The sequence below is a fragment of the Schistocerca serialis genome, chromosome 1 (genome assembly GCF_023864345.2).
Source record: "Schistocerca serialis cubense isolate TAMUIC-IGC-003099 chromosome 1, iqSchSeri2.2, whole genome shotgun sequence".
In the NCBI taxonomy this organism is placed as follows: Eukaryota; Metazoa; Arthropoda; class Insecta; order Orthoptera; family Acrididae; genus Schistocerca; species Schistocerca serialis.
The window spans coordinates 1,225,479,752-1,226,633,184 of record NC_064638.1 but is presented as its reverse complement, the minus strand read 5'-3'; the positions used below and the strand labels follow the sequence as shown (position 1 = coordinate 1,226,633,184).

Here is a 1,153,433-nt window from a genome sequence, read left to right as displayed (position 1 = left end):
GCTCGTCAGCGCGGCCAGCCAGTCGCCGCGAAACAGAAGAAGTCTGCCAAGGCTGAACCTACAATCTCCCACGCCACGGTTGTCGCCAGAGGACTGGCGCCCCGCCGACCCAACAGCGCTGACGCCGACCATGCAGGCCCTCAGGCACGTCGCCGCAATGGCGACTCACACACCCGAGATGTTTTTGAAGACGCAGGGGCACGCCATCCACTACTAAACTGCGCCACTCCACCTGCGCAGAATTCGTCGGACCCGGAACCGGGCCCCTCCTCTGCTGCCCTACCCGTGACGTCTGATGCACGCCCCCAACGCCGCGGCGGCCGGCGCAAGACGGGGGGTCGCACAACCAACGCTCCAGAAGAAGCCACATACAATGGCGAAGAGGCGGCCACTTCCGTCGGCGCCAGAGACGATACGGCTCCTGCCGCCTCCGCCACGGACATCGCCAGTCTGATTACTCAACTCACCGCGCTTGTGGCGAGCACGACAAAACTGCTTGATGTCCTCACGCAGCACCTGACCGCTGCACAGAAGATTGCCGCTCCGGCAGCCACCAGACGCTCCTCCACTACTCATTATGGGAAGTGTTAGAGGACTCACGGTCGTCGCGTGGAACACCCTCTGTCTACGCACACAAGCTGGCGAATTTCGTCAATTTCTTCGCGATGAAGCCGTGGACATCTGTCTGCTCAGCGAAACCCGCCTTAAACCAGGCATTGCAGTCAAAGCGCCGAACTACTCCTGTTACCGTGCTGACAGGCCAACTGCCGGCGGAGGAATGGCCATCTACATACGGAATGGGATCCGTCACCACCAGATTCAACTGCCGCCGCTCGTGACTCTGGAGGCGACTGGAGTTGTCGCGCACACGTCAGCGGGAGCCATAACCTTCATTGCTATCTACAAACCACCGTCGCATCCATGGGTAGATGCGGACTTAGAATCTCTTCTCTCCATCGGAGGCAAGCTGTTCATCGCTGGAGACTATAACTCCAAGCACGTCGCTTGGCGTTCACGACTCACCAACAGAGACGGACGCCGCGTCCTACGAATCGTGGATCGCAATGACGCCGTGGTAGTGGGTCCCTATGATCCCACCATCTTCCCCGCTAATGGACAACCGGACATCGTCGACTTTGCGGTCGTGAAAGGCATTCCGCACCGCATCCTCGCCTCGACACGGAATGTTCTCTCCTCTGACCATGTGCCAGTTGTTTTTGACGTCGACCTCGACCCACTGCAGTTACCCAGGCGTGGGGTGTCACTCTCTGGAGTCAACTGGGATCTCTTCCGCCACACTCTGACCGAGTCCCTAGCTGGGATGCCTCCTGCCGACGACGCAGAAGCTGAAGATTCCCTCCTCCACGGACGCCGCCCTCGCCGCAGTCGAAGAAGCGGCTCCGCCCAGACGCGAGCGTCAGGACCACTCTCGACAGCTGCCCCCCGATCTCCTTGCACAAATTGCCGAGAAGAACAGAGTGTACCGCGAATGGCAGCGTACACGGAACCCCGCCACCAAACGGCAACTCAACCGTATGCGGCGCGAAATCACGGTGGCTGTGGACAATCACCGCAACCGGGAGTGGGCTAGCCGTGTGGCGACTCTTCAGCTTGACGACGGGTCTGCCTGGAGGACCACGAAACACTTCCTACGGCGAACGCAGCGTATGCCGCCTCTCCGAACTGCAACCGGAACTGTCTGCGAACCGAACGCGAAGGCTGATGCCCTCGCCGATGTTTTCGAAGAGAACTTCAAGCCTGTAGAGGATCCACTGGACGCAGAACATGAAGAGATGGTCGCTGCCCGGCTCCCTCGCTATCTGGAAACGGAGGGCGATGATGACATAGAGGCCACAACTCCTGAAGAAGTCTCGGCGGCTCTGAAGGCCCTCAATCCAAAGAGAGCTGCAGGCCCTGACGACGTCTCCACAGCCATGCTGAAACAACTGCCTGAGGACGCCTCTACTCGCCTGGCTGCAATCTTCAACAAGATCTTTCGCACCGGCCACTTTCCCCTGCAGTGGAACCATGCTGAGATTGTGGCTATTCCTAAGATGGGAAAAGATCTCCGCCAGCCGGAGAGCTATCGCCCAATTAGTCTGCTGCCTGCCATCTCGAAAGTTTTCGAGCGCATCTACCTGAAGAGGCTACAGCAACACGTCACCGCAGAAGCTCTCCTCCCAGATGCCCAGTTCGGCTTCCGTAAGGGCCACTCTACGGAGCACCAACTTCTCCGACTCGTGGAGGAAGCCTTCGATTCCCTGGAGAGGCGCGAATACTTCGGAGCAGTCTTCCTTGATGTCTCGCGCGCTTTTGACAGCGTCTGGCACGATGGGCTGCTCTTCAAACTTCTCGAAATGGGGGTCCCTGGATCCCACATCCGTCTGCTACGGTCCTTCCTCGATGGACGGACTTTTCATGTCCGTGCAGACACTGGCCTGTCAACAGTCCGTCCCATCAGAGCAGGCGTGCCACAAGGGTCGGTCTTGGGGCCGATTCTGTACACGCTCTACACGGCTGATACGCCGACGGTCCCTCGTGTGCACCTAGCACTGTACGCCGACGACACTGCGCTCTACTCACGAAGTATGCGCGCGGACACACTTCGCCAGAGGTTGCAGCACGCTGTCGACACCCTAGCCGATTGGGCCGTCAAGTGGAAACTCCAGTTCAACGGCGCCAAGACGCAATTTTTCATTGCAACCCGTCGTGTCATCCCAGCCGCTCTGCCCCCACTCGTCGTTGGAGGCAGTCCTGTCAACTGGCGACCGACAGCGCAGTATCTTGGGGTCACCATAGATCGCCGCCTCACCTGGGGCCCACACGTGAAGGGCGTCGTAAACAAAGCAAGGGGTCGACTTCTCCAGCTCTACCCCCTGCTCAACCCGACGTCGACTCTTCCTCCGCGACTGGGCGTCACGTTGTACAGGGCGCTAATCCGCCCTGTCTTCGATTACGCGGCTGTCGTCTGGGGGAATGCGGCAGACGACCATCTGAAGAAACTACAATCTCTGCAGAACAGGGCTCTCCGCCTCGCGCTGCACCTGCCGCGGGACTTCCCATCTGGACCGCTGCACGACCTCGCTGAGGTCCGCAAAGTCAAGGACCACATCCGTACGGTTGCCCGCCGCTTCTACGAAAAGGCGCGGCAATCCGAGAACCGGTACATACGCTCTCTGGGGCAGAAGATACGGCGCAATGCCAATACACGCTGGCCCCAGCTCCTTACGGCATAGGCTGTCACTGAAGAAGAATAAAGAGTGGAAACAACCAGAAGCCAATCCCCTCTAGAAGACGCACCACCAGAATTAATGGGAGGCAAAACATGTATATGTTGTGAACTCCGCTTTACTCGAAGACTGAAGTTTCTTCGTGAAGGAGCCACGCAGTGCAGTGAGAAAAAGAAGGCCCCAGTTCTCTCCAGACGCTGATTAGCGCACCACCTGTGCCGGGAATCGCGTCGCGTCAGTATCGTTGATATAAGCAGCCTCCGATGCAGTAATAAGTTACTCGGGATACGCGTAACCATGAAATCGTTTTCGAGTGAAGTGTTAATTTTGGGATGACGTTAATGATCTATCTTTAGTTTGCATACGTCGTATTTTCACGTGCCGCCGCAGGACAGATATTCTACCATTATTAGCGTGGTGTTTGATGAACATTATCATCAAATTATGGCGAGCATTCACTTAAACATTTAATTTGAACAGTTATAGTGGCATCAGCGCATTAGACTCTGAACTGCTCTGGTAGTTGAATTGTGTGGATTCTTTTTGGTCTGTGACTTTCAGAATATAATGAACATTTTAGAGAGAATGGTTTTTTGATTATGAATCCCAGACGATCTCCTAATTCCTCAGAGCTATAAGCTGTAGCTATAAATGTATTTCTCAGATGAAGTGGGCACTAGGAATTCTAATTACAGGCTTCACGTTTTGCTAATCACTTACTGGTTGCCAATATTGTAGTTAGAGAGCCAGTGTCGAGAACGGCAAATAGCATAAATACAAAACATTTATTCTATTAATCCACCCGCCGCCCCACAACACCTTCGTGATGTTTGTTCTCGGGTAGCAATGTTAATTCCGGGTAGCGTTCGTCTGTTAATAGAGGTAGTTCGATGGCCTCTCTCGGTGGTGCTACCGTAGCTCCCGTTGCGAAGGGATATCCGTGACGTGGGGAGCCCGGGGCATCGCAGGTGTAACGCGGCGGCCGCCGTCTCCGTTTACACCGCAGCCGAGCCACCCGCAGGCCGCGCAATCGGCCTAATAAAACCGTGACGCGGCCGGCCGGGCGCAGCCGCGCGTGCTCTCCGGACCGCGAGGAGGATCGCCTTCCCCTGCCGACCAGCTGGGCCGGCCTCTGTGGACCGTCTATCGGACCGGGCCCGGCGCTTCGCGAGCGGTCGCGCGCCTCGCGGATACCTGCCCGGCGGCCGCCGCCCGCAAGAATGCGACACCCACACCCGCCTACACGGGTTCCTCCTCCGACACCCACACACCCGGCGCCGCTTCCAGTCCGCCACCAGCCCGCGTGAGAACCGCGGCGGCTGACCGCGCGCCGTGTCCGGCTGCTGGAAGCGAGCATCCCGTGCCCCCTCCTTACCTTCCAGAGTCTTCAGCCCGTTCCACACACCCGACTTTCTGGTCAATATCGAGTTCTCGACGTACAAGCGCCTTTCGTGCCCATCTGTAAATCGGTAGCTTACCACGTCGCGAGCATGTGTATGATGTCAATGATCTATAGATGTTGATGATGATGTTTGGTTTGTGGGGCGCTCAACTGCCCGTACAAATTCCCAACCTTTACTCAGCCCAATTTCGCCACTTTCATGATGATGAAATGATGAGGACAACACAAAAACCCAGTCATCACGAGGCAGGTGAAAATCCCTGACCCCGCCGGGAATCGAACCCGGGACCCCGTGCTCGAATGATCTATAGATTACACCGAGTGTGGAGTTCTAAGTTTCCGAGAACACTGCGCTGAGAGACCTGAGGGGGCGTCTGCTAACACCTCTAATTAATCTGTTCTGGACGATCTCACTCCCGTCACAGAAGCAGATTATCTCCCTTCCTGCCTTCTTAACCCTCATTATGTTGTTTGCTTTGCGCCGGCCGTGTGGCCGAGTGGGTCTAGGCTCTACAGTCTGGATCCGCGCGACCGCTACGGTCGCAGGTTCGAATCCTGCCTCGGGCATGCAAGTGTCTGATGTCCTTAGGTTAGTTAGGTTTAAGTAGTTCTAAGTTCTAGGGGGAGCCCTATTAGTCATAATGGGGCTCTGCCCCTTGGACATGAAAATTAGAGAGCAGGCTGCGTGGTTCTGGTTCAAATGGCTCTGAGCACTACGGGACTTAACATCTGAGGTCACCAGTCCCCTAGACTTAGAACTACTTAAACCGAACTAACCTAAGGACATCACACACATCCATGCCCGAGGCAGGATTCGAACCTGCGAACGTAGCGGTCGCGCGGTTCCAGACTGAAGCGCCTAGAACCCCTCGGCCACACCGGCTGGCCGTGGTTCTGGGTTAATAAATGAAATGTTATGAAGACAGAAGAGATTTTAGGCACTGGGGCTAGGGACAAGGGTGAGATTCGGCAAAGGGGCGAACAGCTATGGCAAGAACTATGGGAGCCGGATGAAACATGGCGTAGGACATATGAAATTATTCCAAACATTAGGGAACGATTAAAAATGACATACTTTGAAGCCACTAGAGGACTAATCCTTTTCTCACTGGACATGAGCCATACGCGACATACGTATGTCGGTTCGGGAAAAGGGCCACACCCGTAGTGAACCAGAGGGTACCCCGGATCATGTGATCTATGAGTGCCCCCTCTTCAATGATGTTGCTTCCACACTACGTGACCAACTACCTGACCGTGACACATACCACCTAATAAGACAACAAGACACTTTTCGAACTCTTAATAAACTAGTAGACGAGGTATCTCGAAAAGTGCTAAAGGAATACCTGAGGGAAATAAATTAACGTAAATTAAAGTAAAACTGGAGATATACTAAATACCAAACACGCGCCCTACTCCTATACCGCCTCCGCATGGATAGGCCGACCTTCTAGTAGTCTGGAATCCGCCAAGTGCGGGACTAGGGGGAGTGGGGAACAATATCACCGACAAGACAAAGCACTGGAATTGACTTAGGTTAGAACTAGTTAGTAGTACTTAGATTAGGAAATTAGTATTAGGAATCTGCAGAGAATAACATCTTGGCCTGCCCAGTGTCAGGGACACGCCCGTCGGGATTAGCTCGATGGGCAAGGCAATAAAGAAGGTTTATACATATCTCTGACACAATTGTGACGCTGCAGGCAGTAGAGTTAGTAAAGATCTTATATACTAAATACAAATACTTGTAAGAATTTAGCTGCCCATTGTAATTAGTTATAGCTGTAGCTCACAGTCAATTAAATTACAATTAGCTGCAACTGATTTCTAAGAAACTAAGACTCACTAATCATATAAGGAATTATTATTGTTATTGAAATAAAGAAATTGTTGATAAAAAAAAGTTCTAGGGGACTGATGACCTCAGAAGTTAAGTCCCATAGTGCTCAGAGCCATTTGAACCATTTTTCTCTGCTTTGCATCCATGACACAATGAAAAAGTTACATGAGGTTCTGGTATTTTTCCGTTTAGGCGAAAAGCCTCAAATTAAAAAATTACGCAGGAGTGCTGGAAAGTGCACTGAAGAGCCAAAGAATCTGGTATAGGAATGCGTATGCAAATGCAGAGATATTTAAACAGCCGGAACATGGCGCTGCGGACGACAACGCCTATATAAGACAACATGTGTTCGGCGCAGTTGTTCTCTACACCTACATGATTACTCTGCTATTCACAATAAAGAGCCTGGCAGAGGGTTCAATGAACAACCTTCAAACTGTCTCTCTACCGTTCCACTCTCGAACGCCACGCGGGAAAAACGAGCACTTAAATTTTTCTGTGCAAGCCCTGATTTCTCTTATTTTTTCGTGATGATCATTTCTCCCTATGTAGGTGGGTGCCAACAGATTGTTTTCGCAATCGGAGGAGCAAACTGGTGATTGAAATTTCATGAAAAGATCCCGTCGCAACGAAAAACGCCTTTGTTTTAAAGATTGCCACTCCAATTCACGTATCATGCCTGTGACACTATCTCCCCTATTTCGCGATTTTACAAAACGAGCTGCCCTTCTTTGTACTTTTCGATGTCATCCATCAGCCCCACCTGATGCGGATCCAACACCGCACAGCAGTACTCCAGAATACGGCGGACAAGCGTGGTGTAAGCAGTCTCTTTAGGAGAACCTGTTGCATCTTCTGAGTGTTCTGTCAATGAATCGGTTACTGCTGCTACAATGTCAGCTTATCAAGATTTAAGTGAGTTTGAACATGGTTTTACAGTCGGCGCATCAGCGGTAGGACACAGCACCTCCGAGGTATCGATGAAGTGGGGATTTTCCAGTAGGACCATTTCACGAATTTTAGGAATTCGGTAAAACATCACATCTCCGACATTGCTGCAACCGGAAAAAGATCCTGCAAGAAAGGGACCAACGACGACTGAAGAGAATCGTTCAACGTGACAGGAGTGCAACCCTTCCGCAAATTGCTGCACATTTCAATGCTGGAGCATCAACAAGTGTCAGCGTGCGAACCATTCAACGAAACATCACCGGAATGGGTTTTCGGAGCCGAAGGCCCACTCGTGTATCCTTGACGGCTGCACGACACAAGCTTTACGCCTCGCCTGGGCTCGTCAGTACCGACGTGGGACTGGAAACGTGGTGCCTAGCCGGATGAGTCCCGTTTCAAGTTGTGTAGAGCGGATGGACATGTACGGGTATGGAGAGAATCCCATTAATCTATGGACCCTGTATGTCAGCATAGGACTGTTCAAGGTGGTGGAGGCTCTGCAATGCTTTGGGACGTTGGAATAATATGGGACCTCCGATACGTCTAGACGTCGACTCTGACAGCTGACACGTACGTAAGCATCCTGTCTGATCACCTGCATCCATTCATGCCCATTGTGCATTCCGACTGACTTGGGCAATTCCAGCAGGATAATGCGATACCTCACACGCCCAGAATTGCTACAGGGTGGCTCCTGGAACACTTCTCTGAGTTTAAACACTTCCGCTGGCTACAAAAGTCCCCACACATGAACATTACTGAGCCTATCTGGGATGCCTTGCAACGTGCTGTTCAGAAGAGGTCTACACCCCTTCGTACTCTTACGAATTTATGGACAGGGCAATAGGATTCATAGTATCAGTTCCCTCCAGCACTACTTCAGACATTAGTCGAGTCCTTGCCACAAACAGCGTTCTGCAGCCGAGGTTCTAGCCGCACACACACGGAACAGCCTGTCCTTCAACACGAGGATACCAAACCATACACGAGCGCTCCGAAATCTGAAGCAATCTTACGCCTTGGGTTCACTGTCATCGATCATCCTCCATAGGATCACGACTTGGTCACATCTGATTTCATCTCCAGAACTTAAAGAACACCTTCGAGGACTTCACTTCGATAGTGACAATGGGCTGCAACCAGAGTTGAGAGTGTGGCTTAGTAAAGTGAAACAGCCATCAGTGATGGTAGCAACAATATGATCTCTCATTGGGAGAAATGTGTTCGTCGCCAGGGTGACTATGTTGAAAATTAAATATGTAGACATGAAAAATGAAGATAAGAATGTTTAATAACGTTTGCTTTATTTCTAAAACTTTAATAAGAGTCTTCGTACGGAGGCATTACTTTTCAGGACGCTCTCATATTTACGTTTTACAGAGAAAAAGCCTGCACTATGCATAAGTAAGACCTTAAATATATGAACGTGCCTTATGAAAAATATTGCTACAGTGAAAAAGTCAGAAGTAATTGCCGACAAAAACAATTGAAGATGTTATTTGGCACCAAGCAGGAAAACAAGATAGAACAGATAAAAAAGTGCTGTTCACTGCGTTCTAAATATTGTCTGATGTGTCTGCAAGCGTATATTTTGTCTAGCATATAAATGTAAATCTTCAAAAATGTTTGGATGACACTTTACTCATTCTTCCAGTTCTCAGCAGAGCAAAGAATTTAGCACACGGCCTTTGAGAAGAACACCCACTACGAATTTTGCTTCGGTCGTTAATAAACTCTTATTTTCACTGCTTGTTCCTACATTTTGTTAATGCATTTCGATTTTTTCGTAAATAGGATAGTTCCTCATAGCCTCACTTTCACCGTTCAGGTGTGCGTGAAACTACACAGCAGACAACACTCACAATACACACACATATTCAGCGCTGACGTGTAAACGAAAATTACCACTCGCTACAGACGACACTCAACACCACGCCAGAGGAGCTGCAGCAGACTCACTTTTCTCGAGAAGTCAGTTGTGACAAAGAAGTCCGTCGTGCATAAGGGACTTTACACTGAAGATGCAACTACATGCACTCTGTCTACTTTAGGATCGACAGTTCGGCAGAAGCATATGCAGGCGCTGGACAAAGTTGCCAGTTCTCGCACGGAAAACAAGTGTAGTCTTACATTTCAATCAAAAGCACATTGTCCAATACGAACCAACCAAATGAGGCGGTACAGTCCTCACATTCGGGACGATGGAATTTGCTCTGTCTGAACATCGTGGCATTTCTGACAAATGCCGGTGTAATGTCTCTTGCAGCGGCCTCTCCGCGATATTTTCAGAAATTTTTATAAATTATGTAACTCAGTACATATCTCGAAATATCTCCTCTTATCTTACCGATTCCTAGACTTTAATATACGATGATTATCAATGCAAAGTAGTTTCAAGCCCTATTATTCCTTGGAGCGTGCATTTACTCCATGGGATAGCTTCTCTGCTATCTATGTTTTCTCTTATGAAAAGAATGATTGAGAGCTTGCCGATTAGCCGTGAAAGAACGAAGATGTATATGTATGTATTGTTGAGCTAGTCGCCATCTTGATGAGATTCTGTATGAGAAGGAATTTAATACATGAACTAAACTAAAGTATGTGTGTTCGCGTATTATTTAGCTGATTATTGTTGACAGTGTCTGCTTACTACGCTGTGTTGCACGGGATCAGTGGGGAACGTCTGATTTATACTGGACGAACCTGCCGTTTTGTACGCTCAAGATATCTAGTTTATTACTTTCAATAAATGGGCTAACACCGTCTTACCAGCAGATCTCCGGTGTTCCCCATGTGACCACCGAAAGTTAATAATTATTACAAATGTTTTCAGGAGATCGACTGACAATTTTCGTCGCACCGACACTTCGAAATTGCTTCACTGCCTTATGGAATTTAAGTTAAGCTCAATTTAATCAGGATAGAACAGTATTGAAATGTGTGAATGTGATAAGCCTGCTTTGTGAATGAAAATTCCCTTAATATACGCATGTTTTTTACTATCCTGATCAGTGAAGCTAAATCAGGCCGGTGTGAGAGAGGTTTTTAAATTTCAGATCCCACAACAATATTAAACCAGGACGGTTCATACACCGAGGCCACGGCCGACCATCTGCCCTAGCCTCATAAAAACGTACTTATCTGTTTGATGCGTTTGTATACTTGAGCTCATTAGTTTCACTGTACTATACCAAATCCTGTATCACTGTGAGGTAACCCATACAGGGATTAATAAATAAATAACTCGATTAAATTAGCATACTATTCAATGTAACAAGATGGAAAAGATGTGTCTGTGTTCTGGAAGTTCTACACTAAGTCTTCATTGTAGCTTCAATTACGCCAGCAAATTTTTGAGATGATTTCCTGAAATTTTACGAAAATGCTAGTCCTGATGATGATGGCGTATTTCCGGCAAACAGACAGGGCTCTTTTTTCGACGCAAGCGACGCTTCATTTGGCGGCGCTCGCCCGACCCCTTCCCCCCCTTCCCACAATAACTTCTTCCCTCGCACACTTTCACTCATGCGAGTTTTCGCTGCTAAATGTGATAGGCACTGTATATAAATCCTTCACTTGGACGTAACCTCTCAGCTTGGAGCGCCAAGCGGCCGCTATGAATTCTGACACGTCCTGTCTAGAAATCTTACCTCTCTCAACACGGCACCCCAAGTGGGCTTTAAGACGGCCCGCAAACGGGAAAATTTTTCATTACTGAATTTAAATGTATTTATTGTTGTTGTTGTAGTGTTCATCAGTTCCAAGCTATTCTCTCCCTTGCAAGCCTCTTATCTCTGAATAACTACTGTACATCTAGTTCAATCTGCTTACGCCATTCATCCCTTGGCCACCCTCTACAATTTGTGCCCCAAACATACCTCTCTCTTGCACAATTACGTTTTCTTTATGTTTCATGATGAGTCCTATCAACCGATCGCTTGTTTATACGGCGCTTGTTTGAATACGGCGCTGCGGTCGGCAACGCCTATATAAGACAAATATCTGATGCAGTTGTTAGATCGGTTACTGCTGCTGCAATGGCGATTTAAGCGAATTTGAACGTGGTGTTATAGCCGGTGCGCGAGACATGGGTCACAGCATCTCTGAGGTAGCGATGAAGTGAGGATTTTCCCGTAAGACCACTTCACGAATGTACCGTGAATATAAGGATATCTCCGATATCGCTGCGGCCGGAAAAACATCGTGCAAGAACGGCACCAACGACAACTGAAGAGAATCGTTCAACGTGACAGAAGTGCAACACTTCCGAAAATTGCTACAGATCGCAATGCTGGGGCATCAACAAGTGTCATCGTGCGAATCTTCAACGAAGCATTATCGATATGGGCTTTCAGAGGCGAAGGCCCACTCGTGTACCTTTGATGGCTGCACAACACAAAGCTTTACGCCTCGCCTGGGTTCGTCAACACCGACACTGGACTGTTGACGACTGGAAACATGCTGCCTCGTCGGACGAGTCTCGTTTCAAAACGTATCGAGAGGGTGGACGTGTACGGGTATGGAGACAACCTCATGAATCCATGGACTCTGCATGTCAGCAGGGGACTGCTCAAGTTGGTGGAGGTTCTGTAATGGTGTGGGGCTCTTGCAGTTGGAGTGATATGGGATCCCTGGTACGTGTAGGTACAACTCTGACTTGTGCCACCCTGTAGCAGTTCTGGAAGTGTTGGGTGTCGTATTGTCCTACTGGAATTGCCCAAGGACGTCGGGATGTGCAATGAACATGAATGGATGCAGTTGATCAAACAGAATGCTTGTCTGACCACCTGCGTCCATTCATGTCTTTCGTGCATTCCGACGGACGTGAGCAATTCCAGCAGGACAATGCCACACCTCACACGTCCAGAATTGCTACAGAGTGGCTTAAGGAAACTCTTCTGAGTTTCAACACTTCCGCTGGCCAACAAACTCCCCAGACATTAAGATTATTGAGCATTTATGGGATGCCTTCCAACGTGCTGGTCAGAAGAGGTCTCCAACCCCTCGTACTCTTACGGATTTATGGACAGCCCCGCAGGATTCTTGGTGTCAGTTCCCTCCAACACTACTTCAGACATTAGTCGAGTCCATGCCACGCCGTGTTGCGGCACTTCCACGTGCTCGCGGTGGCCCTACACGATATTAGGCAGGTGTACCAGTTTCTTTGGCTCTTCAGTGTATTAGAAGTTAATAAATACCTCTATTCCAGAAATGCTATAGCCAGTCTGCAGTTCATATCCTGTCTCCTTCGTGCATCATCAGTTCTTTTATTGCCAAACTCATCTACTACTTCTAGTGCCGTCTGTTACAAAGCAACTCTGTCTGGATCCCTAACAAGAGATAATGTGAGTTACACGCATCACCTCTACACTGTGAGAGTGAGCAGTGCTTGTGGAGGGGGTAGTGCGCTTTCAGGAAGAACGCCACAACTCGGGGGCAAGATAAGTAAGAAACTATTTCTTAACAATTCACTGCAGCATCCTGTGATTTATGGAGATTGTACTCACGTGCTTTTCTTGCGTTTGTTATATTAATTATTAATTTCTGTGTTCCGTAGAGTGTTAAGCCAATTAGTTGAAAATAAACACTCGCCAGGCACATTGTAACCTCCCCACAGCAATAATGTTAAATAATAATGGAAATGGAGCCAAGTGTAACCTCCCAGCAGAATAGTTAAAGAATGATAATGGAGCCAAGTGTAAAGTCCCCACACAAAAATTAATGAATGATAATTGACCATAAAACCACACAATAATATTAATTAAATAATGAACCATGAACGAAATGTAACCTCGCAACAGAAATAATAATCTCTGGTAAATTTTATGAGGACAGCAGCGCTGACCTTCGACCCTGTATTCTGAATAAAACAAGCAAAAATTCTTACCTCAATAAAACTGCAATTATATCTGCTCTTAATTAGTCATTTTTCGACACAGCTTCGTGCAATGCTGGCGTATATTTTTTTTTTTATTCTTGGAAGCAATGATAATTCATTGGAAATTGAAATGAATGCTTTTCTTTAAAAGAGTTACTTTATATTATAAAAATTATTATTAGGGCATTTTTTTGAACAAATTAAATTACAATTAACATACATTATTAAATATGCGCAAGGCTGCTTCTTTACCTTCTACAACAATACTCATCCTCCAGAGTCCTGACCAGAGTCGCGACCAGAGCACACAGCCGACGCATGCCGACTCCCGCAGACTACTACTGTCCACTCGCTACTGTATCCGACCGACTACTACTGTATCCGACTGACTACTACTGTCGACTCGCGCAGACAAGCGCACACTCGCGACGAGCAACAACTAACAATAAACTACTCTCTGGTCAGATATTCTGTCATGCCTCGCCCATCGCCGGCAAAGCATACGTCTTACAACATCTGCGACTGCGTCGGCACTGATTCCAAAGAAAGGTACGCCGCGGAAAGGTCGGTATAAGAATGTGAAATAACGTGTCGATGCTACTTGTGACGTAAGTTGGATCGACAGAGTGGAGACTCGGTTGCTCGCTGTTCAGTTTGTAGACAGATAATAACACCCTAATGCTCCCCACGCGCGTCAGAAGCTTACTTGTCGCCCGTCGGTTTTCATTAAGAGAAACAGATTTGTAATTAGCATGGAATTGCGCCGCGACACGGTGCCTTATTCACTTTAAGCAATTTAACTGTTTTACAACACCGGGGGTGCTAATATCGATAGCGCTTATTTGTGAGTCTGTGCAGCTGTGTTTATGTCCAGTTGGGATTCAGTGGGAACGCTCATACGTTTGCCGTTAACAGTCACCAGTGAACGATACAAAACCAGCTGCCTCGTCATGAGCATCCGTTTGTTCGCCTACATTACAGCATCCCACGGCAGGAAGACAAAATTCTTTCTCACTGTGACGTCCCTCCGACCACTACGTCATTAGAGAAGGAACCGAAGCTCGGATTGGGGAAAGATGGGGAAGGAATTCGGGTGAGTCCTTTTCAAAGGAACCACGCCGACATTCGCCATAAGCGATTTCAGGGAACCATTAGTTCCCATTAGTTCCGCCCCGCGGCCACTAATTACACTGCTCTGTTCGACGCTGCCTTCTGAGAGGACCTACCGTTACTATGTTGCAGAGCGTGGCTTCTGGAAAATTTCGCGCTGACGTCACGGAGAACACCTGTGAATGTTTAGACCACAGCAGGCGTTATCACTGAAGTGTCCGGTGAGTTCTGGTATCTCCGTCGACTATCATACTATACGTCGCTGAGGGAGATGCGCGTTTCATTGTTGATAATGCTATCAAATGAAACAACCCTCCGCTCCAGGAGTATTTCTCTTGCTGGTGGCCTCAGTAACATTAAATTACTCCCAGGGAAATTACTACACAGTGAACTAACGTTGTGTTATTCACAGAGGGTTCTATGGCTGCCGACAAAAAAAATCGTTATCTTTTCAGAGATAATTATACTCATTCACATTACATCAGTCATTGCGTGTAAAGCTACAAATAGACAAACATCGCGTAACCAGTTCACGTAAGTCATGTAGCTCTTCTCTGCCACATGAGCCCTGGTGGCTTGATCAGTAAATTTTGCAACAGCCAGCGTAGAGAACTGGCGGAAAGCACAGGCAGTTGCTTGGCATGTTACGGGCATTGGAAAGTTAATATAACGCTACGACAAATGTTAAAGTAGGAGAGGTGATTGAATAGAGAAGTAGCTGGAAAGTGTAGCTTAATACGGTATTGCGTGGCTTGTGTTATTCCGAAATACAGTACTTTCGAACGTTCGTGAACTGTCCGTGGGAACAGACACTGCGGCTGCTACAGCCGTTATGAAACGCATAGAATGTGTTCGCAGTTGAGAAAAAGGACAACCGTAGCTGAATGATGGAATGGCGACAGTGAAACGCTTTTGCTGGATCACGACTCGAACCTCGATTTCCCACTTATCGAGAGCGGTCGCCCTATCATTTGGCTATCTAATCATGACTGAAGGCCAGCCCCGAACTTCCGTACGTCCTCAGCCATGTGTCTACACCTGCACTCGTACATCCATTATGTATATTTCCGTACAGGAAAACATTTTACTTGAAAGTCGCTTGCCAGGTGCCAGCGGATAAATAAGTATTGTAGTGCCCGTGCTACACACGCTTACATGTCCGAAGGAACTTTGCGTCGTATTTCGGAATAACACAGGCACCGCAATACTGTATTTACCTGCCGAAACCGGGCAAGGTACTTTCAAGTAAAATGTCTCCTCTGTACGGGGATATACATAATGGATGTACGAGTGCGGGTCGTAGACGCATGGTCGAGAGTCGTGCTGGGATAGGCAAATGGTAAAGCAACCGTTAGCGATTATAGGGGATATTCGGGTTCGAGTCCCTGTGCGTCACAAATTTTCTTTGTCGTAATTTCATTTCACGGCTGATGGTTGTCCATAGGTGGGAATTTAGCTGCTATCTTCAGCTTCTTGGGAATGGACTGATGGCATAACATGGGCAAAATCGGACTGGACTCATCAAGATTCCACTGCAAGACAAGTGGCGAAATTCGGCCGTCTGACTACTCTGTCGCAGCAAGATGTGTGTTTTAAATCTTCTGTTTTTAATTTTGCGAGGTGCCGGGGCAAGCAGTGTATTTAACACTAAATTCTTCTAGTATCTACATATGTAAATGATGCTCTAAGCCCCCCCTATTCTAACTCCGACTTTTGCTGTTGCACATGGATTAAAAAATATACGCGAACTGACTGTAATCAACCCTGCAAGTGGAGTAGAAAAGAGTTTGGCACCTGCAATAATTTAATTTGATAAATAAGTTAAATAAACGAAGGTTTCATTAACGTAGTGAGAAATGATGGGTTGCTCTACCGATTAACAGAATGAAAGTTCTGTCCAAAATAACAATATGATTTATTAAGACTAAACACAAAATAATAAACAAAAACACATGAAACTTTTATAATACATCAAATTGGCTCAAATTGGGTACTCAAACAAACGCTGTGAAGGTGAAGTTCTCCCTAAACTAGATTGTGAGGTTTATGACGAAGTGGTATGTGGAGCCAATTCTTTGCCACTCAAATCTTAAGAGAGACACACAGCTAACCCCACATTAATTGCTGCTACCCAAGACAGAACAAAATTAGAAAAAGACGAACAGGCGCGCTCTGCTGAGCTCTGATTATCACCTAGGAAAATCCCTATCTGCCGGTGCTGCGGACATACATTACCAAACTGTCTTCTTAACTGCTAGAACACGATCTGGCGTACCGGAGGCGATGGCTGGTTGCTTCGACGTCCTCGACCAAAAAGCGAGAGCCGACTCTCTAGAGCACCCGTACATGCCGAACACCAAACATTCCCACCCCCACGACAGTGGCCGTGGTTAAACGTTCCAATCAGCAACTCGAAAACTGGTGGAAAATTCCACTCCATTGCCGGAGCACTATCATTCCACCAATGGAGATTCTTGGCGCCAATTTCTGCGCTGATTTTGCTACGTCACGGAGCTACGCCCTGAGCAAGCCAATCACAGTTACTATTTTGCAGAAAGAGCGGGAATTTTCCTGCCACAACTGCCTGGGTACACAAGTCATTCCCACGCCTCGCTGGTAGCCCGCCAGAAGGTGTTTTCGCTAAGTTTGTGCAAAGTAACAGAACCTCTAGCCCAGCCGCTACTTCAGGCCCCTCCGGGCGTGTCTTTTGACAATGTCGGCGTCTGGAAAGCATTCACTCGACTCCCTCACACCCGTCGGCTTACCCTTTCAAAATCAGCAGAGCCCGCCCGTCACCGGACCACCCGGGTGACGAGAGACGCTGCGTGGGAAGTCCGCGTGTGAAGGAATAGCAACTTTCCACCGCATGCAATTAGAGAGGAGAATCGTAAGATAGAAATATGAGAGGGGGCTCATGCCACCTCTCAATTTCACTAATAAACATTTGGACAATGCGACTATGTCAGTTTTAGATAAGGGTCTGAACTTCGCTCCCACGCCAAAGCCCCTGCCGTTAACATCTTTTACCTCAGGTATTGAAGAAGCTGTCCGAAAGTTACCTGGTGATTCCACCGAAGAAATAAGACATGAAGTGTGCCGAACTCTTACAAGATCCCGTCCGCAAAAAAGCAACTTATCCTCAGCTGAGAGAGCTGCACTCCGTAATCTCCGGAATGATTCCCAGTCTTTGGTCCTTCCTGCAGACAAGGGTAATGCCACAGTTTTGCTTCCGGGAGACGTCTCTATTGAGAAGATGCACAACTTACTGGATGAGAGTCTGCATACCGTAAGATTGACAAGGACCCCACATCTCAGGTTGAGAGGAAAACTGCATCACTTCTGAACTCCAGTTCTCTGCCTAAAGAAGTCGCCAACAAACTGAAGGGACATAGCTCTGTGCCCCCCAGATTATATGGCCTTCCCAAGGTACACAAAGTTCTACGAACGTCCAGTTCAGAAGAAACTGAAAATCTTAATCCATGTTTGGAGCAGATTTTAAAAGTGCTGACTTTTCGACCAATAGTTAGCAATATAGGTGCACCAATGTACTCATTGGCAAAATATTTAGCCTCTCTGTTGAGACCGTTTGTGGGGAAATGTGAACATCATATACGCAACTCGTCGGATTTTATCAGTAGGTTGAAAGGTCTGAAGCTCAATAGCACAGATTTATTAGTTAGTTTTGACGTTGTCTAGTTGTTCACCAAAGTACCTCTGGCTGACTCCCTGTATCTCATTAGCAGCAAGTTTGAGGATGATATAACAGCTTTGTTTAAGCATGCATTAACCTCCACTTATTTTTTATTTGATGAACAATATTACGAACAAATTGACGGTGTCGCTATGGGGAGCCCTCTCTCTCCCCTGGTGGCTAATTTGTTTGTGGAGGATTTTGAGGAGAAAGCCCTCAACTCGGCAGTATTAAAACCGACGGTCTTCTGGAGATACGTGGATAACACTTTTATAGTTGTGTCCCCACGGAGAGGATAAACTGATAGAGTTTTTGGAACATCTCAATTCCATTCACGGGAACATCAAGTTCACTATGGAGCGAGAGAAGAATGGCTGTTTACCGTTTCTGGATGTGCTGGTTCGCCGGAAAGAAGATGGATCCCTAGGTCATTGCGTATACCGTACGCCCACACACACAGACCTGTATTTTCAGGCGTCTAGCTGCCACCATCCGTCGCAAATTATGAGTGTTCTGAAAACTTTGGTCCACAGGGCTCATGTAGTGTCTGATGTTGACAGCCTGCAGGATGAGCTTGTACACCTGGAGGCAGTTTTTAGGGGAAATGGCTATTCGCAACAGCAGATTAAGAAAGCCCTGCAAATAAAAACTGCAGAAAAATCAGAGGAGAAGGACGAGGAAGTGGAAAGGGAAGTGAAATCTACAGCCTTTCTCCCATACGTGGGTAATGTTTCTTCTAAAATCGCTAGAATCTTGAAGAAACGTAAAGTGGATGTGATATTCCGCCCACCAGCTAAGACTGCAGCCTTGTTGGGATCCGTTAAGGATGATCTGCTCTTGCGAAAGGCGGGAGTTTATGAAATCCCTTGTGAGCGTGGCAAACGTTACATAGGGCAAACCACGCGCACTGTACAGGAACGATGCGTCCAACGCCAGCGGTACACACGTCTTCTTCAGTCCAAAAAATCAGCAGTTGCCGAACACTGCATTTCTACTGGCCATGCCATGGATTATAAAGATGTTAAGATTTTAACTACTGCTTCATCTTTCTGGGGCTCAGTTGTTAAGGAAGCTGTAGAAATACGACTAGCCGACAACCTGCTAAACCGTGACGAAGGATTTCATCTTGACAATGCTTGGAAACCGCTTATTTCACACCTTCGTTCGGAAAGAATTTCTGCATCTTCACTTCCGACAGATGTTACCACTTTTAAAGATTAATTATTTATGTACAAGCACGGTGGATTCGCAGCAGCACTATTTTGTTTGCACTCTGCGCTTATATGTTTATCTTTGCTATATACATCTTATCTATGACTAGCGCAGTAGTGGCGACTTTGATATCTTTGACGCATGCGCTTTCAATCCTCAGCAGCTTTGTATCACGTGACTCTCCGTATAAATAGGCACGCGCAAACGCTACGAACTCAGTCTCCGATTCTCCTTGAAGATGGGTGGGAGGTTTCTAGCCGAAATATCGCAAGAAGAATTGTCGCTGTCCCGAGTGCACGCCCGAATGATGATGGAACATCTGTAATGACGTTTACATGTTGAATAAAGTGTGTGCACGGCGTAGTTTGTAACTAATTTAGGTTTTTTCATGTAGCTCAATACCTGCCACCCTGTGTTTACGGATAGGAGAAACAGCTGTTGTTGACGGAGCAGAACGGGTCAGGAACGCGCCGACACACTGACTTCAGTCCACAGGCGGCGCTCCCGACGCGAGACGAAGTGATTGTCGAACCGGAGACGGACACGCGGACCGACCGTGCAGGCATGTTTCGCCGGAAGCCGGGGGAAATACCACGCGGCCGGTGGCTCCGGGCAACGGAAGGCCGCCTCAACTCGTGGGCGAGAACGCTGCCTCCGCAGGTCTTCTACGAAAACCGCGCGGTTGTGGTGAGATCGGCTGGCAAACGACTCGCTTTGTTTCTTATGAGCTTCTGTCTCATTCATTACGCTTATGCTTCCTCTCGCCTTGGAACGCATTCTATGAAGCGCCAAAAAAACTGGTATAAGCAACGTATTCAAATACAGAAGAAACAGGCAGAATACAACGCTGAGGTCGGCAACGATTATATAAGACAACAAGTGTCTGCTGCAGTTGTTAGATCGATTACTGATGTTAATGTGGTAGGTTATCAAGAAACTGCAAAAAGGTGGGAATTTAAGGAGATGGGACCTGGATAAACTGACTAAACCAGAGGTTGTACAGAGTTTCAGGGAGAGCATAAGGGAACAATTGACAGGAATGGGGGAAAGAAATACAGTAGAAGAAGAATGGGTAGCTTTAAGAGATGAAGTAGTGAAGGCAGAAGAGGATCATGTAGGTAAAAAGACGAGGGCTAGTAGAAATCCTTGGGAAACAGAAGAAATATTGTGTTTAATTGACGAAAGGAGAAAATATAAAAATGCAGTAAATGAAGCAGGCAAAAAGGAATACAAACGTCTCAAAAATGATGTCAACAGGAAGTGCAAAATGGCTAAGCAGGGATGGCTAGAGGACAAATGTAAAGATGTAGAGGCTTATCTCACTAGTGGTAAGATAGATACTGCCTACACGAAAATTAAAGAGACCTTTGGAGAAAAGAGAACCACTTGTATGAACATCAAGAGCTCAGATGGAAACCCAGTTCTAAGCAAAGAAGGGAAAGCAGAAAGGTGGAAGGAGTAGGGGGGCTCTGAGCACTATGGGACTCAACTGCTGTGGTCATCAGTCCCCTAGAACTTAGAACTACTTAAACCTAACTAACCGAAGGACATCACACACATCCATGCCCGAGGCAGGATTCGAACCTGCGACCGTAGTGGTCGTACGGTTCCAGACTGTAGCGTGGAAGGAGTATATAGAGGGTCTATACAAGGGCGATGTAATTCAGGACAATATTATGGAAATGGAAGACGATGTAAATAAAGATGAAATGGAAGATACGATACTGCGTGAAGAGTTTGACAGAGCACTGAAAGACCTGAATCGAAACAAGGCCGCGGGAGTAGACAAAATTCCGTTAGAGCTATTGATGGCCATGGGAGAGCCAGGCCTGGCAAAACTCTACCATCTTGTGAGCAAGATGTATGAGACAGGCGAAATACCCTCAGACTTCAAGAAGAATATAATAATTCCGATCCCAAAGAAAGCAGGTGCTGACAGGTGTGAAAATTACCGAACTATCAGTTTAATAAGTCACGGATGCAAAATACTAACGCGAATTCTTTACAGACGAATGGAAAAACTGGTAGAAGCCGACCTCGGGGAAGATCAGTTTGGATTCTGTAGATATATTGGAACACGTGAGGCAATACTGACCTTACGACTTATCTTAGAAGCTAGATTAAGGAAAGGCAAACCTACGTTTCTACCATTTGCAGACTTAGAGAAAGCTTTTGACAATGTTGACTGGGATACTCTCTTTGAAATTCTGAAGGTGGCAGGGGTAAAATACAGGGAGCGAAAGGCTATTTACAATTTGTATAGAAACCAGATGGCAGTTATAAGAGTCGAGGGACATGAAATGGAAGCAGTGGTTGGGAAGGGAGTGAGACAGTGTTGTAGCCTATCCCCGATGTTATTCAACCTGTATATGGAGGAAGCAGTAAAGGAAACAAAAGAAAAGTTCGGAGTAGGTATTAAAATCCATGGAGAAAAAATAAAAACTTTGAGGTTCGCCGATGACATTGTAATTCTGTCAGAGACAGCAAAGGACTTGGAAGAGCAGTTGAGCGGAATGGATAGTGTCTTGGAAGGGGAATATAAGATTAACACCAACAAAAGCAAAACGAGGATAGTGGAATGTAGTCGAATTAAGTCGGGTGATGCTGAGGGAATTAGATTAGGAAATGAGACACTTAAAATAGTAAAGGAGTTTTGCTATTTGGGGAGCAAAATAACTGATGATGGTCGAAGTAGAGAGGATATAAAATGTAGACTGGCAATGGCAAGGAAAGCGTTTCCGAAGAAGAGAAATTTGTTAACATCGAGTATAGATTTAAGTGTCAGGAAGTCGTTTCTGAAAGTATTTGTATGGAGAGTAGCCATGTTTGGAAGTGAAACATGGACGATAACTAGTTTGGACAAGAAGAGAATAGAAGCTTTCGAAATGTGGTGCTACAGAAGAATTCTGAAGATTAGATGGGTAGATCGTATAACTAATGAGGAGGTATTGAATAGGATTGGGGAGAAGAGAAGCTTGGGCACAACTTGAGTAGAAGAAGGGATCGGTTGGTAGGACATGTTCTGAGGCATCAAGGGATCACCAATTTAGTATTGGAGGGCAGCGTGGAGGGTAAAAATCGTAGAGGGAGACCAAGAGATGAATACACTAAACAGATTCAAAAGGATGTAGGTTGCAGTAGGTACTGGGAGATGAAGAAGCTTGCACAGGATAGAGTAGCATGGAGAGCTGCATCAAACCAGTCTCAGGACTGAAGACCACAACAACAACAACATCAAGATTTAAGTGAGTTTGAACGTGGGGTTATAGTCGGCGGACGAGCGATGGGACACAGCAAATGGTTGAAATGGCTCTGAGCACTATGGAACTTAACATCTGAGGTCATCAGTCCCCTAGAACTTAGAACTACTTAAACCCAACTAGCCTAAGGACATCACACACAGACATGCCTGAGGCAGGATTCGAACCTGCAACCGTAGCGGTCGCGCTGTTCCAGACTGAAGCACCTAGAACCGCTAGGCGACTACGACCGGCGGGACACAGCACCTCTGAGGCAGTGATGAAGAGGCGATTTTCCTGTACGACCATTTCACGAGTGTACCGTAAATATCGGGAATGCGGTAAACTATCAAATCTGCAACTTCACTGCGCCCGGAAAAAGATCCTGCAAGAACGGAACCAACGACGACAGAAGAGAATCGTTCAACGTGACAGAATGCAACCCTTCAGCAAATTGCCACAGATTTCAACGACGGGCCATCAACAAGTGTCAGTGTGCGAACCATTCAACGAAACATCATCGATATGGGCTTTCACAGTTGAAGGCCCACTCGTTTACCCTTGACGACTGCACGACACAGAGCTTTACGCCTCGTCTGGGCCCGTCAACATCGACATTGGACTGTTTATGACTGGAAACATGTTGCCTGATCGAACGAGTCTCGTTTCAAATCGTATCGAGCGGATGGACGTGTACGGGTATGGAGAGAACATCATGAATCCGTGGACCCTGCATATCAGCAGGGGACTGTTAGTGCTGGTGGAGGCTCTGTAACGGTGTAGGGCGTGTGCATTTGGAGTGATATGGGACCCCTGATATGTCTAGATGTGACTCTGACAGGTGGCACGTACGTAAGCATCCTGTCTGATCACCTGCATCCATTCATATCCATTGTCCATTCCGACGGACTTACGCAATTCCGGTAGGACAATGCGGCACCCCACACGTCCAAAATTGCTACAGAGTGGCTCCAGGATTGAGTTTAAGCACTTCCGCTGGCCACCAAACTAAACCAGACATGAAGATTACTGAGCAAATCTGGGATGCATTGCAGTGTGTTGTTCCTCGCCCTCGTACTCTTACGGATTTATGGACGGCCCTGCAGGATTCGTGGTGTCAGTCCCTTCCAGCACTACTTCAGACATCAGTCGAGTCCATGCCACGTCGTGTTGCAGCACTTCTGCGTGCTCGCGGAGTCCCTACACGATCCTAGGCGGGTGTACCAGTTTCTTCGGCTCTTCAGTGTACATTAGCCATACGAAATTGTGTGTTCCAGAGGCATATTAAGTCTCAGCTTTATCTTTGATAATGATAACAAGCTAAAGCAATTAAAATTTGACCCGAGGTCGGGATTCGAATCTGGGTCTCCCACTCACAGATGCGCTAAGCACTGCGTCACCCCAGCCCATCAGAGATGCTGATGTGCGAACCGGAATTCGTGTTATTGGGGGAGATGTAGTCGGGTAATGCAGACAGCTGTCTTAGCTGCTGTGCCAGGGTGAGGCAGTGGTTAGTGCATCTGCCTAGTGAACTGAAGACCCAGATTCAAATCCCGGCCTTGCCACAATTTTTAATTCATGGCTTCGGCCAGTATTCAATATCTTCTCATGGTATTAGAGGCGGGGAACATCGGTTAAGATATTCATTTATACTTCTCCCTTTCCTCCCACCAGACTCACATTGACAGTTCCTTTCGCAAGTGATGCGCCGCGAATTCCTCTCCTTTGCCAACCCTATATTGACAGAGTAGCACTTACACCCTATGTTTTTGCCCTCTGCAGCTCCCTCATGCACCAATGGCGTTGTCCTTCAAGTCTTAATACATCCCTGTCATCCGGCTTCTTCTTCCTGCCGATGTTTTCTAAAAGTTCCTCTCCTGTTTTGTTAGATATACAGGGTGTCCCAGGAGGAATGGTCAGTATTCAGGTATATGACAGGAATGACCATTGGAGTTACAAAAGTCTAGAAAACATGGGCTCTAAAATGTATACCTAAAGAGAACTTTTTCATCTTCGATCCTGTGAATCACATCTCTTCTATTGCAAGTTCTTTCCTTTCATTATCTTTAGAGCTGGTAGTATGGACCGAAACAAGAAAAAAATGCCCAGTAAACATGGGCTCTATAAGGAATAAGTTAAGAGCTGCGTGCAGTTCATCATCTTCGATACTGTGAAATACGTCTCGTGTACATATAACATTTACCTGTATGTAGTTTCTCATTAGCGCTACTAGTTAGCAAGAAATTAATTGAAACAAGCTTTACTTCGCTGCATCACCTCGCGACACACTGCAAAACATAACGTTTCGGCTCACTTCAGTGTCACACACACAGCGAAATTTAAAGTTCTAGGAGTCTGCGAATAACTATCACCCGCGAATGGTGAATTAAGTTGGAATTCATGACATAGTATAAAATTTAATGCCTTTGACGCTCGCCGCGGTCTCTCTCCAACACTGCCTGTTGCCGAACCCACCGCTTAAAATATTTGTACGCTCGCTTGAGGCATGTAAGACCACGCAGCAATGGCGCGTCTCACTTATGAAGCGTCGCTGCCCAGTTCGTTACAACAAATGTTATCTTTATGACCACCTTTGAAATTTTGCAAATAAAACATTAAATGCCCAGTTCGTTACAACAAATGTTATCTTTATGACCACCTTTAAAATTTTGCAAATAAAACATTAAACTATACATGTTACTGTCAATTGCCGCCTACAGACTATTTACTTTCTAAGTCTAGTGGTTCCAGGATATTGACAAAATACACATCGAAACCTTTTTGCACCACTGGTTCACACAAAGAAAACACGTTTATAAATTCACAAAAAATTAAGGGGCCAGTTATTCCGAATCGTTTCTCGTTCACCTTTCATTTAGTGCTTTCAGAATTTACAATACGTCCACCATATTCACATGCCAAAGACCTTTATCAACGGCCGATTTAAATAAATTTAATATTACTATAAAACACTGACTGGCTGAGAGTAATTTTTTTTAAAGACTTCTGTCTTACAGATTGTGAATTTTAGCACACTAATATATATCACTCCAGTTCTCTATATAGGCCGTCAATCATTGTCCACTCCACCCTTGCAGCGGAACGCGAAAATACACTAACACTATAAGACACAATGCTCTGCCGTGCATTTATAGTGATTCGCAGAGTGTAGATGTAGATTAGGATGACTAACTCCTTTGTGCAGCAGCTGCCAGCATGCTCACCCGGAACCTTAGCTGCGTAGCCACACGGAAGAATGGGGGGGGGGGGGGGGGGTCCCTCTATGGGCTTTCCCAAGCCAATAAGGATAGAAGGAGTTAACTCCGACAAAAAAGACAAAAAACCGGTCTTACCATGTAGGGGCCGAAGCATCCATATAGTATGATACTGACTGTTGCGAATTATACGTAGAGTCCTACTCTCTTACGAAGACATTCGGAGATAAAAGACGAGTGACTTATGTAGATCTACATCTGCTACATCTGTAGTAAATGGCAGAAAATTGCACTCTAAATCCTAAAAACGTAATACGAGAAATGGAGAGTTTCTCAGTTCAGATATTTAGGCAAAACCAGTCAGGAAAACTAGCCTGGATAAAATTGGATACGAAATTCGTTATCACAGAATGGCAACAGCTTTCGGGCTTACAAACAATATCTATATAAAAAATACATCTCAAAAAAACTGACACACTACATCGCAACACAGAGCGTCTTTGTGGGGCTTTAAACAGAAATGTGAAAGAGAGAAAGAAAAGTTATCAGGAAAATTTTAGATTCAAATAATACTGAAGACTAAGAGCAAACTAATGAAATAATTGAGAAGTATATCAACATTTATCCAGATTCAAAAAAAGTCAACGCCAGAATTGTATGGGAATATTAAAAGAATGGATCCAGATCAACCAACAGGCTGTGAAACTCTACGAAACCCACAGTAAACAGTAATGAAAGACCTGAAAGAAGCGCGAGTACTACTGCTTGATGGACCAGACAGAAAAAAATGTAGGCAGAAAATTCACGGCTGGATAGTTGGTCTGGCAGAAAGATCCAACAAGTCCGGAACAGTTTTGTCTGGCTATCTGAAAAGAGCCCATTCCGAGAGAATGATAGAAAGATAGGCACAAAGAATAGCTGAAACAAAACTCTGAAAATGCCCCTCGTTGTGCATTGCGTGCTCCAGTAGTGCTCAAACGGAAGAATAATAGTAATAAATGTATAATACATCCGAGGAAATTTTGAATTATGGCGTGGAGAAATTACAGGGTCTTCCCCTTTAAGGGGGGTAGGACGTCAAACGGGCCGACTTGGAGCAGGAGGGGCACCAGAGGACATTTTATTTTCTACTGTCTATACTTTTACAAATAAATCCATAAAACTTCGTCAGCATGACCAGGAAGTATTCAGGATTCACATTCATAGCAGCGGAAGAGCAAAAACAGAACAAAATAAATTTTTTTTAGATATGAAATTTCATCATTTTTCACTTACTGTTGGCTGCATGTGTTGCTATAGGTACATTTTTATTCACAAGTAAGAGAGATTCTTTGATGAATTCTGCACAGCATACAAAGCATACTTACGGTGTATGAAACTCTAGAATTTTCCTAATCTATTAAAAACTGTGGTAAAAATTGAGATAATTAACTACAAAATTTGATTTTTTTTTCTAAACATAAAGTTTAAAACGTAACAGCTCATTCATTTTTTCATAAATTAAATAGATTCTAGAGTTTGAGACACCTGTAAGTATGGTTTGTATGCTGCGCAAAATTCATCGAACAGTCTCTCTTACTTATGAAGAAAAGTGTACCTATAGCAACAGATGCAGCCAATAGTAAGTGGAAAAATGAAATTTCACACGTAAAAAATAAATTTTCTTATGTTTTTGAACTTCCGCTGCTACTAGTGTAAATCCTGAATCCTTCCTGGTCATGCTGACAAAGTTTTATGAATTTACTTGTAAAAGTAGAGACAGTTGAAATTAAAATGCCCTGTGGTGCCTCTTCTGCTCCAAGTCGGCCCGTTTGACGTCCTACCCGCCTTAAGTGAACAAAATGCGAGGTTTCGAAATGTCCATCAAACTCTGTGACTACACTTTTCAGATGACGGAGTTCAGTGCGTCGTCCTTAACGGAGAGAAACCGACAGATGTGAAAGTAGCCTCAGGAGTAGGCTAGTGGAGTGTTACAGAGTGCCGGCCGGTGTGGCCGTGCGGTTCTAGGCGCTTCAGTCTGGAACAGCGTGACCGCTACGCTCGAAGGTTCGAATCCTGCCTCGGGTATGGATGTGTGTTCTGTCCTTAGGTTAGTTAGGTTCAAGTAGTTCTAAGTTCTAGGGGACTGATGACCACAGATGTTAAGTCCCATAGTGCTCAGAGCCATTTGAACCATTTTTTTGTTACAGAGCAGTACTGTTGGAAGACGCCGGAAGATGCAGGAGTCTGACTACGAGGGTACTGTATATAGGAAAAAATGAAATGAGCGCGTGGCATTGCTGGCCGGGAGGCCCCGTCCGGGAAAGTTCGGCCGCCGAGTGCGAGTCTGATTTCAATCGACGCCACAGCGGGCGACTTGGGTGCCGGTGATGAAGACAACACAACACCCAGTCCAAGAATGCAGAAAAATCTCCAACCCGGCCGGGAATCGAACCCGGGCCTGCTGCATGGTAGGCAAGGACGTTACCACTCTTTTTCCCCTCTTTTGTTCGGTGTTGTTCGTTGCGTTTGGTCTGGGCGGACACCACAAGACTTCCATTGAAGTTGATCGTTGACTCCTTTACTCAGTTTTTTTATTACAGAGGGCGAGCAGCCCTCTGACCGAATACGCTGAGCTACCGTGTCGGCGACAGCGGACTCTATACAAGAAAGTGGCAACGCTAGACAATTGTAGCGTAAAGATAGAAGACCTACACACGCTTGACGTTTAGTTCAGGTGCATTATTAGAAACTGTTCACAACCGTAAAATATTTGTTAAAAAGACCTCTTTTTGTACATCATGAGGAGGAATGTATGTAAAATAACTGCGTTATTCGGGTGTAGAGTCCATCGTATATAGCATCTGATATAAATGACAAACAAAGAAATGTACGCACATCGATATCTACAACAAACACCATTGTATACACATAGCAGTAGAAACAAAAGGTCACTGACATATTGTGCAAGCCGATGTCAGGTGTCAAGCGTGTCAGTTACATAGTTTCTCTTAGAGGGTCGTCATACACACATTAAAAAAGTTTTATATCAAGTCGGTTCCGAGACTTCCGGAACCTGTACAGAAAATTGGAATAGAGATCAACAAAAACATCATTCCGTCCTTTCTACTGCTCATGAAAACGACACTTTGCATGTTGTACCACCATACAGCGAGACCTTCAGAGGTGGTGGTCAAGACTGGTGTACACAGCGGTACCTCTAGTACCCAGTAGCACGTCCTCTTGCATTGATGCATGCCTGTATTCGTCGTGGTAATGCCCACAAGTTCATCAAGGCACTGTTGGTCCAGATTGTCCCACTCCCAAACGGCGATTCGGCGTAGACCCCCCCAGAGTGGTTGTTGAGCCACGTCATCCATAAACAGCCCTTTTCAATCTATCCCAGGCATGCTTGATAGGGTTCATGTCTGGATAACATTCTGGCCACTCTAGTCGAGCGATGTCCTTATCCTGAAGGGAGTCATTTACAAGATGTGCACGATGGGGGCGCGAATTGTCATCCATGAAGACGAATGCCTCGCCAATACGCTGCCGATATGGTTGCACTATCGATCGGAGGATGGCATTCACGCATCGTGCAGCCGCTACGGCGCCTTCAGTGACCACCAGCGGCGAACCTCGGCCCCACATAATACCACCCCAAAACAGTAGGGAACCTCCATCTTGCTGCACTGTAACAATGCGGACGCGATCAGACAGCGGTATTGAGCGTCCAGGGATGCTTGAACTACAGACGACATGAGCTGTGCACCTCCTTCCTGGTGGAACGACTGGAACTGATCGGCTGTCGGACTCTTTCTGTCCAATAGGCGCTGCTCATGCATGGTTGTTTACATCTTTGAGCGGGTTTAGTGACATCTCTAAACAGTCAAAGGGACTGTTTCTGTGATATCCACAGTCAACGTCTATCTCCAGGAGTTCTGGGAACCGGGCTGATGCAAAACTTGTTTTGATGTGTGTATATGGGACGAGTACTACTAATCATCTGGATGTTTGCCATTCGAGGGTACATTGAACATTTGTGAAAAGTAAATAAAACTTTGATCCTAAAAAAATTGTAAACTGTACCCCAGGGCTCTATTTGCATGCCTGTATGAGAGATAATCTTGTAAAATGGGATGGTTACTTTGCAAATAACGTAAGTTCAAATCACAAGCAAGTTGTATACTCGTTTTTGTAGAATATACATCGTTGCGATACCGGATTAATCGTTTTGAAATGTCTTGCTTTATTTTGTCACACATACACTCCGAAATGATTGTAACGGGAAAAATAATAGCATTTCGAGAATGCAGAAGTTCGCCGCTCTATCCGAGCCAACATGGCGAAAGGAACAGGAGAGTGGGTGACGAGGATTGGGAAGCCTGGGGGGGGGGGGGGGGGATATCACTGTGGTACCCTGAGAGCTCTCTTCCACATACCGTGAGGTGACTTTCGGAGAATACACACAGATCTAGGTTAGAAAAATTATTCACTGGTGGAAAAAACCGAGCACCAAGAAGGAATTGTGTGACATAAACCAAGTTCGTAGTCATGTTTCCGCATCTGAGAGATGATGTCTACTGAAACCTGGTAGTCAAGGAAGGCAGGGTTCGGTTACGATTATGCACGGAGCCGTAATCAGTTACTATTGGTTCCGTTAACAATTACACACATTTATTTTAAAACGGTAATTCCAGATTCGGCAATAAATAAAGATGTCACATGTTATTAATGAAATAATAATCAACTGTGTAATTAATAGTGCCTTCAGGGCGTTGCAATTTACCGAATGAGCATAAAATATGGACAAAGCTAATAATGTTTTAAAAACAAGCCAATGTGATCCCAATTAGAATTTTAAGTCAAGTAACCACAGTCACGACTGAAGGCCTTTAACGCCAAGAACGGCTATTGTAAAAGAATTAACGAAACGTACAGTAAATCAGCAAATAGAACAGCAAAGGTTAATTTAAAAGGACAAGCAACTGATCACCAAACAGGTGAGACAAAATGATGTTAAACTTGGTAGCACAATCATTTAAACCCCCTCTGTAAAGCCAAGAATGGCAAATATATAAAAAATTTTAGAAACATACAATAAAACAACAAATGTAATGATAAAACACAAGGGCCAGTCACAGACGCTGCACCAGGAATCGATCTCTGAGTAGATCTGGCAAAATCACTTTCGCGAGCAATGAGATAGGCAACCAAGAGTTGCATTCACTTCACAAAATGGTAACTCAGACAAGTGGCAATCTAACGAATGACTAACGATAATCCTGCTCAGGCTACCTGAGGTCAAATAAACCAAATGCAAAGATGTAAAAATACGCCAAAGCCGAAACCGGCGGTCTGGACTCCATCCGCAGAATACTGTGCTTAGAGCGCTCGGAACGAGGAAGGAATCACTACCACTAGAGTAGAAGAATCGCCAACCAACCTACAATCAAGAAAGCTGTCAAAACTACACGCCACACCGGACAGCAGCGGCAAGGCGAGGAAACGTACCCTGGCGTTACTTACACTATCTCCCAGGGCAGGTAACTGGGGCGTCAGCGGCCACGAGGCAGGAAAAATACCGCTGTTTGAACTTAACAAACTGAACGCAATAAATAGTGATTAGAAGTCCAGGGAAGCTTATCCGATCCGCCTTCCCCAAGCACTCCACTCGCTGCTCTTCACGTCGGCAACACTACTAGCAGCAACACGAACCTAAGTCACTGGAGAATCGCAAGATCTCACAATGGTGGTAGTTTCTCTACCTGAATCCAAATGCACTCAAAGCTTGCAGGATCCAGTTTACGACGAGGTCATGCACAGGCCTTCGATCCGGCAGTCTCTGCGCGCCGCCAGCGGTCCCGGCGTCTTCCCGCACTGCACGGACCTGGCTCCTCCTGAGTCTCCAACTGAACCACCACTGACACGGCCTGGAAGAACACCGACTTCGCCCCAAAGATTGGGCCACAGTTACTACATTTCGATAACCGCCGCTGCTGCCACTAGCGGACAGGCAATGCTTGCGAAACCAAGTGGCGCCACTCAACACGAGAAGAAGACAAACAACCGCAACCATATCAACTAGACGATACGGTCTGGCCTCCAACAGAGGTCGGAAACCTAGAAACAGCACGGCTCACCTACTCATATTTCGTGCCAGTCGCGTAATAGTGGCGCTTGTAGCAACACTATTAGGATGCAAATCAGGTTTGCTTTAAATACAAGATGTAACGGCCGTGAGCGTTAGTTTGATTTGAGATTGGACGTGGTGATGATGTTAGGCAAGAATTCCTTTAAGGCGACAAAGACGCTATAACGTTGTTACTTTAATTTGCTATGAAAGCGGTACTGATTGACAATAAAAGCGGGTTAAAAGCTGTGAGCTGTCTGGGGAAGTTAACCGTGCATTACTGCGCAACTGTTTCACCAGGTATCCTCTCTAGCTCACCAAATTCCCAACCAGACGAACATTAATTATAATCTTTTAATAGTCATACGACAACCGGTGATATATATATATATATATATATATATATATATATATATATATATATATAAAAAAGAGAATTTAAACAAAAAGAAATAAATCAGTTTATATTTGGAAATTTATTTTAACATTGATCATTGAAATTTCAGCATATTAAACGTGAGTTATAACTGAGCTGGTGCCTTATTTAGGACTGTGAAAATGTGAGTTTGTAATCTTACGGAACACATCAAATATGGAGCCAAGATTGGGAGACTGCATACAACACTGCATTCATAAAATAACACACGAAGAACGTTGAAACATATGCAAGAGGAAATTAACCACAACCAACCGATTCAATTTTCACCCAAAGAAATTACGTTCGTAGCACAATCCTGTCCGTCATGTAGTTACCACCCACTGGTATACTAAATTCATACTAACTCTCTGTGAAATCTTCCCAAAAAGAATAGCTGAGGGCTACTTTGATGATTAGACCACATGCTTCACGTGGTCAACTTGGTTTACACAAAGCGTATAACTCCACAATAATTTTGATAATTCAAATAAATTAGATCGAAAAGCAATTTACAAAAGAAAAACCTCGAACTGGTTACTAACGTCTTACTATTAACCTGATGGGTCAAACAGTTATATAAGCACGTGGTACTGGTCTCGCAAAGTACACCCCACGTGGGTTGAACATAAAGAAAAGTTGCTATATTGAAAAATATTGTCAAGACGAGACGTTATAATCACACAAGCATTCGCATTTAAGATTGATCTTAGTTAGAGTTACTGATCAACACGTGGTTCCACTTCACTCACAAAGTAGTGACAAAGCAACTACCGGAAAATAATCTGAACTTCACACGAGAATTACACTGCGCTGCAATTTAAGATAACATTAGATATTTTAGAGCTAAACCTGAAATAAAGGTGATTAAATTTTCAGTTAGGCTGAACTTAAGAAATCCATTGTCGTACGGACTTAGCAGACACGCGCTTAGCCGGAGGTCTTACCACTTCAGACGCTCGCCACGGACCCACTAACTGGTCCCTTCCTGAGGGGTGGCTCACAAATACAAACGGAAGTGGCCAGAGGGGCAGCTTCCTATACCAACATGACAACGGACGGACAGGACCATACTAAGGATAGAAACCTCTTTGCTTTTAGAAAGCGTAGCTACCTGTTCCGACGTTGGTCCTACTGTTCTCTAGCAGACAGCCTTGTCTGCTACCCTCAAGCATGCAACTAGAAATACATTTGCTCATTCATCCTCTCACACAGAAGGGAAGGGGGATGACAGTATCTTATCATCTACATTATATAAAAGAAGGCGGATGTAGGTTCCATATGAGACTGTGTGACATGAATTACATATAAACTGTGTTTTAAAGTGTAGTAGTGTGACAGATCTTTCTTGTTTATGTGTAAAAGTAACACGTTCCACTACTCAGTCTCCTCCCAGATAGTCAGAAACGCCACAGTAAATTTAGAAGAGGAATTTATGCCGTAAATGACAACAGATTTAAGAAATTAAACATGAAAGGAATCCAACAGAGACCTTTCAACGCCATTAGCAACACCTCACTAAGTTCGAAGGAGGTCATTTAATAGGGCTACGAGAAGATGGGTGTTCCTTCTGCGAAATGGCGAAAAGAGTTGGCAGGAGTGTGGCCGCTGGACAATGATTACTTTCAGCGGTGGTTGCGGGAATGAAAGGACGCAAGAAGAACGAACTCCGAAGGGCCACGTGCCACCAGCGAGAGGGAAGACCGTCGTGTTCTGCGTGTGGCTCTGGCGAATCGTACTGCATCTGTAGCAGCAATTTGAGCGGCAGTTGGCACCACAGTGACACAACGAACTGTAACAAATCGAAGGAGAGCTCGGAGCTAGACTCCCTCTAGCGCGCATTCCACCGACTCCAAACCAACGCCAGTCGCGACTTCAGTGCTGTCAAGCGAGAACTCATTGGAGCGCAGGGTGGAGGTCTGTTGTCTTCCCTGACGGCAGTTGACTCTGCCCCGGTGCCAGAGATGGTCGTATGTCGGTTAGGAGGAGGCCGATGAGCGCCTGCAACCAACCTGTCTGGGTGCAAGATACACTGGACCTACACCTGGAGTTATGGCCTGGGGAGCGATTTCGTATGACAGCAGGAGCCCTGTCGTGGTTATCCCACCCTGACCTAAAATTTGTACGTCAGTCTGATCATTTGACGTACTGTGCTGCCATTCATGAAAAGCAATCCAGAGGTGTTTTCCAACAGGACAAGGCTTGTCCACATACCGCTGTTGTAACCCAACATGTTCTGCAGAGTGTCGACATATTGCCTTGGCCCGTTTGATCACCAATCGAGGGCATATGGGACACCATCGGACGCCTACTCCCAGCGTCATCCACGAACAGCATGTACCGTCCGCGTATTAACCGACCAAGTGCATCTGGCTCGGAACTCCATCCCACAAATTGACATCCGGCACCTGTACAACACAGTGCATGCATGTTTGCATGCTTACATTCAACATTCTGGCCGTTATTTGGAAATTTGTGGTGAGGTCTTATGGGACCAAACTGCTGAGGTCATCGGTCCCTAAGCTTACACCCTTCCTAACTTAAACTAACTTACGCTACGGACAACACACACACCCATGCCCGAGGGAGGATTCGAGCCTCGGACGGGGATTCTGGCGGTTACGTCAGTTATTAATGAACTAGTATTTCCCATTCTGAATGGGTTATCACGCGCTTACATTGACCTGTGATATCGTATAATGTTAATCACCTAAATATATTACCTAGACAAGTGTATTTCATCACTCTACGTTAATTTTTTTGTGTTGTGTTTTTTCCCCCGTCAGTGTAGAAGAAAATTGAGCTGATTTATCTGATTAGTTTATTCCTCATCTCCGTCACTACTTTAATCTGACGGTGAGAAAAGGAGGAACTAGGTAACATTTTTGATTCTTGAAACACAGTATCCGCGCAACAATTCCATGTTCCAGACCATGATTTTAACTCAAATTGTGGTTTTATTAGCTACGAAATTGACAATAACATTTTTTATTGTCACGAAAAGCATTTTTTATCATTGCGAAACAACGGGTATATTCTACGACCTATGCTCCTCCGTACTCGCGACCTTATCTTGGTTTCTATATTGATGTCTTATCTTAAAATCACGACAAGCGAGAAAGTTATAATCTGTCCCCTCGCGTAAATTAAATATAAACAGCGCTCCGTTAATAAGTCTATGACGTTAACTCAGACCATGGTTTTATTACTTACGAAATCGACAATAGCATGCTTTATTGTGATGAAACAACCGGTACACTCAATGATCTATGCCCCCAACTCTCGTGACGTTATACTGTTTCCCTTATTTGTATCTTGTACTGAAAATCACGATAAGCGAGTGCGATAAACTTAAAGAGCGCTCCACTAATAAGCAGCTCTTAGAATGCCACTGATGTCCGTTTCATACTCAATAATCATATTTCGTTAGCTTATCTAAATCTCTGGCAAGTACTTCCATGTGAACATTAATACTGTAATGAGCAGCTAGTAGTAACTGGAGACGTTAAGGAAGTAGTGGCTGCTCAAGAGGTGAAGGAGTGTATACAGGACTGCCATTCGAGAGAACCGAGATTCAACTCACCGTCCAGCCACCCAAGTTAAGGCAGGAAGGAAGACATATAAAGGTTTGAGATAGAGTGAGGACCAAACAGATAAAGGAATAGGGGAACAACTCCTTGTAGTTCGCTAGTCTTACGTGAGAGGTTTCAGCGACCGCGTAGGCAAAGTGCTGCGCCGCGGAGAAATTTAACCACACTATTCCAGAGCGGCCGCTAGATCCGACATCTCCTGAGATCCACGAAGTATTACCTACTCCTGGTTTACAACGGAGCGAACACAAGCGACCGGACATAAACGGATGAAAATTATTTTGTGTGTAAACGGTAGGCGAGCGCTAGCGAACTGCTTTCGGGAGTGTTCGGTTCACATTTGCTAATAGTATTCCTTCGTGCTCTATTGGCTGTCGGTCAAAACAAGTTCGGGACCTCTTCGACGCTAGCAGTACTGAAAGCTTTCGTCTGCTATATTGTCTACTTCTGTTATTGACATCATTTGCATAAGGATGTTGTGTCAAAAGGAAAATGTAATTTTGATGATAGATCCAAAAGATTCACAGCACAAATGCCGAAGGAAGAGAAATATGATACCAAACGCTTCTATTATGCTGATTCATCACCACCATCATTAACAGTGTTCTGCCTAAAGGAAGGTTTTCACATGGTAGTTCTACAGGCTGTCCGGTCTTCTGCCATCCTCTTTAGGTCTGCATAATTTCCTCTTCCCTTTATGTCGTCTATCATCTTGTATCTCCTTCTTCCTCTCAGTCTTCTCCCACAACCCAATCCTTCCAAAGCATCTACTAGCAAGCACTCCCTTCTCTATGAATGTCCCAACCAGTTCTTTTTCCTTTCTCTTACAACCTTCAGCAGACATCATCTCTCACCAACCCTTTCCAATACTCTTTCATTACTCAATCTTTCCATCCAGCTTATTCTCTCCATTCTCCTCCACATTCACATCTCAAATGCTTCTAACCTTTTTTCATCCTCTCGTGTCAGTGTCCATGTTTCTGCCCCATATAGTGCCACACTCCAGACAAAACATTTGCCAAGCCTTTTCCTTATCCTTTACCTAATTTGCCACATAAGAGTCTGTTCTTTCTGTTGAATGCCTCCTTCGCTATGGCAATTCGAGTTTTCACTTCCTGGTGACATCTCAAGTCTCCAGTTATTGTGCTTCCGAGATATTTAAATTCACTTACTTGGCTAATGGCAGATTGTCCTATTTTAATATTGGACAGTGTGCGTCTTGTACTGATGACCATACTCTTTGTTTTTGCTGCGTTTATTTGCATCCCATATTCCACACAAGCTTCATTCAGATCTTTGAGCACGTTATGCTGATTAAAAGTGAAAATATATAAGGACCTGATTATTTTCACTGCTTACGTTCATTATAACTGTAATTACATAGATGATGTACCACTGCTATGAAACTTCCTGGCAGATTAAAACTGTGCGACGGACCGAGACTCGAACTCACGAGTTCGTGTCTCGATCCGGCACACAGATTTAATCTGCCAGTAAATTTCATCTCTGCCGACACTTCGCTGCAGAGTGAAAATTTCATTCTGGTATCACCGTTATGTTAGAAATTTTAGATGCTAAACAAAAATGGTTTACCCAGGATAACGCTATCTGTCCTCTAACAAATTACTTAGCAAACTTTGGCCGGCCGCTGTGACCGAGCGGTTCTAGGCTCTTCAGTCTGGAACCGCGCGACCGCTACGGTCGCAGGTTAGAATCCTGCCTCGGGCATGGATGTGTGTGATGTCCTTAGGTTAGTTTGGTTTAAGTAGTTCTAAGTTCTAGGGGACCGATGGCCTCAGATGTCAAGTCCCATAGTGCTCAGAGCCATTTGAACCATTTTGCACTTAGTAAACTTTATCTAGTAGCCCATGTAAGAGGTGGCCTTGCCCAAATGGATACACCGGTTCCCGTCAGATCACCAAAGTTAAGCGCTGTTGGGCGTGGTCGGCACCTGGATGGGTGACCATCAGGACCCCCATGCGCTGTTGCCATTTTTCGGGGTACACTCAGCTTCGTGATGCCAATTGAGTAGCTGCTTGACCGAATAGTAGTGGCTCCGATCTAAGAAAATCATCATAACGACCGGGAGAGCGGTGTGCTGACCACACGCCCCTCCTGAAATATATTTTCTTATAGGACAACTATCCAAGGAGTTCCACCCAATAATATCCAAACAGCAGACTCTGTACACAATTTATTAAATTGCCAATACTAAACTCTTTTAAATAACAACAAATTCATATAACTTACAAAACTTAACAAATGGTTAAAGAGTGAGCTTTAAAAACAATAACGGCTGCTTGCCACCATGAAATCAAGACCCTTTTACAATAGAGAGTCGCCTCCGCCCCAGACCACTCTGCTCATATTGCCAAGCACAACAACCTTAGCGCTAGTCACTAACAGGTCAGGCAGAGCGAACTTCACGTTCCGAGCAGTCCCCGGAAAACCAACAACCCTCTCGCTTTCCGCTGGCCACCACAAACACACGCCAGCGGCTTCATAGCAAATCGCCACCGGAGCGCCACCCGCACCAGGACAGCGAACTATAATCGATTACAGTGCGCGCTCTGAACGAGATCACAGGATAGCGGCGCACGCCCTATCACCTCCTGTCCGGATTCTCAGCTGGGGATGACACGGCGGTCGGATGGTCCCGATGGGCCACTTGCCTGATGACGGAGTGCTATGTGAGAGGTCGTGATCAAACACAACAGCGAAACCTACAGGCTTGGTTATGATCTGAGTTTCTGTTGAAGCATGCGTTTCTCACGGCGTTTCCATACTTTTATCCAACCCCTGTATTTCCAGAGGGACGAGAAGAGTCTTTGCCGGTGTAGTACGCTTCTGATGATTAAGAGAAATTATGAGGTTGCGATGTCAGCCTGTTGCGCTTATCTAACGCCAGTGGGCTCCCACTCTGTAATCGCTCAGTGCTGACGTCACGTCGGAGCAGCTGGCCACAGTGGTTACTACGGTGACGCAGTCGGCGCCGGCGAACCTGAAACTCCCCTTTCTGTTCCCGCGTGCGAGGGGTGGGCTGGGCGACCGTTCGTGCGTGCCTCGTTTCTGGTCCAGCGAGCAGGGGGAGCCCACGTCGGGTCCCCCAGCCAGGAATGCCGACCTCGCATCCGCCATTCTGCCCCAAGGACATTCACGTCGTCCGGCCGAAACGGCTGTCGAACAAAAGGCGGCTAACATTCGCTCGTCACGAGACGCGATTACGGAGTGTGTCTGGACCGTCTGGGAGACACGACTGTTCATGGACTTACATCGCGACAAGGAGAAGCTCATTGGATTTACGAATATCTTGCTCTGCTGCTGAAGTGCATAACAGGATCATTCTTGTTTGTATACTGTTACAATAGAAATACTGAACTGGGAATGCCAAATCTTCTTGGGAATGGTAAGCTGAAGTTCTCCGAGTGCAAAAGCGTTTGGTTGGAATATATTTGTGGTGTGGACTCAAGAACGCCCTGCAGAGGATTGTTCGAGGAACTTACACCGAGCGAGGAGACGCAGTGGTTAGCAGAGTCGACTCGCATTCGGAAGGACGACGGTTCAAACGCACGTCCGGCCATCCCGATTTAGCTTTTCCGTGATTTCCCTAAACTGCTCCAGACAAATGGCGGGATGGAAGACCGCACTGCAGTTCCTTCTCTAAATCCTCGCACGAACCAAAAAATAGCTGACAGCGAAATAAGTGTCCAAGGAATAGAAAAGCAACTGAAATCATTCAACAGAGGAAAGTCCATTGGACCTGACGGGATACCAATTCGATTCTACACAGAGTACGCGAAAGAACTTGCCCCCCTTCTAACAGCCGTGTACCGCAAGTCTCTAGAGGAACGTAAGGTTCCAAATGATTGGAAAAGAGCACAGGTAGTCCCAGTCTTCAAGAAGGGTCGTCGAGCAGATGCGCAAAACTATAGACCTATATCTCTGACGTCGATCTGTTGTAGAATATTAGAACATGTTTTTTGCTCGCGTATCATGTCGTTTTTGGAAACCCAGAATCTACTCTATAGGAATCAACACGGATTCCGGAAACAGCGATCGTGTGAGACCCAAATCGCTTTATTTGTTCACGAGACCCCGAAAATATTAGACACAGGCTCCCAGGTAGATGCTATTTTCCTTGACTTCCGGAAGGCGTTCGATACAGTTCCGCACTGTCGCCTGATAAAGTAAGAGCCTACGTAATATCAAACCAGCTGTGTGGCTGGATTGAAGAGTTTTTAGCAAACAGAACACTGCATGTTGTTCTCAATGGAGAGACGTCCACAGACGTTACAGTAACCTCTGGCGCGCCACAGGGGAGTGTTATGGGACCATTGCTTTTCACAATATACAAATAAATGACCTAGTAGATAGCATCGGAAGTTCCATGCCGCTTTTCGCAGATGATGCTGTAGTATACAGAGAAGTTGCAGCATCAGAAAATTGCAGCGAAATGCAGGAAGATCTGCAGCGGATTGGCCCTTGGTGCAGGGAGTGGCAACTGACGCTTAACATAGACAAATGTAATGTACTGCTAATACATAGTAAGAAGGATCCTTTATTGTCATTATATGATAGCGGAACAAACATTGGTAGCAGTTACTTCGGTAAAATATCTGGGAGTATGCGTACGGAACGATCTGAAGTGGAATGATCATATAAAATTAATTGTTGGTAAGGCGGATCCCAGGATGAGATTCATTGGGAGAGTCCTTAGAAAGTGTAGTCCATCAACAAAGGAGGTGGCTTACAAAATACTCGTTCGATCTCTATCTGAGTATTGGTCATCAGTTTGGGATCCGTACCAGGTCGGGTTGACAGAGTAGATAGAGATCCAAAGAAGAGCGGCGTGTTTCGTCACAGGGTTATTTGGTAAGCGTGATAGCGTTACGGCGATGAATAGCCAACTCATGTGGCAGACTCTGCAAGAGAGGCGCTCTGCATCGCTGTGTGGTTGCTGTCCAGCTTTCGAGAGGGTGAGTTTCTGGGTGAGGTATCGAATATATTGCTTCCCCTACTTGTACCTCCCGAGGAGATCATGAATGTAAAATCAGAGAGATTCGAGCGCCCACGGAGGCTTTCCGGCAGTCGTTCTTCCCGCGAACCATACGCGACTGGAACAGGAAACGGAGGCAATGACAGTGGCATGTAAAGTGCCCTCCGCCACACACCGCTGGGTGGCTTGCGGAGTATAAATGTAGATGGCCGACTTCCTTCCCCATCCTTCTCTAATCCGATGGGACCGATGACCTCGCTGTTTGGTCCCTCCCCCAAATCATCCAACCAACCTTTATGAAGTCTGTAATCAATAATATAGTCAGACAGCTAAGCTGATCACCTCAGAGATTTCCTTATTCTGTTTTCACCAAAGCGAATTGTGAAAAAAGTTTCTTTTAACGACATATAGTCTATTTTCAAAGCTACACTGAAGAGCCAATGGAACTGGTACACCTGCCTAATGTGTAGAGCCTCCGCGAACACGCAGAACTGGCGCAGCAAGACGTGGCATGGACTCGACTAATGCCTCAAGTAGTGCTGGAGGGAATTGACACCACGAATCTTGTAGGGCTGTCCGTAAATCCTTAAGAGTACGAGGGGGGTGGAGATCTCTTCTGAACAGCACGTTGAATGGCAGCCCAGATACGCTCAATAATGTTCATGCCTGGGGAGTCTGGTGGCTAGCGAAAGTGTTTAAACTTGGCAGAATATTCTTGAAGCCACTTTGTAGCAATTCTTGACACGTTAAGTATCGCATTGTCCTGCTGGAATTGGTACAGTTCGTCAGATTGCACAATGGACATGAATGGATGCAGACAAGATGCCCACTGCACACGCCATAAACCATTACATAGCCACCACCAGCTTGAACAGCCTCCTACTCACATGCAGGGTCCATGGATTCAAGAGGTTGCCTCCACATCAGTACACGTCCATCCGCTCAATACAATCTGAAACGAGACTCGTCCGCCCAGGCAACATGTTTCCAGTCATCAACAGTCCAATGTCGGAGTTAACAGGCCCAGGTGAGACGTAAAGCTTTGTGTCGTGTAGTCAGAAAGGGTACACGAGTGGGCCTTCAGCTCCGAAAGCCCATATCGGTTATGTTTCGTTGAATGGTTCGCAAGCTGACACTTGTTGATGGTCCAGCACTGAAATCTGCAGAAATTTGCGGAAGGGTTGCACTTCTGTCATGTTGAACGATTCTCTTCAGTCGTCGTTGTTCCCGTTCTTGCTGGATCTTTTTCCGGCCACAGCGATGTCGGAGATTTGATGTTTTACCGGATTTCTGATATTCATTGTATACTCGTGAAATACTCGTGCGGGAAAATCACCATTACTTTGCTTCCTCGGAGATGCTGTGTCCCATCGCTCATGCACCTACTGTAACACCACGTTCAAACTCAAATCTTGATAACCTACCATTGTAACAGCAGTAACTGATCTAACAACTGCTCCAGGCACTTGTCTTATATAGGCGTTGCCGACCATAGCGCCATATTCTGCCTGTTTACATATCTCTGTTTATGAAAACGCATGCCTATGCCACTTTCTTTGGCGCTTTAGTGTATATTGATTACAGATACAGCGGAATCAACTTCATTTTTTCAACCTGAGCGACACTAATTTAGGTATCACTGTTATTCTAAAAGAGAATTCAAAGACAGTTAACTCCTCAAAATCAGATTAGTAGTTTCGGATCAATTACAACTTGGAATTTATCTGTTTTGAACATGAAACCTTTTGCTTTCTGATGCGAAAGTTCACGTTTTTAAATGGAACTGTCGCGTATCTGTACACCAGGTGTTAAAGGGCAGTGCATTGGTGAAGCCGTCATTTGTAACCAGGTGACTCATGTGAAAACATTTCCAACGTGATTATGACCGCACGACGGAAATTAATAGACTCTGAAAGCACAATGGTATTTATAACTAGATGTATGGGACATTATATTTCGGAAATATTTAGCGAATTCAATATTCTGAGGTCCACAGTGCCAAGACAGTGCTATTTCGGAAATCTTTAGCGAATTCAATATTCTGAGATCCACAGTGTCAAGACTGTGCCGAAAATACCAAATTTCAGGCATTACCGCTCACCACGGACAACGCAGTAACTGACGGGCTGCACTTAACGACGGAGAGCAGCGGCATTTCCATAGGGTTGTCAGTACTAGCAGACAAGCAACATTGCATCTGACCCTAAATAACAAAAAGTGTGATGTCATCCACATGAGTGCAAAAAGGAACTCGTTAAATTTCGGTTACACGATAAATCAGTCTAATCTAAAAGGCATAAATTCAACTAAATACCTGGGTATTACAATAACGAACAACTTAAATTGGAAGGAACACATAGAAAATGTTGTGGGGAAGGTTAACCAAAGACTGCGTTTTATTGGCAGGACACTTAGAAAATGTAACAGACCTACTAAGGAGACTGCCTATATTGCGTGTCCGCCCTCTTTTAAAATACTGCTGCGCGGTGTGGGATCCTTACCATATAGGATTGACGGAGTACATCGAAAAAAGTGCAAAGAGCGGCAGCATGTTTTGCATTGTCGCATAAATGGGAGAGAATGTCACCGAAACGATACAAGATTTGGAATGGACATCATTAAAAGAAAGGCGTTTTTCGCTGCGGAGGAGTCTTCTCACTAAATTCCAATCACCAACTTTCTTCTCCGGATGCAATAATATTTTATTGACGCCGACCTACATAGAGAGAAACGATCACCACGATAAAATAAGGGAAATCAGAGCTCGTATGGAGAGATATAGGCGTTAGTTCTTTCCGCGTGCTATACGAGATTGGACTAATAGAGAGTTCTGAAGGTGGTTCGATGAACCCTCTGCCAGGCGCTTAAATGTGATTTGCAGAGTATTCATGTAAATCTAGACTTCTACCGAGCAACCAGTGCGTGGGCTTTGCTAACCACAAACGATTAGTGAGCGGGACACCCATCTTGCTGGTACTACTTACACCTACGTATTTAAAGTGGTTCTTCCTCTACGACAGCCGCTAGCATTTCCGTAAGAAACTGAGCATCTTTTACCCATTAACGTCTCTTCAAAGTATAAAGAACCAATAACCCCACACCAAACGTTCACACTCCACTGCCATGCATGTTCAACCTACCTCAGTCAGTGCAGATTCATAGCGGCTCAATAATGCGCATTTCTTACATTCAGCTTTCCACAATTTTTAAACGTACTTGATGATTGAGGTGAATCAGGATATGGATGAAACCCGTTTGCGCGCAAAATACGGGTAAGGCTGAGGTGAATTACTCCAGAGGGACTCGCATTCTCTCTGGAGCTCACATACGGATTATGAGCACATCTGCTACTCACTTTACTCCATTTCCTGCTACAGTTAATATCGCTTTATATTTGACTGACCAGAAATGCTTGTCTTATTTCCATTTAACTTCACTAGCCCCCGCCATTGCATTCCCCGTTTCAGATTTCCTAGCTTCCCTATCACATTCGGACTTTCAACATTACACTGTCCGTCTCGTAGAATGTTACCTTTTCTCTTGTTATTAAATATTTTGCTCATGGTCACCTCCACCTTGACAGCCCCCTCCCGGATATCCGAAATGAGGACTCTTCCGGTATCTTTTGCCAATGGAAATATTAGCATGACACTTTTTTAGTGCAACATGTCCTGTGGATAGAGACTGGGTTTCTTTAATGTAGTGGTTTCCATTGACTTCTGAATCTTCATGGCGTTGATCATTGCTGATTCTTCCGCCGTTTAGGTGCAGTTTTCCACCCCTAGGACAAGAGAGTGTTTCGAATCTGTACCCGCTCCTGGAGCTTTATACCTGGAGCTTTCAGCCACAGTTGCTGTCAATTTTATCCATAATCTAATTAGTTACTGGGATCAACCCAGGGACCTAGATTCTGTGATTATTGATCAGAGATGTTGCATCCAGACCACGGTAGTACCCTAAATTTCTGAAATTCTTGAATTTTTATGGAATCTTAGTTGTACACTCCTGGAAATTGAAATAAGAACACCGTGAATTCATTGTCCCAGGAAGGGGAAACTTTATTGACACATTCCTGGGGTCAGATACATCACATGATCACACTGACAGAACCACAGGCACATAGACACAGGCAACAGAGCATGCACAATGTCGGCGCTAGTAGTGTGTATATCCACCTTTCGCAGCAATGCAGGCTGCTATTCTCCCATGGAGACGATCGTAGAGATGCTGGATGTAGTCCTGTGGAACGGCTTGCCATGCCATTTCCACCTGGCGCCTCAGTTGGACCAGCGTTCGTGCTGGACGTGCAGACCGCGTGAGACGACGCTTCATCCAGTCCCAAACATGCTCAATGGGGGACAGATCCGGAGACCTTGCTGGCCAGGGTAGTTGACTTACACCTTCTAGAGCACGTTGAGTGGCACGGGATACATGCGGACGTGCATTGTCCTGTTGGAACAGCAAGTTCCCTTGCCGGTCTAGGAATGGTAGAACGATGGGTTCGATGACGGTTTGGATGTACCGTGCACTATTCAGTGTCCCCTCGACGATCACCTGTGGTGTACGGCCAGTGTAGGAGATCGCTCCCCACACCATGATGCCGGGTGTTGGCCCTGTGTGCCTCGATCGTATGCAGTCCTGATTGTGGCGCTCACCTGCACGGCGCCAAACACGCATACGACCATCATTGGCACCAAGGCAGAAGCGACTCTCATCGCTGAAGACGACACGTCTCCATTCGTCCTTCCATTCACGCCTGTCGCGACACCACTGGAGGCGGGCTGCACGATGTTGGGGCGTGAGCGGAAGACGGCCTAACGGTGTGCGGGACCGTAGCCCAGCTTCATGGAGACGGTTGCGAATGGTCCTCGCCGATACCCCAGGAGCAACAGTGTCCCTAATTTGCTGGGAAGTGGCGGTGCGGTCCCCTACGGCACTGCGTAGGATCCTACGGTCTTGGCGTGCATCCGTGCGTCGCTGCGGTCCGGTCCCAGGTCGACGGGCACGTGCACCTTCCGCCGACCACTGGCGACAACATCGATGTACTGTGGAGACCTCACGCCCCACGTGTTGAGCAATTCGGCGGTACGTCCACTCGGCCTCCCGCATGCCCACTATACGCCCTCGCTCAAAGTCCGTCAACTGCACATACGGTTCACGTCCACGCTGTCGCGGCATGCTACCAGTGTTAAAGACTGCGATGGAGCTCCGTACGCCACGGCAAACTGGCTGACACTGACGGCGGCGGTGCACAAATGCTGCGCAGCTAGCGCCATTCGACGGCCAACACCGCGGTTCCTGGTGTGTCCGCTGTGCCGTGCGTGTGATCATTGCTTGTACAGCCCTCTCACAGTGTCCGGAGCAAGTATGGTGGATCTGACACACCGGTGTCAATGTGTTCTTTTTTCCATTTCCAGGAGTGTATATTCTGAAACTTAGCTGAAAATATTGGAAAAATGAAATATGTGAATATACCCGTTTTTAGCAAAACACTTCGGGGGGAGGGGGGGGGCGGAGGTCATGAAGCTCACGACCCTTCCGTTAGATCCACACTAGAAGTGAGACTTTGTGGAACGGCGTGACGTCTCCGACGCCAAAGCGAAGGAACATCTGACGGGCACTACTTCGACAAAAAGGTGAGGTTAAGGACTGCAAGAAGAAAAATTCTAATTAAATCGGTTACTCCTTAAGATGATTGTATGCTCGGCAGGAGTAAGTGGAGTGAACCAGTAACCTCAACACTTAATTAATACTTGGGCCTGTTATTTCATGCCCGTCGAAAGAGCACACAAAAACAGCTGTGGAGACAGCTCGGTGCAGCTGTCTGATTGAGAGATGTTATCAGAGCGGCGGCGCGCGCCACGCCCCCAGTTTCCGCTCCGGAAGGCGCGACCAGCAAGTTACGTGGCGGTTTGCCGCTCTGGCGCCACACCGCGCCGCCGCGAGCCTGCGTATTAGGGGTGGGCAAGTAATGGCGTAACCACGACTTGCTGAGTAGTCGCTGTTTTTGTAATAACAGCCTGTGAGGAACTAGCTGTGATTTCAGCCACTACTAGACTGCACGCCATCTGTCTCACGGCAATCATATTACCATGGAGATTACACGCTAGTTCGACTACTACAATGTTATTTCGACTGTCCTGAGGAACTGAACAAGTCACATGTAACGACTAAAAATAAAAAGTATTTGATCAGGAGAACATCTGCAACCGAGGATCACAGTAATGAAATAAAAATCTATTTCAATTGAACAAGACGAGAAGGAAATTAACTTACAAGAAATATTGGGTTTACATTCGACTGAACAAGATAAAGCCGTGAAAAGAGGTTGTTTCTATTGTTATGGTCTTCAATCCGAAGACTGTGTAATGAATGTATGTAGAACTGTAAACGGATCCCAGCCAAGGCTCCACTTATGTTACGTACCAAGAATAATTGAAATGTAACCCTTGTGTGTAATTTCTAGTTAAGCCACCTCACAAGGACATTTATAAGTTTAAAAATTACGGGGTCGCCACCAGCCCAAGCCCTTTCTAACAATTAAGAAAAGACCGAACTGTAAATTATCAGTTCAATTAAATTAAGAATTTAATTATAAGAGTACATTTTATTAAAGACACTAACAAGATGAACAGCATTGCATGTCGTACATCAACGAGCTTGTTTAATTAAATTGATTTTTCCCTCCTATTTTTGTCCATCACAAGCAAGCAGATTAACTTAAAAAAATCAGGGAATAGAAAATTAATTTGTAAACTGGCATCAATGAGAAAGATAAAGGACGCAGAGTTCATCTTTTACTTAGCACATTTATTTCATTACTGAATTTGATGCACATCCTATGAATACACATGACTGGTGCCTGAATGAAAAATTTAACTAAATAATTCGCCAAAAAATGGTAGAGTAGCGCAATTAAAAAAGGAAAAACACACAAAAGGGAAGTGGAACACAATAATTCAATCATTCCACCTACATACATACGACAGAAATAGTTCAGAGAAATACCTATGACCATTATGATCATGCACTAGCTTGGAAAGAGGTTTATACGATTCGCAAGGTTTGTGTAGTAGATATAAGACATGGAATCCGCGCCTGCCGCTTACGAACGGCCGAACTGCAGCACGTGGTAAACTTGATTACGAATTAACTGTTCATAAATTAGACATTAAACCAGGCACAAATGTAACAAATTTTAAAGGTGCAATAGCAGAATGATTTTGCCGTCACGAAATAAAATTAACTCGGCAAGGAGCTACGAACTGTACTCACCAACCGCTAGCTGCAGAGTGTCCTTTCTCCACCGTGCTTCGCCTAAGTACCGGTGCAACGGAAGCTACCAGGGGGGTAGGCTTCCGCCACCAACCTGACAGACAAACCAACCTCAGTCTAAAAGGGGTAAACCTGTCTGTCCAGGTACTGGGGTCCTAAGTTGGTCATCCTGTGCTGCCCTCCATACGAGAAGCAAACATCACCCGCTCCTAGCAGACGACAACCAACTCAGCGTCCCCCATAAAAGAAACCCGAAACCACTCGTAAAAACACACATTCAGTCACATTTACGCACACACAGGGTAGGGTGGAGGGAAAAACGTAATACATACAGGTCATGGTTTCCTATGTAACACAAAAAATCAAACATAATATCATTTAATAAGACTTAATTTGATTGCTCAGTCTTTCCGGAAGAGTTAATAAATTTAGCCGCAAACAGGCGGTGGACAGAATAGGATCCACAGAATCCAGTGAGACGAACGTTTACGAAACGACTCCACAGAGACGTTTCAACTGATTTGATACAGTTCTGTGCAAGCCTCTTCATCTCTGAATAAGTACTGCAACCAACATCCTTTTGAACCTTCTTACTGTGTTCATCTGTTGGTCTCCCTCTACAATCCCCCACCCCCAACTCTCACAAACCCACACATCCTTTCCTCCAGTACTAAACTGATGGTACCCAGATGTGTCAGAAATTGCCCTACAAAACCGGTCCCTTCCCTGAGTCACGTTTCGCCATAAATTTCTTTTATTGGTAGTTCTATCCAGTACCTCCTTATTGGTTACATGATCTATCCATCTAATCTTCAGAATTCTTCTGTAGCACCACACTACACTTACTCACATGACGCGTTGTTAGCTAGTAATCATTATTGGTTTTTGTTAATTCCAAGTAATTTCAACGCATTTCTAGTTAACATCATTTTGTCATGCATGGGTTTTACATTCGAACTCGTGCGTGTGCATTTTTGTTCAGTTACTGCCTTTCTACACATTTGTAATTGTCACGTGATTTCCGTTTGACTGTTCTTTCGGACAGAAAGAACAGATACCATCGGTGAGCTTGCAGCTCGTTAGAATGAAATTATAATAAAATTCATACTCCTAGCTGCATACAGGCATTGATATGTCAACGGGGACAGTCGAAAATGTGTGCCCCGACCGAGACTCGAACCCGGGATCTCCTGCTTACATGGTAGACGCTCTATCCATCTTTTTTTTATCTCATTGTGTTCTACAGTGTTCGTAGAATTTGTTCGGGGCGGACGTCCGATGACACCCTTTCAGGTTGTTCGTTCATCCGTTCACTCAGTTTCTTTTTTTACAGAGGGTAGCTAACCGTCTGACCGAACACGCTGAGTTACCGTGCCGGCGTCCATCTGAGACACCGAGGACACAGAGGACAGTGCGACTGCAGGGACTGCTGGGACTGCTGGGACTTATCTCTGTCACGCCTCCCGTGAGACCCACATTCGCAACTTATTGTCCCGCACTATATTCGTAGTGCCCCTGCCCATTACACTCATTACTCGCGGCTTTACTGCCGATTCCCGTAAGAGTTCGGGCACTGTTTGTGCATCCGCACAGAAGAAAATAATCAAATGGCCGGTGAGCCTTAAAATGTCCGAAAGAACAGATACCATCATCATTTATATATAGGTAAGGCTCAACGGCCATTTGACCATCTTCTTCTGTGCGAATGCAGAAACAGTGCCCGAACTCTTACGGGAATCGGCAGTAAAACCGCGAGTAATGTGTATAATGGGCAGGGGCACTATGAATATAGTGCGGGTCAATAAGTTGCGAATGTGGATCTCACGGGAGGCGTGACAGAGGTATGTCCCTGCAGTCGCACTATCCTCTGCGTCCTCTGTGGCTCGGATGGATAGAGCGTTTGCCATGTAAGCAGGAGATCCCGAGTTCGATTCCCGATCGAGGCACACAGTTTCAGGTGTCCCCGTTGACATATCAACGCCTGTATTCAGCTAGGGATATACATTTCATTATAATTCGAATCATTTAATTTCTTATAATCTTTCCACGGAGCGTCAAATATGACGTGTGCGGGCCGCGGGCGTGCCGAGGTCTGGTTTCTCAGTCGCGTTTGCTCGGTCCTTCTCCCAAGTACCCGGAACAGCGCGGCATTTCGACCAGCATTGCGGCACAACTCTCTGAGTTCGGCAGAATCGTGGTGTCAGCGGTGTTTATCCTTCGCTGTTTTGCCGTGGTATGAAGGACTTTCACAGGTCCGGTGGGTCTTTGCACAAAAAGAACAAGTCTAGCGATCTATTGCCAGAATCCTTTAAAATGAATGAGAAATGATGGAACACGTGAGGCAATACTGACATTACGACTTATCTTAGAAGAAAGATTAAGGAAAGGCAAACCTACGTCTCTAGCATTTGTAGACTTCGAGAAAGCTTTTGACAATGTTGACTGGAATACTCTCTTTCAAATTCTGAAGGTGGCAGGGGTAAAATACAGGGAGCGAAAGGCTATTTACGATTTGTACAGAAACCAGATGGCAGTTATAAGAGTAGAGGGACATGAAACGGAAGCAGTGGTTGGGAAGGGAGTGAGACAGGGTTGTAGCCTCTCCCCGATGTTATTCTATCTGTATATTGAGCAAGCAGCAGCAAGTTCGGAGTAGGTATTAAAATCCATGGAGAAGAAATAAAAACTTTAAGGTTCGCCGATGACATCATAATTCTTTCAGAGACAGCAAAGGACTTGCAAGAGCGGATGAACGGAATGGACAGTGTCTTGAAAGGAGGATATAAGATGAACATCAACAAAAGCAAAACGAGGATAATAGAATGCAGTCGAATTAAATTGGGTGATGCTGAGGGAATTAGATTAGGAAATGAGACACTTAAAGTAGTAAAGGAATTTTGCTATTTGGGGAGCAAAATAACTGATGATGGTTGAAGCAGAGAGGATATAAAATGTAGACTGACAGTGGCAAGGAAAGCGTTTCTGAAGAAGAGAAATTTGTTAACATCGAGTATTGATTTAAGTGTAAGGAAGTATTCTGAACGTTTTCGTATGGAGTGTAGCCATGTATGGAAGTGAAACGTGGACAATAAATAGCTTAGACAAGAAGAGAATAGAAGCTTTCGAAATGTGGTGCTACAGAAGAATGCTGAAGATTAGATGGGTAGAACACATAACTAATGAGCAGGTATTGAATAGAACTGGGGAGAAGAGGAGCTTTTGGCACAACTTGACTAGAAGAAGGGATCGGTTTTGTAGGGCATGTTCTGAGACATCGAGGGATCACCAATTTAGTGTTGGAGGGCAGCGTGGAGGGTAAAAATCGTAGAGGGAGACCAAGAGATGAATACACTACGCAGATTCAGAAGGATGTAGGCTGCAGTAGATACTGGGAGATGAAGAAGCTTGCACAGGATAGAGTAGCATGGAGAGCTGCATCAAACCAGTCTCAGAACTGAAGACGACCACACACAGATGAGAATGAGAGAGCAAACGTGATTGATTGTTCCGTACATACAGAAGTACTTTCTGCTAAATTTGGTGGCATCGCGCGGTTGATGAAACTGGTGGTACAAAAAGTAAAATTCCTGAAGTTATTTCCCATACTTCTTGACAGAGCGTAGGGGAACGATGTGGGAAACCCGCACCACCGTACTAGGCAAGGTCCTAGTGGAGGTGGTTTGCCATTGCCTTCCTCCGACCGTAGTGGGGACCAATGATGATGATGAAGACGACACAACATCCAGTCATCTCGAGGCAGCTGAAAATTCCTGACACCGCCGGGAATCGAACCCGGGACCCCATGCTCGGGAAGGGAGAACGCTACAGCGAGACCACGAACTGCGGACATTCCTCAAGTAGCACCCGTTATTCCATTGCCAGATGCAACAGTTTTCAATGGAAATGAACGGAAAGTATGGAGACTTCATATATTACTGAAAAGTACCTTGGTCAAGTCAAGGGGCATGCCTGGAGCGATTTTTCGGTTAAAAACTTGCTATTATTGAATTTATGAAGGCAAAAGGAGTGCAGGAACGAAAATTTGAACGTCCGGAATGGATTGCAGACTTCGCGTTTTAAGTGGACTTGACTGCACACTGCCAACAGGAGGATATCTCCAGTCCGTATCTTGTACGTTAAATCATTATGTCTGAATGGAAACTTTTGGGCGAGAGAAGTCGCTTCCCCAATATTTTTACACAATTATCTGCCACTCTTCCAGGTATAAAATTAGTTACTCCACTTGGAATAAAATCTCTGTCGCTCTGGAGGATTCTGGCGATCGTCGACTTCGAAAATTCTTAAAATAATCAGAGACACAATCGTACGCCTTGGGGAAGCCGTCTTGGGTGCTATGACGTACTCACACTGCAGCATGGGAATCAGTGTCCAAGTTTGGATAAAGTCTAGAATTTAATATCTTAAAACAGAAGGTAAACGAGCGTGGTGCAGGCTGTACTGATTTCCCAGGATACAATGTTCCCTACGAGTTACGACACACTAAGTAATGTTCCGAACCACAAACAAGGGAGAAGTTAAAAACAACCAAAGAATTGAACGTACCTTTTCCATTCACGAAATTTCATAAACGATTTTCCCAGCTGCATTCCAGTATACATTATGCTCTTGTATGAGAAGAAATATTATCACAATTAATCAAATTTCATTCAGTATTCAAGATGGCAGCTTACAACAACGCCGCTACTCACAGTTCCACTGCGATCATGGTCTCCGCAGTTCTCAAGCAGAAGCAATCAGTTCACTGTACACGTAATGTTCCACATTACATCCACAGGGTCTTTATATCACCAGTCAGAGATAATCTGTCTGTCGCAGCCGTAGGAAATCTTTCAGCCATATAAATCACTAGTTCGGTTCTCATCTACATCTACGTGATTACTCTGCTATTCACAATAAAGTGCCTGGCAGAGCGTTCATTGAACCACCTTCATGCTGTCTCTCTACCGTTCCACTCTCGAACGGCACGCGGGAAAAACGAGCACTTAAATTTTTCTGTGCGAGCCCTGATTTCTCTTATTTTATCGTGATGATCATTTCTCCCTATGTAGGTGGGTGCCAACAGAATGTTTTCGCAATCGGAGGAGAAAACTGGTGATTGAAATTTCATGACGAAAAACGCCTTTGTTGTTATGATTTCCACTCCGATTCACGTATCATGTCTGTGACACTATCTCCCCTATTTCGCGATAATACAAAACGAGATGCCTTTCTCTGTACTTTTTCGGTGTCATCAGTCAGTTCCACCTGATGCGGATACCACGCTTCACAGCATTACTCCACAATAGGGCGACCAATCCTAGTGTAAGCAGTCTCTGTGGTAGACCTATTGCACCTTCTAAGCGTTCTGCCAATGAATCACAGTCTTTGATTTGCTCTACCCACAATATTATCTATGTGATCGTTCCAATTTAGGTTATTTGTAATTGTAATTCCTAAGTATTTAGTTCAATTTACAGCCTTCAGATTTGTGTGACTTACCGCTTAATCGAAATTTAGCTGATTTCTTTTAGTACTCATGTGAATAACTTCACAATTTTCCTTATTCGGGGTCAATTGCCACTTTCCGCACCATCTTATCTAAATCATTTTGAAAGTTGTTTTGATCATATGATGACTTTACAAGACGGTAAATGACAGCATCGTCTGCAAACAATCTAACAAGGCTACTCAGATTGCCTCCTATGTCTAAGTCATTAATATAGTTCATGAACAATGCAGGGCCTATAACATTTCCTTGGGGAACGCCGGATATTACTTCCGTTTTACTCGATTACTTTCAGTCTATTACTACGAACTGTGACCTTTCTGACAGGAAATCACGAATCCAGTCGCACAACTGAGGCGATACTCCTTAGGCACACAGTTTGGTTAGAAGACACTTGTGAGGAACGGCGTCTAAAGCCTTCTGGAAATCTAAAAATATGGAATCAATTTGACATCTTCTGTCGATAGCACTCATTACTTCATGAGTATAAAGAGCTAGTTGTGTTTCACAATAACGATATTTTCTGAATCCGTGCTGACTATGTGTCAATAAATCGTTTTCTTCTAGGTACTTCATAATGTTCGAATACAGTATATGTTCCAAAACCCTACTGCAAATCGACGTTAGTGATATAGGTCTGTAATTCAGCGGATTACTCCTACTTCCCTTTTTGGGTATTGATGTGACTTAAGCAATTTTCTAGTCTTTAGGTACGGATCTTTCTGTAAGCGAGTGGTTCTATATAATTGCTAAATATGGAGCTATTTTATCAGCATACTCTGAGAGGAAACTGACTGATATACAATCTGGACCGGAGGCCTTGCCTTTATTAAGTGATTTAAGCTGCTTTGTTACACCGAGGATATCTACTTCTATTTTTCTCATCTTCGCAGTTGTTCTTGATTGGAATTCAGGAATATTTACTTTATGCACAAACATTGGTACTAAATGATAAAAAAGGTGTTACTGCAACAGCGTCCCACAAGAAGTTACTTGCTGAACGCCATACTGCTCAGAAGAAATGTAGGTGCAACTTAAATCAACTGCTGATGTGCAGAACCCTTGACCCAACTTCCGTCCGACCATCCATTTCCCATGGATTCCCTAAATCGCCTCGTTTGAAAAAGATTCTGTCAGTTCCCTTTCCCATCTCACGCATTGTGCTCTATCCCTAATGATGACGTCGTTGACATGGTCTTATCATACCGAGACGCACGAACACTTTACCTTGTAGTAAAGATTGGCGTAGATCTGTAATGGAGACCCAGTGACGTTGGATACTATTGCTACATGCTCAGCCCGTAAACCACAGACTTCTGTGGGAGATGGGAAATGGGTTACACATCACGGTACTGGCGATTTCCTGCTATTTTTCCGTTTTATATGCCCTCACTTTAAATCTATGGTTGTAGTCGGATGTGTTGAAGTCATAAGTAAGAGCCTTCTGCGTTGCTTCATTTGCGAGAATGACCTCGTATGCCTGCTCAATTTAATAGAGGCCTTGGTGCGATGGAATCCGGAGAAAGTCTTCATAAGTTCTGTACCGCCACAACTCAAACGTCCTTATGTTCATAAACGAACGTTGTTGTGTGTTCGGATAGCAGGGTTGTTGAGAACTGATAGCACACTTGACGAGTGGAATATGCTCACTATATCTAACATTGACAGAATGGGAGAAAGCGATCATAAGCAGATAACTAAATATAAAATTATAAGAATTTCATAAAATACCTCAAAAATTTTGTATGTGTATTGTTTTAATCGTTTTTAACATTGATAACATTTACGAAGTGATGAGCAGTTTCGGTAGCTTAACATTCTTATTTTAAACCTTTAATTACATTTGCGTTCCTAATGCAACGCTGCCACTCCACTTCTTCATCATCTGAGTACGGGCTGTGCTTTTGCATCATGCAGGCGCATGCTAAGCAGGGACCATTATTTTTAGTTACATACTCCTTTGTACCTGTTAGAGTGTAAACCTACTGGTTCAAATGGCTCTGAGCACTATGGGACTTAACTTCTGAAGTCATCAGTCCCCTAGAACTTAGAACTACTTACACTTAACTAACCTAAGGACATCACACACATCCACGCCCGAGGCAGGATTCGAACCTGCGACCGGAGCGGTTCAAATGGCTCTCAGCACTGTGGGACTTAACTTCTGAGGTCATCAGTCCTCTAGAACTTAGAACTACTTAAACCTAACGAACCTTAGGACATCACACACATCCATGCCCGAGGCAGGATTCGAACCTGAGACCGTAGCGGTCGCGCGGTTCCAGACTGTAGCGCCTAGAACCGCACGGCCAAATTTTGGAGAACATGTTAGCTAGCGAAGATTCTGACTCATCGGATACACCAGATTCTTTTGAAGAGGCAGCCGAGTTTAGTGAAAATGAAACAGAAATATCTGATCATGAAACTGACGGTGAAATAGAGGACGTTCGCAAAGAAAAACAAGAAATATTAAGCCAGTCTAGCTACTTTTATGGAGAAGGAAATATATCTTGACTGTGATGATTGAAAATGAATGCCGTCACTTGAAATAGCAGACTTTTCGTTGTTTGAGTTGATTCGTTCCTCTACCTAATGTCGTTTGTTTTATTGAAAGTCATTGGTTTTTTCTCTATAGTTTACTTAACTGATCATTATTTGATATCAGAACGTATTTCTGAAACTTGTTGAAGTAGATTTTGTTTATTTTTTAAGTTAATTCCAGAAACTGTTTAGGAGGCCAGTGTTAATGTAAGAGCCTTAATTGTTGGTTGGTAAGACCAACTTTTCTTTTTTAATAAAGAGCGATCTTTAACAAATATAAGCCTTTCTTTTAATGATTCTCGGTTGTGGGATCGAAAACTATCCCACGAAGTTACGACGTCAGTCTAAATAGCGGGTGTAGGCAAGAGTTAAACCTCCAGTTAACATATGTTACATTCAGCCAGGCCGTCAGTGACAGCAACTGAACCGTGGAACCTGTACATCGCTGTAAGAAATTTTTGTACAGTGGAACTTTTATGTAATTATTATATAGACGTTCCACTCTATAAAAAAATTGCAGCGATGTACAAGCTCTTCTCGTATGTTTCATCTTCTACCACAGATTGTACAACTGAATAATATAACAGATTTTAGCTGAAGATTTAAAATAAAATTTGTATGGACGATTGAGCGGTGTTGTACACTGCTAGTTGCGTTTACAATACTACAAGTGGAATGAAGATGGTAGTTACGATACGAAAACTGGCCGTCAGTTTGTAACAACGTTTAATGGTAAATGCAGCTGAGACAATATGTAGAAATTTTTGAAGATTTTAAAAAGTTTTGTAAAGCGCTTTTAAAACTTTTACTGGCCGGTGTAGCCGAGCGGTTCTAGGCGCTACAGTCTGGAAACGCGCGACTGCTACGGTCGCAGGTTCGAATTCTGCCTCGGGCATGGATGTGTGTGATGTCCTTAGGTTAGTTAGGTTTTAAGTAGTTTTAAGTTCTAGGGGACTGATGATCTCAGAAAGTCCCATAGTGCTCAGAGCCATTCTTAAAATTTTTATTCTTTTATATTTGAAAATACTCAAGATTTCGTGCGGACCGTCCGGATACACTATGCTCGTGATCTATCAGTTACCTTGATTAGTCTTAATATTTTAATAAACCGCTCGGAAAAAAAACATGAAACTTTGTGATGCTGCTAGTCCTTCTTTCCATACTCACCCTTTAATGCGACACATTTTTCCCCCAGGATGAATGATTTGATGGTGACGTTGGTTGTAGAAATCTGCATTTTGGGAACGTTCCACCTCGAAAATCACCTCTTCAGCTTTCTCGAAATGCCTGCAACGCAACAGTTTATTAACTGGAGGAAGCCTCTGGGCGCCACGTCGGGTGAATTCAGGGCTGAGGCAAAACTTTATAGCCCAAATAAGCTGCACGAGTGACCACCTCCCTTACAGAATGAGCTGTGTCTTTGAAGAAAAACGCCACCTTGGACAGCGTCGTGCGATGCTTCCTTTGAGATCTTACTGTAACCTCATAGACAGATTTCGGTCGTGCGCTCCTGTGACTGTCCGTCTCTTAGGAGCACATTCTGTTAGCACGACACAATGCCAGAATAAACATCACCTTTGTTGTCACCAGTCGAAAAGTTCAGACTGGATGAAAATAGTTAAATGGTTCAAATGGCTCTGAGCACTGTGGGAGTTAACTGCTGTGGTCATCAGTCCCCTAGAACTTAGAACTACTTAAACCTAACTAACCTAAGGACATCACACACATCCGTGCCCGAGGCAGGATTCGAACCTGCGACCGTGGCGGTCGCGAGGTTCCAGACTGCAGCGCCTAGAACCGGTCGGCCACTCCGGCCGGCTGAAAATAGTTACTCTCGTCCAGTCACAACTATGAGTCGTTTTACTACTCTGGGAGAAGGCTCGTCAGTTAGAACACATGAGATATTACTTCACTTTACTATATAAATGATTAAAAGATTCAATAATTTCGACGCAGATCATTGCCACATGACTGCTTCATAAGTTACGACTTCTACTCAACTATTAAAGCATCACGTGATGCACTAAATAACAAACTGTTCTCTTACAGTACAATGTTCCACGTGTAAATGAACAAGCACATGGGAAACTTTAACTATCACGTTGGTACTATACTATAATGTTGACTCCTTCAGGTGAGGTCTCGAACTGAGGTGGGAATTGATGATCTCAGATGCTAAGTCCCATAGTGCTTAGAGCCATTCGAACTGAGGTGAACTCTTGCATGCGCTACGCTATAGTGACCTCAGTGTGAGGACGCTGCTGTGCAAAGGGGGGAGGCGTGGTCTTCAGAAGCACCTCCCATACGTCGCAGCAGACTGCAGCAAGCCCTCGCTAATGTCTGTGTTGTAGATCCACGATGCCGACTTTGATGTGGCGCCGCGATCTCTGGACGGTACCACAACGTTGTCCGGTGATCGCTGGGTCTTGGCAGCTCTGATTCCTCGGCCCATCAGGCTTCTTCATTGGATGTGAGCAGTCGCGAAACCCCGCAACTGATCTTTGCCATGTCAAAAATGTCATGAAAGATGTTAAAAAAGTATCAATGACTGGTTTATACATTATTAGTTATCGCCTGGATTGAGATGCGCCTGTCTACGAGCGCCGCTGCCTTCACTGCTCTAGCGATTCCCGGTTCTACACAGGAAGTTGTTCTGCCACTTAGTTCTTCGTCATTCAGACTTGACTGACCGCACTGGAATTGCTGGAGGCACTGTGTCATGTGATGGCGCGTTATCGCCATACACTTACCCCAAGGCAGTATGGATTGTTACAGCGTTGCTCTCATTCAAATGCAGAAAACGAATAACCACACGATAGTGTATGTAATTCCATATTGTATGATGGAATGGGACGGCAGCTGGTCGAAGATCTGAAGAAAATAGATACCAAATGGGATAATTTTACTTAATAATTTTCAGGCCCTATACACGAAACTAGGTAAGTCATCTTGTCATCCAACTTGTTTCCGTAGACTTCTCGATACTTGTGGACCCTTCACACCTCATTAGAAGTGTGAAAGGCCCACTTCTACAGAAATGAAGTCTACGGAAACTATTTGGATATGGAAGTGGGAAAGATCTGCGTCTACCGAAAAGAAATCTACGGAAAACAGTCAGATATAAAGATGCCTATAATAACACAAATGACTAGATGACTTGCCTAGTTTGGTACATAGGGGACTGAAGATAAGGCACCGACATTGGTAGCTAGAAAAATTATTAAGTAAAACTGCCACTACTGGTATCCACTTTCTTTAAGATCACACGATACTCTACTTTATCAGTGGATTGCACCTCTGACTGCTTTGGTGGTGTGATACTGTACTGTGGTGTGGGGATCTCAGTTTGTACTGCAACAATAGACTTGTACATTAAGATAAAAAATAATTATGTAGTAACTATATTTTGCTCTATCATAACCAAAAATACACTACTGGCCATTAAAATTGCTGCACCACGAAAATGACGCGCTACAGACGCGAAATTTAACCGCCAGGAAGAGGATGCAGTGATATGCAAATGATTAGCTTTTCAGAGCATTCACACAAGGCTGCCGCCGGTGGCGACACCTACAACGTGCTGACATGAGGAAACTTACAACCAATTTCTCATATACAAACAGCAGTTGACTGGCGTTGCCTGGTGAAACGTTGTCGTGATGCCTCGTGTAAGGAGGAGAAATACGTACCATCACGTTTCCGACTTTGATAAAGGTCGGATTGTAGCCTATCGCGATTGCGGTTTATCGTATCGCGACGTTGCTGCTCGCGTTGGTCGAGACCCAATGACTGTTAGCAGAATAGGGAATCACTGGGTTCAGGAGGGTAATACGCAACACCGTGCTGAATCCCAACGGCCTCGTATCACTAGCAGTCGAGATGACAGGCATCTTATCCGCATGGCTGTAACGGATCGTGCAGCCACGTCTCGATCACTGATTCAACAGATGGGGACGTTTGCAAGACAACAACCATCTGCACGAACAGTTCGACGACGTTTGCAGCAGCATGGACTATCTGCACGGAGACCGTGGCTGAGGTTACCCTTGACGCTGCATCACAGACAGGAGCGCCTGCGATGGTGTACTCAACGACGAACCTGGGTGCACGAATGGCAAAACGTCAGTTTTTTCGGATGAATCCAGGTTCTGTTTACAGAATCATGATGGTCGCATCCGTGTTGGGTGACATCGCGGTGAACGCACATTGGAAGCGTGTATTCGTCATCGCCATACTGGTGTATCACCCGGCGTGATGGTATGCGTTGCCATTGGTTACACGTCTCGGTCACCTCTTGTTCGCATTGACGGCAATTTGAACAGTGACGTTACATTTCAGATGTGTTACGACCCGTGGCCCTACCCTTCATTCGATCCCTGCGAAACCCTACATTTCAGCAGGATAATGCACGACCGCATGTTGCAGGTCCTGTACCGGCCTTTCTGGATACAAAAAATGTTCGACTGCTGCCCTAGCCAGCACATTCTCCAGATCTCTCACCAATTGAAAACGTCTGGTCAATGGTGGCTGAGCAACTGGCTCGTCACAATAAGCCAGTCACTCTTGATGAACTGTGGTACCGTGTTGAAGCTACATGGGCAGCTGTACCTGTACAAGCCATCCAAGCTCTGTTTGACTCAATGCCGAGGCGTATCAAGGCCGTTATTACGGCCAGAGGTGGTTATTCTGGGTACTGATTTCTCAGGATCTATGCACCCAAATTGCGTGAAAATGTAATCACATGTCAGTTCTAGTGTAATATTGTAAGTAGGCTGTTTAGGTTTTTATGCTGGTAACGCCCACGTAGCGCTCTATATGAAAATCACTGACTGTGCTGTATGCAGTCTCTGGCTGGTTTGCATTGTTGGAATTTGCTATTGTAGTGTTGGACAGTTGGCTGCTAACAGCGCGTAGCGTTGCGCAGTTGGATTTGAGCTTCCAGCACTGGTGGATGTGGAGAGAGAGATGACGGAGTTTTGAGACCGGATGATCTGAACCTGTGTCCATCAGAGACAATAAATTTGTAAGACTGTATGTCATGAACTGATAAATACAGGGTGTTACAAAAAGGTACGGCCAAACTTTCAGGAAACATTCCTCACACAAAAAGAAAGAAAATATTTGGACATGCGTCCGGAAACGTTTACTTTCCATGTTAGAGCTCATTTTATTACTTCTCTTCAAATCACGTTAATCATGGAATGGAAACACACAGCAACAGAACGTACCAGTGTGACTTCAAACACTTTGTTACAAGAAATTTTCAAAATATCCTCCGTTAGGGAGGATACATGCATCCACCCTCCGTCGCATGGAATCCCTGATGCGCTGATGCAGCCCTGGAGAATGGCGTATTGTATCACAACCGTCCACAATACAAGCACGAAGAGGCTCTACATTTGGTACCGGGGTTGCGTAGACAAAAGCTTTCAAATGCCCCCATAAATGAAAGTCAAGAGGGTTGAGGTCAGGAGAGCGTGTAGGCCATGGAATTGGTCCGCCTCTACCAATTAAAATGAGCTCTAATATGGAAATTAAGCGTTTCCGGACACATGTCCACATAACATCTTTTCTTTATTTGGGTGTGGGGAATGATTCCTGAAAGTTCGGCCGTACTTTTTGTAATACCCTGTGTATTATGACTTTTGAACTTTATTAAGGTAAATACATTGTTTGTTCTTTATCAAAATCTTTCATTTACTAACTATGCCTATCAGTAGTTAGTCCCTTCAGTAGTTAGAATCTTTTATTTAGCTGGCAATAGTACGAGTAACGAAGATTTTTGTGCGGTAAGTGATTCATGAAAGGTATAGGTTATTGTTAGTCAGGGCCTTTCTTTTGTAGGGATTTTTGAAAGTCAGATTGCGTTGCACTAAAAATATTCTGTGTCAGTTTAGTGATGATCAGAATAAGTAAACAGCGAAATGTCTGAGTACGTTCACTTCTCCTCAGCTGTTAGAAAATCAAATAACGTAAGGGGTTTACCAGCTCAGTATTTCAATAATTTTTCTAAGGCGACGTTTCATATGTCGACCCTTAGCCGAGGATATCTCACTGGAATCTTTTGATTTTTTCTTGTAGTGTGTGTATGTAGTGTAGCTGTTGTTTATTGCTACCGCGTAATTTTAGTTGAAACAAGGTCCCGGGAGTAGACAACATTCCATTAGAACTACCGACGGCCTTGGGAGAGCCAGTCCTGACAAAACTCTACCATCTGGCGAGCAAGATGCATGAGACAGGCGAAATACCCGCAGACTTCAAGAAGAATATAATAATCCCAATCCCAAAGAAAGCAGGTGTTAACAGATGTGAAATTTACCGAACTATCAGTTTAATAAATCACGGCTGCAAAATACTAACGCGAATTCTTTACAGACGAATGGAATAACTAGTAGAAGCCGACCTTGGGGAAGATCAGTCTGGATTCCGTAAAAATATTGGAACACGTGAGGCAATACTGACTGTACGGCTTATCTTAGAAGCTAGATTAAGGAAAGGCAAACCTACGTTTCTAGCATTTGTAGACTTCGAGAAAGCTTTTGACAATTTTGACTGGAATACTCTCTTTCAAATTCTGAAGGTGGCAGGGGTAAAATATAGGGAGCGTAAGGCTATTTACAATTTGTATAGAAACCAAATGACAGTTATAAGAGTTGAGGGGCATGAAAGGGAAGCAGTGGTTGGGAAGGGAGTGAGACAGGGTTGTAGCCTCTCCCCGATGTTATACAATCGGTACATTGAGCAGGCAGTGAAGGAAACAAAAGAAAAATTCGGAGTAGGTATTAAAATCCATGGAGAAGAAATAAAAACTTTGAGGTTCGCCGCTGACATTGTAATTCTGTCAGAGACAGCAAAGGACCTAGAAGAGCAGCTGAACAGAATGGACAGTGTCTTGATAGGAGGATATAAGATGAACATCAACAAAAGCAAAACGAGGATAATGGAATGTAGTCGAATTAAGTCGGGTGATGCTGAGGGAATTAGATTAGGAAATGAGACATTTAAAGTAGTAAAGGAGTTTTGCTATTTGGGGAGCAAGATAACTGATGATGGTCGAAGTAGAGAGGATATAAAATGTAGACTGGCAATGGCAAGGAAAGCGTTTCTGAAGAAGAGAAATTTGTTAACATCGAGTATAGATTTAAGTGTCAGGAAGTCATTTCTGAAAGTATTTGTATGGAGTGTACCCATGTATGGAAGTGAAACATGGACGATAACTAGTGTCGACAAGAAGAGAATAGAAGCTTTCGAAATGTGGTGCTACAGAAGAATGCTGAAGATTAGATGGGTAGATCACATAACTAATGAGGAGGTGTTGAATAGGATTGGGGAGAAGAGAAGTTTGTGGCACAACTTGACTTGAAGAAGGGATCGGTGGGTAGGACATGTTCTGAGGCATCAATGGATCACCAATTTAGTATTGGAGGGCAGCGTGGTGGGTAAAAATCGTAGAGGGAGACCAAGAGATGAATACACCAAGCAGATTCAGATGGATGTAGGTTGCAGTAGGTACTGGGAGATGAAGAAGCTTGCACAGGATAGAGTAGCATGGAGAGCTGCATCAAACCAGTCTGAGGACTGATGACCACAACAACAACAACAATTATAGAGAGAATTTCCTTTGTAGTTGTAGTTTTTCATTGTTGTACAGTAAAACAGTTGTGGCATGCATGTAGATTTGCACCTAGTATTTCGCAGCTGCGCTTGCAATTAACTAGATATTATTTTCAGTGCTATGTTAATGTGTTTTCTTATTTTGCTCTTCAAATTGCGCTTTTCTGTGTTATCGTGTGAAATATTGTGACAATAACGGCGTGTGAAAAACGTAACACTTGGCTTCAAAGTAAACTGAGAAATAATAGTGACAACGAGCGTAGCTTTCAGCACCACTGTGTAATGAATTAACAGACATTCAAAGTAGTAATTTGGTAATTGTGCATAGAGAAATGGAGCGGGCGGCAAATAATGGCGTAGGCAGTGAAACAAATAGTGAACAGGGAAGCATTATCGATCGATCGGTCGGCAACAGCTCGCCTCAGGATTCCGAAATGACAGGACACAATCTTGCAAATACTGTAGATTCAGGTTTTGCGTCCTCACGGTTTTCTCAAATAAGTCAAGAAACATTTTCTGCTTTTAAAAATGCGAATATTGCCGGTTCAAATGCACTGCCGAATAGCACTGAGGAACATGTTTCAGACACCAGTGCATTGTTTTTACAATTTATGAAACAAACGGAACAAAAGCTTCAAAAGTTAGACACAATGGAACAAAATCTTCAAACGTTAGACACAATGGAACAAAATCAGAGACAAACACAGCAAAAGTTAGACACAATTGAACAAAATCTTCAAAAGTTAGACGCAATGGAACAAAATCAAAAACAGTCATAGCAACAGCTTCAAAAGTTAGACAAACACATGAAGGTTTAACTACTGAGTTACTTAAAATCGAATCTAAATGTCAAAAAGTCTGTAATGACGTAAAAACACAAATTTGTGAGCATTTCCAACCTAATTTTTCGCGTCATGGAAATGCATTACAGAATCACGAAGCAGCCATAAAAGAACTGCAAACTACTGTTCATGAAAATCACGACACCTACTGATTCGGTTACGCAACTTGCAAAAACTCAGGAAAACTTAAAGGACACCGTAGATACGATTTCAACACAAATGGACATTCTGAAATTTGCTTCAGAAAAACACACTGAGGAAATCAGTTCACTATCGGAGAAAGTAGCCGAACTTTCGGATCAGTTCACTAACTTTTCTACAAAGGTAGGTGATGATCTGAATGACACAAGTTCCGTAGCCTTCAATGACACAGAAGAATACGAACAAATTAGGAAATTCATACAAAATCAGAATCAAATTAATACGCAACACAAAAGAGAAATGCGGGAAGTACATGATCAGTTGTCACAAAGAATACAAGAATTACGTATTCAGAGGAGACTCGCGCTCCAACACGGGAAGAGGGACATAGAAATATGGAACAGCCACAAAATAATAACACAGGGCACTTCGGAAATTATGAAAGAAATTGGCAAGGTACACCGAATTTTGAAATGGAACCTCCGAAACGAAGTAAAAATGACTGATATGCGATTCCCCGACATCATGATTTTGACTATAAGCTGTTCATTACTAAACGTAAATTCAAAACATTTAAGAATTCTGGCAACGACATTCATCCACAAGCATGGCTCCATCAATTCTCTCATTGTTTTCCTCCCAACTGGTCATTGGAGCACAGGTTAGAATTTGTGTGTGGCTACTTAGAGAATGAACCAGATGTAAGAATGCAGTCGGTCATTCACGATTGTCACAGTGAAGGAGAATTTTATCATGCCTTCCTCTCAGTAAAACATAGCATCATAATGATGAAACATTTCGAACAATCTGAATTTTCCAGTCTTGTCAAATATTTCAAAGACATGTTACATAAGAATCAATATCTTTCAAACCCATACAGCCCCTCAGAACTTATCCGCATTTGCTTAATCAAATTGCCTGAACGTTTACGACATATTATTTTGGCGGGACTTTGTAAAGACGACATTGAATCTTTTCAGGGACTCCTACAAGAATTGGAAATTGATACTGATAATCGTGTAACTCGAAAACAGGAGCACAACAATAACAGGTCACATCTGTCACAATTCCGTGATGACAGAAATAATAACTGGACACAAGGCTATTCTTACAATGTAAATCGTGACCAAAACAGACACCACCCGTATGACAACCGTTAGCAGAGTAGTAATAATTACAGGGAAAGATCACCTCTCCACAGTAATGACTATGGAAGAGACAATCAGAGAAACAGACAATATGATAACCAAAATAATTATTATCAAGGGAGACAGAATAACTTCAGACGCAACGGTTCACCGTGCAGTTACGATTCTGGTAGAAATCCTCCACCACGTGACCGACAAAAAAGAAGCTATGTAAACTATCGACAAAACGACAGACCTGAATTTTATCAGAACTGGCAGGATTCAAAAAGGTGAATTTGTAGAAGTTAGGTTTCCTAATCCCAATAACGATGCGCGCCAACAAAGAGACAGACAATGACTCGCACCGGAGGCAGACACGTGCGCCGGCTGGCTCAGAGAAAAATAACATAGACGCTAACCTTGAGGAAAATTCCAGTATTCTTGACTGACGTACACCACATGATAATTAGTTGAAGTTGAAACTCTGCGTACTAGAAAGAGTAAAGGATTGCACCACATTTCACATGTAAAACCGTTTATTGAAAGATAATTTGCTTTTTAACTTAGTCTTTGCCATAAAATTTTTCACTTCACAAGTACTCTTTGTCACATTCAGAAACTGTTAACATACAACAATGTTTTGAAGTTAACCATCCAGTCTAGAACCTAGGGAACATAATTAGTCAGTAATTACGAATACATTGTTATAGTTAACAGAGGACACAGTGTTATTGTGTGTGTACGTTCTTGCTTGTTAGTTGCACGATTACGTAACGACTATATGGCTTACATTCTTATAACATTTACTGCTAATTAGATTTTTTGTAATATTTTGGTTTACTTGAAAAGACATTCTTTATTTGAAGTACTTTCTGTGAGATTAAAGATGACTTAGTATTTGGTTTCTTTGACAGCTACACGATTATATCACGATGCTACTAATATGAGACACAATTTACATTGAGCTTTTGTGCTGTATCTGTTTTATATTTGCACAGTTTTTCTGAATTCTTCTGGAAAGTAAAACATGTTTTAGTAGCAACTTTTGTGGTATAGCTACAATGAGACAGCCTTTTTCGTAGCTCAATAATACGTTACAGTACTTTCTTGATCACGTAATGTACGTAATAACTACGATATCTATATGCATAGCATTTCACTTTTGTTTATGATGAGGTAAGTGCATTGACTTCTGCAGAACTTAGCTTTCGGAGGACGATAACTACGACACTTCCACAGAATTAGCTTACAGCAAGACGCACATTTAGCGCTAAAGGACTCGTATTTGAGTGATTAATTTTGTACTTAAAACATTTATTCTTAAAGATTTTTGAATTGCAATGATACAAAGGTTTTCCGTGATACATTTCATTTGATTGCTGTAATCTGTAACACCTGAGGGTATAATTACATTAATCCTCAGGGGGGTACACGCTTACTTTGTGTACCATGTGTTTGGCAAGCACAAGGATCCCTAGCTAATATGGTATTTGCTTATACAACTTTACACACCGGTACCATATTTCTCTAACACATAAATTACACAGGTATCTGATCATTTAACTGAGAGAGAGAAACATTTTTTTTACCACATCACTGACAGATGTTTATGTAATTACACAGTTGGATAACTTCACACTTATGAAATTGTATTTTGTCTGTACTTTGTGAACTGTTCATATTTTTTCAGAACCTTTGTGATACTATGAGAGCTTTGAATGATGTGTTTGGTATGGGATCATGATTTTCAAAGTACGTTTGAGGTAAATGACACTATTGAAATGAGCAGAGAATTTTTTTTAGGTTTTGAAATTATTGCAGAAAGCTACGACATTTTTGAGATTTGACTGAGGTGTTATGATATTATTACGACGACGTGGTGTATTATGCTGTTGAGGTATGTTTATGATCAATAAGCTGATGCTGTAAGAGGAATTTGATTATGCTATATATTTATTATGATGAAATATTGAAGAAGTGTCGACGAAAATGTATATGTATAATAAGGTAAGGAATAATGAGTAGTGGTTAGGGACTCTGGTTTGTGAAAAAAGACGTTGGGAACCAAGAATCGTACTTTAAGATTTATGAAATGTGTGTATATTAGTGAATGTATCAGAATGCCGGCGAAAATTTTTTGGACTCTGTTATATTTATAGGATTTTGTTTCTACACATTTGTAATGCAAATTCTCAACCTGTGAAATTTTTTTGTATGAGACTGTCACTGCTGTCGTAAATATTTCGGTAAGAAACTTAAGCGACCTTCACATAACGCGTCGTGGGCGCCCAGCTGTGCCACCTGCCTGGAGAAAAAGCCATTAGGTTAAAAAAAAGAGACCGTTAACCTCGCTATTGACATTCCTTTGTAGAAAGCACCGCAAATACGATACGCTCGTTACTTGGAAACATATCGAACTTTGTGCTACTTACTGAAATGCTTATGAATTGATGGGAAATATTCTTACATCTGCACACCTGATTATGACAAGTGCCTTTCTACGAGAGTTGAGAGAATTTCTACTGATTTATGAAATGCCACATGGCTATTGAATGATGTTTTTATGGTTTGCTTTACATAGTTGCCTAATGAAATGATGAGAAACATTTTACATCTATTGTCTTTCTAGTTGAGAGATTGCTCATTTTGTTTAATATCTGTTTTCCAGTTGTATTGCAGCATTGGTTTTATAAAATAAAATTAAATGCATTTGCTAATGTGAACACTTTCTGTCAACAGATCTATTAAATAATAATTTTATGATCCACATTCTTCGAAAAAGGAGCACTTGGAAAGTAAAGAACAATAAGAAGGGACTAAAAACAGTAACTGCATACATAATTTTCTTTTCAAGTACTTGGTAATTTCTTTTGTAGAATAAGTTGTGGTGCATCACTTTAATTATATAGACAATAAGATGTGAATAGACATTTCCCTTATCTGCATGGTTCGCTTTAGTGTACTATTATTTCTACTTGAGCTTTGTCATATTTAGGTATAAGTTACTGCATTTGCTGCTGCTGTTTGGCAGGCGTAGTTCTACTGAATTTTATATTGTCTTAAGCCATTTTTACTGCTGATTTATTTTTCTTGTTGCTGCAAATTGGCTCATATTAGTTGTGATGTTGCATTTCCTTTGCTAATTTAGATATACTGCTACTTACTTTGCCAATTTGCGTTTTTTATCATTTCTGTTTGTGTTAATTGTTATGTGCTGCTGCATTGCCTTGTCCCTTAGTATATATATCTGAGCTCAGTAAATTTCAGTTAGCTTAAGAGGGGGTAGACTATATAAGAAACTAACTATGAAGAATAGGGAAAGAATGCATTGAGAAGTTATATGAAAAAGATTTGGACAAAAATGAGTATTGTACAATGAGAAATATTTATTTTAAAAGAGGATACGAACAAAACAGTAGGGTTTAGGGACAACAGGGTTAGATAGGAATTTTTTTTTTTTTTTAATGCGGTAACAGATGTTGAAATAAGAGGAAAGATCTATGGAATGAAGATTTGGGTTGGACTGCAGTACCAAATGTTACACTGATACCAAACCCTGTCCTTTCCTTTTGTGTTATTCCACGATGTTTTTGTGTACCCTTGTGTATTTGTGCTCTTCCTGTGTTTATCTGATAAGAGTTATGTTGTTGAATTTTTCTAATAATGTGTTATTTACTTTGTAAAGATGTTTAGACATTATCTTCGAAAGCTATTCTGATCTTTTATGTATTTACTTATGTCATAATTCCTGTAACACTGATGTATATGTCTATTTCTATTCTTTTGTAAAGCCTGTATTGCTACAAATGTTATCTGTATTATTATGTTTTTAGTGATGTTTTCTGTACATTTGTAATTGTATTCTCATATTATAAAACTGTAATTGACAGCAGTTCATCAAATTACGTAACCTGCAAGCATTCATTTCAGTGCACACATTTCTGCTGGTCATAGTACACGCACAATATGAGAGGAAAAAAAAGGGGACTGTTAGCGTTTGCAAGTGTGTTGATAATTCAGCAAGGGACTGGTTAACAGAATTGCTGGTTCTAAGGTCAATTCCAAAAACTTTGTGAGTGCACAAGTGGTGGTTTATGGACTTGGTATATACACTCCTGGAAATTGAAATAAGAACACCGTGAATTCATTGTCCCAGGAAGGGGAAACTTTATTGACACATTCCTGGGGTCAGATACATCACATGATCACACTGACAGAACCACAGACACATAGACACAGGCAACAGAGCATGCACAATGTCGGCACTAGTACAGTGTATATCCACCTTTCGCAGCAATGCAGGCTGCTATTCTCCCATGGAGACGATCGTAGAGATGCTGGATGTAGTCCTGTGGAACGGCTTGCCATGCCATTCCCACCTGGCGCCTCAGTTGGACCAGCGTTCGTGCTGGACGTGCAGACCGCGTGAGACGACGCTTCATCCAGTCCCAAACATGCTCAATGGGGGACAGATCCGGAGATCTTGCTGGCCAGGGTAGTTGACTTACACCTTCTAGAGCACGTTGGGTGGCACGGGATACATGCGGACGTGCATTGTCCTGTTGGAACAGCAAGTTCCCTTGCCGGTCTAGGAATGGTAGAACGATGGGTTCGATGACGGTTTGGATGTACCGTGCACTATTCAGTGTCCCCTCGACGATCACCAGTGGTGTACGGCCAGTGTAGGAGATCGCTCCCCACACCATGATGCCGGGTGTTGGCCCTGTGTGCCTCGGTCGTATGCAGTTTTGATTGTGGCGCTCACCTGCATGGCGCCAAACACGCATACAACCATCACTGGCACCAAGGCAGAAGCGACTCTCATCGCTGAAGACGACACGTCTCCATTCGTCCCTCCATTCACGCCTGTCGCGACACCACTGGAGGCGGGCTGCACGATGTTGGGGCGTGAGCGGAAGACGGCCTAACGGTGTGCGGGACCGTAGCCCAGCTTCATGGAGACGGTTGCGAATGGTCCTCGCCGATACCCCAGGAGCAACAGTGTCCCTAATTTGCTGGGAAGTGGCGGTGCGGTCCCCTACGGCACTGCGTAGGATCCTACGGTCTTGGCGTGCATCCGTGCGTCGCTGCGGTCCGGTCCCAGGTCGATGGGCACGTGCACCTTCCGCCGACCACTGGCGACAACATCGATGTACTGTGGAGACCTCACGCCCCACGTGTTGAGCAATTCGGCGGTACGTCCACCAGGCCTCCCGCATGCCCACTATACGCCCTCGCTCAAAGTCCGTCAACTGCACATACGGTTCACGTCCACGCTGTCGCGGCATGCTACCAGTGTTAAAGACTGCAATGGAGCTCCGTATGCCACGGCAAACTGGCTGACACTGACGGCGGCGGTGCACAAATGCTGCGCAGTTAGCGCCATTCGACGGCCAACACCGCGGTTCCTGGTGTGTCCGCTGTGCCGTGCGTGTGATCATTGCTTGTACAGCCCTCTCGCAGTCTCCGGAGCAAGTGTGGTGGGTCTGATACACCGGTGTCAATGTGTTCTTTTTTCCATTTGCAGGAGTGTAGTACAAGACTCTTCGATGGTGATTGTGCACCTGCACAGTCGCAACGGATGGCTGCTGGCCATCTCTACAAGGATTACAGTGGGTCTACACCTTTGATAACCCACCAATATCATTATTTCTACAACGACTGCAGTGGGTCTGCACCCCTGGTGGCCCACCAATACCATACTCTCTATCAGGACTACAGTGGGTCTGGTCTGTATAATACATTTGTCCAATGAATACCTGTTCATCATCTGCATTTCTTCTTGGTGTAGCAATTTTAATGGCCAGTAGTGTATGTGACTGCCACTAGTATCAAGATTATAGTGATTTAAAAAAACTTATGACCAAAGCTGACAACTATCTATCAGAAAGTTTCCCATGTTGTACACACAGATTCCTAGCGCAAAGGTGTTACGTTACTATACTAAGCAACGGCGGTAAAAGCGAAAGATGTAAATTTTTTTCTATAAGCTTTTATTCTTCCCTCATGAACAGTGGAGCTTACCACTGGTGGGGAGGCTTGCGTGCCTCACCGATACAGATAGCCGTACTGTAGGTGCAACCACAACGGACAGGTATCTGTTGAGAAGTCAAAGGTGTAGTTCCTGAAGAGGCGCAGCAGCCTTTTCAGTACGTGAAAGGGCAACAGTCTGGATGATTGACTGATGTGGCCTTGTAACATCAACCAAAACCGCCTTCTTGTGCTGGTATTGGCGCTGAAAGTAAGGGAAACTACAGCTGTAATTTTTCGCGTGGGCATGCAGCTCTACTTTATGGTTTAATGATGATGGCACCCTGTTGGGTAAAACATTCCGAAGGCAAAACTGTCAGTTCGGATCTCCGGGTTGGGATACTCAGGAGGACGTCGATATCAGGAGAAACAAAACTGGCGTTCTACAGCTCTGAGCATGGAATGTCAGATACATTAGAAAATTTAAAAACGGAAATGGATAGGTTAAAGCTAGATATAATGGGAATTAGTGAAGTTCGGTGGCAGAGGCAACCTGAACTTTGGATCAGATAAATACAGGACTATAAATACAAAATCAAATAAGCGTAACGCACGAGTAGGTTTAATTATAAATAACAAACAGCAACACGGGTGAGCTACTACGAACAGTGTAGTGAACGTATTATTGTAGCCAAGATAGACTCAAAGCCCACACCCACCACAACAGTATAAGTTTATATGCCAACTAGCTCCGAGATGAGGAGGAGATTGAGGTAACATATGATGAGAAAAAAGAAGTTATTCAGCTAGTTAAGGGAGACGAAAATTTAATAATTGGAGGGGAATGGATTTCAGTAGTAGGAAAAGGAAGTGAGGGAAACGTAATAGGTGAATATAAACTGGGGCAAAGAAACGAAAGACGATGCCACCTGGTAAATTGCACAGAGCATAATTTAATCACAGCATAAAAGGTTGTATACGTGGAAGAGCCCTGTAGACGCTGGAAGGTTTCAGATAGATTATATAATGGTAAGACAATGATTTCGGAACCAGGTTTTAAACTGTAAGACAATTCCAGGGGTGGAAGTGAGAGGTGGAGCCCCTCCACGCCCACACCGGCATGATGGCCAACACAAAAGGTCTACTGCCATCTCTGCATAAGGGTTAGTATTCACTAAAGTGAGGTGTCGCAGGATGTGGGTACTGCGATGTTTTCGTACGTCTGGTTAAGGTTAACCATTAATACGCGCTCATCTGGAGATAGATTGGGTCGAAATCGAACGAAGGGTAGCGGTTTGAAGGGCAGAGGAAAAAAAGTGCCAAGGCAAGAGCCAAGGGAAAAAAACCTCTGCGATAGTTAGGTCGGGTGGTAAGAGCAGTAGCGGATGTCTTGCTGCCTGCGATAGGCCGTGCAAGGATAGGCTTTGTTGGTAGTGGGTATCATGCATGTCGATACCTTGACGTTGTGCGGTGGTGTTGCTCGGAGGCTGGCGCTGGGTGCTGCTGGCGCTGGGTGCTGCTGTAGAGTCCTCGTTCAGCGTCAGCAACCTGCAACAGTTAGGTTTATTATCGTTTTTGTGTCCGGTAGGTCATATGTCGGAAGCACAGTGTAAGGTAATGTTGGCGGTTTGTTTGTGCGTCAGTGGGCGAGCTTGTCGGTGTCCCTGCTGTGGCCTGTTGGTCGTCTCTAATAGCAGCTGGTAATTACCAGTCAGTGTTGCTGATACGCAGGGGCTTGCCGACGTTCGTCGCTTGTTTGCGTATGTTAGTTTACCATAGGTGGCTATGCCCTAGCTAGGGGCGGATGTGGACTCCGACCACAATTTATAGGTTATGAATTGCAGATTAAAACTAAGGAAATTGCAAAAAGGTGGGAATTTAACGAGATGAGACCTAGATAAACTGAAAGAAACAGAGTTTGTACAGAGCTTCATTGGGAGCATTAGGGAACGGCTGATATGAACAGGGTAAAAGAATACAGTAGCAGAAGAATGGGTAGCTTTGAGAGACGAATTAGTGAAGGCAGAAGAGGACCAAGTAAGTAAAAAGATGAGGGTTAGTAGAAATCCTTGGGTAACACAACAGATGTTAAATTTCATCTACGAAAGGAGAACATATAAAAATGCAATAAATGAGGCAGGCGAAAGGGAATACAAAAGGCTAAAAAATGAGATCGAGTACAAAATGGCTAAGCAGGAATGGTTATAGGAGAAGACTCTAAGAATGTAGAGGCTTATCTCACTAGGGGTAAGATACTGCCTACAGGAAAATTAAATAAGCCTTTGGGGAAAAGAGAAGCAGTTGCATGAATACCAAGAGCTCAGATGGTAAACCATTTCTAAGGAAAGAAGGGAAAGCTGAAAGGTGGAAGGAGTATATAGTGGTGGGTGGTGGTTAGTGTTTAACGTCCCGTCGACAACGAGGTCATTAGAGACGGAGAGTATATAGAGGGTCTATACAAGGGAGATGTACTTGAGGACAATATTATGGGAATGGAAGAGAACGTTGATGAAGATGTAAAGGGATATACGATACTGCGTGAAGAATTTGACAAAGCACTGGAAGACTCAAATCGAAACAAGCCCCTGGGAGTAGACAACATTCTGTTAGAGCTACTGATAGCTCTGACAAAACTCTTCCACCTGGTAAGCAAGATGTATGAGACAGGTGAAAGCGCAGGTCGTTCCCATTTTCAAGAAGGGTCATAAATCAGATGCGAATAATTATAGGCCTATTTCGCTTACGTCAATCTGTTGTAGAATAATGGAACATGTTTTGTGTTCTCGTATTATAACGTTCTTAGATAATACAAATCTCCTTCATCATAACCAACATGGATTCCGCAAACAGAGATCATGTGAAACTCAGCTCGCCCTGTTTGCCCAAGAAATTCACAGTGCCGTAGACACTGGCGAGCAGATTGATGCCGTATTCCTGGACTTCAGGAAGGCATTTGATACGGTTCCGCACTTACGTTTAGTGAAAAAAATACGAGCTTACGGAATATCGGACCAGGTTTGTGATTGGATTCAGGATTTCCTAGAAGAAAGAACACAACATGTAGATGTAGAGGTAATTTCGGGAGTACCGCAGGGAAGCGTGATAGGACCTTTATTGTTTACAATATACATAAATGACTTAGTTGACAACATCGGTAGCTCCGTGAGGCTATTTGCAGATGACACGGTTGTCTACAAGAAAGTAGCAACATCAGAAGACTCGTACGTACTCCAGGAGGACCTGCAGAGGATTAATGCATGGTGCGACAGCTGGCAGCTTTCCCTAAACGTAGATAAATGTAATATAATGCGCATACATAGGGGCAGAAATCCATTCCAGTACGATTATGCCATAGGTGGTAAATCATTGGAAGCGGTAACGACCGTAAAATACTTAGGAGTTACTATCCGGAGCGATCTGAAGTGGAATGATCACATAAAACAAATAGTGGGAAAAGCAGGCGCCAGGTTGAGATTCATAGGAAGAATTCTAAGAAAATGTGACTCATCGACGAAAGAAGTAGCTTACAAAACGCTTGTTCGTCCGATTCTTGAGTATGGCTCATCAGTATGGGACCCTTACCAGGTTGGATTAATAGAAGAGATAGACATGATCCAGCGAAAAGCAGCGCGATTCGTCATGGGGACATTTAGTCAGCGCGAGAGCGTTACGGAGATGCTGAACAAGCTCCAGTGGCGGACACTTCAAGAAAGGCGTTACGCAATACGGAGAGGTTTATTATCGAAATTACGAGAGAGCACATTCCGGGAAGAGATGGGCAACATATTACTACCGCCCACATATATCTCGCGTAATGATCACAACGAAAAGATCCGAGAAATTAGAGCAAATACGGAGACTTACAAGCAGTCGTTCTTCCCACGCACAATTCGTGAATGGAACAGGGAAGGGGGGATCAGATAGTGGTACAATAAGTACCCTCCGCCACACACCGTAAGGTGGCTCGCGGAGTATAGATGTAGATGTAGATGTAGAATACCTACAGACTTCAAGAATAACATAGTAATTCCAATTCCAAAGAAAGCAGGTGTTGACAGGTGTGAAAATTACCGAACTATCAGTTTAATAAGTCACGTTTGTAAAATACTAACACGAATCCTTTAACAGAAAAATGGGAGAACTGGTAGAAGCCGACCTCGGGGAAGATCAATTTGGATTTAGGAGAAATGTAGCAACAAAAAATGGTCCAAATGGCTCTGAGCACTACGCGACTTAACTTCTGAGGTCATCAGTCGCCTAGAACTAATTAAACCTAACTAGCCTAAGGATATCACACACATCCATGCCCGAGGCAGGATTCGAACCTGCGACAGTAGCGGTCGCTCGGCTCCAGACTGTAGCGCCTAGAACCGAGCGGCCACTCCGGCCGGCTGTAGCAACACGCGGCTCAATAGTGACTCTACGACTTCTCGTGGAAGATAGATTAGGGAAAGATAAACCCACGTTTATAGCATTTGCAGACTTGGAGAACGCTTCTGACAATGTTAACTGGAACACTCTCTTTGAAATGTTGAAGGTGGCAGGGGTAAAATACAGAGTCACTTTCACGTAACCTTGCGTAGCTGCCATCTGTTCGCTACCCGTCCCGTGTCGACTTTAGCGCTGAAAAGGGAGTGAAAAGCGAGTCACGCATTCGCCTACAGTAGCGAGGTGAATGGCACGAAAACTATAGCAGATTCACTTGAGTTCCAGACCACAAATTACTTATTGTCAGATCAATACTCAGGTGTCGGTAGGGTTTCGCACGAGTTTGAAGTGCACTGTGCTTTAAACAGTTTGGCCAGATCCCACGTTCCTTGTCACGGGACCACATTCCGGAATGGACCTGCAACATATCCAAATTCACGATATTCAAATTAGAGTCCCACCCTCGACCTGCATAACTAATTGATCGTTAATGTACGAGCGATTGTAACATGCAACAGTATTTACATGCTACTGGGGAGCAGAAAAATTTTTCCATGTAGACTGGACGACACGGCCAGGGACCCCCCCCCCCCTCTTCACACTTCTTCAGAGAAGAGCCGACCACGGGTGTCGGTCACACAGTGATGAAGGGGCGGCAGAGCCGCCTCTGGCTCCTTGTGATGCTGCCAGCAGAATTCCGTCGCAGGAAGAACTTCCTGTAGCAACCGCTTGCGGAAACGTTTTATGAGATAAAAGCGAGGAGGAACCTTAGCGGAAGGCACTGTTGTCTGTCGAGTGTAGAAACGAATTTGAGGTATTGCGAGGCAGATGAAAACAAGTCCCGAGTCTATGAAACCGTGGGATGCCGTTGCATGTGCAGATTAAGAACTTTGTCTAAGAATGTAAAGAGAACAGACACTGGTTCACTTGGAACTTATTCCCTGAGTGCCTGCGAGCACAGCAACGCCGAAAGGAAGCTCCCTTATTGGCTGTAGAAAGAGACAGAAAGAGTGAGGAAACTGTTGGGAAAATTTCAGCGGTTAACCAAGTTAAACAAGCTCCAGGTAAGGGCACCTGTGTTCTCAGAGACGCATTTTTAGTGGTCGGAGCTGGCAAGAAGTAGAAGCGAATCAACAAAGGCCAGTACATAACGAAAAGCGTGGTAAAGCTATGTTGCCTCGGCGGACGCCGTCGAACTGTAAGTCTGACTTCATCAGAGAGTTGAGTTCAATGGTTCAAATGGCTTAACATCTCAGGTCATCAGTCCCCTAGAACTTAGAACTACTTAAACCTAACCAACCTAAGGACATCACACACATCCATGCCCGAGGCAGGATTCGAACCTGCGACCGTAGCGGTCGCGCGGTTCCAGGCTGAAGCGCCTAGAACCGGTCGGCCAACACGGGGCCGGCAGAGAGTTGAGTAAGACCCTTCACCAGAGACTTCTTCTGGCGCACCTCGCCGCCTGGTCGCTTCGCCGCAGTGCCTCGCTGCCATTCATCTCATGACGCCAACTTGCAGGGGAGGTCACTGGTCTACCACAGACTCAGACCACAGAATTTCTGGCACCAACAGCTGCAGTATAATGAGACTGACCCACTTCCACGTGAAATGTGGGGACAGTCATATCGGTTGACAACGTTAATATGTTAGAGATTCACTCTGACGGTTTATCTTGCACCTCACGAAACGTTTGCTTCCAAATTCCACGACAAGTGCAAGGTAGTATCTTCCATAGTTGTATGTGTTCTTCAGCAGTTCTATCCTTCACTAACTCACTTCACGGCGATCACTCAGTAGTTACACGATTTATTATCAGTTTTCCCCCTACCTCCCGTGTCACATTAACAGATTTCCGTTCGCACAGGCTGCTTTATCGAGATGTTGGCACAGATTCCCTTTGCAAAAAGTATTTGTCCTAATTATTGAGAATTAAAAGATTATTGAGAATGAAATACATTTGTCCCAATTACTGAGAAATAAAAGCTTGTTGTTGTTGTTGTGGTCTTCAGTCTAAAGATTGGTTGGATGCAGCTCTCCATGCTACATTATCCTGTGCAAGCCTCTTCGCGAGCAACTACTGCAACCTACACCCTTCTGAATCTTCTTACTGTATTCATCTCTTGACCTCCCTCACCGATTTTTACCCCTTCCCCCCCACGCTTCCCTCCTGTACTAAACTGTGATCCCTTGATGCTTCAGAATGAACAGCGAAAATGTAGTTAGCAATACACTTTTTACCTTTGATTGTTTCGTGCGGGTACCAGCGAGAAAAAGGTTCGAAAAAGATTGAAATTATATGCAAAGTTTGTTGGAAGTCGCAAAATGCCGTCATTCCCAAATACTGTGTGAATGTATCAAAAATGGTTCAAATGGCTCTGAGCACTATGGGACTCAACTGCTGTGGTCATAAGTCCCCTAGAACTTAGAACTACTTAAACCTAACTAACCTAAGGACAGCACACAACACCCAGCCATCACGAGGCAGAGAAAATCCCTGACCCCGCCGGGAATCGAACCCGGGAACCCGGGCGTGGGAAGCGAGAACGCTACCGCACGACCACGAGATGCGGGCTGTGTGAATGTAGTCCAGATAATTTGCGCGTCCTGAGTTAGCTGCCTCACGCTTTCTAACTTTAACACTTGACTTACTATGTTAAACCTTCAAGGTTAGATTATACGAGGGTCGTCACAAAGTAAGTTCCATTTCTGTTTCTATCCGCAGCAGCGCTACGATCGCAGTTCCGAGCATGCGCGCCAGTTACTCTGACTCAAGGAGAAGACATGTACGCCATTTTCAGATCGCTGCTGCCGACGTGTGCTTTGCAGTGCTTCTTCATAATGTCAGCCGTAATTGTAAATGTCGCCGCGTGTGAAATCAGGTCTGTGATTCGTTTTCTAAATGCAAAGAAAGTTAAACCAAAGGAAATTCATCGGCAAATCTGCGAAGTTTACGGACAGAATGCTATGAGTCATTCAATGGTTAGATGGGGTTGTTTTTTTTTATTATTATTATTTTTTCACGATAATGACCGACCTCACACGGCGAATGTGACCAAACAATTTCACTGGGAGGCGTTTGATCATCATCCGTACAGCCCGGACCTCGCTCCTAGCGACTTCCCTCTCTCCTTACACCTAAAGTCTGTCCTTGGTGGTCAACACTTCAACGATGATGGCGAGCTGAAAGAACATGTTACCACATGGTTGAATACACAGGCGGCAACCTTCTATGAAGAAGGCATACAAAACCTTGTGCCACGCTATGACAAATGCCTTGAAAATTTCGGAAGCTTTGTAGAAAAGTAGATTTTTGTACAATAAATATTTGTTCTGTGTCTGTACACGTTTGTTTTATATAACCAAACGCAACTTACTTTGTGAACGACCCTCGTATCTCTTAATCAGTTGATTAAGACAGCATTTTAAATTATTAAATGTGATCTATAATTATGTCGAATACTTATAAGCAGATTTTTGTTACCCTGGAGGCTGTTAGATACGCAACCTCAAACTGGGACTGTATGACCGTTTTTGGGTTCGGTACTGTAGCAGCCACCTATGATGGTTTTGAGATAATAAATAATTCATTAATAACTTAAAACCTGTGGAGCACTCAACATTGTATTATGACATTAGTAGCAAAATGAAGGGGGGCATCAGAAACAGCAGTCAGGAGTCAATGCATGAATTTTAACGCCAATGCCAATGCCAAAACGGCTTTATGGGTGTAGATGATAGACACTAGCAGACCAACTGGCAAAGAAACGTACGGTGCGCGACGACGAGATCAGTGTGAAGGCTCAGGAGGGCCATGTTCTGCTGGCCACTGGTAACGAATTTATCGTTGCAGAAGCAGCTTGATGAAAAGGGCGGGCGTGAAACTATGTACATTTAGTCCACAAAGTATTTGTCTAATACATGACTGTATGTTTAAGGGTGTATAAAGGGTAAGCCAACGGCCTTGCCGTAGTGGTAACAGCGGTTCCCGTCGGATCACCGAAGTTAAGCGCTGTCGGGCTGGGCTAGCACTTGGATGGGTGACCATCCGGTCTGCCGAGCGCTGTAGGCAAGCGGGATGCACTCTGCCCTTGTGCGGCAAACTGAGGAGCTATTTGATTAAGAAGTAGCGGCTCCGGTCTCGTAAACTGACATACGGCCGGAAGAGCGGTGTGCTGACCACATGCACCTCCATATCCGCATCCAGTGACGCCTGTGGGCTGAGGACGACACGGTGGCCAGTAGGTATCTTTTGGCCTTCATGACCTGCGCAGGAGGAGAGAGAGAGGAGAGTATAAAGGGTGGAAAACTGGCGGATTGAAATAAAGCAGGGACAGGGACGTCTTTACTGATCAGTGAAAATGAGAATACAATAAAGGAACACAGGTTGCTAAGTAAATAAACAAGGTTAAGCATTCAGAAGTACAGGCAGGCAATGTAAGGCGCAAAATAAGTATTCGTCTACAGCAGTGAAAATCACACTTTCAACATAGAATGTTGTTGTTAGTACTTAGTACGGCCTCCTTTCTTCTTTATAACCGCTTGCATTCTTCTTGGCATGGATTTCGCCAGAGATTCTGTTGTTTGCACTGTAATTTTAAGCGATTCCTCTTGTAGAGCGGTCTGTAGATCATATCCACTCGATATCTGACGATTCCTGATGTTTTTGTCGAGTAAATGCCACAAATTGGTTGGTTCTGAGCACTATGCGACTTAACTTCTGAGGTCATCAGTCGCCTAGAACTTAGAACTAATTAAACCTAACTAACCTAAGGACATCACACACATCCATGCCCGAGGCAAGATTCGAACCTGCGACCGTAGCGGTCGCTCGGTTCCAGACTGTAGCGCCTAGAACCGCACGGCCATAAATAGCACAAATTCTCGATAGGATTAATGTCTGGGGACTGCAATGGTCTCTGCATCCAGTGGGGCGTATTATACAACAGCCACAGCCGTATTTCTAGAGCCGTATGTTCTGGATCATTATCTCGTGTGAAAATATAATCCCCATTAAGACCTATATGTTTCTCACAACTGGACAGATGTGTTTTAGGATGTTTATGTAGATCTTGTGGTCCATAATGCCATCAATAAAACACAAATCCTCCACACCATTTGCATTCATGCACCCCCACACGAGTGCGAAACCTCTTCCATGTTTAACTGAGGCTGTTATATTTCCCTCTTCAAGTTCACAATTCTTTTTTCTCCACACTGTTACGCGCCCTTTAGACTTAAACAGCTCATATTGACTCTCGTCAGTAATTACAACCTTCCTCCAGAAATCGAACCCATCAGATTTATGTTCCCTTGCAAATGCAAGTCGCTTTCTTCTGTTGATTTTACTGATGTACGGTTTTCTACGGGTTGTTCGGTCTCCATACCCAGCTTCATGAAGCATACTTCTTACAGTCTGTGCTGAAACGGCTCTTCCTGTATGAATATGCAAAGCGGTAGCAAGGTGTGGAGCGCTCAGTTTCGGATTTTTGATGACTTTTCGAAGTAGCTGTCGTTTCTCCATCTTGGACAGAACTGCAGGACCACCGCTTCGCGATTTGTTTTCGTACTTTTCGCTCTGCTTAAACCTGTGTATAATACTCTCCATTATACTCGTAGGTCTACTGACGGTTTCTCCGATTTCCTGAAACCATTTTCCTTGTCGGAACAACCTGACACAGATCTTTCTCTATTTCCTTGTACTTTCGCAACGTTTTCGATCTACATTACGTAAATATCACTCAACGGCTTTCAGACCGGATAGAGAACTGTCCACTGTGCTGGATGGAATACAACTGCATAACGAACGAGTGCGGCCGCTGTGGCCGAGCGATCCTAGGCGCTTCAGTCCGGAACTGCGCTGCTGCTACGGTCGCAGGATCGAATCCTGCCTCGGGCATGGATGTGTGTGATGTCCTCAGGTTAGTTAGGTTTAAGTGCTTCTAAGTCTACGGGACTGATGACCTAAGATGTTAAGTCCAATAGTGCTCAGAACCATTTGAACCATTTTTTTCAGTGTGGCCCAGTACCACAGATATTACTTACTAGACAAATACCTGTTTGGCGTCCGCTGCGGCGTGATTTTTACATAGCGTGTATTTGGTCACAAATTAAACGACGTATGAACCACAAAGAGCGCTTTTATTTCCAAGTGTCGAAATCGACCAATGTAAGGAAATGTTTATTATTCATTTCGCTGCTACATTTGTATGACTGTGCTTATTATAGTCTATGTGCCATGGTCGGACGAATACTTTGTGGAGTCACTGTATGTACGTCATGGCTCTCATTAACGATACGAGCGCTGAGAGGGCGAACAGCGATGTTATCAGGTGATGTCGTTACCTCGTTATCTCGGCCGTTCGCTGTCGAGTGGCGCAGAGAACACGTCGCCGAGCAGTAAACTCCTCCGTCACCGATGCGATAAGAGGCTGCGCGTCGGAGCGGCTCGTTTCCTGCGAGCTTGCCAACAACTGTCGGCGAAATTTACACCGCTTCATGTAAACCCTTCCAGGTGAAACAGCGGACCGTGAGCAAGCTAAATCAGACACAGCTAAACATGTTTCGCGAATAGGAAACAAGGAACTGAAAGACAGACAGTCCCGTTTTTCACCTTGGCTTTCACTTACATCACCCTCGGCTGATTTGTTTGCTAATTTCAAGTGTTTACTCCAATACTCGCAAATTTTCACTGTCACCCTTTGTGGGTGTGCATAGATGTACATTTACAACTACGTCTATACTCAGCGAACCGCTGTGAAGTGCATAGCCGAGGGTACGTCCAATTGTACCAATTATTAGGGCTTTTTTTCCGATTCCATTCACGTGCGGAGCGTGGGAAAAATGATTGTTTAAATGCCTCTGTGAGTGCTGTAGTTAATCTAATCTTTTCCTCAAGATCCCTATGGGACCGATAAGTCGGGTATTGTAGTATATTCCTAGACTTCTTAATTAAAAATAGTGAAGGGACGGCATTATGAGGGCTGTGACTGTTGATCAACACAAATAAAACAGTTTCGGCGTCAGTCACTTGTTTATTTTGCCACTACGCGTTTCGATGGTTCACATCATCATCTTCTTCAAGTGGAGAATCGTTTATTTACATTGCTGATATTGGTGAAGAGTACGGACGTCTTTTCTCAGTCGCAGACCATGGGCAGTGTAGAATATTTTTCGTCTTTTGAGGGATGGTAGGGTAGTAAAATTTCTGCATACGGTTGCCTGATGTATGTCCTCTCCACGGCACATTAAATTTACACAGCGGAGAGGACATACATCACGCATCAGTATGCAACCTTTTACAGCTCTACCGTCCCTCAAAAGACGCAAAATAACCTACATGCCCTTGGTCTGTGAAAAGACGTATATACTCTTCAACACCGTCCATGTAAATAAAGAGATCTTCGCCTGAAGATGGTGGTGTGAATCATCGAAACGCGTAGTTGCAAAATAAACAAGTAACTGACGCAGAAACTTTCTATTTGTATAATTCTTGAAACTTCGTTAGTAGACTTTGTGCAGGTCCTGCCCACTCGTCTCGTTTAGGGTGCCTAAAGGATGCTGCATTCTCGGAATGATATACAACAATTCAAGCAAATCACATTAATAGTTTTATTTGTGTGGTGTCACCACCAGACACCACACTTGCTAGGTGGTAGCCTTTAAATCGGCCGCGGTCCATTAGTACATGTCGGACCCGCGTGTCGCCACTGTCAGTGATTGCAGACCGAGCGCCACCACACGGCAGGTCTAGAGAGACGTACTGGCACTCGCCCCAGTTGTACAGCCGACGTTCATAGCAATGGGTCACTGATAAATACGCTCTCATTTGCCGAGACGATAGTTAGCATAGCCTTCAGCTACATTTGCTACGACCTAGCAAGGCGCCGTATTCAATTGATAATTAATATTATGAAGTATGTACCGTAACGAGAGATGTTCTACAATTGTGGATTAAAGTTAAGTATTACATCATCTACGTACTTTAATTGCAATTCTCAAGATATTGTCCTGTTCCAGACCCCACGCCAGTCAGCGTGTAATTAAACGCGTGCATTTCGGCCTCCTCTAGCAACAAAGTGTTGGCGCTTCTGCCAACACTACACTTTGAATAACGCTTTTGACACAGTTGACTTTGATATATTACTAATTAAAATGAAACAGCTGAATTTCTCAAACAGCGCAATACACTGGTTCGACAGCTACCTCAAAAACAGAAGTCAACAAGTCATTTGTGGGTCGGAGAAGTCATCATGGAATAACGTGCTCTCTGGAGTTCCCCAAGGCTCCGTCCTTGGTCCATTACTCTTCTCACTGTACATTAATGATATTTCTTCAGTGATTCACTCCTGCAACTGCCATCTATATGCCGACGACATCTTACTGTACATACGTGCAAGCCCCAAGAACATTGCTGACACAGTAGGGAGTATGAACGCAGATCTTTGCTCTGTTTCTCGATGGGCACAGAACCTAGGTCAGAAACTAAACACCAAGAAATCCCAGGTCATTCTTATATCTCATCCAAAGTTAATCAGCCGGTACTTCCGCGAAACAGTCCCTCAGATACTCCTCAATGGTACCCAACTACCATACCAAAAAACCGTAAAAGAGCTTCGAATAATCTTGGATGAACACCTAAACTGGGAATAACAAACAGCCACAGCTTGCCGGAAATCGCTCTCCTCCCTACATGCAATCCAAAAATTTAGAAAAATACTTCCAATCCATGTTAAACAAAAATTAGTCCAAACACTAGTCTTGCCTAATCTTTACTACTGTGATGTAGTTCAACACGGCACAAATAGTGAAAATTCGAGATGCCTCGAGCTAGTGATGAATGCTTGCGTTAGATACGTATGCAATATAAGGTTGTATGATCATATCAGTCCTTCATACTCCCAGCTAGGTTGGATACGCCCACATAAGGTACGCGATCTCCACACGATGTGCTTACTTCATCGATTTCTTAGTCACTGGTGCCCCCAATACTTATCTTGTCACATTAAACACCTATCATCATTCCACAACCACAATACCAGATCGGATACGTCTAGCATCTTGGCTGTATCTTTACGTAACACAAAATCTTTCTCCATGTCATTCTCCATCTCTGCCATACGATTATGGAACGCGCTCCCCTGTGATCCGCATCTTATCTAGAACCACTCAGCATTCAAGAAGGAACTCAAAACTTACATATTACGGACTGTATAGCCACCATTGTTGTGCCCCTCTCATCTCCTTCTTTCTCCTCTCCATCACAGCTTCGAATTTTACCATTCTATTTCTCTTCCTCTAACCTAGCTACCTCTTCTACATCTCTTTCACCCCCATTCTATCGTCTTATGTCTCTGCACGATGTGAATAACTCGCAAGCTGCAAGAACATAAAGAGAAAATTCCCAACTAGCAACAGGACTAATATTCATAAAAGAAAAATATGTTTACTTTCATATACATAGTCATTACTATTACTGTTATTATTATTATTATTCTTGATTATTATAATTATTTTTTGATTGTTATAATTATCCTTGTACTACTGTTATAATCTCTAGTTTTTTCTTTAACATTAATATTGTATAACATGTGGTATGTCCGTAATGTTCTGTAAAGCAGATTGACAATACTTAACTTTGGAATTACAATACTGTGTCGCAAGCGAGGGGCTACATGCAAGCAATCAAGTCCTTTGCTGTACACAAGGTCCATCTAAGCAAATGATATGGATCACACGTCACTGTTATTGTAGTGCTATCCTAGTACTGTGCGAAGACTGTGCGGCCGAGGCTGGCAGGAGCGGCGTTTATATACTCTTCGCCTAGAGGGCGCTCCTGTCGTGGTGCGGTCTTTGTCTGGGGGCTATTGGCTGACATCGTCTCACCGCCTTCTTTACTCTTGCGATCTTCGTCTCCGTGCCGGCGCTTGTCGATACGACGGAAAAGAGTTTCTCGGGAAAGTTTCCGCCCAGATCGAGTCAGCCAGTTCAGTTCTTTCAACATCTCATAGACACTCTCCTGTGGGTCAAACAAACCTGTGACCACTCATGCTGTCCTCTATATACGTTCAAAATTCCCTGTTAGTCCTATTTTATATGGGTCCCACACACTTGAGCAATATTCCAGAATGGTTCACACGAGTGGTTTGTAAGCAATCTCCTTAGACTGACTGTATGTCAGTAGTATTCTACCAATAAATCGAAATCCGCTACCTGCTTTACCCAAGCCTGAGCCTATATGATCCATGTCAAATGTTACATCCAAGTATTTGTAAGAGACTACAGATTCCAATTGTGTCTCAGTAACACACACATCAAAAAAAGTTTTGCATCACCTCAGTACCGAGGGTTCCGGAACCTGTACAGAACATTCGAACAGCGGTCAACATAAATATCATTTCCGCCCTTTTTATTGCTCATGAAAAGCACACATTGCATGTTGTACCACCACACAGCGAGACCTTCAGAGGTGGCGGTCCAGACTGCTGTACACACCGGTACCTCTAATATCCAGTAGAACGTCCTCTTGCATTGATGCATGCCTGTATTCGTCATGGCATACTATCCACAAGTTCATCAAGGCACTGTTGGTCCAGATTGTCCCACTCCTCACCGGCGATTCGGCGTAGATCCCCCAGAGTGGTTGGTGGGTCACCACGTCCATAAACAGCCCTTTCCAATCTATCTCAGGCATGTTCGATAGGGTTCATGATTCGAGAACATTCTGGCCACTCTAGTCGAGCGATGTCGTTATCCTGAAGTCATTCACAAGATGTGCACGATGGGGCGCGAATTGTCGTCCATGAAGACGAATGCCTCGCCAATATGCTGCCGATATGGTTGCACTATCGGTAGGAGGATGGCATTCACGTATCGTACAGCCGTTACAGCGCCTTCCATGGCCACCAACGGCGTAAGTCCTCCCCCCCCCCCTTAATGCTACCACAAAACAGCAGGGAACCTGCACCTTGCTGTACTCGCTGGACAGTGTGTCTAAGGCGTTCAGCTTGACCGGGTTGCCTCCAAACACGCCTCCGACGATTGTCTGGTTGAAGGCATATGCGGCACTCATCGGTGAAGAGAACGTGATGCCAATCCTGAGCGGTCCGTTCGATATCTCTGAAGAGTCAATGGGACTGTGTCTGTGATACAATAGCCACAGTCAACGTCTATCTTCAGGAGTTCTGGGAACCGGGGTGATGCAAAACTTTTTTTTATGTATGTATTTTACTCATAGGGTACTATGTTTTTCCATTTTACTATGTTTTTACATTTTTCAACATTTAAAGCAAGTTGCCGTCGTTGCACTACTTTTAAACCTTATCAGCGTCTGAATGAATATTTGCACAGCTTCGTTCAGACTGTACTTCGTTGTAGGTAACTGCATCATTTGCGAAAAGTCTAAGGTTACTAGTGATATTGTCCGTAAGATCATTAATATACAGCTTGAACATCAAAGGACCCAACACACTACCCTGGGGTACAACCGAAGTTATTTCTACATGCTCTCCATCCGAGATAACACGCTGCGTGCTGCCTATCAAGAATTCCTCAATTTAGTCACATACTTCGTTTGATGTCCTACATGATTGTCCTTTTGGTAATAAGCTTAGTTGTGATAGAAAGTCAAATGCTTTTCGGAAATCGAGAAGTACTGCATCTACCTGACTGCTTTCATCCATGGCTTTCAGGATGTCATGTGAGAAAACCTGTCTGTCATTTTAATCGTTGTGCTACAACACGTACGAGAAGAATGTTTCGTAGTCGTTGACGCTTTAAAAAGACATTATTGCCTTACTGGCATACGTGCGTTAACACAGAAGCTCATAATACACCGCACACAACATTGCTCTACCCGGGACGATAAATAGTTCACAAATAACTGATCAAAGACATACTGACAAACAGTCACCACTCCCGAGCTTATCGCACCTGTCGGCATGTGCCAGGGAAACGGTGCCGCGTTATTGCGTATCTTTCGTCAGTGTTGGTCGGTTGGATGGTGGAATGGGACCAAACAGCGAGCTCATCGGTCCTATCGGATTATAGAAAGATGGGGCAGAAAGTCGGCCGTGCTCTTTCAAAGGAAACGTCCGGGCATTCGGCTGAAACGATTTAGGGAAATCAAGGAAAACCTAAACTGAGATGGCCGGTTGCGGGTTTGAGCCGTCGTCCTCCCGTATGCGAGTCCAGTGTGCTAACCACCGCGCCGCCTCGCTCGGTTTGTCAGCGTGTCTGCAAGTATTATCAATTATGTAACCACTATTGTCAAATACGTAATTATTATCATATATGTTCGTGCTTACATCATGGCATGTAGTAAGTCATTCTGTATTCAAAACTTTAAAAAACAAACATTTTCAGGCACTGAAATTTAAAATATTCACAAGCCTGGTGAGGTTTTAAGCTATCACTTAATTACCCACATGCAGTTGCTGACTGTGTCAGCTCAGGCGTGCAACATTTATACCATGCGATTCCATTAAACACACGGCTACATTTCTGTAAAAACCTCACGCCACGTAATTCTGTTTGTGCTTCCAACATATTGCCCCGCTCTCTTTTAGCATGCGTGTATATTTCCTTTTCCTCTAGCGCATCCATAACTCTTCCTTTTTTGCTTGTGTGTAGTGTTTGCAGGGTTTTCGGGGCCTGTGAAATAGTGTGGCCGGTCTCTCTCTCAAATGTGTTGCCACTATGCTGGAATTATTGCTCTCACTCACTGCGGTTTTTAGATCTGGCGTTGAAATTCCGCCCCGCCTCCCCTGTATAAAATTTGTGGCATCCGTCGCAGTTAATTTTGCAGATCCCAGACCCTTACAAAGAGCCGACTTTGGTGTTTGCGTGGCGCGTCAGCCTAGCCAACGTAAGCTCAGTACGGAAGCTGATATTTACCTTTTCTTTAGCTTAATTCGTGCGGTTCTATTCGAGATTTTACCAGCATAAGGAACGCAAGCGTACATAATTTTCCTCATTACGTCACCTTCTTTATCCAGGGTGATTTTAGTGTTAACTGTCGCTCTGCTTCTCTTTAATTTGTCTGTGTACATTCTATCTATTATTTGTGTTTTGAGCTACCTGTTGCAAATTTGCCAGTTCTTTACCTTCCTTATGCTTTTCTGACAGAATGCAGTATAGCGTGAAAATATGCCTTTTATTGCATATTTACGTGTCATAACTTGTTATGGATTATCAGATCCACTATAGTGTGGATCCGGATCTTATGCTGTTGCCTAAACAAACTTACTGAAACAAAGTAGGTACAATACTGGCCATTAAACTTGCTACACCAAGAAGAAATGCAGATGATAAACAGGTATTCATCGGACAAATATATTATACTAGAACTGAAATGTGATTACATTTTCACGCAATTTGGGTGCATAGATCCTGACAAATCAGTACCCAGAACAACCACCTCTTGCCGTAATAACGGCCTTGATACGCCTGGGCATTGAGTCAAACAGAGCTTGGATGGCGTGTACGGGTACAGCTGCCCATGCAGCTTCAACACGATACCACAGTTCATCAAGAGTAGTGATTGGCGTATTGTGACGAGCCAGTTGCTCGGCCACCATTGACCAGACGTTTTCAATTGGTGAGAGATCTGGAGAATGTGCTGGCCAGGGCAGCAGTCGAACTTTTTCTGTATCCAGAAAGTCCCGTACAGGACCTGCAACATGCGGTTGTGCATTATCCTGCTGAAATGTAGGGTTTCGCAGAGATCGAATGAAGGGTAGAGCCATCTGAAATGTAACGTCCACTTTTCAAAGTGCCGTCAATGCGAACAAGATGTGACCGAGACGTGTAACCAATGGCACCCCATACCATTACGACGGGTCATACGCCAGTGTGGCGATGACGAATAGACGCTTCCAATGTGCGTTCACCGCGATGTCGCTAAACGCGGATGCGACGATCATGATGGTACACAACCTGGATTCATCCGAAAAAATGACGTTTTCCCATTCGTGCACCCAGGTTCGTCGATGAGTACACCATCGTAGGCGCTCCTGTCTGTGTTGCAGCGTCAAGGGTAACCGCAGCCATGGTCTCCGAGCTGATAGTCCATGCTGCTGCAAACGTCGTCGAACTGTTCGTGCAGATGGTTGTTGTCTTGCAAACGTCCCCGTCTTTTGACTCAGGGATCGAGACGTGACTGCACGATCCGTTACAGCCGTGCGGATACGATGCCTGTCATCTCGACTACTAGTGATACGAGGCCGCTGGGATCCAGCACGGCGTTCCGTATTACCCTCCTGAACCCACCGTTTCCCTATTCTGCTAACAGTCATTGGATCTCGACCAACGCGAGCAGCAATGTCGCGATACGATAAAACACAATCGCGATAGGCTACAATCCGACCTTTATCAAAGTCGGAAACGTGATGGTACGCATTTCTCCTCCTTACACGAGGCATCGCAACAACGTTTCACCAGGCAAAGCCGGTCAAATGCTGTTTGTGTATGAGAAATCGGTTGGAAACTTTCCTCATATCAGCACGTTGTATGTGTCGCCACCGGCGCCAACCTTGTGTTAATGCTCTGAAAACTTAATCATTTGCATATCTCAGCATCTTCTTCCTGTCGGTTAAATTTCGCGTCTGTAGCACGTCATCTTCGTGGTGTAGCAATTTTAATGGCCAGTAGTGTAGTACAGCACAGAATGGATATTAGAACAAGTAAGTATCTTGTAAACTGAATTCCTAAGAAAAAGTTCCAAGTAAGAGGCGCTGTGGATTGCTACAAAGACTAAGCAGAAAAAGTAGGAAAATTAGAGTCAAAATATCCACGGGTGTGCTGCCGGTCTATAGTGTCCAACGGGCACGATATTTCGGCAATCATACATGTCGCCATTATCAGGTGAACTGACGGACTGAGCCCCTGTGAACGTGCCGGCACGGAGATCCGTACGCTATGGCTGCTCAGAGGGAACTGGGTTCGGTCGCGGCGGCGGCCGATTTAATTACCCTCCGCCCGCGGCGCGCTCCCTCCGCCGTCAGCGCCCCGCCCCACGGTCGCGCGGTGGAACAGATTGCGACGGCGTCTGAGATGACGTCGGAGTGATGGCTCTGTCCGCCGTGGTCGTCACAACTACACGTTTGCTCGATTTACTCTTGATTAACCCGATCGCTGGTTCCCAAGCTTTGCTAAGATTATAGCCACAGTCACGGTTTATGAGGTCGTCATTGGTGCGAATTTCGATGGCCTCTCTAACAACGCTGTCCCAGTATCTCGACGTCTGTACCAGAATCCTCGTGCGGTCATATTCCATGGCGTGATTTTCCGACAAACAATGTTCAGCGACCGCCGACTTGCTCGGATACATCAGGCGAGTGCGCCTCTGGTGTTCACGGCATCGATCCTCGACGGTACGCATCGTCTGACCAATATACGACTTGGCACATTGACACGGAATCTGGTACACGCCGGCCTTCCTCAAACCGAGGTCATCTTTGGCGCTCCCCACCAGTGCACGAGTTTTATTTGGAGGACAAAACACAGTTCCGACCCGGTGTTTCTTCAGAATGCGGCCCGCATCTCGTGGTCGTGAGGTAGCGTTCTTGCTTCCCACGCCCGGGTTCCCGGGTTCGATTCCCGGCGGGGTCAGGGATTTTCTCTGCCTCGTGATGGCTGGGTGTTGTGTGCTGTCCTTAGGTTAGTTAGGTTTAAGTAGTTCTAAGTTCTAGGGGACTTATGACCACAGCAGTTGAGTCCCATAGTGCTCAGAGCCATTTGAGCCATTTCAGAATGCGAGCGATTTTCCCCGAGAGTGCGCCTGTGTATGGAATAAATGCAGTGCCTCCCTCCTCCCTCGTGACTTCATCCATCTCAAGAGGTTGTGCTGCAGTGGTTGGGCGGAGAGCACGTTGAATCTGCCACTCTGAGTACCCATTTTTTCGAAATACAGTTCTCAGATGTTCCAATTTCTGGGGTAGACTCTCTGCGTCAGAGATAGTGCGCGCCCTGTGTACTAGAGTTTTAAGTACCCCATTCCTCTGTGAGGGGTGGTGGCAGCTGTCTGCGTGCAAATACAGATCAGTGTGCGTAGTCTTCCGATACACCCCATGACCTAGGAAAATTAGAGTTTAACGTCCCGTCGGCAGTGAGATCATTAGAAGTGGAGTACAAGCTCGTCCTGTAGGAGGACGGAGAAGAAACCAGACCGGATCCTCGCAAACACCGGCATTTATCATAAACAGTTTAGGGAAATCACGGAAAACTTCAATCGGGATGGCCAAATATGGATGTGAACCGTCGTCTTTCCAAATGCAAGTCAAGTGTGCTAGCTACTCCGCCGCCTAGCCCGATAAACAAGTACTCGTATTACGTCCTTCTGACATGTCGGATTGTGATCTTATATTGTTGCTCGCTGTCAGTGTCTAGTAACCTGGATGTTTCAGTGCCTCGCTACCCATACTCAGTGAAAGCAATATGCCAATAGCTCAACATGTGGTGAAGGTACTGCGAGCCCCTTAACAACGACAGGGTAACACTAGCCGTAACTGTGGAACCCGAGGGTAAATTCGCATCGCACCTCTCGCTTATAGGTGCTGTAACTACTGTTGTTGTCGTCGTTGTGGTATTCAATCGAAAGACATGTTTGATGTAGGTCTCCACGCTATTCTATCCTGTGCAGGCCCTTTAATCTCCAAATAACTGCTGCACCCTTCATTTATTTGAACCTGCACACTGTAGTCGACTCTTGATATTCCTCTACAATTTTTAGCCTCCCCCACCATCTCCCTCCCCCTCCCATACATCCTTTCAACACCAAATTGATTGTTTACTAATGTGTCCTGTCAATAGCTCCCTTCATCTACATCTGCATCTACGTGACTACTCTGCAATTGATACTTAAGTGCCTGGCACAGGGTTCTTCGAACCACTTTCAGACTATTTCTCTACCATTCCACTGTCAAAACAGCGCGTGGGAAAAACGAACATTTAAATTTTCCACTACGAGCTTTGATTTCTCTTATTTTTTTATGATGAAAATTTCTCCCCATGTAGGATGGCGACAGTAAAACATTTTCACATTCAGAGGATAAAGTTGGTGATTGACATTTCGTGAAAAGATCTCGTCGCAACGAAAAATGACCTTAGAATGAGATTTTCAATCTGCAGCAGAGTGTGCGCTGATATGAAACTTCCTGGCAGATTAAAACTGTGTGCCGGACCGAGACTCGAACTCGGGACCTTTGCCTTTCGCGTGCAAGTGCTCTACCATTTTTTTTATTTTTATTTTTTTTTTAGTTCATTTTGTTCGATATTGTGCGTTGCGTTTGGTTTGGGCGGACGTTACAAGACATCCGTTCTTACTTGATTCTTTGACTCAGTTTTTTTTACTACAAAGATCACGCAGCCCTCTGACCGAACACGCTGAGCTACCGTGCCGGCGACCCATCTGAGCTTCCCAAGCACGACTCACATCCCGTCCTCACAGCTTTACTTCCGCCAGTACCTCGTCTCCTACCTTCCAAACTTTACACAAGCTCTTCTGCGAACCATGCAGAACTAGCACTCCTGAAAGAAAGGATATTGCGGAGACATGGCTCAGCACTTGCCCGCGAAAGGCACAGGTCCCGAGTTCGAGTCTCTTTCCGGCACACAGTTTTAATCTTCCAGGAAGCTTCAAGAATGCCTTTGTTTTAATGACTGCCATCCCAAATAGCTTATCATATCCGTGACACCCTCTCCCCAGTTTCGCGATAGAACAAAACAGCTGTCCTTCTTTGAACTTTTTCGTTTCCTCTGCCAACCCCATCTAGTAAGGATACCATATAGCACAGCAGTTCTGTAATAGAGGACGAACAAGTACAGTGCAGGCAGTCTCTTTAGTAGACCTGTTGCGCATCTTCTGAATGTTCTACAAATAAAACGTAGTCTTTGGTTTGCCTTCTCCACAACTTGACCTATGTGATCGTTCCAATTCAGTCGTTCCTAATTCTAATTGCTATGCATTTAGTCAAATTGACAGGGTTTAGATTAGTGTGATTTATCGGGTAATCGAAATTTAAAGGATCTATTTTTATACTCGCGAGGATCACCTCACACTTTTCGTTATTAACCGACAATTGCCACTTTTCGTACCATTCAGATATCGTGTCTAAGTCATTTAGTCAAGGTTGTAACTACTATTAATGAAATATAGCAAAAGATTTGGCTGTAGGAGGAGGTGCTTAGCCACTGAATGATGTAGTCAAGATTAGCAAATGTGATGGCCTTTTCTGTAGATAATTACAAAACATGTTCGAGATCAGAGTTGCGAAAGCATACACAAGATGTTGATCTCAGATTCCCGCCTTCACCACGCATCTTAACCCTGTAAGACCACAACAATTAACATTTATTGTTGGTTGTTATTAATAGGCTACTACGTAAATTATCCATTGATTGGAGGACAAATGAACCACTGTTAGCTTTTTTTCATTACAAGCCTTTCAATCAATGTGTTACAAATGTATAACACTGAGATCCAATATAATGGTAAGGGTATGGACAAGATAAATGTGTAATCAAACTTATGCATTCTGTAAAGGTTGATTACAATAGTACATTCAACGTCGTAACGATAAAGCTATTTACATACATTTCTATTAGAAGTGGAAACTTTTGAAGTAGTTTTTGTCTTTGCTGAAGCACGGAGAAACATTGCAGTTTTGACACAGAAAAAAGTATTCTGTTTCCTGCTAATTTTGCACCTTCCTCTTGTCTTATTCTGTTGATGAAAATGATCAATTTTGTCCTTTAAACACTCTTAAACCGTATTTACTGTAGTTGCAGTTATTATCAATTTTTTGGACGTATGTTCAGTGTTTGGATGTCCCCTCTCGAATTTTCCTTGTCCAGCTAATGCACTTGCAAGAATTGTCTGAGAGAAATATGTTATTCAGACAGGACCCCCGCATTCTTCTCTGTAGTTCAGCCAGCTATTGAAACAGCTATTGCTACTGTGTGCCAGAAGATATACAGATATCATCTTCTTGATTTTATAGGATATTTGTATAGCAATGTCAACATATCAAGCTCTACGCCTCCCATATTACAACTCTACATTTGAACAATGGATGGTCTTGGGACAAGAATTGCTCACTGTTAATCCAACCTCATCGTTTTTTCCGTATCCTTTGGCTCTACGCCCGCCAGCGAACATTCAATGTAACGCTTTTGTTATCATATCATTTCAAAAAGATGGCCATCTGCTTTTCGTCAGAGAGAGTACATCCAACTCATATTGTGCCTATATAATAAATACCCCTCTTGAACAGGCTCTGAGCAAGGTGGTACGATGTGAAGAACTGTCTGCGTAAACTCTAAAAGAGGAGTTGTCTTCCAACGCTTCAGTAGTTTCATCACAACATTGTAGCTCTTTTCCAGGTACTTGCTTTGATGTCTTAGAAGCTGCACCTTGGTAGACGTCAAAATCATACGAACGTCCCGTGAAACCACCTCTAGCCCACATTTTACTACTGCGTCTTTTGAAAGGGATCATTATTTCGTCAACATGCTGACCCTGCTCAGGCAATTTGTGTGGAGAAACGTGTGATAAAGCCAAGAGCTTTCTTTGTCGTGTTCTGTAACAGTGAGATTGTCCTGGAAATGCAGCAGAGATATTAGTTTGTGAAAGCGATTTAAAGCCATTAGATCAGATCTCAGATTATACGCCATATATTTTCCCCAGTAACATCACACATCTGACGTTTGAGCCAAGTCCATTGGCACATATATACCTAAAAGGTGCTACAGTACAAGTATGGTGTTGCTAATACTTGTATCTAATTTCTGAGCACTGTTAATACTAGTTTGTTGAACATAGAGTTCCAGCACTTCATGTGTCATTAAATATTTGAAGTACTACAAAGGTTTGTGCATTTCTTCAAGTTCGTCTGCTGGAAGCTGTACAAGAGGATAAATTTCTGCAGTAAAGTCACTAGTCTATACCTTCGAGACCGTCCTCAGGATTTAGTTCTAGAACATCCTCAGGATTTACTTAATGAAAAACAGCTGGCTTCTGTAACACCTCTGCAGTAGAAGCATTTCGCGGTCATGAAAGTAAAAGAAAATACTTCAGCGTCACAGAGACGAACATGCATACGTGTAACCCTAAATGCCCACTGTTACAAATTCATATCTAACATGAGTTCATTCCTAAATTTCGTGTATACTTCAGTACAATGAACCAAAGGAACTGAAATAATTTGTTCACTAGTTCTTAGTTACAGAGGAAATATTTAATATATATTCATTAAAAACATATTATCCACATCAGCAAAAGATGTCACATGTCTTGCCGAAATGATAACAGTCATCTTCTGCCCTGATGCACCTAAGAAGCTACAACCATGGCCCCAAAGGCAATATTTCTTCAACAGCTCCAATTATTCCTCACAGAATGCGTTCCATGTCTTGCACAAATGTGTAGCAGTGGGCGCTGGTGAACTTCCACAGGCTGAAGACCGTTTCTCTCCATAAACCGTACATTACATATATGTACCTGGGGTACTAGAGTGTTAACGAGATAGCCGCCAACCACGCTTTTAAAATAAAGTGAGCGTGGCACTCACAACGGGAGAGAAGGTTAAAGTTAACCGGAATGCAACTAAAAGGCAAAAAAAGAGTGGAATCTCTTTAATTAATTGAACCAGCCACGTGGGACCTGCTACATTTCCGACAGAACGGAACATGCACTGAAGCTTTTCACCGCAACCTCTAGCTCTCCCATATTTTCTGGAGGTGCTAGCACAAAGGAAAAGACAACAGCATCGAGCACCCCATTAGGCTATCCGCGTGTGCGAAAGCTACACCACATGAAAAAAGGCACAAATGCGAAGCAGAGCAGAGGAATCACGCCTACCACCGTTCCAGCGTCATGGTCTGGCTGTGAGAACTGCTGTCACTCTGAAAATCTGTAACGGTGAAAACTTATGCGTTAACCGCACTATATTTCACCGCCTCATCGAAAGGATACTGACGCGCTTGTACGCATACCTAAATCCTATCGCTGCCCAGAGGAATTTCGAAGCAAGCTAAACAGTATTCGAACTCACACATTTCGATACTAGTACCTAGGTATTCAACAAGTACCTTCACTTTGAGAGCTAGCCATCGAGTTTCCATGGCCAGCGGGTCTAAGTGCTGTATCGGTCTATTTGGAAAATGCCTCAGCCTAAAGGTTAATTATCTTAAAATTCTCTTACGTTTTAGAAAAACCATCCAGTAAATTAGTTGATATTCGAACTTTAGCCTAATATTGGAGAAGAATTACTGAGGCACTCAAAAATTGTAACTAAGACTTTCACTGTGGAGTAATTTTTAACTTCCGTAACCTCTCTAACATATGAACTGCTTATTTCAATAGTGGTACAAGTCCATTTCCTCCACTTTTCTGTCTATAATGCTTCTGAAATTAATGAACCAAACAAGCAGAAAAAAAGGTTCATCTCTAGCAAGAAGCCTTATGCCTGAATATTTCTGATATCCCAACTGCAGATTTTTCAGCGCTCATTTACCTTCAGGACTCTGTATCGCAATATGAACAAAAATGGACTTGTACCACTACTGAAAGAAGCCCTTCATATATTACCTCCATGTGGTCCCATACATGTGCCAACACCGAAATTACAAACCAATAATTTGAGACGAATTACTTAAGTAAAGACGACCTACTAGCCCTTTTCCACTCTTCTAGCGGATAAATGAATTAATTAAACAAGAATCCTACTTTGTGATTAATTTTACATTTCGAATCATTCTCTGGTATCGTCCAAAGATCATGGCGCCACACCAGTCGGCAACGCAGATTTATACCACAACAATTTGCAATGACCAATGGAAGAGGCTAAAGGAGGTGCTCGCACAGAGGTCAATATACACTGAGCTGACAAAAGTCATGGGATAGCAAGCTGCCCATGTACAGATGGTGACAGTATTGTGTACACAAGGTACAAAAGGAAATGAATTAGTGGAACTTTCATTTGTACCCAGGTGGTGTTTACGGCTGCACAACGGGAGATAACAGACTTTGAATGCATAATAATAGTTGGAGCTAGATGCATGGAACATCGCATTTAGGAAATCGGTTACGTTCAACAGGGCATATTAAACATACGCAAACAAGAGCATCACAGTGTTGGCAGGCTTTTGTGACACATGGAAGATTGTGACAGAAATGGTGAACATTTACATCCATTTCTACACGATTACTCTGCAGTTCGCAATAAGTACTTGGCACAGGTTTCATCGAACCATCTTCAAGCGATTTCTCTACCGTTCCAATCTCGAATGGCGAGGGGAAACACGAACTCTTGAATCTTTCTGTGTGATCTCTGATTTCCCTTATTTTATTGTGATGATCATTCCTCACTGTATAGGTGGGCGCCACAGAATTATTTTCACACGCTGAGGAGATGGTTGTCATTTAAATTTCGTGAGAATATCCTATCACAACAAAAAACGCCTTTGTTTTAATGATTGCCACCCTCCGATACCCTTCTTTGGACTTTTTCGATGTCCTATGTCAGTCCGTTTTTTGTTTTTTTTTATAGCAGTCTAGTCTGTCCTTTGTTTTTTTTTATCAGTCTACTGACTGGTTTGATGCGGCCCGCCACGAATTCCTTTCCTGTGGTAACCTCTTCATCTCCGAGTACCACTTGCAACCTACGTCCTCAATTATTTGCTTGACGTATTCCAATCCGGCCGGCCGAAGTGGGCGTGCGGTTAAAGGCGCTGCAGTCTGGAACCGCAAGACCGCTACGGTCGCAGGTTCGAATCCTGCCTCGGGCATGGATGTTTGTGATGTCCTTAGGTTAGTTAGGTTTAACTAGTTCTAAGTTCTAGGGGACTAATGACCTCAGCAGTTGAGTCCCATAGTGCTCAGAGCCATTTGAACCATTTTTCTCCTTATCAGTGTTTTCCACATATTCCTTTAGTCTCCGATTCTGCGTAGAACCTCCTCATTCCTTACCTTATCAGTCCACCTAATTTTCAACATTCGTCTATAGCACCACGTCTCTAATGCTTCGATTCTCTTCTGTTCCGGTTTTCCCACAGTCCATGTTTCACTACCATACAATGCTGTACTCCAGACGTACATCCTCAGAAATTTTTTCCTCAAATTAAGGCCGGTATTTGATATTAGTAGACTTCTCTTGGCCAGAAATGCCTTTTTTGCCATATCGATAGCCGTGATCCACAGCGTCAAGATTGTGCTGAGAATACCACATTTCAGGCATTAGCTCTCACCACAGAATGCAGTGGCCGACGGCCTTCACTTAACAACAGTAAGCAGTAGCGTTCAGAGTTTGTCAGAGTTAACAAAGAAGCAACACTGCGTGAAATAACCACAGAAATCAATGTGGGACGTACGAGAAACGTATCCGTTATGACAATGCGGCGAAATTTGGCGTTAATGGTCTATAGCAGCAGGCGACCGACGCGAGTGCCTTTGCTAACAGCACGACATCGCCTGCAGCGCTTCTCCTTGACCTGCGACCATATCTGTTGGACCCTAGACGGCTGGAAAATCGTAGCCTGGTCAGAATAAATGGTTCAAATGGCTCTGAGCACTATTCGACTTAACATCTGAGGTCATCAGTCCCCTAGAACTTAGAACTACTTAAACCTAACTAACCTAAGGAAACTTCCTGGCAGATTAAAACTGTGTGCCCGACCGAGACTCGAACTCAGGACCTTTGCCTTTCGCGGGCAAGTGCTCTACCATCTGAGCTACCGAAGCACGACTCATGCCCGGTCTCACAGCTTTACTTCTGCCAGTATCTCGTCTCCTACCTTCCAAACTTTACAGAAGCTCTCATTCTGGTAACATCCCCCAGGCTGTGGCTAAGCCATGTCTCCGCAATATCCTTTCTTTCAGGAGTGCTAGTTCTGCAAGGTTCGCAGGAGAACTTCTGTAAAGTTTGGAAGGTAGGAGACGAGATACTGGCAGAAGTAAAGCTGTGAGTACCGGGCGTGAGTCGTGCTTCGGTAGCTCAGATGGTAGAGCACTTTCCCGCGAGAGGCAAAGGTCCCGATTTCGAGTCTCGGTCGGGCACACAGTTTTAATTTGCCAGGAAGTTTCATATCAGCGCACACTCCGCTGCAGAGTGAAAATCTCATTCTGGTAACCTAAGGACATCACACACATCCACGCCTGAGGCAGGATTCGAACCTGCGACCGTAGCAGTCTCGCGGTTCCGGACTGAAGCCCCTAGAACCGCTCGGCCACCACGGCCGGTCTGGTCAGAAGAGTCCAGATTCGTTGGAAAGGACTGATGGTAGGGTTCGAGTGTGGCGCAGACCCCACGAAGCCATAGACCCAAATGGTCGTCAAAGCACTGTTCCAGCTCGTGGTGGCTTCATAATAGTGCGGACTATGTGTACATGAAATGGATTTGACGCTCGGGTCCAACTGAACCGATCATTGACTGGAAATGGTTATGTTCCGCTACATGGAGACCACTTGCAACTATTCATGATCCCAAACAACAATGGAATTTTGATGGATGACAATTGCGCTACGTCACTGGGCCACAGCTGTTCGTGATGGGTTTGAATAGCTTTCTGGACAGTTTGAGCGAATAATTTTGCCACCCAGGTCGCTCCGCATGAAACCCCATCGAACATTTATGGGACAATCTAAAGGTCAGTTCACCCACAAAATCATGCACTGGCACCACTTTCGCAGCTGTTGACGACTATAGAGGCAGCATAGCTCAATATTCCTGCAGCGGACTTCCAGCGACTTGTTGAGTCCGTGCCACGTCGAGACGCTGCACTGCACCTGGAGAAAGGACGTCCAACACGACATTAGGAGGCATCTCGCGACTCTTGATACCTCAGCATGGAAGCAGCCTTCCCCAGTTCGTGACCCCAGCTAAAACAGTCAGCACAGTCGAGAGGCCTAGGGAATTATTCAAGTCTGACACGGAAATGTACTTTTGTAAACGTTGAACACTGTCCTTCCAGACAACAGTTTGCTAATGAGTGCATAAAATGGTGCTTTAATAATCACTGACAGTTGTAAATTATCAAGCATTCCTGTGGCAAAGGATTTCATAAAGTTAAGTATATCTTTTTATCATTGTAATAAAGTGAACTAACATTTCATATGTTGTTGCTACAATGACCCATCTTCCGGAGAAATCAAAGAACCCACAACTATGTCCGTACGACTGTAGTTTCGTCTGGCCGTAACACATCACCCTGTAGACCACCAAAGCAAGGTCTCCAATTTTTTTCATAAGTACAGAACTCTGTTTGAGTGGCAGTTGGTCACAGTGTTATGAAGAGTGTGTAAACATGCGCACGCCCCGCTGAGGCCATCAGTCTTGAATTGGCAGCCGTTGAGAATAGAACTCCCGTTGGATGTTTCTGCCAAGTGCGAATTGCGAGCAGTTATTCTGTTTTAGAACGCAAAGGGCACTAAGCCGATTGAAATCCATCGCCAATTGACGGAAGTGTATGGTGAGTGGTGCATGGATGTCAAAAATGTTCGTAAATGGTGTAGAGAGTTTGCAGCTGGTTGGACGGAAATTCACGACGAACGAAGGAGCGGGAGACCGTCAGTTTCTGAGGAGACAGGGTTGAAGGTTGAGCAAAGCATGCGTGAAGATCGGCGGATCACCCTGGATGGTCTCTGCATGTTGGTTCCTCAGGTTTCCCGAAACACCGCTCACATAATTTTAACGGAAACATTGAACTACCGGAAGGTGTGCGCAAGATGCGTGCCATGCATGGTGACTGAGGACCACACGCGGAAACTAGTTGATGCTTCCCGCGCATTTCTTCACCGCCTTGCAGCCGAACAGGACAACTTTCCGGACTCAATTGTCACGGGTGACGAAACCTGGGCATACCACTCTACACCTGAGACCAAGCAACAATCACGCCAGTGGCGGCATCCTTCACCAAAGCCGCGGAAACTCAAACAAACACAGCCTGCGGGTAAAGTCATGACAACCGATCTTTTGGGGTATTGCTGGTCGTTTTCATGCCCTCTGGGACAACAATTAACGCTGACAGGAACTGTGAGACTGAAAAAACTCAAACGGGCAATTCAGAACCGGAGAAGAGGAATGTTGAGCAAGGGCGTACACATTCTCAATGACAACGCTCGCTCACTCATCGCTTGGCAAACCGTTGCTCTCCTGCAACAATTTCAGTGGAACATTATCACCCACCTACCCTATAGTATGACTTGGCACCCAGTGACTTATCACCTGTTCCCTAGGTTAAAAGAACATTTGGCCAGAAAGCGATTCAGCTCAGACAACGAGTTGAAAGAAGAGGTTCATAACTTTCTGAACAGCACGGCGGCGAGCTGGTATGACGTGGGCACACAAAAACTGTCACAGCGTCTACAAAAATGCATCGACAGAAATGGTGATTATGTCGAAAAATAGCTAAATGTTCAAGCTGTAAACTGATGTAAACGATTGTAGAAATAAACAGGTCTATGTACTTATAAAAAAATAGAAGACCTTTTGGTATTACCCTCGTACATGCGTCACAAAGCTTCAAGAGCATTCTGAGAACTTCTTGCGCACCAGATACTTGACGTCCGCCGTTCCCTCTCCACTACGTGCATTTACTACAGGTTTGGCGCCCATGAGCACCGTACCGCATTCTTCACATAAACGGCCGTGTATGCCTTCGTCACTGGATCCGCTATGTGCTACTCCATTTGTTGCGAATGGAAGAGAGACTACTTCACTACGCTGCAATATTCATAAATGACTTCAGAGATACATTGAAGAGCCAAAGAAACTGGTACACCTGCTTAACATCGTGTAGGGCCCCCGCGAGCACGCAGAAGTGCCGCAGCACGACGTGGCACGGACTCAACTAATGTCTGAAGTAGTGCTGGAGGGAACTGATAGCATGAATCCGGAAGGGCTGTCCATGAATCCATAAGAGTACAATGCGATGGAGATCTCTTCTGAACAGCATGTTGCAAGGCATCCCAGATATGTTCAATAATGTTCAAGTCTAGGGAGTTTGGTGGCCAGCGGAAGTGTTTAAACTCAGAAGAGTGTTCCTGGAGTCACACTGTAGTAATCCTGGAGGTGTGGGGTGTCGCATGGACATGAATGGATGCAGGTGATCAGACAGGGTGCTTACGCACGTGTCACCTGTCACAGTCGTACCTAGACTATCAGGGCTTCCATATCACTCGAACTCCACACGCCCCACAACATCCTCCACCAGCCTGAACAGTCCCCTACTGACATGCAGGGTCTGTGGATTCATGAGGTTGTCTCCATACCAGTACACGTCCATCAGTGTGAAACAATATGAAACGAGACTCGTCCGACGAGGCAACATGTTTCCAGTCGTCAACAGTCCAATTTCGGTGCTGACGGGCCGAGGGGAGGCGTAAAGCTTTGTGTCGTGCAGTCATCGAGGGTACATGAGTGGGCCTTCGGCTCCGGAAGCCCAAATCGATGATGTTTCGTTGAATGGTTCGCACGCTGGCACTTGTTGATGACCCAGCATTGAAATCTGCAGCAACTAGCGGAAAGGTTGCACTTCTGTCACGTTGAACGACTCTCTTCAGTCGTCGTTGGTCCCGTTCTTGCAGAATCTTTTTCCGACCGCAGCGATGTCGGAGATTTGATGTTTTACCGGATTCCTGGTATTTACCGTACACTCGTGAAGTGATCGTATGGGAAAGTCCCCACTTCATCGCTACCTCGGAGATGCTGTGTCCCAACCCTCGTGCGCCGACTATAACACCACGTTCCAACTCAGATAAACCTTGATAACCTGCCATTGGTGCAGCAGTAACCGATCTAACAACTGCGCCAGACACTTGTCTTATACACTCCTGGAAATTGAAATAAGAACACCGTGAATTCATTGTCCCAGGAAGAGGAAACTTTATTGACACATTCCTGGGGTCAGATACATCACATGATCACACTAACAGAACCACAGGCACATAGACACAGGCAACAGAGCATGCACAATGTCGGCACTAGTACAGTGTATATCCACCTTTCGCAGCAATGCAGGCTGCTATTCTCCCATGGAGACGATCGTAGAGATGCTGGATGTAGTCCTGTGGAACGGCTTGCCATGCCATTTCCACCTGGCGCCTCAGTTGGACCAGCGTTCGTGCTGGACGTGCAGACCGCGTGAGACGACGCTTCATCCAGTCCCAAACATGCTCAATGGGGGACAGATCCGGAGATCTTGCTGGCCAGGGTAGTTGACTTACACCTTCTAGAGCACGTTGGGTGGCACAGGATACATGCGGACGTGCATTGTCCTGTTGGAACAGCAAGTTCCCTTGCCGGTCTAGGAATGGTAGAACGATGGGTTCGATGACGGTTTGGATGTACCGTGCACTATTCAGTGTCCCCTCGACGATCACCAATGGTGTACGGCCAGTGTAGGAGATCGCTCCCCACACCATGATGCCGGGTGTTGGCCCTGTGTGCCTCGGTCGTATGCAGTCCTGATTGTGGCGCTCACCTGCACGGCGCCAAACACGCATACGACCATCATTGGCACCAAGGCAGAAGCGACTCTCATCGCTGAAGACGACACGTCTCCATTGGTCCCTCCATTCACGCCTGTCGCGACACCACTGGAGGCGGGCTGCACGATGTTGGGGCGTGAGCGGAAGACGGCCTAACGGTGTGCGGGACCGTAGCCCAGCTTCATGGAGACGGTTGCGAATGGTCCTCGCCGATACCCCAGGAGCAACAGTGTCCCTAATTTGCTGGGAAGTGGCGGTGCGGTCCCCTACGGCACTGCGTAGGATCCTACGGTCTTGGCGTGCATCCGTGCGTCGCTGCGGTCCGGTCCCAGGTCGACGGGCACGTGCACCTTCCGCCGACCACTGGCGACAACATCGATGTACTGTGGAGACCTCACGCCCCACGTGTTGAGCAATTCGGCGGTACGTCCACCCGGCCTCCCGCATGCCCACTATACGCCCTCGCTCAAAGTCCGTCAACTGCACATACGGTTCACGTCCACGCTGTCGCGGCATGCTACCAGTGTTAAAGACTGCGATGGAGCTCCGTATGCCACGGCAAACTGGCTGACACTGACGGCGGCGGTGCACAAATGCTGCGCAGCTAGCGCCATTCGACGGCCAACACCGCGGTTCCTGGTGTGTCCGCTGTGCCGTGCGTGTGATCATTGCTTGTACAGCCTCTCACAGTGTCCGGAGCAAGTATGGTGGGTCTGACACACCGGTGTCAATGTGTTCTTTTTTCCATTTCCAGGAGTGTATAAGCGTTGCCCACCGCAGCGCCGAATTTTGCATGTTTAAATATCTATCTATTCGAACAAGCATGCCTATACCGGTTTCTTTGGCGCTTCGGTGTATTACCACTAACATGAACTACAGAAGATGAAGAATATTTTAGAAAATTTTGGAGAGGAGAAAAAATTTTGTATTGTTAGTAGATGGCGAAGTACTGTGCTACATGCCGTTCATCAAAGTACAGGGAGCGATCACAGAGTTTCCTTTTAAGAGCGCTTGATGAGAGTGTTGTTCTTATTCCGTCCTGGATAGCCATCACAAATCAGAGTAAACACTAGATGAAACAAAGGTGCTGAAATAATCGAGGAGAACACTGCATACCTCATCTGCGCTTTTTTAGCTTCACCTTCGTGGTAGATATAGGATACTGAATTAACTTTTATGTTGTGCACAGTGAAAACAGTCACTTGATTATAGTAACACAGTCACTGAACTAGTATCTTAGGCAAGCGTATATTTTATATTCAGTCAGATGCTGAAGCAAGAAAATTCCCATTCTCAATATCTAACTTGGTTGCATACCCTGTATTCTGCAGAACTTCTTGCTGCGACGTTTGTGATGTAGCAGTCCTGATGCAGCTACACATTTCATCATTTTCAACAGTATCACTACACAAAGCATTGCTACTAGATGCCATTTTTTTTTCAAATTACGTATCGCCGAACTGCCACACAACAAACACTAATGTAGACATTTTACCAACTTACAGCTGTAAATTAATCTATTAGTAATTATCATTACATGGTGCAAAGCAACTTTAGTCCTGGACTAAGGCTGTTCTGACGATAAACACTGTAAATAATGTAGAGAATATGCTGACTAAAGTCATTTTGGTATTAAATGACGCGAGTTTGCATCTGAACACCGCTTTACCCGTAACTCAAAACCCTGAAAATGTGGACTTAATTCGCTTTGCAAATTCGCACTTTAAACATTACCATAATTTAGAATAACTCATAAATGAGTCGAAAACGGTTGTGTGAATAAAATAGCGGCTGGAATGTATAATTTCAATAAACATGGGACCAGCAGGTGCGGAAGATTCTACCAGTTGTGGAGTGGTAGCTCAATCCTGAAGTTAGAACCATGACAAAAAAAGGAAACGCACTCAACGGTACGCAGTGAGCTTAGTGGAGATAATGTTGAGAAATAAATATTACTTTTTGCGCCTTATCAATCCATTCTTATTTGTGTGTAGCTTAAACAGATTTAGCAGCGTATGTTCTAGATTAATTATCCCCTCAAGCATGGTCCGTGCGGGAGCGATAAAAACAGCACACAAAAGCGTCCCTAACGCAACAGGGCCCTTTTTATTGAGGGTCCAAAGGCTGTCGAGGAGTTTCGGCAATTATGGCGGAAAATAATTAAAATTAACTCGTTTTCGGAGCGAAATTAAATGCCTGTTCACGCGTATTAATAATACGCGGCTGATCACAGCTTTTCCACTTTTTATTAGTGCCGTTTTATGTAGCAACACCAGAAATGTAGCGTTCGAATTATCAGCGAACCCTTCAGAAAGGCAATTACGTAAGTGAGAACGAAATTCACAACCACACATTATCTCCATCTACATACATACGCCGCGAGCCACCGTATGGTGTGTGGTGGAGGGTAGCTTGTACCGCTACTTGTCATTTCCTCTCCTGTTCCACTCGCAAATGGAGCGTGGGAGAAAGGACTGTCTGCACGCCTCCGCAAGAGCCCTAATTTCTCGTATCATCGTGATCCTTACGCGTAAAGCACGTTGGCGGCAGCAGAATCTTTCTGGAGCCAGCATCAAATGCCGGACTCTAAATTTTCTCAACAGCGTGTAAGGTGGCGTGGCCTCCCGACCTTCATTTCTTACATATTCCGTCCTCATAATCGTACACTGCACATCGAGAGGCTTCATTCGAACCCAAATTCGATAAGGTAGTCAATTTTGTATGAATTTATGTAAGCGATATGCAAATCTAATAAGTAAATCGCAAGTGCGCACTGAGGTTGAAACAAGTTGAGTCTGGCGTACACAACATGACGGCCACAGGAATATTCGTTCTAAAGAGGAAACCAGCCCACTGGGAAGACCATCCCTTCAGAGGGGTGGGTCAACAACATACCTACTTTGGCTGAAGCGACTGCCCAGAGAGAAGACAGCTTTTGCCAGAGTGAAGGGATAACGACCCCTGCGTTCGACTTAAATTCAAATTCCGTTACTTTGTGTGGGAGTGCCCAGAAGATGGATTTTTCCACAGACTGACTGCGTAGTTATGAAGTTCTCTCAGGAGGACAGTATATGCCTAACGGAAATGCTACAGATTTCCTGCTCAATTTAAACGAAACGTCAATCTGCTCATTTTAAAGAGCAACGCTGATTGGCGGAATATTTCTGACGCAAACAGTCAGAGCAGTGAGGGAAGACAGCGAATGATATTCCCCTGCAACTTTTCCAAAAAAAAGGAGCCGTTCCGTTGTCGCTCTTGGAGCAGGAACACGTAACGAGAGCGAGTGCGTTAGTACGTGTACGCAAAGAGCGAGGAACAAAGTCTCTCCTCAGTACTTCACTGGGAGAGCACGTCTGCCGTTAGCGAATCGGAGTGACACTCTACATTGAGTCACTCGCAGTTAAGCGTTGTTCACTGTGTTGGCCGCCACTCTTATTGTGCGGTGTGAACACGGACAGAGTACTAGTTAAACACCTGCGAGCGAGTATTGAGTGGCATCACAGTGGACTGGTTATCTGACCAATAGTTAGACTAGGGGCGGATGGGAGTCCTTGACTTCATCAAGGCGTAGGGAGAGTTTGATTGGCGAAGGTCAATCCAGATAGAAAAAGATAGTTGTGTTATTTGTCAGCACCGAGCGATGCAGGCAGCAGTCGTCGCAGCTCACGGTATTGTGCGCTACAGTGTATGCGAGCCCCATCTGTCCTCCCTAACAGTACACTCCACTACATTTCTCACGCGACAGCCTTGTCCGTGCCTAGAAACGTTATTCAAGTTGTGTAGGCGCGGCTCTCAGCCATTCTGCCGAGTAAGTAACATTCTTAAAGAAAAGGGAGAAAAGAACCTTTCCATACTTTGTAAAATAATAGCATTCCTATCCATAAGAGGCAATCTACTGTTCCGAAAAGAGCCCGGAAACTTATTATTATTTTATAAGAAAAAGTTAAACTTGATTTCTCAGAATTTTTTTGCAATAAATAATATTTCTCGTTCGTTTAATGTTTTTCTTACAATAACTAGCAATACTCCTGTGCCCAAGTATTCCACTAGTTACGTAAGAATATATAGAATATTTTTGTGTCTTTTCTTTACAGCAGACGACTCCAGAAGATATTTGTTGCTGAATGTTTTCAAGCAGTTCTTGTTGGTATATTGGGAGTGTCTGACATCTGTAGTAGTGTGAGGTGGAAAATTGTTTCTTGCAGGAGCCAAAGGGTACTTGTTGGATCAATCCATTGCGGAACTTAACAAAATAAAACCCACACACTCAAAAGCGTTGCGCGTCTTCCCTCAACGGATGCCCACTTGCGCTCTCGGAGCATATGTGTAATACTTGCATGTTGAGCGAGCAGCGAACCTACCAGTAAGAAATCTAGCAGCCGGTCTCTAGACGTCTCCCTGCAACCCGACCTGGTGGTTATTCCAAGCACTCGAGCAGAACTCAAGAATGCGTCGCACTAGTTTTCTACACGCTCTCTCCTTTACATATGAACCACACTTTCTCAAAATTCGTCCAGTAAACCAAAGTCGACCACTCACCTTGCCTGGTACCGCCCTTACCTGCTTGTTCCATTTCACATCGCTTCGCAACGTTACGCCTATGTATCTAATCGACGGCGTCAAACAGCACACTACTAATGCTGTATTTGAACATTACAGGATTTTTTTCTGCTCATTTGCATTAACTTACGCTTTTCTTCAGGTCCAGATGGTATACCAATCAGGTTCCTTTCAGAGCATGCAGACAAAATAGCGCCTTTCTTAGCAATCATATACAACCGCTCACTTGACGAAAGGTCTGTTCCTAAAGGCTGGAGAGAAGCACAGGTCACACCAATATTCAAGAAAGGAAATAGGAGTAACCCATTGAATTACAGACCCACATCACTGACCTCAATTTGTAGTAGGATTTCGGAGCATATACTGTACTCTAACACCTTGAAGAAAATGATTTATTGATACATAACCAACACGGATTAAGAAAATATCGTTCTTGTGCAACGCAGCTAGCTCTTTGTTCCCATGAAGTAATGAGCGCTGTCGACAAGGGATCTCAGATCGATTCCATATTCCTAGATTTCCAGAAGGCTTTTGATACCGTTCCTCACAAGCGACCATTAATCTAATTGCGTGCATATGGAGTGTCGTCTCAGTTGTGTGACTGGATTCGTGATTTCCTCTCAGAGAGGTCACAGTTCGTAGTGATAGACGGTACATCATCGAGTAGAACGGAAGTGATATCTGGCGTTCCGCAAGGTAGTGTCATAGGCCCTCTGCCGTTCCTGATTTACTTAAATGATCTAGGTGATAATCTGAGCAACCCCCTTAGATTGTTTTCAGATGACGCTCTAATTTACCGTCTAGTAAAATCGTCAGACGATCCATTCCAGTTACAAAATGATCTAGAGAGAATTTCTCTATGGTGCGAAAAGTAGCAATTGCCACTAAACAAAGAAATGTGCGAGGTCATCCACATGGGTACTAAAAGAAATCCGATAAATTCTGGGTATACGATAAATCGCACAAATCTAAGGGCTCTCAATTCGACTAAATACCTAGGAATTACAATTACGAGTAACTTAAATTGGAAAGACCACATAGATAATATAGTGGGGAAGGCGAAACAAAGACTGCGCTTTGTAGGTAGAACACTTAGAAGATGCGACAAACCCACTAAAGCCGGTCGGAGTGGCCGTGCGGTTCTAGGCGCTATAGTCTGGAGCCGAGCGAGCGCTCCGGTCGCAGGTTCGAATCCTGCCTCGGGCATGGATGTGTGTGATGTCCTTAGGTTAGTTAGGTTTGATTAGTTCTGAGTTCTAGGCGACTAATGACCTCAGAAGTTAAGTCGCATAGTGCTCAGAGCCATTTGAACCACTAAAGAGACAGAGTACATTACAATTGTCCGTCCACTGCTGGAATATTGCTGCGCGGTGTGGATCCTTACCAGGTATGATTGACAGTGCATATAGAAAAAGTGCAAAGAAGGGCAGCTCGTTTCGCATTATCGCGCAATAGTTGGTGTGGCAGTCACTGAAACAAAGGCGGTTTTCTTTGAGGTGAGATCCATTTACGAAATTTCAGTCGCCAACTTTCTCTTCTGAATGCGAAAATATTTTGTTGACACCCGCCTACGTAGGGAGAAATGATCATCATAATAAAATAAGAGAAATCAGAGCTCGAAGGGAAAAGGTTTTGGTGTTACTTTTTCCCACGCGCCATTCGAGAGTGGAATGGTAGAGAAGTAGTGTGAAAATGGTTCGATGAACCCTCTGCCAGGCACATAGGTGTGAACTGCAGAGGAACCATGTAGATGTTCTACTTTTCGAGCAAGCTGCCATACTTCACATAAATTGGCAGTTTTGTCTAAGTCATCTTGTACCCTCCCACAGTTACTCAAGAACGATACGTTTCAATTAGGCCACAGCGTCATCAACAAAAAGACGCAGACTTCTGGTCACCCCGTCCGTCAGAGCATTTATGTATACAGAGAAGAACAGCGGTCCTATCACACTTCCGTGGGATACTGCTGATGACGGTATCCTCGAATCTGATGAACACTCGCCGTCGAGGACAACGTACTGGGTTCTGTTACTTAAGAAGCCTTCGAACCACTTACATATCCGGGAATCTAATCCCTTTGCTCGGACAGTATGTAGTGGGGCACTATGTGAAACGGCTTCTGGACATCTCGGAATATGGAAACTCCTTGTTGGTTCGCTGGATATCATGTGAGAAACAAAATATATGTAAGTTTTGCGCGAACATTGCTCTCTAGATCCGTGCTATTTTGTGGACAGGAGCTTCTCCGTCTTAAGGAAATTTACTGTATTCGAACCACAATAGTACAAGTTCATATGCCAACTAACTCCGCAGATGACGAAGAGATTGTGTAAGACGTGTATATTTCTATTGTCTATTGTCAAATCACAATTTATGAAAGATGTTTATACTTTATTAATAGGATTAAGTAGGAATAATTAATATTTGTCATGTTGGAAATACTGTCATGTTGGAAATAATTGTGGTAGCAGGGAATGTCTGCACCAAAGTATTGCTGACAAGAGAGACCGATATTAATTATTCCTACTTAATCATATTAATAAAATATAAACATCTTTCATAAATTGTGATTTGACAATAGACAATAGAAATGTACACGTCTTACAATCGAAGAAAAATTGAAGATAAAATAAATTATTCAGCTAGTGAATGCAGACGAAAATTTAATAATCATAGGAGACTGGACTTCGATAGTAGGAAAAGGAAGAGAAGGAAAAATAGTAAGTCATTTTGGACAGGGAAGAAGCAATGAAAGAGGAAGCCACCCCGTAGAATTTTGCACACAGCATAATTTAATCATTGCTGAGACTTCGTTTGACAATCGTGAAAGAAGGTTGTATACATGGAAGAGCCACTGGAAGATTTAAGATTTATTATGTAATCAGAATGAAATTTTCACTCTACAGAGGAGTGTGCGCTGATATGAAACTTCCTGGCAGATTAAAATTGTGTGCCGGACCGAGCCTCGAACTCGGGACCTTTACCTTTCGCGGCCAAGTGCTCTACCATCTGAGCTGCCCGAGCACTACTCACGGCCCGTCTTCACAGCTTTAATTCCGCCAATACTTCGTCTCCTACCTTCCAAACTTCAAAGAAGCTCTTCTGCGAAATTGGATTATATAATAGTAAGTCGGACATTTCGGAATCGGATTTTTAAAGTGTGAGACATTTCCAGAACCAGTTGTGGACTCTGACCACAATTTATTGGTTAAGAACTGTAGGCTAAAACTGAAGAAACTACAAAAAGGTAGGAATTTAAGGAGATGGGATCTGGATAAACTGAAAGAACCAGAGGTTGTTGAGAGTTTCAGATTGAGCATTAGGAGATGTTTGACAAGAACATGGGAAATGAATACAGTGGAAGAAGAAAGTGTAGCTTTCAGAGAGGAAATAGTGAAGGCAGCAGAGGCTCAAGCAGTTAAGGAGAAGACGGCTAGTAGAAATCCGCGGGTAACAGAAGAGATACTGAATTTTACTCATAAAAGGAGAAAATATAAAAATGTAATAAATGGATCAGGAGAAAGGGGATACAAATGTCTAAAAAATGAGTGATAGGAAGTGAAAAATGGATAAGCAGGAAGCATATACCACTAGGCGAAAGATAGATGCCGCCTACAGGAAAATTAAACAAATCTGTGGAGAAAAGAGGACCACCTGCATGGACATCAAGAGCTCAGACGGAAAGCCACTCCTAAGCAAAAAAGGGAAAGCTGAAAGGCGGAAGGAGTACATAGAGGGCCTATACAAGGGAGATGTATTTGAGAGCAATATTAAAGAAAGATACAAATGGAAAAGGACAGATGTAGATGAGATAGGAGACGAGACACTGCGGAAGAATTTGACAGAGCTCTGAGAGATCTAATTCGTAACAAGGCTCCGCGAGTAGACAACATTTAGACTACTGATAGCCTTGGGAGAGCCAGCCATGACATAACTCTTCCACCTGGTTAGCAAGATGTATGAAACAGGCGTAATACCATCAGATTTGAAAAACAATATAATACTTCGAATTTCAAAGAAAGCAGGTTCTGGCAGGTGTGAATATTACCGAGCTATTAGTTTAATAAGTGGTGGTTGCAAAATACTAACACGAATGCTTTATAGAAGAATGGAGAAACTAGTAGAAGCCGACCTCGGGGAAGACCAGTTTGGATTCCGAAGAAATGTAGGAACATGCGAGGCAATACTGAATTTACGACTTCTCATAGAAGATTGGTTAAAGAAAGACAAACGTACGTTCATAAAATTGGAAATTTGTTGTAAGGTGTTACAGGACCAAACTGCTGAAGTCATCGGTCCATAAGCTTACACACTACTTAATCTAACCAAAACTAACTTACGCTAAGGACAACACACACTACCACGCCCGAGGGAGGACTCTACCTCCGACGGGGGGGAGGCACGGGGACCGTGCAATGCGCCCCAGTCCGCGCGGCTAACCCCGCGCGGCCCCCTAAATTTATAGCATTTATAGACTTAGAGAAAGCTTTTGACAATGTTGGCTGGAATACTCTCTTTCAAATTCTGAGTGTGGCAGGGGTCAAATACAGGGAGCGAAAGGCTATTTACAATTTGTACAGAAACCAGGTGGCAGTTATAAGAGTCGAGGGACATGAAAGGGAAGCAGTGGTTAAGAAGGGACTGAGACGTGATTGTAGCCTATCCCCGACGTTATTCAATCTGTATATTGAGCAAGCAGCAGCAATGAAAGTCTAGAGAGAAGAAATAAAAACTCTGAGGGTTGCCGAGGACATTGAAATTCTGTCAGAGACAGCAAAGGACTTGGAGGAGCAGTTGAACGGAATGGACGGTGTCTTTAAAGGAGAACGCAAGATGAATATAAGAAAAAGCAAAAGAAGGGTAATGGAATCTAGTTTAATTAAATCAGGTTATGCTGAGGGAATTAGATTCCGAAACGAGACACTGAAAGTAGTAGACGACTTTTGTTATTTGGGCAGCGGAATAACTGATTACGGCCTAAGCAGAGAGGATATAAAAAGTAGACTGGCAATGGCAAGGAAAGCGTTTCTGAAGAAGAGAAATCAAGTATAGATTCAAGTGTCAGTAAGTCTATTCTGAAAGTATTTGAATGGAGTGTAGCCATGTCTGGAAGTGGAACATGACTGATAAAGAGTTAAGACAAGAAGAGAACAGAAGCGTCAGAAATAAGATGCTACAAAAGAATGCTGAAGATTAGATGGGTAGATCACGAAACCAATGAGAAGGCACTGAATAGAACTGGGGAGGAAAATTGGTGACACAACCTGATTGGTTCAAATGGCTCTGAGCACTATGGGACTTAACTTCTAAGGTCATCAGTCCCCTAGAACTTAGAACTACTTAAACCTAACTAACCTAAGGACATCACACACATCCATGCCTGAGGCAGGATTCGAACCTGCGACCGTAACGGCCGCGCGGTTCCGGACTGTAGCGCCTTTAACACAACCTGATTAGCAGATCTTTTTACAGACGTACGAATTTCTTCTTTTTCCTGTCGTCATTTGCGCGTTCTTTTTTGAACCGGAAGTGCAGCATTCGCTATTTCCCCAGCATTTTCTAACTTTTGTTAGTAATTATTATGGATCAGTTTGCGTTGTCTCATACATGCAGCCAAGGCTGGCGTTTCTATTTACGCGAGTAGAGGTAGTGACAAAATGATATGGTGGGATTATGCTTTTGAGGAGCAGGAGGAAAGCAAACTTGGAGTTTCATATTTTATCAATACTGAAGTTACTGTGATGAAAAGTGGGGGGAATATTAAAGGTTGAATCCTCGTCAACAGCAAAGTTATTGCAGACGAGGCACGTGCTCGTACTGGCGAAGAAAATCGGATGTATATCTTTCGAAGGTACCATTCCGACATTTATATTAAGCGATTTAGGAAAACCAAGAAAAACGGAAATTTGGGTGGCTTGACGGGGATTTGATCCTCTGTCCTTTCGAATGCAAGCAATCACCTCGCTCGGCAGGTGCGTACGAGATAGGTAGCAAACCGCAAGGTGTCAAAACGAAACCTCATTGATTTCCAAATGCAATAAAAAAAGTGAGACATAGATACTAGCAGTTTCCTGTTTAATATAAAACAACATAAAAAGTAACATAGAAAGTATTGTTTAGGCTATTTTTCTGAAGAACTCCTTTTGTTTTGTTTCAGGTGCCAAATAATTACAAGGAATGACCGTGGCCGAAGAGAGTGCCCAACGTCCTGTATAGTATCCAGAAACGAAATCATCAGTTGGTGTCCAAAAAAATTCCCAGCGTCAATTTCAAAACGAGTCTCCAGAGACTAAGACAATTGCGAGTTGGCATGACACTTTTCTAGCCGATGGGAGTATAAGAACAGTCAGGTTCTGGCAGAAAATGCACATTTGATGAAATGGTAAAGGAGATCAGAGATACCTTCCAAAGAACTCCATCGAAGTTAGGCACGAGAGATAAACACCCCCCTCCCCCCCCCCTCAACACTTCACAAGGTGGGTGACTACTTAGTAGAGACTTATCACCCCGTTTGTAAGGACGGTAACTCGCCGTTTTAGTCTGAATATGTTATGAGGCCAGTACGTGTGTAATGTTGCAACACTAAAACTGTGACAGAAGATCCGCTGTCTCTGTATGTAATAATGAATCAAGTGGAAACGTGCATCACAGGTGGATGTCGTGTTTCTTGACTTCCACAAGGCGTTCGATACTGTTCCCAGTAGTCGTTTAATGAACAAAGTAAGAGCATGTGGAATATCAGACCAATTGTGTGATTGGATTGAAGAGTCCTCGATAACAGAACGCAGCATGTCATTCTCAATGGAGAGAAGTCTTCCGAAGTAAGAGTGATTTCAGGTGTGCCGCAGGGGAGTGTCGTAGAACCGTTGCTATTCGCAATGTACATAAATGACCTTGTGGGTGACATCGGAAGTTCACTGAGGCTTTTTGCGGATGATGCTGTAGTACATCGAGGGGTTGTAACAATGGAAAATTGTTCTGAAATGCAGGAGGGTCTGCAACGAATTGCCGCATGGCGCAGGGAATGGCAATTGAATCTCAATGTAGACAAGTGTAATGTGCTGCGAATACATAGAAAGAAAGATCCCTTATCATTTAACTACAATATAGGAGGTCAGCATCTGAAAGCAGTTAATTCCATAAATTATCTGGGAGTAGGCATTAGGAGTGATTTAAAATGGAATGCTCATATAAGGTTAATCGTCGGTAAAGCAGATGCCAGACAGAGATTCATTGGAAGAATCCTAAGGAATTGCAATCCGAAAACAAAGGAAGTAGGTTACAGTACACTTGTTCGCCCACTGCTTGAATATTGCTCACCAGTGTGGGATCCGTACCAGATAGGGTAGATAGAAGAGAGAGAGAAGATCCAACGGAGAGCAGCGCGCTTCGGTACAGGATCATTTAGTAATCGCGAAAGCGTTACGGAGATGACTGATAAACTCCAGTGGAAGAGTCTGCAAGAGAGACGCTCAGTAGCTCGGTACGGGCTTTTGTTGAACTTTCGAGAACAAACCTTCACCGAGGAGTCAAGCAGGATATTGCTCCCTCCTACGTATATCTCGCGAAGAGACCATGAGGATAAAATCAGACAGATTAGAGTCCACACAGAGGCATACCGACAATCCTTCTTTCCACGAACAATACGAGACTGGAATAGACGGGAGAACCGATAGAGGTACTCAAAGTACTCTCTGCCACACACCGTCAGGTGGCCTGCGGAGTATGGATGTAAATATGTAGATGCATTAAATCAGCCCACATAAATTGTTTAATTAGTGGGTTACTTGCTAATATTAAGGAATAAAAAAGTCGCAGACGTGTATGTTTACGGACAGCTTTCCGAGAGTACCTCGAATGTCCTCCTTCACAGGCCATCCACAACTTTCACAGGGCCTCCGACGCTGTTTTTGGGTGAATCCGTTTTTACCTGCACGCGATTCCACACTGGTGCGGAATCGCGATAGGCTGCCTTGTACGTCGTGCTCGCAGGAGACACATTGCGCGGAGACCGATATGGCCGAGAGAGGGGGCATTCCCATGCAGCACGCTTGCGGTCGATTCCCAGCAGGGTCACGTAGGCGCGGTGTGTTCGCGGCCGCAGATACGACTACACAGCGCGCGGCACGTTTGACTTTGCGCAAAGAAGTCTTGTGGCGAGTGTGTGTGTGTGTGTGTGTGTGTGTGTGTGTGTGTGTGTGTGTGTGCGGGTGAAGCCGCTGCCTCCTGTGGATGGATCGCCTTTGTGTTCCCAGCAGCCCCCTGACACACTGGGCGAAACTACGGTACTCCAGGCCGATGGACACGCCTAGACAGAACAGCGGAGTATTACAAAAAGAGTAAATCAGTGAGAGGCCGTATAGATAGGCAATCGGACTACAAATAGCCATAACACTAAATGGGATTAATAATGATAGAGAAAATAAAATATCGTAAAGGAACACAGAAACAGAAGATGAAGCAGACACATAGTAAGACAAGATAAAGGGTAAGCTACAAACGTTTATAATTACGTAGAATAATATTAGAGAGAGAAGTACAAACAAACGCAGCTTCATATGAGCTTACGAGAGAAGAAAATGCTGAAACTTCCTGGCAGATTAAAACACTGTGTCGGACCGCGATTCGAACTCGGGACCTTTGCCTTTCGCGGGCAAGTGCTCTACCAACTGAGCTACCCAAGCACGACTAACGCCCCGTCCTCACAGCTTTACTTCCGCCGGTACCTCGTCTCCTACCTTCCAAACTTTACAGAAGCTCTTCTGCGAACCTTGCAGAACTAGCACTTCTGAAAGAAAGGATACTGCGGAGACTTTCCCGCGAAAGTCTCGGTCCGGCACGCAGTTTTAATCTGCCAGGAAGCTTCATATCAGTGCATACTCCGCTGCAGAGTGAAAATCTCATTCTGGAAACATCCCCCAGGCTGTGGCTAAGCCGTGTCTCCGCAATATCCTTTCTTTCTGAAGTGCTAGCTCTGCAAGCTTCGCAGGAGAGCATCTTTGAAGTTTGGAAGGTAGGAGACGAGGTACTGGCAGAAGTAAAGCTGTGAGGACGGGGCGTCAGTCGTGCTTGCCTAGTTCAGTTGGTAGAGCACTTGCCCGCGAAAGGCAAAGGTCCCGAGTTTGAGTCTCGATCCGGCACACAGTCTTAATCTGCCAGGAAGTTTCATATCAGCGCACACTCCGCTGCAGAGCGAAAATCTCATTCAAGAAAATGCTGGTCAGTAATGTACATGTTGTTGACCCCATTCCGCGATCTGGCTTCCTGAAAACTGACAGCAGCAACTTAGAATAGTTCGCTGTAGCCGACATATTCGTCTCGTGGGAATAAACAACTGTACTCGTATTTATGGTAATTACCATTTATTGTTCAGTCTCAGTTACGTGTTTGATCACTCACGATCGTCTTCAAAACTAAGTAGCTGCATCAGAAACCCCTCTTGTCTGTCGGAATCACATATCGCAATGCATCTGACTAATAATATGCATGTAGGATTCTACCAAAGCGAGAATCATCTTAAACTATAATAAATGTTTTTGATGTATATTTCGTGATAGTCTGCGAACAATAATCGGCTATTGTTGACTAAAGGTCGCTGTAGAACTATAAGAATACACGCCACAAACTGTGTATAGCTAGTAGAAAGTGATTGGTTTTTATTGCCTAAGCGTCAGTTATGAAGTATAGCTAATTTTGAAAATTATCAATACAATAAATGAACGTAACTCAGTACCTGTAATAGTACACAATTACTCTCAATGTGCAATCAACTTACATATAAAACTTGTAATGCCAAATCGAAAGTCAAAGGCGCGATGCAATTCCGAGGCTTTCCCTTTCGGTCATTGACGGTGATGTGGAACCATCGTATCTATCTTTTCCTGCATTTCCTTTATTCTCTTCTACATTACTAACATGTTTATTTAACATCCTCCGTTTGTTGTAACTAATTTGCAGCTTATATTGTCATTCACATCTACATGACTACTCTGCAAATCACACTTACGTGACTGGCAAGGGGTTCATCGAACCACCTTCACACTAATTTTCTATTATTACACTCCCGAACAGCGCTCGTAAGAAACGAACACCTACATCTTTCCATGCCAGCTCTGGGTTATCTTACTTTATTCTATGATATTTTCTCCTTATCAAGGTAGGTCTCAACAGCAAAATATTTTCGCACTCAGAAGAGAAAGTTGGTGATTGAAATTTCGTGAGAAGATCCCGATGCAACAAAAAACACCTTTGTTTTAATTATTTCCATCCCAAATCTTCTCTCTCCCCTGTTGTTCGACAGTACAGAACGTGCTGCCTTCTTCGAACTTTCTCGATGTACTCCGTTAATCCTATCTGGTAAGTTTCCCACAATGTGGATCAGTACTCGTAAGAGGACGGACAAACGTAGCGTACGCAGTCTCTCTAGTACATTTGTAGCACGTTCTAAATGTCCTGCCAATAAATCGCCGGCCGGCCCCTGTAGCCGAGCGGTTCTAGGTGCTTCAGTCTGTAACCGCGCGACCGCTACGGTCGCACGTTCGAATCCTGCCTCGGGCGTGGATGTGTGTGATGTCCATAGGTAGTTCTAAGTTCTAGGGGACTGATGACCTCAGCTGTTAAGTCCCATAGTGCTCAGAACCGAACCAATAAATCCCCTTCTGTGGCTTTCCCAGAACATTTTCTGTGTGTTCTGCCCAAATTAAGTTGTTCATAATTGTAATTCTCACGTATCTAGTTGAATTTACTGCCTTTAGATTTGATTGATTTATCGTATGAGGAAAGTTTAACGAATGCTTTTTACAATTCATATAGATGACCTCATACTTTTCGTTGTTGTTGTTGTTGTTGTGGTCTTCAGTCCTGAGACTGGTTTGATGCAGCTCCCCATGCTAATCTATCCTGTACAAGCCTCTTCATCTCCCAGTACCTACCGCAACCTACATCCTTCTGAATCTGCTTAGTGTATTCATCTCTTGGTCTCCCTCTACGGTTTTTACCCTCCACACTGCACTCCAATACTAAATTGGTAATCCCTTGACGCCTCAGAACATGTCCTACCAACCGGTCCCTTCTTCTAGTCAAGTTGTGCCACAAACTTCTCTTCTCCCAAATCCTATTCAATACTTCCTCATTAGTTATGTGATCTACCCATCTAATCTTCAGCATTCTTCTGTAGCACCACATTTCAAAAGCTTACATTCTCTTCTTGTCCAAACTATTTATTGTCCATGTTTCACCGCCATACATGGCTACACTCCATACCAATACTTTCAGAAATGGCTTCCTGACGCTTAAATCTATACTCGATGTTAACAAATTTCTCTTCTTCAGAAACGCTTTCCTTGCCATTGCCAGTCTACATTTTATATCCTCTCTACTTCGACCATCATCAGTTATTTTGCTCCACAAATAGCAAAACTCCTTTGCTACTTTAAGTGTCTCATTTCCTAATCTAATTCCCTCAGCATCACCCGACTTAATTCGACTACATTCCATTATCCTCGTTTTGCTTTTGTTGATGTTCATCTTATATCCTCCTTTCAAGACACTATCCATTCCGTTCAACTGCTCTTCCAAGACCTTTGCTGTCTCTGGCACAATTACAATGTCATCGGCGAACATGAAAGTTTTTATCTCTTCTCAATGGATTTTAATACCTACTCCGAATTTTGTTTCCTTCACTGCATGCTCAATATACAGATTGAATAACATCGGGGATAGGCTATAGCCCTGTGTCACACCCTTCCCAACCACTGCTTCCCTTTCATGCCCCCCGATTCTTATAACTGACATCTGGTTTCGGTACAAATTGTAAATAGCCTTTCGCTCCCTATATTTTACCCCTGCCACCTTCAGAATTTGAAAGAGAGTATGCCAGTCAACGTTGTCAAAAGCTTTCTCTAAGTCCACAAATGCTAGAAACGTAGGTATGCCTTTCCTTAATCTAGCTTCTAAGATGAGTCGTAGGGTCAGTATTGCCTCACGCGTTCCAACATTTCTACGGAATCCAAACTGATCTTCCCCGAGGTCGGCTTCTACTAGTTTTTCCATTCTTCTGTAAAGAATTCGCGTTAGTATTTTGCATCTGCGATTTATTAAACTGATAGTTCGGTAATTTTCACATCTGTCGACACCTGCTTTCTTTGGGATTGGAATTATTATATTCATCTTGAAGCCTGAGGGTATTTCGCCTGTTTCATACATCTTGCTCACCAGATGGTAGAGTTTTGTCAGGACTGGCTCTCCCAAGGCCATCAGTAGTTCTAATGGAATGTTGTCTACTCCCCGGGCCTTGTTTCGACTCAGGTCTTTCAGTGCTCTGTCAAACTCTTCACGCAGTATCATATCTCCCATTTCATCTTCATCTACATCCTCTCCCATTTCCATAATATTGTCCTCAAGTACATCGCCCTTGTATAGACCCTCTATATACTCCTTCCACCTTTCTGCTTTCCCTTCTTTGCTTAGAACTGGGTTTCCATCTGAGCTCTTGATGTTCATGCAAGTGGTTCTCTTATCTCCAAAGGTCTCTTTAATTTTCCTGTAGGCAGTATCTGTCTTACCCCTAGTGAGATAAGCCTCTACATCCTTACATTTGTCCTCTAGCCATCCCTGCTTAGCCATTTTGCACTTCCTGTCGATCTCATTTTTGAGGCGTTTGTATTCCTTTTTGTCTGCTTCATTTACTGCATTTTTATATTTTCTCCTCTCATCAATTAAATTCAATATATCTTGTGTTATCCAATGATTTCTACTAGCCCTCGTCTTTTTATCTACTTGGTCCTCTGCTGCCTTCACTACTTCATCCCTCAAAGCTAACCATTCTTCTTCTACTGTATTTCTTTGCCCCATTCCTGTCAATTGTTCCCTTATGCTGTCCCTGAAACTCTGCACAATCTCTGGTTCTTTCAAGTTATCCAGGCCCCATCTCCTTAAATTCCCACCTTTTTGCAGTTTCTTCAGTTTTATTCTACAGGTCATAACCAATTGATTGTGGTCAGAGTCCACATCTGCCCCTGGAAATGTCTTACAATTTAAAACCTGGTTCCTAAATCTCTGTCTTACCATTATATAATCTATCTGAACCTGTCAGTATCTCCAGGCTCCTTCCATGTATACAGCCTTCTTTTATGATTCTTGAACCAAGTGTTAGCTATGATTAAGTTGTGCTCTGTGCAAAATTCTACCAGGCGGCTTCCTCTTTCATTTCTTAGCCCCAATCCACATTCACCTACTACGTTTCCTTCTCTCCCTTTTTCTGCTACCGAATTCCAGTCACCCATTTCTATTAAATTTTCGTCTCCCTTCACTATCTGAATAATTTCTTTTATTTCCTCATACATTTCTTCAATTTCTTCGTCATCTGCAGAGCTAGTTGGCATATAAACTTGTACTACTGTAGTAGGGGTGGGCTTCGTATCTATCTTGGCCACAATAATGCGTTCACTATGCTGTTTGTAGTAGCTTACCCGCATTCCTATTTTCCTATTCATTTTTAAACCTACTTCTGCATTACCCCTATTTGATTTTGTGTTTATAACCCTTTAGTCACCTGACCAGAAGTCTTGTTCCTCCTGCCACCGAACTTCACTAATTCCCACTATATCTAACTTTAACCTATCCATTTCCCTTTTTAAATTTTCTAACCTACCTGCCCGATTAAGGGATCTGACATTCCACGCTCCGATCCGTAGAACGCCAGTTTTCTTTCTCCTGATAACGACATCCTCTTGAGTAGTCCCCGCCCGGAGATCCGAATGGGGGACTATTTTACCTCCGGAATATTTTACCCAAGAGGACGCCATCATCATTTAACCATACAGTAAAGACGCATGCCCTCGGGAAAAATTACGGCCGTAGTTTCCCCTTGCTTTCAGCCGTTCGCAGTACCAGCACAGCAAGGCCGTTTTGGTTAGTGTTACAAGGCCAGATCAGTCAATCATCCAGACTGTTGCCCTTGCAACTACTGAAAAGGCTGCTGCCTCTCTTCAGGAACCACACGTTTATCTGGCCTCTCAACAGATACCCCTCCGTTGTGGTTGCACCTACGGTACGGCTACCTGTATCGCTGAGGCACGCAAGCCTCCCCACCAACAGCAAGGTCCATGGTTCATCTAGGGTCAATTGCCAGTATTCGCACCATACAGATATCTTATCTAATTCTTTTTGCAATTTTGCTAAATTTTCTTTGTAACTCATTGTTATTAATTTGATTTTTATTTACTGAAAAAATATTTGCTTCCAATTTGGAACTATTTATGTTATTACATGATGAAAATTTTAAAATACACGGATTGTTCTAAAACACTAGGTAACAGGTCTTTAAATGTAGTATAAATGAAATGAAACAGAGTGTACGATTTTTCACTAATTCTGCGGTGCATCAGCCTTACAATAGGAAGCTCATCTCATTCCCCTGTCCTGTGTCTCTTCCTCAGTTTGTTGCTAACTTCATCTATTTGTACATCAACCAATATTTCAAGCCTTCTTCTCCCCCCGCACTCCTCTCTGTAGCTTGCCTTTGATGACTCTTCGCAGTTTAGGGTGCAGAAAAATAACGTGGTAATAAGGTCAGAATAGGGCAGGGCAAAATTTTTCAAATTATTACAGGATGAGAATGCCGTGTCGGAGCCGCGGCCATAAAATGACACCCTGCTGTCGACGGGCAGGCTGAAGTGTGTGCATTTAAACTGATTTACCACACCTAATTCCTGTTGTGCTAATAAGCACAGTTACTAACAAAAGTGGCAGTTTTATGAAGGTAAACTATACGACCATTCGCTTTTTTAAACTGATGAGATTTATCATTCCGATAATGTACGTTTTGCCAGCATAAAAGCACACACACACACACACACACACACACACATACATACAGAGAGAGAGAAGCACGCGCGTTCGAGCTGATTCCACAGTAAACAACTGATTCCACAATAAACAAACGCTGAACGTGATGCATTGTTCACTTGCATCAGTTATATATGGTTGCAGATATTCTATAATTGAATGCGTCTCATGTGAAACATCGTGATGTGGCAATGTGTGATAACTATCATCTTCATACTCTTTGTGCTTAGGTACAGTGTTTGTTTATTGTGTAACCAAGGGCAGACAATTACTGTGTGTGCTTATAAGTGTGTGTGTGTGTGTGTGTGTGTGTGTGTGTGTGTGTATTGCTCCAAAATGATGTTGGTGATCTGCTGTCCGAAGACTGATGCAGCTTTCCTGTGCAAGCTTCATCTCCGTATAACTACTGCATCCTACATCTTTCTGAATCTGCTGATTGTATTCATCTCTTTGCCTCACTCTACAATTCCCCCCTCCCCAAACTTCTCTCCAATAATAAAATGGTAATCCATTTATTTCTCAGAATGTGTCCTATCAAGCGATCCCTTCTTTTGTTCAGCTTAAGCTACAAATTTCCCTTCTCCCCAGTTCTGTTCAGTACCTCCTCATTAGTTTCGTGCTCAACCCTTCTAATCTTCAGCATTCTTCTGTAACGCCATTCCAAACGCTTCTATTCTCTTCTTGTCTAAACTGCTTATCGTCGTCGCTTCCCCTACATGTATGGCTACGTCCCATACAAATACCTGCATAAAAACTTGCTAACATTTAAATCTGTATTCGATGTTAGTAAATTTCTCTTTTTCAGAAACGCTTTTATTCCCAATCGCAGTCTACATTTTACATCCTCTCGACCATCATCAGTCATTTTGCTGCCCAAATAGCAAAACTCATCCACTACTTTAAGAGTCTCGTTTCCTAATTCCCTTAGTACCACCTGATTTTCTTTACTGCTTGCTCAATGTAAAGATTGAATAGCATCTGAGATAGAGTACAACCCTATGTCACTCCTCAACGACTGCTTCCCTTTCACGCCCCTCGACTCATAACTGCCGTCTGGTTTCTGTACAAGCTGTAAATAGCCTTTCGTCCTCTTTATTTTACCCCTGCGACCTTCACAGTTTCACAAAGGGTATTTCAGTCAACATTTTCAAAAGCTTTCTCTTAGTCTACAAATGACGCAAACGTATGTTTGCCTTTCCTTAACCTGACTTCTATGAGAAGTCTTAGAGTCGGTATTGCATCGCATCTTCCTACATTTGTTCGGAATCCAAACAGATCTTTGCCAAGGTCGGCTTCTACCGGTTTTTTTCATTCTTATGTAAAGAATTCCTTTTAGTATTTTGCAACCATGACTTATTAAACTGACAGTTCGTTAATACCCACACCTGTGGGCACATGCTTTGGAATTGGAATTATGACATTCTTCTTGAAGGCTGAGGATATTTCATCCGTCCCATCCATCTTCCAAGCCAGATGGAATAATTTTGTCATAGCTGGCTATCGCAAGTCTATTAGTAGTGGTCTATTCCAAGAACCTTGTTTCGACTTAGGTATTTCCGTGCTCTGTCAAATTCTTCTCGCAGTGTATATTTTCCATCATATCTTCATCTACGTCCTCTCTGATAGAAAAGCCTGAAGCTGGGCTTAGATATCTTCCAGTATACTATGTGTTTATTTCATCGTGTTTTTAATTATTTGTTAATAAATTTGCATTTTGTAGTTACCACACTGCTAAAGCTGGTAATGTTACAACGTAACCTTCTTACTAAGGGTAGTATTAGTTAATGTTATAACTCGACCTGGTAGGAAGATTACCGTCACTTATCATGTCCTACAGCTCCTGCAACCTACCCTCTGTAGTAATGATTTGTCAAATTCGTGTGGTCCACGAAATTACAGGCCCCTGCAATATATTGCCGGGTATTAATAATTCCCAGAGGGAGGGTTTAACTAACCGGTAAAAATTTGAACGCAATGGAAAACGCAATGTTGTTTTTAGAGCCACTACAAGCACCTATGCAGGGCTTAATAGGGAGCATAGAGACATTATTTACTTTAATGACCCAGCATTCAACTGTGGTACTAACTTTGACCTATTCTTTATGATGAAGGGAGGAAATAATCAGTCGAGGGTATATGTTAATTGATTTTTATTCAATACCGATGGCATTTCAATAACTATCCGTGTGTCTGTTCGAATATACATCATCACAACTGGTCTCTCTAGATAATATGATTCACTTTCGCCACGTAATTATGGAAAGGGAGAGGTTAGCGAAGACCTGGCTTCAATGTAATTTTATACAAGGACATAATTATACCTAAACCCATGCTTATTACACTCAGTTACTATAGGTCACGCAGAACAAGTTCAGCACAGACACCACAAGCGAACTCGGTCAGGGTGGAGCAGTATTTGCCTAAGTATTTCAATTTTCGTTACAACGTATGCTGAAGAAAGGGTAGCTAGTGGTGCACTGAACTATGACTGCCAATTTTGGTTTAATCTTGCTTTCAGAAACAACACCACGTTACTGAGCTGGGGGGGAAGAACATTTACTATCATATGGTGGGAAAATTTTGCAAGTCATTATTCCATCAATGCGCATTAAAATCTGAACTTTCCTAGATACAAGAGTTTAAACCGTGTTTTTTAAGTAACACACTTCATTGTAGGCGAATAAAATAGTTATTGGGGGGGGGGGGCAAGAAACATTAACTATCACATCCATACTATTCCACACACCCAAGTAGCGGGCCGGCCGAAGTGGCCGTGCGGTTAAAGGCGCTGCAGTCTGGAACCGCAAGACCGCTACGGTCGCAGGTTCGAATCCTGCCTCGGGCATGGATGTTTGTGATGTCCTTAGGTTAGTTAGGTTTAACTAGTTCTAAGTTCTAGGGGACTAATGACCTCAGCAGTTGAGTCCCATAGTGCTCAGAGCCATTTGAACCCAAGTAGTGGTAGCCAACAGAAATGCAAAACATACAATCTCTATCTTACACGCACCCACTGCCGTATGGTTATTCATTCGACTACTATATATTTTCAGACCGAAACTGCAGTTTACCAATGTGGCGGTTGCTCCAACCGTCCACATAGCCGGAAAGCAAGTACACAAAGAGAACATATGAAAAATAAATAACCCCGCCCCTAAATTTTACTGTAAAAGATGGACCACATTAAAATACATTAAATGAGTGAACTTCCGTTAAACACAGAGCAATAATACTACCGTGAGCTTAAGGTCCATGGTGCGTGGCCTGACCAAGGCACAAACGCAAAGTTCTACTGAAATTTGACTAAATTATGAAAATAATCACACTTGATTTCGCCATCTGGACGAGCAGATTTGAGACATTCTAATACCATTTTTAATGTTACCAAAATCGAGAGCTGCATCTCCACGTCTGTCCTGCGCCGCTATCCACGAACAAGTGGACGTGCGGGCACCTCTCCTAACCATTGTTCGTTCAAAAGGTGGTGGAGGGGATGTTTCACCAACATGACAGAGCCAATACTCGTGCCTTCGCGTCCCCTCTGACCTGAATTGCAAACTAGCTTTGCCAAACTTATTCGCGTTTAAGGTTCAAATGGCTCTAAGCACTATGGGACTTAACATCCGAGGTCATCAGTCCCCTAGACTTAGAACTACTTAAACGTAACTAACCTAAGGACATCCCACACGTCCATGCCCGAGGCAGGAGTCGAACCTGCGACCGTAGCAGGAGCGCGGTTCCGGACTGAAGCGCCTAGAACCGCCTTAAGGGTGTTCGTCCTATCCTACCGCAGAACCACTCTACTCATGCAATGCTATGACCTCTGACCAAAACTTTCTGTTACTTCCCATGAAAGGTGTCTGTTGAATTCCTTACGTGTTAATTTCTTAAATCTCTTGCAATTTACGGCATACAATCCACTTCTATATTTACTGTCGTGTTTCTGATTCTATCTGGGAGGAGACTGAGCAGTGGAACGTGTTACTTTTACACATAATCAAGAACGATCTGTCACACTACTACACTTAAAAACACAGTTTATATGTAATGAATGAGCAAATGTATTTCTAGTTGCAAGCTCGATGGTAGCAGACAAGCCGGTCTGCTAGAGAACAGTAGGACCAATGTCGGAACAGGTAGATACGCTTTCTAAAAGCAAAGAGGTTTCTATTCTTAGTATGGTCCTGTCCGTCCCTTGTCATCTTGGTATAGGAAGCTGCCTCTCTGGTCACTGCCGTTTGTATCTGTGAATCACCCTCGGTACGAGCCGAGGTCATTCTGTCTGCGGCGAGCATCTGAAGTGGTAAGATTTCTGGCTAAGTGTGTCTCTGCCAAGTCCGTAGCACAATGGACTTCTGAAGTTCAGCCTAACTGAATATTTAATCACCTTTATTTCAGGTTTAGCTCTAAAATATCTAATGTTATCGTAAATTGCAATGCAGTGTAATTCGAGTGTGAAGTTCAGAATATCTTCCAGTAGTTGCTTTGTCACTACTTTGTGAGTAAAGTGGAACCACGTGTTGATGATCCGTAACTCTAACTAAGATCATCAATCTTATGCGAATGTGCGTGAGATTATAACGTCTCGTCTTGACAATATTTTTCAATATAGCAACTTTGTGAGACCAGTACCATGTGCTTATACAATTGTTTGACTCATCAGGTTAATAGTAAGACGATAGTAACCAGTTCGAGGTTTTTCTTTTGTAAATTGCGTTTCGATGTAATTTATTTTAATTATCAAAATTATTGTGCAGTTACACTCTTTGTGTAAACCAAGTTGACCACGTGAAGCATGTGGTGTAAGCATCAAAGTAACCCTCAGCTGTTCTTTTCGGGAAGATTTCACAGAGAGTTAGTATGAATTTAATATAACAGTATGTGTTAACTTAATGACGGACAGGATTGCGCTACGAACGTAACTTCTTTGGGTGAAAATTGAATCGGTTGGTTGTGGTTAATTTCCTCTTGCATATGTTTCAACGTTCTTCGTGTGCTATTTTATGAATGCAGTGTTGTATGCAGTCTCCCAATCTTGGCTCTATATTTGATGTGTTCCGCAATATTACAAACTCACATTTTCACAATCCTAAATAAGGCACCAGTTTAGTTATGAATCAAGTTTAATATGCTGAAATTTTAACGGAACAATGATCAATGTTAAAATAAATGTCCAAATATAAACTGATTTATTTCTTTTTATTTAAATTCTCTTTTTATATATATAATCACCGGCTGTCGTAAGTTGACTATTAAAAGATTATAATTAATGTTAGTCTGGTTGGGAATTTGGTTAGCTAGAGTGGATACCTGGTGAAGCAGTTGCTCAGTAATGCAAGGTCAATTTCCCCAGATAGCTCACAGCTTTTAACCCGCTTTTATTGTCTCGTATATCAGCACCGCTTTCAGAATAACTTAATGCATCAACATTACACACATAATATCTCATTCATACAGCCCAGGTTGCACAAGGGAAGGGATACAGGGGAACGTGGCACACACGAAATAAAATTCAGTGAATAAATAAATAAACACCGCTTGGTCCATTCTCTTCTACGTGTTACCCAAAGACTTACTTCTGCAAAGTAAAAAAACACTCTCGCTATAACTCACCGGTACCAGAATTTATTGAGAAAACTATAGAACGGACCAACCAGTTCCGTTTCAATGTCTTTTGAATAAGTTTAACCATTCTAGTGCTCAGATAGCATTACAAAACGGACGTAATTTTATTCTAGGTAAGAGTGTTGCATGTATGATTAATGTGTGATAAATGTGTTTCCGGAAATTCGCCACGGCAGACGAAAAGTTATAAAAGGTGGCGGCCACCCTGGTTCCTGGTAAGTTTTCGTTGTGCTTTCTCTGAGCTCTGTACTGAAAGCGCGACTAAAGAGTCGTTTTTTTTGAAGGCGTCGGAATTTTTCAGACTTCAGTTCCGGTATTCAGAAAAATTTCGCGCGACAGTGCTGTGAACCTAGGAGAATTTTCGTGATAAATATCTATGAACTTAGAACTCTTCCGTGGACAGTTAAGAGACTTTGAAAATACCGCGCTACAGCGGTGCTGACCTGTAATTTTTGTGAAGTTTCCATACGAAACTTAGTAGTTTTCGCCAGACGGAACTGCAAACTGAAATGTTTTGAACGTCGGTGTTAAACTTACAAACGTTCGTGTGATGTCGTGAAACGGATTCTATAATTAATTAGTAAGCTATGATTGTGCGTCTTATATTCAGTTAACCGCAGCTGGACTTATAAATTTACGCCCATTAACGTTATTTGAGCTAGATTTTTTTTGTTTGGTTGGAACATTGATATTTGTACCCAAGTTGAGGACTTGCGTTTGATTTGTGATGGTCAACTCAACTTTGTATCAAACGCCAACGTGGTGTTGCAGTTAGTGACTGTAAAAACATTCGTTCTTCTGTGGTGTGAGTTAAGGATCCTTTAAGGTAGAACTAACTTTATTTATGTTAAAACCGATTGAGTAGCTCACAGTATTTAAATTATCACAATCCTGTTTGCATTTTAATTTTGTTAACGTGTACGATGCTTAATTGTGTAATGCGATCGGTTTGTGATTGACCAGATTGATGGACGCCAGATAGTAGCAGCAAACCATCTTTAAATAAAAATCAACTACACACCTTCGTCCCGTTTCGTTTTTCTTCGTTGCATAACAAGCAATAATTAGCTTGCTAATCCAGGGTAGTACGTCGCACATCACTCAACTCAAGTTCTAGGACGACAGTAAAACTGCAGGAATTACTTGAGAACAGCACAGGAAAAAAAAACAATAATCAGGTACAAGATGCAAAGTTTCATCGGAAATTGTCTTCTGGTTGTGAACGCTGTTACTCAATTCGCGGTAGGGGATGTGTCGATACGACGCAGCAGCAGCTATAAAGTGGAAGCCTCACTCTTCGAACGAAATTCCCAGAGAAGCGACGATGCAAAGTTTGCTAACTCACCACATGGCGTTTCCTTTCAGCGGTCGTAGCGCGAGGTTAAGGCGGCAAGCCAATACGAGCTGTTGCCGAAACTTGCTCCTTCATGAACTGCCGTATAACTGGCCCAACTTTCCACCAAACATGTCTGCTACTGGAGGTAGCTGTTAGAGTAGAATGCATCCATACAGCACGTAAAGTGGCATACACAAATATCTGTATGCTGTGCACAAGAGATGACACGCTGCAGAAGATTCTGGCGCTGTACTAGAACAAGTGCAGCCCTCTGATAATTGGCATAATGACCAGAAAAGGGACATGCCGGAAATAAATGTTTTAAAGTTTTGTAGCTCGTTACATTCTCCCTCAGCAATCTTTAATTGAATAGCAGCCAGGGAGCGCAACAAGATACAAAGTCTGTTGACTCAGTGTGTATAATAACTTGTGTCAGAAACTTTAGGATTTATCCTTGACGTCAAAGCATTACAAAAATTCATATGAACATGGGTCCTAAAATACTTCTTAGGAAGGTATGAAAGGAATTCCCTCTAGTGGCTCTTGGTTGGGTAATATACCTAAAAAGTGCATTTGCACTCAGTTTCTTGTTTACGGTTTCTTACATTATTTGTTTTGATTTATCTCATTGTCTTTGTTCTGTTTTAGAATAACTACCATTGCAACACATCACGACAGTATTTTCTGTGTCTGAAATGTCGGACATACACTGCATGTACGGCTTAGCAGATGGGAATGCGGACGCAGCACCTCATCTTTATGCTGAACGTCACCCTGAAAGACAGTCACTCCAACAATGCTTGTACGACTCCAACAATGCTTGTGAGGAACAGGCTTGCTGGAAGGAGAGCTGCAGATGGTGGAACACCAAGCGTCGTACGAACGACTCAGGTTGAAGAACGGGTTCTTCGTTCTGTGGATGAAACTCCGTCAGTTAGTATAAGGAGAACTGCGAGAAGGGAAGGTGTTAATCACATGAGAATCTGAAACGTTCTACAAGAAAATCTTCTGTAACCGCATTACTTTCAGCGGGTGCAAAGATTAAATGGGGCAGACTCGCAGCCAAGAATAACTTTCTGCGGCCGGGGTGGCCGAGCGGTTCTAGGCGCTACAGTCTGGTACCGCGCGGCCGCTACGGTCGCAGGTTCGAATCCTACTTCGGGCATGGATGTTTGTGATGTCCTTAGGTTAGTTAGGTTTAGGTCGTTCTACGTTCTAGGGGACTGATGACCTTAGAATTTAAGTCCCTCAGTGCTCAGAGCCATTTTTTGAATAACTTTCTGTCAGAGCATCTTAGTTTGCTGTGCTGTGTTTCTGCAGTTCTTGACACGTACATCATTCACTAATGAAGCTGGCTTTTCACATGATGGGATATCCATCATTTCAACTACTGAATATATCGCTGTGATATTTTATGATGGTTGCTACTCTAAAACAAAGCAAACGACAATCAAAAAAAAAAAAAAACAAATGCCACAAGCAGCTTTAACCCTGAGGTGCAGATGTCCACTGCAGTTGACAGCTGTTCATGTCTCTCCTTTGGCGTTTTTAATCAGTTCTGAGGCTGCGAACGCACGCAAGGCACACCGCCAATAGGACTGGTGCATTTGCAGCCTCAGGATTGATTAAAAACGTCAAACCAGCGACATTAACAGCTGTTCACTCCAGTGGACACCTGCACCTCAGGGTTAAAAAGAAGTGAGTGGAAAAGCGCGTTTGCGGGAAATCACACAACCAAGAGTCACTCGAGTGAATTCCTATCATATGTAACGAACGAATTTCGGAACCCTTTCATATAAACTTTGTGTAATGTCTTTCTGTCAAGAATAAATCTCTAATATTTCTGGACATGCTTTAAAACATGTTGTGTTGTGAGTACAGAACTGGAAAACAGCCGTCCTCACCTGTATTACAAGACTATACACTGTAAATAACACATACTGCAAGCTATTGTAACAAATCCGAACGATTAAGTGTCTAACTTCATTATATCATTATGGGGAAGGGAAGTTACCCTTCAATAGTTCCATCGACATCTATACCGCTAGTGGCGGAGCACCACCTCACTTTCACAAACATGGGAAAAGAAATCGGCTTTTGCCTAGCTGAAGGAATCAACCTGAAAAGACTAAGGACAACCCAGTTAATGTCGGCAAATGGAAACTGAAACTTCGCCCTGTGAACCTCTACATCGCCTCATTCAGGTGTTCACAAACATCTAACTGATTTTATGTATGTAGAGTGAAGCGGTGCGTGAAAATTTGTACCAACGCCGGGAATCGAACCCTAGTCTTCTGCTTACTAGGCAGGCGCGTTAACCACTAAGCCACCTTGGCTCAGCGGTTGGCGCAGCTACACGGATTACCCTGCCATGCCTCTCTCCTCAGTCCATATTCTCACTGCGCCTGGGTTTCAGGTTGCATCCCCCATTTACGACCGATGCTGAGGTGAGGTGCTACTCCAGAACACGGAGAGCCTCGGCAGATAAGGAGGAATTTACGTAAGACTGAGGCGGCAGTGTGGATTTCAATTGAGGAAGGAGGCGTGCCAGGGTAATTCGTGAAGTTGCGTGAAATGCTGTGCCAAGGTGGCATAGTGGCTAACGCACCTGCCTAGTAAGCAAGAGGCCAGGGTTAGATTCCTGGAATTGGTACAAAATTTCACTTGCTTCAGTCTACATACATCAAATCATATTTTCAATATCATAATCATCTCTGAAGTTGTCATTTCATCTAATACATTGTTTCACAGCTTGAGGTCAAAATGCCCATACGTTCTCTGCTAATGCTCACAACATGATTCTCAAACTAGTGAAAACACTTCAGTTTCGGACTAGAGACCCTTCAACTACAAAAATTCGCTTTTTTTCTGATAGTCCATGCTCCACTTTTCTCCTGCTTGTCTGAGTGTATATGCCAAAGATATTACTGCAGTGATAACACTGGTTACCATCAGATCACCAAAGTTAAGTGCTGTCAGGCTTCGGTAGCACTTGGCTGGGTCACCGTCCGGGTCTGCCGAGTGCTGTTGGCGAGCTGGATGCACTCAGCCCTTGTGAGGCCAATTCTGGAGTTACTTGACTGAGGAGTAGCGACCCTGGTCAAGAAAACTGACAGCAGTCGGGAGGGTGTGTGCTGACCACTGTTGTGGTCTTCAGTCCAGAGATTGGTTTGATGCAGCTCTCCATGCTACTCTATCCTGTGCAAGCTTCTTCATCTCCCAGTGCCCAATGCAACCTACATTCTTCTGAATCTGCTTAGTGTACTCATCTCTTGGTCTCCCTCTACGATTTTTACCCTCCACGCTGCCCTCCAATACTAAATTGGTGATCTCTTGATCCTCATAACATGTCCTATTGTCATGTACTGACCCTCCATACCTTCCTCCAGTGACGAGTATCGTCTTAGGATGACAAAGTGCCGGCCGCGGTGGTCGTGCGGTTCTAGCGCTGCAGTCCGGAACCGCGGGACTGCTACGGTCGCAGGTTCGAATCCTGCCTCGGGCATGGATGTGTGTGATGTCTTTAGGTTCGTTAGGTTTAAGTAGTTCTAAGTTCTAGGGGACTGATGACCTAAGATGTTAAGTCCCATAGTGCTCAGAGCCATTTGAACCATTTTGATGACAAAGTGACTAGCTGGTCCTATTGGCCTTCAAGGCCTGATTCGCTGTTTTTTTTTTTTTTAATGTAAGGCGTCTTTTCCATACCAGGATTCGAACTCTGATCTGTGAGGTACGCGTCCAGTGCACTTCCACGTATCCCATCGTCGCTGTAAATACTGTAACTGTATTACCTTCTCGAAGACTATCCTTCGAGCAGGTACAACACTCACACAGAATTTATAGAGTGAAAACAATTCCGTTATTGACTGTACTTGTTCTTCCAATACTGGCCAGGTTCAGCTGTTACATCATTCTCAAGCGGTAGTTGATGTGCATAGGGATGGGGCATCAAGTTGTCCAGACAACAGTATCTGAAAGCCAAATATAAAAGAAATTCTCTTCTGTAACAATCAACCGAGTTCTCTACAAGAATCAGAATAGATTCCATAAAGAGACAGGGCTGAAACTTACCATGCTCTGTTCGTCCATTAGATAAGGCGACTGTAGAAAATGCTGCATGCTGCTCTGCAGTTCCTTCGCTTTAGGAAGGTATTAGAGACAGTTCAGCACTGCATTTACTACATAAAATTTGAGCTTGTGCAGCTGTACTAGTTTCGGTGCAGCCTGCACTGTTGCCAATTCCCCTCGCTCATCTGCCTCGTCACCAGCAGCCTAGGATATCAAGCATTGCTGCCAGATTTATTCCCCTATTGCACTCATCTAACATAGACCAATTGCTCTACATATCAATAATGGGAAACTCGAAAATGGTGGGAAATTCAAAAAAGGTAGGCAATTCAAAACAGCCAGGGTTTTTCCCATTTCTACCCCATCATAATGGAAGTAGGGCAATTGTCCTAGGTGTAGAGTGGCAAAAAATTCAAATTGGGGACAGTGTCCTGTTGCCATGAAATTCGGAACATTCGAGATTGTGGTTATAGATGACTGACCACAGGATACTAGTCCAGTCTGCATGGTTGTTAGATTTTCTTCCTGCCCCCTCCCCATCCTGCAGTAATGTTCAAGATTGCTGGACCTGGCATGTTAGTACAGCCTACAAGGCTGTCAGATTTCCCCTCTGTCGTATCATGAAAGAACCCAAGATGGATGACTGTAGGATACTGGAGCAGCGTGCATGGTCGTCAAGTGTTCTAAGTTTAGATTCCTATTCTGGCAGGAAATTCAAAAAATCATTGGTTATGTCACATCACTTGCCTTAAGTTCACAAACATTGGATTCTTCATGTTAAGCAATTTCTCTTCACTCCTCTGACTCCAGAGTTTACTAATATACCCCACGCCTCTTGCGCTTTGCTTGGACAATTGCCACCGCTGCTGGGATCTTCATTCAAGCAAACACCACACCGTGTAGTGTCCCTGGGTCCCGCACTGCCCCTAAAGCAGCTGGATCACCTGTGCTGCTGCCACCGTCGGAGTGTTTGGTCCACCCCACCAGAGCTGCTGCCGTAGATACCAGTCTCTCCTCACGCTGGAGCGGACCACACACAGATGCCGCAGGCGGTATGTATACTGCCGGTTCACCAGTCACAGCCCTGGTGACATAAGTTAAAAATGGCATGGAAATGTGAAAATGCAAGAAGCAAACTTATACCTTAAGCCAGCTTAAAAGATGGTGGGAAACTCAAAATTCTCTGAATTTAATATGAACAATAGCTCGCACATGAATTCTGCGATGAAATTCCAAAAACCACAGAAGCACATTCGTCCCCCACGAGGGGAGGCAGGTGCAATGGCTCCGGAGCCAAGGCAAAATAGGTTGAATTATTATGCTCCTAAAATTCACCACAAAAAGTTATTTATGGATTGGATGGCAGCTATTAAATCAAGCTTTAATCTGCCCTGTTCATAGCAAAGTCCCTATAGATACATCAAACTACATACACACTAGACTTGTATGAGCAACATTTGAGAACTAACTGCATTTATACTTATTTGCAAGTCGTACCAATACCAACAAAAACGTTGCGAATATAGATGTCGAGGGGAACGACACTTTGCATCAGTAACACTCAGTAGGCTTTATATGAATAGCATTTCAACATGGAGAAAACTGGCACCAGTGCCAGACACAGGACCGCAGTATACCACATAAAGAAACAGTATACAGTAACGGGTGTTGTAAAAAAGAAAAGAAATCGAATTGTATAAAAGAATGGGAACTAAATATAGGACCGATGATTGTAAAAAAAAAAGCAAAGTGAAACTTCTTGGCAGATCAGAACTGTGTGCCGGACCGAGACTCGAAGTCGGGACCTTTGCCTTTCGTGGGCAAGAAAGCGTCTGTGAATTTTGGAAGGTAGGAGACAAGATACTGGAAGAATTAATGCTGTGAGGGCGAGGCGTGAGTCGTGCTCGGGTAGCTCAGTTGGTGAATGCGGTCAATTGGGTACAAGGAACGGCGATACACTACAACTATCGCGACGGCGAAAAGAAAGACCTCGATTTGTGGCAACAGATGATGGACGAGTTCATGGTCTTAAAGAACAGAACGCAATACCGGAACTTGTTTGTTAACTATTTGGGGGTCATCATTCATAGGTCCACCGTCCAGCTGGAGTTTGCTAGGCGTGAGAAGAAGTTGACTTCCAGACGTGACATGTCCACGATTCCCATACGGTAATAGGAGCACAGTCTCTGACTGCGTGCGGCAGCCCCGGACACTCCGACGGTTGACGACCGGTGATTCCCATTACAATGACGACCGCTTCTTACTGGCCACACGCTTCGGTAACGTGATCCCAGCGGGCAAGACGGCCCTTTTTCGTTCACATTATCGTCATAATTTTTGGCGTATGGCTCCCTTGTATTTGCTGATTATTAAATAAAAAAAAGGAAAAAAGATGGATAGTGCACTTCGGTGACATCATGTCCAGGCCTCGGCCGGAATTGGACCCCTGTCCGCGTTGCCTGCTGATTGTGCTCCTCAAGTACATATATAAACAATTAAATAAACAAATAAACTTGGTAGGCGACCCGGGTTCGATTCCCGAGAGGTGTATTTGTTTTCAATTTACTGTTCCGTTTCCGTATACAAGAGGTAGAACAAATTTAGTGATCATTTTTGCCACCAAGCACACAAAACTTTTCTTCTTTTTTTTCCAATTGCTCTCGGACTTACATAGAGTCTACTTTAATTTTTCCGCCTAATGATTTCTTTTGGGCAAACAGGAAAGAAAAAAATAATAACTGCAAGTAAAAAAATAAAAAATTTAACAAAAACGGAAAAAATAAAAAAAATAAAAAATGAAAAACTCTAAAAGGGCAAAATTACGACAATATTTATTTACATGCATTTTATGTTTGTACGTAAGCTTTATCACCAAAAAAAACTTGGTTGAGCACTTGCCCACGAAAGGCATAGGTCCCGAGTTCGAGTGTCGGTCCGGCACCCAGTTTTGGTCTGCCAGGAAGTTTCATATCAGCGCACACTCAGCTTAACAGTGAAAATTTCATTCTGAAAAGTAAAGTGGTTTGTATAAAAAAAAAAGACAGGCAGAAACAAATGATTAAATGGGAACTGTTGTATATAGACTCTTCTTCTTTATTAGTTTTAGTGAAAATAAATAGTATCTCTATTCAATAAATTCATTTGTGTGGCCACATTGTTTCTTTACAATAAATTATTGCTGGTATTTTAATTCCGTCTTTGCAACTACAACAAACTGCGTGTTTTTCGGTGCAGTTTCTTGTAGTTGCAAAGAAGGAACTAAGATACCCTCGTTAAATATCTCTGTACCTGTTAGTAAGTTTCAAAAAAAAATGTTTAGTTGTGTATAAGGCATCTGTAAGGAAAATGATGATTTATTTTTAAAAAAACTGCTTTGGAAAAAAGTTATTTTAGTAACCCAAAAATTGGAAAAATTAGGAATGTAGATAACTTTGAAAAATGTTATTAATAAATAAACAAAAAAATGTTAGCAAAAATGTGCCGCGCGGTCTGACGCGCCAGACGCGTCTTGTGACGGTCCGGGAGGCTCCTCCCGTCGAAGGTTCGAGTCCTCCCTCGGCCCTGAGTGTGTGTGTGTTGTCCTTAGCGTAAGTTAGTTTAAGTTAGGTTAAGTAGTGTGTAGGCTTAGGGACCGATGACCTCAGCAGTTTGGTCTCTTAAGAATTCATACACATTTGAACAAAATTGTTTTGCAAAATAATATTTTACCACAAGATAATTTGGTACTTCAGTATTATTTGCAGATGAACCTCGTCCTTTCACTTCAGGGAAGAAATGACTAGGCTGGTGCAGCTGCTGTAAAGAGAGAAAAGGGGAAATTGAAATTTATGGTTAATAATTCAGAATTTAATTTTTTATTACTGTTTATAGTATAGGTAGCTATAACAGTGGTAAGCAGACCTCGAACGATTAGGCTCATACAACTGAACTAGGGGGAAAAGCAAATGGGGGAAGGGGCTAAGTGACACTCATTTTCCGCCAATTTTTATTCGCAGAAGCGGCTAAGATGCATGTTTGGCTAAAAGACCATCATCAGGTTACATCCTGACCCTACCATGCACAACTGCCTCAGGTATGGGGGCAGGGTGGGGGGTCCATGGTGAGAGTGGGGTGGGGGCTCACCTTGGTGATGCCTTGTGCAATTGCCACTGGTGTAAGATGATACCCCTTATCTTATAAGAGAAGCCTTACCTCAGGGTGAAGGTCATGTAGAACCAGCCCTGCCTCTCCACTCGTTGCACTGTGCGATCTGAATGGCCTGCTAGAATTATACCTTGATGTCCTTCTCTCATTTCTCAGTTTCCTGTCTGTTGGACTCTGATAAATACAGTCTTATACACTGTCAGTGTGGCATCTGTACCGGACATCTAAATTAGTAAATAGACATAAGAGATCCTTTTTTTTTAATTTCATGGAGACGATAATCTGTAAGAGGTTATAACTTATTTTCGTGCATCTTATTTTAAAAAAACAAGTACACTTCGTTTGATCCTCATGTAACCCCAGCGTTCGTGCAGAAAATCTTCTGTCCTCAAATCAGCGTGGATTTAGAAAACATCGTTCATGCAAAAGTCAGCTTGCCCCTTTCTCGCACGATATGTTGAAAATGATGGGTGAAGGGCACCACCGCGATTCCTTATCCCTAGACTTCCGGAAAGCGTTTGACTCCAGTGCCCTACAGCAGACTGTTAACGAACGTCTGAACGTATGGAATAGGCTCCCACATACATGAGTGGCTCGAGGATTTCTCAAGTAACACAGCCCAGTACTTTATTGTGGAAGGCGAATGTTCATCAGAGAGAAAAGTATCGTCAGGAGTGCACTATGGCAGTATTACAGGCCGAATCTTGTTCTCTACATACATAAATGATCTGACGGGTAGGATAGGTAGGAATCTGCGACTGTTGCTGACTACAGCGCCCGGAAATGTGTTGTCGTTCAAAGATTGTGAAAGGATACAGGATGATTTACACAAAGTATCTATTTGGTATGATGAATGGCAGCTTGTTCTAAAAGCACAAAAATGTAATTTAAGGCAGAGAGTAGGAAAAACCAATCCCTTAATTTTCGAATACAATCTTAGTAGTGCGTCACTTGGCACAGAAATTTCGATTAAATATGTAGGCGAAACACTGCAATGCCGTACGAAATGAAACTATCTCGTGAGGTCGGTAGTAGGGAAGCCGACTGTTTGACTTTCATTAATTGGGAAAATAATAAGAATGTACAGTTCGTCGTTAAAAGAGACCGCCCCTATAGGACACTGATATTACCCACACTTTTAGAACTGCTTAAGTGTTTCGGATCATCACCAGTTTGGATAAAAGGAAGACGCACTGGAAGCAGAGGTGTGCTGCTAGATTTGTTACTGGTGGGTTCGATCAATGCACGAGTATTGCGGAGATGCTTTGTGAATTCAAATGGGAAACCCTGGATGGAAGAAGGCGTTCTTTTTGCGAAACGCTATTGAGAAAATTTAGAGAATCGGCATTTTTCGGCTGACTGAGGAACGATTCTTCCGCCATCGACGTCATTTTGTGTTACAATAGCTCCATATCTGACAATGATACACAAGCGCTAGCTCATCTATATGCAGTAGGGTTTTGGGACATACTGTGTGTTCGAAGGTAATGAATTATCTCGAAGAAAACGATTTATTGACTAACAGTCTGCAAGGATTCAGGAAAAATCGTTCTTCTCAAACACAACTAGCTCTCTATTCTCACAAATTAATGAGTGCTTTCGACAGGGGTTGTCAAATTGATTCCGTATTTTAGATTTCCAGAAGGCTTTTGACACCGTTCCTCACATGCGTCTTCTAATCAAATTGCGCGTCTATGGAATACCGTGTCAGTTGTGCGATTGGATTAGTGAGTTCCTAGTAGGTAGGTCACAGTTCGTAGTAACTGGCTGAAAGACACCGAGAAAAACAGAATATCTGGCTTTCTCCGAGAAAGTGTTACATAGGCGCTCTGCTGTTCCTGATCTACGAAACGACATGGGAGGCAATCTGAGTACGCCTCTTAGATTATTTTCAGATGATGCTGTCATTTACCGTCTTGTTAAGTCATCAGATGGTCAAAACCAACTGTAAAATGATTTACACAAGATATCTGTATGGTGCAAAAAGTGGCAATTGACTCTAAATAATGAAAAGTGAGAAGTTATCCACATGACTGCTAAAAGAAATCCACTAAATTTCGGCTACACGATAAATCACACAGATCTAAAGGCTACACCACGACGATGACGTACTACAGACGCGAAATTTAACCGACAGGAAGAAGATGCTGTGATATGCAAATGATTAGCTTTTCAGAGCATTCACACAAGGTTCGCGCCGGTGGCGACCCTTCAACGTGCTGACGTGAGGATTGTTTCCAACCGATTTCCCATACACAAACACCGGTTGACCGGCGTTGCCTGGTGAAATGTTGTTGTGATGCCTCGTGTAAGGAGTAGAAATGCGTACCATCACGTTTCCGACTTTGATAAAGGTCGGATTGTAGCCTATCGCGATTGCGGTTTATCGTATCGCGACATTGCTGCTCACTTCGGTCGAGATCCAATGACTGTTAGCAGAATATGGAATCGGTGGGTTCAGGAGGGTAATACGGAACGCCGTGCTGGATCCCAACCACCTCGTATCACTAGCAGTCGAGATGACAGGCATCTTATCCGCATGGCTGTAACGAATCGTGTAGCCACGTCTCGATCCCTGAGTCAACAGGTGGGGGCGTTTGCAAGACAACAACCATCTGCACGAACAGTACGACGACGTTTGCAGCAGCATGGGCTATCAGCTCGGAGACCATTGCTACGGTTACCCTTGACGCTGCATCACAGACAGGAGAGCCTGCGATGGTGTACTCAACGACCAACCTCGGTGCACGAGTGGCAAAACGTCATTTTTTCGGATGAATCCAGGTTTTGTTTACAGCATCGTGCTGGTCGCATCCGTGATTGGCGACATCGCGGTGAACGCACATTAGATGCGTGAATTCGTCATCGCCATACTGGCATATCACCCGGTGTGATGGTATGGGGTGCCATTGGTTACACGTCTCGGTCACCTCTTGTTCGCATTGACGGCACTTTGAACAGTGGACGTCACATTCAGATGTGTTACGACCCGTGGCTCTACCCTTCATTTGACCCTGCGATGCCGGCCGGTGTGGCCGTGCGGTTCTAGGCGCTTCAGTCTGGAACCGCGTGACCGCTACGGTCGCAGGTTCGAATCCTGCCTCGGGCATGGATGTGTGTGGTGTCCTTAGGTTAGTGAGGTTTAAGTAGTTCTAAGTACTAGGGGACTGATGACCACAGATATTAAGTCCCATAGTGCTCAGAGCCATTTGACCCTGCGGAAGCCTACATGTCAGCAGGATAATGCACGACGGCACGTTGCAGGTCCTGTACGGGCCTTGCTGGATACAGAAAAAGTTCGACTGCTGACCTGGCCAGCACGTTCTCCAGATCTCTCACCAATTGAAATGTCTGGTCAATGGTGGCCGAGCGACTGGCTCATCACAATACGCCAGTCACTACTCTTGATGAACTGTAGTATCGTGTTGAAGCTGCATAGGCAGCTGTACCTGTACACGCCATCCTATCTCTGTTTGACTCAATGCCCAGGGGTATCAAGGCCGTTATTACGGCCAGGGGTGGTTGTTCTGGGTACTGATTTCTCAGGATGTATGTACCCACATTGCGTGAAAATGTAATCACATGTCACTTCTAGTATAATACACTCCTGGAAATTGAAATAAGAACACCGTGAATTCATTGTCCCAGGAAGGGGAAACTTTATTGACACATTCCTGGGGTCAGATACATCACATGGTCACACTGACAGAACCACAGGCACATAGACACAGGCAACAGAGCATGCACAATGTTGGCACTAGTACAGTGTATATCCACCTTTCGCAGCAATGCAGACTGCTATTCTCCCATGGAGACGATCGTAGAGATGCTGGATGTATCCTGTGGAACGGCTTGCCATGCCATTTCCACCTGGCGCCTCAGTTGGACCAGCGTTCGTGCTGGACGTGCAGACCGCGTGAGACGACGCTTCATCCAGTCCCAAACATGCTCAATGGGGGACAGATCCGGAGATCTTGCTGGCCAGGGTAGTTGACTTACACCTTCTAGAGCACGTTGGGTGGCACGGGATACATGCGGACGTGCATTGTCCTGTTGGAACAGCAAGTTCCCTTGCCGGTCTAGGAATGGTAGAACGATGGGTTCGATGACGGTTTGGATGTACCGTGCACTATTCAGTGTCCCCTCGACGATCACCAGTGGTGTACGGCCAGTGTAGGAGATCGCTCCCCACACCATGATGCCGGGTGTTGGCCCTGTGTCCTCGGTCGTATGCAGTCCTGATTGTGGCGCTCACCTGCACGGCGCCAAACACGCATTCGACCATCATTGGCTCCAAGGCAGAAGCGACTCTCATCGCTGAAGACGACACGTCTCCATTCGTCCCTCCATTCACGCCTGTCGCCAGGCGGGCTGCACGATGTTGGGGCGTGAGCGGAAGACGGCCTAACGGTGTGCGGGACCGTAGCCCAGCCTCATGGAGACGGTTGCGAATGGTCCTCGCCGATACCCCAGGAGCAACAGTGTCCCTAATTTGCTGGGAAGTGGCGGTGCGGTCCCCTACGGCACTGCGTAGGATCCTACGGTCTTGGCGTGCATCCGTGCGTCGCCGCGGTCCGGTCCCAGGTCGACGGGCACGTGCACCTTCCGCCGACCACTGGCGACAACATCGATGTACTGTGGAGACCTCACGCCCCACGTGTTGAGCAATCCGGCGGTACGTCCACCCGGCCTCCCGCATGCCCACTATACGCCCTCGCTCAAAGTCCGTCAACTGCACATACGGTTCACGTCCACGCTGTCGCGGCATGCTACCAGTGTTAAAGACTGCGATGGAGCTCCGTATGCCACGGCAAACTGGCTGACACTGACGGCGGCGGTGCACAAATGCTGCGCAGCTAGCGCCATTCGACGGCCAACACCGCGGTTCCTGGTGTGCCCGCTGTGCCGTGCGTGTGATCATTGCTTGTACAGCCCTCTCGCAGTGTCCAGAGCAAGTATGGTGGGTCTGACACACCGCTGTCAATGTGTTCTTTTTTCCATTTCCAGGAGTGTATATTTGTACAATGAATACCCGTTTATCATCTGCATTTCTTCTTGGTGTAGAAATTTTAATGGCCAGTAGCGTAAGTAGTTAGGGATTACAGTTACGAATAACTTCAGTTACAACGATCGCATAGATAGTGTAGTCCCTGAGCAGAGAAAGTCGCCAACCCAGCCGGGGATTGAACCCGGGCCCGTGGCATGACAACCGGCGCGCTATCCACTCAGCTATAGTGGCGGACTATTTATCGGTAGAACACTTAGAAAATGCAACAGATCGACTAAAAAGAATGCGTACACAAGGTTTGTCAGCCCTCTTCTGGAGTGCTGCTGTGCGGTGTGGGATCTGCATCAGATGGGACTGACAGGGGACATCGAAAATGTTCAAAGAAGGGCAGCTCGTTTTGTATTATCACGGAATAGGTAAGAGAGTGTAACGAACATGATGCGTGAGCTGGGATGGCAGTCATTAAAACAAAGGCTTTTTTCGTTGCGGCAGAATCTTCTCGTAAAATTTCGATCACTAACTTTCTCCTTCGAATGTGAAAATATTCTGTTGGCTCCCATCTACATAGCGAGAAATGATCATTTGATAAATTATGAGAAATCAGAGCTGGCGCAGAAAGATTGAAGTTCTTCTTTTTCCCGCACGCTGTTAGAGAATGGAACCGTGGAGAAACAGCTTGAAGGACATTCGATGAACCCTCTGCCACGCACTTAATTGTGAATTACAGAGTAATCATTAGATGTAGATGTACGGAGGCGTGTAGACAGATGTTTTCCCTCAACAGGAAAGGGAATGACGGTTCAAGGTTCCCTCCGCCATGCACCGTATGGTGGCTTGTGGAGTATGTATGTACGAGGGTGAGTCAAATGAAAACCTTAAATATTTTTTTAAATATTATTTATTGTGAAGAAGTGATTTAAAGCTGCATCACTTTTCAACATAATCTCCCCCACGGTCAATGCAAGTCCTCCAGTACTTACCAAGTGCATAAATTCCTTTAGAAAAAAATTCTTTTGGTAGTCGGGCAACCACTCATGCACCACGTGGCGTACCTCTTCATCAGAACGAAACTTCTTTCCTCGCACTGCGAATTTGAGTGGTCCAAACATATGGAAATCACTTGAGGCGAGGTCTAGTGAGTATGGTGGATGAGGAAGAGACTCAAAATGCAGGTCTGTGATTGTTGCAACTGTTGTACGGGCAGTGTGGGGCCTTGCATTGTCATGTTGCAAAAGGACACCTGCTGACAGCAATCCACGTCGCTTTGATTTGATTGCAGGCCGCAAATGATTTTGTAGAAGATTGTATATGATGCACTGGTGACAGTGGTCCCTCTAGGCATGTAATGCTCCATAATGACGCCTTTTTCATCCCAAAACAGAGTCAGCAGGATAACCTTCCCTGCTGACGGTTCTGTTCGAAATTTCTTTGGTTTTGGTGACGAGGAATGACGCCATTCCTTGCTCGCTCTCTTCGTTTGCGGTTGGTGGAAGTGAAACCAGGTTTCGTCCCCAGTAACGATTCTTGCAAGGAAGCCATCACCCTCTCGTTCAATGCACCGAAGAAGTTCTTCACAAGCATCAACACGCCGTTCTCTCATTTCAGGAGTCAGCTGCCGTGGCACAAATCTTGCAGACACTTTGTGAAACTGGAGCACATCATGCACAATGTGGTGTGCTGACCCTTGACTAATCTGTAAACATGCTGCAATGTCATTCAGTGTCACTCGGCGGTTTTCCTTCACTACGGCTTCAGCTGCTGCAATGTTCTGTGGAGTCACAACTCGTTGTGCCTGACCTGGACGAGGAACATCTTCCACTGAAGTCACACCATTTGCGAACTTCCTACTCCATTCGTACACTTGCTGCTGTGACGTACATGCATCGCAGTACTGAACCTTCATTCCTCGACGAATTTCAATAGGTTTCACACTTTCACTACGCAAAAACCGAATAATAGAACGCTATTCTTTCCTGGTGCAAGTCGCAAGTGGGGCGGCCATCTTTATACTGATACTGCGACCCATGGAGGTAAGAATAGAGGGAGACGCCATGACGTCACAGCTGTGAAGCTATGTGAAGCCGAGGGTAGCCATCTCAATCCGACCAAAACATTGCTGCTGTAAGCTTGTGTGCATAGGCTTGTCGCTGGCTTTTGGAAGGATTTTGCGCTATTATGGTGACTTGTGTGGTGTTCGGATGTACGATTCGTTCTGATTGTGATGCGAAATCGAAGGGAATAACATTTCATGTGTAAGTTGTCTCGTTAAGTGTGATTTTACAACTTCATTGTGAATGAACGTGTGCTACATCGGTACTTGTACTATAGCGTGTTTTTCTCCTGTATGATTTTAGATTTCCTAAAAATGAAAGTCGGAAAGCTCTGTGGGAGAATGCCGTGAGGAGGAAGAATTGGCGTGCGTCTAAATGGAGCACTATATGTTCTCAGCATTTCCGAGAAGAGGACATAGACCGAACTTCCCCTTCAACAGTAAGGCTCCGAGAAAATGCTGTACCATCAGTTTTCCCTACACACCCAAAACATTTGCAAAAGGTATATTAATTCAAAGAATTAAATTCTTAGTTTTCAAGTTCACGTTTCAGTATAATACGTACGTATCGTCGATAATCGAAGTGTTCAGTAACTCACTTTGTCTTCATCATGTACCAAATTAAAAGCTAACACTACATTAACTGGCGTAAAGTATAGGCCTAAACAGGACACTGTTTAGATTTGCCATTCTATGTACCGTATTTCAGTAAATATTGGTGGTAATGAACAGTGTTTCCCAGTAGTGTAGCGTAACTGAAATGTCCCAGTACGTATTACAAACAAGATGTATTTATGGGGCTTTGGAGGGAGGGTATAGCTAACTTAGTTTTCAGTTTCTATTATTTAGTTTGTGATACGCGTTTATTACTGAATTAACAAAATTGTATCGTTTACTTTGAAGGCTAGCTATTCGTAATATTACATTAAAAACTATTTTTAATCAGAAGAAACACGGAATTTCGCCTTTACGAGATTTTATTTTAAACAAAAACTTTGAAACAACCAATCTGATGACGTTACATGCGTATATGGTGCAATTAGCGACTGTAATACACGCAGCGCTATAGCACACTGGCAATGTTTTGGTCAGAGTGTCATGGCAGCGAGCCACGCCCCCATGGCTTCAAAAGTAGTACGGCTGGGATACGTAGCGCCATCTCCCCTTATTCTTACCTCCATGCTGCGACGGTATGTGTGCATATGCACTGTGCTGCCACCCACAGGCCATTCTGCACGCTGTTTGTAGCACGCTTACCAACTTACAGGATAACGGGGCGAAATTTCGATTTTTTATCACAAATTTAAGATTTTCATTTCACTCACCCTCGTAGATGTAGATGAAGACCACAGTTTAAGTAACGCTGATGCACGGCAATGAAAGGAAGAGTTGTGTTTTCAGCGACGTTCACTGACGAACGCTGACTACAGACAGACGTAACTCTTGAAACGAATTGTCAGATACGGCAAGTTACGCAGCTACGGCATGCGAGAGCAGCGAGATAAAAGCGGAGCTCGCGACAGCAAATTAGCTCGTTTTTAATGCAGAAACGCCACAGCCGCCAGCGGGCGACTGCGCCGCGCCTTTCATATGCACCGCCTGCACCGCATCGGGCCGCAGCCATCTCTGAAATGAGATCCGCGTCCCGCGAGAGAGGCGCGCGCCCTCCAAAACTAATTAAAATTTATTGTCGCGCAGCCCAGCGGCAGACATCACTCAGCGTCGTGTGAGCACGCGCAAAAGTGGGCGGTAAATCCTCTCTGCCACGAGTCGCAAACTTGGTGAGATTTATTGTTTCATCTGAGGGCCGGTTCAGGTTAGCGCATCCGAGGTCGTGCGCACAAGTACCGTTCGCCGAAGCATTGGTGAATGTTGACCTCTACATCGAATACTGTACGAGCCGTCTTATGGTCGGTGGAGAGTACTTCCGACAGCTCAATCATTTCAGCATTTTACAACGCTGTACACCAGACGTACACTCTTAGAAATTTCTTTGATAGATAAAGGCCTGTCTTCAACGCTAGTAGACTTCTTTTGGCCAGCAATACCTTCTTTGCCTGTGCTAGTTTGTTTTTATGTCCTCTTTGCTTTGTCTGTCAAGGGTTAGTTTGATTGCAATGTAAAAGAATTCCTGGGATTTGAGGTCCGCCAGTTACGCAAAACACCGTTTTTCTCAGTACCCAAACATGTTTCTGCACCACTGTTCCATCATCAGTGGGTTTTCGTTTTTATTTATTCTTTACATTTGGTGAATATGAATTTTCTGGACCACTTTTGCGTTAGTTATTACAGGTAGCTTGCCATGTTTTCGTGTGGCAAGCACTTCCATTCTCCACATCATGCTGAGATGTTAAGATGCAAACTTAGCTATAACAAGTATTTTCCACAAATAACATAGTAAAACGCTTTTCACTACACCAGAACACAGTGTGATTGTGGTTTGTTCAACAACTCAACACAACTCTTCCTTTCATTGCCGCGCATCAGCGTTACTTAAACTGTGGTCTTCATCTACATCTACGAGGGTGAGTGAAATGAAAACCTTAAATTCGTGATAAAAAATCGAAATTTCGCGCCGTTATCCTGTAAGTTGGTAAGCGTGCTACAAACAGCGTGCAGAATGGCCTGTGGGTGGCAGCACAGTGCATATGCACACATACCGTCGCAGTATCAGTATAAAGATGGCCGCCCCACTTGCGACTTGCACCAGGAAAGAATAGCGTTCTATTATTCGGTTTTGCGTAGTGAAATTGTGAAACCTATTGAAATTCATCGACGAATGAAGGTTCAGTACGGCGATGCATGTTCGTCACAGCAGCAAGTCTACGAATGGAGTAGGAAGTTCGCAAATGGTGTGACTTCAGTGGAAGATGCTCCTCGTCCAGGTCAGGCACAACGAGTTGTGACTCCACAGAACATTGCAGCAGTTGAAGCCATAGTGAAGGAAAACCGCCGAGTGACACTGAATGACATTGCAGCATGTTTACAGATTAGTCAAGGGTCAGCACACCACATTGTGCATGATGTGCTCCAGTTATATGTAAGTTTGCATCTCAACATCTCAGCATGATGTGGAGAATGGAAGTGCTTGCCACACGAAAACATGACAAGCTACCTGTAACAACTAACACAAAAGTGGTCCAGAAAATTCACGCTCACCAAATGCAAAGAATAAATAAAAACGAAAACCCACTGCTGATGGAACAGTGGTGCAGAAACATGTTTGGGTACTGAGATAAACGGTGTTTTGCGTAACTGGCGGACCTCAAATCTCAAAAATTTTAACCGCAAACACGGCCAATACAAGGAGCTGCAAATCAAAAGATGGATAAAAGAATTTCTTTTCGTTTACTTCGTGATCGCTAATTCTCATGTTAAGTTTACAGTTAATCTTATTTCTACTACCACAAATTACTTTCTTCGGGTTACTCTCTGTCCACAGTCAAACTCATTAGACAGTTCATTCCATGAAACATGTAACCTACTCCTTCCTAATCGGCCTACTGGATTGCGATATAACTGACCGTGATCGTATGTGCCTAATGAAATTTTTGCAGTGAGTAAGTCTATCGTTACCGAAGGAAAATAACGTCGGTTAGTTGGAGGAAACTTTACAATAGACCCTTCTGAAGGAAGAATCTATTCTAAACCTAATCTAAATACTGATGATAATTTTGAAACGGGTGGCGTAAACTGCAATCGCTCACCACACAGGGGGAGACGGTGTACCACATAATATTTACGACAAAAATTACTGATAATACAAAGAAAACGCTGATCAGCTAAACAGGGGATAATTAAACGGTCCCCAGCCCGCTAGGGCAATGAATTTCCAGAACCTTATGAAAGGTAATGGCAAAGAAATTTAAAAATAATCACTGGCGTGGCAACATGAGGTTGTCGCGCTTTTCTACAACACAACAGTTTACGAGAGAATAAATGTATCAGAAAGCACTGGGTTTGCAGTTACTTATTCTGAAATACTGAATTTTGAAAGTAAAAGTAAATGGAATTATTGGTTAAATAAATGTATCCAAACCTTCGTTATGTAAAAAAAATTACTTTCGGTAACATCAGTGTAACGTAACGCAAAATTTAGGAAAAGGTAAGCAGTTTACTTTTGATTACTGAAAGACTGAATTGAATTTACTTTAAGGAAATGAGCAACTAATTTTACTTCTGAACTAACAACAATAAAATACATCGCCAGCCAGCAGAGGTCATTCGATAAGCTAAATATAGAATAAATGAAATTGCGCACTCTTAATTTGTACTGTATCTTTAGTTATTAGTTTTTCCAGTGAAATTTTGGGTGAATGAAGTTAATACTCAAAATTGCAAATTAATTAAGCCTCTGTTATGAACGACAACAATTAACAGTTATTGAGCCATACAATTTAGACTGAAATTGGTCATTAGCAAACACACAAAACTGGCAGTAAATACTTAATCAATTTTCATATTCTTACGACACTCGGTGATTGCATGGAAAGGAAAGAGACCCTGCCTGGTAATAATGTCTGAGGTCGATGACAACACAGGTGTCCTACAAGTTTTAACTATTACAAGTTATTATTCAACTTAATTTGTGAAAGAAATGCAACTGGCTAAAGCCTCTACAATACTGTATCTGTCAGTTAACAGTCTTACGATGTCATAGCTGTGCGGACGACGAAGAATGTAGCCAATGACAATGCTGAGCTGCCGTTGTTGCTGCTGCTGCTGTTTGAGAACCCCGAGTCGTCTCCAGAGCCACGGATAATTATAGGGCAGGCAATAGTTGGAATTGCAGCTTCCTCCGCCTGTCCACTCCTGCCGTTCTTTCAATACTCGCGGGTTAACGAATCAGGCGCGTCGACAGTGGCGCGAGAATAGCTGCACATCGCGTCTTTGTGAACGTCCAACAAACACTTCCGCACCCTTTCATCGCTCAAGCTGCTCTGCTTCCTCTCTGCTTGCAACAAGGCAGAGACTCTCCATACGTAAAGAAAAACAACGGCAAAGTTACTGCCATTTCGTCGTTGCTATCGATACAGTTAAATAAAGTTCCCTCACCAATTTACAATATTTTCATTTTACAATCAATTATATACACAGTGGTGTGAGACTAATAGAACTTTGCCAAGCACACAATTTAATTCTTAAATCCACAGCTTTCAAAAAACTACCACGAAGACAAAAAACATGGGTATCCCCAAATCCTAGCCTTGGGGAATTTCAACTTGATCATGTGGCAATTAAGAAGATTTCTAGCAAAGAAATCATGAACGTTAGGGTACTCAGGGGTGCAAACTTGGATTCAGACCATTACCTTTCTAAAATTAAGTTCAAAGTCATCCCAAACAGGAAACGCAGCATGAAACAAATTAAGGGTCGGAAGTATAGCACATAAAAGATATTAAAATCAGATGAATTCACAAAAGCAACAGAAACCATTCAGACACAAAGCTGGGGGGATATCAAGGAAAACCTCATTACTACAGCTGAACGGATAGCACCTAACAAAAAAAGTAAAAAACATGCCTGGTGGTCGCTGGAATGTGATGCCCTCATTGAAACGAGAAAACAGGCATGGCAAAATTGGCAATCACAGAAAACAGAAGAAAGTAGACTGAATTTCATTACAGTTAGAAAACTGGTAGATAAAAACATAAAAAGGATTAAGAAGACACATGAAAACAAAACTCTCCTCCAAATTGATGAAGAATTTGCTAAAAACAACACAAGGAGTTTTTATAGAACTTTCAAACAAAGGTTATCAAGATACAAAGCACCAACCCTCCAATTTCGAGATGTAAATGGGACCATCGCTCACAACAACACGGAAAACTGCAAAATACTAGCAGGCTACTTTGAGAAACTCTTGAATTGTGAACCCATCCTTGAAAAATTTGAATCCATTCCAAACAACCGTGAGAAGCCGGATTCAGAACCACCGACGACTGAAGAACTACAGAAGGTCATCTCAGAACTTAAAAACAACAAGGCGTCCGGAGAAAATCAAATAGTGGCCGAACTATGGAAAAAGGCTGACAAAAATGCAGTTACATCCCTAAAGTGTGTTTTCGATCAAATCTGGAAAGAAGAAGAGATCCCCGCAGAATGGAGAACAGCTCTCATCCACCCTATCCACAAGAAAGGTTTGAAGACAGACGCCAACAATTACAGAGGAATATCACTGCTGGATATAACGTACAAGATTCTTTCTAAAGTCCTTTTGAACAGGGCAGAGCCGCAATTGGATCCGCAAATCGGGGAATACCAGGGAGGTTTTAGAAAGGGTAGATCATGTTCGGAACAAATACTAAACCTCAAAAACATCATGGCTTACCAAAAATCAAGTGCAAAGACATACGTAATCTCCTTCATTGATTTCAAAAAAGCATATGATTCGATTGATAGAGAATCTCTGTTATCAGTCCTGGAAGAAATGGGTTTGGATAAGAAAACAACTAATATTATAAAAGCGACCCTTACGAATACATTTTCGAAAGTTAAATTTATGGGCGAACTATCGGAACCCTTTGAAATAAAAACGGGAGTGCGACAGGGCGATGGGCTCTCACCGTTGCTGTTCAATTGTGCTCTTGAGAAAGTAGTCAGAGAATGGAACACAAATATTAAGAGTGGTATAAGACTGGGTTGCAAAAAGAAGAACCTTAAAGTAAATTGCATTGCTTTTGCAGATGATATGGCCCTGTTTGCTGAAACAATGGAAGAAGCACGGGAGCAAATCCTTGAACTAAAGAAACAAGCAGCTAAAATTGCTCTTCACATCTCCTCTGAAAAAACTAAGATATTGACAAACATCAAGCACTCATGTAAATACCTCAAAGTTCAAGAACAGAAGACTGAAATAGTAAAAGAATTCAAATATCTCGGAGAATGGATTACTTGGAATGCTGGGGAAAGCAAAGCAATGGAATCCAGAAAAAATAAACTTGAATTGGCCTTCCAACTAACAAAAAATACATACAACAAAAAATCCCTTTCATGGGGGTCCAAAATTACACATTACAAGACAGTGATTAAGCCAGAAGCACTGTATGCAGCAGAAACACTCAACATGAATTTCAAAGGCCAAATGGAGAAACTTGAGATAAAGGAAAGAAAAATTTTAAGAAAAATCATTGGGCCAAAATTTCAAGACAATAAGATTATATACATTAAAAATGAAACTCTCTACAAGAAAATTGAAAAACTTTCAGATTCTATGCGAAAAAGGAGAATAAATTTTTATGGTCATCTTCTCAGAATGAATTCCAACAGATTAACTAAACAAATCTTTGACTTCTTCCGTAACCGAAAAACGAAGCCCAACTGGTTTAAAGAAACTGAGGAAGACCTAGTGGAATTAAATATTTCAGAAAATTCACTTATTGATCGAACTGCTAAATTAATTACTAAAGATGAAAACATAAGGTTCCAAGACAAATCCACACAAAAGTCCAAATCCTTCATCTCGGAAGAAGAGAGGAGACGAAGATCAGAAAGAATGAAGAAATACTGGGCCCTAAGAAAAGAACAACGCACAAAGAAATGATTGATCCAGCGTACCCCAAAGAGGGTGAAACGAAAGAAGAAAATACAGTCAGATATAAATAAACTATTACATCGATTGCGTATTAAATATAGTTTCTGTAATAAAACTTACAGATTCAGAATCAAAAGTAAACGGCGAAAATTTTGAATGGTGCAGAAGGTATTCTATCTGCATTTCCTATATTACAAACAGATCCTGTAACTCTTCTTCACTTTCCCTGAGGACAGCATTGTCTTCAGTGAATCTTATTGTTGATAATCTTTCATTCTGCATTTTAATTTCACTCTTTAAAGTTTCTTTTATTTTCGTCATTGTTTCTTTAATGTGCAGAGTGAAAACAGGGCCGAAAGACAGCATCAGTTTCTTTCTCCCTTTTTAATCCGAGCACTTCGCTGTTGATTATTAAGTCTTATTGTTCCTTGTTGGTTCTCGGTGCGTACCACCCATGTTTCCCTTTAACTTAAGCGTATTTTTGTCAAAATTTCGAACATCTTGCACTATTTTACATTGCCCAACGCTTTTTGCAGCTTGACAAATCCCATGAGCTGGTTTCTTTCTTTCTTTTTTTTTTTTTTTTTTTTTGTCTTGCTTCCATTATTCTATCGCGTTTCCGCCAGTCGGACTTTTTGTGCCTGTTCCAGGCGCCTAAATGCATACATTGACTCTCTCACATGTGTAGCACTCACTGGACAAATGATCGAGAATGAGTCACTGGTCTTCTTTCGTATCCATTTGGAATTCCGAAACACAGTTTTCTAAAAGCTTTCTTTCCTGTCCTCCCTCAGATGGGCCGTTATACTTGCTCTCCCCATCTGAGTCAACTGGTCGATCATTGATTGTCCGCCTGGGACACCCCATTGAGTGGTTTCCATGGTACACCCTGCACGCGCCCTTGCCTCTGCCCTCGTCCCTCTGAATTCCAAACTACGAGTAAAACGCCTCTCGCTGCTTGTTTCACCTTGCGCTCAAACATGCATTATAGGAACGGCGTGTTAATTACTGTTGATGATTAAGTGTCATCCCTTTTTGCATTACATACTGATAGGCAAATTTGCTCATTACCGCCGAATTAAGTTAGGTGTCATATTCACCTTCCCATTGCGATATATAAAGCTCTCATGTAAGGTGCGAATCTGACCTTCATTTATTCTAGAATGAGATTTTCACTCTGCAGCGGAGGGTGCGCTGATATGAAACTTCCTGGCAGATTAAAACTGTGTGCCCGACCGAGACTCGAACTCGGGACCTTTGCCTTTCGCGGGCAAGTGCTCTACCATCTGAGCTACCCAACCACGACTCACGCCCGGCACTCACAGCCTTACTTCTGCCAGAATCTCGTCTCCTACTTTCCAAACTTTACAGAAACTCTCCTGCGAACCTAGCACAACTAACGCTCCTGAAAGAAAGGATATAGCGGAGACATGGCTTAGCCACAGCCTGGGGGATGTTTCCAGAATGAGATTTTCACTCTGCAGCGGAGTGTGCGCTGATATGAAACTTCCTGGCAGATTAAAACTGTGTGCCCGACCGAGACTCGAACTCGGGACCTTTGCCTTTCACAGGCAAGTGCTCTACCATCTGAGCTACCGAAGCACGACTCACGCCCTAGTTCTGATAGGTTCGCAGGAGAGCTTCTGTAAAGTTTGGAAGGTAGGAGACGAGATACTGGCAGAAGTAAGGCTGTGAGTGCCGGGCGTGAGTCGTGCTTCGGTAGCTCAGATGGTAGAGCACTTGCCCGCGAAAGGCAAAGGTCCCGAGTTCGAGTCCCGGTCGGGCACACAGTTTTAATCTGCCAGGAAGTTTCATTTATTCTGCCACCTTACAATAGTAATCATGTAACATTCTCTTGGTGTACACCCAAAGTTGGTAATCCTCCTCAGAAGTATTGAGCCATGCTGCCTCTATAGCGCACCATAACTGCGACGGTGTTGCCAGTGCAGGTTTTTGTGCACGAACTGACCTCTCGATCATGTTCCATAAATGTTCGATGGGGTTCGTGTCGGGCAATCTGGATGGCCAAATCATTCGCTCGATTTGTACACAATATTCTTCAAACCAACTGCAAACAGTTGTGGCCCACTGATATGATGCATGGTCATCAATCGTTGGTTGGGAACATGAAGCCCATGAATGGATGCAAATGATCTCCAAGTAGCCGAACATTAGCATTTCCAGTCAATGATCGCTCCAGTTGCTGGGTCGGGGATTTTCTCCGCTCAGCGACTGGGTATTGTGTTGTCTTCATCTTCATTTCGTCCCCCATCCGGCGCGCAGATCGCCCAATGTGGCGTCGAATGTAAATAAGACCTGCACCAAGGCGGCCGGGCCTGCCCCGTAAGGGGGCTCCCAGCTAATGACGCCAAACGCTCATTTCCAATTCCATCACTTCAGTTGGACCAGAGTATGCAGTCCATTGCATGCAATTACAGCCCACACCATTATTGTGTCACCATTAGTTTGCACAGTGCGTTGTTGACAACATGATTGGATGGCTTCGTGGAGTTTGCACCACACTGGAACCCTACTGTCAGCTGTTAGTAACTGAAATCGTGACTCATATGACGGCGTCGCGGTTTTTAAGTCATCTAGGATCCAACCGATATGGTTACGAGCCCAGGAGAGGCGCTGCAGACGATGTAGAGCTGTTAGCAAAGACACTAGCGTCGATCGTTAGCTGCCACAGCTCATTAACGCCAAATTTTGCAGCACCGTCCAAACGGATACGTTTGTCGTACGTCCCGTTTTGACTTCTGTAGCCGGCCGAAGTGGCCGTGCGGTTAAAGGCGCTGCAGTCTGGAGCCGCAAGACCGCTACGGTCGCAGGTTCGAATCCTGCCGCGGGCATGGATGTTTGTGATGTCCTTAGGTTAGTTAGGTTTAACTAGTTCTAAGTTCTAGGGGACTAATGACCTCAGCAGTTGAGTCCCACACAGCTCAGAGCCATTTGAACCATTTTTTGACTTCTGTAGGTATTTCACGCAATGTTGCTTGTCTGTTACCTCTGACAACTCCACACAAATGCCGCTGGTCTCGGTCGTTAAGTGAAGGTCGTCGGCCACTGCGTTGTCCGTGGTGAGAGGTAATGCCTGAATTGGACACTTTCGATCTCGCAGTATTGAAGTCCGTGACGATTTCGTTCCAGGCATCTAGCTCCAACTACCACTCCGCGTTCAAAGACTGTTCATTGCTGTCTTGGGGCCATAATTACGTCGAAAAAATTTTCATACGAATCATCCGATTACAAATGACAGCTCCGCCAATGCTCTATCATTTTACATCTTGTATACACGAAACTACGGCCATCCGAATACGTGCATATCGATATGCCGTGATGTGCGTCATCTCAGTGTAATTTTGTCGCTGGGCATTCCACAGCCCGCGTGTGTGTGTCTCTGCTGTCGCGTTAAGGGGTGCGGGAACTGTGCTCACCGTGCAGACAGTCGTTGGTGCTCTCGATGCCCCGAGTTTACTTATCTTACTGAAAACAAGCCATTTTCTGACTCAAGGTATGAAATGTGACTGTACGGTCTGACACGGCCGCCGAGTGCCCTAGGTGTGTGTTCTCTCATACACTAGACGAGTGAAGCCACTGACACCTTATGGTGTTGAATATCGCTTACCTGGACCCATCGATTCTACACTCATGCTCATAACTTAAGGATAATGCTGATACATTGTGATACAACGATCTAGTGGGCAGTTTGAGGGTTTAAATCACCTAGGATTACGACCATGCGGTGCATTTGACCTGTGGTCGTCGCACGGTGGTGCTGGCAGCAGTACACATACGCAGAGATGTGTTGGTGCATGTCACTGTACGTTGCAGCTAGTAAGAGTGAAGACATTTTGAGACCTGTGAATGGTGACTGTGTGTTGAAAATGGCTCAAAGAACACACATTGATGACGTTATGAGGAGTAGAATACTAGGGCGACTGGAGGCTGGCCAACACAGCAGGTCGTAGCACAGGCCCTCCGTGTGCCACAGAGCGTGACCTCATGATTATGGCAACGATTCCAGCAGACAGGAAACGTGTCATGCTCTACAGTACGGGACGTCCACTGGGTAAAACACCACAAGAAGACAGATATCTCACCATCAATGCCTGCAGACTGCCACGCAGTACTGCAGGTAGCCTTGCTCGGGACCTTACCGCAGCCACTGGAACAGTTGTCTCCACCCACACAGTCTACAGTCGACTGTACAGACATGGAGTATTCGCCCGGAGCGCTTTAAGGTGCATTCCACTGACTCCTGGTCACAGGAGAAACCGTAAATCCCGGTGTCAAGAACACAGTACATGGTCATTGGAACAGTGGTCCCAGGATATGTTCACGGACGACTCCAGGTATAGTCTCAACAACGATTCTCTGGCGTGAACCAGGAACCAGATACCAACCCCTTAATGTCCTTGAAAGGGACCTGTATGGAGGTCGTGGTTTGATGGTGTGGGGTGGGATTACGATTGATGCACGTACACCCCTTCATGTCTTTGACAGAAGAACTGTAACAGGTCAGGGTATCGGAACGTGATTTCGCACCAGTATGTCCGCCTTCCTCCTGATGGATGGTAACGCACGGCCCCACAGAGCTGCCATCGTGGAGGAGTACCTTGAAACAGAAGATATTAGGTTAATGGAGTGGCCTGTTTGTTCTCCAGACTTAAATATCATCGAGTACGACTGGAATGCTCTCGGTCGACGTGTCGCTGCACACCTTGAAACCCCTACAACACTTCAGGAGCTCCGATGGCACTGGTGCAAGAATGGGAGGCTATACCCCAGCAGCTGCATGACCACCTGATCCAGAGTACGCCAACCCGTTATGCGGCCTGTGTACGTGTGCATGGTGATCATATCCCATATTGAGGTCGGGGTACATCCGCAAGAAACAGTGGCGTTTTGTAGCACATATGTTTCGGGACAGTTTTCCCTACTTATCACCAGTACCGTGGACTTACAGATCTGTGTCGTGTGTGTTCCCTATAAGCCTATGCTATTAGCGCCAGTTTTGTGTAGTGGCACGTTCTGTGGTACAACATTCTGCAATTATCCTTAATTAATGAGCATGCGTGTATATTCCCATGAGAGTCGTGGTAATCTATCAAAGTGAACAGCAATATAGCGTAGCTATAGGTCGAAGTCTCGACAGCCAACGATCCTGCCACTGTCGAATTCCAACATTCGCTGGTAGACGTCACTCCTTCTTGCACAGTCTTCTCGCCAACAAACAACATGCAAATGCGATTTCTAAAGGACAAACCTGTTGTGCAACCTTTCCTTGTATGCATAATGCAGACAACGTTGCTCTTACGTACTTCGTGCGGTAGGACTAAATACTAATCATTTGTTTGTCGTTTGTTGCATGCAACCTTCTTGCTGTTGCCATTGTTAGGGTCAGCATTCTATATAGCCTGATTTCCCTGACTTTCTCGTGGTTCTTGCTGCACGAGACGTACACGGCCAGAAGTAGTGTGCCGCCTGACTCATTTTGGAATGTGCACTCTCCGAATTCTAAAAGGACACTTCTGGGTCATGCCTAGCGCCTCTAGTAGCGTCCACCACTGGAATTTGAGGATGGTCCACGTAACGCTCTCTCACTTGTTAAGCGAAACCGTGATAAAATGCGACGCTCTTGTTTGTATCTTCTCTAACTGATCTTCTCTAACTCATCTATTAATCGTATCTGGTAAGAGTCCCAGACTGACAAACAATGTATAAGACCCAGTCGAAGAAGTGTTTTGCAAGCCTCGTCATTTATGAATGGGTTTCTTCAGTTAATCTGCTAATTAGCTTTATGTGATCCTTATACTTTAGTTTGCTCTGAATAGTTCCTCCAAAGTATTACACGGTTGTCACTGTTTCTAGTGATTTATCGCCGATAGTATAACCAAACAGTATTGGTGTTCATCGCCAATTTATATGCGATGCATTATATTTATTTACGCTGAGGGACAACTGACATTCTGATAAGCAGCTTTCGATCGTCTGCAGATCCTGCTTTTCAATTTATTCGTCTGGAGCTGTAACATTGCTGTGTCAGGTGGACCCGAACTTGCTGTAGCAACCTTAAACTCCTGGACAAACACCATTCTGCAGCACTCTGTTTGGACTTGATTGAAATCAGTTGTTCTGTCTTGCCCCATGCTGGTATCAAGATCACACACCTACTGAGGTTTCTGCCCTGTATCCTCATTTAACAAAAAATGTGTAAGTAGGCTGTTTAGGTTTTCTTATTGGTAACGCCACATAGCGCTCTGTATGAAAATCACTGGCTGTGCTGTGTGCAGTCTGTGGCTAGTTTGCATTGTTGTCTGCCATTGTAGTGTTAGGCAGCTGGTGGTGAACAGCGCGTAGCGTTGCGCAGTTGGAGGTGAGCGGCCAGCAGTGGTGGATGTGGGGAAAGAGATGGCGCAGTTTTGTGAGTGGATGAGCTGGACGTGTGTCCATCAGATACGGTAAATTTGTAAGACTGGATTTCATGAACTGATATATATATATATTATGACTTTTGAACACTATTACGGTAAATACATTGTTTGTTCTTTATCAAAATCTTTCATTTGCTAACTACGCCTATCAGTAGTTAGTCGCTTCAGTAGTTAGAATCTTTTATTTAGCTGGCAGTAGTGGCGCTCGCTGTATTGCAGTAGTTCGATTTTTGTGAGCTAAGTGATTCATGAAAGGTATAGGTTATTGTTAGTCAGGGCCATTCTTTTGCAGGAAAAGTCAGATTGCGTTGCGCTAAAAATGTTGTGTGTCAGTTTAGTGTTGATCAGAATAGGCAAAGAGCGAAATGTCTGAGTACGTTCAGTTCTGCTCAGCTGTTTGGAAACCAAATAATGTAAGAGGTTTATCAGCACAGTAATTCATTAATTTTTCTAAGGGGACGTTTCATATGGCGACCCTGCCGGGATACCTCACTGGAATCTTCTGACTTTTTCTTGTAGTTTCTGTAATTAGTGTAGCTATTGTTTATTGCTCGTGCATAATTATAGAGAGAATTTCCTCTGTAGTAGTAGTTTTTCATTGTTGTACAGTAAAACAGTAGTGGCATACATGTAGATATGCACCAAGTATTTCGCAGCTGCATTTGCAATTAACGAGATTCTTTTTTTTTTTTTTTTTTTTTTTTTTTTTTTTTTTTTTTTTTTTTTTCTCTTCAAATTGTGCTTTTCTGTGTTATCGTGTGAAATATTGTGACAATAATGGCGTGTGAAAAACGTAATACCAGGCTCCAAAGTAAACTGAGAAATGACAGTGAAGATGAAAGCAGTGTGTTAGCACCACCATGCAATGAATTAACTAACGTAGTAATTTGGTAATTGTGCATAGGGAAATGGAGCGGGCTGCAAATAATGGTGTAGACAGTGAAACAATTAGTGAACAGGGAAGCATTATCGATCGATCGGTCGGCAACAGCTCGCCTCAGGAATCCGAAATGACAGGATACAATCTCGCAAATACTGTAGATTCAGGTTTTGGGTCCTCACCATTTTCTCAAATAAGTCGAGACACATTTTCTGCTTGTTGATTAGTTGGCTGGTTGTTTGGGGAAGGAGACCAGACAGCGTGGTCATCGGTCTCATCGAATTAGGGAAGGATGGGGAAGGAAGTCGGCCGTGCCCTTTCAGAGGAACCATCCCGGAATTTGCCTGGAGTGATTTAGGGAAATCACGAAAAACCTAAATCAGGATAGCCGGACGCGGGATTGAACCGTCGTCCTCCCGAATGCGAGTCCAGTGTCTAACCATTGCCCCACCTCGCTCGGTTTTTTGCTTGTCAAAATGTGAATGTTGCCGGTGCAAATTCACTGCCGAAAAGCACTGAGGAACATGTTTCAGACACCAGTGCATTGTTATTACAATTAGTACAACAAATGGGACAAAAGCTTCAATAGTTGGACACAATGGAACAAAATCAGAGACAAACACAGCAAGGTTTAACTGCTGAGTTATTTAAAATCGAATCTAAATGTCAAAAAGTCTGTAATGACGTTAAAACACAAATTTGTGAGCATTTTCAACCTATTTTTTCGCGTCATGAAAATGCATTACAGAATCACGAAGCAGCAATAAAAGAACTGCAAACTATTGTTCATGAAAATCACGACAACTTGCAAGTTAAAATTGACTCAGTTGCATCTACTGATTCGGTTACGTAACTTGCAAAAACTCAGGAAAACTTAAAAGACACAGTAGATACGATTTTAACACAAATGGACACTCTAAAACTTGGTTCAGAGAAACACACTGAGGAAATCAGTTCACTATCGGAGAAAGTAGCCGAACTTTCGGATCAGATCACTAACTTATCTACAAAGGTAGATGATGATCTGAATGACACAAGACCCATAGCCTTCAATGACACAGAAGAATATGAACAAATTAGGAAATTCAAACAAAATCAGAATCAAATTAATACGCAACACAAAAGCGAAATCCAGGAAGTACAAGATCAGTTTGCACAAATAATACAAGAATTACATATTTCAGAGGAGACTCGCGCTCCAATACAGGAGGAGGGACATAGAAATACAGAACAGCCACAAAATAATAACACAGGGCACTTCGAAAATTATGAAAGAAATTGGCAAGGTACACAGATGAAAAGAAGTAACGATGACCGATATGCGATTTGCCGACATGATGATTTTCACTATAAGCTGTTCATTACTACACGTAAATTCAAAACATTTAAGAATTTTGGCAACGAAATTCATCCACAAACATGGTTCCATCAATTCTCTCATTGTTTTCCTCCCAACTGGTCACTAGAGCACAGATTAGAATTTATGTGTGGCTACTTAGAGAATGAACCAGCTGTAAGAATGCGATCGGTCATTCACGATTGTCATAGTGAAGGAAAATTTTATCATGCCTTCCTCTCAGCATATTGGTCTCAAGCTACACAAGACCGAGTAAAACATAGCATCATAATGATGAAACATTACGAACAATCTGAATTTTCCAGTCTTGTGAAATACTTTGAAGACATGTTGCACAGGAATCAGTACCTGTCAAACCCATACAGCCCCTCAGAACTCATCCGCATTTGTTTAATCAAATTGCCTGAACATTTACGACATATTATTTTGGCAGGACGTTGCAAAGACGACATTGAAGCTTTTCATGGGCTGTTACAAGAAATGGAAATCGACACTGACGAGCGCGGTACGCGAAAGCAGGAACACGACAATTACAGGTCACATCCGTTACAATTCCCCGACGAAAGAAATAATAACTGGACACGACAAGGCTATTCTTACAACGTAAATCGTGACCAAAACAGACACCGCCCGTATGACAACCGTTGGCAGAGTAGTAATAATTACAGAGAAAGATCGCATTTCCATAGTAATGAATGTGACAGAGACAACCATAGAAGCAGACAATATGGGAACCAAAACAATTATTATCCAGGGAGACAGAATAATTTCAGACTCAACGGTCCTCCGTGCAGTTACGACTCAGGGAGAAGTTCTCCACCACGTGACTGACAAGAAATTAATTACAGAAATTACCGACATGACGACAGACGATATAATTATAACGAAAGACCTGAATTTCATCAGAACTGGCGAGATTCAAACAGGGCAGGGCTTTCTCGTCAAGGTGAATTTGTAGAAGTTAGGTCTCCTAATCCCAATAACGACACACGCCAACAAAGACACAGACAATGACCTGCACCGCAGGCAGCCACGTGCGCCGGCTGGCTCAGAGAAAAATAATATAGACGCTAACCTTGAGAAAAATTTGAGCATTCTTTACCGATGTAGAATATACCACATGATAATTCCGTTGCAGCTGGAGCTCTGCATAGTAGGAAGAGTAAAGGCTTGCACCACATTTCACATGTAAAACCGTTTATTGAGAGACAATCTGCTTTTTAACTTAGTCTTTGCCATAAAATTTTTCACTTCATGCTACTAGTACAATTTGTCACACTGAGAAACTGTTAACATGCAACAATGTTTTGAAGTTAACTATCCAGTCTGGAACCTAGGGAACATATTTAGACAGTATTTACGAGTGCATTGTTATAGTGAACAGACGACACAGTGTTATTGTGTGTGTACATTCCTGCTTGTTACTTGCACGATTACATAACGACAATCAGGCTTACATACTTAGAACATATACTGCCAATGAGATTTTAATGCAACATTTTGGTTTACTTGAAAAGATACTCTTTATTTGAAGTACATTCGGTGAGATTAAAGATGACTTAGCATTTGGTATCTTTGATGGCTACACGATTATGTCACGAGGCTACTAATATGTGACACAATTTACATTGTTGCTTTTGCGGTTTATCTGTTTTATATCTGCACAGTTTTTCTGTATTACTCTGGAAAGTAAAACATGTTTTAGTAGTAACTTTTGTGGTATAGCTACAATGAGACAGCCTTTTCCGTAGCACAACAATACGTTACATTATAGTACTTTCTTGATCACAGTAACGTACGTAATAACTACGATATCTATACGCAAAGCATTTCACTTTCGTTTTTGATGAGGTAAGTACATTGACTTCAGCAGAACTTTGCTTACAGAGGACGATAACTACAACACTTCCACAGAATTATCTTACAAAAGATGCACATTTAGCGCTACAGGACACGCATTTGAGAGATTAATTTTGTACTTAATTACAAAGAAAGTTTTCCGTGATACATTTCATTCCATTGCTGTAATCTGTAACACCTGAGGGTATAATTACATTAATCCTCAGGGAGGTACACGCTTCCTTGGTGTACCATGTGTTTGGCAAGCACGAGGAGCCGTAGCTAATATGTTATTTGCTTATACAACTTTACACATCTGTACCATATTCCTCTAACACAGAATTACACAGCTATCTGATTATTTAAGAGAGAAAGAAACTTTTTTTACTACATCAGTGACAGATGTTTACGCAATTACACAGTTGGATAACTTCACACTTATGAAATTGTATTTCGTCTGTACTTTGTGAACTGTTCATATTTTTTCGGAACCATTGTGATACTATGAGAGCTTTGAATGATATATTTCGTATGGGATCATGATTTTTAAAGTACGTTTGAGGTAGATGACACTACTGAAATGAGCAGAAAATTTTTTTAGGTGTTGAAATTATTGCAGAAAGCTACGACGTTTCTGAGATTTGACTGAGGTGTTATGATATTATTACGACGACGATGTGTGTTATGCTGTTAAGGTATGTTTATGATCAATAAGCTGATGCTAGCGTATATGAGGAATGTGATTATGTGTTTATATGTATAGGAATAATGAGTAGTGGTTAGGGACTCTGACTTGTGAAAAAGGATGTTGGAAACCAAGAATCGTACTTTAAGAGTTATGAAATGTGTGTAAATGTGTGAATGTATCACAGTGCTGGGTAAATTTTTTTGGACACTGTTATATTTACAGGATTTTGTTTCTACAGATTTGTAACGCAAATATTTCGACCTGTGAAATTTTATTTGTATCAAACTGTCACTGTAGCGGAAACTGATGTAAATATTTCGGTAAGGAAGGTAGGTCACTGTAAGCACCCAGCTGCACGACAGTCACCTGGAAAAAAGCCATTACTGTGTGCCTTTCAGAGGCACAGATGAAAAAAAAGGGAGGCCATTAACCTCGCTATTGAGATTCCTTTCTAGAAAGCATCGCAAATACGACACGCTCATTACTTGGAAAGATACTTATATCTGCACACCTGATTATGACAAGCGTCTTTCTACGAGAGTTGAGAGAATTTCTACTAACTTATGAAATGCCACATGACTATTGAATGATATTTTTATGCTTTACTTTGTACATAGTTGCTTATTTCATTTGATATCTGGTTTCCAGCTGTGTTGCAACATTGGTTTTATAAAATAAAATTAAATGCATTTGCTAATGTGAACACTTTCTGCCAACAGATCTATTAAATAATAATTTTATGATCCACATTCTTCGAAAAAGGAGCACTTGGAATGGAAAGAACAATAAGAAGGGATTAATAACAGTAACTGCATACATAATTTTCTTTTCAACTACTTGGTAATTTTTTTGGTAGAGTGAGTTATCGTGATGCATCACTGTAGTGTTAAGATGTGACATAGGTATTAAACATGGCCATTTTTATTGTAATATTTTTTCTGCTTGAGCTTTCTCATGTTTAGATATAAGGTATTGCATTTGGTGCTGCTGTTTGCCAGGCATAGTCTACTAAATTTCAGTTTGTATTACTCTGTTAAGCCAGATTTACAACTGATTTATTTTTCTTGTTGCTGCAGATTGGCTCATATTAATGATAATGTTGCATTTGCATAAAATTATTATTTAATAGATCTGTTGGCAGAAAGTGTTCACATTAGCAAATGCATTTAATTTTATTTTATAAAACCAATGTTGCAAATAATATATATATAAAAAGTTAGCATCTGAGCTCAGTAGATTTAAGTTAGCTTAAGATGGGGTAGGCTATATGAGAGAACGAGTTGTGATAATTTGGAAGAAATGCATTGAGAAGCTATAAGAAAATGGTTTAGGCAAGTATTTTGAAAGAGGATATGAACAAAAAAGTAGGGTTTACAGACAACAGGTTTAGGTAGGATTTTCTTGGAAATAAATGATGAGGTAAGATAATGGAAAATAAATAATGAGGTAAGAAATATGTGAACATATAAATACAGAAAGCATGCTTGGATAGGATTTTTTTGTGGAAACAAATGTTGAAATAAGAGAAAAGATCTATGGAATGAAGTTTTGGGTTGGACTGCAGTACCAAATATTACACTGAAAACAAACCCTGCCCTTTCCTCTTGTGTTATTTCGCTATGTGTTTGTGTACGCTTGTGTATTTGTGTTTTGTTGCTTATGTGTGAAGTTGATGTTTCAAAAGTTATTCTGACCTTTTATGTATGTACTTACGTCATAATTCTTGTAATACTGATGTACATGTTTATTTCTATTCTTTTGTAAAGCCTGTTTTACTACAAATGTTATCTGTATTGTTATGTTCTTTAATGATGTCTTTTGTACCTTTGTTATTGTATTCTCATGTTATAAAATTGTAATTGACACCAGTTTATCAAATTAAGTAACTTGTAAGCATTCATTTCACTGCACACATTTCAGTTGGTCATAGTATATGCACAATATGTGAAAAAAGAGGACTGTTAGTGTTTGCACATGTGTTAATAATTCAGCAAGGGACTGGATAACAGCATTGCTGGTTCTAAGAACATTGCAAAAAAATTTTTTGTGAGTGCACAAGTGGTGGATCATGGACTTGCAATATTCTCCTCAAGACTCTTCAGTGGTGATTGTGCACCTGCACAGTCACAGCAGATGGCTGCTAGCCATCTCTACAAGGACTACAGTGGGTCTACACCTTTGATGACTCACCAATACCATTATCTCTACAAGGACTGAAATGGGTCTGCACCTCTGGTGGCCCACCAATACCATACTCAATACCAGGACTACAGTGGGTCTGCTCTGTGATGACCTACCTACCAATATTCTTCAAAATTTCGACTGACTCTGCTGTGGGTTTGCTCTGTTGTGGGCCATTACCTGTCTGCATGCCTAGAGTCAGCACTGTCTTTCCGTTGGAAGGACAACACTACTTCTTCAAGACTGCATGGAAATCCACTACTTCCGTGTGCATTTTCTTTCACTGGCCAGACTTTGAGAAAAACACTGCTATTTTACTGTAATGAACGATCAGGACTGTCTTTATGGACTGTGAGAAAATTTTAGCTTTTGACCAACATTGTATCAATAAGTGTGTTCCTTTGATTTCTTTGTTATTGTAATAATGAATTTTTTTTTTTTCAAATCTGTATTGGCCACTGCCCAAAACAATTTGTAAAATTTTTTGTGGGGAGCTAGGGGCTATGTAAGTAGGCTGTTTAGGTTTTCTTATCGGTAACGCCACATAGCGCTCTGTATGAAAATCACTGGCTGTGCTGTGTGCAGTCTGTGGCTAGTTTGCATTGTTGTCTGCCATTGTAGTGTTAGGCAGCTGGTGGTGAACAGCGCGTAGCGTTGCGCAGTTGGAGGTGAGCGGCCAGCAGTGGTGGATGTGGGGAAAGAGATGGCGGAGTTTTGTGAGTGGATGAGCTGGACGTGTGTCCATCAGAAACGGTAAATTTGTAAGACTGGATGTCATGAACTGATATATATATATATATATATTATGACTTTTGAACACTATTACGGTAAACACATTGTTTGTTCTTTATCAAAATCTTTCATTTGCTAACTACGCCTATCAGTAGTTAGTCGCTTCAGTAGTTAGAATCTTTTATTTAGCTGGCAGTAGTGGCGCTCGCTGTATTGCAGTAGTTCGAGTAACGAAAATTTTTGTGAGGTAAGTGATTCATGAAAGGTATAGGTTATTGTTAGTCAGGGCCATTCTTTTGTAGGGAAAGTCAGATTGCGTTGCGCTAAAAATGTTGTGTGTCAGTTTAGTGTTGATCAGAATAGGCAAAGAGCGAAATGTCTGAGTACGTTCAGTTCTGCTCAGCTGTTTGGAAACCAAATAATGTAAGAGGTTTATCAGCATAGTAATTCATTAATTTTTCTAAGGGGACGTTTCAAATGGTTCAAATGGCTCTGAGCACTATCGGACGTAACATCTATGGTCATCAGTCCCATAGAACTTAGAACTACTTAAACCTAACTAACCTAAGGACAGGACACAACAGCCAGTCATCACGAGGCCCTCATTTAACATAATTTCACTATGATTCAGTTAGTTCACATGGGGTAAACGATACAGGGTTTCGATTGGGGAGAAGGAAGATGGCGCACAGTTTATTACTGTCCCTGTCTCCCTCCACCCCCTCGCCCTCCAAAATACAGCTTGACTTCACCCCTACTTTTAACGTGAAAGTGTATATTTGTATGTCTGGCATCTCCTTGCAAACGTCTGGACTGGGTTAAACCAAATCTAATCCACAAACAGCAAACTTCATGAGTAAGAGCACTGTGGGGGTTAGGACCTCCTAGCGTCCATAAAAGCGAAAATAAGGACAAAATATGGTTTTTCAGTCCCAGCCATGTGGGCTGTTCTGCAGGATAGACGTGTTGTGTGGGAGTAGTATCTTTCTGTCTTACCGACCTGCAAGGGACAAGAAACGGTTTTCAAGCCTCCAGTGTATAGGCCGACCTTCACGACAGTGGACAGAGAGAGGCGACAGGAGAGGATGGATAGGGAGATAGGGGTTCAAAAATGGCTCTGAGCACTATGGGACTCAACTGCTGAGGTCATTAGTCCCCTAGAACTTAGAACTAGTTAAACCTAACTAACCTAAGGACATCACAAACATCCATGCCCGAGGCAGGATTCGAACCTGCGACCGTAGCGCTCTTGCGGTTCCAGACTGCAGCGCCTTTAACCGCACGGCCACAGCGGCCGGCTAGGGAGATAGGGAGCACGAGGAGATGGACAGAGAGAGGTGGGGAGGAGGAGACAGACAGGGAAAAATGAAATGATGGTATGGTATTGCTGACGGGGAGGCCCCGTCTAGGAAGTTCGGCCGCCAAGTGCAAGTCTTATTTCAGTCGACGTCAGATTTGGCGACTTGCATGCCGGTAATGAGAATGAAATGATGATGAGGACAACACAGCACTCAGCCCAAGAGCGGAGAAAATCTCCAATACGTCTGGGAATCGAACCTGGGCCCGCTGCATGGGAGGTAAGCACTTTATCACCCAGCTAAGCAGGCGGATATAGAGAGGGAGAGAGGGAAGGAGGGGACAGAGGGGTAGATGAGGATGAGTAGATGTACAGAGAGAGGGTGAGGAGGAGGTGGGCAGAGAGAGGGGGGTGAAGAAGATGGACAAAGAGGGTGAAGGAAGCAATGAAGATACGGAGAGAGTCTGGAGAAGGAGATGGATAAATAGAGGTGGGAGGATGAGGTGGACAGAGAGATGGGTGGGAGGGAGAAAGAGGTGGACGTAGAGAGGGGAGGAGGAAATGCGTGCATTATACACGTCGTACGTGTGCGGGGGTGAAGCCGCAGGGGAAAAGACTAGAAAGAACAATAAAACATACAAAATATTTTTTTAAAAAATTGTCATAAAAAATATATTCTACTGTCGTAATAATAATAATAATAATAATTTGCGAATAATGCTTAGGTTTAGCTCAACTTTCAAAGAACCGCAATGCAGAAAAATAAAGCCTATGAAAAAAGCATAGGTCTGAAAATTTGAGAATTGCCTGTCAATTATTTACTTTCACGCCTTCGATACCATCACAGTTTACACAGTACAGTGAGCATTCACGATTATCAGTGTTCCAGTAACTACAAGCCAATTAAAAATAAAATGCTTCGGTATCACACAGTCGCAATAGCGAAAGAGAACATTGTAGGAATTTGATACCGAAATAATGAATATCACACAATGATATACACACACACACACACACACACATATATATATATATATATATATTTCTTTTTTTTCAGCCTGCTGTCGGGAGCTCACCCGAAAATTCTGCTCAACTTTTATAGGACTGTTGCAAGATCAGTTTAGGAATATAGATGCATATTTTATTTTGATGGGGCAAAAAATTCGATAATGAAACTGGACAGAATTCAGTAACGCTGTATTCGAATATGCGCTGGAGCCAGGCTATCCACACCTACCAATGCTCTGTGTTGAGACAGGGAGTCACCACTGCGTAAACTTGCGAATAAATTCATTGTCTAGCGAATCTTACAGACAGGTCACACTTTTAACAGTGGATAAATGAAATATTCGTCAGACACCTAAAAGTGTAACCATTTGACTGGAAATAAAAGAAAACCCACTGGTTACGAAACTCCTGAATGGCGCATCTCGTGCGAAAATAAAATACAGAAATACGAAATCTTACCAGAATTCCTAGTCCCATTCAACTATCGAGAATAAAATGTAATAATCTTCTATAACAGTATAATATAAATATTCTCCGAACTTGAAGATTGAAATGAATGATTTGCTCAGTACCATCTTACCATCTTCTCAATTCAACGAGAATTTATACGGATGGACTGAAAACAACGACAGCGACAAAGTAGGATGCGCAGTACACATCCCTGCGGAAAATTATCAAGTCCTATATTCCCTACCCCTGTGAGGAGTAGCCTACTGCGTGGAAGCCATCTCAGTTAGGGAAGCAATAAAATACGGAAGATCTCGCACACGAAGCGTTATGGTGGTATTAACCGATTATCTAAGCGTACTAAAGAACCTCAAAAGCCGGCTGGAGTGGCCTAGGGATTCTAGGCGCTTCAGTCTGGAACCGCAAGACCGCTACGGTCGGAGGTTCGAATCCTGCCTCGGGCATGGATGTTTGTGATGTCCTTAGGTTAGTTAGGTTTAAGTAGTTCTAAGTTCTAGGGGACTGATGACCTCAGATGTTAGGTCCCATAGTCCTTAGAGCCATTTGAACCATTTTTTATTTCGGAGAAGCCACGGTTTGTCACGTCTTCGGTTTAAATTTTAATCAGGATTGCTAATGTTATCCCAACAGTTACGAAACATTTACTGTCTGAAGTTAACAATACAAGATGCAACGGGCATAAGTGCACATGTTTTTATATGTGCTGCCTTAGTATGTACACACATCAGTGTTTTTGTTGTTTTTTCTCTGCGTCAAGCACTGCGTCAAGCAGTCTTCCCACAAACATGTCACTAACTTTACGATCTGCTGTTTCTACACCTGTCAGTATAGACTAACCGTTTTGCGTTCACTGACTTGGTGCTCAGAGCAATAAGCATTAACGGGTTGCTCTTCCCACATGTACGTGGAGGTACTAACCAACTTAAAGACATGCGACCAGTAATGGCTATAATTATTAGTCTGCAAATGACGAAAATACCGATGTAATTTTGTTCAGTACATGATTCTCTGACAACAATAGAAATATCTACACATAAACCTGGTACATCATGTATAGATCAAACTAACATACCATTCAACTGAACTCACGCTTACGCTACTAAATTAACTGGAAAGTAAATTTTGGTACTTTCAACATTGCAGCACAGTCAGCAATCGTCATAATCTAATATATAAGAAACTATCAGCGTCGATTGCGGTAATGAAACCGACCTTTACCTAGGTTTCAGCCCGAATAATTGAGCCTTCTTCAGAAGATATACTTGAATCTATAATTTGTCTAAGACGGCATGGTCTAGAAATAAAACTAAACCAGCCTGAATAGGCGTCGTCACGTTTTAAAAATGAGGTACAGAGCTTAAGTTAAGTCTTGGTGTTAACTTAGTACTTATGTACCGCATTTTTAAAACGTGACGACGCCTATTCAGGGTGTTTTAGTTTTATTTCTAGAGGAGGAGGAGACTAGTGTTTAACGTCCCGTCGACAACGAGGTCATTAGAGACGGAGAGCAAGCTCGGGTGAGGGAAGGATGGGGAAGGAAGTCGGCCGTGCCCTTTTAAAGGAACCATCCCGGCATTTGCCTGAAGCGATTTAGGGAAATCACGGAAAACCTAAATCAGGATGGCCGGAGACGGGATTGAACCGTCGTCCTCCCGAATGCGAGTCCAGTGTGCTAACCATTGTTTCTAGACCATGCCGTCTTAGACAAATTATAGATTCAGATATATCGTCTGAAGAAGACTCAATTATTACCGCAATCGAGTCTGATAGTTTCTTATATATGAAAAGTAAATAGTGGGCTGGAGCTATGCAAATATCTTTCATTATGTAACACGACATGCTAAAGTTCAGTACAGTTAGTTCCATAACGCGAATTTAAAACCACGTTTCCTTTACGTAATAAGTACGGGTAACTAACTCCATTTATAGTATTTTATTATATTTTGAGTACTTGGTAACATACATCAAAAGACTTTATATTTACTACACCTTTGTCATTTTAGCGTATCAACATCTGTTAAACAGTCTGGGGAATCATATTTTATTTTTTCGTTCTAGGCATTTTTCGTTTAGTATCGTGCGTATTTCTCCTGTTGTTATGTTGCTTGTTTGGGTCACACAGAAAAAGAAGAGGCAGCACAATATCTTTCACTGTAGAGCGGCAGGAAAAGGAAAGTAGTTAGAGTGAAAACGGGAGAGGCAGGGGGGAGGGGTTGCGCGTGGGGTGGTTTTAGAGCAATGTTTTACCACTGAAAGCCTCTGCTCATTCCGCTCGTCCTCTCTACTATAAATCGAAACTTGCTGCGGCGTGCGATTGAACTGCCGGGAGTAGCAGATCAGAAGCATGTAATTACTGCAAGTATAAAAACAATACATTTTATTTAATGCGGCTTCAGATGAGCGTTTACGTCAAACTCACGCACGTAATACGTTTTCGAGTTGTAACTTATCCATAGCAGGCTGGAAGGGGGGCCTGATCACGTGTTAATTACGCTACTTACTCGGAACGATTTGTCATTAAAAAGCTCCCGTTTGAAGTGGAAATAACGGCTGCCGCGCGGCGTGACAGCCAGCCGTCCTCTGGATGTGACAGCAGCTGTCGACACACGGCGCACGCATCCCTCTCTGCATCCGGTGGCCGCTGTTTTATTTGACAGAGGCTGGATCTCGTTTACGTTCATTCTCAAATAACCCCGCCCGAGTGTTTATGTCTCTGTAAGACGTGTAAAGTAATTCCGACATTTTACGGGCGATAATAATCGACTGATGGCGACCGCTTCACCGAAAAAGGCTGTCTGCAACTGGAACATATGCGGTGTCTTCCTCAGCAGTTGCTGAGTGTTCATTCATCCCCCACATACAGAGACACACTCATGAACACAGTGCCTCGTTCCGTATGTCAGACAGATATCGTCTCATCGTAATGGCAAATTGGAAACCTATTTATCGTTAGTCTGCACTTCGTTTACAGTACTGCCGTGTCTTTCTTTCGTAGTAATAATGTGACCTGTTCGGTCTTCCCTCCTGTACTTTAACTGAATTTTGTCGTTTTACTTTTTTCTTCTTTACCAAATTAAAACACGTTGGAAAGTGACGAGAGGAAATAAAGACGGTACAAACTTTAACTAGCAGCGTACAACACGTCAACTGCCTATACCAGGGCGCTGTAGCCTAATAGCGCTGCGTGAGTCAAGTGCTTGGCAGACCTACGTCTGTGTTAATGCAAATTGAAGTCTAAACGCACCTCTACGTCTGTGTAACTTACCTGCCTTACCTACTGTACGGTGGCCACCAGCCTGTAAAGTCTGAGTGCGAAAGTACTACGAAAATAATCTCTGGGAAAATGGTTCAAATGGCTCTAATCACTATGGGACTTAACATCTGAGGTCATCAGTTCCCTTAGAACTACTTAAACCTAACTAACTTAAGGTCATCATACACATCCATGCCCGAGGCAGGATTCGAACCTGCGACCGTAGCAGCAGCCTGGTTCCGAACTGAAGCGCGTAGAACAGTTCGGTCACAGCGGCCGGCGGAAAATGGTTATAGTCGTAAATAAACAACAGACAAATCTGGCAAAATATTGATACATTGTTGAAGCCCAGTGTCTCAATTTCGCATATGAACATTCGCCGGCCGGAGTGGCCGAGCGGTTCTAGTCGCATCAGTCTGGAACGCGCGACCGCTACGTCGCAGGTTCGAATCCTACCTCGGGCAAGGACGTGTGTGATGTCCTTAGGTTGGTTAGGTTTAAGTAGTTCTAAGTTCTAGGGGACTGATGATCTCAGATGTTAAGTCTCATAGTGGTGAGAGCCATTTGAAACATTTTCTGTGAACATTGGTTAAGCAATGGAACGAAGTTCCACCTTCTTCGATCAGAATTCACAGTGCACTCGCAAACATAATTTTTGCCTCTCCGCCCAAAATAACTCATATGCGAAAGACGTTACTTGCATCAGAATGGACACTAATAATAATAATAATGTCTGAAGCTGTACCTGCCACTCGAGTCTTGATACCACACACTGACAAGATAGTTTTGGAAATGCTGGCACTTTCGCAACGAACACCAAATGACTAAGATATTTCCCAGTCGCAATCAAATAGTCATCAGCGACGATATTTTCACAACACTGAGACAGTACATAGCAGAACAGTAAAGACAACGAGCTTACATACTTGCTGTAGCAACAAAGCCGCCACTGACAAAAGCTTTGCGCATTGTCTGACGCTGTCTCTAAGTCGAGAATGTCAACGAGCCAAAAGTACTTACAGTCACCAAATAAATGCACTTCCTACACTATTCGACATTCCACAACACTATTTATGTAATATATGTAAATACACTACAGGCCATTAAAATTGCTACACCACGAAGATGACGTGCTACAACCGCGAAATTTAGACGACAGGAAGAAGATGCTGTGATATGCAAATGATTAGCTTTTCAGAGCATTCACACGAGGTTGGCGCCGGTGGCGACACCTAAAACGTGATGACATGAGGAAAGTTTCCAACCGATTTCTCATACACAAACAGCAGTTGACTGGCGTTGCCTGGTGAAACGTTGTTGTGATGCCTCGCGTAAGGAAATGCGTACAATCACGGTTCCGACTTTGATAAAGGTCGGATTGTAGCCTATCGCGATTGCGGTTTATCGTATCGCGACATTGCTGTTCGCGTTGGTCGAGATCCAATGACTGTTAGCAGAGTATGGAGTCGGTGGGTTCAGGAGGGTAATACGGAACGCCGTGCTGGATCCCAACGGCCTCGTATCACTAGCAATAGAGATGACAGGCATCTTATCCGCAAGGCTGTAACGGATCGTGCAGCCACGTCTCGATCCCTGAGTCAACAGATGGGCACGTTTGCAAGACAACAACCTTGTGCACGAACAGTTCGACCACTTTTGCAGCAGCATGGACTATCAGCTCGGAGACCGTGGCTGCGGTTACCCTTGACGCTGCATCACAGACAGGAGCGCCTGCGACGGTGTACTCAACGATTAACCTCGGTGCATGAATGGCAAAACGTCATTTTTTCGGATGAATCCAGGTTCTGTTTACTGCATCATGACGGTCGCATCCGTGTCTGGCGACATCGGGGTGAACGCACATTGGAAGCGTATATTCGTCATCGCCATACTGGCGTATCACCCGGCGTGATGGTATGGAGTGCCACTGTTTACACGTCTCGGTCACCTCTTGTTCGCATTGACGGCCTTTTGAACAGTGGACGTTACGTTTCAAATGTGTTACGACCCGTGCCTCTACCCTTCATTTGATCCCTGCGAAACCCTACATTTCAGCAGGATAATGCACGACCGCATGTTGCAGGTCCTGTATGGGCCTTTCTGGATACAGAAAATGTCCGACTGCTGCCCTTGCCAGCACATTCTCCAGATCTCTCACCAATTGAAAACGTCTGGTCAATGGTGGTCGAGCAACTGGCTCGTCACAATACGCCGGTCACTACTCTTGATGAACTATGGTATCGTGTTGAAGCTTCATGGGCAACTGTACCTGTACACGCCATCCAAGCTGTGTTTGACTCAATGCTCAGGCGTATCAAGGCCGTTATTACAGCCCGAGGTGGTTGTTCTGGATATTGATTTCTCAGGATCTATGCACCCAAACTGCGTGAAAATGTAATCACATGTCAGTTCTAATATAATATATTTGACTAATGAATACCCGTTTATCACCTGCATTTTTTCTTGGTGAAGCAATTTTAATGGCCAGTAGTGTACAAAGCTTATGTTGCTGCAAATGCGGAGCCGCCTCGTGATAAGTCCGCTTGCTTCAGATCCCAGCCGAGTTCTCCTCCAACAACAGCGCATTCTCCTGTCTCTAGCCCCACCAGTGCGAAAATAACGTCATGCTAAACCATTAACATTTTTGAATGTTTTTGCTACTGGAATACTTTCCGTCGATACCTCCAAGAGAGACCGTTGCATAATCACATCTTCCAGAATTTTATCTCTCTCCTAACAATTAAAATCTATAACATTATCAGGCCCTACTTTTTATGTTACTCTGGACTCGTCCAACCGTTCGGAAAGAGGGGGTGTCCACTTCTGCAAACCACGCTGTATTTTCGGTTTAGGAAACATTTCGTATCCATGCGCCCACCCTCCAAACTTCCACACGCACACACTTGCGTTTCCCCAACACCGCCTCACTCTACGGCACTGGCGGGGCCCACTCGCTCTGCGCACTCGTGAATTAAGATCGACCAGCCAAATTAAAACGTAAATACCTCATGAACCGTTAGACGGTTCACGTTGCGGTTTTCACTTCCATTAATCTAATAAAATTCTCTATGCAACTAGATACGCTATTTCCTGCTCATTTTTTCTTTTATTATTTCAGTTTAATCAATCGTGTACGAGGAGTACAACGAACGTGAAAAATGGACACGAGTACCAGTGCAACGTCCCAGTAGCTCATACGATTCGTGTTTTAATACAGTGCTGGCGACTAAAATTTCATCTCCAAGGACGATGGTAAAAACGAGGTTTTATTTGTTGTGCGAGAACGTTTTAGTGGAAGGAATAATGCATCATTAAATTTGTAAGTGACTTGGAGATGTACAAGATGTGAAATTTAGTACATAGAGCTGCCACCTCTGGCACCTACACTACGTGATCAAAATTATCCGGACACCCGGCTGAAAATGACTTACAATTTCGTGGCGCCCTCCATCGGTAATGCTGGATTGAATATGGTGTTGGCCCACCCTTAGCCTTGATGACAACTTCCAATCTCGCAGGCATACGTTCAGTCAGGTTCTGGAAGGTTTCTTGGGGAATGGCAGCCCATTCTTCACGGAGTGCTGCACTGAGGAAAGGTATCGATGTCGGTCGATGAGGCCTGGAAAGAAGTCGGCGTTCTAAAACATCCCATAAGTGCTCAATAGGATTCAGGTCAGGACTCTGTACAGGCCAGTCCATTACAGGGATGCTATTGTCGTGTAACCACCCCGCCACAGGCCGTCCATTATGAACAGGTGCTCAATTGTCTTGAAAGATGCAGTCGCCATCCCTGAATTGCTCTTCAACAGTGGGAAGCAAGAAGGTGCTTAAAACATCAATGTAGGCCTGTGCTGTGGTAGCGCCACGCAAAACAACAAGGGATTGAAGCCCTCTCCATGAAAAACACGACCACATCGTAACACCACCGCCTCTGAATTTTAGTGTTGGCACTACACACGCTAGCAGATGACGTTCACTCGGCATTCGCCATACCCACACCCTGCCATCGGATCGCCACTTGGTGTACCCTGATTCGTCACTCCACATAACGTTTTTCCACTGTTGAATCGCCTTATGTTTACGCTCCTTACACCAAGCGAGGCGTCGTTTGACATTTACTGGCGTGACGTGTGGCTTACGAGCAGTCGCTCGACCATGAAATCCAAGTTTTCTCACCTCCCGCCTAACTGTCATAGTACTTGCAGAGGGTCCTGATGCAGTTTGGAATTGCTGAGTGATAGTCTGGGTAGATGTCTGCCTATTACACATTACGACCGTCTTCAACTCTCGGCGGTCTGTCAGTCAACAGACGAGGTCGGCCTGTACGCTTTTGTTCTGTACATTTCCACTTCATTATCACATCGGAAACAGTGGACCTAGGAATGTTTAGGAGTGTGGAAATCTCGCCAACAGACGTATGACACAAGTGACACCCAATCACCCTACCACGTTCAAAGTTTATGAGTTCCGCGGAGCGCCCTATTCCGCTCTCTCGAGACGTCTGATGACTACTGAGGTCCCTGATATGGAGTACCTGGCTTTAGGTGGCAGCACAATGCAACACAATATGAAAACATATATTTTTGGGTTGATCACATAGTGTACCATGACTCTAAACTGACTGTGGATCTAGTCGATCTGAGGTGGGAGGACAGAATACGGACGCTTCATTTCATTCTGCTTCACCTCTCTGACAGACTTCATTACTTGTGATGAGGGGCATGTGATGGTGGGACCATCTCCCGGCAACCCATGACGAGACGTTTTCAGTTGAAGAGAGATATGGAGAAAGTGTTGACCAGGACAACAATTGAATACTTCTGTATCGAGGTAGGTCATGACAGCATGAACAACATACGGACTTGCACCATGTTGTTGAAAGAAAACGTGATGAAGATGTCGATGTTCGGGCACAGTTACCAGAATATGGGGACCTGGACAAGAGTCGAACAGCTCTGTATAGAAGTAGGTCACGACAGTATGAACAACATAGGGTACAGCGTTATCTTGTTGGAAGACAAAGTCATGAAGAAGTCAATATTAGGGTACAAATATCAGAATGTGCTGACCAAGGAAACTATCGAAATTAGCGCACAGTTACAATAACGTGCTCACCAGGAAAACATTTGAAATCTCCGTATCGAGATAGCTCACGACAGCATGAACAATATTCGGTCTTGTATTATCTTGTTGAAAGAGAACATGATGGAGATGTCGACGCTAGGGCACAGTTACCAGAACATGTTGGCCAAAGCAACAGTCGAACTCCTCCATATCGAGGTAGGTGACGTCGCCATGGTCTTGCGTTATCTTGTTAAAAGACAACGTGACGGAGATCTCGAAGTTAGGACACGGCTTAACGCCTCAAATATGTAAAGACTGCTGCCAAAATCACAGGCTATGTGAACTAGAGACGATCGCATTACGCACCTCAAGGCAGCCTGTGCCACCAGGAGGCCGACAGCTGCAGTCACGGACATTTGCAATCGGCAGAGTTTTCTGGATACCTGCGGTCACGTCCTTCACCGGGTAGTTGGAGCAGCAATACTTCAGGCTAGGGAGGCCCTTCCTCGCGTCTGCTTTCACGTCACTGTCTCTGCATCTTACCCCACACAGCCAGTACAACAATGGCCTCCTTCTTCGACATCTTGGCTTCTTACACTACTGGCCATTAAAATTGATACACCACGAAGATGACGTGCTACAACCGCGAAATTTAGACGACAGGAAGAAGATGCTGTGATATGCAAATGATTAGCTTTTCAGAGAATTCACACAAGGTTGGCGCCGGTGGCGACACCTACAACGTGCTGACATGAGGAAAGTTCCCAACTGATTTCTCATACACAAACAGCAGTTGACCAGCGTTGCCTGGTGAAACGTTGTTGTGATGCCTCATGTAAGGAGGAGAAATGCGCACCATCGCGTTTCCGACATTGATAAAAGTCAGACTGTAGCCTATACCGATTGCGGTTTATCGTATCGCGACACTGCTGCTCGCGTTGGTCGAGATCCAATGACTGTTAGCAGAATATGGAATCGGTGGGTTCAGGAGGGTAATACGGAACGCCGTTCTGGATCCCAACGGCCTCGTATCACTAGCAGTAGAGATGACAGGCATCTTATCCGCATGGCTGTAACGGATCGTGCAGCCACGTCTCGATCCCTGAGTCAACAGATGGGGACGTTTGCAAGACAACAACCATGTGCACGAACAGTTCGACCACTTTTGCAGCAGCATGGACTATCAGCTCGGAGACCGTGGCTGCGGTTACCCTTGACGTTGCATCACAAATAGGAGCGCCTGCAGTGGTGTGCTCAACGACGAACTTGGGTGCACGAATGGCAAAACGTCATTTTTTCGAATGAATCCAGGTTCTCTTTACAGCATCATGATGGTCGCATCCGTGTTTGGCGACATCGCGGTGAACTCACACTGGAAGCGTTATTCGTCATCGCCATGCTGGCGTATCACCCGCCTGATGGTATGGGGTACCATTGGTTACACGTCTCGGTCATCTCTTGTTCGCATTGTCGGCACTTTGAACAGTGGACGTTAGAGATGGGCAAACTCGTTCATCCTTGGGAACTAGTTCACTGCTGATCGTTCTCTTTTGGGAACCGTTCAGTTTTATTCGTTCACCGTTCATTTGTGCTTGGTATATGGTTCTTATGAAAAAACGAAAGCTAGTAGTGTAGGTGACTGAAGGATGGAGGACACCTAGAGGGGGCACTTGCCTCCCCCCTTCAGTATAGAGTTTTTATTCATTACAGAATTCTTACACACTTTCAGAAGTAATTTCTGTGATTCTGCAGAACCTCTCGTTTAGCCAACTGTACCCTTGTGTGGATGATCACAGGGAAATAATATAGGGTGGCGCACGGAAAACCGGCCCCAAGCACTGACTGCCCGCCAATTACGGACGATGTGTTGCTCGTTACGAGCAGATACAACAAACAGACAAACATGTAATAATTAGGCAGTGCAGAAATAAGAAGCTAATGCAAACAACAATTGCGAAACATTCGATGACGATGTGTAGAGAGCTGGAGAAGAGAACATGAAAATCTCACGCGACGCGCATGGGCTATAGCTCATTTGGTCTTGTAAACCTGTTGGTGACTGTTTCCCAGCTTAATAGACTACAAGTGTCTTGTGTAAAATTCTTAGTTTCGGCTTCCACTATATAGCTATGCTACGTTGTAAACAATAATCGTTTACACCCTAATATATACTTCGTGTTGTCTCTGAGTTCGTAGGCGAAATAGAGACTTTATGGAAGCATAAAATAAAATGTCGTTTTCTCATACTTGCGTCACACGGTTAGTAAAAATTAGGTTTTTTGTTGCATTATTAAAGTTAATGCAGCAATAATAATAATAATTAAGTTCGCAGTAATAAAGTTTTTGGTTTGAAAGCTCCTTCTGAACAAATGTTTTTGAGATAATAAGTAAATACGATTTTATGGCAATCTATGTCTTTTCAAATGGAGAGGCACCGCTCATCCTACTGAGCCAAAATGGCCCACAACCCATTTCTCTCTTTTTTTTTTTTTTCAAAGAAATCAAACTAGCGGGTAATGCAAATTGGAAGCAACCAAATTTAAAAATAATTAGAGCCTTCCTAAATGTAATGTTTTGTATATGAAAGATACAAGAAAATCGTTTTATATGAATTTTCTTACACTAAAAATTAAGCAAATTATTGAAATTTAACTGCTAAATCAAGTCGATGAAACCAAAAAAATATGTGAATAACAAAAAAAACTTGCCTTGTTATAAGTATGTCTTCTGCTGTTCATCGATATAATGAAGTGAGCTGATATGACCTTTTCTTACCTGAAAAGACGTACCTATTAAATACAACGTAATTTTTATCTAATTTACGTAACTATAAAATACTTTTTGATTACCGGTCGTGGACGCTGAATAGCCAGAACCAAGTGCAAGAACACGTTGGAACACATGTAAAATAGGCGAGCGCAGTGAACGAAACGAACAACTGGATACTGAACTAACTAGGAGCAGTCGGCAGTGGAACTGAAACAGGTGGTCATGCGAAGAACGACGGGTGCGGCCGAGGGAGACCGAGACTGAGATGAGCACGCGGCCGAGGCTGGAACGACAACTGCCGAAGTGACCGCCGCGACCGAAGTAAACTAGCGAAATCTGAACCGGTCGTTTCTCGTTCCCGGGAACTATAAGTAGACCGCCGCGACCGAAGTGAACTATGAACCGATCGTTTCTTGGAATTAGTTCCTCGGTCCTTTCGTTCATCTTGGTGAACCGTTCCTTTGGACCCGTTCGTTCGCGAACTACCCATCTCTAGTGGACGTCACATTTCAGATGTGTTACGACCATTGGCTCTACCCTTCATTCGATCCCTGTAAAACCCTACATTTCAGCAGGATAATGCACGACCGCATGTTGCAGGTCCTATACGGGCCTTTCTGGATACAGAAAATGTTCGACTTCTGCCCTGGTCAGCACACTCTCCAGATCTCTCACCAACTGAAAACGTCTGGTCAATGGTGGCCGAGCAACTGGCTCGTCACAATACGCCAGTCACTACTCTTGAAGAACAATGGTATCGTGTTGAAGCTGCATGGGCAGCTGTACCTGTGCACGCCATTCAAGCTCTATTTGACTCAATGCTCAGGCGTATCAAGGCTGTTATTACAGCCCGAGGTGGTTGTTCTGGATACTGATTTCCCAGGATCTATGCACCCAAATTGCGTGAAAATGTAATCACACGTCAGTTCTAGTATAATATATTTGATGACCAATGAATACCCGTTTATCACCTGCATTTTTTCTTGGTGAAGCAATTTTAATGGCCAGTAGTGTAGTTATAAATGAACTATCATTTAATATTAGCCCCGTAATGCTGCTTCAATACAGTTCATAATTTTAAGTAAATAATCTGGGGCTATTAAATGGTCTTCTCAGGTTTTTAATATATCACATTTTAACAAATGGTTCAAATGGTTCTGAGCACTATGGGACTTAACATCTGAGGTCATCAGTCCCCTAGAACTTAGAACTACTTAAACCTAACTAACCTAGCGACATCCCACACATCCATGCCCGAGGCAGGATTCGAACCTGCGACCGTATTGGTCGCGCGGTTCCAGACTGAAGCGCCTAGAACCGCTCGGTCACACTGGCCGACTCACTTTTTAACATGCTTTAGTCCAGTTTCTGAATATGAGGAATGGCTTTCAAGCAGGGCCTAATGTTGCCAGTCTTTTCGTAATTTTTTACGGTTCTCTCTATCGTGTCGTCCAGTTTCAAGTATTTCTTCTTACATTACTTACCTTCAAGATCCATCTCCAACTTCGTGTACATACATTTTTTGTGCTCCGCTTTCTTCTTCAGGCACTCCACCAAATAGTTGATTCTAGAGTGAGAATTTCCAGTAACATTATCATTTTGTTGTGCCAACCTTCTACAGCATTCGTCGTTTGGTGCCTTTTTTCCGTAGAATCCCCACATTGCTATGGGAACAGCCTCATTCTGTGTCGAGTTGTTCACAAAGAAGTCAAAAATTGAGAGAGCCTTTCGTTGTCAGGAGCTACTGCATTAATCTCAACCAATCCATTACTTACGTCTCCCGGGCATAGAAATACCAGCGCTGCACACATGCTGACGTGAAATCTTCGTTCTTGGGGTAGTTGGATCGTGGTCTTGAAGTCTTTCCTATAAACTCTTCTTCATATCGAAATGTCATCCGATTATTTCACTCGAGGGGGAATGTCGACGAAGGGCATACGTTGCAGCTGCCTCAAAGCTGACGTTCACTATACCACATGGTCCTGCAAAACAGTCCAATCTCCTGCGTGCCGGCGGCCACGCACAGCTGTGAGTCCTGCAGTGTTGGAACGTACAGTCTCATTCTAGGTGATCGACGGATCACAATCAAATGCCTCGCTACTCAGCTGGACGTCTCTGTTGGTGGTGCTGGCACACTCGTCCATCAGTTGGGGTACTGAAAGGTGTGTGCCCGCTGAGTTCCCTGGCACCTAAAAGAAGACCACGGCACCTAACAGAAGACCACACACAGCAATGAAGAACCATCTTTGCGGAATTGATTGCGCATTACTAGGTTCATCGTGAGAATTTTGCGTCGAACATCGGCACAGGCGATGAAACATGGGTTCATCACTTCGAATCGGATAGAAAACGGCGATACATGGAGTGGCGCCATACCACCGTTCTCCAAAGAAAAAGTTCGAAGCCAGATCCTCAGCCGGTAACGACGGTCTTCTGGGACTCGAAAGGGGTTCTTCTTTTCGATGTCCCCTGTCATGGTGCAACGATCAACTCTGAAGTGTATTGCACTATCCTGAGAAAATTAAAGAAACGACAGCCAACTCCTTCTACTCCATTGACGATTTTTTTAATAGAAACAAATGATGTATTGTTTATATTCATACTATTAGTATTGTTATTTCAGCTTTTAAAAGAAAAAGTGACATGCTCCACATCCACGAGGATCTCCTCAACACGGATCGATGGAACGAAAAACTAATCTAATCTAATCTAACAGCAGGGTGTTCGTTGTCACAAAAATGCAAAAGAACTTCTCTTCATCCATGACAAAGCAAGACTTCACACAAGTCTGCGAGCTCCCAAAACTTCATTGGACTGTTCTTCTTCATACACCCTAACCCTACAGCCGCCTTCCAACTATTTGGCCCAATGAACAGTATTGGATCAACAGCGTTATGACCCCAAAGTACCGTTATCCAAGATGGCGGCGATGGCGGCATCCAAGATGGTGACGATGACGACATTCAAGATGGCGGATTTTGGCGGGAAGTTCGTATTTTGGCGGGAAAGTGCCACGCCCCCCTCCCCGCAAAAAAATGGGGTTGCTGAAGACAGTAATTATGTATATCGACTGCACACCTCTCTTCAAGTGAACACTGCACTGTAGTTCCCTCTCTAGATTGTCGCACAGATGACAAAATGGTAGATATCGAAATAGACAACAGAGGGATAGAGAAACAATCAAAATAGCTCAAAAGAGCAAAGGCCCCTGGACTTGATGGGATACCAGTTCGATTTTACACAGAGTACGCAAAGGAACTTGCCCCCCTTCTTTCAGCACTGTACGGTAGGTCTCTAAAAGAGCGTAGCGTTCCAAAGGATTGGAAAAGGGCACAGGTCATCCCCGTTTTTAAGAAGGGACGTCGAACAGATGTGCAGAACTATAGACCTATATCTCAAACGTCGATCAGTTGTAGAGTTATGGAACACGTATTATGTTCGAGCACAAGGACTTTTCTGAAGACTAAAAAACTACTCTGTAGGAATCAGCATGGGTTTCGAAAAAGACGATCGTGTGAAACCCAGCACGCGCTATTCGTCGACGAGACTCAGAGAGCCACAGACACAGGTTCCCAAGTAGATGCCGTGTTTCTTGACTTCCACAAGGCGTTCGATACGGTTCCCCACAGTCGTCTAATGAACAAAGTAAGAGCATATGGACTATCAGACCAATTGTGTGATTGGATTGAAGAGTTCCTAGATAACAGAACGCAGCATGTCATTCTCAATGGAGAGAGGTCTTCCGAAGTAAGAGTGATTTCAGGTGTGCCGCAGGGGAGTGTCGTAGGACCGTTGCTATGACCTTGTGGATAACATCGGAAGTTCACTGAGGCTTTTTGCGGATGATGCTGTGGTATATCGAGAGGTTGTAACAATGGAAAATTGTACTGAAATGCAGGAGGATCTGCAGCGAATTGACGCATGGTGCAGGGAATGGCAATTGAATCTCAATGTAGACAAGTGTAATGTGCTGCAAATACACAGAAAGAAAGATCCCTTATCATTTAGCTACAATATGGCAGGTCAGCAACTGGAGGCAGTCAATTCCATAAATTATCTGGGAGTACGCATTAGGAGTGATTTAAAATGGAATGATCATATAAAGTTGATCGTCGGTAAAGCGGATGCCAGACTGAGATTCATTGGAAAAGTCCTACGGAAATGCAATCCTGAAACAAAGGAAGTAGGTTACAGTACACTTGTTCGCCCACTGCTTGAATATTGCTCACCATTGTGGGATCCGTACCAGATAGGGTTGATAGAGGAGATAGAGAAGATCCAACGGAGAGCAGCGCGCTTCTTTACAGGATCATTTAGTAATCGCGAAAGCGTTACGGAGATGATACATAAACTCCAGTGGAAGACTTTGCAGGAGAGACAGTCAGTAGCTCGATACAGGCTTTTGTTGAAGTTTCGAAAACATACCTTCACCGAGGAGTCAAGCAGTATATTGCTCCCTCCTACGTATATCTCGCGAAGAGACCATGAAGATAAAATCAGAGAGATTAGAGCCCACACAGAGGCATACCGACAAGCTTTCTTTCCACGAACAATACGAGACTGGAATAGAAGGGAGCATCGATAGAGGTACTCAAAGTACCCTCCGCCACACACCGCCAGGTGTCTTGCGGAGTTTGGATGTAGATGTAGATACAAATTCGTGAAAAAGCGTGCTACATAGAGCCGAAGAAAGGAGGGAAGAATTAAAGTAACCTATGGTTGGCTGGCGATTGCTTCGTTGAATGCGCGGAAATCCAGTGACCGTCTGTCACTTGTCTCAGTGACAAGAAAATTACCCCCCATGCTACGGCGATACGCTCCAGGTGCGTGATAAAGCGCCTGTAAGACGTACCGTAGATTAAAGGCGAGCTTTTAAAAAACGAGCACGTTAAAAGGTTGTATATTCCACAAGTCGTAACTCTTGTGACTTGTGTGTGTGTGTGTGTGTGTGTGTGTGTGTGTGTGTGTGTGTGTGTGTGTGTAAGCGTGTTTTCGAGTTTAATTACATAATTTGATAATAATACGTTAATAATACGTGATTCATCACATGCAGGGTGATTACAAATCATGCATTAGGTTGTGGATAAATGAATTTTACAATTACATACGAAATAGTGGTTGATACACAAAAGTTCTGTGTACTTTCGTACGGCCGCGGTGGCCGAGAGGTTCTAGGCGCTACTGTCAGGAACCGCGCTGCTGCTACGGTCGCAGGTTCGAATCCTGCCTCGGGCGTGGACCTGTGTGATGTTCTTAGGTTAGTTAGCTTTAAGTAGTTCTAAGTTCTAGGGAACTTGTGATTTCAGATGTTAAGTCCTATAGTGCTTAGAGCCATTTCAACCATTTTTTGTGTGCTCTCCTCGTGTTATACAACGCACATCTATGCGGTAGTCAAGCTCAGTCCATACACGTTCGATCACGTCCCTGTCAATTTTCGCCAGCGGAACAGTGATGGGATCCTGGAGTTCGGCCAATGTTGTCGGAAAAGGTGGTACGTACACAATGTCTTTCACTTATCCGCAAAGAAAAAAAATCACAAACTGTAAGGCCGGGAGACCTTTGGGGCCATCTTAAGAGTGCCAAATCATCCAGAGCACATCGCCCCACCTGTTTGAAGTTCCTTGTTCAGGTGGCGACGCACGCCTCTATGCCAGTGAGGTGGAAATCTGTCTTGTTGGAATGTGAAGCGTCAGTTATCAGCTATCAGTCTCGGAAACAAACAGTCTTGTAACATTTGTAGGTACGTTATATCCGTCACAGTTCTCCCAGGAAAAACGTAGGGCCCGTAAACGTGACACAGCACTGAAAACATTCACCCGTGGAGAATCTCTTTCAGTCTCCACTGCCACATTGGGTTTTTCCGTGCCCCATGTGCGGACGTTGTGACGATTCACTTGACCGTCTAGGTGGAACGTCGCCTCATCAATGAACACTAATCGGTGCGGAAATACATCATCTTCCAATGGTTCCTGGAAACATTTGCAAATTCGCGTCTGATAGTGCGGTAGTTTCGCCGTAAACTTTGCAACAGCTGTAAGCGATATGGTCTCTGACGTAATCGCTTCCGCAGAATCTTCCACACAGTTGGCTGAGGAATGCCCAGTTGGAGTCTTGCACGACGTGTGGATTTCTATGGGTTACGAAGGAACGCATCTCGGAAACTCCCCAGTGTCTCCTCCATGAATGGTGGTCGCCCGGAGCTTATTCCTTTGCAGAGGAGGCCTGTAACGCTGAACTGTCGATACCATCGCATAATGCTTTAGGAGGATGGTGGCTGTAAGCTGTACTGTATTTGGAGTGCACGCTGCACGTAGTGACGGATTCTTTCTTCTCATAGCGCATTACACAAAATGCTCTCTGTTGATCAGTCGCCACTTTACTATTACCACCCTAAGAAACTTCCTGGCAGATTTAAACTGTGTGCCCGACCGAGACTCGAACTCGGGACCTTTGCCTTTCGCGGGCAAGTGCTCTACCATCTGAGCTACGGAAGCACGACTCACGCCCGGTACTCACAGCTTTACTTCTGCCAGTATCTCGTCTCCTACCTTCCACACTCCCGAGATCGAGTCTCGGTCGGGCACACAGTTTTAATGTGTCAGGAAGTTTCATATCACCGCACACTCCTCTGCAGAGTGAAAATCTCATTCTGGAAACACCACCCTAAGACTTGGTGAGTCAAAATGGAACCTGCAGTGACATAAACAAAAATTTAAAGTATGATAGCGATGGTTATTAATACAAGTGGTTGGGCATCATATAGGGTGATTTTTTCCATCGTTTACAATCTCTAGAGATTGATCGATGAGAGGATACAGAGCAAAAAAGATCTAAAGGACTTATGTCCGGAAATGCACGGTTTCGATGCCGGACGCCATTTATTCAATCACAAAAAAATGGTTCAAATGGCTCTGAGCACTATGGGACTTAACTTCTAAGGTCATCAGTCCCCTAGAACTTAGAACTGCTTAAACCTAACTAACCTAAGGACATCACACACATCCATGCCCGAGGCAGGATTCGAACCTGCGACTGTAGCGGTCACGCGGTTCCGGACTGAAGCGCCTAGAACCGCACGGCCACATCTATTCAATCACACATTGTTACAGAGATTGCGGTCTAATACACCTTGTACCATACAGCCACAGTTGCATTGCTTGTTGAAAATGTTTTCCATGTGCCTCAATGCAGGCATGTACGCGCCGTAGTATGCTCTGTCCGACACGTTCAGATCGGCCAGCCTACATCCGAACAGTATCAAAGCCAGCATGAATACACTGGTGTAGTATCTTCACATATGGAATGGGCTCGGCTTACACGGTATCTGACCACTTAGCCAGAAATCGCACAAGTTGAGATACGGTGAAAGAACAGGCCATGCAACTGGATCCTCTCATCCGATCCATCGATCAGGGAAGACATGACCGAGATGGCTCTGGACCTTAACGGCGAAGTGGGCTGGAGCGCCATCATGTAGCAGCCACATAACCCTTCTAATCATGACTGGCACTTCTTCCAGCAGGGGAGGCAAAGTCACCTGCAAGAAACGTTGATAGTTCTGGCCTGTTACGCTAGTGGAAGGAAGACTGGTCACAAAATACGGTCGCCAATTATCCCGGTCCACACATTCCGGCTGCACCAGAGCTGGTGATTCGCTGTCACCATACCATGGGGGTTCTCCATATTATCACCAGATGACCGCTATTAAAGCTGAAGATACCACTCCACGTAATGGTGGCGTCATCTGTGAATAGAATCGATGACACAAATCCCGGAATCATGATTGCCTGGGGAAGAAACCAGTGACAAAACAGCTCCCAATGTGGGACGTCCGCCGCTAGTATGCCCTGCACACGCTGTACGAGGTCCATTCAAGTTCTAAGGCCTCCGATTTTTCTTCTAATTAACTACTCACCCGAAATCGATGAAACTGGCTTTACTTCTCGACGTAATCGCCCTGCAGACGTACACATTTTTCACAACGCTGACGCCATGATTCCATGGCAGCGGCGAAGGCTTCTTTAGGAGTCTGTTTTGACCACTGGAAAATCGCTGAGGCAATAGCAGCACGGCTGGTGAATGTGCGGCCACGGAGAGAGTCTTTCATTGTTGGAAAAAGCCAAAAGTCACTAGGAGCCAGGTCAGGTGAGTAGGGAGCATGAGGAATCACTTCAAAGTTGTTATCACGAAGAAACTATTGCGTAACATTAGCTCGATGTGCGTTGTCTTGGTGAAACAGCACACGCGCAGCCTTTCCCAGATGTTTTTGTTGCAGTGCAGGAAGGAATTTGTTCTTCAAAACATTTTCGTAGGATGCACCTGTTACCGTAGTGTTTTTTGGAACGCAATGGGTAAGGATTACGCCCTCGCTGTCCCAGAACATGGACACCATCATTTTTTCAGCACTGGCGGTTACCCGAAATTTTTTTTGTGGCGGTGAATCTGTGTGCTTCCATTGAGGTGACTGGCGCTTTGTTTCTGGATTGAAAAATGGCATCTACGTCTCATCCTTTGTCACAACCGACGAAAAGAAAGTCCCATTCATGCTGTCGTTGCGCATCAACATTGCTTGGCAACATGCCACACGGGCAGCCATGTGGTCGTCCGTCAGCATTCGTGGCACCCACCTGGATGACACTTTTCGCATTTTCAGGTCGTCGTGCAGGATTGTGTGCACAGAATCCACAGAAATGCCAACTCTGGAGGCGATCTGTTCAACAGTCATTCGGCGATCCCCCAAAACAATTCTCTCCACTTTCTCGATCATGTCGTCAGACCGGCTTGTGCGAGCCCGAGGTTGTTTGTTGTCACACGATGTTCTGCCTTCATTAAACTGTCGCACCCACGAACGCACTTTCGACACATCCATAACTCCATCACCACATGTCTCCTTCAACTGTCGATGAATTTCAATTGGTTTCACACCACGCAAATTCAGAAAACGAATGATTGCACGCTGTTCAAGTAAGGAAAACGTCGCCATTTTAAGTATTTAAAACAGTTCTCATTCTCGCCGCTGGCGGTAAAATTCCATCTGCCGTACGGTGCTGCCATCTCTGGGACGTATTGACAATGAACGCGGCCTCATTTTAAAACAATGTGCATGTTTCTATCTCTTTCCAGTCCGGAGAAAAAAAATCGGAGGCCTTAGAACTTGAATGCACCTCGTAAGTGATAAGGGTAGTAAGAATTGTCGTGGAGAATGTTGCACACCGTCGTCTGGCTTACCCTGTATTGATGGGCCAACTGCCTGGTACTGACACGGAGGTCGCCGTCCACAGTGTTAATCACATTTTCGGCTGTTTCGTCTGATTAAGCAAATAGTTCCTCGGTGCTGTCCTAGAGAAGTCATGGAGAGTGCTCCTCGATATGGACACATCTCGAGATGGATGAGGACTCGGAAAGCTCCATTCATTCACGGCAGGTGGAGTGTAGCGGTCTTCTTCTGGTCGGTTGCAGACTAATTCGCTAACGCTGTTGCATGGCGGGGTGGTCAATGACAATGTGAGGAGGGTCTAAGGTAGTGACAATACTTTGTGACTCCCATACGCAGAGAGATTTTTTTTTTTTTTTTTTGGTCATCAGTCTACTGACTGGTTTGATGCGGCCCGCCACGAATTCCTTTCCTGTGATAACCTCTTCATCTCAGAGTAGCACTTGCAACCTACGTCCTCAATTATTTGCTTGACGTATTCCAATCTCTGTCTTCCTCTACAGTTTTTGCCCTCTACAGCTCCCTCTAGTACCATGGAAGTCATTCCCTCATGTCTTAGCAGATGTCCTATCATCCTGTCCCTTCTCCTTTCCTCTCCGATTCTGCGTAGAACCTCCTCATTCCTTACCTTATCAGTCCACTTAATTTTTAACATTCGTCTATAGCACCACATCTCAAATGCTTCGATTCTCTTCTGTTCCGGTTTTGCCACAGTCCATGTTCCACTACCATACAATGCTGTACTCCAGACGTACATCCTCAGAAATTTCTTCCTCAAATTAAGGCCGGTATTTGATATTAGTCGACTTCTCTTGGCCAGAAATGCCTTTTTTGCCATAGCGAATCTGCTTTTGATGTCCTCCTTGCTCCATCCGTCATTGGGTATTTTACTGCCTAGGTAGGAGAATTCCTTAACTTCATTGACTTCGTGACCATCAATCCTGATGTTAAGTTTCTCGCTGTTCTCATTTCTACTACTTCTCATTACCTTCGTCTTTCTCCGATTTACTCTCAAACCGTACTATGTACTCATAAGACTGTTCATTCCGTTCAGCAGATCATTTAATTCTTCTTCACTTTCACTCAGGATAGCAATGTCATAAGCGATTCGTATCATTGATATCCTTTCACCTTGTATTTTAATTCCACTCCTAAACCTTTCTTTTACTTCCATCATTGCTTCCTCGATGTACAGATTGAAGAGTAGGGGCGAAAGGCTACAGCCTTGTCTTACACCCTTCTTAATTCGAGCACTTCGTTCTTGATCGTCCACTCTTGTTAATCCCTCTTGGTTGTTGTACATATTGTATATGACCCGTCTCTCCCTATAGCTTACCCCTACTTTTTTCAGAATCTCGAACAGCTTGCACTTTTCCCAGGTCGACAAATCCTATGAAAGTGTCTTGATTTTTCTTTAGCCTTGCTTCCATTATTAGCCGTAACGTCAGAATTGCCTCTCTCATCCCTTTACTTTTCCTAAAGCCAAACTATTTCTTGTAAGCAGCTTCGATGCATGAGCTGTTAAGCTGATTGTGCGATAATTCTCGCACTTGTCAGCTCTTGCCGTCTTCGGAATTGTGTGGATGATGCTTTTCCGAAAGTCAGATGGTATATCACCAGACTCATATATTCTACACACCAACGTGAATAGTCGTTTTGTTGCCACTTCCCTCAATGATTTTAGAAATTCTGATGGAAAGTTATCTATCCCTTCTGCCTTATTTGACCGTAAGTCCTCCAAAGCTCTTTTAAATTCCGATTCTAATACTGGATCCCCTATCTCTTCTAAATCGACTCCTGTTTCTTCTTCTATCACATCAGACAAATCTTCATCCTCATAGAGGCTTTCAGTGTATTCTTTCCACCGATCTGCTCTCTCCTCTGCATTTAACAGTGGAATTCCCGTTGCACTCTTAATGTTACCACCGTTGCTTTTAATGTCACCAAAGGTTGTTTTGACTTTCCTGTATGCTGAGTCTGTCCTTCCGACAGTCATATCTTTTTCGATGTGTTCACATTTTTCCTGCAGCCATTTCGTCTCAGCTACCCTGCACTTCCTATTTATTTCATTCCTCAGCGACTTGTATTTCTGTATTCCTGATTTTCCCGGAACATGTTTGTACTTCCTCCTTTCATCAATCAACTGAAGTATTTCTTCTGTTACCCATGGTTTCTTCGCAGCTACCTTCTTTGTACCTATGTTTTCCTTCCCAACTTTTGTGATGGCCCTTTTTAGAGATGTCCATTCCTCTTCAACTGTACTGCCTACTGCGCTATTCCTTATTGCTGTATCTGTAGCGTTAGAGAACTTCAAACGTATCCCACTTCTTTGCGTATTGATTCTTCCTGACTAATGTCTTGAACTTCAGCCTACTCTTCATCACTACTATATTGTGATCTGAGTCTATATCTGCTCCTGGGTACGCCTTACAATCCAGTATCTGATTTCGGAATCTCTGTCTGACCATGACGTAATCTAATTGAAATCTTCCCGTATCTCCCGGCCTTTTCCAAGTATACCTCCTCCTCTTGTGATTCTTGAACAGGGTATTCGCTATTACTAGCTGAAACTTGTTACAGAACTCAATTAGTCTTTCTCCTCTTTTATTCCTTGTCCCAAGCCCGTATTCTCCTGTAACCTTTTCTTCTACTCCTTCCCCTACAACTGCATTCCAGTCGCCCATGACTATTAGATTTTCGTCCCCCTTTACATACTGCATTACCCTTTCAATATCCTCATACACTTTCTCTATCTGTTCATCTTCAGCTTGCGACGTCGGCATGTATACCTGAACTATCGTTGTCGGTGTTGGTCTGCTGTCGATTCTGATTAGAACAACCCGGTCACTGAACTGTTCACAGTAACACACCCTCTGCCCTACCTTCCTCTTCATAACTAATCCTATACCTGTTATACCATTTTCTGCTGCTGTTGATATTACCCGATACTCATCTGACCAGAAATCCTTGTCTTCCTTCCACTTCACTTCACTGACCCCTACTATATCTAGATTGAGCCTTTGCATTTCCCTTTTCAGATTTTCTAGCTTCTGACATTCCACGCCCCGACTCGTAGAACGTTATCCTTTCGTTGATTATTAAATCTTTTTCTCATAGTAACCTCCCCCTTGGCAGTACCCTCCCGGAGATCCGAATGGGGGACTATTCTGGAATCTTTTGCCAATGGAGAGATCATCATGACAATTCTTCAATTACAGGCCACATGTCCTGTGGATACACGTTACGTGTCTTTAATGCAGTGGTTTCCATTGCCTTCTGCATCCTCATGTCGTTGATCATTGCTGATTCTTCCGCCTTTAGGGGAAATTTCCCACCCCTCGGACAAGAGAGTGCCCTGAACCTCTATCCGCTCCTCTTTGACAAGGCCGTTGGCAGAATGAGGCTGACTTCTTATGCCGGAAGTCTTCCGCTGCCAATGCTGATCATTTATCAAAATCTAGGCAGTGGCGGGGATCGAACCCAGGACCGGAGACGTTTTGATTGTGAATCAAAGACGCTACCCCTAGACCACGGGTACCCCACGCAGACAGATAGATCATAAACTAAACACTATGCTCGAGGTGATAGAAATATCTGGAGCGCTGTCTGGTATACGTTGATGATTTATGTGTTCCAGAATTAACACTGAATGGATGTGCTGCACAGTCATCTATCCATGCTCGCACTGATAATCGCAACGTGGAGGAGGGGCGGTTTAGCTATGATACTGAAATTGGGGGAACATGTTGTCACATCATTGGTCGGCGTTGAAGTTACTGTAAAATTGTTCGTGCTATCAATTGTGATGCTTATTATTACAGTACAAGGATGTCGTCTTTTCCATTCCCTCCGTGCACTGGTTACCACATAAAGATTGACTGATATTGCTTGTTTGAGCTGGGGAAAAATTTTTCGTGGATGGACAGCAACTTCAGGAGTGGATAGCGCCGAAACACTGATCGCGTACATGAGTGCAATATGAGGAATCAGTCGAAATGGAACGCAGAGTCGTGAGCTTTTCCGTCAGTGTGAGAGACGAGTATATACGTAGAACTAGTGAATCACCTTCGCACTGCAGTTTCGAGACCTATGCAAACACGGCAAAACTCTTCCAGTTTGCTTAAGTTGTAATTGTCTTTCATTTAAAATAAATCGGTATGTGGCGTGTTACGCTATCCGCCGTAAGAATATCATTTACACCATGCAACGTCTAATTTCCTACGAAAGGCCGTAGATCAGAACTTCTTAATGTCAGTTTAGAACCGGGCCTCGAAGTCGTGTCAGAAAAACGAAATGTATGGCATTGTACAAAAGCGTGTTAGAAAACAGTGTTTGAACCAGGACCAGAGGGGGCGTCTCATGCGACTTAGTATAGTCCGCGGGATAAGATCATACGCCTGGAGTATAGCTGGTCAAACTTCAAAGTGGCCTCTGCAGCGCCTGTATATTTAATAGGCGTTAGTAGCAGTAGCAGTTTGAGGTGTAAATTCAGTGAGGGACTAGGTTATTTTATTTATCGTATCCAAGACATCACCATTTTACAATATATATATATATATATATATATATATATATATATTACAATGCAAGAGAAGCAGTTATAATACAATAATACATGGTTATAAGGTAAATTAACTACAATAATATAGAAAAGTATGTAACATATAATGATAAGCGCTAAGGATGCGAAACAGAGCGATTTTCATATCCCACGTGAAGCCCAATACACTGCAGCTTGAATAGCCTTGTCATTTGCTTCAAATAGGTCTTGAGTCGAACACGGGTTGTTTAGTTTCCTGCAGACCAGTAGGTGTTGTGGGTCTTGCTGTTCTCCACACTCGCAGGGCTCGTCTGCACTGATGTAGCCCCATTTTTCCAAGCTTGCTCTGCATCTTGATACGCCTGTTCGTAGTCTATTCAGGGCTTTCCAGGTCGTATATGGGAGTTCAGAGCCAGCTGTGGGTTCTTCCCTGGGGCTATTCCCTGGTCCTCCTGGGTCCACATTGTACCACAGCTCTTCTCGTCGTGCTCTAGGCGATGAAAGAGTTGCTTCAGTTGTTCGTAGGAAACTCTTCCTTGATTTAAGTCGGCGAGGATGAAGATTGTATCCGAACGTTGGATGCCTGGGATCTGTCTCCTGTTTATGTTTCTCGATTTCTGCGGCAGTCCTTTTTCTTATGTCTGGCGGGGCTATGCCCATGAGGTGGTACAGCTGCTTTGTGGGAGTTAGGCGGAGGCATCCTGTCACGATGTGTCGTGACAGGGACTAGGTAAACCGTTAGGAATGCTTGGAGGGCTGCACGCTTCGCTAGTCTCGGGAAGCATTGCGAAATCTGTTTCCCCACACTGGACCGCGCTATGCGTCACTGCGATCGCATCGGTGCCTAGATGGGATGAGTTTTTATAGTTCGTAATTTTTCTATGTTGGGGGTAGAGAATAACTTGATAGCATGTTGGGCTGATTGATTTGAATTGATGTGGATCTGCTGTACTTGTACGTAGTTTGGGGACGTACAGCATTGCGCGCATTTTCGCCGAATGGTCAAAACACTGTCCTGTTGCACTAACTCAGGGTGTTCTGTTTCTACACTGGTTGCAGAAGGTGGTGGCTATGTCTTTCTCCGACTTCTGCTCAGTTCAGACTTAAATTGGAACTATCACAGGCGGAAATATGTAGAAATGGGAGCAGTTGCAAGATGCGTAGGGGGTGACTAAAACCACGTTGCAATTATACTGTAGCAGCTAGATTCGAGGAAAGGTGACTCGTTTCGAGATATAGGAGGGCCAGAAATATGTTTCACTTGTGGGTGTGATCGGATGCAAGTATGTGCTTGAATGGAGAGACCTGATTCCAGATGATTGACATCATTTCTAGTGGATAGTGTAACACTAGAGATGTGAGAAGCTAATGTACATTTTTCTTCTTACGACCCCAATCAGCACATCATCTACTACTACTTTTTGTGTTCTTTCTCAATCAGCCATCGCCTATAACTCAGTGGATATATGGCAGAACATCTGATACAGTATCGAGACGGAATGCGCTAGAAATACTATAGAGTTATCTAGTTGGCGTGGTGTGAGGGAGTCGCAAATACAGCTTACATAGCACGTTCCTTAGCCGAATCACTTTCAAAATGGGGTAATTTTATCATGAGGTTGCATCTTGGGCTGGTAATACGCATTTCTACAATCACTGTCACGGTATTTGTCAGGAAAAAAACTGCGTCATTCAGAGGTAATGTCATACCTCGATTAGTAAAGCGGGTGAAGCTTTTAACATGGATACTTGTGTGCACCTGTAGAACAAAGGCCGCTTGTAACAGTAACATACGGTAGTTGCTGTGATCTGGTTTTTCTTTAACATCTCAACGATTACGTCTCTCTTTCTAGGACAGGGTGGTAGGACTCACAAGAAAACTCTAAGATAAATGCACACAGATCGTTAATTTTCGGTGAGTACTATTTCGTATCGCAGGCAATACTGATGGAAGTATTATATTTATTAGTAGTAAGGAATGCGTGATATGTTCGCATTTGAGCATCAGGTTTATTAAGTATAAAGTATAAAGGAAATGACTATGTCCACTTGTAAGGGGGGTATGGATTTGACTTGGAGTACTGTGATAGCAAAGGGAGGAGTATGTCCAGTCATAAGGAAGGTACAGATTTTTCTATTTCCAGAGCCACTGTCGACAGCAGGATGTATTTCCGATACTTGGGTCATTGTCGAATGTCATTCAATTGAAACCGCGATCGTAACATTTAATTGTAAGTATAATGATAAAACCTATATGTGACCCATTTTCTGGAATAATTCCGTGTATGCATGGGCTGTGGTGGAAATGACTCACGTTCCCCGTTAATGGTAGCAGCCGTCCGAATGCAGAGGCCTGTTGTAATGTAGGAATGTATATGAGTTAACTTCGAGGTCTCTAGACGATCGAATAGAGAATTAATACTTAGTATGTGCTGGGCGGCTTTTGTGATCAAGTGGAAATTTGAGAAGATTGTGTATGGAAGGCGTTTGTGCTGGACTGTTATTCCCTCGCATGTAAATTGTTCGGTTGACTGCTTTTGAAAATTTTGGCCTTTATTTAGTTGAGAGAAGATCGATTGTGGTGTGTACATCTGGCATGTGGAATACACGTTTGCCTGTTCTCTAGACATGGGAAAGACGTTAGTTGGCTTATAAATTATAGGGATGATCTGTTACACCAGCAAGATTGGTATTTGCAGGTGGAAATATCATTTTTCATCTGTTTGTTTCTAGCTACTCAGTGGTCTAGAGCATGCTCCACCTAGCTAAAGTTTCGTGTTTGTGGAGAAATAATTTTCAGTCTACATCTTCAGAATTACGTTGCGTGAGCAATCGGGCGGCTACTGCTGTGTGCTTGATATCGATAACTACGGGGAAAATGATATAATATTATGGCAGGCGATGCTGAAATACCTATTTTCGTGTAATGCCAGAGTCTGGAGATGGTTGCAGAAATGCAAGCAAGCAGGCAGGTCTGGACCAGAAACAGCAGCGCATTTGTACCGAGGAGGAAACGAGTCTGTCTGTTCTGAGAGTGACTTCGATTCACAGAGAGCTCTGTGATGCAAAAGGGGTGATTTTGTATGGCGTAGGATACGAATTGTATGTTTCCTACATCGACAAGGTACGCGTTGATATATTGCTGAATTGGAGATCGGTTTCACTCACTAATATTCAAGCTCTTGGCACGAGTGGGAGGACAGTGTAAATCAGTAGGTGTCTTTACGTATTTGACGATATGTATGGCACCATGCGAGGTTTAGTTGTCGGTGCAATTTTGCGTTCAGTGTAGAATAGTTTATTGCAGATGAATGTCACATCTGTAGAAAGAGAGAAAAGGTGGACAGTGCTTTCCTAGGGCTAGGGAGCATCGTGACATATAGCCTGTGTGAGTGTAGACATACGATAATTTTTTCAGGTGCTGCACATATATAAAAGATAACTGCACTGTTTGTGTAAAATGTGTATATATTGTATTGTAAAGCTACTGTGGCTTACGTTGTGTAAAATGTGTATATACTGCATTGTAAAGTTACTATGGTTTATGTTATGGCAAGAGTAGAGAGGATGACTGTGTGTCCTATCATAAGAGTCTTTCTGTATTTGACGATATGTATGGTAGTTTGTATGATTTAATTGTCAGTGCAACATGGCGATCTGTGTAAAATATCCGCTGAAAGTCTCGTCTGCAGAAGGAAAAAAGGCGGACAGTGCTTCGATATCGGCGGTATCAGTAATTCGGCGAGTAAATTCGATAGTAGCCAATCATAATGCTCTATTCATTCACATCCTTTGTGTTGGGATATAGGAGCATCTACATAGCGGTGAGAACATTTGCGTATGTTGAGAGCAGGAAGGGTAGCACGTGATGGAGTGGGTACCACGTTAGGTCCACGAGGAAGACTGCATTCGACGTTATTGTGCGTTATTTTCGTAAAGAGGTTCCGTTAGAGCAAGAATTCCCGTGCATACAAGCTGAGACAACACGAAAACTCCTACAGAAGCGCACATTAAGTATTTCTGGGGGGACTATGCAATTTACTGAAGTTCGACTTGGTTATTATTTTAGATAGCAATGTAGCTTCAGTACAACATTGAGAACTTTGCTAGATGCGCTTGCGATGGTAAGTAGCTACGAGTGGCGAAGGGTCAACCACACATCAGGCATGGTCCGTTAGAATCGCTGAGCAGAAAGCGGCTTGTGCTATTCTGGAATGGATTTCTGCGGCACCTTCGCCAGACCGCAGTTAGAGCGAGGGTAGCGACGAAGTCACGCACGCGGCCAAGCTTGGAGCGTCTGCAGCCTGTAAGTAGGTCTTCAAAAATGGTTCAAATGGTCCTGAGCACTATGGGACTGGTCATCAGTCCCCTAGAACTTACAACTACTTGAACCTAACTAACCTAAGGACATCACACACATCTGTGCCCGAGGCAGGATTCGAACCTGCGACCGTAGCGGTCGCGCGGTTCCGGACTGCGCGCCTAGAACCGCTAGACCACCGCGGCCGGCAAGTAAGTCTTCCCTCCTGTTCGATCGCGTCATCAACGGCGACAAGATGCAACTTTCACCTGCTTCGGGGGCGGTTCGCGACTGTCACAGCACGTGCATCGCTGGCCGGTCGCGCCAGGACCTGTGTTTGGGTAGGAATTTCTCAGAAATTAAGTATGAAAGGGATGTGGCCGCCTCATGCTTGCGGCAGCCGAGTGAGGGCCTGTGGGTGGTTTGACAGCTGATGGACGCCTCACTTCACCGTCCGGCGGACAGGGTGTTGGGGGGGAGAGGGGGGGGCGCAGTGCTTGCGCACGTTGATTGTATTATTTTGTGAGCGAGCCTGTTGGCTATGCCATGCGCTATTTGGGCAGTTTACGAGTACTGAGCGTGTCTACATATCACTGTGCTGCATTATTTAGGAGTAGTGTGCAAGTGCGTACTGAAATTATTTGGTTAATTTAGGAGTTGTTTGCGTGTCTCGACAGAGTTATTTAGAAGTTGTTTGCAGGTCTGTGGGCTGTGTGAGATAGCCCCAAGCATGTGAGAACGTGTGTTTTGTATCAGTGTGATAAATGTACTCCATCCCTAAATAAAATGTACAAAAATAGAGTGCACTCCTTCCATACTCTTCCCAGCAGCCCAGAGCAGCCAGAGTCATTTTTGCGCCATTTTACCTCTACAGACCACCATCCTATGACATACAATCACGTGACTAATGAAGTAACTAATACGAGTGCAGCATTCTAGTGGTGGCGGGGGGGGGGGGGGGGGGGGAGGTGCTACGTCATGAATGAACACTGCGTTCCTAGTGGGTAAATGTGAAAATTATCATTTGATAACTGAATATCCAAATTGTACATTCATTTATAGATTGTGAATATAATTGAATTGGAATTAAGTGCTTAGGTAATTGATACGTTAGATGCACGATGTGGGTGTCAAATGTGTTTGAGTTACATTTGTTAGGGTATTTGCACAAGACTATCTGTGGCGTGAGTACGAATGTGCTGGCTGGAGGCTGTGCCATCATCAGTTGCGCGCTTGCTGGCCATACACGCGCCACGTATCCTGCTATAAACGTTTGAGAGAGAGCACACAATCTTGGATTACGTAACAAAATGTATGCACTAATCTTCAATAACAGTACTCGCGTCATCAGCTGACGTCACGGTAGCGCCCTCAGGCGCCGACAAAATGTACTAAGTCAGTTGGAGTCTGCACCTCGTGGTGACCACACTGGGTGCAGACATCTTGGATTACGGTACTTGCATCATCACCTGACGTCATGAGAGCGCCCTCTGCTGGTGACGATGTGTACTAAGGCAGTTGGGCTCTGGACTCGGTGGTGAACACACCTGCACGAAATTGTTTAAATAATAAGTAGTATTTTCCCACGATCCTCAGGAGGAGGTGACGGTCGGGCGACTGAGGTTAGTACAAACGTTCTTTCTTTCGCACCATTTTCTTAGCTTAGTAGAGATAAGCGACTTGACTTTTGTTTACCACCAAAATTCAAACTTGGTCCCAGCTCATAGGAAGAAGTGGCAGTTGGGTGACAGGTTAGTGGAGGTAGCCCAAGTGACCTATCTTCCTGTGATTTTCTTTGCTTAGTAGAGATATCAGGGGTGTGGTGAAATATCATCTTTGAACTTCGCGCCGCCACATGGGATTAGTCGAGCGGTATAAGGCACTGCAGTCATAGACTTTGCGGCTGATCCAGGCGGAGATTCGAGTCCTCCCTCAGGTATGGGTGTCTGTGTTTGTCCTTAGGATAATTTAGGCTAAGTAGTGTGTAAGCTTAGGGACTGATGACCTTAGCAGCTAAGTCCCATAAGATTTCACGCATTTAGTTTTTGAACTTCGCGCCATTTTTCTGTAGTAGGGGCGTGGCAATTTCCCGTCAAAATTCGAACTTGCCGCCAAAATCCGCCATCTTGAATGATTTTATCTACGCCATCTTGGATGACGTCGTCGCCGCCATTTCGGATAACGGTAATTTGGGGCCGTAACTCTGTTGCTCCAATACTATGAACGACACACTCCGTCAGAAGCATTGCATAAATAATATGGAGGGTTATTGATACAGCTAGACGTTGGCTCTGACATCGGCCAGCAGTGTGGTACCATGCAGGCATTTAGCCCCTCCCAGTAATGTGGTATAAGGCACTGAACGGAGATTATATGAAAAAATAGGGTTTTTAACCAAAAGAGTTGAGTTGGAAACCTGAATAAAATCAACCTTCATAAAATCGAAAACCAACAGAACTAATATAATACACATATATTGCCTGACAAATGAAATGAAACACACAGAAGAGTAGAAGGAAATGGAAAGAAACTTCATGGGCTAAGATTCAAATGGTTCAAATGGCTCTGAGCACTATGGGACTCAACTTCTGAGGTCATTAGTCCCCTAGAACTTAGAACTAATTAAACCTAACTAACCTAAGGACAGCACACACATCCATGCCCGAGGCAGGATTCTAACCTGCGACCGTAGCGGTCTCGCGGTTCCAGACTGCGCGCCTAGAACCGCACGGCCACTTCGGCCGGCCATGGGCCAAGAGGATCTGTGATGGTATATCAGTGATTTGAAGATTGTGTCCGATTTACAAAGAACTTTGCACTACGAGTCAGTATACCAGTATGACATTGCACCCCCACTGGCCTGGGTGCATGCAACGACTCGGTAGGGGAGAGCGTCATAAAGCAGTTGTAGCCTCTCCTGAGACAAGTTGGTCCATAGCTGTTAAACTGGCCCTTGATATCCTGGATACAGGCGCTGGGATAGGTTTGACCTCTGAGTCCATCCCAGACATCGGGGAATGACCCGGGTATCTCGCTGGGCACGAGAGTATCTCAGTTTCATGCAGACATTCAAGAGACACGAGGCACGTGTAGACGAGCATTGTCCTACTGAAAAATAGCGGCACAATAATGTCGCTTGAGAAGTAGCACATGAGGACGCTGAATGTTAGTGAGGTACAATTGTGTCGTCAGAGTTTCTTCAATCAGCACCAGCCAGGACCCGGAGTCATAATCGATGGCTCCGCACAGCACGACGCGAGAGCAAACACCGCTGCGCCTCTCCAAAACATCTACTTCTGTGTATTCTCCATCACAGCTTCACAAAAACCATCAAAGAACGCATTATTACCTCCCGCATATATGCGTTTTGACGTGCTGGCATCGCAGTGAAAGCCCTTCCATAACCAAATGAAGCCCTTGTGATGAACCTACAGGGTGTCTGAGAAGTCTTTCCATTATTACATTAATTGATAACTCAGGCTAGAAGTAAGAGACAAATATGAAACTGGTGTCTAATTGTTTACAAACTATCAATGTTTTTTTCACACATCAGTAAACTTCCACATGAGCACCCTTGGTAGCACGTAGCACATCTAGGCGATATTCAATTTCCATCCACACATTAGACAACATCACTGGAGGGATCGATTCAATGACTATGGTTATCCATTGCAGCAGGGTTTCAGGATCTGGTACACGTGTTCGGTAGACCTCGTCCTTGACATAACCCCATAAAAAGAAGTCTAATGGGCTTATGTCTGGAGAGAGTGGAGGCCAAACCGTTGGCCCATCACGACCAATTCATCGCCCAGGAAAGGTCATATCGAGATAGGCACGGACGTCAAACCCCAATGAGGCAGTGCACCGTCTTGCTGAATCAAGACATCGGGGTGATACTGAAGCAGTTGCGGAACAGCATACAGTTGCAACATGTCCAGATACACTGCAGATGTGATGGTAGCCTCAGCGAAGAAGAATGGCCCGATAATTCGATCGTGCAATAGCGCGCACCAAACATTTAGCTTTGGACTGCCTCTGGTGCACTCCATGACCTCGCCAGGGGGTTGTGAACCCCAAATGCGCACATTATGGCGATTCACTACTCCACTGACAAACAAGGTCGTTTTGTCGGAAAAGGCAATTCGTCTGAGATAACCATTATCGTCCTCAATACGTGATAGCATTTCGACCGCAAAGTCATATCGACGTGTACTGTCATTGGGCAACAAGGCCTGAATGATTTGCACTTTGTATGCACGAAACAATAAAAGTTTATGTAAAATGTCATGGAGAGAGCTTTTTGGCATCTGTAATTCACGTGAGGCCCTGCGCACCGATTTCTTCGGACTTCGCAAGAAAGACTGCCTTACAGCTTCCATCATGTCTGCTGAGGTTCTTGGTCGACCAGACCTCGGAAGGTCAGCAACCGATCCTGTGTCCTTGAACTTTTCGTACCAGGCTTTAATGCTCTTGACATCAGGTGGATTCCTTCGAAATGTTGCCTGGTAGTGTCTCTGCACTGTGGTTGGTGATCGTGTCTCTTGGTACCACAGGACACACTGTGCCTTCTCCTGATTGGTTAACATGGCTTCTTGGGCACTGCGCCTCATCCACTACTTACGTACTGCGAACCTAAAACAGAAAAAAAACTTTGATAGTTGTAAACAATTCGACACAAGTTTCATATTTGTATCTTACTTCTAGTCTGCGTTATCAATTTATGTAATCAGGGAAAGACTTTTCGGACGCCCTGTATATTTATAAACGTACATTAGCTAGGAAAATACACTGTTTAAAAGACTATACACGGATGTTATTGTTAAGTATCCGCAAATTATTAATATGTGACTCAAATACTCGTGACCTCTGCGGGGGGGGGGTTGTTAAACGAGCAGCAGTGATCTGACTGCCAGACCTTTCTTCACAGCGAAACCTCCTGGCTATACAAACGAAATCAAATTTACATCTAAATGGCTCTTCCCAGAGTCACAAGACTAGGAATAATGGATCTAGCCTCCGATTATGCCAGCTCAGTATAGAAGGATCCATCATATCGAATCGTGAGTTCTCTCCGAGACCGAGAGAGACGAGAAGAAAAACTCATATCGTCACTGTAGACAGTCTTCGTTTAAGAGGCAGAATACCTGGATACGAAATACTTGGTGCAACATACCGTTATATATATATGGCTGTGCAGCTTATGTTCTTAGTAATATAGAAGATGTCTGCTTATGAAGTGCTAATACTGAAAATATCAGCATAAAAGTTGAAGAGATCGCTGCAGCAAATGTATACAAGCCACTAAAAGCCAGTGCCCCCCCCCCCCCCCAGTTCTACCACCACTCCCTCACTCAGCTTTCTAAACAGACGATTTTAACAGTCGTCACAAAATGTGGGACTATAACACCAGGATGATATTGCATTTTCAGAATGGGCCAAAGAAAACAGTTCAAGCTTCCCGTCTGATGCAAAAGATAAAAAAATACATCCCAGTCTGCAGCATGGAACGGAGGTTACAACACAGATCTACAGCTCCGACTTTCCAAAAACCCAAAATCAGAAAGACTGGGTACGTCTCCCCACATGGTGAAACGCTTATGTACGAAGTAGGTTATTAGATCCCTTCATAGACCAAGATGAAACTTTCAAATGGTAGTCAGGGAAACATTCCTCACGAAACTTCATAAAGTGATGAGATGGATCCTAGCTTCACCTGAAATTTTGAGAGATTTGGTGCTGTAATATCGACTGCAAAGAAATGTGTACCAAGCGGCTAATTGAAGGAATATATTCCAGGGTGGATGCTGAACCTGATCACGCTTACGAAATGATGCGAAAATTGAATAAATCAAGAAGAGAAAAAACGGTCAAAACAATGACCGAGTTGGATTTTGAGAAATCGATTCACCACTCCTGGAGATTGCTGAAGAAGGTGGATGGCAGTAGCCCACCAATTCGGGTAGACTGCCCAGTAACACCAAACCAAACAGAATTCTTTCACTCTCGAAAGCCACGCGAGAGAAAAAGTATACTCGAAAAGAAAAAGCAACAGTGGGAAAATAACACCTGCTGATAAACAATTCTCTCGGGACTTCACAATGGAAAGACTAAAAACAGCTTATCAGTATGCAAAGACAGGCAAAGCATCTGGCTTTGATAGGGTACATCCTACTCTTCTGGCTCGCTGTGGAAAAAGGACTAGGGTACGGCTGATCAAACATTTTATATCTAACCTAAGACCGGGCTGTCTGTCGAGAGCTTTCAGAATTACTAAACTTAGCGCCGTCCTGATACTGATTAAACCTTCGGATAAAGTAGAAAGTTTTCGTCCAACATCTCTTTTCTGCTGTTGCTACAAACATTTGGACAGACGTCTATTAAATAGGATAGGCGCAAGAATCCTTGATAACATCCCTGTAGAACAAGCAGGTCTCAGACAAAATAGGAGCTGTACAGAGAAATTCTAAGCCGACTGCACACACCGAATCCGGAGTTCAGAAACAACTGAAGACATCTGCAGCCTTTGTCGATCTGACTGCCCGTACGATACAGTGTGGAAAGAAGGACTCTTGTGTAAGAGTCATTCCCTTCCCCATCACATTGAGACTAATCAATATCATGCTCTCAGACAGGCACTTACGAGAAATCCAGAGTAATTTCATAAGCAAAGAAATGATATTAAGTAATGGAAAGGAGGTCCATACTATTCCCTACACTTTTCAACCTTTGTATTTCTGACGTATCTTAAAACAGTGTAAAGAAGCTGGATATGCTGACGGTCTAGCAGTCGCGGTTCTGCACAAGGAGTTAAAAAGCGCCGAAACACTCTGATGATCTCAACAAACAACATAAATATTTCGCAATGTCGAGACTCATGGCCAGTCTTTCTAAAACCGAAGTCAGTCAAACCACAGCGCAGCAGACTATGGACTTGGGACCTGTATGAACGACACACTGCTTCTCTACCACAGTCACCCAAATTATCTTGGGATCTCTCAGCAAGTATCTCGAAGGTAGTTCTTGGAAATTAACTACAACCTTAAAAAATTCTCCAGTACTACTCGGGAGCATCAGCATGCTTCGAACTTCGGGCTCAGCTTAGTGTTACCTACGGCTGGATATTGTACTCTGTTATGGTTTGACAGTCCTTGGAGCATAAGAAATTGTCCACTGTACTGGCTTCCAATACCCGGCCACACAGCCCCTCCTTTGTTAAGAAGACAAGAGGCCCTGTTGAAATAATATTTCCTAACAATAAATGATCTTCAACTTCCCATCCATTATGATGTTCGCGGGATGACAACAAACCGACTTCGGTCCAGAAATTCACCCCTTCGACTGACCCGACAGCTTACTGATAACAACGTCACCTTTCACAGCAAATGACGTGAAACTTGGACTACGAATGTTCCACCTGAAGTGCACCATGTTATTGACCCACTATAGAGACCCAACTGGTTTGGTCCCCCACGGCATGAGTGAAAGAATATACAAGAGTTGACTGAAAAGTAATGCCTCCACCTTCGTAACTCTTCAACAATTGGCAACATTGGTATGCGGCAGGTACTGGCTTGTTCCGTGGCCTCTTCTCTATAGCTCCAGTTCGCGGGAAGCCTTAGCATTGATCGGTTGTGTTGTCACAGTGTAAAGTATGGAACCCTGCGCAGACGGTCAGTATATGCGATTTAAGCAACATGCAGTCATTGAATTCTTGACAGCACAGCGTGTCACCTCAAAGGAAATGCATAAGAGAATGAAGCAGTTTATAGTGATTGTGTTGATGTGAGTACTGTGCGTCGTTGGGCGATTAAGTTTAAAGATGCATAGGCGGGAACATCTAACCTGCGTGACAAACAAAGAGTTGGACGTCCTGTGACACCAACCACCGAGTTTCACAACCAAAATGTTGGCGATCGTCATATCACTCAAGAGAGAAATTCGAAGTATAATCGGCATTTCGCAAGAATGTGTGGGTCACATTATTGCTTTGCCTGGCTTCGGAAGATCCGTGCACGATGGGTACCCCAGATGCTGACTCCTGAAATGAAAGCGCACAGACTTGAAATTTAGGAACTCCTCTCGCGTTATGAGAATGAAGGTGACACCCTTCTCCATCCAATTGTGACAGGAGACGAAAAGTGGGTACACAATTACAAGAGAACTGTGAGACTGTGGTTGCGGAAACAGAGTGTCGATTCTTCCGTGATGGCTTCAGGAAACTTGTCCACCGTTGGCAAAAATGTATCCAATTGGCTGTTGATTATGGGGAAAAGTGAATATTGGTGATTAAAGACCACATTCTAAGGATTATTTCTGCGTTTGATTTATTAAAATATTCCCATCCAAACCCAATTCTACATCTACATCTATACTTCGCAAGCCATCTGACGGTGTGTGGCGGAGGGTACCTTGAACACCTCTATCGGTTCTCCCTTCTATTCCAGTCACGTATTGTTTGTGGAAAGAAGGATTGTCGGTATGCCTCTGTGTGGGCTCTAATCTCTCTGATATTATCCTCATGGTCTCTTCGCGAGATAGGAGGGAGCAATATACTGCTTGACTCCTCGGTGAAGGTATGTTTCCGAAACTTCAATAAAAGCCCGTACCGAGCTACTGACCGTCTCTCCTGCAAAGTCTTCCACTGGAGTTTATCATCTCCGTAACGCTTTCGCGATTACTAAATGATCCTGTAACGAAGCGCGCTGCTCTCCGTTGGATCTTCTCTATCTCCTCTATCAACCCTATCTGGTACGGATCCCACAATGGTGAGCAATATTCAAGCAGTGGCGAACACTGTAACCTACTTCCTTTGTTTTGGGATTGTACTTCCGTAGGACTCTTCCAATGAATCTCAGTCTGGCATTTGCTTTACCGACGATCAACTTTATATGATCATTCCATTTTAAATCACTCCTAATGCCTACTCCCAGACAATTTATGGAATTAACTACTTCCAGTTGCTGACCTGCTATATTGTAGCTATGTATTCGCAGCACATTACACTTGTCTACATTGGGATTCAACTGCCATTCCCTGCACAATGCGTCAATTCGCTGCAGATCCTCCTGCATTTCAGTACAATTTTCCATTGTTACAACCTCTCGATATACCACAGCATCATCCGCAAAAAGCCTCAGTGAACTTCCAATGTCATCCACAAGGTCATTTATGTATATTGTGAATAGCAACAGTCCTACGACACTCCCCTGCGGCACACCTGAAATCACTCTTACTTCGAAAGACCTCTCTCCATTGAGAATGGCATGCTGCGTTCTGTTATCTAGGAACTCTTCAATCCAATCACACAATCGGTCTGATAGTCCGTATGCTCTTACTTTGTTCACTAAACGACTGTGGAGAACTGTATCGAACGCCTTGAGGAAGTCAAGAAACACGGCATCTACCTGTGAACTCGTGTCTTTGGCCCTCTGAGTCTCGTGGACGAATAGCGCGAGCTGGGTTTCACACGATCGTCTTTTTCGAAACCCATGCTGATTCCTACAGAGAATATTTCTAGTCTCCATAAAAGTCATTATACTCGAACATAATACGTGTTCCAAAATTCTACAACTGATCGGCGTTAGAGATATAGGTCTATAGTTCTGCACATCTGTTCGACGTCCCTTCTTGAAAACGGGGATGACCTGTGACCTTTTCCAATCCTTTGGAACGCTACGCTCTTCTAGAGACCTACGGTACACCGCTGCAAGAAAGGGGGCAAGTTCCTTCGCGTACTCTGTGTAAAATCGAACTGGTATCCCATCAGGTCCAGCGGCCTTTCCTCTTCTGAGCGATTTTAATTGTTTCTCTATCCCTCTGTTGTCTATTTCGATATCTACCATTTTGTCATCTGTGCGACAATCTAGAGAAGGAACTACAGTGTAGTCTTCCTCTGTGCAACGGGTTTGGAGAAAGCATTTAGTATTTCGGCCTTTAGTCTGTCATCCTCTGTTTCAGTACCATTTTGGTCACTGAGTGTCTGGGCATTTTGTTTTGATCCACCTACCACTTTGACATAAGACCAAACTTTTTTAGGATTTTCTGCCAAGTCAGTACATAGAACTTTACTTTCGAATTCATTGAACGCCTCTCGCATAGCCCTCCTCACACTACATTTCGCTTCGCGTAATTTTTGTTTTTCTGCAAGGCTTTGGCTATGTTTATGTTTGCTGTAAAGTTCCCCTTTGCTTCCACAGCAGTTTTCTAACTCGGATGTTGTAGCACGTGCCTCTTTTCCATCTCTTACGAACTTGCTTGGCAGATACTCATCTAACGCATATTAACGAAGGTAGAGGCATTACTTTTCATTCAACCCTCGTAAATCGCAACCGAACATGAAACAGAGTGTGTGCATACTGCCTGAAAACTGGGGTAAGCAGACTGACCAAGCTGTGTTTGAGGAGCTCTGGCTACACCATCAAGCCTTGACTATATAAGTAGACTGAACATTAGCATATAACAACTGCTTTTTCAACGTATCATTTTTATACATTACGTCTTATTTTTTGTATATCCTTGACTGTAAAAAAATTTGTAAATTTGTGGTAAGATCTTATGGGACCAAACAGCTTAGGTCATCGGTCCCTAAGCCTACACACTACTTAATGTAACTTGAAGTAACTTACGCTACGGACAACACAGACGCCCATGCCCGAGGGAGACTCGAGCCTCTGACGAGGAGAGACTCGCGGACCGTGATAACACGCCTGAGACCCTGCAGCTACGCCGCGCGGCTTCTTGGCTATATTTCATGTGTAGTACTATAAGCTTAATAAATAAACAACAATAATAATAATTGTTATTATTACTATTATTACTGGTTATTTGGTGTTAACTAGAACACAGTTTTAGCCTTACTGCATTTTAGTTATAACTTTATTCCCACAATTCCCTCATTCTTCGTAAACGTACTATTGCGTCAACCAAGACGCGTCGATTCAGAAAAAAAAGAAATGGTTGGATGCCTTTCGTTACCTTTGCTTTTTTAGAATCAGTTCACCCTATCTTACATTCTGCTTACGACTCGAGCGTAACAAAGGCGTAATATTCCTTTGGAACAAGTTAGGATTAGCAGATGAACACGACTTGCTTTCTGTATACTTGTTACAAGTACTGTACTCCAATATCGTGTACCTTAGTGTCATTTTCCTTATGTCAGTCAGTTGCTGTGGAAAGCTAGATCTCCAAACAAAGAGCGTTGTCCACTAGTTTCCCTTTCAGCTGCCTCTTTGCCTCAGAACAATCGGGAAAAATTGATTGGTTCTGTAAATTCGCAACAATGCTGGCGAGCAAAATATGAACTTTCATTGTCTCCTATGACATGTGTTTGCATCGGATACGCCGATATTCCGCTGTGAGAATACGATCAGAAGCTACGGGCAAAAAACACTAGCAGAAGGATGAAACTACATGTACCCACCGCATGCCGTTTAATAAATACTCGGACTAGTACTTTTACACTTCTCTTCCGTGGAGTACTGAAGGGTCGGTCGAAAACAATCTAACTACGTCGGCGAGCGGACGAAAACCTGCGCAACAATATGTGAAGAGAGTTACACTGTTCACTGACCTGCGAGAATTTACATGCAGATATACAGTGGACGCCTACCGCAAAGAACGAAAATACGTCAGCCACGTTGAACACACAAACAAGCGGAGAAATGGAAACAGACACATCGAAAGCGACAGTTGGTGTAAGACGGCGAAATATTTACGTGGAACATCCACAACATTATGATTTTAAACACATAAATGACCTACACGAACTGGTTACCTTGAGAGGCACCCACATGCCTTGCTCATACTGTGGCATCAAGCAGTCAGGCCTGCAATATGAGTGGTCTGCCAAGCGAGTGGATTCATTCTTATTTATAGAGTAATATGAACTCTCGTATTCTCAATTGAGTTACAAACTATCCTCCTGTCTGAATAATACGCAACGGAAACGCACATCTGACTATCAGTAATTTACAGAACCCTGACTGTTCACTACGCACTGGCAATACCACATTTTCTTTTTGTCTTTTATTTAACGGCTTTTATCAACACTTGGCCACCGCACTGAATATGAATGGCGCACACATTATAAATTCGGGACATCATGACAACATACAATTCGAAGGAAAAGTCCACCAATCTTTTTCTTTTCACTATCTTATTTATTCCGATAAATTCTATAACCTAAACACACAAATTCTATAACCTACAACAATAACACATGAGAAATTCCGCCCAGTGGGCATGGCTTTACATTGTTGATTCTCTACCTTATGGTCTCGTAATTATTTAACGCTACAGTGCACTTTCTGGATAGGATGGTGGATCTTTTACACTCCTGGAAATGGAAAACAGAACACATTGACACCGGTGTGTCAGACCCACCATACTTGCTCCGGACACTGCGAGAGGGCTGTACAAGCAATGATCACACGCACGGCACAGCGGACACACCAGGAACCGCGGTGTTGGCCGTCGAATGGCGGTAGCTGCGCAGCATTTGTGCACCGCCGCCGTCAGTGTCAGCCAGTTTGCCGTGGCAAACACTGGTAGCATGCCGCGACAGCGTGGACGTGAACCGTATGTGCAGTTGACGGACTTTGAGCGAGGGCGTATAGTGGGCATGCGGGAGGCCGGGTGGACGTACCGCCGAATTGCTCAACACGTGGGGCGTGAGGTCTCCACAGTACATCGATGTTGTCGCCAGTGGTCGGCGGAAGGTGCACGTGCCCGTCGACCTGGGACCGGACCGCAGCGACGCACGGATGCACGCCAAGACCGTAGCATCCTACGCAGTGCCGTAGGGGACCGCACCGCCACTTCCCAGCAAATTAGGGACACTGTTGCTCCTGGGGTATCGGCGAGGACCATTCGCAACCGTCTCCATGAAGCTGGGCTACGGTCCCGCACACCGTTAGGCCGTCTTCCGCTCACGCCCCAACATCGTGCAGCCCACCTCCAGTGGTGTCGCGACAGGCGTGAATGGAGGGACGAATGGAGACGTGTCGTCTTCAGCGATGAGAGTCGCTTCTGCCTTGGTGCCAATGATGGTCGTATGCGTGTTTGGCAACGTGCAGGTGAGCGCCACAATCAGGACTGCATACGACCGAGGCACACAGGGCCAACACCCGGCATCATGGTGTGGGGAGCGATCTCCTACACTGGCCGTACACCACTGGTGATCGTCGAGGGGACACTGAATAGTGCACGGTACATCCAAACCGTCATCGAACCCATCGTTCTACCATTCCTAGACCGGCAAGGGAACTTGCTGTTCCAAGAGGACAATGCACGTCCGCATGTATCCCGTGCCACCCAACGTGCTCTAGAAGGTGTAAGTCAACTACCCTGGCCAGCAAGATCTCCGGATCTGTCCCCCATTGAGCATGTTCGGACTAGATGAAGCGTCGTCTCACGCGGTCTGCACGTCCAGCACGAACGCTGGTCCAACTGAGGCGCCAGGTGGAAATGGCATGGCAAGCCGTTCCACAGGACTACATCCAGCATCTCTACGATCGTCTCCATGGGAGAATAGCAGCCTGCATTGCTGCGAAAGGTGGATATACACTGTACTAGTGCCGACATTGTGCATGCTCTGTTGCCTGTGTCTATGTGCCTGTGGTTCTGTCAGTGTGATCATGTGATGTATCTGACCCCAGGAATGTGTCACTAAAGTTTCCCCTTCCTGGGACAATGAATTCACGGTGTTCTTATTTCAATTTCCAGGAGTGTATTATATCTCACACTTCGACTCTCACAATCATCATCACGAAACTTTCCTCCAGATCGAGCGGTACAGAAGGAACAAGCATAACCCACTAATCTTTTGAAACTACCTTGCTACTCTCCCATGCAAACCACACATACCCAAATTACATGACATACACCACACTACAACATGGAATACAATACAATAAATAGTCACAACACTATCACTTTCAGCTTTCCCACTTCAATTAGTATTTATCCCAGTTTCACACGACACTGCCCCACTTCGTAATTCTATTTTCCTACTATGAACTCTGGAGATATAAGCACGTCTTCCTGTGCAATGCAAGCCATGTGGCGTTGCTGGATAGGCGGCTGACTCACCTTGCTTCTTACAGAGTATTATGGTTTGAATCAAGCGTCACACGGAAACATATCTCGCAAAGTAATATTAAGAACATATTCATCACACACACGAGTCCTCAACTGATACCATGGACGAGTACTTCTCTTTATCCTTTGTCTCATGCACAGATTGAGACTCACACAGTACTCACCACGTGGAAGTACTCGTCTCTAATTTCAAGTCATACACACGCCATTTCTTAAATATTTCAACTTATAGTACACACGCTAGTAATTCATCTTAACTTAAGCACACGGAAGTATTTCAACTTATTGCTACACGTGGTTTCATTGTGACCGTTGGTCACTTCCGAAGATTACTACGATCCCATTAATATTACCTGCCTGACATTTAATTCTCCCCACAAAAGTTCCTGAAATAGAGAAATTATTATTTCAAACTACTCTTAAATATTCGACATGCATACCATGTCTCCACTCTTTTGTCTTTACGGAGCACAACTAAGACAGGTCTTAACAGCACAAGATCCAGCGGCAGAGTGCTGAAACATGGCCGTTCTTCAGGTCATCTCGCACCTCTGTCGAGGTGGGGGAAGACCATGCTACCGTACTGGTCAGCCACATTTCAGGCGCTCAAAGCTCCGGTAAGTTTCATCTCTTTGGTTCCACCAAAGGTGGCCAAAGGATCGTCTCAAAGATGATCATATATTCACATTCACTATCTGCGGTTAGCAGACGACCATACATTCATTCATTTCACAGATCTCACCAAACTGGATGTAGGGATTTATTTTGTGGGAGTCCACATGTGATCAATTAAATAAATAAATTGTCATTCTTTCCCACACTGGTATCCGGCTTCGCTGTATTAATTGAAATTGAGTTATTTTACAAAAAAATGTGTTGTTTTGACAAAAATAATGAAGTATGTTGTACCTATTTTCAATGTCGGGCGGTACTGTACCCTTTCAACCTGACTAGGGCACCAACACTGCAGTACACACATTAAAATGGTTCAAATGGCTCTGAGCACTATGGGACTCAACTGCTGAGGTCATTAGTCCCCTAGAACTTAGAACTAGTTAAACCTAACTAACCTAAGGACATCACAAACATCCATGCCCGAGGCAGGATTCGAACCTGCGACCGGAGCGGTCTTGCGGTTCCAGACTGCAGCGCCTTTAACCGCACGGCCACTTCAGCCGGCTAGTACACACATTAAAAAATGTTCTGCATCACCTCGGTGTCGAGAGTTCCGGAACCTTTTGTATCCCTCCTGGAAGGCGGCGCGTGGTGCTCCTGTAAACTGAAGGGTAGCCCGAATGTGGGAAGAGAGTAGTAGCAGGGAAAGGTGAAAATGTCTCGGTACTGCAGTGTGATTTATAGATGTTTACTATAGGTTCAAAAATGGTTCAAATGGCTCTGAGCACTATGGGACCCAACTGCTGAGGTCATTAGTCCCCTAGAACTTAGAACTAGTTAAACCTAACTAACCTAAGGACATCACAAACATCCATGCCCGAGGCAGGATTCTAACCTGCGACCGTAGCGGTCTTGCGGTTCCAGACTGCAGCGCCTTTAACCGCACGGCCACTTCGGCCGGCTTTACTATAGGCAAAAACTAGTTAATAACTGATTACATAACATTGCTATGATGAGCAAAGCCTTAGACCCTTCATAACTACCACATAGTCTCAATAGCAAGCCAACACCCTCTGAAGTTCAAGCGATGTTTCCAGGCCGTCTGCTCTTGATGAAATTGAGCAGAATCTGGAGCGGAGCTCATAGAGCTCTCCCGCTCTGGCTAGATTGCGCTGTCGTCGGTGTCTCTCGTAGTGCCAACCTAGCAAAGAGCGCACCTAGGTTGTGGCATCGTAGCCAGCGATACCACAGAACCTGTACGGAAAATTGCAATAGAGATCAACAAAAACAACACTTCCGCCATTTTTATTGTTCATGAAAACCACACATTGCATGTTGTACCACCATACAGCGAGACCTTCAGAGGTGGTGGTCCAGATTGCTCTAGACACCAGTACCTCTAATACCCAGTAGCACGTCCTCTTGCATTGATGCATGCCTGTATACGCCGTGACATATTACCCACAAGTTCATCAAGGCACTGCTGGTCCAGATTGTTCCACTCCTCAACAGCGATTCGGCGTAGATCCCTGGGAGTGGTTGGTGGGTCACGTCGTTCATAAACAGCCCTATTCAATATATCCCCTGCATGTCCGATAGGGTTCATGTCTGGAGAACACGCTGGCCACTCTAGTCGTGCGGTGTCGTTAACTGAAGGAAGACATTTACAAGAAGTGCACGATGGCGGCGCGAATTGTCGTCCATGAAGACGAATAGCTCGCCAATGTGCTTCTCTTGTTGAGAGCCCTTCCTGGCACAAAGTAACAGTGCGAACACAATCGAACCGCGGTGTTGACCGTCTAGGCGTGGTTGAACTACAGACAACACGAGCCTGTTGTAATGACTGGAACTGATCAGCTGTCGGACCCCCTCCGTCTAATAGGCGCTGCTCATGCATGGTTGTTTACATCTTTGGGCAGGTTTCGTGAGATCTCTGAACGGCCAGAAGGACAGAGTCTGTGATACAATATCCAGAGTCAACGTCTATTTTCAGGAGTTCTGGGAACCGGACTGATGCAAAACTATTTTTCATGTGTGTATTTACACCCGTGAAGCAGGGAGTGGAAACAGTAACAGCGTGTACTCTAGCGTCCTCGCAGACGGAAAAGTGACACAAGGTTGGTTGGTTGTTTTGGGGAAGGAGACCAGACAGCGTGGTCATCGGTCTCATCGGATTAGGGAAGGATGAGGAAGAAAGTCGGCCGTGCCCTTTCAGAGGAACCATCCCGGCATTTGCCTGGAGTGATTTAGGGAAATCACGGAAAACCTAAATCAGGATGGCCGGACGCGGGATTGAACCGTCGTCCTCCCGAATGCGAGTCCAGTGTCTAACCACTGCGCCACCTCGCTCGGTCAGTGACACAAGCTACACGTCTGTACACACCACTTAATGAACTCCCCTGTTCGAAAAATAACAGAAACAGGACAAACAGTATATCTCACATTGACTGCTCACGATGTTCGCTTGCAGTAATCGACCTTCCCCAGTGATATCGCTATTTTCCACAGCTGCGTCTTTTATTGCGTGATCTGCTTTTTCAGTCGACTCGTTGCTCCAACTTATGCCGACTGATTTTGCTATATTTTTCAGTTTCCTCGTCTGTCAACGTATCTTCCCCCAGTAACCTTCACGCTCAAGCTTGGCGTCATTCACGACTTTTCTAACATTCCTAAGCCGCAATAGTAATACGCAACGTCGTAGCAACAACACAAAACTGACAGGAGGTGTAGACATTATAATATTTGGTTAGTAACGCTAAGATTACGGGTCAGGTTGCAGGAGTAACGTCGTGTCGAAAGGCTTGCAGTAGGTAAGATGAAAAAAAAGACATTTATTTACACTGACGATCCAAAACATTATGACCAGTTGCTTAATAGCTTGTTTGTCCGTCTTTGAAACTAAATACAGCACTGATTCTATGTATCAGGGATCCTACAGTCTGTTGGTAGGTTTGTGAAAGTATGTGACATTAGAGGTCTACGCATAGGTCTTGTAAATAACAGGCCACTCATTTGCGTACCCGGTGATGGCGCCCGATGCCGACCCAGATGGGTTGCATAAGATTTACATCAGGCGAATTTGGTCGCTGAGACATCAACGGGAGTTCATAATGGTGCTCCTCATACCACAGTATTGCAGTCCTGGCTCCAACATACGGACAATTATACGACTGAAAGACGACATCGCCGTCGGGGAAGTCACCAAACATGGAGGGATGCAGGTAGTTCGCAGCTGTGAGCGTGTCTTCGATTACCACCACACGTTCCATGCAAGCGCAGGAGAATGTCTCCCATAGTACACAACTGGCCATTGAAATTGCTACACCACGAAGATGACGTGCTACACACGCGAAATTTAACCTACAGGAAGAAGATGCTGTGATATGCAAATGATTAGCTTTTCAGAGCATTCACACAAGGTTGGCGCCGGTGGCGACAACTACAACGTGCTGACATGAGGAATGTTTCCAACCAATTTCTCATACACAAACAGCAATTGAACGGCGTTGCCTGGAGAAACGTTGTTGTGTTGCCTCGTGTGAGGAGGAGAAATGCGTACCATCACGTTTCCGACTTTCATAGAAGTCGGATTGTAGGCTATAGCGATTGCGTTTTATCGTATCGCGACATTGCTGCTCGCGTTGGTCGAGATCCAATGACTGTTAGCAGAATATGGAATCGGTGGGTTCAGGAGGGTAATACGGAACGCCATGCTGGATCCTAACGACCTCCTATCACTAGCAGTCGCGATGACAGGCATCTTATCCGCATTGCTGTAACGGATCGTGCAGCCACGTATCGATCCCTGAGTCAACAGATGGGGACGTTTGCAAGACAACAACCATCTGCACGAACAGTTCGACCACTTTTGCAGCAGTATGGACTATCAGCTCGGAGACCATGGCTGCAGTTACCCTTGACGTTGCATCACAGACAGGAGCGCCTGCAGTGGTGTGCTCAACGACGAACTTGGGTGCACGAATGGCAAAACGTCATGTTTTCGAATGAATCCAGGTTCTCTGTACAGCATCATGATGGTCGCATCCGTGTTTGGTGACATCGCGGTGGACGCACATTGGAAGTGAATATTCGTCATCGCCCATGCTGGCGTATCACCTGGCGTGATGGTATGGGGTGCCATTGGTTACACGTCTCCGTCACCTCTTATTCGCATTGATGGCACTTTGAACAGCGGATGTTACATTTCAGATGTGTTACGACCCGTGGCTTGTAACGCCGGAAATGCATATCCTCCTATTTCCATCTATTGTACTATAATTTGTTTTCCTTATTTTTGTTACCTGAATATATGACATTTCTGTGTCTTTACATATTGTAATTGTTTTACTATTTGTATATATATATTTATGCATTTATGTCGATGTATAATTGGTTTGTTTCGTAAATATTATTTGTATTTTTACGCTGGGTCTTGCCTAGGGAAAACTGCTATCGAACTATTACATCGATAGGTCGTGTGAAGACTCAAAGTGTGTAGGATCTTTGGTAGTGTTAACTCTGCCGCGTGGAGCGCGGGCAGAGCTGTCGGAGTCTGGCTGGAGTAGCGAGAGGAGCAGGTGTGTTGTGTGACGCTCCCGCGAGTTGCCGCGCTTTCGGGGTTTGGCAGCATGTAATTGCGCTCGACTCGCGATGATAGTTTCTGACATGGTGTCGCGGACGGGAAGTATTATCTGGCGCACATCAAGAGCCCGTTTCGCCTGGTGACCGTGTCGAGAAGAAGGCGCGCCAACATCCAGCTTCTGCAACAGCGACGGCCGACAATGAGTGACTGTCGCCACCTCCTGGATCGACGGCTTCAAACCTTCAATCAACCAACAAGGAAGACTAAAAGCACGTAAAGTTTCAGAACTGTATGGCAGACCTCAGCTTTTCAAATTGTTCCATTTGCCTCGCAAAATTACAGCAACTTAGCATGAACCTTTGTTGCTCATTGTCCCAATTGCATTGCCAAGCAGGGTCCCTTCCTTTTCCGAAATGAACCCGAGTGTCGTTGAAATTCAAACGCCAGCATAATTCCATTTCACTGCTTTAATTTCAAAGTTCAATTTAAGTATTCATAGCTGGCTACAATAGTTAGATTACACAAGTACAAATTAAGAGTGCGAGTTTTGTTACCGTATTTTAGCTTACCTGTGACTGCAGCTCAGCCTGGTACGTACTAAATCTTACTATTGTTAAGTGTTCAGAATCGTTTAATTCAAGTTCAAAGTTAAATCTCTTCTTTCTAAATTGCGTAGATTCAAGTAGCTTTAGAAATGATTGTTGAGGTAGTCCAAGACTAACTGTATTTCGATGTGCTTCAGAAAGAAAGCTCACTATTAACTTCAGTCACTAAATTAACTTTCGATTTTCCGGTTTCATTAATTCTTTTGCTAAATTAAGTGTAGCGAAATTTATTACTTCTGACAAACTTTCAGTTTTCACACTACACGTGTCAACCTTCAGTTGCCACGCTTCTAGTGCTAATTATATGTGTAATAACCTTTCTTTTTCAGTTATTATAGTAATTGTCCATAGGACTGGCGACCGTAATTTCCCCCAAATCTCAAATATCTAATTACCGCTAGTTGATTGTTAACGTAACGGCCGCACATTTACTTTCTTTATTAACTTTATCCCTATTTCAAAATTAATTTCCACCAGTTTCACTTGCATTTTTCCTTTCATTTAGATGTAACCCTTTCCTCCCTCTTTACCGACAGGTTAACTTCGGTGACGATTGCTTTTCCAAAATTCCCATTAGGTACACGCGGTTTCATTTTTCACTGTCATTAAGGTCGATAAGTGAGGGGGAGGTTACAGGCTCTACCATTCATTCGATCCCTGCAAAACCCTACATTTCAACAGGATAATGCACGACCCTAAGTTTCAGGTCCAGAACGGGCCTTTCTGGATACAGAAAATGTTCAACTGCTGCCCTGGCCAGCACATTCTCCAGATCTCTCACCAATTGAAAACGTTTGGTCAATAGTGGCCGAGCAACTGGCTCGTCACAATATGCCAATCACTACTCTTGATGAACTGTGATATCGTGTTGAAGCTGCATGGGCAGCTGTACCTGTACACGCCGTCCAAGCTCTGTTTGACTCAATGCCCAGGCGTTGAAGGCCGTTATTACGGCCAGAGGTGGTTGTTCTGGGTACTGATTTCTCAGGATCTATGCATTCATATTGCGTGAAAATGTAATCACATGTCGGTGCTAGTATAATACATTTGTGCAATGAATACGCGTTTATCATCTGCATTTCTTCTTGGTGTAGCAATCTGAATGGCCAGTAGTATGTAATATTACTCCCACCACCTTGTGTCTGTGGCGCGCTGAACGTTTCGAATCGCCGTTCACCTCGATGATGGCGTTTGTGGAGACGACCATCGGAGAGATGTGATTTACCCGAAGAGCCGAGACGTTTCCATTGATCGACGGTCGAATCCCGATGGACTCATATCCACTACAATCGTAACTCATAATGCCGTTGGGTCAACATATGAACACGTAGGTGTGATCTGCTGCGAGCTCCATGCTCAAAATGTAAAATGAACGGCGTGCTCCGAAACACTTACGCGTGCACCAGCATTGTGTTCTTTCGGCAGAGATGCCACAGATCACCATCTATCGTACTTTACAAAACAGACAAGCCAGCGAACCCCACGCTCTATGAAGAGTCGTGGACGTCCAACCACTTAGCGCCTAGTGGTAGTTTCACTACCCTTGTACCTCTTTCAGTAGATACTCACGACAGTAGCACGTGAACATTCGGTCAGCTTCGCCATTTTCGAGATACTCGTTCACAGGCTCTGCGTGATAAGAATCTGCCCTTTGCAAAGTCGCTTGTCTCAACGGATTTCTCCATTTGCAGCCCGTATCTGCGCTAGGGTGTTCATCCGTCCGTGTCTGCCTGGTTCCCGCGTCACGTGTCTGCAACGCCAGAACGCCACCAGGCGGCATCCAACGTCCTGGTGGGTAGTGCTCATAATGTGCTGACTTATCAGTGTATTAGCAGCATAAGCATCAAACGTTATTTTTTCGTGCTAGACAGCGAGAAGACTGAGTGCTTACATTTACAGATCTTATTGTCTGCAGGATTCTAGACGAGATCCATAGGATGATGGCAGGGCAGTAGTAGGAAGGGAACGATTTTCTTGGTAAGTATCGTTAACGGAATAAGAAGGAGAAGACTGGTGCTCCTTAACTAACGCCTGAGCGTCGGCATACCGTGCCTCTACGTATTTTTAATTGTTGCTGCCCATTTTTACATGACAACCAGAAGTATTCTACATCTACATCTACATCTAAATACATACTCCACAATCCACCATACGCTGCATGGCGGAGGGTACCTCTTACCACAACTAGCATCTTCTCTCCCTGTTCCACTCCCAAACATTACGGGGGAAAAATGACAGCCTGTATGCCTCTGTACGAGCCCTAATCTCTCTTATCTCATCTTTGTGGTCTTTCTGCGAAATGTAAGTTGGTGGCAGTAATTTTGTACTGCAGTCAGCCTCAAATACTGGTTCTCTAAATTTCATGAGCAGAGATTCACGAAAAGAACGCCTCCTTTCCTCTAGAGACTCCCACCCGAGTTCCTGAAGCATTTCCGTAACACTCGCGTGATGATCAAACCTACCAGTAACAAATCTAGCAGCCCGCCTGTGAATTGCTTCTATGTCCTCCCTCAATCCGACCTGATAGGGATCCCAAACGCTCGAGCAATACTCAAGAATAGGTCGTATTAGTGTTTTATAAGCGGTCCTCTTTACAGATGAACCACATCTTCCCAAAATTCTACCAATGAACCGAAGACGACTATCCGCATTCCCCACAACTGCCATTACATGCTTGTCCCACTTCGTATCGTTCTGCAATGTTACGCCCAAATATTTAATCGACGTGTCTGTGTCAAGCGCTACACTACTAATGGAGTAGTCAAACATTACAGTATTCTTTTTCCTATTCATCTGCATTAATTTACATTTATCTATATTTAGAGTTCGCTGCCATTCTTTACACCAATCACAAATCCTGTCCAAGTCATCTTGCATCCTCCTACAGTAACTCAACGACGAGACCTTCCCGTACATCACAGCATCGTCAGCAAACAGCCGCACATTGCTATCCACCCTATCCAAAAGATCATTTATGTACATAGAAAACAACAGCGGACTTACCACACTTCCCTGAGGCATTCAAGATGATACTCTCACCTAAGATGAACTCTCACCATCTTGCATCCTCCTACAGTAACTCAACGACGAGACCTTCCCGTACATCACAGCATCGTCAGCAAACAGCCGCACATTGCTATCCACCCTATCCAAAAGATCATTTATGTACATAGAAAACAACAGCGGACTTACCACACTTCCCTGAGGCATTCAAGATGATACTCTCACCTAAGATGAACTCTCACCATCGAGGACAACGTACTAGGTTCTATTACTTAAGAAGTCTTCGAGCCACTCACATACTTGGGAAACAATCCCATATGCTCGTACTTTAGTTAAGACTCTGCAGTGGGGCACCGAGTCAAACGCTTTCCGGAAGTCAAGGAATATGGCATCCGTCTCATACCCTTCATCCATGGTTCGCAAGATATCATGTGAAAAAAGGGCGAGTTGCGTTTCGCAGGAGCGATGCTTTCTAAAGCCGTGCTGATGCATGGACAATAACTTCTCTGTCTCAAGGAAATTAACTATATTCGAACTGAGAATATGTTCGAGAATCCTGCAAGAAACCGATCTTAAGGATATTGGTCAGTAATTTTGAGGATCCGTCCGTCTACCGTTCTTATATACAGGCGTCACCTGCGCTTTTTTCCAGTCGCTCGGGACTTTACGTGGGGCAAGAGCTTCGCGGTAAATGCAAGCTAAGTAAGGAGCCAATGCAGTAGAGTACTCTCTGTAAAACCGATTTGGAATCCCACCAGCACGTGGCTGCTTCACAACCCCAGGGATGTCTTTCACTATGTCCTCCACACGGGAATCTGTACGAGACTCTAACGGCGGTATGTTTGTACGATCCTCCTGCGTGAAAGATTTCTCAAATGCTGAATTTAAAATTTCATCTTTCGTTTTGCTGTCTTCCGTTGCCAGGCCAGACTGATCACTGAGTGACTGGATGGAAGCCTTCGACCCGCTTACCGATTTTACGTAAGACCAGAATTTCCTTGGGTTTTCAGCAAGATCTTTTGCTAAGGTATGACGGTGGTAGTGGTTGAATGCTTCGCGCATCGCTCGTTTTACAGCAGCACGAATCTCTACTAACTTTTGCATGTTATAGTTAGACAGGAGAAGCGAAGACGAAACGACACATTGAATTCACCACAATGAAACGTCGCCTGCCACTGTCGTTTGACAGTACTCCACACACACTGTCAATTTGGAACATTTACTCGCCTTGTGGTGGATATGAAACCACTGGGTGATTTGACTGTGATGCTTCATTTTTTTCCATAGAAACTCTAATGTAGAATCTGTTTTGCAAGTATTTTCTCTCTTCAACACATACTGATTCAATTCTTCTGTAATCTTAAAACCAATTCCCATAGATGCAGCAGTTTTTCTCACAGCTTTTTCCTATACTGGAAGTCCAAGTCTGTGCTACAAACAATGTGACGTTTTTGCAAAAAATAGTATTTCCTTGCATTGCCCATAATATAGCAGAAATAGATCTCTAATCGCACATTTTTTCTATAATCTGCATCACCTGTGAAACGGCTACTGTAAGCATTTTGCTTACTCTTCTTTGGGGCGGAACCCCGAATCCCGCTCCGCTCAACATCGTGTCACGCCTGTTATTTGCACACCACTGACTTATTTAAGTTTTGCTTGTCAACATGTGCTTCCACCTTCCATCGCCTTCTCTGTCAGCACTATCACACCCTTGTCCTTCTGATTGTCAGTAAAATTAATGACTATTGAGGTGCTGCCAGCCGCCTTATTGCCTTGGGGAGGCAAAAACTGGGCAAACAGGGCTTGAACAGCGTTCGTGACATAAATAAACTTTAAACACACATTATATGTACACTCATGCTCATAAATTAAGGATAATTGCAGAATGTGGTGCCACACAACTTGACAAAACTGTCCCGAAACACATGTGCTACAAAACGCCACTGTTTCCTGCGCATGTACCCCCACATCAAAATGGGATATGATAACCATGCACACATACACAGGCCACACAACGGGTTGGCGTACTCTGGATCAGGTGGTCTAGCAGCTGCTGGGGTATAGCCTCCCATTCTTGCACCAGTGCCTGTTGGAGCTCCTGAAGTGTCCTGGGGGTTTGAAGGCGTGCAGTGATACGTCGACCGAGAGCATTCCAAACGTGCTCGATGGGGTTTAGGTCTGGAGAACAGGCTGGCCACTCCATTCGCCTGATATATTCTGTTTCAAGGTGCTCCTCCACGATGGCAGTTCGGTGGGGCCATGCGTTATCATCCATCAGGAGGAATGTGGGATCCACTGCACCCCTGAAAAGGCGGACATACTGATGCAAAATGACGTCCCTATACGCCAGACCTGTTACAGTTCCTCTGTCAAAGACATGCAGGAATGTACGTGCACCAGTCATAATCCCACCCCACACCATCAAACCACGACCACCATACAGGTCCCTTTCAAGGACATTAAGGAGTTGGTATCTGGCTCCTGGTTCACGCCAGATGAAAACCCGGCGAGAATCACTGTTCAGACTATACCTGGACTCGTCAGTGAACATAACCTGGGACCACTGTTTCAATGACCATGTACTGTGTTCTTGACACCAGGTTTTACGGGCTTTCTTGTGACCAGGGGTCAGTGGAATACACCTTGCAGGTCTCCAGGCGAATAAACCATGTCTGTTCAGTCGTCTGTAGACTGTGTGTCTGGAGACAACTGTTCCAGTGGCTGCGGTAGGCCGTCTGCGGGCACTGATGGTGAGATATCGGCCTTCTTGCAGTGTTGTACACTGTGGACGTCCCGTACTCTAGCGCCAGGACACGTTTCCTGTCTGCTGGAATAGTTGCATTAATCTTGAAATCACACTTTATGGCAGCATACGGAGGGCCCGTGCTACGACCTGCTGTGTTTGACTAGCCTCCAGTCACCCTAGTATTCTACCCATCATAACTTCGTCAATATGTGTTCTTTGAGCCTTTTTCAACACACATAGCACGTCTGAAACCGTCTGCACACTTACCCGCTGCACCGTACTCTTACCTGCACCAACACACCTCTGAGTATGCGGACTGCTGTCAGCGGCACCGTGCGACGACCGCAGGCCAATTGCACCGCATGGTCATACCCCGAGGAGATTTAAACCTGCAAACTGCCTACCAGAGCGTTGTTTCAACACGTATCAGCATTATCCTATATATATATATATATATATATATATATATATATATATATATATATATATATATATATATATATAACGAAAAGGTACGGCCAAACTTTCAGGAAACATTCCTCACACACAAACAAAGAAAATATGTTATGTGGACATGTGTCTGGAAACGCTTACTTTCCATGTTAGAGCTCATTTTATTACTTCTCTTCTAATCACATTAATCATGGAATGGAAACACACAGCAACAGAGCGTACCAGCGTGACTTCAAACACTTAGTTACAGGAAATGTTCAAAATGTCCTCCGTTAGAGAGGATACATGCATCCACCCTCCGTCGCATGGAATCCCTGGTGCGCTGATGCAGCCCTGGAGAATGGCGTATTGTATCACAGCCGTCCACAATACGAGCACGAAGAGTCTCTACATTTGGTACCGCGGTTGCGTAGACAAGAGCTTTCAAATCCCCCCATAAATGAAAGTCAAGAGGGTTGAGGTCAGGAGAGCGTGGAGGCCATGGAATTGGCCCGCCTCTACCAATCCATCGTTCACCGAATCTGTTGTTGAGAAGCGTACGAACACTTCGACTGAAATGTGCAGGAGCTCCACCGCGCATGAACCACATGATGTGTCGTACTTGTAAAGGCACATGTTCTAGCAGCAGAGGTAGAGTATCCCGTATGAAATCATGATAACGTGTTCCATTGTAGGTGGACGAAACTAAAATGAGCTCTAACATGGAAATTAAGCGTTTCCGGATACATGTCCACATAACATCCTTTCTTTATTTGTGTGTGAGGAATGTTTCCTAAAAGTTTGGCCGTACCTTTTAGTAACACACTATGTATCTGTGTGTGCGTGTGTGTGTGTGTGTATGTGTGTGAGAGAGAGAGAGAGAGAAGTAAGCAACACAATGAAAAATGTAAAGCGAAGTCAAATGGAGAAAGATTCAATTACGACGCCAACAGCTAATCGGGGTGCATCACTTGCCAGATTGGTAAAGGAACTAAGATATGATCTAACTCTAAAATACAGAAGTAAAATCAAAGTCTTTGTCATAACAACTGATCAAAATTATACATTAGATACAGCCATTAAGGACAACAATCTCCTGTCTCTCAAAACAGTTCAATGTTAATGGAATGCAAACAATTCCCAGTAATTTCTAATAGCAGATGGGTGTTCCGAAGGGCGAGCAAAACGCGAACCTCAATGTAATCACAAACAGACAAAAAGAAACAAACACCGTCCAAACAGGCCGAGTAGGTCCAACGGTACCGACCAGGTGCCATGCCCTCAGGCGTCAAGGGACGCTGATACTGAGGGGCTTGTGGTCAACACACCGCTCTCCCGGTCGTTGTTTTCGCGACCGGAGCCGCTGACCTAGTAGATAGTGTCGGAAGTTCCATGCGGCTTTTCGCGGATGATGCTGTAGTATACAGAGAAGTTGCAGCATTAGAAAATTGTAGCGAAATGCAGGAAGATCTCCAGCGGATAGGCATTTGGTGCAGGGAGTGGAAACTGACCCCTAACATAGACAAATGTAATGTATTGCGAATACATAGAAAGAAGGATCCTTTATTGTATGATTATATGATAGCGGAACAAACACTGGTAGCAGTTACTTCTGTAAAATATCTGGGAGTATGAGTGCGGAACGGTTTGAAGTGGAATGATCATATAAAGTTAATTGTTGGTAATGCGGGTACCAGGTTGAGATTCATTGGGAGAGTCCTTAGAAAATGTAGTCCATCAACAAAGGAGGTGGCTTACAAAACGCTCGTTCGACCTATACTTGAGTATTGCTCATCAGTGTGGGATCCGTCCAGATCGGGTTGACGGAGGAGATAGAGAAGATCCGAAGAAGAGCGGCGCGTTTCGTCACAGGGTTATTTGATAACCGTGATAGCGTTACGGAGATATTTAGCAAACTCAAGTGGCAGACTCTGCAAGAGAGGCGCTCTGCATCGCGGTGTAGCTTGCTCGCTAGGTTTCGAGAGGGTGCGTTTCTGGATGAGGTATCGAATATATTGCTTCCCCCTACTTATACCTCCCGTGGAGATCACGAATGTAAAATTACAGAGATTCGAGCGCGCACGGAGGCTTTCCGACAGTCGTTCTCCCCGCGAACCATACGCGAGTGTAACAGAATAGGGAGGTAATGACAGTGGCACGTTAAGTGCCCTCCGCCACACACCGTTGGATGGCTTGCGGAGTATAAATGTAGATGTAGATGTAGCTCTCAATCAAGTAGCTTCAAAAGGGCTGAGTGCGCTCCGCTTGCCAACAGCACTCAGCAGACGTGGACAGTGACCCATGCAATTGCTAGCGAACCCCGACAGCGCTTAACTTTGACGATCTGACAGGAAACGATGTTACCACTGCGGCTAGGCCATTGGCGATACAAACGGACACCCACCAAAACTTCACAGCAAGGTGTCCGAGATTAAACTAACGCACATGCACTTAAACAAGAAATGAAAGCTTAATACACACATCAAAAAAGATTTTGCTTCAGCCCGGTTCCCAGAACTCCTAAAGACAGACGTTGACTGTCGATATTGCATCACAGACACAGTCCCTTTGACTGTTCAGAGATGTTACTAACCCGCCCAAAGATGTAAACAACCATGCATGAGCAGCGCCTATATGGCGGAGGGGGTCCGACAGCCGATCAGTTACAGTCATTCCAACAAGAAGGAGGTACACGGCTCGTGTGGTCCTCAGTTCAACCGTCCCTCGACGGCCAATACCGTGGTTCGATTGCGTCCGCATTGTCACTGTGTGCCAGGAAGAGCTCTCATCAGGAGAAGTGTCCAGGCGTCTAGGAGTGATCAAAGTGGTGTTGTTTGGACATGGAGCAGACACAAATAGACAGGAACTGTCGATGACATGCCTCGCTCAGTCCCCCAAGGACTACTACTGCACTGGATGACTGCCACCTACGGATTATGGCTCCAAGGAACCCTGACAGCAACTCCACCAGGTGGAATAATGCTTTTCGTGCAGCCACAGGACATCGTGTTACGACTCAAACTGTGCGCAATAGACTGCATGATGCATAACTTCACTACTGTCGTCCATGGCGAGGTCCATCTTTGGAACCATGACACCATGCAGCTTGGTAGAGATGGACCCAACAACATTCACAATGGACGGCTCAGGATTGCATAATGTTCTCTTCACCGATGAATATCGCATATGCCTTCAACCAGACAACCGTCGGAGACGTATTTGGAGGCAACCTGGTCAGGCTGAACGCCTTAGACACACTGTCCAGCGAGTGCAGAAAGGTGGAGGTTCCCTGATGTTTTGGGGTGGCATTATGCGGTGCCGACGCACGCCGCTGGTGGGCATGGAATGCGCCGTAGCGGCTGTACGATACGTGAATGGCATCCTTGAACCGATACTGCAACCATATCGGCAGCATACTAGCGAGGCATTCGTCTTCATGGACGATAATTCGTGCCCCCATCGTGCACATCTTGTGAATGACTTCCCTCAGGATAACGACATCGCTCGACTAGAGTGGCCAGCATGTTCTGCAGACATGAACCCTATCGGACATGCCTGGGATAAATCGAAAAGGGCTGTTTATGGACGATGTGACCCACTAACCACTCTGAGGGGTCTACGCCGAATCGCCATTGAGGAGTGGGACAATCTGGACCAACAGTGACTTGATGAACGTGTGGATAGTATGCCACGACGAATACAGGCATGCATCAACGCAAGAGGACGTGCTACTGGATATTAGAGGTACAGGTGTATACAACAATCTGGACCGCCACCTCTGAAGGTCTCACTGTGTGGTGGTACAACATGCAATGTGTGGTTTTTATGAGCAATAAAAAGGGCGGAAATGATGTTTATGTTGATCTATATCCCAATGCTCTGTACAGGGTTTGGAACTGTCGGAACCGAGGTGGTGCAAAACTTTTTTTGATATATGTATTTGACAGGAAATTTAAAAATAAAAGTATGTACTTAAACTTCATTGTGTGCCCTAAAGATTTAAATAAACGCAAATACACCAGCACTTAACCCAGAGAACACAAACTTAATAACTGTGACACTCTAAGATAAAAAATTAAATAACAGCGCGCAGGCGTTCTAGAAACGTCAAAATCAATAGCTTAATAGTAATCGGGTTCTGTAAGAAGTGGGGTAAATGTCGACGCCAGTTGCCCGCTAATCCGCTTCATCGTATAAGCAAAAGTTTGGAATTGCTGCACCCCAAGTTTCTCCGCCAAGTAACAGGCAACTCTCGCCAGCACGCCGAATGGGAGCAGAATAAATTAACAAATTTTTTTAACAAAATTATTCTGACCGGACAGTTCATTCAAACGAATTTTATGAATTACAGAATCTGAAAGAGAACAGTTCTTAAAAACATAATTACGAAGACCACAAATACTGACGGAGGCTGCGTTGCACCGCACACAATTTAACTATGTAAAGCATGCTTGTCTGGCTCCAGGAAAATCAGATGTACGACACCCAGAAACATGAGGAGCAGAATACACAGCACCGTTGTTTAAAACAGCAGAGAAAAGATTGAAAGAACTGGTCCCACAACAAACTTCCTTGCATCAAGTGCACAACGACGTTAATTACCGGGAAAGTTGCAAACCGTGCTCACACGTAATAAAACCCGCCAAGCTGCTGGAAAACGCAGGTTGACGTCAGCGTGAAAGCCGCCTTCCCCCAGTGGCAGGACTCCGTCTCTGCTTGTCGCAGTCCATAAGAACGCTGTTATGGCGGTAAACGGCAGGCGGTTTACTCCTCACAGCCGGCCGCTCTCTCGTCCGCCAAGTCGCGCCGGCCGCCACGCCCCGCATGTACCCGGATGCACAGTACGTCCGACCTCCCACGGGAATCTCAGAGTAAATGGGCAGGGACGGCGGATAGCTGGCGCTCGGCGGGAGTGTGGGTCGGCCGAGAGACTGTGCTTTGTTGGCAGAACACTTACAAGATGCGACAAACCCACTAAAGAGACCGCCTACATTACACTTGTCCGTCCTCTGCTGGAATATTGCTGCGCGGTGTGGGATCCTTACCTGGTAGGATTGACGGAGGACATCGGAAAAGTGCAAAGAAGGGTAGCTCGTTTCGTGTTATCGCGCAATAGGGGTGAGTGTGTCACTGATATACGCGAGTTGGGGTGGCAGTCACTGAAACAAAGGCGGTTTTCTCTGCGGCGAGATCTATTTACGAAATTTCAATCACCAACTTTCTCTTCCGAATGCGAAAATATTTTGTTGACACCCACCTACGTAGGGAGAAATGATCAGCATAATAAAATAAGAGAAATCAGAGCTCGAACGGAAAGATTTAGGTGTTCCTTTTTCCCACGCGCCATTCGAGAGTGGAATGGTAGAGAAGTAGTATGAAAATGGTTCGATGAACCCCCTGCCAGGCACTTAAGTGTGAATTGCAGAGTAACCATGTACATGTAGATGTATTGTAGATGTAGATGTAGGCGCGTGCCGAGATGATCCGCTCAAGGAAATCAGCCACTGTGTCCAGGTGGCGCAGTAGGTTAACACGCCTGCCTAGTAAGCAGACGGTCGCAGGGTCGAGTCTCGGTCTGGAACACATTTTTACTTGTCTCGGTGCAGCTGATCACTGCTACCTTTCATTTCCTTTCTTCCCCCCTCCTCATTCAGTTTACATATACTGTGTAACACGCGCAGGAGTACAGATGGGTGGGGTGGTACCTTTTCAACTGTCGTCGTTTCGTGACCGTTTCTAGACCGTGCGCATTATCCACTCCACGTACCTGATAATCCTGCGGCCGTCGTATTGTTCTGCTCCACACTGCTGCTGGCTTGCCTGTAATTATCCATCGAAATATGCAAGCGAGTCAGGGGATCCACTCATCTCCAGAATACAACACTGTTCTACGTCTGGTATGAACAAGTATATTCTGAGACGATCAAAGGAAATCGCAGGTTGCACTGTTTACATTCCAATTCAAAAATGTTTATCCCAAATAACAATCTTGATGATTATCTGTCCACAACATCACTCAGACAAGCGTTCACGTAACCGACACGATGCGGGTAATTGTTGATGATGCGAAAGCCGAATGACCGAACGAAAGTTCTTACGCTCGTCACACATACAGATATCTGGTAATAGTCCGCCTTGACAGCAGTAATGATATAACACTGTTCGTAAAGTTAATTTTTCAGTTCTCATTTCTCACTTGTACGAGCGTGCGCGTAACCGTTGCGGCGCGGCTTATTGCTGATAATGCGGAAACACGATGATCGAACGCACGTCCTCACATTCGCTACAAGACACTGGCACTTGACTGCACTCTTTTATGGTGAATAATTTCTACTGATTCACATCAGTTCATTCCGGGAGACTGAACACGGCGCGGATGATTGATAGAGTACGGTACGACACGTAACGAGAGGATACACAAATACGTTATCAGCAGCACTGCTCATTTTTAAATTACTTCTTGACGCACTTTCCTCTGAATCATTCACTTATTTTATCACTTTACTGTAACAGCACTTTAGCAAAACTTTCAACTTCCATGCTAACAATACCTCTCACATGCAGAGCTACACACTACACAACATAACAGTTCCGTGTCCCGCCCTCAACTGTCTAGACGCGGCTGGCCGCAAAGATACTCCACAACTAAAACAGCGATATGGAAGTACACTTACAACTGTGTCACAGCTGCTGATTCTGCATAGTGTCCATTCTTACAGACATGGGCAAAGATACTCCACAACTAAATCAGCGATATGGAAGTACACTTACAACTGTATCACAGCTGCTGATTCTGCATAGTGTCCATTCTTACAGACATGGGCAAAGATACTCCACAACTAAACCAGCGATATGGAAGTACACTTACAACTGTATCACAGCTGCTGATTCTGCGTAGTGTCCATTCTTACAGACATGGGCAAAGATACTCCACAACTAAACCAGCGATATGGAAGTACACTTACAACTGTATCACAGCTGCTGATTCTGCGTAGTGTCCATTCTTACAGACATGGGCAAAGATACTCCACAACTAAACCAGTGATATGGAAGTACATTTACAACTGTATCACAGCTGCTGATTCTGCGTAGTGTCCATTCTTACAGACATGGGCAAAGATACTCCACAACTAAACCAGCGATATGGAAGTACACTTACAACTGTATCACAGCTGCTGATTCTGCGTAGTGTCCATTCTTACAGACATCCGAAGGAACAGAAGCCACGCATTCAAGTAATTTCCCGTTATGGGTTTCTCTGCGAAGAAAAATGGGCCTGTCACCCTGTCGTGCATTACGACATACCAGTGATTAAGCGTCCGGCTTCTACGGAAGTGTGTTCATTTGTGTTGCGTGGGTTTTCGGAAGCCCAAATCCTAATGTTGTGTCGATTCACTCGTCCATAAATATGAAACGTTGCTTCATCTGAGAGCAGCCACTTTTGAGGTAGTTGTTGTCAGCATCTTTGGAGGCCTGAGGCGTTACCCCACGTCTCGTAATGAGAGCTAGGTGAGGCGTTTTCCAAACGTGCGGCAAGAATTAAACAGTTCACAAATGGGGCAATCTACCACAATAGAACAGACATGGAGGCAACCCTCATTGAGGATGAATAACTTTACTGAGACGTCACAATGTAGAGTGTCACAGGAAAATTCCCTGCTTTTATGCCACAATTTATCTTATAAAATCCCACCTCTGTGTTGTATTAGGCCCTGTGTAGGCTGGAAGACGTTATTGTTCGAAAACTCAAACTGTTCAGACGCGCTCAGTTTTATTTGCAAAATATTGTATACAGTCGAGATACGACCGGAGTAAAGGTTTCTGGAGAATTCGGACACTTAATTTAAACGTAATTAACGAATTTAAAAGTAATTAAGTTACTTAAAAGTAATTCATTATGTTCTATTGTCCGCGTCCAAACACTCCGCCGCCAACCTCGTCTAAGTTTCTTGCTGTAACATTCAGAAAACGTAACATAAATTATTAAAAGACAGGGTAATGGCTTCAATCAATAACGGAGCCGACACAACAGATGGATTTAACTACGACTCTTACATCTGCTGAGCTCGAGCTCTACACGGCCATAGGTGATAACACAAGATGGAGACAAAAGAACAGCGCTCTTTCATTTATTCTCTGTGGCTTCACATTCACCACTTTTACAATATCTGGAAGTTTCGGCGTGTTAAATGCAATCTTTGAACAAAAATAAGAATCGTATTCTTTACAGTTGAAAAAGAGTTTCCTTATCACACATCATTACCTCACCAATTATGAGAATAAAAATTAGGACAAAAAAATAATGAAACGTTTTTGGGTCATTATGGAAAACGTAACTGCATACCGCAGAGGACGATAGCTTCCGCTTTCTGCGCAAGTAAGGATAACCGCTTGTGTAAAACTTTGTGGACTGTTGGACTTGCTTCCTGCTATTAGCATGATGCACTGGAATATACTTCTGGGGGCTGCCTTCAAATGTAGCTTGCACTCGGTCGACACGCACTTGAGACACAGAGGGATCTGTGCGTGGAGGAAGAACTTCGACACTGCCTGTATCCTGAAAGTTTTGGAACCCCCTCATTACGCTTTTTTTGCCGGCACTGCCCTCCCTTCCAGCTCGATAACACCGGTGCATTTTGTCGAGGATCGATCATGGCTCCCCGACACCTGCCAAGCTCCATCTTTGATGTCGTGCAGGCTCCCTGCCCTTCACCTGCCACCCTATAGATGAAGTTCCTCGATTTTGAGATAAACCGTTTCGCCGCCAGAGTACTCAGCCGTCGCTGACAATGTGGTCATAACAGGGATCGCCGTCGACAGTCGTAGACTGTGACAGCAAATAAACGGGTCTCAGTGCAGCAAATCACTGGCCAGTTCAGTGTTGGTCAATAACATCCAACCATACAGAAACATGCCACCCCCTCCCGGTATAGCATTTTTTTTTTTTTTTTTTTTTTTTTTTTTTTTTTTTGCAGCTCTTGATATTATCCTGTATTCGTGCGAGGGAAAATCTTTGCTTTGTTTACATTTCACTTCAAAGACCGTAGTACATCTAGGTGTATCACTTGAGTTTTCTCTCTCAGATTTCCAAGCTTCCCTACGACATTTAGGCTTCCACGTTTACACTCATACAAGGTTCCCCTTTCGTTGGTTATTCAGTCTTTTTCCCATTCTCATCTCCCCCTTGGCCAAACGTTCTTTGGATGCATATTATTATGTGTTTTAATTGTAGTGGTTTCGATTGCCTTCTGTATCCTCATTCAGTTGATCACTGGTGATCCTTCCACCTTTTAGGAGTATCTTCCCAGCCACGAAAAAGAAGTGTCTTGAACTCCTGTCAACTCTTACATCTTCTCTAATAGTGCCGTCGGCAAAACGAGGATAACTCCTTACACTGGAAGTCTAATGACAGCCATTTCTAATGATTATTACCGAGCGAAGTGGCGTAGTGGTTAGCACACTGGACTCGCATTCGGGAGGACGACAGTTCAAACCCGCGTCTGGCCCTTGAGATTTAGATTTTGCGTGATATCCCTAAATCGCTAGTGGCAATTGCTGGGATGGTTCCTTTGAAAGGACCCGGCCGACTTCCTTTCGCATCGTTGACACAATCAGAGCTTGTGCTCCGTCTCTAACGGCCTCGATGTCGACGGGACGTTAGACCCAATCTTCCCTCTTTACTTCCTAATGATTTTAAATGCGAACATTTTTAGGTTAGGCTTTACCGTGACTGTTACTGACATTAAATGAAACAAAAAGTTCACTGTTACCAGTCACCGTTTTATTTATTTCCACGACGCGTTTCGAAGGTTTAAACCTCCATCATCGGGTGGATTTACATTAGTAAGTATTACATTTGTATGTGTGTTGTGTTACGATTTTTGGAGGAACTTGTGGCACTGCCTAGTGGAGAAACGAAACGCTATTTCAGAATATGGTTTAGGATTACTTTGGACGAAAAAATTAAACTGATATCTAATGGTAAACTTTAAATAAGTAAACTACAGTACCTTCAGTGATCCGTAACACATCACATGTATACTGCCACATTTGTAAACAAATATGGTGTCTGGATTCAGCTGGGTGCAAGGTTCGTATAGCAGAAGTGAAGACATAATCGCAAAGTGCAAAGAATATACATCATAACAATATTATTACAGAATAATTGCTTTAAGCATTTAGTGGTGTTTGTTTTGACGTGTCAAATATACGTGTGTGTACTTCAGGTGGTATATAAATCCAATTCTGACAAGTTAAAACAGCAAACATTCGTACTCGTTTATACAATCAGGTGAAATGTTAAAATGGCTTAAACTTCATACTTATTGATAACAATTAAGTGAAATGTTAAAGACTATAATTACAATGATCATATTGGCTACAACAGTAAAACCATACTTACATTACACTCTTTGATTGGGTTAATAAACAGATGTGAAGTGAGGGGCTGGAGGCAGAAGGAGAGGTAGAGAGAGAGAGAAAAAGTGTGTGTGTGTGTGTGTGTGTGTGTGTGTGTGAGTGAGTGAGTGAGTGAGTGAAAGGGATAGGGAGAGGGAGAGAGGGAGAGAGAGAGAGAGAGAGAGAGAGAGAGAGAGAGAGAGGGAGAGAGAGAAAAGAGTGATTGTATGAGAGGAAACATTTACATGGCAAGGAGTCTTAAGATTGCATGTTGCATATATTAGCTGCCTAAAGGTTGGGGTAATACGTTGGTTAATGCTATAACATATGCAGATAGATATACATTTGTGCCAGTAGTTGATGTACATACAGTTTTAAGCTGACAAGGGGTACAAGCTGTTGGTGTGATGAATTATCTGTGAATGAGGTCAATCTCTTGTAGTCTTGGCAGCTGCCAATATTTATGGTAAATATTAGGTGTGTGTGTGTGTGTGTGTGTGTGTGTGTGTGTGTATTTTATGAGTGTAGGCAGTTGCTGAAAATGGAGATGATACTATTGTAAATATTGTCATTTTTGTCATTTAAGATAGATTCTGGTTGTTTCATTTGATGTTTGTATATTTGGAGTGTTTCAAGGATGTCTAGTTTTCTGCCTTTTGGTTGGATGTGTAAGATGCTAATACTTGTGTTGTTAACATGGTGTTTTGTTTCATGCAGGTGGGTAGCTATTGCTGATGTGTGATATTTTTTGTTTTTTAGTGCTGCCATGTGTTCCTTGAACCTAATCTCAAATGATCTGCCTCTCTGGCCTATGTAGAAGCAGTCACAGTCCAAACATTCAATTTTGTACACACCTGTGTGATGAAGTGGGTGTCGTGTGCCGATGTTGTGGGGTAACTTCTGTCCAATCTTGTTGTCTGTTGTAAAGGATATGCTTATGCCTTTCCGTTTGAAGACATTGGCAATCTGGTATGAAATGTTACCCAGAAAGGGGATTGTATGGAAGATGTTATTTTCTTTTTGTTTTTTGTGTTGTGATTCCTTTGCCATTTTTGAGTGTTTTAGGGTGTCTACTATGGAGCTGTTATAACCATTTTCAATAGCTGTTTGTTTTATTATTTCAATTTCTTGATCACATTTATCTTCTGAGAGTGGTAGTTGGATAGCTCTATTAATCATGTACCGGAATGCTGCCATTTTGTGTGCTGCGGGGTGGCTGGAGGAGTTGTGGATTGTGGTATGTGTTGTGGTAGGCTTCCGATAAATTTCAAACTGATGTCTGTTATTCTTTATTCTAACGGTAAGGTCTAGGAAATTTATACTGTCGTCTTTTTGGTGTTCAGCTGTGAATTTTATGTTTTCATGCGAGTTGTTGAATAGCTGATTCAACTCACTGATGTCATCTTTAGTGCCTTTGATTAATATGATGGTATCATCTACATATCTGTAGTAGTAAATGATATTTTTGAGGAGGTGGTGATTGGAATTCAGGATTTTGTCTTCTAGGTTGCTGATAAATACAGTGAAGAGACTTCCAAGTGTCGGGTATCCAACACACACACAAATGTAATACTTACTAATGTAAATCCACCCGATGATGGAGGTTTAAACCTTCGAAACGCGTCGTGGAAATAAATAAAACGGTGACTGGTAACAGTGAACTTTTTGTTTCATTTAATTCCTAATGATTGTTATTCAAAATTTTATCAGTGGCTCGATGAGCATCCGGGAACGAGAACGCCATAAGGCTAGTGACAGGACCGAATAGCGCTTTGAAGGTGCGGAGTTTGTTGGCGGGGTGCAGTACCCATGATCGGTTGGTCAGTGAGTTGACTGTGTTGTGGGTTTTGTCATGTGTGGTTAGTAGATAAGGTTCCCTTCTTACTTAACGGCCGAGGGCAACCGAAGTATTTTAGTGTGTAAGCTAATTGGAAAGGACGGATGTGAATGGTGAAGTAGAAGCCATGGGATCAAAATTGCTGGTAGCTGGCAGATTATTATTACCGAATCCTTGGAAGGTTTAATCTTACGGAGCCGCAGGAATAAGCACATTACAGTGAAGAGACTTCCAAGTGTCGGGTATCCAAATTTACTGAGAAACGTTTCATTATTGATCAGACCGAGTCTTTCTTGCTGCGTCACTGTGCTACTGGAACCAGTGTACATAAGGGTCTCCATCCTCGCTTAGGACTGCGACAGAGGGTTAAACTCCTCACTACTCCGAAGTCAAACCGAGCGATATAGTGCAATGACCAGCACACTGGTCTGGCACATTCGGGAGGACGACGCCTCAAATACGCGACCAGCCATCCTGATTTAAGTTTTCCGATATTTCCCTAAATCACTTAAGGCCAATGCCGGGATGGATGCTTTGAAAGGGTACGACTAATTCTGTCCCCCATCACTGAATCATTGCAAGCTTGAGCTTCGTCTCTAATGACGTCGTTGTAGGTGGGACGTGAAACGCTAATCCTCCTTCCTTCCTTCGAAAGTTATCGACTTGTCTTAGGAGCGATTTCTAGGTTCGACCACTAGAATAAAAAACGTTCACAACTAATAGTTCAAACACTACCTCCTGTTGTGCCCTAGAAACTTTCGCCCGTTGCCTTCAAGATAGCAGTCCTAAGACAGTAAATCAAAGTCGCTTAATAACACGAACACTGCGAGATTCTATGCAAACAAACGTAAATTATTTGCTTCAACTAGACTTCGCCAAATCCCTCTTGTTCATAAAAGTTTCATCTCCAACCAGCTAACGACTACAGTGTCTGATACCGGATTCTGACTAACAACCACGTCCACACCTGCTAACCGCATTGTTCTATACATAAATTGACACATCGGAAAAGCGTTAGCAAATTCTCTTAATTTCCCCAAAGGGAGAATCTCGATAAAGGTGGATAAATACGTCTCAAAACTCAGAACTCTGCAGTACTCCGAACCAGTACCTCCGCTCCAAAGAGCACACAGCTTCATCGCATAGGAGGACTTTCGATCGACTCCTCGATTTCGCGAGATCCACGTGAATGTTCTGAGTTTCTTTTAGGCAGGCAGTCTCAGAGCAAACCGCAGGGATCTCCATCGGCCGTTTACTGCTCCCTCCAGTAGCATTCCTCTGCAAAGTGCTGCTTATTGCCAAGAGTTCTCGCAGGTTTATTTCTACGGTAGGCGTTAAATAATGTGCCTGCAACACGTGGTTTCCTCGTCCAATTTATTGAGTGAATGAAGAATTAGTGAAATCGTGGAATACTTTCGCTGCAACCCCGTTACTTCCATACAGTTCGGATATTGAGTAAATGAGGAATTTAAGACAGCGTGGAATATTTTCGCTGCAACCCCTTTACTCTCATACAGTTCCGATATATGGTATGTGCCTTTAAATTGGGGCCTGTAAATGTGGTGTGTTCTAAGTAGACAGCTGTCATTAAGGTTTTCTTTTGCCGAAAAACAGAGCATCGCAGATACTCATAGGTGCTTGCACTTGCAGAATGTGTACGAAGACCTGGCAGCGAACAAGAGCACAGAGAGTCGTTGGCCAAAGCGTCTGTCATCATCTCAACAACGTCTCACGCACCTGTGCAATCTCCTCCGTGTCGGTCGGCTTCATGCAGTTGTGCCGCCTCCAATATTGAAACGTACGGACACTCTCAATCGAGACGCCATCAAATTGGTAACAAACTTCTCCTTCTCCGTAGCAACACATGTCTGCACACCCGAAAGAAGCTCACAAAACTTCAGTGGTCTGTTCTTCCTCAACCACCCTACAGCCCGGATCGCGCACTTTCCTACTTCCATCCGTATGGCCGCTTTAAATTGCTCTTCATGAGACGTAGTACATACACTCATGCTCATAAATTAAGGATAATGCTGATACATTGTGAAACAACGCTCCGGTGGGCGATTTGCGCGTTTAAATCACCTCGAGGTATGACCAGGCGGTGCATTTGACCTGCGGTCGTCGCACGGTGGAGCTGCCACCAGTCCATATACGCAGAGGTGTGTTGGTGCATGTCAGAGTACATTGCAGCGAGTAAGTGTGCAGACGTGCGAATGGTGACTGTGTCTTGAAAATGGCTCAAAGAACACATATTGACGACTTTACGAGGTGGAATACTAGGGCGGCTGGAGGCTGGTCAAACACAGTAGGTAGTTGCACGGGCCTACCGTGTGCCACAAAGTGTGATCCCAACATTATAGAAACGATTCCAGCAGACAGGAAACATGTCCAGGCGCTACAGTGCGGGACGTTAATAGTGTACAACACCACAAGAAGACCGATATCTCACCATCAGTGCCCGCAGACGGCCACGGAGTACTGCAGGTAGCCTTGCTGGGGACCTAACTGCAGCCACTGGAACAGTTATCTCCAGACACATAGACCATCGACGACCGAACAGACACGGTTTATTCACCCAGAGACCTGCAAGGTGCATTACACTGACCCCTGGCTACAGGAGAGCCCGTAAAGCCTGGTATCAAGAACACAGTACATGGTCATTGGAACAGTGGTCCCAGGTTGTGTTCACGGACGAGTCCAGGTATAGCCTGAAGAGTGATTCTCGCCGGGTTTTCATCTGGCGTAAAGCAGGAGCCAGATACCAACCCCTTAATGTCCTTGAAAGGGACCTGTATGGAGGTCGTGGTTAGATGGTGTAGGGTGGGATTATGATTGGTGCACGTACACCCGTGCATGTCTTTGACAGAGGAACTGTAACAGGTCAGGTGTATAGGGAAGTCATTTTGCACCAGTATGTCCGCAGTGGGTCCCACCTTTCTCCTGATGGATGATAAAGCACGGCCCCAGCGAGCTGCCATCGTGGAGAAGTACCTTGAAACAGAAGATATCAGGCGAATGGAGTGGCCTGCCTGTTCTCCAGACGTAAACCTCATCGAGCACGTCTGGCATCATCGAACACGTCTCGCATGCTCTCAGTCGACGTATCGCCGCACGTCATCAAACCCCTACGACACTTCAAGAGCTCCGACAGGCACTGGTGCAAGAATGGGAAGCTATACCCCAGCAGCTGCTCTACCACATGCTCCAGAGTATGACAACCCATTGTGCGACCTGTGTACGTGTGCATGGTGATCATATCCAATATTGATGTCGGGGTATATGAGCAGTAAACAGTGGCGTTTTGTAGCACTATGTCTCGGGACGGTTTTCTCAACTTATCACCAATACCGTGGACTTACAGATCTGTGTCGTGTGTGTTCCGTATGTGCCTATGTTATTAGCGGCAGTTTTATGTAGTGCCACGTTGTGTGGCACCACATTCTGCAGTTATCCTTAATTTATGAGCTGAGTGTAGATCATGAGGAGGTTACTGATGCAGCAAGGTACTGGCACCCACGTCGAGCAGTGGAGTGGTACCAGGCAGGCATAAAAATCTTAGCAGTAAGGTGGCGCAAGACTGTCACATTGAACACAGGTTATGTTGAAAAATACTGTTTTGTAGCCAAACGAGCGGGGAATAATGTGGTGTACTGGAATGCTGAATAAAACCAAACCGCTTCCAGAAAGAGATATGCTGGATTACTTATTTAACCTGAAAACATCTACCTTCACAGGGAAGCCGCTAACCATTAAACCAGTATAACAAGCTTCAGTCACAACCGCCTGCATACAGATTAGTAGAAAGTCCGTCTTGTCAGCTTCTGGCTGGACAAGGCCGACATTACAGGATACTGGAAGCCAGTGATGGTGTCCGCAACGCCAAGATGTCAGGCGGCGCCAGGAATGGCATGTTATAAACTAAATACACTACTGGCCATTAAAATTGCAACACCAAGACGAGTATTCATTGGGCAAATATATTATACTAGATCAGACATGTGATTACATTTTCAAGCAATTTGGGTGCATAGATCCTGAGAAATCAGTACCCAGAACAACCAGCTGTGGCCGTAATAACGGTCTTGATACGCCTGAACATTGAGTCAAACAGACCTAGGATGCCGTGTACAGGTACAGCTGCCCATGCAGCTTGGACACGATACCACAGTTCATCAAGAGTAGTGACTGGCGTATTGTGACGAGCCAGTTGCTCGACCACCATTGACCAGACGTTTTCAATTGATGAGAGATCTGGAGAATGTGCTGGCCAGGGCAGCAGTCGAACATTTTCTGTATCCAGAAAGGCCCATACAGGACCTGCAACATGCGATCGTGCATTATCCTGCTGAAATGGTAGGGTTTCGTAGGGATCGAAGGAATGGTAGAGCCACGGGTCGTAACACATCTGAAATGTAACATCCACTGTTCAAAGCGCCGTCAATGCGAATAAGAGGTGACGGAGACGTGTAACCAATGGCACCCCATACCATCACGCCGGGTGATACGCCAGTATGGCGATGACGAATACTCACTTCCAATGTGCGTTCACCGCGATGTCACCAAACACGGTTGCGACCATCATGATGCTGTAAAGAGAACCTGGATTCATTCGAAAAAATGACGTTTTGCCATTCGTGCACCGAGGTTCGTCGTTTAGTACACCATCGCAGGCGCTCCTGTCTGTGATGCAGCGTCAAGGGTAACGGCAGCCACGGTCTCCGAGCTGATAGTCCATGCTGCTGCAAACGTCGTCCAACTGTTCGTGCAGATGGTTGTTGTCTTGCTAACGTCTCCATCTGCTGACTCAGGGAACGAAACGTGGCTGCACGATCCGTTACAGCCATGCGGATAAGGTGCCTGTCATCTCGACTGCTGGTGATACGAGGCCATTGGGATCGAGCACGGCGTTCCGTATTACCCTCCTGAACCCACCGATTCCATATTCTGCTAACAGTTATGAAATCTCGACCAACGCGAGCAGCAATGTCGCGATACGATAAACCGCAATCGCGATAGGTTACAATCCGACCTTTGTCGAAGTCGGAAACGTGATGGTACGCATTTCTCCTCCTTACACGAGGCGTCACAACAACGTTTCACCAGGTTACGGCTGTCAACTGCTGTTTGTGTATGAGAAATCGGTTGTAAACTTTCCGCATGTCAGCACGTTGAAGGTGTCGCCACCGGCGACAACCTTGTGTGAATGCTCTGATGGTGGTGGTGATTAGTGTTTAACGTCCCGTCGACAACGAGGTCATTAGTGACGGAGCGCAAGCTCGGGTTACGGAAGGATGTGGACGGAAATCGGCCGCGCCCTTTCAAAGGAACCACCCCGGCATTTGCCTGAAACGATTTAGGGAAATCACGGAAAACCTAAATCAGGATGGCCGGAGACGGGATTGAACCGTCGTCCTCCCGAATGCGAGTCCAGTGTGCTAACCACTGCGCCACCTCGCTCGGTGAATGCTCTGAAAAGCTAATCATTTGCATATCACAGCATCTTCTTCCTCTCGGTTAAATTTCGTGTGTGTAGCACGTCATCTTCGTGGTGTAGCAACTTTAAAGGCAACATTTGGAGGGCAGCGCTCCTTGTGGCTCCATCTCGACTCTGTAGGGTGCTGACGTCAGCGCGGCTGCGTGTAAGTTCACTTCCGCCCAGGCTCCAGGCTCCGGAGGTGTGCTCGCAGCGGCGACGCCCCCTGCTGCGAGCGTGAGCTATGCTAACGGGGCTGAAGAGAGCTCCCCGCGAAACTACGTGTTAGCAGCAATTACGTCGTTACTCGCCAGCCACGTGCGACGCGTAATGGAGCCTGGGAACGGTCGCGGCTGGCAGAGATCTATGGCGGCCAATTAAATATAAAATTACCCGCGTAAAACCTCCTCGCTGTCTGTAATTGGCAAATAATCTGGAAGGCGCAGCGTCTCTCTTAGCATAAAACTCTAACAACACTGAGCGCCACCTGGAAACCTCTTTTTCCTCTACGTAATGGGCAGCGATCAGAACGGTGTCTGGGGTACTATCAAATTATGGTGCAATCAATGGTATTACAGATTCCTGTCTTTTTTTATTAGTTTTTCACGCGAGTGTATAATGAGATAATTAGAGAGAGTTAAGATCACAGAGGATCCAGCGTCAGAGGGACACAATTTTACGTTGTCACCAGGCTGGAATGTGGCCTATGCTTTTTAGAGAACTTAATATCAGGGGCGAGGCAGGGAAGCGTTAGGACGATTGGCCTCACATCCTGCTGGTAAAAAAGTAGTCTATTTCACCGGAATATCGGAGAATCCGTATTTACAATCCGCCTATTGATTCAAGTGGTTCAAATGGCTCTGAGCACTATGGGACCTAACTTCTGAGGTCATCAGTTCCTTAGAACTACTTAAACCTAACTAACCTAAGGACGTCACACACATCCATGCCCGAGGCAGGATTCGAACCTGCGACCGTAGCGGTGGCGCGGTTCCAGACTGAAGCGCCTATAACCGCTCGGAAACACCGGCCGGCTACGCCTATTGAATTAAATTGGCTTAAATGAAATGAATAATGTCAACAGATGTACGCAATGATATGAATCGATTTTAGTGGAAAGTACTGTAGCTATTTTGCTCTCTCCCATACCAAGTGGCCACTTTAAGTTATAAAGAAATAGTACTTTTAGCTACTTTCTGGAGAGTGAAAGTACCACAGGAAATACACTTACCCAAAAAAAACTTTTCTTTATGTGAATGCCCTTTTCTTGGTTAATGTTAATAACGTCGTTTTTAAGTCCCATACCTTGCATATGTTTGTGTAAATGCAAATATTCAAACTGTTATTCAACGCCTATCTCCATAACAGACGTTTATTTCAGCTTTTAACGGAGACTGAACTTACGAAATATTTCAAATTGAAACCTTAATGGAGACTGACTCTAGCACTCGTCATCGAGCCTATTTAAAGAGCGGTTTTGCACAGCGTATCAAAATACAGAGCAATTACGAGGTCAATGATAACACAGGAGACAGCAGTATTAGCAAATACTTATTCATGGCTGGCAAAGGTGTTATTTCATTTTATCATCAGGCGCATAAAATAGCACAAATTCGAGCTTCTGTATTCTGGGTGGATATTTAGGCATGCTCTTTTCTAGGAGAGCCCATCAAGCTTTTTCTGGAAAGACAAATTTAATATTCATGATATATCATTAACTAATAAATTTTCTCAATCACTGCTGTTCATTTTTCAATACAAAAAAAAATAGGGCTACTAGATAGTAAGCCTGAGTTTTGAATAGTTTGCATGATTAAATAATTACGTAACCACCTTTCTGAGCAGTGATAGTTCCTGAATTACAACATTTAAAAAAAAAACTTCTTCACCTATAAGAGAATCAGTAATTTCAAGTGAGTTACGCCAATCGTTAAACAAATATTTTTATTGGAGTCGGGTTTCCAATTGCGCATGGTTTTCAAATATTAAACTTTGAGAGGTCCCTTATATATAACGTCTCCGCTCTAAATAGGTTTACTTGCGTCATTGTCATCATCCAAGTCTCAGTTACACCATCAGCAACACATGTTATTAAAATTGACCTTAACAGAATTTGCTGGCACGAAATACTCGGCTGAACGTATCTTAAGTAAGAAAATTATTTTATTTCAATAGTAAAAAGGAATATTTTCCCCCTCAGTGGTTAATCAGATCACAGATCTACTATGTGATCAAAAGCATCCGGACACTCCCAAAAACATACGTGCATTGTGCTGCCACCTACCGCCAGGTACTCCATATTAGCGACCTCAGTACTCATTAGACATCGTGAGAGAGCAGAATGGGGCGCTCCGCGGAACTCACGGACTTCTAACGTGGTCATGCGACTCGGTGTCACTTGTGTCGTACGTCTGTACGCGAGATTTGCACACTCCTAAACATTCCTAGGTCCACTGTTTCCGATGTGATAGTGAAGTGGAAACGTGAAGGGACACATACAGCACAAAAGCGTACAGGCCGACCTCGTCTGTTGAGTGACAGAGACTGCCGACAGTTGAAGAGAGTCGTAATGTATAATAGGCAGACACCTATCCAGACCATCTTACAGGAATTCCAAACTGCATCAGGATTCACTGCAAGTACTATGACAGTTAGGTGGGAGGTGAGAAAACTTGGATGCTCATAAACCACACATCACGCCGGTAAATGCAAAACGACACATTGCATGGTGTAAGGAGCGTAAACATTACGTGATTCAACGTTGTGTGGAGTGACCAATCACGGTACACAATGTGGCGATCCGATGGCAGGGTGCGGGCATGGCGAATGCCCGGTGGACCGTCATCTCCCAGCGTGTGTAGTGCCAACAGTAAAATTCGGAGGTGGTGGTGTTTTGGTGTGGTCGCGTTTCTCATGGAGGGGGCTTACATCCCTTGTTGTTTTGCGTGGCACTATCGCAGCACAGGTCTACATTGATGTTTTAGCACCTTCCTGCTTCCCACTGTTGACGAGCAATTCGGGGATGGCGACTGCATCTTTCAACACGATTGAGCACCTGTCCATAATGTACGGCCTCTGGCCGAGTGGTTACACGACAATAAAATCCCTGTAATGGATTGGCCTGCACAGAGTCCTGACCTGAATCCGATAGAACACCTTTTGGGTGTTTTGGAACACCGACTTCGTGCTAAGCCTCACCGACCGACATCGATACTTCTCCTCAGTGCAGCTCTCCGTGAAAAATGGGCTGCCATTCCCCAAGAAACCTTCCAGCACTTGACTGAACGTATGCCTGCGAGAATGGAAGCTGTCATCAAGACTACGGTTGCGCCAGCACCATACTGAATTCCAGCATTACCGATGGAGGGCACCACGAAATTGAAACTCCTCTCAAAATTAGAAATTGCAACCCAAGAGGACGGACAATTCTAGCCAGACCGAGAAAACAACAGGAATATGACAGAACAATCATGTTGTGATGCTGCAGTCAAAATATCTAACACCATTGATACTTCCTAGAGTGAATTTTCACTCTTTCTGGTAGATTAAAAGTGTATCCTAGACGCTAACCTGGAACTTTTACAAGCATATGTTTAATGACTGAGTTATACAAAAGCATCTCACAAGCGGCCTTCACAGCTTCAGTAGCGCCATTACTCATTCCCTCATTCTAAACTTCACCCAAGTTATCTTGCACACTTAGTGTGGCTAGTCGTCCTGGAAGAACGGATACTGAGGAGGATTATTTACAGAAGGAATTTTCACTCTGAAGCCGAGTATATGCTGATTTGACACTTCTTGTCCTACTAAAAATCCGTGCCGGACAGGAACTCCAACCTGGTACCTTTATATTGCATATGAAGCTATGAGGGAAGTTTGTGAGTCATCCCTGGACGGCTCAGTCGGTAGACCCAGTGTCGCGAAAGGCAAAGGTAACAGGTTCGAGACCCCGTACGACCTGGTATCACCAAAAGTCACTTATCTACAACGTGATGGTGGCTGAGCTCTCTACAGAAAGTCACCTTACCAGGCAGTTATTATAGAATCCAGAAGACTGTTCTACCCGGCGTCTTATGGGTGATCATGGTTTTGGGAAAAATAAATTTCTATTAGGTCTATAATTAAATAAAAAGCGTTATGCTGTTTCCATCCATTTCAACGAAGGGTGAAATATTTTGAACCTTGAAGCACATACACACACGCAATGAATCGTTTTAAATTAAGGGAAGTCATGTAGCCATAAAAACCAATGACATAAATTCCGTTAACTAGAAACAGCGGCTACGCAAGCAAAACACCAAAAACTGGCACTAATAAGATTGCAGTCACTGCATAAAATACGTGACTCTGCTTTGAGAACGCTTCTCCTACAACTGTGTATTTTTACTTAACTGCTACGTCTCCTTAAACGACGCAAGTCAAATAATAAACTGCATGCTAAGTGCGATGCTGTCCCTTCAGAGGATCAAAGAGGACAGGGAGAAAAACGTCTTGAGTAGACTTATTTACAACCCTTGAGACATAACAAAGATTGGGTTAGCCTAGAGTCCACCGTATTTTACTGCAGGGATTTGAAACAGTACCATATCAAACATCACGGACATTTCTAAAAGCGTCTACACTACGGTAGAACATAGAATGGCTTTAATTCTTGAGTTTTTGTAAGAACTTATGAAAATGAACTTTAAATTAAGAGCAAAGAACAAAAATTTTCTCCACTTGCAGATTCCAACTAAACACTCGGAACAATACGATTCTTATAGAGTAAATGTACTGTACGTCGAGAAATGGAACGGGAACGTAGATTCTAGAGTTCTGCTCCTGACTTTTTAACACTGTCACTCCCAATGACAACTTTTAAGATCTTCGCACATAAAAGTGCGAGAGCGTCCTGAAAAGTAATGCCTCCGAATTTTTAAGTGAAAAGTCTTTAAATAAACAAACGGTACTAATATTCTACATCTTTATTCCTCAACTCTATATATTTCCAGCCCTCTGCCACTAGAGTGCTCCGAATTGTACCGTATAATATGGCGATGTGTAACTTAACTATACTGAAGAGCCAAAGAAAATGGTACATCAGCCTAATATCGTGTAGGGACCCCGCGAGCTCACAGAAGTGCCGCACGGCATGGACTCGACTAATGCCTGAGGTAGTGCTGGAGGGAATTGGCACCATGAATCCTGCAATGCTGTCCATAAATCCGTAAGAGTACGAGCGGGTGGAGATCTCTTCTGAACAGCACGTTGCAAGGCATTCCAGATATGCTCAGTAATGTTCGTGTCTGCGGAGTTTGGTGGCCACCGGACGTGTTAAAACTCGAGAGTGTTCCTGGAGCCACTCTGTAGCAATTCTGGACGTATGTGGAGTGTCGCATTGTCCTGCTGGAATTGCCCAAGCCCGTCGAAATGCACGATGGACATTAATGGGTGCGGCTGATCAGACAGGATGCTTACGTGCGTGTCACCTCTCAAAGTCGTATCGAGACGTATCAAGGTTCCCATACCACTCCAACTGCACACGCCCCACACCATTACAGCCCCTCTGCTGACATGCTGTGTCCACGGATTCATGAGGATGTCTCTATACCCGTATACGTCCACCCGCTCGTTACAATGTGAAACGAGACTCGTCCGACCAGGCAACATGTTTACAGTCATCAACAGTCCAGTGTCGCTGTTGACGGGCGCAGGAGAGGCGTTAAGCTTTGTGTCGTGCAGTCCTCAAGGGCAGTCGAGCGGGTCTTGAGCTGCGGAACCCCAAATCGATTATCTTTGGTAGACTGGTTCGCACGCTTGTAGATGTTCCAGCGCTGAAATCTGCAGCAGTTTGCGGAAGGGTTGCACTTCTGTCACGCTGAAAGGTTTTCTTCAGTCGCCGTTGGATCGTTTTCCGGTAGCAGCGACGTCGGAGATTTGATGTGTTACTGGAATCCTGATATTCACGGTACACTCGTGAAATGGTCATACGGGAAAATCCACACTTCATCGCTACCCCGGAGATGCTGTGTCGCATCGCTCGTGCGCCGTCTATAACACCACGTTCAAACTCGCTTAAATCTTGATAACCTGCCATTGTAGCAGCAGTAACCGATCTAACAACTGCGCCAGACAGTTGTTGTCTTATACGGGGTGAAAAGTATTTAAACCGACAAACTCTGGGAGGTTGTAAGGGACATCAAAACAAATATTTTTCCCTAATGTCATTTTTTCTATGAGGAGTATTTAAACCGGTAGAGGAAGATTTCTCAGGCGGCAAATTAATTAAACCAAAAAACATTTTTCCCAATTTTTTTATGACCAAGATACAACTCATTAAGACAACCCAATTTCAATTACAGTAGATTTTCAAAAATGACTCCATTGACACGTAAACAAAGGTTACACCGTAGGATCATGTTCTGTCTGACACGGGCAAAAACCCCGGGAGTATCCTGAACTGTTCCTGCTGCTGCTACTATCCGGGCAACCAGATCCTCTTCTGATGCAACAGCAGTTGCGTAAACAGGGTTGCGCATCTCTCCCACCGAGCGAGGTAACGCAGTGGTTAGCACACAGGACTCGCATTCGGGAGGACGACGGTTCAATCCCGCGTCCAGCCATTCTGATTTAAGTTTTCCGTGATTTACCTAAATCGTTCCAGGCAAATGTCGGGATGGTTCCTTTGAAAGGGCATGGCCGACTTCCTTTCCCGTCTTCCCCTAATCCCGTGAGACCGATGACCTCGCTGTTTGGTCTCTTCCCCCAAACAAACAACCAACCATAAACCATCTCTCCCCGCACAAAAAAGTCCAGAGGGGACATATCTGGGGATCGAGCAGGCCATGGTACAGGACTACCTCCGCCAATCCACGTTTCTGGCAACCGTGGGTCCAAGAATCGACGCACACGACGACTGAAATGAGCCGGCGCCCCGTCATGTTCGAACCACATGCGTTGGAGGGAGCGGGACGTCTTCCAGAAATTCTGGCAATGCTCTGGCGAGAAAATTGTAATAGTGCCAGCAATTTAATGGCCTAGGTAGTAGATACGGTCCAGTTAAACAGTCCCCAACAACACCGACCCACACATTAACGAAGAACCGCACTTGATGAGTGCTAGTAACTGTGGCATATGAGTTACCCTCAATCCAAACATGCTAATTGTGCACGTTGAAGACTCCATCACGCCCGGACGTTGCTTCATCGGTAAACAACACAAAGGATAGAAATGTAGGATGTATTTCACACTTTTCCAGGTACCACTGCGAAACCTGTGATCTGGGTGGATAATCAACTGTTTCCAGGTTGTGGACACGCTGTAAGTGAAATGGACGTAACAATTGCTCTCGAAGGACTGTTCTTACATTTGTCTGATTCGTCCCCCTGCTACGTGCAATTGCACGAGTGCTGATTGAAGGATCCCGCTCGACATGCTGCAAGACAGTTTCCTCAAATTGCAACGTTCTCACCGTGCGACGGCGTCCCTGTCCAGGTAATCTGCTAAATGACCCGGTCTCATGCAGACGTTGGTACACAGCAGCAAATGTCGTACGATGCGGGATACGACGATTAGGATATTGTTGTTGATAAACCCGCTGTGGAGCTCGTCCGTTGTGGTGCGCTACGTAGTACGCACCTACCATATCAGTGTACTCACTCCAGGTGTATGGCTCCATTAGTAAACAGAGACAATGCACTACAACTGCGTACAACTGAAGAGCGTAATACGCCCTCTAACAACTGAAGAGCGTAATACGGCCTCCACCGGTTTAAATACTCCTCATAAGAAAAAATGACATTAGGGAAAAATATTTGTTTTGATGTCCTCTACAACCTCCCAGAGTTTGTCGGTTTAAATACTTTTCACCCTGTATAGGCGTTGCCGACCGCAGCGCCGTATTCTACTTGTTTACATATCTCTGTATTTGAATACGGAAGCCTATACCAGTTCCTTTGGCGCGTCATTGCATTAGGGAGAGTGTGCTCTAAGCGACTTTCAAAATTCGAAGGGTTCGTCCACACGTGGAGCACTCTCTCCTCCAGCATGGCAATGCCAGACCACACACGATGGCTGCGACATCTGGAACAACCCGACGCCTTGGCTCCACTGTCATCGATCATCCCCCATACAGTCCGGACCTGGCCCCATCCGACTTTCATCTGTTTCTGAAACTTAAAGAGCAGCCGGTCGCGGTGGCCGTGCGGTTCTAGGCGCTTCAGTCTGGAACCACGCGGCTGCTGCGGTCGCAGGTTCGAATCCTGCCTCGGGTATGGATGTGTGTGATGTCCTTAGGATAGTTAGGTTTAAGTAGTTCTAAGTTCTAGGGGACTGGTGACCTCAGTGCTAAGTCCCATAGTGCTTAGAGCCATTTGAACCTTAAAGAGCACGTTCGAGGACCTCACTTTGATACGGATGAAGCGGTCCAAGCAGAGGTGATGTTGTGGCTCCATCAACGAAGTCAAACATTTTACAATCACTCTATCAACGAACTGGTCTCTCGTTGGAAAAAACGTGTTCGTCACCAGGTTGACTACGTTGAGAAATAAATATGTAGATATGAAGAATAAAAATGCAGAATGTTAATAACGTTTGTTTTATTTAAAAAGCCTTGAGACTTTCCACATAAAAAATTCGTAGGCCTTACTTTTCAGCACGTCTCGTAAAATCCTCTTGGAAGTCGCTACTCACAATGACAACTTCCATAATGACTCTTTCTTCCTCGTATTCTGGACCGTAATCATACTGCGAAGTTGTTCTGTACCAAGTGATCGATTGTTATTTAAGGTATCACAGTCTTTGACGAGCCTAGGAGGGATATCTGAAGTGAGACCATTTGGAGAGTTGCAGCGGTAACCAAAGGGAAGGGATCATGGGCCCGCGTTTCTCTGCGTGCAGGCCGTTTGAAGCATACAAATCTTTCGAATCGTCTAATGTTGGCTGGATTTCCTGTCGGCGGCTTCGGATGCCGCCACTCTGCTACGGACGAGTAATTATACAATTACATATCTCTGTATTTGAATACGGAAGCCTATACCAGTTCCTTTGGCGCTTCAGTTAATGTCATTGGGTTAGAGAGCGTATTACATATTATGTAATTATGTAGCTAACTTCATTTAAAGTTGCTTTCAGTTGATCATTCTCAGGCCACGAGCTACATATATATATATATATATATGGTGAGATTATGGCTCATATCGCGCAGCTTGGCGTAAGATTCCTTGCAGCATTTTAAGATCTTTAAGGTTCATTCGCTAACATTCGGTCTTAACGTTTGTTGTTCAGTGCCGTGGATAGTTTCGAGGAACATGGTACAGAATCGGGTTTTCATTAGTCCATCGAAATATACAGGGCGTTCAAAGAGAAACGAGCTGGAGGCATAATTACAGAAGCCAGTACCTGTATGTTAGAAGTATTGACCCTGCCTGTTGAGACACTTGTCCCATTGTGACACATGGCGATGAATGGCTGTCTCATAAAATTCCCGGGTCTGCTATGTTAACCAGTTCCGCACATACAGCTGGACGTCGTCGTCCGAGGTGAATCGTTTGCCCCTCAGAGCCTTTGTACTAGCTAAACTAAACTAAGCTCCGTCCGAACAGGCCTCGGAAGGCCCAACGGTACCGACCGGTTGCCGTTTCATCCTCAGCCCACAGGCGTCACTGGATGCGGATATGGAGGGGCATGTGGTCAGCACACTGCTCTCCCGGCCGTACGTCAGTTTACGAAACCGGAGCCGCTACTTCTCAATCAAGTAGCTCCTCAGTTTGCCTCACGAGAGTTGAGTGCACCCCGCTTGCCAAGAGCGCTCGGCAGGCCGGATAGTCACCCATCCAAGTACTAGCCCAGCCCGACAGCGCTTAACTTCGGTGATCTAGCTGGAACTGGTGTTACCACTGCGGCAAGGCCGTTGGCCAGAGCCTTTTTAAGGGGACCAAAAATGGCATAATCACAGAGAGAGATCCGGACTGTATGGAGGGAGGCCGAGAACCTCCCATTTGAATTTCTGCAGGAGTGCCGCGACTGTATTGGCCGTATGAGGCTTTGCATTGTAGTGGAGTACAATGAGCCCACTGGTGAGATTGCCTGGTCGTTATGATTTGATCGCTTGGCGAAGGCCGGTCAAGGTTTGCCAGTAACGCTGGGCACCCACTGTTGCCCTGTGCTGCAGGAAGTGAATCAGAAGGGGGTCATCTTGGTCACAGAAGAACGTCAGCATAACCTTCCCGGCACTCGTGTGGACGACGAGGTCCAGCTGTACGTTCGGAGAAAAATGGCTCTGAGCACTATGGGACTCAACTGCTGAGGTCATTAGTCCCCTAGAACTTAGAACTAGTTAAACCTAACTAACCTAAGGACATCACAAACATCCATGCCCGAGGCAGGATTCGAACCTGCGACCGTAGGGGTCTTGCGGTTCCAGACTGCAGCGCCTTTAACCGCACGGCCACTTCGGCCGGCAGTTAAACTCAAATTTCGGAGATTGTGCTTATTCCTGCGTCACTGATTTATTTATAATAATGATGTGTTACTTTCGTGATATTGTGTGCACATTGTAATTTGCATTTAACAGCAGTATGAACCATTACACATTCTTTGCCTTCAGCAGCAATACTGTTCAGAGTCAGGCGCTATTGCGACCAGTTTACACAATTTAAGAACTGCAAGGAGCAGAACGCTTTTTCCATTCTTTGCGTTCCCTACAGGGCAGAAGGCAAGTGACGGCGTGAGAATTCCGAGAGAGCTGGCAGCTTATCGTATTATGTTCGACGTAACTGTTAAACATCTTTATTTCTGACGTTTCTGGCTAGAAAGTGTTAGGTTAACATATTGATCCACGCATGCTCACTGCACATAGCACGCCTGTAATGTGGATTATGTACACATTCTCAAAATCTGGTCATAAGCTAGTTAGACGTGAGGCTGATCGTAAAACACACTTAAATACCCATTGGCGCTCGCTATCCATTTCTGTTGCGCGAAGTAAGCATTAATTATCCCTAAGCCTGTTCCTTTTTTAATCACAGAGTCAGATTGCATTATAAATTATTTCTTGGTGCAGCGTTTGTGAAAATGGGAATATTTTCAGGACATGTTACTGAACACATACACTCTAAGACAAAGACAAACGACGCACCGTGAAGAAATTATACGAATGGGACGGGAAACGGCTTATGTGATGTACAGGGAAATAAGTGTTAAAATTTCAGAAAAATGGATGATTTATTCGAGAGAAACAGCTTCATGATCAGTAGGTCAATATAGGCCCCACTGGTAACATCGGGTCCTGTTAAACCACCGCAATTAAGCGTTGTCAGGCTTGGCTAGCGCTTGTGTGCGTGACCGTCCGGATCGCCGAGCGCTGTTGCCAAGAAGGACGTACTGAGCCCTTTTGATGCCAATTGAGGTCCTCCTTAACCAAGAAGTAACGGCTCCCATGACGAAAGCTGACAAGGCTGGGAGAGCGGTGTGCTGGGGACATGCCCCTCCGTATCCGCGTCCAGTGACGCCTATGGGTTGAGGGTGACACGGCGGCAGGGCGGTAACGTTTTTACATTCAAAGCCTCTTCGGAGTTAAAGGTGGTGGTGCCGTTAACTACACTCATGCTCATAAATTAAGGATAATTGCAGAACGTGGTGCCACACAACGTGGCACTACACAAAACTGGCGCTATAGACACATACGGAACACACACGACATAGATCTGTCAGTCCACGGTATTGGTGATAAGTTGAGAAAACTGTCCCGAAACACATGTGCTACAAAACGCCACTGTTTCCTGCGCATGTACCCCGACATCAATATGGGATATGATCACCATGCACACGTACACAGCCCGCACAATGGGTTGGCATACTCTGGAGCAGGTGGTAGAGCAGCTGCTGGGGTTAGCCTCCCATTCTTGCACCAGTGCCTGTCGGAGCTCCTGAAGTGTCATAGGGGTTTGAAGACGTGCAGCGATACGTCGACCGAGAGCAGCCCTGACGTGCTCAATGGGGTTTAGGTCTCGCGAACAGGCCAGCCACTCCATTCGCCTGATATCTTCTGTTTCAAGGTACTCCTCAAGCATGGCAGCTAGTTGGGGACATGCGTTATCATCCCTCAGGAGGAAGGTGGGACCCACTGAACCCCTGTAAAGGCGTACATACTGGTGCAAAATGACGTCCCGATACACCTGACCTGTTACAGTTCCTCTGTCAAAGACATGCAGGGGTGTACGTGCACCAGCCATAATCCCACCCAACACCATCAAACCACGAACTCCATACAGGTCCCTTTCAAGGACATTAATCGGTTGGTATCTGGCTCCTGGTTGACGCCAGATGAAAACCCGGCGAGAATCACTGTTCAGGCTATACCTGGACTCGTCCGTGAACACAACCTGGGACCACTGTTCCAATGACCATGTGCTGTGTTCTTGACACAAGGCTTTACGGGCTCTCCTGTGGCCAGGGGTCAGTGGTACGCACCTTGCGGGTCTCCGGTCGAATAAACCATGTCTGTTCAGTCGTCTGTAGACTGTGTGTCTGCAGACAACTGTTCCAATGGCTGCGGTACGGTCCCGAGCAAGGCTACCTGCAGTATTCCGTGGCCGTCTGCGGTCATTGATGGTGAGATATCGATCTTCTTGTGGTGTTGTACACTGTGGGCGTCCAATACTGTAGTGCCTGGACACGTTTCCTGTCTGCTGGAATCGTTGCCGTAATCTTGAGATCACACTTTGTGGCACACGGAGGACCCGTGCTACGACTTGCTGTGTTTGACCAGCCTCCAGGCGCTCTAGTATTCTACCCCTCATAACGTCATCAATATGTGTTCTTTGAGCCATTTTCAACACACAGTCAGCATTAGCACGTCTGAAAACGTCTGCACACTTACTCACTGCAACGTACTCAGACATGCAGCAACACACCTCTGCGTATGTGGACTGCTGCCAGCGCCACCGTGCGACGACCGCAGTGTATCTCATGGTCATGCCCCGAGGTAATTTAAGCCCGCAAACCGCCCACCAGACCGTTGTTTCACCATGCATCAGCATTATCCTTAATTTATGAACATGGGTGTAGATACACAGTACAACTCCAACTGTCAAACATAACCTGCCACAGTGCTTCATTGAACTTGAATATCCATATCACTGAGCTCTGTCCACCAGAAAGTGATAGTAACTGCGTTGCAAGTAATGAGAAAGATAGGTAATGAACTAGCAGATGACGCAATGATTGTCTTCTTTTAGCTTTGTGCAGATTGGCGACGATTGTAACTAAGTACAGTGAAGAAAGAAGGATTAAGAAAATTCTTTGAAACATTCCAGGCGTAAGCAACGGCCAGGTTTACGATGTAGTGTAAGATGTTCGGACGCCACTGGCACTGTAAACAGGCGGTAAGTACTTTGACGCCTGAAGTTGAAGATCGTAACACGCTGAAAAGGCTGGGAGAAGCCTTTAACCAGCAGTGGATGGAAATTGCTGATTCTGATGACGTAGTTGCAAGACGATAGTGATAAAACGAAGAGACATAAATGGATAAAGTTTTAAAAGGTCATGAGCCTTCCTGTCGAACAACACTAAAACGAATACCATCAAAGCGACGGATATTTACGGAGAAGAGGAAAAGTTTCTTCGCGGCAAACAAGGCGGGAGCTAACTTTACCAGCAAAGTTCGCACGCTGCTGGAGAATGTTAGCTGGCAATGCTGACACGGCCAAACTCATCGCCTTTGGTGTTTCATTACGGAGTAACCGGATATTGATGTGTTACAGGTATTCAGCAAAATCAGAGTAAACCAGAGTTTATATACAGTATAAACTTGTTTAAGACGTAAACATTACCAATAACAGATCATTTCTAAATTACATATACTCCGCATGTTATCTTAGAACGTGGCAGAGACTACTTCACGTGCTACTAATATTTTCCTCTTTTTCCATTCCATTGGTGAATGCCGTGGGGAAGGAGCTCCTTGGTAAGCCACCAACTCCTTTTTTTATTTTTGTTTTTCCTCATTCATATTACCGGTTTGATGCTGCCCACCACGACTTCGTCTGTTGCGTCCACCCTTCATCTCAGAATAACATCTACACACAATGTACTCAATTATTTGCTGGATATATTCCAATATATGTTTTTCTCTACAGTTTTTACCCTCTGCAGCTCCCTAAAATTCCGTGGAGGTTACTCTTCAACGCCCCAGTATATGTGCTTCTTCTTGTTAATGTTTTCAACATATTCCTTTAATCGCCGATTCTTCAGAAAACCTCAATTCTTCTCTGATCAGTTCACTTAATATTCTGCCTTCTTGTCCAACATCACATTCTCAAACACTGAAATTCTCTCCTTTTCTCATTTTCCCACAGTCTATAATATACACTCCTGGAAATTGAAATAAGAACACCGTGAATTCATTGTCCCAGGAAGGGGAAACTTTATTGACACATTCCTGGGGTCAGATACATCACATGATCACACTGACAGAACCACAGGCACATAGACACAGGCAACAGAGCATGCACAATGTCGGCACTAGTACAGTGTATATCCACCTTTCGCAGCAATGCAGGCTGCTATTCTCCCATGGAGACGATCGTAGAGATGCTGGATGTAGTCCTGTGGAACGGCTTGCCATGCCATTTCCACCTGGCGCCTCAGTTGGACCAGCGTTCGTGCTGGACGTGCAGACCGCGTGAGACGACGCTTCATCCAGTCCCAAACATGCTCAATGGGGGACAGATCCGGAGATCTTGCTGGCCAGGGTACTTGACTTACACCTTCTAGAGCACGTTGGGTGGCACGGGATACATGCGGACGTGCATTGTCCTGTTGGAACAGCAAGTTCCCTTGCCGGTCTAGGAATGGTAGAACGATGGGTTCGATGACGGTTTGGATGTACCGTGCACTATTCAGTGTCCCCTCGACGATCACCAGTGGTGTACGGCCAGTGTAGGAGATCGCTCCCCACATCATGATGCCGGGTGTTGGCCCTGTGTGCCTCGGTCGTATGCAGTCCTGATTGTGGCGCTCACCTGCACGGCGCCAAACACGCATACGACCATCATTGGCACCAAGGCAGAAGCGACTCTCATCGCTGAAGACGACACGTCTCCATTCGTCCCTCCATTCACGCCTGTCGCGACACCACTGGAGGCGCGCTGCACGATGTTGGGGCTTGAGCGGAAGACGGCCTAACGGTGTGCGGGACCGTAGCCCAGCTTCATGGAGACGGTTGCGAATGGTCCTCGCCGATACCCCAGGAGCAACAGTGTCCCTAATTTGCTGGGAAGTGGCGGTGCGGTCCCCTACGGCACTGCGTAGGATCCTACGGTCTTGGCGTGCGTCCGTGCGTCGCTGCGGTCCGGTCCCAGGTCGACGGGCACGTGCACCTTCCGCCGACCACTGGCGACAACATCGATGTACTGTGGAGACCCCACGTCCCACGTGTTGAGCAATTCGGCGGTACGTCCACCCGGCCTCCCGCATGCCCACTATACGCCCTCGCTCAAAGTCCGTCAACTGCACATACGGTTCACGTCCACGCTGTCGCGGCATGCTACCAGTGTTAAAGACTGCGATGGAGCTCCGTATGCCACGGCAAACTGGCTGACACTGACGGCGGCGGTGCACAAATGCTGCGCAGCTAGCGCCATTCGACGGCCAACACCGCGGTTCCTGGTGTGTCCGCTGTGCCGTGCGTGTGATCATTGCTTGTACAGCCGTCTCGCAGTGTCCGGAGCAAGTATGGTGGGTCTGACACACCGGTGTCAATGTGTTCCGTTTTCCATTTCCAGGAGTGTAATTCCACACAATGCTGTGTTCAAGACGTACATTGTCAGAAACGTCTTCTTGAAATTAAGGGCTATGGTAGATATTAGTAGACTTATTTTAGCGATGAGTGTCTCATTGCCTGTGCTAGTTGCCTAGTGTATCCTCCTTGCTAAGTCTGCTCTACATCAGGTTCTTCACTTCACCAATAACAGGCCATCCAATTCTGATATTGATTTTATCGCTAATCCCTTTTTCTGCTTCACCTCTTTACTTTCGTCTTTCTTTGGTCTGTTCTCAGTCCATATCATGCGCTCAAAAGAATTTTCAAGCCGTTCAACAGGACCTGTAATTCTTCTCCACTCTCACTTAGAAAAGGAGTCTCATCAGTCAGTTGTATCAAGCACATCCTTTCTCCTGTAGTAATGCTTCATAAAATAGAACTCAAAGTTGTATTTTAATAAAACTATTTCCCTTTCACAAGAAGTGCACAGATTGTACATGTGTTGTCATTTCTGAGGAGGCTTAAGTGCCTCACATTTGTTCTAAAACATATAAATTATTATTATTATTCCATTGCACTTTCGTAGAGAACGATTTGGGCAGAGTAGCTATTGTAAGAACATTCTTATATGTATTTGTTCTGAAACAGTAGTTTAGTTTCATGTGTCATTAATTTGTAGCTTGTACCCTGTAGTCTACTATGTCAACTGGACTAACCATCTTGGATGGATTCGAAGTTACTTTAAATGACGCTGTAATTTAGCTAAGAGCCTGCTTATTTTTTGCGAAAGAATCATCACTGATAATTCGTCATGTAGGTACTAACTTAAAACTGTTAATCGAACCCACCACATGTTACTTAAGTGCATTCTGAGAGGTAAAGCTCTATTACTATTCCGTGAGCTCGATTTCTCACTTGCGACTATTTTATATTTCTTGGATAACTCTAGTCAAGCTGGCTCAGCGAATGGCTATACATCCTGACGCCTAAGGATAATATTTCGGAGGTAACCTATATTTATTTTTGTTAACACAGCAGATAAAAATTGTCAGGTAACTTGCCGCTTTGCTAGCTTTAGTACGAACTGAATTTTTTCTTGTCTCTACTCTCTTTACTGTGTTAGAAATGTAGCATTACACACCATGATTTTTAATCCCACTCCTGCATTTTTTTTATTTCCACAATTGCTTCCTCGATGTACAGGTTGAACAGTACGGGAGAAATATCGCAGCCTCCTCTTACCCTTTTTTAAATCTGAGAGCTTCCTTCTTGTACTTCCACCCTTATTGTGCTGCGCTCTTGGTTCTTGGACGTTCCGTACACTATCGGTCTTTCCTTCTTATCGTCCGCTTTGTACCGGGTTCACTCAGAAGCCACAGTATAGGCCTAAGCTCAAACATCTCTGATTTCATTGTATGGCTCATTCCGCGAGATATATATGGGACGCAGTAACAAATTATTCGACTCGCCTTGGAACGTGATTTCTCGCAATTTTATCGTTAACTCTCTCCTTGTAGCACGAAGCCTCTTTAGTAGCGTCTGCCACTGAAGGTGACTCTCACTAAGCGAACACGTCACGAAACGCGCCGCTCTTCTTAGAATATAATGCTAATTGGTAAGGCCTACAGGTTGACGAGCAATATTCAATATCGGTTGAGCGAGGATTTTATAAATTATTTCGTGGGTGACTTACATTTCCGTAGCATTCATGTAGTGAATGTCAGTTTGGAGTTTTGACTCCTGAAATTAGTTTCATGTGGTCATCAGACTTTAGGTCGTTGTGGAATGTTACACCTAGATATTTTACGTCCCGTGCCTTATCGTCAGTAGTGCAATCCAACCGTAATGACTGTGTTCCGCATTTTTTTCCGATCGATGCGCAGTAATGTAACTGTGTTTTCCTCGATAACATCACCTATCAATTTAAAACTATTCCGCAGAAAGTAAAAGTCCTGAGTTGTTTCTCTTTTCCGAACTGAATCGATCGATACCAACCTCTCTGACCTTATCCGTCCCATAGCACTTTTGGTCGAATTGCACCTTTTTTTTTTTTTTTGCGGGAGAGCTTGGTTTACTAACATAATTTTCGGTTGTTACCATTTCTTTGTCGTATTGAAAGTTAATAAGAACTTTCGGAATACTTAAAATGCAAATACACGAAAACTCTGAAAAAGTAGACATCCTAGTACGTCCTTGGTTAATTTCAACATAGGAGTAAATAAAACTGGATTTGTAAAAGTAAATAAAAATTGTATTTCACAATATCACATGAATATATATTTTTTATTACATACGAGTCATGTTACACTTCATATCTTTAAATCATTGTAATCACTTTGAAATTATCTGTGAGACGAGTATGACTTTGGTCTTGAGTGTGGCCCCATGTGAAGTGAACAGCTGTGAAGAGTGGTTGGTGGCTATGGGGCAGTCATGCTACGACTTGTTCTATAAACAGTCTGTTCTGAGCCTTTGTGTTGCAGACACAACAGGACTTCGACTGTAACTAATATCGAAATGGAATCTAAGGTCAATGTCAAATGTCCTCGAGTTATTTTCCAAAGGAAATAAGAAGATGTTTTAACCTTGAAATTAAAACCTGCACCATTATTAAGACAATGTCAACAGAAGAAATCTCCCCTAGCCGAGGTTGCCGAAGGTAAGTAACCATCGGTTTATCGTATAATCATTCTCTCAATCACATTTACTAATGCTTCAAAACCACTGACGATTCACTACAACTGCATGCTAATATTTTTGTTCCTCACAGTCATGCCAGTTCCGTGAGAGGTGCTTATAAGAAGTAGCGAACGATTATATATTTCGCAGAATCTTATATCGCGGAATAGTCGAACACAGTGTTACGACAGAATGCGAAAGGTTGTGCTGAATAATTCATTCAATGTGAAAGGCTGAACATTTTAGTTATTGGGGAAAATCACAAAGGGAATCCCATAACGTTTAGTTTTGGGTCCATGTTTATTCCTTATAAATGTGTGAATGACAAGATTCAACTAGCAAAATTGGTACTTCTGGCGGACGATACTGGTGTTATAATAAATCCTTTTAGGGAGAAAGCAGCAGAAGAAATGGTTCAAATGGCTCTGAGCACTATGGGACTTAACATCGATGGTCATCAGTCCCCTACAACTTAGAACTACTTAAACCTAACTAACCTAAGGACAGCACACAACACCCAGCCATCACGAGGCAGAGAAAATCCCTGACCCCGCCGGGAATCGAACCCGGGAACCCGGGCGTGGGAAGCAAGAACGCTACCGCACGACCACGAGATGCGGGCGAAGAAATGGTAAATGATATTTTCCAAAAACTATTATGTGGCTCTCTGAAAATAAATCCTCCCTAAATTTTGAAGAAACAAAACACTACCTCCTGTTCTGTACAACAAATAAACTCATACCAACAACTGATGTAGGACATCAGCAGGAGTCAGTAAATAGGGTAGAATGCTCCAAATTTTTAGGTGTACGTGCTGAAGAAATCTTGAACTAGTAGAAGCATATGGCTGAGCTTATCAAACAATTAAGTTCAGATTCTGCTGCTCTTCGTACGATTGCTAATCGTGGAAACAAATGTATCATCCTCCTATGCATTTTGCGTATTTCCAGTCGACAATGTCTTACGGAATAATTATCTGGGGTAACTCATCATTTAGAAAGAAAGCACTGATTGCAGAAAAGCGAGTAGTAAAAATAATTTTTGGTGTTCACCCACGGACGTTATGTAGGAACCTCTTTAAGGAGCTAGGCATTTTAACTGCACCGTCGCAATACATACATTCGCTAATGAAATACGTCATAAATAATCCATCGCAATTTGAGAACAATAGTGATGTCCGCACCTACAACAATAGAGGGAAAAATGACCTTTATTGCCAAGCGGAGTGGCCGCGCGGTTTGAGGCGCCATGTCACGGATTGCGTGGCCTCTCTGCGAGTCCTCCCTCGGGCATGGGTGTGTGTGTGTTCTTCTTAGCATGAGTTAGTTTAAGTTAGTATAAGCAGTGTGTAAGTCCAGAGACCGATGACCTCAGCAGTTTGGTCCCTTAGAAATTCACACACATTTGAACATTTGACCTTTATTAGCTATTGTTAAAGCTGTCAGTGGCTCAGAAAGGCTTTCAATACGCAGTAACAAAAATTTTTGATTATCTGCCCAATAATAGAAAATGTCTGACAGGCAGCGTAGCAAGTTTTAAATCTAATTTAAAATAATTTCTCCTGAACAACTCCTATCCCACAGACGAATTTATACTTAAAAACTGTTGGCAGGAAAATCTGCCAGTAAAAAAAAAATGCAACTACTCATGCGAGTAGATGAGTAGGACTAAAAATAGTAACGTGTTCATTAATTTTAACACTAATTATGTATACATACCTGCAAACTAATTATCTATATATACTTGCAATCTGACACGTTTCACAACAGTTAGGTAATAGAATCGTTCAAATGATTTATGGAACACGGAACGAACTAAGTAACTAACTAATTAACTATGTAACGAAATGACAGACAACAATGACAGTACGAGGGCTGGCAGTGACCCAACGCTATTTTTTCGGGAAGACTGTTAAAGCACAAACCACGTCCCCAGTTGGCCGGAGACTTCCAAGTTCTGCCGATTATCACCTAAGGATCCCGCAGCTAAGGGAACAAGTAACACAGACTTTTTCTGAAATTTATGGACGAACTGATTCCAAATCGCAGGCACACGATGTCACCGTAATAAACACGTAGCGGCAGCACGTAACGCAGGGTGTTATTTACACCTAACACGAGCGTGTGCAATCAGATGAAAATTGCCGCTCCATTCAGCGAATGAGATTGCCGTAAATTATTCCGCCATTCCTGCGCCGGTAATTCTAAACGGAGAAGTGGGGCGAGCGCATGCCAGAGACGCAAATTCTCATTTGCCTTTAATTACGGCCGCCGGACTGTATTATTTCCGGACATCACGTTCGCTGATATTGAATAATGATTGCTGACAGAGGTCCTCTGGACGCAGTAGACCGGTTCCGCAGAAAACTGCCGCTCGTAGATTATTACCCGGCACTTCCCTCGGTGTGCTGCGTCAGGAGACCCGGGTCTGTTACCAGCGTAGCTCACCTGCACCAACGACAGGCTCAGTCCAGCGTTCCAGACCTGCCGTCCAAATTACTTACTTATTATTTATAGATTGCCTGCACTGCCCAACCACTGAAAGTATTGCTTTGATCAGGTAGGACCCAATTTCTTGCACAGCATTATATTATCATCGTTTTATTACTTCTGTTTAATCTTTCAACACTTATATCGTAAGATTGCTACTCTTTTCCAGTTTGTAGCTGAGTGCTGTGGTCATCGGTCCCCTAGAACTTAGAACTACTTAAACCTACCTAACCTAAGGACATGACACACACCCATGCCCGAGGCAGGATTCGAACCTGCGACCGTAGCAGCAGCGCGGCTCCGGACTGGAGCGCCTAGAACCGCTCGGTCACCGCGGCCGACCACAATGGAGTGCTTTGTAAGTAGGCTGTTTAGGTTTTTACGTAGGTAATGCCACGTAGCGCTGTGTATGAAAATCGTTGACTGCGCTGTGTGCAGTCTGTGGTTGGTTGGACTCTTTGTTGGAATATTCACTTGTGTAGTGTTGGGCAGCTGGATGTGAACAGCGCGTAGCGTTGAGCAGTTGAAGGTGAGCCGCCAGCAGTGGTGGTTGTGGGGAGAGAGATGCAGGAAATTTTTTTAATTGGGGGGTCACAAAATTATATATATATATATATATATATATATATATATATATATACTCTTGAACGCTATTAAGGTAAATAAATTGTTTGTTCTCTATCAAAATCTTTCATTTGCTAACTACGCCTATCAGTAGTTAGTGCCTTCAGTAGTTAGAATCTTTTATTTAGCTGGCAGTATGGGCGCTCGCTGTATTGCAGTAGTTCGAGTAACGAAGATTTTTGTGAGGTAAGTGATTTGTGAAAGGTATAGGTTATTGTTAGTCAGAGCCATTCATTTGTAGGGATTATTGAAAGTCAGATTGCGTTGCACTAAAAGTATTGTGTGTCATTTTAGTGGTGATCAGAATAAGTAAAGAGAAAACTGTTTGAGTACTTTGAGTTTTGCTCAGCAATTTGAAAATCAAATAACGTAGAAGTTTACCAGCACAGTCATTTATAATTTTTCAAAGGGGACGTTTCAACTTAACTCCAACATTGGCTCTAAACCTCGTACTACACGGCTTAGGGGTCTGATTTGCGCAGGACAAAATGTTTTTCTCATCTGTTGCCTACGCTAACTAATAACCACAAAATAGGGAGCTTGTGTGGTGAACGCATCAATTTATTTTGACACCGCCGTCGTGTAACTCAAAGAACTTCAACTGAAGAGCCAAAGAAACTGGTACACCTGTCTAACGTCGCGTAGGACCCCCCGAGCACTCAGAAGTGCAGCAACACGACGTGTCATGGACTCGACTAATGTCTGGTAGTGCTGGAGGGAAATGACACCATGAATCCTGCAGGGCTTTCCATAAATCAGTAACAGTACGAGGGGGTGGAGATAAACAGCACGTTGCAAGGCATCCCAGATATGCTCAATAATGTTCATATCTAGCGAGTTTGGTGGCCAGCGGAAGTGTTTAAACACAGAAGGGTGTTCCTGGAGCCACTCTGTAGCAATTCTGGGTGTGACGGATGTCTCATTGTCCTGCTGGAATTGCCGAAGGCCGTCGGTTTGCAGAATGGACATGAATGGATGCAGGTGATCAGACAGGATGCTCATCTACGTGTCACCTGTCAAGAGTCGTATCTACACATTTCAGGGATCCCATATCACTCCAACTGCACGCGCCTCACACCATTACAGAGCCTCCACCAGCTTGAAAAGTGCCCTGCTGACAAGCAGGGTCCATGGATTCATGAGGATGTCTCCATACCCGCACACGTCCATCCGTCGATACAATCTGAAACGAAACTCGTCCGACCAGGCAACATATTTCCAGTCATCAACAATCCAATGTCGGTGTTGAGGGGCCCAGGCGAGGCGTAAAGCTTTGTGTTGTACAATCATCAAAGATACACGAGTGGGCCTTCAGCTCCGAAAGCCCATATTGACGATGTTTCGTTGAATAGATCGCACGCTGACATTTGTTGCTGGCAAAGCATTGAAATCTGCAGCAATTTGCGGAAGGGTTGCACTTCTGTCACATTGAACGACCCTCTTCAGTCGTTGTTGGTCCTGTTCTTGAAGGACCTTTTTCTGGCCGCAGTGTTGTCGGAGATCTGATTTACCAGATTCCTGATATTCACAGTACACTCGTGAAATGGTCGTACGGGAAAATCCCCACTTAATCGCTACCTCGGAGATGTTGTATCTCATCGCTCGTGCGCCGACTGTAACACCACGTTCAAACTCAGTTAAATCTTGATAATCTGCCACTGTAGCAGCGGTAACTGATCTAAGAACTGCGCCAGACAAGTGTTGCCTTATGTAGGCGTTACCGACCGCAGCGCCGTATTCTGCCTGTTTACATATCTCTGTATTTGAACACGCATGCCTGTACCAGTTTCTTTGGCGATTCAGTGTATGACGACGATGACGTTGCGTAACTCAGAGGAATGAATTAACAATACCTTACTTATATAGCTGCATTTTTTTTTTTCAGAAGATGAATGCTGGCGCAGTTTAGCCCCTGAGCAAACAGCAAAAATGCAGTATGAGTGAATGGTGCATGTTCTGTATGGAACAGGTTTTAAGTATTCAACCATGGAGGTAAGGTACACACGGTAAAATCTCTGAAAAAAGGAAGAAGATAATGAATTCGCGAAGACCAAATATTTGAAAAATCCAGTATAATGCGTGAACAGATCTTGGCTCTGAGCACTATGGGACTTAACATCTATGGTCATCAGTCCCCTAGAACTTAGAACTACTCAAACCTAACTAACCTAAGGACATGACACAACACCCAGTCATCACGAGGCAGAGAAAATCCCTGACCCCGCCGGGAATCGAACACGGGAACCCGGGCGCGAGAAGTGAACAGATCTTATGTACATTGTTAGCCACTGTGCTTAAGGACAAACGTGGACTCAGACCATTTAAAATGCCTTCTTTACATCATCGTACAAAAGTGTTAAATATTAAATTTACAGAAATTAAGAAAGAACCTCGCGTTTGAGAGAATATGTTTATAAGCCACCTGAAATTACTGGTGGTATCTCACAGATGGTTACTATGTGCGCGCGGCGCTCTGATTGGCTGGCACCAGTTAAAAGCTCTTGCGCTGCTACAAGAGATACGTGCTGTTTCCTGCTAGCAAACATATACCGCTCCCACCGACAGCCACGGTTGGTGAGTGATTGTCTGTGACTCGTCAAGCGGCTTACGCACGGAGCGCACGTGCGCGATGTACGAAAGAGGTCGCAACGAAGCGGCTGCCTTTGAACATCTAGATGTATGCACCTGCAAGACATTATGCATCAATGAAACTCCAAGATAACTTGTGAGCGTGCTGTAACCTCTCCACATTACAATGTTCTCTCATACGTCATTCATAACGTTAGTCTGAAGCAGTTCTCAATTCTCTTCATTTCAATTCAAATGCTGCATCTCATATCGTCAACGATGTCAAGGTCTGTCTCTGCGATCTCTACCGTTATTTCCCTCCAACTGCAAACTTCAGCAACCAACTGCTTCTTAATATGAGCTCAACCATTTTATCACTTCGTTGCGATATGTGTTACAAAATATATTTTTTCCTTCCTGTTTTATTAAAACTATTTGCCCCTAGTCCAGAGTACGATTTTAAATAGGAATTTGATGTGATAAATTGTATCGATGATCTTTAAATTTGGTTCTGATGCTGGATTCAAACAAATAAATAAATAAAATACGCGATTAAGACGAAAAATTACATTAACTAGTGACAATGATCAAGGATTCGTATAATAGATTTTATTGACAAAAGTACTATACCATTTCTCAGAAATTTCCTTTCTTCTGTAAGTGCTAGTTCACTAAGGTATAGTTCGAGATCTGGATGCTGTAAACGGTTTTAATTTCCCAGGAAATTCCAAAAGAGAGCACAATCCGCTACAGATGCCGTAAGCCGATTCTCGGCAATAACCTTTTTTCCGGAGCGCTAGGAACGTAGGATAAGGACGAGACCGCTCCTCAGGAATGGAAGCTGTGACAAGAGTTACAGGCAGAAATGAATCTGACAGGGCGGACCGTAAGTCTTCCTTGGATAGCTCAGACGTGAGCCCGATATGAAGACGTTATCCTGCAAAATCTTCCTTAGTAAAGCCCATGACGCTTGGAGCTGAAGATGTATCTGTGACATTAGTAATTTTGACCATATTTCCTCGTCTTATGCGTAGATGTCATGGCTACGGGCAGACAAGTGCGGAGATTTCCATACACTCTGTCTGATCAGCATATACAGTTCTTTTTATGTCTGCTCGATGTTAACGTTATTACTTGGACAGGGCCACAGAAACACTCGTTGCATCGAAGAAAAATCCTTTGTGCTTCAATCCATCACGGAGCCACCTTCTCTATAACAATTTTAATAGTAAGAACCCGACTTTGGAATGATCTCCCTCAAGCTATCAGATAACTGAATCATATTTGCAACTACGAAGGACATGGAATGGCGTACTACTAAAACGACAATAATTTCGTAATGTAAAAAAGTTTCCCAAATTGATCGCAGTTGATACATAACCTAATTAATAGTTTCAACAGTGTTACATTGCCATCTTCAGGTCATCGGAAAAGTGAATTATAAAGCCCCTACTTGTGACTCATGGTCATCTGGTCACTGAAAACGTGGAGGTAAACTCACAAAAAAGACACTCCCATGCAACACTAAGTGCGCTAAACTAAAAACTTAAGTGTATCAGCAAGGCACGGAGCCGGTAATCAACTACATACATCTGACACCAGTGGATGTGCGCTATCTGATGTATTTCACACCTTTGTACCTTACTGATACAGTTATGGCTTTTCTTTTTGTGGTATTAGTGTTGCTTGGGAGTGTCTTCCCCGTGAGTTTAGCTCCAAGTTTTCAACGGGCAGATGGCAATTTGCCACAAGTAGTGGCTATATAGTTCACGTATCCGACGACCTGAAGCTGACAATATAACTTTGCTGAAACTAATAATCAGAATATGTATCAACTGCGATCTGGACAATAACATTTGTGGTTTGGAATCAAAAATCGCTCTTCTAAAAGTTTTTAAACCTCCCTTTACATTATTGTGAGGAAGTACAATCCTTTCTCAACATATATTTTTCATTTTCAAATGTCACTAGCTGGAGCTGTCTACCCAAATTTTTCTTAGATCTTGCTGTGTCATAATGTCTGCGTTTTGAACACTAAAGAATACGTTGGCTTCTTCTGCTATCACTGTCATTATTATTACTCCCTAGTCGGTGCTGTTCTTCTTAATGGCCTTAGGTACACTCCTGGAAATGGAAAAAAGAACACATTGACACCGGTGTGTCAGACCCACCATATTTGCTCCGGACACTGCGAGAGGGCTGTACAAGCAATGATCACACGCACGGCACAGCGGACACACCAGGAACCGCGGTGTTGGCCGTCGAATGGCGCTAGCTGCGCAGCATTTGTGCACCGCCGCCGTCAGTGTCAGCCAGTTTGCCGTGGCATACGGAGCTCCATCGCAGTCTTTAACACTGGTAGCATGCCGCGACAGCGTGGACGTGAACCGTATGTGCAGTTGACGGACGTTGAGCGAGGGCGTATAGTGGGCATGCGGGAGGCCGGGTGGACGTACCGCCGAATTGCTCAACACGTGGGGCGTGAGGTCTCCACAGTACATCGATGTTGTCGCCAGTGGTCAGCGGAAGGTGCACGTGCCCGTCGACCTGGGACCGGACCGCAGCGACGCACGGATGCACGCCAAGACCGTAGGATCCTACGCAGTGCCGTAGGGGACCGCACCGCCACTTCCCAGCAAATTAGGGACACTGTTGCTCCTGGGGTATCGGCGAGGACCATTCGCAACCGTCTCCATGAAGCTGGGCTACGGTCCCGCACACCGTTAGGCCGTCTTCCGCTCACGCCCCAACATCGTGCAGCGCGCCTCCAGTGGTGTCGCGACAGGCGTGAATGGAGGGACGAATGGAGACGTGTCGTCTTCAGCGATGAGAGTCGCTTCTGCCTTGGTGCCAATGATGGTCGTATGCGTGTTTGGCGCCGTGCAGGTGAGCGCCACAATCAGGACTGCATACGACCGAGGCACACAGGGCCAACACGCGGCATCATGGTGTGGGGAGCGATCTCCTACACTGGCCGTACACCACTGGTGATCGTCGAGGGGACACTGAATAGTGCACGGTACATCCAAACCGTCATTGAACCCATCGTTCTACCATTCCTAGACCGGCAAGGGAACTTGCTGTTCCAACAGGACAATGCACGTCCGCATGTATCCCGTGCCACCCAACGTGCTCTAGAAGTTGTAAGTCAACTACCCTGGCCAGCAAGATCTCCGGATCTGTCCCCCATTGAGCATGTTTGGGACTGGATGAAGCGTCGTCTCACGCGGTCTGCACGTCCAGCACGAACGCTGGTCCAACTGAGGCGCCAGGTGGAAATGGCATGGCAAGCCGTTCCACGGGACTACATCCAGCATCTCTACGATCGTCTCCATGGGAGAATAGCAGCCTGCATTGCTGCGAAAGGTGGATATACACTGTACTAGTGCCGACATTGTGCATGCTCTGTTGCCTGTGTCTATGTGCCTGTGGTTCTGTCAGTGTGATCATGTGATGTATCTGACCCCAGGAATGTGTCAATAAAGTTTCCCCTTCCTGGGACAATGAATTCACGGTGTTCTTATTTCAATTTCCAGGAGTGTATATGCAAAATTAACTTAAAACCATTTTATCACATTTATTAGCGTCTTATTTATCATTATTATTGTCAATTAATTAAACTGTGGTGCAAGAATTTCTGTTTGTACGCATGAGAGAAATTCTGATCCGAATAAATAAACAAAACATTCTACCATGCAAAAGACATGTGATTCGTTTTTTTTTTAACACGTCAAGTTTCGTAGGACCAAACTGAGGAGCAAATTTCCAAGGTCATGGAACGTGTCAGTACATGAAATTACAACATAAAAGTAATAACAGATAAAAATAAATGTTCATGAACCCGAAAAAACTGAGTCCATAAGTTAAAGTAAACACTATCAACAATCCAATAAGAATCAGCTTAATTCTCAAGGAACTCCTCCACAGAATAGGTGTGACCCATTAGGAAACTCTTCAGTTTCGATCTGAAAGCGCTTGGATTACTGCTAAGATTTTTTTAATTCGAGTGGTAGCTTATTGAAAATGGATGCGACAGTATACTGCACACGTTTTTGCACAAGAGTTAAGGAAGTCCGATCCAAATGCAGGTTTGATTTCTACCGAGTATTAACCGAGTAAAAGCTGCTTATTTCTGGGAATAAGCTAATATTGTTAACAATAAATGACAGTAAGGAATACATATATTAAGAGGCCAATGTCAAAATACCCAGACTCTTAACAGGGATCGAGAAGAGGTTCGGAAACTTACACCACTTATTGCCCGAACCGCCCGTTTCTGAACCAAAAATATCGTTTTAGAATGGGAAGAGTTACCCCAAAATATAATACCATACGACATAAGCGAATGAAAATAAGCAAAGTAGACTAATTTTCGTGTAGAACGATCACTCACTTCTGATACCGTTCGAAAAGTAAAAATGGTAGTATTAAGTCTTTGAACAAGATCCTTACTATCTATCTGAACACCTAGAAATTTGAACTGTTCAGTTTCACTAATCATATGCCCGTTCTGTGAAATTAAAACGTCAGGTTTTGTTGAATTGTGTATTAGAAACTGTAAAAATTGAGTCTTACTGTGATTTAGCGTAAGTTTATTTTCTACAAGCCGTAAACTTAGGTCACTCGTCGACGTAAATTTAAATAGCTGCTGCTGATAATGGCTGTTCTCACAAACTCGTTACAATCATATCAGTCGGTATGAACTCAAATGAAGTGTCATCGTGTTCCACGACAGAAACAGCAGCCTGACCGACATATACTGCCGGGAAAAAATTGGTACACCTGCAAACACAACGTCGATTTTGGTCTGATGACGGCATATGCCACCTGGGGGTAGTAGATGTACTGATAATGATTTCAACATAGTAAGTCAATAGATAGCGTAGTGGCGTAGCTATCAGAGCACTATTTATGTCTTCCCTTTTGTAAAGACTGCTCACAGCCAGAAGGCTCAGTGCGGCGCAAACGTGTGAAGCAAGCAATCACCCACCCCGCGAAGACGGACTAGTGCTCCCTACAGCCAACTTGGCGAGTTTGAAATGGGTCAAACTGTGGTCTTCCGAGTGGTAGGATGGTCCTTTCAGAGAGTTTCCACACAAGTTGGACGTACTGGGTGAGATGCGCAACGATGCTTGTCTCAGTGGTCACGTGATCATTCTACATCTACATCTACATTTATACTCCGCAAGCCACCCAACGGTGTGTGGCGGAGGGTACTTTACGTGCCACTGTCATTACCTCCCTTTTCCGTTCCAGTCGCGTATGGTTCGCGGGAAGAACGACAGTCTGAAAGCCTCCGTGCGCGCTCGAATCTCTCTAATTTTACATTCGTGATCTCCTCGGGAGGTATAAGTAGGGGGAAGCAATATATTCGATACCTCATCCAGAAACGCACCCTCTCTAAACCTGGCGAGCAAGCTACACCGCGATGCAGAGCGCCTCTCTTGCAGAGTCTGCCACTTGAGTTTATTAAACATCTCCGTAACGCTATCACGGTTACCAAATAACCCTGTGACGAAACGCGCCGCTCTTCTTTGGATCTTCTCTATCTCCTCCGTCAGACCGATCTGGTACGGATCCCACACTGATGAGCAATACTCAAGTATAGGTCGAACGAGTGTTTTGTAAGCCACCTCCTTTGTTGATGGACTACATTTTCTAAGCACTCTCCCAATGAATCTCAACTTGGTACCCGCCTTACCAACAATTAATTTTATATGATCATTCCACTTCAAACCGTTCCGCACTCATACTCCCAGATATTTTACAGAAGTAACTTCTACCAGTGTTTGTTCCGCTATCATATAATCATACAATAAAGGATCCTTCTTTCTATGTATTCGCAATACATTACATTTGTCTATGTTAAGGGTCAGTTGCCACTCCCTGCACCAAGTGCCTATCCGCTGCAGATCTTCCTGCATTTCGCTACAATTTTCTAATGCTGCAACTTCTCTGTATACTACAGCATCATCCGCGAAAAGCCGCATGGAACTTCCGACACTATCTACTAGGTCATTTATATATATATTGTGAAAAGCAATGGTCCCGTAACACTCCCCTGTGGCACGCCAGAGGTTACTTTAACGTCTGTAGACGTCTCTCCATTGATAACAACATGCTGTGTTCTGTTTGCTAAAAACTCCTTAATCCAGCCACACAGCTGGTCTGATATTCCGTAGGCTCTTACTTTGTTTATCAGGCGACAGTGCGGAACTGTATCGAACGCCTTCCGGAAGTCAAGGAAAATAGCATCTACCTGTGAGCCTGTATCTAATATTTTCTGGATCTCATGAACAAATAAAGCGAGTTGGGTCTCACATGATCGCTGTTTCCGGAATCCATGTTGATTCCTACAGAGTAGATTCTGGGTTTCCAAAAACGACATGATACTCGAGCAAAAAACATATTCTACAACAGATCGACGTCAGAGATATAGGTCTATAGTTTTGCGCATCTGCTCGACGACCCTTCTTGAAGACTGGGACTACCTGTGCTCTTTTCCAATCATTTGGAACCTTCCGTTCCTCTATAGACTTGCGGTACACGGCTGTCAGAAGGGGGGCAAGTTCTTTCGCGTACTCCGTGTAGAATCGAATTGGTATCCCGTCAGGTCCAGTGGACTTTCCTCTGTGGAGTGATTCCAGTTGCTTTTCTATTCCTTGGACACTTATTCTCACACCCGTACACGAGGTTCTGCACGTCCACGCAGCACAGACGCCCGCCTGGATCATCTCATTGTAGGGGCAGCAGTGACAGAGCGTACAGCTACTACAGCACAGATAAGAGGGCTTTTGAGCTCAGACGTGTCAACATGAACAGTTAGCAGTAGCACTATGGGCACGCACACCTCTAGCGTCTTCCACTCACGCCACAGCATCGATGTGCACGGCTCGACTGGGGTCGTCAGAGGATCACTTATAAGATGGAATGGCGCGGCGCGGTCTTCAGCGATAAAAGAAGATTCTGCCTGGGGCCGGTATTCCTGGACGTCTCCCGCGCATTTGACTCCGTGTGGCACGACGGCCTCGTATACAAACTGTTTGAACTCGGGCTGCCGACGTCACACGGGGTCCTCCTCAGGTCATACGTCTCTGCCAGGACCTTCCACGTCCGGGCGGACCAGGGAACGTCTACTGTCAGGCCTATCCGTGCTGGAGTACCGCACGGGTCCGTACTTGGCCCCCTGCTCTACTCACTCTTCACAGCTGACGCACCGCGAGTGGACGACACTGCTCTGTTCACTCGCAGCATGAACGTGCATCATATGGGACGCCGCCTCCAGCAAGGCTGTGAAGCGCTTGGTGCTTGGGACACCAAGTGGCGCCTCAAATTTAATGCTGGAAAGAGCGAGGCGGGTGCTTTCACTAGGCGGAAAGTACCACCTAATCTGGAACCCTTACACACTACTGGCCATTAAAATTTCTACACCAAGAAGAAATGCAGATGATAAACGAGAATTCATTGGACAAATATATTGTGATTGCATTTTCACGCAGTTGGCGTGCGTAGATCCTGAGAAATCAGTACCCAGAACAACCACGTCTGGCAATAATAACGGCCTTGATACGCCTGGGCATTGAGTCAAACAGAGCTTGGATGACATGTACAGGTACAGCTGCCCATACAGCTTCAACACCACACCACAGTTCATCAAGAGTAGTGACTGGCGTATTGTGACTAGCCAGTTGCTCGGCCACCATTGACCAGACGTTTTCAATTAGTTAGAGATCTGGAGAACGTGCTGGCCAGGGCAGCAGTCCAACATTTTCTGTATCCAGAAAAGCCCGTACAGGACCTGCAACCTGCGGTCGTGCTGTATCGTGCTGAAATGTAGGGTTTCGCAGGGATCGAATGAAGGATAGAGCCACGGGTCGTAACACATCTGAAATGTAACAACCACTGTTCAAAGTTCCATCAATGCGAACAAGAGGTGACCGAGACGTGTAACCAGTGGCACCCCATACCATCATGCCGGTGATACATCAGTATGGCGATGACGAATACACGTACCAATGTGCGTTCACAGCGATGTCGCCATACACGGATGCGACCATCAGGATGCTGTAAACAGAACCTGGATTAATCCGAAAAAATGACGTTTTGCCATTCGTGCAGGTTCGTCGTTGAGTACACCATCGCAGTCGCTCCTGTCTGTGATGCAGCGTCAAGGGTAACCGCAGCCATGGTCTCCGAGCTGATATTCCATGCTGCTGCAAACGTCGTCGAACTGTTCGTGCAGATGATTGTAGTCTTGCAAACGCCACCATCTGTTGACTCAGGGATCGAGACGTGGCTGCACGATCCGTTACAGCCATGCGGATAAGATGCCTGTCATCTCGACTGCTAGTGATACGAGGCCGTTGGGATCCAGCACGGCGTTTCGTATTACCCTCCAGAACCCACCGATTACATATTCTGCTAACAGTCATTGGATCTCGACCAACGCGAGCAGCAATGTCGCGATACGATAAACTGCATTCGCGATAGGCTACAATGCGACCATTATCAAAGTCGGAAACGTGATGGTACGCATTTCTCCTCCTTACACGAAGCATCACAACAACGTTTCAACAGCCAACGCCGGTCAACTGCTGTTTGCGTATGAGAAATCGGTTGGAAACTTTCCTCATGTCAGCACGTTGTAGGTGTCGCCACCGGCGCCAACCTTTTGTGAATGCTCTGAAAAGGTAATCATTTGCGTATCACAGCATCTTCTTCCTGTCGGTTAAATTTTGCGTCTGTAGTACGTCATCTTCGTGGTGTAGCAATTTTAATGGCCAGTTGTGTAAATCGTGGGAAGCCCCATCCCGTGATCCAAAACACCAAGATACCTCGGAGTGAGATTGGACGTGCGGCTCACCTGGGTCCCACACATTCAGTGGATCAGGAACAGGGCTATAGGGCGGCTTCGTGTGCTGTATCCCCTACTAAATCCGGAGTCGACATTGCCCCCGCGCCACGGCAGCACGGTGTATCTGACACTGGTGCGCCCAGTGTTAGAGAACGCGGACTTGGTGTGGGCAATGCCGCCGACTCCTCGATACGCTCTCGACAACGGGTCCTGAATAAGGCGCTCAAACCTACGCTGGGCCTCCCCTGGTTCTACCCCTCCACCCTTCTTTATGAGGACACCGGTCTCCCGACGCTGCATGACCGTTTCTGGGTCACTGCACGTCAGTGCTCCTACACGGATTGGGCCAACAACCACACCACCGGCCTACTACTCGTTGGCCGGACCTGTTGCGGGAGTGACCCACTCCCCAACAGCCTTAGGAAGCACCCCCCATCAACCATGAGGACCCCAGAACTGTCAGCACATTCTTTACCGCATATGCCAGGTTCTGCAGGCACAGCACGAAAATGCTTATCCTGCCAACGCACGTGCCTTAGGATGGCAGGTCAGTGTCGGAGTCGGAGTCACGCAAGTGGTCGTCGTCTGCGCGTACAACGTAGACCTGGTGAGCGCTGTTTTGAGGAGTGCGTTTGTCCAAGACACAATACAACCGTCGTGCACCTTTGGCGTTTCTGGTGTGGACTCTAACCAACGCTCAGAACCTATTCTTTTGCCGTTCTTTCAACAGGAAGGTGACGTGTTGTTCCAACAGGATAATGCTCGCCCACACACTGCCCGTGAAACTCAACGTGCTCTGCAAGAACTGCAGAAACTTCTCTGGCCGCACCATCTGCGGACTTGGTTTCAATCGAGCACGTGTGGGATGTGGTGCGCCGAGATCCAACAACTCTTACTTAACTACTTGAACAGGTCGAGCAGGCGAGGCATAACACATCGCAGACAGTGTTCGTCATCTATACTGTCGATTGGATGGAGTCAGCTCCTGTATTTTCGTCCGTGGAAGCTACACCATGCAGTAATGTGGGTGCTTCACCATGGGTCGACACCTGGTACTTCAGAACCACTTCTGCTACTGATCTGTAAATGTAATTAGCTTATATACGCCATATGCACTGTCGCAACAATAAATCTTCGGTGAATTGGAGCTGTAGCTGACGAACGCAGCAGTATAACAGTAGTAGACACTACCAACGGAGCGTTGTGAGCAGCTAAAGCTAGATAAATGCACGTCCTACTTCTTTTGTTGCTATGAAAGTACATTTAGTTAAGTGGCGCGTCTACACCAGTCGCGCGTGAAGTCACTTACCGCTAAGAACACTGGTGTGTGCGCTGTTACTATAGCACCCCTCCCCCTTACCCACTCGAGCTCTACACCTTCACCTTTGACCTGTATTTCTTTTACACAAACAGAACGGTGCGGTGATCATGGTCATCTCTTAAATTCACTTTGTTTGGGTCGGGTAATAACTGATTCTGGCTGTTGCTATTCTTCAGAACCCAGTGGTGTATCACTATCACTTCCGTCTCCCCCCCCCCCCCCCTTCCGCCCTTTATGACTAGTTTGATATCTGTCTTCAAATGGCTCTGAGCACTATGGGACTTAACTGCTGAAGTCATCAGTCCCCTAGAACTTAGAACTACTTAAACCTAACTAACCTAAGGACATTACACACATCCATGCCCGAGGCAGGATTCGAACCTGCGACCATAGCAGTCCCGCGGTTCCGGACTGCAGGGCCTAGAACCGCTCGGCCACATCGGCCGGCTATCTGTCTTCCCCTTCAGTTTTTACCCTCTTCGTCTCCCTGAAGTGAAGTTGTTTTCTGATGTTTCAACAATTTCCTGTCGTCCTGACTACTCTTCTTATCAATATCTTCCACATGCTTCCCTCCTCAATGATTCTGCAGAGTACGTCCGCGATTCTCCTCTGCCTATGTAATTTTCAACACCTTTCTACCACACCACACGTCAAACGTTCTGACTTTCTTCTGTTCCGGTTTTTCCACAGTCCATTATTCACTATCGTACAATGCTGTGTTTCAAAAGTACGTTCTCAATTTTTTTTCCTCGTATTAGAGTCAACGTTTCACATTAGTAATCTTCTTTTGGCCAAGAATGTCCCCTTTACCTCTTCTAGTCTGCTTTTTGTGTCATCCTTGCTTCGTCCGTCATGTTTTATTCTATTACAATATTTCTTCGCTCCGTCTACTTCTTTTATTCCAATTTCTAAAATAAGTCTATCGACAATCTCATTCTGCTACTCCTCTTCATTACTTTCGTCTTTCTTAGGTTTACTCTCAATCCATAGCGTGTGCTCATTAGACTGCTCATTCCACTCAACACTGAAGATAGCAATGATCTCCCAGCTTCTTCTGTCCCCCTCGCAGTTCGTGCACACAAAAGACACTTCTCCTGCTAACATCCAGTATTTCTACAGTATCACATCTTCGTAAGCTTAGCTCTGCTAAGAATACATCGCGACTAATTCTGCAGCCTAGTTCGATTCCGCGAATACCCAGCAGGCTGATTCCTAAGCAGCTCTGCCCTGACCCCGCGCAGTTGCAGCTGATCGCAGCACGGCGGAGCCCGCTGGCGAGAACCCAGCTGGCGGCGAGGCAGGGTTCGTCAGCTGGGTCAGGCCCACAGGGGACGTGCGGAACGTTAGGTGTCAGCTAATTTACGGTGTTATGACAGGTAAAAGTCGCTCAAGGAAAACAGTCAGCGGATCTGCCGCCAAGGCGTAATCCGTGCACGTGCTGAACCGTCTGGCACCTTATCAATACAGCGATCTACACTCCTGGAAATTGAAATAAGAACACCGTGAATTCATTGTCCCAGGAAGGGGAAACTTTATTGACACATTCCTGGGGTCACATACATCACATGATCACACTGACAGAACCACAGGCACATAGACACAGGCAACAGAGCATGCACAATGTCGGCACTAGTACAGTCTATATCCACCTTTCGCAGCAATGCAGGCTGCTATTCTCCCAAGGAGACGATCGTAGAGATGCTGGATGTAGTCCTGTGGAACGGCTTGCCATGCCATTTCCACCTGGCGCCTCAGTTGGACCAGCGTTCGTGCTGGACGTGCAGACCGCGTGAGACGACGCTTCATCCAGTCCCAAACATGCTCAATGGGGGACAGATCCGGAGATCTTGCTGGCCAGGGTAGTTGACTTACACCTTCTAGAGCACGTTGGGTGGCACGGGATACATGCGGACGTGCATTGTCCTGTTGGAACAGCAAGTTCCCTTGCCGGTCTAGGAATGGTAGAACGATGGGTTCGATGACGGTTTGGATGTACCGTGCACTATTCAGTGTCCCCTCGACGATCACCAGTGGTGTACGGCCAGTGTAGGAGATCGCTCCCCACACCATGATGCCGGGTGTTGGCCCTGTGTGCCTCGGTCGTATGCAGTCCTGATTGTGGCGCTCACCTGCACGGCGCCAAACACGCATACGACCAACATTGGCACCAAGGCAGAAGCGACTCTCATCGCTGAAGACGACACGTCTCCATTCGTCCCTCCATTCACGCCTGTCGCGACACCACTGGAGGCGGGCTGCACGATGTTGGGGCGTGAGCGGAAGACGGCCTAACGGTGTGCGGGACCGTAGCCCAGCTCCATGGAGACGGTTGCGAATGGTCCTCGCCGATACCCCAGGAGCAACAGTGTCCCTAATTTGCTGGGAAGTGGCGGTGCGGTCCCCTACGGCACTGCGTAGGATCCTACGATCTTGGCGTGCATCCGTGCGTCGCTGCGGTCCGGTCCCAGGTCGACGGGTACGTGCACCTTCCGCCGACCACTGACGACAACATCGATGTACTGTGGAGACCTCACGCCCCACGTGTTGAGCAATTCGGCGGTAGGTCCACTCGGCCTCCCGCATGCCCACTATACGCCCTCGCTCAAAGTCCGTCAACTGCACATACGGTTCACGTCCACGCTGTCGCGGCATGCTACCAGTGTTAAAGACTGCGATGGAGCTCCGTATGCCACGGCAAACTGGCTGACACTGACGGCGGCGGTGCACAAATGCTGCGCAGCTAGCGCCATTCGACGGCCAACACCGCGGTTCCTGGGGTGTCCGCTGTGCCGTGCATGTGATCATTGCTTGTACAGCCCTCTCGCAGTGTCCAGAGCAAGTATGGTGGGTCTGACACACCGGTGTCAATATGTTCTTTTTTCCATTTCCAGGAGTGTATATCTGCGCTACGCAAGCATGCATGTGGCGGATGATGCGAACTGTACCCCCGTCCTTTCCCCCTTTTCCACTCCAGTATGGTATCCGGGAAGAAAGACTGTCGGTGTCCCTCTGGACGAACCCACAATCTAATTTCAGGAACGTACATATTACGAGATTTGCATGTTCTTCTCTTGACTGTACCTTTATCCCACATCGGCGCAGGGTCAGCATGGTCATGAACGGATCTGTCATGGTTAATTTAAGGGGGCGTTGGGTGCCCTTCCTGCTGCCACCCTGTTACCCCATGGGACGGAATATGTGCACCGCAACTCAAAATATGGCTCTGACCACTACGGGACAATCTCATTGGGCCATATCTTCTAACTGGCCGTCTGTACTTGAGGTTCGTGCAAAGAGCACCTGGATTGATAGAGAACGTAGCCCTGGTTGTTCGTGAGAGGATGTGAATACAACATGACGCTGCACCGCCTCGCTTAACTGTGGATACCCGCAACCATCAAAGTGCTGTATTTCCTGGTCGCTGGAATGGAAGGGGAGGCCACATTCCATGGGTTTAAATGGCTCTGAGCACTATAGGACTTAACTTCTGAGATCATCAGTACCCTAGAACTTAGAGCTACTTAAACCTTGTAATCTCCCAACAGTAAAAATAATATAATTATTTTATCATTCACATTTAGTGTAACCTCCCAACAGAAAAGTTCAGAAACCTCCCAACGGTAAAATTTCGTAATCTACCAATAATACAATGTGACTAATTTCTCAATAAAATTGTCGCTCACTTATAACCTTTCAATAATGACTGTGAATTTAAACTGGTAAATTTTGGACGTCAGCAGTGCTGCTTCATGGCCCCTGAAAGATCATTCTGAATAAATTGAAAATTCTTACCTCAATAAGGTCGCCGGATAACGCATGTATATCTGCTCCTATAAGAATTTTTTCTGGCATAGCCCTGTGCAATGCTGGCCTATAGATTTGTCATGTATAAAAAGAAACAACTGATTTTTCTTTACAATAATCGGGATGACTATGGATTGCAGAAATTAGTAAGTTCTTTAAATTGAGATGAATGATTATCAAAAGTTAATTTTTTATAAGAAAGATTATCATTAAGAGATTTTTAAAACATTTTACATTGGACCTGATATAACGATAGTACATATGCGCGAGGGTGCTTTTACCTTATACTACAATGCTCAGGCTCCGCCATCGCTCCCCACGACCGGCCCAGCCAACACGATACACCAGACTGCTAGCTACTACTTACTCCCACTGCTACACAGTTCCTACTGCAGTCAACAGTGCTCTCTGGTCTGAGATTCTCTTATACCTTACATATCGCAGGCAGCGCATGAGCAATCCATCGAAATTACATCTGCTCGAGTGCGCTAGCAACAAATTCTTTAATCATGGACGTCTTACAACCTAACTAACTGAAGGACATCACACACATCCATGCCCGAAGCAGGATTCCAGCCTGCGACCGTAGCGGTTGCGCGGTTCCAGACTGTAGCGCCCAGAACCGCTCGGCCACTCCGGCCGGCTGCACCGCAACTATCTGCGTGTAATGTCAGTCATGTGAAAGTCAGCGAAAGCTTTCTAAATGTTTGCGAACCGTGTAACTGAGGCGGGACTTGGGTACCAGCCCTGTATTCACCTCGTGGGATGTGGAAAACAGCCCAAAACTAACATCTAGGCTGACCAACACACCGACCTTTGTAGGTGATTGCCGATCGGAGTCGATCCGGGGACGCCCCGTCCTGCAATCCGTGCTTCAACACACGAGGTTATCAGGGCGGGCACGCGAGTCGCACTTTGCAGTTAGTACATTGTCTCCGGGCTCTCGGAATTTTGAAAGGCACTCCACGGAGCACAGTGTCTTCCTTATGACCCTTTACAGAGAAGCAAATGGAAGTGAACAGAGCATTGGAAGGCAATGCGCTACTGTTCGCTACTGTTCACAGTACCTCCGTGTCTAATAAGAGCTTAAAGCTAGGTACCTCTTCAAGGGACCTACGCCTTCCGTTAAGAGGCAGCACACAGTCTGGATGGAAGGATCTTAATTGTGGTCCCTCTCTTTTGAGCCCACCGTTCAGGTCGTGTTGTCGGCGGGGCCGGGAGGTGCTTGCGCCTGATGTGCTCTACTAGGAGCCTTGTAGGCTCAACACAAACCATTAGCGTCATTACCTTTATTACTTTTACCACAAGTACCCTTTCACTAGCAACTTTGAGCCACGCACAAAATCAGTTACCTCTCTATTGTATATCGTAAATAGTATAGCAGGCTGGACATGGAGGTCTTAGTCTTAGTTTCTAACTTTAACGTACCCTAATCTCTTCTAGTTAAGGTAGTTTTTAGGATGGTAGATGTTAAAGGCATGGTGAGCGACGGCCAGCGTCTTGGGGGTCATTCCAAGACCCGGGCCGCCGCCCACAACCAGGTGACGGGCAATACTATACCTGTCTCTTCTCTATTCAGCTCTCTTCCTTCCTTCTGTCTAAACATTTAATATCGCATTGTTTATTAATATCTCACTTGCTTTTGTATTAGTTATAAGTTTTTGTAATGCTGCACAAAAAAGATATGAAATGGATGTAAACAAATAGAGCCCGCCTCCACGTGGCGGAACACGGGCTACGGTGTGAGTGGGAACGGGGGCCGGGGTGGTGTTACTTTCAGCCACACCGGACCCCGTACCCAGTCACAGCGGCTAAGTGGCAACATACGGCCCACCATAAGAAATTAGACGGTGGGTCATAAAATGAAAAAAACTGTTCACTATCATTCGCTTATATCTGTGTGTAAGCGTTTACACTAGACACAAAAGAAGAGGACACGAAATAACGAACACAGCTTATGAAAGCTAGGTAATAGTCTTTTTGAGCAAATAATCTGCACACGGGATATGTAAGAGAACGTGTGGGGGATGCTTGTAACGTTAATTAAGTGTATGCAAAGTGACCCTGTTTATCTGACAAGATTAAATCAGTGCCCTCAATAACGATCAAAGAATTCGTTATCTACAAAATTAAACAAAGTGGTTGATAAGTGGTTTGACAAACGTTGAAAATTATAAGCTAATGCCTCGGCAAACCTGGAGAAGAGAATATGATTCAAACGAATGATAAGATAAGACAACTACACTCCTGGAAATGGAAAACAGAACACATTGACACCGGTGTGTCAGAACCACCATACTTGCTCCGGACACTGCGAGAGGGCTGTACAAGCAATGATCACACGCACGGCACAGCGGACACCCCAGGAACCGCGGTGTTGGCCGTCGAATGGCGCTAGCTGCGCAGCATTTGTGCACCGCCGCCGTTAGTGTCAGCCAGTTTGCCGTGGCATACGGAGCTCCATCGCAGTCTTTAACACTGGTAGCATGCCGCGACAGCGTGGACGTGAACCGTATGTGCAGTTGACGGACTTTGAGCGAGGGCGTATAGTGGGCATGCGGGAGGCCGGGTGGACGTACCGCCGAATTGCTCAACACGTGGGGCGTGAGGTCTCCACAGTACATCGATGTTGTCGCCAGTGGTCGGCGGAAGGTGCACGTGCCCGTCGACCTGGGACCGGACCGCAACGACACACGGATGCACGCCAAGACCGTAGGATCCTACGCAGTGCCGTAGGGGACCGCACCGTCACTTCCCAGCAAATTAGGGACACTGTTGCTCCTGGGGTGTCGGCGAGGACCATTCGCAACCGTCTCCATGAAGCTGGGCTACGGTCCCGCACACCGTTAGGCCGTCTTCCGCTCACGCCCCAACATCGTGCAGCCCGCCTCCAGTGGTGTCGCGACAGGCGTGAATGGAGGGACGAATGGAGACGTGTCGTCTTCAGCGATGAGAGTCGCTTCTGCCTTGGTGCCAATGATGGTCGTATGCGTGTTTGGCGCCGTGCAGGTGAGCGCCACAATCAGGACTGCATACGACCGAGGCACACAGGGCCAACACCAGGCATCATGGTGTGGGGAGCGATCCCCTACACTGGCCGTACACCACTGGTGATCGTCGAGGGGACACTGAATAGTGCACGGTACATCCAAACCGTCATCGAACCCATCGTTCTACCATTCCTAGACCGGCAAGGGAACTTGCTGTTCCAACAGGACAATGCACGTCCGCATGTATCCCGTGCCACCCAACGTGCTCTAGAAGGTGTAAGTCAACTACCCTGGCCAGCAAGATCTCCGGATCTGTCCCCCATTGAGCATGTTTGGGACTGGATGAAGCGTCGTCTCACGCGGTCTGCACGTCCAGCACGAACGCTGGTCCAACTGAGGCGCCAGGTGGAAATGGCATGGCAAGCCGTTCCACAGGACTACATCCAGCATCTCTACGATCGTCTCCATGGGAGAATAGCAGCCTGCATTGCTGCGAAAGGTGGATATACACTGCACTAGTGCCGACATTGTGCATGCTCTGTTGCCTGTGTCTATGTGCCTGTGGTTCTGTCAGTGTGATCATGTGATGTATCTGACCCCAGGAATGTGTCAATAAAGTTTCCCCTTCCTGGGACAATGAATTCACGGTGTTCTTATTTCAATTTCCAGGAGTGTATATTTGCGGAAGCCGTACCGTGATTGTCAGAGGGTTAATGTTTAAAGTCAGAACGCGCAGCACAAGGGTATGCGTTTGCATCTATGACTAGAGCAGAAAGTTATTCAACCTATAGTTGCAGGCAAATCTTTAGAATTTCAGGTGTGCCGCAGGGGAGCGTCGTAGGACCGTTGCTATTCACAATATGACCTTGTGGATAACATCGTACTTTCACTGAGGCTTTTAGCAGATGATGCCGTAGTATATCGAGAGGTTGTAACAATGGAAAACTGTAGTGAAATGCAGGAGGATCTGCAACGAGTTGACGCATGGTGTAGGGAATGGCAATTGAATCTCAATGTAGAAAAGTGTAATGTGCTGCGAATACATAGAAAGAAAGATCCTCTATCATTTAGCTACAATATAGCAGGTCAGCAACTGGAAGCAGTTAATACCATAAATTATCTGGGAGTAGGCATTAGGAGCGATTTAAAATGGAATGATCATACAAAGTTGATCGTCGGTAAAGCAGATGCCAGACTGAGATTCGATGGAAGAATCCTAACGAATTGCAGTCCGAAAACAAAGGAAGTAGGTTACAGTACACTTGTTCGCCCACTGCTTGAATACTGCTCACCGGTGTGGGACCCGTACCAGATAGGGTTGATAGAAGAGCTAGAGAAGATCCAGCGGAGAGCAGCGCGCTTCGTTACAGGATCATTTAGTAATCGCGAAAGCGTTACGGAGATGATAGATAAACTCCAGTGGAAGACTCTGCAAGAGAGACGCTCAGTAGTTCGGTACGGGCTTTTGTTGAAGTTTCGAGAACATACCTTCAACGGGGAGTCAAGCGGTATATTGCTCCCTCCTACGTATATCTCGCGAAGAGACCATAAGGAAAAATCAGAGTGATTAGAGCCCACACAGAGGCATACCGACAATCTTTCTTTCCATGAACAATACGAGGCTGGAATAGAAGGGAGAACCGATAGAGGTACTCGAGGTACCCTCCGCTACACACCGTCAGGTGGCTTGCGGAGTATGGATGTAGATGTAGATCTAGATGAAGCTTGAAATAACGGAATCGGTAAAAATGACTTGTTCTCAATCATTCTTCTCGCTATAGCGGCTAGGTCTCACCACGTTAATCTACAAGTGGAGGCTGAAGCGGCGGTAAAGTTAAGTCTGTGGTTTCGTGCCAACAACGTGTATCTGTATCTAAGTTCAAATTAGTCGGAAAAAATCCCGAGTCCTCATTTCATTAGGTCTGCTCGAAAAGCCTGGCTAGAGAGACGATGGGGCTGTGGAGACGTCTGCTTCCTACTAGAAAGACTCTTATCCCTGCGTTTTCCTTTTATCATATACTGTAACTCTGATTGGCTGAAACGTTAGATAATCCGAGCGCCGACCAGGAAAAGTTATCTTAAAAGACGCTGGCCGCCTTCCCTTAGTCTCATTTCAGGCGGTGAACCAGTAATAAGCTACGTAACACTTGGCACTGCAAAACTGTGTCCTACTCTCCTTGTGTCTCTGTCTGTAGCCAGTGAGGATGGACTTCTGCAAAGCCGTGGCCAGAGTGGACGTAGGCGGGCTGTGTTGAACGCTCCCGCGCAGTATGCAAAGATTACCCATTTGACGATACGGAAGTGTCATGGCGGCGAGCGATTCGGGAGGCACGGGCCGTAGGCAGTATACAAACCATTGTTCGTGTTTCTCGAGCGTGCAGCGAAGTGACCAGCCATGTCCTTTGAAGGAATTATTAGAGCGGTATGAAAAAAACCAGAAATTAGGCGATCTGATCATTCTCAGTAAAAACATAGATCGACTAGAAGGCATGTATCGACTGATATAGTAATGAATCCACATACTGAGGGCAAATAAATATTTTCATTGGGTCATTCGGTTCTGACAAATGTAATTCACAAACATGTCTCGCACATTCTACAGAATTTATCAGGGTCTAACCGTAAACTTTCAAACAATGTAGTAAACTCTCCAAATAATTCTCTTTGTTTCACTACAGTGCTTAGACCCTTCCTTACACTGAATAAATCGACATTCAGGAATGTGTTGAAATGCTTGGGCTAGCAGGACAGAGCGGATTAGGTTGTTGAAAGGGGCCAAAATGAGTTCCTGCCAGTTGCACTCAACATAGAAACTTTATTTATCAACACACAATATTACAACAAGGATGCAAAACATTCAAAACTTTAATCGACCTCCTTTGACTCACTTTAGATCGGCTGAAGGCCACATTCAAAATCCAAGACAAGGCTTAAGAAAAATTGAAATACAAGGTTCTTCTGGAGGTTTCACCCAAAAATATTTCCTAAATCTTCAATCTAATCGGCTGAAGGCCTTAGCAAGTTAATTTTAATGGAACTAGGCTTGAGGTCGCATATTAAGCAATAAGAGGAGTTTCAATCAAAAGGTAGAAGGCCTATCTTAAAACGTTTCATGCAAATTAGGCTGAAGGCCCCATTCCAAAGCATAACAATCTTATGTCTTAAGGGAAAGAGAAGAAGATTAATTTAAGAGATATTGAAACTCGGCTGAAAGCCGGTCACCAACAAATAATTTAACGGCTTAAGCCCTAGAAGAAAAGTTTCAATTTTAAAGGGCAGAAGGCCGTTTCGTAAAACATTTCGTATAAAATAAAGGGCAGACAAGGACATTAATTAAAGAGATATTAATATTCGGCTGAAGGCCACATATCAACAAAATGTAATTAATGGCATAAAGCCTAGAAATAGTTTCAATCTGAAAGGCAGAAGGCCGTATCTTAAAACCTCTCCATTAAAATTCAGCTGAAAGCCTCATATAAAAATGTAACGATATCATGCCTTAAGGGCAAGACAAGAACATTAATTTAAGAGATATTGATACTCGGCTGAAAGCCACACATCAACCAAATAACCAAAATCCAAAAAGGGAAATTACTACATAACACACAAGGAACGGCGCTCAGAATTTTCCAAAGTTCGGCCTGGGATTGTAACACTAACACCCGTTTGGGTGAGACAGGCAGCCTGTCCAACGACTTCTTAATCTGGAGGCAACCCAACCGACAGACAGCTGACCGACCAATCAACCAAATCAGTTTCATTCCACGCAACCAGCAAGATTTCAATACACGACACACAGAATATTGGCACCCACAACGACCAACACCACCTCAGCGGTCGAACTACACGCCACGCTGGACAGCAACAACACGCCTACAACACACTGCCTAAAACAACATCAACGACCAGGGCAGGTAACCGGAACGTCAATGGCCACAAGGCAGAAGCTACCGCTGGTGAACTTCCATAACAGGGAATAAATTAAGTTAAATTTCACTGGAAGATGGCTGGAATCTTAGCCCACTTAAATACACACACGTTGTTGTTCGTGGGAATGTGCCAAAAGCGACAACCAGGATCAAACGAAGAAATTTAAACAGTTGAGGCTCGATAGTAAGTTAAGTGAGGACTCAACTTTCATGTCCAAGATTGCTGGACGACGAACTTCGTAGCACTCGCAAGCAGCACCTCACACTCCAACTGCCCGCATCTCGTGGTCGTGCGGTAGCGTTCTCGCTTCCCACGGCCGGGTTCCCGGGTTCGATTCCCGGCGGGGTCAGGGATTTTCTCTGCCTCGTGACGGCTGGGTGTTGTGTGCTGTCCTTAGGTTAGTTAGGTTTAAGTAGTTCTAAGTTGTAGGGGACTGATGACCTAAGATGTTAAGTCCCATAGTGCTCAGAGCCAGAGAGCCACACTCCAACTGCGCGTGCACGCCGCCAGTGGCTCCAGCCCGACTTCGCGCGACGGGGGGCTGGCTTGCTGCCCCACGCCAACCGGCCGACTGGGCTGCTGGTCCGTCCGCGACTGCTGATCCGTCGCGACTGCACTGCTGGTGCGTCTCCCGCTCACTGACTACGCGACACACGACGACCTGGAAATACTATCGGTCGCTCCAGAGATGGTACGACAGTGCGCTTATAGATACATGCTCCTGCTGCTACTGACGGGCAATAAAGGCAGGAAGTTAGTGACGCCACTAAATGGAATTAGAAAACGAGGTGGCACTACCGTAATCGAAGATGACAAACAAATGGGATGAACACGAGCCATGCACGGCTCATGTGTGTCTTTCTAGTATGAAATCGGACAGCAATACGTCCCACTTTCGTTACCTGTCTGACTTGTGCAGAACGCCACGACACACCGCAAAGAACTGCCTCTCAGGACGCTACACCGTCGGCACGCTTTGTGGCCTCAACGGGCCTTCTGTCCCCTCCCCGCCAAGCTGCAGCCGTGTTTCTCTTTCCCACTTCAAAAATATTTATGTTACACAGTCGTAGCAGTTCTCTACATTGTGTTAAACATTTTGCTTTGCAGTGCCCGAGCTCGCTTGCAGGGTCTCACAGCCTGGGCTCGGTTGCAGTGTCCCACAGCTTCAAAAGCGTCACAAACTGTACTGTCCCTCAGAGCACACTCAGGTGTTATCTACAGCGAGTTACCGTAAGAGCGTGCAAAAATGTTAACAGGACAGAGAACGCTCCTCTGAACAGACTGAGGTACGGAATCTGGGGTTGAGGAAGCCGTCTTAATGATCTATGGAAGTAAATTTCTCCGCCGCTTTGTCCAACATTACTGTTTTCCGGCTTATTTACAACTAGTACGCATACAAGAATGAGATTTTCACTCTGCAGCGGAGTGTGCGCTGATATGAAACTTCCTGGCAGATTAAAACTGTATGCCGGACCGAGACTCGAACTCAGGACCTTTGCCTATCGCAGGCAAGTGCTCTACCAACGGAGCTACCCAAGCACGACTCACGCCCCGTCCTCACAGCTTTACTTCTGCCAGTACCTCGTCTCCTACCTTCCAGACTTTACAGAAGCTCTCCTGCGAACCTTGCAGAACTAGAACTCCTGAAAGATAGGATATTGCGGAGACATGGCTTAGCCAAAGCCTGGCGGATGTTTCCAGAATGAGATTTTCACTCTGCAGCGGAGTGTGCGCTGATATGAAACTTCCTGGCAGATTAAAACTGTATGCCGGACCGAGATTCGAACTCGGGACCTTTGCCTTTTTGCGAGCCAGTGCTCTACCATCTGAGCTACCCAAGCACGACTCACGCCCTCTCCTCACACTTTACTTCTGCCAGTATCTCGTCTCCCACCTTCCAAGCTTTATAGAAGCTCTGCAAAGCCTGCAGAACTAGCATTCCTGAAAGAAAGGATATTGCGGAGACATGGCTTAGCCACAGCCTGGCGGATGTTTCCAGAATGAGATTTTCACTCTGCAGCGGAGTGTGCGCTGATATGAAACTTCCTGGCATATTAAAACCGTGTGCCGGACCGAGATTCGAACTCGGGATCTTTGCCTTTCGTAGACAAGTGCTCTACCATATCACCTACCCAAGCACGACTCACGCCCCATCCTCACAGCTTTACTTCTGCCAGTACCTCGTCTCCTACCTTCCAGACTTTACAGAAGCTCTCCTGCGAACCTTGCAGAACTAGAACTCCTGAAAGATAGGATATTGCGGAGACATGGCTTAGCCAAAGCCTGGCGGATGTTTCCAGAATGAGATTTTCACTCTGCCGCGGAGTGTGCGCTGATATGAAACTTCCTGGCAGATTAAAACTGTGTGCCGGACCGAGAGTCGAACTCGGGACCTTTGCGGAAGTGCTCTACCAACACAGCTACCCAAGCACGACTCACGCCCCGTCCTTGTTCAGGGCATTTCACCGAACTCACTTGTACTCATGAACTTAATCCAGTTACAAAGAAAGTAAGAGCCGTACGAGTTGCACTAATTGTTTTAGCTGTCTATTTATTTGTCATGCTTAAGATCCAAGAGGAATTTAGTATTTCCTACCAATACGGCCTCTTCGTTTATTGTAACATAAAATTGGATAAAATATGATTTACACAGAGCAGGTTGTTTTATTGGTTAACTCCCTGAGCTCACATTTGGAAACACTGTGGTCAAAACTCTCTCCTCCTATCCGCATTTACTGGTTTTCCTTTGTTTCCTGTAAAGGTTGCTCTAAAAAAATTCGACCGGTTTCCTTCTTTTTTGTCATACACAAGCTGCTTTCCGTTTCTAATGATATAGTCGTCGAAGCGACATATAATCTGAATCTTCCTTCCTTCCCTTTCGCAAATAAAGTAGGAAAAGGGTAAGATAATACTATACTATATTATATACTTCACGGCAGGATGTAAATGTACGTGAAGGTGTAGAAACATCCATCGAGTTGTTCCCTCTGTAAGAACTATTGAACGCCGCTTAAAAACACAACAACGTTCCAGTAAAATAAACCATAACTGCTCTTCTAAAACCGACGAGTACTAGTTTATTTTTAATTATCCTTCCGCCTTTACTTATTAACACTTGCCGATGAACTGTTTCGATACAATATACAATTTACGCAATAACAGTGACTGAATTCTCCGTCGGTGTTTGGCGATACACGACACTAATTACGAAAAAAACGCTCTTTCTACATGTTCTGCAAACACGTTTATTTTTTCACTCACTTTTTTTAATCTTCGTGAGCCGTCATCTGCTGCCAACGGACTGTCACAAAGGCATGTAACATAGTCATCGGACTTATGAGGAGTTTACAGCCAACCGGTTGCAATTAACTGTTAGGTAAATTGACCTAGGTCTCGACACCTACTAAGAGTGTCTTCATCAGAATGAAATTTTCATAAATCGTAGAATTACTTTGCTAAAAAGTAATGGTCAGAATTCAGCGCAGGTATGCTCAAGTCAAAAGTGAAATAAAACGCTCCAACCTTCGACACGTGTGCCCATCTGGGATCATGAGTCTGATGTTGATCCCAGCCAGGCACACGTGGCAAAGGTTAGAACGTTTTATTTCACTTTTGACTTGAGCATAGCTGCGCTGAATTCTGACCAACGCTTTTTAGCAATGTAATTTTACGATTTATGAAAATTTCATTCCGATAAAGAGACCCTTAGTAGGCGTCGAAACCTAGGTCAATTTAAATGGTTCAAATGGCTCTGAGCACTATGCGACTTAACAGCTGTGGTCATCAGTCCCCTAGGACTTAGAACTACTTAAACCTAACTAACCTAAGGACATCACACACATCCATGCCCGAGGCAGGATTCGAACCTGCGACCGTAGCGGTAGCGCGGTTCCAGACTGAAGCGCCTAGAACGGCTCGGCCACTCCGGCCGGCCCTAGGTCAATTTACCTAATTGGTATTTGCAACCAGTTGGCTGTATAATCCTATGTTGAAACAAGTATACGGTTGCCTTCTTTAAAACTATAACCATGGCGCACAGTGAGTAGATGATCTAGATGTTACGACGTTTAAAACTGTTCAGTTGATTTTACTTAACGATTTTATACAGGAATTTGGTTTCACTGTTGTAATTTTATAAAAATTTTTTCATTCCCTAACCCAAAACCTAGAGCGGGCTATTCGCGTGGTAGGCAACTGGAGATTGAGGGACTTTTCGGCCAAATAACGTCCGGGGCACGGGAAGTTCCAATTGGAAATACTTAAGAGGGAATTATCAGTTTCAGCATTTGCCTTACAAGTATGGGAAACCTCCTGAAACCATCCGAACTGTTTTTTATTTAACTCTAGGACCGCATGTCCTAGATAAAAAAGAGGTTAGCCTAAAGCATGTATACACCGTTCGTCCAAAGAGGCCCGAGACTGATTTTTTCCTGGCGTATAAGCGACGTCAGCGCTGTAACTACAGTGGCAGATTTCAATAATAACTGTAAACAACACAGTTGCAGTCGACCGACCAGTTGTAATAAGTAGGATTAAGTAGTGGACGTGCGAACGTAGTGTACCAACGCTGTTATGTGACAAACCGCAAAGGAGCAACATCTCTAAACCAAGTGTTCAAGATGTTCTCCAGAATGTTTTGAAGAAGAGAGAAGTGTGCGCAACGTTTCTCCTGGACAGCTTGACTGCTGAAGAAAAACAACAACGCGTGGATGTCTTCTGCAACTTCATGGAAATGCGAAACGCGAACAGTTCTTTTCCAGAAAACAAAAGCTCACTTGTTACGCGGCTTAGTGTTATGAATACGAACCTACCACAAAACGAGCGGTGGCCGTGCGGTTCTAGGCGCTGCAGTCCGGAACCGCGGGACTGCTTCGGTCGCAGGTTCGAATCCTGCCTCGGGCATGGATGTGTGTGATGTCCTTAGGTTAGTTAGGTTTAAGTAGTTCTAAGTTCTAGGGGACTTATGACCACAGCTGTTAAGTCGCATAGTGCTCAGAGCCATTTCAACCATCTCTACCACAAAACGACAAAGTGCAAAAATTCTGATGAAGAGGCAACGCTTTGACGACATAACCGACATTCAAGCCAATGTGAGAGGACTTTTCCGATAATTTCACTTGCCTGTATGAACGTTCTGTGCGTTATAGTCAAGTAAAGGGAGCCTGTGTACAACACCTGAGACATTAAATCACCATCCTCTTTTTTACTCTGTTTTTTTATTACTCCAGTCTCGAAACTTCTTCGGCTGAGCAGGTACGTGCAATTGCAGACAGTAAAGTCGAAGACTTACTCGCTGTATGCAGTGTAACAAAGCCACTACCACACGCATATACATAAATTTAATTTTATTTGGCTGAGACAGAATGGGAATTTGCTGGGATAGTGTGCCACATTCGTTTTGACTTCCAGTATTTCCAGCAGTGTCATCTTTCTACTCATCTATATGAAGAACATCACACAGAATAGTTCCCATTATAACTCATCGACCTTTTGTAGCTTCCAGTTTCTATCGTATTCCACCTAAATGCCACTGATCTGCCGGACTGACATGCACATAATTTTCCACAGTATAAGCAGATGATCTTATCTTAGCTAAATGATAGGGGTATCAGTAATAAGGCAAACACACTTTCCAGTACATTTCCATCTGCCTATTATCTTACAGCGATTTATGTACATAAATTTTACATTGTGTTGATCCTTTTTTTTTTACTTTGTTGTTATTTCAATACCTTTACAGGAAAGGTAGATCGGCAGCGGCAAAACTACGCCCCTCTTCGGCCACAGATTATACAAACAGGACATAAAGAGGGAGAGAAAAAACAAAACAAACACGGTGGATAAAAACAGTAGACAGACATATTAAAATACATGTAGCCATCCCAGGCGCAGCGTCCAAATAAAAAACGTTAAGCGCTGGTACATGAAACAGAGAAGAGAGAAATGACACATGTGAGCGATGAAGCACAAAAGGTGAAAAACGTAAGCACTAACACAAAGGCACACACAAATACTGGCGACGATCTTCGGCGCACGAATGTTCACTGTTCATGTACAAAGCTGGGGACCTGCCAAAGGGAAAAAGGTGCGGGTAGGAGGGAGAGGGGGAGGGTGTAGATGCCAGTGGCAAAGGAGAAGGGAGGGGGAGGAAAGAAGGTAGGGGGTAGGGGAAGCCTGGGGGAAGAGGAGGGAGGGAGGAAGAGAGAAGGGCGAGAGGGTGCCTTGGGGGAAAAACACAGGGGGGAGGAAGGGGAGGCTCAAAGTTGGTAGGAGGGCTAGATGGAGGGGATGAGGGCATCATCAGGAAGGGGCAGTTGGCGGAAACCACCTTGGGCAAGGGTATTGAGGGTGGAGAGATGGAGAGCGGGTGGGATGTGGGAAAACAGGTGCGGCAGCAGCGGACGGGGGTGGGAAAGGATGGGAGAGACAAGTGGGTGAGGGGGATCAAGTTTGCAGGAGGAGTAGAGGATCCGTATCTGTTCGAAAGGAGGAGGTGTGGGAACGGAATTAGGTCACACAGGATCCGCGTGGGGGAGGGGAGGCGGATGCGATAGGCGATGTGGAGCACGTGGCATTCCAGGATTTGAAGGGAGGAGGGGTGGAGATCTAGGCAGGATGTGAATAGCAGAGGAAAGGACAGATGAGGGATTTATAGGTGTGGAGGATGGTGGATGGGTTCAGACCCCATGTACAGCCAGAAAGGATCTTGAGGAGGCAGAGTCAGGAGAGTGTCTTGGCTTGGATTGTCCGGAGATGGGGGTCCAGGAGAGGTGACGGTCAAGGGTGACGCCAAGGTATTTGAGAGTGGGGGTGAGGTTGATAGGACGACCGTAGATAGTGAGGTAGAAATCGAGGAGAAGGAAGGAAGGGGTGGTTTTGCCTACAATCATCGCCTGGGTCTTTGAAGGATTGACCTTGAGCAACCACTGGTTACACCAAGCGGTGGACTGGTCAATATGGGATTGGAGAAGGTGTTGGGGGCGTTGCAGGGTGGGGGCGAGGGCAAGGAAGGTGGTGTCATCGGCGTACTGGAGAAGGTGGACGGGGGTGAAGGCGCAGCATGTCCACCGTATATAGCAGGTAGAGAAGAGGGGAGAGGACGGAACCTTGGGGCACACACGCGGAGGGGTAGAAGGTGTAGGAATCCGTGTTATGGATGGTGACATAGGAAGGAGGCTGGGAAAGAAAGGACCCGATCAGATGAACGTGTTGATCCTAGCAAAGCATGGGACTATAAACAATGACATGCACAATAATTTCGTGAAAGGGACAGGAAAGAGCACAGTCTTCACAAAAAGGAGTGCATGGAATAAGTTGAAATTCTAAAGCAGTACTCTTGTGTCTTAACCGTTTTTTTTTAAATATATTCAGGTCCCAAATTTATTTTCCGCTGTGACGTGCAAATTGCAGACAGTCAAGTGTTACCGATACTTGATGCTATCTAGCGTCACTCAGCGTCTGCATGCTAGCAAATCACCCAGAATGCGAAGTCGTAAAGCGGGTCGTAAACCGGCTAACGAGGTCGTCTGTGGCCATATTATAATCGTTCGACATTTGCATGCGACGGAGAAGGTGTACCCACAGGTTGCATACATTTTGAATGTCAGCATATCCGTCATTTTCGAGGGCGGTGCTAGTACACCAATAAAAAGGTATTTTTACTGAAATGATATCTTTCGAAATATTTTGAACTATCGCTGAACTATCAAAAGACTGTAAATTTCAGTACTAATCACAAGCCGAGCGAGGTAGTGCAGCGATTAGCAAACTGGACTCGCATTCACGAGGCACATGGTTCAATCCCGCGTCCGGCCAGCCTCATTTAGGTTTTCCGTGACTCCCCCAAATCGCTTAAGGCAGACGCCGGAATCGTTCCTTCGAAAGGGCTTTTCTCCTTCCCTAATACGAGCTTCTGCTATGTCTCTAACGACCTCGTCGTCGACGGGACGTTAAACTCTAATCTCCACCTCCTCCTCCAGTACTAGTCACAAAAAGCCAAATCGTACAACTATAGTCTATTAGATTTTAAAAAATCTAAATAAAATAGCATTACGTTTTTGATACTAAAACATACAGGGTGTTTCAGAAGTTCAGATTGGTTCTAAGCACTATGGGGCTTAACATCTGAGGTCATCAGTCCCTAAGACTTACAACTACTTAAACCTAACTAACCTAAGGACATCACACACAACCATGCCTGAGGCAGGATTCGAACCTGCGGCCGTAGCAGCAGCGCGGCTACGGAATGAAGCACCTACAACCGCTCGGACACAACGGCCGGCGTTTCAGAAGTGATGGTAGTAATTTACACATGGAAGTACAGGCCAAAAGTGTATAAAAACCTTCGCAAATCAACCGTTGCCGAGGTATCGCATTAATTCAAGTTGGGAACCAACTGTAAACGCCCCTGGATACCGCGGTATTTACTTTGGTATGTCAAGGTTTGGGATGGACTAAGTTTTGTTTACGCATACGCAACTACTTCCCCTTCCCCCTCCGTGCACTGTGTCATATCGGCCTCATATCACTTAAGAACGTGAAGACACCATAGACACAGGTTACTAATGAAGAGTACGCTGACATGCACTTCATGTACAACAAAGCTAATGGCAGTGCCCTCGAGGTTGCACTATTGTATGAAGAAGCTTTTCCTCTTTGCAGGCTGCAGACGGACGTACATTTAGCCGGTTACAGCAGCACCTTAGAGAAACCGAGAGTTTCGCACACCGTGTACGAGAAGGTTCACCCAGATCCATGACACACGATGTTGTCGAAAGTGTGTTACGCATTGTACACGAACGTCCGAGTACTTCAAGAAGGAGAATTGCTACACAAGACCGTGTCCTTAGTCATAGCACTGTGTGGAGGATTTTACATCGGCGAGTTGTTGTTGTTGTGGTCTTCAGTCCAGAGACTGGTTTGATACAGCTCTCCATGCTATTCTATCCTGTGCAAGCTTCTTCATCTCCCAGTACTTACTGCAACCTACATCCTTCTGAATCTGCTCAGTGTATTTATCTCTTGGTCTCCCTCTACGATTTTTACCATCCACGCTGCCCTCCAATGCTAAATTTGTGAGCCCTTGATGCCTCAGAACATGTCCTACCAACCGGCCCCTTCTTCTTGTCAAGTTGTGCCACAAATTCCTCTTCACCCCAATTCTATTCAATACCTCCTCATTAGTTATGTGATCTACCAATCTAATCTTCAGCATTCTTCTGTAGTACCACATTTCGAAAGCTTCTATTCTCTTCCTGTCCAAAGTATTTATCGTCCATGTTTCACTTCCATACATGGCTACACTCCATACAAATACTTTCAGAAACGACTTCCTGACACTTAAATCGATACTCGATGTTAACAAATTTCTCTTCTTCAGAAATGCTATCCCTGCCATTGGCAGTCTACATTTTATATCCTCTCTACTTCGACCATTATCAGTTATTTTGCTCCCCAAATAGCAATACTCATTTACAACTTTAAACGTCTCATTTCCTAATCTAATTCCCGCAGCATCACCCGATTTAATTCGACTACATTCTCTTATTCTCGTTTTGCTTTTGTTGATGTTCATCATATATCCTCCTTTTAAGACACTGTCCATTCCGTTCAGCTGCTTTTCCAGGTCCTTTGCTGCCTCTGACAGAATTACAATGTCATCGGCGAACCTCAGAGTTTTTTTTTCCCATGGATTTTAATTCCTACTCCAAATTTTTCTTTTGTTTCCTTTACTGCTTGCTCAATATTCAGATTGAATAACATCGGGGAGAGGCTACAACCCTGTTTCACTCCCTTCCCAACCACTTCTTCCCTTTCATGTCCCTCGACTCTTATAACTGCCATCTGGTTTCCGCACAAATTGTAAATAGCCTTTCGCTCCCTGTATTTTACCCCTGCCACCTTCCAGAATTTGAAAGAGAGTATTCCAGCCAACTTTGTCAAAAGCTTTCTCTAAGTCTACAAATGCTAGAAAGGTAGGTTTACCTTTCCTTAATCTATTTTCTAAGATAAGTCGTGGGGTCAGCATTGCCTCACGTGTTCCAACATTTCTACGGAATCCAAACTGATCTTCCCCTAGGTCGGCTTCTACCAGTTTTTCCATTCGTCTGTAAGGAATTCGTGTTAGTATTTTGCAGCAGTGGCTTATTAAACTGATAGTACGTTAATTACTCTATCCATATCAGCTCCAGCGAATGCAAGTACTGGACAATGCAGACTCCTGTCCTAGAGAGAATTTCTGCCAATGAGTGCAACAACAATCTACTGTTTACAAGCAGTATTCTGTTCACGGATGAGGCTGGATTTACCTGTGACTGTATTTTTAACTACCATAACTGTCACATTTGTGCCGCTGTCAATCCTAATGCAACACACGTATCACGACATCAGCAGCGTTATTTGTTAAACGCCTGGGCAGGACTGCTCGGACACCGCATAAATGGACCACACTTCCTACCAAAGAGACTAACCAAACAGCAGTACATGCGGATTCCACGGACTATACTTCCAGATGTACATGAAGATGTCCCACTGAACCAATGTTTGAACATGTGATTCATGCATGACGGTGTTCCAGCATATTTTCGTTTAAGAGTGCGCCGGCTTGTAACGCTGACGTATGGTCAACATTGGATAGTAGAGGGGGGGCCTGTGCCATGGGCACCAAGGTCTCCGGATTTAAATCCCATGGATTTCTGTGTTTGGGGTCATGTCAAAAGCCTGGTCTATACTACCGAGGTCATGTCTCTTGAGGAATTACGCTTGCGGATTGAAGCAGCATTTACAGAATTCCGCAGGGCTGCCAGAGAGGATTCACAACTCATTTCAGAGACGAGGTCAGTGTTGCATTCACACGCGTGGACAACATTTCCGACACATACTTTAACGTTTACAGATGCCATGTGTTCCTAGAGAATGAAGAACCGCAACAGAAAAGGTGTTGTATCTCGACAACGGTTGATTTGTGGAGCCATATTTATTGGAGCTTTTTAGCTCCTTGTGGCCAGTACTTTCCATGTGAGTATTATTGACAATCACTTCTGAAACACACTGTGCTCCAATCTGAACTGGCAAACTCACGCAAAAATCGTAATTTTTAATAAATATTAGATTCGATTTTTTAGGAAACTACACGCATGAAAAAAAGTTTTGCATCACCTCGCTGCCGAGAGTTCCCGAACTTGTACAGAAAATTGGGATAGACATCAGCGTAAACATCATTTCCGCCCTTTTTATTGCTCACGAAAACCACACACTGCATGTTGTACCACCATACAGGCAGACCTTCAGAGGTGGTGGTACAGATTGCTGTACACACCGGCACTGCTAATACCCAACAGCACGTCCTCTTGCATTGATGCATGCCTGTATTTGTCATCGCATACTATCCACAAGTTTATCAAGGCACTGTTAGTCCAGATTGTCCCACTCCTCAACGGCGATTCGGCTTAGATCCCTCAAGGTGGTTGGCGGGTCGTCCATAAACAGCCCTTTTCATCCCAGGCATGTTCGATACGGTTCGTGTCTGGAGAACATGCTGGCCACTCTAGTCGAGCGATGTCGTTATCCTGAAGGAAGTCATTCATAAGATGTGCACGATGGGGGCACGAATTGTAGTCCATGAAGACGAATGTTGTCGATATGGTTGCACTATCGGTCGGAGGCCCACATAATGCCACCCCAAAACAGCAGGGAACATCCACCTAGGTGCACTCACTGTACAGCGCGTCTAAGGCGTTCAGCCTGACCGTGTTGCCTCCAAACACGTGTCCAACGATAGGCATATGGGACACTCATCGGTGAAGACAACATGTTTTGGGCCCAACTGTACAGCGCTGCATGGTGTCGTGTTTGCAAAGATGAACCTCGCCATGGACGTCGGGAGTGAAGTTGCGCATCATGCAGCCTGTTGCGCACACTTTGAGCCGTAACACGACGTCCTGTGTCTGCACGAAAACAATTAGCAGTTCCTGTCTCTCTGTATCTCCTCCATGTCCGAAAAACATCGCTTTCGTTCAATCCGTGACGCCTGGACACTTCCCTTGATGAGAGCCCTTCCTGGCTCAAAGTAACAATGCGGACACACACGAACCGTGGTTTTGACCGTCTGGGCATGGCTGAACCACAGACAACACGAGCCGTGTACCTCCGTCCTGGTGGAATGACTGAAAATGATCGGCTGGCGGACCACCTCCGTCTAATAGGCGCTGCTCATGCACGGTTGTTTACATCTGTGGGCGGGTTTAGTGACATCTCTGGACAGTCAAAGCGACTGTGTCTGTGATACCCACAGTCTATCTTCAGGAGTTCTGGGAACCGGGGTGATGCAAAAGTTTTTTTGATGTGTGCATCTTCAAAGCAGCTCATTCCTTTCACAGCAACAGTAATCAGTGACAAGATATACGAATGCCATAGTACAAGGAATGATATGCTACAAAGATAGTTCGCGAAACAATGAAATTGGCAATCGCCAAAATTTCCTGTTGTGATCCTGAGATTTAATAAGCTCTTTATTAAAATTAATCAAATGCTTAATTCAGCTATAGTTGCATTACCTATGGTAACAGTAATAGGTTATTTAAATACAAAAAAACTAGTTTGCTCTGTATATTTTCATTCCCTGAAGAGTTACACCACATGCAGATGCTGTGGTCAAAGCTGTAGGACCGTCCATCCTCAGCTGGTTCAAGTTCCATAAACGAGGCATACAGGCACTCGTTCATCGTTGGTAAAGGCACATAACGAATGTTGGTGACTGTACGGAAAAAGTACAGTATATAACTGAAACCTTGTCTATTAAAACTGTGTTATTGTGATTCCTGTATCTGTTGTAGTTTCCACGAAAATGAATGGAAAGCGTTAGTTTCGGGATTTATCTATCAGATTCCGTGGAACCATGGGAGTGAAAGCTATCTAGCCATGGAGCGTTAGAACGTAGTTTACAGAATGCTGATTAGTAAATTTATAAACAAAAGAATTAATAAAAAACGAACAAAGTGCGAAGGAATATAGGAATAAGTAACATAATACAGAAAAAACCTCAGAACTACTTCGAGGGTGTCCTGCGCTGAATGAAAGGAGTGTGGCATAAGGAAACTGAAAGGGTTAGCATGTGGGGGTCCGAGAGTGGTAAAAGGCAAAGCCCACAGTCAGCAGAAGGATTTCACAAATTTATTTCACCTGAACAGTTTACGTAAGGCTCATACTGATAACCTGAGCACATTTAGTTACTGAGGTAGCATACTAGAATATTAGCCCGCCCGGTTAGCCGTGCGGTCTAACGCACGGCTTTCCGGATTGGGAAGGAGGGCCTGGGCCCCGGCACGAATCTTTCCGGCGGACTTGTGTCGAGGTCCGGTGAGCCGGCCAGTCTGTGGATGGTTTTTAGGCGGTTTTCCATCTGCCTCGGCGAATGCGGGCTGGTTCCCCTTATTCCGCCTCAGCTACACTATGTCAGCGACTGCTGCGCAAACAAATTCTCCACGTACGCGTACACCACCATTACTCTACCACGTAAACATAAGGGTTACACTCGTCTGGTGTGAGACGTTGCCTGGGAGGGGTTCATCGGGGGCCAAACCGTACAATAAACCTGAAAGAGTGGTTCGGTTTGGGCGGCGGAGGGGTGAAGTGGACTGCGGTTGTGGACCACTGCGGCTGCGGCGGGGACGGAGCCTCTCCGTCGCTACTAGGTCCCCGGTTAACATACATACATACTAGAATATTACTGAACTGTCTGAAAGTGCCAACAAAGTAAACGCTATAACATGAAAATAGTTTAAAGGCGCTGACGAACAAAAGAGACAACCAGACAATACACGTCAAAAATTATTTAAAAGTGGCAATAATTAAGACCTAGCAAAGATCGTGATGAGTTCACCGGACAAAAAATTTGTCAACCCAGCGCGCACGGACAGACGAGTGGTTAAGCTTTTACAGATGACGCAACAATCGAGTCACCGCTCAACTGATGGCGCACTGCCTCCACGTGAGTTTGAAGCAGTAGCGATAATTGAGACATTTATGTTTCAAGCGGAGATTGCACATAAGCATGGGTAAATGTATAAGTACGTGACACAGTGGCAAAAAGGGGCAATAGTGTTTCGCTGTACCATGGACATATGGTATATGAAGTTGCTGGATTTGTTGGTGATGGGCGGTGGACTCTTCAACGTGGCCAAGAAACATGCCGGAATTATGGTCGGAAAAGGATACTGACTGAGAGAGACCGGAGGTGCGTTTCACGCCTTGTGAATCAAAATCTCTTCCAAACACGACAGGAATTGCTGCAGGTAATGAGTGAAGGTCCATCGCAGCCAGTTAGCGAGAGAACATTGCGACGGGAGTGTATGCAGTGAACAATGGGAGTCGGGCACCTCGCAAGAGGAAATTGGTCACACGAACAGATAGAGACAACAGCAGTAAAGTTCATCGGGCTGGAAGAACTTACGAATGGTTTTCTGAACACTCTTCGTCCTATTACATTTCGACTGGTGTGCAAAATCACGTGACATAAACCCTGTAGAAAATCTGCGGGGACATGCTGGAATAGCGGGTAAGACACCGACATCAGCATCCCCGCAATTTAATGGAACTGTGCGATCAAATCATCAGCGAGTGGCTTAACATGGATGCGATGTATCTTCACAACCTCGTGGACTCACTTCCTAAGCGATTCCAGGAGATTATAAAGTCCAGGGACGGAATTACACTGCATTAAATTATGCGTGTAATGATTTATCAAGGGCTGACATGTTTTGTCCGATGAGTTTAATTTAAAGGCACCCACAGGATAACACAAACAATTTATTTAAAGACACCAATAAAAAAACAGCAAAAAACAAGATTTAGATCATAACTCACAGTTTCTTTACAGTACTAAAAGGCAGGCCAGTAACAGGCGAAGAACGGCGAGACCTCATACTGACAAACTTCGTTCAGAACCTGGTATGAACATGACACTTTCTGGCAGATTAAAACTGTGTGCCGGACTGAGACTCGAACTCGGGACCTTTGCCTTTCGCGGGCAAGTGCTCTACCAACTGAGCTACCCAAGCACGACTCACGTCCCGTCCTCACAGCTTTACTTCTGCCAGTACCTCGTCTCCTACCTTCCAAACTAAAGTTTGGAAGGCCAGTAACAGGCGAAGAACGGCGAGACCTCATACTGACAAACTTCGTTCAGAACCTGGTATGAACATGACACTTTCTGGCAGATTAAAACTGTGTGCCGGACTGAGACTCGAAGGTAGGAGACGAGGTACTGGCAGAAGTAAAGCTGTGAGGACGGGACGTGAGTCGTGCTTGGGTAGCTCAGTTGGTGGTGCACTTGCGCGCGAAAGGCGAAGGTCCCGAGTTCGAGTCTCGCTCCGGCACATAGTTTTAATCTGTCAGGAAGTTTCATATCAGCGCACACTCCGCTGCAGAGTGAAAATCTCATTCTGGTATGAACATAGTTACAATGCTCACAGGTACCCACAAGTCGACGCACCAGATACAGGCATAATAAAACAGCTCTGAAACAGAAAAAACCATACATACTACATCTTAGAACGATTACATATATTTCATGAGATGGTAACAGTTTTGCACATTTTCACAAATTAACAGCGTAAATGATTTTGTTAGATTTACGTTTCACTACTCATGAAATGGAGCCAATATGTTGGTATAAAGAATTTATTTCGAAATTTGCGCTCCTTTAGTAGGCCATTACAACAAAATCATGTGCATATAGTAAGGTGCACTACTCTGACAATTCCGAGAAAATCGCAAGAGATACTTTAGACGTATGTTATGTAACTAATCTAATCTAAAGTACTGCGAGTAAGGAGTCATTGTATACTGAAGCCGACAGCCGGCACGGTAGCTCAGCGTGTTCTATCACTCAGTTAACTACCCTCTGTAATATATATAAAAAAAGAGTGAATGCAACAACAATGAACTTCAATGGGTGTCATTGGAAGTGCGCCCCGAAAAAATGGAGCGAACAATAACGAACAAAAATAGATCAACCAAAAATAACTCTTAACGTTCGCGCCACATAACGGTAGTGCACGAGGCAACGGATCGAATCTCGCCCACTTTTTTTTAACCTATATTTTTTTCATCCAGCTAACACTTTTTTAATCGATATTTTTTTCATCACTAGTCACATTATTATATTACTATGACATTTGAGACGTAATAGAATGAAGAAAAACCACGTGGATTTTCCTGATGTTGTATTGAATTTCATATGTTATTGGAGTATTTACGATTTGTTATAAAATTTTCAAGGGCGACGAGGACAGGCTCCGAAAGCCCAAGTCAGACCTCGATAAATAAAGATGTGAATGTTCTTATTCTTAATGAGTAATACAGTGAGTCACAAAGTGCCCCTCCGGCTAGCCGCCCGGTCTAACGCGCTGCTTCCCGACTGGGAAGGCATGCCGGTCCCCGGCACGAATCCGCCCGGTGGATTAGTGGCGAGGTCCGATGTGCCGGTCAGCCTATGGATGGTTTTTAAGGCGGTTTTCCATCTGCCTCGGCGAATGCGGGCTGGTTCCCCTTATTCCGCCTCAGTTACACTATGTCGGCGACTGCTGCGCAAACACCGTCTCCACGTACGCGGGGATCGGTGTGGGGGGCGGTGGGGTGGGTGGACTGCTGTGGCCTGTTGTGGGGTTGTGAACCACTCAGGGCTACGGCGGGACGAAAGCTCTCCGTCGTTTCTAGGTCCCCGGTTCAATACACACATACGCAAGTCACAAAGTGCCAGACCACAAGAGTAATGTATAATTATTCGTCGGATGTGCTCTCGAAATCACATAAAGCGGATTGGAAGTTGTCATGAAAACATAAATGGAAACTTCATGCAAATACACGTGTTTTTTTTTCGTTATATTACCTCTCAAGTGTCATATAAATTAAATAATATGATCAGTAATGAAACAAAAATTGATTTATAACTTATTTTGAGCGGAAATCGAACCACTGCCTCACACACATTCGTGTTAATAAGCTCGAACGCTGATCACTCGACCACCATGAACTCTAAAGACCAACACCTACGCAGAGATACATCAGTAACATAACAGACGCGTAAAACTTCTCTTGTTATTTTCTCGGAATTGCCAGAGAAGTGCATCTAATACGGGGTTCTTTTAAAGGCCTACTAAAGGCGTATAAAGTTTGAGGTAAATCCGTGAGCCCAACGCTGTGGTCTTTCCTTGTCAGTTAAGAACAACTCCCCTTTCGCCGAGTCGCATACATTGAAACAGAGTCCCAGCTGACGCGGTTCAACATAAACTTCTTTATGGTAAGGTTACACCCAGGAGGTAGTACGTAGTGGGCATCATGGTGGACATCAGTGGCGCCTTCGACAGCCTGTGGTGGCCTTCGCTCTTCTCCTGCCTGCGGGAGAACGAGTGGCAAGGGTCGCTATATGGCTGTCTCAGGAGCTATTGCGAGGAGCAGGAGGTTTGGCTATCATCCTCTAGCGGGGGAATTGGAAAATCAGTAACTAAGGGATGCCCCCAGGGTTCCGTGTTAGGACCCCTGTTTTGGGACATCCACATGGAGCCGCTATTAGATACTTTACAGCAAAGTGAAGAAGTGCTAGAGGTGATAGCCTACGCAGATGACCTCCTCCTGTTGGTTGGCGGCCGTAGCCGCGAAGACATAGAACCCAAAATAGAAAGTGCCCTGAACAAACTGCAACTATGGTGCCAAAACACTAAAATGAAAGTATCACCAAATAAGTCTACTTACCTATTATTAAAAGGACAATTAATCAGAAACAATACTGTAAGAATTGTGCGCTCACCGGTTCTTCGGCGACGTGAAACACGGTACCTAGGAACCATCATTGACGAAAGATGGAACTTCGGGAAACACATTGACACCGTAACCCAGAAAGCCCTTCAAACATTAAACAATCTCATCTCCATGTGACACAAAAGATTTCATCTCCCCCCCTCATCTCATAAAATTATACCACAACAGTATCTTAACATCAATAGTGGGTTACGGCTCGGGAGTCTGGGCACACAGGGTCACGAGGGTTGTGCCCGCCATGATAGTGAGAAGGGTTCAGAGAAATATGATACTCAGATCTTTGGGGGCCTATAGAACATCTCCAGGAGGAGCCCTATTAGTCATAATAGGGCTCTGCCCCTTGGACATCAAAATTAGAGAGCAGGCTGCGTGGTTCTGGGTCAAGAAAGGGAACAACACGAAGACAGAAGAGATATTAGGCACTGGGGCTGAGGATAAGGGTGAGATTCGGCAAAGGGGCGAGCAATTGTGGCAAGAACTATGGGAGGCGGATGAAACGGGGCGTAGAACATTTGAATTTCTTCCAAGCGTTAGGGAACGACTGAAAACGAGATACTTTGAACCCACTAGAGGATTGATCCATTTTCTCACTGGACATGGGCCATACCTGGCATATTTATGTCGGTTCGGGAAAAAGGACACACCCGCGTGTGAATGTGGTGAATCAGAGGGTACCCCCGATCATGTGATCTACGAGTGCCCCCTTTTCAATTACGTTGCTTCTACATTACGTGACCAATTACCTGACCGTGAGACATACTAACTAATAAGACAAGAAGACACTTTCCAAACTCTCAATAAACTAGCAGATGAGGTATCACAAAAATGTGTTAAAGGAATACCTGAGGGACATAAATTAACGTAAAAATTGAGACATACTAAATACTGAATACGCGCCCTACTCCTATACCGCCTGCGCGTAGGTAGGCCGACTTTTCTCGTAGTCTGGAATCCACCACATACAGGACTAGGGGGAGTGGGGAACAATATCACCAATACTAGACAAAGCATGGGACTTGACTTAGGTTAGAACTAGTTAGTAGGACTTAGATTAGGAAATTAGTTATTAGGAACCTGCAGCGAATAACAACTCGGCCTGCCCAGTGTCAGGGGTACACCCATCGGGATTAGCTCGATGGGCAAGGCACTAAAGTAGGTTTATATATTTCTGACACAACTGTGACGCTGCAGGCAGTAGAGTTTTTAGTTAAGAGATTATACATTAAATATTAACAATAATAATAGTAGAAATTTAGCTGCCCATTGTCATTAGTTATAGCTGTAGCTCACAAATTAATTAAACCTATAATTAGCTGCATTTGATGTTTTGAACAAATTAGGGCCCACTAATCATATAAGGAAGTAGGTTATGTTGTATTATTATTATTATTATTGAAATAAAGAATTTTTTATAAAAAAAGCTACCTCTGGTACTCCCTGTGAAACCCTAAATGAACTGTCACCCTGTATCGCAGTGGCTGATACCTAATTTCTCACCGAGCGGTACAGGAAGAGAAATGTAAAGGATACGGTATCCGAAATCGCATGAGCACAATCAAGCGCCGGCCGTTGTGGCCGAGCGGTTCTAGGCGCTTCAGTCCGGAACCGTGCAGCTGCTCCGGTCGCAGGTTCGAATCCTGCCTTGGGCATGGATGTGTGTGATGTAGTTAGGTTTAAGTAGTTCTAAGTCTAGGAGACTGATGACCTCAGATGTTAGGTCCCATAGTGCTTACAGCCATTTGAACCACAATCAAGCTTGGCAAAAGCGAGTGGTATGTCTGTCGCCTTTAGCACGACAGTACCCCGTTAGTTCAGCAGACGGGAGCTCAAAGTTAACTTCCGCTGTGTGACGATAACTGCAACAACCGTCAAGCAATAGGTAAACCTCGGTGAAGCACCTCCGTGGCAGAATTAAACGTACCGCACGGAGCGCTCCCAACCAGCAGTTGATTTGCCACGAGGTAACCGACGACTTTACGTGTGGCTTCCCGTCACACAGCCATCTCCAAACAGGAAACCCTGCTGCTTTTCCAAGTTGGCACTCGTCCATGTCCTGGGCAACGTTGACGTGCTCCGCTGCCAACAGACTGCCTGCCCAAAGTACAGCTCAAGCTCCTCTAACAGGACTGTGCTTGCATATTGTCTTAATAGTGGTGCACGTGCAACTCGCGTCCTCTCGCGACGTGCCAAAGAATTCTAAGCCACCCGACCCCAAGGCCATCGCCGCTAGCTTACCAAAATAATGATGCGAATGAATCAGAAATCTTTTAACTTAAGATTTCAATACTTGACATTTATCACACAATTTTTGCCTCTCTGCTGGAAACCTACTGAAAAAGAACCTGCTAAGTAGTATACTGCACACCTTTCTGTAAAGTGTTTATGGAAGAGTTACCCAAGTGTAAACCGTTTTTCTGTCTAGTGTTCTCTCTGAATGACTGAGCGGTTTCTTCTGAATGACGTACTATTGCCAACAACAGATCCCGTAATGGAATATACATACAGGGATGGGATGGCAGAGTTCCGACACACCTGAGCAACGGCCTAGAAGTAGTTGTCCAACTGATACCGCAGTTGCGTCTAACCGCCCTTTTCTGCTCTAGGAATATTCTCGAAGAGTGAACTGAGTTTCTCCAACATACCTCACCTTATGAGACAATAGAGAGAAATTGCGCAAAGTGGACAGGCCACAGCATTTCAGAGTCACATACAGTGGATATTATTCTCATGATCAAGATCGCAGCATTGTTTCTCCACAAGATACTGAACGTAAGTTGCGAGAAAGCTTTCCATCTAAGTCGACCACACTGACTGTTTGAGCACCTTGAGACAGAAAAATTTCCCTTTTATGGGAGGTCAGCGTCAGAAACTGTAACCGAGCGAGGCGACGCAGTGCTTAGCACATTGGACTCGCACTCGGGTGGATGAGGGTTCAAACTCGGGGAGAGCCATCCTGATTTAGGTTTTCTGTGGCGTCCATCTGTCTTTGAAAGCCACGTGCTGATGTTGCCGACTACCCTATTGGCTACATTATTTACATTACGTTCCTTGTCTCTCATATTAACACACAACGATAAAGAGAAAAAATTTTAAGTTTTTTTAGTGGCATATCATTGACTTACACAGGGCATCACATTTATCTTAATCACGTCAGATAATGTTTTGTCCAGAAGCAAAACAAAAAATGTATCAAGCCGTAGCTGCCGGAGGAACAACAACCAGCATGATTGCTTTTCGTGTAATTTTTTTCATTCGGAAGATATGAACAGCAATTACTCGTCTTTAAATACCGCCCTATATTTTTTATTCGGGAATCCACGTCTTCCTCAAGATCTGTTCAGAAAGGTGTCACACTACACCACTAACGCGAGCGTGACGTTATTAAATTCGTTAACACAAAAGTGACTGACACTCTCGTACTAGCACAAAGCGCGAGTACTCAGGGTAACGTAACTCTTCCATTTACTGGAGTTGGCAGTAAACAAGTGGAAACTCAAGGAAAATACACACCGGTTAATCAGTCAACAATGTTCACTTGAAGGTTTGTGTGAATACTCCGTTCGTGCCAGTTCTACAACATCTGCCTTACGTTGGGCTGAAACTTTTCGCTCCCTACAGTGTCACATAAAGATGAGAAAACGACCGTCTGGACGGTGGATTCCTGCCATGATATCGCTCTCTGTAGAGCCCCTCTGCCTAAGTAACGATGGGCCTATATTCAGACGACAATAAAAGAACTGCAGTGATGGTGCAGTTTTTTAACCAAGGACTGCCTTTAATTTACACTACATATCACTTTAAAGTACTTCAGTACTACATGTCCCCGTACTGTAGAAAAGAAAATGTTACTACAGCTGCTGTCCTCCTAACTTACATTCTCCATAGATGAGTGGCATTCCTGCCTTCTCAACGTTGGTATGAATTATACTAAAATAAACTTTCATCTGATGCCGGCAGACTCAAGGTCCTGCGCATTTCCTTTGTGTTTTCATTTCTTTGCTATCTGCGGACGAATTGCAGTACCCCTTTACCTGCACTGTATGTTACTACAGGAAAGTGATACGCAACTTCATTTACTTTTTAATAACATCATGTTACACGTGGACGGAATGCTGTGACACGTTCCTGAGCAGGTCGTGAGGAGGGATAGTGGATTATCAAATAAGGAATAGAGGGTGCTATTTAAACAAGACTTGTAAGGTGGCTATAATTTCGCACCTTACAAGCACTCATCTACATTCTTTGCCGTGATTTACAACCGGAATTAGGTATCATTTGGTCGGTTGTACATCGTATATATGAATATTTAAAGAAGACTGACATTGTCACGTACGCCTAGTAAATAATTGAAACTTCCTGGCAGATTAAAACTGTGTGCCGGACCGAGACTCGATCTCGGGACCTTTGCCTTTCGCGGGCAAGTGCTCTACCAACACGACTCACGCCCCGTCCTCACAGCTTTACTTCTGCCAGTACCTCGACCCCTACCTTCCAAACTTTACAGATGCTCTCCTGCGAACCTTGCAGAACTAGCACTCCTGAAAAAAAGGATATTGCGGGGACCAGGATTAGCCACAGCCTGGTGGATGATTCCAGAATGAGATTTTCACTCCGCAGCCGAGTGTGCGCTGATAGGAAACTTCCTGGCAGATTAAAACTGTGTGCCGGACCGAGACTCGAACTCGGGACCTTTGCCTTTCGCGGGCAGCACTTGCCCGCGAAAGGCAAAGGTCCCGAGTTCGAGTCTCGGTCCGGCACACAGTTTTAATCTGCCAGGAAGTTTCATATCAGCGCACACTCCGCTGCAGAGTGAAAATCTCATTCTAGTAAATAATTGTTAACGCTCATTGCATGAAAGGTGACGGAGTGTCTTTATTATCAATACAGCGTAATGAATGATGCCTATGCTAGTATGGGTTGGAACGCCAGTGGAAATGAAACGGCAGGCGTAACTCAAGCCATAGATGGAGAAGCCCGCACAGGTATGTTGATCCTGCTTCACACAGGAAGTGCCAAGACGGACGGTCTGGGCACCTGAGCGCGGAAGCACAATACAGCGGCGGCCGGCCGGTTTTGTAGTGGGGCCGGAAGGATAACTGGATAATACTTCGATAACTCTGAAAATCTTGGACGCAGCAGAAAGGAACGAGAAAGCGTTACATCGGAAATCGCAGGTTGGGTTATTTCCGAGGATTTTTATTCTGAGAAGCGTACCATTCTATGAGTATAGCTATTTCCTCGCAAACTTTCCGCGCTAGACGACGAAAGACTAAAATATGGTTGATCGGCGTTCGAAAGAATCTGCAGAGAGGAAGAATATTCCATGGTTTCGAGAACATGATTCGCCTTCTGAGTTACGAGGGAGCGGAGCCGAGCTTTACTGGGAAGCCAGCGGTGGAGAGAAGACGTCTTCCGTTTTGAGCGCCCGAATTTGACAGTCGCTCAGTATCAGATTTTGTTGGTACAGACGGACTTGCTGTATTTGCTCTCAGGAAATTTTGTAGTTACGACGGTTAGGCACTGCACAGTTGCGAACTTATACGATTCTTGACTTCGCCTCCGGGTAGGGAATCGTCGTTGAATACGCAGCGTTCAGTGATTTAGAGCACTTCTCCCTTTACTCACGTTGAGACGTTAGCTGAACTCTGTCCTTGTGGCTGGGAGTTCGCGTAGTTCTTCCGACAGTCGCAGACGTGTACGAGAACCATCACTCCGGCGCACCGGACACAGTACATACGGTGATATTGGTAATTGCTTCGTCTTGTTAGGGCTATAAAGCAAAGCGGATGTGACCACATAAATTTTATTTCCACTGAGGTTGCACACCACCGTAGATTATCATTGAAAGTAGTATCTTCTAGTGTTTGGTACGTAGATGGTGTCAGTCGTCTCGCGTTATTTATATTAGACCGCGTAGCCATAAAAAGGGGTAGATTTGGGTAATTGATCAATAATATTAGGTACGAAATTCATTTGTATCTCTTTATGTCCATTGGACAATGATATATAAACAGTTGAAATAAAAAGGGGTTTCAATTTACAATAAATGTATAAGCAGAAACAGCATTTATCATTTTATAGTTACTAGTTCACTTGATCATCCATTTACGTGTATGTTGTAATTAATATGTTAAACAGAAAGAAGGAGGAGATATCATCATTAAGAGATCCTAAGATCTGCTTCAAGGGCTAGTCAGACGGGGCCAAATCTTCATTTTAGCGTTCAGTATCTTCCGTTGCGCACATTCTTTTTACACCCGCCTGGAGTAGCATCTTGGAGGCTTATTGCAGTTCGTATCTTCGTAATAAAAAAAGTTACAAGAAAGGTAATCGTGCTGGTTAATGTGTTCCTGCTTGATACATTTTTTTACTTTCTTTCTAGACACATAATTATTTGGGGTGGTCAAGATAAACATGAAAAAGCAGCGGACCCAGAATAGATCTCTGTGGTACCTTCCATTGTGCGCTATCCTAGACTGATTGAAATCTTTTCGCTGTTTGTGTCGCTGGATGACAGCCTCCTACTTCCTTCTTTCAAGGTGTGAAGTGAACAGTTGAACTTTTTCCCTAAGCCATAACGTTCCAAACATATGCAAAAGTATTTCACAGTCCACACAATCAAATGCTGATTTACTCCATGAATCATATCTGGTAAAGATCCCACACTGTGCAGCAGTATTCTAAAAGAGAGAGGACGGACAAGCGTAGTGTAGGCAGTCTCTTTAGTAGATCTGTGATGTTTTTGAAGTGTCCAGCCAACAAAACCCAGCCTTTAGTTACCTACGCCACATTTTCTGTGTTCTTTCAAATTTAAGTCATTCGTAACTGTAATTCCTAGGTGTTTGGTTGAATTTACGGCCTTTAGATGTATCGTATAACCGAAGTTTAAAGGATTCCTTTTAGCACTCATGTGGGTCACCTCACACTTTTCGGTATTTAGGGTCAATTGCCAATTTTTGCACCATACAGATATCTTTTCTAAATCATTTTGCAATTTTTTATCTTCTGATGACTTTACTAGTTGATAAACGACAGCGTCCTCTGCAAGCAACCTAAGATGGCTGCTCAGATTGACTCCTAAATCGTTTATATAGATAAGGAACAGCAAAGGGCCAAGAACACAAACTTGGGGAACGCCAGAAATCGCTTCTGTCTAACTCGATGATTTTCCGTCAGTTACTACGAACTGTGAACACTCTGACAAGAAATCACGAATTCAGTCACATAACTGAGACGATATTCCATAAGCACGCAATTTCACTACAGGCCGCTTGTGTGGTATAGTGTCAAAAGCCTTCCGGAAATCCAGAAATACGGAGTCAATATGAAATCCCTTGTCAATAGCACTCAACACTTCGTGTGGGTAAAGAGCTTGTTGTGTTTCACAAGAACATCTTTTTCTAAATCCTTGTTAACTGTGTCTCAATAGACCGTTCCCTTCGAGGTAATTCATAATGTTCGAACACAATATATGTTCCAAAATCCTGCTGCATATTGACGTTAATGATATGGCCCTGTAATTAAGTGAGTTACTCCTACTACCTTTCTTGAATACTGGTGTGACCTGTGCAACTTTCCAGTCATTGGATACGGATATTTCGTCGACCGAACGGTTGTATATGATTGTTAAGTAGGGAGCTGGTGCATCAGCATAATCTGAAAGAAACCTAATTGGTATACATTCTAGACCAGAAGACATGCTTTTATTAAGTGATTTAAGTTGCTTCACCACTCCGAGGATATTTCCTTCCTCGTTATTCATATTGGCAGCTGTTCTTGATTCCAATTCTGGAATATTTACTTCGTCTTCTTTTGTGAAGGCATTTCGGAAGGCTGTGTTTAGTAACTCTGCTTTGGCAGCACTGTCTTTGATAGTACACGACTGGCCATTAAAATTGCTACACCACAAAGATGACGTGCTACAGACGCGAAATTTAACCGACGGCAAGAACATGCTGTGATACGCAGATGATTATCTTTTCAGAGCATTCACACGGTTGGCGCCGGTGGCGACACCTACAACGTGCTGACATAAGGAAACTTTCCAACTCATACACAAACAGCAGTTGACCGGCGTTGCCTGGTGAAACGTTATTGTGATGCCTCATGTAGAAATGCATACCATCACGTTTCCGACTTTGTTAATGGTCGGATTGTAGCCTATCCCGATTGCGGTTTATAGTATCGCGACATTGCTGCTCGCCTTGGTCGAGATCCAATGACTGTTAGCAGAATATGGAATCGGTGGTTTCAGGAAAGTAATACGGAACGCCGTCCTGGATCCCAACGGCCTCGTATCACTAGCAGTCGAGATGACAGGCATTCTATCCGCATGGCTGTAAAGGATCGTGCAGCCACGTCTCGATCCCTGAGTCAACAGATGGGGACGTTTGCAAGACAACAACCATCTACACGAACAGTTCGACGACGTTTGCGGCAGCATGGACTACCAGCTCTGAGCCCATGGCTGCGGTTACCCTTGTCGCTGCATCACAGATAGGAGCGCCTGCGATGGTGTACTCGACGGTGAACCTGGGCGCACGAATGGCAAAACGTCATTTTTTCGGATGAATCCAGGTTCTGTTTACAGCATCATGACGATCGCATCCGTGTTTGGCGACATCGTGGTGAACACACATTGGAAGCCTGTATTCGTCATCGCCATACTGGCGTATCACCCGGCGTGATGGTATGGCGTGCCATTGGTTACACGTCTCGGTCACCTCTTGTTCACATTGACGGCACTTTGAACAGTGGACGTTTCATTTCAGATGTGTTTCGACCCGTGACTCTACCCTTCATTCGATCCCTGCGAAACACTACATTTCTGCAGGATAATGCACGACCGCATGCTGCAGGTCCTGTACGGGTCTTTTTGGATACAGAAAATGTTCGACTGCTGCCCTGGCCAGCACATTCTCCAGATCTCTCACCAATTGAAAACGTCTGGTCAATGGTGGCCGAGCAACTGGCTCGTCACAATACGCCAGTCACTACTCTTGATGAACTGTGGTATCGTGTTGAAGCTGCATAGGCAGCTGTACCTGTACACGCCATCCAAGCTCTGTTTAACTCAATGCCCAGGCGTATCAAGGCCGTTATTGCCGTCAGAGGTGGTTGTTCTGGGTACTGATTTCTGAGGATCTTTGCACCCAAATTGCGTGAAAATGTAATCTATTATAATATATTTGTCCATTGAATACCCGTTTATCATCTGCATTTCTTCTTGGTGTAGCAATTTTAATGGCCAGTAGTGTATCTCCATTGCTGTTTCTGTCGATACTCGTTTCCTGAATCCAGACAGCAAGTCTGGCACAAAATTACGTGTACTGAGATGTTTCAGTACTCTGTTATACAGTGCTTTTTCACAGACTTTCAAAAACACTTTTAGGAAAGTAACTAGCTCTCGTAATCTAAATGGCTCCTCCAGTTGGCGTATTTGCGAGATAGTCTAGATCTACATTTATACTCCACAAGCCACCCAACGGTGTGTGGCGGAGTACACTTTATGTGCCACTGTCATTACCTCTCTTTCCTGAATGAAGTTTTCACTCTACAGCGGAGTGTGCGCTGACATGAAACTTCCTGGCAGATCAAAACTGTATGCCGGACCGAGACTCGAACTCGGGACCTTTGCCTTTCGCGGGCAAGTGCTCTACCAACTGAACTACCCAAGCACGACTGACGCCCCGTCCTCACAGCTTTACTTCTGCCAGTACCTCGTCTCCGACCTTCCAAACTTTACAGAAGCTCTCCTGCGAACCTTGCAGAACTAGCACTTCTGAAACATCCCCCAGGCTGTGGCTAAGCCATGTCTCCACAATATCCTTTCTTTCAGGAGTGCTAGTTCTGCAAGGTTCGCAGTCGGGTTTCGCTTCGCAGGGGCTACGCATTCCGCACCCGCCGCCCGTGTTCCCGCATTTCGCTACAATTTTCTAATGCTGTAACTTCTCTGTATACTACAGCATCATCCGCGAAAAGCCGCATGGAACTTCCGACACTATCTACAAGGTCATTTATATATATTGTGAAAAGCAATGGTCCCATAACACGCCCCTGTGGCACGCCAGAGGTTAGTTTAACGTCTGTAGACGTCTCTCCATTGATAACAACATGCTGTGTTCTGTTTGCTAAAAGCTCTTCAATCCAGCCACACAGCTGATCTGATATTCCGTAGGCTCTTACTCTGTTTATCAGGCGACAGTGCGGAACTGTATCGAACGCCTTCCGGAAATCAAGGAAAATGGCATCTACCTGGGAGCCTGTATCTAATATTTTCTGGTCACCGAGGCTTGCGGCTGCCCGCAGTGGCCGGTGCTGGGAGCGCGGGCGCCCGCCTTCACCGGAACACGGGCGGCGGGTACGGAATGCGTAGCCCCTGCGAAGCGAAACCCGACTGACAGGTTCGGTCGCGCGCGATGCGCAGAGCCAGAGGCCACGCCGCGCCGCGCTGCTCTACCTATACTCGACTCGCCGGGCCGGGCTGCTTTCAGGGAAACGCAGCCTGTTTCCCGTCCCAGACATCTGCTCCGTAGCCCGCCACCACCGGCAACCAGAACATCACACTCACGCGGCTCATTGTTGTCTGGCTCTCTGAAACCATTCCTACGGCTACAGACATCCATTCCAACTCTTAACACGAGACGGTATCTGCGTCGGAAACAGATCATTGCCTATATGCGAGTGCAGGCTTTCTCGGTGAATTTCACGTATGAAGTCTTCACTGGTTGTCAGCCGAGTGGAATCGTCGTCTCGTAGCAATGTTTCGATGGAATGCGGCTCCATCATCTTCAGGCGAAGATGGAGACGCATTCCATCGAAACGTTGCTACGAGACGACGATGCTATTCGGCATACAACCCGTGAAGACTTCATATAAGATCATTGCCTATTGAAAGCAAATTGGCCGGTGCTGTTGCCAGTCACACATACTGTTTGTTGGCCGTACTGTAAAGTTTCTGCATCATGAGGTTATATTTGACAGAAAGCATCTTTTGATACCTGAACTATGGGCGATAGTAACTCTTTGGTTACCAGAGGTTGTGTGAGGAGCAGAGGACATCACTGTCGTTCTACCAGCGAGTGAGCGGCACGGATGGTGGACATGATGAGCAGAGGATTATTCTGGGGATACTGGCAGAAAATCCAAAGATATTCTGGTCCTATGTGAAGTATGTTAGCGGCAAGAAACAATCAACGCCTTCTCTGCGCGATGGTAATGGAGATACTATCGAAGACAGTGCTGCCAAAGCAGAGTTACTAAACACAGTCTTCCGAAATGCCTTCACAAAAGAAGGCGAAGTAAATATTCCACAATTCGAATCGAGAACAGCTTCAACATGGGTAACGTAGAAGTAAATATCCTCGGAGTAGTGAAGCAACTTAAATCACTTAATAAAAGCAAGTCTTCTGGTCCACACTGTATACCAATTAGGTTCCTTTCGGAGTATGCTGATGCAATACCTCCATACTTAACTATCATATACGCCCGTTCGCTCGACGAAAGATCAGTACCCAAAGACTGGAAAGCCGGCCGCGGTGGCCGAGCGGCTCTATACGCTACAGTCTGGAACCGCGCGACCGCTACGGTCGCAGGTTCGAATCATGCCTCGGGCATGGATGTGTGTGATGTCCTTAGGTTAGTCGGGTTTAAGTAGTTCTAAGTTCCAGGGGACTCATGACCTCAGCAGTTAAGTCCCATAGTGCTCAGAGCCATTTCAACCAAAGACTGGAAAGTTGCACAGGTCACACCAATATTCAATAACGGTAGTATGAGTAATCCACTAAATTACAGACCGGTATCGTTAACGTCGATATGCAGCAGGATTTTAGAACATATATTGCGTTCGAACATTATGAATTACCTCGAAGAAAACTGTCTATTGGCACACAGTCAAAATGGGTTTAGAAAATATCGTTCCTGTGAAACACAACTAGCTCTTTATTCACATGAAGTGTTGATTGCTATTGACCAGGGATTTCAGATCGATTCCGTATTTCTGGATTTCCGGAAGGCTTTTGACGCTGTAGCACACAAGCCGCTTGTAGTAATATTGCGTGCTTATGTAATATCGTCTCACGATCAGTTATGTGACTGTATTCGTGATTTCTTGTCAGAGAGGTCACAGTTCGTAGTAACTGCCGGAAAATCATCGATTAAAACAGAAGTGAATTCTGGCGTTCCCCAAGGTAGTGTTATAGGCCCTATGCTGTTCCTTATCTATATAAACGATTTGGGAGACAATCTGAGTACCCACCTTAGGTTGTTTGCATAGGACGCTGTCGTTTATCAACTAGTAAAGTCATCAGAAGATAAAAAAATTGCAAAATGATTTAGAAAAGATATCTGTACGGTGCAAAAATTGGCAGTTGACCCTGAATAACGAAAAGTGTGAGGTCATCCACATGAGTACTAAAAGGAACTCATTAAACTTCGGTTACACGATAAATCAGTCTAATCTAAAACCCGTAAATTCAACTAATTAACTAGGTTTTACAATTATGAACAACTTAAATTGGAAGGAGCACATAGAAAATGTTGTGGGGAAGGCTAACCAAGGACTGTGTTTTATTGGCAGGACACTTAGAAAATGAAACAGACCTACTAAGGAGACTGCCTACACTACGCTTTTCCGTCCTCTTTTAGAATACTACTGCGCGGTGTGGGATCCTTACCAGATAGGACTGACGGAGTACATCGAAAAAGTTCAAAGAAAGGCAGCACGTTTTGTATTATCGCGAAATGCGGGAGAGAGTGTCACAGAAATGAGACAGGATTTGGGCTAGAAGTCATTAAAAGAAAGGCGTTTTTCGTTGCGACGGAATCTTCTCACGAAATTCCAATCACCAACTTTCTCCTCCGAATGCGAAAATATTTTGTTGACTCCGACCTACACAGGACGGAACGATCACCACGATAAAATAAGGGGAATCAGAGCTCATACGGAAAGATATAGGTGTTCATTCCTTCCGTGCTTTATACGAGATTGGAATAATAGAGAATTGTGAAGGTGGTTCGATAAACCCTCTGCCAGGAACTTAAATGTGATTTGCAGAGTATCCATGTAGATGTAGATGTACTTTCTGGTGCGGCTGTTCGTTTGGAGTGAGGTAATCTGGGCAAAGTTTTCTATTTTTTACGAGCACTAACTACAACAACCGCGCCAGCCGTTTTAGTATCACCATTCATTTTGCGGACTATTATGATAAAACAAATACGAAATTCTGATCAACAATCTAGATTTTGGTATCCATTCCAAATCTGTCAATCATTTGTTCAGAGTAGGACAAAAATATCGATATATATCAACGATACACAGGGTCTATCAAAAAGAATCATCCGATTTGGCACGTCTATATTTCTGAAACAAATAGATATGTACAATGAATTTTGTTTCTTGACGAACGGGAAATTGAAAACTATTTTTAACATACCTTTTCATGGGTGTTCAATATGTCCCCTTCAGATGCACGGCATATGTCAATGAGATATTCAGATTCTTCCCACAATGCAGTGGGCACGTCTTGAATTAAAGCTTCCACAGCTGCTGTTATGCGACGTTTCAGTTCATTCATTCTTGCTGGTAACGGAGGCACATAAACAGAGTCTTTTATAAACCCCCACAAGAAATAGTCACGTACAGTCGGGGCCGGTGACCTTGGAGGCCAGTAATGTGAGGCTGAATCATTCGGTCAAGTAGGGTTCAGTAATCCTTTGATTTGAAACTTCCCGCACTTCCAGATGCCAGGCGGCAGTGCCCCATCCTGTTGGTAAATGAAGTAGTTCTAAGCAGTCTCCAACTGTGGAAAAAGAAAACTGTCAAGCATATCGCGATATGTGCTTCCTGTAACAATGTTCTCGGCAAAGTAAAATGGACCATACACCTTTTCCCCCGGAAACTACACAAAACACAATAAATTTTGGAGAGTCCCTTTCATGTTGTACAACTTCAGGTGGTTGTTCCGTACGCCATATTCTCACATTATGACGGCTCACCTTTCGATTTAAATAGAAGGTTGCTCGCCACTAATCATTAAGCGTGGAAGAAAACTGTCGTCCTACATTTTGCCAAGAACGAAATTACAGAACTCCAAGCGTCGTTGTTTGTCACCTTCACGAAGAGCTTGCAACAGCTGAATTGTACGGTTTCACGTGTAAACGTCGACGCAACACACGCCAGACGAACATCGGGGGCATGTTGAGCCGTCGAGCTGCACGGCGAACGGATTTCTGCGGACTCCTTGTGAAACTCTGGCGGATGCGTTCGACTTCTGTGTCAGACACTGGGGGGGCGGCCCGGCGATTTGCCTTCACACAAACAACCCCTTTCTCGGAATTGTTCATGCCAGCGTCTAATGCTCTGTGCTGTAGGAGGACTCACACCACACCTAGTACGATAGTCACGCTGAACAGTTATTACTGACCAGCACTGCGCAAAACGTAGAACACAAAACGCTTTCTGTTATCCCGACACCAGTTTTACTAGAACTGAAGTGGGCACATACACTGCTGCCCCCTAGCGCCAACCATGTAAACTCAAGAGTTTGCTCTTTCCAACAGTACATTGTTCACGCACATATCTCAAATAACAAAATAGTTACTATTTTTTTGATCAGATGGTTCTTTTTAATACACCCTGTATTTCCCCCCATATATCGATATCAAAATGGAAATATCGAATATTTTTATTTTATATTATATTTTTTTCAAAATTTTCGGAAAAAATATGAAGCTGTTCTTTTGAAATTGTATAGTACATAATTTTACTTTCACTATGTGGATGAGTCTTACTACTTTTTAAGCTTTCATCACGTCCAGTATTTCTCTTTGACTGTGAGAAGCAATTACAGATGGCAAATAACGCCGACTGCTCTGTGGGTGGCAGTGTGAATAGAATAACAAGATTTCCGATGTGAAGAAACAGCACACCAGTTGCGTTTCAAAACAATTTTTAACAGACTTAAGGTGCTATTTTTTCACGTCGACTTTCATCAAAAACAGTAGTTGAAAATTATGCACAAAAATCTAAGTGACAATATTGATGTTTGTGGTGAGCGGAGACGTTTGGGGGAACTGATGACGTAATCGGCATTCGGCACTGCCAACAGAAACTGCAACGTTTAGCTTCACCACGCAATTTTGACATTACAGCTGCTAGGTCGCTGGCGTTTGCGGAACTGAAAAAAACGGGGAAGTCCACATGAAGTGTTCCCCACAAATCCGATATGTGACGAAACCGAACGGTGGACCCAACAGACACCTTTTATTGTGGCACTTACATGAAGTCACCATTGCTAACAAAGTGGTTATCGCCATGCGTGAAGGTGCATCGCTTCCCTTTCTCTAAGGAGGATAGGCAGACTGCGAGCTTGTTGATGTACAGAATATCTAATAATAAATCAATACTTAAATACACACCTCTAAAACCGGCAGTATATTTACAATGTGCAACCGATATTTTTATAGGAAGGTACGCCTATGTATCGATACGTTTGTTCGACGTATCGAGATGATTCTTCACTTCGACGTATCGAGACCATTCTTCACCCACCACTTTTGGTTAAAAGAATTTCAAAAGATAAGTAAAAAAATTTTAACGTAACTTACACAGTGGCTGGTCTTTTAGTTTCTATTTGGATCAGTTTTATTGTGACGCTATTTTAGTTCTCGTGTTAATGTGATCCACGTTCTGTGTTGTTAAAGAACCGATATAATTACAATCTGAAACAACAGTTTCATTCATTTGCCTCCAGTCCCTTAAGTTTACCTCTCACTGTTCAAATGTAAAACCTAACACAACTTTGCTGACGGCTTTGCACTATCGTGGCATCAGCTAGTTGCATTCTTGGCAACATATCATTCCAAGCAGCTAAAGTAAATTTTAAATATATGAGCCGCGCCGTGATTTCTTTCAGGAACCTGCAGCTCAGCGTTTTAATTCGGTCATTAAAGTAGAACAGCGCTTTCCATTGTGCAGGTAAGAATTAACTGTAGGGCCGAAATTTGTGAGGAATAATGAGGAAACTGTATCCATTTGCGCATTTTTCGTATAGCCCAGAAGTTGCATTTTCTGATAGCGTACAGATATAGGCCGTACCATGGTAACTTTTGATTGTTGATGGGGAAGTTACGCAGTTATTCACCGTTAGTTAATCTTCACATTCAGTTATTAATCAGTTAAAGATTGTCAGGTTCACTTTTGTGCAATTAAGTCTAACGTACTGGATGAAATTTACATAATTAATATTTCTGTTCAGAAGTAGTACAGTTGTCCCCCCCCCCCCTTTTCAGCTCACGACATTACAAACAGAAGTGAGAATTGAGAACACTTCCTTCTAATAGTACAAAAGTTACACCAAGTAAAACGAGCATGGATAGAAAGCTTACAGATTGTAAGGAAGTGTCTTATATCAACTGTTTCATCCAGGTTTATCCATATTTTCCGATAGGGAAAGAGATTGTATTCTATACAAAGGAAGAATAAGTAATAATGTCTTCAGTCACAAAATTTGTTTTTTTTTATTAAATCATGGGTTGTACTTCGGACCCCATGGGCCCATCGTCGGCCGCAAATCGTTTTAATATGTTGTTTATTTCTGCTCTAGGACGGGATGATGTGAAATTTACCCGGTCAGTCCAAAACGCTTCGAGGCTAAATTAATGAAAAATAAAGCAAAAATTATTACAATGGTTCTAATGTTTCATGTGTTCTACACAGTCTTTCACGATTTGAGTACAACGTAAAGTACGTTCACACAACCTCGAGAAACTGCCAGAAAAATCCTTCTCTCGATTGTTGTTCGACTCGCTGGTGACCTTGGTATGAATGTCGGATATGTCTTCAAAGCGTTAACCCTTCACGTGAATATCTGCACTTTTCCGTTTTGTGGTAAGTTTGTATTCGTAGCACAAAGTCTTGTCGCTCCTGGTAATTTTTTCCAAAAAAGATTTGTCCGCGCTTTGCATTTCACTCAAGTCGCGCCATGTTTCCACGCGTCGTTGCTTTTGTTCAGGAATAAAAGCGTGCGGGCCTAGCTATGCACACACTTTTCTCGTCTTCGAAAAATTCTGGAAAATTCCTTGAACACTTGATTTAGAGATGTTGCTCCAATGCAATTTGTGTCACATCAGCTCTGACACACTACGACCGCACGTTCACTACCCAACACTGGCTGCTCACAACGGACGGTTCGATGGCACATGTGTTGTTTGCAATTATTATTTCAAGATCCCACCGTAGTTACTGTGCTGAATTAGCTCATACGCCAGGAATAAAACCAGTCTCGAAACTTTTTGAACGGACGGTATATGTTCCTGTTGTAAGAGGTTGTGGCGTTAAGTTCCGAAATTCGCGAATCAGTCAACGCGAAATACGATGAAAAATAGTGAAAAACTTATCTACAAGACCAGGTAGAGCGTATGTAATTATTTAACGTCAGCAAGCGTAGATTTATCCGTTCTGTGACTGCACAATACGCACACATGTTTGTACATTTCAGAACACTTAACAGATATATTTTATTGTTTAATAGGAAATGACCAAAGATGAACTTCATTATGTAGTGTGAGATAGCGGAGTTTTAAAATAAATTGACTTAGGTAAGGTACTAATTTCAAAATAAGTCTTCACAATTACTAAAATAACTATGGCTAGCGATAGCTGTCTGTTCATTTAGCAAGGATTCTGGCTTTGTAGGTTTATGGTGGTATATTTCCAGCTGCTCTAACATTGGCATCATTGTATAGTACTACCCTGTCTTTTTCCATCATGCCGATACTGCGTTTAATTTCCACACTACGCACTGCAATAACTGATTTTTCGAAGTTCAAATGGTTCAAATGACTCTGAGCACTTAGGGACTTAACATCTGAAGTCATCAGTCCCCTTGAACTTAGAACTACTTAAACCTAACTAACCTAAGGACATCACACACATCCATGCCCGAGGCAGGATTCGAACCTGCGACCGTAGCAGTCGCGCGGTTCTAGACTGAAGCGCCTAGAACCGCTCGGCCACTCTGGCCGGCGATTTTAAGTGCTTAAGGCTGAAGGCATTCACAGAAGAAATTTGTTTCTGATAGGCTTCTGATGTTGCTGGGTCTTCTGGGATCTTTACTTTTTCAGTTCTGTGTACACTCCCTACTCTCCCATTTTCTGTTAGACAGTTTAACATTTCCATAAACACGTTTAATAAGAGATTGCATACATTACACTCATATTGTGAAATTAATTATTAGGCTTCTTTTCAGTAAGTGATTGTTCTTCGTAGGCTCATAACTTTCCTCTAAATAAGCAGTTACCTAGTGAACATGGCACTGTAGTTGAAACACGCATCTGTAACTACGTCTGCACACACTAAGGAGGCAAACAAAATACTATGACCACTGCTCATCGCCAGACTGAGTGCCGCCTGCTGCTGGTGTTAAGGGACCACTTGATGTCTATTTTATTGAACCACTTTCTCTTGTCCCAAAAAAGGAAAATCAAAAGTTGTTACTGAAAATTACAGAGGCATTACGCCGTTTACGTAAAAGTATCCCTGGTATTAGCTAGATTTTTTCCCCGACGAAAACTTGTCTAATAAGACAATTAACAGTTCTCTCGGCCTTCTTTATGTGTTACTTCATCCTAATCACTAATATGACAGGCAAGAAAGATGACATGAGAGAGGGAAGAGAAGATAGTTGACTAAGAAAAGGGTAACTTTTCAAGGAGAAGGTCAAACGATTCGGGAGACGTGCTGCTAAAATTCTAGCGAACCGGTTCATTCAGTGAAAGAGTCAGGAAGATGCTCATCAACTTTATGTGCTAATCTATCAGGAGAAGACGATTTCCTTTCTGTGATACGCCATTTGTGGTACCCTGTTGCAGGAGTCCGCTGTACCACAGTATATGTTCCTTATGAAGGACAAGAATGATCTACGAGAAATTAAAGTGCACAGTGAATCACATTAGCCTTTTTGTCTCATGTGCGCTCCGTTCGAGAATGAAACACAAGGGAAGGGGAAAATTACAGTAGAAAACACCCTCCTCCACGCACTGTACAGTGGCTTGTAGAGGAAATATATTGACACAAAGTTTGTGAGTACTCTAGAGACGCTTAGAAGGGTGTTCTCTAAAAGCTTCTTCTGGTCTATTAAATGTAACCAGGCCGTGTGGTTCCACTTCACCACACTAAACAAGAGTGACAACTGTTTGAAAATGTCCTTCACTCCTACGGGCGAAACGCCGGAAAACCAACCAAACAAACGTCAGCAAAGTAAAGAACGAAAGAAACGAATGATGCGCCGCCAAATAGCATGGTACTTCATGTAATAAGGAGACGGGGTTCCGCACTGAGTAGTCACGATTACTTCTTCCTCTAGTAGCCATGTTTAGGCGGAGTTTCTCCATCTTCTGTACGTTTTAATTTATTCTCTTAGAATTACTCAGCGATGTTCACAAGTCTGTTTGAGATCTGCAGCACAGCTGTAATTGTTGCCTTCCAGTATGCCATTTTTCTGTAGATCTCTCGTTTTCGTACTTTGACAGGGTGTTTGAGCGGAGCTTCTTAGCACACTGTTTCACTGTTTGTGTGATGTCCACTTTGGTACTTTATTTAAAAGCCACAAAAACTTATACGTCTTCACAGTATAACTGAAGCCGCCCATTGTGACCGAGTGGTTCTAGGCGCTTCAGTCCGGAACCGCGCTGCTGCTACGGTCGCAGGTTCGAATCCTGCTTCGGGCATCGATGGGTGTGATGTCCTTAGGTTAGTTAGGTTTAAGTAGTTCTAAGTCTTGGGGACTGATGACCTCAGATGTTAAGTCCCATAGTGCTCAGAGCCAATTGAACCAATATAAGTGATTATGACTTACGTAAAAGCAAACATGTCGTCTTTACGTGATTCGGTGGATAGCTGCAGATGTGCAGAATAGGGTACTTCTCTAAACAGAAGTAACAGCATTTTTCACGCTTACATTTCTTTAGCAGTAAGGACCATTATCATTATTATCAACGCTAATATTTCATTAGTAGTAGGACCATTAACATTATTATCAATCGTAAAACAAGTACAGATTTGTAAAGGGCCTTCCTTCTGAATTCTCAACGCCTTATTGTCTCCAGACGTACACGTACATATTGTACCAACATACTTCCTATTGTCAGCTTTCCACCCTCCATTAGGTCATCGTGTCAGTTTTTTCACGTCTCTTAGAATCCATCAAAGAACTACTTCGAGCCACCTTTCATCAATTCATCTGGCTACATGTCTTGTCACCCTCCATTTTATTTCCATTACAAATCAAATGGCTCTGAGCACTATGGGACTTAACTGCTGTGGTCATCAGTCCCCTAGAACTTAGAACTACTTAAACCTAACTAAGCTAAGGACATCACACACATCCATGCCCGAGGCAGGATTCGAACCTGCGACCGTAGCGGTCGCGCGGTTCCAGACTGTAGCGCCTAGAACCGCTCGGCCACCCCGGCCGGCTATTTCCATTACAATTTTGATTTGCGAGTACTATGGCACTGTGTAAAGAGAGGATCTGATAGCTCTAATCTCATCAGATGAAATAAATAATTTAAATAACTAATTACATTTTCAAGAATGATTCTATCTACATTATTTTATTTTATTCGTTTATTTATTTATTTCTCATTTATAACATTATTTCATTTAAAATTTTATGGCTACTACCAAGTTTAAAATTTTCAAAATAAAGTTCAGTGACAACATTAACCTGAACTTTATTTCGGAAGTTACAGGTTTGGATCCACTGAGGTCATGGCCGATGAGCATTAATTAATACTAGGGACTTATTTCCTTTGTTAAGATATACGTCTTCTTTCCAGCCCGTCCCCCGATTCCTAAAACTGTGCTGTAACACCAGTAGCTGACAGTGTGTATCTACCATAAACTGACAGGGGGGAGAGGTATAACCGGAAGTGACGTCATGATCATATGATCGATCAGCATTGCCTTCATTTAGGATCTTAGATTATATAACAAGCCTCGATAGCTGCAACTGATCAGTATTCTGTGGAAAATGTCAACATAGCTTCCTCCATAGTGCTAAACGTCCTTCGGCGATTAGGGAGTAAGAGGGGCCCTACGGACGAACACTTTGGTTTGTGGTTATTACTGGAAAACCTGAACAGTATTATAATTAGCGGGACGTTGTGACCGAGCGGTTCTAGCCGCTTCAGTCCGGAACCGCGCTGCTGCTGCGGTCGCAGGTTCGAATCCTGCCTCGGGCATGGATGTGTGTGATGTCCTTAAGTTAGTTAGGTTTAAGTAATTCTAAGTCTAGGGGACTGATGACCTCAGATGTTAAGTCCCATAGTGCTTGGAGCCATTTGAACCATTTGAATCGTATAATTAGCACTGGTAACATAAATTTCACCATAAAAGATATGGTCCTTAGGAAGAAGAATTTAAGTGTGTTTACGCCCATTACAGGACCGTTTCTTGACAACATTATGGTGATTAAAATCCGTGATGAAGTAGGCTGCCAAGAACAATCAGAGAATAGGCAGTCTGTTATGTTAAAGAAGGACATTTGTGGTGCATGATTAGATACGTGATAAATTCTCCAAGTTCATCTCTGTAAGACACGGCGTTCGTTTCTCCCACAATATAGCAATAATTGTTTGAAAAGACCATAGTTTCATGTAGTAACTGTCCATTGCAATAAATTAATATAGAAATGTAAGTGGATATCCTTTAAAGTATTCCACTGATCACAGTATAAAAACTGAAATACGATAATAACTGTGATTTTGGTAGGTATAGCGATACCACGTCCTTGCTCTAGTGCCGGCTACTAATGCAGAGGAAAGCTCTGTGACAGGGTCAGCTCAGCCACATGGGGCTAAAAAAGAGAAAATTCTGAAGTAAATTAAGCAGGGAAATCCGCGTGCAAGCCGACAGAGTGACGTCCAATTGAAATACTTGCAGCATCCGAAGTGCAACATCCGGAAGACACGTGGCACTGCTGTTATAACTGTTATTGTTGTAGTGGACATTCAGTGACAGATTATGTTGTTAATGCTGAAAACTGTATTGATGAAAGGAGTTGCCTCACCACTAAATTGGAAATACTGCTCGTAATTTGTACCATATAGTACCCGTGTAACGCGTTTCTTGCAAGACAGCTTGGAATTCCCTAAAAGAAGACCTTTTTCCTAAAATAGACTATATTTTTTATGTCAAATAAGCACTTATCTTGTTGACAACTAATTGCCCCTTCTGCGCGGTCTCAAGTGACAATACGCAAAGAACATAGTATAGTGGTACATTTCTCAATCATATGGCATGATCCACACAGCAGTGTACACATCTCAACGTTTAATGGCGTCCCATGCTACTATTAACTGCCGCAGTCTCGTATACTCACAGATCGATAGTTCTACAATCAGAACGAATAAGCGCATTCCATTTCCGGGTCTACTCAATCTACCACCACACGTACTGAAATAGGTCAATATATGTCTCAGCACTGATTCTTAGTTTGCCAACAGTCTTTCGTACGATTAGTTTCATGTGGTCGTTCGACTTTAAATCGCACCGTACGCATATTCCAAGATATTTAATGGGTCTCACTGCTTCCAGGGACATTGGGTTACATCACTGGTTCATTACTGCTCTAACTTTATGTTAGTCATATGCGTTTTATTTGACTCATGAGGCCAAATTAGCCCTGTTTCCAGGTAATACAATACAAACCGAGCAAATGTTATTGTGGAAGTTACTGACTAGTTTTGCACACATGGGCTAGCTGTAAACTTCGAAAACACACAGCTCATCCAGTTTCGTACTGTGAAAAATATCCCACCACCTTTTAACCTAGTATACCAACAAAAAATGATAAACAAAGCGGAAAATTTAAAGTTAGGTGCGCATGCTGACGAAAACTTAAATAGGGGGCCGACCGTTGTAGCCGAGCGGTTCTAGGCCCTTCAGTCCGGAACTGCACTGCTGCTACGGTCGCATGTTCGAATCCTGCCTCGGGCATGGATGTGTGTGATGTCCTTAGGTTAAGTTAGGTTTAAGTCGTTCTAAGTTCTAGGGGACTGATGACCTCAGATTTTAAGTCCCATAGTGCTCAGAGCCATTTGAACCTGTAAATGGACAGCATTTAGCCACACACACACACACACACACACACACACACACACACACACACACACACACACACACACACACACACACGAACTAACTGTTAGTGTATTCATACGATTTTCCGTAGATTTATAAGCAATACGTTACGCTTAAGTTGCGAGACTACTTCCGACCCCTGTCCCAAGCATTGACCCTCGGCAGTTCTTCATGTATTTCGCTACAGTTTTGTAGTGTTACAGATTTTGGTACGTGTGAACGTACGATATTACACCGTTAGATGGTAATATGGGAGGCTGTTAAACGGAGATACATTCTACACTGTTGTGCGGAACATAGGTGAAAATGAAATAAATGTTAAAAAAATAGCCGGCCCGATACGGGAAAAGGATTACGTCCAACAAATTTAATTTGCTGTGGACCTGAACATAAAAAAGACTGTTTGCTTCTTGGAACTGTAAGGATTTTATTTACGATGTCACTCTGTTACAGTGGCGATGTTGGAACATTTGTGTGGAGGGACATTTCTGTGGAGTCTGGGGATAAGCGGCTTCGCATAATGTGTTGTTGTGGTCTTCAGTCCTAAGACTGGTTTGATGCAGCTCTCCATGCTTCTCTATCTTGTGCAAGCTGCTTCATCTCCCAGTACGTATTGCAACCTACAACCTTCTGAATCTGCTTAGTGTATTTATCTCTTGGTCTCCCTCTACAATTTTTTCCTTCAGTACTAAATTGGTGATCCCTTGATGCCTCAGAACATGTCCTACCAACCAATCCCTTCTTTTAGTCAAGTTGTGCCGCAAACTCCTCTTCTTCCCAATTCTTTTCAATACCTCCTCATTAGTTATGTGATCTACCCATCTAATCTTCAGCATCCTTCTGTAGCACCACATTTCGAAAGCTTCTATTCTCTTCTTGTCCGAACTATTTATCGTCCATGTCTCACTTCCATACATGGCTACACTCCATACAAATACTCTCAGAAACGACTTCCTGCCACTTAAATCTATACTCCATGTTAACAAATTTCTCTTGCAGAAACACTTTCCTTCCCGTTGCCAGTCTACATTTTAAATCCTCTCTACTTCGACCATCATCAGTTCTTTTGCTCCCCAAATAGCAAAACTCCTTTACTACTTTAAGTGTCTCATTCCCTAATCTAATCCCCCAGCATCATCCGAGTTAACTCGACTACATTCCGTTATCCTTGTTTTGCTTTTGTTGATGTTCACCTTATATCCTCCTTTCAAGACACTGTCCATTCCCTTCAACTGCTCTTCCAAGTCCTTTGCTATCTCTGACAGAATTACAATGTCATCGGCGAACCTTAAAGTTTTTATTTCTTCTCCGTGGATTCCCTTTCATGCCCCTCGACTCTTATAACTGCCATCTGTTTCTGTACAAATTGTAAATAGCCTTTCGCTCCCTGTATTTTACCCCTGCCACCTTCAGAATTTGAAAGAGAGCATTCCGGTCAACATTGTCAAAAGCTTTCTCTAAGTCTACAAATGCCGAAACGTAGGGTTGACTTTTCTGAATCTAGCTTCTAAGATAAATCGTAGGGTCAGTATTGCCTCACGTGTTCCAATATTTCTACGGAATCCAAACTGATTTTCCCCGAGGTCGGCTTCTACCAGTTTTTCCATTCGTCTGTAAAGAATTCGCGTTAGTATTTTGCAGCCGTGGCTTATTAAAGTGATAGTTCGGCAATTTCCACATCTGTCAACACCTGCTTTCTTTGGGATTGGAATTATTATATTCTTCTTGAAGTCTAAGGGTATTTCGCTTGTCTCATATATTTTGCTCGCCAGATGATAGAGTTTCGTCAGGGCTGGCTCTCCCAAGGCTGTCAGTAGTTCTAATGGAATGTTGTCTACTCCCGGGGCCTTGTTTCGACTTAGGTCTTTCAGTGCTCTGTCAAACTCTTCACGCAGTAACATATCTTCCATTTCATCTTCATCCACATCCTCTTCCATTTCCATAATATTGCCCTCAAGTACCTAGCAAATAAAACCAGATTTCTCCCTGGAAGGTCTAATGTTAAAACAAAAGCTGACCTACTTTGGACACACAATGCGAAGGCATGCCTCGCTGGAAAAAACATTAATGCTGGGGAAGATTGAAGGAACTAGAAGAAGAGGACGTCAGAGGATGAGATGGATCGATGGCATCACAGAAGCAATGTGTTCCAACCTGGAAGGTCTACGTGAGAAAGTGCAAGACAGGAAAAAGTGGCGTGATTTGGTTCATGGGGTCACGAAGAGTCGGAACCGACTAAACGAATAGAGAGAGAGAGAGAGAGAGAGAGAGAGAGAGAGAGAGAGACCTAGCCCTTGTATAGACCCTCTATATACTCCTTCCACCTTTCTGCTTTCCCTTCTTTCCTTAGAACTGGGTTTCCATCTGAGCTCTTGATATTCATACAAGTGGTTCTCTTTTCTCCAAAGGTCTCTTTAATTTCCTGTAGGCAGTATCTATCTTACCCTTAGTGAGATAAGCCTCTATATCCTTACATTTGTTCTCTAGCCATGCCTGCTTAGCCATTTTGCACTTCCTGTCGATCTCATTTTTGAGACGTTTATATTCCTTTTTGCCTGCTTCATTTACTGCATTTTTATATTTTCTCCTTTCATCAATTAAATTCAATATTTCTTCTGTCACCCAAGGATTTCTACTAGCCTTCGTATTTTTACCTACTTGATCATCTGCTGCCTTCACTACCTCATCCCTCAAAGCTACCCATTCTTCTTCTACTGTATTTCTTTCCCCCATTCTTGTCAATTGTTCCCTTATGCGCTCCCTGAAACTCTGTACAACCTCTGGTTTAGTCAGTTTATCCAGGTCCCATCTCCTTAAATTCCCACCTTTTTGCAGTTTTTTCAGTTTTAATCTACAGTTCATAACCAATAGATTGTGGTCGGAGTCCACATCTGCCCCTGGAAATATCTTACAATTTAAAACCTGGTTCCTAAATCTCTGTCTTACCATTATATAATCTATCTGAAACCTGTCATAAGATTTTTTTTCCTGCCTGGCAGTATTGCATATCGTGCTGTAGACTACGTCTCGTGTTATTTGGAATTCGTTTTAATCTTTGTCGAAATGTAGGAAAAACTACGAGCAGTCACTTTTTTATGATAATTTATTTTGCTTTTGCCGGTATCAGGCTGGTTTGTCCACCTTCAGACGACGTCTAGTTGAGGCTGGAAGGTGATATTTTGGTTGTGATTTAGCGGAACCAACGATTGTGTGAAGTAAAAGATCTGGTTGTGGTGACAAACCGGTCAGTAACGTAACCCGAGGTCTAACCTACGCTGGAACGTGGTAGTTTGGTTGTGAATGGGCAAAGTCAATGAATGTTAAAGGAAAAAAACCTGGTTGTTGTGAGAGATTAAAAAACAGGTTAGCCTGAGGTCTAGGGTAAATTGTGAGTTTGTTGTAAGTTAGCGAAGCCAACGAATTTGAAAGTAAGTAACTACCTAAAGTGCCTTGGACTCCGCATAAATGTCAATACATACCTTCTCCGCACAACTGTCACAAACTCCTTCTCCGCACAACTGTCACAAACTCCTTCTCTGCACAACTGTCACAAACTCCTTCTCTGCACAACTGTCACAAACTCCTTCTCCGCACAACTGTCACAAACTCCTTCTCTGCACAACTGTCACTAACTTCTTCTCAGCACAACTGTCACAAACTCCTTCTCTGCACAACTGTCACTAACTCCTTCTCTGCACAACTGTCACAAACTCCTTCTCCGCACAACTGTCACAAACTCCTTCTGTGCACAACTGTCACAAACTCCTTCTCTGCACAACTGTCACAAACTCCTTCTCTGCACAACTGTCACAAACTCCTTCTCTGCACAACTGTCACAAACTCCTTCTCCGCACAACTGTCACAAACTCCTTCTGTGCACAACTGTCACAAACTCCTTCTCCGCACAACTGTCACAAACTCCTTCTCTGCACAACTGTCACAAACTTCTTCTCAGCACAACTGTCACAAACTCCTTCTCTGCACAACTGTCACAAACTCCTTCTCCGCACAACTGTCACAAACTCCTTCTCTGCACAACTGTCACAAACTTCTTCTCAGCACAACTGTCACAAACTCCTTCTCTGCACAACTGTCACTAACTCCTTCTCTGCACAACTGTCACAAACTCCTTCTCAGCACAACTGTCACAAACTCCTTCTCTGCACAACTGTCACAAACTCCTTCTCTGCACAACTGTCACTAACTCCTTCTCCGCACAACTGTCACAAACTCCTTCTCTGCACAACTGTCACAAACTCCTTCTCTGCACAACTGTCACAAACTCCTTCTCCGCACAACTGTCACAAACTCCTTCTCTGCACAACTGTCACAAACTCCTTCTCTGCACAACTGTCACTAACTCCTTCTCCGCACAACTGTCACAAACTCCTTCTCTGCACAACTGTCACAAACTCCTTCTCTGCACAGCTGTCACTAACTCCTTCTCCGCACAACTGTCACAAACTCCTTCTCTGCACAACTGTCACAAACTCCTTCTCCGCACAACTGTCACAAACCCGCAGTGGCGCGCTGAGACTGTGTCGGCCACAGTATCCGGTGGCTGGCACACAGAGAGAAAGCGATTGCAGATAACACATGCTCTGCTCTCCTAACCTGCACTAATCCCTCTGTTATTCACACTGGGTACAAACCGGTTGTACACCCCACGGAAGGCGGCGCGAGGCTCAAAGAAGTCGGCAGGAAACCCCAGAGCAACAAAAGAAAACAGCCTCACACTTAAGCAGTTGCTCTGTCTGACCACAGCTGTTTCATATCGGTATTCTTCCAAGCTTCCGGGACATGTTTCCGAAGGATCACCAGGCCGCTGCTTTTTGTACCCGCACGGCAAGAATACGCGCCGTCTGTATCGCGATGATGAGAGGCTGAAAACACGTAAGGAGGTCAACTATCACTTTAGCACTTAACACACAGAATTTTGTCTGTATCTCATTATAGCGTTTTCCGAAAGGCGTCTTGGGGAAAATTTAACGATAAATTAATTTGTGATATTCACAAAACTGTGAGCTTAAATGCTCTCATGATGACTATAAACTCCTCGGGTGTACTCTTTTATAATGCGTGTCAATTATTGCTTGCATTTGTGCCCTTAAATAAAGTGTCATTCCGTTCCCATTTCCAATTTATTCATCTACTTCTATGCTGCAGAAAGAACGGCTATCGGTAGGCCTCCATAAAAGCCAGCATATATCTATCTATCATATGTATAAGGGACATGCACCAGTTAATATTAACAAGTTAAGTAAATCTCTTTAATATTAATGAAAAAAGCATTACACAGTGGATAAAATTTTGAAGAAATTAACGTTATTGTTTTCCGAGACCCGAGTTCCAGTCTCGGTCCGGCAAACAGTTTTAATCTGCCAGGAAGTTCAGAGTGAAAATCTCATTCTGGAAGCAAGTAGAGATGTAATTGATGGGAGGAAAAATGTTCAGAGAGAAATCGCGGCTTCGTATTGCTGCCCCACGGACCCCAATAATACTCAGCAACATTAGCAACCGCTTGACATCCACTGCTACATAAAGGCTTCCTCTATACCTTTCACGTATTACGGTATTCAGTTATATGCATGCATGACATCTACCGTTCTTCCATTCGGTATTTTTCCTCTAGCTTTTCTTATCTCTTCAGATCCATCAGAGGACTTATTTGTTCCACCTACCACTCATTCGACCATTTTTATGCCTCGTCTAACTCCTTTCCATTTTAATTACGGACACAATTACGTCTTCCAGTCCAGTCTCTGCCTTGATCGATCTTTTCCTTGTGTCTCCTAACACTTGCCAGCATGCATTTCTCCACTGCTTCCCAATGTCATAAGTCAAAATTAACAGTAGACAGTAATCGTAAACACGTCTTTTGGGACGTAGCGTAAGCTTAGTTGTGGAAACCATATTTGGGTCACCAAAAGCATGCCAAGCTACTTTTCTTTCCCTTTTCTCCTTCTCCTTCTTCTTCTTCTTCTCATGCAGTCAACCCAGTCTTTTCCTTTGATTGCACCAAACACAGAAACTCACCAATTGGCTCTATAACTTCGTTGTTCGTTTCTACTATTTTCTTTCCGTCATTTTGATTATATATTACGAGTATTTATACTTATTATAACTAGCCTTCAGTCCTACATTCTAACGTGTACTACTGAGTTCTTTAATTGTTTGTTGATATTTTGCGCCCAGTCAGTTGGTTCATCACAATGCCTCATACATTGTTTCTTTGGTCTTGTATATTTTTGCGATACAATTACATGGGCATATCACAGTGCCGTAACCGGGGAGCCAGTGGCTATCCGAAGATTAGAGGGACGTTCTCCAAGCGGCATAAGCTGTCAAACACTTGAATGAAATCTTCCCTCTGGAGCTGGGTGTGCGGTGATATGAAATTTTCTGGCAAATTAAAACCGTATGCCGGACCGAGACTAGAAATCGGGACGCATGCCTTTCGCGGGCAAGTGATCTACCACTGAGCTATCCAAGCACGACTCACTACCACTGCTCATATCTGTACTTCCGCACATAGCCTCATCTCCTAATTCGAAGTTCCAGGTATTGGAGGAAGTAAAGTTGTGAGAACAAGTCGTGAAACGTGCTTGGGTAGCTCAATGGTAGAGCACTTGTCCGCGAAAGGCATACGTTCCGAGTCTCGGTCCAGCACATAGATTTAATCTGCCAGAAAGTTTCAGTCAACACTTGATCTCCAAGACAGTATGTCAGTTTTACATTGTTCCTCAGTGTCTTGAGCCGAATGTGACTGAATGTTTTTCAAGAGACCAACGGGATAGGTATCTTGAATCTATATAAAAATTCACTTTAATTCTATCAGGACGTGTCTAGGAGCAATGCGTTCCAAGCCAATAAATACACTGTTACCGGAAGCTCCGCTGGATGGAAATTAATGACGGATATATCCTACCTAAAAATACATTCTCCGATTGACCATAAAACGATACTCGAATTCGAAAGATTGTCGTGTGGATAAATGAATGACACAGAATATACACTGCCCAGGCCACAGATCTACGTACCAGCTTATTAGAATTAAAGGAAATTTTACACGATCTCCGCTGTATACGAAACTGGAATGGAAGAGGTACTCAAGGTACCCTCCGCCACACACCGTCAGGTGGCTTGAGTAGTATGGATGTAGATGTAGAACGTATCCTAATTCCTGTTACCAAAAACGAAATAGTGACAACAGCCGACGTTTTCTACAGTCTAACAAGAACCATTATCCGGAGAACAGCAGTTGGCAAAATACCGAGATGATAATAATTTCCAGGAGTCCTTCGAGGCATACATTGATGGCTCCAAAAGGACAAGTAATGGCATAATATTTGATGTTAATGGATTGTCCACGATACGCAAGCCACAGCTTCTCTCAGAAAAACTTCAGTATTTGTAACGGATATTGTGAAAGGTCGAAAAAATTAAAATTTTTATGGATTAAGGAACACGTTAACGTTAAATACAATGAAATCTTCAATGCCTTATCGAAGACCACTGTTCAACACGACACACTGAAAAATATAAAACTAACGCAGTCACACCTGTAGAAGATCCAGACGCCAAAAGGGAGACGAATATCAAGTATCGAAACGCAGTAAAGAAAAATGTTATGTAACAGCACAGCCGGACATTCCCTCGAAATCATGGGTGCATATACATCAAGATAATGAACTGATGCCACAATCCACATGAGATTTGATCGCTGATCATCTTCACGGAATACAACTACGAAATATCTTTACTGTAGGAGATACAAATCACAGGTTCTGTAGGAGATACAAATCACAGGTTCTTCTTATGTAAGCTTGTACACAAAACAGAAACGGAGTTCTTACAACAGTCAAACAGATGCCATGACTCATTATCGACTAATATGGTAATTCTCATCCACCGAAATAATTAATTAATTTCAAAAATAATTATGTTTTTTTTTAAATAATGTAACTTTGAAGTCTGTCAAGTCATAGAGAATTTCTGAAACACAGAGGAACAGCTGTATGACCAGCAGGAAAAAAATTATTCTGCTTAGGTCTGATCATCGACAATGGGTCCTTTACATCGAGAGATAGCCAGGCCGTGGCGTAGAAAGTCGTTTATATGCTGCAGCGTGTACGAACTTCACCGGTTAATCGTCGTACGCATGTGAAACGCGCAATAATCAGCTCACAAACGAGCCTCTGCGTGTTATAGATTATTAAATACTAAGTTCACTGCATCAGAAAATGGTTTACACCGACGTGGTCGTTAATAATGTGAATAATCCCAACCGCGAGTGCAATTCTCTGTCTGTTACGTGGCACAGCGTTATTCCGCTATAAAGTGCAGCATCATTCGGGCTAAATTTCATTTCAGAAGATAGCTGACAATTAGTTATCAGCATATTGTGCTATATCAGTTATATGGCGCTAGATCAACCATCCAAATAAATCGCGTATTTTGGCATTTTGCACTCTCTGAAAAGGACGTTTCGGCGTCCGCTTGAAGTGATGCAGGAATGGCCATGGGAAAAATAAATTAGGATTGCTGAACTGAAACTTGAACGCTGCTCCCGAGCACGAAACCCACTTTTTAACCATTGCTCTACCTAATTCAATAGTCCATTAAAAACATATCTTGGGGAGCACGTTTGAGGTACGTGCCACTAAAGGTATATCCAGAATAATAATTTGAGTTAAATGCTACTGAGAGACCCATCAAACGGCTACTTATTTGACAGCTGACTAACACAAACTTTCTCTGCATTCGTATTGGTGTAATGAAATACTGATTTTTTTATTTTTTTACCTAACATGACTAGGTGAATCAAAACTTCATTCGTATATTGACGTTATTATTGATCACATGTGCCATATGTTCCTTTCGCTTCTAATGATTCAGTCACAAGAATAGTCACGTTTTACGAAATCTCTTCGCTACAGCGACATTCGCCAGGTGTGATAGTAGGATCATGTAAAGAAATATTCCTTTCTTGGCGGCTACCCTTATTATTCAGATTATCGTTATCTTAACATTGCATAACTTACTGTCACTTCTTAAATTGATGGCGGAAGTTTTACAAACTGTCCGAGACCTATTAGAAGATCCATAATGTTTAAATTAAGTTAAAATGTACATCATTTATCTAACACAGCGTTTATGAATATACTTGGCAATTTTAGTTTTGCTTACTAAAAGTGCGTTAAACATGGCGCGAACGCAGGCATCGGAGTACTCGACAGATCGGGCTTAATATTGTTTTGAATGTGTGTTTATAAGCACTAGCATTATGTGTATCGTGCCCTGAGCTTCCTTCTACATTTGAACCAACAGTTCCGTTCAGTTTTATGGAAACAGCAAGATTAACTTGAAATGGAGAGAATGTTATGATTTAATGTTCTTCACGTACAGTACGTTAAGTTCTGCCAGAGGTGAGTATGTTACTTTCGAAAAAAGAAACGCTCTAGCCTCAACAAAGCACCTATCCCTAACATTATGAACTATACGACATTTATGCAGCTGTCATTAGGCAGTCCGTAACAGTCTTGGATGTTTCACTGAATACTGATGAATAGGCAGGGACATTTCGATCCCTACATCAAACACTAATTACTATCATATTCTTCTGGCAATTTAGAGAGGGTGTGATACTGGACTCGCCTGAAATCTTGTTTGTGGTGACAGACTGATCTGTTGCGTACCCCGAGGTCTAGGTTAAGTTAGTAGGTGATAATTTGGCTTTGCAACGAATATGAATACCAAATTAAGGTTGTGGTAACTGGTTGACCTTTAGCGTAGCCTAATGCTTTTTTAGTTCGCGCCACATTTAAACGCACTTGATGTATTTAATGTACTTTTCGCCATTAAAACTAAAACTGCATCGAATATTCAGAAAACGTATAATAGAATAAAGGGCAAGGCTCCGACGAGTATTTCAATGCATATTATGTACTTATTTCGAAAATAAACTAAGCGAATTGTAAGGGAGTCACCAAGGAAATTTTGCCGGCAATTCAAAATTATTTTACCTGAATATGTATTTACGTGTTGTGAATTATGTACACTTACCATACTCATGTCTTTCAAAAACAGTGTTCAAAAATTTTAAGAACAGGAAGAACACTGCCTGTCTGTTCTTGAAAGTTTCCAGTGCGATAAACATTTATTTTTGCCTCCTTCCGTGTGTAGTTTAGTCTTTTTATACAATGCTTATTCACCGTTGCTTTCCGAAATCATTGCAAATGTTCATGTTAACGAACCAAACATTTCACGTCAGTGTGTTACGTGCCGATCGGTGACTGTTCGCTGGCATTCTGATTGGCTGTTCTAACAACACGGAAAAAACAACGTAATTAAGCCGCTGCAGGTTGACAAACATTGCTTGTATCTGACTATGCGTTTGGAAGTTACGCGGATTTCCTATTATCCTGTTCTCAGCTCTTCCCTTTTTCGGCAGTTTATGATTGCTTAACATTTCCGAAGCATCCATAGCCTAAAAAGATTACGGGTAATTCACCAAGAGCTGTCGCATTACTAAGTTGCGGTCCATCTCAATGAAATGAGGTACTATTCGCGCAAACTAAGTTGACTCTCGGCGCATTGGCTGATGGTAGCGACCATACATTGGAAATACCTTTACGGCCGTAACAGTCCCACAGAGCGATATGTAGAAAAACTTGAAGACAAATTTATTAACAACTATCATGGTACGACATCACATTCATATGGCCATGACACATGATACTTGCTTATTTCTTCAGTACACGATTAATTAACATTCAAACGACTCGGGTGATATTACGTGGGGAAATGGATATGCTTTCTCCCTCGAACTTCAGACATCAAATTCTGATTTCCAGTTTTTAGTACGCAAACAAAATTCCGGAAACTGAAGAAAAATATCGCATGCATTTTTAGTTATTCTGCGGAGAGAAGTGAGTTACTTCCTGTTTGATTTTCGGAAGATGTATGAAAGGATAGTCTGTTTATTACTTTGCTAGAATTGGCATTGAATTAAAACTGTATAAACCGATAAAAGAGTGCCATTAACGAGCACATTTCCGCCGAGGAATATTTGGAATACCGACAGCGGGAAACTAGTAACGCGTGGAACGTAAGCATGTCTGGGACGACACACGCTGACGTCACGGATGAACGTCATCGGAGACGCAAGAGAAACACCAAATGTATCAGTTCTTGGGTCTCTGTTTTTCCCTTTTTTCATTTATCCGTCTGTTGTGATGCACAGTTCTACAGGCAGTTCCCCCCTACGTAAGAAATTTGCTAACACGAGACTCTTTCCTCATCGGCATACAAAAAGCAGTTTTTTTTTTTATTTACTCCCAAAATACAAACTACTTTTCCCTCTCACAGCATGTTAGACTCAGCAAGCCAAAATCAATACAGTGACAGCTTCTTTCAATCACATTCATATTAATGCACATCATTACAGTGTGTCTCTGCAAATCGAAACAATCGAAAAAATTAAAAAGCTTCAGATGTGTGCGGAGTTCATCTATTACAGATGTGTTCGCGTTCATCTATTGATTGGAGCACGTACTACATTTTTTTCAGTGTGTGATAATTATTGTCAACTCAGAAAAACTCCTTTAGTTTGCTCAGTGAATATCAGGAAGTGTAGCTGATCATTGCTACAGAATATAAAAAATGCAGAGGTGCACAGAGTCCCCTGATAAACGGCTGGGTAAGTTAGTGCAGTTGTCCGACGAAGGCTAAGGCATGTCACATACAATAGGAGCACGCCCAGCAAAGCCCAACCTTCAAACTGAAGACAACTTTACCCTACATTAAAAGGTGTTGCATTCCTTATCATGAGGCTTGGTAACTGGATGAAGCCAGTAAAATATAATATATCCAACAACAAAGGGATTGTTGAAATGCTATGACAGATTACAGCCAGCGAAGATGTCTTCGGCGAGTAATTCTGGCAATAAGACAGCAGCATTAGCAGGAAAAACAATCAGATGTTGTTATTGTGATGGTACCGGAGATGTTTAGGGCTAGTTCTAAATGGCAAATAGTAATAGTAATTTTATTTATTACTATGTGTAGTTTGCAGTTTTAGTTTCGAACCATAATAACGACTGTAATTTTTACATAAATTCAACTGTCAAGAAATTTCTAAGTCAGTAGCAGAATGATGATGAAATTACCTACGTCATTACATCAAAGCTTGCTTCTGTGGAGAAGGGAGTCCTGATATTGCTGCCTCGTTTGCAAACATAGCAACAGACATTTATTACGACCTGTAAGCTAATAATCTAATTATAAAAGCCTTGAATTATCGTTGCGACTACTCTATTTTGTGCAGCTCTACTAAAGTACTAATGGTCTTTTTTTTTTTTTACTTTTTTCACCTTCAAAACACCTGCTATAATTTTTTGCAGTAATCTTGTCACGTCTTCCTCACCCAAAATTTTTCCTTCAAACATTGTCTTTCGGTAGCATATACGCCCGAACAAATGAACAAAATATTTTATTTTCCACCTGTGAAAAGTAATTAAGTGGCTTTCCCCTTTCCGTTTAACTTTTTTTCATATCAATAAATAGTGAAATAATTTCAAAACGTGTTTACGCACAGTGATGAAACTGACTGTCTCACATGGCGGAATACCTCACTCGTCATTTGTCCAGAAACTACATGCCAGTCACCCATAAAATAAATCGATATTTATAAAACACTTAGCACAGTTACGTAAAACACAAATTAACAAAATCAGTACACTGCACGAATGATTAATATTTCTGTTATACACATAGGTCTGTTTACATTCTTGGATTGTAACTAAAAAATGGTCTGCTGATTCACAAATGCCACACATTTCGATGGTTGTAAATAAGCAGTAAAAAAGTCTATGACACATTACAGGAAGTATAAATGTTTATTTTATAAAGCGTAGAAATACGATCGTGTTATGCACTGATCACTTCTTGTTACTGTTTCCATGAAGAACCCAATTTGTTTACAGTTTCCGCTCCCGGTAAGCTATAAAATGACTGAGGTGCAAGGCTTTAATTAAAGTTTAATTTTCCGTTCATAATGAACACGACAGTTTTGTAAACAAAGGAATCGCTAATGCCGTTTCATAATAGCAAGCTGTTTTTTCTTACGGCTCAGTGTTCGATAACAACAAGCGGCTGAGAGAATGAAATGTTATTTCATCAGAAGAGAAAGAATAAGCTGTAACAATAGCCGTTCGGTCATTAAGATAACCAGTTATTCGCAAACGCCTATCCAACTAAAAGTAAACACAAGGGTATGTGTAAAGAGAGAACGCCAGACGCAGTCATTGGGATGCGGTAATAACCGAAACGCTCTAAAACTGTTTGAGCGTCAGCTCGCTGACTTGTCAGCACGCGCCGTGTGAGAGCTACCGCTGTCTGCCGTGTGAGCGAGCGACTGGGCTAGCGGTGTGCTGTGGCGTTGTTAGGTTGGCTGCAGTGCGCGACTGCTGGCCCAGCCTTGTTCGTCCTCACTCGGCTACATCGCTCGCGGAGCAGTGCCTGTATTGACTGGTGGCGAAAACCGAGCAATAACCTCTTCATACACGTCGCAACTCATCTCTGGTGTCGTTATACATGCGTGTGAAGTGTGTGTGTGCAGTGCTTTTATCGAGTAAACGGCTCTTTGCGATGTAAAGACTTACTTGTGCTGGCCGGCGGATGGATACGCGGCCATTTTAGTAGGCGATGCGGCAACCGTGTATATTCCGCCATTCGAAACAATCAAAGTGTTTTTCTCCAGGTGCAACTCCTGGAATTTTGGTGTATACCCTGTGGCGTGTAATATATTAGTGCTATGTGATAGATTCGAATTAATGTCAAAGTTTCGAAGATTGCAGTGAAGTGGTTATTTAGTTCGCAAGTGGTACACAGAATGAGGTAGAGCTATGGAAAACGACGTGAAGCAGCGGAATCAAAGGAATCGTCGTCGTGAACGGGCGCAGCGCATGCAGGCTCAGAGAGAAAATAAAGCTAAAGATGGGGATAGTGCGGAAGACGAATCTCCGGCTAGAGAAAAGCCGCAGAGACCTCCCAATAGAAGGAAAAAATCGAAAGAGCCGCAGTTCGAAGAGGATATCATTGATGGATTTGCCATCCTAGCATTCCGTACATACGAGGAACTCGAGGTAAGCGTCAATATTATTCTTTTCTATATTTTGTTGTCATCCGTCTGACAGGAAGAGTTTAGTGCCTAAATAAATTTTTAGCACCCGATGTCACCGCTCCGTGACGTTAGCGTCGTCAGACGAAATGCAGCTTAATTCACATACTGAACGACATAAATTTGTGATCGTGTTACAAAAATAATCATCTGAAACGGAAATTTCTTTGCTGTTTACGCAAAAGAATTTCCGCGGTATAACACGGGCAGAAACTAAAAGCTTTCGTGTTTTTTTCTCATCGCTCAGAATGACAGTCAGCTGTAGGGAAGACACGCTATGCAACAGTTTCGTTATTAGTTTTGTAACTTTTGCGGCAGTGTAATTACAAATATTTTTAAATGCAGTTTTATTTTAGCAACAAGGATGCGTGGCTTTGTGGCTATCTAGGTTTCAAATAATTTTTTGTTGACCGTAGGTATGAGATTACACAGGTAAAAATAATTTAGGACGAATCGGAAGGAACCTGTTTTTTAACAATCATTGTGTTTATGATAGTTTATTGCTACCTTTCCTTTATACTTCAAAGAATTACTCCTTGTATTATACTGTCTTTGATTACATTACCATGTAGACATTCTGTTTGTAAATACAGAATGACTACTCAAACGTGCTGTTTGTATCTGAATTTTGCAGTATTTTGTTTGGAGTAAATACCGCATATTTTATAGTTTTCTTCGTTAAACATGGAAGCGAATGCATATAAACTCAAACACGGAAATTTATTCGCAATACCTTTTTAACATTAAAAACATAAATCTTTCTGTAGTGTTAAAAATATACATCTTTCTATAGTGTTATAGGCTACTTTGTGTCAGATTTCACTTTTCTTAAATTTTGGGATATCTATTCTACTTCACCGCAAATGATTAGTAATATTTACTCGCTCTTATTAGGGAATCAGAGATTGTTGTAATTCTCTATTCCTTGTGGTGTTTTACTATAAGTTTACAGATAGGATATTCGGTCAATATATTACTGTTAATTCACTGTAAGAAATGTTAGAAAGAGGGTTTGCGCATGCTCCATACGCATGCGATTATTCTTGTGTATAAGCATTTTGCAGATTGTCACTGGAACAGCTGTGGCGCTGTAATACACTCTTAACAAGTTGTATCATTCAGGGAACTAAATATTTTGATAACGATAAAAAATTTTCTGCGTGCGATGATAGAGAGAAGACTAAGTGGAAACACGGATTCCATAGCGAAAACTTTAGAATTTTGAAAAGAGGTACCTCTTTTCATTATAATAGTTTCACTGTATTGAAAAACTGCTAATTACTCTCAGCTTGAATTTTTAGTACGGTTATTTTGAGATGTTTGATAAGTCCGTTGAAATAAGAAAAAGAATTATTGTACTTCGTAGAAAATTGGACGGGTGATACTTCAAATGTTACTTCCAGACAATTTCCAGAATTTATTAGGCAAAATGGTTTTGTATGTGAAAATATTTTTATGCTGTACACATTAAATTTCAGTTTAATTGTAAACGTTTGGCACACATCTATTTTAAATGCTTCGGTTATAGATAATGGGTTAATTTTGGTCTTCGTTTCTTAATCTGCGTTTTACTCACGGTATATTTGAGTTCTTAGTATAATAATATTTCTGTTGGTTATTGAAATTTTGCCATCAGTACATTCATATCACAGATTATTAATTCAGTAATTTTTGTTTGTGGAGCCAAACATGTACTGCTTTCAATATTTCCTAGATCTCTTCTTCCACATACGTGTAGAAGTTAATGTTATTACAAGAGTATTGTGCTAATTTTTTGTGGTGACAGAACATGTACCACACTTTCAGTAATACATAGTTCTTGTCTGAACTATTGTCGGAAGAAAATTACTCTTGGAAATTGGGCATGATTGGAGTGATAAAGACATTATGTACTAACCTGTGAAACATACATTCAGATCTGAGGACAGTGCAAAAAAGAAACCGCAGATTCGTTTAGGCCTAATAAAGTACTGCAGTCGGTTCCTGGAACTCATTCGATGCTTTTGCAATAAGTAACTTAGTTCCACAAGTACGTGTAAGCGATGACTGTTGTGTGAAACGGCAAATGACCTGTGGGGGATCGGCTTTATGAACAATGAAAATGAGATGCAAATCACGCGCATGATTATCGTTTATTTGCATTTTACTGGAGCAGCGGCAAAGAAACCGAATGACAGTGCATATTTAGTTACACCTTGACAATATCTGCATCATGAGTTGCAATTTCTAGGGATCTTCAGAAGTACTGCTGGAAGAAACAGAGCCCCCACACAAATTTTTGGTTCTTGCATTGCTGCATTTGTGCTGTCGGAGTACACCTCCAATTTCATTGGTCCCTAGCAACTAAATGAAATTACTTCAAAGGCTGTCGAATTTTATTTTGTCCTCGGTTGCTTCTAAATTTATCGACAGCCGGAATGTTGTGTTACGTTTCATGTAGGTATTGTAAACAGTATGATATTTTGAGGGGGTGTGCCATTTTGCTACGAAGATAATTATGTGCCGCTGTTTTCACTTTTAAGCTGTTATTTACTAGCGTCGTAAAAATATTTTCCTTGTGTCCGTGGCGCGCGTAGATCAGTAAAATAATCATTTAAGCCAGAAATGAGACATAAGTATTACTTAATTGCCTAACCATGTTCTGGAATAAGGACTGTTATCACCTTAATAAATTCAGTACTATGCGCCAGCCAGTGTTTTCGGTTTATCTGATTATGGTAATGGTTCTGGCGACGTGGCGTCAGGCTTCATTAATAGGTATGTCATGTAAAATTTTTAGTGGTGGAACATGTCATTTTTGGGACAGTAATTCTCTCGTTATCCTTTTACTTCGTGTAAACCCGCTTCATCGTTGTACACATCATGGAGACGAAAACGGTAATTACATTTTATTCAAGCCGTTGTAAGAACAGCAGTAATCATTGCAATAAAAAATGAACTGAACGAGCTGTTCATTTGTTACACACTTATGGGAACGGTGTAAGTGATTCAAGATATTGTAGTTCCACGCTCCTTGCCCGTAATTCCTCCTTTCTTCATTTCAGCAAAATTGTTTTTATTATGAATAATCGTTACTGGAATGCAATTCACATTTTTCTTGAGTAATGAGGCAGTTAATCATCGTGACAAGGTAGTGCAATATTCTGTGTGATCTTCTGTCAGCTCTGTTAGTTGTAATGTGAGCCAAACACTGCAGATCGAAAATATTGCTCGCTTGTGTTACGCAATGCAGTGTCATGGCAAAATTTAGTACCTTATTTCAAAAGGTGACACTGCCACATCCGTATTTATAGAGTATTATGCTAATTCTTACCGTATGATGGTTACTGAGGTCTTGGTTGACTCCTTTATATTTTTATACGTTTGTTCTATGGAATCAGGTGGACTCATAAAGCCCACAGGTCTTCATAGCGTAACAACCTTTTTAGATGAACCCGCTATGGAGGCACTATTACCATATGGTATATAACAGGTTCGAGTGGAAAGGATAAAAAATTGCGAGAAATTTCTGCAAAAATAAAAGAAGAGATGATAAAGCAGGGACTTTTTCAGGCAGTGCTTGTAAGTATGGTGTTACTGCTTGCATCATTCAGTTCAGCTGGAAGTTGCTTTGAATGGATCCTGTGGCCAGTTATTCGTGTTAATAAAGAGTATTGAAGTAGAACATACAGGGATTTCGTAGACTCCTGTGCTGGTAAAGCAGTGGTTCTATTCCTTTGTCATCCACATCTTCTTGCTCCACAAGAATGAGATGACTGCCTTTGCCAGCAATGTGGCTGAAGTTTCCGTTAATACATACATGATCCTTCCACGAATCAACGGCTGATAATTGATTTCATCAGAAACCTGATCGATTCTCTGTGGAAATAGTGCCACGAGAAGAATATAAGTTGCCAGTTACGCCTCCTCTGATAAAGGGGCAGCGTAAGAGGAGTGTAATCTGTAAAGTAGTTGCGAGAGTGTATTGAGTTGTTCGTCTGTGCTGTTCGTGGAACTGCGAGAGCTGTCTTAATGACCTTAGGGTGAGTACAGAGGTTTTGTTTCTGCAAACACTTCAGTACGCCGAGAGGCGTTTCTCTCGAGCGCTTGCGCGAACGCGAGAATGTGTTTGGATACGAACGCGAGCGTGGAAAGAATCCTCCAGCGGGCGTTTTGGAGTTGAGCCACGGGCGTCCGGGAAGTCAACAACCGCGGTGATTCATTTATGTGGCCGCTAGCTGCGCTGAATCCTCGGTTTAAATCTGGACGTGTAAGCGGGCGAGCGATACCATCTGGTGGGCCGAGTTGGCCGGCCGTTCCTCTGGGGAAGGGGGGGAGAGAATAAGGAAGGGTTGCAGGGGAGGCTGTGAATGGTCCTCGAGGGATGACGAGTCAGCTGACAGCCTCACTTCCTGCTCTTCCGCGGGGAGCCCGGCCGCTGTGTCTGAACTGGAGACCGGCTGTTCCTTTCTGACGACCTCAACAAGTCGTACTTAGTCTTCTGCCAAGAAGTACTTCAGTTGTTATAGACCAAGTTGCAGTCTGGCATCCGTGTTCCCCGTTTTTAATTTCCTATTTCTGTATCATTTAGTTGTTGGGAGAGGGAGAATAGTTTAAATAATCTCTTTCTAAAAAAATACAGTAGTTCCTGTATCGTACGAAAAAAATTGTTAATACGATTCAAAACAAAGATATTAGACAAAAATTCAGATGCAAGTCAGTAAATTTGAGATTCAAAAGCTCAGTGAGCCTATAGTTCCCAAAGACACAGCATTTAAAACAATCGCTAAAAATTGCCGACAGAAATTGCTCATAAATCAAAACAAAATCAGAAAAATCAGCTCATTCAAATAATTAGGTGAGTGGTTAAGCATAAACAACAATGAGGACAGTTCAGTGATAAAAGCAAAAGCAAATAATATAAACATTGCATTCCAGAACACCAGAAATATTATATACAAGACGGCGGCTTTATCGTGGGACGACTAGATTAAACATTATAGTACAGTAGTGATACCTGAAATACTGTGTGGAGCCGAAACATTAAAACTACGCGGAAAGGTGGCATAAACAGAAACATGAAAATAGAAAGAAGACTGCTCAGAGGCATACTTGGCTCAACGACAACAGAAACAATACAGCATGCCACAACCTAACAAAGAAATGTGTGAACCTGAGGAGAATGTAGCATACACAGTGCGTAAAAGAAGAACGTCGTTATTCAAGAAAAAAAAATCTGTGTTTTTCAGGCAAGAATAAGAAAGAAAAAAGGAAAAACTCCGGAAACAAATATCAGAACATATGGAAGGTATGTGAGCGAAGAGGAGAAATAAGAACTGAATTATTGCTTTTAGGTGTTCTGTAAAAGGGCTAGTCTAATAAGTAAGCCTAAATAAAAGTTGCCAGGAAAAAAGTTAATCCCACTGTGAACATTAAATCTTCTTTTCCACTAAATGTTGGGTCAAATCTTCAACTATGACAGTCAGGAAATTTTATGATACTTGCCGACTTATTTCGAGAAACTATATCATTATGTAAGCTGTATGTTAATCTAAAATTTTAATTTCGTGAGATACTTGCCCCCAGAAAAGTTTTAAATGCGTTGCAAATATTTTTTACCGATGGTCTACTTAAACTTGTTTTTAAATGCTAAGAATCCACTAGACATGTAAGAGGTCATCGAAGTGTGCAAATATCAGTTTACGTACAGGATGATTAAAATCTTATCGGGCCCGATGCCAATTAAAAAGGCGGCCTGATTCAATGGATGGATACGAAACCGTTATTACGTAATTAAGAAATAAAATAAAAGGACGCATTAGAAAATGTTGTTAACCCAATAGCTGCTCCCTAGATTCTTTGTAAAAGCAGACAGCTTGTTTACAAACTAGAAGGAAGACGGCCCTATGAAGTCACCTATGTAGCGGTATTTGAAAAGTGCAGTATTGTATGGCTTAAATTACTGATAAGCATCTAATATCGAACAGATTCCAGCTAGAAATTAGGTCAGTGCCTTTTTTCATTAGATCAGTGCCTTTTTTCAGCGTAGCATGCATTCTTGGACGAGTTGCTTTTACTCAAACATAGTTTTGCAAAATATCTGCACGCTGATAACGACATGTAAGCACTCGAGTGCGCTGTGTTTAGACATTATACAGTTAAGTGCTCATAAATTACGCAGTATCTGTGAGCATTTTACGTTGTATCGCCATCAGTCTTAATACACGTATTTTCATGTATTTCCTCTTTGTTTACATCCGTATAGGCCTGTTTGAAAGGACATGTGAATGTGTGTACGCTTACAGGTTCAGTGTTACATATTGTTAAGTATGTGCCAAGGTAATAATAGAATGATTTGCACTATTTAATTTAAAGAAATAGAGGTAAACTTCTACAAAATCAGAAACTGACAAAACATGGGTTAAGCCTTACGCGTGTAGGCTACTGTCGCCGTGGAAGAAAATTGTGTGCTTTTTGGAAATCAGCTTTGTAAATGCGAATTGTGTTTCACAAAGACTGCAGCCTGTACATATTGCTCGTCTCCCCAATATCAAGCGATAATTCTCACTCGCCCGTCCACTGTCAGTGTAAGAGAATGCAATAAAAAACTTATTTTTTGAAACATTCCAGACATCAGTAATGATAGGGAGACGTTGTGTAATTTTAGTGGCCTGTAACTTGGGCATTAGCTTGCAAGGAAAACTCTTGACGGGGGAAATATTTTTGAAATGCTGTATGTTTGAAAGCGTGATACAATTTGTGTATTCTTCCAAGAGAGAATTAAGTTAATAGATAAATAGCATGCTTTACATTGTACTGAAAATCAAATGCTACTAATATCTGCTGCTTCTGTAAGACAGAATCTGTGGATTCTACTGTCACGGGTTTCAGTCTTTAAATTATTCCATAATGCATCCTTTTCCTAGCCACCGGCTACTGTGTATATGTTATAGGTTTCATGACAAGAGTACAGAAGTAGCTCTTGGTATTTGGAAACTTGGCAAAGAACACAAATACAGCCACTAAGACTGCTGGCGGAGAAGCAAAAGGATTTTACAACTGTCAGCCGAAGTTATCTCGGCAGCGTGCGCGGAAGTGAGTCATAACTGTTTTTACTCGCAAATCACGGCGGAATGAAGTGTTATTGGAGCCGTAATATTTCTTGTGACACCGCCGTTCATTTGTTTGACCATCTTGATTATCACCGAGTCAAGAAAAAGGAAGCGTAGATAAATATCGCGCATATTTCATTGTTCTGTGCGACATGCCGTGGAGCCTTGGGTACTCGCAGTCTCACAAAATCAGTAGTTTCGATTTCATTTTCGTTCGGCGCTCGTTTATTTAATTCCAGTGGCGTGCTGATCAATAGCCAGAGCGAGAGAGTGGTTAAGTGAGGAGAGCCTTCACAGAATTCCACTGAGCGTGAAAGCGTGTCTGATCGCTGGACGTGTTAGTGAAAAAACTGAGGCGGCGCTCAATGAGTAGTCGCAGTAAGCTTGCATTCTATGCCTTTGTGCGCTTTGTAATCCCCGTAGCAGCCCGGCCGTTAGAGGTGTATTCCCGTCGCGTTTTTAGGCCTAAACTGCAGCTTGCGCCGGTTGGCGGCTTAAAAACTAAATTATTCAGTGACTGGGACTGTGTTGGTTGGAAAATTACGGTGCTCCCCATTGAATTTTTTTTTCTGTGCTCATTAATGAAATTTATTAGGAGACAAAATATTCTGTATAAGTGTTTGAGAACAAATAATTTGTTTACCTAAAACTTAACTGGTGCAAACATAATTACCAATGATATGATATATATTGTCAATTAAGCATTTGAAGCTGTGTGTAATATACATCTGTATGGTCAAAAAGTTCTTTCCGCTTTATGGGTATTCTCCAGCACCTCTTAAATAATATTGGCAGTATGCTTCTGATGCCAAAATAAACAAAATTCCAATATAAGCAAGAAAGCATTGACGCCATACATACCAGTTAAACTTGTGTAAAGCATTTGTTAATTTTCTTCGTTTTTCCACAGCAGGTATTTTTATGATCTGATGTCAACCCTGTGGCCGTAACATTGTACGTCAGTGCCACATAAGACTATACTAAAAACATACTTTTCCTAAATCAGATCTTACTTTTTTTTTTTTTTTTTTTTACTCATGCAGCAATTTTCTTTAATCAGGTTACTGGTAAATTATGTAAATGGCTTCGGTGTAATACTTCGCCTTTAATGAGTTACACGTGCATAATCTCTCTTACATACAAATTAAAGTACGGGTGGAATCTGATTTCCTCATTCTATCCCTAACAATAACTTTACCTTAAATGTTCATTAATACAGATCGTAGACATAATGATGAATTAAATTTTATGTTACCACCACTACTACTACTATTCTAGATGATTTTCTTTCTTTATTTATTTAAATATTTCGTTACTGAATGAACTTTATCTCAATTATTTGGGGCCTATTATTTTTCAGAATGTAACACCAGATCTAAAATGTTGACACAGCTTTATTACATACAGAAAATGCTGACTGGAAGTTTTTTTTGTACTGTGTTGAATACTAGAATTGACTCGACATTTAGTTGTATGCTCTCCTGACAGAAATATTTTCAGTCGTCAATTTCAGTAGGGTTTTGAACTTTCTGGTTCGTAAATAGTAATCACTTACGGCGACGGGAGCATGTTCCCAATTTTTTTTTGAATAAATCCGCGAAGTATGGTTGTTGCAGTATATATAGTTAAAACTGCTGGTAAAACCATAATAAAATCTTGCTGAAGGCTTAGAAACTCAGTTCTGTAACACGGTCACATTCAAATGTTTTGTGAAGCATCTGGTCTTAATGTTTTGGTGGGTGCATACGTTTTTATTTACTGTGAACGACTTCTATCTACGTTATATAATGTACTTAAGCAGTACACATCTTTAGCCTAAGGATTGGAAAGCAGTGAAATTCGCCATGTTTGAGTTAGATGTGTGAGGGTCTGATTCACGATACTTACTTATCGGCTTTTGTCATTGTTGTTATGTCATATCCTTCTTGTGGAAAAAAGTTGATTTTGGGAGTCTTTCATTTATATATTTGGGGCCACAGTTTACATGCGCAGTTACTAAAATTCATACACTATATTCCGAATCTAAACTCGTATTGTTCCGTCATTCGAAATATAAAACTTGGGAAACAAAGTATGGCTCTAAATACGGCCAGTTCGGAACAACCAGCTGATGCGCACATGGGAAAATATTCTCTGTAGTCAGGAGTCTGAGCTTCGTTGAAACGTATTCAAGCTGCAGTTTGCATGTATGTTTTAGGTGGAACAAGGCGCACAAGGGATGTCTCAGTCCTGTGATTGTCAGCGTATCCCATGAGCTAGAAACGGGGGTTGCGTCAGCGTGATAGAATGAGCTAGTCACCTGCCGGCGAAGGCTCCCCATTTGGAACGACAGGTTTCCTTATTTTATGAAAACCTGGCGCGGTGCTGGGTTGCCTTGTACACATTTGTTCAGTGTAAGAGTGTATACTGTACATCATAGCAGGGGTCACGTTGGCCTCGTATGCTGCTAACGCCTTAGCTGCTACGGGCATTCTATGAAGAGGTGGCCAACAGTCGTAGGTTCGAATTCTCTCACCAAAGGCTTTTCACCGAAAATTATCTATGCCCTGGTAGCCATCATACGCGGCATGTGACGAATGGTGCACAGTAAAACAGACTATATAATATCAGAAAACAAACTTCACCCTTACGTTGCTTCTGCTGGATGTTGTTGCTAGAATCTTTTCCACCGTAATATTTATTGTTTTTACCACCCATTTTGGCACTTGCCAGTCTTGAGACAGCAAAGGTAAGATTTTCTCTAGTTTACAAAAGAAGTAAAAACTATGATTCCACTGCAGTTTATATTTACCGCCAGTAAACCTGTTGTCATACTTTTACTTCTTTGCTAGCGGTGTCCTACCGCTAATCATTCAATAAATTGCATCAAGTCTACTGCTGAAACAGCTGAATGAAAAAAAATATTCACTATCAGTTTTTATCAGACATCAGGTACCCTCTCCAACAACCGAGAAGCATAAAAATATTAATTTCAGCCTTAAAATGTTATGGAATCTGCCAATCCAAGTCATTTTTTTTAATTTTATTTTAATGTCGTCCTAGAACAGCGAAGGACTAGATCGAAGATATATATTATTAAAATTAGAGAGAAATTTCGCCTTATGCAAGATACTGTTTGTTTTGGCTCTAACTAAACATATTTCAGAACCTTGCACGCGGTCATCAGTGGGTTTTCGTTAATTATTCTGTCTCACGTGGCCGTAATAGTCATTTTGTTCTGGCACTTTATATTCCACAGCTTCCCATGCTTCCGATTCTTCTAGGTTTCCTAAAACAATTAGTTCCAGGGCTATAGCAGTTTTTATTGCTTTCCCGTTGTTCTACACAATACGTCTGATGGTGTGTGATGCGAATCAGTGGAAATGAAAATTTGAAGATTGTTCAATACGTAGCTTGCCAACTGTGACATACCGTAAATAAATAAATAAAGTCTTGGCCGGCCATAAGCGTTCCATGGGCTTTTTCGTGTTTCTTAAGTTTGTCAGTCACTTCCATTGTGAAGATAAGTTCGTCGTAGTTGCTAGTTTATCACCACCCTGTCTTTTACGGTTATTACATTCTTAAATTAAGCAATGACTGCCCATGGCACATTTAGAACACTGACATTATTGTGTATGCAGGCAGCTACAAGGTTATCTGGTGTAAACTGCCGTATTAAAGTTACTAGAGCGAAACGCCAATTGGAGCAAAAACAAAACAAACAAAAAAATACCACAGGATACAGATTTAGTACTTGAAAGCTGTTGTGTACATGAGTCGAGCTCGGCTTTCATTAGCTAACACGAAACAATGAGACTACTAATCGCGTAAAAGTGGTTCTTTTTTTTTCAGTGCGAATTCAGCCATCTGAAGGGTATCTACGTTGATACCATTGTAAACGAGACCGTGAGCATGATAAGATAGATAACAAAGTACATTTCGTGATGTTTAGAAATTCCTGTCTCTGGTTTAAGGACAAGAGGACTGAGAAATAGTGCTACTGGTGAATTACGAAGGCTGCCATTGTTTTCTGGCAGTAGTGTCATTGCGATTAAATGGAAGAGATGTTGACATTCTATATCGGCGCAGTGACGGGGAGTGGCGCAGTACTAATGAGAGATTGAAAAAGAGGATGTCATCGAATATAAAGAGCTGATTAATTATGGACGCCTCAGATTACAGCTCAGGGTATGGAATTTGAAACCTCTGCGGGGCAAGGGGGTAAAAAAAAAAAAAAAAGACAACGAAGTGGTTGGGACTGGATAACAGGGGCGCAGGGGCGCATCCGATGGAGGGAAGGCAAACAGAGAAAAAAATTATACGCCTCCTTGTGTGGTTGCAGACTGCCCTACGTTTATTCATTGGACAGGAACTACGTAAGGTGCACTTAATTTTTTGAACTCATTCACAGTACTCCGCTGACGATTTCGAAACTTCTATCATTCGCAGAAAAAAATACTCTGGAAAATTGAAGTATTCGCTGTAGATTGTTCTCATATTAGTATCTGTTTTAACGACGAATAGTCAGTATGGGGCAGTATACTTTCAATGGAAAACATATATAAGCATCATATACATTGGAACAGTTTACACTATGATGCGGTGGCACACAAAGATGCTTTCCTGGGACAAAAACGTGAATTAATTACAGGGTAGGGGATAATTCGGGCTTTGTCATCAGTTGCAATTTACAGTCTTGAAGTTTTATTGTCTCGTGAAACATACTTGAAATATTTTTCGGTCGGTATCACGAAATTTCGTTTATTTCCTGTGACACTGACACACTTTTATCTTGCAAAATAAGCATTTTATAAACACATCAATCCTACAATTTGCCTCGGTTATTTAGCAAAATGGTTATTTGCAAAAGAAATATTCCAAATCGTGGTCTGTTTCTGTTTCTACTGAAAGTGTCTGACCGAGTGAGTTGGTGCAGTGCTTAGCACACTGGACTCGCATTTCGGAGGAAGACGGCCTAAACCCGCGCCCGACCATCCTGATTTAGGTTTTCTGTGAGTTCCCTAAATCGCATCAGGCAAATGCTGGGATGGTTCACTTACAAAGGACACGTCCGATTTCCTTCCCTAATCCGATGGGATCGATGACCTCGCTGTTTGGTCCCCTCCGCCAAATCAGCCAATCAACAGGCGGAGATCAGCAGCTATCTATACCCAGTGTAGAAGCTGTCGCGTCAATTAAATTAAGCTTCACGGCTTTCCGTTCTACGGGAACACTTAGGCTAGGATCCAGTACATAGTTACAATAATCGTTTTGGAAAAAAAAAACACAACAGATATGCTCATGGGCGCTACGAACAAAGCAGACCTACATTTATTTGCTTGTTTTTTGATAATTTTCTTACGTATGTTGCTTGCACAGTTTCTAGTTCTGAAACAAGACTTTTTGCTTGTCAGATTGTAGTCGTAACAGAATTGGCACTTGAGGTGGTTATAAAAGAACGGAACTGATAACATATCATCTACAAAAAAGGGAATTATTTTGCAAATGGCCTCACAATGGATAGAAAGCTTTCCTAAACTTTCCTCTAGTCGGAATTTCTGCCACTCAAGAGAAATTTGACTGTATTAATTTGCTATAGTGGCTCTGTGACCCACCAGTTAAATTTAGGATTGCAAAAAATGGTTCAAATGGCTCTGAGCACTAAGGGACTTAACTGCTGAGGTCATCAGTCCCCTAGAACTTAGAACTACTTAAACCTAACTAAGGACATCACACACATCCATGCCCGAGGCAGGATTCGAACCTGCGACCGTAGCGGTCGCGCGGTTCCAGACTGTGGCGCCTAGAACCGCTCGGCTACCCCGGCCGGCTAGGATTGCAAATTCAAAAGTTTTACGGTTGTGTCCCAAGTTGGTTCTAAGATTTTTTCCCTGTCATATTTCTCGTTTTTGATAGCCTGCAATGATTTTTATATGCGACTGATGCCATGTTGCTTCATGATTGGGGTATTACTTTAAACCGTATGCCCCTTACACCTGGATGGGTAAACTATTTGCAAAGTCGGATGAAAACAGGGGCACTACGTACGGTAATGCATTGTTATGTTCAGACCCAACGTACGGATCAGGACAGTTAACTTTATTAATTCGTTTCTGATGACATATATATCTTTCAGAGCAGTACCTCGTATACCACCACTGCAGCTCGCAAACCGCGAGGCTTGCAATTTTTATCGGCTCCAGACTGGATTCTCAAACGGAATGCCACCTGTAGAACTGGTTCCGCAGACTCTGCTCGCCAGCCCACGCGAACGCGTGTTGCGAGAATATTGATACCTCCCGACGGGGCCACGCGGGTCATATTACGCACAGAGCCGTTGAAACAGTGGCGCGTGCTCGCCCGCAACTGCCAGCGGCGTCCGTTCGCCTTAGTCATTTCGCCGCGTAATGAAGTTTGAACAACGTGGCGGCAGACACGGACGCGTAGCGAGTCTCGACGACAGACGCGGTTAGCGAGCCGGGGGAGCTCTTGCCGCAGCAGTGACCGGCCGTTCGTGCGCAACCTGTAATTGCGACTCGGCTTTGCAGTCCCCGCCGGGACTTCCGCTTCGGCGGTGGAATTTCCTTTCCAGCTGGAGACACGCGTTTGGTATAATTTTGTCTGACGTCACATTATATTTATTGGAAATGTTGCTGCTATGGTCGCGCCACAAGATGTTCGACGAGGTGCACAGTAAGGGGACTGTGCTCTCAGCTCAGGCGCACCACGATGGTAACGAAGCCCGAGAGTACAACGTATGCTGTTGCGTCGACAGCCAGAGTCTGTCACGCCAGACGAACTCCTACTCCCAATTACCACTTACTTTCCCACTACAAGAACGAACGCCGTCAGCCGGCTGAGGGAGGACATAGAAGGAATTCAGAGGCGGGCTGCTAGACTTGTTACTGGTAGTTTTGATCATCACGCGAGTGTTACGGAAATGCTTCAGGAACTCGGGTGGGAGTCTCTGGAGGAAAGGAGGCGTTCTTTTCGTGAATCGCTACTGAGGAAACTTAGAGAACCAGCATTTGTGGCTGATTGCAGTACAGTTTTACTGCCGCCAACTTATATTTCGCGGAAAGACCACAAAGATAAGAGGGATTAGGGCTCGTACAGAGGCATATGGGCAGTCATTTTTCCCTCGTTTTGTTTTGGAGTGGAACAGGGAGAGAAGATGCTAGTTGTGGTACGAGGTACCCTCCACGCACCGTATGGTGGATTGCGGAGTATGTATGTAGATGTAGAAGGGCATGGTGCTGCATTACTTTTGCAAGCCACTCCCGAAAACGCTCTGGACTTGTGGGTCCACCTGAAAACGACTCATGAGGCGTTCCGCCAGCATGTATTGTAACGCACACGACTATCAAACTATTTAGGCACATTATTTGAGGATCCTCGTGCCCATTGGGGAGTTCCGAGTACTAGAAGGCACACTTAAAAATGATTCACGGCACACGATTGATCCTCAGAGCAAACGGTTTAAAGGGAGTCCCCCTTACATTCATTACGCGAAGACGACTCTGAAGCTACTGGTGGCGGTAGTAGGATCCCTTGATCCAATAAAGTTCTCTAGATCCTATCGAACCCCTTTCCTTTCCTTGGCGCTGGGAGGGCGGGAACGGGACGTTGAGGCCAGGCCTCGGAAGACGACCCCTACCCTCTTTGCCCCCGACCATTCCCTCAGGCCCTTACATAAAAAAAAAGTGGTAAGAGCTAAGTGCCGGCCTTGCCGTTGTTAGTGTGGCAAGTGGGGACGTTTGTAGTCCATTCTGTAGCGTCAGCGCTCGTTGTCACATCTACGGCTCCAGCGACTTATCCAGGCGTGATAGTAGTAACATGGTGTTCATTTTAACTGAAGACATTGAAATTTCTCGAGAACTACACATTGGGTCGAGAAACTTTATAATTCCAATTAGTTTGTCTCGGAGGGGGACACCCAACGATACTACAAACGACACGCCACCCTTATCTGCAATAAAAAAGAAAACGGGAGTCCCTATTGAAGATTTCCAAGTTGACCCCGCCACTCACGTACCAGATGGGGTGGGGTTGGGGTTTGAGTTTGGTATCATTGGTGCTACAGAAGAATACTGAAGATTGGATGGGTAGATCACATAACTAATGAGTAGGTATTGAATAGAATTGGGGAGGAGAGGAGTTTGTGGCACAACTTGACTAGAAGAAGGGACCGGTTTGTAGGACATATTCTGAGGCATCAAGGGATCACCCATTTAGTATTGTAGGGCAGCGTGGAAGGTAAAAAACGTAGAGGGAGACCGAGAGATGAATACACTAAGCAGATTCAGAAGGATGTAGGTTGCAGTAGATATTGGGAGATGAAGAAACTTGCACAGGATAGAGTAGCATGGAGAGCTGCATCGAACCAGTCTCTGGACAGAAGACAGCAGCAGCAGCAGCAGCAGCAGCAGCAACAACAACAACAACAACAACAACATTGGTTGTACCTCTCCAAAACAAACAAATTGGATTTCTAATTATTTTGTTACTATGTGTACTTTTCGAGGTATTTCAATGCCTTCAGCTAAAATGAAGACCCTTTGTACTCTCCAAACCATGATACGGCTCAAGGCGGATGGTAGTTTTGTATAAAGTTAGCAATTTTGTTGTGAAAACCGTATGGAGCTAGGAAAAAGCTGCCACTGAACCACCTGTACGCGCCCAAATCGCCCTCTTCTTCTCGTCCGTGTCCATATGCATGATACACTACTGAAGCATAAAAAAAATGCGAATGTTCAGTTTGTATAGGTGCTGGCAAGTATGCGACGCTCAGTATCTGTGTTAATTTTATTGCGTCCAGTGTACAATAGCTGTAAATGAAAAACACGTTAATAACCTATCATACTTCCTTTCGCATCGTTTTCCGCTTTGTGTTATCTCTTGTCGGATGGTTTGACGGGCCCGCCGAACAACTTTTTTAAAATATCTGTACCGTGTACTGTGGTTGAATCAAGGCACTGGTTTGGTTTACACTGTGAACATTATTAATATGATACCTGAAAATTTTTGCTGGCTAGGAAACCTACCTGTTGAACGTACGGTATGTGCAGTGCTGTCCACTGTGTATGTCCCGTAACTGCCAAAGAGGTACTGAATGGAATTACCTAAAAGAAGGCATAAGTTGATATGACACAAACTGAGGCATCAAGATATTGTCATTTCGGTAATGGAGGGTGCCTGTGTGGTAAGCTTGTTATAACAAGTGTCGATGTAGCATCAAGAAAAAATATTTTCAAACACAAAATATCTGTAGAACATATTCGTGAACTGATGTGTTGCCTCACAAGACTAAGTGGATTGACTCACTATATCTTGTGTACGACAGTCGGGATTATTGAAGTACTAATAAGCTCATTTTTAATAGCCAGGAGTGCTACAAGTGACAGGGTTAAAGTCAGTCTGGAGACTGAAGAGTTAGTAAGGTCTCTCTCTCTCTCTCTCTCTCTCTCTCTCTCTCTCTCTCTCTCTCTCTCTACACCCAGCTGCGCCGCAAGGGACAAGTATAGACTGTTTCAAAGGCTGATACCTACTCCGGCGCCTTTCAAATCAGGGGCAACGGAGCGCGCAGACACGCCCCGGGAGAGTTTGTTTATCTGTAAAGAACGCAGAAATTAGTAAGTAATGTAACTGGCGGAGGAAAAACACCGCACGGCACACATCACTCTTAATGTTCCTGATGGGCAGACGTAGCATTCTTCCGGGGAAGGCCACTTCCACGACCCGCGAGCCCTGCTCGCTGTTCAGTTGGAATTACCACGTTGTCTAGAGTGAGTGTCTTCGGCGTCAGCGTTCTTGGTAAATGGAGTGCCGAGGAAATCCGCGAGTATTGGCAAATACCTGACCACGATAAGGCGGCAGGGGCACGGACGGACTCGTACCCTTCAGCTACACGGGCAGCCGTTGCGCTGGGCGCCAGATTATGACGGCGAGATATCTCTCTGCCCGGTACGAGTCTGCTGCCGTAAAAAGCACAGCAGTGCCGCCGTCGTCTTGTAAGTTCTGCACACACCTTCGCCGTTGTGCTGGAGGAACGTTCCAAGGAGAGCATAATTTCGTATTAGGAGCACCTTTTTTGTCCATATCTCAAGCGGAGCGCTTTTCTTTACATCATGCTCTCAAACCCTAGATGAAATTTCAGCGAAAAAGTATTTTTTCAAGCAATTACTCGATAGATAATTACGGTTGATTCGACCACTATACACTGCGGAATCAAAACGTTTTGATCATTAGTTATTGAATGACGCAACGAGCGACAAATACTTTTTAAATGTTTTATTTTAGTGCCATAACTGATTTAGGACTACCATGCCCATCTTCAGGTTTCTAATATTTTCCGTTACATACAAGTTTTGACTGACAGCTTGTCGTTAGCTCCCACACTGTACAAAAATGTGTGTATTCAGTACCACTTTATATGTTGTTGCATCAATAAAAACACGCCAAAGTACTTGTTTTTATTCAGATATAATGCAAAATATTTGTGTTCACTTTCACACGTTTCAGTGGATGGCGACTGTTATGTTGCGGTACATAAGGTTTTCCGGGTCGATGTATATGATGCTGAATTCGACACAAAGCTACTGCGGCACACTTCGTAGCATTTTAAATGTCAGTATTGAGCATCACATATGTGCTGTAAACTTGATGCTTTGATTTACAATGCAAAGATTATCATTATAAACGATACAAAGATGTAATTCATTTCCTATTGACCAAGAATGTAAACAGAGAAAAGATAATGTGTGGGATATGCAAAATGTTAATAAAAGAAAATTTTTTGCATTCTAAGAGTAAACTTATCATTTTAAAAAGTAAGGATTTTTTTAATGGCATTGTTAGCGGCAATTTTGAAATTAGACATGTATGTACACACTTTTATATATATAGACATTTGATGATCATTACAGTTTTTTAGTTAGTTGCAGGAAATACAAAATTAAAAAGTTCGAGGTTGCGATGAGGGAAACACATTTGTCTATGATGATAGTTTGTATACTATTTTTACAATTTTATATTGATATCTTAAACGGGCCCTTTTTTTTTGCAGTGCTGCGACTGACAGGGGTTCAATTTGTGTTTGGTTTCTGTGGTCAGCGTAAGGAAATTATTTAGAAATTGTTTATTGCCTTGCTCCAGTTGCTCATTGTGGTTAAGTGAGGTTGCGAACATGCATTTCTTTTTTCTCTAAGAGGTCCATTTTCTTGCCTTTTTAGTGGTGTATAAGATTTGTAGTTTGTCGTTAATGTTAGAAGCAGTGTGTCCGTATTGATTCGTGTGAGTGGTTATTGCTACGATCGTTGCCGACCGCGAACAGAATGACGCTTGGAGGCGTTGCGAGTACGTGAGTGGGTAAGGGAACTATCTAGGAGGAAAAGAGACGACTGGAGACTACTCATAGCGACAGTACAGGCAGCAAGTAGGGAAATCCACTGATACACCCAACGCTGACAAAAGGCAGATCGTTATGGCGCAATGCATGGGAACGAGCAAAGCTGGTAGGCTGTTCCTGTGCTGCTGTCTTGAGTATACATGCAACGTGGTTGAAGCACGGTTAAACCAACTCGTCAAGAACGAGAGGTCGGCGGCTGGCTTGCCCGCTTTGTAAAACGGGATAGGCGGCGATCTGGCAACATAGTACAGTGGTACAGTAAAGTTGTACGGCATGAACGCCTGGGAGATCCAGAATGGCAGCTTGAGTCGCCTGCTTGGAATGGTTTTCCCTGTGCCCCATGGATACAGGCACATTTTTGTCGCGAAGTATGAGACCTGTGTTTGGAGATAGGCCTTTTAAGTGTTGGTGATCGCAAGGTGTGTGTGTGTGTGTGTGTGTGTGTGTGTGTGTGTGTGTGTGTGTGTGTGTGTGTGTGTGTTAGTTTGTGAAGGTCCAAGGGGCTCGCCAAGCTTACCGTCCCCATCCGGTGGACGAATCGAATCGCTATCAACAGCGTGGACACTGTGGAGAGGTTTGGAATGTAATCCCTAGGACAACGGCCCAACGACTGGCGATCAGGAACTTTACGCCTCCGCTTCCGGCCCAATAGTGGCAGCGAAAATTTCATCCAGGCTTACCCCCGAGTCGAGAGCCACCGCATAGGTATAGCGACCTCGGCTACGGAGGCGGGTAGTCTCGTGCAGGCACAAGACATCTGGAGCACAACCTTGAGCGCGCATCGTTGAATGTGGGCCTCCGCAGCGGACAACCCAAAGACTTCAGTTACGACTGCAGTGGACACGGGATAATCGCAATTGGGTCGTGAATCTGTGAAAACGTTTCGTTCGTTCGGTTAAATAATCAGGTAAATGTTCGGTCTGGGTAGACCGTCATCTAGGCCGACAGATACTCGAAACGTGCACCGCGTTACACGTGCAGGGCGTTGGGAGACATTGACATGGGCTTCCGTGAGATCTGTGGAAGACACTATTACAGCTGTGGACTACGTGAAAATCACTGCGGGCCACCTGGATTCTTGATGAGGCTGGATGTCTTCTCCGACGGCGATGGCAGCTTCCAGCAGGATAAGTGAATCACGTTATCATAGTCTGAGCAGTGTGAAAGTCAACTCACGCTGATGCCTTGGCAGTCAGATTCGTCAGATCGCATTTCAACCGTCTGTCGGGCGCCCCTCTAACCACTGGCTCGTAATTTACGGGAACTGCTTGACTTGTGGACAGGCAGCAGGTACTGGAAGCCTGCAAAGTACTTGTGAATCCATGCCACCCAGAATCTCAGCTGCACAGCACATTCTATGTATCAGATGGTCATAATGTTTTGGCAGTCCGCCGTAGATAGCCTATGCTGCCTGAGGAATGTACAATGATTCCGGAAAACGTCGGATACAGTCTTTAACTTCAGTTAAACTGTTATTACACGGTTGTTTTTCTTTCGTTTGCTTCTTGAGAAATTCGGTAACATGTGCAACTGGCGGCCGACTGATGCAAACCATTCGGCACACTCTCCGCAAGAGCGCAGTATACAAGAAATTCCCATCTGACTTTTTCTCCGTTGCCATTGTATTTGTATAAGCCGCAGCCACTTTGTAATAAAATTGTAAATTGGCCCTTAGCCTTCAAATGCTCGTAGTTATTAATTTGGCGTGTCTGATGATTTTAAAGCAGTTGTACAAGAGTCGACAGAGTGCAGAGGAATTTATTCTGAGATTTATGTATCGTAATAACTACCAACAGATAGGTTTCGTTTGGGATATCTGACGTTAAGTGAACTTCACATTAAAAAAATGGGATTCAATGAATACGTAAATGCGACTTCATTTACAGTAAAATTACCACATAAATCGTGTGGGCGTAATATGGCTTTTGTAATCCATAAATATATGCCTGTCATCTAACATTATAATTGTTAATAAATAAATCCACGTTCAGTTCCTTGCAGTTCAATAAACAAGTCACAATCATTTAAATATTCAAGTGTAGTTTTATAATGAGAGAATAGTGCTTCAGCTTGCTTAGTTTTGTGCGAGAATGGTGCTTCGGCTTCGTTACAACTAGAAATTTTGTAATTTAAATTACGTACTGATACGTGACACGATTCTTTGATGGTAATCCGGTATCGTTGACTAGAAGTGATTAATTACTCTCGACCACATTTCTAACCAGATGCCAGGTGACAGAGCTGAAAGCGGTTAGTATTCGTCTGTGAAGTGGTAGCATCCTATTGTAAGGCAAAAGAAATGATGAAATGTCGTTCGTTCTGTGCTTAAGCGCACAGAATTGAACGCGGAGGGGGGAACAAAAGTTTTCATGCTCTCTGTACACCCCTGGTGCAACCGTTCAGTGATTCCGAGCAGCTCTCCGCTACCTGAGAGGCCTATTCATGACCAACTGCTTCTGCTCCCCCCCCCCCTCCCACCCCTCCCCCACCCCCTCGCTCGTTGTTCCCAGACCTACCAGACCAGCTTCCCGTCCCAGCACGCAAGCACAGTATTCACTCTTACTTCTTTTTCTCTACTCTCGTCTATTTGTAGATCCATGTTGTGTAAGGAGAGCGTTAAACAGTCGCTTAGGCGTGTAAAGAGCGTTTATGATCGCCCCTTCACTGACACTCGAAACGGGTGGGCCAGTAAGGAATAGGAGAATGGTTAAGGCGGGGTATTTCAACGAGCACCTGTGTGAATCCGGTTACGGCCTTTCTTCCATTAAAGTCAAGAATCGTGGTCAGGGTAACTGAGTGAGTCGTTCCGTTCAATAAAAGCTATTATCTCCTCCTCTATCTCTTACATAAAAGAGAGAGTTGCATTAGTGCGCGTAGTTAATTCCCAGCCGACACCCACATCAGCGGCGTCATTGTTCGCGAAGCGTTAACCTCCTCATGTCAATTCCTACATTCTGCACAGCACCGCAACGACGCGACGAAAATATGAAGAAATAATATAATCCGAGTCATACATAGTAGAATAACTGGCGTATATGCTAAGACCGATGTAAATCACCCGCGGTAGTTGTTTTGCCAATAAAATAGCGAACGGATGATTTACGACTTGGCGGCGGAACGTATTGCGGCGGCATTTGTCAGAGTTGCAAGCGACTAGGTACAGGCAGTTTATTGCTGTAATGTTGGCAGCACCTTAGCCGACCGAGCTAGTAAAACGGCGGAGACGGTCCTTACGGGCAATAAGTGCCTCAGACAGATTATTAGGTTGTGTCTGAAGGACGGCAGATAGATTACGGAACTGCCCGATCGACAGGACACAATGACGGCGAACATCGTAAAGAAGACTGAAGATCCATGTACTATGACCTCACATTTCCATAATTATTCTCTCTTTCTCTCTCACTATATATTAAAACATACTAAATATGCCAGAGTGAGTCTATAATATGTATCAGCTTCTAAGCAAGTTGCGCCATTCTTTTCCGTCTAGTAAACATCTTCTGTACGTTGTATTCGTCGCGCGTTGTTCTTGCACCAGTCTAGACCACATTAATAGATTAATGCATAAATGTGTCGAATTGAAAACTGCTGCTGTCGTGATCCCGTACATAAAATTACACAGGAGAACATCGTTGCAACATCTGGCTACGAGACTCCAGGAATTCAAGGCAGTTACTGAGTGTTGGGCTATTTTGTGAATTCTGCGAGATAATCAACAGCGGCGCTGGTGGTAAGCCCTAATTGCTCGTATACCATATAAAGTGAGCTTGTATTCTCGTTAAGCATTTTGTCTCGTTTTCATTCTTGTATTATCTGATACAGCCGCTCTTATTATTAAATAACAAGTTAGTTTAGGTATAGAACGACTGAGCAAGACCCACAGTTTGTACGCTACATGACGTCGACTACTTTGTCTTGCTGCTGCAGTGCGTATAAAGTAAGTCGTCATCAGGCGAATAGGAAATGGAAAAGATTAGTCACTCTTCCGTACTCGATTATCATCCACAAAGAAAGCCCTCTGAAAAGCAATTAAAGACATATCTGATACAATCGAAATAACTGTATAATATATCTCTCTCTCTCTCTCTCTCTCTCTCTCTCTCTCTCTCTCTCTCTCTCATGTAATACTTGCTTATAGGAGTTAATTGCCGTTTGCTACTACCGTTGCACAAACCATAAGAGCGTCAGCTTGTTACTGTTCAGTTGGAGCAGTTCGTAAAACTCTCATTGAATTGTCCCCCTTGATTCTCCTATCCTACGATGATTTGATATGAGACTAACTTCACTTGCAGGATAGAAAAGATTTCGTGAGACAGGTTTCTGATGAGTCATATCGTCAGGAACCTTGAGGGACAAGTGCGTTGGGCTGTCAATCGATGCTCGTTGTAGGCAGCTAACATTTTGCGGGTGACTGACTTGAGAAAGAAATTTAATTTGTAGTAGAGAAATGGGACTGAACAGAGGAGCCAGTTGCGCTTCGCACTGCACTGCTTATTTATTGCGGGTTCTCCGTGCTGCAACTGTAGATAATGACGTCCACGCAGCTAAGAACCAAGATCGCGCAGAGACACGTCTCACGAGATTACTGTCTGCTATTTTTTTCGGGTCAAGGGCGGAACAGAGGTCAGTGGGCCGCGCCGTATTTGCAGCGGAACTGATTGGTACTGGCTGGAGTCGTGAAAGTAATCAGCCGGGAATGAGACCTCAGAGTTTGCGAGTGCTGGCGCTTGGAAATGCAGGCAAATACTAGCTCTTTCTGAGAGTCCGCGCTCTGCGAGAGTTAATTACACCGCGACGCTGCGAATCCGGCGCTGGATTTTTTCCCCCCCTAAATGAACAGCTTCTCGAGTAATTTTAGCACGGCATTTGATATCCGTACGTGCACGGCAACCTGAGCCACACACACACACACACACACACACACACACACACACACACGGAGGGAATCGCTGTAATATTTGTCATGCAGAGAGTACTTAATTTTTAACTGCTGTCTCGTTTCACTTTGTAGGTAGCGCCGTTGGTAAAGGCAGTCATACGACGACCTGCTGTTTGTCCTACTGCGATCTTTGCGTGGATTACCAGTGCGGAAGAGCCGGGAGTATCTTTCTAGAACCCCTGTTGAAGATTAAGTGTTGGAATTCGGCCAGTGGCTTTTGGCACGACAGCCACACTATTTAGTTGCTCTTATTGGACTGCAGTGTCTACTTGGCGGCACTTACACGCTGAACTGGTCCTAACATACTGCCACGTCTCTGTTCATTTGTGTTCGTGTAATTTTAGCTTCCAGTGCGAGGACGGCGGCACTAACACCACCCAGAAACAATGTGGGGCAGATCACGTTGTTGCCTTCCAACGGTACTACAGTTTATACTTCGTTTTTTCCACTTACTCAACTGTGTTGGTTCAAATGGCTCTGAGCACTATGGGACTTAACATCTATGGTCATCAGTCCCCTAGAACTTAGAACTACGTAAACCTAACGAACCTAAGGACACCACACACTTACATGCCCGATGCAGGATTCGAACCTGCGACCGTAGCGGTCGCGCGGTTCCAGAATGTAGCGCCTAGAACCGCTCGGCCACACCGGCCGGCAAGGAATAAATTGATCAGCGACTTAAGGCGTTATGTGATGTCATACCTGGAATCATTTCAACCAAAATTTATGTTTTCTTAAATTCAGACTATGTCACGCGGTGACACGGAAAACGAGGAGAGGAGAAAATTCGTAATTTTTCTGAAAACAAAGAACAGTCTTAAATCCTTTCAGAGAACGAAGTTTATGTAACAGTGCTTCTTACTTGAGCGTCTGAACAAAGAATGATATGACCTTACGACACAAAAATGCGCTTTATAATATGTAAAGTACTACGAAAAATGTGCTAGTACACTAACGAATATTAAGCTTTTGCCGACAGCTCTGTTGGGAACTGCCACTTGTCCTTTCAACAGTGAAATACTTAGTTTATATCCACGTAAGATGAGAGAGATAGTGTGACGTACTCCATCAGAGGAAATAATGCTTCTCTGGTTGTAGTTCTGTTATCCATTTTTTCTACATTTTCTTTATCTGGCACACGGTAAATGGTGCTGCCATCCGTGAATTACCTAGATGTTTAATTTTCATGATTGAATTCAGTGGTGCAAATTCTTTTAAGAATTTCTGTGGAGTAAACTGGAAAAACAATGATGAAAGTTCGCAGAATGAAGATCTACAGCTATATACAAACTCAGCAAAAATCGTATGGTGCGTGGCAGAAGGTAGATTGTATCACTGTTATCCTTCCTTTCCACTTGCAAATAGTGCGAGGGAAAACCGAGTGTCTATTCGCCTTATCTTCGTGGTCCTTAAGCGAATGTCTGCAGTCAGCTTAAAATACCGGTTCTCTAAATTTTATCAGTAGTGTTTCGCGAAAAGAACTTAGTCCTCCCTTCAGGGATTCCCCCTTAATTTCATGAAGCTTCTCCGTAGTACTCGGGTGGAGATCGAAGCTACCGGGAGCAAATAAAGCAGCCCGCCTCTCAATTGCTACGATGTTTTCTTTTAATCGGAACCGTTGGAAGTCACAAACACTAGAGCAGCACTCAAGAATGGGTCGCACCAGTGTTCTACACACGGTCTCCTTTATAAGAGCTACCACACTTTCTTAAATGCTCCACATAAACCGAAGTCGCCTGCCCTTCTACCGCCATAAGCGTACATTCCGTTTCCTATGTGTCTTAGCGTTACGCCCATATATTAAATGTACGTACACTACCAATCCTTATTCGAAGTCAATGGGATTGATTTTCCTCCTCATCTGCATTAAGTTAGGTTTTTCTACATTTAGGGCGAGCTGAAATTCTTCACACCGACTATAAATCGTGTCTAGGTTATCTTGTATTCTGCTACAGTCACTCAACGACGACACCCTTCCCTTACACGACAGCTTCATCAGCAGATAGCCGTAGACTGCTACTCACCCCTTGCCTCAGATCATTTATTTATATGGAGAATGAGAGTGGCCGTATCACACTGCCCATGGGCACTCCTGATTGTACCCGTCTTTCTGATGAACACTCGCCGTTGCGGCCAGAGTTCTGGTTTCTATTACTTACGAAGTCTTAGACTCAATCACATATGTGGCTGTCTATTCCATGCGCTCGTACCTTCATTAAGCCTGCTTTGGTCTTCATGAACAACCACAACAACAATCACCACCACCACCACCACCACCACCACCACCACCACCAACAACAACAACAACAACAACTACCGCTACCATTACCGCTACCACTACCACAGCCACAACCACAACCACAAGAGCAAGAACAGCAGCAGCACCAGAGAATCAGGATGGAGAATATTTCTGAAGACAAGCCTTATAATCGCCATTATATCATTTACACTACTGGCCATTAAAATAGCTACACCAAGAAGAAATGCAGATGACAAACGGGTATTAATTGGGCAAATATATTATACTACAACTGACATGTGATTACGTTTTCACGCAATTTGGGTGCATAGATCCTGAGAAATCAGTATCCAGAACAACCACCTCTGGCCGTAATAACGGCCTTGATACGCCTGGGCATTCAGTCAAACAGAGCTTGGATGGCGTGTTCAGGTACAGCTGCCCATGCAGCTTCAACACGATACCACAGTTCATCAAGACTAGTGACTGGCGTATTGTGACGAGCCAGTTGCTCGCCCACCATGGACCAGACGTTTTCAATTGGTGAGAGATCTGGAGAATGTGCTGGCCAGGGCAGCAGTCGAACATTTTCTGTATCCACAAAGGCTCGTACAGGACCTGCAACATGCGGTCGTGCATTATCCTCCTGAAATGTAGGGTTTCGCAGGGATCGAATCAAGTATAGAGCCATGTGTCGTAACACATCTGAAATGTAACGTCCACTGTTCAAAGTGCGTCGATGCGAACAATAGGTGACCGAGACGTGTAACCAATGGCACCCCTTACCATCACGCCAGGTGATACGCCAGTATGGCGATGACGAATACACGCTTCCAATGTGCGTTCACCGCGATGTCGCCAAACACGGATACGACCATCATGATGCTGTAAACAGAACCTGGATTCATTCGAAAAAATGACGTTTTGCCATTCGTGCATCCAGGTTCGTCGTTGAGTACACCATCGCAGGCGCTCTTGTCTGTGATGCAGCGCCAAGGGTAACCGCAGTCGTGGTCTCAGAGCTGATAGTCCATCCTGCTGCAAACGTCGTCGAACTGTTCGTGCAGATGGTTGTTGTCTTGCAAACGTCCCCATCTGTTGACACAGGGATCGAGACATGGTTGCACGATCTGTTACAGCCATGCGGATAAGATGCCTGTCATCTCGACTGCTAGTGATACCAGGCCGTTGGGATCCAGCACCGCGTTCCGTATTACCCTCCTGAACCCACCGATTCCATATTCTGCTAACAGTCATTGGATCTCGACCAACGCGAGCAGCAATGTCGCGATACGATAAACCGCAATCGCGATAGCCTACAGTTCGACCTTTATCGTAGTCGGAAACGTGATTGTACGCATTTCTCCTCCTTACACGAGGCATCACAACAACGTTTCACCAGGCAACGCTGGTCAACTGCTGTTTGTGTATGAGAAATCGGTCGGAAACTTTCATCATGTCAGCACGTTGTAAGTGTCGCCACCGGCGCCAACCTTGTGTGAATGCTCTGAAAAGCTAATCATTTGCATATCGCAGCATCTTCTTCCTGTCGGTTAAATTTCGCGTCTGTAGCAGGTCATCTTCGTGGTGTAGGAATTTTAATGGCCAGTAGTGTAGATATTGCAGGCGCTGCATAATTGAGTTGATTTGTACACTTATTTTCGAACGAGCTCAACTTATTTTCTTTTATAATTGTAGGTCGTATCAAGTACCGGCGTAACACTGTAACATGTTTGCTGTGTTGTCAACACTCCTGCGAACCCTGTGAAGCACGAAATTTCTATTAGGCTTGCGGCAGAAAGTGAACTGACACTATTATCATTAAGTGGGTAGCGAACAGTGGCCGTTGGGCGGTGACTGTGGAGAATTGCGAAGCCGCGTGATGCTACGGCCAGAACACAGCGCTGTGATCGGACGCGTGCGTGACGTAGCGGGTCCTTGAGATAGCACTATCTCAGATAACCGCGCGCAGGCGGCGAAAGTTGTGGACCCCCCCACTCCACACCGCTGCCTCGCCGCGCGGAACTTCTTGTCGTCGCCGGATTAAGTGGCCGCTTGTTGGCACACAGGTGCTAATTCACCTCTCGGCGGGGGATGGCCATTCTCCCGGTTTACCTCGGCGTTTTTCTCCTCCCGAGGATCGCTGCTTGCGATGCGCGACTGCCTCTAAGCAGCGCTGACAATGCGCCTTCAGTTTTGTTTCCCTAACAACGAAACAATACCGTTTTAAGAAGTTTGCTTGCTTCGCTTACGTGCTCCAGTTACACAGTCTGAATACCGTCATTACCGCAGTCATCATCCTTGGTTTTGGACTTCAACACTTTCTTTCCAACACTTTGAAAGTAACGGGCAAACTGCTGCTACATGCAAGTGTTGGTTTATCCTTTTTTATTCTGTTGTTTGTTCCTATTAGGCCAGTCTTTTCTACTCGGTTTCGAGCACTCCACAGCTATTTCATTGGGTACGACGCCACCCACGTAGCTTTCGGCGAGAGTGTTGGGGTAAGAGAAATTTAGTGGCGTGACATATCACTGTGGATACGTTACGTCAGACTACATAGTGGCGTTACTAGGTGATGCTTGATTTTCGTCGACATCCACATCATACTCAGCAAGCCCACCTAACGGTGTGTGGCGTAGGGTACTTCTGGTACCACTAACTGCTCCCTCCTCCCTGTTCCACTCCCGAATGACGCATCGATAAGCCTCTGTACTAGCTCTAATTTCTTAAATTTTCTCGTCACGGTCATTTCGCGAGATGTACGTGGGAGAAAGTACTACATAGTCCGACTCTTTCCGAAAGTGCTCTTCTCCGCGATGCACAACGCCTCTCTTGTATCGTCTGCCGCTGGAGCTTTTTTAAAGGATCCTGTGACGAAACGCGCCGCTCCTCGTTGTATATGCTCAAACTCATCTGTCAGTCCTACCAGGTAAGAATCCCGGATTGACGAACAGTACTCAAGAATCGGTTGAAGAAGCTCTTTGTAAGCACGTTTCCTTCGTGGATGAGTTCCATTCCCACAAGATTCTTCCTAGGAATCTCAATAACTGATGTGAAGCTAATCATACAACTGTTGTTAAAGCAATATTGAGGATATTCAGCCCAGTTGACAACCGTGTGATTATTGCCTCAACATGTTTCGAGACATCATCATCCCCTTTTCAAGTGCTAAAAGCAAGGAAACCAGATAAAATAATCATCCTTATGTCACAGACCTATAAGGATTACAGACATCCTGAGTTATGACCTACCTTAAAAAAAAAAAAAAAAAAAAAAAAAAAAAAAAAAAAAAATATGCCTTTAGACCTCGTCACAACTCAAAACCGAACTGCACACGTGCATTGTCAATTCAGACCATAAAACAGCACAAGCGGGAGCATCCATCGTTCACGAGATACAATTGCGAACTGAAAGCCGCTGCCACCACATACCAAGGATAATGTATACTTACAGCCTAACGCCCAGCACCAACGATACTACCGTCTATCAAATCTTTGAAAAATGCCTATCTGGTCCTAGCCCATTATAACTTAAAACTACCTCTACGCCGCAATCTAACGGAATTAGCATTCAAAATCGAATGTCACTAGGTAAAACATGTTGGTGGCGACTTCTTAAGGAGGATATTGCTGAAGTGTGCCCAGAAATGCCCTTTAGACACCTCTCATTTTTAAGGTAGGTTATAACTCAAGATATCGGTAATCTTGTATGTCTGTGGTATGAGGAGGATTGTTTTATCTGGTTTCCATGTTTGAAAATGAGGTAATGTTGCCCGGAAACATGTTGTGACAATAATCACACGATTGAGAACAATGCTGAATATCCTGTGAATCTGTCTGGCATTTGCTTTTCCTACAGTTTGTTTCATGTGCTCATTCCACTTTATTGCAGTCTCAGGCAGGGACTTCGTAACTCGATTTGTTACTGGTCTATGATCCAATTAAGGTATTGTGTGGACATAGGAGACAACACTCACGTCTCTTTTAGGCGTAAAAATCTCGAAAAAGATCTCCCTCTCCTCCTGGATAAGATGCGGCCTGCGAAAACTTTCTTCCCCCGAGCAAAAGACAGATGAGCAAACCAAGAAAAGTGACTCAGCCACTACCTGAAGCTGATAGATATACCAGGCTATTGGTGACTGAGAACGTATAATTAGAATCGTGTGGAGAACGGAGTTTGTAAAATACACGCGGTCTCCAGGATCTCAAAAACTTCGGAATCTGCGTCAGAGAGGCCGGAAAAAAAAGTTGTTGCTACGAACTAGAATGGTGGATGAAGGAATGTAACAGGGCGTACTAGTGCCGAGTCTTGTAACAATGCACTTTTCGAGAAGTGTGGGTAATTAACTGATCAGCTAGGTAAAGAGTTATAAGTTATTAATTAAATGTAGCGTTCAGAGAAAAGAAAAGCTTAAAAATTAATGTATAGAGAAAATTTTCACTTTTTCGTGTCACGAGCAGAGAATAATGTTGAAGAGACAATAACACCAGGAATATCTAATATTATGTTATTCAACGGTTGTTGTCAGTGCCTCGTGCTTTTATCGTATCTTTCGGACAACTCAAAGGTTCGTATTGCACCTTAATTACTAACGTTTATTGCTGTCATATTTTGTACTAGTAGTCTAGTAATCTGTATATGGAACACCATAAAAGAGAGATTATATTTGTGGCAACAGCGTAAAGTCGTGGCAGAAACTTTCAGAACTAATAGATTGAATTGGAGTCAGGATTAAATGCTGCGGCTACTTTTTACACTGCAAATGTTATCGAATTTAGAAACCTATCTGCGCACTGATGTGAACGGATGTGCGGTTTTCCGCGCTGCATTTATCTGTAAACGTGTGCATGCGCGGGGAAGTCTAGGTTTTGCGCGTCACTTCCATTTATGGCCCGCTTTATGTAAACTTCGGCAGGCTGTTAACGGCGTCGCCATTGTTTGCTTGTTGATATTATCAGCGTTGACAATACGTGTATGACCGTACCACAGGAAAACTGTAAAATACAGAAGCAGCTATAAATATACGGAAGCATCGTTACGCACATCGGAAAAAAAGCCTCGTGTAAACTGTGTAGACGGTGTGTAAATTAGGCGTTAATACAGTAGCTATCGGAAATAGTGAGTCATTTGTATACATCTGTGCAGAGCGTGTTTTTCTAACAAGATATAAATTTACAGACACTTTGCAGATAAAAGTTCATTCTTCAGAAACCTTTTGCCGCAGGGTGGAAATATTAAATGAGCGTCTATTTTCCTTAAGAAGCAGTAATAAAATTTTAGGAAAAAGCCTCATTTGAACTTCCTTGTATTGCTGCAATGATTCTAGTGGTTGTTACGGGAATTCCTATCCTTGGTGGAAGTTCGTGTTATTACGTCTGTGTCACAGATTCCTGTATTTGAGAGCTTTGCATTGCCCACTTACACCTGTCATAAACGCTTACGACAGATGGTATTAATAAATGCAGTGTTTTTCGAAATAGTACTCGACTTCCTGAGCGAATATATTGTAAAATATGACAGTGTAAGCAGCAGATACGTGTCTCCATTGCATTTATGACTTTTAATCGAATTTGGTGAATTCCCAGAGCATTTGCTTTGGATTTATATTAACGTTGTACCGTAACATTTCCTTTTTTAGTTTCACTAGGTAGAAATACTTCACATAATGATAGAAACAGGACACTGATCTGACTTTATTACAAAAATGTAAGCGCAACTGAACGATGTAAGTAGTCAACAAAGTAAGTTAGTCTGACTGCAACATTACGATAAGAGACACGAAATTTTAACATAAAGTCCAGTTATGTTGGTAATGAAACGGAAGAAAAGATCCTCAAATTTTGAAGTTTCCTTTTACAAAGACTTAATTATTACAGTCTAGTAGTACATGTAATTGCGTCCTCGTGAATGAGGCAGGAATCTCAGCTTGGAAAAGGTATTAATTTTGACATATGTCTTGTTATATTAATATGCATATAACCCACTCGTAATAAACTGACAGTAACAATTTCTCTTGTTTTGAGCAGTGGAGAAACCAAGGATGGCAAGAGGTTTGTTGCTGAATCGCGTAATACCACATCTCTTTTTGATATTGCGTTCCATGTTCACTAACTTCATCATTCTGTTTCTGGTTGGTTGTCGAGTCTACTACGAAAATCAGTATGCTAGGCATATATCGGTGGGAAGTAAATGCTGCTCCATTTTGGCCTGTTTCTCCGCACTGTCGTTGCAACATACGTTGTAGGTGAATCAGATGGCTTCTTTGCTCGATTGAGACGTATGAGTATATCGTGTGCCAGAGAATTTACAGTTCTTCCTTCAGCCGCCCTGGAAGGAAACTTTAGGGCACGTCGACTCACTATATATTAGGTCCTTGTCGTCTTGTACCTAGACTATGTAAATAATAGCTTGATGAATGGCGTACAACTCCGCCGTAAGTACGACGCTCCTTTAGGCAAAGATTGTGCAAACCTTGTTCAGTCATCAAAAAGTGTATGTTAATAGTTTTTCAGGAGAGACATTAGTCAAGATTTATGAACCCGTAAGTTTCGTTTCCATTTTGATCCAGAATCGCGTGAACACTTGGAAGAGAGGATGTTGTGTACGAATTGTCAGGTTCATAACATCACGACTGTGTAAGTCGGTAGATGTATAATACACCAATCGAAGAGAACTCGTTTGAACCGACTGTCAGTGTGTCAGTGTGGTAGAAGTTTGTAACGAAAAGGCAGGCCGCAATAGAGCTGTTCTGAGTTACTTAAGCAGCCCAGAATGCATTTTGAGTCCGCGGCGGAGGGTGCGCTGACTAAGAACTTCCTTGCAGATTGCAACTATCTTCTGTATGGAGTAATTTTTTCCACCCACGCCTTTTCCACGTGCAGAACAGAAAGAAACTCTTGTCACAATATACATGGAGGTTACAAAAGTCATGGTATACCTCCAAATATCGTGTCGGACCTCTTTGTGCCCGAAGTAGTGCAGCAACTCGACGTAGCATGAAATCGTTGGAAGTTTCCTGCAGAAATATTGAGCAGTGCTCTCTCTGCAGTCGTCCATATTTGCGAAAGTGTCGTTGGTGAGGGTTTTGTGCACCAAGTGACCTCCCGATTATGTCCAATAAATGTTCTGAAGGTGGCAGGGGTAAAATACAGGGAGCGAAAGGCTATTTACAATTTGTACAGAGGCCAGATGGCAGTTATAAGAGTCGAGGGGCATGAAAGGGAAGCAGTGGTTGGGAAAGGAGTGAGACAGGGTTGTAGCCTCTCCCCGATGTTATTCAATCTGTATATTGAGCAAGCAGTAAAGGAAACAAAAGAAAAATTCGGAGTAAGTATTGAAATTCATGGAGAAGAAGTAAAAACTTTGAGGTTCGCCGATGACATTGTAATTCTGTCAGAGACAGCAATGGACTTGGAAGAGCAGTTGAACGGAATGGACAGTGTCTTGAAAGGATGATATAAGATGAACATCAACAAAAGCAAAACGAGGATAATGGAATGTAGTCAAATTAAATCGGGTGATGCTGAGGGGATTAGATTAGGAAATGAGACACTTAAAGTAGTAAAGGAGTTTTGCTATTTAGGGAGTAAAATAACTGATGATGGTCGAAGTAGAGAGGATATAAAATGTAGACTGGCAATGGCAAGGAAATCGTTTCTGAGGAAGAGAAATTTGTTAACATCGAGTATAGATTTAAGTGTTAGGAAGTCATTTCTGAAAGTATTTGTATGGAGTGTAGCCATGTATGGAAGTGAAACATGGACGATAACCAGTTTGGACAAGAAGAGAATAGGAGCTTTCGAAATGTGGTGCTACAGAAGAATGCTGAAGATAAGGTGGGTAGATCACGTAACTAATGAGGAGGTATTGAATAGGATTGGGGAGAAGAGAAGTTTGTGGCACAACTTGACTAGAAGAAGGGATCGGTTGGTAGGACATGTTCTGAGGCATCAAGGGATCGCAAATTTGGCATTGGAGGGCAGCGTGGAGGGTAAAAATCGTAGAGGGAGACCAAGAGATGAATACACTAAGCAGATTCAGAAGGCTGTAGATTGCAGTAGGTACTGGGAGATGAAGCTTGCACAGGATAGAGTAGCATGGAGAGCTGCATCAAACCAGTCTCAGGACTGAAGACAACAACAACAACAACAAATGTTCGATGCGTGATCATATCATTCCCTCACATTGTCAGAATGTTCTTCAAACCAATTGCGAACAATTGTGGCTCGGTGATATGGCGCAGTGTCTTCCATGAAAGTTGCTTCGTTATTTGGGAACACAGCGAGTCCATGAATGGGTGCAAATGGTCTCCAAGCTGCCGAATATAACCATTTCCAGTCAGTGGTCGGTTCAGTGGAAACAGGGGACTCAGTACATTCCATGTAAACACAGCCCACACCATTATGGAGCCACCACCAACTTGCACAACGTGGGTCTATGACTTCGTGGAGTCTGCGCCACATTCGAATCCCGCCGTCAGCTCTTAGCAACTGAAATCGGTGTTCATACGACCAGGCCACGGTTTTCTAGTCGTCTGGTGTCCAGTCGATATGGTCACCAGCCCAGGAGAGGCTGCAGGGCAATGTACTGTTAGCAAAGGCCCAGTAACACCAAATTTCGCTCCACTGTCCTAACAAATATGTTCGTCCATTGTCCTAACAAATATGTTCGTCGTACGTCTCACATCGATTTCTGCGGTTATTTCACGCAGTGTTGCTTGTCTGTTGGCACTAACAACTCTGCGCAAACGCCGCTGCAATCGGTCGTTAACCGAAGGCCGTCTGTCACTGCATTGTCAGTGGTGAGAGGTAATGGCCGAAATTTGTTGTTGTCTGTACACTCCTGACACTGTGGATATCGGAAAATGGAATTCCCTAACGATTTCCGGAATGGAGTGTCCCAAGCGTGTAATTGCAACTACCATTCGTAGTTCAAAGTCTCCTAATTCCCATCGTGCGGCCGTAATCACGTAGGACACTTTTTCACATGCAAATGACAGTTCCGCCAATGCATTGCCCTGATACCTTGTGAACGTGATACTGTCGCCATTTGTATATTTGCATACACCTTCACCATTGTCAGCTCAGTGTAAAGTTCTGTCTTGTGTGCACTACAGGCATCTGCGTTTCAGCACCGTGTTCGATCGTAGTAAACGGTGCGGTGCACGTCCGTAGGGCTAGACATTTTAATAGAGTAGTGCCGGTAGCGAGAGCAGGGTGAAACAGTGGCAGGTAGGTGGGGTGGATATCGGAGCCGGCGGGCTGGCGCGGAGCGCGCGGAATGCGGCGCTGGCCCTTTGTGGCCGGTCGCAGCCAGCCGCTAATGAAACCGGCCCCGGCCACCGCCTCCGCCTTCCCACGGCTTTCGCTCTGGCCGTCTGCTGCCCGCTGCCATCGCCACCTTTCCCTCCACATTGCCAATTTCTCTAGCTCACCCAGCGGTGGCGTCCAAAACTCGATTATGTGTAGCATCTGATCAAAGGTGTCGGGATACCTGTTAGTGGACCTTACATATAAGGTGTTGTCCATCCTTAACGTTTGTGACGACTTGAACTCTGCTGGGCACACTGTCAGTGAGGTTTCTACAGAAGTGGCAGTCGAGTAAGAACTCGAGAGCAGAAACCAGACAATATAATAATGTTGGACTCTGGGCTTTGGAGCGAAGTCGACGCTGTAACTTACCCGAAAGTTTGGGACTGGTCAGGACAGCTCAGTCCAATTTCGGAATGTTACTGACCTCTAGCCATTGCCTCGCCCAGATACTGCTTTGAGAGGGCGCATTGTCATACTGATACAACGAGTGATCATCTCAAAACGGTTCACCTACATTACGCACTATGCAATGCTGTAAAATGTGTTCATATCCGTCCGCATTCGAGGTTTACTTAAGCGCAATAAGGGCACCACTTCCTAACCGGGAAAAGAACGCCTATACCGTTTCACAACTTCCTCCGTACTTAAGTGTTAGCGCTACACTTGATGTCGGATAACGTTCTCCACACGTCCGCCAAACCCAAACCCTTTCATCGGATCGTCACAGAATGTAGCGCGACTCACCTCTTCAAATCACGACTCACGACTTCAGATCACTAGTTTCCAGTCATCTACTGGCCACTCTCGTCGCTCTTCACACCACATCAAGCGTCGCTTAGCCTATTACATAGGGTGTCCGGATATTTGTGATCAGGTTGTGTAGTTTAATTAAAGTTTGTTTATGTGTACTACTTCATACACAACGGTAAGCAGACCTGGGCTACGTACGTATCCTTCAAAATGTTCTTGCAGAATGTCTACGGAGACGTGGCAGTAAACAAAAGCACGGTGAGTCGTTGGATGAAGCGTTTGTCATCATCGCAACAAGGTCGCGCACAGCTGCAGCGATCTCCAGCGTGCCGGCCAACCGCCCGCAGCTGCGACTCCTGGAGTTTTAGAACGTGCGGACACTCTCATTCTAGGTGGACGATAAATAGTTCAGGCAAGGAGAGAATAAAAATTATTAAAATGTGATGCTACCGGGGAACTATTTAGAAGTTACGGAATCAAACTCGGGTGAAAAGAAATGTATGGTACAATTTGACCATAAGAAGGGATCGATTGTTAGGATACATCCTGAGGCATCAATGAGTCGTAGATTTGGCAATGAAGAGAATTGGTGGGGGGGGAGGGGGCGGATTCGGGGGGGGGGGGGTGGTGGTTGAATGGAGAGGAAGGCTTGACGAAGGGAGCAGGTTCAGATGGATTTATGTTACAGTAGTTAGGCGGAACTAATGAAGGATTGAGGAGCGATTAGCCAGGAGAGGTAGGTCAAACCACACACCGAACTGAAGAGCGCAACTACATACAGCTGTGAACGGCGGCGTTAACTGGCGACGGATTGTTTTGTGTGCGCGCGCTATTGAGTGTGAAGTCGAGAGTGTGGTGTGTGGGCAGACAGTGGCTCCTTGTGAGCAGGGTGAGGAGTGCAGTGGCGTAACGCTAGCCGCGCTCGGGCTGCGGCTGGGCTGCCACGCCTCGGGACCGGTCGCGCCTTTGTTGCGCGCCGCTCGAAATAGCCGAAGGAGAGCGACCGCCGGCGCGGCCGTGTGGAGGCGTCCGTGCGCGGGCCGTGTGCGTGCGCGCACGCGACGCCGCCGCCGCCGCCGCCGCCGCCGCCGCCAGCGGCCGTAATGAATGTAATTTCTGGCCGCGGCCGGGGACAGCTGGCAGCCATCTCGCTACTTACAAAGCTGCGCTCTGTCTGCCCGCCTTTTTTGTGGCCGGACGTCCGCGGCCGCGTCTGAGAGGCTTACGGGCCCGAGAACAAACAGCCCGGGCTGCCGCGCGCACATGCGTGTTACGTGCACCACTTGGTGCCAGGCGGGAGCAGGTAGCCAAAAGCGCGTGTCAATTACCTCTGCCGCGGGCAGACGGCACTGGCTTCTTGTACCGGCATCCCCCCTTCCTCTCTCACTCTCTCTGTGCCTTCGGGCCTCTTTTTTCTAATTGCCACTCTATTTCAATAGTTCTCCTCCGTCAGTCACTGTCTGCTCCTAGCCCACCATTTCTTCGTTTCCTACTCTCTCCCCCCTCTTACTAGCTCTACCTCAAAATGGCTCAAATGGCTCTGAGCACTATGGGACTTAACTTCTGAGGTCATCAGTCCCCTGGAACTTAGAACTTAAACCTAACTAGCCTAAGGACAACACACACATCCATGCCCGAGGCAGGATTCGAACCTGCGACCGTAGCGGTTGCGCGGTTCCAGATTGCAGCGCCTAGAACTACTCGCCACTCCGGCCGGCACTAGCTCTACCTCCTCCCTGTTAGCCAACAGCAATACTCAAAGTCTTCCAAGCAATAATATTGGCATCTGGAAATGCTTCAAGGCCACCATAGGCTGCATGATTCCCCCATACAACAGCCAAGGTGAGCCACGTTGAGCCTCCAAACACAGCTGAAACATCACAAGTGAAATTAAGACGCAGTCCACGAAACACATTGGGGCCTCCAATCACTTGTGTTAACGTGCCTCAGCAATGCTTCTGCGACGTCTGGGTTACCGTCGTCGCTGGCGGCGCAGTGTACCTGTGTATCGGAGCTTAAAAGCAATTGATATTGACTTGGCTGGGCAGTTTAATAAACAGCAATTAATTGGAGGCCCTAATGTGTTTCGTGGACTGCGTCTTAATTTCACTTGTGATGTACAAGCTGTGTTTGGAGGCTCAACAAGGCTCACCTTTGTTTGTTGTATGGGGGAAGCATGCAGCCTATGGTGGCCTTGAAGCATTTCCAGATGCCAATATTATTGCTTGGAAGACTTGGAGTATTGCTGAGACTACAGGACTGTTGGCTAAACAGCCTTATGGTACATAGGTTCCCAGCATGCCATTCATTTTGTCTACGAGGAAGAAGAAGAAATTAAATGCTGATGAAACCTAGGACACCGCAGCAGTAAGCAACTGTAGAATTCCGATTGCAGTGCGAGTCGTACAGCCAACCCGTTGCACGTCAAAAGTTTTTTCTTACCTTTGCCTAGGTTTTGACAGATATAAATAGAATTGGGGAGAACAGGAGTTTGTGGCACATCTTGACAAGAAGAAGGGATCGGTTGGTAGGGCATATTCTGAGGCATCAAGGGATCACCAATTTAGTATTGGGCGGCATCGTGGAGGGTAAAAATCGTAGAGGGAGACCAAGAGATGAATACACTAAGCAGATTCAGAAGGATGTAGGTTGCAGTAGGCACTGGGAGATGATGAAGCTTGCACAGGATAGAGTAGCATGGAGAACTGCACCAAACCAGTCTCAGGACTGAAGACCACAACAACAACAACAACAACAAACCTGTCTGCTTCAGAAGTAGTAGTGACTGGCGTTACATATTGTTTGAGAAGAGAAACGAAGTCGTAAGGCTTACTCAACACTAAAGGTGATCCATGTAAAATCTAAGGGAGACCTGCATCATACATACACAGGCTCAGCTCTGTCGAAACCTAGGTAGACGTTTGAGTAAACTTTCCACGTGCAATTTGTTGGCTGTGTGTTTTCTTTTGTAACCATTAATTTATTGTATTACATTTTCGGATTTTTAAACTCGTTTGTATCGTTTAGAGGAAGTCAGTTTGGGTGATAGTAGAAAGAAAATCGTGTCATTCGCCTGCGGTTTGTGTACGCTATATGATCATATATTTCTCGAAGGAAAAGTCACACGAAATGGGTGAAAAGTCAACATTACAGCCATATAGACCTGATAGATTGCCTCAGAGATAACGGACTTGTCCACTACAAGAAGTATTTAAGAATGAGTCAGTATAATTTCGATGGACTTTCAAATAAGCACATTTCGTTTTTATTAGCACTTGATAGTTGATATGGAACATCTGGCATAGCAACTTTAGCTTTGTCTTGTTTTAATTGGCTCAAATGGATCTGAGCTCTATGGGACTTAACTTCTGAGATCATCAGTCCCCTAGAACTTAGAACTATTTGAACCTAACTAACCTAAGGACATCACACACATCCATACCCGAGGCAGGATTCGAACCTGCGACCGTAGCGGTCGTGCGGTTCCAGACTGTAGCGCCTAGAACCGCTCGGCCATCCCGGCTGGCTCTTGTTTTAATTGTGAAAGCTCTTTTCTAAACATTGATGCCAAACTTTCTGGATTTGCTTTCATTATACTTTGGTCGTCAGTTGGAATGTCTTCTAGAAATACTACAGCCGCCTTTTTGTTCACACGACTTTTTACATTCTTGTTCGTGTAATGTTTACGGGCCAGTATCCACAAACGAGGCACTTCAGAGTACAGTAGTGTAGCTTTTTAGATGCGGTCATTGCCCTACTACATCATCAGTCTTGAAGCAACTAAGACTTGCTGTCACGTGAAAATTAAAGGACAACTTAAATACTTCCTGAACGTGGCTCGTCGCAGAAATCCGCTAGTGAGTGACACAGGTGGGAGGTGGTATCGCTGGTCTGAATATAGCAGTTGACGGCCTGGAGGTCCTTTCTCCACCAACCTGTGGGTCTTTCAGAATGGCTCTGAAATATCTGTGACCCGTAGCTAGAATCCGCTCGTTTGTCGCCAGCTATTGTCTCTTTCTTGGCAACATTCCCCCACTGTCACTTTCTTTAGCACTCTCTGTTTCCCCCTTGTTTTTTCCACTGAGATTTCATCGCCCTGTCCTACTATTATCTTCCTCTTCTCTCTAATCTCTCTTCCAATGTAATTAGCCGCTGCATAATTAAAGCCAGAGTATGGCGCTGCCTAGTGAATAATCCGTGTGATTCACAGCTAGAGAGTGGTATCTTCTAGTGGATAAGAGAAGTGACGTGCCCTATAAAATGAAGTTTTTTATTAAAAAACTGCGATGTTGGAGACCCTGAGCTGAGGAGTATGTTATTTCTTGAGTTCTGGTTGTTTTGTTCTTTATTTCTCCACGACATGCAGTTCAAATTACTGCAAACGAATAAGCCAGTACGATGCAGCTGCACAATGAGTTCGACGTTGCGGTTCATTTCACTTTACTTTCCATTAACTCCTAATTGTGTCTGTGTATTGAGGTATAAGAACTGTCTTTACGCTACACCCACTAATTCCACGGAATCCGAAATGCATTCCAAGTTCTGTAATAATTCGTTGATTGCTTCTGACGTAATGTGGTTCAGGTAGAATGCGACGCTCATTACAATGCTACACGGCCTGGTAAGTGCATTTCAACATCCAACCAAAAGGAGAAGGTGTTGTTTTCATCCCTCTCTCTCCTTATATCGCGGCGAAATCTTTTGTACATACAAATTTATTCGGTTGCAAACGACATTTTTATATACATATAGACTACTGCACCGAGACACACTGTGTAACTGTAGTAGACGATGACTATTCGGAACGTTATGCACTCAAAAAGATTAAATAATTTGTGGTGAAACCACGTAATTTCAAAAGTACCATTTCAGGTCTATGCTTGCATACAATCTACGTTTGGAACCATGTAATTGGTTGTAGGGATTTCTTACATTCGAGGAAGGATTTTGGCTTCTGACGAGGACATATTTTGGGCGAAAGTTGCTTTTATTGACAGTAGAACGTAGAGGATTGGTAAAAATGTTTTTGTTTGCTTTGTAGTATCGTAGTAGATTGCGCGACAGCTGCAAGTAATATCATTAAAATCCTTCCGAGTGTACTGCCATGACATCTTATAAAATACTTAAAATTATAAAATACTGAAATTAACTGATATTTCGGCCCTTCCTCTGGGCCAATACGCGAAAGTACATAGTAAAAATAATCTTACTTCTTGGATCCTCTATTTTGTACATGTGGAGCTTCGCATTTTTACAGAAGGTAATCCGTGCTCCGATTTTTCTCTGCATGTTAGGATTTGTGAACATGTTCGTCAGGAACTGTATAATTTGTATTTTATACTTTGTGGTATTAAAAAAAATTAACTGTGTTTTGCAACTGGAACTTTGTGCTTGTCTATTTATTGTTTGCTCTGATCATACCAGTGGGAGCCGCACTGAACAGAAATGGGTGTTAAAAAACAAGCTAGGCCTACTGGGTTTAGTAGTTATTTAATACATCATTAATGCGGTTTTTGGGTGCGACTTACTGTGTTAATCAGAAGCTTGTTATCGTCTGGTTTGGGCCTTATTAGAACATCCGTACGAATTCTGTCGTGTGACCCTTAATTTACGGTGTCATATATCCATGCCACCGTGTGAACACGAGCTTAGTATCGAAACTAATTGCAACTAAATAAATTATTCATTCTACATTGTTGTGATCGGTTGCAACGTTTTTTTCATCGTTATATCTTAGAACGATCCTTGTAGTATAACACTGAAAGTAATTTAAAGTGCAAATCTGTGATTAAGGCAACGTAAAGATGTGATTACTGTTGTCATTTGATCTGCTCCCTTCTTTTCTCGCGCCTGCAAACAACGGGCTAAGAACTCGCGTAGTGTTGTGCGTCTGTGGTGGTGCCGGCTTGGCGCTATCGACTATCAGCTAACTGCCGCCTGCCAACGGACAGTGTAATTAAGGGGCTCGCTAATTTTGCGCGCCTGGGGGGAGTTATTTGAACTCCCGGCTTTACGCCTTGAATTGACGCGGGAGTGCCGCTCGACGTCGTTTAAACAGAAGTGTTTGTCGAGCTGCGATTGGCTGCGGGAGCACGCTGCAAGATAAATAACCTAATCGCCCTCGCGAGCGCTTCGTTTACCGGGACCGATTCAACAATTTACTGCTGTTGCTAGCTTCCTCTGGAAATCCTCTTTGCGCTAATGCGAGTATCACAGCATTAAGAGTTTCCATCGGCGTTCCGAACAGAGTAATAAAAATTTACTGACGCGCAGAGCACAAAATAAGCTCTCATTCATCGTTCCAGTGTCGGCGTCGAGGAGATGACGGTTGTTAATCACTAACAAAGCCACACCAAGTCAGACATACGCATACTTAATAATGAAAGTATTAATTAGCTTTACTCTTTTTTCTGTGCGTAAACAGCTCTGTAGAAAGTAACTTTGATTTGTCCTTTACTTTGCCTCTCTAATAATCATCAAAATCTTTCCGCCCTTCGGCGCCGAATTATCTACTTCATAAATCCCCTGTGAAAAAAAACCTACATAAAAGTACGTGGATAGCTTAAATAAATTTCGCGCGGTCTAGTTTTCGTGCCTGGAACCGGTTGCGATCTCCGGATCGTGTGCGGAATACTCCGCGGCAACGGAAAATATGTTGGCAGCATTTGTCGACGACACAAACTCGAAGCTATTTATGTCGACCTGTATTCTCTATCGAGCTGCAGGAGGAACAATGGTACGCCCGTGCAGTCGATATTTATTACTATTTGCGCAGTGCAGAACACGTCATAAGATCCAACTTCACCGCTGGAAGTATTGCTCACTTTACTTACGATCTTCTGTTGCCATTGTAAACGATACAAAATGGAAGGTCGTGTAGTCGGTTGATACACATAATGTCTTTCTTCAAGGAACATTCATATAGTATTATCTTTAATACAATTTTTCTGCTACATACTTATTTCTCGTAGATCTGTACTAATAGTTCAGTTTCATTACAGTTTTCTACTATTTGCTGTATCAAATTTAGGGCAGGGGTTTTACAGTAATTTCCCCATAAACATATTAAATTCTTATAATCGATGACAGGCTGGAAATTAACAACGTTGTTGAAAACTATTTCTTTTTCTATTGACGCAGTGTATACAGATTCAAAGATTGCTGTAATGTCGCTTGTACATACAGTTCCACAAAAGTGTGGGAAACGTTCTGTCCTGTTCTCTGTGAATATGAACGGAAAGGAATCCCACACCATAGGGATTTTTTTTCGACGATAGGATCTACATCTACATCTACATTTATACTCCGCAAGCCACCCAACGGTGTGTGGCAGAGGGCACTTTACGTGCCACTGTCATTACCTCCCTTTCCTGTTCCAGTCGCGTATGGTTCGCGGGAAGAACGACTGTCTGAAAGCCTCCGTGCGCGCTCTAATCTCTCTAATTTTACATTCGTGATCTCCTCGGGAGGTATAAGTAGGGGGAAGCAATATATTCGATACCTCATCCAGAAACGCACCCTCTCGAAACCTGGCGAGCAAGTTACACCGCGATGCAGAGCGCCTCTCTTGCAGAGTCTGCCACTTGAGTTTATTAAACATCTCCGTAACGCTATCACGGTTACCAAATAACCCTGCGACGAAACGCGCCGCTCTTCTTTGGATCTTCTCTATCTCCTCCGTCAAACCGATCTGGTACGGATCCCACACTGATGAACAATACTCAAGTATAGGTCGAACGAGTGTTTTGTAAGCCACCTCCTTTGTTGATGGACTACATTTTCTAACCACTCTCCCAATGAATCTCAACCTGGTACCCGCCTTACCAACAATTAATTTTATATGATCATTCCACTTCAAATCGTTCCGCACGCATACTCCCAGATATTTTACAGAAGTAACTGCTACCAGTGTTTGTTCCGCTATCATATAATCATACAATAAAGGATCCTTCTTTCTACGTATTCGCAATACATTACATTTGTCTATGTTAAGGGTCAGTTGCCACTCCCTGCACCAAGTGCCTATCCGCTGCAGATCTTCCTGCATTTCGCTACAATTTTCTAATGCTGCAACTTCTCTGTATACTACAGCCTCATCCGCGAAAAGCCGCACGGAACTTCGGACACTATCTACCATGTCATTTATATATATTGTGAAAAGCAATGGTCCCATAACACTCCCCTGTGGCACGCCAGAGGTTACTTTAACGTCTGTAGACGTCTCTCCATTGATAACAACTTGCTGTGTTCTGTTTGCTAAAAACTCTTCAATCCAGCCACACAGCTGGTCTGATATTCCGTAGGCTCTTACTTTGTTTATCAGGCGACAGTGCGGAACTGTATCGAAGGCCTTCCGGAAGTCAAGAAAAATAGCATCTACCTGGGAGCCTGTATCTAATATTTTCTGGATCTCATGAACAAATAAAGCGAGTTGGGTCTCACACGATCGCTGTTTCCGGAATCCATGTTGATTCCTACATAGTAGATTCTGGGTTTCCAAAAACGACATGATACTCGAGCGAAAAACATGTTCTAAAATTCTACAACAGATCGACGTAAGAGATATAGGTCTATAGTTTTGCGCATCTGCTCGACGACCCTTCTTGAAGACTGGGACTACCCGTGCTCTTTTCCAATCATTTGGAACCTTCCGTTCCTCTAGAGACTTGCGGATGATGATATTCGTGCGAGATATAGCTCGCGGATCGTTGCAAGTGGGGTGGCTATATTGAATGAGCTGCCAAGGTAAATCTTAGCAAATAGCGCGCGATTTTTCCCTAGGTGACCAAATAGAGGCTTGCTTACCTCATATCTTCTTCAGGCTGTCCCCATTGAATTTCTACTGCGAAAGCTATTCTAACAAGAGACAGTGAAGTTTGTAGAGACTACTGGAAATGCAGCTACATTAAAGTCTCAATAAGTGAGATGCCACCTCATTTATTAATTCTAACCAAAATGAGGAAAAAAAGTTTTCACAGTCAACCCCGATAGCCATTCTGAATCCATTAACAACATTATCGAACGCGGAGTCTGATTATGACTTTCCGAGTACCGTAAGGTCCACAAAAGAATTCTCGATATCTGTGTCTATGGCTTTTTTTCCCATAATTCAGAATAAAACTTCATATTATTTCCTTCAGTGAAATGCGGCACTCGTGATGATCTATAAGTGTTTACATTCTGAATGGCAGTTCTAGACTGAGTACAAACGTTGACCGAGGCAAAGTTAAATTCAACTCATTTTTAATTAAACAAAATAACCACTCGTAGTGCACGTATGTTGTCTGTCTGAAATCTAGTCTTGGACTCCGTAGAGTCCATCCTGGGCTGTCATAACAGTCGTGGGGACGGCTTTGGAATTAGTCTGTTAAGTCCGCCAACCATCTGTAACATTAATATTTTTTTAATCTTTGAAGATCGATCATTGATAACTTAAATTGGTTACATAGAGACCAGTGCGGTTAAACTCTTCGAATTCTGAGATTTTAAACGTTAAATGTTAATACTGGAAGTTACGCAACTTGGCACCAAATTTCATATAGTGCTCCCTGCTATCTGTCGTCGTTCAAGGACAACTCCCATGGGAAACTCCCATCGCAGCCCTCTCAGATTTAGTGGTAAGATGGCCCAGGGGTGGCTAGCCCATCGAAAACAGAACGCAGATCAAGCATGAAAACAGGAAGGAGGTGTACTGTACTGTGGGAAATGAAGCAAAATGTAAACAGTGAACGGTCCAAGCTTAAGATTTGCAACATCGAGCGAATTTGAGCAGTCGTGGCGTCGTGGTTGTGTTGTCACGGTGTTGGTCTGCGAAACGGGAGATCTGTGTTCAAATCTCTCTCGTGCCCCATATTTTTTTCACAAAATTATGAACTGTCCGTCCGGTCACTGACGTGTCTGTTCGCAGTGTTATGTCCGTTCCCAACAGCGAGGGGACCACTAGAAGTACATACTTCCTATTCGTTCTACCCAAGTACCGTTTTGGAAGTTTTGACTCATGAATTCCTTTGTTGTAATACAGTTCATACCCGTTTATTTTTTGTTTTTGTTTCTTCGAGAAGTCTATGCAGAATCTCCCCTGCTCTCATTAGTCATCACATTTACTTGTGACGGTAATATATTCTTACCACATGACTCACTTTCCATAACCAGTGTATAGGATGCAACTGCGCATACTACAGCAGGAGAAAAGAGACTTCAGTAACAAAACGGAAAGTTCATAATTATGTGAAAAAAAGAAATGGGGCTCCAGGGAGAAGTGAAGACGGATCTTCCGCGTTACAGTCAAACACCGTGACAACACAACCACGACGCTACTGCCGCTCCTGCAAACAGCTCGATGTAGTACGTCTTGAGATGGGACGGTTCAGTGTTTCTATTTTACTACTTTTTTTACAGTTCAGTAAACCTTGTTCATGTATTCATGCTTGATCTGTGTTCAGTTTTTGATGGGCTATCCAATGGCCCGTTTTACCACCAAATTTGAGTGGGTGCGATGGGGAGTTCTCGTTTCACCAGACCCCCAGTCCACAGGGCATGACCACCTCTCACATGTGGAGTGGGTATCGTGTCTTTCCTTGCATAGCATACACCAACGTATGCAATTCGATACCAAATAATAAATCATGGCCCGCAGGGTGGCATAAACGCCACGGCTGTTTTGTTATCTTCCCTCGCCGATTGTTCTGTATTAGTCAATTCTCTTAAATGTTCTGGCGTTCCTCAAACTGATATTGAATTGCTATATCTGTCTGGCGGGACAAGATGGGAAGGTACCTTTTTTATTATTATTATTATTATTATTATTATTATTATTATAGGAGGAGAGAAGTTACCTGCCGTCCTTATCCCTCGCTAGGTTAATCAATGTATCCGTGTCTTCAGTGCCTTTTATAATGTTTTGGACTCTACCTCTCAGTAAAAGTTTCGAAATCCGGCTAAATATGTTACAGAGAACTGTTATTTTTCGTGAATTGTAATACTGAAAAGAGTGCTGTTCTCAAAAATCATTGAACACGTGGTCTGTCGTGTTGCGTATACACTTAGATGAGAAGCGAAAGTAAGACTTCAAACGCGTAAGGACAGAGTTAGGCCTTGTGGCACAGAAGGTTCTGGCATCTATAGCGTCGGGCAGGTTGCGGTGCAGGTAAGACGCTGGGCTTCGCGCATTTTCTCCGCAGCGCGGGCCGGGTCCGTGCATTATTGCCGCTTTCGCCGCCCTCACGGACCGCTTTGTTCTGCCCGCAGCGCCTAGCGGGGCTGGTAGAGGCTCGGCGGATTAGCTGGCTCTTGGTAAACGGCGCGCGGGCCGCCATCTCCCAGAACGCTTTAAATATTTCTGTCGCGGCAGTGCTTGGTACCGCTCCAACAGCGGACGCCCGCCCTGCAAATAAACACGCACCGGCGCTGCCGCCATCTGCTGGCCCGCGTGCGCGATGCAGTGACCGGGATCACTCGCTGGTGCAACCGGCGCTACAGGAGAAGCATTCGGCTCACTACCGTACCTATGGTTATTAGGCCCTATCGCAAGTGTTCCCGTTTCGTGCGAAAGTTGTGACAGGATTGAAGAATTAGAGGTAGGGAGGGCGCAGCCTGTTATCTTCCGCGGATAGCCATCTACAGACGGAGAAGTAACTTAAGTAACTTCGGGTGTGTCCCAGGCAATATGTTGGGATACTTGCTGTTCATGTTCTACAGGGTGATTCAAAATTCGTTTCACAGTCTTGTAGAGGTTGTAGCAGGGACTTGGTTTATGAAGTTTCGATAAGGAACCTATGTCCGGAAATGTACCATTTGGATGTAGAATCAGTTTGAGGAATCTCCCGCTTCACGGTTCACACACAGCGGAGACAGTGAACTCTGATGTTTGTGCTGTAGGTGCTCGTGGTATGGACAGTGTTATGAGTACTTGTCTTCGGATGCTCTTCTACGTGACGAAAGACATTTTTCTTCGAAGTCGAGAGCGCTGCACGTCCGTGGAGCACCACAGCCAACCCTCCTAGTGTTGCATTTCACAAAACGAAAAAGAAAACAACGTAGTATCCTATCACGGCATCAACGAGTCATAGTTGGAATCAGTTAACTCATAGGGATACCTGGATGTAACAGTTTGTAGGAATGTGGAATGGAACTATCACTTAAGGCTCAGTCATAGGTAAAGCGGGTGGCAGACACGGTCCATTGATGGACTACTAGCGAAATTGACTGCAGCTTGTGGTCTCGTGGTGGCGTTCTCGCCTCCCGAGCACGGGGTCCCGGGTTCGATTCCCGGCGGGGTCAGGCATTTTCACCTGCCTCGAGATGTCTGGGTGTTTCTGTTGTCCTCACCATTTCATCATCATTCATGAAAGTGGCGAGATTGGACTGAGTAAAGGTTGGGAATTTGTATGGGCGCTGATAACCGCGCAGTAGAGCGCCCCACAATCCAATCATCATCATCATCATCATCACTAGCAGGCTGCTTGCAGAACACTCCGTCCTGTAGAATAATGCCGGACCTATATTGGGCAGGACTCCCTGTGGATATCGAACGTCTACAAAGAGGGGCAGACGAAAGTTTGATTGACCATTTGGAGCGTACCACACAGATGCTGAAGAATCTGAGCCCGCGAACTATCCCGAGAAAACCTACTTATACCAGAACCAGCTTTAAGTGACAAATGTAAGAACCCCATACGAATCGTCCCCGTAGGGATCATATCTGAGAGAATGGAAAGTACCCTCTGCCATCGACTTCGCAGTAATTTTCAGAGTGTGGATGTAGATGAAGATGTAATGTTATTTCTAAGAGTATGCGAGAGCTTTCAGTGGCTACCCGGTCATTAGCTCCAGAAAGTGTAAATAAATTAACAGCCGCTTGTATTGTATTCGCATTGTAAGTTGTTGAAGACAGCATGAAGGTTGTTCGTATTTTTGTTTTGCTACTGCCTAATCCCCTCATTTCCTGTATGTAGTGGCGAAGATAACCATTAAATTCCGAAGCCCGTGGAGTGCTACACTATCTTTAATAATGGTTTTAATTGACAAGAGAGACTTCTTGAAGCTACAGCCCACAATTCTTTTCGTTGATTGATTCTTCCGGTAGCATAGCTTATTTGTTAAGCACAAAAATGCGAATGCTATCCACGTAACTGGTAAAGTACTGTATCGTCTGTGGTGGTAATAATCTGTTACTGTCATATGATTTGCTTGCACGCCAGTTGCTTGTACTCTCTAAGCATCCACATTTTTTGTGATCACTTACGAAATTATGTATGAGTTTTATTGATATTGTTGAAAAATTGTCAGGTGCTGTTTCAGGTTTGTTTTTATATGGTAACTCACATTCAATCAAGTTCTCAGACAAAAGTAGATCCTTAATCAATTCTCTACATAGCAGGTTAATCGTACATCTCTGTTCGCTACTTAATTTCTAATGCGACATGTAAGAACACTGATCTCTCAAACAGTGAGCAGATGTTGTTTGAAGTTCCCTACTCGCCAAACTATGTCAACAATGTTTCAGAAGAGCTTTGGAACCCACACTGACCCAGACATGGTAGTTCAGTCTTCGATGGCACACGAGAAGATGAGTACCGTGCGACGGCCGGCTACAAGTACGAAACTTGATTGAACATTCAGTTCGCCAGAAAAATTTTGAAACTCACAAATTAATTCATACAGTTATACAGTAGGGCCGTTCGGGAACTAAGACATATTTGTCCTGTACTCCTTACTACACAGAATCATTCTTTTATACCCGTTAGCATGTACATCGCCACTCCACTCATCCCATTCTGCATACCCACCCCGTTCATTTTCTTCTGAATCCCCACCCTACTCATTATTCATTCATTCATTCAGCATTCCCACCATATTTTCCTCATACCCTACCCAACACGTTCCCCTCCCACTTCCAACCCCATTAATTTACATTTCTTATCATCTTCTCCATTGCTTTTCAAGGGGGACTGTATTGTCTGGGCCGGTCCGATGACGAAATATTTGTTTTGAAAATAGCCATTCCACAGGTACATTGTTTTCTTCGCTTATCTTCCGTTCTTTGTTACTATTTTCAGCGAATAGTCCCCGTTTCTACAATCAGTTCAAGCCATCAGGGTACAATCCGGCATCACCATCACAATTACCATTGACTTTGGCCACCATTATTTTCTTCGTACATCCATAGTTCAAAAATGGCTCTGAGCACTATGGGACTTAACATCTGTGGTCATCAGTCCCCTAGAACTTAGAACTACTTAAACCTAACTAACCTAAGGACATCACACACATCCATGCCCGAGGCAGGATTCGAACCTGCGACCATAGCAGTCGCGCGGTTCCGGACTGCGCGCCTAGAACCGCTAGACCACCGCGGCCGGCTCATCCATAGTTGAAAAGGAGGACAGTGGGACGTGAGCTGGTATAAATTTATATTAAAAATGAAGAAATTCCTCCAGCTGTACTTAAGGTGTCGATTTTATTCTGGTAACTAGTTTCAACGTTGTAACATCATCATCTTCAGGCGCATACAGTTGTTGACGTCAACTGCGTGTACAGTTGTTGACGTCAACTGCGTGCAGCTGATACTGGAAGTCAGTGGTGAGATACGGATGTGCTCCGTGTTATTTTTTTGTTTGCCGGCAGTTAGCTTTAGGGTGATACAAGTGCTGCTCCAGATTTGGATGTTTCCGGATTTACAGCAGATCGGCTTGAGACTGGGATGAAATTTCCCGAAAAACGAAACTTGCAAAAAGGCAATGCTCCTTTAACTCAGTATGATTTTTCTGTGAGTACGGGAAAAGAACTTAAAATTGCAATATGACTATATCAAATTGTATTTGCACACAGGTGGGAAAGTTTGTACTGTTAGTAATTTCGAGCTACTTCACGCTCCCGCCCAGCAATCAACGCGTCTCTTGCCGGTGAGTTTGAAGAGTGACGCAATGACGCCTCCGACTTGTCTTTTGGTCAGATGGAGTTTGTACAGCAGGCTCTGAGTAAGAGATGAGTCATTAAAAACCACTTCCAAGCCCGCAGTCAATGTCGAAACCAACGCTTTACATTGGGATATATCAGCCGTAATGTCGGAGAAATTCAGATGCATCTTCCTGAGTATCAACAATTTACAACTCACTTGATACTTCTACTTAGTAACAACAACTACTACTACTACCACCACCACCACTACCGGTGTCAGCGCCGGCGCGTGGCCACGGACCCCCCCCCCCCCCCCCTTTCGCCGCGGACGATCGGATCGGTGACCAGGAGCGGTGTCCGGAGGCTAATTCGTCAGCTGTTGCCGGCCGCGACGTGGCCCGCATGCCCCAAAGCGGGCTCGCCGAGCGCGGACCACCATTTAAAATTCAATGTGACGGCTCGGCCGGCGCGCTCGGCTTGCCAACGCTAAAATACTAGCCGTTGTTTGTAGCCGCCGCTCTTCCGCGCCGCCCTCATTAAGAAAAGTGGCGCCGCGTTAAGAAGACCTGGACGAGCTGCCTCCGGCGTGACCCACGTGCCGACCAAAGTCGCCACTAGACTGTTTTTCAGTGACATAGTCTCCGTCACCCCCCCCATGAACCATGGACCTTGCCGTTGGTGGGGAGGCTTGCGTGCCTCAGCGATACAGATAGCCGTACCGTAGGTGCAACCACAACGGAGGGGTATCTGTTGAGAGGCCAGACAAACGTGTGGTTCCTGAAGAGGGGCAGCAGCCTTTTCAGTAGTTGCAAGGGCAACAGTCTGGATGATTGACTGATCTGGCCTTGTAACAATAACCAAAACGGCCTTGCTGTGCTGGTACTGCGAACGGCTGAAAGCAAGGGGAAACTACAGCCGTAATTTTTCCCGAGGGCATGCAGCTTTACTGTATGATTACATGATGATGGCGTCCTCTTGGGTAAAATATTCCGGAGGTAAAATAGTCCCCCATTCGGATCTCCGGGCGGGGACTACTCAAGAGGATGTCGTTATCAGGAGAAAGAAAACTGGCGTTCTACGGATCGGAGCGTGGAATGTCAGATCCCTTAATCGGGCAGGTAGGTTAGAAAATTTAAAAAGGGAAATGGATAGGTTGAAGTTAGATATAGTGGGAATTAGTGAAGTTCGGTGGCAGGAGGAACAAGACTTCTGGTCAGGTGAATACAGGGTTATAAACACAAAATCAAATAGGGGTAATGCAGGAGTAGGTTTAATAATGAATAGGAAAATAGGAATGCGGGTAAGCTACTACAAACAGCATAGTGAACGCATTATTGTGGCCAAGATAGATACGAAGCCCACGCCTACTACAGTAGTACAAGTTTATATGCCAACTAGCTCTGCAGATGATGAAGAAATTGAAGAAATGTATGAAGAGATAAAAGAAATTATTCAGATTGTGAAGGGAGACGAAAATTTAATAGTCATGGGTGACTGGAATTCGAGGGTAGGAAAAAGGAGAGAAGGAAACATAGTAGGTGAATATGGATTGGGGGACAGAAATGAAAGAGGAAGCCGCCTGGTAGAATTTTGCACAGAGCACAACATAATCATAACTAACACTTGGTTTAAGAATCATGAAAGAAGGTTGTATACATGGAAGAACCCTGGAGATACTAAAAGGTATCAGATAGATTATATAATGGTAAGACAGAGATTTAGGAACCAGGTTTTAAATTGTAAGACATTTCCAGGGGCAGATGTGGACTCTGACCACAATCTATTGGTTATGACCTGTAGATTAAAACTGAAGAAACTGCAAAAAGGTGGGAATTTAAGGAGATGGGACCTGGATAAACTAAAAGAACCAGAGGTTGTACAGAGATTCAGGGACAGCGTAAGGGAGCAATTGACAGGAATGGGGGAAATAAATACAGTAGAAGAAGAATGGGTAGCTTTGAGGGATGAAGTAGTGAAGGCAGCAGAGGATCAAGTAGGTAAAAAGACGAGAGCTAGTAGAAATCCTTGGGTAACAGAAGAAATATTGAATTTAATTGATGAAAGGAGAAAATATAAAAATGCAGTAAGTGAAACAGGCAAAAAGGAATACAAACGTCTCAAAAATGAGATCGACAGGAAGTGCAAAATGGCTAAGCAGGGATGGCTAGAGGACAAATGTAAGGATGTAGAGGCCTATCTCACTAGGGGTAAGATAGATACCGCCTACAGGAAAATTAAAGAGACCTTTGGAGATAAGAGAACGACATGTATGAATATCAAGAGCTCAGATGGAAACCCAGTTCTAAGCAAAGAAGGGAAAGCAGAAAGGTGGAAGGAGTATATAGAGGGTCTATACAAGGGCGATGTACTTGAGGACAATATTATGGAAATGGAAGAGGATGTAGATGAAGATGAAATGGGAGATATGATACTGCGTGAAGAGTTTGACAGAGCACTGAAAGACCTGAGTCGAAACAAGGCCCCCGGAGTAGACAATATTCCATTGGAACTACTGACGGCCGTGGGAGAGCCAGTCCTGACAAAACTCTACCATCTGGTGAGCAAGATGTATGAAACAGGCGAAATACCCTCAGACTTCAAGAAGAATATAATAATTCCAATCCCAAAGAAAGCAGGTGTTGACAGATGTGAAAATTACCGAACTATCAGCTTAATAAGTCACAGCTGCAAAATACTAACACGAATTCTTCACAGACGAATGGAAAAACTAGTAGAAGCCAACCTCGGGGAAGATCAGTTTGGATTCCGTAGAAACACTGGAACACGTGAGGCAATACTCACCTTACGACTTATCTTAGAAGAAAGATTAAGGAAAGGCAAACCTACGTTTCTAGCATTTGTAGACTTAGAGAAAGCTTTTGACAATGTTGACTGGAATACTCTCTTTCAAATTCTAAAGGTGGGAGGGGTAAAATACAGGGAGCGAAAGGCTATTTACAATTTGTACAGAAACCAGATGGCAGTTATAAGAGTCGAGGGACATGAAAGGGAAGCAGTGGTTGGGAAGGGAGTAAGACAGGGTTGTAGCCTCTCCCCGATGTTGTTCAATCTGTATATTGAGCAAGCAGTAAAGGAAACAAAAGAAAAATTCGGAGTAGGTATTAAAATTCATGGAGAAGAAATAAAAACTTTGAGGTTCGCCGATGACATTGTAATTCTGTCAGAGACAGCAAAGGACTTGGAAGAGCAGTTGAATGGAATGGACAGTGTCTTGAAAGGAGGATATAAGATGAACATCAACAAAAGCAAAACAAGGATAATGGAATGTAGTCTAATTAAGTCGGGTGATGCTGAGGGAATTAGATTAGGAAATGAGGCACTTAAAGTAGTAAAGGAGTTTTGCTATTTGGGGAGCAAAATAACTGATGATGGTCGAAGTAGAGAGGATATAAAATGTAGGCTGGCAATGGCAAGGAAAGCGTTTCTGAAGAAGAGAAATTTGTTAACATCCAGTATAGATTTAAGTGTCAGGAAGTCATTTCTGAAAGTATTCGTATGGAGTGTAGCCATGTATGGAAGTGAAACATGGACGATAAATAGTTTGGACAAGAAGAGAATAGAAGCTTTCGAAATGTGGTGCTACAGAAGAATGCTGAAGATTAGATGGGTAGATCACATAACTAATGAGGAAGTATTGAATAGGATTGGGGAGAAGAGAAGTTTGTGGCACAACTTGACCAGAAGAAGGGATCGGTTGGTAGGACATGTTCTGAGGCATCAAGGGATCACCAATTTAGTATTGGAGGGCAGCGTGGAGGGTAAAAATCGTAGAGGGAGACCAAGAGATGAATACACTAAGCAGATTCAGAAGGGTGTAGGTTGCAGTAGGTACTGGGAGATGAAGAAGCTTGCACAGGATAGAGTAGCATGGAGAGCTGCATCAAACCAGTCTCAGGACTGAAGACCACAACAACAAACAACAACAGTCTCCGTCAGATGGAAATAACAGGCGCTCGCTAGGTATTTGTGGAGCCATCGTTTGTCTCTTCAAAGCTCGCTGATCTCACTGTACGTGAGTTCTTGACCGAAGTCCACTTCTCCACTATATTTTTCCATCGTCGACGTCTTCATTCCGAAAACGGGTTTGATGCAGCTGTCCATTACAGCTTGCACTATTTATGTAATAATTCAGGTATGGTCACGACTCAGATGTTAACATAGCTACTCCGATAACGTTTATTCTCAAGCCCGAGTTCAAGTTGCCTGATCATCCACACTGGACTCGCATTCGGGAAGACGACGGTTCAATCCCGTCTCCGGCCATCCTGATTTAGGTTTTCCGTGATTTCCCTAAATCGTTTCAGGCAAATGCCGGGATGGTTCCTTTGAAAGGGCACGGCCGATTTCCTTCCCCATCCTTCCCTAATCCGAGCTTGCGTTCCGTCTCTAATGACCTCGTTGTCGACGGGACGTTAAACACTAACCACCACCACCGCCTGATCATCGACTGCTTCCCCTTCTAAGACTACATAAACCACGTTGTAATTAAAAAACCAACGGTGTATCAATTTTTTTAAAAAGAAGTATCAAGTGAGTTGTAAATTGTTGATACTCAGGAAGATGCATCTGAATTTCTCCGAGATTACGGCTGATATATCCCAATGTAAAGCGTTGGTTTCGACAATGACTGCGGGCTTGGAAGTGGTTTTTAATGACTCATCTCTTACTCAGAGCCTGCTGTACAAACTCCATCTGACCAAAAGACAAGGCGGAGGCGTCATTGCGTCACTCTTCAAACTCACCGGCAAGAGACGCGTTGATTGCTGGCGGGAGCGTGAAGTAGCTCGAAATTACTAACAGTACAAACTTTCCCACCTGTGTGCAAATACAATTTGATATAGTCATATTGCAATTTTAAGTTCTTTTCCCGTACTCACAGAAAAATAATACTGAGTTAAAGGAGCATTGCCTTTTTGCAAGTAAAAAATTGTTTTGCTTTAATACGCAAATACGTTTCACCACAGCTGTGTCACCTTCAATGGCGTTTCTTTCCTTATGTATCTCAAATACACACACACACACACACACACACACACACACAATATATATATATATATATATATATATATATATATATATATATATATATATATATATATGGTTGTTGCTTTAAGTAACCTTTGTACTTTATCTTTTGTTCACGTTGTGTTTGCTGTGGCTGCCATGAAGAATCGGCCACAGGTCTAAATTAATAAGCTATGTCATTTGGAAACATAGTTTTTTTTGTTGTTGTTGTATGTGTATTTAGAATGACTGTGAACATCGGCAAAACTTAGTGGATTCTTATTTATGGATTAAGTTTCCCTTTTTTTAAACAACTTTTACTCCCATTCTGTGTGTGTGTGTGTGTGTGTGTGTGTGTGTGTGTGTGTGTGTGTGCGCGCGCGCGTGACTTTTTGTACCCTGTGTGATAGTCTTTTGGATGTGGTGATTTTCTTCTGTTGTTAAAAATGGTACATATCATTAATATGTTATAGGATTTGGAGGTCTGTTTGTGTGCCAATGGGGTGCTGGTTGTTCTTAATAAGGTGACCTGCAGTTGTGGAGTGTTCGCTGTTATTTTTAGTGCTCTTAAATGTTCTATCTTCTACTAAAACTTTGACATGTCTGTCCGATTTATATTGAATCACAGTATTTGCAGGTTAGCTAATATATACATGCATTGTTGAATTTATCTGTGGTGGTGTTGGGCTGTTTGATACGACAGGTGAATTGCGCCATTGATAGTTACTGACGGTATATACCAGGTGTAGATGTATGAATCCTGAATTTCCCTATAGATGGTGCTAGCCGTCAGTGTAGGGGCCCTGAAACCTCGTCAGCAGATACGTCTGCTTCCTGTAACGGCTGACGACGAATGTCAACACATAGTAACCCAAGTTCCATACATCGATTTCTGTTTCAAACCCGTAAACACGTCGAGTTTTGTGCCTGCGAACTGCGATTTGCGGACAGCATTGGTTTTCTGTTATAATTTGAAGAAAACTGCTGCAGAATGGCATCGAATGCTTGTCGAAGCTTTCGGCAAACATGCTCTTGGAAAAAGCAGTGTTTCGAGTGGTTCAAAAAATTCAAAAGTGATGATTTTGACTTGAGAAACGACGAGCGCGGGAAACCACCGAAAAAGTTTAAAGACAACGATTCGCAGGCCTTATTGGATAAAGATAATATAAAAAAACTCAATAGGAACTCGCGGAACAATTGAATGTGACGCAGAGAGCCGTTTCTCTTCGGTTGAAAGCTATGGGAATGGTGCAGAAAGCTCCGCATAAACTGAAAGAAAGACAGCAAGCAAATCGAAAGACCACTTGTGAAATGCTGCTCGCCAGACACAAAAGAAAGTAGTTGCTCCATCGTATAGGGACAGATGATGAGAAATGGACACAGTTTGAGTATCTTAAGCGTCGTAAATTGTGGGTGAATCTAAGCAAACTGCAAGACCAAGTAGCTTTGGAAAGAAGACAATTCTCTGTGTTCGGTGGAATCAGAAGTGTGTCATCTATTATTAGATGCTAAAACCTGGTGAAACCGCTAACACTGATCGCTACCAACAGCAAATGATCGATTTAAATCGAGCATTACGTGAAAAACGACCGGAATCTGGAAAAAGGCAACACAGTCATTCTGCTCCATGATAACGCCTTATCACACCCAACGAAACGGGTCAGGGAAACGATCGAAGCTTTCAGTTGGGAAATACTGGGCCATGCGGCTTATTCTCCAGGCTCTACTCCGTACGTTTATCATCTGTTTGCATCACTGGGACACGCCCTCGCTGAACAACGCTTCAATTCGCGTGAAAATGTACGAAAATGGCTCGCTGACTGGTTCGCTCCGAAAGAGCAACTGGTTTCGTGGCGTGGAATTCATAACCTGCTGGAGAGTGGGAGAAATGTATAAATAGCAATGGAGATTATTTTGAAAGCCGGCCGAAGTGGCCGTGCGGTTAAAGGCGCTGCAGTCTGGAACCGCAAGACCGCTACGGTCGCAGGTTCGAATCCTGCCTCGGGCATGGATGTTTGTGATGTCCTTAGGTTAGTTAGGTTTAACTAGTTCTAAGTTCTAGGGGACTAATGACCTCAGCAGTTGAGTCCCATAGTGCTCAGAGCCATTTGAACCATTATTTTGAAAGACGTGTAATTACTGCAATCAGATTCCGGTTTCATACTTCTACACCTGGTAGATAGGAATTTTCTGCAAAATCTTTATCGATGCAGATACTCTCTAAAAACTCAAGAGCACAATAGAACCAGCTACGTTGGCAAAATATTTGGAATAAATAGTGGCTAGCAGCAGCTTGCGCTTATTTATTTGCTCTTTTGCGCAAAAAAGTAAAGCTTCCAATATTGCTGTACCTGTGGACAACTGACTACATCGCACAGAATCTCGTGCACCTATATTTTCGTTCCTCGCACGTTGTTGTTCAGTGAAGAATAGCGCGCAAATTTAAAATTGGACAGCTGATTACCACTTCACAACGTACTTGCAATGCGAGTCGGTCCTTCATTTATTTAACTGGAGACTCAATACTAAATCATTGAAGCGTTATTTGGCAGTGATTGTGCAGTTAGTAATCTCACGGTGCTAAATAATAAACAGTTCTTTCATCGTATACAGGAAATTAGGACAAATGTATCATGAATTACGGTAAACGTGTTGTTTCATATTGCGTGCATTGATGGAGAAGGGATAAATTTAAGCCGCGCTGGTGTTGGTGCAAGGGGCTCCCGCTCATAAATAAAATAAAAAGTCGGACAAAGGCCTCGGAAAACTCGCTTTTTTCATTCTCTTTTTTATTTTTATTTTATTTTATTTTTTTAATCTTCGTTGTTGCGTGGACGCTAACGAAACTGGTACATACGAAATTCCATTTATATAAAGTCATTGGATTAGATTTAAAGTGCTTTGAATAAAATGTAATCTTCAGTTGGAAGGCAGTCCGGTATGATACGATCTTTTGATACCGTTCCAGCGTCTTTATTCAAAGGATGTTTCACCCTCGTTTGAAGTACTGTAACGTAGAAAAGACTCGTTAAAAATGGTGTGACATACTTAGAGTAAATAAAAGGTAAAGCTGTCATCAAGCTGAAGGTTGGTTCCAACATCACAGTACTTTGCTGGGCATTGGAAGTGGTATGCCGTTGCCTTTCTGCGACTATAGAACTGTGTTACTCAGCTGTAGAAGGAAGTACAGTTCAAATTGAGCTCAGAACTACGGTGCAACTAACATAACCAGATGTGACCTTGTATATATAACAACGCAGCAGCAAATGCTTCGAATGTGCGAAGGAAAGTTAACAATAAAAGAACCGTGTAACGTTGTTTTAAGTTCAGGTCACCTGCTCTATTACCGTCCCTAATAGTACCAAATACTTCGTTAGTACTTGCGAATATGGCATAAGTGCAATGGTCCGCTTTTAATGTGTCCAGTTGTGTGCGCGCGCGTGCACACACACACACACACACACACACACACACACACACACACCAGCGCGCGCGCCAGAAAAAGATTCGGAAGTTTGGCGTGTTCCTTCTAGGTGGTTGAGAACTAACAGCAGGCAACAGCAGATGATGTTTCGATGTGACCTCTTGCATACAGCCAGCCGCGGTAGCAAGCGTCGAAACGATCCGCACGTCGTTAATCACCTCGCAGACGACTCCGTTTGCGAAACAGAATTGAGTTACCGCCGTGTCATCAACGAGCGAGTCTTGATTCTCGTTTGCCGTGGGAATGGCCCGCCGCCAGGTTCCAGGTGAGCACCTGCGCTTGGCCGCCGCACACGTGCGTCTCTCAGTTCCGTTTCACTTTTTCGCAGGCGAGTGTCGCCAGGTGCAGTCAGCCAGACTTGAAATTAATTTTCTCGTTGAACATTTCTCTTAATCTATCCGCTGGCTTAGGCAATTGCAGAGGCATTACTTAAATTATCCTGAGACACAAATGTTGTGTAGTGCTGCAAGACATTCCGGTGTATCTTTATCTATGTACCGTTAGGTGTTTATTTTTTACTCTCCACTGTTCTGATGTATACACGTAACGGACGAGTGTTGGAGGATCTTCGCGGCAGCTCGTTTGATAACAGATGGCGAGCAGTAATTGCGCTTCGATTTAGTTACTTCATGGTACATCTTAACATTTAAATGCGAACATTTTTAGGTTAGGCTTTACCGTGACTGTTACTGACATTAAATGAAACAACAATTTCACTGTTACCAGTCATGTTTACAAATGTGGCAGTATACATGTGATGTGTTACGACAGCAAAAGGAACCTGTGATCACTGAAGGCAGTGCCACAAGTTCCTCCAAAAATCGTAACACAACACACACACACAAATGTAATACTTACTAATGTAAACCCACCCGATGATGGAGGTTTAAACCTTCGAAACGCGTCGTGAAATAAATAAAACGGTGACTGGTAACAGTGAAATTGTTGTTTCATTTAACATCTTAACATGTTAAATAATCCCGTAATATGTTAATACTCTTATATTTCCACGCAATAATGAATGCAGTCGACTTTGATTTAGTTACGCCCAAGTAGTTTCTGCAGTAAACTCCCTCTCTCCCCCTCACTCCTCACCCCACCCTCCCCTTCTCCTCGGCGGAGGGTGGCATGCGATTTACTTTTTTATACCGCTCGATTGCAAACGGCAGAAACGGCAGCGCACGACAGCCACAAAAAGGCGGTGCAAAGTCATCGCGCTGCTAGGAACGTGTTATTTTGTGCCTTATCTCGAGTGACAGAGATAAGCTATCAGGAAAAAGTTTGCCAAGTTAGGTTTCTGTTTGACTAGTAGCAGTACAACACACCCAGTTCTCTCGCTCCTCAAACTTGGTGGAATGAGGCGACATCTTGCTTTCCAACACATGGCAGGCGATGAAAGTGATGTTTGAAATGATATGTAAAGCGATAGAGCGAACAGCTTACCATTTGAGCTTATTGATGAGCCTCGTGCAATCATCGTTTGTTTTTAGCGTATGAGGTGCCAAAAGGTTTTGACCGGAATAACAATTAAATATATATCAGTATGAAGTGTCTAGGAATAGCAATGAAGAAGCTTTCTCAATTTATTATTTAGTTTCAATCCACCATGAGCTGCGGTGTGATAAATATTCATACCAATGAATCAGGAGGAAAACAGTTGCACATGGTAATTCCAGTTGTTTACGATTGGTAATATGTTTAACAGTGTCACTTAAAGGAGTAAGCGTGCGATTTACAAGTGTGCGCCTTCTACACGTTTGCGAACAGAGAGATAACATTTCGTTTGGTATCAGAAAAAGGAAACCCATTACCCGTTGGTTGTGTAATACTGTGCCATCCTCTGACGCAAAGGCAACAAATTTGGTGTCCTGACTCGCAAACAACAAACACATAAGAATTGCATAATCGATTTGTGTCCAGCCAGTATGCTTTTTTAATCACACATTAAATGACTTAGCTTCTCCATTGTTTTTGACAATACTGTGTTGCAGTTTGAAATTCAGCAAAACAGGAGAATTTTTTGCGCGTGGAAGATGCCTTCTATGCTGATTACTTTCAAAAACGTGTTCAGTTGATCTATTCTGTCTCCCTGGAAGCATAATGAGCTTGCCCTTCATAATTACAGCCCAAAGCTTTACTTCCCAGAGTGTGGTAAGCACAGTCAAGAATCAGACAACTCAATTTTACATACACTACGTTGGCAAGTGTTTAGTTCCGCCTTCGGGGATTGTCCGTTCGTTAACGAGAGTGTTCCTGAAGCTATCTCTGCTATGTAATATGGGGAGACGAACTTTCAACGTGCTCGTTGACATCGCTACTTGGCTCTTGACTCTCGACAATTGACTACGACCTGTCCCCCTTCAGTTTCTCTGTTCCCTCTCTTCCTGGCTTGCTCTTCTTTGCAGTTTCTGTACCTTCACTCTTCCTACGTTTACCTCTTTACGCCATTTGAGTGTGTATGTTATTTTCTTTTCGTTTCCGCGCAAAGGGGCGAGCGGGAAGAAAGTCATTGGTATAAATTTTCTTTCGAAAGTCGGCACATTTGTCTACATCGATTTGCAGTGTGCTTCACGTGATATGGTGCAACAGTATTCTGCATCTGATCGTTGGTTTTTTACCATCGTAACTACGTCGGATAATGTATATACTGAATTTTCTGTGCCCTCTGAAAAAATCTACATTACTTAATGACAAGTATTCGCTCTCTCCCGTTTCTTTCGTATTTGTACCGACATCACCATCTGCCCGGAATTCCTCAAAGCCGTTTAGTCCAGTGAAAGTTCCCAGCGCTCATTATTCGCATGCAGAATGATTTCCCCCTTCCCCCATATTAAGCTTCGAAATTCCCATTTCTTAACTGTGGAAGCGATAAATATTGAAACGCACGGATACCTCACGTATGACACCGTGACTTTCTGCAGCAGTCTACAGATAGAAAGACGCTTTTGTCAGTGAATGTGCCTGGTCCTAGTTGTTTACCTGCGCACGTAGACAGTATCGCAGTGTGCGCCCATGTACACTTTTTGGAAAGATAAGAGTCTCGATTTAATCAAGCGAAGATGTGTAGTGATGAAGCATATTACGTTCGCAATCATCGCATATAATATCTGTACTTCAATAAATACAGCTGAAGACAGAGTTGTCACACGCAGCACGGAAAAAGAAGAGTGGACGTGAACGTATATTCTCGAATCAATAACCACGCAACAGTGTCGTACGTGGATTTGGTTTTAACTAGATACATAATCCGGTTATCTTACTGAAATCTTAGCTGTATCAGTAACTCCGATGTGTTATTTGCTTTGGTTTACATCTTCGTTCATATCTTACCAGTGTTTTCCTTTATGAGCTTTAAGTAAGTCATTATCCATTCTGTCTAGCTTTTTATCGATTTATGCGTCGTCTCGACTGTCCTACTAGCTCATAGCAATCGATTTAAAAACCAGTGCTTATGCTGCTCTTCAGTAGTTGGTTCCTCAAAGTTAATTGGATGAAGTTTTAACAGTTTTTAGATGCATCTGGATACTGTCAATGAACAAACCACTTCATTTTTACCTTCATGGATTAGCAGCTGAGCCGGCCGGAGTGGCCGAGCCGTTCTAGGCGCTACAGTCTGGAACCGCACGACCGTACAGTCACGGGTTCGAATCCTGCCTCGGGCATGGAGGTGTGTGATGTCCTCAGGTTAGTTAGGTTTATGTAGTTCTAAGTTCTAGGAGACTGATGACCTCAGAAGTTAAGTCCCATAGTGCTCAGAGCCATTTGAATCATTAGCAGCTGAGTTCACGCTGTAATTTTCCTTCCACAAAATTTCCCCATCTTCCACCACTGTCTTCGTCAGATGACGAGCGGATATTTCGTTGCACGCTGTTTGGATTCCTACCAAAAGGCGCACCACCGTAACGATTGTTGTCCGGCGCCGGAAAAAGACATCGTTAACTTGGCAGCAAATCCAGAAACTCGGAAATAATAAAATCGCTAAGAAACCCTATAAGATGTGGGTCAATTTTTCATTCACGTTTCTGTCAGCGTCACTAAATGTTCGTCAAACATAACTCGTTAGAAACGTTTGCCTGTAACAAATTTGTGGCGGTTTGTGTACCCTACATTTACGCGGCTATTAATTCAGTTTACTGAAGATTTTTTTTTTTTTTTAATTAGACTTCATAAAATTATCTGAAGTGAAGGATCAGACATCAGGAACCTATTTATGACAAATGTGCATATTTCAACTAAAAACCAAGATTAACTGTTGGATAAGGGTGAAACTAGAATAGTCGAACAAAACTGCGAATATATATATATAGTGTGTCAGTAATTTATGTTGTAGGAGTGCGTTTCCAGCAGATTGGAGCTGTTGTGTGATTCCAGACCCGGCTGACCCCAGCCTGGCCGTATTTCTACCTTCCTTTTAAATTCCGTCGGCGGCCGCACATCAAAGACGCTGCTTTCATCCTTGCGGACAGGGGAGGCAGTCTTCTGTACACCCCGGCGCTCCCTCGCTAAATACAGTGCGTTTCACAAACGCGGCCTTCCCTCTTTGGAACCACCACGGTGTCACAAATGTTAGCACGGCGACATGATGCATTTTCCTTTGCAAGTTCCTCTAAATTTTCATCGCTTTAAAAGACAGGGAGAGCTAATTAGCATTCAGTACCGGACACAGTGTCAAGCATAATGGTATGAAAAATAGCACCTACAATAGGAGCTTGAAAAATCTCTAAAGTAAAAACACTTAAGGTAATGTATACAAATACATTTAACCAGCTACAATCTCCGCACCCACGTTTCCTCGTTTCCTTTATCATGCGAAATTCTTTAAATTAATAAGACCTAGACGATTTGTACACACAACTTTTCTGGACGGTCTGCTGCACGTTCTTTCAGTGGTCAAAGGCTAGTTTTGTAATATAAATGCAACTGGAAAAGCAATCTGTGATCACTAAAGGACGGTACCATAGGTTGTCAAGGTAAGTTGTATGTACAAGTTGTGTACGTCATGTTATTTTAAATAAATTAATCCCTGTAGTGGAATTACAATTCTCCGAAATTCGTAATGGGATGAGCATGATTGATTACAGCTATTGGTGTAACGAGATTTTAACTGATATTCCAATCACGCTACGTCACAACTAAAATGTTCACTTATACACTTTCACACAGATAGCATAACCGTCTGAAGCAGATTTGGAAACCACAGCCTTAGTTATTTCTGTACTCCGGTAAACAGTCTCTTCCGTAATAAGAGCTGCTGCTTTTGGCCAATTGTTGTTGTGAACTTCGAAAGTGTTTAGGATGATGAACAGTGCAATTTAAAGCGAACAAAAATCAATCTGTTAATTTAATTTTATTTACTTACCAACTCGAATTAAACATGTAAAGTTCCTGAAGACTTATTTTTCTTGTTTATTTACATTGGTATTTCTTCACATAGGTACGTCGGTGACTGCTTGTTGAAACAGAAAGTAAGGAAACAATTCGTAATTGGTTACTAAACTTTCCAATCACGACACTTGCAAAGCGACTGCCCGTGTATCGGGTGGCGAATGTGGTGTACGGTTAGGCAAGATTGCCGCCAGGAAATTAATTTTATGTTACATGCGACATCATTCCTTTTGCTGTGAGGTGCCACGGACCTGTAAATAAAATGTCACCTGGCGATGCAGCAAAATCCCGATTCAAATGGCTCTGAGCACTATGGGACTTAACATCTGTGGTCATCAGTCCCCTAGAATTTAGAACTACTTAAACCTAACTAAACTAAGGACATCAGACACATCCATGCCCGAGGCAGGATTCGAACGTGCGACCGTAGCGGTCACGCGGTTCCAGACTGAAGCGCCTAGAACCGCACGGCCACACAGGCCGGCCCAAAATCTCGGAAATGTGTAGTGGCTAATAAGCATCAAAACTCAGTGAGTGCTCATAAAGCTTTCTTGTGTTTGTAGTTATTAGTTTTACTTTTTGCCATGTTATAGTTGTTTCTCGCATTCTAGCTTCCAAAGTCTCCTATCTCCTCATCTTCCGCATGCAATTTCCTTTCTTATGTAGCTCTTCTGACTCCTACTTTGTCTTTTTTTGGGCGTCTTCTTCTTTCTTCTCCTTCTTCTGTTACTTGGGAATCCATTCAGTCTTCATCTTAGGCCATCTGTCCTCCCCCAAAAGGCATACATGATCATCCCATCTCAATTTTTGTTTTTGCTTTCAATGTCTCCATCAGTGCTGCCCAGGGTCATTCTCATACGTATGTCTTACCATCACTTCCAAAAACTCATCTCCATTCTTTCAGTTAGTATTTCCCGTGCTTCTGCTCCATACATAGCTATACTTACAAGCTTCGTACCAGACGCTTTGTACAAATATGCCATGCAGAACGATGAGTATTCCGTTTGTTGGCGAGCCGGAAGCCGTGTAAGGTCCCCTTTTGCACTGTTCGCGTGCCTTTGGCGGGTCGTTTGTCACCTCGCAGCTCAGCTCTTCCAGTTCCGCAAAATAAAAACGGCGCCGCCGTCGTGGGCGCGAGAAGTTATCAGGGCGTGGCGTCGGCGGCGCTCAGTGCGTTAGTTAAGTTAATCGGCGGAGATGGAATTGCTGGCTGCGCAGGGCGGGCATCGGCAGCCAATATCCCGCGGCCGCCGCCGCCGCCGCCGCTGCTGCCAGGTTAGCTAAGCTATCGATCAGCAGCCGCCGCTACGGCTCGCTCAGAAAACATCGGCACGCGCTCCCCTCCCCTCCTCCCTGTGTGCCAGACCCTTGTTTACCGGGCTCATTACGCCCACGGACCGCGAGGCAGCGCCGTAGCGTCCATCATCTGAACCATTCGGACGGATGCTGTCTCATACCACGCATCCTTTGTTCACGATGTCGGCGGGCTGGCATCACGTTTGCAGTACTTCGTAGAGGAGAGTGTGTCTGGACGGCGCAGGCACGTGTAAGAACCCCGTTCGCGTACGCGTACATATCTAACCGCTACTTACCGCAATAGTACAAAGATTTTTGCTCTGAAATTTATTTTTACATCGCCTTTGATGGTGAAACACGCTTTACAAGATGTCACCATGGGAAATTTTCTCCAAGGAAGAGTTTGGAATACAGTATGTTAGAAAATGATCTTTACAACTTTTATCACGTATACGCCCATGCTCCTCCTATCCGCATCCTCCCTGAGGATGACACGGCGGTCGGATGGTTACGGTAGCCCACTCGTGGCCTGAAGACGGAGTGTGTAATACGAGTATCTCAGAAATGGGAATAAGTACAACGGTGCGCTTTGTGACATAATTTCAAGCACACCTAAAAGTTCTGTTTTTGGAGGTTGGTTATTGACAAAAATGGCCACCTCAGCAGATGGCATAATGTGTGGAATGGGTGGTAGATACCAAATTGACACCTAGGTCCAGCGAACTATCGAACACTACAGAACCACGCGGTCATCATGTCCGACAATTAGATATTAGATATTGGTGCACGAAGTTCAAAGGGTCCGAAAGGTCCGTGAAGAGGAGTTCTGGGTGTCCGAACTCGAGTGATCCAGATGTGGAACGGGTGGAACAGCCATTTATGCGGAGCCACAAATGTAATCAATCCGTCAAGCGTCTCAACAGTTGCACTACCACCAGCCATACTGCACAGGGTGGTATCGGAATCCATTCTCGGATCATTTAAATAGAAAAAGTTCTGTATTCCGTGACTGCACGCAAACGTTGTTAATTTTGTACATACTAGTCGAAACCAAGTTAAATTTGTATTTTCGAATCAACTCAACCTTGTCCTAGAATAACAGCACTAACGTACATTATCACATCAGTGCACAAAGCTTCTTTTGTTTTCTGTCGACTCTTTAATTTGATCCTAATTTTTATTAACCCGCCGAACAGATACATTCAGTGTCCTAAACTTTAATAAGAACTTTTCGTACTCTTGAAGTGTTACTAGCTCTAGTATACTGGGACAACATCTCTGTGAAATATATTGCATCACGAAAATGACATGGCGCCGTTACGTGCGTGTGTGTATGTGCTACTTCTAGTGGGTTGTGTGGTGAGAGATGACATACTGCTTACTCTTCTGAAAATAAAGCCTAGCAAACGCTGAAAGTGCTGATCAAAGTGAATATAGAACTTGTTTGGTGCTCAGGTACAGAAAACAAGTGATTTTGACTTTTTGATTTAACAGGAATTGCTAATAGGAATGTGTACCTTTTAAAAACACCTTTTGTGTAGTTTGACAGATACTCGGTGTTCTGTTCAACGTGCAATAGCAATATTTTTAATTACTTCTTTCATCGTGTGTGCGCGTGTGTCGAGTGGGAGAGGGAAGGGGAGGAGAGAAGAGATATCTCTGGCCCACCTCGCGTGGCTAATCGGCATTTCTGTTCCGAAAGCAGCGTGCCATAATAGGAAGCGGGCCCGCCATTCATTAAACAGGTTTTTAATTCATCGCTTCCCTGCCAGCTTTTCTGCCCTCGTGATGTTGGCGGCGCCAGTCTATTCGGGACAAATTAGTGAAGTAATGGAATCGGATGCCGCGGGAACTTTTAATACAGCATTTCCCGCCCTCCAGATAGCATCTAATTTAGTGTGCGTGGGCAGGCGGGCGACAGCTTTATCTGGATGCGATGACGCCCGGCCCCATGTCAGGTGCCGTCACATACAGCGCTTCATTACACGGCTCTTTACTTCAGGCTTTCCTCCACTCGGTGAGGGTCGCAGCACCTCGTGCCGTCTCGAGGCGAATCGCAATGCGAAGGAGAACACTACCACTAGTGCTTACATAGTTCCCTAATCATTGCCGTGTTGGGATTGGGCCGGGCTTAAAATTTTGCAAACAGCTGTCAGCGGAAAAGCCACACAGATTCTCTAACTCGCGACCGGACTTGAGAACCTACCGTGGCGGCCAACGAAGTGTGCAGACAACTCCTTCCTACCTTCATCCACTGTATCCGAAGTTCCGAGAGATACATGCTGCCTCATCAAGAGATCAAAAAGCAACACAGGAATATCGATCACCCTTTAAAACCACCTCGTGTTAACAACGCTTCGTGCTAAAAACGCTTATCTAACGGAATTTTTCTTATTTTGATAGAAGAAAACTTGTAGTGCTTGAAACACGTGGTATGGTCAGTTCTGGACAGTGCGTATAGCGCTGAGTTATTGATCTTGGAGGTCTGGCATGGACACTGAGGAAAGAGGAAGGAACACGAAGCATTTGCGAATGAACACTTGTTCCAAGTGGTCTGTATTCTGTTTACCTGTGCGATCGGTCAGTTTCAACCGTGGGTCACTTCGGGGCACGTATCTCAAGCTTTCAGCTTCATTTTACATTTTAATACATCGCTGGTACATGCGGACAGGAATACGTTTTACTTCTGTGCGTATCTGGCACAAAAGCAATACAGTATTGTTCGTGGTTACGCCTATTAGCCGACACAAACAGAAAAAGTTACAGGATTGCATGAGCTATGCCAGCACGTAATAGCCCCCAGTAACCAAGTGGCAACATTGCCTGACTATCCCCTTCTGCGTGTGCATGCTGTCAGAAAAGCCACTGAACAATCGTCTTCCGAGTACCCCGAGACAAGCACCAACAAGCAACACGTCAAAATGCTGCAAATGGCTCTGAGCACTATGGGGCTTACCATCGGAAGTCATCAGTCCCCTAGAACTTAGAACTACTTAAACCTAACTAACCTAAGGACATCACACACACCCATGCCCGAGGCAGGATTCGAACTAGTGACCGTAGTAGTCACGCGGTTCCGGACTGAAGCGCCTAGAACCGCTCGGCCACACCAGCCGGCCAGTAACACGTCAAGAAGTGGCTGCGAGTGCCTAACAACTTTACACAATGTCAGTTCCATAATGAATAATTAACGCACATAGAACATTATTTGAATTGCAGTTGATAACCTTTAGGGTGCTTCAGCTGGGTTAGCTTCACAATTATAGTTAACTTTTATAAAAGAAAATTTTGAAGTTGTGCTTCCGAATGCACGTTCTCAATTTGTTAAAATTATCGTTTTGGCTTTCGGAGATTACCCAATCAGCGAGCCTCCAACACAGGATATGTTACAAAATAAAAGATGATGCGTTCACCAGTCACAAAGTAATATGTATGGCTACACAGTTACTTTGCGAGTAGTGACTTAACGCGAGTAAGAAGTTGTCCACTAAGCACCACGTGCTGCAGCAAATTCGGTTGCCGCGAGGTACCGCAGTGGGCAGCCGAAAATTATTTTCTCTGACATCCTCCGTGCCGCAATCGCATAGGGGCGAATCAAGCAGTTGTAGCAGATGGAGGTGCAGCACCAACCATCCATGGTTAAAGGGGAGGCAGGAGGTGGTAACTTTCCATGGTACAAACCAAGGGAGTACCACGATCGTGCATGGATGTGTGGTAGGCTCCCAGGTAGATGCTATTTTCCTTGACTTCCGGAAGGCGTTCGATGCAGTTCCGCACTGTCGCCTGATAAACAAAGTAAGAGCCTACGGAATATCAGACCAGCTATGTGGTTGGATTGAAGAGTTTTTAGCAAACAGAACACAGCATGTTGTTATCAATGGAGAGACGTCTACAGACGTTAAAGTGACCTCTGGCGTGCCGCAGGGGAGTGTTATGGGACCATTGCTTTTCACAATATATATAAATGACCAAGTAGATAGCGTCGGAAGTTCCATGCGGCTTTTTGCGAATGATGCTATAGTATACTGAGAAGTTGCAGCATTAGAAATTGCAGCGAAATGCAGGATGATCTGCAGCAGATAGGCACTTGGTGCAGGGAGTGGCAACTGACCCTTAACATAGGCAAAAGTAATGTATTGCGAATACATACAAAGAAGGATCCTTTATCGTATTATTATATGATAGCGGAACAAACACTGGTAGCAGTTACTTCTGTAAAATATCTGGGAGTATGGGTGCGGAACTATTTGAAGTGGAATGATCATATAAAATTAATTGTTGGTAAGGCGGGTACCAGGTTGAGATTCATTGGGAGAGTCCTTAGAAAATGTAGTCCATCAACAAAGGAGGTGGCTTACAAAACACTCGTTCGACCTATACTTGAGTATTGCTCATCAGTGTGGGATCCGTACCAGATCTGGTTGACGGAGGAGATAGAGAAGATCCAAAGAAGAGCGGCGCGTTTCGTCACAGGGTTATTTGGTAACCGTGATAGCGTTACGGAGATGTTTAATAAACTCAAGTTGCAGACTCTGCAAGAGAGGCGCTCTGCATCGCGGTGTAGATTGCTCGCCAGGTTTCTAGAGGGTGCGTTTCTGGATGAGGTATCGAATATATTGCTTCCCCCTGCTTATACCTCAGGAGGAGATCACGAATGTAAAATAGAGAGATTCGAGCGCGCACGGAGGCTTTCGTGCAGTCGTTCTTCCTGCGAACCATACGCGGCTGGAACAGGAAAGAGAGGTAATGACAGTGGCACGTAAAGTGCCCTCCGCCACACACCGTTGGGTGGCTTGCGGAGTATAAATGTAGATGTAATATAACTGCGTAACTTTTTTCCCTTTGTTGGTACGATCGTTCCACAAGCTCTGATCGGCTAGCCGACACGCAATACGTCTGTGTGAGGTACATGTCCGTATCCTTTGTAGCGTGGTGGATGGCACTCTTTGCGAGACCGTCGACAAATTCATTGCTCCCACCTATCACGGTGCGCCTTTACCCACAGCATGGTGATTTTTCTTGTTACGAGCTGTAGGGCTGCAACACAGTCTGTAATGTGATATAGCAAATAACTGCTTGTAGTGTTGACGAAATGATTCTGTATGAGCAGTAATGCTGATCTCCATTATGTAAAATTAAAACGGGAGGCGTTTGTTGACATTGGTGTGGTGTACCAGTTGCAGTTCCAATAGTTACCGGTCTTACGTAAGTAGTACCGCAACGAAGTTGTGGGGCACTTGGGCATCTTTCGTGATCAGTAGTGTTACGTGGCGAGTCGGAAAGCCGCGTGTAGCTGGGTTACGTGGCAACGTCAAATGCGGCACGCGCCACACACAACACGGACCCGCTGGCTCGCTCGCGTGGCGTGTGCTGTGCGCTGGTCGCCACACAGACAGACTGTTTTTACGGCGGGGGACCCTCGTCATCCAGCGGTCCCGCAAAAACAGGGGGGCTCGCCTGACCCACTTCCACCCGCTCGCGCTGCCAACTCACGCACCCCTTTTTCCCCCTGTCCTGACACTTGCTGCCGCGTCGAGGCCCATCGATAAACACTTGGCACTGCTAATTTCATTTTGTTTCCAACTGGCGAGTAAACGAGCTGACACATCGGAAGCGTTAAAAACCCATATGGAGTGACAACGCCACTTACGCGGCTGTTGCAAATCGCTCTCACCCGTTCGTTGCTTCCCGTGTCTCCGGCAAGTGTTTAAGGCAGTTCAGCGTCACAGATAGTCGGGTACTACTTACAAGTCTGCCCGCATCTCGTCGTCGTGCGGTAGCGTTCTCGCTTCCCACGCCCGGGTTCCCGGGTTCGATTCCCGGCGGGGTCAGGGATTTTCTCTGCCTCGTGATGGCTGGGTGTTGTGTGCTGTCCTTAGGTTAGTTAGGTTTAAGTAGTTCTAAGTTCTAGGGGACTGATGACCATAGATGTTAAGTCCCATCGTGCTCAGAGCCATTTGAACCATTTGAACTTACAAGTCACGAACGCCTTCATTTCTCTGTCAGGGAAAGCGTGGTTTCTCACAACTTCTTGCTGCGAAGTACATCACGTTGTGTTAAAAGAAGAGGAAATTGTTGGACACTTGCGTATTTTTGGAGCTCTTTCTTAGGAATTGTCAGTCGTGAAAACCACCTCGTTGTGGAATATTGTATCAACAGCTGATTTCTATATTATGTCTATGTGCATTAAACACCGAAACGACGAAATTGTAAGCGGTTACAAATTACCATTTCATCCTGCTCTGTCTGGTACCAGTGAATGAGCCTTTTTGCCCAGAATGCTGGGTACATATATTTTTATTTATTATATTAAACACCCTTCAGCAGATGCAAATCCAGTTGCATTAGTTTTTTTTTTTTAGTTCTGTACCACCCAGTTGATATATTAGTGAAAATTTGATGACAGTTAACAGTGTAACGTAATATTTCGTCTGGATCTTATCAACAGGTTTTATAAGATTAACAATGGACTTTTACAGCGGTTACAGTCCACTGATCTTAATATGTTTTGCTAAGCATCAATAGTGGCACAGTCAGTCATGTCATTGTTGACGGGGGATTAACTGAAGCCATGCTGTATCTTTCAGTGTTGCAATGCATAGTAGGAGAAAATCAACGTTCTTTGTCGTCCACGTTAGCCTTTCATAACCCAGGAGGTCAGAAATAATATGCAGATGTTACTGCCGTTCGTTAATGGATCCTGTGCTACAAATCCATGTTTGCTGATGCATCAGTGTTTCAAGCATTAGAATGGAAATTTCATGTAAGTGGGTGTCAAGGTTTGTGCCTTAATGTGAGATACCTTTCTAGAAGTGCAGTACTACGCCGTACCTCACATCTGACTTCTACTGCTAACAAAAACTAAGAACAATTAATGGAATATTGGAAGAGCTCTGAAGGTAAAAAATGATTCCTAATAAACTCGCGTCAAAAAGCGAAAGCCCCGTTTGGTAATGACGGAGCCCAAATTGAATGGTGGGGCGAAATATTTGAAGATTTCTAGTCGGAAGGAAGACTGGTACATGCACAGCAGTTTTTATTCGGATAATCGATGTGACAGTCTGACAGTGAATTAGTGTGACCATCAGATTTATGGAAAATAAATGATTCTAATCCAAAGGGAAAGAGCTGTCTGTTCCAGAAACTTTAGATTGTATTTTTGATCACACTGCCGTTTCACGTTCTATTTCGCGAGTGATTGCGAACATAACAGCAGTGTTCGTCACGATGAAGTGCCGGACATTTCAGTGTTTGGGACTGGCCGAGTTCTGATCGTGTTAAGCACTGGTTTTACACATGAAACATACAATGTTGCGTTCTCGGGTTCGCTGTTTGCACAGGATAGAAACGTAAGCTACAGAATCATTATTTTAACTTTTTTTTCGACTAGGAAGCGCGGTATAATGAAGGGGAAGTAAATCGTCGGATCGAAGAGATGTGAATCTTTAGACTCCCGGTGTCGCCTTCACGCACACGTCTGCTTTTTAAACTCGTTTTTAACTATTGCATATGCCTTATTTCTTTCGTCCTCAAGGGGTAAGAGAAAACGCTGTGTACGCCTGAGGAAGTAAGCAGTAATGCGAGAAAATGTCACGAGGAAGGAAGAAAGTTCATAAGCAAGTACATGAAGTCTGTTTAGACTAGCGTTATATGAATCGTAGTTTGACTGTGATGCCGTGCTGCTTTCACTGTTTTTTCATTCTTAGCTACTTGCTCTACATTTAAACTCCCGCTACGTGAGAGGGTCCCCATGAAAAACAAGTGTTCACAGTACAGTGGAACTTTGTGGAAACATCCGTAAGGAAATAAAGAATAACCACGGAACGAAACATATTTTAATTACCACATGAGAGGGTAACATTTGCCAGTTGCATACCGTGTCCAGGTTACAAACGTTGCTCAATGTGACGACCTTTCGCACACACTGAGGCCTGGAACCCCACTTGATCTTCCGTTTCACAATAATTCTTGGCAGCTCTTTTCGAACGGTGGACGATAGAAAGTTCAGCTGTGACACAGCTTGCGCACGGCACTCACAGCCATGGTAAGTCACCTCAACAATTCGTGGCGCAGTTGGTCCTCAGCCCCTCCCAGTAGCAGTTCCAAAATCGGCAATTAATCCGAACTTTTGTATCACGGTCAAGCCCAGTGCGGAAACATTCTCTTTCCGTATTCCTTTAATGCTTCGATACTCACGAAGTGCAGCAGCGCGCTGTTGCCATTGTCTTGATAACACAGCTTTAGTAATAAAACCCTGCTCGTCTTGTCGAGGCACATTTTGACTGTAATGCACATTGAGGCTTGTTTTTCAATCCGACGTCGCCGTACCAGTCCCGGTGCCTAACGCCAGATGATATCGGCGCTACTGAGAACGTAAACTATGAACATCATTCCTACAAAGTTTGACACCCATAAGGTAACTGGTTTTTCCGTCTACACCTGCTCAAGTAGCGAACGTTCATTTATAACCACCCTGTACGTTGATTCTACTTCTGTGTCTCCGCCACTGATACAGTGTCGTATAAATTTGATACAGTAGGAAATTTTTATGCTAATGAGTAACTGGACTAAAAAATGGTTCAAATGTCTCTGAGCACTATGGGACTTAACTTCTGAGGTCATCAGTCCCCTAGAAGTTAGAACTACTTAACTACCTAACCTAAGGACATCACACACATCCGTGCCCGAGGCAGGATTCGAACCTGCGACCGTAGCGGTCGCGCGGTTCCAGACTGTAGCGTCTAGAATGGCTCGGCCACCACTGCCGGCTAGTAACTGGACTCTTTCGACAAGAAGCAGATATCTGAGAAGGAACACGATAATTTTCTTGCCCACTCATTTCTTTCATTAAAGCCGCCGTAAAATTAGTAATACTTTCTACTCGAATATTCCTGTCTATACGGCATATTCAGAGAAAAGTAGAATTTATCGACTAAAAATCGCAAGGGATGTTTATTTCGACAAAGAGAACTTCACAATTTGAAATTCCTTTTACGAGCCGCCGCATTGCGTGTTTCCTTGCAACAGCGTCGGCGGCCACGACTACATACTGCCGCACGTGTTGGCACTGTGTTGAGCAGAATTTTATTGTGCACGGTACGAAGCGACTTCCGGAAGCGGCGAATGTCTGCGAGCGGCAGCGGGCGGATGTTGGCGGCGCGGCTAGTAGCAGAGCGCCCGAGGGCGCAGATGCCGCACCGCCCTTCCCTCGCCCCCCCCTTTCCCGGTCCCCCCCCCCCCTCCCCCTAACTCGTGCTCTGCCACGCAGACCCTTCCCTTCCCCGTAGCAGTCGCAGCTAGCGCGGCAAGCCTTCGGCGCGTCTCATGCATACTAGTTGCCACAATGAGTACACTCGCTGCCCCTCTCCGACAGTAACTGCCCGTCGCCGCTGGAACCTGCCGCTTTCTCCCCGGCTCCCTTTTTAAATTCGTCCGTCATTTTCGAATTAGGCAAACTTATTTCTCCACCATCGGTGTGCAAGATTTAAGGGACTTCAAATATTAAGTCCCTAGCTCGGAGGCAATAAAAGCACTTCGTTTCCCGGCGGTTTCACTTTTAGCCTCTACAGACTGCTCTTTTCTGGGTACGAACGGATTTCTCGCGCAACCTCGCTAACACGGGGGAGGGGAGGGGGGGGGGGGGGCGACGTACGTTTTAGTCAGTCAGTTGCGTTAATCGAGACTAACGTCGGTGTTCAACTCTGTGTGGACGGGTCCCTTGAGAGCCTAAGCAACACCGCTAATAGTGCGGGGAATCCCTAGTCGCTTTTCGTAATTGGTTTTCGCCAACGGCTGGCGTTGCCCGTTTACTGGAAAAGAATGATCAGGTACTAATGCATTTGTAACGGAAGAAACACAAGCCGCGCGGGATTACCCGAGCGGTCTTGGCCGCTGCAGTCATGGACTGTGTGGCTGGTACCGGCGGAGGTTCGAGTCCTCCCTCGGGTGTGGGTGTGTGTGGGTGTGTTTGTCCTTAGGATAATTTAAGTTAAGTAGTGTGTAAGCTTAGGGACTGATGACCTTAGCAGTTAAGTCCCATAAGATTTCACACAAATTTGAACAAGAAACACAATGATAACCGTTAGTGCCATTATTTCATGTCCAAGGCTTCGAAATCTGTTTCAAATCACCCCAATACGTATAACACACGGCGTAGGTAGTAGACAGTTACGCTACTGTATTACATAAGCATGTTTACTTCTCAGCCTAAGTTACTAGCGGAAAGCAGTTGCAACTGTCTCATTGACATGATTTATGCACGGTCGAAGGAAGTCAGCTTTTCGGAAGCGTTGCCTCAGGACAGTGGTGTCCATATCCTGCAGCTATCGCAGATCTTTTTAGTAGCCTGAATTTAAGTTTATCCACCTTCAGCGTATCATACGTTCGTCGCGAGTCCATACATTGATGCGAAAGAGGTATACTGCTGCAGATGACTGATATTTTGTCGATTCAAAATAATTTCGTTCTGATCCTTGTTTATTACAGAATGATACTTGAGAATGGCGTGTAGGACCCTATACTTATGCATACACATCTCGATATTTATTCTTTCTGCTAGTGACAATGCAGTTACCATAGTTAAATACAGTGTATAAGATGTCGAAATTATTATTATTATTATTATTAATATTATTATTTTATAACATGAGCTATTCATAGGCCTGTAAAATTTGTGTGTCTTCAGTTACCGAGCGGACACTGGACGTAGATTTGAAACGGCGGTGCCTCTAATATCCGGAAAAATTCCGAATTCTTTCCCCAATCCGAGCTTACGGTCCGTCTCTAACGATCCGTCATCAACTGGGTGTTAAATCCTAATCTTCCTTCCTTCTACAGCTGATTATGATCACCATAATTGACACCATGTCCGAAGAACCGCAATCTCAGTTGTTGTAATGAATGAACAAACTGTCTGAAATCACTATTTCTTTTATTAATAACTACCGGTTTTGATGCAGTTTGTCAACAGTGGTATGGAAAACATAAAATTTTTAAGACAAATCATTGATTCGTTTATGTCATTCGTTCCACTGTTGAGCAATTGCACCTTACGGCGAAGAATCTGAAGATGATCTACGGGGCAAATTGAAACCGGTAATCATAAATAGAAGAGATAGTGTTTATGTTCATTCATTCAGTATAACCCTATACATATAATCGGCTGAAGCCTAGTACCCGTGGCTGTAAGAGATGGTTCCGTGCGTACATGCAGGTCGCCTTTTTTAAGATCGTTGTCGGTTTCCTGCGTGCGGACTAATATATATATATATATATATATATATATATATATATATATATATATATATATATATATATATATACCTCAGGGCATGGCAGCTGGAACGTCTTACCTTGAGCGAAGCTACCGCGACACATTCTTCTGGCACATGACGTCATGAGGAGCGGGCGAAGCGCGTGCCCGGCAACCAACATGCCCGCAGATTGCGTGACGGGCTGGTGTTTGTGTGCCCCTGGAATTAAACAATCGTTGTCTGTGATCGTGACAAGCACTACACTACTAGCACCCTTCAATTTTCCCTTCTTCCGCGTAGCACGTAACTAATGTGGCTGTGATTGCTTGATCGAGCAAATCTTGTGTGTTCTGCCGCGCGCGCTGGAGACTCCTATAGTAAACCAGCAGTGATGAGTCGGTTGTGTTCTAGACGTCGGCTGATTGCTCATATTTGAGGAAAAAACACCACACACACACAATTTGCAGCATTGGTACCAACCTATCATGTCTCAGACATTATTCTTTCATATTTCATTCCTGTCACATTTGGGAACGGCTGGGCTGTATTAGAGAAAATTTATTTGTAGTCAGAGTGCTTCCTTCTGTTGGCACACACTTTATTTAATTACCCGGGCTTTAAATGTTTCGGGTTTTTAGTTGCTTTTGCTGGTTGAGGAAGGAAGAAAGATTATAGTGTAACATCCTTTCGACAGTGAGGAAATTAGAGACGGAGGAGCACGTTTACGAATGGGGGCAAGGATTGGGTAGGAAATCGACTGTGTCCTTTCCATAGGATTCATGCTGTACTTGGAATCAGTGATTTAGGGAAAATATTGAAGACCCAAATCTGAGGACCGAAAGGGTTTACGAGGTAGTGTGTTCTTGTTGAAGTGCGTTTCACGAAAAGTTAGGGTTCGCAGTCTTGTGCATATGACACACTTGACCACACGCTTCTTTTTCAACAAGTGGAGAAAAAGAATTAATTTCTATTTGGTGGTTTGATGTCTTTCGATTAACGAAGAAGGAACGAGTCTAGTAACCTCTTTCTGAAAGCAGGTGTCAAAGAGCAGCAAGGAATGTGAACATTTAAACAGTTTTGCGGTAGAGAACTATTTATAAAGACGAATGATTCTCTAGATAGGCCTTCCCGAGTTCATGTCAAAGCTAATTAAGGGTATTGCGTTCCGAATAAGTCCTCTCTTTTCCTGATCATTCGACACTTCCCTCCGGGGTGAGCGGTGGGGCTCACCACATACTTTTATTCTCCATTATTTCTTTTGTTCAATCTCTATTTTGTGTCTATAACCAAAGAGAATCGCTTACTAACAGAGGATGTTTCTAAATTTTTAAAGAGGTAAACTTTTTCTGTTCGTCTGGAGACTATCTCTGTAATACAGCTCGGAATGCTAATAGGAGATTCGAGGGAATGCACTAACATTTGTCAGTCCTGGAGAATCAAAGTGGCAGGCTCCTATAAAGAGCTTTGTTTTATCCGCAGTACAGAGCAGTTATAATCTACTACAACTTATGACAACAGTTTTCCTAGTTCCTTAATTATCATTGGTTCCGCATGTCGCTGTTACTTATTCACACAGCATGCAGTTATTCCTTCGAAGCGACGTAATTTTTTTAATTGTAACCGCGTAATTCAGTAAACAGTCAAGCACTAAACATCGCGGTTACGTGTCGAATATGGCTTGTTTAACAGCACTCGAGTGCGGTAATACTCTGTGCTGTGTAGCGTATGAAATAGCTCGTAACTAAGCGGAATTGACGCGGGCACGTGTTTAAATTTGCGACAGGCGGGACTTTCGTTACAGAAAAACAGGTGCAATCTGTCGGTTTCACAGCCACTGTTGCCAATGTCAAACAGGCAAACACGGCTTGTTTGATGCGGGGACTGGAAAGCAGCGAGATGCTGCAACGAATCTCGTTACGTCCACGTTTCCATGCATCTGCGTAGGTAGCCCTTTATATGTAACCGGTATTTTAATTTGTTCATTAATTTTTTTGTGTAGTGGATAGACGTGAAAAGTGTCAAATGTAAACTAGTAAATGAAAACTAGTTTTTAATGTTTTGGCACTGCAGGATAATTTTTTTCCTCATTTCTGTGAAATTATTTTGTGCATGAAAATTTTGTGTGTGATATCGCTACAGTCGGGAAAAGTTTCCTCTCTACTGCCTTTTTTTCCTTTTTTTCGTTTCCTATTTGCCAGCAGTCGCGTGTTCTCTCTCTCTCTCTCTCTCTCTCTCTCTCTCTCTCTCTCTCTCTCTCTCTCTCTCTCTCGCCCCACTACCGAGAACTGCTTTTTCCTTTGTCGTGTCCTGTGCAAAGAGCGCAGTATTACTCTGAAATCGAGCTTTTGACGGCAGAGATGAGTTTAATTAATTGGCCTAAGCTGTTTAGTGCTCTCTCTACAGCTTGTGCGTTACAAGTTCCCCCCTCCTCCCACCAAACCACCCACCTCCCGTTCCACTTCCTGAGTTGACTTATCACGCTGTTTATTCAGAGCGAGACTGCAAACCGGTTTCCAGTTTTTATTTCTTTCCGCGTCAACGACCTTAACAGGTTTTTGACTGATTAATGGATAATTATCGCAGTTCTGGTTATGGAGCAGAAATCTGACGGGCTGCCGACGTCCCACCACGGAAGCTGAACATCTAGAGAAGCTCCAGAGAAGTATAAAAAAAAGTAGTGTTTTCGGTTTTGTAATGAGATCCCGATTCGCAGTATCGTTGCAGCGAAGTGGTTTGGACACGGCGTACTTGATAATATGTTTTGTCGCTGAAGAACGTGTTTGATGAAATGCGGGTGTTAAAACGCCCATGATTACATCGTGCCCTCGCGGAGTTATTATAGCGTGCGGTACAGGAGCACCTGCCGGCTTTTGAGTGCGCTGCCAGTAATTATGCGCGGCGGGAATCGATACGCGAGTCACGGACACGGCAGCCAGTAATAGCCATTAAAATATTTGTCACGAGCCAATTAACTCCGTGCCCAGCAACGACGCTGCCGTAAGCTGCCTCGAGGCAGGTGCAGTTTCTGCGCCTAGCTGACGGTCTCGTCTCGTGGTCGCGGGGTTCTGGGTAGATTGATGTGGTGCTTAACGTCCGGTGCTACATGCGAGCGCTGATTCATTGCCGCGCCACTCCTGGTTCCTCCAGGGCCTTCTGAAAGGCATGTCATTCTGGCGCATCATCGCTGTCGTTCTACCACCATGTTAGACACTGTTACCAGAGCAGTCTCAAACAATCGACCTTCGAAGTACTATTCGCGTAAGGATAAGTCGCAGAAGCTTGTATGCATGTCAACTGTTGTGCCCGCTACAGCCGGAACTACCAACATTGCCGGCCGGAGTGGCCGAGCGGTTCTAGGCACTACAATCTGGAACCGCGCGACCGCTACGGTCGCAGGTTCGAATCCTGCCTCTTGCATGGATGTGTGAGATGTCCTTAGGTTAGATAGGTTTAAGTAGTTCTAAGTTCTAGGGGACTGATGACGTCAGAAGTTAAGTCTCATAGTGCTCAGAGCGATTCTACCAACATTGTGCCACTAACCACACTATACTTTCGCCGGTGTTCGCCGCTACGACTAGGCTATGGGCACGGGGAACCTTCCTCTCGACGGTGTGCACACACTTTCTTGAACATGTAAATGTCACTGCAGATATTCGGATCTAGGTTATGACATGTTCGATATGAGTGCCATCATTGGCGATGGTATGGTGCAGACGAATAGAGAAATTGTGCTTGACCTTCCGAAACATCGATGTTATCGATGATGTCCTGAATGGCGGTTTTCAGCTCAGCAATGGTTTTGGCGTTATTGCTGTACACCTTGTCTTTAATATAGCCCCACAAAAAGGAGGCGCACGTGTTCAGATCCGGAGAATATGCCACGCCAGTGACATCTGGGTACCCCAGAGCCACAATGCGGTCCCCAGAGAGCTCCTCCAGAACATCTCTCTTCCGCCTTGCATGAACCACATCTTGTCAAAATCAAGGTCACTTTGGATAATGGGGATGAGATCATCTTCCAAAATCTTCACGTACCGTTCGGTAGTCACCGTGCCGTCGAGGAATATTGCATCGATTGCTCCGTGACTGGAAATTGCACACCACACAAGCACCCGTCGAGGGTGAAGACTTCTCGATCGCGTAATACGAATTCTCAGTCCCCTAAATGGCCTAATTTTGCTTATCAACGAACCTGTCCGATTGAAAGTAGGTTTCGTCGCTAAACTAAACCATATTCACGTCAAACTCCTGCTAGTCAATTCTGTGCACTATAGCACTGGCGAAACACAATCGCTGTTCCATGGTCCTGGGGCTTCATAGTTGATGGGTTGAATTTTGTATGGGAAGAGATGCAGGTCTTCAACAATAATTTGTTGGGTGTAAAAAGTAATATTTTTATCCAGTGTATATTACGTTATTGTTTCTCTCTCTCTCTCTCTCTCTCTCTCTCTCTCTCTCTCTCTCTCTCTCTGCCTGACTTTCGGTCTGCTTCTTAATTAATTGTATCATTTGATAAACTTCTGTGCAAGAGTGATTCTTTTGCAGATACGTTACACTACCTGTAAATTTCCCACTTGACTTACAAACTCTAGAGTTTGATGTGAGCAGGTTCCGCAGTGCAGCCGTTGCTCCCCGGCGACGGAGTCGGGCCTACTCGCCGGACAATGCCCCCGCCTGTATCCAGGCCGCGGAGGCGACAAATATTTTTGCCGCCCCTTCCCAAATGTTTAGACGAGCGCCTCCCCCGCGCCGTGGCTCCCCTAATGTGAGCGGCTCGCCTGTGGTTTCTCTCCCTCGCTGCGCGTGGTGCCCGCGGCTATGATAGCCAGACAGACAGACGAGATTAAACCTCCCTCTGTCGGCCAAATTACTTCCTGCGCAGCTCATTGCCTGGCTGTCTCTTTCGCGACAGCTTGTGCTGTTACGGCACGTTAACCACCCCAGAATTTTAATTGTCTCGTTGATTAATACCAAGTCGACATCTGCTGGAGTAGAGCGCGGGTGCGAATGTCAACTTAATCTGTTTCAAACTTGCTCCCAAAAAGAGCTCACAAATTGTGCATGTCAGTAACGCATTGGTACGAGTCTGGCACATATGCAAGCATTAATGTCGTGCCGAACTGGTGCGTTATAACGTCAAAATCCAGCGCTGGTTGAAGGGTCCTGCCCATTGTGCCCCAAACGTTTTCTTAATTGGGGAGAGTTCCAACGACCTTGCTGACCAAGGTAGGGTTTGTGTTGCACGAAGACAACAGTAGGAAATTCATTCGTTTGGCCATGTTGTCCTTAGTTGCTTTACAATTCTTCAAAACGTTCAAATACGTGTGAAATCTTGTGGTACTTAACTGCTAAGGTCATCAGTCCCTAAGCTTACACACTACTTAACCTAAATTATCCTAAGGACCAACACACACTCCCATGCCCGAGGGAGGATTCGAACCTCCGCCGGGACCAGCCGCACAGTCCATGACAGCAGCGCCTGAGACCGCTTGGCTAATCCCGCGCGGCTACTGTTCTAAAGAGTGTTTTTATTCTGTCCTTTTTTTGCACCTGACGCTTTTCGGTTTATTGAGCTAAAGCGTCATCAGTGGTGGTGATTTCCGCTTGATTTCTCGATCACATCGGGAAATGCAGTCTGCTTGCACATCGATTCTGATTTTCTTCTTTAGACATTGGTATTTGTGGTCTAATTTTTAGTTCTGCAGCACTACGCATTTCTTAAATTTTGCACACCACACTATTTCGCACACCCCTGTTTACTGTTTGTTTTTATACTTACAAGTCGTGTGTGGGTGGGCATTACCTTGCTGAAAAGTAAGCCAAGCATTGCTTGCCGTGAGGGGCAATATAACGGGGCGTGAAATATCGTCAACACACCTCTGTGCTGTAATGGTACCGCAGATGACAACCGGAGGGTGAAATGATAACGGCTGCCGGTTGTCGGGCTGTCGGGAGGGTGTTATCTCACCGCAGTCCCGGGCGTCTCCGACACAGCTACGGCCTGGAATCTCATTGGCTGCAGCAGAATTGTCTTCAGTGACGAGTCCCTCTTCGAACTCAACCCCCGGCGAACGGCGAAGACTTGCCTGGAGGCTCCCCAGACAGCGACGGGTTCCCACCCCGACCGTCGCCCGCCTTATGGCCCGACATCAGTATCCCTCAGTAGTACGTCAAACAGCTCTTCCAAAGCCAACCCAACTAACTGCTTACATAAGGGCCACAGACGGACCAACGTGTTATCGACTTGCTCAGTTTCTAGGATTCTTCCTCGTGAATAAAAAATACATTTTTTGAAATAGTTCTCATTTGTTTGTCTGCACAAGTACATCGTATCTATCGATTTCTACCCTATTCGGATAACTTGCCACTCAAGGGAATGATTCTACACAGAAGCCGACTATTTCTTTTTTCTCCAAACTAACATTTTTTGTGATCAGTTTATTTACTTGCTCCAGTTAGCGGCCAGTGAGAGTAACCCTATCTTATACTTGGGGAGGTAAAAGCAAAGCGGTTCTAGATAGCTGCACTTATGTCAAAAACGAAGACAATGCTTTCAGTACTAAATTTGCAGTTGGAATAACTAGTTTTATTTACTACTACGGTTGTCCGTCCTCTTTTAGAATACTGCTGCGTGGTGTGGGATCCTTACCAGATAGGACTGACGGAGTACATCGAAAAAGTTCACAGAAAGACAGCACGTTTTGTACTATCGCGAAATATGGGAGAGAGTGTCACAGAAATGATACAGGATTTTGGCTGGAAATCATTAAAAGAAAGGCGTTTTTTCTTTGAGACGGAATCTTCTCACAAAATTCCAGTCACCAACTTTCTCCTCCGAATGCGAAAATATTTTGTTGACACCGACCTAAGTAGAGGGGAACGATCACCACGATAAAATAAGGGAAATCAGAGCTCTTACGGAAAGATATAGGTGCACATTCTTTCCGCGCGCTTTACGAGATTGGAATAATAGAGAATTGTGAAGGTGGTTTGATGAACCCTCTGCCAGGCACTAAAATGTGATTTGCAGAGTATCCATGTAGATGTAGATCCAAAGATACCGCTGCTTCTTACTTTATGGCCAGGCAATGTTTGATACTAACATTAATTTTTCTTAAATGAACCTTTACGGCAATTAAAACTGGGACTCTAGCTCAAAGCATTGCCTTTCGCAAGTAACGCTGACACACACCTTCAGTGTTTCGGGAGACTCACATTAACCAGTCTCTGAAGACGCTGTCACCAACAATTGCGTAAGCATAAGGAACAGTTCTGTAATTCATATAAATCAGCTTCTACGGAACGAGTAGCATGGAAACTTCAACACAGCTGTGTAGAGTGCGAAAGACATGTCTTGTATGATGGCTTCCACATTAAGTTCGCAGAATTGTCGTTGGCTATCTGTTACCGCCTGTGATCGTTCAGTACAGATTACATTTTCTGATCTCCAGTGGTGAATTTTATTACAGCACGGAAACAGAGCAGTGACAACGTGTAGTAGCGTGTGGATGGTTTGTCACTTTGAGTCAGAAAATTGCGACTCGCCTTCAGATTTTATCTTCGGCGTTTAAATCCGCAACGGAACGAGACAGCGGCCAGTAGCGTCGAGATGATCAGAAAATCCACAATAAAACCTCAGCTGTTGCAAAACCATAAGAGCTCCAGCTCGCTAAACGATGGCACGCTCTGGAATATATTGCTCATGTTTTATGACGGCATGGCATTTGAACTGGAAAGCCTAGCAGATAACGTTAACGGCTTTTACAGCGGACAATTTTTCCTTATTCTTTTACAAGCTTCTTTTCGCCCCTCGGCCGATTTCTGGAATGGTACAGTGAAAAATAAAATTGTCGAGGGGTGAAATCTAAACAATAGGTGAAATAGATCGTTTGGAAAAATCAAGAAAAATTTCTTTTCACACGTTCGAGAATACACGGAAACGCTCGTGGTGCAAGGTGCTCGTTCGGCTTTTTCCTCGTTGTCTCCTTCCACGCTATGAGACAATACGAGCTGTTTGCTACGTCAACAGGCGCATAATCTTCCCATCGCAGTGTCAGCCGTATATCGCGCACTGGGAGATACCGCTTCTGCACTAAATGGATGTCTTTGTTTGTATGCTAAAGAGCTCGCTGCCACGTAACAACAACTCTTCGCGTTTGCGCTTTGTAAACGGAGGATCGCTACACAGTCTGCACCGTGTTCCACCCACACACAGCGGAATCACTGCATCGTTTTACGTCTTGTGGTAAAACGGTTAATCCGAAACGAGCGTTATCAACCATTCATAACTCCGTAATTCTGTGGTTTCCCTAAAAACGCGTAATCAAACGCTACAGTCGTTCCTTAAAAAGAGAACGGCAGATTTCCTCAAAGAGAAATGTCGAGTGCCACAAAGCGCCCAGTCGACGGGACGTTAAACCCTTCTTTCGGAAGCAAAACAAAAATTAACATTTTCTGCTGTTTCAGCAGTGTTCGTCGCTATAGAAACCGTGTACAAGCTGCTTACAGAAATACAGGATTATGTGATAAGCCTAGAAACCAAAACCATACCCAATAATATGTTGAGAGTCCGACCTATAGGCAGACCATGCAATCTGTGTGTCTGCCGCCAGTAGCATAGTGCTTGTTGTGCTTCGGATGGAAACACACAAAGCATTCATAATTGTGTTTTTCTCTGTCCCTCAAAAAGAGCTACTTCGGACTAAAAATAACTGAACCGCGAACAAGTGCATTATTTCCTACTGTCCATTCACTCACGTATTTCTCTCCACAAGATTAAAAGACCCGTCAGAAGGAGAAACGAAACGTGAGTTACAGCAAGATTCTGACTCTTCAGGTGCGCGTTATCAGTGCATAGATGGGTGATTTTTGAAAAAAAAACATACATAGATACCGGAGCCACGCTTTTTATGTTATAATTGTATAGAATATTGTCATTTAGAATACATATACCTGGTTGTGAAGACGTAGACAGTAAAAACACACACTAAGGTTAGCTGGCGATGCCTACGAACCCATGGGTTTCATCAGTTAAATGCCATCTGTATAGACATACGAGGAGAGCGAAGGCAGCCGCGCGTGATTAGCCGAGCGGTCTAAGGCGCTGCAGTCATGGATTGTGCGGCTGGTCCCGGCGGAGGTTCGAGTCCTCCCTCGGGCATGGGTGTGTGTGTTTGTCCTTAGGATAATTTAGGTTAGGTAGTGTGTAAGCTTAGGGACTGATGACCTTGGCAGTTAAGTCCCATAAGATTTCACACACATGTGAACATGTGAGAGCGAAGACAATGCAATCGGGGAACTCTTTATTACGCCCACCGACGCACCGACATGGGTTGATTTCTTACATAAATGTGTCGGCTATCTGGAAAATAAGAACCGTAGTCATGAAAACAGTGAAGAAACAGAAACAGATGGAACTGGGTTTTCCGGAAGTGAACTTGTATCAAGTGATACGAAACACACACTGTTTTAAATGTAGTTTTGCTAAAAACTTGGCCATTTCCGTTTAATACTGATAACATTTTAGTAATGCAGTATCTTTCATATGTGACACGTAAACACACTAAATTGCAGTTCCATATGACAAAAAGTTGTATTTCGGATATCCGGTGTTTTCTGTTTTCGGTCATTCCTGTAGTCTCGGATCAGCAGTACATAAATATTCCGCTAGCTGCTGTCTAGTGCATGGTTTCCTCTTCCAAAACCGTACTGAGCTAGGTAAAACTGACTTTTTAAATGCGTCTGTAGACCCACCGCTGTCTTTCACCCTTCCTTTGTGGCCCCTACCTATATGCTGGTGGCAGCAAAGTAGTCGAACAATCTACTAAAACATAGCTTCTCTGAATTTACCGGACATGGTTTCGCGAGAACTGCGTTGTTTTTTTTTTATGTTCTTCGAGCTTTTCTGTTACACTTTGCTATGGCCTATAGCGATCTGTTACATACTATCCGAGCAGTGCGTTTGTGAAGTCGTTCGATGTGTGTGTCATGCCTACTTAATATGGACTACAAAACACTGAAAAAATTCTAGAATTGGTCACACAAGCGTGTTGTATGAGGTTTTCTGTACTGACCCACTGCACTCCTGCCAGAACCCTTTTAACAAGTCGTTCTTCACCTTCCCTAATACAGATAATCCGGTGATGGCTGAACATTGCAGCGTAAGTTGCTCCAGATTTTGACTGTTACAACATTTTGTGCAGTTTGATGTATTGCGTGACCGAGACAACTGAAGTTGGATGGTGCAAAATTATTTTAGTGACTGTTAAGATAACGATATTGCGTATTTTTGCCATTTGACTGTTTCCTGCACTGTAGTTATGAGCTTGACGGGTGGGGGTTCGATGTGTGTGTGTGTGTGTGTGTGTGTGTGTGTGTGTGTGTGTGTGTGTGTGTGTGTGTCGGGGAGAGAGAGAGAGAGAGAGAGAGAGAGAGAGAGAGAGAGAGGGAGCGCAAAGCGGCCAGGGTATTGCAGATTGGCCGGATTTGTGTATCGTGATTCCGGCTACTGCCTTTTGACGTAACGCTCGTGGCGATTTGGGGGCCAGAGGCAGAACGGCGGCGAAAGCAGAACGCTTTGTCCGCGCGGCCGGCGGCCGGCGGTCGGCGGTGTTAACGAGTGGCGGAGTTTCCGGGCGCGGCTTAACACGCGTTTGGCCGGCTTATCGCGGCCGGCGCTGCGCCGCGCCTGAATGCCAAGCGACCGGCCGCGCCGCGCCGTGCCGTTTGCCTTGCCACCGCCATCTCCACCCACACTCCTGCTCGGCTCCCGCTGGACCAGGTCGCGGGCGCCCGCGCCCGCCCAGATGGCGTCGCGCTGCAGTGTCAGATTCGTTACGCTGGCGAGGAGAACACGACAAGTGCCACCTGCCGATTTCCCAGAAACTTCGCCCAGTGGAAGAGGAGTCAAAATAAGCGACCCCGTGTCTCGGCTTACCCGTAGACACTCGACCGTTTCTGAAAAGACGACGGTCAAAGTTTCTGAGATATTTTCAAGGTACTTTCTGCCTTCTACCACGCGATATCCTCAGATGAAGAGGTGGTTCAGTGGTTCGCGTCACGGCTTCTTAACCTTGGACACCCCTGTTCGAAACCCGATTGTTGTTTTTATTTATCTTACTTCGTTTTTATTGTTGTCATTTATCCAGTCATGTCTGCAGAAGGTTACTACACGAAGGTTTATTATCAAATTAGAGGATACTAGGGAGTTACAATAACTGTAAAATTACAACTAGATTTCACAATAAGTATAAAAATTTATTATATATTATATGTATGGATAGTATGTTGAGGTGTTAACATCTTTTTAAATTCTCATATTTTGATGTTTCATTCTTATATCAGTTCTCATTAATTTATATATTTTATTCAAATCTTTGCCGGCTGCGGTGGCCGAACGGTTCTAGGCGCTTCAGTCCGGAACCGCGCGACTGCTACGCCCGCAGGTTCGAATCCTGGGCATGGATGTCTGTGATGTCCTTAGGTTAGTTAGGTTTACGTAGTTCTAAGTCTAGGGGACTGATGACCTCACATGTTAAGTCCCATAGTGCTCAGAGCCATTTGAACCAGTTTTTTCAGGAAGATTTGGTGCATTCCCTTGCCAAAAAACATTCGAAACACATGTACTCCAAACACCACGAGCATCGTGCAAAAACAGGTTTGCCACATTGACATTTCTTCATATGAATCTCACTCGGGAAAGAAACGCCTTTAACATTGGTGAAGATTTCGCATGTTGGCAGTTATTTCGCGCAGCAATCCATGCATAACGGTTCACTTTTCCGCAAACTGGCGCTCACAATTAATTGTGAATCAAGACACAATACCGAAATTTTATCGAAAACAGTTTCAAATAATTTCGTCATTTATTTTTGATTCATTCGTCTGACATATAATTAGTAGACGAATGCGGACAATATTATATCATTGCACACTGGAAAACGTTTGTGTACTAATCTACTACAGACATGGGTAAAAATGAAGAACTAAAATAGAAGTAATAATCAGATTTCGAACACGGGGCATTTCGTCTGAGGACATTTCGTCTGAGGATACCGCACGGTACATTAGTAACCGGAAAATACCCTGAACACTTTACTATTTGTTTACTTATTTCAGCAACGGTCAAGCATCTGAGGGCAAGCTGAGACATGTGTTCCCTTGTTTTGCCCCTCTTCCAGGGAGCGAACTTCCTAGGAAATCACGTTATGGCACGTGCTGTGTTCTCCTCGTGAGTAGTTCATTGCGGCGTCAGGTTTAACCGAAACATCTCCCACTACATGGGATTCCTTCTTATCCAATGGGAGCTAGTTATGTGGTAGTGTGCTACAGCACACCGTAAATAGTGCACTAGAATCACACCTTTTCCCGTCAAAAGCGAGCAGAAATCGCACTAAAATTACTCGATTTATCTTCGAATAGCTTCTGGTATGCAAACAAAACGGACGAAAACGTGTTCTTTGGCACTCTCTCTGCGATAAGTAGAAAGCCGTGTCGAGCGCAAAAATGAAGACCAGCAGCACTACGATCTACTTGGATACGGGACGCAGGTGTCATCCCTTCTTGCAGTACCGAGATCAATATTTTTCTTTGAAATTGCGAGTAACGTACCGAGTATGAATGGATTATACATACACAGGCAGTGATGATTATGTGGCCTGGTGACGGCCTTACAGATTCAAACTTGCAACACAGTAAAGAGATTCACCTAGCAATTCTCTGTATTTGGTCCAACATGACTTTCATAAAATACGTTACAGTTGTGAAGCACTATCTTATAATCTTCTAATAATTTAAAAGAAGAATAATGGCCAGGCGCACTTTTGGTCAGTAGAAGGAAATAGTGTTTAGACGTGATTGAAACTCAAACTTTATGATCAGTGGGCATTAACAGTTTCTTTGTTTGCCGGAATCATTAACAAATTTCCTTGAAATAACAAGTTGCGCAGTCAGTCCGGACGGGTGGCCTGTGAAGCTGAAAGCAGCACCTCGCCCATTAACTGTAAACAGTCGATGGCCAATGTCAGTATCGGTTTTCTGTTGAAATGCGAAGGCTTGTCTATAGACGTCAACTAAATTAATTCCGCGGGACTTACCTTCCAGAAGGTCGTCCTAACGCAGTTTCATAATGCGATTCAGACGAAGGCTGGCTTGGTTGGCTTTATTCCACTTAACCCACACCGTTAAAAAATAAATGTTGTTCATATTTCCACAAAGAAGACTAGATACTACAAGTTGTTTACGGATAACAGAAAAAATGTCGCCATTAACATTAGCCATGTCTAAACATCATGATTTAAAACTGACAAGAGCAGTAAAAGAAGGAACTCCAAGGCATTTTTCACGGCGTTTGTCAGCCGCCGTTGGCATTTCGCCATTCCGACCCAGCAAGTAGTAAGATCCGCATACAAGATGACTAGAATAAAAATCACTACTGTTGTAAAATAAAAAATTGTTTCCTCGAAGCGTAACTGACAGCAGCAACTCCAGGTAGCTTATACTAGGAAAAACGTAAAGCGTTTCGAGTTAATAAAACCTTTGGATTACTGTCGCGTCATACTTAATGTGTGTATTACAATTTTTAGAGGTATCTGCCGGCAGTATTATTCAAATAGAATGGTAACATTGAGCTTCCTATAGACGCTTATGCAAACACACAATTTATGGACGGGCAACACTGCGTAATCCAATAATTACTACTTTGCGTAAGCTGACGTTTGTTCCTCACTGTATGATGTTAATATGCTTTATAGCAGCGTTAGTTATCCACAAGCGGTACAGACGTAAACTCACTTGACTAAGAACTTACAGTGTGTTTGTAATTGGAAATCACCCTATTGTTGTACGGCAGTCTGAGCCGGAACTGCATTATCAGTGCTTCTTCTACAATCTGTCAGCCGTTATTTTGGCAACGCGGAGAAAAGGGGCGGGGGGGGGGGGGGGAGGAGGGAAAGAGAGTCAATAAATCGTGCAACGCTGAAAGCTGCTTCTTTCGTTGGCAGGTGCATTAGTTGTGGTTGCTTCTGGCTTGTTCATTAAGAAAAGGGGAGAATAATCAACTGATTGTAACCATGTAATTGGACACGTCATTTTTTAATAACTATAATAGTCGACTGCAGCTTTGATTTCTTGGTAGAATTACTGTTTGATAAAGTCGATCCCTCACGAATGCAACACCTTATTTAGTTATTTATTTTTTCAACCCAAAAGAGTTTCGTACATTTTTCGGTGACACAATTTGTACTAGGTTGTTGGTATTGCGTAGTGATGAGATTCAATTGGCGAGTTGCTCTTGGGGGCTTTGTCGTGATCGCTTTCGACTTAACCGCCATGTAATACTCCGCACAAAGGGGCACGGCGGTTATAACACTGGATTCGTAATGGAGATGGGCTGCAATCCAGTCGCAGTATTTATTATTTACTGTTACTGTTCTCAGTAATGGCGTCTTCCGAATAAAGTTCGTTTAGCAACGCAACAATCGATTCTTTCGCCACTTCCAGTGACCCGGAAAAATGTGCACCTGCTCCGCTACCTATTTGCCGAAATTTAAATTTTGTCCACCACGTTAACGTTCAGATTAGTCTCGTATGGATTTTGAAAATTTAAATTAAAAATGATACGCACTACTTAGAATGCAGCCACTGCAGTGCTAACTTAGTGACTTCTAAATTTTTTACGCATGCGCAATTCATGGTGGTAGAGTCAGCAGCATGCCACTGTACCCACAGCGTCGCTCATACTTCCAACCGGATGTTATAAATGCAGGTAGCTGTAGGTTTTGCTATTTTCATTACGGGGGCAACTACCCACACCCTATCTCTCTCTCTCTCTCTCTCTCTCTCTCTGTAATTAGCGCTCGCGCCGGCAATTTCTCGGCAGGTTGGCTCACTCGCCACGGCACGTCGATAGCCACAGCCGGGCGACGCCACACCTCTACCTGTTGGCTGTGTCGTCAAGCTTTGTGAAGGTCTACACCTACTGTTGCCTTAAAAAATAACTAGAAAACAGTGCCGTATGCGACCTGTAAAATTATCACGTTGGCCTTTGCCCATACTCGTTTTGAAAAATATGCTGACGGTAACAGTGAGTCACGATAAACTTTCATTACGAAAGAGATTTACTCTTCAGTGTTGCGGTATCAGCGAATGAGTTTCCAGTTAGTCATAGTCCACTGAGGATGGCTCGTAGGGAACTCATCGGAACGAGGTAAATGGTTGTTGCCCTTTCGATGATTCCGTCAATGACACTGGCCGCGTTAGCCTTGGTTCGCGTGTTGCTCTAAACTTTTGTGTTTTCAGCGGCAGCCTCCACTGTGCATCATCTGCTGTAGCTAATAAATGAGACGGTCGATGATTTTAGTTAACCTTGTATGGCGGGCGCGCAGGTTAGTGCGTGTCGGAATGCTTCAACGACGGGGTGCCGTTACGTAAATAACTTTATACTTTTGCCCAGTATTTTGACATTAGACGATCGGCTGGTGAAATAAACCATCAGAACCATGCTTTACTTCTCTGCATTGATATATGACAGTTTGCCGTCTGCTCTAGTGTAATGGCAATGATTAAAAACTGAAGTGGAGACTTCCTTGTCAGTGAAAAGTTGCAGCAGAACTATAATCCGATACTTCGTCCTTGGTGAGCGAGCCCCGCAGTTCATATTGTCAGCGTTGTTACGTATGAGCAAGCAAGCAGAAACCTTCCCCGACACGTAATCCACAACCTTCAAAAGATACTTCAGCAACCACTATGCCCACATAATTATTCAAAAAATTAGTATTAAACTCGTTTTCTTGCATTGTTACTCTGTAGTACACTGCAAAGGTCTTGAAAGTGGCGACAGTGTCGTCGTAAAAGAATAAGACAACGAAAAATATTTTCACGGCCATAGTTTGAAACAGCAGTGGGATTAAATGCTCACGGCTCGCTGCGATTTAACGAACTGTGCTCAGATTGCTGGTAGTAATAAAGGAACAATTTGAAGTTCGGTCCTTCAGAAATGTATTCGACTGAGTAAATTGAAATGATTGGGTTTTGCCAGCATTGCAGTATTTGCAACTTAACAATCTGTCATTTAATAGAACACACATTGTACTCGTATTTGTTCCTTGTGCAACGTCAGAGTTCTGTTCATTTTTCTATGCCGCGATGGAAACGAAACGAACAAAACAAACATAGCTCGTCAGAACTAAACTATTTTATCAAGGCGGTCCGGAAATTGCTAGTTAATTTCGAAACAAATATCACCTTCTATTGACGTGTACAAATAACTATAACCGGTCACTTTTATTTCAGTACGTTAGCCTCCGTATGAGCTCCAGCTATCTTCCCTTACTATCCCTCCGTGCGTACTTCGCTAGATGAACGTGGGAGGAAATGATACGTTACCAGACTTCTCCTAATTGGAGCGAGTAACAGAATAAGATGGGGCTCATGTAGTATGCATAATGCACCACAGCGTCGTGAGTTAGTACTGACGCCCAACACAGAATCCTGCATTATGGTTACTACCTGAGCCCCATCTTATTCTGTTACTCGCTCCTGTGAACGGGAACGCGTTATGCACATCTTGGAGTCACTCGCGTTCATCTAGAAAAGATCAACCTGAAGATGCCTCAATAAGGCGAAACGCGTAGTCGAAAAAATAAAAAAAATAAAATTGCAACCAAGACTGTTTTTAACCAATACTGTTAAGCACTGGTTTGCTGTATGCCACATATGGACTGGAAGGATCTCCGTAATACTTAGATATTGTTCGAACCTACCGGTAATAAAACTAGCTGGCGGCCGAGCCGCTGAACTGTTTCGATGACTTTCTTCATTCGGACCTCGTGTGGATCCCAAACACTCGAATAGGTCGCACTACCATCATATATACGGTCTCCTCTACAGATGAAGCACTCTTTCGCAAAACTCTGCCAATAAACCGAAATCGACCATTTGCCTTCTCTACTACAGTCCTCAAATGCTCGTTCCATTACATATTGCGTTGCGCCCAGATACTAGAGATACTCCAAAAATTACTTTTACATTCAACAGTTTCATCCCAATAATAACGACTGTATATAAGATTCTGAAAAAACAAGCTGCCACCCGATGCTTTTACATGTTACCAACACAAATATTACACATAAACTCGGGACTTACGAGACCTTGCTGTTAAAAAATGCTTCTCGTGAATGAGATACACGTTCCTGAAAGGCGTCTAGCGATCGAAAATAAACAGTTCTTAATTTGAAAGTAATGAGCCACAGACGTTACGTAAAATGCTCAACAGCGAGAAAGAAATAGACACCGATGTGGTGTTTATTTTCATTTACATTTTGCTGTGTGCGTGTAAGTGCCCCTCGCGCCAAACAGTTTACGGCGGGGCGCGGACGTAGTCCAGTCTGAGCGTCGGAGCGGCGCGGAAGGAGGAAAACTTGCCGCGTCGGTGGCAGGAAGCGCGTGGGAACGGGGGCGGAGAAAGCTATCCAGGCGGCCGCTAAAAGTTTGCGCGCCGCCTTGCCGGCCGTCGCCCGGGGACATCTTTATTAAGATGTTGGGTGCAGATTGTGTGGGAAGAGGCGCTCATAAAGATGCAGATTGGGCCCGGCCTGTGCGCATTGTGCGGTCGCCCGGGGCGGGCCTAGGGGAAGAGGTAAGGTGCCGCCTCCGATTCATCTGCTCACCGATGGACACCTCTGCTAGCGTGCGCCTTGTCCACTTTCTGCTTCGAGACGTCGCCACTCACCGGGTCCAACTTCTTTTTGTGGGACGCTGTCGAGGCTGCTACTAGGAGATATATGGCATTGTCTTTTGGCGTTGCTTAGTTTTTTTCTCTTCTTTTTCTCTCTCTCTCTCGTCGTAGCTGCCTTCTCGCTCGTTTGCACCTCCTTAAAGGCCGCGACATGGTCATTCTGTACTTAGGCCGACTCAGTGAATTTTGAAAATAGTATTGGGTGCCCTTTAAGGTGTCGCCATCGTATCACTTGTTAAGGCCGTTACATACTCGTCCATGTCTGTAAAACACGTTGAGGAGATCTTGTAGCCGCAGAAACAGCTGGAATTTCGTCTCTCGCACTGCAGCGCTACAGCTGCATGGTGGTACAACCAGCAAGTCAGTGACAAGAAGAAACATCGTACAGTACTGTTCTTCGTGTGTGTATGGGTGTGTGAGGGAGGAGAGGGGAGAGAGAGAGAGAGCAAAGCAAGGTTGTTAACTCGCAACGCGACCACAAGAGAAAATAGTCGCTCAAGCCTCAACGACGAATGAGCGACACGGCGTCGCTACGCCGCCGCAACTGCTCTTCTACTTAGGCCAATCATAGTACCGCTCAGCCCAGTCTGCTGTCATCGACTAAGATGACAGGACAGCATTGTCTTGTAGTAGGCCAGCTGTGCTATCGATGCATAAGCCACAATTCTTCGTGAAAGTTACTCTTAAAGGAATTCTGAGTGAGACACTTGTATTTTGTCTGCATAACGACATACCTTAATCCAGAATGAGATTTTTACTCTGCAGCGGAGGGTGCGCTGATATGAAACTTCCTGGCAGATTAAAACTGTGTGCCGGACCGAGATACCTTAATGTTCAGATAGAGCTGTAAATACGGCTGACATTCCTGTGGAAATGGATTGTGCAAAGTTAAGCAGTTCTTCAATCTATATTGTTTTAAAGTGAACTAATATTTTGTCTGTTAGAGTTTCCACTCTGCTCCTTTAGCAAACTAAACAATCCATCATTCTACGACGAGTGTATTTTCGTCCGGCACAAAAGGCAGTAATTGCTATACTAGTGTACAAATGATTCTCAGTTCGCTAGATTTCTTAGTTACGCAGTCGCAATTCTGCCAGCTTCGAGTTTGTAGAGCACTGCTGGCGACGGATAGCACTAAGTATTTACGGATAGACGACATGTCTGATGTAATAGTCATAAATTATAAACACCAAGCCTTCCTCGTGAATTAGTGTGTCACTGAAGACAGTCGTTCAGAGATTAGTTTTCACGTACATATAACAAAATGGACACGTTCTGAGGCATCAAGGGATCACCAATTTAGTATTGGAGGGCAGCCTGGAGGGTAAAAATCGTAGAGGGAGACCTAGAGATGATTAGACTAAGCAGATTTAGAAGGAAGTAGGTTACAGTAGGTACTTGAAGATGAAGAAGCTTGCACAGGATAGAGTAGCATGGAGAGCTGCATCAAACCAGCCTCTGGACTGAAGACCACAACAACAACAACAACAACAACAACAAAATGCGGCAGGGGACTTCAACTTCGTATTATGTATAGAAGTTGTACACAAAACGTTATTCATAGGTTACATTGCACTCGATGTGTGGGTTTCGCTGGTGGTTCATACATCGTATGGCGCGTGGCAGAGGGTACCCTATACAACTACGGGTCATTTCATTTCCTGTCCCACTCGCAAATAGAGCAAGGGAAAAAGAACTGTGTCAGCCCTAATTTGTCAAATCTTATCGTCGTGGTCCTTATGCGTAGTGTATGTTAGCGGCAGTAGAATCGTTCGGTAGTCAGCTTCAAATGCCGGTTCTCCAAATTTTCTAAATAGTGTTTGTCGAAAAGAACGTCTCCTCCCCTCCAGGGATTCCCATTTGAGTTCCAGAAGCATCTCCGTAACAGTTCCGCATTGTTCCCATCTGCCGGTAACAAATCTAGCAGCACCTGTCTCTGAACTGCTTCGATCTGATACTGATCATCCCACACTCAGAACTAGATCGCACCAGCGTCCTATATGCTGTCTCCTCTACAGATAAGCCACAGTTTACTAGAATTCTCCCAGTAAACAAAAGTCGATCATCTCCTTCCGTACCACAATATTCAATGCTAGTTCCATTTCATGTCGCTTTGCAACGTAGTGCACAGATAATTAAACGACGTGACTGTGTCACGCTGAACACTACTAATGCTGGATCCAAACATTGTTTGTTTTTCCTATGCATCCGCATTAACTTACATAGCTCTAGATTTTAGAGCTAGCTGTCATCCATCACACGAACTAGAAATTTTGTGTAAGTCGTCTTATATTCTCCTGCAACCGTTAACCATTTATTCTGCATTATTTGGTTACTAACGTAATAACTATAAAAATTGAAGTAAACTGCCATAACCCAACATACAACTTTATATATGCAGGACAGAAACTTACGTCTCCATTCGTAGAAAATGGCTCTAAGCACTATGGGACTTAACATCTGAGGTCACCAGTCCCCTAATCTTAGAACTACTTAAACCTAACTAACCTAAGGACATCACACACATCCATGCCCGAGGCGGGATTCGAACCTGCGACCGTAGCAGCAGCGCTGTTCGGGACTGAGGCGCCTAGAACCACTCGGCTACAGCGGCCGGCTCCCTTCGTAGACTGCAGACTGTCTTTTCAGCCCAGTATCCTGTGCACGTCCTAGCAGCGTAGAGACACTTTCTATTCTTGTATATACGTGTTCTCGATGTGAGCTTTTGCGGTATTCCCGCGAGGTGGTGTTAGTTCCACGTAACGAGAGTGACAGCTAAAGTGGCGTTAACACGAAGCAGGTATTTTGGCAAGCAGTGCGCAAACAGCGTGAACACCGGGTAGGCAGGTCGCGTGTCTGTGGGGCGGGAATTCGGCTTGTTCAATCTGGGGAGCGATGTTTTATTCATCTGTGGGCGCGCCGCGCTTATCGCCCGGCCAGCGGAACCTAAGAGACCGGTTGCCGGACACAGGTCGCGATCGAACGCGGCGATCGATGGCCGTCACGATCTGCGAGTCGACCGCGCCCGCCTTGACGGCCGTTCATCACGTCTCGCGTCGCCCCGGGCCGAACTGCGCCGCGTCGCCGGACGTATGTCTCCGGAAATGATTAAGCTACGGCCGCCAGCGCAGCCACCAATTGAATCGTCGCGCTGTGTGCCTCACCCATTAACAGCCCGAGGCAGAGCTGTTGCTGCGTGTGCACCGTTCGACGCTTCAGCGTGGCTCTTTCTGTGTGTCAGCCGACAAGGTTACGTGCTTTCCTCACATGCGTCGCAGTCTTAACACATTCAGTCGGTTCCTTATAACGCTGATTTATTAAAACGGCAACGCAGTGCCGTGATACAAGTAATAACGCGAGAGTCATCCCGTAACTAGCGGGCTAAAAATTTCTGTATTAAAATCAATTGGAATACAGTACAAACTTTACTTCTTTCTGAGGCGCTGCAGTCACGGACTGTGCGGCTGGTCCCGGCGGAGGTTCGAGTCCTCCCTCGGGCATGGGTGTGTGTGTTTGTCCTTAGGATAATTTAGATCAAGTAGTGTGTAAGGTTAGGGACTGATGATCTTAGCAGTTAAGTCCCATAAGATTTCACACATATTTGAACAACTTCTTTCTGACAAAAGGGAGATCGAAGATCTTAGATGGGTCATCCATAATACATATACTACGTCTGAATGGAGTTGCGTTTCACCCATTTTCGGTTCTACGTTCAGATTTTTTAAAATTTTACGCAGTCATTTCTTTACTTGCACGTTTCATACCCATTACTTGTCAAAGGAATACATTCCCCATCCTTTTCCTTTCAAACGTTCCATCTAGATTGCTGGTTAGAATGAAATTTTCACTCTACAGCGAAGTGTGCGCTGATATGAAACTTCCTGGCAGATTAAAACTGTGTGCCGGACCGAGACTCGAACTCGGGACCTTTGCCTTTCGCGGGCAAGTACTCTACCAACTAGATTGCTAGTTATTGTGAAGCACCCACAAATTAATTGTTATCCTGCCAGTTGTGCTGCGTCACAGGTCGGTGTGGCGCAGCGGTTAAGAAACGGACGCGAGTGCCGGAAAATCTGTGTAATTTAAAATTGGGGAAAATCAGCAATCGCGTTAGTGAATGTGCATGCCACAATTTGTAAAAGTTCAGACAGACGGTCAATATTCAGGGGTATGACAGAAACCATCCGAAGCAAAAAAAAAAAAAAAAAGTCTAGTAAACATTGGCTCTAAAGTACATACATTAAGAGCTATGGGCACTTCTTCAGTAGCAGAGATGAACAGGTGCTCGTAGCTCGTTAGGTGTGCATTTTAGAGCCCATGTTTACTTGAATTTCTTTGAACGATCATTCCTGTCATATCCCGGAAAATTCACCAATCCTCGTGGGGCACCCTGTATATTTCACGTCCCACGGCACTCGCAGACACACTATGGATGCACCACAGGCGCAGAAGCGGTGTACGCTATTTAAATGCAGTGTGTTCACAGGTGCACAGACTTGAATGGCATGATGTTCCATTGATGGATTATTTGTAAAGATACTCCACAATGGTCAAAGATAAAAATTGTGCAGCCGTACAACCAATAAGAAAAAATGAGGTCTGCCGCCGACATTAAATCATTTTAACAATTCATCGCAGTTGCGGTCCCAGACTCAATCATCGAATCTCGGGACAGATCCTTTAAACAGCGTTTTCCTTCGCCAATCCTGCTCCGCCTGAGATAATATTCTCTTCAAAAAATGCCGGCAATGTCCAAAAAACTCTTATTTTCGTCGTATGCTTGATGCCACTTTAACGGTTTAACACATTCGAGGGACCATGCGCAGTATGAATGTTAGCCGGTGGGAAGAACTGGGAACATGGAAATTCCTGGCAGATTAAAACTGTGTTACCACAGCGGGACTCGTACGCGGATCTTTGCCTTACGCGAACAAACCCTCAGCTGACTGGGCTATCAGGCTGCATTAGAGCATTACTTCCGCTAGTAGCTCTCTCCTTCCTGGCGGGCGTAAAGCTGTGGTGGGAAGGCGTGACAGGACAGACGAGTAGGTAGAGCATTTGCCCACGAAAGGCAAAGGTAGAGTCCCTGCCAAACAAGAAGTTCTACTGCGCGAGAAAGTTTCAAAATGACCGCACACTCCGCTGCAGGGTGCATACTGTCTGGGAACTGTGTGTGTGTGTGTGTGGGGGGGGGGGTTAACATTCTTGTAAAAGCAAGAAGGAAAATTCTGGGAAATTGTACCTCGGTAAAAGTAAATTGAATATGCACTCATATACCTCCAACAAGTATTCTTTTTAAAAAATAAATTAAAATATGTAGTTAATACATTACCATCATAACGACTGGGAGAGCGGTGTGCTGACCCACGTCCCTCCTATCTGCATCCTCCACTGAGGATGACACGGCGGTCGGATGGTCCCGGTAGGCTACTCGTGGCCTGAAGACGGAGTGAATAAAAAGTTAATACATTGTTTGATCGGAGAAATCCATGTCATGTAGTAAGCTGCGGGGTTTATAATTTATATGATCAAAATGAAATACAATACTGAATGTGCTTGATGGCTGCATTTTCCGTATTTGAGAACGCAGTGGCGTGGCTTCATGATGGTGGCTCTGAGTGTTTCATTTTCTTCTGGGGAGAAGTTCTACCAGAGTTTTATATTGGCCGTGTGTTTCCTTCCCTGGAATCACACCTAGATATCTTGAGCTTGTTTGCTATCTCAGACTTGGAGTCTTAAACAGCTTAGAAGTTTGATGTGCAAATATTTCCTATGCTGTTGTTCTCTGTGGTATAGATCTAATGGGTTACAACGCCACAAAGCAATTAAACACTCGAGCAGTGGTGATCCCGGTTTTTGTCGCGCGCCTTTTCACACGGCCTGCGTCCAGAGGAATAGCACCAGCGGTTATATGAGACACTTGGTGGTGGTGGTGGCAGCGGCGGCGGCGGCAGTATCGCAGGAGGGGCCGCAGTGGTGAGCTGTGAGAGCGTAACGTTATTGGCCTTTGTATTTTAAATGAAAGACGTCAGCCGTGATGTATGGCAGGCGGGCGGCAGCTTGCGCTGGGCTCCGGGCCCTGCGCTGCGCTGAAATATTGACCCCTCCGCCGCCGCGGAGAGCCGCTCTTCCTTGCGGCGAGTATAATTGTACTTTTCTGTTTGCGTGAAATAATTATCCAGGTAATTTCTACCGTTCATTTTCTCCGAGCTGTGCGGAAGGAAATGGGATTGCTCTTCTCATTGCACGCAGCGCTTTGTCATTTCCTCTCTCTCTCTCTCTCTCTCTCTCTGCTTCGTTTCGTTCCCCAACCCCGACAGCTCGTATTTCGTTGCAGTGAGCTGCCACATGTAATTACTGTAGGTATCTTTTCCACTAAAAACTAAACTAAACTCCGTCAGAACAGGCCTCGGTGCCGACTGACCGCCGTTTCGTCCTCAGCCGATAGGCGTCATTGGATACGGATTTGCAGAGGCACAGTCAGCACTTCGCTCTCCCGGCCGTTGTCAATTCTCGTGACCAGTTGCTCGTTCTCTGTCAAGTAGCTCCTCAATTGACCTCACAGGGGCTGGGTGTACCCTGCTTGCCTACAGGTCCGGACAGTAACCCATCCGAGTTCTAGCCAAGCCACAGCGCTTAACTTAAGTGGTCTAACTGGAACCGGTGTTACCACTGCGGCAAAGGCGTTGGCTATCGTTTCCAATGGACCGTTGTGATGGTCTTCTTTTGGGACACACTTGTCGGAACGCGGTTCTGCGATGTTGTCTTGTGTTCCTTCCTTCAGTATATCGTCATTTCTAAATAGCAGACGCAGAAAGCTATCAGATAAATTAGTGTAAGGTTATCTCACTGCTAGGGGATCGGACTACCGTGGAAAATACGGAATTGCAGTGCCTGTATTGTGAAGAAGTTTGATACAAAGTTCCTTCCATCATTTGTTCAATTATCGGCCTTTACGGGAATAACATTAACGAGATGTGACACGTGGACTACGACATACGGAAATTTGGATATGGCCGTGAGTCTTGCTCGGATAGCACAGTAAAGGTGACCGTTCGCGTAAAGTGGGAAATCGGGGTTCGAGTCCCATTGCGGCACCAATTTTCATTGTCGTCGTTCCATTATACAGTTGGAGGTTGTTCATATTCTCAACTGCGAATACGTTTCATGGGCACCAAAAAGGTCTTTAAGGCCCTGTGAACGTCTGCAGAAGATAGCTAGGAAACGAGTGTCCTTTCGTAAAAAGTGAACTTAAAACATGACACGATCGTGTTTATATTCTCCACGCCGATGTAATTTTATTAATACAACGGATGCAAAGTCGATGACTCAGGAATGCTTTTCCCGTACTGGAATTAAGAAAATTCATAGTTTACATGCGAACAATTTTGGTGAGGCTCCACCGTCACAGCTGCTGATACAGAACGAAGCTAGTTTACTGTTGCTTGTCACTGTTCATTTACTTCCGCAAAGCGTTTCGAAGGTTTAAACCTGCATCATCAGGTGAATTTACAAGACATTTATGTGTTTTCATAAGACTTCAGAGTAACTGGTGGCCGCTATCTAGTACAGAAAAACAAAACACTTTGACCCATACACTGAAGTACTGTTTTGCACTTTTTACATTAAACAAACATTTTTTTCCGCAAGCTCTGAATTCTCACCAGATGTGGTCTCCGAGCCATCGGAATGATGCGTTAGGCAGGGCTGCCGTCGCTGAACAATGTGATTCCACTTGTTACATTCTAACTTATAAAAATAAAATATCATTGATAATATTAGTACAAGTAGATACGCACACACACACACACACACACACACACACACACACACACACACACACACAAAACTTTTGTTCCATAGCTGGCTGAATATAAACATAAATGTGTTGTCCACTGATACGAATGTATTCCTTAAAAAGTATGGAGACATGGCCGAAATGGCACTTCCAGGGAAGCCCTTTTCCGTGGCTCGTGCAACTGTTTTGCACCAATAATGCAACCTTTATGAATTTTAGTGTGCTACAGTTTTTAAACAATTTTGTAGTACAGCGTTTATGTTTACCTTCTCGCTTACCGAGGTGTTGGCAGCATGGCGTGATGTAATGGGCGGAAGGCGGATCTGGGTCGCGGGCGGGAGCGCGCACAGAGGGTCGGCACTGCTTGTCAATTAGTTTGGGGGGAAGTGCCCCCTGCGCGCGGCACGTGCGTCATTGCGTGAATCACTCAGGCGCAGGCTTGCGCATCTGGTCCTGGCGGAGGCCACGCTAATGCGCCTCGGCTGTTGCGGCATCGCCTCTTCGCACGCTTCAAATAATGATTAATAATACCGCAGCCCGCGCGCGCCCTTCTGCCGTCTGCTTGTTGATCTTTCCGGCCAGGGTTGGGGACGCAATTGTCGCCAGGTTCGTTCAGAGCCTGCATATATTTAGCCTGTCTGTTCAGAGGCTAGGTTAATCTTCATAAAACCACCGGTTTCGTTATACGTGAGGTGAATTTTCCACATGGAGTTGCACAGCATTCTAGACCAGGGGTTCCCAAACGTTTTCTCTAACGGAACACTTCGGGAAACCTGGTATCTTGGTGGAACACCTTGTCTACTTTAAAGGTTAATAACATAATAATTTTTTTATTAATGAGGAAAGCTTCCTTTATTCCGTGATTTCTTCAGTTTTTAAGCAAAGCTAATGACAGAGAAATCATAAAGCTTTTTATTAAAAAAAAAAAAAAAAAAAAAAAAAAGAAAAGAAAAAAAAGAAAACAAGTGGTAATAGCCATGTTGTTAGTAGTTTTTCGATTTTTCGTGGAGAACTTACACTTCCCGTAGAACACCTATGTCTACTGAACACAGTTTGGGAAACCCTGTTCTAGACTAAACAACAATATGTAGTCTCGATGCTTGACGCTATTTGAGGTCATCCCTTTTGTGATACTGGTGTGGAAAGAGGTGTTGTAAATACCAGACTGTTCTCATTGTGAGTACTATCTTCGTCAATATCAGAGCTGCACTGAAACCAAGTAATCGTTCATTACCTTTGATGATTAGACAGAGACAACTCCGGGTTGTCAAATGAAATGAGTATCGTGACGTTATTAACATCGAACTAAACGATTGCAGAGTGATAATTACTGTCTACTGGGTTACGATTGCGCTACTTATCAGAACAAATGTCTGCGGAACTGTACGTTTACGGGCCGGCCGAAGTGGCCGCGCGGTTCTGGCCCTGCAGTCTGGAACCGCGAGACTGCTACGGTCGCAGTTTCGAATCCTGCCTCGGGCATGGATGTGTGTGATGTCCTTAGGTTTAACTAGTTCTAAGTTCCAGGGGACTAATGAGCTCAGCAGTTGAGTCCCATAGTGCTCAGAGCCATTTGAACCATTTTGTACGTTTACGAAACGTTTAGTAACTTCAGTTTCTACACTCATTCGCATAACTCAATTTTTTGTGTTGTGAAAATGTACTCAGAAGGGGAAAAAAGTATGGATGCGTAATTGGCAGTCATAAGAGTATAATGAAATATTTCAAATGTCCGCTATCTTACGGCCGCTTGCGGAATGTCACTGACTGTGCAGTTACAAATACATGAATATTTTTCCTTTTGTTGTGCAGTTTTTCTATTTCTCTTCGACAGAAGAAACCTAATTTTAGTCACAGTTGGCGTGATCAGAGTTCTGCCCAATTTAATGTGAACCCTTGTAGCAGAGATATACGAAGCGCCCCCAGTACTACATAACACCTACACACTTTTGACGGCTAAATATTAGATATGTGGGGTTATCCAGCATCTGTTAAAATAATAGAAGTGATCATTGGAGCAGGAGACAACCTAGTCTTGTTAACACGATCTCGTGGCTTGAAACAACTACTACCGATGGGTGTTCCATTATGTGTGTGTGTGTGTGTGTGTGTGTGTGTGTGTGTGTGTGTGTGTGTGTGTGTGTGTGTGTGTTGTCCTTAGCGTAAGTTAGTCTAAATAGTGTGTTAGCCTAGGGACCGTTGACCTCAGCAGTTTGGTCCCATAGGAACATACCGCCACATTGTGTTCAGAAAGAGCACGGATGGTAAAAGATACTGTCTTATTTATTTCACAACCCAACAGAGGGAACCGTTGTTCTTCATGTAGTGTCCATAAGCCATTCGTTCTCTCTGTATTCTTGACGCAGATACAGATTTATCAAAGATTTTTGATACCGATTGTCAAACGTTGGTCCATCGAAAAAAATGAAGGTTGGATACTGCAGGAAGACAATGATCCGAAGCACCGCAGTAGACTTTGCTCTGACTGGAGAATGGTGTGTAGGTACTGGATTGGCCCTCGAAGTCGGCTGACACCAACCCTATTGAAAATTTATGATCTTACATCAAAGACAAGTTGCCAGGAAAAAAATCTTCACTTTGAAATAAATGTCAGCGCATATTCTACGCATTTGAACATCTCTTCCATGCGAATACGCCGGAAATCCTAGTTTCAAGCATGCCTCGTAGCTGCCAAGCAGTTATCGACGCCGCAGGTGACTGTGCTTATTACTAATTGTAATTGGATTTTTTTTGTTCGTATATGATTATGTATAAGTTTTAATTTGTTTACAAATAAATTTTTCTGCTTAACAGGAACATATCTCTTACTTAAGACACATTTTTCTTAATTAACGGACTGTAAATGAGACCCACGTGTCGTGTAGAAGTCACACAGCCATTTCAGAAATAAAACCCGCAGAACGGATGTCGGCTTTTCAGACGAGGAAAGCCCCACACTGTTTTTCCCCTCAATGAAACCCGTAGTCCTTCCGTTTGGAAATTGTACGGTATACGGATTGAGGACGGGGGTTAATCGTACTAAGTCACTGTCACAGCCACTTTCCCTGCGTCAGCTTTTTCTCCTCTCTGCGCATCGGCAGTTTGAAGAGAAATTATCTCAGTGACAGGAGGCTGAAAAAGCGAGTAGGCGGTAGCGCAGGCTGTGTAGCGCGCCGCGCGCTATTAAAATAATTGCGGAGCGGTGCAGCCGGGCGCGGTGTAAGTGAAACACGGCCGCGTGTTTGGCCCGCTGTTAACAAGTTGGCCGCGGATTGGCACGTGCAAGCATGGCATCGATCCAGCCGCCGGCTGCGGCTGCTGCTGCTGCTGCTCCCACTTAGCGCCCTGGGCCAACTCGTCCGCCCGCAAAAACTTCCGACGAGACGCGAAGCGCTGCTTTCCTCAAACTTGTCGGCCGCAGGTAGGACCATGTCCGCCGAGCTCTGATACGTTTTTCTACCCCCCCCCCCCCCCTCTCTCTCTCTCTCTCTCTCTCTCTCTCTCTCTCTCTCTCTCTCTCTCTCTCTCTCTCTCTCTCTCTCTCTCGCTGCAGAAGAGCTGAAAGCGCAGGACTACAGGACGCCTATTTATCTTGACCACTCCAAATGACTTTGTCCAGAAGCAAAATACAGGATGGGGCAAGAATGAGTGGCCCAGACAACAGAATTCCAAGATACAAAGAATCATAGCTGAGGTAAGGAAAACAGTACTGACCTGACTATAGCAGTGGTCGAAAGTGACATCTATTGATCTCTTTCCACTTCTGGGCCCTGGTCAGCAAGCTGCTGAAGGCGGATCAAATCTGGGCTTCTGGAATTGCTGCAGTCTCATCCAGAATGTGCTGCGGCAGTTTTTGAAGACGATGAACCTTGGTGCGATAGCCGGCCGGAGGGGCCGAGCGGTTCTAGGCGCTACAGTCTGAAACCGCGCGACCGCTACGGTCGCTACGGTCGCAGGTTTGAATCCTGCCTCGGGCATGGCTGTGTGTGATGTCCTTAGGTTAGTTGGGTGTAAGTAGTTCTAAGTTCTAGGGGACTGATGACCTCAGAAGTTAAGTCACATAGTGCTCAGAGCCATTTGAACTATTTTTTGTTGCGATACACCTGAGGGCTTCTTCACAGAAAGTAATCACATATTGACAGGTCAGGTGACCTGGATAGTCAACTAGGGCTGCTACCAGACTGGCCTCTGTTAACAACTCTGCCAGGCGTGAGGATTGTGTAAGTGTGGTCCAATAATTCGGCCGGCTGTACAGACGTTTGCTCCAGCCTGTTGGAAGTAACTGGTCTTCTCCTCTTCCTCTGATGCTGCAGATGGTCTCAAAATGTTGGCAATGTAACGCGCGGAAGTCAGCGTCTGATAAAAGAAGATGGGACCATTAATGCGGCGTGCAGACACTGCACACCAAACCCCAACCTTTTGATCATGCGACGGTGTTTCGTATAAGTCAGGCGGATTTTCCGCTGCCCAGAACCTATGAGGCTGACATTACCACTCAGGTGAAACCAGACTTCATCAGACATCTATCTACATCTACATGGATACTCTGCAAATCACATTTAATTCATGCGTTACTCCATCCCCTCCATCTTAGAGTCAGACAACGAGGAAATATAATTGTTCGGTCCCATTCACGTGCGGAAATCACGAATTAGTCTGACTCAGTCGCTGAGTTCCCAGCTTTTCGCCTCGTCAGCCGCCTTAGATCATGAGGGCCGGACTAGGCGGACTAAAAGATATTACTATACGTCATGGATTCCAGGCTGAGAGACAGAATTTACATACTTTTCCTCCGCTATCCAGTGACTTTTTTTTCTCGAAATTATGCAATTATACTGTTGATATTAACATTCCGTGCTTCAATACAATACACACTGTGATTGCAGTGTGGTATTTCCTTGCCTATTGTGAGCGACTGTATTGAAACATATATTCTAGCAGTTCAGCTGCGATGTTGTTCTCTTGCCCTCATGCACTAAAATGTTCAAGATTATATATTCATACAGAATCGATTTCGTAATCGCTAGACTTCATCAGGCCTATTAGCAGATACAGTCATCGATTTCACAAGTACGTACTGAATTGCACGGTAGTGTGTACCATCCAGTGCGTTATCCTGATAGTCAACAAGATGATTACACGTAAGCTGCAGTAAAAATTAAGTTTACCAGTCCTTGAACCCATCTGCTCAACATAGTATGAATCCCAACATACAGTTATTCTTACATGTTACCAATGAATCTAGTGACCTAAACTATGGGACTGTTAGATTTCCAAGCCATACTCTTCATAGATTTGTACGTCACGATGCTTAATCCTATTGATCATAGTCAATCGATGCTATATTTTAAATTACAGTGCACATCGCCAGTGTGTTCTCAGGTTTGCGAGACTGCATAAATGTCTCCTTTCGTGCTGTAAGTAATGGGATCACAAAGCGGACGGCTTTTAAGCAGGTCAGTGGCAAATATCGTGGTCAAAACGTCGAAGGTGTTACGATTCTGTCAACAGCTGCTCGTATGACAAAGAGTGTCGGTGAATCTGAAACAATAATGGGCGCTGTGTGAAATGTGCAAACAGAAAATGAGCCAATAGGTCTCATTGTCCTTTTTTGTACAATGCGCAGTATCCTGTCAATAACTTTCAGACTCAGCATACAGTCATATTGCAAACTCTCTCTTGCCGTGGTCAGCTCCTGTTTCAAAGTAATCTGTGTGTGCTAACGGCTACTTTGTGCAAAACAAGAGCGTACGTGATCGCTCATTTCGTATCTGCTGCCATTCTTCTAGTGTGAACGTTTGCTGTCGAGCAAGCTCTGACGTGTCACACGGGCTGTTACTGCAGCGATAGATCTTCGGTGAAAAGCCGGAGGCAGGGCTTGAAAGCTAATGCTTTGGAATTTGGAATTGTGACCTGTAATGCGCTTTGCATTTCGTGCCGTGTGTTCTACGACTAAGCGCTAACTGCGTTAAATAGCAGTTGGGTACTTTCTCCGCTGCAATGCGTTCCTGGAATCCATAAACTGCACGGCTTCAGTAACTTTGAAGAGCTAGTTACAGCGTAGCCTCCAAGGCAAAAACAGGTTTAATGCCATGCGCCACATAATTAACTACTACTCTCGTTACCAGTTAGCAGCACACTTTGATGCGTCTATTGTAGATTGACAAGAGGAACAGTAGTCTGATCCTGTTTCTGCATTTTTTTTCCTCTTTATTTTTGTGTGAAACGATGCAATATCTGCAGTTTAGCTTTGTTTCCAATTGCACTGAAGCATTTTTGTTTTATCTGACGTTCTTTTATTCGCCTTTGGGTACATGATTACAGTCAGTTCAAACTTACAAGGTTGTTCTTCTACAAATTGTTAAGTTTTAAACACAAATTACGTTCCCATTAACAACACTGAAATAAATACAGTCGCCAAAACATCTACATCCTGACTTCTTAATGCCAACTTTTAACAAGAATTCCAAGAGAAATTTATAAATGTTTGTATTCACTGTTCTCAAGAGCGTCACCGCATTCAGCTGAAATTCTTCTTCATTTTAACTAACTCCTTTCTTTGTCTAGGGCAACTGAAGTTTGTGGTTGTCATTCTGGAGCTCTCTAGTTACATTAAATTCAAGAGTTGGAAATGCATTTTTTGATGCAGTTTTTCTCAGGTTCTCTCTTCTTACTACACTGAGATTTGATATTTGTCTCTCATTTTGACGATACCGTGACAGAGCGATGAAGTACGAACATGAACGTTAAAGTCGCTGGGGATGTGATGACAAAAAACATACAAACGGAAACTCTGAAACTACGAATACGTTAACTTAAATTAGGAAAACTAACATAATTATTAAACATAGGGCAAGGGCTTTGAGCTAGTAGAAGTTGCACAGTCGTTGATTCCAATTCGCGGTGTTTCACCCTTGCCCTCATACGGCCCGTGAAAGAGCTGACCTAGCAATTTAAAGTGGGACTATCAAACGAAGTCACTGTGCTTACCCGCCTTGTCCTATACACAAATCGTTGTCAGGCACGAAAATCACATTAGTGCCGAAAATTAGGAGACCGACTGTAAAATATTGGGATCGTGGTTGTATGACAAGAGTTTTCTGTAGCGTACCGGTAGATCTGAATTAGTTTCGAAGATGGCAGGTGACAGACATGAGTTGACGAAGTCCATTGATGTGAATGCGAAATAAACGGTGTGGTAACAGATTGATCTGTAGCGTAGCCTTGATGTCTTTGTTCACGGTTTATTTAACACTCTTGCCATATTCAATGATGATCAAAAGGAACTGCAAATGATTTAGACATGATAGTTGTATGGTGAAAAAACAGCAATTAACTTAAATTATGAAAAGTGTGAAGTCATCAATGTGAGCACTTAAAAGAATTCGCTGAATTTCAGTTACAGGATAAATCACGCAAATGTAAAGGCTGTAAACTAAACTAAATGCTTAGAGATTACAATTTCGGATAACTTAAATAACATAGATAGCATAGATGATTTTGTGGGGGAATCAAACAAAAAACTGCGCATTATTGGCAAAACACTTAGAAAATGTAACAGTTCTCCGTTTGTCCGCCCTCTTCCGGAGAATTGCTCTGCGGTGTGGGAAGCGCATCAGAAGGGATTAACGGAGGACATCGAAAAAACTCAAAGAATGGCAGCTCGTTTTGCATTACCGCGAAGTATGGTTAGGGTGCAACGGATATGGTATACGAACGGGGCTGGCAGCCATTGAAACGAAGGGGTTTTTCGCTGCGGAAGGACCTTCACAACAAATTTCAGTCACAAATTTTTTACTCAGTGTGGAAAGGTATTTTGTTGGCGTTAACCTACGTAGGGAGAAGTGGTCATCATAAAAAAATAAATCAGGGCTCGCACGGGAAGATTTGTGTTCGTTTTTCCCGCACGCTATTCTATTGTGGAACAGTAGAGAAGTAGCTTATAGGCTGTCCGATGAACCTTCTGCCACGCACTTACTTGTGAATTACAGAGTACTCATGTAGATGTAGAAGTAGATAAAACCGAAAACTGCAAGGTAAATTCAGAAAACCTACATTAGACAAGTCTCCGACGATGATTTTGATCGTATTACATACATATACCGCACATAAATTACGAGACGTTCACGGAGGAAATCACTACGTAACTTCTACCGCAGTATCACCTCTCCTCCACGTACGTCTCGTACATGACTCAGACTCAGATTTACGACGCATCTGTAAGAATGCGTTCCATGCCTGGAAACTGCAGGAATAGGCGCACTCAAGTGGCTCAGAGCAGCGTTGTTCTCGAAATGAATGTGCCGCCCCCCCCCCCCCCCTCTCTCTCTCTGTGTGTGTGTGTGTGTGTGTGTGTGTGTGTGTGTGTGTGTGTGTGTGTAAGTAATGAAAGAGCCGCGATCTTTCTCGCGCCAGTGTGCGGCAAACGCAACCCCGCCTGTGGATACGCTGGGCAGCCATCGGAGAGTTGCGAAGCGGGGCGGTGCGCCGGCTCAGCCAGTTCCCGGCGATAAGCAGGCGTGCTTCCCTTTTGTTACGCTCGGGAGAAGAGAGCGAGCGCAGAGTTTTCTTAGAGGCGAGCCGAGCCGAGCTAAGGTAAGGTAAGTTTTCCCCTCTCGCGGTTCGGCGGAGCGCAGGAAGGAATAAAAATGAGAACAAATTGGAAGCAGACGATGAAGTTTGGACAAGGAAATAAAGTCCCCCGGGCGCCCCCCTCGAGCTCTCCAGCCTGCTGGCGCGTCTCCCCGCCCCCCCCCCCCTCTGCTCCGCTCTCCTCCCACCCCTCTCCCCCCTCCGCAGACAGCCAACCCCTGCCCGCACCCCTAGCACCGTAGCGTTCCTCCTTCCTTGACGCCCCTCTACAGACTTCCCCCACCATCACCGTTGCTGCTGCCTCAGTTTTGATCGATACCTGCCCCTCCTCTCGTTAAATACACTCAGCTACTGATGGAAATTTAATAATTATCGCTCTCGCGGAATTTATGTGACAGGGCGAGATGCGACGAGCGCCGCGACGTCAGGTGCTAATGAACTTATTGCTCGTCTGGCGGCGGCTGTGTAGCAGCGTCTCCTTTGTAAGTGCTTGCGGTCACCAGACGAACGGAGTCTCTCTCACGCTCCACGTGGCATTGTGGTGACTACTGCAGCGGGTGTACGCACTACTGAGAACGATACTCTCGCTGTTTGAACCGGGCTCTGCAATTCTTGGACGTAAAGGGCAACACTTGCTGAGCTCCCCCACTCCTCTCCCCACTCTGCTCTCCCTACCTCGTGATGTGACTGGGTGTTGTGTGCTGTCCCTAGGTTAGTTAGGTTTAAGTAGTTCTAAGTTCTAGGGGACTGATGACCATAGGTGTCAAGTCCCATAGTGCTCAGAGCCCACTCCGCTCACATATGCACTCACGCACACCGGAAACGAGAGGGGGAGGGGGGTAAAGGGCTTAGGAGGGAGCAGGTCTTGCGTAACAGTTAGCTACCGCCAACCTGAATTCTTTTTCTTGGTACAGGCTCGCTTATCGGTGCCCCTCGCTCTACTTCCGCTGAACAAAGGCGGTTGATATTTACGATCTCCGTGCCGTACCAATTCCTGTGAAGCTGGCGTTTCTTGGTACGTCCACAGTGTCGCATTTCTCCTAGACCATGATCGAATGCCTTCTACAGTATACTTTAGTATACTGCAGAAAGCTTCATCTTTCCGTTTTTTTCTCCAGTAGGTAACTAAGGATCACGTATAAGCAAACAACTCAGCTTTACACTTTCTTGAACACTCATTCGTGAATCGTGCTTTTCTTTTCTTCCTCTGCCCTGCTGGATTTTTTTTATATCTTGGAAACCTCCCCATTTCCCGTATTCTATCATCAATTTCGCACTTATTTATCTTCCTTTAAATTAGCGTGTTTGTTTTTCTACGCTCGTTAGATTTAATTTCTAATTCAAACTGCTCCTCAGATTTCGTCTGCCTGTTAACTCATTCTTCGTGTACTTATGTCTTATTTGTCAAAAATATTTCGTTCCTATTATCGTTACGGCCAAGATCTTCCTCGTAAATAAGCTGAATTTTTTTTGCTGGTCTAATTTTTATATTCATCTTAAATTGGTTTATTTGCCTTCTGGTCGAATCAGTGTCTTGAAACGTTAAAATTTTTACATTTGTTCAGTGTTTATACAGCTTCTTTTGTGGAGTAGTGTGCCATTTCCACCATTAGCAATGTTGCTTTGTTGAGTGCTTTATATCCCCTTGATCTTCTTTCTTCTTCTTCTTCTTCTTCCTCTTTTGCTACTGCCTTTATCCCGCATTGTGCGCAGGATCGGCAGGGTTAAGGGGTGGCCGGATGCCCTTCCTGCCGCCACCCCACACACCCCGGGACGTAATTAGTGTACCCCCAGCAGTCTGCGGCTAGTGTAAATCGGGAAAGAGTGTGAATGTGTTTCAACTGCTGCGAGTCGTGTAACTGAGGCGGGACGTGGGGACCAGCCCGGTATTCATCTGGTAGGATGTGGAAAACCGCCTGAAAACCACGTCCAGGCTGGCCGGCTCATCGGCCGTCGTCGTTAATCCGACGGGCGGATTCGATCCGGAGCTGGCGCGCCTACCCGAGATCAGGAAGCAGCGCGTTAGCGCTCTCGGCTATCGTGGCGCTTTTTGTATCCCATTGATCGTGCTGCATGAGTTCTTATAGATACTAAATTTTTTTCGGGTGTTTTGTGTTTTTTTTTTAAGAGAGTGTAATGGCCAGAAAAAAGATTGTTCCTCCCTGCCACCTGTGAATGACCTACCTTAACGTTTTGCAACTGGTGTTCAGTTTTTTCGGAAAGATATAACCTCCATTTGAGTGTATGGTATGCTTCATTAGACGATGTAGATTTCAGCCTTTAACCATTTTCAAGTGTTACAAATGATAATTATTATCTGACTCATATGAAACACAAGGCATTGTTAGAATCCATATCTTCGGTTATATACACCTGATGTTTCTCAAGTAAAGCTGAGAACATTTTTGTGATGGGTTAATTTGCTGGCAACTTCCATGACTGACTAAGAGTGTAAGGCTGTCAAATCGGATGACCGAGTCACAGGTTTACCCTTCGTTTCAGTTTACCGTGTTCAGATGTTTTGATATATATATATATATTTTTTTTTTTTTAGTGGATGTTATTTGTTTTAAGGCATATGAGTTACTGGTGTTTCTTTTAAAACTAGAGAATTTTTAAAAATTTCTACGTATTATTATTATTGGTGGTGGTAGTAGTTTCACGGCAGCTGCTACATCAATATTAAGTGTCGTAACAGTGATAGCCACATCTGAAAGTGCACTCGCTCTCCGTGAATATCGCTGATGAATTCTTCACAGTAAGAACGTCAGCTGGAAGCTATATTTCGAATAGTTTTAACACGCTTGCTCTTCACCTCTTGCTGCGCTGATGGTTCGAGAAGGTTTCATTACGGTGAACCTGCATAGTGAAGAATTCTCACAGAATCATCCGGGTAATTAAGGTTGCCGTCTCACTGAACAAAGACAATACAGTGGGTGGAAGCAATTGTGTAGTCGCAGGTCAGGGCGCAGATTGCACCGGCGTCATCGCACTGGTGTGGTGCGAGGCTGTCGGCGTGGCGTGCGGCTGGCCCATTTTGCTGGAGAGCCGCGGCGCGAGGCCGCCGGCGCACAGAAATATCGTCTAGGAATAGCGCCGGAGGTATTTATACGTGCTGTGCCGCGGCGCTGGCAGCTGGGGAATCTAATCACACGCCGGCCTGGTCCTCGCGCAGCAGCCGTGGCCACCGAGACACTTGATCTCTCGCCCGTTTACCGCGCCATTACGGCCGCATTTCTCTCGCTCACACACAATGCTGCCCTCGCTGCACGCACCTCTCAACGCACCGACACATATTCAATCGTAAAGATTACCGACAAAGTTCCAAAATGTCGCGACTAAGGGAATGGTTATTGAAAGGTGGGAATAACTGAGACCTCCTGTTCATAGCGTGTGACGTGCTATGAACATAGACTAACAAGAGAATGGTCAATCTCGCCGTGCCTAAACATTACTGACTTTTTCAATCACTGTTGGTTGATTGTGAAAAAGGTTCGCACGCAAAATTGTGTACGTATTTCTTCAAGAATCAATCTGACGGTTTGGACCACGTGTCGAAAGAACAGTCTTCTGCGTAGACAGTCCTGGGGTAGAAGCATCGAAGTCGGGAAAAAATGGGAAATGAAAAACGTTACAACCTCCAGGCTTAAGCCCTTACGCTTTTCTTCCGTTCTGCGAGAATTAATATTTTCTCCATCTAGATTTGTGGTCAGATCATAAAAGTTCTGATTCATTAAAAGCTGTATTTCGAGCTCATTCTGACAAAGACGTAGAGATACTTTAGAGTCCACCCTGCACGACGAGCGTAATTCAACCGTTGGACAGAGAATTCTTCCGCCAGTGGAAGGCATTTCACAGAAAACTGACAAAGAAAATTATTGTGTGCATGTATACCATAGTGCCAATAGTATCAGCAGTACATAAACAGTTTTAATCTCCACGGTTTCAGAATCTGATTAAACATGCGTGCCACTCCTCGAAATTTACTGATGTTACAACTGACTCATTTCTAACATCGGCCCAGTTTCGTCTAAGGACGTGTAATAATTTCTGACTCGCGGAGCTGGCATATGTCGTCTTTACTTGTATATTGTTGGTACACAAAGGCTTTAGACTATGTTTGGAACACAGCATCAGTATTTCGCATTTTTGCCGTAGTTAACTATTCTGCAGCATCTTAGAATGTTGTAGATAACGTATCATTTGTATTTGTCAACGAATGTTTAATTATATTCCAATCGCTTTCACTCTGCGAGTCAGCTCTCTCGTTGATGTGGCAAGACAGCGGCGCCTAGCTGACGCCGCCTTGTCCCTAGATGGCGTTGGCACAACGTTGCAGGAGAGGTCAGGGCCGTACAGTTGGGAGTTACAAGCGCAGAAACCGTGCGACAAATGCCTTTTACTTCATAGTCTTTTTACAGACTTCCAGGTTATATCAGCTGCTAAAATATTACGTACGGACTCTTTCAGCGTTAACTCATAGTGGTAAAGAAAAAAAAGTGTGTGAAATCCTATGGGACTTAACTGCTAAGGTTATCACTCCCTAAGCTTACACACTACTTAACCTAAATTATCCTAAGGACAAACACTGACTGAGCCAAAGAATGACTAAATAATATTCTTAACGTAGTATAGTAAAGAATATTTAATTCAATACAGAACGATAGAATATTGTAGTTCATACATTGCGCTAAGCATTTAATGTGGTGAATGTATTTGTAAATGAGTAATGAGTAAATAAATAATAAAAAGTAACGAAATTAAGCCAGGATATCCGCTCGCCAGTTTATTAGGGCTGTGGTTTTCGGCTATTTCCTGTGCTGTTTGCAATGAATTCCTGTTTCCATCATTAAACTACTTTAAGAAACCAGACAAAAACACGAAAACAAGCGCAATACCAGTGTAGAGAACAGAATGTCGTCAAAGGACTAGCAATGTCTTATACTGTCAGATAAAGGTATGACAGTGATGAAAATTGAACAGAGGCGTGCGAACCATGCAGAAACACGAGCGTGCGTTCAGGGCATCCAGCAAAGAAATTCTGTGGTGCAAAGAGTTAAAGAAAGTTTGAAAGTAGTTAGATAGCCTGCAGGAGCACAGAGAATGGTTATAGGTAAAACCGTACTGCATGGGAAAATCTTGATGAAATCTTGATTCAGCAGTGGATGTCGTATAAGTGAACCTGATTACATTTTTTTCCCCACTTTTTAAAAGAAATTTTACTTACATTTCAGGTGTGTACTAACATGTACCGGTGATTTAGATGTATGTGCCGGTCATTGGTCACTCGCTTTTACGTGAGTGTCAGGTTCATTCCGTTTCGTGGCCATTTACTGTGGTTTTGACTATGACCCACTGACCAGCAAGAACAACAGAAGCAAGTAGAAGGTCTTTAGAAACAGTAGATACGAACGCAATTCAGCAGTTGTGTTGAGCAATTTCCTGTCCTTGTTAAGTGTTGTTCACATTCATTCCCATATTTCAGGTAATCTCGAATTTGTCATGTGGAAGGCCAAGCAGTGGCAGATGTCAGTTTCCTTCTTTCGGCTATTTATGAAGTGATGTGAAACGTGTCGTGTAAACGAATATGAGAAATTAATGAAGCTGGAGTTGTCCACTAGACACTTTCGAGGCAGTAGCGATTAGATTTCGCTGATGGAACTGGTACACAGTCTCGTTAGTAAGGGGTCAGTGCCACTTCCTCGAACCCCACCATTGTTGGCCAAATACCGAAATCATCAGCAATTGTTCTGCCTCGCAGGTCTGCTGTGCTTTTGTCTTCAGTTCCTCGTACTTTCCTATTTCTTTCCTGACACTTTTCTTCTATGTCTCCCTCTCGTCCTCTTAACTGTTGTTTCAGTTCCTAGCTGGCGTAAAAACTGCTTTCTGAAATTATGACTTAGGCATTTTTCTTCATTTTCCTTATGGAATCTGAGAGATTTCTGTCCTCACCATTTCTTCCCATCAACTCCACGTTACTCATCCTCTTTCCCCAACTCGCACCTTCTACTTTCCTTCCATACCCATGTTTCCATTACCTCGTATTTAATTAACACCACGTCACACTCCGTACGCCCCGTTAGGCACAACTTTTTCTCAGATTCTTATTCAGTGACCCGCACTTCTATTTCTTCTTTGTTAACTTCCTTGGCTGTCGCTACTCTTACACCTGTGTCGTACTTACAAAGTATCTGAGTTTTGCAAATTACTCTAGTTGCCTGTCGTCGTGATTTTGCCCTTCTACCCTTTTCTCCCCCCATGCCTTTGGTTTATTTTCATTCCGTATCCTTTCCGTATACTATTCAGGTCTCCCGTCATTAAACACCTTCCATAATTCCGCCACCACCAACACGTCGAGGTCCACCGTGGCAGCTTACTTCAGCTATCTCGGCGACGTAATCGCGTCAGCGTGCAATAGTGCCGCGACGATCCCTCCTTACACAACAGTTACGCGGTTGGTGGCTGGTGGCGGGCAGGGCCAGGCGGTTTATCGAGATGCCTGGCGGCGCTCTTCCGGTGTAGCGGCGGTTCCGGCGTGGCATCGGTCACCAACCGGCCCACCAGGGGGCGCCGCCGCACGCACAGATACCGGTTCCCCCTCGGCTGCACGCACCTGCCCTCGTGACGTCACGCTATACCGGTTCTTCGCCGGCGTTTCACTTACCCCGGAACGAATTGAAGGGGTAGCGCCTCCTCGACAAGCGGCCGGTAAGGCCCGTATTACACTATCAAATTTCTTTGTCAAAGATTTGATCAAAGATGTGATCAAATATTCCGTCAAATATATTTGACAAATATCTTTGACGTAGCGCTAGAAGGGGTATTACACTGTCATCATATTTTTCGTCAAAGTTCAAGATGGCTGACAACAACAACTTGTTATTAACCGCGGCAGTTGCATGTAACACAATTGCACTGTGTGCACATGCGGAAGAGAAGCGGGGGTAAAAAGGAAACATACCTGCGTGAAGCCGTGGGTTTTACGACGACACGATAAAAGCATTCAACAAAACTTGTTACGTGAGCTTATAGTGGAGGACGTAAAGTCGTACATCAACTACTTAAGAATGGATGAGCATACATTTCAGTATGTGCTCGGTGAAGTGTATCCTCATATCACAAAGCACAATATTCACTTAAGAACTGCTACATCTGCAGAAGACAGGCTCACAGTAACACTCCGATTCCTTGCTACAGGAGAGGGTTGGGTTGGGTTAGGTTAGGTTAGGTTAGGTTAGGGCAGGTCAGGTCTCCAATCTTCTTAATATATTTTTGTATTCAGCGTGCCTCACTTTGTAAAGCGCCTCATCAGCTTCATACATCTCTATTAATTTTGTAGTTGTCGGCACACACCAATTGTATTTACCGGCAATGTTTATAAAAACATTGCAGACGACAGAGTGCTGCAGCGATGCTAGCGCTCCATGTGGTAACATGTCTCATTGCAGTGGACAGAAGACGAGCCACTTCTTTGATCAAATGTACAGCGAGGCCCTAGATTTGATCAAATATTAGACGACATTTGACAAAGTTCTCTATTACACCATCAAATATCTTTGACAAAGATATTTGATACTGTAATACCGGCCTAAGCAACTTTGACTTCTAGAGAAATGACGTAACACTCATCACTGTAACAAAGAGCACTGGCTGATTCTGTGAATAAATGTAGACCTCTTGTCAACATATTACATTCATTCCTATGACTCCGTACTCGTAGTAAATGTTCGTTGGGAACCGAGTGGAGTAAGTAGTACCGTGTTGCTTTTATTCCGTTCATTAGAAAATCATTTGTTAGTGAGATTTTTATTAAACTGCCTTGAAATGGCAGCTGCTAACATTTTGGCTGTATGCAGGGTGTCCCTGGAGGAATGGTTAATATTCGGGGCCACTGTCAAAGATATTCCGTCTCCTGCTTCAAATGACTTTGCCTTCCTTGGAACACTTCTCCTGCCAATATGACCTTTTTTGTTGTTTGTTCTCACAGAGATCGTGCCCTGCAGTTTGTCCCTATTCAGCAAAATCTCAACATATTCTCGGCACATTTTTTATCACACGAATTTTGGCATATGCTTCCGAATGGTGAAATGTAATTGTGGATCTTTGCAAACTGTTTCACGTCGTGATATTGTAGGAAAGAGGGCGTCATCGCTGAGCCAATTGTATAAATTCTCCAAAACGTTAGGCAGTATACTGGAAGAGAAATTTACGCTTACAACTTTTTCTTGAAAGTTTTACTAAGATCTTATTTGCGACACTACGTCTCCGACACGTAAAGTGCTTCTGCCATTTGGTTGTGCTGTTACTATTGTTATATTATTATTATTATTATTATTATTATTATTATTATTATTATTATTAAAGAAAAACGTACTCGTAAAATGTAGGTGACATACGTGATACATACTTTGATTTGGTGAAAATGACAGCACAGGAGCCTTCAGCCTAAAGGATGGTTGGAGTACCACATCGCTTCACTAACCGCCATCTCCGAGAGACGTTACGTTGATAAGGAATTCGAACCGAAGAGCAGAATTATTATCTGGCTAAAAAAAAAAGGACTGTTAACAGTATGGAACGGTAAACAGTAACTTCGTTTAGAAAACGAAAAAGTGTTCCACGGCCATACCCTATCGGCGACCAAATATTCCTGACAGCACTATTGCTAACTTTTCAACCTCGAAGTGCGAAAGACAGCCGTAAATACTACCTGATAGCCCTAGTCGTATAGAACTGCTTCAGCACTGAAGGGTTACCATACAAATGTAAACAGATTGCGTTACGGAAAAAAAACTGCGTTGCGGAAGACGAGTGAAACAGTCGCAGAAGTGCATTGTAACTTGTCAGGATTTCGCTCTTGCCGTTCGGACTATAGTGATGATTTTTGTTTCAACTACACAATAGGCGTTTCTGGAATGCCTTCCCCTTCTCAGGTACATTTTATTTTGTTCAACATTTGTAACGCAATGTTTATTTTGTTCTGCGAATGTCATTAACTTCGCTGTACGTGTTTCGGCAGCGTTGAGACATGCTCCATGTTGACTCTGAATTTCTGCTTGTAGCGCTCTGAAGCATCACCGATTAGGTTTAGTGTTCAACATTGGGCATGTTTCGGTACTGTGATTCACAATGATTTTGTTAACTATATAAACATGTAAAAATTCCTGTAAATGGCCTATCCACTCTACGAAAGCTCGGTACGGGCTTTTGTTAAAGTTTCGAGACCATACCTTCACCGAGGAGTCAAGCAGTATACTGCTCCCTCCTACGTATATCTCGCGAAGAGACCATGAGGATAAAATCAGAGAGATTAGAGCCCACACAGAAGCATACCAACAATCCTTCTTTCCACGAACAATACGAGACTGGAATAGAAGGGAGAACCGATAGAGGTACTCAGGGTACCCTCCGCCACACACCGTCAGGTGGCTTGCGGAGTATGGATGTAGATGTAGATACGCGCACTACAACCTCTAACGACAGAATAATGCTATTGGCAGTCGCGTCCCGTGGTAAACGCCCCGTTCGCTGCTGCACATTTACATGTGCACCGTGCAAGCCACACTCCGGTGTGTGTGGCAGGATACGTTGGTGCCACTATCTGAACCACCCTTCCCACTTCCTTTCGCATATAGCGGGTGGGAATAATGATGGTCGGTAAACACCCGTATTATCTCTAACTAGCCTTATCGAATTTTCTCATTGTTTTGATTTTCCCCAAAGTAAAATGTTGCACGACTTCCTGGAAGGTATTATCTCGGAATTTTAATAGTAAGCTTCTCTGTAATACACAACGCCTTTCTTGTAGAGTTTGCCATTGGAATTTATGAATAATCTCCTAAACGCTCTCCCTCCTGCTAAACGACCCCGTGACTAAACGCGCCGCTCTTCGTTGGATCTTGCCACTCTCATCTATTAATCCAATCCTGATAAGCGCCCCAGACACGAGAAATACACCAGAATCGGTGGAAGAAGTGTTTTGCAAGTCACTTTATTCGAGACTGAATCAAAGTTCCTTAAGATTCTTCCTGTGCATATCAGCCTGGGGTATGCTTTTCCTACCATGTGTTTTATGTTAAGGTTGCTCTGGATGGTTACTCCTAGGTTTCTGTTTCCAGTGATACATCGCCGGTAGTGAATTGTACAGTAGTTGATTTCTTCACATATTTATATTTATTTAGTTCTAAGTCAACTGCCAATCCGTGCAGCAGTCATCAACCATCTGCAGGTGTTGCTGTCCAATGCCAACTTTAGTACATGCACACGCGGAAATACGACAGAAAATTGTGCAAACTCGAATACGTAGATCTGTACACGGACAGTTCATTTTAGTACCTAACGTAGGTCTGATGACAGGTCGCTTAATGTGTTGTGTACCATACTGCGACCGTGTAGCGGCGTGGCAGGAAATATATCCCTCGAGGTCTCTTCTTTTGGAACCGCTCCTTTTATTTCTCCTAGGCATTTTAAATAATTCAAGAGTGATTAGGCGTCACGTCTCCGAAGCGTTATTTCATTCGGCGGCCGGTAATAACGGTTCTCCGGGAGAGAGAGGGCTCCTAATGTGCCACAAAGAGGCTGACAATGGCCGCCTTTGTGCGCTGAGCCTGTTCTGTCTGTCTGTCTGTCTGTCTGTCTTCGCGCCGGCACAGACGCGCCAATTACACAGCCGCGCCGCGCGCCGAATACAAACATTTCACGGCTGCGCCAGCCAAACGTTTGGACAGGCGATACGCCACGGATGACGAGCTGAGGGGGAAGGGAAGCTGAGCTGCTGACGAGCCACGCCACGCAAACGCGACCCATCGCAACGCTGCCCGCCTCGAACGAAAGGCGTACTTCTGTGCTGCATTTAACAGAGGCGGACCGCTGGATGACTTTATCTGTCAGGCTTCTCTTTCAGTAAACAACTATAAGTACTACTGTGTCCTGCCCAAACTGACACAAGGACAGCTAAACGTCATTGAGGGTACTACACTCGGTGGCTCCTGCATGGAATTTGACAATTTTCCAACAGGGTCCATAAGTACTTAAATTCAGTAATGTCCCATAATCTGAGATTGGAAAGGGTGGGAGGAGGAGGAGGAGGAGACAACTAATGTTAAGTGGCCAGGAGGGGGCGGGAAGCGATGTTGGCGGGAACGCAGATGCCCTCTTCTACCCCCTCAAAACAGTATCAATATACGGTAGTCAGGGAATGCCTATAACATTTGTTTTCGTTTTTAATCTAAACATTTGCCCGCATTTAAAGGACTTTCCAAGGAAACTAAATCAGTGTAGGGTTAGAGCAAGTTAGCGATACACTCCTGCTACATCAAAAGTAGACGGCCGGTGTGGCCGAGCGGTTCTAGGCGCTTCCGTCCGGAACCGTACTCCTGCTACAGTCACAGGTTCGAATCCTGCCTCGGGCATGGATGTGTGTGATGTCCTTACGTTAGTTAGGTTTAAGTAGTTCTAAGTTCTAGGAGACTGATAACATCTGAAGTCCCATAGTGCTCAGAGCCATTTTACATCAAAAGTAGGCCTTTGTATTCATTTATAGACAGTTTTCTTCCTGTACGAATCAGAACTGCGACAAGTTCTGCGCCTGTCTGTTTCTGAAATTGTTTTTACTAAATACTTGGGGAGTGAAACATACATAGCTGGCAGAAAGAGGACGCGTTGTCAGAGACAGTAGGTGCAAGACTGGCTTGCACGCAGCAACTATACGACCTCGTGACAAGGCCAAATACGTTTAGGCAGACTGTAGCACAAGTAAGCAACAATTTACAACAATTTATTAAGATAAAATACACATTACGTATCTTGAGTGCAAAGATGATAAGCGACAGTGTTGTTAAATGTTCATTGCACTGATGTATCAACCCTGTTCTAGTACTGAATACAATGAACGGTGACTAATACAGCTGTCCAGTTGTGTTACTGTGGGCGCCGACTGTAGAGAAATCCTGATGCTGTTTTGAGGCACTGTGCTGATACTGAACTACTGATGAAATTTCGTCTGAGTGAAGTCGTGCATCAGCTTACATCCGCGTTTGGTGCTGGATGTGCACGTGGCACCTAATTGTGTGTTAGATGGTAGCATAAGAAGGCCGTCTTGTGTGCACCCTCTGTGGCGTCCGATGATAACTACTTCGTGCCGCCTTGGAGGTTAACGTTGCTGTGTGGTGTCCTATGTGTCTAGGGCTGCGTCTCGTATCTTCTGTCGAACATAGCAGATCTGAAGCTGTACCATTTTAAAAATAAAAAGTGGTAAATGAAATGTAACTGTCGTGCGGGTCAGTGAGGCCTCCCTGATCCCACATTCATTTATTACAACACGTCAGGCACAATACATGGGACCCTCGTGGTCGTCAAAAATAGAACAGGGTAACTCTTTCTTCTGCCGATACATTGCAGCACCCACTGTATGATGTCGCATCCGCCTCCCGCAATGGGTGCTTTCATTTGCCTACTGGGAGTCATATGTTTAAGTTAAATATTCTGTCGAGTACAGTATTTCATTTTCCTTAACAAGAATTCATATAGGCATGGCTCTGCCTTCTACAATCACTGCCTTCCTCCGTTACGAATGTAGGTTAATCCGTGGTGTAGCTATAGGCAGATTTTTTAACGACGTCAGTGTAATCAACAAGGCGACGGATCGAGAAGAACCTCCCCTGCCATCCAGAGCGCATTGTTAGTTCTTCGTTTCCACAGCTGACGGCAGTCGCCAGTAGCGGTCACAAATTCACATCAGTGCCCTGCGTTAAAAGTCAGGGAAGTGTCAAAGCTAGCTCGAATTCGCGTGCTGCCCGCCTCGGTAGCTGAGGGACCAACTAACCCAATGTCCTCGGGTTCGATTCCCCGCCAGATCAGAGATGTTCACCACTCCCCGGGAACTGGGGGTTGTGTTCAGAATGAGATTTTGACTCTGCAGCGGAGTGTGCGCTGATATGAAATTCCTGGCAAATTAAAATTGTGTGCCCGACCGAGACTCGAAATCGGGACCTTTGCCTTTCGCGGGCAAGTGCTCTACCATCTGAGCTACCGAAGCACGACTCACGCCCGGTGCTCACAGCTTTACTTCTGCTAGTATCTGGGTGTTGTGTTGTCCTTACGTTCGTATTGTTGTAACTGACAAAGAAAACTGTTCAAAAAATGATTTAAATGGCTCTGAGCACTATGGGACTTAACATCTGAGGTCATCAGTCCCCTATAACTTAGAACTACTTAAACCTAACTAACCTAAGGACATCACACACATCCATGCCCGAGGCAGGATTCGAACCTGCGACCGTAGCAGTCGCGCGGTTCTGTACTGATGCGCCTAGAACCGCTCGGTCACCGCGGCCGGCTGAAAAGTAGAAATGCTTCGATGACTTAGCTTCAGAAATTCGTCTCTCAGTATAAGCACTTAGCAGCACGGCAATGGAAGTGTCCTACAGCTGATAGAAGAGGTCTCGTAGGACTTGACAACATTATTTCGTCGGTTGGGACGGCCCTCCGTCGTCCGCGGAGGCACAACTAATCGGTTGTCCGGGGCAGTCGGCGAGCGCGGATAAATCACGAGTCCGCAACTCGTGCGAACGCGGAGCGCCTCCCCCTCTGTGCGAGGACCGCGCCAGCTGGCAGCCCGCCCGCGCAAATAAAAATAAGCGATTGTTACACATTAGCGCGGCGCCGGTAATTCGGGCCGCACAGTTGGTAGCGCCGCGAGGCCGCCTTCCCGGTCCTGTGGTGAGTCGCGCGCCAGATAAGATAAGCGACTCCGGCGCCACAGGAAGCTGCCGTCAATTGGCCGGCCGCGCTGCCCGCTTTCGCGATGTTCCGCTGTCTGACGCTCGACCAGTAGTTCTTCCTCGCCAGACTGGCCCGACGTTGCAGTTAGGGCTATCGCGTGAGAAGATAACCCTCCCGAAATACGGAGAGGAAGCCCGCGCTGTTGCGTTAGCTAATTTCGCAGACACCGAGGGAAGTGGCGCAGTGGTCGAGGCACTAGTCGCATTCGAGAGGGCTCGAGTCGCACCCATCGAGTTTCCCTCGTTCACGTAAATTGCTAATACCAGTGCTAGAATTACTCCTGTCAGTTTATGGGCGAAGCTGCTTTTTGCCCAATAGTGCTTCCGTACTCCGTTTTTAAGCACCACACTACGGACTCGGTTGTCTACGGGGGAAGGCAAGGCCACACTGACCCCCCACCCCAATAGGAAATTGGTAACAGTTATGCAGAGAGATATTTGTGCGGAGATGCAGTGTGTTTACATTTCTGCGGAGTCAAGACAAAAACGGTGCAAATGCCTCTGAGCACTATGCGACTTAACTTCTGAGGTCATCAGTCGCCTAGAACTTAGAACTAATTAAACCTAACTAACCTAAGGACATCACACACATCCATGCCCGAGGCAGGATTCGAACCTGCGACCGCAGCGGTCGCTCGGCTCCAGACTGTAGCGCCTAGAACCGCACGGCCACTCAGGCCGGCGGAGTCAAAACGCTTACGGTAGTTTCTTGCTTTAACATTCTTTGGCTTCGTCAACTCACCCACAACTCCGACCTAACTTAGCCTCGTTCTAAGTATTAGTCAGTTTGCCACCGTAACTACTTGCGAAAGGTCTCTTACTCCAGAAATAGCCCCACGCTTCGCTAAACTGTCGCCCTGTACAAATGAATCGTGAATGTACAGCAATGTTTAGATTCCTCAGCTCGCGTCACTTCAAACCGAAGTAACTTTAATCCGTGTATTGTGTACGTTCAGTTTATGGATGTCTATCCTATTCTATGGACGAGGTACTTCAGATGATGATACATCTACATGATCTACATCTACATCATTACTCTCTGCAATTCACATTTAAGTGCTTGGCAGAGCGTTCATCGAACCACAATCATACTGTCTCTCTACCATTCCACTCCCGAACAGTGCGCGGGAAAAGCGAACACCTAAACCTTTCTGTTCGAGCTCTGATTTCTCTTATTTTATTTTGATGATCATTCCTACCTATGTAGGTTGGGCTCAACAAAATATATGTGAGAAGAAGTACCACCACAGCTGTATCTTGAGAACGTTTTTATTGTCTGATGCGATTAGTTTCGACGGCACAATACCGCCATCATTGCCAAAAGAGTATTACAACTCCTTGGTGCATTTTGTGGAGTCCGTGTCGGCTAGCTTTCCTCCGGTGTCTCTACTCGACACCGTGTTTTCTCCACTGCACTGCACAATAATTGCGCCAAGTAGCCATAGTTGTGAATTTTCAAACCGTTGGCGAGTGTGGAACGATGCTCTCTTAGAAATATACTGCCACAGTAGTTACAGTAAATTTGAATGGCCACACGCACAGAGTACTCTCCCACACATCGTGCCTGTGAAGCACAGGTATACGAATAAAGCAACTGAAAATGGTACAGCGCCGAAATCAGCTCATCGTGTGATGTAAATGACTTTGTCACAATACTTACGTACAAAGTAACAGCCGGCCAGGGTGGCCGAGCGGTTCTAGGCGCTACAGTCTGGCACCGCGCGACCGCTACGGTCGCAGGTTCGAATCCTGCCTCGGGCATGGATGTGTGTGATGTCCTTAGGTTAGTTAGGTTTAAGTAGTTCTAAGTTCTAGGGGACTGATGGCCTCAGATGTTAAGTCCCATAGTGCTCAGAGCCATTTGAACTTGCAGGCCATTTTAAATGAGCTATCCGAGCATTCGCCTTAAGGGAATTCGGATAACTCGGGAAACCAGAATTTGGATGACCTGACGGAAACAGCCGTCCTCCGGAATGCCAGTCAGTCCAGTGTTTTTAACCACTGCACCACACCGCTTGCTCCCGTGGAACAAGGGAACATAGTTGGCTAAGACATTAGCCTTGTATGTTCGGATTAAAATATACGAGCAGCTTCGCTGGCGTAGATTATTCGCATTGCCTGTGTCACTTCGGATAAACGCCTCTGTGGTATCCTTAACGAACAGCGCTGCAAAGTTTTTCGGCCGATCGTTGTTTTGAGCAGTCAGCCTTGTACAAGAGGCGTGTTTATTTTTACACAGCTTTATCCAACGGACGTAATGATCCGTGGTATTGTTTTCAATCGTCGAAGCTTTTAAAAAAATTGATATATTGAATCAGAATGTGATTACTGTGACCACAGTTTCTTTTTACACTGTTAGTACGCCTGTCAGAACCTACTGTGCGTAATCCCTCGCCTGGGCCAAGTGCGGTGTGAAGGTAACCTATTAGTGTTTGCTCCTGTAATAAATGATAAGAGGCTCAACACAGAGATGGACTGTGCAAACGCTGAGGAAGTGGCGGGAGAAAGGTTGGAGACCGAAGCGTACAGAGCGCGCACGCAAGGCTGGAACGCGCGATTCGAGAGAATTGATCGACCCCCGTCAGGCGGCTGCGGCGCACGGAACGGTCTTCCGCTAACGTGACAAGCCGCGACAGCTCAAATTGTCGATACACTGTCCGCGGACGGCACGCTACTGCGATTGGCCGGAGCGCTTTAGTGGCCGTGTAAACCACTGTGCGGCGCGGCCCGCGGCTGACGTGAAACGTCAACAAATCCGCGCCTCGCCGCCGAGAAACGACTCTGTTACGTCAGGCGATAAAACGCCGAGACCAGTGTAAGCCGAGCCTCGCGCCGGCGCACTGCTTTCCCTCCGCCGTATTCACTCCACTACTTCTTTTCCTTCGCTTGCAATTTTGTACTGTTCTATGAACTTCTTGCCGGTAGCGCTTATTTATAATACCATCCGTCATTTGTTCAAATTCTCTCTCGGAATCACTATGTTCGTAGCTGTAAAAGTATTTCCATGCGTTTTCCACAGGAGATCACGAGTCTCATATGCCAAAACCTCTGAAATTTTGTCGTTAGAGTTCGGTTCACCATACGTTTCTTTATAGTCATTGAATCCTCGTCGTATTATCCCCCCCCCCCCTCTCTCTCTCTCTCTCTCTCTCTCTCTCTCTCTCTCTCTCTCTCTCTCTCTCTCTGTCTGTCTGTCTGTCTGTCTGTGTGTGTGTGTGTGTGTGTGTGTGTGTTATATGCAAGGTAAAACGGGAAAGTGTAGATGGTTTGCGATAAGTGATCAATTGCCCTTATTTATAAAACGTTTGGACCCAATTTTTTCCGTAGTAGTACAATGTTTTCCCTTCTGGAAAGCGGTCTTCGAGCACAATAAAACAAGATTTTAGGCAGGTTTGGCGATCAGATGCGCAGGAAAATTTCAGCGACTACCATCCACAAAAGCGCCACGCAAGAAACTCGCCTGTGCAAGGTGTGCTCGACCCACAGGTGGTTATGCTAATTGATGTGACCAGTTTCTCAAAAAGGGATTTCAGAAACTGGAGTTAATTACGAACTGCGGACGTCCGCCCTGAGCATGGCTTATGGACATTCGAATGGCGGGGAGGGTGAAAAAGGAAGGAAAAAAAGAACCGCCTTGTTTGGAATGTCGTTTGCTCCCCCAACACTTACCGCGGCGTAAAGTCACCCAATTAAACTATTAGGACGCTATTTAAAAAAACAATTGAGTGGCTGTTACTTTGTGGTGTTACAGTTTCTCTCGCTCTTACGTGCCGTAGCCTGTTTACGTAAGTATTAACACCAGTTCTTCTGTTCCTTATCACCTTCTTCAACCGTTCTCGTACTAACCCGTATTAAATTTTTATTGGTATCCTGACTGACTGACTGACACTGTTGTAACTAAACGACCATTAGCTGTAGGTAGTCGCTACATTCTTTCTTTTTACTGAAAACAATTCCATGAATTGAACTTGCGTCTTCGCCTCGGATATTCCACAGTTGAATGCAGAGAGCAATCTCGGATGGATGTACACAGCATATTTTTAACATTTGCTGTATCGATCACCCATACAGTATACATATCGCTTCTAAGTCGTTGCATCCATTAGTGGACTATTTAGCAGACCTAAGGCGATGTACCGATTATGAAAAAAAGTCTTCTGATATCTGATAAAATGCGTTACATGTAATACGATTTTAATTATCTTCATTGTCTTTTGTCAGAAGCTTCGAGAATAGATGTAGAACACCCAGCAGCTTCTAAAAAAAATTCCTCTCTCTTTCTCATTAATTGGCGTTTAGTCGGCCATTGCTAAGGGTGCCAAACATACGTGATAGCCCTTACAGTCTCACTTGTGAGGAAAGCAGTATCGTACTTGTAATTTTTGTGGCACCATCGCAATAAAATATTAAATTTTACGAGAAGCAACTCTGTAATGAACCATTCCATGGTCGCTTGGATTTTGAGCGGCATGCGTTGTACCGTTTGCGACTGACATTGTAAGATCAAAAGGTGGAGCTAATAAACCCCCCCAAAACGTATAACTCCATTGGCGGGGCTGTGCAGTAGTTGCCAGTAGTTCTCGTAGCCGCGATTCTTGAAGGATCCAGTGTATTAAGTAAATAGTTTCACGCTTAGAGGAAGAATGTTGTCGGGAGAGGCGTGAAGTTTGAGCAGCCGCAAGGGTCGGAGGCATGGATCCCATAAATAAGACGCCATTGCAGAAGCCCCGTATTTTCCCCACGGCCCGTCACCATGGCGGAGCGCTCCCCTTGCATTGTGTTAAAATACAATTCATTCCCCCTCGCGTGCTCGCTCAGACTTCCTCTCGTTACTCCCTGAGTCTAGGCCGCTTAATGCGTTCAATATGTAAAGTAATCTGGCCCGCTAATATTTTAATTCTTTCGTTTACCGCGCCCTGCATGTGTGTGAGTGGGAGGTGGGGGGCGGGGGGGGGGGGGTATCCTACAGCTTCCACGGGATTAACACATTGGAGCTACTGTATTTCCTGCGGCGCAGCACATTTCATTTTAACTACTCCATTTTATGTGACAGGTTGGCATGCCTGATGAAAAGCCTCATCTGGTACCGTTGTAAATAAGCAATCGCGTCAGGTCTGCCCTTCGTGCCTTACGCTGTAATCGTCATGCCGATTGGTTTTTCACGAAACTTGGTATTAAATCGAAATGGTGCCACTTGGACCCTCCCATAAGAGCGATGTAACCTATCGGCGTAGAAGACTGACGATGCGTTGGAGATATATTTCCGAGCAGGCTAGTTCAGACCTCTACCGAAATTGTTGCGTATGCGATTTCTGTAAATCAGGTCTGGATTTTCTATCCAGAAGTGTGGGGCATTGTAATTTGGACATAAAACACTCGTATCTTTTACTATCCGATGATTCGTATTGTTTCAAAACTCTAAGTAAGAACAGCACATTGCCGCAAACAGCTTTTATTGTGAGCACAATTCCACCATTGTTTTGACATTGAATTTTCTCATGTACAGTTTTTATCTAAGAGGTGCATTCAAGTTCTAAGGCCTCCGATTTTTTTTCTAATTAACTACTCACCCGAAATCGATGAAACTGGCGTTACTTCTCGACGTAATCGCCCTGCAGACGTACACATTTTTCACAACGCTGACGCCATGATTCCATGGCAGCGGCGAAGGCTTTTTTAGGGGTCTGTTTTGACCACTGGAAAATCGCTGAGGCAATAGCAGCACGGCTGGTGAATGTGCGGCCACGGAGAGTGTCTTTCATTGTTGGAAAAAGCCAAAAGTCACTAGGAGCCAGGTTAGGTGAGTAGAGAGCACGAGGAATCACTTCAAAGTTATCACGAAGAAACTGTTGCGTAACGTTAGCTCGATGTGCGGGCCCTTCCCGGAAGTTTTTGTTGCAGTGCAGGAAGGAATTTGTTCTTCAAAACATTTTCGTAGCATGCACCCTATTACCGTAGTGCCCTTTGGAACGCAATGGGTAAGGATTACGCCCCCGCTGTCCTAGAACATGGACACCATCATTTTTTCAGCACTGGCGGTTACCCGAAATTTTTTTGGTGGCGGTGAATCTGTGTGCTTCCATTGAGGTGACTGGCGCTTTGTTTCTGGATTGAAAAATGGTATCCACGTCTCATCCATTGTCACAACCGACGAAAAGAAAGTCCCATTCATGCTGTCGTTGCGCGTCAGCATTCGTGGCACCCACCTGGATGACACTTTTCGCATTTTGAGGTCGTCGTGCAGGATTGTGTGCACAGAACCCACAGAAATGCCAACTCTGGAGGCGATCTGTTCAACAGTCATTCGGCGATCCCCCAAAACAATTCTCTCCACTTTCTCGATCATGTCGTCAGACCGGCTTGTGCGAGCCCGAGGTTGTTTGTTGTCACACGATGTTCTGCCTTCATTAAACTGTCGCACCCACGAACGCACTTTCGACACATCCACAACTCCATCACCACATGTCTCCTTCAACTGTCGATGAATTTCAATTGGTTTCACACCACGCGAATTCAGAAAACGAATGATTGCACGCTGTTCAAGTAAGGAAAACGTCGCCATTTTAAGTATTTAAAAAAGTTCTCATTCTCGCCGCTGGCGGTAAAATTCCATCTGCCGTACGGTGCTGCCATCTCTGGGACGTATTGACAATGAACGCGGCCTCATTTTAAAACAATGCGCATGTTTCTATCTCTTTCCAGTCCGGAGAAAAAAATCGGAGGCCTTAGAACTTGAAAGCACCTCGTACTTACCGGATATCATTATGACAAATTCTCTTAACAGGTTTTTCCGTAGAATTTCCATGCCAGGGGTTAAAACATCTATGTCATTCGTATCTGCACAAGTACCAATTGTATAACTGCTGCTGTCACAAGCTGCGTCTTTGACTGATTGGTAGTTGAAACTTCAGATTGTGTCTACGTCGACGAAGAAAACATATCATAGAAGCAAAGCTGCCAAATTACCTTCGCGATATCACTGTCATACTAACAGTTGTGAACACCAGCGTTGTCCGTTAAATCAGCGAGAAATTCATTACATCTCTGTTCTAGAAAAAGCCTTGTTTCTGAAACTACCCTTTCATGGTGCTGGTGTCTTCTTACCCGTGTTGAAAGTTGTACTTACGGAAACGTGCTGAATAAACAAACAATATCCGGTATTGGGAAAAGAATCTGCGACAGTTTTGCTGGCACCGACATATGGCCTGTGGAGAAAATGAGCAGATGCAGGATTACCTACTATGCTGTTGATATTACGACAATTTAAAATGAAGAAGTATTACGTCCTATTTCTGCTCTCGGTATTTTGCAAGTTCGAGACGATTGTCACAGCAGTTGCTGCCTCCACAGTGAAATGAACAACAGTTTTATCTAGTTGAGCGCCTTTGCAAACTGATACTGCAAATCGTTGGACGCACCAGTTATAGTGCTTCATAGCGGGCTGCCGTGTTCTTTATAATCTAAATGACTGCAGCCGAGGACTTTATCTGGGAAAACTTTACAAACCCAACCACTTGAGTCGACTGCTTTACTGAAACAAGGAAACAGGAAACGCTGATAAGAAAGCCATATCTTTTCTGACACTGCGCAGCCTGTATACAAGGGCGACGGAAAGCTGTTAATAACATTTTTTTACAAATATTATCTCCTGCTGTGAGTAAATAGATTACTGTAATCTGCTATGAAACAGCAGTTCATTACTTGGTATATTTTATGACCTGGGCGCTCCTCTGCCATATGCCGTGGGCATCATCTCTCTTGGTTGCGGTCATGTGGTGCTGATAAACCGTTAACACGTGTGTGCAGCGAATGTGAACCCTACGCAAAATGAAGATATGCTTCGAAACAACGTTATCATTCTATATTCGATATAAGGTACTATATGCTGAACAGAGAATAATGTGTCAGCTATTTTATTTTTTTAACGATACACAAGTAGTTAATAAACACGTCCGTCCCCGCGAATTGCTCATTCAGGACAACGCCTTGAAATGTTCGTTTGCAACCCTTGGTTTCTGATGTCAGATAGTGTAGGCTTCTCGATCGCTAGTATAATTCGTAACCCAAAGCTTTACTCGATAGTCAGCAGGTACTGACTCAATAATGCATCAGCATTTCAGCGATCGTTAATTCAGTGTGTAAATTCTGCTTTAGTAGACACAGATGCACTAAAGACGGCGTTGTCTGCTAGCTAAGGTAGGCAGCAACGAGAAATCAATCCATACAGGTCCATGTCAATAGATGCCTATTCGATTCATCTACTCCCATCTGCCATCTCGCAAATAATCTCCATAGAGACCACGTATATTATTTTTCCTCTATGTCAAGCCTGGAACGCTGTATAAAGAATGGTCTTGCTAATGTTGTTTTCAGTCCAAGGACTGTCCGCCCCCTGTAGCTGAGTGGTCAGCGCGACAGAATGTCAATCCTAAGGGCCCGGGTTCGATTCCCGGCTGGGTCGGAGATTTTCTCCGCTCAGAGACTGGGTGTTGTATTGTCCTATCATCATCATTTCGTCCCCATCGACGCGCAAGTCGCCGAAGTGGCGTCAGATCGAAAGACTTTCACCCGACGAACGGTCTACCCGACGGGAGGCCCTAGTCACATGACATTTACATTCCTTGGACTCAAGGAATGGTTTGACGCAGTTTTTCAGACCAATCTATAGTGTCAATCTCATTTGTATCCAAGACACTTCTCTCTGTTACAAAATTAATTATTCTTTGATGTCTTAGGATTTTAATTACCATAAATTTCTCCTCCCATAGATTCAGAATCTCATGATTACTTATCCGATCTATGCATCTAATCGTCAGCACTTATTTGTGGGAACACATTTCAAAAACTTCCATTGTTATCTTGTATGTGCAGTTTCTCATGAAATCAGTATGAAGCAGTATATGGAGCAACATGCATAAAAAGCTGTGAAAAATCAGTGAGGGACTGCAGTGCCGTACTTAATGTGAGCGCTCTCTCTCTCTCTCTCTCTCTCTCTCTCTCTGTCCGCACAGCATCTCCGTAGGACACCGATTACGTTTTACAGGACTTTTAAGACAGTGTAAACGCGTTGAAATAACCTTGTCGAAAAACTTCGGAAAAAGAGCCAGCGAGAGCAACAATATGTGTTAATCCTCGTAATCTGGGATAGCTCTAAAAGGGTGGGGGACAAATCGATCGCGCTTGTCATGCACCGCTTACGGGATTTTCGATGCATCTTTTATGCGCCGCAATAAAGCGACGACACGGGCAGTGTAGGCCACTGCAAGGGCACACGCACCCCGCCGGCGTACAAAAAACGCCGGAAAAACAAATAAATTGCGGGGCATTTGGGCGCTGTAACAGATGTCACTCTTTATATATTCCCTCGCCGCCGGCCGGGGACGGAAAAGTCATCTCCGACCGCAGGGGCGACGCGACGCGATAGGTGGCAGGGATGAGAGGGGAAAGGAAAACCCGAGCTCCCAGCCTGCGGTAGACGACACAAAAAACAGTCGCCTGTCGCGCGGCGCGCTGGGAGACGCTGCGGCTTTGATACGCCTCGTCAGCGGGGAGACAACGCGGCGGCGGAAAAAAGTCGTGCCCGAGATAAAACGCGAACGCGCGACGCGGCCGACAATAAACGCGAGCACTTTCTTTCGCACCGGGGACTACTTGTTCCGTCACGGGCTTTCCGTGGGGGAGCGCGTACTGCATGGCAGCAAAAGTCGGAAGTTAACTGTAGTATCGCACACGGGAACAGGTACGTTAACACCCTTGAAGACGATTAACGCATCCACAACGCCATGAACTAATATCACCTATTGTTATCACCTAGCGTCGCTGCACAGAGCAAAGGCATCGACACTGTGTGGAGAAAACTGCCCTCAGAAATCTATTGGGGTACTATAATAGGAAACAGCTAAAGCCAGGCACTTCTGGGGCACTGTGGATTCCATCTATGGAACAGAGCAGTATGCCCTACACGTAGTACGGTAAGAAAGGCGGAAGGAACATTGTCGTGCTCCAAAACTCATGTGATTAACGCTTGTCAGTACTCTTACATTCAAAAACCACAGTTAGAGCAACAGAACAAAAATCTCCACGGGCAACATACTGGCAAAGTCAGAATGGGGCTCACACGTTCCAACAATCTGTGCATCGGTAATGGCACTGCCTTGCTTCACTGCAGAGTAAGCCTCCGTGGTATGTTGCAGACTATCGTATACCAGAAAGATGAATACAGCACTCAGTGAAGCATGGGGTCTGATTCCAGACGGCCTCAGGCCAACCCCAACAGCTAAACTTCATTGCGTAGCTGGAATATCGCCGACCGCTGTACGCAGAGAAGTCGCTGCTGATAAGAAGACAAGGTAGAGCCGAATAGCGTCCACACGTTGCCTCAACGAGGGAAGTCCAAGGAGACCTCCAACGATCATCTGAGAAGCTTACCGTACTCAGAAAAGTGCTGGAATTCTGGAAAGAGAGAATGAAGCCCTTAACACCGCAGATGGAAGAAAGCAGCCGACCAGCTATCCGCTGGACACAGTAGAAGCTAGTTGGTATGTAAACAGATTATGATCCGCAATGGAAAGATCGAAGGACAATGCGAAGAAATGGGGTTTTCATGCTGGTTCGTACTGCGAATGCTGGCACCACAAGGCACATGCTCCAGTGGCTTCTGTGTCCAGCATCCTGAACAGACAAGGATGACAATATGCCACGTCGTGTGCCTTGGAGGTTACAAAGTCTTGGAACATGTCGTATACAGGTTAAAGATCATCACTTGTGTTATATTTCCCCAGATTAAATATTGTTTCCTCGTTTGCATCTCATCCTGTAAATTTGTTTCTTTTTGATGCGAATCACGTAGTAAATGACCGAGACATTGTTCTGTAACTTCGACAGACTATAATATTCCTTCTTGTCTTCGGGTACTATTATGTGGCTCTTTTAATTCTGTTCTTTGAAATACTTTTATTTTTTGTGACGGTTTTTTGGTTTGGATCGAGGACTATTGTAAACAAATTCACATTGTCGGCGATAGCAGTCTCGGGAACAGAAGTCTCAATGGATTAATAATGCACTGGAAACGCTGAATAATTTGGTTTATTATATATCTTACCTCACAGGTAAATATTAAGCTTGAAGGTACCGACGGGATATACACACGTTAAAAAAAGTTTTGCGTCACCCCGGTTCCCAGAACTTCTGAAGATAACCGCATTGTTACTTGATGCCAGGAAGGGCTCTCAACAAGGGAAGTGTCCAGGCGTCTCCGAGTGAAACAAAGCGATATTGTTCGGACGTAGAGGAGAGAGAGACAGGAACTGTTGATGACATGCCTCGCTCAGGCCGCCCAAGGACTACTACTGCAGTGGATGAGTGGATGACCGCTACCTACGGATTATGGCTCGGAGGAACCCTGAAGGCAACGCCACCTGTTGAATAATGCTTTTGGTGCAGCCACAGGACGTCGTGTTAAGACTCAAACTGCACGCAATAGCCTGCAAGATGCGCAACTTCACTCGCGCCGTCCATGGCGAGGTCCATCTTTGCAACCACGACACCATGCAGCGCTGTACAGATGGGCCCAACAACACGCCGAATGGACTGCTCAGGATTGGCATCACGTTCTCTTCACCGATGAGTGTCGCATATGCCTTCAAATGTTCAAATGTGTGTGAAATCTTATGGGACTTAACTGCTAAGGTCATCAGTCCCTAAGCTTACACATTACTTAACCTAAATTATCCTTAGGACACACACACACACACACACACACACACACACACACACACACACACACGAGGTAGGACTCGAACCTCCGCCGGTACCAGCCGCATATGCCTTTAACCAATCGTCAGAGACGTGTTTGGAGGCAACCCGCTCAGGCTGAACGGCTTACACACACTGTCCAGCGAGTGCAGCAAGGTGGACGTTCCCTAATGTTATGGGGTGGCATTATGTGGGGCCGATGTACGCCGCTAGTGGTCATGGAAGGCGCCGTAACGGGTGTACGATACGTGAATGCCACCGTCCGACCGATAGTGCAACCATATCGGTAGCATAATGGAGACGCATCCATCTTCATGGACGACAGTTCGCGTCCCCATCGTGCACAACTTGTGAATGACTTCCTTAAGAATAACGACATCGCTCGACTAGAGTGGCCAGCATGTTCCCCAGACATGAATCCTATCGAACGCACCTGGGATAGATTGAAAAGGGTTGTTTATGGACGACATGACCCACCAACCACTCTGAGGGATGCACGACGAATCGCCGTTGAATAGTGGGACAATCTGGACCAACAATACGTTGATGAACTTGTGGACATTATGTCACGACGAATACAGGCATTCATCAATGCAAGAGACGTGTTAGTGGGTATTAGAGGTACCCGTGTGTACAGCAATCTGGACCACCACCTCTGAAGGTCTCGCTGTATGGTGGTACAACATGCAATGTGTGGTTTTTATGAGCAATAAAAAGGGCGGAAATGATGTTTATGTTGATCTCTCTTCCAATTTTCTGTACAGGTTGCGGAACTCTCAGAACCGAGGTGATGCAAAACTTTTTGATCATTGTCTCGGTCTTCGGCAAGAGCGACGAGACAAAAGAAAAAGAGACACAGTGTTGCGATTATTATAACCAATTATTCAAAATGACAGTCACAATCCCATAATTTATTTTGCCGCCAACCGGTTTCAACCTGCGATGGGGTCATCTTCAGGGCAATGTAAATTGCCTTGAAGATGACTCCATTGCGGGTTGAAACCGGTTGGCGGCAAAATAAATAATGTGATTGTTGAGTGTCATTTTGAATAATTGATTATAAGTAAATTTATCTCAACACAATTATGTTGTCTAAAAATTTAAAAGTTGTGATTATTATTATTTTATGGCCTACCTAATCGTACAAGGTATCTGATGCTCGCCATTTCAAGATTATTAATTTTATCCATAAGCACGTCGGACACGGAAAACGAAGAAATATTTCAAGACTAGATCAAATTTTGGATAAAAACGCCCGCATCTCGTGGTCGTGCGGTAGCGTTCTCGCTTCCCACGCCCGGGTTCCCGGGTTCGATTCCCGGTGGGGTCAGGGATTTTCTCTGCCTCGTGATGGCTGGGTGTTGTGTGCTGTCCTTAGGTTAGTTAGGTTTAAGTAGTTCTAAGTTCTAGGGGACTGATGACCATAGATGTTAAGTCCCATAGTGCTCAGAGCCATTTGAACCATTTGATAAAAACGATTCAGAAGGAGTCGATGCTGCTGCCTTCTGTATTAAGCATGAACTCTTAACAGCCAGCATGTACGCACAGACACTTCCTTTACATATAAGTGCGCATAAAATTTTTCTTCCGATTCCCTCGCAATTTCTAAATTGCCACAGTGTGCACCTTAAGACTTGCACATGATGTTGTTTTAAGGGCTTCTGAAGGTATACAAAGATAGGAGTAAATCTCTGATCCCAACGTCGTGAGCTGCCTTTGTGAGTTCTATTACATAAGGAGCCTCGGAGCCACTCACGTATCTGGGAGCCCATTCCGTGTGCTCGGGCCTTCGTTAACAGTCTGCAGTGGGGCAGCATTTGATGTCGCGCGCGGTGGCTGGCAGGTGGCAGCGGGGCGCTAATGGCCGCCCGGGACGAGACTGCACTGGCTGCCTTTGCACGTGCCGTTGTAATGACGGCCGCGCCGTAATGAAGCGCTACGAGTAGGTGTGGCCTCCGCTGGTAATTGCTGCCGCGATGAGGGTCGATGCTGCGCCAACTGCCGACATCTCTTTGTCAACCGGTCGATACCTGCTCCCCTCGCTCCCTCCCCTCTTCATCGCTCTCCTCCCCTCCCATACACCACCTCCCACCTCACCCCTCCACGCCCGACCCTCCCACGTCACCTTCAAAACCATTCTTCCCTGTCCTCGCCGCCCTGGGGCGCCCCGCCGAAGATTTAATTTAATGAATAAACATGGGAACACAAATTTGAATAGGCCGCTCGGGCGCTGCTCTGAATTGCTAAGCGTTTCTTACATGTCGCAGCTCCGGTCCTTCGCCTCCATTGGCGCCCAATTTAACGAGAGGGCGAGCCGCTTAAGTGCAGTGGCGTAGCGCCGGCTCGGCCCGCCTGGCTGCGGACTCGACGTCGTGCGTCGCCCTGGAGCTATCGGCGGGATTTATCAACCGGCGCCGTGTTCGTTTGTCGAGTGCGTCAGTTCACAAAAGTACCCCAATGATAAATAATTACTGTATTCATTAATTAAGAGCGGCCGAGCTGTGTGTTTTGCGTAATTATGTAATCTGTTTTGCTGTCAGTGCCTATAAATTATCGCGTGTTTAGCCCCGTACTTGGGGGCAATGAATGTGTGATGAGATGGCTGGCGATGAATATTAACTCCTCGTTGTGGCACTGAATGAAAGGGACTCAGCCTGCCGGATCGTATGTGGTGATTTCGATCGTATTAGCGGTCGTTAGTTTCGAGTGTAGAGCGGTCGCTTGTCCGCTAGGTCTTAATTACTCGTTAGGTCGGACGTAATGAGGGCAGCTTTTTTCCGCCGCAAGGCCGTGTTTGGGCTAGCAAGTAACAACTTCCAAAAATCACGCCTGTATATGAACATAATCTCCTACGAACACACCTTTGTACGAAAAGCACTTAACCCTTTCAGATCTAAATTGTTTCCGGAGGAAGGGAAGTTTTTCTTCGTGTATTAATGCTCCTTCGTGATTTTTTTAATTATTTTAGAGGCAATATTTGTACAAAAATATGTACCCGTTTTCAAAAAATACTTTGTACGCTTGGCTTCATTTTATGGACTAAAATAACTAATTTGAAATGTTATCTATTCTTATAATCAGTAAAATGATCATTCAATAATTACCATTCAGAATAACACCACCACCATTCAGTTATACAGTGGAATGCAGTGAACCAACCACATCCGTGTATTCTGATGCTCACGAGCTGCTACTCACGGCTACATTGACATTTTCATAGTGATGCCCAACAGTAGGCAGTACTTGCACTTGATGAAAAGGTTCAACATTGAAAAATTGTAGGCCTCAAAATTTCTAAGGGGAAAAAATACTTGCGTTGTAGCTAAGACAGTAAAATTTTATGTACACAATTGTAGGCAGAGGGTCTGAAAGGGTTAATTTAGCGCCTTGTCTTATGAAAGCGTTGGTCATAAAATAACTAAAGGAATTATCTAAAAGTGATCCATGAAACTCTAAAAATTGTGGTCAAGTTCTTATTCACATGAGCAACAACTGACAACAGCAGAGAGGAATTAAGTTCCAAGTTTCGAGAAATCAATCAATTTTTTGGTGTTTGCAGCTGTTATCACATGCGATTACTGTAAACATTTAAAAGGCCTTCGACCTAAGATAACTTCTCGTGCTGACATAAACCGAATAGCTGGCCTACATAGTTCTGCGACCTTAAATGCCTCTTTCCACAGGCTTGGAATTTACTCTGTTTTGATAACGAAAGATTTTGTGCTCGTCGATATTACTAGTAGTCGGAGAGAAACCAGTAACTTACGATGCAGAAGTTACTGAAATTAATATTATCTTCTGTGAGAGTTTAGTTTCATGTTCAACAAATGTATCCAGTTTGAAAAGCTATTTTTTGCCACCTGTATAGTTTCCTTGATGACGTGTTTGTTGGGCTTATTATGTTCTAAGCAATCTCTCAATCATATTTTTGGGTGTACGTATTCCTGGAACTGTACAAAAACCTTCATGTTCTGATCACTTGAACTTCAATAAATAGAGAGGTTCGGCTTTAAGTTAGAAAATTTCACTCAAGACAATTAGAGAAAAATAAGATTTACAGTGCCTCTCTGTAGCTGAAAAGTCCGTTAAAGACTTGATAAAAGAAAGTAGGCAGAAAATGGGAAACCAGATGAGTAGCTTTAAACGAAAGAGGACCTTGAGTAGAAATCTGGGGCCTTCTGCAGAGCTGACATAAAGAAAAAACATTAGGATGAACATTAAATTGCATTTCTTGAAAATTATGTGTTTTAAAATTTATGTTCCTTTTTCTCAGAGTCTATGTATCCTAGGATTACGAAATAAGCTCCATAATCCAGTAAACGTTGTCTCTAGAGTAAATTTTGAAATTTTCAGTATAGGCTGAGATACGGGACAAGATCCTTGTAATTTTCATGAATTTCGCATTATACGAGTACTTCACGAATTATAAACAAAAATTATTAAAATTCTCCTATACGATATATTCAAAAGAAACCGCGCGAGAGAAGCTTATTATAAGCAAAGAGATTAAACAGAGAGAATGTTGTAGAAACCTCTTGAACAGTTTCTGAGAAAAATGTACATCTCTTATTTTATCAAAATAAAATTTTTGGGTTACGTAAATATTTAAATCTGTATAATCCATGAAACGTGACAGTAAATGTGCTAATTTCACGTAAAGCATGGTACAAAGTTTCATTGACTTACATCAGGAGTATGGATTTGGTGTATCTTTTAGTGTGTTTTTTGTCATGTGCGTTCCGCCTTAAATGGGTCCTGTGTACCGCGGATGATGATTTCAATCCAGTCAATAGTAACACTCGGGTGTTAACCTGCTAATGACCACCCTGGGATATGGACTCTTCTGCGCCGCGGTTAGTGCTTCCGCCTAATTTTAACGTGAACTAGCAAGTTACATTTAACATCGCCAAGAAAATTTGCAGCACATTTAGAATAAGGTAATTGGTTGTGATTTCTTTCAGGCGCGCCTGCATTCCAGTAAGGGAAGAAGAAAAGCGGAAGGTGTCCCGGCGGCAGGTGGCAGCTTACGCGTCCGTGTGGAATATTAATTAGAGTCTCAGATTGAGTTAGGGCAGGCCACAAGTTGAGAGACTTCGCCACCTTGTTAGTGACTTTGCCAAGTTTGTCTCCGGCGGGCGAGGCGCCCACGCTGCCAGCGGCTAATAAATAATTTGTGCGACCCCTGTGTCGGCGCCCTCGCTAATTAATAACGCAGGCCGCTTTGCTCGCTCCGGGAATCTCCAGCCGAATGCCGCTCTGCCTGCCACTTCGCTTTGCTGCGTGGCTTTGGGGGATCCGCCGCATCCTATCGCAGCTTCTGCGAGGCCGCCTCGGCGTGGAAATAAAACGCCAAACTTCTACAGATATTTCGTTCAGAAATACTGCTGAGTGTCCGCGCGGTTGAGGATTAATTTCAGCTACTCGGGACTCGAACCCACGATCCTTACCTTCAACTCTTTGTGGCACGGAGGAGCAAGCCACTGTCTTGTGACCGTTGTTACTCCTTAGACGCTGTAGTTCGTAAGAAGTATTTTAAGTCTCGTTTGCCACGCATGTCTTAGAAACTGGACAACGCACTTCATTTACATTATGTCGTTTAAACCGTTTGTTGCTTGATTTATGAAAGATATCTGCTAATAAAGTCATAATGAGTATTACCCTATGAGACTACACGTAAAGGAAGCTCTGTAAACGCGCAAAAATATTTTCATTTTAAATATCAAACTTCCGAAAACAGTTTTTTCCAAGGCACGATGAAAGTTAACAATTTCTGCGCACCGAGGATGTTTGTGCTGCCTTCCGCGCGCGCTTGTGCATGTGTGTGTGTCTGCCCGAAGAACATCGTCTGGACCGCTGGGGTTGGTCCTTCTCTGCTAATCGTCTTACCTCTCTTCACAAGTGTTGTGGACGACTTTAATTGCCATGCTGAAACTGTTACCTCAGAAAGTCTTCGTTCCCCTTCACAAAAGCACGTACTTACTATAAATGGAAATGTTAAATTAATCTTCTGTCACTTCACAAAAGCACATACTTACTATAAATGGAAATGTTAAATTAATCTTCTGTCATTCTAAGAATAGTTTGAGATCGCTTTCCAAGAAATGTGCAATGATGCAAATATTGTTTTCTTCAGAAAACCTGACATATGAGGCATTAATTTTACAAAATGCAGCCACTAATGTTTAAAATTATCACAAAAAACGCCAAAGTATGAAACAGTAGTTCACTAGTAAAATTACTACCAATTACTAAAAATAATCCTCAGTGGAAACGTAAAATTCGCAGAATGCACCATTAACAACAGAACGGCTTGGAGATGAAGGCGCGCGCGAGCCAAATCCCGCTACAGGTTTGTGTCGGCGCACTGGAGAATTTACACGGAAAGGGTTTGACAACATCAGTGGTAGCAGCGCAAAACAAACAGTTCTAGAGCGCGAGCATAGAGTGCTTCACCGTGACGCAGCAACGGATGAAATTTCACTGATCAAAAAGTTAAAAAAATTGAAGCTCTTCAGTCTACTATTTTGAAGTTGGTGGCTGTTTATCTTTCCAGAGAATAGACAACCATGTACATTCCGTACTACTGTGTCATTCATCCATCTTCTTTCTGCTTCCGAGATATCACAACTCGTGCAACGCTTAAAAACTAAATACGCGAAAAGGGAAACCTTTTATTCCCTGTTCTATTCGGCTGATAATCCGTAATATTTTCTCGGAATATCTGACCTTGTCAAAGTAAAAGCAATGGTACCCAAATTAAATCGTTATTATACGCTAGAAAGTGTCGGGGAAGTAATCAAAATTACGTGTACATTGGCTTGCATAAATCATTCCACACCGATTAAGTGAATGTACCCGTGTAACGATCATGCAGACTAATAACAGGCTGTCAGAAGCGCGCCTCCTCTGAGGAGAGATACTATCTGACTCGGTTTCCTGCCGACTAGCTGAGTAACATAATTTGTTCTTGTGTAGAAGACATTTCCTGGATTTTAATCTGAATTTTGGCACCACACTTCGGATTTCAGATCGTGCAGATGTTTTTTCTTCCTTTTTTTCTTCCTCTTGCTCTCCAAGAATCTCCGACGAAATCATTTTTCCATAAAACACTACCCCCGATTTTTAGCAACTGATGAATCAACGTAGTTGAAGTGGCGCTCTGAAAATTTTACTGCCGAACTGTCATAAGTGTCGTTCGCCCTGTCGTTTATAGGCTGACAACACCACGTGTAGCCCTTAACGATATTCCGACGCGATTGACTTCACAGCTGCGGTCACCACACAGTCAAGTGTGCATATCATTCTCCTACAACGTGATCCGTGTATGAAGAGTGTTTTACATACGTGGTTTCCTTCGGAGCAACCATTGTACAGGGTGTGTCAGATCTTTTGGGTTGAATTGAACAGGTGGTAGTGGGTGCTCAGCAGACTATATTGAGATAGGCAACCAGCGGGCGGAAGTGCGTATTCGTTGTTATGTACATACACAGCGTACATCGCATTAACAACGTAGTTCGCAGTAATTGTTCAAAGCGATGACCGCCAGTCTCAGACCATGTATTGCAACGGCGCATTCAGTTCTGCCACACTGTCGCAGAGAGTTACACTGTAACAGGCAGCGGGTGATCAAACAGCGTACACCTCTGACCACCAAACAAACAAACAAACAAACTGTACACAACTTAGATGTTAGCACGTGTGTCCTGTGACGACTTTTATCGTCCCGGCCCGTTAACTTGGGTCGAACGCACAGTATCCTTCATCAGACAGATTGTGATGTGTCCATGGTGATATGTGTTACTGTGTACAGTGCATGACACGTAGTCAGAGATGGAACGTTACTAGTCCCCATGCCACCAATATCAGTGGCCACCAGCAACGATTTTTGGTCAACATATGGGCGAGCGTTGCCCAAGATCGGGTAATAGGACCTTATTTGTGTTTTACTGGTCCACGTTACCTGGTGTTCCTGCGAGATGTGCTGTGTTGTCCGCGAAAGGATGTGGTTCCAACACGACGATGCACCAGCCCACTTCGATGTTAATGTCCGTGAACACCTGAACAACACGTATGCCCGTCGTTGGATTGGATTTGAAGTGGAAGTCCGGTCTCATGGCCAGCACGATCGTTGGATCTCTCACTTCTGGACATTTTCCTCTGGGGTAACCTCGAGACGTTGGTGTAGGAAACCGCCGTAGATATGGATGAAGACCTTGCTGGGGTCCATACCGCCTGTCTCCAGGTATAACAGACAACAGGGTCATTGAGAGTGGCAGAACTTCATGCGCTGCTGCCACGCATGCATTGAGACTGTACGTCGTCACTTTGAACAATTGCGTTGTTCTTATTCGGTGTACGCTTTGTGTGACCATAACACAATAAATATGCATTTCCGACCAGTGGCTCCCTATCTTAATATAATCGGTTGTGGTCCCACTCTCACCTGTTTCAATTTGGCCCAAAAGGTTTGAAACACCCTGTATGTTAAGGTTCACATTTAACGTGAACGGCCGGCCGGGGTGGCCGAGCGGTTCTAGGCGCTACAATCTGGAACCGCGCGACCGCTACGCTCGCAGGTTCGAATCCTGTCACGGGCATGGATGCGTGTGATGGCCTTAGGTTAGTTAGGTTTAAGTAGTTCTAAGTTCTGGGGACTGATGACCTTAGACTTTAAATTCCATAGTGCTCAGAGCCATTTGAACCATTTTTAACGTAAACAGTCAAAAGTATTCGTCTAGAAGGTAGTGAGGCAACAAAAAGGTCTTCGTCAGCAGCAGAGAATGAGACAAGAAATTGGTTGGTTCACTTTGGGTAAGGACGTCGTCAAACAGGTTTTGTAAACCAAATTCGCTGAGTTAGGAATGTTTCTGAGGAAGCTACGACTTCCATGCTGTGGTGTATGCAGCGGAAGGTATTGTAACTGCCTAGAAGCAACTTCAGACAGATACTCACGTTGATGAGAGAATCGATGACAGTAGACCTACAGCTGCGCTAGAGCAATGCAGGTTACCAGCAGCGAACATGCCTAACCGAGAGCAGCTCGCAGAAAAATTTTCACTCTTTGATTTCGCGGTGCTCGCTGCTCATTTCTCCGGTAAAAGCGACAAGACGAAACTTTGCGGCGCAGGCCCTGATGACAAATGGACGTTTACGAGGGAGCGAGCGGGCAGGAGCGCTTTTTTTCTCCCGCGTGCAGCCGACGGATACAGGAAAGGCGGCGGTGGCTCGCTTGTCCTTCTGGTCGCGTCTTCAATATTTATGGGAGGCGCGCCGCGCTCCAAATGAGAATCGCCGTCACTGCTGCAGACCCTTAAACGGTGCGTCTTCACCGCCTCCCATTCTTCCCCTGGCCACAGCTAATTACCCGCAGCACACGATTTGAAGCCGTAAACGCTGCTTTTGTACCCGTAAGGCTTGCTAGTTAGATAGCTACGCTACGGCGACCAAAAAGACTTGTTTCGAAGCACTCTCTAAAATATGGAAATTGGGGAAATCATTCGGCTGTCAGCTTGGAAAACAACCAAAAGTGACAACATTTTCTTGGGTCGTGAACCGACATAATACACTGCCGTGAGAAAAAAAGAAGTGACAGCCAAAAAGCTCAGTGTGGTGGAAACGTATGAAACAAAAAGACAGCCAAGCCACGGAGAAGAACTCGTGCATCTTACAGCCAGCTGAACGAGTTTGAAAGGGGTCAAATCGTGGTCTCCTTGTGGCGGAATGGTAACTCCGGAGAACTGCCGAACAACTAGGACGTGCTGCGTCAGCTTGTGCAACGATGCTGCTATCAAAGGTCACGTGAACGTTCTCAAATTCTTAGACGAGCTCCTGGGCTTCTACGCACCACAGATGCGCGCCGCGATCGTGGTTTCGTAAGAGGGGATTCTAACCAGGTACGTGCACAACGTTGGTCGACCCGTCTAGCAACACTGAGATGTAAAGTTCCAACAGGATAATGCTCGCCCAGTGTGCTCTGCAGCCGGCCTGGGTGGCCGAGCGGTTCTAGGCGCTACAGTCTGGAACCGCGCGACCGCTACGGTCGCAGGTTCGAATCCTGCCTCGGGCATGGATGTGTGTGATGCCCTTAGGTTAGTTAGGTTTAAGTAGTTCTAAGTTCTAGGCGACTGATGACCTCACAAGTTAAGTCCCATTGTGTTCAGAGCCATTTGAAACATGGGACGAGAAGTGACTCATGCGACTCGTCAAGCAACAACTCTTACAGAACTACGTGAACAAGTCGAGCAGGTGTAGCATAACGTATACCAGGACGGTAACCGCCTTATAGACGATCGACTGGATATCAGAGTCGTCGCTCGCGTTGCCACCCGTGGTGGCTACACATACACTAATAAGTGTTTCAGTGTGGGTCGATACCTGGTACCTCAAAACCACTTGTGCTGGCGATACGTAAATGTGATTTTTTCATATGCAGTGTAGCAACAATAACTTCTGAGTGAATTGGAAACCTCTAAAATGGTGAACTAATTTCGCGAATTTTCCGTGTTTTAAAGCAAACTTTCAAGCAGTTCTCTCTCTTTGAAGCGAATGTACCAGTAATAAGCGAGCTGCTGAATTCTACGGTGGAGGTTCTCTTTTTAAGAAACCGGTACCAAACGATAACTTCCTTGGCCTAGTCTCATCTTGGCTCATAAAAGCGCATCTTACGTGTCAATTCATTAGCGTGGCAGAAGAGGAAGACAAAAGGAAAGCTACAGGAGTCTTCGGAACAATACCTCTCACGCCATTCATCATAAGGTGCGGAGCGCGACGCAATTAGCTGTTACAACACGTCCGCGTGTTGCACGCTTCCTTTACGACGCATTGTTTAGAGGTAAACCGCAGCTGGGACTAATCCGCGAATACTTACAGTTTTCACACACACACACACACACACACACACACACACACACACACACACACACACACGCGCGCGCGCGCTAATCCGTCAGTACTTCAAAGCAACTGTAACACTGATGACTTATGCTGGTGTCCGAACTGCTGTCAGGGTCTTATTTCTGCTGTTTGTGCCCTACTGCTTTAGATATTTGAAAGCAAAAATCACGTCACCTTTTACTGGCGCAGTTACTATGAAAGCGCATGGCAGAAGTAGAAAAGAAAATGACCAAGATTAATAATTGCTAGGCCTAAATTTGTTTCCTCAAAAACGCCACCAGCAAGAAAATCAAAATCACGGGATAGTTAAAATGTAAAGGAGGCAGCATTTAAATATCAGTACCTCGTTTAAATGACAGCGACACCACAAGAATTAGTTGCGCGACACCACAAGAATTAGTTGCGTTAGAAGTATTCGAAAAACCTTGAACGTTTGTACGTAACTTTATAAATTCTTCCGTAAGCATCGGTTATTTTGTGGAATCACCTATTTAAAAGGCCACCGATTGTTCTGAGCGCTAAAAAATATCATCTGTTCATTCACATACAATACGGTGGTGTCCTGTTAGAGCTACTATCGTAATGGTGGATTGTCAAGATGGTGTCAGTGGAATCTTGAATTAAAGATTAAAGTTTCACTTTGTTTTATCAAATTTGGCTATTGTCAGTCAGCGGAAGAAACACACAGCCTCCACATTTCTTTTTATAAGGCGACACAAAGAAATACTTACATGGCTGTACAGCGATTAGGAACTACAATACACTTACTGTCAAAACTGTTACAGTGTTCACGTTCATGCTGTAAAAAGATAACGTAGTTCATATGAACGCTGAGAATGCATCTTTCGTGGGCTATATCGGCTTCATTCAGTGGCGGGATGCATTCGGGGTTAATGTTATTGGTAGTTCAACTTTGATTAAAAATGAGACGAATCTTGTTTATTTAGGATTTACGTTTAGTCATGTGTTTTATTCCATGAAAACATCTGTTTGAGAAGATCATTTACGATGTTACTAGCACAAACCTATAAGAGAGGGCAAAGAAAATCAACATCCGACTTACTTCCACTGTGGACAAGAATAATGTAATGGCTGTCTTTCTTTCCGACGTCGCAAGCGGTAAAATTGAGTTGGCATCGGGGCGGGCGCTATTATCGGGAAGAGAAGCTTGGACTGGGAGCGTTTCGAATCTCTTGCGTTGTGGCGAGAAGCCAAAGGCAACGGCCCGACAGGAGGATTCGCACATTTAAGCTTCTTGAATTTCGCCCAAGTGTGCGGGAATCAAACATGACTACGTAAACAGTTAAGAGTCGGCGTTTGTTCCACCCTACTCCAACTCCTCTTATTCACACTTCTACGTTTTACATACGACCATTCGTCTTACTTGATAGGAAAAACTTACTCAGTTTTAAAAACACGGCGCTAGTTATTCAGGAGAAGTTAGGCAAATGTTTCCTATGCAAATTTCTTACGAAAGGGAAACGTCTACGATATTATGAAAATGAAGTGACGAACGTGTGAAAAGAAACTGATTTATCGACAAATCCAAGTTTAAGTAACATTAAATCACTACATGAGTGTCTCGGTAAACGCAGTACAGCAACAGACAAAGCTTTTAATGTTGCTGTAGATAATGGAGGAACGGTGCTGTGTAGTGTGAAGGCAGTTTATTGAATGGATGAAAGGGGAGGTTACGACTTGAATTCACCAGTATACAACACAGCAATTTCCTTTCGTTGTTAAGACACACAGCGGCGGACGCTAGTTTTATGTCCACACACAACAGTATTCTTTCCTGAGTTAATTTCTTCTGGCCCGCTTTTAATGGCGGCTGTTCCCCGCGAATATATTTCTGATCTCAAACAATGCTGAGCGAAAAGCGAGAACAGTAATTCGGTCGCTAGCGTGAGACAGTGAAAAGAAAAGAGAAGGAAGTGGATAGTCAGATTTTCTATCCCAATCTTGGCGAGCGGGGACTTTATGGCATTATATATCAAAAGCCAGTACACGTTGGCGACGAGCGCAATGCTCGGAACGGCAGAAGGGGGGGAGACGCGGACAAAGCGACTCGTGTTTCTAAGGCGGCGTTGTTTCTTCTCTCAGCAAAGTGCGTTCTGTAGGGAGGTGTGTGTGTGCGGCAAGGTCAGCAAGTGTGAGGCTCAGCGTAACACTGCTGCGCCGACGTTGGCAGACTGCGCGCACAGTTGGGTCGCTGCTCCCAGGGGTATGGTTGCTCAGCCTACAACAGTCCACAGGTAGATCGCGACACACAACTACACTGCAGTTTGGAGAGAAAGAGAGGGAGCTAAGCATGATTACTCTGGTATTAGGTTACTTTTTTTGCCGTTGTTCAAAAACATCCCTTCTTCTGCATTGTGCTTCTACTCCGCAAGCCATCTTATGGGTGCTGCGGAGTACGTGCATAATAAAGCTGGTATCAAATTCCCCGTTACATTCGCGAATGATATACCAGAAGACTAGAAGGAAGTGCTATTTGCACAAGGATAACGTCTTTAACCATGTGCAGAAAGATGTGTGTTATTCTACAGATTCGATTCTCAGTAGACTTCCAGTAAAAGTGAAAAACTGAAATGGTAACCGTAGACTTTCAAAGGAATTGTGGTACCCTCCGTTTTAATCTCTACAGAAGATTGTCATAGTCGTTAAAAGATATTTTCTTCTATATTGTCTTTCATACATGGATATCACCACTATTTGACATGTACTGCCGTAGGTCTCGATTTTTTTCACGCAGTTAGGAATTCAGCTACAAGCGTTGACTTTACTCCTAGACATTCTCCAACGCCAAATCTCACCTTTCATTTAGGGCGTCTCAGTCATTTCTTACCTCCTGCAATCGAGCAGGGACGTTCCTTAGTCTACCTGATTCCTATACGCTTGCGTAAATGCTTCACCCGTCTTCGTATCGTGTTTACCATAAAGTCATAAGTATATTTTTCACTCCAAACCAGAAGCGATGCGTCACTCGCATTCGGAAGGGGTCGAAATACACGTCCGGCCATCCTGATTTAGGTTTACCGTGCTTTCCTTTAACCGCTTGAAGGAAAATACCGGGACGGTTCTTCCCCCGATATGAGCTTATTATGGTCCATCTCTAACGATCTCGATTTCGACGGGACGTTAAGCTTCAAATCTTCCTTCCTTCTTCCAAACCTAAGCTGTTTGTTTTCGGATTTCGTATTATTAGTCAGTTTCTCACCGCCGTAATTGATAACCGGCAACACAAACTGACTTTAAGCCTTTCTTTCTAGATACTGGAAATTCTGTTTTGGAAATCCGTTATTTAGTGTACATAAAGCAAACCATGATGTTCCCATTTTTCGTCTTGTTTTACTTTCAATCCAGTCGTTGTCTTAAATTGCCTTGTGCACTGAAACGAATGATCAGGTTCTATGACTTCATTGTTAATTTTTACAGTTTTTTCTATATGCTGTTGGCTATACACCATACTAATCTAATAATAGTCGTACAAGAATTGCTGTTAGAATAATAATTGCATATGTTTCTCGGTCTAGCATGGCTTCTGCGAGTTATAGACGGAACCATGTGGAACTGCTATTTTTAGATTGGCTGCTATACCGTGAGTGCTGAGAAAGCACTTCGGTACTGCCCGCCGTTTCAGTAGCATTGGAACATTGGACGATACAGTACAGCGTGTCCGAAACGTCATTACAACACTTCGGATATTTGATGACTATTGTAATTGCACAGCTTGAAGTCACAGTGTGATCGTACTTGGGTTACATCTTCCAGAACAACAGTAGACATCCTTAAGAAGAGGTCGCCATATCCTGACGACAAAAAAAGTAAATAAATAAACTGGGAACACCGGTAAACAGAGAAATTGTGAGAGCGACAAACGTCAGATGTCAGAGGCGATCCGCGCTTGAAATTACACGCATGAGCCGTGACTGTATCAGAAAAATGTTACGATTGGTCGAACGGTCCACGGGTGTATTGTCGGTTCGTAGTTTCCAACTGGCAAAATATTGCGGCGATCAGACATGTCACCATTGTCAGGTGCGTTGACGAATTGAGCTCCTGAGGGCGCGCGGCTGCTGGTGGTTAAATAGATCAGAGGTGCGGATGTGTGTGTTCCGTACGTCGCCCTGCATGTGTATTGACTTCTTCATTAACGGTACACCTTCGACTCGTAGTCCCACAGAAGCACCTCCAACGGGCTAGAGCAACACCGACTCAAAGGAAGGCCTCGGCGCTTGTTGGTGACGTCACGTCAGCTAGGTACGGCGAACGCCAGGTGTGTTGCAGGCAGAAACGCTTGGGCGTGCTTATCACTATAAATCTGGACAAAATGTTTGGTATTGTTTTGGATTCTGCAGTTTTATTTAGATGAAAAATTTTCTTACTATCGTAAAGCTACAAATGAATATCATAGTTCTGTATTAAATACTGTCCAAACAAACGTAGATCAATATGAGAAGACGCTTTGTCCCATTGCAAGCTTCGGGAATTTTACATTCAAGTAACTATATTTACTTGATGCATTTTGTTATCGAAACTTACCCCAACCCCCTTACAATGAACTCGTTTCTTTTATTTATTTATTTTCGTTTGACATCGTCACTGGATATGCGAACTAATTTACATGTGTAAATGTCCAACTGTTGCCAGTCATTAGATTACAGTCGTTTTCAACGAAAGGAATTCTAAACAGGAAACAAAATAGCTTCATACATCGAAAATACTGCTGAGCTTAAACATTTTTAAACATGCGCATTAGAAAAGATAAATATTCCCCTCTTGCAACTGAAAGGAGAAACTTTATAAGATAAAAAAAATTTTATTTGATAAAACAAGTATCTCTCTTTAGCCTCTTCTTCTGTCCCCCAACCCCTCCCCCAACGTGTACAATCGCAAGATATTTCATTAACATTCAGTGCTCTTCAACCTATAGTCAACCAAGATACCTAAAGAAGAGCACCAATATGGTCAGTTTCTTGTAAAAGCAACCCAGTACAAACGTAACTTCCTCAGATTTACAAATAAGGTAAAGAAGCGCCAATTGTGTTGCTGCTGGACCATGAAGTTGTTTTTGTATGTGAATCCCTAAAACAGGTGGAAATTTTTCAGGAGTACACTATTTGTTAAGAAGTGTGATGAATTGCACAATTGATTGATTGCAGAAAACTGTCAGAACAATGTGTGTTTGTCAACTACCGCCAATATTTTCACATTTTCCTGTGCAAGGGAGGGAGACGCCACCATTATGAGTATGCCTACAAACAGACGTGGCGTTCGCCGTGCCTAGCTGACGTGACGTCACGAACAAGCGCCGAGGCCTTCCTTTGAGTCGGTGTTGGCTAGAGTCGCTAGACGCTGTGTTGGGTGAGCCACGTGCACGCACGCACACACACGCAGCACGCACCAAGGACGCCGGGAGCCGGTGTCGTGGACAGACCGCAAACCGGCGCTACCGTAACGCGAGCCGCCAGCCGCCTCTCGTTACACTGCGGTCACAGCTGCCGCTCTCAGCGCTCTCCTCCCCCCCCCCCCCCCCCCCCCCCCATTCTCCGCTCCACCACGACCTCTCTCAGACGCTCCTCCGCCAAAGTGGCAGCCAAATTGATTCGAGGGCGCCGCGTAGTACAAAGAACCCTGTCTCTCTCTCTTCGCCCGCTCGGTAGTCTCTCGCGCGCGCTCACTGCCGCCGACAAGCGGCAAGTCGCGTGATAAATTGGTGAGGAGCGGGTCCGCATTCAGCATGAGTAATGGATCTGATTACGGCGCCGCTTCACCTCAAATATGTGCTCGGAATAAAAGGAAATACTGCTTTAATGCACAAAGAGGAGAGCTCGGTCGTAGCCCGAGGCTACGCCGCCTGTTAAAGCCTGCGGGGAACGCTCCTAAAAGGCCCGCTCTGACGTACGGCCGCCCTCGCGCGCGCCGCCGGCAGTAACGAATTTGCAGAAAGTTTAACAGTATTTTATTCCGCAGATTTAATTTCCCCGAGGGCGCCGTCGGATAAATTTTAATAAGGCTCCTAAATGGGCGTATAATATCTAACGCAGCGCCGTACAACAAGCGCGTTAGGCCGCCCGAAGATAACTAAATTAACTACCGCTGCGGCGCCACGTCAAAACACTTGGCCGTAAAACCTTCTCTGTGGAGAAAATAGCCGTTAAGAATTTGGTAAGCCGGGATTTCATTACAGTCCGGGCAGTGGAGGAGAAAAGGGCCCAGTTAACACCCTGCGATGCTAACGTGTCAAAGCGGACGCTGCAGGAAACTGAGGCCGTATACCGCACGCGTTCTGCTAACACTACGCGCAGTAAAGCCGCGAAATCTGGAGCTTTACGGCAGCTTACATCGACTTGACGACTTCCAGCAGCAGTCTGGAAGAACAAGAAGGCGTGCCCGGAATTTCTGAAAACATTGGAATAATCTTCCATTTTGCGAGCTCACTGTCTACCTCGTGGGCAGATGTTGGTAACAGTGGAAGCAAGCCGTTACAGTAGAAAGTGAAGTGACACACAGCCAGCTACTCTGCGGCAGGTTCACTCCTCGAACGTTTATTATTCATCGACGTAAACAGATGGCATACTGCCATTTCATGCTCCCATCATATTATATGCTCGACATAAACCGATGCCATATTGCCCTTTCCTGCATCCATCATATTATACGCCCGTGCTTCGCAACGTAGCTTAAAGAAAGACCTCTCCATACCATCGCTTTTTACGGTTCCATACCTCCACCGGTGAAATCAGAACCCTTATGGGATTACTCCCTCAGTAAACTAGCCACGAAATAAAATATAAATGTAACCTATCGAAAGAAGCGAAGCAAATTTTTAATACACAAAGCGAAATCAGCAAATCCCTGTAGCCTAGCCAAGTAAATTCAATGTTTGTTAGTATTTGTAAAGATAAGAATGCGGCGTTTAACCAAAGCTTCCGAAAGCCTCGTAAAATTTACCATTGCAGCAGGGTTTAAAACAGGACATTTAGTACTAAATTTGGTAACATACGATTCGAGATCTAATAATTGTAACTAAGTAATATACAACCTGTAAATTATGACGGACTTCGAATAAATTTGAAATAGTACAATTTGAGATGGTTTAGTAGCAGTGTAACATTTTCCCCCTATAATGTTCTACGGTTAATTCTGTCAATGACGTAAACTTTCGGAAACACTTCTGCCACAGAGGTAAAAGAAGTAACACATCTATTGATTTCTTGGTGTACTATGCTGTCATTGAGGTAAAAATCGGAACTACAAAGCTGAGCACACTCTAAAACTTCCAATTACGATTTTTTTCTTTATTCTGTTTTTATGAAATAGTCTGTACGTTGCCCAAAGCTAATTTCATGTTTCCTGTGGAAACCCTATGAAAATTCGTCCAGTAGTTTTGGAGATTAGCGTGTTCAGGCAGGTAACGGTTTTACTATTAGAATAGCCTTTTTACCCGAATGCAGAAGGCTGAATTTATTATTGATTTTAACATTGTTCGGCAGCAACTTTCTCGCACGCATCGATACAGCTATTTTAATAAAGTTCTCCAAAGTAAGGGTGTGGTTCGATGTTTCCGCGGCAAATATGGTGCGGATCATGAGCTTGTAGCATGCATTATCAAAAGGTCTTCAAGAGTCGTAAGACATTACGAAGGATATTAGTATCGTCGGCGAATTCCGACATCGATATCTATATGGACGCAGCAGCGTTATCTGTTCAGAGCTGTAAGGTGTCACGTGGACACCGCGTCCTTAGACAAGACCCTCGGGTGGCGCGCGCATCCCTCGGCCAGTTGTGTTGATGTATCCTAAGCCTACCTGTCGCTACTCGCGCACAGTGATACCTCGCTTTTGGTTAGCGTATTTCTCTCGGTTTCGTATTCATGTTTCGTTTGTACGCTGTTGAAGATTCTTGGCGTTTGAATTGCTCTCAATTTCTGCTTTCGGATTTGTGTGCAGTTAGCCGTCGTCGACTCGGTCTTTTCGGCCACTTGCCATTTTTCAAATAAATGGCCTACCGACACTCCCATAAAAAAATTAAGGTTAAAATCAATTAAACATTGACAAATAGTTTCCAACGTTCCTCCTTCCGACAGTTCCCCCCACACACATTCTCTTTCTCTCTCTACTACACTGAAGGAGAAACAGCTAAAATAAAGCAGGTGGTGTGGCTTGTTGATTATTAGGCTAAAAGATAAAAAAGTAGTCCAGAAACTTTAGTAGACAAAACAGCGCAGAGCTCACACAAGACGTACTGCATTCCTGTCAATAAGTCTAATGTCATGTACGCTGTTATTAAAAGTGCACGATACATTTTGTTGACTGGACCTGAGTTAAAGGCGCCAGGAAATTATTTCCGAGGTACTAGTGGAAGGAGAGTCCAAGTTTGCGGTGTTTATGCCGTAGTAGAAAACTGCGGCCTCATTGGCTTTCAATTTTAGCTCAATTTTCCGATATTTTGCGAAAATTTCAACGCCAACATCAATAAACCTTACGTCACTGCACTCGCCAATAAGAGCATTTGAGTGACGTTAAAAAGTGTATCATTATGTGGGGTCTTGCCCACTCGTCTCGTATAAGGGGCCCAAGGGATGCTGCGTTCTCGGAATGCTATATACAACAATTCAAGCAAAATCACATTTCAATTAAGCAGGATGACAATACTTAACTTGAATTAACCGTGGTGTCGCAAGCGATGGGCGATATGCAACATAAATCCGAGTCCTTTGCCATATACAATGGTAATGCAAGTTTGACACGCGCGTTCTCTCCTAGGCCACGTCTAGCCCTGTGTGAATACTGAGCGGCCGAGGCTGGCAGGAGCGGCCCATATATTCTCCTCTCATAGAGGCCGCTCCTGTCGTGGCGGTCCTAATCAGTGCACCATTGGTCGACTTCGTTACACCGCCTTCTCTTCTCTTCTCTTCTCTTCTCTTGCACCCTTCATTTTCGTTCCGGCGCTTTTGCTCAATCCCGCGTCCGGCCACCGTGATTTAGGCTTTCCGTGATTTCCCTAAATCGCTCCAGGCAAATGTCGAGATGGTTCCTTTGAAAGGGCACGGCCGACATCCTTTCCCGCCCTTCTCTATTCCTATGAGACTGATGACCTCGCTGTCTTGTCTCCTCCCCCAAACAACCCAACCCCGGCGCTTTTGGTTGCGCCAGAATACGTTCCATTTAAGGAAAGACAGTATCTCGGTTGATAACAGTTAAAAGGGTTATCTATTCAAGTAAATTATACGTCCATCGACATATTATTTACCGAAAATCTCGTTTCCTTGAAAAGTTCGATATAAATGAGGTGTTAGATCCTTAGTGGCCTACAGTGTATACTACAAATAGCTAAGGACGTTGTGTGCAGGAGCTACTAACAGATGAAGGGATTATCTTTGGAGATAAGATTGTGCTTCCGTTCGAGACAAAGGACTGCCGACCTGAATTGTAAAAAAGTGCGCATGCGCCATGCCTCGTACGTTTGGGCCCGGTCGGTGGAGTCCGTTGTTCGGCGCAGTGGCTGGCATTTCCTCACAACGACCTGCCTAACTTTGAAATACGCTTCAGTGAATTATCGTAGAGTTTTGGCAGCAGCAAGGAGCTAACGCTATATTTACAGAAGGTCGCGACTAGGATACCTTAGGTCAGAGTATTGCGGAAATTGCCGGTGTAGCGCGGTGCGGTGCGGCGCCGCGCGCGTCGCGCTGACAAGTGACGGTCGCCTTCCGCAGCGCGTCAAATATTCACGTCCCGGGAGGCGGCGCTGTTTGCTTAAGCCCGGCTCCATATGCAGTAAAGGCTGCCTCGCGGAACCCCTGCACCCCATCCCGTGCCGCCGACTCTCAAACGATCCCGGCGAGGGCTGCATCTCACCGCTGCCCACGTTCCAACACTTCATAACTGTTATTATTCGGAATTACACCTTCATCCCTCTAAGCGCGTGACACATCCAAAATAACGAAAAATCGCTGGGAGTCCCCCAGGGTTCAGTCCTTGGACCATTGCTTTCCTTTCTGTGTATTAATGACACGTCATCTGTGTTTCACTTTTGTAACTACCACTTACGTGACGAGATAATTTTCACGGCCATCACACGGCTTCACCAGTATTTTATTAATATGGACTTGGACGTAGTAAAAAAATCGTTGTGTAAAAGATTGTGCTGAAAATGAGAAGAACATCATATTAGTCTTCAAAAGTCGCGATTTTCCGCATTTGAATGTAACTTTTTTTATTGTCTACTCCAATTTCGAATTTTGTACCACAGCCAAGCATTTGTAACCATGTAATACAAAGCACTACGCAATAACGTAATAAGAGAACAACAATATGTGTCACAAACTTGCAGTCTGTTAACAGTCACACGTAAGACTCGATGTCGTATTATACCATCGAAACAAGTGAAAAGTAACAACGTCTTTGTAGTGCTGTGTCCCCTCTGGTAGCCCGTAAATAAATTATAGGTACATAGGTCAGATACGCCGGCCGGGGTGGCCGAGCGGTTCTAGGTGCTACAGACTGGAACCGCGCGACCGTTACGGTCGCAGGTTCGAATCCTGCCTCTGGCAGGATGTCTTTAGGTTAGTTAGGTTTAAGTAGTTCTAAGTTCTAGGGGACTGATGACCTCAGAAGTTAAGTCCCACAGTGCTCAGAGCCATTTGAACCATAGGTCAGATACAGTGCGGCGGATGCAAACTGCATGTGAACGCAGAGGATCGTTGCAGCGAGAATACTTTCAGTAGAGCCAGTAGAACCATTTTGCAAAGTCCAAGGCATTGCAGTACGGAGTTTGTGATGCCCGCATTCACAGTATGTGACATTAGCACAGAAGTCTCAGTTCTCGGATGTTCCCACTCGGGTCGTAATCTGTTTCCATACCAACTGTCTTCCACAGTGTTGTTGAGGTGCAGGTTGAAATAAATGTGTGATGTGTACGTGCAGATTCCAATAAACCCGCCTCTGTACAGTCAGTCCCGGGGCAGAGATAGCTGTGGGACATGTGTACATCAAAGAGTAACAAGTCAAGAGCACATTATCGTGCTGATAACTGCGACTTAGTGGATTAAAACTGTTGGAGTACCGTGATGGATAACGTTGCTGCTGACTGATTACTCTTTGGGGTACATGCATACCACGTTGTTATCTCTGCCCCATGTTGACTATGTACAGTCACACATTTATTTCAACCTGCACCTCAACAACACTGTGGAAGACAGTTGGTATGGAAACAGATTACGACCCGAGTGGGAACATCCGAGAACTGAGACTTCTGTGCTAATGTCACATACTGTGAATGCGGGCATCACAAACTCCGTACTGCAATGCCTTGGACGTTGCAAAATGGTTCAAATGGGGACTTAACTTCTGAGGTCATCAGTCCCCTAGAACTTAGAATACTTAAACCTAACTAACCTAAGGACATCACACACATCCATGTCCGAGGCAGGATTCGAACCTGCGACCGTAGCGGTCGCGCGGTTCCAGACTGTAGCGCCTAGAACCGCTCGGCCACTCCGGCCGGCTTGGACGTTGCAAAGTGTAGGCACATGTGATACGAAGCTACAAGTTTGCCACAGGTATTGTGTTTCTCCAACCTAATCATTGTTTCCTGTGTTCATTGTCATTCTGTATACTTGTATGCATCTGACGCGAGAATTAAACGTGGGAAATGAACAGGGCATTGGGCTGGGGTTTCTACTTCTATATCATTACTCTTCACAGGTCACACTGTGTGTGTGTGTGTGTGTGTGTGTGTGTGTGTGTGTGTTCGCGTTCGCGCGCGCTTGTGTCAGAGGGCGCGCGCTTGTGTCAGAGGACATGTAGAACCGTTTTGAGAATACTATTCTACCGTTACACAATCAAACAGCAGGTGGGAAAAGTGAGCACCTAAATCCTTCTGTGCAAGCTCTGAATTATTTTGTTAGGATGGTACCCTTTGTTTTAATGACTGCCACTGCAAATCGCTTATCATATCCATGAATACCTCCCCTGTGTAGTGATATTACAAAACAACCTGTTTGTCTTTGAACGTCTTCGATGTCCTCCGTCAATCTTGTTTGATAAGGATCCCATACCGTACAGCAGTACTCCAGAAGAGGACGGACAAGCGTAGTGTAGGCAGTCTGTTCAGTGGATTTGTTGCACATTCTAAGTGTTCTGCCAATAAAATAGTCTCTGGTTCGTCTTCAGCATAAATTTTCTATGTGACGGTTCCAGTTTAAGATACACGTAATTGCAAAATAGTTGAGGCTTTCCTGACCACTTGTTCACAATCGGCCCGTTAGCTTCTGACACGGCTTCTTCGGCCGACGTGTGTTTGATGATTTTTCTGGAATTTCGCCAGCACCATTGGCTGGCATTGTCAAAGCTTCACCCTCCTTTGCTGTTGGTGGATTGGAGTCGAGCCCACGGCCACAGATTATATGTACCTGGCGTGCCAACGTTCAAGGGCTTCTCCTCGGTCATTTCTGGTGCAGTTCTCCCCTTGCTGCCTCCAACGGTCGTTCGCTGAGCACGTTTTTTCAATCGCAAGGTATTTATTGAAGCAATTACTGTGTAACTGAAATTTAACGGAATATAATTTAGTACTCGTGTGGAGCACCTCCAACTTTTTATTGTTCAGGATCAGTTGTCATTTCTCGCACCATGCAGAGATATCAAAATCATTATAGTAATCGTGATAGGAACCATGTTCGCAGATTGTGTTTAAACTGCAGAATTTACCTGCATATGTTTCATGATAAATCGATTACCTACTGTTGCATGTGAAAATGTGTAGTGTTGCGTGTTTACTTAGATCCAGAAGTACTTCTTACCTGCCATACACGGAAAAGCCTTTAAATTTGTTGCGTACTTAATATAATTTCGTTGGGAGCCTGGTATTGATGAGCCTCCACATTCTACTGATAGCTGTTTATTTCCGCAGAAGTGGGAGGATAAATGTAATGACGCGATAATTGCTCTTTGCCGTTGCGGCGCGCTCTTCTCGCTGCCGTATAAATCGTGGAGCAGCTCGTGAGCCGCAGCCGGTGAAGGGCGAGGGGAGGGGAAGGGAAGGGAAGGGCTGCCACGAAGGCAGGGATCCGAGAGGGTCGCGAGCCTCCGTAATTTATTGCACCGAAATAAAGCAAAATAAATAGCGGAGGATTTTTCTTGCGTAAAGGGGACGTTTTATGGTGTCGGGTACCGGCGCGGCCATTACGCCGTTTGTTTATGCGGCGGCGTCCTCGGCGCCACGGATTCTTGTGCCTCCGCTGTTGCGCTTCCCACCTGTCAGAGCATACAGTAAGTACCTGCTACCACTTAACGGCTACCGCATGACGCATTCTATCAACGTACGCCTATCTACAGGTTGTGTATGTATTGGCTGCTATTATCTCAGAACTTATGCGAAGACAACTTGAACCGAGAGCGACTCATTCCGTCGGAAACAACAGTAGCCAAACGGAGAGAGCTTTGGGTACTCAAGAGCATATTATCTACGAGTGTCAATTAAATACGTCTGTGGTAAGGATCGATGTCGCTCTTCGTGACCAAGCCGTAATTGTATGTTACTGCCGCAGGGGAATCGTGTTGTTCGATCTTCTGTACCAGCTGTAATTTCTCTTTGATAACAGAACTACGACACGCTTAATTCTAGTCCGTGAAGGATAAACAGTGACTCTAGCTTTGAAGTTCAATAATAACGGTTGAGAGACGTAGTTCTCCCCCCAATAACGGGCACCCAGATATGCTTTAGAGGGGTAAATAATGTTTGACACGTCAGTGTCATTTAGAATTATAATGCCTTACATTTGGGCTTTAGTTGATGATAACTGAAGTAAAGCAGTTTCTTGGTAAGATAATATTTATCATACACGACAAATTTTTTTTTAGCCATTTATCTCCAGAATGAATTTTCACTCGGCGGCGGAGGGTGCACTGGTGTGAAACTTCCTGACATTAAAGCTGCCCGTGACCTGAGCCTTTGGTGCGTGAGCATTTGCCTGCGAAATGCAAAGGTCCCAAATTGAAGCCCTGTTCCGCTTTAATCTGCCAGGAAGCTCATCTTTGTACGGTTTATCGCAGCCATGTGCAGAGAATGAGCACACCTCTGTCTGCTGATGACGGTCTGCATTGTCATTGGCTTTCCCACTGAAATGTGCTTAGAGTTCCATCTTTATATGAAATACCCCGCCGAAAAGCTAAGGGTGTCTTTAGAGTAATCAGGCGTTTAGTTGTGCAGAAATACGTTCGTAGTTGGCTCTTGTAAGCCAGTAGGTATTGCGTGCGTCCCCAACATACGATGTCTCGTAAATCTGAAACGAATAACCATAGTGTCTGTCGCGAAGGTTTGTTGTATTCAGTATTCTCGATGCACTTATCTTGAGAATCCGATCCGTCGACAATGGTCACCAATTGTCGTCGCCAGGAAAGCAAAATAACTGTAGAAAAAGTAACAGTCAGTCAGATGTAACTGATGCAGTATTGGCAAATGCGACCAGAGGTTATTTTGGGTCCAGCTAGGAAATGTCACTGACAGCATCTTTGTTTTCATGACGGTGTATAGTACGAGGCATACTCGAATGACTCTGTGTGAAGTACCTGCTCCCACACATTGCTCAACAATGAAATTGTAGACGCACACATTTTAATTTCCACGGCGTCTCAAGTTATTTGAGTTCGGTGGTTTCGAAGTTTCTATGTCCCTTATTGTGCGTCGTGTTGGAAACAAAGATGAAGAGAGTGACTTTTCGTCTTCGACACCAATATAATACGGTCACAGTGGTCACCACTACATGAGTTACATCTGTGAGAATCCTTTACTTCTTAGACAATCCGTTCAAAAAATGGTTCAAATGGCTCTGAGCACTATGGAACTTAACATCTGAGGTCATCAGTGCCCTAGAACTTAGAACTACATAAACCTAACTAACCTAAGGACATAACACATCCATGCCCGAGGCAGGATTTGAACCTGCGACCGTAGCAGTCTCGCGGTTCCGGACTGAATCTCCGAGAACCCCTCGGCCACCGAAGCGGCCGGCAGACAATCCGTTGCTCTGCTGACGAAGAAAATGGTGCACATTGACGAAAACCCGAATTTTCATAGAGAATCAACGCGACAAACTGATAACTTGTTGTTCTTCTTATTTTCGTACGAACACACTGATCCTTAACTGTTGTACAGTGCCTTAAATGGTGCGAAAGGATAAGAAATTTACATTCACCTTCTTGCGCTAGGATGGTATTGCACATGAGGGGAACAGCAGAGTCTGCAAGAGCTGAAGTGAAGTGCAAAGTACAGCGGCTAGGCAGTGGCTGAGTGATGGTCGCTGGCGTGTTGTGCTGTACCCCATGGAAGGCGCGACTCCATTAGGGCAGCCGGCGCTGTGCTTGTCAGCAGGCGGTAGTTACGGTCAGACCGCCTCACTTACCAGCACGCCGCTCTGACGCCTGCAGGCAAGAAGCATCCTCTCACACGCGCTGCGGCTTACTCCCACTCCCCCGTCCTTCGTGTCAAAGGCTGCTTGTATTATACGGTAATTGCTTCCATGTGTCCATCTTCTCAAGCATTACTCACCCACCGTTGTACGAAGACCTCTCGCATTTCACTAACGTCTGAGCCGTCAATTAATACCACAACCTGGCGGTCGGCATGGCGTCAAGCAGTCTCGGCTGGTTCCTTCGCCTCTTCAATCTCCCCAAGATATCCAGTAAACCAACCACCTAAGAGGGTATCTGACGTCTCCATGCAGCCCCGTGTAATTTCATTCTAGCAAACACAATTTCCGTGAAGCTTAAGCCGAACAGCCATCTCCACAGTGAACCCAGTGAGGGGACAGGGGAGGGCAGAAACCTGTCTCCCTCCATCCTCACCCAAGACCTCAGAAAAATCGGAAACCGAACCAGCATCCTACCAATCCAGACAATCCAGTATGAGTTTGAACAAAGCCAAAAAATGTAATGGGTACTGACAAGTGCCAAGTGAACTCACAACTACTTGTCTTGAAGTCTCCGAAGTACTTAGACGCTCGCTGCGACGCTGATATGGTTGCCCTCTCTCCCTCGCACGCTCATATCTCGGGAACGCTCTTGTCCCCACTGAACACTGCGCAAGCGGCAGTTCACGACTGCTCGCATTTCTGGAAGTCAGTGTTCCTAATTTCACCTTGAGGTGATTTTTTTCTGTAGGAGAACGCCCAGTTTGACCCCGTTTCTGCCTGAACGGTAAGTATATTTTGTTGTTTATCTCTTGAGATATTCTTGTGAATTGAGACAATTTCACTGTACCCCTCACGGAGCTAATTACCCCCTTGATGGGAACCAGTGATGCCTTTACCTACCGATACGTAGTTTTCTGCATTTTATTATAACAAATGTTAGCTAAAAGACGGGTTTTTCGAGATATCTCCGTTTTCTGATGCTTTGAAATAGCTTACATCCATACCACGTAATCTGTGAGAAAGAAAACCCACCTAAAACGATATTTAATGCCCTAGAAAACTCACCAAATAAGATGTTTAACAGCATACAATGTGGTGGGTCCCATGTTCTGCTTGTGACGGATACTGATATCGCATCTCACTGACCATGTACCTCTCGACGAGGCAAAAATTTGAGATGGCCAGGTTCTTTATTTCGCCCGTAGTGTAATTCCACGCTGTCACGTCATCTGCTCCTCGTCCTCCACGCGCGTTTACACATTCTCGCAAGAGATTGGCTTAATGAGGTAGGTGCTTGACTCGATTTATGTTCAAGCTCAATATGGGAAATGGATTTGGGGAGTAAAACCAGTCGTCTTTGTTGCAACAATACACATTGAATTTCGCTAAGCAGGTACACTCGAATTTGACTGAATCAGTTCCCAATTCTTTTTGTGAAGATGCGTTATTTTCCCGAAAATTACCACAACAGAAGCCTCCCACTCGCTCTGTAGTTCACCTGGATGCTTCAACCATGTGATGAAGTCAAGAGGTTTAACTATTACCTTGGCCAATACCAACGACATTTACAAAATTCTGGAACCTTGTTGTCCAAAATACGCATCTACCGATAGGCCAGAGCGTGTAAGGAGCAGTCTGCGACCGCCGCCGCTGGAGCAGCAGCAGCAGCTTGTAGATAAGTGTAATCGCGGCAGACCAATATCCGCGCGGCAGAGCTCTCGTGGTCTTGTCGCGTTCGGCAAGCGGCCAAGTTTTTCGTGAAGAAGTGCTGGCGACTGCAAGAATATCCGCAGGATGTTTTCAGAGTTCACAAAGCGGACCGGAGGAGAGGCCGAGGGCAAATATTTACATTTGTTGCGGTGAGGCCGGCTGCCGAGAGCGTGGCCAGTCCCGGAGCACTGTGTGTGTGTGTGTGTGTGTGTGTGTGTGTGTGTTGGTGCGTGCGCAGCTTGGACCGCCGTCGCTAATCACGGCCTGTTATCGCCCGCGCTAACGCGCTTCGCTACGCTACTTTCGTCGCTACCACGGCCGATACACCGCGCTAGCCGGTGCTGGCTCATCCAAAGGGAGACAGCGACAGCATCGATAACCTTTAGATCTAGGCCAGTCTCTTATCCACTTAAACAAACGAGAACCGCATATGTCACAGCCATTTTTGGCCTCTTCCGTCTGCCTTTCCATCAACCATAGACGCTTTGCAAGCGTGCACTGCTCAAAAATTAATTACCACGAACACTGTCGTATTAACACCGATGGCATTGCAAACGCAAAGAAAAGATACTTGGTGTTGGTACCCTACGTAACGACGAAACAGGTTTGCAAGACCGAGCTACGTACGTCTCCGAAGGATCTCTTCGCCCTATTACGGAAATGGCATAGTAATAGTCAGTCGAGGGATGTACTTGACTCTGCCGCGTGGTCTGAGGCGTATTGTCACGGTCGGCGCAGCTTCTCCCGCAGGAGGTTAGAGTCCTCCCTCGGGCGTGGGTGTCTCTGTCGTCCTTAGCGTAAGTTAGTTCAAGTTAGATTAAGTTGTGTGTAAGCTTAAGGACCGATGACCTCAGCAGTTTGGCACATAATATCTCACCACAAATTTCCAAATTGTACTTCACACACGATGGCCCTCCTGGGTATTCCAAAGTTCATCCTTTCAGAGATTGCGCATCACCCTGGCCATTCTATGGAGATGAGCCGATGCCTCGATCACATTCCTCGCTTAAGTTAAACTCTTTCATTGTCTTTCTGTTGGGCTGTCTCAAGACATTTGTTAAGACACCTATGACTAAAGAAGAATCTCTACCTGAGTGAATTCTGTAGACACGCGAGGTAGTGCACAGAATGTCATGTGTATCTGACCCTCAAAATTTTTGCGGCAGTTACCCTCCGTCTAGACTAGTAGTAGTTAACTTTTTTACGTACAGCACGCATTTGTATCTCGGTAGTGAAAGAGTCTAACCGCCCATCGGTTCTTACGTAGTAATGATTTATAAAGTAGAGAAGTAACTTTGGTGGCCGACCTTGTGACCGAGCGGTTCTAGGCGCTTCAGTCTGGAACTGCGCGACCGCTACGGTCGCAGGCTCGAATCCTGCCTCGGGCATGGAAGTGTGTGATGCCCGTAGGTTAGTTAGGTTTAAGTAGTTCTACGTTCAAGGGGACTGATGACCTCAGATGTTAAGTCCCATAGTGCTCAGAGCCATTTGAACCATTTGGTAATTAAAATGTTTCACCAGAAACAATCTTCAAGTCAATTAAATGAACACTTGCATTTACCAGTGAACTATACATCTGTGACGTGTGTTGCAAACTGAACAGCTATTTATTTATAGGCATCCGTTCTTCAACTATTGCCGCTTATTTTCTTTTCTGTGCATCGTTTGTATCGAAGAAATGGTAAATGGGAGAGAAGTGTCGAACACGACCAGGAAGTGTGGCCGTCCATGTTTGACAGTTACACACAAGAGAACCTTTGTACCATAGAGATCCACATCAATTTTAACATCATGAAGACTTCATACTTGACACAAACATCATTTGATCGGCTTAGCCAGAATAGCTGTCTGGCATTGATACACACATTCTTCCATGCAGGTCATGTACAACTAGATGTCTCTTCACAAATGTCGGCACGACTTCTTTGAGGAAGGATGGGGCCACTTTTTTTTCCTTAATATTCCATGCTTAGAGCTTGTGCTAAGGAACTTGTCAACGGCACGTTACGTTAAATCACAATTTCGTGTGGTTCTTCCGTCCATCAGTTGTAGTCTGTCTGCATTTTTAGTTACTCCACGACTTGCATCCAGAAAGTATATACTGCAGAGTCGCTCTTAACAAGTGGGTTATGGCTTTTGACACCTTGCTGAATTAGAAAAGGATCACAAGGTGCAGAAAAATGGTCAAGGAACAGTACAGATAAAAAATGGGCAAGGAACAGCACAGATAAATAGCTTTGATTCTCAGATATTGCACATCAGTGGCAACTACTCACCTCGTGCAAAATTTCTAAGTTTTTCTTAACCCTCGATATATGATTATAATCAATTTGTGTTTCTTATCCATTACAAAATTTGTTTGGTGCCTTTCTGAAGAGAAAGAGGCAGTAGTTGTTGCAAATGATACCTTCAATTGTGCGGGAGCCATCGGATTGTCGCCATCGGCGAGTTTGTTGATGTCTCAATGATGGCCACAGCGTCCTGTATCGTCGCGACTGGAAGCTTCCCGGAGGCGGCTCGAAAAATTCGGTACACAGAGCGCGCTCGAGCTGGGGCCAGCCAGCGAAACAAGAAGACGTAATAATTATGACGGCGCCTAGGGTTTTGCGTCGTAATGAGAACAGGGCGGCTAATTACGGGCTGTGGGCACGCGCCGGCGCGCCGTGTCCGATCGGATCTGCGCGACAAAACAGGCCGGCGTGTAGCGGCAGCGGCGCTTCTTGCAGGAGAGCGGGCGAGGCGAGCGCAAACACGCCTGCCTGCCTGCCTGCCCGGCTCGCCGTAATGGCGTGTTTTACGGCTCTGCGGCTCTTTTACTGGCCGGCCTGAGGTGTGCGCCCTCCCAGTGTGTTCCACACGTGCGCCTCACACCAGTGCTGCCTCGCCACGGCCTAAGCCGGCGCCACTGTCGAGTCCTTCCTGTATGCTGTGGACGACACAAAGATGTACCTTCATTAAACAGACTCGTCACTAAGCGAAAATCGTGAAATTCCTTAGTGCTCTGCTCCGCATTTGGGAAAGCGTTAGTCCTGTCCTCCTTTGAACAGTCACGTCGGCAGTAACTTTCATTGATAAGAGTAAACTGCGACGGGTTCAATAAATAATGCAACACACTTTTTTTCTGATAGCAGGTTGGTTTTATCCAGGATTGTAGTACTCTTATGGCTACAAAACATTATTTTTCACCATAATCTCCGTTCAGTGCGACGACCGGCCCCATCTTACTACCACTCTACTGGTCGACATACACGCACTGTTTCCTGCGGAGTGCGTTCTTAATTTGGGCAAAGAGAGGTGCGAGATTGGGAATGTAGGGAGAAGGATGAGTAAGAACAGCCCAGTGAAATTTAGTGAGCTCCTCTGGGATGCGCAGACTAGTATGAAGCCTTGCGTTGTCACGGAGAAGTTTGCATTTTTGTGTCGACAGGCACACTGAGCTCGTTTATTCAGTTTCCTAAAGGTAGCGCAGTAATCTCACCAGTTCATCGATGCACCATGAGGAAGAACTTCAAACAGAACAACCTCCTCAGAGTCCTAGAAGACGGTCGCCGTGATTTGACTGGCTCTGGCTGGTTCCGAAACGTGCACACACAAAAATGGAAGAGAGATCAACATAAACACTATTTCCGCCCTTTTTATTGCTCATAAAAACCATACATTACATGTTGTACCCCATACAGTGAGACCTTCAGAAGTGGTGGTCCAGATTGTTGTACACACCGGTATCTCTAACACCTAGTAGCACGTCCTCTTGCAGTGATGCATGTCTGTACTCGTCGTGGCATACTATCCACAATTTCATCAAGGCATTGTTCATCCAGATTGTCCCACTCCTCAATGGCGATTCGGTGTAGATCCCTCAGAGTGGCTGGCGGGTCACGTCGTCCATAAGCAGCCCTTTTCAATCTATACCATATCTGGAGAAAATGCTGGCCACTCTAGTCGAGCTATGTTTATCCTGAAGCAAGTCATTCACAAGATGTGCACGATGGGGGCGCTAATTGTCGTCCATGAAGAATGCCTCGCAAATATGTTGCCGATATGGTTGCACTATCGGTCGGAGGATGGCATTAACGTATCGTACAGCCGTTACGGCGCCTTCCACGACCACCAGCGGCGTACGTCGACCCCAAAACATCAGGGAACCTCCACCTTGCTGCACTCGTTGGACAGTGTGTCTAAGGCGCTCAGCCTGACCTGGTTGCCTTCAAACACGTCTGCGACGATTGTCTGGTTGAAGGCATATGCGACACTCAGCGGTGAAGAGAACTTGATGCCAATTTGAGCGATCCATTCGGCATGTTGTTGGGCCCATCTGTATCCCACGCTGCATGGTGACGTTGCAAAGATGGACGTCGGCAGTGAAGTTGCGCACCATGCTGCCTATTGCGCACAGTTTGAGTCGCAACACGACGTCCTGTGGCTGCACGAAAAGCATTAACAGTTCCTGTCTCTCTGTATCTCCTCCACGTCAGAACAACATTGCTTTGGTTCACTCTGAAACGCCTGGACACTTCCCTTGTTGAGAGCCAGTCCAGGCACAATGTAACAATGCGGGCGCGATCGAACCGCGGTATTGACCGCCTAGGCATGGTTGAACTAGAGACAACACGAGCCGCATACCTGCGTCCTGGTGGAATGACTGGAACTGATCAGCTGCGGTACCCCCTCCGTGTAACAGGTGCTGCTCATGCATGGTTGTTCCCATCATTGGGCGGGTTTAGTGGCATTTGTGAACAGTCAAAGGGACTGTGTCTGTGATACAATATCTACAGTCAAATGGTTCAAATGGCTCTGAGCACTATGGGACTTAACATCTCAGGTCATCAGTCCCCTAGAACTTAGAAGTACATAAACCTAACTAACCTAAGGACATCACACACATCCATAGCCGAGGCACGATTCGAACCTGCGACCGTAATTCCGGACTGATGTGCCTAGAACCGCACGGCCACACGACCGGCCAATATCCATATTCAGCGTCAGTCTTCAGGAGTTCTGGGATCATACCATGATCTCGTTCAAAGGAGCGCGCAACATTATCCCGAAAATTTAGAGAAACGACGGGAAACCTGCGCTGGGTAGACCGAACAGGGATTTCAGTAGCTCAGGAAACACAAAGGCACGTGGCCTTGGACAGTCGATCTTGGTGTAGCTTCTTTCTTTTGTTATAATATCGACATTAAGTCGCGTTCATCGATAGAGAAGACTGCAGGAAGTTACTCCCCTTACGTGATCAAGACGTTGGAGAATTATTAAGTTTACAACAGAGATGGAAACAGGAAAGGTATTTGACTATTACGAATTGATGCTTTGAATTACAGTGAGAACACGCACCATACATGAAAGGCTAGTTGAGGACTGTCATTGAATGACCTTTGGAATACAACGAGAGACGCACTAACGTCATTTGCGTTTACATTTTGACTGCAGATCCTCCTGCCCATTAATTATCAATTCGTTTAGCAGCGAACACTACTACAAAAACTAGAGGTTTCTAGGATACTGTCACGTTCGTGACTCAGTATTACGGATATCGAGCTCAGGCAACGTTTAAAATATGCTCTACAGAGCTTTTTTCGGGGGCACGAAGTCTTCTTCGATAGCCGTCCTTTAGCCCGTGGGAAAAGTCGCCGCCGTCGGAAGAGGAACCGGATCCCCCCAACTTCGTGCCCAACAGTTTGACACCGTCGCCGGTGGCTGGGCGGGCAGGCGGAAGTTTTATCGGACTCGGGAGCGCGAGGAACGAAGGCATCTTCCGCTCCGCCACAAATCACGCGCGATTTCCGTAAGTAACAGTTCCGCCGGCCTCGGGCGCGCCGGCCCGGGGCCAAATTTATTGCTGCGGCGGCGGAGAAAGCGTTCGGTCACGGCGCCGGAGGGAGACGGGCTCTAGCACAGCACAGCGCCTGCGCGCCTAACAGGCCGCTGCAGCGTGCGTTGTTTATGCATGAAGGCATCGATTCGCCTTTTAACAAATTGAAATTGCCGCCGCGAGGGCTGCGGGCGATTGTGCTCCGTCCAGGTGGAGAAGCTCGCTATTAGCCAGCCGACACGCACTCCGTGGGCCGCTTTTTGTGTGGCTGGGCTGGCTTCGCAGCTAATCGCTGGAGAACCTGCCAAGGCCGCCTTTGTTGTCGGGACTCCGTGTGGGCACAGTGCTGCGTCAGATGCGCGCGCCTGTTGATTGTGTTGCGTGACTTCGGATAGTACCAGCTACGTGTGTATACTGCAAACGTGTGTTAATTGCACGGGGAGAAGCGTTACATGACAGTGAGGGGAAAACGTGGTGCCTTGTTCTGCTTTGAACGTACAAGAAGCTGCTGATATCCGTGATTACTTGGGCAGTGTTGGAAAAAAAATTCAAAAACACGCCTAAAATGTACAACTATAATTACAACCAATATTCTAGTCTGGGAACAAATTTGTGGCTATGAAGATGCGCGTGACGAATGCATCCGCAAGTGGTTAAATAACAATGGTTACGAACCAGTGTTTGAGAAGATTAGTCACACGAATGTAGTCAGGAAGAGTGCCAAGGCGAGGCGGTCGCAGGAACCGTTATCAGACGCGTCGAGGCACTGAAATACGTTGATCTGTTCTTAGCCTGTGCGCGATTAAATTCGTCTGACTACACAGATATTTCGACTGTCCGGAAAACCACAACCTTCGTCAGAAAAAAATGTGAAAGAAAAACAGAAACAGATATCGGAGATAATTTCCCGAAGGTGGACTCTGAATGCAACTGAGGAAATACACCGTTGTTTTAAGTGTAACTTTGGAAATAAGTCGACCTTTCCGTCGAGTAACGCGCAAGTAATGCAGTATTTCCCCGAGTGTGATGGCAACATGTTTTGTAAGTAGCAGTTTTGGATAAAAAGGGTGTATTTTGGGTTATACACCGTAATTTTTTCTGGTTGTCCGCTCAAGTTCGGATCTGCATTGACCCAGAGGACCGTTAGGCCTACATCTATTCCTACATTGAACGTAAATAAAAACTGAACCATCAAGTATATTCTTGTCTGAGCGTATGTTTCATGTCTGCTGGGACGGCGTGCAAAAGAACAAACGAGATTGTTGTAGGTGTACTGAAAAGAATTCCCGAAGTGCGCGGTTGAAGAGAAACACTCCACGTTGGCAAAATTGCTATGGGCGTTACCGATTTCGCTCGCAGTCGGAGTGTGGGATGAATGAGTTTTTGTAGAACCACCATCATCGCGCCTCTAAATTAGATTTCCCTTCCCTGTTCCATCACCGGCAACTGTGACCGAGCGGTTCTAGGCGCTACAGTCTGGAACCGCGCGACCGCTACGGTCGCAGGTTCGAATCCTGCCTCGAGCATGGATGTGTGTGCTGTCCTTAGGTTTAAGTAGTTCTAAGTTCTAGACGACTGATGACCTCAGATGTTAAGTCCCATAGTGCCCAGACCCATTTGGCCTCTGTCCCATCGTCTTTCTCAAGTAAGGCTGAAATTTTAGGTTACGATGTTTGTGGAAGTAATCAGGTTCTTTACAAATTATTCAAAATTCGTGTTTTCAGATCTCACGTAACATACTTACGTCGAAACAAATCATGCTGTCTGTAGGTATGCGGTATCTGTCTTAACGTGGCGTTGTGCAAATTGTGTATACTGACGGAGTAAACGATGCCCATTGTAGCCTATCTGTAGTTCGTAGATACGTTTAAAACTGACAGCTTTCCATGGAGGTCGCATATTTCATTAGTCCATTTAGTATCCGTCAACAGTGGCCCTTGCTGTTTTCGCTTGTGATTTGTTAATCCTATTTCCAACGTTTAATAGCAAACTCGACGTTCGTCATTCTGCTATCACGACGAACTGCAATCTTCACGCTTAGAAACTATTTTCTCCGCCATAAAATGGTGCCCAAATGTACAATACCAGTTCACTTTCGTGATCTTCCGATACGCTGCCGTCTTCAAATAGAACGTAAACTTGTAGCTTGTTGCCGATAAAGAGTTAAAGGTGTCGTTTCCAGTAACTTCATTTCTTGCCTGCGTCCAAATATTATATGACTATTGCCAACAGAATTACGACCGAACGTAAAACGAGCTAATTCGCGCCGTGGATCTATTTCGTCAGCTGTTTCCAGTGGTCTGCCCACTACGACGACCATAACGTATTCGCAGTTGACAATTACTGGGAGTCTGGAGCTCTCACAGAGGCGACTCCCCAGCCCGGAGTTGGCAGGAGGCGAGCGCCCGCCAGTGCCGGGCAGAGGGCAGTTCTTCTTTAAGTAGCCCGTGGTCGATAGACGCGAGCCAAAGAAGCCGGAAGTGCGTGCTTCCATAGCACGCTCCCAGGCACGCATCTTTGCGCACGCGTGGCACTTGTCCGTCTGCTTCGTTCCCGCGACAGCTTCTAGTGTTGTGAGTCGCAACGATGGAACGGAAAAAAATAGCGATTGTACCAAATTTGGATTCATCAGTAATATTTTTTCACATTCCAACCAGACTTGTTGCTAACGTCGTTCCTTCAGCCACTGTGGTCCTAAATTGGCTTGCAGATTTGGTTGCATACTCGAGCTTTCAGCGGCTTCCTCGTTCGTCGTCACAGTTGCCTTACTATGAGACCATGTGATACTTGGGTATGTAGCTGGCCTAATTGTGTCACGGACACGTCACGAAGTTACCGGATTTGCGTATGCTGACAAATCTAATGTCTACATTTGTGACATTTTGCATCGAAGCTGATTCCATTACATGGTAGAAAGCTTATTTCTCTGTAGCCTTTCGGCATCGAACCATCACTCTCCACTCGCATCGAACCATCACTCTCCACTCACCACTACGGATATAGCCGTTGTCCTGGATAAAATTGTTGCACGTTCTGATTTCAACGGCTTCTTGGACGACAGAATGCCGGTAGGCACAAGCTTGGTATATAAGATTTTCATTTAATCAGACATAACCGTATATTTATTTGTGTCGCTGTGTTAAGCAACAGCATATTTTTCAAAATCGATGTAATTAATGTAGTTGCTCTGTGCAGCGTTCGGATACCGTATGTATAGAGTGATCAACAAATTCTTTAGAGTTTCACAAATTCCAAGGATATCTTTTATTGGGCGCAGCATCTCCTTAATTTTATTGGATGGTCCGAAAATGTAAACCGTTGAAAGTTTGAGTGTAAAAACGAATCTGACCGGTCAGTAAAAACGAAAACTTTTATCCAAGAAAGTCGCCGGAAAAAGATCCTACGTTCACACGCCAGTCCTATTATAGGAACGCGTGTAGAGAGTGAATGCTTGCAAGTTCAAGGCGTGTTATGAAGCTTCTGTTTGCAAGGAGAATATTAAAATCGCAGAGAAAGTCCAGCAAAAAGAAGGGACAACCAGCAGCAATTTTTCGTGCACTAACCGCGTTCATAGAAGTGTTCCATTACTTACATATTACAACAGGTTAAAGAAATATCCTGGTTCTCTCTCTCTCTCTCTCTCTCTCTCTCTCTCTCTCTCTCTCTCTCTCTCTCTCACACACAAGAGAAACATATTGTGTGTTTCCGAACGATTTTTCAAGTCCATCAGGACGGAGAGCGGATCTGGTAGCAGTGGTATTACGGAAGCAGATGGGGAGAAGAGATGGTTGCAGTGGGAAGAACAGGTAATAAATTATGACAGGAAGAGGCGACAGTCGAGTAAAATGTTAAGCGACGTGATGATATCATTACCGGCCGTTGAATGATGCACTGCCCTAATATCCTGTGGCTAGACAGCGTCCTGTTCTCGAGTATTCACCAAGCGATGTGGAGCAGTGGTAAGACACTGCAGTCGTTTTCAGAAGGACAAAGGTTCAAATCCTCGTCTCGGCATTCATAATAAGGTTTTATGGGGTTTTCCTGTATTCCTTCAAATGTTCGGATGATTCCTTTTGAATATGGCACTGCCAATTTCCGCTCTTATCTTCTACTGCAGCCCGAGATTTTACTGTCACTGATGACACCGTCGTCGACGGGACATAAAACCCTAATTTTCCTTCCTTCCTTCTTTCCTTCCGCAGGATTTCTGAGAACTCGTCGTACTCGAAGAGCCGTAATGCACTTCCGATTCTTGCTGCTACATAACAGCGTATTCTCAGTTGCTCTCAGTAACTCTTACAAAGGGTGGCATGCAGCGGGGTATTTTCATCCGCTCTTCTCTCCACATCCGTGTGAGAGAACAGAATAAGCAAATACGGCCTAGAAACTTTATGTAGACGTGCTGCTGAATAATGATCTTCCTAGTGATGAAATAGATATTCATGCGACACTAGTGTGCACTAACTTGCGCAAGCAGCCATTCCTTGCTCTGTGCCTGCCACCACGAGTTTCTGTATATAGCCTTCGTGTAGAGAGCTACGTCATCCCCAGCGCTGCTATTGTCTGGCGGTTTCGCAACTTGCCTACGTCTGCGCTACGAAATATTGTTACAGACCTAACTTCATGCACGTTGCCCATACATCCCAAGGCTCTCGAGAGCCACGATATCACTGTGTTGTTCTTTTTACCTCTATTTGCACGGTAGGTGACATCGTCGTCGAGAACTGCGACCATGAGTCTGTATCTTCCTCCAAAAAAAGTATAGTAGACGTTGTATTGTTGAAGGAAAAAAACCGACGAAATGAGTTTGCGCACAGGTTTTTACCGGACATGTGCTAATTTGAAGCTTCATACAAGGTGTGCTTTGATCCCAGGTTGTAGGAGCAGCCATTAGTTTAGAGGTTGAGCGACATTAGTTTAGAGGTTGAGCGAATGGGGCCACTATGTTTGACTTTAATCGTTACTGCGACAAGGTTTGTTACTTCCCATAGCGGCAGCAGTAGAAGGTGAACTTCCTGATGCCTAACTAACCTAAGGACATCACACACATCCATGCCCGAGGCAGGATTCCAACCTGCGACCGTAGCTGTCGCGCGGTTCCAGACTGTAGCGCCTAGAACCGCTCGGCCACCCCGGCTGGCGATGTAGTACAGACACATCCTGTTCGAGTGATGTAAATATGTTCTTCAGTGGGATAACTAGTACCAATTCCAAAAACTAGAACACACACAAGCACTATATCTAAAGAGTAAATGCCATGAACTAGTGCTGTATAAACACCTGTTGTCTCACTTTGACTACAACACAAGAATTTTGCGCCGAAAGGTAAAGACTCCACAGTTTATAGTTTGCAAGAAGAGCATGTCAAAGCAGTGTATTTGTTAGTTAAGGTCCGGATATCTCCATTTTAAGTCCACAATTCCTTGATAATGACTAATGCTGACTCCAGAAAAGCCAATTTCGCTGTTCTTCGTAGCGAGGTTTCGGTAGTTGCTCTAAGTGGACACCGAGAAAGGATCGTTACGAGATGTTCCCGGAGAACCACTGGAATATGATGTGAGGGACTGTCGGGCGCGACGTAGCATGGCAAAAACATTGCACTTCGTCTGTCAGTTTGTCGCCATAAACGCATAGCTTAGCGGGGCGACAGGCCGGTTCATACGTATCAGGAAGGATAGCTATTGGCGTTGACACCCTAAACCATGAAATCGGGCGCCAGAGTGCTACGGGAACACGTCTATGTTTCGTTCACCAAGAAAGATATCGTTGAATAAACAATCGACCATCTTTGTTCAGCAGTCTGCTACGCAGGTAACTAGTCCATCTTTGCTATTCAGGAAGCAAGTATGTAGCTAACTAAAGACACCTCCATCAGTAACCTCGAGTTCTAATCTCGGTCCGGCACACAGTTTTAATCTTTCAGGAAGTCTCAATATGGGAAGAATCCATACATATGCGATGCACTTAATACTCGTTTGTTCCAGACGTAGCTCTCGAACAAAGGTGGTGATGATTTCATTCACTGATCACCATTACTTATAGCAGTAACGATTTTCAAAGACATAAAAGCCACTGACACTGTGACAGGGACGTTAGTGATTTTTTTTATCGTTGAGCTAGTTAAAGAAACCATAAATAGAAATGTAATCCTCTCTAGGGGAATACTGGTATCAATTATCTCTTGTTAGACGAAGTTATCAAGCGCAATCTTTCTTGCTGGTAGAACAGTCAATGCAATACGACGTACGGCGTCGGAATTGAATGTCTCCGACGAGTTGAGTTCCGAAAGGGAACGAACAACAAGAGAGTGGCGAGGGAACGTGTCTTGACAAGATCTCGAGGAGGGAGGGAGGGGGGGAGAGAGAGAGAGAGAGAGAGAGAGAGAGAGAGAGAGAGAGAGAGAGAATATATGTGGATGGAATGGCAGTGCGGTACCGCAAACCACTTGCTTTCAGTTAGCCGGCGCGGAGAACGTGATGATAGTATCGTCCGTGAAATATTTGCGGTTAACCGCAGATGTACGATCTCTTGTGTGTTATGGCGCATACACCTTGTAACACGCGGCGGTGGACGGCCGCGCATAACTATCTACATGGCGGGTAATGTGCAGAACAGCTTTCGGCGCACATCTGTTGCTGCCGCTAATCGAAGGCATCGTATGAAGTCTCACTCGATCACGCGCACCCCCCCCCCCCCCCTGCACGTCATTTTACGTGTGTCTCATTTATGCTAATTGGTCATGCCCCAGGATAATGCGGATAAGTGTATCGGGGGAATGATCTTGTAGCCGTACTCCCCTTCACCTGAATAGGAGCAGCAGGATAAAAAAAAGTAAATTGAAGCAGCTGAAGGTTGTAGCTTATCTGCATTTAGTGGCTGACGACCACAGCTTGTTAATTTGTTAACGCCGGCACCTCGTTACTGGGTTGTTAGAGCATCAGGCGCGTTAACCGTTGTGCACTTACACCTGAGCAGTTGCGTCACGTTTCTGCCTCCACAAGACCCTTGATTTATCCCCATGTGATCATTTTACGGAAGAGAATAGTAAGATGAATGAGGTAAGGGGGAAGAGTTACTTAAACAAAAGCTCTGCTCTTATATTTCCTATTTCATTGTTGCTTGCTCTCACATCACCTTTAAAGACCCGCTGTTATATTTAAGTAATATTGCACACCCCCACAGGAAGGTCATTCTGTAATCGCTACAAGCGCACTAAATGTGTCATCCTCTCGTCAGTTTTTTTTTTCTTTTTGGTAAAATACATATAATAAAGCATACATTTTTCCTGAGGTGAGATTTGTTTTATCTTTTCCGGCAGCTGCCGTGTGTTTTCTAACTGGGTGTGCGTATGTTGGGTAGTGGACATCTGTAACGTAAGTGCAAATCAGTATTGGAAGTGTCTGACTGCTTTAGCCAGAGGGCTAAAAATTTTAATCGCGAAATGACAGTCGCTCTGTTATTTCGCGCCTGTCTTTCACGTATGAAGTGAGTAATTCTGCAGGCTATAGCATATGATATTTACCGATTTTTTTTACTAAACGTTAATGTAGTTCGGCCTGGACTATAGGGGATAAGACTTTGATGGTGTGTTGCAATTGTTGTAACTGCACGTAATTTGACAGGAACAGCGTTGAAAAGGACAACAGTTATTTCACGAAAGTTAAAAACATTATAGGTGTTGCTTAAAATTGCATAAGGATATATATGAGAGTAGAAGAGAAACGAGAATTGTAACAGGATTCATGTTAGGTCGTCGAGGTAAGGCACAACACCTAAAAATGTGAAAACAGCAAAGGCCAGCCGTTGTGGCAGAGCGGTTCTAGGCCCTTCAGTCCGGAACCGCGCTGCTGCTATGGTCGCAGGTTCGAATCCTGCGTCCGCAGCTCGTGGTCGTGCGGTAGCTTTCTCGCTTCCCGCGCCTGGTTTCCCGGGTTCGATTCCCGGCGGAGTCAGGGATTTTCTCTGCCTCGTGATGACTGGGTGTTGTGTGATGTCCTTAGGTTAGTTAGTTTTAAGTAGTTCTAAGTTCTAGGGGACTTATGACCATAGATGTTTAAGTCCCACAGTGCTCAGAGCCATTTGAACCATTTTCGAATCCTGCCTCGGGCATGGATGTGTGTGATGTCCTTAGGTTAGTTAGATTTAAGTAGTTCTAAGTTCCAGGGGACTGAGGCTTCAGATGTTAAGTGCCATAGCTCAGAGCCATTTGAACCATTTTGAAAACAGCAAATGCAATTGGGATAAACAAAAGCAATTACTTCAGTGGGTGTAAAATAAGAGGCAGACGTGGTTTGGTACGAACAGAATAGAGGGAAAATAACGGTCTTAGCGCGAACGCGTCAATGTATACGCTGTATATACATATACAGAGTGATTCCTTGATGATGATAAAAAAAACTTTCAAGGGGGGATGATGTATCCATTTGAGGTAATGGACCCTGGTCCGGAAACGATCGGGTCGAAGGTGAGGAAAAATTGTTTTAGGACCTCTGACAGAGGATCTATTGTACTGCAAGCCCTTTTAACATTTTGGGGGGAGTTAGTGTGGACTAAAATATGAAAAATGTCCAGTATTTTGTTCTAATAAAACCGCATGTCATTCCAAGCACGTGTGTCAATTTTTACCTATCTACACTATTCCGTGATTTATTCAGTTTTCAAATTTATACTGACTTTTTGATCACCCGGTATAAAGGGGAAGCGTAGCTACAACAAATCTCAAAAAGTTCTTGACCGATTTAATTAACAATTTTAAACGATATTCCACTGAAAATTCAGACAGAAATGGACGTAGAGAGGGGGGAGGAGCCGATTGAACGAGAGAGTTTGGAGGAGGTTATGCTGAGAGATGGGAAACCAGGAGATTTACGGAGGGAAAAGGGGGGGGGGGGAATAAGATGATGGACGGAGAGATCTGGGAGGCAACGAGTTTATAGCGTATATGCAGTCCCATACATATTTATCAATTGCGAACCATCGCTGTGTTCGCTAGTAAATAATAAACAGTAAACACTGCTGAGAAAAACGTGAATCTCGTCGCTTCCTGTAAGCGCGCAAGTATTTGGAGAAGAGGCGCAGCTTTATGGCGTAGTGCTAGGGTTCCGACGCCGCCGCGCCGCAGCCACCTGTTCGGCGGCGACAGATGCTGGGCCGTTGACAATAGCGGCGCAGCGCAGAGGCTGGAGCACAGCTGGTGCGGCTGCGCCGGCGCCGACGCCCGCCGTATTGACAGCCACAAAGCGGCGCGCCGCCAGCGGCAGGTACGAACGCCCGCCCCTCGGCTGATTAAATGTTCAACACGCGTCACTTGTCGCCCGCTGCCAGCCAACATATTGTCCGCCCCCCTTACTCGCCACTGCGTGTATCTCGCCCCCGTACCGTCCCTTCGGCTTGTTCGGTTCGTATTTGGCGATGCGGGGCCCTGCCAGCAGTGCCTGTACAGGAGCAGTTTTGTACGTATTGGGGCAGTTGCTGTTGAAAGGAGGCGGAGATACATACGTGCTTTGTGCTGTTCGTGTGTACGGCTTATCAGTTTGGGCCTTGCACGGACAAACAAATCAGTGAGTGGCAAATTTCTGAGCATTTTCAGATGCAGGCTGCGGCGGCGCGGTTCTTTCCGTCCCTTTACGACGAATCTGCACCTACCTGTGAACATCGTCTCCGCATATGATCAGTAGGGAAGCCGAGCGAAACCTACTGTACTTCGACGTGAACCAGGCTGCAATTAATGTCACTAATCTACGTTTCGGGAGGAACACGAAATGAAAGGTTGGAAATTTTGTCCTTAATTAATATGTTCTGAAACTTAGGTGAACACGTAGCACTGCCGTGCTAGTCTTAACACAGTGACTCACAATCCCGTTCACTCACGTTAGCAAGTTTATGGGGTTGCATTTCCCGGAAACGTAATTGCTACAATTGTTTTTGGTTGATAATGCTCGCCAATTATTAAGTCTGTCGGTACCATATGCAGTCACAGTTTTCAGCCACCGACCTGCTCAATACGCCACGCGGAATATACGTCTTTTCTCGTCACAAAATTCACTTAAAAATTCCGAAATTTCTGCCGTCACTTTACCACACTTTTGATGTATGAAACACTGCTGGATCCGGCAACTTATCGTTTCCATCGGAACTACTACTACACACGTCCGAACTGTTTCATGGCTAGGCTCCCACTCTTCTCTAGAATACTCTAAGTCTTCTCTACCAGCAGAGAAAGGCGCGCGAAGAATATTGCTTTACCATTGGTCAGTTTACTCAACAGCCAATAGCAAAACAACATTCTCCCGCGTCAGTCCGCGCTTTTCATCAATAACCAATCGCAAAATAGTAAATCTAACAACTGCACTTTTTACCGACGTAATTATCTAATATGCTGAAGTTTTTTGTATACATAAAGTTACTTACTATTGTTATTTATACCTGAATTAACTTTCTCTTTACCATAAACTTACTTTACAAATCTATTCTACAAAAATCCCCTTTGTCCACATCCATACTTCTTCGAAATATTCCCACACTAAATCTCACTACATAACTCGTTAAACAATTAGCCTCATATTAACCTTAAACCACACTCACGCATCATTTATACTGCTAAAACACATTTATAACATTTTACCTACACAAAAGACACAGTAACACTTTATGAAAATACTAGAACAGTTTATGAAAAACATTCTATTACTTTAGTGCACTCTAGTGGGCACAATCGAAACTAAACCAGAGTCCCCTATGCAATACTGTCCTCTATCGGCTGATACATAAACTACGTGCGCGTCCAGTCTCATGTCACCATCAGTCACTATCCAGCCCTGAGACACATCTCCCACATAACCGCCTCCAAGGCAGGATCGGTATAAGGCGCTACGCCTCAAGGCGTTCCACATTGTCTTTCTTGAAATTTCCCATCAACTAAATATTGCTTGTATTTGCATGTGGTATTATTTACACTTAAAGTATTTCTTTGCGATCAAGAATACTAGAACCGACCTCATCATCGTCGACATACAGGTCATTAGTGTAACAGCTGCAGGGGGATCGTGGAAGAAAGCTAATGCGGACTTGATGCAGGAATACTCCAGACATTCGCCTGAAGGGTGCGCAGTTTCCGTTATTAGATTCAGTTATTGCCTCTAATCTCGAACGCTAAAAATCAACAAAAACGTAAGTGCGTTCTCATATTTTGTCTCTCGTGAAACATGGCATTAAGAGGCGAATTTAAAAAATACGACAGCATTCGCACATTTGAAGTAGAAAGTTCAGTCGTTGTGGACATTAACACAGGGCCGGCCAGAAATTGTGCACGCGTGCGGTGCTCCTGCACATGTGCAACTTCCGGGTCACAGCGTGCACGCCGCAGCCGTCAGGGTTCATGTAGTGCATGTTTCTGCGCACAGATGTCGCTTTATCCACTTGCTGGGATACTCTGTACCGGAGCATTCTTGTGCTCTTTCCACAGCTTGCAAGCCAACCATGGGAAGGTATTTCGCGTATTAAACATTTAAAATACTGTCACAGTCTACTCATTGAGACGTCTACTTTTAACAGTTTAACCCAGTAAGACAAGTAATACAGTTAACAACCGTGGGTTTTTATTAAGACAGCTTGACTGACGGCACTTATATACGCGTAATGTTTTTGATCTAGTATTTAAGAAAGAGAGCACTTAGCGACTTCCAACAAACCTTATTCATGATTTCAAATAACATTAAACTAATGCAAGGTTTCCTATAACTAATTCTCGGTGCCCTCAGTTACGCCCACACAATTTCTGTCTCACTGACCTCTGAACAGAATGACAACCGCAGACCTCTCGATGATCACCTGTTATTTCAATACCATTATTGCTACATCTTTCATCAGCCCCGTCTGAAATCTGCATAATAACCGACAATTAGATGAATGTTACGTTTTATCGACTTCAGCTGAGCGTAGCCCTTCACACATTAAAAAGAACCGTAAATGTAAGTATACATTGGAACAATAGGTTTAATGACCAACTTCCCTGATAATAATGTAACATGGAGCAGAATGAGGCAACAATGCACAGCTAGTAAACAATAATTTTTAATTATGAAAGGAATAAATCCAAACACGTTTATCACTGGTCATGAGAAATGATAATCGAGTTGATGTGTCTCATCCATTTTCTTAAGGACATTTAATTTTGCTTGCCGTTCTTCACTGTTGACTACACTACACTCGTTTTTGTGATTTGTATTGTAGTGTCTTTCTATTGAAAACTTACGCTGGCCTCCTATTATTCGGCGGCACAGCAAACATTGTGAGTTTTCACCAACGGCTACAAAAAAGAATTGCAGTTCCCACTCATTTTTAAACGACTGAGAACATAGATCTCCCGTCGTTTGCTTTTTCACAGTACCTGCCATTTCTCAGTACTTCTCTGTTAAGGTTACGGTTACCAGGGGTAAACGAGACTGGGTCTGTTGCGCTCTTGCTTGTGCCACATAAACAGGGTAGTGGAGCCGCCGCCGTTCATTTAGAACACATGTATAATAACAGATGTCGCTGTCGCACATGTGCAGCACTTCCGCACGTCTGCACACTGTGCAGCGTTTGGCCGGCCCTGCTGTAACATGTGTCGCAAGAGTTTCAGGAACCGTTGTCTCTGTGAAAGTCCTGTAAATTTAAAAGCTGGCGGCTCTTGCAGTGCAGTTACCATTTAAGCTGGTTAACTGTCCACGCTTACGTATTACAAGCTACAGAAGTGCAGAAAAGTGCCTCTGAAGCGGTTGTTTTAAACTGGCTGTGTGTTTCCGTATGTTTCGTTATGGATGTCAGTTTAACAAAATGTGAGTGACGTGACCTGATAACTACAAGTTTTTTAAATTTTTTTTTAACATAATCAGTAGCGGGTAATTTCCCATCAGTGAGTACAGTTACGTAGCTTGACTGTAAAGATATTACGGACACTCGTATCTTCGGTTCTTTGCCTGTGTTCCTTGCAGCATTCTGCGAACAAACTTGCTGATGTACGTGAAACAGGTTTCAAAACATTTTTACTTCACTGACAGTGTTGAAATCTTCTTAGTTAGCGGGTGAGTGGAACCAAGCAGCATCGGTTCACTGATACCACAAGTAGCAAAGGAATAGCGACGTGAACCACACAGGAGTCTTCGTTGAGGGAATCAAATGGTTCAAATGGCTCTGAGCACTATGGGACTTAACTGCTGTGGTCATCAGTCCCCTAGAACTTAGAACTACTTAAACCTAACTAACCTAAGAACATCACACACATCCATGCCCGAGGCAGGATTCGAACCTGCGACCGTAGCAGTCGCGCGGTTCCAGACTGTAGCGCCTAGAACCGCTGGGCCACTCAAGCCGGCTTGAGGGAATCCCCCCTCAGATTCCGCCACAGCCAGTTCCTAAACGAGCAGAAGTTAATCACTGAGAGAGTCGACAGCAAACAAGTTGTAGTTGCGAATTGTGTATGTATAACGAAAAACGTGGTTCTAAGAAGTTACTTACAATTTAATGCGGAACGTAATTGTTAAGATCTAAAAATTTTAAATATTAGACTCTGGACCACAACAATAATTCAGTAATCGGAAGGGCAGGTTTCAAGTTAACAACATTAGTTTTCGGGTCGCTGAAAAAGAAAGAAAAGATAAAAGAATTTGGACTGAGTGAAAGATAAAACAAAAAAAGGTGTAATCACTACCCATTACATCGTACTTTTATCCTGTAAACTAACTCCGTATGTGAATATACAGTATATCTTTATGGTTCTACAGTGTTCTCAACGCCTAAGCTTAAATTATGGTTAAATTAGGTGGTTACTGCTTTTACAGAGACCGTGTTTCCCTCTGTCGTAAATTTGATTGATGTTAATTGTGCCTGCTTCTGCGTGTCCAAATGGCCGTACGCCTTACCCAGTCCGGTTAACGTAGTATGTCTTTGTACATTACTTACGGTACCATACTGCAATGGCAATAATTGTATGGATAATTTGCCACTCTCATTTAATCCAAATTATTTTCCTTAATACTGACATTCTGTGATGAGGGATGTTCCGTCTGCCTTTCTTGTTCACTGACGTGAAGGGGATTGTTATCAATAGAAGTCCCCAGGAAATTAGCACACACTGTTCGGATTCAGGAGGACAGCGGGTTAAATCCCCGCCCGATCACCCAAACTTACATTTTTTCAAACCGCTTAAGGCAGAATGGTTCCTTTGACAAGGACACAACCGATTTCCTGCCCCCAGTGTTGATCCCTCTCATTACCTCGTTGTCAACAGGGCCTTAATATTGTTCGGTAATTAGGGTTATTGTTATTGCGGCGATGAAGACTAATAATTGAAACTGTTGTATAGCGCTGAATAGTATACTCCATTCCTTGACTATGTCAGGTTTCGTAAAATATTGTTGAGGCGTTAGAAATATGGTTTGCAGCTGTAATTAGCGTATATGACCCTTTTTGCAGCACTCTGAAAATTGTTTCCACTGGTTGATACTCCTCGATCAAAATAATAAAATGATTGAAGGCCGAGCATGGAAGGGGGTGAGATTGGCACTCCGTCTTGAGCAGCGCGCACAGTAAGGCCGCGACTGCGACAGCCGTGTGCTTAAGTTCTGGGTACGTTCACACGACCCCGTTAAAGAACAAATAGCATCGAGTTTGTTCAGGGGTGTGGCAAACAACCTTGTAAATTTACTGCGTAATTTAGCAACCGGTTTCACACCCCGTCTCATAGAATAAACACACCTCACAGACAAACGAGATCGCCGTCTGGTATTGGCTGTGGTAATGTTCAACAGAACAGAAGGTATGATGAGGCTTATTCCCTAAATGGTTGTTGCTATGGCAGCTGCCCCAAAGACAAATATGTCATTAGTTTTGTTGTTAAGATACAAGTATAGTCTGTTAACATCGCTACATGAACGGCAGTATTACTGACCTGCGACAGTACTCCGTGTTGTAGGACGTTGACGTTTCATTGACAGCCCGTATTCGTTCAGAGAGAATCGAATCAATGGAGAGGCCGACAGCTGCGCATCTGCTTGTCGTGCTCACGATCGCTGTTTAGACTCTATCTCTGTGGTATTCCAGATAGGAGCCGACCGCGGCTCGCGTGCTGACTGCTGCATTGTTTGCAGTGTGCATTAGCGTGCCGCGTTATTGCTGGCCGCACAATGCGACGGCTGTTGGCCTCTTATTGAATGTTGCCTGTCTTTTGCTCGAATGCCGCCTCACCTGTAGTCCCCAAGTGCCTCTGGAGTCTTTTATGGCACGCCAGCCAGCTCCGTGGCCGCAATGAGGTAGGCACATAGTACTTTCAAAGGTAATGCTAGTCGTTCAAGGGCTACGTGTCATTAAAACCGCCTCGAGGAGGAATGCCGTCGGTCGCGCACTCGGCATGCGACAAGCGGTTATTTCGAGCTGCCTGCCGCGGGGCTGTTCTTCTGTCGTCGCTCTCTGTTATTGCACGTAGCGCACGTAATAACGCGTGTCAGAGCTGCATTCTGCGCGCTGTCTCTTGGAAACACCTTTTTGTATAACAGTGGACTGGTAAACGAACAGGCTCATTTATGACTCCGAGAAAGAACACTATTCACGCAAGGGCTGTTCAGCTAGAACAAATATTTTTATTTGTGCTACGCTGCCGATCGGCTTCGGCATTTGCGCGATTGACAGCTGCACCTATAACGAAAAAAACACCTGAAGCTGGACATCGTTAAAATATGTATGTAGGCGGATACACCATTAATTAGACCTCTCTTAGTAGTGTGGTGTTCAAGTCAACTTCTGTAGTGAACGAGAGCTGTACTCCATTCGTGTAATGCATGATACACTGGTTGTAGCGTCACAGTATACGAGGGTTGCCCAGAAAGTAATGCACCGCATTTTTTTTCTTCAACAATTCTTTATTGAACATAATGAGAATTACACAGACGAAAGAACGGTGTTTTATCTACACACCCTATTTTTCCACGTAATCTCTATCCGGTTTTATGACCTTCCTCCAGCGCGAAACAAGGGCGTGTATGCCCTGTCGGTACCAGTCTGGTGGCGGAGCCAATGTTTCAATGTGTGAACTTCCTTTGCTGATTAACAGATACAGGGCCACCTGCCGAGTCGTAATGACATCGGCTCGTCGCAACGTGTCAGATTTTACTGTAGTAGGTGGTCTCCCCGACCGCTGAAAATCGTGGGGCTCCGCCGTCTGATGATTTCACCCTCCATGCCCAACGACGAACTACTTCTGTCGACAACAGATGCTCCATAGACTTAGCACAAGCGTTTGTGAATATTCTCCACTATTTCTGTATCCGCAGTGAGAAATTAAATGATGGCACGTTGCTTGCAACGTACATCACCTACAGATGTTATTTTGAAACATTCCTGCAGCTACCGTATCTGTCGGAAGTGACGAAAACTGGTGCGCTCGCTCTTGAGACTTCAAATAATGCATACGTAACATTTCGCACTTGTAACATTGTTTTCGACTGAGAAAAAAATGCAGTGCGTTACTTTCTGGGCAACTCTCGTAAAAACGGATGTACTCTACCTGCCATCTGTACACAAGGTGTCTATCAAAGAGAAAATCATGAACTGTATACGCGGGGACGCAGCGAAAGGAAATACATTTATGCCAGGGACGTTTTGGTTGGCAGCGTCAATTGTAATGGTAGTTCCAGTAGAGCGGTCTGTTGCCCGACGAATCTCTGAAACAGTTCTGAAGGGAATGCCATAAAGTGCTTCCTCTCAATTTAGGACTCAAGTTGAAGTCACAAGGGATCAAGTCCGGCGAGTTCGGTAGGTGGCACAGCACTTACCAGTCCTATTGACCGAGTGCATCTGTCACAACTTGCGCCATATGCGGCCAAGCAATGCCTTGCAAAACGATGGGCGAGTCCTGCAGAAAGTGTCGCCGGTCTTTCTCTATTCGCATGCTGTGTTCCAAAAATGAACAGCTTTTTCGAAATAGTTTTTACGTCAGTGCCAGGGGCTTCGATTTTCTGGTAAGAAGCAAACGTGCGAAGCTTTATTTTTTTAATAACTTAAGAGTATTTGTTGTCTGCCACTGTGAGGAAGAGAAAAAAAAAGGTTCTGATGAGCGAAAGCTCACCGCAGTTGTGGTGTTAATAAAGATTATCCGCCCGTCCGATCTAACTGACATTAGAATATTTTCGGTGACCGTCTCAGCTGGGATAATGGGTTGTTTGTTTCAGATAAAACTATTATTAATGCTCATAAACTGCACAATACCACAAGTGCTTGTTAGTGAGCGACAGCTGAAAAGAGGAATAAATTGTATGCTAAAAACGTTACTTTTCGCGTCCACAGATTTATACTCGACGAGTGTGAGACTACAAATGGAACGATGATGCTTATCCATTACGGATATGGTAAAGTGTCACTGTCAAAGTGTAAATTAATATAGCTTTTGTGGCAGTGTTCTGGACATCAAAATGGAGGCAGACAGATACGAAAAAAGCCGCCTATACAGTCGCAGTAAGTAAAAACTAAATTTACATCCATATCGACAGATAAGCTATAGTCATGGCGATACATTAAAGTGTGACCCATCTTTCTGCCATAGAACCAGCACCCAGCATTATGCTACCACCAGTAATGATGTAACTTCCCGAATCCTCCTGAAACCATCTAAAGATGAACCTGAAAAGGTTCGAAGACCGGTTCGTGTAATAAAGCATTATTATTGAGAAAAAAGTGATTGGTTGCAGTTGTGTATAACTTATTTACATACAAATGGAACGGTTTGGCCGTAGGTTAACACAATTTTACCCTCTCGAATACTTGAGTATATGAAATGGGGCAATTTGAAATGGGCGTGTTCCTATTGAGAGGGTAAATAATTTCGGTCGCAGGAACATCTACATCTACATTTTTACTCCGCAAGCCACCCAACGGTGTGTGGCGGAGGGCACTTTACGTGCCACTGTCATTACCTCCTTTTCCTGTTCCAGTCGCGTATGGTTCGCGGGAAGAAAGACAGCCGGAAAGCTCGAATCTCTCTAATTTTATATTCGTGATCTCCTCAGGAGGTATAAGTAAGGGGAAGCAATATATTCGATACCTCATCCAGAAACGCACCCTCTCGAAACCTGGACAGCAAGCTATACCGCGATGCAGAGCGCCTCTCTTGCAGAGTCTGCCACTTGAGTTTACTAAACATCTCCGTAACGCTATCATGCTTACCGAATAAGAGCGAAATGCGCCGCTCTTTTTTGGATCTTCTCTATCCACTCCGTCAACCCGACCTGGTACGGATCCCACACTGATGAGCATTACTCAAGTATAGGTCGAACGAGTGTTTTGTAAGCCACCTCCTTTGTTGATGGACTCTCCCAATGAATCTCAACCTGACACCCGCCTTACCAACAATTAATTTTATATGATCATCCCACTTCAAATCGTTCCGTACGCATACTCCCGGATATTTTACAGAAGTAACTGCTACCAGTGTTTGTTCCGCTATCATATAATCATACAGTAAAGGATCCTTCTTTCTATGTATTCGGGATACATTACATTTGTCTAAGTTAAGGGTCCTGCACCAAGTGCCTATCCGCTGCAGATCTTCCTGCATTTCGCTGCAAATATTTAATGCTGCAACTTCTCTGTATACTACAGCATCGTCAGCGAAAAGCCACATGGAACTTCCGACACTACTAGGTAGATACACTAGGTGGATACACCATTAATTAGACCTCTCTTAGTACTGTGGTGTTCAACGCAACTTCTGTAGTGAACGAGAGCTGTACTTCATTCGTGTAATGCATGAATAAGGAACTTGAACAGCAAGCGTACACGTGAGGAAGCTAGATTGTCGTCTGTTAGAGCGGGGTCCGGCGATTGGCGATGAGAAAGTTGGCAGCGCGCGTGGTACCGCTGCTGTAGCCGCCGCCTCCGGGACAAAGACGGCACGCCGCGTGGCAAACCTGTTATTATAGCGGCTGTGGCTGCGGCCGCGACCGAGAGGTGAATGGAAGTACAAGGTCGCGGCGCCGGCGCGCCGGCCGCCGGTTCACGACCCGGCCGCGCCGCGCCCCGACAACAGCTGACGCCACCGCCGCGTCTCACACGGCCGGTGTGGGCGTCGATCTGGCCCACTTCGTCTGACGTCACGGCGTGCAAATTCAAGCGGCGGAATAACACCCGCCAGATTCTTTGCTTTCTGAAGGGGAACGTGGCCAGTGAGGGGCTAGATCGCTGTTTACGTCGTCTATATCCAGGGCTAGTTCCAGGACATAGGCGTTGACACCCCCACCCCACCCCTTCTCCCAAGGCTGTAGTTTCAATTATCCAAAATGACAGTCACAATCGCATTACTTTATGTTGCCGCCAACCGGTTTCAACCGGCGCTCGCTGGAGTCATCAACCTGCCTGTGCACGGTTGGTAACCGCCATAGTTATCAACCGTGCACAGACGGGGTGATGACTCCAGCTAGCGACCAAATGGTGTAAATTACCCTGAAGATGACCCCATCGCGGGTTGAAACCGGTTGGCGGCAACATAAACTAATGCTATTATGACTGTTATTTTGAATAATTGATTATAAGTAAATTAATCGCTGTTTCTCCACAAAACCATGTTGTCTAAAAACTCTACTTTCTTTTTATTGGGGCTCTTGGTAAGACCTTTATAAATGAACTTTCGTCAAAAAAATTACTGTGTCCTTTTAGAGGTTTCCAATTCGCTCATCGACCAATGCTGAAAAATCCAGTACGTGGTGTAGCCTCCAAGGGTGACGTTGACTCTGGCATCTAGTCGATCGTACAGACGGCGAATGTCCTGGGATACGATACGCCACAACTGCTTGCCCTGTTCACGCAATTCTGTAAGAGATGTTGGTTGACGAATCGCACAAGTCACTTCTCTTCCCATTACATGCCGCATGTGCTGCTCCTCTGCAGACATGTCCGGAGATCGTGCCGACCAGGGAAACTGCTGCACTTCTTGCAGAGCACGTTGAGTTTCACGAGCTGTGTGAGGGCGAGCGTTATCCTGCTGGAACAACATATCACCTTCCTGTTGCAAGAATGACAAAATAACGGTCTAACAACATTCTAGACTCATAAAAACGCTTCGTTTTTGGTACGATTTGGTATAGTTACCTGTCAGGTAATGACATACTTGCCTTTAAAGTGTTTTGGACATCATAATACACAAAATCAGATTCAGGTGACATGTGACAAAAAAAAATGGTTCAAATGGCTCCGAGCACTATGGGACTCAACTGCTGAGGTCATTAGTCCCCTAGAACTTAGAACTAGTTAAACCTAACTAACCTAAGGACATCACAAACATCCATGCCCGAGGCAGGATTCGAACCTGCGACCGTAGCGGTCTTGCGGTTCCAGACTGCAGCGCCTTTAACCGCACGGCCACTTCGGCCGGCTGACATGTGACAACTGTAGTTTAATTGACAGTGATTCAGTATGTGAACTGAAAGGTTATTTCTACGTGTTTTAGAAGTGCCTTCTGCTTTAATTTAGTAAAATATGTTCCGGAGTAGTGTATACACTGGCTAATTACTTAAAAAGCTGGTACGGGGGCGAATGGAGTAAAGCTTAAAAGCATGCATTTCCTCATAGTTCAACATTCTTTGTCATGCAGTGTCATTTATTTCCTTTTGTATTAGTTAAATTAATCTTAGTATCACCGCGCGTATGTGAGTTACAGCCTTAGAGGGTCCTCTGTATCACTAATTCTAAAGTGAAATTATTCCCGGTGCGGGGGGGGGGGGGGGGGGGGGAGGCGGAGGCTGCAACATGCCGTTATACCGAGGCATGCCCCATTTATCAGCCACGTATAACCTATAACTGACGAAACCTCGCTCATCTAGGTGTGTGACCCTTTCGGTCTTGGAGCCTTGTGTTACCAGTTGGCCTGTGGTGTACCGGGTCTCAACTCGCGTGTACCGAGGTAATCGTGCCATGCTGATAAGGCGAAGTGAACATTTGAAATGCAAGCGTGACACCTATCTCTCGACACTTCTCCGAGCGTGGCGTGTAGTGCTGCAGTGCCGTAAAACCAACCCCGTGTGACATTTCGTCAGTAACCTTAAAGCCTCTTTTTTTTATATAAGGTGCAAGTCCTTTACGACTTGTCTTTACTGCTCACATTTATGGTTTAAGATTAATAACGGACTTCTATTTCGGTGGGCACAAACACTCTGTTTGTCGAGAAACGTGTAGCTGCACGCCTGTGACAAAGATTGTATCGATTGATTAAAGCTAGATGATGATGCAAGAATAGCGAAACAATGATCTTTATTACGGTCGTTTAAAACTTGGCCCGGGAGCTTTGATACATAGGCATGCATTGAGGTACTGCTGACACGCGACTTACGAACGTTCGCGTCGTAGTGTGCTTAAATGAATTTCCTTTCTGCAGATGAGCACTGAGCAGTTTTCAAGTACGTGGTTCTTTGCTATCCATCACATACCTCTACTACTTTCAGTAGTAATCTAATACAGTTCCATCAGCATCGCCTTATTTAGTTCTGGTACATTCCGTTACCCCTTGCTTCTCTTTTGTGTACATGTTAATCTTATATTCTTTCTAGACACTAACCATTCCGTTTGAATTGCTCTTCCAAGTCCTTTGCCGTCAGAATTGCAGTGTCATCGGGTAACCTCAGGGTCATTATCTCTTCCCCCTGGCGGGCCGCGGTGGCCGAGCGGTTCTAGGCGCTTCAGTCCGGAACCGCGCGACTGCTACGGTCGCAGGTTCGTATCCTGCTCGGGCATGGATGTGTGTGATGTCCTTAGGTTGGTTAGGTTTAAGTAGTTCTAAGTTCTAGGGGACTGATGACCTCAGACGTTAAGTCCCATAGTGCTCAGAGCCATTTGAATCATCTTCCCCCAGAACTTTATTTTCTTCTCCAGATTTTTCTTGGGTGCCTTTACTGGTAACTCAATGTACAATTGAACAGCAACTGAATAGTTTACACCGAGCGAGGTGGCGCAGTGGTTAGCACACTGGACTAGCATTCGGGAGGACGACGGTTCAATCCCGCGTCTGGCCACCCTGATTTAGGTTTTCCGTGATTTCCCTAAATCGCTCCGGGCAAATGCCAGGATGGTTCCTTTGAAAGGGCACGGCTGACTTCCTTCTCCGTCCTTCCCTAATCCGATCAGACCGATGACCTCCCTGTTTGGTCTCTTCCCCCAAACAATCCAATCCAATCCAATAGTTTACAACTCTTCACCCTCTCCTCAACTACTGCTTCCATTTCGTGCCCTCATACGTTAACTTACGCGTGGAAATACAAAGTTTTACTTTGGGAACAGCCATCCACAAGAGAAAAATACACGAGTTTTTCTTACGAAAATAGAAACTTCGTAGTCCTATGCGTAAGTTAAAAAGTTAATTACAAGTTTCTGTCTTCAACTCGTGTAGGAGATTTGTGACACGAGATGAAACAGCCTTTGTTGGCGTAACTTGAGCAACCTGCGCTGCGAGTCGGTAGCGCACACCAGCGAGTGGGCCACAGTCTTGGAAGCGGAACGGACGCGCCTGCGCCTCGTGCAGCGCTGCAGGGAGAGGCCGGCCGTGAGCGCCTGTGCCGAGGAATGCGCAGGCCGGCTCGTGCGCAGAATGCGGGCCGCCGCCGTGCGCCGACATACCGCCAGCCCCGCGTCACCGCCGCCCGGCGTCTCATCCGCAATCGCCGGGTCGACAGCGCGCCGCGTGCAACACGACTGCCTAGTGACTTCATTACCGTCTCCCGTAGCAGGGCCGAGAAAGCTGCTGCCAGTCTCGCAACTGCGATGTTACGTACGGTGAACACGCCTGCCTGAATGACATGGAGGGAGCGCGCGGGCACGGAATTTAGCGGCAGTCAGTAGCGAGCCAGTGGGTGTGTTGGACCTTCCATCGAGCTACGGACCCCCTTGAAGATGTTTCCCGCAGTCGGAGACGAAACGTTGTGAATCGACACAGAATTCATAAACCGACCACGGCATAACAGCCTGGATAATTATAATAGACATGGGTTTACTTCTGTCAGCATAAAATTACGACGCAGGCCTCCTACCGGGCCAGTTCCAGAGGGGAATGGACGTCCACAGCAACTTACAATTGAAAGCTGAAAAACGGCGTCGTCTACCAATATAAGTTGTTAATGCAAAGTAAGAGCACAAACAGAATTTCCACTTTTCGAACTGGGCTGGTTCCATGGGAGGACAGATGCACACAACTTACAGGTCAAAGCTGGATACCGGCTTCTTTTAAACAGTTCGCCAGCAATACCTCTATATTTTAGACAGGTGAAGTAAAGTAGTTACAAGGGTGCAGGGGATAGCCCTTCGGAACCAACTAATTGTACAAGACCGCCTGTGCGCGGCCGAGTACTTCGTACATGCCAATATGACGTGGTTCAGAACTGTCATGGATGTCCTGATCGCAACGTACAGAAGCTATGATTTTCAAGTGGCATTTGTATTCATTCAATCGTATGGTCCATTTAATGGACCTCTGTGAGTAACTCCACTAGAACTGTAACAACCTGGTACTACGTCGTACCTCTCCCAAGGATTCCCCGAGCATTTCTGCTAAGCTAGTTCTTTTGTTATATGATTGATAATGCTAATATATACTCGCAGTTTGATGTGTTCATAGGAGTCGCGAAAATTTATTTTATATATTACTTACCTGACGTTAATTCTATGTACTGACAGGCTGCGTAAGTATGCAGATTTGCTCCTCAATTTGGTCCTAGGGAACTAGACTTGCAAAATAAATAAAAATATCAGCGCGTCTCTGAACTCGTTCGATGTCGATGGCGACTCTAGAAACTGGAACAATACAATTGGTCACACTAGTGTCTTGTATTCGATTTTCTTTAGCAGATACTGTTTTTTTACTAGCCTCATCGTTGATGCACATTTAAAGAGAAGTGCATTCATTACACCAAGTGGAAGTTTTGCCCAAGTCTTCCTAAAATTCCGTACGGTCGTCCACTGAGGATACTTTCCTACCCACGTCATGTAGCTTATAGTGCTGTTGATGTAGTCTGATGAATCTTTTATGTGTAGGTCTATTGAGAACATTACAAATCTTATATAACGCTTCCTTGTCGCGCATCCCTTGTTTCTTCATTTTCTGTGGAACATTCAACGTCCATTTTCAGTCTTGTGGTACTACTTACGAAATATTCGTCGATCTAAGAACATATTTGCGAGAATACCCCACACGATCGTATGTTGGCAGCCTTTGCCGTTGGTAGTCGAGTGCCGGGAGAGCGGTGCGTGTTGCGATGCAACGCCGCCGTCGCCGCCGCCTTGCCTTCCGGGGGGCAGTGCCCGGCGCGGCGCTCGTATAAATAGTCGAGCGGCTGCCGCCGCCGCCGCCGCCGCTGCCCCCGGCGTCGCGCTGCCTCGCCGTCTCAATAAGGCGGGCCTGCTTAGTGGCGACGCGCCCATTAATTACCCGCGGCCGTAATTAAACGAGCCGGCCCCTAATTAGTTTACGCCTCCTGCGGCTGTCATTTCCGATGTACGCCGCGCGCCGCCCACACCCGGTTCCGCGCGCGACTCCCACTGCCGCGACTCCGCGTAGCTTCTCTGTTCCGGCGAGCCGGCTCTCGGCCCTGCCTTCCGCTCCCGCTTAATTGCCTGCGAAGCTCTTCGTACGTGTTGCGCGAGTCTGCAGCGAAACGGTGCTTTGTTTTGGTCACGGAATATGAGATGGGTGCTTTTATAATTCGTCCGACGAATTTTCTGACTGTGGTCGCAGTAGGAACTAAGTGCGAGGCGTGTGAAAGGCAGCGGGGGGAAGGGGAGTCGCGTGCTACAGAGTACAGTCTGTATACGCTGCAAGGTATGGCGCATCAGAATTACTGTTTGCTGCAAGCTTAGTTCAAATGGCTCTGAGCACTATGGGACTTAACTTCTGAGGTCATCAGTCCCCTAGAACTTAGAACTACTTAAACCTAACTAACCTAAGGGCATCACACACATCAATGCCCCAGGCAGGATTCGAACCTGCGACCGTAGCGGTCGAGCGTTTCCAGACTGAAGCGCCTAGAATCGCTCGGCCACAACGGCCGGCCCTGCAAGCTTGCAGCAGATGATCATGCGGCGGACGCGGGTTCTATTCCCGCCGTGGTGGCAGATTTTCTCCGCTCGAGGATCGTGTGTGTTGGGTTGTCTTCATCATCACCGATACGCAAGTCGCCCATTGCGGCGTCAACTGAAAAGACTGAACTCGGCGGCTGATGTCCACAGATGGGGCGGGGGGACGACACCTGGCCATTCAATGCGATCGAGCATCACCTTCTATTCTATGAAATGCGTGACACGCAGCTGTCTATAAAGTACGCACTATAGATAGTGCTGCATATTGTTGGCACACATTGCTCAGCGCTTTTCCGTAGCGCATTTCGGTCCCTTTCAAATACAACTGGCTGCATTCGTCTATAACGTCTGCACATTGTCTTGGGTTGGGCACACGCCAGTAATCGATCGGATCCAGATACAGTGAACGGGCCTTCTCTACCAGTTCATTGGCCATGAAACGTTGCGGTGAGGTAGTGTCGCACTATCCGCAGAAAATGGGGAGGTGCCACAGTCGCCTTTCTGTAAGGTTCACGTTCTCCAATACGACTGGTAAGTCATCGCGCTGAAATCGGTGATACATAAAACCTGTTAATTCGTTTGATAACATATAACCCTACGAGTTCTCCACCGACAGTTCCTTCCCACACAGTGATACTGAAGCGATCCTGATGCCTTGTCCCCGTGATTGCTCGAGGAATGCCTTGTCCTCATGATTGCTCGAGGATTTGCATCTGTCCACACATTGCCAGAAGCTTAGTTCGAGTCTCGGTCCTTCACACAGTTCTTATCTGCCAGGACGTTTCACTCCCACCGGAGGTTCTAGTTCTCCCTCGGGCGTGTGTGTGTGTGTGTGTGTGTGTGTGTGTGTGTGTGTGTGTGTGTGTGTGTGTGTGTGTGTGTGTGTGTGGGTGGGGGGGGAGGCGAAGTTAGTTTAAGTCTAGGGACCGATGACCTAAGCAGTTTGGTCCCTTAGGAATTCACACACATGTGAACATTTTTGTCCCCTGTTGGTCTCCATGGGAATCGTGCCCCACGGCCGTGATACAGTCCAGGAGAGAAAGGTGGTCAACAACAGCCGTAATATCATCTGTCTTTTTTTATCGCATTGCAGATCTAGATTTCAACTGACAGTGCAACTGTCATCAGTGTGTTATAAGCAGACAGCGTAATTATGACGTGAGTCATTACAATTACGTTCAGTCTGCACGGCTTCTTAAAACGCACTGATGATAGCTGCATGTCAATTGAAATCTGGATCTGTAATGCCACAAAAAATACAGATGATATTACGGTTGATGTTGACCCCATTTCGGTCCTGATTATCCTTTTGTTGTGAGTTACCTTGTTAGGTTTCAAATGAACACAGAGTTTCGTCCACTATTTTGAAACTGTATTAGCGCTGAAGTTCCGTCAGAGACTTGTTAACGCCTAAAAAATGGTCTTCTGTTCTGAAACGAGCCTCTTGAGTAACTGCAATAAACAAACAGAGTTTTGAAGATACGCCTAATTTGGCAACTTTGATTAATACAATCCTGTAACTGCGTATGCTGATTATTCGGTCGAGTTTATACTGCTGATGATGTGGTCACTGACGGAGTTACATTTTTTTTCAGTTTCTTTTGCTTCCTCCCCTGTACTCATCGTTCTTATCCCAATACGTGTTACAAAATTTAGGGCTCCTATCTCTCTCTTTTAGCTTCAGTGATAGATTTTCTATAACAAACATTACGCAAATTCTTTCGATCTGTTCCTAGCCATTTTACGCATGGAACTCTGGCGTAAACGGAACGAAGATTTCCCCGACAAGACAGAGGGGTGCAGTTCAAATGGCTCTGATCACTATGGGACTTAACTTCTGAGGTCATCAGTCCCCTACAACTTAGAACTACTTAAAGCTAACTAACCTAAGGACATCACACACATCCATGCCCGAGGCAGGATTCGAACCTCCGACCGTAGCGGTCGCGCGATTCCAGACTGTAGCGCCTAGAACCAGTCGGCCACTTCGGCCGGCAGCGATGCAGTGAATGCTACTAAAAAGAGATGGTCCAACAACAAAAAAATCGTTTGACACCATCTAAGGAATTATTGCTGACACTTAAAGAGAGGATGTAGTTGACAGATTCTTGGCGACCAGCGCGTGGGCACCGTCCGCGTTGCCGGCGCTTTCCCTTATCGCAGGGTCGATGAACGGAGCAGGGCCGGCGGCTTGGCGTTGTCGAGCCGTGCATCCTGCCTGCGCGCAGCCGCGTGAAACAGGTAAAACCGATGCCGGCAGCCGGAGACGCCGCTCCGAGCCGCTAGTCTCCGCTCAGCCAGCTCTAATTATTTCCGCGTCCCACTCCGCATTCCGGGCCGCGTTCGTCAAACAGCGGGTCTCGAATGGCACAATCGATGGTAGCATCAAAGCAGGTGTAACACTTTTATTCAACCTATCGACACATTTCTTTATGTCTCAAGGGTCGCATAACCCGCTACAGACAAATTAAGGAACCGATAATTCGGTCAAGACCACCGACTCTTTATGCACAACTCGTTTGCAAACTCAGCCAACGGTCTTGGTTCATTGACGTTTGTAGTTACCGGTTCTGGCATCGAGGGATCGGCCACACGTGGAGTATGCAGCTGAATTCGTTAACATTGCACCGGCGTAATGAATGAAAACAAAAATGTCTCCTTCGTTGAACTCTTCGAAACGCCGGGAATTGTGCGCTGGTGTAGCCTGATAAGATGTAGTGTGCGATCTGTGTTTCCGAAACTGAAAAAATGGAACAGTAAGTACAACTTCTTCTTGTCCGCATTAACTGTTGACATCGTCCTCACCGGTAATGAGTCGTGTTAAGGTCTAAGCATTACAAGTAATAGCTTGTGGCGCCAACTGAGAGGGGCGCCAGAGACGTCCCTTCTATCATAATTGCCGGCCGCGGTGGTCTAGCGGTTCTAGGCGCTCAGTCCGGAGCCGCGCGACCTCTACGGTCGCAGGTTCGAATCCTGCCTCGGGCATGGATGTGTGTGATGTCCTTAGGTTAGGTAGGTTTAAGTAGTTCTAAGTTCTAGGGGACTGATGACCACAGATGTTAAGTCCCATAGTGCTCAGAGTCATTTGAACCATTTTTTTCTATCATAATTAGTAGCGAAAACAACCGATTTTCACGCTAACTAGATTTAAATTTCTTTTCAAACACCTTACGAAGAGTCACGAAATGGCAACCAATGAATGAGTGAGGGAGAGAAGGGGGAGAGGTTGGGGGCGAAACGAAACATCGCTTTTGTTAAATAAAAAAAAAAGTGGGGAGGGAAGGCGGTGTGCCCAAATGATACGTCGCTTGTGTTGAAAAGTGATCAGAACTGGCCCTAGTCTTAAGGTATGTAAGCTTCTTCATCCCCACTAACTACTGAAAACTTGTGTCGAGGTCCGGTGAGCCGGCCAGTGTGTGGATGGTTTTTAGGCGGTTTTCCATCTGCCACGGCGAATGCGGGCTGTTCCCCATATTCCGCCTCAGTTACACTATGTCGGCGACTGCTGCGCAAACAAGTCCTCCACGTACGCATACACCACCATTACTCTACCACGCAAACATAGGGGTTACACTAGTCTGGTGTGAGACGTTCCTTGGGGGGAGGGGGGGGGGGAGTTCCCACCGGGGGCCGAACCGCACAATAACCCCCACACCGGTGGGGCGGCGGAGGGGTGAAGTGGACTGCGGTAGTCGTCGTTCCTAGGACCCCCGGTTAACATACAATACAATACAATACAACTATTGAAAACTATATACATATTTAAACTTTAGCCTTCCAATACAATTTTTTTCAGTCCACGCATCCCTCCATTACCAAATTGTCTATTCCTTGATGCGTCAGGACCCGTCCTACCATCCTATCCCTTCTGGAGCACTTCTATTCGTTTAGCTCTTCACGAGTTGCTCGGTCCACCTATCTGCCCTTCAGCTTTTTTCTGCAGAACCCAAATTCTCTTCGTTTCCGTACCATTTATGGTTTACGTTTGACTTCCGTATAAGGCTATACTTCAAACCCTTCATGAAAAGGTTCCAAACACTTACTTTTATATTCAGTGTTACCAAATCTCCCTCTTTCGGAAACGCTTTTCCTGCTCACTTTGCATCTGCCGCCGTCATTTATTATACCCCTCCAAATAGCAAACATGATGGAATACTTCTGGCGTCTCGTTTCGTAACCTAAATCTCTCAGCATCACCTGACTTAATTCCACTGCACCCCATTACCTACGTTTTACTTTCGCTGCTGCTCATCTTGCAACCTGTTTCCAAGCCACGATCCATTCCGTTGAAGTAATCTTTCAAGTCCTTCGCCACTCCCATCAGAATGTCACTGGCAAACTTTTTTCCTTTCTTGTCTCCGTAGTTATTACAGCCAGTTATCTGATCGACCATCGTGTAATAGCGCTCATCCTCGTCGCCAGGTGGGGTGGAGTCGAGTTGACGGCGCGATCCGCTGGCTGACCGGTTCGGTGGGCAACAGCGGCCGCAAAGGCATTCCGCATCGGCGCCCGCCCGATAAATCACGGCCGTCATATGCGGGCAGCGGCGCGCCGGCACGTCAAACGTCGCGTTTGCGGCGGCTGGCGGCTGTTTAAATTTAATGCGCCGCTCCGCTTCCCTCTTACTCGTCCAGTCTCGCTGCCATTCAGCGCCTGCACGCTCCATAACGTTTCACAGCCGCGTTTTAACACGCCGCCTCACACTCGACCAAATTTGCGCTAACTCGCTGTTTTAATGACACAAGTTACAACAGTCCTTCCAGCAGATGACCACCTACATCTCTCGTAATAGCTTTTTCAGACGACTGTGTTGTGACTAGGTGCTGTATTTCTTAGAGATGTGGGTATTTCAAACGGCAATTATGTCCCTCGTACTGTAAATGCGCGTCTATGGATAACGCTCTGTTGTACTGCATTAATCATTGCTTCTATGTAGATGTAGTGCATCTTTCTCTTATTGCACTACGGTCATCGCGATTTTTTCCCGTTGTACAAGGCTTTTTTCATCTGTTGGAAACAGGGAACTTCAGGAAGCCGCAGTTCCTTACTTCGGAGATCAGCTGAGAAATTTGCCACCAAATTGTTTCAGAAACCATCGTCCCGTGCACACTGAATAGTTACGGAAACATAACTGGTACAGGAAAGCTCGCTTGCGCGAGATCTGCCTGTTACGAACACACGTTACACCTGGTGAGTCTTCCATACAAGTTCCACCTATGTGCCACAGATTAACCCTGTAAACCGCTATTCACAAGGAGCGATATTCAAATCTCTTTCGACTATCCGTGTTAAGGTTTTCTGTGCTGCCTCTGAATCAAAGCGGATGTTTAAATCGCTCATTTCAAAAATGGCACAGTGGATTTTCTTCGCCATGCTTGTCCTGTCAGAGTTTTTGTGTCATCTCCAATGACACTAAACTCCCTCCTTTCCTCCATAATTAAAGAAGAGCATAAAGTTAACCAGGTAACCAACACTGGAACTTAACGAACACAGTTACGCAATTACTTCTCTGTTCCTTTTCCTTTTTCTTTCTAGCTTCGTTGCACTAGTATAGCGGGTTTACCCTTCGCATGTTTTAACAAAGCACATGTAGGACAAATATTCTGTTCTTCTAAGAGAGAACTACTGTGATGAAGCGTTGGTTATTAAAAGCTTTTTATCCTTTAATAGAAGGAGCTCAAAGAAACTACTTAAAAGATTTTTCCAGTATTATGTAACTGTCTATGCTTCAAGAGAACGTGATGACATTCATTACCTAAGAACACGTTTCGTTTTCTGACTTGGCAAAATCTTACAGTGTAAACACTTCTAGAGACTCTGAACGTTGAAGACAGGTTGTCGTATTTCTCTAAGGCCCGTATTACACAGTCAAACAGCTTGTTAAAAAAGCCTTTCATAAAATATTTGATGGTGTACTCGAGTGCTTCTATCATACCTTTTTTATAACATCTGGAGCATGATAGCACCTTTTATAAAAGGTTAGTCAAATATATTTGACGTTGTAATACGGCCATATCCGAGCAGGAGGCAGTTACACCTCTGCCAGTCTGAGTGTGAGCGTCCAAAAAAATAAAAAAAATTGTACCCTAGTTGTGTACCAGGGACGCTTAAATTTATTATCTCAAGACTAGAAATTGAAAGTATTATTAAGTAGTTTGCGTTTTGTTTGCCTTATAGCGCACGCGTATCGCATTTCCTCTGACTTATCATCAGCAACTCTCCTTTGGTCGGGCAGGTTGCGAGCTGTCACATGCAACACGTGGCAAAGCGATGGGAAATGGCTGGAGACAATTTATGTGCCATTGTCTTGACAGCATTTCTCTGTTCATTATTTCGCACCCCGGAGCTTTCACCCGTGTACAGCGTCCTTATCTCTCTGCGACTCGACATGTCGTCTCACAGCCATGATAATAGGAGGAAGAGTAGTCAAAAGGAGAAGAGCCGCTGCTTAGTGCCGACTCCCACACATCCGTTTTAAATCTCCAGGCGCTTAGCGTGTGCCGGCGTGTGACATTGATACCCTAATTTACAATGGCCCAGCACCGCATGACGAATGTTCCAATTAACGGAATGTATACAACCGGTTCGTACACGCGGCGCGAGGGGTCTTTAAGTCAGTTTATGCGTCAGGCCGGAAATTAATGACTGACCGCCGGTAAAAAAGAAGGCTTAGTCACTGCAGGGGGAATAGAGGTGGTCTCGAAGACCTGCAGGCGTACAGACCCGAAGCCGTAAGCGACCTTCGATTGAGATTTCTGAGCGTTCCCGAAGAGCGAGGAAGGTGTGAGGGCTACTCTCGTTTTAAGATGCAATTTTTTGCCAGAGGCGCGGCACTGTAGAGGATAGTCCTGGCTTCGCACTACTAGGTAGCATCTTGTCTTCTGCAACTGGTAAGACTGCGTTGCCGAACATTCAGCAAATTAATCAGCACCTGTTGTTTCTGTTATTGTCTTGTTATTAGGCACCTGTAACAGCGATTAGTACACTCGAGACTACGAAGGGAATTCAAAGGATAAGGTACTTATTATTATGGCAGGCCACTTTTCAACATAGTCACAAAGTCTCTTTAAACAACGCATGGAACGTTCTACTGTTCGACGATAGAAATCCGCTCATAACCGCTGTGTGAACGTCATCATCGTTGCAAAATCTGCCTCTGCAGCTAATCAGCTGATTAGCTCCCCGATTGGCTGTCTTTTGTGGTCATGTCGGTGACCTTCCTTCCCGATCACCGTCACCCACGGCTCCGGCCGTGGTCAAAATATTGGCACAATTTCGCTACGTGAGGATGCAACATTGCATTTGGTCCATACACCATGCGGTCAATATGTGTGTAATTTAGACGTTTTCCAACAGCTCCCTGATACTTCAACTTACGAATATCTGTCCAGTTGCCGCGTCACTTCATATTCACACCGTGAGTTGGGTGTGGCAATGGTCTTAGCCTCGGACTGCAAGCGTAAGTTAGTTTCTAAAATCCCTTAGTAGTCTGTGATATGTTCTTTCTTCCTGTAGGATGAAATGCACCTCCGGCTCTCCAGATTTAGGTGTGCTGTGATCTTCAAAAGATCTAAGCAAAATGCACAGATGGCTCTCTTGAAAAGGACGCGACCTCTTACGTTGCCTCCTCTGAGAACGATACCTAGGTGGCGATTGGACTCGCATTCGGGAGGACGGTGGTTCAAATCCACGTCCGGCCATCCAGATTTAGGTTTTCCATGATTTACCGACATTGCTTAAAGCAAATGCCGGGACGCTACGTTTGAAGGAGCACGGCCCATTTCCTTCCTCATCCTTCCCTAATCAGAGCTAGTGCTCCGTCTCTAATGACCTCGTCGTCGACGGGACGTGAAACTCCAAACTCACTTTCTGTTTTCCCAAATGGAGCTCCTTCTCGTTAACTTCAATCTACTCCATCTCCGTACGTAGTTTATTCACAAGTTTATGGATTTATTTTCAAAGACAGTGAATATATTACTATATTACTACCATCTCAATATATACAGATTCGTTCTTTAACGCTAACATTCTATTCAGTCGTTGTAACACCTCGTGACTTCGCGTCGTCTAGCCAGTTAGCATTCTGCTGCGTTTTTCTCTACGTCGTCGTACACGCTTAATTCTGCCGAGGTCAGTGGAGGTGGAGGATTGCAAATATTGACCATGTAGAAACTTCACAAGCAATATCTGAGCAACGAGAGATCGGACGAGCTGGGCGAATGTGTTGTGAAGATCGATGAGCACAGCATCTTGATAGTTCGTGAACCGCCAACTTCGCGCTTATTTCAGCACATACCAGCCGCAACTGCTCAGCATCTATTCAAAAGTTTCCCGCTAGATGACGTGCAACTGGATTCCGGCGTCAAAACTTCAAACCTTTCTGGACGCAGAAATTATAAGTTCTCTGAAGACCGTCATGAAAAGACATAAATAGAGATATGAGGGCAGAATATACAGATTATAATAATTGGGATATTAAAAATGGCCATTCCCACCGAAAGCTGTCGGTAAAGTATTATTCACTAACAGCAGTTATTCGTGATTATATGAATTTCTTCAAATTGGAAAATTCCTTTACCAAATATAGTGTGATGATACTGTGCAATAAGGTTCAGTAGAAAAAAAATTAAGGCCGATAAATCAATCGAGAAAGAATTCACTGTCGCCAGCGAAAAGTCTTCAGATATTAATACTATTTTACAAAGCTTTCTGTCAGGCGAATATATTTCCGATTCATCGCTGTGGTAAACATCTTTATTATAGCTATATTTATGTTTCTTGCGAGAGTGTAAACCACTCCCTCTCCCTTCGCTTCTGCCCACCTACTGTTTTACGATCAACGCTATGTTCCTCGCTAATTAGAGAGAAAAACTGCCGTTCCGGTAATTAGATACAGCAGCGATAAAAATCCTTCCCGGCCAGTTCCGAAGCTATATTTAACAGCTTCGTTGCATGGCTGCCGTGCAAATTACGTAGAAGAGCAGCACGTCATGTCTCTTATTTGTCCCAGTCACAAAGGGCCCGGTGAAGGCCCCGGAACGTTAATAAGAAGAGTAAAACAATAAACTAGGCAAGCTAATTAACACAGGTGAAGAAGTGCCGCCGGGGAGAACGGGTGTCTACGAGGTGCTTGCCGCTGTTTCCGACACGTCCTTTACAGATTCAGCGCAAAAACGATGATCGTAGAAAAGAACTGAAATGGAACACTGAAGTGAAGCTGGGAGGTAATTACACGTGTACCTGATTCGAAAAGAAACTTAAAGAAATGTCCATGTATCACTTACACATCTTTGTCTGTTTTAACACTTAAAAATGTTTACATTATTCCAAAACAAAAAAGGGAGCGGACTGTACGTAAAGAACAGTACTGATGCTTCGTGAAACTGGAAAAGAGTAAAGCATATTAGTCATGCTTGTCCTGAAAAGCGGATGCTCATGTCATTGTATCAGAGAAATGGAGAGTAGTTCGGTTTTCCTTATATAATCCTCTGGTTTTCACACAGCATGTGGCGATATCGCTATTCCTGTTTATTCCAATCGAATCACTCGCGGTCGCGTTCTCGCTTCCCGAGCATGGGGTCCCGGGTTCGATTCCCGGCGGGGTCAGGGATTTTCACCTGCCTCTAGATGACTGGGTGTTTGTGTTCCCCTCATTATTTCATCGTAATTCATGAAAGTGGCGAGATTGGACTGAGTAAAGGTTGGGAATTTGTACGGGCGCTGATAACCACGCAGTTGAGCGCCCCATAAACCAAACTTCATCATCATCATCATCATCATCATCATCATCCAATCGAATCTGTGACACTGGAGTCCTATTAGAAAAGACTTGACTTTGTAGCTCTATCGCGCAATCGTGATTCCTGTCGACGAAGACACGAATAAATCATTTAACCAACCAGACCTCAACAGTTCTCTCTCTCTCTCTCTCTCTCTCTCTCTCTCTCTCTCTCTCTCTCTCTCTCTCTCTCAACAGTGTTCACCACCGGAGGCGCTGCAACTCTTCTTGCGCCAGGGGGCAGCATGAATGATTGAGCGCGTGCGCACTGTATCTAGCGCATGCGCTGTTGTACTTCCGATGCATATAAAGATGCAGTCATTTGCGAGTGTAATCAGTTATCGGCGAGAGCAGCGTAGCTTTATCTCACCTGATGATGGCGGCCAGGTGGACCGCTGAAATATTGTGCTCAGATGACAGTTTGATCCGGCTGGAAACCCGACAAGAATTTGATATACTAACACGCTCGGAAAGTCTACTAGTTACGTCCTCAATTACTTACTGGATATATTCCAGTCCCTGTCTCCGTGTACAATTTTAACCTTCTACAGCTCCCTCTAGTACCATGGAAATTATTCCCTGATGTTCTAACAGATGTCCTGACATACTGTTCCTTCTTTTGTCGGTGCTTCCCATATACTTGTACTCCTTTCCTTGTTGATTCTTCGTAGAATCGTTCCTTACCCTACCATTCTACCTAACTTTCAACAGTCTCCTATAGCACCACATCTCAAATGCTTAATGCTGATATTTCATAGCAAAAGACCTCTCTTGGCGAGCAGTGCACTTTTTGCCAATGCTAGTCTGCTATTTTTTGCCCTCCTTGCTCCGTCCGTCATGGGTTAATTTGCTACCTAGGTAGCAGAATTCCGTAACTTCGTCTGCTTCTTGATCACCAATCCCGATGTCAAGTTTCTCATAGTTCTCTCATTTCTGCTACTTCTCATTACTTTCGTCTTTCTTCGATTTACTTTTCGGCTGTGCTTATCCAATACGAACTTAAGCTGAATATAAGGCCATCAGTCCCTAAGCTTACCAACTACTTAACCTAAATTATCCTAAGGACAAACACCACATGCACCCATGCCCGAGGGAGGACTCGAACCTCCGCCGGGACCAGCCGCACAGTCCATGACTGCAGCGCCTCAGATCGCTCGGCTAATCCCGCGCGGCGAATATCTAATAACGTCGACGTAACGTTAAACTCCTTAATTTTTTCTTAGTTTCTTGCGCCGTTTTCTATGTACGTTACTGTTGTAGTCTCCACACAAGTTCACGATATTTAAAGTACTTCACTGGGTAATCACTGCAAATGCGGCATGCATGGTAATAATACAAGGGCGGTTCAGAAAGTAACCTCCGATTGGTCACATTGCGGGTTGTGGGGGGAGTAGCGACGCCATCTATGCGTTCACGCACTCAACAGGTCAGTCGGCATCAAGCCGTGGTCGAGTGAACGTCGTACCTGCGCTAGTTTAGTTTTTGTGGCAGTTTGAAATGTGTGCTGCAATAGAAAACCCCGCCAAATGTGAAGTGCGTGCTGTCATAAGGTTTTTTACAGCCAAAGGATATTTTGCAGCAGCTATTCATCGTGAGCTTTGTGCCGTGTACGGACCAAGAGTTATGAGTGAAGGAGTTGTCCGTGAATGGGTACGTTTATTTAAAAGTGGACGAGAAAACGTTCATGATGAAGAGAGGAGTGGTAGACCATCATTGGTGACTGACGAACTCGTTCAGACAGTTGATGCAAAAATTCGTGAAAATCGACGTTTCTCAATGTCGGAGTTGTCTACTGGTTTTCCACAGATTTCTAAGACTCTCTTGTACGAGATAGTGACAGCAAGATTGGGTTACCGTAAGTTCTGTGCACGATGGGTGCCCAAAATTCTTACCGACCACCACAAAACTCAAAGAATGACCTCTGCATTAGACTTTCTGTCACGTTATGAGGACGAAGGAGAACCATTGTTAAACAGAATCGTGACCGGTGACGAAACCTGGATTAAGTACGTGAACCCTGAGACAAAAGAACAATCAAAGATGTGGGCACATTCAAATTCGCCTACCAAACCAAGAAAAGCCTCGCAAGATTTTTCTGCCAGAAAACTGATGGCAACGGTGTTTCGGGATGCCAAAGGGGTGTTGTTCGTTGAATTCATGGAACGTGGTACGACCATTAATCAAGACGTGTACTGTGAAACAATAAAAAAGTTACGACGGGCTATACAGAACAAACGCCGTGGTATGCTGACTTCCAGTATGGTTTTTTGCACGATAACGCCCGTCCTCACTCTGCTCGCAGAACAACGGCCCTTCTTGAGTCCTTCAAGTGGGGCGTTATCAACCATCCACCTTACAGCCCAGACCTGGCGCCAAGTGATACTCACCTCTTCATGCATTTGAAGAAATGGCTCGGGTCACAGCGGTTTGATGACGACGAAGAGCTCAAAGATGCGGTCACAGGCTGGCTCCAGGCACAAGCGGGTGATTTTTATGCAGAAGGAATTTCAAAGCTTGTGAAGAGATACGATAAGTGCCTCAATCGCTATGGAGACTACGTAGAAAAATAGTGCAAAGATGTAGTTGTAAGATGTATATATTAAAATATTTTTATTTAACTTGGTGTATTTTTTTTTAAAATCAACCGGAGGTTACTTTCTGAACGGCCCTCGTAATTTAAGAGTTGAAGGAGAAATTGGAACAGCTCGAGGAAAACAAGTACAGCTCGCAAGAGACGCAGCTCGCAGGAGACAAAGCGGCAAGTTGTGGTTTTGAAACTGGCTGGGACCCAGTGGCGAGGCTGCTGTTCGCCGAGAGCGTTGCCGACGGGCTGTAAAACCGGATGAAGCCCTGAAACGGCAAGTGCGAGGGCGAAAACGGTCGCGGGGGCAGGGCAGGGCGGCGGGCGCGTGGAGCGGCATTCTGGCGCGGTGATTAGGCGCCTGACTCAGCGGCGCACGTGGCCGGCTCTTATTTACATATTGGCCCTCTCCTCTCTGTGTGCGGCCGCGGCCGCCCGGTACAGTCGCCGCAGCGTCCTCGGGCACATCCACTGCGTTCAAGCGCCACGTACAAAACGTCCAGCCAGTAGTAGTACCAAAGTGTACACGCGCCGTTCGCCGATCGTTCTCTTCGGGGTGTACCTCTCTGTGTCCAAGCCAACTGGTGACATTGTACAGTAGCTTCCTTCCTGCAGAAATCAACACTGTCCTCTCGGTGGTGGCTATGGCAGGAATTACGGCCACACTAGAAGTTACTTGTATTGTGTAGCAGCCCACGTGCACTTACCGTGTGCCGAACTGAAAATTTATTACGAGTAGAATTTAGTAATTAATGCAACCCTTTTTTTCTTGGGCAGTTTCGGTTGAAAAACTGCGGAATTTGTTATGAGACATCGTGGATTATTCTCGCTTGGGGCGCTGTACGTAGTCAAATTGATGTCTGCTACGGAGCCTTCAAAGTGGTCTGTGTAACGGAGGTGAGTTCCAGGCAGAGAACAGTAACTTGAGTTTCTTTTGGCGGAAAACCAGAGCATCGCAGATATTAGTAGGCGCGTACAGAATGTCTGCGGAGACCTGGCAGTGAACAAAAGCACGGTGAGTCGTTGGGGGAGGCAACAAGGTCGCACCAACCTGTCCCATCTCTCGCATGCCTGCCAGCTGCACTCAGCTGTGGCTGCTGCTACGTCGGAACGTGCGGACACTCTCATTCGAGGTGATCCATGGATCGCAAACACCTCGCAGCAAGACTGGACGTCTCTATTGCTAGTGCTGACACCCGCTAGGTTCCACGACAACTAACAGAAGACAATAGGGAGGCACCATTTCGGGCATACAGGTCGTCCCAGTAAGGTGGTGTAAGGCCGTCGCATTGAACGGAGGCTATGTTGAAAAATACGGTTTTGTAGCCAAAAGTGTAGGGAATAATACGATGTGTTGGAATCCTGATTAAAACCAACCTGCTCCCAGAAAAAAAGAGTTGCATTACTCATTGAACGCCCATTCTGTTGTAAATTGAGGTAGAAATACTGGTAACTGGAAGTGGAAAGGTAGAAGTCAGTTTCCTTAATGCTATGATAGATTTTACAACAAAATATTATCGTAGTTATATCTTCGTGGTTAAATAACTGAAACTCCGTATGCGAACTGTTACCGTCGCTGCGGATGGACCCGGGTTCGATTACCGTTACCTCCCGGGATATTTTTCTGAGATGGAAAGATCTGGTACGGGATCCACTCAGCCTTTGTGAGGCCAGATTGGGAGCTTCTTGAATAATAAAGCAGCGGCATCATCATGATTCATCTACTGACGATAAGGACTGGCAACATGCTGATCACATGCCCCAAGACTACAGGTCGCTGCCCCCCCCCCCCCCCTCCTCTTACTGTCGTGTAGGCAGCAGTCGGTCAGTGGGACATCGCTAACCCTTGACCTGTGAGTGATGTTCGCTTTCTTTCTGTCTGATTTTCCGTTCGTCGCTGTTGGTTACTTTCCCCAACTCTATTTCTTCTCACAGTTCACACAATTCTCCTCACCTTACGTCGTTCAAAGCGGATAAAAAACAAATTATTATAACTTATTATTCACGTTCATTTGCTAATAAGATGATTAGGAGCGAAAATGAAGGGAAAACGAAAAAAAAATCTTAACCATAACATGTCAGATCAAAGGCTAATATCTCTCTCTCTCTCTCTCTCTCTCTCTCTCTCTCTCTCTCTCTCTCTCTCTCTCTCTCTCTCGTGTGTGTGTGTGTGTGTGTGTGTGTGTGTGTGTGTGTGTGTGTGTGTGTGTGTGTGTTTTTACAGGGACCAACACAGGTTCCAGAGTTACTCTGACAACGCTTTAGGCTTATTACATTTCAGTGTTTGATAATGGTTGCATGTGGTATGTCGGTGCCGGCCGCGGTGGTCTAGCGATTCTAGGCGCTCAGTCCGGAGCCGCGCGACCGCTACGGTCCCAGGTTCGAATCCTGCCTCGGGCATGGATGTGTGTGATGTCCTTAGGTTAGTTAGGTTTAAGTAGTTCTAAGTTCTAGGGTTCTGATGACCGTAGATGTTAAGTCCCATAGTGCTCAGAGCCATTTGAACCATTTGGTATGTCGGTACTACTGTGGGGAATATATGGACCTTACACTTTGCTGGTACATAATTGTATTAAAATTGGAACACAAGAAAGAATATCGTTTCTACAGACGAAACAGACGAAGTGTTCCGCGTTTAACTTTCGTAATATCAGCATAATGCTGGGTTCATTGTGATCTGCTTTGCAGTTTGCCACTTAAGAGATAAATCTCTCAACCACTGTAGTAAAAAAAAAAAAATGTATGATTATTTCGGTTCGTATTTGATAAGGAAACAGTTTCAGGAAAGGAGGTGGTCAAACTAAAAACCGTTCTTAACTCCGATAAATAAACAAATCCTCTTTTTGTGAAAGAATATGTTACCCAGTTCTACGCCGATGATCTACTCCAGATAACAGAGCACAATTGCAGGAAAACGAACGAAATATGAAAATGTCAAAGATGAGTGTTTCACTCTTCAGCGGAGTAGATATTCCGGTGATCATCATTGTCGATTTAAAAGTGTGTGCCAGGTAGTAATATGAACCTGGATCCCTGCCTATTCGAGGACGACTGACCGCTACCACTTGCCATCCTTCACAATCACAATCACCCGCGAAAGTAGGTGTCCGTATTTGAGCCATCATTCGTTTCAAATTTTTTGCTTTTAAACTACTCGTACTGTCCTTTTCCCACAAGACTCGTCTAAATTTGTGATTTGTTACAACGGCTGTGATTCAGTTGAAATATTCTGATTGGGATTTTAATTCTGCAGCTGTTCTGTGATATTCATTTATGCGAAAACAATTTGTCTACATGTGTAACTTCTTGTTCCTGTTACAACTTGAAAGAATAAGCCAAGTTCACGAGTCACGTGTAACAGGGGACATAACCATTAGGTGACTTTCAAGAGGTGGAAGAAGATGGTTGTTTCCATCTGGCGTCTAGGTGAAGATTTACGTAGTTTCTCTAAATGTCTTCAATGACTGCCAGATGGTTGAGCTGAAGAGGCCGTATCCCATCTCGTGTCGATGTCCATTCATAGCCTACGTCAGCTGAGCACCTTAGGATCGATAGGGTCATTCTACCATCTTTTGCCATTCTCGAAACAGTCCATCTCGGTGGCTATTTGTAAAACATCGGTGGCGGCGGCGGCGGCGGCGGTGCTGCTGGTGGTGGTGGTGGTGGTGGTCTCTTGACTTGATAGTTGGTCACAACAGTGGGAAAGGGGAGGGGGCGGGGCGGGGGTTATGAGACAACAGTTGACTTATTTTAAATAAAAACGGCCTGCAGTTCTGTATGTAACATTTGACTTCAGCTCCCACGCTTGACTGCAGCTGTATTGTTGACATCAACGCAGTGTGGGAGTGTCCGAGGCGGTGTTCCGACCGCCCCTGACGCCCGCCGACTGTACTTGGGCGCAGCAGGGCAGGGGTCCCGCCTGGCCCACAACCCAACTGCTCATGCAGTAAATTACAATAGCGGCGGCAGCGTCACGGATTGAATCATTACCCCACATTCAGTGGTGCCAACCCTTCCCCGCTGGCCGGCTGACCCGGCGCCGCCAGCTTTTTATCCGCCGCGCGCAGTTCTTCCCTCTCCCTCCTTCCCCCGTGCTCCAGTCCGCCACCCCACCCAGTAACCCCCACCCTCTATCCCACCTCCCCTCCATTCCCTTTGCCGTGCGGACTGCGCCCGGCGCGCGCGGATTTACGATTGCCGGTTGCGGTTTTAAAATTTCATAACATATGGATCATCGCCCGGGGAGCTTCCCTCCGCTTCTGGCGCCGACACGTATTTGTATTTCCAGGCAGGCGGGCGAGAGGCGGCGCAGCGTATCAATCATTTATTCTCATCCACGCGACTCGACAGCGCTTTTTTTTAGGCGTCCCCTCGTTATGTCTCCGCGCGCCTGGCTGTTAAAACTGGCGTCCTCCTAATATTGAGCGTAACCGGAATGAAGCTGTCGCCGCGGAAAGGCGGGGGCGGCGTGTATGAATAATCATGAAGGAGATCCGCCGCTGCGATTACCGCACGCCACTGCGTCGCGCCGCATTTTCCGCCGCAGGGCGCTGTGTTTTTCATTCGGGCCGAAAGCCGGTCTGCTTATTCCCTCCGTTCCCGATGAATTGTTTTGCCAAAACGCGCGTCACACCTGCCTTGCGCTGTGAAAGTTATTCTTTCGGTTTCAGAATATACACTATCTATCAGAGCATGTAAATAAACCGCTCAGATTACTACTACTACTACCACTATTATTATTATTATTATTATTATTATTATTAGTAGCGTAACCATTGGTGGTAGTGGTCGTTATAGTAGCAGTAATCCCCCCTAAATATAATAAATCACTTCGATTATACTACACTTCTCTCTCTCTCAAATCGTGGGCACGCACGCACACACAAAAGACAAATTTGTGCCCATCCATCGCGAAGTGTGCATTTTAATATATGCACGAGGAATATTGGTGATGCTAATAGCATATTGGAAACATTCAGTTTCCACTCCACCTTGGTATCCATATTAGAAGCCCGAGAAAGTCCAAGATATTCTGAGACTAAATAATGGTAATCTCTTCCAACTGAAGTACGACGCACAGATCGTTCATACAGTCATATGAAACAGTCAGAAAAATGTTGTTCAACTCGCCCATCACACTGCATGAATGTAGGAAAATTTGGAAATCTGTGGCAAGTTCCCGTGGGACCAAACTGCTGAAGGACAAAACACACACACACACGCACGCACACACACACACACACACACACACACACACACACACACACACGAGGGAAGGCTCCAACCTCCTATGGGGGGGAGCCGCGAGAACCGTGGCAAGACGCCCCTCAGACCGTGCGGTTACCCCGCGCGGCCATGAGTGTTGGGAATGCCGTCAAGTGTGACTTTAATCTGAATTTCTGCACTTTGTCTTTTTATTGTAGGTTCAGTTCGTTTGGATAACACCAAGTCTCGTCACCAGTGTTGTTTTTTTTTGTTTTTTTTTTTCCCCAGCAAAGTATGTGACACATTTTCCAATTCAAAGTTGGGGCAGGCGTCCGCTCGTCATTGTTTTTGTTCAGGCGTCGAGGTGTGGGGGACGATCCTTGCCGCCCATTCCCTCTTCTTGAAAACATTCTGGAGAATATTTTCAGCACTTCATTGAGAGATGCACCTCCGTTGCGATTAGTGACACAACTGCTTTTACACACTAGGGTCGCACGTCCACTACCTAACACTGCCTCCTCACAACTGCTCGTTCAGTCAAATTGGCAGTGTAGTTAACGCTCTGACGTCGCTTATACTCTAGTAATAAAATGTGTCTGAGCTTTTTGGACGGGCTATAAACATAGTGACTGGAAACTGGCATTTCTTGTGCACATGTGTCATATCGGAGTAAGGTGTTCCCTAAAAATCGAACAAAATATTTCGGATGTGGCACGTTGTGTAAACTTTGCTAAGGAAGACGATAATGCTGTGTATTATTTTGGCATCTCTGTTGCCATTTTGACGTGCCTTACACTCATTGTTCTATTTTCATGTTTATTTCATGTGTCACATTGCATTAGATTGACCGACCTGGGGCAGGTGCTCTTATTCGACAGCAAACAATAATATTTCCAAACATACTAACAAAATGAAAGTACCTACCATTTTAGCTTCAACTCAGGCTTTACGCTCACAGTGACAAGGTGGGGGATCGTCCATTTTCGATGCAAGCAAAACTGTAAATAGAAGTATTACTTCCTGTTATTTTCTAGCAACTCCGTTTCCGTGCTGAAGGGAATGCCTTGAGATTGTAATGGTTCTTTAGATTTTCAGCCTAACACCATAGTTAAATTGAGTTCCATTTGAGAGGGACTTCTGCAGTCTCGGCCATTTCTTGAAGTAATTTTTTATTGCTTTGATATAATCCTCATTCTGTAGCAATTCTTCACATTCACACACTCCTTTTAGTTCTGAAACACAGCAGCATTCTAGTGAAGCCATAGTTGTACGGTTCAAGTAGTCTTGTGGTTTAATATGTCTTGAATCCATCTGCATCTGTGGTTCATATCCACGCCAAGTGTGGTTGGTTGGTTTATTGGGGAGAGGACCAAACAGCGAGGTCAGCGGTCCCATTGGGCGAGTGAAGGATGGGGAAAGAAATAGGTCTTGCCCTCTTAAAGACACCATCCCTGCTTTTGCCTGAAGCGATTTAGGGAATTACGGCAAAGCTGAATCAGGATGGCCGAACGCGGGTTAGTACCGTCGTCCTCCCGAACGCGAGTCGTGTGTGCTAACCACAGCTCCGCTGTGCGCCGAGTGTACAGGGTGATTCAAAAAGAATACCACAACTTGAGGAATTTAAAACTCTGCAACGACAAAAGGCAGAGCTAAGCACTATCTGTGGGCGAATTAAGGGAGCTATAAAGTTTTTGGTCCCTTTTTCTTCGAAGGTGCTACTGTAACTGGACTACAGTATCTGGAGATGTTAGAGAATTGGCTGTTCCCTCAGCTCGAACAAGAAGCACAACAATTCATATTTCAGCAGGATGGAGCGCCACCACATTGGCACTTATCTGTCCGTAACTACCTGAACGTCAACTACCCGAGGCGATGGATCGGCCGCCAGGCAGCCCGTGACAGAGCACTTCATCACTGGCCTCCAAGAAGCCCTGATCTTACCCCCTGCGATTTTTTCTTATGGGGGTATGTTAAGGATATCGTGTTTCGGCCACCTCTCCCAGCCACCATTGATGATTTGAAACGAGAAATAACAGTAGGTATCCAAACTGTTACGCCTGATATGCTACAGAGAGTGTGGAACGAGTTGGAGTATCGGGTTGATATTGCTCGTGTGTCTGGAGGGGGCCATATTGAACATCTCTGAACTTGTTTTTGAGTGAAAAAAAAAACTTTTTAAATACTCTTTGTAATGATGTATAACAGAAGGTTATATTATGTTTCTTTCATTAAATACACATTTTTAAAGTTGTGGTATTCTTTTTGAATCACCCTGTATTTTCGTTTTCCATGATTTAAAGAAGTAACAAAGATTTGAAAGATACAGTGCGTTCCAGAGACGGTGTCAGTTGTGGTATGTGACTGTCGACTTTGCATCCTCTGTCTTTATCTGTTGCGCAGTCCCGTCCCGCTCGATCACAAACCTGGCGGTTTACAAACCAGTTGTGTCACCACTTCGACACGGACCGTTTGAAACAGTCGTGGACGCTGCTCCTTGGCGCTCGTGATGAAATGAGTGCAGTGAATCACTTCTAAGTTTAGCCTCTACAGCGACTAATTGGAGCGCGTCATCGGTGTGTAATGAAAGTGGCGGCCGACTACTGTCGCACCGTGACGAGATTAACCGTACAACCGACGTGTTGTGTCGCGCGTGTAATAAGCGGAGCGATTAATAACGGATGGGATTACTGGCGCGTCCTTGCTGCTGGCGCGCTGCCTGACTGGCGTGGAATATCGGGACATTTGTCGACCAGAGGAGGTTGCGGAGGGAAAGTTTCGCCTGCAGTTATCGAGTAAACGCGGGCCCAAGGCCGGCGGATGGCGGCAGAACAGTTTCTGGAGCCGCTTATGGCCACCGTAAAAACGGCCTCCCGTGCTGCGGGCGGATCTCGCCAATGCGAGCGCTCGTTGCCGCTGAATACAAATCGCCAGCTTACACGGATTCCGGCAGAGGCCGGGGCCGAGTCCGAGCACGGCGTATTAAAGGCGCGCCCTTCTTCCCAACAACCGCGCCAAATTGTTGCTGCGCTCTTCTTGAAGCGATGGCCTCCTTCCACTCGCGAAAGTTGCGCCTCTCTCGCTGTCCGTAATATTTGTCGTGGCAGAACCGTAGTGCTTAGCGCGAAAACTGTTCCGCGTAGCTCGTATTTCATATCTTCATAGTATTTCGACCCGAAGCTTGGTCGATGCAGTCACTTTATTCATTCTCTCGCTTTTTTTTTTATAACTTTATAATGTACGTTGAAATAATCAACAACCACTTGCACAAAAAAAAAAATTATTCTTGTATCGGTTTCAGGCACCTAGAGCCCTACTTGAGAAGGTTATAATTATTTGCAATCATCACAAGGATAATGGAATGTAGTCGAATTAAGTCGGGAGATGCTGAGGGAATTAGATTAGGAAATGAGACACTTAAAGCAGTAAAAGAGTTTTGCTATTTGGGGAGCAAAATAACTGATGATGGTCGAAGTAGAGAGGATATAAAATGTAGACTGGCAATGGCAAGGAAAGCGTTTCTGAAGAAGATAAATTTGTTAACATCGAGTATAGGTTTAAGTGTTAGGAAGTCGTTTCTGAAAGTATTCGTATGGAGTGTAGCCATGTATGGAAGTGAAACATGGACGATAAATAGTTTGGACAAGAAGAGAATAGAAGCTTTCGAAATGTGGTGCTACAGAATAATGCTGAAGATAAGGTGGGTAGATCACGTAACTAATGAGGAGGTATTGAATAGGTTTGGGGAGAAGAGAAGTTTGTGGCACAACTTGACCAGAAGACGGGATCGGTTGGTAGGACATGTTCTGAGGCATCAAGGGATCACAAATTTAGCATTGGAGGGCAGCGTGGAGGGTAAAAATCGTAGAGGGAGACCAAGAGATGAATACACCAAGCAGATTCAGAAGGCTGTAGGTTGCAGTAGGTACTGGGAGATGAAGAAGCTTGCACAGGATAGAGTAGCATGGATAGCTGCATCAAACCAGTCTCAGGACTGAAGACCACAACAAAAACACCAACAACATCAAAACTAAGATGTATGAATAAACAGAAATGTAATTGCTAAACATAACGCCCACATGTTCGAAGATTTTTTTCGGATTATATTGTTTTTTCGTGTTACATGATCTTATTACTATACATGATCTTATTACTAAGTAGAATAAATTTCTTGTATTTCACGTCTATGATCACAAACTTGTGGGTCCTCAAACAAGCGGTTTCGATCGGCAATGGCAATCTTCTGGTCTGCAGCAAAATATGGGAAAACACACAAATATAACTAGCTGATTGTCTACAGCTTAAAATAGACCATGCGCTTCAAATATGATGAGGCCCCTGTTTTATAAAAATCTGTCCTAATATACTGGAGCCATAGTGACAACGTCAAATGTTAAACTCTAAATCAGCAGCAGCATTGTCACATATACATCAATAATAGTATACAGTAGTCATCTTCTCAGCAGCACTGCTGTTCAAAACGAACTGCCGTACAGTAGCCACAAAATGTGTGTGTTGCAAGCTGGTCAGATGTCGCTACTGTTCGTGGTACAAAACTGATCGTATCCAGCTGATGTCCTTCTGTATATGGCTCGAAAGCTCTATATTCAATCCCCCTCACTATGCTTTCGAAAATCATCTCCTTCTCGCTCTCTCACTCTATCCTCCATAACCAAATTTTATACAGTTTGAATTGCTGCCTTTTTTTTATTGCGCAACTGACACTGCAGTATTCATACTCTAGTCTTCATCTTTATCCATTTGCTCATTAATGTTTCATTGTGTGACGGGTCGCACATTTAACAAAGCTGTTCGTCCCAGCACAAGCTGGTAAATCGAATTGAGGAAATAAACGCTGAATTACTGCCGGGATAGTTTACTTTTATTCCCTCGTGCTATGGGGACGACCGCATTCACTGTAGCGGACGCGATATGCGTATCAATAATACGCCACGATGAAATAAGGGTGACAAAATCAAAAAGTTACGTGTCTCACATGCTGGATGACGCAAAAAGCTAAGTGACGGGTCAACTAACCATCTACTGCAGTGCCGTATGATAATAGACATTCACATTTTAATCAATTAAATTCGTTCGTAACACTGGCGGAATGATTTCTCACGCATAACAAATATCAAGACCTATGTAAATGAAGACATTTTAGGTGCCAATTTTTATGAAACTGATAAATGATAGACAACTGTAGAAAGTGTCGCTGAGTTTATTAATTACGAGAAGTACATTTCACCATAGCGAGAAAGCCCGGTAGCGTAAGGGTGGAAAGAGAAACACAACGCGAAAATCCGTAACGTGGAGCAGTTTCACCTCGACTTTTCCATTGGCTAACCACTCATAAGTTTGGGACTATCAAGTAGTGCGATTTATTGAATCCTGTTTCCCGATCAGCCTTCAGTATGATATCCACAATTTGCCGGACTCAAAAGTGCAGATACTGTGATCATTGCTTCCTTAATACGAAGGCCATCTAACTTCAGTGTGTTAGTTGTTTTTTCTCTGCGTCTAACAGTCGTCCCGCAAACACGTCACATAATTTACTATCCGATGTTTTTTGCACAGTCGTAACTGCACCACAAGATGGACTACATCTGTCAGTATAGACCCTCCGTTTCGCGTCCACAGCTCAACACTTGACCTGCTGCCCAGTGGAAAATGGCATTAATGACTTGATCTAGCCACATGTACTTGGAGGTACTAACGAAACAAGAAACATACCAATCCTAATAGCTATTACTAGGAGACTGCAAATGAAGCAAATGCTGTTGCAATGTTGTTCAGCACACTAATACACCCCTAATACCCTGTATATATTTTCCTGTAGAGCAACCCTGTAAGAATTCCTCTTCTTCACATGCGCCTTAAAAATTACTTATAAAAGGTCTATTCGTGGATCTCATTAAACTAAACCATGCTGAGAGGCCTCCTTTTACTGTTGGCCGATGGGCTGCTCGACCCCGAGCACTCGGCTGTGGAGCGGTGAGCCCCGCTTGCATGTGCAGTGCGGGCTCGTGCCGAAGTGGGTCACTGGGACACCTGCCAGCACTGCAGCTCGCGGCCGACGCTCGGCTCGCCATCGATTCGCTTAGGGCACTTCCCAGAGAAACAAATGTCCGCAAACTCTGACTCCGGAACACTTCGAATGACAGGCGACGCGGCTGGACGTCCAAAGACAGCGTGGGCTCGCCCCATGTTTCTGTGCTACGTGTACCACTTTGGGCCACATTAGCCTCGTTCGTGGAAGAGCATTAAGCGCGACAAGAATGCAGAAAACGTCCACAGCTTCATTCTCCATGGAAATAAGGAATCGTTACAACGTCCGCATACAGATACGACACAACTCTTGCAAATAAATCACCGAATAAACCTTGTCGTCTCTCTCCGGGTGAATTATGTTCAGATCTCCACGCAGCCGTCTTGATTTTAGATTTACTAGAATTTCACGCAAATTTTTTAAAGTAATCTTCAATAAATATGGCATTAGCCGACTCCCTTATTAGTCTTCCTCCGGTCCGGAATTAAGCTCAATCTCTTAACAACCTAAATGTGTCCGACGTGAAATTCTAATCTAACTTTCTCCTATGTTTCGATGTTCCCTAGAGTTATTTTTATGTCAGTTATGTGGATCCTTTAATAACTGCCCTTTTCTGCAAGCGATTTTTTTCAGTTATCGAAATAAATTCCATATAGTCATGTTTTACGCACTCGTTTGTGTGATCACATTGACTCGCTCATGGAAAAATATAGAGTGGAATATAGCCCTCTTTCACAGGAAAGACCATCGTCAGAAAGAACCACTAAGTAATACAGAAATTATCAAAAAACTTATGTAACAATAGTACCGATATAGCCGGCCGGGGTAGCCGAGCGGTTTTAGGCGCTACTGTCTGGAACCACGCGACCGCTACGTCGCAGGTTCGAATCCTGCCTCGGGCATGGATGTGTGTGATGTCCTTAGGTTAGTTAGGTTTAATTAGTTTTAAGTTCTAGGGGACAGATTACCTCAGAAGTTAAGTCCCACAGTGCTCAGAGCCAGTACCAGTGATAGAAGTAATTGCAACATGAATATAGTAGTTTTAACATGAACATACCTACATAAATGTGTCGGCTGTTACAGTCGTAGCATGACATAAATACGTAGCGACTTCAGGAAATAAACGCCTCGTAGCACGCTAACCATTGTTCAACAAAGTGGCACATTGTCAGAAGCAAGTACGGGTTTCCTGCGGATACAGTTTTGCTGCGTCAACAGATAAAAAGTACATTACATTCTGCGACTACGATGGCGCAGCAACTCGAAACTTACTCCAAATTTGAAGTACAGTACACGAAACAGCAGTACGATTCTTGTGGACGAAACATCTAAATCGCACACAGATTCGCCGTGAAGTTCTGGCCTTATATAGATTAATGAAGTATTGCGTCCAACCGTAGTGAAATTGTGCCATCAATCTGACCAAGGCCGACAGACGTGTGTGATGCTGATCAGGAAATCCAGGTCTTGCACCATGTGATAACCGCCTTTTCATGTGAAAGAACATTTAGAGCTCCGTGACCACCAAGGTCGGCAGCTCGTCATCGTGTGTTTCTGCTGCTGGTTCTCGATCACGAGGGCCCGGGTTCGATTCCCGGCCGGCTCGGGGATTTTCCGCTTTCAAGCCTGAGTGTTTAGGTGTGTGTGTCGTCCTCATCACCATTTCATCATAATCATCATCATCATCATCATCGAAGAACAAGTCGCCAAAGTGGCGTCAAATAAAGACTTGCACCAGGCAGCAGAACATGTGTTCTCCCCGCCAAGTATGCCATACACACCATACACACATTTCATTAAGTGTAACTATAAGGTTCCAGAGAAGTATTCAAGTCTCATACCTCTACGATCTATATTTGCAGGCTGAAGCGACGAATGGAAATTTGTACCAAGGACGGGATTCGAACCGAGGTCTCTAACTCACTAGCTAGATACGCTAACCAAGCCGCTGTGCCAAGGTGGCGTAGTTGTTACCGCAACTGGCTAGTGAGCGCAGGAGACCTTGGTTGGAATCCCGTCCTTGATACAAGTTTTCATTCGTCGCTTCAGCCTGCGTATATATAGCACATTTCGTTTGTTTTCCGTGACCAAGGATCAGAATCGATTGGTAGAACGTTCTGATCATTTTTTACAGAAACTTGATGACTATGTTGTAAAATAGTGCCATGTATCAGTGTCACTTTGAAGTGAACTGGAGTGTAGCAATCTATAAAAGTTACTTGGTCTGCCATAATTGCATGTAACGTACTTTTTGAAGTCCCCTAGTACGTAAATACGGACATTACTGTTCCTCGTTGAACTCAATGAAGACACCTGTGACGGCCAGCCGAAACAAGTTTAGAAGAAAACTCGAATTTACGGTTCCAAAAGGTGTCTTATAATTAAAAGGCAACTATTTACGTTATACGAAAGCGTCCACTTTTCCTTTAGCAATCATATCCCACATTATGTGGATACAATAACGCTGTGTTTTATCTGAAATGCCTCTTTATCGACGAGGAATATTTCTAGTTGGCTGCAACGAATGTGTGAAAAGTGTCGACTACGTATGCCCTTTAAAATTAGTCTTGGGGAATGTGTCACAGGATGGCTGTAGCTCAGCTGAAAGGCTGGAAAGCGACAGGACTGCATCGAACCGACCTAAGAGTCAAATAACCGGGACTCCAACAACAGGGCAAGACGAGCATAACAGGTTTGTTGTGCGAATTCTGGGCGAACGAAGAGTTCTTGCAAAGGAGACTACGTGAAAAGGTACTCACGCGGGTTTCCCTTTGAGCACTCCTGCTGTGTTCCGAAGCTTGTGTTTGATGAAGAGGCGGAAGGCCAAGACTATTAGGGTTGTAAGCGATTGTTGCAGTCCGTACAAATTTGTTGCGGATATTGTGGCTATCAAAAAGGCGGCGTTATTCTCGCAATATTATTATACAGTGCTGTGGCACAATGACACGATTGGCCTTCGGCCCAAGGCGCCTGCATTTGGTAGTGGAACTGCTTCAGAGCCATTTGCGCGCTGCTGCAGATCTGATCTCTTTGCTAATGGCCGGCTGGTTTGCTCGACGCGCCCGCCCGGAAACGCCGCAATACGAGCGAGTAATTAAGTACAAACGTGTGGCCGGTCTTTCGCCTTCATAATTTTACAGTAACTAGCCTTAATTTGGATATCGGGCATTTGCGTCTGCGGCCGAGTGTAAGCACTCACCTCGGCGGAGTAGCGCATAATTACCGCGCCAGGAAATATTTCTACACGAGTGGTTTAATTAAAGCGCGCTGCTGCGAGCTGCTCTCGGGCCCGGGGCGACAGGGCGCAATCTACAACTCATAACCGCCGCCCGAGCGGCAGCGGGCTTTAAATAGAGCGCGCAGTATGCCGCGCCGGAGCGCCGTTTTAATTTAAACAAAGTTCACTCGCTCATGAATTTTAATGCTGCGGAAACTATGACACGGCGGCAAGATATGCAAAGTGGGCGGCCCGCACGCTTCCTGACACTCGCCGAATTGACCCCGCCTCGGGCGCCGGCGCCGCCTGCAAGCAAAGCTCTGTTTAAAAAGGAAATGCTGCGTGCCCCACCGCCCGTCCGCCGCACACACGAGGCTGTGACGCGCTGCTGCCTGCGTTGCGCTTCGACAGTTCCGCCATGTTGGCAGTGTGCGGTGCCCGATAAACCTATGGAGGTGCTTCAGTTATTAGAAAAGCTCTCAGTCGGTAAATATACAGGGTGAAAAGTATTTAAACCGACAAACTCTGGGGACATCAAAACAAATATTTTCCCCTAATGTCATTTTTTCCTATGAGGATTATTTAAACAGGTGGAGGCCGTATTACGATCTTCACTTGTTAGAGAGCGTATTACGCTCTTCAGTATGCAACTGCTGTCCACCAGTGTAGTAGTGCATTGAGTCTGTTTACTAATGGAGCGATACACCTGTAGTGAGTACCCTGATATGGTTGGTGCGTACTACGTAGCTGCACAGCGGGTTTATCAACAACAATATCCTAATCCCCGTATCCCGCATCATACGACCTTTGCTGCTGTGTACGAACGTCTGCGTGACACCGGGTCATTTAGCAGATTACCTGGACAGGGACGCCGTCGCACGGTAAGAACGCTGCAATTTGAGGAAGGTGTCTTGCAGCATGTGGAGCGGGATCCATCAATCAGCACTCGTACAATTGCACGTAACATGGAGACGAATCAGACGAATGTAAGAACAGTCCTTCGAGAGCAATTGTTACGTCCATTTCACTTAGAGCGTGTCCACAAACTGGAACAAGTTGATTATCCACCCAGAGCACAGTTTTTGCAGTGGTACCTGGAACAGTGTGAAAAGCATCCTACATTTCCAGCCTCTGTGCTGTTTACCGATGAAGCAACGTTCGGGCGTGATGGAGTCTTCAACATGCACAATTAGCCTGCTTGGATTGAGGGTAACTCATATGCCACAGTTACTAGCGCTCATCAAGTGCGGTTCTTCGTTCATGTGTGGATCGGTGTTGTTGGGAACTGTTTAATTGGGCCGTATCTGCTACCTAGGCCATTAACTGGCAGGCACTATTAGAATTTTCTCGCTAGAGCATTGCCAGAATTGCTGGAAGACGTCCCGCTCCCTACAAGACAACGCATGTGGTTCCAACATGACGGGGCGCTGGCACATTTCACTCGTCGTGTGCGACGATTGCTGGACCGACGGTTCCCAGAAACATCGATTGGCAGAGGTGGTCCTGTACCATGGCCTGCTCGATCCCCAGCTATGTCCCCTCTGGACTTTTTTTGTGAGGGAAGAGTTGCGGAACATTTTGTTTACGCAACTCCTATTACATCAGAAGAGGATCTGGTTGTCCGGATAGTAGCAGCAGCAGGAACAATTCAGGATATTCCTGGGGTTTTTGTCCGTGTCAGACACAACATGACAGTGTAACCCTTGTTTACGTGTCAATGCAGGCATTTTTGAAAATCTACTGTAATTAAAATTGGATTGTGTTAATGTGTGTCTCTTGGTCATAAAAAAATGGAAAAGTGTTTGTTGCTTTAATTAATTTGCAGCCAGAGAAATCTTACTCTACCGGTTTAAATACTCCTCATAGGAAAAAATGACATTAGGGAAAATATTTTTTTAATGTCCCCGACAACCTCCCAGAGTTTGTCGGTTTAAATACTTTTCACCCTGTCAAATGAAGTCGAGACACAGAGAAGAAAGGTAGGTGAACTGTTTGCTGTTTCAAAAGTAATCGTCATCACAGTTAATACATTCACACCATTGCGAGACAAGACGGTCAATCCCTTCATGGAAAAATGTTTGCGGCTGCCAACGAAACCATGATTGTATCCAGGCACGAAACTATGATTGTATCCAGGCGTGCACCTCTTCGTCTGAAGCAAATCGACGGATACGATTGTCTTTCTTCTAGGTTTGCAAAACACGGAAATCGTATGCGGGGAGATCGAGAGAGTGTGGAGGATGTGTAAGGGCCCCCAAGCGAAAACTTATGCGGCGTATTCACCCCGATTTCTTCCCTCGCTATATCAGTCTTTTTGTAAACCTGAATGAAGACATTCGTGCCAGTAGATTTCCTTCGTATGAAGAGAAGCACTCTCCGGGTTATCATTACTCGGTTTGGTACGCCCAGCAGCAGAGTTTTGTGCGCCTGTCTGGCTTAACAGCCCACACGTAAAAAGGATAGACGTACAACTTAACGAGGCCATGCGCACTTTTAGCGGATCAATACGATCTACTCACGCATACTGGCTACCTAGCTTGAACCACATTCCGCCTCCTGATATCAGACGGATGAGCGCACTATTACGTGAGTATCGGAAGGTTGCTAATAACACCTACATATTCCCTGCGGAGAGATAAAGACTAAGATCAAGACATACCACTCTCATCACAGCCAGGACTCTCATGGAAAATGAATTCAGTACCATCGACGAATGGAAACGCTGCCGGACACAAAACTGTTCCCCACAACGCGTGAAGCTGCCTTGCATCCGGAAGAAACCCCTTGCATTCGGCCACCCTCGGGGAACTTGGACTGCCTTGCAACCCATCCGAACGGGCCATGGACGATGTGCAGACTTTCTCTACAAGCGGCGCAAATCTTTGTCACCATCGCGTGACTGTGGGACGGAACGACAGTTTCCCATGTTGTATCAACGAGTCCCTCAAGTGCCCTGCAAGGATTCTTTCGAAGATTCCGCACAGCGTCGAGTGATGTTATAAAATACATAAACGACAGGGAGCGAAAGACTATTTACAATTTGTACAGAAAGCAGATGGCAGTTACAAGAGTCGAGGGGCATGAAAGGGAAGCAGTGGTTGGGAAGGGAGTGAGACAGGGTTGTAGCCTCTCCCCGATGCTATTCAATCTGTATATTGAGCAAGCAGTAAAGGAAACGAAAGAAAAGTTCGGAGTAGGTATTAAAATCCATGGAGAAGGAATAAAAACTTTGAGGTTCGCCGATGACATTGTAATTCTGTCAGAGATAGCAAAGGACTTGGAAGAGCAGTTGAACGGAATGGACAGCGTCTTGAAAGGAGGATATAAGATGATCATCAACAAAAGCAAAACGAGGGTAATGGAATGTAGTCGAGTTAACTCGGGTGATGCTGCGGCAATTAGATTAGAAAATGAGACACTTTTAGTAGTAAAGGAGTACTGCTATTTGGGGAGCAAAATAACTGATGATGGTCGAAGTAGAGAGGATATAATATGTAGACTGGCAATGGCAAGGAAAGCGTTTCTGAAGAGGACAAATTTGTTAACATCGAGTATTGATTTAAGTGTCAGGAAGTCGTTTCTGAAAGTATTTGTATGGAGTGTAGCCATGTATGGAAGTGAAACATGGACGATAAATAGTTCGGACAGGAGGGGAATAGAAGCTTTCGAAATGTGGTGCTACAGAAGAATGCTGAAGATTAGATGGGTAGATCACATAACTAATGAGGAGGTATTGAATAGAATTGGGGAGAAGAGGAGTTTGTGGCACAACTTGGCTAGAAGAAGGGATCGGTTGGTAGGACATGTTCTGAGGCATCAAGGGATCACCAATTTAGTATTGGAGGTCAGCGTGGAGGGTAAAAATCGTAGAGGGAGACCAAGAGATGAATACACTAAGCAGATTCAGAAGGATGTAGGTTGCAGTAGGTACTGGGAGATGAAAAAGCTTGCACAGGATAGAGTAGCATGGAGAGCTGCATCAAACCAGTCTCAGGACTGAAGACCACAACAACAACAACAATCGACCTTGATACCCATATATACAGCTGTTGTCATTTTACGCTGGAGAGCTGTGCTTAAGTGTTGACTTGTTATCTTTGTATATGTATTGCCATACGATAAATAAAATAATAAATAGGAGGGGGGTGGGTGGCGTTGTTTCAGCTTCTAAAAAACGCGGACGTTAAGCTTCCGCATACAGCTACGGCTAGCAGTGAAGTGACAACTCTTCTGTAGCCGTCAGCGCTTGGTTGTTGCCTCGCCACGCCACTATCGCTCTCCCCCACCTGGCATATGCTTTCTTGCGTGAGCCCCTGCGGAGAGGTGAGAGGGTTCGCTGACTGCTGGAGAGAGAGAGAAGGCTGCGTGGCCCTCGAGGCTGAGCGTTCCCAGGGTGGGGTTTGTGCCTAGAGGGCAGGGCAGAGTAGAGTCGAGTGGAGCCCTGTGGGGTCGTTTCGTGTCGCAGCGCGCCACCTGGCAGAGGCCGCTAATGGCTTTGTTACCTGCTGGCCCCGCTTGTTAACCTAGCCAAAGCGCCACGCAGGCGTCGATTTACCGCCCGGCGGTTCACTTCTGCCTCGAATGCATTCAGAACGCAATCCTCTCAATTGCTCCTGCACTCGTATTATGAGCTTCGCCATTGTTCTCCTTTATTACATCCGCGGTTAGCCCCTAACGAGGAGTCAACGGAACGAACTATCGCTGTGTGTGTGTGTGTGTGTGTGTGTGTGTGTGTGTGAGACAGTGAGAGAATATAAATATCTATAACATGTCCACCGGTGTTCCAAATTAGCGTTTGACAGCCTCTCTTACTACTAAAAATGGTTTCTATCTCGTACACCACTTTCACGTCGCCATGGCCGTGTTCCTGGCTCGTCATTCTTCCTATGTTGCCCGCGCTCTTGGCCGCTTTTTCTCCCCGCTTCTTTGGCGTTCTCTGTTTGCTTTGTGTTCTCTGTCGCTCCCCTACTCTCCTTGTCTTATATCTGCTCGCATTCCCTACCTCTCTTTGCCATACCCTTGTTCATTTCCGCATCTTTCCCCCTGACCCGCGTACACTCTTTTTTCCCCTCGTATCTCTTCTGTTACACTCTTCTCTCCTCCTCGTCCGGTTCCCCTTCTGTGCGGTTGGTCCCGGCGGAGGTTCGAGTCCTCCCTCGGGCATGGATGTGTGTGTTTGTCCTTAGGATAATTTAGGTTAAGTAGTGTGTAAGCTTAGGGGCTGATGACCTTAGAAGTTAAGTCCCACAAGAATTCTCACACATTTGGACATTTTTTTGTTCGCCTACCTTGTCTTACTTCCAGTTTCCTCCTTACGACCTATTATGTCCTTTCCGTCATCCGCTCACTGCGTAGGTACTGCATTCACTAAGCACGCTCAGAGTGATGATTTCTGTCCTCATGTTCGCGTTTTAGTTCTTCTCACCGAATGAGATATACCTGAAGTAGCCGTTAATATTCTGTGATCTGTGGAGTGTCAGTTGATGGTGTCTGTTCCATCTATGGAGAACATGAGTGCAAGATGGGGGGATAGTTACGGCATGGACTCGTTTTCGAAAGTAATGTGGCTTATTTTACGTCCAATCCCGTAGACTAGGTTTTCCTTTATTTCCCTAAAACTAGTTGATGCGAATGCCGGGATTGGTCCCTTTAAAAATGTCACGGTCGTTTTCCTTCTCCAATCCGAAACGTCTACCTGGCTGCAACGACGGAGTATTGCTAAAATATTGCTGTGCGATATAGAATCCTTACTACATGAGATTCACCAAGGAAATCGCGAAAGTCCAAAGAATGGCAGGTCGTTTATTGTTATCGCGAAGTAAAGAAGAGATTGTCACGGATATGATACGCAGTGGCTGTGGCAATCATTAAAACAAAGCCGTTTTTATTTGCGGCGAGATCCTTTTACGAAATTTCAGTCTCCAACATATTCCTCTGAAGGCGAGAATATTTTACTGACACCAACCTACTTAGATAGACGTGATCATCTCGATAAAATAAGAGAATTCCGAACTAATCGCCGGCCGCGGTGGCCGTGCGGTTCTAGGCGCTCCAGTCCGGAGCCGCGCTGTTGCTACGGTCGCAGGTTCGAATCCTGCCTCGGGCATGGGTGTATGTGATGTCCTTAGGTTAGTTAGGTTTAAGTACTTCTAAGTTCTAGGGGACTGATGACCTCAGATGTTAGTTAGGTTTAAGTAGTTCTAAGTCTGTGGGATTGATGACCTCAGATGTTAAGTCCCATAGTGCTCAGAGCCATTTGAACCGTTTTTGAACTAATCGACAGAGACCTAAGTGTTCGTTCTCTCCGCGCGCTGTCTTAGAGTGGACCACCGGTAGAGAAACAGAGTGGAAGTGATTTCATGAACAGCAACGAGAGTTGCAAAGTTATCCCGTAGATGTGAATGACACCGTTGTCGATGAGATTGTAACCCAAACTATTGAAAGCTGATTCCAGTCATCAGAGGGCGCAGTTCAGTCGATCCCGACATTTGCGATCCCGACATTTGCGTCTAGTTTTGAAGAGGCTAATCGGAACTCCTTGTAAAAGCTGATTACCGGCGTAGTAACTTATCCAATTAATAGTATTGTGGAAATGTGTAGCCGTTTTCAAAACTAAAGGGAACAAGAATATAGCAATAAAAATATACCAAAGAACTTACGTGCTCCCCAGATTTATTCATCTTGTTTCCCAGATATGCTTCATCCGTGTTTCTCCAGCACTGAGAAATCGCGTAGCAGGAGGGAGGAGATAAGTGTTTAACGTCCCGTTGACAACGAGGCACAAGCTCGGATTAGGGAAAGATTGGGAAGGAAGTCGGCCGTGCCATTTCAAAGGAACCATCCCGGCATTTGCCTGAAACGATTTAGGGAAATCACGGAAAACCTAAATCAGGATGGCTGGAGAGTCCAGTGTGCTAAATGGCGAAGCAGGTTGCTAAAATTAACAGAAAACGCACTGCTCTATCGGAGGGTGGATCTTGGCGTAACTGAAACTCTACCTCATGTATTCACTGACGTACTGGACGTCTCTATTGTTAAGAAGAAAAATCCTTTGTTGTGGTCGGTAATAAATTTTTTTTTTTTTTTTTAGACGATTCACCTGGACGGCAGTTGAAGTCCTAGCGTAGCCCATCAACAGAGTAGTCAGGGAGATTCCTGGAGCGCCCACTCAGTACAGTACAAATAAGTGTTCACAGCGCATTGTACCCGTCAGTTTTTCTGCTTTGGCCTCTGTCGGCGCGGGTAATAATCCCGATTATGATGCGGCGCTGGGTAATGAGATGGTAATGCGGCTAGCTTACAATGTGCCGGCCAGCGGTGGCAGCTGGCGGCGAGGCGTCTGAATAAACACTGCCTGCTTTTTATTCTCCGCCGCGCCGAGCTGCGCCGCGAGTGTGTTTAGTAAACAGAGCCGCAGTTACCGGCTGAGCAAGTCATATTTCAAAGTGTTCGGCCCGCCGTAAAATGAGTGCCCATTGTAAACCAGTGTACATTCCCGGCGGCGCTATTTGCCGAGGCATTTGCCGGTAAACGCCAGCCGTCAGCTGCAGGCTAAGTCTTGGCGGGAGGGCCTCTCCTTGTAACCTTCTACTCCTGTCACTGTGCTGCTCCAGTCGTACTACTTGTGTCGCGTTACGTGTCGACTTACGCGGTAAGAGGCGAAGCGCTTGCCGATCACAATCGTGTTACTGTAGCGGCGGGTTAGTTCTTCGACGTTAACAGGAGGTATATAGACATCTGTCAGTTCGCGTATTCGAGCAGACGGTATGAGAAATATCGCGTTTCGGGCCCTAAACCTACCACGGGCCATACTGGCGTTAAACGCCGGCCACGTGAGCTTTGCCAGTCATTTTTATGGCTGTTTCAGAAACTGCATGTTCCTCGCAACACAATGAAGACTGATCGAGCCTGTCAATATGCGTGATTTCGTATTTAAAAGCGGCAGAAATGGCACCCCGTCAGATTTTCTTGTTCCGGGGCTGGAAGTCAGTGTTGAAGACGTACCGTTTTGCTACTTGTAGTCTAGTCTGGTCTAGTCTGGTCTGGTCTTGACTGCCATTTCCGAGTTACACACGGTGCTGGTCATCATGCAACAAAAAACAGCTGTTATATTTTAGCGTCTGGTTGGAATTTCTGAGAAATACCGAGCGTGATTGAGATGCGATTGATGTGTAACTTTCCATCGCTCGATTGTGATTGATTTGGTTATTGCTGTCAGTGAGCATTTTAGATTTGCTGTAACAAAGATTCCTGTATGCCGCGTAAAATTGTATCCCAGAAAGTGAAATATCGCGGATACGGTAAAATGCACTGAAACATCACGGACTTCCGCAATTACGAATAGATTCTGTTAGAATAAATTGAATATTTGCTATGTTTTACAATTATTACATGTTTTTCATTGAAGGGGCAATTCTCTCTTAACGAAAGTTTCAAATCAGCAGAGAACTGTGATGTTTACGCGCGTAATTACCGCTTTCCTCCACTAACCATTTTCGTCTTGGGATCGTCAAAGTATAATTAGAATAGACAGGTGTGTGTGTGTGTGTGTGTGTGTGTGTGTGTGTGTGTGTGTGTGTGTGTGTGTGTGTCTGTCTTTAAACATCTATTCAAAAAGAAAACAAACTGTCTTCAGTCACAAATCGTGACTTTTATTCTTATAGACGATGCTTTTCATGCCATTCCCGCTGATCTTTAGGTGCCTGATTTTATGAAAATGGTTGTTATTCGTGCTGTTAAGAGTACTTGGGTATATCACAATGTGGCACATTGTGACTACAATTGTTACATAAGTAAGACAGGAACGAAAAGTTACTTATTGTGTCCAGCAGTGGTTACATAGTTTCTATGCATATTTGTAAACATATTTACATACAGATAAACACTACCGGACACGACACGACACGACATGATTGCACTCGGCCTCCCTAGCCGTTACCGGAAACACGCTTTGACGTTACAGTAAACAAGTGCAGTAGTGACTAAGGAAAACGCATCACATTGTGACTGATATAAAGACAGCTGTGCATACACTAACAACTGATTCAGCGTGTCGTCGTTAAGTATCGTGATAAAAACAAAACATAAGCTGACCTATGCACTCTCACTCCCAGGTGCAATATTTTGGTCCACTGTTTATCGTTTACGTAAAAGGAGGGCTCGTTCTGCTGCGTCTTACATGCGTTCTGCTGAACACACATCGATTTCCAAAACACTTTTGGCTGTGTCAGAGCTGACTATACGTAAGATGGTGTGTTCAAAGGTTCCGACTGATCGACTTGGCCCTGGTCGTAGCGCTCGGTGGACCCCGCTTGAATTACAATTAGCCTCTCGTGCGCATCAATTGAGATCGACGGCACGTCTCGCGCTGAGTGTGCGGACTTGGGTCAGCATGAGACTCGGACACAAAATTCCACGGCTACATAAAGCTGTGCGTGTGGCTCTTGTTTACTTTTTATGTGTATTTCATTCGGTATGTTCGCGGTAAGGAGCGCGCTTAGTCATTATCGTCAATGCGATTTATGGTAAGAAATGGGTCGCCTATCCATTACCTTTCATGCACATGAGTGTTTCCTTTTTGCGAAATCTTCTGGGAGTGGCTGGGCGCTGAGACAGCGCATTTGTCATATAAGTTCCTCATTGTCAGCGACGAGGAGATAAAGGAATATCCTCTTCGACGAGAAGAAAATTAAGGAAGATTGTAGTATTTCATACTGCTGGTGAACACTATCTTGAGACAGTTAAACAACCAGATATTCCACCCTGAAGTTGTTTCCGTATTAACATCTAAAATTTATTCGCCAGTTCTCGTTGTTCTGGTGGATTGTAGGGATAGGAATTTCAGAGAACAGGATACGCCATCCGCTTTTCTTTCGCCGATTTCAAAGTAAGTGGCATGTAAGACACTCGTGTTACTGATTCAACTGCTCTAGCGTTCAGTTTTCGGCTAACTTGCGAGTAGCTGTTAGAAAGAAACTGAGAAGGATAGATGCAAGAATCGTTACAGATAGGTGTACTATTGTCATTGTCTCGTTACTGAAGAAGGGAGTCATTGAGTTGTAACTCCTCGAAGCACCGGGGTGCTTCTGCAGTTATTTCTTGCAGTTAGACTCTTGAGCTGATGATTCTGTTCTTGTTTCTATACACTCAATTTCGGGTCACAAGAAGACCGTATCAAGTATCTCTCACCAATGTGATTGTATTGACGGGACGTGTAGTGCAAGACTACAGCTTCGACTTACATATACAGCAAAACACAACTCTCAACCGCTTTCGAAAAAGACGAGTTTGAATATTTTGTGCCTATTTATGTGTTTCGTACGGTCGCTAACACTCAAGAAATCCGCAGCCGAGCACGTTAAGCGGTTAGTTTCAGGAGCATGGATAGAATATCCCTGCCTACACTTCCTTTGTTTTGTTCCTTCGTAATTTTTATGGGTGTGCAAACTGTCATTATTGAATGATGCATTCATTATTTTCATAATATTTAACCTGAAAAGAGGAGAAAAAGTTTTCGTAATGAGATTGTAATAACATGGATGCACAAGAACGACTATACTGATTTGATTTATGTTATTTTATGTACATGACTGGCACGTGTAATGTGCCACCTAACGAGCAACGGCGTTTCACGCAGTCTGTTATTAGAAGTACGTGAGAATATCGGAAGCAAGATGCGATCCACAGGCACCTTACGCAATCAAGCGCTCTTTCTTGCACACGAAAAGTTTTCGGAAATGGATTTCAGAGGTGTCGCCCAAATGTAGGTGTGACGGAGATGATGAGGGAGCCGCGAAGAAAGGGTGAAGCTTTATGTAGAGATGCAACAGTTCTGCTCCCTCCGTCGTGTATCTACGGTTCAGCGGGAATAAAATCCGAGAGGTGGCAACATACAAATTGTAGCGCCATACGCTGACAGGACAGAGTACGTATTATTGGTACTAAATACCACCGGCCGTATACGGTACTTGGGAAGTATACCGGGTGATCAAAAAGTCAGTATAAATTTGAAAACTTAATAAACCACGGAATAATGTAGATAGAAAGGTAAAAATTGACACACATGCTTGGAATGACATGGGGTTTTATTAGAACAAAAAAAAAATTGCTAAACGCGTGAAAGATCTCTTGCGCGCGTCGTTTGGTGATGATCGTGTGCTCAGCCGCCACTTTCGTCGTGCTTGGCCTGCCAGGTCCCCAGACCTCAGTCTGTGCGATTATTGGCTTTGGGATTACCTGAAGTCACAAGTGTATCGTGAACGATCGACATCTCTAGGGATGCTGAAAGACAACATCCGACGCCAATGCCTCACCATAACTCCGGACATGCTTTACAGTGCTGTTCACAACATTATTCCTCGACTACAGCTATTGTTGAGGAATGATGGGGACATAGTGAGCATTCATTTCCTGTAAAGAACATCATCTTAGCTTTGTCTTACTTTGTTATGCTAATTATTGCTATTCTGATCAGATGAAGCGCCATCTGTCGGACATTTTGTGAACTTTTGTATTTTTTTGGTTCTAATAAAACCCCATGTCATTCCAAGCATGTGTGTCAATTTGTACCTCTCTATCTACATTATTCCGTGATTCATTCAGTTTTCAAATTTTGTACTGACTTTTTGATCACCCGGTACATACGCAGCAGTAGAAACGGTGGGAAAAAATGTTCTACACCGCCGACCAGCGCGCAGATTGTAAGTGCCTAAGCGTTTTCGTTCGATAAACTAAACGTATCGCCCAAACGAAACTGTGACCGAAATGCTTAGGGGGAAATTTCTGTGAAGAGCATACAGGAATTCTGCTTCCTCCACCGTGTATCTCACCGAACTACAATGGGAATTAATATCCGACAGGTTGCAGGAGCAGTAGATCGTATCTCCATGCGCTGACAGGACAGGGAAGTGCCTAATGTCGGTACTAAATACCACACGCCGTGTGCGCGGTCCGTGCGGAGTATACATACGTTGAAGCTGAAACGGTGGAAAGAAACGTTATACACGGCCGACAAGCGTGCAGATTGCGTGCGCGTAAGCGTTTTCGTTTTCGGCGGACATGTGGCGGCGCGTGTAAAGCCGCAATAATGTTGGCTTTGTGGGTTATTGGGCGCCGCCGCGCCGGCGAGGAGCCAGCCGCGTGCTGCAGCTCGACGCGAATCGAGGAAGCCCGCTAGCGGCGGCGGTGGCGGCCGCAGCCGCACAAATCCAATAACGATAAATTCATTGGCGCCGCCGCCGCCGCCTCGCGCAGCGCCGCTCCGCCAGCCAGCTGCCCGCTTACGGCTCCCTCCCGGAACCCCCCACCCCATGCCCTCTCCCTACAGCACTCCACCCTGTGCGACTTCAACCCACCATTCCCCTTTACACCGCTTTCGCTCACCCGTCACGTTCTGCCCGAAATTGAAGACGTGGTCAGCATCGGTAAAACCAAAGAAGATGCTTTTTGTATTAGTTTTTTTTTTCGTCATTTGCTTGTCTACGTATTAAGCCCCCCCCCCCCCCTCCTGTTGCATTGCTACAGATGCTAAATCTATCACCGTTTAAGAAATTACTACTTAGTACATTTCTGCGTGCTCTTGTGTAACAGCTTTTACGTTTCCCTAGTTTCCATACTTAGCAGAGTGAACGAGACTTCATATTGTTAAGGAACTGTTTGTCGAGGGGAGTTGATCTACTTTTTCACTGTCTCCAACTGTACCTCTCTCTGTGCCAAATTTCATCAAATTCGTTCAGCCTGAGATCTCCTACACAGGAGAAATGACGCCCGTAATTTTATAGTGGAAGGAATGAATGTCGACGCGTACGGTGTCAAACTGGTCTCGCTTTCAAAACGACCGTCACTAATTCAGCATTTTTGGTACGTACGTACATGATTTGCGACCCTGAGTGTGATTTTTAGGCGGTTTTCCACATTTGTTCAGGCAAACACTGGGCTGATCCAAATTACCGTCTTACAAATAACGACACATGAAAAGTCAAAATACTGTAACACACAAGACAGTCTACGCGATTCACTGCGCTGCTAGCCGTCCTTAGGTTAACCCACGAGTGTAGCGGCCGGAAGGACATCCGATCACAAAGTTAAAATACTATAAATGTGTGAAATGATAAAAAAAGTGGACACCGTACGAGACAAAGGCTGTGGGGGGGGGGGGGGGTAGTGCGGAAACACTTCCCTCCTCTACACACACACACACACACACACACACACACACACACACACACACACACACACACAGAGAGAGAGAGAGAGAGAGAGAGAGAGAGAGAGAGAGAGAATGAGAATACGGATGAATGAATAATATGTTGGCAACAGCACTCACGTTTCATTCCTGTCGGATCTTACTTGATGGCTGTAGTTGAACCTAAGTACGTATGTAGTGAATTGTTTGTCGCCGAGCGATTTTCATGAAATTTGACATCCTACGATAACGTTTGACGCCTGACTTCAGTACTTGTACGGCAAGGTACCCTCGATAACCTCTGGCAGAATAAAGTCCAGGCTAAACCACCGGGTGGTACAATTAAACTGCAGCTACTGACAAGAGGTCCAATGTTAGCTGTAATTGTCGTACGTCAGCGAAACTTGGTAGATTTGCGAATGTATTAATGCAGAATACGATCTACACTGGAAAAAAAATAGTTCCAGTTTTGGCTACCGGTGCAAATCTGGCGCTGTACAGCATGTCATCGACGACTCGGTGCTCATATTGAAAAAATTGTGTAAGCAGCGTTTAATAACAAAATCAACATTATCCGCTTCTCACGTAGAGCCCTTGTCCTGTTTCTAATCAAACACATTTGGAAACATTTCTACATGTCTTTCTTGCGTTCACAGCGCCAGATTTGCACCTGGTGGCCAAAATTGTAAGTAATTTTTTTCCAACGTAAATTGGTCCCGCATTAACGCGTTAAAATATCTATCAATTTTCGCGGCCATACTATAATTACAGTCCACACTGGACCTGTGTGCGTAGATGCACTTGAATTATGATAACTAAAAACTCATCCTCAGTCCACAGGCGTCATTGGATGCGGATATGGAGGGGCATGTGGTCAGCACACCGCTCTCCGGAGGTATGTCAGTTTAAGAAAATTATAACCGCCCGGTATTTGAATTTCGTTTCAACGTGAAACTCTGATAATAAACAAATAACATCCACTTTTGGTCTCGACTCACCTGGAAATGTGATCTGTTGGAGCAGCTTTATTTTCTTTGTGAATGTAAACAAACGCTTACACCATGTATCAGTCGACCACAGTACTACACAATACTTGGAGTGAGGGCGCTTCGGTTGGCCTATTGTGAATTTCACGAGGACACACTGAACCACTCAGTACCATATGCACAACTGTTTTCAAATCAGTGACTGACCCCGTTCAAATGGCTCTGAGCACTATGGGACTTAACATCTATGGTCATCAGTCCCCTAGAACTTAGAACTACTTAAACCTAACTAACCTAAGGACAACACACAACACCCAGTCACTGACTCCGTTCTGTAGTCGGCACTATACCCGTGCTTGTTTACTGTAACTTCACGTTGTTTCCGAACGGCCTGCGAGGCAAACTGTAATAATTTCGTGATAGGATAGTGAAATCTTGTTACGGCCGCTCAGTGGTGCTGATACAATGCAGCGTAAGCCAGTTCCGTGTTTATAAAGAGTCTTAGCTAAAGAAGACATCTGCTTCCACAGTTCCAGTTGCTTTCTTGCGCTTTTATGTACTGGTTGGCTGATTTTTCTCAGTGCTTTCCTCCGAAGGGTACAGAGGATGTTGAATAGCTCCGATATGACGCTATTCCTTTTACGAGCCTTTTGATGTCGGATGTCATTGATAAACACATCCGTTTTCATTGCGCAACCATCTTGATATCGTCGCGGTGACTTTTATTGGACCTTGGCGTCCGGCGTTTATAAACGAGTCAGGTAAATTGGGCGGCGGTTTATTTTGAGAGGTTTCTCGGCTGCGGCTGCAGCTGCAGCTCGCTTTGTGCGCGGCTATTACAAGCGGCGACAGAAGACAGGCGGCCGGTTCGTTTGCGTGCCGTGATCCCGCGCCTGTGTTTGAAAGCGGGCGTGCCTTTGTGCGGTGGGAGCGCCGGCATCTGGCCGCCATCACGCGACACGGCGGCTCCACGCACCGCCCAGTCCTACACGCAGCATTCCCTCCCCTGTTCACCGACTGACTGCTGCTTCACCACTTCTGGCGTGCGTTGCGGTAGGCGAAATACACTTGTTTCGGGAAGTAGGTTACAGTACGCTTGTTCGCCCCCTGCTTGAATACTGCTCAGCAGTGTGGGATCCGTACCAGATAGGGTTGATAGAAGAGATAGAGAAGATCCAACGGAGAGCAGCGCGCTTCGTTACAGGATCATTTAGTAATCGCGAAAGCGTTACGGAGATGATAGATAAACTCCAGTGGAAGACTCTGCAGGACAGACGCTCAGTAGCTCGGTACGGGCTTTTGTTGAAGTTTCGAGAACACACCTTCACCTACGTATAGCTCGCGAAGAGACCATGAGGATAAAATCAGAGAGATTAGAGCCCACACAGAGGCATATCGACAATTCTCCTTTCCACGAACAATACGAGACTGGAAGATAAGGGAGAACCGATAGAAGTACTCAAGGTACCCTCCACCACACACCGTCAGGTGGCTTGCGGAGTATGGATGTAGATGTAGATCCCGGGGTTGCGTTCACAGGCCAATGTTTCTACCGAGACACGAGTCGTACCTACTAATTACTTTTCTGTGTTCTGACTGCGCACAGCAAAATGAGTGATTGTTTGTACTAAACGTCAAACGACGAGTCGTACGTACTAATTACTTTTCTCTGTTCTGACTGCGCACAGCAAAATGAGTGATTGTTTGTACTAAATGTCAAAGGAGAATAAATTCTGACCTTGAAGTCCATTACGAAAGCCAATTACGTATCGTTACTTCCTTGAAGCGTACATGCCTTCCCTTCTCCCTTTCATTTTCTCATTTGAAGATACTGGTGATAGTACTCCCAAAAGTAGTATCTTGTACAAAGTTAGTTGCTGATAGCCAATCCACTGATATCCAACCAGTATATGAATAAACGGCTCGTGTTCAGTCGCACGAACAAACTGGGCTAATCTATCGCGTATTCTGTAGAGCGGACTGTGAAAGAGTTTGCCGCGTGGGATTAGCCGAGAGGCCTGGGGCGCTACAGTCATGGACAGTGCGGCTGGTCCCGGCGGAGGTTCGAGTCCTCCCTCGTGTGTGTGTGTGTGTGTGTGTGTGTGTGTTTCTCCTTAGGATAATTTAAGTTAAATAGTGTGTAAGCTTAGGGACTGATGACCTTAGCAGTTAAGTCCCACTATATTTCACACATATTTCAATTTTGTGAAACTTTTCGTGACGTCATGGAAACGCATCCTTATAATGCACACACTCCGTCTTCAGGCCACAGGTGGCCTACAGAGACCATCCGACCGCCGTGTCATTCTTGGTGGAGGATACGGATAGGAGGGGCGTGGAGTCAACACACCGCTCTACCGGTCGTAAGATGGTAGTCTTGACCGAAGCCGCTACTATTCGGTCGAGTAGCTCCTCAATTGGCATCACGAGGCTGAGTGCACCCCGAAAAATGGCAACAGGGCATGGCGGCCTGGATGGTCACCCATCCAAGTGGCGACCACGCCCGACAGCGCTTAACTTCGGTGATCTCACGGGAACCGGTGTATCCACTGCGGCAAGGCCGTTACCTATCCTTATAATGCATGTTACAATATATTTTTTAAAGACGTTGTCTCCATAACTTCGCTATAGCGCTTTTTGTCTGCAGAGATCAAAATTTTGAAAATGTTTGATTTGTATGTCTCTCATATACACAAAAATTCATCGTTTCTGAAGATATTTGTGTGGAGTGTACGGCGGAAAAGTGCGACAGGGAACACTATGATGCTGCGAAACTAATAAACATTTGTAACGTAGTGGAAATGCCAATGTTTAATGCAACCATCATTCAGTATATTCCCTCCTCCTTATCGCTAAATCACATGATCTTGTCCACTTTTTTACTGTGAATGCAGAGCACGCGAGAGGTGCCGCAGCGAAGTATCCATGATCGTCCACCCCCTGGGGTCTTACACAGATGTCCCTGCGCTAAAGCAGCTTACGTAGAATATGGATCCGTATTTCTTGATGCGAGGCTATAATAAATTGTCGAGTGACAATTCTCTCCATGCTATTAAATGGGCGATCAGAGGGATGTCAGAGATTTTTTTTTTAATAAACGCACGAATCACGTAGCAGACAAAGCCACAGACTGCTAACAAGCGATGTAAAGACTATTTGACTAAAACTTCACACGTAGTACAGTTAAAATACGTAACACCATAAAGCTGTACATAAATTACAACCACATATGAAAACAAACTCCCTGGTTACACACTACTCCGCGTCCGGCCATCCTGATTTGGGTTTTCCGTGATTTCCCTAAATCGCTTCGGGCAATTGCCGGAATGGTTCCATTGAAAAGGCACGGCCGACTTCCTTCCCCATCCTTCCCTAATCAGCTGGGACCGATAATCTCGCTGTTCGGTCCCTTCCCCCAAACCAACCAATCAAGATCGACATGGAATAAAAGTCTTAGGAAGACTGAAGAATAGAAGATAAAAATGAGGTTGATCCACGAAGCCAGAACAGGTGTCACGCCCAATCCCTGAAGGTGAAGATGATGAAGTCGGTCAGTATGCAGCGCTTTCCTCAGATGGGGTGTTGCCGCCTGCTCTGGCCGAGCCAGGGCGTGGGCGGTGTAACTGGTGCTCGCGAGCCAGCCGCGCCGCGCCACGCCACGCCTGTTGGCCGCGGCCGCCCCCGCTTCACGGATTAGACGCGCCGCTGCCCGGCCCTTCAAAGGCGGCCGCCGGCAAGAACAAGGGGCCGCCTCTCTCCACATCCTCTCTCCTACTCAGCACGTTCGTCGCTCCCTATTGTCCGACCGGCCGTCTCGCTGATTGAACTGCCGCCTTCTTTTTTCGGCCTACCGCGATGCGGAAGTGATGTAACTTAACCTCTTCCAGGTGCGCGGCGTATGTGTGTTAGGATTTCAATTCTCGCTCCCTCGTTTTTCCCCTCAGTCTTTTTAGTACTCACATTTTTGTAGTACTCACGTTGTCATACTTTTTTTAAATTCCTTTTTATTATTAGTAATCATACAACATAACCCACCATCTAATGTGATTAGTGGGTCCTGTTTCAAAAAGTTTCCTGTTACATTACAGTCGCACCACCTCTGATACACTGCCATCAGGCCCTGGAGGTTCATTTGGGCAGATATCTCTTCAAGGGATACACCACTGTGTTATCACCATATTCAGCCCGGATCCTCTGCTCTTACTTGTCATCGCCAGACAACACCGACAGGAGGAGGACATCAGCAGTTTCCCACCAAGACTCCGTCATCCAGTCCCTGTGCTGACGGTGGGTAGCACCATGGGTGATCCTATTTTCTCCTTGACAAGCCTGCATTGGACTCCTCAGGGGCCCAGTAGCCAGCTGGTTCAGCACGTACCGTTCCCAGCTGCAGAGTCCGATTGCCCTTAGCTCCTTTTGGAAGAGCTCCTTGGCTTCCCGGTATTTCTGAAACCTGTGCTTTTTTTTTTTTTCCTGCCAGACTAAGCTATGCTGGTAGTACTTCTAGCCCTCTTCACAGACTGACGCATCTGGCCCAGTTCAGCAGACCATGGCGATGGAGAGACCGCTACGGCACTTCTGGTCAGTACAGCTGCCTTCACCGCCGTAAGTGCGCTCACCAGCTGCTCCGCGTACTCCTCTGCGTTTTCGTCACCTTCTGACAATGTCGGAATGTCACATACCGTTGCAGGCACTGCCAATCAGTCTTGTGATTGAACTGCACCTCCCACCCCATCTCCCAGTGGCTCTCTATCGCTTAACATGAATGTCAAAAGTACCTTCCAGTCTTGAAGCGCAGGGCGTCATTAAAGTGACGTCTATATTCGTGCAATCGCCACCCCCGCCAGTGTAGGTGGGGGGAGAGGAGTGTGTTCCCGGCCTGTTAGCAACCGCAAGTTGCAAATCCATGATTTTTCCTCCGCCTTTCCTACATTTATATCCCGTGTGCCAGTAAACCGTAAGACGGATTTTGCATTAATATCTGCCATCACAGTGCATTACTCCGCCGCACCCGCAATGCCACACACAGGAGATAGTCTAAGTGCTGCTGTATATTGCCGCCGCACTGGAAGTACAAATTCACTAGGTGCAGCACTCCCAAAGGTGACAAATTTCACGACGTTGCAGTGGCTGTTGACAGCTGTGACAAGACCGTGACTCGTAAGTCACGTTATTATATTGTATTTTTTGTTATGTAGCCCCAGATCACGCAGTTGATGCAAGCCCATCTCAATCACGGTAAGTTACTATCTTTCACCAGCAGTCGCAGCAAAGTGGTACGCACTTGTTGCTACTTGTGTCTTTAATGTTTGTCTAGCACTAACCGATTTTCGTGTTCGAGAGACATGCGAAGTGACACTTGCGCAAGGATGGAATATGGTGGCATTCCAGCGGCGCCAAAGACTCTTTGGTTTCACATTCTTGGCTTTGCCGGCCTGCAGTCGGACTGTCAAATTGCCACCTAACATAGACCTCGGGCTAAGGTACAGGTAATCTGTCACCACACCCACATTTTTGCTTTGAAATTCGAGAAATTAGAGCCAATACAGAGGCTTACTGACAATCATTCATCCCACGCACTATTGGAGGGATCAGATAGTGGTACCGGAAGTACCCTCCACCACACGCCATTAGGTGGCTTGCAGAGTATGATGTAGATGTAGACATTAGGTTGAGAATGTCAAATGGACCGCCCAGCTCTCGTGTGAAACATTTTGGAAAATGATACCCTATAGCGTAGTGCAAGTGTTGCATTGATTGAGCATATAACCACATTAAAACACTGAAAAGTCACACTCAGCATATGTTTAGATTACTTACTTAACAACCGCTGCTTATGATCCGTAAGATGGATACTAAAAGAAATGTAGTACACCAGGAACGGAAATAAACAGAGGGCATAAATTACATTCTAATTTGTGGAGACTGTACAAATGACAGATTTCAGTCCAAGGGCTCTAATTTGCAAAACATTTTACTATCACATGCAAAAATTGTTTTTTGCTAGTTCTGTCATCCGAAGAAGATATGAGGGATACTGTTGTGTGCGACTTCGTACAAAATGGTAACTCGAGGTGGGCTACAGAGTGTTGGGGCAACTGTCGTCGTAGGAAATCTGGACAGGAGCAGAAATGAGAGTCCAGCCGTCGCAACATCAACAACAATGGAGACGGAGCAGTGGCTAGGTGGCTTCTGCGAAGCTCCATGTAGCGATGTGCCTCCTGGAGTGTGGAGATACGATGTTAAAGTAGGCAGAACATTCTCATTTTCCAGATGTGGTCTCGTGTGTACTTTGAGTAATTGAAAGCTACAATGTTAAAAGAGCTTCTGTTCCCACTTTCAAGTGGCTTTACCTTCTCTGAAACGCTTTCAAGTGGCTGTACCGTCTCTGAAACACATTTCCGGTAATATATTCACTGATTTTCTTTTCTCCGAAAATAAAGGATCGTATAATGCAAATCACCTTGTATGTCGATTAATTTTTTTTTTTAACGGCGATTGTGATGAAAGGTGTTTAGTTAAATTTGATAAATAATAATATGGGCAGCTTTGTTGGAAAAAAATTGGCGTCAACGACTAAGGGAATGATGTACACTACCCATACGATTCACATAATACGACTGAGAGCAGGGCTGCAACTAAGCCACCGAGTGTTTAACGAGTCGTGGGAAGCGGCCAGCAGCAGCGCCTGCAGCTGAGCGCTTTCTAACGCGGGGGCGTAGTTGCGTCAGCGCGCGGACGTCGTAGATTACGGCGGGCTCCATTCTCCGGAGAGAAAGCTGGCGGAACAATAAGGACGGCGAGGACGGCGGGCCGCCGTGGTCGATGCGTGCGCTGCCCACGGCGGCCATCTAGCGGCGCGTGTGACCGCGTGCGTGCGTGCGTGCGTGCGTGAGCGGACGAGCGGGACGCAGCCCGCACCCACCTAGTGACACGTATTGATCCGCTCAGCTGCGCGCCTCGCCGCTGACACACAGAGCGCCCGCTGGACACCCCTCACCCTTCACCCCTGTGGCAGCGCCAGATGAGGCGCGCTGGTTCTCCTTCCTGCCTCCAGAGCCCGCCGCGATCATCCACCGCCACAGGCGCCGAACTGCCTTCTCTGGTGTGCAGTTTGCGCGGTTTGAGTGGCCCTCCACACGGATCTTCGACAGATCACACGTGAGAGTTTTCCGAGGACACCGTCACCGTAATCGTTAGACGGAAACATTTACCGAATGCCAATTCTAAGTCGGTTATGAATCATGTTTCTCGGACTGCTGTAACTGGACGATTCCTTTTGATAATTCAAATGTACGTGATGTAGTTCAGACAAATCCAGTAGATATGACCAGGGGACCCTTGAAACTTTCGCACTTTCATAGTTTTAAATAATGACAGTATTTGGAATAAGGGTAGGTCGTTGGGATAAGGGCATTTGCGGAAATGAACAGAAAACCTCTTTAAAAATGAACCGAACTACATGAAATAATAATCCTTAATTTATGATACATCATTGTATACATTTCCATGTGTCCAAAAATGTATTTTGCATTCCGAATCTTCGTTCTATGACTGGCAGAGCCGAGAGACTGTCGGAAGGGCCACATAACCTATAAAAACGTAAACATTTTCAGTTACAGTGAGTACGTTATGCCATAGGAGCAACATCTAAATCACAGTTAAAGACGACAATCGCAAATACGTTCGTCGTCTCGGAAATTATATTTGTGTTTAGAAAAGTCAGTTTGTCCCACGTGCAGAGATAATGGGCTCTATGCCAATGCTGTACACAAATTGTCCAGTTAATAAGTAAAGCGAGTCTCTTATTCGTGATTAAAACCTTAGCGTCGTAAAATATATCTGTGAAACTGGGCGTCCATGATGCCCTTTTGCCCATAATAGTTAAGTGTCTTTTACGTTAAAATTTTCCACAAATAATACGTTTTGGCGCAAAATCGGTATTCAGTGTCAGAAGCCGGTTAAAAAAAAACCTTTCTAACGATACCTCGTTCATCCCTGTACGATTAGCACGTGTTGAGAAATAGGGATGTTGAATGATAAATCCTGTCTGATCATCTCAGCTTCGAAATGAAAAGGAAGGTTGGTATAACGGTAATTATTCAAGATATGTGAAGAGACACCACCCGAAAGTCGTTCAGCGAAGTAAGACTTTTTAATTCTTTACCCCCAATAATTACTGGAAAATAAAGAGCAAGAGTGTTGCTCAAAATGGCTTAAGTGTGGTATAATCACGACTTCTCCATGCCATCTCTCGCGGATGATTTACCGTGCCCTTATGTACGTTTGGATCCTTGTTCCCTGTCGACTATGTTGCGATTAGAAATCTTTTGAAAAACAATGAAGTTAAACAGTGTGGTTTCTCCTGAGATGAGAGATAGGCAGAACCATTACGCTTCTTCCAAGCGTATTTACGAGGGCTGTTCGATAAAGAATGTTTTTTTTTCTTTTTTTTTTTTTCAACATACCTTTACTCATCCTCGTAACTTTGATTGCCGTTGAAGGTTTGTTGAAACGAAAGCAGAAATTCAAAGCAGCGTATTGTTTCTCGAGTGTTAGCTCCATTGCAGCGGTAGGCGGCACTAAACATGCCAGACCTTGCCTGCCTCTCTCAGCCGGGAACCAGGATTCCCAACAATGAAACTACTACGGTGTGATATCGTTAGATTAAATTTTAGCGCGAAAAATTATGGCTAAAAAATTATGGTCATTCTTTACTGGACAGCCCTCGCATTTTCAAACATGCAAAGCACACACATTCTACTAAAACTTTTGTGTACTCCCCAAAATACGGAATAGTTCCCACTCAGAATTCGTATGTTGTCCAGCTTTGAAATAACATTATACGTTGTATAAAATGTTGGAGGCGTGGTGAATTGAGGTGGTTGTTTAATCTTACAAGAATAAGTAAACGAGTAAGTAGGTTCAATTAAATGTATGAACCCGGACGTACAGTGAAGTATCTCGAGAAAAAGGACTGAAGAGTTATCACAGAGAATTGTCACTATGAAAATACAGTTTGTAACTTCTGGAACTACGACAAAATTTCCAAAGTTAGTGTGAGAGCGGCAGAGGTCGATGATCGCCACCGTGCAACACCCGTCATAAATTAAATAAACGAATTAGTGTGATGACACGAGATATTAACATCTGGGTAGCACTTGTATGTGAATTGAACGTGCACGTCATTTTGGCCCAAAAATCACAATTACGCGATTCTAATCTCAGTATTGAAATAACCGTGTAATCCGTTTTTTGCCGTAATTCACAAATCATGTCGTGAATGGACTGGCTGTTGATAATGCACATGGAAGAAACTACTGATGTACTTCGACACCTGTCGCCGCATGTATGTAACAGTTATTCAGATAACTTCTTCCAACATCTGGAAACTGAGCCTTATTGACTTGGCTCGTCAGCGATAAACGCAGCGAGGTTTCACAGGATGGAGGAGTGTGCCTAGCTGCCTACAGTGGGTTAGCGCTGTCGCCTCATTGTTCGGACTACAGCTTACGCCGCTTTCGCAGCGGATCCTTTGCACTGCATCGGAAAGTGCCGTGGCTAAGGTCAAGGTTGCCCGGGAGCCAGCCCTGCTGAATGAGTTTCTGCCTGTCCTCCACTCCGATTCGCACACGACGTGCTGTGCACTTTATTCAACGTTTAATCTTTTTCCGTTAGCCGCGAGGGGTAGCCGTGTGGTCTGAGGCGTCTGCCACGGTCCGGACGGCTCTCCCCCCTCCCCCTCCCCCCCTACCCGTCAGAAGTTCGAGTCCTCCCTCGGCATGGGTGTGTGTTGTCCTTAGCGTAAGTTAGTTTAAGGTAGATAAAGTAGTGCGTAAGCTTACGAACCGATGACCTCAGCAGTTTGGTTCCATAAGACCTTACCACAAATTTCCAATTTCTCCGTTTTTACTGTATTAACATTATAGCACAAACTTCAAAGTGAGCAATTCCAAGTCATATCCAGAACTATAGGAAAGGTGTTAAGGGGCTAAACATCGGAGAACATGGGCAGGTAGAGAAGCCGATGAGAACAAATTGCAGGTAACGGAAGCGAATTTGTTAAGTAATGCCAAAACAGAATATTCCTGAAATCATAAACTTACCCTTGTGTAACTTGTTCGTGACAGCTCCTACTTCCTACTTATAACAAATTAAATTTGTTACTGTAAAGAATTGTAATTTGACCCTTAAGTTAGAATGTCAAGGTTGTTACTTTGTTCAGTACGGAACGAATTAAAAGAGTTGCATTGGGAGTGAAAATGGCTAATAAAGATTGTTTAAAAAGGAACACCATATTTGTTTGTCGCAGACTCCCTACTCCTCCACAGATGGTTCTGCACTTGTTGTTTTTGAAGGTTTTTATGCAGGCGCTGAGTACGCTGTAGGACAGTGTTGTGCGACCGTGTAATATTGCAGTACATGCAATGAAATATAACGCAGTGTACACCACCAAGTCTTCGGACTTGGTTTTAAAAGCAAATATGGTTCAAATGGTTCTGAGCACTATGGGACTTAACATCTGTGGTCATCAGTCCCCTAGAACTTAGAACTACTTAAACCTAACTAACCTAAGGACATTACACACATCCATGCCCGAGGCAGGATTCGAACCTGCGACCGTAGCAGTCGCGCGGTTCAAAAGCAAATATGACTACGGGTTCTAAAACGAGAAAAGTAATCATTCATAAATATCGCTCTTAAATAAGAAAATGTAAGACATGTCTTACAAAATACAGCCACCATACTTTTTTTTTTTACCGTTTCGGATTCTCATCCATTTTCAACTGACGCAGTATATTTGTATCTTCATCAATACTACATTTTTTTAGGCTGCATTTTGTTTTCTAAATTTTACATCTTTGCTTTGCATTTATTTATAAGTGCAATACAAACACTTCCAGCTTTATTGGTGTCTTATAGTATTTAAGATCAAATTTTGTTTTTAAGGTTCAATCGGTACTTTTAGCACATTTGGTTAACATATGGTTACTGGAATAAGAACAGTTACTATTTACTTAGAGTAATCATTTCAGTCGAGAAATAGATTTTGAAATTTTGTATTTTTATATTACTTCAGCCATACATAGTTTCGTTACAACCTGTATTTTCGAATCACGTGTAGTTGGTCTAATAACAATCTTCTTGTTTCAGGTAAATAATTGGTGTCCAATTCCTGTCAGTCAGTGAGTATTAACGTTTACATATTTAAAGACTAAGAATTATGACTGTAAAAAGCTGAAAAGGCGTCCGTACTGCCAGTTCGTTGTATCACATTTGTGTGTGTGTGTGTGTGTGTGTGTGTGTGTGTTTGTTTGTTTGTTTGTTTGTTGGAGGGGGGGGGGGTCGCCGCATGACCACGAAATTCTTTTCTAAACTGCAAACTCATCGCCTGATGTTTAAATTAGAACGTGGCGTACTTGGTGAATAGCTTGCAGTGCCCACCTAATAACATGAAATGTAACGACAAACGCTACAGCTCGGTAGAGCATTCAAATAATTTTTGTTCGTGCCTTGTTAAGAACACCACAAGCCTTTCACGAAAACAATTTTCCACACGTAATGCCATCGATCGCCCTAATAGCTCATGATATTTATTTATTGGCGGCGGGACACGCCACCGGTGGGCGCTTGGTCAATAGGAAATCTGTTTTCGTTGTGCTCCTGGTTTTTGTTCTCGTATTTTCTATCAGGCTTGTTCATCTCTCCCGTTGCAGTGTTCCCTCGTCTCCCCTCGAGCCCTACTCATCCCTCTTCTCCCCCCCCCCCCCCCGACACACACACACACACACACACACACACACACACACAGAGTCGCTGGAGTTTTTTGTCAGAGCTCTGAGCTTCGGGCGATCTCGGGCCTCGGTACTAGTCGGCTGTGCTCGTGGGACTTCGGTATCTGTCGGTGGCTCTGCGGTCGCCGCTGTGCGGTCGATGCCGAAGTGAGAGCAGTAGCCGCCCGGCTGCTGTGCCGAGCGGAAGTATGTGGATGCAGTGGTCAGAATGACGTTTGGTGAACACGTGGTGTCCAACAACAGACGGAACTGTTGCTTCACGAAATAGTGTCACTCACTGAACGCTGATGCGGCACTCGAACGAGCATGTTGGATGAGTGTTGTCGTCCTAAGGAACGCCGGATTACTGACAAATGTTGTAGCCAAATCGTTTTTTGACATTCAGGTTACAATTGCTCGGTTCAAGCGAAGAAAGAAGAGTCTGCAGTGTACTTACCTTCTGGAAGTGGCTCCATGAGTTTACTTCATTCAGAAAGAAGAAGTGTATGGCCTGCAGCGGCGCTAATAATATTAATAATCAAGCAATTAATTTCATGAGATCTGATGTCTTGGAAGTACCGCAACAGCTCATTCCACAACAGACCCTCGGTTTCTTATAAAGTTATGAAAGCAAAATAATGAAGAACAGTGATTGAAATATACTAAAATATGTTAGTGTTATATGCCTAAGGCCATCGTATTTTATGAAGTGGCGAGTGCACTGAAAGCTGAATAATTTGTTGTGTTGGTGGAAAAGTGTGATAAAATTTTCGTCGCATTTTTATTCATAGGTAAAAGCTCCACAACACCATTTAAAACAAATCAGCTTCTTTATTACCCTGTTACGAATGAAAATATGCAACGCGTTTCGCTGTACTCCATAGTGTTCGTCCATCGCTTGTATGTTTGAATCCCAATCTTAATGACCTATCCACCTTATGTGTTCACAGAATGTGGAGTTCCTAATCAGTTTGAGCCCGGTATTTCATTATTTTTTAAATGCAAAACTTCGTTGTACTCGTTAAAACAACACAACCGAAACACACAAATATTTAAACACCAAGGAAAAGTGTGCGCATACATCCGTGTGTCATTTGGGACGTTTTAAAAACAGCTATTGCTCTCTTCTTGTACTGTGAAAGATTTCGTGACAGGTGATTAACGCTGAGCATGATGTTAAAAGAAACAAACAAAGCATACAAAGCTGCCTGTATTCACAGCGAACTAGATCATCCGCCTTAATTACCTGTACACTGCATTCTTCAAGGCGCTGTACACTTTCCTAAGCTAATTGCACCTGTGCTGCAGTCACCCCTCTGCCGTTTACTCTCCATAATGGTGCAAGGGTGAAAGGGGTAGACGGGTGGCTTTGTATTGTTGTAATTGTACTGTGATCTACGCCTTTACGCCACCATTGTACCTAGAAGTGGGTCTCCTATCTTTTATCTGAGGAAGCAGCGACAGAGGCTATTTATCTTATGTGAGCAGGTGCAGCAGCACCATACATACAAAGGTGGCTCGTGTGTTGCCAACTTCCTCAGAACGGACTGTTAATATTTAGTCGCAAGGGCACTTTCACAACATGCATGTGCTTGTTAAGCAGTGGAGGATTAGTTTGCGTAGGTTGGTTTCTGCAGAACATTGCAAGCTGTTTTATTGATACGGGGTGAGTCAGGAGGAAATATACATGTATTGAGGGGAGATAGTATTAGTGATTCTGAACAAAAAACGTCATATGGACATAAGTACTACTCCAAATGTTTCGCGAGGCAGAACACATTAAATGTACAATGATATTTATTATTCTGTATTATTCAAACATTATTGTTTACAATGTACTACAACAGTGTATAGAAAGTCGAGACGAACAGTTTCATGCAGGACACCTGTGGCCTGTCAAGGCGGGAAACTACCTCATATTGGCGTACAAAAACTGCCCAAGTAGCTGCAGCGCACGCGCGTCGCACGAAACTTTCAGTAATCTCGCGCTGTCTTCGTGCGAAGGAGATTTTGTTCACCTTTGCACTGCGACGCGTTCTCGTCGGAGAGCGCTGTTTTCAAGTTATTCAGGAAAAACGTACAAGAGTGGTATTGTATGTCTTCCATCTTGGACACCATTTGGAATAGTCTTTTGTTCAGAGTCGCCAATACTGTCACCACTCAAATCACATATCTTTCCTCCTCTCTCGCCCTTTTTGTTTATTTGAAAGAAAAACAGGATTGTACTGTTTGGTTTTCGGTATTACTCAAGACTACTTCAGAGAACGACTCATTACTTTCTTAAAAGGGTGCGGTATTATTCTATGTACTGCTCATCCATTTTTTGAAGTAGACCTGTTAGTTCTTTTATAAAACATTATTTACGAAGCCGAAGTCTTAGTGAGCGTATTGTTAAAAAACTTTAACAGATTTATTACTCGTTAATATGGCAGATTCGAATTGATTATTTCTCAGCGTAAAGTAATTATACATTTACGCGTCCTTCGCAGATATCCCGGCAAACATTGTGAGACACGATTATATTACAGCAGTAAATTATTCCATAATTGGATGTAGGTAAATTTTATAGCACGTAGTGGCGTACATTTGTGCGCGGAATAGTTTTCGCCGATTACACGCACTAAAATGTGATATTAAGTGTTCACTTTCTGCCATACGAATATGTTTAACTTTGTCGTGGGGCAGAAGACAAAATGTGATGTTTCAGTGACACCATGTTTGTATAATTCCAGAAAAGCTATAGTTTTTGGTTGAACAGGAATTTTGCAACTCTGTGAAAGGTTTTGTGTGGCTTCAAGTTATAAGTAGCGAGCTTTTTTGAATTTGGAGACTTGTCCGTATCCACACCATTCCAAAGGAATACCAAGTCTATTTCTCGATAGTGCCGATAGTGCTGGGGCTGCTTTGTGCTGATCGTCACGAGCATGCGGGAAATGACTGCATTCATTTATGCGCAGTATTTATACGAGAGCACTCAGTGCATAATTGTGCCCATTTTAAGAAGTATGCATAGTGCATTTATTATGAATTCAGTAGCCGAGAACGAGAACCATAGCTCACTGTTGTATCTTGCTTGAAGAGCTCGGTATTAAATTGCAGGTTGTGCCCTTAAGATTTACTTGTCGATGGGAAAACATAGTGAACAACGTCTTTATCTAGTGCGGGCATGAATATTGTACAAATGAATCCAAGAAGTATTTACCCAGGCTCTCACATTTGCTTTGGAACGTTGGAAATATTTATGGAGATGTTTAAATACAGTCGGTGAGATCAGAGTACAGGGTGTTCAAGGAGGGGAAAAAATGTAAACTGCGCTAAGACGACCGTATGTCGCGCTACCATTTTCACTGCTGTGTGCTCTTGGGCCTCGACTGTGTGTGTTCATTCCATTTTGTTACGACAGAAAGTCGGTCATACGCTTTCTATAGCGTGAGAATTGTTGCTGAACTGTTAAAACAGTTTCATTTTTTGGACATGGTTGTCAATAAGAGTCGTCGTTAACCACTGTTAAAATAGTATTATAAATAATACTGCCTGCTCTTCTCACTGTTACTTCGAAATTTCGTTTGTTATTCAAACGGTAATTAATTTGACTGAAAAATTTAACCATAAGTAGGCGTGCTGACTTGTTTTTTATATTTTTAAACAGTTAGTATCTTCGGATTCACAATATACACGCTTTGTGTACTTGGTTCAACTTCTGGTACTATAGTTAAACTTCCCGGGTTAGGTGCAAATCCCTATTGCTGATTGCGCGTTGTGACATCCCCAGATGAGATTACGTGTAGTTGACATAAGCCCCGGTATTCTAACAACAACGTGCTTTAACGTCTACACTCCACAGAGAGCTTTATCAGAGATATTTAGTAGTACCAGAAAGCGTGAACATAATTTTTCTAGTTATGATTTCTCATTTTCCATGAGTACCACATTACTCGTAATCTTATTCGTCTGAAAACCCGATAATCGTTCCCCGATTCACAGTCAGTTCGTGTGTTGCCGTCGGTGTTTACGTACTCTGTTATTATTTGTATTACATTTGCTCCCTTCGACAGCCAAACGACAGTTCACTCTTACGACAATAGCACGACAGGGCGTCTAATGAAAACATTAAAATAGTTACCAGAAAATTTGTCATGTCGGGATGTTTACAAACATGTAATGGTAGGAGTAACTTCACAAATAGGATGCTGTCAGTTTGTTATTTTTGGCACAAATTATATACACCACAATTTAAGTAACGTTTCAGAAGTTTATGAACAATTATTGCCATATTATTACTTAAGAGCTTAATTTAATTTCTACCAGCACGCAGTGAACATAACTGCCATTAAAAATAGAAAAAGTTAATTTTGCGTCTTTAGGTCCGTTTGAGCAGTTACCAGAATGCGCCAGACAACAGGCTGTAATGCGCATGCGCAGCTACGATGACGTAGGCAGCCCGTGCTTGGTGCTTGCTCTGCTCATACGCTTTTCGTCGTATTTCTGGTGGGGCATCACGTGACCATGTGTAGCCGTGCCGCCCGTGCGGCATGTTGTTGAGAGAATATACTGAATTGTTTTATCATATCCCACATAGATAAAGGATGCAAATGAGGAAGTAGTTCTTGGCTTTTGAGTCATTTCAAAATTAGACTCCACAGCTCGAAATACCATAAAATTTTTCACAGATTTTTTCTTTTAATTCGTGCTCTGCAATTTTGTTATGTAGCATTTCCAACACGTTTACATCTACACATCACTGCAAGAAGCTACTAGGATGGAATACAAATTACTTGCAACAAAAAAAGAGTTTCTTGTGTAGCTTACACCGGAATAAAGGACAATAACTTTCATAACTATTTCAAAATGTGAAAAAATTAACATGGTTGTCTATGAGGCAAAGAAACGGTACAACTGACAGTTTATATTCTACTCTAGGAATAAATATGAAGCCATGTGGGGAGTTAAAACGATAAAACATGGTATGCTGCCAGTCTAAAATTTAGCATAGAATGGCATTCTATAAATTTAAGACGTAAACACAAATAAAGAAATAACTTCAGGCCCAGAGGAAGTACGAGACAAGTGCCTTGTGATCGAAAAACACTTTCACAGAAGGCAGATCTATAAAATTCGGCTACAGCTGTCATTATATTTGAAACAAAATATTTAGTTCAAAACCACTGACCAAATTTGCCCACTTAGCTTCAAGTCAATGATTACGTGTGTTCGTACGTATATAGCATTAAGAGATCTTACAGTGTCATGCAAGGAACAGGACATCAGAGACTACTCCAGCAGCATCGGAATTCCATAAACCATACTAAATACTTCATTCCGCTCTAATTGCACATTTCTATGTCCAGATGGACTCTGAAGTTCCTGATATTCAGCTTTTCATGTGGTTCTCGTGATACAAATTTTCTTGGAGGTCCAGTACTGTATTCTCATATTTGGTTCTTTATTATGGTATAACGTCATTCGTCCCAGAAAATGAAAATTTGCACTTTAAATTGAACGAGGTTGAAAGTAGCCAATAGCGCGGAATGAAACACTTCGTTTCGTTTCAAATAAACTAACTGCCTCAGAGGAAAAAAAAACATTAACTCAAGCAAATTTCTCTATAAAACACAGAAATAGCTTCATTAAGACATTAATGGTTGATTACTAATAACCTGGAAATAATATAAAATCAGAAAATTGAAACTACTAACTTATTTTGGTCTTTCATGGTTATGAGAACGTATATTAATTCACTTGATGGCTCCCGGCCACAGAAATCTGTTTTGTTTTCATTTGACATGGGAGCTGTAAACGAAGACACGGCCACGGGTCACGTGAGGAAGGACCCCCCACTATAACTCAGCTTGCTCTGCGCATGCGCGAATCTGGCAGCTTGGGCGCGCCAGGAAAATTTTTCCGGGTAGCTTCTGGCTACTTGCTGCTACTGCTCGTACACCAAACAGCCACGCTCCAAGTAGCCAGAAGCGGGAGGAAGGCACTGCTCATACGCGAATTCAGCTCTGCGCATGCGCACGAGCCCGCTGGCAACTGCTCATACGAACCTTTTATGGCCACTTTGGTTGGAAATCGCATATGATTTTATAGATAGTACGCTAAAGCTCTTCTCGTGATTAATACTCACCATCAGTTAAAAAAAAAATTAAATGTGGAATCTAGTTATCTCCAACTGACGTGGATGGCAGCAGTGAAGGAGCGTTTATCAGTGTCGTTAACACGAACAGAACTTTGACCAGGATACGTGATCGCCAGGTTTACGGTGGCGATAACACGCTATCACAGAGCCGTGATAATCTGAAATTTTGCGTCTAAAAATGTTTTAAAAGCATTCGCTTAGTAAATCGGTGTCAACATACGACATACTGCATGAGGAAAACCGCAACAGGTTATCAGAGTAGCGACGTGACGAATAGAAAAAAGTCCACTGCTGGTGACTTATTACTGAAACTATTTTGGCTGTATTAAACGAAGTGTCCACATCAAAGGCGAACCCACAAACCCTGCACCGATGTTCCTTGTAACTGTTGAAAAATATTTCTATGGAGTAGAATGAGGTGGCAAGTCCATTAACTACTTACGTAGAATCATCAGCGTAAGAAAGGCGATGAAGGTTGTTTTTTGACTGAATACTAGGCTGTTTATACGCCATGCTACGGCAGAGTAATGACTTTTGTAGTTTTTTATTTTTATTATGTTTCTACAGCAGTTGAGTGTCGACTAGAAACGTTGCGAGAGTAAAAATGCGGCACGGGGCTGTGACGCCGGCTCTGGACACGAGGTAGGGAGGAGCTGGTTTGTGGGGTGTGCAAGGTGAGTCCACGGCGTGCCGTGCAGGCAGCCTTGAGATGCTCGCCGGGTCAACGGCCGTGTGTGCGTGCTGCTGGCTCCGGCAAGTGCAGCACTCCCCTGTCCACAGAGGTACAGTCCGCCGGGCTGGACTGCGCAGTCTGGTGACCGTCCCATTCATCAGGTTGTCGGAGGGGGTGGAGGAGAGAAAGTGAAAGTGTCCCGCACCCAGTACAGGTCGAGGAAAGGCTCACTAATCTCACTTGTCCGATCTCCGCAAAATGCTCTGCTCTTAGGTAGCGTGCTAACACAGACATCGGGAGAGACTCGAATAAGAAATATACAGGGTGGTCAGAAAATGTAGGGATGTTGCAGGGCAGGTTGTACTGAGACATAAATGTTAAGAAAGAAATTCGATTCGTTGCGCCGTTTCCGAGTTATTTAGCATTGAAGTTAGCCAATCAGATCGTCGCGCGTTTCAGCTAACGAGACAAAGCACTCGTTGGGCAACACCGCCCCTGGCAGGCCGATGGAATGTGAGCGCGCGACGCCCCGATTGGCTAAATTCTATGTTAAACAACTCGGAAACGGAGCAACGTATCGAATTTCTTTCCTAACATCTATGTCTCAGTACAACCTGTCCTGTAACATCCCTACAAGCATTTCACACATTTTCTGACCACCCTGTATAATTCCAAAATTTTTACCAGCGGCGGTATTCATGATTTAATAAATTTTCTGTCCGAGGCTATCAGCAATTTCTTACTAATGACGGGGTCGTCTGAAATTAAAATGATAAACCTAAAAACCATGTGACAAACGCAATTCAGAAATCGTTTCTCTTCCATTTGGCAAAGTGTACTTTAAAATACGGTAAAATGTGGCACCTACCTGTATTGGCATGGCACCCACATCGGTTTTGGTTTCGTATGTCTTGGTCAGCGAAAGAAAAAGTTCTCGCCTAACTTGACGTAATTAGGTGATAAAGTGGTGTGGAAAAGTAGGTACCGGTGATGATTGGCTATCCAGGAGTGGATATATTTTATTGACTGGCATAAAAGTGATTGGTTTCCCAGATATATCTAATGTTGCTATGTGTGTTCCGGAAACGATCAGATGTGTTGTGTGAATAGTCAACATCAATAACTAAGCAGCCTGAGAAACTCTGTAACAAAAACAAGCACATTTCTTACGTATACCACTTTTTAAAAAAAATGTCAACTTTTGTAGAATAACGTAGCTCGAAAACTGAGGGTCTCGAAATAGGCGAGGATGCATTTCAGAAAATTGTAAACTACGTTTAACGCACAATAGCTTTAGCTGACGGACTGTGGACTAGCTCAGGTGAATGCGCGTCGGCGGCCAGACTGCCTGCAGTGACGCAACAGGAGCCAGGTAAAGGTGCTGAAAAAAAATATGGCTCTGAGCACTATGGGACTTAACTGCTTTGGTCATCAGTCCCCTAGAACTTAGAACTACTTAAACCTAACTAACCTAAGGACATCACGCACATCCATGCCAGAGGCAGGGTTCGAACCTGCGACCGTAGCGGTCACGCGGCTCCAGACTGTAGCGCCTAGAACCGCACGGCCACACAGGCCGGCAAAGGTGCTGAAACGCAGGCTGCTATCGCACGTGCTGCCAACAGCAAGTCCTTCAAGTTTCGGGAATCCGCCAGCGAAACTAGCGAACTGCACGTGTTTAGTGAAGGAGGATTTACAACGTCAACTTCTTTGGCTACATTGGAAGTTACATTGAATCTGTCTACTTACGCCAACAAACAATAATTATTGTACCAAACATTTTTATATCCGTTTTTGTCAATAATACTGTAGTCCTCTGTGACACTTTAAAACTGACGTGACTGCTGATCTATGTTTTATGTGAGGGGTGGGAACCCGCCCAATAGCCGAGCGCGTTAACGCGTCACTTCCGGAATTCGAGGAGACGAGCCACCTCAGATAGAATCCCCATCGCGGATTAACGTTTGCATGCCAGCCTGGACGTGGTTTTTAAGCGGTTTCCTCGCACCCGACAAGGTAACGCCGAGCTGGTAACCGCGTTCCGCCTTAAATAAACATCACTCAAACATTTAGAAAACGTTCTCACACTTGAACATGAGACTCACTCCAGACGCAGACATGGGTTACCCAGTTTCCTTCCCGAGCGTGGTCGCGTCTGGAACAGCTGCCGGCCATTAACTGCCACTAACACTGCCAAAACCCAGCTAACTCTGGAGGGGAGAGACAAAGGAAAACGAGGGCGACGACGACTAGGATATAATCTGGGGAGGAGAAAGACAGTAGCTGTGAACATGGAGACTCTATAATGAAAGTAATACTGAATGCCGAACGGCGATAACAAAAGCAGGACGGGGTAAAAGCGTCACTGTCATTTCCTCCCGCCCAAACAATGACGCCGATGATAAAACATGTTTTGAAAATAGTCCTAAATCACAAATCGTGTTCTCTTCTCCCCAGAACCGAATCCTGGTTCCGCGCCGGGAACAACCAATGCCACACTCAGTTGTCAGTAAAAATGTTGCTGCAGAACCCCTTTTAAGACAGGGTTAATTTTTTTTCACTGAATGCAGCCACATTTGATGTCTTAACATCGTCCATTTATCTAGTTACTCGTTCGTTTACCTATTTACCCGCAGAACAGAACCAATTTCTAAAACAAATCTTACAGCAGGTGAGTCCACTGTTAAAACTGCAAGGTAAATCGTCGGTAATGCAGTCATATTGTATAAGAAAACATAAAGTAAATAAACGTAAAGGAAAGTAGTAGGACAGTCTTAATGTGAATGAAAAAGAATGACGGCCAATACATTAGCAGGAGATACACACACTTGCGAAAAGAGCTGACCATTCTGCAGTTCAGAAACACTCGGAAAAAGAACGAAAATGTGACCTCTACTTCAACATGATTTCTAAAGGCTAGCTATTCGTTACTAATAAAAGAAATTGTTGTTTCAATATTGAAAGCGCTCGAGCTTGTGTGTGTGTGTGTGTGTGTGTGTGTGTGTGTATTTGGTTTCTACTCATTAATCGAAGCATGTAATATTGCTTACGCTGCTTTCAAGTATTGAGGCTTGATACAATCGCTTTGTTTTCATGCTGTTTATTTCAATTAACTTCCTCTTTGATAGACAATTATGTAGCATTACCAAAAAGGTACGTGCAGTGCGCTCGAAAGGAGTAAGGAATTCATTCACGACTAAAAGTTTCAGTTCCGCGTTTCAATTCAACTGCATAATGACAGGGAAAGAAAACAACGGAGGCCATTAGCACATTATATAAGTAACGAAAAATGTCAGTATAAATTTTTTAGAGATAGCTGCAGGTACCATAATTGCTGTAATTAAACTTCAAATACGCATTCAGGGAAAACATGGAATTAACAGTCATACGATGGAACAGATTAAAAAGTGACTGACTGTTGACAAGGAGATTAGCGATTCGATTGCATTACGGGAGCCGTTATTTCCATTTCACTGCCTCTCCCGCACCCCCCAAAAAAAGCCCTCCACCGTATAATAACAGAAAGAGCGAGCATTTTTTCGTCGCTCCCCCTCCAGCTCATTTGGATGATGATAATATGCTGTTGATCTCCGATCGCATTAAATACGTACGTATCCCACGAAGAGGTTTTTTTTTCCCTGAGGGAATGAGATCGTAATTTAGCCCGAATGTTTCGAGAAAAAGTATTTATAAATGATCAAAATTGTGCAAGGTTTATTCTTCGTGCCTGAGCACAACAATGTCGATATTTTTGCTTATCACCAAGAAAACTACTCAGATTTTTAATAATGACTCTAATCTCGAACTTTGAGTGGACTCTAATCTCGATCTTTGGGTGCGAGTTCGCATTTCCATTAAATCATTCACGAAATTGTCGAGTTTCAATCTGTTACAGAATATTTAGTTGCACATCAGTTGTATAGAAATAGCAGCTGATCCTGTGCCAGTACTCTGTTGAAAACTGCGGTCATAGACGGCTGACGTTGAGCAGTGTTTGCCGTTTTGTGTATTTTCAGTTCCTTCGGTTATTACTTATATCGGTTAGGCTGTGTTAAGTTACGTCAGTCTGCTGTGGCAACAGACCTGCGGCTGGAAAATAGGCCTGACTGAGTTGGAGGAGGATAATGGTCTTATTTGACGAATACCTGCTTTCATCTAACATGACAAGGAAATTGATTTGAGTATCACTCCTCAGCAACGTCAATCCAGTGCTTGGATAATCAGCAGTTGGCCGCGAAATGCAAAGGTCCCAGTTTTAATCTGCGAAGCACTTTCAAACCATCGCACACTTCGCTGCAGAGCGAAAATTCATTCTGGGAGCAATTAATGTAATTGTTTGCATTAGACTCACTTGTATTCGTCTCATAAATCCATGAGACCCACACGGTTACCATATTCTGAGCAGACCCAAGATTTTGACCGTTGTTCGGAATAAATATAAACATTGAATATGCGACTGCGTCAGACGTGCGGAATGATTTTCGTTAGCGTGCACGACTGAACTCGTGGCGCGGGCGGTACGGATGTGAAGTTGGCTGGCGGCGGCGCGTCGGCGCATTCCCACGTGCGTCCCACGCGTGCCTGCGGACCACCACGGGCGCGCGCTGTGGGTGGCCGCCCGTGTTCCGGCTTTCTGCACTCCCTGTGCCGGGCTGCCGCTCTTCACGCCGTGTCAGCAGCATTGGCAGGTGCAGAAAAGCCGCCCTCGATGGGCTACGGCATACCGCACACACTGTTACGGCGAGACCAAAGATTTAAAGCAATTTTTATGCACTTCATAAATTCGTAGCGACCGGCCCCCGGTATCGCACGGGTAGCCAACGGCCGAACGACTGTCTGGCGTAGCGGTAACATTTGTTAACGCAAACCATCCTCGTGAATCGGTGTCGTAGTGAAAACCGTATCAAAATCTGTACGGTAGTTCCTAAGAATAGGCTTGACACACACAGACAGAAACTGGGGACTTTAATTTATTGTAATGTTTGTACAGAAGATAAATGGCCTTGGTTGCAGAGTAATGTAATAACAACTACATGAGAAACAAGATTAGCAACCGTCCTCAGATCTACTGAAACAAAGAGACTCCGGCTCAGCAAAGGTCTGACGACGTTAGGGAATTAACAACTATTTTAATATTACAACGAAGCACTGATGTTACGCACTGGCCATTTATTCAGAATATAAGAATTACATTTACTATTGTACTCTTTGTTTTAAATAGCTGTCGTCTAATAATAAATTCTCTTCTTATGTAATCCCAACACAGATTCTCTAAATGTTATGTTTATAATGGGATTGCCAGTTTGATGTAGTTTTTGTACTTGATTCGCAATTTCGTGGTCATAAGGCTAGTTCTTTTTTTCTATTTGTTTGTTTTTCGGATTTTTGAGTCCTCGTGCGCCACCCATCAATTATAACTGGCACTACGATGCTCGCTGACACGTAAGCGCAGGCATTATGTATTTTTTAGGTCTTTTACTTGTTTTTATACGCTTAACATCTACGCTTTGACCAACCTCTACATACGACAAATTACGCTTAATAACGATGTTGTGATCTTAATATTTTTCAGGTTTTAACATTTTTACAGAAAACGTATTTTGTACACAGTGTTAGTTTTCCACGTTGATTGAACTCTAGTGTTTGTGTTTCCGTTGCTCAGAGGATGATAGCTAATCAACCGAAAGCGTTTATCATCTTGCTCTTACTACATTATGTTGCAATCAAGACTACTAAAATTCGCAGAGTCTCCCTCACCCCACGCTGTCAGGTTTTACAAATTTTTGTGTGTACTTTGACCGTCAGGTATAGGGCGGTTAGAGAACAATATTTCTCCCTCGTTTGCCCTCTGTCTCGGAAACTTCCCGTAACTTCCAGATAGTGGAACTCACACAAGTGAATGGTGTGTTTATAACTCTTTAGACTTAGGCGAGACCCACCACTTGAAGCAGTAACCGCTTTATATCTGATACAAGTGTCAATTGACAGTATATGTGCAAAGAACACAACTCAATGCTTTGTTTCCTGTTTTCCGCAAACAGTCACCATCAGGCTGTCCAGGCATGCGCCGCGCCGGGCCCAGATTCTTGATTTTCCTTACTATATCCGAAACAAGTACATGCAGAATAAAATAGGGCAAGTTGTGAATTGATATTTCAAGTGGAAGTAAATCGGATTATCTGTGCTGAATTTACGAATCATTCTCCTTGTTAGACCATGGAATTTTCCGGCGTCTAATCGGCGGTGGATGGCGGAACGGCATCCAACTGTGCCTCATGCCAGTGGCGATTACTCAATCACGTAAACTTTGATTGGTACTCAGTGGACACTAGTGCTCGAATTGGGACGCATTTTGCACACAGTTTGGAAGAGTAGCTGCGCTAGCTGCACAACATTTCTTAAACACGCCTTTGCTTGAGAATTTAACTGGGTTGCCAATACAACATTATTGTAGCGTTGTGCTCAGCTCCTTAATGGATCGATCCACGGTCCCAGGTCGTTATCACCCGCTCTTTTTACTAAACTTCAAATAAGAGTGTAGTGGATTGTTACAAATGCAAATAATACAGGGCTATTACAAATGATTGAAGCGATTTCATACATTCACAGTAGCTCCACTCATTGACATATGGTCACGACACACTACAGATACGTAGAAAAACTCATAAAGTTTTGTTCAGCTGAAGCCGCACTTCAGGTTTCTGCCGCCAGAGCGCTCGAGAGCGCAGTGAGACAAAATGGCGACAGGAGCCGAGAAAGCGTATGTCGTGCTTGAAATGCACTCACATCAGTCAGTCAGTGCAACGACACTTCAGGACGAAGTTCAACAAAGATCCACCGACTGCTAACTCCATTCGGCGATGGTATGCGCAGTTTAAAGCTTCTGGATGCCTCTGTAAGGGGAAATCAACGGGTCGGCCTGCAGTGAGCGAAGAAATGGTTGAACGCGTGCGGGCAAGTTTCACGCGTAGCCCGGAAGTCGACGAATAAAGCAAGCAGGGAGCTAAACGCACCACAGCCGACGGTTTGGAAAATCTTGCGGAAAAGGCTAAAGCAGAAGCCTTACCGTTTACAATTGCTACAAGCCCTGACACCCGATGACAAAGTCAAATGCTTTGCATTTTCGGCGCGGTTGCAACAGCTCATGGAAGAGGATGCGTTCAGTGCGAAACTTGTTTTCAGTGATGAAGCAATATTTTTTTCTTAATGGTGAAGTGAACAGACACAATGTGCGAATCTGGGCGGTAGAGAATCCTCACGCATTCGTGCAGCAAATTCGCAATTCACCAAAAGTTAACGTGTTTTGTGCAATCTCACGGTTTAAAGTTTACGGCCCCTTTTTCTTCTGCGAAAAAAACGTTACAGGTCACGTGTATCTGGACATGCTGGAAAATTGGCTCATGCCACAACTGGAGACCGACAGCGCCGACTTCATCTTTCAACAGGATGGTGCTCCACCGCACTTCCATCATGATGTTCGGCATTTCTTAAACAGGAGATTGGAAAACCGATGGATCGGTCGTGGTGGAGATTATGATCAGCAATTCATGTAATGGCCTCCACGCTCTCCCGACTTAACCCCATGCGATTTCTTTCTGTGGCGTTATGTGAAAAATTCAGTGTTTAAACCTCCTCTACCAAGAAACGTGCCAGAACTGCGAGCTCGCATCAACGATGCTTTCGAACTCGTTGATGGGGACATGCTGCGCCGAGTGTGGGAGGAACTTGATTATCGGCTTGATGTCTGCCGAATCACTAAAGGGGCACATATCGAACATTTGTGAATGCCTAAAAAAACTTTTTGAGTTTTTGTGTGTGTGTGCAAAGCATTGTGAAAATATCTCAAATAATAAAGTTATTGTAGAGCTGTGAAATCGCTTCAATCATTTGTAATAACCCTGTATTTTAAATGGCAGGCTGTACGTGGCTTTATTCGATAAGCAGTCTGTCTGTGGTATTGTGACTCAGATAACCACACGCTACAGTCAAGTGTAGAAAGCCAGTTGATTTGTGTGTTACGACGACGACGCGCAGAAAGTTGAGCCCGTGGTAAGTAAATGATGCTAACAAAGGACGGAAGCGGCCGGTTGTCATACACTCCTGGAAATGGAAAAAAGAACACGTTGACACCGGTGTGTCAGACCCACCATACTTGCTCCGGACACTGCGAGAGGGCTGTACAAGCAATGATCACACGCACGGCACAGCGGACACACCAGGAACCGCGGTGTTGGCCGTCGAATGGCGCTAGCTGCGCAGCATTTGTGCACCGCCGCCGTCAGTGTCAGTCAGTTTGCCGTGGCATACGGAGCTCCATCGCAGTCTTTAACACTGGTAGCATGCCGCGACAGCGTGGACGTGAACCGTATGTGCAGTTGACGGACTTTGAGCGAGGGCGTATAGTGAGCATGCGGGAGGCCGGATGGACGTACCGCCGAATTGCTCAACACGTGGGGCGTGAGGTCTTCACAGTACATCGACGTTGTCGCCAATGGTCGGCGGAAGGTGCACGTGCCCGTCGACCTGGGACCGGACCGCAGCGACGCACGGATGCACGCCAAGACCGTAGGATTCTACGCAGTGCCGTAGGGACACCACACCGCCACTTCCCAGCAAATTAGGGACACTGTTGCTCCTGGGGTATCGGCGAGGACCATTCGCAACCGTCTCCATGAAGCTGGGCTACGGTCCCGCACACCGTTAGGCCGTCTTCCGCTCACACCCCAACATCGTGCAGCCCGCCTCCAGTGGTGTCGCGACAGGCGTGAATGGAGGGACGAATGGAGACGTGTCGTCTTCAGCGATGAGAGTCGCTTCTGCCTTGATGCCAATGATGGTCGTATGCGTGTTTGGCGCCGTGCAGGTGAGCGCCACAATCAGGACTGCATACGACCGAGGCACACAGGGCCAACACCCGGCATCATGGTGTGGGGAGCGATCTCCTACACTGGCCGTACACCACTGGTGATCGTCGAGGGGACACTGAATAGTGCATGGTACATCCAAACCATCATCGAACCCATCGTTCTACCATTCCTAGACCGGCAAGGGAACTTGCTGTTCCAACAGGACAATGCACGTCCGCATGTATCCCGTGCCACCCAACGTGCTCTAGAAGGTGTAAGTCAACTACCCTGGCCAGCAAGATCTCCAGATCTGTCCCCCATTGAGCATGTTTGGGACTGGATGAAGCGTCGTCTCACGCGGTCTGCACGTCCAGCACGAACGCTGGTCCAACTGAGGCGCCAGGTGGAAATGGCATGGCAAGCCGTTCCACTGGACTACATCCAGCATCTCTACGATCGTCTCCATGGGAGAATAGCAGCCTGCATTGCTGCGAAAGGTGGATATACACTGTACTAGTGCCGACATTGTGCATGCTCTGTTGCCTGTGTCTATGTGCCTGTGGTTCTGTCAGTGTGATCATGTGATGTATCTGACCCCAGGAATGTGTCAATAAAGTTTCCCCTTTCTGGGACAATGAATTCACGGTGTTCTTATTTCAATTTCCAGGAGTGTATGTCGGGAAATGAGAAGGTGTGCGGGGTGGAGAACGGCCTTGCCTGTGGCCGCTGCCGCCCGTGTCCAAACCCGTTTGGCGGCGGCGGAACGCTAGCTGTGTGGGAGCCCGGATCACTCTCTCACGGCGCTGCCTCCACAAACGTAGCTTCCAAGCCGTAGCGTTGTGTCCACGAATCTCTACCGCCAGCTATCTGCCTGCATCACCAGTTAATCTTCCGGAAAAAGTACAGCTTTTTTAAAGCGCAAGGGTTATCTCTGTCCTCTCCTTGCTAATTAGTACTATTGGTAGTCGAATTAGAACAGCATTCTCTCCAAACACACAATGACTGAATTTTTAACGCAGTTTCTTGGTAAGGGGCGCAGAGCGAATTAGGGCAGCATGGCGTGTTTTAAGTGAAAGGCGTTAGCCCATTATCGTGGCGGCGATACGTTCTTACACAGAAATGTTGGATTTTTGCTCAAATATGCCTTGATACGTTGTAGTTCAACCTGTAATACTTTTAAATGCGTTTTTCTTCAAATGATGGAGACACGCTGCACGGGAGCATAAAAGGTAAGTAAACTACGTGCCACTTTCTAATCGTCCAGTTTCTCGGCATTTAGGTAAACTCTTTTCAGGAACTGGAAGCAAATTGTGGCTGAAATTTCCTACGCTGATTTATGCACTTTAGGAGCAATTTTTTTATTTATAAATATAACTGATATTTATGATCACAATTTCGCCATATTTTTCACCATTCAAATTCGGAAAGGTCACAAAAATGCTTTTCGTTATGTTAACAAGACATGAACACCGCCCCCCCCCCCCCAATACACATACAGGATCAACAACCAAACAAATATTAAAGTACATACAGACACAACAACATAAACGAAAAACACAGAACGACCGTTCGCAGGAATACATATGGTATAGAAACTAAACCTAATCAAAACTGAGAGCTCACTTGGAGTGAGGTGTTACGTCGAATATATCCACAAATAAGATCACAAATCGTGAGTAGAAACAAATACTAACTTAAATATTAATGTAACATTACGAAACTTTTACCTCAAAAAGACAAGTTTCCACCTAAGAACAAAAGAAGGGCAGAAAAACTAATGGGCCGCGCGGGATTAGCCGAGCGGTCCCAGTCATCGACTGTGCGGCTGGTCCCGGCGGAGGTTCGAGTCCTCCCTCGGGCGTGCGTGTGTGTGTGTGTGTGTGTGTGTGTGTGTGTGTGTGTGTGTGTGTGTGTGTGTGTGTGAATTTAGGTAAGCTGATGACCTTAGCAGTTAAGTCCCATAAGATTCCACACACATGTGAACTTTTTTTTAAAACTAATGTAGCAACATCTTTTATTATTATATAATGGAAATACTATTTAGAAAATCAAACTGTATCGGAAGCGACCTAAGATTTTCTGAGATTTAGCTGAGTTAGTTACTATTATTGGCGTGGTTATACGTTTCAGCAAAGGTATCATCGTAGTTTCGCAAAAAATCATGCTTTCTCGCTTATACGCAAAAAATCATGCTGTCTCGCTTACACATCCCATCAGATCCCACCATCTTCTGCAAAAGGATGAAGTTACGTTGCGCATGTAGTAGGCTCACCAATATTGATAAGACGTTAGTGCATTGTAAGCAGTATACACACACACACACACACACACACACACACACACACACACACACAGCGCGCGCTCTTGTCGTTCGTGACTTCGTCCCACCTGAAACGTTCGTTCATGCGCAACCATTGTTTCTTTACCTCAAAATATTCAGTTACGATACTTTACCGTCAGCGTATTTCGACAGTTAATCTTCGCGATACCCTCTACACAGTTATGCACAGTATGTCGATGCGATAAAAGTAGCCAGCCATTAACTAGATACTCATATCAGGCTGCAGTATGTTGATTACCGGGGAGTGCGGCGAGCACTCCGAAACAATAGGTTTGGCCAGCCGGTGCGGGCCCTGTCGGTTGGTCGTTTTGTCGCGGCTCGCATGCCAAATACTTGAGTGACGGACAATGGCCGCCACCCACGAGCCGCCACTTCCCCTCCGCCCCGCTGTCACCCAGCAGGTGTCTGTCGACACGCTAGTCGGCGAGGATCCGACAAATTTAGCCTCGCACCTCGAGTAACACATTCATCCTGCAGGGGCGTCGAGACTCGGGTGGGGCGCTTATCTACGAGGAAGCAAAGCGACTCTGCTGAGCGGTTATCTAAATTACATCTCGCTTGTCGCTTCCACAAACACCCGAGATTAGTTAAAGCCCACAATATCAACACGGGCTATGCGATTTGGTACGACTAGCAAGTGGTACGTAGGTCGCTATTACGGCAAAAATGTTGTCTCGTCTGTGTCAGAGGTATTCGACAACGAGGAATGACATTACGTGATGTTCGCTGTACTTAATATCCATTCCGTCCACTACAAAAACGTTCAATAATCCCAAACCAAACTGTAATTGAACGTTCATCAGTAGACGTGCCCTCGTTCCGGTGGACGATGAAGAGACACACAGACGTTCCTGCAGTAATTACGCCGCATTTGCCTGATGTAATGGCCGCGTGGTCGCGGTCCGCGCGGCTCCCCCGTAGGAGGTTCGAGTCCCCCCCCCCCCCCCCCCTCAGGCGTCGATGAGTGTTGTCCTTACGGTAAGTTAGTGTAAGTATTGTGTAAGCTTAGGGACTGGTGACATCAGCAGTTTCGTCCCATAGGATCTTACCTCAAATTTTTACCTGACGTAATGTGGGAAAACATAAATCAATCTAGTAGGGTTGGAACAAATGTAAGAGAACCTGAAACGCGAGTCTTTGGGACATTATAGGTTGTTACTTAACATGTACACGGTGTAATACTCAGAAAAAATTCATGCTGTTATAATTTGAGTTTTTTAGGAAGAGCAATGAGAATACTTCCACAAGAAAGAGGTAATGCTGGATGTATGTGGTGTTGTACGTGTTTACTTGGCATACGCTTTGTATTACTTCAGGTATCACAAGGCAAAAACACAAGGCAAAAACAATCACTGTTTTCCATGATGACACAAACAACGGAAACATTTAGCGATAAACGCCAGAGTTTTGATGGGCATTCCAGTGGCGCACATCTTTTGGCTCTGAGCACTATGGGACTTAACATCTCTCGTCCTATGGGACTTAACATCTCTCGTCATCAGTTCCCTAAAACTTAGAACTACTTAAACTTAACTGACCTAAAGACGTCACACACATCCATGCCCGAGGCAGGATTCCAACCTGCGACCGTACCAGTCGCGCGGTTCCGGACTGAAGCGCCTACAACCGCTCGATCACCCCGGCCGGCAACAAATCCTAAATCCATTCATGACTGACTGTCCCAACCACCACACATTTATGTTCCCATAATTATTTGGTGGCACCTGAAGCCGAAGCTTTATCCTTCCAAACCGGTCGTGGAATAAATTAGGAAATAACGGTCAACTGAAGCGGATTTTTATTCTATACATAAATTCATTTTCCCTGTTGCTACACCATGAAACCGCAGATCAGTGGCGAAATGCAGAAATAAATCACGAAATGACACTCAAATTGTTTTGCTTCAGCTACTGGTAGTTCAGTAATTACACGTTGTATTGGTTTAGACCCCAGTTTCACTGTGCTGCTAAAACCTCATAATAAATAGAAACAGAGAGCGGTTCTAGTTTGAAAATGTAGGCTTCGCGGCAGCATTCGTTCAGCAGTGACAAGGGACTCACGAACAGCGTCCCCCCTCCCCTCCCCCCCCCCCCCCCCCCAAAATGAGCACGGTATAGTACCGGAGGGCGGGCTGGCTGGCTGGGAACAGGTGAGACAGCCGCGCCGGCCACAACACGTGTTCGGCCGTGGGCAGCCGCCCAGCCGATAATCCCATTCCGGGCGGGCCGCAGCCGCGAAAATTAATCTGATTTTATCGCCGATACATGCCGGCCGAACACGGCCCATCTGATAGGCGGCCCCACGCAGCTCCGTGCCTCCCGCTTCCTCGTCTGATTAATGCGCCTCCCTATAAATCAGAATTAGCGGACGACGCTACGCAGCCTCCCAAAAGGTTGCAGCGCAGCTGACCCCGGCTGTGATTAAGCGCTCACAAACCGATTGCCTTCATCGCTGCAGTCCAGCTAAAAAGATGGTCTTGTCTTCTCCTTTAGCAGTCCCAGACTGCTCTCCACTGGTCGGAGGAAAAAAAAAAGAAAGAAATCCCCGCGCTGTTCATCGTATACCGTGATAAAATTTCCTAATCCAAGGGGTTGTGGAACGTTCCTTAAAGAGCAAAAAAAATCGCTGTATTCGTGACAGCTAAGCAGGTCAACGTAGTTCAAGCGTTCTTGAAAATCTGTGTCAGGTTAATTTCAAAATCAGAAGAAAATTTTACGGTAAGCATCTTACGAGGTTTGTGACTAAGTAATGGGACTGATTTTTTTTACCTACAATTTTTTTTTCTAGAAACGGCAATATTGTTCCCATCAAAGTAGTTGCCTTCGGCAACTGTATAACGGCAGAGTCGTTGTTCATAGTCGGTGGTAGCAGCGCTGAAATTCTTGAACTGATAGGGCCTTTAACATGTCGGATCACATTCTTTTGAATGCTCTCCAGAGTCCCAAAATGACGCCCTGTTTAGACATTTTGTAATTTCGGGAAAAGAAAATAAATGTCACAAGCTGCGACATTGTCGCGAATAAAACAATGACCCTATATAGAATGTTGCAGCTTGTGAAACTAGTGCCATGTCTGGCTTACGACAGAGTCAAAAGGCTCCGTAATAAAACAGATCTGATGATGGTCATTATAGACCGAAACCGGTAATCTGTTAAGAAAAAGTTTGTGACCATAGACGTAAATTAAGGAAACTTAAAGAAAATAAAAATGTGAATAGGGGGTTCTGATCGTGATTATTGGATACTGGATTCGAGAAAGAAAGAATAGGGGCGTACAGGAGCGTGGTACACAATCGCTCAGTAACAGCAAGAAAAATACGCTAATACTGGTTCGAAATACCAACGGCATGATCTGTATAGCTGCTTCAGCAGTTCATATGCACCGCTGCAGACAATGCCAGTAAATGAACGTAACTCTAGAAATGGTAAACAAATTTTTGTCGAATTTTTGTGGTGTCAACGGGAACTTGAATATCGTATTGTACTCATCTGTGAAGGGTGAAGTACGAATATCTCTCCCTTGCTTCAAACACGGTGAATAATATCTATTAAGTACGAATACCAAGTACACTCGACTGACCCTTTTTCATCTTGAAACGAATTTTGCAACATCATACTTGGCTTTCTACCAATTATGTATATTGTATCAGTAATTTAGTTAGCCTATGCTGCTGCAACAGCCGCGTCCATTATCAAGCGTTAAACGTAATCATTTGTTGCCTTGATTTCAATTTACGGCAGTTATCGATTATTTTACACCAGATTACTGACGCAAACAAAATGCTTCGATATTATCAATTATTTATTTCTTCTTCAGTGGTAGACGAGTCTTGTAGCTACACATTCTTTTTTGTATCATTTGATGTAAACAGTTTTGCTTAGAAACTGCCCATTGTAATTTGTAATATACTTCAGGGCAGTTCTGTGTTTACGTCACCATTTGAAAGATGTCTTTATTTCTTAGCTGCGTAACCCCATTCAGTACCTAACGTTGTTCTCCACACCTGGATTTCAAAGCTTTCTAAACATCCCTTCGCCGGCCGCGGTGGCCAAGCGGTTCTAGGCGCTTCAGTCCGGAACCGCGCGACTGCTACGGTCGCAGGTTCGAATCCTGCCTCGGGCATGGATGTGTGTGATGTCCTTAGGTTAGTTAGGTTTAAGTTCTAGGGGACTGATGACCTCAGATGTTATGTCCCATAGTGCTCAGAGCCATTTGAACCATTTGAACCAAACATCCCTTTCTTCCTTATTTTCCACATTTCTGCAAATATGTAATTATATTTCAATTTAGGCGATTTGCAAATTTCATTCGTAGAAAGATTCCTACCACTGCTGTCAGTAAGTGTTGTATTTAAATTAAGGTTTCCAATCCGCATACTGTCCTTTCTCTTAGCATCGGCATGTAAAACGAAAATAAATGGATTTTTCTTTAACTTTAAATCCTTTCTTTCGTTCATTTGTAAGATTGTAATGTGCGAAAGTGTTACTGGCGTATCTTCCCAAAACCATACGTTTCTATAAAAGCAGTAGATGCCGCAGTTTAACCCCAAATAAGACACTGTGTGCTTCAACAAGCATTTAAATTAATTTAATTACTGTCATATAGGCTAATTCTGTTACTATCGTATTACGTATATTTCGCAGAAAATGAGGCAGTACGAAAATACTCCATTCAGAATGAATAGTCAAGTGTATTTGGAATTCAAAGTGAACGAATTACCAGTTTTTCGTTGTGTATTATTTAAGATGCTCAAAGAGAGCGTCGTTTCTCTTACATCGCGCTAGGAAGACCAACATAATGAGGCATTACCTTCGAGATGGTGCTCTGCAAAATGAGAATAAATTACAGTGAACGTACATTGTGGTGCAATGTTCCATTTTATCGTAGTGTTGTACCTCAATGAGTTACATATTACCATGAGTAACGTGACTATTAAGGGAAGCGAACCATTGTTAATAGGAAAAAAATTTAATAACATTTTCTCGTGAAAAGAACAGTATAGTGTCATTTACCTATTGTAAGATTGGTTTTTACTGATACAATAGGGACATTTTAATACGAAGGTTTCTTAAGCATCTATCGATCGATAAGAGCTAACATGCCTTTTCTTTGTAATGCTTTGACGCCTAACGGATGCACATGGTGCACAAATGGAATTATAAGATGTCGATCACAGCAGAGAATTGCACCTGGAGAAACAAATAGACATCGTAGCGGAATGAGCAGTGTGAGATTGTTGCTGTTCTCCGGACAGGACTCGGGACCCGTATCCTTGGCTTTTAGCGGAGGAGGCGCGGTTATCTGCGTGGCTCGGCTGAGTGGAGTGGAGTGTGAGGCGCGTGTTGGCAGAGCGGACAGGCCGTTTACACGGCGCGGCGGCGGGCCGCCCGCCAGCAGACCGTGCTGGTTTCCGCCGCCCCAGGGCTGTCCAGCGCGCCGCCGCGCACCGCGCACGATCCCCACCGCTGCAGGGCTGTCCACCGCGTCAAGCGCCCCACTCCCGTACATGAAAGCGTTTCTCAAGAAGAGAAGTTCGTTAACATCGAGTATAGATGTGACAGGAAGTCTTTCCTGAAAGTATTTGTACGGAGTGTAGCCACGTACGGAAGTGAAACGTGGACGATAAATAGTTTAGACAAGAAGAGAATAGAAGCTTTTGAAATGTGGTGCTATGGGTAGATCACGTAATTAATGAGCGTATACTGAATAGAATTGGGGAGAAGAGGTATCTGAGGCACAACTTGACTAGAAGAAGGGTTCGGTTGGTAGGACATGTTCTGAGGCATCAAGGGATCACCAATTTAGTACTGGAGGGCAGCTCGGAGGGTAAAGATCGTAGAGGGAGACCAAGAGATGAATACACTAAGCAGATTCAGAAGGATGTCGGTTGCAGCAGGTACTCTGAGATGAAGAAGCTTGCACAGGATAGAGTAGCATGGAGAGCTGCATCAAACCAGTCTTTGGACTGAGGACAACAATAACAACAACAACGTGCGTCCATCCTGCGAGACGGCTTCACACGTTGTTTACATTCGTGGAAAGTAATTTTTTTTAATCGTTACCCTCGCCTCCTTCCACAGATTAGCACTTACATTATGCCTCGTGAACTGCCCCAATTGCGCACTCTTGCGTTGCTTGATCCGTTCATGAGAGTATGTCTTTTTACGACTGCCTACATGCAATTTACGTCTTGCCAGGCACGTTCCGCCTTAATTTATTGAGGCAACTTCAGAATCGAGAAAACACACACACACACACACACACACACACACACACACACACACACACACACTCTTTTCACTATGCTTCTGATTGGGACGAAACGTTTCTAGGCTAAGAAAAATGGTATTTTTTTTCACTTACACATAGACCACAATGGAGGATAATATTACCACGTTATAACCATTTTATAAAATGTTCCAGGCCGTTCTCAAAAATGGCTCTGAGCACTGTGGGACTTAACTTCTGAAATCATCAGTCCCCTAGAACTTAGAACTACTTAAACCTAAGTAACCTAAGGACATCACACACATCCATGTCCGAGGCAGGATTCGAACCCAGACTGTAGCTCCTAGAACCGCTGGCCGGCTCCAGGCTGTCCTGCCTTGATCGAATGGATTTCACATTTACACCCAACGTTTCATCCCCATCTCCGGAGGAAATTTTCAGGGAGGATTGTAGCTTCTTTGAGTGTCCGACCCACATACTGTCTCGCTACTGACGGCAGCAAAATTCCGTTTACTCGTGCTTCGGCGCATTGGATGGAGACGCCACATGTTTTGAACATCCGAGCGCGCAATTGGTGGTTGTCAATTGCCTTCTTCCGTTGCTGCTGTCACCCCATGCCACGGAAGACTTCTTTAGCTCCGGGATCCGAATGTCATTCAGTTTCACGTCGTCAATCGACTACGATCAATTGCGCTCGGGCATTCAAAAAACATTTGGCGTCACGCCACTGTGCGGAAGCGCGCGTAAACGACTAGCTAGCCAGGTGTGAAGCAACGATTCCCCCCTTGAAAATATTTCCACAGTTGGGGACTAAACGTTGGGTCTAAATGTGAAATCCATTCGACCACGGCCCGGAACATTTTATTAATTGTGACATTTCCGGTCATAAATTTTTACATTTTATTATTATAATCCATGTTCAATATAGACAGCAAATTTAACGGGCAAAGTGGCGCAGGATCCACATTCAAGAGGGCAGCGGTTCAGAGCCCCGTCCGTGCTTTTCTCAAGTCGCCTGACGCAAATGCCTGGATGCTTCTTTTGCAAAGGACATGGCCACTTCCCTTCCAGAATTCCAGTTTGAATACCGTCGTTAATGATCTAGTCATCGACGGGCACTAGAAACCCTAATCTCGCCTTTTTATTATAAATTTATTTAAGCACCTTTTACAGTTTTACGCAGTTCAACCGTTATCACCATCAAAATAAAAACAAATATCTCGTTGTGTACGAAGGTCCATGTGTCTTGTATTATTTTGGATTCTGATGTTGCCGATACCCGAAACGCATTTAATCGTGTAAGGTGTTCAAATAAATATGAGATCTAGATTGAACATTGGCTACAACTAAGACTGATCTCTAACTGGGTAATATCACCTTTTTTGGAGTCCTAAAACCATGGATGTGTAGTTCCGAATATCATCTCAGTCGACTAATATCGGTAAGTACTTTGTCGGTGGATCTTAGGCACCCATTCACTTTCATGGCCCCTGCCTCATTTAAGTTCTTGTTATCTTGATCTCTGTCTTGAATGAAATGCGCTGTTGCAGCAGATTATCGGAGATAGCGCTGGATGAAGCTAGTCGAGAAAAGAGCACTTTTCTATTTTGATAAAATTGATTTTCATGAAGTCAGTTTGTGTACACGTAGTCTTCAACTGCACACTAGTGTGGAAATTGCTCTCTGATACAGGTGGTGGTGGTGGTGATGGTGGTGGTGGTGGTGGTAGTGGTGGTGGTGGTGGTGGTGGTGGTGGTTAGTGTTTAACGTCCCGTCGACAACGAGGTCATTAGAGACGGAGCGAAAGCTCGGGTTAGGGAAGGATTGGGAAGGAAATCGGCCGTGCCCTTTCAAAGGAACCATCCCGGCATTTGCCTGAAACGATTTAGGGAAATCACGGAAAACCTAAATCAGGATGGCCGGAGACGGGATTGAACCGTCGTCCTCCCGAATGCGAGTCTAGTGTGCTAACCACTGCGCCACCTCGCTCGGTTGCTCTCTGATACAACCATAGATTACTGAATAATACAGCTTGTCAAAATTGCTCGATAATATCAAATACGCATATTTAAAATGGCTTTGAGTTAATACATTCATATTCATTCATTTCGTATCTAAGAGCGCATCTCACCTAACAGCTGTGATGACCAGCTATTCATCGACATCCTTTTGATAACTGCACTTAATATTTAAAATCGACAATCTTATCGAGACGAGGGGCGCTAATCGATACAGAAAAAGTAGCGTTAGACTGATATGATTAATACAATTCCCCCCCCCCCCTCCTTCCTCCCACACAATTGAGCTCATTTCTTCATTTCTGTCACACAGATAATTCACACGTTTATTAAAAATAACGGTGCTTGGCTGAAACGTTTCGACCTACGCCGCACGTGGGATTTGGGAGCATCTTGTGGCTGGAGAAACCTAATCGAAGGCGCTTGAGTTGTACAGCTGCTGCGCGAGTTCACAGCATGGCAGTTGCTGTGAAGAAGAGCAAATATTTAATGTGCCACGTAGAGTGATGATGGTTCCAAGACAAAGTGTTGGGTAATCGGTACGGTGTGAGAGAGGTGAGAAACGCAATGGAACGTTTTCGTACAGCAGTCATATTGCTCGTTGTGTGTCGCTTCAGTTGTACCGTATAGTAGATTTCATTTCGTGATATTTAACGTTTAAACTGCAGCGTCCCATGAGTAGGCGTCTGCAAGATGTTATCGGCGTTTATTTGATTTCGTAAGCTAATGACGAGTTTTTACAGCTCGATGGAACTCCGTACGATTTATTTATTTACATTTCAAAAGTGGAAATGAACGTTCACGTTATGATTCTGACACACCGAGAAGCGTAAAAACTTTGCCAGTTATAAGAATTAAAGGCGTGGTAATTTAAGTTGGATTCGTAAGCAGGCTTATTAACCACCCTGTTCTTTGGATGTTTTCCAGGAACGTAACAGCAGACATCGCCCTTAAATAAGCGGGCCCAGTATCGAGTCCATCATCGCCGCCGCCTCCACTAACATCATCTACCCAGGGGAAAACCGACCCCTAGCCAATACCATATATAACCCTGAATCCGCACCATCAAGGAACACCTCGTAAGACAGAGCGTTTTCAAGGACGCTGGTTCTTCAAATACACCATGGGTATAGACCCAGCCATTTCATGTCGGAGTCTTAGTAGCAATCGCAGCATTGTACAGTGCCCGGAAATACATGTGTAACAATTTTGGCGGAACAGGACCAAAAATCCCCCCCCCCCTCTCTCTCTCTCTCTCTCTCTCTCTCTCTCTCTCTCTCTCTCTCTCTCTCTCTCTCTCTCTCCCCCCCCCCCCCCCCGCCACCCCCACCCACCTCTCACGCGCGCCCTGTCCGCCGCAACGCATGCGACTCCTTTTTGAATACGCCTCTTTTAAAAATTGACACTTGTGCTTTTTCGGTCCTGCTCTGTTTATCTTCAGTGACACCGTCGCAGCAGTATTGGCGTGGAGTATCCGTGGCTTTTATCTGTTTACTTCCCGAGCACATGTCCATTCTCAAAGTGTCCAACACATCTAACTTTATACGCAGTCAGTTAACATGTTCCTCTGTTTCACAGATAACTGTGCGCTGGTGAAGTCTACGCCACAGGTTTACGACTGGTTACTATCAAAACAGAAAAAGGTCTCTTATTTTCCCGTAACTGCACTTCTTCTCCCTATTCTGTTCCAACATTATAACGCGTTCTCTGCGCAGTGAATGCAAAAAAGCAAATTTGGGTTCAGAACAGTGTAAACATGAGAGAAAAAATATACTACCCCTGAATTGAGATATTTGTTTATTTTTTTAAAAATACTATTCATTCTTTAATACAGTGCATTTGAGTGTGTTGCAGTTCCATACTTTAAGCGGTGCTGGCAAGAATGCAATAGATTTAGCTACACACAAATATAGCTACGTAGTTCAGACCCTGACAGCAGTATTTAAATCTAGACTTCACCCTCCCAGTAACACAATGGGAGGGAGTGCTTTATGACCAGCTTTTGAAAGTATTGTAATTTCGTAATGCTTTTGTATTACAAAATGAATATTTTTTTAAATTATTATGTCAGATTCCGTAATTTCTTTATAAATTGGTCTTAGTAGCGAATGTGACTTTTCGCAACAAATGTAATTTCATATTTTCAGGCTTAAGGCTCTTCTTAAACATCTATATACCTTTAAAAAGTATGCTGTGATTAAAAGTCAATGACAGTTAACTAAATTTGTACTTTCTAAAAAAATTTGTGGTGGGCAAAGTACCCCTCTGCTCTGTGTACACGTCACAGAAAGTGCGTTCGTATTACTGCGATTGTACAAAAAAAAATATGGTTTCAGGTTCTGATCGTTACTTACACCTCAGTACCTTTTGAAAGATATCTTGTTAGCAAAAGTTAACAACAATCTGCGATATCTGTATTTTTTCTTATTTTCTGTGGTGGGCATAAAGTGCCGCCCCCACCCGCCTACCCTGGCAGAGCACGTTGTGGCTGATGCGGTGGCATCGCTAGGGTTAACGCCCCGTTGCGCGAGAGGGACGGAACTTCCCGGTGGCAGCCTGTCGGCCGCTCACGCCTCTCTTCCGCTGACCTACCGCTCGAGATTAGCTGTGCAGAGCTCGTGGAGCACTCGCCAATACGGCGGCGCCGCCTGCGCCAGCCCCCCTCGCGGACATGGTTTTTTTATGATCTGGGGCTGTCCATTTTTACAAGGCCGTAAGTTAAAGCAGTCGTAAAAGTTCTTTTACGGGCGCGTTCTCTCCCGGGACGTAATAAAATTTCGCTATATCAACATTTATTAGCCGCACATTTGGCTGTCCGTCGACACGACACGTGTTATCCACGGGCACGCTCCAGTACGCTTCTCTTTTTGCCTCTTCATTTCATATATACTTTTGCCGCTCGTACTTCGCTGCCGAACTAGCCTAGCTGTGCGGCCGCTTTACGACAGAGATGCCAGTTGGGTTTCGGAGAGGAGCAAAATTGAAATCCGGATTTTAGTACACTTTGCGCGAGAGTGAGAGTCCTTTGTTATTTACTCCTTCTATTATCATCAAAGCGTTTCACTTCTCCGCCAGAAAGAGCTACTGTCTTCCGTTTGTTGCTAGTTCCCTCCGAGCAGAATTACGGTTTTTATATTTTGCGTTCGTTTTTTTAAATTTTGTGTTTGATATGACAAATCGTTTTCCTAATAAACAGAACATCCTTTGGCCAAGTTCTAGTTGGTGGTGATGTGATAATGACAATGACACAGTATCAGCAAGTTGATTTCAAAGCACCATAACAGTTTAATGCCAATAAAGACATTGAAAACAAACTCATTTGCAAGAATGTGCAAAACAGTTGAAATAATTTCAGGTCGATGCTGTAGAAGAGAAATGTTAACTAAATCTTATGATTTGGCCGTACCTACACTCTGTTATGCTTGAGAAACCAGGATTTATAATATTAAGAAGCCGTCCTGGGTGGCCGAGCGGTTGTAGGCGCCACAGTCTGGAACCGCGCGACCGCTACGGTCGCAGGTTAGAATCCTGCCTCGGGCATAGATGTGTGTGATGTCCTTAGGTTAGTTAGGTTTAAGTAGTTCTAAGTCTAGGGGACTGATGACCTCAGATGTTAAGTTCCATAGTGCTCAGAGCCATTTGAACTCCTCTGATCTTATCTTAACAGTCCCAGTCCACTTAATGTTCACCATCCGTCTGTTAGCATCACATCTCAAACACTTCGGCTCTTTTCTATCCCAGTTTTCCTCCAGTCCACGATTCCCTTCCATACGTTGCTGTGTTATGCTCCAAACATGTACAAATTAAGATCGATGTTTGATAGTAATAACCCGTTGTGGCCTGGAATGCCCGTTTTTACACTAATCTGCTTTTCATGTCGCCCTCACTTCGACCGCAGTGTGGTATTTTGCCCGCAAGGTAGCAGAATTTCTCGGTCTACTCCGTGGGGTATCAAACCAAATGAACCATAATTATATTTTTGCTCTGTATAGAGCCGCTGGAGAACTCTGGTGCCTTACACCCAAATCCTCAAAACATATCTCCTGTCTAGTTCCGCAATTTCGCCTGCGGAGATGTTGACCGTGTAAACGCTGTATCTGCACCAGAATTCTATAATACTCGTCCGTGTGACCGACTGCGCAGTCGGTAACAAAACGCGCGGCCCGGTCGCAAGTGAAGTGGCGGTCGCGCCGGCGCGCCTGTTGCGTTATTAAAGCGCCGGATTAGCCAGGGTCCGGCGACCGCGCATTAGCGGGCCTGCCGCCAGCCTACTGCCCCGCCAGCAGATTTAATACCCGCGGGATCTGCAGCGCGCTGCGCCGGGCAATCAACTTAATGGTCAGTTTAGTCCGGCCGCTCACAGCTGCGCCGCGCGCCACAACTTGGCCAGAGTACGCCGCCCGCACGCCTGCTTCCAAACTTCGACGTTTCCGCAACTGCTAGCGCCATTGTATTCCTAGTTCTAAAGCTCAGTACGAGATCATTTCGCGCTGTTCTTCCGGAATAACTGCCCAATTTTTATGCACGTTGTTGTGCACTATTTCCAACACAACGGTCAGAAGGGGGGTGAGCTATAGAGTGGTGGAGTAGCTGTCGTCGTAGGAAAGCTGGACAGGAGCAGAAATAATTTGCGAACTAGTAAATATAGTACACAGAAGTTTTACTTAACTTGTAGCTTTCTCCAAGCATACATAGACACTTTATAAATGAACATGCAGCAGTAAAGCTCAGCTAATACAATACCAACGACAGCGTCGTAGGGTGAGGCTCTCTTAACTAATGCACGAGCACTGTCAGGGTCTCCATTGCCAATGGGTTCTGTGGCTGCCGCTGACCATCCTATATCGTGGCGGCAGGGAGGGGTGGCTCAGTGGTCGCTCCATTGGTTCCACCAGATCCCGAACGACCGCCGTTGGTATCGATCTGTGATACCCCACACACGTTATTTCCACGAGATGGACCAAGCGAGTTGCCTGTTAACTGCTTCGAGCTTTAGCACTAGACGTACTCGCTTGTTGGACTCCAAATTTGTACAGTAAACTGAAATCCTTGTTACTATTAATATCTCCTTGGAGACCTGGTGCGCCTGTGCAACTAAATAAACGATTCTTAATTTTTATGATTTACGCAGTTCACTTTTTATTTGCCAAGCATGCTCAGTGACCTGAAATAAATGTTTGTTGTTCGCATATAATAAATATTTTTCCAGCAATAGTGCCGTAATAGTTTTTACGCTATTCTCTAATAGGTAATAAAAATCTTTTTAGAGCACAAATTTCGTAAGGTTAAATTTTTTGTTTTACTTTACTTCACCTTTCTTGGGAGCGTGTTTCCACACGAATTTTACCCAAAAATCGTGAGTAGAATCAAATAGGAATGTGGCTATATGAAACTAAGGCTCCAAAACCTTGTTTATTACGCAGCAACAAGAGTGTAACGAAAAAATTGTAATATGGTTATACATCTGGAAAAGTTTATTATATGCTTACAACATACAAATGTTACAAACGACTGAGGATGCTTCAGAGAGAGAGAGAGAGAGAGAGAAACGCGTGTGGAATAAAAACCAAATAGCCTTTTATTTACCTGCGTATACCTACCACATGTAAATTATTATGATAATAATAATAATAATAATAATAATAATAATAATAATAATAATAATAGAAGCCATCAAGGTATAACAGAAAATCTTTATAAAATGAAATCTATACTTCAGCAGACGTACTGAAGATCAGCCAGTCAAGCAATACGTCTTCAAAACTCTTCTTCTGAAACTCTTCCAGATGCAGTGATCATCCAGAAGACTACGGACATGTAAACCACGTGCCCTTTCTTCAAAGGCGCGCCAAATGTTTCTTTGACCTAGTTTATTTTTTACTTTCAAAGAAATATTTTCGCAAAACATTTGACGCTTTTTCCCTAAAATTTTCTCACATCTTCTTCACTATATATGGTTGCCACCAAAATAAAATGTAGTGAAAACGCGGATTCCCTTCCCAGCGAACACAAAACTTTGAAGAGTCAGAACAATATCGAAATTAACAATGTATTAGCTCATTTTCATCAACAGACGAGCTTCACTCCCCGACACATCAAATAGTGACGTTTGAGGTCGGGCCTGGTGGTCTAACGGGAACGAAGGCGCATGCTAGGAAGCTAAAGATTACGCATTTGAATCCCGGTTGGACCACGGAGGTCACCTAGTATTCACGCCCTCAGTGATGTGAAGATCCGCCAGAAACGACGCGTGGTCTGGAATCCACGTTAACTCATAGGTATCCTTTCCCTAATTGGATAGCTGGGGCAGGATATGGACACGAAAGTTGCTGAAGTAGCGTCCAATTAGAAGACTTGCACCAGCCCATTGAGCCACATGAAATTATCATCATCATCAAGTTTGGTAATTTGCACGTGCATTAGATGATTTAGGCTTTGAATGTAAGTGTCTTAATAGTGAAAAGCACTACTGAGTATCAAGAGTGAGCTAGCTGAAGTTTGACAGGCATTTGAGCATGTGTTTGCGTCCTACACGTTAATGATATGCCACATCTCTGTCTGATTTTAAATAGGTCCCATTAAAAGTAGATTCATAAAAGACTGTTTGATAGAAATAATAGAGGAATGACCATTTAATTGGCTCTAGTGATTATACTGTTTGCCACAAAAGGGAAAAACAACCTAAAAAGCTTTAAGTATAGACATTTTGTTGGTGCTTGAAAATAGTAATGACTCGAATACTGGTGTGCCCTAAAATATGATGCGTAGTGTTCGTAAGGCGTTCAAAATGTGTATCCCACATTTCATCTTGCCACAGATCACAGCTACAACACAAGATAAAAAATAGTATAGTGTATCCATGTCTCAGTGTCGGAGTAAATACATTAAGAGAGAAATTAATACCTAATTACGAAACTGTGAAAACGAATTGCACTTTTCAGATTTTTTTCCTACTTACAGCTCCTGCTCCCATTATCGTATTTGATTTATTTGATATTCTTCCACTTGTTCTTGTATGTTATATATGCGTCCTTTATTTAAGCGGAGCGCAGCAGTTGCGGTCGCCCGGTATCCCCGTTGTTGTCACAGCTGGTGAAGTTTACCGTGCAGGATGTGGACACGAGTGTTTTTTGTAGTCAGACGAGACACGCAGCACACAAATGTCGCCATTCCCAATGATCTGTTTCTATCTAGATCGGTATGTCGTGGTTTCTTTCAGCAACTGTAACAATGTAAATCCATTATGGCAGTAGGTCACTCGTAACAGTAGCAACGGCGAATTATTTGTATTCCAGAGCGATGTAAAATGAAATGACGGTAGTAAACTGGAGAAGAAACATGTGCCGTACTGAGATTCATTGGAAGAAAGCTAAGGTAAGGTAGCGTATCTGCGAAAGACATGTCTCACTTTACACCCGCTCACCCGTTTCTTGTTTTGTTTGTCAACAGTTTGGGACCTTTACCAGCAGGTGTAAATAGGAGAGTCCGTAAGAACTGTGTCGCGTTTTTTTTTTCTTTTTTTTTCGCGGGCTGGATTAGGAACCACGAGAGCGTTACGGACTTATTCTTCAAACGCCGGTGACAGACGCCAAAAGAGTGTCGTCGTGCATAACTGAGATAATTACTATTGAAATCCAGAGAATTAGGCAACGTATTATTTCTTCCGGCGTGCTACTGAGTAAATGCTCACGAGAATGGAAAATCAAAGAAATTAGAGGGTATTGGAGACTTGCTGACAGGTGTTTTTCAAACATCTCATTCACAAATGAAACGGAAAAGGGGGGAGCGAGTTTGTTTGGTGATTGATGGTTCGGTTGGTTAGTTCTGAACGGACCAAGGCGCTACGAGTTTATCAATTCTCCCTTCTCGAACCAATTCGATGGACATATGCGTCCGCAGAGGGACTTGCGGGAGAAAGGGAGGGGAGCAGTAGAGGGCGCTTGGAACCTATGGTAGACCCTTAGGAAGTGTGACGTATTTCCAGAAATGATTGCCTCTGATTGTGCTCAACCGCAAATTTTGCTTTGCTGTTCATGGAAAATTCCACCGTTTTCGTGTCATGGCGGGAATTTCGGCACTGTTACGCAGTCTTTGGAGTGGGGAGGTATGAACGTCTACAGAATATTGCCGTTATAGGGTACCTGATGATATTTTCTCTGTGGCTTTCTCGTACAGCCGTTGATCAGCTACAGAAAGGACTGTTAAAGTACAGGCGAGTTTTATTCGCTAGAGCGATTTTGAGGACACGGTTGTGCGACTATGAAGATAAAATGTATGTGCGGTGCGCATCCAAATGCAGAAGAAACAAATTGCGCCGGAGAAGTGGAAAAAATGATGAAATATCATGGTCGGAAAGATGTTTCGACCTTCTTATCCAACACATATAGTTCTGAAGCTGTAGGGATCCAACCCATAGCGACATCTAGCATTAGAGTTAATTGTTTTGTAGTACAGTTGCTGTGGCTACACAATAAAGTGAGGACCATTTTAGAAAAACGGCAATTCTGGATCTTTTCCATGCCCATGGAAAAGCGACGGCCGCTGTGGCCGAGCGGTTCTAGGCGCTTCAGTGTGAAACCACGCGGCTGCAACGGTCGCAGGTTCGAATCCTGCCTCGGGCATGGATGTGCGTGATGTCCTTAGGTTAGTTAGGTTTAAGTAATTCTAAGTCTACGGGGACTGATGACCACAGATGTTAAGTTCCATAGTGCTTACAGCCATTTGAATCATGGAAAAGCGTTTTAATGTGCCTTACAGACGTAATAGGGGAGTGACATTGCAAATAAAGGCAGTGCCGTGACTTAAAAAATTGTTTCAAGAGAAATCCTAGCAGTACCAGACGCTCGTTCCGGCACGAACCGCAAGGACGCTTGCGGTTGATGAGTCTACTGCTTAACATTGAACAAGAAAGCGGTGTTCAGCCCCAGAGTGTACGCTCAATATAGACTGAATTCGAAGGAGATTAAGTGTGCGTTTAGAGTGGCCCTCTCACGGCTTAATTGCAGCCAGATAGCGCTTTCCTTCTCGGTTACTTTCGTTGGCGATGCAGCTGCTCGCGAGACTGCTGTAGAGTGGGCAGGATTGATTCTCTGTCTCCGTAATTAAGGAGCAGGCGCTGGGAGAGCCGTTAATTAGCGGCGGGAACACCATCAGCTCCCGCGAGTGCTCGCACCAAATGAATCCCCATCAGTACTCGTCGAGAAAGCAGGATAAACAGCAGCCTCTTTTGCTCCGGTCCCTGCTTTTATCGTCAGCAAATCGGCGTAATTCTGCTGGAACAGGATTGCCGGCACTGCAGGTCTGACAGAGCCGAAGTATTTCACGGAATTTCTGATTTCTAATAAAGATCTGTGGTTCGAAGTGCAGATTTACGTCATTAATAATTTCCTTCGAATTCCGCTGGGGCTCTCTTATTGGATGTTTTATTCTCTTGTCTGCACAGTCGTGTTTTAATGAAGCGATAGGAGATACTGAAGAACATAATCGTTTACTTTCGCATATCCAGTCATAGAAAAATATAATAATGTTCTTTTAACTGTTTAAGCAGAAACGCAGACTTTCTTATCTCTGTCCTTTATTTATAGTAGTTCAATACCTTTGCTGAGATCGTCATACTTCACTCGCCCTCCTTTTCCTCCATTACCCACTGCACTTTTCCTTTATGGCTGTCAGGGAATCACTTCCTTTAATCAGAATGTGCCATGCATCTCTTATGTCTCCGATTCAATACACCCCTTTTCATTCCGATCTACGTGTTACATATAGCAAATCATATGTTGTATAAGCAATTGAATTTCACAGCAATACTTTAATAAAACGGTTAAAAACTTAAGTTCAAAGTTGCACTCCCATTGAACAGAAACCCGTATCTTCGATCGGTGAAGCACTTCAGCCAGGCATTTAAAGAATATAGTAGAGTTTGGCGCGGAAGCCGTGAAGTATCTGAAAATTAACAACTCCGCACCCCTCCCAGATGACGCATCGATTATATTGAATGTTTGTCTTCGTCTACTTGAGGCTTAAACAGGTGAGTTGTATAGAATGGATTCATAAAATAAAATCCTTCATTGTTTCTTGGGCTGATAGAACGATCCGTGCGCGTAATCAGCTATGCTGGAAGGTAACAAAACTATGAAGAGAAATACAATTTGGATAAAGGGTTATCTATGTCGGACTGCTTCCCATTCACCATCACAAATAACTCTAACGTGTGATTCAATCAGCGAGTGTTTCCAGGCTCATCCTCGCTACAACCTAGCTTAAGTATGGGGTAGTTAGATTATTTAGGTCAATCATTGAAGCTAGGCCACCAGAGAAAGAAGAAACGAACATTATACGTCAGCAGAGTATCGAGAAAATATTTAAGCACTGAACTAATATCAGAATGTCAATGGCTTTACCTAAGTGCTGCATACTTCTGTTGTTGGTATCGCGTATTTAGATTGCTAGAAGATGGAAAGTATCGTGTTCTTCCACCACTGTGAAACACATTGTATAAAAAGTCGTAGAGTTAAGCTGCAGCACTGCTTGCTTCATACCAGCAAGGTACTTGTCGATGGCAGTCGTACTGAACGTAGTAGTGGTCCCTTAATCGGCCCTCCTTTCCTGGCGTGCCTCGTGTAGCACCGCGTTCCTCAAACCGCACTCGAGACTGAGGACTTCAACGGCCTCTCGGCTTTTTGTGTGAACTCGGAACTCCGGTGACGTGTGGGAGCCAAGTGGCTGCACCCCTATAAGGTCCGCGGCGGTGGTACGTGCTGCGCTCTGGCGGCGGCCGGCGCGACTAGCGCGCCACGTGACTGCCCGAGCTGCGGCTCCCCGCGGCGGGAGGCGCAGTGTGCAGCCGGCCATTGTCCGCGCCGGTTTTTGTAGCCGCGTGCTATTCAGGCGTTAGTCGCGCACCGTATTGCATGCCTGCCTCAGCCGCCCACTTCCTGTCATCTGCCGTAGGCCCACAGACGCCCGTCTCCTCTCAAAAAGACTGCACAAAAATCCCAAGAAACTCAACGCGTTACCAAGCCTTTTACCACAGTACAGCGCAACAGTGGACATTTTCAAGCGCGAACGAGAGTTAAATTAGTTTTACCGAATTGTTTGCGCGGGGCTATAGCAGTTAAGCACGTTCTAAAATTGACAGCTTCGATCACAATTACGAGGAAAATATTAGAAACTACATCGTTTAATACACAGGTGACTTACTATTTTATTGAAACTATCGACTTCGATCGTTACAGACTTTGTAGGATAAAATACGTTCAGCTGTGTACCCTACAATTGCAGTGACTAATGAAACTGACAGCTTTATGAGCCAATGATGCTGTGACTTTGACCAAAATCTAAACAAAATAATACGTGCAGCGACGAAGACGTCTGTGATAAAAATTCTTTCATATACTTCGTGGCCGTTGACAGCGATCTCCGTTTTCCGCGAATGTCAAATACAAGGTAGCGCGACTAGCGATGATTTATCATTAATACAGGAAATCACTGACATACACTCCAGTAAGGATATATTATCTGTTGTAATCTTCGTATTTTGATAACTGGTGTCTGTTTTCCATTCCTTTAACCGGAATAGAGAATGGCAGAAGTTTTTATCCTTCCTTCCTCCGGAAAAAAAAATTATTATAAGTGCCTTAATACAGGAGGCATGCCTATTCCGCAGAACGTGTTTTGGTACTAGAAATGTGCTCACCACCCTCGCCCCGCCTTTCAAAAGGTTTGCGCTCTTCGCAGTCAGCGTCTTTAGTTTTTTCCCTTACTGGCACTTAGAATACTTGCACCAGTATGCAGTGGTCTGAAAATTTTCATATTACCAACAATGAATTAAAGATGTCGAACTCATTGCAAGAACACAGTTCTCCTATCTTGAACTTGGCTGTTGACAGCAGCTGTGAGTAACTTTGAGTTAATGAAGTGAGCAGTCAGTCAGGTCGCTGAAGGTTTCAATAGATAACTTGAACTACGTTTCGACACTACTAGGAGTATCTTCTTCAGACGTTATGTGATGTTACTTGGTTATGTTAATTAAAACATGTTGCATGAATCAAGAGCTAGCCAGCCACGTGCAGTAATTATGATTAAAATCTCAATTAAAACTGTAGGGCTACTAGACAAAGACAGCAGTCCAATTGCTATTACTTCCGAGGAGGATGTTCATACATAGTTCCTAGTCTCGAAATCTAGTTAAAATTTAACTAACCAACCTTCCAGCAACTTACTGGCTGTTTATCTTATTAACTAAACATACAAAATTTTGTTTTGTTTAATCCCTAAATATATTTCATTACGGTTGTGGTATGTTCAGTTTATTTATTTATTTTCTGACGTCCAGATACACAAACTTTATGTTGGTTTGGAATATGTTAAGAATTTATTTGTCATTTACATTGCACAATATCTACTTCATCCTTTCAAAAATGGCTCTGAGCACTATGGGACTTAACAGCTATGGTCATCAGTCCCCTAGAACTTAGAACTACTTAAACCTAACTAACCTAAGGACATCACAGAACACCCAGTCATCACGAGGCAGAGAAAATCCCTGACCCCGCCGGGAATCGAACCCGGGCGCGGGAAGCGAGAACGCTACCGCACGACCACGAGCTGCGGACTACTTCATCCTTTCTTACATTATGTGTGCCCTAGTAGCAGCCATCAGAAACCAGCCACAGGCCTGCATTAGCGTAATTAGTATGTCATCTGCAACACAAGGATGTTAGGGTAACGACTGAATTTAATTTCTGTTCTTTGACTCTTACTGTTGTTGTAGCTGACCCGTCTCGAGCTGTACTTCATTATTCATCTCATAAATGTGTTATTTATTGTGTTAATGTTTAATGTAACCTATGGGCTACGTAGAATTAAGTGGGGTTTTCGTTTGGAAAGCTCTCCGTGGTTTCACAGGTTAGTTTATGTGGCCATCCTCCGCAGCAAGCATATAAATATTTGTTTTGCAAATAAAACTGCCTTTTCCTGCTGCTAGTTGCTTTATTTATCCCATAAGCGTTTTGCCTTCTCCTGTTCTGAGGCATCATCAGTGTGATCTATAACGATACAGTTTTGTTAGTTATAGATTATCAAACGCACCTCTGTGGTTTACTGTTTACAGGTTGTGTTGCGGATTTATAACAGTATTTACTTAATTACGCCACCGTCAGAATGTTGTTGTTGTTGTGGTGGTCTTCAGTCCTGAGACTGGTTTGATGCAGCTCTCCATGCTACTCTATCCTGTGCAAGCTTCTTCATCTCCCAGTACCTATTGCAACCTACATCCTTCTGAATCTGCTTAGTGTATCCATCTCTTGGTCTCCCTTTACGATTTCTACGCTCCACGCTGCCCTCCAGTACTAAATTGGTGATCCCTTGATGCCTCAGAACATGTCCTACCAACCGATCCCTTCTTTTAGTCAAGTTGTGCTACAAACTTCTCCCCAATCCTATTCAACACCACCTCATTAGTTCTGTGATCTACCCATCTAATCTTCAGCATTCTTCTGTAGCACCACATTTCGAAAGCTTCTATTCTCTTCTTGTCCAAACTATTTATCGTCCACGTTTCACTTCCATACATGGCTACACTCCATACAAATACTTTTAGAAACGACTTCCTGACACTTAAATCTATACTCGATGTTAACAGATTTCTCTTGTTCAGAAACGCTTTCCTTGCCATTGCCAGTCTACATTTTATATCCTCGATGATTATCAGTTATTTTGCTCCCCAAATAGCAAAACTTCTTTACTACTTTAAGTGTTTCATTTCCTAATCCAATTCCCAGAGCATCACCTGGCTTAATTCGACTACATTCCATTATCCTCGTTTTGCTTTTGTTGACGTTAATGCTCGTGGTCGTGCGGTAGTGTTCTCGCTTCCCACGCCCGGGTTCCCGGGTTCGATTCCCGGCGGGGCCAGGGATTTTCTCTGCCTCGTGATGACTGGGTGTTGTGTGATGTCGTTAGGTTTAAGTAGTTCTAAGTTCAAGGGGACAGACGACCATAGATGTCAAGTCCCATAGTGCTCAGAGCCATTTGAACCATTTTGTTGACGTTCATCTTATATCCTCCTTTCAAGACACTGTCAATTCCGTTCAACTGCTCTTCCAAGTCCTTTGCTATCTCTGACAGAATTACAATGTCATCGGCGAACCTCAGAGTTTTCTTCTCCATGGATTTTAATTCCTACTCAGAATTTTTCTTTTGTTTCCTTCACTGCTTGCTCAATATACAGATTGAATAACATCGAGGAGAGGCTACAACCCTGTCTCACTCCCTTCCCAACCACTGCTTCCCTTTCATGCCCCTCAACTCGTATAGCTGCCATCTGGTTTCTGTACAAATTGTAAATAGCCTTTCGCTCCCTGTATTTTACCCGTGCCACTTTTAGAATTTGAAATAGAGTATTCCAGTCAACATTGTCAAATGCTTTCTCTAAGTCTACAAAGGCTAGAAACGTAGGTTTGCCTTTCCTTAATCTAGCTGCTAAGATAAGTCGTAGGGTCAGTATTGCCTCACGTGTTCCAATATTTCTACGGAATGCAAACTGATCTTCCCCGAGGTCAGCTTCTACCATTTTTTTCCATTCGTCTGTAAAGAATTCGCGTTAGTATTTTGCAGCTGTGACTTATTAAACTGATAGTTCGGTAATTTTCACATCTGTCAACACCTGCTTTCTTTGGGATTGGAATTATTATATTCTTCTTGAAGTCTGAGGGTATTTTGCCTGTCTCATACATCTTGCTCACCAGATGGTAGAGTTTTGTCAGGACTGGCTCTCCCAAGGCCGTCAGTAGTTCTAATGGAATGTTTTCTACTCCCGCGGCCTTGTTTCGACTCAGGTCTTTCAGTGCAGTGTCAAACTCTTCACGCAGTATCGTATCTCCCATTTCATCTTCATCTACATCCTCTTCCATTTCCATAATATTGTCCTCAAGTACATCGCCCTTGTATATACCCTCTATATACTCCTTCCACCTTTCTGCTTTCCCTTCTTTGCTTAGAACTGGGTTTCCATCTGAGCTCTTGATATTCATACAAGTGGTTCTCTTCTCTCCAAAGGTCTCTTTAATTTTCCTGTAGGCAGTATCTGTCTTACCCCTGGTGAGATAAGCCTCTACATCCTTACGTTTATCCTCTAGCCATCCCTGCTTAGCCATTTTGCACTTCCTGTCAATCTCAGAATAATAGCTTAAAATGTTGCTCGGTGAACCGCCACAAGCTTTAGATGAATATTGCCGCGGTCCTACAGCACATCGAAGGGCAGCAGGCCTTGAGACACGACACTGTTAGTGACTGCATTTCCCGAGTTTAACGACAGGCTTCCCAACGACACACGGGCTAGGCGGTGCCCCGGCGACTGGTGGGGATATAGTGCACTGTTAGTGGGTAGTCGCAGACCGCCTGTCCCGCCACGATAACGAGGCGAGCTGGCGCTAACAAGAGGCCCCGATACGCTCGCCGCAGCCGACGACGACCAATTGATTGGCCGGGCGCGCTGCAAACCGCAACAACACGACGAGCGCCGCTCTCCTGTGGTCGCTAGCCTGGCGCCTCGCCACACACCGTGGACCACAGAGGCTACTGCGGGATAGTGCTACTAGATGTAGCCAAAGCCTTTGATTCAGTATGGCATAGAGGGCTACTCTACAAGTTGTACTCACAAGGGTTTCCAGGGAGCATAGTTCAGCTATCAAGAGCTACCTCACGAATCGGACTTTCTCCGTCAAAGTAGAAACTGCCACCTCCACCAGAAGGCGTATTCGTGCCGGGGTGCCACAAGGATCGGTCCTGGGGCCCGTATTGTACAGCTTGTGCACTGCGGACACTCCAACGGCCCCCCTGGTGCACACCGCGCAGTACGCAGACGACACAGCCTTCTACACGAGAAATGCGAACAAGGACCTGGTCATTCGTAGGCTACAAAGGGTTTTAGACGACACAGAAACCTGGGCCCGTCGCTGGCGCATCACCATCAATTCGGAGAAGACGCAGGCAATGCTGATTACCCGAAGGCTCGGAAGGCGCGAAACTCATCACGTCCCCCCCTCCACCTCCACCTAAATGGAACCCAACTCCCCTGGCGCAGAACCGCCAAGTACCTTGGCGTAACCTTGGACTCTCGTCTTACGTGGAAACCCCACATAGACGAGATCCACAGGAAGGTCTGCGCCAGAATGTCCATCCTATACCCTATCCTGAACACAACCAGCTCCCTTCCCTGGCCAGTAGCAGTAAATGTATACCAGGCCCTGATGCGGCCAGTAATGGAGTATGCGTGCCCTGTCTGGGGATACGCGGCAAAGCAGCACCTGGACAAACTCAAGAGGCTGCAAAACCGCGCCCTCAGAAGGGCACTGCATCTACCTCTCGGATTCCCCACAGACGACCTGCACGCCGCAGCCGAAATCCCACTCCTGAAAGAGCGTTTCCGGGATCTGGCAAGGGCCTTCTATGAAGGTACTTCCAGATCCGGAAATGCACTCATCCACTCCCTAGGTCGGTATGACATGTCCCGCGATAAACACAAGCGCCCTATGACGATCTTCGACGATTAAGTCGAAGAGAAAATCCTAATACCCAATCCCTAATCCACTTCTTTCCCATATATCACCGATCATCTCGCCTACCTCAGGCAAGTACCAGACACACTCACAACAATTCATCACATATCACAGACACCAAACATATATAGAAAAATCACACACACATGTACACAGGGGAGTAAAAGCCAAAAGGCTACAGACTCCCCCTCACACTTCCCCAAAGAGGGGATAGTATTAGATGAAAGCAGCAGCACACACCGTGGACAGTGAGCGTAGGAAACCTAGGTACTGCGAAAGGGGTGGCCGGATGTAGCGCGTCAAACACTGGCCTGGGATGATGTGGCACACTTGGAAGACTTACGCACAAAATTCCCGACTACATACTGTAACATCGCCGCCACCACCACCACCACCACAACCACCACAACCGCAAACTTGACGGGACTTACGTCCACTGAAAAATTGAAGGATCGCTGTAAGCCTGCCTTCAGAATGTATAAAAGGTTCGAAATGGCGTTTTTATAGGACAAGAACGATAGATAATAGGAGAATGGACAGATCAAACTATGAGCAGAGACCCAACGGCGGTGAGACCGTCAGTTGGGGCGATACCGGCGCCGAAGGATGAGCGCCGGGTGAGGGTATGGGGCGTCACCAACAGCACGACAGAGAACCGAAAGGTGATCATGAGGATAATTCTGGAGAAAGGCAAGAGTGTTCGAAGCGCGAAGGCGAATTTGGTGTACAAGCGGCGGAATGCGGAAGAGACGGCGGATGCCGTGCTTGGAAACGTAACGCGGAGCGTTGAGTATAATACGGAGTGATTTGCTCTGTACCACCTGGGCCTGGAGAACATGGGTTTCAGCAGCCAGGCCCCACAATTCGCAGCCATACAACAGGAGAGACAAGACGCAGGACGTCCAGAGGAACAGCTTGAAGTGGACCGAAAGGGCAGGGCCCTTCAACAGGGGGAAGAATTGGTGTAACATGCCGTAGGCCTTATGACAGACGCCATCGACGTGGGGTTTCCTCGTGAGGCGGGTGTCGAAGGTCAGACCGAGGTAAGTGACTGTCCGGGACCATTGAATGCGATGACCATCAAGTTCCACCAGACGAGCATGCGGAACCCGTTTTTGAGTAAAAAGGATGGCCTGTGTCTTATCTGCGTTGATCTTGATCTTCCACTTGTTGCTCCTTTGGGTGATCAATTCAAGATGGCGTGTGAGATTTAGAGCAATGAACTGGAGGTTGCGATGTGAAGTGAAGACAGCGGCGTCATCCGCATAAATGGCCAGAGGGCATGAACATTTATAGGGGACAGATTGTGCCAGTCACAGCCTGTGGCAGCATGTACTGCAGATTTCGCTGTTGGGGCAGGCTGTTTTGATTTTAAAATGATAGGCGAGGAGTGGTTTAGCGCTTTGCGCTTCACCCGCACCTGCGCGGCGCAAGCTGAGCAGGATGCAGAGGAACAGTTTCTGGGATGGGAGATTTTGATTGATTTCGATGTGATTTAGGACCAGGCCGGCCGGTGTGTGACCGTGCACGGTGGCGAGTCGCTTTGGCAGAATACGTAGGAAAGGAGAAGTAACACGCACTGGCGAGGTTGGGGTCGACCAACAAGCCTGTTATCATGGCTGGAATGAAGCACCGGATCAGAGGCGTGTTAATGGTGCCCGGCCGTGACAAAACCAGAGACGGCGCAGGAACGAAGCAAGTTCACGGACGCAGGTGCTATCTACGAGAGTTAAATGAAGGGGAAGACCAGGGCCAGACAGGTTTCCCAGTGGACGCCTCATATAGCGGAGATACAAACATCGTGTGTGGTACTAGCGGTCATAAGCACAGGTGATGTCGACCAGTATTGCTCACACGGGCAAATACCTGCGATAAGGCCCGTTATGTGGGTCGGATACGTGGACAGTAAGAAAGCAGGACATTGAGGTTTAACGCCCCTCACTACATGGTGATTTCTATTATTGATACCTAAGGCAACACCGAGCGAGGTGGCGCAGTGGTTAGACACTGGACTCGCATTCGGGAGGACGACGGTTCAATCCCGCGTGCGACCATCCTGATTTAGGTTTTCCGTGATTTCCCTAAATCGCTCCAGGCAAATGCCGGGATGGTTCCTCTGAAAGGGCACGACCGACTTCCTTCCCCGTCCTTCCCTAATCCGATGAGACCGATGACCTCGCTGTCTGGTCTCCTTCCCCAAACCAACCCAACCTAATGCAACCAGCCACAAATATTTTTAAAAAGCTTTATTTCAAATGCCATAAGCGGTTTCCGACTATCATATCCATCTTCAGACGGATAACTTTTCCAACGACAGTAATACACTCATGAGCAGGAAGTCCTCCGCTCCTGCACTGCACAAGATTATTTGAATATTTCGTTCCATTGTGTACTCGGTGATACTCCGGGACTTCAAAAAGTAAGTAACATATTTTCCCGCGCTAAGACCATTGACCAACAAAGAGGCGCGTTTTCAGAAGAGAAGAGAAGAGAAGAGAAGAGGAGTTCGCGTTTCCTGGGGACAGTAGTTGTGCGTACCGCGTAACAGGTTTATCACGGTGCGCGATGGAAATGACGCGGGAACTGGAAATGTAGACCACAGCTGAAGTACGATAAGCGGAACACTATGCTTCTTTTAGGCAAAACGTGTAAATTGCACACAGATTCGCCCGTGAAGTTCTGGCGATATATGGAACAATAGCCATAGTGATTATGGTGGTAACAATTTGACCAAGGCCGCAATGACCATACAGTCAACGTCTTGCACCATCCGATTTTAATCGTTTCGGCGAGCTCAAAAAAAACTAGAGCGGAAGATATTTTCGAACAGGTCTTTAAGTCCTCTCGTGCACATGTTCTAGTGGATGGCACTTCACCCTTCTTCGTCTGAACTTTACAGTGTGGCGACACACTGCAAGCCGAAAATGCCGGTACCTCCCATTGGTGCACTGCTAGCGGGAGCATTACAGCCCACTAGCTGCCAGTTGCCAGACAGCTTAAACCAGACTTGAGACACAGCACGAATCCGAAGGGGGGATGGATGGGAAAGGGAATCAGACGTGTCGTTTCAGCGGAACCATCCCCGCATCCTTCTTATGGAAATCCTGGAGTACGTAATTTGCCGTCCTCGTGAATAGGAGACCGGTGTCTTTACTACTGCACTGCTCCACGATGCCCGGTGAGGGTAGGAGAGGAAGCTGGGGCAGTACGGAAGATGAAGAATGGAGCGTTACAGGAGCTAAAGCGCGAAACAACTATTCAGATCGGGTCGTTACAGTAGCGGGGAACACACACAAACGAGGAGACTGCAGTGTTTATAAAGGTAGACAGAAGGGAGAAATACGGTCGGAAGACCCAATTCGATGAAAAGACGAAGGAAATACATCTACTGGGGACAAGGAAGACATGGCACAGGACAAAATGAAAAAAATGGAAGAGGCTATGAACACAGCTCCAAAAGCAAAAAGGGGTGCAGATGAAAAAGTTTTATTCCGGTGCATGAATTACTTGGACGCAGTTATTTCGTGAATGGAGAATCTTGAACCTGCGAACAACGTTGAGGCGTGTCAAAACATTTTGAAACAGAATGCCCTACATTTGGAACTTGGCGGAAAAATGGGTCGAACTTAAAAAATGGAATAAGAGCTTCCTTCGTCGTCTTTCGGGCGACGTCATCCATTTTAAATACTTTTTGTCATGAAAAGGTGCAGATTTAGTGACATCAGTTATACATGTACACTTTTGTAGATAGCAAACATTAACAAGCGCAGCAAACAAAGCTATGTTTTTTTTTTTTTAATGGTGGACGTGATCAGTTCTATCTAGCTGCTATACGTTTCTGGTAATGATCATTCCTCTGTTATGTAATTCTACCTATCCCTTTTTTTCTCAAGGTACGGCTCATGCCTTCCAATTTTGCGTTTTCAGATGGACTGGGAACAGGTTATGCAGTGGCCGGCCTGCCTAATATATGGAGTCGCAGCACACTGGTAGAGGTATCGCTACGCGAGGCCCGCTCGTGACAAAAGCGGCATTGGTCGCGTCCACAAACGGCCCATTGTTCCGCACGCTGGTTCTTTATGTGCCAGATTGTATCGCCGATTGCACGGTTTTCTGTTACACAATGAACTGTTACACTGCCGGTTTCCATACAAATGCGATAATCTGTTCCGATACGGGCGCTGCAAATCCTGCCGAGGAAAAGACAAAGAATGGGGAACACGGAAAGTGAGGCGAGGAAATCATACTGTGTCATAAGTAGGCAACACGGTGACTGTCATGCTAAATGAGTGTTGCTGAATCTTAAAACACACTGGCACCATTTGAAAGTCGTGAAACCTGACTTCCTTCTTGGGATACAGTGTCAATAATGATTGCAAAAAGCTGTATGACTCGCTATTCTCCGTCCTATGTTGTCTACTGTATTCCCCCCCCCCTCCCCCCCCCCCATTATCATCAGTGGGATCGTAACAGAAAAGGAAAAGGAACATGAGTGTTAGGAGTGTACATGTTTAACACGTTGACAGCGGAGCCGATTTTACTCGGCTTCTCGTTGAGGCGGCATTCCAGACCACCTGCGACCACCTAACATGTGTATTAGAGTGAATACATACTTGTATTCCAAGACGTGATGGGACGGGAAGCGTCAGTCATGACATTTCGGGAACAGTTTGCAGATGAACGGCAATCACATGAAAGAAATCCAGTCAGTATCGATACATGAAAAAGCAGACATCCGTTTCACTAAATGGAGAGAAAGGTGCAAAAGTGGGCTAGAAATTGTTCTGAATGTTGCAAGGCAAACACAGAAACCTTCTGGCGCAATGCAGCTGGAAAATTAACGAAACGGGTGGTGTTTCTTTTGTAGTACGTGCAATGAAAAGTGCTCTGTCGGGCCCAATTGACGCACACTGTGAAATCCAAGAATTCACTGTCTGTCCCACGGGGTGACGGTGCGCTTAACGTCGTCATTTATAACCAAATGCAGTTTAACGAAGACTTACAGCCAACGTGGAAATCAGCGTTTTTCACGTTAACGAACCTTGGCGGTGAGGAAAGAATCTAAAAGTGTCAGATAAAAATTCTAGAGCTAACCAGGAATTTTGAGAGGTAAATATACCGTGGTTATGAAATGCGACATAATCAGGATACACCGATCCGGTGTTGAAAATTTGTAGAATTTCATACGAAAATAGATCTCTCTTTTGCCACCGTATTCGATCTTTGTGATAATCACATAGTCCGTCTTGTTAGTGTGTAAAAAACAAAGGGATACTAGTAGCCATGTTACGCGCAAAGGGCGATAGCAACGGGCCATTCGTGGTTTGCAAGTCACACATAAGTGGTGATCGTATTCATCGAAACCGGTTATAAGATAAAAGAAAAATAAATCCACTCAATTACTGCTTGGAGTTCTGTAAATTTTATCTAAATTATGTTAAAATTAGGCGAGTATCGTAGATAAGATTACAGTGACTTGCGGTCACTACTGAACGTCGAATGTTCGTACCAGAGATCACTGTTCCGGCAAAATCGTGTTACATTACATTTATGTCATTTCCACAATGCTTCCAACCCGTAACATTTTGGTGAAAGTCGCAGATCCTCAAGCGTCGAGCTTGGTGGCGCTGTGATTAGTATCTTGAACTCGCATTCCGGAGGACGCGGTTCAGTTCCCCTTCCAGCCATTTTTTTTTCTTTCCGTAAGTCGGTTAAGGCAAATGCCGGAATGATTCCTTTGGATAAGACACGGCCGACTACCTTCGCCATCCATCTTCGTCGTCGCGGGACCGCTAAACGCTAACAGATATCCAAGTAAATTAACATTTCTTTTTAATAATGCTAGAAACTGACGATCACCTAAAGATCAGACTGCCGTGCAGGAGCTGAGAGCGGTTCTCGCGCACATTGCTGTCTGTATGGAGATTCGTCAAAGCCTGGCGTAGAGAACTCTAGGAAAACGACCGGTGAAGTGAAGGCTACGTTGGCCAGCTGAGATGACGAAACGCAGCGTGTTTCGCGCCCTGGCGTGCTAGCGCGCGCGTGCCTCAGTACGGCGCGTCACGTGTCGACAGCCGATCCGTATCTGCGGTAATTACGGCGCGCTAAATGAAGCACTTATTTACCTGCCGCCCTCTGTAATCGGACGCCCAGATGCCTGGCCAGATAGGCGCCGCCGAAAAGACCGCCCGCTTCCGCTCTCACGTCGGCTGCTGGCATCTCTCCGCTCTGGCCATTCGAACGTAGCGGGTCACAACCAAAAGTACTAACTTCTCTGAATTACTAGCCTTACTGTCGCGTAGCATCGGAAATGGTCCTCAGCTGAAATCTCATGTAGTAAGACTTCAGTGACGAAGTAACAAATGCATTGTCTGCCCTTCTAAGCGATCTTTTCCGCCTCAGAAGACCGTCAGAACCGTGTTCAGTCATCAGAATCGCATAAGGGAGGTATAATTTGAGGCAAATGACGAGGTACTTTCTTTAAAAACGACACTCCCCCCCCCTTTCTCTCTCTCTCTCTCTCTCTCTCTCTCTGTGTGTGTGTGTGTGTGTGTGTGTGTGTGTGTGTGTGTGTGTGTGTGTGTGTGTGTGTGAGAGAGAGAGAGAGAGAGAGAGAGAGAGAGAGAGAGAGAGAGAGAGAGAGAGAGAGAGATTTCGGATTCATCATACGCCGCAGGAGTTAACATTTTCTGCTGGCGGAAAGAGTTGAAAGAGGCAAAGAGGCAACACGCGTCTTGCATTTTTTACATATTCACTTGAGAACCGGGTCCAACAAATAGTATTGGTGTGAAATACGTTGACAATTTTATCTGTTCATTAAGTGTACATCAGGCGAGTAGAACTACGTACGCCGAAAATGAAAACCGTCAGCTATTGTTTCACGATGGCTCCGCCTTCAATGAAAAACTTTCACTGAGATTACAACTGAACCATAGAACTCATAAAACAGCTCCTTCTTCGTAAACGACTTCTCGTGTCCATTTTTGTTGGCATACAAATGAAGACATGGAAAGTGCAAATGGGAAAGTTTTAATCAGTGGATATGTCACTAAAGTGCCTGTTACACAGCGATCATTGGGTGCACAGTTAAAAAATGAAAAACAATCAGGTTTTATCAGTTATTCTTATCCACTTAGTGGTTCACGCGTCTATGGTGAAACTAGAACCGATTAGTAGTAAATGGCCAGAAACGACAAAGTCCCTTTTTTAATACATTTGTATTAGTTCGCGTCCATGTCTGTTCAGTAACAATTTTGCATTTGACTTTATCGCATCTTCCAGGTGGCTTCCAGGTGATCTAGAGGCTCGAAACTCTCGCCATAGCTCAAAACTGGATGACATTGCAATATTAACTCATTTTCTTGTCTCATATGTGGAGGACGATTTTTCGTGCACCTCTGCCATTTCCCTTTTTCCCTGTTCAACCCGCGGATGATTCACGGAAATACCGATTGCTGGTAAGCCTCAGCGTGAACTGGAATCTCTCTAATTTTTTTTCCTCCACGGTGTTTACCTAGATACACTTAGGAGGAAGCGATAAACTGTTTGACTCAAATGGAGACATACTGAAATAAACCTTAACAAACGTCTTTGTAGTAAAGTCATAAAAACGTTTGAAATCGATTGAAAACTTTCACACATACACAAGACTAAAAATCGGAAAATGATTATTTAAACAAAAACAATTTTAAATAAACAACTTTTTAAAATCGGATTAAAAAGTATTTCTCCTAGCCTCATACAGATTGCTAACCCCTAGCAGACAAGGTAGCCGAGAAAGCTTTTTCATAGCTATGTAAATGATGGATGAATAGTTCTCTTGCTTCTTATTATCTGTTACACATTCCCCATATTTTTCGTTTTAAATTTCACTAATTTTTTCATAACTATTAAGAATTCACAATCACAGTTGTCCAGGACTACCCACGAGGGATTAGGAATCATTATGGGGCTATAAGATACTGTGTACTTATTGGTCCGACTTTATAACGTGGTCTCCATTAGAAATTAATTTTTAGTTAAATAATTTTAGTCCTACAGTTCTCCATCGAGCTTTCATGCTTCCTCGTTGAGAAAATCTAAACAGCTTCGTCACCTCATGAGAGATTTCTGCTGCAATTAGAGGCGACAGCACAAACCATTAACAGTGAGTGTGTTAAACGTCCGTGTCAGCCAGCGAGGTGCACGGCCTGTTGGCACTTGGTTTATGTAACGCTGCATATTTTGTAACTGAGATTGACTTCCCATCATCTCACCTCTAAATAATACCTAAACGCAGCTAATATCTCCGCAGTACAGAAGTTAGTCATTTTTAAATTTCTGTGTGACCGTTAGTAAAAAAAGGAAAAAAAAATCACGTTTCCATTTGTGTTCAGAACACTTCAATCCGACTGTATTAGTACGTCAGATATTAAGCGGCCTCCCGGGGACGCATCAAAACGTCTATCTTTACACAGCACTGAAGACAATCAAGCAAAGAAATTTTTCTTTGGTACCATTATCGCCGAGTGTCTCACAAATGCCCAGTCTCTTTGGGGGGTTCTGTAAGGTGTTAGGGTTCCTTCCCCCCAGGTAATAGAGACAGTATTAAACATACAATGCTTTGTCGAGTCCCATGTGCTCAACTACGGTGCCTGGCTGTTTCGGATCCAGAGGTAATAGGGTGGGGGAGTGTTGAGAAATCCAGTCTCACATTCTTCCAGTCCGATGAACTTCGCTTTTGCTGTCTTGAAAAATAGGTGTTAGCAATGGCCTCTTGCACCGTGTTCACTGCATGCAGTTCCCGTCGCAATGTCCTTTCGCTAACAGTTGGGAATGGATCTTCATTCACCTGTACAGCAATTCCAATCGATTTTGGAAGCGATCTTGACTTCACTAGCCGTGAAACGTGTCTTCGATCCCTCTCGGTCAGGATCCTTTCCCGACCGCTTTTTTGACACATGTGTTACACCACTGTTCGTGGACATGTTGAACAGTCCGCCGTGGAAACCAACACATCCAGCAACTTCACGCACCGTATGGCCTTGGGCGCGGCCAACGATTGCCCCATTTTGCCACTGTGTTACCTCCTTACGTTTACCTGTGTTTACGTACAAAGCCTGCTTCAAACATAAATGCCTCACTTACAGGCACTGCGCCCGTGGCTGAGCATGTGGCTATTGATGCGCCGTCGGTGAGGGCTAAACGATTCATCTGTGCGTCCGCAACTAATTTTTGGTCGGTGAGCTTAGCCTATCACGAGGAACTTCCATAAACTGTTGTTTAAATCTGTAACCAATATGTGACAACGAAAGATATCACGCAATATATCAAGGGACCCACTGAACATGCCTTGTTAATAAGGCGAAACGCGTCTGGCTGCAGAAAGAAAATAAAAAGGTTAATGTGCTGCACGCAGAACTCGTTTTTCTTGTTAGCTGCTGCAGTTCGAGAACTCTTACATCTACATACATACTCGGCAAGCCAACGTACGATGCGTGACGGAGGGTACCCTGTACGACGACTGGTCATTTTGTTTCCTGTTCCACTCGCAGATAGAGTGATGGGTTGGGTTGTTTAGGGGAGGAGACCAGACAGCGAGGTCATCAGTCTCATCGGATTAGGGAAGCCGGCCGGAGTGGCCGAGCGGTTCTAGGCGCTACAGTGTGGAACCGCGCGACCGCTACGGTCGCAGGTTCGAATCCTGCCTCGGGCATGGATGTGTGTGATGTCCTTAGGTTAGTTAGGTTGAAGTAGTTCTAAGTTCTAGGGGACTGATGACCTCAGAAGTTAAGTCCCATAGTGCTCAGAGCCATTTGAACCATTTGATTAGGGAAGGACAGGGAAGGAAGTCGGCCGCGCCCTTTCAAAGGAACCATCCCGGCATTTGCCTGGAGCTATTTAGGGAAATCACGGAAAACCTAAATCAGGATGGCCAGACGTGGGATTGAACCGTCGTCCTCCCGAATGCGAGTCCAGTGTGCTAGCCTCTGCGCCACCTTCTCGGTAGAGTGATGGGAAAATGACTGTCTAAGAGATTCTTGTCAAATCGAATGAATCTTCTTGAAAGATGCTGTTTTATCTTGTGGGCAAAAAAAACAACAAAAAACTTCTCACACTTAATTCTTGTCGTCATTAGCAATTTTTCTGGCTTTAACATCGAGTATAGATTTAAGTGTCAGGAAGTCGTTTCTGAAAGTATTTGTATGGAGTGTAGCCATGTATGGAAGTGAAACATGGACGATAAATAGTTTGGACAAGAAGAGAATAGAAACTTTCGAAATGTGGTGCTACAGAAGAATGCTGAAGATTAGGTGGGTAGATCACATAACTAATGAGGAAGTATTGAATAGGATTGGGGAGAAGAGAAGTTTGTGGCACAACTTGACTAGAAGAAGGGATCGGTTGGTAGGACATGTTCTGAGGCATCAGGAGATCACAAATTTAGTATTGGAGGGCAGCGTGGAGGGTAAAAATTGTAGAGCGAGACCAAGAGGTGAATACACTAAGCAGATTCAGACGGATGTAGATTGCAGTAGGTACTGGGAGATGAAGAAGCTTGCACAGGATAGAGTAGCATGGAGAGCTGCATCAAACCAGTCTCAGGACTGAAGACCACAACAACAATCTGTGAACTCTGCAATATAGACCAAACATTCACATTAAAACAGTGCGAGCCTGTGTGCTCTAGCACGGTAAGGGAGTCGCTGTCCCTCCTTAATTATGTTACGCAGATATTCTCGGAAAGATGCCGACCTCCTCCGGCATCCAGCGCCGACAAGTGCGTCCATTGAGAAATGTGTGAATGTTTTGTTCGCCGGACCCCAGCGCCCCGGATGACTGGGCCGCAGCCGCAACGGAGTCCTCGCGCGCTGGCGCTCTTCCTAATTGCCCGGCTGTCGGCGCTGCTGCAGCCTGCCTGCCTCTCCATTGTACGAACACACGAGCCGTAGCCGCCGACGCCGCTTTTGTTGCGCGGTCGGCCTAATTGCATACGCGATGCCGGATAAGCGCCTGCACTGTTATTTAGTGCCACTTACCTGCGAAGTGACGTCTGTTCGGATTGCACGCTCGAGACAGAGGTTACGCGGCTGCAGCCTCTGGCTTGTGCTACTTTCGAGCGGCGGTCGTTTAAAACGCCGCGTCGCTTTTTAAGAGCTATTTATTGTTTGTCTCTTTCTCTCTCAGCGATCGCCGGGCTCGAGTAAAAAAGGAACGCGTATTGCGAAGAGCATACCAAATGCCACGACAGATGCGGGAGGCACTAACGAGAAGGCATGCTGCTTTCTAAGGGCGTCCGTCGTCGGAATAAAAAGCCAGAAATACCGCGCATGTGCGCTTTGCTGCCTGCTTGCCCTGTCGTTATCTTGTCAAGCTGAAGTTGTTAACAGGGCGCCCTCCGTGTACCGCAGTTTTTATTTTATTAATTTGCTTCGGTCGTAAATTTCTGAGCGAGTTATACGAGATCGTAATCGCTTTCCTCACTTCTGCATTCGATTCATGAGAAGCATAATACACAGTTATGTGGGCCAAATTTAATCAGCGAATAGCAGTCAGATTATAAGACCCATTTTGACTCGCAAATCCTTGGCACACTGGCACAGATAAACAAAAAATGTTCAAATGTGTGTGATATCTTATGAGACTTAACTGCTAATGTCATCAGTCCCTAAGCTTACACACTACTTAACCTAAATGATCTTAAGGACAAACACCCACACCCATGCCCGAGGGAGGACTCGAACCTGCGACGGGACCAGCCGCACAGTCCACGACTACATCGTCTCAGACCGCTCGGGTAATCCCACGCGGCGCACAGATAAACAACATAGTGCGTTCGTGTGTATGATACTTCCTTGTAGCATCGCTAGAAAACTGTAGCGAAACAAAGAAGACCTGCAGAGGGCTCGTGCGCCGGAAGCAGTCACGTGCATTTAGTATCTAGGCGCACGGAGCGATTTAAAGTGAAACGATCACATAAAATTAATCGTAGAAAAGGCAGAAAAATCCCGATGAAGTGTAGGGGGACCCTTATAGTAAAGGAGCCAGCTTTCAGAATCCTCGTTCGACCGATACCCAAATGTCTAATATAGCTCTCCAGTCAGGGACCATTACGGCATGGAATTGATACAGGAAATAGCAAAGATCTAAAGAAGAGCAGCGCATTTCTTCAGGGATTTATTTAGTGAGAGGGAAAGCACCACGGAGATGCTCATCCAACTACAGTGGCAGATGCTGCAAGAGATGCAGTCGTCCATCACGGTGCGGTCTTAAAATTTCGATAGCATACCTTCTTACAAGGGGACCCTCCATACTGTAAATCACGGATTTTGATGCGCTTCAAATATGTTGTAGAGGCACTTACCCTGAGTACCTGGCTATCCGGTTTTCTAGCGACAGTCCTTGGTTTTTGAGAAAATCGATTTTGAAGTTCATTGCGCGCTTTGTATACCGGTAACATTACATATATTCCGAACAAGTGAGAGCAGCACAGCGGTAAAGGTTCACGGATACCGTACTGGAGCTACCGTGTTCGAATCCTGCTCGTGTTCTTTTTTCCTTCAAAATCGACCGAAATTTTCAATATTATTTCAAAGAATATCAACAAACAGTGTAAGGTGTGCGAAATTATAAAGATATATTCAGTTATTAATTTTTTCTGTCTTACAATATTATAAAATCTTACTTTTTAATGACTTACTTAGAGATGGTCATTAAACCTTAACAACCATAGAAACTAAAAGAGGTATTTCAAACTGTCGTTGTTTCTATCAAACTCCAGTGATCCAAGTAACTCAGAATTTTATAACAATGCACAAACTACTGGGACTTTTTAATATTATTGCTTCCTTTGTAAAGGAACGACAAAGAGTATTTATTGTTAACTACGTCACGAAACAGCGATTTTTTGTACGAGAAATACCTAGAGATGGAACTTGATCAGCGGATTTCTGTTCTAGCTACAGCACTACGCTGTAGAGGTAATGGGATGGAGCTATCTGTGTGTTCAGGGCAAATGAGAGAATGAGAGATGAAATACTACCCCGTACTCCCCACACTACAGAAAGTAAGGAACAAAGCTGCTTACATGTTATCAAAACTGTTGTTGTTGTTGTTGTTGTTGTTGTGGTCTTCAGTCCTGAGACTGGTTTGATGCAGCTCTCCATGCAACCCTATCCTGTACAAGTTTCTTAATCTCCCAGTACCTACTGCAATCTACATGCTTCTGAATCTGCTTAGTGTATTCATCTCTTGGTCTCCCTCTATGATTTTTACCCTCCACGCTGCCCTCCAATGCTAAATTTGTGATCCCTTGATGCCTCAGAACATGTCCTATCAACCGGTCCCTTCTTCTCGTCAAGTTGTGCCACAAACTCCTCTTCTCCCCAATTCTATTCAATACCTCCTCATTAGTTATGTGATCTACCCATCTAATCTTCAGCATTCTTCTGTAGCACCACATTTCGAAAGCTTCTATTCTCCTCCTGTCCGAACTATTTATCGTCCATGTTTCACTTCCATACATGGCTACACTCCATACAAATACTTTCGGAAACGACTTCCTGACACTTAAATCTATACTCGATGTTAACAAATTTCTCTTCCTCAAAAACGCTTTCCTTGCCATTGCCAGTCTACATTTTATATCTTCTCTACTTCGACCATCATCAGTTATTTTGCTCCCCAAATAGCAAAACTCCTTTACTACTTTAAGCGTCTCATTTCCTAATATAATTCCCTCAGCATCACCCAACTTATCAAAACTAGCTCCTAAATATTTTTGCTGTCCATACTGCATACAATATACCCCATTTAGCCATATCTCCCCCCCCCCCCCCAAATCCCTCTTTTTTTTTTAAAATGCCTCTAGTTGAAATAAACGTTAAACAAATGACGTTGGTGTTAGCATATGATATACTCATCGAGATCTAGTTTCAGCGGCTAAAGGCAACCGTATATTTGCGTGGGAGGGAACGCCGCCCAATGGGGATTCTGGACTGTGTTCCTTATTTTATAATGGGATGCACGGGCCGGTGACAGGTTTTAGCAGAGGCAGTTTGCGCAGGATAACGTGTGTGGCTCGGCGTTACGGTAATCGGCGGGCGGCAGTAAAGAACACGGTGCTTAGATCGGCGCGTTAACTATAATTAAATTCTGTTATACCGCCTGTAATTACGCTAAAGTGGACCCCCCCCCTCCACACTTCGAAAATCTGGCCATCGCGTTGTGCTGCCCACCGCCGTGTAATAACTGCAAACACAGCTCGCGCGCCGCTCTCCCTGCGCTCGATATTACGCCCCCCCCCCCCCCCACACACACACACACACACACACACACACACACACACACAGTTTCTTTCTCTCTCTCTCTCTCTCTCTCTCTCTATATATATATATATATATATATATATATATATATATATATGCTTGACATGCCTTGTCCACTACATTGTATTTTTGACACGCGTTATTTCACCGAAACTACCGTAGGTTCTCGCAAAGACCTCAGTAATGAAATACATAAATGGCATACCGACAAAGTTATTCCTGGCACTAACAGAACTGGAAATGATTCTAGCACGGGGAATTTCCTCTGGCATACACTCTACAGTGGCTTACGGAGGGTTCATGTACGGTTAAAATGCGAAAGAAAAAGTGTCCTCCATTGGTATATTTAGTTACACCTACTCCTGCAGTGTACCGAGCGAGGTGGCGCAGTGGTTAGACACTGGACTCGCATTCGGGAGAACGACGGTTCAATCCCGCGTCCGGCCATCCTGATTTAGGTTTTCCGTGATTTCCCTAAATCGCTCCAGGCAAATGCCGGGATGGTTCCTTTCAAAGGGCGCGGCCGACTTCCTTCCCCGTCCTTCCCTAATCCGATGAGACCGATGACCTCGCTGTTTGGTCTCCTTCCCCAAAACCAACCAACCAACCAACCAACCAACTCCTGCAGTGTAACGTGTAATGTGCTTGCTGGGTAGAGAGTGACACGAGACAGCTGGTTTGACGACAGTTTTCCCCACCCCAAGTAGTTAGTGTACCCACATACCCAACAGACTCTCTACACAGGACGTCGTCTCAACATCAGCATATTCCATACTTTTCCAGGAATAACATCACAAAGGATGAACGAGAAGAAGAACAACAACAACAAAACATTTCGATGACTAAAAATCTTTAAATAGCACTGCAGTTGTATTTTACGCAGATATTAATGTAGTCCGTGATCGGTGTAATAGTGATCAGCACCGTTGGCATCATTTATTGACTCGCAAGTCGCCGAAGTGGCGTCAACTTAAAAGGACTTGCAATACGGCGGCCGAACTTCGCCGCATGGGGCCTCCTGGCCATCAATGCCATACGATCATTTCATTTTTCATTTTTAAAATAAAAAAAAAAATGAAAAATTGCGCTAAGACTGGAACCGCAGATCAGGTTGCCATATTACCTGTTGCGTGCTCTTTTGTTCCTTCATCTGATTGGTTTGATGTGGCCCGCCATGAATTCCTCACTTGCAGCAAACTATTTCACGCCAGAGCAGCATTTGCACTCTGCTTCCTGAATTATTTGTTGGCTATATTCCAGTCTACGTTTTCCTTTACTGTTTTTACTCTCTGCAGCTCCCTTTAGTATTATGGAAGTTATTCCCTGCCTTAACGCATATCGTGTCATCCTCTCCCTTGTGTTCTTGTCCGTATTCTCCGGATGTTCCTTTTCTCGCCGATTCTGCGAACAACTCCTAGGCCAGGAATGCCTTTTCCTGTGCTTGTTTGCTTTTTATGTCCTCCACCGTCATTTTTTTTTTTTTTACTTTCAAGGTAGCAGAAGTCGTTAACTTAGTACAGTACCCTACGCAAAACCTTTCACTCTTCGTATACTTGTAAGATATCTATTGTGTATTTCTCATAACTGTAACTAAATACTGAAGCGATTGGTAGTAAATTACATAAAATTTTTCGTGCAAGTTGGCGTAATTCGTACATATTTTTCACAGACAGACTCAAAACTGCCGTTCGTCACGTTTCTTGCGGGGGTGTGATATGTTGCCCGCAGTAGGTGGACTGGTGGTGTTGTTGACAGTTCGATAGGTGAGAGCTTATCGAGCGGAGAGATTGCAGACATTCAGGCTTTTTCTGTGTGAGCTATTGGTTACTAGAACCCACTGTTAATATAATGTAGGAGTCATTAAAGCTTCCTTTCTGTTATTAGACTGTACAGTACACCAGTTAGAACAAGAAACAAATGACGGTGGAAATACAACCGGCATCGTACGAATGCTTGCGATGTCGTACGAAGTTTGCTTAGTTATTCTTGCTGGGTGCCAAGTTGGTCAATCTTCCTCTCGGTTTTTAGTATTGTACGGAATTGTGTTTTTTAAATTCAGTAATTGTCATATTTTATGGTGTTTATCGATGAACGTACTGCGGCCGGCCAGAGTGGCCGAGCGATTCTAGGCGCTACAGTCTGGAACCGCGCGTCCGCTACGATCGCAGGTTCGAATCCTGCCTCGGGCATGGATGTGTGTGATGTCCTTAGGTTAGTTAGGTTTAAGTAGTTCTAAGTTCTAGGGGACTGATGACCACAGAAGTTTAGTCCCATAGTGCTCAGAGCCATTTCAACGTACTGCGCTGACATCCTTAACTATTATTTAACATAGATTTGCTACCCGTCCACCCATGTATTGCACACAGACATAAGTTTTCCAGCTCAAAACTTTCGCAGAAGCGCTACTTTATCACCTGTGAGGGACGACATCAACGAGAAAAACAGGTAGAACGGGTAAGAGGATGACTTATGTGTCAAGTTGCGAAGTTAACAGGTTATATTTTCAGGTGAAAGCTTAGTTTAACTATACAGTCACCTGCTAAGGACTCTTAGACTGTTCTGAAATACACAAGTTGAGGAGGTTTAGTTCACGAAAGAACTTCTGTGAAGTTCGGGAAGACGAGAGAGTCGTACTTCCGGAAGTGAAGCTGGGAGGGCAGTTTGAAAATCGCGCCTTGACAGCTCAGTCGGTAAGAGCATTGCCCTCGAAAGGTGAGGTTCCGCGTTCGAGTCACGGTTCAGCACACAGTTCTGATCTTCGAGGCAGTTTTACCCACTACCAGGTTTTCGAACGCGCACAGAACGAAACAGTTAGTCTTACACGTTGCCCATCAGGTCTCAATGGCGCAGGGATGTACAACGGCAGCTCGCAGGACTGCCAAATCGGGAGAGCCGGGGTCCGGGGTCCGCGTGGCGGACGTGCGACGCAGAGTTACGGCGTGGCGCCGCGGCAGGACGCCCATAATGCATTGCGCGCGCGATTTACTGCTGGGGACGCCCTCGGCGCGTTTCTTTTGTCCCCGGCTCCTACACTATTCATCACGGCGCGCCACGCACCAGCCGGCCGTCGCAGTTTAACTTGCTTACCGGACTGTCGCTCCCAGGCGCCGCTTCCGAAACCAGCACCGCCGGTCACTTAGGCTCGCCCCAAACTGATCCGTCGCGCGCCATTCGTTACCTTCATAACTCTAATCGTTTCGGGTGTCCGGACGGGCACGACCGTAATTTATGCGGCCTGCAGTAATTTGCGTCCTTCTCAGTCACTCGGTGGCGTGCCTGGAAAAAACCACTCGTATCAAACACCGCTTGTTCCATGACACGTCACGGCAAAGGCATATTGTCAAGAGTATCGGTAGCGTTGTGCTGTTGGTTCAAGTTTACAGCAATGTAGGAATCGACTGCGACAACTGATATGAGAAACATAACATGCGAGGGGGTAGACAAAAAACCCTAATTATTTTTTAAAAGCTATTTATTTTCAAACTTTTCAAAATACTCTCCATTACAACTAACATATTTGTCCGATCGGTCTTCCATTGTTCGAAACATTGTTTTGTAGCCATCTTTAGAAATGGCTGACAGCTCCTCCCTAGTTTTCTTTTCTTGCCTTCTTCAAGGTTATCAAATCGGTGTCCTTTCAAGCCACTTTTCGTGCGTGGAAGTAAGAAAAAGTCTCACGGAGCCAGATCAGGCGAGTAAGGTGCATGGGGCGATAAAATCTCTGGCAGTTGATCAGTTGTCTGTCAACGGTCTGTGAGCACAAGCTTTTTTTAATATTTTCGTCGATTCGGGGAGTTGATGGACGTCCAGAACGAAGTTTGTCATCAATCGGCATGTTGCCGTTTTTATATCGTGCAAATCACTCGTACAGTTGAATTTTCTTCCATAGCGTCGTCTTGGTAAGCCGTTTTCAACATTAAAACAATTCCCGCCGTATTTTTACCTAACAGAAAACAAAATTTCACAGCTGCACTTTGTTCGCTTACAGTTTGCGTCATAAAAAACGAAGTAAGAACAAAACAGCGCTAGAAAAAGACTCACTGCGGATGAACGGAACAAACTAGGTCGACAACACAGGCGCCACTGTCAATGAGTTGCACCATACACGCGCCTAGCGGCAGAAATGCGCACTGCCCAAGTTCCCTCCCACGGCGCTTTTATTCCGGCTTTTTTCCCGTGATGCCTCAGTTTGTGCCAGTCACGTGCAGAGTGAAATAAAGCTGTGACTGTGCAAATACAATCAACGCGAGGCCTTACTTCTTCGGTGGCTTGCGCGCTATACGTAACTGCTCTGAAATTCACGCCGGCCGAAGTGGCCGTGCGGTTAAAGGCGCTGCAGTCTGGAACCGCAAGACCGCTACGGTCGTAGGTTCGAATCCTGCCTCGGGCATGGATGTTTGTGATGTCCTTAGGTTAGTTAGGTTTAACTAGTTCTAAGTTCTAGGGGACTAATGACCTCAGCAGCTTAGTCCCATAGTGCTCAGAGCCATTTGAACCATCTGAAATTCACACATAAATACGTCGCAGAGGGTTCATCCAACCACCTTCAGGCAATTTCTTTACCGTTCCACTGTCGAATATCGCCCGGGAAATATGGAAATTGAAGTCTTTCCGTGCGAGCCCTAATTATCTTATTTTCTTACGATGTGCTCATTCTCCACAAGTAAATGGGGGTCAAAAAATATTGCGGAGGAGAAATTTGGACATTGGAAATTCGTGAAAAGATCTCGCCGCAACGAAAAACGCCGTTGTTTTAATAATTCCTACCCCGTCCCGCTTACCGTACCCGTGACAACCTCTCCCGTTATTTCGCCGTAATAGAAAGCGAACTTCCCTTTCGACATACTGCTCACAGCAGAGGAAGAACAAGCGTAGTGTAGGCAGTCTCACTACTGGACCTGTTGCATCTTCTAAGAGTTCTGCTGCCGTTTGCCTTACCGATTTAATTCTTCTAATTTAAGTGAGAGCCTTTAGATTTGTCTGACTCACCGTGTAACAGAAATTTAACAGATTTCTTCAAGTTCTCATGTAAATGTCTTCATACTTTTCATTGTTTAGTGTCATCACACTAACAGATCTCTTGTCCACATCATTCTGCAATTGGTTTTAATCTTATCATGCCTTTTCGAGACGGTAAATGATTGCGTCTTCTGCAGCCAATCTGCTCAGGTTGTCTCCTAAATCGTTTATGTAGATCAGGAAGAGCACAGGGCCTCCAATACTTTCGGTGGGGAATGCCAGACATCACATCTGTTTTAGTCGATAACTTCTCGTTAAGTACTACGAACTGAGGCCTTCCTGACAGGAAATAATGAATCCAGTTGCACATCTGAGACGATATTTCGTAGGCAAGCAGTTTGATTGCAAGTCGCTTGTGAAGAGCGAAGTCTAATGCCTTCTGGAAATCTAGACGTATGGAATCAGTTTGAGATCCAATGTTGGTAGCACTTACCACGTTAGGGAAAAAGCTTTTGTGTTTCACAAGAACAATATTTTCTGAATCCGTGCTAACTGCGTGTCAGAATGTTCGAACGTGGTATGGGTTCAAAATCTTCCTGTAAATCGACGTCAGTGATACGGCCTGTAATTCAGCGGATTAATTTTCTTTTCTTTCTTGAGTATTGGTGTCATATAGGATGATTTCGCTAAATCGAGAAAAATGCAGTCATTCTTCTTCGTACCACTACAGATACTTGTAATTAAATATTGCTGCTTAGGCGGTCCGGTATTACTCTTAATCCGTGCGAAGTGTTTAGCAGAAACAATGAAACCGGCCACAGAAAACAAACTGTAGTGATAATTCAAATTTTAAAAAAATCTAATAGCTTAATTTTCAACTTCGTTATTATGAGCCATGGCCTGCAGAAGATGCTTCCAAATGAGTACGTCAGTCCCACAAATTACTGGCATAGTTGTGTAAATGAAATATCCTGGAATATACGTTGAAAATTACGTAATTAGAAACAGCGATTTTTTTTTTACATTTCTTCGTAGTCAGTAACATTGTAGTTCGCAAAACTCACTCTCCTCCTCCGTGGATAAAAGGGGGAAAAGATTCTTTAAAAAAAAGAAAGAAAGGTTAGCCGCACAGGTCAAAAAAGAGATTGTAGCATAGCACACGAGTGTATTTCGTGTGAAGAAACAAAGTATAAACAGTTCTAAAGGATTACATTTTCTCGTTACGTGTAGAAGGGGAAGTTGCATTTCTGGCTTCCGATAAGGAAAGATACGTACGTAATGAGAAATACTAGCTTGCGTGAGCGCAATGCGACATTTGGAAGCGTATGTAAATTGCGGCAGACGTCACAATTCTGTAGATATTATTCCGTTCGCAGTCTGCGAACGGCTTACTATGTCATTTATTTGCGTAGGAGATGGCAAGAGAATTACCACGATATGATAGAAGTGGAGAAAAGAAAATGACGGAACGTTTTAAAATCAATTCCTGGAGCCTGAAGTTACCTGACGATGAGATGTTTATCGTGAGCTCTGTTTGAACGGTCCGGGTTGCTTCGATAACAAACCCAATATCAAATACACTTTGCAGGTGTTGCGTCCCGCTCATTAACTCGTGCAGCTTCTCACCAGACAAGTATTCCCATATTTCCACGCTTGCTCATTCATGTGCAGTAACTGCTGCTGAAGTTTATAGACTCGTATAAGACAGTCGCTGGTCTCTTTGCTTTTTCTGTTCGCCAGTTGTAAATTGACATAGTATCTTGCAAGCGGATATAAGCGCAAAATATCAGTATCGAATTTTTTTTAAAAAAAAGTGCATGAATTGATGCTTCGCACGAAGGGAAGAGATTTATTAACTTCTTCATTTCCATATTTGAGACCGCTGGACTGAAAAAATATTCCTGAAATTTAGGAAATATCGCGAAGTAACGAAGGATTATTATTGGCCATGAATAACTGTTCGCAAACATGTACACCTAATATTCTACGGTAGTCTTTCTGTTAAAGATTGTGGTTGCGAGTAAGCGACTGTCAAATATTGTCTGTAGTGATTTTGAATTCGCTTTTTCCTTTGCATGTTCGCTCGGTAAGATCAGGCTCTCATTTCTCGAACGGGAGTCTCAGTACGACCTCTATTCTTTAGTAAGCAGATTGTCTTGCAGAGAAACTCGTTTAACAGCGTTCTCTCTCTCTCTCTCTCTCTCTCTCTCTCTCTCTCTCTCTCTCTCTCAAGAACCAGTGTAAATCTTACTTAGATATAATCGGTGCTAACGCCCCACGATAATTCCCTTCAATGCGCACGTATACTGAATGATAGCGATCGCGGTTGAATGACGTAGTATGCAAGCTCATACGTCCATAACTTAACTTGTGTAACAGGTGATAGTTACATGTATGGATATACAGTAGAATATTATAAAATTAACTGTGACATGCCATACTGAGAGTTACAGATTTCTCTAGCAGTTTAATGTCTCATGTTCGTCACATCTACAACACTTGAGAAGTAACTCTCATAATTTTTCTTCGAACCGTTTTTGTGGCGCAAAGGAAGATTAGCTATACGAGTAACCGACCTTACGTCGAATGAAGAGTTCCACGGATCGAAATTACGAGCGCTATAATAATAATTATAATAAGTCATTAACGACTTTCTTTTAATGTTGGCGGAAGCGTAGTAGATTATGGCTTTTGGACATGTTAGCTAGCAGGACCACTGCGACCCCTGTGACCACGGACTTAACGTTTATACTGTCGTTCTTTTTTTACCATAATAATTCATTTAATGAACTTAGGCGCCAAAGCAGCGTAGAAGATGATTACACTAAATATTTTTTCCATTTTTTAAAATGAACTATTTCAGAATAAGGAAGAAATGCAAACTGTTGTTGGCAGTACACAAGTTTTCTATCCCATCCCTACGCCCCCCCCCCCCCCCCCCAATCTTTAGATAGCTTTTCGATGAGTTATTCCTACCACGTTTATCATTATTCACGATGTAACTTAGCGCCTCTACTTCGACTCTAGTTGCGTGTCTGCCGTTCCAGTGAAAACATGTTGCTAGATCTCCACACTTGGGTTTAAGTTACACATCTGTTAAGTTTCCGACCATATCGCAAATATATTCGCCATCACAACTTAATTTCTTCGCTACGATCGCTATCTTTCCCTCGGAACACGTGCCTCCGTTTACGCATGCAAAATGTGGGATACCATCTTTGTTTTTGGCATCATATGACCTAACTGGTAAGTATTTGCGAGAATGACAAGCATACTGTTTTTGTTCATTCTTGGCATATAACTAACTTGAACCTGTATATAAGCTTACACAATATGAGAAATGAGTGAAACATTGAACTACGGTCGCAATTATAGCTCAACTTATGGATAACGTCGTAACAGTCGCTTAAAACATAAGAAAAAGCACTTAAACAAGATAGATGGTATTATTCCTGAAGTTCACTATAATCAAAGACTGGTATCAGAAATTTATGGTCTTTATTAATAAGTTATAAAGTTATAACTGAGACATCAGTAGAACAGATAAACATATTGAACGAACTACTAGAAGAAAGAGTTGGTCTCAAAATTTCTCTCGAGAAAACAAAGTATATAACCATCACCTAACAACAGAGTACGGTAGTAATGGACAGTTTCAGATATCTTGGTAAAATAGTGTTAACGGAAAAGAAGCTAATGACAGGAGAAATGTGATGATCGCTGCTTTTAATAGGACGCATGCCGTGTACAAGACTAAAAGTAAAAGCTGTTCTGTGGCACTGTAAAACACTGATCAAAAACAAAGGGAATGCCTCAGACTGGCAGGAAAGGCTGGACTGCGACAAGCCAAGAAGTTTGAACACAATATTCTTTGAAAAACATTGGGCTATAGCATAATGGCGAGGAAGGGAAGAGTTACACAGGGATAATGAACGGCGGAGAAGTCAATAAGGAAAAGACGATTACTGTTGTATACGCAACTGTTCTAGAGCCTGTTAAATCGTTCAGGATCGTAAGGGAGGGCCTCCGGAGCGTTGTAGAGCATCAGGAAGACATCTCTAACCGATTAAAGCACAGATCACAGATCAACATCTTTAAGGGTTTCCACGATGGACAGTAGTAGAATGATTGGCCGCCGCGCGGGGTAGCCGCGCGGTCTATGGCGCATTGTCACGGTCTAGGCGCCTCCCCCGTCGCGGGTTCGAGTCCTCCCTCGGGCATGGGTGTGTGTGTGTGTGTGTGTGTGTGTGTGTGTGTGTGTGTGTGTGTGTGTGTTGTCCTTAGTGTAAGTTAGATTAAGTAGTGTGTAGGCTTAGGGACCGATGACCTTAGTAGTTTGGTCCCATAAGACCTTTCCACAAATTTCCAAATGACTGGTCGAACGAGGGAAGATAGGTGGAAAAAGAAAGAACGAAATCCTTTTGGGGTGCACTTCCATGAATGACTTTTATTTACGCTCCTTTTTGGTCTCTAACGGCCCTATCCAAGAGAAAAATATGTCTGGGCGTAACTCGGGCTGCAGAAGCATGCCGCCTGATAATCGGGATTACTCGGAGGTGTAAAATTAATTTCTGTCATCCTTCGTGCAAGTAGTGAGTGAAGACAGACGGTAACGACATGTTTAAGACGTACCTTCGCGCCCTAAGGGCGAGCCGAACCGGAGCACCCCTTACAGTGACATGGGCAAGCGACCCGTGCCTATTCGTGGAAAACGGATGCACTTACAGTTTCATTCCGAAGTTTGGTACTGGCCACGCCGATCTGAAGCTCGAAATCAAATGCCTCGGCCACTTCTCTTCAATATGCAGCTGCCTCAGAACTAATGAAATACTGCAGCAGGAGATATTACAAATCGCTTGTCCGCTGAATGCGCAAGATAACGCATCTCCCTGTCTCGTGTTATTTCGAGGCGCCCATCATCCGTTGACAGCTATCGTTTCGAAATTACGCTCGCCCAGCAGCAAAGCGGCAGCTGCTGCTCTGAATCGACAGCAGCAGACGTCGCTACGATGAATTAGTTCCGCCACTCGGCAGCAGTGGGCCCGCGCTTTTTTGCATGCGCTCGCTACAACAGGTGAACACGTGTGGGCGCCCGGTTCCCTGACGTTGATGTATTGGGTTGCTCAGACGGCGGGGGCAGTATAACACACAAGGGTAAACAAATTTGCCGTCCTGTTTCCCGGGCGCTCTTTTTGTGCGTGGCCACCGCTGAGGACAACGCATACTATAGTTTTTTGCTCTCTCTCTCTCTCTCTCTCTCTCTCTCTCTCTCTCTCTCTCTCTCTCTCTTCCCCCCCCCCCTCCCTCTCTCCCTCCCCCCTAACCTCTCGCTCTCTTTTCTTTCCGGCCAGCGGATACCTCGTTACTCGCTCACAATCGCGACACGTTAGCGAGCGCGACCTAATGAGGTAATCCGAATTGGCCGGCATCGGTGGCGCTAACGAGATTATTAGTCGATACAAAGGGAATCCCTCATCACGGCGTCGGCGGCCGCTTTAATTTTGGCCGCACACAAGCATATTAGCAGGCCGAGCCTGCGTGGATTTAGGAATTAGCCGACGAGGCCGCGCGCCCGCGTAGCCACCTGAAGCCGTGCGAGGGGAGGCCGCTTAATGTAACTAAACTCGCGCAAAAACGGCGCGGCCTGTAAAGAGAATATTACGCACCACGGCGCGGCGTTGCTAATCACAGGAATCGGCATCACAAAAGCGGTATGCCATAACTAGCGGCTGTACAAGTACATGTCGCCGTGCAGCCGACTGCGGACTCGACACAAGGGATTAAATGCGACACGGGGGAAAATAAAATATTTTTAGATCAATTCGAACTTTGCGAAAACGGCTGTTGAAAACATGAAGCAGTATGAATGCCACAGAAGAGATTGGTGTGCATGCTTGTATTTGTAATTTGTCCTGACGGCTGCCCTATCTCTAGATGCAGTGTCGCCTCGTGCAAAATTTTACCGTTGTGCCACAATATTAGAAAAGTTAACAGAAAACAAATTCACAAAAATATACTAAAATAAAAAGTAGTAGTAACGTAGAGAAGGAAAAATTAAGGCGATATGTCGCTGTTTTCTGCTGCAGAATGTATCTGGAATTGTATATTTGAAATCCTCAACATTCGTTACCACACTCTTTTTAAGTCTTCTGGCTGACCACATCACCGGAATTCACCACGCATTAGGATAAAACGACCAACAACGTTTGACAAGGAAGAATAAAAATGTCGCTGCTAATCCCAGAATCTGAACAACAGCGAAGAACGGAAAAATTATAACAATACAACAAAAAAATGGCTCTGAGCACTATGGGACTTAACTTCTGTGGTCATCAGTCCCCTAGAACTTAAACCTAACTAACCTAAGGACATGAAAGACATCCATGCCCGAGGCAGGATTCGAACCTGCGACCGTAGCGGTCACGCGGTTCCAGACTGAAGCGCCTAGAACCGCGCGGCCACACCGGCCGGCTGTTCTGATGAAGACTCAGTTACGGTATTAAGTATGAAACATTGCCGTTAGAAAAAAGGTCGTATGACGACAAACAAATAACTGTTGATTAAAAGTAGGGTGACGAAAGGTGGACAGTGAAACTTCGCTGTACATGCTTGCCGAAATTAAGTTTCCAACACATTTGTAACTGGTGGTCTTAAACTGTTAAAGAACTCACTCATTTACGTGTTTATCTCCTCCGAAACCACGATACAACAAAAACGGTCATACAAGTTCATAATGCCTCTACGTTAAGGTGGAAATCGTGCGTAGTTCTCACTCGATGCCACTCTCTCAAGGATCTGAGCACTATGGGACTCAACTGCTGAGGTCATTAGTCCCCTAGAACTTAGAACTAGTTAAACCTAACTAACCTAAGGACATCACAAACATCCATGCCCGAGGCAGGATTCGAACCTGCGACCGTAGCGGTCTTGCGGTTCCAGACTGCAGCGCCTTTAACCGCACGGCCACTTCGGCCGGCGCCACTCTCTCCACCGGCTGCCCACGCACGCACAGGTATTAGGAAACGAGTCTCGTTCCGAAAATTGGAGAAATGCAAGTTTTCTTGGCCGTGACTGCCCAACAGTGGACAGATAAACCATTCGTCATCCGAATCTCTGTGTCACATCGGCAGATTTTGTGTGGTGCTCTGCTGCTTTCCTAATTTAGAAGTTTGCCCGAAAGAGAATTAGTTTGAAATACGCGAAGCCGGTCTTCGCCGTCTACTCGGATGTTAGCAGTTGGCGCGGCGCCTCAGCCTGAATTATTGAACAGCGCGGCCGCGCGAGCTACGGCGGATGTCACGTACGTCATCATGTCCCGTGCCAGGGACGCCGGCCGCTTCCCTAAGCGCCGTGCGCCTTTGTCCACGTCGGCGCCGTGCTTCTTGTGGAAAGCTCTACACACTTTCGTTACCTCCAGCCCTTCCTAACGGCGTTCTGCGAGCTAAATTTATTGCCATCGCGTTGGTCTGGCGCTAGAGCAGTCCACGTACATCGGTCCACTCCATTAAGAACTAGGTCGTAGTAATCATAATCGTGTTGCATGCTACGCTTTTCCTTCACAGTCTACGATAGACGTCTCTTCTTGTAGCATCATTCTTATGTCAGCTACATTCTACCAAACCGAGCAATGAAACTTCCTGGCAGATTAAAACTGTGTGCCGGACCGAGACTCGAACTCGGGACCTTAGCCTGCGAGGTTTGCAGGAAAGCTTCTGTAAAGTTTGGAAGGTAGGAGACGAGGTACTGGCAGAAGTAAAGCTGTGAGAACGGGGTGTGAGTCGTGCTTGGGTAGCTTAGATGGTAGAGCACTTGCCCGCGAAGTTCGAGTCTCGAGTTCGAGTCTCGGTCCGGCACACTGTTTTAATCTACCAGGAAGTTTCATATCAGCGCACACTCCGCTGCAGAGTGAAAATCTCATTCTGGAAACCTAGCGATAGTCTTCTCTGTGCCCTTCGAAGTTGAACGACTTAAACAATGAAATTGTTTTCTTCAAGCTAGAAGGTTTTTCTGGTGTATTTTTGGATGCACATAAAATGTGTAAAACGTTCAATTGCATGCAGTTTTGACACACATTGAGAACTTCTGCGAGGTGAACAAAATGTAGCTATGCAGTCATGTTTTGTGATTTTTTGCTGTGTTACCTGCTACATAAAGTTGTTTCATGTTATATTCCGTAAAACAGCTGTCTCCTTGCGGGGCAGTCCTGCAAAACACGGGCACTGAACTCAGAAAATCTGGCCATGTAGAACGCATAATGTTGGAGTAAAAAACATACTACGCATTCGAGTCTTCGGTGTCTATAAAATTTTTAAAAAAGTACTTCAAATTATGAAATTACGAAACAATTTAACATACTACGCATTCGATTCTTCGGTGCCTGTAAAAATTAAAAAAACTACTTCAATTTGTGAAATTATGAAACAGCTTATTAAAGCCCTACCAAGAGATGGTGACTCTTCGAAAAATGTAGCAAGTAGGTTTCCAAGGCTGTGAAAGGAGTCGTATGACATGGCATTCGAAAACTAAGAAAGATGGACCATTTGCCAGAGAACATTAAAAACATTCAAGTATCAGCTTGGATGTCCACTAAAGAATTTATCAACAAGTTTCTCGTAAAAAACGAAGACTCTAGATTACAAATATGCACTAAGAAACGTGCTGTGTTACTCAACGAACTTGAAGCTTTACTTCCTATACTTCCAGGTAGGCTATTCTACAGAAAATCTAGGTTCTGTGAGTGAGGAACAGGGAGATATATTTCATCAAGGGATTAAAGAAATGGAAACAAGGTATCAGTACCGATAGGATATCAGCATGATAGCGGACTATTACTACATACTGCACAAGGTGTGTCCTCAGGCAGTGCACGGGAGAAAAATTTCGAAACGAAGCTTAAAGAGGGGAAAAGAAAAATCATTAAAACTTACATCGCTGCATTAGTACTGAGGAACATACATTATAATATTACAGTGCCTTATTGAAAAATAAAGATTTTTATGTATGAGAAAAAATTTACGTGATACAGAGAAAACCTTGCCATTTGTGAAAGTAGCATATTAGAAATCATTAAGATCATCTACAACAATTACAAAGAATGCGAATTATAAATTTGTAGACGTATGTTGTCATTGTCGGAGAATGACAAGAATATTTTAGCAGTAGTGTAATTCGTTCGAAGCAGCAGCAGCTACACGGAAATATATTGTCTTCAGGTTTTCAGCATATTTATTGCGTATGGTACTAAATTACAAGCTGTTTTCCCTTGTGCGCAAACGCAATAAGCAACTTGTTCAAACTTACTGTGCACGTCTGGAACTGCATGGCATAACTGCTAGATTTTATGCGCTGGAATTACAGCCGTTGGCGTGGTGTCACCTACGATGGTTGGTTTGCTTCTTTGGTTTTGGCACTTTTATGAACGGCCAAAACTGAAGAGAATTTCACATGATACAAGGAACAAGCGAAAAGAATGCGCAACATAACAGCCACAAGACGTCGGAGAGATTAATGGTTCAAATGGCTCTGAGCACTATGGGACTTAACTTCTGTGGTCATCAGTCCCCTAGAACTTAGAACTACTTAAACCTAACTAACCTAAGGACATCACACACATCCATGCCCGAGGCAGGATTCGAACCTGCGACCGTAGCAGTTGCGCGGTTCCGGACTGAGCGCCTAGAACCGCGAGTCCACCGCGGCCGTCTGAGAGGTTAATGTGTCACCGATATTCGTGCCTTTGTCTGACAATCATATCTTTACTCGAATTGAATCACGTAAATTTATCAGTCTCTCTTAAGCTTGGCATAGTGATTCGTAATGCCCCAGTACCAGAGAGAATGTACTCGTAGAACAGGTAGTGAGTGGCTGCTATTCCCGTTGACAGGGATTTCATGCGTGGAACCAGCAAGACGCAGAAATGTGTACACTCGCCGTCTGAAGACAAGTGCCGCCTATCCATTAGACGAAGGATTCCATACATTTAGTTAATATGGTGTAAGTTTTTCCAGCACAGTCTCTTTTTCCCAAGGATGGCCGGATGTTTCACGATTCTAGGGGTGTCGAGAATAATCTACTTTGCCGGTTTGAGATAAGGGGTCTTCGACGGCGGCGCGTTGTTAATTATACGCCAATTTTGAGCGGAAGAACTGGTTGGGGAAGGCTGGGACGCGATACCATCGGCGGCGAGCAGAAGACGAGGATCGTGTGTCGCAGAGGCCACTTAGGAGCGAGTCGTGTCTGGCCAGCCGGAACGTGTGAAGTGCTGTTACCGGCCAGTGTCTGTTTACTGAATGCTAATCCGATGTGCAAAACCGCCGCGAGTCGCCGGGTACCGAATTCCGACAGGCACACAATCACATGCTGCTGCTGGTGGTTGACTTAGCAATCGAGAGCTGATGTTACACGCTCCCAACTTGTGTTTGCCATCTTGTGCAGGCGACGGTGGACACTGCAGTTCGTACATTTCTAGTGCCTCGCCATCTCCAGTCGTCGTACTTATTTAGAATTTCACAAACATTTCAGTCGTATTTTCCTGTTCTGCGCTGAAAATTTGGAAAAAGTTAACGTGTATACTGATGTCTTGCAGCATCCCAGTTGTTACATTAACGGCCCAAGGACTGTTTCTTGTGAGCACCACAACTGGGACAGTGAAAGAATCTAACCAGTATCAAGCTTCAGACAAACATATTTACTCAAAACAGCATCGTTAGTGTAACTCGCAAGTTTTTCCCTTTCTCTGCTAGTCTTACACATTTGGATGAGATGGGGAAAACAAGGTTGCCGAATATTGCACTTTCATTTCGCACAGTAGTTTAAAAATAAGGATTCGAATTGTTTACACCTGCCTACATCTTATTTATTAAAAGAACTCCTCTTACGCTATGTAAGCTTTAATTAACCAGTAGAATTACGTGGAAATTCCACGTAAGGCTAGGGTTCTTTCTTCTCCTCCTCACATCTTCTCGAGGATCCACTCGAGAATATCTTCTTATTCTCTCTTGTAATTCTTTTTATTCGCTGGTAAATTATCTCGTCATGGTAATCAATAGTTTCTGCATAGTAAAGAAGTTGGGTTACTGCCATATTTAACACTAAGAAGACTTCAATTTTCAAATGTTACTGCTATCTTCATTTCTGCAATAGACTTAATTTAAACTCAGTGGTGAATCGAATCCGGACTACTTCAGTCCGGGCCGGCCGAGATGGCCGAGCGGTACTAAGCGCCACAGTCTGGAACCGCGCGATCGCTACGGTCACAGGTTCGAATCCTGCTTCGGGCATGGATGTGTGTGTTGTCCTTAGGTTAGTTAGGTTTAAGTAGTTCTAAGTTCTAGGGGACTGATGACCTCAGATGTTAAGTCCCATAGTGCTCAGAGCCATTTGAACCATTTTTTTGAACTTCAGTCCGGAGTGTCACAGACGACTGCCGAATTTACTGAGACGAACTTGATTTTCTTCCGTTCGCTGCGACACTGCTAAAGAGATACAATTTTCCCCGCCGGGATCTTAGCGCAGCTAACTGTACCGCCCGGAATACTAAATTACAATAGCTCTCACCCTCTCAGATAAAATCATGGATTAGAGGAGTTAAGCAACAACTGATTTCCAGAGTTCTTTACTTCGCACATCAGTGTGACGGGTTTTCCCCTGATAGTAGTTCTCCTTGTTGTTATATGGTTGTTCCAGAACTAGACGGCAAAACTTCAGGAATGGGTACCCCACATAACAAGAAGAAAAAGTCTAAAATGCAAACTTTGCAAGCTATGAGCACCTTATCGTCTTCCAAGCTCATTGCGCTCCGTATTTTGGTAGAATGTAGATGGACCACAAGCAGAAAAAAAGGACCAGTAATGCTGTAAAATGCATACCATAAGAAGTATGAACACATGCTCAGTAGAAAAGATGTTTTCACAGTTGCGAATATCAAGAAAGGGTTCATAGGTCTTCAGCTATGCATTTTAGAGCCTATATTTACTGGCCATTTTTTCTAGTTTTAGACTATGCTATCTCCTTCCAAAATATGGAAAGGGAAGAGCGTACAGAAGAAGAGATTCGTTCCACAGTATCGAAAATAGGTGTTGATAGCTCTTAAGGAGCCAATGTTTCCCACAGATTTTTTTCCATGTTATATGAAGAATCTATTCTTGAAGTTTTGCCGTCGAGTTTTGTAACACTGTATACTTCAGCGTCTCAGGAGGAAGACGATGACAGCAAATGTGTGGTGGCCGGCGACCGCATTTGACTACTATGTTTAGTGCCGGATGTAGCTGTGTGGCACGCGCCTGGCCCCTGTATGTAAATAGCCCGAAGGCTATCCGCCGACTGTCTGCTGCTCCCTCCCCCCTCCCCTCTCAAGCATAGCCCCCCCCCCCTACATCACCCCACCGTCGCATAGCCCCCCCCCCCCCCTACATCACCCCACCGACGGATTAGCATATTAGGCGTCCGCGGCGGCTACACGTGTTCCCTGCGCGGCGCCATTATGTAAACTGTGAAGCGGCCCGCATAAGCCGGCGCACGTGCCCGCGTGAATCACATACATTATGGAGGGGGCGAACGCCGCCTCTTTTCATCCCAGACGGGAACACTCGCACCACGCACCTTTCCCTGCGATTTAGCCGCGCACGTTTCTTGTTAACAAGCTGGCAAGCGACAGCGATCCCTAAAGGGTAATTCTGCCGGTTGTGGAGAATTGATATGAAACAGGTACCTGTCGGGAATTATCTGGCTTCGAAGTGAAAACCTCAAGGTTCAAAATGGTTCAAATGGCTCTGAGCACTATGGGACTCAACTGCTGTGGTCATAAGTCCCCTAGAACTTAGAACTACTTAAACCTAACTAACCTAAGGACATCACACACATCCATACCCGAGGCAGGATTCGAACCTGCGACCGTAGTGGTCGTGCGGTTCCAGACTGTAGCGCCTTTAACCGCTCGGCCACTCCGGCCGGCCTCAAGGTTCCAAATTAGATGCTGATAATCAAGGCGAAAGTCATCGAAACACAGTAACAAACTATAAACTTCACCGTACGTGATTATGGAAGGTACTTAAAAACTACAGGGGCCGAAGAAAGGTGTGGAAACACCGCAAGAAATGCGTGGTCGACTATAAATGCAGATGCTAGCCAAGCCTGGAAGTTGCTCTTTTTTATTTTTTTTTCCCCCACACCACGAACGATACTAGTGCAGTGTCAATACGTTGCACAAGTCAGTCATGGTCAGGGCATTGTTTTGTGTGGTAATGAGAGCATTACCTCGGAGCTCTGGGACCTCTAACGAGTCCTTCCGTCTCTTGCGCGCCCCCCCCCCCCTTCCAATACATACGCAAAATTAATGAAAGGAAAACAGTTTTTACACATTAGAAGTTCAGCGCTACTAACTCCATTCGCAACACATTTTGCAGATACACTACTGGCCATTAAAATTGCTACACCAAGAAGAAATGCAGATGATAAACGGGTATTCATTGGACAAATACATTATACTATAACTGACATGTGATTACATTTTCACGCAATTTGGGTGCATAGATCCTGAGAAATCAGTACCCAGAACAACCATCCCTGGCCGTAATAACGGCCTTGATATGCCTGGGCATTGAGTCAAACGGAGCTTGGATGGCGTGTACAGGTACAGCTGCCCATGCAGCTTCAACACGATACCACAGTTCATCAAGACTAGTGACGAGCCAGTTGCTCGGCCACCATTGACCAGACGTTTTCAGTTGGTGAGATATGTGGAGAATGTGCTGGCCAGGGCAGCAGTCGAACATTTTCTGTATCCAGAAAGGCCCGTACAGGACCTGCAACATGCGGTCGTGCATTATGCTGCTGAAATGTAGGGTTTCGCAGGGATCGAATGAAGGGTAGAGCCACGGGTCGTAACACATCTCAAATGTAACGTCCACTGTTCAAAGTGCCGTCAATGCGAACAAAAGGTGACCGAGACGTGTAACCAATGGCACCCCATACCACACGCCGGGTGATACGCCAGGATGGCGATGACGAATACACGCTTCCAATGTGCTTTCACCGCGATGTCGCCAAACACGGATACTACCATCATGATGCGGTAAACAGAACCTGGATTCATCCGAAAAAATGACGTTTTGCCATTCGTGCACCCAGGTTCGTCGTTGAGTACACCATCGCAGGCGCTCCTGTCAGAGATGCAGCGTCAAGGGTAACCGCAGCCATGGTCTCGGAGCTGATAGTCCATGCTGCTGCAAACGTCGTCGAACTGTTCGTGCAGATGATTGTAGTCTTGCAAACGCCCCCATCTGTTGACTCAGGGATCGAGACGTGGCTGCACGATCCGTTACAGCCATGCGGATAAGATGCCTGTCATTTCGACTGCTAGTGATACGAGGCCGTTGGGATCCACCACGGCGTTCCGTATTACCCTCCTGAACCCACCGATTCCATATTCTGGTAGCGGTCATTGGATCTCGATCAACGCGAGCAGCAATGTCACGATACGATAAACCCCAATCGCGATAGGCTACAATCCGACCTTTATCAAAGTCGGAAACGTGATGGTACGCATTTCTCCTCCTTACACGAGGCATCACAATAGCGTTTCACCAGGCAACGCCGGTCAACTGCTGTTTGTGTATGAGAAATCGGTTGGAAAGTTTGCTCATGTCAGCACGTTGTAGGTGTCGCCACCGGCGCCAACCTTGTGTGAATGCTCTGAAAAGGTAATCATTTGCATATCACAGCATGTTCTTCCTGTCGGTTAAATTTCGCGTCTGTAGCACGTCATCTTCGTGGTGTAGCAATTTTAATGGCCAGCAGTGTAGTACCGACAAATAAGACAATGTATCTGCAAAATATTATTATGGCACGGCATGCAGTTCGCTGGCCGGTGTGGCCGTGCGGTTCTAGAGGCTTCAGTCTGGAACCGCGTAACCGCTACGGTCGCAGGTTCGAATCCTGCCTCGGGCATGGATGTGTGTGATGTCCTTAGGTTAGTTAGGTTTAAGTAGTTCTAAGTTCTAGGGGACTGATGACCACAGCTGTTAAGTCCCATAGTGCTCAGAGCCATTTAAAACGACATGCTGTTCAGGAGATAAGCTTCATGAACACTGAGATGCTTGAAAAACTACCTTTCTTAAAACAGAGCACACCCAGGCTGTACTGATCCAGTGTTCGACAATGAGAGCACTTAACCGCATGCAGCCCCACACAATGCCTGGGAGTCCAATGTTTTAATGCGGTTATTGGTTTTATTATATTGCTTTGGATATGGCGGACGTAATTTTCGTGTGGCGGCATGTTAATGGAGTGGCGTGTTCAGAGACAGCCAACTAAAGTACGGTGGATTGAAAGAAATTCGTTCGCCCCAGAGAGCAATAGAGCGAGAAAGAACTAGGCTACAGCAAAGTGCCCTCGGCCACTGGAGTACGCGCCGGCCGGCTCGCACCCGCGCCCTCGGCCGCCGATGCAATTAGGGCGTCGCGCCAAGAGGGCCCTTCCGGAAGGGTAAGGGCGCGGCCGACGCGTGCGCGCCACCGGAGGGCCCTCGGGGGCTAGCTTAGGCCGCCAAGCGCTGATTCACTGCCGCCGCAGTCATTAGCGAGCCACCGCTCTCGTCTGAATTCCCCCGCTACACGCGCCGATGGCAAGTCAGCGCACGCACGTACGTCTTCCATTAGCCGGCAGGTCTTGAATTCGGAGAGGTTTAATTTCCTTCACTGGTTAGGGAAGGCGAGGGCGCGTGTTCGAAGTCCTGGTCCGGCCAACGGTTGCACTACGGTTTTGTTCAAACGGACGGACCCATTCGTGAAATACAGGGTGTCCGAAAAGTCTTTCCTTGATTACATAAATTGATAAGTCAGGCTAGAAGTAACATACAAATATCAAACTGGTTCAAAATGGTTCAAATGGCTCTGAGCACTATGGGACTTAACTACTGTGGTCATCAGTCCCCTAGAACTAAGAACTACTTAAACCTAACTAACCTAAGGACATCACACACATCCATGCCCGAGGCAGGATTCGCCCTGCGACCGTAGCAGTCCCGCGGTTCCGGACTGCGCGCCTAGAACCGCTAGACCACAGCGGCCGGCTATCAAACTGGTGTCTAATTGTTTACAAACAAAGTTTTTTTCCACACAACAATAAACTTCCAATTCCATTGTTGCCCAATGACAGTACGCGTCGATATGACTTTGCGGTCGAAATGCTGTCACGTATTGAAGACGGTGATGGTTATCTCAAACGAATTGTCTTTTCCGACGAAACGATCTTTATTGTCAGTGGAGTAGTGAATCGCCATAATGTGCGCATTTGGGGTTCACAACCCCCCTGGCGAGGTAATAGAGTGCACAAGAGGCAGTCCAAAAGGTGAATATTTGGTGCACGCTATTACACCATCGAATTATCGGGCCATCTTCGTTGTAGCTACCATCACACCCGCAGTGTATCTGGAGATGTTGCAACTGTATGCTGTTCCTCAGCTGCTTCAGTATCACCCCGATGTCTTGTTTCATAAAGACGGTGCACCGCATCATTGAGGTTTGGACGTCCGTGCCTATCTCGATATGACCTTTCCTGGGCGATGGATTGGTCGTGATGGGCCAACGGTTTGGCCTCCATGCTCTCCTGACATAACCCCATTACACTTCTTCTTATGGGGTTATGTCAAGGACGAGGTCTACCGAACACGAGTACCAGATCTTGAAACCCTGCGGCAACGGATAACCACAGTCGTTGAATCGATCCCTCCGGTGATGTTGGCTAATGTGTGGACGGAAATTGAATATCGCCTAGATGTGCTACGTGCTACCAAGGGTGCTCATGTGGAAGTTTACTGATGTGTGAAAAAAACTCTGATAGTTTGTAAACAATTAGACACCAGTTTCATATTGGTGTCTTACTTCTAGCCTGAGTTATCAATTTATGTAATCAGGGAAAGACTTTTCGGACACCCTGTATAAAGATGGGTACGAATAAATTGCAAACTCTTCAAAAGACGATGATGCGTAAGTTCTAATCGACATCTTCAGACCGCTGCGTAAACGACCAATAGTCGTTGTGTACCCAAGGAGCCAATTCGTGTCAGTTGTAAGGCGACATGGGGAAAAAGAAGTCCGGAGTTCTCACTTTCTAACGGCAGTGATATCCTGATACTACGCAATCGGCACTTCATAAAAGACGCAGTTTACTTTCCATCTCTGTCAACAATTTACGTTCCGACTCTGTCGACAACTCTGGCCAACCTGCGTAACAGTATCACATCTGCGGCTAGTTCAGTAACACAAGAGAGGGCTCTTCGCGTATGTGAGTCGGACTGCCGCTTACGTGTTGCTGTCCAGCGCGTAGGGACACACTGAATATGCGTTTGCAACCATTAAAATTTCATGTTCCCGTCTCTCTATGTATAATATTAATGATACACTTAAATTTTGTGAAATAAAAATGAACTAAATAGGGTCTCACAAGCTGCGACATGGTCGCGAATTGAACGGTGACCCGAAAATAGAAAAAATTTCCTTTACTCCACGTCTATGGTCACATTTTCTTTTTTTTTTTTTGTTTTGAACAGTAGTTCTGCTGACAAGATGACTGTTGTGTATACTATTATTTATATACATTTGACGATGCTGGAGCTGAATTTGATTTTAGCATTTGGCGATGCCACTATGGTTCCAGTATATTAGCACATGTTTGCATATAACACATTTAAAGATGGACACTATAAACCGAAACCGATAGTCTAATGAAAAAAAAAAAAAATTGTGACCGTGCACATCAGATAAAGTAAATAGAGTATAATCTTTCTGAATAACATACATACATAGCAGCTAATTATAAGCCCATACGGGAGAATATCTACACAGAATATGTAAATAAAAAGAAAAAAATAAAGTCTACATACTAGAATTTAGCCGTGTGGCGCACAGATATCTGTTCATTTCGAATCCAAAAGAAACACGCTACTGGTCTCTCACAATATGCAGCATTGGTGATCACTAATTTTGTAATTTATAATTCTGAGCTGCACTACTTGCAAAACTACATTACACAGCAGTACACAAACAGTACACTACTGTAGTAGTATCAGAGCCAAGCTGGATTTCTCATTTGTCTGGATGGTTAGCGCCCCCGACCGCTGATGTGCAACTCGGGAATCACAGTGGCTGCGCTGCGCAGCTGGGGTGCAGAGATTTGGAGAAGGCCGTCAGGGTCTCAGGAAGTCTTTCCTGGTGCTTCCCGAGGCTCGTCTTCACGCTGCTTCCAGAATGTTGTTGTGGGTTGGCGTTCTGCCGTGGCGCGTCTCATTAGCATGATGTACGGCTTGTCCTTGGTTGTATCTCAGCCACGTAGGCGTGCAGTTCCTAAGCTGATATTTAAAACTGTCAGCGAGTTTAGCTTCTGCCGCAGTTCCTCTTTGCTTATTATATTGTAGACCGTTGCATTTCCAAAGATACTCCTGTCCTGGTGTGTAATAACTTGTGTAATGGCACATTCCGAGACAAGTGTGATCCGGGGTGGCGTTTGCTCCACCTTCGCAAGTGTCTGTGGTGCGCTGTTGTATTTTTAGTTAATAGGTGGGATACGGAACGTGTCCCGACAGGTAGTGTATAGGTCCCTTGGTCGAAAGGAAGTACTCGTATATCATACTCGTTCTTGTTTGGTAACTAAAATAAGTTAAGAAAATTAAGAAATGCGTGGGAACGTTCCTCCATTATTAGTTCCCTGGAAACACACTGTTTGCCGTGCAGAGCGTACAGTACCCGGACGCTGACGGCTCGCTGAGCGAGTACAGTTATGCGTGGGTTGAAGCTGGCCGCGGCGACTGGCAGGCCCGGTGCATAAATCACAGCTGAGGCGAGGCGCCGCGCCGGGGTTAATTGCTGGCCTCGCGGCTGCCGCTGCCCGCTCAGCTACCGCCACGCCTCGGCCCAGATAGGCATCGTCTGCCGTGCCGCCGCGTCTCTCGAGGTTGTTGTTGCCCCTCTCGCGGAAATTCAGATTTGAATTTCATTCTGCTGCACAGTTTCCAGTAACAGTACGGCAGGCGGCGAACCGAGCGAGGCGGTTCAAACCCGCGTCCGGTCATCCGTGATTTCCGTAAATCGCTTCGGGCAAATGCTGGGATGGTTCCCCTGAAAGGGCACTGTCGATTTCCCTCCCCATCCTTCCATCATCCGATGGGACCGATGACCCCGCTTTTTGGTCCCCTCCCCCAAACCGGCCAACCAACCAACAGGCGGCGATCCCAGGGTGAAAGCTGTCGCTTCAATTAAGCCTCACGGCTTTCCGTTCTACACTTAGGCTAGAATGCAATACGTAGTTACATAAATCTTTTTGAAACCGGTTTTGTTGTGAAATCTCCCCAAAAAATAGTAGACTTCGCTTGTACCTGCGAATCCTCGTTTATTGTTGAATTAAGGTACAACCGTTTCACGATAATGAATCGCATCTTCAGGATAAATCTACAACAACACGTATACGAATTAGAGGTCGTTGAGTGAAAAAAAAACTAACAGTGCCTACTTTGAAGGGGATATAAAATCACTCATTTGGCTGGATTACATTAAGCCACTAAATATGATCTTCCAGGTTGTGTAAGGCACATATCCTGGCATAATCAGAATAGATGTTAGAAAATCCATCGATAATCTTAGATAATTTACGGTCGCAGGTTCGAATCTTGCCTCGGGCATGGATGTGTGTGATGTCCTTAGGTTAGTTAGGTTTAAGTAGTTCTAACTTCTAGGGGACTGATGACCTCAAATGTTAAGTCCCATAGTGCTCAGAGCCAATCTTAGATAATTAAGGTTCGTCACTGAAGGACATACTAGTTTAGACCTGAAAAACAGGGCGAATAAGCGGAAGAACACTGAACTGTGGCATCAGAATCCCGTAAATATAATACGCTAGCAACTTACCGGTGTTGAATTCCTAATGGTACTTACAAAAACAGCTAAGTCGTAGTGAAAACGGGCACTATGGTACCTGCCGCACTAGTGCCAGTATATGCCGGTAGAGGGCATGAGGGTTATATAAGCCTTTCTTTTCCAAGGGTTGGCAATCATTTTGCAAATGAAATTGAAAACTGAAGATAAATTATGCCATTACAACGGTCATTGCTTGTCATTGGTAACATTACTAACACTTTACTCAGTGAAACAATTCTATGCCGTGTGCTATTTTCTTTATTTTTTTTTTTTTTTTTTGCAAGTCCCACTAAATTTGTACGAAAAATAAAAAAGTAAGCACTCAGAAGTTTTCCGCTGTCTTACATATTGATATCCTATTGTTAAATCTGCGAACATCCATTCCTTCATAGTAGGCACAAGCAGTTTTTTCACCTAACGGCCTCTAATTCGCATGGATGTTATAGATTTAACCTGAAAATGCGATTCATTATCGCCAAAGCGGTTGTACTTTAAACCTGCAGTAATGCGGAGTAGCAGCTACGAGCGGACTCGACAGTTTTTTTAGATGATTTTACTAATTTTTTAAAAATTTTCTTAGGTACGCGTAGATTAGGATGTGGTTGCCCACATAAACTTACAGAATCGAATACCCTTCGTTACAGACGGTAGCACAGGCAACTGTACTAGATAGTTTGATGAATGGAAAAATGAATACTGGATATTCTGCGTCGCCTCTTGCAAAAAAGTAAGAGCGTCAGGGTAATTTATCTAGTAAAGGAGTAGAGAACAGGTGAAAAACAGCTAATTCTATGCCGTGTGCTATTTTCTTTATTTTTTTTTTTTTTGCAAGTCCCACTAAATTTGTACGAAAAATAAAAAAGTAAGCACTCAGAAGTTTTCCGCTGTCTTACATATTGATATCCTATTGTTAAATCTGCGAACATCCATTCCTTCATAGTAGGCACAAGCAGTTTTTTCACCTAACGGCCTCTAATTCGCATGGATGTTATAGATTTAACCTGAAAATGCGATTCATTATCGCCAAAGCGGTTGTACTTTAAACCTGCAGTAATACGGAGTAGCAGCTACGAGCGGACTCGACAGTTTTTTTAGATGATTTTACTAATTTTTTAAAAATTTTCTTAGGTACGCGTAGATTAGGATGTGGTTGCCCACATAAACTTACAGAATCGAATACCCTTCGTTACAGACGGTAGCACAGGCAACTGTACTAGATAGTTTGATGAATGGAAAAATGAATACTGGATATTCTGCGTCGCCTCTTGCAAAAAAGTAAGAGCGTCAGGGTAATTTATCTAGTAAAGGAGTAGAGAACAGGTGAAAAACAGCTGTTATTGAACTACTTTTGTATTCAACAGTAATTACTAGCATGGTAACTAGTCTGACTGGATGATTTAAAGCCGTAGTATTTTCTTAATTCGGTGTAATTAGAAATGATAACAAATGAGCGTTTCCAATGTTTGCGGAGAAAAAAAAACTTCATTACATACAGCTAGCTGGACTTTTTAATAACATACTGTTCAGCTTCTTATGTATGAAGTCACCATTGCCCCCCCCCCCTCTCTCCCTCTCTCTCTCTCTCTCTCTCACACACACACACACACACACATACACACACACACACACACACACACACACACACACACACACACACACACACACGAGGGCGCGTTGAGCTGAAATTCTTTTTACAGGAGTTGATGAGAGAATGAGTAACAGCGCAGGCGTGTCTAAATCTCTTCAGAAGTTTTTGCGGGATAATTCTGTTTTAAAACACTTGATTTTGTTCCACTGGGAGCCCAATAATCTTTTGACTAAGTGTCAATAATTTTCTATGATCGCCACACTTAAGCGTGGCACGTTCTGTAGACACAAAGACCCCATACTAAAATGCACATATCTAGGAAAAGAAATCCACCAATATACAACTACACTGCTGGAAGCATTATCTGCAGTAAAATATCAAGTAGTAACCATCCAGACCGACTATAGGTGGAATGACCACATAAAACAAATGCTGGGAAAGACAGATGCCAGACAGATTCACAGAAGAATATTAAGGAAGTGTAAGCCATCCACCCACGAACAGACCAGAACTGGCAGTCGCTTGTAGAGGAGTACCAGGGACTTAAACTTAACTTCCATGGCGTCTCACTGCAGTCTGCAGGGCCAAAGGAGGCCTCCATGCGATATTAGGCGCCTATCTCATGACATATGCTAAGTCTGCGAATTACTTCCTATCACACACATCTTGTGAAATGACCACGGCGAGAAAATTAGAGGTATCGGAGCTAATAACCGGCTTACCGACAATCGTTCTTCCCACACGCGCGCCTTTGGAGAGTGGGACAGGGAAGGAGGGGTCAGGTAGTGGTACTAGAATTACCCTCCGCCACACACCATTAGGTGGATTTTTGAGTATCATTTGAATATAGATGATTTATGTTTCATCTGCAGTACCTGTACGTTGCTCGGTACATTTTTTTGTGAAACTGACCTGTTAGCAAGGTGATACGTAATTATTTGACTGTGGGTGAGAAAGAGATAAGGGAGCGAGTGAAGGGAAAAGAGCTAAATGAAAGCCGGGCCATGGAAACCATTTACGGTCGCCGATTTTATTCAGCCGACCCAGCGCCACGCGCTTAGTTCAGTCCTAGCGCGCCCTCATTTACGTAATTGGGTTAATTTAACAGGCGTATTAATGCTTCCGATTAAATTCCGCGCCCCCGTGCGGGTGGCCCGGGGCAGAATTGTTACCCTCGCTAGGGTACGCCCTCGACATAGCTTCCCGGCGCGGCCTGTGTAATTGCATCGCCGCGCGACCGTGATGCGAGTAAATAGCGACTAATTCCTCGCCGGCGGCCCGCGGTCGGCTCACGGCCCGTGGGCGCCCACTGCGGCGTGCCAAATGCCGATGGGGTGCGGGCCACTGCTTCCTGATTGAGAGTTGGCCGGCGCCAGCGTTTCCAAGAAACCAGGGTGAGTCATCGCAAGCGTAATGCAACCTGTGTGTTTGCGTGTGCGTGTGGGGGGAATTGTCAGTCGAGAGAAGCAGCGCAGGCAGGCCACATACTGGAAAATAAATGAAATGAGTACTCTGTTCGCCAAGTTTTAAATCAATCGCTTACGAATTTAAGAACCTTCAACATCGCAGCGCGTCAGCAATCGTTGGTTAATATGTTAAAGAACTAAAAACCCGCCTCGATTGCGAAAAAAGCACCTAGTGTTAACCTAGGTTTCGGCGTAGATAACTACACCTTCTTCAGAACAACAATAAAACACCCAGGTGCCTAAGAAGACCTTTGTCAATAATTAAAAGAACACCATAGCTATACGTTTAGAAACGAAAGAAAAGGAAAACACATACAGTACGAGGTGCATTCAAGTTCTAAGGCCTCCGATTTTTTTCTCTGGACTGGAAAGAGATAGAAACATGCGCATTGTTTTAAAAATGAGGCCGCGTTCATTGTCAATACGTCCCAGAGATGGCAGCACCGTACGGCAGATGGAATTTTACCGCCAGCGGCGAGAATGAGAACTGTTTTAAATACTTAAAATGGCGACGTTTTCCCTACTTGAACAGCGTGCAATCATTCGTTTTCTGAATTTGCGTGGTGTGAAACCAATTGAAATTCATCGACAGTTGAAGGAGACATGTGGTAATGGAGTTATGGATGTGTCGAAAGTGCTTTCGTGGGTGCGACAGTTTAATGAAGGCAGAACATCGTGTGACAACAAACGGAAACAACCTCAGACGACATGATCGAGAGAATTGTTTTGGGGGATCGCCGAATGACTGTTGAACAGATCGCCTCCAGAGTTGGCATTTCTGTGGGTTCTGTGCACACAATCCTGCATGACGACCTGAAAATGCGAGAAGTGTCATCCAGGTGGGTGCCACGAATACTGACGGACGACCACATGGCTGCCCGTGTGGCATGTTGCCAAACAATGCTGACGCGCAGCGACAGCATGAATGGGACTTTCTTTTCGTCGGTTGTGACAGTGGATGAGACGTGGATGCCATTTTTCAATCCAGAAACAAAGCGCCAGTCAGCTCAATGGAAGCACACAGATTCACCGCCACCAAAGAAATTTCGGGTAACCGCCAGTGCTGAAAGAATGATGGTGTCCATTGGCGTAATCCTTACCCATTGCACTACGGTAACAGGTGCATCCTACGAAAATATTTTGAAGAGCAAATTCCTTCCTGCACTGGAACAAAAACGTCCGGGAAGGGCTGCGCGTGTGCTGTTTCACCAAGACAACGCACCCGCACATCGAGCTAACGTTACGCAACAGTTTCTTCGTGATAACAACTTTGAAGTGATTCCTCATGCTCCCTACTCACCTGACCTGGCTCCTAGTGACGTTTGGCTTTTTCCAACAATGAAAGACACTCTCCGTGCCGCACGTTCACCAGCTGTGCTGCTATTGCCTCAGCGATTTTCCAGTGGTCAAAACAGACTCCTAAAGAAGCCTTCGTCGCTGCCATAGAATCATGGCGTCTGCGTTGTGAAAAATGTGTACGTCTGCAGGGCGATTACGTCGAGAAATAACGCCAGTTTCATCAAGTTAAGTAGTGGTTTTGACTTTGTACATATGTACTGTATGTGTTTTCCTTTTTTTTTCGTTTCTAAATGTACAGCTATGGTGTTCTTTTAATCATTGACAAAGGTCTTCTTAGGCACATCCACGCCCGCGGTCGCGCGGTTCCGGACTGAAGCGCCTAGAACCGCACGGCCACTCCGGCCGGCGAACCCCCTCCTCCACATGCCACGCATCTCATTATGGTCTGCAGATTGTAGATATGGCTCTACATTTGTTTTCTGTCAATGTTATTTCAGCGAACATGTCACGTTTGATTCTTTTAATATCAAAATTTTTTTCGTTGGTACGTTACGTATTCGCCATCTCTTATCTTTGGGCTTTATTTTGTGATAGTTTGTAGTGTCGGTTTGTTTGCCACGAGTACAAATCCTGCGTTACCGGCCCGTACGGGTACTCGGTGCCGCCTTTCTTACAGCTGCTAGGGCTCTGGGCTCGTGTAACTCTGTGATGTGTTCCGCTCTCGCTTTAACTTCTGACGCTTTAAATTGCCTGGAGTTAAAAACACGTGAGACGATCCGAACGGCTACAGACTTGTCTCGTTGGCGTCCCGGGACTGAAGATGTCGGTGGAATTGCCGGCAGCGGAGGTATTTGCGGCGCAGACGGCTGGGATGTCGGCTGGCGGATCAGCCGCGCCTCGCTGTCAGCCGGAGTGATTTATCGGGCCGTCGCGGCGCGTGTCGCCCCTCCTAGGCGGCGCCAAACTGCGGCTCTCGTCTCACCCGAGGACGAGCTGCCACTTTACACGGCATCCACCCCAAACACCTCGGCTCTACTTCTCGCCTGTTACTGTTCACTGTGGTCTGCAGTCGTGTGCTGCTCTCCGCGATAGTCTATGCTGTGCAAGCCTTCTCGTCTCTGCATTACCTCCTCACAGCCGGCCGGAGTGGCCGTGCGGTTCTAGGCGCTACAGTCTGGAGCCGAGCGACCGCTACGGTCGCAGGTTCGAATCCTGCCTCGGGCACGGACGTTTGTGATGTCCTTAGGTTAGTTAGGTTTAAGTAGTTCTAAGTTCTAGGCGACTGATGACCTCAGAAGTTAAGTCGCATAGTGCTCAGAGCCATTTGAACCATTTTTGAACCTCCTCACATCTGTCCTATTACAGAAAAAAAGGTTCAAATGGCTCTGAGCACTATGGGACTTAACTTCTGAGGTCCTCAGTCCCCTAGAACTTAGAACTACTTAAACCTAACTAACCTAAGGACATCACACACATCCATGCCAGAGGCGCGGTTCCAGACTGTAGCGCCTACAGAACCGCTCTGCCACCCCGGCCGGCGGCTATTACTGGAGCCTACACCCCACTTGAATCTGCTTTTTGCAGTTAACCTTTGTCTCCACCTATAAATTTTATCCCCCCCCCCCCCTCCCTCCCTCGCATGCGCTCTCACGTACGCTCTTCCATCCACCAGCCTTCTGACGGGTCTGATGGGGCACTCCACCAATTCCTCTCCTCCGCGAACGTCTTCATTTCAGAGTAGCACTTGCACCCTGTTCTCACTTACTAGCTGGATGTACTCCAATTATCTGCCTTTCCCTATTGTTTTTACCCTCTAGTACCATGCAGATCATCCACTGATCCTACTATCCTCTCCTTCTTCCTGTCAGTGTTTTCCACAGTTCCTTTCCTCTCTAATTCTGCGCAGAACCTCCACATTCCTTACTTTCAGTCCACCTAATGTTCCACATTCTTTCTAGCAGCCGGCCGGTGTAGCCGAGCGGTTCTAGGCGCATCAGTCTGGAACCGCGGGACCGCTAAGGTCGCAGGTTCGAATCCTGCCTCGGGCATGGCTGTGTGTGATGTCCTTAGGTTAGTTGGGTTTAAGTAGTTCTAAGTTCTAGGGGGCTGATGACCTCAGATGTTAAGTCCCATAGTGCTCAGAGCTATTTGAACCATTTTTTTTCCTTCCTAGCACCACATCTCAAACGCTTGTATTACCTTCTGTTCCGGTTTTCCCACACTCCACGTCTCGCTATCACACAGGCTCTGTTCCAAACGTACGTGCTCAGAAATTTCTTACTCAAATTAAGGCCTGGGTTTGATACTAGTAGATTTCTCTTGACCAGGAACTCTTTTTCCTGCCAGTGCCAGACCGCTTTTTATGTCCCCCTTGCTCCGTCCGTCAGAGGTTATTTTGCTGTCTAGGTTGAAGAATTATTCATTACTTTCGTCTTTACTCTTAGTCCATATTCTGTACTCAGTAGACTGTTCATTCCGTTCAGCAGATCCTGTAAATCTTGTTTTCACTTCGCATACACCTGTGGACATTAAAATTGATATTCTTTCACTCTGAATTTTAATTCCACTCTTGTACCTTGCTTTTATTTCCGTTTATGTCCGCCCCCGGTAGCTGTGTGGTCAGCGCGACAGACTGTCAATCCTAAGGGCCCGGGTTCGATTCCCGGCTGGGTCGGAGATTTTCTCCGCTCAGGGACTGGGTGTTGTGTTGTCCTAATCATCATCATTTCATTCCCATCGAGACGCGCAAGTCGCCGAAGTGGCGCCAATTCGAAAGACTTGCACTAGGCGAGCGGTCTACCCGACGGGAGGCCCTCGTCACACGACATATTTTTTTTTTTTTTTTTTTTTAAATTTCCGTTTATGCTACTTCGATGTATAGATTGAACAGTAGGGGGCGAAGGATGCATCCTTGTGCTTCGCCCTCCTTAATCCGAGCACTTCGTTCTTGGTCTTCCGATCCTACCGTTGCCCATCTTCCTTTGTAGCTTACTTCCATTTTTCTCAGGATTTCGAGCACCTTCCACCATATCCCACTATCCAATGGTTTTTCCTCCTACGTATATCTCGCAAAAGGACAGTAAAGATAAAACAAGACAGAATCGAGCCCACACATAAGGTTCTAGGTAGCGTTTTCACTAGACTGCCGCCCAAAAAGCGTTAAGATGTTCGCGAAAAAATAGAGCCTCTGCAAATAGTGTTGAAGGAAGCTGCGACTGAAATATAGACGACAAAATTGGTTGCACAGTTGCTGTTGTTTGAATTTAACCTTACTGTAAAAAAAAAAAGGCTCTGAGCACTATGGGACTTAACTGCTGATGTCATCAGTCCCCTACAACTTAGAACTACTTAAACCTAACTAACCTAAGGACATCACGCACAACCATGCCCGAGGCAGGATTCGAACCTGCGACAGTAGCAGTCGCGCGGTTCCAAACTGAAGCGCCTAGAACTCCTCGGTCACCGCGGCTGGCTAACCTTACTCAGATCTGTTTGGTAGACACAAGTTGACAACAAAACTAAGTTAGTTCCCTGGTAAACTAATTTAGTTTTTAATTTCTTTACGTGATTTACCACTTTGTGTATCGGTTGGATGCCGTTGGTGTGTGTAGCAGTTAGGCATTGTGGTATGTAGGCGGTGGGACGGACTTGCCTTCAGAAAAACCGCTCGCCGACCCAGATGGTGGGGCCAGCCAGCCGGTAGCGGCACTGTGGCAGAAGGTGTGGGGCCGCAGCGCGCGGCTCCATTCGCCGGCTCAGGCCGCGCCGTAATCCGCGCTGAGCTGCCGGCTTAGCGACTTGCTGAGCAGAACAGCCCTTAATGAGAACACGGCCGGCCCGGATCTGCTGCGCCCCCTCGCAGCCGCCGGGCACAACCAACGCGTCGTCAGCGGTTAACGTTCAGTCACCACAGTCGGCTTCATTTTTTTTACTGAAGTGTGACACCTTACCTTTCGACGACGTTAACTCGTCTGCGCTGGTATTGGTTGAAATAAAAATCGTGTGAACGTCGGAGCAGAGCACGAAAGGAAAGAAGGATGGCCGGGGGAAGAAGGGGGGAGGGGTGCTGTAGATACACGTAACTTCCAAATATTGTTGCCTTCTGGTGAATACTGCACTGACGCTAATCTTTCTAATGCAATACTATTAGACTACACAAAGAATTGTACAGGTTTTTCCTTAGTGCCGTATCGAGTTCTGCTCACTGCACTAACCGTTCTCAATTCTCAGCACACGGGCTACTTTCTTCTCCCTCCGCAGGCTCGCTACTGGAGTTATTCAGTTGAGTTACAACCACAATTAGGGCACTGGGTATCGTGATGTCCTTACGCCATACTGATAGGAAAAGGGTCTGCAATATATTGTCCTATAGTTTTTCCGTTATTGACATGGCCAAGTGGGCACGAACCGAAATACAATAAATTGAAATTACAACTACAATTTTCAAGATATTGTCATGTTCATAATAAATTTTCACCGTATTTTAGGTCTCGTGTAGTGATGGGTGTTGGGCTGTTGTAGACGATGCAGAATGAAGAAAATGTTTAGCTAAGCAAATTATTTCCTTATTCAAGACAACATGGCAGCGTTTAGTCAGAGTTACACCCCGTAATGCTTAAAGGCAGTGGAGTAAAATAAGTGTGTTTCTGCGTGATTTTTGAGTAAAACTGTCGCGTATAATTGTGAAATGAGTAAGGCGAGGCAGTGTTTGGTTTCAACCGATCAGCTGTGGTCGTCTTCCGGGTCTGATACTGCTTCCATCTACGGTACCGCCATGTCGGACATGCCTTATGAAATCGGCCGATGAAGATCAACCGACAAGGCGATATGCGGAGGCGTACGGCCTTACCTCATTGTTAACCTACTACTGTTCATTCTAATGCAGTTTATTACGTAAGAATGCCTCTCTTCATGTAGCATTGTTGAAACGGCTGGTTTTATTGCTGTGCAATTCAAAAACGTTCAAATGTGTGTGAAATCTTATGGGACTTAAGTGCTAAGGTCATCAGTTCCTAAGCTTACACACTACTTAACCTAAATTTTCCTAAGGACAAACACACACACCCATGCCCGAGGGAGGACTCGAACCTCCGCCGGGACCAGCCGCACAGTCCAGGTGTGACGACACGCAAGGGTAAAGTGTGGAACGTACTTGCAAGCTCTGTACCTGGATGAGAAATAATTGATAATGAATAATAATAATAATAATGTCTCCCAATGTACCGATACAAGAGCAAGGAATCTGGAAGAAGAGACCAACATCAGAATTATATAATTACACAAACAAGATTACGGATGTTGTTGTTGTTGTGGTCTTCAGTCCTGAGACTGGTTTGATGCAGCTCTTCATGCAACCCTATCCTGTGCAAGCTTCTTCATCTCCCAGTACCTACTGCAACCTACATCCTTCTGAATCTGCTTAGTGTATTCATCTCTTGGTCTCCCCCTACGATTTTTACCCTCCACGCTGCCCTCCAATACTAAATTGGTGATCCCTTGATGCCCCAGAACATATCCTACCAACCGATCCCTTCTTCTGGTCAAGTTGTGCCACAAACTTCTCTTCTCCCCAATCATATTCAATACTTCCTCATTAGTTATGTGATCTACCCATCTAATCTTCAGCATTCTTCTGTAGCACCACATTTCGAAAGCTTCTATTCTCTTCTTGTCCAAACTATTTATCGTCCATGTTTCACTTCCATACACGGCTACACTCCATACGAATACTTTCAGAAATGACTTCCTGACACTTAAATCAATACTGGATGTTAACAAATTTCTCTTCTTCAGAAACGCTTTCCTTGCCATTGCCAGCCTACATTTTATATCCTCTCTACTTCGACCATCATCAGTTATTTTGCTCCCCAAATAGCAAAACTCCTTTACTACTTTAAGTGCCTCATTTCCTAATCTAATTCCCTCAGCATCACCCGACTTAATTAGACTACATTCCATTATCCTTGTTTTGCTTTTGTTGATGTTCATCTTATATCCTCCTTTTAAGACACTGTCCATTCCATTCAACTGCTCTTCCAAGTCCTTTGCTGTCTCTGACAGAATTACAATGTCATCGGCGAACCTCAAAGTTTTTACTTCTTCTCCATGAATTTTAATACCTACTCCGAATTGTTCTTTTGTTTCCTTTACTGCTTGCTCAATATACAGATTGAACAACATCGGGGAGAGGCTACAACCCTGTCGTACTCCCTTCCCAACCACTGCTTCCCTTTCATGTCCCTCGACTCTTATAACTGCCATCTGGTTTCTGTACAAATTGTAAATAGCCTTTCGCTCTCTGTATTTTACCCCTGCCACCTTTAGAATTTGAAAGAGAGTATTCCAGTCAACATTGTCAAAAGCTTTCTCTAAGTCTACAAATGCTAGAAACGTAGGTTTGCCTTTCCTTAATCTTTCTTCTAAGATAAGTCGTACGGTCAGTATTGCCTCACGTGTTCCGGTGTTTCTACGGAATCCAAACTGATTACGGATACAATAAGGAAAAGAAGAATGCAATTCTACGGACATATCCACAGGATGAATGAAAACAGAATTTCAAAGCGAATTCTTAAAGTCATCAACTCAGGCAGGGGAAAAACAGAATGGATAAAAGAAGTTGAAGAGGACCTCAGACAAGCACACATAACAGTAAAAATGGTGCAGAAAATAGAACTGAATTCAGGAACATCATCAAAAAACATAAATTTGACACCACAACACAGAAGAGACCAGGATGCAAATTGACAGCACAGCGAAAGAAACAACACAGTGAACACATGAAGAAAATTTGGGCTCAGAAAAAACATAAACAATCATCATAAAGGAATTCAAGTTTAAACGCTCTCTTAAATGGGAATAATCGAAAATAATAATAATAATGTCTCTCAGTGCTGTCCGTCATCGGACTAATTTTTACATTAATCAGCTCTTACGTTGTTACATGAGAATTTCAGATCCATTCTGTAAGTAGAGCAACCAGTCGGTTGCTGTCTAACTACAATGAATCTCAAGATAATCAATCAAGAACGGAACCGTGATCAATGTAAGAACAACTGCCGTGATACGACTGCATTGGAAGACATTATTATAACTCAGTTGTCGCCGCTTTTCTCGAATTGACCGTACGTCAAACAGGTTCTGAATAACGTTTTAGGATGTTCCGTGACGTTCATTATAGTTTGTAACGAATGTAATAAACTCTTTGTACTGCTGGAGCCACTGTAAATCAGAGAACTGTGCTCTGCCTGCTGTATCTTTCGCCAGAAGATACATGGCGCTGAGCCCCTCGCTCTTTTTCCCGGGGACAAGTATTGAGCGGTCTTAATCTCTCTCGCCTGGGACGACGCGCTAACGCACCTGGCAGCTTGTTATTACGGCGTGTAAACACCCGGCCGGCGATCGGCACGCGGCGAAACAATTTAATGACACGCGTTTAGCGGCGAAACGAGGCCGGCACGGAGAAAACGGGTCGTGTCGTGTCGCGTAGGGCCGCGCGGCGCTGACGCCTTAATAACTTTTCTCGCGGAACCAGCATTCGGAAAGGAAAACGCGCCCCGCTAGCGAGAGTAAAAACAAAAAGTAGCTTTAGTTTCAATTACGGCCTCTGCCGAAAAACACAGTCTTTACGAGTAATTCGGGGCCATTAATTACGGCGGTCGATTGTGATCGGGCGGAACGAGTTTGTGGGGCACGCCACCACGCCTAGCTGCGCCTCCTCGCGAAACTAATTTAACACGCGTTCTTAACCGGCCCCGTCTGGGCCCCGAGTAAGTCCCTGGCCGTTCGTTTCCTCGTTCACGACCGCAACCTTCTCGGAGCAGAAATTCAAATAACAGTTATCAAAAATCCGTTTGCTCTAAATTACACGCCGCTACACTTTTTGTGGTCGCTTGTCGCCGCGATGCCGGCGTGGCAGTTTCAGTGATATGCCAGCGTGTTGTGGTGCGTGGTCTTACCGGCTCCTTCTCTTTTTGTGGTTATTTCTTTTACTAGTAATGGGCGAAATCGAGTCAGATTCACGTTACTTAAACATTTGCCATAACAGCGAATTTGTTTATTAAATACTTTCGCGCATAACCTAGTAGTTCAAATGGCTCTGAGCACTATGGGACTTAACTTCTGAGGTCATCAGTCCCCTAGAACTTAGAACTACTTAAACCTAACTAACCTAAGGACATCACACACATCCATGCCCGAGGCAGGATTCGAACCTGCGACCGTAGCGGTTAACCTAGTAGTACACGAATGTTGACCACAGTAATTATATTTGTACAGTAAAATTTACTTCACTTATTTCTGGTCAAATCTCGTAGATCATCTCCATGTGCTATGTTGGCTTCGTTTTGTCTACGTGCTTGTTAATTCTTGCTTAGCTGCAAAAAGGTTATGATTTATCTTCTTATAAGACGCTAACCACGCGAACATTTTTTTTCTCATTTATTCTTCTGTGTCAGCTAGTTGACATGCACATTTTTAATAACAACACAAATGAACAAAGAACTGGATACGTTTACTTCAAATCCTAATATACAACGAAATGGATTATGCGACTCTCCGCCCGGATGCACAAAGAGCTGCGATATCAGCAAGTCTTAATATGATAATGCGATCGCTTACTGAAGTTACATTCACAAAACTTTTCAAATTAAATTTTATATTGTCCTTTATTGTCACTTCTTCAAATTTAAATCTGAAATAAATACCATTACTGATAATATTATATAGTTGACATTCCAATAGATCAGCAAAAGGTTTAATATTTTAATTAAAGGTTTTTTAATGATAGTACTTTGGCAACATACTTTGTTAAGGTTTTTATTGTGATGACTAGGCTAAGCAAAGAATTAGTATAATACCAGAAAAATGTCTTCTACGTCTGTGAAATCTTGTATTTCGAATATCGCCGGGTCCAGCACTTCCAGAAATCTAGAATGTAGAGCGCTTGCCCGCGAAAGGCAAAGGTCCCGAGTTCGAGTCTCGGTCCGGCACACAGTTTTAATCTGCCTGGAAGTTTCACTTCCAGAAATGTTCTAAACGCTCCGTTGTTAGTCTACGTCACCATTTGTTTTGCTTCCACAATACCAGTCTTGACACTTTACAAAAGATCTTAACACGCAGCGCAATAAAAAATATTAGTGTGTCACACTTTTTAATTCTCCGTAAGTATAGTAAATAACCAGCACTTCATGTCAGATTGCAAAAGGCGGTAAAATAAACCAATACACACAGATCAGCCAGAACATTATGATCACCTACCTAACAGCCGGCATGTCCACCTTCGGTACGGATAACAGCGGCGACGCGTCGTCGCATGGACGCAGTGAGGCCTTGGTAGGTCGCTGGAGGCAGTAGTCACCACATCTGCACGCAAGCCACCTACTTCCCGTAAATTCCGGTGAGTGAGGCGGTGAGCTCTGACGCCACGTTCAATTACGTCCCAGACGTGTTGGATTGGGTTCAGGTCTGGGGAGTTGGGGCGTCAGCACATCTATTGGAACTGGTCACTGTGTTCCTCGAACCACTCCATCACACTCCTGGCCTTGGGATATTGCGCGTTATCTTGTTGAATAATGCCACTGTCGTCGGAAAACATGACAGTCATGAAGGTGTGTACGTGGTCTGCAACAGTGTACGATACACCTAGTGCGTCACGGCGCCTTGCTGGAGCTCCACTGGAGCCATGGATGCCTACGTGAAAGTTACCAGAGCACAGTGCAGCCGCCGCCGGGCTGTTCGCCTGGAAGCGATGGAATCGCGCCCTTCCATGGGCATGTCGAAGCAAGTATCGGGGTTTCATTAGACCTTGCAACGCTCTGCCACTACTCCAATGTCGAATGCCCAACGTCACGCGCCATTTCAGTCTTCGTTGCCGATTTCGTGGTGTTAACGTTGGCTCATGCGTGGAATGTTCGGTGTACTGTGTGTTCTCAAACACGTGTACTGTGCTCACCATTCAAGTCTCATATTGGTTCCCCACACTTAGTCACCTGTCCTGTTTTAAAGTCTGCCCAGCCTAAGACGTCTGACATGTGCAATGAGGGGTGAGCACCCAACAGCACGACGTCTGGACGTGCTCCCAGCTTGGTTTCGCCGCGTATTGAAGACACTCGACACAGCACTCCTCGAGCGCCGGACGAGTCGTGCGGTTTTCGAAATGCTCTTGCCGAGCTTTGGGGCCATCACAATCTGCCCTCGGTCAAATTCAGAGAGATCGCGCCTTCCTCGCTCTACAGATGGGCAGCACGCTCACTGATACTACATGCATCGTGCGTATGTCAGGCTAACAGTCATTCCTTGCCAGGTGACGCTGGTGCCGCCTGGACGGGTTTATATCGATAGTAGGTCAGTGGTCATAATTTTCTGGCTGATCAGTGTACTAAGAACAGCCTGCAGATCTTAAGCTAATTGAACATTCGTGGAGTTGTACATGAAGGAATATTTGTCGGAAGCAAAGCGGTGTCTAAAAAGTGACTTTTGGTTCAAATCGCTCTGAGCACTATGGGACTTAACTTCTGCGGTCATCAGTCCCCTAGAACTATGAACTACTTAAACCTAACTTACCTAAGGACATCACACACAACCATGCCCGAGGCAGGATTCGAACCTGCGACCATAGCGGTCACGTGGTTCCAGACTGTAGCGCCTAGAACCGCACGGCCACCACAGCCGGCGTAATTTTTGGAAAAAGTAAATAAATTTCAGATTGGCCTATGCCTGTTCATTCAGTGCCTAGCTTGGTAGTTGTATTAAAATTGGGAGTATTTCCTATTACATGCCAAATTCGCGAATTTATGGTACTGGAAACAGTTTTGGTGGCTATTTATAGAAATACTAATGTGCCAACATGTATGACAACTTTTTTTACATCGATTCACATACGTTCTAATTATGTTGGTTGATTGTGTGTGTCGAGTTTGCCCAGTTTCTCAGGAATAGTAATCATAATTAGTACAGATTGAGCGGGAATTTTTTTCTATGCATTTACTATATATATATATATATCACACACACACACACACACACACACACACACACACGCACGCGCGCGCGCGCGCGCGCGCGCGCGCTATAACGGATATAAGAAATGACATTTCTATTCGTGACTGAGGATCGTCTACCGAACAGCATTACATCAATATCTACTTCATTTACAGACTAATACGACTAAAAATTATAGCTATTAGGAGTACTATGTTTTTAGTTTGATTAATACTTCCACGTACACGTGGCAGAAGTAAACCATTAATGCTTGCCGGCCGGATTGGCCGTTCTAGGCGTTACAGTGTGGAGCCGCGCTACCGCTACGGTCGTAGGTTCGAATCCTGCCTCGGGCATGGATGTGTGTGATGTGCTTAGGTTAGTTAGGTTCGAGTAGTTCTAAGCTCTAGGGGACTGATGGCCTCAGCAGTCCCATAGTGCTCAGAGCCATTTGAACCATTTTGAACCATTAATGCTTGTTTTCCCGTGGGGACAGCAGGATAGATGTTGAAGTATGGACGGAAATGGATTAGTCTATACTGACAGGCGTAGTCTACTTATTGTTAGAAGTGTAGTTCCGACCGTGCAGGAAACATCAGGTTGTTAAGTTTGTGACGTGTTTGTAGGAAGACAGTTCGTCGCAGAGAACACACGACCAGCACACTAATGTGTGTACATATTAAGGTACCACATATAAAAATGTGTGTACTTGCATCGGTTTCTCCCTGTGGGTGTGTGTCAATGGATCTGCCTGCGGCAGAACACAATTGTAAGCTTAGTGCCTGGGAGGGAGCATGTTTTGTAAGTAGCTTTTGTGAAAGGCGCTGGCAGGACCGGTGGAAGCGGTGATAAGAAAAGCGTAGCAATCGGCGTGTGGGGGCGTGAAATGGCATCTGCGGGGGCGGTGGCGCGTGACGGCCGGGCCATCCCCTCCCACTGTCCTCGGCAGCTTTGTTTACGTTCCGGCGGCGCGCGTGCTCCGCCGACCGTGAAATATGCCGGCAAAGTAAACGGCCGCCCCTAATCTCTGGCTGGCTTTTTGTTCCTCACACCTGCCGCTGCTGCTCACTCCGCGCTCGCCTTCTTAATTCGCCACCCCGTTAGTTTGTACTGCCGCGTCTGAAAATAAACTCTAACCTTTTGTATGCTTCACAGAGGACTTTTGCTTACGGATGTCTGTTCCTCTTGCACACAAGCAGAAATTGCAGTTTGTTACTGCAGCGTTGAAAGGGTCTCTCAACTGCAGATTCGCCTTTACTGTGTTAAGCATTTCATCTGCAGAGATGAAAATACAGTGGCACGACGACAAATTCCCTGGTATTATGTATGTTTACTGTCACGGTCTATTTTTGGCAGTTAAGTTTCTCATTACGAACATAATTCATTTTTAATGGTTTGTTGCTTTATGTTCAAAGAGTTGTAGTTCATGCGTGAATATTACTGCGGTGCCTAAAGCCAAGAAAAACTGTTCAAGGCACCGTAACAAATTTACATTACAGCAAAATTTTTTTGACCGTCGGCACATACTAAAATTACTAAAGGCAATAACTTTCTTAAATGCGTCAGTGATCATTAAGAAATTTAATCTGTTACGACGTTTCATCTACTGGAATCATCAAAACAAAACCTGGAACTTAACTGTATTTTACGGATAGATGTCGGCAGTAAGCGAAAAGCCAATGATTGAAGATTAGCATTAATTCACTCAGAACTTCAGCCAAGCTATCACTAAAAAACTGAAAACTCCTCCCGAACAGGCCATGAAGGCCCAAAGGCACCGACCGGCCGCCGTGTCATCCTCAGACCACAGGCGTCTCTGGATGCGGATATGGAGGGAGGGGCATGTGGTCAGCACTCCGCTGCTCTCCCGGCCGTAGGTCAGTTTCAGAGACCGGAGCCGCTACTTCTCAATCTAGTAGCTCCTCAGTTTGCCTCACAAGGGCTGAGTGCAGCCCGCTTGCCAACAGCGCTCGGCAGACCGGATGGTCACCCATCCAAGTGCTAGCCCAGCCCGGCAGCGCTTAACGTCGGTGATCTGACGGGAACCGGTGTTACCACTGCGGCAAGGCCGTTGGCGAGCTAACCGCTAGTTGTAGGAAAAGTAGGTGGCAGCTTTAGATTCGCTGAAAGAATCCGAACAAAATTTAATTCACCTGGTAACGAAAGACTCGCAAAACATACGTTTGGACGCTTCTCACTTGTTGCTCGTCAGTCTGCGATCCCTGAGGGATGGGAAGGAATACGATCCAGACCGATTTCCTTTAGTTGGTGCGTGAGCGTCACGAAGATTATCATCAAACGCCAGAGGCAGATGCTCCAAAAGTGGTGTTGTGTATCATGCAGAGGGTTACTGTTAAAATTCCGATAGTGTACGTTCCAGAAAGGCAGATATTACTTCCTTCCACACACATCTCGCCGTATTACGACGACAGGGAAAATAAAAAAATTAAATTTTGGATTGAGCCTTGCTGAGACTCTTTTAGTACGCGCATTCCGGCGCTATTTCGCCGTTCAAACATATTGACGTTGAGTGTGCTTTGTCTCTTCGTCATTTAACCCTCCATGGGTTAGAGAAGCAAAAGTCTCACGTGTAGGCAGCTGCCATTTGAGGCTGCCTGCGGAACAATTCATCTGCCGCCAACGTATATTTCGTGTAAGAAACACGAAGATAGGATGCCAGAAATTAGGGCTCGCACGGAGGCTTTTGGACAGTCGCTTTCGTATGTTAGTAATGTAAATAAAGGACACGACACTGATTACTGAAATCACCAATCGGTCTGCTCCTCATGAATTAATACAGGTTTCATTTGTAAGTTATTGGAGGTACCATGCGGCAAGCCAACGATGAACGTTAGGCTTGAAGGTAATACACAAGGGTGAATCGTACACCCCGACACTGAAACGGTACAAATGCAAGAAAAGGGAAACTACCACTTTTTTATCTTCAGGTAATATGGGGCACACGTGCGACAGGTGAGCGAATAGCAAAATGTAGTTCACGTTCTTGTAGAAGCGTTAACGACGAAACTCACGTCGATTTTGATAAATTTGCAATCCAGTATCAGAATTAGCTTTCTGCACCGCCACCACCATTAGCAGACTACTAATACAGCGCCCGTGGGGCCTCGCTCCCGTAAGTAACAGCGATCAATTATTACCCATAAATTGTCGATTCATCACGCATGAATTACGTCAGATAAATCAGAGATAATCTTGAGCGAACACGGTTGAAGAGCTGGCTTGGGAGGCTGCGCGGTGCATCTTCCCCGTCCCCCCCTCAACGCTTGCGGCGCCCAGTGATTGATTCATTTTTTCCTAAGTTTCTTTTTTTCTTCTCTCTCTATCGCCTCGCCGACACCTAGCGACTGCGGTGTTAATTGTGACGGCGGTGCAGAATCCGCCGGCTGCTTACTGAAGCTCGATCGGCGACCGGGAGCGGATTCCACAGTGCTCGCCTTCTGATAGATGCTTGCCGGCTCATAAATATGGATTGCCGCCTCCCATTCAAGAAGTCACGTACTGCTCGCCCCGCGCTGCCTGCCTCTTCTCCCGCCGACGAAATTAATCGAAACCGATTTGAGAGATTGCGAGTCACCGATTGAACCTGTTTGCCGTGGACTTGCCTTTCGGCTCTCGGCGCCAGCAAAAAAGACGGAGAGGAACGCGGGGGGCAGAGAGCTCGCTAAGAAGGGAAGAAGAAGTAGAAGGAGAAGGAAAAAGAGAACTGGAGAGGGAGGAAAGGAGGGGAAAAAAAGACCAGTAGGAGCAGTACTCTGCTGCTCAGCGACCGTGAAGCCAAATACATTAAACCCTCCGCGCCGGAGTTAGCTTTTTTATGCTCTTTGATGAGCGGGATCGTTAAATAATATTCTCCTTTGTGCTCTCTTCCGATTTAATTCCTGGCGTCGCTCCGCTCTCGCGAGTTGCCTTTTGCCCGTTTTTCCCCGGGTTTCCTTCGAAAAGGGCGATAACTTACTGTGTAAAAGCAGAGCATCGTCCGCAGTTATAATTAAAATCGGATTTACTTCGGATACACTTCTTCGGAACTTTCATCGGGCAATCGGTTTGACTTTCTGATTGGCCGTGCGGTTTCGTACATCTTTAACAAAGCCACTCGCTTATAGATTTTACTGTTTCTTGTCAGAATCAGAAATGAGCTGCGAAAGTCCCATTTTGCCTGTAGTTACGTTGACTTGTAACTAGACCACTCCTAGTAATGCTTGTTAATATTGTAATAATAGGAAATACGTTGTTATCTTGTAGGCATAAGCCTGTACATATGAAAATCATCTTGCACAGTTACACAATTTTTCAACGAAGGAAATAAATACCACATAAACGAAACAGTAACGGTTTAGCGGCGAGCTGAAGCTGCGATTGGACAAAGGAATCGGCTGTCTACTATTCGAAGGAACCATTTTCCGTAAGCAGTTTACGAAAACCTCGGAAAACCCAAATCTGGAATGGCAGACGGGGGTTTGAATCGCTGTAACGCCGAACGTAAGTCCAAAAATAATCCACGATGGTATTCGTATTGTACGAGAACTATTCGGAAAGTATAGTCCGATCGGTTGCGAAATGGAAACCACTGTGAAAATCAAAAATGTTCTATTTGCAACAGTTAGTCGCACTTTCCAGCTACTTCTTTGCATAGTCGCTGCACCGACTTCAAAAAATTGGTTCAAATGGCTGTGAACACTATGGGACTTAACTTCTGAGGTCATCAGTCCCCTAGAACTTAGAACTACTTAAACCCAACTAACCTAAGGACATCACACACATCCATGCCCGAGGCAGGATTCGAACCTGCGACCGTAGCGGCCGGGCGGTTCCCGACTGAAGCGCCTAGAACCGCTCGGCCACTGCGGCCGGCGCCCCAACTTACGACACGTCTCATAGCGTTGTACCAACTTCTCAATACTCTTGTCGTAGAAGGCGGAGTCGCCTGTGATTTCCGCCAGTGCTCTAGGCTGGTCTACAGCTCGTTGTCTGTGCCAAGACGTTGTCTTCGCAGCCACCGGTTCATGTGAGCAGAGATGAAACTCGGGAACTAATTACGTGCTATGTTATGGGTGGTCACACACTTCCCATCGAAAACGCAGCAGGAGCATCTTCATTGTCCCCGCAGAGTGCGTTCGAGAACTGTAATGAACAAGGAAAAGCATGATACTTACGTTACATGGGCTGCACGACATGGCGAAATCTCTCACCAGGCGCTCATACTTCATGAGAGACTCCATTTTCTAGCCATCTCTACGTGCTTACTGTGCGCTCAGAACTGAAAAGAGCGACGTGATGCTATCGACGAGCATACTAGAGTAACACTGCAAGGCTTCAACGGATTTTCACTGTTGTTTCCATTTCGGCACCGATCGGAAATTACTTTCGGAATACCCCTTGTATATTCCGATTTCGGAGTGTGATGTGTTTTAAGCCTATTTGATTCCTATTTCATGTTTTGGCATACAGCCACCATCAAATTCTCTACAAAAAAGTCATGTAATTGATTTAAATAAATTAACGGTGTGTTGTGGATACAAATTGGAATAAAGTACTTTGATCTGGGTGCACTGACCTTCTCTTGCAGTTAATTACACTCATTTTGAAGATTAATCGCAGTTACTAACTTCAGAACATAAAATCTTACAAAGATTCGCAACGTTAACGTTCAACGGCAAACATCACGTTCTCGCCAGTCTCATGTTTGTGGCGTAGTTTGTTACTGATGGTTTAAAAACGATTATAACAAGCGCTAAACGCGTTTGTATTGCGTACGACAACTTTTTTGTTAACTTTGAGCGCAGCTGAGATATAAAAGAGCTCCCTGCAGAAATGCGTTCCTCACGGGAAACTTTTAAGCATGCCTCATCTCAGAAGGACATTGGGAAGCATCCCTCTGAAGATGGGAAAAGTTTTGTAGCAACAGGAGAGAGAGAGAGAGCGAGAGAGAGAGAGAGAGAGAGAGAGAGAGAGAGAGAGAGGGGATGGGGGGGGGGGGGGAGAAGGAAAAAGGTATGAGGTTTGGCGACGACTAACCAGTTGGAAGTAACAAGTGACTTACCCTCCAAAAAATCCAGCTATTTCTCAACCCGCTTATAAATATGCCGTGACTACATCCGTATAATAAACTCGTAGCGGTGAGGTTCCCAGTAGAAGCCCGCCTGTTATTTGTAACATCTTAAACAAAGAAGCAACGGTTCGGAAGCTTTCTGTACGGGGCTGTTTAGCTGCCAGCGCTTGTAATAAACGGCGGTGAGGGGCCAGAGCTAAAACGAAGAGGCCGGCTGTTTGTCTTTGGCCGAAATGCCTGTTGAAATAGCGCGCATTGTCTCTCGGCAACCTCTACACCAGTGGAGAAATCGTAGTTTGTGCTCATTAACGCTAACAGCCTGGCCCGCGATAGAAATGAAGGAACGGGTTGTGTGTTACAAGTCGCATTGTCGGAAGCACTCTTGCCGCAGAGGATCGTAAAATCTGTTGCTAAGTGGAAGCAATTGTCTAGGGAGAGAGTCCGGTTTCTCTCCGCATACGCTCACAGTGCAAGCGTGCCGACGAGCAGGTGAGAGGACATTTAGCTGTTAGTTAGTTTGAAATGTTCAACGAAGTTGTGCTCAGACTGTGTAGTAACCCCCCGTTTCACAAGCGCGACTCAAACTTGTTCGGCGTTTCTGTTACACTACTCTGTGTGATTCAACCTTGCACTATTCAGGGTAAATTGTACCTCCTGGACAATAGAATCAGAAGTGCACCGTGCAGATTTTCTGCAATGGAGCTTAGAGCTTTGTTACCAGTCTCGGTTGTACGCCCTACTCCTCCTCCTCCACCCCCCCCCCCCCCCCCCCCCGGTTTTTCGGAGGACGCGTCGGTTTGGCTGGGTAATGCGGCGCTGCTTCATAGGATTTGTTCCGCGCGGCTGCTCGTCAGACAAATTGACGAAGACGGCTGAGGCACTTTCGCTCATTGCCTTATTGAGAAATCCATTTACTCATAAAGTCGATTTCCCCAGACACTGTCGCAAATTTCTCATGGCGAGCAGTGACTGGTGTCGAGAGCTTAGAGTCAGTCGGTGGCTGCATTTTTATCGGGAAAGAAAGGTGATCGCAAAGAAAAAAATAGACGTGAAGTGGAAATAGAGGAATCTGTCGGTATAATACTGTCGTGTGGTCTGTGTCCGTGGGAGTGACGGGGAACAAAAAGTCAGAGACAATCGTTGTTCAAATCTTCAAACAAGGAAACTTTTTTCTGCACTCGTTGGAACTGTTTGCAGAGCGAATGTGCATTCGGCGAAAGGTACAACCGCGACAATAATTAACCAAATGGCAAATCACCCAATTTCCGTAACACAGTATTTTGTCTCCATATTAGTCGACGACGAGCTCTTGGAGGAGGACCTCAAGATCTTCTAGCTCAAGGACAGGAAATTATATCGGCCGTGTCGTTTTCAAGAAAATCATTCCGGCATTCGCCTAGTTGATTTTGGGCCACCGCAGAAAACTTGAATTTGGAACGCCTTTAATGTTCCACTAAGGCAGTACTGTATTAATTATTGTTTTGTAATACAAGCGCGAGCAACGATTGCGCTACCTTACTGCTGTCAACCTTTCGCAGAATGTTAGAATACGAATAAACCGGGAACCAGGGGAAATTAGTCAGGTAATATTCCACTGTAGACGTGTCATTTATGTCTCCTGTGTAAATTTATATCACTACACCCAAATCCGTTCCCAGTTGACATAGCACTCATTCTCTGACGACCGTGCTGTAATCTCCACGTTGAATTCCATCTATAGAAGGGGAAACAATATCAGTGTCATTTGTATAAAACAGCATCTAACGTCTGACTGCTTTACAAATGAGCTTTATTTAAATATGGACATAATGTGGGTGCATGAACAACGAAAATGTAGTAAACGATGGATTTCTTTTCTTTCGTGGTTTTGTGAGGATTGTCGACGAGAAAAAGTTTCGAAAAGGTTTGACTTGTCTTATTGTGTTAAACTTTTAACGTAAGATAATACCTTTTAATGATTATAATGTGATAGAATTTTAAAATTGCTCAGCAATTATATAAAATGCTGAAAACCGATTTTTGGCTGACTCTGGAAGTCTCTAGATGGGCCACCTGCGAATGGGTTTGTGTGATTTTTCTATTTTATAGTACAGTTATATACAATGAAGAGCCAAAGAAGCTGGTGCACCTGCCTAATATCGTGTAGATCTCCTGCGAGCACAGTGAAGTGCCGCAACTCGATGTGGCATGGACTCGACTAATGTCTGAAGTAGAGCTGGGGGGGAATCCTGCAAGGGTGTCCACAAATCCGTAAGAGTACGAGGGGGTGCAGATCTCTTGTGAACAGCACCTTGCAAGGCATCCCAGATATGCCCAATCATGTTTATGTCTGGGGTGTTTGGTGGCAAGCGGAAGTGTTTAAACTCAGAAGAGTGTTTCTGGAGCCACTCTGTAGCGATTCTGGACGTGTGGGGTGTCGCATTGTCCTGCTGGAATTGCCCAAGTCCGTCGGAATGGACAATGGACATCAGTGGATGCAGGTGATCGGACAGGATGCTTACGTACGTGTCACCGGTAAGAGTCGTCTCTAGAGTATCAGGGGTCCCATACCACTCCAACTGCACACGCCGCACACCAGTACAGAGCCTCCACAAACTTAAACGGCCCCCTGCTGAAGTCCAGGGCCCGTGGATTAATGAGGTTTTCTGCTTACGCGTACACGTCCGTCCGCTCGATACAACCTGAAACGAAACTCGTCCGACCAGGCACACGTTTCCAGTCATCAACAGTCAAATATCGGTGTTGACGGAACCAGGCGAGGAGTAAAGATTTGTATCGTGCAGTCATCAATGGTACACGAGTATGTCTTCGGCCCCGGATGATGTTTCGTTGAATGGTTCACACGCTGACACTTGGTGATGGCCTAGCATTGAAATCTGCAGCAGTTTGAGGAAGGGTTGCGCTTCTGTTACGTTGAACGACTTTCTTCAGTTCTGTTCTTGCAGCATCTTTTTCCGGCCGCAGCGACGTCGGAGATTTGATGTTCTACCAAATTCGTCGATACTCACGGTTTACTCGTGAAATGGTCGTACGGGATAACCCACACATCAACGCAGCGTCGGAGACGTTGTGTCTCATCGCTCGTGCGCCTACTATATCACCACGTAAACTCACTTAAATCTTGATAACCTGCCATTGTAGCAGCAGTAACCTTCTGCCTGTGGACATATATCTGTTTTTGAGACAGCATGCCTATACCAGTTTCTTTGGTGGTTCAGTGTAGTAATACATATATATTCCCATAAAAGCTACGCCAAATGCAGCAGTTTTTGTTGCACTTACGTTTAAAATTGTGAATTAGTGTGGTTTACTTACATAATTGTTTCCTGGTTCTTTGTTGTTGCACAATCCTTTGAAGATGGAAAGTTGCCGAAACTTGTAAACAGAAGTGGTTAAATTAAACATATGTGTTGCCTAGACGGGACAGATGTGTAAGAAAACTACAGAAGGTGCTAAGTTTCACAAGGAAAGAGTGGAGAGTAATTTTTGCGTTGTCTGAATTGTCACAGATTTTCATACTTAGGAAGTTGGATATGTATACTACCGGAAGCTGTCTCAGCGAATTACATTGCAGACATAATGCAACTTTCGTTTGAAGAGAAATAACTAAATTAAACCTTTATTTGGCACACACAGGAATAGTGTGAAAACAAATAGGAAATTACTTACGTTAGATGTACATGGTTATACGAACAACTTCATAATCATTTTTTCAGAAAACTATATGTTGCCTCTAAGCATCATTGCTCGCAAAATTCTAATCGGTGCCATAATATAAATATTATAATTTTGTTCCAGATATTAAAAAAAAAGATTGCCTTTTGCACTATTTTATGTGAATTGTGTAAAACAATTACTTTTTGCGCAAAGCACAACTTACGTTTTACAGACGAATAACCCTGAGTGGCTTACCCACATCTTCCCTTTGGCCCATACTCTGGCCAGCGGCTGTCGTATCGTACCTGATTCACTGACACAAGAGTCGCTGTTTTCTTCCTTTCCTTCTTCTGGATTAGTTGTCCATCAAACAGCCGTCTGCGAGGCTTTCTCTTTACGGAATACATCAATCCATTTGCTATGTCCCAAGTTAAGATATCGTTAACACATTGGCGTAACAACTTACTTTCATGACGTCCGCTTAACGTTTATAAGCGGTTATCGTCGCTGTCAACCCGTTAACTGACAACTCACGCAACCGTATCCTGTCTGGTTAAGATACACACTGTTCCAGAAAATTTGCACCAGAGGTAAGAGACTATTTGCTGGATCGTAGAGCTTAAAAGTTGCTTCTAGGCATCATTGCTCAGTCAATAGCAAAGTAGAAATCTGTTGTAGAATATAGTGTAGCATTTAGACGTCACACGAATGGAATAAGGTTCAGCGATTTGGACGGCTGTGTTCAAAAATTCTAGAATGATACCTAACTTATTTCGGTTATTATTGACTGAAAAGATGTCCATTATGAGGTAAAGAACAGGTTCGACTCGATGAGACGTATCGGCGAGTTTTGTGCTCGACTCAGGTGCGGGTGAAGCTAAGAGAGAACTCGTCAGAAGGTCGTACGAGGACGAAACTAAAAATTGAGTATAACTACTTCGTCACGGAGGTTCGCAGTCAAAATGATTCAAGCCGTAAAGAAGCACGGCGCAACACCTCGTGTCTAAACGGTGGCGATCTCTCGAGGCTCGGCGTACACGACTAACACGTCAACTCCTTCACACTACCGTTCTCCGGGCGATGTTCCGCCGGGTAAGTTGGCGCGCCTGTTGACAGTCGGACACATCCCGGACACAGTGGGCTATTAAAAAGGCAGCATCTCGAGCGTGTCGTCGCGCCGGGACGCGGAAATCACCGCCCAGGGCGGACAGGGAAAAGTCGCGACAGCGCCGGAATTAATGATGAGGGCGCGTTGCCTGTCGATGATTAATACTGCGGCAGCCGTCAGAGGCGGGGCGGTGTGAGGCTCTACATGGCCGGCCGCCGCTGCCGCTGCATGCGCGACGAGCCGCCCTCTTCTGTCCGCCACAGTCGCTGCGAAAGCTGCACACTCCGGTCTGGCGTCCAAATGTCCGCCAGGTTTCATGACCGCCGCTATACAGAGCGATTCAGCTGCCACTACCTACGGGTTTTATGAAACCCACAACGCCTTCATACACCACACCTCGCTCGCTCTTCGCAAGCTATTCTTCCTACTGAAAAAATGGACAGAACCTTTCTTTAGGAAATTCAATGTACACTACTGGCCATTAAAATTGCTACACCAAGAAGAAATGCGGATGATAAACGGGTATTCATTGGACAAAGATATTATACAAGAACTGACATGTGACTACGTTTTCACGCAATTTGGGTGCATAGAGCCTGAGAAATCAGTACCCAGAACAACCACCTCTGGCCCTAATAACGGCCTTGATACGCCCTGGGCATTGAATCAAACAGAGCTTGGATGGCGTGTGTAGGTACAGCTGCCCATGCAGCTTCAACACGATACCACAGTTCATCAAGAGTAGTGACTGGCGTATTGTGACGAGCCGGTTGCTCGGCCACCATCGACCAGACGTTTTCAATTGGTGAGAGATCTGGAGAATGTGCTGGCCAGGGCAGCAGTCGAACATTTTCTGTATCCAGAAAGGCCCGTACAGGACCTGCAACATGCGGTCAAACATTGGTTTCCCACTACAGTTTTTACCCCGTACATTCTCGTATATAACCAAATAGTCATACCAACAATTGATGTAGTGCATGAGCAGGAGTCAGTAAGTAGGGTAGAATACTCCAAATTTATGGGTGCAGATATTGACAAAAACTTGAACTGGAAGAAACATGTTACAGAGTTTCTCAAGCAATTAAGTTCAGCTACTTTTGCTCTTCGTGTAATTGCTTATTTTCTCAATAGTCGTACCAGCCTCTAGAGATATTTTGTATTTTTCCACTTAGTGCCTCGGGGAAAGCTCTAACAGCGATCCTTCCTTTAGCAACGCTGTGCTATAATTTTTCTCCTCCCTAATCCGATTTAGTACCCCTTATTAGTTATTCGTTCCACCTGTCTAATCATTAATTTTCGTTCGCGACTTTATTTCTAACATAAGAAAGCTACAATTTTTCAATTTCAACATTGAGTTGACAGTGATCCAGGAACTTCAGTAAATTCCTTAAAGCGTTTATTAACAGTTATTGCAACCAGTTTCCATATGATTAGTGGACGACTAGTTTCGAACCCTACTGGCTCAATTTCAATGCCGGCCGGAGTGGCCGAGCGGTTGTAGGCGCTTGAGTCTTGAACCGCGCGACCGCTACGATCGCAGGTTCGAATCCTGCCTCGGGCATGGCTGTGTGTGATGTCCTTAGGTTAGTTAGGTTAAAGTAGTTCTAAGTCCTGGGGGACTGATGACCTCAGAAGTTAAGTCCCGTAGTGCTCAGAGCCATTTGAACCATTTTCAATCCAGGCCCACTGAGGCTGCATTGACGGTCCCTGATCTTAATTATAAACATAAAAGTTTCAACAAATGCTTTATAAGTGTATGCATAATGAATGCCACAGTCCACACATGCTTATCACGAAGTCAAAATCAAACTTGTTAATAGGCATGTATTGACTGTAGCATTAATTCTGCTAACAATTACAGAGAATGCCTGATCTTAATAATAACCATGAAAGTTGCAACGCAACGTCAGTGCAGCCTCAGTAGGCCTGACTTGAAAATAAAACTGTAAAGTTGGAAACCAATCGCCTAATATAAATACTGCAAAAAGCTGCATGTTTTTACATCACATTAACGTGGTTGAAACGCAGTGCATGCACACTCTTTGTGTATCTGTGACTGATTACGCACTCCGTGTTAAATGGCCTGGGGGCGTCTCGAATGTATTTTTTTCTGTAGTAATCATATCATTCACCTAACACACCAAGATCGAGTTTAACATTTTAAAGAACATAGTTCTTATGTAGGAAAACAGCGATCTGTAATTAATATAAGTAAACTAGAAGCAGTCTTGATCGCTTAACTTTTTTAATGGTGGCCTGTTGGAATCTTTTTATCAGATCATCTTCGGAGCATGAATGTCTGCCGGAGGCGGTGGCGCATGGCAATCCTCTTGTTTGTGGCTGGTGGTGTACTGCCCAAGACTGCTTCTAGTTTACTTAAGTTCGAGTTCATAATGTATGCGGCGACTATTTACGAGGGTTGCGTAGAAAGTAATGCTTGGCATTTTTTTTTCCTCCAACAATTCTTGATTGAACATAATGAGAATTAGACACACGAAAGAATGACATTTCATCACACGCCCTGTTTTTCCACGTAATCCCCACCCCGTTCCATGGCCTTCGTCCAGCGCGCAGCAAGGGCGTTTATGCCATGTCGCTACCATTCCTTGTCCTGGTGGCGGAGCCAGTGCTTCGCTGTGTGAATCACCTCCTCATCGTCCTCAAAATGTCTTCCAAGAATGGCATTTGTCCTCGCAAATGACAACATCCACTCGCTGCGTGTCACGTATAACAGCCGTCGATTGTGTCCCCGACCGCTGCAAATCATGGAGCTCCACCGAACCGCTTTCTGATGACCTCACCCTTCGTGCTGCCTAGCGAGTAACTGTACTTCTATCAACGGCAGGTGCTCCATAGACTTTGCATAAGCGTTTGTGAATATTCCCCACAGTTTCTTTCTCTGCAGTGAGAAATTCAGTGACGGCACTTTGCTTGTAACGTACATCACCTGCAGATGCCATTTTGAAACTGTCCTATTGTTCGGCTGAAGAAAAAATGCGGTGTATTACTCTCTCAGCAACCCTCGTGATAGTTAAAATGTTAATGTTTCGCAACTCCCACTATTGTTCTGGTTAAATGTGGTGATTCGATTTACAAAGAACGTAGCGAAGTGGTTGAGATGTCTTCACCGTATTTTTCATTACGAGGGCCAAAGCAAATTTTTGTGAACCCTCTGGGTAGTAAACAGACAAACAGGATCTTAGATTGTTCGCGGTATATTCCGTAATGCAGTAAAGCTGTTTCAGAAATTTTTACATAAAAGTCGCGAACTGAAGAAAAATTCTCATCCTTCTTTATTCTGGATGTTCAAGCGATGAAATCTGTTCAGTAAAGCTGCAACATGTGCTTAAACCTTTAGCTGCGTTATCGAGCAATTGTACGAAAGTTCCCATATTGGTGTCTATTTTCAAAAAAACCGTTCGGTCGATTGCGGTCATAAGTTAATGGCTCTCGCCAGCGGCAGACCGTTTCCGCACATTACTGGCTGCCCGCCGGCCACAGAGTGTTGCTTTTTTAATTTCGCGCCGCGGTACATTTCGAATTTTTCGCGTTGCCCGGCCAACTTCCTGATTCCGCCGACATTTCCAGCCAACTGCTAAACACATTGCTGGTTCCGTTGTTTTCGTATTCGGGCGGTCAGTTTTTGTGATTTACTTGTGATGGCTTTTTGTAGGGCGCGGTTATTAAACGCGATTGCAGATTGCATGCGGCCGCCGTATTTTGCCTGTCCCCAGGGCCCCTTGTTCCAGAGCGGATCCGCCGTTGATTCCGCGGTTACGGTTCTGCCACCCATTATTGCGTCATTCGGGTCGTACTCTCTGGACCCCATCTGATGAAAAATTCATGGCTTCATAATGCGGCAACTGCCTTCCGGTATATATCCAGTGAGAGCTGCTTTCGCTTCACGATTCCGAGGCAGAACTGTTTGCTGTGTGGGCGACTCCAATAGTAGAATTGGTCTGCGTATTTTGTGGGGTGTCTGCTGCAGGTCTAGTTTCGCCTGACGTCGACAGCGTGAGAGCATTTGCAAGAAACAGAGCAGAGAACAGAAGGATACAAAAAGGAAGGGCAGAGTGTTTCTCTCTCTCTCTCTCTCTCTCTCTCTCTCTCTCTCTCCTCTCTCTGTTGTTTCGTAAGTCACGCTAAGCCACTTCCGCAACTTACAATGTTAATCCCCTTCATAGGTAATGGGCATCTTCCGTAACACCATTATGCCACAAACGGTATGTAGCAGAATCGTATAGTCCTAGCTTGCAAACTCCCCCTTGTATTTCTCACATTATCGCCACTGATTTATTATTTACATTTCCATGTTCACCGTTCACTGACAACTGGCAACGAAAATTCCAACTTAGAGCCACCTCGCTATACCGTGCACTTTTTTTTCCCTCACCGCGAAGTTTGAAGATTAATTACTCTAATTCTGAGAAGATGGTCTGTTAAAAGCAACTGTTGCGTGAAACGAGCCAGGGAATGATTCTTAAAATAAAAAATGAGAGAGAGAAAAAGTTCCTCGCAGCTCGTGCACTCTGTAAGCCCCGGGCCGTGACGTGTTTTAATAATTCCGTTAATTATGTGAAACTTCAGCAGGAAGCGCTCTCATCCTTGCGTTATTTAAAAATCCGGCGCGGAGACGACAGTCCTAAATCTCACCTCTTTCGCCCGCCGGCTTCGCTTCGCTCATTCTGAAGCAGTCTGTTATCTCCTTTAAACACGCCATTAGATGGAAATGAATGAGGCCGTAAAAACCTTTGCCCGTTGTAAAACTTGTGAAATGTCATTTAGTAGTGCTTCTATTGCTCCTGGACAAATTACTGCTGAGCGTGGGGCGTTTGTGTTTAATTGTGTAGGGCATCTTTTCTTTCTTTTTATTGACTGAATTTCTGCAACATCTTTCACGGGCTGTCAATAACAATCAACTTTTATGTGTCGCTGATGAAAGGATTAAAGGCGTTAACTGCCTTCACAAACAGAAGCCGACAAGCGGAAATACGGGCCTAGTATTCGCTTTAATGAGCAATATTTTTCGATCGTAACCATTAACCAAGTTACGGTTCCTGATTCCTTGCGCCCGTGAGTCCTGTTGCACAAAGCGTTGTTTAAGCTGCTACTGTAGTGCAAGAAGGGGGCACCTATGTAGATGTAACTTTATGTGGTGGATTCAGAGAGCAGGGTTCGCAGATCTCTGGTCGTTCATAGCATAGCTATCGGATGGAAATAATGGATTTTTTTTAGCGTCATCTTTGTATTTGTGTGTAAATATTCTTCACTGTGTCACTTTTGACACCCGAGAAATGACGTAGACCGTTCTCAGACACTGTGGAAAAAGAAGCTTTCATGTGAGTGTTAGTAGTATCATTTTCCAAAAAAATGTTCAGGTGTGTGTGAAATCTTATGGGACTTGACAGCTAAGGTAATCAGTCCCTAAGCTTACACACTACTTAACCTAAATTATTCTAAGGACAAATACACACACCCATGCCCGAGGGAGGACTCGAACCTCCGCCGGGACCAGCCGCACAGCCCATGACTGCAGCGCCCTGGACCGCTCGGCTAATCCCGCGCGGTGGTATCATTTTAAAAGTCGCTTCACACACACACACACACACACACACACACACACACACACACACACTCGAGTGACGTGGTCTAGACAGGATAGTACACACTCTTCTAAAAACATTTTCATGAATTAACTTAGTTGATATCACAATTGTCACTCGAACGAGATTTGACCGACGTCGATATACTACGAGTGCTTGCTGGAAAGTAATTCCTCCGAAATCTCTTGAAAGCCTTTTGAAATAAAAGGTTCAAATGGCTCTGAGCACTATGGGACTTAACTGCTGAGGTCATCAGTCCCCTAGAACTTAGAACTACTTAAACCTAACTAACCTAAGGACATCACACACATCCATGCCCGAGGCAGGATTCGAACCTGCGACCGTAGCGGTCGCGCGGTTCCAGACTGTAGCGCCTAGAACCGCTCGGCCACCCCGGCCGGCGACAAGCATACATTTTCCGTATCACTTTATGCGTTTGGTCGTTTACTAGTTGATAGTTATGAATATTATTATTATTTGTGATAATGGAAATTTGTAGACTGCCAAATAACATTGCAAATTTAATAAAAGTTTACCAGATTACACGTATTTTCTCATTATACCAATTGTAATATAAATAATAAAGAAAATTTCCGTGTTAGAGAAATAAAAAAAAAAACTGACGAACGGGACTAGATCCAGCGATTACGGGGCTTGAACGCTAACCACTTGGCCACGCACAGGTATATATTTGACGACGGAAATAATCTTGCGATTTTGTCAGTAACGCTTGAGAAGTACGTGCTACTGCTTACACATTTTGTTGTCCTCATGGATTACTACGAGTGTACGAAGTTACAGTAAATACGCTTTCCAAACGTCGTGGCCTCGCCTTGTTAGTGCAAGCACGAAATCGGCGAACAAGATTCCGACGCATCGTGACAAATATCCCGGGTGTGTTTCGAATCACATCACAGGCACTACAAGTCTGGCCATTAATTCTACAAGTGTGGCCATTAATTCGATCTCCGTATCCACTGGAGCCTGATACATAAGTGACTTTAGATGTCCCCATAGGAAATAATCAAAGGGATTGAGGTCAGGTGATGTCGCAGTTCATGAAATGGGACCTCCAAAAAATGTTCAAATGTGTGTGGAGTCTTATGGGACTAAACTGCTACCTCCCCTTCCAATCCAACGACCAGGAAGTACTGTATCGGTACTGCTCGTTCGTATTTTACTGTACGCCTCTGAATAGCACCGAGTAGTGATTCATAGCACGTTCTGTCACGGGACAATGTAAATACGGTACAACAAAGCCACCTTATGCACAAGTAAACAGAACCTGCATCATGACTTCCTAGTAATCAGGCTCGTCCTTCTGTTTTTCTTGCATGAAATAGAGACTATACACGTAAATAAACAGCCCAGTACGTGTAAACTTGTACGCATTTTAGTTGGAAATAAGCTGGAAAACATGCTAGACAAAGTGGTAGACGAGTTTACATCCATATCTCCTTAAGCTGGCTTCTCCGATCCAGGTTCCGTGCCTCAAATTGTTCTGTGGAACATTCGCCATGTTCTGTTATATTTTTGCGCGCTCTGACGGAAGCCCCCTGTACACACTCTGCAAGCTGCCGTACACTGCGTGGCGGAATACTAACAAGGGTTACAAACTGTCTTCGTACACCACTGACACACCAGACTGGGCAGCCCTAGACGCCACTCGGTTATCGTCTTGGTGAACCCAGTGGGTCGCGTCGGCAGCCCGCTGGCACGGAGCGCGTACCGGCCGTGTGATCGCCGATGCCTTTGATCTCGTGGAACCGGTCTTCCGCTCCGGCTGCCTTCTCGGCTGCGCGCTGTCGCCCTGTTACCGGGGCCGCGCCGCATTAAAGCCGGCTGACGTTGCCAACAAGGCCGCCGTCGCAGTTTGCACTCTGCTCCGCCAGCACTCCCCGCTCCCCGCGGATTAGCATTATTAATGCCAACAACGACAGGGAAACGGCGCCAAAGCTAAACGCTGCCGCCGCACCCGTCACTCCTGGCCTACATTGCGCTTAATTCGCGCGCGCGGTACTGACTCCCTGTCTAATGATGGCCAGATAACGTTAGAACACTGCGATACCACTGAATGTGTGCAACGTAATTAATAGCTGTACTTACAAGCAGCCCTGCCGATTCCTATCAGCATATATTAAATGCAGTACCGAGAGATTGTGCCACGTAAAGCTTATAATAATATCAGCGTGTACGCTTCCTATGTGAAAAAAAAGACTGCCTTTCGATGTATTCGGAAATATCCCCCACAGCTGATGCTCTTACTGATGATACGAAAATTTAGCTACTAGCAACTGCTTGAATAGATAACTGATTATTATCTCAAGCTGCCTTATTTAAGGACATGGCCACATTGCTATTAGAATCACAGTGTCCCATTATTTGCTAATTGTTTGTTGACACTGAAACAATTTTAATACCAGCCCCAATATTTATTTACTTCTCATGTTAAGACCTGCAACCGGTTGTTATGTAGCAGCTCGTACATTGTGTGATTTTTTACATGTTATATCATACAAATTCAGTTTTATTACTAGTACCATTTTTTGTTGAAAATTTTACAAAAGGATAAAATAAAAAATAACACACAAAATGTTTATAATTAGTGCAAACGTATATACAAAATTTTTTAAACTTGTTTCTAACTTAGTGATAATAAATAGGATACATAATAGGCTGTGGACGTATTTGAAAGTAAAGTGTTTTTAATGTAAGAAACAAGAGACGGCAATTTGAATTGGACATGATGTGACAGTTCTTCCCTTCATATCTTCTACGTGTATGGTTACACCTGTTACATATGTTGTCTTGACAGTATAATACTTCATCTAATGGATTGATCTGTTAGGTTGCAATGTGTTTCCGAATTCTTTATGTGAAAACTCTTGAAAGCCTTTTGAAATAAAAGGAACTTTATTAACAACTTACTTATTTATTCTTTATGCCTGCATCTTTATTTCTCAACAGTCACCCTATCGACGAACACGGAGGAATTACTTTTCAGCAAGCCCTCATAGTATATATATATATGGCCTGTGATTGTTAACTATGAGAGATATACTTAAGGAAATCGGTAATGGTAATAGAAATTGTTTTTGGAGCTTGCAGAAATATGTTTCCTGGACTGTTGCATCTGACCAGGCTGGTTCCGTCATAATAAACAACCAGTAAACCACTGATTCTTTAAAGAATCGAACTGCCATATATAGAACGGCTTCAAACTTAGGATAACTTAGTGACTTAACGTGTTAGATATTTGAGGTTTAAATATGTAACGAGAAAAAGTCTAAAAAAAGGTTTGAAACTACGCTCAAAGTCTGATAGTGAAAGCACGTAGCGACTTCCAACAAGCACTGGATGAATGAATGTAGTACGGATAATTTGCTCTCCGTTTTAAGCCAAAGGTAGTTTTTCATGCATCTCGATATTTATGTCATGTCGCTTGAACTACGTGTCGTACAGTGATACAATTTTGCATGTAGATTGAATGGTATATGCAGATGACGTCTGCAAAATCTGTTGCGAATAACGTTAGTAGTACAGAAGCAATTCATTAAAACATCATACATGATGGCTGAGGGTTTACTGTTTTGTGTAAAATCTGTTGGAAGTGCACTCATTGTAAACTACTGTATGAATATGGTTGGAGTAATTTCCACGCAAATGTTACACTGCCTCAAAAACATATACACAGATTCTAACCGTAATCATTTCCTTACTATGTTAAACCTTTAACATAAGATTATACCACCTAATGACTAATTATGACAGCATTTTAAATATTTCAAAATTTTTCAAAATTCGCTCAACGATTATATGGAATACTGAATAAATTTTTGTTGCTCCTGGAAGCCGGTAGATCGGCAACCATCGACTGGGGACGGTGTTAGCAGATTGCCTGAATGCGCGCGTCTCTGTTGCAGAATGCCATGAAGCACGCCGGCAAGAACAACATGAAGATGTTCAGCGCCGTGACGCTGGGCGACGAGAAGCCGCCCAAGCTGCTAGACACCGGCCAGCGCACCGTCACCACCCCCATCAACAACAACAACACCACCACCACCAACCACAACAACAACACCACCACCAACCACAACCACCAGCCGCCGCCTCCGCACCCTCCTACCCCGACGACCCCAGCGCAGGTGAGCGTCGGCTTTTCTATTCACACCTTTTCGAGGCTGATAGGATACTTTTTTATTTCTATTAATATTGATTTATCTTTTTCTGAGTGGGCACGATAGCTTAGCAAATTTAAGTGTGCGAAATCATTCCACCAGGATGTTAGCTGTGCGCTTGAAAATGAGCAAGTGCTGGAAGCTCACAAGTACTCATGTAAACTAAAAGACTGGTGGAAGTGATGTCGTTCACTTAATCTTTTGTCATTTAATCCGCACAAAATCGGGAGGTTATTTAAGACTACATCTACAGAGAAATGAATTACCTAATGATGTGATAAAAGAGACGACATTCACAGGTTGAGTCCTTATTTACTTCTTTTACAGATTTTTTTTTAACTTTCTTGTCCACATATAAGAATTTCATTGCGTTTTAGTCGTATCCACCATTTTCTTGATAAACTGGACTATATTTGGCACGTTGCTTGCAAATTGTTTGTTTCATAATTTTATCTTTATTTAGTATCATGTGATTCAAGATGTGACAAAATTTATAACGTGCCAAGTGTAATGCAGTTCCGGAGGTACAAGAATATGCTTAACTTTAATGATTTACGAGGTGCCTTGAAGTTATTAACAATCTGATTTTTTCCCCTCAGATCTGGAACCAGGTAGAAACATGCGGTTTGTCTTAAACCTGAACGTTCTGTCTTAAACTAAACGTGCACTTATTGTGACTGCCTGACACGGGTGTGAACTATTTTTTATATTGAAAATGGCGACGTTTTCATTACAAGAACAGCGTGTAATCATTCGTTTTCTCCATTTGAGTGGCGTGGCGGCGACTGAAATACATCGCCTGTTGAGTGAGAGATGAGGTGGTGCTGTCATGGATGTGTCTAATGCGCGTTCGTGGGTGTGACTCTTCAAAGAAGGCAGAACGCCGTGTGACAACAGACGAGAACAATCTCGTCCTCACAACAGCCGGTCTGATGACGGGATGGAGCAAGTGGAGAAAGTTGTTCTGGAGGATCTTGTCATTTTCGTGGAATGTGTGCACACAATCCAGCGTGTTACAACATGTTTGAAGTGACTTCTTCGCTCCTTCGTCCCAGGGTTGTAGTGATACATCCATAGCTCCACTTTGATTGATATGTGTCATGTATAATTTTGGTATCTGAAGCGATTGTGAGCGAGTAGCGATGTTGTAAAGCTGTATCGCACAAGTTTGGGTAATATCTTTGGTGTGCGCGAGGGTGCAGTGAGCAGATAATGTTAAGCTGCGTTACAGTGAGGAAGCAATGGTGACGGAACCACAAGGTTGCGCGCGTGGCATGTTGCCAGTCAGTAGCGACCCGTGATGACAGCGTTAATGAGACTTTCTTTTCGTCGACGGTGACAATGCATGGGACACGGGTGCCATTTTCAAACACACTACTCATTGCTTTCCAAAGAGCACCACGGTGACAGGTGCATCCTACCAAGACGTCGTCAACAACAAGCTCCTTACAGCACTGCGTGTAGAACGGTGGCAAAAAACTGCACGTGTACTTCTACACGAAGACAGTGCGGCAGCTTCTCTCGCGAAAGCAACGTTATATCTTCTTCGTGATCACAGCTTTGAAATGATTTGTCGCGCTCATTACGAATTTAGGCTGCTTCCAGCGATGGAAGACACACTCCGTGGTCACACATTCGCTAACCAAGCTGCTATTGCAGCAGCGATTTTCCCAGTGGTCAAACTAGACTCTTAAAGACGCGTTCGTAGCGGCCATGAAATGATGTGAAAAGTGTGTACGGCTGTAAGGAGATCACATTGAGAAATACCACTAGTTTCAGAGATGTCGCTAATTTGCGAGGAAAAAATCGAAGGTGGTGTAAGTTGAATTCACCTCGTGTTAGCCTGATGATGGCGCTCGAACATTGACCTTTTCGTTCCGCGGGCAGTTTCAACCTAGCATGCTCACAGGCTGTCTGAAGAACACATCGGCTGCTTTTTAAACCCATCACAAAAACTATATAATAAACTTTCAAGTTGCCATTTGGCGCTCTGCATCCTGGATACATTGCGGATATGTTTCATTAATAATTACGTATTTAACGTAAGCTACATTTACGATGCATCGTAAGAATCATGCGATTATGTGATTTATATATGCATCTGCACCATCTGACACTGGCAGCTACATATTCTCATTAAAATTTCTTAAGCTGACTGCATACATGTAAATCATATGATTATATTGCTGTACGATTATTACGAGACATCGACTTCGACATACGCAAAAAGCAGTACATACAAGATACCGCCGATGACGGGCGAACACCCGCAACTAGTCCAATAAAATAAACTACCACCAAGAAGCAGGTTACGTCAAGTACGTAATTATTGATATGACATATTTGCAAATATTTTACGATCATTGAATTGAGCGTATACGGCGAACATTCATCTGAGCAAAAGCCCATTTACAAACGTGAGTTGTTATTCATTTAATCTCCGACACACACACACACACACACACACACATTCTCTCTCTCTCTCTCTCTCTCTCTCTCTCTCTCTCTCTCTCTCTCATTCTGCGTAACGGCTCACATACTTGAGTAAAGAAGAGTTCTCGCAGGATTTGATCCGATTTGCAGACTAGCGGCAGCAAACGTCCATTCTGTGAGTGGTTTATCTTAAAAGCCGATAGCGCCGCTCCGCCCCCCTGCCTTGGGCAGAAAATTTGATGCTCCTTCTTTTGTCTGCAGGGAAGCTACTCGGAGCCATGGCCGCCGGTATTTGAGAAAATCTCGGCAAACCTCAGTGTTTGCCCCGCGCTGTTTTTTTTCCGCTCTCCGGGCTATTATTAATAATAATCGTGTTATAAATGCGGGATGGAGCCTAAATGTTGACTTTGCAACAAAGTTTGTTTCCTGTTTAAAGCGAGGCCCGGCGCTTGTTTTTCCGACCGCATCGCGAGGCCCGCGGAAGGTACATACGGACTGGCTGCCTCGCGCACAAACACGACCTCTTTCCTCTCCCTACTTTCTCTCTGATTTATTTAACAAAAGGCCTCGCCAGTGAATCGCAGTTATCTCCTGGAAGATGTTTTTCTTTCGGGCAGGTAGGAGGGGCTGGTTTCCGGCTACCCGCTACCAAGTCTCCAAGGATTACTACTACTACTGTAGACCTACCTCTCATGTTTCCATGTCAACGAACGTTTGTGTGCCACAATGGGATCAGACTTCCAACAGGCATGCGGGACACCGAAGAGTCTCAAGAGCTAGCAAACAAACGGTCATCCAGGTATAAGTTTTGAAAATCTTCCCATGCAAAGAACACGGTCGATTTTCTTCACTGCGGTGATTACCAGTGTTAAGTAGGATTAAAGTGGTCCAGTTATTACTAATTTTTGACAATAACTAAATGCTAATTACGCATTTCAAGATACTGTTTTCGACAATGTCAGCACGGTTACCCTCTTCGTTGTTGAAGACGACAAGGACAAAGTACAGGGAGCGAAAGGTGATTTACAAATTGTGTACAGATGAACGACGTAACAGGGATGCAGTATTTGAGAAGGGAATCATAAAGAGTTGTATCCAGAAGAAATAAAAAGTTTGAGGATATTTGATGAAATAATAATTCTGTCACAAGAAGCAAACGACTTCGACGAGCAGCAGAACGGAAGAGAGAGAGAGAGAGAGAGAGAGAGATTATAAGATGAACAACTAAAAATGTGAAACAAGAAGAGTGAAATGTATGCTAATTAAATCGGGTGATGCTGACGGAGTTAAACATTAGCAAACGATACACCAAATGTAGTAAATTAGTTTTGTCCTTTCGGCAGCAAAATAACTAACGACGGAAAAAGCAGAAACGGTGTAAAATGTAGACCGGCAAAAGTAAAAAACGGAGGAATTCGTTAACATCTAATATCATGTTAAGTCTTATGGAACCATTTCTGAAGGCATTTGAGTGGAATGTAGCCCCATACGGATGTGAAACGTGGATAATAAACTGTTCAGACATGAAGAAAATGGAAGCCACGTGGTGCTACAGATGAATGCTGCAGATTAGGCGGATTGATCGAATAACTAATAAAGAGCTACTGAATGAAATTTTTTTTTTTTTTTTTTTTTTTTTGGGGGGGGGGGGGGGGGGGAATGCATGGCACAACCTTAGTAAAAGAAGGTGTCCGTTGACAAGACACATCCTGAGACATTAGGCAACCGTAAATTTGGTAATCGAGGAAAGTGTGAGAGCCCGGGAAACCAAGGCTCGAACACAGTAAGCTCATTCAAAGGATTTGGCTGCAATAGGTAGGTGTAGGTGAAGAGGCTTGCGCAGGATAAACTAACGTCGAGAGCTGCATCAAACCAGTCTGTTTAGATGTAGGCGCGGTGTCTTGCTAATTTTTATACACGATGGCCTACTCGTATGTTTAGTACCCCAGAGAGTTTCTGCGTGCTACGTTTAGTTTCGCCTCATTATAACAGATTCTTGTGCTGCTCTGGCACATCGTCGTCATACAATGTAACATTTTTCGATAAAAAGTTGCCGACGCAAACCGTAAAATACAGCAGTTCACTAGGAATAACACGCACATTTACAAATACAGTTCCGGATAATAAAAAAAAAATCACCTGCAGAGACGACGTCGATTTTGATCCGATGACGGCGTATGCTACCTTGGGGGATGGTAAATGTATTGATAAAGCTTTCAAGGTCATCTGCCAACATAGTTTAGTGGCATAGCTATCGAAGCGCCATCTACGCTAGACTTTCAAAGGAAATGCTCACGGCCAGAAGGCTCACGTGAAGCAAGCAGGCAAACATGCCACAATGATGCACTCACGCTTCCTACAGCCAGGTGAGCGATGTTGAAAGAGGCCAAGTTGTGGCCTTCCGAGTGACGGGACTGTCACACAAATTGGACGTGCTGCGTCTCTTGCGCAACTACGCTGCCTAACCAGTTCCCTGTACGTGCAGAATGTTCTTGGCCACGAATTGCCGTTCTCACAACAGGAAGATGATGTGTTGTTCCAACAGGATAATGCTCCCCCACACACTGCCCATCAAACTCACCGTGCTCTGGAGCACATGTAGTAACTTCCCCGGCCAGCTCTATCTCCGATCTAGTCGCGAGTCGATTACATGTGGCATTTGACGGGACTCTTGCAGAACTACGTGAACAGGTGGAGCAGGCGCGGCATAACGACGGTATTCGCCATCTGTACGATCGACTTGATGCCAAAATCTGCGGCTACATTGCCATCCGTGGAGCCACACCACATGCTATCATTAATGTTTCAGCATAGGTTGATGCCTGGTACCTCTGAACGTACCTTGAGTGAATCGTAAATCTCTAGAAAGGGTAAAAAAAATTTCCGGCTATGTATGTAAACGCATGCATCTCAAAATCAAAATAAATTCTCGAAGCCGGCCAGAGTGGCCGAGCGGTTGTAGGCGCTACAGGCTGGAACCGAGCGACCGCTACGGTCGCAGGTTCGAATCCTGTCTCGGGCATGGATGTGTGTGATGTCCTTAGGTTAGTTAGGTTGAAGTAGTTCTAAGTTCTAGGGGACTGATGACCTCAGAAGTTGGGTCCCATAGTGCTCAGAGCCATTTGAAATTCTCGAAACACACCGTGCTTACCAAAATCAAACGTCATTCATGAAGTGATTACTAGCAGAAATTCCTTTCTTTATTGACGTAATTTTCGTGCAGGTCACAAACTTCCCTCACATACATCGTGTAATTAATGAAAGGAAATTAAATACTATTTAAAAAATCGAATCTAACGTTTAAATTCGACAATAGATCTAGCCGTTTGCTGCCTAGAGCAGGTGTGGGAAATAGGTGATCCGCTAATGGTTTTTGGCAGCCTGCACGACGGTCAGAATTTTTATGTAAGAATTCATATCTTTTCTGAAATGCAAAGTTAACTCATGCGTGGAATCATATTAAATGGTGCGGCCCTCCGCTAACTTCTGAATCCACAAAGTGTCATCGATCCAAAACTACTGCCCACCCCTGGCCTAGTCGATTGTACATTCGTTCGTTTTTTTCTGTAAAACGCACTTCAGCGATAAGTGCTCGCCGAAATCTCCTGACAGCGATGTTTCTGATAAGATTTTGCATATGTCTGACGGCAGAAGCGTGAGGGTTACTTCGCTGCAGTTTCTGAATACGTTTGGCACTCTACCTCTTCATCACCTGTGTTGAAAAATGAACAGACTGTTATTTATTTCAAGTTTCTGCTACCATTCACTTTTTATTTTATGCTTAATCTAACATAATGCAACGCGTTTCGAACATGTTCTGTTCATCTTCAGGCGCCTGAAGATGAACAGAACATCTTCGAAACGCGTTGCATTACGTTAGATGAAGAATAGGCTAAAATAAAAAGTGACTGGTAGCAGAAACTTGAAATAAATAATTATCCCACACAGTCACGGTGCACAAACATAGTCATTATGGCTGAAAATAATTGTGAATAGCCTAACTGAACAACCCTGTGACGAATAGTGCAGCCCATATGCAATTTTTCCCCCTCATTCCGGGACAAGCTTTGTAAGGGTCCCAGACTGATGAACACAACTGTAGGATTGGTCGAACAGCTGCGGAAGTCGAATCTTAAACAGTGTTTACGCGCATTGCTTTACTCTGAAGCTCTCTCTCTTTACACCGGGCACTGGTATCTGCTTGTGTTGGTGCACTTTGTGACAAGTTTGTCAAGCTGTCTCCGGCGTGCTGTTGGCGGTAGCTAGGTGAGGCAGCTGGTAGTTGGTGAGGAGGCGGCGGCGGCGGCAGATGGCCCGTCGCGCGGTGCCTGCCGGGTAATAAATATCCTGGATCCCACACAGGCCATTGTGCGGTGCCAGGCGGCCGCGTTGCGTGCCTGCGTGAGAGAGTGCGTGCGGCCGATGGCTGCGTGGAGGGCAGGGCAGCACGGGGCAGACCGAGGGCATCGACCAGCGCCACCGCAGCCGCGTGAGCCGCTTCCGTCGGGAAACACCCGGCCGCTCTGGCCTGCACTTCTGCGGGCCGCTGGTAGCCACTGTCGCTGCTGAACAGGCCGGGGGAACATTACTGTAAGCTCAGTACCGGTCGAGTTTCGCTGGAAATGGTTTTTCCTGTTGTAGCCGCAAATTGTGGTCGTAAATTTAACTGCTGTGCCATTTTCATTATCAACCACATTTCAAAAGAGCTAACTACCGAGCCCACATCGGAGAAGATAAGTTTGGATTCCGTAGAAACATTGGAACACGTGAAGTAATACTGACCTTACGAGTCGGCCTGTGTCGCCGAGCGCTTCTAGGCGCTACAGTCTGGAACCGCGCTGGTGCTACGGTCGCAGGTTCGAATCCTGCCTCGGGCATGGATGTGTATGATGTCCTTAGGTTAGTTAGGTTTAAGTGGTTCTAAGTTCTGGAGGCCTGATGACCTCAGCTGTTAAGTCCCATAGTGCTCAGACCCATTTGACCTTAAGGCTTTTCTTAGAAAAAAGATTAAGGAAAGGCAAACCTACGTTTCTAGCATTTGTAGACTTAGAGAAAGCTTTGACAATGTTGACTGGAATACCCTCTTTCAAATTCTAAAGGTGGCAGCGGTAAAATACAGGGAGCGAAAGGCTATTTACAATTTGTACAGAAACCAGATGGCAGTTACAAGAGTCGAGGGGCACGAAAGGGAAGCAGTGGTTGGGAAGGGAGTGAGACAGGGTTGTAGCCTCTCCCCGATGTTATTCAATCTGTATATTGAGCAAGCAGTAAAGGAAACAAAAGAAAAATTCGGAGTAGGTATTAAAATCCACGGAGAAGAAATAAAAACTTTAAGGTTCGCCGATGACATTGTAATTCTGTCAGAGACAGCAAAGGACTTGGAAGAGCAGTTGAACGGAATGGACAGTGTCTTGAAAGGAGGATATGAGATGAACATCAACAAAAGCAAAACGAGGATAATCGAATATAGTCAAATTAAATCGGGTGATGCTGAGGGAATTAGATTAGGAAATGAGACACTTAAAGTAGTAAATGAGTTTTGCTATTTAGGGAGTAAAATAACTGATGATGATCGAAGTAGAGAGGATATAAAATGTAGACTGGCAATGGCAAGGAAAGCGTTTTTGAAGAAGAGTAATTTGTTAACATCGAGTATAGCTTTGAGTTTCAGGAAGTTGTTTCTGAAAGTATTTGTATGGAGTGTAGCCATGTATGGAAGTGAAACATGGTCGATAAATAGTTCGGACTAGAAGAGAATAGAAGCTTTCGAAATGTGGTGCTACAGAAGAATGCTCAAGTTTAGATGGGTAGATCACATAACTAATGAGGAGGTATTGAATAGAATTGGGGAGAAGAGGAGTTTGTGGCATAACTTGACAAGAAGAAGGGACCGGTTGGTAGGACATGTTCTGAGGCATCAGTGGATCACAAATTTAGCATTGGAGGGCAGCGTGGAGGGTATAAATCGTAGAGACCAAAAGATGAATACACTAAGCAGATTCAGAAGGATGTAGGTTGCAGTAAGTACGGGGAGATGAAGAAGCATGGAGAGCTGCATCAAACCAATCTCAGGACTGAAGACAACAACAACTACTACTACTACCGAGAAGATTGCCCCAAAAGCACCTGCACAAAGACTTCAATCACATTTTCGTAAATGTTCTAGCTGCTTGCAGATTCCTGTAGCCCACCTGACATGGATTGCTGTTACACACTCAAAGTTGTGGGACACCACCTAATATCGTGTCAGATCTCGTTTTGCCAACGTAATGCAGGAACTGAACGTGGCTTGGACTCTACAAGTCGTTCAATCCCCCGCAGAAATATTGACCATGCTGCCCCTATGCCATCCATAATTAGAAAGTGTTGCCAAGTGCAGGATTTTGTGCACCAACTGATCTCTCGATTATGTCCCAAGATAATCGTTGGATCTTCAAAATGGTTCAAATGGCTCTGAGCACTATGGGACTTAACATCTGAGGTCATCAGTCCCCTAGAACCTAGAACTACTTAAACCTAACTAACCTAAGAACATCACACACATCCATGCCCGAGGCAGGATTCGAACCTGCGACCGTAGCAGTCCCGCGGTTCCGGACTGAAGCGACTAGAACCGCTCGGCCACAACGGCCGGCCGTTGGATCTTGTCGAGCGATCTGGATGGCTAAATCATTCGCTCGAATTGTCCGAAATGTTCCTCAAACCAATTGCGAAGAATTGTGGACCCATGGCATAGCGCATTGTCATCCATAAAAATTCCATCGTGATTTTGGAACGTGAAGTGTCCAGGTAATCGAACTTAACCATTTCCAGTCAATGATCGGTTCAGCTGGCCCAGAGGACACACTCCGTTCCATGAGGACAGCCACGCCATTATGGGACCACCACGAGCTTGCACAGTGCCTTGTAGACTTCTGTCTACGGCTTCTAGAGGTCTACGCTACACTCGAATCCTACCATCAGCTCTTACTAACTGAACTCCGGAGTTACCTGACAAGACCACGGTTTTCCGGTAGTTTATGCTCCAACTGATGTGGTCACGAACCCAAGAAAGGCGCTGCAGGCGTTGTCATACTGCTAGCAAAGGCATTCGCGAAGGTCTTGTGCTGCCATAGCCCATTAACGCCTAATTTCGCCCCACTTGTCCTAATGGATACGTCCCAGATTGATTTCTGCGGTAATTTCAGGCAGTGTTGCTTGTCTGTTAGCACCGACAACGGTCGTTAAGTAAAGGCCGTCGTCCATTGCATAGTCCGTGGTGGGAGGCAATGCCTGCAATTTGGTATTCTCGGCACACTCTTGACATTCTGAATCTCGGAATACTGAATTTACAAACGATTTCAGAAATGAAATGGTCCATACGTCTAGCTCCAACTTGTGTACGCGATACTACGCCATCTGCGTATGTGCATATCGCGATTCCATGTCTTCTGTACCTCACTGCATTGTGAAACAGTGATTTTATGTGTCCTTATTACACATTCGATCACTTTCTATAATGGCCACTGTGTTATCAAGCAGACCAAATTACTTGTAGAAATAATACCTAGCTGATATAAGGGTTCTCATTTTTCGTGGCAGGTAACACTATTTTTCCCGTCTCAGCTATGTAGACGATTCCTGCATCATTGCACAAGAAACAACCTTAATGGCATGTGCTAGACCTGAGGAAGTATTTCGCTTGGCACGTGAGGAGCTATATAGGGTAAAAACAATAGGGAAAGCAATACATACAGCTAATAATGCCACCACTGCATCCGTATTTCTGGGAAACTTCAGTAAAACGTACACTGGGATGATTGAGCACAGATTTCTCTTCCTGAATAGGAATCCAGTCTCTGATTTGTGCATTTTGTTTCTAGGTGGAAAGTCAATGTTGTGGCATAAAATGATGTGCTTATCGCGCTGGCCCTAAACATCTTTATAATATTATGGGTAGAATTACATATCACCTACCTATCCTAAAACTTCTTGACAGATTTTCCTGAAAAGGTGCGAAAATTACCTACAAAGCTAAAGCCGGTTCGCCGTGAGGATGCGAATTGTATCTCAAACATATTTCCATGTCCCATGCATTGGGGTTTAAGGTAGTTGAGTAGGTTTTGCAGTTGCAGGAGTGTTCCGGACGAAATGTCGTTGGAATTTCTCAGTCAGGACCGTTTGAATCACATTTCGTCTCCCTGTTCCCATTCTTGTATATCTACGCTAGGTTCCACGTTTCTGAAGCACTAGCAAACAAGCTTTATCATTCTGTTTCTAAAATTTGATAATAGAATTAAGACAGTACTATTTTGGATGGCCAGATATGTTCGTCGATCCGTTAAATCATCCTGAAATTCCTGACTTAATGTCTGCAGATAATGACCGCATTAATAAGTTCGTTGTGATGCAACGTTTCAACGAAGCTCCTTTGCATTTTCCTAGCCTTATGTCATGAGCGTCAGGTTTATCGACGGGGATACGAGGGCGGTTGTGTGTTGTCAGAATCAAAACTGCCAGTTTTTATATAAATGAGTTGGTCAGTTTTGAGACATTTCATACAAGAGGTAAATTTGAATGGTGAGACAAGAAACTATTTACCTGTCTCCCGAAGGACTGATGGATATTCACTCACTTCCAGAAGCGTACGATAATTCTGTAATGAACATAAACTGTGTACTTTAAATTCCTGGGGTGGGGTAAGTTAACACTCGTGCTGCTCGCTCGCCTAGTAGGATGCCTATGCCGAAGTACGAAAATTTTTGAAACATTAAAGCAGAACAGAGCTGTTCTTTTACTAATATTCGAGGAAGATTTCGTCAGCGAACTATGTCTAGAAAGTTTCTATTCTCCTACTGACATACCTTGTAATACGAATATTCATGCAAGCACAAAAGAACTAAGCAGAATAAGGAGGCAAGTTGAATTGAACAAGAACCCATTTCCTGTAGACTGCAGCAGACGGTACCATCGACCTCACAGAACGCTGCATTGTTTTGAAAGCTGGGGAAGACGTGTTTGTTGATCCTTACACGGCCGACAGACTTCCGTCCCCCTAGTAGGGCCACAAAGACAATCCTCCCCCTCCCTCGGGCCAGTATGGCTCGAGAGACATCAGGACCCCCCCTGTTTAACCGCCGCCGGCCTGGGTAGTCATCGCGAAGATGTGCCAAGTTTCGTGGCAACAATGGAGGGAATACAATCCCTGCTGCTGCGTGGGGCGGGCTGACATACATTATGTAAAAGCCGTGATGGAATAACTGGTGCGCGGGACAAGTCGAGAATATAAACCGACGGGCTGTATTACGGAGCTCGGCCGCCGGTGGCCCGAATAAAATTATGGAAATCTGGAGGGCGGCAGCGTGGTGCTTTCGTGATCGCGTGCGCGGCTATCTTCACGCTACGCCCTCGTACCTAGGAATAAGAAACAAAGCCCGTCTCCTTCCGGGAACTTAAAAAACACTTTGCTCCTTTAGAAAAGGCTACTTCTCTTCTGCGGCCCGCCTTTCTGCTTAGAAACTTATCTGGCTAACGAACCTGTAATCTAGACATCGTTATTCCATTATGTAGGGGCAATTATCTTCTAAATCACAGGTCCTTGTGTTCATAAAATCTAAAATGATTTCGCGTTTCTTCGTTGGGGCGCGTGTCGTGTGATAAAAAAGAAAACTACTCCAGCGCTTGGGCTCAATATCAACGTAATTACGTACAAAGTACTCCCGTTCGCAGAAGGGCATAATGCCGTCCAAGTCAGGGAGGAAAAGGAAGTATAACAGTGTCTTCTCTGAGTATAGGCTATTTGTTAATAAAGTCACCCCGCGTTTTTTGCAGCAATTTGCCGAAGGGTTGCACTTCTGTCACGTTGAGCGATACTCTTCAGTTGTCGCTGGTCCCCTTCTTGCAGGATCTTTTTTCAGCCGTAGCAATGTCGGAGTTTTGATGTTTTACCGGATTCCTGATATTCGCGGTACACTCGTGAAATGGTTCTATGGGAAAATCCCCACTTATGCAGGCTTCGCAAACCGCAGCGCCGTATGATGCCTGTTTATTAATCTCGGTATTTGAATACGCATGCCTACACCAGTTTCTTTGGCGCTCCGGTGTACCATCAAGTGGTTCAGGACGTTCTCGTCAAAAACTCAAGACAAGACGAACGAGGCGTCTTCACTCCCAGCTGCAGTAATACATCTACATACATACTCCGCAATCCACCATATGGTGCGTGGTGGAGGATACCTTGTACCACAACTAGTATCTTCTCTCCCTGTTCCACACCAAACAGAACGAGGGAAAAATGACTGCCTATATGCCTCTGTACGAGCCCTAATCTCTCTTATCTTATCTTTGTGGTTTTTCCACGAAATGTAAGTTGGCGGCAGTAAAATTGTACTGTAGTCAGCCTCAAATACTGGTTCTCTAAATTTCCTCAGTAGCGATTCACGAAAAGAATGCCTCCTTTCCTCTAGAGACTCCCACCCGAGTTCCTGAAGCATTTCCGTAACACTCGCGTGATGACCAAACCTACCAGTAACAAATCTAGCAGCCCGCCTCTGAAATGCTTCTATGCCTTCCCCCAATCCGACCAGATAGGGATCCCAAACGCTCAAGCAGTACTCGAGAATAGGTCATATTAATGTTTTATAAGCGGTCTCCTTTACAGATGAACCACATCTTCCCAAAATTCTACCAATGAACCAAAGACTATCTGCCTCCCCCACAACTGCCATTACATGCTTGTCCCACTTCATATCGCTCTGCAATGATACGCCCAAATATTTAATTGACGTGACTGTGTCAAGCGCTACTCTACTATTGGAGTATTCAAACATTAATATTTAGAGTTGGCTGCCATTCTTTACACCAATCACAAATCTTGCCCAAGTCATCTTGTATCCTCCTTCAGTCACTCAACGACGACACCTTCCTGTACACCACAGCACCATCAGCAAACAGCTGCACATTGCTATCCACCCTATGCAAAAGATCATTTACATAGATAGAAAACAACAGCGGACCTACCACACTTCCCTGGGGCACTCCAGAAGACTTCTTCGAACCACTCACATACTTGGGAATTAATCCCACATGCTCGTACCTTAGTTAGGAGTCTGCAGTGAGGCAATGAGTCAAACGCTTTCCGGAAGTCAAGGAATATGGCAACCATCTGATACCCTTCATCCATGGTTTGCAAGATATCGTGTGAAAAAAGGGTGAGCTGCGTTTCGCAGGAGCGATGCTTTCTAAAGCCGCGCTGATGCATGGACAGCAACTTCTCTATCTTAAGGAAATTCATTGTATTCGAACTGAGAATATGTTCAAGAATCCTGCAACAAACTGATGCGTGGTGCTACCGTGTGAAGTCGGGGCAGAACGCCAGTTATAAATAAAAATTAGTAATGGAATTACTGTGTACTAACGTTGTACCTTTCGAAAAATTCATATCTATACCTTTTTCAGTTGTCATATAAAAAAAATCCAATTACTATTCGCTAAGTATGTGAGTCAAATTGTAATGAAGACCGCCCTACAGTATGATTCCTTAATGATGTTACAAACTTTCAGGGATGATGGAGAAGGCTGTATGTATCAATGTGAGACAAGGAACCCGAGTCCGGAGACACTCAGTCCTAAGATAAATGAGAAAATTTTTGTGATACCTCTGACTGTGCCGATGCTGTAGTTGCTGAGAAGAAACATGGGCTGTAAAATGGATACTTTAAGAGCTTCGAGCACTTGTGTTTCTCAGAAACGAAGATAATCATCTCTGTTACTAATCAGGTGCCCATATCCCTTAAGATTTTAGAACCCGTGTTTACTACGATTTTTTTCTGGTTCCGGCAGAATACCACACCTTTCTGTTCAAATGTACTTATAGCAGACTGCAAATTTTATGCATGATCAGCTGAGGAAACCTTACTTCTACAAACAATTTTTGGCAGTAAAGATGTTCAAAGCAGGAAACATACTAAGTCTAGTAAATCCCGTTAAGAGAGTTCCAGACTTCAGCCATTTTGATGTGGCTTAATATAAATTTAAAGAAAAATTTTTCATTTCGGGTGCGATTTATCTCCGTATATAATACGGCATCTTTTCTGTGATGACGTGAGGAATTGTGGTGTATTCCTTGGGTAGGATGTGCTAATGAGCATAGCATATTAATAAGTCAACCACGTAACGTTCTTGGCTCAACGTTCAAAGTATACAGTACACATGTTTACATGCTGCTTGTTTGCTTACTTGTTAACTTTCACAGTTTAAATTTCTCGTGCCGACTTCAGCTTTCAAGGATACTCCATTCGCTTTTAGTGCACTTAAAAAACCTAGTGTTTGCTAAACATGACGTTAAAACTAAACCGAAAATCGTTGGCGGAAAAAAACTCGTTGCTTGTATGTGAGTGTAAAGAGATATGTTTTGTTCTGCGAACTTCAGCTTCGCTCGTTTGATTTCTCGCCCACTACACGCTCTTCGCTTCCTAATTTGATTTCCGTTCCCAGAGTTCGCGACAGAAATTGCGAGCAGCTAACCCATCTGAGCGCGCCTCTTTTACTTTCTTTTTTCCTTTATGCCGCGCGCGGCGTAATTCGCTTTGTATCGATTTCGGCTTGGCGACACGCCCCCGCTCTGCCGCTTTATCCCCGCCGCCAAGATTGCCGACTTCTTCTCCGATGCGTGCGCGCAGCCCACGACGGAGATGAGGCGTGAAATGCACAGGCGTCCGCCGAGTGGAACTCTGACGTGTTTATGGCTGCGCATTTGCGCAGGGGCGGATCTGTGGGGTCGGCCCCTGGTATTTGTTTCAACGGCTCGTTACTGCCGTTGTGGTGCAGAAATAACTGTGCAGCGGTAGCTGTCCAGAGTTTCTGCTGTGGTAGTTGGCCATTACCGCGCGTGAAGTACATACTCTGCTTGACAGTTGCTAAGGAATGGAGAAATTGTTGCACATAAATAATCATGGGCAATGACGGGTGACATGGAACACAGAACACACGTAATAGAGGCGGAGTGGTATATTTATAACGGAAAATGGTACAAATCTCATCATATGGTAAAGCAGGATAACAGACATAAATAAGGATCACGTCTGATACAGGTCGGACTCCAAACATAAAGGCCAATTCGGACTCTCACTAACGAATATGTCCTGGCCGGGCACTAATGCGCACTTTGCACCTGTTATTGGTGCTGGATAAAAATGGTTCAAATGGCTCTGAGCACTATAGGACTTAACACATGAGGTCATCAGTCCCCTAGAACTTAGAATTACTTAAACCTAACTAACCTAAGGACATCACAGACTGAAGCGCCTAGAACCGCACGGCCACAACGTCCGGCCGCCTGTTATCTTACAAGGTACATACTGTCCTTGACGGCAATTTTTGATGCTAGGGGCGATTTACACGGATGAACGTGCCAATTACAGCAGTAGCGTTCACATGAAATGTCTTAGCTCTTCAAAGATAGGTATCCCTCCTTCGTCTTCCTGTACTCGACTTCACTCCGACGTCAGTCGCATACGAAGTGTAGGGGAACCATCGTATTAGCCTGCCCTCAAAGTGTCGATTTGCAGCAAACCCGTCTGTGAATGTTCATGCTTGTGTTTCTGGGATGTAGTTTGATGGAAATGAAATGACTGGACTGTCTATATTCATGCACTGTGTGTCGCATTTACGTGACGCGCAGTGAACCTTTTAGTCAACACAGTTAATGGAGGTTATGTGATACCACTGTGCCACAGAAGTCAAACGCGGGAGCAGCAGTGGCCCCTCACCCTCTATCTACTTACCTCTTTCTCCGCCACACCCAAATGAAAAGGCGCAGGAGCGACCATCATACTGGATCTCTCGGTGGGGCGTGGGCGAAGGAAACGCCGAGAGCGAGCCCCCTTATAATTCCGCGGCCTGAAAGGCTCGCATGAATAAGCCATCAGGTCACAATACAAGCCAATTTCGTGTTGCTTTTAGGGACGTCACGGGGAGGATTCCCCGATGATGAATGACGGGTAAACGAGTCTTTGTTCCTCGCCCACCGGTCGGAGGTAGGGTGGACTGTGGCGGAGACATGCTACTAAAATTACATTTGCACGCCTGTCGCGACCGACTTGGACGGATTAGGGGCGGCGGAGCTCATCCTGAGCTATGGTCTTATTCATCAATCTACCAATACCCGCCGTGAGAATGGGTAGTACCAAGCAAACGAAACGCGGGTAGTGCAGCTACTGGAATTTTCTACCATTAGAACAGGATTAACCTGGACAGTCAGTGGGGAAAACACTTGTACAATGTGTTTCAAAAAGAAAGGCGTGTTTGCAAAATTCCATATTTATTGAAAAAAAAAAAAAAAACATTCTACGAATATGGGATGAATCGCAGAATGTTCACGAAGTCTTGAAGTTCTAGCTATGCTATTACAAATGCTTTGTGCCCACCAGGAGCAGTACGAACAACATCTAGACGGTAGCTAACTTTGTCATAAACTTTACACAGTGTATATGCTTTTACGTCTGCCCCGATAGCTGAGTGGTCAGCGCGGCTGCATGTTACGCCAAGGGTCCCGGGTTCGATTCCCGGCTGGGTCAGAAAATTTCTACGCTCAGGAACTGGGTGTTGTGTTGTCCTCATTATCATTTCTTCCTCATCGGTGGAAGGCAACGGGAAACCACCACTGGAATCACTTCCGTAGACGCTCATGCGGTGGACACCTCTGACAAGGCTTCCCCCATGACAAGACTTGAACGTAGAACACGAAGTCTACATCATTATTCTGCAATTCACATTTAAGTGCTTGGCAGAGGGTTCATCGAACCACAATCATGCTATCTCCCTGCCATTCCACTCCCGAACAGCGCGCGGGAAAAACGAACACCTAAACCTTTCTGTTCGAGCTCGGATTTCTCTTATTTTATTTTGATGATCATTCCTACGTATGTAGGTTGGGCTCAACAAAATATTTTCCCATTCCGAAGAGAAAGTTGGTGACTGAAATTTCGTAAATAGATCTCGCCGCGACGAAAAACGTCTTTGTTGTAATGACTTCCATCCCAATTCGCGTATCATATCTGCCACACTCTCTCCCCTATTACGTGATAATACAAAACGAGCTGCCCTATTTTGCACCCTTTCGATGTCCTCCGTCAATCCCACCTGGTAAGGATCCCACACCGCGCAGCAATATTCTAACAGAGGACCAACGAGTGTAGTGTAAGCTGTCTCTTTAGTGGACGTGTTGCATCTTCTAAGCGTCCTGCCAATGAAACGCAACCTTTGGCTCGCCTTCCCCACAACATTATCTATGTGGTCTTTCCAACTGAAGTTGTTCGTAATTTTTACGCCCAGGTACTTTGTTGAATTGACAGCCTTGAGAATTGTACAATTTATCGAGTAATCGAATTCCAACGGATTTCTTTTGGAACTCATGTGGATCACCTCACACTTTTCGTTATTTAGCGTCAACTGCCACCTGCCACACCATACAGCAATCTTTTCTAAATCGCTTTGCAACTGATACTGGTCTTCGGATGACCTTACTAGACGGTAAGTATGTTATTCTGTTCTTCACTTCTACGCCGTAAGGTAAAAGGCATATGAGCACACTTTCCTTCACATACCCCACAAGAAGAAATCGCACTGGGGTCATGTCTGGCAATCTTGGAAGCCAAGAATGCAGGGCAGTGTCTCGGGATCGCGCGCGCCCTATCCAGTGTTCACTGACAAACTGATGTATGCTGTTGTGCCAGTGTGCTGAAGCTCCATCCTGTTGGAAAATGAAGTCATCCGAGTCCCCCTGAAGTTGTGCAGAAAGCCAGTTCTGCAGTATTCGAAGATAGCTCAACTTTCGGTAGGGCGCCCGAGACCCCGAGTCAGTGCCTTGCATTCTTGGTCCCCAAGACCGCCTGATATGACCGCATGCGACTTTTTCTTGTGAAGATATATGAAGGAAAGTGCGTTCATCTCCCTTTTACGTCCTGACATAGAAGACGTGAGAAAAGACTAACAGTCAGCATAACTTCCGTAAAAGCAGATGCAGTGTATAAAGTTACGCCGAAGTTAGCTATCGTTTAAATGTTGTTCGTGCTGCTGCTGGTGGACACACGGAGCATTTGTAAGAGCACTACTAGAACTTTAAGCTTTTATGAGTGTTTTACAGGTTATTTTGCTATCAAACGGGTGTTCGGTTCACTGCGGCGTTTAAAGAAACGCCGCGACCGGTAAAGGGCTGCTATGGTTTATGGTGCTTGGTGCACACACCATGCCATGTGAATGCAGACAATCCGCATCGTGTCCTATTGTTGTACTGAACGTACACGTCATGTAGAAGTTCAGAAATTTTAAAAAATGCGTCACTCAGGGACGACTTGTTGATCGCATGCCATGCACTACGCCGGGCAGGAGGCGGTGTGACACGATATTAGGATGTAGCCACTTTAGTCACGTCGCTCTAGTACTCGTTGTTGTTTTTGTTGTTGTTGTTGTGGTCTTCAGTCCTGAGACTGGTTTGATGCAGCTCTCCATGCTAGTCTATCCTGTGCAAGCCTCATCATCTCCCAGTACCTACTGCAACCTACACCCTTCTGAATCTGCTTAGTGTATTCATCTCTTGGTCTCCGTCTACGATTTTTACCCTCCACGCTGCCCTCCAATACTAAATTGATGATCCCTTGATGCCTCAGAACATGTCCTACCAACCGATCCCTTCTTCTATTCAAGTTGTGCCACAAATTTCTCTTCTCTCCAATTCTATTGGTTCAAATGGCTCTGAGCACTATGGGACTCAACTGCTGAGGTCATCAGTCCCCTAGAACTTAGAACTAGTTAAACCTAACTAACCTAAGGACATCACAAACATCCATGCCCGAGGCAGGATTCGAACCTGCGACCGTAGTGGTCTTGCGGTGCCAGACTGCAGCGCCTTTAACCGCACGGCCACTTCGGCCGGCTCCAATTCTATTCAATACCTCCGCATTAGTTATGTGATCTTCAGCATTCTTCTGTAGCACCACATTTCGAAAGCTTCTATTCTCTTCTTGTCTAAACTATTTATCGTCGATGTTTCACTTTCATACATGGCTACACTCCATACAAATACTTTCAGAAATGACTTCCTGACACTTAAATCTATACTCGATGTTAACAAATTTCTCTTCTTCAGAAACGCTTTCCTTGCCATAGCCAGCCTACATTTTATATCCTCTCTAGTTCGACCATCATCAGTTACTTTGCTCCCCAAATAGCAAAACTCCTTTACTACTTTAAGCGTCTCATTTCCTAACCTAATTCCCGCAGCATCACCCGACTTAATTCGACTACATTCCATTATCCTCGTTTTGCTTTTGTTGATGTTCATCTTACATCCTATTATCAAGACACTGTCCATTCCGTTCAGCTGCTCTTCTAGGTCCTTTCCTGTCTCTGACAGAATTACAATGTCATCGGCGAACCTCAAAGTTTTTATTTCTTCTCCTTGGATTTTAATTCCAACTCAATATACGGGTTGAATAACATCGGGGATAGGCTAATACTCGTAATAGCTATAATTATGAGTCAGCAAATGAAATAGATACTGATGTAACGATGTTCGGTGTAGTGTCCTCGACCATAAATAGAAATATTTGCACCTACATCTCTTGACAGGCTGTATTGCTGCCTCGTAGGTGTATCTCGCGAAAAGACGACGAAAGTAAAATTAGTTACATTAGAGCTGATACTTCCTTCCCGCGGGCCATTCACGACTGGAACAGGAAGCTAGGAAAAAATACCCTCCGCCACACGCCATAAGATGGCAGGCGCAGTATTGACGTAGATTTGGGACCTTCGCCGCGAAAAACTCAGAAGTCACAGTAAATTCACGCTGTTCCGTCTTCCTGCGCGATTTCCACGAGCGCCGGTGTTTTCGCTCCATAGTTCAGTGATCTTCGCCAAGGTCCGCAGTCGGCTGCGGGCTTTGCACGGCGTCAATCACGAGCGGCGGTGCAGGAGCCGGCGCGCCGGCCATGTATAATGCAGCAGGCGGCGAATCTCGGCGAGCGGCCGTATAAAACCCGCCTCCATTCGCCCGCGCCCTCTCTGTGTATTTCCCGTACACTTTTTTGCGCCGCCGTCGGCATACATCACGGCGGCGCGACTACAGCTGCCGCGGAGCTCGTCCCATCGGCGCAAATAAAACCGACGACACGCGAAAAATATATCCGTATGTGTAAAAAAGACTCGCGGGAGAGGCAAAGTGGCCACCGCACCGAGGCCCGAATGCGGCACCTATAAACCACGCGGGCAGGGCGAGCGCGAGGGTAAAAACGAGTACACGGCACATCGCGTAGTTATTATGTGGCCGGCGATTTGTGTGGCGCGAGACGTCCGTCACCGCGCCGGTGGGACAGGTAATCGTTACAGATCGAGCTAGCCGCACCTGCCGCGGATGCAGACGTGGTGCGCGTCAGATGCACGAATGAAAAAGGTCTCCTGCAGGCAGTCGCGCCGCGGCACAAAGAGTAATTTGATGCGCTACTGGTCGCTGTCGCTGTGACGTAATCGACGAGATAATCGCCGTGGCTTCGCATTTCGTATGCATTAAACGGTTATCAGGAGCTGCCGTTCCACAATCTAATGAATAAACGCTTCTCTTATTGTGATGGTAAATTACGAAAAGGTAGCGGCGCCGTAACACTCTACGTCCAGTTTTATACCATCTCTGCAACGGCTCTTCGGAATATCCACTTGATAGTGTGATAGTGTAGACCAGCGGTTCTCATGCGGTCCCACCCCCCCCCTCCCCCCCCCCCTCTCTCTCTCTCTCTCTCTCTCACACACACACACACACACACACACACACACACACACACACACACACACACACACACACACACACACCGGGGCGCTCCTCCCCCACCCAGCTCTAAATCGAGGGGGTGAGCCTATTGAAAAGAATAAAAATATTAATTCAAAATTGATTAATTTACTGAAAGAAAAAAGAAACAAAATACATTGACGTAGTAAAGAAATTGAAGCACACATTAACACTGATGTAATAGACTTACGGACAGGATTTTATCGGTATTTCACAGCAGATTCATCAGTTACCTTTAAAGTACCAAATCAGAAACGAGTTTAGTAATTACTAGTGATTCCCTTGTGCCTGGTTCGCAGAGCAAAGTTTTTCGAGCGCTGCGAGCATGGTACGTTCCCTTTGTGTCTCGCACTCCCCCGAGGTCTCGGTCTCTCTCTCTCTCTCTCTCTGCACAAATAGCCGTAGCCTCCGTCCACGCCCTCCATGCTAGATACGCGCTGTGGAGGCCGAACCTAAATGTGCATCTGCACTTAAGTACGAACTTGATCGAAAATCCACGAACTGTGACGAAACAAGTAAGAGATACGGACTGCGCGCCAAAGTCGGCAGTCGGCGTTAAGAGCTCTTCCTGTCTTGTTCCTGGTAGCCATGCTCTCGGTTACGAGTAGTTTGTGACATGAGTGTTTCATTGTTGATCTAATAGGAATAAAAGTGATATTACGGCATTCTGAATGTTAATTTCGAGTAAATAGATACCCCAAAGTCGATCGACAACAATTTCAGACAGTTAGCTTCCCCCGACAGAGACATCCAATGCGCCAATGAAGAATCTGCACGGAACGACATTTACGAGAGCTGCACCGCGCACAGGTAGGAGGGAATCCGACGACACGACCCACCAATACGGATCAAGGAAGGTCCGACTTAGACTCGCAAATTCCGGGTGGAAATGCTGTCCAGTCACATATACTACCCTCTACGGACTCGCGGCTAAGCTGAGTAATAACAGTATCAGTTTAGAAGCGAGGGGATCCTGCAAGGCGTATCATATCGTCAATGCGTAGTGTTCTTTCGGACATGTCTGAAAGACAACATATTCACATACTAGTGGAATGTGTTGCAATACTTTCCGCCGCACTGCATTGCTTCTGGTGGACTATGGCCTGATCGATCGATCTTGTCGCATGACGGTGACTCGGTAAGCCAGATTTGGCGCCTCGCGGCAGCCAGAAAATCCCCAGGCCTCCTTTGAAGTGCCAGTGGCGGGCGGGCGCAGTTATTGGTTTCGCAGCGGCCGCTGCCGCGCGGCCCATATTCAGCGGCTGCAGCGCGAAATGAGCCTGTGGAGTGTCGGTCCGCCGTGGAGAGCTACTCGACGCAAAGAGCGCTGAAAATTGCTGAACTCTGCCGGCTGCGGCGGCGGCGACACCCGCGCGGCTCGCGAGGGCCCTCTGCGGGCGAGAAGGGCGCGCCACTCACCACTGTGCTCGAAACTAAAATCTTGTGGGTTGGTACGCCGCACGCCGTATTGCTTCCACACGGTCGACGTTTCGGCCCCTCTTCTGTGATCTTCTGGTTTTTAGTCAGCCGTGGACACCGCAAGATCCTGAAGACGATCCCAGCAGAGCAGTCAAAACGTCGATCGCTTAGAAGCACTACGACGCAGCCCAACAACCCACAAGATTTTACCTTAAGTATCAACTGCGACAAAGGCCTGCAGACTTTAAACGGTAGTTTCCCACTGAGCAAGATCCTGGTGGAAGCTCGATCTTCTACCATATGTACGGAATCTGCAACATTCCGTTCTGTTCCTGCGAAACCTCATTCACGCGTAATACCAGCTGTAAATTCCCATTCGGTTCTCTTCAATTGTTCAGATGTGTGTGAATTCGTAAGGGGCCAACCTGCTGAGGTCATCGATTCCTAAACTTACACACTACTTATTCTAACTTACGCAAAAACAAACACACACACACACACACACACACACACACACACACACACACACACACACACAGACGAAATGGTTCAAATGGCTCTGAACACTGTGGGACTTAACTTCTGAGGTCATCAGTCACTTACAACTACTTAAACCTAACTAACCTAAGGACATCAGACACATCTATGCCCGAGGCGGGATTCGAACCTGCGGCCGTAGCGGTCGCGCGGTTCCAGACTGTAGAGCCTACAACCACTCGGCCACCCTGGCCGTCCACACACACACACACACACACACACACACACACACACACACACACACACACACACACACACACACGTGCCCGAGGGAGGACTGGAACTCCGGCGGGGGGAAAGAGCCGCGTGGACCGTGACATGACGCCTAAGACGGCGCGGCTTGGATCTTTTAAGCAACGATGCAGTCTTCACCGCTCCCTGCCGACAGTAACACACATCACGTGTACACTTACTTCATCTGTACTACGAAAAGGTAACGCAGGACGGAAATAAAGAGAAATTCTCGCCCGATACTTTAGTAATGTATTCCTTTCGTTTAGAACCCTCTCAAGACCTTAAATGAAGAATGCTGGGTGTGCAGGAACGGTATCACTGAGTTCTCGAGAAATAAATAACTGCAGTATTTTCATATGTTCGTATGGATTTGGTCCTACATCGTCTGAAAAAAAGGATAAGAAGTATTGTCCCAGGTAGACAGTGTAATGGAACTCCTAGCCGCACGTGGTAGCCGTGAGGTGTAGGGCGTCTTGTCACGGTTCACGCGGCTCCCCCCGTCGGAGGTTCCAGTCCTCCCTCGGGCATGGGTGTGTGTGTTCTCCTTAGCGTAAGTTAGTTCAAGTTAGATTAAGCAGTGTGTAAGCCTAGGGAATTGACCTCAGCAGTTTGGTCCCATAGTCCTTACCACAAATTTCCAATTTAATGGAACTGCTAACTTTTCTCCGAAAGCCTAAAATTACAGGATGTTCAATATACTTCGCGTCGTAGATGACCGTCATTATAGTCTGATCGAAAGCTGAGGACTGGACCTGTACACACCTTCCACCCGCGATTCTTCAAGGAATCAAACTCCGATGCATAAAACAGCTTCAGACGTCTGATTACTTTACAAATAAGCCATTTTGTTGAATAATTGACGTGAAACATGAAAAACATTCATGCTTGAAGCAACGAAGACATGGTTATCTCGGTTTTGTCAGTTTCGCATTATTCACTAGGTGAGTACGGTCGGGGTACTTTCCTGATTTGAATCAGGAAAAAGGCTAGTTTTTCACGGATGATGTTTTATCTCCTGAGCTGTGTGATGTACAATGATCAAATTTTGCTGGCACATACAGGGGTACATGTGCATTAAGTCCGCAAAGCTGTTACGAATGGAGTCAGTAGTAAAAAGTAATGCATCAATAAAATCATCATGCCTGATGCTGAAGCGTTTCTGATTGAACAGCGGAAATGTAGTACGCGGCAAACTTTTTTTCCTCCACCATTTTGTGGAGACTGTCAGTGAGAAGCATTTCCATAAATGTTCTCAAATCCTGGCCGAATAAAGTCGTTTTCCGCGGTGCCTCAAGACAGATACATAGTTTCCTACTTCATTTTGTTCTGGTCCTCCTCGGTGGCCGCGCAGTTAGCAATGTCATACGAGCATTTCATTTATCGCGGCATACTGTTAACGGAAGGGGCGTGGGTTCGATTCTTGGCCGAGTAGAAGAGTTTCTCCTCTCGGGGACTGGGAGTTGCGTCGTAACTGACAGACGCTGTTATATTGTCTTTTAATGACTGAGATGGGCTGAATGGGCACGAACTGACTGCCACTGAGTTGAAACAAAAAAATTATAATTTGACTTATGGTGTTACATTTTTAAAGTAAGGTTATACCTCTTAATCATCAAATTACCACAGTATTTAAAATTATCATATTCCGTCAGTAATTATATTAAGTATTAAACAATATTTTTTGCCCTGAAAAATGTAAAGACCACACATGAATTACACCTAAGCCCTTTTTCCGACCTGCAAGGCAGCGGCTCCAACCATTAGGCTATAAAGGAAGCCCTATTTTGTTTTTATTTTATTTGTAGTTCATTTGGGATTAGTTAATGGGTCGCAGCCCTCTCCACAAGCACAAATTATTGCGCTTAGACAATCTGTCTAGCTGTAAATGACACCATCACTGGTCACACACTGCAATACCCCAACACCTCCCATGTCGTTACTTATCGGAAGATCACCTCAAAATTCCAAGCGAGACCTAATAATAGCGAAACCGTATATTCGATCTTCCCCATTGCTTTTTCCATCGCCAAATATCCAAATACTGACAGGACAGTTTGCGTGTTAACTACACCCACTTAAAGCTTCTGTAAATAATTTCAGCCATCAAGGCAAGGACTGAAAATCTTATTTTATTTTTTTTTTCGTCTCGCTATCGAGATTTACGTTTTCTGTGGAAATTTTTCTAAACAGCCTCAGTAAAATGTCTGCATAGTTCCTCTGACAGGGAGACGATAGCATTTTCCAGGAAGACAGAGATTTGAATAGAGCCAGTAAATAACTGTGGACATAAGTTACCAGCGACATTTGAGGTAGGGGGCTGGCAACGCATCGAACCGCTAAGTAGACTGATGACTCGGGGAAAAGAACAAGACCAACGTTTGTTCATTCTCTTGCGATTGTCCGAAAACATTTTGTGCAAAATCTTCAGTGATAGAGCTCAAGACAAATTAACCCCAGAACGCAAATTTCCGATACATCTTCACCTCCCACATCATCCATAAATGAAAGCATAGTCGTGCAAACATACTATTGTTCTGTGAAATATTGTGTAATCGACATTCGTCATTCATACTTCGTCCTGCGCTCACAGTAACATGTCATAAATGCTAGCAACTTTCAAAGCAGTATTTATTGCTACATTAGAAATAATTGATGTGCGTTATTTATTCGGTTTACTAACCATGAAGCACGCGGAACTACTCTGATACAGCACGTTTAGACTTATGGAACGCCGACCATTATTCTGAATCATATTGAATATTAATCTGTGCTTATTCGGCACGCGTGTGTTTTAGATGTCAAAACTAAGTTTTTTGATTATATACCAATTCTATTTTTTGAGTCGTGCCGTATTTCCATTAAACATTAATCTGAAAAAGTTTACCATGCAACAAAATTCTCATTTGACAGTCGTGAAATGCACGTCGGAGTGTTGTAGAGGCGCCGTATTTCATTACTTGTTTGTTTTAACTTAATGTCATCTGCGAATAATTTAAACTACTTTCCTCTAGTTCCGTAGGTACCGTGTTTCATAAACGTGTTGTGCGGAGCGCGGAAAGGGGAGAGACTGCTGCGAGCGCACGTGTTGGCTCGTGTGGAAACAAACGCTACCTCACCGCGGTGCGTGTCAGTGCCGCCAGATGGTAGCAGCCGTCGCAAACACACTGCTGTGGCGTGCTACCGACAGATGGCAGGAAAGCCGCTCGCAGTCAATCGCCCGGCAGAGCAAGTTGGGATAACTTCGTACTTGTTTTGACTGCCAGCTTACCGTGAAGCTAACCGCAAATATATTTATGTTAATTGTTTACGTTTGCTCCGCTGTTTTTCTTCTGTCAGCGTGTCAGTTGTCGTGTGGTTTGTTGGTCTCCAGCATACAGCACCTTAGTAAACCTATTTCATCCGGCAGTCGAGTTTGCCTAATATTGTCTTTCATTTTAATCAGCCACTTGTGTATTCTAATAATTTCACCGCAAAAAAACTTCAGAAGATTGTACTTACGTTATATTAATATTACCTGCACACGGATGAATTTTGGAACAAGGTGAACGTTGTTTCAGAACAGCGTCTCCAATGCCTTTAAATATTGTTAACGCACTAATTCCGCTTATTCACGCATGAGTTTGTTTATTTCACTGTATCGTCACAGTAAAGTTCGTCATTTTATTTCATGGCGCAGTATATAAAATTTTTTTTTGCAGTATTTGTGCTCACTTTGTTTCGCAGTCTCGTCGTGGATTTGGCATTATGTTATTTCTTTTTGGGATATACTTCCAGTTTCTATAAATGGTGGCACGAAATTAGTAACGGTACGCCAACAGTCGGCGAATTGCGAATTTTGTTGTTTGTTGTTTTTTTAACTGTTTTTATATCATGTGTCTACGGCGGAAAAGACAAACTGTCACGTTATTTACCAGTCAGAAACCATATTTAGGTTGACTGACAGGTGATTACATAGTTACAGCCTAATACAGTTTCTAGCACGTTTTGGTGGCTTATATTAAAATGTTTACCACAGAGCTGTGGAGCTTATATTTGCTTACATGTTATCTACAGAGGCATTTATTTCTGTATATCACCGTTATACTTGTATGTTTAAGGATAATATTGAAGAAATTCACTGAGTCACTTTCCAGGTTTTCATTCAATATTTTGTCTACAGATTTTTTAGTGTCTATCCTGTTCTTCCAATAGATCTTTTTTAAATTTTATCCATGTTGGATCTAATGAACTTCGCGGACGTGAGTGATAGTTGGCGTACGATATACTTTTTAAGTGTTTTATTTTAGTGCCATAAGTGGTTTCGGCTGCCATGCCCATTTTCAGATGGGTAATATTTTTCGTTACGTAGATAATTTGATTAACAGCATGTCGTTTGCTCCACTCAGCAACAATATTTGAGTATTTAGTGCCACTTTATTAGTTGTTTCATTAATAAAAAATACGTTAAAGTGCTATATATATCAAATCAGTTATTACATTATAATAAAACATTTAAAGAGTATTTGTGGTTGGTTGCGTCGTTCAGCAACTAAAGATCTTTTTTTTAACTTTAGTTATTCGGTGCTTTTCGTTTCCAAATGCCTGTCCTTCATTGTGTGTGTGTGGATATTGCTGATTTACGTCTGTTTTATGTGCGCAGGTCTTATGATCTGTAGTTTTGTCTTAGGTAGAAACCTGATCATCTGGGAAGGCAGATTATATACATACCTGTAGAAGAAAAAATATCGCTTGCAAGTAAACACACACACGAATTCCGGCTGGCCAATTGCTGCCAACGATGCAGTACGGGGATTTGTCTGTGATAGCGGGACATGCGTTCAGCATGTCACCAGCCCTTCAGCCGTTACTGTCAGTAGACATTCTTCACTGAATCAGCTGCTCATTTGGCTGAGGGGGCTCCGTATCAGACGTCCGTGAAGCGGTTGTAAGGAAGAAAAATTAGTTTAACGCCGCTTCGGCGTCGAGGTCGTCACCGGTGATGAGCGGTTTGGTATATGCAGGCAGCTAAAGGTGGCCACCCGCCTAACTGCGTGTTTAGCAGAACAAGCATGCAAAAATTTCTGGCGCCTCCACACGGCTGTAGCGTGCTCGTACAAGCATCATTTTATTTACCCGAAAATGTTGAGCTCAGGAGACGATGCGCTGGCTTCGGAAGACATTTTGCTTGTGTTGGGAAAAAGAGGATACGTGGAGCCAAGAGTGGCTCAAGGAACGAAGATGTTATTCCCGTATGAACTACTCTCGGTAGACAGGCTGCCGTAACGATCTCACAGTATTACTATTTTACTCTTTTTTTCCGTGTAGTTCATGTCGGCAGCTCGTGGTCTAGTGGCTAGCGTTATGCCTCTGGATCACGGAGTGTCGGGTTCGATTCCCGGCCGGGTTGAGGATTTTTCTCTGCCCGGGGCCTGGGTGTTAGTGTTGTCCTCATCATTTCATCGTCATCATCTTTCGTCAACGTGGCTAATTTGGACTGTGTAAAAACTGGACTGTGAAAAAACTGGGACTTTGTACGGGCGCTGATGACCGCGCAGTTGAGTGCGCCACAAACCAGACATCATCATCATCCGTGTAATATTCTGTTCTTAGTCTTGTCCTATATTACAATACAACCTTTACACAGAATGATACTTCTTCAGAGAACCAAAGAGAAATTAAATCTATCGAATCATTGACGAATAATACCAAATACTTCTTCGAGCATCGCCTCCACATACTTGTTCGAGCATCCACGCGCTTGAACGCTTGTAGACCCAAGCATTATTAAAATTAGATCAAACACCAACCTGCTTGTATAGTCATGCTGCTTGCGCAAACTTACTCATACACGCTCGAACATGCTTGAACAAGCACGCTTGCACCTACGTTCTTGTCAAGCATGCATTTACGTGTGTGTCCACCTTAAGGACAAAGGCTAGTTGCGTGAAGCCGAGGCCTTCGTCACGTCACTCGGGCTACTTGCCAGTTGTCCGCAGGCTACGGGCAAGCGGCTTCCACTGCGAGCGACCTGCACCGCGTGGGTTTCGCGGGCATTGCAGTCTTATTAGAGGCTTGCTGACGGCGGAACTTATGTCCAGCCTTCTACACGACACCGCATTGCTCACCTGTCTTCCCCGCGTCTTCGTTTTTGCGGCGGCGAGAACTGCCGAGCAACACAATAGTAACTAGCTGCTGTCAGGTTTTCATGTCGCCCAGATAATACTGTACATTGCTGCTGAAGCCCTGAACGGAACAACATGAAAGCGCCCACTACTCATCGCAACAGACAGGAAACACTGCACTGCCTTGATCTTCATTGACTTTCGGTCCACAGCTGCATCAAATTGATTGATTTGATACCACCAGCAGCTGTCATTTTTTTCTTTATTTGTGTACTAGTGTATAGTGTCTGACTTGGATCAATTTAATGCACATGAATAAGAATTCAGCGGTGGCACAGTATGCCAGAGTTCTCGGCACACATTAATGTAAATGGTATCCATTGTCATTGCGCTTGTGATTGCAATTGCCGTTGTCACAAAACTTAGCACCTTTAATACGGATGCATGTCTCACTTAAAATTATGTGTGTTCTGAGGTGCCATTTTTGCACTCAAATTTCACGTTACGGCCGCACAATGGTTGATGTGGCCATAAGTTCATTGTAACAGCAATTTCCGTAGTGCCACGCCCACTTTAAACACTGTGCGATCATATCATGAAAGTCCGTTTTATGATTACGATGACATTTAAACGCATAAGCACAATGACAATAAACACCATTCAAATCTAACATTTGCGAACACTAGTATGGGATAATGCCATCACTAAATTTTCTGTAGGGATAAATTGGCCCAAGACAGACTGTAAAGTAGTACACAAGTAAATAAAAATGTCAGCCGCAGGCGTATGAAGTCAATCAACAGAGTACTCTCGAAATGTAAAGCTCTGGAAGAGGCAGTATTGCCGTGTTAAAAAAAAAAAAAAGTATCTGCCTGGAAACATAGCACTCAGTCTGTAACTATCTTAAGTCCACGACGCCCCAGGAGCAATTGTTACAAACTGCTTTACATTCCTTTACGCCGAGGGCAATATTTTGGAATGTAACTGGTTACATACTTTGAATTGCACTCTCCCTTTATCTGAGTACACAAATACATCCTTTTTTCTACTAGCAGCAGCGATGGAAACAGTGGCGCCCTCTTCAACACGCAAACCGTTGACTGTATTTGGCTATGGCACTGTGATATTCACAGTAGTATAGATACACGTAAATATTGTGCATACAGGAGACACTATTTGCTGAAAGGGGGAAGGGGGAAAAGTATTGGAAACCACAGAAAATAATGCATTGTTGTGATAATAAATCGATATATGCTTGAATAGCGCTGGAAACTGCATCATAAAATAAAAAAAGTGGTAAGGATTTCGTAAATCCAAGTAAGCGCCAGGCGGCGCTGAAAGCTGGGCTGGAGAGAGATAAAGAGCCGGCCGGGGTGGCCAAGCGGTTCTAGGCGCTTCAGTCCGGAACCGCGCGACTGCTGCGGTCGCAGGTTCGAATCCTGCCTCGGGCATGGGTGTGTGAGATGTCCTTAGGTTAGTTAGGTTTAAGTAGTTCTCCAAGTTCTGGGGGACTGATGACCTCAGATGTTGAGTCCCATACTGCTCAGAGCCATTTTTAGAGATAAAGGGAAACTGAAGATACGGTAGAAAAGGAGCGATACGATACACTGCTAAGTCACATTTTAATGTTACATAATGTTTGCGATCCAAACAATTAAAATTTTTTTTAATTTTAAGAAATCTACATTCGTTCGCTTTCTCCATATCTGACAGTGTTAGTTGTAACGTATTCCATTGGTCCATCAACTGAGGTATTAGAGACGAAGCATTAGCCCTGTTAGTGGTTGGGGGAGGAGGGGGAGGGACCAAACTGTTTGCTCATAGATCCCACACAAGCTTAGTTTGAACAAATGTAGAGCAGAAAATATGACGTCCTTTTACAAATCAACAATCCCATCATTTCCCTTAAGAGATTTAGGGCAAAAAAGCAAGAACATGAGTCCGGATGGCCAAACGGTTGCCTTGGATGTGCCCTCCGAATGCGACTCCAGTAAATTAACGTTCCAGAGAGACAGTATTAAGTGTACGGCATTGTATCAGCAGGAAGAAAAACGAAACTATCACGCTCAAAGTCCATCTTCTACGGGCAGAAAGATATAAGCCCGCTTACGACAATGTAACAGGAGATACATATTATCCTCAGGCCTGGAGGTTATGTGCATGTTAACCCAAAATGAGACAAATACTGCCTGACTATAATATTCAAAACTGGCTTCCGCCACTTTTGCTCAATAAAATTGAGAGATGCGGTATTTTTAAGCGAATTTACACACTTTTGCGCTCGGAAATGAGTGATTGATTTACGACATTTTCTCCTCCGTCGACATTACGTCCATCAATTTTCCCTTCAGTAAATCTCGTGTGGCAAACGCTAACTGGACTTTTACTAAAATAAATTTGGGTATTATGTAATTATGAAACATCAAAAACAAATAAAATCCCGACACTTGCACCGTCTTCTTCAGGGTGAGTAAGTGCTGGATTCTGGTGATGCTCTCTCCCCGCCTCCCCTCCCCCACATACAGTCATACTTCGGTTATCAGGCGGCTACCGACGTCTCGTGCTGGAATGTCGTGGGACAGTTCGGACTAAATACTGCCGTGGAGTGTAGGCGCGGTAGGTTGTTGCCTGTGCCAGTCCCGACAGGTCGGAGGCAAAATCGAATCGGCAGCTTCTATCAGCGGCAGGAAGACGACGACGGACGGAAGTTCTCTCATGGGTCGGTTACTTCGAACTGTCCAGTGCCATCCCAGACTGAGACGTCGGTAGCCACATGAAACCCGTATTAAGCCTGTGTGTAGGGGAAGAGTTTCGCAAGGATCCAGCAGTTAGTCGCCCTGAAGAGGTCGCTGCAAAGACGGTCGTGATTCGTGCACGGATAGCCGAAACAGTTAAGGCGATCTCTCGCGTAAAGCTGTAAGTCCGGGTTCGATACCCGGCCCGGCCCAGCACAGATTTTCATTGTCGTTATTCCAATATACAGGGGATGGTCGTTCATAACCGCAGTTGCGAAGACATTTCCTGTTGGTGTGTTAGTTGCTTTCGGTGTTGCATAATGACTCTGCATAACACCCAAAGTTATTTAATAAAATTAACACTGGCCGTGCAAGCCTACGAACTTATGCTTCTGCAATCCTCTTTGCGAAACGAATCAACTTCTTTTCAGTCTGCGTTAGTGTAAATGACTAGGAGTATTTCTGTCAGTAAAGAGTCTTTCGCAAGATACCGCGGTACGGTGAGGCGTGCCGGTGGTTCTGGAACGACTGGTCAGCGAGTACCCGGGGCTAACTATCCACTGTACCGTGACAAAAGAGACGCGACCGCGGCGGACAAAGAAGGGTCGTAACTCACGCCGCGCCGGCCGCCGGAATGTCAATTTGTTACGCTAATAGAGCGGAATGAAAGGACCGCACAACCGCTGCATTCGCCGTCCGCTACGCATAGGGCAGGATTTACACCCCGGGGTGCATTTCGCCCAACAGTGCGGCGGAGCGCTGAAAACTACTGCGAATAGTTCGGTCGACGGACTTTATTATTCCGGCGGACGGAGCGGCTGGCGAAATCGCCACCCCCAACACCGCAATAACGGATGCGTTGGCGCGCACTGGCCGGCAGATTTAGCACCGCCTAACAGTTTTCGACGCTTCCCCCCTGTTACGTTAAATGAGGTCGGATTCATTTTTCACCCAGGTAATCGATACTTCCCACCACATGCACAGACTTTCCACTGACAGTGGGAAAATTGAGAGCAATCTGCCGCAACGACGAAAAATCAGTAGTGATCTTTGTCTACAGATTCTAGGATCCCCCAAAGAACGGAGCACGCAGAGAAAAATGAAAAAGCGTTTTTTTGTTTTTGTTTTTTTATTTACTTGCTCTGCAGATAATGGTCATTTGGAATGTACCTAGTAACTGGAAAATAAGAAATTCATCATGTACGTTTGCACTATCAATGCCCGTAACTGACACTTTCATCTGACAAAGGATGCACGCATTGTGTTTCGAAACCAAAGAAAACTTACCGTGATTGTTGATAAGAAAAAAAAAAAAAGACCCCTCTCTTTCCTTCCCCCCCCCCCCCTCTCTCTCTCTCTCTCTCTCTCTCTCTCTCTCTCTCTCTCTCTCTCTCTCAAACAAACACACACACACACACACACACACACACACACACACACTGCTTGTAAATGAAATATAATCCAGCGATGGCACATTTGCTAAACTAGTTCCTGCATATGTTATATTTGAATGGAATCCACTGTCGCGCTTGTGAAAGTAAAATGTCTCACATTAAAACTTAGTTATAAATTGCCTACGGACAACAAAAATTAAATTTTTAGCGAAACTGGTTGGGATTTGAGGTTAAAATTTTTGGTGAAATCAATTAGGGCACAAAAAATATAAAATGAAAGAATTGTAAAATACTCGGAAAGCGTAGAGAGCAAATCATCTCACTGCCGTTCAGAAATACACCAAAATACATCTAACGACAAACGGTGGAATTTAGAGCTGTCCAGTACTGAGTACTAATAAATGGTAAGAAATTTAGCAACTATTACACCATCCTTCTTACGCATTTTATATGTGAGAATGTACTATAGAAGACTGAACTAGTGGACGTAACACGAGAAATGCCCCAGCGTTTGCGGTCGTCAACCGCGGCTGTGGCAATCTGGAGAGACATAGGTCATGGATCTGGTAATCTGAAGAAACATAAGGCATTTATCTGGGATTATAAACGATTGGTTTTATCATTTAGAAAATGGTTCAAATGGCTCAGAGCACTGTGGGACTTGACGTTTGAGGTCATCAGTCCCCTAGAACTTAGAACTACTGAAACCTAACTAACCTAATGGTCATCACACACAACCATGACCGAGGCAGGATTCGAACCTGCGACGTGGCGGTCGCGCGGTTCCAGGCTGTAGCGCCTAGAACCGCTCGGCCACACCGGCCGGCTATCATTTAGAGTTGTGGGTAAATTTAATGCTCCAGTCTTTTTAATTGTAAAAACAGTGCTCCTAATTTGCGTCCGAACCATTAGAAGTACGGATCAGAGTAGCGGGTATATGGTGGTCAGTCAATTTAGCCTCGCGCCATACGCTAATAATACGTAAATGGGAGTATGTGTTAACGGTACAAAATATCCTCGCCGTGCACTGTGTGCAGACATTGTGTTAAATGTGAATAAGGAGGTTGTATTGTGCGAAGGTGATGACAACTTCATTATAAAACCTGCCAGCGTTGGAGGGGAAGGGAGAGTGTGATGACGAATCGAAATTAACGAAAGTGCGTGCTGTGTGTGTGTGTGTGTGTGTGTGTGTGTGTGTGTGTAAGATGCGCGAAAATTGATTTTGCTACGTTGTAACGTCAGAGAAGCTGTTGTTTATTTGCTGGCACCAGTGTCAAATTTGTCGGGCTGAAATAAAAACAAACTGCACTGGCGTGTAAGCTAATTGAATAGCTACGCGATAGGATAATAAAGAGAAGGAAGAGCGCGTAACAAATAAATATGTGCCAGCTTAAAGCGAGCCTCTTTAGCCGCAGTCGCTTCGGTCGGTCGCGTGACGTCAACTGGATTTATCACCTCTAATTCCTTACGGCCTACCGGGGTTAAGTACGTCCGGAAAGAAGATTTAAATTCCGCGTCTATTATTACCGGCCGAGCCGGGGCTGAAACGAGATTTAGCCGAGTAAAACCCTCCATTATTTGTGTATTTTACACAGCTATCGAACACGGGGGGGATTGCGCCAGAAGCCGGCTCAAAGGCTCATCACGGCTTATCCCGCGGCCGAACTGCAAAGTTTCCCGTCCGCGCGTGCAAACCTAAAACGGTGGACGTGCGCTGCCGCTCCGACGCAAAAATTACGCGAACGCTCTAATTCTGATGTACGAGCTCGTGGTAAGTACAAACAGCTGTCAGACTGTGTTTAACAACCCAGTTATTTCTGAATGAGGAGTGGCAGAAAATCCTGTTCAAAATGTACGCCTTGTCCCGAATAAAAGTTGAAAATCATAACTACCGAGATCAATAATTTTTCGGTACGCGTTACACAGGACACTATCGCGACATCTCTTTTTGCTGTAGAATTCTGGCGGCACTATGGTTTCAGTCTCGTAGCAGCTGCCGAAACGAAGGTGACCATCTTGCGATACCATCGATCATATTAAACGAATGAAGAGGGGTGTTTGTTTGGAGTTACTTGCACTGTCTCAGCCTTTACATATTGACTGAACGAAGGAAACAAAGAGATACCATTGCGCATTGTTTGTTTTGTTTCTCTGGCGCTGAAGGTGCGCCTCGGCCGATGCAACAGTTTCATGTAGCGGTCTCAGAAAAAAATATCAGGCTATGAAAATGCCTGACTCTGGTCAAAAGGCTCTTGAATGTAAGCTTTATACCAAGATCTTAGACGGTTTTAATCATCTATTGGTCATTCGCTTCTATTAATGTCTTTTATAATAAAATTATGTAGCATCGATTGTCGACATTCGATGAATTACGTGAATACACATCGATTACTGACACGCTGAGTCAACAAGCATTTTCAACCACTTTTTCGGAGACTAATTCTTTGTAACTAATACATTTGTCAACAAGAATTAAACAGCTCGCTAATTACACTCTTAGTGCGGAGCAATACTACAAGGGAGGGCACTGATCGTTTCGGAAACTGACCCCTGTTTCCGTCAGGTTACAAAAGTTAGTGTTGGTCACAAATAGCATCCTATTACCCTGGTATTCCCTCCTCTGTGTTACAGTGCCTGTCCATATTTGTTATGCAGAGCGAGTGAGAAGCCGTAGTTGTATCCTACCGCGCCGAGATAGGGCACACAAAAGTTTTAAATATTCACCAACCTGGTGTCCTGATGACGCTGTCCCTGCGCAGGAAAAGCACACGAGTTGTGGTGTCCAGATTCTCTTGAGACGAGGCTGTATCAGTCACTAGCGAACGGGCTGAGGCGCTCTAACTGTCGAATGAGAATCGCAGTTTCAAACTTCAATGGTACCAAACACTTCAATTAAACGGAATAACTTAGCGGACACAGCTGTCGACTGCTTACAACCGGTATATACTGTTCGGCTACAGCGTCACACGTTATATTGTTCATACAGTTAACAATGCTGTTGCTACCCAAAAAGCTTTGTATACAGCACAGTAAAAGAAACTAATCCTATACATCCAATCTGCTCTGCATTGTGCGCAGAGTCACGGTACCCTAATATTTACAAACTTGGCGAACAAATAAGATCTTATCCGTGCAGAATTGCCTACAGCGACGCTAGCTGCTTCTAACCGCACGCTCGCCCATCCGCTTTCCGCTCTCGCCAACAACTATTAACCCAGCAAAGCTTCGCTCGGCTCTCACTGTTGGAGGCCGAAGGCACACGAAGTGCACTGTTGCCAGTTCAGCCTTTTTGAGCTACTTCTCTACAATCAGCTGGCAAATGAGTGATTGAGCAGGCTTCCGGAAGTATGGCTCACTCATTTGGCTTCTTTCTAGATTCTTTTCCTCACTCTAGGAAAGATTAAAAACCATGTTTATTAACGGAAAATTATTTGCGTGATCTAAGACTTCAAAACAGGCTTCAGTATTCCATGAAAATGTACTGTGAGAACGAATCAAAACGCGCAACAAAGCAACCTACAGCTGTACCGGGTCTCTTCCGGGCTCTTCAGCATACACATACACAGTTGGGAGCCTTAGGTGTTGCATCATAGCTGACAATATCGCAACTTCATAATAATGAAGGAGGCTGTTCTAAGCACAGCAGTATGAATGAGACTTCATACGCTGCACAGCTGCAATAAACAATGTGCCAGGGACTGAACCGCGGAGAGGAACAGCGAACTTCTATTCACTGCAGATACTGTGAAGTTCGTCCTGTAAGTACCTAGCAGAAACATTATTTCTAATTTTATTGTGAGAAAAAGAAAGTTACGCGAAAGAAACTGATATGAGGAAGTTTGTTTAAATACATTTTTGCCTCAAAATATCGATGTTTTAAAAGTGGGCTGGTATTTTACGTGCATAGCATAGAAATTAAATCTCACTTTATTATATCTACATTCGAGGTAAAAGTGCATCCAGAAATCATTTCTCCAAAGATGCGCAAGGCATACCTCTAAATTGTTATTCGTTTGTGCTTTCAGGAAGTTTTACATTTGAGAATGTCTATTCACTTCCTAACTGGCTATTAAAGACGTCGTTCACGGATTTAAGATTTGATGGAAGCTCCTGTGGAAGTTATTTCTGAAATTTTAAACTGAATTACGTACCTGATACGAGCAAATTATTTTTCAAGAGCTTGATTCCAAAGGAAAAAGTCCATCAAAGTAATATCAGCGTTGATTACACTTTGGCTTGTCTCTGTATAACATTTGATCCAATTTTCTTCATAAAGCTGGACATGACAAAGTCAAAGAACATCTACCTTACCGCATTTTCTTATACATCCTCTCCTGCTCTTAATGAACATAACCAATGGCTATTGGTTGGCAACTGTCTGTTTCAAAGTACGACTTACCTTCCAGACCGATTTATTTGCACATTTCACTTTAACACGCAGCCTTCTAGGAGGTGTTCTGGATAGTATTAACAGCGGATTAGATCGATGATCCTCAAGATAGTGTTCATTTTCTGGATAGAATCATTTTAAAGAGTTTTTACATTTGCAGCTTTTTGGGGCAAAGTAGATCGTACTTTTGAGAGCGATTAAATACCGGACACGGTACAATTATTATAAAAATAACATTGCACAATTATACACCTTGTTTTATTGCAGCTTTTTTCGTAAACACAGATTTCGGTTTCGAGAGTTGGTAACACTGAGGAAGTGCTTCGTTTGCATTGCATCATAATACTACTGTTATTAACATAATACACGGAAGAGACTTTCCATATTTTGCATTATCTGTTGCTATTGAGTGCAGTTACGAAAGTTGACAATCAAATCAGAATTTAGATATAAAAGAATGTTAATACATGAAACTTGTCTAAATCGCACTTCCTTATTTACTTCGTATCAGCTAAAATCAACCTGTGTAATTACTGAGGTATGTGAGCAAAGGCTATGGCTCCCAGAGACAGTGACGCCACAATTCCACATGACGTGAACTTCAAATGCGACTTGAAAGAGACTTAATATTTCTTGATTATTATTGATGCGATCTTCAGTCCGGAGACTGGTTTGATGCAGCTCTCCACGCTACTCCATCCTGTGCAAGCTGCTTCATCAAGTACGTACTGCAACCTACATCCTTCTGAATCTGCTTACTGTATTCATCTCTTGGCCTCCCTCTACGATTTTTGACTCCCACACTTCCCTCCGGTACTAAATTGGTGATCACTTAATGTCACAGAAAAATTAATCTATCTACCGATTCCTTCTTCTAGTCAGGTTGTGCCACAAATTTCTTTTCTCGCCTGTTCTATTCAGTACCTCCTCATTACTTACACGATCTGCCCATCTAAACCTCAGCATTCATTTCAAAAGCTTCTCTTCTATTCTTGTATAAACGGTGTATCGTTTCACTTCCATTCATGGCTACACTCCATACGAATATTTCAGAAAAGACTTCCTGGCACTTAAATGTCTATTCGATGTTAACAAAATTGTCTTCTTCACAAACTCTTATCTTGCGATTGCCAGTTATTCCTTATGAAAGCGAATGAAAGGCTCTCATTCTAAAGACCAACGTAGTGATGAGGGCGAAAGAAAGAACACGCACATTGCGATGAATTCTACCGCATGGCCAGATGCCACGCTGGAAGTACAGAGTTTTCAAGCGCGGCAAAACATGATGATATAGCACTCGCTAACTAATGAGGATCGGTGCTCTTACAACGCACGCATGGGAGAGCGCGTATTGCTTGCACGCTGCAGCGCTGCGGGCATGGACGTGTGTAAACTGAACACCGTGTGGTGCTCCACACATTTGAAGAGATTTTAATTAATTCCACTTACTTATTAGCCGCGTGCGCGTGGCAAAAGCAGATATTCTGTTTACGAATGACGATGTTAATGATTTTGCTATTTGCGCTCTGCTCGACTCTTCATTAGCGTCGGCACGGCATAATTATTTATGTAATTATTGATGCGCGCTAAATGATATTCCCTTTTGCGGGCGTCGTCTCTGATTCAGCCCTCTCTCTCTCTCTCTCTCTCTCTCTCTCTCTCTCTCTCTCTCTCTCTCTCTCTGCTCTCGCTGTTGCGCTATCATTATGGATTATTCAGAAATGAATTGAAAACAAAGTTAAATTGATAAAAACACGCGCTCCGTATTTAATTCTATTCGACTGCTGCTGCTGCTGCTGCTGCTCTTTCCCCTCTCCTGGCTGTTTAATATTTAACGAACCTCTCCCGACGGCAGGGTGGAGCCCAGCAGCGACGCCTTTTCAAATTAACTTCATCTTGTCAGGCCGTTTCTTTGCGTTAATTTCTCAACTGTGTTTCTCTTTCTCTGGCTTTTCCTCTCCGCGAGTGTAGCGCTGCGCGTCGCAGACGACGAGCTACACGCCTCCACATAAAAAAAAAATAAAAAAAAACACCTATGTAGCTGAATCGTCGGCTCTGCCAGACCGTTACTTCTGTTTTAAAAGGAGGTGGTGGAACTGATTTGCTAAACTACAACTTCTGCCGCTACAGCCTATCCAGCCGCAAGTTCGTTTTGCACTCCTAAGGTACATTCTCGTCTTTTATCTTGTAGACGACTGGGTAGAATTCCTGTGCAGTACAGTGTCGTCTGTATGCTGTTTAACGAGCGCTGAAGGCAGAGGGTAACAATATGGTGCCGGTGAATTGCTTACTGTCCTAGAATAACGCTAGGGATAACACCGAACTTAACGTCTCCGTCTGACAGATGGATCAGCGCATCCCCCCCCCCCCCTTTTTCCACATTGAGACTACACGAACAGAACGGGTGCAAGGTTTGCCAATCAGAAACTTTACAATCTAAATATTGGTGGCCTCCTTTACTACTTATCCAGGTTTATTAAGGAATATATTTTTTTCCTGAGCACAATTCCCCTCCCCCCGTCACTTCGAAAATCAACTTCGTTTTGGGATTTCGCAAACAATGACCGGTTTACACTTGTAGCTGGGATTCACAGTCATAAAATATTTTTTTGAGGGACATCATCTTTACGCCAGTGACTGTTACAAATTTTTATTACACTATTTCGGCCTTAGGCTATTATGAAGCCGTAATATCACTTGATAATGGCCTAAGGCCGAAATTGCGTTAGTGTAATAAAAACTTATAACAGTCACTGGCGTAAGGACGACGTCCTTCAAAAATTAACGGTTTGGTCATGGCTGCCCATAGAATTCTCTGAATCCGGATAGATATACCAGGCCACTCCGATTTAGGTTTTCGGTAATTTACGTAGAGCACTTAAAACGAATACTGGGCTGATTACTGACCCATTCTTGCCCATTCTGAACACGTGCTTCGTCCCTAGTGACGAGGTCGTCGACTACACGTTTGAACATTACTTTCCTTTGTCTTGCACGCAGTAGCGCTCATATGGATCTACATATATACTTAGCAAGTCTCCATACGGCTTACGATCTATGGCGGAGGGTACTCGCTCTGATACCGCTACAGTTAAATCGTTAAGGGCGCCGACAAAATTAACTGCTTCTTACATGATACAGGATGCGTACCTACCTATGGAAATGGAAGAGGATGTAGATGAAGCTGAAATGGGAGATACGATATTGCGTGAAGAGTTTGACAGAGCACTGAAAGACCTGAGTCGAAACAAGGCCCCCGGAGTAGACAACATTCCATTGGAACTACTGACGGCCTTGGGAGAGCCAGTCCTGACAAAACTCTACCATCTGGTGAGCAAGATGTATGAAACAGGCGAAATACCCTCAGACTTCAAGAAGAATATAATAATTCCAATCCCAAAGAAAGCAGGTGTTGACAGATGTGAAAATTACCGAACAATCAGTTTAATAAGCCACGGCTGCAAAATACTAACACGAATTCTTTACAGACGAATGGAAAAACTGGTAGAAGCCAACCTCGGGGAAGATCAGTCTGGATTCCGTAGAAACACTGGAACACGTGAGGCAATACTGACCTTACGACTTATCTTAGAAGAAAGATTAATGAAAGGCAAACCTACGTTTCTAGCATTTGTAGACTTAGAGAAAGCTTTTGACAATGTTGACTGGAATACTCTCTTTTAAATTCTAAAGGTGGCTGGGGTAAAATACAGACAGCGAAAGGCTATTTACAATTTGTACAGAAACCAGATGGCAGTTATAAGAGTCGAGGGGTATGAAAGGGAAGCAGTGGTTGGGAAGGGAGTGAGACAGGGTTGTAGCCTCTCCCCGATGTTGTTCAATCTGTATATTGAGCAAGCAGTAAAGGAAACAAAAGAAAAATTCGGAGTAGGTATTAAAATCCATGGAGAAGAAATAAAAACTTTGAGGTTCGCCGATGACATTGTAATTCTGTCAGAGACAGCAAAGGACTTGGAAGAGCAGTTGAATGGAATGGACAGTGTCTTAAAAGGAGGATATAAGATGAACATCAACAAAAGCAAAACGAGGATAATGGAATGTAGTCGAATTAAGTCGGGTGATGCTAAGGGAATTAGGTTAGGAAATGAGACACTTAAAGTAGTAAAGGAGTTTTGCTATTTGGGGAGCAAAATAACTGATGATGGTCGAAGTAGAGAGGATATAAAATGTAGACCGGCAATGGCAAGGAAAGCTTTTCTGAAGAAGAGAAATTTGTTAACATCGAGTATAGATTTAAGTGTCAGGAAGTCGTTTCTGAAAGTATTTGTATGGAGTGTAGCCATGTATGGAAGTGAAACATGGACGATAAATAGTTTGGACAAGAAGAGAATAGAAGCATTCGAAATGTGGTGCTACAGAAGAATACTGAAGATTAGATGGGTAGATCACATAACTAATGAGGAAGTATTGAATAGGATTGGGGAGAAGAGAAGTTTGTGGCACAACTTGACCAGAAGACGGGATCGGTTGGTAGGACATGTTCTGAGGCATCAAGGGATCATCAGTTTAGTATTGGAGGGCAGCGTGGAGGGTAAAAATCGTAGACGGAGACCAGGAGATGAATACACTAAGCAGATTCAGAAGGATGTAGATTGAAGTAGGTACTGGGAGATGAAGAAGCTTGCACAGGATAGAGTAGCATGGAGAGCTGCATCAAACCAGTCTCAGGACTGAAGACCACAACAACAACAACAACAACAACAACAACCTACCGGCTGGTCCCGGCGGAGATTCGAGTCCTCCCTCGGGCATTGGTGTGTGTGTTTGTCCTTAGGATAATTTAGCTTAAGTAGTGTGTAAGCTTAGGGATTGATGAACTTAGCAGTTAAGTCCCATAAGATTTCACACACATTTGAACATTTTTTTGCGTACCTACGCTTCGCAGAAGAAATAAATGCAGAGAGAGCCCTTCCACAAAGGTACCTGAAACAATTTTTCGCTGCTTCGTCCACAAACGGGACAGGCAGAGCGTGGCGTTACACAGTTACCAGGTAGCCCACACTGCACTTAGAATGTAGATCTGGCGAGTCGGACAGCTAATTAGACGCCATTTTGGCGTTGGGTGGCTCGCTCGCTCGGGAGCAAGTTTACCGCGCCGCCGTTTTATGGCTGTAGCTTTTAACGTTTAGTAAGGCTAGCGTTTACGAGCAGGGGCGCTTATTTACACTGGGAGCCCGTAGGCTGGCGGGAATATTAACGGTCGGCCGGCGAGATTATTTCACGCTGGCCTCGCCGCCTATTTAGGGGCCGTCAAAAGGCGTTCAGGGCCCGCCACAACCCGCGATTACCCCTGCGACGGTAGTTGGAATTAGTCCGACGCGGCGACACAAATACACTGCGCGCTCACTGCGGAGATCATTACAGCCAAACCGCCTCTCCTCGCCAGCTTGCTTCGCATTCAGCGTTTAGCATGTTATCTCGTACTTATCTGTAACTGCTGCGCGCATTTCAATACCGTGAAATCTCGGACTCCAGTAAAGGGTATCGTAATGCCACACGAGCGTCGTTAACGACTGTGAAATGTGATTCTCCATTGCATGGTTCCCATTTGGTGGACTGACTGACTGACAGACAGACAGCCAAGGCCCGTTACTTGGGTTCTTAAGCGTTTAGAATTGCCACGTGTAGCTTCAGAAGTTTGTTGTCAGCCTTCAGCTACTGTTCGAAAACAACAGTAACATTCAAAAATGTAGCCGGCCGGGATGGCCGAGCGGTTCTAGGCGCTACAGTGTGGAACCACGCGACCGCTACAGTGTAGGGTGTTGAAGTCATGGACTGTGCGGCTGGTCCCGGCGGAGGTTCGAGTCCTCCCTCGGGCGTGTGTGTGTGTGTGTGTGTGTGTGTGTGTGTGTGCTTGTCCTTAGGATAATTTAGGTTAAGTAGTGTGTAAGCTTAGGGACTGATGGCCTTAGCAGTTAAGTCCCATAAGATTTCACACACATTTGATGTCCTTAGGTTAGTTAGGTTTTAGTAGTTCTAAGTTCTAGGGGACTGATGACCTCATCAGTTAAGTCCCATAGTGCTCAGAGCCACATGAACCATATGAATTCATAAATGTAATTCAAGGAGAAACGACTTACATTATACGTCACTCAGCGTTCGGGCGTTACAGAAGTGAGTAAGGTAATCTGTGACCATCAACCCAGTGATGTCAAGACTAATAGGCAGTAAATTCTACATGGTTAACACGTAGCCATACTTTTTACCGACAAAGTGTACTGTTATTACAGAATCCCTAGTTCCACGTCGTAGCCAAAAGTCGCAATTACAATCCATGGAAAAGGCAGATAACTAACTCTGATAAATTTACCAACGTTGACTTGTAACGATTTCCCGAGGACATGTGAGGGGCGTAAGTAATGCAACACATTTGTTTTGTTGGCCAGTTTCGGTTGAAAAAATGCAGAATTTGCTGCGGGACAGATAATATTCCCGCTTCAGCCATTACAGATTCATGAAGTTCCGATACGTGGCGTCGCTTAGGATGCTCTTTAAAAAGTCGTCAGTAACGGAGGTGTGTTCCAAGCAGGGATTTGTCTTTTATTTCCTTTCAGCAGAAAATCAGAGCATCGCAGATATTCATAGGCGCTTGCAAAATATCTACGGAGACCTGGCAGTGAACAAAAACACGGTGAGAAACTGCCTATTGGCGTCTGTCTCGGGTTCTTCGGCAGACGTTCGTCTAATGATTTTACTGATGTCTCGCCAGCATGAGTGGCTGGCATTGTCAAAGCTTCACCCTCCATTTCCGGTGGTGAACTGGAGCCGAGCTCGCGGCCGCAGAGTATATGTACCTAGCGCGCCGACGTCCGAGGTCTTCTCCTCGGTCATTTCCGGTGCGGTTCTCCTCTTGCTACCTGCGACGGTCGTCGCTGCAGTACGGGAAGCCAGGAACCGTGTACCTTAAGGCTTTCCTCTTTCTTGTTCAAACTGTTGGCGTATTTTTGTATTTCTACAGCTTCTCTGAACAAGCGCGTGTGATAGTGCTTCTCTACAGCCAGAACTTCCGTGTCGGCGAATTTTATTACGTGGTCGGTCTCAGTGCGTGCTCTGCCATGGCCGATTTTTCCACCTGCCCCAACCTGTAATGTCGCTAATGTTCTTTGATGCTGGTGTTGATTGATCGTCGTGTCATTTCGACATAAATTTTCCCGCATATGCATGGTATATGGTATATTCCCGACATTGCAAGTGGGTCCTTTTTCTCCTTTGCCGATCTAAGACACTTTTTGATCTTCCTTGTCGGTTTGAAAATCGTCTTTACGCCGTGTTTGCGCAATATACGGCCGATTCTGTCCGTCACTGGGAATGTATGGCAGAAAGGCCTTACCCGACATTTCTTTTTCTGATTCCTTACTACCCCGAGCGTTTGGCTCTGTTATACTTCTAATATAACTTACGGGGTACCCATTGCTCCTCAGAACACTTTCCAGGTGTTGCATTTCGCCTCCGAGGTGCTGCGGCTCACATATTCGCGTTACGAGCGTATTAATCATGCCTCTTTTCTGGCTCGGGTGGTGGTCTGATAGTTTGTGCAGGTATCGGGTCCGTGTGCGTCGGTTTTCGATACACGCTGTGTCCTAGGTTTTCACCATCCATTGTGACCAGCACATCTAGAAATGGCAGTTTTCTGTCCTTTTCCACTTCCATGATAAATTTTATGTTGGCATGGAGGCTGTTCAAGTGTCTTAGGAAGTCACCGAGCTTTTCTATCACATACGATAGAATTAAACTACCTCCTTTAGTATCAGAAACTAACGTGCATCATACACCTTAATGTAAAAAGGTAAGCTAATCAAGCTAATGGGTTCATACCCCATTTATAGAGGTATCAATCCTCTCCTTTTTAATGACCAACAACTCTACAAAATTTGTCTTCCTATCAACATTAATGATAGGAACGATCCTGTCCATTTCATCAAATTCCTGATTTGGGGTTTGAATAGGACTTGAGATCAACTTAGTTCCATTTATTCCGTTTCTAACGAGATATAAAAATATGATAAATGAATCATCAATTAAATATTTTATTTTCCAGGAAATAGCATCGACAATACTATTATTTTCATTTTTGTTGATTCAAATGAAGTATCCAATAGGATGGGTAACAGAATTTTTCTCTTCAATAATAATCAGATCTAGATTATTATTAAAGATTGGAGCTGCACCTTTTCATTTCTGATTTCCAGAAGTCATCGGCGCTTCAAGATGAAATAACTTTTTAACATTAATAACATGACAAAAAATTGCCCTAATAACAGTCCTATCATATTGTATTCAACTAAGAACCTTTATTTGAACCATTATCATTTTAAGAATTGTTATCGGGGCAATAGGAGGTTTAAATCAAACATCTTTACGCCAACTTCTAGCATACTCTTCAATTATACATTTAGGGTGAATAATAGATCTTTAACAGTCAGAGAAAACATCTGGGAACTATACTTTATCATTTATTCACTACCAAGACTAATCATAGTCTTATTATTCAATCAAATAAATTTATTCTTTATAAATCAGATCTATTCCAGCTAGAAACATAAAAATCGAAAACGAAAGTATCTTCGACGTACCTGTACCACACCTAGCGCTACGTGGCGTTACCAACATAAAAACCTAAACAGTCTTCTTACAACCGCACCTAAAAAACATCTGTCACCAAGTGGTCATCTACCCACTGCTGCCCTTTCAGCTGCTGTAACAATAACTTGTTGTAACCGAATATGATGGCTGTCAAGCCAGAAGTATTACAGTTTCACCAAACAAACTGCACTGGACGACATCTTGGAGAGAGGTTAACAAAACAGGATGCAGTTTCGGTCTGTACGACGCAGCCAACAGTTTCACCGGAGAGTGGTGCTTACGGTAGTTAAAACAAACCGCCAGTATTTTGGCCCGGCTGTCCGCGCGGCCGACTGCTAAAATTTGGCGGCGTGTAAACACGGCGTCGGGATGTGCGCGCCACCACTGCACCGCGGCGCGAATGGAAAACGCGGCGGCTAATCCGGGGGATGAGCGCAAGCGCCGGGGGCGGCTCCCGCGCTGGCCCGTGTACTGATTAGATAACCCGCTGCCCGCAGCCCGTGCCGGAGTGTCACCCGGCGATCATAAATCCGAATTCCCGCGCGTGCCTGCCTCCCGGTGCCGATAATTTGCCCGCCCTGCGGAAAGCGTTTAGTTAACATTAGCGGGCCGGCCGGTTATTTATCGCCGATATTTGCGGGATTCGCCAGCGGACGGCGAGCAGCGCGCCGGAATCTATTGTGCCCCAAATATTTAATCTCAGCGGCCGAGCGCGCGCGGGCTAATTAAGTATTCATAATTGCGGAGCGCGCGTTCGATCGGGTCTCGGTGGCGCGCGTCCGCCCGCCCGCCATAATGCCGCCAGGATTGATTATGCGTTACTGTTGACTGCCGCCCCGCTGCATTTGCTATTCAAATCGCCGCGCCAGCCCGGAGGCAAAAGTGCGGCATTAACGCGTCCATTGAAATGAGCAAAAGGACCGCTGCGCACATCTGCCGCCCTCCAGGAACGAGCGTGCTTTTTAATGACACTGTGTTCGCCGACGGCGGAAATTGCGTGTTTCGCACGTCCTGCCCGCGGGTCGTGATGCATCGTATGCTGAATGCGCTGTCTCACTCTCATTTTTCGTTACACAGTCCCGAACAGTGGACGGATCATTAATAATTTACAACCTGGCACCAGCCCGACGTACAATTCCAGTGGTAGGAATTTGTAACAAAAAGTTGTGAAAGGGGAGGGGGGGGGGGGGGCGAAATAAATTGTTACCACAGTTTCTATAAAGTCGTCTTGATCAATGCTTTATAGTCGACGTGACATTTAAGGCGCCTGTTGCTAGATTTATTACCGGTAGGTTCGATAAAATCGCAGAAATGCTCCGTGAAATCAACTGGAAATCCCTGGAAGGAAGACGGCGGTATTATCGCGAAACGGAGTTAGGAGAACCAGCATTTGCGGCAGACTGACTGCAGAACGATCCTACTGCCACCGACCGAGCGAGGTGGCGCAGTGGTTAGTACACTGGACTCGCATTCGGGAGGACGACGGTTCAATCCCGCGTCCGGCCATCCTGATTTAGGTTTTCCGTGATTTCCCTAAATCGCTCCAGGCAAATGCCGGGATGGCTCCTTTGAAAGGGCACGGCTGACATCCTTCCCTAATCCGATGAGACCCATGACCTCGCTGTCTGGTCTCCTTCCCCAAACAACTCAACCCCAACCCTACTGCCACCAAGGACCGGGAAGACTGAATAAGAGAAGTCAGTCGTTTTTTCGTCCATTTGCCAGTGGTACGACAAAGGGAATAGACTATCAGTGGTAAGAGGTGCTCTCCGCCACGCACGCTATGGTGCCTTGCAGACTATGTATGTAGAGATGTAGATAATTACGGGCTTCTTTTTTTTCTGTCTTGGATGTAATGAAACGGTGATGAATCGAATCGAAAAGAGCTTTATGGTACAACTTGATTAAAAAGGGACTGACTGATTCGAGTAGCGATTCTGGTTAAATTAATGTAGGATGTAGTAGTTGACAGGCATGAAAAAACGTCCGTAGGGATGACCAGTGTTGATAAATCATTTTTCGGACTTAGACTACAACAAATGGACCATCAAAATTAAAGTCAAGATAACCCGTTGGAGTGTAAACGACTAGCTTATGTTGGACACATAAAGAACTCAAAATGAGCTGGTATAAGCCAAATGCAGAATTTTGTACAGATTTAAATAGCAACGTAATCACGAGAAACCTACATTGTATACAGAAGTAGCGAACATACGTGTCACTTGCTCAGTTGAACAATCATTGCCCACTGTAAATAGCAAAATACGCACAATGATGAGGGTCAGGCCATGATTTTGAGTTTTGCTCATTGCCAGTGTAACGTAATAATAAAAGTTGTCGTCCAGTATAATAAACGTTTAAAATTGATGAAATAAAAGGATTAAGTGAAATTTTAAAAAAAATCTTGTTCTGCACCTCCCATATGGAAACAGGCAAAAAATGGCAGTTTTCTCAGCACTTACTGTTCTTACACGACATGTTATGTATTTTACGAAACGTACATTAAATACGTAATGAGCCTGCTGATAATCCTGCCCCTCCCAATGAAAGAAACTTCATCACAAGGCACTTCGAAGCCTAGAGTACGTAATTGTCACACTGGTAATACGGAGCGGTTGTAATTAAAGGGCAACTACTCGCGGAAGTCCAGAGTGGACTATAACTAACCGAGAAACTTGGTAGATACGCAAATGCACGAATGCGGAACTGATTTACGCCGGAGAAAATAGTTCCAGTTTTGGCCACCAGGCGCAAATCTGGCGCTGTACAGCACCTTGTCGACCTCTCTGGCGCTCATATTGGTGAGTGAGTGAATGAGTGAGTGATAGCTGCATTTTCGTGAGCATGTATATAGTTCAGAAGGAGGTTCAAAATGGCTCTAAGCACTGTGGGACTTAACATCTGAGGTCATCAGTCCCCTCCACCCCCTCTACACTTACGATTAGAACTATTTAAACCTAACCAACCTTAGGACATAACACACATCCAAGCCCGAGGCAGGATTCGAACCTGCGACCGCAGCAGTAGCAGCCCGGTTCCGGACTGAAGCGCCTAGAACCGTTCGGCCACAGCGGCCGGCTGAGAAGAAGGCATTTTGGTCGAACACTTGAGTGTCTAGCACTCTTTTTTGTTGTGCCCGTCAGTGACTCACCATTTCCACTGTGTGATGTGTAGCATCTCTCCTCATAATATTGTCATACGTAAAGTATTTTTCCTTTCTTTTTCTAACCCACTGAGTCTCAGTGGGTTTTTGTTCCTCACGACTAACAATGATGGAATGCCGAGGTGACAGGCCCAGTAAGCAGTGCTGAAGACGTGACTTTGACACCCCCTGCGGGCGTGACCTGTCTCAGCCTCAGCCTGCTCCCCCCTCCCCCTGCCCACTGCATCTGCGACACCGTGCACGTGCGCCGATGGCCTGCCGAGATTGCCGCTGCTTTGCATTGCTACGGCAGCCCCGCACCTGCTGCGCATGCCGACTACAAATGGCCCGAGCGCTGCAGCTGCCACCTGGCGGCTGTCCCGCGCCCTGCTTACTCCTGGCGTGAAACTACTATCCTCGCATATTTGCCAGAAGGGCGAATCGCATTGTAAGAGGATAGGTCCCAGCGCGCGTGCGCAACACCAGTAGCCACAAACATTAGCCATCTTTCGTTGCAGCGGGCAATGTCGGTAGGTTAGACTGTAACGCCGGTGCCAGTTTAGGCGCGTACGAGCGGCTGCGACTTCTGCAGGTGCGCTTATGCTACTAAGACAAATAATCACCTGCAAGCTCCTGCACCTCCAGCAGACTGTCGACTTCACCAAGTTCTCTTGAACAGGAGCCCAGGTTAAAGACTGAGAACACAGCTACAGGCACGCTTCCTGTAGCTTTGCTCGAGGGCTAAGCGTGCGCAGCAATCCGACGCTCACATACAGGCACCCTGATACGTTTCTACTCTCTTGAGGTGCTGCATGATGAGCGATTTGCCGCCCGCATACTTGCACAATCATTAATTCGTGTTTCGTATATGTGGTGTTCGGACGATGATTCTCTTTTTCTCGAAGTTCATTTATTGCACCTTTGAGCTCCAGATCATAACCGTTTTCGACTTGTTAGCAAGTGATCATCTAGCGATTATTGGTGTTGGTGAGCTAAACGTACTCTAGAAACTATTAGGTGACAACGGCCTGCAGACGTGATAAGCAGTTGGCAGACTGATCACCGGCGGTCACAAGTAGAGCAGTCGACGTAGTATCGATATACCGATATTTTTCCGAAAAATATCTATACACAGAGTGAGTCAGGAGGAAAGGTACATGCTTTGAGATGAGATGCGATAGGGTTAGTGATTCTGAACAAAAACCTTCATGTGGACATATGCCCTATTGCGAACGGTTTCCGAGATACAACACGTTTAATATCACTTTTGTATATGTTTTATTAATAACTCGAAAACCGCACATTCTAACGAAAACGTGTCTCAGTACACAATTAAAATTGCTACAAAAAAGGTCCAGGACTAACGTTTTGCGCGGAGTAAACAATGACAATGAATAATACAGAAAGTAAATAGAAACGTACATTAAAAGTGTTGTTTCTCGGAAACCATTCGGAATAGGGCATATATCCACATCAAGATTTTTGCTCAGAGTCACTGAGGCTATGACAGGTTCATCATTCGGTTTCGTCACATATCGGATTTGTCCGTAACACTTCATATCGACTTCCCTGTTTCTTCATTTCTGCCAACGCCAGGAACGTAGCAGTTGTAGCGTCGAAATTACGTCTTGAGGTTAAAAGCTGCCGTTTCTGCTCATGGTGTCTAGCGCCGATTACGTCAGCATTTCCCCTCACATGTCTCCTCCCACCGCAGTCTTGTCATTTAGATTTTTGTTCATCATTCTCAGCAGTTGTTGTTGAAGAATGCCGATGTGAAGAAATAGCACGCAAGTTCCGTTAAAAATTTCTTCGCATCGGAAATCTTCTTACTCCATCCACCTCTCTCACCCTCCCCTCTCTCAGTGCAAATGGGGCTTCTTCATTTATGCCACATATATACTTGCTTCACACGGAAAAAGAGGAGGATTGGACGCGACGATAGCTCGAGAAATAATATTGTTGTACTTCGCTTTCAAAAGAACAACTTCAAATATTTACCGAAAATTGTGAAAAAAATATAATACAAAATAAAAATATCGGCTCTCTATATTGCAATTTTGTTATCCATATATCGAGGAGAAATCATCGCCGATGTACGTCGACGTCCTGTGAAATAATATCGATATTTTATCAACAGCCATAGCGTGTAATTACAAAAACGCTAGAACACGTGGCGCTCGAGAAAGAACTATGAATGGGCGACTACGCATTGGCCGTAGGTACCAAGCGGTGCGCTAAGTGGATTTATTGGACGGGGCCCAAACCGGACCACTTATTGGACGGTAACGTTGATCGACGGATAGGAACTGACTTCACTTTGCAGGTGTCTTCCAGCGGCTCGTCCGTGGCCCTCCACCGAGGAGGCGCCGTGAAAGGCGCGCCAGAGTAAGACGCAAAGCTAGCTTCTATTCACGTCGCCGCGGGCAGCTCGGTATATAGGCGGGATTTGCCTGGCAGTCGCGCCGGGTATTAACCACATCCTGCCCGTTTGTTCTCCCGTCGTATATTCAAGCGGCCCATTTGTTGCCGGCATTCATTAGTGCTTTTATCATCCCGCTGTACATCATCAGCGGCTCTTTGTCGAGCACTGAAGTGCTTATTTCGCCTTTGTGGCGGCATCAAAGATGCCATTTGGCTGAGTCGTGAACTGTTTTGCCCGCAGCGCGCTACTCGCCAGACGCATAATTTGCGTCAGCGTGCCACGTCGTGGGATAGGAAATCGAAACGACTACATCAGTTATTCCGTTATATTCTCGCACCCCTGCCTTCATAAAAGCAAGCGTGAGTGGGCGGCTTTGTAATGTGGCTAATGCGTTTTAATGGCGCCCAGTGTATTGTATCTGTTACCTAGGATCAGGCGAGTAAGATACAACATCAATTACACTTCTATAGTTTTGTGTGACAACAGATTATTGCAGTGTCTCTGCTTACTGTGTTAGTGCACACCTGATTGTTGCAACCGTAACGGACGTCAGCAATTTTTGCCAGCAATGTAACATTTAGCATCACTGATTTCGCCATCCGCCGCCCCGTAAGTAATATGTCTGATAATCCGGCAGCTATTGGTTGTTCATGGCTTTTTGTACAGTTTATTCCCAAATAGCTGTTGATTTTCCAAATCTTTACTTTTTTCAGAGGAATTCTAAATACTATATTTCTTTTTTTTAAGGAACACAGATGCCCCCTTTAGTTTGTCTTCAATTCAAGCTGCCTGTTCCGTTCTACATTAAATGTAATCATAATATCGCGAATTATCTTCAATAGAGTTCCGTACTTCAACTGGTAGAAGCGGAACCCTTACAGGATCCCTTTCTTATCCGTCCGTTTGTCTGTGCGACTGTTAAGACACCTTTATTCAGGATAGGGTTGACGTCGTAAGTTGAAATTTATGTCACGTACTAAGACCCACGGTCCCTTGGCGGTGTAAAAACTTAAAGCTTCCAAGTCGATGCATCTAAGAGGTACGGCCATTTGTGTCACGTATTTTAATACTCGCAGAATCCCTCATCAAAAACTGTAGGGTACGTCTCGGTGACCAAAATCATGAAAGTTGGCAAGAAGCAAGGTTTCACAGTACAAGTAAAGGAAAAAAAAAATCCGAAAATTAATTCGTAATTGTATCACATGAAACAAGTATTTCTTTTGTCATTTGTTGGCCAATCTCAAACTTGAAATTAAAACAACTATACGAAATAACATGTAAAGCAGCCGTGCGGTGCTATTACTCTGTTGACAATTATTTTTTATTTATGTCTCGTCAGCGACTAAAGTTTGCTTGCCCGCATTTTTTATGTGGAAGTTTGATACGAGCTTAATAACATCGTTTCTTTATAGTTGTTATCAATTGCAGACATAAAGTCTGAAAGTGAGTCCATGATCATATTTTGGCACTTCATTTTACAGGTCCGTCTTGATGACACTTTTTTTTATAGTTGTGATTATTTATACCAGTCTACAGTAGGTTTTCATACATAATTCTTCCATTGGTCTGTTGGACGATCATTCTTTAATGGTCTGCGTTCTGTTCGTCCAAGTTGTTGTTTCCTTTTTTGCCTCGTAATATTTCGACGACCGACCTGTCAGTTCTTTGGGTGCAGTCAACTCGCAGCACGCAAAGAAGACGACTGAGCCCTTCGTGTGAATGTTGTGCATAAAAAAGTACTCAACCATTGGGCTCCACATCGATAAACACACCATCAATCAATCATGGCGAGAGAACCCGACCGATCAAATCACTCTTTACATAAACGGCAATAACTAAACTAGCAGATCCAGTTTTCGCTCCTTTCATAGAATTCTTTGGATAAATCTTTTTCGAAGCACACGTTCAGAAAATGATCGATAAAGTTGCTCTAACAGTTACTATTCTCCCGCTGTACTGAAGTACAATCAACTCTTGTCGTAGCAGAGTGAAGACGATACTATTGAGCTGAAAGTTACTGCCGTATGATACCAATTCAGTGACTCACAGGGTAGTTAGAAAATAGCAGAAGTCAATCATTAAAAAAAAATCCTGCTTTGATAAACTTAAACGCAACACTGGCTACATAAATGACGTAGTTGGTTGGTTTTGGGGGAGGGGACCATACAGCGAGGTCATCGGACTGGAAGCGATTTAGGGAAATTACTGAAAACCTAAATCAGGATAGCATGACAGGGGTTTGAACCGTCGTCGTTCCGAGTGCGAATCCGTTGTGCTAACCACAGCTCCACGTCGCTCGGTAATGACGTAGTAAATGGTAGCATTACCGGTAGAATTGCGAGCATTGGTAGGGAAAGAAACGTAAATAAATGTAAGAGAGAAATTAGGAATCAAAAATTTCTGTATTTTTTCCCATACGTAATTAGAACACACACCATTTAGTGTTATTCCCCTTACCGAATGTAAATTCCATTTTGCAACTAATAAAAATTAGTTGATGGTGTAACTTTTACGCTTTTGTGTCACCAAAGCAATTACTTTTGAAGCAGGTATAGTTTACAGGCTCAAACATGAAAAATATAAATGATAACAGCTGTTACTTTGCACTCATTAAAGGTTCATCATCAGAATCAAAGGCAAGGGTTTCCTCATATTATTGATAAATGTGGAAGTTGTTTATGAGTAACAGAAACGTGTTTTATGTACGTTCGACGAGGTACTGAAGCGATGTTCGATATATTTTTGTTTTGCTGTTTTTTTAATTTTACCTCTTTGTTGAGGAAATAGCGTTTTTAGTGGTATATTATAAATATTTAGTGTATTGTTTTGTTTATTGTTACTACATTGTCTCTCTCTGTTTCACGTTGCAGATCAACAGTTTTCGAACAAAACCTGAGTTACACATTGAGAAGTTCAAATGTTGCTATAAATACTGTTTATATTTTAGGTAGCAGATGGGAGAATAACTATGCAGAACAAAAATGTTCCGTAGTTTACGCGGCCCTTCATGTGTCTTCACTCAGTTTTTAGATGATTTACTGTTCCAGTTTTTAGGGGAATCTGATGAGAGACTGATCGCACACGTACGTTTAAAAAAAAAAAAAAAAAAAAAAAAAAAAAAAAAAAAAAAAAGCGATAGTTATGAGGAGGTAACGCGCGATAGGTATGCAACACACCTAGCATACAGGTAATGACCAAAGGTAGCACCGTAGTGTTCGCTCACTTGTGATAGTCCAAGGTAGCTTATGGTAGTTTTACAGCTCTTCTTCCAGTTACAGCCTATAGTGTTTCATGATGTCTTTTTTTAAAGATTTTCAGACATTGATGTTTAGGTAGCACACACACAGCATGCTGTGCGTGGTTCCACTAGGAAGTTCACAGATAATGTACGTGTAGCGTGGGGTGGAGAATAGCGCAGCTCGGTTACTCGCTTTGGCGGCGTTTCTCAGGAAGGGCAGGCAGCGGCGGCTGATTAGCGGTGGCGCCGCGGGGCGGGCAACAAACAAGGCCATTAAAACACTAGAGCCGGAGCGTGCGTGTGTCAGGCGGGGGCGGAGCGGGGGCGGCGGCGGCGGCGGCGGCGGAGGCGGAGGCACTCGTGCTGGAGAGCGCGGCAATTAGCGCGCCTGGAGCGGCGCTCCTCCAGCGCCGAGCGGCTGGCGCCGAGGACGCGGCCTGTCGCAGGAACGCGGCCCAAAGCAGCCAGCCTACGCGACGTTTAGTACCGCTACAGTATACACCGTCTGATCAAAAGTATCCGGACATCTATACGTAGAGCGATATTGACCAATAGACGACACGAGAGGCGAATCCGACAGCATAAAAGGAGGCGGGGAATATCATGTGGTCAGTACAGGACCAGGAGCCGGCCGGTGCAGCCGACGGTTCTGGGCGCTTCAAATGGCTCTGAGCACTATGGGACTTAACATCTATGGTCATTAAACATCTATGGTCATTAGTCCCCTAGAACTTAGAACTACTTAAACCTAACTAACCTAAGGACATCACACAACACCCAGTCATCACGAGGCAGAGAAAATCCCTGACCCCGCCGGGAATCGAACCCGGGAACCCGGGTCTAGGCGCTTCAGTCTGCAACCGCGCGACCGCCACGGTCGCAGGTTCGAATCCTGCCTCGGGCATGGATGTCTGTGATGTCCTTTAGGTTAGTTAGGTTCAAATAGTTCTAAGTTCTTGGGGACTGATGACCTCAGATGTTAAGTCCCATAGTGATCGGAGCCATTTGAACCATTTGAACAGGACCAGGAGTTGCACATTGGATAGATCAGAAGAGCTCAGTGACTTCGAACGTGGTCTAGTCATTGGATGTCACCTGAGTAACAAATTCATCAGGGACATTTCAACCCTTCTAAACCTGCCATAGATGACTGTTGATAATGTGAAGTGTAAACGCGAAGAAACAACCACAGCTAAAACAAAATCAGGCAGTCTACATGTAGTGACAGACAGAGACTGTCGATCATTGCGGACGATGGTTTTAATAATAATAAAAAAAAAAAACATGATTCGGAGTGCTGAATCACGCTGTATCCTGTGACAGTCCGATGGAAGCTTTTGGCTTTGGCGAATGTGTTGAGAACGTTACCTGCCTTCAAATATCGTGCCAACGTTGAAGTATGGAGGTATCGGCGTGGCCCGCGTAATGGTCTTTAGAAAACGCTAAATTCGTAACGGTACGAACACTTTTTACAGCATTGTGAACTTGCGTCGTACAGTAGACGAATAGATCAGTAACGGTAACTGTTGGCATCAACGCTCTCTTGGCACTGCCCAATGACAAGAGATGAATTGGCATGGGTGAGCAATGGTTTGTGGACGATAACATTCCTGAAGTGGACTAGGTTGCCCAGACTCCCAACCTGAGTCCAATGGAACACCTTTGGTTCGAGCTGGAACCTCGACTGCGTTCCAGGCCTAGCGTCCGATAACATGATCTCCTCTGATTTCGGCTCTTGATGAAGAATGGGCTGCCATTCGCCCACAGACGTTCAGACACCTCAATGAAAGTGTCTGGGTATTTAGCCGGTTCTATTAAGGGGACCTGGACGCGAAGATGTAACATTTTCATCCCATATTTTCATAGTGCATTACTGTTGATGTGTAACACATCGGACGTTGCGGTTTTTTTACATTAGGTAAATCTATACTAGAAATTTTGATTTTTTCGCAATGAAAGTTGAATTGCAACAAACTGTCCACGAGATGGATTTTGAATGTACGTTTAGTTTTCGTTTCTATTATCTGCGGTATCATGCGTTTGATACCACATGAACTGCGCCAGGCTTCGCTCAATATCCACAGAATTAAGCTATGCCTCACATCTTGTAGTTCCGAGTATCGTACATACGCCCGCATCTCGTGGTCGTGCGGTAGCGTTCTCGCTTCCCACGCCCGGGTTCCCGGGTTCGATTCCCGGCGGGGTCAGGGATTTTCTCTGCCTCGTGATGGCTGGGTGTTGTGTGCTGTCCTTAGGTTAGTTAGATTTAAGTAGTTCTAAGTTCTAGGGGACTGATGACCATAGATGTTAAGTCCCATAGTGCTTAGAACCATTTGAACCATAGTACATACCATTGGTGATGGTAACTCTTAAAGAAAATGATTATTTCCTGAGATATATTATAAATTATGTGAGCAATAATATAATTATATGGTTGTTGAGAGACGTTTGTTACAGTTTGATATCAGACGCATGTTGGCGCAGATAATGGTACCAAAAACGAAACGTGCATTCAAAATTCATGCCGTAGATAGATAATTTATTGTAGTAGGTAAACTTTCATAGATACAGTAATTTCATACAATTTCTAATACTTCTTTACCTAATTCTACTTGGCGTTGGGATAAGCCTGCAAAGTTGACGTTAATATTTCCATTACAGCAGATGAGTAGCCTTAATGCTTTAACCAAGTGTAATTAACAGTATAAAAATATTTAAAATCATGTTTCACAGGCATTACTTAATAACCTAATTCGTGCTGCGGATTTGTGACACGGGTGTTCATAGCCATTTGGCTGTGTTTCCGATGCATTGCCTGGCTTCATATTTAGCGAAACAGTCGATGGTAATAATTTACCAGCGAACGCTGTATACAAGCGTGCCAACGCGATTTTCGCAGCAACGGCACTCTTTGTTTACCTTGGCTCTATCTCGGCGCGTCATGCGAAATTGCCGCCGGACTTGTCGGACGTAGTTTGCATTGTGTGTTTCCGCCCGCCGCGTTTTCCGCTCCACTGCGTCGCTGTGCCATTATTCGCCGTCCACACATCAGCAGTGCAAACAGCATCAAATCGGGAGGTGATAACGGCTTGAATCGCTGTTGCACTGTTGTGGGGACCGACCTCACAGGAACAACGGCGTTTACCCTGTCCCAGGTCTGACGCTCGGTTCTCGCTCTGTGATTCTCTGCAGCCCCGTGACTGATTTAAAGCAGGCAAAGTGAAAAAAAATTCCCCTGCAGTGGAGGTGAGCTGTAGAGATAATTCTGTTCATATTTGGGCCGTATTCAGGCTTATAATGTCTTTGAGTATGTATGCGAATTAAAAGTTGCACATTATGTGCATATATGAGCTAGGAATTTAAGGTTAGATACCTGACAGAGAGGACTTGCCTACAGTAGTGTTCTGGAAAAGAAGCGTGTTCCGATGTACACTGTCGTATTTAGGATACCCTTTATTAAGTAATAAGCTGCATCAGGCGAAATATCGTTATAGAAAGCTTGTCGCTTTTGCTGAGTCTACATATACACCTATACCTCGCAGTCGCATAACAGTGTGTGGCAGAGGGTATTTCTGACTGATGCGAGGTAAGTAAGAGCATCGGTGGAGTCTCCATATGAACTCTAGTTCCGATTTTTCTCGTCGTAGGTATATGGGAACAACTAATAGGTTGCCTGATACTTGTCGGAACGTATGCTTTCCGAATTTTGACACGAACAAAACTTTTGTTGTTACAGCTGTCGCAGGGCACTGATGTACATCTCCGTAACACTTCCATGTGCCGTGAACAAATTGACGAAATCATCTTTTGGTCTACCCTATTAATCTTAAGTGTTCAATATATCTCTGACCTACAGCCGTATGCCAAAGAAGTTGAGAATTTCCTATATCCATGCTTTAATAGTAATTTACTTGGTAGCAAGATATATGTAGATCGCTTGATCAGCTGCTTTGGTGTCAATAATTATCATTGTAGATTCTCACCCACGTCGGCCACCCATGTTGATCCTAGTTTCCTTTTTCTGTAAATTGGGCCAGAATTTCTGCCTTGGCATTTGTCTGTGTATCTCGGAAAATGTCAAGTTCCTTTGCATTACAGATTTCACGCTCAAGTCACACTCACAAGCACGTGGATGAGCTGGTTCCCAGCACAGAGACAGACAGGGGAGAGGGCATCCTTGGAAAGTAAAACATACTGTGTTGGTTCTCGGGTGAAATCTGCTTTTGTGCATAAAGTGAATACAAGTAATGAAACGAAGTTGTGCAGAGAAAAGGTATACGCCGATCTGTTTTAACATTTCGTATTTACATTTGTCCATTTAATCACTAAGAAGTACATGGCCTGCGGTGAAACAAAGTCTGCTCGAGCGACAGTATAGGATTTCCATCATTGTATGGAAGCGGGGCAAACTGTAAAACAGCTTTATCGGGTGCGCACGATCATAAGCTGTTCATAGTGACATTAAAGCGGCCTCGAGGTCTTTCATGTCGTCCTGCTACCATTCGTTCGTTTTAATCTAGCCTTATTTACCCTGCCTTTTTGAAATATCAAACGACGCGCCCGCCCATCGTAAGGTACTTTAATATTTTGTAGGCTTCCCCCACCCCAGCCACCTACCCTGCTTTATTATTCATCAGATCTATTTTTTATTATATTGTCCCGGACCTCTCCGTACTTTATTTTGCACGAGACAAGCGATTCATTAAGCCGAGTTTTAATTGATTGGCATATTTCATCACTTAATTGAGTTCCGCGTCGTGGAAACGAGGTGCGTTTTAATAATTCACGCGTGGGTCGATAGCGGCTGCGACCCGAAGCGGCCGCTTCGCGCATCTGCTCTGCCAGTCCCCTCTGCTGCCCTGTCCTCTTCTTTTTCGCCTATTTTCTCTCTTCCTTCCGTCTCTCCCCTGTTGCGTCTGTATAGCTACGCGCCGTGGTTATCACGTTGGTCATATGTTGCGGGTAACTAAGTCATCTCCCTCGTTCGCTTCAGCGAAATTCCAGAACAAGTACGGTTTGTTTCCCGTTCGTGAATTCTCTTTTCCTATAGCAGGTGAAGTCGTTACGTTAAATCGTCAAATATACAGAGATGACCTCAAGGAAGTAACGCCAGTAGACACGGACAAATGAACACCTGCAAGTTTCCGGCTTTGATTTCGGGTCGGGTACACAATTTTAATCTGCAGGGAAGTTCCTTACTGCGTTGGGAGTAGCCCATACGTTGTCTCTCATTCCTTTGCTGTATCTCCGAAAAAGTGCTTCGTTTAAGAAAAAGGAAAGCTGCCGTCAACCCGAAGGTCGGTTTGAACATCACGGTGTGTCTTCGTATTTCTGCGACCATCGAACTGACTTAACTTTGTAAAGGGGACCAACAGTTTAACGCAAACTCCTGACAACGGTGAAACTCTGCGTTTTTCACATTGACAGACATCTATAGATGTGAAAGAAATGATGTGTGACAGATCGCGTTGTCGATCGGAACGTAGGAACTGACACTATTGACTGCCAAAAGGTGATAAACCCCTACATTCTGTAGAACTTTAAGAATATTAGCGGTTGTGCTGCTATTTTTTGAAGAGAAGTTCGTATCTCTGTTTTTATGATTTGTAGATAATTCATAGCAGACGGAGAACGTTGTGTTCATATTGTCTTCGATCGGCATGAAAGATACTGCACCATCTGTGCTAACTTCGCCGCAAGATAGTTCGATGTATCGTACGCAAATCTGTCATTTGATGTACGGGGCTACTATAAATAATTCATTCGTTTTCAATGTTCTGTATTTTACAAAGTATTACATATACAGATATGATCGATGCATGAATAGAATCGTAATCTCACCGAGTTTGCATTGTGCTAGCAGTTGGCGTTACTAGTGGAGAGACTTGATAGAATGACGACACAGTAGAAAGACAGTTCTTGTGTATTTGAATGTGCGGTATGTTTGTCTATTACAACATTTATTTGTAAACGTTAATCGTTACAATGTGAGGGTGTGGGGTACTGAAAATCCTTCTGAAATTGTGGCGTATCAACGAGATTCGCCGAAGGCTAATGTTTCCTGAGGAGTGTCACAGACGGAACTGTATGAGCCGTTTCTCTTCTGTGAGAAGGCTATGACGGGTGCTCCGAGAATTTCATCGCGACAAGACGGGGCATCCCCTCTTTGGAACATCGCTGGAGTGGACGTATTGGTGATGGTGATGTGGCGCTGTTCCCGAGGTCCCCCAGGTTGCCTGAGAAGACGCGTTTTGATTTTTTCCATTCGGTGTACGTAAGTCCCGTGTTTACGTACCTCCAGAGCCAAGAAAACAGGAACGGCTTAGAGAATGCATTAATGCTGCTGTGATCATCGCTGACAGGATGTTCCTACACATGGTATGGAACGAACTCCGCTTGGACGTGTGTCGTGTGATCGGAGGGGCTCATAAAACATTTGTATAGTGCAAAGTGCAATCTCGGTGAGTTAACAGTAATATTTACGTATCAGTCACATCTTTATACGCTTCAGAAAACACAGACTTTGGAAAACGACTCGTGGGAAAGCGTAAAGTATACTGTATGCAAATTATTTTAAACGCTAATTTTATGAACGCGATAACGACATGAGATCGTCCGCGGTGTTACAAACTAGTGGTAGTGCTGGTGCTGGGGGTTTTTAAGCTATCTCCTAGGTAGGTGGATTACATTTCCTGAGGGTTCTTCCAGTGGCTCTTATTCTGGCGTCTACCTTCCCTATGGTTAGCTTCACGTGGTCGTTTCACGTCCGCATGCTTGTACGTGTTTAGGGGTAGCCCCAGCTTTTCGACTGTCGGCTCCTCCGTTCTCTGGGCAGACGCAGAAATAGGAACCCAGTGAGCTCCACACAGTGAGACACCAGCGAGGAGACTGTAACACCAGCTGCGTGAATTATTTTCGGCAGAAATCGCCCTATCCCGTGTTGCGAACCGGCCCGTTAACCGGGTCGGCAGCGAGTCCTAAATTCTGGCACAGATAAGGCTCACAATGGAGTGCCAACATAATACGGGCGCGGGGCGGCTAATTACGGAAAGAAGGCATGCGCGCGCGCCCACACACACACACACACACACACACACACACCTCGCCCAGAATGGGCATCTCTAATTAGGCTGGATCCTAGCCAGACCTCTCCTCGGCAGTAAAGCCGTTCTCTCCACAGGAGCACGGAGGGCTGCGCCGCGAATGTTCGCTGTAAAACGCGCCCGTCTGCTTTGTGCTCTGGCAAAAATTGCCTTTACGGTGTGTCTACAGAGCAGTGTAGCTGCAATTACGTACGCTCCAACAACTCATTTACGAGTCTTACGTGCTCCTAATATCGCCAATAAGTGTAGTCCACCCATGAAGAAAGTAACGTATGAGACTTTGTTCGACGTACAGTTGTCCGTGTCCCGTAAGATTGATTGAGGATACAGGGAGAAGAACTAAAGACGACTAATGCGCTTTGTCATGGATTGGCGGATATAGAATAGTCAGTTTAATGGATGGCTTTCCCGACATCACCCAGTTAACCCTCCGGGACGGAGCCAAAATTTTCGAAATATGAGGTAGGACTTGGTACCAGCCTGGTATTCACCTAGTGGGATGTGGAAAACCGCCTAAACACCTCATCCAGCCTGTCCAGCACATCGACCCTCATCGTAATACCGCCCGGTGGATTCGATCGCCGGCCGCGGTGGTCTAGCGGTTCTAGGCGCGCAGTCCGGAACCGCGCGACTGCTACGGTCGCAGGTTCGAATCCTGCCTCGGGCATGGATGTGTGTGATGTCCTTAGGTTAATTAGGTTTAAATAGTTCTAAGTTCTAGGGGACTGATGGCCACAGATGTTAAGTCCCATAGTGCTCAGAGCCATTTGAACCGTATTTCTTTTTTATTTTATTTTTTTTTTTATTCGATCCGGGGACCGCGCTCCTCCCTGTCCCTGAAGCGGCCTTTTAACACGTACAGCTCTTCCGGCAGGTTAAGTGGTAGATTACATATTCCCGATATACTATCGGTTCGAACAGCGACTAACACTACCCGAAAAGGAAGCTATCTGCTTTTGTAGTCGCACTTTTGTGTGGTGGCTACCGTCACCAGGTCACCCCAGTCGCCAAGATCACTTATCCAAGTAGATGCGTAAGTGCGTCTTGTAAGCTACTCACATGACTAAAGCAAATAATATTTTTTTTTTTCTCCAGTGGTAAATGCTACAAGAGGAGCGTTGTGTTCACGATGTGGGTCACTGTTAAAATCCCGGAAGCTTGCGTTCCTGGAAGAGTCAAGCAAATACATTTCACTTACATATATCTCGCGAAAAGACTGTGAGAGTAAAATTAGATAGAATCCACTTCTCACCGGCCCTTATCAAAAGTCTTTCTCCGCGTACACCATTCGCTTCTCAAAAAAATGTTCAAATATGTGAAATCTTATGGGACTTGACTGCTAAGGTCATCAGTCCCTAAGCTTACACACTACTTAACCTAAATTATCCTAAGGACAAACACAAACACCCGAGCCCAAGGGAGGACTCGAACCTCCGTCGGGACCAGCCGCACAGTCCATGACTGCAGCGCCCTAGACCGCTTGGCTAATCCCGCGCGGCATTCGCTTCTGGAACAGGAAAAAAAGGGGAGGGGAGAGTGTGGGTTTGGCTGTCTGCTATCCTTAGAGCGATCATTATCTAAGTTACAAACAAGATTAAACAAAACTGTATACATACATTTGTATTTTTTGTATATTTTTTGTTTTTATCCTTTTATAAAATTCTCAGAAAATGTACTGTAATGAAACTGAATTTGTGTGATTTAACATGTACAATCACACAATGTACAACTTGCTATATAAAACAGATCTTCACTGGAAAATAAATGAAAGATCCTCCCTCTACGTCAGCTAAGAGTACGGAAGAAACGAGAGCAGGGAAGCTGTCTACAAGCTGCGGGTAGCTTAACGCAGAAGTAGCAATCACATGCATTAAATATCTATGGATATGTGGCCGTGGAACTAATCATGGAAACGGTGGATGCCAGATTGAGATTCACTGGAAGAATCCTTAAGAAGTGTAATTGGGTTGAGGAACATGATATATGGACAAGTCAAATTGGCTTTTGTTTATAACATTCACGTTGCCTTTCTGTGCCTGTGTTCATCCTACACACACACACACACACACACACACACACACACACACTGTACAACGTGACGTAAGTTTTCCACCTCCAGTCTCATGTGACGTCATTCTTGGGATGGAACAGAGTGAATTTATTTCCAATTTTTTTATTTTTATTTTTTTCGTTGCTGTGAAATATTTAGAGTCGAGAGTTGTTCAGTAAGAACACGCAGTGAGCGTAGCCGAATTCCGACTCGAAGAGGAGTTGGCTGTAAAAATGGTCTGGTGATCGGCGTCGAGTGTAGGGCTTGTGCGGTGGGCGCAGCAGACAAGTGAAGTGAATGAAAAAAGACGCGCAGCCGGCGCTGCAAGGCGTGCAGGCAACGGCCGGGCGGGCGGCAGTCTGCAGCCGCGTAACCGGATTCCCGGGGCGTGCCGAACGCGAGAAACCGGGAAACAAAGGCGCCGCTCCGGCGGAGAGGAAGGCCACCTCTCGAGCGGCCGGCGCTGCCGAGGGCGGCTCGAGGCACCGTGGCGGCGCTGGACGAGGGTCGCGTTAACGGCCCGCGCTCTCACTCTTCTCTGTAGCGTGCCGTACCCCAGTCGCTGGAAACGGAACCCTTCTGGGGTCACTTCGTTGTGTTCCCTCTGCTGAAAACACTTTACTCTCAGACCGGGTAGAAGTATGAAGCTGAAATTAATGTCGAGTACTACGGTCCTTAGATGGTGTAAAAATTTTAGCGAAGTCATTGCAAACACAAGGTAAAGCCATTTATGTCACATAATTTTATACAAACTCGCTCTTCAAAACCAGTAGACGAATCATCTACACCAGAGGTTCCCAACAAAATTTTCTCGAGGACCCCCTCGTCGAGCATGATTTGTACCCTATACATATCACAGTATCAAGTACCTAAAAAAGCCAGATTGTCTTTTTATGCGTTTTATATTTTTGGTTCTTAGAAAAAGCATTGACATATTCATTATTGAAAAAATATTGAGCTTAAAACTTTTTCAATTTAGCCACAATTGTTGTTGTTAAATTTTTGATTATTGCTCAAAATCTTTGTCTTCAAGTCTGGGTGTTTAGTATGACAAATGCATTATCTTCCTCTTCATCTGTAGGCCTTTCTCGTTTTAACGAACCAATTTTTAACCAACGGTCCATTTTTAACTACGCGAACTGTAGCTTACAAAAAAAACAACGCTTTACAAACACTACTGTTTTAATACAGAATTTTTAATATGTAAACAATACGGTCTGTGGAAGCACTGGAAATAAATTAACAATGGCCAATTGTCGTCTGAATTGCGAGTTTCTGTGGAAAGTGACTGTCAGTTGTCAGCTGGAAAGAGGCAGCGCGCGTAATCTACCGGCATACAGCAGAACTATTTGCATCTATCTAATTCTAGTTTTGCGCTAGAATGTGCTAGTGTCAGTTGGCTCTAGGAAGACGCTAGACGCAAAAGTTAGCGTTCACTAAAGCTCTGCTCATACAGGAAGCGGCCAAAACTAAAAATCTGTTGTAATACGAAATATATTTAATATATTTTTTCTTCTAATAGCATCTTGCGGACCCCCACTGAAGTGACAGAAGTCATGGGGCAGCTATATGCACGTATACAGATTGTAGGGAAGCAGCCTACTCACGCTGTAGTAAATTTACATCAGTTTCCATTGTGTGCCAGCCAGTCTGCTGTAACTAGCTCTGACGTCATAAATGTTGCGCAATACCTTAAAATCAAGCAAATGAACTAAAACTTGTCTAGCATGTCAGCAATAATACTAAATTAATGTGTGTTAAATATCAGTTTGATAACTTCAGCCATTTCCGAGATTTGGACGTTTTTCTGAAAAAATCACTGGCGCAACAGAAAAGAGCTAGAGACTTCAAAATTTATATTTAGATTCATCTTTCATTATGATTTAATAAAAACAGTACTTTGGATTTCACAAATTAAGACTTTAGTGGAAATTCATGATTTTCTGATTTTCATCTCAAAACTGAAGGAAGCAAGATAGATTAAGTAGGGCCCGCATCTCGTGGTCGTGCGGTAGCGTTCTCGCTTCCCACGCCCGGGTTCCCGGGTTCGATTCCCGGCGGGGTCAGGGATTTTCTCTGCCTCGTGATGGCTGGGTGTTGTGTGATGTCCTTAGGTTAGTTAGGTTTAAGTAGTTCTAAGTTCTAGGGGACTGATGACCATAGATGTTAAGTCCCATAGTGCTCAGAGCCATTTGAACCATTTAGATTAAGTAGGTTAATAAATAAGGCTAGGATGTTTAGATTTAAATAGGTTGGAGGTCCGCTATGATTATGAAGATGTGTAAAGTTTCTTTTTAATACCTATAAAATTATAGCGATAGCGGATCTCAAAAGGGACAGTTCAGAGCTCATCTGCTGCGTGCAGGGTAATTTAATTAATTCTCTCGCTCAAAGTAGTTAACTTAGCCACGTCAAAATTTTATTATCAATACTTACCTGCGTGCTGAATGCACGTTTAAATTAAGAGCTTCTTCGGCCACCAGCCAAAGAAGCTATAAATTATTATGTAACTTGAAGTGGTGCGTTACTAGCCCAGCGGCTAGTCGGGAGAGCGGAATTGATCAGGCGATCCCTCAGCCGTCCGCACCGCGGCTTTATATATAAGAACACTGCGCGAGGAAGCAAGGCCCCAGTTCTCTCCAGACGCTGAATGACACGCCATCTGTGTCGGTAGTCGCGTCACATCAGTGTATCTGCTACAAACAGCCTCGGGTGCCGTATTAAGTTACTAGAGATACGCGGAACCATGAAAACATTTCATGTGAAGTGTTAATTCTGGAAGGATTTTCATTATCTAGCTTCAGTTTGCGTTTTGTCGTATTTTCACGTGCCGTCGCGGGACAGTCATTCTACCAAATATTTAGCGTGGCGTTTGATGAAATATTTTCATCAAATTATGGCGAGCATTCTTTTTAACATTTGATTCGGACATTTATAGTTGCATCAGCGCATTAGACTCTGAACTGTTCTGTTAGTTAGGTTGTAGGGATACTTGTGGTTTTTATTAGTGAATTTCAGAATATACTCAACTATTTTGGAAAACCGTTTTTGATTAGAAATCCCGGACAATCTCCTAATTCCTCAGAGCTATAAGCTGCAGCTATAAGAACATTCTCAGGTAAAGTGGGCACTAGGATATCTATTTACTGGCTCCAAGTTTTATTAAATCACTTTCTGGGGGTCACGGAGTAAATAGAGAGCCAGTGTTGAGAACGGCAAAAGACAGCAATAACAACATTCTAAAAGCTAGAAACTGATTCAACTTGCAAGTGTTTATACAGCAATCAGATTTAATTATTTATTACAAACTTAACCGCCGCCCCACAAGATGTCTGTAGTATCGCGTAAACAAGGTGTAAAATAGCAGTGCATAGGGGGTAGGGGCAATTTGTACTCACGTGATTCGTGTGAAAAGGTGCCGGCGTGGTTGTGGCCGCACACGGCGTGAATTACAGACTTCGAACGCGGAATCGCAGGTGGAGCTAGACGCGTGGGACATTCCATTTCGACGATCATTACGGAGTTCAATATTCCGAGATTTCGAGAACAGCAAGTTTCAGGCATTACCTCTCACGTGGTGGCCGACGGCATTCACGTAACGACCGGGAGTAGCGGCGTTTGCGTAGAGTTGTCAAGTGTTAACAGACAAACGACACTGCGTGAAATAATCGCGGAAATCAATGTGGGAAGTACGACGAATGTATCCGTTGTGACAGTGCGGCGAAATTTGGCGTTAACTGGCTTATGGCTGCAGACTGCCTTTTCTAAGAGCGCGACATCGCCTCTGGCGCCTCTCCTGGGCTCGTGGCCATATCGGTTGGACCGTAGACGACTGGAAAGCCGTGGCTTGGTCAGATGAGTCCCGATTTCTGTTGGTAAGAGCTGATGGTGGCGTTCCAGTGTCGCGAAGTCCCCACGAAGCTACGGACTCACGTTGTCAACAACAAATCTTGCAAGCTGATGGTGACCCCAGAATAATAAGCCTGTGGTCCAACTGAACCGATCTTTGACTAGAAATGGTTATGTTCGGCTACTTGTTCCGAAACACTGCTGGAATTTTTGTAGATCACAAAGCGCCACATCACTGGGCCACAGTTGCTCGCTATTGGTTTGAAGGACATTCCGGACAAATTGAGTGAATGATTTGACCAACCAGATCCCCCGACATGAACCCATCGAACATTTATGGGGCATAATCGAGAGGTGACTTCGGGCACAAAATCCTGCACCGTCAACACTTTCGTAGTGATGGATGGCTCTAGTGGTAGCATGGCTCAATATTTCTACAGAGGACTTCCAACGACGTGCTGAGTCCCATGCCACGTCCAGTTTGCTGTACTACTCTGGGCAAAAGGAGGTCCGACACAATATTAGGAGGTACCCACGACTTGGGTTGTGTTGTTTGGGGAAGAGACCAAACAGCGAGGTCATCGGTCTCATTGGATTAGGGAAGGATCTGGAAGGAAGTCGGCCGTGCCCTCTCAAAGGTACCATCCCACATCTTCTTTGATCTTCATGGATGGGAACCACGAAATAATCTCGGGCGTCCCGTTCATCACCCGCATTCAGCGTACGTGTACATGTCCTGCCTCCGTCTCCCTCTCCTCCAGTTGCATCATTGTTAGGACTTCACAATAAACTGTAGGTTTGCCTACAAACGGGTGGAGTAGCTAGTTCAATGGGTTCACCTCCCTTCAATGGGGTTCACCTCCAACAAGACTATGCCCAGTAAAGCACATTGCCATTCAAGTACATTTCTCATTCTAAATGTGCGGGTAGGAGGTTTTTCTTTTTTTTCATGTGTGAGTGAGTAGACGTAAACCACAGCGGACACGCAAGTACTTGTGAACATGGTGGCTGTGCTGTCGTGCAGTGAGAAAGCGAGAGGTGGGGGCTGCGCGTCGCCCCCGCCGCCCCAGACGGGCGATACCCGGCGCCGTAAATAACGTGACCCTGTCCCGGCGGCCGATAGCGGCGTACAGGCCGGGGCGACCTCCGCCTTGTCCTGCCTTATCGGCGCGCCTTCCTGTTCTCCGCCGCTTATCTCCGGGACACCTCGTCCCGTGTTGTCCGCCTCGCGGACAAATGCGCGGCTCGCCGCTGGCCGCGGGCCTCCCCTACTTCGTGACGGCTCTTTTTCTCGGAAGAGTTGTGCTGAATGCTGTGAAGTGAATCATACCTGCCACTGGTTACGGTAGCCCACGTTGGTGCAGATAGCACTAATTAATTTCAGAGATAAATGAAGACATGTGTCCGCTGGTGCTGTGAATTCACGTAAATTTGTTTTTCGCCAGTTACATTCTCCTGATCATTACAAACGTTTGTGTGTTAACACAGAGCGGACAGATGCGTGCCCGAAAAGAACGTGATCTACAGCTGAACGAAATCAATTCGCTGACAGCGTATTTCTTGACATTAGCTGTATTAGATGCAATCTACTACTCAATAGTGACATCCGAAAATACTCGACGGACCGGTACTCGAACCCTGATTTCTCGCTAATAGCTAGCGGTAGTCGTTTCGGCTATCCGTGCGCGCTCTTTGGATAGGACATATGGAAGTTAACGTCGATCGAGGGAGCGTCTACAGATAGGCGACCGCTTGCGATAAGCGGGAAATTCGGTTTCGAATCCCGGGCGCCGGCCGATGTGACCGCGCGGTTCTAGGCGTTTTAGTGTGGAACCGCGCGACCGCTACGGCCGCTGGTTCGAATCCTGCCTCGGGCATGGATGTGTGTGATGTCCGTAAGTTAGTTAGGTTTAAGTAGTTCTAAGTCCAGGGGACTGATGACCTCAGCTGTTAAGTCCCATAGCGTTGACAAAAATAAACTAACAGTGAAAAGTCATGTGCTCACTTATTCTCCTAGCCGATAACTTGGCGAATATTGCTGAAGAAGTCATATGTATTGATCTTACACAGTTGCAATATTTACACTGCTGCCGAAAACCAGTTAACGCACGATACTCCACTTAATCAGTGGGCTATTCCATCCTGTTATTTAACGGAGTTTTTGCTTCTTTAACGGCGTGTTTCGGTACCGCAACTGCGCGGTTTCTGAGTACAAGGACAGCAGAGCAGCGCTTGCAAACAAAAAAAATAATAATTACTTTAGTTTTCCGAGGAGACAATTAAAACTTTATGACCACCCGCGTTATTCCCAGGTGTGTTAGCGCGCGCGTAGCGGCGCGGTCACGCGATGGCAGGGTGTTACCACGGGGCTGGGGTGCCGCTTGCGCTCGGATGCCCGTCCCCCTCCCCCTCCCCCTCCAGGCCGGTGTAAACAGCGGCGGCTCCCTCGGTGTCCGGCTTGTAAGCCGGTAATTGGCGGCGCGTTTGGATTGGCTTAACAATTTGATTGCAGGCTAATTGCAGCTGCCGGCCCTCGCGCCGCGCGCCTTGTTTTCAATCAAACCGGCCGGTATTACCGAGTGCGGTTCGCACCCTCGTGCGCGCCCGCATTCAGCCGGCCGTCTCTCGCCGCACGCTTTTGATGTGGCCGACTGCTAGCTGCGCCGCAGCCTAGCAGATCAATAGGCGGACGCTGCTAAACTGCGCTCTCACCGGTGGCCGTTTAAGATTCTGTCTAGCAAATTGGTCTTCTATTACTCGCTTACAATCGCACCAGGTGGCGGCACAGTGCCCAACGAAAATGTTACAGTTAGGCCGGTGGTTGTCTAACTTCTTTGCTCAAGAGCCGATACTGACACTGGGGGGCGTCCCCTTTGGCCGCCTATGTACAGAGTTGTTATTAACTGGTAACCTGCAAAAATTAGTATTTTACGAGATCCCAATAGACTAACTATTGTTAGGGTGTGATTAATTGGCCGCCGGCTCGCAAGTGCTGGTCGTTGAAAGTTTAACCACTCGAAACACTTTGTGTCGACTGTTTTGTGTTTCAGGTGGCTGCCACCACCAGGGATCCCAAAGCTGTGACACTGTAAATGCATGACGAAGTTTTGATCTGTTGCTGTGTGAGCTTATGATTAGTTGATTGACAACATTAATTTTACTTACATTTAAATGCATTACGCAGTATCAGACACTGTCACAAATGTTTTGAATGGCATTGCGTTATATTACAACGACCTTAATTTAACATCATACTCCTTGCTACAAATCTGTACCGCATTTGAATATCACCTTCTCTATGCTGCGCGTTCACGAACCCATGTTACTGCCGAATGAAATGTATACCGTAGCAGTTGATCAAAGCCCGCAGTGGCCCCGCTACGTGCCATTGACGTAAGTGGCCAATATTACTTAGTTCCACGACCGAAATCACCAAAGCCAACCAAAATTAAATCCGTCGTAAATTATTAGTCTTTTCAACTTGTTTGTTACGGAGCAGGAATATTCTGAAGATGCCTTTAACTTTAGTTGGCGTTTTAATTCGGCTATTATCTGCTAGATACATATTACAAAATCAGGCTGAAAACGCGGGCCACACGAAAACTTGGTGCGGCCCCAGTTTGACGATCATTGTTTCAGGGCTTTACCCTGCGCTCGTCCACTTTAGTTGAGGACTTGCCCTTAAGCACCATGTTGTGACTCCATTCTGCTTTTATAACTCAGTTTCCCTGTAGCTCCGTTAATGTTCACGATTGAACAGTAGAAACGAACGAGGGTATTATCTTCAGTGGAAGCATTTACGATTAATATGACAGCACTTCGTTGCTTAATGAGATTTTATATGTGCACAGAATTTATGACTCTAGAAGAATCATAGTTCATTCTCATTCTCTCTGTTTCAAGAGTATACTGACGGCGTTATTTAAACTTCGCTTCAGTGTGAAATGGAAATAGCTACATGGAGCTGTACAGTGTGTCTTCGTGGCGAATAGCTCTTTAAATACATGTTGTTCCATCACAAATACAAAAAATCGCGTCCAAATTTATTTGCACGCAACAGCGCTCCTGGGGAATGTGAACTTACTTAGGTAAACTGGAGGAGAAAACTGGTGATTAAAATTTCAAGAGAAGATCACGTCGCAACGGAAAAGAAACCTGAACTCGACGATCGTTCGTGACTCCCAACTATAGTGCCCACAAAGCAGCTGTATCCTAAGTTTTTGCGTGTCATCCAGAGCTTCAGACCGTCAACTTACCATCAGTCCTATTACCTTTCCGGTGAGCAGTGTTCTCACAATTTCACCTGCACACTTATATTAGCTCGTCTAGGCCATTTTTTTGCAGAAATCACTTGTCTGCTGTGTGGCAAGTACGGTAAATAATTACCAAAAGTACGGTAAATAATCACTATAGAATTTAACGTTTCCGGTTGCACATTTCAAAGATTCAGTACCGGTACATATCCTGTTAGTTCGCGCAACACCCATAACCACAAAGTTACCGCTTCGATTGTCGCGTCCCGTCCACGTTGCACTAGTTATCTGTGTACGCTAAAGGCAAACGTGCTCGGACGCACATCTGCGCGTCCGTATGAGCGAATGCTTTCCCCGTAGTCTTATTTTATGATGCTCTGATACACTTGACACAGTGGTCACCGAAATGTATTCGCCAGGTGCAGTTTCTTCGGAGCTGTAAAACAGGTACCGGTCAGCAGCACTGCGAGAAAAAACTCGCTGACGGCGTACATCAAACGATTGCGGCTGGTTCAATTTGCACGTCGTCGGCAGGTTGCTGTGTAACGTGGCGCGTCTGTTACTCCCGATACGGCGCGCTCTGCGGCCCGTTCCGCCAGCTGCTAACGCGTCGCTTTTTTCACCGAGGCAAGTGTTTACCGTGCGTGGCAAATTCTAATTAAAAAAAAAATCTCTCCCGCGCAACCGTCGCCCGTCACGCGCCGTCCGCCTGCCACGAAAATCTCTTAACACCGCCTCGCGGCTTAATCGCGCTGCCGCCGACCGTGTCACGGATTGCTCGCGGAGGGAGCGGCTGCAATGGAAGCAATTGCCTCTGCTGCGCTAAAAATGTGAGCGAGCTTTGTAATCGGCCACGCCAAAACAGCCAGTTCTCTTTTACGATCTGTCGACATTTTCGGGCATTCGATTGCGCTGTCCGCTCCGTATTTCGCCTTCTCTCTCTTTTTTTTCCCCGTTTGAACTTCCAACAACTGTAAATAGGCGGAACATTTTCAGAAACTTTCATGGTGGTTGTCATTTGGCGACCGGATATGGTTCACACACAAGCGAGCCTAATGGTTCTCGTTTGCCCAACACGGGCAGAGTTCTATAACTTACTTTCCCCATACCTGACGCGCCTTCTGTGTGTGAGGGAGGGGGGAGTGCAACAACAGTTTATATGGATTCGGAAACGGCGCGACGTTTCAGTTTTTTTTTTCTTAAAAATTATTTGACCGAGCGCAGTGGTTAGCACACTGGACTCGTATTCGGGAGGACGACGGTTCAATCCCGCGTCCGGTCGTCCTGATTTGGGTTTTCCGTGATTTCCCTAAATCTCTTCAGGCGAATGCCGGGATGGTTCCTTTGAAAGGGCACGGCCGACTTCCTTCCCCGTCCTTCCCTAATTCGATGAGACCGATAACCTCGTTGTTTGGCCTCTTCCCCAAAACAACCCAACCCAACCCTAAATCTCTTCAGGCAAATGTCGGGAAGGTTCCTTTGAAATGGCACGGCTGACTTCCTCACCTATCCTTCCCTAATGCGATGGGGCCGATGAACTCATTATTTGGTCCCCTCCCCAAATGAAACACCCAACAATTATTTCTCAGAAAAACCTACCATGCAATACCCTTACAAGCTTTTCAGACTGTTTCTGACCATTCTCTATGTACGAACGTAACTAACATGAGGATGATATTCCATCGGGAATGTCGTATGCAATAGAAAACAGCAACATTTATGGACAGGCCTTTTTATTACTTTGATCCTCCGATGGGCAAATAAAACCTTGAAGATGCTGTGCTTCGGAATGTATATGTGCGTGGAAAAGTAATTTGACTTTATAGTTTTACAACCATAATAAATGTGTTCAGTAATCACCTTAGCTTCCTCCAAGCACGTTGTGTGCTCTTCTAATTACAACTTCATCTACCACGAACGATGTACCTAGTAGTATAATTACTAAACAATAACGTAACTGATTCAATTAAAAATCTGGTTGCTGTACACAGCCAACTCTGCCAACCATCACATTAATTTTCCCTGCGAAAAACGAACTGTTAGGCGCTGTACTTTCAATTTTCACCTAGCTCGAGAGGGGGAAGCAATTTTTTTTCTCCGACGTGTGGCTCATTAAGATAATTTTCGTCTAGACTCAGCCACGTTTTCATTAAGCTTATGACACCCTGCTCTCCAGCTTCAAAGTGCCGGTGCCAAATGACTGTACACGGTCTTGCTGCCGTAATATGGATGTGTGTGTGTGTGTGTGTGTGTGTGTGTGTGTTTCGTTTGCAGCGAGAACGGGTGGAGGAGGGGGGGGGGCTAGAGGGGTGTTTTTTTTTCGTGTGCGAAGTCGCGCGCTTTGATTTCTAAGCAAGTGCTCACTAATTAGATGGGCGCGGATTCCTCTATCTTGCGAGCGCTCACGCCTAGCGGGTTCGGAAGAAAAAAAACCACGTGGCGCCCGCGCCGAGTTTGCGAGCACTTTTGTGGATAAGGAAGCGTGGCTAATGCGCGGCCCACTGAGCTCGTTTTAATTTGCGTGCCTCTCTCTCTCTCTCTCTCTCTCTCTCTCTCTCTCTGCGCGACGTGTCGGCCGTGTACACGCCGGGCAGGGTTCTGTGGCCCTGGTACGGCCATTATATTAATTCGGAGGTCGGCGGCTGCGGGCCATTTTATTGTGCCCGCGAGTGTAGGCGGCGGCGCACCGGCGTCCGGCCGGTGCTTAAATTTAATGAATTTTTTTCCTCCTCCTCCGCCGCCGGCTGCCGGCTAGGAACCAGCAGAGGGTCCGCTCGAGAGAATCACCGCTGCGGCTATTTGCGTGCGCGTGCGGACGTCACACACACACACACACACACACACACACACACACACATGGGGCCCACAAGAAGAGGAAGGTGGGGAGAGGGAAAAAAAAGAACGCGGAAAGGAAGAAGCCGTGTAGCGCGAGGCGGTGCGGCGCAGCTGACGCGGTAAACAGTCGCAGCGCGTGCCTGCGACACCCGGACACTTGTTTTTTGCCGTCTTTTTTTGTACCGCGCCGCACTGTACTCTGCGGTGGCGACGCGACGCAGCCTATAAATTTTGTCCTGTGCGGCTCTGCGACTGCATAAAGAAGTTCCCTGTGCACCCGCTATCACCCCCTGCCCCTGCTGCAAAGGGAAATCTCTCCCCATATCCCCCCCCCCCTCTCTCTCTCTCTCTCTCTCTCTCTCTCTCTCTCTCTCTCTCTCTCTCTCACACACACACACACACACACTCTCTCTCTCTCTCTCTCTCTCTCTCTCTCTCTCTCTCTCTCTCTCTCCCCCCTCCCCCCCCCCCCCCCACACACACACACAGAGAGAGAGAGAGAGAGAGAGAGAGAGAGAGAGAGCTGCGGTCTCCACCAGAAATCACTTTTCTCTGAGCATGGGGAGACGGAAGTAAATTATCTTACGAAATAAATCAACACTGAAAAGGCTGATATGATTAATGGATGAAGAGGAGGAGAACTGGGCTGCAAAAATTTGGAAGTTGTCGTGACAGTGCGAACGATGTTGTGTGGCTTTGTGCCTAACTGGATCATTTCCTTAATTCCAGTCACTGATCACAAAAAAATTGTCGTTAGAGATGAATTTGCGCTCCGTAATGACCACCTGCAGATCTGACCAAAACAGAAACAGCCTTACGTTACCGTGATACGTTGAAGCTAAGGTACGGCTTCTTCTATTTAGATCAGATCTGATGATGGTCACTATTGACCCAAATCGACAGTTTGGGGACCATTTGTTTTTGATCATTCATTGTAATTAAATTATACAGTCTTGGATCATTCAGTTTATTTGACTAACCACATAATAGTGAGACTAGATAAAGGTAATATTTGACACATCTCGACAAAAGCTGGTTGTTTCAAACTTGTTCAATGATCTAATTTTTTTTGCCAAATTAGTTCGGGGCATTGACACCTGCCCTTTGAGAAGTATTTACAGTCAGCGGGTATATCGTTATTGTCTCTTATTATAATATCTTATGCTGTCTTCTTATATGATGTATAGGAAGCAGCGCGCTATAGTGTCATACGATTATTTTGTTGTGGCTCCCAAGTTGCGAATGAAAAATGGTACTGGGAACCATCGAGCGTGTCATCGCTGAGTACACTTGAGTACAACCAACCATTCGACAACCTGTGGAAAGTAATAATTTTAGTAACGCCTAGAGACGGCCGGTCTAAACTGCGCGCTAACACATGTAATACGGTTTATGCAGCAGCGGTTCGTGCCACCAGTCAACGCTCTGGTCCGGCTAAAAAAGTTTTTAAGAAACTTAATATAAGAAATTTCTGCCGACACTTACGCATCCAAAATGATCTTCAAAGGCGCACAGCGGCCAAGATGTAAAGAAAAGTGTTCTTTGAGCCAATAATCGTGTGGGGATGGTTTCATTATAATGCGGTCATTATTAGACAACTCTCGCCGTTTGTTCTTCGAAGCTGTCGACGATGAAGCAGAGGCTAACTTGTCTGTACACAACTGATTCTTGTTAAGGAGTTGAAGAAGAATGAAAAGTAAATTAGATACCTCCTATTTAAAGATGGTAAAAGAAGCAAAAAAAGAAAAAAAATGTTTCAAATGGATCTGAGCACTATGGGACTTAACATCTGAGGTCATCAGTCCCCTAGAACTTAGAACTACTTAAACCTAACTGACCTTAGGACATCACACACCATCCATGCCCGAGGCAGGATTCGAACCTGCGACAGTAGCAGTCGCGTGGTTCCAGACTGAAGCGCCTAGAGCCGCTCGTCCACCACGGCCGGCCGTAAAAGAAGCACAAACTCCGCTTGTTATAGTAGTATTTATTTTGTTACGATACAGTTTTCCGCTGGGCGACCCACAAAGTGACTAGCGTCTAAAAAGATGCTAACATGCAAGAGAACCAAATCTCGAAAACTAAAAGATAATATGTAGTTCACAGAGTTTTTCGCGCTAACAGTCGACGGAAATCTCGATATGACGTTTCTTATCTATCATCGTGACAAGAAAAGAATGTGCTATTTTCAGTATCGTTGCTCAATGATGGGAATATAAGAGCAACAGACATCAGGCGAAGCAGGAATTCACTTTTCTCTTAACTGAAATAGCTGTTCCTTTCCAACGTTCGTTGGTCCTGTTTTACACGCACCTCGGTATCCGCAAGTCAGTCAACACATGCCTTCGTTTGTCTCAAATCCAGGTGAGAATACACATTTATCATTTCGATTTTAACACTTGTTGCGTCACTGCGTTTTATTATTTTAGGAGTTGCTAAATACGCAAATGTAACCTATTCCTTACTTGAGCCTTATCTACCAGCACTAAATGCCCGGATTCCATGTTGATTATTATTCACTTAAAAGAACCTTCACGTTTGCTTTAGCAAACTGGAGTCATTGTCAATTCCTGAATCACTAGTCTTTGTGCTCCTTAAGAAATGTGTGTAAAACGTTCATAGACAGCAAATGATCGCATTGCGCTGTATGTCTTGCACTTCTAAGGTGTACGGTCGTTAGAAATTCTCAGCTTGACTACTCGAGACGGGCACAAATCTTGTTGGAATTGCACCAAGGAGCAGTGAGGTCGCGTCGTACATATTCAGCGTATTGTTCGAAGAAGAGCAGCATTACACCTAATCGTTATTCTCCGTGTTCACGGTTAGTGGTGCTCGAACCGTAGTAATTCAACGTACGTGACTTTTATGGGGATTAAGTGCTTCCTGAAGTGATGAATGGTGCTGAATAACACTTGGTCTCGGATGCACTGGACTCTTTCCAAGTTTGCTGGACGTGTTCACTGCAGTACTGTGCTTTTATCCTGTTACTTATCTGCAGGCTACTGTTTAGACATTATTTGTCTTACGCTGAATGCAGATAGTAAAGAAAATTGGCTACATTTCGGCCACAGTGGATATTCGGATGGCCCACGTCACACAGTCGTATTACTTCAGATATGGTCAGTAGCACAACACGACAAAAAAAGCGACCGTCGGGTTGACAGGGAACTGCAAAATTACCTTAGGTTAGTAAGTTACCGTGGACGGTGAACTGTTAAGCTAAAGTTTCTGTGCATTTGAATCGTCAGGTCTGACGACTAGTTTTCAAAGATTTCTGTCTTTTTCGCTGCTTCCCCTTTGTGTGACACCTTTCTTTGCACTTTGCACGCATCACGGACCGTAAGCTTTTTGCGAAATAAAGTAGTACTGGCGGGTAAAAGTTGTTTGTCTATACACAGCCGGCCGGTGTGGCCGAGCGGTTCTAGGCGCTACAGTTTGGAACCGCACGACTGCTACGGTCGCAGGTTCGAATCCTGCCTCGGGCATGGGTGTGTGTGATGTCCTTAGGTTAGTTAGGTTTAAGTAGTTCTAAGTTCTAGGGGACTGGTGACCTCAGATGTTAAGTCCCATAGTGCTCAGAGCCATTTGAACCATTTGGACAGAAGCGTGTTTTCCTGTGTGGTAAAAATCATTGCCCTGCTTAAAAAAAAAAAAAAAAAAAAAAAAAAAAAAAAAAAAAAGTAGAAGAAGAAGAAGAAACCGAGTCTCGTCTCCAGTCACAATTTTTCGCCAAAAACCTCTCGCTCTCCACACTGAGAGGCTGCGACACATTGGATGCAGTTGTTCTCCTTGTCTCTTTATTCTATTCCAGTGGTCGTCAAACAGCAGCACAGGCCGCATACCACACCGTCAGGTATACCTGCGGCCGGCGGTTCTCAGTCTATTTTACAATAATATACGTCCAGCTACTAACGGCCGAATCCATAAATGTCAACTAGCTTATGAGTGTAGTTGTCATGCTCAGTAACAAACAGAAATAGTAACAGGGGCAGTAATATTTCAAGATGTCCTAAACTTCAATTGACGTTAGGTCATTCGGCCCTAAGCTGAGAAAAGTTGGCCGCTTATCTCAAGGTAGAGGGATGGTAGCGCAGCCCCTGCGGGGCTAGAGAGTGTGTGAGCGTTGTTTCTCTTCCAGTATTGACAACTCACAGGTGTGCGCGAACGTGCCAAGCGGTTGCCATGATACAATGTTTGACATTGGAAGTAACGTGGATTCGTGAATGCGGTTCATATTTGTAGAAAGGAATAGGACATTAAATTAAGGCTGTTGTAATGCAATGCAATGAGTAGGAGGACAATGAAATTCAAAACATTGAGTAAACATCTGCGATCGTGTATCGTACACCATAAGTCCTTTAAATATAATACAGTTACTGTTAATAGTCTGTTAATCTTCAGTGTCACAACTTTGGGGTCACTGAGCTTGGCAGCAATATGAAACACTGAACAGTCGACATGAAGTGTTGCGAATGGTGCCGACTTTGAACGAATCAGTGCTGAAGACCTGGACAGCTTGTCGCGTCCTTACTGTAACTAGTCTCTTGGGTGCTCATAACGCACTAATTTGTGTAGGTTACCAATCAGGGAAAAGATCGACACATACGTGACTCAGGGTGTGGGCACAACGTTGTCAGTATTGGTTCTTGAGCAAAAAAGTTTGACGATCACTGTTCTAGTCCGTCAAAATTTTCTGTAACCAGCGTGCACAAATCTCGGAGTAGCTCAGTTTTTCGGGAGGGGTAGTGGCCGTCACACTGCCTTTACCGATCGATAACTGTCGACACAATTCGTCTGTTTTTAGCCGGCGGTCGTCACGGATGATTTGGTCGACACGCTTGGATGTTGCGCTGGCCGGCTACTGCGCTCCACGTTGCATGAGCCGACTGTTTTTGCCCTTGGTGCTGACGTCCGCCACAGCATCTTCATACTTCTTCAGCCTTCGAGGAATGGGATTGGGCGTTTCACCTTCTGCAGTAAGGAATTAGTTAACGGAAAGTTGTCTTACACGCGCAGCAATGTTGGCCATTTTCTAAACGTGCGCAGTAGGCCAGCTGTTGATGTGGGACGCTGTTACTAGAGTGGGCTGCAGAAGGTGGTTTGCGGAAGTGGGCCAAATTACTGCATTTGCCGATATGTTGAAGGAGGAGAATATATAAAAGACGGATTACTTTCTGCCTGGCCGTCATATATATGCGGCGGTTGTGAATTCACGGAGATTGACGTGAAGAACTTTGCCCGTCGTACTGTTGAACAGTTGAGGCGCGATGAGAGGAGCCGTCGAGACGACAGGAGGCGAGGCTAGGAGACGCGGCGCGGTCGGCGGACAGCTAACCCCGCAAAGTGGCGGCTGGTCGTATCGACCCCCTCGCGTCTGTGGGGAGGGGCTTATCCCCGGCTCAGCCGCGGCTCTGGCAAATCCCGCCGTCTGCCGGCGATCACGCCGGATCCGCTGCGCGGAATACGTGTCGCCGGCTAGCCACTGCAGGAATTACCTCACCGCACGGCGCAGTGCAGGGGCGAGAAGGGCGCGCTGCAGCTCGTGTCTGGACCTTAAAATAACGTGCCGCACGAAGCGAGCGAGAAAACTGCGACTCGAGTAGACGAATTATTTACGGAAGAGTCAATAAAGCGGTTCGACCCGCCGACCTCTGAAAGGTCGGTTTCCGTTCCTGGGAAATGGAGGCAATACTGGCTCTTACGATCAGAGCCGTACCGACGTGATCCTGTGCCGAGTGCCAGAGGTCCCCCCCGCCCCTCAGTGAAACTTAACTAGCCATCGGTAGCTTTTTCTACATATTAAATTCTATAATTTCGCTAATAGGCTTAGCGGAAATGAAGCGTTGTTACGCAGACGCTGTTGTCCATGGTCTCGCCACCGCGGGTGCCTTTGGACTTCATGTCACTTGGACTGCCCCCCCCCCCCCCTCCCACGAACCGGGGAAACGGCGCCGCCAGTCACCTCCCACGTCGAGGAAGAGATTATAGATCAGGAGGAGCTGTCCTTGTGCCTGCCGTGCAGTGTGTAGTCCTTCCTTAAGGAGATCGCGGCGTCCATTGCGGATGGGTCGTACCCTCATAGGGACAACCCATATCCTTTTAAGCTGGTAGACGTGCCCAAACCTCCCCTTCCCCACCGCCCGTGCCGGCCGGAGTGGCCGAGAGGTTCTAGGCGCTACAGTCTGGAACCGCGCGACCGCTACGGTCGCAGGTTCGAATCCTGCCTTGGACATGGATGTATGTGATGTTCTTAGGTTAGTTAGGTTTGAGTAGTTCTAAGTTATAGGGGACTGATGACCAAAGATGTTAAGTCCCATAGTGCTCAGAGCCATTCGAACCCACCGCCCGTGCGACCTCCGCCACACTCGTCGTCTGTTGCACGAGGTGGTGTCTCGGAGCGATCAACGCCCTCCCCATCTTCACCCTCGACGACTGAGAGCACGTGTACCAGGTGGCCGAGAAGTGGCTGAAGGAGGAGTGGCTTTCCGGCAGAAGAAAACCTGCCCCAGAGGACGCAGCCGCCGTCGCCTAGTTCGAAAATCTTCGAAAGTAGCCTGAGGACCATCCGTACCAGAGGCCATCGTTACCACCAATGCCTACCAAGCAGAAACAGCAGCTTCGCTGCTTAGACTCCTGCCCCATCGGACTCTATGTTCAGTCCGTGATATAAGTGAGTGAGTGAATGAGTTGAAAAAAATATTGTTGGTATTAATTGCCATGCACAGCGATCTTGCGCTTTGTAGATTACAGGGCGTTCATTTGTCGGAATATTGGCGGTTGTCAAAGACGTTATCCATCTGCGTCCCCCTAAGTTTTCTGAAAATTACATACGAAAGAAGTCAACATTTCAGACCAAAAGTTCTGCGTGGAGGGGCTAGAACGCTTCGCCTTTTCTATTTGCATGAAATGTATTCGGAGTTGCGAATACAAACAAGCATCAGGTGTGTAAGGGAACGACGGCAATGAAAACTTTGTGCTGGACCGGGGACTCGAACCCGGATTTCCCGCTTTACACGATCGGTCGCATTAACCGCTTTGGCCATCCGTGCACCGCTTACAGCCAGACCCAAAGTTGTATTGTGATCGTTCCTGCTTCACAGGAAACGCTGCATCCTTCTTCTTAACAAGACAGGCTCTACAGTATCGCATTTATCCGCTGATACCAGGCAGCGACTTTCAATTAAAATGGCCTCCCCTTACGGGAATACATAATGTGTGTAAGAGTACAGATTGTGCCGAAGGGACGACGACATAGGGAAGTTTGGGTCCGGCTGCGAGTCGTGCACTAAGGTGATCGCTCGTGTGAAGCGGGGAATCCGGGTTCGAGTCCCGGTCCGGCAAAAATTTCATTTTCGTCACTGTCTTGTGCAGCTGATGTTTGTTAGTATTTGTAACGGCGAATACATTTCACGTATTCCATAACGGCTGTAGTCGCCACAGTGCCTGTTCCTTCGTAGTAGGAGCATTGCACCGTTCTCCTTTTAACAAAGGCACTGCAATATCGTGTTTTCTGCTTGCTTCCTCCGCTGTATCGTCTAGTTCCAGCCTTCAGTCTGCAGAAATCTGGAAGAATACCGATTATCCTCCAGACCGTCCCGACTTGCCCCCATGCGAGTTACATCTCTTTCCAGAGCTTGAAGAACACATTCGAGGAATTCACTTTGATAGTGAGGTTGTGGCCCCGTCAACAAAGTCAGACTTTCTACAGTGACATTAACAAACTGGTCTCTTGTTGAGGGAAATGTGTTCGCCACCAAGATGACTTCGTTATGAAATAAATATGTAAAATTGAGAAATAAAGATATACAATGTTAATAACGTTGTAAGCTTTAAGAGTTCTCACGTAAAAAAAAAAAAAAAAAATTGTGGGCATTATTTTTGGGCGTGCCCTCGTAAAAAGCAGACAGGCAGTAGCAAGAAAAGCATTTCCGAAGAAGAGATTTGTTAACATCGGATATACAGTTCACCGTCTTTTCTGAAGGTATTTGTGTAGAGTGAAGCGTTCTACGGAAATGAATGTGGACTGCACGCAGTGCGCAGAAGAAGAGAATAGAAAGCAATTCTGGTGGCTCAATTTAATATTCGAACTACTATTCTGGCAAATTCTCATTGGATACTATGCTTTATGGTAGTCAAACCTATCCAGAAAAAAAGACTCACCGACCACAATGATCACTAAACTTAACTGCTTCATGACGATGTAGCTGTTAAGCGATGGTGGATCCTGCTGAAATATAAAGACAAAAAAAAAAACTACTAATTACTTACATTTGAGATAAGCTACTGGTCTTTAGAGCCATCTCATTGTCCTAACCACTCTGTACAGGGTTATTACAAATGATTGAAGCGATTTCACAGCTCTACAATAACTTTATTATTTGAGATATTTTCACAATGCTTTGCACACACATACAAAAACTCAAAAAGTTTTTTTAGGCATTCACAAATGTTCGATATGTGCCCCTTTAGTGATTCGGCAGACATCAAGCCGATAATCAAGTTCCTCCCACACCCGGCGCAGCATATCCCCATCAATGAGTTCGAAAGCATTGTTGATGCGAGCTCGCAGTTCTGGCACGTTTCTTGGTAGAGGAGGTTTAAACACTGAATCCTTCACATCACTATGCGTGAAACTTGCCCGCACGCGTTCAACCGTTTCTTCGCTCACTGCAGGCCGACCCGTTGATTTCCGCTTACAGAGGCATCCAGAAGCTTTAAACTGCGCATACCATCGCCGAATGGAGTTAGCAGTTGGTGGATCTTTGTTGAACCCTGAAGTGTCGTTGCACTGTTATGACTGACTGATGTGAGTGCATTTCAAGCACGACATACGCTTTCTCGGCTCCTGTCGCCATTTTGTCTCACTGCGCGCTCGAACGCTCTGGCGGCAGAAACCTGAAGTGCGGCTTCAGCCGAACGAAAGTTTGAGTTTTTCTACGTATCTGTAGTGTGTCGTGACCGTATGTCAATGAATGGAGCTACAGTGAATTTATGAAATCGCTTCAATCATTTGTAATAGCCCTGTATTTACTTCGCATAGACGGTGTTATAATTTCATGTTACAACTGATTTCCCCATTATTTTATTTATAAACATTGGCGATCCATTCTTTACTTCATAGAATACAGAGTAACAGAACAATCAAAAGCAACACTGGTGACAGACGGAACCACTGATTTCACGGCAGTGTTGTATTTTGATCGGTTTAAGTCTGATTGATTTGAATGTCGTTAGAGATTGATTACTGGTTCCCCTTGGGGAAGGAGGTATGATAGAAGCAGCTTTTTCCAGAAACAGTCGCAGTATAGGCTTTGAGGCAGTTAGAGAAACTACGGCCAATGGGGAGTTTCAACCCCCCTGCTGTAGGATAGGGCGATGCCCAAGTCGACAGAAATCGGTATTACAAGTTTGTCAGTAGGATTAAGGTACCAGGTGGAGAGGGGTAGCGTACAGACAAATGGTAACATTATCCCGTTCGCCGATAGGTAGAGCCGCGAGCAAAATGTTATTCAGATATTAATCATTTAAATCCTGTAGGATCGAGAGTAATTATCAGATTGCTGTGTACGTGTGACTGGGAAGTGCAGCGGCGATGCCCTTTGACCCGTGCTCGCCGGGAAATTGACTGTACCGCTGCGAAAGCCGCAAATACGCGCCGCGCCTCGCCGGGTAACGCCAGCAGATAAGTGATTATGCCGCCGCGCATTTGACGCCGGCGGGCCAGCGCGCAGCCAAATCCCCCGGCCGCGCCACCTCGCCAGCGTATATAACATCGCCATCACCGTCGCCGACAACGGCCGTGCGAGGGCGAGTTTGCGATCCAATTTATTACGGCGCCATCTGGCGGGGGCGGTAAATATGTTGCTCGCGGCGCCCTGATCCTCCGTTAAGTCTGGCGGCCTACGCGGGGGATGGCGATACCGGCGGTAGCTGGCCGCGTGCGCATGCGCGCGCGCGCAACTACCTGCTCCGCGGCTACGCGCGGCTAGGGATTAATCCGGCTTATATTCGAAATTAAACTGTCACGCCGGGGGAGAGGTTTCGCCAAGTCACAAAACGGATTCCGGCCGAGCTGTCAGGGGACGCGCCGTTCCATTAGCAGCGCTACAGCATTTCAGCCGGTTTTAGACGGCGGCGGCTCTACAGGGCGTTAATTAAAGTACGAAGCGGCTGGTCTCGCCGCGCTGTGTCACCGGCGAATCGGGCGGCGGATGCATTTTTCAGCGAGCGGCCCGCGGCGTGTCATTGATCGCGCCGCTCGCCGGCGTCAGCAAACCGCACGGGTGGCGGTCTCGCGAGGCCGTGTCCCGCCGGAGAGCGACACGCCTGTCCGCCCGTGACCGCGCTCCTAATTTTTGATTTACGCCTTTCCACGGCCGGTGCTCGGCTGTTAAACGAACCGTGGCAGCAGTGCCCACCCAGCTGTGCCCATTCGTTTTCCCCGTACTCGATCTCTAAAAATAAAAATACCGACACACAAACGGATTCTTGTCTCTGTGGCACGAACTGCCACCGAAGGCTCGAAACGTTTCCTACTCCATCGCGCGTCGTCATTATTACGATTCGAAACTTACCGCACCGATGGTAAATGAGGCGCAGCGGTCATAGTTGCGCGTACGTAATTAAATTGCACATTATCATGAGCTTAATTATTTTATTACTTTCCCGACGCATTTCGGCCACTGTCCATCTTCAAAGAGACATAAAAGAGTTTGTTAGAATGTATCTCGTACCGACACGTCTATCTGAAGATGGCCAGTGGCCGAAACCTATCAGGAAATAAATAAAATATTTGTGGTAATGGCACAGACTATTATTGCTGCGACCGACAAACGAATGTGGCAAGAAGAGAACCCTTTACCACGGAAAGCGGTTGATACTAAGAGATGGCTTTTCTTGCACGCGGCAACTATATTAGTCGACTACAATATTGTTGCACCTGAACCCGCCAGGTTAGCCGAGGGCGCTAACGCGCTGCTTCCTGGACTCGGGTAGGCGCGCCGAGATCCGGATCGAATCCGCCCGGCTGATTAACGACGAGGGCCGGTGTGCCGGCGAGCCTGGATGTGGGTTTTAGGCGGTTTTCCACATCCCTCTAGGTGAAAGCCGGGCTGGTCCCCACGTCCCGCCTCAGTTACACGGCTCGCAGACGTCTGAACACTTTCGCACTATTCCATAGATTACACTTGTCGCAGACAGTTGCGGTACAGTAATTCCTTCCCGGGGGGTGTAGGGTGGCGGCAGGAAGGGCATCCGACCACCCCTTCAGCTAACATTGCCACATCGATTAACCATGCCGACCCGGCGTATCCGCGGGACAACGGCACAAGCAAAAGAAAGAATATTGTTGCACCTGAAAGTGAGGACGCTTCGGTCGACTTAGTTTCGAGTTTTTATCGAGATACTTCATGACTGTCTGGACATCTTTCGCAGTGCGATGAGTTTTCCTTAGTGCTTGTTTAATGTAACTTCACCGCTTGTTTCCGATAGGGGCCAGGCGAGACCAGGTACAAAGTATCTTTGTCAGGTAATAATAGCCTCGTCACAGCGCCAGATAGGTGTAGGCAAAATAGGATACAAATTATGGAAACACAGCTGCAATCAGCTACACGTTGATAGAAATTTCATAATACTTTACTAATGTATGGAGGTGATGTGTGGCAAGGTATGTAAAAAGTTCACTTGCACTAACCTTTCTTGTACTCTGGTCTATTCGTGAATCCAGTGAACGATGACCAACATATCTAGGAGCTGCAACTGGGCTCTTCTGAACGGCGACTGACGCTGCCTTTAGGTACGGTGTCGATACTGCCGAACTAACTGTTGATACACTCTCACTGGAGCCGTGCTGCTTCTTATATCCGTGTTTGGTGGATCGATGTCCCATTGCGAACTTACTTACTCGACGTAAGGCACCGGCATAACGTAGTCTGTGTTGCGTGAGTCCTATATGGCATCGGAACGTAACTACGATGCCCATTTAAGTAGGTTAGGCTTGCCCTGTCTGTGTGTGGCTGTGCCTAGGATATTCTGGTGGAGAGCAATTATTATTATTTACGAACGTAGGCTTCAGTGGCTGTTGATATTTCTAATGAAACATTTTTCGGCCACGTGACCGCGACTGACGTATTGACGACAGCTGTTGTGTGTCCTGTTCACCAGGGTGATTCATCTACGTCTGGATCAGCGGCACTTTCAGATACAGTCCAATGTTTGTTTAATCCTCCTCCTAGTGTCAGACTATCTACAACGTAATTAGATGGCAGGAATGGTGAGGCGAGGTCTGACATCGCTTTATTGACACCAGACGCAGCAGTAAACGTAATGGCCGAAGATTGCCGCACCGCCACTGGGCACTGCAGGAAGATAATGAATAGTTTTATTGGCTAGTCCTTAATTTGCTGATACCAGCCGTTAGGAAGCACTATTAAAATCACTTCCAATAATGAATAACAGTCCCCACCGACGTCGCCCAATCAGACACCAACTAAACGCTTAAAGAACAGTACATTTCCTCTCAGGATCATTTAGTGTTCTTAGTCCAACAAAGCGTCACAGACCGTGAACAACGCTCAAGAATCAGTCTGAAAAGTTTTTGTAAGCCACTTCTTTGCTAAATAAATTTGACATTCATAACAGTCTTCCAGCGAATTTCAGGTATTTGCTTTTCCCACTTAATGTAGTCATTCTACTTTCATTGGTTCAGGACGGTTACTACTCACAAGGGAACATCCCCATCACACCCCCCTCAGATTTAGTTATAAGTTGGCACAGTGGATAGGCCTTGAAAAACTGAACACAGATCAATTGAGAAAACAGGAAGAAGTTGTGTGGAACTATGAAAAAATAAGCAAAATATACAAACTGGGTCGTCCATGTGTAAGATAGGCAATATTAAGGGCAATGTGAGGCGAGGAGCGCCGTGGTCCCGTGGTTAGCGTGGACAGCTGCGGAACGAGAGGTCCTTGGTTCAAATCTGCCCTCGCCTGAAAATTTTGCTTTCTTTATTTTCGCAAAGTTATGATCTGTCCGTTCGTTCATTGACGTCTCTGTTCACTGTAATAAGTTTAGTGTCTGTGTTTTGCGACCGCACCGCAAAACCGTGTGATTAGTTGACGAAAGGACGTGCATCTCCAATGGGAACCGAAAACATTTGATCGCAAGGTCATAGGTCAACCGATTCCTCCACAGGAAAACACGTTGTTTTTATGATTTGTGTTTATTCATATGCAGATTTAAATATGATTAGATATTATTTTGGTATTGATTATTTTTCTTTTAGTTTGATTCTACTTAGTTTTTGAATTTGTTCTTTAATAATTACTGCTTGTATACGACACTGGTGACAGCATGTGCGTCACATGACAGGAATATGTTGTCGACCCACCTAACTAGTACACTTGGCGAATGGGTGAAAAGCCGGCCGGAGTGGCCGAGCGGTTAAAGGCGCTACAGTCTGGAACCGTACGACCGCTACGGTCGCAGGTTCGAATCCTGCCTCGGGCATGGATGTGTGTGATGTCCTTAGGTTAGTTAGGTTTAAGTAGTTCTAAGTTCTAGGGGACTTATGACCACAGCAGTTGAGTCTCATAGTGCTCAGAGCCATTTTTTTTGAATGGGTGAAAAGATTCTTCTACCTTGCCCGATTTAGGTTTTCTTGTGGATGTAATAATCACTCCAAAAAAAGTGATGAAAACATAAGAGTTTTTCACATAAACTGAAAATAAAAAGTTAAAATTTTCGGTCGAGGGAAGATTCGAACTGAAGTCCTCTCGTTCTGCAACTGTTCACACTAACCACGGGACCACGGCGCTCCTAGTCTCATACTGCGCTTAATAGTGCTTATATTACACATGGACGACCCAGTTTGTATATTTTGCTTATTTTTTCATAGTTCCACATAACTTCTTCTTGTTTTCTCGATCGATCTGTGTTCAGTTTTTCAAGGCCTATCCACTGTGCCAACTTATAACTAAATCTGAGGGGGGTGCGATGGGGATGTTCCCTTGTCAGTACAATGATACTTCGCCAACAGCTTAGTTGAAAAGTAGCTGATGTCTTCGCCTATATGCGCAATACACCACATTTATCTACGTTCAGGTTTAACTGGCAGTACCTGCACCAGTCATCAAGTCTGTGCAGTTTTTCAGCACTTCGCTACCGTTCTGCCGCGTTGCACCCTTCCTACAGACATCACAGTTGTCAGCGAACAGCGGTCCCGGCCGTAGCGGGAAGCGGACATGTCGACAGGTGTAAAGGTAATTTGAGCAGTACCGAAAGAGACCGGATGTATATGGTGCAATTTAGGTCTTCTGACTCTCCATTGCGATAGTCCCTGAATTATCTTTACAGCTGTCGCTGTCGTGGAGTTGCATGGACGTTACACAATTCGCTTACAGATACCAGAGCGGCTACGTTTGTTTAGAGACTAGTGATGTGGGCAACCGGATGAAAAAAGTCAATTCAGTCGGTTGTTGGAAAATAATCGACTCATTCGATTGTAGTTTTCCTCATCGCTTGAATTATTCATTCACTCTCTTGAGCAGAGGTTTCCAGCCTTCTAGTTTACCCGGGCCAGACTGGAAGAAGACGAGTCTTTTTGGGCTGCACTTAATGTGATCAACACAAACAATGATCGCCGAGGGGAAAAAAGCAACCGAATGGACCAGTGAAAGAATATTAGCATGTTGTTGGATTTTCCAATTGAAGACATACAGTTTATTGTAACTTTACACAAACGGAATTCTTGTTTTATTTCTCTCTTTAACCGATCGTGTGATAAATGCTCACTTCGAGAGCCGGACCGATACTTTATTTTGGGCTGAATGCGGCCCGAGGGCCGCGTGTTTGACACCCCTGGACTAAACTCGTAGGTGCAACCGAATGGGAACGGTCGATGCTGACAACACATTCGGTTCTGAGCGGAAACATTCGATCGTTGTTAAATCGTTCCTGTAGTCTACACTCGGGTTATCTCCTGTCCGTCGCTGTTCTTGCCTTTCCGATATTTGCTTTTTATTGAGCGCCAATCAGTAGCTTTTTGCTCAGCTTTTCGACCGTGTGTATCAGTAGGGGTGTTCTTAATGTTGAACTTCATGTCTGCATCAGAATGCCGAAACGCTCAGCGACGTGGGAGTGGAAGTAATCATACGACTGGATATAAAGTGATTCTCAAGATAAATTCAATGCGATATAGAGTATGTGTAAGGACGTTTGATACTGTGAAACAAGAAGTTCAAAGAAAATTCGACTACATTATTCTTGCAAAAAATACTTCCGATGAGTGTCAGTGTATGCTTCAAAAGCAAGTGATAGGGTCATCCAAGAATTAAAATAAATGTATCTTATATTCATTCTGTTCATGTCACCACAGCATTTTTTCTATACATAATTATCGGTTGTGGGTGAAAACGAGCGGGAAGATGAGTGCAGAACGTTAATAAATCTAAATAAAAACGTACTTCTTCATTTATTTAAACATATAATTCTAATGTAGCAGCAGTTATTCACGTGCCCTTGAAGTGAGATATGTTATTTGTCACTAAAATAGTTCGCGTACAACCGAAAAGGCTGAAAATCATGTTAAAGGATAAAAAAGCAATCACTCAAACCCGGGGACAAAGTGACAACACTTACATGACTTACGTAACCGCCAGGGACTTACCAGTCGGTTGTTTCCCATTAAACGAAACCACTCCAACCGGGCGAGTAGGTGAAGAACATCCATAAAGTGACGTCGCCGCAGAGACTAGTTTCAATCGGCTGTTGGAACCAGTCGCTTTGCGGCGGTCACTAACACAGATGCGCCGTTGTAAACATCCGGGATCGGTGAAGGGTGCGGGTGGCCCGACTGCGCTCACCGCGGCATCTGATACGCCACCTGTATCGGCCGGGTGTCGGCTTTTCAATTCGCCCTGCAGCTGCTGCGCCTTCACCTCGCCTGCACAGCACAGCACAGCACAGCAAAACAAAACGACGGAGGGCGCAGCCCGCTGCAGGGGCAGATAGCGAGCGAGTCGCTTTCCATTCGACCGGCCGCTGCCGGCGGCGATTTATCGCGACCGTCCACCACCACCACAGCTGCCTGTCGTTGTTATCTTTCCATTTGAAACACATCGCTCTCTCCGGCCGTAATAAACAGCGGGGCGCAATTCGATTACCACGGCTCGACACGGACGGATTTGTTTATACTTGTAAAATGTGTTATTCTGATTAATTATCGGCAATCCAATTGCGATATTGCTGTATATTTTGTAACGACACTTCCAACTGCTGCTATTAATGCCCGTCGCGTGAACTCTCCTCTTTTTATTTCTGCGAGTATGCGTGTGGCAGTCCCCTCACCCTTCTGGCCGCTCGCATGATTCGCCAAACACCGTTATAAAATCAGCGGCTCGTGTCGAATTTATTGCTTCCGCCACCGTAATTTGTACTTATTGCGCGGTGCTGCTAAACAATTCACTTTCAGGGCTATGACATAATTTATTGTTTAACATTCAATTTTACATTTTGTTTCCAGTGTTTGAATTATCTCTGCCTGCCCCCCCCCTTCCCCCCACCTCCTGCTACATTGTTTACCATTTGTTGCTTCATGAAATTCTCGCTGCAGGGGAAATGAATTACGGAATCAACGAATGACATTTACCGAGGCCGTTTTTTTTTATTTGTAGTAACAAATATCGGTGCAGTTTTAATTAATAAATCAGTCGGACCAGTGACGTGGAGGTATCATAAAATTAACGCGCACACTAGCAGCGTATTTAGGTTCCCCTTTTTTTTCCTGCCACAGTTTCCTTTATGGGCGGAACTGATAATGGCCATGTTTAATGGCTGGCCAGTGTTAGGCAGAGTTAACATGCGTCCGGGACGGTGGAGCGCGGACAGCTGTGTGCTGTTCTGGCTCTTTTCACGCCTTTTTGACGGCCTGTGTAAACACATTGTTAGCTCTCGGCACGGGGCCATGCACGGCTGCCCTCGTCCGTGGCGAAAGCTCTCCACTGCCAGAGCGGCCTGCTGCGGCGCTTGTCATTTTTTTTTTTTTTTTAGCATACTCACCACCATAATCACGTACTCGTACGAGACTACGTCTATAGCCAGTAGTTAAAGAGGTAACATCAAACTTGTCACGTAAGGTTCCCTAATAATACGATCAGTTCTAATTTAGTATTCCTGAATATATTTCATTCAAAATCATGTCCGTGGTGAATCTATATCTCCTATATACTAATAATAAAACTAAATGCATCGTGTCGGTGTGCTTGATCATGCTAATGTCCAAAACTGCTAGATGATCTTTCGTGCCATTTTTAGGGGTACCTTGAGTGCAGCTTGGGGCAGTGTCTAGGCTTTATTTCTTCAAAACCGGAACACGAAAAAAAGATGTCGTAATTTGGTTTTATCTAAAATAGTCTGCCCATGGGCCCTATTCTGTATCGTTCATACCGATCGGTACAGTGTAAGCTTCTGAGACATGTTACCGATCGGTCCTCATGCCGATTTTTCGACAATTGTACGGAGAGGTTTTGGATTTCGGTATGGTTCTCTCGTTCAGTTCGGTGAAGTTTATTTACACCTAGAATTCGTCATTTTAAACGTATTGAGCTGTTATAGCTTCGGATTTAGTGACTGTTACTGGAGAATCACCAAGAGTTTTGGGAAACATTACATCAGAACTAAGGTGCAATACGAATGGCACACTGTTGCAATCTGATATGTGTATCGCAGCTCTTGTAGCTCGTACAGGTTCAAATGGTTCAAATGGCTCTGAGCACTATGGTACTTAACATCTGTGGTCATCAGTCCCCTAGAACTTAGAACTACTTAAACCTAACTAACCTAAGGACATCACACACATCCATGCCCGAGGCAGGATTCGAGCCTGCGACCGTAGCAGTCGCGCGGTTCCGGACTGAGCGCCTAGAAACGCTAGACCACCGCGGCCGGCAGCTCGTACAGGAAGATACAGGCTCTCCAAGACCATTACAAAGCCAATTGATTATTGTGAGTTCTTTTGCGGTATTTTTTGTGCTGGTGGATAATTTATGGAAATTAAAGGCAGACAATTTGTAAATTTGCTGCAGGCGAACGTCCTGCGCATCTCGAATAACGCCAAAGAACCATCCAAGCGTAATTAGATGAACATACTGTCATCTGTGCCAAATACTACGCCTCGATGAGAACTAGTCCTGGATTAACTCGTGGCTTTCGCATGAAGTTCAGTATTTAGGAGGTGGAATCCTACCTTGTCCTATCTGTCCTGGCGAATATTTCCTCTAACTTACCTACAGAAGTGAAACATAACTGTGCTTATTTAGACCTTAAATTGGTGAGGAATACAGGTCAGAAATACACCGGATCGGTATTTTAAAATACGACTGTCGGAGCAGGGGAGACACGGATTACGCGGCAGTTACTTAAGCCCTTAAGCCTAACTGTTGGAAATACCATATTCCACTAGCGCTTATAGATAAAATACTGTTTTTTTGCGTACATCCAAAAATAAGTAGCTAATCCGGAGAAGAGGAGCCTTCATGTTGAATCATATCAAACACACGCGTTGTCGCGTTTACTATTTTATAATTGAGGCGTTAGGTGAAGGCAGTGGAAGCAAAGTGCGGGCGCGAGTAACCAAATAAGACACATCAGGTGGCTGGAATTGTGTTGAGTAATTAGAAAAACTTCACAGCACATTTGTGAAAGAGTAGACTCGTCACAGTAGCGCCTATAAACTCACTGTTCTTCTTCGTTGTGCTGCGCTTTTGAACAGGGAACCCAGTGTGTTTTTCCGCCGCCGCCGAATTACGTCTTCACGACTCTGCTGTGCTGTCAACCAGAAAGGCAAGCGACTGTGTGCAACTGCTGAGTAATGCAACACCCCAGGGCTGCTATAGCTCCACTCTTCAGTTTTAAACCCTCCGCCTTACATTCATTTACACGTTTATCACGACAATAAAGTACGGTAATAACTGTGCTGTTGCACAAGAACATACCCCGCGGCAAATTTTCTGCTAGACGTTACATTCCAGCTAATTAACGAGAACGGAGTAAAAGTTTTCAACCGCCAGGTAAACACGCCTCATCTCGTTATTCAGAGTCTTCGGCTGATTACATGTTCGCAGTTCTGTGGCCGCGAGTGATTAGGGTTAAAGGGTTATTACATATTGAACCTAAGCATTAAAACTAACTGCTTTCATATTTCATGGGATTGCGTGTGATCTTCTGTAAAATCTTTTTGTGCGCAGACGTGTTTTTTAATTAACCCCCATTCGGCTCCCCAATTTAGTTACATCTGACAATGGATACAGTGGAGTGCGTATGTTTGATTATCGCAAACGAGAAGGTGATGAACTTTTATCTTAGGGTTGTGGATAATCAAAGGAACTATATTTTTCGGAGTTAAGAGTACATCATACATTTCTAGCAGGTGCCTGAAGGTAAAGTAATATGACCGCGAATTCCATAGCGTTATAGTATGAAGAGTAAAGCATAATGTTGTACTGAAAATTACATACTTCGAAGCCGCCAGAACCTGACAACCGTCTGGTGTGTTCTCATTCCACAATGAAGCATGGGCAGGGGGTAATGAACCGTACCAATAGAGAAAGTAGTGATACAAATTGTGTGTGTGTGTGTGTGTGTGTGTGTGTGTGTGTGTGTGTGTGTGTGTGTGTTTCGATGAGCTAATGCTTACGGCTAGGTATGGACAGAGAATTTTTGGCACCCCATGTGTGAACGATGACGTGTGCGTGCTGTACGTCAGCGAATGTCAACGCCCCCGCGGACGTCCGGTAGAGGACAGCGAGACGGATGTGGTTAATCAGGATCTACGTGACGGGCACGTTGCGTCAACACAACCCCGATCTGCGCCCAGTCACGCAACGCTTTCGCCGCATAACGTGATCGGCCGGTGACATTCTCCTATGCGTATTCAAACTTCGTGTATAATCGGATGACTCAGCTGTATCCTTGCATCAATCAGTGTGTCATCCAGTGCAAATACAACAGTTACCTCAGTATCTGTGCTAATTATGTTGCGAAGTATACGCAAATTAAATACCAGAATGAAATTTTCTCTCTACAGCAGAATGTAAGCCGATATGAAACCTTACGGCAGATTAAAAATGTGTGCCGGACCGACACTCATTTCTTCCAGGAGTACTAGTTCTGCAAGGTTCGCAGGAGATATTCTGTAAAGTTTGGAAGGTAGGAGACGAGATACTGGCAGAATTTAAAGCTGTGAGGACGGGTCGTGGGCCGTGCTTGGGTAGCTCAGATGGTAGAGCACTTGTCCGCGAACGAAGGACAAAGGTCCCGAGTTTGAATCTCGGTCCGGCACACAGTTTTAATCTGCCAGGAAGTTTCAAATTAAGTACCAATTTGACTATTCTCACTATTGAAAAACTAGTTGCGACATCTTGTACCAATTGTCAAAAATGAGCGATGTTCTCGTTGTGTGAAACAATAGAAAATTGTTCACTGCTGTATTCTTTATCTACAGTCCGGTCCAACAAGAGTTTCCGCTTTCTTCTACTCTTAAAAAAATACGTTAAGTGTATTGTTATTTTATACAGGGTACATAGGAATATTATTTGGTGACTGTCGTATTGCACAACAGCCTTTTTTCTATTTTTTCTACAACTCGTAGCTTGTGGTGCAGTTTTTTCTCATGTTTTGGATTTAATTTGTTTGGCGTACAATAGCACAGCTACAGTGAGTGTTCCAAATTGTAAAGTAAGGAAAAAATGGTCTAGGAAAGTAAGGAGAAAATAGTGTAGGTTGCAAAAACAGCATAAACTGTATTGACGTGTTTCGCCTTTCTCAAGCGTCTTAAGAAATCGTGTAGGAACTGTGTGTAAAGCATTAGTCGTAAGTAGAAATTTTGGCGTGCACCTTCGGCGAAGGTAGATGCGGTCATGCAATTTGTATACCAATGTTTGTGACAAGTTTGGTGGGGTAGGGGAGGGGAGGGGAGGGGCTATCTAAGCCTACTGCGTCCCTTCGCTGAAGGTGCATACCAAAATTTCCACTACTTACGACTAATACGTTACCAACAGTTGCTATAGGATTCTTGAAGATGCCTCAACAGGGCGAAAGTCACAGTTGATGCACCATGGCCATAGAATGGGAGGATTTATATTATCTTATTCATTGTACAGTCGCATATCATTTGGGTGGTTAAAACCGATTCGACGAAACTGTCATATTTAGATATCGTTATTCTCCGTTGTGTAACACCACATAATTCGTCCGCTAAAGTCGCCTACCGAAAGTATCCAAAAGCTGACGCTGTAGCAGCTGATCATATTTTCCCTGCCTCCCCCCCCCCCCCCCCCCCCCCAATACTGCATTCAAATCTTCATCTGAAAACAGCGGAGTTATTTTTTAGTTGGGAATACGGTACAAGTTTCCTTCTGTCCAACGTGTACAAATGCCGAATTGATTTCTTCCTCTGTTCAATAGGCGACAGTGCCGCTCCTTTCACGGTTTTCAATTTATTTGTTTTGCTATCAGACGAAGCTCTTTCCACCAGATACACTTATGTCACATAACAATACAAGAAGAACAGCTGTCTGACTTGATTACAAAATATAAAGCAGTAACTGTGAGAGATAATTAATGTGCAAAGTATATTTGTATGACTGCACTATTCAAATAATAGCCACATTATTTTGAACACAAAAACGTATAGTTCCCTTTTACGAAGACTAATGAATGGATGATAAATTTGTCAACAGGCCTACCCAAAAGAGCTGGCGAAAGAGAAAACTAATCCGTTATTATTAAAATATTGTACGGCATAATCGTTCTTTGAGGATTAAATTCATCACTTTCTGTTGGTATATGTACAATGAACTCATTAGTGAGGCAACAGACACAGATTGAATAGGGCACTAACTTTAACAAATATCTACCTTGATTGGTATTGTCTAGGTACTCTGTTAATAGCAGCAATTCCTTTATCGTGAATGTCTAAGTTTGTTGGTATTGCAAACTTATAAAATTCGTGTTGATGAAGTTCTAATGTAATGTTCTCGTCTTTTCCATATTTCGAACTTTCTCTCTCTCTCTCTCTCTCTCTCTCTCTCTCTCTCTCCCCCTCCCTCCCTCCCTCCCTCCCTCCCGCTCTCTCTCTCTCTCTCTCTCTCTCTCTCTCTCTCTCTCTCTCCCTCCCTCCCTCCCTCCCTCCCTCCCGCCCTCTCTCTCCCGCCCTCTCTCTCCCTCCCTCCCTCCCGCCCTCTCTCTCCCTCCCTCCCTCCCGCCCTCTCTCTCCCTCCCTCCCTCCCGCCCTCTCTCTCCCTCCCTCCCTCCCTCCCTCCCTCTCGTGATCAGTCGCCCCCTTGGGCACTATGTTGACTATCCTGCCGCAGGTCTCGTCTTCCCTTTCTGCTGGAGGGCACCGACGTTACTGCTAATGAAGGCAGCTCACCACCGCCCTCGGAGCTGACGGCAATTGTGTTAGCTCATTACGCCACTAACAGACTCATCGCCACGCCGGCGCGAGCAGTTTGCATGCTTACGACCGGCATTAAACAATAAAAACCGCCGCCGGCATTAACATTTATATCATTGCGCAGTCGGTGGCCGTGGCGGAATCTTGGAAATGCGCGCGCACCACGTGAGCTATTGTGTGCTGATGGCAATGCTCCATTTGTCGGCTGTACGGAGCAGGCAGTAACGGCGTCGCCGCTTTAACGAGCATTTGCCCCCGGCAAGGAGTCTGAAACTCGCACCACGCCGCTAGACCCCCCCCCCCTAACGCACCGGCTAATAGAATATTATCTTTACGAGCCGACGCTGCGTTTCGGTTTCTTATTTTTTCGCGGGCACCGAGAGAGGCTCCTTAGGCAGCTCGTAAAAACGATGCCATTGCAGTTTTTCTTGCTGTGTGAGGTTGAATAGTCTACATAAATTTTCAGCCATTTTTCCCATGCATATTATGCGAAACGTTTGCAGTTTACTCTTCGGCTACAAAGCAAACGATGGCCCGGCTTTGATCCTACCGACATCAGAAACAGCTGCGACATATCTTACTTTACAAATTAAAAAAAAAAAAAAAAGCAAGCTGGAACAGAATATTGGTTGAAGTAGTCGTGGTTGGACGGAAAGTAGCTGTGCTCCCTAGAAGACACTCCACACTTCAGTTGGAAGCGCTGTACATAAAGTGGGTAATATCTCTTTGTTGCTGACCGACTGAAGCTTACTGCAGGATGTCATTTTCAGCGCAGTATATCGTAATGCTGAGTTTTCGTGCAATAACGGTGACATTCACGTCATATCGTAACTCGGTTTGTCACTCACCCCCTCTCTCCCTCTCCCTTTCTCCCCCACTCTCCCTATACCCCCCTCCCCCGCCTCACTACCTGTGTGTTTTTTTTTCTTCTTCTTCTTCTTCCTATTATTATTATTATTATTATTATTATTATTATTATTCAGTCCAAAGACAAATGAAACATGGGAGCCAAAAGGTGTAGGGTTGCTTAGAGCAGATGCTCTTATTTGCTGAAGCGTTGTCATGTAAGCCCTTAGCGTGATATTTTATTATATTACTAATCGCTACATACTAACCATCAATGTGTCAGTGCGGCACATCTGCGTAAGAAGTGAGCGTGTCGACTGCGTATCAGGGGACGGCCTAAGGATGGTACTCTGTGCCGAAACCGGTAGCTCGTAGACGAAATAAATAAATTGTGACTATAGACTAAAACAAACATTTTCGTTACTATTGGCTGCAATTTGTCGCAAAGTTATCTCGCTTTTCAAGCCACTTCGCTTAAGTCGTTTTCCGTTTTTCTTTTATAATTCTCAACTCTGCAAGAACAACTAAGAGCGGGGTATAACGCTTCCATTCAGTCCCTTGTTGACCAGTCTGGTATGGTGGTTGAAGATAGCAAAACGAAAGTCGAAGCTTTAAATACCGCATTCAAGAAGCGTTCACACAGGACAATCGTACAAACATACCGTTATTTGGCCATCCGACAGACTCCTGTAAGGACGACATAGTAATAAATGCATCTGCCGGCCGCGGTGGCCCAGCGGTTCTAGGCGCTACAGTCTGGAACCACGCGACCGCTACGGTCGCAGGTTCGAATCCTGCCTCGGGCATGGATGTGTGTGATGTCCTTAGGTTAGTTAGGTTTAAGTAGTTCTAGGTTGTAGGGGACTGATGACCTCAGAAGTTAAGTCCCATAGTGCTCAGAGCCATTTGAACAATTTTTTTGAGTAAATGCCTCTGACGTAGAGAAACAACTGAAAGAGTTGAAAGAAAATAAGTCAGGAGGTCAGGATGAAATCCCAGTTCGGTTTTTCAAAGACTACTCTACGGCATTGAGCCCTTGCCTAGCTTGCGTGCTTTTTATGTGACGCAGCATGTGAAATTTGCTTGATTTGAACGGGTTACTCCTGTAACTGAAATATCAGATCTGAAGATGGTTCTGAATGAACCGAAACCGGTCATATGAATAAAAAAAATTTTGCAATCAAGACTGATTATAAGTGACATTATAAAATCACTGATTGCTGTTATCCCAATCAGACATTATGTCTGTTTTTGCAAATGACCAGTAGTGATACAGGGTACCCTCCGCGAGCGCATTGTTCTGTGGCTTGCGGAGTATTTATGTAGATATACATATAGATGTACGTATATTAGGACCCAGTATTGGATCTTGTGGACGTTCCCATTCACAGACTTATCTTCTGTCAACATATGATGAATTGCAAAGTAAATGTTGCAGCCTTCTTTTTGTTAAATGTGACGTGAGTGAACTGTTAGGATTTAGCAGGGAACCCATTAGTTTAGTGCTGGTGCTTGTTGCAGGCGGGGGTGACGCTGAACCACGACGCCGGCACGAGCGACGACAGCGGCCGGGCGTCGGAGCGCCTCAACGGGGCGTGCGCACCCCTAGAGAGGGACAGCTCGCACGACCGCCTCAGCGACGTAAGTACCACACTGCACATCACCTGCTGCAGTGCCGGATAAAGCCTGAAAGGCGAAAGTAATATCTTTCCAAATTGGTTTAACTATCACATGTTGTTGTTGTTGGGCTGCTGGTGGTGGGGGTGGTGGTGGCAGCCTTTAGTCCGATGACGGGGTTGATGCAGGCAAATGCTGGGAAGGCTGCTTTGAAAGAGCACGGCCGAATTATTTCCCCGTCGTTCCCTAATCCGATGAGGCCGATGACCTCGCTGTTTGGTCCCTCCCCCACACAACCCAAGCCAACCCAACTGGCTTAATGGAGCTCTCCATGACACTCTTTCCTGTGGAAGCTTCATGATCTCCGAGTAACTACTGCAACCTACATCCTTTTGAACCTGCTTGCTGTATTCCTCTCTTGGTCTTCCTCTACGATTTTATCGACCCCCCCCCGCCCCCACACACACACACTTCCCTCCAGTACCAAATCTGTGATCCCTTGACATCTCAGAACCTGTCCTATTAACGGATATCTTCCTTTAGTCATGTTATGACCGAGCGAGGTGGCGCAGTGGTTAGCACACTGGATTCGCATTCGGGAGGACGACGGTTCAATCCCGCGTCCGGCCATCCTGATTTAGGTTTTCCGTGATTTCCCTAAATAGCTCCTGGCAAATGCCGGGGTGGTTCCTTTGAAAGGGCACGGCCGACTTCCTTCCCTAATCCGATTACCTCGCTGTTTGGTCTCTTCCCGCAAACAACCCAACCCTTAGTCATGTTATGACACAAACTTCTTTTATCCCTAATTCTGTTCAGTACTTCCTCATTGGTTACATGATCTTTCTAATCTTCAGTATTCTTCTGTAACACCACATTTCAAAAAGTTCCATTCTCTTCATGTGTGAACTGTTTATCGTTCACTTTTCACTTCCATACAGGGCTACGCTCCATAGAAATTATTTCAATAAAGACATCCTAACACTTCAATCTATATTCCGTGCTAACAAATTTCTCTTCTTCAGAAACTTCTTTCTTACATTTCCAGTCTAAATTTTGTATCCTCTCTAATTCGGCCATCATCACTTAATTTGCTGCCCGAATAACAAAATTCATCTACTGCATGCACTTCCCTTAGTGTCTCGTCTACTAATACAGTTGCCTCAGGATCACCTTATTTAATTCGACTACATTCCATTACCTTCTTTTTTGCCTTTGTCAGTGTTCATCTTATGTCCTCCTTTTAGGACACTGCCCATTACGTTCAACTGCCCTTCCATGTCCGTTATCGGAAAACTGCGAAGTTTAAGTCGTAGGAACAATATTGCTACGCGCGTTCATACATTTCTGCGGAATCCAAACTCATCTTCCCAGAGGTCGCCTTCTACCAGTTTTTCCATTCTTCTTTGAAGATTTCGTGTTAGTATTTTCCAACTTTGACTTTCTAAACTGATATTTCGATAATATTCACATCTATCAGCAACTGCTCTCTTTGAAATTGGAATTATTACATTCTTCTTAAAGTATGAGAGTGTTTTGTTATACATCTTCAATCCAAGGTGGAAAACTTTTTGTTATGGCTGGCTCTCTGAAGGAGATCAGTAATTCTGAGGGAATGTCGCTCATTCCAGGGGCTACGTCTTCCAGTACTCTGTCAAATTCTTCTCGCAGTATCACATCTCCTATCTCACCTCTCTCATATTTTAGACAATTCTTTTTGCGTTCAAGTTAGAAGTGTACTTTCAGTTGAAAATGCTTTACACTCTTTCTTACTGCCTTAAAGCCTTTTTTTTCTAAGTTGTTGCTTATTTCAAGAGAACCAGTGGGCGCGCCTTCGAGAGCGTCAAAGCAAACAGCCACCATTGTTTAGCTGGAAGTGCTACTTTTCCTTAAGTTCCAAGAGCGCATGACAGCTGAGTTTAGGCAAACAGGTCAGAATTTAAAACGCTGAAAATGACAATGAAATTTAAATTAATTTCAAGTTATATATCTATGAATGATAGGCAACATTGAAAAGTTATAAAGATGATATTAGAAGTATGCCAGTTTTGCATTAATTAGGATCGAAGAAGACGTTTTGCTACCTTGATGCGTGGGTTTTTCACTACAAGAATCCTACTTTGAATTCGTAACAGGGCACAGCTAGTTTTTACAGTCGTAGATCTGTCCTGCTTTATTGACCTAAGGAAACACTCTCATTTTTGTCCAGATTTTCTTATTCATATACAGGGTGTCCCAGCTATCTTGTCCACCCAAAATATCTCTGGAACTGTAACAGCTATTGGAAAACGACTTTCACCGGTATCAATGTAGGGCTGGGGCCCATGAATTTACATATTTGGAAACATTCTAAAACGAAAGCATATGTGTTTTTTAACACAAACTTATGTTTTTTTAAATGGACCTCCTATATTTATTCTTCAGCAATCCATACCATGACAAAGCACATACACAATGGCGTTGATTGCATCGCAATATTCCCATTGCATCCCGAGATATTGAGACGCGAAGTTGACGCTTGAAACACCCGACATGCACTGCTAGCGCACGTCCTGAGGCTCAGGCGTGAACCCCATGCTGCAGGATGGTAGCAGAGCGTATTATTTGTTTCGGACCTCTTGATAAGTATGGAAGTTTGATTACGCATGTCAATCACATCGCGATTACGGGCAGCATGGGGTTCACGCCTGAGCCTCAGGACGTGCGCTAGCAGTGCATGTCGGGTGTTTCAAGCGTCAACTTCGCGTCTCAATATCTCGGGATGCAATGGGAATATTGCGATGCAATCAACGCCATTGTGTATGTGCTTTGTCATGGTATGGATTGCTGAAGAATAAATATAGGAGGTCCATTTAAAAAAACATAAGTTTGTGTTAAAAAACATATATGCTTCCGTTTTAGAATGTTTCCAAATATGTACATTCATGGGCCCCAGCCCTACATTGATACCGGTGAAAGTCGTTTTCCAATAGCTGTTATTGTTCCAGAGATATTTTGGGTGGACAAGATAGTTGGGACACCCTGTATAATAGCACGTTCCCTGCCGTAAGGGGGTATATAAAGACTTGACTAATAGTGTTGACATCAACCAAGCGAGCCAGGCAGCTGCGTGTTTCTTTATGACGGAGGGAAGCTGGGGAGTGTACAACTTCAGTGTCGAAGCACTTAACGAGGTAGCAGGAAGTTGGCACGCAAAGTAGGCCGTGTGGCGCCGTAAAGAAGCCACTTTACACACGCGAGCGGTGCCGCCAGGTGTTTTGAAATCGTTTATTGAGGCTGGAGTGTCGCCCAACGAGGGAAAACAGGCTCTCCTAGCCGCGGCAGCCGTGAAAGTGGACCGTAAACCGCATGCGAGGTTTCTCTCGGCCCGCCGCAGAATGTCGTCACGGGATTGACTGTCAGTGGGTCGCTGCACATCGGTAATTTAGTTATTTACAAAGCTATAACTATTACCACGAATAAATAAAGTACGAAAATAGGTTTCTGTTTCGTGACGTGTCTGGTTTTCTGGGTGCGATTGACTTATAGTGTGCGTTCTGCTGCGCTCAATTAATGTTCAGATGCTTGGAATTTTGCTGTTACGTATATCGTTGCCTGGACTCCAACCAGACTGTGAACTATTGTTTGTAGCCACGTCCGACTCCCGAAGCCCACTACGTCCTTTGTTGCTCACTCGTCTTTCAGAGCTCGGACTGATATTCCCTAAAACGAAAAATTCTCTCAGCGTCTGCCAACACTAGTGAATGTGATGGCCGGCGGGTTTTTAATCAAATGAATAGCGGATCGCCAAGCGTTACTAAAATTTACATAGCCGTCCGTGTTTATTAGGTTTTCTGACTTTTTACTTCCATGAACACCTTAATTATGCAGTCCCAGAAACTTGGCTTTTGCCCACGATACTGGTCTCATCAGATTTCATTCCATGACCATATTGGAAATTGTGCTCAGCGACAGCTGATCAGTTTAGCTGTTCCAGTTGTTGATCTTCCTTGCGTCTCTCGTGGACTGTTGTGATAGTCAGCTTAACTTACGACATGCCACATTAGCATAGAATGCGATAAACGGCTGTCGGAGAGCTAGATAGTCTTATCGAAATACTGAAAATAAAAGTCACGGTTGGAGTGTTATTTTTATTTGAAAATAAAGCGTTTCACCTTGGTTAGACGTCATCAGATTGTGTAACTGTTTTGAAGTAAAAATAACTTTGCAACAGTGAGTATTTTGTTTTCAGTATAATCATGAAAACCGGTTGCTGTATTAATCAGCCAACGATAGAGTGAAGACTACCTAGATCGTTTTTAACATTACAAAGAACACTTCACATCGTAGTTGAAGGGAACGAAGTGCACTGGATATTGGGCTACCGAGGAAGATGAGCCAAAAATCGCTTAGGTATCTATTTTTTGTTATGTTAATGATGGTGTAGGTCTCCGAACGCCGCGTGTTTATCGCATTGCATGCGAGTCGCACGGCAATTCATTTTATGGATGAGTTGCATCTGTTAGTTCTGGCTTCTCTCGCTGCTAGTTACGAAACTGTGAGGCGCAGATTTCAGTGTTTATTAGGACTGCAGACGTTAATCTGCAAGCAAACAAAATATTAATTACATAACTTTATTTTCCGTGGCAGTAATTAAAACTGTTAGTGGTCGTCTTCTGTGTGACATTACATGCTATTTTACCATCACTGTGTACAGTACAGTCTTCTTAATAATGTTCAGATTATCATTTAGTCATACACTTAATTGCTCCGTTGTTTCCTTTTTGTTGCAGGCAAGCAGCCGTTGCAGCTCAGGAAAAGGCTATATCGTAAGTATACACACACCTGTATTAAAAAGTCCGTTGATGTTTTCTGTCTACATCATAACTGAATAAGCGAGGTTCGCTGTCTTTTTGACGTACCTGTAGACTACACCGACCGTGAACAATGAACGCAGCCTCTGTTATGAGTCTGTATACCACAGTACCTTCACAAACAAAACAAATTGATAGCAGGTCTCACCTTGGCCTTAATCTCATGTATTGTGTCGTTCTTCTCACCGCTCAGTAGTTGGGTTACGCTGATAGGATTTTAAGAAGAGGTCTGATGGCAACCTATTCACATTGGACTTTCGTTTTATTTACATCCTAATATATAAAAAGCGCGCGGGGTAGCGGGGCGGTCTGAGGCGTCATGTCACGGTCCGGGCGGCTCCCCCTGTCGGAGGTTCGAGTCGTCCCTAGGGCATGGGTGTGTGTGTATTGTCCTTAGCGTAAGTTTAAGTTAGATTAAGTAGTGCGTAAGCTTAGGGACCTATGACCTTAGCAGTTTGGTCCTGTAAGACCTTACCACTAATTTCCAATATATAAAATGCAGTACCGAGCGAGGTGACTTCATGATTAGAACGCCGGAATCGTTTTGGGGGAGCCACAGGTTTAAAATTTCTATCGTAATTTAAAATTTATACTGTTTCCCTAAACTATCTCACGTGAATGCCAGTACAGTTACTAGTAAGATAATGGCTGCTCCCTGCCTACAATGCTCTAAGACAGATGTAGAAATGGAAGAAAGCAAGAAGAGTTGAGTAGAAGTGAAAGAAATACCCAGCACCTCGGGGCCATCCGTGTACGTTCTTTTACAGGGGTAGTCAGCAATCTTGGAACTGCTAGATTGATTATCCTGCACTTCTCTGCGTCTAAGTATCTGCTATATGTAAAAGGAGATGGCATTAAAACGGGAACAAACAAAAATATACTCGCCCAATTTTGGACTGGCAGAGGTGTTCTGTAGGTCGCCCAAGCACGCCGCCGTAAGATTAGCGCGTGCGATGACTGCGGGCGTGCGGCACGGCAGTGCAGCGAAGCAGATTTGGGGCACTTAACGGCCCGGTATCTGCGGCGGCAGCGCTAATGGTACGGCTCCAGCCAGCCGGCTATTACCAGATTAACGACGCCGGCTAACCTTTTATCACTCCTGCGACGCTGGAGGGACATAATCCACATCCCACGGTCGCGGGAGCGCTCCGCAGCCGTTTCCGCCGCCGCAGGTAATTAATGCTCGGGTAATTGGCAGCCGTGACGGGCACCACGCCCCTTCTCTCATCCATCCCCCCTCACCGTGCCGCGCTGCCGCTCAGATTGATGGAGTCTTCCTTCGATGAGCTCCACGGACCATGGAGGGAAGCAGAGAGCACGTTGGCCGCAGTTTACTGGCTCTTGGTCTTGTGCTGTGGTATACTGCCTGCGCTTTTTCATCTCGACTTGTCTTAACGTGACTTTCATTGCAGCAGATTATCGCGTTCAGTAGGAATTACGTGACAGGGGTTTTTACCAGTACCACAGCGAAATGAAGAGCAGTCTCCTTCATTGAAATAAAATGCTGTAGGACGTACCACAGGATGGTCAATTTCCTTTGACAATCAAAACTGTCCTTCTCATCAAAATGCTACTGGATGATCAGTTTATTTGGATAATTTGTTGTGAACCATAATGCTTCCATACCAGATGTATTGTAACCTCTCCATAATAAATAATATAAATAGTATTCACATTTAGTGTAACCCTCCACAAAATAGTTTCCGTAACCTCCCAACAGTGAAAACAGTATAATTATTTATTTCATTCAGTGTAACTTCCCAACAGACAACTTCCGTAACCTACCAATAATACAATGTGACTAACCTCTCAATTAAATTGCGACTCACTTCAATAACCTTTCAATAATTGACTGTGAATTTAAACTGGTAAAATTTGGACGTCAGCAGTGCTGCGTCATGGCCCTGAAAATTCGTTTGAATAAATTGAAAATTCTTACCTCAATAAGGTCGCCGGATAACGCGTATACATCTGCTCCTATACGAAATTTTTCTGGCACAGCTCAGTGCAATGCTGGCCGATAGATTTGTCATGTATAAAAAGAAAGAACTGATTTTTCTTTACAATAATCAGGATGACCAAGGATTGGAGAAATTAGTAAAATCTTTAAATTGAAATGAATGATCGTCAAAAGTTACTTTTTATGAGAAAGATTATTATTAAGAGATTTTTTTAAAACATTTACATGGAACTTGAGATAACAATACTACATATGCGCGAGGCTGCTTTTACCTTACATTATACCGCTCAGGCACCGCCATCGCTCCCACGACCGGCCCAGCCAACTCGATACACCAGACTGCTCGCTAGCAAGTACTTACTGCTACTGACACACAGTTCCTACTGCCGTCAACACTGCTCTCTGGTCTGAGATTCTCTTATAGCTTACATATCGCAGGCAGCGCGTGAGCAATCCATCGAAATTACATCTGCTCGAGTGCGCTAGCAACGAATTTCTTAATCATGGACCTCTTACAGTATGTTTACTTTACTTTCACTTTAAAATTGAACTCTCCGTTGTTTACCTTGAAGTAAAAATGTTCTGGTATTATTTCAGCAGTCACTTTGAGTAAAAACGGACCTATTGGCGACCTCTACATCATCTTCGTCGCCAGGAGTAATTACTTCTCTTCACTGCCAAACACACACACACCCATACCCGTGGGAGGACTCGAACCTCCGCCGGGACTAGCCGCACAGTCCATGACTGCAGCGCCCAAGACCGCTCGGCTAATTCAGCGCATCCAAGTGCCGGCCACACCCAGTGTTAATTATCCTTCATATTCAGAAGTATGCACGGGCATGCCCTTAGCGGAATCCAAATCAAGTACGATACACACAGATTGGCTCCAGGGATAAATGTCACGTGTTCAAACAGATATTCCATCTTTATAAACAATACGGCCCATGTGTGTTACCCTGCGTCAACTAACGCTTGTTCCGACGCACTATCATATAACACTGAGAAATACGAGGGACGTTCAATAAGTAACATTTTTTTCTGTTTTCTGAAAATTCAGGATTCCAATACATCATATTATTCCTCACTCTTTTGTCCGCAAAATTATTTTGCAACATAATCTCCGTTCAGTATGACAGCTTTACGCCACCATAACGGGAGAGCTTTTCTGCTCGCAACCTTCGCATCGACAACTTACTGCTTCCCGCGGCCGGCCGCGGTGGCCGAACGGTTCTAGGCGCTTCAGTCCGGAACAGCGCGACTGCTACGGTCGCAGGTTCGAATCCTGCCTCGGGCATGGATGTGTGTGATGTCCTTAGGTTAGCTAGGTTTAAGTAGTTCTAAGTTCTAAGGGACTGATGACCTCAGATGTTAAGTCCCATAGCGCTTAGAGGCATTTGAACCATTTGCTTCCGCGGAGTGCGTCTTTCTTTCGCCAAAACAGATGAAAGTTGGAAGGTGCGAGATCGGGGCTGTAGGGTAGATGCGGAAGAAAACATTTTTGAGTACCCCAACTGGCAGACGACATTGTCAGCACTACCAACAGAGACGTTCTGTTGCCCAGCGAGATTTTTGATTGCGGTCCATCGCATCTCGTATTAGGGTCCGCACGTTCGAACACTGCAGGATTCACAGCTGCGTGCGGCCTCCCGGCACGCGGTAGATCAGAGAGGTTTGGGCGACCTTGTTCGATGACGAACGGCGCCTCGCCCGACGACTCACCGTGCTTTTGTTCACTGTCAGGTCTGCCTGTGTACACATTCTGCAAGCGCCTACGAATATCTGCGATCCTATGTTTCTCCCCCAAAAGAAACTCAGTGACAACTCTGTCTGGAACGTACCTCCGGTACCGACGTCACTTTGAAGGCAACTTACAGCGCCGCGATCTGTTGGAACTTTAGGTAATTATAGTAGCTGAGGCGAGAATATTACATTTTACCCAACCGTAATTGCCGAGAAAAGAATTTGTTGCATTAGCTATTGAACGCCCCTCTTATTTTATGCAAACAGTTCGTCGCGAAAGAGAGACAACATATTATTGTTTACATCTAACAGTCGGATAAGTCTCCTTCCAGTCGGATAAAGGCGTTACGAGCTTGTTTGGTACATGGCTACCAACGATTTACAGACAGTGGGATTCAATTCCGGTTTTTAACACAGTTTTAATGTGCAGTGATTTTACTGGAGAACCATGTCTTTAGTTTCTAAACTGAATTTAATTTTGAATAATCTCATTATATACTGTGTGAAATATTTGTAGCAATAGGTTCGCAGGCACGATATTTAATATCTGTAGTAGCAGTAAAAATAATAATACTAGGGAACCACGACGGCTGTACATTCTTTACGAGGCTTTGTGGGCACCAGAGACAATGATAATTATCAAAATACACTGCCGTCTGGCCCCAATAATTAAAAACTGCGCATCATGACAGCGTCCCATACGCGTCAGCGGACCCGTTGATAAGCATCATCAATAAATCCGCTTTCCGTGCAGAGAGCATTTCACTGCATTAATAAAATACGAATTTGCGGCAGCTAAATATTAATATATTACGGGATAATCTCTCGCAAATATCCGAGTATACGCGCAGTTTTTATGTCCCGCAGCCATCGCAAAATACGGCGGTTTTTTTCTCTCCCCCCCCCCCCCCTCTCTCTCTTCATTAATTAAATTTTGACGAAATTGCGGCTGTGCGCGACCGCGCAAGGGACGCCTTTCTGTTTTAATTTTGCGCTCTACCCCGGCCTGGATGGAGGGGGAGGGATTCCGGCACAGACTGAAATTAATGCAAAGCGCTCTATTGTTAAAATATTTGTGACGGCGGCTTTTATATTATTCCTGCTTTTCACCGCGCGGCCGAGATACTTTTATTATCGGTTTGAAATCAATCTCGGCTTTCCGGCCTCTGTAATCGCATCGCAGTGACGTAAACACGATTCCAAAATAAATGAATTTTCATGTGAGCCCGTTGGTTATTTGGCGCACTGCACAATTCGTCATTACCATTATGCTGCTACAGCGTTTGCGATTTGTGAGGGTTCGCTTGTAAATATGCATAAGTGGGTGTACCGCCATGGAGGTTTATATCTGTTTACTGAAGCATTTAGTTTTTAACACACGTTTTAGCTATCCAATTTTTTTAAAAAATCTGAATCAACATGTACACTATTTTATTGTTAGGGAATCGGTGTCATAGTCACACTTTTAACTTCGTTACAGAACGAAAGAGCGAGAATCGGGTGACGCAGTTAGAACTACCACGCGACTTAAAACTAAAATTAATTTCTAATTCTTCTCAGTGTGGCCGCGTCATATGTAATGAAACTATCAACGTTTCGGCTGCTGTTGCAGTCCCATTATTAACTTACAGATTTTCAGAAGAAGTGTTTTCTCTTTCAATTCTGCTCTAAGGGGATAGGTCGGCAGCTAGGTTGTTGATGTACAGGATATCAAATAATAAATCAATACTTAAATATACATCTCTAAAACAGGCAGTATATTTACAGTGTGCAGCCGATATTTTTATAGGCCGGTAAGTCAGTGTCTTTTTCTTCGATACGTCGATACTTCTGTCGATATATTGAGGCCCGATAATGATGTTTCCCTTATGATGAGTATTAAAATATGATTAAGATTGTAGAAATATTGTGCAAAAGTAAATTGTTATCGGATTTCAAACTGATGCTGTCGAATATTGTTATGAGAAAGATGTAGATACTGGAAGCGCGGTAGAATTCCTTTCAGCGGAATATGTGTTACTACCTCTGTTTTAGTCGGATATCTATCCGTAGACCGCCAAGCTTAAGCAAATAGTGACGTGTGTTTCACGGGTCGTATACCTTGTGCCGTGTTGAAGTGGCAGAAGCCTCACATGAAACATACAAGTCACATCTTTGTAGGTAAAACCTAAGGACGCATCACTGAATCAGCAAGAAGCTGTAGCGTAAACAACTGTATTCGCATATAAGATCTCTATGGCTTGGCACGCAGGTGAAGGAATTTTCTTTTTTCCACTGACGTTTACGGCTTCATATGAAACATAGTCGTCCAGAGAAATAAAAGAAGCTGTTTTGTGATCAACTGTACGTAATGGCAAGTAGCAGAAGTTACCATCGATCTTGTGTCAGCGCTTAATGTTCTCTGTGATGCTGCTGGCGGTGTTCACTCGGATACCCGTCCTGTTACGACGCATTATAAAGATACAGCCGTGTGCTGAGGGCCGCAGTGGGCTCCGAGCCTTCGATGTGGCCGTATATCAGTGTAGCAATCGCGTTCCAGTTATGAGCTAGTTCTGGTACTCTTTACGACCCATTCATCCGCTGCAAAGTAGACAAAAAGACGCGCTTACTTCACTCCTCGCGATTCAACATTTATCTCTCTATCTGCAACAGGAACCATTTTCCGCGTAGAATGTTGCTTAAATCATGCCAGTAATAAAGTCTTACGAAAAAAAAATCTCCCGATAATAACCCGGTCAACTTCCATGTAAGTGACCTATTACAAAGGAAATATTGCTACGGTATGTAGATTTCAAGGCTGCAAGATTCGACGACTTACGGATCAGGCATCTCTTAGAATGCAGAATAATTTTCATCCCAGATATGAATTGCTGGTGTTGAATACTAAAAGAAACGTGTCCAAACTCTGGAATAGTTCAGGAACTTAGGAATGTAACTAATAATTTTGTCATTTTGGGTCTGCCATATATGTGTAAAGCCTTTTAAGATACCTCAAACACTCAGTCCTCTCTGAAAGTCGGAAGACGTGCTAATCACAAGTAATGGGTCAGGTTTATGCAGTTAGCAAACAGATTTTGGCAGTGATCCTCAATTTCTCATTTGCCTACGACGTGAATCGTGTACGTAGGTCCTATTATTTGATTTTGCTCTCCATGAAATAAAGCTAGAAAATGATTCATCTAAGCAGGCGACTAGGCCACCTTTCAGCTAATCTCTCTCAAGAACGCTCACTGTCCTGTTAAGGGCCGGCCGGGGTGGCCGAGCGGTTCTAGGCGCTTCAGTCTGCAACCGCGCGACCGCTACAGTCGCAGGTTCGAATCCTGCCTCGGGCATGGATGTGTGTGATGTCCTTAGGTTAGTTAGGTTTAAGTAGTTCTAAGTTCTAGGGGACTGATGACCTCAGATGTTAAGTCCGATTTTGCTCAGAGCCATTTTTTTGTCCCGTTAAGGGTTCATATTACAAAAGCGTCAAAGCACACGTCCAGGAAAAAACGAACCGCCACTTTGTGTAACAATATTATCAGTGCTTACAGTTACGAGTGTGCAGCCGTTTTAAGTGAGTATACTGTAATCCGTGGAACGGACATATTTGGGTTTCAGTGAACTCGTATTATACATTGTTCAATATAGGATAGGCCGCTTTCTAAAATTAACAACATGCCACAAGTCTTTCCTGAACACCAGTGACATAACATATCGTTAACAGGTGTAAGACAGTATACATTCAGAAAATTTGCTTTAGCTGTAGATCCCATCTGCAAGTAACTAAACGAATAGATTTGGAGTAAATGACGGGAAGGTGAGTAGAAGACATGTCACATTGACCAGTAGTAGTTCGATCGTGGTACGGAAGGCGCGATAGAGGGGAAAAATTGTATGGTCGCAACTGGTAACCGGACGTTAAAGTACGCTGACTGTAGTAAATACCTGGATATGAAAGGTAGAACTAGAAAAAGCGTTCAGCAGTGTAAAATGGTGCAAGATGTTTAAAAGTTCTCGGAAAGAAAGGTATAAACTATAAGGAAAGGTAGCTAGTACAGAAGGTGCACAAAAAACAGGGAACTAGCAATTAGAATGGGAGATTCAAAACGAAGTGCTCAGATTAAAAAGGAGATAAGAAAGGGATGAAATATTTCGCTCCTACTTTGAATCAGTACATCGAAGAAGCAGTGATGTAAATAAAAGAAAGGTTCGAGAAAAGGATTAAAATTCATACTGAAAGGTTCTAGGGAGTACGGAATGTGGTTTGAGAGTAAACTGAAAGAAAACGAAAGTAACGAGGAGTAGCAGAAAAACAATTAGCAAGAAACTAACCAACAAAGTTGGGGAAGTGAAAGAATTCTGCTATCTTGGAAGCAAAGTAACAAATGAGAGACGGAGCAAGGAGGTCATCAAAGCTGAACAGCAAAAGCAAAGACGTGATTCCTGGTGAAGTGATGTGTATTAGTATCAAACATTGGCCCAGATATGAGACAGAAATTGCTGAGAATGTGTTTGGAGCAGAAGCATTGTACGGTAGTGAATCGTGGACTGTAGGAAAACCGGAAAAGAAGAGAATGGAAGTGGTAATATAGAAAGGACGTTGAAAATCAGATGGACTGGCGGGATTTAGAAATGAGGAGTTTCTATTCATAATCGGTGAGAACGTGTGGAAAACGTGGACAAAATGAAGGAACAAGATGATGGGACGTTTGTTAAAACATCAAGAAATAACGTCCATGGTACTCGGGTGAAGAGCTAGGCACTGGTTAGGAATTCGTTGTAGACCTCATCACATCAGACAGAAGATGGAGGGGGAAAAAAAACGAAAGAGACTGGAGTTGGCACCAAACATGTCAACTGTTACTCAGTGCATGCACAGCAGGAACGGTGTGAGATGAGATGCTCTAGAAAGAAAATGCCTGCAAAATAGGGAGTGGCCAGACAAAAAGGGCCTCATCCACAGACGTTTCGGAAAGCTCATGATGGAACCTAATAAGGACCCTATTGTCTGTAGTGACCCTTGTCCAGAAAGGTAGTGGGAGAGGGGAAGGAGTGGTTACTCGGCTGTGATGACTCTAGTCGGCACCCATTTGCCTGTAGACGACCACATAATCCGCCGCGCCGCACTCGGACAAAGCCCCTGGAGACACGAGTACCTACCCACCACTATCAACAGAGGCGTCCCCAGCTCAAACCGACGCCATCAGCGGCGCCCCCGCAACAACGAGAGAATATTGAAACTTTTACGCGGCCGTAAATCCTTGATAACTCGCTATGAAGCTGAATGCGTTTTAGATGCCATTTGCGCCGTCTCCGCGTGCCAGATAGACCCTCTGGTTTCCCCCACCCCTTTCCCCCACCCCCGCAGGCGCGGCAGCCGGAGAGCCATCCCCTCGTGTCTCGCAGAAGCGCGCAGTTTACCGCGGCTGCCCCTGCCGGAGCCTGTATAACTCGTAAAACTTTAAAGCCGGTGATTATGCTGTTTGTTAGGAATTTTTATAGGTGTTCCCATTTCCAGAGTCATGCATATTTCATCCCGCGGCCCGGTCTGCCGTTCCGCTGCCCCCGATCCCGTCGCAGCTTCACTCCTTTCTCCCTTTTTTTTCCTCTTACGTTTGTTTTGGGCCTTCCTAGGCCGCGGCGCGTTGGGCTCGGTTAGTGCGCCCTCCAGATAGCTCGTGAAATATTCGCGGCGCCCGCCCGCGGCCATTGTCGGCCCCCGCGATCCGGCTAATGTAAATACGGCGCCAGAGACCGCGGGGCCGCATGAATAACGTGGCGACCGCGACCGCTCCCGCTGTTTACCTTGCAATCGCGTATTCCCTTATCGCAGCCACTAGTTGGCTGTTTCCCGCGGCCTGTGTACCGCTGTGTGCTGCGGGACATCAACGGCACATTCGGAGTCCGCACAGTATTCGGGTCTGCGCAGCCTTCTCTTTGTACTTTCTTCTCTCGCTTACTCTTCTTACCCTTTCACGTACCGCTCAGTCACGTATTTTACTTCCTTTACAGGGGAAAAATGCATGTTATTCATGTGGTACATGGAACTCCGTACTACATCGTTCATCCCCCTTCTTTATATGTTTTGTTTTAATGATATTTCCGCCTTTTAACTGTACAAACTTCTTTAATCTGTACATACATTGTTACCTCCCCACAGAAAATTTTGAAAGACACAAAAAATAATAAATGGGAGCCAAGCGTAACCTCCCTAGCAATTAAATTTAATGACAATAAAAATGAGAATCGCAATCTGACTCAACGTGCAAGCTCCCACAAAATTAATGAAAGATAATTCAATGACAATGAAATTTCAGCAATAATGATAACTCAATTAAACCGAAATATCGGTCTTTGGCCCTGTGCAAAAAATCAGAATTAATTTCTTACCTCATTGAAACTGCATGTCAAAGTTCTGCTCTTATTGTTGGCCACGGCTTGGAGGAAATGCATCGCGAGTAATATATATATATATTTTTTAATTTAACTGAAACTTTTCTTTAAAGGAAATGGAAGGAAATCGTTCGTTCAATTAAATAGTGCTTTTGTTAAAGAAATTGCTTTGAAATCAAAATTATTATTGGGGCAGTTGTTGAAAATTAATTACAATGAATAAACTTTACATTATCTGATGTGCGCAATGCATCTTGGTTACCTTAATTAACAATATACCTCATTCAGCATCTTGACCAGAGAGAGCCATGTCGACGCCTGCGACTGCGTCCCGCTCGCGACCGTACTCGACTACTAGTGCTAACAGACTGCCATTCGCAACTGAACTCGACTACTGCTACCGACAGAGTACTGCTCGCAACTCTCGCGCGGTCAAGAGAGACTCTGCAATGCCTCGCCATCGCCGCCACACAACATACGTGTTTCAACATAAATACATGACACTATTATGACTTCGCCCTTGCGCCATTAACAAGTACAACACTGAAAAACTTTTTCTACAAATGCACAGAAAGTGAGAAGTACCAAAATTTAACTTCAGTATGGCATTCCAATGTCAGATTACATATTACCGAAATAATACTACTTACGTGTTGGGTATAATCAGACTTTGTTGAGTGAAGTCATCGTCAGGATCTATTGAACTGGGTATCCCAGAGTGTAATAAGTACAAAAATCACCGAAATGTATGGCAGACAGGTAGCAAACATGTTTTCCAGCCATAGAACAACTGAGCCAGAGAATGAGCAACAGTACAGTAGTTACATGTACAGCCAGTGTGGTCTGAAGATATACTATGAAAGTTACTGGGCCGGCCGGGGTGGCCGAGCGGTTCTAGGCGCTACAGTCGAACCGCGCGACCGCTACGGTCGCAGGTTCGAATCTTGCCTCGGCCATGGGTGTGTGTGATGTCCTTATGGTTACTTAGGTTTAAGTAGTTCTAAGTTCTAGGGGACTGATGACCTCAGATGTTAAGTCCCATAGTGCTCAGAGCCATTTGAACAAAAGTTACTGGTTGGCTGGTAGTCAAAGATGAACAGCGAAGGTTGTATGTCTCTGTTGCATAATCCATGAGCGCAGAAGGATTATAGATACAAATCAAATAGCTCTGAGCACTAGGGGATGAAGTACCCCGCCATACCTGTTCCCTGCTGCTTTTGTTTGTTGTACCTTCAGGAGTTCTCGCCGTCTTCGGCGCTACAACTCTCGCAGTAAGTATGCGTCGGCGGCTGCAATATCGAGCCTTGGTGTGTGTGTGTGTGTGTGTGTGTGTGTGTGTGTGTGTGTGTGTGTGTGTGTGTGTGCGTGTGTGATATATATATATATATATATATATATATATATATATATATATATATATATGGCTTCAAATGGCTCTGAGCACTATGGGACTTAACTGCTGAGGTCATCAGTCCCCTAGAACTTAGAACTACGTAAACCTGACTAACCTAAGGACATCACACACATCCATGCCCGAGGCAGGATTCGAACCTGTGACCGTAGCGGTCGCGCGGTTCCAGACTGTAGCGCCTAGAACCGCTCGGCCACACCGGCCGGCGACTATTTCACGACTGTATCGCGAATACCTGGAATTCGATAAAACATCAAATCTTCGACATTGCTGCAGCCGGTAAAAGATCCTGCAAGGACGGGCCCAACTACGACTGAAGAGAATCGTTCAGCGTGACAGAAGTGCAACCCTTTCGCAAATTGCTGGGCCATCACCAAATGTCAGTCTGCGAACCATTCAATGAAACATCATCGTGTACCCTCGATGACTGCACGACACGAAGTTCTCCTGGGCTCGTCAACACCATCATTGGATTGTTGATGACTGGAAACATGTTTCCTGGTCAGACGAGTCTCGTTTCACATTGTATCGAGCGGGTGGACGTGTATGGCTATGGAGACAAGCTCATGAATGCATGGACCCCGCATATCAGCAGGGGGTTGTTCAAACTGGTGGAGGCTCCGTAATGGCGTGGGGCGTGTGTTGGAGTGATAGATAGACACTGACACGTGACACGTTCATAGGCATTCTGTTTGATCACTTGCATCCGTTTCATATCCATTGTGCATTCCGACGGACTTGGGAAATTCCAGCAGGAGAGTGGGACACCCCACAGTCTAGAATTGCGAGTGAGTTCTGAGTTTAAACTCTTCCGCTGGCCACAAAACTCCATAGACATGAATATTATTGAGCATATCTGGGATGCCTTGCCACGTGCTGTTCAGAGGAGATTTCGACCCCCTCGTACTCTTACGGATTTATGGATAGCTCAGCAGGATTCATGGTGTTAATTCCCTCCAGCACTACTTCAGACATCAGTCGAGTCCATGCGACATCGTGTTGCGGCACGTCTGCGTGCTCGAGATATTAGACAGGTGTACCCGTTTCTTTGGCTCTTCAGTGTACATCCCAATATCTTGTGGCGTTACGCTCTTCCGAACACAATGATTTACGATTTCATGTGTTAGTAAGTCAAATTATATGCTTAAGGTTGGTGTGGATAACTACCAGTGACGTTGGAGGCGATGTTTCATTTAAATGCTAAGTGTAACATGACGAAGTAGCACGCGACCTCTTTTTTGTGCGCCTCGTCGTCTCGTTTGGCTGTTAGGACGTACTTGCGTCAAGTCGCAGCCACGGTGGAGACAAGTTTGCCACATCCGTTCCGGCGGCGCGGCGGCATTCAGGAGAGACCTACAGAGGGGCATTGTAGACCGGATTCTCCACAGGCGACGCGGCGGCAGCGCACACGGGCCAGCAATTTGACGCCCGCCCCCAAAGAAGGTCCCCCTGGCCTGGCCGAGAGTTATTCTGGCGGCCTTTGTGCAGCGCAAATAGCGCCCTCTCCGGCTCTGTGTGCGCGGCCACAAAAGCCTGACGTGTAGCAACACGCCTCCGGGGAGGGGGCGCCATTGTACGCCGGTCGTGGACTTCGGGAGGCCGGGCGAGCTTCGCTGCGCCGCAGACGGTAACCGCTGTCACTCTGCCCCCGCTGCGCACTCTTAAGAACTGCCAGAGCCTGCTCTCAGTCACCCTGCGATGGAAGCAACCGGGACAAGGCGTTCTTGCAGTCCCCGCAGTAACTGACACCCGCGGAATACTAACGATTTCGCCCAACCCCCTCTCCTTCTGAGCCGTCATTCGGTTTTTTATATAATCCTCCGGTTTATTCGTTTGTTGAGATTAAAACGTTTTTACAAAGACATGAGGGATGCACATTTCAATTTATTTTTCGAATGATGCACTTCAGAACGTTGCAGAACAAACGGGCCTTATCGCGTTGCTTGCAACGACAACACGTTTCCTTTTTCATTACCTCATTGCAGATCAATGCGAAGCCGCAACAGATACACTGTTTACCCTTTCCTTGCTGCCGGCCGGTGTGGCCGAGCGGTTCTAGGCGCTTCAGTCTGGAACCGCGACCGGTCGCAGGTTCGAATCCTGCCTCGGGCATGGATGTGTGTGATGTCCTTAAGTTAGTTAGGTTTAAGTAGTTCTGAGTTCCATGGGACTGATGACCTCAGATGTTAAGTCCCATAGTGCTCAGAGCCATTTGAGCCTTTCCTTGCTTTGGCTCACTTGGCATAGCAAGTGTATGTCCACTAGAGGCCCGAAACAAGAGGCAGCTGTCTCCGGAGCAGCGAAATGTCAGTCCATGCAACTGACGCTCCACACAGTCACAACGGTTCCGTTTCAAACATATCTCCGTCCTCCTCTGCATTTTAGTGCCTCTATTTCTTCTGGCACTTCCGTCCCTTCTTCGCTCACCCACTTCTACTTTTCTCTAGATCTTTTCCCCCTTTTTTCCGCGTCAGAAAATTGCGGCAACAGAAAGAAAGGAGCCCAGGACACGGGCCGTAATCACACCACTAGAAATGTGATTTACTGTGCGAATTGTACGGTACGCAGCCTTTTTCTATGCGTATCAGTCCGTGGCTACATCTTTCTGCGCAGGAATATGTTTTTCTCCAAATTGTTCCTCGTGAATTGTTGTGTCAAATATACCGTACTAACCCTGCTGATAGTGTTGAAAGATCATAGGGCAACTGGTCTTGTCCTGCACCCTCGATTAAGTTCTGGACAACTGTGTAACGCAGGAGTATAGTTTTTTAACACTATCCATTACGGATGCGAGTCAACGGTTGCTAAGTTTTTACAGTAAAATTGAACGGCGCTTCTGTACTCCACAGCTCGACAACGAGTTGCGAGAGACTAGGCTCACCATCAGGTTGTAAAACTTAGCTTATGGATTTGAAACACCAAGAAAAAACCTACCAACAATAGTAACTGCGACTTTCCTAAAGTGAATGCTTTTATTCTGTTTCATCCCATGAAAGTCACAATTATTATTGCTAGTTGACTTTCCAGCCTTTTAACTTCATGAACTAAGTTTTACAACCTAATGATAACAGCATTATCTCTCGAAACGCGTTGTTCAGCTATGCGTAGAGCAGAAGTACAGTTGAATGCTACCACTTATTGGGGAATGTACCAGTCAGTACTAGTTGTAATGAAAGCCTTCTTTGTACCAGGCCGAGTCATTATGAAACACAACAACAACTAAAAGGCTGAAGTTTAGTCTTCTTTGCAGCGATCCCCTTCAGGGTTCTGGGGATCGTTTTCTTTATACAGTTGCCCTACCTATGAGTTTTATGTAAACTGCAACACATCCAAATACCACCAGCAAAATTTCGTAATCTCCCTCGCCCTGTTCACACTTTTAGTCCCACAGAAAAAGTGTGCCGCGAGGGATTAGCCGAGCGGTCTAAGGCGCTGCAGTCATGGACTGTGCGGCTGATCCCGGCGGAGGTTCGAGTCCTCCCTCGGGCATGGGTGTGTGTGTGTGTGTGTGTGTGTGTGTGTGTGTGTGTGTGTGTGTGTGTGTGTGTTTGTCCTTAGAATAATTTAGGTTAAGTAGTGTGTAAGCTTAGGGACTGATGACCTTAGCAGTTTAAGTCCCATAAGATTTCACACACATTTCCCTCAGAAAAAGTGTACTGGACCATTTTTATAAGAAATGAAATTTAGTTAAATTTTATACTGGGGTACGTTTTAGCTGCACGCCATATTTTCCGAATTATTCAAGAAAGATACAGAAATGTGACCTTCAAACGCAATTTTATTATTCAAGAAAGATACGTAAATGTGATCTTCAGACACGATTTTCTTGAATACCCCTCCAGCGAAAACGTATCCCAGTATAAAATTTAAGTACATTAAATTTTCTTCAAAGAGGTCCTGTTCATTTTTCTGTAGGACTACGTTACAGGTTACATGAAACCCATGGACAGCGGCAGCTGTATCAGGCTGTTTGTACAGTTTTGTTTCGGTTTATCAGGTGACAACCGACGTCACATTCTGGTATGTCACTGGATACTTCGAAGCCGTGGTGGAGGGGTGTCCGAGCGGTGTATTGTCTGTGCTACCCGGTCAGGTGGCTGCCAGGAACAGGGAGTAGGCAGATCGTATCCAGGGGCAGTGTTCTTCTGAAGCAAGGCGTGAATGCCACACAGCAGTTGAAATGTGGCCATTTTTTTACGCTTGTGGAGCTGCTGCCCGCTACTGAAATTGCTTACATTTTGTAACAAAATTACCTAATTGTGTGTCTTGCAGATTTACGCTAAGTGCTGAAAGAAAAGAAGTCTTTTGGGTAGTTCATTGGCATTACAGTTAATTTCTTGTACTCGTGGACGGACGCAGGTTTGCGGACTTGTAATACTGTTCATAATTTACCATCGCAAACATCGAACAAGATGACACGTACATCTGCACTGTTCACCTGCAAATGGCTAAGTCCGTTTGTTTCCTTTAAAATGACAATAGATAGTGACTGAAATCCCGAGCGGCTGTTCGATTCATTTACTGCCCGAGTGTTCAAAAATGGTTCAAATGGCTCTAAGCACTATGGGACTTAACATCTGAGGTCATCAGTCCTTTGGCACTTCTAAGTACTTAAACCTAACTAACCTAAGGACATCACACACATCCATGCCCGAGGCAGGATTCGAACCTGCGACCGTAGCGGTCGCTCGGTTCCAGACTGAAGCGCCTAGAACCGCTCGACCACACCGGCCGGTTGCCCGAGTGTGTTTCGGAACGACTCTTAAGATAAATGAAATATTCACAGAAAAAAAGACTAGTTTTCTTCAGTAATCTTGTAAGGTGGAGTTCGAAAGAAAGTCGCGGTTTTGACGTATCATTCGTTGTGTTCGTTCTATCACATGCATACTGTTGAGCGGAATGTGTTGCGAGTAACAGAATGGTCAACAATCGCAAGAGTTTCAGTCGATTTTTGAACGGTGCTGCTCTCGGGTTAGTACGAGGTGCATTCAAGTTCTAAGGCCTCCGATCTTTTTTCTCCGGACTGGAAAGAGATAGAAACATGCGCATTGTTTTAAAATGAGGCTGCGTTCATTGTCAATACGTCCCAGAGATGGCAGCACCGTACGGCAGATGGAATTTTACCGCCAGCGGCGAGAATGAGAACTGTTTTAAATACTTAAAATGGCGACGTTTTCCTTACTTGAACAGCGTGCAATCATTCGTTTTCTGAATTTGCGTGGTGTGAAACCAATTGAAATTCATCAACAGTTGAAGGAGACATGTGGTGATGGAGTTATGGATGTGTCGAAAGTGCGTTCGTGGGTGCGACAGTTTAATGAAGGCAGAACATGGTGTATCAACAAACCGAAACAACCTCGGGCTGGCACAAGCCGGTCTGACGACATGATCGAGAAAGTGGAGAGAATTGTTTTGGGGGATCGCCGAATGACTGTTGAACAGATCGCCTCCACAGTAGGCATTTCTGTGGGTTCTGTGCACACAATCCTGCACGACGACCTGAAAATGCGAAAAGTGTCATCCAGGTGGGTGCCACGAATGCTGACGGACGACCACATGGCTGCCCGTGTGGCATGTTGCCAAGCAATGTTGACGCGCAACGACGGCACGAATGGGACTTTCTTTTCGTCGGTTGTGACAATGGATGAGACGTGGATGCCATTTTTCAATCCAGAAACAAAGCGCCAGTCAGCTCAATGGAAGCACACAGATTCACCGCCACCAAAAAAATTTCGGGTAACCACCAGTGCTGAAAAAATGGTGTCCATGTTCTGGGACAGCGAGGGTGTAATCCTTACCCATTGCGTTCCAAAGGGCATTACGGTAATAGGGTGCATCCTACGAAAATGTTTTGAAGAACAAATTCCTTCCTGCACTGCAACAAAAACGTCCGGGAAGGGCTGCGCGTGTGCTGTTTCACCAAGACAACGCGTCCGCACATCGAGCTAACGTTACGCAACAGTTCCTTCGTGATAACAACTTTGAAGTGATTCCTCATGCTCCCTACTCACCTTACCTGGCTCCTAGTGACGTTTGGCTTTTTCCAACAATGAAAGACACTCTCCGTGGCCGCACGTTCACCAGCCGTGCTGCTATTGCCTCAGCGATTTTCCAGTGGTCAAAACAGACTCCTACAGAATCCTTCGCCGCTGCCATGGAATCATGGTGTCAGCGTTGTGAAAAATGTGTACGTCTGCAGGGCGATTACGTCGAGAAGTAACGCCAGTTTCGTCGATTTCGGGTGAGTAGTTAATTAGAAAAAAAATCGGAGGCCTTAGAACTTGAATGTACCTCGTAGGCCGGGCAGACGAAGAAAGCTTGGGGTATTTGTTAGGCGACACGGGAGGTCAGTAGCAGCGCACATTCTGGCGGCAGCGACCGCGACCGCTTCGTCCGGCGCGACGCTCACTTAATATTCCGCTCCGGCGTGCCGTAATAACTCGATAATCGCCAGCCGCCCTTCCCGCGCCTTGTTTGCTGCGCAATCACATTACCGCCCCTCCCCTCCCCTCCGCTCCCCGTCCCGCAAGCGTACGTGCTACCGCCACCACCCCCACCACCACAGGTCCTGCTGTGGAGTGCGGGAAGTTTCCAGCTGCGACTCTCCGAACGTCGCTCCACGTCCGTATTCCCGCACAAGTTCTTCCCTGTGTCGCCCTCCTCCTTACCTGCCGAAGAATTGGAAGCAACTGACTCTAGCCATGCACTTAAGAAAAAAAAGAAAATCGTGAAATGTGAAAAAAAGTGTAGTGGTTAAGGTCCATTGTCGAAGGTGCGACAACGACATGCGGCAGCTACACATCCCCAGCGGCAATAGGGGCTGCCGGCTCGCCAATGTGTGCGACGACACGACCAAATTTCGTCTGCGGTCGCCGCTGTTTCCCAAGGCGCGGTCCGGGCACCATTGAGGCCGACGGCAACGTGTGGAGAGAAGCGTGGCCGAATTGGATCCGACTTTAAACTACTCAGATATTTCGCTACAAGAATGGTGGATAACACAGTAATATTATTGTGGCTCCTTGACAGGAAGAGAAGGAAGAACAACAACAAAAATGTTCAAATGTGTGCGAAATCTTATGGGACTTAACTGCTAAGGTCAGCAGTCCCTAAGCTTACACACTACTTAACCTAAATTATCCTAAGGACAAACACACACCCATGCCAGAGGGAGGACTCGAACCTCCGCCGGGACCAGCTGCACAGTCCATGACTGCAGCGCCTTAGACCGCTCGGCTGCACAACAACAACAACAACAACAAAATTAATAGTATTTTTGCGGCCCATGATAGTCAAGTTTGTTATAGCAGTTTGATTAACAAGTACCAATGTAATGACGATACCAACTTCAGACTTCATTTTAGGTTAGTTTGCGCTTATATTGCAACTTATAGAAAAAAACTTGCAACCTGTTCAAGGAACCTATCAGTACCGCTGGAAAACTCTCCGTGACGCTAATATTATTCTCTAATACACAAATTTTTGGCTAAATTCATTAAAACAATTTTTTTCTCTTTGTCACATTTGTGATAGGTTAACAACTCGCAACGCATTTACACTCGTGGAACATTCAGTAGTCCCTCATTTCTGATTAAGAGTGAATGTTTTCAAACGATGTTTGAGCACCTGTCTGTTACATGCAGTCATATTTCTCGTTTAAGCTGAAGACAGTGACATGTTTAAAAAACAGCTGATTATTAACCCTCTTGCAAATTATGTACGTAATAACTTCTGCATTGTACTGCATCACTGTGATAACAATCCGTATTTACTCCCCCACCATCGACAGGTTTACAGCAACGAAGAGGGAGAACTTAATACAAATTGTATTCATTAAAATGGCCAGCTGCAAAAAATTAAACACTATAATTTTATATTAATAGGAAATACATCATCCCCCTAAGATCGCCAGTCTGAAATAATATCAATGTGTTCTAACATAAACGTTCCATTTTTGACTTTTCCATCACTTAATTAATTCCGTTTGAAGACTCAAATAGTGGTGTGTTCTCATAGCCACATCCATGCTCAGCAGAGATAAATTTATGTCTTGCTTCGTAAGCGCCTGTATGTATTGTTTTCAATTCCGCGGATGGTTTCCCCATTTAGGTCTCATTGTTTTCACGCAGCAGATATGTCTTGTCCTTGACTCTCATCTCCTTCCTCGTACATAAATTTGTGCCGATGGGATCAGGACGTTCGTTTATCTGCACGAAATTTGTATGTTCGTCTGAAGCATATAATGGCGCTCCTATTTCTCCTCTCACGCTCTTCCAAGTTCTGCGATACGGAGACAACGTCTGTGCTGTCCTTGGAACCAGTCACAATGTTTGAAACAATACTGTCGCCATTTTCTTCCGACTGAATGAGTCAAATATTGGAGACAGATATGAGACAAAATAATTCCTGTTTTAGTTCCTCAATTGTGTCAATACAGTACTTACAGAAAGTTTGGGGCACAATAAATTTCGCGTAACCTTCATATATCCCTTAAGTAACAACATTTCACTCAGTGATGATGTACATGATCTTCTTAGAGATCTGAATTATAGTTAAAATACAGTTTATAGTTAAAATTGCATACTTCTTTCTCTTATACCGGTACTTTTGGCGATTCAATGTTTTTTTTTTCCGTTTTGTAAACAGCTAAACAAACTTGCTTTTCCAACTAAAATGTTTTATTTTCCTAAAACTGCTAGTTGCACTATGAAAGTTGTACTGAAAATTTGCCATCCACAGACTCATTATAAATTAGGGGCGAGCAAGCAATGCAGCGACAACATTATCCGAATCTCTTCACACTTCCGAAATCAGTCGTTACAAAACCATATTTCCATAAGTCAGCTTACTCTGCGTTTGCATCTCCGTGCCGTGCTAGTTATTCTCAAACTATCTCCCGTAAAACCCGCGAATGCTACAAAGGCAACGGCAATACTACTGGCAACCAAAGATCACATTGCTTTTCCTCAGAACCTGTGCGATGTAACATATCGTCAATTAAAGACTAATGTCTGAAAAAATATCCAGTGTACAAGCTGGACTCGTTGCATAAAAAGGGAAGTGACATCATCACTCTTGTAGAATACCAAAAACAAGCTAGAGACCTTACAGACTGAGCTACCGATCCACACTTTTACGACTCTCGCGACTAGACATCCGAAATAAGCAAGATGTCACTGATTTCATCGTAATCAGCAGCGTGTTGTGCAAATATTGCTCTTTTGCCCCCTCTCTGCCCGACACCCGTACCTTGCCGCAGTAGACGACGCTTCTAAACTTTTTTCTCCTGTTTTTGCGATCAGTTTGTAAACTAAAGAGTGTATACTAATATTTGAACGAGCTGCGTGGCGGAAAGAAACTGGTTCAAAATAGTAGCTAACGTTAGACTGAGACCTGGATCCTGAAATATCAAGTAGCTGTAGTGATAGCGGAGTATACGGAGGCGGGCGTGGTGATAACGCGAAGCAGACAGCCGTCCGACATGTTTGCTTGGCCGCTGGAAGACGTCCGACTGAGCATGTTTTCCAAATAAACAAGCCGTCTGTTTGCTGACGTAATGATCCTGCCTGTAGCTGTTTGTATGCGTGTAACTCCGCAATATTAGATGCCCCTGGGGGTACCTTCGACTGAGTTGGCAAATACAGGAATTCTTCATCCAGAGCAACGAAATAATGAGCAAAGTTTGAGACAACTGAAGAGAATTACCTCGCTTTGTTGCTCGTTGGCCTGTTCGTCGTAGTGTAAAGGAATTTAGAACGGTGAGATGGGTTAACGATTTCTTTCTACCGGTTTAACCGTTGCTAGCCATCGCAAACGGGCCACCGTGGCTGTATTTGTCTGAAATCCAGTGTTAGGATTTGATGTAACTTCACTAGTGCATCCGAACGTGGAGGTCACGAATCCACGACGTGGACGCATTACTCAACAAAGCGAATTGAAGGCATCTCCAATCAAGGCTTGATGATGATGATGATGATGATGATGATGATGATGATGTAGCCATGAAACAGAGTTTGGATCACTCAGGTAGGCTGTCAATTTACACTCTCGACACTGTGCAAGATGGCCTAGTTCGGTGCTCCACATTTGCAACTTGGGCCGAGCTACTTACCCCCTTTGTGCAGATTGTATTCGTGTCCTGTTCGGATGCGACTTACATGCTTCCGCTCCTGCCCTGGGAGACCAAAGCCTTTGGGTCTCTGTAGACGGTCAACAAGACATCGCACTTCAGATAGAGAATTCGTTGTCAATGTTTCACACCATTTGCCGCCAATGGTGAAGTTTCTATCAGCAAGCAGACAGGGGTGGATTTCTGGAACGACGTCGGTTTGTTGTCAATCCGGGTATATCTCCTTAGATCGGTAGTTGAATATTATCCATTACTGTGGAATATTCTTTGAACAGGGGCTCTTTTCTTCTCAATGGGGGAGGGGCTGTGTCGATGACTGTTTGAAAACTTTTACGCACCCAAAGATGACTGGCATGTTCGTTTCGAACGGAGTGTCTAACTTATTTATACGAGGGCTGTTCAACCACATCACAGCACAATATGCAGCAGTAAAAAACGGAGCGCAGAAATTCAAAGCGTATGCGCTGATGCTCCTCAGTTCATAACGATGTAAAAATTTTTTTACTTCACTGTGTCACAGTTATTTAGAGTGAGTATATTTTGAAACTAATTGTACGTGGAATCGTTTCAGGCGCCTCTGCACATACAGGCTTAGCTCTGAGAGAAAGGAATTCCGTACTAACGACGTGCACCTGTCGCAACACCTGGGGCTATGGGAAACACCTTCAGAGGGTCTTCTCACGCCCAGAAACGTGCTAAACGAGAGCTTAGACTTGTAACATTGCTGCTCATTCGGGACTAAGAGGAAAGTATATAAAAAAGCCATGTGACAACATTTGGCAAAGAGCATATACAATGCGAGGGTTATCGACAGAAGCGATGCAGTAGGTAAGAATGCGGGCTGTAGTGCGCTGCGTTGCAGAAAACGAAGAGGGGGTTCGCTGTCTTCGCGATGAAAGCAAAAAGCCTGTCGGCAGTGTGTGATTGATGATGGTACAGTAGATACAAGGGTCGATCAAAAACTAATGCCCCCTGCGCCATAAAAAATTTAATAATGGACATATAACAGAGGAATTAGTACAGATAATAGCCTGAAGTGACAGCTAGACAATGCCGTTCAACAATCACCGTGCCTTTGCATACATTTGCGCCATCGATTGGAAAAACACAGGGTTTTGCTGATTGACCCTCGATTCCAAACCTCGTCCATGAAGAAAGTGTAGCCGCGCGGGATTAGCCGAGCGCTCTCAGGCGCTGCAGTCATGGACTGTGCGGCTGATCCCGGCGGAGGTTCGAGTCCTCCCTCGGGCATGGGTGTGTGTGTTTGTCCTTAGGATAATTTAGGTTAAGTAGTGTGTAAGCTTAGGGACTTATGACCTTGGCAGTTAAGTCCAATAAGATTTCACACACATTTGAACATTTCTGAAGAAAGTGTACGGGGACACTGTAATGGACATCAGCAAGTGTGGAGCTGAGTGAAGAAGTTCGGTAATGGCGATAGACATTGCAGATAAACCGCGCAGCAGCGCCGGTCGACGACATCTGTCACAGATGCGAATCGAGGACGTGCCGATGAAGTGATTCTAGGAGACAGACGCGTCAAACTCAGAGTCCACAGCGACACCTATGTAACCACACATAAGAAACTTCAGGAGGCGACAATGCTCGCCCCCACACGTCACTTTTCACTCCCCAAGCGACTGCAGAAATGGGCTGGTCAGTGGTGACTAGTGCGTCCCACAACACTGATTTGCCTCCGTCTCCATTATATCTGTTTGGACCTATGGAAGACATCCTACAAGGCTAGAGATTCAGTGACTTGGATGAAGTTAAAACACCTTTAAAATCGCCGGCCGGAGTGGCCGTGCGGTTCTAGGCGCTACAGCCTGGAGCCGAGCGACCGCTACGGTCGCAGGTTCGAATCCCGCCTCGGGCATGGATGTGTGTGATGTCCTTAGGTTAGTTAGGTTTAATTAGTTCTAAGTTCTAGGCGACTGATGACCTCAGAAGTTAAGTCGCATAGTGCTCAGAGCCAGCCACCTTTAAAATCAAGGGCCAAGGAGCAGAATCATGAATTTTTTGAACCAGTTCTGATGCCTGGATTTAACGACAACGCAAATGTGTACAAGTGCGTGGTGACTCCGTAGAAGGGTAGTGTTGTATAGAGGGCAGTTCAGACAATGATCAAGTCCGCTGTTACATGTCCACCAATAAAATTTTAGTGACTTGAGGCACTACTTGTTGATACACCCACGTAGTTCGAGATAGGGACCGTGTCTGCTGCAAACGGCATGTGGCAGTGACGAGTGGGGCAGCCGGCCGTATATTAAATTCCGCGTGGCGCGTCTCTCGGACCGCGAGTCGTGCGTGGAATGGCACGCGCCGCCGCCGCCATCTCCTGGCCTGGCCTTTGTTCCGCGCTCCTAATTGACTGGCCCGCCAATTGGCTGCAGTGATAGCACGCCGTTTTGCCGACTGCCGCCTCGCAGGAATTCTGCATCGCCAGCTCTTCGCTGGTTGCCTTTCTAGACGTCTACCGGCATCCACACCATCAGCGCATTTCCTACTTGACTCTTAGTTCTCAAAAATTGTCTTCCATGCTACGATAGAATCCTCCCTCATCGTTGTAAACATCGTCATGTCTGCCGTCACCTCGTCGCCAGAATTCACCGTCCCACGGATCAAAGGTTCTGACTGCACCAGGAGGGAAAGCTGCCGTCCTTTCCACAGGAAATTTGCCAGCCTCTACGTTTGGATGGCTGGACTGACAGAACTCCCATTTTCCCGGAAAACAGTCATAGTTTCCTCCCGTCCGTAATCACAGTGAAATGGTAATCTTCGAAGAACGCGAGGCTCTGTTGGATAAATTTAGAGACTAGGTATTCCGCGCAGACCAATCGACAACTCTGCTACGACCATCGTGTACCACACAAAAGGGCCATAAAATAATATTTAGATATTAGGACGCGTTCTGAGGCATAGAAACTGTCATTTTTCTCTCGCTCAATGCGCTAATCAAATACGTCGGAAACTAACTAATATTGCTACGAAATACCCTCCGCCAACCACTGTGCAGTTGCTTTCGAAGTATGTATGTAGATATAACTCCCGTCGGGTCGCGATTCACGACTGTCAGCACAAAGTGTGGTACAGAAAACTATGCTGCATCCTATCCGTACAGCTATCGACGTCCTCTCATAAGGGCCCCTCCAACCTTGTATACGCATAGTCATACAAATCGACGTCGCACCTACTTGTTTTCTAAGACCATCCACCTGACTTCCATTAACTACACTGAGCCTTTCTGGGACACTTTATACGACTTGCCTGTTGTCCCTCGTCTCGGCACCTCGGCCAATGGACGTTCAGTGGTTTTACCACCTGCACAGATGGCTAGCAAGAGTACACCAGTTGTAGAGGGCGAGGCGTCCGAGAATCCTTTCGACTCCTGCGAGTTAATCGTCATAATAATAATCAAACGACTAACGCCAGCACTTCGCGCCGAATATTTGTACATTTGCAACCTACGCCCTCAACTATTTGCAGGATGTATTCCGATCTCTGTCTTCCTGTGCAGTTTTTGCCCTCTGCAGTTCCCTCTAGTATCATGGAAGTCATTCCATAATGTCTTAACGGATGTCCTATCATCCTGTCCCTTCTACTTGTCGCCGGCCGGTGTGGCCGAGCGGTTCTAGGCACTTCAGTCCGGAACCGCGCTGCTGCTACGGTAGCAGGTTTGACTCCTGCCTCGGCCATAGCTGTGTGTGATGTCCTTAGGTTAGTTAGGTTTAACTAGTTCTAAGTCTAGGGGACTGATGACCTCAGATGTTAAGTCCCATAGTGCTCAGAGCCATTTGAACCATGTTCCTTTCCTCTCCGATTCTGCGCAGAACCTCCTCAGTCCTTACCCCAACAGTCCACTTAATTTTCAACATTGGTCTGTAGTAGCACTTCTCAAATGCTTCGACCCTCTTCTGTTCCGATCTTCCCATAGTTCACGTTTCACTATCATGCAATGCTGTGCTCCAAACGTACGTTCTCAGGAATTCCTTCCTCAAGTTAAGGCCTATGTTTGATTCTTGGCTCGGAATGTCCTTTTTGCCATTGCTAGCCTGCTTTTGATGTCCTCCTTGCTCCGTCCGTCATTAGTTATTTTACTGCCTAGGTAGCAGAATTCCTTAACTGCATCCACTTCGTGACCATCAATCCTGGTTTTAAGTTTCTCACTGTTCTCATTTCTGCTACTTCTCATTACTTTCGTCTCTCTTCGATTCACTCTCAGTCCATATTCGTAGTCATTAAACTGTTCAATCGACTCAGCAGATCATGTAATTCTTCTTCACCTTCACTCAGGATAGCGCTGTTATCAGCGACTTGTATCATTGATATCCTTTTGTCGTGAATTGCAATTCCACCACGAAACCTTTCTTTTACTTCCATCGTTGCTTCTTCGATGTACTGATTGGACAGTAGGGGCGAAAGACTACATCCTTGTCTTACACCCTTTTCAATCCGAGCACTTCGTTCTTTGTCGTGCACTCTTAGTATTGCCTCTTGACTCTTGTACATGTTGTATATTACCCGTCTCTCCCTATATCTTACCCCTGTTTTTTTCAGAGTTTCGAACATCTTGACCATTTCACAGTATCGAAAGTTTTTTCCATGTCGACAGATCCTATGAACATGTCTTGATTTTTCTGTAGTCTTGCTTCCGTTATCAACCGCAGCGTCAGAATTGGGTGTCTGGTGCCTTACCTTTCCTAAAGCCAAACTGATCGTCTTCTATTTTATTGTGGCAGTTATGTCTTTCGCCAGTGTGCTCCTGAAATGTATCTTTGTTTTCCCGCTCTCATTGTCAGTAACTCCCAATATTCACCTCTGCATTACTCGATGAGTAACCCCCAAGCTTCCAATTTCTTCTGTTAGTTCAGTTCCTCAATAAGCAGATGAAGTATAGTGGACGACGAGTATTGGTGTACACGTTTTGCAGTGTGCTAACATAGATTCACTTCATATCTTATTTAAGGGAGGTAGGACATGAAGTTGAAAAACATAACAAAACAATTTTTTTACATGTGAAATTTCATCATTTTTTCACTTGGTACTGGCTGCATTTGTTGCTGTAGGTACACTTTTCTTCATAAGTAAGAGAGATTCTTCGATGAATTTTGCACAGCATACTTACAGGTGTATGAAACTCTAGAATTTCCCAAATCTGTTAAAAACTGTGGTAAAAATTGCGATAATTAACTATAAAATTCGAGTTTTCTCTAAACACTAAGTTTAAAACGTAACAGCCCATTCATTTTTCCATAGATTAAATAAATTCTAGAGTTTGATACACCTGTAAGTATGGTCTGTAAGCTGTGCAAAATTTATTGAAGAATGTCTCTTACTTATGAAGAAAAGTGTACCTATAGCAACAAATGCAACCAACAGTAAGTGAAAAAAATCATGAAATATCACATTTAAAAAAATATTATTTTTTCGTGTTTTTGAACTTCCACTGCTATGAGTGTGAATCCTAAATCCTTCCTGGTCATGCTGACAAAGTTTTATCAATTTATTTGTGAAAGTATAGACAGTGCAAATTAAAATGTCCTGTCGTGCCTCTCCTTCTCGAAGTCGGCCCGTTTGACGCCCTACCCCCCTTCAGGGCAGCCAGATATTTTGTTACCATTGGGTCGAAATATTTCTCAAAATTTACGAATCTGTTGGAATAATTTTTAACAAAGGGCTGGTATAGTCGTTTGCAAACGACTAGTTTTGTATGCCATATTTGTTGACTGCCTTTACTCCGAAATGGCGGTCGACGCCAGTGAATCAGCTTAAAAAGATCTGGGAGGAAGAGTAAGAAGGAGCAGAAAGCCGCACGCGGTGATGAGCTGCCTGGAGGTGGGGCCGTGTGGCTAGTCGCGTGCCAGCCAGCCGCCGCAGCCCGTGCCATTATTTGCGCTCGGAGCCGCTCTGGTGTCTCAATTAGAGCAATCAAACAGTGGCCGCCATCGAGAGCCATTACCACCCCCACCGGCACTCCGCAGGCCGACCGCGGCGCCGCTTTCAACACGCCCCCCCCCCCCCTCCCGCCGCCTCTGTACACCGAAATCCGAAATTACCTCCAGCCTCCGCTCCGCGTGCATACGTAATGCTCGTGTCGAAAGGTAGACCGTTCCGTGTTCTTCACACTCCCCATTTCCTGCATTCAAACTTGCATGACTCGCACGGTAGCCTCCGGTGGTCAAACTACGTACTGTGCACCTAATTACGCATTTTCCCGGTGTATTCCAGTACGTTTGCAAAATAATTCATAGTCCTTGTTATCTCGCTCTGCTCATCTGAATTCCATTTCAGTAATCAGCTCTTCCACCGTAGCCCCTCTCGCTTCCTCGGTAGCCTCTTTACTTTCACTTTCATTCGATCAGCTGCCCGCACTTTAAAAATTCATGCTCTATTTCGACAACTGTGCTCTCTGACACACGAGGAGGAAAAAGAAAAAGGTATGTTCTTTCTAATTGTTCTCAGCAGTTATTGTAATCATGCATACCTAAATCATGGTAGAAAGTCCATTACGAAGGAAACAAAATTAGAACGGTGATCTGCGTCATGCGTGAGTAATTGAACGCCGAGAAAGTGAACGAACCCATTTAATACGCCTGTAATGTTTTCGTTAACAGTAACAGTCACTTCGACAGCAAACTGTTCCGAATAATCAGCCGTTTAGTAATATTTTTCCGAGTGTTATAGCAAAAGCGATTATAGTCCACAAGATAAACTAGAAAGAATACGGCTGACCAAAAAGTCGCCAACAGTCACGACACAACCATAAATTGTGCAAGGTTTAAGGTGTAAGGTGTAAATATTCGGCGTAAGATATGATGATCGTATCGATACCTCTGTATACTAGAGTCCCCACAACTTCCCAAGTAATAAAAGACCCCAGCAACAATAATGCACCAGCACCGAAACATGAAAGTAAAAGAGTCCTTCATGAAAAACATTCTCGTAAGCGTTTAATTTGAAGTCTACATTAAAAAGGTACCGCCTGTTTACGATATGCATGTATAATAATGGAAAGTATTGTTGCTCTTATCTTTGTCTGCCTTCTTTGCCGAGAAGTAATCAGTAATACCAAAGCATCCTTTTGTGATCAACCCTGATACCTTTTTTTTACTGAAACTCAAATCAATGTTAGTTTTGGAAAAAAATTCTGTCCATCTGAGACAACAGCTAATATCTGTCCACGGTGTTCATGAACATTCTGTTCACACTATGTTTCTTGCCTAACCAGTTTTCAGGATTCACCTATGATAAAATAAAAAATGAGTTATAAATGACATGTGCTTTACAGTAATTTGCTTAGACTACTGAAATGAGCAGCCTCCCATCAAGATTTTGGGTCGCATACACATCAGGAAGTTTTGAACTGTGTACCTTCGACCAAATCTAACACTGCGAAACCATACCTTGGAGCTTTGGCTGTCTCGGGTACAACGAAGATTTCTCCATAGCTCAGAAACTTGCATCGCACTTTCGCCACGAGAGTAAAGAAATGCCAACAAAGACGCAAAAAATAAATACATATCCGTTCGTAAGAAAACATATTACGAGATCTTGTTTTGGTTGGTCGCTTGGACCCAAACTGGACCCCACGGCGCACAGAATGAAAACAGTGGGCCCGATATTGATTTTGAGTGGTGCGTGGCCGTTATTTACCCGTAATTCCATTTGATTAGTTTAGGTGAAACACAGGAATTAAAACAAACATGTTTAAAACAATTTGAACTTCGGAAAAATTATACGTTTGCCATTAATTACATTTCCGTTCCCCGTAGAGCGGTGTTCGCATTAGTTTTAACAACACGTAATTATTTTTCTCATTTACAGACGTTATTTCCCGATAAGCTTTTAATCCGCTTCCGGTCGGATTAACTGTCAATGCAACTTTTCCGTTCCAACAAACACGTATTTACCAGCCCTCAGCCTGATAATGCTGTTGGAGCCATGTAATCGGATATTTTACGTTGTAATTTGATTACCGCAGGTAATAACTGTCGAGAGTGCAATAGAAAAAAAAAAGGTTCGAATGGCAGGAAATTCTGTGTTCTAATGTCCAGATGAAGAAAATGTGTAACGTCTGCCCTTTCTTGAACTGGTCCTGCAAACTTGCTAGCAGTGGCATCAAGGGTCTGTGATTGTTTTCATGTGCGTGTTACAGTCTATAATGACTTCATTCATACAAAATTGCTGCTTTTTATGGTGCCATGAATGTAGAACTGGAAATTACTTGAAACGCATCGTTTTACAGGGACTGCTGCACTTGATTGGATCATTCACCGGTTTTAAGCATTTGCCTTTTAAGAAAAATTTTCATTACGGTATGTAACAGGTTGACTGCTAATCATGACAAACCAATTGGGTTTTCTGTTTGGTAACGACATCGTTATGACGGAGCGAGCTGGTGCAGTGATTAGCACATTGGACTCGCATTCCCGAGGACAACTATTCAAACCCGCGCCCGGCTATCCTGATTTAAGTTTTCCGTGATTTCCCTGAATCGATTCAGGCGAATGTTGGGGTTCTTCCTTTGACAAAGGGTACGGCCGATTTCCTTCCCCATCCGTCCATAATCCGAGCTTTGCTCTGTCTTTAATGACGTTGTTGACAGGACGGGTAATCTCATGCTGACAATATGATGGTTAATTTGCTTGGACTACATCATAAGTTTTAAGAGGTCGTGGCGAAAAGATGACAGAATTTTCGCATAGTATCTCGTGAAGGCGAAGCAGCCCGTATACGGACGGTTCTCACAATGGAAAAGCACAAATAATTTTAAGCCCGGGAAAGTATTCGTTTGTCATTTCACCTCTAGGATCCACGTACTTCGCCAACAACCGGAAATACGTGACGCCGGTGAACTAGTGTAAAAATAGGATGTAATTCAACGCTGTTTCACGGGAGAAATACTACCTGGTTAACTGAAGCTGATGGACTATGCAGCGTGTTTCAAAAATACTTTTACAAATCCTTCGGGACAGGTTCCTTACACCAAAACAAGGAAGAAAGTAAGTCTGGTAAACATGGGCTCTAAGCTGCATATCTTCGGAGCTATGGGCACTTTCTAGTCTCCGATACTTAGAAATACACCTCTACTTCAAGTTCTTTGCTTTCCATGTTTTTGGAGGAGGTAGTATGGACAAAAAAAAGAAAAAAATGAAATTCAAAGGAGGACAGATCAAAATATTTTATTTGCACTACTAGTTTTGGACACGACCTATTCTGAAGTGCACTTGTAGTAACAGATAAGGATTCATCATCGTCGTTGCATTAAAAAATCGCGTGGTTTGCATATCTGTGCTCAGCACGGTTGTCGATGGTCGTCGCGTTATAATGTTCACCTCAAATAATACTGTATGAACTTCTAGATGTCTCTTGTGCATGACAAGAAAAAGAAAGAAAAAAAAAGGTCCAGGAAACATGGACACCTCATCTATTGAACAATTGCTCGTAGCTCTTAACACATGTTTTTTAGAGCGCATGTTTAGTAGGCTCTTTTTCCTTGTATTAGCGTAAGGAACTTGTCACCAGAGTTAGAAGTATTTTTGAAACACCCTGCATATTCCAAACGGTATACTGCGTTTCGACACTGATAAGGTCAGGGTTATACTTTAAATTTTCGAATTTGTGCTTTCGAGTATCGCTGCCAAATTATTTAATTGTATATTTCGCAACAACTTTATCACTTTTTTATATTTTTAACTTGGTGTCGTTGATTGATATAAACTACTAATGTTTAGAAAGAAGACAGTAGTCAATTTGCTGATTCATTTAGGACTGAAATACTGGGATTATTGAGGAAATTAATTTTGTGCAAGATTTTATTTGTACGGTTTGAGAGACAGTGGCAACAAGCTGTCGTAGAAACCGTAACTTTGTTACATGCACCGTCTTGTCATTTCATCCCCATCGACGCGCAGGTCGCCGAAGTGGCGTCAAATCGAAAGACCTGCACCAGGCGAACGGTCTACCCGACGGAAGGCCCTAGCCACACGACATTTCCATTTATACCATGAAGTGCCCAACTTCAATATTGTACACGTGGTATTGCCATCTCGACCGCTGACATACAACAAAGAAAACCAAGCCACATTGAGAGACAGAGGTACAGGCATTTCCTCCTTTGTCACGTCGCCACCACGCACTTGCGTTTGTGTCAGTTTCACCCACTAGTCGTGTGTTTTTGAAAAGATGGAGCGTCGAAAAAAAATAGTAATTTGAAACGGTGATAGCAACCTTGACTCTCGAACACTCTTCACCAAGGTTGCTGGAGGTCTAGAGATGACGAGCTTTTAGTATCAAGTCGAGCGATTGCGCTATGAAGCACTCTTGAGGGTACCAAAAAAAAAAAAAAAAAAAAAAAAAAAAGTGTGTGTGAAATCTTATGGGACTTAACTGCTAAGGTCATCAGTCCCTAAGCTTACTCACTACTTAACCTAAAGTATCCTAAGGGCAAACACATACACCAATGCCCGAGGGAGGATTTGAACCTCCGCCGGGACCAGCCGCACAGTCCATGACTGCAGCGCCTAAGACCGCTCGGCTAATCCAGCGCGGCGAGGGTACAACAATCTTCCGATTTTTTTTTTTTAAGTGAGTGATTCGAATCCACCTCAAACGTGAAGTCGTTCGTACCTTCTACGGAGAAAATTCTCAAGATGTCATCTGGGCTGGATGCTCTTGAAATTTCAGAGCCAGCGATGCATTTTATTCATTGTTTGCTACTACGGTGCAGCCAGTGCACACGACTGGCCGTCGCCCGCTCCTTACTGCTTTGATGCCGGTGAAAGGTTTCCTGCATTCGCCGTTCACGGCCGAGTGAAGTGTCGCGCCGACGGCGTGCACGGTTCGGTAAGCATCGCGTCTGGGGCGGGGCGCCGCCTCCGCATCTTTTGTTGACGAGCGGGGGCGGGGGGCGGGAGTAAAGGTGCCGCCGGTGGTCCCAGAGAGAGAGAGAGAGGCCGGGCCGGCGATCAATAGGCGCAAAAGTAATAGCTCGTTTTTGCCGGCTCTCCTTTGTGCGCGGACCGGAACAAATTGTTCGCCATTGTAGTACACGGATGGCACCGCGGTGTGGCGGCCGCCTCCGCGCGCTCCCGCGGCGCCGTGATGAATGGATAAAGCGCCGGCCGGCGGCGGAGGCGCGCCCGATGCCGTATTGATTACCATTTTATCCGCCGTCCCGCGGGGGGCCGGCCGTGTTTTTATTATTCCGTCTCTGGCGCAGTCGTGCGCCGCGGCCGGCTCGCTTTTTTTGAGTTCCCCTCTCGGGCGGTGACTGTCGCGGCGAATCTGAAGGCATGCGGCGGTGCCCGTGTTTTACGCTGTGTGCACGCCGGCGCCCGTTTTGGCTTCCGCCGGGCGGCCTCCCGGCTAATAAACACCGCTGCGAGGCGAGGCGGCTTCTTGCCAGCACCACCTGTTTTTCTGTCATACGGCGGCCGGCAGTGTGAGCCCGAGTGGGTAATTTGCCACCGGTCTGCGGTGACCGTCCGAGGTGGCCGAGCGGTTCTAGGCGCTACAGTATGGAACCGCGCGACTGCTACGGTCACAGGTTCGAATCCTGCCTCGGGCATGGATGTGTGTGATGTCCTTAGGTTAGTTAGGTTTAAGTAGTTCTAAGTTCTAGGGGACTGTTGACCTCAGATGTTAAGTCCCATAGTGCTCAGATCCATATGAACCATTTGGTCTGCGGTGGGCAGAGCTACCCCCACTCGAGCTCTGAATTTGTACGTACTTACTCCTTACGTGCCTCTTTTTACACACACACACACACACACACACTCTCTCTCTCTCTCTCTCTCTCTCTCTCTCTCTCTCTCTCTCAATCTTTCTCCCTCTCTCTCTCTCTCTCTCTCGACATCAGTTCTCCGCATGCCACGCGAGAGAATGTCAAGGATATTGTCAGTACTGTCTACAGTGTGTCGACGCAGCTGAATATATTTCCAAAGTGTTAGGTGTCCTCAACATTTGTGCGCAACCTCTCAATCTCACGGTCAATAATACTACCAACATTTCTGGGATGCGCAATAATATTGACAGTCTAGGAGCGAGATTCAGAGGGTTTCTCAATAATATTGAGCATTGCTATTAGAATGCAGTGAACTGTATAAATGATTCTGCCATTGTGGAAAGTTAGGGCAGATTAGTGCAAAGAAACAAGGTCAAGAATGATGAATACTACGATTTGTTGCTCAGAAAATATAGGGAAAGGCTGCGAAGGAAAATTTTTGTAGTACGTATAATTAATGCGAAGTTAGAAGTATGTACAGAGTGAGTTAGGAGGAAAAGGTACATGCTTTGAGCCTGATTCTGAACAAAAAACTCCTAATAAACATATGACCTTTACTTAACCGTTTCCGGGTAAACCAATGAAAACAACTAGGAACGGAAAACGTGTAGCGTCGTCCTTACTAACCGTGTCAATACGCAGCTCTTATGCGCATGGTACAATTGTTTACCTCCAGTCTCAGTGCGACTGTGCGTGTCGTAGTGCACGGTACTACAGTGTTGTTACATGAACAACGAATACAGTTTTGTGCAGTGAAAATGCCACGTGTCTTCACACATGCAAAGTATGCTGACATGGTTTGTCTGTGGTTTGTTCAATGGGAATTCCAGAGCTGCTGTGCGAGAATATCAACAACGATTTCCGAACTGCAGAGTTCCAGATAGCAGGGTGTTTCATTGATTGCGTGAGCATGGTACGCTTCCCAGCGCAAATATTGTCACTGAACGTCCCGTGCAACAAACTCTTAATGAAGTTGAGAAGTCAGGGATTTTCTCTGCCTCGTGATGACTGGGTGTTGTGTGATGTCCTTAGGTTAGTTAGGTTTAAGTAGTTCTGAGTTCTAGGGGACTGATGACCATAGATGTTAAGTCCCATAGTGCTCAGAGCCATTTGAACCCATTTGAAGTTGAACATTCTTCAGGTAGTGGAACGCAGCCCTGCTACTAGCTCTAGAAGAATTGCCGCCCGACTTGGTATTCCACAAACACGAGTGATACGTACACTACACGAGCGTGGCCCGTATCCCTTTCATGGGCAGAGTCTGCATCATCTGCATGAAGGAGATGCTGTCTACAAGAGCAGCAACATGCATTGAAGTTGACGGTGGACTGTTTGAACATCTTCTGTCTGGAAACGTACACAATGAAACAAACCATAACATAACAGTATCTCAATTTATCTCAGTGTATATACAGTCATTTAGTGCACTAGCAAGGTTTCGGAGTGCAATAAATAAGCGCTTTCTTTCTGAAACTACGTCTCTCATTGTATTATTTTGCCTTTTGATGATGGGGACATGGGTGTCCGCAGAAATTTATCCGGGCGGGGGAGGGGGGGGGGGGCGTGGGTTATGTTTGGGTATATGTTTTTAGGCGTCGAGATTCCTGTGTAGCTATTATTTCAATCTTGACTTGAGGCCCTGAGATAACAGAACATACAATGCAAAGGATATGTACTTGGAAAATCGTAAGGGAGTCTAATTACGAAGAACGCTTACATATCCCAGGTTCTACCGTTTCTTAAGTATTTTTCGTTTGTGTGAGGCCCTCACGACGTTGGATTTACAAAACAGGTGGAAAAGCCTTGAACATGGCTGTAAACAGCAACTGTAAACCCATAGTCTTGGAAAGGATGAAAAAAATCAGCCAACCAGTTGGGTACCACAGGTTTGTTAGAACCCTTGATCTAGGTTTCGAAAATTATAAAATAATATTCTTGAGAAGAAGATTCTCAAGCTTGTTACATACCGCGTTGAAAAGGTACATTAGAAGAAAGGAGTCTTGGCAAATAAAAAGTGACCTAAAAAAACTCGACAAGAGGCAAATGGCTTTATTCTAACGTACCTTTTCAACACAATATGTAACAAGCATCACAATGTCCTTCTGAACAAGACAATTTTGTATTCATCGAAACCTAGGTCAGTGGTTCTGTGTTTCGCAACTGATTGGCCGATTTTTTCACCCATTACATGACAACAGACGGAAAAGATTGTAAGAGCTGTGCACGATTTATTATCGGTTTGTCTGTTTAGCGTAGGAATGTCGTAGGAGTGCTCACCAATTTGCAGTGGGAGACAGTGGAAGGAGTACGTTTCCCTGTTGTCGCAAAGAACCTCAACCCAATCATGATAGCCCACGTTCCGATACTAATCATGAAACACACTACTTCCTCCAACAAAGTCGAGCACGTACGTTGGGTTATCAACAGTCTTTCTTCGCTCATGCCATTCACGGGTGGGACAGGGTTTGTGTCTGGGGGAGGGGGGGTGCGATTATCCTAGTTCGGAAAAAAAAGCTTCCCCCTCCCCCCCCCCCTCCACACACACACACACACACACACACACACACACACACACACACACACACACCATTCGTTGGATTGCGGAATACATACGTAGATTATTACTCTGTTACTCACTGGGTTCTCCAGTTTGTATAACTGTAGAATGACATACATTTACATTGGACTCAAAACAAGTACAAGATAAGCTTTTTTTTCCTTTTCAGAGCCGTTACAGTCCAGAACAGATTCCAGTTGCCTCAAGCGCGGGGTCATAATGCTACGTGGAACACTTGCATATATTTAGAACGCCTGTTGTGGGAATGCCCTCCGGCGTTTCCTCTCGTCCTCTCCAGCTTCGTACAGGCAACGTCTGAAAACCCCCTCGGCGCATTCAGTGGTGGGGATGGGCTGCATTCACACACAGCCGCGGGCTGCATACGGGCCCCACTTGTCACCTCGCCCGCTGCCAGCTGCGCAAACTCCCCGCATTCAGATGTCATCCCCTCTCCTGGACGAGATCTCTCAGGCTCCACTTGAGGCGGCCTTTGGAATGCCAACACCCTGCCGCAAAAATTCAACGCTGGTCGACATTCAGTAGCAACACGTTCCTCGCTCCCTCATAGCTGTTTGCATTTTGTCTCAAAAACATACGCGCCATTTGTTTGGCATCTCATGGTTTCTTTACTTCTCTCACTCGACGTTTTTATTTTTTAATGTGAAGTTTGGTGTTACAGCGCTCCGCACAACTGTAGTTTTGGCTCTTGACAGAAAGGATCTGCAGCATCTGCCTTGGGCTTTAAAACACGGAACAAAAAAGGCGCTACAAGGTTCATTATGCGTTGAACATGATACAGTGAATCTCGCGGTTTCTGCCTGTGAATGGAGATGAACTGGCTGTGGTGTACAAATTGCAGTTCGTCCAGCCCATGTTGAATTAATACAGAACTGTTCGAATGGGAATTAACAGAACCATCCATTGAAATGACACTGGACAACCGTACATTAATGGGATAATACAGTCAAACAAGTGAGGGTGTATTAAGCATTAATATCAGTTTTGATTGACCACGTCATCATAGTACTATAGCTGTAGGCCAGTATGGCAATGAACGCAATGTTCAAAGTTCACATTTGTATGTATATAACGCAACATTTAACCCGCCTGCATTGGTGCCTCTATTTAAAAAATTACCTGACAGTTTTTCCGAAAATTTTGAAAATCAATTAATTTCTTTGTCCAAGAGATTTCGAGAGCCATTAAGAAATATCGTTCAGTTAAAATAAACCATAGCTACTCCATAATGTTGGTAGATAAAAATGATACAATATTGACGAATACAAGAAGGTAAGTGCTTGGGTGTGTAATAGAACCGTTCACGAAATATTTTAAGTTCACGTGGTTCATCATTGGTATAAAACTGAGCTTACGTTTTGGCATTAGGTGACAATGCAGTCTGTTTTTTATTCATTACTGGATCAACTGACAGGAGATAGACGACTACATTGATATTTTCAGTAAACGCACAAACCGCAGCTGCAATATCGGCACGAGTGTGTGAGGTGAGGTACTCGCTCAGGAGAGGGCAATAGCAAAGATAGCAACCTTTTCTGATCGCCCGGAAGCCCAAATCTCCTTCCCTGCGCCTTTTAGCTGTGGGGCAACCTGAAGGCTAGTGTACTCAAATACTCAATAAAATCCAGAAGATCTACATCAGAACACACGAGAGTATTCGAAAATTCCCGTTACAAACTTCTAGGACTTGTTGCGGGGAGTGAGTACATAATATTTTACATAGGAACCAATGTCTGTACTACAGACGTTTGGAAACATGCTTGTTTGGTGGGTAGTCATGGTGGGGTAGGGAGGGGGGGGGATTATGTCGGATCGGCTGACGTCATTTAACGTCTTTCCTATCGCTGTGACCTGGTTCGAGTCTCATTCACGAGTCTGTGAGTCTTAGAGAAACATGCCTGAGTACACGTTTGCAGAATACACCGACACTATACTTCTGAATGGCGAAGTTCACGGCAGTGCACGAGTTGCTGCTCGTCGCGTTTATCAGATCGTTCTCCACAACCTCCGACATCCTTTTTTGACGTAATTACACAACTGCTTAGAGAAAGGATACACTTCATCGTCAGCAGGTGTGATTGTGGTGCTTCAAGGAGACGCCTCAAACCCGAATTTGAAGAGGCCGTGCTGCATCACATTGGAGAGAGTCTGCCAACGAGAATACGTGCAATTTCTATGACTATTAATGAGTGGAGCTGTAAAAGAAGTGATGTACTGAGTCACGCCTAATGGGTTACTTGTAAAAGTGGTCGTGTTACGAACATTGTTTTCAAATGAGTGTATTACGAAACGATAAGTTTCCAGTTCAAAATATTATCCACCACTCCCCTCTACAAATCCTGAAGTTTTTAACGGGAATTTCCGAGCATCCTGTAGGAAAGGAAATGGCAGAGATGTTTTGCGCGTTTCACGTCAGTAGTGCAGTATCTTCTGCACAGAGCAGTTAGTCCTCCTATCCACTAACTAGGGAAACTTACTTCACATCGAGCATTTGACAGGTTAGTTTTACACCAGCCACCATGTATGCACCCCAGATACGTAATTCTGGGCAATACGAGAGAAATGATTTCAGAGGTTGGTAGCAACATCTGGTAGCGGTGTATGCTACGTAGAGAAACGGTGTTTTCCGGTAGACCTGAGCGCGCGCGCCAGAGAGAGAGAGAGAGAGAGAGAGAGAGAGAGAGAGAGAGAGAGATCCGCATCTTAGTACCCTAGGCGGCCGCCTAGCGGCGCTGGTGTGTCTGGACGCAGCAAGTTGGCAGGCTGTCGGCTGTTGACGTCGCCGGCTTATCCCCCTGCCGGTGACTCACGCCAGCTATTCTATCGCGAGTCATTCCGCTTTACTCGGGTCGTAAGAAACTCTTATGCCCCGGCGGACATCGTTTTTGCAGTACTTGTGATCCGCCCCATAAAACTGAGAACGGCCGGAAATACTGGCGCAGTAACTACGTGTCGTTCACAAATGCGGTTACGGAACAGAAACCCAATGGCACGGCCGTGGGTCGCCATTACGGCGGCGCGCTTGCAGATTTGCGGAGCCCGTGAATAAAATAACGATTGTCCTGGCGAGGCACTGTCTGCTCCCGGCTGTTACGCTCTCAGTGCTCCTTTAATACCTTTCATAACATGACGGCACGTCCTCAGTCACTTCATATTTCATAGAGTTTGCTTGGTAGCTTGGCGCATTTACTTCTAATAGAGGTTCGTTGTGAAAGGCATTCACGTATCGCGGGTCGTCGCCTTGAAGTGAGGATTTCGCATCTCTTTCGAAGATCATCATCAGACAGTGATAGAAAATTGCGTCTAAGAAAAACGTCCTTGCAGATGTTTCTATGACGCTTCTGCGTCTCTCTTACTTAAACGTACCTTGCGGAATTCTTTTGTTCCATTTCATCCTTTTTCTTGTTAATGCTCAGGTTTTTAATTCCGCTCCTCTCACGTTTGCGTGAGCAAAGCTAAGGCCATTTGTATGGACTACGCCTTTCACTGCGATTTCCTTTGCATAGTACATAGGAATAGCCAGTATCACCCAAACAGAGGCCTGTCTCGCACTAATGTTACAGGCTACACCTCGCAGTGCAAGTTCCCTGTCCGCAGCTCCGAGGGACTGGTGTTGGGTGGGAGAAGCCAAATGGCACGTACGGTGTAGCAGGTTCCTAGGTCCGTAGAAGTATGCTGGAGGGCAAGCTCTGCTACTGGGTATTGAACATCTCCTAGGCAGACAGTTCGTCTGTGCCCGTTCATGCGCTCAGTCAGTTTAGTATTGGTATGCGGAGATAGGAACATGCACTCCAGCACATCCTTTCATCCCGCCATCCCCCTGGACTGAACATACGTTAACCAACCTCACTCCCATTTACTCTTCAGTCTTCTCCTCATTCCCTTTCCTCTTTAGCCATTCACGCATCTTTTCATCCTACATAGTTGTGTTTATACTATATACCTCTTTATTTCTGCATGCATCCTCTTTGGTTTGAAGCTGGCACAGTACTTACAGTAGAATATCTTTGGCTTCCCTCTGACACCCATGCCTCCATCTTTGCTACCCTCCCTGTTTACCTCTCCACTGTTGCTTCATAACCTGGGTTGTAAGTAACTGAATCCACTTTCCCCTTCTTCCCCCCTCTCCTCCCAGACGAAGTAACAAAGTTCCGAACGCTAGGATACGTAAATTTTCTGTTCTGTATGTGTATGTATAGGCTGTACTGAGCTAAGTACTGGCCAGCCCCTCTATCTCTTTGTTAGTATTTGTTTCGCACCTACAAGCTGCTGCGACTTGTTTCGCGCGTATAGTACTGCCATTTTTCATTACGTTGTACTCGATGCATTTACGACGGCTGCATCTGAATTTTAATAGAGTGTAAAGAAAACAATAAAATGGCAGAAATATATTGATTTATTGACAGGGATTTCTCAGTTTTATCATGGGCCTAGATCGTCCTTCAGAGCAGCGTGGTGCGCCTTTCATATCACGCTCTTTGGCAGTCGCAGATAGACACGCGTCGTCGCGACTGGCGCTCCCAGGAAGACGTGTGGAGAGAGGAGACCCCTGGTGGCGCGGCCAGAGTAACGAGTCTGAGGACAAAGCAGCCGAGCAGTGGGCGGAGATGATGACAGAGCGGCGGCGGCCCCCCTCTGCCCTGTAATGGAGACGTGTAATCTGGCGACCCGGACAGGGCCGCTTTGCCTGCTAAGTGATTCCTCTGTCGGAATTGAGTCCCGCCGGGAAACAACGCGCGCGCCTCCAATCTTTTAATGCACGCCGCGCCACCACACGACACAACACAGACGAGGCCCCTTGGGGCCCCTTACGTGGCGGCCGCGAACTGCCGCTCTTCCTATTTCGCCGCGTAGTGTGCTGCGTCGAGAATGCCGCGTTGTGTTACGTATCCGATCTCCTTCAAGCCCATATCACACGACCAACATAAGACACAAATACACCGGTCCCCTCGGGACAATGCAACTCGCATGCAGACTGGCGTCCAATGTCCTGTCTAGACATGCTACACATGGCGGAGGGAAAGGAACGTTAAAACCTTTCACAGTGTTTCAGAATAAAATTCAGTCGCCCAGTACAGCGAAATGAAAATAGCAGTACAACTGATTTCTGAATTTCATTCTCAAATATGTTCTACAGTCGCTGAGAAAATAACAGCTATGAATAAAATCGTATCGCACCGTATTTCAGGTGGGCATTCAGTTTGTCGGCAACTTGATAGGATTCTCGAAACCAAAATCGTGACTTCGATAAGATGCCGTCGTCTTCTCACAGCGCAAGTAAACCTAATCCCGTCGATTTCGTCTCATTGAGCATAGATTTTGAGTTTCTCAGTCTCTGTGGCTTGTTTTTCAGCGACACGTTGTGTAAGTTCTTCCACAAAACGGCAAGTATATGACAGCTAATAACAATTTAGATTTTACAAATTTGTATTTATTTTGGAACTACAGTCTCACTGATTTTTTTAATGGCACCAAGCTCGTCGTCGAATGCATTATACACGTACTAAAATTCCCACGATTGCTGTTTTGACTTTTGAGTTTTCTTCAAGTGATTAGGATAGGGAATATACAGCAATCAACAACATATAGTTCAGCACTTCAACAACTTCAAAACGATTTAAATTGCAGTGATGTAAATAATAATAATAATAATAATAATAAATACTACAGTCAAAAATGGTTCAAATGGCACTGAGCACTATGGGACTTAACATCTGAGGTCATCAGTCGCCTAGAACCTAGAACTACTTAAACCTAACTAACCTAAGGACATTACACACATCCATGCCCGAGGTAGGATTCGAACCTGCGACCGTATCGGGCGCGCGGTTCCAGACTGAAGCGCCTAGAACCGCTCGGCCACTACGGCCGGCATAGTTCAGTCGATGGCGAAATTGGTCTCATTTTAAAGTCTATGGTTACAATCTTGAACAAAGAAACTGTGTGCATAAACAGCAACATGAAAAGGTTAAACAGTTTCACTTGGTTCAAATGGCTCTGAGCACTACGGGACTCAACTTCTGAGGTCATTAGTCCCCTAGAACTTAGAACTAGTTAAACCTAAGGACATCATACACATCCATGCCCGAGGTAGGATTCGAACCTGCTGTCGTAGCGGTCGCGCGTTTCCAGACTGTAGCGCCCAGAACCGCTCGGCCTGGCCTAGGGGACTGCTGACCTCAGATGTTAAGTCCCATAGTGCTCAGAGCCATTTTTTAGACACGTTGTGTCGTAACTTCAGTTTCGCTGCACTGACCCCGTCAAAAAACAGCTGACCTTCAAAGTAGTGCACGTCTGCAGTTGATATCGGACGGAAAGTGCAGTTTTGGCTTCCATATATACCTAGGTTCCAAAGTAACCACGCTCAGAAAGGTTTGACTGTGATACATTTTTTCCTGCAGTAGTTGAGAAAACTGTCTCTGACGTTGTATAAGCGGAGGAGATTCGGAGAATAAGTTAATCAGACTGCATGCAAGCGGAACGGTGCATGAAATTGAAGCGGATGGCTCGAGATTAATGGAAGCTTTCGACACTTTACGCTTGTTTAGTATCGCGTTTTCTTGTCAGAAAAGCTGCTCTGGCTATTCGTCTATTTTGACGCCTGGCGTTCCTGCTGTGGCTGCGTTTAAGATAGCTGTTGTTATATTGCCTGCCTACATTTACTGCTGTGCACAGCTTTCTCTTGCCAGTAAGGTTAACCTGAGACTTCTTTCTGCATTAACCTGTAGTCACATCACGGGAATCGTGGGACCGACGAAGTAGCCGCACTTCATTTTGTGTTAGGTCTTCTGGAACTTTGCTTCAAACAAATGACCACTTGGACGAAATCTGTGCCCTCACAGGAGTAAGCTGGTACGGAAGCTAAGCGGAGAGCAAATGGCGAATCGAACGCAAGCGATAGAGTTATTCATTGTCTTTCGTGGTCCTCTCTATTATTTTAGTAAGAGAATTTTATGTGCAGGTTGTTAGCTGAAAACGCATTTTGCCGGACATGGCAATTGCACAACCACATTTTATTCGTATTTCACTTTTTGTGAGTAGTTTCGGGGTCGAGGTTCGTTCACGAACGCTCGGTCTCACTCAGATCAGGCAAGCTGCCACGTGGCATCATCTTGGTCCTGAATCTAACTGTGGGCAGTGATGGAGCCAGATCGCACCTTGTCAGCTTTACTTACTGAAAGATAAATGGGAGCCTCAGAAGAAATAAACACAAATAAAAATACAGTGCGGGCACGAAACTGCTAATTCCAGAAATACATCCGAAATCTATTAGGTTAGTCAGTTTTATAACGAAACAGAATTACGTTAAGCTTTACGAGAGGATGTACAGCTTAAAATAATTTTTTCATGCAGGTTGATTTCTTGATAAAGTGCGAAGCAGTGATGCTTTGGTTTTTTATGCTTTGGTTTTTTTATTTTCTTTTCGTTCTGGTAACTGCTTGACTCGCAAGGAATGCAGGCGGCGAATTTCAGGGATTCCGTATGCGCCGCACGCTATTCAATTGCGATATTTGGGATGCCGACCTGGAAGACGGATGTGCGCTTTGTGTTTTTCTCTTTGTGCGTTCTTGCGGCTGACAGCGGTTGTATGTAATGCGTTCGGCAATAAAAAGGAGCGAGTCGCTTCCGGCGACGCTGCAACCTGCGCCCTGTCAATAAATCGCGCGCCCAATGGCTGCCGTTCCGCCGACGTCGCAAAGAAATGCTCCCCCAAAACGGCCCGCGGCGGCGGCGGCGGCGGCGTCTCCGAGTATGCGGGACGAGTTCTTGCGCCACGGTACAATCCCGATGCTACTGCATTCCTCCATGTGGGTGGTTCACGGGCTGACACTCAGCAGTCGTGGGGGCGTTAGCAAAACCGCACATGAAATATGGGAAGGGTGTACAGTTACTTACAAATATAGCCCATAGCGTTGTCATTCCTAATTTTATCTACCGAGATATTGAAATAACTGTGTCATCTTTAAATGGAACTTTTTCCCCCGTTGCCTTTTGGAGGATACCAGGATATGAGAATGTAGTGATATGACGCCTCTTAAACTGTTTTATGGTGGCGGTGTTGTAAGCCTACAGCTATAATGAATGCTAAGAACTGAAAAACGCAATTAAACAGTTGTAACGGTATATTTTATTAGAGATGATCGGTTTCGGTTTAAGATCAGACCACCATCCGTTCCAAAAAAACATCTCAGCTGTGTGAAACTCCCTGACAGATGAAAACTGTGTGCCCGACCGAGACTCGAACTCGGAACCTTTGCCTTTCGGGGGCAAGTGCTCTACCATCTGAGATACCGAAGAACGACTCACGCCCGGTCCTCACAGGTTCACTTCTGCCAGACTTCGGTTTATTGGGATAATTTTAGGAAATTGTGATTCATCTGTGAAGAAGACGGTGTACAGATATTGCTGCGACCTAATCTTGAGTGCTGCTCGCATGTTTGGGATCAGCACCAAGTCGGATTAAAGGAAGACTTCGAAGCAGCTCAGAGGTGGGTTGCTAGATTTGTTACCGGGTACGTTTGAACAACGCGCAAGTTTCGCGGAGATGCTTCAGGAACTGAAATGGTTATCTCTGGTGGCAAGGCGACGTTCTTTTCGAGGAAAAGTATTGAGAAAATTTAGAGAACCAGCGTTTGAAGCTGACTGCAGAAAGATTCTACCGCCGGCAACATACATTTTTGTAAGGATAGTGATGATAAGACACGAGAAATGAGGGCTAATAAGGAGTCATATGGATAGTCGTTTCCCCTCTCTGTATCAGCGAATGGAACGGGAAAGGAACGACTAGTAGTACAAGGGTACCCTCCGCCACGTACCGTTTGACGGCTTGCAGAGTGTGTGTACGTAGAAGTATATGTAGAGGTATACCGTCTTCATTGGTAGTGTGCTAAAACCCTCGGGATACGACAGGTTGTGAAAAATTAGCTGCCTGAAAATCGAAGAATTATGTTCTGAAAACGGTTGCCTATCATGTAAGTAAGTGTGTAAGAGACGACTTTTAATCACTGGAACTAATAGCTGCGACGGGTCACGAATGGATAAGCTTATTGTCAGCTCAAGTGTGCAGTTGGTACTGGTCGCTGGACAACAGGGAGGTAATGTATTATTAGTGTAAGAACCTCGTAACACAGCTGGATAAACGTGGGAGGGAAGCAAGCGAGAGAGGCCCTTTTCCACTTTGCCGCCCTCCTCCCCCTTCCCTCGCGGCGAGAGCGCCGGAGGATTAACGTCGCGACGGCCGAGGCGGGGCAGCGGCGCCCGGCGACCGCCACATTAGGAGGGGCGGTGGTGGCGGCGGGGGTGGGGGCAGGGCAGACGGCTGCCCTCTGCAGGCGCCAAGAGCTCCGGATATCCTGCACCGCTGTGTGTGTGTGTGTGGGCTTGTCGGAGGGCCCGCCGCGGACAAACAAAAAGAGCAGGGCGCGGAAAAAGGGAGAGCCGAGGATTCCGGAAAACGGGATTGTTGGGAAATAAAGTGGAAAAGCTGATGGGAAGTTAGCAAGCGGCGGCGGCGACGAGACAGTGACAAACGAGGGCGGCGCCACCAGCCGCCTCTGCAGCCCAGGCTCGCAGCCAGAGCGCGCAATTAAAAACTCCCCGCTCCCTCCCTTCATTTTTACACCGGCTCGTGTCTGACTTTGTAAACTCCTTAATGAAATTAGCTTTTACTCGGCAATCTAATTATCAGAATGTTCGCTCACCTGCTCGTCTGCGAGTAAAGGGGGGAAAGGTAGGGTTTATAAAATGCAGATCCTCTGGCAGAATTCTTGAGGAGTGCATTTAAATTTTAATCTAATTTCCATTTATGAGACGTTTACTCGAGTGTTTTTATTTTTAAGAAAATGAAAACCTGTACCACTTCATTAATGTCTCAAAAGTGGGTAGTGAAATCACTTCCACGGAGTCTCTTTCGTGTTTATGGAGCTGAGGTGATACGCAGGTCTTTAGCGAGCTGCGTGAGCCGTCGGAAATTTTGAATCTTGCAAGAGCAGACCGTGACAGCAGATGAAAGCTCCAAGTCATGTTCGACTCAGGCTTATGAAACACGGAATTCGGTCCACACACAGCCACATCTACATCGCCATCTGCACCAGTACTCCACAGGCCACCCGAAGGTGTGCGGCGGAGGGCACTTGCGGCACCACTAACCGATCCCCAGCCGCCCGGAGTGGCCGAGCGGTTCTAGGCGCTACAGTCTGGAACCGCGCGACCGCTACGGCCGCAGGTTCGAATCCTGCCTCAGGCATGGATGTGTGTGGTGTCCTTAGGTTAGTTAGATTTAAGTGGTTCTGAGTTCTAGGGGACTGATGACCTCAGCAGTTAAGTCCCATAGTGCTCAGAGCCATTTGAACCTTTTTTTTTTTTTTTTTTTTTTTTAAGACAAAAACAAGTCCGGCAGCACGCTGTTCTGGGGAAGAAGGCGCTGCTGGAAGCGGCCCCTCACGCTGGGAGGTCCCCACCGGTTTCCGTGACGCTGGCTGGCGCTTTTATCGGCGCGCGCGTAGCGGGCAGGCGGCACAAATTACAGCTGGCGCCCTCGTGTGCCCAGCCGGCGCATCTCCCGGCAGGTGTCTGCGCCGGCAGCGGCTCCCAGTGTTTGCCGACGCCCTTGCCGCGCCGGCCACACACCTCGAACCCTCCACGAGTGGCCTTTTATTCGGGCCGAGCGCTCTCCAAGGCAAAGCCACCCGGGCGCTCGGCGCACGTGCTGAAGAGGAGCGGTGGAGGGGGGGGGGCAGTGGAGGGGAGGGGGGGAGAGCGAGGTGTTAACCTGGCTGCGGCCGAGGCGCGGGAAGACGTGTCCGCGCCGCGGCGTTCACACGCCGGCCGGTAGCAGCATTCAGGCCTTAATGACCCGGCTGCCGGAGGTGAGGTGAGGCGAGGCGAGGGCGCCGGGGAGCGCGCGTTTTTCATCGCCTCGCGGCAAAACAAGCTGTCATCCGTTGACAAGCGCCTGGCGAGATTTATACTGCTGCTGCCGCCGCCGCTCCTCTCACAGACCGGCTGCACCTCGCCGACAGGGACGTCGGAGATGATCGTGCTTTCCGGCGAGATAATCTAATCAGCGGTACTCGAGAACAGGACTCTGCGTCCGCATGCCGTCAGCAGTGCACAAATAAAAGCCAACGAAAAGCAGTGCGTTTCGTCTCGGGATCGTGTAGACGGCGCGAGAACGTTACGAAGACGCTCAACGAAATACAGTGGCGGATTAAAAGAGCTTTGCGTCACTGAGAGGTTAACTGTTTTTATAGGAGGAGGAGGAGGAGGAGGAGGAGATTACTGTTTAACGTCCCGTCGACAACGAGGTCATTAGAGACGAAGCACAAGCTCGGATTAGGGAAGGATGGGGAAGGAAATCGGCCGTGCCCTTTCTAAGGAACCATCCCGGCATTTGCCTGAAGCGATTTAGGGAAATCACGGAAAACCTAAATCAGGATGGCCGGACGCGGGATTGAACCGTCGTCCTCCCGAATGCGAGTCCTGCGTGCTAACCGCTGCGCCACCTCACTCGGTAAACTGTTTTTATATTCCGAGAACATAACGTCCAAGAAGAATCACGACGAGAAAATCAGAATAATTAGAGCTCGTACTGAAGTTCATCGGCAACCATTCTTCGAACGACGCAACTACTACAGACAAAGAGGGTGTTAGTGGCAGCAGAGGTACTCAACTGCACACGCCACAATGTTGCTTGCGGAGCGTAGATATAGCTAAACATGTAGAAATAAATATGCGTGCAGGGTGCTGAAGATCGCTCAATAAACGATGACAATTCTATCGAGAGGTAGGAGACGCACCTTCTGTTCGACTACGAGACGATCACCTAACTAACCAGTAACAGCTTGTAGTTGTGAAAATTCTACCGCAGCATTATAATAAAAAAACCTACGAGAAGCAAGGACTAAAATAAACACACTCTTACAACACGCACCGTCCCAAATATATCAGACGCGGTTGAATATAATGAAGAAAGGTTTCTGGCAAATAACGGTAGGTGGAGGGAGCGTTGCCACACAGTCGAAGAAGTAGGTCTTCCGAAAATTAAGAGAGCCCAACTGCTGTAGCTCTAATCAAGCTTTAAAATTATGGGCAACAATTTATATTTTACGCTTTCCTAACTGAAATTCTGTACGAGCTAACTAAAGTATTAACTTTATTTCCTTCCCTGCGCTGAATGCCTGCGAAACTGCACAATTTTCACGTCCACTTTAGGTTTTAGTGACAGAAAGCTGGCTATTACGGTGTGTTTGCACCTCCTCATACATTCGCAACCTAGCATAGATATTAATCGGGATGACGCACAAAGCTGGCTGCTACGGTGTGTTTGTTCCTGATACAATCACAATCGAGACTAGGTATTATTCCAGACTGACGAATGAGTTTTCTAATTACGTTTCATATTCGGTAAGGAATCGAATGGATGGCATAGAGCGTGAAGATGAAAGCAGTTAATTATTTTTCCCTTTCGGAACGCAGCATTGAACCCTCTGCCAGGCACTTTATTGTGAATAGCAGAGTAATCCAGTCGTCCCTTAGGAAGGCCGTTGCAATTCGGCCGAAACGTCGGTTTTAGTTTATTACTGTTGTTAGTTTTTAGCATTGACGCGGCATAATACCCAGAAGAATTTTAATCACCACTGTATATTTATTTATTTTTTTCGGGTCCACGCCTGCGGTTATAGTACACATAGAAGCCCCGGCTCCACAATGTACCGTTGCGCCATACCACAATTTACCGTAGCACCAACTGAAGACCCGGCCGAGCGGTTCAAGGCGCTACAGTCTGGAACCGCGCGACCGATACGGTCACAGGTTCGAATCCTGCCTCGGGCATGGATGTGTGTGATGTTAGGTTTAAGTAGTTCTAAGTCCTAGGGGACTGATGATCTCAGAAGTTAAGCCCCATAGTGCTCAGAGTAATTTTTTTTTTTTTTTTTAACAATCTGTGTACGATCGCAATGGCCGAAACCGGTGATAGTGAAGTGTAAAAGTTTGTGTGAGAAGACGGACCTAGCACGCCACTAGAACAGCCAAAAGTTAAATGGCATTGCCCATTTCCACTTCATCTGTGAACGGCGAATTTTCTTTTTCGCTCCTATAGTTGCACGTTACGGTATACTGTCGCCCGGGGATTTCCGTATGCAGGTGTAGTACTTCTGTGGACATGTGGCTGCAAATAAATAGAAGATTAATGGCGTTGCTTTATTTTCCCGAGGTGGTAACTAAAACTCTCACTACCTCTTGTACGTAACACTCAGTCGGTCCAGTTTCCGCTACCACCGATGCTTCGGTACTTCGTCAAAAGTTAGTAAGAGATTTTATCTTACCCCGAAACGATGCATACACACCGGGTCCTGACGCCATTAAACACCGTGATTATTTACAAGTACTTAACAGTATGGCGTGCAGTGGAAACCGTCGTCTTAGTATATCTCGAGGAACGTTCCACGTATTCATCTCTCACACTGCAGCGCAACATAATAATAAAAAAAAAATTACTTCCACACGTGGATAGATTGTGAAAGAAATTTGCAGAATAAAGCCAGGAGAGAAACCCAGGCGAAGTTTTACAAAACCATGGTAGTACCAAGTCCCACTTACAAGCTACAGGCGACTGACTTCAGAGAATCAGTAGTCATATCTGCCTGTACACACGTTTGTAGAGTATATTCGTGGCTTCAGATACGGATGGACAGCACAGTCGCTAATTCGGTACAAGGTACTCCAAAATTCTCAGAAACTGCTGATCCGAGCTAATGTCTGACAGTGGTGCAGTTTATGCGAAAATCTTCGACGTAAAAGTGCTGCCGAAGTGCGGTGTTCCAAGCTGAGCGCTGCTAAGATGGCAGTGGGGGTGGTGGTGGAGGCTCGGGTTGGGGACGGTCTGTGACGGCCGCCGTGTGGCCCGTGGCAGGCGTCGGGCCGGTCGAAAAGCCGGTGCGGTGTGTCGGCGGCCGACACGACGCCGCTGCTGCATTTTTCACGCGGCGACCGCCGAGAGCATTTCAATCAGCTGCAATTACCGCGTCCGTCCACGCCCGCCTGCGAACCACGTCAGTTAGCGCGCCGCCGGCCGGTATCAAACTTTCAGCTCCACTCCGCTCACCGCGTTTCCACGCCCTCTGCCGCTGCAGCCGCCCGCCGGAAATTGCGCAGTACCGTTCCGATCAATAGTACGATTACACGAAACAGTAAAACCGGTGATAAATGGCTGTTTGCGGTCTAATAAATCTGTTTCAGGGCGTGTGTGTGTGTGTGTGTGTGTGTGTGTGTGTGTGTGTGTGTGTGAGTGAGAGAGAGAGAGAGAGAGAGAGAGAGAGAGAGAGAGAGAAAAGAGGGGCAGGCTACAGCGATCAGTAGTACTGTTCCAGCAATTCGAATACTTGTAAGGTAGGCATCACGACAGACATCACGTGAATTCTGAGATGCACCGCCGGGATCGCAACAGGAATGTGCAGCCCAAGTGTAGCAGAGGTGATTTGAGAACTCATACGAGAATATAGACGGCTCTGTTCGCACGAAACCCTGTGGGTAACAGTAAAGAAATGGTTTTAGAGGAAGGATTTTGGACAGTTTTGCTGCCACAGTCGTGTACCTCGCGTAGGGACCATCTCACACTAAAGTAACAAAACTTGCAGGCGAATAGGATAGATGACAGAGTGAAGTTTCACTGCACAACGGAGTGTGCGCCGATTTGAAACTTCCTGGCAGGTTCAAACTGTTTTGTGGGCCATGACTCAACCGTGGCACACACAAAGCTGCTGCTGGTACGAAATTCTCTCCGCCACGACGGTTGCGTGTTTAGTACTGTTATATTTACCAAATATGCTTTGCGTCGAACGTAACTATGTTGTAGCAAAAGCACCCCCAACCATCGAAAGTACGAGTAGTAGCTGTTACGAGATGACTTCCTTGCACGAATCAACCCTACAACCTCGTGACTGGACCAAATAGGGTTAGGCAACATCTACTGCAAAATGATGGCATCACAGATTAGCAGCAGCTTAAAATAGTTTATAAATACAGACATTAAGCTGCGTAACTTGAATATGAAATTGAAGTTGGTCCGTGGCATTAATTTGAAGTTCATTTCCACTGACTAATCTATAACTGTGTTGTAGAATTTGCTGTTGGGTTCTTCCTGGCAGCGTCTGTGGAAATGGTACTGATGCTTCAGGTACTGCTGGTTCTCAGACGATACTCGGTGAATAGTTTGTGAGTGGACCAGTGTGTCGGCTTACACCCACTTTTAGCGAAAACATGTCCACTTGGGAGCTATTTGAATAACGTAATGGGGACGCATAAAATGGTCATTGCCGTGTGGCGCACTCTCTGGACGCCTGGCTCAACTTCGTGCTGCATGAGTTGCAGGCAGCTTGGCGCTCTGCATTTTATGGCTGTGTTCCAATCTACATCTACCTTTACATGCACTCTCCGCAAGAAACCTCGGAGTGTGTAGCAGAGGGCACTTCGTGTACTCCCCCCCCTCCCTCTCTCTCCACCTCCCCACGCCCCCCCCCCCTCTCTCTCTCTCTCTCTCTCTCTCTCTCTCTCTCTCTCTCTCATTCACGCGCAAACACACACACACACACACACACACACACACACACACACACACAAAGTCTTTCAGCTGACAACGGCAGTGAAGCAGATTTGGAAATTGCCTCCAGTTCAAACGTTGCACACTTTCACTCTGTACAGTTAAGCTTACTGTGTAAGAGACTATGTAATTAGCGTGTAGTTGTATTTTTCTAACGCTAAATCAATGGACTGCTATTAACTTGGATATCTCTTCTTTCTTTCAGTGTGATAGTGAAGGAGAAGATGACAAGGTAAGTGCTGCCTTCGACGTGTATTCATCCAGTGCTCCACTGTGGCTGCAGCGCGTTCGCGTCGCTGTTGGCCACGTTTTGGAATTCATTCTATGCATTGTATTTTGTGGCATCTGCTGTGTGCAGTACTTCGATTATCTATTTTTGAACGTCAGATCCACCAGAGCACCTCTTTTTTCACTTCTTACTTTTTGTCGTAAGTCGTTAGTTCTCCTATGCACTCCGAAAAATGTTGTCAGTTCCTTCAGACAGTGATACTTCCTGGGTGAAATTGTCAGTAAAGCAGTAGCGTCCCGTGTATAATTCAACCACTGGCAGAGTATTTTTAAATGCATGGCACGCAGCTGTTCAATTGTATTGTATTGCAATTGTCGGTTTCGGTTTACAACATTACCCCTGTTAAATCTAACAAATATTAATCATGTCACAGCGTATCACATCGGTATGATTGCTGCATCATCTGAAGTGAAGAAAAATCTACAGAACCAAACAGGTCTCATTGCAGAAGAAATAGTGTGTCCAATTTGATGCCACAGTTATAAATGGGGCAGTAATGACATAGATTACCATATTCATATGATGTGCTACGACAAGTGATTCATATTTGATCTTTCTTAACATGATTATGGTGTAAACAAAACAAGTAATTACAATGAAAGACAATCAAACAGCTGCTTACGCATTTAAAGAAATACTTAACACGCGTTGACAACCGCTTTTAAAAAATATTCATCCTTCGAAGAGTCTACATTTCGTTACTTTGTTTATTGGAGCTGCCATGTAATTGTGTCATCGCAGTGGATTACTAGAGTTCTTCTGGCCCATCCTACAGTTATACTGCAGGTACTGCTCTTCGTTCTCTGTAATGTGAGCATTAACTACTACCCTTGCGCCTTAATAGTCAAATGTTAATTAAATATTTGCGCGTGAAATGAGAGAGCTGTAAGATGCCAGAATGGCTGATATCTGGCAATTTCCATGTACCTTACTGCGCAATATGGTAGCACGGGGCGATCCATGTGAACCTCAACTACTTCAATGGCTCATTATTTCCCTCCGAAAGCTCGAGAAGCGGGAACGTTGTTTCACGGGAGAGTCAGAAGTACCGCCCTTTGTTTGCAAGTTGATTGCTGTTTCTTCGCATTATGTCCTTTGTCTGGTATAATTCCGCGCCAGCTCTACTTGTGTTAATTCGGTCGTAGCATTGTCGGTCGCAGTTTGTGAAGCCTATGAGTGTATAGTTCGGGCCGCATGATAATAAGGAGCAAATTAGTTATTCGTTCGCAGCGTTCACCTGGCAGAAACAACCAGTGAATACTTCGAGAATTGGCTTCTGTTGTTGAAAACATATTCGAAGACAGACTCGTTCCAAGAAAGGCAACAATTTTATTAATTGAAACTTCCTGGCAGATTAAAACTGTGTGCCCGACCGAGACTCGAACTCGGGACCTATGCCTTTCGCGGGCACGTGCTCTACCAACTGAGCTACCGAAGCACGACTCACGCCCGGTACCCACAGCTTTACTTCTGCCAGTAGAGCTTCTGTAAAGTTTGGAAGGTAGGAGACGAGGTTTTAACCTGCCAGAAGGTTTCATATCAGCGCACGCTCCGCTGCAGAGTGAAAATCTCATTCTGGAATTTTATTAATTGTAAGGAAGATGGAGACAACTAGTTTTCTAAACAGCGACAGTGGTAAACATAGACCATCATTGAGTACAGAGCTTACTGTTAATGTTCGAAGACGATTGGATAATTCACTAAGGAAATCGCTGCGTCGATTGAGCAAGGCATTTCATATTGCACATCTCAGAAAGCTGCGAAGAAATGGGCATTGCTACCATACACAGTGCACATGATGCAGGCATACCAAACAGATCATGAGAAAGGAATGCTTTACTATCGATGGCTTAAGGGATTTCTTATTCAACAGCCATTCTCTACACAACTTGATTTGCAGATGCATGGATCCATCTGCCAGGTCACATCAACATACAAAACGGCAGATACTGGGCGGATGTATCATCCACGAAACGCCACTGAATGATGCAAAGATTTGAGTGTGGCTCTCGGTTCAGCAAAGAGTCACACGTCTGGCGTTTCCATGTAACTTGTAACCAGTTTCTTTGGTGGTCAAATAATCTCAAACTTGAGTTCCGATTACCTGACCTAACTTCCCATGATTCTACTTATGTGGGTATCTTAAAAGTCTAGACCACGGACAGCTGCAAAACTCCTTGGGGCCATTACACACGAAATAGGCAACACTGGTGGGGATACACTTGACAGAATGCCGTGGGGAATAGGGAAGCGAGTTCAGTTGTGCGTTGATGCTGCTGGTGGAGGGCACTTCCAACATTTTTTGTGAGGACGTTGTGTGTGTGTGTGTGTGTGTGTGTGTGTGTGTGTGTGTGTGTGTGTGTGTATAATCTCCGAAATGTGTATTATTATCTCCCAAAATTGCATATGTGCCCCATTATTGATTCAAATGTTTGACTCATTAAAGTAATTTAGTTATATACATCTACATCTATATGATTACTCTGCAATTCACATTTAAGTGCTTGGCAGAGGGTTCATCGAACCACAATCAAACTATCTCTCTACCATTCCACTCCCGAACAGCGCGCGGGAAAAACGAATACCTAAACCTTTCTGTTCGAGCTCTGATTTCTCTTATTTTGATGATCATTCCTACCTATGTAGGTTGGGCTCAACAAAATATTTTCGCATTCGGAAGAGAAAGTTGGTGACTGAAACTTCGTAAATAGATCTCGCCTCGACGAAAAACGTCTTTGCTTTAATGACTTCCATCCCAACTCGCGTATCGCATCTGCCACACTCTCTCCCCTATTAAGTGATAATACAAAACGAGCTGCCCTTTTTTTGCACCCTTTCGATGTCCTCCGTCAATCCCACCTGGTAAGGATCCCACACCGCGCAGCAATATTCTAACAGAGGACGAACGAGTGTAGTGTAAGCTGTCTCTTTAGTGAACTTGTTGCATCTTCTAAGTGTCCTGCCAATGAAACGCAACCTTTGGCTCGCCTTCCCCACAATATTATCTATGTGGTCTTTCCAACTGAAGTTGTTCGTAATTTTAACACCCAGGTACTTAGTTGAATTGACAGCCTTCAGAATTGTACAATTTATCGAGTAATCGAATTCCAACGGATTTCTTTTGGAACTCATGTGGATCACCTCACACTTTTCGTTATTTAGCGTCAACTGCCACCTGCCACACCATACAGCAATCTTTTCTAAATCGCTTTGCAACTGATACTGGTCTTCGGATGACCTTACTAGACGGTAAATTACAGCATCATCTGCGAACAACCTAAGAGTACTGCTCAGATTGTCACCCAGGTCATTTATATAGATCAGGAACAGCAGAGGTCCCATGACGCTTCCCTGGGGAATAACGTTATGTTCGAACTGTCGAGGCCTTGATGACCCCGATTGTATCTAACCATACAAATCGCATATTACCAGTTTGTCACTTAAGCTGCCCCTCCCGTAAGTGAATGTGTGTGTGTGTGTGTGTGTGTGTGTGTGTGTGTGTGTGTGTGTGTGTGTGTGTGTGAGAGAGAGAGAGAGAGAGCGCGCGCGTGCGTGCATGTGTGTGCGTGCGTTAGAACTAGCGCTGATACCTCCGTCTGACATCTTTTGTTCTTAACGCCCGTGTCGTACAGGTTTAAGTTTTCGGAGCGTGTCCCTCTCGCTGCGCCGCGCTCCGCAGAATACTTTGGCGCCGTATGCAATATTCATGGCGCGCGCCTTAGCCGGCGGCATTGTTTTCCGCGAGGCCTGCGCGGGATTCGTGCGCGTCGCCCACGCCGCGTCTGTTTTATGTATCTGGCCGCGGCGCCGCCTCGCATCGCTCTCGCGGAAGCCAAGCAAACTGCTCCACCTCCTCCTTGCTCCCTGCCCGCACCCGGCGCGAATGTCGCAGTCTTTTGTGCTGCGGCTGAGATATTGGCTGCGTACGCCTGATTTAAGTCTTCATCTGTGGCGAAAAAGAACAAGACAAACTTTTCTCTCCTTGTGCTATTGTAAGAATTGTCTCGTGACAGAGAGAGAGAGAGAGAGAGAGAGAGAGAGAGAGAGAGAGAGAGAGAGAGAGAGAGAAGGGGGGGGGGGGGGGGTTGGGGACTTCAAAATCGACGAGTGCTGCGACAACATCCCGCGCCGCCGATGCTATTGTTTCGCGTATTCGGAGCTTGCTTCGCGATATTGTATCCCGACTACATGCAGTAGGTATCTGCAGATTGCACGGAACGAGAAAAGCGAAATCGTCAAGTTGCAGCTGACTGCTGGACGATAAGAATAGATCTAAATGGACATCCCCATTGTTTTATGTACTCTTTGTGGTTGCTAGGGAGACCACGAAGGGGAGCTGGTGCGGGGAGGGGGGGGGGGGTGAGGTGGGATCTCTGCCGGAAGCTAAGACTGTCAAAACTACTCCTGTTTTTAGAATGAAATTTTCACTCTACAGCGGAGTGTGCGCTGATATGGAACTTCCTGGCAGATTAAAACTGTGTGCCGGACCGAGACTCGAACTCGGGACCTTTGCCATTCGCGGGCAAGTGCTCTACCGAACTGAACTACCCAAGCTGTGAGGAGGGGGCGTGAGTCGCGCTTGGGTAGCTCAGTTGGTTGAGCACTTGCCCGCGAAAGGGAAAGGTCCCGAGTTCGAGTCTCGGTGCAGCACACAGTTTTAATCTGCCAGGAAGTTTCTTCTCCTGTTTTGCTGACAACGAGGGTTCGAAAGCAGCAGTATGGCTGGCAGCAGCAGTGTCTATGGCAACAGTCTCATGTCTTTCTGCTCTATTTGTTATTTCTGTGGCCCGCCGAAGTGGCCGTGCGGTTAAAGGCGCTGCAGTCTGGAACCGCAAGACCGCTACGGTCGCAGGTTCGAATCCTGCCTCGGGCATGGATGTTTGTGATGTCCTTAGGTTAGTTAGGTTTAACTAGTTCTAAGTTCTAGGGGACTAATGACCTCAGCAGTTGAGTCCCATAGTGCTCAGAGCCATTTGAACCATTTGTTATTTCTGTATGGTATTTACAACCGACATCTTTCATACGCTGACCTATGTGCTTCAGTCGTTGCCCTCCTCTGCTTTTGCCAATGCCATATCAGACTATGTCCATCGTGTCCGTCCGCAGCTCGTGGTCGTGCGGTAGCGTTCTCGCTTCCCACGCCCGGGTTCCCGGGTTCGATTCCCGGCGGGTTCAGGGATTTTCTCCGTCTCGTGATGACTGGGTGTTGGTGTGATGTCCTTAGGTTAGTTAGGTTTAAGTAGTTCTAAGTTCGAGGGGACTGATGACCATAGATGTTAAGTCCCATAGTGCTCAGAGCCATTTGAGCCATCGTGTCTCAACAGATAATTAGTTATCTGAACTCTTTATTTTTACAGTAGAGTTCCGTACACTCTTTTCCTCTCTGTCTTCTTGGGGGCTGTGTCATTCTTTCTTTCTATGGAGAACATTGCCACATTTTGAAAAGTGAGATAACTGGACGGAACAAGGATCGCACGAAATTGATTTTATTGATATGAATTGCGTTTGATGTCATATCTTTCCCTCTCATTTTCAAATAATGGCGACTTGCATCGGAATCCGTTCAGTGCAATTTTGTATTAACGGTGGTCTGTCACGGGAGCATTGGTTGGGTGTTACGGCACGACGTAGAACGTGGTGTCAATACATGCCACAGAAAGAATGTCCTATGCAACCGCCGGCCGAAGTGCCCGTGCTGTTAAAGGCGCTGCAGTCTGGAACCGCAAGACCGCTACGGTCGCAGGTTCGAATCCTGCCTCGGGCATGGATGTTTGTGATGTCCTTAGGTTAGTTAGGTTTAACTAGTTCTAAGTTCTAGGGGACTAATGACCTCAGCAGTTGAGTCCCATAGTGCTCAGAGCCATTTGAACCATCCTATGCAACCTGCGTCTGGACTGTGGTATACCCTTGATCGGAAAATCTGTTTTGTGTCTGTTTTTTCGGCCATAGAGATAAAATGGTTCAAATGGCTCTGAGCACTATGGGACTTAACGTCTCAGGTCATCAGTCCCCTAGACTTAGAACTACTTAAACCTAACTAACCTAAGGACATCTCATCCTGCCCGAGGCAGGATTAGAACCTGCGACCGTAGCAGCAGCGCTGTTCCGGACTGTAGCGCCTAGAACCGCTCGGCCACCCCGACCGGCGCCCATAGAGAGACATTTGTGCCCAATAGAATAGACGCAAAAGGAAGCGTAAAAACAATACACAACACTGAATGCTTTTACAGACGTCATCAGTTGCCATACATCAGCCACACATCAATGTCCTAAGTCTTCTTCGTAAATCTGAAAAGTTGCAGAAAGCCTCAGAAGACGGAACTTCCGGGTTAGAATGACTCAAAAGGTTTTACGGCAGTAACATGGGTTGTTCTCGTTCACTGAACGAAGTTACACAACAAGAAATCAAAACTTAGACTATGCAGTAAGCAAGGAAAATTTACTGCGGGCATCTTATCTGTCGATGTTGATGATTTTCGTACTGTTGTTATTTAATTAATGCCTCAAAACATTCAGTAGTAGCCAAGAAGAGTGGACATTGGCGGCACAGTTCAAGAACAAAAGAAGCACTGCACCCTCTAAATTGACAAGTATTCATGGGATATGTTTATGTGGCTGTTTTTAATACCTTACTTAGAGACCCCCATTTAGTTACCATCAGTCACACTTTGAAATTATCACCGTATTCAATTTCTAAACGCGAAATGATCACTTTCTCCGATTTCGCCCTCCTGAATCCTATCTCTAACCTTTGTTGATCTCGCGTTGTGGATCCGCGTGTGGGAAGCAGCTGCAAATCGCTGGCACAAACAGTTAGTGAAGCCAGCAGCAGTGAGCTAATGGCCGTAATAGAGACGGGCAGTGGCGCGCGGCTTGGACCTCTGAAAAACACCCGTCCAAACATTTATAGCGTTTCGGAGGGTGGAGGTCGGGTTGCGGAACTCCGCGGTCGAAGCGTTGTAAATACCGCACACTTGGGTGCTCGCGCGCACGAGAGAGAGCAAATCTCCGTGTTTGTTTCTCCGCCGAATGTTAGCAGCTGAAACTCGCCGCCGCGGTAAACAAAGGATCGCGTCTGCCAAACGAAACCCACTTGCCCCGCATCAGTGAATGCCAGTTTAAAGTTTTTATCGTTTGAACAGCTGTGCGAGAGCAAAAGAGCCAATAAACTGTTACTTTTCCCGCAATCAAACTCTGGGTTCGAGAGAGAAGTATTTTCTGACTGCCAGGCTTACGAAAGAATATACATTCGCTGTGTTTCCCAGTGGTCTTGTCTTTGTAGCATCACAAACAACCACCTCATCAAAACCAATTACTTTGCATCCTTTAATATATATTACGCACCATACTAGATTATAATATCGATCACTATAGGGATCCTTATGTCTACGGACACGCAAAGCTGTCCCTCATCTTGAAACAAAGTTCTACTTTGAAGCTTTAGTTCTGTCAGTATGTCTCCCTCCTTCTTCCCAAATTTCGTGTACGTTCTTCTGTGTACCACAAAGGGCTAACACTTACGGAAGAATGGCGAAGAATGTAGAAGTGCCATAAATAGATGTAGGGTTTTATTCCGGGTACGGCCTTCTCTTTGGTGAGACAATGGGTTAATAACAGGGTCTAAGTAGCATCGTGTAGGCAACTGAGAGACTACTTGAAGAAGCAGCTACAGTTGTTTCGAAAGAGTTGTTTAACCATCTGAAAGCGATATGCAAATCACGTGGCACTTTATAGTGCCGTTCGGTGCCGTCTCGGGCATAGGATTATGCGATCCCCTGGATTCAGATGTTTTCCACTCGACGACCTTTTATTAAATCATGTATAATGGGTTCTTGTGTGTGGACGTAGTTTGTGCTTAAAAAAAAAAAAAAAAAAAGGAAGAAGAAGAAGTCCCTTCCTTTCATGTACCCAGACATTCTGCAGATACTACCAGTGAAAATTAAATAAGAGATATGCTACCGAACGTGTGTTAGAATAGGTCTTATATTATTTATGGAATCTAAATTATGTGCTGTCGTCCTTCTTCCGGTTTCCCGATGATTCGTCCATGTGTGAAGTCTTCTCAAATGTTGTCCCCGGGCCATGTAATGAAGAACACTCTCTCAGTGCACCATAACTGCTCACTGATTGCCACACACTGTCCCCGTTCCTTCAGTTGCCCCGTGTTGTGGGGCTACTCCTATTTGGCACTATACTCACGCTGACCTCACGTTCTACATCATCAGCTTTCTGTGCACGACAGGGACACCTCTGCCAACATGCTGTGGCACTTTCATCCATTCCCACCGGTACTACATGTTGCACCTTTGCATCAGCTTTCTTACGGATTTCATGGTAAGAGGGCGAGGAACATCTCCTCGAAGCGGTTTTACGCGTCGCCGAAGAAACGTAATATTCGGGCGACACTTCGGGAATTACATAACTGCGAGTACATAGACCCATGATGCGCCGGCCTCTGTGGCCGAGCGGTTCTAGGCGCTTCAGTCTGGAACCGCGCGACTGCTATGGTCGCAGGATCGAATGCTGCCTCGGGCATGGATGTGTGTGATGCCCTGTGGTTAGTTAGGTTTAAGTAGTTCTAAGTTCTAGGAGACTGATGACCTCAGATGTTAAGTCCCATAGTGCTCAAGAGCCATTTTTGAACTCATGATGACTTTGTCTTTCTGTTGAGCGGAGTCAGATGGGGAAACTGGTTTATCTAAGCTTCCACCCCACCCCCCCTCTATCAATAATTTATGTCGACACATTATTCCACGAGCAGCTGGGGGCGCCACTGTGTTGGAGGGTGAGTTCCTCTGCCGCAATAGAAGCGCAGAGATACGGCGAGCATCCAGTCTCTTGTGTATAGCGTTGTGTTGACTACATCTCCCCCTCACTCGCTGAAGACGTGTGTGTGTGTGTGTGTGTGTGTGTGTGTGTGTGTGTGTGTGTGAGTGAGTGTGTGTGTGTCTGTCGCGCTGCTCCCCTACCTCGGCGGGCAGTTTTGTCTCGGCGGGTGTGGTTTTTTTTCCTTTTTTTGTGGCATCCTTTGCTTTTAACGCTATCAGCGGCGACTGGCGCACATAAAGCGAGCCGGTAATACATATAAAACAGCGGCCCGGGCCGTGGGGACGGCGCAAAAAGCTGCCCCTCCGTCCATCCATTGTTCGCCGGCAGGTGCTCGCGGCGCGCGGCACGGCTAATGAAGTGGCCGCCACAGCACATCGGCTGCGTGTTAGTACTCGGATGCGGCCTGCCAATCAAAGCCCACTGCCGCCTCTCTCTCTCTCTCTCTCTCTCTCTCTCTCTCTCTCTCACGCTACGAAATTCTCGCTGTACGTGAAACCACTCTGGTAATAATGTCCACATCACAACGTGTAAAAATTAGACTCTGGAACTGTAAATATCAAAGACTTTATTGAGTTTTACATTTACACCAAGTTCTTATCGTGATGTTTTGAATCCTCTTTCGCCGTCTTAAATAATCTTTGATACTAAAGTAACACGACGGTACATTTTGAAAACAGATATCAAAACTTCATTCCCACGGTAATGAGAACGGCTATGAGGTGGTGATTGATTGGGGCACAGTTAATTAGGTTGTGCTTCAGCCTTCTGTACTGGGACCACTACTGTTTCTCATATGATGTTTGGGATGGCAATAATTGCTGAAACATCCAGTTTTCTGTTATATCGTTTTTTTTTTTAAAAAAAAAGTTCAAATGGCTCTGAGCACTATGGGACTTAACCGCTGTGGTCATCAGTCCCCTAGAACGTAGTTAAACCTAACTAACTTAAGGACATCACACACATCCATGCCCGAGGCAGGATTCGAACCTGCGACCCTAGCGGTCGCGCGGTTCCAGACTGTAGCACCAAGAACCACTGGGCCACTCTGGCCGGCAGCCGTCTTACTATGTTTTAATTGGTCTGACAATCGATTAAGAGTGTGTGGACTTGTGGTGAATGCGATTTCTTTACGAAACGCTCCAGATTTTCGATCGCCTTCGTTAAAGGCCATGTGTAACAACCGGAAGCTTCAAGTGATTGACCGTTATTTCGGAAATGTATGGTTTCAATTCGAGGAACGAAATAGCTCCGCAGATGCAGATACCACGAACGCAGGAGTTGTTGGCAAAAAATTAAACTCATATGCTAAATAATTTTTTGAGATGACTTCTACATTCCAGCTATTTCATTCTTTCGATAGAAACTGTAAAAAGAGTTTGCAAATTATCAGTTATTGCAGTCGTTGTAGCGTATGTTTTCTAAACTTCTCCAGCGGTACCGACGTCGTGAAGTAAGCGTACGTGACAGTAAAGAGAATAATGCACATTGTACTCACATACTTACAGGAAAATATCTGCGATATACAAAAGTTGACGAAGTGGTTGAGACATACAGCAGTTAGTGTTTTGACACGGTTGCAGCTTTATGTACTTGAGAAACTAAAACTAATTAGGGAACGGAAATCCTTAAAACTAAGAATTTACATATGTAAAGAGGGAAGTATGGGATTTAAATCCCTGCTCAACTAGACCATTGTGCGTTTCCACAAGTAGTTTCAGACCTACAGTCAGTTTCCATGGGGTCATGGCAGATTCCTTATCCTTTCCTTAGTGTAGCTGATGTAGTAGTTTGTCTGCAGGGTATTGACGACAGAGGAATTTGTTGGTAGTGCGCGACATATTGTTTCATTTTCCTTTACTCCCAAGTTGTGCAGTGTTTTTTCGGTACAGATTCAACAGCTGCACTGTAGAAGAGCTGGTATTTGAACATCGTTTAAGAGCGGAAGGGTGGGTCTCGTGGGGCTGGACGTCCTCTTCACGCGTGTGTCCCGTCACACGCAGCCAGACAGCTTGGCGACGCGAGTGTTGGGATCGAAGCCCCACCGCCCGCCGGCTAATGCGGGCACGCGAAGCGAGGGTCCCCTCTCGCGTGACTCGCAGTAAATACCTCTATCGCGCCCGCGGCCGCTTTTTATTTGCCCAGATAGCGTGGCCTCGGACGCAGGCAAAGTGTTGCTTCTAGCCGCTGATAAAGAGTACTTTAAAGTTTTTTTTTCTTTTTCCTCCACGCTCTAGGTTCGTGAAGCGAGAGGCTTCTTTGCACAAGCACATACCACCATACACCGTCTGTTCCGTAAAAGGTATCCTTGTTCGCCTTGGAATGATACTCAGCATAGCCTTCCAAACCGTGAGCGATCAGGATCCCACAAACAAGTAACTGGCGTCCCATTGCGAAAATATTTCTCTGTTAATTATCTCTACATCTCTGATTTATCGAAATTGAAACATCGATAGTGTCCAGAGAATGGAACGACGTAGTTCAGAAACATTCGAAAGCCTTTGACAACCGTAATATCGCTGTCCATCTGTAATCCTGCCCACTCCCCCCTCCGTAACCGGTTAATGCGAAAGTTTGACTGATCACGTACGCCAAATAGAAACAATAGTTTCAGATACGGCAAAATCGTTTCTGAAGAAAAATTACCGGTTGGTAGGGAGAAGTGTACAAGTTATTCATTCGAACAACTTACTCCACTTCCTCTGGTCTCTCTGAATTATCCGAATTTCGAATAATGAATGTAAAATAGTGCAGTCACTCATGTAAAGTACGAAACGGAAAGTTGTACCAAGAAACTGGACTGATACACAACAAAACTCAGATGAAATAATTGAGAAGTACTTAATACAGCCGCCAGCCGACGTGAGCACTATCTGTCCTTTGATTACGACCATGAGAACAGAAATGATGATATAACTGTTTAAGTAAGTGTGTGGCAACAAGAAGTTCGCTAATAATAATTTTGAATAGTGATAAAGTCTCGTTACTAAAACTGGTTCAAATGGCTCTGAGCACTATGGGACTTAACATCTGTGGTCATCAGTCCCCTAGAACTACTTGAACCTAACTAACCTAAGGTCATCACACACATCCATGCCCGAGGCAGGATTCGAACCTGCGACCGTAGCAGTCGCGCAGTTCCGGACTGAGCGCCTGAACCGCTTGCCCGAGGCAGGATTCGAACCTGCGACCGTAGCAGTCGCGCGGTTCCGGACTGAGCGCCTGAACCGCTAGACCACCGCGGCTGGCTATGTAGGTAACAATGACATCCGTAATAAATAGATAGGCAATCTGCAGTTTCCGCGTGCAACACTTATTACTACTCAAATAAAGTTAATTAGAAGCAACAGGGTAATGCTTGACAATGTTTGAAAACGGGAACGAAAATAAAACGATCTTACTGTTCGTCGTAGATGTTCAAACGTTGCATTTGGTATCGTCGACAACGCTCTTGTTGCACCATATATAATGGGCACAATTCAACGTGCAGTGTCCAGTTATGGGACAGGATGGCGTTGTTGCTGCCCACACTTGTCATGCCCCTGTTGCCTTACGTCGGTCTCATTTACCACTAGACACGCAGCTTGCGCGTCCATTCTCTCTGGTATCTCACACGGCATTCGTGCCGCGCACGCGCTCTGGCAGTTGTGACGTCACATTAACCGCATTCAGAGACGGCGCTACCTTCCTAATTTGACTCTTTGATGAACGATACTACATTTCCCTAAAATCCCCTAACGGCTTTAATCCAGTAAAATCACATCATATTACAGGAATAATTTACGTAGGTTACAAAACATATCCTACTTTCAATCTGCGAATAACGTTTTAATATTTACAGAAAGAAGTAATTGCATGATATTTGCAATATACGAAATTTCCAAGACATTTTAGGTGGCACATCTGTATTAAGGTGTCACACATCTCATTTCCCAGTTTCATTACTGAATAGGTAGGAGTTTAGTTAAACAAGAGGTCAAGAACACAGCGCAGGTTCCAGCTTACTACCAAGTGTCAGACAAAGCAGTTGAAAATACTTTGTGGCAGCAGTCCTAACATTCACATTCTGCACGTTCTACGCCCACTTTAGCGAAAAAAAAAAAAAAAAATTGAAATTACTGCAACCCTCACAGCATCATAATACCGTGCACAGAATTACCGGATGCTGTTAAAGTGCATACTTCAATTAGAGAATCCATAGTCAAACAAAGCAGGTGAAAATACTCTGTGGCAGCAGTCCTAACATCCACATACCTCGCTAGATTAAATTGGTTCGAACATTTACTGCACGGCTAAGTACTTTCAAATGCCAAGAAACTTGTTTTGGGATTCAGGACCGCACATGTCATGTCTGTAACCGTCGTTTATCACTTCACAGAGCTTCACTGTACATTTCGTTGCGTTGCTGTCGATTGGATTCGAAACTGAGGTAATCGGAGGATAATTTTAGAAATAATGTCACCCACAATATTTGATCGAAATGATGTGTCCGTTAGGCAGCTTTCAGCCCTCGTGAAGCTCAGGTAGTGAGATTTACAATAGATAATACCGGAAACAATATCCAAATTAACACTCATTCACAACTTATTACGGACTAGTGAAAATGGTGTAATTGTGTAACCATGGATTCAAGAATAGTGTGCATAATTTTATAATGATGTAGGAATTCTGTCACATTGTCAGCGGAAAGGGGAAGAGAAATATTAGATATTCTCGACATAATGTCAGTTGGAACAGCGGTGCAAGTAGAGGTGTGGTGGTTCCGTCAACAAAGTCAAACATTTTATAATCGCGGTATCAACAAACGGGTCTTTCGGTGGGAGAAATGTGTTCGTCGACAGGGTGACTATGTTGAGGGATAAATATATAGACATGAAGAATAAAGATACAGAATGTTAATAACTTTTTTGTTTCAAAAGCTTTGAGTTTCCATATAAAATTTCGGAGGCATTAGTTTCCACCACGCCATCGTACTAAATCAGCGTTTTTTAGTTCATTCAAAGACTGGGAACCCTTTCTAATGCCCACTTTTATCGTGGGACACCTGGCTTCTTTCTATAATAGTCTTCTAATGCATTTCGAATGCAACATTCTGTAAGTACATTATTTGAAACAAAGGTGATAATTATTTCAGATAATATTTATTTACTTCAAAAAAGCAATTTCGAAAGTACGCAGACAGTTTTTAAAGTAAAGTAAATTTAAAGTCACGTAATTAGGGCTTTTAAAATTAAATTCTACTGAGATGAGTGGTCCTGGTACTTATTTTCGCACTTAGTACTGGGCTTTATGGACGAAAGTTGAATTCTCATGACTGGTTCGACATCAAGCCAGGGATTTTTTTGCAGTAAATAAGCTGAGACACGTTTTTCACACGTAGGGATATAAAGATTAAATCTCAAAATGAATTTTGCATTAGAAACGCAATTATTGTTAATGGTCAAAATACGATCAACAATCTTTTGTTGAACTAACATGTGATTCATCGTTGGAAGAAAAACTTAAATTAATGCAGTTAGCGGAATTATTACACAGTTTAAAAAATGGATATCCTCAACTGTCGCAAAAGACCGTCTTGATACTTTTACCATTTCCGTATGTATACAAAAGATTGTTGATCGTATTTTGACAATTAACAATAATTGCGTTTCTAATGCACAATTCATTTTGAGATTTAATTTTATGTTCATTTCGAACATGGACGCCAGGATTCCAGAGACCGCAGTTCAAAAATGGTTCAAATGGCTCTGAGCACTATGGGACTTAACTGCTGAGGTCATTAGTCCCCTAGAACATAGAACTAGTTAAACCTAACTAACCTAAGGACATCACAAACATCCACGCCCGAGGCAGGATTCGAACCTGCGACCGTAGCGGTCTTGCAGTTCCAGACTGCAGCGCCTTTAACCGCACGGCCACTTCGGCCGGCTAGACCGCAGTTATAACAAGCGCTGGACTAAAGCAAATAAAAATTTTCCCAAAGAGAAATATGCCTACGTGCCCATAGGCTGCTAGTACACCACAGCACAAGAGTAAAAAATAGCGGAGTAATGTAGTTCATTGGTGACATTAATAATGTTGAACTCGATTCCTTCATCCGTTCCGTCACGCCGGAAACGCTAACGGCGCGCCGCGAGAATGGGCGCAGGGAGGGGGCGAGTTAGCACGAACTCTGCCAGCCCGACTGGCGGAACGTGGAGAGAACCGAGCAGAGTAGCACAAGGCTAAATCAGGCGGCAGCAGCGCGCGCGTCGCGCCTCAATTTGTCAGCCGCGCCGCCAGATATCGCGCCCTGCAAATTGTTTTATCGCGCGCGGTTCCATCGCCAAATTGAGAGCGCGCCCCTCCACCCTAACCCACCCCTCCCTCGAAGCCTCCACCGCCGCTGCCTCTACTTCTCCTCTCTTCTCTCCTCTCTCTTCTCTTCTCTTCTCCTTCGCCGCCGCCGCCGCCGCCGCCGCCTTCCTTCCCACCGCACCTTTCGCCCGTTTTATTATATTTCCACACTGAAAATCTTGATCCCACTTTCTCGCCCGCTTGGAGGTGGCGACGTAGCAGCGGCGGTGCCAACCCCTCCCCGCCCGTGCGAACCGACGACCGTATTTGTTCTCTCGCGCCAGCCGCGAATAATGTGCTAACAGGCTTTTGAGAGTGCTATGACACTTCTTTCTTCGCTGGGCCGCGCGCCTCGGAGGGTGCAGAGCGGGAAAGGTAGGAACCGGCGCTGAAGAAGGGAGCGCGCGCAGCGTAGCACCGAAACAAGATTGCTTCCATTTCATCCGCCCCCTGGAATCGCAAAGCTTCCTCGCCCTGCCTGGCCTCGTCGCAAAATTGAATCAGATTCGGAGCTGATGTCCGCTGTCGCGGCTTGCCATTTTGCAGCGTGTGAAGTGGAGACCTTGTCTGAGGCCAGGTGTAAGCCTTAAGCGCGTTGCTCTGTTTCTTTCGAACTTGAGACATGCGCCACAAATTCTGTTCCGTTGCGTAAAGAAATGTTATGAAATCACCTTAAGCCATTATTTATGAGGGTCACTCTGAAAAAAATGCACAACATTTTTTTCAAAAATCCCACTTTTGTTCTTCGTCTTTGTATTTACATTCGTCTTGCTTTTACTCAAGTTTAATTCAACTTTTTCCCGCAAACTGCGCTGTCGTAGCACTCCCTTAGGATGGCTGCTACAATTGATGTTCGTCTAAAGCAACGCGCTCTTGCAGAGTTCGTGGTGTTGTCGAAACGACAAACGTCAAAGACTTCTACATCTACATCCATACTCCGCAAGCCAGCTGACGGTGTGTAGCGGAGGGTACCTGGAGTACCTATATCGGTTCTCCCTTCTATTCCAGTCTCTTATTAGTCGTGGAAAGAAGGATTTTCGGTATGCCTCTGAGTGGGCTCTAATCTCACTGATTTTATCCTCATGGTCTCTTCGCGAGATATACGTAGGAGGGAGCAATATACTGCTTGACTCCTCGGTGAAGGTATGTTCTCGAAACTTCAACAAAAGCCCGTACCGAGCTACTGAGCGTCTCTCTTGCAGAGTCGTCCACTGGAGCTTATCATCTCCGTAACGCTTTCGCGATTACTAAATGATCCTGCAACGAAGCGCGCTGCTCTCCGTTGGATCTTCTCTCTCTCTCTCTATCAACCCTGTTTGGTACGGATCCCACACTGCTGAGCAGTATTCAAGCAGTGGGCGAACAAGCGCACTGTAACCTACTTCCTTTGTTTTCGGATTGCATTTCTTTAGGATTCTTCCAGTGAATCTCAGTCTGGCATCTGCTTTACCTACGATCAACTTTATATGATCATTCCAATTTAAATCACTCCTAATGCGTACTCCCAGATAATTTATGGAATTAACTGCTTCCAGTTGCTGACCTGCTATATTGTAGCTAAATGATAAGTAGCAGAATCCATTACGTCGCCTCGACATCGAGTGTCCATCAGAGACGGGGGTATCGTCAGGACTGCCCCAGGGGAGTGTGATGGGAGGACTGCTGTTGTTCTCCATATACATAAATGATTTGGCGGACAGGGTGGGAGGCAGTCTGCAGCTGTTTGCCGATTTGTTATACGGGAAGGTGTCGAAGGATGATATAAGATGACGTAGACAAAATTCTAGTTAGTGTGGTGAATGGCTGATAGCTCTAAATGTAGAAGAATGTTAGGTTAATGTGGATCAGTAGAAAAAACAAACTAGCAATGTTCGGATACAACGTTACTAGTGTCCTACTTGTACAGTAACGTCGTTGAAATGTCTGGGCGTAACGTCGCAAAGCAATATGAAATGGAACAAGCGTATGAGGATTGTGGTAGGTAGGGTGAGTGGTTGACTTCGGTTTATCGGGAGAATTTAAGAAAGTGTGGTTCATCTGTAAACGAGACCATATTGGACTCTAGTGCGACCTATTCTTGATGACTGCCCAAGTGTTCGGGATCCGCACCAGGTCGGATTACAACAAGACATCGAAGTAATTTGGAAGGGCGCTGCTAGATTTGCTTCCGGTAGGTTCGGACAACACGCGAGTGTTACGGAAATCTTCGAGAACTGAAATGGAAATCCCTGTAGGGAAAGCGATATTCTTCCCGAGGAACAGTTATGAGAAAATTTAGAGCACCGGCATTTGAAGCTGACTGCATAATGATCCTACTGCCGTCAACAGGCATTTTGCAAAAGGACCACGCATAGGAGGAATTGCGGCTTATACGGAAGCATATAGACAGGCGTTTTTCACTCGCGAGTGTAACAGGAAAGGAAACGACCAGTAGAGGTACAGGTTACCCTCCGCCACGCACCGTGCGGTGGCTTGCTGAGTTTGTATGTAGATTTAGATGTAGATCTAAACGTGATTGAAGAAGGCATATTGGCGTAGACGCATCTACATTCATACTCCGCAATCCACCATACGGTGCGTGGCGGAGGGTACCTCGTACCACAACAGTGGCGGATAGTTGTTGGACAAGCAGATCATTTGGTGAAAGTTGGCGCCCCAGTACGCGACCACTCAGCGGCAGAACGAGCATTGCACAGACTCCTTACAATGGTCAGAGGAACCATTATCAATTCTGAGGCGTATGTGGCATCCGTTAAAAAGACCGGGCGATGACTTCGCTGTATGGTTCCCTCCCCAAAGTTAACCAACCAACCCTAAAAAGACTTCATGCTGGAATGTGTCGGGTTTGAAAAAATCGATAAAAACATGACGTTCAGCTCTTGCGCGATAACGCCCGACCACATGTCAGTGAGAAAACCTCCACGAAGATCACAATGCTTACGTGGACACATGGAAACAGCCACCCTGCTGCCCTTACAGGTCACCGTGTGATCACCACCTCTTCGGTGAACTGCATTTCTGAAGTGTAACACGAAGGTATTCAGTAAGGAACTACACAGGCGTGTTTGCTACAAGCATATTACAATTATGCACATAGCGACGAACCGACTTCTTTGCCTCTTTTTCTTGCTTTATTTTGTTAAAGTGTCACTCCTTGTTATGCTGAATAGAGGCACAGTCCGCACCGCTCAAATCCAACGCTATTATGGGCGCACACACGCTCAATATTTATTTTTTGAATAATTTTGACCGCCAGTGATCGGTATTGACGGTCTGCGCAATTTCAGAGCTTTGAAAATATTGATGCTTGTTCAATACATTGCAGGGTTCAAGAGTAATACTGCACAGTACGCGTCAGTTTCTGCTGAGGACGAGAGAGATTAAGTTCTCTCTGAGCGAATTTCCGCAAACCACTGAAAAAAGTAAATAAAAAAGAGCGAGAAGTGGGCTAGAAGATGTCTATAGAAGCACCGTGTGGTATCTGGAAGAAATGATTGGGATTAAACACGAGAATACAGTACCTCACTTGAAATTGACAAATAAGTCCAGGTCAGGTCTCCAGTAAACATAAACGTTTATTTTTCTTGGAACACCACAGGCGTAGTAACCTTCCAATCAGGATGATGGTTCTGTTTCTTTTCCAGCAGTAGTTGCAGTGAAAAAATACACAGAAAACGTCACATGTAGACGATAAATTACACAGTTCTCTTGATGTAATTTGTAATTAGTTGTTACTGTGGTTTACAAATCTGTCTGAATTTTGATGGACCCTGCCCCATCGAAATATTAACAGAAACATCGGACACCTTTCGCCCGTTCTGCATAATTTCTGCTTGTGTTTTCCACATTGTGGAACGCCGACATGTTCGCTACGGAGGCAGAGTTGTGACAGTACAGAATTGTGGCGTACCTGTGTCAATAAAATGACAGTGCGAGGGCCGCTTTTAACTTCTGATGAAACTCGCATCTGATTCAGACCTGGTGTGTGTGTGTGTGTGTGTGTGTGTGTGTGTGTTTGTGAGTGAGTGAGTGAGTGAGTGAGTGTGTGTGTGTGTGTGTGTGTGTGAGAGAGAGAGAGAGAGAGAGAGAGAGAAAGAGAGAGAACCAAAGTGGTTTAGCTGTGTATCGACCAATACAGTAGATGAATCGAGACCTGTCATGAGGTCCAGATGGGCCTGTCTGAGTTTACGACGCTATTTGCGTTGTATGACAGCTGGTATGAGACGACAAGAAGAGACGGTTTGCGCGGCGCTGTGCCCTGCCGTGCAGCTTGTTAACGCGCAGGCGGAACCAGTTTTCGCGGCAGCCGGTAATAACTCCCTTCCTGCCACCGCAAAAAACCCCCGCCGCCGCGTACTTTTTTGTTACGCCGGGGCCTCATGCTTCCCGGTATTAACCGGTTCGCGTTATGCAGCCGCCTGCCGTGTGTCTTTTTTTTCGTTTTTCCCTCGCTTAATTACCGGTGGGAAACGGAGCTTCTTATTACGCCAGAAAGCACGGATTGCTTGTCGGTTAAATCTCCAAGCTCGGCTATGCGGAAAGCAGCCCGCAAAAACAGCCTTATATAGACGTCAGCCTCGGCAGTGGCTATCTCACGGCTAATCGCCGGCCACGTGCAAACGCAGTGGAGACGAGGCCAGCAAGACAGGTGCAGTTCGTACGTCACTGCCTGCTGTTCGCGTTAGATTGGCGCTCTGTGTGCGTGAAGTTACTGGAGAATTCATTCGTAATGCGTGTGACGAATTGTACCGCTGGTAGCTATGCGGTATTACACTATCATATTTCTCTGTCAAAGTTGATGTGTCAAATATTTATGTCAAATTTGATGGTGTAATAGGTCACTTTGTCAAATCCCGCCTGTCGTCAGATAAATATGATCAAATTCAGGGCCACGCCGTAGGTTTGATCATAAGAGTCGTCTGTCTTCCGTTCACTGCATTGTGAAATGTAACTCCTTGGGGCGCTGGAATCGCTGCATCTATTTGATGCCTCTGTAGTCAGTTGGAAAAACGTGGCTTCAAAGTTATTGTGTTCTTTCGAATATTTTTAATAAATTTGTAATAATATACCTTTTTAGCGCCACTGTGAATAGATTAAGAGTCGCCCGTCTAGCTAGAATGTCTGCAAGGCTACTTGTTACTACAGAATTACTGTTCACTGCTCAATTTAGTTTTATCGAGAATTGTTGTTAACTCTTACACAATGTCAGCTGTACGGTTCCTACTGGAGTATTTGGGAATCTACCGCCGCACTAGTAATTTCTTGTTAAAGAGCGGTCATAAGTGTTCTTATTACATTGTTACTCCAACCACTCACCAAATATTTTACTCGTCAACGACTTTCTATATATCGTGTTCAGATCTGAAAATGACTTGGTAATAAGTTGAAACCGTAAACCACTAGTGTGACCAAAATTTAGAAATATTATAAGACGATGGCTTTTTTCCTAAGGCTGCCTCCCCGTTACTGTACCGCAGTTCACATTTAGAAGCGGACGAGCAGTGGTTGCAGACGAATTTTGGAGTGTCGTAAAGTAACCCCAGTGTGCAAAATATTTGATCAGGTGCCACCAAATAATTATGGGGACATAAATGTATGGCAGTCGGTCCAGCCAGTCATGGGAGATCACGTCCACTTCAAACAAACGCATGGGAGCGTAGGACCAGCAACCACAGCGCCCAACTGGACAGCACGACAAGGAAACGTCTAGTAAATAAATTAAGAAAATTGCTGGCAACTGAAACGGACTTTTATTTATAAAGATCCCTAGTATGGTCGAAATTTGACGTCATCCCATTTGTACTTTTGGGTTAGTCACTGGAAGCAGGTTTGGATTATAGTGCTTGATCTCTTTTGAGGTGTCCGCAGCTCGTGGTCTAGTGGCTAGCGTTGCTACCTCTGGATCACAGGGTCCCGGGTTCGATTCCCGACCCGGTTGTGGATTTTCTCTGCCGGGGACTGGGTGTTTGTGCTGTCCTCATCATTTCATCATCATCATCATCATTCGTGACAGGGGTTAGATTGGATTGTGTACAAACTGGACTGTGTAGAAATTGGGACTTTGTATGGGCGCTGAAGACCATGCAGTTGAGCGCCCCACAAACCAAACATCATTATCATCATCTTTTGAGGTGTGTAGTGGTCCTCAACACGCGCTGACGTACTTTCTGGAGCTACTGCTGAGTTTATCTGGAGACTGAAACGGCGTTTCTAGACTACCTGTGAAAGTGTACAGATTGTCAGATTAGTTTATTGTTTTTGCGGGTCTGGTACAGCGTTTGTAGAACTGTCAGTCATTTACGAATTAAAACCAGAAAATTTCTGTAGGTTGGCTCAATGACATAGGAATGTACCGTGATGCAGCATGTCGAAACCGCACTTTGTATTTGCAAAGTTTTTATTTTCGTTAGCAGAGGGTAAAAAGTTGAGAAAGGTCGAGCGCTGGCGTACGGTGGCTAAGGTTTGTCTCGGATTACGAGGGATGCGAAGAAATGGTGCCCGCCGAGCGACGGCAGGGGTGTATTGAAATGTAATAGTCGCGCCGTGCGCGGCAATATGGCGGGGCATAAACAACGCATCTCCGCCACGCGCTGCAATATTGTTTTTTGCTGCGCCGTTGTGGCGGCAAAATGGGATATAGATCACAGGGGCTTATCGCGCGTTCCCTTTCGCCCTGTTCTCTTGCTCCTGCCTCACCCTGCACCCCCCTTTCTCTCTCTCTCTCTCTCTCTCCTCGTTTTTTTACCACTCGTAAGAGGCCTGGCTGGGCCAGCGGTGTGGCTCTCTCTTTGTGCGTGAAGTGTGATTTGTTACAGCACAGAAAGCGGGCCCGACTGGCTACAAGTGTTTGGCAGCGCGCGGCTTTTCCCTCGTCGGATAAAATAACCCGACAGTTGTTTACGGCGCTTCAGTCCGTGCGCTCACGCCGGCGTTTGTTTACCTTCGGCCTTTGCGACAGCAGATACTGGAAAACGCAGCGCGAGTGATCCACACAGGCCGTCTGCTGTGGTGCCTCAGCAGCTGGCGGCCTGCGAATGTCCAAAGTGGGGCGGCTCTCTTTGCCAACGCCACCTCGTATTTGTGCCGTATCAAGGAATTCTGGATATTTCGAAATCGCCACACACAGCACGTTTTGCCCTTTACGCTTAAACGGCAGGTGGCTTGGTTACCTGACCAGGTTATTAGTGTCACATATCATTTGCGCCTCTTCGACTGATAGTTCAGTTACGTCTCCAAAGTGAAAGGAAGGGAGAAAAGTAATTAGTAAAATCTGTGAAAAAACTAAGATTTTTTGTTTATCTTAAGATCTCGGAGTTTAATACCGATGAAATTTCTGTGTATCGTACTATGCCTGTAGCTCTGCACAACGTCATGGGTGACGTAATGGTGCTAGCCACCTATTACCAATACCGACCTTTCTGGAATAGTGCTCACCACCCAGTTATTTTCCTAAAGATTTTTCGTGGTTTCCCCCGTAAGTAAGCAGTGACATAGGAAGGTCGGAATGTACCGTCCTCACCCCTCCATTCGTCGCTGCCTTAACCGAGAATGCTACATATTGTTTTATCATTGCCGATATTTTGATTGGGTCTTGTCGGCGGTTATTCTAAAGTTTCCGTTCCGCTTTGCAACTGCTGCTACTTTATGAGATGTGCCAGAGTGTGAAGCTGCAGCAGCAGTCTTTACACAGTAAACAGTTCATAGTTGTTGTTGTCGCTTTGTTGGCCGTTACGTTAAAGGGCTTGGTGGTACGAAGAAAGCTTGCGTCTGGACTCGGAGTGTGTGTATTTCGAGTACGTCTCCGCCCAAAGCCCCCCCCCCTCCCCTCCCCCCCCCTCCCCTCCCCCCCCCCTCACCACCCATCTCACTTACGTTAGGGTTTGTCAACAAGTGAGCCATCTATATTGGTACGCCCAAATTTCTAAAAATCTAGAGTGGCATGCAGTGACAAAAAGTCTGGGAACCCATGTTTTAGATGCATTCGATATCACAAACGATTCTAGTCGGGCGCTGCCCGACTCTGAGGTAGGTGATTCGAACTGAGGGGATGGCAAAAAATTCCCATCGCCAGTACTTGACCGGCATTGCATAGATATGTGACGAAGTGTCGTTCCTTGCCATTATAATTTGCATCAGTGCCCGTACCTGCGTCAGTGAAAGAGGATTCTTGACAGGTGCAGTCGGCCTGGGGAGGCAGCTTCGCGCGTCTACCTCAACCAGTCCCGTAAAGCCATTTTCTATACGCCTTTACGGCAACGCACCAGTGTCGTCGCAGTTCTATAGACGACTTGCTTCTGTCTGCAGCCCTTTGCGATTCGCAGGTAAGAGCTGAGAACAGCTGTCAAGGTGTCGTCGTCGTAGTCGTCGTCGAAGCCATCAAGGCGTCAGAAAAGCTCGAATAGGACAAGGATGGGCCAGGAAGCCGACCATGACTTTCGTCAGAGAAACCATAATCGATCCAGGGAAACCAAAGAAATTTTAAGACTTGATGGCCAGGGAGAGGATTCGAAACCCGTTCCTCCCGAGTACGATTTCAAAGCCTTAAACACTGCACTTTCTCTCTAGGTTCCAGCGCCGAATTTAATCCAATCCTCTGTCGTTATCATCATCGCATCGTTATCGACGCCGGCCGGAGTGGCCGTGCGGTTCTAGGCGCTACGGTCGCAGGTTCGAATCCTGCCTCGGGCATGGATGTGTGTGATAGGTTAGTTAGGTTTATTTAGTTATAAGTTCTAGGCGACTGATGACCTCAGAAGTTAAGTCGCATAGTGCTCAGAGCCATTTGAACCATTTTTTTCATCATCGACGACAACATCATAATACTTTACGTGATTCGTCCTCGTATAATTGATATAGTGCACTCATGTCACTGAAATGAAAGCCCTGGCAGACAGTGGGGAAGCACATAATATGCTTCAGTTTAATTTCTTCTTGTTTCTTTACTACGAAAGTAGAAAACCCCGCATCGTAAACATCAGTTGCATAATTTTTGGAGAGGAATAAATTCTTTCATTTTTCCACGCCAGTCTTCGCCCAGAATGAGAGGTTCAACGAGAAATTATAGGCACTTTATGCAAGTGACAGTCAGTTTCATTCCATATAGCTGCTGGAAATGATCAGGAATTTACTCGTCCGTGCAATTTTCCTGGTTCCTATAGCCATAGGACAGTGCCACGTTTTAGCTTCCTCAGCCAAATTTAGTAGTTTCCCCTGCACGATTGCGTGCCTTGGTTCGGGTAGGACGGCGAGCGGGCAGGCGCTGCAGGCTGCGGTGTGTCCGCCGCTGGCCAGGCGGGGTATTGGGAGGCTGCGTGTGAAGCGGCGCGACGTGCCGCGCACACAAACGGGCCCGCCATCCTGCACGTCCCCTGATTATGTCGCCTCCGCTCCTCGCCGCCTTTCCGGCGCCGTGCGAGTGCTACCCGCTGGCTGGCGCTCTCTCCGGAGACCTTCCCACTGACTGCGCAGCGCCTGCTGTTGCCGTTGGTCGGCTAACGCCCAAGAGTGCCGGTCCAGCGCTGCACTGGTCAGCTCCGGACCGTGTTTTAGTACTTCAGGAGCAGTACTAAGAATTAAATGATCTGCTGAATGGAATGAATAGTCTGATGAATACGGAATGTGGCTTGAGAGTAAGACGAAGAAAGACGAAAGTAATGAGAAGTAGCCGAAACGAGAACATGAAGCGAATAATTGAGGACGTAGGTTGACACAGGAGAGGCGACTTCGTGGCGGGCCGCACAAGCCAGTCAGAAGATTGATGCCCTTCCCGTCGTCAGGTAACCCGAGGGATGGTTTCGTGCGCTCCAGCATTTCTGTGCAGCAGTGTGGAAAACTACTTAGAAACCACAATGAGTCTGACCGGTATATCAGGTTAACAAAAAAAAAAAAAAAAAAGAAAAAATGTTTCAAATGGCCCTGAGCACTATGGAACTTAACATCTGAGGTCATCAGTCCGCTAGAACTTAGAACTACTTAAACCTAACTAACCTAAGGACATCACACACATACATCCATGTCCGAGGCAGGATTCGAACCTGCGATCGTAGCGGTCGCGCGGATCCAGACTGAAGCGCCTAGAACCGCTCGGTCACACTGGCCGGCTCTCCCCACATTCACCACTGCTGGCGGCTTACCAACTGCGCAACGCTATGCGCTGTTCACATCCAACTGCCCAACACAACAATAGCAAATACTCCAAAATGTCAACCAGCCACAGATTCCACACAGCACAGTCAGCGATTTTCATACAGAGCGCTACGTGGCGCTACCAACTTAAAAACCTAAACAGCCTACTTACAAGTGTTATGAAACCTTTTCTAAATTGGAAATTTGTGGGACCAAGCTGCAGAGGTCATCGGTCCCTAAGCCTACACACTACTTAATCTAACTTACACTATAGACGCACACACACACACACACACACACACACACACACACACACACACACACACACACACACACACACACACACACAGACGCCGTAGACCGCGCAGCTACACCGCGCGGGCAACCTTTTCTAAAGATATTTGCCTGAGCGTGGTCGTGCTTGAAAGCGAGATGAGGACGATGAGTGTTTCATACTAGAAGAAAATAAAACCTTTTGAAATGTGGTGCTGCAGAAGAGAGTGAACATTAGATGTGTAGATCGAGTAATTAATGAGTAAAAACTGAAAGGAATCGTGGGGGGGGGGGGGGGAAAATTGTACGCAAGTGACTGAAATAGGGGAGCAGTTAATAGGGAATAACCTCAGGCATCAAGAAATGTTGGAGCTAAAAAAGGTACAGGGAGGCCGAGGCTTAATTACACTAAGCAGGTTCAGGTGAATGTCTGTTGCAGAAGTTATGCAGGGATGAGTGGGCTTGGACAGGACAGGCTCGTCCGGAGTTGCAACAAATCAGTCTTCGGACTGAAGAGTACAACATCATTTATCAGAATTTAATTTGACTATCTGCACGCTGCATACGTTACGTTTGGACAATCTATAGTGAAAGGGTCACTAGAAGGACGTGGTGAAGTTTAGAGAGGAACAGCAGAATCTGAGCGTGAGGCCGTATTCTTTGCGTAGCCCTGAGCAGCGGCGCGCCGGAGCTCGGTTTTGCCGACACGAGTGGTGCTGCGGTAGCGGAGTGTTTGCGGGGTGGTGGTGGTGGCGGTGGCGGCGGTAATGAGCAAGTTAGCAGCGAGGGCCCTCTGCGGCCCCACGGCGCCGGAGGCGGCGAATTTGTGATTCCGGTCTCGCGCGGCGCCGGGAGCGGCCGGCCAGGGGTGAAATTGTGCGAGGAAACAAGTCCCCCTCCGCCGGCCGGTACAGTCGGCGGCCGCACCACACTCCGCTCTGGCCTCGCGCTGCCGAATCCCCCTGCGCACAAAACTTGGCATAGGATCATCCACTGCGGAAGGTTGATGAATGGAACGGTCCGGTAGCGGGTACACCTTCAGCAGTAAATAGTAGTAGTAATTTTCATGTAAGAAAGGATGCATAAAATGGGAAGCCCACATCTACCGGATGATCAAAAACTCAGTATAAATTTGAAAACTTAATAAACCACGGAATAATGTAGATAGAGAGGTAAAAATTGACACACGTGCTTGGAATGACATGGGGTTTTATTAGAACAAAAAAAAAGTTCACAAAATGTCCGACAGATGGCGCTGGATGTTACAGAATCGCATCATCTCCAGCCTGGCTGATAAACACCTGCTGGAACGTACGATGTTTATGCAGGATGGCTCTCCACACCATATTGCTAGACGCGTGAAAAATCTCTTGCGCGCGTCGTTTGGTGATGATCAGCCGCCACTTTCGTCATGCTTGGCCTCCCAAGTCCCCAGACCTCAGTCCGTACGATTATTGGCTTTGGGGTTACCTGAAGTCGCAAGTGTATCGTGATCGACCGACATCTCTAGGGATGCTGAAAGACAACATCCGACGCCAATGCCTCACCATAACTCCGGACATGCTTTACAGTGCTGTTCACAGCATTATTCCTCGATTGCAGCTATTGTTGAGGAATGATGGTGGACATATTGAGCATTTCCTGTAAAGAACATCATCTTTGCTTTGTCTTACTTTGTTATGCTAATTATTGCTATTCTGATCAGATGAAGTGCTATCTGTCGGACATTTTCTGAAGTTTTGTATTGTTTTGGTTCTAATAAAACCCCATGTCATTCCAAGCATGTGTTGTACCTCCATATCAACATTATTCCGTGATTTATTCAGTTTTCAAATTTATACTGACTTTTTGATCACCCAGTACATTACTAAAACGCTATTCCAGAGCCCGGTAGCAATTGCAGCATAGTGTCAACAAAAAATTCGTTTTTCAGTATTCCGCGCAATTATTGGCGCCCTAGAGGGACTCGTCTACCCGATAGAGCACCACCGGCACAATAATAATATGTCTAATAATGAAGAATCCAAATTTCAAATTTGATTTTGCCAGTATGTTGTAACAAAGATGGTTGTGTGTCTCGTATTAGCAGGCCCCAGATGGGACAAGTTGTATTGAGAAGTTGTTGTTGATGATGATGATGAAGATGATGATGATGATATTGGTTCAAAATCTTCAAATGTGTGTGAATTCATAAGGGACCAAACAGCTTAGGTCATCGGTCTCTAGACTTACACACAATTTAAACTAACTTTCCGGCGGGAGGGGCCGCGCAGTCCGTGGCAGGACGCCTCAAACCGCGCGGCCACTCCGCGAGGCTGATGATATTGGTTTCAGGGCGCGTAATGACGTGTATATTAGAGCACCTGCAGAATACGCACTAAATGCGTAGATTAAAGTGTTCGTTTGTCAGCAATTACCTTGTGCCGACGACCTATGGATTACTTACTAGTGACTTAAAAACTTTCCTGGTCGTGACAACGCAGGCAACCGTTGCTTATCGTTGGATTAAATTGGATAATATAAATCATGCTAGGGAATGCGCTTTCATGACCACCTCTCAAATTTAAATGGAACTACACATGGTATAGTCGTCTTGTGAATACAACTGTCTAGATCGACTAATACATTTATCTGTTTATAACGTCGTATCGGCTACTGCGATAATCAGATTCAAAATTTAAAACTTGGAAAAATAAGTTGAGTGTCAGTAACAATAAAACATTTGCCTAAGCTTTATTGATGCAGACGCTGAGCATTGTTTAACACGCCCTAAGATTTGGTTTGGTGATTGCATATGTGCAGTAGCCGAATCGACATGATAAAGAAAATTATTAAGCGACGTGGACGGTTTTATTCACGACGTACCCATAATGATCGCGGGCTCATTCGGGAAGTTCATTTCCTTTATTAATAATACGGTCCTGGTATAAAATATTAAATAATTAGCTGAAGAACGTCCTAAAAGCTAATTTCGCGGCACATGTGGCTGGCCGACGTCTTACAAAAACAGGGTAAGAGCGCATCATTGTAAGAATTAGTAATTAAAATTGCTTAAATAAAAACCTGAGTCGATGTTTAAATACAGTCCGGGAACACTTCGAGTTATTTATTGCACAAGAACCAAACATTGTTCAGATATCATACATAAGTCATTTTGAAGAGAAACCCTGAAAGTTTTTTTTTTTCATGTATATCGCCACAGCGCAGTTTGCTAATTTGCCGATAGCGCTAGCGTTGTGATACGGGAGGAGACAGCTGTTTCATGAAATGGCCTCCCAGATCACCAGTTCTCACTCCGTGTGACTTTTCTCGGTGGGGAGACATTAAAGATCTGGTGTATGTACCGCCTCTACCACAAAAAAACTTTCAGCGTTTCTCTTTAAAATGCAATATGTATGACACCTGTACAATTTTTAGTTCTTGTGCAATAAATAATTGAAAGTGTTCTCGGACTTTATATACACACTGTAGGTATATTAAGAGTTGCATGAACTCGTAGTGAATATTATAAAACGCTTAATTCGATAATAATCGCGACTGACGCGATTGTGTTTTGCCACTTCAGTCGAAACTTACATCGGGATGCAGGGGTTTTATAGCTTTAGGCTCGTCCAAGTCAGTTATCGAAGATGAAAGCCAGCAGCCAAAGGAGTCTCCATATGCTCCGGTAATGGGTTCTGGCATTTGTTCTTGCCACAGTTCCATTCAACAATTCCTTTTTATAATAGTTAACTGGGCTACTAGTTCTTGAAATCTTTTCTTTGATCTGAATCAGAACAGACTTGGACAAATCAAATAATTCGTTATAAGAAATTTACTATGACTGCGCGAGATTACTTTGAAGGCGAATAAACTTTTCTTTGTTTATTTTTTTATTTTTTTGTTTTTCAACGTCGTGCGTAATTTTTTTTTCTCATCTATTCGTAGTTTCTTAGTCTTGTATTAGTGCGGTTTATTGAAACAATAATTGCAGTCTGATGTAACTACATTTCTGATGCATTTACTGACTACTGTTGTGGTGAATCATGTTCCATACGCATAGTTTTGTAGTTGGTTACCGATATTTTGAAAATGCGTCTTCATATTTAACTTCATTTTGTGATAAGTACGAAATTGTGCTGCGATTCGGTAGACGCCCGTCCCGTTTACAATGAAGTTAAAGCACAGATGCACGTATCTCATTTATTCGCATCCTTGTTTTTCCACGAGTAAGAAAACTCTTTATTCATAGATTCATACCCACTTATTTTGCACGCTGGCGCAAAGTCCGTAACATATTCATATTTAGGGCGGTATTCATATTTATAGAGCCATATTTCAGATACGTCAATTTGCATGAAAACCACGTCCTTGGTGCCGACGAGATCCGGCCATGCCGATTGTGCTCGGCGCTGGATTAACATACACGCTGCTGCGCGCAGGACGTCTCGAATCACAGCTCTCGCCGGAAAATAATACTCCCGCAAAAAAAAGGAAAAATTCGAGGTTTTATCCGGCGGAAAGCAATCAGCGTTTTTTCGTTATCCTCTCCCCTCTTTTTTTCCTGCCGGCTCGTTTCGCGTTGCCTCGGAACAGATCCCACGGCGGGCGGGCGAATTTCTGCGCGTTTTTACAGCGTTCATCAATCATTCCATCAGAGTCCCAATTAGCGTAGCCCCGCACAATGCGACTTCATTCCTCGCAATTAGCAGTGCGTGGACGCTGGGCGGTCTCGGTCGTCTGTGGATAGGAACGCCGCCCTGGCTGAAAAGAATCTCTGTTACGTTTGTGAATGCGGACGCTAGTTACGCCGTAGTTTCGCTGCGGTTCAACGTCCTCGCGGTGGGGTGTCAGCCCAGTCAAAAGAGGATGATGACTTGGAAGAATCGCCGCTGCGTACGTGTGGATCATACTGGAACGAATGGCGTTCCAGTTATGCTGCTAGCGAATCACAGCTACGTCAACTGACGGACGCCGTAATGAGGAATTCGAATCTCAGATCAGCCGCATAATAGCCACTTTTCACTATGATTTCAAGTAAAAACGAATGGTATAAACTATAAAGTGTAACATCGTGTGAAAAATTGGAGTTACTTACCGAGGTTGAATTATCCTGAACTGAAATACGTACAAGAGCCATAACGGTGTATTTCATATAACTGAATGCGTAGATCACATCCTCTTTACCGGAAGCTCATTCACCGGGATACGTTAAATTCATGTGTTTGTTGCTCTATTACGTCAAAATCTCTATGATTTGACGCCTTGAAGCGGAGAACTGGGGATACGTTGCGGTGCGACTTTGAATAAATTGAGTACAGTCTATGAATTTACCGTATTCATCAGTAACGCCATCATTTCTGGCGGTGAATGCGCGAACTCTACAAACTTCAATAGTTAAGATCGTTGCCTCTGCGGATCTTTCATCGTATATGTCATTTCAGCAAATTAGCTTTGTCCTCTTTTTTTTTTCCTAACCCCGTGCATTTCATGCATTCACAGCTGTTAATGTATTATTCTTGCAAGTAGTACGTTACGTCACAGCTGTTCAAGAAAACGTGATGTCGTATTGTTTATTTCAAGCAGCCGAAACTGCTCAGTAACGAAGAAGAAGAAGAAAAAAAAGAAGGAACGCTGTTTTAATCCAAGTTACGAAACCGGAGCGACAGATTATTCTCATTCTTCTAATAACTCGAAATCGTCTGTAGTACACGTTTCGCAGATTAAATACTCTAACCGCTGTAGAATATGCGAGATAATTTTTCGCAGTAAACTGTTACTGTACCTTACCATGATTGATAAAGTCACAAAAGTCTTCGGCTCGCGGCGTCACAGTGCATCGTTCTGTGCTTCTTGGATGCAAAAATCTTGATATTTTGCCCTAGAGGCTTATTCTGTCAGATGCAGTGATGAGAGCTTTTCGTCGTGGAGAACCTGTGTTAAGGGAATTGCTCAGAGCCATGATAGACAGACGAACGAAACGTAACACCAGCGATGAAAGCGACCTGTGGGCCTCATTGTTTCCAGCCACAACTGCACCAATACGCAAATCATTTTACTTGTACTCGCGGTTGTCGACGGACGAAGAAAACACTGTTTTAGGTACATTTGGTAAAACATGTGAATAGTATACTCCGACGAGCCTAAATTGTGTCTTGTCATCTTTTTGTAGCAGTTAGCCCAAATAGTTTCGAGACTGGATTAATACAAAACAGAGAAAAGTTACGACTGCGGTTTTAACCCGTCGAGTGTTTTACGTAATCTTCTCGCAGATGAGCACAACTATTCAAAACCGGCAGAAAAGTCCTTCTTAGGGATGACGTTCAACTCAAGCGTCTCATTGGCTTAAATGTCGGGCATATCGTCGAAGCGTTTCACCCTTCATCTGCATTTCTGCACTTTACCGCTCTGTGGTAGATCTGAACTGATAACAGGAACTCACGTCACCCGTGATAATTTTTTTTTTTCCTCTCTCTCCAGAAGAGAACTGCACGCATTTTGCATTCAGTCGCGGCAGGCGTTCAATCGTAGTTGCTTTTGGTGGGGAGTCAATGTGTGCAGGTCGAACTCTGCATACAACATTCTCTTGATTAAAACGGTTTGGAATATCTCGAACAGTTGATTCAGAGATGTTTGCTCCATTACGATTTGTGACACTTTCGTGTTTACACCATAGGGCCGCACTCGCACTCCGTAGCACTCGCTGCTTACAATTGACTGGTCCAATGCACATCTGTTGTTTACACTTGTTAGTTCAAGCTGCCGCCGTAGTTAGTGCGCTACCGCTGCGTACACGCCAGGAGTAACGTCTCGAAGGTTTTTGGACGGACGCTGTATGATGTAGCTACAGTGTATGAAAAAGTCTACTGTCATCGCCTCTGCCTTACGAGTTCGAAATGAAACTTGCGTTACACGTACATAATACCTTTCTCCTGCCCCTTAATATTAAGTTGGCTGCCTACGTTATTGCTTAATTGCCGGAGACTCGGTAGCTAATTGGAAAATAGCTAATTGGAAAACTGCCATACTGCGGATCCAGTAGTCGTGGGCTCTTTTTCCCTGTCGGTCCTAGGATTTTTATCAGACACTTATCACTCATGGCAATAGTTAGTGATGTGGAAATGTCGAGTTGCACCGTGGTTCGGAGTCGACGTTAAACGGAAAGTACCACTATAACCGTCTGGATAAGTCAGTTCAATGGAAGGCAACGACGTATCATATCATATCCTATACAGGGCCGTACCCAGTAAAGCACCGTGGTTTTTAAACCAACCTTGGGGTGGATGACAGCTTTACCTATTTTAGTCGTCTGCTGTTTATGTGGAAACGCTTGACAAATTTACCAACGGGATACGTTGTGTGCAGCAGCCGGAGATGCCGGTCACGTCCGCTCGGTTCGGCCACAGTCCAGCTCAGCACGGAGGCCTTCGCCGGTCCGTATGCATCGCCGCCGCCTGGCCACATACCGTATACGGGCCGCGCGTAGCTTTTAATGCCGGTCGGGGCTTCCGCGTGCGCTACGCCGCCGGCATACCCGCGCCCGGGTTGGCTGCCTGCCTTATACAAAGAGGAAGTCGCCGGCGCCGCATCCCAATGCACCGCCGACTCCGCATCGGCGTTTTTGCAACCGAGCGGCCACTCCCTCGCAGTCCGGGGAACAGGCTTTCTGTCTAGTACCTCACCGATCCGTTCCCAACTCGTGTAAATGGAACTGCGGGGCCACACGCGTGAGCTTCGTGGTTTTCAGTCTGTAAATAGGCAAAATAAGCCACCGCTCTTTTGAGAACAACCGAGACGAAGCAGCTTCCATGACTCTGGACTTGACGCGCTGAGGTCCGCTTCCTTGGTAAGAACGTACCACAAATTTGTGTTGTGTCCATTCTCCGCAGACGTTTATATGAAGCCGACTCAATGGACTTCCACTGTCCAGTGACAACGTTAATGTGAGAACATGTCAGAACCCTGAATAAGCACCTTTAGCAGCACGAGACGTGCAGGAAAAGAGCCAGGAAGGTTCTGGAAGCGGCAGGAGGTGTGGAACCACGTCGCCTGTAGTGCCATGACCAGCTGCAGTTTCTCGACTGATGATCCTTAGCGTGAACGTCCCAATCGAGATGGTCCAACAGATCGGCTGTTGGGTTTTAATCTGAGGTATTTGGTGGCCGAGGGAGTACGGTAAACTCGTCCTGGTACTCTTCGAACTACGCACGTAATCTGCGAGCTGTGTGCCACGTTGCGTTGTCCTGCTGGTAGATGCCGCCGTGCAGAGGAAAAACGGACTGGATATGGTTCCCAGGATAGATGCATACCTGTGTTGATCCAATCCTCCGTCAAGAATGACGAGACCACCCAGGGAATGCCACTGAAACATTCCCCAGGCCATAACTGTTTCGACGCTTGTTGCAGGGTGTTCTCTTTCACACGTTTCACGCCGCACCCGCAACGGGGCCATCTGTCCAGTGTAGCGTAAAACGTGATTCAGCTGAAAAGACCAGATGTCTCCGCACAGTGAACGCCCATTTGCTGTCTGTCGTGCAATCTCCAGCCTTCGTCGCCGTTGATCAGCAGTCAGCAAGGGTGCATGAAATAGTCACCTGCTGCGGAGTCCCATACGCAGCAACAGTCACTGAACGGTCGTTTAGGAGACAATGTTGATAGCCCCTTGGTTCACGCGGGTGGTCAGTTGCTCAACAGTTGAATGTCTGTTCGTCCGTACACCTCTCCGCAGTCTTCGTTCACTCACGTCGTCTCTATGGCCTGTGGTGCACCAGTTCACTCTACACCGCTTTTTGATAGCGCCATCTTGCCATGCACGGCGGCACGTGAAAATTTTACAAAATTAGCCGTCTTCGAAATACTTCGTCCCTTGGCCCGGAAGCCAGTGATCACGTCCTTTGGGACGCCAACTACATCGCTCCGTTTCCACCTTACGACAGCGACTGAGTGCTTTTTTCGCGTCTCCCCGACACGCTTTATAGCACTTGCTTTCTGTAAGTTGACGTCGAATATAGGCGGTGGTCCCTGTAAGAGTACATTCACAGCTACCACCATCCTTCGAGACGATGAGTGACCTGATAATTTTGGTTCACAGGGCAGACATCATTGCAGGCGAGAGCAGTCTGCAGGGTGAGTTTATATACTTCACGGGAGATTTTGAAGTAAATGTAAATTCTCAACAAAGTAAAGCGCTACGAATAAAATCTAAGGACATAAGGAACGACGAGGAAGACGTAGAAAGGTTTAAATCCGTAGCTTCCCAGTCGTATGTGGAAGCCTGTCGTCAAATATACACCAGTTCCTCACCAAGCACAAAATGAAAGCAATTTTTCTCCCTCCACCGAAGACGGCCGCACTTTTGGTTCTGTCAAAACTGCTTTAATGCTCCGCAAGCTTTCGGTTTACAGGATCCCCTGCGAGCGTGGCCTTTCGTACATCGGACAAACAAAATTGCGGTGCGTGATAGATGAACTGAACTTTATAGGTATATCTGGCTGCTGCAGCCCGATTGGCAGTGGATGCGAAATACCCACGTAATGATATCGTTGAGACTTTTGTGTGGAGGACAGCGGTTCTGAGCTGCCCGTACGGAGGTGACGTTTAATGAATGAATGAACTGGGAGAGTGGGCAAGTCAGTGCCTGGTATGCGCTACGTGGCGGGAGCAGGTCAGCCGAGGAATGTGTCTGGGGAGTGGGCGAGAGCAGATTCCGTGGCTCTTTGCCCGCAGCATTCCGCAACTTGCCGGCTGCGCACTTTGTCACACGCCGTAGCGAAGCGGCGGCGCTTCCGTAAACGGCGCCGAGGCAGCTCCGTGTTGTCAGCGCCGTACAATGGAATGTGGCTCTCGATATCGCTCAAGTTTCTATACTCGGTAATAAGAACATAAGGGGGACATACTCAATGTTGCAATACTTCGTAAGATTTTTTTCAAAGTTTTCAAGGCAATGTAACTAAATCTGGCACGGTTGTTCAGGGATGTTAAATGGATACAAACTTACGTTTCCATGCTTATTGAAGTTGTTGTATTTTCTTATTTATAAACAGTTCAAATTTTTTCATCAAGATGAGTACAGATGCTCCTTTTTTGAAAAATCTGTCAGGACGAATATAAGTATTTTTGTACAGAGTATGATATACCATTATTACAGATATCTGTGGAACAGAATATTGATAGCTTCTTTTGCTAGACTTTTACAGCTCTCCAAATTTCTGTGAAAAAATACACCAAATATTAGGGCTTTTCTCATTATACTTTACTATTAACTAGTAAATGAAAAAATCCTTCCACAGAATGTTTCACTAAGGGATTGACTAATTGCTTGCCAAATTTAAGTACTGTAATGTCAGCGGTTTGTGAGAAAAAGGTATACAAAGCTGCAAAAATGTAAGTTACGGGAACCTCGCAGTGTTTGTATTACGCCTTACATTATCTGGGTGAACTAGAGCAAACCATATGCGTTCTCGTCTTCATCCTAGAGCGTTCTCTTTGCTTGTCATCTTCGGTTAACCTGATTTTCAAATTGAGTAACAATAAGGTCAGCTGCATCAATTCTCCTGTTACCGATTTCCTTCAATATTGACCGTGTGAAAGCTCCTGGATCAACGCTAGCCTCAAGAGTCCGTAGTCTGCCATGATCAGCACATTTAAAAACTAAACAAGCATCATATGCAGCAACTTCATCAGCAGTTACGCAAACAAATGTTGTCTCGCGGCACGGTTTTCCTATCAGTGTGTTGTAAATTTCTTTTGGATCTTCAGGTTTTTCCATGCACACGCTTCTGTAGAGTTTCTCGATCTGCTAAACACCGAAATGTTCCCCACACTGTGACTGCATAAAACTGGAAGAAAGCACAGCAGCTATAAATAATATGAGGAAATACAGAACAACAAAGCTTATGTTAATTGTTATTTTTATCACACTTAGGAGTAGAATTGGAACGTAGTACTCAGGAACTGAAATTTCAGTACCATGTACTAAACGAAAATCCAATAAAAAATTTTCACAATTTCAGTCGCTTTCGCGTGCGTCTCTCGTTAGTCAACCGGACGCAGCGCAGCCGGAGAGGCTATTTCTCCGGCTGGAGCAGAGTGGCTACGTGACGAGCAACAGAGAAGCTGGAATGGAAAGAACCCAGGTCAGAAGGGCGGCGAGAGATGGGCGGATGTCGCGTCACGCGAGCCTGTATGACTGGCGCGGCCGGCGCTGTTGGAGATTCCGACAACAGTTTGCCTCAAATGCTCGACTTGCGTCACACTGCTTTCAGGGCGTGGCTTCGTTTCTCGTGGCAGTTAGTTGCACAGGGTAGATACAGGCTTCCACTACATACATAGCCAGAGTGTTACTGCATCGAGGATCCGACAGTAATATCTTGTCCTACATGGTCAGCCTATTTGTCCGTTCTTTTTACCCGAGTTTCCGAATATGAAAATAGTGCTGGTTATGTTCTCAGGTAACGGAACAAGTTGGACGAGACCACTTCAAACTGCAAATTGGCGTCGGTCAGCGCTAACCCAGATGTGCTTGCAGGGCACGACAAAGTTCAGAAGGTTTCGCCATCTACCGTCGTTCCTGCGGTATTTGGCATGAAAATATCTTTTCGGATGCGGAGAAGAACCGCGCCCGAATTGGCTGCAGTTTTTCTGGAAATAAGTTCAAACTTCAGGAACTTAGCAAAAAATAGAAATAGAGAGCTGCTATTCTTGTTTCGTTTGCAACAGGAAGGATTAGTCCCACAACACGACAGAGGGTCACGAAGCGTGACAGCGAAGTTGGAAGTACGGAAAATTTGGAAATTTGTGGTAAGGTCTTCTGGGACCAAACTGCTGAGATCATCGCTCCCTAAGCTTACACACTACTTAAACTAACTTAACTGATTAAATGTTTATGTTCGCCTCCTACTAGACTGTCAACATTATCTACACTGTCGTTTACGTAAGTATGATTTCAATAACTCCAAAATCAAGACCACATTCTAATTAGAATTTTATACACGGTCCTCTAAAATTCCCATTACGACCTTGTAGGGCTTGTACTGGGGACTAAGTAGATAATATTTTGAATTGGAAAACACATCCGGAAAAGTATCGTTTCCGTGCTACAGCCGTTTAAAACTTGTTGATAACACGACCACTTATACGAGTAATTTATCAGGCGTGACCCAGTACGTATCTTTTTTTATCATTCCACTCATTAATAACCAAAGAAGCACGCCCAATTGCTTGTGTACTCGTTGACGGGTTCTCTTCAACATAATGCATACGGCCTCTTCCAATTCGGACGTGCAAAGTCTTGCGGAACCATAGTTTCTTCTGCTGTCTGTGAAGAAACCCATTTCTCGAAGTCGATGCGTAATTGTGGCGAAAAGGGTACGCGATGGAGTCGGACTTTGTGGATAACGATCTTGATAATGGCGCCGAGCAGCTCATCCATACAATGAGCTTCGCCATACCCAACCAAATTGCTCCAACACTCACAGACACGTGACTAAAGCTCGAACCCGGTGAGAGAGAACGTCAAATGACATCAGCCGATCCGACGTAAGCACCTCCCCTCCCTCCCCCCCCCCCCCCCCCCCCCCCCCCGCCATTACTACTCAGTTGCATACCTACGTAGCAAACAGGTTTTCAAATGGCTACGGCACGGAAACGGAAAGTTTCCGGACATGGGTTCGAATTCCAAATATTATCCACTCGTCCTCTCTCTTAGTCCCGGAAGTTTGCAACAGAAATTTTAGAGTACCTTGTGTAGCCTGACTAAACCGACTAATGAGGAACGCGCAACGCGCCCTGTGTAGATAGTTCCGAAACACAGAAGCGACCTCACTACGATGTCTAGAATTTACTTTCACGTCGACACCATGTAGTTAATGAGAGAAGACATTTAATGAAGTTAAAGTATTGGCCAGCCTCGGGAAACGTTTATGAGCCAGTCTTGGACTAGTTTTTGGAGAGGCAACGCGTATGTCCCGTGGACACTTTGTACTGTATCTTTGGCGTATAAGTGATTCGGTGTTTAAAGGTGCCTCTGAGAATGTTTATATGCGATCTCGCGTGCGCGCAGCTTACAACGGCCATTAAAGCCGTATTGCGATAATTTCATGTACTCGCAATGGTGCTGGATAAGTGAAGATGAGATTTTTCGAACTTAGATTTACGTATTGCTGTTGGACTGGCTCTAAAGACTGTTTTTCCCTTATTTTTAATAAAAATGAGATGACACTTTTTTATTTTTAGACTTTCATTGAAATAGCGTTGAGACTTCCTCACTTGCCGGTCAATCATTCCCAGTTTATGGTATGCGTATTAGAATCTGCGAACAGCGGAGAGTAAAATCAATGGGGACATAGCGACAGCTCTACAAGACCCATAGTAAGCAAACCTCGTCCTGGTGAGTTAGGGAAACTGCAAGTAGTTTGCTGCACCTTCTCATTACTAGCTGGTCTGCGTAGCCCAACACATGCAATAGTTCGCCACAATGTCCGACACAGTAATGTCACGGCAGAAACATTCCTGATATCCCATCCTAAGTGGTTAATTAGACAGTGGGGTAAGAGTTGGAACCGCTGCAACACTCCACCTTATTTATATTATTAGAGAACACGCTTGTAGCCTTTCGTCTGGCGACGTGCAGGGTGCCTTGACGGTCAAGGCAGATAAATAATGCAAGCAGGCACCTGTAGGTAGGGACAGGCGGGGGCGTGAAGGGGGCAGCGTTGTCGCCATTGTCCTCGCCGCCCGGCGGGGGAGAGACCGCAGCGCCTGATTAAAATTCAGCGGCGGCCGCGCGTCTGGGCGCGTGTCACACAGCCCGAGCCGGCGCCGCGGCGGCGAGAGCAATCATTGGGGCTTCTAAAGCATCCAACACAACCCCAGGGGGAGGCGGCGGCCAGCGCGCCGCGTGACTGGAAAGCCGACGCCGCGCCGGCCGTACAGCCGCGCCCGCCGCCACTGGCGCCTCTGGCGGCTGCCGCGCAAACCAAACACCCGTCTAGCCCACTGGCTCCGGCCCAGGAGTCAACAGTGCAGAAAGCTGTTCCCTTGACTGCCTGTCCACCGATACCTCTGCATACATACATTCTCCGCAAGCCACTGCACGTTGTGTGGCGAAGGATATTTCTTACTAGCACTAGCGATTTTCTATAGTATTCCATTCACGTATTGAGCCAGAGAAAAATGTCTATACACCTCTGTAATCTCTCTTAACCTTTTCTCACGACTCCTAAGCGAGACATACGAGGGCGGCAGCAGAATAGTGACATGCTCAGCTTCCAGTACAGGTGCTCTAAATTTACCCAACCGTTTTTCGTGAAACAACGTTCAAAGGTCTTCACGTAAGATCCCGGAGAATTTCTGTTAGCACTTTCGTTTGTGCTATACCGACCTATTACGATCCGTGTAGAGTGTCTACGTTTCCTACCATGCCTGATTGGTAAGGACTTCAAACGCTGGAAAAAATACTCTAGAAATGCTCGCAGTAGACTGTTGTACGCGAGTTCTTTCGCAGATGCACTACACTTCACCGTAACCCTTATAACAAAACCGAGTCTTCCGTTCGCCACCCTTCACCCCCTGCGTGCTCAATAAGTTCAACACTGGTCTTGGGATCGAATACGGTCGGTTTTTTCTCTCATTATTGTACATTTAGTCACTATCCTACATTTATTCTCATTTAGGGAGACCTATCAGTCGTTACACTAAGCGGAATTTTTTAAAAATACTTTCTCCATTCCCTTATGTTCGTCCAACGATCATGCTTTCCTGTACGCAAAAGCTTCGTCAGTGAATAATATTAGTGTGCTGCTGGTCCTGTCTGATAAACGTTTCTTGTATTTCATATCCAGTTAGTTTTCTCGCAGCGCAATCGGTGTTACGTACGTTTCTACAAAACATTCGACGTTCAGAGATCTGTTACTTATATACTTATCGGCCAGTCACAAGCGAAGATAGTTTGTTGACACGGTGTCCAAGGTAACTTCAACGCTATGTAACAGTGCTGCTTATCGAAATATTATCGATTGGTGATGCTCCATAGCAGTAACCGTTTCATGAACGACGTAGTGGAGGAAGTATCGGCAGATGCTAAGTGTGTAACTTCACAGTGCTACCAGTACAGATCACGTTAGGGTAGAAAACAACACCTTAGCGTATAACGAGGTGATGTTTCATGACCTGACAATGGTTTTATATATTCGCTTAACTGTTCGTGTGTTTTCCAACACGACCGCTGTATGTTTTCAGTTCTTTCACCATTAATGTAGTTTAGCTGAAGGCATTTTCATGGTGAAGGATCCAAGGCGCAGCCCTTTCACACAAACGATCGCGTAGGCGAACATAAAATATTGCGTTTGTTGTTAGCCTATTCTGACGTAATTTGCCATTATCTTGCAGTGATGCGACGAAGTTGGTTAGCTATTTTTCAGACAGTTATTTTACTTTCAGAGCCCAGCTGTAGAAGAAATTTTTTAGTGTAGAGCAGCACTTTCATTAGCTATCAGGATATCTTATGCGAATTTCGCGTTATCGGTTGGATGTACTTTAGAGGATCGTTCACTTCAGCATATTAGTCAGGCATCCGCAAAACCTATCCTGATGCGCTTGAGCTTCTCCTCATCGCCGCACGGCGGGTAGAATCCAGGGCAGGCACTACGTGGCTGGGACAGTTGATCTACCCTATTCTTTTCGCGTTCTGTTAATTCCTCCAAAATGCAGCTAACTATTCCAGCCCTACAAATTGTTTTGTTGTGATCTCGAGTCCGAAGACTGGTTTTGATGCAGCCGTCTGCGCCATTGTATCTGGTGCAGCCCTCTTAATCTCCTCATAACTGCTACAACCTACAAGCTCTTTACATGCTTGCTGTGTAGTCAAGCCTTCGTCTACAGGTGTTATGCCAAATTGATGAATCACTGATGCTTCAGTGTGTGTCGTGAAATGTTAGGGAGTTGAATTTTCACTTGTGGAGCTCCTCTTATCCGGGAAGCAGTAGAGTAGATGCTGCCCATTTGTACATCAAAATTCCCTGCATCTGTTGCAGGAACTCTGCCGTTTCCAGCCTTGAATGAAATGATGATAATGGAATGCCGTGTGGCTAGGGCCACCCGTTCGGTAGACCGTTCGCCTGGTGCAAGCCTTTCGAGTTGACGCCACGTCGGCGACTTGAGTGTCGATGGGGAGGAAATGATGATGATAAGAACAACATAACGCCCAGACCCTGAGCGGAGAAAAATCTCCGACCCAGCTGGGAATCGAACCCGGGCCGTTAGGTATGACATTCCGTCGCGCTGACCACTCAGCTACCAGGGGCGGACATGATAAAGATAGTGCAAGGAGATGGCTCTTTCGCGTATTTTTATGTGAAGTGGTAATTCGTTATGTTTTTGTGATACGTTTTATCCTCTCAAAAGAGATGATGTCTCTCCGAAAACAGATAGCCTCTTGATCAGATAATCCGCAGTCGGCAACTGTGCAGTGTGTGTTATCCATCTAAGGGTTACGCTCCTTTTCGTAACTGTCCTCGATCATTATTACGACCTTGGACTGGCGCATCGGGGTGTTGGGCATGCTGCGCTTTCCGCCGTTACCCGCTGTTCTGACTTCACTGCTCCATCCGCCCAACTGTCAGAATCCAATTAATACCCGCCGCCTTGCGGCCGACCGCCACAGAGGGAGGGAAATTGTCTCATTTCATTCGTGTCAACGCGATTGGAATTCCCCCAATTACGCCATTAGGGGCGGCGCGTAATTGGTCCGGCGTCAGATCTCCATTACCGCGCCGTCTCGCGGCACGCGTTAAAAATTAATTACTGCGCCGCTTGCTGGCCGGCGGGCCAGTGGCTCGTTATCTTAATGAGAACAACGGCGCGCCGCCCATTGTCGCTGCAGGCGCCTTCTGTTTCCGGGCAGGCGAGCACGCTTTGCTTTCATTCCCCGCGTCTGGCCGGAGGGAACGTTCGCTTTTTACAGCCGCACTGGCAGCGAGGTTGTTCCACAGACGGCGTCCTGGGAGACTGGTTGGGACATGGTGGCAACCCGTCTCCTCCAACTCTCTCTCTCTCTCTCTCTCTCTGTGTGTGTGTGTGTGTGTGTGTGTGTGTGTGTGTGTGTGTGTGTTCGCACGCGCGCGCGCAGTTAGCAGTGGTACAAGGGATGCTCTGCCGTGCACTGTATGGTAGCTTGCAGGGTATGTATGTAGATGCAAATGGAAACCACGAAAAAGCTAAATGAATAGACCGAATTGACCGTCTTACTTGTTAGTCACACCACAGGACCCGCGTTTATTGTGCATCGAAACGGGTTTCGCGCAGAGTGGTTTGTAATTTTAATGATTCCAAACAATTCCGTGCGAAGCATTAAATCGAAGTTCTCACGTGGCCGGAAAAAAAATAATAATAAATTGCGGACGCACAACTAGTACGCAAGCAGCTGTAGAAGGAATATGAAAGTCTGTTGTCCACACGGATCAGTGCTGGATCCAATTCTGTGTTTCAACTTTGTGTAATGAAATATTTAAACATCCACAGAACCAACAGTCGTAGCTTATATGGTGACACTTAAACAGGGTGAAATAAAAAAAAAAATGGTTCAAATGGCTCTGAGCACTATGGGTCATCAGTCCCCTAGAACTTAGAACTACTTAAACCTAACTGACCTAAGGACATCATACACATCCATGCTCGAGGCAGGATTCGAACCTGCGAGCGTAGCAGTCGCGCGGTTCCAGACTGAAGCGCCTAGAACCGCTCGGCTACCCCGGCCGGCGGGTCAAAACAGAAAGGCCGCTTATAACGAATGATGAGGACTGATTCCAAAGCATTGTTCCTCCTCCAAACGAAACGTTCAGTGATAACAAACCAAAATCTAAATACTAACGCTGTCTTAGTGCCTATATCAGCTTTAGCTCCCAACTTTCGCGAGAAAGTAGAAAACGAGAAGAGCTGATATGTCTGAATATCCCAGATGGCTTCCCTGTTTGCTTGTAACGCAATTGTAAACCTATGCTGACCAACCAATCATAAAAATCTCCGAAAGGGAGTGTGTAGAGCTTGAAGTATAACAGGTCCGAAATTCCAACAGAAAAAAAGAGATTCTAATCCGTGTAGAATTTTAGAACATGTTTTTTTCTCGAGTATCATGTCGTTTTTGGAAACCCAGAATCTACTATGTAGGAATCAACATGGATTCCGGAAACAGCGATCTTGTGAGACCCAACTCGCTTTATTTGTTCATGAGACCCAGAAAATATTAGATACAGGCTCCCAGGTAGATGCTATTTTTCTTGACTTCCGGAAGGCGTTCGATACAGTTCCGCACTGTCGCCTGATAAACAAAGTAAGAGCCTACGGAATATCAGACCAGCTGTGTGGCTGGATTGAAGAGTTTTTAGCAAACAGAACACAGCATGTTGTTATCAATGGAGAGACGTCTACAGACGTTAAAGTAACCTCTGGCGTGCCACAGGGGAGTGTTATGGGACCATTGCTTTTCACAATATATATAAATGACCTAGTAGATAGTGTCGGAAGTTCCATGCGGCTTTTCGCGGATGATGCTGTAGTATACAGAGAAGTTGCAGCATTAGAAAATTGTAGCGAAATGCAGGAAGATCTGCAGCGGATAGGCACTTGGTGCAGGGAGTGGCAACTGACCCTTAACATAGACAAATGTAATGTATTGCGAATACATAGAAAGAAGGATCCTTTATTGTATGATTATATGATAGCGGAACAAACACTGGTAGCAGTTACTTCTGTAAAATATCTGGGAGTATGCGTGCGGAACGGTTTGAAGTGGGACCAGGTTGAAAATGTAGTCCATCAACAAAGGAGGTGGCTTACAAAACACGCGTTCGACCTATACTTGAGTATTGCTCATCAGTGTGGGATCCGTACCAGAACGGGTTGACGGAGGAGATAGAGAAGATCCAAAGAAGAGCGGCGCGTTTCGTCACAGTGTTATTTGGTAACCGTGGTAGCGTTACGGAGATGTTTAACAAACTCAAGTGGCAGACTCTGCAAGAGAGGCGCTCTGCATCGCGGTGTGGGCTGCTCGCCAGGTTTCGAGAGGGTGCGTTTCTGGATGAGGTATCGAATATGTTGCTTCCCCATACTTATACCTCCCGAGGAGATCACGAATGTAAGATTAGAGAGATTAGAGCGCGCACGGAGGCTTTCAGACAGTCGTTCTTCCCGCGAACCATACGCGACTGGAACAGGAAAGGGAGGTAATGACAGTGGCACGTAAAGTGCCCTCCGCCACACACCGTTGGGTGGCTTGCGGAGTATAAATGTAGATGTAGATGAATGAATGGAAGTAAGTGAGGAAAAGTCAGTGAACGACTATAAGGAAAGTATAGTGCGCCCAAAAGAAATTGGGAAAATATAAAAATAATAGAATATCAAATAATATCACTAGGCTACATATGCCTTTGACTGACTAGTTACGAATCAGTAAGCATAGATGACAAACGGTCCGTAACAGGAAACATAAAAATGGTTCAAATGGCTCTCAGCAATATGGGACTTAACATCTGAGGTCATGAGTCCCCTAGAACTTAGAACTACTTAAGCCTAACTAACCTAAAGACTTCACACACAGCCATGCCCAAGGCAGGATTCGAACCTGCGACCGTAGCGGTCGCGCGGTTCCGGACTGAAGCGCTATGAACCGCTCGGCCACAGCAGCCGGCCTGAAAACATAACCAAGGGTTTTTATGCCGGTGTCCTGGAACGCACAAAACTAGTTGACGATATTTACACGGCGAGACATCAGCTGTCAAAGGTGTTTATCGTTTTTGATACACTTGATGATACAGCCCTTGTGGCCGAAGAAAAAAATGTTCAAATGTGTGTGTGAAATCTTATCGGACTTAACTGCTAAGGTCATCGGTCCCTAAGCTTACACACTACTTAACCTAAATTATCCTAAGGACAAACGCACGCACCCATGCCCGAGGGAGGACTCGAACCTCCGCCGGCATCAGCCGCACAGTCCATGACTGCAGCGCCTTAGACCGCTCTGTGGCCGAAGAGTTAGCAACACGTGAGAACTGTGAATATGAGAACCATTGCGACTGAACTGTTTAGTTTTCATATTAGGTAGTTTTTCAGTCTGTACATCAGGATATTTACGTCTTTAAGTCAACGGACAGTTCGTGTAAATGTACTTGGAGTGTACTGGTGCGACTGCGACCTTGCACGTCCCATGTTGACGCAGTGTAAGCAACAGTGACATTTCTTTCTGCGGGATTTCCACCTGCGATTGTCGAAATGTCAACAGACCTTTTATGCTCTTTCAATATTGTCGTCTCCCTGCACACGCCGGCGATTCTCGCCGCGTCCTACGCGCCAGCGTAGAAAATTGAAAAAGCAGCCTTTCAGGTGTTGACGCTTATGTTTAGCAACAGACAGTTAGTACGGTTGATAGTTGGGGAGCCGCTCGTAAAACTCATAACTGTGAGTGGTCGTCACACGAAGACGGGAACTCGAATCTCCTGTGGCACTGACGTCTTTTATGGCCACGTTAAAAAGTTCTCACGCGGCTCGTCTTGCCGCGTCGCTTCGCTTGAGTTACGGCTGTGATAACATTACTACCCGGCAAGCGAGCGTACCTCGCTTAGAACCTGCTCCGAATTTAATTACCTCCGCAGCTCGTATAAATCCCTCGTTGCGGCGGCAACGCCAGCCGGCAACATACGCGGTGCCGTCTTCAGCCGCATCCGCCTAGCTCCCGTTGTGTGTTTGTTTGTTTTTGGAAAATAAAAAAAACACTGGAGCGTCCCAAACACTTTTACAGCTAGCAAGACGTGTTCATTCCGTCCCCTGTATGTTGTACACTCTTCTCGCCCGTGTCGCGGTGAGTGGTTGGGCAGGGGTGGGGGGAGGGGGCACAAAAAGTTTTGAAATGGCATTCGTGCTTTAAGTCGTAAAAATAACGCGCGTGCGAGTTGTTTTTTAAAGCAGAGAGCGGCGCGCGGCGCGCTTGTCTGGTTTCCCGGAGGCAGCTCCCCTGTTTAGTTTTCTTTGTTGCCACCCGCGGCGCTCGCCACAGTAGCGTTCTCAGCGGGAGGCTGCCAGTATCTTCTCGTGCCTCCCCTCGCCTTCCTCTCTCTTTTTTTGCCCTCCGTTCTCCCCCTTCGCGGCCGCAGCCGCCCGGTACTCGCGCGCTGTCGCTGGCGTTCCCTCCGAGCCGCCTCGTTCCCGCGCTCCCCTTGTTCCACCTACCCCATCCTCCTCCTACCACTACTACTCCTCCTCTACTTTTTTCCCTTTTTACTTCCCAGTAACCGAGATGATTCGCTTGCCGGGGGGAAACACATCAGGCCTGTTTACTGCCAGCTCTAAAGCCCCGAGTTACCCCCGCTGTTGGCGGCAGGAATTATGGGAAAGTGAGCGCAGCTTTTATTACCGGCGAGTGACGCGGCTGGCAGTCTGCCCCCCGTGAGGCAGGGGCACGACCCCTGCGCCGCGTGTTGGCGAGGCCGCAACCGTGCTGCAGTACAAGCGCCCGTTACACACACACACACCACTGGCAGCTGTTGTGTGCCGGTCTCATTGCCTCGTGACGTGCCAATTAGCCCCTCTTAAATGACAGCTCGCACTCCTATTTTTCCAAAAAGAAAATGTGAGCTTGTAACTATTAGGGTGTGAATTAAACTACGACATGCATGTAACATTGCGCGCTTTATCTTGGCAACTGGGTCGTGAAACGTTAGCAGTCGAAGTTGCTAGTGCCCTCCCTCACAATAAGAGAGTACTGTGTCCAGTAGCACTGTTGTACCGAGTGTTGAATGCCTTTTCTCTTGTTGCTGGTGCGTAACCGGTACCATCATAGTGGCATCTGGCGTTAAAGGCCCAAAGTTGCGATATTGTCCGAACAGTTACTGTCTGCAGGCAGCTGCCACAGCGCTCCGCTCTGCACGTCTATAGAAATACGCTCTTCATTTAGAAGAATATCGACCCTATAACAGGAAGGAACAGGAGGAAGGAGGGAAGAACAGAGAGGATAAAGATGATGTCAGCCTTCTGCATGACGAGAGACATACACAATAAAAAGAACATATCCACAGAGGCAAAGATATGCCACTATAAGGCAACGGTGAGGAATGCAGTATTATATGCTGCTGAGAAGATGACACTAGGAAGAAATGGGGCAGAACAACTAGAGACAGAAGAGAGAAAAATACTGAGAAAAATACTAGGTCCCAAAAGAGGTGGGGAGAGGTGGATGCGAAGACCAAGGGAAGAATTGTACCGGAACATGAGAACAATATCCAGGGAAATCAGACTCAAAAGGGCAAGGTTTCCTGGGCATGTAGTTAGGTTGAGTATGGACAGAATGACGAAGAGAGTGTGGGAAACAACAGGGAGGACAAGGGGAAAGACAGGTAACAAGTGGGTTGTTAAACTTCGTAAGGACTGGTTGGAATTGGGGATCAACGTCGAAGGAAAGGAAAATTGGAGGAACAAATATACACCGACCATTATGCCGGAGATCAATGACAGAGAAGAATACAGGACAAGATTAGAGTGTCACCAGTGGAGCCGCCAGGAGAAACGGAAACTGAAGATCTCGGAAGAAAAGCGGGAGAGAAGAAGAGAAAGAATGAAGAGGTTCTGGGAGAAGAAGAGGAAAATGCAGTCCACGAAGGGGCTACCCGTCGTCCTACAGAGGTCGTAACGCAAGAAGAAGAAGAAGAAGAAGAAGAAGAGAAGAATATCGAGCGTAGGAAACAGGCCATGTATGACGTTACTGGCACATGTATAACTGACGTGTCTTCAAGCGGAATACATACTAAAAAAAAGATATTTACTAGCTCTTTTACAGATAAAAAAATTATTTTGTGAAGATGATAGTCTAATGTCTTCCCCCCCCCCCCCCCCCAAAAAAAAAAATAGTGCGAGGTGAGTTACAGAGCAGTTTCTTCCACTTCTTGCTCCCGCAACGAACATGACGTATTTGTAACAAACTGCGAAACCTAACAAGTACACGAACGAAATCACGTCAGTGCGATCGTATTGGCTCAGCCACACGGGACAGCAGCTGTTACGTTCGCCAGTGTTCCTTTCGAAATAATTCAATAAATGTCAACAGAAGGTAGCACCAGTCAAGGGACAGGTACCGACACGTCCGTACATTGTTCTGATACGATGTGGGTCCAGTTCTCGAACGATAGGTGGTTCAAGCGTCGAGAAAACCGCGGCCCGACTTACACTCCGACGCGGTCTTTTCACCACAAAGTTGTGGCCCGAGCTGTGCTAGTGCTTGGTTTCCAACGTGTTAAACTCTCTCTCACTACACGAAAATACTGAAATTCAGCGACAGGTCTCTATAGTATCTCTACTGTGCCGCTCATTATGGACTTCGTCCATAGAACTTTCTACGGCACGTGAAACAAACCTTACACGATTCTCCTTCTGCTTCGGCTTACTGAGATTAGCCTGTCCCCCCGCCCTAATAATACAGCAGAAATGGCAAAACAGGGGAAGCCGACTATGTCAGGCTGTGAAAGAAGGCCAGCACGCTGTCAGGTGGCAACTAGTTTCATTCGGTATTATTGAAAGTTCGGTTGAGTCGCATCTGTAGCATTTCACCGTACTTTACCAATACTTGTCCCTACTGCTTTTGTATACGCTCGTTACGAAGCGTAAAAGATAGGCATGTTGTCTACCACTGGATGATGAAGATAATGTTTACTTCCTTCCGGGGCATATCCTACTTGTATCATCTGTTAGTAAAAAGTATGCACGTTCTCCTTCTGTAGACGGAGTAGTCATACATGCCTAAATGGGTATGAGGGAAGGGCTTTGTTGAGCGTGTCTAGCTAGCGTGTAACATTTTATTACGGTTACAGCCCACCTCGATCTACGTCCAGAATAAACACAAGCTGAATGGAAAATAGTTTCTGCCCAACAAAAGGATAGACCGTGTTAATCAGATAAGAAAACATTACGAAAACATTCCCAAGCCAACCCCGCCTTTCCCCCCCCCCCCCTCCCCTTCCTCTCTCTCTCTCTCTCTCTCTCTCTCTCTCTCTCTCTCTCTCTCTCTCTCTCTCCGTCGGTGAAATTGTTTTGAAGGTAGTGTTCCACGTACTACCAGGATTCCGACATCTACCTTTGAGCTTCAAGGCACTTCAGTTTCGCGTTATCACAGAGAAGTAATGGATGTTTGATGTTCGCGCTTAAAGAATGTCTGTGCTTGTCCCATTATCAGAGTCATCACATATTAACTGTGTTAGAATTTCGAAACACCCTGTTGTGGTAGCATCCCACGGTAAAAACGAGGCCCTTCAGCCCTTTGTTGTGAAATGGGGTACTAAGGAATGTTGACGGTGAATAGTAGCTTGACTATTGTTGACTTTTGGCGTTTTTCGAGAGGTGTAAGGTATGTGTTATCAGTTTCAATGCTTCTTTTCTCTCATTCTGTCAAAAACCGCAACAATAAAAAAAACGGAGTAATGTGCATCCGTTCACCGTAGGTATACCGAACAGCTACGTTACATTGTGAGCATTATTCATAAACGATCAAATCACACAGCACTACTGTGTAACTGAGAGACTTCTCTGAGACGTTTAGAGCACGTGGCGACGTCTCAGCATCTCTCCAGCCCAGTGCCGAGAGAGAGAGAGAGAGAGAGAGAGAGAGAGAGAGAGAGAGAGAGAGAGAGAGAGAGAGAGAGAGAGAGTGAGAGAGAGGGGGGGGGCGGGAGAGCAACATTGTAACCGCGTTTCCAATCACAGATTTGGATTGTTTATGTAGTTAGGAGTTAATTGGTAGGAGGCGCGGCCCGGTAAATTATTTAATTAAAACGTCGATGAATTTAATCACCTTGTTTATACGTTAAAAGTAATTTTCCCCAGCCAACTGGAACCACCAATAGCTCGCCTAAGTCGACAACTATCGACTGGCGGGGTGATATCGACTTGTGGGCTGGGGGGGGGGGTGCAGTTTTCAAGATCAGCAGTTATTTAGTTCATAAAATTCACAAGGTGACGGAAATCTGGCGCTCTCAGTTCCATATTCGAGCCAAGGCAACGGCGGCGCCAACCAAGGACCACCAGCTTGTCAGTTGGGCGAGCCGAATTGCTCCTCGGCAGAAAGCCGCAGCAACCGTTTGAATTACCATCCCCCGTCAAGTTAGCTACAGAGACCTTTCCCTTTCAGTGCGGCGTCTTAGGAAACAAAATTACTGAGAGATGCTCTTTCAGCCTCAGTTCGTTGCAGTTCTTGGTAGGCGACACTTTTAATGACTAGCAGTAGTATCGTAGTTGCTGCCTTTTCGCGACGCATGTGTTGGTTTCCACCACCTGGGGAAAAAAGAAACATGCACTGCTACGTTCAGCTTTTGTCACAGTACTGGCGGTAGAAATGTCTTAGAAAGCCGGTCTGTGATTAAGGTGCAAATTTACGAGAAGTCAGCGTTACGGTTCCATCAGTTTTAGACCGGTAAGCTACGTTGCGCTGCCCCTGTGTGCGTACTCGCATTACATGACTACTCACAGCTCAATATGTCTGCTGGCGCTTTTAAATTCTAGAGATTAATCTATTGTCTGCTGCTCAAGCAAGCCTGCGGATCACCGGATAGACCAAGTTTGTGGGCTGGCAAATTCCCAGTTCTTGTGAGAAGACTGTCCACGTATCTGCATTTTATCAAGAATATTAACTCATTTAGCTAGAGTTGTGTGTGTTGCTGACCCGTAGCCTCCCCGTGTTCCCTTCATACTCGTGTTACTTATGTTAGCTGTCTACCTTCCTGCTGTAGAACTTGCCCTATGTGTGCACGATGCAGGAAACAGAAGATTCACTGGTGATACGTTTGTAATCTGATGGTAGGGGTAACAGTGACAAGCAGAACTCCTCGCTTCTCAATACACATACAATCTACAAACGCTTGTGCACGAAGGGTCAGTTATCTTCCAGCTACCACGGCTACACAGAATTTACTTTGTTGTTAACGTAGTGTGATTCCTTAATGATGGCTTTTGACTCTTAATTCTGCCACTCGCAGGTGGATTTAACAAGGGCAGTGGTGAAGTGTGGCAGAGTTATGTCGGTAACTGTTGCTATTTCCCATAACTTTTCCGAAGTCCAGTAACGAATGTGTGCTGTGGTTGGCTGCGGTGCCACCGGTGGACGCCTACGCCCGAGGACGTCCCTACCCCAGCCACTGGCTGCGTCCGTTTTCGCGTTAAAACTTATACGACGCGTAATGGATGCGCCATTACGGCCTCGGCCCGCGGTTTTTATCGGTTCGCCTCGTAAAAATGCCGCCCGCACTAAAAAAAAAGCAGCTTATTAGGAGATTATACGACGGAATAACTTTCCCGTAAATAAATACATAAACAAGTTTAATGACACGGTCGGGGGTGATACGACGAGCTTTTTGTGAGTCGTGCCTAGCTGCAATGGACTCGTCCAGATGGGCCCTTAAAAACGGTAATTAAGCAATAGCGGTCATTCCGTAGGCCGTAAGAAGCGCCGTTGGCGTTTAAATGTTGCTTTAACGTGAAAAGTGGCGCGTAAAAAAGAATGAAATTAACGTTAATCTGTATTAAAATTGCGTCAACGCCACGCGATCGCGATCGTAATGGTGTGTTATTAACCGGCATCTGTGTTTAGCGGCGATCCGCCCGCCTCGCCCGAATGACATGTCGCGTAATTTCCCAGCTGCGTGGAAAACACCTCCCTGCTTAGCTTCTCGTCAGGAATTTGTTGTTTAGTTTCAGAGGTACCTCCAGTTTACGCCGTAATATTGTAAAGCACGCTCCTGTTTTACTGCGCATTCCCCGGCAATTTTACGTCCTCCGCTTATGTACGAACGCATAAAGAAGCGGTGCGGCAGGGCGTTCGGGTTAATATTAAACTTACCAAGTCACTTAAAATTATTATTATCATTTACGGCTTAGCGTCCATCCCTGTTAACATTATCGCATGAATGTAGAGCAGAGGGCAACTTGGTCAGCCGCATAAAATAGAAAGTTTGTTGGTAGCTTTAAGGTCACCTTAAGTGTGCTTATCTCAATCCTTACTGACCCGCGAGCTCTGGCGGCCTTTTAAAAGCTACACAGTTTATAGAATACACATCGTCCATTACTAGCGATAGTGAATTTATCGCTCGAACTGGTTGCTTCCAGTAAGTGGATCTTCGTAATGTTGTAATCTATTACTCATTACAGTTATTGTACTTCTCACACGATATTGTCCCTCGGAAATAGCTGCTGTTGCTCATTAACTGCGGATGGTTAATTCATTTTCACTGCATTTTGTGTAAGATACTCCAACAAAGTTTTCCATTTGCTACTCCAACAAAGTTTTCCATTTGCTATTTTGCGCGAAGCTGCTTCTGTAGTTAATACAGCGTAACTTTTTGTGACTACAGAGATACTGAAGCAGTTTCCTTTTTCAATAAAAAATATACTGTTTTAGTGGTGTTTGATAGCTTTTAATAAGTAGAGAAGTATTCCTAAAGTTGCTAACATATTCGGTGGGACGTTTGACAGCGTTGCTAGCATTTTGCGGCATTCCTCTCAGTTTTGTAAGTGCCACAAAGTCCCACGCGCAAAATTGCTGGAATGCCGGTAATTTACAGATGGTCGTATGACTGAAGCAGTGGCCTTGACCGAGCTTATTTTAAGAGCATAATAATTGGGAAACTGTTGGAAACCACATTCTAGCTTCACCCGAGGTACCTGCGTTGTTTGTAAATCACTGTGAAGATTGCCGTAAAGCGTGTTTCACGCATCATCGGACAGTAGAGGACTAAGTCGCCGACACTTATTATTATGGGACTCAGTTACTTGGCTTGCATACTCTGAAGAATTTCAAGCTGGACTGTCGTATTTCTAACGGAGCCGTAAAAGACACTAATTTTCTAATCGCTGCCGCTAAGCGTGTGTTCTAGAGTCCCGTGCTGCGCTGTTTACTATTTGCTAACGAATGCTTAGCTAGGACCACTGTGTTTCTCATGTGGGTAGACAAAATGTGCGTACGCTGTCATGGTGGTAGTCTGGTGTGTGTGTGTGTGTGTGTGTGTGTGTGTGTGTGTGTGTGTGTGATGAAATTATTGTCAAGTCGGAACAGTGTTAGGAAGTTCGGAGGAAATTTTCGCATTAATTTTAGAATATAAGTATAAATTGTAAAAATGAAGACATAACAATGCAAGGGCTGTTTTGTATTTGTATTTATTTAGGTATTTTGCAAGCACTTTCGTTTAACAGTGATCATTCACTTCAGTCAGTTTCCCTAAATCGCGTTAGGCAAATGGCGAAATGATTCCTTTGAAAATGACAAGCACATTAGATTCATCTATTCTTGATTGCCCTCTAACGACACCGTCGACGACACGGGCTTAAACCTTTCATCTTCCCACCTTTTTTTCTGATCACCCGGTTATTTGCTTCCTGCTTCCTTCAGACAGACGCAGAGGGTCCGTGCAAAGTTCGGATCCTAACCCAAATCTGGGGCTGTTGGCAAATAGGAACATTTCTGCATTTAAAAGCCATTATCATTTTCTCACATTTTAAGGCGAAGTGTTAAAAACAATTGCCTAAACATCTGTGCAAGAGCTTGCTCATTTTGTAGGTTTTCTCTGATAATGACGACATTATTAAAGTCGCATGGGGGCAGCTGGGGTACAGTGGTCTTTACTGTCGAGTCGAGACCGCCCTTGCTCAAAAGAAATAAATGATTGGAAGGAAGCCCATATTCTTGCAGTTGGAACAAAAATAACTCTGCGTGTAGTGACCTAGATACTGAGGGATCACAAATGTGGTAACAGTAGCTGCATATCGCCGTTACAGACCGCGTGCAGAAGCAATTTCGGGCACAATACAAGTACAGTATCACCTCTGTTTACGCTGTGCGTTTGCGTAGTTCTGCGGACTGGCGCTTGAGGCTGAGAGGGCGCGATAGCATTTCACTGTGTGTGTGTGTGTGTGTGTGTGTGTGTGTGTGTACGTGTGTGTGTACCTGCCGCCCTCGAACGCAGCCTGTATTGCTTTAGTGCCGAAAGATCGACCGGCCGGCCGGCGCGGTGTCCAGAGGCAAGCCGAAAGAAATAATGGCGACGGGCTCGCAATATTTACTCTACAAACAATACGCGCCGTTGTGCCGACATCCATAATACGGGCGCGCTTTATGGACGCGGGCCTGCACCGCCGCGCAAGTTCGTTAAAGATCGTTTTACACGACAATAAACTTGATATATACGGCGATCCGGGGCTGGCGCCGCCGCTTCAACTTTATTGGCGCAGCAGGCTGAATACTTAGCCCCGGGAAGTGCGCCAGCATTCGGTCAGCAAACAGTAAAACCTTCAATTCGAGAAGCCCTTTCGACAAATATCCAATTTCTCCCTGGCTGCTATCCCAGTTTTATTTCTATTGCAGTGGAACTTTTAACATCTCCAGTTCATCTTTATCACCGAACGAGGGAAATAGAAACATTACGGCCGGGATAAAAAAAGCATACGTTGTTATGTTACACGCTTTTGAGGTCTTTTCTCTGAGAGCATTCAGTAAAACAATAATCCGCATGTGTGACTGCCTGTTTGGCAATACGATTATTCTATTTTTCTTCCTTCAGCTACGCGCATCGATTTCCTACTTAACTAATATAATTGCACCTGGTTTACCGAACGGCATTGGCGTAGCGAAAAAAGGGTGTTTCAAAATGAATATCCTGGTTTTAAGGTTTTGTAGCATTTATTTCATTCAACTTACAATTGTAAATAACACGTAAAATGAAAGAGCAACTCAACCATTTTTTCTTATGAGTGTTCAATGAAAGCGCCATTTGCCACATGGCACACATTGAGTCGACGCGTGCGAATTTTCCAACGAAATGTTACTGCACGACTTTGAAGTCTTTCTGGATCGTGTCGTCTGCAGTGATGAATCCATACTTCACATAACTGGAAATGTGAACACAGATAATTTGCTGTCCTTGAGAGTCAGCAAATCACTACGATATGGTACAGTTGCCACGAGACGCTCCTAAAAAATGGTTCAAATGGCTCGAGCACTAAGGGACTTAACTGCTGAGGTCATCAGTTTCCTAGAACTTAGAACTACTTGAACCTAACTAACCTAAGAACATCACACACATCCATGCCCGAGGCAGGATTCGAACCTGCGACCGCAGCTGTCGCGCGGTTCCAGACTGAAGTGCCTAGAACCGCTCGGCCACTCCGGCCGAGACGCTCCTAAATCGGATGTTTATTGTGACATATCCCGGCGTAAAGTTTATGGGCTTTTCGTTTTCAGTGGAGCAAATGCAACTGGTGTTTGTTATCCTGATGTGCCATAACTGTGGCTCTTTCCTCAAGTGGAAGCACCTCATCCACAAATCTTTATTTGGCAGCAAGACGGTGTGCCGCAACACTAGCGTAATTCACTACGTGATTGGTTAAATGACGTTGTACCCGACCGCAACGGGCCGGATGACAGATCTTGTTTTACGTGGTCTCCACGGAAATTTGGGAATTTGTGGTAAAGTCTTATGGGGCCAAACTGCTGAGGTCATCAGTCCCTAAGCTTACGCACTACTTAATATAAATTCAACTAACTAGTGCTAAGGACAACACAAACACTCATGCCCGAGGGAGGAATCGAACCTCCGACTGGGGGGAGCCACGCGGCTTGGCCTCCACGTTCAACCGATTTGACGCCATGCGAGTTTACCTTCGGGGAATTCGTAAACGATCATGTGTATGCACCTCCGCTGCCCTTTTATCTACCCGACTTTTAAAAAAAAGGATTGAAGCTGTTGTTCCAACAATTATTCCAGACATTTGTTCAAGGTTTGTAAGAACTCGGCTATCTACTCGGTGTGCGCCTTGACGAGTGGTGCTGACATTGGACACTTCTAAAAAAATTGTTTGAGTTGCTCTTTCATTTCATGTCTTATTTACAATTCTAAGCTGGCTGTACTAAATGCTACAAAGCCTTAAAACCCGGTTACTCATTGTGAAGCACCTTTCATAAGAAACAGCTATTCGCTGAGCTGTATTTTTTTGCTTTGCCTTTTTTAATTTGCATTTTTATCCTCCTCTTTCCGTATAAACTCGCACCTTAACATTACCGTAATGCGTCCGTATGGTAGCATTGAGAGTCTAACTGAAATCGTATGGACCGTCACTAAATTGCTGGTGTGCAACCTCCATCTCTAACAAGAGGATAGGAAAGAGCAAAGTTTTTCAAGTATTTCGCTGATTATTTCAATGCGAAAATTGTAAAAATTTCATCCCCTGTTAAAGCTCCGTGTTTCTTAAAGGTACAGAACAGTGGATCCTGCCAAACCTTTAAACTGACTGTGCAAACATCAATACACCTCTTTGTTCCTTCGAGTGAATTTTCAACGTAAAAAGAGTGGGTGAGAGAGAGAGGGAGAGAGAGAGAGAGAGAGAGAGAGAGAGAGAGAGAGAGAGAGAGAGAGAGAGAGAGAAAAGTGTTTTTTCTGGGCAATATATAGAGATGGGCTGTAACTATAATGAATACACTAACACATAAAACGTTAGGAACTGGGCTTAGAGAAATTGTTTCGATACTTTTTTGTGTGATTGTAGGAACTGAACATTCCACATTAAATTCTAGCCAATCTAGCGTGTATACGTGTTCAAAACACGGTGACTGTAAATGGCGGATTATTTTTGCCGCAGAAAGCAAAAGTTTTCATGGCAAAATGTGATGAGTTTGCAAGTTCCTTGAAGAGTAGCTAAAATCTGTATCAGCTGTCGTGTTATTTCACGATGATTAGAGTGTGCAGCCGTATATTCAATGGAAAAGCTATTTTGCCAGAATAGCTTTACTGCATTTCACCCCAATTACCTGCTGAAGAAATGCCGAATATTGGACACTAAATTATGAACGTCGTCTAGTATCCGATTTGTCGAGGATAGTTTGAAATTCAAATTATTAATGTTGTCTGTGTGTGATAGGCGTAAAGCAGTTTCATTACCATTTTACTGGTTATTTCGCCTCGTACACTATCGATCCAATACGCAGTAAACGACGTACCAAAAGAGATGAAACGGTCTCCGTGCGTTTATAATGAAACCGTCGTCTTGAACACAAAATGCTTGGTTTTGCGTTTTGACATTACACCTTCGACATTGGCGAAGTGGGGAAACGAGTGAGGAAGAATAAATATTTCGTGATCGAGACGGAGAGTATCATCAGAAGTGCGGAACATGACCGCCACGCCACATACAACTTTTGTGCGATATGTATCGAAGATATCCACGCAGCGTCAGTTGCTAGCAATATACGGTCCCGCACTGTCGAACGCGGGCGCCGTTATGAAACAGTCATTAACCCAGCCCAAAACCGCGCGCATGCTTTTTATTTTGAAGTCCAGCCTCATTTGTCGCTCTGCGAGGCTTTGATGCGGAGCAGCCGTTGACATTTTAATAATGACTGACCCGGGGAAAAAATATATGGGCCATCCCAAACAGCAGCCTGAAATTTAATTTCTGTTTTGTCAGTAAGCCGAGCCAATACGAAGCCGCGGACGGGCCAACAACAGGACACCGCAGCTGATGAACGACTCTCTCTCTCTCTCTCTCTCTCTCTCTCTCTCTCTCTCTTTCTGATTAAACAGCTCTGTGCTTGCCACTTTGTGTTTGGACCGTAAAGTAACGTTGAGTAACTATTTTTGCTGATACGTGTGTAGCAAACAACAATAATATTTGTAATACTCTATTACTGCAATGCACATGACAACACACCAAGTATCACACACTGGCGGAACATTCACTGATGTTGATGTAACGGCTAGCTATAACGAGGAGCTGGTCATACTGATTTTAATACGATCGTACTGACGTGAGCGACAAAATCATATCCAAATACTGGAATGATAAAATAATTTTAACGGTTCATCTAGATGGCAATAAATAAACTAAAGCCAGCCCATCATACGGAACTGTGATTTGGAGTCGCGAAAAAATTATTTATGCGATTATGCATAGCAGCTAGAGTGTATGCAGTATTTATTACATGTGACGACAATTGTTTATAGGATGTGAGGAAACCTCTTGAATACGACAGTACTGGAGTACTAATCGTTACGAAGTTTTTTTCTGTGACTGCAGCAAAGATGTGTAATAGAGTTCCAGAAAACAAATTTTGTCCGCTATGGAATTTCGTTCAAAGTGAGAAGCTGAATTGAGAGACTGGAAGACATACTGTGTGAATTTATCCGCTTACAGTAAGAAGGTGATGAGGTATGCTAAGGCCTCAACCGAGAAATTGTCTCTGTTAAGTAGCGGTGGAATCCGTAGTGCTTTCTTAATCGAACCGAGTGCATTATTGTCATTGCCGATTTTCCTATCGCCCGCCTTCAGACGTCAAAGTGCATGTAAAGTAAACTTGTATCAGCTGACTCTGTTCTGACACGCGCTCATTTACACCTACGATTGTACCCGCAACCAACTTTACGGCGTGTGGCAGAGGCTGCTTTTGATTTCAGTATAATTTCTCATTCTTCTTGTTCCATTCACGAATGCTGGTGGTAAGAAAGACCCCTGACAGGCTCCCTTATAATCTGTTACGCACTCCGATTTTCCCGTTGTGCTCATTTTGTTAAAGTGTGAAGGGGTGGTGGTGGTAAGTTACTACGGGACCAAACTGCTGAGGTCATCGGTCCCTAGGCTTACACACTACTTAACCTGACTTTAACTTACCCTAAGGACAACACACGCTCCAGTACCCGAGGGAGGACTCGAACCTCCGGCGGGGGTAGCCGCACGAACCGTGGCTAGACGCCTGAGGCCGCGCGGCTACGTCGCGCGGGTGTGTGTCAAGGAATTAGGAGTACAATATTGCTCTAGTTTTCTGGAACGTAGGCTCTCACGATGCCAGCAGTAAACCTATCCGTGATGCATAACTCCTCTCTTGTGGAACACAACTAGCTCTTCATTCACACTAAGTAATGAGTGCTATCGACAGAGGTTTCAAACTGATTAAATATTTGTAGATGTCCTGAAGGCTTTTGACGCCTTTCCTCATAAGACTGCGTGCCAACGGAGTATCGTCTCAGCTGTCCGACTGGATGCGAGATTTCCTCTCATAACCTTCACAGTTCGTAGTAATTGACGGAAAGTCATCGACTAAAGGTAATATCTCGCGTTTCTTAAGGAAGTGTTACAGACCCTCAGCTGTTCCTAATCCACACAAATAACGTAGGAAAGAGCCTGAGCAATGCTCTTAGATTGTTTGCGGATGATGTTATGTGCCTTCTAATAAAGACATCAGAAGACCAAAGCCAGTTGCAAAATTATTTAGAGAAGATATCAGTATGATGCGAAAAGTGGCGATTGACCTTATATAGGCCTAATGGGAAGTGCGAGGTCATCCACATGGAGTGCTACAAGGAATCCGTTAAATTTCGGTTACACGAAAAATCCCAAAGGCCGTCCATTGAATTAAATATGCACGGATTACCATTAACGAGCAACTTAAGGTGGAAGGATCACACCGATAATATTATCTGGAAGGCGAACGAAAGACTGCCTTTTATTGGCAGAACGCTTAGAAGATGCAACAGGTCTATTAAAGAGACTGCCTTCACTACGTTTGTGCCGCGCGGGATTAGCCGAGCGGTCCAGGGCGCTGCAGTCATGGAGTGTGCGGCTGATCCCGGCGGAGGTTCGAGTCCTCCCTCGGGCATGGGTGTGTGGGTGTGTGTGTGGGTGTGTGTGTGGGTGTGTGTGTGTGTGTGTGTGTGTGTGTGTGTGTGTGTGTGTGTCCTTAGGATAATTTAGGTTAAATAGTGTGTAAGCTTAGGGACTGATGACCTTAGCAGTTAAGTCCCATAAGATTTCACACACACACACACACACTACGTTTGTGCGTGTTCTTCTGGGGTACCGCTGCGCGTCATGGGGTCCATACCAGATACGGTTGACGGACAGCTAGAGAATGTCACGGACATGATACGCGAGGTGAGGGTCGCAATCATTAAAACAAAAAGATGTTTCTCCTTGCACAGGATCTTCTCACGAAATTTCAGTCACTAGCTTTCTCTGAATGCGAAAATATTTTATTGACACCAGATCACATACAGAGAACTGATCATCGTAGTATAATAGATACGTCAGAGCGCACACGAAAAGAGAGTCTTGGTTTTTCCCGAGCGCTGTCGGGTAGTGGAACGGCAGAGAAATAGTCTGTAGTTTGTAGGATGAATCCTCTGCTAGGCCTTTAAGTGTGAATTGCGGAGTGGATGTAGACGGATCGCCTCCCATTGGAGTTGAGAAGTTGGATAATCATCTCTGTGACTTATGACTTACCCCACCCCCTTGCTCACTTGATAAACGAACCCATGAGGAATTTTCTTCTTCTCTCTCTCTCTCTCTCTCTCTCTCTCTCTCTCTCTCTCTTTTTCTCGGGATCTTACGTCTTAATCTAAATAGACATATACATCCATACTCCGGAAGCCATCTTAGGTGTGTGGCTGAGGATAGTTTGTGTACGACTGTCACTTCGTTCCTGTTCTGTTGCAGTCGCCTGTGGTTTGTGGGAAGAGCGATTGCTGGTAACCTTCTGTGTGAACTCGAATTTGCCTGATTTTATCTTCGTGGTCCTTTAGCGAGATACAAGTAGGAGGAAGCAGTACGTTGGTTAACTCTTCGAGGAACGTACACTCTCAGAATTTTAACATGCTGATCTGCTTTGGATCTTGTCTGTTTACTCCATCAATCCCATCTGATGCGGATCCCAGACTGACGAACAATCCTGCATAGACAGAGAACGAAGCTGACGAGTAACACGATTTTTTGTGTGGGCGTTATTAACATTTTCTAGGGATACTGCCATTCAGTCCATTAGATCTAAACATTTCCACAGCATTGTGGAGGTAAACGTACCTTGATACGAGGACTAAGTATGTTGTTGTTGTTGTTGTTGTTGTTGTTGTTGTCTTCAGTCCTGAGACTGGTTTGATGCAGCTCTCCATGCTACTCTATCCTGTGCAAGCTTCTTCATCTCCCAGTACCTACTGCAGCCTACATCCTTCTGAATCTACTTAGAGTATTCATCTCTTGGTCTCCCTCTACGATTTTTACCCTCCACGCTGCCCTCCAGTACTAAATTGCTGCTCCCTCGATGCCTCAGAACATGTCCTACCAACCGATCCCTTCTTCTTGTCAAGTTATGACAGAAACTCCTCTTCTCCCCAATCCTATTCAATACCTCCTCATTAGTTATGTGATCTACCCATCTAATATTGAGCATTCTTCTGTAGCACCACATTTCGAAAGCTTCTATTCTCTTCTTGTCCAAACTATTTATCATCCATGCTTCACTTCCATACATGGCTACACTCCACACAAATACTTTCAGAAACGACTTCCTGACACTTAAATCAATACTCAATGTTAACAAATTTCTCTTCTTCAGAAACGCTTTCCTTGCCACTGCCAGTCTACATTTTATATCCTCTCTACTTCGACCATCATCAGTTATTTTGCTCCCCAAACAGCAAAACTCCTTTACTACTTTAAGTGTCTCATTTCCTAATCTAATTCCCTCAGCATCACCCGACGTAATTCGACTACATTCCATTATCCTCGTTTTGCTTTTGTTGATGTTCATCTTATTCCCTCCTTTCAAGACACTGTCCATTCCGTTTAACTGCTCTTCCAAGTCCTTTGCTGTCTCTGACAGAATTACAATGTCATCGGCGAACCTTAAAGTTTTTATTTCTTCCCCATGGATTTTAATTCCTACTCCGAATTTTTCTTTTGTTTCCTTTACTGCTTGCTCAATATACAGACTGAATAACATCGGGGAGAGGCTAGAACCCTGTCTCACTCCCTTCCCAACCACTGCCTCCCTTTCATGTCCCTCGACTAAGTATAGTTAACTATTTTTATTTACGCTATACTGCTAAATCCTTTCAGCGGCAGGTAGGTCTGTAGCAAGCCCGTAGTGTGTACCACCCACCGTCGATGTTTCAGCTCGTGAAAAGTGGACTCGCCCTTGCCACGGCCCGAGTTGAGGAGGGTGGAACTGTGGTAGGGGGCGGGTGTTCCGGCACCCCCGCTTGGCACCGTATGTGCGTGCGGTAGTAGCGAGTCGGCAGCGGCGGCACCTAGCGCTTATCTGGCTCCTAATGAGGCCCCGGCTAGATTAACCGGATAATCGACTTAACAGGCAATAATCCGGCACGGTAATGGGCCGCGCCGGCTTGTTTGCCTTCCGACTTGGAATTAAGGAGCTCGCCGGCGCGGCGCGGCGCGGCGCGGCGCGGGGGCGTTATTAGCGCGCTGCGCCGCAAACCGCCGAGAGCGCGGAGCAGCCGTTTCCGTCGCGACGCCTTAGCGCCGCCCGCGCGCTGCCGCCGGCGTCGCGGGAGGGAATACAGCACAGCGCCGCGGTAAGCCGGCCACGTCTTCTCCATCGTAATTGGGTGCAGACTGGGAAACTACGCGTGCACTCCGCTTTCTGCCGACATTCTTGCTAATCAGTGTGTACTAACAGCAGGCATGCATGCGACATAATGGCAGACTAGTACATAATTTCTTGAATGACAACCGGTTGGCTGCTCTTGTAAATAATTTATTTAACGTGTGGTTTCGTACCTACAAGCCCCATTATCAGGTCCACAGCCGGCCGGAATGGCCGAGCGGTTGTAGGCGCTACAGTCTGCAACCGCGCGACCGCTAAGGTCGCAGGTTCGAATCCTGCCTCGGGCATGGATGTGTGTGATGTCCTTAGGTTAGTTAGGTTTAAGTAGTCTAGGGGAGTGATGACCTCAGATGTTAAGTCCCATAGTGCTCAGAGCCATTTGAACCATTTTATCAGGTCCACAACTGCAGCCCCCATACTTCCCGCGTATCTGACGATCTGCCAATTGTATCATTTATTCTTGCACAAGGAATCTTCGGTCCTGTACGTGGCGCATTTTAATGTCACGATTCACCAAATCTAATTAGATAATGTGGCTTCTACGCTACGAAACCAGTCATTAAATAAATTATTTACAAGAACAGCCAAGCAGTTATTATTACGGTTGCTGTTGTCTTTCATACAAGATTGTTGTGCATAACTTTCCGGCTCTTTTCCGATAGCGTGTTCATGAAATCCAAATGGTTCAAATCGCTCTGAGCACTATGGGACTTTACTTCTGAGGTCATCAGTCCCCTAAAACTTAGAACTACTGTAAGTAGGCTGTTTAGGTTTTTATGTTGGTAACGTCACCTACCGCTCTGTATGAAAATCACTGGTTGTGATGTGTGCACTTTGTGGCTGGTGGGCATTGTTGAAATAGTCGCTATTGTAGTGTTGGCTATTGTAGTGTTGTGCTGTGGGCATTGTTGAAATAGTCGCTATTGTAGTGTTGGCTATTGTAGTGTTGTGCTGTGCCCACCAGCCACAGAGTGCACACAGCACAACCAGTGATTTTCATACAGAGCGCTATGTGACGTTACCAACATAAAAACCTAAGCAGCCTAGTTACACTACTTAAACCTAACTAACTTTAGGACATCACACACATCCATGCCCGAGGCAGGATTCGAAACTGTGACCGTAGCGGTCGCGCGGTTCCAGACGGTAGCGCCTAGAACCGCTCGGCCACCCCGGTCGGCTCACGAAATCCATTCATATAATTAATTCTAATTGCTCTGATAAAGTCTGTTTACATGTATATAAACCGTCGTTTCAGTGTAAACACACTAGACTCCAAAATTGCAAGACGAATTTTCATGGAGTTTCCACACGTACCGTGACCGTAAATACGGGTGTTACAACACACACGTTTAATTCCCTCAAAATCGGAGCACGGAAAAAGGAGAGAGCGTAAATCAAAGTTTAAGGAGCCTGCTCAGCTAGTAATTGCGATGTGTGCCTTAGTGGCGGCGTAGTACACCAAAGGAAGAATAGATGGCGCCGTTTTTCTTACCTCAGTAACACAAGCATTTTGAGATTTCGCGTCAGTGGCAGAATTAAGCGTCGCAGTCTTACCACGACGGAGACAGTCAATTTACTTGCCTAGGGTACGCAGATTTACTGATTTCGCTTTTCGGATTAAACACTTACGAAATTGCTTTGTTTATTTCGACAGATTTATTTTATATGTGAGTTCTTTGCTGGGAGAATCCAATTTGTTGACAAAGGGTTCCGTTTCTACCTGTTAAGCAATGGAAAGAAGTGCAAACGAATTAGTGGGCCAAAATCAACGATTTCGAAGGTTTTACTCTTTACACTAAAGAAACACGAGTAGCACATTCAAGTGCTTCACAAATTACACAATAGAGAGTGCGTAACTCGCCAGTCTTCCCGTTACAACTTGATATAAGCTGCGTACAACGAACACTTCATGGATCAATTTTTTTTCTGCTGATGAAGAGACAATTTCACATCTGCATAAAGGTTAAAACACAGCTACCGCATATGGATCGAAGAGCAATCCCACGATATCGGTGAATGTAAAAGAAGCGCATTAAAAGTTAATGAGTGCGTTACTCTTTCAAAGACAGTACTTTATGGGCCCTTCATTTTTGCAGAGGAGACGGTTACATGAAAAATGAGGCTTGATGTGCTGGAATGATTCCTGGAAACACAGCTTCAGCAAGAAAGCGTTATTGATAAGGTTCGGCTCCAACAGGATGGATCACTTCCTCAGTTCTCTGTCACGGTAAGGAAATACCTTACTCGAAGATTCGCCAACAGATGGACAAGCACATGTTCACAAGATCACTTTTACCTGACGTGACATCTTTCCAGTTCTTTTCTCTGCGAGCTACATCAGTCAAGGGTGTTCAAAACGAAGGACAGAGCCCCTTCGATCTAGGAGCTCGGATCCGTGACCACAAGATATGCTTCAGAATGCACTAAAGTATACTCCTCCAAGGTGGGAGAACTGTTTCGCAGTGGACGAAGGCCTTATTGAAGTGCGATGAAACATGGATTATCAATAAACATACATGCGTATTATCTAACTACATCTATTGCTTCATAGAAATGGATCGAGAGTTTAATGACCATCCTGAGTAACATTTTCCTCCTAATCCATGTTGATAATTTGTGTATATCAGTTAAGATGGTTTTCTTGTTTATCCAATCTGTCCATTTTTGCTTATTCTATCTCTTGTGGCCGTCTAGTATGGAGCTCCCGACTTGCGCGACCGTCACGTTTTCTCGTAGAAGACTTCTTTTTTTTTCTTGAGATATGCGAAATTTTTACGTCTGGGAAAACTTCATACTGGAAAATTGACATACACATGCTTTGCGTAGCACAAGTGGCAACACAGTGTTAAATATACCTGAATCAAAATAATAAAGCGACTATTCGCTGAACATGGAAATGAAAGGTGTTCTCGGTTCTTCACGTGCAAGCGCGAATCGTCAACTGACTACCCGTGCGTATCTTATTTGCGTTGTATTTCATTAAATATTTTCCTATTCTCCAGATCCAGTGAAACAGTATGCACAGATTGGTTTCTTTTCTTCTTCTTCTTTCCTAATTTTAGAGTGTGATTAAGTCGACTACATATCAAAGAAATGACACACTGGGCGTTTAACAGAAACGACGAGTGTTCGTTTTTTTTTCCAAATCCTCCCACACCGGCAGCAGGGGCACTAAATTGGAAGCCAGACCTGTTTCATGACACTGACAAATCAAGCCGGGAGTGGGTTAGCTAATTAACAAGAATTCTCCAAATAATAAAGCGACTATTCGCTGAACATGGAAATGAAAGGTGTTCTCGGTTCTTCACGTGCAAGCGCGAATCGTCAACTGACTACCCGTGCGTATCTTATTTGCGTTGTATTTCATTAAATATTTTCCTATTCTCCAGATCCAGTGAAACAGTATGCACAGATTGGTTTCTTTTCTTCTTCTTCTTTCCTAATTTTAGAGTGTGATTAAGTCGACTACATATCAAAGAAATGACACACTGGGCGTTTAACAGAAACGACGAGTGTTCGTTTTTTTTTCCAAATCCTCCCACACCCGCAGCAGGGGCACTAAATTGGAAGCCAGACCTGTTTCATGACACTGACAAATCAAGCCGGGAGTGGGTTAGCTAATTAACAAGAATTCTCCGCTAGCGTGCCCGTGCGAACCGAAACGGCGGAACGATTTGCTGAAAGGCCGCCTCTCCTAACAAAACCTGCAGAGAATATCTCCCCAGCATTTAGCATCGGTAATTATGCGGGCGAGGCAATTTTAAGCTGTTTAAATCTTTAGAAAGGAGCTTTGCTCGTCTTCTTTTTCTCCCGCGTCGCATTTCAAGTGGCGGATTTCGGCCGCGGTAGTTTCTTTTCGCTTCGCCTTTCTGGAAGTCGTCCGTTTCAGGGGCACTTTTTTTTTTTTCATTCCTCCTGTTCTTTTATTTCGCTCGTTCTCCTTACCGGTGAGTGGCGGAGCAGAGTAGCGATGTATTTAAAAGTGTGGTCGGTCGGTCAGCCGTGTGCTAATGAATGCGTGGCGGGTGCCACTTTAATTTGATACTTATCGCGGGGGCGTGTAACGAGCTCACGGGACCGGGCCGCGCCTCTCTTTGTCTCGCCGGAGGACCGTCACCGACCGCCCGCCGGATTCAATTCTCCGTTTGCATGCTTTCGAGATCAATATTACGTCCTAGCAGCCCCTTATTAAAGTTCTGTCTGCTGCCACAAAAGCTTTCTGCCGTCGCTTCTTTTATCCGCGCAGCAGGAGAGAGAGAGAGAGAGAGAGAGAGAGAGAGAGAGAGAGAGAGAGAGACTGCTGAGCCGACGGGGAGGAGAGACGAAGGACGGATGGATGGATGGATGGAGGAGGGAGATAAAAAGACGGGTTGGAGCGGGACAGGAACGGTGGTGGATTATGATGAGGTCGCTTGAATGAGAAACGAGCGTCACAATGTGGCCGCTTTAATTGGACGTGTCCCGCGAGTAATAAGATAGTAATTTATGGTGCAGTCGCGGTTTGCCTCGGATACTGACGGACATTCATCTGCAGGCTTGTTACCGTTCTTGTAAAGTACGACTGAGGCCGCATTAAAATGTCCGCCCGTCGTGAATCGGTAATGGGGTTGCGTCTTCCAGCTTCGCTCTCTCACTAACCAATCCATTCAGCCTACCTACACGGCACGCACAAGAAGCGTCTTTCTAAATTAAGAAGGCGAGACCACCTGCTGCCATTTAAGTGTGGTATTGGTTGGATCACCAGTGCGTTAATGTCAAATACACCCACGTGCCTCCAATATCTCTCTCTCTCATATGTGTGTGTGTGTGTGTGTGTGTGTGTGTGTGTGTGTGTGTATTGCCAGCCGAAGTAGCTGGTTTGATCCTCACTATAAAGGGTGATTTTGTGTGGTACGCAGTCTGGAGATCTCGAATTCGTCAGACACGATATTTAGTTCGGTTATTCGATGGTGATGAATAATCAGTACTTTCCACGAACGTGGTCAGCTGTCTTCATGTTTCCGTCGCACAACATTCTTCGCGTTTTTCTGCCACCATGCACAAATATCCTTGAACAGAGTATTTCGGTATCATTGGGGTACAGTCGTCGTTTTACGGTTTGTGTCCCTTAAATTTTAGCTGTTAGTTACTCCAGAACCGAACCACCTGTTGAGCATATGTTGAAGATTTCAGAGTCCAAGGCGATCATCACCACGACGTATTTCAGAGTTAGCTGTTTAGTGGGCCGTAAATACTACGGTGTAATTTCATAAGATGACATTTCTTAAAACTGAAAGAGAGAGACAGAGGCAGAGAACATAGACCCACAAGCAAAAGTCAAGTGAGTTAATAATTAGTACAAAATATTTGATTGCCTTTTCTGATATACATAAAAATATCCAGTGAGGAGTGTACAACAGTCGACAGTTAATGAAAGAATCTGTCTATCCAACGTTGTTCTGTACATTTCGCAGCCGTATCATCATAATTATCGTCATCATCATCATCATCGCATCAAGTCGTTTACTCACTTCGCTGCCTCTGTCCCCCCCCCCCCCCCAAAAGAAAGTTACGACGTAATTACGTATAAGTGGAAAAATGCTCCTTTTTATGTAATTCTGTTACAATAAAAGAATTCTCCATGTGCTGACGTGAAAGTCATTCCTCCTTGCCATTCGGGGATTACGCTAAACAGCTTTACCGTTGCTCATTCTTTCTGTATTCTTTGTTGGGTACAGGTAGTTTTTCTTTTCTGAGTTACGCTGGTCTTATACTCCATTACAGGGCACGTATTATATATTTCCTACAGCGGTCCGTGACACGTCGTTCCATTCAAATGAACTCTTCACTCCGCATCTTCTCTTGAGGACTTCTTACGACACTATTCAGTGAGCCATCGTTTTATAGAACTTTATCATTACTTGTGTGTGAATTCCTAAGGGACGAAACTGCTGAGGTCATCGGTCCCTAAACTTACACACTACTTTAACTTACGCTAAGGAGAAACACACACCCACGCCCGAGGGAGGACTCGAACCTACGGCGGGGAGACCGTGCAATTTTATTTATTTATTTATTTATTTTTTTTTTTTTTTTTTTTTTTTTTTTTTCTTAAATGGGCCTCCTACCTCCCCTATAGCCCTACCTTTTCCTCTCCAAAAATGCCGCCATCCACTAGTGTCGACACAGCACGCGAAATTGGGTGCTTCCAGTGGCAAGACTTATTGCCAAAAATAAAAGGAAAAGAATAGGCATACTCTGCTATGCTTTATGGGGGCGACGACATACATTGGAAAACCACACCTCCCTCGGCAGGTGTGCAGCAAGATAAGAATTGAGGAACTAAAAGGAAAGAAGTAAATAAAGTCAGAAATGAAAACAAAATAAAACACAGGAGGGCGGCTCACTCAAATGGAATGAAACTGGCGAGATAATCCCATCGCCGATAAGAATAAAAACTAAATAAGCCTCTAAGATAGATTACGATTTTCCCATTTTTTCCGAGAATTTTCACACACTTGTCACATTACTGGTATCATAAGAGAATGAGACTCAAGTGACGCCCAGAAGGGCAATGTCAAATCAAGGGTAAAGTCAAATCAAGTGTAGTTTGAAAGTCCGAGTTGCAGAGATCCTGGGCCACATTCAGGCAATCCTCGTACGAGGCGCCTCAGCCGACCCGGAAAACCTTTTGATAGCCATGAACCATTGCCACTTCAAGAAACCTTGCAAAGGTAGTGGCAATTCGATACATGGCGCCTCTAACCGCGTGGCTTATCATTACTTCTGTCCGAAATTTCCCCTACATGAAGTTTTCCAGTCGGACACCCCCGAAGTAGTTTACACTTTTAATTATAATGATTTAAATATAATGTAGTGTAGTCTCTTGGTTTTGATTTGCCTTTGTAGCAGGGAAGTCCTAAACTACCTGCAGTTACGCGTTCAGTGAAGGTCATTTCGGGAGTGTTACGGAACCCGGCTGTAATCCGGTAGGCTGCAGCCCTCAAGCTGGGAAGCAGGAGGAGAACGAGGCTTTTGTCGGCATCCCGCGTGACAGGCAGGGGAGCAGGGGTCGGCCACGAAGGCCAGGAGGTCCCGGAGGGGAGGCCTGCGCAGTTTGTCGCCAGGTGGCACGTCTGCCGCCGCCGCGGGTTAACACGCACTGTTGTGGCAGGTGTCTGCTCCCCGCGCCGCCGCCGGCCGCTGCGCGCGCATCCTTCCCCCACTCCCGCTCCCGGCCTGCGGCTGCCGGCCTACCGGTCTCCCCCCACCACCGCCGGCGCACCACTGTCTGTAGCAAGTCGCCGCGAGTCCGGCAGTACTCGAGCGACCTCTGCCGGCGTCACGCGGGCAGCACGCACGCGCGCGCCGAGGCCTAGCGAGCGCCGTCACTGCAGCAGCCAGGAGCCGCGGCTGGCGGGCTTCGCCTACCCGCGCCGCCTCCAGACCGCAACAGAAATCAATACTTTTTACCACAAGTCGGCGCCGCCGCTGCCACTCTCACCGCCGGCGCAAAGACAGAAGGGGCACACGCGCCAACGTCTCGTTCTTCAGCGCCGGCACTTACCACCAAACTGTGATTCGCCTTTGTTCCGCGACTGTACGGTCCGCTGTCGCCTCGCGTGTTGTGTTAACACTGTGTTACTACTCGCGCCAGTCGTGGAATGGAGTGAGCTCGTTTTCGTGCCTCGGGTGATCCGACACCCGCCGTGTGCGCCTGCAGAAGTGGAGTGTGCTGTTTTATTGGATACGAGTGTCACATACAACTGCAATACTGAGGCTACAGGAGCTACCGAAGGGCGTGGGGGGCGGCGGGGGAGTGAAGAGGGAGGGCAAGAAGTCTAAGAAGAAGGACCCTCACCTGCACTCCTCGCCCGTCAACACGGAGAAGCAGGTAATTTTTTTTGCGAAGTCACCAGTTGCCGCGGCATGCGCTGTTGTCGTATCATTACTATTCCTTCAATAAAATTCAGCCCCTTTCCTTGTTTATGTGGAGGTCCTCCTGGATGTATTTCTCGTAGGTGTGAAACTGTCGACCCATAGTGGAGTGGATAGTGCTGCATGCAAGAACGTCTTTGGGGTGTCTCGAATACCGTTGTCCACAGTGTGCAGTATCTAGAAGGTTCGGCTAATTGCAGCTAAGAGCACCAGCTGTTACTTTTGTGATGACATGCTTCTAAATACCTGTTAAAGGAATACATGCCCGGAAGGATCACCGTCGCGCCGTTCACACACGGAGAGTTTCCATGGAACTTTGACTCCGATAAAGTTCACGGGTATGCGTCAAGCTGGTCTGATGCACGTAAGATTGCCGCGTGGTAGTTGCTACAACATCCTAGCCTGCTGCGAAAAGCTAGCAAATTTGGATTGTCCGGTTGTCATACTATGGAATTACAAAATAATTTTGTCACGCACCATCGTTCTTAGGGGAAAGAAAGATTTCCTTGACATCTGATCGTGTCATTTTAAAATGTCACAGTACAATAATCCAAAATTTTATCAGTAGGTAAGTGCAGCTAATCTCGTATTCACGAAATGGTTGTTGGAAACGATAATACAGCACGGTGTGTGTGTGTGTGTGTGTGTAAGATTGAAATAAACATCCTTTGCCATACAGTACTGTGTTCAAGAATTACAGTTTGATTGTTGCAGCGATGTATCCCAGTATGTAGACCAGAGAATACATTAAAGTAAGCCAGAGAATGTGGAATAGCCGGTCGGAGTGGCCGCGCAGTTCTGGGCGCTAGTCTGGAAACGAGCCACCGGTACGGTCGCAGGTTCGAATCCTGCCTCGGGCATGGATGTGTGTGAAGTCCTTAGATTAGTTAGGTTTAATTAGTTCTAAATTATAGGCGACTGATGACCTCAGAAGTTAAGTCCCATAGTGCTCAGAGCCATTTGAACCAATGTGGAATACCCGTGAGTAATGGCTAAATTGCTAGTGCCACGTGGGACGTGGCTGCGAAATGATGTGGCGGCGTGGGGAAAAGAGTGAGGATCGGTTGGATACACCTACTAGCTTTCACGTCTTTGATCCCTTGTTCATGGAATTGCGGTGATAAACACAGGTACTGCCGAATAAACGTCGCCTCAAAGATAGGCTAACCGCAATGCAAAGTTCCAGTTGTGACATCTACGTGCCGATCAAAGGGGGAGTGTTCACGTGGGTTTTGTAATTGGAAATACGCCCCACAGATTCCTGAATCTTAACGTAGAAGCCTCACCGCAAACAGCAGTCCTATGCCAAAAATAAACAGTCTTTGGCGAGATAATAAAGGCATTCTGGGCGTCTAAGAATACTTATAGACGGGCGTTTGCCACTCGTTTGCGAAGAGCGTCCGAAACGAACCGTAAAGCTAAACGCGGCGTGAAAATGCGGCCGGCGCGTGGAGGCGGTGTAAACATACGACCCACCGGTGGGGCCTATTTCTGTCCTGCCGCCACCGCCGCCGTCGCTGCCTGCGAGTGTCTTTTACGACCAGTCGGCCGACGGGGAGGCGTTACATATTTTTATTGGGCGCGACAGCGACGAGAGGTTCCCCCGCGGCAATATTGATTTGCGCAATTTAGCGCGTCACGTTTAAAGTGATTTAGCCGGCGTGAAGGAGGCGGCGGCGTCGCTCGGGGAAGGCGGCTGTCGTATTTTTAGAGCGGGAATATTAATAGTCCTTTACCGCCTCGCCAGGGGCCGCGGCTAGTGAAGCCGTACTGGCGGAGGTGAGGCGCATCTGTTGGCAGACGTGCCTGCCGACTGGAATTTGGGAGCTGTCTGGGAGAGAGGTGGGCGGCCCGGCGACTGATGTCTCGACCAGGTGTGGGTCGCACGTGGGGCGCTCTACAAGGCCGGCGGGGCTCACTAATCCGCTTACGAGCCGTGCCGACGCAGCGGGCTCCAGACCGTGTCACGCCGTCGAAACCTCGGCGCGCCGTGTGTCACGGCGTCATCACCGCGTGTCACACACACACACACACACACACACACACACACACACACACACACACACGAGACAGAGCAGCTACTGTACCTCAGTTAAAACAGCCAGGCTCTGAGGCTGTGATCGGTATATAACTCTATTGACGGAAGTCTCGTCTCTGTTTGCGGGAGACTAAAGTTCTCGATTTATCGCTTCAAGATATCTCCTGCAAGTGCAGCCCGAGCGCCAGTGATTACCTTTATATAACGACCGCGGCCTAGCGTGGTTGTCGTAGCTGAAGTCGACACAGGCTGCTTCCGGCAAACTCTGATAATTTCTCTCTGTCCTAACGACTGTCCAGTCGTTCAGCTTCACCGTTTTCACGATTAGCCGGCCGGTGTGGCCGAGCGGTTCTAGACGCTTCAGTCTGGAACCGCGCGACCGCTGCGGTCGCAGGTTCGAATCCTGCCTCGGGCGTGGATGTGTGTGATGTCATTAGGTTAGTTAGGTTTTAGTAGTTCTAAGTCTAGGGGACTGATGACCTCAGATGTTAAGTCCTATAGTGGTCACAGCCATTTGAGCCATTTTTGTTTTCACGATTGGGTAAATGTATTTTTAGTTCAACCTTATGGTCGCCTGCCCTACCTGTTGCGACGTTCATCAGTTTACCTATCTGTGAGTCTGGTGAACCTGGTTCTGTGTACTGTATTTTCGTAATTAAACTGTTAGTGTATCGCATTTTCTGGGGGCAGAGCTCGGAGCCCAGTTCACTATTTGCCTGACCGTGCGTGGAAAGATTCCGAGCTGTGCTTCCGAAGCGTGCGGACGCCGTTCTTACTGCGCTCCGCCGCCTTTGTGTTGTCACGGCTGGGGATTTCCGACTGCCGCTCCCGCCACGGAGTGGCCTCCTCGCTGCTTGGGACTCGTGCGCCTGTCGCCGTCCTTGGTAGCTCCGTCGACTGCAGGCTCGTTTACGAGCGTGCAGTAGCAATCTTGTCGTTGTTTTATTTTCTGTTCATGATGCTCGTCGTGATTCCAGGCTAGCTGGACTCTAGGCTGTTTAGTGAGGGAAATTGTGAGTCAGGGCCCCCTTCACGTGGGACCAGCCCGCGCTCACAGAGGCAAAGGCAGATTTCAAAGCATCATATCCGACTGTCTGAGATTCTAGAATCATCCTATCACCCACCCCAGCCCGCCGTGGTCCCCCCTGGGGCTCCCGCGGCCGAAAATCATCCGACTACACACACAAACCACACTGACTTACATACAGACAATGCATCACCTTCACTAGGCAATATGGCGGGGAACGATCAAAAACCCAAGAAAAAAATTAAGCGCAAGAGCGACACAAGCCAGGCAGAGGGTTCATCTGACTCAAAGCGGAAGATCGAGGCTTCTGACTCTGAACAGGCCCCCAATGTAGACGAAACCATGGAAGCGGAATCGGTACAACCACAAGTACCAACTCAAAACCGCTTTAGCGAACTTCCTGACAATGACCCAGGCCACAATGCAGTCCCTCCAAACAAGGAAAGGACAAAGTTCAATGTGCCACCAATAGTAGTCTTTGACACGAAAAGCTACACCAAAATCCTTCAGGTGATCAAACCGACCCTCAGTGGAACGCTGAAGTCTCACTCCAGGGGAGGAAGAATAACATATCAATTCAGCGAAGCGAAGGACTTCAATGCCCTATGCACGCTACTAAAGAACGAAAACATACCGTTCTACACTCACGAAATAAACCAGAAACGACCCCTAAAGGTGGTGATAAAGAAACTATTAGTCACCATGGAACCACAACTAGTACATGAAGAGCTCTCCCTTCTTGGATTCCCAGTACAAAAGGTCACACAAATGTCCATCCTGGACGCAGGCGCCACGGAGAGGAGGTTACGACCAAACTTCATAGTAGAACTGGAAAACTCAGATGAAGGCAGAAAAGTATACAAACTTAAGTCACTCCTTCACCTCGGAGTGACTGTAGAGTCATACAGGGCCCCCAAAGGTCCAACTCAATGTCACAACTGCCAAGGTTTCAATCATGGCGCCAGGAACTGCCATCTAAAACCAAACTGCGTAAAATGCGGCAAACAGCACGCGACCGCTACCTGCACCAAGAAACGGGTAGAAAAACCAAAATGCTACAACTGCCAGGGAGAGCATACTGCAAATTTCAAAAAATGCCCAGTTTACCTAGAAATTCTCAAGAAAAGGGAGGAGAGGAAAAACGCCTCCACCACAGCCACGAATCAAACTAAACAACCACCAGTACCTGCGATGACCGGGAAAAGCTGGCCAAATCTATGGCGCCGACAAACCATGACAAATCAAAATCCGGCAAACGCACCGACTTCAGCGGCCCAGAACGAGGCACCAACCGCGCAAGACGGAGGAGCCAACACCCCCTTCCCTGGAATCGCAAGCCTGGGAACAGATGTAAAAGAAATTCTCGGCCTCATCAATCAGTTCAACGTCCCAAAAATACTGGGAACAATTCAGAACACAGCAGCCCAGCTAAGGCAAGCTGCTGATCCGATCTCAAAATTCACGATTATATGCCATGCAGTTGTCAGTCTTCTCGGGCCTTAATCAAAGAAGCACAATCATGACTTGGAATGCCAATGGCATTCTATTTCAAAGGAATACCCTCCAAGAATTCCTTGACTCATACAACGTTGGTGTGGCACTAATTACAGAAACGCACCTAACACCAGATGATAAATTTAAAGTACGGAACTACACAATGTACAGAACTGACAGGCCAAACCGGCAAGGGGGCGGTACAGCCGTGTTAGTCAAAAACAGACTGCCGCACAGAAGACTAAACACGCCAAGACTCAGACGAGCAGAAGCCACAGCAGTAGAAACGACAATAGAGGGGAAAACAGCCACCCTAATCGCTGTGTACAACCCTCCATGTAAACCAAATATACAACCTGAAGACCTAACTGACCTGACAAACATGGCCGAATATATCATTATAGGTGGGGACTTAAATTCCAAACATGGCACATGGAACTGCAGGGCCACCAACACCAATGGAAGAATACTACGGAAATACCTGGACAACCACAGGAGCCTAACAGTCCTAGCGCCAGACACCCCTACTCACTTCCCTTACTACTCGACACACAGACCAGACATACTGGACATATTTATATGCAAAAACCTGAGACACCAGGCCACCATTACCGTGGTAAATGATCTGGACTCAGATCATAATACAGTTTTAATGACATTAGATGACAACCCGGCAAGGCAGTTCGACACCAGAACTATTAAATCGTTTCACACAAACTGGGAAACGTTCAACAACATTGTTCAGGGAAAAACACCGGAGATTCCTCAGCTCCACACTAGGAGAGCAATCAACACAGCAGTAGAAAACATCAGCAAAATCATAGTAGAAAGCGGGAAGAAAGCCACTACTGCTATAATCCACACCACCTCCAGAAATGCTCTCCCTCAGCACATCCAAGACTTACTGCAAGAAAAGAAATACCACCGCCAGAGATGGCAAACCCTTAGGGACCCAGCAGACCGAGCCAGAACCGACAGACTCGCCAGACGAGTCAGACGAGAACTACAGGCCTTTAGAGAATCCACCTGGGGAGATGTTCTACGCGATGCAGACAACAACACCGAAAAGTTCTGGAAACTTGTCAAAACCAGAAAGGGGAAACCAGTTGACAATAAGCCACTCCACGGCAGGAACGGAATCGTTTACGAACCGGAGGATAAGGCTGAAACAATGGCTGACACTCTCGAACTACAATTCACCACGCCAGCAGCTGTGGATGACGAGAGCGATGATCACGAGGAACACGTCATAAGACATGTCAACAGAATACTCAGAACCCCAAGCGACACCACATTTCCACCAGTGGACTCTGAAACAGTCAGAACATGCTTCAGAAACATAGGAAACAAAAAGGCGCCTGGACCAGACAACATCCTACCTCTTCAATTGAAACATCTACCTCAAAACGCACTAGAGTTTCTAACAGCAATCTACAACGCTTGCCTAACCTTGCAGTATTTTCCCATGGCTTGGAAACAAGCTAAGGTGATAACCATACCAAAGCCAAATAAGGACCACCTTTTCCCCCAGAACCACAGACCAATTTCCTTACTGAGTTTCTTGGGGAAAGTCCTAGAAAGGTTCATCTACAAGGAGCTCCAGAAATTCAGCACAGAAAACAACATCATCATACAGGAACAGTTCGGCTTCAGGGGTGAACACAGCACCATTCACCAATCGATGAGACTGACTGACGAACTATGCAGAGCTCGAAGTATCAGGCACAGCACAGGGGCAGTCTTCCTTGACATAGAGAAGGCCTTTGATAAGGTCTGGCACCAGGGCCTTATCTACAAGCTCAACCTACAAGGCTGTCCCAAACACATCATACAAATCCTGGCATCCTTCCTTAGGAACAGAACTTTTTATGTAAGACTATCAGGTGCCCAAAGTAACATCAGACAAATAGAAGCTGGAGTGCCCCAAGGTTCAGTATTGGGCCCAGCTCTCTACTCTCACTATACAAATGACGTACCAAAGCAACCAGGGGGCCACCTGTCACTGTTTGCTGACGACACTGCGGTGTACAGGAGCAGTAAAAACTTACTGTTCATCGCCAGGAAACTCCAGGATCACTTACAATTAATCCAGAACTGGGCTAACCTGTGGAAGATAACCATAAATAGTGCCAAAACACAGGCTATTATGTTCACCCACAGGAGAATGAGCCCAAACATAGCCATTAGATTTAACAACGTAAACTTAGAATGGAATGATCATGTAAAATACTTAGGCATAACATTTGACAAAAGACTGACATTCAGCGAACATGTCACCCAAATCTGTAACAGAGGGTCACAGCACATATGTACATTATATCCCCTCCTCAAAGGAGAAGGACTATCAGTAAATACCAAGTTAAAACTATACAAATCAGTAGTGCTACCATCCATACTATACGGTTCAGAACTCTGGTCACTGGCTTCAAACAAGAACATCAAAAAAGTTCAAGCAGTGCAGAATAGATTCTTGCGCTTGGCACTAAATGCGTCCCGCTATTTGCCAAACAGACACCTGTACCTCTTGGCAAACATCGAGCCAATCTCGCAACTCATCAAAACAAAATCCGAAAAATTCTTTGCCTCAGCCTCCATTTCTAATCATCCAACCATCAGAAACTTAGGAATCATCCCCGACAACCCCACAGCAAAATACCCGAAAATGACGCTCACGCGCCAATTTCACGTCTAAAAATCAAACAATCCGACTAACTTTCAGTCATGAAACACTACTCAATTCATTATCAAACGCATCCCTTATCATCCTACCACTTTATCATGCAACATCACTCATGACGCACTCCAAACCCATCATTCCAATCCCCAAATCTCAGACAGAAGGTATGGGCTTCAATCAGTCCCGGTCCTTCGAAACAAATAAGGGGTCCAGAACCCATCCGACATCCCACACGTGCGTGGAAAATTGCCTAAAAACAACATTCAGCTTGGCTGGTGTACTAGGCCAACGGTCAGTTCTGGTGTCGCTCACCTCATTGTGTCGCAAGCTAGTGCTATACGAGCAGGTCGGATGTCTCAGCAACAGGAAAGAGGCTATTCAGTCTAGTAGCCATGTCACTTGGTTAGGGTTTGCACACACAGTACGAGGCAGATATACAGCACAAACTGCTTGGGTGTGTATGTATGATTCCGGCGAGAAATGGACAAAGTTCATGCATACATCTTTATGGTTGCCCTCTTGGCACTTAATTTTCAGAAACATGTAAGAGACGAGATAAAAGTAAGAGGCCGTTCCAATCCAGTGAGTAAGATCTTTCCGCGAAGGGACAGGAAGTACCGTTTCTCTCTCTCTACGGTTGTTTCCCATTTCATTTCGCCGTTGTTTTCAATTAGTTTTTGTGTTGTGTGTATCGAATCAGCCTAAGCTAGAGAGTTGGAAGCGTAGGGCAGTGTTAGCGGCTTACTCTGTTTCGTTCTCCTTACACAATCACCCATCGAACAACTCGTGAGTGTGTCCAGATAAAAACAGCATTTCCTAGTAGTGACTGTTCAGCAGCTTTATGACGGACACGGGACCGTAGGCTGTTAAATTGGTGTTGTTGCCGTCAGTGTAGTGAATTGAGTGTAGTATCCGACAGATTTCAGGGTGCTCCAACCTTGCGACGCTGTACGCTGTTTGGAATGACTCCAGCCAGGTGGAAAAAACGAAGTTGACAGTCATCAGAAACGGGGAATTCACGACTCTTACTGTACGCTGTACTTTACATTGAGTGCGCCCAAGAAGGCCGCGTGGACAAAAAGTCACCTCTTTGTCTTGGAGTGTGCGACACAATGAAACGGCAACAGTCTCTAATTATGCAGTGTTAACTCTTCAAAGTTTAGGGAGTTTGATAAAGTTAAACTGTCGTGTTCTTCTTACCCAAAGTTAAGAGACTTCCCGAAGACTTGTGTATAGTTACTCCGTAGGGAGAACCATGCGAACATTCGGTAACCCTTCTGTGTCTGGCGTATGTTATGGTGCAACTGCATTTTATTTTGGAAATTCCTGTAGTTTGCCTAAGGCAGCGTGTGGTGTCGGACTCACGGAGGCTGTTTATTTTCTTTTTTCTTGTTATGAGCTTTGGCTTCTCCCCATTGGACCACCACTGTTCTGTTACACTAAAGGCGATAGATAACTGCATACAGTAACTACCGGCAAAAAAATTAAGTCCCTACATAAAACAAATAGTAGGAAAAGGAGACGGCAGATTGAGATTCATGTGGAGCGTGTTACACAAATGTAATTCAGCCACAAAACACTCATTCGACCGATCTTGGAGTCTGGCACCGTTACCAACAAGGATTCATAGAAGAAGTAGACAAGATCCAACGAAGAGCTGCGCGTTTCGTAACGGGGATCCTTTAAAGGCAACACAAGACGCTTGCGAGTTACAGGTGTAGATATTTTGAGTGTTTTCGTACTGAGCAATGCAGGATGGAGAAGATTTCGCCGTGTTCCTCTCGTGCCATCCTATTTCAGTTAAATTTTGGTAACCCCGCGAAGCAGGTCAACATAATGGCAACTCTGGTGAATTTTGTATGAGTTAAACTGTAATTTCTAGCTGGTACTGAGAAGTGTCTTGACGCCACTCGTGCTATGCAGGCTTCATGTGGCGTATGACTCGGAACCGGCTCGGGTTAAGACGTCCGCGCGGTGTCGATGGGCGAGTTAATTTCAGTGTCGGCTCGTGGCTGCGCGGCAGTCGCCGTGGGCGGCGTATTGTTCCCGCTCGCGTGCGTGGGCGCGGCTCCGGGCGTGACTCATAAAAGTGTCGCCGGCCGAGATGTGTGTGCCGGGCCGGGCTGACCGCGGATCCGGCGCCCCCATTGTTGGCGGCCGTGATTGATGGAGCGGGCGAGCGCGCCTAATTTGCGGCGGATTGTGTTGCCCCTCTGGTGACTCAGCACGTCGTAAATGCCGGGCCGCCACCGCGGGGGCCAATTAATACACGAGGGCCGCCGGGGGCCGCACAATGCCAAGTGCGCTAAGTGTTGATGATGGCTCCCCACCCCCGCCTTAATCAACATATGTAATAGCCCCTTGCCTTGCCAGGGGTGGTCCCAAGACCAGAAGGTTGGCCGCTTTCTCTGCGAGGGGTTGCTCGGAGCAGTAACGCTGCAACTTCCGCGGGCTCCGCTCCGAGGAACGAGTTTAAAGAGTTGACATCGTAAAATTACCCTGCACCGTAAAGAGCAGCTATGTCAAACCTTTTAGCTTACCTACGCCACACTGGATAGGGACGGGCGGTTTTGGGTCGAGAGAGAGAGAGAGAGAGGGAGAGAACAGGATGGACCAATGAGAGAATAGCATCGTGTGGCGGGAGTTTCAAATTCAAAATATTAAACTTATCATAATTTACATAAACGGATTTATTTTTCGATCGTGTGATGTACACTTCTTGCCCGGGATTGATACTTCTTTTGGGCCGCAGGTTAGACACCCTTGGTATATACACTTTTTTCGTGTAGACATAGTAGACATTCTTGGCACAAAATATGCGTTTCGGAAGTTTAAACGTTCGTCATCAAGTGTATTTGTGAGAGATGATACGATATGTATACGCTGTGTTTGCCCTTTCGGGTAACCTGTCGCAGTATGTCCAGCGGTCACAAGCTCCTTGCCCTACCTTGACACATCAAATACATCATCACATGCACTTCTCAAAACATGTTGAAAAAATGCAGGTCGTGTAACACGATTGCGATGTCAACACGGGAGAAAGGTGCATCTGCGACGACTGCACATTTCTATCGTATGTCATATTACAATTAAGTAATTTGTTTTTAATGAAAGATACTCTGGTGAAACAGCATTTACTGTACACGCTTTAAAGGACAACTGGTTTCGACCTTCTCGATAATTGTCAGGTACATGTTAAATGACAATTGTTTTACAACCACCATTTGTGTCACATATTTCAACAACTGTCATTGTATCTATGATCTAAAGGTGGTTACCCGAGCTAATATACTGTACTGTTGTGACTCACCGATTTCGAGTTATAGACGATGACCCTACTTACAGCAGAGTTTACTGAATAGTCTGTCTGAGATAATTAAGAGCGGTTAGGATGTTTTACAGTTTAATTTATATAAGGCAATAGTAAAAACCCTTAGTGGTGTTTTATTTTCTCCGCAGATATTTATGTTATGTAGAACGATGTATATTTTACCATAAGAAAACTCTGAAAAAAGGTGAACGAAAACATGTGCAGAATTGAAAAGAATGACAGTTAAGAGTAACGTAGAGAAGACTACTTGAAGTTGATCAGAGCGCGATAAATTTTCGAAACGATTGAGTTTAAATATCCGAAATAATAGTGGTATCCCGCTTATAAACGGTGGGATGGAGTGAAACCTTAACCAAACTGTATGACATCGCAAATTTCAGAGTAAACACGGTATTTGTAATGTTAGCAAAAAATATGATCTAGGTGTCATCAGTTCATCTTTATAGGGAACTTAATGGCGTAATGCGTGCTTTGTCCTGTTCGTGGCGGACGCTGCAGACTAGGAATTTTTCGGTATTGTACATGGGCATCGTCCCCAGATGCAAGGGAGCGTGCGGGAGGGTGCGTTGACGCGGAAGATGCGGCGTTTGGCGCTGGCCGTGAGGAATTGTATGGCTACCCCTGGCGCAGTGCAGCTGTCCGCGGGCGTTGCCTGCCGGGAGCAGCTCCCGCTGCTAGGGGTAACAATTACCCGGTTGTCACGCTTAGTCCCATTCAGCTGCGGCGCTCGCCTCTGGGAATTAACTTTGTGCGGTGGCCTCTGCGATGTTTACGCGCCGCGGGAGTATCTATCTGTCCCGACGTCGGACCGCCCACCGGGGCATTAGTGCTCCACGAGTGCATAACGCCCACAAAATCTTGAATGCATAAGTAATTTGACGGGCTCCCTGCGAGGTCTAAAAAAGAAACCTTCATAAAAGTGCGGCCCTGTGTGGGAGGTAAGGCCCAGAAAAAAAAACTGCTGCTCCGTCCGTAGAGGGAAACTTGCCTACTTTGCATTTCAATTTACGCTCCAGAATTTACCGGTAATGGACACAAACCTTCTTTTGAGTCGTGCTTAAAAAGCTGAATATTTGAATGTGTAAGAGGTGGCGCGTCTCTTGACGTTATTACACACCGTCACGAGGGCGCCGAGTTAATACGGGGCGGTTGGAGGCGCGTTTCCGTTATGGAGCTTTCATTCTCGTTCCGCGTATGTGCCTGCCACGATTTTGTGCAAATCAAGCGGTTGCAGAGAGCCGTGTTTGTGTTTTTGTGTTCTATGCCAGCGCTCCGTTTGGTCCAGTGATCATAGCTACAGGTTTTACGTCTGACCACGGTTATGTACTTGGATGTTCTAGTGAGTGTCTTCCTTTATTCGGAGATTATGTGGAAATGCGAAGATAACTAGCATTTTTCATGCGGAATACGTACTTTACCTGTCGATAGGTCGCTGGGAGCGGTCTATTTGATGACTGTTCGACAGAAGTGCGAGAGGAAAGTGCTAGAGGCGGTGTATCGCTGTATAGTTGAGAGCACAAAATGGCTCTGAGCACTATGGGACTTAACAGCTGTGGTCATCAGTCCCCTAGAACTTAGAACTACTTAAACCTAACTAACCTAAGGATATCACACACATCCATGCCCGAGGCAGGATTCGAACCTGCGACCGTAGCAGTCGCGCGGTTCCGGACTGCGCGCCTAGAACCGCGAGTGAGAGCAACGGGTCTCCGTTGTTGTCTGTTAAATTGTGGCGAATCTCTCTACGTTTTGAGGCGTCGCGGTATGTGTGGGTAGAAGTTGGGTGGTGTGTGTGATTCCTTCAGTGAAAAAGTTGTGTTTACGCCACACGAACGTATTGTTAGAGCAGGTGCTGCGAGATGCAAAAGACAACTCGGTGGTCATGTTACAAACGTTTAGACACGGTTTTATAATCTTACTCCTCTTCTTAAGCTTCTTAACAATTAAAAAACTCTCGAAGTGTATCTGGAATGATGGTGCTGAAATTGCTTGTCAGGGTTCAGCTTTCATTTGAGGAGCGCCGGAACAAAAACCGATAAATCCGCATTTGCTGTTAATACAGAAGGTACAGCTCAAACACGCGAATGCTGCAAAAGTGGATCTATCGGGTTTTGTTCCGGCGCTCCTCATTTATTTCTGCATATAGCGCTCTCCAAGATACTTTCAGGGTTTGTTTACTGTACACATTCCTGCTACGTTATCCACGATCTGTAGATAACAGTATTCATATTTATAGTAAAATAATCATATCTATAATGATGATCAACAGGATTGTGACAAGCCTTCTTAAAAATTGCTGAATATATTTTCCGTCAAAGAGCACCCTTGCAAAGTGGAGTAACGTCTAAGTAACAGAGATGATGGTAGAAATTCTGGAGGAGTAGAAAATAAGGAAATGAGATGTTCTGAGGAACTGCGAGAAATAATAGGGTATGAAGTTAGTAGATAACATGAAAGAAATGCATATATGGGAATGAGAAAATCTGGGAGAACGAGGAAATGTCCTGGTTCGTTATTGGACGGGAGGAAGACAGCGTTTTCTCCTTAGTAGTAGCGCTCTTAAGTTTTTATTTTTTATTTTTGATTCTTTCTCTCAGTCTAAACGCCAGAACTTTAATGTCACTCGTACAATATAGGCTTTCTCGGCCGGTATTGTCTTGAGTTGAAACTTCCGGGCTGAGAGGTCGTGGTCGATGTATAAAATTTCTACCTGACGTTTCGTCTCCATCTGCGGGATGTCGACGTTGCACCATAGAATGACAATCGATTACTCTTAATCGAGAATGATGACGCGTTTCAAAGATAGGCATACCGTCGGCATCACGTGACGAATGGTGGTGCCCTCTATGCGCTCTATTAATGCGAGAGTACCTGGAGAACAACCCGCTCTTCTCCCTCCGAGAAGGGAATAAAAAGTGCAAAAAAAAAAAAGCCTCAGTGGCAGTTGCCGGACGACCTCAGAAGATGTCTCCCGCAAATGGAGACGAAACGTCAGGTGGAAAATTTTTTACATCGACCACGGCCTCTCAGTCCGGAAGTTTCAACTGAAGTTAACGTCACTTTTTACTCGATTGGGCACACTCTCTCCAATAGTAACAGAGTGTTTCAAGGTGTTAAAAATAACATTGGAGATAGTGGAAATTTGTTTTCATTTATTTAATTATTGCATACTTACAAATCTATTACACAGTATTGTAAATAGGTCGTATGTTTAGCATGTTCATCTTGTAATAATTACACACACACACACACACACACACACACACACACACACACACAAAGGCTCGATATTACAGCCGCCGATGCATACTTACTGCGAGAGTTGTAGCGCCGAAGACGGTGAGAACTCCTGAAGGTACAACAAACAAAAGCAGCAGGGAACAGGTATAACGGGTACTTCATCCCACTTATTCTTTCAGCGGAGACGTATTAGCGGAAACGAGGAGTGTGAGGCGCACACAAGTAGAAGGGGAGCGGCGGCAGCTGTTTGTTTGTTGTGAGACTGCTGTTGTTGCTTGGTGGCGCTGTCGCCGGCGCAGCCGCTTTCATCTCTGGGGATTAGTGTCGGTCGACGGAGCCGCTTTGAAACGGAGCCCCGAGCGGGCCTGCGGGTTCGCCTCGCCTCGCAGTCCCTGCGATCGCTCACGCCGAACCAATCTCTCAAGCAGATTCTTTTTAACGCACCGCGCCGCAGCCTTGACATCAAAGGGATTTTTGCGCCCGCTTCTTCCCCGTCTGTTCCCGCCCGAGGGGGGGACTGGCGCGCCAGCCCGAGGGCTGGTATCATTTAGTGTCAAAAGGTATCATCTTTTGAAGCTTCCCCGGCGCCGCGGTCGCATTGTGTGTGTGTGTGGCGTCGCTTGTCCCCCAGCGGCGGGGTGCCAACCGGCCAAAGCGGATTACAGCCACGTTCTTCTGTTGCTCGGTGTCGGCTGCAGCCACACTGCGGACCTGTAGGTCAGTGGTGCAGTTGTGTCGTAAACACGTATTTGATGGATAGCCGCACTGCAGCGGACAACGCGTGTGTAGCCCGTGCATTGTGCAGCTGTGCATTTTGGAATTAGGTTGTGCAATCATCTTGTGCCGTATTTCTACGTTGTTCATTTGTATTCATTCTCCTGTTTGCAAATTAGTACGAATTAGGTTGCGCTTACTGGCAGGTTAAAACTTACACTATCCGCGCAGAAGTACATCGACACTATTAGTGGACATTATTATGGAGCGTCTCTACCATTCGCCTTTATGGCTCTGAGCACTATGGGACTTAACATCTATGGTCATCAGTCCCCTAGAAGTTAGAACTACTTAAACCTAACTAACCTAAGGACAGCACACAACACCCAGCCATCATGAGGCAGAGAAAATCCCTGACCCCGCCGGGAATCGAACCCGGGAACCCGGGCGTGGGAAGCGAGAACGCTACCGCACGACCACGAGATGCCCATTCGCCTTTATGACCGCTTGAAATCTGCTGGCGACATTTTTAATGAAGTGCCTGAATGTCTTTGGAGGAACAGCAGCCATTTCCTAAAAAAACCCGGCACCAGAGAAGCAGTGATGTTGGGCACTGGGATCTGGAGCAAAGTCGATTTTCTCTTGCCGAAGGTGGTTCATTCGGTCCAGTCGGGACGCTTGGTAGGACAGCCCACTCCAGGAATGTTGTTGACCACAAACCAATGGCTCACAGATGATGCTTATGATGGTGCATTGTCGTGCTTATAGAAACAATAATCGACTGCAAACTGTACGCAGCTCACAATAATGTAAAATATGTTCATTTCTCGTTTTCTGCCGGCCGGTGTGGCCGAGCGGTTCTAGGCGCTTCAGATTCGAATCCTGCTTCGGGCATGTATGTGTGTGACGGCATTAGATTAGTTAGGTTTCAGTAGTTCTAAGTTCTAGGGGACTGATGACCTCAGCAGTTACGTCCCATAGTGCTCAGAGCCATTTGAACCATTTTGAGGTAGTCGTGTGAGACAAAGTAGCGAGGCACGTAAGTTAGGTACCATATTCCTGAGTGCAGTTTGTAGTGCGACTTGAGTAACATCCTCAAGGGTTGTGAAAAGCCGAAATAAAAATTACGTTAGAAAATTGTTGAGACAATTTATTTCCTGCTATTGTGCAGATCCACGAACATAACGTCGACTTTACGTGGAGCAGAGTAACGAAAGTTGTTGACCGTTGAGCATCTACATCTATACTCCGCAAGCCACCTGACGGTGTGTGGCGGAGGGAAAGCTGTCTGTTCGTCGTTATGCGCGCGCGCGCACACACACACACACACACACACACACACACACACACACACACACACACACACACACACACACACACACGACTCCGGATATAGCACTCACGCTGTTCCGTGCTGACTGGGTCTGTGTTCGTCGGTAAGGTGGATTATTGAGTTCCGTTAACAAGATGTTTAATAGTTTCCTTTCTTAAACAGTTTGACTGCTGTTTTAACACGTTCCTTAAAGCAAACATCCCAAACTAGAGAAACGCAAGAAATAAAAGCAAATCACAGTAATTAATTTTATATTGCAGATGACAGTTGGAGCCTGGAAATTGGAAAAGCTGAAAATGCCAAGATAGGATATATTTGCCGTGGTTAATAAAATGGAGGAGAAAGGGACTACTACAGAGACCACCTTGTGCTGAAAAACACCTGCACTATATTTAGAAGTGTGTAAGTTCCTTTGTTCGTGACGCGAGGAACGCTGAATGTGGCGAGCTTGTATCACCGCGATAGTAAACATGTTCTAACCAGTTACTCGCTCATTTTCCTTCAAGCAACAAGCGCTGGTACATTTGACATCATTTATTTTTGACGTGATTGCTTTGTGTCCACTGCTTTGTCATGGAAAAGAAGGCAAGGTTAGAAACATGAAGAATAATCAGCTAAGAATTCAAGCGAATTCGTATGTAAAAGCCGAAAGGACACCTGTTCCTCAGAGCAACGTGTTGTGAGTAGAAGCCATTTGAATTTAGCTACAAGTGTGCAGCATAATGAAAGTAAATAAAATTATAGTGTAATTTTGGTTTTCAAACTCCGTGGCCTTCCAGTCGTAGGAAATACTCCTCTCCTTCCACCGTCAACAAATTAAGTCCCGAAAAAAAGGAGGAACTGAAATACAGGGCATTTTATTTTAAGTCGCGTAAGTGACGTCACTGATAATTCACTGTCAATGCTCGGACGTGAGTGAGGTAATACTGTGCGCAATCAGTGATTCCTTGCTAATGAGGCATGATTGTTCCATCTTTAGGTAAACTTTCATTTTTATGTTTTTTCCAAACTTACTGCACTTCTGCCACAACTCCTCTGTCAGACGTCACAAACGATGTTAAAATATCATAATTAGCATTCCTTCACTTAAAATCGATCGTAATGTGACTTTCTCATTTTTTGTAACAATGGAAAATTCAGGATGGAATGTAACAAAATTATGAAAAGGAAAGTTAATACTCACCATATAACGGAAAAGCTGAGTCGCAGATCGGCACAACAAAAAAAAAAACCGTCACAGGTAAGCTTTTGGCCAGCAAGGCCTTCGTCAAAAATAGACGACACACACACACACACACACACACACACACACACACGACTGCAGTCTCCGGCAAAGTGTGGCATCAGTTGCCATAGACTGCAGTCATTTTTTTTTACGAAGGCCTTCTTGGCAAAAGGCGTATTTGCGACTGTTTTTGTTGCGTCTATTTGCGACTAAGGATCTCTGCTCTATCTTTCTTTCTTTCGCTCGCTTACGCCAAAGTCCCGCAGCGATCGCAGGGTCGGCGTAGTTACAGCGGATTGGGCAGTATTAGTGTTAGGGATGGCCGGATGCCCTTTCTGCCGCCACCCCGTACCCCTCAGGACGGAATCAGTGTACCCCAGCTGTCTGCGTCGAGTGTAAATCGTGAAATAGTGCGGACGTGTTTCAAATGTCTGCGACGCGTGTAACTGAGGCGGAACGTGGGGACCAGCCCGGTATTCACCTAGCGGGATGTGGAAAACCGCCTAAAAACCACATCCAGGCTGGCCGGCGCACCGGCCTTCGTCGTTAATCCGCCGGGCGGATTCGATACGAGTCCAGGAAGCAGCGCGTTAGGGCGCTCGGCTACCCTGGCGGGTAAGCATCTCTGCTCTATGATGAGTAGCAATTCTCCTTTTCATAATATTGCCATTTTTTCTTCTTTCGTACGTTTTGTTATTTCAAACTTTCAGTGTTTCCAATTTCCATTATATACAAATATTTGCCGTCGGTAGCTGCTCGCAACCGGCAGCTGAGGTGGAACGTATTGTGCACGGGGCAGAAGGTGTGAAGAAACTCGTGGTCTGATTGGCTGCCGCTATGGTAGATGTCCTGTAAACAACTGCCAGTCACTTGGTTATGTCTCCTCGAGGTGCGCCGGAAATAACACGATCCACGCCTACTCGTCAGAAATAGCTTACCGTTAGTAATTGAATGTGGCGGTCGTGTTTTTACGCTAAACTGGCAAGCTCTTTCATGGGAAGAGCGAGTGGGTCCTGTTGCACTGCCGGTGAAGTTCGGTGGGGAATTGCATAACGAGCGCAGCGCGCTCCCCTCGCCTGTAGGCGCGACGCGAGGTGAGAAGCGAAGGCAGGCAGGCGGGCGTGCAGAACCTGTTCCGGCAGCGCCACGCCCCAGACTGGCCCAGCCCAGGCTGTAGCCAGTCGGCCGTGACCGTGTCCGGTTGCCGGTTCCGCGTGCGCCGCCGCCGCCGCCGCACACGCCGTGGGCGGCTGCGCTCCTACAGGAATTCCAACCCACTGCCGGTACAAGTCGTGCACAGACGAACGCGTGTGCTGACCTCATGAGAAGAGTTCGTAAAGTGAACATATACATCTGTACGGCTACAAGTGGTTGCCAGAGGATTCATTGAACCACCCTCACAATTTTTCACCGTTCCACTCGGCAACGAAATACACACCGTAAGAAAAAAGTAAACCACGCACGTTGAAGGAATTGTTCGAATGGGACGGAAACCGGTAGATGCGATGTCCATGTACAGACAAACAAATCATTACAATTTCAGAGAATTAGATAATTCATTCAAGGGAAAAAGCTTCACAAATTGAGCAGTTCTGTAACGCGTTGGTCCAACTCTGGCGCTTATGCAAGCAGTTATTCGGATTTGCCACGAGGGGTATCCTAGCAAATTCTGTCCGATTGGCGCTCTAAATCGTCAAAAATTCCGAGCTGGCTGGGGAACGCTGCCCATAATGCTCCAAACGTTCTCAGTTGGGGCAAGGTCCATCGACCTTGATCGCCAAGGTGGGTATGGCAAGGACTGGGAACTATAGCCATGTGCGGGCGGTCGTTATCGTGCTGAAATGGAAGTCCAGGGTGGTTTCATTTTTAATAGCGCCTTGTAATAAGGCACCGCTAAGATCGCAATTGCTTCGCACCTTTTTCTTTTCCAGTTTTTGTTTCATCAGTCGTCTGATTGGTTTGATGAGGTCCGCCACGAATACTCTGTTGCAAAACAAAAAAAAAAAAAAAAAAAAAAAACAAACAAACAAAAAAGAGAGAGAAGTTCAAATGGCTCTGAGCACTAGCACTATGGGACTTAACATCTAAGGTCATCAGTCCCCTAGAACTTAGAACTACTTAAACCTAACTAACCTAAGGACATCACACACTTCCATGCCCGAGGCAGGATTCGAACCTGCGACCGTAGCGGTCGCGCGGTTCCAGACTGTAGCGCCTCGAACCGCTCAGCCACTACGGCCGGCATACTCTGTTGCCCCAGCCATGTCGTTTCACACTAGCAGTAACAGCTGACGTTGTCATTTTTCCTCCATACAGAGTGTTCAAAAAGTTCGTGATTGAGACAGAAGCAAATGTACTTCGTAAAACAACCGTGTTCCGGAAAAGCAAATTGTTGGAGTACTGGGTATGCATGAGGTCATTGTGTACGGTTGAGAAGAAAACGGTGTTAAAAAGTTTCCTTGCTTTATTGTACTCATCACTATTACATTAAAACAAATATTCAAAATGCGCACCGTTAACCTCAGTGCATTGGCGTAGCAGGGAGTCTCGTGTTCGCTGGAAAATTGCGTAGTGTGTTCTGTATTTGTGTCGCTGTTTCAAGAACTCTCGCAATCCATTCTGCCTCCGGATCAACAGGGTAGAATATACCTCGGTTTTCATGTAACTCCAGCGTCCAAGGGCATGACATCACATCATACCATGTATCTCAAACTAACATTTGGTGTAACAGTCTTGGGCACAACGACTTTGATCTGCTCCACTCGTGTTTTACCTATGCATGCTGAGTCGTCACCCATTATGGGTTTTCGGCACACGGTTGCTTTACGAAATATATTTGTTTTTGTCTTCATTCCTGTTAGTTTGAGCACTGAATTTTTGAACGCGCTGTTTTACTCTAGTATTTATGTTCCCTAATTTCGGCTTTTACCAGTGCCATATAAGCTATTCACTGATGTCCTGCCATCTATCCCTTCTTTTAGATATTGTTTTCTTAATAACGTCATGAAATAACTAGCTTCGGCTGGCAAGCATCCACTGACTCAACTTGGTATCGCCAAGTGTAGTTCAGTATTGTTCTTGGAGACAGTTCGTATACTTCGATTACAACAAACTGGATTTGATGATGGTCACTGGCTGTTGTTTGTTGGAATATAATTACTATGTTGGCTGAGCGTTACAATAAATAGCCCGTGTGAAGGATGTCCACAAAGATATACCAATGAAGCTAGTGTAGGACCTACGTGCGCAGTGTTGGCTGTGTCAGATGTGCAGTTAGGGTGTTGCCAGGTATACACTACTTCTCAGTAATGATTTACAAACGAACTTTTCAGCTGCTGGTGATAACACCTCAGCAGGAATATTAACGGTGGTGAGAAAGGCGGTAGTAGTAGGCGGAGAGTGTGTGTGTGTGTGTGTGTGTGTGTGAAGGCTTTATCTCTTTGCAGTTCCCAGCGGCTGGCGCTGCGCTGTTTGCCCCCAGGGGGCGGCGCTGTGTGTGGACTGCGGTCGTATTTCATGCCGTCGGAAGCGGCGCCAGGAAATGAGCGTAGAAGGCGCGCCTCCGCCACCGCCTCCGCCGCCCCCGCCCCCGCCTCTTGGCTTAGGCTGGCTGGCCGCCTGCCTCCCTGCCGGAACCCCGCCCTGCTCGCCTCTTCCCGGCAAGTGGACTGCTCCGCCACTTCCGCTTCCTCCACTCCTCTCTGCTTCCGTGGCCGCCGCCCCGCTGACCAACATGTTTACGTCTCCTCTGGACGACGCTTAATATCTCTAAATGGACTAAATCTCCTGTGGAAGAATATGAATGACACAGTACGGAAGTGCGTCAGCTCTCTCTCTCTCTCTCTCTCTCTCTCTCTCAGAGCAAGTGTGTGTGTGTGTGTGTGTGTGTGTGTGTGTGTGTGTGTGTGTGTGTGTGTGTGTGTGCGCGCGCGCCGACAAATCTTTTATAAGCTAGGACCATGCACCAAATTAAAAAAAATCTTAAAAATATCCCTTTACACAAGGAAAGAGGTCATAAAAGGGTCAGTTATTTTATAACATAACAAGGGCTAAAAAGTGTCCGCCACACCAGGTAACATTCTTGTGGGGTCTGACCGCATGAGGATGTAACAGAAAGCAGCGCTTCGGGGATTACTACAGGCAGCCGAAACTGTGATTCCTGCCTTTCAAGCACAAAAAAAAAAAAATAATAATATTAATTCAAATGGCCCTGAGCACTGTGGGACTTAACATCTGTCATCAGTCCCCTAGAACTTAGAACTACTTAAACCTAACTAACCTAAGGACATCACACACATCCATGCCCGAGGCAGGATTCGAACCTGCGACCGTAGCGGTCGCGCGGTTCCAGACTGTAGCGCCTAGAACCGCCTGGTCACTCCGGACGGCCTTTCAAGCACAGTGAGACCACACACTAACATACGTGTGTGCTATCAGTATAACGTCCTTTATGCTTTATTTAATAACAGAGAAAACAGCGTATATAGTTTTCCTTCCCTTGTCTGTTTTTCGTTTACATCTACATGCACATCCAAGCAGAAGCATTTTCCCCTGTGGCCGGGATGTTACTGCCAATTTCACGCTTCCGTAAAAAAACTGAACTCTTACAGGATCACTTTGTTGTCGTCCATCAGTGTGTCAGACTTACGATCCCGTCTTCTCGGGAACAGGTATACACTGGTAGTTTATGTCGCATACTAAGGTCTACGATCACCTGGCGGCGTGAAGAAGTTAAGCATTAAGCCGATGCAATAAAAAGATACGGCCTTTTATGTCACATATTTCGATACTCGTAAACTCACCCATCTAAACCTATCAGGTACATCCCACTGGCCTAGAATCATGGAATTTTGCATGCAGCAATGTTTCACATTACGAGTAAAGGGAAAAAAAATTCTGAAAATTGTTAATTTGTAATTGTATCATACGAAATTTTTTTGTATTTTGTTATCCGTCTGTGTGCCCGTCAGTAGAGTTTTTCGAAGGAATTACAATAGCAAGTGCGAAATTACACAAAAAGTTTACACTTAAAACTTTCTGGAATGTCTTGGAACTCCGGGGATTAATATCTTGTCAGTGTCGTATCGAAAACAGACAAAAGTCGTCGAGATTCTCGATTGCCGGGTCGGACAAATGATCTACACACATTATTTTGTACGGGACTCTAGCCCTACTCGCACTTCCCCAGTTTTGTATTTCAAATACTGCACTGTTCCGTAATGTTGCATACGCGTGTAACTTTTAACTCTCTGACCTCTCTGTTTCTCGTCACGAAAAGCACTAAATCACAAGAAAGGTAAGTACAGACACTGCAGGCACAAATACCCGAATGTAACGAAGACATGCAGTCTTCAAATTCGTAAGTGATCTGAGAAAATAGTATTTCTGCAAAAATGAAAAAAAATTTGGGGGGGGGGGGGGGGCACTGCTACAGAGAAAAAGTGTGAATGGTACTTGATAGTGTTTTTGTATTTTTCCATTCTTGAATCCGACTTTCTAGGTTAATACTCCACGAAAACACGTCGTGGACAATCTGACTTAATGCGATCTTCTTTTTTAAAAATAATTTAAAAATTACACTGAAGGAATGTCCTCCGGTAGATCTTAAGCACATGTGATTTGGTTATTTGTCAACAGCATGTGAAATGTAAGGTGCCTGTGTAACTTCAACTCACGAATATTCTTCGCCGGCCTAGGTGGCCGAGCGATTCTAGGCGCTACAGCCTGGAGCCGCGCGACCGCTACGGTCGCAGGTTCGAATCCTACCTCGGGCATGGATGTGTGTGATGTCCTTAGGTTAGTTAGGTTTAAGTAGTTGTAAGTTCTAGGGGACTGATGACCTTAGAAGTTGAGTCCCATAGTGCTCAGAGCCATTTGAACCATTTTTGAATATTCTTCACCAAAACAGGTTAGAAACGCCACGGTTTGGACAGGCTTAAGCATTCCTTGACGACGTTATTTAGAACAGCTTGCATTATGCGCGTCATATTATATTTCATATAATTAAAACTGCTAAAAGTTAGAAAGTAAAAAGAGTTGCCAACTCTTTCGGTTTTTCTTTGTTCAGGTGTACATCATCGTTCTTGAAAGATTGTACTTGTATATGATGAGAAGAAGAGTGGAAGGCAGCTATTTGAGAACAGAAATGGTACATCTGAATGAATGTAAAAGATGGAGGCTCGATGATAAGCAAGACGCGAACTGTGAAAGTGAGATTGGCGGATGTTGTTTGTAGTCGAGGCAACTGAGAAGGGAATCCTCGCTGATTGGCTGAGCTGGCACGCGTTTAGCCCTCCCTATTTGCACTGAATTTGGAATTTAACCGCTCGGCGATCTGTTATGCAAACATTGCCTGCTCGCTGTCGGCAGGGTTAGAGCAGACATTTCAATTTGAGTAGTTAGGCGGCGAATGGGGAAACAATTACTAACGCTGGCTCTGCAAATTGGAGACTGGGATTAATCCACGGCGCGCGCGCAAGCGGGCGGCGATAATTGCTGCGAAAGTAATTGGTTAGTTTTATGTAATGTGATGCGCAGCGCACGCTGTGTGTGTGTGTGTGTGTGTGTGTGTGTGTGTGTGTGTGTGACGGGGACTGCTACGGCTCGTGTGACGCATTGTGCTATTTGTGGCAGTGATAACCGCTCGCCCACGATGCTCGGCCGTCAGCCGGTTTGCGGTATCCCAAGTTGCTAGTGGTAATGGTCTGAACACTTGCCAAATGGTTACGTGGCTTGTCTTCCGGAAGCAAAGATCGGTTTTGCGTACAAACTGCGTTGTAGATTGCGCCGTCTTGTAAAATGTGCAAACGTTTCGAGCATTACTTGAACACCACTTGAACACCAATATACTGTTTTCTTCTCTTTTACCTGGCCAATCCCTGAACAGGAGTGTAATAAAATTTGTCATGTGACGGGAAGTCGGGACTGGTTATTTACTGTCCGATGTTGTCGAGTCGGCTAGTTAGTTATACAATGTGATGTTTTCTAAATTTCAGAAGTATTTTTTTGAAGCCACTCCTGCCGCGAAAACCTACGAAATGACATAAAACTCCAGTGTGTTATAGTAGGATCTTGTTTGTCCGCATCCGTGGATGTCAACTAAAAGGGAGGTTGTGGCTTTCTCAAAAGGTCTCGTGACAAATTTAGGAATCTTTTCGAAGGATTTTTAGCGCCTGAAGTGACGAAAATTTGCAAATGGTTATTAGAAGCTCGGTTCGTGAATATAACCGAGTCCCCGCTTTCGCCAAAGCGAAAATTTCATCCTGTAGTAATTCCGTTAGGTTTAGAATCTTTTGAATGTTCATATCGCTGTTTATTTACAACTCTCGTTAATGATTTCTCATCAGGGTTAGCTAAGCACTTTATTACAATATGTAGCTGAATGTCGTAACAGCTCAGAGATAGCTGGTCCTACATAATACTTGCCGCTTGGGTTGTGAGGTACAATTTTATAGTCTAATTGTAGAACACTGGACTGGTTATTAGGTCCAGATATAAGGATTCAGCCGAATCTTGCAGCGTTTACTTCCTTTAGTATCCGAACCAGAGTAGTAGACAATGTTTCTGCACTATTTTTTACGTCATTCCATTCAGTATGCACAATAGTGTGTTGTACAATTACTTAAAAAAACTGAATTATTGGAAATTGAAGGAGGATATATGAAATTATAGATGCGTGTTGTAGTTTAAAAAAAAGGACAGTCTTTGCCAGATATCGTCTTTCTTCTTTATTCCAGTACGCTTCGTACGATGTACTGAATAACACTTAATTTGCATTTGAATGCGTAGGTCCATATTTTACAGTTTTGTTTTTTCCTTCTTGTCATACATTAGGACCCACTTTCACTCGAATAGCAGGGTACAGATTAAGTGAGATTTGCATTCTCAGAACTGTGCTTCGCGGAATTTTTCCCAGCTGAATGAAACCCTCACTTACAGGATTATTGTCCGTTAGAGTGGTCTTCAGGAATCAGGGGAATTAAAAGTATCAGATTTACTTCCCCTAAATCCTTGTAGTTACCTCATTTGATTACGCATTAAAAAAGGAATTCAGTGTGTGACCAATATGGAAAGTGCAGCCAAGGCGTCCAAAGACATTAATTAACGGATAACCTACGTCACAGGATTACGAGGCAGCGTTACTGTTCTTTATCTGCTTCGTTATTTTGTGACGCCGCGTCTGCGTGCGGCAGCCTTTATTTCATCTCAGAAACTCAAATTCGAGGAATCACTCCGCTAATATGTTACGCTTTGAGCAGCGCAGCCAGCTGTTATTTTCGGCACACCCTTTGAACTGTTGTTTCGCCTTTTTTCCCGCCATAGCAGCGGCGCGCGAGAACCGCCTTTGGTGAAAGCGTGGCTTGCAGATTAATGGGATGCTTATTGCCGAAAGTTAAATTACGGAACTTTGTATTTCCTGCGAGCTGGCGCGGCCTCTCCCGCGGCAGTAATCCGCCAGCACTGGTTTCCCCTCCGCCTCAGCAATGTTGTTAGCCTGCTGGAAACAGATCGCATTGCTCCCAGCTTCGTTTTTGCTTTCAAAATGAAACTACTGCTCTTCTTTTCCTGGGCAGACGTAATAGCTCACGTTAAATCGCTGTCTGTGGAGACCATCACGCGTCGATTACTATTGTTACTACCATTGTGAAGGCATAAGTGTTATTCTGGGCATTAGAACTGCGTGTTGACCTGGGTGCAACCATTTACTGTTTCCTTTAACAGACAATGCAAAGTGAGTTAGATGTGTGGTTGGGTTGTGAGATGTTTATGGATTGCTAACTAAGCGAGATGATTTTACACGAAAGGGAAGCGTCCGAGTTCGAGTTGAGGTGGAACACACTTTTAACGTGCCAGAACTCATAATGCGTTACTATATGTCAGAGTAGTTGGAATATGTATGAAAAGTTTCCTCGGTGTGTTGTACATCAGCAATACTCTTCCAAAGAAAGCACATACAGGTACGTATATTACCATATACACAGTGTGTTTCAGGTCTCCCTACTTACGTGTTTTGTGCAACCTTCAAAGCCTTGAAAAACCGCGCACGTTATTTTCATATTCTCTCGCTCGAAACGTGAAAATATGTGGGAATCCCTAAGGGACCGAACTGCTGAGGCATCGGTCCCTAGACTTACACACTACTTTAACTAACTTATGCTAAGAACACACACACACACACACACACACACACACACACACACACACACACACAACCATGCCCGAGGGAGGACACGAACCTCCGGCGGCAGGGTCCGCGTAAACCGTGACATGGCGCCTCAAACCACTCGCCACTCTCTCGCTTGCTACGCGCAAGCTATTGGTCGTACAGAAAAATAAACCGGACATTTTGTAGGAAATTTAATGTAATTAAATTTTGTACTGGAATATATTTTCGTTGTTGGCCGCGTTTTTCGACTTATTGAAGGAAAACGCGTTTTAAGGTCGCCTTCGTACGTTTTTCGTGAGTTATTCGAAAACTGTGGTCTCTGGCGAAAATGTATCCCAGCACAAAATTTACTTACATTAAATTTCCTAAAATAAAGGGTACTGTTAATTTTTGTGTAGGACTAATAGTTTGCACGTAGCGAGGGAGAGATTATGAAAACCTTGAGCGCGGTATTTGAAGGCTTTGTGGGTTGTATATAACCCGTAGGTAGGGGCAGGTGCCGGCCATAAGTGGCCGAGCGGTTCTAGGCGCTTCAATTTGGAACCGCGCGACCGCTACGGTCGCAGGTTCGAATCCTGCCTCGGGCATAGATGTGTGTGATGTCCTTAGGTTAGCTGGGTTTAAGTAGTTCTAAGTTCTAGGGGACTGATGACCTCAGATGTTAAGTCCAATAGTGCTCAGAGCCATTTGAATCATTCGCCCTTGCCATTGTTGCGTTCGCAAACTTCACTCTTACAACATTCGTGATGCCGCTTCACTGCACGAATGGCACTTGCCGACAAGACGCGTCTGTCCGTTCGTCCTTCAGGCTAAAACCCACAAACAAAAGGGGGACATAGTACGATCCCGCGGGACCCATTCGACCGGCAGGCTCGGCTTCCGTTACGGGCCTGCAACACCCCGGGCAGGCGGTCATGAGATAAATGGACCACCCTGAAAATGTCCACATTTGAATTTGTGCGGCCTGACGTTTGCTACCGATGAAGTTGACTATTCGTTGCGCAATATAGTTAGGTGGTAGCACGGCAGGTGTGTTCAAATGGTTCTGAGCACTATGGGACTTATGAAGTCATCAGTCCACTAGAACTTAGAACTACTTATACCTAACTGACCTAAGGACATTACACACACCAGTGCCCGAGGCAGGATTCGAACCTGCGACAGTAGCGGTCGCGAGGTTCCAGACTATAGCGCCTAGTACCGCTCGGCCACCGCGGCCGGCGGCAGGTGTGTCTCTCCGCAGGATGGACGCAGTAGAGCCTAGTGTCAGTCGAATGACTTATCACTTTCCTGAAGTGTTCTTTAGATACTCTCCTTAACGGATGCGTCGTTGGCATCCCGCAACACATTGGGATATGCCCTCAGTGCACACGACAAAAATGAGGCGTTTGTGTACATATTCCGGTACTGGAGTGACTGGTCAACACCTTCGCGATTTCCCGCCGCCGAAGCACGCTTACAACGCTGTCGCACTCGAGTATTTAGCACACGCTCACGTGTGCCGCTTGGCCCATTTGACAGTGCTTGGCTGCTACAACTGGGCAGGCAGCAACCAGGCTGGGCGCCGAAGCGGAAACTCCGCCAGAGACGGGCAGCATGCGGGCGCCAGTGCCACGGGGCCAGCGTGTGTGCCAGGACGTTGTCGGGAATAATTCCCGGTCGGCGGCGTGTGGCCCGCGCCATTACTTATCGCTGCCATTCATTAGTGGCGCCAGCTGCCTGCCACTATTTATAAACGCGCCGTGGCAGTGCGCCCACCGCCGTTGCTGTCCGGGAATCCTAATTTATCAGTTCGGCCACGCCACGCCGCGCTGCACCTGCGGGCGAAGCATTCCAGCCGGCGCCGCCTTCTCTTTCATCCTCTGGGGGTAGTAAAGAAGAGTGCCCGGCTAGGTGGACGGGTCCGCGAGGTTACACGTGTTAAGCTCTGACGATACATTTAGATCTCGTGTTATCATCATTACTATCTCAATTACCATTACTGCCGTCATTACTCAGAAAGAAGGCGGTGGGCGACACTGCTTGGACGCCAGTATCGAAAATCCGGCAAATATATTGACCCGCGGTGTTGATGTTCAAATGGCTCAAATGGCTCTGAGCACTATGGGACTTAACTTCTAAGGTCATCAGTCCGCTACAACTTAGAATTACTTAAACCTAACTAACCTACGGACATCACACACATCCATGCCCGAGGCAGGATTCGAACCTGCGACCGTAGCGGTCGTGCGGTTCCAGACTGTAGTGCCTAGAACCGCTCAGCCACCCCGGCCGGCTGATATCTTGTCGTCAGGTCTGAGAAACTACGTTGTTTAAATGACATTGCACACAAAAATACAGCCACGCGTATCACCATTAGCATATGATAGTGAAGGTCAGAGAAGACCAGTCTCGCATTTGAGACCCACAAAATAAAAATTTAGTTTGGCTAGCCTGGTTTCACTATCACCATTTACAAGTTCATATGAAATTGCATTTGTTTCCTCTTCGCGACCGCAGTTGTTTTGCAGTGTTATGGTCAAGATCGAGCTAGCACTAGCAATACGTCTGTAATGAAGGCTTAGTTGATCAGATGATATATTCCAAAGAAAGCCGTCACTCAAGATTGAAGTCATTAGAGGTAAAAGTACCAAACAGTGAAATTTTTCCATACACATAATCGTGTATTCAAGATGCCTACTCGTTTATTCGCTTCTGTCACGGCCAAGTTTCCGTCTAAAACCAGCTGTGTTGATATGACTACGGCGATCGGGACGTTTTACTCCCAAGGAACGTGCACCTGAAGACTAAATACGGGACCGTGTGCTTCCCAATACATGCCCTATCAAAATCACCATACTTGCCATTAAAAATCTTCACACTCAGTTCTGATAGGATTAAAAGTTTTCGAAAAGAGATTGCATAGTACTGAAACGTTTAATGTCTCTATTACAATGCACGGTACGCGTTCCTAGCGTACTGACATTCACTCTTATTTCCGCGGGGACTGATGACCTCAAATGTTAAGTCCCATATTGCTCAGAGCCATTTGAACCACATTATTTCCGCTTCACTACTCATTGCCTTCCTAGCCATATCTGTAACCTTATAAGTATTTGAACTGAGCTCCCACTGGCTGTTTGGAGACCAGCTGATTGTACATTACCCATAAGGGACTAATCGGTAAAAGTGTTTACACAAAAGTTTTTTTTACAGCTCCAGCACCTGACAGGCACCGCGTAAATGTGTGGATTCATTTAATTTTTGTCGTGCGATATCCCGCTTCATATACTCTGTATTTTTATATCTTTTTAATTTAACGGAAGCATTCAATTTACCTGTCAAAATTTGTAACATCCATAAACAAGTCTTTGGATAAGTCTGTAATCGCTAGTAATGTAGTCATGCATTTCTGCAAGTTGGTGGATATGAAATTTGGTAGAGCGAATAAAGCTCCCATGGAGAACTAATACAGTTAGTAAATTCTCAAACTAGGAGCTATTCACACAGAGATAAATTGCGTTTACTGTGAATGTAAGAAAGGATGATACAAGGAGTGCCAACCAGCGTTACTTGTTGTATATACAGTGGTGCACCACGGACGTAAATGATTAAGTTTGTGAAAAACTTACTAATGAGCTCATGAACTGATCCATGAAATACAGCATGTCGTTATACATTGATGGAGTTGTTGTTCATAACAAGTCGAGTGTCCAGGATGCGTGTGTTGTCAGGCAGATTAATAGAATCAGTCGTCCTTCTCTCGTAGATCATGGTGAAGACAATTTCCACACAGTTCTGACAGCTTCATTTTTGCCGTCAATAATTGCAAGGTGAAAAATACTGTATTATTTCTGCCTACTTGAAATTGAAAGGTAGAGGTTATTTCGAAATGAGTTCCTGCTCCAAACCATGGTAACTCAGTTTGCATCCCAAGTACTTAACTTGTGTAATAGTACATACGAAAAAGTCTAGTTAAATTTTGTTGTTGTTGTGGTCTTCAGTCCTGAGACTGGTTTGATGCAGCTCTCCATGCTACTCTATCCTGCGCAAGCTTTTTCATCTCCCAGTACCTACTGCAACCTACATCCTTCTGAATCTGCTTAGTGTATTCATCTCTTGGTCTCCCTCTACGATTTTTACCCTCCACGCTGCCCTCCAATACTAAATTGGTGATCCCTTCATGCCTCAGAACATGTCCTACCAACCGATCCCTTCTTCTGGTCAAGTTGTGCCACAAACTTCTCTTCTCCCCAATCCTATTCAATACTTCCTCATTAGTTACGTGATCTACCCATCTAATCTTCAGCATTCTTCTGTAGCACCACATTTCGAAAGCCTCTATTCTCTTCTTGTCCAAACTATTTATAGTCCATGTTTCACTTCCATACATGGCTACACTCCATACGAATACTTTCAGAAATGACTTCCTGACACTTAAATCAATACTGGATGTTAACAAATTTCTCTTCTTCAGAAACGCTTTCCTTGCCATTGCCAGCCTACATTTTATATCCTCTCTACTTCGACCATCATCAGTTATTTTGCTCCCCAAATAGCAAAACTCCTTTACTACTTTAAGTGCCTCATTTCCTAATCTAATTCCCTCAGCATCACCCGACTTAATTAGACTACATTCCATTATCCTTGTTTTGCTTTTGTTGATGTTCATCTTATATCCTCCTTTCAAGACACTGTCCATTCCATTCAACTGCTCTTCCAAGTCCTTTGCTGTCTCTGACAGAATTACAATGTCATCGGCGAACCTCAAAGTTTTTATTTCTTCTCCATGAATTTTAATACCTACTCCGAATTTTTCTTTTGTTTCCTTTACTGCTTGCTCAATATACAGATTGAACAACATCGGGGAGAGGCTACAACCCTGTCTTACTCCCTTCCCAACCACTGCTTCCCTTTCATGTCCCTCGACTCTTATAACTGCCATCTGGTTTCTGTACAAATTGTAAATAGCCTTTCGCTCCCTGTATTTTACCCCTGCCACCTTTAGAATTTGAAAGAGAGTATTCCAGTCAACATTGTCAAAAGCTTTCTCTAAGTCTACAAATGCTAGAAACGTAGGTTTGCCTTTCCTTAATCTTTCTTCTAAGATAAGTCGTAAGGTCAGTATTGCCTCACGTGTTCCAGTGTTTCTACGGAATCCAAACTGATCTTCCCCGAGGTTGGCTTCTACTAGTTTTTCCATTTGTCTGTAAAGAATTCGTGTTAGTATTTTGCAGCTGTGACTTATTAAGCTGATAGTTCGGTAATTTTCACATCTGTCAACACCTGCTTTCTTTGGGATTGGAATTATTATATTCTTCTTGAAGTCTGAGGGTATTTCGCCTGTTTCATACATCTTGCTCACCAGATGGTAGAGTTTTGTCAGGACTGGCTCTCCCACGGCCGTCAGTAGTTCCAATGGAATATTGTCTACTCCGGGGGCCTTGTTTCGACTCAGGTCTTTCAGTGCTCTGTAAAACTCTTCACGCAGTATCGCATCTCCCATTTCATCTTCATCTACATCCTCTTCCATTTCCATAATATTGTCCTCTAGTACATCGCCCTTATATAGACCCTCTATATACTCCTTCCACCTTTCTGCTTTCCCTTCTTTGCTTAGAACTGGGTTTCCATCTGAGCTCTTGATATTCATACAAGTCGTTCTCTTATCTCCAAAGGTCTCTTTAATTTTCCTGTAGGCGGTATCTATCTTACCCCTAGTGAGATAGGCCTCTACATCCTTACATTTGTCCTCTAGCCATCCCTGCTTAGCCATTTTGCACTTCCTGTCGATCTCATTTTTGAGACGTTTGTATTCCTTTTTGCCTGTTTCACTTACTGCATTTTTATATTTTCTCCTTTCATCAATTAAATTCGATATTTCTTCTGTTACCCAAGGATTTCTACTAGCCCTCGTCTTTTTACCTACTTGATCCTCTGCTGCCTTCACTACTTCATCCCTCAAAGCTACCCATTCTTCTTCTACTGTATTTATTTCCCCCATTCCTGTCAATTGCTCCCTTATGCTCTCCCTGAATCTCTGTACAACCTCTGGTTCTTTTAGTTTATCCAGGTCCCATCTCCTTAAATTCCCACCTTTTTGCAGTTTCTTCAGTTTTAATCTACAGGTCATAACCAATAGATTGTGGTCAGAGTCCACATCTGCCCCTGGAAATGTCTTACAATTTAAAACCTGGTTCCTAAATCTCTGTCTTACCATTATATAATCTATCTGATACCTTTTAGTATCTCCAGGGTTCTTCCATGTATACAACCTTCTTTCCTGATTCTTAAACCAAGTGTTAGTTATGATTATGTTGTGCTCTGTGCAAAATTCTACCAGGCGGCTTCCTCTTTCATTTCTGTCCCCCAATCCATATTCACCTACTATGTTTCCTTCTCTCCCTTTTCCTACACTCGAATTCCAGTCACCCATGACTATTAAATTTTCGTCTCCCTTCACAATCTGAATAATTTCTTTTATTTCATCATACATTTCTTCAATTTCTTCGTCATCTGCAGAGCTAGTTGGCATATAAACTTGTACTACTGTAGTAGGTGTGGGCTTCGTATCTATCTTGGCCACAATAATGCGTTCACTATGCTGTTTGTAGTAGCTTACCCGCATTCCTATTTTCCTATTCATTATTAAACCTACTCCTGCATTCCCCCTATTTGATTTTGTGTTTATAACCCTGTAGTCACCTGACCAGAAGTCTTGTTCCTCCTGCCACCGAACTTCACTAATTCCCACTATATCTAACTTCAACCTATCCATTTCCCTTTTTAAATTTTCTAACCTACCTGCCCGATTAAGGGATCTGACATTCCACGCTCCGATCCGTAGAACGCCAGTTTTCTTTCTCCTGATAACGACATCCTCTTGAGTAGTCCCCGCCCGGAGATCCGAATGGGGGACTATTTTACCTCCGGAATATTTTACCCAAGAGGACGCCATCATCATGTAATCATACAGTAAAGCTGCATGCCCTCGGGAAAAATTACGGCTGTAGTTTCCCCTTGCTTTCAGCCGTTCGCAGTACCAGCACAGCAAGGCCGTTTTGGTTATTGTTACAAGGCCAGATCAGTCAATCATCCAGACTGTTGCCCTTGCAACTACTGAAAAGGCTGCTGCCCCTCTTCAGGAACCACACGTTTGTCTGGCCTCTCAACAGATACCCCTCCGTTGTGGTTGCACCTATGGTACGGCTATCTGTATCGCTGAGGCACGCAAGCCTCCCCACCAACGGCAAGGTCCATGGTTCATGGGGGGGAGTTAAATTTTACTGACCAAAAAAGTATTTGCATAGCTGCGGCGCCTCGTAAATTTGCGCCTAAAGTGAGCACGTCATGCTTTTTTATATTGGAGTAGGTCAGTTGCAATCGTTTTCGTCCTCGGTAGAAAGCAAAGCAAAGCAAAGCTGTCGTTAGTTTTTTACGTGCGAAAAGTATACCGCAACAAGAGTGTGTGGCGAAGACGCGTCAGACGGCGAGGTGTTCAGCAGGTCTGCGCAGCGTGGCGTTGCTGAAGTGCAGTTGCCGGCAGTTACGGCCGGCCTTGCGGTTTTCTTTTTTTTCCCTTCTCCAGCCCCTCTTCCCCTCCCACCCGGACATTAAAGTGTATGGCGGCGTCCCTTAGCGGTAATAGCTGCGATCAGAGGCGGCCAGTTATCGGACGACAGTTCGCGGTGCGGCGGCCAATTTCCTGGAGGACCTGCCGATATATCCGCCGCCTCTCAAAATATTGCCGCTCCTCAGACCACCGGCTCCGGAGGTGGAGCCCACTTTCCTGTTCCTGCACTAGTACTTCTGCTTCATGACCCTCAAACACGCAGCGGCGACTGTAGGTCTGCTGGCATTCTTTACACCATCACTAGTGACGATGCGTTTCTATTAAAGCTATTTTTGGGTTTTTACTTTTTTTTCATAGGTGAACCATTTCGAGCTCGAGTGTGCGGAGAATACCAAATTTCTGGCTCTACCTCTCACTCACCAACGACAACGTAGCGGTCGACAGCCTTCACTTAAAGACCGAGAGCAGTGGAGTTTGCGTAGAGTTTTCAGTGCTGACAGACAAGAAACACTGCGCGAAATAACCGCAGAAATCCGTGTGGGGCGTACGAAGAGCGTATCCGTTGGGACAGAGCGGCGAAAACTGGCGTTAATAGGCTACAGCAGCAGACGATCGGCGCGAGTACCTTTGCGAACGACACCATATCGCTTGCAGCCGCCATCTACTGGGCTCTTCACTGTAATGGTTGTCCCCTAGACGACTGGAAAACTGTGCCCTTTTCAGACGAGTCCCGGTATCAGCCGTTGAGAGCTGATAATACGGTTCGAGTGCGGTGCTGACCCCACGAAGCCATAGACTCGGGTTTTCAACAAAGCACTGTTCAAGCTGCTGGGGGTTCCATAGTGGTGTGGACTGTATTTACACGGCTCTGTTGCAACTGAACCGATCAATGACTGGAAATGGTTATTATCGGCTAATAGGATGATGATTTGCAGCCACTCATGGACCTCATGTTAAGAATGACATTGCACCATGTCACCGGGTCACACCTGTCCGCGAATGATGTTTGAAGAACATTCTGGACAATTCGAGCGAATGATTTGGCCATTCAGATCGCCCGACATGAATCCCATCGAACATACACTCCTGGAAATGGAAAAAAGAACACATTGACACCGGTGTGTCAGACCCACCATACTTGCTCCGGACACTGCGAGAGGGCTGTACAAGCAATGATCACACGCACGGCACAGCGGACACACCAGGAACCGCGGTGTTGGCCGTCGAATGGCGCTAGCTGCGCAGCATTTGTGCACCGCCGCCGTCAGTGTCAGCCAGTTTGCCGTGGCATACGGAGCTCCATCGCAGTCTTTAACACTGGTAGCATGCCGCGACAGCGTGGACGTGAACCGTATGTGCAGTTGACGGACTTTGAGCGAGGGCGTATAGTGGGCATGCGGGAGGCCGGGTGGACGTACCGCCGAATTGCTCAACACGTGGGGCGTGAGGTCTCCACAGTACATCGATGTTGTCGCCAGTGGTCGGCGGAAGGTGCACGTGCCCGTTGACCTGGGACCGGACCGCAACGACGCACGGATGCACGCCAAGACCGTAGGATTCTACGCAGTGCCGTAGGGGACCGCACCGTCACTTCCCAGCAAATTAGGGACACTGTTGCTCCTGGGGTATCGGCGAGGACCATTCGCAACCGTCTCCATGAAGCTGGGCTACGGTCCCGCACACCGTTAGGCCGTCTTCCGCTCACGCCCCAACATCGTGCAGCCCGCCCCCAGTGGTGTCGCGACAGGCGTGAATGGAGGGACGAATGGAGACGTGTCGTCTTCAGCGATGAGAGTCGCTTCTGCCTTGGTGCCAATGATGGTCGTATGCGTGTTTGGCGCCGTGCAGGTGAGCGCCACAATCAGGACTGCATACGACCGAGGCACACAGGGCCAACACCCGGCATCATGGTGTTGGGAGCGATCTCCTACACTGGCCGTACACCACTGGTGATCGTCGAGGGGACACTGAATAGTGCACGGCACATCCAAACCGTCATCGAACCCATCGTTCTACCATTCCTAGACCGGCAAGGGAACTTGCTGTTCCAACAGGACAATGCACGTCCGCATGTATCCCGTGCCACCCAACGTGCTCTAGAAGGTGTAACTCAACTACCCTGGCCAGCAAGATCTCCGGATCTGTCCCCCATTGAGCATGTTTGGGACTGGATGAAGCGTCGTCTCACGCGGTCTGCACGTCCAGCACGAACGCTGGTCCAACTGAGGCGCCAGGTGGAAATGGCATGGCAAGCCGTTCCACAGGACTACATCCAGCATCTCTACGGTCGTCTCCATGGGAGAATAGCAGCCTGCATTGCTGCGAAAGGTGGATATACACTGTACTAGTGCCGACATTGTGCATGCTCTGTTGCCTGTGTCTATGTGCCTGTGGTTCTGTCAGTGTGATCATGTGATGTATCTGACCCCAGGAATGTGTCAATGAAGTTTCCCCTTCCTGGGACAATGAATTCACGGTGTTCTTATTTCAATTTCCAGGAGTGTATATGGGACATAACCGAGAGGTCAGTTCGTGCAAGAAACCGTACACCCGCAACACATAAGCAATTATGGACGGCTGTAGAGGCAGCATGCGCCAGTATTTCTGCAGGGGTTTTCCAACGCCACGTCGAGTTGCTGCATCTACGCCGGCCAAAAGGAGGTATCCCCGGACTGTCACCTCAGTGTGTGTAAGGATGACTTCAAGGCTTGTACTGCCGATGCTTCATTAACATATTTTTATAAGAAATCTTACCAAGGGTTACATGTTGGTCAGAAGTCTTCAATGCGCCGAAACAACATCAGTAATACAAAGCTGCACACAGGAGAAACAAAGCGCTTTTCGATTGGCCTTCCAGTTCTGACCTTTCATTGGTTGCTTGGTTAGAGCTCAGATGTTGTGGTGGGGATATTGCAAGATTTCATGTTATTTTCGTTTTTGGCCCTACTGGCGTGGTGTTACGAGGATTGTAGCACAGTGTGCGTGGTAAGTGGAACTGACAGAGATGCGTCTCTAGTCTTAATGGGTAATAGTGTCTGAAATCGGCTCAGCAATCGCCACTGTTGTTTCTAGCTATCACGGAGACAGTACTACAAAATATTTTCTTCCGTTTTGTTTGCATACTAGTGCTCGTTGGAAGAGAAATGGCGTAGTTTTAGCGCAGTTTCTGGCTCACATTCAAAGAGAAACGCCGTAATTTTTGGTACTATATGTAAAATGTGCTGTGGCACAGTTTGTTCTTCCAGAGACTGGATTCACGTTATCGTCACAGACTTCACTGGTGCTACATTGTTGCATCATCCCGGAGTCCCTGTGCACATGTTAAGTGAGACGTAAAAGTGATAAGTGATCCTCTAAAGTCGTAGAAACTCTCTATGTGATTCTCGGCACGAAGCCCTACCATAGTCAGACTCTGTTTCTTGACAACTAGAATTGGCAATTGTTTGGTTGTTTCTAGCACCTTCGCGTATAAATAATTTTTGAAGATTTCCACGAGCCACAAAATCGGCGAGTGTGCTTCGGTCGGGTAGCTGAAGAGGACCTGCAGTTGACGGGGATGGTGTCTGAAATATCGTTGCGTTTTTTATCTTGACTGCGTGTATTTTAGTTCCCTCGAAAAAGTTACACGGTGACAACGACATCAAGCCGCGGATATGAATCCTGCCCTACTGAAAGTGAGTGTGGTGGCTGGAGTACGGCGCCAGTTGTTCGTCAGTAGGCAGACGTTATTGCTGTCCGCCGGAGGCAACCCGGACCCCTGAGCGGCCAGCGATGACAACCCAGCAGACAGGCGAGGAAATGCGCCCAGGCGTGAGTGCCGGACGCCGTGTTAATGCGCGCCGACGCACTATAAAAGTTTTTATTCCGTCATTACGGCAGCGGGCGCGAGACCGTCCTCTCATTCTGTCCCCTACCGTCCCTTCCCTCTTTCCACTCTTCTTCTTCCCTTTCCTCCTCCACTTCCTCCCATCACCTTCCTCTAGTCGCTCGTCCCCTCTGCAGTCACGCACACAAACCCCCTCAGATTGTCTAGGAAACTGCCGCGGTCCATAAAACGGCTTCCTCCTCTTCCACCCCGGCCGCTTCGGCGATGAAATGGCTTTCGCTTTAAGCGTCCACCCAGCACACCATTCACATAAAATGCTCAAATTGCGGCGGTTTATGTATATGTGCGCTCCGCGTGCGGTGCGGCGCGGGGGTGTCTTCCCCCTACTCTCCTCCCACTCCTCTCACCGTGTGTGTGTGTGTGTGTGTGTGTGTGTGTGTGTGTGTGTGTGTGTGTGTGTGTGTGTGTGTGTGTGCGCGCGGCGTTGCAAGGACAGCAGCGGAGGAGACTTTTAACGAGCGGTCCAAACGCTGGAACGAATGGCGTAAAAGCCGCGTCCGCGCCGTTCCGAAACGTTGCGCTTTTACGAGACGTCATAAAAAAAAGAAAACTAAAAAAAATAGCGAAAGAAAGAGAGGAGAGACAGGCACAGCACGTTTGTGGAAAGTGACAGTGCGGCCACGGGAAATGCTAAACACACGTAATGATACTGCGAAAAGAAAATTTACGCGGCGCAATGGTGTGGAAGAGAGACAGTGACTAACAAGCGGATCGCTTGGAAGAGGAGCAGGGACGGGCAGTGAAAGCAAAGATCGTCGTCGCCTCCCCACGCATTTTGGCACTTCACACCCGGCACCAGCAAGTGTTATTCTTGCGGATCCACTTCTCCCTACACTTTTTTTTTTTATTTCTGTGGCTGCCTTTAGCGCTCTCGTGTGAAACATACCGCGCAGGAACTTTTACAAATTTCGCCCGCGCGCCATTATCATAAAAGTGGGCGGTCGAAATGCGCGTCTTTTGGTTCGTGGCGCCCCACGTTCGTTAGCGGCTTCCTTTTCTGCTATTCCCCCACCCCTCTCCGCTGTGTGTTTCCTCGTTGCGACACTGCAAATGTGCAGCACCCGTGTTATCTCTTCGTGTTGTTTCGTCGTGTTCTGGCCAAGTGTACGCACCACAAAACACCAGTACGCACCCACTTTCTGCCTGTGTCGACCAGTATTTGCTTACGCAGCCACAATAAAGGAAGTTACTGCAGTCAGATATCGAACTCGTGAGAAACAAATTACACACAGCTACAAAAATGATTTCGATTTTGTTTTCACAAACTCTTAGCACAAATAATATAAAACGCAGTAACCAAAATTAATTGTTATAAAAGCACTCTTACATGTATTTGAAATTTCAGCCGGCCGAGGTGGCCGAGCGGTTCTAGGCGCTGCAGTCTGGAACCGCACGACCGCTACGGTCGCAGGTTCGAATCCTGCCTGGGGCATGGATGTGTGTGATGTCCTTAGGTTAGTTAGGTTCAAGTAGTTCTAAGTTCTACGGGACTGATGACCTTAGAAGTTAAGTCCCATAGTCCTCGGAGCCATTTGAACCATTTTTTTTTTTTTTTTTTTTTTTTTAAGATCGACTCTCATTTACGCCGAGCAGGAAAATCTTGCGTCAAATAGGGAGATGCGGTAGAACCACAGAAACTTACAAACGAATATCTTATTGACACGGTAATGACCGAAAAAGCGAAATAGGTAACTAAAATCAGGAGAGAGAAGTGGCGGCAAAAGTCGATTTTTTATTGCTAGAATGAAAGGCTTCGTGCATATAGACGGTTTTCACTAACATGGATACAGATATGCCAAATGGAAAGAAATTGTAGTTTTCAGTATTTTAGCTGTGCATATTTGCGTATCGCGACTAGACGAGACGTTACTAATTGAGCGAAACTGAAATGATGTCTCACTATGAAGAACCTGTCTAGGCCATACTATGTTCAGTTCCTATGTGACAATGTTATATTTGTACATCCGTTCGAATAATCGTCGTATACTGGTAATATTTGTATAGCAAACACGCTGTAGTGATCCACGAGACAGACTAGGATGGGATACAAACTGTACCTATCTTTGCCGAAAGGTTTTCGATGAGCGGTGGTAGACGAAGGGATAAGTACTTTGTTGCGCGGTTAGTACTCTGGACATTATTATCTGTCTTGGTGCTGAAGCAACTATCAACATTTTAAATGGAACGATATAATTTTCTAACGGCACTCAGTTGTTGCAATGAGAAATACAGCACAAGTAAACTTCTACAGTGAAGCTATCCAGGGGAGCCAATTAGCTGTTCTTCAGAGCCCCTAACTGAATGTATATACGAGCAGCAGGTGTGGAATGTTCTCACAGAGGGAATAACTCCGTCGGGCTGTCAGGGCGCTCAAACTTCTACCACTTGTCCTAACACACTGCCGCTGCCGCCCTCTGCCATTGTTTGGAGAAACAACACGTGAAGCAGCAGCCAATTTGTTTTAACAGCTGTCAAGTGAAAGCTAGAATTACAAAGCCTTTACTCCGCCTTTCAGGTGACACGCCTCGTACCGCTGGCGCAAGTGCCGAAAAGTGAAATATTTGAACGGCCAACAGCTGTCGCAGCCAGCCGTAACGGCTTATTCCGCTAACACTGCGTGGTTGCCAAATAACACCGTTCCGACGCTGTTTGACAACGGTGGTTTCTCTTCCGAAGCTTCTTTCGAGAATACTAGGATGCTTCGAAGCATTCGCAGGTAGACAGTTCGAGTTCTGATGTTAAGATCTTACCGGAAAAAGCTATGCCACAGTCCACATTCAGCATGTAGTTTATTAAAACATACTTGACATCATGCGCAATTAACACTGTTTACGATATTTGTATTTGCTGTGTTCGTCTTAAACTATGACTTCCAATCTTAGGTACGTACGAAAGCGATCCCCCATTTTTTCTTACTTCCGTCGTTTATCTTATCTCATGGAAGTAAACCACTGGTACGTTAGTCCGCACATTTTCATTGACGAAAGAACAACATTGCTTAGCTTTTGACGCAGCAGTGTGGGCGATATCGAAGCCTTGTTTGGCTTAAGGTAGCTGGTGGCGTCAAGAGCTAATCCGAGAGCTAAAGGAAATATTTTGCTTTTGTTTTGTTATTCAAGAGCATAGATAACATGAGCAGTGACTTGTACAGATGCGTGATTAATGTGATACCAATTGTATTGTAAGAATCCTATTGAGCGTACCTTGCTGTGATTCTCTTTGTCGGATTAGCGTGGCTAGTATTGCAGATAACCAAAGAAAACTCCGCTTGCCTTATCTGTCTACTGTAAATTTACAGGAATACATGTACAAGGTCTTCTGCATCTTTCTTTTGCGCAGCAGAGGGTACCGAAGCACAGTAAGTTCATAATACAGTTCTAATTCGGCCATTACTGACAACAGCCGAACATCGGTAGCATATCAGTGTTTTTAGTCAGTTCCGCAGTAAGTCCAGAAGTGCTGATTAGATATAAAATTTGTTTTACCAACCGACATAAAGGATTCCAAGCATTAAAAGTCAATTTTCCAATTTTACAACTTATTTCTGTTCTGCTGATATATGGCAGGTTGGATGCAACAAGGCCCAGAGTCACGACAAACTTATTATCTTTAGATGTATCGCGTATTTTAAGTAGAAGACACAGCCTGGGTCCTAAGCATACACCTTTGTGTGATTTGCTGAATATGACCATTATGATTGGTTATACTGCACAAACGTGCCTTCCCAGCCGAAACTGCAACAATTGAAAGAAAAAAAGAGGTTTATTTCAGTCTTCCGAAAGTTATCGCTTCGCACGCATACCTAAACAGGCATGAACGCAGGTCTGAGCAGATGAAAACCGGTTCGTCGTTAAAAATAATTTTACATCATTTGAAAAGGAAAAAGGCAGAAACTGCTTTCTTTCATGCCAACTAACAAAAAAAGTTCAAGCTGATCTTGTTTGAAAATCAGTGTAATAGGACAAAGGTGCCCGACAAAGCAAATGCACTCCCTCAGAAATGTTAACCTTAGATTTTTAAAATTTACATTTCTGTTTTCAGAGGTGGGAAATAAGGTAAAAGTATAATAAATTACCCACTTACTCTCATGACAAAGAAAATATGAAATACCGCGTATAGATTTACAACATAAAAAAATTTAAGATGATTTTGACGTATCTTAATCACTGCAAAGTTTCATGGATCATCCACAGTACATCCTAGTCAATTATAGGGGGACGTTCATTTCAACGTGGTCGCCGAGCTAAGGTGCAACCCGGCATTTTGTACGTTAAAGGACATGAGAAAGATGTGCTAAGTGACTGATCAAAATCCTAGGGGTGACAGAAATTTCACCGTATGCCCTTTCGATTTGTAGCCTGGTTGCTGTACCAGTGAGTCACCGACAATATACAGGGCGAGTCGCGTAAGACGTAACAGCCCCATTATTCCGTTGGCGATTGCGCGTGTCGACAAGCGTTGTTCGGCGAATCATAGCCGACTATGGGGTACATTCTTTGGTACATGCACAATAATCACAACGTTTATATTGACCGTGATAATGAGGCAAGTACATGTTTTTTAAATGGGACGCTGTAAATTTTTTTACCGTCCTTCGAACGCTCTGGAAAAGACGCGTACAGTGATGTAACGCATTTTGCTATTGTGAATCAAACTTGGCTTAAAAGACGCTGGGAAATATTGTACGATTGAAGGTCGAGGCGGTCGGAAGTGGCTGCCAGACCCTAAACACGCCTCGCGCGACCCGCAGGCCGAGTCGCCGTGCTCTATGCAGCATGCACGGCCTACACTGTGCAGGTAAATCGTCATCCGCCCACTTTTAAGCAAAGTTTGAATCACAATAGCAACATGCGTTACATCATCATATGCGTCTTTTCCAGAGCGTTCGAATGAAGGTAAAAAAAGTATAGCGCCCCATTTAAAAAAAAACATGTACTTGCCTCATTATATCGGTCGATATAATCGTTGTGATTATTGTGCATGTACCAACGTATGTGCCCCATAGTCGGCTATGATTCGCCGAAAACCGCATGCCGATACGTACAATCGCCCCCGGAATAAAGGGGGTGTTACGTCATACGCGACTCACCCTGTATATGCACAGTATACTTTAAAAGTTGTAACTCAGTCGTAAAGAGATACAAACTTCTTTTCAATTGGAGTACATGTTTCTTTTATTTTTTGCCAGTCTGACCTATGTTCACGTCGATTAATAGTGGAAGCGTGCCGAAACTACCTGGCGTTTACTAGTTTATCGGAAGCCCAAATGGTCGAACAGGGTAACGACAGCCCCGCCGAGGCGAGAAACTGGAGCTAAATCCGCGCAGACGGGATTGTCCCGCGTCGGACACTGGCGGCGTCAGGGGTGAGTGGCGGTCGGCGCGGCGGTGTGAGACAGCGCGCGAGACACGTGTCACGAGAGTAGCAGCCGCCGCCTGCAGGCGTGAAAGCGCGCAGCCGCGCCGGCCCGTCCCGCCCGGGCTGGGCCCCGCGTGTAAATCCGTGCGCGCGCCCGGCGCCACGTTACAATGCGCCAGAGGTGCGACGCGCCGCATCAAACATGCAGCGCGCTGCATTATTCATGGCGAGCCCGCCCGGCTGACACGTCAGCCGCCGCACCGCGGCCTTACTGGCGGCCAGTGCGCTCCCTCCCGGGCGTCTGCTGCGCTCCCCGGAGGCGGCTCAGCTGAGCGAACACTCACAGCCACACACAGTCAAATGGGACTCCTGTCAAACGGGGCACACTAGTGGTTCAAAAATGGCTCTGAGCACTATGGGAATTAACTACTGAGGTCATCGGTCCCCTAACTAACCGAAGGTTATCACACACATCCATGCCTGAGGCAGGATTCGAACCTGCGACCGTAGCGGTCGCGCTGTTCCAGACTGGAGCGCCTAGAACCGCTCGGCCACTTAGGCTGGCGGGGCACACTATAGTTCAATCCTTTTATCTTGTCGGTTCGCGCATGCCCGCCCAGACGCGGGAGATTTCTGTGTTGCTAGTTGCACGCGCCAAGAGAAGCAGCGCCATAGTATAGTTCGCAAACTTACGTTTAGGGGGGAGCGCGCAGTTTATGAAGTAAAGCCACCACGGCCGCATTAACCCTTTCGCTGCTACAGAGACGTGCCCCCCGCATTCCGCGATGTGCGCGATATTGTCATCATTGCACTGCTCGCCTCTGCAGACACATGGTGTTTCGACTGCTTTGACACACTTTATCATTCGATTTCACAAAAACTATTTGGCCCAAAAATTTGATTTTTACACATCTTCTTCACTGATACCTTACCCCCTTAAATGACTTAATTTTGTTTCGATGTTCAACGCAGTTACTGTGCAGCATTAGATGTAGTAAACCATTGCACGAAATTTTGAAGAGTTTGCAGAGGTAAGTCGATAGCGTATACTTTCCGTATGGTCGATTTTAGTTGCCACTAGAAATTTCAAAACATTACATTCAAAACGAATAAAATTCATGAAGTAAGACACTTCGATGTCGTTTTTAAATAAAGAAAATATTAAGCAACGATCAAGGTTTGAACTCAGAACCTATCGCTTAGCAACCACACACTTTAACCATTACGCTAACGCAACTTGTCGTTCAATTTATCTCCCGGAGGTCTTTAAAATATCACGCAAAATACCGACAAACACTGTTGGTATAATTATGAATTACTCACGTTTCGTCGAAGTACAATAGGAAGTAAACAATTACCGCTGTTCTTTATTGCGAAAAAGCGGTGAGTGAGAATGATACAAACACCTTTCTTTGCTATTGCCTGAATTAGGCTTATCGCTTGTTTGGTTTAATTAATTAATAGAATATGAAGCAACTGGTATAAAGAATGCTTTTTCCAAACTTTCTATAAAAGAAAGTATGCTATCAAGACATTGCTTTTGTTCAATTACTTTATTTATGACTGAACGTTTCTAAAACTGAAGACACTCGTCCGTGCTCTGCACTGCAGTCGAGATCTGGCAGCAGCGTCGTTCTCTGTTCCTTGGCTGACTGTGTTTTGTGACGTCAGATGCGCAGAACGAACCTAAACTCGGCCGCCGTCGTAAATGACGCGCACTTTAGTTTAGTGGGATGACATTTGCCTGTAAATTGTGTAGTTACTGGCGCTCCCGTGTTAGAGATATACCAAATAGCTAAGAATTTTGTTCCCACAGTGTATGGGTCCCGGGCGACCCCATTCAGCCTTGTGATAACGGACCTAAAGAAAATACATTAAGACAGTACGAATGGCTATACATTATAAAAAAGAAAGGAAAAAGACAGGCGCAGCTCGAAGGATGTGATTTACATGTACAGACAAACAAATTCCTACAGTCTTAGAAAAATTGGATGATTTAGTCAATAGAAAGAGCTTCATGAAGTGAGCAAGTCAGTAACTCATTGGTCTTTCTCTGGCCCTTATGCGAGCAATTGTTGGGCTTGGCGTAGACAGACAGAGCTGTTGGATGCCCTCCTGGGGCATATCGCACCAAATTCTATCCAATTGGTGCGTGAAATCTTCAACATCCTGAGCTGGTTGCCGGGTCTTGCCCATAGTGCTCCAAACGTTCTCATTTGGGGAGAGCAGTGACGACCTTGCTGACAAGCAGTAGAAACCCTCAGTGCGTGCTGGCGGGCATTATCTCGCTGAAATGTAAGCCCAGGATGGCTTTCCGTGAAGGACAACAAAACGGGGCGTTGAATTTCCTCGACGTGCCATAAGGGTGCCGCGGATAACAAAATGGTTCAAATGGCTCTGAGCACTATGGGACTTAACATCTGAGGTCATCAGTCCCCTAGAAGTTAGAACTACTTAAACCTAACTAACCTAAGGACACCACACACATCCATTCCCGAGGCAGGATTCGAACCTGCGACCGTAGCGGTCGCGCGGTTCCAGGCTGAAGCGCCTAGAACCGCTCGGTCACAACTGCCGGCACTGATCCTCCAAAGTGCGAATTCTCTCACCAGTATATGACAGGTCACACTTGCAAAGAATACCATAGACACCCGCCGTAACCAAATATTTTCCTTTACGTTTCTTTGCCATAATTTTAGATATTGGTCGAAAAAAAAAAAAAACACGTTCCACGCCATATTTCCGGCGATTACGACCAGTCCCGTTGGTAATACTTCTGCGTAAGGCAAAAAGGCCGTAGATTTTGGCGCTACCTCGTTATCACCACCACTTTTTCGATGCACGGTTGGTCGATAGTGCAACGTGCGACTGATCTGTCTTTCACTATAAACATTGCGATGAAAAGTGACTTAGAGATGGACTAACATATTTGAAAAATTTGTGAAATTCCCACTTAAATAGTACTAGTCGCAAACTGAACTTGATTGCTCTTTCGTCTAATAAGAAAAATGCATTAGCAATGTTTTTTTTTTTTCCTTACAAAATGATTGATTTAAAGTCGTGATGAGACGTCATAACAAATTCTAGTTTAAACTGTTGAGATGAAACCCACAGTGGCACCTAAGGCGAAAACTTAAAAACAGATGAAGAAACTGAAGATGTTGAAAAGTTGCTTCTCCGCTCTTTCGAGGGCAGTTGTCGTAGCTTCCCTGAGGAAATCTTGGAACGGTGAGTCACGTTGGCCATTGAGAGCAGAGAAAACGCGACTAACTCTGTGAAGACCGCACATGAAACTACATCTCAACTACAATGTAGAAAGTGTGGTGGTGTTGCCAAACACGTCTCGCCCCTGAGGATACACTTCATACAGCCTGCAGGTGCAGTCAAGACAGCGTTGTAAAATACCGCAGAGCGAAGCGAATGAAGCGAGCTGCGAGGTTTCCGCCATTCGTTCCACGCCCGTCGCGGTTCCCACTGGCTGAGCTTGCTAATGGATTTCTGTTGCACGTGATCAGCAACCGGCACATCGTAGCAACACCAGACCTGGCTTGGGTAATGGTGAGACCAATTGCGATTTTACATGCCGTTATCGCAGCGTTAAGTTAGCTGCGGATGTGTAATTATCGCACCGGAAAAAACCGACAGGGCTGTAGCACTGCTCTAGACTTTCGACATTACCAGTATCTTTATATTGTCATTCGCCGGCCCTGTGGCCGAGCGGTTCTAGGCGCTTCAGTCTGGAACCGCGCGACCGCTACGGTCGCAGGTTCGAATCCTGCCTCGGGCATGGATGTGTGTGATGTCCTTAGGTTAGTTAGGTTTAAGTAGTTCTAAGTTTTAGGGGACTGATGACCTCAGATGTTAAGTCCCATAGTGCTTAGAGCCATTTTTATATTGTCATTCGGTGACTTACTTAAGGAAATAGTAAACAAAAATCGTAAAGGATAAAGTATACTTTTTTAGAAAACTTATTAAACACTGTATAAACATCTATAACGGGAGCAAAAAGCTGCGGCTGTGTGATTTCTTTTGGAATTAACAAGCATCACCATGAATTAACTCACCTGGAGATAGGTTGTATGAAGTGGCAAATTCCAAGGAATTTATTTATCGATTTCAGATACGTGTTTTAAGAGAGTATTTTCTGCTGCTTGTCGGAATAGACAGAAACACATCTAACTCTCTATTTAGGAGTAGTTATATGATTCAATGGAGATAAATATATATTGTGTGTGTGTGTGTGTGTGTGTGTGTGTGTGTGTGTGTGTGTTGGGGGGTGGGGGGCATATACTACAGGGCTCTGTATGAAATCAGAATTTTTATTTAATTTGGAATTAATGTGTGCTGCAGACATTAAGGCTGTACACAAGGTGTCCCAGAAGGAATGGTCACTATTTGGGGATATGATAGGAACAATCATTATAAGCATAAAATTCTAGTACACATGGGCTTAAATGCACATCTTATGAGTTATGATGAGCACTTACTCATCTTCGATATTGTGAAACACATCTCCCCTACTAAACAGTTGCATTTTGGAGCCCTCTTTACTAGACTTTTGTTTTTGGTTCGAATGTTCGTTCCTGCCATGTCGCTGAACAATGATCATTTCTCCTTGACCATCGTACAGTTATATTACGGGCGTTATTGGCGAAGAATGTAATACGAACTCATTTGAAATGAGAATGTATATACCTGCTGGTTACAAACTATTAGCCATTTCCGTGTAAACAAACACCAGCCACTCACTGCTTTTTGTTAGCACACAATCAAAAAAAGTTTACAGAGTTCGCATAGCTGTTGATTTTACTGATGCGTATGTGTATCACGCATTTTGTGAAGAGGCTAGCGGAAATGAGAGGAGCAAAGTGAAACTTCTAGCCGGTTCAGTACTTTGACATTTATGACCATGTAATGCCCACGGCTTTTCTTCTCTCTTGTAAATGTATGCAACGCCAGTAGATTGCTCGCCGCACACACACACACACACACACACACACACACACACACACACACACACAGAGACGGGCCAAAAAGTGCCGGTTGGTGCTTATTATGTAGTTGCAGGGTAGGTAAATGCGCGGATAAGCAGCTATCCTGCGGTGGGTCCAAGTGGCGATGCAGCGGTGCTGATAGGTGGCAAGTCGCATGTACCGCTCGTTATGCGCGGCTTACGCGCGTGGCTGAAACAGGTGAAGCTGAAAATTTAATAGCGCGCCCTCGGTGCTGGCTGGCGAGTGATGTTGGCAGATAGGGCGGCGGCTATCGCTGGCTCGCATCTCGCAGCCGGCGGTATCTGGCATCGCTCCCACATACCGCCTCTGTAATGGCGCGGCTTACACCTGTCCGTGCCGTTGCTGCCGCTGCCGCTGCGGGTGGAGTACCGCCACGCTTCGCGGAGTCTGCTGAGGGCGTTTTTGTCTTACAGCTGACGCTATCTGGCTTCCATTTCCGACTGCGGGCGCCCCGGCCGTTGTGCCACAGCTTGGTGCATTGGCGCACGCTCCTACCTGCTTAGTTTCGCAGGGCGTGCCGCACAAAGGCTGTTTACCTTCTGTCTTTAGTACAGAAGTTACCTCTCGCTTTCGTAGCTATGCCTCAAATATGTTCAATTAAGTGTCAGGCGCCTTCACAGTACTGTTTGGATACATACATCATGAAGTCAAAGTGAGAAAGATGAAACTGCGACCAGGAAAGGTGGTGACTTGGATTATGCCTTATCTACATGTTCGCTGTCCATTGCAACAATTTATTACTGATTCTCTCTCCCCCTCTTTGAAACATTAACCTGCAGTGACCTTCACTCTTGAACAACTACAGACGCCTAAGATTTTAAAAATAAATGATTTGTTTACATCGACGGCGAATACATAGGTTCAGCCTACTTTTCAAGAGTTTCAAATAAATACATCGCCAGAAAACCATTGGCCCAAAAACTAGAGAAGTAACTGTGTGTCATGTAATTGTTTCAAGAACTGTAATAGCAATAAAGTTTCGCATTTCTGACAACGGTCATTCATACGTTATAAATTGGAAGTGAGCACTCAACATTACAATCATTTGACGAAGTTCTAAGATTGTGAATACAGGTCTGTAGGCTGCGATTGTGCGAGTATGTAAAAAGAGGAGAGGGAGAGAATGCTGTGTCATGCTGTGCCTTCCATCTACATAACGGAAAGACAGTCTTTGTATTGGTGTTTCTCAGTGGAGTATCTCTTAGCTTCTGTCTTGCCTTCTCCTCGACATCCTGTGGGTAGCCAGTTCCACCCGTGGAGCCGCGAATTGTTTGGTATTTGTTGTCGTTAGGAGGTATAGTTTGCCTGTGCATGGACGCCTCTTTCCATCGTGGAGTGATTTTTACCGGGCGTCAGTCTGCAAGCCCTTTGGGACCGCCATCGGCAGTGTCAAACGAATCTTGGTATATTATTTAGCTCTTCTTGCCATTATCGAGACTCTCGGTACTCACGATACTGAATTCCGCGAAAGTTGGTCCAAAAATTTGGAAATTGGTCTATGTAAAGATATAGCAAAATGTTGCTGAGGGGTAGTTATGAGCCGCCCTTGTCTCCACGCTCCAACGGCAGTAAATGAGACGCGCCGGCTGGGGGTTCCCCGGCCCGCCGTCAGCCCGCAGACAGCAGACTGTCGCGACGCGGGCCGGCATAGTAATGGGGACTGGGCGCCGCCACGGCGGCTCTCCCGCTATTCCCGGCGCGCCGCCGCCGCCGCAGCCACTGGCGCCGTCGACAGCCGCTTCATTAGCCCCACCACACACCACACCACACCACAGCGCACTGCGCAGCTCCAGCCGACTGCTGGCACTGTCTTCACTGCTTCCACCATTCCCACGCCTTGTATAGCACGTTGGCTGCCCTTGTCATTTTTACGAGCTCCCATAAGCGGCAAGCTACCGAAGTCCCGAATTATAGGCGTTTAGAAAACTTGAGCAACGGTACTTTTCTGTGAAGAGGCATTTCTATGGAACTTCGGTCCTTGGTGGGACAAGCTACTTTTCACATGTACCTATAAGAATTTGTTTACTGATCTGTAGCATACCCCAAGGTTTATGTTATATCGGAAGGTGCTGGCTTGGTTGTGAGTTGGCGAAGCCACCGAATGTGAAAGCAAAGAAGTTAGGTTACGTTAGGTTGTCATGGGCTTCACAAAATGTCGACACAGTCTATGACGCAGAAGTGTCACTGCGAACAACTGTCACTAGCTCCGTATTTCGTGTCAGACTTGAAAATATACCAGGAGATTTTTTAAGTCAAGCCTGTCGTGATTTCCTGAAACAATAGTATTGATTCGCAGAAGTAACTATATCGAACGGTTACTATGTGTGTATTGAAAATTCAGTGGAATATGGGCAGAAACTCTTGCGTCCAAGCGTTTAAATACCTTCCGCGATAGCCTGAAATACATTTTGCAATTTTATTGCTTCTTGCCAGAACACATAATCATCGGCACGGGCAGTCTTTGCAGATGATATGTACCCGGAAATGAGGTATAAAAATGGTTCAAATGGCTCTGAGCACTATGGGACTTAACTGCCGAGGTCATCAGTCCCCTAGAACTTAGCACTGCTTAAACTTAACTAACCAAAGACAAACACACACACACCCATGCTCGAGGGAGGACTCCAACCCCCGCCGGGACCAGCCGCACAGTCCATGACTGCAGCGCCTAAGACCGCACGGCTAATATGAAAAACATAAATTCCTACTCTCTGCATACATGAGACCTTCAGACACAAACACGCACAGAGAAAAACACTGCTAAAATATGTAGCTTTCGGAAAAAAACTTCTCCTTCCAAAATAGAAAATTTGTTCACACGCATGAGCCCCAGCGCCCGGACACTGTGGCTGTGTGTGCGTGTGGCCGGCCGGAGTGGCCGTGCGGTTCTAGGCGCTACAGTCTGGAGCCGAGCGACCGCTACGGTCGCAAGTTCGAATCCTGCCTCGGGCATGGATGTGTGTGATGTCCTTAGGTTAGTTAGTTTAATTAGTTCAAAGTTTTAGGCGACTGATGACCTCAGAAGTTAAGTCGCATAGTGCTCAGAGCCATTTGTGTGTGTGTGTGTGTGTGTGTGTGTGTGTGTGTGTGTGTGTGTGATTCGTGCGGTGAGGCACGGCTGGCGCCGCTGGCTGTCGGCATGCATCTTCCCTTTCCTGGGGAGGCTGCGCCCTCGTATCGTGTAGCACTAGTGGCGGAGTGGCGGCTCCTCGCGCCAGATAGGAATCGAGTGGCGGCGGCTGCGGCGAGGGAAGAAGGCGGGAGGCGCAATTTCGCCGGCTTTAGTTCCAGCTGCGGGCCGTGGCGCGGCGGGTGAGCCGTAACGAACACCGCCACTCGATCTCCCCGGGCTCCGCCAAAGCCCCCGGGATTGCTCGGCAAACCGTACAAGAGCGCCGCGCCGCGCCGCCGAGCAGCCGCTTTTCACCGCCTCCGGCCGCCGCCCCCGCACCCACCCCCACCTCCGCCTCCACCGCCGTCACGCGTCGACCTCCTCTCGCCGGCCGCTTAGCGCTTCATTTTTCCCCTCTTCTCCGCGCTCGCCCTCCTAGCTAGTTACGCGACGACACTTCGCGTCTCGCCTACACAGCACGTTTTTTCCCTAACCCGACCTACGAATCACTCCTGTGAGCGTGCAGCTCCTCCCTCTACGCTTCCCCCTGTCTTCTGTGTGTGTGTGTGTGTGTGTGTGTGTGGGGGGGGGGGGGGGGTTGGTCATTTTAATGTCTGTCCGTTTTTACCACTCTGTCTTCTTTCGTCGTCGTGTTAATTCACCACACTGTCCTCGTGGAGCTTGTTGCGCAAGGATTAGAACGTTTTGACACAGGACTGCTCAAGAAGTTTCTTTCTTTAAAGATCGAAGGAAAGAAGACATCTGTAGCTCGTTCACAACGTCTTAGATGGGCTGAAGATGACAGACGTCGGTCCACGAGTGTTTTGCGTCCGGCCACTGCCGACATTAACAGTGTCGCGTCCTACGCTCCCTGCCCCCCCCCCCCCCCCCCCCCCCCCCGTAAACTACATCGATACGTTGTGAATGAACATTAATTCAAATACGGGACAGTGGTGTCCGACCACAAATCAGTTGCATCAAACAATGGAAACGAGGCAGAGTGGAAGTGCGCATATTGGCAAATTTGCTGGTAACTCACAATAATTAGACTCGGAAAATAAATGAATAGAATGCTGCATCTCGGTGGTATACTCCCAAAGGACAGTAGATGAGCCGGCCGCGGTGGTCGAACTGATCTAGGCGCTTCAGTCCGGAACCGCGCGACTGCTACGGTCGCAGGTTCAAATCCTGCTTCGGGCCGGGATGTGTGCGATGTCCTTAGGTTAGTTGGATTTAAGTAGTTCTAAGTTCTAGGGGACTGATGACCTCAGAAGTTAAGTCCCATAGTGCTCAGAGCCATTTGAACCATTTTGACAGTAGATGCTTTATGGAAACGAAGGATTGCATTGGCAAAAGAGGCATATTTTAACCAGCAAACATATTAGTATTGACGTCGGAGAATCCTTTCGAAGTTACTTGTATGGAATACACGAATCGACTCGAAGCTGCTGAAATGTGGATTGGCGAAAAATGAGAAAAACGAGCTGAACAGAAAGAAAATCCCTCGTGGAAGTCTTAAGGGGTGTCATCGAAGAGAGAAGATTAGTATAGGAAATGGAAAACTGAAGACTAAAATACATTCGACATATCATCCGAGACAGCATTTTCATCTTTAACGTTCTTGAAGGGAAACTGGCGGAAAAGAAAGAAAGCACTGAAGTGGTTCCCAGTACCATAGGAAGGCTAAGAAGCAAGTGGACCACCCTGCTGCTGAGCACGACATCCTTCATTTCAATGACTGCTTCACAGCCTGTGCCATATGGATCCTTCCAGCAATACCAGCTTTTCTGAATTGCGCAGGTGGAACTTTCCCTGCAACATGTCCTACGTTCCCGTAACCCTGCTGGCCTCAACCTTCGTTAGTTATTGTCCCAGTACAATAGGAAGAAGAAGGGACTTTTTACCGCTTATTCACTCGTGTTTCTCGAAAAAGTTCCAGCCTCGGGAAAAGCAAAACTGTTTGCTCTGCCAGCTGCAGTGTTATCATCTGCTCACGCGGTCTTCGAGAGCGCAATTCCGTGTAATGTAACCGGTTTCTCCACTTCTTGAAGATCGACTTACCGATCAGAGTATCTCATAAAATAAACGAGTGTCGGCAAATTAGCGATCCATTGGCGCAGATGTCTACGGTACCTGCAATGCACGCAACAGCGTGAACATAAAACGCTACTCAAGACATTCCCAGCAGAGCGAGAGCATACCAAATATCAGTCACCCCATCACTTGGTTGCATGCATGTCCAAAGGAACTTTGCATCGTAATCGGTATAACACAGTCACTGCAATACGTTTCTAAGAATGGTTCACGAAATCGGTGGAAAAAAGGAGCGACATATAACTGTCAAATTATTTCAAAAGTACTGGGTGTTACGCATCTTACTCTACATTCGTCACAAATATTTCTTCTGTAACGGCATTAAGTAAAATACGAGAATTTTGCTTTCAACTTCTCCTGTTTGAAGTTGTTCTCCCATACGGCTTCATTATATGAAGCAGCAGCTTTCTAGCGAAATAGTGACAGCACTACCTTAAATGACAACTCTTGACGATAGTGATAGTGGTAGTGACAGTAATAGACGTCACACCGCCCCGCCTTCCCACAGCGTTACTTCAAATAGGGGAATGAGTGGGAGGACGAAAAAAAGAACGGCAGAAGGGCGGTTATTTCTAGCTAAAATTCTTCATTCTCATCATCTAGTAATTAAAAATTGGCTGTATTTACAACGTAAATAATCTTTTACTTATAATTTGCGAATATCTTCAAAAAAATTCCGATATGAAAATTACAAGTACGAAAAACTAGCGTAGCTAACATACACACGGATAAATAAGGGAGAGAAAAATTAATAAAGCATTTATTTTTAAGGCATGTAGCGGGGTTGGGTGGCTCATGCCTATTAATCGTGATAGCCACAGTCCCCAAGAGTGAACCACAGGAGACAGACGTTTTTAAAGACCAGTAAACACTGGCTAATAAACAAAACGTACTAATCGACTGATAAAGTTAGGTAAGAGCGCATTTGCGTATTGAAGAGTACCAGAATGAAGAAAACTTCTCGTCAGTCACTGTCAGTCCCAAAACAACACCGGAAGGTCAGAGATACAGAACCTCGTTTGCTTTGTACCTGCGGAGTTCCGCGCGCCGTGTGCTGGCTCGTTGTGGATAGGCCTGGCGAATTCGTTCTCGTTGGTGCGTGGCTCGTGTCAGAAGCAGCAGCAGCGGCGACAATCACACCCTGGAGAGGGAAACACGGCGTCAGTGTCGGCAGGCGGCCGCCTCGGCATCATAAAAGCCGGGCGGCCTGCTTTGTATTCCCCGGCTGGAGCGCACTTTTCCCAGGAGTCCTCCTCTTTATCCTATCAGCCCCCAGGACGTGCCGGCTGGCTTTCGGAACCGGGGTTATCTCATGAATCTTAATATCGCAGCGGCGCCCGGCGTGCCGCGCAACTGCTATATTTCACACAAAGAGGCTCACGGCTACGGTGGGGGGACGCCGGCGCCGGCGATCTGCGCCCGAGCTGGAAAAAGACGCCAAATCCCCCAGAGACCGGCAAACTCCGCCAGAGGTGACCGACCGCCTGTGCCGCGGCCAAATGAAGACCGCCGCCACGGCAGTTCACCTCGCACTCACTTCCACTAGCGACATCCACACTCCAGCCTGGTCTACGCATAACAGTTTTTCCTCAGACTTGCACGATCGTGCCAGGTTTGTTAAATGTGGACGGAAGTTTGGTAGTCTTGCACGAGCTGAATGACGTTTCGACAATGTTGCAAAAGACTAATGGGCTGGAACTTTGTGTACTTGCAAGATTCGCAAGTCTGTGCATGTAGACGCACGTTAGTCTTACCGCTCGAACTTAGCTCCGCTGCTAGTCTACTCTCATTAACCCTAGAAGTTCCAACTGTTACTTTTGTGCGTATTGTGGCGAAAGAAATTGTCAGAAGACTTACGACACTGGACTCAAAAAAATTTTCAAAGAGTCAGTACCAAAGTTTTCCTTACCTCTGGGCTGTAAAATCCGAGTTTTACTGGAATGGAGACAAGAAAAACCCGCCAGTCGCCGCTTTAGTTAATAAGTACAAGGAAGTTCATCGTAAAGCAACAAAAGAGTTGGTCAGGAAAAAGATCATCTGATTTAGAGCAGTTTACCGCAAAGAGGGTGCGCTTCCATGCGATCTGGAGCTGGAACGGAAGTAATTTAAAAACCCTCTCTGTGATACGTTGATTTACTTTCTCACGACTGTCGAAGACCGACGCCTGAGAAGATCATGGTCAAACTTAGAAGGCCATTGGCTCTAATGATGAATTTGGTGCTCGCGGAAAATACATGATCTTACAGAAAACCAACATGGAATTATTGGAAAGCTCATTGATGATATTACTTTTTAAGCTGAACTGGAAGCATGAACAAATGACGTTGCCTTTGTTAACTGTGCGGAGAATTTAATACAACAGCGTTGTCCTTATAATTATATCAGGAAAATGTACCCAGTGGCACAAGGGTTATCCAAAACCCAGTCATCCAGTTCACGCTACTTACAAGTTTAAGTAGTAATACAGGATGTCTCAAAAAAATATCATAACAAGTAACTTATGTTACTTGAGGTAAGTGCTTTAACAACGTACTGTTGGAAACAGCCAACTCTCTAGTTTTAAATGGTTCTCGCTAGGTAGCAGCAGTGTGTGCCCATTTCAGTTCTAGTAAAAATAGTATGGGGAGTGTGTTCTATGTATGGCGCAGTGGGGGTCAGTAGTAACTGTCCAGCTTGCTGTACTAGATATGGTATGGATCCTCGTACAGCACAGACCGAGCGAGGTGGCGCAGTGGTAGCACACTGGACTCGCGTTCGGGAGGACGACGGTTCAATCCCGCGTCCGGCCATCCTGATTTAGGTTTTCCGTGATTCCCCGAAATCGCTCCAGGCAAATGCTGGGATGGTTCCTTTGAAAGGGCACGGCCGACTTCCTTCCCTAATCCGATGAGACCGATGGCCTCGCTGTTTGGTCTCTTCCCACAACCAACCAACCAACCTCGTACAGCACGGAGCTTTAGACGATGGCATGAACACGGATGCTACATTGGCATCTGGAGGTTCGGGAATTTTTGAATCAGAGGATTACTGAATGATGGATCGCTCGCACTGGATCAAAAGATTCAGCCTTACATTACTAGCCTCCAAGGTCATCGGACCTGACTGCATGTGATTTTTTCTTGTGTGTTTTTTTTTATTATTTTACCAAGAACAATGAATGAACCGAGACATCGCATAACAGCAGCTGAGGAAGCTGTAACTCAAGACATGCTCGCTGCAGTGTGGAAGCAATTTGAATACCCCATCTACATATGCCGTGCATCTTAAGGGGGGCATATTGAACACCTATGAAAAGGTATGAAAAAAAAGAACGTTTTGGGTTTCCCGTTCATCAAAAAACAAAGTTCATTGTATATGTTTAATATTTTCAGAAATATTGACTTGCCAAATCGGATGATTCTTTTTTGCTACAGCCTGTATAATGAACATCGATCATTCCTCGAGTTTACCAGGAATTTCCTAGTTTCGGGAATGGTACCTAAAATTACGCAGACATGTCTTTGAGCTGCTGCCATTCGCTAGAACCCGTAACGTTGTGGTGAGTCTCTCGTGGTGGCTGATAGTTGCTCTCGTGGCACCATCTTCTTTTTCACTTTCCGGAGTTACAAGCTTTAGCAGTTTACAGTTTGATTCGGTGTCCATACGAAAGCAATCGTGGTTCTTGTTGTAGTTCTCGCAGAATACAGAATGTCCCTCTCTTCAATAAAAAATCCCGGGACCACCGCGGACGACGTGTAGAGCGGCGACCCTGGAACGCAGCACGAGGCGCAGCGCTAGCTGCGGGGGCGTGCTTTTGGCACGGCGGCGAGGGATTTCTATTCTTTTGTCCCCGGCGGCGCGCGTGGCTATCTGGGTCACGGGTGGGCGCGCACGGCGCGGATCGTTGCCGCCGCCACTCACTACCCCCGCTGCTGCTGCGAGCTGCGACAGCGCCGCAAACAGGCGGCGATCTTTATGTGCCCCGCGCACGCCACGCGGAGCCCGCTCGAGGGCCCAAATTGTTGCATTTCCGCTGATAATGCGCGCGCGCGATGCTATCTGGCGGCGGCGGTCACGCGAGCCCTCGCCGCCGCCTCGCCACTTGTCCGCCACCGGCCTTGGCGCCACTGCGCTGGCGTCACGCCACGCCACGTACTCTCGTTCTCTGCAGGCGCGTGGCAAGCTGTCACACGAGTCGCTTCTATTTCCTGACCGCGACCGCTCCTAACGATATGCAAACGACGCCTTCCTTTTATTGCTTATTTATCCGCGCCGAGATCGTGGCAGTAAATTTACCTCGGCGAGAAAATAAACTACTTGTCGTCGCCTCCCTCTGTAATAAGACGATCGCTGTTTTTATTATTTTTGCAGTACACTCTGAGGCCGTCCGGCTAGTGAGAAGCCCATGACGTCAGACGGTGCCGCGTGCGTCAGAACACGTGTCGCTGCAGACATCGAGAGCCAGCAGCAGTCTCCGGGGGGAAGCGAGTAACGATTTCAGACGAGTTTAATTCATGGCTGTGCGTGTAAATGCGTGCAAGCTCTCCATTGCACAGATGAATATACGGGGTGTTACAAAAAGATACGGCCAAACTTTCAGGAAACAATCCTCACACACAAATAAAGAAAAGACGTTATGTGGACATGTGTCCGGAAACGCTTAATTTCCATGTTAGAGCTCATTTTAGTTTAGTCAGTATGTTCTTCCACCTACGTTCAATGAAGCACGTTATCATGATTTCATACGGGATACTCCACCTGTGCTGCTAGAACATGTGCCTTTACAAGTACGACACATGTGGTTCATGCACGTTGGAGCTCCTGCACATTTCAGTCGAAGTGTTCGTACGCTTCTCAACAACAGATTCGGTGACCGATGGATTGGTAGAGGCGGACCAATTCCGTGGCCTTCACTTTCATTTATGGGGGCATTTGAAAGGTCTTGTCTACGCAACCCCGGTACCAAATGTAGAGACTCTTCGTGCTCGTATTGTGCACGGCTGTGATACAATACGCCATTCTCCAGGGCTGCATCAGCGCATCAGGGATTCCATGCGACGGAGAGTGGATGCACGTATCCTCGCTAACGGAGGACATTTTGAACATTTCCTGTAACAAAGTGTTTGAACTCACGCTGGTACGTTCTGTTGCTGTGTGTTTCCATTCCATGATTGGTTCAAATGGCTCTGAGCACTATGGGACTCAACTGCTGAGGTCATTAGTCCCCTAGAACTTAGAACTAGTTACACCTAACTAACCTAAGGACATCACAAACATCCATGCCCGAGGCAGGATTCGAACCTGCGACCGTAGCGGTCTTGCGGTTCCAGACTGCAGCGCCTTTAACCGCACGGCCACTTCGGCCGGCCATTCCATGATTAATTTGATTTGAAGAGAAGTAATAAAATGAGCTCTAACATGGAAAGTAAGCGTTTCCGGACACGTGTCCACATAACATATGTTCTTTCTTTGTGTGTGAGGAATGTTTCCTGAAAGTTTGGCCGTACCTTTTTTGTAACACCCTGTATGACTTTTAGTGAGTTACCGTTTCAGTTACGTACTGATTTCCCGTGGACCCTGCACGGGAAGTGGCGGACAAGCAGAGTATTGTGACGTGACAAGTTCGTTGCGGGGGCCCGGCTGGTGTAACTGACACTGATACTGCGACTGAGCTCATTTGAGGAACTCGACAGTGGGACATTCGACTCGACACACTGGGCGACGAGTAGTGGTTCAAGCATGATTCGGGGGAAACCAGTCAAGTACTGGAAGGCCAGGGGGAAATTATTGCAGGGCTGAAATAGCTGCCTAAATCGCTGGTCGAATATTTAGAAATAGTGTTTTGATAGCGCACTTACGAACCTAAATTAGGACTGTGAAACTGGTTTGTAAGTGGGACACGATGCATTCGAAGACGCCTCTGCAATGAAACAGAACGTGAAGAGGGTAGAAATGCTTTATTGCAAGAAACAAGACCCTGAATGAAAACACACAGCGGAAAAGACCTGAGGCAGTGTACCTTGCTGGATGGGACAAACAGCTCACATAGTGTTGCCCGGTACGGCAATGCTATTAATGCACAGAACTGATGTGTCCGTTGTCCTCCGTTCAGCGCACGGAATGTTTCTGTCAAAACTACCGCAGCTGCCTGTTTGACATCTCGGTAACGCATAGTTTACACATTTAGTCAACACGCGGGCGCCTCTAGTGGAGTAGGCAGTGAGTGGTCTGCGAAGGGAGTTCGGGCGCACCTGCACCCTGCCCTTTTTTGTTCGGTCGGGGCCACAAGAGGGCGCTATTGTGACGCGTCAGCTGTCAGCCGCTTGTCGCCGTAATTCCCTTCCGGCTGACACGTGTGGCGGGCACAATACGTGTTTGGCGAGTGCATATGCCCGCCTGCGGGCGTGCCCCACCGTTCTCGTCCGGTTCGTTCCCGACGCGCGTTTCGGAAAGCCATGTTACGCGTCAGCTCAGCAGACTGTTGCGGCGGAAGAGGTACACCGGTAATATAATTTTGTAATTAGTGCGTAAAGCGGGACCTGTGCTAGACAAAAGATGGGCGACGGAGTAAAGAATTCAGCAGGTGGTGTTTGACGTTGACAGCAACAGTCTGAGAATACCACTAGCTATATCAGAAACAAGTGGCCAGTTGAGCTGTGCAGTCAACCCTCGCGACCTGAATCAAAACGAACGTGCAGGCTTCAGTTTCGATCTGGCTCACAGTTATTATAATCGCATAGGAACTTTTTCAGGAAACACTTTAATGCAGGCTAGAATATTTAGCCTGACAAATTTGGCGGCGCTCTTAAGACAGTAACACGAGGTGTGTGAGAAAAGAAAATGAGACTGGCTGTACTGCGAGCGACCTGGTTACGCTGTGTTGTTCTCCTTCTGTAGATCGGTGTGTTCCTCCCTTCCGGGTACTGAGTTCGAGTTTCAGCTCCTGACCGCCATCACACGATTTTTCAATGCCCCGTCATTGAGGCTGTGTTTTTATTTTGTGTTACGAAAATGGAACAGCGGAATTCCACCAACGTTATTCTGTCATGTTATGAATATCTTGGAGAATCCTTGAGCGTGACCTTTGAGAAGTTGAAACAGGCCTGTGGGGGAACATTACATATCAAGAGGATAAGCTTTCCGCTGGCACAAATCAGTTTTGGAAGGCCAGCAACCTTCAAAAACCGACGAAAACCTCTTCTACCTTCAAAAACCGACGAAAACCTCTTCTGAGATCAGAGCGACGTTTAACCATGAGGACAAACTATCAACCAAGTTTTTTACACAGGTGTCCTTGAAAGGCTCAGGAAAAGGGTGAATCGAGTGAGTCCGGACATTTCAGACAAGTGGATGGTGCATACTGCAACGTCCCATATCGCGTTGCCACTTCCATCGCGGAATTTTTTACCTCAAAAGACACTCCTTTTATTCCACAGGCCCCCTGTTTACCTCATCTGAGTCCTCATCACCTTTTTCATTTCCCTAAGTTGAAAAAGTCTTACAAGGACATCATTTTGGGACTCTGGAGAACGTTCGAAAGAGTGTGGCCGATATATTAGAAGTTCTACCAGTGGAGCCTCTCAGGGCCTCTACCGAGAGTAGGAACGACTTGCCGATTTATAGCTGCCGAAGGAAACTACTTTGAAGGGGATTATATTATTGTTTGAAAAAATTAAAAATTTGGATGGATAAAAAGTCGCACTCTTACTTTTCTCACACACATGGTATTTCGCTATAATTATAATGATAGTTCTTCATTGTTTTGAGTTCAGCCAGATTGACCGAAGAAATTGTAATTTTCGTGGTTTAGTAATTACAAGTTTTGTTTTCTTTTACCCGACTTTCCCTTTATAGTCTACTGCTAATGAACTCACTGTTTGTTAGATATTCCGATGTGCAGTGTTTTGCCATATGAATCACTGGCACGCGGCTGTAAATGATTAGTTCTCACAGCACAGTAGCTGCTGGAGGAACGACGTTTGCAGTCTTAAACGTACGGCGTTGACGACACCCGGAAAATACGACTCACCGACTTGTGTGCGCGTGCGCCCCCTGGCCCTCCCGGTAAACGCCGAGCGCTGGAAATTACGACAGGCATGCGAGAACCTAACGAGTTGCGTAATCATTTTCCAGCGAGCGTGTAATGGGGAAGATGGTCGCCACTATTATCGGAAAATGATTGCGAAGGCCAATTCCACGAAATGTGATGGCGTTTTAAAAAGGTTAGAGGCCTTGCCGCGCGCGAGATGCAATTTTACGGCCAATGAATTTCGCTATAGCCCTTCCGCAGCGCGCAGGGTGAGCCAGCTTACGGGCCAGTTCTCCGCTAGATGGAAAATGTTGGTGCCTCGCGATGACCGTGCCCGAAACCTGGGGGGAGGGGGGGTCGTCGTGCTTAACCCGCAGATTGGACTGCGGTGCTGTAGGCAGGGTGATTAAATATACCGGTGGCAACAACTTGTGTACTTCCATTTACACGTCCGTATCACTACGCACACACGCGCGCGCGCAGAGAGAGAGAGAGAGAGAGAGAGAGAGAGAGAGAGAGGGGGGGGGGGGCAACGGAACAAGAACTCTCTTTCTCTCCAGCATTCCGCATGGTACGTTGTCGGTGTAAACGCAATTGAAAGACTCAAGGTACCCCTCTGCGTGTGGTTGTAACGCCGGGAGAATTACAGGTTGCCGACAGAACTAGCAACTGAGGTTCCATTATTCTTAATAACACTGGGAAAATAAGTCTTACGACCCATTTTCGAAAGTTTATGTGCACGGCGCGATAGGTGTATTATCCTGCAAAACACATGACTGCGGTAATTCCCAGCGTCGTAATTATATACAGAGCTTCGTTTGGCGTATAGTGTGCGATTACGGAACTCAAAAGGCGACACTAAACAGCCAGCGTCTTGGCCATCGATGCGAAATATGCCTCGTAAGGCATAGTCATTCGAAAACACTAGGATACACAAGAGAATCGGTCAAAGGTGTTTTTCTTCTTCTTCTTCTTCTTCTTCTTCTTCTTCTTCTTCTTCTTCTTCGAAGAACAGGTGGAGTCTTACAGAACTAACCCGACAGAATAGACTCCCTGAAACGCTGTTCTTATTTCGTTGGTAAGATCTGCGGCAGACAAGTTTGTCGGTTTCAGTGAGCTGTCCTCGTGAGGAAAGGTTATAAGCCGTTGTCGCTTGTGCCTTCGGACTTGGGAAACTTCTTTTAAATTCCAGTTGTGTTCAAGAAATTTGCTATTTACTGCATGCGCTTTGTCCATCTCTGGACTCTTATGTCTGTCTACAGGTCACCGCAAACAGAGCGTATCACTTCGCGCCATACTGTCAGAATATCAGAACTCCATTCATAAATTTTTGCCTAACATACGTCTAAATAGGTGTCGATTATTTATATCTATGTGTGTTTCGGCTTGAGAGGATTACTATTCAGCTCGTGTCGATTATGCTATCATGCCGTATTTATGTCCGAAATTGCTTCACTTCGTTTATGGTGATTCGAAACATCCTTTGCACATAAAAGGAAATGTAAGTATTGACACTTTAATGTCATCTATATACTTGCTAAAACACGGTCCGTGCATCGGCTATTATCAACACAGGACCAGAGTTTATGTTAATGTATAGTTTGAATAGATACTTAATCGAAAAGAACATTCCTTCCTGGATATTTTAAGGTGATTCAAGCGATTATTATATTGTAGACACATGTAGGAAAATAGTGTTACTTCGTTTAAACGATTCTCTACGACCATTCACTCTGAGATTTAGGTTTTGGTCCTCATAATAGTTATTTGTTACAAGAATGGAATATGTTGTTGTTGTTGTTGTTGTTGTTGTTGTGGTCTTCAGTCCTGAGACTTGTTTGATGCAGCTCTCCATGCTACTCCATCCTGTGCAAGCTTCTTCATCTCCCAGTACTTACTGCAACCTACATCCTTCTGAATCTGCTTAGTGTATTCATCTCTTGGTCTCCCTCTACGATTTTTACCCTCCACACTGCCGTCCAATGCTAAATTTTTGATCCCCTGATGCCTCAGAACATGTCCTACCAACCGGTCCCTTCTTCTTGTCAAGTTGTACCACAAACTTCTCTTCTCAATTCTTTACCTCCTCATTAGTTATGTGATCTACCCATTTAATTTTCAGAATTCTTCTGTAGCACCACATTTCGAAAGCTTCTATTCTCTTCTTGTCCAAAGTATTTATCATCCATGTTTCACTTCCATACATGGCTACACTCCATACAAATACTTTCAGTAACGACTCCCTGACACTTAAGTCTATACTCGATGTTAACAAATTTCTCTTCTTCAGAAACGCTTTCCTTGCCATTGCCAGTCTACATTTTATATCCTCTCTACTTCGACCATCATCAGTTATTTTGCTCCCCAAATAGCAAAACTCCTTTACTACTTTTAGTGCCTCATTTCCTAATCTAATTCCCTCAGCATCGCCCGACTTAATTCGACTACATTCAATTACCCTCGTTTTGCTTTTGTTGATGTTCATCTTATATCCTCCTTTCAAGGCACTGCCCATTCCGTTCAACAGCTCTTCCAAGTCCTTTACTGTCTCTGACAGAATTACAATGTCATCGGCGAACCTCAACGTTTTTATTTCTTCTCCATGAACTTTAATACCTACTCCTAACCTTTCTTTTGTTTCCTTTACTGCTTGCTCAATACACAGATTGAATAGCATCGGGGAGAGGCTACAACCCTGTCTCACTCCCTTCCAACCACTGCTTCCCTTTAATGCCCCTCGACTCTTGTAACTGCCTTCTGGTTTCTGTACACATTGTAAATAGCCTTTCACTCCCTGTATCTTACCCCTGCCACCTTTAGAATTTGAAAGAGTGTATTCCAGTCAACATTGTCAAAAGCTTTCTCTAAGTCTACAAATGCTAGAAACGTAGGTTTGACTTTTCTTAATCTTTCTTCTAAGATAAGTCGTAAGGTCAGTAATAAGGAAAAATACACTTCGCTGGTTTTTATTTTGTTTTAGGAAATTGGTCACAGATTGAACCGTGTTTAGACATTATAGGACGTGCCCTACATGCTCGGTAACTTTTCATTGCGTCAGTAAAAGATTTTCTATGTTAGCGAGCTTAGTGCCACGCTTTTTTCAGTGGAGCTCAGCATATGTCTAACATTAAGCGGAAAGCTAGTCTGGAGCTAGCTTAGTGTGAACAACACAGTTTAGTAAATGCAAATCCACCTTCGCCCCCTCTTCCGCGGTGCCCGACTGTTCTTGCAGCCGGTCGCTGTTTGCGCTCGGGCTGTTGCCTCGCTGCACAGCTGTGGCGAACTCCCGCGATAAATGGTAATTGGTTGCCGGCAGGCTGCGGGGGCGCACGCCTTGTCCTTATTAGCCAGACTGTGACGTCAGCGGTCGCGACTGAATCAGCGGGTCGTGGGGTTCTCTCTTGCACAGCCACTTCCTGAAAGGCGAACAGCTGGCCGCCCCTGCAGTCCACAGCATTCTCTTAAAGCAAGTACTACGATGATTCGCATGCACCACAGACAGTACCGTTTATATTTCGAACGATATTTCTTGCTAAGATCTCGTTTTTGTTACGGTATATTGATAATTTTTACTTTTAGGGCCGTCTGATTACGACTGAATGAAACACTATTTTCGTGCCATACGCGTTTCGCCTTTATTTTCTGCAACGCATCTTCAGTGGCCTGGGATATGCACATATTTTTACTAATTTAGTTTACATTTTGGGTCAGTGTGCTTATATGTTATAAACAGCTCTGGTGTCTGGTTTTTCCTATGATGTAATAGTTTTTTAAATTCTACTGACAGGTTGCGTGGACAATGTTCTACATATTACGTTTCTGATCCATTTTTGGTGCCCTTACTCTTCTTATAATTGCCACTTGAGGTTTTTTTCCACATATTTCACAGCATTAGGAACTGAACACTTGTTTTGATGCAATGCTTTGTTGCCGCCTGTCGGATGCTATTGCCAAAGATCGAAAATATATATATATATATATATGTGTGTGTGTGTGTGTGTGTGTGTGTGTGTGTGGGGTCCATTGACAGTGATCGTGCCAAATATCTCACGAAATAAGCATCAAACGAAAAAACTACAAAGAACGAAATTCATCTAACTTGAAGGGGGAAACCAGATGGCGCTATGGTTGACCCACTAGATGGCGCTGCCATAGGTCAAACGGATATCAACTGCGTTTTTCTTTAAAAATAGGAACCCCATTTTTTATTACATATTCGTGCAGTACGTAAAGAAATATGAATGTTTTAGTTGGTCAATTTTTTTCGCTTTGTGATAGATGGCGCAGTAATAGTCACAAACTTATGGGTCACAATTTTAGACGAACAGTTGATAACAGGTAGGTTTTTAAAATTAAAATACAGAACGTAGGTACGTTTGATATCTCTCTCTCTCTCTCTCTCTCTCTCTCTCTCTCTCTCTCTCTCTTTTCTTTGCCTACTGCTTTTTGCTGAGTTGCGTCGTGGTTCACGGCAAACTATAGGCCGTTTAAGGCAGTAGTATGCTGCATTGTATTGCACTGCTGTTCAAACCGACTTTCGACCTGATAACACCTTTATTTATTTTTAATCAGAACGAAGTGAGAATATCAAAAGTGAAATATTAAATGGCAAAAAGAGAAAGTTTTGTTGGTGTGGTACGAGAAGTGTGTGGAAGTGTGGGAGATTGCCCGACTCAGGTTATGTGCAACCGAAATAATGAAGCACGTGCAAGGTTGGAAACAAACAAAGTTTTGACGGAACAGATACGTTTGCTAGAGTTCCAAAATCGTTTTATGCTTGTGTGAAAGTAAGCACATTCTGAATAACAATGAAATGAAGTGGAAGTCCACCTTAATACCGACGACTGTCTACTTAGGTAAACCGGTGGGTTAGAGAAAGAGCAGAAAAGCTGCAGTCTGTTGAAAACCAAGCTTGTACCAGAGAAGTGCTCTGTGAGAGGCAAGACAGCCATGATTACCAAATTTCAAAGGAAATACTTACAAAGACCGTAGTAGGAGGCGATTTCTTGCAAGTAAAGTCGTCGTAGGAATTGTTACACTTGCCTGAAGTTATTGCGTTGAATAGATAGGTGCTGAAGAATTATAAACTCCATCGTCAGTCACAAATTCTTTATGCTCGGTGGTATTTCGAACAATGTGGATCCATCTTCAGCCACTTCGCCCCTTACAGATTTAAGTGTTTTTATCTTTTTTTTCATTTTTTGCATGTGATAGTAATAAGAGGTATTTTTTGGGGTACATACAAAGAAAACAGCTTCAGAAAGCTAATTTACATTGCTATACTAGTAAAAATTTCATTTACCATTTTTGTTGTAATTCCTATGTATATCGTTTTTGGCACCAGGTGGGAAAAAATCCGCGCAAAATATACATGTAGACATGTTAAAAGCTAAGGAATCTGAATATGTACCCTCAGGGGCTAAAATGTAGCTGGTGGTTTCTCTAGTGATGTGGCATTACCGTAGACACTGAATGTAAAAAAAGTGGTGGAATGCCAATTTTTTTAATACAGCAGTACACTCTACAGTATCAGTAATTACGGACGTAAAAGTTACCTAGTAGCTCATTGTGTGTTTATGTTTGCATACGAGTAAGTCGAATAACAGGCGGAACTTAATGTTAATAATATGTTTGCCATGTCGCAAATGAAAATATCAATTCACTGGCATCACTTATGTCGCAACTTGGTTGCCGCGTCTGGCGAACCGGTTCTCAGAGCAAGTGTTTCCGGCCTTTCTCTCCTTCTATAGTCTGCTGTGTACCTAATAGACAGTTTCGGTGTGCAATCATTGTAAAACATCTATGAACGAGTCACTAAAGAGGTCTGTCCTGTTGTAACGGGTCCGCGTCAGAAAGATACTTCCAGTAGAATAGCGCCGTTAATTGGGTAGGCGAGTTGCTGTTAGCGTTGTACACAGGAAACAAAAACCTCCTTACAAGGGTGTGTGGTAATACAGTGTCTGTAGAGAATGTTAATGGCCATTTCTTGTGAGGAAGAGCTAATAAACCCAGATGCATTGATGAGGACACTGCGACTGTTTTAATATTTTGTTTTTCACTTTAGAAGTGGACTCTTCTGACTCATAGTAAGGCCATTTATAGATTGGAGCCTACCTACATCCAAACTTCCAACTATAGTTTCAAGTAATATGAAATACACGAATGCAATGACGGAATTCCGTAGTGTTTTATGGAGCTGCTGAATTAGCAAGACAAAAACAGTAGCAAGGGAGCATCAAAAGTAGCCAATAATAGGACAGTTCATGGCTTCTGTGAAACATGTCTGATAAAACCAAAGAGACGATTACGCACATTGCTCAGTCCTTGAAAACACAGTGGAGGGTAGAGCTTTGCCGTTAAAGTCAAAATGTCCAAAACTGTTATTTTGTGTGTTCGTAGAGCCTAGATTAGAGCATCTGGGAGCACCGTATTGTGTTCAGCTAGTACTGCAGGTCTCTCTCTCTCTCTCTCTCTCTCTCTCTCTCTCTCGGGAGAATCTGCTTGTCGGAGACGCTTAATCTTTGCGGCCTATTGAGCCGTCTTGCCACGGCATTGTTATTTTCAGGTTACCTGTTGGCGAGTGACATACGAGCGATACCTTATAAACTGGTAGCCCGTCCCGTTGCCGACGCGACTTTTTTCGTATGCTGCTGGCCATCCGCCCGTCGGTTCTGTGTAACTCCCCACCATTTTGTGCCCATCACCGCTAGCCTTCCTTCTGTTCCTATTCCTCCCTTCTCCTCCTACCCTTCTCCCCTCCACCCCTCAATTTTTATCTCCGTCCCCTGCCAGCGAATAAAAGTCAAACTTGCTGCCTACCATAAAGTTTTACCGTCGCTTTAACAGCGACCTAATACTCGACAAGTGCACTGCATCATTTTAAATGATGAAGCAATCTCCGCCCAATATTGCTGTCTGCGTCGTAAAAGAGAGGGTGGAAAGAGGCGGGGTGAGAGTGCCTGTGGTAGCTACGGTGGTGACGACGGAGGAGGAGGAGGTGGAGGCAGCGAGGAACGTTGGGGGGGGGGGGGGGGGGTGGAGAGTGGCGCAGAGGGCGATGAGGGAGGGGGGGGGGAGATGAGAGAGGGGCGTCAGACGAAAGAGGCGACACTTCCACCGCTTCCTCGCCAGTTCCTTCTCGCGCGGCTCTTCCCTCGCGGCCCACTTGCGCTCCGTCTCTTCCTCATAAAAGAGAATGTGCCTGACAAAAGAAGCAAGAGGTATTCCCTGGTAAGATAAGGAACAGAGGGACACTCCGCGGCGGGGCCTGAAATCAATACGTGTCCCCCTCGGCCCCAGCCCCCGTCTTTCTTCTCTTTCCTTTTTTCTACCCCTCCTCCCCCTCCTCCTCCTCCCACGCCCCTCCCACTCGCCATTGTGAGCGCCTGAGTAGTGCGCTTTGCCTCTGGCGCCTATGCGAGACGAGCGACCGACGCATTCGAAATGCGCGGCAGACGGCCGAGGCGCAATCCAGCCAGCTCGCCGCCGACGCACTGAATCCAGACTGCTCGTCACGACAGCCCAGCCTTCATTTCTAGGAAAGGCATCGCGTCCTTTCACGTAGATGAAAACAGGCGCCACTGCATCGGCACGCACTCGTCCGCTGGCGGGTAGCAACAAACAAGTCAGACACATGAAACATCTTTCGACTCCCGTTCATCGACCTTCGGGTGGATACGGGCACTACAGCTGCTGGTGTATCTTATGTATAATAAAAACAACACAATCAGCTGTGTTCTACTGGTTTTAAAAATCACGATCGGTTTCGGTGTTACAGCACGCCATCTTCAGACATTTAGATACGGCAAACATATCGTTCGTCATACTGTGCAAAATACATCGTCAGAATGTTTATAGCTACTGTACCACACAAGCTTGTAGTAAAATTGCGTGCTTATGGAATATCGTATAAGTCACGTGACTGGATTCCTGTCAGAGGCCACAGTTCATAGTAATTGACGGAAAGTCATCGAGTACGACAGAAGTGAGCCTCGCGGGGTAATCGCGCGGTCTGGAGCGCCTTGTCACGGTCCGCTCGGCTCTTCCCGTGGGAGGTTCGAGTCCTCTCTGGGGCAGGGGTGTGTGTGTGTTATCCTTGGCGTACGTTTGTTGAAGCTAGATTAAGTAATGCGTAAGCTTAGGGACCGATGACCTCACCAGTTTGGTCCCATAAGACCTTATCACAAATTTCCAAAACAGAAGTGCTTCCTGGCGTTCCGAGAGGTAGTGTTACAGGGCCTTTGCTGTTTCTTATCTATGTGAACAATATGGGAGACAATTTGAGCAGCCGTCTTAGGTTTTTTGCAGATGACGCTGTCGTTTATCGATTAGTAAAGTCATGAGAAGAACAAAAAAAAATGCAAAACGATTTAGGAAAGATATCTGTATGGTGCGAAATTTGGCAGTTGACCCAAAATAACGAAAACTGGGACGTCATCCACATAACTGCTAAAAGAAATCCGTCAAAATTCGGTTACAGGATAAATCAGTATAATCTAAAAACCGTAGATTCAGCTAAATACCTAGAAATTACAGTTATGAACAACTTCAATTGGAAGGAACACACAGAAAATGTTGTGGGGAAGGCTAACCAAAGATTGCGTTTTATTGGCGGGGCACTTAGAAAATGTAAGAGATCTACTAAGGAAACTGCCTACACTGCTCTTGTCCGTCCTATTTTAGAATACTGCTGCGCGGTGTGGGATCCTTACCGGATAAAATTGACGGAGTACATCGAAAGAGTTCAAAGAAGAGCAGCAGTTTTTTGTATTATCGCGAAATAAGGGTGAGAGTGTCACTGAAATGATACAGGAATTTCTCACGAAATTCCAATCACCAACTTTCTTCTCCGAATGCAAAAATACTTAGTTTTGATAGCGACCTGCGTAGGGAGTAACGATCACCATGATAAAATAAGGGAAATCAGAGCTCGTACGGAAAGATGCAGTTGTTCGTTCTTTCCGCACGGTGTACGAGATTGGAATGATAGATGGCTCGATTAACCCTCTGCCATGCACTTAAAAAAGAAAAAGATGGTAGTCAGGTAGTGAATGTCTGGATAATACGGCGGATGCGCTAGAACCTCCCGTTTCAACGTTCCCAAGTATGTTTTGACGGGTTTTGAGACGTGGTAGAGCATTATCATGCTGCAATATAATGTCTTTCATTGTAACGCGGTCGCTTGTTGTTTCTTCTCGGCTTAAACGCATGAATTCCGTTTCACAACGATTTCCCGTAATTGCTTGTCGGTCACAATAGCTTCGAAAACCTGTCTTCCCACGCCATGCCAGTCTTCTACGTCGGAATCACCGTTCTTCAAGCGTCGAAACCGTTTCCCTGCACGTTCTTTGACTAACAGGCGCCTCGCCATAGGTTTCAACTAAGCGGTTTATGAGCCTCAGCGATTTCTTCACGTCAGAGCAGAAGATATAAACTTGCCGCAAATGACGAGAATTTGGCTCGTAAGTTGACATATTCAGTCTAGAATAATTTAATGGAGCAATCACATATCGACTACTTTTATGGCGCCATGTTTGCAAAGGCATGAACTTATTGTTTGACACTTAACGACCCACCACCTGCTCCACCGCTTGCCCCTACTGCCACCTATAGAAAAACGGCGGAAGCAGAGTTGTAGACCTAATAAAAAGATATGTCGACCCGTTACAGCCTCCCTCTTCAACACTTTTGCCGTGCCGAGGAAGTAAGAGTAGTCAATGACATATTGAATATGCCGAACCAAAGGCCTTTTTCCGTTGTTTGGATCTTCGCGACTGTTTCAGAGACAATCTCTTCTTCGTCTGGTTTATGAGCCTCAGCCGCAGATTTCTTCACGTCAGAGCACCAGATTATTTACCTTATGCCTAAGTTGTCTGTGTGTGGACTTCCTGCTTACAGTTGTTTTGAATGAATGCGATTTATTGTTTATCCTGCGTGGCAGCAGTATCTCTCTCTCTCTCTCTCTCTCTCTCTCTCTCTCTCTCTCTCTCTCTCTCTCTCTCTCTGTCTGTGTCTGTGTGTGAGAGAGAAAATGTTCAAATGTGTGTGGATTCCTACGGGACCAAACTGCTTAGGTCATCGGTCCGTACACTTGCACACTACTCAAAACTAACTTAAACTAACTTATGCTAAGAACAACACACACGCCCATGCCCGGGAGAGGACTCGAACCTCCGGTGGGATGGGCCGCGCAGTCCGTGACGTGACGCCTCAAACCGAGCGGCAGAAGAGAGAGAGAGAGAGAGAGAGAGAGAGAGAGAGAGAGAGAGAGAGAGAGAGAGATCGCTTTCTGAACGAGGATGTTCCCGTGGCACGCTATTCTGTTCCCCCGGTTTTTGCTGCCTCGCCTTTTTTCTTTTCTTTCTTCTTTTTTTTTTTTTTTTTTTGCTCCCGACAGAGCTGCAGCCGCATAAATACGAGGGCGGCGTGTGTGCTAAGGGAGGCGGCGGTGTCGGCGGCTTTGAAGTGGCTAAGAGGCGAGAGCGGTGGCTGTGAAGCAAGGCCTGTGTCCGCCCACGCCCCGCGCCGCAGCCGCCCGGCCAGGTGTACCGTTGGTCGCCCTTGCGCGGCGGCTGCGTCGCTTGGCCTGATTTAAAAAGTCGCAACAAGTAGTCAGTAGGCCGCCGCCTAGCGGTCCACCTTCCAAAACACACCTCCCAGCGCTACCGCTACGTCGTCAATACCATTTTTTCTTAATGGACACACACCGATTGTGTGTTTCTGCTGCTTAGACAGTTGCCCAAACTCGTGGGTTTTTCATTACAGTGGTCTATACCTTGCTTACGTTCTACAAACCTTCAGCTTCATCTGTGATGTGTCGTGCCTGCAAGAATGACTGTTCAAGACATACGGGTATTTAGCAGAGACCGAATCCGTCTCATACAATGTGTGATCGTCATACTTCGTATGCTTAGTAATTCGTTGAGCTGTTAATATCGTCACTTAAGCGAGGACCGTTCAATAACTAAAGCAACACACTTTTTCTCCTCGGCCAATAGCGCCTGAGCAAATGCGGTATTTGTTGTGGGACATTACTGACTGTGAGTATACCCACTTCAGCCCCTATGGTTTACTTAAGTTCCGATAGGTGGCGGTGCTATATGTAGCCGAGGTGGCGGTGCTGTATGTAGCCATCAAAATGGCGCCTGTAACGGAGGTGCGTACCAAACAGAGAGAAGTCATTAAGTTTCTTTCGGCGGAAAACCGGAGCATCGCCGATATTCATTGGCGCATGTGGAATATTTGCGGAGGCCTGGCAGTGAACAAAAGCACGGTGAGTCGTCGGCGACACGTTGAAACATCCCCTTAGAAAAATTAGTGAATTACTGTGCTGATAAACCTTTTACGTTAATTGATTTTCAAACAGCTGAGCAAAACTGAACGTGCTCAGACATTTCTCTCTTTACTTATCCTGATCATCACTAAACTGATACACAATATTTTTAGCGCAACGCAATCTGACTTTCAATAATCCCTGCAAAAGAATCGCCGTGACTAACAATAACCTATACCTTTCATGAATCGCTTACCTCACAAAAATCTTCGTTACTCGAACTACTGCGATACAGCGAACGCCAATACTGCCAGCTAAATGAAAGATTCTAACTACTGAAGGCACTAACTACTGATAGACATATTTAGCAAATGAAAGATTTTGATAGAGAACAAACGATGTATTTACCTTAATAATGTTCAAAAGTCGTCATATATATATCAGTTCATGATATCCAGTATTACAAATTTACTCTTTCTGATGGACACACGTCTAGATCGTCCGTTCTCAAAATTCTGCCATCTCTCTCCCCACATCCACCACTGCTGGCGGCTCACCTCCAAGTGCCCAACATTACGATAGCAAATATTCCAACAATGCAAACCAGTCACAGACTGCACGCAGCACAGTCAGTGATTTTCATACAGAGCGCTACGTGGCGTTACCAACATAAAAACCTAAACAGCCTACTTACAACGTAAATCTCTCTGGTCTTCCGCGAGCCGGCCGGTGCGCACGCCCTCACGAAATTGAAGAATCGACTTCAACTTGTTCGTTGCCACAAAAAATGCAAAAATATTTCTCCTTCTCCATGACAACGCAAGGCCTCAGACAACTCTGCGCTCCCGAGAGGAGCTCACAAAACTCATTCTACTGTTCTTCTTCATCCACTCTACGACTTCCATGTGTTTGGCCCAGTGAAGGATGCACTCCGCGGGAAGTGAGTGATGTGGAGGTTGTTGATGCAGTAAGACGTTGGCTCGGACGTCGTCCAGTAGTGTTACCATGTGGGCATATAGACCCTCCTGGTAAAGTGGCGTAAAGCCGTCGCATTGAACGAAGATCACGTTCATAAACTGGGTTTTGTAGCCAAAAGAGTTGCGAATTGTATGGTGTGCTGAATCCTGAATAAAACTAACCTGCTTCCAGAAAAAAATGTTGCATTAGTTACTGAATGCACATCATATATGCGAAAATTTCTGTTAGTAGCTACACCATATGCGTTTAGCTTTTTGTTCACGTAAGCGTAATTCTTTCTGTATTTGTAACATTTACGCTGGCAGTTTAATTGCCGTAAAAAAAGAGGTATTGCGTCACTTCATTTCCATGCAAGTGCCCTTACGTACCAAGTGGTTATAATTAAAAGTGGAGCTTCTCACAGAGGTCCATTGTGGACAGTAATTATCGTATGATAGCGAACCTTGGTAAATATTGTAATGCATTAATTTGGAACTGACTTACACTGAAGAAAAAAAATAGATATCTTTTTGGCACCCAGGTGCAAATCTGTCAAGAAAGACGTAGAGAAATGTTTCTGCATGTAATCCATTGGGAACGGGACGTGAGTAGTAGTAAAGGCCAAACAAGTGAGAGACGACAATTTTTATTTTATTATTAACCGCCGCTTACACAGTTTGTTCAGTGTGAACACCGGAGATGTTTACGAGATGCTGTACAGCGCCAGATTTGCATCTGACGGCGAAAATCGCAACATTTTTTTCCCAGTGTAAATCGGTTGTGCATTAACGCATTAGCATAAGTACCAAGTTTCACTGCGGTACGATAATTACAACCCAAACAGTACCTCCGCGAGTAGCCGCACTTAAATTATAACCACCTGCAAATTGGCCAGACGTTTGTGTAGGGATATTCCTGGGCTCAACACAAGATTAGTACCTCAAAAAAGGGATTAAAGCTGGGTTGTACGCATTCCAGTTCTGCTGCTCCACACTGTCCAACAGATTTTCGTCGCTGATCAACCATTATAGACATAATACCCCGGACTCTTGCACGTTTAGCAAATCATTTTGTAAAGGGTAGAGCGAGGCCTTTATTTTCGAATAGCTCAAGCGTTTGTAGATACTCAACTCCATTCTGTATCTTGAAATGATATTCGCACTGTAAATGCAGTCAATTTTTTATTTTCATTTTATCCGCGATGTTGGTGGAAAGACACCACTCACGTTCAAGGTTTCCTTTTCATTGGTATACTTCCTTGAAGATTTCATTTGTGTCGGAAAGATTCACAATTCACTACAGTAGGACATTTACAACAATTTTTTTCTGTTGTGGTTAGTATCAGAAAACATTTTCTCAGCCTCACCCGACAAGCGTTCCTTTCTATGGCATCCGTGCCCGCGGCAACCAGGAAAAATTCCTTTGTGAAGTGAGAGATGGCTGTTTTTGAACGATTCTTCACTCCCTCGTGTTACCTCCATTACGCTTATCGGCGGATTTTCCCGGCAACAATAAAATGAATAAAATATGACGCCGGAGCGTTGCGCGTTGGAAGATTATTTTCATGCCCCTTCCTGTTCGGGGAAATACCGTACTGGCTTTGGCTTTTTATTTTTGACAATCAGCTCTCCATTAACGCAGATGACGTCTGTTTAATTTATTTGCCAAACACGTTTGATACTGGAGGAAATTTGCTTTCTGTTCCGTCACTGTCTGCTGCATAAATGTGTTTGCAATATAAATAAAAAGGAGTCGGTGGGCTGAGGCAATATCGAGCATCTGGCAAATATTTAATGTGCTGCCAGTCAACTTGCTTTTAACGGTAATTGCTTTTAAATAACAAATGAGCGAATTTCTGCGCAGTCGCCCCGCCGGTTTTAGGGAAAATCCTGTGTGTGTGTGTGTGTGTGTGTGTGTGTGTGTGTGTGTGTGTGTGTAGGCTTAACAGAATGACGCTGTCGATGGGGACGTTTGTTATTTCTCTTTTGTGGAAGGCCACAGATTGCAAGGATACTACTGTCACAATAAATTGTTTCAATGAATTTAGTTATGCAGTTAAAAGCGAATACGCGTGAATGGTACACATTTCAAAGAAGGTGAGAAACGCAGCTCTTTACGAGGAGTACCTCCGAGTCGTCGCCACGATTTCCTCACCTGTGCCACCTTTTCATCTCAGAGTAGCGTTTGCAACCTACGTCCTCAATTATTTGCTCGATTTATTCCAATCTCTGTCATCCTCTGCAGTATTTACCTTGTACAGTGTACAGCTCCCTCTGGTACCGTGGAAGTTATTTACTCAGTGATTACTTCAGTTATGAATAGCACAAAAATCATAAAAATTTTTAAAAATTTAAAAAACGTAAAATAAGCGCCTTGTTATTGGAAGTTTTTCGCGGAGCTCTTATTCACTTCTCGCGGGACACCAGTGTTCCGCGAACACAGTTTCGAAAATGTTGCCGTTTCGAGTGAAACTGCAGGGGTATGATGGCCGCACTTACGTAACTCTCAGTAATTAGCAGTGGTTGAGGACGCGTCCACTGCTCTGGTAGTGGCGTTTTCTTGCCGCCCCTTCCCCCACGACGATGGTTAAACAGTTGGTGCTGGCTCCTTGCTAATAACGCTAATGAGCGCGAGCGGCCAACCGCACACCGCAGCTGCAGCAGCGATCGCGCCAAATCCCCTCCCAACCTCCAACCCCCCCCCCCCCCCCACTCTCTCTCTCTCTCTCTCTCTCTCTGGGTTCATTTAATTCCGTGGTAGGGGCGCCTCCACCGCTGCCGCTATCTGATCGCGCCGCGCCGCAGACACTTGCTCGTCTCATTTGGCTCTGGATTGCGGATCCAATTACTGCGCTAATTCGCACGGCGACAGTCGTGCTAGCCGTGGCGTTCTGTTCGCAGGGCCGGCGCCCGTTTGCCTGCCAGCCCTTTTCCCTTTGAGCACTCCTCTGATTTGTAACTAACGCAGCCGCGGCCTCGTCTTACCAAATGCGCTGCCGCTCGCTGCCTCCCCTGTGAGGCACGGACTTTCATCGAATCAGCGCTCTTTCGGGCGGAAATTTTGCTCTCTGCCTCAACATTCAGAGTACTAGTCACCCGTTGGTAATTTGCGTCTCTCCGCATACTAGGTACGCTTTCCGGTTTATCGAGTTGATACCTCTGAGCATCAAATAGAATTAACAGCTTTGTGGTTTTATTTTGCTTTGTTTTCTACTCTTTTCATGCGCATCTCGTAGGGAGTAAGACTGGCAGTTAGAAGGCGCAGCCAAAGGATTTCTACATTTGTATTGGTACTGCTTATTTCAACGGTTTGTGTAAAGTGCGTTCCAAATTGTTTGCTTTTTACTGTTGATTTCATGGTAAAAAAGGCTCTCACAGAAAAGAAAAATCATCTGAATTTTATGTATGCTTTTAAGAGTTTGAAATGGAACTCGGATGAACTGAAGTGGTACTGTTGTTATTTAATGGTAGGGGGTCTTCGAGCAAATGACTTGTTCTCCGATTTTTTGTCCGTCTCCTGCACGGACACTACACTGGGTTCTTCCCCGTTGTAGAGAAGTGACGTCATTAAAAAAAAACACCTTATTTATATAGGGTTTGGAAACTTGTCGCATATTCAGCATGGAAATGGAACACTGAAGGATTTCGGTTAAAGACGCCAAAGCATCCTGAATGATAGTCTAAGAGCACAACTAAGCAAAGGACAAGATGCAAAACGTGAAGTCTTGTTCCTAAACTAATCCTGTTACATACTGGCGATATGGTGATCTATATTTTGCAATTTGGGACAAATTTAGACCTAACAGTGATACTGAGTATGGATCTGAACTTTCCATACTTTAGTAGTCGACAATGTAGTGACGGAAACTTAGTGATCAGCTAAATGGTTTCTAGAACGTTCACATGTTTTTTTACTGTATGTTCCGTGTGTTCTCTCAAACCGTGACCGTAAGTAAATTATTTGTCCACTATCTTCCGTCATTAAATTTTTCTTATTCGCCCTTAAAACCATCTCGTTAGTCCTGTAATCAAGATAACCCTTTCGTAATTAAATGAAATTATAGTCTATAGTGCCATTATTTCTGAACACGCTACATTTGACTAACGTTGTAATGCCTTTCAATTGTCACACAAGTTTCTGTACAAAAGAGTGGACTTTTAACTTCCGTCTTAAAACACATTTAATAATACACGAGTATCGGGGAAGCAGTCCCTTCACGGCAATGGAACACAAATGTCTAACATTAATTTAATGTGACGATTATTGATACATTTTGATGTTTTTGAAAACTCGTGATTTGTCTCAATAGATGTATGCCGCTCTATTCAAACCACCACTTTTGGCTAAGCAACAAATTACACTCAGGTTTTCGAAAAGGCCAAACAACAGACTACAATCAGGTTTTCGAAAAGACGTCAATTACACGCCTCGCGTGCAATCGTGTTCATTTGTATCTAGCAGAACGCCGTACATTTACTTGATGCGTGTGTGTGTGTGTGTGTGTGTGTGTGTGTGTGTGTGTGTGTTAAAAGGAGGGGTGTGGAGACAAATCGACACCTCCGTTGGCAGCCGCAGCGCGGTTCATTTATCATTAATTAATTCTTGCTGCGTGGGCGAGAGACAAGTTGGCACGAGCCATCTGGTGCTGACACGTTAGCTGCTGGCGTGTGAAATGACGGCTGAGCGCCGCTCGCCGCTTTGCATCGGAGGGCCCTCGATTACATGTCAGCGCAAATAACTTCGCTACCCCCTTTTTTTCTCTACCCGCAGTTTTTTTCCCCAACCTTTTTTTTTATTTTGCGTTTGTATTGTGGACGCATCTGCGCTCGTGCGTTCGCGAACGTGTATTCTCGCCGCGCGTCATTCGGGCTTGTTTATAGAGATTCATTTTTGTTGTGCCTATTTGCGGCCGGATAAAAAATATGGGCGCTGACAGCGGTTCATGTTTGTTTCAAAACACGTCCGCTGGCTCGCGGACGGATCGTTGCGAAGAATTGTTGATGGGCTGGTTGGTAGGTGGAGGGCGTTCCATTATACTTGACGGACGCCGGCGGAATAAAAAAAATACCGCGCACAGATAATGCAATTATTAGTGCGTGCGTAAAAAAGTGATGGCGGCGCTCGTGTGTGTGTGTGTGGGGGGGGGGGGGGGGGTCGGGGGCGGGAGGAGGGGGGGGGGGAGGCAATTGTCGACCGGTCCTGTGCGGCACCAGAGTACTCGGGTGAAAAATGTAACGACACAATTACATTAGTTCTATCCCTCTGTTTAATTAATTCCAGTGCACACTGGATAAAGTGTCTACGAATTGAGAGCTAGTTGTCGTCACGCTGTGATCGACTTTGTTTTACTTGCCGCTTCATTGGATGATGTGGCACAAGCGTTCAGAAGGAGCAGGGTTCAATTCCCTTCTCGGACGAACTTACTTTGACTGTGTCAGAGTTCCCTAAATTATTTGAAGCAATTGTTTGCTCACTTGTACAGGTTAAAGCTATTTTCCTTAACTGTTCTGGCTCTGAAAACCTAATTGCTCGTCTGTGACGAACAGTATATTGATTACAAGCTAACACCATCCACCTTCTCTTTCGTTACTTGCCGCCTTGGTAACTGTGTTTGAAGAAGACGCCATGGTGTTCGTTCTTTCCGCGCGCTATACGAGATTGGAATAATAGAGAATTGTGAAGGTGGTCTGATGAACCCTCTGCCAGGCACTTAAATGTGATTTGCAGAGTATCCATGTAGATGTAGATGTATTCGAACGAACCGTTTGCAGCAGAAATTGATGGCGACATTAAAGAAATGGCTCTGAGCACTATGGGACTCAACTACTGTGGTCATAAGTCCCCTAGAACTTAGAACTACTTAAACCTAACTAACCTAAGGACAGCACACAACACCCAGCCATCACCAGGCAGAGAAAATCCCTGACCCCGCCGGGAATCGAACCCGGGCGTGGGAAGCGAGAACGCTACCGCACGACCACGAGATGCAGGCACGCGACATTAAAGGCTTTGGTTTACAGTCCAGGGGCAACTGCCTGTGATTGTGTTACTTTGTTGTGATCATGTATTTCACCTTTTATTAGAATTTCGTGGTAAGTTCTTGTGGGGGCCAAACTGCTGAGGTCATCAGCCCCTAGAATTACGCAATACTTAATGTAACTTAAATTAAGTCACGCTAAGGACTATAAACACACACACACACACACACACACACACACACACACACACACACACTCCCACCTCCGACGGCGGGAGCTGCGCGAACCGTGACAAGGCGCCTAGGACCACGCGGCTGCCCCGCATGGCTTCACCTTTTAGCACTCCGTCTTCAGGCCACAAGTGTCCCATCGGGACCATCCGACCGCCGTGTCATCCTCAGTTGAGGATGCGGATAGGAGGGCGCGTGTGGTCAGCACACAGCGCTCCCGGTCGTTGTGATGGTTTTCTTTGACCGGAGCCGCTACTATTCGGTCGAGTAGCTTCTCAGTTGGCATCACGAGGCTGAGTGCACCCCGAAAAATGGCAACAGCGCATGGCGGCTGGATGGTTACCCATCCAAGTGCCGGCCACGCCCGACAGCGCTTAAACGTCGGTGATCTCACGGGAACCGGTGTATCCACTGCGGTAAGGCCGTTGCCAGAAGAAATATAGAACCGAATCTATTTCGGGAATGAACTTCTGTGAACGGAATGTAGGAAATGAGATACTTTTATAAGCAAAGGTATGAGCACGAATCGTGAATCGTGCTTGGATAGCTCAGTTGGTAGGGCCGTTGTCCACAGAAGGCAAAGGTCCTGCGTTCGAATCCCAGTCTGGTACACAGTTTTAATTTACAGGGAAGTTTCAAAGTAGAACATTTTGTAATGTTTGTGATCGTTCTCCAAGCAAATGATGGGATAGCCAACAGTTGCACTGTTGCACGTCTCTACCTAAAATCAGTCTCGAACGAGATTTATGTTCCACAGTGACCCTGTAAGTTTCCTCCGATAAACTGAAACAGCCAGAAAGTGTGGTGAAATTTGGCCACAGCTCCTGGATTTTGGTTTGTTCGGTGATAGGTTTCGTACAGCCAAATACTGATCTTAAACCTCCCATCTTCGAACATTTCTGTTCAAATCATGCTTCGGTTATAGACAATTCTTTGGGCGCGTCTTTTTTTGTGTAAATCTGTTATGAGCTCCAAGCAGTATTTCACGACGGAGTTGTTGTGTTAACTGTTCTCGGCCCACTAGTCGCTTTAATTCTCTAAGAAAATTCGAGCTCTCGATCATCACCTATGTGTGGATAGTAACTTAAGAAGGCAGTGGTGGATATTGTCGAAAGGTCGGACTTCGGCAACGAATTAACGGGACAAGTGGATCGAGCATAGCTTGCACGTTTTGGAGTAGTATGGAAATTAAGAATGTTTGAACTATACGACGTTAATGTCCACTTATGTTTGTAACTCTTTCGTCAAAGTAAGAGCGTTTTGTCTACTGCACTGTAATTGGATGAAAGGTACAGAAAGTAGTTGTGGTAATGAAATTGTTCGGACCTATATCAGGTAGACAGCTGAAAAGATAGTAATCTAACTAGGAAGACGGCAAACACTTAAGTGTAAGGCAATCATCGGAGCGAAGCGGCGAATGCACATTGTGTTGTGCTAATCGATACTGGTGTTTTCTTCGTGTTAGCCGTTGCCTGGATAACCTTTCAAGCAACTTTCAGAGCGTAACGGATACCCGACAGTCGTGTAAACATTTCACTTATTTTGCCATAAGTTTGCGAACGCTATTAAGGCTTTTACTGCCAGCCGTCAGTGGTAAAGAATAAAAAGTGGCCTTTTTTTTTTTTTGTTGCCTCTCAAAGCCTAGTCGTGGCTTCCGAAGCGTTGCAACAGCGGAATGTGTTGCAAACCAGGGAAAACACTCGGTGATCAAGACACCGGCTGTGGTCAGATGTTCACTGTGTTGCTTTTATTTTTTTGGTCGTGCGCCGATGCTAGTAACAGCGCAAAAGGAGTAATTTGACGACAGCGAAATTGCCGGCTAACACGAATTGATCGCTGTTTTTCCGGTGTCGTAACATCCCGGCGATTGCCGTGTTGCGCGTTAGCTGCAGGGCCTCGGCGGAACCGGAGCTGGCGGCTTGGTCGGCCGCCCAGCGCGAGTCGAGATTAAATCGCAATTATATTCGCCGCGAGCGCGAAATCCACCTGTTGTTCCAGCCGGCCGTAAAGCGGTTAACGATTCTAATTAAAACCTGCTTATTGAGTTGTCGAGCGGAATTGAAAATTAGGCGCCGACTCGGCAGAACGAGAAACTGCGCCGAGAAATCGCCAGCGGTTCGGCCCCTTACTTTTTAAGCGTCGTCTTAATACGGAAGCAGTAACACGCGATGAACGGAGTAAAAAGCATTATCGCTGAATTCGATTCGACGTCTTGGTAGTGGTGGAACACAGATGGGAGCGAAATGCTGCGGTTTTTTTTTTAATCTAATGATACGTCCAAGGCTGCATGAGGAATACGTCGTTACTCGGGCTGGTAGACGGTTCAGGATACGAGAAATAATAACGGATTGTACTCGTGCTCATGGACTGCGATGGTAATTAGAATTCCGGAAGCGTGACTGGCTTGTGGAGAAGCTCAAAAGTGCGAGTTGGAAGAAGAGATGAGTGTGCAGAAAATATCTACGTAATTGTGTTTCCATATCTGCAATCACTATGAGTAGTAATTTAAGAAGTTTGGATACCGTATTTGATGTGACGACTGCGGAAATCATTTGTAATTTTATTACAACTATTTCTTTTATCACGTTAATGTAAAATCTTTTTGTCGTCATCAGAAATGCCCTGTGATCTCTACAATCGCTTTGATGTTTTGACTGGATATTTGGAATTCATGCACTGTTGGAACACTTCTTTTCTAGAAGTAGTGTAAATTGTCGAAAGACTTTCACTAATATTATTTCATATTTACTCCGTTTTATATAGTGTAACGATTATTTCTGGTACGTTGAGCTAGTTGAAGACGTTAGAAAAAAAATTGCGTGCAACGAGTAAGGCGAATTTTGTTCATTAATTTCGCTTCTTTTCGTTACTTTGACAAATTCCGATGACCAGATGTTCTCCTTGTCACAATAGCAGTTCCCTGTAAAAGATTCTGTTCGTATACCACCTCTTCGTTTCTATGTGCTGTATTTATTTAAAATTAATCTTTGTCCTTCGACCGCATCAAGGCTGTTTTTGCAACGAAATTCTGCCGTACGTCGGTACACTAGTGGCAGCTGTTAGGGGTGGTTAGTTATTCGCATTTACGTAATCGCATACTTTTCGATATATCATATTCTATCTCTATATGAGCACACACTGATAAACAGTAATGGTGTATTTGAGTGCTGCACCCATTCCCCGAAACAGAGCTAGAATCTACGACATTTTTAAAGCATGCGTACTATTTCGAACCGTCTATTCGTGTAGGAACTACAAAGGAATATTACCTGAACTCTCCGTCGGTACTTGCCAGAACATGACAATAAAACGAAACACTTCCGTGATGTTTTGCAAGTACTATTTTGTTTAATAACGAAGCGGCTTTCCACTTCTTAGGAGGCCATCATTGTCACCTGATGGAGGCCTCAGAAGCGGAAATTCGGTTCGTGGCTTACTATGCACCAGGAAAGTGTTTCCTTTGCAGGACCTCAAGTAAATTATCCGGCGATGATTTTGTTGTGGATACGAAGGCAATTCAGTACTATTTATCTGGTAGATGAGAGTAACTATTACTGTTACTCATCTGTTGGAAACAGACGACTAATTGTTTTTATTATCTGAAAGTTGAGGAAAAAAGTAGCAGCTGAGGAATATCGGTTGCAAGTATTGGGAATACGCAGGCACGCTTTGTCAGTAAGAAGAAATGGAAATTCCCTGAATCGTGTGACGTAAAACTCCTGTCATTCTGTCCTCACTTGTCAGTCGTTAGCTTTACGACTGACCAGGGAATATAGCACTCGGTTCTCTGACACACACACACACACACACACACACACACACACACACACACACAGAGAGAGAGAGAGAGAGAGAGAGAGAGAGAGAGAGGTGAATGAAAAATAGATCACAGTCCGATCGGAAACCGGATTAATCAGCACGCCGGGAGGTCCCAGCCAACAAAGAAATAGGGGCAGAGTTGGCTTCCTTTTATTTCGCAGGCCAACCCCCGCCAGCTACGGCGGTGGAGCCCGGGGAGCGGCCGGGGGAATTAAGGGAAAACAGGGCGCGCTTTGAAACAAGGTCGCCGAAAATCCGGCAGGGCTGCAGTGCCGCAGACACCGACGGACAGGCGATTAAGCGGTTTATGATGCGGCTTTTATTAGAGTCTGCGCGCGGGTTAATATCACTGGGGCCAGTGCCCGTTTATTGGATTACCACATCATCAGGCGCTTTTTGCTACTCGCCTTTGTGGCGGCTGCTTCATTAGTTTTCATTACGCCCTGCTACCCTCCTCGCCCTCCCTCCTCACCCTCCGCCTCCCGATAGAGCCCGACTCGTCCGCCCGTGCCCTCCCCCGCTGCCTTTGTTGCACCGGAGTTTCCGCACCAGCTGTGTCAAAACCTAGAGCACCCGCCCATAACGTGTAACAATAACAGGCCGGCAATAACAACGGGCCAGCCGGGAAAGGGTGCGCGAACAAAGCTGCAATCAGTTGCCGGCGGGTTTGTAATCGGCGAGAGTTATGGGCCGCTACATGACGGAGAGGTAATCCAAACTGTTCACGTGGCACCACCCAACATTTTCATCACATCTGCGCGTTACTGTTTACCGAGATAACTGTTGGTTTACTGCCTTTAATACTAGTTTACGATGGCGTGTGTATTATTCTCGGATCCGGTTATGTGTAGCAGCATTTTCCGATAATGAGATTAAAGAGACATCGAAAATTGACTTCGTTTTTGCAGATGTTACAAAGGCATCAGTCTTTCTGACATTCGACGCTGCTAGCAAAAAAAAAGTAAACAAAGGAAATGACTGCATAGATTTGTTTGTCAACTTCTCGTGCTAGTTACCATTTTAGCACGTTCTCTTACATTTACTTCTGATAGCTTATAAAGAAATAAGAATGCCACAGCAGATTGTTCCGTAGATAGAAAGGAGGGGGGAAACTACAAACGCTAAGTTGAGTTATTGTCCACAATAAGCGAAGTCTCTTATTAAAAAAAATGGGAGGAGCGAAGATGACAAACTTTCTAGTTTATTTACCTTTTCGTGTAGACTTGGCTCCAGTTCTTCTTGTCTAGGGGGTCTGAGTCTTGAAGCTGAAATTCTCAAATTTTAGGTCCTAGTGATTGAATTGATGTAAATAAATTTGAAGATTATTATTGCAGAATTTTTGTTGTTACGTTAATATATTTTGACACATTGTAGTATATCATACGGTATTTTGAATTCTCACATTAACAAAGGCGAAATTACATTGATCGCCCAAAATACAAAAGTACGTTCCATCACATCTGAGGCATGCTTGCTACTACTTCACTCTATGCTAAGAACCATATTCCGAAGCATTTACAATTTTTCTTGACAAATGAATTTCTGTTAACTTCGATTATTATTTCATAAATGAATGCAGAAATAAACACAGTAAGCAGTACTAGTACTAGACTGCGTAATCAGTAATAGAAATTTTAAGTATACCAAATAATTCGTAATTTCAAATGTTTCAAAAAAAAAAAAATTAACTGTACACTCAGAGCTAGTACTTATGGATTGTGACATCCAAAATAAAGTAATTCCTTTTCATAAATTTTAACTTGAATCATAACACTGTGTGTAAATTATATAAAAGTTTTCAGAAAAGCAACTGAGATACATTGACCTCCCCAAAATTCGAAAAATATTACTGGTATCGACAGCTACTGTCGAGGAAAGGTAAAACCAGAGGATCATGTTCCGTTATAAGTTACTGGGCAATAATATGAGGTGGTTCTGCATTTGCTATTAAAAATTCCGCCTTGTGTTGCCACACACACAATTTTTCCCTCCTCTTGTTGTTACCTATCATACATTGTACTTCTACTTTGCACGTTGTGTGTGTCTCACTTTCTGTAAAAATGGGATAAAAATTTAGCAGGTTTAGAACATTAGTTTAGGCTGGAACTATAATTTGTGGGCCAGCTCTGAGCTGTCATCGAAGGTTTTTTCCACCGCACGTACAGCGGCGACGTTGACCGCCAAAGCAGCGACCGATAGGGAGAGACGAGGAGGGCGCGTCGACAGCGGGCTGTTACGTGGACGCGGCTGGTGACGGCTGGAACGGGGCCGCAGGTGGGCCTAATTATTCCTTGTGTGGCTACGGCAAACAGCGTGGCGTCACTCCACAGTGATACATGGTCGGCGGCAGCTCACTGTCTCCCAAATTACTCCGCGCGCAGTCGTGCTATTATTTACACATTGTAAACTCGTTAGGCACGAAAATCACTTACCACTGCCCTTTTCATTCGGCGTTTTATTTATAATACTGTTAGTCAATTATTCCGCTTATTAAAAGCTGACGTTGCCTGTAGTTCAGACATCATTACATTGGCATCAATTCTTCAGGGGGAGAGACGGAATCATAACTTTCTGAATGATACGGAAGTACGTAGTAACGCGCTCTGAACCGCATGATAACTGTCCTGTTCCCACCGATATTCGGAAATGATGCATAGGTAAACACGATGGGAGACGATGTCACTGAAAAAGTAGTCGATCAGCAGAGCTATATAAAATGCACTGATAATTGTGATCACTTCTTTGCGATTATTGATCATAAACTTCCTCTAGGCCGGCCGGAGTGGCCGAGCGGTTCTAGGCGCTACGGTCGCAGGTTGGAATCCTGCCTCGAGCTTGGATGTGTGTGATATCCTTAGGTTAGTTACGTTTAAGTAGTTCTAAGTTCTAGGAGACTGATGACCTCTGTAAGTCCAATAGTGCTCAGAGCCATTTGAACCAAACTTCCTCTAGCTAAAAGAGGCAAGAGGCAAAAGGTAATTTCTAGCCATTCGTGAAGAATTTGCTGGATCGCGCCGAACCTTCGTTTGTATTACCAGTGACCAAATACTTGGCTGTTTCGAGAATCGAACCTGCAGCCTTGCTGATGTCGCTAGCCACCGGTCAAACGACGTTGGCGGCTGGTGGATCATATGCACTTCATATGAAACAGCATTCGAAGAACACCGAAATTTTGTGACCGTTTGTTCCTGCATTCCACAAGGGAGACTGTTTATATACAGAGAGGCAACTGTGGAGTAATCGCAGTCGGTCGTGTGATGCCCTCGACGGGAAAGCGTGACTCGGGAGAATACGTCACACCATGCAGCAGTCATCTGCTGGAATCCTGGATCTCTTCTCTCTACCGGCTCCCATGACCGTCGCATTAAAACGTCAGATGCGCAGATTGGTTACAGCCTCTCTTGCACGGAAGTTTTTCACGCTTCCAGAACGTTAAGAGTTTCGCTTTTACCCCGATGTTTTTCAGTGGAAAGACAAAGGAGAAGACCGACAGGGTCAAGGGATAACTTAGTTCAGTATAAAACTGGAGGGCAGCGTGGAGGGTAAAAATCATAGAGGGAGACCAAGAGATGAATACACTAAGCAGATTCAGAAGGATGTAGGTTGCAGTAAGTACTGGGATATGAAGAAGCTTGCACAGGATAGAGTAGCATGGAGAGCTGCATCAAACCAGTCTCAGGACTGAAGACCACAACAACAACAAACAGTATAAAACGATGCGTCACGTCTTCATTGCTCCAAATTTTCCGGGAGATAGCCCTGTCGTAGCGTGACGCGTGCACTGCTGCTGTGTAAAGTGTGCGGTAATAAAATACTTATAAACCAGTCGATGAATAGTGTTTCTTAAGCTACTTAAGCTTGTTTTCTGAGAATGTAATCAGGCTTCTGTCTTCCTATTTGTAAACTAGGTACGTGCTTAGAAGCTTGTGAAAAAGAGACACTAAAATTTAGGAGTACCGTACTGGAGAAGGAGTCCTAAAGTGGTCTTCATTCTGATTACGGTTTTCCATGTTTCTGTAGATTCATTTCCATCAATTCATCGTTCTCTCTCTCTCTCTCTCTCTCTCTCTCTCTCTCTCTCTCTCTCTCTCTCTCTCTCTCTCAACAAACCGCCTTCCCCTTCCCATGACCTTAAACTTTTCTGTTGTACACTGCGTGTTATATAACGTCAGATTCTGTGGGATAACCTCCGCCTCTCGTCACACAGATGGTCACCATTGTTGCTGGAGAAACAAGATGTGTATTCCTATCTAAAAGGTTAAGTATCTAGCCGGAACTGTTCTCACAAAGAAATCACCTCGCACATTTAAATATTTGTCTAGTTCGTTGACATCGGATCTATATCCCGGAAGGCTTTTTTTTTTTTTTTAAATCTACATCCACGGAATGGTGTGTGGCGAAGGGTACTTTCGCTAACACTAGCTGATCCCCGTATCCTGTTCCACTCGCGAATGGCGCTTGGGAAGAATCATTGTCGATAAGTCTCTGTATTGGCTGTAATTTCTTGAATTTTCTCTTTGTGGTCATTTCGCGAAATGTATATGGGAGGATGTACTACGTTGTCCGACTCGTCCTGGAAAGTGCTCTCTTGAAATTTCGATAGTAAGCCTCTCCGAGATGCAGGCCCTCTTGCTATGTCTGCCAATGAAATTTGTTGAGCACCTCGGTAATGCCAACACTGCGAAGCAAGTGTACGAAATAAGGTTTCTCTCTTTGCTTTCAAAGATACATTCTGCTTTTTTTGTCTTTATAACAGACTTTGTCATCCTCTGCACTATTATATATACATTTTTTATCTCCTCTCGTTTAGAGCCTTCCTGTTTTCTCCTGCTCTCTGTTCTTTCGGAAAGCAATCCTGACGATGCCAATTTTCTGAGGACTCGGATCGTACTTATTGCATCCGTTTGAATAAACTAGTTTCCCCGTTCTGGCTTACAGCTTTCGTCGCCGTTGTATTAATGCGTTCTCCACCGTCGTAAAACTGGTTACTCAACGGCGGAGGTCGTTGTTAATAGCGCAGGTCGTTCCACGCCGCCTCCGTGGTCCGACCGGCGTGACAGCCGATTCGCCTGTCATTACGGCAGACCTCGTTTGAGTCATTAGCTCGTGACTGCGGCATTTCTCTGCGTGCGGAGAGTGTGGGCAGTGGTGGCAAACAGGCTGCCAAAACTGGGTCGCGAAGGTCTATGCGGGTTGACATTTACCACCGCTGTTAAGTGCCGAACACGCCTGCGATTGCTATCCGGCGCGTGTAAAGAACTGCCTGCCATTAGACGCGTGCATTTCCTGTTCCAGTCTTCGTCCTTGTTTCGTATCTATCTTGTCTTTTTTTCTGTTTTATTCTCCTCCTCTTCCAAACTCCTTACTCATAAACCTTCCAGAGGCGTTAAAAGGTGCTATAAAATTACGTCTTGCACAAGCAGGTACGCCGTCAGTTTTTGTCAGGCGGGACTGAGAAACTGTGTTAAGGTGCAAAACAAGAAGCCCGAGGTAATTGCCGCCTCACGACCTATAATTTGCAGTGATTACTGTAATAGACCTCTCCTGAAGTCTCTTGCTCCGGTGTTTGTTTGAGAAAGTTTCGAAATGGTGATAAATTAGTTTTTAAAACACGGGCGCTTGTAAGCACCTTTTCGTTTCGACAGTTATTACGGCGGGGGTACTAAAAGGTTTGTAGTAGCTGAAATGTATTTGTGAACCGGTCGCTGACGCATAAGCAGCAAATAAAGCCTAGCTACAGTGGGCACGAGTTGGGTTAATCAGAAGACAACGTACAGATAAGCGATGATTCAAATGCTGATTACACATTGGGTATAAGGATATTTTGTAGATCAGGATTTCAATGAAAACGTATTTACACTCTTTCTCTTATTGTATCGCATATCGGGCAGTGGTGGCGAAGCTGTTCTAGGCGCTTCAGTCCGGAACCGCGCGACTGCTACGGTCGCAAGTTCGAATCCTGCCTCGGGCAGGGATGTGTGTTATGTCCTTAGGTCAGTTAGGTTTAAGTAGTTCTAAGTTCTAGGGGACTGATGATCTCAGATGTTGAGTCCCATAGTGCTCAGAGCCATTTGAACCATTTTTGTATCGCATAGTTTCTCGGCAAACTTTACGGGTATATCACATTACTGCTTTAGCCGAGGTATCTCGTTTTGCTGTAAAGAACGTACACAAAATCTTACTAGATACAAATATCAAGAATATAAACAATAAAATGCTCGGCCCACTGCGAACTGCCACTTGTGGAAACTCTGGTTTCAGAGTCGTGAAATGTTTAGAAAGTTTTAAACGTGGGCATTCCTTGGGACTACCTATATGTTGGGAATTTCAAAATAATCCTTAGAAATTCACAGTAAACTAAGATCACAATTTGAGAAGAGTGGTAATGTCCATTCCTATGTCACGAGAACAAAAAATAAGTTTTATTACCCTTTGCTAATGTTGTCAGTGTCTCAGAAGGGAGTTAAGTATGCATCAACAAAATTTTGAGATAATTTCTACGAAGAACATCCTTTCACATTTTTTCCAGTCGTAGGGCAACCACATAGTACACAGGCACGTTTAAATGGATTTTACTTTTATTTTTACGTTGCTTTATTTCTACAACATTGCTGCAGCAAATGATTAACGTTTTTGCCCTATTTTATGAATTTTAATCTCTCACTCAAGTTTTTGTAACAAAGCCAGAGGAAGACTGACAGGGTTGTGGATCGTCCTACAGCTTTTCTTTATCTCTGCATAAACCAGTCTTGGAGCTCTCGTAATCCGGCATATTTGCGACGAAATGCAAAACATTATCTTTAGAATCTTTAAATTATTCTTTAAAAATGCGGAAATCGCAGTTACGTACTCGTTTCTTAATTTGCGCGTCGGCGTAGTCAGGAGAGCAATAACGTTGCTATTCAGCCATTATTTCGCCACTGGCACAATTTAAACGGCCTCTGCACGTACTCCGTTCGGAGCTAATGCACGACCAGTTCGTATACTTACATTTTCTGTGCATCCGGTAATGATAACCATCCTTGAGAAAGCACAGCTTGCCTTTCGTTTTTTATTTCCATTGACCACAGATGCATAGAACTTGAGTAACCAACGAAACTACACGGAAACGAAGGGTGTGGGCGAGGCCAAAGCCTCAGCTGCTGGTGAACGACCAGCGTAAATCGGCAGTGGGGGAGGCTCCGGTCGGAAAATCCAAGGTGCAAAACTGCTTGGTTGGATGCTCCAAGGTACCTGGGGCAACTACAGTAGGGTCCTGAAGTTTACATAGCTATGGGGACTCCCAGGTTGACGTGCTAAGCAGTTGGTTTCTACGAATACTGGGCGCAGATTTCATACACTACTGACCATTAAAATTGCTTCACCAAGAAGAAATGCAGATGTTAAACGGGTATTTATTGGACAAATATATTATACTAGAACTGACAAGTGATTACATTTTCACGCAATTGGGGGGCATAAATCCTGAGAAATCAGTACCCAGAACAACCACCTCTGGTCGTAATAACGACCTTGATACGCCAGGGCATTGAGTCAAACAGAGCTTGGATGGCGTGTACAGGTACAGCTGCCCATGCAGCTTCAACACAATACAACAGTTCATCAAGAGTAGTGACTGGCGTATTGTGACGAGCCAGTTGCTCGGCCACCGTTGACTAGACGTTTTGAATTGGTGAGAGATGTGGAGAATGTGCTGGCCAGGGCAGCAGTCGAACATTTTCTGTATCCAGAAAGGCCCGTACAGGACCTACAACATGCGGTCGCGCATTATCCTGCTGAAATGTAGGGTTTCGCGAGGTTCGAATGAAGGGTAGATCCACGGGTCGTAACACATCTGAAATGTAACGTCCACTGTTCAAAGTGCCGTCAATGCGAACAAGAGGTGACCGAGACGTGTAACGAATGGCACCCCATACCATCACGCCGGGTGAACGCCAGTATGGCGATGACGAACACACGCTTCCAATGTGCGTTCACCGCGATGTCGCCAAACACGGATGCGACCATCATGATGCTGTAAGCAGAACCTGGATTCATCCGAAAAAATGACGTTTTGCCATTCGTGCACCCGGGTTCGTCGTTGAGTACACCATCGCAGGCGCTCCTATCTGTGATGCAGCGTCAAGGGTAACCGCAGCCACGGTCTCCGAGCTGATAGTCCATGCTGCTGCAAACGACGTCGAACTGTTCGTGCAGATGGTTGTTGTCTTGCAAACGTCCCCATCTGTTGACTCAGGGATCGAGACGTGGCTGCATGATCCGTTACAGCCATACGGATAAGATGCCTGTCATCTCGACTGCTAGTGATACGAGGCCGTTGGGATCCAGCACGGCGTTCCGTATCACCCTCGTGAACCGATCGATTCCATATTCTGCTAACAGTCATTGGATCTGGACCAACGCGAGCAGCAATGTCGCGATACGATAAACCGCAATCGCGGTTGGCTACAATCTGACCTTTATCAAAGTCGGAAACGTGATGGTACGCATTTCTCCTTCTTTCACGAGGCATCACAACAACGTTTCACCAGGCAACGGCGGTCAACTGCTGTTTGAGTATGAGAAATCGGTTGGAAACTTTCCTCATTTCAGCACGTTGTATGTGTCGCCACCGGCGTCAACCTTGTGTGAATGCTCTGAAAAGCTAATCATTTGCATATCACAGCATCTTCTTCCTGTCCGTTGAATTTCGCGTCTGTAACAATTTTAATGGCCAGTAGTGTACGTTTTTGTATTTGTGCAAATTTGACTGACTGTAATTTTCGTGTATCTGTCTGGAGAGATTCGAAGATGCGTGGCAAATTCTGAAACAGATAAGGTGAAGTTACTGCACTGTGACGCAATGCGGAAAGGCCCAGTTTCTAATCGCGATCAGCCCGCCCTCACTCAAGAGTCCGAAGGGTTAATCTTTTCGTGTTTTCCAACACGCGATTATGGTTGTTTCCAACTTGCCGTAGTTCCTTCCTCTTTTTATTCTTCTTCAGTGAGTTCTCAAGGGTAAATATGGAGGCTGAATATATGTACTCTTTTTAGAGCTCTGCAGAAGAGGTTCTAGTAGGGTTGCAAATGCTCTCTGGCGGGCAGTGGGAGGGCCTGCAGGGCAGGTAGATACGCGGATGGCACGCGGCGTAGCCAGGATTGCTAATAAATATTATCCAGGAGTCGGCCGCGCCGGGGACTGGACTGGTAATTGGGCCTAGGCGCAGGACTTGATTGCGCCCATAAATCATTCATAAATCGTAAATAAGGGCGAGCGCGCGATTAATCTCCGCGCTACCCGCCGGGGCAGTAATTCGCGTTTTCGCTATTTATTAACCCCCGCCGGCGGCGCAAATTATCATTACGGCGGAACCCGCCACTGCTCCATTATGGCGGCGTATTAGCGCGTTATATGCCGGCGCGGACGCTCCACGCTAGCCGCGCCCAGTTGAATGAGTCGTCGCGCCACGCCATAAAGGGTTGATTATGCCGGCTGCGTCTCTTCTCTACCCGGCCACTGGCTGCCGTCGCCCCCTGCAGCAATCAGCATCTATCAAGCGGCCCTACTTTGTCCAGACAGACGTCTCAATTACGCATTCGTAAACATCTGTTCACTAATTCGCGAGCAGCGCTGGATAGGAGTCTGGCAGCGAATAATGTGGCGTTGAAGTTGTCACAACTGAACTGCCCTGGGTCACCACTCCCTGCTTCAGTCGGAAACTTGCCGTGTAACATCCCAATAGGCCACTTACACCCCGTAGCGTTACCTTGTATCGATGCGCTACAGGCTGTTCCATTTTATTTTTGTTACGCCGATCAGAGGTCTTAGCTCGTTTACGACGACGAGTATCATCGGTGGCTCACGCTAGACACTACTATCGGGCAGCGTGTACCACCGGTGACCCACGCTCCACTGTACCAATTACTCTACCAGCAGTACGTGAACGTATGATGGATTACCAAGCAGCTAGTCGCAACGAAAAGTTGTGAATACAATTTTGTGTGACCCTCCAACGAGAGAGCTGTCTAAACAAATGATATATCACATCACTTATGACTAATTTAGTGTAAAATTATTGTCTGTGATATCTGGTTGTTTTAAAAGAATGGACTTAACGCCAGTTGCAAAGTAAAAGCTCAAAATAATAAAACAGTACAGTACGGCGTTCGAATACGGCTACGGTTCAGGCAAAGCAGCACCGTGAAATAAGAATGAGTACACCCACCACCCCAGAGTGAGAAACACAATTCGTAGTGCCGGCGTGATCGTGTTAAACATCCATCGTCAGGTAGATTTATGGCGAGTAAAGCGGTTTGCGTTTGTTGTTAAGAGTTTTGAGTAGCCTGTAGCATTGTCTCGTAGAAGAAGACAATAACAAAAGAGTACCAGAGGTTATCCCAAAATAGTAACAGAGCGTATACACATCGCATTAATCCCCGCAAATCCGCCTGATGATGGAGATTCAGATTTCTGAAACACGTAGTGGAAATTAAATAAAATAAATTTTGGCGGGTGTCAATAAACTTGTTGTTTCACTCAATATCCATAAATCACGACGAAGCCTAAACAAATGCTCACATGTAAAGTGAAGAACATATTTGTATTAACCGTACATCTGCCATATTCGATACTTTAGTGCTGCTCTGTTTCTGACAACACGGCAAAGACTCAAGTGTAGAAGCAGTTTCACGTTTGCATTCATTCAACTTCTAGGGACGTGTAGGCTCCGCGAACTGAGTATACTACTGTTCATTTAGGATGTATTCACCAGTATTGGTTTGGTTTCGAAAGTTATGAATACCTATACTTTTTACTTGCAGTTTTGTGTAAACTGTGCCTGCGAGAACACCATAAGCTTCCTGGAGCCGCACTTCGTGTCATTTTTGATTGTAGTACTTGGAAAGTACTTGTAGTAGTACTACTGCAATGAAAGTAAACTGAATCACAGTACGTCATAACAACAGTTTTATATGTTATGATTATTTGCTTAAATGTTTGAGCATATAGCTTATGATGTGTTCACCTTTAATTTAGTTTCATTGCACATGTTTTAATATATCGAGAAATGAAAAGAACTTACTTAGAATATTATAAAATTCCGAAACATTTTTCGGTTGTACAAATTGTATTGTGCATCAAGGTGGTCCCTCAAATCATACGTTATTTAGAAACAAGTGCCAGCTTCTCTGCGTAAACGGTAGAATACAAAGTGAGAAACATCACGTGCGCTGTTTTTACACCCTTTTCTTATTTCTTAACGTATGATAAATGCTTGACTTTGTCTCCTACAGTTTTACCTATGTTAAGATCTTGGTGCCGCAATCTACTGTGGAACACTTTTGTGACGTCTGTTATGAGGAGTTTTCACATCGTGTTGCCTTGCATTGTGCTACGCTCGTACATCCTGCATACGCCAATTTCAGTGCTTCGTCGAGTGTGACGAATTACTCTGCCCTTCCTCGCACCGTCTTCCCTACACCTCGTGTTTCTCCACTAATCTTCCAGCCTGCAACACACTTTCCATTCCCGCGGATATTTAGCGCCGCGTAGCTCGCAGACGTGGGACGTATTACGCGGCTTCAATTTGCGATACCCTTTTTTTTCCCCCCCACCCGTTCGTGTCGGCGTATCTATGTAAATGCGGTCGCGCCGCGCCACGACGTGACGTCCGCGAGCAGATAAGTGCTGTTGTTAAAGTCCCTGCGGAGGCAGTTGGCAATTATATTGCGCTCTCGTGTCGCCCTCGAATGAATATGTATGGGGAGCTAATAACGCCGTCACATACATTATGCAGATAAACCGGCCGCAAGAGAGCGCGTTCCGTCACGCCCACGTTAGCTGACGCGGTCGCTTTGCCGGCGCTGGCTCGCGTGCGCAGGCAGCAGGCTATAACGCGAGTTGTGTTGGCTTATAGTGAGGGCCTGCTGTCAAGGTAGACGAAACGGAAACCACCTAGGCGGATTGACAGTCAGAGGAGCAGGCGGAAGAAGAGACGAAAGAGAAGATGGAGGCAGAGGAACAAAGAAACCCGCGCCCCTTCCTCTCTCCCCTCTTACCATACCCGTTACCCAATCTTCCTCTTGCCGCGTTCTATTCCCAGTGAAGAAGCTATAGGTGAACGGCAGGCTTCTGCACTGCACTCTATTTGTTCGTGTGTATCTGAAGCTGTTATTACTGCTACTCTTTTTTAAGACTACGTTACTTGTAAAACGATGATCATGCTTACTTCCTCTCTGTTCAGTTTTTGGTTTCTTATCTCATGCTGTCGTTGAACATCGTTACTTCTAAGGAAGATTCTTATTATGTCAAAATGGTTCAAACGGCTCTGAGCACTATGGGACTTCTGAGTTCATCTGTTCCCTAGAACAAAGAACTACTTAAACCTAACTAACCTAAGGACATCACACACACATCCATGCCCGAGGCAGGATTCGAACCTGCGACCGTAGCGGTCGCGCGGTTCCAGACTGTAGCGCCTAGAACCGCACGGCCACTCCGGCCGGCTTCTTATTATGTCGATAAAAATAATAATTGTCCGTCTTCTGCAACTGGATGTTATTATTTATGCCAAACATGTTTCACTTCCCCGATATTGGGCGTCACCGGTGATTTTTATGTCATTTATTCTTGGTATTGCGAAACAGGGATCATAATCATTCTTACATACGTGGTAAACACAGCTGAAGCAGCGAGTAAGATCGGCTGCAAATGGAAAAATACGAAGATTTTTATGTCTTAATGTCTTCTGTATTTTTTGGTTCTCTCTTCAACTTCTTGCTCATATGTGCCAGTTTCCTCGAAATAGTATATTTCCGTTATTATAATAGTATAGTAGGTGCGCCGCATGAGAGGGATTCGGTGTCTTAATAGGCTCCTCTATTTGTGACTTAGCCGTGGCAGTTATTAATCATGGAGTAAAATTCGCCGGCCGCTGTGGCCGAGCGGTTCTAGACGCTTCAGTCGGGAACCGCGCTGCTGCTACGGTCGCTGGTTCGAATCCTGCGTCGGGCATGGATGTGTGTGATGCCCTTAGGTTAGTTAGGTTTTAAGTAGTTCTAAGTCTAGGGGACTGATAACCTCCGATGTTAAGTCCCATAGTGCTTAGAGCCATTTGAACCATTCGCCTCTGGAAAACGGGCATTATTGAAGGCTACTGGTTTAGTAAGATTAATCCTCCGTTTGAACGAGCTAGATAGCATAGTAAGATTTTGCTAGTGCGTGGCATCTGCTTCAAATAGTTCGCTGTAAAATTTCTGAAGATAGAGGGTTACTTCAAGCTCGTAGCTTGTGACGAAAGCGAATTTTATGAGCTGCGAATAGACGATTTGTTTACGGAAAAGGTTGTTTTGTACATCGTTACAAATTGAATGTTGTTAGAAGTATAGTTATGTGTCCCAAATCTATGGTGGCGTAAAATTAACCCGCTGCTATCTACAGTTCGGGTACGTTTCTTGACGGTGGACAGTAAAAAAATTAAGAATAGGCCCTAATAAATATGTCCAGCAGTTACTAAGTGAGGTTCCTCGAAAGACATATCGCCGAGACACAGACAATATTTCGGTAGTTCAGGTCTCCTCAACTATTCCGAAACATATCGTATGTCCTAAAAGCCGGACGTGCGAGAAACTGCTTAACCTAAGGACGCTTCCATTGATTCTTTTTCCACCATTCTTCCTTCAGAATAGAAAGAGATGAACTGATATTAATTCCAAGAATCGTAAGTCATTTTCCTAGGAAAAATTACCCGAGTATACGCGAAAAAGTGGAATGTGTAGCTGTTGCGTCTGGCACGGTTGATCAAGTAGTCCGGTTTCCGATAAAAGACTAGTCGAGCAGTGGAACGTTTGGGTGTTGCGTCTGGCACGGTTTTTGTACGCGCATCGACGAGGGGTCGATAATTGGCTGTATTCTCGCGTGGTGAAGAAAATCGCCCCTACCGCAAAGCTGGAGGGGCGTTGCCGGCGGTAATTAGGTCGTTTGATTTTCATCACACAAAGCGGAAGGGTCCGCTCCGCATACTGCCTTTAATGTAGAACAGCCTCAGTTTAGTTGCAGGTTGAGATTAAAACAACAGCGGATTAAGGGAGGCTAAACTGGAGGTTGCCTGGGGGCGCGGGAGAAGTGGCTTAAAACTTTCATTATACGCAGTCAGCTATCTAGCTGTGGCGTCCCTCGTTTATTATTCCTTTTTTTTTAAGTTTTCTTGTAACTTTCAGAAGTTTTGACTTGCGGCAAAGGACACAGTTAACGCTGAGGAAAAAGGAGGAAATCCGCGTAGGGCTTGGAGAATTAGCGGAAGGGCTCTGTGGAATAACAATTAAAACCAGCCCCTCCGGCGTCTCTCTGCTCCCTGTCCCCCCCCCCCCCCCCCCCTCTCTCTCTCTCTCTCTCTCTCTCTCTCTCTCTCTCTCTCTCTGTCTGTGTGTGTGTGTGTGTGTGTGTGTGTGTGTGTGTGTGTGCCAACAAAGGCGGGTAAGGAAAGTGCAGGTTGACGGAAGCGAGAGGGAGAGATATAACGGAGCTGGTAGCGGCGCAGGGAGCGCACGTATAATGAGTCATTAAAATGCAATTAACATGGCGTTTCTCCGGGCGACCTGGCTATTAATTGCAATTTATTTAATAATCGGAGTAATTTGGCGCTGATTGCGCTCCGCGACAAGTGGCGGGCGGTTGTTGATTCTCCGCCTCTCCAAACTTGGCGCGTAGCGGCGCTCTTCATTGATATTCGGGTGGGCGAATTTACGGTGCAGAGCAGAGCGCGCTAATTCGCCGCCGGGCCGTCTGATGTAGCGAGCTGGCTCGTAAATGTAATGCGATTACGCAGCGGGCCTTGAAATGGCTGCGGAGCCAGATTATCGCCGCTAACGGATGTTTCGTGCGCCGAGGGCGCTCTAAGAGAAGGTGGTTGGGAGGTGGGGGCGGAGGGAGACATTGCCGTCGGCCGCATGCCCGATGGATGGATGGATGGATGGATGGATGGATGTGCTGCATCTGCCTACCAATAGAGGCCCATTCTACAAGGAGGATATCACTTCCTCACTCCTGCTTTATCGCTCGAAAGATCTTATAGATATCCCGTCATTTTAAATGTACATTCGGCGAATACACTGAGGCGAACAAAACTCATGGGATAGTGATAGGCACATGTACAGATGGCAGTAGTTCCGCGTACACAAGGTATAAAACGGCAGTGCATTGGCGGAGCTATTGTTTTTAAAAAGATCTTCTTTTCGGTTCGCATGTTTATTCTGTTGCCTATAATGTGGTAGACTCTGTAGCCTTGTTGCAGATGTCTGTGACATGGTCTCGAAATGTCATTCTCTTGTCTATCTTGATGCCAAGGTACTTAAGTGTCTGACCATGGGAGATTTTTATCACTGAACCAGATGTGGTTAGCAGGTATCCTTCTGTATGTAAAAAGTATGGCTTGCGTCTTCTCCGCGCTGATGGTTATCGAACCAGCCATCACCTACGGTTCTGAAATTTGGTCAATGGTCTCAGATACCAATACAGCAAAGGTAGAAAGAGTACAAAACAAATACTTAAGAATTGCTGCTGATGCTAGCCGGTACCAATCAAACAGAGACATCTCCACAAATCATAACATACTTATAATTCCGGAAATCATTCAAAAGAAATCCATAAAATTTTTCCACCAAACCACCGACTCCAACCACCTACTCATCAGGAATTTGGGACAAAATCCACCCAACCCCAGAACAAAATTCCCCATCATGACCAATACCAGAAACTTCAATGTACCATGATAAATATTGCACATTAAATACAAACACCATAACACTCACACTCCAGATGTCCACCATGCTAATGCTTCTCTTCTGCTTATCAAGTTAATGGTGACAGCAGGTGATTACGTGGTACGATGGAGAGGCTTGAAAATGGTATAATGTAAACCGGAGTCGATTAGAAAATGTAATTTAGTATGGAAGTGTAGTCCCAAGTACATGTCGTAGCATGATCTATCGGAAGAGTGATATATGTAGATTTCAGTAGCACGTCGAGTGATTCGTGGAGTAATCTGCACAAAATTTGTCGTATGTCGTTACATGTCTTTCTGTACAAATTAACGCGCTGGCATGGGAGAGACAGAGGCAAGTCCATCAAGGAACGAACCGCGAAGCGAGTTAACGACAATGGTCTGGTAAACCGTCAGCTTGAGTGTGGTTTTTAGGCATATTTCCACCCACATTTAGGGTTGGATTGTTTGGGGGAAGAGACCAAACAGCGAGGTCATCGGTCTCAACGAGGGAAGGACGGGAAAGGAACCATTCCGGCATCTACCTGGAACGATTCAGGGAAATCACGGAAAACCTAAATCAGGATGGCCGGACGCGGGATTGAACCATCGTCCTCCAGAATGCGAGTCCAGTGTCCACATTTAGGCAAATGCTTGGCTGGTCCCCCAGTCAGAACATGCAGCACATAAACAGTTCATAAATGATAACGCAGACAACAAAGTTTGCAAGATTCACAAGGTAACTGACTGCTGTCGCGATAGAGAAGGTATCGAGTACAAAGTGAGATAACAATAAATTCACTAAATCATAAGAAAAACATCGACGCCTGTACGAGAGGATAACTGCTAGGGAAGAGAGAGAGATTGTGTGTCAGTCTAACTGGTAGGAGCCTAATCCGTGTGGAGACTCGACATGTTTTGATGTAGTCTTAGGGAAAGAATCATTCCATGGGCTATTCTTCTTCTTCTTCTTCTTCTTCTTGCGTTACGGCCTCTGTAGGACCACGGGTAGCCCCTTCGTGGACTGCATTTTCCTCTTCTTCTCCCAGAACCTCTTCATTCTTTCTCTTCTGTCCCGCCCTTCTTCCGAGATCTTCAGTTTCCTTTTCTCCTGGCGGCTCCACTGGTGACATTCTAATCTTTTCCTGTATTCCTCTCTGTCATTGATCTCAGGCATATTTGTCGGTGTATATTTGTTCCTCCAACTTTGCTTTTCTTCGACCTTGATCCCCAATTCCAACCAGTCCTTCCATGGGCTATTGAAAGAGGTGCAATATTTTGTGCTAGAAATTGCCACAGAAATATGATTGCAATGCGCTTGTGAGTGAAGCACTTAAGAGAAAACCGTGTGTACCGATAGCAAACCATTGTAGTTGATCTGCAGACAAAACACGAATTATTTGATTTATTTTCGACTAGTCTCGCTGGTCAAATGCGAGCAATCTCTGATATTGCAACACTTCAGAGGTTTAAAGCACAGCTTGGCACCGAGCTCGCGACGTGTGACGTTCCCTCTATAACATTGGAAACGAAGTGGTTAGTTTTGCTGAAAGCAACATCCCTCAGAGTTCGTACAGGTAGTCTCTTCCACTGTAAATTGCCCCACTAGGCAACAAAGAAGTTTACGTACTTCGTGGTTCAGTGTGGATTCGCCGTGACGGACAGTGGCGTACGTCGGGTGTGAGGCTCGTGTGCGGCGCCGCCACACGGCCAGTGCCAGAATTAGCGTGTGATCCAGCAGGAGGGTCTCAGTTTTCCCTGGGCGCGCCGCCGGGGTTTTTATTACAGGCCTGGCCCGCCGAGGTGTCATTAGCCGTATAATGGAGGCGTGCCGGCGCGCCCCCTCCCCCTCCCCCACACCGCGGCGCACCTTTTGTTGGCTGGCCCCTGTAATTTGGCGCGGTCGCCTCGCCTCACCTCGACTCGCGTGCGTCCGCCTGCGCCGCGCCGCACTGCGCATGCGCACTGTGTGTCGTGCCCTGCCGTTCTCTGTGAAACTCCCACGGCGCCGATGGTATTAATAACGGCCATTCGCAAGGGGCTGGGGCTCTGCTGTGTTAAAAATGCGCCTAAGCGACGCACCACGCTGACGCTGTCTATTGCGCCCCGGTACTCGTTACTGCACTGCCCAACAGCTTGATATTAATAATGACTGAAGCCATAGCTCAGTGCAGTATAAAACAAACTCACTACGCTCCGCATAAATCCACCCACAGTAGACACAGTGCTAATACCGCCTAACTGTCTGTGTTCTGGATGTTGTTGTTGTGGTCCTCAGTCCTGAGACTGGTTTGATGCAGCTCTCCATGCTACTCTACCCTGTGCAAGCTTCTTGATCTTCCAGTACCTGCTGCAACCTACATCCTTCTGAATCTGTTTAGTGTATTCATCTCTTGGTCTCCCTCTACGATTTGTACCCTCCACGCTGCCCTCCAATACTAAATTAGTGATCCCTTGATGCCTCAGAACATGTCCTACCAACCGATCCCTTCTTTAAGTCAAATTGTGCCACGAACTCCTCTTCCCCACAATTCTATTCAATACCTCCTCATTAGTTATGTAATCTACCCATCTAATTTTCAGAATTCTTCTGTAGCACCACATTTCGAAAGCTTCTATTCTCTTCTTGTCCAAAGTATTTATCATTCATGTTTCACTTCCATACATGGCTACACTCCATACAAATACTTTCAGAAACGACTTCCTGACACTTAAATCTATACTCGATGTTAACAAATTTCTCTTCTTCAGAAACGCTTTCCTTGCCATTGCCAGTCTACATTTTATATCCTCTCTACTTCGACCATGATCAGTTATCTTGCTCCCCAAATAGCAAAACTCCTTTACTACTTTAAGTGTCTCATTTCCTAATCTAATTCCCTCAGCATCGCCCGACTTAATTCGACTACATTCCATTATCCTCGTTTTGCTTTTGTTGATGTTCATCTTATACCCTCCTTTCAAGACACTGTCCATTCCGTTCAACTGCTCTTCCAAGTCCTTTGCTGTCTCTGACAGAATTACAATGTCATTGGCGAACCTTAAAGTTTTTATTTCTTCTCCATGGATTTTAATACCTACTCCGAATTTTTCTTTCGTTTCCTTTACTGCTTGCTCAATATACAGAGTGAATAACATCGGGGAGAGGCTACAACCCTGTCTCACTCCCATCCCAACCACTGCTTCCCTTTCATACCCCTCGACTCTTATAACTGCCATGGATAATAGTCACAATTCAGCGAGAAAGACCGCAAGTTCCTATAGGTAAGCCATAGTCTGCGGAAGTCATCATAAATGATTAGATCACATAAAGCTACTAAATTGGGAGGGTTTGAGTGCTGCGTTACATCCGCTGTTGCAAGTAGTCCCATTCTCCGCGGGATTAATATCGGGTGATATAGCAGGGCCACTTGAGATTTATCAGACCGGGAACGTCTGCATGCAGCGTTCTCAAAACGGCTGTTGGCCGTCTTGAAAGAAACACTGCAGTGTCCGCAGCACGCTCTTCACGAAGATGTAGTAGAAGCTTATGCCATCCATCGTGGACTGTGGTTAGGAAACTCCAACTTTTTGTGACAATAAAAGAGACTTTAAAACAATTACCTGTGTTCGTCATTTTTTCTGTTACGGTGCCTATCGAGGGCATACACGCAGTTCTTCAGGTGAATCCTTAGGTGTGTGTAATGTAAACCAGTGATTCACCTGAAGATTGGTGTGTAAGCGCTCGAAAGGAACCGTGGGGATTGAAAATTAGAAGTGACTAACCCAAAAGATTGTTTTAGTTAATCTGTTAATGTAGTAGAAGGCTACAATAAACGTCCCGGTTCATGTTGACGGCAACTCGAATCATTGGACTCAAATCATTGTACGAAGATGATGATGAGGTCCCATACTCCGAGGAGCGTAGGGGACGATTTGGGAGTCCCGCATCGCCGTACTAGGCAAGGTCCTAGTGGAGGTGGTTTGACATTGCCTTCCTCCGATGAAAAACACACCCTAAACATCACAGGATCACCTCCGTCCTGAATTACACTCGACACAAACACCTCTTTCGGATGTCGGTGCACTCTACATGTTGCATTATTTGGAGGGGAAAAGAAAAGGAACACACACACACACACCACACACACACACACACACACACACAGAATCGCGACCACACCACACGACTTTAGTCACCTGCTGCGTTTGGCCCATTGGAGATTGCGCAGCCTTCTACCACTGCGACCAGTGGGCTCGCGCTAGGTATCAGAGTTCAAATGGTCATTGCAGTGCAGTTGCCTTCGCAATGTTCGCTTGTTGAGACGGATCTTCAGTCACTCACAGCAGCAGTCCGTGCCGCAGTGAAATCACTGCCGCTATTTGAGCGTCAGTTTTTGTTTATCTAGCTATCGTAATTTCGGCTGTTGAGCCATTGTCCCCTTTGCACTTCAGAATACCTCTACGGCCGAAATCACGAGACAGAAATAAATAAATCATAAAAACTGGCGGCATTAAAATCTTTTTAAAAAATCCTGCCAAGTTCGAAATCGATTGTCACTGAAAAGGCGTGAAAAAAGGGTTCAAATGGCTCTGAGCACTATGGGACTTAACATCTGAGTTCATCAGTCCCCTAGACTTCGAACTACTTAAACCTAACTAACTTAAGGACACACACACACACACACATCCATGCCCGAGGCAGGATTCGAACCTGCGACCGTAGCAGTAGCGCGGTCCCGGACTGAAGCGCCTAGAACCGCTCGGCCACAGCGGCCGGCTGAAAAGGCGTATCTTGTCCGTGTCGGTTAGGATCTTTTCGCGACAATTTTATGGTTTCGCACCTCATTCGATGAATCACTCTGTGGATTGCCGGTCTGTTGAAGACTCTCCCTCCCTCCCTCCCTCCCTCCCTCCCTCCCTCCCTCTCTCTCTCTCTCTCTCTCTCTCTCTCTCTCTCTCTCTCTCTCTCTCTCTTATCCCTTCGGAACGCGTAGAGATATGAAGTTGAAATTTATGCCACATACTGAAATCTATGGTCCCCTTAGACGTTTAAGCTTCCAAGTGAATAGAGTCAAAAAACACAGCCACATATGTCACATACGTTGATACTCGCAAACTCACTCTTCACAGTTCATATCGGCAGACGCACGATCTATATCCATGTCGGGCTTGGTGGTGTAGCGGTTAAGCGTGTGCCTAGAAACCGAGAGGTCGCGGGATCGAATCTCTTTCGGGCCACGAATTTTTCAGTCTTCGTTTTAGGCTGGTCTTCACCTCTGAAGTATGCGAGGAGTCGTCAGAAGCAACACGTGGTTCAGAGTCCACTGTAAATTCTAGGTTCCCTTTCCCTGGTTGGATAACTGGGCTAGGTTAGAGATACAGAAGTCGCCGAAGTGGCGTTCAGTATAAAGATTTGCACCAGGCTACTGAGCCTTATGAAATTATCATCATCTATTTACATCATCAATTTTCTAAGCAACACTCAGAGCACGAGGCCTGCTCCACTTATCCGATTTTTCGTATGCCGTGAACAGAAAAGGGAAGTATCCCCCGCCACACACGCTGTTAAGGTGGATTGCGGGAGTGTCGAGGCAGATGTAGATTTGGCGCTTCCGCATTCGGTCTCGTGGTAGATCTGTAGCTTACTGTCACTTCTGAATTATGGTTTACACAGACCGTCGCGCTGAATGTCAGTGAAGGCACTAACGTTCCTGGAAACTTGACACGAAGTTCTGGCGCAGCCTTCAGGAGCGCTTGTCGTAAACGCGATTAGGCGGGGCTATCTTGGAGAGGTGTTAAGAGAATGATTGACGGCAAGATCCGGCTAGTGGCTGGCGCTGTCAGCACCTATGCCAGGGAAAACCCATCTCGCTGGACACGCCTTTGTAGCTCGCTGGAGGGAACGCGTCTTCTGCCTTTCACTTCTTCTGCTTGCTTGTTTGTTCTAAATGGGTTTGTTTGGAGAGGTGCCGTGTTACACGGCGAGCAACAACTGACATAAAACGACTTCTCTAATCGGCTGACTCTGTGTGTGTGTGTGTGTGTGTGTTTCTTTACCCAAGCCACGATGTGTGTTAAGGCCCCGTAAAGTCGGTGTAAATATTGATCCTATCTCAGTGTCTGGGAAGCACGCCTGGGTATTTACTTTTTTATTGTGAGCGAGAGCTTTTTACTGGCACGGCCCGCGTGTGTAAACACCGCCGCCTGCTTGGGTTCCTGGTAGCTGCGACTCAAGCCATCTCTCTTTCTCTGTTGCAGGGGTCCGATGCAGGCTCTGATCTCTTCACCACCACTCGGAAACGTAAGTAATCCTGCACCCTTCTTGCCGTAATTGGTTAATTAAGTTTTCAGTCTGAGCTCCTGTCGTCTTGAATGGTATTTGCTGTGTGTACATCAAGTTTTTGTTCGTTTGTCAAGTGAATTATCTGTTGCATAGCCGGCAGAGGAGTTACGTCGGCCATAAGCAGTTTGTTTTTGAAGATCACTACCAGTCACAGGGTTTATTCGCTCATCAAATAAACTTTTATCACTCAGTATTTTCATCACCAGGCAGTAACATTCACTATAACCGTGGCCTGAAACTAACAGTAGCTACGATTACGTGCTTTTATAGTTATAGTAATTTCATTGATTGACTGTTCCGTCGATTCTTGGTAGAATATTTTATACATTATGGATGAAACACGCGCAGCACCGGTGCAAATACTGTAGAATATTACCCCAATGTTGGGTGTGTTTCATTCATAATGTTAAGATAATCCTTCAGTTTTCGTTGCAGTCACTTGCGCAACTGAAAATTTTGATGTGTATTGACACCAAGTTCATTTCACTAAATTTTTAACAAAAGCGTTAGAAGCTGTCTGAAATTACATTATGCTTGTGTATAGGTTTCTGTTGTTTCCAGAATGAAACTTTCACATAGCAATAAAGTCTCGTTTTTCATGATACATTGGCTACTGCTTTTTAAACTTATTGACTGAGTGTGTTCGGGTTCGTACTTACGGTTCATGTGTAAAAAATAAATTCACTCTCGTCATCTTCCTTTTTGTTGTTGTAAGAACTCGTCACTATCAGCACAGACCATAGTACAACTACACTTAGTTTTCACACAGGTTCGCCTTTCACATGCAGTGTAGTACGACACTCCATAGTCATGACGAATGTAGGGTAATTTGAGGCCACTGATGTGGATGGGCCTATGTAGACAAAAAAGCGATACTCGTTTGGCAGTTTCCGGTTTCACAAGTGAAGGTGCAAAAAAACTCATTGAATTCTTAAACACACAATTGAGGACCAAAAAGGTAGGGACACGCGAAAAGGAGCATTGTGTATTGACAGCCATTTCTATAACACCATACCGTACCGCACTGTTTATAGTAGAAGGTACTTGATGCCATTATTAATTGCTCATCTTTCTGTTATAAGTATTTCTTTCGTGGATAAGGTCTGCCCATCACAGTAACTGGTACAGATCTACTCTGAACTATTCTAAAAATGTATAATGTTGCAGGTAAATTCTCGATATTGAGCATGTGATATCAGCTATTATATAAGCTATTATAAGTAAATGTAACTAGCAAACTGTGTGATTTGTTAGTGATGTATTGAGGAATACACGTGAGTGAGTGCAGACTTGTATCCCAACTGTAAATCGTAACAATTACTGTGGTCATTTTAGGTGGCGTTTTTAAATTTCCTTCGGCGAGTACCTCACTAAGTTACACACCTGGCAGTCACAAGAGGGAAACAAGTTAGTCATACCGCTGCTCGTATCGCGTTGGGACGTTAGGTGTAATTACGTGCAGCTTATCTCGTTCGATGTAGTGGCTCTTTCGTTGCTATTGTTTTCCTTCATTCCTTATCTTAACTGGCTTGCGTGTCAAGCTGACCGACGAAGAACTAACAACACATTCCGCATGATTGTGTCACAGATACTTCAGTATCTTGTAATTAGATGTCTCCCTGTGCAAAAACATGCGAGACTGACGATGGGTGTAGAGGAGGTTTTACAACGCAGAATCGGTCTGTTTGAGTGAAGATTCGATGAAATTTGGATCTTGTCTGTGACGCTGTAGGATCGTAGTCGATGACAAGGCGATAAGAAAGGGGACGACAGTAACCTGACGCTTCGCTGTTGGCGGAAAAGCAAAATATGGATGTTAGGACGGGGGTTATTGACATTGGCTGACGTGTCTGCATACGTAAGGGGTAAATCCGAACTCTACCGGCAAAATCTCGGACGTTGCTCAAGGATCCTTGGCCTCTAGTGGCTCCTTACAGAGTAAGGGCATTCCGGTTAATATCTTTCCAGGTTACCTTTATATCTGAATTGCACTTCAGATATCTCTGTGTCTTGCTTGGAGACAGACTTGCTCCAAGTCACTTCGATACTGCGTGTCGACAACAGTAATGCCCGCTATAGTCTTCATACTTAAATTATTCTTGCGTTCAGCACTGCTTGCTTGTATCTCAGGTTCGATTTTCCAACTGTGTGAGTTCTACGTTAACAGCGATAAACAGCAGCATGGATAGCTTCACTGCTGAAGAGTTGCCCTATATACATCTCGTGTATGCGTTCACTGAATGCTGTAGAAGACCGGCACACCGACGCTACACTGTGAACTTCATCGCAGCAATGGGTACCGCACTACAGTACTTTTGTATCCTAGGGTTTTTACATGACAGTGTTTCGTGTTGTATGTTTTAGTGATTACGTAACATAGACTTTTTCACTGTTGTGTAAATATTTTCTCGAAACGAGGGTAATTGGGGTAACAAATCGAATAAAACATAAGTACGCTACTTTCCTTCGAGCAAGTGCCGCAGGAGTTAAAAATTTCTAAAAAGGCAACATTTCTGCCATCAACTTTAATTACTGTTTGTTTCCCAGTATTGGAATATTTCGTCTATTATGCTATTTTCCAGTGGTTGCTCGTCTACATCCGTGCCATAATTAACGTTATTATTCTCTAACGAACCACTGGACGGATGCCTTATACCAAAATACCCCTAAATTTGTCTTGAACAACCTCTGAAATTTTGTCGGTACGTTCGGGTTCACTCTGTTTTGTTGCTGTCGTCGTCGTCGTCGTTGTTGTTGTTTCGAATCCGAAGAATGCAGCTTTCCCAGTAGTCCATCCTTTGCAAGTCTCTTAATCTCTGGATAAATACTGCAACCTACATGAACGGTACTATATTCAAGCCTTGATCTCCCTCTAAAGTTCCTGCCCCTCCTCCCAACCCCCGCCCCCCCTCTCTCTCTCTCTCTCTCTCTCTCCCCTCTCTCTCCCTCTCCCCCTCTCTCTATCTCCCTCCCTCTTCCCGCCCCACTCCCCATTACCATATTGGCGATTCCTTCATCTTCATGGATGTGTCTTATCAACCGATCCCTTCTTTTAGTCAGCTTGTACCATAAATTCCTTTTACCCCAGTTACAGCACCTCCTCATCGGTTATTGTATCTTCTGCACACTACATTTCAAAAGCTTGTGTTAGTGTCTTGTCTCCAGCGCTTACCGTCCGTCCCCGACTTACTTTTGTTCAAGACTACACTTCAGACAAATACCTTACGAAAAACTGGCTAGTGCTCAAAGTTATATTCGATATTATCATACTTCTCTCTTACAGCAACGCTTTTCTTGTTCTTTGCCATCTACATTATATCCTCTCCGCTTCCTGCGCGTCGTATACGACTCACGAAACTTGTAACTTTTGTCAGCATACAGAACCCATGTAAAGACACATACGCGCCGAAAATTTGCGCATCTTCCGAAATGTTTCGGTAGCTACTGCAGAAAGTTTCATTGCTTTGCGTCGTTACTTACTGAAGTTAGCCATTGTTTCTCTGATATCCACAGTGGAGGAATCCAACCAATAATTTTTGGAAACGATTACATATTATTAACTTACTAGGGCAAGTGATCACCTGCGGCAGAAATATTTGGTGGATAAACAAACTTATCAACTAGTGGAACTAAAGAGGACAAATCCTATCTGGCTATCCTCAGTGATTTTGCAGCCCATCTTCTACTTGTAGTGTATGATTTCCTAACGTAATTCGCTCACTTACTCTATCAGCATTGCCTGATTCAATTCAGTTATATTCCATTACCACTATATTACTTGTGTTTTCATTTTATAATTTCTTCTCAAGAGGCTATCCATTTCAATGAACTGTTGTTTCTTTTCTGTCTCTGAGATAACAGTGTCATCTGCAAACCTCTTCGTGTTCCTGAACTGTAACGCTGTTTATAGCAGCTACTAGCCTTTTCCCAGCAGCTTTGCCCACATATGCATTTGACACGTATATTGAACACACCTCCTCCTCACCCTCTCTGTGTCCACCCTGTCCTCCCACCTTTATCCGTGTATCTCCTCCTCCCTACTCTTTCTGCCTCTTCATCTCCTCCTACCCCTCCCTTTGTCCACTTCCTGCACCCCGCCCCCCCCCCTCTCTCTCTCTCTCTCTCTCTCTCTCTCTCTCTCTCTCTCTCTCTCTCTCTCTCTGACAGTGTCTTCCTCCCCACTCTTTCATTCTGTCCATACCCTCCTCTGTCCATCTCAACCTGTCATCAGCTATGTTCATTAGCATATGTAGCGCCTGCATTTCAGCTCAACAAAGCAGGACAGTACTACTCCCAGAGCGTGCCTTTCATGCAGGCCATGCTACACATAAGGATTTAAAAAATAATTTGTTTGTTCCTGAGATACAGGCCGTCGTACTCAGCACGGCGATTAAGCAGGCCCAAACTGCTCCAAGACAACACATCTGTCATGCAGGGCAGCCTACGTGTCGGCGCCTGGAAAAACACGGTTTTGCCCGTATCTCCGCTCCTATTGGAGCTAGGAGGTGATAAACCCCACAGTGCAGATACTCGTAAAGTCTGCTGTTCCTGTGCCAAATTCGGTTGAAATCGATTCAGGGGTTCGGCAAGAGATTCCAGACATACACTCTACTTTATATACGAAACAGATCACTGGACAGTTACGTTTCTAGCAGTCACATTATGTATCTCAACGCCCTCTGCTCCAGCCTTTTGTGTACAACGTTATCCGGCTCGTAAGCTCTTAGGATGGCTCCAGAGTGGGAGCGCTAATTTATTCCGGCCCTCTGTGCTAAGTGAGGCCGAAATGCGCGTCTTCTGGCGGATGCTGGCGCGAGTAACAGGCGGCTCCCGTGTCGGAGGCGGAACTGGCCGCCGTTAAATCACTGATGACTGTTTAGAAACTCCGGCGGGTCGCCCGGGGCGCGCTGGACGCGGGCCAGCTGGCAGCGGCTCCGGAGATTTCAGACACAATTTGTTACGGCCGGGCCCGATAAAGTCGCTCGGCTATCTGTCCTCCACAGCGCTGCGCCGCGCCCGTAAAAAACCGCCGCCGCGCCGACGGAAAGCATCTGGCGCTTCAGCGGGGCAGGAAAGTCTGCGGGCTTTGTGCCACATAATGGACCAGTAGTGACGGAGAACACCGCTTCCGGTTCAGCGTTCCGTGCCAAGCACCTGTTCCCCTGGCACATCTCGCATTCGCCAAGGTGTTTGGAGACTTGGGCTTCGGAATCGAAAGAGACAGATGAGAATTCGACTTGAGGACACTGCTACGGACAGCTGTCTGCACGGATGAGAAAAAATATCCGCATCATCGTATCCGCAAGCCACGTTTCGGAAAGTCTTCTATACGCATTTGTGGATATTCAAATTTCGTTAGTCATTTTACCCGTTCGGTGCACCGGAGCTCTAACGGTATGATTGCAATCGGCCCAAATTTTCGTGTAAGGAAGTTTGACCTCGTAATTTACATTTCACTAAGAACGTAGTGGTCGATCGTGATCATCTGTTAACACAGCTTAGGCCGTCTTAGTCTTGATAGTTCCATAAGTTACGGCTTTCTGTAGTTATTAATGAAACGTATTTTGTAAATTCTTTTTGCAAAACATTTCCGTATCATTGCTGGGGAACTCAAACGAAGTGTTGAAAAATGGTTCAAATGGCTCTGAGCACTATGGGACTTAACGTCTGAGGTCATCAGTCCCCGAGAACTTAGAACTACTTAAACCTAACTGCCCTAATGACACCACACACATCCATGCCCGAGGCAGGATTCGAACCTGCGACCGTAGCGGTCACGCGGTTCCAGGAGTAGCGCCTAGAACCCCGCGGCCACTCCGGCCGGCGAAGTATTGAAAGTTTCCCCATACTGCATACCGTTTAAAGTGATTCAAGTATGATGAGAGGGTAGCGTGGTGACTCTGAAGATAATAGGGATCCAAAGTTTGAAAATATCTAAAAACCACATTCGTTCCGTGAACTGTTTCAATCGTAATGAGTATATTGAGATCGATTCGTGTCCTTGAAGTTAACAAAAGATGCAAATGAAGAAAACATCCATGATCGGCACTGTTACGCGATATAAGAACTTGATAGAATTTTGGTAAACACTCGTGGCTCCTAATGGAAGGCTGCCGTCAGCTGCAGCCGTGAGTGTTTGTTTAATTTTATCATGTTTGTATACCATATGACGACGCCAGTCATGACTATATATTTTATTTGCCTCTTTTGTTAATATAAAGGACACGGATCAATTTGAAGATGAATAAAACAAGTACCTGTAATCATACACTGCTGGGGTTTCTACACATTGTTATTCGTATAGTATATGTATCAAGTGTCCTTTAAATTCACAATGATGTTAAAAATATATATATATATATGTATATATATATATATATATATATATATATATATATATATATATATATATATTTCTCAATGTAGTAAGCGTTGCATTGTGTATCTGTAAAGGTATTTAAGATAAATGTTTGATCGAGCCTCCGCACCAGAGGTCACTAACGCAAACCTGTGCGGTGACAGCGATTCAGAGGTAAGCAGGATCGAATCCTGGCTGCGGATGAAATTTTCACTGCCAGTATTTGGCGGGCTGGGGGAGGACACGACGCGGCGTAAAATTTCTGATCACCGGTCATTGCGTTAGTGTCGAGGTTTAAATTCCAAACTTCTTCGAAGTGAAGGCATGTGACACTTTTGGTTGTGGGGACGGTAAGCTTCGACAGCCTCGTCGGTGCTATCGGAGAGTAGTGGGGTGTGTGCCAGCACCCTCTCCCGTCACCCTATCTGTTCTCGCGTCCTCCTCCTCCTCCTCCTCCTCCTCCTCCTCATCATCATCATCATCATCAACATATACACAAACACTATGCTACAAGCTACACTCCAAAAATACACATACGACTCAACTTTCACACACCCACACGTTTAGGTAGACTACCGAAGCGCAAGAACACACTTTCCGCTAGGCGGCTGAACCCATTCCCGTAAAATATTTCATTTGGTATACAGAGCGTTGTGTGTGTCGCCGTTTCCGGGACGCTCTACATTAAAGCCAGTGATAGTAGCACTCCATCCTAAACGGGTAATAATTACGGCTTAAACCAACAATAGTTTTTATTATCGATGGCATGTAATGCAGATAGATGGAAACGGTAATACTGATACTGGCTCGTAACTTCGATTATTATTCCGCACATCCACATTTGCGGTCACCGGAAGCTCAGTCGTTTCGCATGCAATAATTTAGTGACGGACGCAGTTCAACAGCTTCCACCTCAAATTACAGTGTTTAAGCGCTCCTTAACACGTAACTGCCCCGAAGGAGGAAGTTCAAGAGTGAGTCGTCGTCACCTAAGAGGGAAACTGTAGTAGTATTGAAAAAAAAGAAGTTGAACGCTATTCGCCGGGAGCATGAGGAGCGGGGTATGTCGAAGCAATAACTGCCATAAACGCAGAAAACTGTAATTAAAAAGGAACTTATTTCGTAGCATTTTCAGACAGTTGCGATTGTTCAACTTTTATTTTGGAGAAAAAAAAAAAAAAACAGCGCCTACTTACAAGGGAACCTCCCCATCGCACCCCCCTCAGATTTAGTTATAAGTTGGCACAGTGGATAGGCCTTGAGAAACTGAACACAGATCAATCGAGAAAACAGGAAGAAGTTGTGTGGAACAATGAAAAAAAAGCAAAATATACAAACTGAGTAGTCCATGCTTAAGATAGGTAACATTAAGGACAGTGCCGGCTTCGTAGCGCTGTGGTCCTGTGGTTAGTGTGAGCAGCTATGGAATGAAAAATCCTTGGTTCAAGTCTTCCCTCGAGTGGAAATTTTAATTTTTTATTTTCAGACAATTATCAAAGTTCAGGCATACACACACAATCAACTTCACTCTCCAAAGTTCCTGGACATGTTCAGATTTGTTTGGACATATGCAGGATTTGACGGTGTACACACGGAAAAATTTGAAAACGTTAAAACATATGTTTTGACACAGCACGGGGAAAACTGTGCGACTGTGAGACTGTTGCATTCATTTGTTGCAGTTTATGAGACAAACTCTTGTGATTTCATCACTTTTTTGGGAGTGATTATCACATCCACAACAAAACCTAAATCGGGCAAGGTAGAAGAATCTTTTTACCCATTGGCCAAGTTTACAAGTTAGGTGGATCGACAACATATTCCTGTCACGTGTCGTATAGAATATATCAGACGTGTTTTCCTGTGGAGGAATCGGTTGACCTATGACCTTGCGATCAAATGTTTTCGGTTCCCATTGGAGAGGCACGTCCTTTCGTCTACTAATCGCACGGTTTTGCGGTGCGGTCGCAAAACATAGACACTAAACTTATTACAGTGAACAGAGACGTCAATGAACGAACGGACAGATTATAACTTTGCCAAAATAAAAAATTAAAATTTTCACTCGAGGGAAGACTTGAACCAAGGACCTCTCGTTCCACAGCTGCTCACGCTAACCACGAGACCACGGCGCTCCTGGGGTCACCCGCTCCTAGATGTTGCATATGTTTGCCATGGACTACTCAGTTTGCATATTTTACTTATTTTTTTCATAGTTCCACACAACTTCCTTTTTTCTCGATTGATCTGTGTTCAGTTTTTCAAGGCCTATCCACTGTGCCAACTTATAACTAAATCTGAGGGGGGTGCGATGGGGAGGTTCCCTTGTTAGAAACAGACAGGCAGAACAGAAGGCGAGAATTCCTGCAACAGTTATTTTTTACTAGTGTATTGTAAGTCGTGGAGAGAACAGTGCGTGTAATAACATGGATATTACACCGTTTTCTCCTCCAGGGAACTAACCACGTAAGGGCTTATACTCATAAGTTGTTTCCCAATATCACAGAGCAGCCGGCGGTGTTAGAAAACTGGTGGTATCGACTGGTTGATAATTTATGTTCCTTGAAATGATCTCGGAGTCGAACGGGCACGACAGAAAATGGCTACCCTTTCGCATTTTGTTCTGAAGGAATTTCAGAGAATTCTTGCATTCGTACTGGTCCGACGAGAACGACGTCATTAAATAGAGGCAGCGAGATGCAGTTTTAGGTCTGACGGTCAGAGCGAATGTGCAGTTACAGGTTTCGCCGGCAGAGCGACGGCGACGAGAAAGTGTGCCTCGAAGGCATCGTCGGAGAAAAGTAGATGGGTAAACTTTCGGCCGTCAACAGCGTAGTTAACGCGCTTAGCGAACCGTGAAGAAGAATCTCTCTCTCTCTCTCTCTCTCTCTCTCTCTACACACACACACACACACACTCACACACACTCACTCACTCACTCACTCACTCCTATGCTAATCACATTGACGCTTTCTCGGCGATCCGTAGCTGGACGGTCCGAAAGAGAACTTCCCTTTGCGTCGTCGATTCCGGTCTTTTAGGCCACACCTGACTTCCCGGTTTTATCCTTCCCGTGTATGCGTGAAAGTTTACACAATAACAATGACAAACACGATTCGGGGGAACTTTCCAATTATGGAGTAACTTCACACGTACAGAGTCATTACAAAGGAATATAACAGACCTTTCCATGAAAGGCGATAGTACTGAAGATAACCGTGTTGAAGAAGCAACTTTGGAATTAAATGCCTTGCTGGTCATTGTATGGTCGGAACTCTCCACTTTTTTTTTCTTTGCATCAATTACCTGACTGCCCTCTACAGCTCCCTCTAGTATCATGCAGGTCATTACCTCATGTCTTAACAGATGGCCTTTCATCCTGTCCTTTCTCCTTATCAGTGTATTCCACATATTCCTTTCCTATCCGATTCTGCGCAGAACCATCTCATTCCTTACCTTATCAGTCCACACAATTTTCAGCATTCGTCTGTAGCACCACATCTCAAACGCTTCGATTCTCTTCTGTTCCGGTTTTCCCACAGTCCATGTTTCACTACCATACAGTGGTGTACTCCAGACGTACATTCTCAGAAATTTCTTTCGCAAATTAAGATCTATGTTTGATACTAGGAGACTTCTCTTGGTCAGGAATGCCCTTTTTGCCACTTCTAGTCTGCTTCTGATGTCCTCCTTACTCCGTGCGTCATTGGTTATTTAACTGCCTAGGTAGCAGAATTTCTTAGCTTCATCTGTTTCGTGACCATCAATCGTGATGTTAAGTTTTCAGTCAATGCCAAGCCGCATAGCTGCTTGCATAAGGGGCATAGGTCGACCAACGCGTTATTGACTTTCTCAATTTCTGACACTCTTTTTCTCGAATAAACGATCCAGATTTTTTAAATTGTAATCATTCTTTTGTCTGTGCATATAAATTACATCTATCGATTTCTGTCCCATTCGGGTAATTCCTACGCGGTGCGGCGTTTGTTTTGTCTTACTGTGTACGTCGGTCAATTGCCTGGGGTTGCTGCATCAGGGTTAGTTCACGCGACTCGAGTTACCCTACAAAACTCGGTTTAAAAAAATCAGATATCCTATTTCTAGCTGTATTTTAAATACCAGAAAATGAGGTAAGGATGCGTATTTTTTTGCCTTCGTTTGTATCTCGTATGTGACATCCCCGTGTGTCGTGGCATACCTCATTGCGAACTTAATGAGGTTTTGCGAGGACGAAAAGGAAAGTTGTTGATAACTGGAGAAGATTGGAACGAAGCAGTTACGGTTGAGAAATAGGAGTTTTATAAGTAAAAGAAAAAGACTAAAAATGTGATAGTATTGGCATTTTAACAAACAGACATTGGATTTTCAAATGGTCGAATGTTTTTTTGGTACCTTTGAAGCTAAAGTTACGTGTTAAATCTACCTTTCTTCAGAGGCGCTTTTATTCGTGTATATTGGTCGCATGTCTTAACTAACTGCAGCAGATTGCAATATTACGACTTCTGTCGATGAGACTTACGGATTTGACTTCCACATCCCGAAAGCTAATAGGAAATTGGCGGTCAGATTGCAGCCTTCCCTGCCCGCGAGCCTTTTTTGAGTAATTACGAGGCTCCGCGTTTAGATAGCAAATTAGCAGCGGGCGCTCAATTACCGCGGCCTTTCACCGGCGTCCGCGCGTCCCGAAAAATAGGCAAAAAGGAGTCAGCGAGGTGGCTCCGGGACTGTCTGGCCCTCCTGTCTGAAATTAGCTGCCTCCTGGTCGTGGCTAGCGTTCTCTGCCGCTCCGTCGCGACGTTCCTGGCAAGAAACGTAGGCGCCGTGAGCTACCGCTCAATGTCCCACAGTCACGTGCAGAGTTTATACGCACAGCCATCGTCGGTAGGTTTGTGTTATTGTTGTGGTCGTCAGCCCGAAGACAAGGTTGATGCGCCTCTCTCATGTAGTTGAGTCTGTGCCGGCCTATTCATTGCTGCATTACTATTTCAACTTATATACACTTGGTATATACACTTGGACTTACTGTAGTTAAGCCTGAGTGTGCCCCGTACTTCCCCGCATTACCAAAGTGCTGATTACCCGTCATTAATGTTACACGTAATAGTGCGGTCAGATCTCCTTTCTGGCGCCATAATGTCATTTCAACCATCGAATTTAACCATCGATATAGATTTGCCGTCAGAGCTATCTATATGTCTTGCGCGTTGTAACATTCTGAAGTATGTAACATTCTGAAGTATTGCACAAGAGAATACTTCTAGAGTTATTGCGCTTTTTCATTTGTCATCTCATTCAGACTTGCCAGGTCTTTTTAGGAGATGCTGTAGGCCTATTTTGTTGCTGTAAACATTAATCCACGATAGAAGTCAAGTAACCATCTTTTGAAATTCGTTCTCCAGTAATGGGTTTAGCTGCAGAGACGACATTTCTGTTCTGTTGCAGATGAGTTACCGGGCAACCCACCACCGCCCACAGTGGCCCTCAACAATGGTACCGGCTCACCGGGGGCAGGTGGCCACCGCAGCCCGAGCCCGTCGCCGTCGCCCACCCCCACTCCTACCCCCACTCCGATCGTCGCCGCCACCGCCGCTGCCGCCTCCAACGCCGCCGTCTCTGCCGCCTCGGCTTCGGTCATGTCTGCGCTGTCCCACCCGCTCCACATACAGCCGCACCACCAGCCGCCACCGGTGCCCATGCAAGTGTCGCCGCCACATCCACAGCAGCAGCAGCTGCAACAACAGCAGCAGCAGCCAGCAACACCAACATCTCTTCTCCAGCAGCAGCAGCAGCAGCAGCAGCAGCAGCAGCAGCAACACCAACAACAGGAGCAGCAACAACACCAACAACAGCAGCAACACGCCCAGCAGCATTCACAGCAAGCACTGCCGCTGCCAATGCAGCAGCAGCAACCCCACCAACAGCCCCCGCCCCCACGATTATCTAGCCCTCTTCTCCCGCCTCCTGCGCCAGTGCACCCGCATCACCACCAGCAACAACAACAGCAGCCACCACCACAACAGCAGCAGCAACAACAGCAGCTACCACAGCACCAGCCACAGCAGGCTGTGCACGCGCCTGTGGCCGCGACCTCGGCTGCGGCCGTCTCGTCTCCCTCTGCGGTGCCCTCGAGCCTGCCTGGCACGGTGGCCGCGGCTGCAGCTGCGGCTGCGGCACCGGTGTCTGCTCACTTGGCAGTCCCCGTCGCGGCTACCACGGCTGGCGCCTGTCACGGACCCCTCGGCGCTCCCGTACCGACGGCAACGGCTGCGGCGGTGCGCAGTCCGTCTCCTGCCGGTGTCACCGTCATCCCAGGTGGACCGCACGCGCACTTGGGCCATCCCCTGTCTCTGGCGCACGCCCACCTCCACGGCCATCCCCACGGCCTGGGGCACGGTCATCCCCACGGCCACACCCACCTACACGGCCACGGGCACCACCACCACCACGGCCTGGTACCCGCTCCGGGACTGTCCTCGGTTCCCGCGACGGCGGCGGTGCCCCCGACTTCGGCTGTCGCTCCCGCGCCACTGCCGGTGCTCGCCAACGGCAGAGGTCCCGGTCCGGCTCTGTCACCTCCGCAGCTGCAGGCGGCACTTCCCGTCGTCACGACGGCGGTGGGTGCCCTGCCGGGCGTCGCGGGACCGCCGCTGCTGGGTTCGCTGGGGCCGTCTGCTGCCGCTGCCGCTGCCACTGCTGCTGCGCCAGTCGCTCCGGGTCCGGGACCGGGTCCCGGACCGGCCCCCGTGCCTGCCCACGGCCACCCTGCGGTGCCTGTGAGTGCTGCTGCCGCCCACGCTGCTGCCGCCGCAGCTGCGTATCATCCTCCGCCGGCCTCTGCGCTGGCTGGCTATCCCGGCTATCCTCTGTATGCGCCCTACGCCTCGTCGCTGCAGCACAGTCCCTACTTGGCGCCACCTTCGCCACGTGCCATAGTCTCTGCTGCAGCTGTCGCTGCGGATGCGGTATGTATACCCTCCGTTGCTGTCTAATTCTGTATATGTCGAGTTAAATTTAATTAATTACAGGCATGTTTTGACTGTGGAAGTACACAGGGAAGATCTAGAGTCTTAATAAATGCATCTTCAGAACAGATCCACGAAGGGTGGTTTCTATACTATTAGTAAAAATTAAAAAAAAATAATTAGCTAATAGTTTACTATTGATTTCCTAGTAGTTAAAAAAATCTTGCCAAAGACGCCTTGCGACGATAATCAGTGCATCAGACTGGTGGTACCTTGCTTAAGAATGTCTATTGGATGCTATTGGATCTCCCTCCCTCCCCCTCCCCTCCCCTCCCCTCCCCCTCTCCCCCTCCCCCTCCCCCACCCCCTCCACAACCCCTCCCCCTCTCCCCCTCCCCCTCTCCCCCTCCCCCTCTCCCCCTCCCCCTCTCCCCCTCCCCCTCTCCCCCTCACCCTCTCCCCCCTCTCCATCCCTCCCTCCCCCTCTCCCTCCCTCTCCCTCCCTCTCCCTCCCTCTCCCTCCCTCTCCCTCCCTCTCCCTCCCTCTCCCTCCCTCTCCCTCCCTCTCCCTCCCTCTCCCTCCCTCTCCCTCCCTCTCCCTCTCCCTCCCTCTCCCTCCCTCCCCCTCCCCCTCTCCCTCCCTCCCCCTCCCCCTCTCCCTCCCTCTCCCTCCCCCCCCTCCCCCTCTCCCTCTCCCTCCCTCTCCCTCCCTCTCCCTCCCTCTCCCTCCCTCTCCCTCCCTCTCCCTCCCTCTCCCTCCCTCTCCCTCCCTCTCCCTCCCTCCCTCTCCCTCCCTCTCCCTCCCTCTCCCTCCCTCTCCCTCCCTCTCCCTCCCTCTCCCTCCCTCTCACTCCCTCTCACTCCCTCTCACTCCCTCTCCCTCCCTCTCACTCACACACACACACACACACACACACACACACACACACACACACACACACACACAGACTGTAAATGTGCCTGACACCATTTACTGATGGTCATGTTTATTATTCCAGAGAGCAGCAAGATCACCTTGCTCAGCTACTTCCAAGGTGCCGCATCATAGCATAGCTGCCTCAATACCCGTAACTGCTGGTGAGTTAATTGCTTTGTGTTATTTTGTTACCATTGTCCTTCTTTTGCTTCACATTCAGTCTTCCATTATTATAATTCCACATCACACAAACTTCACTTTACATTCCTGTTCCTTGTTTCAGCATCAGCTCCAATTGCCACCACAACAACAGCACCAGCAGTGGCAACAGCTACAGCAGTGGTAACGACGACTACCACAAGTCACCGTGATATTCTGACGACTCCTGTTGTAGGTCGCAGTCATTCGCCACGAGGCCACAGCCCAAACCGAGAGAGGGACAGCTACAGGTAGAGTTCATTCTGTTTGTTTGGCAATTGCATAAACTCGCAACATTTCCCCTCACCCCACCTTCTATTTATCTCTCATTCCTCTGCCTTTCCCTCTCTTCCTTTTACTGTCACCTTCTCCTCCTATAAATAATGTTAATGTATGTTGTCTACCCATTAACTAGGTGTTAATACCACTCTATTCTCTTTCCTCTTCATTTTTGTATTTTCCTTTCCTGTGTTCCTCATCATCCTGCAATATTTACAATCTGCAGCCAGTCAATTTCCTTTTTAGTGTTTTATTTTTACAGCACTCCGCCATCTTATTTTCTTATTTTTCCTCTCTGCCTGTATCTTGAATTGAAAATTTTACTATGCAGTTACAAGTGTAGCTCCTTTTCCGTGTGGGTTATATGGAATTTTGCTGATTAGCAAAAAGTTAGAAATAACTCCTTTAATGTGCCATACTTATCACCTTATTTTGCTTCCATCTAGCATCTGTACAATTAAGCCTTTACTCCTTTCTGAAGACAAGAGTATGTAGATGTTTTTGTACTTGCATTGTCAGCATTTATTTTTGGTTACTCTTTTATTTGTTAAATTATAGGCTGATTAAAATTAGGTTCCTCCAGTCATATGAGGGCTGTTCAAAAAGACTACAGCCTTTTTCTTTTTTTTTTTTTAATGTAAAACCGCCGGCCGAAGTGGCCGTGCGGTTAAAGGCGCTGCAGTCTGGAACCGCAAGACCGCTACGGTCGCAGGTTCGAATCCTGCCTCGGGCGTGGATGTTTGTGATGTCCTTAGGTTAGTTAGGTTTAACTAGTTCTAAGTTCTAGGGGACTAATGACCTCAGCAGTTGAGTCCCATAGTGCTCAGAGCCATTTGAACCATTTGAACCAATGTAAAACCAGCAGTAGTATTGGGGCACATGGACTCTCTGAGGTTGTACGCATATGTAATGGGGATACCTGCTCTTTTTCATGACCTGGAAAAACCAGTTGCTGGCTAGCTGTTGAAAAGTGAACAAATGTAAGTGGTAGTCATTGGATTTTGTGCTGTGGGCGAAATGACATAAAAAGTCAAATAACGTTATTGCATCAAAATTTGTTTTTTGAAGCTTGGCGATTCTCAAGTTGAAACAATCTGCAAGCTCAAGAAGTGTTTGAGGATGAAACAATGGGTACCACACAGCTAAAAGAGGGGTACAAATGCTTCAAAGATAGCTGCTTATCAGTGAAGAGTATAGCACATTCAGGTAGGCCCTCGACATCCACAAATGAGGTTGTTATCGATCATGTAAGGACCCTAGTGATGCGGTACAGCTGAATCGTGATCGAAGAACTTGAAGATGAGATTAAAATTGATATTAGATCTATTAACTCCATTTTAATGGAACATTTGGACATTGAGAGGCTCTCAACAAAATTTGTGCCGAAGGTTGCTAATGACCGAGCTGAAGAATCTTTGTTCGGAGATTGCACAGGGCATGTTGGTTGGATTTATGAGTACGACTCTGAAACAAAGGTACAGTCATCGCATTGGAAGCACCCATCATCCCTGAGACTAAAAAAAAGCAAGGCAGATCCACAGCAATGTAAAAGTCATGCTGACCATCATTTTTGAGTCCAATGATGAAGTACATCACAAATACACCCCAGAAGGTACTGAAGCAAATAAGGAGCACTACCGAGAGGTTCTGCATCACCTTTGTGAAGTAGTGAGATGCAAACAGCTGGATATGTGGGCAGTGAGCATTATGCACCCACTTTAGTTTCCTGGCCAGGCTCAACACAGCTGTGGATTTTCAGTCTCCTTTATTCCACTGACCTAGCACTTTCAATTTTTCCCTAGACTGTAAAAAAGACTCTGAAAGGGTTCAGATTTCAGAACACGGAAGACGACATGCAGAATTCGATGGAGCAGCTGCGCACAGACCAAAAGAGGCTTTGCAACAATGCTTCCAGCAGTGGCAGGAGCATTAGGTGAGGTGCCTATAAGTTCAAAGGAACTACCTTGAAGGTGACTAGTGGCAAACAATTGCATCTGAATAAAGACTGAGTTTATAAAGAAAAGTTAGTCACTTTTTGAACAGCCATTGTACCTTGCAACAACTTTACGTGACTGTTGCCAGTACACACACCACAACCAAGTTTCACTTCACTTATCCTACACACTAGGAACAAGTATCATTGAACAGTTGAAACACTGAGCTCTGTCTGCTGCTGGCGGTTAGACTGCAACCAATAAATGCTGGAAACAAATGTGGTCTGTTTGCTAGCCCAATTGATCATGTGAAGAGTATGTGACAACTGCTGTAGAAACATCGTAGTGGCAAATGAGAGACGCCAGCTGCCAAGTTATTTTAATCGTATTGTTGTGGCCTCTTTCAGTCGACTAATGGAAATACCGTGGTTTTCTTGCAGCAGCAACGTCAGCAGCCTGAGCCGCGGCAGCATCACACCGGTGAGTGCTGGTGCAGCACTCCCTAGTATAGCTATCACCTCGTGTAGCTCGTCGCCCTTCAGCTCGGCTGCACAAGTGTCTTCTAGTCTTGCCTACTCCAAGGCTCCAGCCTGGGTCAGGTGAGTTTCTGCAACTCCTGTCTTAATTGTTAGCACTCTTCGTATTAGTATAGCCGTAATTGTATAAACAGTTTTTGGCCAGTATTTAATATTAGGTGAATGACAATTAATGAACAGCAAGATAGAGATGTCCAGTTGAATTATGACATAACGTAATATTCTTTCTCACAAGAATTGTACAGTAGCTTATGGGAAATAAGCCAAAGTTGTTTGAACAAAGTGGATCAGCATCTCTCGATATGTAGTCACTGTCCTCTAATTTCCCAAATGTCTGGCAGGTGGGACGGCTGAATTTGCCTTACACCGTGGCCATTACAATCTACAGATCTCCGTGCCCCCACATGCAGAGAGTTAGAATACAGCGGGATTTACTTGGTAGCCTTGTCATCGGGCCTAAATGATTTCCAGGTGCGAGTAGCGAAAGCTGGTCACACAGTAGAGCACTATGCATTACAAGTGATGAGAGTTTATAAATTGGTATGTGATACTGAGAATGCCAAGTCTCTTTGTAGAAAGCAGTATCTGACTCTGTTTAGATCATTAAATAATTTGCAGTAGTGTCTGATCAGTAAATGTAGTTGAATGACACATTGACTCTTGTCATGGCCCAACAAAATTCTGATTACTCAAAATTATTGCGTACTGTTGATAAAGTTTTCAATAATTTAAATGTAGAGACAAATACATTAATGTGATGTTTAAAGCTTTCCCGGTGTACTGATAGTTCCATAAAAACAGCAATGTTAAAAAAAATTTACTTGCTCAAAAATTAAGCGTAGGATGTGATAACAGTTTCCTTTGATTTAATTGCCTTATACGTTTTATGGTTTTAATGTCTACAATAACTCTTGCAGCAAACAGTGACATCGAGAATACAAGAAAATGTCGATCTTTCCAAGATCGTGGTTCCTTGAGGAACCAAATCTGAAAATGGTGTTGTAACTAGTTCAAGTGTATACTCCCTTGCTTACCATATTTGTGTTACTGGTTTTTCCATTCTGGTTAGTTTTTTTTCTGTTTCTTTTACCTGCATCATTTGTTTTGGCTCCTATGTGGTACTTAGTTATGAAGATTCATCTTATCCATGTTGAGTGTTTGATTTGTGTCTCTTAGCCTTTACCTAATGCCTGGTAATGACTTAAATGACCCTCTTGTTTTTTGCCATATCTGCAGCGATTAATGTCTCGCACACTAAGAATTCGTGAGCAGTTTGATGTCACTGTGTGTTTTTTGTCAATGTGTTGCTGTGCCAAATACGGTACATGCTAAGTCAGTTAATCAGAGAAAACTTGTGTTTTAAATTTGCAGTTTACTGGTTATGCACATGAAACCTTTAAAGAAATTAAGACTCGATTAGATTTCAGTGTAAAAATAAATTCTGTATCCTCCACATAATTAAAAAAAATACAAGGGGCAATCAAAAAGTTTCTGTTCGAAGGCTGCACAGTCCAGAATCAGTATGCTGATCAGGAAAAAGTCAAGAGAGCAATCATTGCACCAATGCACCAGGTGGAAGATGCCAGTTTGGTAAAGCACCGTCTCCTACTGCTTGAAAAAGTCTGTAATTGCCTGCCGCATATCCTCATCCAACAGAATAGTCAACCTTTTCAGGCAGTTTTTAGGGGACCAAAGGCAAGATAATGGTGTGGGGGGAGATCAGGACTGTAGGATGGGTGATAGAGTGTCTGCCACCTTAGTTGACATAGCTTTAGTGTTAGAACATTTGTGATATGCGTACCTGTGTTTTCATGAAGCAGCAGTACTGAGAACTGATCTTAGTACACCGTTACTCAACAGTGGTTTTCCGCAGACAAGCTGCCCCGTACGTATTTTTCCGTCTCCGACGGATATCTACTGATGTTTGTCCTTTGGCAGCCGAGATGTGAATAACAGTATGTTGGTCCTGTTTGGATGCATTTGGTAAAAATGTCATCACAGTTCACATTTCCACTGCACAAACATTGGAAAGACATGAATACCACCAGTATTACTTGCTTATATACCTGCCTCGAAGTTGTGCTACGTAGCATGTATGTTGTGGCAAAGCCCTCAGACAGAAACTTTGTAATAGCCTCGTATATAATCACAGATTTGATTAATCTTTGTTGCTTTATATATTGTTTTTTAATGAGAAGTATTTTTCCATGCATGTGGGAAAGTGTCATTTATATAAGAAGAGTCTATCCATTTCATATCGTGTTTGTTAATTGATGCACCAATCTTGATTATTTTTTTTTTTTTTTTTTTTTTTTTTCAGTTCGAGCGGGCCTCAGCTGTCCCCGGCAGGCACGGTGCCGAGACCAACTCCGCCCCCTGTGCCACTGGCAACAGCTCATCCGTTACATCCTCCCACTCACGGTTTTCCGCCTCCTATGTTTGCACCACCTCTCCCTCCTGCTGCTGCATCCGCAGCTACTTTAGGTCTCCCAGCTGTTACAACAAACCCAAATCCATTTTCTGCAGAGTCTCTCTTTCAGTCAAGTAAGTGTCCGTGTAGTGATGCCATTAATGCTATCAAAATTTGTTAATTTGTAGTACCAAAAGTATGCAAAGCATCTGGTCAGTTACAAATAATATTGCATTGTCTCTGTTAGTGTAAGATCCTTTATTTCCCATTTCTTGCATACGAGCAGTTAACATTTTTTCTTTCTTTTTACTGTAATATCCTAGTGAATAGTATCTATTATTGGAGAAAACGTGGTCTAAGGTAGAATTAAAAATTTCATTGGTAAATAGTCATCTAAAGATAGGCTACATTATGGGAATATTAGAATAATGTTTAATTTTAAATAAAAGCTGATGTGATGTATATCTTGTATGATCACCATTTAAAAGGTGATGAAGTTTCTTCTGGTACATCATGGGTTGTTTATGGAATGTAGATTGCTCCTACCACACCTTTTATTGTTTTTTATGTTTATTTTCGGTAGGGAAACATTGGAAAACAGCTCTAGGGAGTCAGTATTTTTATTAGTTTCATGGGTGCTTGTGAGATGTAGTTGTTGTCTTTGACATTGTGTAAATCCTTCACTGTCTACTTTGTTTCATAACCCAAGTCCCAATTTTGGCTTTATATAATGTAGTGGGTGTGTTTTATTATCTGTGAATAATTGTGCAAGTTTTGAAGTTATTACAGTGGGAATAGCAATGACAGGCAGTGAATAATAACTAAATAATGGGACCCGTTCCATCATATGTAAAAGTTTCCCCTACAGAGTACACGTTGCATTGACCGGGAATGTGTTACATTACAATTTTGTTTCGTATGTTTGCTTCTTCTTTTTCGTACTATAATTCCACGTTTTTGTTTACAGATCAAGCAGATCTTTTGCGCCGAGAGTTAGACAACAGGTTTCTTGCATCCCAAGATCGATCTCTCAACGTAGGTCCGCCACCATATTTACGAACTGAGATGCACCATCACCAACACCAGCACACACATGTTCATCAGCATACAACAGCACCTCTGTTGCCACCTCCTCCCCCGGGTCCCACGCTCTTCCCGCCTCCTTTGGTAAGTCCCATGTTGATACGTTATTTCAACTTTTTTGTGCTAGTTACCTCTATTACATTCATATTAGTTTGAAAATTTATACTTTGGTTATGAGAAAAATACTTATTTCTGCTTCTTTGATCTAGTTACTTCTGTAATGTTTACATTAGTTTGAAAATTTATACTTCTTTATTGAAAAAAGACCCAAAAAGATGATATAATGACATTGTGTACAAGTCTTGCCTTTAACTGTCTTAACATCCCTTTTTAGTAAAGTTAATGCAGTATTTTAAATATCTGGGCTGTTTCAGTTTAAGGATATTCCAAAGCTTGGGAGTGTCGACTCGCCATTCTACCGTCAGAACCTTGGTCTGACAAGTTACCCTGGTTTCTCACCGGGACTGTTACATCCCAGCCTTGGAGGTTCAACACCATTTGCACCTCCCAGTCACCTTCCTACATTCACACCAAAGGTATATGCTTAATATCTGTGTTTTGCATCTTATATAATCTTAAATAAATCGCCCGCATGCAGTGATACTCCATTTATGTCATCATGCTGTGGCTTGGCTTACTGCTTTGCCATATTGTATTGGTTCTCGACAAGCTCATGACTAGCACTGCTTATGGAGAAATATATCTAGAGATTCATCTTCAATAAAACCAAGCAAATAAGAACTATGTTTAAATTATATGTCAAAATTACTGTCATAGATGTTTCTCAATTGTAAACTTTTCTTCTTCTTTAAGTAATTGTCACCAGCAACCAGTTATTAATGCCCTCGCTAAAATGAACTGACAGACAGACAAATTTATTAAATGAAAATAATCAAAGATGAATTTATTCAATAGCTACCATCCCTTAGTTATTCATTTAAAGAGGGGGAGATATGCAAGTATGTTGTAATACATAATGCAATTTGTGTACTACAATAAATACTCTTAAGCACTGCTGTATGTCATTTCACATTAATCATTCAGTGTTGTATGCTTTTTGTATTTGCTGACTGCTGTAGTTTGCATACCTGTGAAAAATTTGATAGCATGTCCCTCATAGATGATTGCTTGTCTATGTGGGTTCCATTAATAAAACATTTTAACTGTTATCCTTATGTTAATACCATACCATTTATGCCAATGTTAATAAAGTCTATAAAATAAACGAACTCTAAATGGATCCCTAAACCTGTGATTGTGCCATTATCCTGTAACATTATATTCAAACCTGTCCATACTGCATGAATGCATTTCCCTGTTCTAATAAGTAATGCTTTGTTTTCTTTTCTTTCCGCAGCAGATGGGTGATCCCTCGAAACCCAAGCCAGTGGTAGGTGCTCACCTGCTTACTTAGCTGTAGTTAGTTGTTCTACACATCCTCTTCCTAAAAGTAGCAAGTCCTGTAACTATGCATGCAGTGCCACTCTGCTGTCACACAAATATTTCCTAATAATGGTTATTCACATAAATATTGCAGTGGTCGTTATATTACAGGATATACACAAACTTGGAGTTCAAATATTCACTTAGTCTTAATTTTGTATTTATAAGGGGCGTCTCTAAACCTTTAGAGTCATAATTATGCAAATGTTACTTTGAGATCAGAAAGTAATGGTCAGAAATTAATATTCAAATTTTTCTGGACATAATCAACTTACCTCTTACAGCAAAAACTTTAGCTTTAACAGCTGTCCATAGTAAAGGTAGCCAATCTCGGTTCATGCAGTAAAACATAGTCCATTAAAGGAGCTGAACCATGCACTCGGAACCATTTGTCTTTCTCCCTACACACATTGTGATCAGGGTAATTGATGCTCCAACAGTGCTGTCTAGATTGTATTCTTCAAAGGGTTCATTTAATGGACAGGTTAATGAATGGTATAATGTTTCTTAACTTTCTCTTGATCCAGCACAGTCCCAACAAATTCTGATGTTCGAACAATCCTCTGATAAGAACGTCGGGCAGTAAGTCGAATGATCCAGTTTCCCAATAGTGTCAGTCCATGGCTATAAACTTCTTTTGTGCATTAGTTTAATGTCACAGACTGTACATATTGATGCACCATGATATTGTGTCTTTGTATTCATTTAACCCCATTAACATAATGCCCCGAGGTGCTGTTTTTATTATGAGTATACTCTGGCAACATAAGAAGACACCCTCGAAAAAATAAAATTCCACTTACATCCATTTCAGCGCTGATACTTACATGTTTGGCCACTAGAGAGCATCTGGTACTACATTTACAGCCTGGCTGTTGCATTTTGATAGAGGTGGTTGCCACTAGATATTGTCTATACTGTGTACAGGTTTGGTTGGGTAGCTGACAAAATGTGTGCTTTCAGACTCTATCCTCTATTGTTGTTTAGGCAATGCTTTCAAAAAGGATTACTGACTTTGACATTGAATTTAACGCCTGAGAAAGTGAAGGAGAATGTGATGTTACTTCATTAGAGACTAAAAGTGATGACAGTTTGTCAGCTGAGTGGCAGGTACTTGCCAGTGGTGTGAGATAAATACATCCACTGTGCTCTAGCCAGCTCCTCCCAAGATTTATTTTCCCAGGAAACCATTGTGAAATACTTTTTTAGACTTTGCAGTTACACATAAACTAAAAAATGACTTCAAGTTTCAGAATATTTTAGTTAAAGTCCAGTGCACAAGTAAACTTCGGATTTTCAAAATTTTGTAACTTTAAAAGCCATCCTTACATGCCTATAAGCAATGTCATTCATTATAGGATTTTCTCATTAATAAAAACAAATATTTTTTGAACATAATTTGAAAAAAAATTAAGTAAAGGGGCTAACAAGTAATTCTCCATCTTTGACAACCATTCTTGAATTGTAAAGTGGTAAATTGTTCTGTAGTCACATTTTGTGATTGTGACTTGTCTTAAAAGGTAGCATGCCATTGTTTGTTACAAAACATAAGCAGTTTACAAAACGGTTGCTTTTTAAACACCTCATAACCACGTGGAATTTTCATTTCTGGCCATTTATTCAGTGTATCAGAATACTCATTTTAGGATTCTGTGTAATTATGACCCTAAGGTGATTGATCTTTTGACAGAAACTGGGTTACATATCATGCCCTACTGCTCTATTTTGAAATATAGTATTATTAACTTACCAGGCTGAAAAGGTCTGTTATTAGTTAGGTGATTATTTTGTTTCACTTATAAAACTAATGTATGCAGCACAATAATGTCTGGTTAGTTAGTGCAGAAGCTTTTACTGGAAGATTAAAATATATGTGATATTTTGAAGTACTGTCTGTCTGTATTAAAGCATCTGTGACTCCCGACAGGCATCTTCTTTAACTGCTCGTGGGTTAGGCATTCAGAAATTGTGCTGGTACCTGCTGATGTAAACTACACGACTGTCCCTGAAAAATGTAACTGGGGTGGAAGGAGAACCCACCAACCAACAAATTTGCACATGATTTAATGCTTTCAGTTTTAGGTTCTTCACAGCTTTTATGTCTGGATAATGAGGTTTATGACATTATTTTATCTAGGGATTTTTTAAAATAATTATTTGTGCAAAGATATAGACATGTTTGGAAAAGCAGTGGTTCTTATTTAATTTGCCAGCAGAAGTGAATACATTTGCAACAAATGTCCATAAAAGAACACATTAAAAGTTAAAAAAACTTGAAGTCATTATTTCACATCAGAAATATTTCCTATAGTGATTAAATCAAGAGGTGAAGAGAGATTCTGTGTTTCTTGTTAACAAATTAGGAAACCTGTAAGAGGACTGTTTTGTTTATCGGTAAGAAGCTTAACATTACACCAGGCCTGATTTAGGAAATGAACGTAACTTTTAATTATTTTCGTTGTTGTTCTCAGATGAATCTGTTCTCACATTTCTTGTGCAAAAAAGAGAAGTAAGTGTTTCTGTTTTTACTGCTTTATGATTTCATACTGTAAATGAAGTAGCAGGAGCAGTGACTGCTGACTTTTCTTGAGACCACAAATTACACAGTTGGTGACTTGTTGATTTCATTTAGTGATTCATAAGAGCAGCGCAGAATGTCAGTTGTGCATAATTGCTGTGTATTTATGTATTGCCTGATGTTGCAGAAAACTGGACGTTGGAATGCAATGCATGTTCGCATTGCCTGGGAAATATACCACCACCAGCAGAAGCAGCAAGCTGAGGCAAAGGCTGGAGCAGGGAAGGCAGACTTGCTGCGACCACCGAACCATTTGTTTCCTCCTACGAGGCCTCACGACCTGCCTCCATTTGCAACAACACTTGCTGCCACCCACAGAACACCGCCTTTTGATGCGGGTCCTCACCCAGCCACTTTTCTTAATCCACCTGCTTCACATCTAGGTATGTTGAAATTTTACAGCTATGTGAATTGAGCTGTATACCTGTAAACAGCAAGAGATCAATTTTGAAATTGGTTGGATATTAAAAAAAAAAAGTGTGTACTAGCAATCAACATGGTCAGTTAGATATTTGGTTTTACTTTACTGATCATACATGTTAATTTGGAATAAATATGACAATTGTACCAAATAATCAAGAGATTTAGGGACTGGACAAAAATACAGACAAACTTTGAGAAATGCATGCTTGAACATAAATGCAGATCTAGCCAAGCCTACAGGTTGCACTGTTGTATTTGATCATGAACGGCACCTGTGCAGTGTTCTCAATATGTTGTGAGCATCAGTCGTGGTCAGAACAGTATTCTGTGTAGTTGTGAGTGCATTATGTTGAAGCTAAGTGAACTCGAATGTGGGTAAATTGTTGGTGCTTTTAGGGTGGGTTCTTCAGTAACTAAGGTGTTAGAAGTGTAACAAAAATTTATACCACATACAGAAAAAGTGGAAAATCATTATCAACCAAGTCACAACACTGATGAAACTGTATGTTGAGTTATCATGACAGACGGTCATTGAAGAGGATTGTGATGAAAAATAAGAGGATGCCAGCAGCAAATGTCACTGCGGAAATGAATGTCACATTTGTGAACCCTGTCAGCACCAAAACATAATCAAGGGAAAGAGGGAATTGTGGAAATGCCTGTAACAGGAAAACGTGGTGCCAGAGTCATAAAACCTGGACTTCGGAGTGATGCAAGAATGTAATTTGGTCCGACGAGTCCGGTTTCTCAATGTTTCCAACTCCTGGCTGAGTTTATTTCCCAGGAGTGAATAGTGATAGGGGTTCAGTGATGATGTGGCCAACCATGTCGTTTTATTCCGTATGCCCCACGAATACTCTGCAAAGCTGCATTACTGCCAAGGATTATGTGACCATTCTGGCTGATCAGGTCCATCCCATGGTACAATGTTTGTTCCCCAGTGGTGGTGCTGTGTTCCGAGAAGAAAGGACCCCGTTCACAAGGCTTGCACAATCCTGGACTGGTTTTGTGAGTGCGACCTGTTCACATGGCTTGCATCATCCAGAACTGGTTTTGTGAGCTTGAGGATGAACTATTGCATCTCCCCTGGCACCACAGTCTTTAGATCTCAAGATTATTTAGCCTTTGTGGTCTACTTTGGAGAGAAGGGTGCAGGTTGTTATCCATCTCCATCATTGTTCCATGAACTTGCCACTATTTTGCAGGAAGATTGGTGTAAGATTCCCTTACAGACCATACAGGATTTGCATTTATCCTTTCTGAGACAATGGTGTTCCTGCACAATATTAGGCATGGTAATGTGTTGTGTTTGTGGTGTTCCCATATTTTTTTCACCCTCAGTATATTACATTTTGATAAGAGAGATACATATAGTTTTATTTCGTAAAGTTTTTGATAGCGGTTTAACATTTTGAAATATGTTGTAATGCAGAAATGTAAACAAAACACAGGTGAAGGAAGGAAGGTTGCTGTCTGACAGTTGTATAGCTTCTTTTGATTGTAACTGACAGGTAAATAAAAGTGGGGTAGATGAGTGCTGTTTGTTGAGTGTTCAAATAAATCCCTAAACATTAGATTTCTGTCATCAGACTACTTTATAATACTACATGGTTAAGTAATGAAACATATAAGCATCTCATTAATGTGTTGGTTTGTACATTCTAATTCTGTATATTTTGAAAGTATGTATTGACCTGAAAAGAGACTTTGTGAAAAAATTGAAAAACTGAAAATTGGAGAGTAGTTCATATATGCTGTGGTAAGGACTCGAGTGCAACGAAATGTTACTGATAATCGTGGTTGTTTGCTTTGAAGCTGACAGAGTGGAAAGCTCTGCTATAACTTAACAGAAAGAAACATTATAGCTGCCCAGTGTGAATATGATATGTGGCCTCATGTAATGTTGAGATTTTCATACTTCTGTTAGCTATAATAACAAATATGAAATGTGATTAGATTTTAAATTAGGAATTGAATCTTCAGCATTTTGGGATAGTTACGCCTTTGTTTTGAAGTGAACGAGGAAAAAGAACTGGGACATTTAGGGGTATAGATACATGAATTTCTCTTTCAAAAGTTTCTTGAACATACATTGTGTTTGTAGTTTATTATTGTTTTCGTGCTTTATTTATGTAATCTGTAAGAATGCAACACTTTTGTTTTCAGCGAGTGGTGTATCTCCATTTGGTCGCTATCCAGCTACGTTTGCTGGTCCTAACTCAGCATTTCCTGGACTTGGGGCATCAGTATTTCCTCCTCCTCCAAGAGACCTTCCACCACTTGGAGCTCTCGGACCAGTCCACGATCACTGGAGCAGGTTAGTAGTTGGTTCATTGGCAGGGTTGTGTGGAATCGGTAATTGCTTCAAAAAAGATAGAGAACATTAGATTCAGTTTTATTCTGGCACCAAGAGGCCCTCTACACATGAAATACATGTTGAATACATGTTGCTTACATTCTACATTTTTTGACAAAAAGTGATGTACAGTGTTAGCTCTGCTTAATTGAAACAGTATTTCCATTTGCACTTAGTTTTTTGCAATTTCTGAAACTCCAGTTCCTTATACAGTAACCAGTTTCTCATTGTCAAACAACAGAAAATCCAGGATGGAATGTAACAATATTATGAGGAGGAAAGATGTAACATTATTATGAGAATATGTTCTTGTTGTTAAAGATTGTTAAAGATACACTGTACATAATACAGTTCCTTGTAGACTATAATTAATGTCTAAGTATATTTTATAGTTCTGTATTTGATATTAGATGTAATACTGAAAATTGATTTTTAATCAGTAATTAATTGTAGTAGAATTTTCATAGTTTTTATTTTTGCAGGCAGGGTATGAAACCGTTAATTGTCAGATCTCTTCTGTTTTCTTTCAAACTCTGTCGTAATACAGCCCCAGTGAGAAAAAATTACTTATTATTTCTTACAAATCTCTAACTATGCTTTATTGTTCCTCTTGTATTAATGCTTCGTAGATATTTTCATGCTCTGCTTCATGAACTATGTCCGTCATCTGTGTTTTTACTTCTGATGTTCTTACTGAAGATCATGTTTCCTTCCTATAACCTCAGCAGTTCATCAACTTCCTGCCACCAATATTTTTTGTTTGATTCGGTTGCATGAATAGTATAATTTGCTAAAGTGGTGCCATTGCAGTTGTTCATACACCACTCATATGGTCTATTTAGCTCTTACAGTGATCCCATTAGCTTGTTGTTTGGTACTTTCCTCTTTTGCTGCTCTCTTCAGTGGATGCTCTGGATACTTTTGTAAGACTTTCCTTTGACAGTAGTTGTACGCCAAGTAGTATTTACTGTTGTATGTTTCAATATCCAGAATCTTCTCTGCATATATGTTACATAATTTTAAGAAAGGAAACTGTTGATCATCTTGTTTTGTCACCGTGTGTTGTATGTCATCTGTTCTATGTTTGACTGGTCAGTCAGTCTTTCTCTGTGTGAATTTAAAATTTCTCTTAAAAACTCTTTGGGATCCATAGAAGAAATACTGTTGATCACACAGAAGAACAAGCTGCCTTTACATTGAGTCATAAGCACAATGAGAGAGATCCTGCATCATCAGTCACAAAACTCCTGTGTCAAGCTCATGGCAGTGATGCTTATAGTAATATTATCTGGTTTTTTAGTTGAGGAGAATCCAAGACATTCTTCTTGTAGAAGAGATTTCGCCATTTGCTTTAATGTCCCCTTCTTTCTAATTTTGTTTGTTCAGGAGATTGCCATTTGCAAACATTAGTACATTTTTCCTCCCATAGCTGTACAGTTTAGTTCAGTTAATTACTTGTATTGTGTGAAGCCAGACATAAGTGTTAGAAACAGAGGAGGCTCTTCATGCAGTTTTATTACTGTAAGTATATGTAGTCATGAAACAACTGGAATCTATTCTGTCAAACACGTTCTCCAACACATACATGTATTTTCCATTATCGTTTAAAGATGTTTAAAAAAGGAAAATATTTGGAATTATTTCTCTTTCTGTTTGCTTACAGGTTACAGCGAACAACAGCTGGTTTTCCAGTAACTGCAGCTGCTGCTGCAGCTGCAGCAGCTGCTGGTCCATGGGGTCTGAAACCAGAACCAAGCATGCTGGAGAGGAGAGCAGAATTGGAGGAAAGGGAACGTGAAAGGGAACGCTGCCGTAGAGAGAGGGAACGTGAAGAACAGCGCGAACGAGAGAAACAGCGGAAGTTGGAAGCCGAACGGGAAAGGGAACGTGAGCGACGCGAGAAGGAACGACGCGAAATGGAACGTGAAAGAGAGCGTTTGTTACAGCAGCAGCAGCAGCAACAACAGCAGCAGCAGCAACAGCAACAGCATCAACATCAACAGCAGCAACAACATGCCAAACAGGCAGTAGTGCGCGACAGATCTCCCATACGTAATGGCACATCTGCCACTGGTGCTGCACCTGAAGAGGCCATTCGGGTGAAGGAGGAGCCGCGACCCAAAGAGGACGATGTAGTACTTTTGGGAAGGACAGGTTACCACTATCTGACAGCGAGGCACGCTCCGCCTGGGTCGTTGCGCCCCCCGCCACCCATAGCACCTCCACATTTTGCTCCTGGGCCTGTACCTCCAGGCTGGCCACCAGCTGATCCCTTCAGAGACAGTGCATACCGTTTTGACCCTGTTCAGTTACGTTTCAATCCTCTCGTGGCCGCCGCTTTCCGTGCTGAAGAAGAAGAACAGCAGCGTGCGAAACTGTTCCAGTCTTTCCCACAGCCACACCAGCGTGCAAAGGCACCCAGCCCCAACAATCATCACTTGCACCATCGGACATCACTGCCGACCATGGCCCACAAAGTGGCTTGCCCGAGCTCCCCTGCTGCACCGCCACCCCATGTCGTAGACCTGCACAAAAAAGAAGAATCATCTCAGTCACGATGATAATGTGTTTAGGAAGCAATTGTATCAGCAGTGAGGCATTCTAATTTATTACCGTACCTTTTGTATTTTATTCCATTTGTTGTTGTTTTTCTTTACCCCTAGATAGGTTCCTTTATTCAGTCAGCTGCTGATGCAAGCATTTCCTACGCAGTCTTATTGCTGCGACAGGACATGTATAAATTGTTAAATCACATGTGAGCGACATTGTACAACTTGAGTTGTGTCTGAGTGCTAATTTATTTTATTACGAGAAGAGAGTATGCGTGTAATTTAATAGTAATATAATGTTGTGTTGTAGATATTGGATACGTCCCCTCAGGTAACATAAAGGGACAAAAGTTTGATTTGCAAAAATAATGTTCTGCCGACCGATTCTTCTGAGGTAGGGATCTTGCAGATGTGACGTACTATGAATTCGGTGATTGTTTTTCTAAATATAAGGAAGAATAAATACTTTTTTTAGTGAGTGAGCAATCTCGGCAATTATATTTTTGATCAAAGAAATAGTTATTTTTTTCTTTATGACTTAATATGTGTCTTTCAGAATAACTTGTCAGAGTAATTTTATGAGATAAAATTCTATGGATTCGGAACATTAAGAACAGAATTTCACTTACCTTTATAAAATGAAGTTAAATCAGTTATTAGTTGCTTCAATAGGTGCTGCCATGTCTCGTGTCGTCCTGCAACATTTTGTAATCTCGAGAGTTATAATACAGAGCATTTATGGAGGCTGTGGTCCAAGTAGTGTGTGCAGTTGAAAATTTCTGTGGCCAAATTTTATCTAAGTGTTTGGTGAAAACAGTTGAGAAATACTGACTGTGTATTTGTCATAGTATAATTGGTAATATGCTTTGTCCTTAGAAAGTGAAGTGGGGTGGCAAGCCCATTATTATAATTTTCGTGTGTTCTCGCATTTTGTAAATTCACATGCCTGTAAAATGTACAGAGATAAGAGAAACGTGGAATTTGGGCCGTCAGTGTTCTTGAAGGGAATTTAAAATTCCTGAGGCCAAACTATCCCTTTGTTGTTGTTGTATTTTTTTTAAACAAACGATGCTTGTAAAAAAGACTTAGAATTGATGTGAACATCTTGTAATTTTTTCGTATGTCAAAGCAAAATATTTGTAGATAATTTTAATTCGTTGTAAAGAATTCTTTTTGGTAGACAAATCGCAGATGAAGTCGGCGGTTTTGAGTGAGCAGTTTTTAATGTGATCCTTTGTAAAGGGATCAGTCAAATGATGTATAGCGTTTCTTTAACTAGAAACATAAAGAATGTTTCAAAGCCATAATTTTTTTTTATTTTTTCCCCCTCTCCCTCAAAATTCATAGCAATGATAAAATTCCATTCTTTTGTTGCAGAATTCAGTAACAATAATTGGCAGTCTCAAGATTATTGTGTTAGTTCAGATCACAAGATTGCAGTCGTAGTTGCTTAGCACAGCAGAATAAAATTCGATGAAGACTAATGTGTTACATGCAGTGTGGCACGCAAGAATTACTTTAGAGCTGCAATTAAGTAGTGAGAACTATCAATTGGCATTTCTAAACACACACACACACACACACACACACACACACAGTCTCTCTCTCTCTCTCTCTCTCTCTCTCTCTCTCTCTGCTGGGTGGTAATGAAGTACTTAAAAGGAATTGGAACAGCACATGTATTGGACTTAATGTGAATAGTTAATGAGAGACATTTCATAACATTCATTTGCTGCAGATAAAAATCATAAATGAGTGTTTTGCTTATTTGAAAACACCTAGTTGATGTTACTGAGTGTGCGCACTTTGTCTTCAGAAGAGGGGTGTATATTATCAGGGATTTACCTAACAAGCTTATTAGAAACAAAAATGAAGACATAGTTCACTGAAGAATTTATATATTTCTTTTTCATTTGGTCTCTCTCTCTCTCTCTCTCTCTCTCTCTCTCTCTCTCTCTCTCTCTCTCTCTCTTCTCCTTTCTTGTTTTCTGCTCCTCTCCTTTCTGTCTCCAGCATTTTTTCTTTGAGGAGGTTTGATAGAATGCTTAGTGTAGTACTTTACCAAGATGCGTGGAAATCAGTGATTTGTTGTGTTTTGTCTACTATGTTGTCTATTCATCTCGTCTTGAGCATTCTAGCTAGAGAAAGAATGTTCTTAGAATTATGACGTGTTACTGTCTCCTTCACAGTCACCGGGTGCTGTGCTGTATTTTAAACTGTGAATTACATCTTGCAAGTTAACCCTTGAGGGGTAGAACACCAACATTTCAATTAACAAATGTTGAAACACTTTTATATTTCAAGAAAATTTTAAATATAAGATCCACATACACAACTCTGTGTAAAACCATGTTTGAAGGAAGATACCAGATGGTATCCTCTGTAAAATGTGTTCAGTACATTTATCACAACATATTACAGCTTAAATACCCAGACTCACTAAACTACTCCCAGACTTTAGATCCAGTGAACTATCTGGAGACTTGGAAAGATAAAATAAGGTGTCAACTATACCATCAGTTGGCAGCTAGAACTCCCAGAATTTATTGTACAAGGATGCTGTCACATCCTATCTTGTACGTCTTCCCGACAAATTAATGATTAGAAGCAGTTACTTCTAGTGACACATAGTGTTGTGTAGCCGGCCATACTGAGGGTATGGAGAGCCAGGCCCCTGCCAAAGGTGCAGGCACGTCTAGCATTATGAAGAACAGATGTCTGTTAGTAACATGGTTTGTGTGGCAACAGTGCACTTGGTTCACGCAGTTGCCGCCTAAATACTCACACGTATTCAGCAGTGGAGCTCTTGCAGCAGCTTCGTTGCGTTGTTGTAGTATGCAAACACTGATGACTGGTGCTGAAGCAAATGTACTACTTGACTGAAGGTATCTCATTTTTGCAGACTGAGGAGTGGGGTGATACTGGTTGAGCCAGAGCACTTTAAAGTACTGTGACAGAATAATAGGTGCAGTGGAAAACAAATTCCACATGTATAAAAAAAATCAAACAATGGTGAATCCAGGATGGAATAAACATAATATTATGAAAAGTGTAGATTACTACATATAGCAGAGATGCTGAGCTGCAGATAGGGCAACAAAGAGACTGTCAAACAGCCGAAAGCTTAATTGTTTGACAGTCTCTTTTTGTTGTGCCTACCTGCGACTCAGCATCTCTGCCATCTGGTGAGTAGTGGTTCATCATTTTCATAATATTGTCATATATCAAAAAATTCAACTGACATTAATTTCCTGTCAGGACATGGCTTAAATGTAAACTCTGTGTCTTGTCTTGAAAAATATGCAGCTGATTTTGGTGCCAAATATAGCAGCGATATTGATACAGCATAGCCAGTTAAAGTAGTAGATGCTTTCAAGTTCTAGGTGAAAGAGCAGATAGGGTTGCCAGGGACTGCAGTATCTTGGGTGAATGCAAATTGTTAAATCTGACATCCATAGGATATGACACAGCTGTTATACTTGACTTCAGTGACTTGATGAGTTTTCAGGGCATAAAACAAAGAAATCCAAAGTAAGCCAACATAATTCTTGAAAGGGATATTGTCTCAAATCTTAATTAGGCCCGTTTTCTTCTATTTTCAATAAGTAATATATCAACTTTTGATAATTTATGTAGAACAGGTGCAATCTATTTATTTATTTATTATTATTATTATTGTTGTTATTAGTACTATTGTTGTAGTAGTAGTAGTTGTTGTTATTATTTGTGTTTGGTGCTTGCTGGATCACGCAGCACTTTTGGATTCATTTTCTTGACCTTTCATGTGGCTCTCATTCTCTCTCTGTTGGTTATTTTCTTCCTTCAATTTACTTGGTTCCTGTTTTTCGTGGACCCTCATTCTACCCAACGGTTTTTATTTTGACTAAACAGATTCTTCTCTACTACTTTCACTGCTTCTCTCTGGGCTTTCTTGAAGTCCTCTTTAACTTGTTTGATCGATAGTATACTCATTAGGATTCTTTGAACATGTCCACAAAATTTAAATTGTTTTTTTCTAATGTCTGTTAGCAGGCTAGACAATTTCTCTGTTGATTTAGAGGATTTCAGTCTCTGTTGATCCTCTGTTTTGTCCAGGCCAGGAAATTTCCTTGTAATCCTTCATTCTTCCTTAAGGATGTTTTGCCATTTCTGTTGAGAATTAACAATTTGCTGGTGTACAGAGCTTCAGGTTTGATGACTGGCGTAATGTCTAATCTTTGTTCATATGAATATGCATGTTTGGTTGTGGATGTCGTACATTCTCCTGCCCCTTCTTTTCAGTTTTTGTGATCGATGTCACTGACATATTTGATGTATGTGACTGTTTTGATTTGTGTACTTCGAGTTTAATTTCTAAATGTTATGTTTAGTGCAGATTAACTTAGTTTTTTATTTTTAGAAGTATTTGTAGGCCAATCTTTTCAACAAGTTCTGTGGCGTCTGTCTTATTGCTGTGATTTCACTATGTACTAGCATCATTAAATCATCTGTGAAAGGTAAACATGGGATATTAATGTCGTCTTTGTTTGTCAAATCAGAATAGCTTTCCAGAAATTTTGATTTTTGAATTCTTTTTCCTTTCCTTAAGGATTTTATCAAAGATTAGATACAAGATGTGTGGTGATAGTCCATCTCCTTGGTGAACAAAAGGTTCTAATACTTCCCAAGTAAATTTCACTTTGGACATTGCACACGTGTTTGGTTAATGAGACTTACTGCCTTTGGGTTTAGCATCTGCCTTTCTAGGATATCAACCAGAGACAATTGGTCAGTCAAGTTGTGTCTTCCTGACGTTCACAAAAGTGTAAATGAATGGGCTGTTTCGGGTTACTGCATTATTTCAGTATTGTTTTTAGATTGAAGGTCTATTCTATGCATGACCACCCTAGTAGAAAACTTGTATAGTTTTCACCAGTCTCAGTGTTCACACTGTGCTTGTGCTCTTTCAAGTAATAGTGCTGAGAAGAGCTGACTTGTGACGAAGGAGAGGGAGCTCTCTGTAGTTATTCATGGTCTGTGCTGTCATCTTTCTTGTCAGGTGGGTGGATGAGTATGTACTTCCAGTCTTCTGACTTTTTTTTTGTGTGCCAAATATCCAAAATGATGTGTTTAAGCTCCTCAAGTGTGTTTTTTCCTATGTGCTTCAGTAATTTTGCAATTATGCAATCTTCGCCATACATCCTGTTGATTTTGATTCTAATCATATATCTGTAGACTGCATAATTGGTGGGAGGTTGAGATTCTGGGAGTGATGAACAGCAATCTCCCTGGGAGATCTTGGAGGTTGTTTTCGATAATTATGTAGCTCAGAGAAGTATTGAAATTGCTCCCTCAAGTTGTCTTGATTTGTCACAGCGGGTTTACTATCCTGCTTTCTAAAACAAATTCTGTGGTGTGTATCCATGGATCTTCCCACTGAATTTCCTGTAAGTCATGCATGTTGTATTCTGTAAAGTTATTTTCAACAATTTAATATTTTTCTCTTGTGTCTCTCCTCTTTGTGTGAGTAATGTCGTGCTTTCTGATCTTTAAATACATTTGTTTAGTCACTGATGATTCTTTTCTGTTATATTTCTGTTAGGCTCTTGTTTTGTTTTGTTTTTTTTCCAAGTGACTCCACATGTTTGGTCTCACCAAACTTGTTTTGTGTTCTGCTTCTGCAGTTTAGCTTTTTGGCTTTCTGGATAATCTGGGTTTGGAACTGATTCCAGATAACTGTCTTTTCTTGGGTCCTTTTTACACTTGGATATTTTTTATACTATTTATTTGACTGTGTGTACTTTGCAGTATGTACTTTGCAGTATGCTTATTTGGGATAAATTCATGCAAACAAGATAGTGATCCAAGTCTATATTCGCATCCCTGCGGGTTTATACACTAATCAGCCAGAACATTATGACCATCGAACTACTATTGATATAAACGCATCCATGGGATAGCAGCATCACCTGGTGAGAAATGGCTGCTAGTCAGACATTCATGGTGCATGTAGTATCAGTGAGCATGCTGTCCTTGTCTAGAATAGGGAAGGTACATGATCTAACTGAGTACGATCGAGGGCAGAATGTGATGGTTCGGAGGCTCGGCTGGAGCATGTTTGGAAACTGCATGACTTGTCGGTTGTTCAAGCAGTGCTGTGGTGAGTATCTTCAACACATAGTGAAACCAAGGTGAAACTATGTCCAGATGATGTGGGGTTCGGCAGCCACCCCTCATCACAGATGTCTGATGTCGTATGCTGGGCAGACTGGTAAAACGGGACGGGTGGTGAACTGTGGTGGAACTAACATCAGTCTTTAATGCTGGGCAGAGTACAAGTGTGTCATAACACAAAGTGCACCAAATGCTCGTAACGATGGGTCTCTGCACTGACTAACCATGTGTGTGCAAATGTTAACACCATGGCATTGGCAACTACGAAATGGCCACAGGACCATTGGCACATTGGACGTTGGCACAGCGGCACAGCATTGCGTGGTCTGATGAATACTGATACCTCCTTCATCATGCTGATGAGTGGGTGCAAATCCATTGTCTTCCAGGAGGACAGCTCCTTGACCCACGTATTGTGGTATGGAAATATTTTGACGGCAACTCCATTATGCTCTGGGGAACATTCAAGTGGGCGTTCATGGGTCCAGCGTAGCTCGCACAAGGCAGAATGATGGCCAAGGAGTATCATCTGTGAGTTGCAGGCCTTGTACACCTCTTCATGATGATCATATTGACTGATGGCAGTGGTATTTTTGAATAAGATAATGCACCATTACACAAGGCCAGGAGTGTGACATAGTGGGTTGAGGAATACAGTGGTGAGTTCTGGGCCCCCAGCTCACCAGATTGAACACATCTGGGATGTGACTGAATGTGGCGTCAGAGCTCTTCACCCACCTTCCCAGAATTTATGGGAATTAGGTGACTTGTGTGTGCAGATGTGGTGCCAGCTGCCTCCAGCAACCTACCAAGGCCTCATTGCTTCCTTGTCATGATGGGTCAACTACATTATCTGTGCTAAAGGTAGACTTAATTGGCTATTAGGTAGACAGTCATAATGTTTTGGCCGATCAGTGAACACAGTGAACTTCTTTCTGAGAACAGTATGTGATAGCAGTGTGATGGGTTTGATACTCATCCAACAGTTGTAATGGTGAAACTTCCTGGCAGATTAAAACTGTGTGCCTAACCGAGACTCGAACTCGGGACCTTTGCCTTTCGTGGGCAAGTGCTCTACCATCTGAGCTACCGAAGCACGACTCACGCCCGGTACTCACAGCTTTACTTCTGCCAGTATCTCGTCTCCTACCTTCCAAACTTCACAGAAGGTCTCCTGCGAACCTTGCAGAACTAGCACTCCTGAAAGAAAGGATATAGCGGAGACATGGCTTAGCCACAGCCTGGGGGATGTTTCCAGAATGAGATTTTCACTGAACACAGACTGGATGTTCCCATCTTTCTGTTATCATGTATCTCCCTTTATGATAATTTCTTATTTGTTTTCTGTATACAGTTTTATTTCCTGACCCAGTTTTCTTTTTTCATCTCCCATTCTCTTTAATTATTGTTCCTATCTGCACATTTTTCTTCCTCTGTGAGCTGACAGTTTTCCTCAGTTGTTAATCCTTCAACCCTGCAGCTGAGTGGTGGGCAGTGCAGACTGTCATGCCAGGAGCTTGGATTTGATTCCTGACCAGGTCAGAGATTTTCTCTGTTCGCAGACTGGGTGTTGTACTGACTTTCTCGTTATTTCATCCTCATCGACATGCGAGTCACCCGTGTGACATCAACTAAAAAGCCTTGCAACAGGGGACCGGCCTACCCGACAGGAGACCCTAGCCACACACCCATTTCATTTCAGTTTTTAAGCACCTTTTACTTGAATCTTGCTTGTTACAGTTATTACTTATTACTTTTTATCTAGAAATATTTCTACAGTTGTGATTATTGGCCACAACCTAGTCACACATCTGAATGTTTGAGATTTGGTGCCATCACTCCGCTCCCTCTTTAGCCGTATCTGCATCTCATATTTTGCAGATTTGATTTTCTAAGTTATGTTCTGTGACTAAAGTGTGTAAAATTTCCAGAAAATTAAGCATAGCTCAGCAGTTATTTGGTATTGAATATAGTATGAAAGATTTGTTCTATTGTAAATTTTAATAATTCAAAAATTACTGTTATGCTCATACCAATCACATAAAAAATGAATATGTCTCAGATTCTGCCAATTATACTAGTGAGTATACTTGACACAAATGAGGACAAGCTAGTTTAGTTCACTATTTAGTATGTACTGAGTGAAAATGTTGTGTGCTGTAGAATATTAAAATCACATAACTTTTAGTGTAAATGTGAAATTATCGGGTGACCAGATGTTCCTAGTGAAATTGATGAGGCAGTGCATACTGTAATACTTGAAACCTCATTTCCTTTGCAAGCTCTGGGTTTGAGAGAGTGAAGACAATACACTAAAAACACTCTATACATAATGTGTAATATTTACAATACCACATAGGCAATTAAACTGCGAGAATGAATTTACTAGAATCATTTGTGTTTGGTAGTGAAGTAAGTATTAGAAGAGGATTTATTTTGTTGTCTGTCTCATGTTTAGTGGCACTATGTTGAAGTGGGCAGACAAAGTAGAGAAAATACATGTATTTTTTTAAAGGGGAAACATGAACAGTATTCTTTTAAACTGATCTCTTATTACTCCCAAATGCTTGATTTTATAAGCCTTTCTTTCCTTCATTGACACACACACACACACACACACACACACACACACACACACACTTATTTATATTGTAGCTGTAGTTGTTACTGCTAATGAAAAGATATCTTTCATATCCTAATGGTTATGGCCTCTATTTCTCCAGCACACAAGCACTGGAGGGAATGACAAGTTGTGGACTGCTGCCTCTGTCCTGATCTTCTCCTTGCTGTGTCCTCATTTCTTCCATTGCACTGGATTTATCAAATGTACTGTCTCTATGTTTGCACTCACTAAAACATATTATGAAAGCCTGGGTAACATTCCTGTGACTGTGATCTGTTATGATTTTAAGCTGCAGTGTGTTCTTTTGGCCAGATATCTGTACAATTTTTTACAGGATGAAAGATGTCTTTTTCCCCTTTTTTATGTGCAATTTTTGGTAAAATACATTTCAAATACTTTCATCTTGATGATTTAAGAAGCTCCTGTTGTCATTGCCTTCCTCCCTGTGCACTTGTTAAATAAATTTGTCATAATACCGAATAATTTTCTTTCTCTTTTTCAAGACTTGTCTCAACACCTATGTCCAAACTCCAATGGGTAACACCTTATTTGTTAAGTGCATAATTTATCAGTTGGATTTAACAGTTAACAATATCAATGTGCGATGTCTGTTCAAATATTCCAGAACTTTGTCCACAAAATTGTATATATTTACCTTTTACTTTTTGTGCATGGTCTTCTTTGAAATACTCTGCTCACAATTGATAAAGCACTCTCAATGCCGTTTTCATTTCCGGAAGCAGGCTTGGTATGTCTCTTGCTGGATCATGTGAAGCGCTGTCTGCGAATTTTCTTTTATCTCATCTATCATTGCAAATCTTCATCCTTTCAACAGGCTTTTCAACTTAGAAAATAAAAAAAGTCCACAGGGGCAAGATCTGGAGAGTACGTAGGATGAAGCAGCACAATGATTTTGTTTTTTGGGCAATATTCATGCACTAACAGAGATGAATGTGTGGGTTTGTTATCATGATGCAAGAGCCCTGAATTGTTTCACCACATTTTCTTGCAGGTGTTGCAACATGTCCCAATAGTACCATCAATTAACAGTTTGTCTCTGTGGCATGAATATCTGATGAACTAATCCTTCAAAGTCAGAGAAAACTATTAGCATGACTTTGACATTTGATGTGACCTGACGAGCATTTTTTGGTCATCGAGAACCTTGCCCGACTCACTGTGAAGACTGAAGCTTGGTCTCAACATCGTAACCATAGACCCATGCCTCATCACCAGTTATGATTCTCTGAAGGAGCATCTTGTTCTCATTTGTGCGACCCAAAGCTCTTCACAGACTGTGAGGCGAAGGTCTGTCTGGTCTTGACTCGTGAGCTATGGAACAAACTTGGTGGCAACATGATGCATTCCTAGATGCTGTGTAAGGATTTCATGACATTATCCAACTGAAATGTTACATTGTTTTGCATTCTCTCGGACAGTCAGTCTACAATTGGCATGCACAATTTTGTTGACGTTCCTGACGTGAGTGTTGCTGGTAGACATGGAAGGGCATCGTGAACAAGAGTCACTTTGACTTCTGTCTGGCCATTTTTAAACTCTGTGAACCATTTGTAACATCAAATACTGCTTAAGCACTCATCAGCATAGGGTTCCTGTATCATTTGGTGTATCTCTGTAAAGATTTTCTTGTGTTTCACATAAAATTTTATGCACATGCGTTTCTCCTCTAACTCTGCTGTTTTGAAATTCGCAAACTGTGTGCACAACATTCTACTTAATAGAGCACTGAACAATAACTAAAAGACATAAAACAATGAAGCTTCCAGCAGTTACACATTAAACACAGGCATATGATAGGAATGCCAATCGCATTTCTCTCTGGCATGCCACTGGTGTGAAGTTACGAATGTTCCGGAACAGACCTTGTATATGTCATGTTTCCATGTAACATATCTCTTTGAACAATGGAAAATCCAGGATGAAATTTTGACAATATTATGAAAAGGATAGATGCAACTCACCATATAGCAGAGATGCTGAGTCACAGATAGGTACAACAAAAAGACTATCAAACAGGTAAGCTTTCAGATGAGAAACCTTCATTTGAATTAGAACACACACACACACACACACACACACACACACACACGCGCGCACGCACGACCGTTGTCTCTGGCCTCGGCAGCCAGATACAGTGGCAATGTGTGTGTGATACGTGTCTGCTTGAGTGTGTGCGCACGCACCTACACACCTGTGTGTGTGTGTGTGTGTGTGTGTGTGTGTGTGTGTGTGGGGGGGGGGGGGCAGGGGGGGGGGGGGTCTAATTCAAATGAAGGTCTTTCCGTTTGAAAGCTTACCTGTTTGTGACAGCCTTTTTGTTGTGCCTATCTGTGACTCAGCATCTCTGCTATATGGTGAGTTGCAATTTCTCTCTTTCGTGATATTGACATATCTCTTTGAAATTGTGCCGTATTTCTAAATCTGTTTTGTCACTCTAAACTGATGAAATGAAATAACAGTAGAGTGGTGAAAGGTTTTAGATCATAACAAATACCTATCATCATGTAAATCAAGGTAATGTATAATGCACTGGAATAAATAAATGAGTCCCACTGAAGATAGCATACAGATGTGGAAATATGTCTTGTAAAATCGACAGACTACAGTAACATTTTTCGAGTCAATGAGTTCCGACATAAATTTTTGAAACATTTCCTTCAGTATGTGTATTTGGTTTGTAGTGTTCCTGATGATGCTTTTTATACTGTGGAAAAATTAACAACTTTGATTTGTTAAATTTTCTGCTGTTAAAAGCGTTCTGAAGTGTAACTGGAATCTGTGTTTTTTGCAGGAAATTGATTCAGAAAACATCTAGTAGGCTGCAGTTAAGCTGTTTCTTAAATGAAACATTACACATAGAAGACGAGGTTCTGAGATTTGGTTCTCATTCAGTACACAAGTTCTCATCTGCCTGGAAATTCCATAACTGCAGGCTGAATGTCATTCTTTGTCTTCCACTGACATATTTTGCTTGATGATTGTATTAGCTTAAAAGCTGTTTGACACAGCAAATAACTGCCACCTTTTCCTAACTATTTTTTGCTGTCATTGTTCCCCAGATTTCCATTATTCATTGTTTCCACCAGCTCTTTAAAATTATTTTTCTTAAGAGAACTCTATGCATTCATTACCTTTCACCCATTTTGTTGTTGGATGTACCCAGACATGAGATGTAATAGCGAAACTGATATATATGTTTTAACAGTCGGTTAAATGAAAGTATGTATCTATAGATTAGATTTACTTTCATTCCAGTTGATTCATAGTGAGGAGGTCCTCCAGGATGTAGAACATGTCAGAAAAACAATAACATATCACAAATATTTACAACTGAAACAAATAAGCTAATGTCCCTTCCACAGGTCCCAAGTGGAATGATCGTCATTTATTTTAATGAACACTATATGAAAGAATCATTTTACAAACACTAAAGCACTGAATTTAAAATAATTTTTTTTATTTATTTACAAGGTAATAAACATGTAGTGGAATTACTATAATACTTATTTACAATGAACATATTACTGCATTGAAATGATGCAGAAGTTTGATTGTACTTACACACACACACACACACACACACACACACACATACAATACTTATTTACAACAAACACATTACTCCACCAAAATTGTGCAGAAGTTATTTTGCACTTAAACAATTCAGTTGGTTCCAATGAGAAATTCATCAATGGAGTAGAAGGAGTTGGCCACCAATAAATCCTTTAGGCTTCTATTAAACTGAATTTCTTTGGTTGTTAAGCTTTTTATGGCTGCTGGCAAGTTATTGAAAATGTGTGTTCCTGAATAATGCACACCTTTTTGTACAAGAGTAAGTGACTTTAAATCCTTGTGAAGATTATTCTTATTTCTAGTATTGATTCCGTGAATTGAGCTGTTGGTTTGCAAAAGTGACATATTTTTAAAGACAAATTTTGTTAAGGAAATAGATATTGGGAAGCAGTAGTTGGTATCCCTAGTTCCCTAAACAGGCTTCTGCAGGGTGTTCTTTTCTATTTAAATTTTTTCTTTTCTGTTTAAATTTGTAACAATTAATTTCACAGGATATGTGGTCATATACATAGAGAGTTAGAATAAACACATTTATGGTGTTCAGACTCCTTATCTTGTAACCAATTTTATGAAAGAGAAACAATAATTAGTACTAAACGATTTTGGCTTTGTCAATGAAAGTTACTTTGTTTTAAAAAGTTGTTTTGTGTTGTATGCATATATTTAGAGGAATGTGCTTTGCTGATCAGAACATGTTATCTTACACTTACGCTTTGATTGTTAAAGCTGCAGTTAAATATTCTAGGTCTCAGTGTGAAACAAGTTCATAGTGATTTTGATGCCAGAGTATGACATTGACAAATGGAAATGTGAATGCATGAATGACACACATTGCTTTTAGTATAGCATTACACAAGCTTCAATGGCTCAGAATTATCTCTCAACTTTTGCTCCAGCTTTTTGTACATAGTTTGATTCCACCATCTGAATTTGCATAAGAGTTCTGTAATGCCAAGAGTTAAATCATCATTCTTTTTTTTTTTTAAGTTTATTGTGTTCAGTATCAATAACATTTCAGCAATCTTTTTGTGACAGTCCTTTTATTTCTGTTTCCTGTTATCTGTTGTCTTTGCAGACCATCTCTTTATTCATCAGTTACTTCTTTCTGTGCTGCCTACAGGATAAGTGACTTTCCAAAATTTCTGTAGATGCATATCAATGGCGAAACAAGGTGTATATATTCAGGACGGTCTCAATATTTTTAAAAATGATTACCTTTTATTTGTTTGTTGCTAATGTATTACAGGAACTGGCAGAACACACATTCTTGAGTCCCTAATTTTTTGGCTGAATGTGGTTGTCACTATGTTCAGTGCCAGTAATATCTACCTGTGATGATGACAACAAACATGTGACGAATTTACACATAGAGACTAGCAAACACACTGTTTGAATTCAAAAGTACGTTAAAGAAGCAATACTCAAAATAGTGTTTAAGCTTTTCACATGTGTCCAGTTAGTGTGCCACATTTGAAAATCGCGAAAATTTTTGCCCATGAAAGAGCTTTTGCTCCACATACCTGGTCAGTAGACCCTCTTCTTTGTACTGTTATCATGGTAACATTCCATTTTTCTGAAAATGAGAACTTCTTGGTCTACAATCTAAGCTCCCAGTACTTGAAAGCAACTGTGTGTCATAGAACAAGCAAATCAATAACAAACCAGATTACATGAAAACAACTTTGCTGAAAAGTTAAACCACACTGCTCTTATCTGATTGAAACAAAAGAAGGAAAAAATCAACTACAGTACTCAGGTAGTTTGTCACAATAGACTTCCTTGTATTTTGGTTTATTGTTTGTTAGTGCTCAATTTCAACAAGTAGTTATTTTAAAACAATTGTTGACAAATGTAGTGGGCATATTGTAGTGTGTTATTTGTAAGAAAATGTCAAAGCAAGCTGAAAAGATGTGATTATATGCACAGTATACTTCCACTGTTATTGTGGGGGCTGCCTTTCTCTTGGCCAGACACAGGCAAGCAAGGGGGGGGGGGGGGTAAAGTGCTTTAGTTTGGTTTTTCTAGATATGTATGTCTTTATGTGGATGTTTTTGTCAAACCATAGGCTATTTACATTTATTAACCCTTACATCTATTACAAATTTTCCTAGTCCATTCTGCTGTGTAGTTTCTCCAAGACATTTAAATTTAACAACTCATTCATTTTGGTGCATCAGCTGAAGATTCCAAACCAGCTCTAACTGCCATTTTTTCCAGAAATTTATTCGACTAACTGCCTTTGTTAGAATTTCTCAAAGTATTCCAAAATTGTATACAAAAAACCAGGCAGTTTACCTTAATTCCTTTTACTTTCCTTTGTAGAATTACTACCTCAGTTTTGCGTTGTTTTTTTTTTTAGCTCCAAATTCCAGATCCTTACAATTTTTTCCAAAGTGCGGTGAAGTGTTAAAGGTGATAAGTTGTCCCCATGTCTAACACACATTTTTATCTCAAATGCCTCAGATAATTCTTTCATAAATTTAACTTTAGATATTGTATTTGTTAATGGTGGTGAGGATAATTGTTTCATGTTACTGTGCTCTTTCGTTGTCTGCCATATGGCAATGAGAATAAACGGTTTCGTGTGGTTTCTCAGTGCTCTCCTAGTTTGTGTGGATTGTCAGTACATTGTCTGCTCAAGATTCTCACTCTCTAACACCTGCTCGAGGTTTTCTGGCTGGAATTCCAGCTCCTACTCTCATCCATCACTTGGCCACTATCCTCTCCATACTAGGGCCAATGCTGCCATGCCATGTCATATTTTGCCTGGATCTTGTAGCCATGTCTGGTCAGCCCTCTTCCTGAGGATGGCCATGCCTGGACAGGTCAGGAACGATGAGCCTTTTTCTTCATGTGTTCAGTACTTCTTGGTGCCTTCATTCATTTTTCTGGAGCAGGGTTTCCTTTTTCTGCCAATTCTTCATGTGTTTTTCAAACACTTGCCTTTTTCTCTTATGTGCTAGTTTGGCTTAATGGGGTGGTGCCCTCCATTACTGTGTTGTGACAGTCTGTATTTAGATCTTCCTACAGTGTGAATGTGTCCACCTGTGCAGCAGGCATGGGCTCTACAATTCTAGCTTCTATAACTGTTTTCAGCTGTGTGGTTGTCTCAGTGTTTATAAGCATTTGTTTGGAGTTAGTCTTCCTGTTTTGTCAGTAGGTTGTCTCAGAAATGTCACAGTTCATATTAATTTATGGAAAGTCACTGAGTAAAACAGAAGTAAAATCTTGTGTTCCACAAGGAAGTGTTACAGGCCCTCTGCTTTTCCTGATCTACATAAATGATTTAGGAGACAATCTGACCAACTCTCTTACTACATTGTTTACAGATGATATTGTCATTCACCATCTTTTGAAGTCAACATATGATAAAAATCAATTGCAAAATTATTTAAACAGGATACCTGTATTGTGTAAGAAATGGAAATTGACTCTAAATAATGAAAAGTGTGAAGTCATTCACATGAGTACTAAAAGAAATCCATGAAATTCCGGTTACATGATAAATCAGACAAATCTAAAGGCAATAATTTCAACTAAATACTTAGGGATTACAGTTATGAATGACTTAAACTGTAATCATCACATAGATAATGTTGTGGGGAAAGCAAACCAAAGCTGTGATTTACTGGCAGAACACTTAGAAAATGCAACAGGTCTACTAAAGAGACTGCTTACACTGCACTTGGTCATCCTTCTGGAGTACTTCTGTGTGGTGTGGGACCTGTATCAGATAGGATTGAGGAAAGACATCAAAAAATTTCCAAGAAGGACAACTCGTTTTCTATTGTTGCAAAATAGGGGGAGAATGCTTGGGTATGACACACAAATTGGGATGGCACTCTTTAAAACGAAGGCATTTTTCATTGCTGCAAGATCTTCTCATGAAATTTCAATCAAATACTTTCCCCTGAGAGTGTGAAAATATTTTGCTGAACCCACCTACACAAGAAGAAATTATCATCATAATAAAATAAGAGAAATCAGAGCACACAAAGAATAATTCAATTTTAGTTTTTTCTTTTGCACTACTTGAAAGTAGAATGGTAAATAAATAGCCTGAAGCTGGTTTAACGAACCGTTTGACATGCACTAAATTGTGAATCATGTAGATGCAGATGCAAGTTCTTTGCAATGTTCTCTTTTCAGCATAGTTCGAGCAGTCTGTTCATATGTTGTTCCAATAAGCATTTTTTTCCTTTATTCTGTTGGTCTGCATTGTTTTCAGTAGTCGCTTTGGTATATTTCCCATCTTTCTGTATACCATGCCTGTTCAACCACCAGAGGCACCATTGCCTCTGGACCTTCCATTCTGGGGTCAGGTAGTTCTGGATCTGGTACAGAGCATCTCTCTGCTCACTCGGGTCATACAGTCTTCCTCACTGTGTTCAAGCTGGTGTGATCAGGACCAGCGTTCAGATGAGGTATCCAGGAGTTTTATGTGTGACAAGCTGGGCCACCTTCCATCATGTTGTTTGCCATGTTGTCATGCCATTCAGCTTTCCATTCTTGTTCAGAGCTCTCTGATGGAAGCCACTGTGGTACGGATCCAGCCCATGCTCGTGATGTCATCAGCGATGATCCTGTCATCGTTGGCGCTGTCTTGGCTAGCCCTTGTGTACTAATTAGCCCTGTTGAAGCTGATGTCCATGCTCTTGCCAGCCCAGTTCGAGCTAGCCCTTGTCGCCAGCAGCGTTGAGGCTAGCCCTCATCTCTGCAAACTGGTGGCCAGCCCCACCATCCCCACTGGTGCTGCTGCAGCCATCCGTGTGGGTGCTTCTGCACTGGTCCCTGGCCATATTGTAGCAAGCCATTTTGTCTTGACACTGTTCCTGGCCTTGCTACTGCCCCCGCCCCCTCCCAAGCCCTGTGTGGCAGTCCTGAGGCCAGCCTGGCCATCTCTGCTGGCTCTGCCAATCCTGTCATGTATTCTTCGCATTGGGTTGTGACTTCTTGGACATTTCACTGCTACCAGCCCTGCCCATGCTTGATCTTTCTGACCACCTGTGTCAGACTTTTCCCATTTCCCTATATGGGCATGACGTGCTTCTTTCATTGGGATCTTTTTTTGTGTTCATTGACTAATTTTCCTGTTGTTTCATTCCAGTCTGCTCTGGTGGCTGCTCAGTGACTGTGCTTCTCTGAGATGGTTGCAGCATCTATCTTAAAGGGGGAGGAGTGTAGTGTAAACAGGCCTGGGCCCCTGCATGTTTGGCCACCACATTCATGGATGTGGTTTGTGGGCCAGGCATGGCTCCTGCTTAACCTCAGGAGGTTGTTTGTCAACAGAAGAGTCACTGAGCTATTTACTGCCAAGCTGCCACAGTGTCTGGGGATGCAAGCCATGCTTTATGTGGTGCCCAGGTTGGGGTATCTAGTGCTGCAATTGCAGGCACCTATTTGTGTCTGTGTGCCACGTGTCCATGTGACCCTGCACTTGCGTTGCTCTGCTGAGAAGCATTTCGTTCACCACTCAGTGTCTGGGGATGCAAGCCATGCTTTATGTGGTGCCCAGGTTGGGGTATCTAGTGCTGCAATTGCAGGCACCTATTTGTGTCTGTGTGCCACGTGTCCATGTGACCCTGCACTTGCGTTGCTCTGCTGAGAAGCATTTCGTTCACCACTCAGCCCCTTGAAAGACAATTTTTCTCCAGGCTCCAGACCGACCATCAGCTATTTTGAAACTATGTTTTGGAACACAGTGCTTGTCACTGCAGTTGCTTCTACCACTCAGACAGTGTTGTCTCAAGCCTTTAGCATGATCATTGGCCACTGGACATCTGTCAGTTGCATCCATGCCTGGACCTGTGCTTCAGTGGCCATGATCTCACAGCCATGTGGTACAGTGCTGCTGATTATCCACAATACCTCCTGGTTCACCCTCTACATATTATCAAGATGGACTTTTCAGCTGTACTAAAGTGTAGATCTTTGTCCTCAAAAGCTCTTCTGAATTGGTTCATGCTTAACAAAGAAAGAGTTGTTATTGGGATGTGTGAATTCAGTCAGTACCAGTCACACCACTCTGCCAAGGATAATTCACCTACTAAGATTTCAAAACAGCGCACACTGCTGCAAAGTGAAAAATTAGTTTGGGAGACAATAATTATCATATAATTATATACTTACCAGCTGCTGAAATATAGTAACTCTAACAATACTTGCTGATGTCCAATTTAAAAGAGCAGTTTAACCTTAGGCTTTTGGAGTTGTTACATAATTTCTTCATGAGCATGAACAACAGAGATGTAGTATTGTTAACAGTGTGCATCCAGATACAAAGTATGAAAGAAGTAAGTGAGATTAGAGTTAAACATACTGCTGATGTTATAGTCATTATAGATAAGGATGTGGGAAGGAATCAGCTATAGCTTTGTTTAAAGAATGGTCTCAGCATCCATGAGAAGCAATTTAGGGAAACCATGGGAAACTTAAAAAATGGAGGCTGGACATTTATTTGAATATTGTCTCTCTGAGATGCTGGTGCCATGTCACTTGGTGTTATTTTGGAGTGTTTTCAGTTCTCTTCAGCATCTCCACTATGCTACATGGCCCATTCACATTAATGTGCCCACTGCCTGTTTTTGCACTCACATATGGCAGGTGGCAGGACTAGCAGTGGAGGGTATATAAAGATTGTCAAGGAAAGTTGAGTCATTGTCATAATGCAGAAATTTATCTGATTGCAAGAGGACACAATCATTGACTTTTGGGCCATGTGTGGACATATTTTTGAAATGGATAAATTTGTAAACTGTTTGCATGCTACTGTGGTTAAAGTGCACTATGTATAGCAAAATGGTGCTATTCAAAACCAGCACCAAGACAGCTGTGGGGCACCTTGGGCCATAGGCACCTGCAGAGATAAGTGCGTGTGAATAGATGTGCAACAGTTGAGTGACTTACTGCCCAGATGAACTGAGGGCTACCAATAGTGTACCCTCAAAGACCGTTCAGTGAAAGTTGCTACATATGGACCTCTGCAGCAGGTACATGGCACATGGACCATTGTTGACTGCTGTTCATTGGGGGGCTGAAGGCTTGGATTTGCACATGACTACCGTACCTGTATGTCCACCGAATGGCAACAAGGTGACCTATCCAAATGAATCATGTTTTATACTTCATCACTGAGGTGGTCATTGGTGAGTATGACATGAAACATCTGAAAGCAAACACACTGCAACAACTGTTAGAAGGCTCCAGGCTGGAGGAGGGAGTGTTATGGTTTGGGGAATGTTTTCGTGGTTTTCTCTGGGTGGTATCATAATTCAGGAAGCATAATGGATCAACAAAAGTATGCATTTATCCTTGGGGACCAAATCAGGCTTTTGAAATGGCTGGACAGTGTGTTTACTTCTCTATTATCTATTTAGATGATTAAAAAAAATGAAATCTAGAAACCATATAGTGGAGATTCTGAGTCACAGATAGGCACAACAAAAAGATTGTTACAAAATAAGCTTTCTACCAACAAGACCTTAGCCAAAAATAGACAACAGACACACACATAAAGAAAATGCAACTCTCACACACAAGACCACAGTCTCCAGCAGCTGAAGCCAGACTACGAGCAGCAGCAGCAGTGCATAATGGGAGAGGTAACTGGAGGGGGGTAACGAGGAGTCTGGGGCGGAGCGGGGGAGGGATAACAGGGTAGGGGTGGGGAATGGTAAAGTGCTGCTAGGGATCATATAGGGATGGGATGGAGAGATGTTAAGGCAGCTAGGTGTGGTTGGGAGGTTAGACAAAGGGGGCAGAGAGGGGTGGCAGTGGAAAAGGAGAGAAGTAAAAAGATTGGGTGCATTGGTGGAATAGAGGGCTGTGAGTGCTGGAAAGGGAACAGGGAAGGGGATAGATGGGTAAGGACAATGACTAATGAAGCCTGAGACCAGGAGGATTATGAGAACACTGGATATATTGCAGGACAATCGAGAAAAGCTGGTGTTGGTGGGAAGGACCCTTGTGGCACAGGCTGTGTTGAGCAGTGCGCACAGCAACAGGGTGGTCCAGTTGTTTATTGGCCACAGTTTGTGGCATTCATGTGGACAGACAGCTTGTTGGTTGTCACACCCACATAGAATGCAGGACAGTGGTTGCAGCTTAGCTTGTAGATCACATGACTGGTTTCACAGGTAGCCCTGCCTTTGATGCAATATGTGATGTTTGTGACCAGACTGGGGTAGGTGGTGATGGAAGGATGTATGGGAAAATCTTGCATCTAAGTCTGGATATGAGCCATAAGGCAAAGGGGTGGGAGCAGCAGTTGTGCAGGGATGGATGAGGATATTGTGTAGGTTCAGAGGACAGCAGAATACCACTGTGGGGGGAGGGGGGGGGTGGGAAGGATAGTGGGCAGTACATTTTTCATTTCAGGGCATGACGAGAGGTAGCCGAAACCCTGGCAGAGAATGTAATTAAGTTGCTCCAGTCCTGAGTGATTATGAGTGTTGCATAAATGCAAGTCAATTTTTAATTTGTGTCAGTGTTATGAGAAGAACTAGTTGTTGGCTGACCACCACATGATCAGAACACGTTTCTGTCAGTAATCCATTCATCTCTCTAATATAAAATGTGTCTGTTATACATCATACAAAAATACTTGTTTAAATATCAGAAATAGAGAATCCCAACTTAAATAAGCATCACAGAATCATGAAGGGCACAAAGAGCCATTGTAAAAAAGAGCAATTTCATAACAAACAAGAAACAGCATTAATTCTGGACATCATCATATTATTTGGCGTTTGGAAATGGCTGCGGAAGTTTCACATTAACTGCAATCCATTTAAGGTTATCAATATGTTTGTTTGGAGTCTCAAGGGCCTGTTGTGATGCTTCTGTTACAAATAATTTGTTACTTAGGAATATTTAAAAAGTATATATCACAAAATAAATTAGACTCCTTGCATTACTAAGGAACATTAGCTATGTCCTTTACATTGTGTCAAGTTTCATCAGAGTTGACTAGTCCAAAGGAACAGGTGTTAAACTTGCTACAGACTTGTAACTGTGTCCATTATGAAGGAAAAACATGACTAGCAGATACTCTTTCTGCAGTGGAAGGAATAACTGCAGATATTTGTTGACTCAAATGGCTTATACTTTTAAGGCAACTACCACTAACTAAACATATTTGGTAAGTAAATACATTTGTTGAATCAGTTTCATTTCTTTTGCATAAAAACACTTTCTGTCAGAGTTCAAGAACACATCTATTGTAAATTGTTTTCACCACTACTAAATTTATTAGTTTTGATAAAACTTGTGCAATCTAAGGACACACCGCTAGACTCAAAATCAGTCACGCATAAAAACTTGATATGGCAGAGAAGTGGTTAGTAATATGAACAGATCTTGTTCCTTCTGTGTCAAGATATTATATTGCAAACAACAGTAATGCTTTTGCCCAATTAGTTGGTTGTTTCCGTACTTCCCATTTGTTACGAGGTATTTTTTTCCTACAAGTTTAATATAAAGTGTCTTTAAACAATAACCATGGACTGGAGAAAGAACAAAATGATCATGTTTTAGTTTATTTATTTACTTGATTTCTTCCATGAAAATCTTTCAAACATATCTTTGTTTATGTATAAATAGAGATTTTCAAAACACATGTATTATTCAATTCCAGTTGATTCTGTTCAGGTTTAACATTCCCTGTTTTGCTTTTCATTAATTAATTCATTCACACATGTCCAATATCATTGTAAAAGTGATCCACAGATGAATACAACAACAACAATGTAATGTACAGTAAATCAGGGCTGTGGAATGGGTACAGTTGCACATTAACAGGCAGAAGCAACCACTGCAGGCTACTCTTGTAAAGTACAATAACAACAGATTATGGATAGTGCTAATTTGCACAAAGTGTTAAATACAGGATCAATGTGTGGATTACTTCAAGTACGTGCAATAGAAGAAAAGAGTCACCTTGACAGAAAACCACTCCCCCTACTCTTACACCTGTTAGCTTCTGTTATTATCTAATACTTTAACATGTTTACTACTATGAAGCTGCCGGCAACCGCAGCAGAGCCTAATGCTGTGTGCCTGTGAAAGTACACATAAACATTAAGGTTTTTTATTGTGTGGAACACATATAGAAATCTTATAGTACATGTGGGAGAACTACGTACAATACAACTTCAACATGTATTGACATCCAGCCACTAAAAAAGCACATTATTCCATACATGAACCTCAACTTATTCTCTCAATACATCTATATGCAGACTGATAATGTTTTCTTTGGGCTGTTGACCCAAATGAAAAAAAAAAAAATTTATAGTGTGTGTGACTCCTAGTGTGTTTTTCATAGCTCTCACTGATATTCTATGAAATTCACAGTCTCTCAGATTTTTCCATCTGTGGTGGATGAGATGACCAGATCTTAATAAACTGAGTGTCAGATCCCAAGCTTTGTTTAAATTGAAACCTTTGTCTCAGTTTAAGAGGTTTTCTGACAACTCTGATCGGTGGACTCCTTAATTACGATGCCCCAGAAAGTTGGTGTTTGCACCTCAACATTGGTTCCATTGTATTACTTTTCTTAATTAGATTTGAGGCAGTGTACAGTGGCAGCTGACTTGTTTGATTGTTTTAATTGGGAGGTCGCTTATGTTCCTGGAATCTCTGTACCACATAAGACTTGCCACATTTGCACGGAATGCTATAAATATCTGACCTTTGCAGATCTGGTCAAGTTTAATATTACAAAGAAGACTTTTTAATCTTTGTTGAGGGCAGCAAAATGCACTGGATGCCATGTTGGGAGGTCGCTGATGTTCCTGGAATCTCTGTACCACATAAGACTTGCCACATTTGCACAGAATGCTATAAATATCTGACCTTTGCAGATCTGGTCAAGTTTAATATTACAAAGAAGACTTTTTAATCTTTGTTGAGGGCAGCAAAATGCGCTGGATGCCATGTTTTTGTAGGATGATTATTGTGACCTCTTGCTACGATGTGAACTTTGTGAGTCATCAGCCTTCAGACTGGTTTGTTGCAGTCTACAAAAAATTCCTGTCTTGTGCCAACGTCTTATATCAGAATAGCATTTTCACCATGCATCCTCAGTTATCTGTTGAATGTGTTCCAATCTCTGTCTTTGTCTGCAGTTTTTATCCTCTATAGCTCTCTCTAGTACGGTGGAAGTTATTCCTTGATGTCTTGACACATACCCTGTCATCTGTCCCTTCTTCTTGTCATTGGTTCCCATACGTTCCTTTCTTGGCCGATCTTTGGAGAACTTCCTCATTCCTTGTCTTACCGGTACTCCTAATTTTCAAGCATCTGCTGTAACATCACATCTCAAATGCTTATTTTACAGTTTTCTCACAGTCCATGATTTGCTAACATACAATGCTGTGCTCCAAGGTAGCAGGAAGCCCAAAATTCATCTACCTCATGATCACCAGTTTTGATGTTAAGCTGCTCGCTAGTCTGTTTCTGCTGCTTCTCATATCTTTTGTCTCTCTTTGGTTTCCTTTTGGCCATATCCTGTACTCATTAAACTGTTCATACCATTCAACAGATCCTATAATTCTTCTTAACCTTCGCTGACAATAGAAAATCATCACAATTTTTATCTCTGATATCTATCTGCCCTGAATTTTAAGCCTCCTCTTGAACCCTTTTTATTTTTCTGTCATTGTTTCATCAATGTATAGGTAGAACAATAGAATAGAGGGGAAAGACTGCGTCCCTGTTTTACACCCTTTTTAATCCAAGCACTTCATTCTTGGTCTTCCAGTCTTAGTGTTCCCTGTTGGTTCTTGTATATTACCCACCTTTCCCTATAGTGTACACCTTTTTTTCTTAGAATTTTGAACATCTTACACCGCTTTACACAGTCAAATGCTTTTATTGGTTGACAAATCCATGGAACATATTTTGATTTTTCTTCACTTTTGCTTCCATTGTCAAGTGCAATGACAGGAATGTCCCTCTGCTGCTTTTACCTTTCCCAAAGTCAAATTGATTGTCATATAATTCCATTTTTTTCAGTCATCAGTCTTTTGACTGGCTTGATGCAGCCCACCATGAGTTCCTCTCTTGTGCCAACCTCTTCATCTCAGAGTATCACTTGCAACCTATGTCCTCAATTATTTTCTGGGTGTATTACAGTCTCTGTCTTCCTCTACAAAATCAAAAAAACGTGTGTGAAATCTTATGGGACTTAACTGCTAAGTTCATTAGTCCCCAAGCTTACACACTACTTAACCTAAATTATCCTAAGGACAAACACACACACCTATGCCCGAGGGAGGACTCGAACCTCCACTGGGACCAGCCGCACAGTCCATGACTGCAGCGCCTTAAGCCGCATGGCTCTTCCTCTACAGATTTTGTCCTCTGCAGCTCCCTCTAGTGCCATGGAAGTCATTCCCTGATTGTTTAACAGATGTGCTATCATCCTGTCCTTTCTCCTTGTCAGTGTTTTCCGCATATTCCTTTCATGTCTGATTCTGCGCAGAACCTCTTCATTCCTTACCATATCAGTCCACCTGATTTTCAGCATTTGTCTGTAGCACCACATCTGAAATGTTTCAGTTCTCTTCTGTTCTGATTTTCCAACACTCCATGTTCCACTACCATACAATGCTATGCTCCAAATGTACATTCTCAGAAATTTCTTCCTCGAATTAAGGCATATGTTTGGTGCTAGTAGACTTCTCTCGGCCAGGATTGTCCTTTTTGCCAGTGCTAGTCTGCTTGTGATGTCTTCCTTGCTCTGTCTGTCATTGTTTATTTTGCTGCATAGGTAGTAGAATTCCTTAACTTCATCTACTTCATGATCATCAATCCTGATGTTAAGTTTCTCACAGTTCTTATTTCTACTACTTCTCATTACTTTTGTCTATATTCAATTTTACTCTCAATCCATATTCTGTACTCATTATACTGTTCATCCCATTCAGCACATCATGTAATTCTTCTTCACTTTCACTCAGGATAGCAATGTCATCAGTGATCATATCTTTGATACTCTCTCACCTTGAATTTTAATCCCACTCCTGAACCTTTCTTTTATTTCCTTCACTGCTTCTTTGATGTACAGATTGAACAGTAAGGGCAAAAGGCAACATCGAGCCTCTAGCACCATTTTACATTGATGAATGCTTTTTAAAGCTTGACAGATCCTATGAATGTGTCTTGATTTTTCTGTAGTCTTGCCTCCATTATCAACCACAACATCAGAATTGCCTCTCTAGTACCTGTACCTTTCCTAAAGCCAAACTGCTGGTCATCTAACATGCCCTCAATTTTCTTTTCCATTCTTCTGCATATTATTCTTGTGGGCAATTTGGATGCATGAACTGTTAATCTGATTGTGTGATACTTCTTGCATTTGTCAGCTATAGTGGTCTTCGGAACTGTGTGGATGACATTTTTCCAAAAGTCAGTTGGTATGTTGCCAGACTCATTCATTATACACACCAACTTGAATAGTTGTTTTGTTGCCACTTTTCCCAATGATTTTAGAAATTCTGATGGAATGTTATCCATCCCTTCTGCCTTATTTGATCTTAAGTCATCCAAAGCTCTCTTAAACTCTGATTCTAATACTGGACACCCTATCTCTCCTAAATCAACTCCTGTTTCTTCTTCTATCACATCAGACAAATCCTCCCCCTCATAGATGCCTTCAATGTACTCTTTCCACCTATCCACTCTCTTCTTTGCATTCAACAGTAGAATTCCCATTGCACTCTTAATATTACCACTCTCACTTTGAATTTCGCTGAATGTTGTTTTGACTTTCATATATACTGAGTTAGTCATTCCAACAATCATTTCTTTTTCGATTTCTTCACGTTTCTCCTGTAGCCATTTCATCTTAGCTTCCCTTCACTTCCTATTTATTTTGTTCCTCAGTGACTTGTATTTCTGAATTTTTGAATTTGCCTGAACATTTTTGTGTTCCCTGCTTTCATCAATCAACTGAAGGATTTCTTTTGTTACCCATGGTTTCTTTGCAGTTAACTTCTTTGTACCTAAGTTTTCCTTTCTAACTTCGGTGATTGCCCATTTTAGAGATGTCCATTCCTCTTCAGCTGTTCTGCCTATAATACTATTCCTTACTGCTGCATCTATAGCCTTAGAGAACATCAAGGGTATCTTGTTGTTCCTTAATACTTTTGCATCCCACTTCCTTGTGTATTGATTCCTCCTGACAAATCTCTGAAACTTCAGCCTACTCTTCATATCTGCTACATTGTGATCTGTGTCTGTATCTGCTCCTGGATATGCCTTACAATCCAGTATCTGATTTTGGGTTCTCTACCTGACCACGATTTGATCTAACAAACATCTTCCTGTGTGACCTAGCCCTTTCGAAGTATATGTCCTCCTCTTGTGATTCTTGAACAGCGTATATGCAATTACCAACTGAAATTTATCACAGAACTTAATTAGTCTTTCTCTTCTCTCATTCCTTGCCCCAAGCCCATATTCTCCTGTAACTGTTTCTTCTACTCCTTCCCCTACAACTGCAGTCCAGTCCCCCATGACTATTAGATTTTCATCTTCCATTACATACTGTACTACCTTTCAATGTCCTCATATACTTTCTCTATCTCTTCGTCTTTAGCTTTTGACTTTTGCATGTATACCTCAATTACTGTTGTTGGTGGTGGCTTGCTATCAATTCTGATGAGAACATCCCTCTAACTGAACTCTTTACAGTAACACTCTCTCCGCCCTAGCTTCCTATTCATAAAGAATTCCATTTTCTCCTGCTGTTGGTATTAGCCTGTACTCAGCTGACCAGAAATCCTAGCCTTCTTTCCATTTCTCTTCATTGACTCCTACTATATCTAGCCACGCAAAGGTTCAATCTAGATATAGTAGGAGTCATTGAAGAGAAATGGAAAGAAGACTACCAAGTTCCCTTATCAGATTTTCTAGTTTCTCTACTGCATTCAAGCTTCATACATTCTGTGCCCCAATTTGTAGAACATTATCCTTTCATTAGTAATTCAATCTTTTTCTCATGGGCACCTTCCCCTTGGCAGTCCCTTCCTGGAGATTTGAATGGGAGACTATTCCGGAATCTTTTGCCAATGGAGAGATCATCATGACACTTTTTCAATTACAGGCTACATGTCCTGTGGATACATGTTTTGTGTCTTTAATGCAGTGGTTTCCATTGCCTTCTCCATCCTCATGCCATTGATCATTGCTGATTCTTCTGCCTTTAGGGGCAGTTTCCCACCCCAAGGACAATAGAGTGCCCTGAACCTCTGTCTGCTCCTCTGCCCTCTTTGACAAGGTCATTGGCAGAATGAGGGTGAATTCTTATGCTGGAAGTCTCCAGCCCCCAGTGCTGATTGGTAATCAGTAAGTTTCAAACCCAGGACCAAGGACAAGTTGATTATGAATCAGAGACACTAACCCCTTTTTTAATTTTTTCTTTCTTGTTTAATTTTTTCTTTTTTCTCCTTTTTCCTTAGACCTCTTCCACTTCAGGTGTTGGCCCCTATCACCCATACTACCCCCAAAAATCTGTCTAACCTAAAAACAAAAACAAAGCTAGTGCCGCTGCCACTTTCACCTTAAAAGCTAACTAGGGAGATTGTTTACCACCACTTCAGGCTCCAACCACGAACAAAAATGATTATTAAATACGCCTCTGAACATTTTGTTAAAAATAGAAAAGGATAAAGGAAGGGGTACGATAATAGTATTATATTTTATTTGTTTTTAATTTTTTTGTTATTATGTTTTTATCTGTAATAAGTTGTTCATATATTTTTTTAATTTTTTAAATCTTCTTTCGGGGATGTCCACAGCAGCTAGATGGCAGGATGTCCAGGTCATCTTCTTGTTCAGCAAGGGTGGAACACCCCATAATTACTGCTGATGTCTCTTATCAGTCCATTATGTGCTATATCTCAATCTCTTCTCACATCCAGTACACCCCAGTGGTCTAGAGGGGCGTAAACAATGACCCCAAGTAATTCACAAAGAGCAAACCATACAATGCTTTGTGCCATAAAACTGTGTAGTTGCTTGTTAAATAATGACAAAATTCTAGCAACCCTGCAATGCTCTCACTAAAAAAGAATGGCAGTGCCACATCCTTATCCCATTCTGTGGCATTATGATGATTAGCAGGGTAGTAAGTAAGACAGGGATGGATCAGTTCGTTGGGCTCTATGAACCAAGGCATCCATCGCAGCAACAACACCAACACGCACCGTGTGAGGAGCCAGCAGTCGGCAGCCATACCACTAATGAAACGATGCACATTGGTGGCAACAGTGGTGCATCTGGGGCAGAGAGGATCCTCAGCAATATGTATAATGTTTAAACGTTGTCGGGTGGGGAATTTTTCAGTTGTCATCACATACCACAGCACCCTGACTGTGGTGGTAAGGAAAGGTGAGTGTATGTTACTCCACACTGGCCTCCAGCCAACCGCCAGATGTCAACATTCAACTGCATTAGCAGGCAGTGTCAGCTGAAAGTAGCAGTAGAAATATTTGGTTCTAGGATCCCACATGGTTGGTAAGGCATTCAAAAGATAACTCATGTCGACCAGATAGGTGTAAATGTGACACAGTGCTGCCATGATATGTCCAACAGGAATTAGCGACTGGAGGCGTCTGCAGAAAGAAAGTGTGTGCCCTGTTGTGTACGTTTATCGTTCCAATGCCGCCTGCATGTGTGGGCAATGTTATCATCTTATAATGGTTCTTGAACCCCTTACCATTACTGACGAAATGACCTAAGGCTGCATGGAACTGGGCAGCTACCGTAGAAGCCATTGGGAGAATGTGTGTGTAATGACTAAGTTTTGGAACTAGGTAGGCATGGACAAAATGTACCCACATGATCAAGTCAAGTGTTTGAAAGTTATGGAGACAAACTTGCATGTGGATCACATTAAGTAGTCTGCGATATGTATCTGCTGCTGTAAGCTGCATGTTCCCATGGAAGGTCACTCCCAAACATTTCATAGCTGGGACCTTGGTAATGGGCACTGGCATACTCAAAATCAGTCTTCTGCCCATCTCCATGTAGTCTGACTTTTGCAAGTTGATGCAGCTCTTGGCCACCTCGCCATATCACTGAAGCCACACAATCGCCATACATATATTTTGTGCCGATGTTGCCTAGAAAACTACATCGTCAGCATAGGCACAGCATTTAAAATGCATATTGCGGAGGCAAATGCCCTCCAAATGCTGTGATAGTTCATGAAGTGCAGGCTCAAGAGCGACGGCGAAGAGAAAGGCTGACATTTGGCATCCTTGTCACACTGAGCACTGAATAGTGAAAGGTGGTGAGTGGTAGCCATTGACCAGAACTGTGAAAGGGCTCCGTGGATGAGACGGAGAACCACACTAGTTGATATTGGGGATAGTCCCATCTTCTCTAAGACAGCCTGCAAGAAATGGTACTCAACTTGGTCAAATGTGTGGTTTAGGTCAACTGCCACAAGGGCGCCTTCTAGGTGGCACGCCGACATGAGTGCTACCACATCTCTACAAGAGCTTAACGCAGTGTGTATGTTACTGCCACCTCCCATACATGTTTGGTCGGCATGAATGGAATTTTTGACAATAGTGAGGAGATGAGCATGAAGAATGTGGGTGAACGGCTTGTAATCCAAATTCACTAACATCAAAGGCCGGAAGTCTTGAAGTCTGCACAGCCTGTTTGGTTTTGGCACAGGGATGATCATGCCTTAGAAAAATTCGGAGGGGGGGGGGGGGCAGATGCGAAAGTCTGGATCATGGAGTTTGCAGCACATCTGCCGTCAAACTCCTCCCATAAGGTCAGAAAAGATGTTATAAAATTCAAGCAGAAGACCATCAGGTCCAGGGCATTTGTTTCTCACACCCTGCGATAGGGCCATGCACATTTCTTCATATGTGACGACCTCCAAGAATGTGGCATCTCGTTGCTTCCTACCCAAAGGTGGCAGGTAGTGCAAGATGTCCCCAACATCATTGTCATGCCATTGATCTGCTAGATAGAGAGTGCGGTAATAATCTGTGAAGGTACAGGAGATGGCATTATGTGTGTCTGCATGTTGCCTGTCCACCAAAATAATTGCCGTGATGAGTCATCTCTTCTATGTCTCCATTCTCTGATGATGTGCTAAAGAGAAGCATGTTCCTCTGGGATGGGATTTGCAGTCTCGCTTGATACTGCATGGGATCCAATCTGTCAGCCGTGATCTGTAGAAGCCATGCCTGTGTCCAGTGGATGGCCGTTTGTCGCTCTGGCAAAGGAATTTGCGATGCTAGTTCTTTCAATTGGAACCAAAGCACTCTGTCTCGTCCATATGCCATGATCATGTGGTGAAGAGCTGGTTCAGTGCAGTATGTTCACCATTGTGTCATGGAATCGTAGGTATGATGCCGTTGCTCATATTTGTACCAGGTAGTAGTGACAGCTACACAGCAAGCCTCTTCGCAGGGACTGTTGATGTTAAGAGTCCAAGGCCCTCTATTACGGTTCGTCTGTTGTGGCAGAGTCACAGTGCAGATGAAGGCCTAATGGTCAGTGGAAGCAGTTGGCCACAGCTCGGTACCAATAGTCACTGCCCGAAGACCTCAGGAGACGTAAATCCTGTCCAACCTGCTGGCTGAGTGGCTGGTGAAGAGTGTATATCCACATTGGTCTCCATGGATGAGTGTCCACCTACCATGCAAAGCGAGATCCCTGGCCATAGCTTGAAGTGCTGGACATGGGACATATATGATCCTCAGTGCATAAGGTGCTGTTAAAGTCCCCACCCATCACCAAGAGCTCTGTAGCACCTTGAAACAATGAAACTACCTCAGTGGAATAATAGTGTGTTTGCTCTTGATGCTTTGCAGTACCAGATGGGGCATACAGATTCACAAGGGAGACTGTGCTGATGGTGAGCACACTGCCTCTCGCTGATGGAAAATACTGAATACCCATTGCTTCGATGCCAACGCATTGTAGTATGGCCATACCACCACCACTGTCAGAAGTTGGGTTGACATAAGATGCATATCCATAAATATCCGGGCACAGATCAGGCTGTACCTCTTGAAGGAACAAGATATCAATGTCTGCCATCCGAATCATGTCCTTTAACTGCTGGGTTTTGATTGTGGAACTAATGTCGTTGACATTGACTTTACCTGTCTGATAGACCTGGGTTATTGGATAGAACAATGACATATCCTGTAATCGTTTAAGCCAGTAAATGCCATATTGCCCATCTGATTGTCCCTGCCACCTGCACCGTATATATTACTGATCGGAAGAGACAAGGTCTGTCCGACGATCTGCCGGTTGCGGGCATCAGGTTGTCACTTGAGTCTGATATCATTCTTTCCACCTCCATCTTGGACACCCAGTCACCAAGCTGGAGGTGTGGTACATTAGATGACACATGAAATTTATCTGGTGTCTTAGCTACAAAATCACCAAGGGGCTTTTCGGTGAGTTGAGCATCATCAATGTGGCTTTGTACTTGGGTGGACATTGCCAGCAGTGAATCTGGAACTGTTCAAGTGGGGCCCACAGCCCAGGCCGCAGATGGATTTTCCTCATCCTCCTGCAACATGTCACCATTTTGTGAAGCATTTCCTGCAGACAGCCTCCTCTTCTTCCGTTGCTTGGATGACTTCTGCTATTAGCAACACGTGTCCACATCCTGTGTATCATGACAAACACCTCCCATATCTCCATGTCTGAGCTTGAATCGATCTTCTGGTGCTCTCATTCCTCACACAACTGGAGTGCAGACATGGTCACTGCTGTCGAGTACAGTGACGGTTCCGATGGAGGCAGTGTTGTTGTGAGCTCGGAGACCGGTCCCGCGAGGGTCAGTAACTGGAACGGAACAACATCTGCATCTATCATATTCCTCACTGCCTCAACATATGTGAAAGGCAGCGTTGTTGGTTGTGATGTAGGTGTCGTGTCTGCAGATGGTATCTTCAGGAGGTGTCTCTGCAGGCATTCAGAGCGTAGATGCCCTTCCTGCCCACAACCTGAACAAGTCCGTGGTTGACTGTCATAAATGACGATCGCTTGACAGCGATCAATAGTAACAGATGATGGAATGTGTTTGTGCAGTTCGATTCGCACCTGATGCACTCCATTCAGAACAGGGTATGTCTGGAACGTATGCCACTTTTCTTCCACATGACTTAGTACTTTCCCATAAGGCCACAATGCATTCATGACAAGAGTGGCCAGGACTTCAAACAGTAGCTCACAGATTTGTATGTTCCAAATGCTGAGTCCTGCATGGTTGACATTCACTACACCCACGTTGCCATCCGAGTGGTGGAAATGATATCCATCGGTGGAACGATGAATCAACCATTCATACGCTGCTTCATCAACAAATTTCAGGTAAACTGTGCTGGATATGATCGAAAGATGTATGCCAAGAAGTTCCCATGGATTGACATGCATTACTTCACACAGGAAACACTCTACTTTGTATGCTTTAGGTGTTGCGTTCTGGGAATGGAACATTAATTTGATCATGGCCTTACTGTGGAAAAGTGCCATCATCATTCAAGGTGATCTGTTTACACTACAATACCACTATCTGCGTGAGTAAACAATGGCCCGCCTGTGGAGCACTGCACAGAGTCCCTGTGCATGTCCACTTCACAATACGGCTAAGAGTTGACTTGACTCCTAGACCACGGATGCATCTGTTAGATCCTCAATATTCTTTTCCTTTCTTCTGTGTATTATTCTTGTCAGCAATTTGAATGTTTAAACTGTTAAATTGATTGTGCTATAGTTCTTGCACTTATCTGTTCTTGCTACCTGCTGAATTATGCAAATGATATTTCTCCAAAAGCCTGACGGTATGTCATCAGACTCACAGATTTCCCACACTAGTTTGAATAATGTGGGATACCACTTCCCCAAAAAATTTTAAGAATTGTGATGCCTTACTTGATCTCAAGCCTTCCAAATCTTTTCTAAGTTCTTACTCTAATACTGGATCCCCCATCTGTTCCATATTGACTCCAGTTTCTTCATCTGCCACATCATCAGATAATTCCTCCCTCCTAATACAGGCCTTCAGTACACTCTTTCCATGTATCCACTCTCTCCTCTGTGTTGAGTAATGGAATTCCCATTGCACAGTTAATGTTGCTACCCTTGCTTTTAATTTCACTGAAGGTTGTTTTGACTTCTCTATTTGCTGAATCAGTTGTTCTGACAATCATTTCTTCTTTGAGTTATTCATATTTTTCCAGCATCCATTGTGCCTTGGCTTGTCTGCACTTCCACTTTATTTCATTCCTATGTAAATTATTTTGCTTTTGATCAATCAAAGTATTTCTTTCTTCCCGCCAAGGTTATTATCTTCCTTATACCTATGCCTCATTGTCCAACAACTGTGATTAATCTTTTTTAGAGATGCCTGCTCATCTTCAACTGAACTGCTTATTGTGATATTCCTTATCACAGTATACCCATCCTTGGAAAATTTCAAATGTATCTCATTATTCCTCAGTACTTCAGCATCCTGTTTCCTTCCACACTGATTCTTCTGGACGATTCTCATAACATCAGTCTTCTCTTCACATTAATAAATTATAATCTGAGTCTATATCTTCTTCTGAGTGTGCCTTAAATTGAGTATCTGATTCTGGAATCTCTGTCTGGCTATAATGTAATATAGCTGGAACCTTACCATTTCTCGAGGAGTTTTCCAAGTGTAACTCCTCCTGCTGTGATTCTTGAACAGAGTATTCACAATTACTAGGTGACATTTATTGCAGAACTCAATTAGTCTTTCTCCTCTCTCATTCCCACTACCACGCTAATACTCTCCCATAACTCTTTCTTTTACTCCTTACCCTACAACCAAACTCCAATCCATCATGAATATTAGAGTTTCATCTCCCTTTACAAACTAAATTAGCCATTAGGTAGCCTGATATACTTTCTCTCTCCATTTCCTTATCTTCTTATTGTGACATTGGCATGTATACCTGAACTATTGCTGTCTGCTTTGGTTTGGTTTGGTATCAGTTCTGATGAGAAACACCCTTTCACTGGACTCATCACAGTGATTCACTTTCTTTAATGAAGTGGATTCCATTGCTTTCTAAATCCTCATGCCATTGCTGATTTGGTGTCTGTTCTGCCTTTTAAGGCAGTTTGTTGCCCCTAGGGCAAGAGAATGCCCTGAACTTTTGTCTGCTCCTCTGCCCTCTGTGATAAGGCTGTTAGTGGAATGAGGGTGATTTTTTATGTCAAAAATCTTTGGCCACCACTGCCGATGGATTTTATTCCAAATTTAAGCTGCAGCTAGATTTGAACCCTGAACAGAGATATTTACTTAAATATGTTCAGTTCAACTGTCTCTCTCTTTCTCTTTCTCTCTCTATTTTTATTTCTATTTCTCTTTCTCTCCCCGTCTCTGTCTTGGAGGACTTGTCAAGTAGGCATGAAGTCACTGTTTGTCTGAAGTTAAGTTTACTACATATTAAATTCATTACATCACAGGGCAAGTGGTCAAAGATTTTTAAGACTAAGCCACTCACTCTTTTCTGTGCTATGCTAAGGTTTCTAATATTATGTTTATGAGTTTGATTGTTATTTCTGAACTGTGATTGATTATTGTCTGTAATTTTCGCGAAGTGAATATCATGAGGCAATTTGTTGCTACATCTAACTGTTTAAATATTGTAAATTGTATTGAAAATTGTATATTTATTGGTCCTGTGAATCATACACTGTACAGGGGTACATAATGATATAGGACAAGTCAAATAATTTGCAATAAAGTTTAACAGAAAAACTGTTGTATTATTTTCAGTATATAGCAATATAACTCTAACATATGGGAATAACATTTCACAAATACACAAATAAATTTTACACACCCACATTTCATACATTCAGCCTTGATTATACAGACACACACATATATGTAATACACCACATATAATACACAGATAAATCTACATGTACACGTTTCTTATTTTGACCTTAATTGTATAAACTATTTAATTTTTCACATATTTACATTGCAGATAAAAATTCAACACTATAGTAGCAATTCTGTAGCAAGTAGTCACTCACTGCAGTTTGAATTTATGCATGCCAGTTATTGCCTTAATTTTTTTAGGTAGTTTGTTATACACATATTTTCCTGCTTGCAAGGGTCCTTTTTGTTTTAGTGTTGTATGTGAAAACTGCATATGTAAATCTTGATTATTCCTTCTGTTGTATGAATGGATATTTTGGGTTTTTGGAGCAATCTTGCTATTTTCATCTACGATTTTCCTTATAAACATTATTGTTTCTAGGATATATAGGCAATGGCTTCACTTTAGCTATTATTAACCTTTCTGGGAAGATTCCCTGAGAAAGTGAACTATTGCATATGTCTACCATGGGCCTAACTACTAAGGGCGCACATTTTTTAATGATATGGTCTGGTATGGTGTCAGTACCAGAGGAAAATTTTGATTTTAGCTCCCCTATTGTTTTAGTATTTCCTGTTCATCTGTTGGGTATAGGAAGAGAGATTTGTTACTAGGGATAGTTTTAATCTGATTTGCAGTGACAGCATATTGAAAGTTTTGCTTCACCAGAATCTCAGCTGTCTCAGAGAAATATGAGTTAAAATTATTTGCTATCTGCTGGGGATCAGATATTACAGAAGTGTTTTCGTTCAGTTTGATATTATGGTATTCTCTCCGTTTTACTCCTGTTTCAGGCCTTACAATGTTCCATATAGCTTTCATTTTATTTTGTGCACTTGCTATGAAGGAACTATTTGCCATTCTTTTTGCTTGTTTTATGACTTTAGTTAAAATCTTTTTGTAATTCTTAAAATAGGAATAAAATTCTGGGGATGTGGTGTGCTGTCTAGATATTTCATGAAGTAATCTCTTTTTCTTCACAGATATTTCTATCACTGTTGTGATCCATTTTATTTTCAGATACTTTTTTGTGCCTTTCTTTTTATGGAGTGGAAAGCAAAGTTCAAAATAATAGCTAAAACCATTTAGGAATTTGTTGAACTTATCATTTGTACTTTTACATTTGTAGATGTCTTCCCAACTTTCTTTACACAGATAGTTAAGGAAATGTTGTATACGCTGGTCATTATACTACCTAGATGTAGTAGTTAGACATTCAGTTGAACTAAACGGTTTTCCTAATCTTACACTAATTTCTTGGGCTGTGTGGTCCCCAAAGCGTGTATTGTGGGTTTGTGTTGTATGTTTCAAGGGCACATTTGTAAATATTTGATCAAGGATTGTGGCTGAGGTTTTTGTGATGTTTGTTGGTGTTTCTATAGTAGCCTTTAAATTGAAAGTTGCCAAGAGGGTTAGTAAAGCAGTTTTTTGATTGGACTCACCTGCAAAATCACTGTTGAAATCCCCACATATAATTAGTTTTCTATTTTTTGTGTAGTCTTGTGTAAGATATTTTCAAGGTTCTTTAACATGATGTTAATATTGCCAGTTGGCGCCCTGTATAGACAAATTATAGCAATTTTTTCGTCCGTGATTTCAATTCCATTTACCTCAATCTCTTTCTCTATGGATAATTTTTCTACATATGGTATACATTTAAAATTTATGCTATTTTTAACATAAATGCAACTACCACCATGTTTATATAATTTCTGATAAAATAACTACCCAATACAAAATTTGGAATGCATAGCATATGAAGTTTCTCTTTGTCAAGCCAATGTTTCTTGGGATTACAGCTTGATAATAAATTCAACTGGGAGGAGCACACCACAGAACTGCTGAAGCGTCTTAACAAATCTCTGTTTGCAATGCGAATTTTGTCAGACATAGGGGATATAAAAATGAAAAAGCTGGCATACTATGCTTACTTTCATTCCATAATGTCATATGGGATTATTTTCTGGGGTAATTCATCAAGCCAAGCTAAAGTTTTCTGGGCACAAAAACGTGCAGTAAGAATTATATGTGGTGTGAACTCAAGAACATCCTGCAGAAGCCTGTTTAGGGAACTAGGGATACTAACTACAGCTTCCCAATATATTTATTCCTTAATGAAATTTGTCATTAAAAATATATCACTTTTTCAAACCAACAGCTCAATTCATGGAATCAATACTAGAAATAAGAATAATCTTCACAAGGATTTAAAGTCACTTAGTCTTGTACAAAAAGGTGTGCATTATTCAGGAACACACATTTTCAATAACTTGCCAGCAGCCATAAAAAGCTTAACAACCAATGAAATTCAGTTTAAGAGAAGCCTAAAGGATTTATTGGTGGCCAACTCCTTCTACTCCATTGATGAATTTCTGAGGAAAACCAACTGATTTGTATATAAGTACAACATAACTTCTGCACAATTTCAGTGCAGTAATGTGTTCACTGAAAATTTGTGTGTGTGTGTGTGTGTGTGTGTGTGTGTGTGTGTGTGTGTGTGCAAGTATAATCTAACTTCTGCACCATTTCAGTGCAGTAATGTGTTCATTGTAAATAAGTATTACAGTAGTTGTATTACATGTTTCTTACCTTATAAATAAATATAAAACTTTTTTATTTTAAATTCAGTGCAATAGTATTTGTAAAATGACTCTTAGTGTTCATTAAAAAATGACGATCATTCCACTTGGGACCTGTGGAATGGTACATTAGCTTATTTGTTTTAGTTTAAATATTTGTCATGTATTGTTGTTTTTCTGACATGTTCCACATCCTGGAGGACCTCCTCACTACGGATCAATTGGAATGAAAGTAAATCTAATCTAATCTAATCTAATCTTCAGTAAAACATAATACAGAGGTGTTTGTCATGTCACTTTCCAACAAAATTTGAAATTCGTTTACTTTGTTGGATAGCAATTGTACATTTTGATGAAATACCATTGAGTTTGGAGTTCAACACGAGTTCTGAAACTTACTATACTTAGTACTTATATTTATATTGGAATTTCTGCCTGGAAGATATTTTTTATTTTCAATTTTCACTTTTGAATTTTCACCCCCTCCACATGGTATCAGTTTCCATTGTTCTTAATAATTTTACAGATGTCTGTAACCATTTTACTGAAATTCATTGAGCCTAGTCTGTTTAAATGCACGCCATCCTTTCCCAAGCATTTGTCACTTAAACATTTGTTGGGGGTCAACGAATACTGTACAAGAGATTTTAGAGTGAACATCACATGTCATCCTTATACATGCTTTTTGCAAGAAACATTTTCTTCCTCAATGATGAGTTGTAGCTGAATATGATACCATAAAACATTAGTGAATGAAAGTAGGAAGAGGAAGTCAACTTTTCTACATTTTCATCTTAAAAATTTGACATTATTTGCAATGCAAAAACAGCAGAGGGCACTTGTTTAAGATAATCTGTAACATCTGACTTCCAGTTCACATTCTTATCAGTATAAATACCTAAAAATTTAGAATATTCTGTTTCATTTACACATTGGCAGTACCCAGTTACTTTGTTTCATATGTAATTTTAGACATTTCTCAAGTAAATTTTACTGTTGATAGTAATAAAGACATATATTGAACAACAATAACAGGACCTGTGTAAGACACAAATAACAGGTTACTTATAATGAGAAGGAAATGAAGACAGTGGTCATCTGTCATTGTCTACCAGCTTCTGCCCTCACTGTTCGCTCTGTCAATGCCAACAACACATGTGATCCATGTGATTCGTGTGTGTCGAGTGCTACAGGTACTGTGTGATGTTCTTCCTTCAGACACTGCCACTATGAGTGCTCACCTCAAGCTTCCCACAGTGCCCTCACCCTCCTGCATCACACACTTTAGCATCAACATTTCTGTTTGCTTGGTTGATAATCTCTCCACACTTTCTTCATGCTCTGTGCACCTCCTCACATGCCTTATGACTCTACTTCAATAAAGGAAGAATGAATTGATTGTTCGTGTTAATAACAATCATCCTCCTTTACCTCCTCTGCATTACTGCATATGACATGTCACTGAGCACATTTGTTCTGTGCATGCAGTACATGTGAGGTGCCTAATTGTTTCCACTGCACTGTGTGGAATACGAAGGTTCTGTTATAGTTCACTAACCTGCTGTCTTCAAGTTGATGTCCCCAGTGCAGAAAACAGCACACAGGTCGTAGGTTCTGTATCTTGAGGCTGAAACGGACCTTTAGCGAGGTTCTGTTCTGAAATAATGTATCACTTCTTTGGGATGCCACGTGCATATTTTAATATAGCCACACGAGAAGATTGCATAATCTTAATACAACAACTTCTGATACAGCAAAGTACATGATCAAACTCAATGTTAACGAAAATGTATCTTTACACTATTTGTGGCACGTGTCTGTGCCTCATGACTACCGGAGTGAATCTTTAAATACTGAATACTGGCAAACACATCATGCCACAGACAGCATGACTGTACATCTCGACTGCCTAATCCAGAGTGACGAACAGGAACTTAAATAAAAATTGGAAACACATCCTATGACAGACAACATGTCTGTTCTTCTCAACTGCCTAATCCAGAGTGAAGAACAGCCTGAAACACTTCGTGCGCCATACCAGAAAAGGCATGACCCGAACGCTTCTGAAGTGCTTTGTCTGCAATTTTGTCAGTCTTTTGTTTTTGATTTAAATTGTTTTTAATAATTCTAAAATGACTAATTGATAGTCAGCTGTTGAGAGATATTTATATTAAAAAGTGAAGTCATTCCAGTGAGTAGTTTAACTAATAATAATAACTATACTTTAATGTTTTGGCACCCTTGCTCCAAACACAGCAGCCAATCACAGAGCAGTAGCATTATGCAGGCGGTCTTTCCCACAGGAATGGTACCAAATCTAACATCTTATTATATATAAAAACAAAGATGAGGTGACTTACCGAACGAAAGCGCTGGCAGGTCGATAGACACACAAACAAACACAAACACACACACAAAATTCAAGGTTTCGCAACAAACTGTTGCCTCATCAGGAAAGAGGGAAGGAGAGGGGAAGATGAAAGGAAGTGGGTTTTAAGGGAGAGGGTAAGGAGTCATTCCAATCCCGGGAGTGGAAACACTTACCTTAGGGGGAAAAAAGGACAGGTATACACTCGCACACATGCACACACACACACACACATGCACACACACAATCCATCCACACATATACAGACACAGGCCTTGACTGACATCTCTGCCCAAACTCTTTGCCTTTACATATGTCTGCTTGTGTCTGTATATGTGTGGATGGATATGTGTGTGTGTGTGTGTGCGAGAGTATATCTATCCATTTTTCCCCCTAAGGTAAGTCTTTCCGCTCCCGGGATTGGAATGACTCCTTACCCTCTCCCTTAAAACCTGCGTCCTTTCATCTTTCCCTCTCCTTTGCTCTTTCCTGATGAAGCAACCTTGAGTTGCAAAAGCTTGAAATTTGTGTGTGTGTTTGTGTGTTTATTGTCTCTATCAACATACCAACACTTTCATTTGGTAAGTTACAGCATCTTTGTTTTTTGATATATTTTTCCCACGTGGAGTGTTCCCCTCTATTATATTCATATCATTATATGTATATGACTATACAGAAAGACATTTATTTATTTTTGATAAGACCTCTGTATCTCATGCCATGTATCTGCCTAGCAGCTCTCTTTTGTAGCACCAATATCCTGTTCAAGGGCATATGAGCAGCACACCCCCACAGCTCTATCACATAACTTATAAATGGAAAAACTGTCACACAGAATGCTGTTTTTAGCATTTTATTACAAACTATATTGGACAGTTGGCTAAGTGAGTACAATGCACTGCTTATTTTACTGCAGACATCGTTAATATGCCATCTGAGTGCAGACCAAAGAATTTACGGTATTCATTGTCTGTATATGAAATCCCACAGATATTTACTATACATCTGTGGCATGAGTTGCCTGCCTTGAACTCCAGTAGCAGTGATTTTGTGTAAGACTTTGATTAGTAAAATTTGTAGTCAGTTGAGGTATTTCATATGTTGAAAAATATGTTATGTCCTCCTCATGGTCACCGTAAAACAGAAGAGAGGTTTCATCAGCATGAGTAATTGTATGGAATTAGAAGGATGTTTAATAACTTTTACATACAAATAAAAGAGGAATGGTCCCAGTATTGATCCCTGCAGCACACCCTGCATTACTTTTTCAGTCCTAGACTGAGTGTTGATTTTCCTCACCTCATTTTGGTGATTTGTATTTGTGCATTGTTTACAGTTTTTTAGGCATGTAGACAGGAGTGCAGGGGATGTTTCTATGATATTGCATACCCTCAGTTTCTGCAAGAGAAGCTCGTGATTGACCAGATCAAAAGCCTTTAAGATAAATAAAAATATTCCTATGGTATACTTTCCTTAATCTAGACAGTTATAAACTTGGTGAAAAAGTTCTGTAACAGTTGTTGCAGTATTGGGATCTTTTTGAAACCCATACTGGGTTTCCACGAGGAGATTGTTTTTAGTGAAAAAGCCACTAAGCTGTGCCAGCATCACAGACTCAAAAACTGTACTAAATGCAGGAGTCAGAGCTATTGGTCTGTAGTTTAATGCTTCCTCCCTTGACCCTTTTTTATGTATTGATCTGACAATGCTCCTTTTCAGTGGATTATGAAACATACCATCTTTGAAGCTACAGTTGATGAGACATGTAACTGATTTAATCACAAGGTTTTTGGATTTTCTAATAACTGTGCTGTTAAGACCATCGAAACCACTTGAGTGTTTATTTTTTAGGTGTATAATTACTCTGATTAATTCTTGTTTTTTTATTTCCTCAAATTCAAAGCCCTTCTCTGTTGTATAGCAGTATATTGTGATACATGATATAAATGGTTTGTTAGTTTTGTATCAGTTGACCTTCATGTCTGATATTTATTGCTTCTCCTTCTGTGTTTGTACATCTTTTAAGATACTTGTTAAGGAGGTTCCAGGGGACAGGACATGGTTTACATTTTCTGACTGTGATATTGTTGCTAAACTTTGGGCTTGATCCCTAAGATTTAGGAATTTTAATTTGAAATTTTGCTTCAAACTGGTATTTTTTTCTTTGAAAATGTGCTGCCCAGATGATTTATACAATATATAGAGGTCAAGGATACTCTGTTAAACTTGAATAAGTTAGCTGGTAATTTTAGTTTAACTCTTTTTTTCCACTGATTGAGAATTGTTTTTGTTTTAACTGGACAACAATGCCTCTACAGAATTGAACAGAATTCTCTCATTTATTATGTGATCCTTCTGACTGATAGACACTGTCCCAATTCTCTATAGCTGGTGTATTTTTGAATTAGATTATGAATATGTTCATAGTCGTCAGATGTCATTTCTGCTGAATTATTTTTGCAATTTGTGGAGGGTCCACATTTAAGTGACCAATTTTCTGACAATAATGATCACAGAAGTGGACATCTGTGTTACTGAACTTAATACCATCTTCATCAATTTGCTAATTACTGCATAGTCTATCCTACTGGGGTTGAAATTTGTTGTTCTGGTTGGGGTTAATTTGGGGGGAGGAGACCAAACTGCGAGGTAATTAGTCTCATCGGATTCAGGAAGGATGGAGAAGTAAGTTGGCCTTGCCCTTTCAAAGGAACCATTCTGGCATTTGCCTGAAGCAATTTAGGGAAATCACAGAAAACCTAAATCAGGATGGCTGGACATGGGATTGAACCGTCGTCCTCCCAAATGCGAGTCCAGTGTGCTAACCACTGCGCCACCTTGTTCGATGTGTTATATCGGTGTCCAGAGTTACTACATTCACAAGATTATACAATTTCAATGAATATGATAATTCTCAATTATTAATATTACAATAATTGGCATCAGTATTTAAATCACCCAGCATTATGAGGTTATTGGGTACAACTTGGCAGTTACCTTACTGAAGCTGTTGAAGAAATGAATCAGGTCTATTTGGTGGGTGATAGACACCCACCACTTTGTGTATCATTGTGCTATTCATGAAGCCTTCGTAACATATCATAGTGCCAGTTAATTCAAGTGACCCTACTGTGCAGTACTGTTCAAGAGTTTTTTTTTTTTGCTTTGATACACTGCTGGAAAAAAAGTCAGTACACCTGGAAGGACGATGTTGATTTTGATCCAATGATGACATGTTCCATCTGACAAATAGTGGATGTAATGATAATGGTTTCAACATTGCCCTTCAACAGTTATCACAGTGGCATGGCTACCAGAGCACCATCTGTGTCTACGCTTTTATAGGGAATGCTCACAACCAGAAGGCTCAGTCTGGTGCAAATGTGTGAATTAAGCAGGCAACCATGCCATGGAGATGCAATCATGCTTCCCACACCCAACTGAGTGAATTTGAAGGGGATAAAATTGCGGCTTTCCAAGTGGCAAGATAGTCCTTTTGAAGAATTGTCACACAGGTTAGAGTTCTGCTTCAGCTATGCAATGATGCTGGTATTAATGGTCATGTGAACATTCTCACATCTGTAGATGAGGTGTCCACACAGCATAGGTGTCCCACAGTCATTGTATTGTAAGAGCAGCAGTGGTGGGTTGTACAACTACCACAGCACAGATAAGAGGGCTTGTGAGCCAAGACGTGTCAACACAGGGACTATGGGCACACACACCTCTAGTCCATCTTCTGCTCATGCCACAGCATCAGTGTGCACGGTTTGACTGGTGCTGTAAGAGGATCAGTTGAAAGATGGTACGGCATGCCATGGTCTTTAGCGATGAAAGCAGATTCTGCCTGCATGCATGTGATGGTTATTTGCACATATGACAAAGACCTGGCGTGTGTTCACATAGAGTGCATTCAGCCAGGACACACTAGCCCCAACCCAGGCCTTATGGTCTGTGGTACAATAGGCTACAACTCTCATCCACCTTTTGTGTTTGTGGAGGGGACATTAGCCATCCCTTGGTACGTGCGGAATGTTATTAGTCCCATTTTTTTGCCATTCTTTCATCATGAAGGTGATGTGTTGTCCCAGCAGGATGATGTTTACCTACACACAGCCTGGGAAACACAATGTGCATTGCAAGAATTGCAGTAACTTCTCTGACCAGCACAGTCTCTGGACTTGTCTCCAATTGAGCTTGTGTGAGATAGGATGGGTTGAGAATTGACTCGTGCAGCTCACTAACCAACAACCCTTACAGCTATGTAAGCAGGTGGAGCAGGCATGGCATAACATATCCCAGGGCTGTATTTGCCATCCATATGATCGACTGGATGCCAGAGTCAGCACCTGCATTGCTGCCTACAGAGGCTAAACTATGAACTAGTATGGGTGTTTCAGCATGGGCTGATACCTGGCACCTCTGAATTGTTTGTGCTGTTGATCTGTAAATGTAATCATTTCATATACTCCACATGCAGTGTTACAACAATAAATCTTGAGTGAAATGGAAATCTCTAAATGCATGTACAAATTTTTTTTCAGGTAGTGTAAATGAGCGATTGCATACTTCTGTAGGTAGTGGGGGAGCGGGTGTGGTAATTACAATGATAAATAATCATTTGCAGTCCCTTCACTTACTATGAATGCTTTTATTCTTGCAGCATACACACAACGTTTGTAGCACAGAACGTGTACTATAGAGAAATGATCTGGCAAAGATACAGCTGTTCTTGCTGCGGTAGGGCAGTGATATTATTGTGGGGTAGAGCTGGTTCCCCACCTCCACCCCTTCCCCCACTACACAAGTGCGGAGCACGGTGGCTGGTGTTTGTCATGATGCATTGTCCTGTTGGCAATGATGAGGGCTGTCATTTCGTAGTTCGCCATGTCCCTGGGTGGCCATCAAGGGCGGCCGGCCTGTGACACCAGCAGCATTGGTGATGGGGCGGTGGCAGTGTCCGTGGGGCTCATGGCTGGTGGTGTGTCATCCAGTGGGGCTGTTGGTCTGGCGGCGGCAATGTCAAGAGTGTCAGTCATTGTTATGAAGTGCTTCGGGACTGACATGAGTAGACGGCCATCCGAAGAAAGAGTGGATTTCAGACCTGCTGTGTTGATTGTAGGTGGGTGGGGGTGTGGACTGCTCTAATGACCTTGAGACTGTGCTGTAGCACGATTGTCTATTGTCGAATTTGGCCCTAACTACGAGTGGTGAGTCCAGCAGTGTCATGGAAATGTCTCCAGGGAGGTAGTCTTTCAGGTCCAGACTGACTGCGAATTGGCTTCAGGGGCCTGGAGCTGGGGCTAGTGGAAGGTAAACACTGAGTGTGTCTGCTAAAGACCCTTCTGGTTTTAGGTGGTTCAGTGACACTGTTGTCGCTTTTCCAGCTTGCAAGATATTAAAAGTGCTTGGCCCTTGTTTCAACACCTTGTAAGGCCACTGTACACAGGGTGGAGGGTGGGTTTGATGGCATCAGTCCTGAGCATTATGTGTGTACATGATTGGAGGTCCTTGTGCACAATGATGGTCGGTTTGGCATTATGGGATGACAGTGAGATGGTTTGGTGTGGTGGGATGGCAGTGGGATTCGGATGTGATGGATGTGGTGCGTGACACATTTTACTAGGTCCGGCAGGTTGTTGTCCACAGGCTTGGTGGTTTGTGGTACGAACTCTGCCGGGAGGGTGATCAAATCCCCATAGAGCACCTTCACCAATGAGGTGTTCAAACTTCCTTTGTAGGCAACGTGTATGCCCAACAGCACCCAGGGGGAGGGCCTCGTCCACTCCTGGTCGTGGCATATGAGCACTATCTTAAGGGGGCAATGCCACCATCCCACCAGTCTGTTGGATTGAGGATGGTAGACCATCGTGTGTAACTGGTTGCACCCACAGAGGTGGTAGAGCTTGGAGAACAGGGCCAACTCGAATTTCTGACCCTCGTCAGTTGTCAGGAAATCTTGGCAGCCAAAGCATGCAATCCATAGTGTGATGAAAGCTCAGGTGAAAGTGTAGGCCAAGATATCAGTCAGAGGTATGGCCTCCACCCATCGAGTTGTCCTGTCTATGGCTGACATGTACTTTTATCCATTTGAATCTGAGAATGGCCTCACCAGGTCTATGTGGATATGTTGGAAATGGCCCTTTGGGATGGGGAATATCCCAAAGGACAGTTGAGTGTGATGTCCTGTCTTGGCCCATTGGCTTTGAATGCAGGTTCTCATCCATGCAGTGTAGTCCTGTTTAATGTTTGTTCAAACAAAATGTTCCATTATGAGTTTCGGTGTAGGGTGTACTCCAGGATGAGACAAGTTGTGGAGGAGTCAAAAACTGTCCTGAAGTATGACTAGTTGTTGCCTACCATGGGATATGTTGCACCAGACTAGTTCAGTTATGCCTGCAATGGTGCTCTACTTGAACTGGACGCCTGTTGTGTGTCTAGATAGCAGGTTTTGAAGGTCAGTGTCAGTTGTTTGTGCCTACCCTAGTTGGTCAAAGTCAAGGTAGGCCGATGCGGCGGCGAGTCATGAGAGGTAGCCAGCCACCATGTTTTCTTCTCCCCATACATAGTGGATGTCTGTAGTATATTGCGAAATCAAGTCTAGGTGGTGGAATCATCGAGGGGAGGTATTGTCTGGTGGGTTTTTAAAAGCTTCAGGCAGAGGGCAGTGGTCTGTGTAGATAGTAATCGGCTGGCCCTCAATGTCATCTCGGAAGTACCAAACAGCTTCGTACATCGCCAAAAGCCGATGGTCAAAGGTTGATCATGATTTCTGGGAGTCAGTAAGTTTCTATGAAGAAAACCATAGGGGTTGGGTTGCACCAGGGACTTCCTGACTTCACCAGTCGCCTGGGCACTGGTGCCGGTCGTTATAACCATTGGGTGGTAGAGCCAGTGGTTTCATGTCCCACACTTCTATGATTATTTCAAGCTTTAAGTTTATGTATGAGGTGATAACGTGGATCCAGGTGTCAAGAAACATGGTTTCTCCTGCCTAATGGCTGGTGGCTCTTATACAGGAACAAAGCAAGTTGTGTTTCATGTACTCTGTGCTTGTGGAATTTGTACTGATTTCTCACATTCTCTGTGTATGCTACATTGCTGATAATTTTTTTTTTCATCCTGCATTTGGACTACCAGGACCAGCCATGTTACAGAGTTTGTGAAAGTCATAGTGTTCCACTCAGTTCACTTCGCCACAACCATTGGCTACTACTTCACAGCTCTTATGCTATGCAACTGTTGCCCATGCAGCAACACTTGGTGGTGGGGCCACATGGAGGTCTTTTGCTCTCTTTCTGTGTGTAAATGGCATTTGTGTTATACTTATGAAACTGTTATGCATGGATTTGAAGATAGGAAATTATAAAAGGAAAAGAAATAGATTTAAGAAGTGCAACAAAAGAAAATAGAATAGATTGAGTTGTAGCTGTCCATTCACCTACACTGTCCAGGGAGGAGGCCTCAGACTGTGACCTCACGCCCAACATCCCTATGCAGTCTCCTCCCAAAGCTACTTACTAAGGTATGTTAATATGCTAGCCTTCTTAATTCTGTGTTCCACATAGTGTTTGCATGCTATGTGATAGAGGGTCACTGTTGATGTGTATTATGAATGCTGTGTATTGTGCCTCCTCATGTGTTTTATCATGTGTGTAATCATATCCTAACTTTCGTAATAGTAACAGTTTTATCATGGCAACTGGTACAATAACTGTCCACAATTATATGGTACCATATAGCTGTCCAGTTTGATTATTGTTTAATGTTCCTATATTTGGGTGTCTACATGTTACTTTTCATGTGCTATGTCCTCTTTGTCAGTGTTGGAGATGTCTGTTCTGCATGAGCGGTTCTAGGCGCTTCAGTCTGGAATCGTGCGACTGCTACGGTTGCAGGTTCGAATCCTGCCTCGGGTGTGGATGTGTGTGATGTCCTTAGGTTAGTTAGGTTTAAGTAGTTCTAAGTTCTAGGGGACTGATGACCTCCCATAGTGCTCAGGGTCATTTGAACCAATCAAGTTTGTAAGGTATTTTCTCTCCTTTACCTGAACAAACCTAGTCATCTCTTTGACATCCACTATGTTGCCTGTAAGGGTTCATTTGTTTATAGATCGTGTGTTCTATCTTGGAGATGTGGACTGTTAGTCCATTTAGTTGTCCCCATTTGAGTCACTGTGTGGTATTGTAGTGTTTATGTTGTAATTCCAGCTATGTTTTTCTGTGAGTGTGTGCTTGATGTGTTCAGAGGATCCTCATACACCACATTTGCAGTTGCCATATGGGGAAGTTGGATCATGGTACCATCACTGTCCCTTAATGTAGGAGATTTTATCTTTTCAGTCATTATTTTATATGGTTGACACAGGTGTCAGTGTGTAACTGCATTGCTATGTGTTCCTCCTGTACATATGTCTCCTGCAGTTCATTCTTGAGGAGGTTTTTTTGTGTATCTGTAATTCTGTAATCTGATTTGTCTGTCTCTGGCTGTCATTGTACTCTGTGCTATAGATGCTCTGGATATGGGCCATGACCAATCAGGAAATGAACCATGCCATGGGCAGGATTTGCGTGATTCATCCATAACCATTCCCTGATGTTTCAGAGAAAATTGTTCACTTTAAAGCATTTATCACTTTGGCCCTACTCTCATCGCTAGCCACCTAGCCACCCGGCCACCAAGTATGTAGTTGATCTGGGTTTGATGTCTTTCTGTGTTATGTTCCTGATTTTGTCATATCTCTCTGTCTTAAACCAGTTGCATGCAGCTTGATACTCAAACATTATTTTGGTTGGGAAGACATCCCATACCACTCACAGTGCCTCTGTTGAGGCGGTATGAAATGCCCTGAACAGCTCTCCTGTTGGTCACTAGAGCAAGCCTATATGCTCATACACTTCCTGCGAAGCTCACCACTGATTCATAGAGAGTGCAGTGATATGCACTGAGTTGAGTGATAGGTAATCGGTACTACGTGTGGGTTATGTGTTCAAGTTTGTAGCCGGTCGCAGTGGCCGAGCGGTTCTAGGCGCTTCAGTCTGGAACCGTGCGACTGCTACGGTTGCAGGTTCGAATCCTGCCTCGGGTGTGGATGTGTGTGATGTCCTTAGGTTAGTTAGGTTTAAGTAGTTCTAAGTTCTAGGGGACTGATGACCTCCCATAGTGCTCAGGGCCATTTGAACCACTCAAGTTTGTAAGGTATTTTCTCTCCTTTACCGGTAATTATGCACATCTGTTGGGTGAAACTGTGTTTTTTGTCAATGTATTCTTCCGGGTATTATGTGGCATTTCTCTTTTAATGTTTATATCGCATGTTTTACTTGATGGGTGTCACTGTAATGTATGCTGTCTTGTGTGCTGTGACTGTTAATTTGTTTGTGCTGCACCAATGTTGTATTGTGTTTGATATACAACTGGCTTTGCTGTCTATTGATTACTGGCTGTTCACAGAAATCACTATTAACAGGCCATCATACGCCATGATGCCGTCAGAGTGTGAGTCCTCATCTATGAAATGCAAGAGGAGTTGAAATACAATGCTCCAAATGATGGGACTACAAATCAAGGCTTGGGGTCATCTCTTTGTAATCCTCTTGATTATACTCCAGTTTCCAATTTGAAACTCTGTTTGTACAATTATTGAGGAAGGTATTGTATAGGGGTGCAGATAAGTGAAGGTCACAAAATAGAACAAACAATGCAGTTCTCAATGTTCCTTTAGGTGGTTACACAGGAGCCATTCCTGCACCTTAGCTAGGGAGTTTGAGGCATGTAGGTGTGTAAGTCTTGGGTTCTGATACGCCTTTGTGTGCTGATTTTGTGATGCTGATGGTATTGGCTGTCTTACACTATTCAGGCACACAACACCTAATAGATCTGTCAGGTTAGGTGTTACTAGTGGTACTGCCTGTTGTAATGTCTGTGTGTGTTGTTGTCTGGGTTGGTAGCTTCCTTTTTCTTCAGACTGGCAATAGCCACTGCACCCTCTCTCCAGGAAAATGGATATGTAACATTTTCAGTTGCGTATTCCCTGTACAGTTTGTCTCCTAGTCTTTGTTGTGGTATTGTCTGTCATAGGGTCATCATCTGGGAGTAGTTTATTACACAGAAATTATGCCCTTGGGGCATGGTACCATCATTGTCCCTTAATGTATGAGATTTTATCTTTTCAGTTATTATTTTATATGGTTGACACAGGTGTCAGTATGTAACTGCATAGCTGTGTTCCTCTTGTACGTATGTCTCCTGAAGTTCATAATAGAGGAGGTTTTTTTGTGTCTCTGTAATCTGATTTGTCTGTCTCTGGCTGTGATTGCACTCTGGTAAAATCTCCTTTTCCATCTTATGGCCTATCTTAATCTGGTTATTTCACTGCTACAGAGTGCTGCAGTCCTATGTCTGGATGCTACACTTGGGATAACAAAATGTCATCTTTAGTATCGTGGTTAGTTTATGTGCCCTATAGTGAATGTTGCCAGTAATGTCTGACCAGAGGATGGGAAGTAAAGACTTTCCTTCTCATCCTGTCCATTATGATCCAGGGTTCTGGGTGACTTTACCAAACTCTATCCCTTTTCCTAAACCCCACCAGCTCTTTTCATTCACCCCTCCTCCTTCCCCATCAACCTTCTTTCTTCTCCTTCAGCCCTTCTGCCAGAAGAAGGAGCCACTGACTCTGAGAGCTTTCAGATGTAATACCTTTTTTTTATATGTGTGTTCTCCTGCTGCTGCTTGGTGAGTAGATTTTTTATCTGTTCAGCTACATTATATTGACAAAAATTGATTATTTTTGCTGTGATATTACATTTCATATTTCCAATGTACCCCCCATTTGCCATATTATATACACAAAAGTTAATACTAGTGTTTACAATTGAATCAATGGAAACCTGATGCACAATGACACATGGCATTAAATTACATTAACATTTATGAAAAAAATCTACTGTAGGTTGACAAAACCCTGTCACTTTTAGTACATGAAGTACTCAAGAAAGATGCTCCTGTAAAAAATCCTAATTTGGAGAAGAGTTGAAGAATTACATGTCCAACAGCTCATCAGATTTCAGCTTGTATGATGTCACTGAAATGATAAAAAAATATATTGAAAATTAATGTAAATTTCAACTCACTGGGAAAGACAGTGAGATCACACATTTGCTTTGTATAATGTAAGTGAAAATCAGCAGCCCTTGTTATCCTCTTTCCACAGAACAGGAAAGGAGAAATTGTTAAAATAATGAACACTCATTAAAAAGTGACTTCAGGATTTTCAAGGCCGTGAAAGGAGGAAAAGCATCTGGGCTGGATGAAGTGAGTGTGGAGATGTTCAAAGAGTTGGGAATGTTGGAAGGCAGTGAGTCTTCTGGGTCATAAAAATATGGAAAGAAAGACTTCTGATGAATGGAGAAAGGGAGTCATAGTGCCAACTTGTAAGGAGGATTGTCGGAAACTGTGACAAAATATAGGAGAATTAGTTTGATGTGTCATATTGCCAAGGTATTTGAGAAGATCAGAAAAAGAGCAGATGACTAGGTAAAGATTTAGTAATGGGGTTACTGGATACTGAAAAAATGTGTGATAGTCTTACATGAAGCCAACACTCACCACAGTAGTGAAATTTTATATGTCAACTAGCTCTACAGATGATGAAGAACATGTACTGGGATAAATGAAATTATCCAGGTAGTTAAGGAAGAGAAAAATTTAATTATGATTGGGGGTTGGAATTTCATAGTAGGCAGAGAAAGAGAAGGAAAAATAGTGGGAGATTATGGACAGGACGAGAGGAAGCTGCCTGATAGAATTTTGCACGGAGCTTAATTTAATCATCACTAACACTTTTTTTAAGAACCATGAAAGAAGATTCTATACACTGAAGAGATATGGAGACTGTAGAAGGTTCCAGACTGCTTACATAATGATGAGAACAAAATTTTGGAACCAGATTTTAAAGTGTAATACATTTCCAGGGACAGATGTGGACTCTGGCCTTAATTTACTGGATGTTACAACTGAAGAAATTGCAAAGAAATAGATGTTATGGAATGAGATCTGGATAACTTGAAAGAAACTGATGCTGTTGAGAGTTTCAAAGGGAGGATTAGGCAGTGATTGGTGGTAATTGGGGAAAGCAATATAACAGAAGACAAATGGATTTCTTTAAGAGGCAAAATAGTGAAGGCAGCTGAGGATCACAAAGGTAAAAGCTATTGACCTAGTGGATATCACAAGAAAGATTGAATTTAACTGATCAAAGGAGAAAATATAAAAATACAGGAAATGAAATGGGTGAAAGGGAATACAGACATCTAAAATATGAGATGGACAGAAAGTGCAAAATGACTGAGCAGGAATGGCTAGATGAAAAATGCAAGTCTAAAGAAACATGTATAGCTAGTGGAAAGATAGAAACCACCCTAGAGGAAAATTAAAGAGATCTCCACAGAAAAGAGAAGCAGCAGTATGAATATCAAGAGCTCAGATGGAAAACCAGTACTAAGTAAAGATGGTAAAGCTGGAAGGTGGAAGGAATACATAGTGGGCCTGTACGAGGGAAATAAATTTGAAGGGAACATTATAGAAAGGGAAGAGGAAGTAGATGAAGATGAGGTGAGAAATATGAAACTGTGAGAAGAATTTGACAGAGGAAGAATGCTGAAAGACCTAAGTTGAAACAAGGCCTGAGGAGTGGATGACATTTCCTCAGAACTGTTAATACCCTTGGGACACAAACCATGACAAAACTATCCCACCTGGTGTACAAGATGTATCAGACAGATGAAATATCCTCAGACTTCAAGAAGAATGTAATAATTGCGTATCCAAAAGAAGCAAGTGCAGAATATTACTAACTATCGTTCTAATAAGTTGTGGTCGCAAAATACTGATATGAATTACTTGCAGAAGATTGGAAGACTGGAAGAACTGGAAGAAGTTAATCAGGGGAAGATCTTTGAGTTCTAGAGAAATGTAGTAACATGTGAGGCAATACTGATCCTGTGACTTACCTTAAAAGAGATGTTAAAGAAGAGCAAACTTACTTTATAGCATACATAGACTTAGAGAAACCTTATGACAGTGTTGACTGGACTACACTCCTTGAAATTCTGAAGATAAGGGGATTAAAATACAAGGAGTTAAAGATTATTTACAACTTGTACAGAAACAGAATGGCAGGTGTAAGAGTCAAAGGGCATCACACGAAGGAAACAGTAGTTGAGGAGAGAGTGAGACAGGGTTGTAGCATGTCCCAAATGTTATTCAAACTGTACATTGTGCAAGTAATAAAAAGAACCCAAGAAAAATCTGGAGAAGGAGTTAAAGAGAAGGAACAAAAACTTTGAAGTTTGCAATGACACTGTAATACTGTCAGAGATGGGAAAGGACTTGGAAGAGCAGCTGAATGGAATGGACAATGTCTTGAAAGGAGGATATAAGATGAACATCAACAAAAATGAAACACAAGTAATGGAATGTAGTCAAATTAAATCAGGCAATGCTGTGGAAGCTAAATTAGGAAATGAGACACCACAAGTGATGAGCTTTGCTACTTGGATAGCAGGATAACTGATGATGGTCAAAGTAGAGAGGATATAAAATGCAGACTGGCTGTAGCAAGCACAGCATTTCTTAAAAAGAAGACTCTCTTAACATCTAATATAAATCTAAGTGTTATTTCTGAAGATATTGGCCTGCAGTGCAACCTCATATGGAAGTGAATGCCTCATATGGAAGTGAATGGATGATTAGCATTTCAATGAGGGGGGTGGAAGAGTTCAATAAAAGAAAAGAAACAGATGCCATCAAACAAAATGAAAGCCTAGTATTGAACATCACAAAATAACTGTGATAATTATGATCATATTATTTTAGTAGATAAAGAATTTGTTAAAATGGCTAGCTATTGAATATTTTTGACTCCTATGATGGAAAAATCAAGTACCAGTAAAATTAAAAAACATTAATGATGTGAAACTTTTAGGGGAAAATTATACACTTCTTTTTCAAATATGCTTATAATGAAAGGTTGTGGATGTGCACTGGATAAAAAAAATGAGAAGTCATGAGATACCATCACAAATTAATTATAGAATTCCACTGAAAGCTAAAATTTGGAACAGGAATTGAATTATGTATGTCACTGTACAGGAAAGAGAAATTCTTCAGAGAATATTACACAATGCATGAAGAAAAAAGAAGAAAAAAAGCAGGAGCACTTCTCTCAATGGTCTACAGCAGCTACAAACAATGTCAAGGAAAGCAGTACAATATGGGCCTGTCAGTGTATTTCATTAAGAGTGAGTAGAGAGCAAAACGTTAGCTGTTCCATTTTTGTGAAAATGGCTCTGAGCACTATGGGACTTAACATCTGTGGTCATCAGTCCCCTAGAACTGAGAACTATTTAAACCTAACTAACCTAAGGACATCACACACATCCATGCCCGAGGCAGGATTCGAACCTGCGACCGTAGCAGCCGTGCGGTTCCGGACTGCGCGCCTAGAACCGCTAGACCACCGCGGCCGGCTCATTTTTGTGAGCAGGCATTTATTGTATCATATTGTTGCTATAAAAGTAACTCAGCTTTCCAAACACATCATTTCCATGACATTCTAAGAACAACAATCTCATCAGAAAATGGGAGGAAACAGTCCTCATGAATCGTGGGAACGCTGGAAAATCGTAGGTATTATAGAAGTCATGACACGGATGGGGATAAACAATCAGCGTACAGTTGAGATATTAACTATGAATAGGCCCATAAGAAAGTAAAGTAAATACTATAATCCAATTATGATTTATGAACCTGCCGATTACTCAGCACCTTGGTTTGTGCTGTGAGTGTTTGTCTTTACTCACAGCAATGCTTGAATATTACTTTTAATTTTTTGGTATGCTGAGAATACTGGAAGTAATTGACAGGAAGAGTGAAATGCAATGTGCAAAACACTTAATGAAAGAAGATAATAGGTGCTGCAGGGAGCTCCTTTTTGTTTCCCAAATTTTACAGTTTACATTGATTTTTGGACTATAGATTTAGGTGTTAATAATACTACAAAATATTTTGACAGATTTAATATTGTCTGTTACAAAGTGATTCAAATCTGAATCAGAGCAAGGGTGAGAATTTGAATTCTGGTCTGACACACTGTTGCAATCTGTCAGGAAGTTTCATAAGTTCATACACTCTGCTACAAAGTCACTCTCATGTCACAGTTTTATGGCAGGTTTAACATCTGGTACAAAAATTTGCAAGATTTTAAATTGTTTTTGTTGTCTTCAGTAACTGAGACAAAAGTAAAGTGGCTAACTGGAGCATCGTCAACAGTCTGCCAAAGTAATCATCACTTGAAATATTAGGAGTTCTCATTTTTCACAACTGTTATAATAAAGGTTATATGTATATACTGCAACCTTAAATTTCAGTCTTTTCAAGAATTCCTGCATCTGATGAAATGTACTGGAGGAAGGACAAAATTTCTCCAAACCCTACATCACAAAACACAGAAGCAATAGTAAAGAATTCAGAAGCATTATATTGTGGCCAGGCCAGTTGCCTGGCCACTACCACCATTGTTACATACATATGTGTCCAATGAGTTGTTGTACTCCAGCCACTGTCTGTCAAAGTCAGCCACTCACCGACAGTCGCATTTCTGTCTAAGAACACTGTGAGCTTACTAATAGTGGCAAACCACTACAGCAAACTGCCAATGTGTGCACACAGCAACATGTAACTATGTGTACATGACAAACTCCAGTGGGCTCCACTGCAGGCATCAGCATCATCTGCCAGCAGCACGAGCATCCAACCATGGTACTGTGTGCATGGTAGTATGTCGCATTGATACATCACTTGACATCTCATGGAAATTGTTTCGTTGTATTGTTAAGATGGTGTGAGACTGCTAGCTGATAGCATTCATCTGTGTTCCAGGCTGAATTTCGATTATGCCCGACAGTCCATCTATTGGAAGTGTTCACCAGCAGCAGCTCCAGTACAGCCAAGGATTCTGAATGGACGTCAACCTAGTGCAGCCTAGTACTGTATCTGGACTCCAGCCTAGATGTTGGCCAGACACCACACACTCGTGTCCAGATGGGCATCCCTGGTCAATCAATGGTCTGCCATCAGTTGCTTGTCCTTAGCTGATGTCCCACCAGCCAGGCTGAACTCAGCAGAGCTGGATACCAACCCAGACACCAACTGGACATCTAGTACATTGGTTAGAAACCAAGGACATGAAGCTAGGAATTTAATAACTGAGAATGGTATATTTCATGAGTTTTTCTATTGTATTATTATGTTTTATAGTATTTCCTTGGACACTGAATTATTAGATTTTTCACTATTTGTTTTATGTTTAACAAACTTGCAACGAATGGACTATTCCATATTTGTACTGTATAATCTGAAGTGGCAAAAATGTCGAACATTGTGTTAAGCCTAATTTAGAATTGTTCCTAGTGTAGTATGTATTCGAAAATATAGGAAGCATTAAAATACACTGAAGCGCCAAAGAAACTGGTATAGGCATGCATATTAAAATGCAGTGGTATGTTAACAGGCAGAATACAGCTCTGCGGTCGGCAACGCCTACATAAGACAACAAGTTTCTGGTGCAGTTGTCAGATTGGTTACTGCTGCTACAACGACAGGTTACCAAGATTTAAGTGGGTTTGAACTCGTATTATAGTCGGCGCAAGAGCGATAGGACACAGCATCTCTGAGGTAGCGATGAAGTGGGGAGTTTCCCGTACGACCATTTTGTGAGTGTGCCGTGAATATCACGACACAAAGACTTATGCCTCGCCTGGGCCCGTCAACATCGACTGTTGAGGAATGGAAACATGTCGCCTGATCGGACGAGTCTCGTTTCAAATTGTATAGAGCGGATGGACGTGAACGGGTATGGAGACAACCTCATGAATCTGTGGACCCTGCATGACAACAGGGGACTGTTCAAGCTGGTGGAGACTGTGTAATGGTGTGGGGCATGCAGTTGGAGTGATATGGGACCCATGTTACGTCTATATACGACTCTGACAGATGACACGTACGTAAGCATCCTGGCTGATCACATGCATCCATTCATGTCCATTGTGCATTCCAGCGGAATTGCAGGAAGACAATGTGGCAACCCACACGTCCAAAATTGCTACAGAGTGGCTCCAGGAACACTCTTCTGTGTTTAAACAGTTCCGCTGGACAGCAAACTGCCCAGACGTGAACATTGAGGAGTATATCTGGGATACCTCACAGCGTGCTGTTCAAAAGAGGTCTCCACCCCCTCTTACTCTTATGGATTTACGGACAGCCCTGCAGGATTCATGATGTCAATTCCCTCCAGCTCTACTCCAGACATTAGTCGAGTCCATGCCACGTTGTGTTGCAGCAGTTCTGCGTGCTCATGGGTATCCTACACGATATTAAGCAAGTGTACCAGTTTCTTTGGCTCTTCAGTGTATATCCTACAGTATGTGCTAGAGATATTTTGTTTGCTTAATGTGAAAAACTGAGAAATTCATGAACGAGAAGTATCATCTCTTCTGTCACTAAGCTGGTCGTAGGTTGTGTTCCAAATGAACAGCATAGAGACAGAAGTGAAGTCACTTTCTGCGGGACCTGACCATCATTTTGCAGGACAATGCTCAAGCACGTACAGTGCAAGCTGTTACTGATTTGTTTGACTGATGGGGCTGCTAAGTGCTGTACCACCTACTGCACTCCCCTGACTTAAGCCCTCGTAAGTTCAACTCGATTTCTAAACTGAAGGAAACACTTCACGGCATTCGCTTCAGAACTGCTACAAATTCATAGGCCAGTAGACCGCGCCGCTCGAACTGTCAACACAACTGGCACTGCTAAGAGTATTCTACGATTTCCACATCGCTGGCAACAGGTTATACACAATGCTGGTGACTACTCTGAAGCTCAGTAAAACTTTGAAACACGTATCTATTTTGTACGAGCTGTAAATAAATAGTTGCCACTATTAAAGTTCCAACCTTTGTACACTGTCGAAAAAAAGAAAAAGAAAAAGAAAATCGCAACACCAAGAAGGAGTTGTGCGACATACATGAAAGTTAGTAGGCATCTTTGTACATGTGAAAGACGATGTCTATTCGGATTTTGTGTTAGTCGCGTAAGAGAGGCGTTAGTAGCGCCACTAAAGGATACAAGTCAGGTTTGCTTTAACCACACGCTGTAACGGTGTTGAGCGTTAGTTACGTTTGAGGTTGGACGTGGTGAGTTGATGGTGGTCAAGAATGCCTTTAAGGGGACACTAAGACGCCATTATCAACATCTCACTGCCTTTGAACAAGGTCGTGCCGGCCGTTGTGGCCGAGCCGTTCTAGGCGCTTCCGTTCGGAACCACGCTGCTGCTACGGTCGCAGGTTCGAATCCTGCTGTGGGGCGGCTTGTGAAATTATTTGTTTATATAAATGTTCCTGAATGCAAAACCAGTTCCTATTATTTATGCTGTCTTTTGCTGTTCTCAACACTGGCTCTCTAACTACAATATTGGCAACCAGAAAGTGATTAGCAAAACGTGAAGCCTGTAATTAGAATTCCTAGTGCCCACTTCATCTGAGAAACACACTAATAGCTGCAGCTTATAGCTCTGAGAAATTAGGAGATTGTCTGGGATTTATAATCAAAAAACGATTTTCTAAAAATTCTCTGTATTCTGAAAGTCACAGATGAAAAAAAAAAGAATCCACACAATCTAACTAACAGAGCAGTTCAGAGTCTAATGCGCTGATGCCACTATAACTGTCCAAATTGAATATTTAAATGAATGCTCGCCATAATTTGATGATAAGGTTCATCAAACGCCACGCTGAATAATGGTAGAATGTCTGTCCCGCGGCTGCACTTGAAAATACGATATACGCAAACTGAAGATAGATAATTAAAATCATTCCAGAATTAACACTTGACTCGAAAATCATTTCATGGTTACGCGTATCTCGAGTAACTTAATACGGCATCCGAGGCTGTTTATAGCAATGATACCGACGCGACGCGACTCCCGACACGGATGGCGTGCTATTCAGCGTCTGGAGAGAACTGGGGCCTTTCTCTCTCGCGCAGCGTTCTTATATACAAAGCCGCGGTGCGGACAGCTAAGGGAACGCCTGATCAAATCGGCTCTCCCGACTAGCCGCTGGACTAGTAATGCACCACATAGGGTTATTGAATAAATCATAGCTTCCTTTGCTGATGGCCAATGAAACTCTCAATTTAAATGTGCATTCAGCACACACGTAAGTAATCATAATAAAAGTTTGACGTGGCTAAGTTAAATATTTTGGGCGAGAGAATTAATTTAATTACACTACACGCAGTAGACGAGCTCTGAACCTGCCCTTTGGAGATATGCTATCGCTGTAGTTTTACAGTTATTGAGTTGAAACTTCTCACATCTTCATGGTTATAGCGGATCTCCATTCTACTTAAATATAAACATCCTAGCCTTATTTATTAACCTACTTAATCTATCTTGCTTCCTTAATTTTTAAGACAAAAACCAGAAAATCATGAATTTCCACTAAAATTTTAATTTGTGAAATCCAAAGTACTGTTTTTATTAAATTATTATTGAAAAGGAATCTAAGTATACATTTTTAAATCTCTAGCTCTTTTCCGTTGCGCCAATGATTTTTACAGAAAAACGTCCAAATTTCGAAAATAGTTAAAGTTATTGAACCGACATTCAACACATGTTGATTTAGTATTACTCTTGACATGCTAGAAACATTTTAGGTTATTTATTTGATTTTTAAAGTATTGCGCAACCTTTATAACGTCAGAGCTAGTTACCGTGGACTGGCTGGCACACAATGGAAAGACTGCTGTGAATTTACTACGGCGTGAGTAGGCTGCTTCCCTACACTGCCTCGGGTATGGATGTGTGTGCTGTCCTTAGGTTAGTTAGGTTTAAGCAGTTCTAAGTCTAGGGGATTAATGACCTCAGATGTTAAGTCCCCATAGTGCTCAGAGCCATTTGAACCATTTGTTTGAACGAGGTCGTGTAATAGGGCTACCAGAAGCCGAATGTTCCTTCTGCGATATTGCACGAAGACGTGGCAGGAATGTAGCCACTGTACATAAATGCTGGCCGCGGTGGTCACAGGAATGTACGGTCGCAAGAATAATGGGCTCTGGACGACCACATGGTACTACCAAGAGGGAAGACCATCGTGTTTGGCGTACGGCTGTGGTGCATCCTACTACTTTGCAGCAGCAGTCTGAGCAGCACTTGGTACCACAGTGACATAGCGAACTGTTACAAATAGGTTACTCCATGGACAGCCTCCGAGTCAGACCACCTGTACCACTGTCATTTGCAACTTCGATGGTGCCAAGCGAGAGCTCGTTGGAGGGCAGAGTAGAAGTCTGTTGTGTGTTCTGATGAAGGCTAGTTCTCTCTCAGTGCCAGTGATGACCATGTTTTGGTTGGGAGGAGGCCAATTGCGGGTGTACTAGACACACTGGCCCTACAGCTGGAGCTATGGTCTGAGGTGTGATTTCATTTGATAGCAGGAGTACTCTCATTTATTTATTTTATTTTATTTTTTATTTATTGTATTTTTTTTGCATGGAGACACCAACTGGTGTCTTTTGCAAACGTCACAGCATTTTTTTACAAGTTTAGTACAGTCATATATACATATGTGATTACATATACATGATACAAATGTACCATTGTACCTAATAAGGCACAATATTGGGTGTTACATCGTACCTATTACAAATATTCAGATTTTACACAACTATATATATATATATATATATATATATATATATATATATATATATATATATATATATACACAATAATTTATTTTAGTTTAATATTAATATTCACTTAAAGAATATAAACACTTGTCAATCAAGAAATATTTTAGTTTCACTTTGAATCAGTTTCCTTTGTGGCACCTTATAGAGCTCGGTAATCTGTTGTACCATATTTGACCACTAATGCATGGACTATGGTCTGTTGTTTTTAATTTTGTTCTTTGTCTGTAGTAGCAATCTTTATTTCTTGTATTATAGGCATGCATATCAGAGCACTTTGTTGCTTTGTTTTGATGTGTCACAAAAAATATAATTAATTTGTAAAGATACAGGGGTCATTCCATATCAAATCACTCAATAAAAAATAAATTTTACACCCACCTCCTTAGATTTTCATGAAATTTGGCTCAAACGGTTCTAATACCATCCTGACAACACCTGCAAATTTTTTTTGCTGTATCTCTTATAGTTTTTTTTTTTAATAAATTTTTAAAGTTTTTATGTTTTGCGTTTTCCGAACCTTCGTAAATGGTAAATTTAATTTGTATTCAAAACTTTAAAATTGCTTATCTTAAAAACTCTTTTAGATAACATCATGAATTTTTGCAGCAAGTTTATTTATTATACATATTTGAAGATAAAAATGATACTATTAAAATATGTTAATATTTTCTATGAAAAAAAAATATATATATGTATTTTTTTCTTTTTTTTAACGGATGTTTTGTTTTATAAGAATTGCAATATCTAGAGTCTCAGACCTGATAGAATGCTCAATTTTTTAAAATTTACTCTTAAACATATAGGCTACTTGATAAAACAAAAATAATGATGGCTTTTTAACATGTTTATTAATTATAGTAGATTACATTAGAATTATGTACAAAGATGGTGTTCTTACAACACTTATGTATAACCCAACTGATTGCTTGAAACATTGAATTTTTTGAGTAATTTTGTCTTTTTAATAAACATTAATGCTGATTCAAACTATTTTTCCACTTCATCCAAGAGCTTTCAGTTCTTTTGATACAGTCTTTTTTTGAAATAATACATTCTTCCAGTGCCGCTTGATTGAGGTGCGTCTACTACACAGACTATGTGCTCCAAAGGCACTATGCAAGAATCTTCTCTTTCAGGCCAATAAAATGATGCAGCTGGTCCTGAAGGATGTAGAAATAGAATTTCTGCATCTTCTTCATCATTGAATATTGTTTTTACCTGTCGAAAGTACCAGTTACCATCATGATTTGCATGGTTCAACACGAACCCAATCAGAAGAAGAATGGAAAGAAAAGACTAAGGAGGGTTTTACACTATCTGTAGTCCTTCTAATTTCAAGGTTGTTTGTTGGAAGTGGTTTGAAGTTATGAAAACTTCTTGTTCCAGGAATGGTTCGGGTTGCTGAAAAAACGTTTTTCTAGTTTTAACCATAGCAAATCAGCTTCTTTTTTGTCAATAAAGTGAAAATGAATGTTTTCAATATTTTTTTCACAAAACTTGTACACATCGATTGCTGTCATTATTTGTTCTTCATCCGAAAGCTGTAGACTGGCTTTCCTTAAAATTCTTTTAATAGTTCCTCCTAGGCCATCACAAATTGACTTCCCATGACTTGTTGCAAAAAAAGAGTGTTGGGCCTTCAAATTAAAGTCTCTCAAGTGTTCAGTCAAATTTTTAAAACTGTTTCTATTTTTGTACTGCCCAGCACAACCATCTGTAAAGTAGTGAACTGAGTCAATGTCAGTATGATTTAATGACAGCCACTTTGTAATTTCTTTTTGTACAAAGTTAACAAAACCAGTGTCATGTTCTTGGTCATCACTAATAAAACAGTGGTTGGAACCAAAAACATTGTTTTCCTCATATCCTAGGAAAATTCCAACTGGGTGTAGAGTACAATCACCTCTATTCCAGTGGTAACTTTGGATCTCATTTTGTATAACAAAGGAATAATTTTCACTGAAATCCATCACAATAATTGCTGTTTTGGGTGGTGGGTCTTCTTTCAATCTTTTAAAGGCTGCTGATTGGGATTTTGCTATAAACGAGTGCAGGGTGAGCTTTTCCAATGACCTAACCAATAAAGAAACGTAGTCTTCAACACTGATAGACTGTTTGATCATTTCTGCCCTGTCTGTGTTAACCCACTGACTGATTACAATTTCTTCTTCTAAATCGTAATCTTCACTTAGTTTTTCAGTTAAGTACTCAGTTAGTGCAGCATTTGCAGGACAGCTGTCGCAATGATGTAGCATGCAGTTTTGTTTTTCCATGTTGCACACAAGCATCTTAATTAGGTCTTTATAAGATTCTTCAATTTTCACAGCATCCAATAATAGTTTAACATTCTGGTGGATACTGCATACACATACAGTGTGTGTGCCTGCAGCACCAGCAAGGATACACCATTTAGGTCTCAAGAAACAAAATTTTGAAAATCCTACTTCTACCTCAGGATTATCCTATTTGAAAGAATAATAGAGTTCTCTCAAGTTACACAAAATGAGTCTTTTTTGCATGTACACATTTTTTTGAACACTTACCTTGTCTTTTGTTCCAGGTAGCACTCTGGAACTTTCATCCTTTTCATAAAAATCTGTTACAAGTCTTACTGTATTTTCAGAAAGAGTTTTACCTTTTTTTGGACCAGGAGTTTCCAAAATACCCTTTTCAGATTTTAGCTTTCTGGCTTGTCGCACCATGTACTCACTTACATTAAATTCTTTCATCACTTTATTTCGACTCCAAGAATCTGGAGCCAAGGTCAGAATCTGGATTTTTCTAGACCCCCAACAGATGACATCATCACTTTCATAAGAGAAATCATTACATCAAAATCCTTTGCTTTCTCAACCACACTTGTATCTTCTTCGTCATCATCAGAACTTGGTGCATCATATTTTAATACTTTTGAAACCGCCTTTTTTGCAGTCTTTTCAATACTACTAACCTTCCTTTTAAAATAAGACCCTTTACTTTGTTCTGACAAGCCATGAAGCTTTATCGGTGTTAAACCTAAATTATCAAGAGTAATGTTTGTTTGTACGAGGGATTCATTTCTGGATTCCAATGATTCTAATTCAACCATGACTTCATCATCTGTTTCACTTTCATTGACTTCAACTCTTAATTTTTCCTCACAAAAGTTACAGCATGTTGAGTAAAGCTTTTGTCCAGGTTTTATGCTACTATTTTTTTGTCAGTAATTGTTTAGAAAGATCCAAGCCTACACTTCTCAACGACTTTTGATGGGCTTTTTGTATTTTTTTTAGTGGGTCTACACATGTTGTTTGATACTTTTCAAAAACATTTAAAAAGTAGTAGCTGTGGTGTGAACATATATTTTTAAATTCACACAGATTAATTCCAGATCGTAAGTGGATCAAATTTTTTTCTTCCTCACTCAATTCAGGTACCGGTTGTAACTTTTTTGAAGGTGTGTAGGTTGTTTGGAAACAGTCAGATTTTTTAAATAACCCTACGCTACAGGTACGAATATCTGACATACTGATTTCACTTTTGGTCTGATTACTGTTCTGGTTACTTTTATAGGATATTGGAAAAGAATCTCTGTAACTAAGTAACAGTACTTACTGAAAGTTTGAATAAATTTAATAAAATACTATCCAAGCACTATTTAACACTGTAATAATTTTTTACTTCAAAACACAGGAATAACAAAACAAAATCCAAGCATACATTGTTACTCCAAGAAGACAAAAACTTATTTTTGGTGTCTAAGTCACTTGATACTTTTTATTTTTAAAATATAATTAATATTATTTAAAAAATTAGATAACTATTGAACAGGTTAAAAAGCCAACATAATTTTCTTTTCTCTAATAGCCTATACAATTAAGAGTATTTTAAAACAAATTTGAGCTTTCTATCAGGTCTGAGACTCTAGATATTGCAGTTTTTGTAAAACTAAACAAAAAAAACCAACAACTAATTGTAATTTTTTTTCATTTGGAAGATTTTAATATATCTTTATGCTAATTTTTTTAACATTTAGATATAATACACAAACTTATTCCAAAATTTCATACTGGTATCTTGAGTATTCTTTAACATACAAATTTTTTTAGTTGTGAGGACACGTTTAAGTGCTGCTGAAACAACGCCAAATCTAAAAACTTTAAAAATTTATAAAAAAAACTATAAGAGATAGAGCAAAAAAATTTTACAAGTGCTTTCAGGATGATAAAAGAAGTAATTGTACCAAGTTTCATCAAAATCTGACATGGTTGGTGTCAAGGCCTGGGTGACTTGACATGGAATGACCCACAGTGAGTAGACTGTGAGGTATTTATGATGAACAAAGATTTCCCTGCATGAATCTCTATACCCTAATCCATGGATAATTCTGATTGCTCTTTTCTGTAGGTTTAATATTCTGTTCATATGTATGTCAGCAGCACAACCCCATATGTCTATCCCGTAGTTAATCTGTGCAAAAATGGTTCCATAATAAATTGTTTTTAATGTCTGATGTGGAACTACTTTTGATAACTGGCTGATTAGATGTAATGAACTGCTGATTTTATTGCATAAAAATTTGATATGGTTTACCCATCTTAGATTTTCATCTAGGTGAATACCTAGAAATCTGCAGCTTTCTGTGTCCACTACTTCAATTCCACCTATGTCACTGATAGAGGTTTGGTGTGAGTTTGCAAGTTTAAATGGCAATAACTGAGATTTACTGATACTAACTTTCAAACCTTGATCTTGGAAATAAGTAGTTATTTGACGTAGGCCCTCAGTTGCTACCAACGTTAACTCATCATTTTGTTTACCAAGAAATAACAGTGAGGTATCGTCTGCATAGGTTACCAATTGGGAGTTGAAAGGTTGCTCTATATCATTTATGTACACTAGGAAAAGGAAAGGGCCCAAAATTGAGCCCTGGGGTACACCTTGCGTGACTGTCTCACATTTGGACTGGAAATTAATGATCTGATTATTGATTTTGTAAGTCAGCTTTGTACACTGCTTGTGGTTAAATAAATATGTAGCCAGCAATTGCATGGATGCAGCATTTACGTTGTATGACTCAAGTTTACTTAAAAGTAACTCATGGTTTACCGAGTCAAAGGCTTTAGTGAGGTCTAGAAATATGCCAGCTGTTTGCATTCCTTGATCAAGGGCACCATACGTTTTGGGAAGAAATTCCGTAATTGCTGTGATAGTACTATGATCCTTTCGGAATCCATGTTGTGTGCCTGTTAGGCTCATGGTTATCCCACACACCCTGACTGCAAAGCTGTACGTCATTCTGGTGATTCGACGTGTTGGGCTGCCATTCACGAACAGCATTCCAGGGCTATTTTCCAACAGGATGACGCTCGCCCACATACAGCTGTTGTAACATGCTCTACAGACTGTCGACATGCCTTGCCCTGCTCGATCACCAGATCTGTCTCCAGTCGGGCACATATGGGACATCGCCATACTACAACTCCGGCGCGATCCGCAACCCACATTAACGGTCCCTGTATTGACCGACCAAGTGCAACAGACATCCCACAAAGCGACATCCGGCAACTGCACATCACAACGCGTACACCTTTGCACCCTTGCAGTCAACATTCTGACGGTTACACCGATTATTAACGCACCAGCACTTCACATTTGCAGTAGCTTATCTCGCCACCTGTGACCTTGCAATGTTAATCACTTAAATATGTTACCTAGATAATTGTATTCCCGAAATTTTTGTTACTCTATTAATGTACGTTTTGGTATTGCGGTTTTCTGCGTCAGCGTATTACAATAGTAGCCTAGGGTATTAGAATAAGACCGCTGCTGCACAGCGACAAATAGGAAAAGCAGCGGCGCCAGTTGCAGGAAAGCACGAATACGTGCGACGCCCCACAGCGAGAAACACAGTTTTCAGCGCCAGCGTGAACGTAATAAATAAATTCTTCGCCAGACGAATTTTGACTGCTTCTTTCATCAGCGAGTCCCAAAAACATGAAGCCGACGACAGATTTTTAACATTTTCAAACCACATAGAGTCATCGATATACACTGCTGGCCACCGTAAATGCAACACCCTGAAGGAAGCATCCGAATCAAGTGAAATTTACACCATGGGTTTGCAGCGATGAGATATACAACTGATTAGAATTTCAGCGCAGACGCACATCACGCGCGCCTGTGGCGCCACCTCATAGCGCCATTTAAGGCTTGGCGATTTCGACGAGTGTACGTTCGGCACGTGTGTTTACCTTGTGGTTGTTTCACAAGACGATCAGTTATGCCTCGTAGACAACAGCGAACATCGTTTGATCAAGTATCCGAGTTCGACAGAGGAAGGATAGTGGCTTACCGAGATTGTGGATTATCATACAGAGAAATCGCTAGTCGTGTTGGACGAAACCAAACAACTGTAATGCGGATATGTGACCGTTGGATGCAGGAGGGTACGACGGACCGACGTGGTCGATCGCATTCACCTCGGTGCACCACTGCACGTGCTGATAGGCAAATTGTGGGCATGGCAGTGACGGATTGCTCAGTGACATCCCGAACCATAGCACAGCACATTGCGTCTGTAACGCATCATCCAGTGTCTGCGCGTACCATTCGACGCCGTTTACAGCAGAGTGGTCTGTCCGCAAGACGTCCATTGCTTCGTCTACCATTGACGCAGAACCACAGACGTCTCCGTCGCCAATGGTGTGATGACAGACGGATGTGGACGGCAGAATGGAATGACGTTGTCTTTACTGACGAGGCACGGTTCTGTCTGCAGCACCACGATGGTCGGATTCGAGTGTGGAGACACCGTGGAGAGAGGATGCTGGACAGCTGCATTATGCACCGCCACACTTGTCTTGCACCGGGTATTATGGTATGGGGCGGTATTGGATATTACTCTCGCACGCCTCTAGTACGCATTGCCGGTACTTTAAATAGCCGGCGCTACATATCCGAGGTGCTGGAGCCAGTTGTTCTTCCTTACCTTCAGGGCTCGGCCACAGCCATATTTCAACAGGATAATGCGCGACCACACGTGGCACGCATTGTCCAAAGGTTCTTCGTCAATAACCAGATTGAAGCGCTTCCCTGGCCGGCTCGCTCTCCGGATCTTTCGCCGATAGAAAACATGTGGTCCATGGTTGCTCAACGAGTGACCCAAATTACATCCCCAGCTGCCACACCAGATGATCTTTGGCAACGTGTGGAAGCTGCTTGGGCTGCTGTACCCCAGGAAAACATCCAACGTCTCTTCGACTCAATGCCGAGACGTGTGGCAGCGGTGATCTCCAACAATGGCGGCTACTCTGGCTACTGATTCTGGCAGGAACCACATGTCACAGACGTCTGTAAACGTAATCATTTGATACTTGGTCAACATGTTATCTACAAAATAAATTTTGTTGTGCTACCTCTTGTCTTTCTTGGTGTTGCATTTACGGTGGCCAGCAGTGTAGATGCAGTGGTCTGCCGCAGTGATTTCCCGACCTCCACCGAATACAACAGCACTTTCGGGGTCCGTCGAAGTTGATCTGATGCTGCGAAAGGCGGGGTTTTACAAGATCCCCTGCGAATGTGTCTTTCGTATGTTGGAACGATGACTGCTGCAGTCCATGAAAGGTGCACGGAACACCGCCGATACACTTGGCTCTTTAAAAGCCCAATACTCGGCGGTGCGCCGGCCGGGTGGCCGAACGGTTCTAGGCACTACAGTCTGGAACCGCGCGACCGCTGCGGTCGCAGGTTCGAATCCTGCCTCGGGCATGGATGCGTGTGATGTCCTTAGGTTAGTTAGGTTTAAGTACTTCTAAGTTCTAGGGCACTGATTACCTCAGAAGTTAAGTCCCATAGTGCTCAGAGCCATTGTTGTTAGGAACTTACTTCGGGTTTAGAAACTGCGGAAAGTATGATCGCACGGAACTATAATTAGTGGCATTCTTGGAAGCTGCCATTTTGGATACGGAATGTAGATTGATTAATTATGACAACATTTCATCTCATACAAGAGCATGGTGTATCCTGAAATTTAGCTATGAAGACCATTTATGCAAAAATATAATTTAATGAATGGAAAAAGGTACGTTTAATTCGTTGGTTATTTTAACTTCTCTCTTGTCTGTGGCTCTGGACATTATTTGGTGTGTCGTAACTCTCAGGGAACTTTGTATCCTGGGAAATAAGTAAAGCCTACACCACGGTCGTCTATGCTCTATTTTAAGAGATTAAGTTCTGGATTTTATCGAAATTAATACATAACTTGGACACTGATTCCCATGCTGCAGAGTGAGTGCGTCTTAGCATCCAAGACGGCTTCCCCATGGGGTGCGATTGTGCCTCTGACTATTTTAACAATTTTTAGAGTCGACTATAGCCAGAATCTGTAGAGCCACGGAAATTTTATTCCAGGTGCTGACTTCGACATCGAGAGACAGACAGGGTATGACTACGATTACTGCCTAATCATTTTGTTTTACAGACTTGAGAATTCAAACAGGAATTAAATTTATACCTGAGACTGTGGGAGATATTTGTGTTAAAATACTGGGGAAGCGACGTCTCTAAAAGTTTCCGTTCAAGTAACTAGATATTATTCAGTAATAATAATTTAACTTCCGTTTAATGGGGAGAGCAGTTAAATTGGCGATCGTGACTCGGTTAATAGTTATTCATTCTCAGTAATTTAACAATATTGGACAATCCCGTTTTAATTGGTAGCAACCAAATTTAATTGGCATTTAATCGTTATGAGGCTAAAATACGAGAATCATCTACTTCCTTTGCCCAGATCAGAGATCGATCTCGAACGTCAGTTAAATACATCTATAGAACGAAAAGAACGAAATGTGAGTAAGTGTTTTGCGCAAGACTATGAAGGAGCATTCAACATGATTGATATATACAATGGCGTGAAAAAAAAAACGACTCACAATTAGAATCTAGTCCTTAAAGGCGCTGTAGAAACTAAGAGGCTAATCAAAAAGCAAAATTCCGACATAGTGGTGAGAAACGACATGTGGGCCTCGTTTTGTTGAGGTGGGAATGAGGTAAGCATGGCAGAGGCATGCAAGAGGAAGAGAAGGCAGCTTCATTTTAGGTACTTGTCCTGGGGTCCATAGACTGTATTACTGTGGTGTCACCGCCAGACACCACACTTGCTAGGTGGTAGCCTTTAAATCGGCCGCGGTCCGGTAGTATACGTCGGACCCGCGTGTCGCCACTATCAGTGATTGCAGACCGAGCGCCGCCATACGGCAGGTCTAGAGAGACTTCCTAGCACTCGCCCCAGTTGTACAGCCGACTTTGCTAGCGATGGTAAGGCGCCATTACCAGTTACTATTGATGCTGTAAAACATGTACCGTCAAGAGCGATTTCACCAATTATGGATTAAAGTTAAGTATTCCAGCAGCTACGTACGTTTTTGGCTATTCTCATTTCCGTGTCCTGTTCCAGACCTCACGCCAGCCTGCATGAGCTTAAACGCGTGCAAATCGGCTTCCTCATAGTGGCTTGGCTGTCTTGCCAAGCCACAACAATTACGACCCTGGATGAAGCTGGCTCAAAATTCTCCACTGCTGCATCTGAAAAACAATCGGTTCGCCAGTCGTGCTTTGACCAGCAAGACAGGATTGGATTTGTGCGTTCCAAAATCAATGATTAATGCCTTGCAGGAGCCTAACAGTACTCTAAAAGATTCTGGGGTCCAATCGCCGAGCTGGAGAATATACAATATTGACGATCAGTACACCTCTTCCAACTGGTTCCTAGCAACTTACACCGTGTAAAGCATGGGGGTCGGACGTCACGTCGGGTAGTGTTTGAGGGCAGGTCGACGTCAGGATGCTGAGTGGGTAAAACAGTATTGAAGAACCAAACACTTATTGTTCAACAATACATAAGTGTTGTGAGAACGTTCCATGCTGCCCACAGACAGGAAGGCAAAAGCGGTGTACCCCCTACCAACAATGCGCTGACGGTAGCGCGTGGTCCACGTGGGTGCTACAGTGATGACAGGGATGGTCCAAAACTGGTGAGGTGGTGAAGTAACTGTGAACGTCAGCTGTGCTGGCACCCTGGGTCAAGTGTGAGAAGTGATGCTGAGTCGTACTGAGGCCTCTGGACAGAACAGCAACCAGCAGCTGTGGATTTGGTAACGTCTTACAGGACCAAAGTGCTGAGGCCATCGGTCCACAACTGTGGAGTCTGACCCAGAGACTGATGCCCCATGATGATGGATGGGAGAAAAAGAAGAAATTAGCCATGCAGTCAGTGGCAAAAGTGTATATTGTCTGCAGTTACCGTACAGCATTAAAGAATCGACTATACTGACTATTGGAACGTGCATATTGCAATATGAAATGGGTTGTGTGACAGTTTGGGTATAAACTGCCACGTACTATCTATCACCTTCTCGTCGTTTTCAAAATGTGTGCTGATGAAGTTGTGCTAAGATTAATCTGTGGCACAAGCTTATCAAACACATTTGCATGGTCATTGACTGATGACTTTCATTTCATAGATAGAAAATGTTAACCTGGTGTCAAGGTGACATCACAAAAATACACAAACACACTTACAAACATTCTCACCTCCCACATATACAGAGTGTTTCCGTCTAAGAGCGTTCAAAAATGTAACAGGACGTAGAGAATGCTCCACTGAACAATTCGAGGTAGGGAACCTGGGGTCGGAAAAGCCAGCTCAATAAGGTATGGAGGTAAACGTATCTACCGCTTTGTCTAGCATTACTATTTTCCATCTTATTTACAACTAACATATTTATACGTACTGCGCATGTTTATTTACATGCACATTCTTGTTCGCTGCAAGGAAGCAAGGCGGAAGAGCCTCATTACCAGGCAGTTATGATGCAGGTTTTGTTTATTTTGCTCGTCCGTAAGGTGCCTCGGTTGTATTTACATTGTCGCATGACAGAATGTGCTATGAATCAACGACAGAACAATTCATTACTCAATGATATTCAGAGACGTATAGTACAATTCGATGGAGCAGTAATGGTACAGTATTTCCTGGTCGCTGGATTGAAAGGGGAGGTCCTATTCCATGACCTGCGAGATCACCTGACCTCAATCCCTTTGATTATTTCCTATGGGGGTATCTAAAGTTACTTGAGTATGGGACCCACAGTGCAATTTTTTGCCGCAACTGTAGTTGCCTGTGATGTGATTCGAAGCACACCAGATATTTGCCAGGGTGCGTCAGAATTTTGTTCGCCGATGTCATGCTTGCAGTGAGATTTATAGCCGTCAGTTTCAGCACATTTTGTAAGATACAGTGCAAATGGTACGTTCATTGTGCCAGTGATGGTATTTTCAGTTAACTAATGTAAATAAAAAAGTACACAGTAATGAAATTTTTTTCCTGTTATCTGTTTAAGCTGACTTTTCCGACCCCAGTTTTCCGACCCCCAGTGTTCAGTGGGGCATCCTCTATGCCCTGTTCAATTTTTGCGCTCTCTTACGGAAACACCCTAGCAAGGGTGTATTTATTTCGAATACATGTAGTAAAAGGAGAAGTACCAGCTAACACAGTACTACTCTCATATACAAACACTTGAGTCACTGTACCAACAGATTGAGGTACATTTGATAAATAAGTGATGTGATTGTGATATCAAGCACTAACAATATCAAACAGATTAGTAACACAATTACAGCATCTCTTCATAATAAAATAACATAATATTACAAATACACACAAATTGCGACACCGCTGATAGTGTGCATCAGGATTACAACGTAAGTATTGTCTTCGAACAATAAAATAAAATCGGGTAACAAACGCAAGCAATTTGCAACGACAGTCATGGTGCGTGTCAAAATTAATGTGTTATTGAATAATTGCTGGTCAGGCTTACGGGCCAGTCTTTGATATTGCCCCTGGAGGATCAAAAATAAAAGCACAAAACAAATAGGTAACTAGGTTTCACTGTTGTCGGGCAGACACACTGTACATCATGCAAAGTGTTCACATGGAAAGTTCAACATATGAAATACGTAAACGAAAGAATTAATGTTCGTAGTTTTTGTAGTTCTTCTCGTGGCAGCGCAATATGCCTCATAAGTCCAAGTAACTGATAGTAAACGTTGATCGTAATTAATGGGCTGGGTAGTATAAAAATTATTGTCCGTAGCCTGCTCATGACAACAAATGGTTCCCTCCCATATTTCACATAGTGTCTATAACAATAAAGTTCACGTGTTTCCTAATGTCTGACAAGTCTTCAAATAGTTAGTGAGCAACAGTAAAAGTTCATGTCCTCGACTCGCAAATAATTTGATGTTATTGATGGCGTCATAATGTTCATTCTCATACACAAGCAATGAAGAAGTACTATGTCGTCTCCAACATCAACATCAATAAGCTTGAATTACACGATTCAACGTAAAAGTGTATAACCAAGTAAGAGTTCATAGCAATTGTCAAATGAGTGCTGTTCATACACTACTGGCCATTAAAACTGCTGCACCAAGAAGAAATGCAGATGATAAACGGGTATTCATTGGACAAACATATTATGCTAGAACTGACATGTGATTACATTTTCACGCAATTTGGGTGCATAGATCCCGAGAAATCAGTACCCAGAACAACCACCTCTGGCCGTAATAACGGCCTTGATACGCCTGGGCATTGAGTCAAACAAAGCTTGGATGGCGTGTACAGGTACAGCAGCCCATGCAGCTGCGACACGATAACACCGTTCATCAGTTGTAGTGACTGGCGTATTGTGATGAGCCAGTTACTCGGCCACCAATGACCAGACGTTTTCAATTGGTGAGAGATCTGGAGAATGTGCTGGCCAGGGCAGCAGTCGAACATTTTCTGTATCCATAAGGCCCTTACAGGACCTGCAACATGCGGTCGTGCATTATCCTGCTGAAATGTAGGGTTTCGCAGGGTTCGAATGAAGGGTAGAGCCCAGAAATGTAACGTCCAGTGTTCAAAGTGCTGTCAATGCGAACATGAGGTGACCGAGACGTGTAACCAATGGGACCTCATACCATCAAGCCCGGTGGTACGCCTGTATGGCGATGACGAATACACGCTTGCAATGTGCGTTTACCGCGATGTCGCCAAACACGGTTGCGACCATCATGATGCTGTAAACAAAACCTGGATTCATCCGAAAAAATGACGTTTTGTTATTCGTGCACCCAGGTTCGTCGTTGAGTACACCATCGCAGGCGCTCCTGTCTGTGAGGCAGCGTCAAGGGTAAACGCAGCCCACGGTCTCCGAGCTGATAGCCCATGCTGCTGCAAACGTCGTTGAACTGTTCGTGCAGATGGTTGTTGTCTTGCAAACGTCCCCATCTGCTGACTAAGGGATCGAGACGTGGCTGCACGATCCGTTACAGCCATGCGGATTAAGATGCCCGTCATCTCGATTGCTAGTGATATGAGGCCGTTGGGACCCAGACGGCGTTCCGTATTATCCTCCTGAACCCACAGATTCCATATTCTGCTAACAGTCATTGGATCTCAGCAACGCCAGCAGCAATGTCGCGATACGATAAACCGCAATCATGATAGGCTACAATCCGACCTTTATCAAAGTCGGAAACGTGATGGTATGCATTTCTCCTCCTTACACGAGGCGTTTCACCAGGCAACGCCGGTCAGCTGCTGTTTATGTATGAGAAATCGGTTGGAAACTTTCCTCATGTCACCACGTTGTAGGTGTCGCCACTGGCGCCAACTTTGTGTAAATGCTCTGAAAAGCTAATCATTTTCATATCACAGCATCTCCTTCCTGTCGGTTAAATTTCGCGTCTGTAGCACGTCATCTTCGTGGTGTAGCAATTTTAATGGCCAGTAGTGTATTTTTTGTATGAACTTAGTAGAAAACACACAGACAGTTATTTGTACGGACCTCTCATGCAGGTGTTGCAATGACTCAGATCGACTTACAACCTCCCTGACAATTAATGTTGTGAGTGCGGATTTGACGTCCTCTGCAGTGTCGTTCTGTGAACAGACCGTCTGCTGACATCAAGGTTATCCAAAGCCGGTCAACAGCCCGTGATTACGCGTGGCGGCAACCTCAGTGAATGGTGCAGGGTCGTCCAAGGCTATCAGCTGGTCGAGCAGGCCTAGCACAATGACCTGGGGATGCAGTGAGAATGTGCCGACAGATAGGCAGTCCTCGAAAACACCTCCAACTGGGGTGGTGAAGGCAGCGCCCTCTCAACAGGAGTCAAATGGTTCAAATGGCTCTAAGCACTATGGGACATAACATCTGAGGTCATCAGTCCCCTAGACTTAGAACAAACTAATCCTAACTAACCTAAGAACATCACACACATCCATGCCCGAGGCCGGATTCGAACCTGCGACCGTAGCGGTCGTGCGGTTCCAGACTGAAGCGCCTAGAACCGCTCGGCCACTGCGGCCGGTTCAACAGGAGTCGCTCAGCGGAAAGTGACTCTTCGTGTCACCACAGTGTAAACGCCGCATCGGTCTCCCCTTACAGCTGCCTTTTTGGTCGGGCGTTCGCCTTGCCATCTCGAGCGGTTCGTATCGTTCATGTCGATCGTACTGCCCTCAAAAAGTGTTACGTGGAAATATTGACATACAGAAACAAACCTTACATAGTAAGCACGACGTTCAATTCCCTTGCTTAAAAAAACTACTCAGGGCATTCATTACTGCTGTAAAATATTTATGTACGCTCATTACATTACCTGAATTTGTGACCTCACATTACCCCTGTCTTCAAGTTAGAACTCATCACCAAATCATTACAATCATCGATGGTATTCGTTTTGCTGCAAGATATTTGACAACACTACAACAGACTTCTTTCAGATGACAGTCACGTCCCCTGAAAACAGTATTCACAGAATAAGAAGCAAATCCCATATCTTCGGTTGATCAGACTCACTCACCTGTAAGTGGCGAGGTGTGATAGTGATTTGACCTTCCCTACATAACCACTCAGTGCCTCATGCTACTGGCGTACTTAAACGCAATATAAAAAAAAATCCTCATAGGCTTGGTGCTCCAATGCGTCTGTCAAAAACTGACAGTTTGGGCGCTCCGTCGCCATCGACAGTTACTGCTCAGTGCTTCTCATTACTGGCATCAAACATCAAAACTATAACATGCAAATCATCTTTGTAGGGTAAACGTATCCAATGTCTCATCCGACTCTTTCATCATTGTCTTCTTCCAGTACTGTCTCACTGGGTTAAACCTAACCAGGCATTCTCTGTTGATCCATAGCGGACATGGGATAGCGGCTAGCCAAGTTCTCTTCGATTTCCTGGTAACGTATTCCTACGGGTACAGCTGACTGTTCGTTCACAGATGGCAGTGCACGGTCACAGTTTATGCTGCAGAGTCTGAGGGTCTGTTAATTGATTTCTCTTGTCCCTTCCGCCTATCTTTTCACTCATTAATGCCTCCCCGGTCCTCGTACTCTTCTTGAACCACTTTCAAGTTCTCTCTTCTTAAACAATTTCACACGGGCTTCATTTCTTTAAACTGGAACGACACTCTCATTTCCGCTTGATCTTTCGGGTTTACAGGAATGGCACAATCCGTGCCTGCATCACTGCATAATGTCAACTTCTCTACCTGTTTTTTGAATTGTGGTACCTTGTCAACAGAATGTGTCTTTCAACTCTTTAATGACGTCAACGCCCTTGCGTAATTCATCGGCTGTGCCCCTTCATTTGTTGAGTTACCGAGACTAATGCAGGACGCGCTAGCTTGGTGAGCTGCATCAAGTCAGCACTACAACTACCACAACAACGTTTTGAACTGTTTGAAAAAAAAATCGATGTTTCTCGTAAGCAACGATAAATCTTCACTGTGTAACATCTAACTAGGTTATGTACACTACTGGCCATTAAAATTGCTACACCACGAACATGACATGCTACAGACGCGAAATTTAACCAACAGGAAGAAGATGCTGTGATATGAAAATGATTAGCTTTTCAGAGCATTAACACAAGGCTGGCGCCGGTGGTGACACCTACAACGTGCTGACACGAGGAAAGTTTCCAACCGATTTCTCATACACAAACAGCAGTTGACCGGCGTTGCCTGGCGAAACGTTCTTGTGATGCCTCTTGTAAGGAGGAGAAATGCGTACCATCACGTTTCCGACTTTGATAAAGTTTGGATTGTAGCCTATCGCGATTGCGGTTTATCGTATCGCGACATTGCTGCTCGCGTTGGTCGAGATCAAATGACTTGTAACGGAACTGAAATGATGGTGGGCTGACAGTAATTTGGAGCCCGCGCGTCGGAAACGGGCGCGCTGGTGTGAGGCTGCCAGGGAGTGCACCCTGATGCCATCTATTGGCGAAACTGGGAATTAGCGCTGCCTGTCAGACAATGCACTAAGCTCTCAGAGTCAAATGTATTCTTTTTCTTGGTAATTATAAGTTATTACTGTATGATTTAATGTTATAAAGCGCTAGTAGTAAATTATTATGACTGGTATGAACTCCAGGGTAATAAATATAAATATTCTTAAATACTAAATGATTTCGGTGAAAAGGTGGTAGGGGAACGCCCCCACTCCTGGTGATACGAGCGTAGCTAGAGGTAGCTGGAGACACAGGGACTGAACAATGGAATGGTCTGGGGAGTGTTGACGTGACCGGACGTGCGTAACTGTGCTCACGCAAAAGAGATTGTGCAACAGCGAAGAGGAGAATATCGTCGCCGTTTGTGGAGTAGAACGCGACGAATGGTTGTCGAAGCCGTCTCTATGCCACTGGGGCTGATTGTAAGAGTTCCTGCGCCCAGATTTTATGGCGGACGTGCAGTAGCTTATACGAGTGCTACAGCTCGTAGTTCCAGCCGCCATTAAGGGCATGAGGCGTGAAGAGCTGCATTAGCCACATGCATCTCACCACCAGCACCGACACGTCTACCCAAGGCAAGACTGCTTGCAATTGTTAAGTCGAACTTTGTATACATGTAAAAGGAGAATACCAGTTTTCTTTTGTGCAAGTGCAGAAGACAGAATATAGTAATGAGTAAAATTACGACGCATGTTGTTCATTGTAAAGTGTAGTAACCTGAAACATAGTGTAGTGAAATCAGACTGAGGCCACCATCGCCTCTTTCATTTACAATTCTTTTGGGTGTAGAATACTTTAGCGTATAAGAATGTTGAAAAGAGCAATGGTCACACCAGAATGAGTCGTCTATTTATAGTTACTTAAATTTTTCTGAGTAACCTTTCAAGTAAAGTCACTTAACTAATTCTATATCAATTGTCCAAAGAGTAATATCCAAAATCATTAAATAAGTTGAAGGATAGAATTTTGTTAACCTAAGTTGCATAAGTTGTCTTGGTGGTAATTACCAAGCCAACTCACAGAAATTGAGAGAGTATTTGCTTTGTAGAATCACCTAGAATGATCAGAAATAGTAATATTCAGAATTAAGTTTAAATTCAACTCAAGCCGTTTCACTTTGAAACGAGCCAAAAAATTGATTTATTCTTTTGCTCCTTCAGAGCTGGCGACCGTAGTTATAAGTATTTTCAGGAGGATTCGACGGTAAGTCTGCTGCTCTCGTCGTGCTGATAGGATTATCCACTGCTGCTAGCAGTGGTGATTGGATACATAAGCTCACTACCAAGTTAAGTGGGTCAGGTAGGCAGTGTTACCGTGTGAACTGTAGGGCACTGTAGGCTGTGGATCGAACCCGTTCAATCATCACAGCTCTTTGGGAAATAGTCCGGTTAGGAGTGTACTAATCATTAGGTAAATACTGGCGAGTAACGGTCAAAAATGTATACGCAAGTGAATTTAGCAAGGTCCATGTAGCACCTAGTTAATGTGGTGCAATGGCGAGGGTAGGAGTGGAGTAAAAGTGAGCTGAGCTTGTGGCAGCTGCGCTGTATTCGAATATTAATAACGTGAATTCACTACTACCTCTTACCATTAGGGCTGAGCTATTTACGGTTAAAATACGTAGCAGTAAGCGCAAAGGCGTGACAGCTACAAGTCCGTATTGGCTTTATACATACGGAAGTAGGAAGCGGGTCATTCCGTCAGTGGAGGGGTTAAAACAACCGAGTCAGTTGAGAACATACCCCATTTACTGATGGAAAGATTCGGCGGTTCGGTCGCAGACTGTTAGCAGAATATGGAATCGGTGGGTTCAGGAGGGTAATACGGAACGCCGTGCTGGATCCCAACGGCCTCGTATCACTAGCAGTCGAGATGACAGGCATCTTATCCGCATGGCTGTAACGGATCGTGCAGCCACGTCTCGATCCCTCGGGACGTTTGCAAGACAACAACCATCTGCAAGAACAGTTCGACGACGTTTGCAGCAGCATGGACTGTCAGCTCTGAGACCACGGCTGCGGTTACCCTTGACGCTGCATCACAGACAGGGGCGCCTGCGATGGTGTACTCAACGACGAACACTGGAGGCACGAATGGCAAAACGTCATTTTTTCGCATGAATCCAGGTTCTATTTACAG

General features: G+C 44.7%; 1 protein-coding gene and 2 pseudogenes across 4 annotated transcripts; 2 read left to right on the top strand and 1 right to left on the bottom strand.

Annotated features, from left to right (window-relative positions):
* Positions 1 to 80,282: 80,282 nt before the first annotated feature.
* Positions 80,283 to 80,400, top strand: LOC126419813 (5S ribosomal RNA; annotated as a pseudogene).
* Positions 80,401 to 343,239: 262,839 nt separating this feature from the next.
* On the top strand, positions 343,240 to 1,075,231 carry LOC126419085 (fibrosin-1-like protein). 4 transcript variants are annotated; one of them, XM_050086186.1, is made up of 17 exons: positions 343,240 to 343,905; positions 710,012 to 710,233; positions 810,640 to 810,759; positions 815,505 to 815,540; positions 867,367 to 867,393; positions 1,043,815 to 1,043,857; positions 1,055,700 to 1,057,219; positions 1,058,218 to 1,058,296; positions 1,058,419 to 1,058,584; positions 1,060,990 to 1,061,145; positions 1,063,403 to 1,063,626; positions 1,064,460 to 1,064,659; positions 1,064,950 to 1,065,111; positions 1,065,933 to 1,065,965; positions 1,068,724 to 1,068,979; positions 1,071,186 to 1,071,336; positions 1,073,039 to 1,075,231. In XM_050086186.1, exons 1-17 carry the CDS (start codon positions 343,666 to 343,668, stop codon positions 1,073,934 to 1,073,936), a joined length of 4,533 nt encoding a protein of 1,510 aa, XP_049942143.1. In that variant the 5' UTR covers positions 343,240 to 343,665; the 3' UTR covers positions 1,073,937 to 1,075,231. The 4 variants fall into 4 exon arrangements, with proteins under 4 accessions (XP_049942143.1, XP_049942151.1, XP_049942134.1 ...); XM_050086194.1 differs by having other exon boundaries at positions 1,060,987 to 1,061,145; positions 1,065,936 to 1,065,965; XM_050086177.1 differs by having other exon boundaries at positions 1,060,987 to 1,061,145.
* On the bottom strand, positions 691,609 to 691,726 carry LOC126426729 (5S ribosomal RNA; annotated as a pseudogene).
* Positions 1,075,232 to 1,153,433: the final 78,202 nt, after the last annotated feature.

What these genes read in the sequence shown, in the direction of transcription:
- LOC126419085 (XM_050086177.1), top strand. Translation starts at nt 343,666, where the DNA reads ATGGAAAACGACGTGAAGCAGCGGAATCAAAGGAATCGTCGTCGTGAA. An exon ending in GTACATACGAGGAACTCGAG is followed by an intron (nt 343,906 to 710,011) that starts GTAAGCGTCAAT and finishes TCTCTGTTGCAG; the next exon opens with AATGCCATGAAGCACGCCGG. An exon ending in CTCAATACCCGTAACTGCTG is followed by an intron (nt 1,058,297 to 1,058,418) that starts GTGAGTTAATTG and finishes TCCTTGTTTCAG; the next exon opens with CATCAGCTCCAATTGCCACC.